This window comes from Mytilus galloprovincialis, chromosome 1 (genome assembly GCF_965363235.1).
Source record: "Mytilus galloprovincialis chromosome 1, xbMytGall1.hap1.1, whole genome shotgun sequence".
Taxonomy (NCBI): Eukaryota; Metazoa; Mollusca; class Bivalvia; order Mytilida; family Mytilidae; genus Mytilus; species Mytilus galloprovincialis.
In genome coordinates, this window is record NC_134838.1 from 20,883,278 (window position 1) to 21,936,440 (window position 1,053,163).

The 1,053,163-nt window shown below is 32.1% G+C and overlaps 33 protein-coding genes and 5 long non-coding RNA genes across 76 annotated transcripts in view; 21 read left to right on the plus strand and 17 right to left on the minus strand.

Moving 5' to 3' along the window:
- Positions 1-1,872: 1,872 nt before the first annotated feature.
- On the minus strand, positions 1,873-9,497 carry LOC143068784 (NADH dehydrogenase [ubiquinone] 1 beta subcomplex subunit 11, mitochondrial-like). Its single transcript, XM_076243086.1, has 3 exons — positions 9,249-9,497; positions 4,290-4,423; positions 1,873-2,068 (listed from the first exon to the last, which is right to left on the minus strand). Exons 1-3 carry the CDS (start codon positions 9,471-9,473, stop codon positions 1,918-1,920), a joined length of 510 nt encoding a protein of 169 aa, XP_076099201.1. The 5' UTR covers positions 9,474-9,497; the 3' UTR covers positions 1,873-1,917.
- A 225-nt stretch (positions 9,498-9,722) lies between these two features.
- Positions 9,723-39,545, plus strand: LOC143068769 (ATR-interacting protein-like). Of its 3 annotated transcripts, none has more exons than XM_076243061.1 (14): positions 9,723-9,837; positions 12,251-12,787; positions 17,912-18,075; positions 23,788-24,241; positions 24,594-24,674; positions 31,032-31,212; positions 31,957-32,473; positions 33,043-33,177; positions 34,597-34,685; positions 34,962-35,104; positions 35,788-35,876; positions 36,172-36,258; positions 37,249-37,480; positions 38,694-39,545. In XM_076243061.1, the coding sequence occupies exons 2-14, from the start codon at positions 12,328-12,330 to the stop codon at positions 38,768-38,770; spliced, it is 2,709 nt and encodes a 902-aa protein (XP_076099176.1). In that variant the 5' UTR covers positions 9,723-9,837; positions 12,251-12,327; the 3' UTR covers positions 38,771-39,545. The 3 variants fall into 3 exon arrangements, with proteins under 3 accessions (XP_076099176.1, XP_076099193.1, XP_076099184.1); XM_076243078.1 differs by having other exon boundaries at positions 9,737-9,758; XM_076243069.1 differs by having other exon boundaries at positions 9,812-9,913.
- LOC143068759 (uncharacterized) lies at positions 20,574-23,292 on the minus strand. The gene is made up of 2 exons (XR_012976241.1): positions 23,154-23,292; positions 20,574-21,075 (listed from the first exon to the last, which is right to left on the minus strand). It is a non-coding gene; the product is annotated as an uncharacterized LOC143068759 (long non-coding RNA).
- LOC143068767 (uncharacterized) lies at positions 25,116-29,699 on the plus strand. Its single transcript, XM_076243046.1, has 2 exons — positions 25,116-26,469; positions 28,127-29,699. The coding sequence occupies exon 1, from the start codon at positions 25,202-25,204 to the stop codon at positions 26,453-26,455; it is 1,254 nt and encodes a 417-aa protein (XP_076099161.1). The 5' UTR covers positions 25,116-25,201; the 3' UTR covers positions 26,456-26,469; positions 28,127-29,699.
- Positions 39,546-46,480: 6,935 nt separating the features above from the next.
- Positions 46,481-56,666, plus strand: LOC143068794 (ADP-sugar pyrophosphatase-like). 2 transcript variants are annotated; one of them, XM_076243098.1, is made up of 10 exons: positions 46,481-46,679; positions 49,571-49,638; positions 50,231-50,277; positions 51,915-52,022; positions 52,374-52,469; positions 53,555-53,610; positions 54,447-54,492; positions 55,112-55,120; positions 55,927-55,980; positions 56,559-56,666. In XM_076243098.1, exons 1-10 carry the CDS (start codon positions 46,494-46,496, stop codon positions 56,651-56,653), a joined length of 765 nt encoding a protein of 254 aa, XP_076099213.1. In that variant the 5' UTR covers positions 46,481-46,493; the 3' UTR covers positions 56,654-56,666. The 2 variants fall into 2 exon arrangements, with proteins under 2 accessions (XP_076099213.1, XP_076099221.1); XM_076243106.1 differs by lacking the exon at positions 55,112-55,120.
- A 4,216-nt stretch (positions 56,667-60,882) lies between these two features.
- Positions 60,883-84,806, minus strand: LOC143068849 (ubiquitin thioesterase OTU1-like). Of its 4 annotated transcripts, none has more exons than XM_076243211.1 (2): positions 84,689-84,806; positions 60,883-62,842 (listed from the first exon to the last, which is right to left on the minus strand). In XM_076243211.1, the coding sequence occupies exon 2, from the start codon at positions 62,827-62,829 to the stop codon at positions 61,903-61,905; it is 927 nt and encodes a 308-aa protein (XP_076099326.1). In that variant the 5' UTR covers positions 62,830-62,842; positions 84,689-84,806; the 3' UTR covers positions 60,883-61,902. The 4 variants fall into 4 exon arrangements, with proteins under 4 accessions (XP_076099326.1, XP_076099317.1, XP_076099307.1 ...); XM_076243202.1 differs by lacking the exon at positions 84,689-84,806 and adding an exon at positions 74,142-74,249; XM_076243192.1 differs by lacking the exon at positions 84,689-84,806 and adding an exon at positions 64,577-64,671.
- Positions 64,427-118,419, plus strand: LOC143068808 (6-phosphofructo-2-kinase/fructose-2,6-bisphosphatase-like). Of its 9 annotated transcripts, XR_012976253.1 has the most exons (16): positions 64,594-64,704; positions 68,864-68,884; positions 83,869-83,994; positions 86,419-86,515; positions 92,326-92,389; positions 99,644-99,778; positions 100,716-100,899; positions 101,650-101,723; positions 102,618-102,689; positions 103,118-103,264; positions 104,206-104,310; positions 104,911-104,952; positions 105,570-105,657; positions 109,384-109,480; positions 113,177-113,304; positions 115,561-118,419. XR_012976253.1 is itself a non-coding variant. In XM_076243164.1 (15 exons), exons 1-15 carry the CDS (start codon positions 64,508-64,510, stop codon positions 115,618-115,620), a joined length of 1,350 nt encoding a protein of 449 aa, XP_076099279.1. In that variant the 5' UTR covers positions 64,493-64,507; the 3' UTR covers positions 115,621-118,419. The 9 variants fall into 9 exon arrangements, 8 of the variants coding, with proteins under 8 accessions (XP_076099296.1, XP_076099279.1, XP_076099249.1 ...); XM_076243164.1 differs by lacking the exons at positions 64,594-64,704; positions 109,384-109,480 and adding an exon at positions 64,493-64,514; XM_076243117.1 differs by lacking the exon at positions 109,384-109,480 and having other exon boundaries at positions 64,596-64,704.
- A 3,309-nt stretch (positions 118,420-121,728) lies between these two features.
- LOC143068875 (neuroglian-like) lies at positions 121,729-244,918 on the minus strand. Of its 4 annotated transcripts, XM_076243237.1 has the most exons (14): positions 244,629-244,903; positions 204,482-204,594; positions 194,293-194,393; positions 184,412-184,570; positions 140,155-140,445; positions 137,005-137,381; positions 134,692-134,923; positions 133,636-133,766; positions 132,535-132,745; positions 132,159-132,281; positions 131,540-131,719; positions 130,289-130,405; positions 129,727-129,894; positions 121,729-126,423 (listed from the first exon to the last, which is right to left on the minus strand). In XM_076243237.1, the coding sequence occupies exons 4-14, from the start codon at positions 184,476-184,478 to the stop codon at positions 126,278-126,280; spliced, it is 2,043 nt and encodes a 680-aa protein (XP_076099352.1). In that variant the 5' UTR covers positions 184,479-184,570; positions 194,293-194,393; positions 204,482-204,594; positions 244,629-244,903; the 3' UTR covers positions 121,729-126,277. The 4 variants fall into 4 exon arrangements, with proteins under 4 accessions (XP_076099352.1, XP_076099337.1, XP_076099344.1 ...); XM_076243222.1 differs by lacking the exon at positions 194,293-194,393 and having other exon boundaries at positions 244,629-244,918; XM_076243229.1 differs by lacking the exons at positions 194,293-194,393; positions 244,629-244,903 and adding an exon at positions 209,333-209,465.
- A 73,488-nt stretch (positions 244,919-318,406) lies between these two features.
- On the minus strand, positions 318,407-334,389 carry LOC143068900 (uncharacterized). Of its 3 annotated transcripts, none has more exons than XM_076243259.1 (6): positions 334,301-334,389; positions 327,232-327,353; positions 326,280-326,330; positions 325,245-325,406; positions 324,731-324,769; positions 318,407-324,015 (listed from the first exon to the last, which is right to left on the minus strand). In XM_076243259.1, exons 2-6 carry the CDS (start codon positions 327,242-327,244, stop codon positions 322,505-322,507), a joined length of 1,776 nt encoding a protein of 591 aa, XP_076099374.1. In that variant the 5' UTR covers positions 327,245-327,353; positions 334,301-334,389; the 3' UTR covers positions 318,407-322,504. The 3 variants fall into 3 exon arrangements, with proteins under 3 accessions (XP_076099374.1, XP_076099383.1, XP_076099390.1); XM_076243268.1 differs by lacking the exon at positions 334,301-334,389 and adding an exon at positions 328,183-328,261; XM_076243275.1 differs by lacking the exon at positions 334,301-334,389 and adding an exon at positions 327,868-327,889.
- Positions 334,390-340,055: 5,666 nt separating this feature from the next.
- LOC143062030 (uncharacterized) lies at positions 340,056-341,840 on the plus strand. The gene is made up of 3 exons (XM_076233885.1): positions 340,056-340,097; positions 340,790-341,528; positions 341,809-341,840. Exons 1-3 carry the CDS (start codon positions 340,056-340,058, stop codon positions 341,838-341,840), a joined length of 813 nt encoding a protein of 270 aa, XP_076090000.1.
- Positions 341,841-346,610: 4,770 nt separating this feature from the next.
- LOC143071868 (uncharacterized) lies at positions 346,611-347,836 on the plus strand. The gene is made up of 3 exons (XR_012976988.1): positions 346,611-346,852; positions 347,265-347,358; positions 347,711-347,836. It is a non-coding gene; the product is annotated as an uncharacterized LOC143071868 (long non-coding RNA).
- A 1,583-nt stretch (positions 347,837-349,419) lies between these two features.
- LOC143068915 (uncharacterized) lies at positions 349,420-371,053 on the plus strand. Of its 2 annotated transcripts, none has more exons than XM_076243297.1 (5): positions 349,420-349,558; positions 364,368-364,535; positions 367,794-367,958; positions 370,106-370,262; positions 370,467-371,053. In XM_076243297.1, exons 1-5 carry the CDS (start codon positions 349,507-349,509, stop codon positions 370,585-370,587), a joined length of 663 nt encoding a protein of 220 aa, XP_076099412.1. In that variant the 5' UTR covers positions 349,420-349,506; the 3' UTR covers positions 370,588-371,053. The 2 variants fall into 2 exon arrangements, with proteins under 2 accessions (XP_076099412.1, XP_076099403.1); XM_076243288.1 differs by lacking the exon at positions 349,420-349,558 and adding an exon at positions 362,813-362,974.
- Positions 371,054-375,148: 4,095 nt separating this feature from the next.
- Positions 375,149-380,141, minus strand: LOC143068923 (uncharacterized). Its single transcript, XM_076243309.1, has 3 exons — positions 379,795-380,141; positions 378,151-378,197; positions 375,149-377,538 (listed from the first exon to the last, which is right to left on the minus strand). The coding sequence occupies exons 2-3, from the start codon at positions 378,172-378,174 to the stop codon at positions 376,570-376,572; spliced, it is 993 nt and encodes a 330-aa protein (XP_076099424.1). The 5' UTR covers positions 378,175-378,197; positions 379,795-380,141; the 3' UTR covers positions 375,149-376,569.
- Positions 380,142-383,173: 3,032 nt separating this feature from the next.
- On the plus strand, positions 383,174-389,980 carry LOC143068927 (uncharacterized). 2 transcript variants are annotated; one of them, XM_076243330.1, is made up of 3 exons: positions 383,174-383,338; positions 387,189-387,260; positions 387,921-389,980. In XM_076243330.1, the coding sequence occupies exons 2-3, from the start codon at positions 387,204-387,206 to the stop codon at positions 389,049-389,051; spliced, it is 1,188 nt and encodes a 395-aa protein (XP_076099445.1). In that variant the 5' UTR covers positions 383,174-383,338; positions 387,189-387,203; the 3' UTR covers positions 389,052-389,980. The 2 variants fall into 2 exon arrangements, with proteins under 2 accessions (XP_076099445.1, XP_076099438.1); XM_076243323.1 differs by lacking the exons at positions 383,174-383,338; positions 387,189-387,260 and adding an exon at positions 387,280-387,386.
- A 5,404-nt stretch (positions 389,981-395,384) lies between these two features.
- LOC143068941 (uncharacterized) lies at positions 395,385-425,419 on the plus strand. Of its 2 annotated transcripts, XM_076243353.1 has the most exons (22): positions 395,396-395,504; positions 398,225-398,294; positions 399,914-400,456; positions 401,149-401,311; positions 403,696-403,844; positions 404,149-404,288; positions 404,577-404,861; positions 406,181-406,261; positions 406,861-407,037; positions 407,472-407,588; positions 409,241-409,384; positions 409,828-410,034; positions 410,587-410,751; positions 411,874-412,021; positions 412,530-412,690; positions 415,506-415,613; positions 419,877-420,056; positions 420,663-420,888; positions 421,445-421,618; positions 422,385-422,566; positions 422,754-422,931; positions 423,671-425,419. In XM_076243353.1, exons 3-22 carry the CDS (start codon positions 399,991-399,993, stop codon positions 424,033-424,035), a joined length of 3,816 nt encoding a protein of 1,271 aa, XP_076099468.1. In that variant the 5' UTR covers positions 395,396-395,504; positions 398,225-398,294; positions 399,914-399,990; the 3' UTR covers positions 424,036-425,419. The 2 variants fall into 2 exon arrangements, with proteins under 2 accessions (XP_076099457.1, XP_076099468.1); XM_076243342.1 differs by lacking the exon at positions 398,225-398,294 and having other exon boundaries at positions 395,385-395,504.
- Positions 425,420-432,329: 6,910 nt separating this feature from the next.
- LOC143068949 (acid sphingomyelinase-like phosphodiesterase 3b) lies at positions 432,330-444,639 on the plus strand. Of its 2 annotated transcripts, none has more exons than XM_076243358.1 (6): positions 432,330-432,535; positions 435,297-435,507; positions 436,685-436,932; positions 437,662-437,825; positions 439,429-439,609; positions 440,533-444,639. In XM_076243358.1, exons 1-6 carry the CDS (start codon positions 432,463-432,465, stop codon positions 441,174-441,176), a joined length of 1,521 nt encoding a protein of 506 aa, XP_076099473.1. In that variant the 5' UTR covers positions 432,330-432,462; the 3' UTR covers positions 441,177-444,639. The 2 variants fall into 2 exon arrangements, with proteins under 2 accessions (XP_076099473.1, XP_076099478.1); XM_076243363.1 differs by lacking the exon at positions 432,330-432,535 and adding an exon at positions 433,473-433,491.
- Positions 444,640-449,153: 4,514 nt separating this feature from the next.
- LOC143068960 (uncharacterized) lies at positions 449,154-452,762 on the plus strand. The gene is made up of 2 exons (XR_012976281.1): positions 449,154-449,195; positions 450,406-452,762. It is a non-coding gene; the product is annotated as an uncharacterized LOC143068960 (long non-coding RNA).
- A 37,621-nt stretch (positions 452,763-490,383) lies between these two features.
- On the minus strand, positions 490,384-867,422 carry LOC143069181 (jouberin-like). 6 transcript variants are annotated; one of them, XM_076243713.1, is made up of 35 exons: positions 867,415-867,422; positions 545,417-545,487; positions 544,865-544,934; positions 543,488-543,530; positions 542,945-543,077; positions 542,379-542,457; positions 539,270-539,939; positions 537,728-537,842; positions 536,226-536,406; positions 535,586-535,681; positions 534,898-534,991; positions 533,131-533,226; positions 532,369-532,470; positions 530,599-530,724; positions 529,666-529,730; positions 529,157-529,291; positions 528,493-528,547; positions 525,603-525,718; positions 524,979-525,144; positions 523,666-523,807; positions 522,677-522,691; positions 520,063-520,115; positions 518,006-518,100; positions 517,215-517,348; positions 516,760-516,900; positions 515,182-515,263; positions 514,478-514,598; positions 513,636-513,755; positions 512,804-512,936; positions 512,341-512,411; positions 508,960-509,025; positions 508,044-508,206; positions 506,937-507,004; positions 505,745-505,833; positions 490,384-496,063 (listed from the first exon to the last, which is right to left on the minus strand). In XM_076243713.1, the coding sequence occupies exons 2-35, from the start codon at positions 545,418-545,420 to the stop codon at positions 495,958-495,960; spliced, it is 3,945 nt and encodes a 1,314-aa protein (XP_076099828.1). In that variant the 5' UTR covers positions 545,421-545,487; positions 867,415-867,422; the 3' UTR covers positions 490,384-495,957. The 6 variants fall into 6 exon arrangements, with proteins under 6 accessions (XP_076099828.1, XP_076099813.1, XP_076099805.1 ...); XM_076243698.1 differs by lacking the exon at positions 867,415-867,422 and adding an exon at positions 549,736-549,778 and having other exon boundaries at positions 490,384-496,060; positions 545,417-545,485; XM_076243690.1 differs by lacking the exon at positions 867,415-867,422 and adding an exon at positions 549,736-549,778 and having other exon boundaries at positions 545,417-545,485.
- On the plus strand, positions 555,649-556,548 carry LOC143062039 (beta-1,3-galactosyltransferase 5-like). The gene has a single exon (XM_076233893.1). The coding sequence runs from the start codon at positions 555,649-555,651 to the stop codon at positions 556,546-556,548; it is 900 nt and encodes a 299-aa protein (XP_076090008.1).
- LOC143062050 (uncharacterized) lies at positions 587,105-588,346 on the minus strand. Its single transcript, XM_076233902.1, has one exon. It carries the CDS (start codon positions 587,432-587,434, stop codon positions 587,105-587,107), a length of 330 nt encoding a protein of 109 aa, XP_076090017.1. The 5' UTR covers positions 587,435-588,346.
- LOC143068966 (glutathione S-transferase 1-like) lies at positions 607,153-610,763 on the minus strand. The gene is made up of 4 exons (XM_076243383.1): positions 610,675-610,763; positions 609,457-609,575; positions 608,847-608,951; positions 607,153-607,467 (listed from the first exon to the last, which is right to left on the minus strand). The coding sequence occupies exons 2-4, from the start codon at positions 609,553-609,555 to the stop codon at positions 607,300-607,302; spliced, it is 372 nt and encodes a 123-aa protein (XP_076099498.1). The 5' UTR covers positions 609,556-609,575; positions 610,675-610,763; the 3' UTR covers positions 607,153-607,299.
- Positions 614,438-625,353, minus strand: LOC143068976 (glutathione S-transferase 1-like). Its single transcript, XM_076243391.1, has 5 exons — positions 625,135-625,353; positions 619,534-619,626; positions 618,338-618,456; positions 616,230-616,334; positions 614,438-614,757 (listed from the first exon to the last, which is right to left on the minus strand). Exons 1-5 carry the CDS (start codon positions 625,265-625,267, stop codon positions 614,590-614,592), a joined length of 618 nt encoding a protein of 205 aa, XP_076099506.1. The 5' UTR covers positions 625,268-625,353; the 3' UTR covers positions 614,438-614,589.
- LOC143071909 (uncharacterized) lies at positions 630,194-637,017 on the plus strand. Of its 3 annotated transcripts, XM_076246624.1 has the most exons (5): positions 630,194-630,244; positions 630,455-630,566; positions 634,482-634,555; positions 634,908-635,018; positions 636,052-637,017. In XM_076246624.1, the coding sequence occupies exons 3-5, from the start codon at positions 634,537-634,539 to the stop codon at positions 636,330-636,332; spliced, it is 411 nt and encodes a 136-aa protein (XP_076102739.1). In that variant the 5' UTR covers positions 630,194-630,244; positions 630,455-630,566; positions 634,482-634,536; the 3' UTR covers positions 636,333-637,017. The 3 variants fall into 3 exon arrangements, 1 of the variants encoding a protein (XP_076102739.1); XR_012977007.1 differs by lacking the exon at positions 630,194-630,244 and having other exon boundaries at positions 630,459-630,566; positions 634,482-634,580; XR_012977010.1 differs by lacking the exons at positions 630,194-630,244; positions 634,482-634,555 and having other exon boundaries at positions 630,459-630,566.
- On the plus strand, positions 642,247-647,849 carry LOC143068982 (putative glutathione S-transferase 7). Its single transcript, XM_076243403.1, has 5 exons — positions 642,247-642,480; positions 644,336-644,428; positions 646,237-646,352; positions 647,291-647,395; positions 647,645-647,849. Exons 1-5 carry the CDS (start codon positions 642,348-642,350, stop codon positions 647,810-647,812), a joined length of 615 nt encoding a protein of 204 aa, XP_076099518.1. The 5' UTR covers positions 642,247-642,347; the 3' UTR covers positions 647,813-647,849.
- On the plus strand, positions 659,273-665,438 carry LOC143068990 (putative glutathione S-transferase 7). The gene is made up of 5 exons (XM_076243416.1): positions 659,273-659,488; positions 662,445-662,537; positions 663,056-663,171; positions 664,242-664,346; positions 664,954-665,438. Exons 1-5 carry the CDS (start codon positions 659,356-659,358, stop codon positions 665,119-665,121), a joined length of 615 nt encoding a protein of 204 aa, XP_076099531.1. The 5' UTR covers positions 659,273-659,355; the 3' UTR covers positions 665,122-665,438.
- LOC143069003 (uncharacterized) lies at positions 670,193-738,126 on the plus strand. Of its 2 annotated transcripts, none has more exons than XM_076243437.1 (20): positions 670,193-670,281; positions 681,772-681,918; positions 683,371-683,509; positions 685,260-685,622; positions 686,388-686,783; positions 687,784-687,836; positions 690,553-690,640; positions 691,771-692,242; positions 692,395-692,525; positions 697,058-697,194; positions 697,555-699,191; positions 700,261-700,385; positions 702,745-702,861; positions 718,268-718,363; positions 719,831-720,013; positions 723,790-723,847; positions 731,914-732,052; positions 733,105-733,256; positions 733,638-733,694; positions 734,234-738,126. In XM_076243437.1, the coding sequence occupies exons 2-20, from the start codon at positions 681,808-681,810 to the stop codon at positions 734,409-734,411; spliced, it is 4,632 nt and encodes a 1,543-aa protein (XP_076099552.1). In that variant the 5' UTR covers positions 670,193-670,281; positions 681,772-681,807; the 3' UTR covers positions 734,412-738,126. The 2 variants fall into 2 exon arrangements, with proteins under 2 accessions (XP_076099552.1, XP_076099560.1); XM_076243445.1 differs by having other exon boundaries at positions 697,073-697,194.
- Positions 674,076-678,251, plus strand: LOC143069001 (uncharacterized). Its single transcript, XR_012976290.1, has 3 exons — positions 674,076-675,179; positions 676,853-676,892; positions 678,058-678,251. It is a non-coding gene; the product is annotated as an uncharacterized LOC143069001 (long non-coding RNA).
- On the plus strand, positions 762,614-784,465 carry LOC143069020 (guanylate cyclase soluble subunit beta-2-like). Its single transcript, XM_076243452.1, has 12 exons — positions 762,614-762,693; positions 768,947-769,020; positions 770,060-770,160; positions 770,652-770,835; positions 772,044-772,120; positions 772,749-773,237; positions 774,228-774,402; positions 774,846-774,991; positions 775,982-776,130; positions 778,848-778,994; positions 781,119-781,273; positions 783,478-784,465. Exons 1-12 carry the CDS (start codon positions 762,691-762,693, stop codon positions 783,896-783,898), a joined length of 2,121 nt encoding a protein of 706 aa, XP_076099567.1. The 5' UTR covers positions 762,614-762,690; the 3' UTR covers positions 783,899-784,465.
- LOC143069028 (oncoprotein-induced transcript 3 protein-like) lies at positions 781,132-795,856 on the minus strand. 4 transcript variants are annotated; one of them, XM_076243471.1, is made up of 7 exons: positions 795,647-795,856; positions 793,433-793,639; positions 789,661-789,828; positions 789,431-789,484; positions 786,769-786,823; positions 785,384-785,545; positions 781,132-781,266 (listed from the first exon to the last, which is right to left on the minus strand). In XM_076243471.1, exons 1-6 carry the CDS (start codon positions 795,735-795,737, stop codon positions 785,488-785,490), a joined length of 633 nt encoding a protein of 210 aa, XP_076099586.1. In that variant the 5' UTR covers positions 795,738-795,856; the 3' UTR covers positions 781,132-781,266; positions 785,384-785,487. The 4 variants fall into 4 exon arrangements, 2 of the variants coding, with proteins under 2 accessions (XP_076099586.1, XP_076099580.1); XR_012976305.1 differs by having other exon boundaries at positions 781,141-781,266; positions 785,380-785,545; positions 787,296-789,484; XM_076243465.1 differs by having other exon boundaries at positions 781,141-781,266; positions 785,380-785,545.
- LOC143069213 (uncharacterized) lies at positions 830,839-852,157 on the plus strand. The gene is made up of 10 exons (XM_076243744.1): positions 830,839-831,026; positions 832,283-832,494; positions 834,776-835,169; positions 835,596-835,745; positions 837,424-837,610; positions 838,399-838,583; positions 839,557-839,805; positions 840,326-841,184; positions 846,238-846,358; positions 850,789-852,157. The coding sequence occupies exons 2-10, from the start codon at positions 832,334-832,336 to the stop codon at positions 851,000-851,002; spliced, it is 2,520 nt and encodes an 839-aa protein (XP_076099859.1). The 5' UTR covers positions 830,839-831,026; positions 832,283-832,333; the 3' UTR covers positions 851,003-852,157.
- A 16,248-nt stretch (positions 867,423-883,670) lies between the features above and the next one.
- LOC143069052 (guanylate cyclase soluble subunit beta-2-like) lies at positions 883,671-950,849 on the plus strand. The gene is made up of 12 exons (XM_076243485.1): positions 883,671-883,786; positions 898,188-898,261; positions 921,571-921,671; positions 926,137-926,320; positions 926,976-927,052; positions 932,676-933,137; positions 933,964-934,138; positions 940,455-940,600; positions 941,740-941,882; positions 942,479-942,625; positions 944,681-944,835; positions 950,525-950,849. Exons 1-12 carry the CDS (start codon positions 883,784-883,786, stop codon positions 950,799-950,801), a joined length of 1,944 nt encoding a protein of 647 aa, XP_076099600.1. The 5' UTR covers positions 883,671-883,783; the 3' UTR covers positions 950,802-950,849.
- Positions 950,850-954,051: 3,202 nt separating this feature from the next.
- Positions 954,052-959,032, plus strand: LOC143069061 (uncharacterized). Its single transcript, XR_012976318.1, has 3 exons — positions 954,052-954,112; positions 955,115-955,256; positions 958,571-959,032. It is a non-coding gene; the product is annotated as an uncharacterized LOC143069061 (long non-coding RNA).
- Positions 959,033-966,620: 7,588 nt separating this feature from the next.
- On the minus strand, positions 966,621-974,218 carry LOC143069094 (uncharacterized). The gene is made up of 4 exons (XM_076243552.1): positions 974,039-974,218; positions 968,944-969,019; positions 967,778-967,938; positions 966,621-966,908 (listed from the first exon to the last, which is right to left on the minus strand). Exons 1-4 carry the CDS (start codon positions 974,097-974,099, stop codon positions 966,712-966,714), a joined length of 495 nt encoding a protein of 164 aa, XP_076099667.1. The 5' UTR covers positions 974,100-974,218; the 3' UTR covers positions 966,621-966,711.
- A 7,064-nt stretch (positions 974,219-981,282) lies between these two features.
- Positions 981,283-1,053,163, minus strand: part of LOC143069111 (uncharacterized) — a 76,003-nt gene continuing 4,122 nt past the window's right edge. Inside the window, exons 1-4 of one of the 2 annotated variants that reach the window (XM_076243578.1) lie at positions 994,285-994,436; positions 986,316-986,391; positions 982,608-982,765; positions 981,283-981,559 (exon numbers count right to left, since the gene is read on the minus strand). In XM_076243578.1, the coding sequence (XP_076099693.1) occupies positions 981,369-981,559; positions 982,608-982,765; positions 986,316-986,391; positions 994,285-994,345 (486 nt within the window). In that variant the 5' untranslated portion in view covers positions 994,346-994,436 and the 3' untranslated portion in view covers positions 981,283-981,368. Of the gene's footprint in view, positions 981,560-982,607; positions 982,766-986,315; positions 986,392-994,284; positions 994,437-1,053,163 lie in introns of those variants that run through there. The other variant, XM_076243585.1, reaches the window with a different exon arrangement.
- On the minus strand, positions 994,539-1,012,626 carry LOC143069070 (uncharacterized). 4 transcript variants are annotated; one of them, XM_076243524.1, is made up of 5 exons: positions 1,012,502-1,012,616; positions 1,008,384-1,008,453; positions 1,007,455-1,007,612; positions 1,006,833-1,006,976; positions 1,006,307-1,006,769 (listed from the first exon to the last, which is right to left on the minus strand). In XM_076243524.1, exons 1-5 carry the CDS (start codon positions 1,012,551-1,012,553, stop codon positions 1,006,684-1,006,686), a joined length of 510 nt encoding a protein of 169 aa, XP_076099639.1. In that variant the 5' UTR covers positions 1,012,554-1,012,616; the 3' UTR covers positions 1,006,307-1,006,683. The 4 variants fall into 4 exon arrangements, with proteins under 4 accessions (XP_076099648.1, XP_076099656.1, XP_076099639.1 ...); XM_076243533.1 differs by lacking the exons at positions 1,006,307-1,006,769; positions 1,006,833-1,006,976; positions 1,007,455-1,007,612; positions 1,008,384-1,008,453; positions 1,012,502-1,012,616 and adding exons at positions 994,539-997,248; positions 998,416-998,573; positions 999,143-999,215; positions 1,004,488-1,005,148; XM_076243541.1 differs by lacking the exons at positions 1,006,307-1,006,769; positions 1,006,833-1,006,976 and adding an exon at positions 996,471-997,248 and having other exon boundaries at positions 1,012,502-1,012,626.
- LOC143069129 (uncharacterized) lies at positions 1,016,269-1,026,290 on the minus strand. Its single transcript, XM_076243608.1, has 4 exons — positions 1,026,175-1,026,290; positions 1,018,693-1,018,750; positions 1,017,364-1,017,524; positions 1,016,269-1,016,540 (listed from the first exon to the last, which is right to left on the minus strand). The coding sequence occupies exons 1-4, from the start codon at positions 1,026,218-1,026,220 to the stop codon at positions 1,016,464-1,016,466; spliced, it is 342 nt and encodes a 113-aa protein (XP_076099723.1). The 5' UTR covers positions 1,026,221-1,026,290; the 3' UTR covers positions 1,016,269-1,016,463.
- LOC143069121 (uncharacterized) lies at positions 1,028,332-1,033,850 on the minus strand. The gene is made up of 4 exons (XM_076243597.1): positions 1,033,737-1,033,850; positions 1,033,109-1,033,148; positions 1,030,366-1,030,517; positions 1,028,332-1,028,874 (listed from the first exon to the last, which is right to left on the minus strand). The coding sequence occupies exons 1-4, from the start codon at positions 1,033,792-1,033,794 to the stop codon at positions 1,028,642-1,028,644; spliced, it is 483 nt and encodes a 160-aa protein (XP_076099712.1). The 5' UTR covers positions 1,033,795-1,033,850; the 3' UTR covers positions 1,028,332-1,028,641.
- Positions 1,042,970-1,053,099, minus strand: LOC143069065 (uncharacterized). The gene is made up of 7 exons (XM_076243501.1): positions 1,052,662-1,053,099; positions 1,051,332-1,051,418; positions 1,050,750-1,050,839; positions 1,048,718-1,049,692; positions 1,047,866-1,048,087; positions 1,047,028-1,047,176; positions 1,042,970-1,046,191 (listed from the first exon to the last, which is right to left on the minus strand). The coding sequence occupies exons 1-7, from the start codon at positions 1,052,692-1,052,694 to the stop codon at positions 1,044,874-1,044,876; spliced, it is 2,874 nt and encodes a 957-aa protein (XP_076099616.1). The 5' UTR covers positions 1,052,695-1,053,099; the 3' UTR covers positions 1,042,970-1,044,873.

Here is a 1,053,163-nt window from a genome sequence, read left to right on the forward strand (position 1 = left end):
TAGAATGACCGACTGATCATCAACCAATATGCTTAGAATAACCGACTGATCATCAATTTTACAGAGAATTACTGACTGATCATCAATTTATTTTATATAATTCAAATTTGTGATTTCAGGGCCTTTTATAGTAGACTATGCGGTATGGACTTTGTTCATTTTGGAAGGACGTACGTAGACCTAAAGCTGTTACATGTTTTATAATTTCAGTGTTATTTGGTCTGTTGTTGAGAGTTGTCTCATTGGCAATCATACCACATCTTATTTTTTTATAATCATCAATATGCTTAGAATGAATGACTGATCATCAATATGCTAAGAATGACCGAATGATCGTCAATATGCTAAGAATGACAAAATGATCGTTAATATGCTTAGAATGATCAAATGATCACCAATATGCAAAGAATGACCGAAATTAATGATCATTAATATGCTTAGTTTGACCGACTAGTCATTAATATGTCTAGAATGACTGACTGATCATCATTATACTCAGAATGACTGAATGACCAACCATATGCTAAAAAACATCAGTATGCTTAGAATGATCAACTAGACACCACTCTTTGGCATATGTTTGCCAACTAGTCAGGAGAAGACTAAAGGATGACCTTATTTCGTTACCCCAGTCATCCCTAAAGTAAAGACCCAAATGCTGCGTGCTTAACAGAGAATTAGCAATTACCAATAAACAAGTCTTCTGTTTGATCCAGACAGGGGTCGAAGTTATACCTACATTTCTCAATATCAGCATTCTACCAAGAGGCCACCAAGGTATTAAATTCAAGCATTGATTCACATAATATCCCTGACTCATACTAAGTTTACTTGATTGACTACTGCTTACTTTACATCCAGTGCCAAAATTTTCATCAATATTCAGGAAGCATATTATGCTTGATCCGTGACAAATTATCAGTACAAACTAAATTACTGACCAATTTACAATTTAACTGCTTATCAAAATCAGCATACAAAATATTTTCTATCTACATATAAATCATAGGCATACAATTGTTTATTAGAAATGAACCTACACCTCATGAACAACCAAAGTTTACTATCATGAACAATTAAAGCAACTAATATCACTGACCAATAACCCATTGCCTTATCTCAATACAAATGAATTCACACTTTCACAGAAAAGTGTAGCTTCTTGATATCATCTCTGTGCACATTGTTTAACCAAATCTGGTCACAACTACCTTCAGTGTATCCCAGAGCTAACAGTACCTCTAAATACATGTCAATAGCCCTTTTCAAGGGGGTGAATCAATCTGTGATTTCTCCATGTATCCCTTCACTTTAATTTATTGCAGAGAAATACATTTCTGGTAGCATCTATCCACCCTTTTCAAAGAAGTACATATTTATAGATATTTTTCTGTTTTTCCCCTCACCACAGAGAAGTATACATATCTGTTCACATCTTCATGGGTAAATCAATTCAACATGTGGTGCCTTGGTGGCTTATTATTCTAAGTATTTTATCTTACCGTACATTGATGATTACCCTATAAACACTGAGGTTGTGAGTTCTAACAAAATTAGGCAGGAGTGTACAATATCTATCTTATTTTTTACAAGAGTAGGTACAATTTAGGACCAAATTTACTATTAAAGTAACAGCTTTCTGAATCAATCTTATTATTATGCATTATATTCAATAAATATGCTTTCATACATTGTTTTATTTTCAGTGAATGTACGAATAATCCCAAAATATACTGTCTCAATGGTTTTTGAATTAAATAAATAATGTATACCGTGTACTTGTCATTTGTGAATCTTAACAAGCATCTTGAATGCTATTATATTAACAATATATGAATAAGGATTCAGACCATGAAGAAAACAAAAGCAGACTAAAATTCTCTCATTCATTAAATATCATATCACTGTACAAAGTATTTATATAATTATGTCTTGATCCCCGATTTCTTCCTCTGAAGGTAATACTACAGTGTCAGGGTTCACTAAATTGGGATCAACTAAAGGTAAACCCTCTCTTTCTCTCCGTTCTAGTTCTAAGAAAGCTTCTCTCCAAGCCCAATTTTTCAGTCTGAAATAAAGAATATTATACTGTTTTAAAAATACTCAATTGATTAATTATCACAGGAATCAGTATACACAGGTTGTATAATAATAAGATTAGTGTAATTAATTTTTAAAATTGCACCTATCTTAGTTTTTAACTACAATGCATGCAAAGTGATTGTAACTGAGGGAGGGTTAAGATTGAGAGGATTGGTCTGGCACAATCACATGTTAATATGACTATATAAAGTCCTACTTGATTATTGTTATGATATCTTAGTGTGCATTTTGTTGTTATTCTGGATTATGTGTGTTGAAAGAAGAGCTATAATAAGGTATCTTATTAGATTTGTTTACTCTTTTCTAGACTCTAGTTAAAGTAAAACCAATATAAACAGCAGAATTTTAATATAACAAGTACATGATACAGTAATGGGAAAACTAAAGTTATCCAATTACTTTAATGTACATGTATGTTACTCAACAATAATCTCATAATCAAGTGACTGGATACAGTGGAGATAATCTTATTGATTCAACTACATTTTGGTTTAGTTTTTTTGTACATTTCAAATGTAAACTTACAACAAACCTACTACATATAATACAAGAGGTTGTCACAACGACAGCAAACCGGATTTATTAATATTTATTTGTGTCCTGGCAATATCACAAGAACCATTACTGATGAATGGTGAAAGTGAAAATCGTCAATATCAAATTTGACCTCCATTTTGTCATCAGTATCAACATCTTAAAATTTGAAAAGCTTAGATTGAATGGTTCATGAGTAAATGCAACAACATGAATGGAAACGCCATTTCACAATCTTTCAAGAACCATAACTCCTGAACGGTAAAAGTCAAAATCGTCATTATTGAACTTGACCTCTAATTTGCCATCAGTAACAACATATAAAAATTTCAAAAGCTTTGGTTGAATGATTCATGAGAAAATGCACGGACACGACTGGAAACACCATTTTTCAATCTTTCAAGAACCATAACTCCTGAACGGTAAAAGTCAAAATCGTCATTTTTGAGCTTGACCTCTATTTTGTCATCAGTAACAACATAATAAAATTTGGGAAGCTTTGGTAAAACAGTTCATGCGTAAATGCACGGACACGACTGGAAACACCATTTTTCAATCTTTCAAGAACCATAACTCCTTAACGGTAAAAGTCAGAATCGTCATTATTGAACTTGACCTCCATTTTGTCATCAGTAACAACATATTAAAATTTGGGAAGCTTAGGTAGAACAGTTCATGCGTAAATGCATGGACATGACTGGAAACTCCATTTTTCAATCTTTCAAGAACCGTAACTCCTGAACAGTAAAAGTCAAAATCGTCATTTTTGAACTTGACCTCTATTTTGTCATCAGTAACAACATAATAAAATTTGGGAAGCTTTGGTAAAACAGTTCATGCGTAAATGCACGGACACGACTGGAAACACCATTTTTCAATCTTTCAAGAACCATAACTCCTGAACGGTAAAAGTCAGAATCGTTATTATTGAACTTGACCTCCATTTTGTCATCAGTAACAACATATTAAAATTTGGGAAGCTTAGGTAGAACAGTTCATGCGTAAATGCATGGACACGACTGGAAACTCCATTTTTCAATCTTTCAAGAACCGTAACTCCTGAACGGTAAAAGTCAAAATCGCCATTATTGAGGTTGACCTCCATTATGTCATCAGTAACAACATATTAAAATTTGGGAAGCTTAGGTAGAACAGTTCATGCGTAAATGCATAGACAAGACTGGAAACACCATTTTTCAATCTTTCAAGAACCGTAACTCCTGAACGGTAAAAGTCAAAATCGCCATTATTGAGCTTGACCTCCATTTTGTCATCAGTAACAACATATTAAAATTTGGGAAGCTTAGGTAGAACAGTTCATGCGTAAATGCACGGACACGACTGGAAACTCCATTTTTCAATCTTTCAAGAACCATAACTCCTGAACGGTAAAAGTCAAAATCGCCATTATTGAACTTGACCTTCATTTAGTTGTCAGTAACAACATATTTAAATTTTAAAAGCTTTGGTTGAACGGTTCATGAGTTAATGCACGGACAACATTTGATTGCCGTCCGCCCGCCCGCCGTACATCCCCAAATCAATAACCGACATTTTTGTCACAAAAATCCGGTTAAAAATTGATAATGGACCTTCCATGGCTGGCTGTACATTACAAATGTTAATTATCATCTTACGACAAACCTACTAACCTTACATCAGGGGTGTACATTACAAACGTCATAGCTGCAACAAACATACAACTGACTATAAGAAACATAACCATATTTTTCATGAATGTATCCATGTCTCTGTCTGTGAAATCAAATCCATATGAGACCCAATTCTGAAATTGAAAAAAAATACATTTTAGCATATTATTAGAATTTTAATGGCAAATAGTGCTAAAATTACAACCATCCTAAATAAAATTAATTGTAAATCTCAATTTGATAGCAATTGTTTATCAATAATGCTTTTCAAAATTTCTCTTCATTAATTACATGAATTATTGCTATATATATACACAGTGTTCTCCCCAGGCCGTTTTAGCGTCGCGGTACCGCGACGCTATATTTTTTCACCGTGATGCTATAATAATTCCCGCGACGCTATAATTATTTTGGAGATGCTATCTTTATACTTGTCCTCAATTTTGAACTTTCATCTATTATCGATTATGATCATAAAAATTATATCACCTTTAATTGTAATCCCTTAAAGTCGGACACTAAGGCAATTAAGACAATAAATAGCTAGGTGTTAATTACCCTCAGGGTGATAACTGTTTGGATGCGAATATCCCAAGCTGACACTTGTGGCATGACTAATACCACGTGTCTGCAATCACCAATTTCGACATGTACATTTTGAAATACTTCTTGTATCCAAAAAAGAGCTTAAAAATCCATTAAAAGCCATCAATAAAGGGCACTGCAATAACTCTTCAATAAAATCATTTGACAATTTTGATGAATTCATAATGGATTTCAGTTTTCTGAGCTTATTTTTGAAATCCATGTCACACAGAGTTTTTAACAAATTAATTTTGACAGGCTCATATATGTCATCTATTCAATAAATGCATGTACATGTACCTGCTTTGGATGTACTGTACAGAAAAGTGCTCACTGTTGTAGGTTTAATAGGAACTGGGTCAATGTGAAATATTATCAAATAGACTTTACAGGACTTGAAGGGATTATTTATAAGGTGACCAAATTAGGAAATCTCTTTGGAGACAGAACACAACCAGATGCTCCACAGGGCGCAGCTTTATACGACCGCAGAGGTTGAACCCTGAATGGTTGGGGCAAGTATAGACACAACATTCAAGCTGGATTCAGCTCTAAATTTGGATTGTGATTAAATAGTTGACATAGCATAGGTTTCTGACACAGAATGAATGTGGTCTAATGAACTTAAAATATGTTTTTTGCCTTTGAGCAATTCACTATGCTGTTGAATATTAATCCTCTCAAAAAAATGTTTGAAGAAATTTTCTTTTTATTTATGAAATCTGAAATGAGAAAAATTTAACCCCTCCCCCCCCTCCCCAATTTTTTCTTCACATCCCCCTTTCCCTTTTTCCAAAACTGATCTTAATTCGAATTTCTAATGGAGTTTGCAACAATAACTACTCATTTAAATACATCATAAAATATTAAAATGTAAAATAAAGTGCTTGTTATCACTGAATGGTAAAGATTGTTTTAATTTATCAGTTGGTAGTAAAAGTGAATATACATTGTATATTGTATAAAACAATGATTTAAGTTGATTCAACAACTATTCTGGACAAAGAAAGATAACTCCAATTGAAAATTTCTTGCTATTGCACAATATTGTGCAATTAGATATTTCTTGCTATTGCGCAATACTGTGCAATTGAAAATTTCTTGCTATTGCACAATACTTAATATAATAATTTTGGATCCTGATTTGAACCAACTTGAAAACTGGGCCCATAATCAATCGTACATGTTTAGATTCAGCATATCAAAAAAGCCCAAGAATTCAATTTTTGTTATAATCAAACTTAGTTTAATTTTGGACCCTTTGGACTTTAATGTAAACCAATTTGAAAACGGGACCAAAAATTATGAATCTACATACACAGTTAGATTTGGCATATCAAAAAACCCCAATTATTCAATTTTTGATGAAATCAAACAAAGTTTAATTTTGGACCCCGATTTGGACCAACTTGAAAACTGGGCCAATAACCAAAAATCTAAGTACATTTTTAGATTCAGCATATCAAAGAACCCCAAGGATTCAATTTTTGTTAAAATCAAACGAAGTTTAATTTTGGACCCTTTGGACCTTAATGTAGACCAATTTGAAAACGGGACCAATAATTAAGAATCTACATCACACAGTTAGATTCGGCATATTAAAGAACCCCAATTATTCAATTTTTGATGAAATCAAACAAAGTTCAATTTTGGACCCTTTGGGCCCCTAATTCCTAAACTGTTGGGACCTCAACTCCCAAAATCAATCCTGACCTTCCTTTTGTGGTAATAAACCTTGTGTTTAAATTTCATTGATTTCTATATACTTATACTAAAGTTATTGTGCGAAAACCAAGAATAATGCTTATTTGGGCCCCTTTTTGGTCCCTTATTCCTAAACTGTTGGAACCAAAACTCCCAAAATCAATCCCAACCTTCCTTTTGTGGTCATAAACCATGTGTCAAAATTTCATAGATTTCTATTTACTTAAAATAAAGTTATAGTGTGAAAACCAAGAAAATGCTTATTTGGGCCCTTTTTGGCCCCTAATTCCTAAAATATTGGGACCAAAACTCCCAAAATCAATCCAAACCTTCCTTTTATGGTCATAAACCTTGTGTTAAAAATTCATAGATTTCTATTCACTTTTACTTAAGTTAGAGTGCGAAAACTAAAAGTATTCGGACGACGCAGACGACGACGCCAACGTGATACCAATATACCATTTTCCATTTTTGCGGTCGTATAAAAAGGGATTGAAATAGAAAGGACTTTTAACTATAAAGATTTTAGGTCATTTCCTATAACCAACTTTAATTTTATATCGAGTCATGATCTGATGATCAGAAACACATGGCATGCTGTTTATCTCAAAATGAAATTGACTTGGGGCCTGAACCAACCTGATATCTCATTCACGACACCAATTTAGATAATCATTGTCTGCTAAATAGACTTACAATCGAAGTAAAATAGTTCGCTTCATTTACAAGTTTTATTTAAGAACAAACATATCTGAATTTTTTTTAATTGTGACTATGACCTTTGGCCTGGTAGATATATAACAACCTCCATTAGCTGGACTAGCAGAATATTAATTAAGGAGGGTAATAATTGGGGTACCTTCATGACGAATCGGGAAAAAAATCTTTCCATATGACGTTAACGGTTAATTTTTGATGCATGACGATAAAATGTATTTTCTTTTAGACGATAAAAAAATTGACTGATTTTGACGAATCACGTTAAATTTTTTCTCAAAATAAACGGTTAACAATAATTATTTCAGACCTCTGACAAATCAGGATAAGGATATTTTGACGAATCACGGTAAAATTTTAACCAATTTGACGCTAATGGTAGCCGAAAATGACTGTTTGACACCTAACGGTAAAGGGCATTACTACCCTCATTAAGCAATAGACGTATTTACACTTGTATGCAAATTTGTCCGCCATTACGTAAAATCACACAGGTTCCCGTAAACCTTGACATGATTCAAAACATCTGACGTCACAATTTAAAAGTGATTGTTGCTTGATGTCAACAGGTGATTCGGAGTAGATCTCCGGTCATTCAGAGGCAAAATACAGCTAAATACCACAAGAGTAAATACATTTATCAAAGCATACATGAGTTTCAGAGTTTGTAACTTTGAGGCAAAAATACTGCCCTTCTTCTACATCGCTTTATCAAGCGACAACAAGCGTCAACAAAAATTATTTTAGCGACAACAAGCGACATGAAGACTATTTAGCGACAAGAAAACATTTTTTTTTATTAGATATAAAGAAATTTGTATTTTATGTTTTTTTTAAATATACGAGCAGATATGTCTAATTAAAATGTTTTATTATATAGATAGACGAAGAAATGAAACATTTGTGAGAAAGAAAGAGATTGTGAAGTTTATATTAGTATATTGGTGGATGAAGAAATTTAACATTTGTGAAAAAGAAAGAGATTGAGCTTCTTTTTTTTTGGTGCAGAGGAAATGCACACGCTATAAAATTGAAACGAAAACAAAAAAAGGTCAACTTTCCTTTGAAGGATTTATTGAAACAAAAACATGAAATATTATTTCCTTTCTAACAGTATAATTCATTGTTCTTGATAGGAACAACATTAGATGTGGCTTCACCCTAAGATAATAACAGTACACACAATGTGGAACATCAAATGAGATTAACGAATCGCGTGTCCCCTGTTTTATTGCTACAATAACATCCAATTAACACCTTCAACTTTGTACACGCGTCAGACTACAATTACACGCGCCAGAATATACAATCATTGTAAATAGTGAACACCTGTTGAAAACTCAAGATTGTCATTAATTTCCTTTTATCTTCAATCAATATGCATAAACATGATAATTATCGTTTAATGAGGCAATAAACAAATAATGTTTGGTTTCAGTTCTTTGAATTTCACAATTAGTGTCAATATTTTCAGGACAATGATGCACAAGTAATTCATTTTGCGAGCTTAATACATATTGCACGAAAAGAGTTTTAAAAAACAAATTATAAGATAAATAATATGTTCTAAAACACAAGGAAAAGTAATATCATAATACAATAATTAAACGTAATACTGGCTGTTATTCATAATAGATGATAAAATATTATGTAAATAATGTTTCATTTTTTTATATCGATTTTAACTTTCTTGTCGCTAAAATTATTTTCTTTTGCATATTCTTTTAATATTTATTGCAATAATTAATTTTATTTAAAAAAAAATATGTTTTCTTGTCGCTAAATAGTTTCTTGTCGCTTGTTGTCGCTAAAATAATTCTTGTTGTCGCTTCTTGTCGCTAAAATTCTTGTTGTCGCTAATTAGTGAGACCGGGTACAATGTTGATTGAGTATTCTATTATCCTTGATACAATAAATGTTTCAAGTAGTAATAAGCTATTTTTTCATGTGAACCTTTGATTTCTCTGGGTCCCAATCTGCAAAATGTTCCTTCAGTCTCTTGAATTCTTCTGTTTCTTCAAGTGGGGTTGTCGAATCAGGTCTTACAGTTAAGCTCTCTTTGTTCTTCTTTGAAGTTGAAATGAAACAGCATGGCTGACCAAATTTAGTATGATTAAAGACCCTATTGACATAAATTTCTGTTGTTTTCCTTGCCACCAACCTCAGCAAGGTCGCCATTTTCACTAATTTTCACCAAATGTCGGAAAGGAAGGAACAAATTCCGTGTTTGATATTATTTTTAATTAAGTATTCAGTATGACTATTCAAAATAATGTTTTATATAAACGTTTTTCTTAGGGATTATAATTAATGGAAAATAGCAACCAATATTACAATTAGCCGTCAAATAACTGTATAATATTTACGGATATTCTGATATTATTCAAGGTGTTTCTGCTTTTAGTTTTCAGCAAAGACTGGTTTCCCGTCAATCGAAAAAAAAAACAGTAGAAGTCGGCGGCGGTAAATATTGAAATTGCTGGTTGATGTGTTTGATATTTACTTGATAAAATCTGTGAAACCTTTTAATTTACATAGCTGTGTGGGTTTATGGTCTAGTGGTTAAGACCGATGGCTACAGTGTTGAAGGTCCTAAGTTCGGGGAACAAGTCAAATCGGTACCTGGTGATATAGGCCCCCTAGTCCAAATAATTATGACGTCTGGCAAGGCCGTCATAATTATTTGGACTTATGACGTCTGGCAAGGCTATTTTAATGTTTTTTCTGGGACGCCTTAAATAACGTTGTAGGAAGGCGTCCCAGAAAAAATTTAAAATAGCCTTGCCAGACGTCATAATTATTTGGACTAGCCCCCTAGAAAAGTTCAAATCGGCACCAGCTTTAAATCGAACTGTTAAAGCAGCATCTGGTCAATTCGGCACCCATTTAAAAACAAATTAATTTGATAAAATAAACAGTGCGGTCCGTTGTATCCCTGCACCTAAGACTTTTGACCTCGATTTATTCAACTGATATTAAGATTACTCTGACGTCCACTGGCTGTTTTGCCAGACAAGTTGGGGCCATGGAACGTCAGAACTCGTTCCATTTCAAACGGATATTTGCCCATCCAAAATTGTTTGTATAGTGACAAATCCTTGTATTGTGCGAACAAATTCATAACTTAGTTTTATTTCATAAAATCTTCTGTATGTACAAATGTATGAGGGGGGATAGGAGGGGTCCTGATCCCGAAATCCTGGACCTAAAAAAACGAATTCCCGAGGTCCCGATATTTAAATAAAGTAAATCCCGATGTCCCGAAATCCGAAAAAAACGATTCCCGGATCCCGAAAGGGTCAATCCCGAAATCCCGAGCTTAAAAACACCCGATCCCGTAGTCCCGATAAAGGTCCTATCCCCCCTCATGTATGGTTTTGCCTTAAAGGTTTTGTGTAATTGGTGTTTAAAATGAGGTAAACCCCTGTTTTGAGCGTTCTACAAATGTCCGCTGATTTCGTGCATGCTTTCTAAAAATAGCAAATTTTGAATAAAGGAAAGATTTCATGCTACAAAATATTGTCGTGATTGTAGAATATAAACTAAAAAGACTTCCAAGGATGCAGAGCAAAATAAAAATTCAATCTGATAAAACTTGACATCAATGAAACAAATTTTATCACATTATGTATTTTTTTTTTAATAGAAATTGGCTAAATATTGTTGACTTGCAGTCTTAAATTTACTCTTGAACTTATCAACAATGTTTTAATCTTTTCTGTCCCATTGGAAGACTAAAAAAATAACAAGAACGTTTCTCTTTGTGTAACATTGCTGATATGACGAAATCAGGTAATGCACGACATCACCGGCCCCCGACACCGGGGACTACCACTGTATATAAATAGTTTTAAAAATGTATGAATGATCCTTCTACTTTTATTATTTAAAAAAACTTGGGTAAAGACCTAGTCCAAATAATTATGACATCTTGCAAGGCTATTTTTATTTTTTTCTGGGATACCCTCGTACGACTTCATAACGTGGAAGCCATTTTTAACGCCTGGACTTTGAGAGAGAATTTTGAGGGGGAACTTTTAGACCCAATTTTGACATGTAATCTTAATTGCCAGCTAATAAATTGTACAAATTTACAAGGTTTTGCCTTTTTTGTGCTTATTGATGGAAAATATTTCCAGAAAAATAAAAAAGAAATGATGATATAAGAAACGATTCCATTTGAGGTGTGCAAACATTCATTTTGTTTTCGTAATGGATTACCAGAATTTCCAAGAAAATATAAAATATTAAACTCGGTAAAATTTGATGGACCAGAATTTCCAGAACGTTTGATTAAAATTATCCAGAAATTCGGGTCTGTCAAATTTTACTAAGTTTTATATTTTATACTCTTCGGAAGTGACATATTTTGGTGATTTTTTTCTAATACATGTACTACATGCAAAAGGTCAACTTTTTTTAGTGTATATATGCATGGTATATGGAAATAATTTATGACATACATCATGTACATGTCAGTCTCGCAGATTTATTTAACCTTGACCTCATTTTCAAGGTTCATTGCTCAGTGTTTTTGTGTTTTGGTCTGTTTTTCTTTAACTTTAAGCAATAGTTCAACTATATTTGCTGTATGGAGGAACTGTAAGCCGTACATGTCAGCATGGCATGGTTCATTCGACCTTGATCTCATTTTCATGGTACATTGGTCAAGGTTTAGTTTTCTTGGTTAATTTTGTTTCTTAGAAACTATAAGCAATAGGTCAACTATATTTAGTGTATTAAATGATTGAGGTACATACATGTATTTCTTGTTTGGTTTATAGGACCTTGACCTCATTTTCTTGGATCATGTTAAGGTTATGTGATAGTTGTAGTAAATTTTATATTTAGGACTATCTGATTAGTAAAGAAGGCAAGTCATTCCAGTGTGTGCACTCTTGTTTAATGTATCTATTATCATGATTATGTACTGATGTATGTCATTATTTTTACAGATAAAAAGTTCTACAATGAAAATGGAAATAGGAAAAGCAGAGTTTGAAAATATAAAATGAAAATGTAACCCTATGTGATGGCAGCTAACTCTTTGTTTTCCTGCTTTAGAGGGAAAAAATTCTCATACACTCCTCAATTAAACCTACCAAGAAATCCTGTTAACTTGTTGAGAGTTAACAGTATGGACAAACCTCCAGCTCCCAAGAAAAGAAAGGTTGAAGAAGAAGATGAATTATGGGGTGATGATGATGATGACTTTGAACTCACTCAGAAAGACTTTGAAAACCTAGACACTGAAGTAATTGCCTCTCAGTCAGTATCAAATGGGAGCACATCTAGAAATAACTCAGCTGATCCAGGACCATCTGGGGCAGCACGACCTAAATTATCACTATCCAAATCTGGATCAGACAGGTCTTCCATGTCCTCAGGACATTATCAACATTCCTTTACAAAGCCTCATCCTGTCAACAGCTCTTCTTCTTCAGAATCTCTTAACCCAGCATCAACATCTACTAGTAGAAATAACAGTTCATGTAAGTCAATCTTGTTATAACTTTCATGTAAGAACATGTTAATGCTATTGTAATATTGACAAAGTCATATTAGACTTTTTATACGACCGCAAAATTTGAAAAATTTTTCGTCGTATATTGCTATCACGTTGGCGTCGTCGTCTGTGTCGTCGTCGTTGTCGTCGTCGTCGTCCGAATACTTTTAGTTTTCGCACTCTAACTTTAGTAAAAGTGAATGGAAATCTATGAAATTTTAACACAAGGTTTATGACCACAAAAGGAAGGTTGGTATTGATTTTGGGAGTTTTGGTCCCAACATTTTAGGAATTAGGGGCCAAAAAGGGCCCAAATAAGCATTTTCTTGGTTTTCGCACTATAACTTTAGTTTAAGTTAATAGAAATCTATGAAATTTTGACACAAGGTTTATGACCACAAAAGAACGGTTGGGATTGATTTTGGGAGTTTTGGTTTCAACAGTTTAGGAATTAGGGGCCAAAAAAGGGCCCAAATAAGCATTATTCTTGGTTTTCGCACAATAACTTTAGTTTAAGTAAATAGAAATCAATGAAATTTAAACACAATGTTAATGACTACAAAAGGAAGGTTGGTATTGATTTTGGGAGTTTAGGTCCCAACAGTTTAGGAATTAGGGGCCAAAAAGGGACCCAAATAAGCATTTTTCTTGGTTTTCGCACCATAACGTTAGTATAAGTAAATAGAAATCTATGAAATTTAAACACAAGGTTTATGACCATAAAAGGAAGGTTGGTATTGATTTTGGGAGTTTTGGTCCCAACAGAATAAGGGGCCCAAAGGGTCCAAAATTAAACTTTGTTTGATTTCATCAAAATTGAATAATTGGGGTTCTTTGATATGCCGAATCTAACTGTCATGACTGTGTATGTAGATTCTTAACTTTTGGTCCCGTTTTCAAATTGGTCTACATTAAGGTCCAAAGGGTCCAAAATTAAACTTAGTTTGATTTTGACAAAAAATGAATCAGTTAGGTTCTTTGATATGCTGAATCTAAAAATGTACTTAGATTCTTGATTATTGGCCCAGTTTTCAAGTTGGTCCAAATCGGGGTCCAAAATTAAACTTTGTTTGATTTCATCAAAAATTGAATAAATGGGGTTCGTTGATATACCAAATCTAACTGTGTATGTAGATTCTTCATTTTTGGTCCTGTTTTCAAATTGGTCTACACTAAAGTCCAAAGGGTCCAAAATTAAACTTAGTCTGATTTTAACAAAAATTTAAATCTTGGGGTTCTTTGATATGCTGAATCCAAAAATGTACTTAGATTTTTTATTATGGGCCCAGTTTTCAAGTTGGTCCAAATCAGGATCTAAAATTATAATATTAAGTATTGTGCAATAGCAAGTCTTTTCAATTGCACAGTATTGCGCAATGGCAAGAAATATCTAATTGCACAATATTGTGAAATAGCAAATTTTTTTTAATTAGAGTTATCTTTCTTTGTTCAGAATAGTAAGCAAGAAATATCTAATTGCAAAATATTGTGCAATAGCAAGATTTTTTTTTAATTGGAGTTATCTTTCTTTGTCCAGAATCAACTTAAATCTTTGTTATATACAATATACAATGTATATTCACTTTTTACTACCAACTGATAAATTAAAATAATCTTTACCATTCAGTGATAACAAGCAGTTTTTTTACATCTTAATATTTTATGATGTATTTAAATGAGTAGTTATTGTTGCAAACTCCATTAGAAATTTTAATTGAGATTAGTTTTGGAATAAGGGAAAGGGGGATGTGATTAAAAATATTGGGTTCAATTTTTATACGACCGCAAAAATTTTAATTTTTTGGTCGTATATTGCTATCACGTTGGCGTCGTCGTCTGCGTCGTCGTCGTCGTCGTCATCGTCGTCGTCCGAATACTTTTAGTTTTCGCACTCTAACTTTAGTAAAAGTGAATAGAAATCAATGAAATTTTAACACAAGGTTTATGACCACAAAAGGAAGGTTGGGATTGATTTTGGGAGTTTTGGTCCCAACATTTTAGGAATTAGGGGCCAAAAAGGGCCCAAATAAGCATTTTCTTGGTTTTCGCATTATAACTTTAGTTTAAGTGAATAGAAATCTATGAAATTTTGACACAAGGTTTATGACCACAAAAGGAAGGTTGGGATTGATTTTGGGAGTTTTGGTTCCAACAGTTTAGGAATTAAGGGCCAAAAAAGGGCCCAAATAAGCATTATTCTTGGTTTTCGCACAATAACTTTAGTATAAGTGAACAGAAATCAATGAAATTTTGACACAAGGTTTATGACCACAAAAGGAAGGTTGGGATTGATTTTGGGAGTTTTGGTTCCAACAGTTTAGGAATTAAGGGCCAAAAAAGGGGCCCAAATAAGCATTATTTTTGGTTTTTGCACCATAACTTTAGTATAAGTAAATAGAAATCTATGAAATTTAAACACAAGGTTTATGACCAGAAAAGAAAGGTTGGGTTTGATTTTGGGAGTTTTGGTCCTAACAGTTTAGGAATAAGGGGCCCAAAGGGTCCAAAATTGAACTTTGTGTGATTTCATCAAAAATTGAATAATTGGGGTTCTTTGATATGCCGAATCTTACTATGTATGTAGATTCTTAATTTTTGGTCCCGTTTTCAAATTGGTCTACATTAAGGTCCAAAGGGTCCAAAATTAAACTTAGTTTGATTTTAACAAAAATTGAATCCTTGGGGTTCTTTGATATGCTGAATTTAAAAATGTTCTTAGATTTTTGATTATTGGCCTAGTTTTCAAGTTGGTCCAAATGGGGGTCCAAAATTAAACTTTGTTTGATTTCATCAAAAATTGAATAAATGGGTTCTTTGATATGCCAAATCTAACTGTGTATGTAGATTCTTCATTTTTGGTCCAGTTTTCAAATTGGTCTACATTAAGGTCCAAAGGGTCCAAAATTAAACTAAGTTTGATTTTAACAAAAATTAAATTCTTGGGCTTATTTGATATGCTTTATCTAAATATGTACTTTGATTTTTGATTATGGGCCCAGTTTTCAAGTTGGTCCAAATCAGGATTCCATATCAAGTATTGTGCAATAGCAAGAAATTTTCAATTGCACAGTATTGCACAATAGCAAGAAATATCTAATTGCACAATATTGTGCAATAGCAATTAATTTTCAATTGGAGTTATCTTTCTTTGTATAGAATAGTAGTTGATAATATATGTTGGAAATTTGCCAGACATGACTATGATGTCATTTTCTATTTTTATTTGCCAATAACTTTATGTAAATAACTTCATTGGAAATTTGCCAATATAAAATGTTGCTGATGAAGCTTTTTTTCCTTATCTTATCTAAAATGTTTTTAGATAATGTATGTTGGACATTTGCCAGACATGACTATGATGTCATTTTCTATTTTTATTTGCCAATAACTTTATGTAAATAACTTCATTGGAAATTTGCCAATATAAAATGTTGCTGATTTTAACAAAAATTAAATTCTTGGGCTTATTTGATATGCTTTATCTAAATATGTACTTTGATTTTTGATTATGGGCCCAGTTTTCAAGTTGGTCCAAATCAGGATTCCATATCAAGTATTGTGCAATAGCAAGACATTTTCAATTGCACAGTATTGCACAATAGCAAGAAATATCTAATTGCACAATATTGTGCAATAGCAATTAATTTTCAATTGGAGTTATCTTTCTTTGTATAGAATAGTAGTTGATAATATATGTTGGAAATTTGCCAGACATGACTATGATGTCATTTTCTATTTTTATTTGCCAATAACTTTATGTAAATAACTTCATTGGAAATTTGCCAATATAAAATGTTGCTGATGAAGCTTTTTTTCCTTATCTTATCTAAAATGTTTTTAGATAATGTATGTTGGACATTTGCCAGACATGACTATGATGTCATTTTCTATTTTTATTTGCCAATAACTTTATGTAAATAACTTCATTGGAAATTTGCCAATATAAAATGTTGCTGATGAAGTTTTTTTTATTGTTTTATACAATAAACAATGTATATTCACTTTTACTACCAACCAATCTTTACCATTCAGTGATAACAAGCACTTTATTTTACATTTTAATATTTTATGATGTATTTAAAAGAGTAGTTATTGTTGCAAACTCCATTAGAAATTTGAATTGATATCAGTTTTGGAAAAAGGGAAACGGGGATGTGAAAAAAAAGGGGGGGGGTTAAATTTTTCTCATTTCAGATTTCATAAATAAAAAGAAAATTTCTTCAAACATTTTTTTGAGAGGATTAATATTCAACAGCATAGTGAATTGCTCAAAGGCAAAAAAAAACTTTTAAGTTCATTAGACCACATTCATTCTGTGTCAGAAACCTATGCTGTGTCAACTATTTAATTTTAGATTTAAAAAGTTTGAAGAAGAAATCTTTAATTGATTTGTAAAATCTTGACATTTGTTTTGTATAAAAAAAACCCATGTAATGTCAAAAATTTGATCACAATCAAAATTCAGAGCTGTATCACGCTTGAATGTTTTGTCCATACTTGCCCCAACTGTTCAGGGTTCGACCTCTGCGGTCGTATAAAGCTGCGCCCTGCGGAGCACCTGGTTGACCTTTCAAGTTAATGTTTTTTGCTTCTTAAAACTTTAAAAGAACAGTCTGCAATTAGTTAAATTTAATCCCTTGCTGTCTTTTTCTGTTTATCATGTTTGTAACTCCTTGCTTGTAAACAAAATGGTTTGGTTCTTAACTTCTATTCATGATGGTTATGATGGTTGACTGTCTGTACATGTTAAAGTATCATCAGTGTACTGTAAATTCAGAAATTAATGCATGTTTTTTATTATAGCGAAAAATGCGACAGAGTTGTAAACGCAATAATTTAAGCTCATATTTTGATATATTTTATATGAATTAAACAGGATTTTTCTCAAAATCGTTAAATTAAAATCGCATTTAAGTCTAAAATGACAATATCGCAAAAATAAATGCACGCAATAATTTCTGAATTTACAGTATTTATTTTAACAATACTCAGAAACTACAAGACAAAATTTTGGTTTTAAAGTCATCATTAATTTTGATTTGTTTCTTTTGAAAAGCTATGGATTTCTATTATGAATGGTGATATTAATTAACATTTATCTTTTGAATAGGTAGTTCAGAGGAGATACCATTTGCACCACAAAGTAGACGTACTTCTTCATCGCACTCCCTTGATGCTAATGATCAGTCCCTCACTACCATGTATTTGAAGAATCCTATTATTGAAGCTGAAATTGACAAACTGAAACAAGAATGTCAGCGCCTTCAAAAAGAGGTAATTGACTTTTATTTTTAATATGTTAGTCTGTAGTAATATTCTGATGATAGACTACATGTATAAGCAAAAATCAGTCAGTTCAGGCATTCCAACTGGATAATTGATTTTGAAAATCAATTATAATCAGTTACTCTAGACCATCTAATTTTCCTGAATATTTTATTTTTGCAACTCTTGCGAGAAGAAAAATACAGCAAATATGTAAAACTAGGATCTTTCCTCATTTAACAACATCAAACAAAGTTAAGAATGGTGAAAGTAAGTGCTATACACAGAATAAACTATACACTAAAATAAGTTGGTTAACTCAAGGACGTATAACTAACAAGGATTCGTGTCTCGCGGTATCTCGTTAAAATATCGCATATCGTGAGACTTGTTTTGTATACAAGTAATAGCTTTTCTAGAAAGCTTGTCGTATTTTAGATGATTGTATTGAGACAAGGACGTATAACTAATATACGTCCTTGATTGAGATCAGTGTTTTCGAAGTTCAAAAATCAAAGAAACAAATATGAAAAAAAATATTTTCTATCAAATATGTCTTACATGGCCGTTAAAATCGTATAAATTACAAAGTTTTTACATTTTTATTAAGGTAAATGTTTTCTAGAAACAATGATTAATTTGATTAAAACCTTATTTAGTTTGAGATTTTGCATTCCTAATTCTTGTGATGATTTATAATTAATTATAATAAAACAAATAATTAGTCCTGATTGTATGTTATTCATTTAATATGAGCTTGTGCTGTTTCCTTTCTACTATTTTTACAGATGTAAATTGTTTATTCAATGAGCTTGTGTGGTTTCCTTTCTACTATTCAATTAAGAAAAGCTATGACCCAAACTACACTAAAAGAGTCATTGTCTACTTTGAAAATGACCAAAGCTGATTTGAGAAAATTAATCTTGAGAAATATACACGAATATGTCATAAAAAGAACGAATTGCAAAATATGCTATTGACTATTTGATTTAAACTCTATTAACATGTCAGATTTTTTATCTTGGGACAATGATCTTTCAGTAAAACTTTTTATACAGCACTGTCAACATCACTATGCAATATAGCAAATGACCCATTTGTTGTTACTCCTCACGAGATTAAAGATTTATGTCAAAAAGTACTTTCAATATTTTGACAATTGATTTTAGAAGACGTTATTGGAGAAATTATGTCACAGATGACCAAGGTGCAAAAACACAACTCCGAAAAAGAGCAATCACAACTTAGTGGCAATGACCAATCTATTCTGTTCTACATACATGTAGCTGGATATATTGTTTATAAGTTCTCTTTGTAAAAGATTTTCTAGGTATAGTGTGCATAAACTTGGTGTAATTTCAAACTTTACAATCAAATCAGATAGTCAGAATTTTGTTACCAAATATAGCAAATGGTACAATATCCAAGACCGTGGTGGTCTCCAAAAGCCATGTGACACTTTGTTTCTGCTAGTACGCGAGATGGAACTGATTGTTCGCAAAACTACCAGCACAGTCTTAAGTGCAAATTCTCTCTTAACTGAACCCTTGATGGAAAATATTATGAAGTTTCATGATCAAATACTATTGTAACATTCTAATGGCAAATGAAGAGGGTTCAATTGTTTGAGCCGTAACAGAAGACATTATCAATTTATTTCTAAGGATACGTGGTGTTGCTGTTACCCGACTTCAGCGTATAATAAGACCATCAAATCTACCCAAATGTCATCCTTAAGTTTGAGACAGGCATTGGAAGACATAACCAAAAACTAATAAGAAGGGGTTAACAATAAACTGTAGACTGTAGTGCTTTTTCATGGATTTATCTTGTTTTTTGTTTAAATGTGTCTTCCCTGATCATCATATTTTAGTGTTGATGTTCATGTTATTTTAAGAATCTTTTAAAGAACAACTTATTACTGCTAAATACTGGGTTTCACTGAATTGTTGATTTTGTGCTCATATCTACCTGATTATTTGTATTAAAAGAAGTAAACATTCATGTGTTATTTTTATAAAACTAAGTCAGCTAAGACCATGACTATCAATTGTTGAATTGAGCTATAAGGTGTTTCATCATTGGTAAACAATGCACTTTTGTTCATTGTGTATAGAATTATTATAGATAATGCTTTAGTTGTTGTTGCTGAGAACATTTGGTCAAATTGGATTTTGTTCATTGTTTTAGCCACATGATTAGGCTGGATTTTCATCTTTTCATTTTGTAAACTTTCGCAAGTTTGGTCTTTTGACAGTAAGGTATATACAGTACATGTATTGATTTTGCTCATTGTTGACAGCCATACAGTAACCTTCAAATTCAGTTATGTACTTTTACATTATCGCAATTACATGTCATCTCCTGTTTTTACTTGTATCATCTTTAGACTATTTTGTGAATAATATGATTAATATTGTCCATAGTTTTGCATGTACATGTGTACTAGAAACTTGTCATCAATGTTGTCACATAAAAGGCAGAAGTTGAAACTCAAACTAAAGCAATTTAGATTTAAATCTATTTATCTCAAACACAACATATATTACATATATACATGTATACACAAACAGTGTAACTCTTTAATTTAGACAATAGTCTCTCAATACTTGTTATGTTGTCATACACACTTGGCAATCCTAACCAGATATCATGTTCTCTACTAAGGTCGATGCCGTGAACATATAACTTTGCTGAAAAATCTTTGTTGAAGATATTACACATTCTTTTTTGCATTCAAGTTTAATATGTTGATTAACATCAATTTCTTCATCTAACGAAAGTTCTGACACTGTCTGGTTATCAGACAAATATGAATGATCCAAAGAGACTGAATCCACACTGGTGCATGTAAGCTCTTCTGTTTCAGATGACAGAAGATCTTCATCATGTGCGATGTCTGGCGTACGTGCATGTATTTCAGTTTGCCCTTTGTCTAATTTTGGTTTGCCAGTTCCATGTCTTTTCCTGTGATATGGCACATTCTACCATTACTTCCTCTTAGGCATTCTATAAAGTAATGAGGACACAAATTAATAAACAGAAGAAAAAAAAACCAAAACTTGGAAACATATAATATGAAATTTGTTAAAAAACCCAAAATGGAGCTCTAGTCAATAGATATAAACAATTCACCAAAGTATAATCTAAATATTGATTAAACTGTTTTTGAGCTAGTGTCCGACATGCTGACAACAGACAACGTTATACTAGAAATTAATATGGCCGTATAAAAAAACTGTTTATATTATTTAAATTGTAATTTTTGCAAGTTGTACATTGTGACCTGGCGTTAAGATTTATTGATTATTTCACTAAAATCATTCGATTAAAGCATACAAACACCAACAATGACCAAAACATGTATATGTCAACCTGGAATAATATATATTTCATACCAAGTCATGTTTTATAACAAATTCAGTGTGTCAAAGTGTGTTAACTTTGATAAGTAAACCAAATGCTTGTTTCAAATTGATTTTAGCAAGTGCTGTGGGGAAAAAATGTACATTGATACTTGGGAATTGATGTACTGATACTGTGATCACCTGTTTCTGAAGTGTGTGAGTATTGCATATGAATGTTGAGTCTGTAGATGTTGTTTTAAACATTGATAATTCCAGTTCAGGACTGTATCACTTTATAACACTGGATGTTGACCTTGACAATCCAGAGAAGCTGCGTGCTAAAACCTATTATGCAACCCCGACCGCACTAATTATTGTTTCTTAACACGATTATTCTTTTTTTATCATTTTTGATATTGCATGAGCATGATGAGGGACCCCTGATAACTGAGACAGAAGTATAAGACAAATAAAAAAATATAGATATAGGAAGATGTGGTGTGAAATCCAATTAACAATTTATAAAGGTAAACCATAATAGGTCAATGTACAGCCTTCAACATGGAGCCTTGGCTCACACTAAACAACAAGCTATAAAGGGCCCCAAATTTACCAGTGTAAAACCATTCAAATGGGAAAACCAACGGTCTATCTATGTTTTATGCCAGATAGGAGGCTTAATTTTGCCCAGTAAGCTCAAAAGCATGTAAGGAACAAAAGACCATTAAAGTACATTTTGTTTACTATTCCTATATTGACTCTGGAGCTGGTAATGAACTGCATTGCCCCGGTTCAGATATTTTGAGAACGAAAAAAATGAAAATTAATATTAGCAAAGAAAGGCTCAATATCTATTTCATTTTCCAAAATAGGAAGCTCATTTTTTCTCTGCAAGTCTAAATATATCTAATGTAAGGAACAAAATAATTTTTATGCATTTTTATGCAATGTGCATTGACCTTATACCTACAAACTAGCAGCTCTGCTCTGATAGGTAGATATTATGAAACAAAACAGAGCTGTTAAACAATTGTTCATTTTGTAGCTCAATATTTAATCAAATACTCAACATAAGAAGCTGAAATTTGCTATGCAAGTGTAAAAAGGTCTAAGAAATGGGAAAAAATAATGCAATATGTGATTGTGTAGCCTATATTCAACAATATAGCTGCAAAATAGCATCCCTGCTCTGATTGGTAAATAATTGACAAAAAAGATGGAGGGGGTGAAATAACTTCAATATTTGACTAACCACTTAACAAATAGAGTTGAAACTTGCTATGCAAACGTAAATATAAAACAGGCAAGGAACTCATTCAACCTAGATCGTCTTTTAACACCAAAAATGCAACTTTAGCTGAAAAAAATACAAGCCCATTCTCCATGGAAGTCGCCATTTTGTTTACTGAAAAGGGCTGATTTATATGTTATATTACACGTGAAATACACAACAAAAGACGCTCTAATTTCATCTGCAAACGTAAATATTATCTAAAACTTGAAATTAAATAATTTTGTACAAGTAAATGCAATAAAAATGAATAATTTCAATGCAACATGACGGGTCATACCACCTCGGTCTCAGCATCATGGGCAGCATCTGGCATCCTTACTTATAATCACTTATTATGATGTTTATAAGCGTCTTATGATGTTTTTGTAGTGAAATATCATTTAATACCATAAATTTACATCTACTTAATATGTTTTTGTTTATTCATATAATGTTTTTATACTTACAAATTGATGAAGAAATCTCGAAGCGGCGGTTCCCGCTGAAGCTTTCTGCAGATCTCGTGTTTTCTCGCGATTCGCGGTACTTCTCGGATTTTATCAAGACGGTATCGGGAGTTTCCTATCCTTCTAATATACGTCCTTGGTTAACTCAACAGTATAAATAAAAAAAATCTGGTCTGTGCGTCCATTCGTTCGTCCGTGCGTCAGTCCCTCTGTCTGGCTATAGGTTAAAAATAAAAAAGAAGATGTGGTATGATTGCCAATGAGACAACTGTCCAAAAGAGACCAAAATGATAGTTTTTGGTCAAGGTAGTTTTGATGAAGTTGAAAGTCCAATCAACTTGAAACTTAGTACACTGGTTCCCTTTGATTAGAGTTTTTACCCCAATTTCTCGGTCCACTGAACATAGAAAATGATAGTGCAAGTGGGGCATCCGTGTACTGGGGACATATTCTTGTAATGTTTTATTATAAAAAGAATTTCATTCCTATTCCTGTTGGTTGGCTCTTTCATAGACAACAGATAACATAATAAATAGTAGGATTGTTTGTCTTTTAACATTAAACCAATTATAACTGATCATAAAATGCAATTTCTCACCAACTGAACAACACCATTTGTCTCTATTATTTTTAGCTTGAAAGTGCTAAAGATGAGAGATATTCCAATGATGGACAACTAAAGATATTACAACAAAACCTCTCCAGGAAAGATGCAGAGTTAGGAATCATACGACAAGAAAGAGCTAAATATATAGAACAACAGAAAAGAGAACAAACAGAGAAGGAGAAAAACTTGCAGACTGAAGTTGATAAGCTGACTACACAATTACAGTTTAAAGACAAGGAACTGGATAATTTCAGGGACAGATGTAGAACATTAGAATCAGCTTCTGCTGCAGGACCCAGTGTCAGTCCTGTTCGTAGTCCTAGAGTTTCAAGTCCTCTTGTTAAAAAGCATAAAATAGAAGACAATTCACCCAAAGGAAGGTCATCATTTCCAACATCACAAAGTTTTATGGCTGAAAATTATATAACACAACCATCAACAAGTCGAGCTGGTTACAAACCAGTAGAAACCAGAGATGAAGGTAGTTCTTTAAGAGTAATATATAGATGCATTATTAGATTAAAGTCCAGTATGTTTGTTGCATTTCCTTGACATTATGTTAAATGAATAGACTTATATGACAAATTATTTGTCAGCATCATGTACAAATATAGATCTTTAACCAAAATGATATGACATCATGTACAAATATAGATCTTTAACCAAAATGATATGACAAGACCATGATTACTATATACAGTAAATTCAGAAATAATTGCAAGTTTTTTCTCTCACATTGACCGAATCAAAAGCGGGACATTGTAATGCTGGTTCTGGCGGCAGCAGTGGTGGCTGCATTATAAATATATATTAAACTTAAAAATATTTTGTAGGCACAATGGCAACGGAACAGCCAGTTAATGCAGAATCTTCAACTCCCAGACATTTTAGGCTGAACTTAAGATGCCCAAGAGGTATGTGTAAAGTATTCTAATACGACGTTTTCTTCTTTAACTTGGAATACAAATCCATGTTATAATTCCAATAAAACATGGGCTGCACATGATTGATGTCACAATTGAAATTGCAACGTCAGACGGATTTTGAACAACATCGGAGATCAAAATGGACATTTTTTTTGGTGTTGCTTGCTAGAATATCAAATAAAAACATTCTAAACGTAAGTTTAAATATTTCTGTTCTTTTTTTATTGTTAAACTATTGATTTTATTTCGTTGTAACACTTCCGGGACCAAATGAGATTGTGCTGCGCATGTGTGAACTTCAGTGTGCTGATAGCTCTTGGGCAGTTCGGACGTAGTTTGAATTGTCCTAACTTCAGATTAAATTAAACCAATGTAGTTGGTTTTCATTTTATCATTAATAAAATTTGATATAAAATATAAATAAAAGTTAGTAATCACCGGATGTAATTCGGGGAAAATTTACGACTTTTACCTGTTTTCGGCACTTTGCCGTAAACCGGTTATAAAGAAAACACATGGCGGAGAAAATGATAGAAAAGGGGTCCGCCTCAAAAAGAAAGTCTTCGCATGAAGACATCAGTAATACGGACGAAGATGAACTTCTGTCCGAAAAGATTAATTCCGTTTCCAGCGCGGCTGGTAAAAGGAAACACGAGTCGACAAAGTCGAAAGCTTCCGCGGGTGGCGGAGCAAACACTTCTTCAAGTGTAAAGGGTAAGAAACCAGCGAAGGTTACTGGTAATACTGACACTCAAAACCCTGGCCCTTCTACCTCTGCAAAAGTAGACAATCATGATGCAATCATGTCAATGTTAGTCTCAATCCAAGAAGGTCAGAAAAGACAATCTGACGATATAAAGTCTTTAAAAGACCGCGTACAAGACATTGAAGAATATGACGAGGTTAATAATTATGATGATAATTATGATGAAGGTGAAGAAAACCCCCATGATGATGGGGAAAATGTAGACAATGAAAGTGAACCACCTGCTAAAAAGCAGAACAAAGATGATAATAGGTTTTCATCTATGTCAAAGAGATGTAAGGTTCAAGAAATTTGTGATGTCAAAATTGATGAGGTCTTGGCAAATAATGTCAATGAGTTGTTCAGGAATGGTATGAATGAGGAACAATACTCTGATTTAACTAAAGATGAAAACAATGCCAGACCTGAAAATTGTGAAGGTTTGTCTATAGTAAGAATAAACCAGCTCATGTGGAATGTAATTTCACCAGGAGCACAATCTGCTGATAAAAAATTACAATTTCTTGAAAGAACTATTGTAAAAGCAGCAACAATTCTAACAAAAACTGTCAACAAAATGGCTCTTGACGAAAACAACAATGCCAATGGTAACTCTGGTAGTGGAGAATACATTGACAAATGTAATGATGTATTGGCTTTGTTGGGCCATGCAAACCGCCAATTGAATATGACTAGAAGGGATTTTTTAAAGCCCGAAATGATGGCAGAATATGTGCCTCTCTGCTCACACTCTGTTCCTTACACAAACAACCTTTTTGGAGATGATGTCTCCAAAGTTGCAAAGGACATTGAAGATTGTTCCAAAGTGGGAAACAAGTTGAAGTTTGGTAATGGCAGAGGTAGAGGCGGAGGCTTCTTCAGAGGTGGTAGAGGAGGCCACAGAGGTACATTTAGTAGAGGTGGCTACCGTGGAGGAAGAGGTGGCTTCCGAGGAGGAAGAGGTCGAGGTTCCGGCCCTATTCCAAAAAACTCCCAGAGAGGAGGAAATCCACAGAAGTATTAGATACATCAAATGAAGTAAGTCATTGTTTTAAAGCTGGTGTATTGAAAAAGTTTTCCAATGAATGGGAAAAAATTACCTCAGACAAATTTATTTTAGATATAGTAAGCCATTGTCATATAGAGTTCATAGATAATGTTGAACCTAAGCAAGACATTTTTAATGTAAAATCTGTCTTTAACTCAAAAGAAAGTGATATTGTTTCAAATGAAATTCAAAAATTACTGGCAATTGATGTTATCAAAGAAGTTCAGTCAATGAAAGATCAGTTTTTATCGCCTATATTTTTAAGGCCAAAAAAGAATGGAGAATATAGAATGATTTTGAATCTTAAGAAGTTAAATGAATACATTGAGTATCATCATTTTAAAATGGACACTTTTGAAAGTGCCATTAAACTTGTAACTAGCAAATCATATATGGCTTCTATTGATTTGAGACATGCTTATTATAGTGTTCCAATTGCAGAGGAACATCAAAAGTTTTTACGGTTTTATTGGAACGGAAAACTTTTTCAATACACATGCTTACCTAATGGGATTTCCTCCGCACCTAGAATATTTACTAAATTATTAAAACCTGTTTACTCTAGCCTTAGAGTTTTAGGTCATGTGAATGTTGGTTACATAGACGATAGTCTTTTATTAGGAGAGACTATAGAAGAATGCAATAAAAATGTAAATGACACAATTGAATTAATGTCAAATTAGGATTTGTCATACATGAAGACAAATCTGTTTTTCAACCATCAAAACAAATAATATTCTTGGGTAACATTATAGATTCAGAAAATATGATTATAACCCTTACTGCAGACAAAAAACAAAACCTAGTAAAAGAATGTAAATGGTTACTGCAGAGAAACTTAGCTAAGATTAGAGATGTAGCAAAAGTCATTGGACTTATAGTATCCTCTTTTTCTGCCGTTGAATTCGGTAAATTGTTTTATCGTAACCTTGAAAAGGAAAAAATTATAGCTTTAAAAAACTCAAAAGGAGACTTTGAACAAAGCATGCTTATTTCTAATCAGATGAAAGGAGATTTAGAATGGTGGGTTGCTAATGTGTCTACTGAATTAAGACATATAAGCCATGGCAGTCCACAAATTGTGATCCAGACAGATGCCTCATTATTAGGCTGGGGTGGCATATTAAGTGATAATGAAATTGGAGGTAGATGGACAGATGAAGAATCAAAAAATCACATAAATTATTTAGAAATATTAGCTATATATTTTACATTAAAATCCTTTCTTCATCTGATCATAAATAAGCATGTGAAGGTTCTTACAGACAATACTACGGCAGTGGCCTACATATCAAATATGGGCGGCACAAAGTCCATAGATTGCAATACAATTTCAAGACAGATTTGGTTGTTTTGTAAAGATAATGACATCTGGTTGACATGCACTCATATAGCAGGCAAAGAAAATCTAGCAGACAAAAAATCTAGAGAATTTGATGACAAATTAGAATGGAAATTGGAAAGGTCTGTTTTTGACCAATTATGTACTTTGTGGCAAAGGCCAGATATTGATTTGTTTGCATCTAGATTAAACTTCCAATTAGAAAATTACTGCTCTTGGAAGCCAGATCCATTATCTGCATTTATTGATGCATTTAGTATAAATTGGTCATATTTTCAGTTTGTCTATTTGTTTCCTCCTTTCAGTTTATTGAGCCGGTGCATTTTCAAAATCAGAGAGGACGGTGCAAGAGGAGTAGTAATAGCTCCATTTTGGCAGACACAAACTTGGTTTCCGAGACTAATGCAGTTGTTAACAGACAATCCAATCGTTCTTCCAAAGAACAAGAAGATTTTGAATCTTCCTCACGATCCACAATCTGTTCATCCTTTACACAAGAAAATGAAACTAATTGCATGTCCAGTGTCAGGAGTAGCTTCAGAGAACGAGGATTTTCTAAAGAGACAACCCACATACTCATGTCGTCTTGGAAATCAAGTACAAAGAAACAGTACCAAGTGTATATCAGGAAATGGTTCAAATATTGTAACAAAAAACAAATTAATTGCTTTCAAATTTCTGTAGGAACAGTGCTTGAATTTTTTACAACTTTATTTAAGGAAGGTAATTTAGGTTATAGTAGTTTAAATCTAGCTCGAGGAGCTCTTTCGTCTTTAGGACTTACTATTGACAGTATTCCAGTTGGACGTCATTCAATGGTGATAAGATACATGAAAGGAATTTTTAATCTTCGTCCACCCAGACCTAGATATGAATCTACATGGGACGTTAGTAAAGTACTTCATTTTTTGCGTAGCCTATCACCAGTGAAATATTTAAAATTGAAAGATTTAACATTAAAACTTACGATGTTAATAGCTTTGACAAATGCAGCCCGAGCTCAATCAATTCATTTAATGAATGTTAATCATGTACATAAAGTGAATGAACTTGTTAAACAAAGCCGACCTGGTTATAAGGAGCCAACTGTAAATATAAAGGCTTACCCTCCAGATAGGAGACTTTGTGTATATACTGTGTATAAAGAATATGTATTTCGTACCAAATTGTTTAGAGGGAAACATGAACCGTTACTTTTAAGTTATGTGAAACCACATCAGCCTGTTTCAAGAGATACAATTTCTAGATGGATAAAAGTAGTAATGGCAAAAGCTAATATTGACACAACAATTTTCAAAGCTCACAGTGTTAGATCTGCATCAGTTTCTAAAGCAAAGATGAATGCAGTGCCTATTTCTTGTATCTTACAAAAAGCAGGATGGTCAGATGCAAAAACATTTGCAAAATTTTATAATAAAAAGATTGAAAAAGATGAAAATTCTTTCAGCTTTAATGTGTTGAAGAATTAATCATAAGGTAAGACATTATATATTTCTTATCTTAGTATTCAGTTTTATCATTATGGCTTTAAAGTCTCATTTGGTCCCGGAAGTGTTACAACGAAATAAAATTTAACAATTAAACGAGTCTTGCCTTGGTAAAAGGCGAAGTTTAATTGTAATTTTATGAGTTGTGTAAACACTGAAGGGATTAAATGCCACACCCTCCCTCCCTAGTTAAGGGAGACCAATATGTAGTTATTGTGGGTCATATGTATATATGTTTTTCGTTGTTTGTCATATTGATAAAACTTTACTTTGAAGACTGAAGTTCACACATGCGCAGCACAATCTCATTTAATCCCTTCAGTGTTTACACAACTCATAAAATTACAATTAAACTTCGCCTTTTACCAAGGCAAGACTCGTTTAATTGTTAAATTTTCTATAATGTTGTATGGTTCATCAAATCAAAATGACTGACATTTCGAGCGTGTATTATAGCTTGGACTTTGAAGTACAAAAGTTCAAAATATTCCTATTAGAATTGAAATAATTCTATCATGCCATGCTCTATGCTCATTTTAACATGTGTAGGCATTATATTTGTAAACATTTAATACTTCACTTATGCTCAGTATTAAGATATTGACATATATAATGCCTACCAATGTTAAAATGAGCATAGAGCATGGCATGAAAGAATTATTTTTCAATTAATTATTCACTTTGATTGATGACAAAATAATATTTTATATACATGTATAAATTAAGATGATATTTTTTTCTGCAAATTAAAAAAAATATATATAAAGATGAATGTTAATCTTCAGACATACACAGGGATAAGAATGAAGCCCACACTGAACCATACAGATACAGTGAAACCTGGCTAAACCAAATCCTGCATAAACTGAAAACCTGTATAAACCAAACATGTTCTTAAGCACTGTCATATCAATTAGTATGCATTGTGAACTTTATAAAACCGATTATTGACCAAAACAGAACAAAATCTAAAATCCTGAAGAGGTTCGGTTTAAAAAAGGTTTCACTGTATATATATATGTGCTAGCTCACAAGGTAGCAGTCCATAGGGAAACATAATTCTCAACTAGAGTCATTAGTCTGGCTTCAAGACAACTAAGTGTAAGTCACTGTACTCTGCTTTTATTCCTGATTGATGCATGTTCAACAAAGAAGCAGCAAATATGTATATTAAAGACCTTGGTTTTGATCCATCCAAGAATTAAAACCCAAGTCATTAGATATTACAATGCAAAGTCTATTTAGGCATTTAAAAATGGCTTTCAGTAATAGATGCTGATTAGGTAACATAAAATTAAGGCCAAAAGTAAAATTATTATAAAAAAGTGCAAAAATGTGATATCTTTAATAAAAGATTTGTCTGTATTGTTGAGAACATGCATACAAGATTGACCTTAGTCAAAAGTATTTCCAGATAGAGGAACTCTTAAAAACCACCAATCATTATCTGATTACAAAAAAGATTATAATCACAAACAAAAACTGATATAAAAGAAATTATGTAAGAATTCAAAACAAATATTTTGCTACCTTATTACTTTGGAGTATCTAAATTATTTTTTTATGTTATGACAATACCTATTATATACTATCTATAAGTTATAAATAATTTTGAATATATGCTTGCAGTTACAACCATAGGCATAGAGTTTGTATTTAAGAAATTTTCATGTATTTAAATTGAAGAATAAATTCACAGGCTAAGATTTTTTTTTATAAACAGGTGATGTCCCGGGTGTAGAACTGCTGGCAGATTTATTAGATTCTGATCTAGGTACAGAAAAGTCTGGAGATGAGAAAGGAATTGTGGGACTATTACAGAAAAGGACTTCAGTAGTTGATTTACAATCTTTACAGTTTGACAGAGACAGCAGTAATTTATTATCACCAGTACATAATAAAAGGTCAATATAACTAAAACAAGTACAAAAAATATCAGCTCATAGAATGGGTTTCATTTGGATTGAGCATGACACAAATTTATTTTTAAGTCAAATTATTTTGCTTGAAAACAGGACAGGAAATTACGTGTGCTGTTATGGTAACAATAAACATGATACAGAATTCTGACAAAAAAATAAGAGGGATCTGCGATCCATCCCCTCCACTAATGAGACCCCTACAGAACATGCTAGAATTAGTGTTGTCTATATGGCAAATGCTGCAGTATGCGAAACACAAGGACACTAATAAGTGTAAACACCTGTGGCTTTAGAAATTTTGTGTAAACTACAAATTTTAAAGGATACAAGAGCTGGATTATCTATATTTGGCATACACATTCCTTATGGTTTTATGTAACAACATTAGTATTGCATATTTACTACTGTGGATTCATTGTTTTTCATTGGATACCAATTTTTGTGAATTTCGTAGGAAGAAGTGAACCACAAATTCAAATGATCAACAAATTGCCGATTTTCTATAGGCTTTGTTTGCATATATTGGCAAAACCACTACATTAAATATTGCAAGTTTTCCTCAATCCATGAAAATTGATACCCACGAAAAAATAAATCAAATCACAGTAAATCAATTTGATTATATCATTTAGTATTGGGGCATATAAACCTCTTTTTTTAACTTCAATCTTTACTGTGCTCGCAGTGATATGTATGGAAATGCTTCAACAATATCTTGTTTTGTAGAGTACTGGATTTGAAACATCAGCCTTCTTCAATTGTGTCTCCTGAAAAACCTGTCAGAAAATCTCTTATCTCCTCTGACAGTTACTCTTCAGCAATTCATGGCATGAAATGTCTACTACGTAATCAACAAACTTTCCAAAGTAGAACAGAGACAAATATTGTTTTAACAGAAAATACATTAAATGGTGCTATATTAATTTTACCAATGATTGACGATTATTTATCTCAGTATATTGAAATGTTGAGAATTAATTTAGATGCTAGAACATGTGTCAGTCCGCGTAGCTCCTTTACGTCATCAGGTTCGTCTAAATCAAGTTTTGACAGTTCCATACAATCTTTGACGGGATCATTAGATATGTTATTAAAGGATAGTGCTGATTTTGCAAATAATTTAGAAAATATGGCTTTAGTGACATTACAAGTTTTACATAAACTGGTGTCATTTTCTGCTGTTATACGGAACATTTTATTGAATGTGGATAGAGGACATCAACCTATGGAATCTACTGATGAGGTATACATATGTATTTAATGAAGCATAGGGAATTTTTCAGTCAGCTAGACAATTAATGAGGTATTCAAGTATAATGAAATCATTTCACAATTTTACATCAACGGTCCCAGTCTTTCAAATTTCAGCAAGTCTAACAATAATAATAACATTGTTTTTGTTATTATTATTCAAGCATCATCATTGTTTTTGAAAGTCAATCTAAATGGTCCATTTAAGGAAAAAGTTTTGGATCTCAATATTACATATTTTAAAACACCTGATTTCTGAATGCCTACATATAAATTTGGTATCTGTAAAAAAATTACAATAAAACAAGCAGTCAGGTTATCTACCAGTACATGAAAGTACAAGAAGCTTAAAAAAACCCTCTTTTGACCTATACTTGGAAAACCGAAGAATCTGTGGATAATTTAAGTCAGTTGCCTATTTGATATGAAGAAAGTTGTACAATGTATAACTACTACTTCAGTTAAAGACACTGGTATATTATATCATAAAAAAAATCATTCAAGTTTTTAAAGGTTTATCTTGTTGTTTTTATTTACATACTCAGATTTATTTTTGGACAGGGCGAGCAACCAATGGAAACAGATAAAAGTAGTCCAGAATCATCTCTAGATTCTGATTGGTCAATATCTTCTGAGAAATTTTCCAATCTTCAGGTTTTAAAGAAAGTAATAAAGATAGCTGACTGTGGTCAAAAGGTAAGTGTTTAATATTATTAATAATCTTTGATAAAGTGGTGTGTCTGTAACCTTTGTTATTTCTTTATAGGTGTTCCAATCATTCATATGAAGTTGTAAGTGATAAATTTGTCCTGGTAAAATATGTCTGGGTGGACAAATATTACTAGTATAAAAAATCCATGGTTACAGAATTTACTAGTATATTTAGTCCTATGTTAGTAATCTAGACCCCAGACCAATTTTCCTAGGAAATCATGTCCTATAAAATTCTATAATAAATTCAATTACATATAAACAATGGAAATTTAAATGTGATGTTTAAATGTTGTTTTAAGAGTTGCATATTTATATCCTTGATAAAATTAATGTCTCAGGACTAATTTTCCTAGGTAATCAAATCCATGTCATTAATATTCCTAGGTAAAAACGTTCATGCTCTTAATTTTAAAAGAAGAATGGGCCGTTTATTTTTATTAAATGTATGTCCCCAAACAAATTTTCCTAGGAAATCATGTCCATGTTATCAAAATTCCTAGGTAAAAATGTCCATGTCCTTTATTTTAAAAGGGAAATTTTTATAAACAATGGAAACTCACTATTCATGTTTTAATATTGGTAAAGAGTTGTGCATTCACATTTAATAGAATTTTTGTCCCCCGACTATTTTTCCTAGGAAATCATGTCCATGTCATTAATATTCCATAAAAATGTCCATGCTCTTTATTTTAAAAGGTAAATTAAACTTATGTGAAATATTTTTTTACAGTTTTGTATCAATATTTTAGTTAACTTAAATGTATGTCCCAGATCAATTTTCGAAGGCTATCATGTCCATGTCATTAACATGTCTAGGTAATAACGTACATGTCCTTTTTTTTAATAGGAAACACAATGACACTTTCCAATCTTAACAAAGATTTTTTTCCCCATTTTGAATGATTTTTATAAACAGGAAAACTAATAGAAAAACAAGTCTTGGGACAATTTTTCCTAGGATAATGAGTTCCAGACATATTTTACTAGCTATGGACTTATTTTCCTAGGAATATTTATCCTAGGACTTCTTTTCCTAGTAAAATCATGGACATGGACTTGATTAACTAGGAAAAAATGTCTGGCGGACACATTTTACTACCGGACCAAATTTACTGTTACACAGTCACTTTCTATTTGAAACAATTTGAAAAAATGTTTTACACGCACAGCATTTATTGTTTTAGGAAAGGTGATACAAAATGTATAACAGTTTGGTTGTACAGAAATGTTTTGATATATTAATAGTATTAGGCTTATGTATTCTGGAATGATTTGGATAATCCTTTTGTAACTTTATTATGTCGAGTTTTATATGCAAATTTTCTTTCTTTTATACTTTGCAGGGTCACACATGTAACCTTTTGTTAATACTAGATTAAGAATGAACATTTATTGTTTTAGGAGAGGTGGTATAACAGTTTGGTTGTACAGAAATGTTTTGATATCTTGATTGTATTAGGAACTAACAATACAGAAGAAAAGCTTGGCAGGTATGGTTTTGCATTTGTGATTGATTAACTATACAAGGTCAGTTTCTGTAAATGGAAAAGATGGATGATAAATGAAAAAAGGAGAGGTCATTTTATCTTTAGTTTTGGCAATTTATATAACTTTTTGAAACAGATATAGTAATATTGAAAACAATCACTTGTGAGACTTCTGACAGCAATGTCTTCTCGTGTTACAGGTAAAATCTTGCAAGCATATTCATTACTTTTTACAATTTCCCCACAGTAAAATGAAGTTAATTCTCTTTTCATATTTAGTTTACAGCCTGAAAATATTGGAAGAGTTTTAATAAACGCTTTAGACTGCAGGACAGATAAACAAATGGTGTTATGTGCTCTCCACCTCATCTCTACTTTGGTCCAGTATAACAAAGTGGTATCATCTTTATGTATTTGTACAGGTAAAAAAAATATATGTAACTTGTACATAAATTAATAGAAAGATTGGGAAATGATAATTTAGAATAGAATAAAGTTATGTGTAATTCCCTGTTGATTAACTTGCAACCTATAGCTGACATTAGTGGACTGCTTATCATTCTGGAGCACCCAAATTGAACAATCTTTTGTTATAGGGGTTTATGTTGCTCAATAGTTTTCTTCTGAGTCTGAGTAGAGCTTGTTTTAGTCTATTTCTTTTTTTCTTTTGACCCTAGTAAAGTCTTTTGCTATTTTGTTGCCTTCTTTGTTTTTTTGCACCTTTATAGCTCACATTGCCGAAAAAGGATAAGTTGGCTTTTCTCATCACTTGGCGTTAGGCATTGTCATCATCTGTTTACATTTACAAAAATCTTCTCCTCTGAAACTACTCGACCACAATCATTATTGGAGTACATAGTTTATAAATGTGTCTGATGATCCCGTCTGTCTTCCAAGATGGCCGTCATTGCTGAAAATAGAAACTAAAGCTTGTTGAGAATGTTAAGATCTGCCTGCTGTCCATTTATGTCCATTTATGTCAAAATTTACAGACAACTTCTTAAAAGAGTTATTGCCCTTTTATTTTATATTTATTTTTATACTACAGCAAAAATCTTTTTATGTAGTTTTTGTATTGAGATTTGGTTATTTTTTGTAATTACAGAAGGTTGTGTATTACTGAACATGTATCAGGCTTGTACAGATTTGATAGAAACAGAAACAGGTGAAAGTATGCTTGTTATAGGTAAACTGGTAAGTATATTTAGGTCAAAGAAGGAAATTTCTAATGAAAAAAAAAATGATTCGACAATTGCAGACTGGAATGAACACAGCAATAAAGGGGAGACAATTTACTCAAAATTAAATATAATTATTTCTCTGTATAAAGCATGAGACATATAAGTATAGAATCAACTGAACATAATTATGTTTTTTGTATTCTGTTCAATGTTTTGATATGGGAGTCTAGGGCTGATACCAGGGCCAATGTGGAAAATGCCATGTAATAATCTATAAATATAACCAAGGTTTTATGTTTCTATTTCAGGTGTTAGAAATATTACTATCAATTCAGAATGTACACAAAGGAGGAATTGTGTTACTGTGTGAAGCTGGCTGTAATTGTAGCATAAAGGTACACAACAAAAACTTTAGTAATAAGCATCAGATACTAACAGGCTATTATTTGAACTTGGAACTATTTTTAATTATGGAATTTGCATAATTTCTTGTGCTTGAAATTTTTAATAAGTTCCATGTTTATTTGGAATAATAATGTTTTTCATACAGCGTATTTTGTATATATAGTGTTGTGTGCGGCACAGTACATTCTATTGAAAATGTACTATCTTCTTTGTAATACAAAGTGTTGTGCGCAGCACAGAACATTTAAGTACAGAATAAACATAGAATTTATTAAAAATTTTAAATAATTTGTGAATTTACAGTAAACAGATAGTGTCTTGTTGTTTCTTTGACACATTCATCATTTCCATTCTCAATTTTCTTATAACAAAAAGAATATTTTAGTCTGGCCTTCAACAAATGTTGCAATACAAGACTTCAGCATACTTCTTCTGGTAGTGTTTGTGCAATAACTAAAGTTTTTGATTCAATTATATAGATGAGACATATCTATGTGATAATTGTTTATTACACCCCTCGATGTAAGACACACTCACTTTATATCAGAATGCAACCTTACTAAGATAAATTGTCAATATTATAAGAAGACATTGCCTTGAGTAAGTTGAGTTACTAGCTTTGCATTCAAATGCATGTAACCATTTACAGTGTTCTCCCCAGATATTTCATTTAGCATCCTAGACTCCTAGTAAACAGGTGAAATTGAAATACCTTCTTCAATGTTTCTAAAAGTTATAGCATCACATCCATCACATAAGAAAAACCCCTTCCGATAGCATAACATTTAAGATTATAGCATCACATTACCATGATGCTTAAAAACCCTGGGAAGAACACTGATTTATATAGGTATTTGAAATTATAAATCATTTGAAATGCAAACCGGCTATACCTTAATACATGTTTATTCTAGTAAAGGTACAAAAATCAAATTCAATATAAGAAAATAGAAAAAAATCAAGATAATTATACATTGCAGGTAGTACAGACCGTAGTTCTACTGGTGCACAAATTACTGAACATTTATGAGAACTCTCAGAACCAGTCTATCTTAGATGACATCATCAAAGGCTTACAGTTATTACATATAATGTCACAAAAACAAAACAATTTTGCTGAAAATCACTTTCATGTGGAACATCAATATGTTCAATTTGTGTGTGGTCTACTTAAAGTCCTTAAAGATTTACCTGGGAATTATGAATCTGAAAGTAAGTGTTAGGATATCTTGTATTACAGATGCAACTATCAGTCAAATTAAAGCATTGTCCTAAAAATCAGTCAAGATAAACAATTGTCACAACTATGTGAATATTAAATACTTGCCAAAACTATAAGTCAAATTAAGAACTATCAGTCAAAGAGAGGCTGAAGATACACATGGGATATTCAAACTCAAAAGTCAAAGACAAATTGAAAATGCCACTTCGAAAAATGTCTTAAAAAACCTTAATACCAACAACGGAAACCCAACCTAAGACACGAATAATCTCAGGTGCTCAGAAATATATTGTCCCAAATATCAATTAGTCAGTTTAAACAGTCAACACAAATCTCAGTCAAATTGGACTGTTTTCAAATCTAAAAGGCTTTATGTAAAAAGAAGAAAATTGCTAAGCCTCTCTTTAACCCTGTTTCATGCTGAATACAAATAGAAATTTTACCTGTAACATTATACATTCATGCATATAGTGTTAAGTATTAAAAAGAAGATGTGGTATGATTGCCAATGAGACAACTCTCCACAAAAGACCAAAATGACACAGAAATTAACAACTATAGGTCACTGTATGGCCTTCAACAATGAGCAAAGCCCATACCAAATTGTCAGCTATAAAAGGCAGGGTTTTTTTTAAGGAAAGAAAATGCAGAAAACTTAACAACAAAAAAAAAGGGACACTCAATCACCATGAAATAGAAACAATAAGAAAATTCCATTTAAAAGTTTAAAGAAAAATTTGTTGCTCATGACATAACAGTTGTTTTATGTCTAGGAAATGACAAGAAAACATTGTTAAAAGCTTTACTTAAAATGTTTTGATAATTTCGAGTTTACCAGTAAGGTTTTATTTCAGCTCTTACAAAAAAATGGACGGAAGTTTTCCTCTGATTAAGTTTTTATTTAATATCGGAATTTAGTTCTTGGTTATAAAATGACTTCCTCTTCTCACAATAATTAGATGGTATTCAATTCTCGAAATAAGCACAAGACCAACAGGACATGTCCAGTCAAAATATATTTGGTCCTATTGATTTTTGTGAATTTTGTTTATACACATTCCTAAGAAAAATTTGAAATTTTATCAATTCCGTCCAGTAAATGTCAAATTTCAATTTCTATGACTGATTTAATTTTTTAGTTCAATTTCTATGACTGTGATTTAATTTTTCAGTTCAATTTCTATGACTGATTTTATTTTTCAGTTATGGCAATTGGTGATTTATGGGATTTTAATCAAGATGATTCAGAAATTCAAGAAAGTGATGAGGAACCAGGCTGATACTATTTTTTATTTTCATTAATGTACTAATATGTTTAACGAGATTCTTATCTGTCAACTTTAAGCTACATTTTAGAAACATGTTATCAAAACATAAACCTGTTGATAATACTCACTGTCACAGTATCCCAATATCTTATAAGAATATGTTTCTGATCATGACAGAAATTTATGCATGCAATGTAACAATGATAATATTATTTTTTAGTTCTAAATTTTCCTTCACATAAATCTGCAGCTCTTTACTTGTATTCATAACAAGAATTTATTGTTAAGAAAATTGTAATTTAAAACCTTCAGTGAAATTTGATTACGGTAATACAATAATTTATTTTGTTAATCAACAGGCAATATTGCTAGGTTTCATTAATGGGGAAATGATGCATAAAACGCATAAAAATAATAAGGTGATGACATTTTTTGTTAAAATGTAAGGTTTTATAAAAAAAAACCCATATCCTGTTGCATTATTGGCAATTATAATAACATGGACATTTTTTCTGAATTTACAGTCAGTTGTCGATTCTTGATAATTGTACCATTAGTCATGGTACTATCATAGTATTTATTGAAAAGTATGGTTTACTTTTTTGGTCTGACATTTTATATTTGTTAATTGTTGCTATTTAAGTTGTTTTCTTGTTAGTTATAAGATGTTGATAAATTCTGTAATGTGTAAATAATATGATGTGTATATATAATTAATAAATTTACAGATTTTAGAAATTATGACACTTTATATTCATCAAATAAATACATTAAAAAAATTAATAAAGTTTTTTTTCTGTGAAAAAATAAACATGACCCAATCAATATTTCTACTAATGCATTATCCTGAACATGCATGAAATAGTTGTCTCATTGGTAATCCTACCACATCTCCTAAATAGTAGTCTCATTGGTAATCATACCACATCTCCTAAATAGTTGTCTCATTGGTAATCATACCACATCTCCTAAATAGTAGTCTCATTGGTAATCCTACCACATCTCCTAAATAGTTGTCTCATTGGTAATCCTACCACATCTCCTGTCTCATTGGTAATCCTACCACATCTCCTGTCTCATTGGTAATCCTACCACATCTCCTGCCTCATTGGTAATCCTACCACATCTCCTGTCTCATTGGTAATCCTACCACATCTCCTGTCTCATTGGTAATCCTACCACATCTCCTGTCTCATTGGTAATCCTACCACATCTCCTGTCTCATTGGTAATCCTACCACATCTCCTGTCTCATTGGTAATCCTACCACATCTCCTAAATAGTTGTCTCATTGGTAATCCTGCCACATCTCCTGTCTCATTGGTAATCCTACCACATCTCCTGTCTCATTGGTAATCCTACCACATCTCCTGCCTCATTGGTAATCCTACCACATCTCCTGTCTCATTGGTAATCCTACCACATCTCCTGCCTCATTGGTAATCCTACCACATCTCCTAAATAGTTGTCTCATTGGTAATCCTGCCACATCTCCTGCCTCATTGGTAATCCTACCACATCTCCTGTCTCATTGGTAATCCTACCACATCTCCTGTCTCATTGGTAATCCTACCACATCTCCTGTCTCATTGGTAATCCTACCACATCTCCTGTCTCATTGGTAATCCTACCACATCTCCTGTCTCATTGGTAATCCTACCACATCTCCTGTCTCATTGGTAATCCTACCACATCTCCTGTCTCATTGGTAATCCTACCACATCTCCTAAATAGTTGTCTCATTGGTTATCCTACCACATCTGTCTCATTGGTAATCATACCACATCTCCTGTCTCATTGGTAATCCTACCACATCTCCTAAATAGTTGTCTCATTGGTTATCCTACCACATCTGTCTCATTGGTAATCATACCACATCTCCTGTCTCATTGGTAATCCTACCACATCTCCTGCCTCATTGGTAATCCTACCACATCTCCTGTCTCATTGGTAATCCTACCACATCTCCTAAATAGTTGTCTCATTGGTTATCCTACCACATCTGTCTCATTGGTAATCATACCACATCTCCTGTCTCATTGGTAATCCTACCACATCTCCTGTCTCATTGGTAATCCTACCACATCTCCTGTCTCATTGGTAATCCTACCACATCTCCTGTCTCATTGGTAATCCTACCACATCTCCTGTCTCATTGGTAATCCTACCACATCTCCTGTCTCATTGGTAATCCTACCACATCTCCTAAATAGTTGTCTCATTGGTTATCCTACCACATCTGTCTCATTGGTAATCATACCACATCTCCTGTCTCATTGGTAATCCTACCACATCTCCTAAATAGTTGTCTCATTGGTTATCCTACCACATCTGTCTCATTGGTAATCATACCACATCTCCTGTCTCATTGGTAATCCTACCACATCTCCTGCCTCATTGGTAATCCTACCACATCTCCTGTCTCATTGGTAATCCTACCACATCTCCTAAATAGTTGTCTCATTGGTTATCCTACCACATCTGTCTCATTGGTAATCATACCACATCTCCTGTCTCATTGGTAATCCTACCACATCTCCTGTCTCATTGGTAATCCTACCACATCTCCTGTCTCATTGGTAATCCTACCACATCTCCTGTCTCATTGGTAATCCTACCACATCTCCTAAATAGTTGTCTCATTGGTTATCCTACCACATCTGTCTCATTGGTAATCATACCACATCTCCTGTCTCATTGGTAATCCTACCACATCTCCTGTCTCATGGGTAATCGTACCACATCTCCTAAATAGTTGTCTCATTGGTAATCCTACCACATCTCCTGTCTCATTGGTAATCCTACCACATCTCCTAAATAGTTGTCTCATTGGTAATCCTACCACATCTCCTGTCTCATTGGTAATCCTACCACATCTCCTAAATAGTTGTCTCATTGGTAATCCTACCACATCTCCTGCCTCATTGGTAATCCTACCACATCTCCTAAATAGTTGTCTCATTGGTAATCCTACCACATCTCCTAAATAGTTGTCTCATTGGTAATCCTACCACATCTCCTAAATAGTTGTCTCATTGGTAATCCTACCACATCTCCTAAATAGTTGTCTCATTAGTAATCCTACCACATCTCCTAAATAGTTGTCTCATTGGTAATCCTACCACATCTCCTAAATAGTTGTCTCATTAGTAATCCTACCACATCTCCTAAATAGTTGTCTCATTGGTAATCCTACCACATCTCCTAAATAGTTGTCTCATTGGTAATCCTACCACATCTCCTAAATAGTTGTCTCATTAGTAATCCTACCACATCTCCTAAATAGTTGTCTCATTAGTAATCCTACCACATCTCCTAAATAGTTGTCTCATTGGTAATCATACCACATCTCCTAAATAGTTGTCTCATTGGTAATCATACCACATCTCCTGTCTCATTGGTAATCCTACCACATCTCCTAAATAGTTGTCTCATTAGTAATCCTACCACATCTCCTAAATAGTTGTCTCATTGGTAATCCTACCACATCTCCTAAATAGTTGTCTCATTGGTAATCATACCACATCTCCTGTCTCATTGGTAATCCTACCACATCTCCTAAATAGTTGTCTCATTAGTAATCCTACCACATCTCCTAAATAGTTGTCTCATTGGTAATCCTACCACATCTCCTAAATAGTTGTCTCATTGGTAATCCTACCACATCTCCTAAATAGTTGTCTCATTGGTAATCCTACCACATCTCCTGTCTCATTGGTAATCATACCACATCTCCTGTCTCATTGGTAATCCTACCACATCTCCTAAATAGTTGTCTCATTTGTAATCCTACCACATCTCCTAAATAGTTGTCTCATTGGTAATCCTACCACATCTCCTAAATAGTTGTCTCATGGGTAATCCTACCACATCTCCTGTCTCATTGGTAATCCTACCACATCTCCTGTCTCATTGGTAATCATACCACATCTCCTAAATAGTTGTCTCATTGGTAATCATACCACATCTCCTAAATAGTTGTCTCATGGGTAATCCTACCACATCTGCTGTCTCATTGGTAATCATACCACATCTCCTAAATAGTTGTCTCATTGGTAATCATACCACATCTCCTAAATAGTTGTCTCATGGGTAATCATACCACATCTAAATAGTTGTCTCATTGGTAATCCTACCACATCTCCTAAATAGTTGTCTCATTAGTAATCCTACCACATCTCCTAAATAATTGTCTCATTGGTAATCCTACCACATCTCCTAAATAGTTGTCTCATTGGTAATCCTACCACATCTTCTAAATAGTTGTCTCATTGGTAATCCTACCACATCTCCTAAATAGTTGTCTCATTGGTTATCATACCACATCTTCTAAATATTTTATTGTACAAACAACAATCAATCACTCTATTGAAGCAACGTCAAGCAAGTTTTGAAAATTTGTTCCAACTTATTTTTATTTCTATTCAAAATGATTGTTTTAACCTAATGTTCAGTAGCAAATATTTCATAAATGTTCAGGATGATTTTTGTTGAGTGTTAGACATTTTGTTGCAGAAGCTATACAGTGATCCTCCGTTTTGTTGTTGGTGTAAACTTTCAAGTTTAGTTTGTGGTTATGTTTTTTTTAAACATCAATAGCTTGGTCAAACCTTCTTGTAATTTAAGCATTAGTTCTTTCCAATGTGAACTTCTCACTTGTGTGTAAAAGGATAACTGAATTTAGAATATGGGATCCAGCAAGGTCTGCATGTCAGTCAGATAGGGTTCATTATATTTTTTGACTTCATGGATGAGTAATCAATGTTAAGCTTTCTTTTTCAAGTATCTCAGATGCAATTAGCATTAGGTCAACTTTATTTGGTATACCTTGTAATAGTTCTAAGGTGTACATATAAAAGTAAGCTAATATAAAAAAGAAGATGTGGTATGATTGACAATGAGACAACTGTCCACAAGAGACCAAAATGACACAGAAATTAACAACTGTAGGTAACCCTACAGCCTTCAACAATAAGCAAAGCCCATACCCCATAGTCAGTTATAAAAGGCCCCGAAATGACAATGTAAAACAATTCAAACGAGAAAACTAACAGCCTTATTTATATAAAAAAATGAAAGCAATTATAGACAACTGCAGGTCAGTCAACAATGAATAAAAACCCATACTGTCAGCATGTATGTAACAGGCCCGACATAAAAAATATGAAACAATTCAATTGAGAAAACTAAATGCCTTATTTATATAAACAAAACAATTTACAGTTAACAAGTATGACATAAATGAACTAACTACAACCATTGAATTACATTGATTGATTGATTGTTGGTTGCTTAACGTCCAGTGGCAAATATTTCATGCATATTCAGGACGAGAACAAGTTCACAATAAATACAATAGGTAGGTTGTTGTAATTAAGGCCATCTAGGATGATGGTCGGGGAAATTTGGACTGCCACTGGAAAATGAGGGTATATTGGATAGGGACAGAAATTTTGCCTTGCAACAGGCCACCTACGGACCCCTCAGAGAGTTGTTGCAAGGGTTCTTAATGTGCAAAGAGCGTGGCACTCTCTTTACACGAGGCATCAAATTTAACGTCCCCCTTCTGACCGGACGTGACTGCGAACTTGATACATCCCGCACAGCCAAACGGACGCCCCACTTCAGCAAGTGTTTTACTGCCGGTCGGGAGAAGACCAAGTGACCATATTTCTATACCCCAGTCACCCTTGGGGTGCCATTGAATTACAGGCTCCTGACTTGAGGCAGGCGCATAAAGAATGTGGCAGGTTTCATTCGATGTTGTCTTAGTTTTAGTTGTTCAATGGTCAATGTTATTAAAGTTTTTGAGTTTTGGTCTGCTTTTTGTTTTGTTCATGTAGCAGTAATATGTCAACTATATTTGGTGTATTGAAAGATGGAAAGAAGTAAAAATCTGACTGGCTAACCCTCAATATATAAAAAGAAACCTGTGTATAAAAAATTAAAAAGTATATGTCTGTCTGACAATTATCTTACCTGAGTTCCTGTGATGTTTTTAGTTAAACCTTTACCTATAAGACTTTCAACTTAAAATCAATGGTTAGTAAAGCATTGAGACATTCCAGCCTGTGCACTCTTGGTACATGTATTGAATATTGCCAATTTTTTGGTCAACTGATTAAAAAATTGAATAGGGAGAGTTGAGGTTTTCAAAAAGAGTTAATCCATTACATATTCATGTGCCAGTCCCGACTAAGGAATATCATAAAATTGAGAATGGAAATGGGGAAAATGTCAAAGAGACAACAACCTGACTAAAGAGCAGATAACAGGCTACCAATGAATCTTAAATGCAGCGTGGAGTATCTCACACTTGGAGATGGGCCTTAGCTGGCCCTTAGATAAAAATGTGTACTAGTTCAGTTCATCAATGGTTGTTGTGTCTTATCCTACTGATTAATGTTAATTGGAGAATTTGACGCTGATTGCAGTTCTGAAGGTTTCTGTTTAATTTATTCACAACTTTCATAGACTTTGGACAATTTAGAGAGTTGATATATCATATGGGCACCTCTATTGTTGATAACTATATGTTGCTCTCTAGTTGTCTTTTGTTTATTTTTGTAGTTTGGTAGCTGTTGCTTTGTAGTATAACCCACATTTCTGTTTATTCATGAAAAAAATAAGTGTTGAAACTTAAATTCAGAAATTATTGCGTGCACTTATTGGTTTGATTTTAAAAGAATGGACAAAAATGTGAGATAAATTATTGCAATTTCAAGAAAATCTGCATAACATATCAGAATGTAAGTTCTTAATATTGCGATAATCACACAGCTGCATTTTTCAGATTAATAAAACCCTCAATAATTTCTGAATTTACAACTAGGTCAGCTATCAAACATGACCATGTGACATTTGCCTACTGTTTCAGGTGGCTTAAAGACCTCATCAATTTGTTAAAGTTTGTGATTATGTTTTGATCACCACCCAAGTCATGGTCTATTTACTATGGAATAATTGGAAGGTGTAGACATCCAACTGGGAGGTGTCTTCATACCTTAACCTCAATTCCATGGTTCATTGGACAAAGTTAAGTTCTGTGGCTTGACTTTTTTCTCAGATACTGTAAGAAAAGAGCCACTATATTGGACTACATATAAAAAATAATCTGAATCAAGATTCTCGCCGGCATATCCTGGGAACAGTATATAAGTGCCTGTCATACCTTAGTTTTAAATTAAAAAAAAAATGATTGATTGAGTCAAAAAACTAAACATAAAATTCTTACAGACAAAAAAATAAAAATGAAATTCTGAACGACAACCCCCCTCCCACCTCCTCCTCTTTCCATTTTTGTCTCTGATTATGATAAGATAAAGTTTCAAAGTTTTTAAGTTTACCTATAAGGCTTAATGGTAAACTATTATGTGCCATCAAAGACATACAAAATTAGTGGTGATGATTACTGTCACATATTGGACCAATCTTTTTTTGTTGAAATAGGTTCTCCCTACCTGAGAATTAGTCTCTCAACCATGAACCATGTATGTTTTTGAAAAAAATAAGACTTTATTTCGAAGTTTCAGAAGAGGGGAAACTGCATAATTAATCATGAAAATAAAACTTTTTTTTATCTGAAAGAGCAGATACTATTATATGTCTCTGGAAAGAGTATCCACGAAAATTTACCAGATATAAATTACTTTCTTTACCGAAATTAAATTTCCCGCAACTTTTACTTTTTTCTTTCGGAATCTACCTAGGTTTTCTTCTAATGTTACGTAAATGTCATGATTGTTTATCAACAACACGTTTCTATTTCAGTAGCGCATATTTTAAAACAAATACGTGCTAAAATACTCAAAAGCCATTTAAAGAGTTCTATAAAAGTTCGTAATATCTCAGTATCTGCAGTTGTGAGAAAGAAAATGACTGACAATAATGAAATCCGCCAGAGTCGTTTTGTGAAAGAGGAGGTATAATCTATAAATGTGACATGTACTGCTATTTGACTGCCATTCCCTTGTTGAAATCCCAGCCAAATGTTCTTATCATCTCTAGATCTTTTGGGACTATTATATTTTTCCAATCATGGATACGAAGGAACACAATAACTCAGGGCAGATCCAACCATTTGGGTTTTTTTAACCCAGGATAAAGGGGTTTTTGGGACCCATTAGGCTTAGGTTATAAATATTTGGACTTAGAATGGGTTATAACATTTTCTACAGCTTTTTTTACAACTGTGAAAATTATGTGTCGTCAACATTTGGTTTCGGGACAATGACTTTAGTATAAATAAATAGAAATCAATGAAATTTAAACACAAGGTTTATGACCACAAAAGGAAGGTTGGGATTGATTTGGGGGGTTATGGCCCCAACAGTTAAAGAATAAGGGGCCAAAAAAGGGCCCAAGTAAGATTTTTTCTAGTTTCAAGACAATGACTTGTGGAATGGTGTATGGATCTCTCTGAAATTATACCACAAGTTTGCATTACACAAAGGAATGGTTAGGACTGGCTTAACAGGGTAATGTTTCTAACCGTTTAGGAATTAGGGGCAAAAACACTGGAAAACAAGGGTTTCCTTGTTAATGGACAATTATTTTTAGTACCAAACATAATTTAAAAGCAGTGTAAGGGAGGTAATTCAAACACAACATTGACAATAACCTCCCTTACACTGCTTATGAATTATGTATTTAAAGAATGTTGTCTTGATGTGATTAGCTCTCAATTTATTTTTAGGAGTTACTATTTGAAAAAAATGCTGATTTATAAGGAATATCTATTCTAACATGTCTAAGCCATGATTATGTATGTCATTTTCTATTTTAAAGTCATAAGAAACCTCAAATTAAAAAAAAATCATGAATATGTTTTTAATAACTAAATGGATATGTATATAGTTTTCATTATACAACTTATGTACATATACTGTTTTCTGCAGAAAATTCTTTAATTTGTCCACATTTAGAAGAAGTTTATTTGTTTTTAAATTGCTTGCTTCCAGGAAGCAATTCGCCGACATATTTTCCGTATTCATAGTGACCTAAGCGTAACCCACCTCGTAAAAATCCGGCGATCGCAATACGCATGGATCTGTCATTCAAATAAACAATTGTCTGATTGTACATGTTAAACACGTGCTCAATACCCATGCTTTTTGTTATTTATTTACTATAAGGTGACAATCGGTAAACTTCGGCTTTAAAACACGGCATTTAATGAGCAGCCATATTTGTCAAATCATAACAGACAGAGAGAAAAAAAATTGACTATTATACAATATATTTGCGTAAAAAATGACAAAATCGTGCACAGAGTTCTAAGTTTATGATATATACATGCATTGGTTCAATAATTGGATAAACATTATTTTTCACCACTCACTGGTTTCATATGACTTTAAGACTGAATGATGTATTTAACTGGGTAATTATGGTTGCAAACTTCATTGGAAATTTGAATTGAGATTATGTCCATATCTTAGGGAAAGAATTTTTGGAAAAAGGAGGGGGAGATGGAAAAAATATTGGGGGGGGGGGGGGAAATCAGATTTCAGAAAGTAAAAAAGAAAATTTCTCTTTGCCCCCCAAAAAGGGGGGAGTATTTTTTTAGGGGGGGGGTATTTGCAACAGCATAGTGTTTTCCTTAATTTAGCAAAAAAACAATATAAATTCTAATCCTATATCCAATTTTTAGTTCTTTGCCTACAGTTATTCTGTGTCAAATATTTAATTACAATCCAAATTCAGACCTGTATCAAGTGAATATTGTGTCCATTTTTGCCCCAACTGTTCAGGGTTGGACTTGTGCCATTGTATCCAGCTGTGCTCAGCAAAGCAGTTTTTTTCATATACACACACACACATCGTCTTTTGACGCTCTTTAAAAAACAGAAATGAGAATCAAACAAAATTGCCAGTTAACCAACAGTGTGTCAAATTTGGTTAGATATTTAATATATATTTAATATTTTACTAATTAGTAAGCAAGAAGACCTGACAAGATGAAGCAATCACCTTATCAATCTGCCTATAATGAATAAACTTTTTTAAGGTCTTTTTCCTTTTTTCTTTATCTCACTTTACCAAAAATTTTGCCACTTATTTTAGAAATTTGCATTTTAAAGATAAGCTTTCAAATTGCTTTGAATGAACACTTTTTAAAAAAAAAGTTATGTCACATCATCTTGCATAACTTTCGATGACACAAAATAAAATGGAAAAAAATGCAACAACAAATTGATAGATTACCATCAAATTATGGCAAAATAATAAGAAAAGATGAAGAAATAAAAATACACTAGTCACATTCAAAATGGTTTGCATATAAATATATATTAAAACCCAGTACAAAGCTATATTGTGACACATTCTTAGTTGTATGATTAAAAATTGAAAAATTTTAAACCTGAATAACAGATGCATTTCTTATTAAAAACCTTGATAATATATGTTTTAACCCTCATGAAACTTTTATATAGATATAGGAAGATGTGGTATGAGTGCCAATGAGACAAATCTCCATCCAAATAACAATTTATAAAAGTAAACCATTATAGGTCAAGGTACGACCTTCAACACTGAGCCTTGGCACACACCAAATAACAAGCTATAAAGGGCCCCAAATTTAACATCATTAGAAGCCAAAAAATAAATTGTAATAATATTGTAGTTATAGAACAAATTTAAGATTAGTCAAAGTAAACCCATAGTAAATTTGCATGTCAACAGTATCTAAAGTTTAAGTAGCATTAGAATCAACATATTTTTTACCATATATGTAAAGGGTGTTTCTAAAAGGGTACAGAGCTTATGGAATTGACAAGTTTGAAAGAATTCATTGAATACTCTTTTTTAGGAGATTTCATGTGGAAAATGGTTGTCCCTCAGTCAGATCACATACACAGACCCTACCGGAAAGGAAAGGTAAATCTATGAATGAAGTATTACAGTATAACTTCAATCGTCTCTTTTATCAATAAAATGCATGGATATATCTACCAATGTATATATTGAAGAACAATTGTAAAAATATAAGACACTACAGTTGTTATGATACAGAATATTTTCTCATGTATAAAGAAAAAAAGCCTGATATAAAGTAAGATAGTTGTCAATTTACCTTACAAAGACCAGCTACTAGTACCATACCGTCCTGGAATGTTTTTGGGGGTGATAATATACCTTACACTGTTACTTAAGTTTTAATGTTAAAACAGATTCATATACTGTTTTATACGACGAGTTATAACATTCTTTGATTTCATACAGTACATAAATATGAATATTAGAAATATTCGGACATCATAGAAGAAACTGGTGAATGAGATTAATATACCCCTGTTTCTGCAAGTCCATCACTGGTGAATGAGATTAATATACCCCTGTTTCTGCAAGTCCATCACTGGTGAATGAGATTAATATACCCCTGTTTCTGCAAGTCCATCACTCCAATCTCAATGAAAACAAAAATAACAGTTTGTGATATAACATGAAAAATCACAATTTCTATTTCTAGAACTTGGGAAGCTGTTTCTAGGACAACTTCACAGACGGGATCGGATGGTAAATATGAATCAGTTACCGAAATATATATTTTTTTTTCAATATGAAATTCATATTTATTCTAGAAATAAAAATATCTTATTTCCGAAGAATAAAGGTTTATAGTTTTTATACGACTGCAAAAAATTTTGCGGTCGCATATTGGTGTCAAGTCGTCGTCAGTGTCAGCGTCGTCCGAAGACAGATGGTTTCCGGATAATAACTTTAGTATAAGTTAACAGAAATAATTAAAATGTTAACACAATGTTTATAACCACAAAAGGAAGCTTGGGATTGATTTTGGGGGTTATGGTCCCTAAGGTTAAGGAATAAGGGGGGGGGGGCAAAAGGGGCTCAAAACAAACATTTATCTAGTGTTAGTACAAAAAATTGTGTATTAGTATTTCAATTGTTCTGAAATTGTACCACAATGTTTAATATCATAAGTAGAAGGTTGGGATATATATTGTGGGTTATGGGGCAAACAGTCTAGGAATAAAGGGCCAAAATGGGGCCAAAAACAAGCATTTTTGTAGTTTCAAGACAATAAATTAGAGTTATCTTTCTTTGTTCAGAATGGTTGTTGAATCACCTAAAACCAATGTTTTCTGAAATCATCTTTGAAAATTGGAGTTGTCTTTCTTTGTCCAGAATAGTAGTTGAATCAACTTAAATCAATGCTATATACAATAAACAATGCAATATTCACTTTACTACCAACTGATAAATTAAAGCAGTCTTTACCATTCAGTGATTACAAGCATTTTGATTACCATTCTAGGGATATGCCCCTTTCCAAAGGAAAAATTGAAGAATTTTTAAGTTTCTGTTTTCTTAACTTAAGTTTGTCTCAACTAAATTTAATGAAATGTGTATATAATACTTATTATTTTTTTGAGCGGATTAATATTCAACAGCATAGTGAATTGCCCAAAAGCGAAAAAATAACTTCAAGTTCATTAGGGCACATTCATTCTGTGTCAGAAACCTATGCTGTGTCAACTATTTAATCACAATCCAAATTCAGAGCTGTATCAAGCTTGAATGTTGTGGCCATACTAGCCCCAACCGTTCAGGGTTCGACCTCTGCGTTCGTATAAAGCTGTGCCCTGTGGAGCATCTGGTTTATATCTAACTTTAAACCTCAAATTTATCAGATTAAAAGATATTTCAATCAGACTAATGATCACTATTGATACATTTTCCCAAGCAATCTGAGAAACAATTGAAATTTATCAAGAATAAAATGACTTGTTGACAGTGCCCTGTAAGAATAACTCTGTCTGTTCATCAGTCTGTCCATCTTTCTATCTTTGCACTTCTATAAAGGAGATCAAGTCATGATTGCCTCAACTGATTTTCAAAAATTTGTATACACAATGTTTATGAATGTTAAAGAATTTTTGTGAAATTTGGACAAGAATTGAAAATTTAATAATGAATTGGTGGAAAAATTTCAGAGTATGAATTGATTCCATATGAAAAAGAAATGTTCGTGAAAGTTTTGCAAATTGGCTGTATAAAAACTTTTATAATTGTCTTTTAAAATAAATTACAAATTTTGAGAAATAATTTATAATAATTAATTTGTTTGTTGTAATTTGTTTTACCATGATTTGATGGATTGTGGTTAAAGATACATGTATTTTATTTTACAGCTGTATGTGTGATAGCCATACTTAAAAGGATGTTGAAATATGATTGTTTAGTCCTTGTCAAACAGTACAGACCCCCAATGAAATGTTACACACTGGAATTCCCTGCTGGTAATTACATATCTATCAATATAATCCATTCCTTTCAGAGTCTGGAATCAACATATTTTCTAGCCAAAGGTTACAATCTACCCCCTCCTCTTGTAGTTTCCATTATGTGAATAAACATATATTAAATGATGTTCAGAAATAACAATAAAGGAACATGGAAATTACTCATTATAACTAGGAAATGTTATTTTTTATTGAAGTGATAATTAAAATCAATATAGACTTCTTTGAAGACAGTTCTATAACTTTTTCAAAATTGGGAATTGTGTGAATCACTTTTTAGAAAAGCAAATTATCTTTTTCTTGTTTTAATTTGTATATAGAATATTGATAAAGATAGTTCATTTTTAGGATTAATTGATCCAGATGAAACAGCAGCAACATGTGGTCTAAGAGAATTGAAGGAAGAAACCGGTTACATAGGAACACTGAAACATGAATCACCAGGTACTTATCTGCACCAGAACCATAGGTTTACACAGGAATATTAAAATATAAGTCAGTAGGTATATACTGAATCCCAGCACCATCACTTGAAAAGCTGTTGTAATATAAAAAAATTATCAGCTTATTCTATTGGATGAACATAGGCTCTGCAGACGTTGCTCTTGATTGTATTAATGCTTAGTTCTCCTAAGAAAGTGCTTTCTGTATAGATATTGAAATAGAACCTTAATTTTTTATCATTCCTTGATACCAGTTTTCATTGATTTTTCGTGTATTGGTAAACAACAAAATTTAATGTTCAATGAATAACTTTTTTTTTAGGCTTGTATGTAGACTACATTTAAACCACAAAATTAAATATACACGAACATACAAATTTCCCTTCATCCATGAAAATTGCCACCCATGAAAAATAATTGAATCCACAGTATCCAATTTAAATAAATTCATAGGAAGATGTGGTATGAGTGCCAATGAGACAACTCTCCATCCAAATAACAATTTAAAAAAAAGGTAAACCATTATAGGTCAATGTACGTCCTTCAACACAAAGCCTTGGCTCACACCGAACAACAAGCTATAAAGGGCCCCAAAATTACTAGTTTAAAACCATTCAAACCGGAAAACCAACGGTCTAATCTACATTAAATAAAAAAATGAGGAACGAGAAGCACATATAAATTACATAAACAAACAACAACTACTGTACATCAGATTCCTGACTTAGGACAGGTGCAAACATTTGCAGCGGGATTAAACGTTTTAATGGATCCAAACCTTCTCCCTTTTTCTGAAACAATAGCATAACATCACAACATAGATGACCATATTGTAAAATAAAATATAAATGTCAATCATTGTCAGTAACATTGTTGTATTCTGTCTGAAGAGTTAAGCAGGATCAAGTTTGTCAGAAAGAGCTCATAGAAATTTTTAGTTTTAAAATTTCTTATATATATTCTTTAAGCTACATATATCCCTTAATGAAATCTTTGTGTAAAAATTACAAGTATACGACAATACTCCAACATTAGATATCAACACAACATACATTGACAATCTTTAAGTGAGTATATTTATTTCAGTTACTTGTTTGGACCCAGGGATTGGTGGGACAACATGTCATTTAATAACAGCAGAAGTAAGTTTTACAGATAATGACATGATGAAATGATACTTAATTAAACACTGTACATGTATATACATATACAGTTCACTCTTGTTATCTCAAACTCTTTTATCTCAAATTTCATTTTATCACAAAGTAATATATCTGTCTTTTTTATGTAGATTTGCATTATATTTACTCTGATAAATCAAATTATATTTGTCAATCTATTTTACTTTGAAAATAATGAGTGCTGACTGTATACATATTATTAAGAAAGAGTTATAGCCCTCTTCTAAATAGTGACTGACAAGACACATATGATAGTTTTTTAACCCTTGTTTATCTTTCTGTGCTATAACTAGAAAAAGACCTTATAAAAGCATTGCTAAATATGCTCTATCCATACAACATGTACAGTATTTCATTTCTAGAGTAAAAATAACTTAGTTCTTTGTTAATCAAATAATGGATAAATATCAACAAAAACAATAGAAAATTTAGTTTCTGCAAAGAGAAACCATAATAAAAGCATGAATGGAAGAATATTTTAGTGTTCTTTAACCAGAATGCTATCAATATAACTGCTGGGTTGAAATGATAATCACTGTGTCTCTGGACAATTAATACATAGATGACTTTCAAATTTGTGCTATTTCCCATTAATTTCTATGTCACAATGTTTATGTTTTTGCATCACAGTAAGAACCAATTGTTCCATGATGTTATGTACTCAGATTGACATTTGAATGGAAGATTTAACCTTATTATATCCTATCAAAATTTATTTATTGTATTTAACCTAGTGAATGATAAGCCTCTTTAAGATGTCATTATAATCAATAATGCTTTATTATATCATTTTACAGATTGATGGAGATATTGATAGTAATATTCATCCCAAAAATAAACTAGGTACGTTCATACAAAAAAAACATATCTTGATAAGATTGCATTATTGATATATATGTTGGAACATTGAAACACCCCATCTCCACCATTTTTAAAATGGCTGGATCCACCCCTATAATGTACTGTTTCCTGCAGGAGAATATGAGCAAAGAGACTTTAAAACATAATGTTATGTAATGGTTTCCTGAACATTGGTGCACACTATTGTTATGAAAAGTAACGCTAGAGTTACATAGCTAAGAATCTATAGAATCATAAATCATCTCAACTAGAAAGACATTATTTTTATATGTTTTAAAGTCTAACAAAGTTAATAACCCTTGAGATTAGAGGCAGAGGGGTTGTTGGGAAAAAAGGCTATGATTACCACATACATGAAATGAATTGTGCATCTTGATCAAACTAAGCAAGATACAAATTATATATTAGAAAATGATCTAACATAATAGTTCCTTAAAGTCACATTTTGAATACAAAAATAAAGAGTACCTACAAAAAAAATCCTACATAAATGTATTATAAATATAAAATACTTAACATTTGTTCACATCAAAACATTTTACTGTCAAATTCTTTATTATACTTTGAAATCTTATTTTTTATGTTTGTTTGTGGAAAACAGAAGAGTCAGGTGAGTTACTAACAAGGATCAGAACTGGGTGATATATAATTGGGATAACTATAAGTCAGTGTAATCTGACCCTGCAAGACCCTCATGGGTATTCAAGTTTGTTATAAAAACCTCATTGTCAGTGTAGGTTGCATTGACAATTTATTAAAGTTTGTTATTTGCTCATTTTAAGAGGACCCATTTGTGGAGTTTCATTATGAAGTTTGTGATTAGGTGAGATTAAGGGGAACAACTAATGGTTAATGATATTTGATGATCAGTTGTATAAGTATTGGCACATCTTATTTCAATGAAGATCTTTCTACCCACACCTAGGGACGACATCATAAGTTCAATGTATGATAAAAAACTTAATTCACATAGTTTTAATGCATGTTTAAGATTATTTCAACATGAGGCTTTTTAAAGGGAAGCAACTAATGATCAGTTTATGAGTTATCTCCCCTTATTAAATATTAATCAAAACTTATTTTTTTTAATTCAATCAAAAAAGCATTCTTTAAAATAATCATACAAGTTTTGAAAAGGGTATGAAAACATTACAAGAAAATAGAATATCGGAGACAGTTTCATTATAAATGGTGATGGTGTGTAAATATAAGAAGATGTGGTATGAGTGCCAATAAGAAATCATATCCAAGTCACTATTTGTAAAAGAAAAACCATTATAGTTCAAAGTAAGGTCTTCAACATGAAGCATTGGCTCACACGGAACAACAAGCTATAAAGGGCCTAAAAAATGTCCATGATTTTATTTCCTTTAAATTTGTTGATACATGTATTATATTTTTTTCATTCTGTTTCAGAGTTTATAGAAGTATTATGTATTCCTACAGATGAACTTCTTAACAAATTAAATGGTAAGAACATATATATTTCTATATTTTTAAAAATTTCCAAAGAAAAATAGAGATTCTTTCAAATCTTATATATCTCAATTATAATAGTAGAGGGTGGTGGGCTGTGTTTGTCCATCAGTCCATCCATATCCATTGTCAGGTTAAATTATGGTTTGATCTACTTGACAATGCAGTTATGGTCACATATATTTGAAAAAAGTACACATTTTTATTATGTCGATGTTAACTTTTAAAAACAATTTACCAAATAAGTTGTACATTCACTGATCGTGTTTAGGTATTTGTTCGAAGAATGACTTCATTTTTGACTGTCAGATTGAAATTGATTAGCTGTATTGTATATGACCACTTTTTGAATCCTCCATACGCCTTCTCACTGATTGCCAACACTGAATTTTTCTACATGTTGAGTGAAAATAGTATAAGACTTATTTGGCAGTTGTCGTTCAATAAGGTTACTCATAAGTTCTTATACCTTTTATAAATACTGGTATTGTTAATGTATTACTTCATAAGAAACGTTTCTTTCTTTATTTCAATTTAAAAATTAATATTACAATTTTTTATTTTTATTTCAGACTTTACAAAACAAGGAGTTGTAGTGAATACAATGGTATACTCGTATGCAATAGCGATGGAACAATCAAAGAAGACAAAAAATAAATCTTTATGATAAAATTACCAAATTGTGTTATAATTTAAAGAGAAAGAAACAAGAACAAAAGATAATTTGATGGATCCTTCCACCTCATAAAGCAGAATATATTGTTTTAGTAGGAATATTGCTGTTTACATAGGTCCTTAGTCGGACCACCAAAATTTGGCAACTGACTGACACAATATTATTATTTTACAATAATAGTAATTGTAAAGACCAGTAGATTTTCTTTTAAGTAAGACCAGCGGAAAGGATTTCAAGAACTCTGCTATCAATTAGACCTTTACACATGTCTAGATTTATTTGTTACACTAACCTGACACATGTCTATTGTTCTGGACCACATTTTCATGGTTCAGTGACTGCTTTGAAATGTTAATATTTTTGTCATGAGAATTTCTCAATTATTATGAGTAATAGGACAACTAGATTTGGTATATGGGTTCCTTGTAAAGTGTACTTGTCCATCAGGCAGGGTTTACCTAACATTGACCTCATTTCATGGATCAGTGATCAAGTTTTAATTTTGCATGGTTATGTCTGTTTCTCAGTAGCAGTGGCGGATCCAGAACTTTACCCAAGGGGGGCCGCTCCAGTCATGCTTCAGTGATTCCCTATATAATCAACCAAATTTTTCCCACAAAAGGGAGGCCCCCCCCCCCCCCTTGGATCCGCCTATGAGTAGGCAAAATGTATGTGGTATATATATTCAGAAATGATTGCAAGGTGTACATAATTGAACAACAAAAGGGGTATCCATCAATGACATACAGGTTTCATCTGACCTTTACCTCATTTTCATGTTTCAGTGATCCATGTCAAGTTTTTGTGTTTTGGTATGTTTTTCAAGTTTTTCAAATACTATATGCAATAGGGCAACATATATATTTGGTGTCTTGAATGATTATAAGCTGTACATATCTGTTCAGCTTGTATCATCTTACCATGATTTCGATTTCATGGTTTGGTTCCCTTCTCATATATACAATAAGTAATAGGTCAACTATATTTGGTTTATTTGTGTTTTGGTAGGTGGTATGTTCTGTCCAAATTTTGGACTATTTCTCGTATCCTTTTTATGTACTATTAAAGTAGTTTCTCTTGGATGTCCAGGAAAGAGACAACAATATTATGTAATGTGATTAATACCAGCTGTTCAATCATCAGTTAAGTAACTATAATAATGTCATACCACAAGATCCGTTTATTATTTGTCTTTTTTAAGTCTCACAGCAAGGTCTTGTCTTTTCCAGTTTATAATTTTGATCTTTAATCAATCTTTATAAAGTTGCAACACTAATTGCAGCTGTGTCGGTACAATGAAATTTTCAAGCTTATGGAAACATGAAAAATGGAGTGGCTATTATTATAATACAATATTCATCAAGTTCATCAGCTACCAATATGTACAGTCAGTCCTTTGGTACCAACATAATTTATAACATATTGCCTAAAATTCTCTGTTGATATTTAGATTACAAAAAACTACAAATGTACCATTTGAACTTCTTCAGACAAAGTTGACCTTGTATGATATAGCTATTCTTTGTAGGTCCATTTTAAAATTAGTCCTATACATATTTATACATCTGTGACTTTCAAATGTTTTGGTTTGAGTATTCCTGATGAAGGTAAATTCAGAAAACTGTGATATTATTGTTTTCGTTTCACGAATCATATTTAGGTTCATTTATATATAACAATCAATGGGTACCAGCTAATTGTAAAGACCCTTGATGATGCAGATACTTTTAGATGTTCTGTTGTTTATTGTTGGGTTTCTGCCTCCATGTAAAAGTACGAAAATGTGTTATGATTGCCAATGAGACAACTTTCCACAAGAGACCAAATGACAGAAATTAACAACAATAGGTCACCCTATAGCCTTCAACAATGAGTTAAACCCATTCCATATAGTCATCTGTTCATGTAGATGATACAGTTTTGTTATCAGTCTTACAAAAGCAACTGGATACTTTATCTGAATACTGTGAAGTGTAGAAATTGAAAGTGAATGTATAAAAAAGTAAAATTGTAATTTTCTCTAAAGGGAGACTACCTAATAATGTTCAGTTTAATTATAACGATATTGTACTAGAAATTGTTAATGAGTTTACTTATTAAGGTGTCTTATTCAGTAGAACAGGAAGTTTTTTAAAGGCAAAAAAACACAAGCAAAAAAAGCCACATGTGCTATGTACGATGTTATCAAAAAAGGAAGATTGCACAATCTTTCTATTGAATGTCAAATCGAATTGTTTGATAAGATTGTTAAACCTATTTTAATTTATGGTAGTGAAGTCTGGGGTTTTGGTAATAATTCGGTTATAGAAAGGGTTCATATGTAATTCTGAAAACTTTTGCTTAAGGTTAAAAATTCTACACCTAATTCTATGATATATGGAGAATTGGGCAGATATCCTTTGGAAATTGATATAAAACTCTGTATAATTAACTTCTGGACAAAATTATTGTCTGGAAAACAAGAAAAACTTCCTGCAATTCTATACAAGTACTCATTGTATAAATATAAAAATGATATTACTTGGTTAAAAAATGTTAAATCCATTCTTGATGAATCGGGTTTGTCATTTGTATGGGACACCCAATATTTTGTAAGTGATACATGGCTATATACTATTGTTAAACAAAATCTTGTTGAACAATTTTAAACAGAAATGGCATACTGACGTGCTAGAATCGCCAAAAGCTTTAAACTATCGTGTGTATAAATTAAAGAAAACTGTGAATTTGAATATTATTTAAAAAATTTAGATGATAGAAATATTATTACATTAAGGAGACTGAGAACAGAAAATCATAGATTTCCCATTTAGACTGGTAGATGGCAAAATGTTGCAAGAGAAAATAGAAAATGCTTAATTTGCAATTCTGGCGATATCGGAGATGAATTTCATTATATTTTTATATGCTCTGTATTTACTATTTAATGATAGTCGTAAACAGTTATTGAGAAAAAAATATACAAATCAACCAAATTCGTTGAAATTTAATGAACTGATGAATAATAAAAATCTTTCTGATCTTAACAGCTTGTGCAAATTTATAAGACTAGTCAATATGCATGTAAGCTCTCCTGGGTAGCTCATGTACTTGATATAATTAATTCTAATATGACATGCTTCTTTCGCTTTGTAAACAACACCGTGATAAAATTCTCCATATATCTATACTTAGCGCAGACTCAGAGATATACATAATAATGGCTGTTACAATATACTTCCCACGTAAATCCACATGTATTGGAACCTATTTGTAAACCATTTGCCGATTTTATTTTTTTTTTAAATTGCAGTTAAAAAAGACAAAATAACTTATTCTAATTCGGATGCATAATAAAAAGAAGTAATGCACAAGAGCTCGGAGAAATCAACAAAATAAAAATAAATAAAATTCCGCAAAAGTCTTTTAATGTTTTTGACGCATTTAAGTCATTTCAAAACATGACGTCATACAAATGAAAACGCTACAGTTGAACGTTTTCTGAAAAGTGAACCATCGAAATTCGTATAATATTGTATTAAAATTGATTTGTAAGGTAGGTTTTGTTTTATTTTCTATTCTATTGCATTTTTCGCATATTTACTGATTTCAGCAAGTCAACATGGCAGCTCCTTAGTTACAAAATGTCAACTTTGGATTTGACGGTAGCTTACGAGAAAAACATGTAAATTCAAAATGGCAAATGTTGGGTTTGTGATTTTAAAGAATTAAACAGATTTTTTTTTTTTCTAGCGGTTATTCACTAAACAATCCATGCAAGCTACAGATTTTATGAATATTTGAGCTTAATCGAACCGGGAGCTAACGCTCAGGATAAAATTCGAATATCACGGCCCAGGCCATGTGTAAATTTCCAACAATCTATGGCTTCCATGAATTATTTCTTAAGTTTAATATGTATACTGTAATTTATGATATTTGAGTCTCTCTTGCTTTCTTATAACTTTTGTATGTATGTACATATACATTATGTAATATTTATTGTGTGTATCTCTATACCAATGTAATTTGGTTTCTTGAGAAATAAAGATAAATATACAATGTATATACGGAAAAAGGCAATGACCTTAAATGACAAATGTAAAACAATTCAAACAAGAAAACTAACGTATGTTATGTACAAAATAATGAAGAAAAAACAAATATGATATACAGCATATGCATGCAGACAGTACCCCAATCACATATGTAATATCTACATTGTAATAAAACGGCAAAAACAAAATATTGTTCAATTTAATAATAATAATAATATTAATACAAAATACTGAAAATATGACATTTTAAATAAATACAAATCTAGGTAAGTAACATATCAATTTAATATCCATACATTGAAGCTTAGATGTGAGTATTTCATAGAACATACGTTTCAGCTGATAAAAGGAATCACACACACATTCATGTACATATTTATAAACCCTAATGAAAACACCTGACTTTTTATTCATTTTAACACAGTCAAATCACAACAATGTAGACAGATTTGGAGATAAAGTCACTTACAATCCTACAAATTAATTTAAAGAGGAAACAATAAACTTGCTCTGATCAGACTGATCTACATTTCATGTTACATGTGTTATTACATATTACATCTGCTGAGTATGTTGCACATTCAGTGATGGAACAGTCACAATCAGTTCTAGAATTAAATCTGATAACAGGAGATTTCTCTTTCCCAAACGGTAAATTTTCTCACCTGACTATTGACCATATTATAATTAGAGTTACGTTCTCTTTGAGAGTCAACTTGTACAGCTTTATATCTAACTTACTTAGTTTTATGTTATTGAAGATGTACATGTAAGTATAAGTAATATTTACTTGTTTAAGTGAATTTATTGAATTATCTCCCCTTACACTAGTGCAGAATGTACATCTAAAAAAAAAAAATTAAAAAAGTGGTTTTAACCTTAGAAATTGACAAATTTTGGAAAGTCAAAACATGACTCCTGCATTTTTTATTGGTTTGCATGTTCATGTATTTTATATAAAAATTCAAAAAAAATGATACATGTATTGCAATTTATTTGCGTGATTGCAATACATAGGTATTTCATTTACAAGTACATTTTATCTTTCTTGTAAAATTAAGGGTGGATTTAAAATAAGTTACTTGAACAAGTAAGATTCTGACTTGCACAAGTGAATTGATCATCTGACTGATATGTTATGCCTATAACTGAGAGTAATACTGATGGTAACTCAATATCTATTACAAATTATACAATAAATTATCATTTAACTTCACCAAAGCTAACATGTCCAGAAGCTTTAGCATGCTTTTGAGCTTCACTCTGTCCTGTGAACATTCTTTGACAGATCAAACATTTGATAGAAAAATTAGTCACATCAGTATATTGTCTGGCCTGTCTAGCTTCAGTGGCAATTTCTTGTGCCTGACCAAGAATGGATGCATTGTCTGCAGGAAAAATTGTTTGAACAGGTAACGATGAGTCAAATGGTTCCAACACAAGAGGGTCATAATGAACACCATCATATATAATAAGAACACGCTGGTCGTAATGGAGATCTTCTCCAAATCTATCTATTCTACAACTTTGAGTATCCACAACATCAATTTCTACATCATAATACTTTGATAATATTGAAATTTCTATAGCACCACCCCATGTATCATCCTTCATTATCCATTTACAATAACTAGAATTAGATCTTCCTAGGAACACATCAGAATATGTCTGTGGATCACTCATCACAACCCCAGCTATAAGTTGTCTAATGGATGGTGCATAATCTAAATCAATCTTTCCACCATTCATGACAGCATTAATGCTTGTAAACAAACAGGAGTTATTAGCTGGTACAACTTTTCTCATTAGAACCCCTCTCCCCATCAAATTCTGGTCCTGCATTACATCACCAATGTTTCTCTGCAATGTATTTCTAACAACTCTCTCCTCTTCCACGATAAGTGTGTCCCCTGATCTGAATGGCAGGGAAGATAACAGTAAGTCTTCCTTTGACAGATCAATAGATTTGGGAGGATAACTCTGTCTAACTCTTATGTATTCCTTAGGAATTTTAGTCAGTTCTGATATTCTATCTTTGAGCTGTCCTACATTAGAGGACAATTTTAGCCCTGTTAAACTGTGCTGTCCAGTCTTGGTTTTACATCTTAGATTCAGTACCGTATTACTCATTGTTACACACAATCTGTAAATACAAATGTAGAAAACATATTAATTATTGATCAGTTAAAAATGTCTTCTAGAATTCTATTTTGTTTCAAGTTTGTGTGTTTTAATTTGAATGTCCCCCATGAAAGGAAGGTCAAGTTAAGACAAACCCTGTCAGAAGGACTAGCACATCTTACATTTTTCTATAATTGAAAAAATTCAGTCCCTCAGGCCTCAGTACATGTAGTAAATAATAACTTTGAATTTTTATAAATTACCACAAAAAATTATATGCTACTCAATTACTTTTTTAGTATTCTACATTGTATATTCAAATATGGTACACCTTATATTATTACAGTAAAATTATTTATAGAATCTGGGCTGGCCTAATCTCATCAAACTAGAAAACTTGCATAATTTACCAATTGAAAAGGTCCAAAATACAAATGATTTTTAATAATTTGTCAAAAAAGTACAAATGTAGTAGCTTATTTTGAATTTAAAAAATAACCATAATTAGTAGAAGTACATGAATGACAGATCTTTTCTAAGATGCAATTCATGTTTATAGTCAGCAATTCAATCTTGTACATGTTGAATAGGGATTAACCATGTTTACAAGGATAGTTCATTCAGCTTGTTTATTTACCTACATTTCTTACAAAAAATTAAAATTTTGTATTTAATAGTTAAATACTTCATTTTTGTATATTTTTTATATACATGTAATTATAAGCCACACATAATTAAATTTTGAGGGAATGAGTGGTATACATGTACATGGACTAGCAGGTACCTTAAAATTTAAAGGACAAACAGGTGCATTAGGAGGTGTATATCCTTGAGTCATCTTTCGTATCATATTTAACTTGTTTTATACAGATGACTGGCTGGTCCAGGGGGAGGGTTCTGGGGGTTGGAACCCCCCTTTTTTTGGACGATCAATGCATTTGAATGGGGACATATAGTTGGAACCCCCCATTTGTCCTGGGTTGGGAACCCCCCTTTTTAAAATGGCTGGATCTGCCCCTGGATGAGATAAATATCTTAATCATCTAGTGATTTCCTTGTGATTAGCACAATGTTTATCAAGACAAAGCTTTATTAAGAGTGAGTCAATAGACTACTGGTACATTTGTATATGCAATACAATTACAAACATAAGCTCTGAAGAGCTTTTAAAACCGACAAAAAGCACATTTAAAATCCTACTTCCAAAGTGAAATTTAGGTAAAAATAGTGAAATTTTGAAAATACTGACATTTCAGGGGCAATAACTCTAAAATAGGAAACAAATCTGAAGCCTATATATAGGACATTTCTTACATGACCTGAGACCTGGAGACAGTGTGTAAACAAAAAAAAATAAAATAGTCTTGCAAGACGTCATAATTATTTGGACTAAACAAATCCATACAAATAACTATTTCAGAATGCAGAATGTATTTATCAGTTATATTTTGATCATCAAATTGATGACCTGAAAGAAATGCAATCAAAGTCGAAAGACAAGTGTAAATACTAATGGAACAGGAAGGGACTGGTTTTCAAGTTGTATTTTATCAGTATTTCAAATTATTGACCAGTATTTGCCAGAATTTTCCAGTTTTTCATCCCTGGTCTTGGATTTTCCTTGGTCAGTTTTTAGTTTGAGGGATTATTAGATATCTGTTGAATTGGATAACAATATAGGAGCGATATGTCAAGTAAGAACAATATATTTATTACCAATAATTTTGATTTCAGTCAATATTTTTTAAGAACAGACCTGTGAAGCTGTTGTGTTAGTTTGAAGTATGCTTCCTTTGCAACGGAAGTGAGAAAAACGTCATTTATTATTGTGCACATTACAGAACCGGATGTCGCGTTTATCAGGAACTCCTCTGCCAAATAAAGGTAAAATAACGGATAAATCTTTAAATGATGTAATATTTATGAATTTGAATCGCTTAGAGATATATCAAGACCAATTTAGCACTCTTTAACTTACGTTTTACATTACGTTTGAATCGATAAACGAAGAAAATGTTAAGGGCATTTTTAAAGGGGAAGTAACTCCTATCTTATCATATGAGCTTGTAGACTGTTTCAAAAAAATTCATACTAAAACAGTATATAAAATGGGTTGTAGTAAAAACTTAATGGTGACCAAATCCGTATTTACAGAGTCAGACTAATGCTAAAATGATAAATGCTTATTGGGAAAGAACCAGAGAGCATTCTAGTCCAAGATACATGTACAATGTACATGTCATGTATATTTTTTTTGGGAGGGTAGCTATGATACGACACCCCCAAATTCTGACAGTCCAAAAGTCTGACAAACTAATAGACTGACAGTCCAATAATCCAATAGTTTGTTAATAGGACAGTCCAATGATCTGAGACGTAGCTGTGCTCAGGGCTCACGCTACAAGGCAACTAGGGCGAAGAAGTCGCCTTCCCGACGTCACTTCGCTTTCCCCAACCCCTAAAAGCGAAAACAAGTCACCCTGTTCTTGACGATACTCGCTTTCAGTCGCTTCTGTCATTGGACATTTTCAATTTTTACCAAGTTGATGAAAAATCAATTTTTATTGATAATTAAAGAAATTCAGACATAAACGATTCATTATCTTTAGAAAAGAGGTTGAAGCATTGTCTTCGCAGTGTGTAGCAGGTTATTTGATAAAAAATACAGCTTTTTCATCACTTCGTACATTTTCGCAAGTTCCGGTGCTTTTTACTCGAAAACGTACATCAACCTAAATTTCGACGGCAAAATAAGTTTGTTACTTCATTTAGACGTGAGTAATTTAATTTTGGATGTAACGCATCTTCTGATTGGCTGACGTTATTTTGTTATCAGCCCATAGACATAATTTAGTCATGTGACCGTGACGTCATCAATGTTTTTTCATGGTCTTCTACGGTTTAAAATGGAATTTAGAAATAAATTATAAGAAATGACTGTAATATTTTTTCTGTCTATTCGAAATAACATAAAAAATGTGGTGCACACTGTTAAATAACCCGCTACGCGCGTTATTCAGTGTGCACCACATTTTTTATGTTATTTCTTCATAGACAGAAAAAATATTACAGTCATTCCTTAATAAAAGTTGCCTCCAGTAAATGTTTAATCCATTTATTGCATTAAAAACGTCATGTTCCTTTCCAAATAACTTGTCAAACATCGTTTATTTATGTAAATTTTCTTGCATTCGTCCGCCATTGACCGATTTCTAAACTACGGATGTGAACTGGACCAGCTATGACCGAAATCCGTACTTTTACAATAATTACTACGGACGCACGGATGGAACAGCTGACAGAAGAATATTGATCCCAAAGGGAAAAATTATGCATTCCACACGCATTAAGAGACTTTTGGTTACATTTAATTGATTGGTGTATATAATTCCCTATATTTTTTATGGATTGTTTCAAACTATTGATTAAAGTTGCTTAACTCTGAGACTATTATACTAATATCAATATATTATGGCCCAGCTTAATAACTTTTATATTTTTTTATGAGAAACACTGAATTTCATACACAAGATAATTTTTAATTAAATTGTAATTGATATATTATAATTTCTTTACATTTTTTACAGTGAGTTGACTGTTAGTGTTGCTCTCCACCAATTGCAACTCATTCAAAATTTTGACCAAATTGCAATTTGTTTTATTAAACCAAATTGTTCAACTGGTCAGAATAATGAACAAATTGTTCAGTCAAAATGTGAAAGTGCAAGGTGATAAAATAAAATATACTTACAATCCTATAAGACTTTAACTCCACTTTAATGATGTTGTGACAAAATTAGTTTATCAGTTTGTATAGTTATATTATATTCATTTCCATGCTGAAGAGGAACTGTTTATTTTGAATTGCTATAAAATTGTCCAAACTAAGCTTTCATACAGTTTTTCTTTCTAAAAGTATTCTATATTTATAAGAATCAGATATCATTTTAAATAAAACATCATATATTCAGTAAAATATGTCTGAAATAACAATATGCTATTGATAAGTTTTCAGGGGAGATAACCTAAAATATTATTCTTTTGAATAAAGACTTTTTGAAAGAAATGTTATTATCTCCCCCATGGAAACTTCCTACAAACATATATTGCAATTTTACACATATTTTACTGAATATGAAATGTTTTAATTCACATAATGTCTGATTCTTATAAATATAGAATACTTTTAGAAAGAAAAACTATATGAAAGCTTAGTTTGGACAATTTAATAGCAATTCTAAATAAACAGTTCCCCTTCAGCATGAAAATGAATATAATATAACTATACAAACTGATAAACTAATTTTGTCACAACATCATTAAAGTGGAGTTAAAGTCTTATAGGATTGTAAGTATGTTTTATTTTATCACCTTGCACTTTCATGACTTGGCTGTGGTTTTCTACAGCAGTTGGTTCAAATTTCTGACCAGTTGAACAATTTGATTTTATAAAACAAATTGCAATTTGGTCAAAATTTTGAATGAGTTGCAATTGGTGGAGAGCAACACTAACAGTCAACTCACTGTAAAATATATATATTTTTTTTTTAGTGCTAGATATTTAGTTGGTAGTTTCTCACAAGAACCTTAGTAAAACTTAAACAACTTTTAATTTCAAATGTTACTTTAATTGTAATTTTTTTTACTCAGATATGAATTGAACAATATAAAAAGAACATTATTTACATATGGCCCTTTATACTATTGTAAAATCCAAACATTGTTGCGCACCGCGCGAATGAGCACTTCTCTTTCAAATCTCACCACTTCTCCCTATCAGTTTCAAAAAGAGAAGTCACTTCTCCCTATAATTCTGAAGTAGTGTGAGCCCTGGCTGTGCTGCTGTAAAGAATATATATGAATATCGTCTTCCTATAAGCTTATTACCATTAGCATACTGCCAAAACGAAAGCAGTTTTTAAGCACATTCACATTGACGTTCGGATTGAATTGCACCCTCCTTCTTACATCTCTGTTACCAAGACCGGATAACTTTGACCTGGAAAATCAATCTTATGAAAATGTTAACTGTTTGGTTTGTCTGTTCATGCTGAACTGCCCCCTAGCTGGATCTCTAGCGCTGACTGTGTGTTTAGGTGGGGATTGCCCTTATATGTGTAATACATGTATCACCAATTCATAGTATGTCGCATCGCCATCGGGTTGCATACAAAAAAAAGATGCTAAATTGCAAGAATTATTCAGCAAATTGAATTCTCATAATTTACAATCAGCACTGCTGTCATAAGGGAGTTGAGATTAATTACCTACCAAACATACATTATTTCTGGTTTATCCTGCACAATGACAATCAATAAAACGCTTGATGAACGTTAATAGTGCAGGGATACAGGCGATCCCCTCTATCTGGTAAATGACATCATAAAGATGTGCATAATTGACGAGTTTTTTTGGGTGAAGGACAAACTCGAAAGTAGTCCATTACATGATTACATCGCAATGAAGGCTAGACTCAGTCTCAAAATAAAGTGTCCGCAAAATAAAATAAAAATAATAAGTTGGTTAACAGTAAGGCATTTATTTCTAAGTGATTATATATAGAATTAAGCTGTCTCATTGCATTTCTAGATTAATAAAAATATGTAATAACACTTTTTCTTAGTCATTGTAATTTGTTCCCCCTCTCCTAGGCTTGGAAATTGATTCCTCTCCCCTTATAGATCAAATTGGAAATTGATAGATGTATTTAAACTAATTACACTTATTGTGTTGTTACATATTAATTAGTATTACCATGATTACTATATATATACATGTAGCTATCAATCATGAACTAAAAATATTTGTTAACATTTAGGGTTTAGATTAATTTTCAAAACATGTTGTAATGTATTGAACCCCATTTAATGTACATGTATTATGACCTCAGCTCCTTTAGATATCAGAACTTCAAATAATCAAAGCATGCCCAACATGAACTAATTGAAATAAGGTTTGTTATTTAATAATTTTTAGCATGATAGTGATTTATTGCCAGGATACTATGTCACACACAATGATACGTTTCCATTATATATTTTAGCAGAAACTGGCCTGCCTCAAGGTATGATTACACACTTTTATGCAACACTCTATCATTCTAAATTTTAAAAACATATTAGTGTGACATACTAGTATCTACTCCTGCTTAGTAATATCCTCATGCTAAGTCATTTAGAAAATTTGATATGCATTTATGGGCATTATGTTGTCTGGTTTGTGCATCCGGCGGTTCATTGGGTCGTCTGTCTATCCCGCTTCAGGTTTAATTAAGTTTTTGGTCAAGGTAGTTCAAGTCATATCAACTTGAAACTTAGTACACATGTTCCCTATGACATGATCTTTCAAATTTTAATGCAAAATTAAAAATTTTACCCCATTTTCACAGTCCACTGATTGATGAACATAGAAAATTATAGTGCGGATGGGGCATCCATGTACTATAGACACATTCTTGTTTTGTGTGTCTTCAGGTTAGTTCGTCTTCAACCTCAGAAAATTCTAGTCTGTCTTTTCTGAAGTTTTCACAAATTATTAAATAGAGCTTTACATTTTATTTTATTATTCAACTATTTTTAATTTCAGCTGACAAACAATTGGGAAATATTAGCTTTAATTTTACAAAAGGATAAAAGTACATAAGCAGGCGGGGGGTATTAATGTTGATAATACAACACGCTACATTTGGAAGTATTATTATCTGCCCTTATTTCTGTATTGTATGATCTTATTTTGCATATAACCTGTATATTACTTAAGAACAGATTTAATAGAAATCTTTAAAAAAGTATTCTGATAAATATCTGTAAGAAAATTCAGTCAAAATGGATCATTATTACATCCTGTTCTATGTCAAATATTATATGATTAAGAATACATTCCTGCAAAATTTTCTGCTTTGCCATTTTACTGACTTCTGATTTAGTCAATACTTTCTAATTATACACTATTTAATTTTATTCTTGAAATATTTTCAATATTAATTATATATGTATATCTTAAGCTCTAGGCCATGATTCTGGGTACAGCTGTTCATTCAAACATGTCCTTAAAAAATTGTTCATGTTTTTCACGGAATTTTGTGAAATTTTCAAAAAATGCAATTATACAAGTTCTTTTTAAGAAGATATTGTACTCTGACTGAACCTCGTTATAAGATTGGTAAGTAGTAATAGTTAGGGAGATATTGTTATTCATTTTACGGTATCTGTCACCTGACTGAAAAGGATGATAATGCAATCTGAAATCCATTGAAGAAAAGTGTATATGGCTGCTTTTTAATTTGATATATAAAAGTAAGCTGATATTGGAGATTTGACAAGATGTGATTTTATCCGTTTTTAATGAAAGATTTTTATTATTTAATATACGAATTTCGAAGAAGAATTTGAAAATGATGAAGCAAGAATGACAATCTCTCTAAAAGCAACTGTGAAATAAATAATTGTTTCTACTTAATGTTGTAAAACTTGTGCATAAATAAAAAAGAATTTGGAATATTTATGCAACATCCATGTAGGCCTAAACAACAAATATTCCTTATTTGTAAATAACACATACATGCATTTGCATATTTAATAATATATATATACAATGTATTTCCTAGTTGTGTTTAAATAGAGACATAAAAAGGTAATAGGAATGAAATAACCTTCTGACAACCTTCAAATATTTGGTCATGTCGTCCTAAAGTGACTGAAATTTATGTATATGCTTTATATTACTTGGTCAGTGGAACATACATTTAAACTGTACAAATTACTATAAGATGTTTGATAAAACATTTGGCAGGTCTGATAAACAAATATTAGGATTTAGATAAATATTTTTTCTGTTATGTAATAATACTCCATTAGAAATGCCTTGTTTTATTAAAGGTAAGTAAAAGCTGTTTTATTTATTTCTATTTATATTGTTGATGACAGAAATAATTAAAGGTATTGTATATGTATGGGTTCTTTCAGAACTCCACTGACATGAGTAGATTGAGTGACACATTTGATTGCATGCAATATAAACTCGTGATACTTAATTTTTCATAAATTTGGGTGAAAAAGAAAAAGAAAAGTTGGGCAACTACCAAACAGTACAGTTTCATTTGCAAAAAAAATAACTGAAGTGAAAAATGGTGTTTTTTTTTCTGCTAAGTAACTTTTCCTCCATGGGAATTTTTTTTTTAAATGCTTGATTTGCATAGGATTTTTTTCAATTAAAAAAAATCATCTTATTTAAAGTATTATTGCATTGCGAAGAACAAATATTTCATCAATGAATTTTCTACTCAGATATTCTCATGAATATTCTTTTTATACAAGATACATCTTTTTAACTCTGATAAAGTTTTTTCGTAGGCAATACGTTTCAACTGAGTCACTACACAGGCGTCGAAAGGCGCCATTATGGAGTAAAGGGGGTGGCGTCAAATGGCATCATTATGGAGGAAAGGGTTAATCTGAAAAGAAATTTGCTAAATCACAAAGTTTTGATAGAATTTATTGGAATTGACAATTTTAATGCCCCTGCTGTAGGCAATGGGTACATTAAGTGTTAACCCTCTTTCTGTCCTTTTGTCTGTCCTTCTGTCCCACCCATTTCTGTTTCAGCATTCCTAATACAAATTTCATGAAACTCGTACATAAGCTACGAACCAACATTGGTAGACAGTGTTTGAATTTTGACTGAAAGTTACATACTGTTAAAGAGTCATATCCTTTATAACTTTGAAAATTACAAATTTGAATGCCCCCACTGTAGTCAACAGTGTTGCCCATCTTTCCTTCTCACCATTGTCCTTCAATCCATCCATCCCATTTTAGTGTTTGCACTCAAACTAAAGTTTTCCTTATGCAAATTTTATGAAACTCATATACACAGCGCTAAGTTCCACAAAACACAAACAGATTTCAATTGGGGCCAAGTCATTTACTGTTAGAATTATGTCCCTCTTTATCTTGGAAAATTACAAAGCTTGACTGGGGTCAGTTTTTGTCCTCATACACATTTTCTTTTATTTTTAAATGAAAAGGCTGATTTATTTAAAGAAGAAAAAAACAGAAGATAATAAACTGAGATATTATGGGGAAATTGTATCCTTCTAATTAATATTTATTTATGTAACATCCTGCTTTCAGTTTTAAAAGTTTTATTTTTGAGAAAAGATAGAACTCTGAATAATGCAAACATTTTTAGCTACGCAATAACATCATTTATAATGAACCCATCAAACTGCTCTCCATTTAGCTGATAGTGTTAAAAGTACTGTCCAAATTTAGAATGCTTTTGTAAAAGTACAGATAAAAATCGGTCACAATTATACTTCCCAATTGCGTCACTGCATGTAATTGTACATGTATACAATCATTATAAATATCTATGTAAACAGAATCAGGATATTAAAACAGTTTGATTAGGGCCAAACAAAATATTTAGTCCCTGAAAAACATTCTACAAAAAAAACCATAAAAAACCCAGACTTCAATGTCCCCTGAAGATGCAAATATTTTATCAGTGCAAGAGCAATAACTCCAATATATTTTTTTTCTTTTATAAACTTTTTTTCACAAATATATCCTACAAGAAAAGTTGCCTGACCATGAAATGGCTTAGATTTTAATTCCCCTTAAATTTCTTCAAGACATTGCTGATTTAAACATTAACCTTTGCTATAAAATGTTAATTAAAAGTCTGGAAAAAATTAATTTGTAATTATTGCAAGGAGAGACCAACAGTTTTAACCTAATGTATAATTAATGACGATTTGCAGGTTTCAGAAGTTGAAGTCACTTCAAGTCTTTTTGGAAGAAATATGGGGAAAACATCGCTGTGTGCTATGTTAATTTCCATGGTGCTATTTAAAAATTTAGGGGGAGAAAACTGTAATCAGTATAAACACAAATAGTGCAAGCCTTAGGTAAAGCTCTGTATGATTGTGTTGATATTAAAGTTTCTTGTTGTTTTATGTAATCAATGTCACATTTTTGTCTCAACTGACTTTGAATGTTTTTTGCATAGTTTACAATTTGTGTATTGGTTGGTGTAAATTAGGGCACCAATTATGATAAGTCTGGTATTTGGTGTGCAGTTTTATAAGAATTGGCATTTCTTATTTATATATAGTAGTCATGGTTCATTGATAGACTTTGAATGTTTTGTTTTAAATATTGTCGTATATATGCATTATAGTACCAAAATTACCAAACCATCCTGTGTGAATGGTTTTACACTAGTATATTTTTGGGGCCCTTTATAGCTTACTGTTCGATGTGAGCAAAGCTCAGTGTAGAAGATCATACTTTGACCTATAATTGTTTACTTTTTTATATGAGGCAGGCATAACCTGTGAATGGGGACGAAGTCTGTATGATTTTTTTTTATAAATCAAACATGTTAAAAAGAGAAACAGAAATACCGTAACATTTCCGATTTTGGTTCTGTTGTTAGGGATTTAGTTGTGACGTTATGACGTCATATTCAATGTAAACAAGGAACGTAACGTTTCCGATTTTGGTTCTGTTGTTAGGGATTTTAGTTGTGACGTTATTTAAGTTATGATGTCATATTCAATGTAAACAAAGAAACGCTGTCATCAGGTAACGTTTTTATTTTTGTAACAAACAATTTTTAAAAATGAATTAGTATTGAGTTCCTTTCTTAGACTGATAAATATACATTTTATTCAAAGTCTCATGCAAACAAGACCGGAAACTGAAGTAGATTTCTGCGCAGATCCGGAAATTAAAAAACGCGACAAAAAAAAAATTGAGCGATTTTGCGTTCATTAGTACAATGAAAATATCGGGAAAGTTGTCTCATTTGCACTCATACCACATCTTTCTATATCTATATAAGACATACATGTATCTCTATGTCAAAAGTTTATATTCATGCAAATACAAGACAAATACTTTATTTAAAAATATATTTGCTTAGTAAATTTGTATACAGAAATTAGGGGCCTTAAATATGGCTGAGTGGTCTAAGAAGTTAATCTGCTGTATCACTAGCCTGTCAACACTACATTTCCATGACAATGGCACGTGTGCCCTTAGTTTCTAGCAAGACGATTTTCATATCACTCTACTGTGCCGAGATATGAAATTACCAAGATCAAAGGAAAATTTCATTAAAAAGGGATAAAAATCTTTGATATCACTTGTTTTCCCTGGTTTCTTCCTTCAATACCAGTCCAAGGAAACAGCCTTAAAACTCCTAGTGAAAACCCTGTATGGGCAGGTTACCAATTAAGAAATTCTATCCAAGTTTTGTGTAAAGGATTGTGCTGAATGGTTGAATTGTTAAATTAATTTAGTGTGAGTTCTTACCTTATACCCATAATTTATGCTGAGATAGATGCATCTGTTTAGACAGTATCCAAATCTAATATAAATCTTTTATAAAGAAGGGATCTGTCAATGTAGATCATAATTGTTTATTGTGTCTATGTTTATTTATGTATTAGTGAGATTATTACATAAAATTTTAATCTTGAAATCTGCAAAGTGATTAAGCTTTTAAATAATAATACTCTATTGCAAAAAGTTAAACCCTGATGGGTTAAAATTCAAACACGTCATATAAACAAGTGACCAGGAACATACAATACTTGATAAAAGTGTTAAAAAAGTCAAGTTGATGTTTATGATATATATTAAGTATATAATTTACCAATGTGGACCTTATTTTCGCAATTCTATTGATTGCTTAATATAGTCTACAACACTAGACAAAATATCTTTATTGAGATCTAGAATAGTTTTAAACTTAGAGTTTGAGTCTACATTTATTTATGTATTAGTAAGATTTAAATACAGTGAATGTGTACATGTAATAAAGGCATTGTATTGCATCATATATTGTTTAATGTGTGACAAAATTAGATCTGAATGACAAGGATTATTACATTATGTCTCTTCTGACTGGTGATAGGAAAAATGAAGGTAAATAGATAATGATTAGTGATTGTGATTGTTGTATAAAAGTTTTTTTTTACCTTCTAAAAAATTCTTGAATCAATTGAAATGAAAAGAAGATAATTTTTTTTATTATGGTTAATATGTATAGAGACGTGCTTAAAGTAGATATACTCTACACACCCTAGATCATTCTGCAGATATTCGGGTAACAGTACTATATTTTTCAACTCTTTCCGATTTAAAACAATTTTTATACGACCGCAAAATTTGAAAAATTTTTCGTCGTATATTGCTATCACGTTGGCGTCGGCGTCGTCGTCGTCGTCGTCGTCGTCGTCGTCCTGCGTCCGAATACTTTTAGTTTTCGCACTCTAACTTTAGTAAAAGTGAATGGAAATCTATGAAAATTTAACACAAGGTTTATGACCACAAAAGGAAGATTGGTATTGATTTTGGGAGTTTTGGTCCCAACATTTTAGGAATTAGGGGCCAAAAAGGGCCCAAATAAGCATTTTCTTGGTTTTCGCACTATAACTTTAGTTTAAGTTAATAGAAATCTATGAAATTTTGACACAAGGTTTATGACCACAAAAGAACGGTTGGGATTGATTTTGGGAGTTTTGGTTTCAACAGTTTAGGAATTAGGGGCCAAAAAAGGGCCCAAATTAGCATTATTCTTGGTTTTCGCACAATAACTTTAGTTTAAGCAAATAGAAATCAATGAAATTTAAACACAATGTTAATGACTACAAAAGGAAGGTTGGTATTGATTTTGGGAGTTTAGGTCCCAACAGTTTAGGAATTAGGGGCCAAAAAGGGACCCAAATAAGCATTTTTCTTGGTTTTCGCACCACAACGTTAGTATAAGTAAATAGAAATCTATGAAATTTAAACACAAGGTTTATGACCATAAAAGGAAGGTTGGTATTGATTTTGGGAGTTTTTGTCACAACAGAATAAGGGGCCCAAAGGGTCCAAAATTAAACTTTGTTTGATTTCATCCAAATTGAATAATTGGGGTTCTTTGATATGCCGAATCTAACTGTCATGACTGTGTATGTAGATTCTTAACTTTTGGTCCCGTTTTCAAATTGGTCTACATTAAGGTCCAAAGGGTCCAAAATTAAACTTAGTTTGATTTTGACAAAAAATGAATCAGTTAGGTTCTTTGATATGCTGAATCTAAAAATGTACTTAGATTCTTGATTATTGGCCCAGTTTTCAAGTTGGTCCAAATCGGGGTCCAAAATTAAACTTTGTTTGATTTCATCAAAAATTGAATAAATGGGGTTCTTTGATATACCAAATCTAACTGTGTATGTAGATTCTTAATTTTTGGTCCAGTTTTCAAATTGGTCTACATTAAGGTCCAAAGGGTCCAAAATTAAACTAAGTTTGATTTTAACAAAAATTAAATTCTTGGGCTTATTTGATATATGCTTTATCTAAATATGTACTTTGATTTTTGATTATGGGCCCAGTTTTCAAGTTGGTCCAAATCAGGATTCCATATCAAGTATTGTGCAATAGCAAGAAATTTTCAATTGCACAGTATTGCACAATAGCAAGAAATATCTAATTGCACAATATTGTGCAATAGCAATTAATTTTCAATTGGAGTTATCTTTGTTTGTATAGAATAGTAGTTGATAATATATGTTGGAAATTTGCCAGACATGACTATGATGTCATTTTATATTTTCATTTGCCAATAACTTTATGTAAATAACTTCATTGGAAATTTGCCAATATAAAATGTTGCTGATGAAGCTTTTTTTTCCTTATCTTATCTAAAATGTTTTTAGATAATGTATGTTGGACATTTGCCAGACATGACTATGATGTCATTTTCTATTTTTATTTGCCAATAACTTTATGTAAATAACTTCATTGGAAATTTGCCAATATAAAATGTTGCTGATGAAGTTTTTTATTGTTTTATACAATAAACAATGTATATTCACTTTTACTACCAACCAATCTTTACCATTCAGTGATAACAAGCACTTTATTTTACATTTTAATATTTTATGATGTATTTAAAAGAGTAGTTATTGTTGCAAACTCCATTAGAAATTTGAATTGATATCAGTTTTGGAAAAAGGGAAACGGGGATGTGAAAAAAAGGAGGGGGGTTTAATTTTTGTCATTTCAGATTTCATAAATAAAAAGAAAATTTCTTCAAACATTTTTTTGAGAGGATTAATATTCAACAGCATAGTGAATTGCTCAAAGGCAAAAAAAACTTTTTTAAGTTCATTAAACCACATTCATTCTGTGTCAGAAACCTATGCTGTGTCAACTATTTAATTTTAGATTTAAAAAGTTTGAAGAAGAAATTTTTAATTGATTTGTAAAATCTTGACATTTGTTTTGTGTAAAAAAAAAACCATGTAATGTCAAAAATTTGATCACAATCCAAATTCAGAGCTGTATCACGCTTGAATGTTTTGTCCATACTTGCCCCAACTGTTCAGGGTTCGACCTCTGCGGTCGTATAAAGCTGCGCCCTGCGGAGCACCTGGTTTTTATTTAAAAGGGAGATAACTACAACTAGATTCTAACTGAAGCAAACAAACAGGAGTTATCTCCAGTTCATGGGAGACATGTCATTCAAACTTATTTCAATATTGAATCTGTAGGCACCTGTTCATTTTTTTTTCATGCTTAATGACTGGGCCATGCAGCAACCAAGCATAAAAAATAACTAGTTTTTAGAGATTAAGTAGTAATTAGATTGTAAGTAATTTTACACTCTTAAAAAAGAAATAATTAAGGAAAATGAATGTTTAAATTCTTGCATCTTTTCACTCTAAGATGGTGTATCAACAGTTTTTCTAATCTTATCCATGAATATAATTTGTCTTTTCTTCCTTCAAGTCCTTTCTAACCTAATAATATTCTGAGATAGTTTGTCATAATAGATGATGACTTACTAAGCAGGAAACCCAAAGATTGTTATACAAATCAGATTAAATATGATAATTGGTTATACAGGATTTAGTTATAAATGACTTACTTTATCAGCTCAAGCCAAGATGTCATTTTTCATTTGTTTATTGTGTTTACTATCGTAGTGGCCAAGGTTTTTTGTTAGTTGCTACATTTTTCTGTTTATAAATACTTGTGAATCACAATGTCATTACAGATACATTTTTAAAAAAATTAGTCAAAATTTTATAGTTTTTGACCGATAAATTCAGTTTAGTGATCATGAATTATAAAGAAAATAGACAATAATTAATAGTTATCCCACTCAGACGTGGTGTGTCAGTGTAAGATCACCCCGATGGCCGGAGGCAAGAGGGTGATCTAACACTGACACACCATGTCCGAGTGGGATAACTATTTTACATCCCAGCTGTTTTAGATTAGACGAAAAACCATTTACAATTCATAAAATCTAGTTTAGAACGCCACACAACCATTATAATATACCTTATATATTACTATATGATTTATACCCTTTATGACCCCCGAACACGATGAGTAGATATCGAACAATTTCAACTCGCCCCACTTGCCAATCGGCCCACACTATATTGCCACTTTATAAAAAAATCACCCCACTCTTGTTTACCGACTCGCCCCACTTTTGAAAAAGTGTAAAATCAAATTGAACAATCAGTCTGACAACTCACTTATTAACGTAAAAGGTTTAAACCCCACTGAATAAAGGTCTGCCAACTCGCCCAAATTATAAAAAAAATCTTGCTTCCTATATGTACATGTATGTTAAATTACTGTTAGTTCGTATCCACTCGTCCTGGTGTAGTGGTATGTGTCTTGGATTGATATGCTAAAGGTCTTGAGTTCGAATCCCAGCATATACACTGGATTTTTTCTACATGAATTTTGATAGATAGTCTTTTCCGTATAATTAATTATAAGTTTTATAGTGGATTTGACGCCAAAATGTTACAGAACAAAGGAAAGCATGCATAACAAGAGTCTAACAAAGAAACTCAAACTAGGGGTGATCTGGTAGGGGTGATCCGGCTCAGATCACCCCTGTTAGAACAAAGGAGCTGGATGTAATAGACATTACTTTATTATTATAAAGGAAGTAGGGTTTGTGAATTTATTGAGCAATATTGAATAGAATGTGTTATCAGTCTATGTATTCTGTAATTGAATTCAGCTTAACTTTTAATCTACTTGAGTTGATAAACCAGTCAAACATTTTACTTTTGTCATTTGTGTCATATTTTTAAATAACTTTTTTTAAACTTTATTTGTATGCAAAACAAGTAATTTGTGAGTCAGCATTTATCTAAATTTAAGCACACTTGGAAGACTTCGGTATAAGCTCACTTGTATGTTATAGCTTAAGTCTGTATACTTGGATGCCTGTCTAATAGATATAAATGAAACACCCACCTTCGCCTCTCATCTCAATGCTATTATAAATTGTAAGAAGTAAGATCTAAATTGACGTAGTAAAGAAAGCAATTTTTTGCACTTGTATATTTTTTGGCATGTACTAATCTTTCAATCAAGTGTGCAATGTTTTAATATACGTACATAGTATGTAAAATCAAACAAAAACAGATTTTATTGAGATTGTCTTAAATAACATTACATATGTAAATATTGACAAACAACACATAAGTGTGTAAAAGAAGAGTTGAAGGTCAATATCCAGGTTATTAAACAGTGTTTAGGAAGTGAGTTGTGAGGTGAACATCATTAAGGATGAATTCAGGAGAAGATCATTGGTGGGGGTCAGGTAGGTCATATTAATGTTTACATATATTTTCAAATACATGTCTTGTAATGTATTTCAAAATTCATTACAAACTATTTTAAATGCCATGTGCATAAACATTGGTATTGTTTCTTAAGTTCTTTCTTTGTATTAAATGCTGGCCTTGAAACAGTTTATCCCAAAACTTACTGGCCTGCAACCAGTTTATACTGATCCTGGCTTCTCTAGTTGCAATTGTGGAAAGCTTAGTAGGGCAATGTTTTTATATTTAAAATTTAATTACTTTAGCATAGGCTTTAGACTTTACTTCATATAAGATAACAATTTTTACCTGATTTTTTTTAATATTTTGTTAGGTCAGTGTCTAGTTGGTGTTCATTTGATTATAAGAATATTTAGGTATGATAGGTCTGTCAAACATTATGTATTGACTTTAAGATCAGGCAAACCAAGTGTCTAGTTGGTGTTCATTTGATAATATTGAGGTATGTTAGGTCAGGGTCTAGTTGGTGTTCATTTGATAATATTGAGGTATGTTAGGTCAGGGTGTAGTTGGTGAACATTTGATAATATTGAGGTATGTTAGGTCAGGGTCTAGTTGGTGAACATTTGATAATATTGAGGTATGTTAGGTCAGGGTCTAGTTGGTGTTCATTTGATAATATTGAGGTATGTTAGGTCAGGGTGTAGTTGGTGAACATTTGATAATATTGAGGTATGTTAGGTCAGGGTCTAGTTGGTGTTCATTTGATAATATTGAGGTATGTTAGGTCAGGGTCTAGTTGGTGAACATTTGATAATATTGAGGTATGTTAGGTCAGGGTCTAGTTGGTGAACATTTGATAATATTGAGGTATGTTAGGTCAGGGTCTAGTTGGTGTTCATTTGATAATATTGAGGTATGTTAGGTCAGGGTCTAGTTGGTGTTCATTTGATAATATTGAGGTATGTTAGGTCAGGGTGTAGTTGGTGAACATTTGATAATATTGAGGTATGTTAGGTCAGGGTCTAGTTGGTGAACATTTGATAATATTGAGGTATGTTAGGTCAGGGTCTAGTTGGTGTTCATTTGATAATATTGAGGTATGTTAGGTCAGGGTCTAGTTGGTGAACATTTGATAATATTGAGGTATGTTAGGTCAGGGTCTAGTTGGTGTTCATTTGATAATATTGAGGTATGTTAGGTCAGGGTCTAGTTGGTGAACATTTGATAATATTGAGGTATGTTAGGTCAGCGTCTAGTTGGTGAACATTTGATAATATTGAGGTATGTTAGGTCAGGGTCTAGTTGGTGTTCATTTGATAATATTGAGGTATGTTAGGTCAGGGTCTAGTTGGTGTTCATTTGATAATATTGAGGTATGTTAGGTCAGGGTCTAGTTGGTGTTCATTTGATAATATTGAGGTATGTTAGGTCAGGGTCTAGTTGGTGTTCATTTGATAATATTGAGGTATGTTAGGTCAGGGTCTAGTTGGTGAACATTTGATAATATTGAGGTATGTTAGGTCAGGGTCTAGTTGTGAACATTTTATAACATTGAGGTATGTTAGGTCAGGGTCTAGTAGTTGGTGAACATTTTATAACATTGAAGTATGTTATGTCATTAAGGTCTAGTTGGTGTTCATATAATAATACAACAGTCTAAGTCTTTCTTTATTTGGGAAATCTACATGTTATCATGCATTCTGTTGTACAAGATACTTGAAGTTTCTTCTGATTCTGATATCAATTTCATAGCAATATTACCCAAAGATTGTTTGATCTAGTTCCAATAAATTTTATTAGAACTTTTTCTTTATGATAAAGAATTTTGTTTTTCGTATTGCAGCTGTTATCAATTTTGGTTGCTTAGTAGAAGTTTAAGAAGTTCTGTTTCAAGTGTTGCTTAGCAGGAAAACTAAACTTATATGAAACAGTGGCAGATCTAGGAATTTTTTATTAGAGGAGCCCCTTTTAAGCTCAAACAAATTTTTCCCACAAAAGGGGGACCTGGACTCCCTGGCTCCCCTAAATCAGCCTCTGTGTCAGTAAACTCTTCATGTGCTCTTCCCCTTTCCCATAAACCCAATCTTTCTCTTACCACCTTTTGTCATTAAAAAATTAAATACCATACAAAATTCTTCTACTAGAATAGAAATCTTTATTTGCATTATATTTTTTTTCACCCCCAAACATTAATTTAGCAATTCACATCCAACCTTATTGTTTAGTTAGTTATCATTATCCAATTTTGGTAAAATTTGTTACCCTTTCTTCTGCATACATTAAAAATGCACACAACATCAAATATCATAAAACTAAATTTTGACACTAAAAGATTTAGATTCTTTTATTTGCTTTTTATGCCCCACCTACGATAGTAGAGGGGCATTATGTTTTCTGGTCTGTGGCTCCGTTCGTCCGTCCGTCTGTGGTTCCGTTCGTCCGTCCAGGTTAAAGTTTTTGGTCAAGGTAGTTTTTGATGAAGCTGAAGTCCAATCAACTTGAAACTTAGTACACTTGTTGCTTATGATATGATCTTTCTAATTTTAATGCCAAATTAGATAATTACCCAATTTCACGGTCCATGGAACATGGAAAAGGATAGTGGAGTGGGGCATCCGTGTACAATGGACACATTCTTGTTATTTAAAGATGTCATTTTTATGTCATTTTGATTAATATCTTTGGCATTACATGATTTCCACTGTGAAAGTGTCCTTAGATGCTGATATTAAAGCAAGAATAGATGTGCTTCAATTCCTCAATGTTATATCCTTGTATAAATTATAATAATACAATAAAGATTTTTTTAATACATTTTAATGGCAATGTGAGGATATGAGATTAAAGAAAGGTTACTGTTACTTATATTTTGGACCAGGAAGCTAACCTGTACAGTGATCTCTCTTTTTAGTTAAACATTCTGCATGAGCTTCAAAGTGAACCTCAATTATAGGTCTAGATTTATAAATAATTTATTTAAGAAAAAAATTATATTACTTTAATGAGTTTCTGAGCAAGATAATAGAAATTACCATTACTTCAAAACCTCAGTTTAGAAATATATTAATGTAAAGCCATTTGATATGGAACATTACTTAACTTAACATTAAATTACTTCCCTATGTCAAGTGATCCTTGAAATGAAACCTTTAACTAAGCTGAATTTATTTCTTTGTATGTTAAAGTAAATTTATGATTACTGTATTTTTGTTTGTTTATTTTTAAACAGTACAAATATATGTTAACTTATTTAAAGCCAAACGTACAAATATATATTAGCCAAAAGGAAAGTATTTAAAAATAAAACGATTATTTTTTATATACTCTGGCACAGTTTTTTAAGTTATTTGGGAGGGGTTTCTGTACAAATATCACATTTGTCTTAGTAACCCCTTCACATATGATTGCACACCAATAGAGAATCCTGCAGTTCAACAAATAAGATAGACAACTATTTCTGTGGCCCACAAGTAGATGAGCTTTTTGATGTGTCTCAATCCGTCCATTTGTCTGTCCCTAATCATGTTGAAGTTTATGGTTTTGGTAAGTTTACCATGAAGGTGTGTAGTCGCTTAAAGTTGATCTTCAATATGATGTGAAATTTAAAAATTATATGCTATATAAATGTTTTGATCTGAATTGCATGGTTCATTACAGAAGAAGTAAATAAAACAAATATTTGAACTGAATCTCCAATATAAATTTACTGGACTTAGAAGTACATTTCTGCCTGTCTGATTGATTATCAACCAGAAGGTGACCTGCCCTGAAGCTTGGGTATGAAGGTGCTCCTACAAATCTATGCATGTGTTGCTTTCAAATATTAAAGCCATAAAATTCCTGCAAATATGATCCTTTACAATTATAGATAATCTGATATCAAAATTCAGGAGGGATGTCAAATTTACTTGCTTTCCTCTGATTTTGCTATTTTGATGTCATACCAAATAGGAGATCATGTTAGAACTCTTTAAAGAGAAAAGTGGAGGATCAAAAAAGGGAGTTTGGGGTAGATCTGCTGCTATTAACCCATTTTGAGTAATTTATTCATTAATTTGTGTATGAGGGATTAAAAACAAAATTAACGTGTCTTTTCTATTACAGGTCCATAACTTGAAAATAACGAAATTCGATTAACATAAAATTGAAAAAGATAATGGGAAATGTGTCAAAGCGACAACAACTCGACCATAGAGTAGACAACAGCCGAAGGCTGCCAATGGGTCTTCAATGTAGTGAGAAACTCCCGCACCCGGAGGCGTCCTTCAGCTGGCCCCTTAAAAATATGTATACTAGTACAGTGATAATTGTTTTCATTAACAAACCGTCATGTTTTACACGAAGGCAAGTTTTAGGTCACAAAGAACTTATCAATATATGTTAAAAACTTTATTACCAACAACTTTTCATTAATCACTAACAGACTTTTCTCTTATTTTCAGCAACATGTCCAAATGTTGTCAAGTGCCCGACTGTCATATCGATGGTTGGCCTCCCAGCCAGAGGTAAAACTTACATGTCCAAAAAGCTTACTCGCTATCTGAATTGGATTGGCATTAAAACTAAAGGTAAGATTCATACTGTTATATAATTCCTTGAAAAATCTATTCATTTTTGGTTTAAACCCCAAGATTTATAAGATTCCTAATTGAACAGAGTCAGTCATAAAATGAAATCTCTAAACACCAAAAATATAAGATCTCCTAAACAGTACATATATTATTGTATAATAACAGCCATACAAAAGTATATGTATGGCTAGCCCTGATACAACCCTACTATCACTACCACACTATCAGTGGATTAACATTAGGCAAACATATACAAACTGTATTTCAAAGCATGTTCATATAAATGTATATGAACTTGGCCGTGAACTACCAGCGTGAACCCATAAAGAATTTTGACATTATTTCAAAAAGGTTACAATTTTTCATTTAAAGTCATTAATTTTCCCATAAGGAAACATTATTCTAACTCATGGATGACCTATCTTGTCTCTAAAAGGTTGCTTGCTTAAAGAAGAGACAATGCAAATATCAATTTTGAAGTTAGTTGCTTGATCTAGTTGGATATAACTCTTTGAACTGTATTTCTTGCTGACATCTATCAAAAAACAGCTTAGGTAGCAAGTTGAATATGATAGATATATCATAAGATATCATAAACTCTGTAATCTGTATTAAACTTACAGTTATTTCTCTTATACACTTGGTGTCCTTCAACAGAACTTTAAATGATTGACCTTGCTATTGAACTGACCTTGTCTGAGATTTTACTGTAGCTGTAGGGCATCAATAATACAATTCCAACTAAGAGCATCTTAAGAATGTGTTTAAATGTTTCTAGTCTGCCATATTTCCAGTTTAACTAATTGCCGTAAAATCAATAACAGTACCATAAGTCCTTTAGTGAAAAGCTTAATTAACAATCATGCAAACATGTGCTTTGTCTTTTTTCTTGAGAATTATGAATACCATCTCAATCAGTAACATGTATTTTCTTTTATATGTAAAAGTCACAAATAACGTTTTTCTAAATGCTTACAATAGAAAGCCAAAGAAAGGCAGGACCAACTTTTCTGTTGGCTACTCATTTTTCTTAACAAATATTTCGGCTAGCTCACAATGTTTATAATTATATTCAAGGTTACCATTTGCCTAACAATTTGTTAGTTGATTTCGCTTCATTTGTTATGCACTTGGAAATGATGATTTAAGTCAGATCTCACCAAATCCCATAGTAACAGGATAACTAAAAGGGAAACACAACCTGTGTCTGCACTGAGGCCAAAACAGGTGTAAACATATATATTGTATAACATTACAGTAATTAGAAAGGTAATTTTAAAATGCTTCAAGCTGTTAATTTTATTTTTGAACATTAAATTGATGAAGTGTCTAACAATGTAACATTTTGTCTTGCCTCTTCGAAGTAATGAATGCCTGACTTATTTGTGCCGTGTCCGGCAATGTCTGCAATGTGGTCGGCATTAAGGGCATACGATACAGTTATGTATACACTGTCACACTAGGGACTATATTTGTAGAAAATGAAAACCAAAGGACAAAACTGTGTCCTTGGACCTGTTTGTATCACCATTTAATTAAGCATATATCTCATTTCCAGGGAGAATATTACACCCTACACTTTCAGTCATTGTTTAATAAATTTGAATGTGTTGCTAGTTTAAAGTTAAAAGTACATGTATTACAATTTAAATTTCAACATTTACATTATACTATCAAAATTACATTAAGCCAAGACATATCTCTGTGACAACAGTGGATTATTACAAAGTTGTTTTGGATTTTTCAAACAATTGATTAGTTTGTATTATAAAAAACATAAAGAAAATATGTTTGTACATGAATCATGTTTCTCAGTGATCAATGACTTCAGGACTTGCACTTTAAATTAAATGTCTTTACTATAATATACAATGTAATTATTTATTGTTTTTTGTTACTGTAGATTCATTTATTTTCGTGGGTATCAATTTTTCGTGCGTTGCTGAAATCTTACATTTTCATGGATATTTGACTTCGTGGTTTTGGCAATTTCTGTTTACCAACCTTTTGAAATATGTTTTTGGTTGAACTTTGAATTCATTGTTCATCTATACCCACCAAACCCACGAAAAATTGGTATCCAACGAAAAATAATAAATCCACAGTTACATGTTAGTTAGTAACAACAGAACTCCTCACTGTGAAGTTGGTTAATTTTTGTTCTATTCACATCTTTAGTGATCACTTCCATTTTCATACCCCATCATAGAGGTGGGAGCATTAAGTTTTACCCTTATCTGTCCTTCAGTATGTCTGTCTGTACATCCCTAAATTTGTTTTCTTCTCAAACTCTAGTTTGCCTCGATTGCAACCAATTGTTATGAAACATATACACAATGATTATGCTTATTTCTACAAAACACAAATCTCATTTAACAGTATATATTATAATAGATATCATTCTTATTTTTATGTTTGTAGCATTTAATGTTGGAGAATATCGTAGGGCAGCTACTGAGGCTTATAGAACTCATGATTTCTTTAGAGCTGATAATAAAGAGGCACAAGAAGTTAGACAGTAAGTATCAGATTTGATTTCTGGTCAGAACTCTCAATTGATGACTTGATGATAAAAATGTTTTTTTCTTGTTTTTCTTGTTAAAGGAAGATGAGTCAAGTTTAAATGTAACATTTCATGATGAAATAAGGGGTTTCTGACAAGCAGAATATATTTTTTCAGATATTGAAGTTATACATGTAGGTGGTACAGAGTTCTATAATGAAAAGCATGCAATCAAACAAACATGATTTACATTTGGTGTTTTGTATATGTGTATAAATATTAGAATCATCATAAGAAGTTGTTAGTAGATAGATATAAGAAGATGTCGTATGAGTTCCTATGAGAGAACTCTCCATCCAAGTCAAAATTTATAAATGTAAACCATTATAGGTCAAAGTACTGTCTTCAACACCGAGCCTTTAGTCAAACCAACAGCAAGCTATGTTACTTTTATTTATCAGAAAGATTTCACTCTGACTCTGTCTTAAAAAAAATAGGTAAAAAAAACCCCAAAGGGACACTCAAACTAATATGTCATAAACTGACTACTCTACAAAACAATTATACTGCCCCTTTTTATGATACCTTACACAGTTTATAAGTACATTGAAATATTACCATATTTGAAACTCATTACAAGTATACAATATGTTGCTGTCTCTCTGATATTTACATAGAATAGTACACACATATTGAAACCTAATAATCAAACTCATAGCTAACTGTAATATGTCTTATTTACTGAGTAAATAGATATTAAAGCTGTTACATAATATAGCCATAAACTGTGTTATAAAATTATCATTGAACAATTGAAAACAGTATGCAACTATATATCTTATATACAGTGGATTTATTACTAATCTTGGGATATCAAGTGGGTAAAGGTAAACCATGAGTTTAAATGTTGAACAAAAGTATAATTTGTATATGCCTGTTTATGGGAAGTAGTATGGTATACCTCTGTTTGTCTGTACGTCCATCTGTTTGTCTGTCAGTCATCAACATGTCGGACAATAACTCAAAAACACTTTAACCAAACTTTAAAAATTTGGTGAATTGTTTATATCTATTAACGTTAGCTCCCTTTCCTTTTTTGGGGGGAATTTTAGATTTTTAGTTTCACAGTTATGGGGGTTTTTATACGACTGCAAAAATTGAAAATTTTTTGGTCGTATATTGGTATCACGTTTGCATCTGCGTTGTCGTCGTCGTCGTCCGAATACTTTTAGTTTTCGCACTCTAACTTTAGTAAAAGTGAATAGAAATTTATGAAATTTTAACATAAGGTTTATGACCACAAAAGGAAGGTTGGGATTGATTTTGGGAGTTTCGGTCTCAACAATTTAGGAATTAGGGGCCAAAAAGGGCCCAAATAAGCTTTTTCTTGGTTTTCGCATTATAACTTTAGTTTAAGTAAATAGAAATCTATGAAATTTTGGCACAAGGTTTATGACCACAAAAGAAAGGTTGGGATTGATTTTGGGAGTTTTGGTTCCAACAGTTTAGGAATTAGGGGCCAAAAAAGGGCCCAAATAAGCATTATTCTTGGTTTTCGCACAATAACTTTAGTATAAGTAAATAGAAATCTTTGAAATTTAAACACAAGGTTAATGACCATAAAAGGAAGGTTGGGTTTGATTTTGGGAGTTTTGGTTCCAACAGTTTAGGAATAAGGGGCCCAAAGGGTCCAAAATTGAACTTTGTTTGATTTCATAAAAAATTGAATAATTGGGGTTCTTTGATATGCCGAATCTAACTGTGTATGTAGATTCTTAATCTTTGGTCCCGTTTTCAAATTGGTCTACATTAAGGTCCAAAGGGTCCAAAATTAAACTTAGTTTGATTTTAACAAAAATTGAATCCTTGGGGTTCTTTGATATGCTGAATCTAAAAATGTACTTAGATTTTTGATTATTGGCCCAGTTTTCAAGTTGGTCCAAATCGAGGTCCAAAATTAAACTTTGTTTGATTTCATCAAAAATTGAATAATTGGGGTTCTTTGATATGCCAAATCTAACTGTGTATGTAGATTCTTAATTTTTGGTCCCGTTTTCAAATAGGTCTACATTAAAGTCCAAAGGGTCCAAAATTAAACTTAGTTTGATTTTAACAAAAATTGAATTCTTGGGCTTTTTTGATATGCTGAGTCTAAACATGTACTTAGATTTTTGATTATGGGCCCAGTTTTCAAGTTGGTTCAAATCAGGATCCAAAATTATTATATTAAGTTTTGTGCAATAGCAAGAAATTTTCAATTGCACAGTATTGTGCAATAGCAAGAAATCTTCAATTGCACAGTATTGTGCAATAGCAAATATTTTCAATTGTACAGTATTGTGCAATAGCAAGAAATATCTAATTGCACAATATTGTGCAATAGCAAGAAATTTTCAATTGGAGTTATCTTTCTTTGTCCAGAATAGTAGTTGAATCAACTTAAATCATTGTTTTATACAATATACAATGTATATTCACTTTTACTACCAACTGATAAATTAAAACAATCTTTACCATTCAGTGATAACAAGCACTTTATTTTACATTTTAATATTTTATGATGTATTTAAATGAGTAGTTATTGTTGCAAACTCCATTAGAAATTTGAATTGAGATCAGTTTTGGGAAAAGGGAAAGGGAGATGTGAAAAAAAAGGGGGGGGGGGGGGGGGTTAAATTTTTCTCATTTCAGATTTCATAATTAAAAAGAAAATTTCTTCAAACATTTTTTTGAGAGGATTAATATTCAACAGCATAATGAATTGCTCAAAGGCAGAAAAAGTATTTTAAGTTCATTAGACCACATTCATTCTGTGTCAGAAACCTATGCTGTGTCAACTGTTTAATCACAATCCAAATTTACAGCTGAATCCAGCTTGAATGTTGTGTTCATACTTGCCTCAACCGTTCAGGGTTCAACCTCTGCGGTCGTATAAAGCTACGCCCTGTGGAGCATCTGGTTACATTTAAAAAAAGGGGATTTTCCAGTTTTTCAGGAAATGCTTTGAAACTTTAGTGACTGGTTTATAGCTATTAAGATAACCTTTCTTTAGTTCTTCCTGAATAAAATTGAGAAGTTATTGAACTTTATACTTTGAGAAAGCGTCGGGCGTATCATCACTCATGGCGCAGCTATTTGTTATAGGCTAGTATGCAGATTTTGGCAAAACTGTGAAATGAAATGTCCACAAAAATACACTTTTCACTCATCAAAGAAAATTTGTTATTCAATTGTATGTGAAATTTGTGTAACGTTTAAATAGCTATCAATGTATTTATTTGAGTTGCAGTATAAAACCAGGTGCTCCGCAGGGCGCAGCTTTATACGACCGCAGAGGTCGAACCCTGAACAGTTGGGGCAAGTATGGACAAAACATTCAAGCGTGATACAGCTCTGAATTTGGATTGTGATCAAATTTTTGACATTATATGTTTTTTTTTTACACAAAACAAATGTCAAGATTTTACAAATCAATTAAAGATTTCTTCAAACTTTTTAAATCTAAAATTAAATAGTTGACACAGCATAGGTTTCTGACACAGAATGAATGTGGTCTAATGAACTTAAAAGTTTTTTTTTTGCCTTTGAGCAATTCACTATGCTGTTGAATATTAATCCTCTCAAAAAAATGTTTGAAGAAATTTTCTTTTTATTTATGAAATCTGAAATGAGAAAAATTTAAACCCCCCCCTTTTTTTTCACATCCCCGTTTCCCTTTTTCCAAAACTGATATCAATTCAAATTTCTAATGGAGTTTGCAACAATAACTACTCTTTTAAATATATCATAAGATATTAAAATGTAAAATAAAGTGCTTGTTATCACTGAATGGTAAAGATTGGTTGGTAGTAAAAGTGAATATACATTGTTTATTGTATAAAACAATAAAAAAAACTTCATCAGCAACATTTTATATTGGCAAATTTCCAATGAAGTTATTTACATAAAGTTATTGGCAAATAAAAATAGAAAATGACATCATAGTCATGTCTGGCAAATGTCCAACATACATTATCTAAAAACATTTTAGATAAGATAAGGAAAAAAAGCTTCATCAGCAACATTTTATATTGGCAAATTTCCAATGAAGTTATTTACATAAAGTTATTGGCAAATAAAAATAGAAAATGACATCATAGTCATGTCTGGTAAATTTCCAACATATATTATCAACTACTATTCTATACAAAGAAAGATAACTCCAATTGAAAATTAATTGCTATTGCACAATATTGTGCAATTAGATATTTCTTGCTATTGTGCAATACTGTGCAATTGAAAATTTCTTGCTATTGCACAATACTTGATATGGAATCCTGATTTGGACCAACTTGAAAACTGGGCCCATAATCAAAAATCAAAGTACATATTTAGATAAAGCATATCAAATAAGCCCAAGAATTTAATTTTTGTTAAAATCAAACTTAGTTTAATTTTGGACCCTTTGGACGTTAATGTAAACCAATTTGAAAACGGGACCAAAAATTAAGAATCTACATACACAGTTAGATTTGGCATATCAAAGAACCCCAATTATTCAATTTTTGATGAAATCAAACAAAGTTTAATTTTGGACCCCGATTTGGACCAACTTGAAAACTGGGCCAATAATAAAAAATCTAAGTACATTTTTAGATTCAGCATATCAAAGAACCCCAAGGATTCAATTTTTGTTAAAATCAAACTAAGTTTAATTTTGGACCCTTTGGACCTTAATGTAGACCAATTTGAAAACGGGACCAAAAATTAAGAATCTACATACACAGTTAGATTCGGCATATCAAAGAACCCCAATTATTCAATTTTTGATAAAATCAAACAAAGTTTAAATCTGGACCCTTTGGGCCCTTTATTCCTAAACTGTTGGGACCAAAACTCCCAAAATCAATACCAACCTTCCTTTTATGGTCATAAACCTTGTGTTTAAATTTCATAGATTTCTATTTACTTATACTAAAGTTATGGTGCGAAAACCAAAAAAAATGCTTATTTGGGTCCCTTTTTGGCCCCTAATTCCTAAACTGTTGGGACCTAAACTCCCAAAATCAATACCAACCTTCCTTTTGTGGTCATAAACATTGTGTTTAAATTTCATTGATTTCTATTTACTTAAACTAAAGTTATTGTGCGAAAACCAAGAATAATGCTTATTTGGGCCCTTTTTTGGCCCCTAATTCCTAAACTGTTGGAACCAAAACTCCCAAAATCAATCCCAATCTTTCTTTTGTGGTCATAAACCTTATGTCAAAATTTCATAGATTTCTATTTACTTAAACTAAAGTTATAGTGCGAAAACCAAGAAAATGCTTATTTGGGCCCTTTTCGGCCCGTAATTCCTAAAATGTTGGGACTAAAACTCCCAAAATCAATCCCAACCTTCCTTTTGTGGTCATAAACCTTGTGTTAAAATTTCATAGATTTCTATTCACTTTTACTAAAGTTAGAGTGCGAAAACTAAAAGTATTCGGACGACGACGACGCCAACGTGATAGCAATATACGACGAAAAATTTTTCAAATTTTGCGGTCGTATAAAAATTATAAGGTGAAATGTAAAAGTAATATAAAATATTTTATACTCGGCACAATACTGGTGAAGGGCATGGTAACATCTCGCCCTTACCCAGTTTCTCAGGTTCATACAAAAAAGCATATATTTTTCTTTCATTGACACTATATTGTATATTTACTATAGCATAATGGACTCCTGGTAATTTAGAGCACGACATAGGATAAAGACACATACTTGTATAAACGGAAACCCATACAGGCAATGATTAACCAAGCTGATCCATCCATGCTTAACATTTTGATTTCTATTTACAGAAAATGTGCAATACTGGCGGTAGAAGATGCCTGTAAATTTCTTGACAGTGGTGGTGAAGTTGCAGTGAGTATGTCTATGTACACAAAAATTACACACACACACATACACAAAATGTCTATGTACATAAATATGCACACATATATACAAATATATCTATGTACACAATTGTATACATATATACACAAAAATGTCTATGTACACAATTGTACACATTCATGTAAACAATAATATCTATGAACACAAATGTACATACACATAACATAAATGTCTATGTACACAATTGCATACCTGCCAACTTTTCAAAATGCCCATGGGGGTTTTACGTGCAAAATGGCTCTTACAGTCCTAAAAAAACATCAAAGGGGGCGTCAAATGTATCTAAGTGTTGTTTTTTGGCTTCTTCATACTTTTTAAAGCCTGTAGCCTTTGTAAAATGAACTATTTTGTTTAAAATTGTGGGCAATTTGCTCTTTCCAAATTTCCATTTGGGAGCTTCCATGGGGGAAATCCCCCGCAAATAGTGACAGTTGGCAAGTATGCAATTGTAAACACACATACAAAAATGTATATGTATACAATTGTACACACATATACAAAAATGTCTATGCACACAAATTTACACACACATATACAAAAATGGACAAATTTTAATTCGTTATTGCATAAATATCAACTTGAAATATCTGTCATTTTCTCCCTACCCAGTTTACCCCTATTACTTATTATAATGTGGACTGGACATTGTTATTGAACCTTATGCAATTTGATTGGATTAAGTTCTTTTTGGTTACCTTCAAACTGTTCATGAGTATATTGATTAAATCAGACCATGCGTGAATGTGTACAATAAATTAAATTACCTGCATACTAGACACTGGACCAGTCCATATTACGTTTTATCAATGAAACTTAAGGTATGAAAGGTAACAATTGCCACTTTTTTGTCGAGCCTGCAACTTTTGTTGCAGAAAGCTTGACATAGGGATAGTGATCCGGCGGCGGCGGCGGTGTTAGCTCACTTCTTAAAAGCTATATATTTTGACAAAATTGATGACAAAAAAGCAATGACAAAATTGATGGTGTAGGTATTTTATCTAGTCCCAGGTGTAGTACTGTCAATACATTAAAATTATTTAATACTTCTGCTCGACGAAATAGAAGTCATGGTCACAGAAAATATATACCACCTGCTGTACACACCGTGACAATTGATAGTCTATTAACGTCTGTTCAAAAACCTTTAGGTATTCATCATATTAGAACTAAATTATACTCCATTTCATTGTCAAAACTTTCTTTACTATTTCAAGATGCCAAAAATACTTCCGTTACTGATTCTCGTTCTGTTTTGTATAGATTAGTTGCAATTATCATGGACATTGCTAACCATAGACTATTTAAACCCGTATTGACTACATCCAATAGTGAGGAAAAGCGTTACTTTTTTAAGGTAGAATTCGCCAATAAAGGTTTAGATGCTGTAAATATTGGCAATATTTTTCATCAAAAATCTGTACAAAAAACTATACCTGATTACTTCAAAAATAAAGCTACACCTGTTATTTCTTATATTTACACCAAGTCTATTGCATCAAAGATTTTCAACCACAAGAGAGTTTTAGAGGATTTTAACCTCAAAGATACAAAATCCAAGCCTCCGGATTGCTCATGTGCATCTTCTCAATACAATTATAGTCCAGCTGGTCATATTATTACTGGTGACCTTGGTATTGTTACCAATAAACAACTAAGAGAGTTGCTAGCCAAGGGACCAAAGTATAGAATCCCCCAGCCCATCAACTGGAAAAAGAATTTCAAGTTACTGATGGATGCAGTTGAGGACGATGCAAGAAAATGGATAAAGCGCGAACCAGACGAACCCGAACTGGACACTTTGTCTGAATGGATCAAAGCTATTCGATCATGCATTCAGAGGCGCATACAAAAACTAAGATGTAATATGAGTACATGAGTTTCTAACCCTTTCAAGAATCCGGAGGTTGTGGATGCTTTATCCTCTTTGCATGACAAATATGTCGTTGTTCCGGCAGATAAAGCCTCCAATAATATTGTCTTCATATGTAAAAAACATTATTTGCAATGTCTCACTACAGAGCTTGGAATTGATCAAACTACTGGTAATCCTACATATTCTTTAACATCATTTACCAAGGATGAAATTTTACAAAATCATAAATCTGTCCTTCTTTCTTTTGGTATCAACATCAAAGAAAACGAAGAAAACTTGCCCTCATTATACTGGATACCTAAATTACACAAAACTCCATATAAAGAACGATACATAGCTGGGTCTTCAAAATGTTCGACTAAACATATTTCTAAAGTATTGACTACTATTCTTTCTACAGTTAAAGATGGGCTTCAAAAATATTGTGAGGAGATATATTCTACCAGTGGTGTTAACCAGATGTGGATTCTCAAAAATTCGAAAGATCTACTGCTTAACCTTCGATCACAATCTTTGCAATTTTGCAGCAACATAAAAACTTTTGATTTTTCTACGCTATATACTACTATTCCCCATGCTCAGTTGAAAGATCGACTTCACCAACTCATAAAACAGAGCTTTTTCTATAAAAATGGGAATCGTAGATACAAATTTCTTGTTTTGGGATACAATACTTCATATTTTGTGAAGAATCACACTGAATCTTCCAGAAAATATACTGAAGATGATATTATTAAAATGCTGGACTTTTTGATCGACAATATATTTGTTGAGTTTGGAGGATTTATATTTCAACAGACAGTCGGTATTCCAATGGGTACTAATTGTGCACCCCTGCTGGCTGATTTGTTTTTGTATTCGTATGAAGCAGAATTTATTCAGAACCTTCTAAAAGACAAAAAGAAAAAGCACCTTGCGAAATTCTTTAATTTTACTTTTCGATATATTGATGATGTTTTATCGTTGAACAACCCATACTTCAGCCAATACTTACATCTCATATATCCCAGTGAACTTGAAATTAAGGATACTACTGATACTAGAAGGACTGCTTCATACCTTGATCTTTTCCTCAATATTGACGTAGATGGACGACTTCACACAAAAATCTATGATAAACGGGACGATTTCAACTTCCCAATTATCAATTTCCCATTTCTCAGCAGTAACATACCCTCTGCCCCTTCGTATGGTGTTTACATATCACAATTGATACGTTATTCACGTGCTTGTTCACACTATACGGACTTCATATACAGGAGTGTGCTCCTTACGCAGAAACTGCTCCAACAAAGTTATGAGGAGGACAGATTAAAATTGACACTCCGTAAATTTTATGGACACCATCACGAATTGGTTGATCCATATAATGTCTCTTTAACCAAACTAGCTAAGGACATTTTTACCACATGGTAGATTGTGGTTTGTCATTATGTCGTCTAATCTTTTAATTACCAAACGTGACTTATTCCCGATTGTGACCGTTTTGCTGAATGTGAATTCGCATTACTATAAGACGTGTTTATGTACTTGTTTATCCCAAATTCATGTATTTAGTTTACATGTTTAATGTTATATTTGTAATTCTCATCAGATTTTGTCAAATGTGTTGACGTCTTCTTATTATATATTTAGGTATGACGTATAGAAAAATTAACCACCTCCTCTTTAATAATTATATTAAATTTTGTACGATTATTTACGTTTGAAGTTGGATTCATAACAAACTGGACATATATATATTACAGTTAATTGCTATTAATAAGTATTGCAATATGCATTTTGTTTAAATGAATTATCAGTATTTAGTTCTAAATCAATCCTAATTCTATCTCATTTTTGAATGATAGTTTTTCATATGTGACGTCATGCTGTTTCTAAATTTCATAAATTCAAATGTGGCATAACGTTTCTGCCTTTTCGCCATCGTATGTGACGTCACAATTTTTTTAATTACGTTGACGCTTGGACTGATTCGGATGTGTGTCTATTTTGTGATAAACTTGGGTTTAGTTTTCTGTAATTAGTTAATATTTCAGTTTCATTATTATATCTCTTTCATATTCATTTGTTAACATTTACTGTTTGCAATAGCATTAAGTATTCTATATAATAAGGATGTTCTTATCCCGTGCATAAAAACAATGCCGTATTTGTAAAAACCTTTTCAACTTTTAATCTTCAGTGCTGTACAACTTTGTACCTTTTTCACGTTCGATCTTTTATATCTAGGCGTTATGTATTCAGGTTTAGTTTTCTGTAATTAGTTAATACTTTAGTTTCTTTGTGTATATCTCTTTCATATTCATTTGATAAAATTTACTGTTTGCAATAGCATGAATTGTTCTATATAATAAGAATGTTCTTATCCCGGGCATAAAAACAATGCCGTATTTTGCGAAACCTTTTCAACTTTTGATCTTCAGTGCTGTACAACTTTGTACTTTTTTCACGTTCGATCTTTTATATCTGGGCGTCACTGGTGAGTCTTGTGTGGGCAAGGCGCGTTTTTGGCGTATTGAATTTTGGACCTGATGCTTTTTGTTATCTATTAATCATGTTTTTCTGTGTCTAATATGTTCTCCTGTTTGTTTGTGTTGTGGTCCTGTGGTGTTGTGTTGTCGTTTCGGTGTTGTATTTAACTTTGCCATTAAAGTGCGAGGTTTGGCATGCCTTAAAACCAGGTTCAACCCACCACTTTTATTCCCCTTTAAAAGTGTCCTGTACCAAGTCAGGAAGATGGTCATTGTTATAATATTGTTCGTTTCTCTTTGTGTTGCATTTTAACGTTGAGTCGTTTGTGTTTTCTCTTATTTTTGAGATATTGAGATAAGACGTGGCACGGTACTTGTCTATCCCAAATTCATGTATTTGGTTTTCATGTTACATTTGTTATTCTCGTGGTGTTTTGTCTGATGATTGGTCTGTTTCTGTGTGTGTTGCGTTTCGGTGTTGTGTCGTTGTTCTCCTCTTATATTTAATGCGTTTCGCTCGGTTTTGGTTTGTTACCCCGATTTTGTTTTTTGTCCATGGATTTGTGAGTTTTGAACAGCGGTATACTACTGTTGCCTTTATTTTAGAAGGTGGAAGACCTGGATGCTTCATATTTTGTTTATAAATGCCTCAAGTTACGAAATTTCCGTCAGTCACATGTCCATTGCCCTTGACCTCATTTTCATGGTTCAGTGACCACTTGAAAAAAAAGTTCAGATTTTTTGTAATGTTAAATTCTCTCTTACTGTAAGTAATAGGATAACTATATTTAGTATGTGCGTACCATGCAAGGTCCTCATGCCCGTCAGACAGTTTTCATTTGACCTCGACCTCATTTCATGGATCAGTGAACAAGGTTAAGTTTTGGTGGTCAAGTCCATATCTCAGATACTATAAGCAATAGGTCTGGTATATTCGGTGTATGGAAGGACTGTAAGGTGTACATGTCCAACTGGCAGGTGTCATCTGACCTTGACCTCATTTTCATGGTTCAGTGGTTATAGTTAAGTTTTTGTGTTTTGGTCTGTTTTTCTCATACTCTATGCAATAGGTTTACTATATTTGTTGTATGGAATGATTGTAAGGTGTACATGTCTAGCGGGCAGATGTCATCTGACCTTGACCTCATTTTCATGGTTCAGTGGTTATAGTTAAGTTTTTGTGTTTTGGTCTGTTTTTTTCATACTTTATGCAATAGGTTTACTATATTTGTTGTATGGAATGATTGTAAGGTGTACATGTCTAGCAAGCAGATTTCATCTGACCTTGACCTCATTTTTATGGTTCAGGGGTCAAAGTTAAGTTTTTGAGTTTTGGTCTTTTTATCTAATACTATATGTCATAGGTCAACTATATTTGGGTTATGGAAATATTTTATGATCTATATGTCAGTCGTGCAGGTTTTATTGTCGAGCCTACAACATTTGTTGCAGACAGCTCAACATAGGGATAGTGATCCGGCGGCGGCGGCGTTAGCTAACTTTTCACGGTTCATTGCACAGTGTTAAGTTTTTGTGTTTGGTCTATTTTTCTTAAACTATATGTAATGGGTCAACTATATATGTTGTATAGAAGCATTGTTAGCTGTACATGTCTGCCTGGCATGGTTCATCTGACCTTGACCTCATTTTTAAGGTTCATTGGTCTTTGTTTAGTTATCTTGGTTAATGTTAAGTTTATGTGACAGTTGTAATAAAGATTAGCTTTATACTTAGGACTATCAACATAATATCAATGATTAGTATAAAAGGCGAGACATTTCAGCGTGTGCACTCTTGTTTTATATAAATAAGGCCGTTAGTTTTCTCGTTTGAATTGTTTTACATTGTCATTTCGGGGTCTTTTAAAGCTGACTATGTGATATAGGCTTTGTTGAAGGCCTCATGGTGACCTAAAGTTGTACATTTCTGTGTCATGTTGGTCTCTTGTGGAGAGTTGTCTCATTGGCAAATCATACCACATCTTCTTTTTTATACCCATTAGTTCAAATAATTATCACGTCTTGAAAGGCTATTATATTTTTTCTTTCTTTGACGCCTTACATCATCGGAGTAGGGCGTCAAAGCACAAAAATTTAGAATATCCTTCCAAGACGTCATAATTATTTGGACTAGAACCCTTCCTGCTATGAGAACGAGATACTGATAAAATCCCACACATTTGTTTGTGGATTAATAAAGTATATTATTGTGTAACATGTGTAATGTGTGATTAATGTATAAAGTAAGAAGTGTTGAACAACCTAGGCGGAGTAAACACATAGACTGACTGAGAAGATATGAGTCTCCATATTAATTTGCGCACAAAAAGTCCGGTGCCAATAACACAAAGAGTCCGGTGCCACAAATTTTCCAAATAAACCATTTTTTAAGACCTTAATAGTGCATGAAACAGTTCCGAAAGGGAAAATGTCTACATTTAATGAATAATAGCCCATAATTTACTTGGAAAAAAGCCCAGCAAGCTTAAAACACGCTTCAATTGGACATCTTTCCATGAAAAATATTTGTCTTCAAGTTGGGTACCACGTTGGTGGAAACAATTCGAAATAAATCGTAGTTTTCCGTAAATATATGATTAGATATCCAGCAAAATGAATATTTTTTCCTTTCCGTGACATCAAGCTTATTTGGAAATATCAATTCTGCTTTAATACAAGTTGAAAAAAATATCCACTTACGCCAAATGTTGTCATCTGAAAACACGATAAGTCCGTTGCTGAACCCGATTAGTGCAAAAACGCCGAAAAAATCCCCATAAGTCTGTAACCATTCTACACCGTGGTTATTGTATATATGTACTATAGTTTGCATTATATTTGATACACACAATATGAAATTATTCTTTTGTTTTAGGTTTTGGATGCTACAAACACTACCAGAGCTAGGAGACGTTTACTGGTAGATCTTATAAAAGAAAAACACAAGTTTAAGATTTTCTTTGTAGAGTCTATATGTAATGATCCCACTATTATAGAAGCTAATATTGTTGTAAGTAGTAAAGGTTAAACATAAGTTTGATCTGTGATTTAACATAATTATATAGATATAAGAAATAAGAAGTTTAAAGCAATTATTTTGAAGATTTGGTTAGCATTGTCTATTTAAACAGCTCCAAAACTTAAATCTCAAGAAAAATTCAAACAAATGCAAATTCCATAGGAAGCAAGCAACACCAATAGAAATATCCATTAATCTCTGGCATCATTAATTCTATACAAAATATATCAAGGTTAAAGAGTAAAAGGTTAAATTTAGGCACATATTATTACTAATGATAAAAAAGGAAAATATCATAAACATGTATTTAGTTTATCAAAAAGTCATGTATGTTTAATTTGTGTACAATTTGGAAATTAGTATGGCGTTCATTATCACTGGACTAGTATATATTTGTTTAGGGGCCAGCTGAAGGACGCCTTCGGGTGCGGGAATTTCTCGCTACATTGAAGACCTGTTGGTGACCTTCTGCTGTTGTTTTTTATTTGGTCGGGTTGTTGTCTCTTTGACACATTCCCCATTTCCATTCTCAATTTTATTAAAGATGCAAAACTGACTTAAAAAATGAATTTAACCATGGTCCTACAGTTCCTTGAAAAGCAAATTAAAACAAAACAAAACTTGCAAATACAACATTCAAAGACCATAAGAAAAAAGTTGAAAGTATGTTGTGTGATTGATCACATTCAAAACAAAGAACTAATTTGGTTGTATTTTAAATCACATCAATTCCTTATGATTGACTTATTTCCGCATTCATACTGCTATGTTGGAAACAATTGAATCGCAATTTAAACTGTTACATTTTGTACTTTATAAATTATTGAAGATTTAAAAAAAAGAACTATGTCAACAATAACAATAACAAAACCAAATACCAATATTTTACAAACCTTATTTCCATCGTGGATCTTTATTTTTTTAACAGGAAGTAAAAGTATGTAGTCCAGATTATGAAGGAATGGATAAGACCTCTGCTGTTCAAGACTTTATAAAGCGTATAGAACATTATCGTGAACATTATGAGGAATTAGAACATGAGAAAGACAATGATTTGTCGTACATACAGATATTCAATCAAGGGGAAAGATTTATGGTACACAAATTAGCAGGTAAAATTATCTATATCTTTTTCTACAGGACACCTTTTTTCTACCAATACTATAGCAACTATTTAGAAATTGTTGACAGAGAGTAGCTTTTATCACTTCTTCTGCTTCTCCAACAAAAAAATTGAAAGACATGAAAAGCATTAATTACTAAAAATAGTAGAATTGGAGTATAAAATGTTGGTGGTCATTCAAAATCCCCTGACAGCTTACAACCAACATACTTTGAGTAAATGTGCATACATCAGATGCATATATAGTCATAAAAACACAACTCTATTAAAAAGAATAAAACTTCCATAATCCATTTTGATAAAAAAGCTAAGAAAAAAATATTGATTGAGGGGAGATAACTTAGATATTTTAATCTCTAAATTCAGCATCACTCAGAACATGTCAATATTCTAACCCAAATAATGACCACATATGCATATAACCTATGAAATATGAAGCTGTTGTATGATTGCCAATGAGACGATATCCACCAAAATTCAAATAAAGTGTCTGTTGATTCAAATAATTATAGGCAACCAAATGGCCTTCATCAATGAAAAAAAACAATATCCTATAGTGTTTTATAAAGGCCCCAACATGAAAAATATGACATACTTTTGTCAGGGGAAGAGACTAAGAAGAGTATGAAATAATCTTTTTTATTACTTGTGTCAATATTATCACAATTATTGAATAAATTTAACTGTCATATTAAATATCATGAACTGCTGTGAAATATAGTTGTTATTTCTATTTCAGGTCACTTACAAAGTAGAGTTGTTTATTATTTAATGAATATTCATGTATTACCAAGAGCTATTTATCTAACTCGGGTAAGTTGACTTTTTTAGCTGTTAAAAAAAAATATAGGAAAAAATAAAATTGAGAATGGAGATTGGGAAACATTAAATTTTAACATCACAATGTGTGTCATTCTGGGTAAGATGAACAATGAAAAGTAAAATTAGAATTATACATGTAGTTGTAAATGTTTAAGTTTATATACCAAGCATTGAATTCAGTACTTTTAAATTTCTGTATGTAAATTGTCCTGATGATGCCTATCTGGTAGGCAAAACAAGTCAAACAAGTTTAATAAAATGCAGACTCTTTGAAGTATTGTCATTTATCGGTATTTTGAGATTTGCAAAAGTTTGCCTTAATTGACAACCCTGTATACCAAGGTTCCACTGCAGCAATCTATATTGAAAGGAAACACAATGGCATTGGTTCACCACATAGTGTTACTAAGAGTATTATGCCTTTATACATTGGACTATTTTTTTTAAACCTTTTCTGAAGTGTTGGGTTTAAATTTCTGTTCTGAAAAATATTCCTGAAAGAGGTCAGTTTTATTTCATTTGATTAACACTACTGAAAGAAATAAAAATCTGGTAAAAGAAAGGTAACTAGCAGTAACACTGGAACAATTTAGATTTCAAAAGCTTACAATATGTTGCCTTAATCTTATACAAATAACACATTATATTTTTAGGGAATCTAAGTTCTAAATTTATGAAAATTTAACCGAACTAACAATTTTCCGGAGAATGTTTTCAAAAGAAAATAAAAGATTCACATGAAAAAAGGGTTATAGTTACAGAAATATAGCACTCGATGAATCCATTTTCATTTCTCATATACCAACATTAAATACTTTACACTCTATCTGTTGTTGCTGAACTTTATGTAATTTATGGTTTAAATTAAAAAATTATGTTTTACAGCATGGTGAAAGTGAAATGAATTTGTTAGGAAGAATAGGAGGGGATAGTGGATTGTCAGAGAGAGGTCATGAGGTTTGTATCTATGATTTATTTAGCCTCCGTGGGATAGTTGTCTGGTCGGCAATCATATCTATTCCTATTTTTATTAAGATCTGCCATCAACACAAATTCTACAAATAACAAAAATATCATAAAGATATAAAATAGCCACTTTAGTAAGAGATTCTCGACTTAGGATAAGCATGTGCATATGTTGTAGAGTTGCCCTTTATAGCTTGCTGTTCTGTGTGAGCCAATGCTTAGTGTTGAAGGCCGTACTTTGACCTGTAATGGTTTACTTTTTACCAATTGTGATTTGGATGTAGAGTTGTCTCATTGGCATTCATACCACAACTTGCTTGTTGAAAGTATTGGATGTCATGGATAATATCAAGTTTTAGTCTATTTAAAATGTTTTTCATAATATGATAGATATGATGAAGTTTCCTTTAATTTTACAGTATGCACAGAAGTTGGGTAAATATGTACAAGAAGAAAACATTCCAAATCTACGTGTGTGGACCAGTGAATTAATAAGAACTAAACAGACAGCAGAATTTATAGATGCACCCAAAGAAAATTGGAAGGCTCTGAATGAAATTGATGCTGTAAGTCAAAATAGAAATCCCAATCACTGAATTAACAACCTACATGTTTTGTCAGTGGCGGATCCAGGGGGGGGGTTCCGGGGGTTGGAACCCCCCTATTTTTGGCCGATCAATGCATTTGAATGGGGACATATAGTTGGAACCCCCCCTTTGTCCTGGGTTGGGAACCCCCCCTTTTTAAAATGGCTGGATCCGCCACTGTTTGTGGTGTGAGGGTCTGTATTCTTTAAAATGATTTTCACTTTTGTTGAGTTATAAGACATTTTATCAGAAAAAAAGTAGCCATTTTACCCAAGCCACACACTAGTTCAGGTATGCCTTGAGTGAAACACTTCAAACTTCACAAATTGATTTGGAATGAGGGGCTGAGGGTCTGTTTATATTCGTAAGAATTTTATTTGGTTGTTATTAGTTTGATGAAAATATGTTGTTTTTTGTTGTTCTTTGGCATCAAATCAAGAATGCCTTGAAACATTTAATTCAAACTTTACTAATTTAGAACTAACATGACTAATGTTAGTAAACTGAGGGCCTGTTTACTTTTTGAAGATTTTCACTTTTGTTTCCTGCAGATTTAGTGGACATAGAATGTCACATGTTGCTTGACAAATCTAGTATATATTGTCTTGAACAATTTACTTGGTCATTATTTTTCAAAAGCTTCACAATCTTTGTTATGAATTCAGATTAGCTGAGAGAGGTTGCTTTCTGATAAGACACAAATGATATTTGAGAGTTAATGTTATTCATGTGAATTGAATATTTGTATTATTTTCTTGATACTTGAATTTTTAGAGATATTTTAAGTCGTGATAAAAGTATAGTAAAAAATACTATGGAATTTCACAAACACCTCTTTTTAGTAAGTGTTTGTTTATCTTCGTTATGTTTTTAATCAGGGTATATGTAATGGTATGACATTGTGTTGTTTTTTTCATTAGGGTATATGTGAAAAAATGACTTATGAAGAAATCCAGGAGAAATATCCACATGAATTTGCATCACGAGACCAAGATAAATTCCATTATAGATATCCTAGTGGCGAGGTAAGATTCAATTAAGGATATCATTGTGTTGAGGTGTCCTTATACTTCGTCTATTTATCATTTAGGTTGAATCTTAGGTTAAAGTTCAAAAGCAGTATGAACAAAATTGGGATTTTTGAAATAAAAAATTCTGTACTTTAATTGATGAATTGACTCATTCAGCATTTGAGATGAGATAATGGGTTCTGTGTGACCAATACAAATTTAGATAAATGGACTTTGACAAGGTTGACATACTATAGTCAAAAAGTGACAAACAATGTGTGAACCTCTTAATCTTCATGACAAAAACAATAAAAGATTTGCTGTCATTATCAAAGTACTAATTGACAACTAACAATAAGTTACCAAAGGTTAAGATTGATTCCTGACTCTGGGCAGGCATTATCACATTTAACATGGTTGTTTGCTAACAATCTCCATTATAATCTCTATAGGACATTTCCATATTTTTATATGTAAACATAAATTATAAACTCTGAAGCACATTGACTTAAATGTTTACATGTGTAACCTCTAGAAGTCATTGAAACAATTTTTAACATTTATATATATCAAGAAGATATGAAATAAATTTATTTGTTTAATATTTTTTTTCAGTCATATCAAGATTTGGTTGCCAGACTAGAACCTGTTATTATGGTAATGTAACTTTGTTAGCAGTCATTTAGATAAACACATAATATATAAAAAATAAGTTGTGGTATGATTCCCAATGAGGCAACTCTCCACAAGTGACCAAATGGCACAGAAATTAACAACTATAGGTCTCTGAAGGGCCTTCAACAACAATTTAAACTCATACCGCATTGTCAGCTATAAAAGGTTGAGAAATGACAAATGTAAAACAATTCAAACAAAAAAACTAACAGTCTGATTTATGTACAAAATAATGAACTAAACACAAGTATGAATTCTAGGCTCCTGACTTGGGACAGGCAAATACAGACATGTAAGAATTAATGTCAATGTAACATGGAGCTACCTAACAAACATTTTGAAGTTGTAATTTAATATTTCAAATGAAAAAAATCAATTAATTGTAAGTTCTTCCAGCTTAAAAGACTAGGGTGAGCTGTTGATATAATGGAAAATATCAAATCTTCACATCTTCATCATAAGCTATAGCTTTATAGTTATAGGTTACTATTGAACAAAACTGGAAAACCAAATTTTTAAATTACTAAAAGTTAAAATATAGAATTACAAAAGTAAAGTCTATACCCTTTATGTAAATTCAAAGATGTTAATCTTTATAGGAATTAGAAAGACAAGAAAATGTGATGGTTGTATGTCACCAAGCTGTTATGAGATGTTTGTTAGCTTATTTTCAAGATAAATCGGCAGGTATGGTCAAATAATTGATTGTGATGCAAGTGAAAAAGATGTGTTATTTATTTAGCATACATGAGGTTACTAATGTGATTATAAAAAAAAAAGAGAACAGATTCAATAACAAGAAAAAATATAAAAAAAACAGAATAAAAAAGATGGAACACAACACTATTATCACACTTAGGAAATGGTTTGAATATTAGAATTGGTTAAAATTTAATAATTTTAGCAAGAAAATATATACATGAAAAACAAACAAATGAATTAGGATCGACTAAGTAAAAATTCAAGCACTCTGTTGTGGAATGACTAACCTGAAAGGGTCCGGTGAGCTATTCTCATCCCTTGGCATCTGTCATCGTCGTTTGTTAACTTAAACAAAAAATAACTAAAAGACCAGTTGGAACAAAACTTGACCATAGTCATCATTAGGGTATCTTGTTTAAAAAATGTGTCAATATTTCTGAATTGATAAGTGACTCTTATTGGAGTTAATGCCATTGAATTCATATTTTTGAATGTTTACCTATTATTGTCGCTGAATATTTCCAGGCATAGAAATATGGTTTATAGAATATTTGTGATTTTAAGAGAATGGAGAAGGTTATTCATTTGTTTATATTACATATTCTTCTGCATCATTAGTAACAAATCACAAGACTGTTTATTTCTAGATAACATTAGGGAAATACCATGTCTTATTTAGTCTTCATTCTTCATATCATCTATGAAATGAAATTATAATTGGTATGGGCTGTGGCAATGCCATTACTTATTGAAAACCAACTTATTTTCACGAGCTTTTAAATTTCATGACTTTTGCAAAGAAAAAAAACGTAAATATAAATAGTTGTACATATGTTAATTTTAGATCTTTCCTTATTTAACTACATCAAGTAAATAAGAAAATGGCGAAATTAAATAGATGCGAAATAGACTAGAAAGGGTAAAACGTGAAAATAAGTTGGTTTGATGTTTATTGGACTTGATTGGCATTTGCTTTCATATGTCGTTCCGGAATGGTATTAACTTTGGAAATACCTTGCACTTCTTGTTCCTGATTGATAATATTGTTGAAATACCATTAAATTCAATTTTTGCTTGTTAGCGAAATGTGTATGAACGTAAAGTAATTTGTTATAAAATTATTATAGCAGTTGTATGTGTCACCACTTAGCAGCCATGTTCAGTAACCAGCTTTGAATGATACAAAAAGAATTTTGTTTTAATATATATATATTGATATATTCTGCTCACTGATCTGTTTAAAATGAACCTCTTGCTGATTTCTTAGAAAGATTATATGGATTTGCATTGCCTATACCTTCAGCAAATGTTTTACTAATGATCCTCAACCGTTTTGAAAGTAAACAATTGAGAAACATGGAGTCTACCATTTCCTCGTTATGTTAAAAGATAATTTTTGTATGTATACATTCTAGCACCAGTTACACTGAATGATGAGCAACAGATCACTACTCTGATTAGCATATAGTTTTAGAACCTTAGTAAACAATGATTTATTTGGTCCCTTTTTGAATTATTGAGTTCCAATTAACATTTGGCATGCAGAGTCAAATACATGAATGGCATGCACATTCATTATTAATAAGATGTAAATGTTGGGGGAATTTTTTTTTTTTAAATTAGGAAAAACAAAAGTATACATGTAATGTTTTTTTTTTAGTGATCAAGTATAATTATTTGTTATATGTATCACATTTTTTATTGAGATAGAATCAAAAACAATTCCATCAAACATGACAATTAAAAAAATCTGTATACAATATTTCCATGAAAATTATAAAATATAAGACCCCAGTTTAAACACTTTTATTTATAAGTTCTTTTGGGAATTTTTAAAATTCATCAGGTAAAATTTCTTGAAAATGAATTGCTACATGCTACAAAAATTTTCATTATATATACTATGGCTTGCACATTCATAATGGGTGAGGTTATACTCAAATATATTTTAAGTATATTTTAAGAAATAATAGTTGAGACGTATTGGATATTACTTGTTTAATGCTTTTGTCATGAAATTTTAACTCAATAATATGATGAATAGCATTAATAAGTTTAGATTCTCCCATTCTATTTTTTTGGAGAGTTATTTGTGGAACAATTTTGTTTTTAGATAATATTTCTTAAATAATACACCCAATCTTTAAACCATTAATGAATCATGTCCTTTTGTAGAAGAACATTTTTTGATGTCTCCCATTTGGAAGTGACATAGAAATAACAGTCCTCCATCTGTCCGGTCTTGTTATTGCTCTCATGTGTACAATTTTTACCAGCTTCTAATAAAACCTAAATCAGATGTTTATATCAGCATTGTCCCAAGAAAGATAGAAAATCAGTGCAAATCAACAACTTTTAAAAGATTTATGCTCCTTGGAAATAATAATTATATGGAAAATTCCATTGTTAGCGCTGTCACATGTTCAATTCTTGTTTGATTTTTATAAAATTTATATCTTAAGTTTATATCAGCAATGTCTCAGAAAATTGCCATAATCAGTGACACTCAACAATTTCTAAAAAAGTTATACCCCTAGATAATATTAATTATATGGAAAAAATCTAGCAAGAATTGTTAGCACTCTCGTGTACAATTCGTGCTAGATTTTTATTAATCTTATATCATATACATAGGTTCATATCCACAATGTCTTGAACAAGTTCGAAAAATCATTGCTGTTAAATATTTTAAAAAGAGTTATGTCCCTTGGAAATATAAGTTATATGGAAAATTGCATTGTCAGCTCTCTCACAGGAACATTTTTTGCAAGATTTTTTATCAAATTCATATCAGTTTATATTGGCAATGTCTTGGACACTTTCCTAAAGCAATGTTGATCAAATATTTCAAAAACAGTAAATATATCTGAAATTGTAATGGATTTGCTCTCAAGCCTTCATTTCTTGTTAGCTATTTATCAAAAAAAATGAGAAATACACGTAATTAGTTTTTGTCAATGGACAGATGAATATGTGCCACAAGGGTGACATTGGAACTCTGTTCATTTATTGATTTTGAACTCAATAGGTCAAAGGTAAAGATAACAGCAATTGAGAATATGCACATATTTTAGAATTGTTTGTCTTATGAATCATACATGTAACTTTAACAAACCCTTGTATTATGATGGCTCCCTGCCATAAATTCATTTGGTCAAAGATCAGGGTCACAATTGCATAGATATTCTTGTCCAATCCAGAATATCTAGAGTGTTTTGTTGTCTCATTCTTGCTTTAGGAAGGACAGTCATTTTCTTCATAATCTTTAACTTTTACAAAAATTGTTCCTAGCCAACCTAATTATTGTTCCTTCAATTTTTTTTAAAGCATGACTTTTATGTTGCATTTTAGAACATATATTCATGTTGATGTTTTTTTCGGGGGAAAATATAATCAGCAATACACAACATTTTTCTTTAGAAAATCTTCCAGTTTGCTTTGTTCCTTTATATTCTCATACACATTTCATTTTTTATAGGACTCACTTTTCAATTATCCAATTCATTTTTAAATTTTTGTTTGTTTCACCTGTGTAAAGGTAATTCAGTAGATATAATATAATCTGTATTTTTGTCTGATAGCAAAATATTTGTGTGATTTTAACAGTTGTTTTGTATTGCAGTGAATAATTTAACAACCAAATATTGTATAAAATTCATTTGATCTTTAAGTGTGAGTTTAGTGGGAATATTTTTTTCGATAATATTCTAGATGAAATCCCTCATGTGAAGGTGCCCTTCCATACGGTGGTAAAATTGAAATTGACTGGACATGGCTGTGAGTGTCTACACATACCACTGCTGACAAGGTATCACATGACCCATTAGTTCTAAATATAGATGCTTTATTGTTCTGCACTTTTCAGGAATGCATACAGGAATAAGAAATCAGACTCAAGTCAACCTCTTCTGATGTGAACAGGGGAGGTTTTTTTTTACAAATTTGGTTGATTTTAGTCAGATTTGGAGTGTGTTTTATTATAAAAAACAAGGGAAATTTTACAAAGCATTTGATCATTTTTTTCAAAGCATTTGATCATTTTTTTAAATAAAGTATTAATAAATTCGAATTTCATACCTCAATATTCTTATGCATGATTGTCTCTTGATATTTTTATAATATGAGGATTATAAGTGTGTGTCCATTTTGACAATATAAAACTTTTAACGGTTCATACTAAACTATTTCATTTGCTTACGTAATACTGTTTTGTGTTGTGTTTTGGGAAAGGTTCTTAGAAAGCTTTGTAGAAATTTTACACATAATACTTCTAAGCATCCAAACCATTAATAAAGCTTTGTGTAATACAAGTGTGACCTTTTTAAGTACCCCTTAAATTAAATGGTAATCTTTTAAATTAAAGATTTAACCTGAGACACTCATTTATCAATCCATCAACAATTTTCATTCATATATGATACATTATCAAACATTTATGAAAATGTATGTACAAATGTCTGTAACACACAAAATATATGTAATTTCCTGTATGCCTTGCTATATCCTTCCACATTATTATAACTTCTATTGTGTTTGTATTTGATCTAATTGATAAGTCCCTGACATAAGTTTGTTTTTTTGTTTTTGCATGAAAAAGATTTTGTATAATATGATATTTTTATATTTTTACATTCTTTTTTTTTGTCTATTTTTTTATTTGCTTTGTTGAAAATATGAAAAAAAGTACATTTTAGAATTTGAACTAAACAAAAGCAAATGACTAGGTAATGACAGCGTAGTAATTAATCCAGTGGCAAATATTTCATGCTCAATGGATGACCAAAAAAATTCACAACTTTCTTCACACTAAATCCAGGACACATGGATTGATTTCCTCAAAATTTGCATAATTCAATTGCTTTTCCATTCAATACTTTGGTTTGCTTCAACCAAATGTTATGCAACATTTTGCGCCTGTCCCAAGTCAGGAGCCTCTGGCCTTTGTTAGTCTTGTATTATTTTAATTTTAGTTTCTTGTGTACAATTTGGAAATTAGTATGGCGTTCATTATCACTGGACTAGTATATATTTGTTTAGGGGCCAGCTGAAGGACGCCTCCGGGTGCGGGAATTTCTCGCTACATTGAAGACCTGTTGGTGACCCTCTGCTGTTGTATTTTATTTGGTCGGGTTGTTGTCTCTTTGACACATTCCCCATTTCCATTCTCAATTTTAATTTTATATAAACAATGCTTATTACCACAAAACACCGAGCAAGTTTGAATTGTGGTAGTGTTACTTTAACTGTTCTAGAGTTGTGCCCCTTTTCAAATCGAAAAATTGCTGAATTTTACGTTTCTGTTTACTAACTTATAAGTTTGCCTCAACCAAATATTATGAAAATGATCTGGTTTGCTGTTCAAGAGTTATTGGACTTGAATTGTCAGAGTTATGGAACTTTAATTGTCGGATTGAGTAAATTTTTCACTTTGATCTTCAACTTGAGTTTGCTTGAATTGATTTACCTGAAACTTACATAATTGATGAAATTTGTGAACATAACACACCATATCATTTAGAAAATTAACAATATTGCTGCAACACACTCATATTCATGGGACTTTCCCTGTCAAATAAATAAACAGCATTGTTAGAAAGTCATGCACAGGCTCTAGTATTCTAGTGCATCAGAAGACTATAAACTTAACAGTGTGGTTGGGATTGATGAATCTAGACTTGCTTTTAATTTTTGAAAATTTGTGGTTTATGAGACACATTTGACACAATACTTTTACATTAGGGGTATCCTGGTGCATGTTGTTTTACAGATCCAACCTAATTATTTCTGATTAAATGCCTTCCAAATATGCCATTTTATTCTTGAAACAATTTCAATATACATGTACATGTATACAATAATGGATTTTTTCTGTAATCTCCATTTTCAAAATAAGATTATGATATTATTTCACAAGACTTACACAATGTTTCCTTGTATCTCAATTGAGCATACCGTAGTTTGTATTCATCAATGAAGATCAGTACTTTGTGTGTCCCTTTGACTTATGCTTTTGTTCGGACCTTGCTTAAATTTACTCTTTTTATAATTGAAATGCCAATATTTTGGATATTACCGAGTTTTCGGGAATAGAAATATCAGAATTAATTTTATTGGGAGAAAGCAAGACTATGCTGACAAGCAATGTAATTTAAAAAAAATTGTACACTTTGCTCCATATGCTTCTTTGTCTGTCCAAGCAATTACCTTATTCGTTGGTCTAACTGTGCCAGATTATGTATCTAGGGCATAGTGTCATGTGTCTTTACCATCAATGAAGGGTAGGCCCATCTTGAAAATCAAGATCTCCCCCAAAAAAAGTCTTATTTGTTTTTGTTTGAAACATACATCTTGTACCTTCAACCCTTGATCCCCCATGCTAGTGAAATGTTTAGGAATTATAATCTGTAACTGGCTTTCAATTCATAAGTTAATAATCTTGCAATATATTCATGATATATAATCTTATACTGTATCTTTATTCTCATCAAGCCTATGGATATCATTAGTTCAGCGATAACAACTGTTTACAATATCTATACAAGCAAGCAAGGGAGGTTATATAACCAGCGTGGAAGTCAAACACAAATATTGAAATACTTAATAGTTGAACAAAACAATAGTCTGCCAGTCTTCTGCTGAAAGAATTTCATTATGAATATGTTAAGTCTTATATTCCATATTTTGTTTTTATAAGATAAATGAGGGTCAATGCCCCATCCTTATCTTTTTCTTATTGTGCAAAACATTAGAATACATAATCTTAATCTAGGATGAAAAAAATCATTTACAACTAATACACCAGACAGCTATTTTTCCTCCACTACTAGAATTCATGAACGTTCCTGTAAAATCTTGATGTCACAAGAGAAAATATTTAACATCACATCCAAAAGTGATTGTTGTATGATATCAATAGATCAAGGTTGTGTAATTGTTGAAGATATTGAATTAGCACATGAAAAGATCACATAAAGAGAAAATTGTTTCTAGAAAAGGGTCTGCAAGTTAATTCCAATCTTCCAGAAGAATGTGATTGCGCAATAAAGAATGATAATTTTTTATAAAGTAGTTAGTTTGCATTTATTTATGCTATGTTTCTATTTAATCTGTATGGCACTCCCCTGACAATCCTAGTATGTCTACATACATGCCTATACAAAAAAAAACCAATCTCCAAGACCCAATTTATAGTTTGTCTACCAATATAGAGAATGAAATGTTTTTCTGGATTTTTTTAATTAAAGTTCACAAAATGATTTTCAGATAAATTTTATGTCATAGACCAATAGTTGTTTTTCAAATACTTAAATGGTTGAACAAAGAAAGATTAAGGCCATTTGAAGTATGTCCTGTAATTCAAAATGCATATTATTGATACATTTAATCTTAAAAGATACGCTACAATGATACTCTACAAGGCTTTTATTTAAATATTTGTAATTATGTACCAGTGTGTTTTTTCTATGAGAAAGTGCTTTACCTATATGTTTTATCTTTCTTACAGAAGATCTTCCTTACTTAAAAGTTCCTCTACACACAGTGATCAAACTGACGCCAGTAGCTTATGGCTGTAGAGTAGAATATATCAGCCAAAACATAGAGGCTGTTAATACTCATCGGGATAAACCAGGGGTAAGACACTTAAATATAGAGACTGTTAACACTCACAGGGATAAACCAGGGGTAAGATACTTATAAATATATAAAGACTGTTAACTACACACAGTAATCAAACTGAACCCAGTAGCTTATGGCTGTAGAGTAGAATATATCAGCCAAAACATAGAGGCTGTTAACACTCACAGGGATAAGCCAGGGGTAAGATACTTAAATATAAAGACTGTTAACTACCGGTACACACAGTGATCAAACTGACGCCAGTAGCTTGTGGCTGTAGAGTAGAATATATCAGCCAAAACATAGAGGCTGTTAACACTCACAGGGATAAACCAGGGGTAAGAAACTTATAAATAAAGAGACTGTGAACACTCACAGGGATAAATTTTGGTTAAGATACTTATAAATAAAGATGGATATAAGAAGATGTTGTATGAGTGCCAATGAGACAACTCTTAATCCAAGTCACAATTTGTAAAAGTAAATTACTATAGGTCAAAGTATGGTCTTCAACACGGACTCTTGACTCACACCAAACAGCAAGCTATAAGAGACTGTTAACACTGATAAGAATAAACCAGGGGTAAGATACTTATAAATAAAGAGACTGTTGACACTCACAGGGATAAACCAGGGGTAAGGTACTTATAGATATAGGGACTGTTAACACTCACATGGATAAACCAGGGGTAAAATAATTATAAATATAGAGACTGTTAAACTCACAGGGATAAACCAGGGGTAAGATACTGAAATATAGACACTGTTAACACCCATAGAGATAAACCAGGGGCAAGATACTTAAATACAGACTGTTAACACTCACAGGGATAAACCCAGGGTAAGATACTTCAATATAAAGACTGTTAACACTCATAGAGATAAACCAAGGGTAAGATACTGAAATATAGTCACTGTTAACACTCATAGAGATAAACCAAGGGTAAGATACTGAAATATAGTCACTGTTAACACTCATAGAGATAAACATTCATAGGGATAAACCAGGGGTATGACACTGAAATATAGACACTGTTAACACTCATTAAGATAAACCAGGGGTAAGATACTGAAATATAGACACTGTTAACACTCTTAGGGATAAACCAGGGGCAAGACACTGAAATATAGACACTCTTAACACTCATTTGAATAAACCAGGGGTAAGATACTGAAATATAGACACTGTTTACACTCTTAGGGATAAACCAGGGGTAAGATACTGAAATATAGACACTGTTAACACTCTTAGGGATAAACCAGGGGTAAGATACTGAAATATAGACACTCTTAACACTCATTAAAATAAACCAGGGGTAAGATACTGAAATATAGACACTGTTTACACTCTTAGGGATAAACCAGGGGTAAGATACTGAAATATAGACACTGTTTACACTCTTAGGGATAAACCAGGGGTAAGACACTGAAATATAGACACTCTTAATTAACACTCATTAAAATAAACCAGGGGTAAGATACTGAAATATAGACACTGTTTACACTCTTAGGGATAAACCAGGGGTAAGATACTGAAATATAGACACTGTTAACACTCATAGAGATAAACCAGAGGTAAGATACTTATAAATATACAGACTGTTAATTCTCACTGGGATACGACAGGGGTAAGATAGTTAGATATAGAGACTGATAACACATTACACTGATAGGGATAAACCAGAGGTAAGATACTTCTACATACAATGCTGTTAACACTGATAAGTTTAACCAGGGGTAAGATACTTATACTTTAATACTTCTGGCTAAAAACATACAACAAAATTCAATCTCTGATACTCAGAAAAGAGCTTTAGCTGCTTCAATGTTCTGGTCTAGGCCTACTTGCTGGCAAGAGTCACCAGTGGAGTCATACCAAATACTTTATGTTTGGTACATGCAGTAGAAAATCTCTGCTTACAAAATTAACCCAGCTAAATTTGTATTATTTTATCCAACATTTTTCACATGTTTTAGGCTTGATTACCTACATTGTTCTACCACTGTAGAAGCTGTAAATGATCAAACGGTTTTAATTTTACCAAAGCTAGCATGTTACAAAAACCATATCAAGCAAGAATTTCAGAATTTTTAGTTACTGAATACATTGGGCATCGGGGATGGTTATCATTTTTATCTAAAGTGTAGAAAAAAATCGAAGTATTTTTACCATAATAATTACTTCATATGTTTAATAGGACCTTGCATGAACAAATATGAAAATTGATCTTCCTTGTTTGATAGATGTTTCATGATATGATTTTATTGCAGGATGTCTGTAGGAAAAGGAGTACTGCTGAAGCTTTATCTACAGTTCCCCCACACTACTAATCTGTGATATTCTCAGGCAGCTAAAGACTTGTGGACAAATTGGGAGATATAAATGGACATTCAGGATCATAAAAGTCATCAATAGAAAAAGAAACATCAAAGACAAATTTATTGAAATGACATGAACAATAGTCAGAAAAGTAGAATAAACTTGAACTGAAAAATGTGATTTTTAATGCAAAACTACTGCTGAAGAAACAAACTATATGTTTTAATGCATGCAAAAGGATCACCAATGCAAACATTAATTTTGTTGTAAAGTCAATCCTACAGAGGCTAATAATTTTTTTTTATTATTGTCTATGAATAGAATACCAAGTTTGTATGGCTATGATGTATGAAGGAGTTTTAATGTTGTATTTGATCTTGAATGTACCAGATATATTGTGTTGATATAATGTTGTGGGTGCAATATAGTATGTGTATGGTGCAATTGGAGTGAAATTTTTCCTAAATTTTTAGTGTTTATATATATTTCAAGTTTGAATTCTTTAATTTTTACCAAACACTTGATGTGAGATGCCCTTGAAAACTTGGATCATTTTCCTTAACTACTAAAACATTTAAAACCAAACTTACAATATTTTAAGAGGTTGGATCTTTGGATCTTATTCAGAAAACAAACATGGCAACCATTGATAAAAATATAATTTTTCTTATTGGCTTCAACTAATTATGAAAGTATGTTGCTTATACAGTTTAAAGTTTAAACTGATTGACCAATCAATATTTTTGTTAATTGGTGACTTAATTTTACATTTGAGACCAAGGATTTGTATAGTAAGATTACTATGCAAATTCTTATTGAGAGTAAGGTAAACAACCTGTTATTATGGTGTGGAAAACAGCTGAGTTGCTAAAAACCAAATACACATATATATGGCAGAATTTTTATGGAACTGATGAACCCATTAGCTAGGAACTTTGAAGCTGTTAGCTTATTGGGTTCTTATCAAGTGCTATTACTTTTTGGCGATCATCTGACCAATATGGTACCAGCAAGGACAGGCTTTTTACATTGAAATTATATTTCAAAACCTTGATATTGTTGGAATATGAATTTTAACTGATTGTATTGTGTATCTCTTGTGAAATATAATTGTGTTTCATTGTCTTGTTGTATGCATATAATTAGTGAATGGAGTTGGATATCAATTTTTGATGGATTGCATGGGTACAAAGAAACCACAAATTTTACTGTTTAACCAATAACAAATATACTGTATGGTTATATGCAGACTTTTGGAAAAACTCAAAAACAAATATCCATGAACATTCAAGTTTTCCTCAATCCACGAAAATTATTACCCATGAAAATAAATTATTCCACAGTATGACATACATGTTGAAGCTATTTTATTGTCTGTCGTTTTATTCTTTGTTAATTATACAATGTAATAAGTTTTAAATATTTTGTAGCTTGGTGTAGTATATTTTACAAATAGAGGTACAGTATTAAATTAAACTTGCCACAATCATCATTTTTGTTGAAATGTGAATGGTCAAATTTTGAAACAAGTGAATTACAATTTATTGCCTAACATTAAATTACAGTGCCACAACGCTAAGACCAGTATCTATATGTCAGATAGAAATTGTGCTATGCATTAGATAAAAGGGTATTTTGAAATTTAATTTAAGAAAGAAAATGCACAGATTAAAGGCCACACAAAATTAATTTGTTGCTCTTCTGGTTTAGTTGGTTCTTAAAAATTTGAAACACAATTTTTTAAGCGAAGCATTCACAGTAAACAGGGGTGATATGATTGCCCTCCTGCATTCATTAAAAAAAACCAGTACAATAATTTTACTTTGTATACTGAGATCTTATACCATATCAAAGATTGCTTGTTATAAATAATAGTAGATTAAGAAGTACATCAGTTAGGTTTCATTTTTCCCTTGAGAATTCTAGTGTTAACTTAGTTCTTTGCATTACATATGGTTTGTATTTATTTTGAATTTTTATGTTATCAATTTCAAAATATTCCAACATTAAGACACTTTTTATGTAAGACATGATGAAATACCTTCAGGGGATAAAATTAATTTAAATATACTACATTCATCTTTCAACTACCTCTGTAGACATTTATAAACTGTACTAATAGACTATCTTCATATTACTGTCTTTTGAACACAGAGTTTTGATTTTTTTTCTACAGGTTACCTTTTCTGAAGTAGGACATCCAGGTACTCAGTCATGTAAGAGTAACTTAAAGAAGTAAAATCAAGCTTATAATTGGTATAATTTATGGGGAAAGTTAATTGTTTTATGTTTTCTATACACAGCAAAATCATTTTAAAACAGTTAAATTTCCCACCAGATTGCACCAATCATAAGTTTGATTTTACTTCTTTTGGTTGCTCTCCATTGACAGGGTACCAAAATGTCCTGCCCACAGGGTAGGTAATCTGTTGAAACATTATATAATCCAGAGTCAAAAGTAGGGAATATGAAAATGGTCTATTCTGTATGGTTATTGTAGAAACAATCAAGTTACTGTATCATTAGGGCATTTTTTGTCTCATGTGTAGCCACTCTGAACCAAAAAGATTATTAGGACTATTAACTCGTTCTGAAACATTAAAGGAAAAAACAGTAGATGATGTCAACTATCTGTACAAGCAAATGTACTCTGTATTTATGAAATAACTGTTTTCTGAATTCCTTTAGTGTTGGTAAATTTTTGTTATTATGGTATTTGATATCCAATAATATTGTTTAGTCCTATGGTTTAAATTGTGCATTCATCAATTATATATTGTTAATTTTTACCAATAAAATAAGAAAAAATAGATCTTGTATTTCAGTGCCCATTTACATACCAACTAGTTTGACAGTACTTGTACTATATATTATAGCAACAATAAGTGGTCACATGATTGTGTGCCTATCACTTGTTGGGGGAAATTGTGGGTTTGATGTCTGGCATGGTTAATTCAAAAATTTTAAAAGTTGCTTCTCCTTTCATTTTGAATAATATGCAGTCTACCTACAGGCTTAAGAGCCAGCATGGTAAAAATCCATTTCAACATGTGATTCATAGTACGCAGTAGGGTATAAGTTTTTTTGATGATTTGGTCTATGATTTGTATGTCGCACAGCAGTATCAGAGAAGATTTTTTGTAAAAGTTAAGGACAGAACCCAAGCAATCGGAAAAAATGTTTGAAATACATTTACTACAATGATGTAAAATGTGTTCCCTATTGGAATTTCTACACTAGAAGCACATCCTGTAAATTCTATTGTGTGGGAAGCTTTTGATGAGTTCAGCCTTTTCTGACTGATTTTAATGGTGTACTGTAATGCCACTGTCCCTGGTAAAGGTCAGGGTTGAGCATTCAAAACAGAATAGAGAATGGAAACTGGGAATGTGTAAAGAGACAATAACCTGACCAAAAGGCAGAAAACAGCCCAAGTCCACTAATGTTTAAAACAGAGAAAATCTTGCACCAAGGGGTGGGCTTCAGCTTACTGACTGCAATACAATAATGTTTAGCAAAGTGGATGCCAACTTTTAACTTCTTAAGGTGTAACACCACTAATTCGGGCTAGGCCAGAAAGTAATACATATTTAACACAAAATAGTTCCTATGCATGAGTGTTACTTTCAAAACATGTAGAATATTTAGGTATTTTTGGTATCAAATGAAAGGTGAAGGACTGGTGATCATTGTAGAACACTTTTTGACTTACAATTTTGAATATTAGATTAACTGGAGCAAATTTTAAATAGAGGGTACATTTTGTCTGTTTGTCAGATCTAAATAACCTGTTTGGTACATCCTAAGTTCCAGTGACCAGTTCTTTCTTATATGCCATTAAAAGTATGCTGATTTTTCAGTACGAGACACCATAAAGTGTTGCTTTGACATGCAATGATTGCCACTTGAAACTTAAAACAAAATAGGTGTGCCTGCTTGAAATGTAAGAATTTAACAGAGAAAGCAATGGGGCCATGAATTAGTAGTTTACTTCCTTAATTAACATAATTAAAACTAGAGGCTCTCAAGAGCCTGTATCGCTGACCTGCCTCTACCTGGGTTTTTGAAATCATAATAAAAGATAAAATTTGGCTACAAAGTAACAACACTTGGCCAGCACCTCATTAGGAAAGGAACATTTATGCTATGTTTGGTTTCATTCAATTCAGTGGTTCTCTAAAATATGAAATTTGTATGTATTTCCCATAGGGTCCTATGTTAAACTAAGCCCCCGCTGGCGGCCATCTTGGATGATGGATCAGCTACAAAGTAACTACACTTGGTCAGCTTCTCATTAGGAACATTCATAAAAAGAAGAATTTTGTATGTATTTCACATAGGGTCCTATGTTAAACTAAGTCCCCTGCTGGCCGCCATCTTAGATGATGGATTGGCTACAAAGTAACACTTGGTCAGCACCTCATAAGGAACATTCCTGCCTTGTTTGGTTTCATTCCATTCAATGGTTCTCTAGAAGAAGTCATTTGTATGCATTTCCCATAGAGTCCTATGTTAAACTTAGTCCCCGCTGGCTTCCATCTTGAATGATGGATCGGCTACAAAGTAACAACACCTGGTCAGCACCTCATAAGGCACATTCATACTAGGTTTGGTTTCATTCCATTCAGTGGTTCTCTTAAAGAAGTCATTTGTATGCATTTCCCATAGAGTCCTATGTTAAACTCAGTCCCCGCTGGCTGCCATCTTGAATGATGGATCGGCTACAAAGTAACAACACTTGGTCAGCACCTCATAAGGAACATTCATGTTGTGTTTGGTTTCATTCCATTCAGTGGTTCTCTAGAAAAAGTTCAAAATGTAAAAAGTTAACGCCGACGACGGACACCAAGTATGAGAAAATCTGACTTGGCCGTTCAGGCCAGGTGAGCTAAAACAAGAATATGTCCCCAGTACACGGATGCCCCATCCGCACTAACATTTTCTATGTTCAATGGACCGTGAAAATGGGGGAAAATCTCTAATTTGGCATTAAAATTAGAAAGATCATATCATAGGGAACATGTATACTAAGTCTCAAGTTGATTGGACTTCAACTTCATCAAAAACTACCTCAACCAAAAACTTTAACCTGAAGCGGGACAAACAGACTAACGAACAGAAGAACGAACAGACGCACAGACCAGAAAACATAAGGCCCATAAATGGGGCATAAAAACTCACAATACCAACAAAACTTTAGATAAGGGGCAGGTGCAAAAATGCTGTTGGGTTAATCATGTTTTGTGAGATCTCAGCCCTGCCCCTATACCTGTTACCCTATCACATACTGTATGTGCCTTTCCCATGTTAGAAGCCTTTAATTCAGTTGTTGGTTGCTGTCTACAATATTTGTTTTTCTTTTGTTTACAATAAACAATCCCATTGGTCTCATTCTTACTATAGTGAATAGTTAGTTGCACATTTTATAATGCTGTGACCTTGCTACATATGGGTTTTGCTTCAATGTTGAAGTGACGTATAGTTGTTTCAAACCCTGTTTCTTGGTCTCTGGTGGAAAGTTGTGTAAATGGCATTCATAGCACATCATGTCTTTTTAATTGTCAGCAAAGACTTGGATCTTATATAATGGACCTTGTATGGATAATTTCACTGATGAATCTCTTGTAGATGAAACCAGTGTCTGGCGTAATAAAAAATTCAATCCTAATATCTATGAGGAGTTTAATTACAACCACGGTCAATGCCACTGCTGGGGGAGTTTTTTCCCCCCAAGAGTATCACCAGCCAAGTAGTCTGCACTTCTGTGTTGACATGAATTATCATGGATATGGTCATAATTATAAATCAAATTCTCCAGAAATTATTAAATTATGTGTATTTGGCAAAACTTATAGGAATTTTGAGTCCTCAATACTCTAGATCTTCAACTTCATGCTATATTTGGCCTTTTAAACATTTTTTTATTTGAGCGTCAATGATGAGCCTTTTGTAGACAAGATGCACATCTGTTATACAAAACTTGGTATCCATGATAAGTATATTCTACTTATATACAAAAGTAGATATTTGACGAACCTTTAAACTCCACATATGTTTTTACCAATTAAAACATAGAAGGTGAAAAATCCTGACTTAAACAGTGAAGAAACAAGACTGAATCAGTATTTAGTGTCATTTTATTTTGTTGTGAGATGAGTTTTAACTACACATGAATCATTTGACCCAAGATATACAAAACAAACACCAACATGATTTATAACATAAAGTGACTACTCAGTCATCATGAACTTGTCCAAAATATGGAAGCTTCAAGAGACTTCCCTAAACCTGTAGATTTATGGAAAATGATATAAACTGAAGTCCTTCAGTCTATACTAGTAAAAAATTGATTGCATCTACATTCAACTATTTGGTTTTCCTTAAACATTGGAAGATATATAGACCATATTGTACATTGTCAGCTCTAAGGAAATGAAAGAAAATAGACATTTATTCATAGGAAAAGATAATCAAATAATGACAAATTCATGATGACCGAATAATATATCACTTATCATATGAGGGAATATTTGAACTAAATGAATCTGAGATACATTGGAAAATAATATTTGAACATTATAACATGTAACAAGATAATCAAACTAAGAATAAAACATTTCATTTAAAACAGGATATCACAACATAAATTGGTCATGAAATGCTGAACATTGAAGGTCAATAATTAGTATTATAATGGATTTAGATGCTGTAACATGAAATGTAGGCAAATGGTTATAGAATTGTGATAAATTTTGAAACTTTTATAGTTTTTTTTTTAAACAAAAGAACAAAATGAATACTGTGGGTTCAGCAATTTTCATGGGCACTATTTTTTGTTGATAGAGGAAAAATTAAATTTTCAAGGATATATCTAATTTTGTGTTTTTGCCAAAGTCTTCATACTAGCCTATCTAAAATTTGTACATCTTTGAAGATAAAAATCTGTTGTTACCAGTAAAGAAAATTGGTATCCTACAAAAAGTAATGAATCCTCAGAAATAGTGTTTTGTTCTGTGTTTTTTGTCTGAATGTATAGCCATCATCTATCTTCTTATTATAAAACAATAAACTGAGTAACCCAGTGTTATGTCTGATACTTCTGTTTTCTATGGTACCAAACACCTTGACTTAAATCAATTTGTGTTGTTTGAATTTCAAAAAATATGATAAATATTTACCTTGACCCTTTGACAAAAAAATATGAAATTTCAAAAAACTTGAACCACACACTTTATCGGAAAAAAAAAATCATTGGATATATATAGCAGTTTAACAAACACTAATTTTGATCATTGAGAAGCTTAAAATTTTCTTAACAATAGAACATAGTTTAAATGTTCAGTTTATTTTTACAGAGTTATCTCCCTGTAGTGTTATGTACTTCTTTTTAATATTTATTAGTAAGCCTAGCTGTTACGATTGAACAGCTTTTAAACATAACAATATTGCACTGACGAGAATAGATAATACAAAAATATTGCACAATTAAATAATACTTTCACACAAATAAACAAATACGATTTTTTAAATCAATCTATTAAAGATACAATAATCTTTTTCTTTTTATTAAAAAAAAACAATGGCTTAATGGGAAGGGAAAAAATAGAAACACAATGGCTTAATGGGAAGGGAAAAAATAGAAACTGTGTTAAATCTGTTTCAATTTATAACATTAATAATAAAAGGAGTTGAGGAAATACCCCAAATGAAGGACTTCTCAGTATTTAGGGTATTTTAACATCATTAAGGTTAACTATAAATCTTATGGTTCTTTTGTATTTCCATACTGCTATTATGGTGAAAGCAATGTAAAAATTCAAAACTGATATTTCTTATGTTCAAAAACGATTTTGAGAAGACAAATATTAAACAAAATGGTATCAATTCACATTCATCTAATAACTCGTAACAAAACCCTGAATAAAAATAAACAAGAAATAGGTTCTGGGAACTAAGTCAAATGTCTTTAGCACTGCCATTATAAGAACTTAATTACTTGTAGATGAAAATGAAAAATCATACTATGATTTCTATAATTTCTATTAGCTGTATTGCTTTTTTAATAAAAGATGGCGCTTTAATATGTGCACTTCCTCTTAGAGACCCATGACTCATTATTGACTGTTTTAAAGAGTTATCCCCCTGAACCAAGGTCTACCCTTTTAAAGAGCTCAACTCAATAAGCTTTATTACATTTTGTGGAATTGGTTTGAATCTTTAGTATGAAAAATGTTTTAAAGCAAGCGGCATACACACACTGATTTAACTGTAATTACATTATGAAACTATCACAATGTAAAATCTGAGCTAATTATCACATAACAAAAATTTACATGTTCCGTTTACACGATCTAAGTAACAGTGTATGACCTGAATATTAACCTCTTACAAATGCTGTGCTGACAATGATAACATTTATAACATAAAGGGTAACAATAACTCAATAAGAAATCTCAGTAAACATATTTGGCACAAAATAAAATGATTCCCCACAGAGTTATGTCCCTTTGGACATAGAATTGGAATGGAAATTTTATACACATAATATACATATAACATTTACAAATATGTTCATCGTTAACTTTGTTAGATGAAAATATAATATTTACTTTATGCACAACCAGGAAATATACAGACATTCAGATTCTCATATGAAGTTGCTACCTCTTATCCTAATTTTATATACGTTTAATGTACTTTCATTTACTTGAAATTTCTCGTTCTAAAGATATGAAGAAATTTTCAGATGGCAAATAATGATAAATCTAAGTTTTAATCTAAATAACTTTGATTTTTAGAGTAAATTTTATTTTGCGAGAAATTTCCAATGGTACTTTCTGAGCACATGTGTGAAATATTATTTTTTTTATATAAGTAGGTTTTAGTCATTAATTATTTTTGTGATGATTAACTGAAGGCATGAATAAATTATGGGACTAAACAAAATGTGGTTAAAGTGTTGATACCAGATTAAAAGAGTGTAAAAACAGAAAGGGTTTACTGTGCTGAATATTAACCCCTATAAAACATGAGTATAATCTCATATTAAATCTTATCACATAATATAAACATAAAGCTTAAGACCTAGTCTTTCATTCTCGCTCCTCACACATATCCTACATCTATAATTATATACATATTTATAATAAAATTCTAAATAAATTTCTATACAGTGAGTATTTTACAACTTAATTGAATAAGAAATGAATGTCAATAAAATATAAAACTTTTCAAAATATGTTCCATGATAATTGGTAAAACACTTTTGCCCAGATTGGTAAATCTGTGTTTTTATGATCAAAATCTGTTCAACCATTATGAAATGTCTGTCCTTCAATATGCATATTGGTGGTCGTCAGAACTTGGTGGGTAAAGGACAAGATATGAAAATGTATTTTGCAAGTTTTTCCATTCTACTGGAATGTTTAAATGTTATTAAAGTGAATGAATGAAAGCTTGAGCACTTTGCTACATGACATGTTAGAATGCTATTAGATAATTTTAGACTCAACAATGTCTTAATGTTGATAATTTATTATGAAAACATTTGGTATTTAAAAGAATTTTTTTTTTTTTACTATGACAAAATGATCATGTAAAATATTGTGCAACATTGATTTTATAATATATGTTTTAACCTATAGTAATGGTAGGTATCTTTATTCTTCAAAAAGGTATACCATAATGAGTCATGGATTCAAAACTCTCCTTTCTTAGAGATCAATATGTTATTTTCTAACAAAAGATGATGAAAATATATTTGGAAGCCAATTCTATTCGGAGTGTTCCAGAACATATACAATAGTTCTAGCACATCTTTCGTTTCACAATCACGCAACTAAAACAACACCAACACAAAAAGTAATCTCAACATTTTGATATGATTGGCTTCATTGTGATCAAGTGACTAGACATTATATATTTATATACATTCACAACCTGATAATTTACAGTGTTCATTATATATATGGCACAAATGAGCAATGGTTTACATTTCCAATAATTATCTGACATTCAGCATTGTGCACAGATTAATAATAGACTACATGAATTAGCTGAAATGATAATCTGAATGAAGATTTCAAATTGTACAAATTGTTGAATAAAATGACAGTTCTGTATAATAGGTAACTATTAATATGTGCAGGATATGTCTATGTCTCAGCCAAAGTATCAGCATCTACAGGAGTTTTCTTGGTTTTCTGTGTAATGTCACATTGCCTAGAGGAGTATTCTTGGCTTTCTGTAGCATAGCACATTAAGTGTAATTAGTACTGTAGCGTACATTTTAAAAAAAAATTGAATTTGCCATCACAAACTGAATAGAATGTAAGCAAAATCTTCTAATCCTGAACTTCCTCATCAATAACATGTCTTAATCTTGATCTTTATACTTTGTCTTCCTTTCACAGAATGACAATTACAATATCACAAGATCTATATTGTTTTTTACTCACATCATACAATACCCTTACAGATATACTGTTATCTGAGATAATTTCACAACCATTAACAAGAATAAACAATCTACTATGAACTTCTTTCACTAATTTCGCTGAACTATGCAACTACATTTGTCACTACAGAGCCGTGATGACTTCTCAGCTGGAATATTAAATTCAACATTGTCACAACCATGATTTTATAACAGAATGATATGGCAAGACGCTATCGTTGGAAGACTGTAATATAAGCAGTCAAAACTGTCATTATAGCACAAATCACTGATAAATGATGTCTTTTAGCATTGTTATGATTATTGAAACTTTCATACTTTCCAATTGAAGCATCATAACTTTTAAGTGCACCATCACCTGAAAAAATAGATTAAACATAAACTATATATCTGTCTAATATATATACAAATTATCAAGCATACATCTTATCAGGCAGAATTAACAGAACTACAGCAATAACAGAGCAAGATAATTAACAAAACTACAGCAATAACAGAGCAAGATAATTAACAGAACTACATCAATAACAGAGCAAGATAATTAACAGAACTACAGCAATAACAGAGCAAGATAATTAACAGAACTACTGCAATAACAGAGCAAGATAATTAACAGAACTACAGCAATAACAGAGCAAGATAACAGAACTACAGCAATAACAGAGCAAGATAACAGAACTACAGCAATAACAGAGCAAGGTACTCAGGCTCTTTAGAAAATAAAGCCAAGTGAAAGAGTTAAACAAATGGGTTCATATTATAACAGACAATACTATGGTTAAAATAAAAAAAAAGTCAAGAGAAACCATAGGTAAACAACAACAATTGCAAAATTCCTCTAATTCAAAAATGGCTCTTACTTGGAAGAAAATCATTGAAATATTTGCCATCTAGTGTAAAAAATATGAAATTGTGTGTAAATAGAATTAGGGTGATGTGGTATGAGTGCCAAAGAGAAAACTCTCCATCCAAGTCACACCATGTCAAATGTAATCCATTATAGGTCAAAGTACGGTGGTCAACACAGAGCCGTGGCTCACACCGAACAAATTTGTTTTTAGTTTGTTGTTTTGTACACAAGTGAAATTAGATATGAATCAATGTAATGTAAAAAGGAATAAATGGGCCTAATAAATGCATCATTATGGTGGAAGAACAGTGAATGGTCTATCCCAAGTCAGTAGTTGGTGGACGAACAGTGAACGGTCTATCCCAAGTCAGTAGTTGGTGGAAGAACAGTGAATGGTCTATCCCAAGTCAATAGTTGGTGGAAGAACAGTGAATGGTCTATCCCAAGTTAATAGTTGGTGGAAGAACAGTGAATGGTCTATCCCAAGTCAGTAGTTGGTGGAAGAACAGTGAACAGTGAATGGTCTATCCTGAGTCAGTAGTTGGTGGAAGAACAGTGAATGGTCTATCCCAGGTCAATAGTTGGTGGAAGAACAGTGAACGGTCTATCCCAAGTCAGTAGTTGGTGGAAGAACAGTGAATGGTCTATCCCAAGTCAGTAGTTGGTGGAAGAACAGTGAATGGTCTATCCCAAGTCAATGGTTGGTGGAAGAACAGCGAATGATCTATCCCAAGTCAATAGTTGGTGGAAGAACAGTGAATGGTCTATCCCAAGTCAGTAGTTGGTGGAAGAACAGTGAACAGTGAATGGTCTATCCTGAGTCAGTAGTTGGTGGAAGAACAGTGAATGGTCTATCCCAAATCAATAGTTGGTGGAAGAACAGTGAATGGTCTATCCCAAGTCAATAGTTGGTGGAAGAACAGTGAATGGTCTATCCCAAGTCAATGGTTGGTGGAAGAACAGTGAATGCTCTATCCCAAGTCAGTAGTTGGTGGAAGAACAGTGAATGGTCTATCCCAAGTCAGTAGTTGGTGGAAGAACAGTGAATGGTCTATCCCAAGTCAATGGTTGGTGGAAGAACAGTGCATGGTCTATCCCAAGTCAGTAGTTGCTGGAAGAACAGTGAATGCTCTATCCCAAGTCAGAAGTTGGTGGAAGAACAGTGAATAGTCTATCCCAAGTCAATAGTTGGTGGAAGAACAGTGAATGGTCTATCCAAAGTCAGTAGTTGGTGGAAGAACAGTGAATGGCCTATCCCAAGTCAGTAGTTGGTGGAAACAGTGAATGGTCTATCCCAAGTCAATGGTTGGTGGAAGAACAGTGAATGGTCTATCCCAAGTCAATAGTTGGTGGAAGAACAGTGAATGGTCTATCCCAAGTCAATAGTTGGTGGAAGAACAGTGAATGGTCTATCCCAAGTCAGTAGTTGGTGGAAGAACAGTGAATGGTCTATCCCAAGTCAATGGTTGGTGGAAGAACAGTGAATGGTCTATCCCAAGTCAATGGTTGGTGGAAGAACAGTGAATGGTCTATCCCAAGTCAATGGTTGGTGGAAGAACAGTGAATGGTCTATCCCAAGTCAGTAGTTGCTGGAAGAACAGTGAATGCTCTATCCCAAGTCAGAAGTTGGTGGAAGAACAGTGAATAGTCTATCCCAAGTCAATAGTTGGTGGAAGAACAGTGAATGGTCTATCCCAAGTCAGTAGTTGGTGGAAGAACAGTGAATGGTCTATCCCAAGTCAGTAGTTGGTGGAAGAACAGTGAATGCTCTATCCCAAGTCAATAGTTGGTGGAAGAACAGTGAATGGTCTATCCAAAGTCAGTAGTTGGTGGAAGAACAGTGAACAGTAAATGGTCTATCCTGAGTCAGTAGTTGGTGGAAGAACAGTGAATGGTCAATCCCAAGTCAATAGTTGGTGGAAGAACAGTGAATGGTCTTATCCCAAGTCAATAGTTGGTGGAAGAACAGTGAATGGTCTATCCCAAGTCAATGGTTGGTGGAAGAACAGTGAATGCTCTATCCCAAGTCAGTAGTTGGTAGAAGAACAGTGAATGGTCTATCCCAAGTCAATAGTTGGTGGAAGAACAGTGAATGGTCTATCCCAAGTCAGAAGTTGGTGGAAGAACAGTGAATGGTCTATCCCAAGTCAGTAGTTGGTGGAAAAACAGTGAATGGTCTATCCCAAGTCAGTAGTTGGTGGAAGAACAGTGAATGCTCTATCCCAAGTCAGTAGTTGGTGGAAAAACAGTGAATGGTCTATCCCAAGTCAGTAGTTGGTGGAAAAACAGTGAATGCTCTATCCCAAGTCAATAGTTGGTGGAAGAACAGTGAATGGTCTATCCTGAGTCAGTAGTTGGTGGAAGAACAGTGAATGGTCTATCGCAAGTCAGTAGTTGGTGGAAGAACAGTGAATGGTCTATCCCAAGTCAATAGTTGGTGGAAGAACAGTGAATGGTCTATCCCAAGTCAATAGTTGGTGGAAGAACAGTGAATGGTCTATCCCAAGTCAGTAGTTGGTGGAAGAACAGTGAATGGTCTATCCCAAGTCAGTAGTTGGTGGAAGAACAGTGAATGGTCTATCGCAAGTCAGTAGTTGGTGGAAGAACAGTGAATGGTCTATCCCAAGTCAATAGTTGGTGGAAGAACAGTGAATGGTCTATCCCAGGTCAATAGTTGGTGTTTGTTGCTGTATAACATATTTGTTTTTAGTTTTTTGTTTTGTACATATATAGTTATATGTTAATGGCACTGACAAATCCTGACATTGCAGCACAAAAAGTAACTCAGGCATGCCTTTAAAGTTTACTTACCATATGCTGTAGCATCTGTGAAAACAGGAAAGTTTTTACTGTATGTTGTCTCACCAAATTTATTCATGGCCACAAGACGTACTTGGTACTTTGTGTTTGAACTGAGACCCTGCACCACTTTCCAGGATTTTAAAAATTCTGGCTTTGTTTTCTCCCAATCTATTTCTCCTAAAAAATGAAATGGAAATATTTGCATCTCAATAAATATTTATACATATTTCTATTATAGATGTTAACTTCAGGAATAAATAAATAAATATCAAACATAATTTGGTTTATCATCGTAATTGAACTTTGCAAATTTTTTTTATAGCCAATTAATTAATGTTTCTTTGACATCTGTCTTAACTGAAATGGTAATAAAACTGTTTAACCATTTGATGACATCCAAATCTAAAGTCATAGTATTGATAATAAAAAGTTGACTGATTGACTGTTAATAGCTTAGCATCCAGTGGAAAAAATTTCATACATGTTCAGGATGATATGTATAAAGAGTATATCTCTATAAATTTCTCTATCAATTGTATTTGTTACAAAGTGATATTTCAGTGCACAATACCTTCTCTTTTATATTCTAAGAAGTACTGAACATCATGCTGGAAGTGCTCAGGTCTCCATGTGATGTTAAAACTGGTTCTATCTACTGCTGACACAACAGGGTGAGGGATACCAGGTCCTGAAGAATAAAATAATGGTCACAAGGGAAAAAATATCTTAGCAAATGTCATGGCACAAAATGTACTGTTTGGACTTACTGTATGGTATGGAATATATTCATTTTGTAAGTCAGGCAGATGCATTTTTATTGTTTACATAATTGTCCTAATTTACATATCTAAACATAATTATATCAATTCAATGGGAGTCTTTAGCCTTAGGAATATCATTTGTGCTTAAGAATGTTTAGCTGATATCTTACATTTTCATGTGATTCTCAATCTCCTAATCCAGGAACATCATAACTGGTTGTTTTGTTGTATGTCATCTTGTTAATGTTTTTGTGTTTTGAAGAGTTAGGTGTTTTAGGCAGATTTGTTATTGTTTCTGAATAATTGTAGACTCAGGATGATTTGACTAGTGTTTGGACACTTGTTTATTTTTAAAGACTGTATGTTGCACTGTAGATGTCTTTTGTTGTCTGTTGTCTATTTTTAAAGACTGTATGTTGCACTGTAGATGTCTATTCTTGTCTATTGTCTATTTTTAAAGACTGTATGTTGCACTGTAGATGTCTTTTGTTGTCTGTTGTCTATTTTTAAAGACTGTATGTTGCACTGTAGATGTCTTTTGTTGTCTATTGTCTTTTTTTAAAGACTGTATGTTGCACTGTAGATGTCTTTTGTTGTCTGTTGTCTATTTTTAAAGACTGTATGTTGCACTGTAGATGTCTATTCTTGTCTATTGTCTATTTTTAAAGACTGTATGTTGCACTGTAGATGTCTTTTCTTGTCTATTGTCTATTTTTAAAGACTGTATGTTGCACTGTAGATGTCTTTTGTTGTCTATTGTCTATTTTTAAAGACTGTATGTTGCACTGTAGATGTCTTTTGTTGTCTGTTGTCTATTTTTAAAGACTGTATGTTGCACTGTAGATGTCTTTTGTTGTTTTTGTCATCGGGTAGGTGTCTCTTAAGTCTTAACATATACTCTCACATCTCATTTCATTCATACTACTTTCTAATCAGTATGAAACGATAAATATGTTACAAAAAATAAGACTGAAAATATTATGGGAAGAATCATGCAGTCAGTATACCAGATTTTTTATTTTTATTTTATCAAATGCTTTATATAAAGGCATTAAACTCACTTGAATTTGTTGTTTCAACATCTATAAAGCTAGGTTCTCCTCTTCCCGTCTGTGTCCGAGCCCACACAAGGAATCTGTATGTATGATCTGCCTCTAATCCTTTGATTTGAGCTCTTAATATTGAGGGGTTGGAAATTTTAGGTTCAAGGAATATCACATTACCAACTTGGAATGACTTTACTGTAAAGAAGAAACATTGTTTTATTTAAAAAATTGTACCTTCAAAACAATATGCTACACGATCAGTATATTAAAAAATAATTTATTAAAGTTAAGCAGAAAAAAATTACATTTGTCATTTGTGGCCTTTTATAGCTAATGCTGTAGTATGGATTTTATTAATTCTTGAAAGTCTTATGGTGTCTTACAGATGTTAAAATCTACGTTTTTGGTCTCTGGTGAATATTTGTCTCATTGGCAATCATATCACACCTTATTATTTTTTTTTATTATAAGGTAAAAATATTTTTCAGATTCTGCAAAATGCACTATGCTCTTTCGACTTGATATATATAAGCAAGGATACAGTTTGGCCTTCAAATGAGTTGTGTCCCTTTACAAAAAAAATTTTTAAATTCGAAACAAAGTCAGTATTTGGAGAATGGACTATTGGCCTTACTTGGTTGGTATCCTATATCATATCCCATCAATACACCGTTAGGCTCCTCTGGTGGCAGCCATTTTAATACAACATAAGTAGAACCAATTCTATGTTCATGTAGATGTCTAACTGGTCCTGGCACTACAAGAAAAAAAATATGATACCATTATGTATATTTATAAATATTTCACAAAGAAATACTGAAGAATTTGAAGGAATATGATAATTATATACAGTGTAATAGATTATAAGCTTAGAAACACTTCTAGCCAAAATTGATCCCTTGAATATTTTGGTTATACAATGTTCAAGGACTTGGTCCTAAAAAAACTAACCCTTGTAGTCAGTTTACTTTATTTAGTTACTTGTAAGATAAAATAATCAAAATTTTTACCTCCCTCTGGTGTTGAAAAGTCTATTGTAGCACTAGGTGGCCCTGTATAATGATCATTCATCACAGAAACTTGTGCCCTGAGTGCTGTATATGCTGGCAGTCCACTAATGGCAGCTCTGACATCTCTGAGATACATATCATCACTGGTTTCTACAATAACATCAACTTCCTCCCATTTATGTCGTCCTTCACTAGACTTCCAGTAACGTAACTGAAATAATATACAAATCGTGTAAAATTTGTGCAATAGTTAATATTACTATCTTTCTTTTAAGGTTAAGAAGAACTATTAGTATGTATGTTTGTATTTTTTTAATCGTCTTGTAGTTGTCTGTTTTACCAAATTTCAAATTTACAACCAATAAACAATAAACATCCTCACATGCAAAAAAAATTCATATTGTGACTTGAAGCTAACATTTTTCTTTATACAGTAACATAAGCCAAAAAACTGATTAGCAGTGCTTATCAACGTGAGCTTAGTAAAGTACTGAATGAGTGAAACATGTGTTCACCTAATATCATATTAACTGTTTCATGTCCAGCTCCAGTTATAGCATATAGGGTCAAACTATCACAGCAGTAATGCCTTAAATTCAGACAGATATATGTGAGGGGGATAGGAGGGTCCTGATTCCGAACTTAAAATAAAGAAATCCCGAGGTCCCGAATTTAAATAAATTTAAATCCTGACATCCCGAAATTCAAAAAAAAAGAATTCCATGATCCCGAAAGGGTCAATACCGAAATCCCGAGCCTAAAAGCAGACGATCCCGGAGTCACGAAAAAGATCCTATCCCCCCTCATATGTTGGAACCTGTAATTTTTAATATTTAACAATTTCTAGTTAAAAATTTGCCTTGTTGGTAGTAATTTTTGTCCATCAGTTTAATGTTAATTTAAAAACTGATTGAACTATTGGACAGAAGAAATGACCAATCTTGTATATTCTAAAGACAACATAAAAAAGAATGTTGAAGACAGATTGGTGGCCTTCAGCTGTTATCTGGCTGCTCTTTGGTCGGGTTGTTGTCTTTTTGACATATTCCAAATTTATATTCTCAATTTTAGACTTGTATTCTAATGACAATATAAACCTACCTTATAACCCCTAAATCTCCCCCTTATTTTGTCTTGAGATGTGTCTACAGATTCCCAGATAAAATGAGCTTTATGAGGTTGTATTGGCTGCATAGGATCCAAACGGAAATCTTTAGGTGACAACAAAGGTTCTGAAAAAGACAAAGGCATCATTAAACTTTCTATACATTGATGTTATTTGTATTGACCCAGTACACATTTTGTTTAGGGGCCAGCTGAAGCCTCCTGTGGGTGCGGGATTTTCTCGCTGTGTTGAAGACTTATTGGTGGCCTTGAACTGTTTTCTACTCTTTGGTTGGGTTGTTGTCTCTTTGACACATAACCTATTTCCATTCTCATTTTTATTGTGACAAGAAAGGTAATCATTGTTTCTTAAAAGAATTTTTATCACTTTTTGTATTGAAAGCAAGAAATTCAGTTCAAATTGTTTATTTAAAAAAAAGATATAAATGGTATAAAACACACATTACATTTGTATGCTAATATATTGTGAAGACTTATATACATTATGACCTTTAACCAAGGAAACCTAATATGACAGGTAACTTTTTTATTTATAGAGTAGGAAAACTTATATATGGCTTGTTGCCTTTCTTTTCACCGTACATAATTTATATGTCTCTTCTATAAATGAAGTGTTAAGCCTTCTCCATTTCTATGATTTCTATAATATGACATATCAATTATTTATGCCATCACTGATTTTCTTCCTTGCTAGTAAGCTCTTTTGATACAATATCAATACTCAAAGTTGAACTCCTACTTCTTAATAGTGAGTTCAACCTTTCTTCCTATTGCCTCTTAACAATTATATAATAAAAGATATGATAATATAATTGTGTCAGTAACCCAACAACAAAATAAAGTATGGGCATCAATAAGGTCAACAAAATGGTTTTCACTAAAAAGACATTAAGTGTGTGCTAATAAAATAATTGAAAATATGAACATAAAATTTACAAAAAAGTCAAAAATTTACATTGTGAAATTAATGTGACATACCTATTGCAAAAATGTTATTGTAATTTATCAAAGAATAACTTAAGGTTCACTGACCTGCTTCTCCTGAATGACCAAGTATAATAAAAGCAGGCTGATAAGATGCTCCTATATCATTCACAGCTTTCACTTTTATTTCATATAAACCATATATATCATTTACGTCTAACTCTAACTCATCTGCATTCTCGTCCCAGACTGTCGTGTTATTCCAGTAGGTACTACCTTTCCGTCGCCATGATACATGATAGCGGAAACCGGGACCATTGTGTTCTAATCTAGGCATTGGCTGAAAATAAAGGCAAAAGGTCACATTTATGAATTAAAACTAGACTGAATCAATGAAACCTGGACAGTTGTGTTTTAACCTAGACATAGACTGAAAATAAAGGTCAAAAGTCACATGTATAAAATAAAAAAAAATAACTGAATCAATGACTGCACATCAATTCATCATGAGAGACAAATTACAAGAACAAACATTTTTTAAATGTCTGTTTAGTATATTTTATTATACCCTTATTTATACATTACACATAAGGTGTTGTAAAGGGAGATAAGTCAACAACTAACAAGACATATGGGTAAAGGGAAACGTGGAGTGTGTGTCAACTGGGCAGCCATTAAACGGCACAAATTACCAAAAGACGTTTAGAGGTCAACTTACATTACACATAAGGTGTTGTAAAGGGAGATAATAAGTCAACAACTAACAAGACATATGGGTTAAGGGAAACGTGGAGTGTGTGTCAACTGGGCAGCCATTAAACGGCACAAATTATTAAAGACGTTTAGAGGTCAACTTGATTCTGATTAAGGATATTATATCTCATGCGGAATAAAAAAATCTTCATGGAAAGTTTCATTTTCTGAATCTGACCAAATAGTTTAATTTATATTCACAATCAGTGCTAGAATTTCTAAACTTCTTTGGATACGTTAAATTGTCATATTATTTTCTTTGTCAAAATCAATATTCCATTTTATTTTTGAAATACTTAAAACTGATTATGATGAATGGATCTTTAAAATTGTTATAAAATCCCTTCACTCAGCACGTCAACAAGTAAGTTGCTATTCTAAGAGCCATTATAAACCTCTTTTGTAACACCTCCAGGGCTCATAACAAGAAATTGTGCACTATTACACAAAATATTTCTCTCTAAGGCAACATGAGTTAGATTTAAGTAATTATTTCGAAAAGATCTTTCTATATAACCAATTCTATTGTGCTTTATATGCAAATAACACCAGGTTTTAATCTGCCATTCCTAATAATCTCTCATAATATCTCATTTTCTACATAGAAAGATAAAAACTGTTAGCAAGAACGATGCAATGTGACATGTTTCATAATTGTTGATCAGTTCTGCCAAATTACAAAATACAAACTCAGCGACATTTTCCAAATAACATTCCTTTTATACAATCATGACACTAAAAACAATGAAGTTTTTATGCGAGTTGACATATCAAAAATGAGAAATTTGATTAAACCCAACTTTTAAGTCTATCATGCAAAAATTGCTTATCACAAATAAATCCTATTGGGCATGCTAATTTGGTATTCTTGTTAATATCTATTTATCTCAAACGTGCAATGGAACGTGAAGAAATTTTGTATGCAGAAGTGTACCAGGCTGCACAGAAATCAATTTAATCACAAATGATTGTTCCTTTAGTCAGGAAATTACAGCCTTTTACTATTTCCTGTCATTATGAAAAATAACCTGACAATTCATACTTGTTTCATGCTTATAAACATGATTAACACGGAGACAGATATTTTTATGATTTGCATTTTTTTGTGTTCAAAAATGAATTTACAATAATTAATCCCTTTTAGTCTAGGACAGGTGCTCTCTGTGACAGCAGATGATTTTGTATAAAGTGTGCTTTTGGGGCTAGTGCACGGTAATGATTGGGCTTTATCAATTTGAACTAAGATGCACATGCATAACATTGTAATACAATCCTATTGATCAGTGGAATGTTTCTTTTTTTCCTTCCCAAGTAGAAAAATGGAACACCAATTAACTGAATATGCATGAAATATTTGCCACTGGATGTTAAGCAATTAACTGAATCTTCCACTATCTATGAAATAAATGTGAAATTGAAAAATCTTATCCTTTGTAAATAGTGACTTAGACATTATACAAGGATTACCACAACAATAATAGATCTATGATAATGAATATAAAAGCTGACCATTTATACATACTGACTACTTATATTATTTATAGACAAAACAATCAAAGAGTATAAACTGAGTTAGGACTTCTACTAGTGTGAAATCATACTGCCTATCTTACATTGATAATGTTATTGTTTTGTCACAGTGTTCCATTTACATTGTAATAAACATACCTCCCAAGTGATGACAAGTTTATATTTTTTATCAGTTTTTGTTCCCACTTTTTCGGGATTTCCATCTGGATGACCTGGAGGAATTCGACACTCACTTTTCGTCGGTAAACTAGGCTCACTGTATCCTATAGAGTTTCTAGCTAAAACACGAAATGAGTAAGTCCCCCAAGGAGACAAATCTATAGTTCTTGGCTCTGGTGCCGACTTTGAAATTTCTTCATAGTTATGATTCCAATAGTTTGGATTTACTGATGTATTATATTGCACTAAATAACCTTTAATGGAATCACCGCCATTCTCCCCATCCTCCCACACGAGGTCAGCTTTATGACCCATACATGTCACCAACTCTATATTCTTTGGTGGGGAAGGAGTAGCTACAAAAAAACACACAAAATAAGTCATTAAATTCATCATTGTCATGTGTAGGTACTTCTTATTACATTTCAATTGCTTTATATAATTCTAACAAGCTTGCCCTAACAATAGGCTTTACAAATTAACCAATTGATCAATTACATGGTCTTGCAATAGCATGTTCATTTCTAGAGAGACTGGGTTATGACCTTGGTCAGGTCAAACCAAAGACTTTAAAATTGGTATTTGCTGCTTCTCAACTAAGCATGCACATTAAAAAGTAAGTGAAAAGACTAGTTGGCTTGGAGTACGTCAGCAGGGTGACATATCTTACTGTGGACTGTTACCTTGTGAACTGGCTAGCTAAATTCCCAGCTCACAGCTGTGTCTGTCTAGTACAAAGTAATTTTTTACCTAAATATGTAATTAATGTACAGTCCGTTATTATCATCATCATCACTGTTCTCATCATCAACTGTCTACTTTGTTCCATTTCTTTTTATAACCATGTGAACATTTTTAATAATGATCATTTTGTTTCAGCTTCTAATTTTGAACCACTTCGTTTTATTCTTAAACTTATTTTGAAGAAAATTTCAACTGATGACTACTCAATTTGTTTCATTTATTGGTTTATCCAATGGAACATTTTTCATCGAATACTTTGTGCCAACTTCCAACTAAGTAACTATTATTATTTTTGTATCATATTTCGAAACTGTCTTTGCTTTTGCATAGTGCAATAAAATAATCTAGAAAATTGATGGTAACTTTATCTTATTGCTCCATGTGAGCTAAATGGTCAAAGCTCAGAAATTGTCATTTCCCCCAAAAAAATACAATTCAGAATTACATCAAACAACTGTTTTCCTTGATATAATTGAACAAAAATGTTCTAGATCTGACATGAATTGACAATGGTAAAACCTAATGACAGAGTGAAAAAAACAGAGCAGACCAAAAACAATTGACATGATTGTTAAAAAATAAATTAAAAAGTAGTAAAAACTGCAGAAATCAATAATAAGTTCAGAGATCCTTTGTTTAACTCTGTCAGGAGCAATGGCGAATTAAACTCTGAGTAATTACACAACATAAAATTGTAAGAGGTGATGCTGAGATGAGACCTGAGGAGAACCATAATACATTTTAAGACCATTCAAAACCATTTAATGCCTTTCTTGTCCTTAAATTCTATCATTTAGGAAATTGTAGAGAGTGACTCATTCCAGTTTTGAGATGAATCAAACATGATTCTAAAAAAATAGACAGCCTAGCGTGAATTTTAAAGGACAAAATTTAAATTACAACCAATCAAAATGAAATGAGGAGATTTTCAAAATGTTACACATCTTAGTTGATTGACACTTGTTGGAATAAATTGGTGAAATGTTAAATTTATCGCTGATTCTGAAAAATTAATGAAGACATTTTCTAAAATTGAAACATTTCTTTTCTTGCAATGAGATTTTATCAAAATGACTGCACTTTTATTTGTTAACTGTATTTGTACAGGAGTCAAATGCTTTGAAATTTTGAATCAATATTTTTGAAAAGATCAAAAGTTTTAAACCATTTTTTGGTCAATACGAAAATCAGAAATCTTTTGTCTCCTGTCTGGGAAATGTAGCTACAAAATTTTTCTGTAAATCATTTATTTACACAAATCTCTTGATGTATTGAAAAATTCTGCCAAATTTAAATGAAATGGAAGGTGAAAATTTTCTTATAATGGATAAAAAATAATCTTCAAAAGAATCTGTGACATGAAAAATTTGTTCAAGTATCTATAAAGTGCATTCTAAATTGTGAATGGAATTGCTAATCCATTTTTATTTTGCATTTAACCTTTAAAAGATAGATCAATTTTACAGTGGCTTTCACTCTGAGGAATTAACAACCAGTTTTTATAACACTTAGACACATAAAAGAATCATTATTCAACACACAAAAACTAGGCACTATTTTTTAAAAGCTTTTAAAACCCGGCAATAAAATTTTTATGATGTGTGGTACTTAACACATGGCGCTAAGTGAACAGTTTCTTGTCTGAATTTCTGATATCACCAGAAGACCATTAGTTGCTGTATTAACTGTTGACTAACTCTGCATAATGGATAAAAATTTTCATATAAGTCTGCATAATGGATAACAATTTTCATATAAGTCTTTGACAGAAAAATGAAACAATTTCAAGTTGTTTTTAAATTGGTTGTCAGCATTCTATTTTAAATGCATCTCTCGGGTGAAAGAAGTCAGCTTTCTGTCAATAATTTGTTACATGTAATTTCCTGAATTTACAATTTTAGATAAACTTGACACAAAACAGTATTCAGTTATAAGTCTTTACAGCAATTTCATCCATAAAAATTATGTAATAATAAATTAGTGCAGCATCAATATCTTCTGTTTTATATATAGAAATTAATTATTTTGTTTATTTTTTTTCTAATTCTAAAAGTTACTTTGATCAATGAAATGTAAAGATTACATAAGATCTTATGCATTTTATTAAAACACAAAACCTATATCTGAGTGAAAATAAGGCAATTTTATTGTGAAGTTGTTCAATAGGACAATGTTGGGGTGCTCTCTGAAAGGCATCTATTCATTAACTACAAAATTGATATTTTATTTTATGGTGTAAAACATACTTTATAGCTGACTATGTTGAAGGCCATACATACAGTGACCTATAGTTGTTAATTTCTGTGTCAATTAGTTTCTTGTGGAGTGTTATCTCATTGGCAATCATACCACATCTTCTAACTTTAATGTGACAATTGTACCTACTTTTTATAATAAGTCTTGCTGTTGATCTATCTTTCATTTTTCGTATTGAAGCTATACATGTATAATCGCCTTGTTCACTTTTGTGAGCATTCTGTACCATTAAAGTCTGACCATCTTCTAAAATGTTAAATTTACTAGAACTACTGGGTTTTATAATTTCTTCATTAAATTTCCATCGAATGAAGACTTTATCTGTTTCTCCTGGACTTGTTACTACATCACAAACAAATTTTACAGTTTCTCCTTGTCTTACTTCCTGGTTGGTCAAAGGCACACGAATCCGTAAATCACCTGAAAATATATAAAGATAATCTTTAAATCATCATAAAATAATATATATGTGCTAACATTTTAGACAATAATCTTAATGTATGCATTGAAGGAAGCTAGTGTAAGGTAGTTTCCTGATTTTTCAAAATAAAACTAAATGCAACCTAACTTATGCCAGAAAATTGGCAGAAATGATCTGGTAAAACTTGACCCTTAAACTTGTTAAGGAAAGGGTGTGAGGGGGCTGATTTATTTAGCTATTAACTATAATAGGCCTGTAAATACTTTTAAGAGAAGCTCAACATTGAACATAGGAGGGTATAAGACAAAATATTTTTATCATTTGTTTCACTATTCGAAGTTGGTATTTTGTGGATGAAGTTTCTTCACAGCCACATGAGTTTGACAGATCTTCTCTTTCCAACAAAAAGCTTTCCATTTGCAATGACACTGTCAGTTTGTATTCAACATATGAGTTTAAATGACTCTCTGGTAGTTCCTTTCTCTCTCACAAAATGTTGATCATTAAAGACTCTAAAGTGGAAATGGAACCAGCAAGAGAAAAAAAGCTTTCTTCCAATGACTAAATCACTAAATAACAACCCCAAAACATAAACCTTTCAGTCTTAATATTTCTCCTATTTGTATGAATCAACCTTTTGTCATTAAATCTGTATCATTCCTGTCAAAATCTCCATAAAATAATGTTCTTGTCTATTATTCATAAAAAGCATGTCAAATTATTTTACTTTATTTCCTTTAAAAGTGAGGATGACAAATGCAAATCAACATATGTTTAGAGATTATGCTGCCGTAAAAGTTCGTTATGTCCCTCATAACTACATTCAACAAATACAACAGGCTAACGAAATAAAACAAATTTAAGACAATGAATATTTTCTGAGTCACCAGTCCTCCGTGTAATAGAAATTCTACTTGTCAACGCTGTTGATTTTATTTGATTTTCAGTCGCCCATTTCATTTTATTCTCTCATTCTCTTGGAAATACAAAATTGAAACAAATTTCCTTTTAACTCTAATACAATTGTAAATGTACAAAAAAATGACCGAGGAATATAAAAATATCACTTGCAGATTCTGTAATCACCATTATGACTAGAAGCAGAAGAAGTTACGTGGAATTTATATAATTTTCTCTTTTTCACAATTATAATTCGATTTCACTGTAACAAATTGTTTGGGAACAGATTACACATTATAGGCTTTCTGTTAAATCTCTGTTGTGAGTTGCAGGGATTCCCAAATTTCAGTTTCATAATCTGAAATCTTACAATTGTTCTAAACACGATCTCATCTTTCATTAACCTCTTAATTGATTTTGATGATTAACAATTGTTGACTCTCTACATTGAAGGAGATGAAAGAAACAGGGACCCTTTGAACAAAGGAGGAATTCATAGAAAAATGGATGAACAGTAATTTCAAGTAAATCAGGTTTAATACTTGCTGGTCATGTCAATCTGCGTACAATGTTTCAACATGTCAATTGTGTCAAGAAAAATCGGTCATTCAGAAGCCATTTTTCTGTAATACCGGTTGTAAAACAGAATGGTTTCTCGAGTTCTTTATACAGCTATGATTTTACATGAACGACCTCCACACTCATGTATTGTACTTTTAATAAGTATCTTGATTTTTTTTAACCAATTTGCCATCAATCAATAATTCAAACAAAAAAAGGACCTACAATCTTTAAACATGATATTTCAGAAGAAAAAAACAAACAATTGTTTATAGATCTTTCTATGTTAATTGTAAGCAAAGATATGTATAGAAATTACAGTTGTAAAGAAAATGGAAGTTGTCAATATAAGGATAAAAAAATCCAATTAATAAAAATTCCTCTTCAAATAAAAAAAATTATTCCAACTCATCATAACTGTGATAATGAAAATGCACTAAAATGACACAAAATTTTCTATTCTTCATGCTATGTCAAGTATAAAATTCTTAAACAAAGAAAAATTCTTGTCAATAGTACCTAATCAATTGATGAAATTGTAAACCCCAAAATAGTCACTGCCATACAACTGTTCAGCGATAGAATTTCCATATTAACAACCACCTTATAATAATTTTACGTGCAATTTCTAAATCTAAATCAATCACCTTTGTGATAACCTGCTGCGAATCTGTGTACATTTATAGGATTAATTCTCCGCAATCGATGAAATTTTCTATACATATTTTTACTGTCTATGAAATTTAAAAGTAAAAGGCATTTCTAAATTCTAAAAAGAAAGAAGAGAATAACTCATCAGTCTAAAAATTTGACAGAAAAAGCATGGGGGTGATGTAGACTTAACCCATTCTTTTATCTTTCCATCAATGATCTTGTTTTATGATTTTAGATCCAGACTCAGCAGTATGCCAAGTTTCAGTGAATTACATGAATGCATAGATATGCTATAGTCTCAGGGATAAATCCAGGAAATGGAAATCTGTATTGACCGTTTTCAGTCAAGATAGTTATCAATATCTCTAACCCAGCATAAAAGGATACTAGAGATTGACTAACAGAGAGCCTTTTTTATAAATAGTACCAAACATTGTCATATAAAATAACAAGAGAGCACACGCTGAAATGTCTCGCCTTCTATACTAATCATTGATATCATGTTGATAGTCCTAAGTATAAAGCTAAGCTTTATTACAACTGTCACATAAACTTAACATTAACCAAGATAACTAAACAAAGACCAATGAACCTTGAAAATGAGGTCAAGGTCAGATGAGCCATGCCAGGCAGACATGTACAGCTAACAATGCTTCTATACAACATATATAGTTGACCTATTACTTATAGTTTAAGAAAAATAGCCCAAAACACAAAAACAACACTGAGCAATGAACCGTGAAAATGCGGTCAAGGTCAAATAAAACCTGGGCGACTGACATAAAGATCATAAAATATTTCCATACACCAAATATAGTTGACCTATGGCATATAGTATTAGATAAAAAGACCAAAACTCAAAAACTTAACTTTGACCACTGAACCATGAAAATGAGGTCAAGGTCACATGACATCTGCCCGCTAGACATGTACACCTTACAATCATTCCATACAACAAATATAGTAGACCTATTGCATATAGTAAGAGAAAAACAGACCAAAACACAAAAATTTAACTATAACCACTGAACCAAGAAAATGAGGTCAAGGTCAGATGACACCTGCCAGTTGGACATGTACACCTTACAGTCCATACACCGAATATACTAGCCCTATTGCTTATAGTATCTGAGATATGGACTTGACCACCAAAACTTAACCTTGTTCACTGATCCATGAAATGAGGTCGAGGTCAAGTGAAAACTGTCTGACAGACATAAGGACCTTGCAAGGTAGGCACATATCAAATATAGTTATCCTATTACTTATAATAAGAGAGAATTCAACATTACAAAAAATTTGAACTTTTTTTCCAAGTGGTCACTGAACCATGAAAATGAGGTCAAGGACATTGGACATGTGACTGACAGAAAATTCGTAACATGAAGCATCTGTATACAAAGTATGAAGCATCCAGGTCTTCCAACTTCTAAAATATAAAGCTTTTAAGAAGTGAGCTAACGCCGCCGCCGCCAGATCACTATCCCTATGTCGAGCTTTCTGCAACAAAAGTTGCAGGCTCAACAAAAATCACTTGTAAGTAATGAACAATTATATATGACATAGTATGCACGAAGCAAGCTCTAAGCTAGTGCTATGGGTTTTTTTCTCACAAAAAAATCAATAATTTTTTATTTTTCTTTCATATAAAAAAAATGTATTACTGATTTACTAATATCAAAGGGAGGTAATTTTACAACAAAATCTATGATCAACCAAGATGTTTTCCAACTTTCATTTCATTATTTCAACAATTAAAGAAAACAATTCATGGGTGCATTTAACAAATAAATTTCAGTTTTCTTATCAAAATGTATATATAATGAGCAGATAATTAGGTATTTATTGTTCTCAAGAGTAAAAAAACTTGGAATTTGAGTGAGAATAATTTTTATTACATTGCAGCACTTGCTTGAACATACTAACATTACATTTCACAAGCAGTGGGTGTTGATCAATTTGATGTATTCAAACTTCTGCATGGAAAACATTTTGGCAAATTTGTATTATTAATTGGCAAAGCCTATTGTATAAGCACAGACAATTATCCCATTGTACAAGTCTATACCAATTTATTGCATTGCATGAAATCTCATAGTAGGAAATAGACACTGAAAGACCTATTCAAAAATTACACCAAAACATTGAATTTAACAACAAATTACATAAAATATTTAGATTCTGATAGCACATTTGATTACCAGAGGACTAGACTAGAGTATATAAATGTTTTATTGATATCAGAAGACAGTGCATTCTGTACAATCAATGGCAATCCACTTATCTATTCTCTTTCATTTATTTACTATGTAAAATTACAAGGTAAATTGTATCACAATAAATTGATGTTAGCATATATTTGTTCCCACTGGTAATACATACAAATTTGACTGATATTTTATTGTTGTTATCATACAAATCATACATCAGACACCCATAAAAATGACTATAGTGATACATAGTACAAATAACATCAGAACAAAATCTAAAATACTAAGTTTAATTGTAAAGTGAAAATAATCATAAATAATTCAAATTTAATCAAAATAATTAACCTATTCTTTTTTATATGGTCAATGATTTGTTATCAATATTTGCAGTTATTTTCTGTGACTCCCATACTGGTTATTAAAATGGTACAATCAAATATCTTTATTGTTATATTCTGTCATTCAATTTCATTGTGCATCAAAAGAAATAAAAACAAACGATAATATCAAATTATTAAACAAAAAAAGCAATAATGACAGTTTGTGCATTAAGATGCATACAACAGTCATTTTAACATGGGACATTTCTCTATTCAGATAATTAGTTAATAGTACTAGGTAAGGAGAAAGAATATCAGTCATTCTGGGATATATTATTGCCTTTTGATGTATGTAGTAGCACACTAACCAATGTAGCAACACACTAACCACTGAATGAAATAACACATTAATAAATGTAGCAACACACTAACAACTGAATGTTATAACACATGTACACTAACCCAATGACTGTAGTAGCACACTAACCTATGTAGCAACACACTAACCACTGAATGAAATAACACATTAACAAATGTAGTAACACACTAACCACTGAATGAAATAACACATTAACCAATGAATGTACATGTAGTAACACACTAACCAATGAAGTAACACACTAACCAATGTAGTAAGACACTAACCAATGTAGTAACACATTAACCAATGAATGTAGTAACACAATAACCAATGAATGTACATGTAGTAACACACTAACCAATGAATGTACATGTAGTAACACACTAACCAATGAAGTAACACACTAACCAATGTAGTAACACACTAACCAATGTAGTAACACATTAACCAATGAATGTAGTAACACAATAACCAATGAATGTAGTAACACCTTAATCAATGAATGTAGTAACACACTAACTAATGAATGTAGTAACACACTAACCTATGAATGTAGTAACACACAAACATATTTATGTAATAACACACAAAGTAACGAACTTTGTAACATACTTTAAGCAAACAACAAACCTAGAATCATTCAGACAAACAAGGTTTTGATTTTATTGAGGAGAGGGATTGAAAGGCTGCATGGGATCTATCAAAGCCATCATTCAGTGCACTAACAATACAAATCATTATTCCTTTAACAATTTGTATTTAACATGCTTACTCATCTCTCAAAACATTCATTAAGGTAGAAAAAGTCTTTATAGGTTAATTGAAATGAGTTCAAGGTCACAAGTAATATCATTTGTCATTATGAACAATATAGGGATGGCTAAAGATTAATGTGGCTGATATGCATTTCTCATTATGGTAAAGAAAATGAGTTTTGGTCAGATGAGTCCCAAATGGTTTGTTCTAAAGGAAAGACAATTATTACCATGTCAACTTTTATCACCAAGGAGCAAGGAAATTTGTTACTATGCATCCTTACACATACATTAACTTTACCAAAGAGAATTCCACTTGATTCTTGTCAGCCGTAAAACACAATCAAACTGAAAAACTAACGATTGTTTAAAAAATAAATCTCCATTAGAAAAGTGAGGTTTTATATTTGGTACTTAGAATCAAGTAGATTATATATTCTATTAAGAATACAGTATTCATTGTAACCATGTATTTCACTGAACAGAGAAAGCTATATGAATAACACACACAATTTAGGACCAATTACTGATTCATATTGGTCTTAACATAATGTTCAAGATCATATTACAGATAAATATGATGGAGATCAAGATTGGTGACAAGAAAATACAGACAGCTTTTTAGAATGAATGAGACAATTGAACACAGTAAATATGGTACATAAATGGATTTCATGAGATTTTTCCATTAAGATTTTTGTCTGTCTGCTCTTTTGTTTTATTCCTGTCTCAGGAAGGAATCAAAACCATATGATACCATTTTCAAATCACTTGCCAACTTTTTGATTTTTGGTTTAGATATTGATTTTTTAACCATAAAAATTGATAGAAATAATAAAGTATAGAATAAGAAAAATAAGAAAACATGGACAAATCATGTAAACAAATCAATATTTATTTTGTAAAAAAAAAGATTGAGAGAAAAGATTCAAGTTCTTTATTTTGCTGAACTGTTAAATTCCATGTGGTGTACTTTCCTTTTCTGAATATAAGTCTTTCTCGGTCTAACTCAAGTATATATATGTGAAGTATCTCATGTGAGAAACATATAAAACTGTAACGGAACATTACTCATTCAAAATTAAATGCACTCCTCTTTACATTCTAATTTCAATTAAAATTTCAAACTATAAATGCATACTATAACATTGCTTCTGTTCATTACATAATGATTTTCCATGTGACTTTCAATTTATTTAAATTACATCTGAGAAATTCCGTAAGCATTTGCATGATGATGAACAATAAATTTCAGCAGGGAAAGATTGGTTCTGGACACAAACACTATCCAAAAAGAAAATAAATGTCTTATTTATCTATTTTATTTGTTTTGAGACATTTTAATTATAGATCCTCATTCTACTGATGGAAACATTTTAATTATTGATAGTAATTAGTGTCTCTGGAATAATACATAATTAAAATCTTTGTAAAATGCATTGAACTCAAACCAAGAACTATTCCCCAAGTACCGAGTTAAATAAAGGTTTGGCTAATGCAAGCAGATACACAATCCAAACAATGGTACCTCGGAGATGGAAATTCAAGATGCAGCAGTAATATTCAAAATATTATACAAATATGTTAATCAATAACATTTTACTTGATCACTGCAAATAAACTGAACAAGGTCATTCAAGGTGTATGATTCAAAGGACATATTGCTTTGTCAAACTAAATAAAAAGGAAGATGTGATATGATTGCCAATGACACAACTCCCCACAACAGACCAAAATGACATTGTAATTTAACACTATATGTCACTGAACAATCTTCAACCATGAGCAAAGCCCATACCGCATAGTCAGCTATAAAAGGCCCTGAAATGACAAATGTGAGAAAAAATGTCTCCTTATGGTGTTTACAGTGATGTATTCCACTAGCATTGTGTGGTCTTTTTGGGATGCTCATACTGGTCGATGGATTGTGACTGCAAACCTTTTTTCGACATGCAGATCACGATTTTTATTTAACAAAATAAACCAAATATAATGACACTCTGAGAATGACACAACAAACTAGATTAGAACCATTAACATCAGGCAAACAAAAGGAATGTTGCTATCAAGCACATATAACATCCCCACTGTGAGTGAATAATTTATTTCATCAGATAAATGTTCAAAAGTACTTGACCTTTACCCTTACTCTAACGATACCATGTGACCCTTTTGAACCTTTGATCCCAATAGGATGAATCCATTTATATGATTGGTCAATACCAATTATTAGAACAGTAACTAAAAGCAATTTTCAATAACGAATTATCACAAAGGTATCTATAATTATAATCTGACCAATTTCTGATATAACTTAATGGAAAGAATTAAACCAAAATCATTCTCTGTAAATTAATTTGATGTAATTTTAGATAATTGCATTTTTACACCTACTTTACAAATATGTTAGACTTTGAGCTCAGAAAATTGAGGATAATTTGGAATTCTCACCTATCAGAGGAATCAATGGCTATTAGGTGTTAGGCCTGATGGTATAACAGGAAATGGAAAAGATTGCTTTTAAAAGGTTTCCAATTGATGTGTGATCTATAGCTATTTAAGTTTGGTATGTAGTCAGGAACCACCTACAGTTTGTCTGTGGACAATTTATTCCTGATTTATGGCCAGACAGAAGTGGTGTTACAGTACTGACCAGAAACTGATTAAGATGGAGCAGGCAAATACTTGGAAGATATCAGAAGTTCTTGGTTTTAAAAGACGAAAATCCAGTTTGGTTTTTTTTTCTTGTTGGTTTACTGTGTTACAGGTTCATGCACTTTTATCATTTTGCCTGATCAAAGTCATTAAATCCATAACTTAAAATTTATATCTAGTATTATGCAATTTTCTTCATTTTATGTATCCTGATTACAGTTTTAATGATCCCGCACCATTTTGCAGTACGATGTTGATACGAGTAATAAAACCTAATGAGGAAGGAACCTTGGGTAACTTCAAAAGACTTCTAAGTGTGGATGACAATCGGTCATATCCGACAAATTTTACAAATAGTTCCACTGAAGCAAGAAAAAAACATAATACCTTGTTTAACTATTCTATTTATTCAGTGAGTTATCAATAAGGTTAAAACCTTTACATACAATATCAAAGGCTGCAGTATATCGATTTACAAATTTAAAAAATAAACGTTGATTCAACATGCAATGTTTTATGACAGGAATGCATTGTATGGGAGATACTTAATTTCAATTATTGAGATATAAGTGATGGTTTAAGTGTCCTGTAGTATTCAGTGTGCTTCATTGAATAATTCAAATTACTTTGTACTAAGTGTTCATTGTAACCATCCCTTTAAAAACCTAGCCATGTCATAATATTTCGAAAATAAATATTATAAACTCAATTTCTGTCATAATGGAGGCTGAGTCAAAAAATAAAAAAAATAGTTAAACCAAAATGATTGCTAACATGTGAAGCCAAAGTCATTTCCATTACAAAATTTTGCCAAAACAGGTGCCACATTGAAAAAGGATTTGCCCTTCCAGAGCACCTAGCTGATTTAATCTTTAGTTTTCACTGGGGGTCCTGTTGCTTAGTTTTAAGTTCTTAAACTCCATGATGTCAAAAGATAACGCATCCAAAGGAACACATCTTAATTTACCATAACATTCAAACACACCTAAAGATTTTAATTAATGAAGTTAGACTATGATGCGTGTGTTCAGACACTAGAATTCTCATTTTATTCTGTCTTATACTCAGTGAAGTTTGAATTTCTTCAGTTAAATTTTCACCAATTACAGCAATATATATGTATGAATATTTTTAAAAGCCATGGATGTACTATTATTGTTTCAAAGATAACAGTAAAATGTTCCAATCATTGCTTTTGTCTGGCAATACATTGTTATCTGCCCTTAATAAGTATATATCAATATTTCATTTAAGACGTTGCCTTTTTTCTGCTATTAAATAAGAAATTGATAAATCTGTCGGAATGTATCTTCTACAATCCTGCGTACATTAATACTGATTCAATTGTAACTTATTAGACATATTGTATTGACTCAATACACACAAATCTTTGACATAACTGTCAAAATGTCCATGTTAATAAACTCTCGAATGATCTAGACTTCATTTTATTTGCCATATATCGACAAAATAAATATGTTTAATAAGAAATCCACAACATTCAGAATGACACATTTTAACAACGTTATAAAATCAAACATCAACACACTGTTCATCAGAAAATAAACAGGAATGTGTCCATAGTACACAGATGCCCCACTCCCACTATCATTTTCTATGTTCAGTGGACCGTGAAATTGGGGTCAAAACTTTAATTTGGAATTAAAATTAGAAAGATCATATCATAGGGAACATGTGTACTAAGTTTCAAGTTGATGTAACTTTAACTTCATCAAAAACTACCTTGACCAAAAACTTTAACCTGAACTTTGCACTATCATTTTCTATGTTCAGTGGACCATGAAATTGGGGTCAAAACTATAATTTGGCATGAAAATTAGAATAATCATATCATGGGGAACATGTGTATTAAGTTTCAAGTTGATTGGACTTCAGCTTCATCAAAAACTACCTCGACCAAAAACTTTAACCGGACGGACGGACGAACGGAGGCACAGACCAGAAAACATAATGCCCCTCTACTATCGTAGGTGGGGCATAAAAATAAGTAATTTAAAGTTAATTGAATTATTTCAACATATAATTTTCTTTTACATTGGAAAATAATTTCACAAATAGCATTCAACTGTTTAGGTTCTACAGACAATATTGGTATTTTTCTTAAAAAGTAAAAGTTTTGAGAAACAGTTAGCATAATTGCCTAGGGATATTGGGATAGTAAAGGTCATCATATCCCCACATTGTAAAAATATGCAGAGTGCTTGTAGTCATGCTTTAAGAAAAATACACCTCATGTATCTCATTAAACGAACTCGTTAAAAAAAAATTAGTTCATGGAAAAAACTAAGTCTTCTGAAATTACAAATTTTGATCTGTTAGCTTAATAATTTCTTCCAGAAGGCTTTTCCCATTTAATTTTCAATCAGAATTCTATTTTAGTTTCTGTCTGTCTTCTATACTAAGAATAGCCATACAGTTATTCAAATGTGAAGTAAAATTATGTTGGAATTGATATACTCAAAATAAGGGGGAGTTTTATTTGTAGATATGAATTAACTAAAATATGGTATTAGCCATGTCTCATTAGTTAAGCCTTAGTAAATGTACCTTCATATCAAACTTCTTTCATTTTGATGCTTTCTTTGAGCTTTCTTCTTTTGATTTATAAAGGCAATAATGATCATTTTTCAAAGGAAACATTCTTTAAGTACTGTTGCAGATATAATATTTATCAGTTAACCTCATATGATGACTTAGATCAGCTCTTTCCATATATTAGTTTTATGATTTCCCAAGTTATTAATTAAATATTGGCTCACCATTGAAACACAAGACCTGTATGTCAATGATGTTAGACTATGATGCATGTGTTCCGACACTAGAATTCTTATTATATTCTATCACATACTCAAAGGAGTTTAAATTTCTACAGTTAACTTTGTCAATTTTCACCAATTACAGCAACAATACTATATATTCCATTTGCATGCAGACATTTTGGAGTCTTTTTGGAGAATCTAGTTACATCAAAAACAATAGCAATGTTTATCATTACAGGAATTATGATACAACTGAGACTTAAAATACTACACTTCTTGATGTCAGAATAACAATTAAAACTTGATAAATGATAACATTAGAATTCTATCTATTGATAAACGATAACATTATAATTCTATCTTACAACCAAATCAACCACAAAGTGAAATTATATGTCTGATAACATAAAATAATATTTCAGGTGAGTATATATGTCATAATTTAACAAAAGGGGAGGTAACTCTATAAGAATTTATAGGTCTGCTGATATCCCGAAATATGAAATTATATGTAAATTATGAAATAAAACAAGCTTTAGGTACGATAAGGAAGAAATTCTATTGCTTAATTGAGACCTTGGGATTGTTTTTATTTATTAAACCAAGAAGATCATAATATTGTTTTGAAAAGGATATAGTTTATCATAAGGACACATTTGTTCAGTGAAGAAAAAAAACATTAGCCTGCCTGATAAATTACAGACACATAATGTGATGTTTTATTCATTTCAAGTGTTTCATGTCATACTATTTGATTTACAATTTCCAGCATTTGGTGCCTTAGTATTTTTATGAAATCCAGCATTTCATGCATTAAATGTATATATAACACTTTCTATGATAGATTGATTTATTTATTTTTGTGTTTAACACCACTTACAGCACAATTGGCTTTATCATGGCGACCAGTTTTTATTGGTGGAGGAAGCAGGTGTGTCTGCAGAGAACCACTGACCTACTGCATGAAACCTGACAATCCTAATCAATTAAGATTGAAGTTGAAAGCACCTGCTTACGGAGGGGTTCAAAATCACAACCTCAGAGTTACAGTAGATGAACCACTCAGACCACTGTGCCACCACTAAGGACCCTAACTCTTTATTTTGGGGGCAAATGATTTCCACCGTTCCATGGCTTAATGTATAAATGATCTCCAGCATTTCAAGCAATAAGGTATGAATAATTCCAGCACTTCATGCAATAATGTTTGAAGAATTCCAGCTTTTCATGCAATAATGTTTGAAGGATTCCAGAATTTCTATACATAGAAACTTAAAAAATAAAATGTTAAAATAAAAGTTTCTCTTTTCTGTTAATCAATTAGGTTGCCATCACAAATTTAAAATATAACCTAAAATACATCATGTTTGTTCAGCACATTAACTGCTGAAGTGTTATATCATTCAGGTCAATACTGTTAATATTTGTAATCAGTTTGATTGATAATATCAATTAGCCCTGGTATAATGAGCCTTAACAAATGACAAAAATGTTTGTTCTCACCAAGAAGTCGTTTTAATATTGGATAATTCTAGCACGTTCGTTTCCTGTTTCATTTCATCTAACGGAATTTTTACCACAGGCTAAAAACAAGTTTTTCTCATTCAAAACCGGAGGTTGACAGAGGAAAACAGTGAATATTGATTTCAATTGTTTAAGTGGTTTTCGTCTCAGCATTTAATTTTGTTCTTTTATTCTGTTCTGGAGTGTGTCAGCCCGAGCCAAATTGTTAATAAGATTCTAAAATATTCATAACCTTTGATAGAAGGTTAAGTTCAAGTCAAACCCTGAAAAAATTAATGTTAACACTTGATTAGACAAACATGCAGGATGATTAATTGAATTCTAACACAGCTTAAACCACCCCAAAAAGATGAGGTTTTTTTAAGTTAACGAAAAGTAAACTACATCTGATCTGCATAAAATTAAGAAATATATTATGTATTAGTCTAGATTTGAACCAATACAATCAAATTATTGATAGGTAATGCTAAAATTATAACCATGAAAAAACGTGCAAAGAGAATATTATAATATAACAAACCATTCAAAGGGTCACTTAAATTTTATAAGATGTCAATGAGATATCAACTTCAGTAGGAGCTATTCCAGACTTTCATTTACACAATCCACTTTTAAAGGCGAAATCACTTTATCAAGATGTTTTATCTGAACAGCACTAATTTCAATATGTGAAAATTTTTTACACAGGTTATGAAAAAATTCTAACTGAACTGTTTTTGGTTAAACGCAAAATGGTAACTGCAACAATAATAGGCCTCTATTGTAAATTTACATTCCAATATTATAATGGTACATTTGGCATATAATAGAAAAAATTCCTTTGGGTCCAAAAGTTTCTAAGGCATTGAAGAATAAAATTATTTATACAGAGCCATATGAAAATTTGATTAATAAACTAAATAAGATGTAAAAAACAACCTTTAATGGTCAAAAGTCAGATATAGCCATAATAGTCAAAACTGTTATACATCTATTGAAAAGTATTGGAAAAAGAATAACTGAATTATCAAACATGATAACATTTCTTTAATTCAATCAAAGGATTATTCACATAAAATGTGTATCTCTCAAGATTTGTATAATATGGTTTTATTTCCTGCTTTATTCTTAATAAAATGAGATGTAACCATAAAAACTGTCTGGTGTAATAAAAAGGAACTAAAGTTGAGGGGGAATATCATTGTAAGAAACTTGACACAGTATCAATAATGAAAATTATTTTCCGGAATTCCATTATGAATTATAGAAATTTGGGGACATGTTATATCAAAGATCTCTTATTGTCTGTCCGTAAATTACGTCCAGTTGATGTGCAATGCTTGACATATCACAAAATGACAGTACACGACACTTCTGATATCAATTTTATACAAAAATGTGACTCATCACCAATTTACTAAGCTGGTCACATTTCTGTTGTCTTTGACACTTGCGTCTATTGGAATTTGAAATGGCGCTTATACTGATGGATTCAGATTTTATCAAGTCATGTGTTAAAGTCTTAATTATAAAATGTGATTATGGTTACTCGTCAATTTCATTACTAATCCGTACGGGACGTGCATTATTACCCTTCTTCTGTGATCATTACTAATTCACGTTTTTTCACGAGTTGCTAATTGCGGAAATAACTTGAGATCAACAAATTTCATTTCCTTGGTATTGGGTAACCCGATTCTAACAACCTTTATCAGTGTTCAGCATGGAAACAAAGAAAAAAATCAAATTCCTAATCCATTTTTTTGAATTACTCTTGACAATCGTCTAACTAATTTAGATATTTCATTAAAAAGTGAGAGAAAAAAGGAAAGTTTGGCATAATGATGTGGCTGCCAATTCATAAGAAATGAATGCAAGTAATAATTTGTATTGCCAAAACTTAATGAAGCAATTCATTTGATATTCTGAAACAGACAAACAATCAATGCTTAGTCGAACGGATAAATAATTCCCCTCTCTATATTCATTACATTCTTCCACACCATGAAAACCTTTTTTAGCCATATTAAATTAACAAACTTTCTAATATCTATAAACAGACATGCACTGGTCATCTTTGTCTAATCATACTCATCTTGGTCAACTCTGTGTGAAATTAGACAGATTATTTGTGGACATTGAAGAGAGCTAATTCTGCCAGAAAGGCACTAGTCTGTGTCCAATGAGATAGCGAAACTCAGACTCACATTAATCATCCCGTCAGAGAAAATTAATAATAATGGGGACAATTTGATAAAATACAGAGACTTTTTTAAGTGCATATAACAGCACACAGCAACTTGTAAGAGTATATACCAGAATCAAAATTGATTTTCCTGAGAAAAGTTGATTAAAATGCTACATCTTGTCCATGCTTCTATGTAATTAACTTTGTAGACCTCCATTCATCTTCGTTACAAAACCCAATGTGTGATTATAGTGAAAAACAGACTGTATTTGTACACTCTAGTATAAATCTGATCTGGAATAAATATCGGAATCTCTGCAGCTCAAATTAACCGATTATGAACATGACTTTGTAATCAAATACATGTCAACCCAGAATGTTGATAATTAGATTTCAATTGAGTAAATGTACCGCATAAAGTAAAACTCATCAACAAGCAACTGATGGATTCACAATACTTTTAATTTTATCTGTTTAAAACTGAGGGACCGATATACACAGGTACCTTCTATATCATCTGTTTAAAACGGAGGGTCCACATAGACTGAGGCAGATCCACAATCATGACATTTTACATTTTACTAACAGTGGCTCTACTTCCAATTAGATTTTATGCAATAATGTAATGATACATTTTAAAACGGAGGGTCCGGTCCACACAGGCTGAGGCAGATCCACAATCATGACATCCTACATTTTACTAACAGTCACTTTACTTCCAATTAGATTTTATACAATAATGTAATGATTTATTTTAAAACTGAGAGTCCATACAGGTTCAGGCAGATCCACAATCATCACATCCTACATTTTACCAGCAGTTGCTTTACTTCCAATCAGATTTTATGCAATAATGTCACATGACACAGTCTTACCACAGAATATTATATAAAACTATATGAATCTTCCATTGGAATAGAAAATACATTTCAAATTAATCTTTTTAATCTATAATGACATTAACTTTATTCTGATTAGAAGTGTAATATTGTGATGACATTTGTCTCTTATTTGAGGTTAAATGATAGTGTTCAAGTTATATATTAAAGGAAGATTTATTGCAAGCATAAAGATTCTAATATACCTATTAATGTAGGTTTGATGGAAAAAAAAAGAAACTGGTGCACTTTATAAGCTATAATAAATCAATAAAGTTAACTAGTTTTTTTTTAATTAAGTCCTAGAGTATTCTTACAAAACTGAAAGAAGTTTTTTCATGGAAAAGTTTTACTGTTACAAATCACATGAATAAAAGACAATTTTAGGTATCTTTCAACACAAAAGCAACCCAACGACAAAATAAAACAAGAATAGAAATGCAGAGGCTTCACCAATAGATTAGAGTGCATGCCCATATTTCAAGTTCTAAATTGACAAGCAATCATTTCCTTCCCCATCTAAATGATTTACTGAGATATATGCAGTATACCACAACTGATTAAAAATGGACATAAAATTTTCTATGATTTACTGGGAATAATTTCAATATTCTAAGATTGATGGGAAATAAGCGTTAATTTTCCTGTTGGAGGAATAAATGACATTTATATTAGAATCATTGGTTAGTTATTGTTTCCAATAGAGCTTGTATGTCACTTTTTCAATTTGTTAGTATAATATCATTGGTTCAGGTACAATTGGGGATCTTCTTCGAAAAATAATATAAGGATCCACTTATAATGCATAAAAACATATGTATAATTAAAGCAAGCAAAATTATTAATTTCTAAAGAGAAAAAAAAAAATTTATTTCCTGATTGTCGATCAGTAATATTAAAAGTATGTGAGAAACTATTATTACCTCCCTTATTGACATATCAATATGAATGACTGAATGATTTTTGGCATCATCTTTAAGAATCAATTTGTTCGGAGCTCTTTAACCTGTCTGAGAACTAAATAGTCTTATAAAAGATTACAAGATCTGTGCGCATATCAAATTTTTTAATTTGAGTGTAGCCTTGTATCTGTCTACTTGTGGACCTTCATACCATCAATATACACTTTGCATGTCGATATTCTCTCTAATCATAGTTCATATACAAATGAAGATCATGTCTCACCATCAATGAAGATAGACAGAAGAAGAAAGAAATCAATAACAGCTTTGTATAAAACACAGTATATATTCTTTTGTAGTCTTACAAAAATTGGGAATCATTATCTAAACAATTTTGTGATCTTCTACAAACAAGTAAATAATTTTAAACATAATAGAGTAATAAGATAAAATGTCTTACAAAATGTAAAAGGGGGGGGGGGCAATACCATTTTATGTTAACCTGTTTTGGCCTTTTTCAAGGTGTTGTTAACTGTTATCTGAGATAAGTTTAAACTGTTAACTGTTTTCAACATTTTTGCATTTGCTGTTAACTGTTTTTGACAAAAATCGAGGTGTTGTTAACATGTTAATGGACCCCCTATTGTCCCCCTCAAAGAACAACAGAATTTTTTTCATTCTTTTCTTTTTAGACTGTATTTACAAGTTCCAAGTTAAATAAATAGAGAATGTGTTCCTGTGTCCCATGGACACATATGATGTCCCTGTGTCTACGGGACACATATGATGTCCCTGCTTGTGTCTTCTGTTATAAAAGGACATAACTCAAGAACAATAAAAGTGATCGATGCTACCTAAATTCTAACTTGGTCTGAGTTTTGTGATGATTAGCATTGTATAAGTTTCATAACATTTGGTTGGATAATGGAACTGAAATTTTTCTTGGGTAAAGATCAATATGATCCAATGACCAATACATTAAATACTAAATAATGAACATTTTCGGCCCATGCTTTATGGCAACACATGGTAATCATGTGACAAAAGCACAGAAATTAACATGACTAAAATCCAATACGATTTCTTTTTTAATAACATAGTGAAGAAAAGAGCAGCAACACAGCCTTATTTAAATCGTGCTACATTAAATGAATTGAAATAAATATGTGATTATCTATCACTTTATAATCGCCACATCAAGGCGAGTTTAATATCAACGATCAATACTGACTCTGCAGCTTAATCACAACGTTTCAACTCTATCAATGGTGGAATTCTATAGTAACTTACCATTTTAATACTAGGTTGTCACTGCTAACGAAAGTCAACGTACAGTTCTAATAGGTTTTGTGACCTTATTGTTATTTGTGAGCAATGTTTGTTATTTTTTGCATGTTATTTAACATGTTGCTTTTTCATTAAATTACCCCTAGTTTAAATGAATGTCATTAATGAAACAGACTTCAGAGTGACTATTACACATAGGGGAAATGTTACTCAAAACCATTAGGTGAGTCAGACATACTTTCACTCTGGGTCAATTACCGTTTTATCGGAACAATTCCCTCGATATGTTTAAAGTTCTGAATATGAAGTTTAAAATAGAAATCCAGAATGGTAAAAGTGACACCACCCAATTTTACTCAAATTTTATCTGTGTTTTGTGGTAGATGGCATTATAAATATGATTCTTAAAATTGGTTGAGAACAGATTAACCAATTTAGGAAGTATACACCAACAGACAGACAGACAAAGGTAACACTTTATGCCCCTCCGCTGTGGCAGGGCATTATAATGTAAAAACAGAAAATTCCTAGAATTGCTCCCTTGTCAACAGATTTTATAAATTTCTATAAACAAAAACAAATTTCTTAACCAGAAACCATATAAAGTAAGATATCTGACTACAGAAACCTTTTATAGCATTTTGGGGTTAATACAAAATAAATTCTACTCAATTTTCACATACATCATCAAGCTTGTCAAGTACGAAGAAAGCCATAAAAAATCTCTCAATTATATCTTATGATTAAGTCCAAGGAATAATAAGATTCTATAAAATAGTGTAATGGCTAGCTATTCACATGTTGTCTACAGATGTGAGGTTGTATAAAAAGAAAGCACTTCTTCTTCCCATCATGCATCAGTAATACAAATTCTTGTCAAAAACAGTTATCTGGAAATTTCCATAATTGAGACATATGAAAAGAAATAATTAGCTCAACATGAACTTAAGGTTTGAACATCCTAATTGACCAAAACAAATGCATAAAAAAAGTACACTGAAATAACAAAAGGAATCAGATTTCTTGTTTGTTTGTTAATGGTTAAATTCAAACATTTTTTCTTGTAGAATTGTCTTTTTAAAACAATTTTCAGGGGTGAATCCAGCCATTTTAAAAAAGGGGGTTCCCAACCCAGAGTAAAGGCATGGTCCAACTATATGCTCCTATTCAAATGCATTGATCGTCCAAAATAAAAAGCCAGACTGATGAAAATGTTTATGTATGCCGATTGAGGGATATATTATCTGCTCTTTGGTGGGTTGGTGTTGTCATCTTTGACACATTCCTCATTTCCATTCTCAATTTTATACAACAATATCATTAGGCACTGTTAGTTTTGGCACAAGCATGCATCTGTTGATCTGGCCTGCTCAGGTTTAGCCCAAAGAAATAACGTTTATGAGAACTAATTCAAATTTGCACATATTGTTTTGAAATGCATAAATTTATATCAAACATAAGATTTTTTGTATTACAAATTTCATTAAAACAAATAGAACTGCTATATTTATGCAGTTTTCAATTAATATTTCTTTTGGGTAAACATTGTGCACAGACAAGAAACAACAAATTAATTTAAGAGAAGCTTTATAACAACCATTGACACATTCTAATCAAATATAAATTTGTTGCTTGGATGTGCAGATACTTTTCCAATCTATTATATATATAACTTATATTATAACTTAAGAAGTTGATGTAAAACAAGGAAAATCAAGTAATTTTACAAAAGATACACATTTCGCCATAGATAGTTGCCATGGAAACTCTTTAAATGTGAAATGTGTTCTTATAATTTCTGAACACCTTCTTCCTCAAGTGTAGTTTGGACCAAGTCTATTAAGTTATGCATGGTAAGTTTTGGATTGCATTCATATTTGGCCTAAAAGGGCTTTCATAATGCATTTGACTCGCATTGGTTGATCAATTGGTCTCACAGTGCCCACAGGTGAATTCTGAATGGACAAAAAAGGTATCAGATTTCAGTACTAAAGAGGTGGGAATAAGGCATTGCATCATGGTTGATGTCTTCTCAAATCTCTCAAACATTGTTGCAAGGCTATTTATGCTCAAAGTACAAAAAACCTACATGGAATTCCATGAACATTATAAGGGCATCTGATTTAATATGTGCAAAGTCAGTATGGAACTTCACAATCAAGGGTATCTGATTTACTGTGGGCAAAGAGCGTGGAACTCCATGAGCACAAAGAATCTGATTTACTATCCCCTATCTATCACGATTTATTTTAAATTCCATTAGTGTAACTAGAAGCACTCATATCAACTGATCTATATATTTGAACTTTACTTTATAAGGATATCAAATCCTTATATTCCATTTTCACTACAAATGATTTACAACAAATCTCTTGATAATAGGATCAACTTTTAATGACATTTTGATAACTCACAATATACCTAACCCATAACACATTGGACATTGTTATACAAATTGATTTTCTTTTATTCAGATTTTAAGGACTTACAGCTATAAAAATATAGTATTGGATACAGACAGAAATCAATCTTTATGTGACAAATTTTAATGTTGGGTAATTAAGATAATTATTACCAAAGAATTAAATTTTCCTGACGCATTTGGCCGATTTCTATAAACAATTTTCCATGTATACATACATAATACTCAAATCAAATTTAAAAAAAAATCTTTTTTAAATAATTGGTCAAATCTATTGAATTTGTGGCTGCCCTAAGTTTAATGGTCTAATCAAACTGAAATGTTTTTTAAGTTGAAGTTTGAAATTATCATAAAGTTCACAATAGTTAACATAATTGCCCCAAAAGTTCACAACAATGCTGTCAAATAACTGCCAACTTATTTATCTATTTTTACATAAATATTTCTTATTTTGTCTATTTTGATTACTTCTTTTTTATCTAATGTTCCCTTTCCTGAACAAATATTCAGTCTGTCATTTCTTTAATTGAAAACATGATGAGGCAAACATCAGACTTATTTGTTCAGCTTCTGTTGATGTCCTTAGCTCAGCTGTTAATGCAGTCTTGACATACTTAAACATAAGTATCAGGAACAAAAATACAAACATTCTTTAAGAGTGTACAAAGGAAAGGACATCTGAGGTTAAAAATGCTTTATTCAAAAGTATGACAGAAAATGCAATGATTAAAGCAGTTATGATGAAAGACTTGAAAAACTTAGTTTTACCTCACATGCTGGGGAAGTGGATATATTTTTGTGAGTTGCTACTTTCATGATTTAAAGGAGCTTACTATTCTTGCTGTCAATTTGTGCATAGAGCAATATATACAAATGAATGATATCACAAATTTAAAGCAACACATACTCTTTCAATTAATTTCTAGCAGTTCATTCAGAAAATTCGTCTAGCTTTACAGTAATATATATACATATCAAATTGTTTAGATGCATAATTCTAAATTACAAAGTCAAAACATCTTGATTCTGATGACGTAACCCCAGATTTAAATTATTTCAACGGCTTATACTGTAATTAATTTAGATTTTTACAAAGCTCCGAAATAACCATCTATTTTTGAAGTCAATCAATTTACAAAACAACCAAAAATATGAAATGTTTTGCCTAACATTTAACTGCGCCTGAATTACAAAATTTAATTTATAAAATAGCAGTTATAGCATTATGAGATATCAATTTCTGCTATCTCTGCTATTTGTCTGTTTTTACGGTAATGCACTTGATAATAAATGCTATAACATCGGTTAAATGTCTCTATTTAAAAGGCCAGACTTCAAATTATCGTTTTACAAAGACAATAAAGCCACATTCTAGTCATTAAGCAAAGTGAAAACGTGGACACATTATTCAATATACTGTAACTTCTGCAAACAAGTAACTTATACTTTACCAGTGAAGATTCTCACACATTCTCACAAAATTTATGGAAATGATATGGAATATTTGGTTACATTAAGATCAGTATCTTGTAGAATCTTTCTTTTATTCTCCTAAGGGATTACTTATTATTTATCGCCAAATGATATTTCTGTCACATGCTTGCTATATTAAACTTGATCAAAGTTCTCCTTTTTATACCACTGGTTGAACAAACCCCATGAGAATTGAACGAGTGACAGAAAATGATGATATATTCATCGTAAATATCCCATGAGTTACATATATTGTAATAATATTTCCCTTACAGTGTCACACTTCCGTCTAAATTAAGCATGTTTAAGACTGTATCTAATTATCATGTAGAAAACCCTATACTGATAATACTATCGCTAATGAACAATTCCTAATACAGTATTTAGTATATGATATGGTTTATTTATTAGCACTATCATTGATGAATGATTGACTCGTTATATGTATATGGTATTTGAATTTTAGGAGAAGTCTTTTATTGTCAATATTTTTTTACAATACTAAAATTTGTCTGCATGCAAATGCAAATGTTTAAAACATGTATCTATAGAGCATTAATTGTTGACACTACAATGTACTGAAAAATTTATGATCATGCCATTGACTACGGATTTATTCCCAACTTCCTTATAACTCTAACTAATGCATTTTTACGACAGAACAAGGTATTTCATACATAAAAGCTCTCCCACCAACTGCTTTACAATCATGTCTGCTAAAAATATTTTATATTGTAAATGCAGTAAGATATATATAATGTACAAAAGTAAAGTTTTGTTATTGCAAATGAATTTTTCATAGAAAAAATATCCTTTGAAAAAAACATTCTTGCCCAGTGAGTGATAGATTCAAAGGGTGTCTAATGGGTTATTTTTGCTCTTTGGTTGGGTTTCTGTCTCTTTGACACTTCTCAATTTTATAGAGAGAGCTGAAAAATAGCATTAATTTTAACATTAAACTTAACCTTCCAAAATATCATTAAGTGGGAAAAGATGAAATCAAAGAATTGTTTCAGTCTTCTCTTTAATGAAATCAAGAAAAAACCTAAGGTCAGGCAATCTTAAATTTACTGAATTTGTTCGTCACATCAAAGCAATGTATCAGCCTTCTCTAAAATGACATGAATAAAAAGCAAAGGTCAAACCACCTTATACAAGTTATAAAAAATATACTGAATTTGTCGGTCACATTAATTTTTTAAGCTTTCCAATTGTGAACTTTCCATTTCTAAGTAGCAACATTCCAGCAGCACCTGCATACGGGGTATATATCTCCCAATTGATACGATATGCCCGTGCTTGCATTTCCTATCATGATTTTCTTGATAGAGGGTTGCTGCTCACAAGGAAGCCATTGAACCAAGAGTTCCAAATGGTGAAGTTGAAATCATCCCTTCGTAAATTTTACGGACACCATCACGAGTTGGTTGACCGTTATGGAATAACCGTTTCACAAATGATATCGGATATGTTCCTTACGTCGTAACTACAATCCCCTTCCCTTTCATGAATGTGACCTACCGCATTAGACTATTTACCGGATTTGTTATCACATAAGCAACACGACGGGTGCTGCATGTGGAGCAGGATCTGCTTACCCTTCTGGAGCACCTGAGATCACCCCTAGTTTTTTGGTGGGGTTCGTGTTGTTTATTCTTTAGTTTTCTATGTTGTGTCGTGTGCGCTTTTGTTTGTTGGTCTTTTTCATTTTTAGCCATGGCGTTGTCAGTTTGTTTTAGATTTATGAGTTTGACTGTCCCTTTGGTATCTTTCGTCCCTCTTTTAAAGAATTGTTTCAGCCTTCTCTTAAATGACACGATGAAAAAAGCAAAGGTCACACCATCTTAAATACAGTGAATTTGAAATACACCTAATAAAGGAAGCCATTTATCATTGAGTTGTCCATAGTTAATGATCTTCACAGTTTTCTGTCCACTAAATGCAATGTCACCTACAGAAATGTTATTGAAATTCTGACAGTTCTTTTTCCAATTACTGCATTGTGCTTCATATAAATTTCTGTCTGTAATTGCTGCTTTTCAATAATATGGAAATAAAATTTACATCGACCACATTAAACTTCTATTATTTGGTCTAAATAACATGACATTTATAGCCGTAAATGTTTGAATTTCATCTAAATTCAATTAATTTTACCAGAAACTAACATAAAATCTACGAAATTCTTTCATATTGAAAAAAGATCTACCATTGATCAATGTGTTCTTTTATTTGACAATTTCTTTACAACATAAAGACATCAATACTAACAGAATGTCTGCATTGTACAATTAGTTTAATGCAAATTTCTTGTAGAATTAAACTTTTCAATGAAAATATACAATTAAATATGAAGTTAATAATAAATTGTAATTTAACAGATTGCAAAAACCGTCTGATTAAACCAAGTCATGTGATATCTAATTTACATACAATTGTTGTCATGTGATATCTAATTTGCATATGATTGTTGTCTCCCTTGCCTCCATATATGGTGTTGTTAAAGATTCCAATTAACAAATAATATTTGAAGGCAAACATATTCATATATGCATGCATCTTGTTTTGTTATAAAAAAAAAAAAATAGATGACAATGGAAAAATTAATTGGTTTTCATACTTCTAAATTGTTAATTCTAAAATTTATGATTCAATTAAAAATACAATGGTGCTTGTACAGCTTTTCTAACTACATGTATTTATGTGTACAGTTTTAACAATGAAGAATACAATTTTTAAATAACTAGATATCATTGAGATGGGAGCCATCTCTGTGGGCCCCGCTGTCAATAACGTGGGGTAAATAAGTTGTATGGATAATCTGATATGAAGCATTATTTGAAGTTATTACATAGTCTCATGTGTGATTTTGATCTAAGATTTTAAGTTAAAACTGATAAATATTCTCATCTTACTTTCATAGTATAATAGTGATATGACTGCATGATGTGAACTCATTGTTTACTACTCTAAGGTGACTTCTGGATATATGGATTGAAGTTTGAACAATATGTTTAAAGGTGCTGCCCAATTGATATTTGTCACATATTTTTAGAATTATGCCTTCAATATATTATGACACACCAAGTATAAAGTATGAAATATTAATGGTTCTCGAGAGGTAGAGCGGACACAATTTGTTAAGAACAACGAACGGATGGACAGACCGACAGACTGATCTTAGACCTAGGATGCATACATTATGACACATTCTCTTGTGTTGGTTAATATATATGTTAAGTTGAAAATGTTTGTCAGGTATAAAGTATGAAATAATAACAGCTGTCCTCTCAAAATATAATGTGGATCAAATTTGTTAGCGATGGACAGACCAACAGACAGACAGACCTTTGACCTAGGAAGTGGTACATACATCATGACACACCCTCTGGTGTTGGTTAAAATGGATGTCAAGTATAATATTTGAAATCATAACGGTTCTCAAGATATAGAGCGGACACAATCTTCACCACAGGACACAGGGTTGTCAACTGAAACCAAAGTTTTTTTGACGTTGACCTTTGACCTAGGAAGTTGTACATACATCATGACACGCCCTCTGGTGGTGGTTAAAATGTATGACAAGTATATACTTTGAAATCATAACGATTATCTAGATATGGAGCGGACATGATCTTCACCACAGGACACAGGATTGTCAACTCGAAACCAAAGTTTTTGACCTTGACCTTTGACCTAGGAAGTTGTACATACATCATGACACACCCTCTGGTGGTTGTTAAAATGGATGTCAAGTATAAACTTTGAAATCATAATGGTTATCTAGATATGGAGCGGACACGATCTTCACCACAGGACACGGGGTTGTCAACTGAAACCAAAGTTTTTGACCTTGACCTTTGACCTAGGAAGTTGTACATACAACATGACACACCCTCTGGTGTTGGTTAATAATCATGTTAAGTATTAAGTATGAAATCATAACGGTTCTCTAGATATGGAGCGGACACGAAAGTGTTACGGACGGACAGACGGACGGACAGACGGACGGACGGACAGACTGATCACTATAGGGCGACCCGCCGTCGGCGGGGCCCTAATTATATATCACTGATATGCAATTAACAATGTAACTTTTGCATTACATCTTCTGACTATTAATTGAGCTGACTTAAATTTCTTTCGTAAAAGCATGAGTTTAAACAACTAAAAGTACCTTGTGGACCTGCTGCTACAAGAAAAGTTGACCAAATGTTCCATTTCATAATAAACATAAATAAAAATGTCAAATAAAAAGCTAAAATTTAAGTGAAAATAAAACTTACACTATGTCAATTGTAGATGGATAGATGGACAGATGGACTAAATTTTGAGGAATATGAGTTCTGAATTTTATTATTTGATATAAGACGTTCAGGGGAAAATCAGTCTTATAACTGTTATGTATAATTGTTGACCAGCATGGAAATAGGAATATCAGAGGCGTATTTAGGGGGGGGGGGGGCAGGAGGCCTGAGCCCCTCTTTTGAGAAAAAAATTTGGTTGATTATATAGGGAATCACTGAAGTGTGACGGGAGTGGGCAGCCAGTGGGCCCCCACTTTTTAAAATTTCTAGATCCGCCACTGAATATTATTCAGAAACATCTTTACTCCAAAAATTATTTTAAAGTTCAAACTATAATCAGCGTCACATCATGATCTTTGCCTTTGAGTCACTTAAAACTTGACTCAGTACTCAGAGTTCAAAATTTGTGCTCGATATAATCTTGATCTTTAAATCAAAGTACAAGTGTACTCCAAAGTTTTATGACTGTAAGCCTTATTTTGTTACTTTATGAGATTATGTCATAACATTGTAACATGTAATGCAAATTTTATCAGTAAAACATTTATTCAAATTCCACAAATCTTCATAATGTAATATAAACATTTTTGTACTAAATTTAGTGTAAAAGCAAAAAAATGTATGTAGAAATTTATGTTTGAGTTCTTTCCCTTAGTTTCCATTTTGGAGGGGGTAAATGCTTGAATTACTTTTTTGACCAATCCAAATGAAATGTGCTGTACATAATCATCTGTACATACTCATCTGATAAAAGATTCAGGTGATATGATGATAAATTAAGTAAGGCTAAAAGAAATCTTCAGAAAACCACTTTTTCTAAAGTATAAAAAGTGTAATTTGGCCGACTTAATAAGAATATTTTTTTCCACTTAGACCACCACTATGGCAAAAAAGGGAAGTAACTCTTGAAGGATTGTGTGAATTAAAACCTATATATCATTATTTAAATTGTATGATTATAAACACTGATTTACATGTAAAAGCTTCCTTCAACAACTTCCTGAATGAATTGTGATTCTATAAAACTCTATAAAATGCAATACTACAGAAGCAGAGAAATTAATTGTTTTTTTTTAAAAACAACTATCAAAAATTGAATTTTTAACCTTTTTAGGAATTAAATTGCCCTTTTATAAACGTTTCAATGCTATCTTACTAATGTCTTCAACTGAGGATACTTAATTCTATTTTTGTTAAAATACATTGAGGCATCAAAGTCACCGCAAGACATAGACGAACAAATTTAATTTTACATCTACATCAACAAGCAGACTGGAAGGCAGTCAAGCTGAATTTCTTATTCACTTTTAAAAAACTGACTGACAATTGAAAGGAATTCAAGTATAAGACTTTAAGCAGACAAGAAAACACAGACACCAGGGACAATATGGCATTTGGTAAATGAGTAAAATACAGATCTATTAAAATAAACGATGAACAGAATTGGAAAAAAACAGACAGAAAGTCAAGGAATTTTAATAAAGACATCCAAGGCACTGCAAATTTATTCATCTATTTCCAAAACAAAAAAAATCAAATTTTTATTAAAAAGATGAAAAAAAGTATAAAAGTCAAGAAAAATTGACATTCACACAGCTGTGTTTTAAATCTTTACAAATCTATATAAAGCAAAATATAAAACTGACAAAAGTTAAAGCTTGAACAGAAAGCTTTAAAATCACATGCCAAATAATGTACTCTATGGAAAATCCTAAAAATGCCTCAAAAAACAAAATTACTAGTATATAGCAGGTGCATAGCTTTATGACCTGTAAAAGAATCTGCAAGTTTAATTGAAATCTGTCCAATGATTTGCAGATAAATATATAAAGTGTGACACAGATGATGACACAGAGGATGAAAAAATTGATGACACAGATAATGAAACATGTATTGATACAGACGATGACAGACAATAAAACAGATGACACAAATTATTGACACAGACAATAAAACAGTTGACACAAAATGACACAGACAATGAAACAGATGACAAAATGACACAGACAATAAAATAGTTGACACAAAAGATGACACAAATATTGACACAGATGATTATATATACTAAGAAACAGATGACACAGACAATGACTTAGACAATTACAAAGCAAGACACTAGAAAGGAAACCTTTGTATTTCTACAGTTTTGCTGCCAGGGGACACAAAAATGATGCTGAAAAATGTATTTTAAAGTTTCTAGTTTAGAAAAGCATAATAGAAGATTTTTTCTTAGTCAAGACAATACACTATAGAAAGCTGTAGAAAATATAAAAAAAAGCATTAAAAACCACAGGAATCATGCATTGAATAAAAAATGAAAAAGATGCTACACAATCTAGGATTTTTTTACTGAAATCAGATTTGTATAACTGGTAGTAGGATAATTAATTCCTAGCTGTGACCATCTTTAGAAATATGGTTTGAAACATGTAAAGAGTATCAGTCATCCTTTAAAAATAATTGCTACTATCTATATAATGCTATTCTTAATAAATCTCGACTGAGTAAGGACAAGTCTTAACATGTAAATTTAAGAGGAATGCTACATTATATATTGGCTAATAAAACATTTGTCTAGTAAAATGTCCAATATCACTTAGCGAAAAATAAGCCATTGAAAACAACAAACTGGCCATAACATCTCCTATATAAGTGACAAAAAGTGATCAGATAGGTAGAATGACCACAGTAATTACTGTAAAAAGCATAGAAGGTACTGTCAGCTAGTTAATTGAGGTAGAAAAAATACAACAAATCTTCTTTAAGCATCCAAAATGGAAAAGCTTGTCTAGTACCTAATGGATCGAAACGGTTTGTTGCTGAACTTCAATTAGCCAAGCTCCGTAGATGTCATGTGACAGGAAGTGAAATGACGGCACTAAAACCTAATGGATATGTGTTACTGCTACAACATTTCACAGTTCATCTGTGTTCACTGGTCAGGGGTTTTTACACTCAGCATGTTTTCACTAACTAAGATGGAAATTGCATTAATTTCAGTCCTTTTTAAGAAGGTATTTCTAAATGTTTAATTCAAGAGTACAACATTACTTTCAGATATATAAAACACATATTCTACCATCATGGAATAAATGAGTGTAAGAGCAACAAAACCAAATGATATGGAGATCAAAGTTTGTTTAAATCAAAAAAAATTCTATCAAAAAGGACAGCCTCCCATTAAAGATGTACTTTCTAATTCACCATATAAATGCATTCGTGTTCTATAATTAGATTAATCTTGATAAAAACGGAACCAGACCAATATTATGCAAATAAGGCAACATTATATTTCAACACGGCTTCTCATTTCTAATCAAGTCGGACGTTTTTATTTTCGCTGGGGTATTCAGTAATCATACAATTAAGACCATCTGGTGTTTTTATCAAACTGACAACACACACAAGAAAAACTAGGTTAAGCTAATCATTTTAAACAATACCATAATTCTCAATATCAAATGTTAAATTCCAGAGCATAAAAAGACAGAATTTACTGGCAATTAAATAGGCCTAAGGTTAACAGAAGTCTAACTGTAAAAAGGAAACATTTAGCTGACAAAAACTGTTCAACTTATTGATTTAGAGTATGAAGAATGATGTCTTTTAGCATGTTCTTTGGTCTATTTTAAATGAAATTTGATGCTTTAAAATCAAATTTTCCTCATGATATCTTTTACATGAGAATGGAATTTTTGTTTTTAATGATATCATGTACCATAATAGGTATGCCTGAAGAAGTCAACAAATTTCTGTCTACAGAAATGCTAACAGCCAGTTTATATAAAAATAAGGAGATGTGGTATAATTGCCAATGAGACAACTTTCCACCAAAGTTCAAATGAAGTGAAAGTATCTATTTTTCTTTTTTTATAATAATCCAAACTGTGGTACATATGAAATAAGTATAAAAGCACTATCTCTCTACCAAGGAAAATTTCAGGTAGATTAGACACTTTGTTTTAATGTTCTTAAGCTAAGGGTTTAAACTGTCACTTCTCAGAATACACCAGTTTAAATTTAGTTGGATGTTCATATATCACCATTTTAGGTTAGAAAGCAGTATTTGAGGTTTGACAATAATATGGATCAGTCAAAATAGACAAGCATGCTCTGATAAATGAATTAGGGATGGCAAAATCAACAATTTTCTGTACAAATAGATAATTTAGTAAACAAAATTGTGGAAAATGCAGCCATTTTGCCATCTATAACCTGTCTAAACATGCTCCGTCAAAGAATCAAATGAACCTGACCTAGTATTCTTGACATTTTATTCCATCAAGGTTTTAGCCCTAAACAAATAATTGTCTCTCAGTATGTCCATAAAAATAAAAAAATCAGCCAATAAAAACTAAACTGGTTACTGTAAAATACTGTTCATGTTTGGGGACCAGGTGGACAGACTATTCTAAATGTATATTTTTAGTAACATAAGCATTTAACTAGATAAATAAGATTTATAATCAAAAGAAAAAACATTTTATTAAGGATAGCGACATAGTTAAATCAAGAAATATACAATTTATAGAATATCAATTAGTTTTCCTGGAAATTATTACAATGTTTTTGTTGTTAAATTCATTATCCATGTCATAAACTGTATTTATTGCATATTTTCTCCCTTAAAATTGAACCATGAACTTATATATGTAGTTCCATAATTTTTTTATAGAACTAATAAGTGATACTTGATACCAAATATCTTCTATTGACATTCAGACCGCCAAGTCTAATATAATTCTCTGTATCGGTAACCAACATTAAGCGAAAATCATGTTATCTTCTTTATATATGCTTGCCAATGAACTATCCATGTCAACAAAAGAAGAAGAGTTTTACAACTAAAGGTCATTTACAGCTTTCAACATATGAGCAAAATCTAAACCAACTCATTCTCTAAAATCACAGGTTACGGTTGCAAGTAAATACATTGGTTTACAATAAATTAATATGATGTTGTGTAATTTCAATCAACGTTTCTAACTAATATTAATTAATGGCACGGAACCACTTTTTGAGGACACATTAACTGAAAATTACTAGATCTTTATTGTATATTACCATGTTCTTCATTTTTCCAGTTATGTAATTTTAGTGCATTTACCAAAACAGACAGAAAGTGTGATGCACTACTGTTATAGATGTCTTTGTGAAAAAAGCAGCACTATTGATAAGAAGATAAATATTTTGAAAATGTCATTAAAAAACAATTTATATGGTGTCCACGTTCTTAAAAGATATTATTTACCACACAAATAATGCATTTTCTATCATATAAGGCAAACTGCAGAAATTATTTATCGCAGAATATATATAAATAACACAATAATTGTGGTATCTGTCCCATTAAATTTCCCACAGGAAAATTACAAAATATCTGCATCAATAAATTTTGCTCATTAACAATAGATTTTTATTCCCACCCATCATTTTATGATGACATCCCCTAAAGGTGAAAACAGGTAGATTTAGATGTATATTTTATAACCTTCATAAATTTTTCCCTATAAAAAGCTGATGAAAATTTCTAACAAAAATCAATGAAAGTTCCAATACTGATGAAGAGAGATCAAAGAGAAATTTTACAGGATGCTGGTAGATAAAAATCTTTTCTGTCATCAAAGTGTTTTATGACAGGCAAAAATAACATTTATGTTCAGGTTTAATTAAGACAGAGAATAGACATCCCCTTATCAGGTGATAAACCAGAAATGGTCCAGAATACTGAGAATAGTGATGGTCAGATAGCTTCCATATTGAAAATCATTTGCATTTTGTAATTTCCTAACAACAGTAAAAATACCAGCAATGATTTGCCTGTTCTAGTGATTGGTGATTGCTATAGGTTTATAACTTGAAATAATATGCCATTATAAAGAACTTTGACAAATATATTTTAATCGGAAAAGATGGTTGGCTGTATAATTTATTGTGATTGGATGATGAAAACTTTTCAAAGAATTCTACCATGCAAAACATTATAAGAAGCTGCAAAGAAATCTACCATGCAAAACATTATAAGAAGCTGCAAAAAATGTTTTATAATCATTTCAAATGAAACGCTATGAACAAAAGTGAATAAATGGTCACCGTGAATCCCTTAAACTTAAACTACAAAGCTTAGTAAGGGAAATATCTCTAGATATTTAAACTTCAAAAGGTTGAATTACTATCAAAACTATAATGTTTGTTTTTTATTTTAAACGGCAACTAACTGATATGCTTCTATGAGACAGATTAGGCCAAAAAAAAATATATGTCTGTTTCCTGTTTCCCGACCAACCCTGACTCAAAGCCCCCGACCCTAGATCTTTTTATTCAATTCCGGGAAAAAATCGTTTCAGGTCCGGAAAAATTCGTTTCCAGATCCGTATTTTACTATACCCAAACAATCAAAATGGCTGCTCCCAGCATTAATGTGATACAATTAAGGTTTAAAAAATGTCAGCATGAGGAGGAGTATTCAATTAAAGCTTCTTTAAAGAGATTAAATGATTTTAGGGTACAGTACCCTAACCAAACATGACATTTAACTATCTGCAAATCTGACAGGGAGTGCAAAAAAAAAAAAAAAAATAAAAAATAAAAAATAAAAAAAATCCCGACCTACCGACCCTGATTTTTTTGCCTTGGCAGCAGGAAACAGACATATATTTTTTTTTGGCCTTAAAGGAAACTTGTTTTCAGTATTTCACAATTTTTGTTTAAATTTGAGGGAAAGGGAAGGTATCTTATCCTCTCAGCAATGTCACTTTTTAACCTGTACAATCAAAAAAAAAAGAAAAGTGCATGGGATTCTACATCAATAAGTCAACAAGCCAACAGTACAAATAACAAAAGGACAACTAGAGGTCAACATACGACCTACTACAACAACAAAGGTGACCAGGACAACTAGAGGTCAACATACGACCTACTACAAGAACAAAGGTGACCATACAATTTGTAATTATCTTAGCCAACACAGAAATAACAAATAAGATTAAGATATGAGAGTACCAATGACAATGTTCCTGAAAGGACAGGCACATGAAGGCCATTATATTGCATTGCTAGTAAGACCTTAGTCTGTTTTATGAAGTCTGATAAAATTGCTATACAATGTTTTGCCCTTTACTTGTGTTTTACAGACACTGAGCCATTCAAATTGGTTTATGTTCTTTATATCAACCCATATTCTACTCCAATTTGAAAAATTTACATAACTGCTTTTGTTTGAGGGAAAGATAATTCCAGGCACATTGAGCTGCTATCAATGGTTACATCATAAAACTAAATGATTTATTTCCTCCAAGAGTTTTAAAATCTGATACATGACTATTATTTTACCACTGTTGTTGCCTACTTTACTGCATGTAACTATCATGCTTGTTGAAAATTATAACTTATCCATCAGTCAGAGTGGAAAACCAAGATAACTCATTCAAAAGAAGGGCTTAATATAATTTTCCACACTTTATCACAAATATCCTGCTACAGGAACGGATCTCTGTATGCATCAAGTCATGAATTATAATTATCTATAAAACAAACTGGAGAAATGGATTATGTTTAACGCTGACATGCAATTTTCTCCCAAAGTTAGACTTTATTCCAATCTCTATTTCTATGTAAACTATTTCTGACGATATAGCATGTTTCTAAACATTAGAATAGCAATAACAATATATCAACTGTACAACTTAAACAGTTCAATTCCTTCTTAAGAAATTTATGTTGATGGAAAAATACTGAAGATAATAGGTTTTCTTAAACTGTATCAGAGGCTGTTAAATATAACATCTATCAGGAAATATCTGTGGGAAAATAAAAGAATAAAACTGGAAGTCATTCAATTATAAGCTCACTTAGATGTAAAGTACAGGTTTATTAAATGTTGAATACCATATAAAATAGCTATTGACTACCAAACATCATGTAGAGGGGTTCCTGGCTATTATTTTAAATTTTATCTTTCATTGAACCCATACAATCCTTCTGCAACACCTGAGATCTCCCCCAGTTTTTGATGGGATTCAACACCTGAGATCTCCCCCAGTTTTTGATGGGATTCGTGCAGAGGATTCATGTTGCTTTGTCTTTAGTTTTCTATGTTGTGTCTTGTGTACTATTAATTGACAGTTTGTCTTTTTCTTATTTAGCTATTGGGTTGTCAGGTTATTTTTGATTCCCACCTAGTTTTTACATCATGGTTTATAATTGACAGGTAAACAAAGGAAGGAAATATAACTGACCAATCACATTCAAGTATTTGTAGATATGCAAATCATTTATTTAAGAATTGAATGCTTCTTTTTGTAAATTTATTGGGGTGTAAAAGCATTGACCGAAGTACATTTTGTATGAAGCGCGGAAGCGCTTCATTCTAAAAATGTACGCACGGTCAAAGCTTTTACAACCCTATAAAGTTACAAAAAGAAGCATTCAATACTTATAATTACATTTTTTAGCTATGATCATGAAAACACGAATTTTATATATTTTATTATTTAATTCACCTAGCTGTGCACTTTATTGTTGGAGCACGGGTTATCATGAGTGAAAAGTTGTATTGAGCAATGCAACTGCTTACAGAATAACACGTGATGTGCAGTTAGCCAATCAGAATAAAATATTATAATGAAACATACATCTAATGTAATTATTAAGGAATTATTATTTCTTATGCAACAGATGACACAAAATAAAATCTTAATCGAGAAAGGAAAGGGTGGGTTCAATAAGTAATACTGTAAACGTTCAAAATGTTAAATTGAGTTACCAACTTAAATGGATAGTTGTTGACTTTTCTACAAAGATAGGTTTCATGTGCTATGAAAATTCAAAAAGATTATTAGAATTATGATGCTTTAAAACTCAATTTGAGATTTATTCCAATAATAAACCTAACTGATAGTTACATCATTAGAATATTAGACTTCATGACATTTTACAGAATTATGGTGCTAATTTCTATACTTTTCATCAAAATTTTAAGAGAGTAGTAGGCGGTTACATGACCATTTGTAAACACAGATTAAAATTTCCTTTTCAACAAATTTTCCAACATGGTTGACATTTAAGTGTCTTTTTCATATGACATAATTAAAAAAGGATGTTTAGACTACTATGGTGTCATGACGTAAAGAAAGAGAAAAAACTCAACAATAAATTGTAAGACCTTTACTGAAGAAATAAAATAGCCTACACCTTTTTCATAAGCCTTCTGTTCCTATCTGCCAAGATGTATAACAAAATAAAAATTATGAGATGTGGTATGATTGTCAATGAGATGACTATAATCCAACAAAGTTCAAACAAAGTGAATGTAAGCAATTTATAGGCAATCATACTGCTGGAGGTGAAATGCATTTTACTTTAACCTTCTGTTTCTACCACCAGTTCATTTCCTTACTTTTTTTAGCTGTTTTATTCTCTCACAAGCAAAAAAAACACAACTGTAAAACTATAAGCGCATACACTACAGGTATACCAGGGGTAAATTCTACTGCATTCACACAGAATAAGTAAAGTGCCTACTATTCTGTGAATGACCGATATTAAATTATATTTATTGTCCATTCCTTTTAAAGTTTCATCAAATGTTTTAACTGTGCTGTGGCCAATCAATCTTAGACACAGTTGCTTGCTATAAGACTTCCTTAGAATAATTTGCTTTATCATGACATATTGGTTTCTTTTTAAGTAAGAAAATTTACATTACGTATATGCATGATTTAACTGATTAATTATATATGGCAATATAAGATTAATAACATTGTATGTCATTAAGGTGTCAGACACAATTTAGCTGGAATTATTTCATCAAATTTGTCAACAAGTCTACTTCAAGTATATCTTAACATCTTAATTAGAGAGAAACACGCCAACAAGGTGTTTGTTAGGATAATTATGTAATCTTTTTATCTCTTTTAAGAAATTGCAAAGTGAAAATCAATAATTTTTAATATCTTGCATAAAATGCATTCAAATTGTGCACTTTATTTCTTGCTTATTAGAAATTTGATATTTATAATACAAAAAGCCGAAATATTTCATTTAAGCTTAAATGTGACATCTGCCCAACGGTGTATTTAATAACACCTATGCCACTATGATCATTTTTGTTGTATAATATTACATGAATTGCTTATGGTTTACTCCTTGTAATCGGAATTAAATTATTGACACCAGGAGCAACAGTAGGCGACAAACTATTATTACCCTTTTTTCCAAAACACCCACCAATTATCGTGTCATAATTTAAACATTTAAATTAAAATTCTGTATTCTGAATGAACACTGAACGTTAGGAGTTGTGAATGAAAATTCTCTCTATGCGATACTAATATTGTCCTAAAAATTTGAATAGAGACATTTGACATTGTTAAAAATTGAATATATTTTTTCTTATTATAGCAAACAAAACCCTTAGCCTATATCATATGATAATGTGTAAAGTCATGATGAACATATATATTTTCAATTTTCAGAGAAAAATGAATACACAGCTGATATATACATTATACAACCTTATTTCAACTTTCCAAATATATAATACTAATAAACAGCCCTTGAAACAGCCATATATAAGAGCAATAACCATATATATGAGATTTTTATGTTGGAAAGTAACCATATACATCTATCCTAGAAATACTTTGAAATAACCATATTTCAGAAAACTTCTGGGAAATAACAATATATCAGAGAAATTACCATATTTCAAAGAACTACTTTGAAATAACCAGTAAACCATATATCAGATATTAAATTAACAGAAATCAGAGAGCAGCTTAGAATTGCCTTATTTCAGAGAACTACTGGTAAATAACAATTATATCAGAGAAATTTCATATTTCAGAGAACTAATAGGGAATTACCATTTTTCAGAGAACTGCTAGGAAATAACCATATTTCAGAGAACTACTAGGAAATAACCATATTTCAGAGAACTACTAGGAAATAACAATATATCAGAGAAATTACCATATTTCAAAGAACTACTTTGAAATAACCAGTAAACCATATATCAGATATCAAATTAACAGAAATCAGAGAGCAGCTTAGAATTGCCTTATTTCAGAGAACTACTGGTAAATAACAATTATATCAGAGAAATTCCATATTTCAGAGAACTTATAGGGAATTACCATTTTTCAGAGAACTACTAGGAAATAACCATATTTCAGAGAACTACTAGGAAATAACCATATTTCAGAGAATTACTAGGAAATAACCATATTACAGAGAACTACTAGGAAATAACCATATTTCAGACAACTACTGGGAAATAACCATATTTCAGAGAGAACTACTAGATAATAACCATATTTCAGAAAACTACTGGGAGATTACCATATTTCAGAAAACTACTAGGAAATTACCATATTTCAGAGAACTGTTATCTATACACCAGAGATGTCTCTGTTTACACCCAGCTCTGATCCCCTTTATTTTAATAAGAAAATAAATGGAATTATTTAAGCTCCTATTTTTTTCACTTTTCTTTGACAGGTTAGATGAGACTAGTCTATTGATTAAAACTAAAGCAAGTTGTCCCACTTATTGATTATCAGAAAAATTCCAATTAAAAAATACACTTTCCTGTCTTAAAAAATAAATTAGGAATTTTGTTGTCATGCAATAAACCTGGTAACTAACAAGAAAAAGCTTTCATAATTGGTAACCAAATACTGAACAACAAGGAGTAAGTCATAAGTTTTAATCTTTGTTTTTAATCTGAATAATAAACTCACTTAAACTTTATTATTGGAATAATTTTATATAGAAATCAGTACAAGTAAACATGTTACATATTTGTTTTTCGTTAATTTTTTATACATAAATAAGGCCGTTAGTTTTCTCGTTTGAATTGTTTTACATAGTCTTATCGGGGCCTTTTATAGCTGACTATGCAGTATGGGCTTTGCTCGTTGTTGAAGGCCGTACGGTGACCTATAGTTGTTAATGTTTGTGTCATTTTGGTCTTTTGTGGATAGTTGTCTCATTGGCAATCATACGACATCTTCTTTTTTATATGAACAGAATATAATGTCACATGTTTAGAAAAACACAAATGTAAACTGTCCTTTTTAATGTGGCTAAGATAAAATTTTGGAAGCCTTATACAGTAGTACATCATAATTCTTTTAAAATAAATATGTTGAGTTGTTAAAGTTAAAAGGTATCAATGGATGATAGTATCATGTATCCACCAAATTCAATTATTTAACCAATATTAATGATGACAAAAACGCTTTAAATAAAAAAATTGTCATTCAAGTCAAACGTCAAATTTAGACCAGATGTGACATTTTTTTTCGTCTGTAATTTGATGTAGTTATCTTTAAATTTAAGTCTTAATTCAATATTATAAACTTTGGAAAGAATGCCATCAGGGACAAAGATAATATTATTGTAGCCTAATTAATATTGATTCGATTGCCTAAGATGTTTTATCCAATCATTTAAATCTGCCTTCATTATTCTGAAGAATAATGCTGCATTAGTTGAATGAAAATTATGTCTAAAAATGTTCTCACTTGAAAACCAGGGAAAAAGTCAATAGGAACAAATATTCACTTTGATTTTATGGGAGAATTTGGTATAAAAAACAATATAAAGATGAATGACAAAACCTAATGAAAAAATATTTTGCAAGGCATATGAAACTATAATAATTCCATATTCAACCAACTTACGAAGTATTAACGATTTCAACCATTTACATTAAAATGTTGTAAAGTAAATCCTACAAGCATTAGTGATTATCACATAATTCATACATTTTAATGTCATAACACCATCCCTTGACAATGATCATTATAACTGTCAAAGCCAAAGGCTAGTTTCATCATTAGAAATCTGAAGATAATTGTATTAAAATGTTCGCTTTTCAATTCAATAATTGATTACTGCCCTTGTGGCATTAAAACTTTAACACCGTTAAAACCCCTACAGATGGCTTACTTGTAGAAGTTAGGAAAATGTTTTTATAAACTCTTACCTCACAAAGGAAATAAAATTATTTAATTTCTTAAACATAAAAGTAGAAAAAACTGGAACTTGAACAAAATGCACAATAACAATACATTACTTCAGGTCCAATATGCAAACAATTTTAAACTCTTTACAGGTGAGAACAGAAAAAAGTCCAACTTTAAAGGGATACTGATTTCAGGAGCCTATGGAAAGATGAAGTCAAATGTTCGAAAGACCAGTTTATCAGCCAATATTGTGAAGGAATACCAGTTTAGGAGCCTTTGGGGATTAACTATCATTAGGCAGTAAGATATGTACTTAAAATGAAAATTGCTATTTAAGCTTTATGGAATAATTAATTTGATGTTATGGCTACAAATCTTTTATAGCAAACATTAAATAAGTATAAAGAACGGATTTCCAAATATTAGGGATTTTCCTGCTTTCTCAGATTTACTGATGAGAGAAACATCATTATGATCATTGTAACCCTATATCTTTTTATTTAATCATTAAGAATTTAGTGTTGAAATAAGAAGATGCTTTGTATAAGTTAGACAGCAATCCAACAGCACAAAGAACAGAAGGACATCTAGAGGTCAACATTATGGTCTTCAACATTGGACCATTAGACAATTGTTTCTTTCATATGCGGAACTCTAAATCATTTTGAGTTTGGAAAGTAAGGTCACAAAATTGGGAAACATTCAAGTTGTGTTATACCCCAGACAATGATGCTAATTCTTTCCTAATCACAGGTTATTCTGTACTTTTTAAATGAGGCCTTGTAACGATCAATACCATTACGGTAAGAACACTTCCTCCTCCACGGTTTACAGGAAGACAAATGGCAGTCAACAAATTAAATTCAAAAACAAATTTAATTTAGAAACAAGGTTTTCCAGTCCTATTTTACACAAATAAACTATTTTCGAACTGCACTTAATGAAACCATTAAAATTTTTTTACCTCCGCTTTTAAAATCTTTTCCATCAGTGATTGGCTGAGTAATTACAAACAGTAAGTTACTGGTATTACATAAATATTCATTCTTATCAGTAAAATTAGGTGTACAACTGCAGCAATAAAACACATAAATACACCACTGTCAAATCTATGTTGCACAGTCCATAATCTGATGGGCTACTTTAGGTTTTTAACTATAACTTTTACTATAATCAATGTTTCGATCTAGAAGTAAATATTTTCCCATGATTAAAACACCTGTTATGAAACAAGATGTAAACAAAAATAAAAAAAACTTCCCATGGTCAAATTCCTTAATGTATGAAAATTTTTGGTTGCCCCCAAAGATATAGTCTGAAAATATTATGTTTTTTGATTAAGATATCAAACATAATATATTGCTTAGTACATCAGGGAGATAACTCTGTAAACATTAGCTGAATGTTTTAACCACATTCTAATGCAAGGAAATATTAAACTTCTTAATGATCAAAACTAGTGTTAAACTGCTTTATATCCAATGAAATTTTCTAATAAAGTATGTGTGGTTAAAGTTTTTTGAAATTTTTATATTGTTTTGTCAAAGGGTCAAAATTAATATTTTGTCAATTTTTGGTGAAAAGTAAACGGGCAAAATTAATTTTAGTTGAGGTGTTTGGAACCACTCCTTTCTCATTAGTTCAGGAAGACAAACTACTAGATTTTCAAATGAAAATAATGCTGACATATACTGTCACAATATGTCATATGAAACCTACATCATTCATAAATTTCATAAATATTAAAAACAAATTGGTAACCCAATCATAATGTTATTATTTTTGAACAAATAAATCCCTAAGGACAAATACATACCATTGACATGAATGAAATAACTTAATTTATTGTATAGCAATATAATATTTCCCACAGAACGTAACCAAAAGTTAGCGTGCAATAAATTCTAATATTGCACTAGTGCAATAAATCTTCAAAATTCATGACGTCATCAACGTTTAAATCTTAGTTTAAACCAATTTTTACTTACAAATATTATATTGCTATACAATAAAAGGGTTATTGCATGAATATTGGGGAATATTGTCCCTCGTAGAACATATATTGCACTCGCAAGCTCGTGCAATATAAAATTTTACTCGGGACAATATTCCCCAATATTCATGCAATAACCCTATATTATCTTATGATCAAATGTAAAACAATCACTCTAATCATACATGTTCACCTCCCCCCCTTCCCCCCACAAAAAACAAACTATGAAGTAAAATTATACATGCATACAGATTGAACCTATGGATATTAATTAAAATTACAAGAAATCAATTACATTGTATCTATTTTATTGTCAAACAACAAATTTAGTGTTCCAGGGATGTTTTACAAGTCACAAACAACTCTGCTTTTCAATATGTTTTTTAATCAAATCAACAATGCCACTTTTTATAGGAATATAATTTTACCACTAGAACAGATGAACACTTTAACATTGTATCTTCTGGTAACCACTAATGAGTGTAACAGTATCTATAATGAATTCATCACAGGCCAAATTCTTCTGTCTTTTTAAAATTATTAAAATGTAAAAGTGTCTTAGATTCCCCAAACTGTTGCTGTATCTTACATCAAACAGGAAACAATAAACACATGGTTGAAATTTTCTATATATATTTTGTACTTTTTTCTTTAGTTCCAGCCTCCAGGAGTATATTAAATGTCTATTCTAAGGCTAAATTCAATTATTTATGTTCAGATTGGTAAATATTTAAATTTTGATATTTTAAAAGGAATTGTTTTTTCCCCATTCAAACACAACTCCTGCAAACTTATCCAAATAAGGCAGACCTATGAATAATAAAAGGGCATAGGAGATACAATGTACCCTACATTGAGAAAGCCATCTAGAAAGACATCAAATGTTACCAAAAATCTAGTAGATGATCTAGTTCTCTTTCTAGACCTCAAGCAGAGAAAAGGGCCAACTGTTATCATCAAATGTCCATCACCGTATGCATGTGACTATGTCCATCACCGTATGCATGTGACTATGTCCATCACCGTATGCATGTGACTATGTCCATCACCGTATGCATGTGACTATGCAATGCAATGATTACAAAATAATCCTCACAAATACAATACCACAGCATTATGTAGATATAAACAATAAGTATTGAAACTTTAAACATGATCAGGTAAACATCAAAGGGAAGATGAAACAAATCGTTAAACAGGTGTTCTTCAGGTAAGTATAACTTCAAACAGATGTTATATATCATATTTAAAAATTAACAAAAGATAGCATGTGAATTATGTCTTAAATAAAGAATTAAAAAATTGGATTAATTTCAACAAAATAAAATGGGTATTTAGCATTACATGACTTAAGTTCAAAAAGCAACAGCTGAACACAGAATAAATTGAAAACTTTAAACCTAATTAAAACTAGTAAATTGCTGTAAAACACAGCTGGATGGATTTTAACTAAATATGACTACCATGTTATTAAATTTACAAAATAAACAGATGCAGTCTCTTAGTACAGCTTTTAAACTGATAATAAATAGAGGAATTATAGCCAACCTATGCTTGCTTGCTTGCTGTGGTTAGTAACAAGATTAAGTTTATTCAACAAGAACAGCTTATACAACAGAGAGAGCAAAGATATTTAAAGATAATGATGTGTTATATATCCTTTTTTCAAACCATTGTCAATTATTTTTGATGTCAATCAAAGCAAATTTGAGATACTAGTATTTGTAAATGAGACAGCAACCCAACAAAAAAAAAGAAGACTTGCAGAGATCAATAGAGAGATTTTTTAACAACAGATGTCTTCATTCCAAATGAGTCCGAAAACAAGAAGTGATCATGTTTTAAAAGATTGATTGAAAAAAAAACCCTGATTCAAATGACACAAAAGATATCCATCAATTTGTATTTCTTCTTGAGATGTATCTTACAAGTGTTACCTAAATACCAAATATAAACTAAACAACACCATAGATAAGTAGACTAACACCTCCCCTAACTTACAGTAAAATATGCTTGTTCTCACCATGTTATTCCTTAATTGATGAAAATAACCCAAAGTAACAAATAATCCCATTATTTTGCATTTTTGTCAATTTCCAAGGAAAACAGGTTTAAGTCAATAAAATTTTAATTGCATTGAACTTCCATTAAATGTTTCTGAATTCGAAAAATCCATTACCCATCAACTAAATATGTCATTTTGAAAATTAAAACCAGATTTCAATTTTAAGCTTAATTAAATTGGTAAAATAATATAACCAAATCTACCATTCATATAACAAAAAAATCCTATTTTATACAAAAACTAGTTCAATAATAAATAAAAGGGAGTTGTCAGGTCCTCACAATAACATCAAAAGAGATCAAAAATATGAAATGTGACAATAAAATTTAATCTTTATAAATACTGATATGAAAGGCAATCTGTTTTAACATTCAAACATCAAATATACAGATGAGATTATCAGATAGTAAAGATTCAATCTGATGTGATCTTTACATATTACATGTAACAATCAAAAAGATATATAAACATACATCTTCAAAAGTAAAATTTAAAATTCACTTTCAGCATTATATATCAAGGTATTTATCTACTATTCTATCTGTACAATATATATGCATGAACGTGTGGTCCTCCGTCAGTTCTTAATGTCGCTACAATCTGTTGCTGGCTTCGTGTAAGCTGTGTTTTTGATTCATAAAATATGACAGGATATAAATCTTCAGATTATAAGAATCAATTTCCATTTCATCAAAATCAATATTTTTTTGTTAACAATTTGATCCTGTATAAGAATTGAAGTCAGATTTCCTGCTTTACAACAAATTTGATAAACCTTACCTGTTACTATGGAAATAATAAGCCACCACCAAATAAACAAATCCGTTAAATACACCAATTTCCACATTTTAGAATTTTAATCCACTTTCTCCATTAGATGGAACAGTTGTCTTCAAATTTTATCTTTTTATAATCATCCTCCAAAATTCATTCTCTAATCTGAAAAACAGAATTCAATATGCTCGTCATTAAGAAATTTTCCTCCCTTAGGCTATCCTTGAGATCAATTTGTACGAGAGAGATCTTTACTGCTGGAGAGAGCCAATCAGGGTAAAGTCCATGCCTATGGCACACGATGGTGACAATGATGTATTAAGCGATTGAGTCACACTTCTTATAGTATTTTAAACCATGTGTCCTTTAAATTTTCTTTTCCGATTTTAATTCTGTCATAACATTGTAAATATTTTGCGGATGACATTTGTATCAGTTACTTTAACCTTCTGTAAGGTGTTATGATTATGTATAGTAAATTGATTTCAAACACTAATCGAGTGTTTTAGCTGCTGTGACAAACAGCAACGCATTATGACGAAGCTTTGTTTCCTGTGTAATTGCATGTGACTCACGACCAAGTTCTCTAATAATCTTGATCAAAATCTTAGTTGATCAAATGTATGCCTCATTTGGTTAAATCATATCCTCAATTGTTTGCTTTTGTAGACTTAAATGAGCTATGACAAAATAACAATATTTTTTTTTAAATTTTCAATAAGAATAATTTGATATGGACCTAAATTTTCCGGAATTCTAATTTATTTTTACGCTTTGTAAAGAAACGATTTTATTTCTACAAATAGTTAACGATTTAAAAATTAAATGTTTCCAATTGAATACATCATATATACATGATGAAATATTTAAGATAAACAATAACAGTGGGAAAATTGATGTTTCACACACTGTAGGTAATTGTTATCTCTTTGAAAACATCATATAATGTTTCAAATTAAAATTGAATAATTAAATTGTTTCTATTCATCATTGCCCTGTAATTATTCAAGTAGGAGTTTTGCAAACACATATAAAAGAGAAAGATGAATAATAGGTAATTAAAAATTGATAATTATGTTTTCAGTTTAGTATTTATTTATATATATTAACTTCAGAGACCGTGACAACTATCTTTAATTTTATGAAAAATTGAAAGATCGCAATTGAATAAAACATAGTTGTTGAATTGTGATGTTTCAGTTCAGACGCTTCCATTTTTCATAAAATTATACATAGTTGTTTAATTGTAATGTTTCAGTTCAGATGGTCTCTGATGTTAATATATATACTTCTAAGTTTAATTTTATGTAAAATTGAAGTGTGAATAGCTTAATAAAAATACAAAAGTCTGAAAACATCTGCCCACCTATGAACACAAGAATAAAGCTGTACAACAAGTTCTGTCAATCCAGATCAAAAAAAAAGATAGAACATTATTGTTTAGTAAACTTATAATGTTGACATTATCAGTATTTGTATCATAATGATCAAGGAAAATAGGGTTTTGATAGAATCATGACTGATGGTTCACTGAGAGACCTGCCCAGCTGTTGATATAGCTGTCCATGCATAACACTTCTGTCAACAATAGAAAAAAATAATTCATAAAGTTGATATCACAAAAAAAAATGATATCAATAATTCATAAATTGTTTTTATTACTGAAATATGATACAAAGTGAAATGATTTTATAAGAATAATGATGCTAGCAAATGATCCAATATAGTAGTCTTCCTGATTAGAGCAAGGTTTTATATGGTATATGTCTGTGATACAGTTAGCTGCAGAATGATTTTGACATTGCTAGTATTACTTAATTTAGCTATAGACTGAAATTCTGTCCTCACACTGTTAATTGCAGCTTAGGCCAAAGATAGTACAGACACACAATTACAGACTTTGTTAAGTTTTTATTTAGATTTCTTTTTGTGGTCTTACACACTGCAACATATAGGTTTTAATGGCTTGCTTTAAGAAATTTCTTATCAACAGTTTATTTTATAACTTTTCAGGGATTCCATTTTTTTATTACAGATCTACCTGGCACATTGCTTTTAACTTTTTTCAATAACTGTAATTGTCATATAAAAATTCTTAGACATCTTAATTTCAAATAAGGGATTCTATTATAGTCCTAAGTGTCCTTCAAGCTAGAGACAAAATAAATTCATAAAAAGAAATAAAAAAATTCTTAAGAAATATTACTATGACATTATAATTTCCTGTTGCCCATGTCAGCTACAATTAATCAGAAACATTTCAATGACAACCATCAATATTCCAAGGACAGAATGTTTACCGACACACTTCAGCCAGGATATTACTGTACACTTCTATGGACACATTCTTACAATCTTTGTTTAAACAGAAACAATTCCTTTATAATAATCCTTACTACAAATATAATAAAAAGTCAGATTAAACCAATTCAAGCAGTGCATAAATTCATATCAATTCAGCATTTTTTAGGTTTTACGAAAGCTAGACATTGTCAACACATGCATTTTGGAGATCAATTTTGTCAATATTTGAATAGTAAATCAGGAAGAGAGGTAAATGGTTCAATTCTAGGGATTAAATATAATATCTGTCTCCCGACTTATGTTGGTAATCTGAAAAATTGAAAGAATCATGATAAAACCAAGGTTTCATTTAAAAGCAGAAGTCAGTCAAACAGTTCCATTAGAGATACTCAAAGCACCCAAAAAAGTTGCATTTACTTTGGTTCATTCATTTCCTTCATCAGCAGAGAACAAATAAAAAAAGAATGTGTCCATAGTACATGGATGCCCCACTCGAACTTTCATTTTCTATGTTCAGTGGACCGTGAAATTGGGGTCAAAAGTCTAATTTGGCATTAAAATTAAAAAGATCATATCCTAGATAATATATGTACTAAGTTTCAAGTTGATAGGATTTCAACTTAATCAAATACTATCTTGACCAAAAGTTTAATCTGAAACAGGACAGACAAATGGAGGGACAAGCGACCAGAGTAACGAATGGAGGATTAGCTTTATAGCTAGAACGAAAAGTAACAAACAGGACAGACAGATGAACAGAGGGACAAACGAATGGACAAATGAATGGAGGAACAGCTTTATAGCTAGACCGAAAAATGAGAAACAGGACAGACAGACGAACGGATGGACAAACGAACAGACGAACGAATGGAGGAACAGCTTTATAGCTAGACTGAAAAATAAGAAACAGGACAAAAAGACAAATGAATGGACAAATGAGTGAAGGAACAGCTTTATAGCTAGACTGAAAAATAAGAAACAGGACAGAAAGACAAACGAGTGGAGGAACAGCTTTATAGCTAGACTGAAAAATAAGAAACAGGACAGAAAGACAAACGAATGGACAAACGAGTGGAGGAACATCTTTATAACTAGACCGAAAAACATAATGCCCCTAAGTGGGGCATAAAAACCTGGTTAAAAGAGAAGTTTACAAACTTACTGTTAATTCTCGATCCTACAACTCCAGGCTGCTATCATCCCCCGGCTTTAAGGGATCCAGTGTTGCAGAATCATCACTTTTTGGTATATTATTTTGTGGACTATTGTTTGTCTATCTTTTAATTATTTGTTTTGAAAGGGTTTGTTTGTCCTTTGTCTTATGGTTTTTGACTACCTCCTTGAAATAATTTACCCTCTTTTTTACCAACAACATAAAAAAATCTAAAGAAAATATATTCACAAAAAGCACATTAACTATCATCTATCTTTATATTGTACCACAGTATTTGAGAAGACATATGTACTTGCTAAGAAATATAATACCTTACCAAGAATTGTGGCTGTACTTCCAGTATAATCCTAATTGATGTATCTATATACAATCGGTATCACAATCCAATATATAAGTACTTAACAATAGTCCAGATAAGCCATAAAAGATTTTCCATGGTCAATACAAAGCTTAAACAAAAATACAATTTATACTGAATCGTACTGTGATCAGAATCAATTGAATCTCTTCATTTACTTCAAATGAGCCGAAAAACCAATACTTTTATATATTTCATCTCTTTATAATTGAAACCCATTAAACTTCATAAAGTATCCATACTCGTATGCACTTGGATAAATATTCTAATAATTCTGATCAGTTTTTCGATCAAAATCAATTAAGCCTCATTACGATCGTAAGTTAAAAAAAAGTTGCTGATTTTATGTAATGAGAACTATACATGTCCTATGTAAATAGACATTATCTTTGTACATCACTTCAAGTTATAAGCCAATCAATATGACCCTAACAATGGAATCTTGGACCAGAGAGAGTTAGCGTGCAGGTGATTTCTATACACTGTCGCATGTTGTCGTGTGTTGACAATCAATGATGCATACATGGATGACTTCTAACTCATTACATATTACGACAATGAGATTTCATCAAGAAAAACATCCCTCAGCTTGTTTAACTTTATTTCCTCAGGTGAAGATCATTTTAGATGAAAATTGATTTTACTAAAGAGTTCCATCTCTATAACCAATATAATAATACTCTTGTTCACTTTAAAATTTTCTGTTCAGATAATTTCTAACCCTCGAGGGAGGCTGACATGAGTCTGTAAATAGCTGTTTAGTTCTAAAAGCTATTTCACAAGTTAAAGACGTGATCCGATTAAGGTCTAGATGTTACAAGTCTTTGTTCAAGGTTTATAAGGTATAATTAAAATATTTATAAACATCAAACCCCCCCTCTGCTACAGTGACACCTGTAAATTTTCAGAATACAAAGGACTGCCAGTTTTTACACCTTGACAATGATAATTATAGTCCAGTGATGGTCATTGCTTTTATATAAAAATAAAGACAATTTAATTTTGGTTTGACCAGATAGCGTCTTTGGCCTCTGGCTTATCAGTCGTAGATAATCAGGACTGACATCACATTTCAGGCATGATCATTGATAGTGGAAAAGGGCAGATACATCCATTTCTAAAAGGGGGCTTTCCAACCATATGTTCCTATTCAAAAGCATTGATCGCCAAAAAAAAGGGGGGTCAAACCATTGATAAGATCCGCCACTCACTTTCAGATGAACCAGATCACAAATTGACTAACAAATGATTCTTTCTTGAAGTATAAGTTTGGAAATTGCTGTATGTAAACTTTCATACTGTCTTTCAGATATCTTCTATATGACATATAAAATTACAAAAATCTTTTAAAATCAAAGGAACTTGCTTCCGTTTTTAAATAAACACTTCATATTGACTCTTAACTTCATTGACAACAGAAATAACAATTGGATCAAGAATGATAAAGATTCAATTGAAAATGGGGTCATCTTAGTAAGGTTTATGTTCTCTAACAAATAACTGATAAATAATGAACAATACAGTTATTCATATAAAACTAACTGTTATTCACATGCTTTATATTATTGCAACCATTGAAAGACATAAAAATTTGTGTGAAAGGAGGTCAAAAAGCTAAAAATACAATACATTCAATATATAACTGTAAGGTAAATCAATTAATTATATCTAATTATAGTTATTCTTTTTCTGCACTTTTAATCCTCTAAATCATTTCCGTGATACCAACAGATGACACCAACATTGGCAAGGATTTACAAGAAACCAATGAAGCATAATAAATCAATACATTTAGACTGCAACTCAGATCAATAAATTTGTTAAAAAACAGCCAAAATATGACATGATTAATTTGATGTTTTATCAACTGGAATAAACAGGAGACATTCAATCAACTGGTTTTGTATGGAAGACAATAGAGAAATTTCTACTCTCCAACCTTCCATAAATGTGAATTTGACAAAATCCTTAAATAATCTGTCATGAAATGTCATACAGCTATCTAATTGAACTGTCTAATTTGTCTTTTTCTTTATTGAACCAAGTTCACCACTCCCATGTAAAAATCTATTGACAAATGGCAAGGAAATGTCCAGTTACATTCTCTCCGTCTTAGATTGATTTTTGCTGAAAAAAATGCAAACTAAATACTGGTCATTTTGTCTGAAATAAATGAGAATTGGTGCACAGCTAGCACTTTAAGAAAGGAGATGTAATTATGAAAATTTACATTATAGAAAATGACCAGTTTATATCTAATCCTGTCCAACAGACTTCTTACAAGAAATGTCATTTTAATGTGAGTTGAGAAATGTCCATTTCCACAACTGATGTATTTGTGATCCGTCAGTCCGGAGAAAGCTGATAATTCTGATGTATTCTTGATCCTAATGGATTACCACGACCAAATCCCTCTGGTAATTACCTCACAAATTCTATTAGATTGGCTTTAACTAAGTGTTTACTTTGGCTAACAAGTCCACATCTGTGGTCAGCCAGAGAGATTTTCTTCCTCAGTTAATACTGAATCTCTTGAATTCATATCTTTAATTGAAATATCAATAGCCATTGTCCTTGCCCATAACAACTATTTCAAGCTGATGGTTCAATAAGAATGGTATTAGTGTATAGAAATAGTACTTATTTATTGGATATTTTCATCATTATTTTTCAAATAAATAGAAAAAAAAAGAATTGAATATTGTTCTAATATTCTGTAATTTGAGACTTGATGTATGAGAGTTTCTTTTACTAGTTGAACTGTCTATTGAATGATAAAAAATCAATTTGGTTATTTTTATTATCAGACTGCTTATAGGCAAGAAAGCATTATATTTTATTATATTCTGTAAAACAGAATTTTATGAAAAATGCTAAATTTTCAATGTCAAGAGCCAATGACTTAAAGGAGGCTGGGGCCAAGTTATCTACATGGAAATAAGATGAGCCATGCTACCAAATATTATAATGTATCATTACTGCTTTTCCTCAAACGGACTTTATTACAAACTTTAAATATTGTTAAAACTGATGTTGTCAACACTGATGCCCTTAACAGCATGCATTAGTCTCTAAATTTTAGCTTATTAATAGCTAGTGTGATCTTGACCCCAACTTAATATAATATGCCCTCAACCAGTGAGTCTTTATAAAACTAAATTTTGTCAAAATATAAACATATTGGGGGGAAAATCAACCTCTATAAAACCAAAATTTTACTAATATCTTAGTGTATTGGTAACTGCTGTGACCTTGACCTTTGACCTATTGACCCAAGTTTGTTCAAGTTTGCTCTCATCTACTGAAGCATTGTCACACCAATTTTGGTAAAGATACCATTACAACGTTATAAATTGTACAGAAACCAAAGACATACTGATGTCTTGAAAGCATTTATCGTATTATTAGTGGTCTGACTTTATTCTAAATCTTCACAAAATAAATATGACAAAAAAAATAAAATAAATTCAAAACACCTAGACTGCAATCATTAATTTCCAAATAATCTGATAATTTTGAAAACATAATCGATTATTTATCATCGTTTAGCTTTCAAAGACAGATCATCTATCATCGGGGATTTTCAATATTACGACACTATATCTATTGGTACTACAGACAACTGAATACACAAAACACATATATGATGATGTCTATAAGTCTGATACATTGTACATATGAAGGAAAGGACCAGTCTGGTAAATAACAATGAACCAGCAAACCAACAACAAAAATAACTAAAAGACATCTGGAGGCATCATACATTCTTCAACAATTGACATGTGACTATATGTCGAGTTCTAAATCATCCTGAGTCTACAAAAGCTATATGAACACAATATCAATATAACCTATTTAAAATAATAATTATTATACCCTTAAGCATATTTTTTGTCCTTGCTTAGAATATTACCTAATTACAACTATACATGGCCTGGTACGATTATTTTGTACAATTTAGCTCCAACAGTACCTGTTTATGTAAAGCAAAATTATATCCGGGTGAAATTTGATCCGGAGGAAAAAATGTCACAGTAGTTGTTGTTATTTTTTTATCCGGAGGAAAATATTTCCCTGGGATATTTTTTCCTTTGTCGTGAAATTGTATCTGGGGAATTAACTTATCGAATAGTTATTAGAAAAAAAATATCCTTTACAAATACTATGAAATAATAATAGTGTATTTGAATTAAACCTATTTTGTAAACAAATGTATTATAATGGGAATTATTTCACAAATTATCATTGAAAAAATTTCCTGAAAAAAATCAAGTAAATATCATTCTTTTAAAAAGAAAATTATCATTAAACATAAGAAAGAAAACCAGAAATAATTTCAAAGATCATAATTGTGAAATAATATCATGATTAAATAAGGTAAGTGAAATACATGTAAAAGTGAGTAAAAACTGTGAAAAAGAATATGTAATTATCCCATGAGATGTAAAAATGAATATAATTCTATATAATTACAAAATCTATAGAAGTGCAGCTTTATTTACCCTCAGGAAATTATTTTTTTCGATTTCACCGATTACAATAATTTTCATTAATTTTTACATTTGACTTTAGGCACAGATCAATTATACTTGCAGGAGATTATTAAGTTTTCATCCAATCAGTCCTCAAGTATGATTGAAAGGTCTGACCACTGACCATCACACTGGTCACCATAGATATTGATTCTGTCAACACATCCAAATGTCTTTGTTTTTATAAGATGATAGTGATGATTTATCGTGGAACAATAGTTACTGTGATAGATTGGACCAAAGTATTACTTTCACACAGACTATCATACATTAATAAAAGTTTGATAAAAAAAAAATATGATCTATTAATAAGAAATATAATAGGAAATTCATCATGTTCGAGTCAGATATAAATCATTTTTGTAGATTTAAATCTCAATCAATATGGGGATCAAATCTGTGTTGTATTTAGATATAACTTTCAGTTGAAGTCAGTTGTCTGCACAATCAAAGTTCTAAATGTAACTGAAGGTAGAAAGCATTGAATTTTTTTAACATGTTAACTGACCTATAGATAAATCCTAGGTATTCAGTAAAACAATGTGTGGCAAAAAAAATCTTAGAGTGCATTTGTTTCTAACCCGAAATTTTGTCATCGATGACTATCGTTTAGTAAACGTTGAGCTGCTAGAAACAAATACATCGTTTAATAAACTTTATCGACCCCGCGTAGTCAGACAGAAATAGATTACACTCACGCACTGTAAACAAACAGGTAAAAGTGCGGGAAATAAATAACCAGGACTTTGCGAAAACAACACGTGCTCGTAATTATTTAAACGACAAATGCAGAAACAAATTTATCGTTTACACGTCTCAACGATAAACGATCAACGACTACACGACTATTTTGCGCGTACATCGTTAACGTGAACGATGTCAACGTTGACCAAAAAATGTAAGAAACAAATGGATTAAACGACTACGCGCGTAATCGTTTACATCGTTTAGGTTAGAAACAAATGCGCTCTTAGTCTTATGATTTAAGATTTACTATGGTGATACACTAGTCCAAAAAAAAAACTTAATCAAATGAGACTTTCTACAATTAAATTGTAACCAAATTATTTAATAACTTTTCTTATTTCTATTTCTTTTCAGTTTGTGTAATGTGCATAATATATTTTAAATATTTCAGATTTTGATTTTTTAACTAATTTCAAGAGTGAATTGTATGTAATATAAACTTCTGTATAAATATAATTTGAATAGTATTAGGTCTGAAGCGAATAAAATTAAAAAGAATCGCTCCATAGTTAGTCATCTTATTATTAGTTTTGGTACTATACATGTGTATTTATTTATAGTATTACGCTTTCAATGTCTTATGTTTTACTCTGAATAACTAATAAGTATAAGTGTCTCTAAGTATATTACATAACATTATAAAACGAATCATGTATCTCTATTACACTTTAGAGAATTATTCCTGCATATATAATTTATAAATTTCAAATCTATAATGTCTACTTATAACAAAAGTACCACTATAAACTTTAATCAGTGTCTAAATATTTACCATGGAATAGAACTTTTTTCCAAAAAGCTGTTGATATTTCCAGAACAATCATGCCAAATAACCCACGAGAGAAAGCCAATCAGAGAAAAAGTAAGTATATTCTACAATAAAAGAAACATTTCCTGATAATAATGCTATCTAACTACAATTGTTGACAACAAAACTGCAACTAAATGTCTTACTACAAATAATACCACTCGAATATCACTGTCTAAGGACAAACTTAATTCAACTTCATTTTTACATTGTCACTTTTGGTATCGATTTCTGCTTCCATAACTTGATTAGTTTCTGTTTCCAGCTTATGATGGCCATCCCATGAGACCAGAAACTTGAGAAGATTCCGTCAAAGCTAGATATGTCGAGAGTGTTGAAAGCTAAAATGACCCTCATTTTTCAAGCAAACCATTCAGTAGTGACTGAAAAACTGACAAAAATGTCACACTATTAAAATTGCTTCAATCAATAATTTATCTCCTCCATCTCAGGTGTTTTGTCATCACATGGTCAGGGTCTGGACACGTCATGGCATATTAGTAATAGATAATTTACTTTCAGTGTAATCATTATTATTCGTTGGATACCAATTTTTGAAGATTTAGTTGAGTACGTGGAGACCACAAATTCCAATGTTCAACAAATTGTAAATTTGCTGTATGATTAATAAATGCAGACTTTTGGAAAACCATGAAGTCAAATATCCAAGAAAATGAAAGTTTACCTCAATCCATCAAAATTGTAACCCACGACAATAAATGAATTTAATTCACAGTACTAGATTTTAAAAAAAACTGGTCAATAGTCAAATATAACAGGAATCCTACATAACCTTGTCATTTTGGAGGTCAATCAACTGTAAATTTATTTTTATGCCCCATTTATGGGCATTATGTTTCCTGGTCTGTGGGTCCGTTCGTCCGACCATCTGTCTGTCCATCCGTTTGTCGTACCGTCCTTCCGTTTATCCATCTGTCCCGCTTCAGGTTAAAGTTTTGGTCGGGGTAGTTTTTGATGAAGTTGAAGTCCAATCAACTTACAACTTAGTAAACGTGTTCCCTATGATATAATCATAACCAAATTAGAAATTTTATCCTATTTTCACGGTCTAATGAACATAGAGAATGATAGTGCGGATGGGGCATCCGTGTACTTGGGACACATTTTTATTGGTATCAATTTTCCAGGTAGGAGGAAAAATTTGATATTCCTGCACATAAATATTAGGAGTCGGTTTCACAAAAAAACTTGTGATTAAGATTGATTGTAAGTCATGAACAATTCAGTATAGTTACGAGAAATCTTAGTCCAAAGTTTTTTTTTTGTGAAACAGACTCCTGGTTTTAACAAAACTCTGCATACAAACCTATATATCATTTTGGTTTAGTTGAGTACAAGTATTTTACTTCTGAGTTCACTAGTACCTTTACAAAGATCATGACTATCCCAAGAATAATAATCAATACAAAGTAATCAATTAGGATTATACACAAGATGGACATTACCTGTAATTATAAAAGGAGTGGACAATGTTGAAGAGTAAGTATTGCATTCCTTAGCATAAACATTACTTGGAATGGGGATTTGTTGACCATGAATTAAAAATTCTATAATTTTGGCTCAATATCTCCTCCTCTCTTCCTTTTTTTTTTTTATAGGAACTGGAAGTTTAACTGGAAAATGTGTATAGAACAAAAAGAAGTTCCTTTAATTGCCTATTTCCAGCATATCATAAGAGCAAGATATAAGACTTGATGGTTTAACCCCACAATGGGGTCAATTATTGATCTTGTCCATGTGACTTTTTTGTAGATTTTATTGTAGTGGTCATTTAAGCTGTTTCAAATTTTATCTCTGTACTATAATTTTCAAGATAGCAACCAAAAAACTTCTGAAATTTGCAAAAAAAAATACATCACAGGGGCAATAACTCCAAAATGGTTAGCTTACCTGAAAATTACAGAGGAAATAGACCACTTTCTACTGATACATTTTTTTTTTGCTCTAACTTTTTAAGTTTTTGAGATGAGCCTCAAAATGTGAAATTTTCTATTCAGGGGCAATAACTCCAAAATCAGTATTCCTATTTTTCTTAAAATTTTGTATAAGAAAACCTTGACCTGCTGATCATTGTTACATCCACATAATTTTTGCTCTAACTGCTTTGTCTTTTTGATAAAAGCCAAAAACTGCATTTTTTCTCTATTTTCTATTTCAACGAAAGCAGCCAATGTTTGCTGACACATCAAATCCTTAGATACAATTCTTTAACTACACCCAACAGATCATTCAGGTTAAGTTCAGTATCATTTGACCCTGAAGTTTTCAAGAAGAATTATATTTTTTAAAGTTCACGACAGATGATTACAACAAAAGGCAAGTGATGATAACAACTCATCTGGCCTTTTTTTAAGTGTACATATGAATAATAAAAGTTAAGTATACATAAATGAGACAGAAACCCCACAAAATTTATGATTTAATACAACACAATGATATATCATAATTACCTTATATGTATATGTAAAGCAAATAGCCTGTAATGTGAGTATGATCAAAACAACAATCAAATAGTTCATTGTTCTGTTATTGTCTCAAATGGTCACCTTTCTCCAGACATAAATGTGTCATGAAACTTAAGATGAAAATAGGACTGATGAAACCATTCAAAGGTTTTAAGTAACAAAGATGATCTATGTAGACAAATCAAAATCAATTTTCATATTGTGAAGGGAGTGAAATATCTGACAAGATTAGGGAGTGAAATACCTGTTAGAATTAGGGAGTGAAATAAGGGGGCAAAACAAGAGGATTCCCTCAGTGGTGAAATAAGGGACAAGAGGTTGTTATCTAGTAGGTGAAATGAGGGAGTGCACAAGAGTTGATTCCGGAAGTGTTTGAATGATATGGGTGCATTAACCATGGTTTCTTCAGTTCGTGAATCAGGAAGTGAACAAAGGTATTCCCTCAGTTGTGGAAATATGGAGTTTATATCTGCTGTTTCCAGACACACTATTTTTCACAAATCTCCTAAATGCACTTACCTGTAACCTCTACAGATCCAACACTGCATCAAAAATATCAGATAGCAATACCTAACTGTATGAATATCATACAACCTAAATATGATTCTGAAGTTTCATAAAACAGAATTATGATTTAAGAAATTATTAGTTTTTCTTGCAGAAAGCCAAATCCAATTGAAAGAATAAACTTCTCCCAACCAATACTACAAAATCTTCCTTACCTCCTGTTGGCATCTTAATCTAATCCAGTACCACAAGATTTACCATACTTTTTATGTCTAGTCTAAATAAAGTCATCAACCTATCTATATTTCATGTGACACCCGACTGTAATAGGATTTTGTTTGGAACAATATTAACTGTCAGATCTCATGCCACTTACACTTTCCCTTTTTCATATCATAAATAATATATATGAGCTCTGAAACTAAATACCGATTAAAACTTCTCAAATCTATCTATTTCATGTTTGCCAATCATAAATTAGATTAGGAACATTAAAGAATCGGCTCATTATTACACAATGGCGATACTGTCACATCTTTATACTTAGTGTCAACGGAAGACATGTCTTAATTCACTAACAATTAGACGTACCTGTTCAACTATCTGCTTAATGGATAAAAAAATATATTTTTAGGATCCACCCAAAATATAAAGATCTACCCCAAGTGGTACATAGTACATTATGATTAGTTCAACTTAGTACAATTAGATGTTTGTCGACAAAAGAAATAAGTTTTGTTGTTTGTAAAGATTCCGGTCTATTAAAATTTAAAGATTAAAACACTGGTCCATACTTGAAAATGATGGGATTAAAACCCTTAGACCTGTTTAAGGGTTAACTGAAGGCATTCATTTTGATCCCTATACAACAAAATTGACATCATTGCAGTAAATTATTTTTTTTATCATGTTACTGTAAATTCAAATTCTTTTTTCAGTCTTCATTATTGCGTATCTTAGACATCATGGACACAAAAATCGAAATTTAAAATGCATCTTTTTATTTTTGCCAAACTTTTCATGTAGCAATTTTCACAATGATAATAGAATGGCTGGTCTTCCTTTTACTGTTATCTTGACTAGATTGATTAGTTTTAAATGAGATTGGAGGGTAGTGGAGGGGAGAATGGACTGGTTTTTCTTCCCTATTTTAATAGATAGTGACACCAGACTGCAGCATTTTCCTTATATGTAATTTCAAATTACAGAAACACAATCAATTTTTAACATCTACTCCTTGCATATATCGTGGCTGTCAAGTCTTTTGACACAATGTTGCATTGAATAAAAGGTTTGAATTAGATGAGCTGTTACTATGATTTTAGTATGGTATATACAGATAAACTGTATTTTTTTTTTAAATTTCTCAGATACACCTATGCACAAGTGTTCCCCATTTGTCTTGCCCTGATCAAAAAAGTACCAAGAGATCTTTTATATTAATCATAAATTTAAACAGTAACAGAACAACAAATTCAAAATTCTCTTTAAGGATGGGTGAGTTAAAAATGTAATAAATAAGACAATTTGGATCAATTTAAGAATTAATCACTTTTTATTTAAACATCAGTCACACTTTGAGATATTATATTATGACACCCACAGGAAACAATTGGTTATAATTTAATAAAATTATAGTATAAACTATGTTTGTTTCAATACCACATTAAGCATCCATTAGTGCAAAAAAAAAAACATTAACCTTTGGGTGATTCAGGCTTTTCAAATTCTTTACAAAATGTTGTTGTTATTGAATTAGTAACTTTTTTAAAAATATATGAAAAAAAATACATAGCCTTACTTTCTAACTATAAATTAAGTCACTGTGACCTCATTTCCTGAACAGTTTATGTCACATTTATCAGAAAAGCCCATGCACACAGAATATGTATTTTTTTCAATTTTTTTCTTGTTCTTTATTCATTTAAAGAGAAAAGGAAATTTTACCAACATATCTTTAGTATAGATTAGAAAAAAAATCCTTTCTTTAAAAGCAAACGTTTTAGATTTTTACCGAATCTCATCTAAGTTTATATCCGTGATTAATTTGTTTAAAAGGAAAATCAAATCCAAAATTGCAAGCCTGAATGATAGCACCTATAAACCAATCTATTCTTACCTACCAATATCAGAAAACAATCTCCAATTTAAATCCGGATCAATCCACCAGATTCACTTACGGACTAAAAGTCTGATCGTTAAATAATGTACAAACAATCGCATTCCTTCTGAGGAAAAGAAATAACACATCACACTTTGACGAACCATTCAATAATCAATAACACTACAAAGAAGATGATTACCAACTCTAACCTTTTAGACACTGCATATAAGATTCCCCCTAAAGAAATGGTCACATGCATTAGTGGCAGGAAAACATGAAGTGTTTGAAATTTTTCCTAATTCACTTGAACATGCAACATTTTAAAAGAATTTGATGGAATACTCTTACATTAATGGGAATAACCACTTGTGTCATTATAAAAAAAGCTGCGGGCATCTTGGCATTAGATGTTTTTTCTTACATCAATGAACTCTGTATGCTTGTTGGTGCAGCAATTATAAGCTATACATACAATATAATGACAGTGTGCAAATCAGCAGAAAATGTTTGACAAATAAAATAGATTTGTCAAGGGAATTCTTGGCTAGACTAATAAATAGTCAAAATGTTGATTGGGAGCAAATACTCATCCAATTACACCATTGGCTGAATTGTCTAAAAATAGGAAGATTTATATACCAATGCTTAATGAAAGTAAGACAAAATTTTGTCAAAAATAGAAAGATTTATATACCAATGCTTAATGAAAGCAAGACAATATTTTGTCAACATTTTTATAAAGAGGAAATATAAGAATGATTAATTACAGATTGTTTTTGTCTAGCAGATGTCTAACATCAATATTCACAAGAGTGCACATGGTTAAAGTGTCTGGCTTTCTTTACAACCAGTGATTTTATGTTGATAACCCTAAATATTAAGTTTAAATACAAGTATTATATTAATTAACTTATCATGATTCAAGAAATTGAGGTCATTCTAAAAAAAAAAAAAACACAAAATACATGTACACCTAACAATCATTCTATGCATTTAATATATTTGACATATTGCTTATATTTAGTATACAAAATGTACAAGAAACAGACCAAATCATGAAAACTTTATATTGACCAATGAACCATGAATATGAGGTCAAAGTCAGATGAACCCTGCCAGATAGACAAATTCACTTTACAATAATTCCATTGATCAAATATAGATGGCATATCAAAGATAGTATCTAAGAAACAAACGTAACCACAAAAACTTATCATTCAAGGTCAGACCGAGACCTCATTTTCATGCTTTATTGAATGAACCATGAAAATGAGGTCAAGGTCAGATGATACCTGCAAGACAGAAATATAAACATTAGAATAATTTTATACACCAAATAAAGCTGACTTATTGCATACAGTTTTTTTTAAAATAGACCAAATACAAAACTTAACTTTAACCACTGAACCCTGAAAATGAGGTCAAGTTGAGATGACACCAGGGAGTTGGACATGTACACCTTTTAATAATTCCTTACACCAAATATACTATAGTACACTTATTGATTACAATATCTGAGTTGACTTGACCACCCAAACTATACTTGTTCACGTATCCATGAAATGAGGTCAAGGTCAATTTAAGTGAAAACTGTCTAGACATGAGGGTTGTGCAAGGTATGCCATACCAAATAAAGTTATCCTATTATATACTCATAATAACAGAGAAATTAACATTATGCAGGGTTTTTTTTCTCAAGATACAAAGTGTAAAATATCCAGGTCATTCTGAAATATTTAGCTTTTTTAAGTTGTTTGTTTTCGTAGGGGACAAAAACTAATTCCTAGATTTTCATCCATAACCCGCCTTTATTTTTTTAAAGCATCAGATGATTACATAATTCTCTTGGAATTATAACTATAGGCAGATGAATATTAATGAATTGATCTGTCTATCAAGAATGCAATATTATGTTTGACAATAGTTATTTACAATTCTATTTGGCAACAATTTAGCAATGCTATGCATGGTCTCAATCTGAATTCTCTGTTTTTCTCTGTCAGAAAGTTTTGGCACAAATCCCTGGAGTATAACTTAATAGTGTTCAATGATTTACATGATTCTTTCTTCAACATAAATAGATAAAATTCCTAGGAAACAAAGAAAAGAGATTGAGATATGTACAATAGCATAGAAATTCTTCCAAATATTTATCAAATACCTAAAATTACTTCCCCTTTTCCTCCTTTGAAATATAAATAATGTAAAATAATTGAATTTGTAGTAAACCGCATGGAAAAGCCTTGTCTGGTAAAAATGAAAAAAGTTGAACTGTTGTAAACAATGGCAAATTTTTTCCTCCAATTATTTCAAAAACCATTTGCACTGCACCTGCAGAGCTTTAAAATACTTAATTACAATTTCTTTTGAAAATCCTGAGAAATTCTGACTTTTGCCAATTAGAGGTGAAACAATTATATCATGCTTTTAATCATATCAAAAATACGGAGATGTGGTATGAAAACTGTAAAATCTTGAAACAATTTTTTTTAGTAATGAATAGCACTACAAAATGAAACAAAATGTTTAGCAATGAATAGCACTATAAAATGAAACAAAATGTTTAGTAATGAATAGCACTATAAAATGAAACAAAATGTTTAGCAATGAATAGCACTATAAAATGAAACAATATGTTTAGTAATGAATAGCAAAATAAAATGAAACAAAACAAAATATTTAGCAATGAATAGCACTTTTTACACCTCCCTAGAGCCAAGTATAAAGATATTGACAAATATAATGATTGTTACCAATGTCACAGTGTTGGATCCAGAAATTTTCATAAAAGGGGGGTCATTGACTGCCAAAGAGGGGGCCCACACCAGTCATGCTTCAGTTGTTCCCTATATAATCAACCACCAATTTTTCCCACAAAAGAGAAAGAAATGCTGCCATATGAAATGACAGCTTCTATACATATTCAAATTATCATACTGATTGGCAAGTGAAATCAGAAAAATTGATAGGTTTCGAATCAACATCATAAGCTGTGCAAAATAGATAAACAAAAATTATCTTGAAACCGGAACTCTGATTGTCATTTCATATCTACATCATTGTATTAAATATAAAACTCATAAAAGCTTACTGCTACTGCTTTATCAATTCTGACAACAAATAACCAGCAGTTTTTGCAATATCTATTATGTCAGTACGTTACTTTGTACAATTAAAACGCCCAATTCAATTTGTAAGTCACTCAATTACAGTAATACTATACTGTTATAGTAGAAATTAAACTGATAGCGGTTATGTAATAGAAGGTGTATCTGAGAAAGGTAAAAGGGTAAGCACCATTTTGAGGTTCATAGCTTCTGATTATATCATATACAATTAATATTAATACAACCCGAGGGAAATATGAGATCATTACAACCCCTGAGTATATATTGGATACAGATGAATAAATGGAAAGATTGGTGTATTTCTATTAATCAACTCCTTTTTCTAATAAACAACTTAATAATATTTTTTAAATAAACTCACTCTTCTAATAAATGTTCCACAACTTTATTTTTTTTTCCCCCAATTCAAAATTGGTATCCCAATCCTCCACATCAAAAAATCCAATTAAGGATAGAAACTAAGACATCTATTACAGTAGGTAAAATGGGTTAAAGTGGAATGACAACTCATTTCTACTCAAGTCATTAATATTGTATTGCTTACTATTCTAAGATCTTAGATTCTATTTTTCTTTCTTACAATCCAAATTTAAGTACTTACGATCAAGTGTAATGTGATATTTGAGTTAGAGAAGTTGGTACCAGGATTATTAATCATTTATAAAAGTAATTGAGGTCATTAGCATCACAAATAGTTCAATTTTGGCTATTCGCTAATCAACATAGCCATCACATCAACCTTATATCTAACTGGGTAAATAATTATCTTATTTTTTGTCCAGTCGTCATTGGACCATACACTTGAGTCCTTGCAGATATGTGTAACTCCCCATATCTTATTTGTCAAGAGTCTGTTATCAAGTGGTTATTATTGGTTTTTATTAATCATATTTGACTTTGTCAACTTTCAGTGGCGGATCCAGGAATTTTCATAAGTGGGGGCCCACTGACTGACCTAAGAGGGGGCCCGCTCCAGTCACGCTTCAGTGATTCCCTAAATAAGCAACCATTTTTTTTCCCAAAAAGGGGGGGCCTGGGCCCCCTGGGCCCTCCCCCTAAATCCGCCTCTGACTTTCTTTTTATTCACACTTATTTTCGTTTGTTTGTTTCACATTTTATCATGTAGGGACTTTTAAAGATTACTTTCGATATATTGGTTTTGCTCATTATTGAAGGTCATACAAATCTATAGTTTACATCTTCTTCATTTGGTCTCTGATTGAAAGTAAATGTCTCATTAGTAATTATACAACATCTTCTTGATTTTATATTGAGGTTCAAGTGTCCCATTCTAAAATAAATTCCAGATTTTTTTGGTTTGCTAAAGAAATTTCTCCTTAGATTGAGTGTATAAAATATGTATGTACAGGGTGGTAAAGATTTAATCTTTTGATATCAATTTCGCTGATTTAATAACTTTGGTAGATTGAATTGAGATATCAATTCATTAATTCTAAAACATAACTCAATTGTTGAGAAAGGATCAAATTATTTCAGATAGGTTACTTCCCCTTATTCTCCTTTTTAAGTATAATTGGTTTCATGTTCTTTTTTTGCGTTGTTGAGTTGCTGTCTCATAAAAGTATATCTTACTTCATATCTTAACATTTTATTTTCAGAATGGCTAATTTTTATCTAATGCAGTAAGTTAATATTAATCAGTATCAAACAGTTGCAAATTGCAATATGATATGAATTAGTCACAGGTGTTTTAATAGTAGTATGATAGTGCAGCTACAAAGTTCTATTGTTCTTAAGTCTGTTGTAATACAAGATGGCATTAATCTTTGAACAAACACATTTACAATTCAAATTTGAAGTTTTAAATCAAGGTGTACTGTATGATCAAGGAGTTTATATAACCTCCTTGGTATGATCAACTCTTATGAGTAAAATAACTTAAAACTTTGAAGTACATTTGTACTTACCTGCAGTATTAACGAGTAAATCGGTCACTCAGTCACGAAGTTCATTGGTCACTCAGCAATGCTGATGTCTCTAAGTCTCTGATGTGGTATCTAACAGCTATTTATCCCAATTACTACAAAACACAAACAATTTACACTTGCAGTTAGAACACTTACTAATATCTATTATATTAAAAGTAGTATAAAATCAAAATGGGACAAAGTACTTACAAAGTACTTAATGAAGTCTTCGTCATCGTCTACATCAGTATTTTCTTTACCAAAGAATTCTGTATATAAATCATTAGTGAGATGACATTAGCAATATTATTGTGTATATAGAGGGTGGTAGCTTTATATATAAAATATCATTTAAATTTAATGTTAAAAATCGTCATATTCACAAAACTTGATGATTACCCGTCAAATTAAACAATTCACAACTAAAAAGACTTAAGATTATGATGATTTGTCAATGGTGATGGCGTAAATGAAATTATATATTTTCTCTTCCTTGGCCTTCATTTGATGGGTTAATTAATCATTTTTATTTTGTATGACCGACAATTAAACGTATTATTTCAATTATTACCTTTGTAAAAATGATTTTAAAGAAAGATAAGTCAAAATGCATTTTGAGAAGTAGGGTGTATACCTGTTTAAACTTATAAATGGTCCAATTTAGTCAAAAGTTTCCATTCAGTTCAAAACTCTATCAAATTTGTAATCTATAAAGTGTTATTCACACTAATGTGTTAATGGTTGTGCAATTTTGCAGAAAAATTTTAAGGTCCCAAGTTACTTGAAAAAGCATAAATATTCAATTACCATTTTCCATATTTTTACTTGTATGAATCATGCATATTCAATGACCCATTACACATTTATACATCTAACTCATAATATAATTAACATATTGCATTTTTTTACATGTCATTATCATAAATGTGTAATTTTCACTACTTCATATGTATAATGTATAAATATTTTGTCATAATAAAATCTCTTATTGTTAATTTTTTCTCCCTGTTTATTTTATTTTTTTTTATTTCAGCAAATTTGATGACTTTGCTAAAAAAAAGGCTTCTTGAAAAATATATATTTAAATGAATGAAAATGCATCCATGGGACACAGATGATGGATCCCCATTTGTATATAACGTCATAAAGGGACATAACTCAAGAACCATAGAACACTACCCAAATTAGTACTTGATCAGAGTTTTGTGGTAATTAGCATTGCGTATATTTCATAACATTTGGTTGAGGCACACTATGTTAGAGAACAGAAACTAATTTTGGGATGTACATATGAACGGACAGGGGTAAAACTTAATGGTCTTTCTGCTACGGTGGGGGTATAGTAAATGTAACAGTAAATGATCATTTAAGAACAAGATCATCAAAATATAGACAAATAACTTCAGCAATGCTAGGACTAAATAGATCACTTCTCCTGAAATAAGTCAAGATATGCAAGGCTCATAATTTTACGATAAGTAATGGTATAGTCTATGAATGAGAAATCAAAATGTAACTGTGACTATTCATTATACATGTATATCTAAATATCATTTACTCAATATGTGCAAACACAGCCAATATCAGAACTGTAGATTGTGAACTTCCATCATCAGTACCTAGAATAAGCTCAATCTATAATTAGTTAAAGGGACCAGGATTATAATTTAATAGGCCAGAAGCGCATTTCGTGTACATTAGACTCATCAGTGACGCTCAGATCAAAATAGTTATAAAGCCAAACAAATATCCTTTATACCAGTACAAAGTCCTTAGTAACCAGTGGCGGATCCAGAACTTTTCCTAAGGGGGGCCCCGCTGACTGACCTAAGGGGGCCCGCTCCAGTCATGCTTCAATGATTCCCTATATAATCAACCAAATTTTTCCCAGGAAAGGAGGGGCCCGGCCCCCCCCCCCCCCCCCCCCCCCCCTGGATCCGCCTATGGTAACTACAAGTGATTTCAATGCACCTGACGTTACAAGAAAGGTATAGAGTAAAATGGGTAATATGTCAGAGAGACAACAACCCTACAAAGAGCAGATATCAGCTGAAAGCCACTATAAATGGGTCTTCAATGCATCCAGAAAATCCCACACCAAGAGGTGGGCTTCAGCTGGCTCCTTAATGAAAATTTGTACTATTTAAGTGAAAATGGAATTCATACTAAACTCCAAAACATATTCATGAACTAAAATTACTGCTGTTATGACTAGGAACTAAGTGTTCTATTGATTGCAATCAGGATGATGGCTGATCCATAAGTCAGAAAATATAGTCTGAATAATTCTGGTTAACCCTAAACGTTTGAATTCAAATATGTGAAATATATTCAAAATATGGAAAACATCTTTCTTTAAATTAGATACAAACCAAAGGAAGGGCTTTGAGATTTCCCAAAGAAGGCTTAGACGTTTAATTTTTCCAAATTCAGTATGACAAATGTGTCTGAAGAAGAGCGAGTCCCTGCTTTACTGATTTTCAATAGAAACCAACAGCTATTACATGCCTGCACCAGATGTTTTATTTGTCTCTGTCTTGATCATTATATAACATTCTGGTTTTTTTTTGTAATTTTCTTTTGTGTCTAGGGAAGACTATCAATGATTATTTGCCTTCAAAAGAAGATTGTGGTTTTGTAGGTTTTAGAGTAATTATGTCATGATCTCTAGTCAATTCACTTTATTTTTCATTCTCCATATGTTATCTTTATAAAAAGAGATTAGTTTTAGTTAAATTTACGTTTTTTTTGTTTACATGTACATTAGCATGATAATTTAAACCATGGACAAAATATAATGGACTTTCATCCAAGTATAACTTGGAATATGAAGGATAAGATTCATTCTTAAGTAATGGAACCTGAGGCTCAAGAAGATATAACAATTTCTGAGATGCCTAGTTGCACATCAGGAAATGAATGGTAAATGTAACATCTTCCAAGAGTGTAATTTAAAAGTAGAATATACTTCTGCTGTTCCAAACATTTCTCCTCTGACTTTCTCCATTGCTGTCTTTGACCAAGGATTTAAAACTACATGTATTAGTTATATCCATGTAACAAAATATTTACACAAAAATTCTCTAAAACTTTATTCATCACAGGATTAAATTTTCTTACTACATTGTAGTACAAATGATCTACAAGACTCAGGTCAACATAGACTTTCAATAATTACTCTGACTTGACTGGATTCTCAGTCTCTGTCTCTTTCTCTCTCTTTGGCTAACGTTACGGTACCCAAATTGCAACGAGTACCCAAATTGCACCTATTAAGCAAAACTAGCAGTGGAAATCTTACAAGATTTCCTAGAGACTAAACAAGTTGTATTTTTATGATCCGATAGTATGCACGTCTTTCAACATAGGTAAATATATTTAGATAAACACAAAACGTTTACAGTATTTATCAACAGATGAAGTGTTTTCTGAAAAAGCAAAATGTACTGAAACGTCACCATGCGACGTCATCAAAACGTCATCTTTTTAAAATTAGCAAATACAATATGGTTCAAGTATCCATTTCTTAAAAAAGAAGAGTATAAAGCATGGACAAATATCCAATTGTTAAAAATATTTGAAAAAAAATAAACAAAAGCTCTGTTATTCGACTTTTGACGATGCAAATTTAAACATGGATGCAATTTGGGTACCCCTCATTACAGAATCATTGATGGTTTGGAGGTTAGTTCAGACCAATTTTTCTATGATTCCATATGAATTGGAAATCAAATTGGTGTACCTATATAATAAAGAAGGATACTGCTACAAAATAAACACAAAATGGAAATGTTTGTCTTGATCATAAAAAAACGTAGTTGAAAAAACTGTCAAAATAGGTGCAATTTGGGTACCGTCACGTTAAGAGTCAATAAATAAAACTTGATGTTCAAATGACAATAAATTTTACTAGAGTAAAATGAAATGAGAAGTATACTTCAATGAGACAAAAAACTGACAATACAACAAAAACAAAGGCCAGCTAGAGCCAAAATCTTTGTAAGGCGTACTATCAATAGTATTATCTTTAAGACCATCCTTTTAGAAATACTTTCCAATTTCAGGGGGGTGGGGGATGAACTAATCGAAAAACTATGCAGTATTCAGAAAAATATATTTTACCAGTATTATCAACCATTCATTTGAAAAGGGTAGAGATTAAATTTGATCATCTTTGATAAGATTTTAGTCCATCTTTCATTAACTTCATTACTTGTTATCAACTATAATAAATTTCTATTCCTGTTCTCTTTCAAAAACTATGATTCATGCTGATTTTTAATACTACTATGCCCCACTTTTTAAAATTTTCCAGTATATATAAAACCTATGATATAGAAGATGAAATTTAATGTGTATTTCATGATAATTACTTTTTTAATAATAAAAAAAAAAATTCAAAGTAAACTAAATAGTTTAAATAATTTGAAAAATGTAATCAATTTTTAAGATACATTCAGAGAATAAGAAAGAGCTAGAATGTTGGATTATCTCCCATTGAAATCTTTAAAAAACAATTTTTTCTAAAAAAAAATGATATAAATTTGAGATCTTTGTTTTAAAGAGCACACAATTAATGTGATGCATGCAGAAGATATTTTGAAAAAAAGCTAAAAGGGCTAAAAACCTTATTGCAGAGAGAGAGAGAGAAAGATTTTATTTTTATCAATTTTTTCCTTCTTTAAATTTTTGTTCATCAATAGTTTTTCAAGCAATCATATGAAAAAAAATATCTTGTATATTTAAGACTAATTTAATAAAACAAATTTATTTACTTTAGTATATTGACTGATTCCTTAGTGTGGGGTACCAAATCACAGCTTAGAACAAAAAATAAAATGTAGAACTTACCAGCATCAAGAAATGATATTTTCCTCAGCAGAAAACATTAATATAAGCGCTGTCTATAAACATATAAGTGCTTCAAATCTTTATGGTACAAAAACTCAATGGAACTGCTCATGAAAGCTTAATTACCACAACTTTTATTATTTTTTTTTTATACTGAACAGAAGTTTTTGTTTGAACTAAGAGTTAAATGTGACAAAAATCCACTTGAGATTATTTACAGAAATTAACATTATAATAAATAAACAAACACTTTAACACCTGTTCTGTCTTACCTGACTAATAAATTAAAGGTGTAAGATTTATATAACTACCAGAAATACATATTACCTATGTTTAATTAATGATGCAGTTTGTGATTTCTATACATATTGTATTTGCACAATTTAGCACAAGTTTGAGAACAGATCTTAAGTGGTTTTGTGCATAGATTATTTACAAAAATATGGAACTTTCTACATTCATTGAAAGCATGTCAAAACTGAGTAGACTAAACATAATGCTGTAGACCTTCCTAATCAATGTCCGACATCTCAACTTGTAGAACTTTTTTGAGCCCATAATATTATACCAATATAAGCAAGATTAAGTATTAATGATGAGAATAGGCAAACATTTATAAGTACAGAAGAATAAGGATTACTGAAGTGCAATATTGATTTTAGGTCTGAAAGCCATGGCCAGAGTGCACTGCGAGGACGCATATTTAAATGGTTCAAAATCATTTGCAGCTGGATGATTGTGAATTTATATGCAAATACATGCATCTTATGTGGCCTGTAGTATTGTTATACAGATGTCAAAATTCTTCCACTGTGAATGTGCAATCAATATGAAAACTTGGAAAGCAAATAAACATTCATGATTAAAACAAACAAACTAAATACAATAAATAGACAAACCTCTTGATTTTTTAGAGACTTTCCTGTTATTAAAAGACATTTTTAGAACTTTCATTCACAATTATCCTATGGCTATAGTTTATGTTTTTACTGTTATACAGCAGGTTGTTGGAAATCACCATTCAAATGACTAAAAAGAAAGGCAAAAGATGTCCTTGACAAGGAAAAGGAAACACAGGACAAATGGAAGGAAGAAAACAATAACAGTTTTGGATTAATAGGGGTTTGTCTGGGCCCGTTTTTGTGGGGAACATTTGGTAAATTATATAGGGAATCACTGAAGCATGACTGGAGCAGTTCCCCTCTAAGGTAGTCAGTGGGCCCTCCATAGGAAAATTACTGAATCTGCTACTGAATGATAAATTAATTTCTGAATATTTCTACAATCTTTGGCTTTGCCATTATGATTATTTTTAACAGAACGTATGTGCAATTGTGAAATTATTTGACAGAATCTATAACAAAAGTAACCAAGTGTTGACCACGTGGTGTTGACCATCAATCTTCTAGGTAACCTTTCCACCTGAATTCACCTTGTCAGTTCTGTTTTACACCTGAGATATGATTATATTTTGTTGTAATTATCAGGTGAGAGAACTCATCAGTAATTTGTCTCATCCCTCATTAACTATGGACAGACCATATCACACCTGTTCTATAACCTCAGATACTTTATAATAAATAATAGGTTTAGACTAGAAAGTAGGTATTTTTGTCTCAGCTGATACTTATAAACAATACTTCCCAATCAGACCAATACTGATAGAAGGCATGCTAGGGTGATTTACAGGACCATCCATCACTTCTATTGATTTGTTCGTGTTTTACAAATAAACAGTATTGAATTGTTTTACATTTGTGATTTGGGGGCATTTTATAGCTGACTATGCGATTAGGGCTTTGCTCATTGTTGAAGTGAGTATTGTGACCTATAGCTGTTAATTTCTGGGTCATTTGGTCTATTGTAAAGAGAGATCTCATTGGCAATCATACCACATCTTCTTTTCATACCTGCCAACTGTCACTATTTGTGGGGGATTTCCCCATAGAGACTCCCAAATTAAAATTTTTAAAGAGCAATTATGCCCACAATTAAGTTTACAATGAATTGAGGCTTATAAAAGTATAAAGAAGCCAAAAAACAACATTACTCTGTATTTGAAGCCCCCCTTGAAGGTTTTTTTTAGGAGTATGGCAGCCATTTTGCATGCAAAACTCCCATGGTCATTTTGAAAACTTGGTAGATATGTCTTTTTTATAGAATATAAAATATTGAATTATTTGAAATACTAAGGTTTGGCTTCCCCAAGGCATAGTTTCTCTTCTATTAACTTATAAGTATTTGGCACATCTTTTCAGATTTTCAAAGCTCTTCAACTTGGTATTTCATTTGTCCTTCATCCAATTGTTCAATGCCAACAGTCAGTCTTGTGTAAATGAGACAGAATTGTACTCTTTGTATCTTTGATGAATTTTTTTGTAAGAGTTATCTCCCATACCCCAGGATCACCCCTTAAAACTACAAAGTCAAAAACAATATTAACATTACAACCCATCATAATTGATCTTTAATCTACTTGTCAATAATTGATATATGATCCACTCATAGCATTGTTGGAGTATTTGATTGTTGTTTGCATTATATCCAGTGGCAAATATTCAGGACAAGAAGAAAATCAATTAGGAAGGTCTACTTGGAAAAAAGGTTGGATAATGCAATGGCTAGATTGATTGCTGGTGTTATAAACTTTTTAATGACACTTCAGGGCTAATTCATGGCGGCCACTTTTAACTGATGGAGGAACCCAGAGTGCCCGGAGAAAACCACTGATCTTCAATAGGAAAACTGACAATCCTAGTCAAATAAGATTGGAGTGAGGTTCAAACTCACAATCTCAGTATTGACTTGCTAGTGATTACAGTAGTAGAACTAGTATACCACTTGGCCACCGAGGCCCGAATAATGCAATGGAAAAAGATATATAAGTTAAGTTTATCCATCAGGTAAATGGTCTAATATCTTCATTCAAAGATGGCACTTATAAATTAAAACAAATCAGAACAGTTCATGCTGTTTTAATGTAATTTACACCCAATCTCTTGACTTCATAATAACTATAATTACGTATCCATAAATGGTCAAATTTATGTATAAGGATGACATTTTCAAGGGACATTACTAATAAATTTCTGACTAAATTTGGTTAACAAAACTGAGGAGAATGAGATTATGTGGACCACAACAACAATTTCTATGTATCAGATTTCATCAGATTTACTGATAATTGCAACCCATCAAAAGACAGGAACACACTTTTTATCCTTTGAACCTTAATCAAAATCAAATGATTCGATTCATGACAGCTAATTTGCATAAAATTACAGACCACAGGCCAGAATTTTTTTAGGGTGAGGTTAATTGCTATCATTAACAACATAATAAATTTGACAATTTTGTCATTTTAGGAAATAAGTATATGTATTTATAATATAAATGTCTTATTTTCCACGGTGTTTTACAGTACTTCTAGCACAGATATTATAAATGTGTTTAGAAAGGTCAATAGAAGGTTTCTACCACTGGTCACTTTGTCACTTCGTTACTTAGTGCACATTCTTTCACCCAAAAAAAATATATGCAGCTTACATGTAAATAAACTATACTGCACAAACCTTTACCAAATATTCTTATACAATTAATAATATTTTGTCCTTCACTGTTGAACTTGATTGAATTATTGATATAAGAATATGAAGACGTGATATGATTGCTGATAAGAAAACTTCCCTTAAGAGACCAACAGACGAGCATATAAACAACTGTAGGTCAGTGTACAGCCTTCAACAATGAACAAAACCCATACTATATAGAAAGCTCTATATATATATATATATATATATATATAATTTAAAAGTAAAAAACACAAAAAATCACATCATAAATCGAACATTGTTTCTGTTAGCGCTTTCACCGCATCTCCAGCGGTTCATCAGACAGAATTGTTATCGTTAATAGTAACGACTTGTGACGTTACGTTATAGTAACGACTTGTGACGTTACGTTATAGTAACGTCATGCGGTAGTTGTATATATCTTACGGAATTTTATTAACGGACCGAATTTCACTTCCTATTTAGTGTGGGCTTATAAAGTTCAATAAAATATTGTTCCTTGGCTTCACGCGGAATTTTATCTTCGGTCCACATCTTAAAAAAGGGATATATTTTAAATTTTCCCTTTCCACATCGGTCAAAGTGTTCAGAACAGGGAGAATTTCGAATTGACGGGTCTTTTATCTGCTGTTTATGAACTCTCACTCTATCAATTAGTCTATTTGTTTGACCTATGTAGTTTTTATTACAAGTGGGACAGGTTGCACAATAAATGACATTTTCCGATTTGCAGTTCATGCTTTTATTCGGTTTGATTACTGTGCCGGATTTCAGAGTTTTACTTTGTCCCACTTCTAGCATTTCGCACGTTCCACATCTGGGATCCCCACATTTTTGTATTTCTGCTACCTTCTGTGTACTGAATTGTGCTCGTGTGAGAAGTTTCTTCAGATTTCTTCATATACTGTAAACCCACTGATACCCATCAGTATTTGGATTTTAGGTCATGTCACCCGTCACATACCAAACGAAATATTCCTTTTAATTTAGCCCGACGTATATGCACAATAGTAATAAATTTGGAGTTACGTGATAAGAGACTACAGGAATTGAAAAATTATCTAAAAAGACAAAACTACCCAGTCAGATTAATTGAAAATGGAATTAAAAATGCATTGAAAATTCCAATCGCTGAACTAAGAAAAACAGTATCAAGGGAAGACAAAAAAGATAAACAACAATCAATTCCTTTTGTTATAACTCATAATCCACGTAATCACCAGATCTTAAATTCTGCTAAAGGGTTTTTACCTATTCTTCACAAATCAGAGAAAATGAAAGATCTTGTCGACAAATCACAGCTTATTGGGAGCCGTCGACAAGCACCAAATCTGAAGAAACTTCTCACACGAGCACAATTCAGTACACAGAAGGTAGCAGAAATACAAAAATGTGGGGATCCCAGATGTGGAACGTGCGAAATGCTAGAAGTGGGACAAAGTAAAACTCTGAAATCCGGCACAGTAATCAAACCGAATAAAAGCATGAACTGCAAATCGGAAAATGTCATTTATTGTGCAACCTGTCCCACTTGTAATAAAAACTACATAGGTCAAACAAATAGACTAATTGATAGAGTGAGAGTTCATAAACAGCAGATAAAAGACCCGTCAATTCGAAATTCTCCCTGTTCTGAACACTTTGACCGATGTGGAAAGGGAAAATTTAAAATATATCCCTTTTTTAAGATGTGGACCGAAGATAAAATTCCGCGTGAAGCCAAGGAACAATATTTTATTGAACTTTATAAGCCCACACTAAATAGGAAGTGAAATTCGGTCCGTTAATAAAATTCCGTAAGATATATACAACTACCGCATGACGTTACTATAACGTAACGTCACAAGTCGTTACTATAACGTAACGTCACAAGTCGTTACTATTAACGATAACAATTCTGTCTGATGAACCGCTGGAGATGCGGTGAAAGCGCTAACAGAAACAATGTTCGATTTATGATGTGATTTTTTGTGTTTTTTACTTTTAAATTATATTTTCTGTACCAAGGACTTTTTATTTATCAAAATATATATATATATATATATATATATATATATATATATATATATATATATATATATATATATATATATATATGTCAACACGATTTAATAACAACATTTTCGTATTATAACATCTTATATCAGTACCGTTGTGCAAATCTTTAGACTGATATAATTTTTTCCTTATCTATCTGCATAGTATCGCCTATTTTAGACGATCCGGTACATAGTAAATTTGCTGGTTGGTCTTATATATATATATATATATATATATATATAAAAGTCTTCAGTACAGCAAAACGTTAAACGCCTCAAAAAGAAACCAAAAGCTGTATTTATTTAAGCTTAGCCAATGACAAATACTAAATAACATACACATATAAAATTTGAAAAAATTAAACATGTCTCTCTCAAAACATTCACCTAAACTGGGGCGGGGGTGTAACAGCACAACATTAGAACAAACTGTAACTGTATCGTGCCATTAAGGAGGAGTTGCGCTTATGAGATTTAAATTGGTTTGGCAGCTTCAGAAAGTTGTCTTTTTTATGTACACACAATGGACATCTGAGAACAGACAACAGACACCAAGTTATGGCAAACGCTCATCATGGCCTTTTAGACCAAATGAAGTAATGAAATCAAATGTTCACATCATGACCAAGAGGCTACTTAACTAATAAGGGTGATCCTAGTAAACCAAAAACTAACATATTTTACTAAATAAGAAGTATTTTTGAAAGTTCGTCATCTAAATTGGATAATCCAACTCACATTATGGATTCCTTCAGCAGAAATTACTGACTGGTATAATATAATAAGTATGAAAAACCATGATAATAGGACGTATTAGAGCTGCAAATCTTTAAAAAAAAATTATAACAAGTAATTCTTGATATCAATCCATTTCAAACTAGTTCTTACAAAATGATTTTTGAAGTACAAACTACATGCAATAGCATGGTTTAGATTAACAAATAAAAAGTGAAAATCAGACAAATAAGCAAGTAAGAGTATTGATTATTCTTATCCTTTGAAACTTTTTCTATTATGTATAAAACTAATTATTTCCGTACTGTTCAATGGTTCTCATAACGATTTCAAAACTTGTAATTCTGAACACAACACAACAAAAAAAATCTTTTTAAAATAATTAACCTTATTTACATAAATGGAGAACACATGATTTTTTTGTTATATGAATATTTTCCCAGTATTTTTCTGATATTTGGTTATTTCTAAGCATATTGCTGATATATAGGTAGTTCCTAAAATATGTCTGATGTATGGCTTTTTCACAGTAGTTCTTTAATATGTGGTTATTTCCCAGTGTTTCTACGATATATGGTTATTTCCCAGTATTTCAACAATATATCTCTGACATATTAGGTTAATTCCCAATGTCATCTCTGATATATGATTATTCCCCAGGATATCTCAGATATATAGTTATTACACAGATATCTCTAATTTATAGTTTTTACCCAGGATATCTCTTATATATTGTTATTCCTTAGTTTATCTCTGATATATGGTTATTTCCCAGTATTTCTCTGATATATTGTTGTGTCTAAGTATTTCTCTGATATCTAGTTATTCCTCAGGATATCTCTGATATATTGTTATGTCTTAGTATTTCTCTGATATCTAGTTATTCCTCAGGATATCTCTGATATATTGTTATGTCTAAGTATTTCTCTGATATCTAGTTATTCCTCAGGATATCTCTGATATATTGTTATGTCTAAGTATTTCTCTGATATCTAGTTATTCCTCAGGATATCTCTGATATATTGTTATGTCTTAGTATTTCTCTGATATCTAGTTATTACCTAGGATATCTCTCTTATGGTTATTAACAGTATTTCTCTAATGTATAAGTACTTCCCAGTATTATTTCTGATATCTAGTTATTTCCCAGTATATCTCTGGTAAAAGGTTATCCTCAGGATATATATATTGATGTTATTCCATGTTTTTTTACCAATCATCCTTTCCCACTGATGACATTTTTTAGATATAACTGTCCTGACATGGACATTTGTGTGAAATAAACAACAACATCAATATTGCTATCATTAATTAACGACATCCATAGCTGAAAGAACATGCTACATAAAGTAGCCAAAAGAACGGAAAAGGATTAACTTGAAAACCCATATTTAATCGTATACCATAAATCTTCATTTCCACTTTTTTTTATTAATGGCGGAATTTTTTTCAATTCAGAATTTACAGTATGTTAATAAATCAATTTGGTTGGCAAGGTGATTTATAATCCAAAAATAATCAGACATTATTTCATTAAACAATCGGTGCACAGACTTGTGCGTTAAAATTAACACCAAAAGTTTGAAGTAAGATCTATAACTTTTCAGCTAAGCTGCAATTAAAACTGGTATACCAAGACAGGAAATTTGTCATTTTTCAAATAAAACTTTTATCAAGACCAATAAACACTAAAAATCTTGAGAAAAAAGATGAAAGCTGTCAAACAAGACAGTAAACTGAGTTAATAAATCTTTGATAGGAAATGCAATGCATGGTTAAAAGCACATACTTTATTTTAAACAATCATCATCAACTTAAAACTTTAAATACAAATTCATATGTCAATATAAACTACATCTGAGGAATTTATAAAATGGAAAAAAGGAGCATAACTAAAAGAAATGGAGAGAAAAAAACTTCAAAAATAAACTTGTATTTGAGAAAAAAGTGAGTAGGGAATATTTGTTGGAAAAATGGACAGAAGAATAGAGGAACTGACAGATGGACAAGATGAATGCAATATAGATGGGGTTCTATTATTTCTTGAATCACCAACAGAATATAATATGGTTTATCTTGAAATATACGTATTTGATTGATTTTCATTTTTTACATTTATAGAAACCACATCTTAAGGTTTCTTTAAAAAAGATGAAAATTTGACCATTCAACTTGTCAGTTATAGTCAGAAAAAGCATTAAAAAAATTCAATATGAAAGTTAAAATCGTATCTTCAGCTTTATCTAAATAAAACCATGTTCACTCATTTATTGTGTATTTAACTTTTCTAGGGAATCTACTTCTGTGGATACAGTACATTAAGTCTTAACAATATTATTACAACATATTGCAAAGCGAACCGATATTATGGTGTAAATCTAATTTAAATATTGTCATCTTCGTACAATATAAAGAGATAAATATCCATTAATGTAGTTTAATTAAATACTACATACAAAATTTATATATTCACTTGGACAAATCATGATTTAAAATGGCTTTTAATAAAATTGCAATGTATAATAGTTTTATTTCCAACTGTTACAAAGCGACACAGCAAATTAAATCAGAAAGCAACCAGAATAATTGCAATTTGATGGATTTTTCACAATGAGGCTGACATTAGGTGATAGGACCAAGATTTTCCGTGTATCAATTCCCATTTTGGTGGAAGTTTGACGTAGATAATTGATATACAGTATCTAGAATCGACAGAATATTAACCAACACCATGAACGTTTTCCTCTTTATCTCACATGCTTAATCGAACAAACTTAATGAAGGAACTGAAGATTTGTAGGCTTCAATTTCAAAATTTGATTAAAGCATGGAAATCAGAAGAAAAATAAATTGAATTCTGTCAAAGATTTAGTCCTTCCCTGCACAGAGAGGTATTAGAATAAGCATTCATTTAGTCTTTCCTTTATCTCTCCATTAATATCAATTAACTCCGATACAAATATATTCCTGTAATCATCAAAGGTCACTTAGACCAATAACTCGGTAAAAGATTACAAAATAATTTCCCGAACTTTTGATTTTAATCCCCCTTTCTTAGGCAAGGGCTTACTGATTTATCAATTTTTTAAATGTCATATTCATTGCTGTTATATGTATTTTATTTAAAACATTGAAGGGTTTAAGGATGCAATAACAAAAAAAAAAATTGCCCCATAAAAATGATTTCTCCAGCTAAAAAATAAAATTAACTACAGAAAAAAAATCATTTACACAAATTTCAATTAAAACTTTCAAAGTTTTTCATTGGATAGTACCAAAAAACAAATGTAACAGTTGAGTAAACCAGACTCACCTTGGGAATTTTGAAACACCAACATCTATGAGCAAAGATGTGGCATGGCTGATAGTGTAAAATACCACATAGGGCAGAAATTTTTTTGATTTTTTTTTTTAACCAAAAGGGGAATGTGTCATCGAGACAACAACCCAACCAAAGTGTAGAAAACAGCTGAAGGCCACCAATGGGTCTTCAACACATCTAGAAAATCCCTCCTGAACATGATACATTTGTTCAAAATAAGTGTACAATGAGGTAATACTTACTTTTCTAGTAATTTCATGTACTAATTGTATTGAAGTTATTGCAATATGAAGAAAACAGGTGATTAGAAGTAATGGTTATTAATAAGCTGGAAACCATAAACTTCTATTATTATAAACAGAATCATTTGTTTATTATATGCTTAGCTTCCTCTCAAGTAATACTTCAATCAAACTGCAGTGTTAAGTTAATCTACAGCAATCAGAATTCACACTTTTACTCCAGTAGAGGTTGTGTTTTAGTTGGTTATGATCATCTTTGTTTGAATTGTCATAATTAGATATTATTTCATGATTTTTTTTCTATTTTATAAACTTAGGGAATGTGTGGGAGGAAGAGGGGGCTAAGGTAAAACATAGGATATTTAGAACTACAATTGTTATTAGCAGCAACAATTTTATGTTGTTTTGAGAACATTTTGCTATCAGGATCTCAAGGGAACTAGTTTTGTAATTTTATAATATGATCCCATCAATTAGTACCAAAATAAACTGTATATCAACAAGAAAATAAATTGTATATCAACAAGTATTGAGGATAATTATTTTGTAGGTACCAACTTTTACTGTAAAATAAAAAAATAAAAACTCTATATATTAGGTCCGAGACTACAATTGTCGTCCCTTGATTTTCGTTGTTCACGAATATAGTCCCTAGTGTTGACAATGGGTTACTTGCTAATGCTTTTTATACCCCTTCCAAATTTATTTCTCCAGGTTTTATGCCTCAAATTGCAAGTAGGGGAGTGAAATTACACTGTAAAAAAATTTGGGTCCAGAATTTCAAAGGAAAGTAGTGATTTGGTCCAGCTGAAAAAGGTTAAAAATTAGCACTTCGGAAGCTGTTAAAAGATTTCAAGATGCCCTAAACATAAAATTGTCCATATTTTGAGTTAGAGCCGATGAAGTTTTCTATAATTTTGATATAATTTGTCCCAAAAGTAGTACAACACACTGTAAAAACTTAATTGAGAAAGCGCAGGTGGTATTTTTTTAATTTTCATTTATGTTCTAAAAGAAATGCACTACGAAATAATTGTGGTCTCGGACCTAAGATTGTGGATTCATTATTATTCATGGGATATCCATTGTCATGGATTTCATAGGTAAAGGTGAACCACAATTTCAAATGTTCAGCAATATGCAAATGTCTACAGGCTTGTATGCACACTTTGGCAAAACCAACAATATCAAATACCCACAAAATGCATTGTTTCCGCATTCCACGAAAATTAGTAACAACCAAAATTAATGAATCCACAGTAATTTGTTTTTATCTATACCAAGAAACTCCATGGAAATTAGTTCCCCTCAAATGATTATGCATCAACAGTCTTTACGATTTGTGGTTTTCTTCTTACTAATTAAAATCCTCGAATATTCATATCCAACAAATATTGGTGAATCCCCAATACATAGCTAGCCATATTTGTTAGAAAGCCTGGTATTTCAGAAAACTTAAGTAGTACCTGACATATCAAAGTGACATCTCAAGTTTCAGTATATGTTATTCAGTTCCATAATGTCAGGAACAATTCCGAAGTTCACCACAATCTATTTTTCTTTTTTCTTGGACTATTTTTACAATGTTAGATACCATCAGTCTATTCAAAATACTCATTAATAATGGTTGTAGTCTAACATGTAAGGCTGAACAGTTTTAAGGATTTTTATTTGGCAAGTAATGTGCTTCCTGACTTGTTCTCTGATTGTTTTTTACATATTTCATGTTTCTTACTCGTATCTCTTCTATATTCCTAACTGTGGTAAATACAGAAATTATTCAGTTATTCTTACTTTGATTAAAACTGAACTTTAAATAATCTGTTTTTCAGACATATCATGCAGAATGCAGGGGGTGATCCAGGATTTTGGAAAGGGGGGGGGGCAAAGTAATAAATTTTGCCGAGCGGAGCGAGGCGAAAATTTTTTGGGGACCTTTTTTTTTGCTAAAAAACATAAGTGTAAAATGTATTTTAGTTATAGTGTAGGGACTGGACATTTTTGGTGCCGTATTCTCTACATTGATTGTCTATTATAAAATGATTGAATGGATCCAAAGCTATGTACTATTTAAGATATTTAAAGTGGAATCTGTCAGTAAAAAATGGACATGGGAAATTCCCGTTTGTTGTATGGTTAGTTAGCATAACTTTACAGATTTCTTGTTGTGAACAAGATATATGGCTATTCAATGAAATTTACCGACACAAAGAAAAACAAACAAGAAATTTTTATCCATTGAAATGTTTGGTTGAAATGTCACAAGTTCACCCAACAATGGAAGCGAGGGGTACTAATTAACCAAAAGGCTACGAATGAATCGGAAACGAAAAATGAAGTTGTGAATAACGTTCGACACATAGAGTCATATAGGCATCACCCAGCAGGCCGGTTGCAGTCAGGCTTTGAAAAAAATATTCAGTATATCAGTTCGGCGGAACAGACCTTCCGGTCAGATATGGGATTCACATGCAATCCTGCCCCCCCCAAAAAAAAAAAAAATATGCCCGGTTTTTTTAGAGTGTAATAAAGTATAATTTTCTGTTGGGTGGAATTGTGATAAAGAAGTCAATACGTCCTTGCTCAATACTTTGAAGGCGCCATTCTAAACATGTGTTACTGTAATCTGAATTTCAAAATGACTGAGTGATGGTTTTTTTTCTTTTTTTTCGACGTACTTGTAATTAAATACACAGTAAAATTCACGAAGTATAGGCTGATTATTAATCATTTTATATAAAAAAAAAAAAGTGCCAGCAAAGGGGGGGGGCGTACGCACTCTACGCCCCCCTCTGAATCCGCCACTGGAATGCAACAAATCAAAATGAAAACATAATGTAAGATTTCGTAATTTTTCTCAAACCTTTCCGACAAGGATATACCAAAACACTTTTTGTATTTGCTAAAGCAAAGATGAAATTAGCTAAAAAATACATGCATGCTATTTTTGTGATAAACAAGTTCTGTCATTGTGCAACACTCAAAGATACCAATAAAATGTAGAAAAAACAAGTCAATGACTTCTTTAGAACTTACTGTTAGAAAGACAAAGCATTCCAAAAATTTTGTAAATAATTTATATTCTCTCTGGTAACATAAATGTGTTTAGTCTAAATTGTTTATAATGGTTCTTAATCAGCACCACCTAACAATCAGGTAAATTAATGTTTAATAAGAATTAATATAATGGCTGGGTTCTAATGGAATCCGAAATTCATTGAGGATGTAATGTATATAATAATTCACTTCTCCTTTCATCATGTTATATCACATGCCAAATGGTTTCTATAAACAAACACCTTCAAACAGAACATGTATAATGATAAACTGTGAAGAAAGACATATTTTTCTCTGGTCTGTTTTTTAAATTGTAAACACCAAAAAATTCTTTCTGATCAACCCGAAAATTGCAATTTAACTTTTTTAACCCAAAAATTTGAAAGTAAAATATAACCTAGAGATCGTATTTCATGTGCTCATCTTGTTAACATGCTTTTATATATTAACGTAAATAGTCAGAGCTAATTCATGTTAAATACTGGGAATTTCTTTTTGTTTTCTTGGAAAAAAAACTTTATCTTGATGCAGGAATATTTTGGTTTATATCTTTATTCACAAACTAATTATCTCTGAGCTATTTGAGAGTTTTGACAGTGGGAAAAAGATAACAGGTCATTACTCTATGATGTACAAACTCAAATAGACACTGTTTAATACTGTACCATCAAATCTTTGTGGAAAATAAGCCCGCACAGCGTTTTTTTTTCGGAATTTCAACCACTTAGAGAATTGGAAACCAATTTGGAAAGCATTTAATCCCTCCAAATTCTTGAGGCATTCTGATTTACATCCCAAATAATGCCACGTAAAACAAGAGGCTCTCAAGAGCCTGAATCGCTCACCTTAATTCTTTTGGTTAAATCTCTCATCAATGATTATTTTGGCTTTTCAATTTATTTAAATGTTTTTTGGATCGTCCTATTTTCTTCAAAAGCCAAAAAAAATAATCATTTTCTCCTATGTTCTATTTTAGCCATAGGAGCTATGTTTCTTGACATACAAGGAAATAAAATATAAAATTTATACTAGATACTCTGAAACTCATTTAGCCTAAGTTTGGCTGAAATTGATACAGCAGTTTCAAAGGAGAAGATTTTTAAAAGTAAGTCAACATGATGAACAAATTGTGAAAAAAGTCTTTAAAGGGCAATAACTCCTTAAGGGGTCAATTGACAATTTTGGTCAAATTGACTTAATTGAAGATCTTACTTTGATGAACATTATTGCTGTTTACAGTTTATTTCTATCTATAATTATATTCAAGATAATAAACAAAAACAGCAAAATTTCCTTAAAATTATCAATTCAGGGGCAGCAACCCAACAACAGGTTGTCTGTTTCATCTGAAAATTTCAGGGCAGATAGATCTTGACCTGATAAACAATATTATCCAACGTCAGATTTGCTCTAAATGCTTTGGTTTTTGAGTTATAAGCCAAAAACTGCATTTGACCCCTATGTTCTATTTTTAGCAATGGCGACCATGTTTGTTGATAGATCATAACTTCGGATACAATTTACAAACTAGATACCCTAAGGAACATTCAGTTAAAGTTTGGAAGTATTTGGCCCAGTAGTTTCAGAGGAGAAGATTTTTGTAAAAGATTACTAAGATTTACGAAAAATGGTTAAAAATTGACTATAAAGGGCAATAACTCCTAAAGGGGTCAACTGACCATTTCCGTCATGTTGACTTATTTGTAAATCTTACTTTGCTGAACATTATTCCTGTTTACAGTTTATCTCTATCTATAATAATATTCAAGATAATAACCAAAAACAGCAAAATTTCTTTAAAATTACCAATTCAGGGGCAGTAACCCAACAACAGGTTGTCTGATTCATCTGAAAATTTCAGGGCAGATAGATCTTGACCTGATAAACAATATTATCCCTGTCAAATTTGCTCTAAATGCTTTGGTTTTTGAGTTATAAGCCAAAAACTGCATTTGACCCCATGTTCTATTTTTAGCAATGGCGACCATGTTTGTTGATAGATTACAACTTCGGATACAATTTACAAACTAGATACCCTAAGGAACATTCAGTTAAAGTTTGGAAGTATTTGGCCCAGTAGTTTCAGAGGAGATTTTTGTAAAAGATTACTAAGATTTACGAAAAATGGTTAAAAATTGACTATAAAGGGCAATAACTCCTAAAGGGGTCAACTGACCATTTCCGTCATGTTGACTTATTTGTAAATCTTACTTTGCTGAACATTATTCCTGTTTACAGTTTATCTCTATCTATAATAATATTCAAGATAATAACCAAAAACAGCAAAATTTCCTTAAAATTACCAATTCAGGGGCAGCAACCCAACAACAGGTTGTCTGATTCATCTGAAAATTTCAGGGCAGATAGATCTTGACCTGATAAACAATATTACCCATGTCAGATTTGCTCTAAATGCTTTGGTTTTTGAGTTATAAGCCAAAAACTGCATTTGACCCCTATGTTCTATTTTTAGCAATGGCGACCATGTTTGTTGATAGATCATAACTTTGGATACAATTTACAAACTAGATACCCTAAGGAACATTCAATTAAAGTTTGGAAGTATTTGGCCCAGTAGTTTCAGAGGAGAAGATTTTTGTAAAAGATTACTAAGATTTACGAAAAATGGTTAAAAATTGACTATAAAGGGCAATAACTCCTAAAGGGGTCAACTGACCATTTCCGTCATGTTGACTTATTTGTAAATCTTACTTTGCTGAACATTATTCCTGTTTACAGTTTATCTCTATCTATAATAATATTCAAGATAATAACCAAAAACAGCAAAATTTCCTTAAAATTACCAATTCAGGGGCAGCAACCCAACAACGGGTTGTCTGATTCATCTGAAAATTTCAGGGCAGATAGATCTTGACCTGATAAACAATATTACCCCTGTCAGATTTGCTCTAAATGCTTTGGTTTTTGAGTTATAAGCCAAAAACTGCATTTGACCCCTATGTTCTATTTTTAGCAATGGCGACCATGTTTGTTGATAGATCAAAACTTCGGATACAATTTATAAATTAGATACCCTAAGGAACATTCAGTTAAAGTTTGAAAGTATATGGCCCAGTAGTTTCAGAGGAGAAGATTCTTGAAATAGTTTACGACGACAGACGACGACAGACGACGACGGACGACGACGGACGCCAAGTGATGGCATAAGCTCACTTGTCCCTTCGGGACAGGTGAGCTAAAAAGATGTGGTATGATTGCCAATGAGACAACTTTCCACAAGAGACCAAATGAGACAGAAATTAACAGCTATAGGTCATTGTACAGCCTTCAACAATGAGCAAGGTCCATACTGCATAGTCATGATTTACCTGTTATAAGCAAACATCAAAATACCAAACTAGAGGCTCTCAAGAGCCTGTATCGCTCACCTTGGTCTATGTGCAGATTAAACAATGGACACAGATAAATTCATGACAAAATTGTGTTTTGGTGATGGTGATGTGTTTGTAGATCTTACTTTACTGAACATTTTTGTTGCTACAATTATCTCGATCTATAATGAACTATAATAATGGCCAAGTAATTACAGTGGTAATATTTTGAAAAATTTTACAAAAATTTACCAAAACTTGTGAAAATTGTTAAAAATTGACTATAAAGGGACTATTAAAACTCCTTAAAGGCTCAATAGTCCATTTGCCAATTACCGATTTGATTCTGTTATTACACACTTTTTAAACAAATTACTTCCCTTTGTCAATTGTAGACTGGTTCCATACCGGACAAAATTGGCTTTTGCCAATGCAAAGTATGATGAATTGAAGGTGATGTATCGGCGGTGTAACTAATTTTTCATAAAAAATAATTTCTGATGTCAAAAGTATTTAGATTAGCCACAAATTATTGTAATTAAAAGATTTGAAAATCTTACAGATTACTCACATTACGCACAGGTAAACTTGCTCGTTCTTCTAGCTCTCCATTATAAATGAAAATTATTATCTTCCATAAGTGAGACAACTGAAAGAGGGATCTTTAATTACAGGGTCAATTACAGGAATTGGCAAATAGCCTATTGACAATTTTCAGGTCAGGTGAGCTTATAAAAAAAAAACAAATGCAAAATGGTGGAGGAAAAAAAATAACCATAAAAAAGGCTAGCTTATGTTACACATGAAGGGAATTCATTAAATGTCTTTATACCATTTTCTCCCCAATAAAGCATCCCTTACACATCTGATTACAAACATTAAATAAATAAAAATTTCTTTTACATCAGTGCGAAATAATATCTTTAATATTTTTACCATACATCTGAGATCACAATCAGAAATGAACAAACTTCCTGACATTGGCTAGTATGCATATTATAACATTTGTGCTCAATAAATAACATTGGCCAGTCTATAACAGACTATAACATTTGTGCTCAATAAATAACATTGGCCAGTCTAACAGACTATAACATTTGTGCTCAATAAATAATCATTCCTGATTCATCTCACTTATTCCCTTCCTCTGATGTGATTCTTCTATACTTTTAACCCTTTCATTCTTAATGTATCTTTTTGGCACCCTTGTGCAATCAACAGGTGGAAAAAAGTATCAGTATTCAACAAAAGCTGTCAAAGGTACAATAGGAAAACAAAGGATTTAGAGTACCCATCATAACACAAAATCAGTACATCCACAAAAAAAACACACAAAAAGCAAAGGAACAGTACTTTTATTGCTGTTCTTCATCTCAAAATCACAGTGAGGCCTTCAACACTGAGCAAAAAAACTCTCACCTCACTGCAAGTTTGAAACTTCCCATAGTACCAGTCGAGTTGAAATTCTTTGCAAACTGAAATAATTTGGGTAGACTTTGTAAGATGTTACACCACCAAATTGGGCTCAGTACAAAAAGAAGGTACTGGAAAGTAGAACATAAACAAAGTGGTCATCACATAAAAGTTCTGACATCCTCTCTACAGAGAAGTTACTTTTCAACATGTTTTTAACTCTGAGCAAAAAAAACAGATTAAACCATGTAGAAATAATGAAAGAATTGTTGACGCTTTAAAAATAACTTAAGCCTTGACACTAGATCCTTGAAGCAAACAAATCTACTAACAAAAATCCCAAAATATGTCATTACAACTGTGAGAAAACTGTAACCATGACAAATATTTTATCACTAGGGACATCTGGAAATTATTTCTGACAGGAAAATGATGTTTTTTCAATATGTCATAATGTAAGAATTTTCCTCATAATTACCCACACTGTGTGTTCTAGATTTAACAGTATTAAGCCATAATTCTCAGGTCAAAGAATATTATGATTAGCTGTCTAGAAGGTTAATCTTTCTTTGATTGTTGCAATGTTGGAGAATTAGTTCACAAATGTTCAAGATATAAGTGGTATTTGAAATTTGGAATGTTCTAATTTTCTGGGATTTGGCAATAGTGTTTTATGACCAGTATGCTTTGGTGTAAAAGATTTATTGGTAATCAGCTGTCATTCTATGAGAAAACAGGAAAAGTTTGGCTCCACAGATAAATATCAAAGAAAAAATAATAATAAAGCTGAAAACAGATTTGCTTTAGTTTTAAACTACCAATGAATAGATTCAATGGTTTCAAAAAACAAATTTTCACCCTACTTTAAAAATTATTTGTAAAACTTTTCCTGACATGCATTCACTGTCTCTGAATCTTGAAAGATAGTTGAGACCATAGGTCAACTTGAACAGGGACCAATCTTTGGACCTTTACAAGCTCAAGTTCATTTATTTATTATTTCTTGCAGTACATGTATATTTAAAATATATTGCAATAATTAGTACTTGCAGTAATAGCATCTATCTTAAATTACCACCTACGAATATCAAATACAATTCAGTTCCATTGATATTATAAAAAGGAAACTAGAATGTGAACTTGTTTCAAAGGAGTAGGGGCAATAAGGCCCTTATTTGGCCCAAAAATTACTTAAAATTTAAAAGTTATCATACATATCACTGTACAATATCTAGGGTACAAGGTATTCAGAAAAACAAAACAATTTTGGACATTGAACAAGTTACCATGGCAACAAATCATGACTTAATTTGCATATTTTGTAAAATTTTGTGATTTTCTTTGTTTTTCATCAAGTTTTTAAGTATATTTTACATTGAAAAAGTATGTGCACACCCAAGAAACAACTTTATATTTAGTGAGATTTTGTCAATAGTTATAATAAAGCTGTTAAATGTTAAATTATTTTGTTGTTTCTTGGCTGCGCACGATGTTTCCACAACAGAATTAAAGATAGAAAACTGCATAATTTCTGTATTTTTCATCATTTTTGTGAAAACAGTACATATTATACGTAATTGTGACGTCATCACATAAAAAATCTTAATGTTTTTCATTGATATTTTCTTCACCCTATGCATTTTTAAACATTATGTGCCAATTTGAGAAAGTTATCAAACATTTTATTTTCTTGGGCCAAAACCAGGCCTTAATGCCGCTACTCCTTTGTGGATTTAGTATACAAGATATCAGATTCTGATTGTATGATAATTGAATTTAAAATGGTAATAGTATTTGGAATATTTTTGCAAAAGCTATTTTCAAATTGGTAAAATCAATTATTAAATCAAAATATTTTTTCAGAAAAATTTCTTTTTAACCTCAAAAATTGGAATAAAATCATTTGACAAAACATATCTCATGTACCTCCTGATCCATAAAGTAGGAATAAATAACATTTTCTCTAGTATTAATGTATTAATGTATTAATCTTTCGCTGCTGAGAAAAATAAAATCAATAAAAATCAACTGACAACAAGTTCATAATAATCTAAAGGCATTATTATATTTTGTATGTGACAATAGCTGTAGACTATATTGTTACATTCTGACATTAGCCAAGTCATCTACCCGTGACCAGACTACTGCTAGGCTATTATGTCAACTTCCGAGTGTCAACAACAAATTGTCAAGCAATTACCTACAACATACAACAAACTCATTCTACTGCTTGCTTGGCTTAATTGTTTACACATGGCTGCAAAAAATGTAAAAAATTGTCATAAAATTTCTTGTCAAAGGAATAGTACGCAACATTATCTAAAAGTTGTGGTGGTATAATTTTAAAAGAAAATAAAAAATAAAATTGTATTTTCCTTTCATGAAGAAACAACAGGCACTTGTCGCTGAAAAGTGTTAACTATATATACCTTTATATACATTTTTTATAGGTAAATATAGGTACAAAAAAATCAGAGAAAAGTGCCTGCGGAAGACCCTCAACAATGAGCAGTCTAAAACTGTTATCATTTGGTTGTTTGTTAAGTTTTGATAAGTTGCTACAATAAGGAATAGTTCACTTTGCTGTTGTTATCAAAATATGCACATAACTTATCACTTTATGGTAAATTATCTCTGTTTTATGGACTTTTATTGAGATAATCCACAGCAGACGACAGATTTACTACTACATAATAGGTAACCCTTGCCATGAGAAGTGTGCCCCTTGATATAATATCCCTCTGTGTGGTATATATAATTATGTGTAAATATAAACAATATCTGACAGCTAGAGGTCAGATTAGGCTATTCAATGTCACTCAGCATCAGATTTATCTAGGAACTACTGTATACCTGTTATCTACTGTTCCTAAATAGGTGTCATGATTAACACCTTATTATCAGATACCTAGCAAGTTCAAGTGATAAGTCAAAACAAAGGATACTGGGAAGAAAAATGCAATGTTTTTCTTTTTTGAGACATTTCAAAATAATGTTGTTTTTTTTTAAACTGTCCTTAACATGTCAGCCTTTTTTCTCGCCCTTTTTATTAGAATATGGGATGATGGCATTTGTTTGCTAACCAACAACATTTAACCAGAGAGTACTCACAAATGTAAGAGTTTTAACTCTTTTTCTGACCTTTCCCAAGATCTCTAATGTCATAAAGAATAATATCCCTGATATTTTTGCAAAACTCATTTGCAGGAAACTCTATTTCTGTAAACCTTAACATTTATAAAACACATTAAAAATTACCAAATTAAATTACAGATCTTAATGTACATGTATTAAAGTCTATGGAATAAGTTCTGGGAGTTTATCAGAACCTGAATACATGTCTTTCTAGTGAGATATTTACAATATTTTGAAGAATGCCACCTTGATATCGCAAAATCTAGTTATAAACAGCTGATTTTGGCTACCTGCTGCAAATTTTTGTATAAAATGGAAATAAATCTGCATGTTAAGATAACAAACAAGATTCTGACTAAATCTAATCAAATTTATAAGGTACTAATGTATAAAAAAAATGTTTAACATACCACCCACAAGCAACTACAATTTTCTCAAAGCTTTTGAGCTTTTGATATTTAATAAATAATGTTCCTTCATCCAAGCATATCTTGGATGTGCAGGATGAAGAACATTCTTAGAATATGAGCCTGAGGCTCGAAAGTAATGAATTAGCTTTACTTCTCTATGAGGGGTGAAGCTTACATATAATATCTCTGTTTAAAGAAACAAACTATATAACCACCTATAGCTGGCCAGTGACCTTGACCCTAGTATATAAGCACCTGTTCCATAATAACTTGTCATAATTTAAAGCAAGTTTGTGTCGACCAAATATAAAACCCAGTGGAAAAGGGTGGGTCTGACTGATAATCCCTAGGGTGGGAATTAATTACTTTCGAGCCTCAGGCTCATATTCTAAGAATGACCTTCATCCTGCACATCCAAGATATGCTTGGATGAAGGAACATTCTTATTCATATTTCGCCTTCGGTCTCAAGTAATGAATTAGCTTGTTTAAAGTGTAGACACAAACTAAAAACAATTTTTATATAAATGCCAACATTTAATAAAGGATAAAAATCACAAGATCATCCAGTAACTACAACTGAAGAAAAGTGTTTTAGTACTGATATTATTTACTTTCCTGTTATAGAACTTGTAAAAAGTTTTACCATATGTCCAGACAAAACTGTTGCCATAATGTCCTTAATAGAACATCCTGAAGCTAAATGCACTTATGAAGAGGTTCCTCCAAATGAGTTAACCTTAAAACCTCGGATAAAATTAGAACTCTCTCTAACTATCTAAACTTTACGAAAAGACTTAGATGAATTCTCTCACCTATTTTGTACACAAAACATGATAAATCATTGTCTTAATCAACACAAAGTTTTGGTTTATCAAAACCTTTGATCACCTCATTAGGTAAACTAACTAACAGATCTAGTATTTTTCAAAAACTCATGTATATGAAAAAATAAAGTGCCATGTCTCTGAATGAAAGACATAGAATGTAAATCTACAGCTGATAAAGATAGTACTTCAAGGCAGATGTAGTCAAGGCAAATAAAGACACAAGTATAAAAGACAGTTTCAATGTTAAATACTCCAATGAATATTAAGAACTTAAAAAAGATAGCGCTAAATTCATCTCCCAAGTGAAAGAGTATCTAACTCTTCAATTGCAGATTCAGGTTTAAGCAACCTTCCACAAATACATGTAGTAAACAAACAAATTCAGTAAAATCTATTTCTTAAAGGATAAAGTCTGTTTCAACATAGACCAAGAAAAATTCACATTAAACATGCTGAATATGAAAAGCTTGTGTTTTACAAAAATTTCAATAATCCGTGACTAACATCCTTTTTAGATGGTGATAAGGAATTGGTTCTCTAATTGAACACACCAAATAATGAAATTTCTCAAAAAAATATTGATAATGCTTGATTATAGATGCATGGTCTCCAAGATGAAGTGTAAATATATTTTACAAATGATTCTGAAATCTCCTGTTTATATTAAAGTGATTTCTGAGTATAATACACACGTTTTTACCCTACTGCACAATCAACCCTTCAGGTGTTGGTTCACTTTAATTTTTTACAATATACAGTTAAATTAAGTCTCTTCCTGACGGAAAGACATTATCTTCAGTATGTAACATTGTTACTAATTTTTATGCTTAACAGTTTAACTGGCAAATAAATTAAAATTGGTCTTAGCAAAGAAAACCAACTCTGAGCAAGCCAAAAAGGATAATCAAAAGAGCCTTCTGAACTTTATCACTAATAATTTTCTTTATAAATATCCCCAACAATGAAAAAGATGGGAAAATATAAGGTCATAATTCTGATCATGAAAATAAAAACATCTCTGAAGCTTTCAATTGACATCCTTTTGAATCTGTAAATTTTTTAGACATATGATAAGCATCAAAAATTTTCTTACCAGGAATATAAAGAGCTGTGATAAAAATGTTCTTTCTTGAACACCAAGCCCAAATAATGAAATATTTGTAGTAAGCATGTTAAGTGACAAAGAGGTTACACCTCCTATTGCATAATAAAAGCTACTGAAATTGTATCTTCTGATTGTATAACTCTCTGTGACTAAAACTTTTTCTCCAGAAGAATATTATAGCCAACAATACTATGAAATCTATATGAAATGAGTGCATACTCTTAAAGAAGCTCCGTCTACCAACAGAAACATTTTCTTCAAATTTGGATCCCAAATCCTTATGTCAGAGGAATCTGGTACAACCCAAAAACTTATTTGGATGGGTCTATAAATCAAATTTTTAATTTCTGATTTTAAATTGTTAAAAAATTTCACCTATTGATGATAATAAACACTGTAACAACTATACAGTGTTTCAACATTATTTCTCGCCATGTTTCTGCAATGTAACATTCCCATGCATGCCACAGATACTGCATTAAAAGCATTCATCACAAGACCAATAAATGATGTAAAACATCTATAATACCGTTACACAATTCTATTTAAAAAGAATTTCCCAAGGGAGATAATTTTACCATTTCTCATCTGTCAGAAAAAACTTAAATAGCTCAGTATCAATAATGAGACAAAGGAAAACAATGTGCTTCCAAGGAATGAGTACCAACTTCTCAAAATTTTTCTGAAGCACAGCTTATCAAGCATTTGCACCACTTCTTCTGTATTCACAATACAATCATCTAAACTCTGATCCATAATAAAATAATCATCAATGTATAAACTATAGCATGTATATACTTCAAGTGACATTATTTCATAAATACATAGACAGGTTTTAAAACCTTAGTAAAAACTCTTGATGCAGAAGCCAATCCAAAACAAAAAAAAAAAAACATAAATATCATATCAATGTCTTTTCCACATAAATCAGGAAATTGTGATATAAACATAAATGATACTTAAATATGCATCTGTGAGATCTATAGATGTTAGCTCTATCTATATATATATATATATATATATATAGATAATTATTCTAAAGAATTACATCTAAACAAAAGATAAATGGTCCTGCTCCAAATGCTGATAAGCCACAAACTTAGTTTGTTTTAATTTTTCAAATAGATACAGGCCTTGAAGACCAATCTTTCTTAGGAACCAAGAAAATATAGGAAATAAACTGATTTTCCATTGATTGATCAACCTTTTAAATAGCTCTCTTAGCTATCAATTTTTGGACTTCTGAAATTAATTCATCCTTATGAAAGGTGAAATGTATCTAATTCAAAAAGGATAAACCTTGTGGTACATCATTAAAAATAATTTTATAACCATTTCTTAATAAATCTAATATCAATAGATCATTAGTAACATTTTCCAAATCATAATATTTAAGTTATCTACTGTATATATAGCAACTGGTTGAGAAATGTGACCTCTTTGAGATTCTCTGTTCCCTTTTTGGAAACGTCTCCCTCTCAATGAAGGGAATTGCCTACTACATGTAGTATAGTCGCCCTGTTGACCAACAGAGCCTCTGCAGTTAAAAAACTGATATTGCCTTTCCCATAACAGCTGGTAGTAAATTAATTGCTAGACCTGGAACCTCTTCCAAGGAATCTATAATTTGCTAAGAATCTTTGTATAAACACTAAGTTTGCTTTTTGCAATCATAACTAGAAATGTGATAAAGCAACTATCACAACAGAATTACAAATAAGTTTTATCATCTAAATATTTCTGAGCATCTCCTATGGGTTTAACCAGAAAACCATGGTAAAACAAACAAATATAATTTTACAATAAAATCCTTGTATTATCAAGATCCAATGGCTCATTCCTACAACAAGAAATAGCAAACTCAACAATAGGGGTGATGATAAACCCCTTAATAAAGTATCTCTGGGTTTCCTGCATCTTTGAAACCACAGAGTGGGCCTGTCTAGGCATTGCCATTTCGATTTTTTAATTATCCTAGACACACTAGGATTGTCACAGTTCTCAGTGTGATAGTATTTCCTCTAAGAACTTTATATATTCCTGATTTTATCAAAATCATGATTAAACTGTTCAACAAACAGGATGAGATAATGGACCATTAATCTCACTAAAAGAAGCCTTAAAGGCTTCTGAAAACCTTAATGCAGGATCAAAAGACCTTAATGCAGGATCAAAAGACGTATCAAATTCAACTCCGGCTGGACTATCATCAGCCATGGCACATACTCCAAAAGGAGGTACATACACCGTATCAATTCAGTAGATAAGATCAAAATTTAGAACTAAATCTTCATTAAAGTAAGCCTCTAATGGCAAAAATTCAAATATAGCAGCAGGTTTCTCTACAAACTCTGCTAGAGTTGAAGGCAGTGAAACTGTCTCAAACCTCATGATTCATACAGGTTCTTTAATACATTAATAATAAATAGTAAATGTATCAATATACATGCCTATCTAAATCTCAACAGCACTTTCGTTAGAAACAATCACAAATCAAGTAGATTTTGAAGTTATACAAGTAACACTAGATTTTAAAACTTACTTTTTACAGGTTCTGTTGCTTTGTCAATTATTTCCAATTGCCATGCCATTATGATCTATTATAAAACTACTAGGTTTTATAACTGTTTAAGAAGAGGATTTATTCAAAATACCTCTTGTATTCCTATTAAATTTATCATCTTTAATTTCTAAAACATTCCAGAGGTGATGAAAATCATAACCATCACCCTTGTAAGTGTAAACATCATTCTAAACATCTTGCAAAAACAATACATTTGCATAAACAAATTCAGCCATTGTAATACAAAAATGTGTACCTGTGCAGGTAAAACACGTGTAAATTGTGAAAAGTACTCACGACCTTCAGATGAATAGAAATACTTTTAAATATCTACCTGTTTAACAAACAGGAGTATGAATTAAGTAACAAATGTGCTATTAGGCAAAAACTTAATGAATATATAAAATTGTCATACATCGTAGACAATAAAATATTTAATTAATTTCCATGAACACTTGTCATACATCGTAGACAAGAAATTTTTAAATTCATTTCCATCAACAATTGTCATACATCGTAGACAATTGAGGAATTATTATTTGTAAATAACAAAATAACATTAGAACTTGTCGTACATCGTAGACAAGTTAATGTAACTTTAATAACTTTCTGCCAAATTTAAGATAAAAATAAAATAACTAAAAAGAACTTATGTGAAGTGTTCACTTCAACCCTCTAGAAAAATAATGACAAGTTATTATGGAACAGGTGCTTATATACTAGGGTCAAGGTCACTGGCCAGCTATAGGTGGTTATATAGTTTGTTTCTTTAAACAGAGATATTATATGTAAGCTTCACCCCTCATAGAGAAGTAAAGCTAATTCATTACTTGAGACCGAAGGCGAAATATGAATAAGAATTCATATGTAGACAAACACAGCAACATAATTATGAATGATAATTGTTCATTAAGATAGTATGCATACAATAAGTTTTGTGCAGCATACCTCTCACTTTGCTTTGTTATGTTTGGAGAGATCTCAGTTAATCAAATTGCAAAATACTAAAATTAGTACAGTGTTAATCCTAATTTTAGGAAATTTTGTGATTGATTGATGGTTTTTATGACCCTCTTCGCCAATCCTTATTTTAGGTTATTTTGTGATTGATTGATGGTTTTTATGACCCCCTTCGGCAATCCTAATTTTAGGGAATTTTGTGATTGATTGATGGTTTTTATGACCCCCTTCGGCAATCCTAATTTTAGGGAATTTTGTGATTGATTGATGGTTTTTATGACCCCCTTCGGCAATCCTAATTTTAGGGAATTTGTGATTGATTGATGGTTTTTATGACCCCCTTCGGCAATCCTAATTTTAGGGAATTTTGTGATTGAATGATGGTTTTTATGACCCCCTTCGGCAATCCTAATTTTAGGGAATTTGTGATTGATTGATGGTTTTTATGACCCCCTTCGGCAATCCTAATTTTAGGAAATTTTGTGATTGATTGATGGTTTTTATGACCCCCTTCGGCAATCCTAATTTTAGGGAATTTTGTGATTGATTGATGGTTTTTATGACCCCCTTCGGCAATCCTAATTTTAGGGAATTTTGTGATTGATTGATGGTTTTTATGACCCCCTTCGGCAATCCTAATTTTAGGGAATTTGTGATTGATTGATGGTTTTTATGACCCCCTTCGGCAATCCTAATTTTAGGGAATTTGTGATTGATTGATGGTTTTTATGACCCCCTTCGGCAATCCTAATTTTAGGGAATTTGTGATTGATTGATGGTTTTTATGACCCCCTTCGGCAATGCTAATTTTAGGAAATTTGTGATTGATTGATGATTTTATGGACCCCCTTCAGCAATCCTAATTTTAGGGAATTTGTGATTAATTGATGGTTTTTATGACCCCCTTCGGCAATCCTAATTTTAGGGAATTTTGTGATTGATTGATGGTTTTAATGACCCCTTCAGCAATCCTTATTTTAGGGAATTTGTGATTGATTGATGGTTTTTATGAACCCCTTCGGCAATCCTAATTTTAGGAAATTTGTGATTAATTGATGGTTTTTATGACCCCCTTCGGTAATCCTAATTTTAGGGAATTTTGTGATTGATTGATGGTTTTAATGACCCCTTCAGCAATCCTTATTTTAGGGAATTTGTGATTGATTGATGGTTTTTATGAACCCCTTCGGCAATCCTTATTTTAGGGAATTTTGTGATTGATTGATGGTTTTTATGACCCCCTTAGGCAATCCTAATTTTAGGGAATTTTGTGATTGATTGATTGTTGGTTTTAAGCACCACCTTCGACACTGTTGGGTATGGTAGTGGTCAGATATTTTGGATGGAGGCAGCAGGGAGTGACAGTTGAGAACTACAAACCTAAAATAGACAATCCTCATCAATTCAGATAAGAGTTGAATACACAAGGGGAGGGGCTGGGGCTGGGTTCAAACTCCAAATCTCTGTGTTAAGGAGGCTCGAGGGTATAAAAATTTCAGAAAAAAATTAAACATTTGTTTTTCATTACAAATTTTATTTGTTACCTTTTGTAGTTGTTACTTTATCATATGGTACAAAAATCATTCAAAACAATCAATTCGTGTTGGCCCCAGATGACTTTTAAAATGTATACATCATTGAAAAAGTTCCAAATTATCTCCCTTTCAACAGAAAAAACCACCTTTACAAAAATGTATGCTTCGTTCGAAGGCAGATTGTGAGCGCAAATGAACGGTGACCCCACTTTTTTATTTTATTTTTCTATTAACTATAAGATAAAGTTCATTTATAGAAAAGTATAGAGAAATCCTATATAAATGATTTAGACCCGCGAACCCCCTTAACAGGCTACTGGATACAGTAGTTCATCTACTTAGACCACTGGTCAAGTGAATTTTGTTTTATCTGTATTTATTTTATATAGTATCATTTAAATTATTTTGGACTGATTTACTTTTAGTTTCATAGATTTTAATCTGTTAGAGAAATGAGGTAATGAAAACCCTTTCTTAAATTGAATCTTTTCGGCACAAAAAGTGTCAATAATTTCAATTTTTTCCTTTTATTTCTTGTAACAGTTTTTACATACTTCAATTTAAAAACTATAATGAATATAAAAGTGTTTTGCACATTACATGAAGAACCTACTTGAGTGATTATTATTCTATAATTGACATACTTGATATAAATGCACTCCATTGTCGCCAAAAACCTTATTAATGTCATGCTCTCAGACATTATTTCTTATTAATACTGCAAATCTACTTAACCTCATTTTTTAATGCATTGTTTCCTGCTGAGAATTCATAAAACTTTGACATTAAAATTTGTATTAAGCCATAAATATAAGTAATCCTGGGATTAAAATAAATAGTTCTTTTTCCATGAATGAAAGAATTGTAAGTTAAGATGCTCACCAATACCTGAGGGTAGTAATACCCTTTACTGTCAAGCGTCAAACAGTAATTTTTCGGCTATTGTAAGTGTCAAATTGGTAGAAATTTTTATCCTCATTCATCAAAATATCCTTATTGTGATTCATCAGAGGACTCAAAAATTAGCGTAAGGGTCATTTTGGGAAAAAATTTAACGTGATGCTTCAAAATTAGTTGATTTTTTTACCGTCTAAAAGAAAGTGTACATTTTATCGTTATTCGTCATGAAGGTACCCCCATTACTACCCTCATACTCCCTGCTCATATAGGCATGTGAGAGAATGTTGCTTAATTCATTAAATCTTTCTGGAAAATATTGCAAGTTTACAAGTTACCAAGATACACAATTGACAAATTGCTTAATTAAGGACTCAAAAGCCTGCCACATGTAACAACTCGAAGTGGTAACAGTAAGATATCAGAATAATTAATAACATTAATTTATAATGCTATTTCAGACTGGCAAACACAATCAAGTTAGGAATGTCAATGAGTGGTGCAGTATTCGACTACCACTAACATAACTAAGCTCAGAATGTCCAATATAAAATTGATACTCATTTTATCAGACTGTTATTAAGACCTCAATACTTAATATCTTAATCATAGAAGTTTTAAACCTAAAAGTTAAACCATATTGCAATTCCTATCAATTGTTTTTCTTCTATAAAATTTACTATAGTAACTGTTCATTATTATTTTGAATTTCTATTTTTCTAGTAAGGGCATGCAGTCGGTCATCAGAGATTGTTTGCAGGAATTCCATAAAAGCAAATTTCTTCAAAACATAACATTTCCCAACTTTTGCAAGGTTTTTACAATGTATGATTTTATAAATTTTTCTTCCTATCTGAAGCACATGTGACATTCTAAGATTTCAAAGGGAACTTTCACTGAATCTAGTTGTTAACTTTTACTTCCCTCTTTTTTAACATCAAATTCTGGCGGACTTTTGGTCTATAGAAAATCTCATCTACTCATTTCTGAAGTGTACCTATTTGACCTCTGAATATAATTGAAAATCTTACTTTTTCATCAAAGACAGATTTTAAAGCTAGAAATGCTTTGTATATAACTAGTGAAACGCATTTTTGACATCTGAATTGTATTTATTCCTGCTGAGAAAATAAACACTTATCCTTCACAAGATACATCATTCAAAACATATGTTGTCTCAATATATCACCTCTGGTGCTTATTAAAAGTTTGAAGGGCTAAGCAGATCTAAACAGTGCATTTCCTCAGATGCTTATTACAGTTTTAAAGGGTTAACAGATTCCGCTCAGTGTTTCTTAGCACTTCAGTTTCACTTTTTTTATAGGTATACAACAGCTTCTCAATAGGAACTGATTTAATTATCTAATTTCCTGCCCAGTCTGTGTCATTACTACATTAAGCTTTATGGTAATTGGACATATCATTTTAACTAATTCCATTATAAACTAAGGACTTAGAAGAAATTTTTGTATATTAAGATCTATATCAGAAATTTTATATCAAATATTGATGATCTTTAAAGAAGACTTACACTTTGGTTATGATAAAAGTGAAAAGAGAAACACTTCAACATTTTAACAAATAGGATTTAGACATCTTTGTTATACTGATACAGTTCCGTATTTCTAATATGTTATTTAGTGTAATGTACTTTGAATGAAAATAAATTCCATTTCTTGTCACCAAGACACTTACAACAGATTTTTTTTTCATGAAACACTAAAAGCTTTTTTAAATATACATGATTTACAAATAAAGCCAAGTGTTTACAAAAACTATAGTGCAATAATATATTTTAGATGGGATCCTGGAATTTGAAAGGGGGAAGGGGGGTCTGGGGCCCCAAAACTAGACAACATTTGGAGGAGAACATGTACAAACTTAAAAGTCTGCCCGTTTCCATTCTCAATTTAATTGCATTTACATAATTTTAATAGGATAATGGTATATGATTTAAAATTTTTATATATCAAATTAAAATGTTTGCATCATTGTGAAAGAAAAAAACGTGAATGAATTTCCAGCTCTTACAACAGAATAATAATCATATCTAAATAAGTTTTTTCGACTTATATCTATACATTTATTAACTAAGAAGATGCCTATAGTTAAGGTCTTTCCTCTCCGCGAGGAAAGACCTTATTGTTTTTCTCCTGTTTTTTTTTTTTTTTTTTTTTTTTTTTTTTTTTTTTTTTTTTTTCATCCAGCATTTCTTTGACATGGCCTCCCCTCGTTTCTATTGGAGTTATCAAGACCAAATATGGACCATCGGTAGAACTCATCATGAAGTATTACCAGATGAGGCTGTGTAGGATTTCATCATCCCCTTTAGAAGTTATCTCCCTTTTATTGGTTTTTTTCGACATGGCCCCCCCTCGTTGTTTTTAAAGATATCATGACCTTATTTGGACAACAGTTAGATCTCATCATGATGTGTTACCATATGAGGCTGCTAAGGATTTCATTATTCCCTATGAGAGTTACGTCCCCTTGAAGCAATTTCTTTCTTTTACATTTTTCTCAAAAAGTATTCAAGATAGAATTGATTTGAAAACGGCAACATGTACAAGACCAGATGGCAATGATAATGAACATATACAATCATTTTGTTGTTAACCCTTATAAGGAGTTATTTCCCTTGAAAAAATATACCCAATTTTTGAAAAATTGTATCTCGAGAACCGGAAGTCGTAAAGACTTGGGACCTACACCAATAATCTTAAGTTCATGTGACCTTTAATTTGCACCCAAGGTCAAAGGTCACCAAGTGCAAAAAAAAATTACGCTGCAATTTCAAGCTTGCATATTAAGAAAACGATAAGAGTTTGCTGCATACTTACAGCGTATAAAATGTTCCTCTCTATGAGCTCTACATGTTATACACTGAGCTCAAAAGTGTCCGACTGTCTGTTCAAAAGTTACGACGGGATGATTCTTAAAAGTATAGTATTGTGTGTATATCTTTTTAAAGGTAACAGATATCAACCTACTATAAACTGCAAAGATGATCAGTAATTCAAGACCTTCAATTTGAGGTCAATGTCAGGTCATGATGAAATTTCACCTTGACCTTCACATTATGCTATGACCTTGACCTTGTGATATTTGAAAGGTCAAGTGGTCCTGAGTTGAATGGTGATAGTCCCATATCTCTACGACTTCCGGTTCTGAAGTTTGGTATTGCATCATATATTTGATGATTAATTGTGACCTTGGTGAACTTTGAAATTGTCCACATTTTTTTTCTATAATGTTGTCCTTCAACTGTAGATCATTTATCATTTAACAGATTTGAAATATCTATTGTCGTTTTAGAGATAATGCAGTTTCAAGTTTTGCGAGCGGAGGCATGTATTTCTGAATCATCAAGAGCTTACCACTTAAAATGTTTTAGAAATTGAAGAGGTTGACATAGTTATATGTTTGACCAAATACCAAAAACATTCCATGGAAAAAAACACCAAAAAATCAATTTGAAATTTTCATGTTTTGCATTGACTTTGTAAGTTTCATAACTTCTATTTATATAGTTGATATTGCATCATTATTTGCACTTTGTCAAATGGGGTCATCTGATATATCAAATTGAAGGTCTTAATAAACTCTACTTAAAAAATTAAAATTTTAAACCCCCTTTTCATCCCAGAGGGAATGGTGGGGTCATTTAGTGCAAACATTCAAATTTCTCAGATGGTAAGGTTGTCGCATATCAAATGAAAGAACATAAAGCGTGCATTTCAAATTTCAAATTGCCTCCCCCCAAAAATTGGTTGGATGGGGTCATTGAGTGCAAAACATAAATTTTCTTTTACGATAGGGTTGTTGTATATCAAATGAAAGGTCATGATGTATACATTTGAAATATCAAATTCCCAACCTTCAAAAATTGCTTGGATGGGGTTATTAAGTGCAAAAATCTAACTTTTTAGAACATGGCGTTGTCGCATATCAAATGAAAGCTCATCTACCCTGTGTTACATATATCATACTTCCGATCTCAAAAATGTAGGCGGATGAGGTCATTAAGTGTAAAAAGCGAAAAGGTTCAGAAGGTATGCTTGTCGTATATCAAACGAAGGGTCGTACAAAGAACATTACGAAAACATCACTTTTACAGGAAAGACCTTTCAATTGTTTTACAAACAATTGAGATACTAGTTTTATTTATTTTTTCTCATTACAAATTCCAACAAAAAAGTTCCCACAAAAAAGCAATTTCTCTAAAATTCAATAACTAAATGGAAAGAGTCAATATAATCAAAACCTGAGAAAGCTATCCATCAACTTCCACATTGTTTTAACTTCTAACATTTAAAAGATCAATGCCGACTATATATATATGTATATACAATCTTATTTTTGTAACAAACAGAATCCACTTATAACATACAGTGTCAGTTCTGATGAAGTTTTCCAGTTCATTTTACGTCAGTCTTAATTAATATTTCATAAACTTCATACAATAAGTCTTCTCAACATTACAAAGTTAATTAATTTTTCTTGAAAAAAAATATTCCATAAGTCTTGGGTATAATAAGCTATTTTTCAGTTTATAAAACAATTTCTACTGACATAAAGTAGATTGACTTGTGTGCTTTTATATAGTTAAAACAATATTCTCTTCAAAATATATATAGATATATGTGCAGGCACTGCCAGGCAGATCAAGTTGTCATAAAAGCATTGGTTCAAATTACTGGCACTTGTCTCAGAAAAAAAATAATCTGTATACCCTTAATATAACATAATATAATTTTATATTATGATATATATGATTTTTTTTCTGAGACATCTGCTTGTGATTCAAATCCCACTAAGGGATGGACAAAAATTTGCTTCTGTGCAGATGTAACATTGCTAAGTTTTTTCACAGCCATGTATACCTGTTTCTCTAATTTTTACAACAATGTACAAGATTTATCCTTTTTCTGACATATTATGATCATTTTTATTTAAGCAACGTGTGGTTCGTTTGATCTGAGTTCCTCATTTGTCAAAATTTCGATTATGATGTTGAAATTTCTTGTTTCCTCTGAATCTCCCATTGTGACAGCATGCACGTCACCTAAATAGTTCAATGTTACATTTTAATTAAAGTAAGAACCAGAAATTTTTTTTTTTGTAGTTTTCCTAATTCGTCTGCAGAATCATTGAACACATTTTATAGAGTTTCAAAATAAATCAATTTCAAAATCATATTTGTCACTCTTAAAACATATTTGTGTAATCATTTGATTGAAAAACTGACTGAATCTCAAGTCAATATTTTGAAGAAGCATTAAACTCATTCAGGTGAATTAGTATTTTGCACAGTATCTGATTTGACTAATAAATAATTGATATAGAGTGAGGTATCAAGCCATGAACGTGGAAGGTTTCAAGCCAAGGAATAGTTTAGTTAAATCTACCTTAAATATCATGGGAAAGTTAGGGGTATAATAACTACTAGTATGATATAACTTTTTCGAGAATAATAAATGTAATAACATAAATATTTTAATAAAAACATTCAAATCCTTGAAAAAAAATTAAAGTTTATTTATTTGACAAATAAAAAAAAATATTACTATTGATAAATGAGCTATATTTGGTCACATTTACCCTTTAAAATTTACCATCAAAGTTGAATTTTTGTTTGGTTCTTTTTGGTCCTTTTTCAGTTCTCAGATGATGCTCTTTTTTTGTACATCGTTGGGCCATGTAGGGATTTTAACACACTCTACTGATGCTTAAAATTTCTAAAATAATCTACATAAAACAGTTTCTTCTTTTCTTAAAAATATTAAATGAATGGTGTTAAACTTGACTTGTATATTCTTTTATTAACAAATATATACTGTAACTTCCAAAAAGGGAGATAACTCTTACAGTTTAAAGAAACAGGATACACCAAATTGAATTTCTAAAATCACATATTAGCTGACTTCTGATGAAATTAGATTTCAGTCTACTGTAAAAGTAGATACTTACTTAAAATCACATTAGTCTAAGATTCATGGCCTCAAGTAATTAAAACCATCTTAAATCCGTTAAATTAAGAATTTTATATAATGATTCATTTTGCTTAATGAGTGGGAAGGAAGTGATAATTAAAATATAAAAAAAATAATTTTATACAAAAATTGAGAAAAACACTTAGATAAATCTTACCTTTATAAAGAACTTTCTATATATACATATATCTGTTAATCCTATACTTCCAAAGCACTGTCACTAACTAACAACTGTATAGAGTATGTGCAGTATGGTCTTTATCTGTTATGTCACCAGTCAAGAACGTAGTGAACGATATAAACACATGAAGTGACAATGTTCAATCCAGATCTCTACGTACTCTGACTACACTCACAGTGAGAATTAACAGTATTGTCCACATTAACTTGCCATGTACCAATGTAATGGCATGTAACTATCTCACTCAGGGAATATTTCTCCAGTACAGGATAGTAAATCATAGATCTGTAATACAAATCATACTAACATTGTATTAACTATATCAATGATGTTCTACACCAATCATTAGACTTGGCACCACTGTAAACCACCACTATCACATGCATATATATACATTTGTATATGTCTTATTCTGCACTAACGATTATTGACAACAACTACCTTTTTACTGTAAACAAAAAAGAAAACACATGTATTCACATATTTTTCAGTAATTAATTTTGCACAACTTCACAGCACTACATAGATCTAAACAAGATTTTGAAATTTAACCTCAACGAAATGCACAATATATCTTCATTAAGCACTACAAACTTTATTTATACATAAGTTATACATACTTGAGGAAACTAAACAAACATAATCTTGATAAACATAACAAATAAGTTTTGAAATAGTTCCAGTTTATGCACTACTGGTGCACAGCTTGTGAGGTATATATGTTATTTTTATTTCGGACATATCTCTGGCATGGTCATTATTTTCTTAGTTACAACTTCCTCTCTTCAGATTCTGATGGAGTTTACAGAAGCTATTGTTTAGACAAAAACCATAGCATCATTCCCGACATTTTTGACTTTAATAATCTCATTAATAGGTTTCTTCATACAGTATAAGTTGGGCCATTCCATTTATTTTTTTGTTGTCTAGACAAGCATTGTAAAAAGGGCAATATATACATGAATAATTTCACTTGCAAATGAGGTAGAACTTATTACATAAGAGTAGTACAAGTAATGACAAGGTGCTATACACCAGGTAATCATTATTTCTAATATCCCAGAAGATTCTTAATAATAGATCTGGAATTCTTTGTAAGTTTTGTATTTTTGTATAAATGATCTGATCAAAATATAACATATGTAATGCAGCTTCATCATGTTTTTTCTGACCTTCTGTTCTTAAGCCAAGATTTCAACCTCTTTGTTTTCTTTGTAAGATTAATATATTTTCATAATACTTCGTACTATCAGCCAAGTATTCTTTAAATATTGAGTACTTTGCAAAAATAAGCCTAAGATAACCTTTGTAACTGCATGAAAATAAATATGATATTATTTTTATCCAATGGGAGATAACTCATGAAATGCTTATTCCACAATTATAATTTTAATTACAAGTGATTAGGCCATTTCAATGCACAAAAACTACAACTTATAAAAAAAACATTTCAATTTTAAAAATTACTATGAAAATTCTGCAAAACAAGAAAGAATGATAAGGCATTTTCTTTTCTCCTTGAATTTGAAAATCACAAATATTACAAATCTATTAAATAATACCCTCAGGTGTTCACCATTTAGAATTCAGTCAGATATGAGTGATTATATCTTTGCATTTCTCTAACATATTTGCTGCAGTCCATCAATTTTCTTAGGAAAATTGTCAGAATTTAAAGATATTTGCACTAATATTTAAATTTTAAACCTACTCAAAAATATGTTTTGTCGCAGAATATCTTATTTAAAGACATTGATAAGAGTAAATTATCTTTTGGGTTATGGTTTTATTTATTTTCCAAAATATTATATGTTTAAGTGACCATCAATACAATTAGCATTAATACAAAAGGATATATTAATTCTACTACAATGTACATGTATTGCTTATATTTTAGGAACAAAATAATAAATGTCATTTTAAAAAACCTTTTTCTCTACAGCTGTACCAGTGTGTTTTTGGCGGAAGCCGTAAACGGTAGCGCTTCAATTCACAGATAGAATCTAATCTTACACCTCAACAAAGACAAATGTACTCACAAAACAAATGGCAGAAAACATCATTATAAAACTATCAACAGCACAGACATATAGGCATTCAAAAGTCAAACTTTTTTATTTTATTGTTGAGTGTTGAAATCTCTGAGGCATAAGAAAAGAATTTCCTAACTCATCCTATACTTCATTTGTCATTAGGTTGTGTTGTGTATGATTTTAACATCAATTTTTCAAAAAATGTCCGATAATCAGTACCATAAATCATGTTTTAATTACTCTTTAGAGATCATAATCATCATGGATTACCCTGCAATGTTGACAAATTGTAGATAGTCTTATTTTACATTATGTATATAATTGGCTACATTCTCTTTACAAATTTCCACTTATAATGACAATTTCTTTATAATATAAAACTAATGCAATTTCTACTGGTTTATGCATATTTTCATTGTGTTTACTACATTGTGAAAGCAAATCGAAAAAAACAACGTATAAATATGAATACTGAGTGAACTGTTCTGTAAATCATTATACATGCAATTTAAAAATACCATAGGGTGGTGATCCAACTAGAACGGTTTCCCATCATTCTTGGAAGATAAGCCATGATGGTCAATAATCCATAGCAAACCTCTCTGATTTCTCATGGGGAAAGCTGGTGTTTTCCCTGCAGGATGTGGTACATTGTTTGATGAACTATGCTAAGACTCCTGGGATGGGGGCAAGAATTTAGTCAAGTAATTCCATTTTGATGAGCCACAATCTATAATGAACCATGCCAATTTCTTAAACGGAAAGCTGGTGTGTTCCCTGTAGGATGAGCCACATTCTTTGATGAACCATGCTGTGACTCCAGGGAGGGGGGTACAGATATGTTCAAGTCATTCCATTTTGATGAGCCACAATCTATCATTCCCCAAAGAGGAGACAGAGAATATTGTGCAGTCATTCCTCAAAGATAAACCATGATGTGCTAAATCAAAATTGAACCATGCGGAGCCAAAAGTATAGAGGCCTAGAAATTTGTTCCCATTATTTCTCTAAAGTATAGGATAAAACATATTTCTTGTCCACTATGTAGGAGACTGATCCATTCCTCTATAACAAATCTACAAAGATACAAAGAGAAAATAAAATTACTGTACAGGTTTATACTAAATCTTATACAGATGAGAGATCATTTTTGCACTTCTAAGTCCTCTCAATTTGTGTTTAATTTTCCTGCAGGTTTTTCAACATTTGTTAGGTATGAAAATCAATGATATTCAGATGAGTCAGATTTCACTTTAAATTTATTCTTTAGTTGTAATGAAACACCATTGACGAATTAGCTCAAGTTTAGGAGAGGTTGAGCTCTCCAAAATAATTATCTAACCCTGCTACATTCCTTATGTAACTGTGCCAAAACAAAGAGCCAGTAATTCAGTGGTTGTCATTGGTTACTGTATGCTTTATCTATTTTTCCTTTATTGGTTTGTCAGACAGGCCCTTGTTTTTTCATTTTTTTGTTTGCATTATTTCACATTTTGTCATGTTGGGCATTTTATATACTGCTTGCTTTACGGTATGGGTTTTTCTCATTGTTGAAGGCTGTATGGCAACCTTTAATTGCTTAAATCCAATAACATGTTGAATAGTTGTCTCATTTGCAAAAATACCACATCTAGGCAAAACCTAAATTTTTATTTTACAAGTTGGAAATGATATTGTTCATTTTTTCATACAGGTTTTGTTTATAGTAAGTAACCTTTTTAAGTATTTTTAAACCAAAACCTCAAATTACAGGTATGTTATTTTTTAACTAGTTTAAAAAACTATCAGCTCTAAAGACCCTGTGTTGCTCACCTTGGTCTATGTGAATATTAAACAAAGGAAGCAGATGGATTCATGACAAAATTGTGTTTTAGTGACAGTGATGCGTTTGTACATCTTACTTTATTAAACAGTCTTGCTGCTTACAATTATCTTTATCTATAATGAACTTGGCTCAGTAGTTTCAGTGGAAAATGTTAATAAAAATTTACAAATTTTATGAAAATTGTTAAAAATTGACTATAAAGGACAATAACTCCTTAGGGGGTCAATTGACCATTTCGGTTAGGGACGACATCAAAAGTTCAATGTAGGATAAAAAACTTAATTCACATAGTTTTTCGCTGACCCCTACCCCCTTCTTAACTTAATTTGGGAAAAATTGATTTACCTATATGGATATATGTAAAATCGATTTTAGATTAACAAAACTTGCAGCAATGTTGACCCCCCCCCCCCCTCCCCAAACTATTCGATTTAAGTTTTTTATCCTACATCAATCTTTTGATGTCGTCCCTTATGTTGACTTATTTGTAAATCTTACTTTGCTGAACATTATTGCTGTTTACAGTTTATCTCTATCTATAATAATATTCAAGAAAATAACCAAAAACATCAAAATTTCCTTAAAATTACCTATTCAGGGGCAGCAACCCAACAAGTTGTCCAATTCATCTGAACATTTCAGGGCAGATAGATCTTGACCTGATGAACAATTTCACCCCATGTCAGATTTGCTCTAAATGCTTTGGTTTTTGAGTTATAAGCCAAAAACTGCATTTTACCCCTATGTTCTATTTTTAGCCGTGGGGGCTATCTTGATTTGATGGCCGGGTCACAGCACAAATTTTTTAAACTAGATACCCCAAAGATGATTGTGGCCAAGTTTGGATTAATCTGGCCCAGTAGTTTCAGAGGAGAAGATTTTTGTAAAAGATAACTAAGATTTGCGAAAAATGGTTAAAAATTGACTATAAAGGGCAATAACTCCTAAAGGGGTCAACTGACAATTTCGGTCACGTAGACTTATTTGTAAATCTTACTTTGCTGAACATTATTGCTGTTTACAGTTTATCTCTATCTATAATAATATTCAAGATAATTACCAAAAACAGCAAAATTTCCTTAAAATTACCAATTTAGGGGCAGCAACCCAACAACGGGTTGTCCGATTCATCTGAAAATTTCAGGGCAGATAGATCTTGACCTGATAAATAATTTTACCCTGTCATATTTGCTCTAAATGCTTAGGTTTTTGAGTTATAAGCCAAAAACTGCATTTTACCCCTATGTTCTATTTTAGCCATGGCGTCCATCTTGGTTGGTTGGCAGGGTCACCGGACACATTTTTTAAACTATAAACCCCAATGATGATTGTGGCCAAGTTTGGTTTAATTTGGCCCAGTAGTTTCAGAGGAGAAGATTTTTGTAAAAGTTAACGACGACGGACAACAACGGACGACAACGACAGACGACAACGATGGACGAAGGATGCAAAGTGATGGGAAAAGCTCACTTGGCCCTTCAGGCCAGGTGACCTAAAAAACTGAAGGTTAATTCATCAAAAAGATTGTTTGCAAATTCATAAATATGTAACTTGTGTGGTATATTGCCTCACTGTATTTTTACTTTTGTTTTTGGACTACTACTACAGACTGAGGCAGTTTTGAGGAAATAGTACACATTTTTTTACATAAATAAGGCCGTTAGTTTTCTTGTTTGAATTGTTTTACATTGTCTTATCGGGGCCTTTTATAGCTCACTATGCGGTATGAGCTTTGCTCATTGTTGAAGGCCATACGGTGACCTATAGTTGTTAATGTCTGTGTTATTTTGGTCTTTTGTGGATAGTTGTCTCATTGGCAATCATACCACATCTTCTTTTTTATACAATAAAAAAAAACAATTTATACTATTATTAAAGCAACGATGCATTTACCTATCATCTATCTACTTATATACATCATTTATTTACTAGGAAAGATATTATTTAAACTGAATAATTGTTTCCAGATATGGAAATCATGAAATGTCTATATCATAGACTACAATTTGGTACCATGTCTCCGATAAAATAATGACATAAATATTGCATCGCTTTATATTCTTACATGGTAGTTATATATTAATAATATTCATAATAGTCTAGTTTTTATATCTAAATTATGTTCCTCGTACATAATTGTGAACTCAAAACGACAAAGAAATCAAATTTCCTTTTATAAGTCTAAGGAAAGAATACTTCTGCGCCTCGTGCCGACTGGACAATTCAATTAATGATCAGTTAGTATGTGTCAGACAGGACCGGTTTTATCTTTAATTCAATATACATTTCTTGATGTTAACAAAGATATCTCCTGGGCAATAATAACATACTTATTTGTAGAAATCAAAGTTAGTTATTGTCTGAAATAGTCCAATCAAATCATATCTATACACAACATTTCAAAGTATTAACTCAGACAATAGCTAGACTGTCCTCAGTTTTATGGTCGCTGTCAAAACAACACCTAAGAATAGTAATGTTATTCAGCTAATTGGTATGGGTTTAAGGTCCTGAGAAGAATACCATACAAAAGTAATTCTATTTTGTTATTCTAAAATATATCTTCTGTAAATTACAGAATGTCACTAACAGACTTGTTAATAGAAAATAATTCTTTGAATTATATTATTTTTAAAAGGATTTTTCTTTCTATTTCAAAATGGATAAATTCCTCAAATAGTACATAAGATTCTAAAAATGCAGTTTAAAACAAAAACTTTCCCACAAATGCGGCCATTATGAATGGGTAAATCTTTATGAATCAAACAAACAAAGGCTCCATGGAGCCTGTGTCACTCACTTGATTTTCTCATTTAAAATTGATGCATGAAATAATGCGACCATTATACTTTTGCTTTAGTTTCAGAAATATTTGTCAAAAAATACATTTCCCTCCTATCTTCTATTTTCAGCCATGTCTCAGCCATGTTGGTTGGCAGGCAGGGTCATCAGACACAATTTTAAACTAGATACCCTAATGCTTATTGTGGCCAAGTTTGATTGAATTTGTCTTAGTTGTTTCAGCAGAAGACTTTTGTAAAAGGCTACAAAAATTTACCACAAATTATTCAATCTGACTTAAAGGGCAATAACCCCTTATTATGATGACTTATTTGTCGAACTTACTTTGCTGAACATTAATGCTGTGTACAGTTCATCTCTATCTATAATAATATATAAGATAATAACCAAAAACTGCATAATTTCCTTAACATTACTAATTCAGAGGCAGCAACTGAACAACAGCTTGTCTGAAAATTATAGAACAGATGGAAACTGACCTGATGAACAATTTACTTGGTGTCAAATTTTCTCTAAATGCTTTAGTTTCAGAGATAAAAGCCAAAAACTGCATTTTACCCCTATGTTTTATTTTTAGTCATGTTGGCCATGTAAGTTGGCAGACAGGGTCACCGGACACTTTTTTTTAAACAAGATACCATAATAATGATTGTGACCAAGTTTGGTTAAATTTGTCTAAGTACATTTTTGTAGTTAAAAGGAGAAGATTTTTGTAAGATTACAAAAATTTACAATAATGTGTTCAAAATTTACTACTTATATTGGGCAATAACTCCTTAAGGGGTCAATTGACCATATTGGTCATGGTGTCTTATTTGTAGATGTTACTTTGCTGAACAATATTGCTCTGTACAGTTTAACTCTATCTATAATGATATTCAAGCAAAAACTGCAAAATTCCCTTTAAAATTACCAATTTAGGGGCAGTAATCTAACAATGGGTTGTCCTATTAGTCTGAAAATTTCAGGGCAGATAGATCTTGACCTGATAAACAAAAAAAAAATCTACATTTTACCTCTATGTTCTAGTTTTAGCCATGACAGCAATCTTAGTTGGTTGGCTGTGTCATTGTCATGATTGGACACATTTTTCAAAATAGATACCCCAATGATGATTGTGGACAAGTACATGTAGTTTTAGAGAAGACTGTATTTTGACTTATAATGGTTTCATTACATATCGTTGATACAAACTAAAGTTAGAAAACACATAGAAAAATTCAGCAACTTTTCATTTTTAAAGGGACATAACTTTAGAACAGCAAAAGTGACACCACCAAAATTCAAACTTGATCTGTGTTTTGTGGCAATATACATTGTGTTTAAGTTTCATAACATTTGTTAGTTTAAGGCAAACTAAAGTGAGAGAACAGAAACCAATTTTGTGATGTATGTACATATGTACTGCGAACAAGGATAAATCTTAATGCTCCCTCCACTACGGTGGGGGCATAAAACAATCAATTGCAAATGTTCATCCCCTTATATAAATGCAACAAAGCATAAATTAACCTACTTTTTCTTCAACCTTGAACAACTTTTATTCCATGGGGTTTAATTAACATTCACTTCCTGGGATTATTACCATAAAGGTGAAAAGATTAGAGAAAACAGGAAATATGACATATAAATAACCATTTACGAACCATTTGTTAGAAATCCCTACAGCCTATAAAAGTCACATGGCTTTCGTTGAGGGAATCTTGTAAATCATGTGTTATTTATTATAACTCCCAATAGAAGCAATGGATTGCTTCCTGTCAAATACTCACTAAAGATCTTCCAAATCCCACTTATATCTCTAAAATCATTCTTTCAAGAAAATGTTCAATATCGGTAAAATTAAGCTTAATAAAACCATAAAATGACAAGTGTCTCATTACAGAGTATAACAAACCAAAAGTTATATTTCACAATCAATTTAGACCTTCCTTTTTCCTGATGAAATGTGAACTTTTTGACAAATAATATCCTAAGTGTTAATTACGAGTGACATTTGTTGGGCTTATAATATAGATTGATTCCAGTAATAGAAGCAGGTTCTTTCCTCATTTACCAAATTGGATGAATACTGCTCAATTTTTCAAATTATAGAAGGAAACACAAAATTAAGCTATATATTAACTGATTCTGACAGTAAAGGTTATTGGACTGAATATGTATATACATATTATAAGAGAGACATCAAACTAAGCAATTCTAAAACCTTAACACAATAAAGGGGATAAATAACTAAGTAAGCTTCAACCTGTTCAGGCAATCAGAGTATTATACTTTTGCTATCAATATATTGGATATAAAATTCAGATGTAATATCTAGCAAGGCCTAGAGGGAGTTATAGTATTGCTCACATTAAAGCATCTTCGCTAGCCAAGGGTTACAATCCAGTTCTCTCCTGGATTAAGGTCACAAGGGAGCTTTAGTATTGCTCACAATAAAGGGCTAGAAAAATAAGTAAGATCTTCTTTTGATTAAGGCCATTTTGGAGTTAAAGTATTTGCTCCTAATATAGAGGATAGGAAATTCAGATATTATATCTATTGAAGCCAGGAGGGAGTTATGATATTGATCTCAATAATAGGGATGAAACAAGAGACATACCTATGTCTGTATTGCACACCTGGTGAAAATAAAGACCAGATTGTTAATCATAACTTTTATATGCACATTGTATAGTTTACTCTTTGTATTGCTTATTTTTTATGCAATGAACATGTTTAACTTATTATCTTTTAATTTTTAGATAACATACAAACTGTTAAAAAAAACTTAAAATATCAACATTTCAAAAATTAGTTGTCAAATAGTTATCAAAGGTACCAGGATTATAATTCATAGATATAGGAAGATGTGGTGTGAGTGCCAATGAGACAACTCTCCATCCAAATAACAATTTATAAAAGTAAACCATTATAGGTCAATGTACAGCTTTCAACACAGAGCTTGGCTCACACCGAACAAAAAGCTATTAATTAAAGGGACCCAAATTACTAGTGTAAAACCATTCAAACAGGAAAACCAACGGTCTTATCTATATAAAAAACTAGAAAAGAGAAACATGTATAAATTATTACATAAACAAACGACAACTACTGTACATCAGACTCCTAACTTAGGACAGGTGCAAAAATTTGCAGCGGGATTAAACATTTTAATGGTACCAAACCTTCTCCCTTTTTCTGAAACAATAGCATAACATCACAACATAGAAAACCACACGATAAAGTATCAATTGGAAGTCTTCAACTCAATCAAAAAATGTTAATTAACACACTATGAACGATAAATTTGATCTGCGATACCTGAATGCAAATGCACAGTAAATAAAATTTTAGGGACAAACATTCAAGGACAAAAAGCAAACAAACAAGTCCAAACAAAGCCATGGCAAGACACCACCAAGAAATATTTAACCCTTTGGAAATAATCACTTTTGAAAACAAGTTGCTTTCTTTAAAAAAAAGAAAAGCAATACATGAACCTAAGACTGCTGACTGCCGGGTCACCAAAAGATTGTTGCTGAATTTGTGTTTGCTTTTGAAATAATTGACTATGAATAAAAGAAGACAGTTGAAAGTATCTATTTACAGCTTCTATTTTAATAGTTATTTTAAAGCTCAACTATTTTATTTATTACTTATATGTATACATAATTTTTCCGATTATAACCCTTTAGCAAATCATAATTTCTCATGACTAACCGGATGACTTATGCAAATTGCACAAACCTATCGCAATATAATTTATGCACTCAGTTTGCTTTCTAATCTGGAATTCTGGATGAATTTATTTTATCTATCATATCTTTATATTTTGTTTCCTACATGAATGCCTTTATATTCTCAACTTGTATTTGAAGCTGTCTTTACTCATGGTAGATGGTGTATGCGGTGAAACTTGTGGCATACAATTGATTGGGACCTCTAATGAAGAGACTTATTTTGGTCTCATAAAACATTACAAATTTTAAGGATTTCCTGATTTTACTTAAATCAATTCATACATTCTACAGGGAAACTTAGTTTTGCCGAAGAATTTCTCAATTCAGAAGTTTATGTATACCTGTACACACTTTCAAAATAACCAATTTATATAAAAAGGTATGTAGATATAAAAAGATACCAGAATTAAAATGATGTACGCCAGACACGAGTTAAGTCTACAAAAGAAAGCATCAGTGACACTCAAATGTAAAAAGTTAAAAGGCTAAATACATTACAAAGTTAAGGAATCTATTCCTCAGGTAGACAATCCTTAGCTTTCCGAAAAGGTCAAAGTTTATAAAAGAGAAACATCTCGAGGTCAAAATGCCGTTAGTAATGATGACCATGCTAGAAAGTCTCATGTAAAGGTCTTTCTGCCGTGTCCTGAATTGAGATAACAAAAATGAAAATAAGCTTTCACGAGTGTTGCGTGCAAGTAGTATTTTAGAGCACGAAATAGAAAATAAAAGCATCTCACTGATACTCAGGAAAAGAATACACATTGGCGTCATTACATATCTTAATCTAATAGTTGAATTCAAATGTCAAACGGCCTACATTAAATGTTTTGACTCCGGATTCATTGACATTTTATCCGGAATGTTTGAGAACGCAAACCGATAGTGTGCTTTTGAAATGTGATCTATAATGTGAATGAATCAAGACGTGTAGGATAGTTGGTCAACACAATGAATACAATTTTCAAAACCGTACCAAAGTACAAATATGTAGATGCTATAAGGTTAAACGATGACAACAAAACAAAAATTGAATTAAAATTTTATAATAAACTAACGTTCCTGTTAGTAATTTTTTTCAAATTCTTTTGAATATATATAATATCAATAAACACGAACGTCAAGTATTTACGGATGGACATTTTATTTATCGAATGAATCTATTTTTAAATTCTAACATTCCACTATGTGAATATATTACTTTACAAAATATAAACATACTAAAACAGTATAAAATAATCAACATTATGGTTCATCGCGCAAAACATCGCGTGCTTTTACTTGCATAATTTTGGAACAAAACGTTTGATGTACAATTGGTTTTGGTATATAATTGCCATTACATACATTTCTCTCAAAATATGGAATAAAACAATTACTGTCTTTTATTTCGGTACAAATAAACTTTTAGTTTGTAAATATGTGGTTTAATTGACTTTTGAAAAAACTGATATTCACTTCGGCCGTTGGCCTCGGTGAATATCAGTTTTTCAAAAGTCAATAAAACTTCTTCATATTAACCTCATCAAAACAGTTATTGTATAAGATTTAATTTTAATTGGATAATATCATTTTCAAAACTATTAATTCAACTGCACATGTAAAATAGTTACAAAATAGCCAATCCCAGATAAAAGTGTATGAACAATATAATTAGGCCTATTGTGTTTTATTTCTGTACTATCAATTCAAGTTTACTTTCCACAGCAGTCACTGAGACTCAGAGTGAGAGAAGGTATTTCCCAAGTTTCGTATCTTATCACCTATTTTTCTACGTTAATTCTAACTCTTTAAATATTTAATTTCCTTTGGGTCAGTGATCATGACTCCTTTCCGTACACATTTATCGGTTTAAATTGCGATCGTTTTTAATATAATAAGATGTTTATTGACAGAACGAGCTAATACTCGACGTTTTGTTTTGATTCAGAATTCACGGAAGTTACTTCTGGAAGGGAGACAACTCGAAACGATAATATGGAAGATTCCATTTCGGCTGAAGGGGTGTTCTACGATGTGGATTTCATTTATTTTAATTTAAATGATGCATATGATTTAAAATTATGCAACAACAATAACCCTCAATAGCAGACATACATTGAAAAGATCCCATGAGTTATAAATTAATTAATTGAGTGGGGAATCCAGAGCAACCATTCAATCTAAAACCCCTTGAAGTCAAGAAAACTATACGCATGCGCATAATTTCCAAAACAAACCCTGGAGCAAGAACGTATATAAAATTGTTTATAAATAGATGGTTCTCTATTTCTTTATGGAAGTACAATCTCAAATATCAGTTTAATAACGGTAACATATAAGAAAAACTCCACTTCAGTTCTTATATGACAGAAATAGATTTATCGGAATTCAGAGAACTCTGCATTTTATCAAAACTGGGAATTCCCTCTGACGTGTTTCTAAATTTATAAAAAGACTAAATATAAATACTGCTTAATTCTGATTTTCCGTGTTGTTAAAAACACGCATATAAGTCAAGGGAATTATCAAACATGAAGATTAGGCCTAAAATAAAATTTCATTTGTTTGGCATTGCCGCCCGACTCACTGAAAAACTTGCCGCCCAAATAATTTTATTTGCGTTTCAGAAATTTTTTTTTTTTTATTTAAAAATATCGAAATTGTGCCGGAAATTGATCGTATCCACCGAGTTTGTTCCTGGCTTTACTTATTTCAAATCATGATCTTAAAAGCGCTTGCCTTACACTGTATTGGGAGCAAACATTTAAATGACATGGAATAGAAAAAGTCTGCCAAAAGTAATGTCAAAGAGGCCGGCAGCGGAAGGCATCTCCCTATGCTGCAATGCATTGGTTAAGGGAGATGGATTTGATCAAAAATCAAATTTCAGCTATTCTTTGAAAGAAACGTTCTGAGAGACCTTGTAGAGGACTCAATTTTATCTTTTGTAAAGCAGAAACAGATGATTTCTGCTTGACTTTGTCGCTTCATGAGATAGAAGTTTTTCACCGGGACATCACAGAACAAATATGCGTGGCTCTTACATTTGATGAACTTATTAAATATTTGAAATTTATCATTGACAAATTTTCCCTTGAACCAGAGAACAAAGTATCTACTATAGTCAGAACCACAATGATGCATTCAAGATAATTATGGCTGTAAGCACCAAAGATTAAAGACCATAATGATTTACAGGTTTATAGTAGTTTTGTACCAGTAGATGCTAGCCTGGAACAAAACATACATATTTTAAAGACTAGCATCTTGTGTCAATTGAAGTACTTCCCCCTTTTCTTGCCTTTCTTCTTAACATGAATAAGATAATTCTTAAAACATAAAAGATACTGACAGAAACATATTTATAAATGAATCCAGTGTACTAGTGATGAATAAAATCCCCTCCTTTTCCACAATTCTAAGGGCTCATTAATTTATCTGTATTCATGTAATGCATGTCCAGATTTCTGTTAATCAAACAAGCATTACAACCAATAATTTATTTATCTGCAAAAATTGTCTGTCCTGCTGCATATATATATTTCCATTTTGAATTTATCATACGTTTTAAGCCTATCCCTGAAAAACCTTGCACTTGGATAATATTAGTATAAACACCATGTCTATTTGTGCCAACCTTCCAAATTTTTAATATTTTGCTATCCTAATTTGGAACAGATCCTTTATCCTCAAAACTTATCAGGCATGTTTGTATGGTAGTTCGTCACACCTTACATGTATGATTACTAGCATCCAGGTATTGGTTTGAGCCCTAGTTGGGCAGTTGCAAAATTAAGGTTTGATTTTCATGTCAGATGTGATAAGGTTAGTCAGTTTCCTCCCACAGGTTGCCATTTTCCTTCAAGTACTACGGTTTAGTACGGCATTAAAACTGACTGCCATGAAATTACCCATATGGTGTAGAAAGTGATGTTTATAAAACCAAAGCAAAGTTTTAAATCTTTGTCCATTTGTACAAGGAGCCGTAGTGGTTGAGCCATTTAACTTATGGTAATTTTACCAAACTGTGACCACAACTTCAAGATGTGACATCAGGCCTCTGTTCAATGGGCAGTCCAACAATAAAAGTTCAATTTTCACGTCATACATTTTATATGGTTAATTTGTCAGTTTCCTGCCTCAGTTCTGTGTTTTTTTCTGGGTACTTTGGTTAACTTTGCCAATAAAACTGACTGTCTTACGTGAAATTATCCATATGATGTAGAATGTGACATTGATGGTTGACCCCTTTCAAAGAAACCACCAGCATGTACACACAACAATGCTGCAATGCTTTAGACAGCATTGATCTTGAGACTTCATGATTTACATGTATAAGGCTTTTAAATGTAAAAAAAAAAAAAAATCCCTACCTACCTACCCACCTGCTGATAGTGTGGGTCGGCAATGCCAAACAAACAATTTTTTTAGGGTGGCCTTATGAAAAGAACATTATAGGACAGTTGTTGAAGCTCAATCCCTTTGTTTGTTTTTACCTTAAAAAGCAAGACAATCATAAGAATCTGAGATGTTCCTTAATATTTAGAATAAAACGATTGACGTGAGGGCAATGCTCTGAGCCACCGGTATAAGTCTACAGATTGCTTGAAAGCAATCGTATCCCAAAAAACGGTTTTAATAATATCTACAGGTAAATGAAAAATAACTTTGTCGTTTTAGGTATACTACTTATTTGTATAAAATTCTTCCAATAATTAGGAATACCAAGAAAGTTCTGTCATATAAATACATCATTTAACACAAGATACAAATTGGGGTGAATATCAACAATAAAACTATACAATTAGAGCTAACTAAAACAATGCTGTATAGATTTAAGGAGAATAATCTTGATGTTCATACAAATGTAGTATGAAGAAGTGAAAATTAGTAGATATTCCAAATAATCAAAGCTGGTATATAGACAAAGATCCATATCAGTATGTTTAGAGTAGATAGTAATAAAAGGAAATGTGCCTCTTGCACTGTAAATGTTATCTACAAAAAATCCTGCAATTAGGCATATATCCTAAAGATTTCACCATGTAACACATTTGCTTTCTTTCCAAGCCTAAAAAACAACATTTTTTAGACAATAAAGGGACATAACTCTTGAATATCAAATACAATTTGTCAAAAATCAAACTGAATTTGTAATTTATGAACAATGACATTGTGAAAAGCTTTTGAAACAATATGACAAACAATACTATTTTTTTTTTTAAATTAGTGATCAATCTAACATACCCCATGCCCCACATTGTCACAAGGCAAACAAAATTGCACCAGAAACCAAAGTTGAAAGCTTCGACAAAAGTCAACAGATAAAAATTTATCATGGATATGCACATCGACATATTATGTCCTCATTACCATAACTACAAAGTTAAATGAAATTCTTGTGTGATAACAGAGGAGTTGCGATGGTAAACTGTTGCAGCAGTATATTTAGGCAAAGTCCAGAGTTCAAAGGGGCATTACTCTTAGAAGCAAAATTTAATCATAATTACCTGTAGAATTAGTTCTGTAACAATATGAATATAGACTATCATTTTGGTTCCTATTGCTCTTCATATCATAAGTTATTGGAATTGGAAAACCAAAACTACAAAATAGTTTTATGATATTTTTTTTAAATCATTTCATTACAAAATTCAAGAGAATTGCTATTGAAAAAAAGTAAAGCTTTAAAACATGGAGAGTTGTCTCATTGGCACTCATATCACATCTTCCTATATCTATTAACTGCTATTCTTTAAGTGGGGTCCCATCATTAAGGAGCCTGTAATTCAGTTGTTGTCATTTGTTGCTGTATATCATATGTGTTTTTCATTCATTATTTTGTACATGAATCAGGCCATTAGTTTTTTTTTGCTAGAATTGTTTTACATTTGTCATTTCACGGCCTTTTATAGCAGATTATGTGTTATGGATTTTGCTCATGGTTGAAGGCTGTGCAGTAACACTATAGTTGTTTATAACTTCTATGCCGTTTTGTCTATGGTGGAGAGTTGTTTTATTGGCAATCATATCAAATCTTTTCATTTTGATATTTCTATACACAGTTGATTTCCAGTATTGAAGTATAAAATAAAATATAAAAAAAATTCTTTTCCAGGATTTGTGTGTCAATGGCAGATCTCTGATAGTCTCTGTTCATGCCTTTTCTTGACTAAGGGGAATAAGAGCTTGACATGTTGCATAAACATTTGTCTATAGATGAAACCTTATGTTGACCTCTAAATGTTTGTGTCCCTGGGTTGTTGTTCAATTGTCTAATTCTTAACATCTGCTTTTAACAAAGTTCTTATGGCTTTTTTTAAAGGCAGAAATTACAAATACCGGTAATCTTTTATACTAATAAAAAATAAAAACTTCTATCAGTTCAAATACAGCTAGTTACATCATGAAAAATACCTGGTAGAGAAAAATGGGCAAACAAGATGGAATCCAAATCCCTGTAGATTATAAATAGATGAAAAATCATACTGCTTTATATCCTGGTCTTGAATTAAAAGTAGTAAATTAAATGTGACAAATGGTTCCATTGTATTAAAATCAAAACCTTTTATTTGCTGTCTTAAATCTTTAATAAATCCTATCGGGAATGAATTGTGATTTCTTAACTTTTCCAATTCCTTTAAATTTATTTTTATTGACCCAAATTACTTTTTTATTCCTTACAATTAATCAAAGACTTGCAGCTGTCAGAATGTATCCTTGTGTTACATGTCCCCACTGCTTACATGAACATTTGGTCCTCAGTATTTACAGATGATCAATAGAACTCGGTTGTATTGGAAGCAGGACATTTATCCAACAGTGACAAACAATCAATAGTAGCATTATGATTTATGATCTTCATGTGTTAATTTGGAAAAACTACAAACAACTAAGTTATAAAGTAACAAGTAGAAAGTGACATTATAGACAATGATGGATAACCTAGGAGTAATCGAGGTTAGTCTCAAAAGGAAGCCTCCATTTCTAAAAGTTAATTTGTTATACAGATAAAAGCACTTCTGAAGCTGGTAAATTCACAAATGTCAATTATTTTAGTGAAGACACATGGTTTGGACCAATCATGGTAAACCAGAGATGTTGATCAGTAAAACAGTATTACATCGACACAATGGCTAGTATTTACAGCTTTTATCACATTGCAATTTCTGTAAAAACCAAAAAAAAAAAAATTTTTGCTTTTTATATCTTTAATAGGATGTTTTAAAACATGAAGAGTAACTTAGGCTGATGATGCAATAACTGAATAAAGGGAAGATTATGTCTGTCATATTTCTTTTTCACTTCTTTTTATGTCATAAATCAGACAGTAGGTTTTCACATTTGAATTGTTTCACATTTTGTCATGTTGCTTGTATAGTTAGTTGACTGTAGTTAGGGTTTGGCTCTTTCTCCAAGACCGTATGGTGACCTGTAGTTGCTTTCTTGCTTTTTTTTTTTTTTTTTGTAATCACTGACTCTGGTGGATGGCAATGTCTCATTGTCAATCATAACATATCTTACTTTTATGGGACGTTATTTAAAGTTTTTGTCAGTGTAAAGTATATGATACTTTTTCTGACATAACTTGTAAAAGTGATAAACACAGACATGTCATAAAAGATCTAGACTGTCAGATGGTTTTTGATTTTTAAAAATCCAAGAGCACTGAAGACATACAATCTTCAAAGATTTAGTAATTTTGGTGAAGAATAAAAAGTGGCACAACTTGGAAAGTGAGATGTCGTTTTTAAAAACATGTCATGAGTTGCTACATCAACATTTTCCATGGATTATTAAAACCGCATTGGGAAACCATACATATCAATTTTGTCAATGATGCTGTCTTGTGATTTTTGTCCACATTCTGCCTTGAAAAAGGTATTTTAACCTATACCTGTAGGTATCATTTTTATTTACTTTAGACATTAAGTTAATCTTCAGTCAATAACATAAGATGAAGCAATGAACTATTTCATGCCAAAGCACACTGTCACGTAGACGGAAATCTGCATAAACCAATACACTTTCACCAAATAAGGGAGGTTGGAGTAGAGGGGAGGGAAGTGGGGGTATAGGAAGTGATATCGAATTTGATCTTGATAGGAATACGGTGAGACCAAGGACGTATAACTAACATACGTCCTTGAGTGAGACTGATATATTTAAGGATATTAATACACCGTCCGACCGCGCGTGCGTCAAGTAATTTACTTAGATGTAAGTGGGTCCCTTACAATTTCACTATTAAAATGCTTTTCTATGTATTTTGATGAAGAAATCCGGTGGTAGTTGGTTCCAGTCTTTAAAAGTTGCAGGACAAAATTTGTTATCCTAGTTTTACCTACCCCTCCCTCAAATGATAATCAAATAGATCCCTAATTGCAGTTGGTCTAAAATTTCTGTCATATTTCCTTGTTCGACTGTCACTCGTAGTTGTAGTTTGATGTTATGAATCTAGCTGCTCTTTTCTGTACATTCATATTCCAGTTGGTCTCGGAGATATAGCTGGTGTGGGTCCAAGCCGGCAGTGCTTTCATATTCTAGGACAGGTCGTATAAGTCCTTTAATTGTCTTATATGCCTTGAGTTTTAACCTTAAGTGGACATCGGCTAATAGGTTTCTTTTTAGTAAACCTAAAGTGTCCTATAGGATTTGTTCACTGTGGATTTGTTTGCACATCTCCTATGACTCTCCTATATGTACTTTCCCCAGTGTAGTTCATTTGTGATGTTTAATTATTCCTAGATATTCAATATTTATCTACTGGAATGATTGTATGATGCGTAATGTGTGTGTTGTGATGTATGTGCTAATCACTTTCTCTTTTAGCCTCACCACTGGATAGCAGCTTGTTGTGAAAAGGAAGCCGAATGCGTAAGTTTTCCCTGCCAGTTATATCCTCTCATGCAGTAAGACCTGTGGTCAGATAGGGAATCATTCTTGAGTTGGCAGAAGTAAACTGGGTATTATACGATCCCAGTCATAACCACAGCTAGGGTCTCAGCACGTGCATCCACGTCGTTTTCACAAAAACAAAAAGAGAGAGATAGAGAGACGAATTGGTCAATCGGAATAGGACAGAGTGATGCATGTATTATCTAAGACTACTGTGATTATGATATTTGTTTAACGTTCGGAGATTGTTGGTGTCTTTTCCGCCTATCCCGGATATTAGTTTGACAACCTAGTAACAAGTGTTGATCAAGCTGTTCGAGTCATGCAGAAAAAGATATTTCCTTATTTCAAACCGAACCCAGACTCATCCGATTCGCGTTCTTAAGGAACAGGCTCAGATGATCACACCTCCACAAAGATTGATGATCCCTCAACACCGTCACTAACTTACTCGTCGACTCCTTCTTCATCTAGTCACCCTCCTTATCCAGATATTGGCAATAATATCTCAAATTCTCAATAAAATGTTCACAACAAGACAGAGTGAAACTAGATTTGCTGAAAAATACATCTTAAGAACATGTTGCTAAATACGAGTTTCCTTTAAGGTAATTCATAATTTTACGAACAAAAGAAATTAAAAATTATTAAGAAATTGAACAATATAGATGCCGAATGTATTTATTACGTTAAAAGATTATCCACCACCTGTAAAACGGTAAAGGCTGGATTAATTCCCACATAATGCACTTATTTATTGTGAATACCATTTTTTACGCGTTTATCCTCCCGTTCCTTGCCCAACGGAATACGGTGTATAATTCTGGTTTCTGTGTACCTCTGTCCATGCGTCCGTCCGTAACAACATTTTTCTCAGCAACTAGTCTATTCATCACAGCAAATTACTCCTCCTGTTTCACGACCTTTTTTTATTTCGTACTTATGGTCAGACATGGAAGATTTGGTGGCATTTTTGGAGATATGTCTCATTGGCCATGATACAACATCTTCTTATTTCAATATTTCATAGATTATTCGTAACTAGTAAGCAATAGCTCACAGTTGTCGATTTCGTATTTAGTAAAACAAAACTCATCATTGGTGGTTGACGGCTTCAGAGTTATGCGTCATACGATGGAAATAAAATCATTTCTTTCAGCATCCCCTTGGTCAATCATGTTTGCAGTACATGTATTAAAAATGTCATACCTTCATGTACATACGTGTTTTCCGCCTGGGCATTTCTATTTGTCTATCCGTATGCCTGTCAGGCATGAATTTTACATAAATACATAACAGAGGGACGGAAGATACCAGAGGGACAGTCAAACTCATAGAAAATAAAATGCCAACGCCATGGCTAAACATAAAAAGACATAAAGTATGGTTTATCGATTTGAAGAGACACATTTGAATGCCCCTGCCGCTAGTCGAATGGGACATTAAGTTACCCTTGACCGAAACACACATTTGAATTTAGAAAGTGAGTCATTTATAGTAATAACCCTTTATAACTTGGAAAATTGCAAGGCTTGGGCGGGGGCATTCGTGTCCTCCGGCACATTCTTGTCCCCAGGCACCTGCATTTATTATTTCCAAGTGCTTTTATTCGTTATTTCTTTAAAATTGACCTAGAAATCGTTTCAAAACAGGAAAACTCAATTGTATTTAATTTGTAGGACCATTAGAAATGTCAACAGATCGCTGGTTTGAGTTGGCTTGAAAAATACCCTTGGATGAGGTATTCTGTTGTGAATGATGCTGTCTATTGTGCACCTTGTGTTTTGTTTGGTCCACAGAGACAAAGTACAAAGGAAAAGACTTGTTCACTGTCAACTCCCATCACAGATTGGGGAAATCTTAGTCAATGCGTCTTACGACATAGTAATGAAAAAGTAAGCATCACGACAACGTGCTTCTTCTTCCTTTATAGTACAGGCCTCCCAGGGGAGTATTATCGTACTGTTTTATGTACATGTTCGACGTCAGAGAACAACAACTGTGCGGGTAGGTGCGAAATATCTACAGTGAAACGGTGATTCTTTAAAATAACGTTAAAAACAAGGTTGAACATCTATCGAAGCTGGACCACTTGCACACCCCTTTTGAATGATTCAAGGGTTGTGCAGCTTACTAGTTGCTGTGGCAGTCCATTCCAGATTCTGATGGTGTCTGGGAAAAACGAGTATCGATATACTTGAGTCCTGGCAAAAGGAACAAGGAACCGTTCTTTGTGCCCTCGTACTGTTGTTGTTACTGGTTGTAAGTTAAAAGATGATATAGTTCGTGCACTACTCTATAAACTATGATGGCTTTACATTCAGCTCTCCTTTCCTGTAATGCATTCCAATTTAAAAGTTGTAGCATTGATGTTACGCTGCTTGTTCTTCTATAATCATTAAGTACAAATCGTGCGCATCGTCGTTGTATGGCTTCTAATTTGTTTATATTGTCGATAGTAGCTGGATCCCAGATGGTGCAAGAGTATTCCATGAGTGGTCTTACAAGCGTTTGATAACATAAGGCTTTTGTTTCACTAGGACAGTTTTTTATGTTTCTTTGAAGAAAAGCTCGGGTCGAGTTAGCTTTCTTTGCGATGTTGTCTATATGTTTGTTCCAACTCAATTTTTTGTGTATAGAGGGGCCAAGAGATTTCGCCGAGTCAACCTCTTCTAGGATATAGCCACCCGTGTATGTTATAGTTCGCCTTAATCGTGTTCCGCTTTGTTGTTACTCTTAGGAGTTGGCATTTTTGGGGGTGGAATTCCATCTGCCAGTCTGCCTCCCATTGTTGTAGTCCATTTAGGTCGTTCTGAAAGGTGTTCGCATTCTTATTTGGCGGTAGAGGACACAGTCGTCTGCGAAAAGTCTAACGTTTGATGCTGACACATACTCTGGGAGGTCATTTATGAAAATAAGAAACATCAGAGGGCCAAGCATGCTACCTTGTGGAACTCCAGACTGCACTGGCGAGGTTTCTGAAGGTTCTTCTTCCTGGAGTAGACATTGCTGTCTGTCGTCCAGGAAATTTCTCAGCCAGTTTATTGTTGTCCCTCTTATGCCATAGTGGTCGATCTTGTACAGTAGTCGCTCATTTGGGACTTTGTCAAAGGCCTTTGAAAAGTCTAAGAAGATGAGATCTATTTGCTCTTTATTGTCGATGTTCTTTGCTAGGTCTTGAATTGTGAGAATCAGTTGGGATTCACAGGACCGTTCTTTTCTAAAGCCGTGTTGAGCATCGGTCAAGATGGAATGACATTTAAAGTGTTTGATGATATTGGTACAGATGATATGCTCCAATACTTTGCATATACATGTAATTGCAGTTAGAGAGACGGGTCGGTAGTTTGATGCTGGGCTACGTTCCCCTTTCTTGTATATTGGGACTACGTTTGCATTTTTCTAGTCAGGTGGTAATGTGATTTGATCAACAGAGGCTTGAAAAAAGTTGGTAAGTATTGATGATATATCAGGCACTATTGATTTCAATAATCTTGTAGAAATTTCATCTGGCCCAGATGCTTTATGCATGTTGAGATTTGACAGTAGTTTGTGTATTCCGTTATCCAATTTAGTGATGTTTTTCATCTCTGGGTACGGGTTTGTTTTCATTTTCTTTATGGTAGATTTGTCTTCAATGCTGTTGAATACTGAGGAGAACTGGTTGTTAAGTATGTTTACCTTCATTTTGTTGTCTGGGTATGTGTGCCCATCTGTGTTTCTAAGTGGTGTTACTCCTCCATTTTTCGCATCTGTTATTCTTTATGAAGCTCCAGAACTTCTTTGGATTGGATTTCTGCTCTGGGCTTATAATGTCGTGGATATATGTGGAATGGGCTTTCTTACATTCTTTCTGTGAGCTCTTTTTAATAGTTTTGTATCTCTTGATGTGTTTTGTTGTTTTTGTTGTTTGGGCTTTTTTAAAAGCTTACTTTTTCCTTCGTGTGATACGTTTTATTGTACCAATTATCCAATGTTGATGGAATCTTTTTGATGACATTTTTGATGGTACGCAAGCAACTGAATTTCTTCGGATAAAATCCGGAGAAAAGACTGATATATTGGAGTCAATGTCGGAGAGTTTCGATACTAGAATTAAGAGAAACCGAGAAGTTCTTTCTTGTATTATTGACGCTATTTTGTTATGCGGTAAACAAAACTTGCACTCAGAGGTCACGAGGAAAAACATAGCAATTTTGTTGCTCTCCTTCACATGAGAGCCAAGGATAACATCGTACTTGCAGATCATCTTGCTTTTGCTGATCCACAGAAAAAGTACACATCACCAGATATCCAGAATGAACTCATTGAAATATGTGCAGATCAGATTATTTCGACATTGGTCCAGAATTATAATGATTCAAAATATTTTGGTTTCATGTCCGACGAGGCGACTGACTGCTCAACCAAAGAACAGGCGTCTATCTGTGCAAGATGTTTTTGACAAGACGACAAAGTCAATTCGAGAGGAATTTCATGGCTTCGCGGTAGCATCCCGAACAACAGGGAGAGGCATTGGCAGAACTTTTTCTGGAACAATTAAAATTGAAAGGGATCGATGTTAATCATATGCGTGATCAGGGTTACGACGGGGCTGCTAATATGTCTGGTATACATAAGGGCTTCCAATCGAGAATAAACGAAAGAATACCTGGAGCAAGTTAAATACATTAAAAAGCCCATAACCTGAATTTGTCAATTGTACATGCTACTAAAGAACCATTGATTAGAGTTCCTTTTTTTTTAACTTAGAAATCTTATGAACACTGTACAGGCTATTGCTTTCGCATTCGATTACTCAGCAAAAAAAGTCATCTTTTTTAAAGAAAGCCTGGAACAGAATGCAGTAGTAAGAGAAGAAATGGATAGACGTCAGAAACTGAAAACCCTTTGTGAAACCCGTTGGGTCAGTAGATTAGAATCGTTATACTAGTATACTTTTCTTATTGCGTTTAAAGTAACAGTTGATTCCCTAGAGAACCTAGAGCAACATAGTGACTCAAAAGCTCGTAGCTATGCTTGTTCAATCAAGAAATTTGAATCAAGAAAATAGCTTCGGTTGCGGCACAGTCTATTTTGCAACCTTTAGTTCCCCTTTCTAAAATGCTACAAAGGAAATCTGATGATCTCATTGAAGCTGTGTCTGAGAGTAGAGTTGTAATTGAACAGTTGAAAAGAAAACGGAACAGCATAGAAGCCTGGGATGAGTTGTTTGAGAAAGCAGTACAAGTAGCAGATACCGTGGAGGAGGTTCCTACCATGCCGAGAGCTGCCGGTAGACAGCGTCATCGCGTAAATGTACCAGCTGAAATGCCCAGTCAGTACTGGAAACGTGCAATGTTTCTGCCATTTCTTGATCACCTGATACAAGAATTTACATGCAGATTGGTTTCCAACGAAGATCGGTTTTCTGGCTAGTATTTGATACCGACAAAGCTAAATGGGATTAATCAAGAGGTAACCAACACCTTATTTGAGACATTTAGAAATGACCTTAATATTAACACATATTATATTACACATAATTAATATTGCACAATTTCGCAAGCAAGTTGAACGATGGATTGTTAGGTGAGATATATATAGCAGCGGACCCAAAGCCATCCACTCTTTCTGAAACTCTGTCAGTGACAAACAGTGAACTATATCCAAACATTTACATTTGTCTGCTGATTCTAGTGACAATGCCGGTGACAACAGCGACAGCAGAGAGGAGTTTTAGCGTTATGAGAAGAGTGAAAACTTAAGTCCGCTCTACAATACATACAGAAAGACTTTCTAGTCTGTCCATCCTTCATGCATACAAACATTGGGAAATTGATATTGAAAAAGTTATTGACACATTTGCTGTTAAGAAGAAACGTCGTTTGATTTTCCTTTTTACTGACCAGAATTAAAATGACTTTAAGTTAAAAATTCAAAAGATTGAATTATTGTTTTGATATGTTAAGGCTAACAGAAACTCCACATAATATAGTATTGTGTTTATGTTTATATGATCATTGGTTTTTTATACATATTTGCTTACATCCACTTCATTTGAACTTTACAAAATTGCTTACATCCACTTCCATTTACACTTTGGTGGATAGTTGTCTCATCGGCAATCATATCACACCTCCTTATTTTTATATCTACTTTGCCCAATACAAATATAAATATCCAAATACATATATATTTGGAACAAACCTCCGTGGTTTTTAAAAGATCTCACGTCGTACGAAAAAAAAACACAAAAACACCGTGTTAAGTGTTCCTTTGATTAGAACATTTCGAAGTCAAATAAATAATTGACAAAAAAAATATCCAACAAAAATATACAAATTTTAATAAGGTCATTACTGTTTTAAAACGCTATATATGCGGAGCGTCCGCGACGTTACAAATTTCTTTATTTTAGGCATTAGTGAAATCAGATGGACATACTCTGGGAGAATAACAACAAGAACTGAAGAAACTACACTCTACTCTGGAATAGTGGATGGCCACCATCACGAAAAGGTAGCAATTATTTTGAAGAAAGGAATGGCGAAATATCTAATGGAATGAAAACCAATAAATAGTACGCTGATTATGGCAAGGCTAAACGGTAAATAAGTCAACATTCATTTTTTTTTAATATAAATAAGGCCGTTAGTTTTCTCGTTTGAATTGTTTTACATTGTCATTTCGGGGACTTTTATAGCTGACTAGGCTGTGTGGGCTTTGCTCATAGTTAAAGGCCGTACGGTGACCTATAGTTGTTAATTTCTGTGTCATTTTGGTCTCTTGTGGAGAATTGTCTCATTGGCAATCATACCACATCTTCTTTTTTATATGACTATTAGAAATAGATACCAAATTTTAGAAAACTTAAATGATGAAGGAGACACAGAAACAATTAATGATAAATGAGGAGGGGTGAATCTCTGAAATATTCATTAGAAGTACAGAAGAATCTATTGGATTTAAACAAAAACAGAAACATAAAGATTGAATCACACCTAGAACATGGAACAATATTATTATCAGAAGAAATACAAAGAAGAAATTCAATGAGTCAATATCACAATGTCTCAAGGAAAAATACCAACATGAATAAATCAAAATACACAGAAATGTCAATAAAATGGAACGAAAGGACAAGAGAACAAACATGGATAGTCTTGCTAAAAAGACAGAAGAACGGCTAGCAAAGGTGAGAAAGACAAGTTCTATAAATCAACAAAATTATATGTGACAAAAACTCAACATTGTCTATTCATATTCCTGTAAAAGAGAAGCTAGGGAATTAGTTATAATCGGAAAATGAACAAGAACAAAGATGGACAGAATATTTCAGATAGCTACTAAATCGACCAACTTCCACACAGAAAATAATAATGGACTTGAAATCAGCATAGAACCACATGAAATGCAGGACAGAATATCTGCAATCAAAAGTCTAAAAAATGGAAAATCACCTGGAAATGACAATCTGAATGCCGAACTGTCTAAAATAGACCTGGACTTATCTTTCATCCTTCTCTATAACATATTTAAGGACATCTAGAAAAATCAGAGAAACCATACGTCTGGAATAATGGCACTATAATCAACATATCAAAAAATAGATCACTTAATGATTGTAATAATTTGCATGGCATTACACTGCTATCCATCCCAAGTAAGATCATGACAAAAATCATCATAAGACGAATTGCAGACTCTACTGCGAAAAGAAAAAGCAGGTTTTTGCCCAGGAAGAGGTTGCATCTATTTACATTAAGAAATATTATAGAACAATGAACATAATGGCAACAGCAGTTATATATCAATTTTGGCGACTTTGAGAAAGCGTTTGCCAGCATCCACAGGGATAGTCTTTTGACAATATTATCATCATATGGCATTCCACAAAATCTTATAAACCCCATCGAAGCATTCTACAACAGATTCAGATGCAAGGTTGGATACAGTGATATATACTTCCAAGTAAAAATAGGAGTAAGACAAGGGTGTGTCATGCCATCGACACTCTTCATCATAGTCATAGAAAGGGTAATGAGACAAACAACTGCTGATACACCAAGAGGCATTAGATGGGACACATTAGTCACTTTGGAAGACCTAGATTCTGCTGACGACCTAGTATTAATATGTCACACTCACCAACATATTCAACATAAGCCATAAGAACTAAAAAAATATTCAGGACAGATGGGGCTAAAAAAAAAATCAGCAATAAAAAAAACTGAAATCATGACGCTAAGCGTAAACAAGCCATGGTCATTTTACTAGATTGAAAAACTTTACCACATGTTGATACCTTTTCATACATTGGCAGCACTGTTACTATCAAAGGCGGAGTAAAATCTGAAATCTTACCTGCAGGCTGTATGAAGATCTGGTCAATATACCATCCGGGCAAAATCAAACTTTTCAGCAGCTGTGTATAGCTTGTACATTTGTATGTTTCAGAATGTTGAAGGATGACAGACCATGCATGACCAATCAAGCTGTCAGTTTTCCATACCAAAAGCATCAGAAGGGTTCTTCGAATCTTTTGGTCACAAAAGATTTTAAACGAGAATCTTTTTATCAGATACCAACAAGACGATATAGCTATAGCTCTAACGAGGAGACGCTGGAGATGGATTGGACATGTCCTACGGAAAGACCAGGAGGATATCACAAAGACAGCACTCCACTGGACACCAGAAGTATCTATCTTCAAGTGAATTTTCAGCCGTGAGGCATTCCGGTCCATTAAACTCTTTAAATAAGCGACTTTTCCCGATGTGTCACTCCACTAAAGGTAAAAGAAAGAGAGGAAGACCCAAAATGACACGGAGGAAAACTGTAGATGCAAAGGCTAGTAAATATCAACAGACAATATACAGAAAACTGACAAAAACGAAAAATCGTCGTTTCTACTCTACACGCCAATGGTATAAAAGGGCAGTAAGAAAGTAATTTAATAGATGTTAGACATTAGAGTGCAGTATTTTTGAGAGTGTATTTAAAAGAGGGACGAAATATACCAGAGGGACAGTTAAACTCATAAATCGAAAATAAACTGACAACGCCATGGCTAAAAATGAAAAAAAGACAAACAGACAAACAATAGTACACATGACACAACATAGAAAACTAAAGAATAAGCAGCACGAACCCCACCAAAAAACTAGGGGTGATGTCAGGTGCTCCAGAAGGGTAATGAGGTGATATTCGTTTTGCGACTGAACGTCATCATGTTTCATTTAATTTAGTCGTCCAGTTACTAAAATTATCTATATTTTTCTGTAATTCTGTACAGTCATCTTCATTTTTTATTTCTCTGTATCATACAACAATCGATTGCGAACAGCCTTATATCTGATGTTACATTCTCTGCAATGTCATTGATATGGACAAGAAATAGGCTGGAACTAAGACCTGTTCCTTGAGGTACTCCTGATATGACTGTCGATGTTTTGGACTTAATCCCATTCACTACCACACACTGAGATCTTGAAGATAGGAAGGCGTTAATCCAATTCAAGATATTTTTTTTGGCACTCCATATTTGAGAAGTTTACTTTTATATAGTTAGCAGGCGCGTAGCTCCCTATACGCTAACACGCAGTTGCGTGCACATCGATTTGGCAAGCAAAAAAAAAAAAATGCCAAAATAAAAATTTATAAATTAATTATGGTCAAAGGAAACACATATGTTGTCACTTTTTTAATTGATGAACTGTCATTAAATAGCGGCATTTCAAAATAAACGTTTTATTGGAACATGTAAAAATCGGACAGTAACTTGTACATGTTGTATCTTTTACCAGATTTGAATTTATTATACTCAGTTTAAGACGTGTAGTTTCGGAGCACTTTTTACAGAGTACGGCTTATCTGTTTGCGATGCGATGTACCAATCGACCATTAGATTTATCGAAACCCTTTGATATTATTGAAAATATGCCGAGGCGATGTATTCGACATCCAGAGCCAATCACCCTGAAAACACGCCAAAACAGCATTGGAAAGTCTCATTATATTTTGCGTTCACACACGTAGACCATATGATAATGGAATTGGAGAGTAGAGGGTGTCTGGTATTATCAGAAAATAGCTTCTTTGTGTCGTATCTGCTTCCTCGTATTGTAGGAAATATAACCCACGAATAATTCTCAACAATGTCTGAGACATACAAAATTTGACCTGGCATGTATGTGGCTGACAATTTCAATCGGGAGGTCGCTCGATGGAGAACTCGTACGCTGGTTTATAACATCTCGCGAGTGCTACCATGCAGATTTATCAGTGTATTAAGTCTGTTGAAAACAAATGTACGATCAACAATTAACAACGACAGGTTATCATCGCTATTATTACTGCATATTGATCGGGATTTCAGAGTGAATGTTGACAAAGTAATAGAGAAGTTCGTTTCTGCTTAGACCCGAAGAGCAGATTTTGGTAAATGTTGAGTAAATTCTGTAATTCAAAAATGTGTTGTTTATGTATTAAATTAACCATGATTTACTCTATTCAGAAGATTCAAGTATAAAATAGTTTTACGTTCATAAATTGTTTATAAGTCCTATCTACATGTAGCACCTCTTTAAACCGTCCTATGACCGAAAACTGAAAAAACACATTTTTCTGCATTAAAGGGTCCCAAAATTTTTTCGCCTCGCACATCGTTTTCTTCTAGCTACGCCCCTGGTTAGTGCGGTTCGGTGTCAAATGTCTTTTATTCAAATTCCAAAATACTTATATCAGTTTGTTTCCTGTTGTCAATGACAGTTGCACAGTCGTGTATTACGTCATTAGTGGGGTTTAACCGCTGTGTTTGCATTTTGTCGGCTATTTAGGAAGTTTTGACCTTTAAAGTCCAGCTTTATGTTAGAGCAAATGACATTTTCTAGTAGTTTGCAAGACTTTAGTGATACGTGTTAGAAATACTGGTCTGCAATTACTTGGGATGGTTCTGTCGTTCTTATTGAAAAACTGACATATATAAGCAGGTTTTCGTTCATCTGGTATGGTTCCTATGTTGATGGATTGTTGGAAAAGGTGAGTCATTACCTCTTATATTTAGTACCAATTCTTTCAGTAATCTGGGGTGTATACCATCAGGGCCCATCGCTTTTGACGCACTAACGTGTTTTTAGTATCTTCTCCACGCCTTTAGTTATTGAGATGTTTCTCGTTTTGTCAATATGAGGAGATTGGTATTTAACGAATTCATATTCTGTCTTGGTATAAAAAATTATTAACTGCGTATTCAATTACTCTGATTTCTGTTGGTCTGTATCGGCGGACTTATTATCCTGAGTCTTAAGTGGTGGTATCCCCTGTGTGTCTGACATGGTTGTCAAAATATTTCCAAAAAAGTTTAGAATCCTGTTTATATTGCCTATTAAGTTATTGACGTGGTTGTTGTGTTGTTTCAATTTCCTTGTTAATTGTGCGTCTTAACTCTTGAAGTCCCTTGAGTCTTCTCTCATCTTATTGTAGTTTCCGTTTGAGTATTGTAGGAAGGTCCTTTCTGATCTTATTTTCTTAGAATTTAGCATCGCAGAGTACCCATGATAATGTCGTGGTCGCTAATCAGAAGTGGAAGTGAGAGGGGAGGGAAATGGGAATTGCTACCCCCTGTCCACTCCTCTATCATAAACAGTTTTATACATGGCTTAACATTATTTTGCTTTCATCTTTGACTCAATGGAACCCCTTTATTCTTTGCGAACATATATGTCTCTAACAAGCTGTGTTAGGGGACATAACACGTCTGTCTATAATTGCCTCAGATTGGTAATTAGTTACAATTCGGCAGTGTAAAAACACTTCGAAGTTGACATTTTTAAAAAGATTGTCTGAATCAAAATTAATTTTTAGAAAACATCTTAACGTCTACATGTATTATGCAATCTTGCAAATATGCAATTAAATTCAGATATTAAATCAATTACTTCATCTCTCAGCTTCATCGTAATAATACATTTTGATAAATAACATTTAATTGACGCTTCATTAAAGATATGACGTTTTCTTTTCTTTGAATTAAATTGGGTTGACATTATTTGGAGTTTCAAACTTCAAAAGCATCTCTGCTACATTTTATACAATCAAGTTCAGACCGTTTGATTACGATTTTTTTCTTCTCTAAAATTGACATTTCCTCACATCAAAAACTGTCGCCCGTCGAAGATACAATTACATATTACTTCCTCCTGCTGTCCCGAACATGACTTTTCCATCTAAGTCACAATTATATTATTATATATATATATTTCTAGCACCAGCGTTTATACCTAACTATTGATGTCCACAAACGTAAAAGAGAAGATAAAAAAGGTTATATTTAGAGGATGAAAGAAACCCCGCTTAATTACACTTGTTTAATTGTTACGTATTTAAAGCGAGGTATGCAACACAGCATCATCAGTATTGAGACGATTAACATCAAAGTAAAGGTATGCCATAGGTGAGAAATTATTAGTCATCATCAATCAATTCCAATCTTATTTATAATTAATTGAAAGTTTGATCTGCTGGCATTGCTAGACATTAAAAAAGAATTAGAAATTCATTTCTATAGTAATCACCAATCAGCCAACACGAATCATTATACTTAAGGCTAGTCATGAAAACAAATCCAAAATATCCATTTGACAGTAATTAAAGGGGAAAAAGTTGGATAACCCAAAGTTGATAACATGATGATTGGATTATCTGGGATGAACCATAATTTATTAACTTTGCAGGAGTGATTAAAGATTTAAGATCATCCATGATTGAATACCTTAATTTGAAGGGATGAAAGTGCGGATAACCAACAGTTAATTACATTTAGAGTGAGGAATTGTGTTGGATAATACACAGTTGAATACCTTTGGAAAGAAATTAGATAACCTGCAGTTCAATATATTTGGATTGAGGAAAGATGAGGAAAAGCGACAGTTACTTTTGTACTGAGGAATTTTCCCCAAAAAGATGATAATCCACAATTTATTACGTTTGTGGTGAAGAAAGATTATAAGATTAGTTTTATAAGCTATAGTTGATTACTTTCGGATTGACGAAAGATAAAGATAACCAACATTTAATTAGTTTTGTAGGGATTAAAGATAAGGGTAATCCGCAGTTGATAACTATTGGACTGACGAAAGATAAGGATACCCCGAAGTTGATTACTTATGTACCTTAAAAAAATAGGGTAGCCCACAGATGATTACCTTAAGAGTGAAGAAAGATTGAGATAGCCAACCTTCCTGTACTTCAGGAAATATGTAAAATAACCACCAGTTGATTACCTTTGAGGAAAGATAAGAATAGCACGCAGTTGATTACTTTTGTAGTGAAAAAAGATGAGGATAAGCCAAAGTTGATTTCTTTTTGATTGCGGAAAGATGCGGATAAACCACAGTTGAGTACTTTACGATTAAGGAAACATGAGGGTAACCCACAATTGATTAATTTTGTAGTGAGGGAGTATGAAGATAACCAATATTTGATTACATTTGGGGTGAGGAAAGTTGAGAAAAAAACACGGTTGATTACTCTTGGAGTACGAAAAGTTGACGATTACCGACAGTTAATTAATTTTGTAGTGATGGAAGATGAAGATTACCCACATTTGATTATTTGGGATTGAGGCAATATGAGAATAAGGCACATTTGATTACTTTAGAGTTTAGGGAAAGATGAGTTTATATCACATTTGATTACCTTTGTAGTGATGAAACGTAAGGATACCCTATTGTTGATTACTTCTGAAGTGAGAAAAGTTGAGGATAACCAATATTTGATTACTTTTGTACTGAGGAAAGATAAGGCATAACTGACCTGATTACTTTTGGAGTGAGTTGATTATTTTTGAAATGAACAAAGATGAGGTTAAGCCACAGTTAATTATTTTTGGATCGAGGAAAGATGATAAGTCACATATGGTTACATTTTGAGCGAGAAAAGATGACAATAAACCACACTTTAGTACTTTTGAATGAAGGAAAGATAATAAACCACAGTTGATTACTTTTGGAGTGAGGAGAGATGAGGAAAACCCAAAGGTGATTACTTTTGTACTGAGGAAAGATGATAAGCCCTAGTTGATTACTTTGGAGTGAAGAAAGGTGAGGATAAGACACGTTTGAAAACTTTGGTAGTGAGGAAAGATGATTAGCCACAGTTGATTACCGTTGGAGTAAGGAGAGATTACCATTACCGACAGTTGATTACTGTTGTAGAGAGGAAAGATGAGGATAACCCACATTTGATTATTTTGTGAGTGGGGTAGAATGTAAAAAAGCCGTAGTTTGTTGTTTAGTAGTGAGAAAAGATAAAAGATAAGCGACAGTTAAAATAAGTTAAAACTCCATCACGAGTTGGTTTCACAGATGTTATCGGATATGTTTCATACGTCGTAACTACAATCCCCTTCCCTTTTCATAAATGTGACCTACCGAATTAGACTATTTACCGGTTTTGTAATAACATGAGCAATAATTACTTTAATTACTTTTGTAATGAGGAAAGATGATAAGACGCAGTTGACTACTTTTAGAGGTAGGCAAGGCGAGGATAAGACACAGTTGATTATTTTTGGAGTAAAGACAACTGAGGATAAGCCACATTTGATTATTGTTATAGTGAGGAAAGATGTGGATAACCCATAGTAGATTACTTTTGAAGTGAGCAAAGATGATAAGCCCTAGTTGATTACTTTTGTTATGATGAAAGATACAAGACAACCTACTGTTGATAATTTTTGTAGTGTTGAAATGTGTAGATTAACCCCACAGTTGATCACCTTTAGAAGATATTTCATAATTGATTACATTTGAAAGGAAGAAAGTTGAAGAATAACCTATAGTTTATGACGTTAGAAGTGGGGAGAATGTTTGATAGAATAAATTCAAGAGATAACCATAGCTGCTTACATTTCGAGTAAGATGAGACGAAGGCTATATATAACTATGAAACGACAACTCTTATTGGATAACCTATTGTAGGTTACATTTGAAGGCATGACAATTTAGGATACCCCATAGCTGACGAGGAGAACGGAGAGTGTATGGTAACCTAAAATTGTTACCTCTGTAGTGAGGAAATGATAGAATACCCATAACCATTTCCTTCAGAAACAGGAAAAATGAAGGATTACTCGTAGCTATAATTTGGTAAAAAAGCGTAGATATAGGATAACTGTTTAAACATTTTGATAGAGGGTAGGTATAGGACAACCCACAGGTGATCACCGTTTGAAACAAAAAAGGTGTAGATTAAGCAACATTATTACCACTGGAAACAAAAGTTATGTAGGCTAACCAACATTTGATTACCTTTGAAAAAAAGAAAGATGTAGGATAGCCCTGCAGTCGATTACCTTTAAAAAGAGGAAAGATGTAGAATAACATACAGTTGATTCTCTTTATAAAGAGGAAAGATGTAGGATAACCCGTTTTTGATTACAATTGGAAAGAGGAAATTTGTAGAATAATCTATATTTGATTACCATTGGGAAGCGAAAAGATGTAAGACAAACCATATATGATTACAATTGGAAATAGGAAAGATATAGGTTAACAAATATTTGTTTATTATTGAAAGGGGGAAGATATAGCTTAACACACAGTTGATTACTTTTAGAGTAAGGAAAGATGATGATAACATACATTTGATTACTTTTAGAGTAAGGAAAGATCAGCTTTGAAATGAGGAAAGATGTAGTTATCACTTAGTTGATTACCTTGGAAAGGATGAAAGTTAAGGAATAACCTATAGTTACTGACATTAGGTGTGTTTATAATGTTTGATATATAAAAATAAAGGGATAACCATAACTGATTACATTTGGAGTAAGAAGAGACGAATGATTATCCATAACTGATAGTTTGATTGGAAAAAGCAGAGGGGTCAAATAATAATCAGATAGTACCTGCAACTTTGTCATTGTCTCAGCTTATTGCTTGTTCTGACCATGCACGGAGTAGCATAATCTATAAACTGTCTTTTAAAATCTATAGGTTATTACAAAACTTAGACTGAATATTCCTTATGTTGCCTAACAAAAACAAATCAATTCAGTCTGGCACCAAAACACCTAAACCAGTGAAGTTCTAACACTTCTTCGTCTCTAAAAACACATCTATCATGTATATATTACGTTCTATAGACACCATTGAACGGTATCAATGAACAGTTATATTCACTTATTTAACACTAGCTTATGCTTGATTTATACACAATTAAATATCATGGTATGTCTGTCTCTGTGTATAAAAGACTTGGAATAAAAACAGTTTGTTTGAAGGGATCAATTTATAATTCATTTCGACATGAATTGGTCCCGAACCGACTGGTAAACGTTAGAATGATAACATGGAATATTATATGGATATGCAGTATTCTCTCAGAACTGAGTGAAATGAGGGACAAAACAAAATGACAGAGGGGTATCTTTAAGCATATAAAAATTGTTTTAACTCTGATGGTTCAAGTCCAATAACTGCAGAAACGCAAAACCCGAAAATTTCCAAAATAGAGAACTTACTTCATTAATTCAGACAAACAATGCAATTGTAAAAAAAATCTATCGAAGCCACAGACTCAGGTTATATTAGTGAGCGACATATGGACAATGCTTTAGATCTGAATATTAAAGTCCCATAACTATAAAACAACTCTTAAAGTTTTCAAAATCCTAAAGTAAATTTTCATAAATTTTAAATGTAAATTTTGAAATCGATTTGATTAAACCCGTTTAAAAAATGAATAAAGACAATAGAAAGCTTAATTTCATCAATCCCAACAACAACTACTTAAGGTTTAGTGTAAATTGGTCTTATATGAAAACAGGAAGATGTGGTATGATTGCCAATGAGATTTCCAGTGAGACAACTCTTTGCTAGAGACCAAACAGATGATATAAAAGTAAGCAACTATAGATTATCGTACGGTCTCAAAGCGGAAAGGGACCTTCTTTGACCGAATCAATTTCATCAAATTTTATGGAAGCATTCTCCAGCTTTAAAAAAAAAAGTTGAATTTTGTCAATAAAGTAATTCAATTTTAATACAGGAACAGAGCAAATTGTTGTGTTATAATAAATAAGCAGTGCAAATTCATGTTTTATCATATTTTTTTGGGTGAATCTGAAATGTTATGATATAGTGTTTCGCAGACTATTTGTTTTTCGTCGTTTTTCACATTTTTGTCATGACGTTGTCATTTTGTCTTTGATTTTTGGGTTTTAATATCACTTTAAAACTTATCTTTCGCCTCTATGTTTGAAAAATATAACATTTTCAGCAAACTTTAAATCCAGTTAAATGTTGACAACAATCTAAACATACTACCGTTGAAATGTTTTGATTTTTTTTTTTTTTTTTTTTTTATTTATTTAAAAACAGTGAAGCATTTCTGTTACTTATTCAAGCCTCATTTTGTAATATGTTCTAGTATTCCTTCCAATGGAATCTAAGCTTAACGATAAACTCACAATCAAACCCGAACTTAGAAATCAGGGGCCGTGTCAACGAAGCTGTCCTAGGACTAAGACATGTCTTAGGATGGTCTTAGGACACGTCTTAGTCCTAAGTCGGGTTAACGAAATTCTCCTAAAATAAGATATGTCCTAAATTTGGTCCTAAAGTTAGGATATACAATTAGGTGTCTTAGGATAGTCCTAAAGGTTACATCGTCCTAAAACGTAATAAAAACAACAAATATGGCATAAACTCAATACTAAAAATACTAATACACTATTAAACTATCATTAGATAAAATTAATAAAAAAAAATTGTTTAATGTTTGTTAAAGATTTAATTGTATTATATTAAATTATTTCGTGATGCCTTTTTTGAAGCCTAAACAATACTATCATCATAAGCAACATATTTTCAAATATGGGAAAAAGTTTACTTCTTTTTTACCTAATCCTGATTCGATACATGTAATGAAATCGAGTGGACCTAAGGACAAAACTAGTTTATGTACTAAAATTGCAGCACGAATATCACAAAGTTTTGTGACCATTTACTTTTGTTTTCGTATTAAATTCATTTATATCTTTTATCATATTTAATAACGTATTTATTAGTATTCCGTAAAAAACTTTAACTTTTATTTTGCGTTAATTGTTTTCTATATAAGAGTCATCCTCCCTCTCTTTACATATATGTTCTAAAATACAATTCAATCTATGTCATACAAATCTCTACATATATTTTCAATTAAATAAATGTGTTAGGATGGTCCTAAGACCATCGTAGTTAGGACTGTCCTAAGACAGCTTTGTTTGACATCCTAAGACATGTCTCAGACAAGTCCTAAGACCATCCTAAATAATGTCCTAAGACCTATCTTAGGACATGTCCTAGGATACTTTCATTGACACGGCCCCAGATCGAAGAAGGTTTTATCAAAATTTTCGTTTACTTTAACTTAAATTGTAATTTACAAATTGAAACAAATATAATTTTTAAAAAATTGATCATTTCTCTAATCATGTATATAATGTTATTTTGTAATTCTATTCTTTTATTCACAAAATATGTATATTGTTGATGGCTCTGATTCTGACCAATGCTAATATACTAAATATATATATACATGTACACTGTGGTGTTTAGTGTTGTAATTACCAATTATTTCAATCAATTGTATCTGATTTTTTGCCCTTTATGGGCCCGTAATTAAGGAAATAAAAAAAAATACTTTATTATCAATGAGAAGCACCTGAATTACCGTAACGTGTTATATCAGAGAACCTATTATTGTATTCTTTGTTCCAGCTAACAATATTACAGGATGAAGATTAATGTACATGCATGCACTGTAAGTTTTAAATAAAGACATGCTCCTTGCAAAAAAACTTGATTTTGCATTAACCAATTTCACTTTGAAAATGTCGGTAAAGGATAATTCAAGATTACATGTTTCTATTTGTGAAAGCGAGAGTAATCAATCTCCAAAAACACAATACATTTTAGGACATATATTCCAATAAATAACCATTAGTTTTCTCAGATAGAGGGGAGATGTTATCTTCCAAAACATCCATTCTTATAAATTGTAACTACGCCATTTCTTAAATTTTACCTGTAATACATGAAATTGGCTAAAAATGACTTTGTTTCAAAACAATATGTTGAATAAAAATTAAGAATCAAACAAGTGTAACAATTCCAATTTGTTCAATATTGTAAAAGCGTTAGTTTCTACTTCAGAAAATCTGTGACAATACAAATGCTATTAGTTATCGAGAGATGATTTCATCGGAAAATTCCGATACAGTTCCCCATGGAAAGATAAACAATGCAACAAGTTGTTATTAACAAGATTTGTAGCAAATTATTCTCCACGAAAATCACTAAATTTTATATAAAACAGATACATTTAATTTATCATCGTTGGAATCAAAGAAAAGCCAGAAATAATGGTATATGATGTAACAATAACAAGGAGCCATCTTATGGATTCCGATATCGGGAACAATTTGAATTTTTATCAAGAAGTAAAATCTGAAATAATGAAATCTCATGTTGATGTCATATCAATACAGTTATTTATGATTACTATCTGAACCAAAATGCATATGTTGCCGCTAGAGAGTCCTCGAATATTGATCTCAATTTAATCTGGCAAAATTATATGTCCTATAATTGTTAAGCACTCAATGCCAATCATTTTTTTTTATCAGTGTTTCCAACATTCAGTTGGGAATCCCATATTTATATTTTCATTCTATCAAATATTGCGTTCTATAACAACTAATAATATACAAATACAAATTGATAAAATTGTTTTCAGAATTTAAAAAGTCATTTGAATTATACATTGCATGTTAAGACATATATAGACTTAATTTGCGTTTCTACAAATTCATTGCTAAATTATTTTTATGATTCAATTAAAATGCAATCAAAAATAGATATTTTTGAGCATTTCCTTTTTTTCATAAACTTTTTGCTACATCACTGTTTTCTAAGTGTTTTAATTATGACAACCATACGTGTACAGTCGCCAATTTTACTATTGGTCCGCCTTTGCACATCCAAAGCATACAAATGCAGTTTTAAACTTGTTATTTAAAAAAAGATGACATGTTAACTACTCTCCGGAAATTTGAAATTTTCATTTATTTTAATGTTAAATGTATTCGTTTATTTTTTCATTAGCAAATTCCACATATGTACAAAAACAAGACATTTTTACTACGAAAAAAACACTCCAAAAATCAATCCAAGAAATAAGAAAAATCATAAAAGGTTAATAACTAGAATGAAAGTAGTAATACTGTCAGGTTTGGCTGCAGTATTACGTAAACTGTAAGTGATTTTGTGTTGAAAAACAACAGCTTGTAGACAAGACAAAAACAATATAACGAGGAAAAAGGATTGATGGATTAATGGTTGTTCAATATCAAGCTGCACAAAATTACTCAAATCTGGTAAAAAGACATATTAATGTCATGTTAATACCCCCGATTTGTACTAGACCAACGGTCTGTAAAAAAGATAGACTAATTCTTCTGAGCCAGTTCATTCTAACACAGTGATTACTGATATATTTTTTTTAGAATGATAGGAAATGTGGAACATATTACTGAGAACAAAGAAATGAATGAAAGACATTCAAAATGGAAAAAAAAAATGGTTTTGACAACAGACAAATTTTTATCCCCTATAAGTGAAGGTCCTAAACTCAAGGCTTGTATAGGAGACTAAACACATGTACGAATGTTTGGTGTACACATTTGAAATGTGACGTTTCCATTACAATAAATTTCATATTGGGACTGAAATAACCAATAAGACGACTAAAATGCGTTTCTTTTTCTTTTTTGCTTGTTTATTTTATGTATATATTTATTATTAAACATGAATTTCTGGTATTTGGCATATATATGAATATTTTTTTTCAGGAAGTGAAATCATGATTATGGAATCAGTCCCGATGTCTCGCATGAACTATTTTTTCCTTTGTTTTTACAAATATCATACTTCACAGTTGAAGAACAAATAGCACGATGGAAGGAAAAAACATTAAGATAATGTCCTATAATTGTCAAGGACTTCACATGAAGGAAAAACGGTGATATATTTTTGATTATCTTAATTCAAAACATTTAAATGTATATTGTCTCCAGGATACACACTTTATAGAACAAGATGAAGTTTTGATAAAAAAAAAAAAACAACCAATGGAAAGGCCATTGTGTTTTCAATTCATTTGCTTCAAACAAACGAGGAGTTACTATACTGTTTAAAAATAATTTTGACTATAAAATACACAAAGTTAAAAAAGATGGAGAGAAAGAGAAAGGACAAAACAGGAAATCAAACTGACTGAGGAGATAAAAAATTTAGAAAACGAGGTAAGTATAGAGGACACTCTTGATGAAATAGAAGCCAAAAAATGTCAACTTAGAATTTTGAGACAAAACAAGGTTAAAGATCAATATGTTAAGTCAAGAACCCAATGGATTGAAGAAGGAGAGAGGTCAACAAATTTCTTTTGTAATTTAGAAACACAAAACTTTGTCAATAAAACTATTAAAAAAACTAGTTACTGATGAAAGTACTGTAGTAGAAAATCAAAAGGAAATCTTAAAACAATCAAAAATATTTCATGAGAAACTTTACAAAAGACAAGAGTGCCTTAAAAAAGTAAACCCATCAAGGCAATTACCATCTTTGACATCTAAATTAAATGATATCGAAAAAGAATCATTAGAAGGTAACATTTCTTTTGCTGAATTAACACAAGCTTTGAAAAAGGTGAACAATAATAAAAGTCCTGGGACAGATGGTTTTACTGCAGAATTTTTCAAAGTATTTTGGATAGACATTGGAAAGTTTGTTTTGAGGTCAATAAATTATTCATATCAGATAGGGGAAATGTCTGTCACACAGAGGCAGTGGGTTATCACATGTATTCCTAAAGAAGGCAAGTCAAAACAGTTCTTAAAAAAATGGCGTCCAATTACACTTTTGAATTCAACATACAAACTAGCTTTAAGTTGCATTGCTGAGAGGATAAAGTCAGTTCTAAACAGAATAATTGATTCTGATCAAACAGGCTTTATCCCGGGTAGATTTATTGGGGAGAACTGTAGACATATATATGATATTTTACAATTTACAGAAGAAAATGATATCCCTGGTATATTATTACTCATTGATTTTGAGAAGACCTTTGACTCTATATCATGGGCCTTTCTTTTTGAAACACTGAAGTATTTTAATTTTGGAGACTCTATATGAACTGGATAAAAACATTTTATAATGATATTACATCTACTGTCACCCAGAACTGCTGTCTGTCAGACTTTTTCCGTGTGGAGAGAGGCTGTAAACAGGGTGATCCTTTATCTCCTCACCTTTTCTTGCTATGTGCTGAAATATTAGGCATTTTAGTAAGAGGTAGTGATGAGATAAAGGGTATTGCGATAGACGATTCAGAGTATATCTTGTCTCAATATGCAGACGACACATCACTTATTTTAGATGGGTCGCCGTCCTCCCTGGATGCTTCTCTCCGTTTATCTTACCTCCTGTACATTTCTAGGAATATGATTGGTTAAAAGCGTCCTCGTGGAAACCGTGTATATTTAATATTAGGTTAGTTGGAAGGCGGGGCTTATTTCATACACGGTTAGTAGTGGAGTTGCGTCCCTTTATATTCCATATAAGGTAATAAGGAGGCGGGCTTTTTTCATACACGGTTAGTGGTGGTGTTACGTCTCTTTAGAAAAACAAAACAGTACTGAGAAAAAATCTTAAAGGTTTCAACAGACGAAGAAAGTGATCATAAAGTGAAATAAATTCATAAAACACATTTAAATCTAACAAGTTGTCATTGTTGGCATCTGTTTTTGTAGGATAAAAGGAAGTAGTTTCTTAATCATGTTAATGCTAACTGTATTGAAAACTTGCTCACCCCATATGGAATTAACTTACCCCATATCTATACCGTATTAGGTCACTAGCACACTATGTAACTAATATTATCGGTCGTCCAACTGTCTATATCAATCTGCTCAACTCTTAATAAAACTCCATATCACGGCTTTGTGACGTCAAATACGTTGACCTGGCCTTAATAACTTTGACCCGGACATATCAGTGACGTCATAATGTTTGAACCGACGTTGATAAGTTTGACCCGAACTTATCAAGTCAACTCCCGGTTGCTGGTGAAACTAAGACAATACTTCCAAAAGACGCAAATACAGCCCGATAAATCGTTTATCAGGTTATCGGCATATTAATATTGTAAAATATCAGCTGCTCGACATAATATGAAGGCTTTTTGATCTCGTTCGCTGCGCTTACTCGACAAAAAGCTTCATATTATGTCTCGCAGCTGATATTTTACGATATCAACATGCAGACAACCTGATAATCGGTACATATTACAATTCTATGCTGAGATATCAGGACTGAAAATTAACTTAGACAAAACAAACGTTATATGGATAGGTAGTAAAAAACATAGTCAAGACAAAATATGTGTAAAGTGGGGACTGAAATGGGGTTTCAGTACCTTCAAACTAGGTATCACTTTCTGTGTTGATTTAGATAGAATGTTAAATCTAAAATTATGCTCCTCGAATACAAGAAATAGAAAAAAATATTACAAAAATGGTCAAAACAGTCACTTACCCCGTTTGGTAAAATTACAATTATAAAGTCATTAATTATATCAAAATTTAATCATCTGTTCCTGTCCATCCCAGGTCCAGATGATAATATGATAAGTTAACTTAATAGTAAAATTTATTCATTTCATTTGGGATGATAAGCCTGACAAGATAAAGCGGGATCTTCTATGTCAGGAATACTTCCGAGGGGGCCTAAAAATTATTTATTTGAGAAATTTTATACAAGGGTTAAAACTTACTTGGGTTAGAAGATTATTTAAGTCAAAATCTAAAAGGATTCAATTATTTACCTCCACCCAAAATATAAATTTTACAGAGTTTGCTTATTTTGGAGTTATTGAAAAATAAAAAAACAAATTTTGGAATGAAGTTTTTTATGCCTGAAAAACTATGTCAAAACTCAGACATCCTTTTTATTTTGAGGAAGTCATTTCTACATCTATATGGCACAACGAACATATTAAAATTGATAATGTCAGCGTTTACTATAAAAATTGGCACATCATGGGGTATGGACTGTTAGATGAAATATATTAACATATGAAAATTTTGAAATTATGTATAATTACAAACCCATGTTTCTACAGTTTTATGGACTTATATTAGCACAAAAAAAGTGGCTACAAGACATTGGAATCAACACTGAAAGAGAATAAAAAACGTCAGGCTATTATACCTTTAACATTAATATTTTCTTCAAGTCCGAAAAGGTCTCAAAGGATATGTATACTATTTTAAATCAAGGAATTTCACCTACAGATTTTGTAGCAGCAAAAAAAAAAAAAAAAATGGGAAGGTATTCTTAACAAAGTTGTAGAAAATTGGAAAAAATACACTTGTGTGTTAACAAGGTTTCAAAAAACACTAGGTTATGTTGGTTTTAATATAGAATTATTCATTATATTTTAGGGACAAATGCTTTACTATTTAAAATGAAGCTTGTTAATTGTAATTTGTGTACATTTTGCAAGGAAGAGCCTGAAACTATAGAACATTTACTTTGGGGTTGTCATATTGTAGCCGATATTTGGCACAATCTAAATTCATAGATTTTCGATAAGGTTCTTATCGAAATTCCACTTAATTTGAAAATTGTAATTTTGGCCTCTATGAAAATTATAAACTGAATTTAATTAAAAACAAGTTGCTTTCTTTAAAAAAAGAAAAGCAATACATGAACCTAAGACCACTGACTGCCGGGTCACTAAAAGATTGTTGCTGAATTTGTGTTTGCTTTTGAATTGAAATAATTGACTGTGAATAGAAGAAGCCAGTTGAAAGTATATATTTACAGCTTCTATTTGAATAGTTATTTTAAAGCTCGACTATTTTATTTATTACTTGGGAATGTACATAATTTTTCCGATTATAACCATTTGGCAAATCATAATTTCTACTAACCGGATGACTTGTGCAAATTGCACAAACCTATCGCAATAGAAATTCATGCACTCAGTTTGCTTTGTAAGCTGGAATTCTGGATGCATTTATTTTTATCTATCATATCTTTATATTTTGTTTCCTACATGAATGCCTTTATATTCTCAACTCGTATTTGAAGCTGTCTGGTAGATGTTGTATGCGGTGAAACCTGTGGCATGCAATTGATTGGGACCCATAAAACATCTCAAATTTTAAGGATTTCCTGATTTTACTTAAATCCATTCAAATATTCTACAGGAAAACTTAGTTTTGCCGAAGAATTTCTTTATTCAGAAGTTTTTGAATACCTGAACACACTTTTAAAATAACCAATTTATATAAAAAGGTATGTAGATGTAAAAAGATACCAGAATTAAAATGATGTACACCAGGCACAAGTTAAGTCTACAAAAAAAGCATCAGTGACGCTCGAATGAAAAAAGTTAAAAGGCTAAATACATTACAAAGTTAAGGAATCTATTCCTTGGGTAGACAATCCTTAGCTTTTAGGAAAGGTCAAAGTTTATAATAGGACAGTGACTCAAAAAAGAATCAAAAGAGAAACAACTCGAAGTCAGAATACCGTGAGTAATGATGACCGTGCTTGAAAATCACATGTAAAGCTCATTCTGCCGTGTCCCGAATTTAGATAACAAAAACGAAAATAAGCTTTCACGAGTGTTATTGCATGCAAGTAGTATTTTAGCGCCCGAAATAGTAAATAGAAAGCATCTCACTAATACTCCGCGGGAAAAGAATACGCATTTGCGTCATCACATATCTTAATCTAATAGTTGTCAAACTGCCAACATTAAATGTTTTGACTCCGGATTCATTGACATTTTATCCGGAATTTTTGAGAACGCAAACCGATAGTGTGCTTTTGAAATGTGATCTATAATGTGAATGAATGAAGACATGTAGGATGTTGGTCAACACAATGAATACCATTTTCAAAACCGTACCATAGTACAAATATGTAGATGCTATAAGGTTAAACTATTAAAACAAACAAACAAAAATTGAATTAAAACTTTATAATAAACTAACGTTCCTGTTAGTATTTTTTTCAAATTCTTTTGAATATATATAATATCAATAAAGACAATATTAATCAAAACCAAGGAGTAAACAAAGACTCACAAAACCAAAGGACATTTACACCAACAGTTATAAATAATAATTAAGAAACAACACGAACTCCACTAGAAACCGGGAGTGAAATAAGGTGCTCCGGAAGGGTAAGCATTTCCTGCACCGTATACGGCACCCGTCGTGTTATTTCTTTGTTCAGTTCGGTAATTATGGAAGGTTATTATGACTAAGGAAGAATATCATATATGACTTCTGACACACTTTTGTTATAATGGCCAATCAGCTCATGATGGCGACCGGAAATATCTTGAGTGATGACCTTAATTTAATTGATTCATAGCCCTGTCTTAAACACGAACGTCAAGTATTTACGGATGAACATTTTATTTATCGAATGAATCTATTTTTAAATTCTAACATTCTACTTTGTGAATATATAATTATACAAAATATAAGCAAAGACTTCTAAATCCATACTAACAGTATAAAATAATCAACATTATGGTTGTTATTAAATTTTGTTGTCATTATTGTAAATTATTTTAACGGTTATTGTGAGCTGCAAGGATTTAAAATCATGCTTTTTGAATTGAAAACACGCAAGTATTTTTTATTCACGACCGTTTAAAAATTTAAATATTTAATAAATTTATCTTACTTTCCGTTTTATGGATATATTACAATACAAAAAATAAATAATACTTACTCATAAAACTTAAATACTAAAATGGTATGAAATAATTAACGTAGAAATATAATGATTATTGTTTATAAACGTTTTTTTTTTTGTAGGATGCAAGAATTTATTTAGATTTAATTTTTATGTTTCCTTTACAAATGAATATTTAAAAATACCAAAGCAGACGATCTTGTCATATAAAATACTTATTTCTTAATTGCAACTCTGATTCTGATTTCAATCATTGTTAGTTTCTTCAGAAACATAGATACATTATATATTTTATATATATATTTCTTGGATTCCGATTGAATTAAATACTTTTGATAATATTATCTTTCTGTTTTCCGATCTACTATTAATATTTTAACCAGAATGTTCTCTCCCTTAAGTCTATGATGAAATTCACAGTATCCCGTGGTTAAATCTTCAAAAATAATTAGTTTACATCTTATCTAAACAACAGAAAATACCACGTTATAATTGACCCAGATACACACAGTGTACAGTGGTCGTTTTTAAATAAATATAATTGCGTCGTCAAGGGCCATCAAGGGACTATATCCAAGACGTAGATAACAACCTGTTAAGACCTGTATAAATGACCGAAAACTTTCGAGACGTTCCGAGAATTTTATTCTGACTTCCGGCCGAGAGATATCGAGTGGCCCATAGACACATCCAAAACTCGCCAATATATAAGCATGAACCCCTCAGGGGGTTCATGCAATAAAGTTATCTTACTGACAAAAGTACTTTATTTACAGATGTAAGATGCAAGGTATAAAACCTAATATAAAAGGTCTTCAAAATTGCATAAAAGAAAACTTGATTTTAGAGAAACATATTTCGTAAAAGTGTGGAAGAACACTACTTGTACTGGAACCCCTGGGCTAAGGTCATTAATTAAACTTGAACATGTATGTATATGAGCAATTGAAATTATTTGTATGCTGTGATACTATACCATATGTATGCTCATATATTTCTTGCGCTACTATTACTATATTAATGAAAATGTTATCACTACACTTAATCCATAGATTTCTAAGTGTTAGTTCATAGAATGCGTATTATGCTTATTTATTTCATTTGCCTGCTTATTGTGACACAAAATAAATATATGTTGATACATGTAAATTCATAAAGAAGAAAAAAATTATAAAAAAAATAAGACGACTCCCCATTTAAGACAGAATTTGTAAAAGTAAACCATTATTGGTCAAAGTACGGTCTTGAACACGGGCCTTGGCTCACACCGAATAGCAAGCTATAACAGGCTCCAAAAATGACTATTTTAACAAAATTACCCTTTTGCACCTTATCTATTTTTTCAAAGAAATAGCTAGCCCACCTGTAATAAAATCTCTGATTAACAGTATGGAAATTTGAGTAGTGAATAACGAAATGGAATTAAGCACACACATTTTTGGCCACCAGATTGAGATACCTAAGATTTATATTAAACTTGACATTCCTTTCATTCTACAAAATAAGGATACAATTTCTGCGAAATAATTCAATTTTCCGCCTATTTTTTGTGAATCTTAAGACCAATGATATAAAAGTAATACGTATGAAGGAATTACCAAACACAAATTTATACTGACAATCTAATCTCATCTTAGGCAATATGGAAACAAAACAATTTTACGTGATAAAATTATCCTAACCATTGGCATCATTTAAAACGCAAGTCTGAGGCAGCGTTGTGACAATCGAAGGAATTGGTCATAAAAATTGAATTATTCCCTGACAGTAGCAGAAAGGTAAATTGGATTTTCTGTTTCTGCGTTTTCTAGACAACTTACTTAAGAAACATATTCTCTAAGAGTAATCTATTGTGGCTTCCTTAATACAATATATTCACCAATTACCCTGAAACAGATCTTCTTTCCACGGAAAACACCATCAAAAAGATTGTAACGAGAAAATAACACCATCTCATTTTAACAAGTTTATCTTAATCAATCAGTTCTTTATAAAATTTAGCAGTATTCTAAAATTATGTAGTGAATTCATTTCACATCAACAAGTACATGTTGCTTCAGGCTTGTAGTGTTCAGCAACGTCAACGTAATTATAGTCAAATCTAATACAGCAAAAGTCATCTCTTCAATATGCTGCATATTTATTCGTTATTAAATCCAGAATCTAAAAAAGAACAAAACAGATTTTTTTTAGGAATTTCTGTACTTACTTCCAAGTAAAAATTTTATAAAATAAAGAGATGTGGTATGATTGCCTCTGATACAAGTATCCAATAGCCAATGCAATACTGGCACTTCAAATTGTTTAGACTGTCCTGTGAGAGCTACGTCTTGTTGTTTTGTTTACTGGCACTCCAAATTATTATTTAGAATGTCCTATGACAGTTATATCTTTTCTCTTGTTGTGTTCTTTTGTTGTGTACTGGCACTTCAAGTTATATAGACGATCATGTGAGAGTTATGTCTTATTGTTTTGTATACTGGAACTTCAATTATACAGAATGTCCTTTGAGAGTCACATATAGTCTAACCTCCTGATACTAGTTCCCAATTCACATATGGTCTAAACCTCCTGATTGCACCTGTGCTAGTTCCCAATTCACATAATAGTCTAAACCTCCTGATTGCATCTGTGCTAGTTCCCAATTCACATAATAGGCTAAACCTCCTGATTGTACCTGTGCTAGTTCCCAAATCACATATAGTCTATATCAACTGATTGTACCTGTGCTTGTTCCCAATTCACATATAGTCTTAACCTCCTGATTTCACCTGTGCTAGTTCCCAATTCACATATAATCCGGCTGGCAACGTTATTACATGTGACCTCGACATGTCGATAACATTTCCCTGCGAAATGTGTTATCCAAAGGTCTGAAATATCGTGAACCTAAATACATCAATTGGAAATACAACTTTTAAATACTGATAGATTCAGTTGAGGATTATGACAGGCAATGGGCTTAACGCGAGACGTAGACACTCTTTCTGAATGGATTAAGGCTGTGAGAACTCAGGTCGTTGATTCAAATCAGAATTAAAAAAAACTGAAAGGGTCTTTCAATACCAATGCTTCGTCAATCTTTAAAGACCCTTTATGTTGCAAAACACTTGTTCTACCTCCATGTCAAATATCTTGAAGTCCACGCAGATAAAGCCCCAAACAACATCGTTTTTGTGTGTAAATCTCATTGCATAAAACTGCTTCATAAATGAATTAGGTAATGACAATTCACTTGGAAACTCAACATATACCCTCACGACACTTACCAAAGAGGAAATCACAGGTAATCATAGGTCTGTTCTATGGTCCTTTTGAATTTCAACTGAAGATGAAGAACTGGATCTTCCTTCACTGTATTGGATACCTTAATTACATAAGTGTCCTTACAAACAATAGTATATTGCTGGGTCTTCCAAGTGCACCACAAAACCTTTTTCTAAGTTATTAACATCTATTTTACCAGCAATTAAAGCTGGGCTTTAAAGTTATCGTGAACCTGCCTATTCTAGAGGTGGCGGGAATCAGATGTGGATACTAAAAAAATCCATAGCTCTTTTAGAGTACATGCATTCTAAGACTTGCAATAGTATTAAAACATTTGACTTTTTTACACTTTAAACAAGTATTCGCCATTCAAATCTAAAGGACAAATTGAAAGAGTTGGTATTGTTTTGTTTCATAAAAAAGAATAGCATACGTAGATGCAAGTATCTTGTCTTAGGGATGGATACATCTTACTTTATAAACAATCACTCTGATTTAAACAAAAAATATCTGAAAGTGACATTATCAAGATGCTTTGATTGACAACATATTTGTTACATTTGGAGGACGCGTTTTTCAACAAACTATCGGCATTCCCATGCAAACCAATTGTGCCCCTTTCTTGCCGACGTGTTCCTTTATTATTATGAGGCTGACTTCTTAGGAAAAAATAAGAAGTTAGCAATATCATTTAACCTTACTTTCCGCTATATAGATGATGTTCTCTTACTAAATAATTGAAAATTTGATGACTTTGTTGAAAGCATCTATATATCTTCCGATTGTTACAATATTCCTGGGCCTGTATTTCCTATCATGATTTCCTGCTTACTCCCTCAGACAAAGTTGACTTTAGATGAATTTTGCTATTTATTTTAGGTAATTTTGTCTTATAGCTCTTCAACGATTTCGGTACTTATATATCCTCGGATTTCAAATATTTGGCTTTGAGTGTTCCTGATTAAGGTAAATCCAGAAAAAGCATCGGACGCTTGAAATTATTTAACGTGTTGTTTTCATTTATTACAAGGAAGATATTAAACCAAGAGTTCCAAATAGTAAAGTTAAAATCATCCCTCCGTAAATTTTACGAACGCCATCATGAGTTGGTTGACCGTTATTGACTATCCGTTTTACAGATGATATCGGACATGTTCATCATGTCATAACTACAATCCCGTTCTCTTTTCACGAACGTGACCTAGCAAATTAGACTATTTACCGCGGTTGTAATAACATGAGCAACACATTGGGTACCACATGTGGAGCAGGATCTGCTTACCCTTCCAAAACACCTGAGATCACCTTACAGCTTTTTGTGGGGTCGTGTTGCTTAGCTTTTTAGTTTTCTATGTTGTGTCCTGTGAACTATAAGTCTGATTGTCTTTTTCTTTTTAAGCCATGGCATTGTCAGTTTTTTTTTTTTTTTCGATCTGTGAGTTTGACTTCCCTTTGGTATCTTTGACTCCTCTTTTTGCATATTTTTTTGTTTACTGGCACTTTAAGTTATCTAGAATTTCGTGCGAGTTATATCTTTTGTTTAATGTTTTGAAACTGGTTTTGTCTTTGAACCGTGTCTAACAGATGTAAGCCACACATATTATATTTTAACTATATCAACTGTTGCACACATGATAAGTTTAAATTACTTTGCTTGAAGCTAAAATCTTGATAGAAAAGTTTCATTTGTAAAATCATGAGAATCATAATGATAAATCTTGTTCTTTGAAAGGCGATGTGAATTCCTTATAAGAACTCAATATTGAAGCAAAAAATGTGTACCCCTTACAAAAAAAATGGTTTTACATATCACAAAAAAAAAAACCTTACACACTGTGACAACTTTTTTTCAAAATTTCAAACAAATAATAGCTAATATATTTTAACAAGTTAGTTGCTATAGATATAAGCTTTACTTTAACTAATGGTGTCCGTGACCAAGTCAATCTTCTCCCTTTCATTATTAAAAAAAGTCATTTTTCTACGTGCTCGATTTTCTGTGGTGTTAAGAGTCGATTAAATGGCGAATAATGACAGTAAGTAAAAGTCGACATACAGAATTTTATTGCGTAAATCAACTCAGTGTAAAAATAATCAGGATATGAAGCAAATCAATGCCAGTAAAGAAATGGCCAACAACGGTAATTGAAATTTTCTCGAGCAAACCATGTTTCACACTAATGAAAGCTGACAGAACATTCAAATACCAAACTACTAGCAATATAACAAAACTATAGTAAATGATTTTATACTTTATAACATATATCTATTTCGGATTTCTATCCAAATTTTATACTGTTCTGAGATTGGGAAATTAAGCTTTTTAAGATTCTATGAAAACTTGATTTGACCATAGAATCAATAGCAACTAAGCAAATAATGAACAGTAAATAATGTGAAGAAAATAATGTTCTAAAAAAGTAAAATCACAATAAAAATGAACTCCGAGGAAAATTCAAAACGGACAGTCCCAAATCAAATGGCAAAATCAAAAGCTCAAACACATCAAAGGAATGGATAACAACTGATAATCAACAGATATATTTGAAATTCGAATTTCAATTTTTAAACAAATAATGTTGAACAAATCACTATCATTAAAACATGATGACAGGTTTGTTTCAATCAGTAGAAAATAATTAAGAGAATGATGCTTTTCCATCTATCGATTATCTTTCGGTAGGATGTTATTTTACTAAACTTTAATTTTAGATTACTGTGCATGGCCATATTTCACACTCAATTGTGCATCAAGATACCAGAAAACCTGACACTTTCCCTGTTTTTCGTGTACTTATTCTACAGTGAATTCATTTTTTTAGAAAAAAAAAGTATTAATTAGTTTTCAATTGAGGAAAAAAATGAAAGATTGGTTACATGTTACAATGGTGGTGATTATGCATAGCAAATTCTACTTCATTGTAAGCAGAGCATACTGAATACTTTAAGTGACCTGATTTGCGTTAATGTAGCCCATTCAAATGAAGAAATCATTAAGCTACCAGAATTTTGTTTTATGAATATCTGGGAAAATATCTAAAATCAATATTCAATATTTATGATGAACATATATTTTATTTGATTCATCTTGCTTTGTATTTAACGTAAGCAATAGCATATCAAATTCGTTAAAATTCGATCATACAAGTGTCCTTATGGATGCTCGATTCCAAAACACTGAACCCCAAAACCTTATAGAAACATTGAAAAGATGACAATCTAAAAAAAAAAGAGTAAAACTAAACCTGGCACACTTGGCATAAGAGTTATGCATAAGGACGAATCATTCCATATTTTTAACTGATTTGAATTGGCTGCTATGCTATCGTGATACAAAATTGCAAATCCTACATCTATTTGTAAAATATTCAAATAATCAAAGGACCTAACTTACCAAAAGTGAATTGATTTTAATCCGAAGACGAAATATCTTTAAATAGCTTTATTCCGACTTAATTTCGGTTTGGGTTAAAGAATGTTCTTATACGTTTTACAATATATAGGTAATACTCAACATTTCCTAACATTTGTTAACAGTTGAATTTTTGGAATATCTTAAGGCATTTATAACTTGGTGATCTATATAGAAAATCAACATAATCATAAGGTAAGAACACTGAAGCACATATCATACACACGGAGATATGCTTATTCATTCGCATACTCGACTTAATTAGTATGCAACCACAATGTGTTTACCACAACTATATACTGGCTACTTGGATTGTTAAACAAAAATGTAGGAGAAAATCTGGATGATAATATAAAAGTGTAAGTATTTAAGTGGAACTCTATTACCCTTCCGGAGCACCTGAGATCACCCCTAGTTTTTGGTGGGGTTCGTGTTGTTTATTCTTTAGTTTTCTATGTTGTGTCGTGTGTACTATTGTTTTTCTGTTTGTCTTTTTTATTTTTAGCCATGGCGTTGTCAGTTTGTTTTAGATTTATGAGTTTGACTGTCCCTTTGGTATCTTTCGTCCCTCTTTTACTAGCGTTCCTGATAAGAATGTGTTGAATTGTTCAAAACTTTCACAAAAGAGTAGAGGCTCCAAGAGAATGATTGAAGCCCTCAACTGCATAACTTTGGTGGAATGCAATTAACAACAGTAACAATATGCTTGTAGTTGTCTTTTGTTAACCAATCATGTATAGTTCAAGCCATTTCTGACGTCTAAGCAAATCAAACGCCTTCAAAGCATTATACCTGCCAACATTGGTGGTTTAGGAGGAGATAAATGTGTTACTTTATAAATTAATTACTGTAATGTTTGATTCAAATTGTCATTTGACAAAGCAGTTTCAGAAAATGTGAAAGTTTACGGACAGCGCCTATGTCAGAGGGCCAAATCGTGTAAAAAGGTGACAATACATGTACTGAAAATTACAAGATGAATTCAAACTGTAGTTTCATTATGTTGACCAAATAAAATTTGTATAGTATCAAATGGTATTGTGGAAGGGCAAAACTTATCGTATAACAGAAGTTACAACGACCAATAAATTGGCCCTGATTATCCATTCAGTTTAAAGTTGTTTTTTTAGTTAACTGAACAGTAAAGCAAATAATCTATTTCTTGTTTAATCAAATGGCTTCCACCTACTGAAAATTCTTATTCCCTCAAATTGGAAAATCAACAATTTAATCTGCGGATCGTATGACAGTAATTACATACATTACAGTAGAATTTCTTCTAAACGATTTTTTTGGGTCTAAATACTTAAACAGAACAAAACTGATAAATTGTATTCTTTGGTTGAAGCCTTACTTAACAAAATGGTTTTTTTTTTTCTACAAAGAAACGTCTCTTTCAACGACTGTGTCCCTCAGTTTTGTTTTATAATCCGGAATTTTTTGTTTTCTCTCAATCGATTTATGACTTTTGAACACTGGTATACTACTGTTGCCTTTATTTGATCCAATTCAAACATCAACAGCATACGCATTACTGCACTGATTGGAACCAATAACTTTAGCAAACGAGTTATAAACTTCTTATCTATGTAACGTTGGTTGAAGCTGGTCCCTTTATAAGCACACAAAATTACCACTGCATCCCTGATCCTTTTCCAATCGATAAGGTGCTTTTCATTGATAATATATACATAGACCAAACCTTCTAGGAAAAAACAATGATATTCGACTTCAAGCTTAATTTTTGTTTTGTTCTGCTAAAAATTGTACTGGAAAGACAAAGGAACACAACTCTAGTGATATAGTCAAACACAACTTAATAATATGTGATTCATTGTGACTTAACAGTATAGGAAAATAGTTGCGCCAACAAATGACAGTCGTTTTTCAAATTGACAGCAAAAGTTTAGTTTAATCATACTGTTGTAAATACTATATGATTACGAAGGTACAAAGTACTAAAGGGTACAGTGTAAAATACTTGGCTTATTGAACAAAATCAAACCCTGCAACAAAACCAAATTGTCTTGACTACTTTCTTTAACTTGCTATATTGAAATTGAGTTCCTGGTAATTACATAAAAATCTAGTAATTACATTAAAAAATCTCTTGAAAAAATGACAAACGTGATCTTTCATTTTTTTTTTTTTTTTTTTTGACACCAAGGATTATTGGTTAATGTAAGTGTGGTTATTTCTCAATTTGCATAAACAAATTCTTTATTGAACGTCTTCTGGTATGATTCTCTCGGAAATATACATAATGTGCTTGGCATGTCATGTTTGGGAAACGTAATAACAATAAATGCAATGCAATTCTTTATTTGGCCTTTTTATCATTTTGAGTGAAGCGTCACTGTTGAGTTTTTTTTTAAAGACGGAACACGCGTTTGGCGAAAATACAAAATTTTAATCCTGGTATCTTTGAAGAGTTTATTTACAACCACTGGGTCGATGCCACTGAAGATGAAATTTTCATTCCTCGAGGGTATCATCAGCCAAGTGGTCAGAACTTCTGTGTTGACATGAGTTACCATTGATACGGTCATTATTATAAACCAACTGTCCACAAAACTTCGAGTATTTTAAATAATAAGGCTTTTCTACACGAGGAATGGATAACCTTAGCTGTATTTGGCAACACGTTTTTTTTTTTGTCCTCAATGATCTTCAACTTCGTAATTAATTTTGACTCTTTAACTTTTTGGATTGGAGCATCAATGAGTCTTTTATAGAGGAAACGCACGTCTGGTGCAAAAACAAAGTTTTAATCCTGGTATCTATGATGAGTTTATTTGCAGCATGGCTGATTTTACAGTCCAAACTCATACACAACCTTCACAAGGACAAATAAGGAAGACATCTTGCTATATTCTTTGGTTTTATTGTTCCAATCCTACCCCATTTTAACAAAGACAAAACGAAAAGACACCTTACAAGGTTCTTTAGTTTTATTTCTACAGGCCAAACTCATATACAACCTTCACAAGGACCCATAGAAAAGACTCCTTGCCAGATTCTTTATTTTCATTAGATTCACATTCAGATATGTTTATGATAATTGGGTTTTTTAGTTTTATTTCCACAGGCCAAACTCATACACAAAGTTCAAAAGGACACATAGAAAAGACACCTTGCCAGATTCTTTATTTTCATTAGATTCACATTCAGATATGTTTATGATCATTGGGTTCTTTAGTTTTATTTCCACAGGCCAAACTCATACACAAAGTTCACAAGGACACATAGAAAAGACACCTTGCCAGGTTCTTTATTTTCATTAGATTCACATTCAGATATGTTTATGATCATTGGGTTCTTTAGTTTTATTTCCACAGGCCAAACTCATACACAACCTTCACAAAAACATATAGAAAAGATACCTTGCCAGGGTCTTTATTTTCATTAGATTCACATTCAGATGTGTTTATGATCACCTCCGTGATCAGCAAACTCAGTTCAGTCAGTGCATTCAATCTAATATAGCCTTTGATATTTTTAATGCTACTATAAGCAAACAGTCCTGCTTCATATGTAGATATCTTTTTAAACCTAATAAAGATCGATGACTTAGAAAGGTCTACAATCAATGTTACTATTCTAGTTTTTCTATTGCCAACAGCTCATTTCGTTACATACCCTCCGCCTCATGATATGCCTATTAAATATATCTATACTTATTAAACATTATAAAAGACATTTTATTTTGTATAATATTATCCTAAAATTGAATGCGTTTTAGAGGGATTTCTTTCTGTTTGGTGAATAAAAATGGATTTTAGTGTTTTAAACATGGTGAAACTTCCCGTTGCCTTTTTAACTGACATGTTTAGAAAAAGAATAACAATAAGTCAAAAATTACAAACCAGGTTAGGTTTGGTCCTTAACACATAAAACCGATTTGCTTCAAAAAAACGTTCCTCACTCCTCACATCGGGGATTCTTGGATGAGGTTTTCCTCTATTATGTAAGCCAACAGGCTTTCTTCTATAAAAGGTTACGTAAGGAAAATAAGGACAAACAAAAACCATCTTTAACAGCTACAAAAGTTGATATTTTCAACGTAGACGAATAATAGTATAATGAAACAGGTTACATAAAATTGAGGTGACAGTAGTTTACCGATGTTCAAATCTCGTAAATCGGGTAGGAAAAGAAAATAAAGCTAACAAACTAAACATATAAGGAATTGTATTAACTCTTAAAAGAGCGAGACCTGGTGCGTCAACAGCTTTTATGCATGATAACATTTATTGATTAGTCTCCAGCTAAGTCTGCCTCATATCTTGACTTACATCTAGAAATTGACAATGAGGGTTGATTGAAAACAAACATTTACGACAAAAGAGATGATTTCAGCTTCCCAATTGTGAATTTTCCATTTCGATGTAGCAACATTCCAGCAGTGCCTGCATACGGAGTATATATCTCCCAATTGATACAATATTCCCGTGCTTTTATTTCCTATCATGATTTCCTTGATAGAGGATTGCTACTCACAAATAAGCTATTAAACCAAGAGTTTCAAATGGTGACGTTGAAATCATCCCTTCGTAAATTTTAAGGACGCCTTCACGAGTTGGTTGACCGTTATGGAATAACCGTTTCACAAATGGTATCGGATATGTTCCTTTTCACAAACGTGACATACCAAATTCGACTATTTACTGGATTTGTAATAACATTAACAACACAACGGGTGCCACATGTGGAGCAGGATCTGCTTACCCTTCCGGAGAACCTGAGACTACCCCAAGTTTTTGTCGGGGTTCGTGTTGCTTAGTCTTTAGTTCTCCATGTTGTGTCTTCTGTACTATCAATTGTCTGTTTGTCTTTATATTTTTAGCCATGGCGTTGTCAGTTTATTTTCTATCTATGAGTTTGACTCTCCCTCTGGTATCTTTCGTCCCTCTTTTCAAATAATTATAAAATTACAATAATATAACATAAATTGTTCTCGGTGCATGTATGTTCAATTACTCATGTGAAAACCAAATTAGAAAATAATCAAAATATTGTCTAAAGTTATACTAGAAGTTCAGAAACAGTAAAATAATATTGTCACATGGAAAGACGAGAAAACGTAAAATACCAAAAATACCAAACTCATGGGAAACGCAACTCTGTTGAGCAAAATCAAAATACGAATGATACATACCTCTGTAATAACATTTCAAACTTAAAAAAAAATATCAAATTTGGTCTCATACATTAATTACCTAATAAAGAATCTTAGTGAATACTGCTGCTGTATATTGTTTTGTTCTTTTGGTGGCTTACCTTCAAGTCAGATTTAGACAGTTGCAATTTTTCACATGTCGCTCTTTGTTTAAAAAGGCTTATATCAATTATGTGGTCATTTTTATAAATTTCCTGTTTAAAAACTTAAAAACTTTGACATTTTCGAAAAGCTAAGCATTATCGTATCCCAGGCATAGATTACATTAGACGTATTTCGCACAACTTTTTGGAATTTTTTATTCTCAGTGCACTTTAACTTTTGTACTTGTTTGGCTTTATAACAATTTGATATGAACGTCACTGATGAGTCTTGTGTAGACGAAACGCGCGTCTGGCGTACTAAAGTATAATCCTGGTACCTTTGATAACTATTATAGATCTACATTGTCTTCAAATTGTACATTGTTGAATGTATTGGTGAACGAAAGATGCCTTTCTTTGAAATGTTATATAATTGCTTTTCCACAGTTATGTTCTGTTGTTTCGTTGTTTTCCTCTGAAGTTGATGTGTTTTCCTTGGTTTTAGTTTGTAACCCGGATATGTTTTCTCTCAACCGATAAATGTCTTTTGAACAGCGATATAAAGTCCAATCACAAAAATACTGAACTCCGAGGAAAATTCAAAACTGAAAGTCTCTAATCAAACGGCAAAATCAAATGATAAATTACATCAAACGAAAGGACAACAACTGTCATATTACTGACTTGGTACAGGCATTTTCAAATGTAGAAATGGTGGATTGAACCTGGTTTTACAGTGCTAAACCTCTCACTTATATGACAGTCGCATCAAATTCCGTTATATTTACAACGATGTGTGAACAAAATAGACATAATAGGTAAAATAGTAACAGTATGGATACAGCAGTCATCATTGTGTCACAACCACAAAACAAACAAATATTTAACTAAAAAGCAAAAAAAGCATCTATCAAATTTAAATACCACATGCATTGCTTCGCGTGTATGCCGTCAGAAAATATAAACGTCACATAGGAAGAAATATAAAATAATTTTGTCGTTCAAAGTATTTAAAAAAAAGTATAATTTCACATGGGGAATGGTGGTATACAGGGTTAAAAATCAAAAGTTATGTTCGAACTAATTTCGGAAACAGACCGAAATTTAATATTATTCAGAAGTTCTTAAGATATTTTCAGAATCCACATATAGTCAATACCACTACGCGAGTAAAACAGTTTTGTCATTCAACGTATTTTCAAATTTATAATAGAACAATTACATTATGACATATAATAGAGCAATAACATAATGGCGGGATCTTTAAAAGTACAGAGTCACGTCAAATGAACCAAAGAAACACAAAATGTTGCACATACAAAACACACCAGCCAACATGAAAGATAGAACAAACACATTGACGGGATGTATAAGTACCGAGTCACGTCAAATGGATATCACAGAAAACAGACTAAACAGTAAAAGTAATATTGATAATAGAACAAAGACAAATATAAGAACAAAATAAAACGTTGTTTAGATCATTAACAACGTTAGTACGCAGAATCTATACATCAAGACCATCATGTATTATTTGTGAAGTTGATACAGAATATTTACCAACAAGGTCTTGGTACCTTTCGATGAACTTTTTTAGAAAAAAGAACGAGACGTTCTTTATCATACACCAGGTTCGTCAACTTTCTGATCAGGTACTGGTGACGTTTTGTAAAGTCTGAAGTAGGAGCTGCAAGCTCTTGAATATCGAATAAGTTGGGATATGTATATTCAATATGCAGGTGAAATTGGCATATTACTAATAAGGTGGGAGGAAAATTGATAATTTCAAAATTAAAATCATCTTTTCAGTCATAGATTCTGATACTGAGATGACTGTGTATATCAAATTCGAGGTATAATTCAGAAAATTAGGCGTTTCTTTAATTTATAGTTCTGGGGATATATTAATGGAACCCAATCAGAAAAGTTCGGATTGTTAATGGAAAGAACATCATCAATATATCTGAAAGTGAAATTTAATAATCTGTCTTCTTTGATCATCTTGTTTTTGACAAGTGTCTGAAGGAACTCCGATTCTTATGAAAGTAAGAAGAGGTCGACAAGGAGAGGCGCACAGTTCGTCCCCATAGGAATGCCAACAATTTGTTGGAAAAGTGTACCTCAAATTCAACAAATATGTTGTCGATAAGAAACTCTGGCATACTGATCACTTGTTCCTCTGTGTAGCATGTTTTACCCTTTTGTTCACCAACAAAATATGCCTTATGATATCCCAAAGTAATAAATCTATACCATTTTTTTCTGTTGAAAGGCATTGTGGATTAATTTTTTTAGGCGATTTTTCAATTTCACATGGGGAATGGTGGTATACAGGGTTTTGATATAACTAATTTCAGAAAAAGACCGAGATTTATATAGAAGTTCTTAAGAATTTTTAAGAATCCACATATGATTAATACCACAAAGCGAGTAAACAGTTTCACAGTATTAATGAAGACCTTCTTTCACTGCGGACAAAATACTACTCTTTCCTTTATGGGACTTTAAACTCGTCTGAATAATGTCTTTGTCTGTCTGATACAATTAAACACACTGCTTAACTTCGCCAGAATGGTCAATCATTAGGATGCATATATTATAGTTTGTTTAATTATATACTAGTATTCGATCCACAAACACGACTGTTGTGTTGAAAACCTTTTTTTATGAGATTCAATAAAATTCACGAATAAACAAAATGCAAAAGGGTTAAGGATAGCATCTACATATATTTCAAATTTCAGGCAAAAAATTTGTTCATGAGTTTTTTAGAGTTTATATCCCTTTAATGCCAAATTTTATGGAGTTATAGTGTATAGTGTTTTTGTCGTTGAATTTTGACCATACTTTCTTTTCCAGAATGAATAAGTGTCGTCCGTGAATTTGAACATAACATGTTTATTTTTTTAAATACATGAAACACTTTGTCAGATCGATTGACAAAATCCGTATAAATCGTATGGTAATCGAATGGAAAATCGTACCGTGTAAACACACCCAAAGTAATGTAAACATGAACAAGCGTGTATTTTCAATAAAGATATGTAAATACAATCCAATTAGAGTATGTTACTACTCTGTTGAGAATTGGAAAGATAACAATCGGATTAAACCTGGTTTTATAGCTAGCTAAACTTCTCACGTGTATGAAAATCGTATAAAATTCTATTACATTGACAACGATGTGTGAACAGAATAAACAGACACAATAGTTGATAATGTTGAAGATTTTACCTTAGAAAAGGAAAAGTCAAACCTAAATATTTGAAAGCAGATAGGCATGTGTAATAACGTCCAAATGTAGGAGAAATAAGTTTACAATTGAAATACAATACATAATCATAATAATGATGGGCTATTTTTTTTTGCGGTAGGTAGGTTAACAACTCAGGTACATTGTACATATATAATACAAAACATACGCATATGTCTACTTGATAACTTAATTAATATCTATAATTTCGCATTGGCGATCGGTCCAATGCTCTTCAACTCTGGACTTTATTTGAGCTTCAAACTTTTTTGAATTCGATCGTCACTTATGAGTCTTTTGTAGACGAAACGTGCGTCTGGCGCAAATACAAAATTTTAATCCAGGTATCTATGATGAGTTTAATGTATTGAGAAATAAGCATAACGACAAAAGAGATTCTTCCCATGTTTCTATTGTGAATTTTTCATTTCTACGTGTATACATAGTAACATATCATCAGCACCTGTATATGCAGTATATGCATTACGGTCGGTTGTCTATATTCCTGTTTGCTCCTCTCTTTAATGATTTTAATGATAGAGGATTGTTGTTACATGTAAATATATTCAGTAGTCGTATACCGCTGTTCAAAAGTCATAAATCTATTGAGAGAAAACAAACATGCGTTACATACAAAAACCGAGGGAAATGCATTAACTGAAAGAGGATAACGACGGAAGTATTTGATCCGAAATAACTCAATTGTAAAGTTGAAGCAATGCCTCTCGATGATACTATCATAACAGGTGAGCATGATTATAACTAGAACATTACAGTACTTCCTTCGGAATTCGAACATGGAACCTTTGTGTTACAAGTAAGATCTTAAATTCTCTAGTTCCAGCTATGTTTGTAATCTTTTATATTTATTCTAATTTCGTATTAACCAACATAAAGGCGTACCAATTATGAACTTGTACCGCTTACAGATACTGCACTTATTTACCACTTTCATTATTGATGGAAGCGTGTCTCAAATATGAACTGCTTTATATCCTTTAACTATAGTGGCGGTGGTCATTCGTATTTCAAAATATAAATAAATTCAGACTAGTAAACTACCGGTTTGATTGAAGCTATTATCATCAAGAGGAAAACATTCATTTTTGTAGACATTCACATTACTAAATACTCCATCACCTTGTTCCCTAACCTTAGGCAGGGTTTTTCTAAGAGTTTATTATGGCTTACACGATGTATATCTGTATACGTAGTCGATCATGAACTTCTAAGACTGTAGGAACAAAGAGATAACTAATAGTTTGTCGCCGGGTTCAGGATTATTTTCGGTTTCTGTCCAGTAGTTTGTTATATGTACCTGTCTGACTTACTGAACGATATGGATTTGACATTGTTGAAGACTGTTAGATGACCAGTTGTTAAAATCTATTTCATTTGGTCTTAACGGAAACAATTTCTTTGGCAAACAAGAATACGTACATTACTTAATCATTGATACATTTTGATTCTGTTATAACCTTGCTGACTTGTTAGTTATTTCATAATCATTTCTTTTTTTTTTCTGTTTTTATATATATATATATGACTTAGTGATTGTAACAAAATATCATGTTTTTATTAGAAACATTTATACTTTGCCTTTGCCAGGTTACAGTAATCAAATACGAATATGTAGAGTATAAACAACAGACACTCAAATATAAGTACAACATTACAACAAATTATAGATGGAACTTAAGAATATCTTTACAATACAGAATCGGTGCTCTAGTCAAACATGGAATAAATAACAGTTGAAAATAATCAGGACCATATCTGAGGAATTTATATAAAGTGTTATATAGGTCATATGAAACTTCAAATTAAAAAAAATGATGCATGTGTTTTTTTGTAACTAAATGGCTAGTTTTCAATATAAAACTTATGTACAGATACTTTTTTTAAGAAATTTCTTTAATTTTCAAATTTAAAAGAAATTGACTTTTTTTTTTAGGTGTTGGCCTCTAGACACCGATATGTATTCCGTATAAAGTTTCCTGAGCGTGACCTTTCTCGTAAAAAGCAGTGAGGAAATCGCAATACGCAAGTGCTAAGGGGGAAACCAAATTGGCAGAGAGAAACACGTTACAAACGTAAACATCACTCAACCATTGAAATAAACAATATCTTATTGTACATGTTTATTGTACATGATGTTATACACGTGCTTAATGAAATATTCATGATTTCTTGTTAATTTTTCACAAAGGTGACAATCGGTAAACTTCGGCTTCAAAAGACGTTTGTTTATTAGCTGCCATGTTTTCACAACAACAATAACAAGGTGTAATATTTTTTTAGATGATTATACGAAATAAATGTGTAAACAATGACAAAATCGTGAACAGAAGACTAAGATTATGATACACACATGCGTTGGTTCAAGTTTTGGATTAACAATTTGTTCAAAAGTCCCTCGTTTCATATAACTTTAAAGATAATACACAAGATGAAAAAATCTAATATATTTGACAAATATATCTGTAACGGAATGTACCGCTGGATGCCTCCATATGTTTGGTATCATAGTCTGTACGTGGATAATTTCCTTTGTCCTTTTCATCCCAATTGAAATATTTTAATTCAATTCCCTCGTCGTCCAAAAACGGAAAATCCTCATCGTCTCTTTCACCTTGGAGATAGATTATTGTCATCTCATTGGAAACTAAAATGAAGTAAAATAGTGTAGAAAAAAGATTACGCAAAATTATTTCTCTTATACCAGTAACAACTAAATTCAGAACAAATTGCTCTGTTACTGGAATGTATGACTTGCTAGTTGATTTCAAAAACGACAACTCCAACCTCTTCCTTTTTCATGTGAGGTATTCTCTTTGCATCTAAAATTAGTCTTTTCGCATATTCAGAACCTCGCCCTTTTAACTATTTACTAAAGCGCAGATTAATTGTATCCCTTGTTTACCCTTTTATCCTATTTTGTTTGTCTTTTCCTGTTTATATATATGTATAACTCTAAAACGTGGCAATCTACCACTAGAAAGTCGTTCCTTTTACGTACAAACAACCTGTCGTTTTACGTGTGTCATTGTTCTTGACAATTTCGAACCAGAATAATGTATCGAGTTAAATTGTTTTCAAGTATTTTGTTTGAGTAGCCGTTCATGTCAAAATAACGATACTTCCATCATTGTAGTTTCAATCGTGATGGTTTTGACAAGTATCCCGATGATGTTTAAAAGTATTGAAAGTATCATGATACTGTAGTTTAATTGGTCATAAACAATTTATTTTCCCGATTTCATAACAATCCTGTTTGTTTGACAAAGTTTATGATGTCCAAAACAACTTTAACAATAACTTATCCTAAATGTCGGCAACGCCGACGCTGACGACGGAATTTAGGATCGTCTGGCTTTTGCGAAATAATTTTCGCAAGCTCGACACAAATAAGAATAAGTTCATGTTTCATGTTAAAGCATTTTGTACCAAAAATGCCTGTACAAAGTCAGGAATATGACATTTGTTATCCATTCGTTTGGATTGTTTGAGCTTTTGATTTTGTCATTTGATTAGGGACTTTCCGGTTTGAATTTTCTTCGAAGTTTGATATTTTTGTTGTTTTACTTTTTAGTAAGTCATGTCAAACGCATGGATTATGACATGTAATCTTAATTTCAAGTCTTTCGTCCCCGAGGGTATCACCAGCTCAGTAGTCAACACTTCGGTGTTGACATGAATATCAATAATGTTGTCATTTTTATAAATTTCCCGTTTACAAAACTTTGATTTTTTCGAAAAACTAAAGATTTTCTTATTCCAGGCATAGATTACCTTAGCCGTATTTGGCACAACTTTTTGGAATTTTGGATCCTCAATGCTCTTCAACTTTGTACTTGTTTGGCTTTATAAATATTTTGATATGAGCGTCACTGATGAGTCTTATGTAGACGAAACGCGCGTCTGGCGTACTAAATTATAATCCTGGTACCTTTGATAACTATTTGCTTGATCTTATATGAAATATATTACACATCTGATCCACAGCCCATTGATACACCTGTAGGTATTTTATGAGTAGGAGATGGGCACCATCTGCTCTGCATGTTGTAGTGGCATCTGTATGGTCTTCTCTTTCAGAAAATATCTTGTAACAAATGGTGGTGGTTGCATTATACCTATCTCCTTTTGTTGTAATACATAAACCTACAATGACATACATTATACATTTATTTGTTATAAATAGTTTTCAAAAATACCAGGTTTATAATGTGATACATCAGACGCATGTTTCGTCTACATAAGACTCATCAGTGACGCTCAGATCAAAATAGCTTAATGAACATTTTTGTTAAGACAAGGTTTAAACCATGTTCTATATGATGTAATGTACATTTATATTGCTGATTTATTTTCATTAGATAAACGTTTTATAAAATAACCATGTTCATATGAATAAACTGTAAATAGTTGTAGTAAAACAAAACAATATTAAAATATTTAATTCATTTTAAAATTGAATTCCAAATGTTCATTTATTTGATAGAAAATGCAAAAAGTATAAATTTTCATCAGTAAAGCAAGCAGTGCAAAAGAATAGTATAGTTACCTATCCTTCTGATTGTTTCATATCCTAAAAAGTATTCCTTGTGTGGAAAGTGTGCATGGTAGAAATTACAAGTTCCTGAAACGGATTCATAGTTTGCAGAGTAGCAGTTTTCATCCAGTACTAACACTTCAAAAATACTTCAATCTTGCAAAATAATTAAATATTATGATAAAATCAGATGAAGTAGATTACTTAAAGTACATTTGTTTTAACTTTGCGAAGTTTATATCTATATTTTTAAAGTACACGACAAACCACTTTTTTTTGGGACATAAAAATATGATAAGAAACCTCTTTTAGTACCGTACTCATAAACTAGCTACACAAACAAAATAAGTAAATTAATGTTTTATTTGTCTCATATCTGATGTGGGTGCAATGTCTTCTTGTTGAAGACCTTGTCTCATATCTAATATGTATTAAACATCTTTTTGAGTAAGGATTTGGCTAATATCTTAAACTTCTCTTTGAGTAAGGATTTGGCTAATATCTTTTTATGGGTTAAACATCTTTTTGTTTGTGTACGGCATTGACCGATATATAATATGGGTAAAATACATTTGTGGGTTAGGCTTGTGTTCATAACTAAGACTCGTAAAATATCTCTTGTGTAAGGCCTTGGCTCATATCTAATATGGGTAAAACAAAAATTTTAATTCCTTGGCTCATATATAATCCAATGTGAGTTATACAATAATATGGGTAAAATACATTTGTGGGTTAGGCTTGTGTTCATAACTAAGACTCGTAAAATATCTCTTGTGTAAGGCCTTGGCTCATATCTAATATGGGTAAAACAAAAATTTTAATTCCTTGGCTCATATATAATCCAATGTGAGTTAAACATCTTTTTGTGCAAGGCCTTGTCTCGAATATAATCCAATGTGAGTTTAACAATAATAATCTTTTATTCGTAAGCATAACTAAGTTTAACCGTGCTGTCTGTCGTTGGTGGAAGATGATTAACATTGTCATAAAGGCGTGAGGTTTGGCTAACCAAAAAACTAGGTTCATCCAACCATTTTTTGTTCTTGCTATGTGTTGTACCAAGTCATGTATATTGCAGTTGTCATCAAATAGTTCGTTTCTATGTAGGCTGGCATTTGTTTTGTTGCACGTCAGTGTTCCTGTTGTTTCTTTGCATTCCTCTTTAAGTTGGTGTGTACCTTCGGTTTTAGTTTGTAACCCAGATTTGTTTTCTCTCAATCGATTTATGACTTTAGAACACCGGTGTATTACTGTACTATGTGTACAGTATAGACAGCTTGGGTTTCAAATATTTTGACCACGAGCATCACTGAAGAGACATGTATTGTCGAAATGCGCATCTGGTGCAAGAAAATTGGTACCGTTAATTTTATTATTGTTTCTAATACGAGTTAAAAAAAATCTCCCCATGTCAGACTTTGGCTCATTATCTAATATGGATTAAACATCGTTTTGTGTAAAGCCTTGGCTCATATCTTATGTGGTTTGAACATAATTTTGTTTGTTTACGGCATTGGCTAATATCTAATATAGATTAAATACATTTTTGGTTAGGCCTTTGTTCATAACTAATATTGCCTTGGTAAAATATCTCTTTGTGTTAAGTCTAGTTTCATATATAATATGGATTGAACATTTTTAGTACGGCCAAGGTTAATAATTAATATGGGTAACCGACTTTTTGAATAAGGCCTTGTTTCATATATAATATGAGTTTAACATCTTTTTGCGAACAGTTTTGATGGCTCGTTTCTAATATGAATTAAACATCCTTTTGTGTATGGCCTGGCTTATAAATAATATGGTTAAAATGTCTTTTTGAGTAAGACCTTGGCTAATATATAATAAGGAACATCTTTTTTGATACTACTATTATTTTACCTCCTATAAATTTCTAAGAATATGATTGGTTGAAAGCAACTGCGTAGAAACTGTGGATATTTCATTTAAGGCTATAAGCGGGCCTTATTTCAATACACGGTTAGTAGTGATATTACGTCCCTTTTTAAAAACAACTCAGTGTTGAGAAAAAATCTGAAAGATTTCAATAGACTTAGAATTTATGATGACCGATTGAGATGAATTCATAAAACACATTAAAGCTAACAAGTTGTTATAAGTGGCATTTGTTTTTGTATTGACAAATGAAAGTAGGTTCTTAATACTAAGCATTGAAGACTTTAATCACTTTGAGATGCCACTAGTCTAAATACCGAATGTTAAGATAGTTAGTAAGATGAATTCGTTACATATTGTGCTAATGACCTAATACGATGTATATGGGGTAAGTAAATTCCATAAACATCGTATACGATCACTAGCACACTATATAACTAGTAATATGGATAAAAATCTTTTTGGGTAACGCATTTGTTCACAACTTATATGAGTAAGACTTAGCACATGTATATTATAGGTCACAATATGTCAATAAGAATTTATGGTAGAAAAGTGACATTTCAGTACTAAAACGTAAAATAACAAAAATACCGAACTCCGACGAAAAATTCAAATCTTTCTGTAATCAAATGTCAAAATGAAAAGCTCAAACACATCAAATGAATGGATAACAACAATCATAGTCCTGGCATTGTAGTACATGCATTTTCTAATGTAGAAATTGGTGGATTAAATCCGGTTTTATTGCTAGCTAAATCACTCACTTGTATGACAGTCACATAAATTTCCATTGAATTGACAAAGAAAGTATCTTAATTTCATCACCTAGTTTACAGGATTTTAAAAGACTTGCTAATGTTTTACTACTTTTGCCATTTGAGAAGTCAAAATGAAATTTAATCATATCTTCTCTTTTCAAAGTCATATTCATTCAACGGAAATAGTTGAACTGGGTACTGATAATGCTTGCAATAAGATTAACAGTTCTAACTATACTTATTCAGAGCTATAAAAGGGTGTATAATTTTAAACTAGCTTCCAAAGATTTTCCTCGCTTTATAATGCTTACGTTGAAATATTTAGCCTGCTATACTGACCATGGCTGATTTTATGTTGAAAGATTAAGGCTTTAGTACAAATTTAAAAATTCTAATCTGATAATATCTTCTCTTTTCAAAGTTATATGCATTCAAAGGAAATGGTTGGACCGTGTACTGATAATGCTTGCAATAACATAAACACTTCTGATTGTACTAATTCAGAGCTATGCAAAGGTGTATAGTTTTAATAGTTATCAAAGGTACCAGGATTATAAACAAGCTTCCAATGATTTCCCTCAATTTATAATGCTTACGGTGAAATATATAACCTGCTATCTGGACCATGATTGATTTTATTTTGAAAGATAAGGGCTTTACTGCAAATATAAAACAATATAACGTTAACGTACATTATCAATGATGAACGAAAATGAGACCAAGGGCAGATAAACGATAAACCCTGTCAGATAGACATGTACATCTTATAATGATTGTATACATCAACTGCAGTTGGCCAGTTGCTTTAAGTACTAGTATAAAACACATATCAAACCATGAAACCTGAACATTAACCAGTGGACCATGAAAATTAGGTTATACATGCCAGACACATATATATATAAATATAACAAGATATTAAGTATCGAGGTCTTTTTCTCTCGGAAAAATGCAGCTTTATGCGCTCAGTTTACAATGCCGTAGTCCATCTCGTTTTTTACGCAAGCGACACTAAAACTAAGACACTGTTTGCGTATTTGCACAAACTATTTCATATTGCTTAGTTTACAAATGACATTAAAATAAAAAGCAAGATATTTGATTTTTTTTTATCTTATCTCAATCTATTTATGTCAATAATCATAAAGAGTTAATTGATCAACATAGCAGCAACATGATGGTTTTCATCATTTTTTCTTTAAATGTCCTGTACCAAGTCAGGAATATGGCAGTTGTTATGTTATGTTTGTTTCTATGTATGTTGCATTGTCGTTTATTTTTATTGCACTTCAAGATTTCTGTTGTTTCGTTGTTTTAATCTTATAGTTGTTGTGTTTCCCTCGATTTTAGTTTGTAACCCGGTTTGGTCACTCTCAATCAATTTCTGTCTGACTTTTGAACAGCGGTATACTACTGTTGCTTTTATTTGCCATTTATCTAAACAATTCACGGAATAATAATTTAAAGAGCTGCCCAACTGCTAAAAGTACATTGTAATTAAAATATGAATGTAACGCGTCTAATTGCTTATGGTTATTATTACGATTTTGAAATAAAATTACTGGTCCACAAATAATGTAAATCTGTTAAGATGCTAATATAAATTACTCCTAATTATTTGTTTGAAGTTAATGATAGTTTAACTTTTCAACAAAATATTAAAAAAAACAGAATTTCGCTGCTTCCATAACGTAGATAAATCAAGAATGAGATTTTAATCGGGACAGACAAAACTTTAAATAAACTCATCATAGATGCCAGGACTAAATTTAGTATATACGACGGCGCGTTTCGTCTACAAAAGACTCATCAGTGACGCTCGAATCCAAAAAAGTTAAAAAGGCTAAATAAAGTACGAAGTTGAAGAGCATTGAGGACCAAAATTCCTAAAAGTTTTGCCAAATACAGCTAAGGTAATCTATGCCTGAGATAGAAAAGCCTCCTAGTTTTTAATACTAAATCAATTTCATAACTAGTTTTGATCTCAATTCTTTGTAGTTTGAATCCTCGAAATATTCCCCTAAATGCGGGAGACTTTGAAATATCCCCTTTATTAAAGTAAATTTAAATGGTAAACTGCTCTGCACTAGATGCTCATTTCATGCGACTATCATACAAGTGAGAGGTTAAGCTACATATAAAATCAGGTTCAATCCACCATTTTATACATAAGAAAATGTATGTACCAAGTCAGGAATATGGCAGTTGTTATCTATTCGTTTTATACGTTTGGGATTTTGATTTTGCCATTTAATTAGGGACTTTCCGTTTTGAATTTTCCTCGGAGTTCATTATTTTTTGTGATTTTACCTTTTCCACAAATAAAGTATACATCATAATCTTTCAGTCAGTTTAATTGAAGTCTGGAGCTGGCATGTCAGTTAACTGCTAGTAGTCTGTTGTTATTTATGTATTATTGTCATTTTGTTTATTTTCTTTGGTTACATCTTCTGACATCAGACTCGGACTTATCTTGAACTGAATTTTAATGTGCGTATTGTTATGCGTTTACTTTTCTACATTGGCTAGAGGTATAGGGGGAGGGTTGAGATCTCATAAACATGTTTATCCCCGCCGCATTTTTGCACCTGTCCCAAGTCAGGAGCCTCTGGCCTTTGTTAGTCTTGTATTATTTTAGTTTTATTTTTAGTTTCTTGTGTACAATTTGGAAATTAGTATGGCGTTCATTATCACTGAACTAGCATATATTTGTTTAGGGGCCAGGTGAAGGACGCCTCCGGGTGCGGGAATTTCTCGCTACATTGAAGACCTGTTGGTGACCTTCTGCTGTTGTTTTTTTCTATGGTCGGGTTGTTGTCTCTTTGGCACATTCCCCATTTCCATTCTCAATTTTATTGTTCATTGATATGATGCCACAGTCCTTCGAAACATAATATAAATGAATTAAAATTAAGAACACACATGACTCAAAATGATCAGAGGTTATGCGACATCTAAACCCTCTTACTATGCATGTAGCCAATCTGGAATAATACACAGCATTACGCACAGTACAACATAGTTAACAGGAAATCGGAGTACGATGTAACAAAAGATAAAAGAAGAAACTCAGCAAAAAAGTAAAATACTAGTAACAAAAAATACCGAACTCCAAGAAAAATTCAAATTGGGAAGTCCGTTATCAAATGGCAATATCAAACACATCTAACGAATGAAAAGAAACTGTCATATCCCTTACTCGGTCAAGGCATTTCCTTATGTAGAAAATGGTGGATGAAAGAAAATCAAATTCATAGTAGAGTGTAAAGTTAAATGATAATGTTAACTACTTTTTGACTTCCTAAGAAGATACTGTGAGAAGTCGGTTTAATATGAATAAAGGAACAAGTCGGCAATAGGGGCACAATTGCTTTCCATGGGAATACCGATTATTTATTGAAAAAACACATCCACAAATGTCATATTCAGAGAAAATTTTGTTTGAATCAGTGTGATTTTTTTTAGATAAAGTAGGATTTATTCCTCCCTAAGACAGGATACTTGTATCTACGTTCCCTATTCATTTTTAATGAAACGAAATAAGACCAACTCTTTTGATTTGTATTTTATTTTAAAATTGGGAATACTTGTGGAAAGTGTAGAACATTTAAATGTTTACCACTAATGCAAGATGAAAGAGTCTTAGATTGTATGTACTCTAAAAGATGTTTGGATTTTTTTTAGTATTCACATTCAATTCATGTCACCTCTTAAATATGTAGTTTCACAATAACTTTGAAACCCGGCTTTGGTTGCTGATAAAATTGAAAGAGTTTTCGTGGAACACTGCGAAGACCCAGCAATATACAGTTGTTTGTAAGGACACTTATGTAGATAAGTAATCCAATACAGTGATTGGAGATCCAGTTCTTCATCGTTGTTTGAAATTCCAAAAAGGAACATAGAACAGACCTATGATTATCAAGGATTTCATCTTTAGAAAGTGCCGTGGGAGTATATGTCAATACCTAATTCATTTCTCAATAGTTTTCAAAATAAAAAGTGAATGGGCTAATTGAAAAAAGATGCTGCCCCTGCTCGCCGATAACTTTATAAAGGGGCATAATTATAGAATGGTAAAAGTGACGCCACCAAAATTGAAAATTGATCGTTGTTTGTGTCAAGTTTCATACAAATGGGTTGAGGCAAACTAAAGGTAGAAAACTGAATTCAACTTTTGGACAGACGAACAAGGGTAACCTTAATGATCCCTCCTCTATGGTGGATGCAAAATAATAATCAGAAGTGTTAAAATTACAAACTAGAGGCTCTCCAAGGCCTATGTCGCTCACCTGACTCTACTTGGGTTTTTGAAATCATATAAAAAAGATAAAAATCATAACAGATACTTAAATAATGTTTGAGGCCAAATTTGGTTAAATACTGAACCTGTAATTTGATAAATAATCCCGGTGGCCATCTTGAACAGTAATTCAGCAACAAAGTACAACACCTCATCAGCATTTCACAAAGAACATTTATAACATGTTCGGTTTCATTCCATTTAGTATTTCTCTAAAAGAAGACATGTGTATGTATTTCCCATAGGGTCCTATGTTAAACTAAGTCCCCTTTGCCAGCCATCTTGGATAATGGATCTGCTACAAAGTAACAACACTTGGTCAGTACCTTGTTAGGAACATTCATGCTATTTTGTTTTGTTTCCATTCCGTGGTTTTCGAAAAGAAGACATTTGTATGTAATTTCCATAGGGTCCTTTGTTAAACTAAGTCCCTTGCTGGCGGCCATCTTGGATGATTGATCAACTACAAAGTAGCAACACTTGGTCAGCAACCATGTTATGTTTTGTTTCATTCCATTCAGTGGTTCCCTAGAAAAAGCTCAAAATGTAAAAAGTTACCGACAACAACAGACAACAGACGCCAAGTGATGAGGATAGCTCACTTTATCTGGAAATTCCATAGGAGACCTCGACTAAGTAATATCCATATCAGCTTAAACGTAAGGCAAATTGTTGGTAGTGTACCTATTTAGTTTCGGGACCAAAATTTTAGTCAAAGATAGAATATTTCAGGCAAAATTAGCATCTTAAAAACTAAATGTATACAGAGTCATACAAATAAACGTCTCGGATGTACATCGAAGGCTGACAAGGCTCAATATACAAATGATGCAAATAAGTTTAATCATTTTTTATATTTTTGTAGTTACCTTTTCTAGTTCAACTAAGAAGTGCCATATGTGTGTGTGAAAAGTTTGTAGTGATGTTTTTGTACAATGTGTAAATCATAACTTTGAAAAAGCAAACAAAACAAAAATAAACATGATATGTTTAATGATAAATTCACAATTCTTATAAATAAATAATTCATTGCAGTATGATTATGCTATTGTTTAAAAGCACTTTTAACGGCCATTAGTAAAATAATTCACAATCATTCTCAGATAGTTGCAGCTATTACGATGTCACATGACACAGGAAATAAATCATACTCCTTCCAATTTCTCAACCAAAATTGTTATAGCATCTTTTTTTCATTCAGAAATATGGAATGTAGACAACATTTTTATAAGGTTATCTGAAGTTGGGAACATTGCCAGTAATTGTATTTCGCCTAACATTGAATAATTCAAAACATGTAACATTAATTAATTCCAAATATTCAGAAACAGGAAGTCAGGGGCACACAGGCACTCAGAATCCCCCCCCCTTATATACCTTTATATAAATGTGTTATATAAAGGTATATAGGAATTTTTTTTCTGAGACGAGTGCCTATATTCTTGCAATCTGAAAAGTTCTCATGGTTAAAACTCATCACTGTCAAGTTTGATAAGAGGTAATTTTTTAGCAATACTAGAGTGTGATATTTGAATGTAGGTCAGACAAAACTGAAAAATACGCAAACTCATCTCTGTCAAGAAGCTGACCAAACATGAAGTCATTCTGTCCAGCTGTACCTGAGAAAAAAAAGTGTGACAGAAATATTTTTAGACAAACAGACTGACAAGATAAATGCAATATAGCCCCACTTATTGGAATAAGTTATAGATTTCACACATTACTGTAAAAAACCATTGTGGACAACTAACGGCACATGCCATTGTATTGATTTTATTATTGGTTATTTTCAGACAATTTGGTTTCTATAAATAGAGGTAGAAATGCAAATAAATCAAATGATAATGACAACTTAAAAAGAAATATGTTAGAAAAACTGTGTAAGTTATCAAGTGATGATAAAAGTGTCAAGACCACAAAATCCAATTTTTTTCAACCAATTTTTTCAATTTTCACAGCTTTCTTAATATTATACCTTAAGTTTACCTTCATAGAAACCAGATATATCCTGAATTGTACATTTATCACCTTTCTAAATGGCAAAATTTTCAACATTTATTAAAACTCTTGCAGTAAAAAAACAATGTTCCAAATGTAATTAATACTAAAAATAACCCCTGGTTTTCAGGAAATCTTAAATAAGTATACTAACTTATACTCAATTTTGTAAATGCATTATTGTGAACCCTATCATAGTTTTCCATAGATTCACCTGCAAGTTACCTGTCGATTTAAACTTTTGGCAGTTCTATTGTCCCATCTAACAAATACAACAGGTATTGTTCTCTGTGTAGTTTATTCACTCAGACCTTAAAATTTCTTCCAAGAGAAATATATCACTCATTGATTAATTTACCTGAACAAAAAATTGAACTGTCAATGAAGAAAAAATACTTATACCAATACTAAGTAAGGACTCACAAAACTGCATGTGGTGTTGTATTTATTCGATACCTGGAGTAACTCGTTTTTAATGTGTTCAATATTACATTTGTAATACTGATTCAAAAATTAAAAGTTGATTTCTGATCAAATATTCAATATTCGTGTGTGTTTGATAAATAAAAATTTGAATATTATTATTTTTAAATTAAGGTCTTCATAAACATAAGTCTATAAATGAACAACAACAAAAACATGTAAATTCATTGGAAAATACTAAAAAATGTGTCTGAAATAAACTTTTTAGTATTAAACCAGATTTTATATTGAACAGATTGAAAATATATTAATGATAATATTGAATAAATACAATATTGCATACAGTTTATGTGAGTTATTTGAAGTATTTCAATAAAAAAGAAGATAATTTTTTGGACAGGTAAATTAATCAATGAGTGATATATTTTTCCTAGAAGAAATTTAAAGGTCCCAGTGAATATACTAAACAGAGAACAATACCTGTTGTATTTGTTAGATGGGACAATAGAACTGCCAAAAGTTTAAATCAACAGGTAACTTGCAGGTGAATCTATGGAAAACTAAGATAGGGTTCGCAATAACACAAAAATATTGGGCTCATAGTCTAAATGTATTTCTATTTCAACAACACGGCAACGATTTCAGTTCTGCAAATTTGTTGCTTAGTTTAAGAAAACAATGACATCAAAAGCAATATTTTTGTCAAGGAAGGACACTTTTACATACCTTCTAAATTGGAATGGGTGAATTGTAGGTCTGACACCAAAGCATATCTAGCTATTTTTGTGAAGTGTCAGAAGCTTCTAAAACTTATATATCTTTTTCTTTGATTAAATTGATATGATAATAAAGCCCTGAATTGGATATCAAAATGGGAGCAAACATATAACAAGATGCATTCTTGGTTTTTCAGTAAAAAAACATAGTTTTATATATCTCTGTATCAACTTTAAGTACAGGTAAACTAACACATTGTTAAATCTCTCGCTCCCTCTTCTGTAACTCAATCTTTCTTAATTTAAATATCATTCACAAATTAGATATCATACAAATATAAATTATCATTACGCTACTATAGTAACACTAATATCACATATACATATATATGCATATATATATATATATATATATATAATACAATTTCACAATATAAGTTTTAAGGGCTACTCTGGAAGAGAAAAAAAGGTTAACACAAACATGTCTTGAATAAGCATAAATATTTTCTTCATTTTGACTTCTTGTGGAGGTTGTTAGAAGATCAAAAAGGAAATGCCAGTATTATGCAAAAAAAAAATAAGTCATACAAGACAGCCTTTTCAAGTAAAAAGTCCTAATGGAAAAGTATCAAGATCAAATTCAGGTTGAACAGTCTTAACAATTTTGTATATCTACATGTATATACATATTTCATGTTAAACCAGCTTATCACATGTTAAGTTATTTAAAATATAAAATGTGGTGTTTTTTACTCTGAAAATATAATAACTAAATAATAATTCATGATTAAATAAGAAGTTATTACTTGAAATATATGATCAATAAGAAATATGATAGATTTTATCAGCTTTTTTTATTTGTTTAGTGGATTCATTTACACCTGGATTTGACATTGCAAAGTTTTATAGTTTGAGATAATCAAAAAAATAAATGTAAACAAAGTTCAAAAAAACTTTTACAATAAAATTTGAATTTTCTTATCGTCATTTGTCTTATCTCACTTTGTAACCATGGTAACTACTGTCAATGTCAAAAGGAGAAAAATGTTAATCTTGACCATCATTCATCATGTGGGTTACTCCATTCATACCCTCATATCAATATACTTTATCAAGCTTGTTGATCCCCCCCAGAACAACCCTAAACAATTAAAGAAAGGCAATACAATTCTGGTTATATCAGGAATTCTATTTGGTATCTACTACAATGTATGAATGACCAGCATTCATCTACATATTAAATGTTATATAATAACATTTGTTAGATCTTATGTGCATGCATGTATGTGTGTGAGTGTGTGCAACAGAGATTGACAATTAAGTAAAGCAAGATAAGTACTAAATAAGTTGATACCTGTTGAAAAAAAAGAAACCATTTTCAAATTCAAACTTGTTTCAACATGTTCAAACCTTATTTCAAACCTTTTAAAATACCCAGGGGAGGCCATCATATATTTTTTTATTATGCCTATAAATCTACACAACAGTCAACAATCTATGATTAATAGATGAAACCTGCAATCCTCCCTCATCCCATCCCATTCCCTTAATCTGAGAGCATGTAATATGTCTCCAAACAGTTACTAATCATTGCTAATGGTGGAACTTAAAAGTTAATTCTTATTTAGCAAAGTATGATTCACTCAATTCCAGAATGAAAGTTACATACATTTGTAATGATTATTTTCATTTTTTTTTTCATTTACATGAATATATATGTACCAGTAAATTATTCTATATAACATGTATAAAGAAAACAGATCAAATCACTCTTTATATATGTTACAGATGTAGTACATGTATTTCACAGCCATTTTGTTTATATACAAATATATATATATATATTATATGCTCTTACAATAAAGTAGTAAATAAACTGAACAAATACTTTCTACAAAATATGAGGATGCACACAATAATAACAAAATTGAACAATTCTATAATCTAATATCTTGAAGCTGAATGACCTGATCGTCTTGATTAGTATTTAATGAGTTGTGGAAACTCATGTTTCCAATGTAAGATTTGTTCTGAAGAGAGACCACTGCTGTTTGGGGAGATATGTCAATAAGTTCACTTCTGGGATTAGACCCATTAAAATCTACCTTGACAGACAAGGCCTTAGGGAAAGTCTTTTGTTCTTTAGAAAAATCTTTTAAAGCATCATAGCTTGCTAACATTCGAATGGACTGAAGATCTTTTTCTAAATCATCTAAAGCAAATTCTTTATCAGAGGTTGACTCTGAGCTAACAGAGAGATGACAATCCTGAAATCCCCACTCTTTGTGCACATCTGCATGTAAAACTGTGTGTGAGCTTGAAGATAAGTTTGGACATATTGTTGGCATTGATTTACTTTTTAACTTTCCTGAAGATAAATCTATATCCTCTTGTTCAGTATCTTCAATCTGACTATGGACAAGTTTTCTCCCCTTACACGGTGCTCTTCTGTCTTCGTGTTCCTCCAAACCACAAAACATGCATGGTTGAAAGTCAATATCTTGGTATCTTGTATTAGTCTGGAAATTTTCAAAACTTTTTGATGTGTTTGTTGGCGGGGTTGGAGAGGAGTTGGTCTGATGACTGCTGAGTGAGGAGGGCAAGGAATTTTGGCGCTGATACAGTGGGACCATATTGAGATCCTCCTGTTTCAGAGTTCGAGGTAGTGTTTGATTGTGAATATCAACCAAAGTGTCCATTTTTCCAGAGGTTTCAAATGGTAGGTTCATTTGACTTTCCTTCAGTAACGGTTCTAATGAACTTTTTCTAACATGTCTAGATTTTGATTTTGATGGAGCAGGAATATATTCCATACTGTCCTCTATCCAATTAGGGTTTGCTTTAAAGTATTCTTTGGCAGATTCTAATGACAAATTTAGTTCTGTGGTTAATTCTGAAAAATCACAATTTTGTTCAATTGTATCACGCCAAACAGGACCAAATTTATTCATGTCAGATGGAAAACCATGAAGATGATTAAAGAGCGCATTCATATCTTTCATCAAATTGAATTTAACGCCAGTATCCAATTGATGGGGGATATCACTGGCAGAAGAATAGTCCATGTAAGCCACAATAAACCTTGACATTGGCAATCCTTTTGACCTTTCCACTCTCATTTTCTCTGCAACGTAATCTACAGCTATTGCAAAATAATCTGGAATTGTTCTGTTTGGATCACATTTAAATCTGGCTCGCTTTTTTGTACAACGTAATCTAGCACCAACGGAACACATAACAATAATAAAATCTGCTTCCTGAAGTTTTTCAACCAACCATTCATCAAGACCCCTCTCATATATAAGCTGATCTTCAAAGATGTCTAAATGAACATTACAATGGCAGGCTTCTATTAGGAACCCAGCAAACGATGAGACCACTTTTTCATGAGCTGAACAATCACTGGAGTATAGTACTAACACAGTAGGTACTGTCTTTTGTTCTAAATCTGAAACAATAATATCAAAGATTTCTTAATGATCAAAAGCAAAATTTTATAGTCAACATAAACACAAACTATAATTCTGATTTTAAAATGTGAGAAAAGCTACCTAATGTAAACACACTACATCCTGTTTTTGCTCAATTCAAATTCCTAACAAGTGTGCATACACTAAAATGTCTCGTCTACTTACATATTGAAAATCTGTAAAATGAAAGTTTTTATACAAGTATCACATAAACTTAACATTAACAATGAACAATAAAAATAGTACACATTGCTATTTTTTGTGAAAGAAGTTGACAGAAGATCAAATCAAATTACATCTTTACATTGAAACTACTTTATTTTTACTTTATAAACTTAAGCTTTTTTCAATCATTGACAGTATTAAGCCTTGTATGTGATGTTGTTAATATGTTCCTGTAGAGTTTCACTGTTTACAGGTTTACAGGTTTGTTGAATTTAACCTCATCTGATTTATAATACAAAACAGTAATTGTTTATTTTACCCAAAATAATTAATTTTGAACTGTTTTATGAAAGTGTGAAGAAATAACCAATTTTAAACAACTATTGGTGTCTCAAAACATTAATCTTATTTGTACTGGCCTCAGATCAAAGTATAATTTTCAGATAAGCATTGCATTCTATTTGTTTCAAAGCCTGTACAAATACATTTGATATGTTAAGACAATGTATTCTTAATATAAATACTTACCAATAGATATTGAACTGTTGAAATCAGAGTCTCTTTGTCCTATCATACAAAAAAAACAACATTTTTTTTTGATGATTACATGTACATATTAGTTTATGTGTTAAATGAAATTGTATTGATAAAATGTTAGTGTAGGAAACATTTGTAACAGGTTCTAAGGAACCCTATATCATTTCTTGATTTCGAAATAACAATTGTCTGAGTTTAGTTTTGTAACAATCCTTGAAGATTAACATAGTTATGGATGTCTATCAATATAATCTATGACAGTATGTAAACTTTTACTGCAAATCTTAGTCTATCTATCAGTAAAATACTGTAAAATGAGAGAAAAAAAAAATTGCAAGTGCATGCATGTTTTAGAGAAGTTATTTGATAAGGTTAAAAATAATAAGACATCAAAATGACATCAACAGTGTACACTAACTTTCAGATCAAAGTGAACTACATGTAAATACATTATATTCAAGAGTAAAAGGTGAACTTATAATATTGTGTCAATTTTCTTTTTTACCTCTAGTATGCTGAGGCGATCGTCTTCTTTTATAAAACTTGTACAAGAAGGACAGCACTAGTATCAAACCGAGGAGACCAAACACACCACATACAGTGCCGAGTACAATCTGTAAGGACTGCTCAAATTCTGTATTATCTCGGGGTTTCATTAATACTCCATCTGAAATTATTTATATTGGTATAAATCATATAGTATCTCCCTATTTCATTTATACTCCAGGATTACAACAGAAATGTTTTAAACAATCATTTATCTTACCGTACTATTCTGAAAGTAATCATTCCCCTGAAAAGTTCATTTGAAATCTGTATTAGCAAGGCCATTAACTTATTTAGCTCTTTCTGAAAATGAACTGGATCAATTCGATTACACAAATTTTCTGATAACATACACACATAAACAGCAGTCTTTTCTACGATGACAATTGTCGATTTCAAAACTTGGATGTGTATGATTGTGTAACAAAATCAGCCATGTCAATTTCAGCATGCATTTTAAGTGAATGTCGAGTCTGAAGCTTAGGACAACTCGTACACTTCTGTTTCAAATTGGACAATGTTTTGTTATTGGTTTTTACTGTTAAAATTAGTTTTTATGTTGAAATAGATAATTATTCACCTTGAATGATGTATTATTGTTGACCATTCAAGATTCTTTTTTTGTGAACCCGTCTTCAGCTGAATGTGTGATTTTAATATTACTAGGCGGGCCCAAGGGATTTCAAATCGAAAATAAATGCAAAAAATGTGAGTTTTTGTGTCTTTCAAAACACAAACAATATACAGAATAATTGCAGGATAAAACAATAACTGTTTAGCGTCTTTAAATATCAGCTGTATTTTTACTCGGCTCGCATAACACCTGTTTCTTAGCCTCGTACAAATACAACTGATATTTAAAGACACTAAACAGTTATTGTCTATGTATTTCATGAAATCTTCTTCTCAAGAATGCTCACACAGCAAATATTATTTTTATTTACTTGGAGGATTATCTCCCTTAATGGATTTTCCTGTATATATAAGTATTTACCTGACCCAGATCCTCCACCATCAGGTTTTATACTGGTGTGAGTTGTTAATTCTGTAAAAAATATATTGCATTTATTTTTCAAAATTTCAAAGTATTTTACACAATCAGAAATATCTACAGTTGGCAACTTAATGATTACCAAAAGAGTATGGTAAGGGTTTGTGTTGCTTAGTCTTTAGTTTTCTTTGTTGTGTTTTGTGTACTATTGTTTGATTGTTTTTTTCTTTTTTAGACATAGCTTTGTCAATATATTTTCAATTTTGAATGTCCCCCTGGTACCTTTGTCCCTCTTTTGTAACTTATTTCATGCTTTAATCAAGATGGTAAAAGATTTACCAAACATAGTTGACCTATTGATGAAAGTACATTGTGTATATCTAAGAAACCAAACTTATCGGGGCCTTTTATAGCTGACTATGCGGTATGGGCTTTGCTCATTGTTGAAGGCCGTACAGTGACCTATAGTTGTTAATGTCTGTGTCATTTTGGTCTTTCGTGGATAGTTGTCTCATTGGCAATCATACCACATCTTCTTTTTTATATTGACAACCAAAACTAAACCTTGATTAATTAATGATCTATGAAATGAGGTATGGTCCAATGGGTCCTTTCTGGTGGGATATCCAAACCTAGCACACATCTCATAACAAATTCAAAAATACTATTACTTTTAATAATTGAGAAATGTGTGTGATGAAAAAACTATATAGTTTTTGTTATTAAACAAATGTGCATGCTGAACAATGAACATGAGGTCAAGGACAATGGATAAATGACAGACATTAACTTCAAAACATAAGACATCTTATACCCAAGGTATGAGGCATCCCAGGTCTTTTACCCTCTAAAATATAAAGTTAAATACAAATAATTTAAGCCATCCCAATTGCTGTTGGATTATCCTCCCAACATGTATGTATTTGTCACATTGTCACACAATAAAACCATCTACCTGAATCTCCCATCTCTTATTTGAGATCCTGCTAGGAGATATGTTTCACTTTGGTCAAATTCTGTGTGGAAACACACTCTATGGTTAATTTGGAACACATTCTACCTTGTTTTCAGTTTCACCTGAAAAATAAAGTATTGTATATACATGTAATTTATCTACATCTATATTCATCTTCATTAAATAGATCAATGTCCTATTGCCACAACAAAACATTTGTCTCCTTTTTAAGTAATTTTTGTCAATCTATTACATAAGAATGACTGTTGGACGATAAGTAATTACAATCATTAATTTTCAGTTGGTATATATTAGTGGTTCATATTATCATATACATTGTACAAAAGATTATTTGTTTTAGCTATATGCTCTTCATTTCAAATGAATATTGATTCAATAATTCTACAGATCTTTCTAAATTCTTTCTAATACAAAACTGTATATACATTTGCTACATGTATGCTGGATATTAAATCAGTGTTGGCAGGAAACCCGGCTTTATAAGTATTACCCAGCCCACTGATTCAGGACAGGTTAAAAGTACATGTAATCAACAAATACTGACAGAGAGGATCATTGTCAGAGGACTTGAACTAAAAATCTCCTACACAATTTTTACTCCAATTTTTAACCTACCTCACATATCATCACACACGTGCATGTATCTGCCTAATTTGGACGTTATTTTTTTTGTATAGTGTTGTACAATGTATATCCTCACTCCTGATTTAATGCATAAGCATTTAAACAAAAATAATTCAAAGCAGGAAACAACAAAGTGATTGAAATTACTGTATTATGTGTTTACATCATGTACATAGTCTTTAACAACTTTATAATCTATTTCTCTTAATTTTATAACAAAAAATTATTTAAGAGAATCTGTGATATATTATCTATAAAGTTACAATATTAATTTGTTTGTGTCCAAAATAAAGTTTAACATTTTACCTGTTAACAAACAAAATAAGCTTTTTACTTCCTTCTCCAATCAAGGAAGCAATAAAAGTATATATCTATTCAATTGAAATTGATCACAAATGTACTTCAGAATATTCCCTACCACAAATATGATATAAAACTTGTATTAGATATATAATATCCAAAATATTTAAAAATAAATATTGTTAAGTGACTGTTAATGATATACAATGTATTTTACTTCAGTATAATTAAATCCCCCATACAAATACGGTATACATATTATATTAACCTATATAGTAATTGTTTGTACATTTACACAATATAAATATAATTGGGCTAATCTTTCATTTTCAAGGTATAGAATTAAATGTACATTAGCTTAAATAGTGGTCAATCTTGAACTCAAATTCAATCAAAATTATAAATAAAAAGTATGAGTACAACATCATGTAGTTCTAAGACATGTAAGAGGTTGATATTTTCTCATGCAACAAGAAAAAGTCTCAAAAGGATGGAAGTGACGCCCTTGAACCACATTCTCAATTCAATTAATGTGGATGCATCTATTTTTATGGGCATCAATTTTCAATGGTTGAGGGAAACTTGCATATTCATAAATATTTGATTTGATGGTAAAAAGCACATATAGAAAATTTGTAAATCTTTGAACATTTGAATTTGTGTTTCATCTGTACCCATATTGGTATCCATGGAATAATAATGAACCCACATACATTTTTTGACATAAAGTCTTTGCATCAAAATAAAAATCTTATTAGGGAAAGACTTAAAACAAGGAACTGGGGATGTAAAAGCAGTCTTGCCTGCCTAACTATTTTCATGTCCAACCTAGGATAGTAGAGGGGTGTTATGTTTTTTGGTCTGTGGGTCTGTTTGTCCGTCCATTTGTCCGTCCGTTTGTCCTGCTTCACTTCAGGTTAAAGTTTTTGGTCAAGGTAGTTTTTGATGAAGTATAAGTCCAGTCAACTTGAAACTTAGTATACAATGTACATGTATACATGTTCCCTACAAAATGTATGATATGATCTTTCTAATTCAAATGCCAAATTCAATTTTTTTACCTCAATTTCACGGTCCACTCAACATAGAAAATTGTAGTGAGATTGGGGCATCTGTGTACTATGGACACATTCTTGTTGTATTAATTCTATGTTGAAAAAATGTATAAGATTTAGGACTCATTCAACAACTTAGACTGTAATACTGACAACCTATTATTTTTAGTTCATGTGTACACTGAACCTCAGAAACAGTCGACCTACTCACAGAAATTTAACATTGCCCAAAGAACCATGAAAATGAGGTCACTGTCAGATGAACCCTGTCAGATATGTAAAAATAAAAATCATTCCATTTACCATATTGCCAAAATTATAGTAAATATATCTGATAAAAGGATCAAATCACAAATCTTAATATTGATCAATAATTATAAACATGTGTGTTCATGTAATAAGGCATATTTCACAGGAAATGATTTGATATGTATACCGAATGAAATACTGTCTCACTTTAAACTTTTACATTGTTTTAACCAGAGATGGGTCCGATTACTTTCAATGTAATTGATTAAATTACAATTACTTTGTCATTTGTACGATTAAATTAAATTAACGATTACATCATTTCTGAAAGTATCTGATTAAATTAATGATTACATTGGCAAAGTAATCATGATTACATCTGATTACAATGAATTTAAAAACAAAACATTTTGAATGATGTGAATGAATAAACGTTCAATATAACTATAGCATTTTTGAGAAAGTATTTTATTTGGTTCAATTATAAAATGATAACTTCAAATTAAACTTCATCTATTTAAATAAACACCAAATTTCACTACATATATATATACATTACACTTTATCACCAATGATCTCTGAATTATTTTGAATAAAATTTAATAAAGATATATCATAATCAAGAATTTTTTTGTTTGTCTTCTGACCTCTTTCATAATTTATATGTATTCCAAGTTGCAGTTTATGGAAGTTTAAATATGGATGAAATAAATTTACCAGTTAAAACTATGTTAAATGTTAATAGAAATGTTTAATCAAATTGTAAACAATATGTAAGTACTAAAAATCATTGCATTTTACATGTCCAGTTCAAATACATTTTTTTAAATTTTAAACAACATATTTGTCCATTTTTTAAATTAGTTTGGGCTAATTAGATAAATTTTCATGTCTGATTTATCTTTTATCATATAGATTTCCCTACAGCTATACTCAATTGGTAATTGCAATAAAAACAAACCTTAATTAGTCTCCTACCTGTCAATTCAAAGTTGACAAAAATCACAAAAAATTAACTTAAGATTATAATTCTGGGTTAAAGAAACGGTGCATTACGTTTGCGCGCATTACCATTACATTTGCGCGCAAAAATCATTACGTTTGCGCGCAGCTTTTGATTACAATTGCGCGCATTTTTATGACAGGTAAACTCAGGTAAAATACAGGTAATAATACTTATTTATTTATAATTAGTTCAATTATTTACAAGTATAACTACTCGTTCCGTTAGTCTTGGTCCCCTACTCACCAATGTTGAGGTGGAAGTGGGATTTCGAGCAAAATAAGTCCGTTTTATTATGCACAAGCACTAAATCCTAGAAATATGTACAGATAAAAATGTTAAAATACTAAAACATAGCTAATCTTAAAGGTAAAAGTATTGATAATGTCATTGTAACATGTAGGTACGTGTTGAAACTATTTGTGCATTGGTGTAACTTTACAAACTAACTTAAATGAATTACTTATTTTAAAAACGATCACTATATAATTCGTTTACATTCACTCTGAAATATTGAAATATTCGCAATGAAGTTACATTATTAAACTACCGAGTTTCTAATGATGACTTTATAATTGGTTTCATAATTCAATATGAACAATATATAATTTGAATTAAGAAATATTTTCAAAATTTATAATTGATATAAAAAAATATATAGTCAATTATAATTTAATTTCATTTTTATTTATATTTTTACCTAAGTTTACCTGTAAAATGAATGCGCGCAAATGTAATCAAAAGTTGCGCGCAAACGTAAAACATTTTAATCCCCAAATGCGCGCAAACGTAGTGCGCCCTAAAGAAAAGTGTTACTTGATTATATAACAGTTATTATCAAATATTAATATGAAGATCATTATAAAACAATGAATATACATGTATGTACAATATCTTTTACTAAGATAAAAGGTATATAATTGTATAATATGTCTCTGCTTAGGCTAATAATGACTTTTCAACACTGTATCAGTTTATTTTTTACTGAAGTAGACATGCTTAAAGTAACCAAACCATTTTAGTGTGTTAAAAATTTATCAAATATGAATAACAAAGAGGTTCATTTAATGACCAAAAACACAATTTTAGATATTTTTCATTGTAATCAGAATGTAATCAAAAAGTAATCATGATTACAGGGTATTTTGAAAAGTAATTGATTAAATTAAATTACATGTAATCAGATTTTTGGCTGATTAATGATTACACTGATTACTTGAAAAATTGTAATCAATTACAGCTGATTAATGATTACAATTACAATTACCCCAAGTCTGGTTTTAACAAAAATCAACTGATTTTGAGGAATCACCTTAAGTTCATAAAAAAAAAAATAAAGGTAATTGAGACCTCTGACCTGGGACAAATCAAGATAAAGGTTATTAAACAAATCACAATAAAATGATTACCAATTTGACACCAACTGAAGCAAAAAATGACTGTTGCTTACCTAACGCTAATGGTTATTCCTACATTGTACCATCTTATAAGAGCACCCTCTACAATTTCAATATCAAACATGACAAAATTGAGGTTTTGCCGTATTCCTTGCTTATTGTATGAGCTCTACAATATGCACCTTTACTTGGCTATTTCAATTTTGGAGTAAAAACACTGTGGAACACTCAAGGCCCAAATCACTGTTTCAGAATTCGAATCTAACAAATTCTGGGTAATATGTTGAGAAGTGTAAACCAAGACCAAATAAATCATGATTGCTTCAAAACGTCTGAAACGATAGAAGTTCAACAAATAATGACATTAAATGTTATATCATCTTCACTTTGAATAAGACCATGAATGAAATAACCCATAGTCATTTAGATTCTGAAACAGTGAATTGGGAGTAAATAAAGGTAACAGTACAAAATGTAGTGGTCCCTGGTAAAATCGACACCTACATGTAGTAAAGTTGCCAATTTGGCACCTGATAAAGTAATTTCAGCACCCATGTTAAATATGTTTAAATTAATTTATGTTTTTTTTCAGTATTTTAAGCAAAATGACATAACATCTAAATTTAACTAACTTACATTTTATGGGGGTTCTGTATGTTTTTGTTTTGTTTAACTTCATGTGTATTCGAGGTATTGAATATTTTTTATGCATGTTTTAACTAGTTGAGCATTTTGCATGATTGTTGGTTTACTACCCTACAGCACCTAGAGCACACATCCGCTATATTAAAATATAACCTCAATAGTCGTAGTGGTACCTTGTCACTGAATGTAGGGATGTTTAACCCCGCCACATCATAATGTATGTGCCTGTCCCAAGTCAGGAGCCTGTAAATCAGTGGTTGTCGTATGTCTATGTGTTACATATTTGTTTTTCATTCATTTTTTTATACAAATAAGGCCGTTAGTTTTCTCGTTTGAATTGTTTTACATTGTCATATCAGGGCCTTTTAAAGCTGACTATGTGGTATGGGCTTTGCTCATTGTTGAAGGCTGTACTGTGACCTATAGTTGTTAATGTCTGTGTCATTTTGGTCCCTTGTGGAAAGTTGTCTCATTGGCAATCATACCACATCTTCTTTTTTATATAGACATAAAACATGTGTATTAAGTGTGTGAAGATGTTATATTATAATTTTATACACAATGTATATTTATTGCAGCATTCTAATTAACTCTGCAATTTTTATATACTGTATGACAAAAAATATTCATGATCATTGATGTATGAGATAAGGATTCAATTCATTATACAGCCACTAGAAATAATCATATACAAACAAGTCTAAGTAAGACAAATTAGAGTGACAACCATACCATATACATTACAATGTATATGCCCACTGGTTCTTGGTAAAGTTAGAGTGTTTGAGATACAAAGTAAATGCAAATGTTTACATATATACATGTACATGTAAGTCTGAAAATTACACCCAGCAGTGTTATATCGGATATTATTGGATGTTGATTGACTTTAAATAGGTGCCGATTTGACTTGATGCTGATTTGACTTTTTCTATGAGTGCCGTAGACTTGTACCCCCGCTGTTACCTGTAACATATTTCTTTCTTTAAATATCAGAATCATGTGCATAGGGATGTAGAATTTTTCAAAGATCATGAAGTGACATTCATTGGGAATTATGAGGGCAACACAAATTTCTTCTCATAGCTTATTTCTAGGTAAGTTGGGAGTACTTGCAATAGACAACTTTTGAGTTCGATGCATTTCCGTCAAAAACTCTGGTTTTAGTGAACATCATTCGTGCGTTTAGGGGCATTGTCACTTCCATTCCAATGTTGAGCACTATAATTTTATATTGCATGAACTATTCGGCAAATTAAATTCTCATAATAGACACTGCTGTCATTTGGGAATTGTAATTAAGTACATTTGTTTGTAGTTTATCCTGCACAATGACAATCACTTGATGAACGTTAATAGTGCAGGATACAGGCGATCCCCTCTATCTGGTAAATGATGTCATTAAGGCGCGCATAATTGACGAGTGGCGGATGAACTCGAAAGTGGTCTATTGGGCGAGTCCATACATAAGCAAATTTGTCATTGAATTCCTTATGTTTAATTTATGATGAACCTCAAGTGAGGATTGAAGAGCTCTGTCAGACAGGAATATATTTCACTGATTTAGGGGGAAATCGGGATCAACTGTACATGCCATAGAATGCAAAACCTTGGTTTATGTTTTGCTGCAAATAGAAATTTATTTCAGTTTTTACTGCTAGTTTTTGACAGGGCTGTGTCCTTCTTCTGTACATTTATTATGAATAAACCATCAAAATAAGGTTCATTATATATTTAATTTCCTATAAACATCACTTTTAGTTTACATAACCTACTTGCATGGTGTTTTTTTTTCTTATATCTACATAAGATATTCTATTTTCTATTTTCTGTTTTGGTCAATCAAAACCGGAAACTGATTAGAAGCGCCACACGTCGGGAAAAATCATATGTAAATAAATATAATAGTATGTAATTTAAAAGTCTCCTACTTATTGGAGCACCGCTTTTCACTCGTTTTTACGCGCTTTCTTTATTTTTTCTGTCTTCCTTCCTTTCTTTGTTTCTCTGTTTCTTTGCTTCTTTTCTTTTGTTTCTTTGTTTCTTTCTTTTTGTAATTTTACCTCTTTTATCGTCTCAATCGCCTGACATGTCTTGGATTGCACGGTAAAATAGCAGTACGTGATCGGTACAGTTCGTTGTTTAAATTTGCAAATTTTTAGTCAGATTGACAATCTATGTGTGGAAATATTTATTTGAATAAAGAAAAAAATAATGATTTATTGAACTATTTAGACTGTTTTAAATTATAACAAATATTTGCCATTGTTTGATCCGTTTTTTTTTTAACTTAGTCATTTAAGGGGAGATAACTAAACAAATTATAAAGGAATTTTTAAGATTTTTTTCTTTTTTGAAGCAAGAAAACAAGTCGAGTGCACTTTTTACTTTTTATTTCCTGGAAGCATGTTATAAAACTATCTTCTCATATTTCATTTCAAAATTCTATATCATGCACGGGGGCCATCTTATTTTTTATTTTATTGTTGAAAAAAGCATGGTAAAATCTGTAAAAAAAACCCTCTATCTACGGAAATATTTACGGATGGTCCACCTTGAGGATACTTTTTGATTTAATTTTAACGATTTTTTTTAAACTGTTACCTTAACTCAAGTCCAAAACCTTATGACGCGTTGAAGAGCTGACTATACCCAAAAATATCGGGCCAAAAGACCACGGTAAAGACCAAAACCAGACAAGAAATCAGAGGTAAGTATTATGAAGATGTTTTCCTTAAATCAATTGATTTCGATTTGTTTAAACAGAAAATTCAAACAGAATAATATCCGTTACTTTTATATATACGCTGTACGAACTTATTTGTCTTTTTGTCTTGTAGTTTCAGTTTGATTATTTTGCACGGCGTTTACAGTTTCCATCAAATTAATGGCTTCCTTGAGTTAATTATCTAGCCAATTGTTCAGTTGCTTTGAATTTGCAGTGCTACATTTTATATGAGGCATTATATTAGTTATTCCTTGTTTAATTTCATTCATATTATATGTCTCTGATACTAGTAACACTTTTATATATTTAGGCAATGTATTTGGCTCTCAGTAACGATCAGTAATGACGACTTCAGTTTGTACACTAACACAGTGTGGGAACGGAACTGTACGGTTTTCTACTAATTTGGTCATTCGGGAGACTGTCAAGCGGTGCTCCGACATTTGCAAAATAACAAGTTGCTTGATGGAAACTTTGACTAACTCTTATGTTCCTATATAACGTTTCTGCTTCAAGTTTTGATAGCTAAAACATTCTTTATATAAATATGAACCAATAAAATAATAAGAAAGGTATATGCATCCTTGGAAACGTTTTCCTTAGAATGGTGGAGCTCCGTGTAAAACGATCAAAACTGTCACACAACAGCGATCAAAAATGTCAAATTAAATTCGAAAAATCAATGTTTGCTACCTGAATTTTCACATGTACCTTTTCTGATATATAGTCTTACCTGTCTGAAAGTTTCAAAGCCATTGTCCCAATAGAAATCTAAATATATTCATTTTCTCCATGTCGGATATTTTTATTGACTGTACAATCGCTTGCAAGTTTACTGTAATATCACTCGAAGCCTTCCTGTACAATCGCTTGGAGCTTTCCTGTAGAATTGCTTGGCCAAATTTATTAAATACATTACATATGCATTGCATTGGTTGTTTCTTGCTGTCCTATCAAATTCATCTATGTTATTTGAAGTGAAAATAAGCATAAAACCAGTCATTTTGACAATTAAATTAAGATTCTATCAAGGAACCCTTTTAAGGTGACTATATCAGAGACAATAACAAAATGTGTACAATAGATATAAAAGAAGGTGTGGTATGAAAAACAAATATGAAACACATACACACACAACCACTGGATAAGTATACAAGATGAAGAGAAAAGGACAGTACAAAATATGTTAAGAATCTAATCTAAAATGAAAATGAAAATAATCCTCGTACAAAATAAATATTTATATATACCGAAAAGGTGACTAGATTCTCTGGAAGGGTAATTAGCATATTTTGAATTTTACTTAATATATTATTTAACAGCAATTTAAAAAATAATAATAAATACATATTTGAACAATACAACAAAGAATTTTTCATCACTGGATCGGGATATTGTAACTTGATATGTACTATAGTTTGTTTGATTTTCCATTGAAAAAGTGTGAGGGTATCGACACATACACCACAGTTCCGTATCAACCCTCTGATTGGTTTACCAGAAGATTGAAAATGGTCATGTGGTGTATGTTAGATATCTCACACGTTTAGCCAGAAACTACAATGTAACACATTTTCTTCCCTGTGATATCAGTTGTAAACTTTGACACATGTCATTTACCAAATAAAAATGTGATTGGGATGAACTAAATTTCACTCGAAAGCAAAGCAAAGCTTTCGAGTGAAATTTAGTTCATCCTATGGTGTATCTACACATACCCAAGACCTTTTAATTTTGTAACTATAACAAGGAATTCGAATGTGGAATGGTGGTAGCTAACCACTGATCCAAGAAAAGACACTTATATGTCAATAAACATGATATTAAAATAAGAAGATGTGGCATAATTTCAAATGAGATGTCCGTTTATTACAAGCTATAACTACTGGTAGAAAAAGCTCCAGTAAAATTAAATTTCATCAATGAGGGAGAGGACTTGTTATCTGAAAGACAGAGAAAACACAAAATCCTTCAACATGATTTTTTTTTTATATCAATGTCACTGTTCAGGAACTTTTCAATATTCCCAACTATAGCATCCGACAAACGAACGAAACAGTTGTATGTTTTTTTTTTAGTGAGAACAACATTTTTATCAAACCACATTTATATCTTCAATATAAAAATAAGGAGATGTGATATGATTGTCAAAGTTCAAAAAATAAATAGATTTAAGCAATTATAGTCGGCTATAAAAGGTCCCGACATGAAAAATAAGAATCAATACCTTTCGAATTTAACTGACGGCCTAATTTATAATAAAACAATTTACGAAAAACATATATGACAGAAATGAATCAACGACAACCACTGAACTACGAGCTCTTGACTTGAAACAGGTACATAAAGAATTTGGCAGGGTTAAAAATGTCTGTGTGCGCTCATTTCTCCCCAAAACTAGCACAGCACAAGACCAAAATATTAAAAAAATCAGATGAATGTTCGGATCTTCATACTATCATTGACGATATCGCCCCAGGTGGTGCAAAAGGGGGACCCAAACCTCGGAACACCCTGAAACGTCCCCGCATACCGGATCCGCTAATGCAGGCTGCATTCATTCAAATAAAAGCTTCAAACATCAATAACACTTTTGAGTGGTGTCATTTAGGTTTAAAAAAAATGATAACAATACCAAATAAGTAACTGTTATTAAATCGTAACAGAAAAAGGAGAGAAAAATCATGCCAGACATATATTGTATTGGATTGCAGTAGTTTTAATAAATATTTATATGACAAAAGTATCATGGAAAACATAAACTGATCATGAATGTGGCAGAAGAGATAGTAGTAAGCATTATCTACTTAAGAGTTATAATTAGTCATATGCCACTAGAAACTACAACAGCAAAATGCAATAAGTGTGTAGGAAAAAGTAATTCCTTTGACTAGCTTGCTTGCTAGCTGGACCGTGAAGTCATAACAAGGTAAAGTAGGTTACCCTCCTTTCGGAGTAGTCTAGTTGGCTAAACGATGAAAAGAAAAGCTCCAAGCGATTGTACAGGAAGGCTCCGAGTGATATTACAGTAAACTTGCAAGCGATTGTACAGTCAATAAAAATATCCGACATGGAGAAAATGAATATATTTAGATTTCCACTGGGACAATGGCTTTGAAACTTTCGGACAGGTAAGACTATATATCAGAAAAGGTACATGTGAAAATTCAGGTAGCAAACATTGATTTTTCGAAGTTTATTTGACATTTTTGATCGCTGTTGTGTGACATTTTTGATCGTTTTACACGGAGCTCTACCATTCTAAGGAAAACGTTTGGATGCATATATCTTTCTTACTATTTTATTGGTTCATATTTACATAAAGAATGTTTAAGCTATCGAAACTTGAAGCAAAAACGTTATATAGCAACATAAGAGTTCATCAAAGTTTCCATCAAGCAACTTGTTATTTTGCAAATGTCGGAGCACCGCTTGACAGTCTCCCGAATGACAAAATTAGTAGAAAACCGTACAGTTCCGTTCCCACACGAGAGATCTATCAGGTGTTGAACTGAATTTAAGTATAGCTAATGCTAACAATGACCACGGCCCTTTCCTGAATCTTGATATCTATATCTATAATGAGAAGCTTAATACCAAATTTTACGATAAAGAGATGATTTTTCAATTCCTACTGTTAATTTTCCATTTTAAGATTGGGACGTTCCATTGGCACCATCTTGTTTTGTTTAAATATCCCAACTTGTTCGATTCGAATGTGTATGTAACACTATATTTGATTTTAACGAAAAAATCTCTGTATTGCTTAAACATAACTAAACTAGGGATTTCAATATTGCAAGCTTGTCAAAACATTTACTAAATTTTATCATCGGTACAAGGACATTATTCGTAAATCACGAAAATCATCGTGCAACTTGGCCTGAAATCTTATACGTTATCTTTATATTAACATCTGGTGTTTTTTTCCGGATAAGTAGTTGGTTGGTTGGTTGGTGATCGATGTTGAATATTGTTTTATAAAAACTATATGATATAAGGATATTATACGGTCAGTTTCACAAATATTGGTGGCAGCTATATCGCTCAAGGCTAGGAGAGCAATTACAATTTTACAAGCAATGATGTGTCTCAAAAACTTTTTATCGCATAGCAAAATTTTAAAAATGATGCATTTTGATATATTGCTGACGTCATGACTTGAAGCATTGTTGCAACAGTGAAAACACCTGTTTCAATTAACTTTAACCGAATGCCAGACTTATATATGGACAGTCAATAAGGACAGAAAAGTGTCTTCTCGATGTTTTGCAAACTAATGGTATAGTATCAGAACAAATATGCAACTAGCGACTCAGACTTCAGGGGTTAAAAAATCCACTAGCCCGACGACCTGGACTAGATCATTTACGCCTCGGGCAATTAAAATGTGTAATCCGATATGCCCGACGGACTAGTAACAAAAAATTCTTGCCGATTCCAAAATAGAAAGTGAAAAATTCCTTCATCACTATTCTATGTTAGCCATTTCGATTCAATTAAGTCATCCGGGATTCCAAGAATTTGAACTGGTTTGTACAGGTCCTGTTGTACATATTTTAAAAATAGAACAAATAACTCTGACATGTCTGGGTGGCCTGGTATCATGTGTTGATTGCAATTCTCGTACTTTAAATATCGATTTCTCATACCATGGCTTGGGGTATTGTACATTGCTTACCGTGCCGAGATTTTCAATTAACGGTATATTGGGGTATGATGTATTGATTGGTATTGACCTGTCTTGTTGCACAGCTCTTGAGCACGAAACCATGCAACAAAATATTTCTTAATATTTTAGTATGGTAACCCCAGGAACTTCGTCAGTTTCAAAACGAAAAACGGTAGATGAAGGGAGTAACGAGGCTGAAAATTCATCCCCCAAAAATGCTAAATACGACAGGGAAAAGCCGTGCAAAAAAAATAATAGTGTCCAGGACAGCAGGGCTGTCAAGTCTTCAGCGCGAGACTCACACATGTTCCTGCTTATTTGGTGGCATTTACCTTTGATCTATTGTTTTTTCTCTTTGATCTTTACAATTTGGCCAAAAAATCACGCATTTACTTCCTGAAAAGTTGTCAGAGTTGGCAAGGTTGGCTGTTGCTGATGAAAAAAACAACAGACAATGCTCTGTCAATATTGCCGTTAGTTGCCCCAAACACGCCAATAAAAAGTCTGCTTTGAATGTGGGGACAACTAAGTGAGGTTAAGCACCAAAAGAATAAATAACAGATCAACAAAAACTATTAAATACAGTGTATAATGTCTCCTTCAAAACAAAGGACACCCACTTTGTATTATGCAGCAAACTCTTGATTTTTAAGGCATACTAGGGCTAGCAGGTCAGTTTTGATGGACTAGCAGTTCTTCCAACAGGGCTAGTAAAATCCTGCTGCCAATAAGTCCTGGGCTAGTTAGCTGTAACAAAAATTAAAAAACCCTGGCAGCGTAAAGAAAAACGAAAAACGCTACAGTAAAACTTTTCTTACCAAAGTAAAACAAGAATTTAACCTGCAGATAAAGAACAGATTTCAGGTCCTAGAAGACACAGTAGAAGAAACATCAGAACCAGCATCGATAAACAACCAATGGCTGAAAGTAGAAGAAATATACAAAGAAACCAGTGAAAAAGTTCTTGGCTATAAAAGACAAATACATAAAGAATGGATTACACAAGGAACATGGAAATTGATTGATGAAAGAAAAGAAATAAACAACAAACTCTGTCAGACTTATTCAGAAAGAATAAAAGATAAGCTGAGGAAGGAATACTCAGAATGCAATAAGAAAGTGAAGAAAGCAACACGAAGTGACAAAAGAAAGTATACAGAAGACCTTGCAAAAGAAGCAGAAAATGCTGCATCCAACCAGAGAATGGGACATGTTTACCAAGTTGTAAAACAGCTATGCAACAAGAAAACTAATAAGAGCATGCCAATTAAAGACAAACAAAACAACACATTATCATCCGAAAAAGAACAAAAGGAAAGATGGAAAGAACATTTTCAAGAAGTTCTCAATAGAAAAGAACCAGAAAATACAGTTAGCACCGATATCACAGAAACACCATTAGAATTAGATATAGATCTTTATGTGCCAACCAAACTAGAAATCCAGAGAGCACTAAAAAGTTTAAGGAATAGAAAGGCACCAGGCATTGACCAATTAAATGCCGAACTCTTTAAAGCTGATGCTAAGCAAACATCAGATATCCTTTACCCAGTTTTTAAAGAAATTTGGGAGAACAACATCATACCAGACAACTGGTCCGAAGGTGACATCATAAGGATACCAAAGAAAGGCGATCTTACTAATTGCAATAACTGGAGAGGTATCACTCTTCTCTCTATTCCTAGTAAAGTATTTAGCAAAATCCTAATTTCAAGAATTAAAACAGCTATAGACAGAACACTGCGACAAGAACAGGCAGGTTTTAGACAAGGACGAAGCTGTATAGACCACATATTTGTCCTCAGAAACATTCTCGAACAATGTGCAGAATGGCAACGAAAAATAATCATCAACTTTGTAGATTTTGAAAAGGCTTTTGACAGCTTACACAGACAGGGATTATGGACCATCTTAAAAAGCTATGGAATTCCTGAAAAAATAATACAACTCATCAAAGCCTTCTACGACAACTTTAAATGCACTGTAGACTCTGACCCAGACACTAGTTTTTTGGTAAAACCTGGAGTGAGGCAAGGATGTGTGATGTCATCTCTCTTGTTTATCATTGCAGTCGACTGGGTGATGTAATCAACAATGTCAAATACCAACAACGGAATAAGGTGGACACTCACTTCAAACCTAGAGAATATAGGCTATGCAGATGATCTAGCATTAGTATCCTATACTGAAAATCAAATGAAAGAATAAACGGAGAGATTAGAACAGAATGCCAGAATGATTGGTTTGAAAATCAACTCTAAGAAAACACATATAATGACAGTAAACATGCTTAATACACCAGACATCAAAGTAAATGGAGAACAACTGGAATTGGTACAGTCCTTCACTTACCCAGGTAGTGTTGCAACATCAGAAGGTGGAGCTGAACAGGACATCAAAACTAGAATTGGCAAGGCAAGATCAGCTTTTCACAGACTAAGAAACATCTGGAAAACACCATCAATCAGAAAAAAGACCAAACTGAAAATCTATAACAGCTGTGTAACATCAGTTTTACTTTATGGAGCTGAATGCTGGAGAATGACCGAAAAAGACATTAACAGGTTATCCAGCTTTCATAACACCTGCCTACGTAGAATCATGAAGATATCATGACTGACCAAACAAAATAACCAATGAAGATCTTCATAAGAAAACAAAAAGCCAAGATACTGAAAGCACTCTGCTACAGAAAAGATGGAGATGGCTTGGTCATGTCCTAAGAAAACCACAAGGAAATATGACCAAAGTTGCATTAAGATGGACACCAGAGGGAAAAAGGAAGAGAGGACGACCAAAAACAACATGGCGTAGAGCAATAGAAACAGAGATGAAAGAAAGAGGTTACACCTGGGGAACTATTGAGAAAAAAGCAGAAAACAGAGAGCAGTGGCGGCAACTTGTCCTTGCCCTATGTGCCAAAAGGCATAACAAGGACTAAGTAAGTAAGTAAAGAAAAGAAAAACGATAAACGCTACAGTAAAACTTTTCTTATTGATAGCTATTTAAAACAAAATCATAACTATATATATCACAATGGAAATGAAATATATGTAATACATTTCAGAGGAACACATGCTTGTACTGTATATACTAATAGTAGTTTCTTTTAATACAATTAAGAATCGAAATGGGGAATGAGTTAGAGACATCAACATGACCATTATGGTATACATATTTGAATAAAATGTAAACAACACTTTATAAACATGCGTCCGAACGTCCAAAGGCGACAATTTGAAAGCCAAGAATTTTTAAAAACCGGAACAGTTGAAGGTCATATGACCAAAAAGGACTTTAAAAAATTAGCATACTACATCCCCGGGAATCCATCTAAGATCGGCTTTTCCTGAGTGTTTGCAATCTAAGATCTTTATGATTCAAAATCAATAAACGGGCAATTCAAGTCCAGCAGCTGTAAAAAATGAAAGTAACATTGAATAAAGATTAATGAGTTTTGTTTATAAACATATTGCGTGCTTTTTTAATATACGTTAGTTACTTTAAAACTACAGATTGAGTTAATATTGGAAGGTGTTTTATAACTGTGTCGTTGTCTGAGCCAAATTTTCAATATGATATAATAAATACTCTCAGCTTGTTACTGTCGCTGAAGAGACACACAGCGTCCACAACCAATTGTACTGCAGTTATTTACGTGTTTCTTAAGGTGTCAGACCACCAATTAAAAATCCCTATCTGTTCAACCAAATTTTGCAATTTTCACAGCTTTCTAAATATTTTACCTTAAGTTTAACTTCATATATAAAAACCAGGTATATCCTTAATTGTACATGTATCAGCTTTCTACATGCCAATTTTCACCGTACCTTTAAAGCCTTCTAACAAAATAACTGACCATCAAACAGAGGTACTCCAAAACAAAAACCTGGTTTTCTGGAAATCTAAAATTAGTATACTATGGAGCGCATTAATCCTCAATTTTTAATGCAAACTTATAAACAAGTAAATTTTGGCTAAAAATGATCTAGATATATTTCTCTTTCACCAAAAGTTTCATTTCTGCAAATTTGTTGGTTAATTTAAGTAAACAAGGACATCAAAAGCACTATTTTGTGTCAGAGTAGGGCTACTTTTACTAAATTGGAGGGAGTAATTGGTGGTCTGACACCTTAAAACATCTAAATAGATGGATAGTCAATGCCGGTTTACCCTTACAAATACATTGTTGACATCAAAATATTACTTGCTATACATATGTTTGTATGATTCCGCTAATTGAAGGATGTTTTGTGAATATATATACGCTTATCCATTCATTCAATTCAAATTACTTTCGTTATTCAATGAATTTCATTTCAAACTTGGATTCTGATCAAGAAAACGTTAAAAACTAATTGGATAAATCAAACAAATAAGATATATTTATGTGATGTCAATGTACTGGACCTGAACGGATAAAGGGACCTGTAAATACATCAAATTTACAAATATATATTCATGTATTCAAATTTTTAAAGCGGTTTCCTACAAATCTGAATTCTGTCGAAAAAAAAGGCTTCAGTATTTTATCAAAATATTAAAAAATATAACTATAGATAAAAATATCTTTTGGTGCCAAAACTCGAATCTGGAAGAAAAATTTGAATGCTTCTCAGTTACTAGACCTGAAGATCACTGTGCAACACATATGCAGAAAGTCTGTTTGTTCTTTCTCACTTCTGTGTAATACTGCAGATGTATCAATTCCTCTTAGTTTACTATATGGGGTGGTCTGACATTTTAAATTAGAGTAAAGAAACAAAAATACATGGATGTGTCGTATAAAATGGCTCATTGTAGTGAGTTTGGAATGATTCCGAACTTGGTTTTTTTATACACCTGTTTTCTACTGACGGTAGAAGTCAAGTGCCCAAAAGACTTAAATTGGGAGAAACGGGAATCTGATGAAATGTAATTCCGATAAGATAATCTGCAAACATTGGAACATTCTGGAACTACATTTCCTCTGCAAAGAATTCACCAACTGTTTTTTTTTTTTTCAATATAAATAAATCGCGAATTTCTGATATTACAAAATGAGTATTCAAAAATAAAACTCATCTATATACATTTAAAAAAAAACTTTTTTAAATATTAGAAGATATTCTACACTATAATTTTTTTATTCACATTTGTAATTAATGCTCTAGTATACAAAAAGGGAATACATTCTCCCTATGACTTGCTATATAGAAATATTTTATCACACATTTATCAGTTCAATAGTTTTGTCAAATCTATATCTTGTAGTAGATATAGTTGGCATACACACTGCCTGTTAACATATTGGTTTGATTCATTATCAATAAACTGTTAAAACTTAAATGAAAAAAAGGAAGACCATTGAAATGAAAATAAAAACCAAGGAAATGAATAAAAAAAACCATGGAAATGAAAAAAAAAAGACCATGGAAATGAAAAATAAAGACCATGGAAATGAAAAATAAAGACCATGGAAAAGAAAAAAAAGATCATGGAAATGAAAAAAGTAAAGACCATGGAAATGAAAAAAATCAAGACCATGGAAATAAAAATAAAGACCATGGAAATGAAAAGTAAAGAAATCTATCATGCATCTTGCATTGTTTATGTTCAGGAAAAATGTAATAACATTACTTTACTGCATGTTTTACTTCCTAGTCTAGTTAAATTCAAGGAACTTGTTTTGGTGAAATAATATTACTACATGTGTCTGTTCCAGAGTTATAACGGATATCGGTCCATGTAAAATTTCGTAATAAAAAAAATCATGTATAAATACCAAACAGAGCTATTCAAAATACACTTCCAGTTCTAATCTCAAAGGTAAGGTTTACTTCTTGTGGTGCAATTGAAATGGGCAAAATTTAACTAAAAACTGCATATGGTTTTTTTTATATGTATCTACAGCATTGGTAAATTCTGAAAGTTGTTACGTTTTTAATATTTTTCTAATTCAGTTTAATCTAATTTGAAGAGCTTTTGAATCAAATTTATGCAAAAGCACTCCATATTTTTTCCCCCTGAATTTGTAATTTATTGTGATAATTTTCATGTTTTTTAAGTCTTTTATTTTTAAGAATTCGAAGAATTTAAGAAGTACAACACAAATTGTTTGTGTTTCATTAGTAACTATGATTTATTGGTATATGCTAGAAATGTAACTTGTAATCAATGAATTGAAGAATTCGTGAAAATAAATGTTCAGATATAATGATAACCATATTTAGAGCATTATTGCCAATTAAAAAGTATGAAGAATAATTTTTCAGAATTTTTGTTTGAAAAATAATGTATTTTGTTGAAATTTCCATTTTTGACAACATTTTGTAGAATTAAAAAATATATGATGCTTATTTATAAAGATTTATATATAGTGAACGCTTCATAACATCGTGTTATTTTAAAGAAGAATATTTATTTTTTCGGTTATCAACCTACGCAATGAATAAGACCCGATTATCCAGTTTTTGTATGACAGTTTATGTTTCTGTATATTCACAATTTAAGTTTATACACCTTAAGATTTAATAATATTTTTTTTCGATTAAGATTTATAATCATATACTCATACTATACGGTATGGGCTGTGCTCATTGTTAAGGGCCGTACGGTGACCTATAGTTGTTAATTTCTGTGTCATCTGGTCTCTTGTGGGGAGTTATCTCATTGGCAATCATACCACAACTTCTTTTTTTTTTTATATATGTAAACTAATTATTTTATTATCTTCAGATTGTGAAAGTCATCTAAAAAAAATCAAAATGAACAAAATTATCCTCTGCATCGTCCTCCCCTGTATCTTGGCCATGGTAGTTTCTGCAGCCTACTACCCCGGAGCCCAGTATGGACAGTATGGATACGGACAAAGAAACGTTGCACCGTACGCCAGTTACGCAGCAAACAGCCAACAAGCCCTTAAACAGGCCAGGCTTTTTAACTACTGTAAGATTAACTTGATATTTATGTCATTTATTACCATGGAATAATATCTTAAAAGTGTCGTTAAAATCTAGCATTTATCATTTATCATTTATATATATATATGCAGTAAGAAAACTGCATTATCGCGAAGAAAATCATAAATTTGAATTTAACAAATCTAAGAATATTTCTGCATTGAAAAATATGATTTTTTAATATCACAAGATCTGCAGAATAAAATCAAATCTAAATGAGCAAAATTCTTGTGCTTAGTTATAATTATCGTGCTTTGTAATTCTTGTTTTCATGCATATCTAATTTTATCAAAGTCTTTTAATTGATAAAACATAATGCAAAAATCAACACAGAAGTGAATCCTTTCTTTTTTAGAATAAGATTAACATTATTCTCATGATAATATTTTCTTTTGCAGTGTTAGGAGGACTGTTCTTCTTGAACCTATTCAACTTCACTGGAAACACTATTGCCGGTTAAAAAACATTTTCTGTGAAAAACAGTTAATTTTGGTGAGTTTATTCACTTTATCTTCTGCATGAGCAACTTTTATTCTATGAATGTGTCCTCCGCTCAATATTTGTGAAAAAGCATCCTTTAATCGTTTGTGAAATGACAAGAAAAAGATTGAGAGTACCATTTACGTGGCTGATCATAGTACATTTCCAGTTCGGCTTTTTAATTGTGTGTTTTTTCTAATTATTATATGAAATGTCCAGACCCCCCCCCTCCCCCCCCCCCCCCCCCGATAATAAGTTTTCTAGCAATACACACTTGAATAGTAAATCATTATAGCCAGTCTTCTACTAGTATACTGATTTTTAAAAGCTGATATCTAAACTCTGTACTTTTGTTATATTTTAGATCAAGTCCGAAGATTTCTAATGTTGAATGGTGCAGCTACAACTCACCGAGATGAACAACTAAATATTCTGACAATTGTACCAAGTGTTCATTTGTATTTCAATAAAACATATAATTCTTTGTCAATTACATCTTTATTTCGTAACCATTTATTTTGAATGAATGCTATGTTCCACAGACCCAATATACTTTATTCATCACTGAATTAATTTCTCGATAACATAATTTGATGTAAAATTGAGAAAGGAAATAGGTAATGTGTCAAAGAGACAACAACCCGACCAAAGAACAACACAAGGCCACCAATTCTTCAACACAACGAGAAAATCTCTCAACCGGTGGAGGGCTTAAGCTTCCCCTAAACAAAAATGTGCTCTAGTGCAGGAAAATGGGCGTCACACTAAATTCCTGAACATATAAATGAACTAAAATTAAGACAAAAAAGATGCTCCTGATTCTGGACTTGTGAATAATAATTTATCGTTGAGAGTTTTAAAAAGACAAAAATTATTACAAAAAAAAAAAAAAAAATCCATAACAAATATAAATAAAACATAATCATCGATCAACAATGAAGTAGATTTACAAATAATGTATTATATTGCCTGTGGCTGCGGAATGTCACACAAGAACAAGAATGTATTTTCTCCACTTTGACCCGGAAGGTTGGCATACATACTTTCCAACCAAGACATGTAAACAGAGTTGACAAGAATAAGAGGTGATGTAGAGTATGAGACAGCAACCTAACTACAAGAAACAGCCTGCTATTTAAAGGCACAAACCCCATATTGGTTTAGTTGCTCCATCTACAGCAGCATTTTCTCCAATTGTTTTTGATAAACCAAGCTTTTTAAAGATTTTAATACCTGCGAATGGCTTTGGTATTTGACTCTTTAGTCAACATTTTTCCATTTTGAACTAGTAAAGGGTAAATATGTTGTTGTCTTTTTAATTAAAGTATATTCAAACCACACTTAAAAAAAATATACGTACCACAGTATTACTTGGTAAAAAGAGTTAAAATCTATTTCTGATAGCGAGAAATATTAAAATATCTGAGAGGTGTCACTTTTTCACATACATTTGATTTCTATGATTTCAGCAAGAATTCCAGCCAATATTAGGTTTTTCTGATATGTGATTTTGGTTTGACGTTTGTCTCCGAGTTCTTCCTATGATATGATCAATCTTTCTCCGACGTATGGTGTTTGATTGCCCCATGCTATTTTCTTGTTTGAAGGAATAAGACGCTAGTTTTGTAAACGCATTTGAGATATATTCATTTCGCCAGGAGATTATATCCAATTCAACACAAACTATGTAAAATTGTTTCATTTTTAAAAGTTTTTGTCTACAGAAATTGAATAAAGAGCCTTTTGTTACCAAAAATAACATTGGTGGCTCCCCAAGAATGATCTCAGAAACGAAGAAGGGATTTTCAAATATGACTACTAAAATAAAGCAGTCAGAATTAGGCAGTGGTTTGATGCCTGTCCTTTTTATAGATTGACAAAAAGAACGGAGATTGACTGGTATCCATATTGTGCTAAGTAAACCTTAATTATGGATTGACTCCAATGTTTTCTCAACATCTTTCTAAAAAGTAAATTTAAACATTGATATAAATGCTTACTTTAGAAAACTGAACGCTCTGAAATATTGATCAATATATACCTGGATATATATTTAATGAGTATTTATAGGTTATATTTCTCATTGATTACCTGTAAAAGTATTAGTGACTGAAGAGTGAATGTGACCAATGTATGTGAAAACTGTACATAAAAATAGCAATGCAACCGTCATACAGTATTCTAGTGATTCTTCTAGTATACTTAGTTCCAGGTAAGCTTCAGTGTGTCTGTTTTATACAATTCTACCAATCTTATTTTCATATTGTAAAAAGGTATCCAGTGTATATAAAGTGCGAATCCAGCTAGTTCATTTTTACTGTTATATGAGGGTATGTCTATTGTAGAATAAAGGATCATGGGAAAACTGTATTTGTTTACGTTTTGAAAATATCAAGTTAAAGGATTTTAAGTAAAGTTTTAACATATTTTCATTGTGATATGTCTTTATAATATACAAACATAGCATTAAAGTTCAAATAAGTGTTATAAAAGCATCATAATATAACATATCGATTATTGAAAGCGATCCATTTTAACTATAGACAAGACAAGACAAAGACAAGACAAATACTTTATTAGAGTCTCACCTCAAAATTGACATACATTTATACATTTATAAAATTACAGTAATATTTAAAACAACATGAGCCACTCTAAAAAGAGTTATGAGAGACTATAAAATTTCTACAAAACACATTATAATTATCTACAATTATATAAAATACCTTTTCTTTTTAATAATACATCATAGCAGATTTTGGCTAAAAAGTAACACACATTTTCATCAGTGAATAAAAATTTGAATTTATCATCATCAGACAAATTAACAAAATCACAATTAAAAGAGCTAGCATGTCTAAATAAAATAGCTCGTAAATCTGCATATACTGGGCAGTTAATTAAGACATGTTTCTCATCTTCAATAATGTTATTTTTCTTACATTGCTCATTAAAACATAATCTATTGTCAACCATAATGCCTTCATATCGGCCAGTTTCTATTCTCAGAGGTGCAACACCACATCTAAATTTAGCATATGCACTCTTATATTTTCCAGGCATATTAATACATAAATATTTTTCTTTATTAAAACATTGCTTAAACATTCTATACGTTCGCAATTTACTTCTTTCATTGTACATTAAGTCAGAGTACCACTTCTCTTTATATCTACAAAAATTTTCCTTTTCAATTTGTTTAATTGTATTTTTATCAATAGAAAAATCAGTATTACATAAAAACTCCATATCCATTTCTTTAAATTTCACATTGACTCTATAATTCCAATTTCTAAATTTACTATTACAGCATTTATTGCCCCATAAGAAAACCTTTTTATTAACTCTACAATGAGACATTTTAGTAAGTCTCGACCATAATCTAAAAATACATGTCCACTGAGATATAATACTGGGCATCCAACCCATATCTCCATATAAGGCTAAGTTAGGGGTGTATTTACCCACACCCATAAAAAATCTCATTGCTCTATTTTTTACAGCATTAATACAAGAAAAATCCTGGTGACCCCAAATTGAGGCACCGTATTCAATGACAGACATGACAAGTGTATCAAAAAGTTTTGTAAATGTATCAAATTGAAAACCGCCATTAGCTTTACATTTAGCTATTAATAAACCTAAAGACCTACTTGCAGATTTAGCTACTGCCTTAGCCATACAATTGTAGTCTAAAAATTCTGACAACAGTAAACCTAGATAAGTATAACTAGGAACAATTTCCATATCATTATTATTAAGTACAAAAGTGAAATTTGTCTTTGGTGTAGACTTAGTTCTGAAATGTACAATTTTTGATTTCTCTAGATTTACAACTAAATCATTTTTACAACACCATATATTTAAAGTATCCAACATTTTTTGTAGATCTTTCTCATTTTCTGTTATAAATACAAGATCATCTGCATAAAGTAGTACACAAATTTTTTCATCATCAATTTTTACTCGAGTATCTAATTTTTTAACTTCATCTACAAGGTCGTTAATAAAAATGTTAAACAAAATTGGAGACAGAATACACCCTTGTTTCAAACCACATTTAACCTCAAACCAATCAGTAAAATTACCATTTACTTTTACACATGAATATACATTTCTATAAAGTGAAAAAATAGCATTTAACATTTTACTACTTATACCTAAATTTTCCAATTTACCAAAAAGCAAATCCCTGTTTATCCAGTCGTAAGCTTTTTTAAAGTCTATAAATGCTACAAATGTTGATAATTTACGCAATTTACGTGTTTCTATGACAGTAGTCAAAGTAGAAATATGGTCTATAGTATTTCGTCCCTTTCTGAAACCATTTTGTTCATCATGAAAATTAAGTTCATCAAGTTTAACAGTTAGACGAGAGTTTAATACACCACAGTAAAGTTTATAAGATACAGGAGCCAAAGTTATTCCACGGTATGCCATAGGGTCTCTTGGATCTGCAGTAGAGCTCTTTGGAATCGGAGTAATGATACCTTTCGACCATAAAGCAGGTATCTTACCAGAGTCAAAGCAAATATTAAAAATTCGAGTTAAAGCTAACAATGCAGTTTGATTCTTATAAAGTTCAACCGTAATTTCATCACAGCCAGGCGATTTACCATTTTTTGAAGACAACAGTACATTATACACTTCTTCATATGATATAAAGCTATCAAGATAATCATCATACACATTTTCATTACTATGAATATATTCAACATTATTAAGATTATTTCTATTTAACATATTAGAAAATTCACATTTCCATTTATCTAATACTACATTTTTATCACATGATACTGACTCATCACTTAATTTCACTTCCATTGGGATAAAACTTCGGCGTTCACTACCAACTCCTATTTTACCAATTTTCCTCCAAAATTCCTTTGGATTATCACAAGACTTTATTAAATCTTCTTGTAAGGAATACCAATATTTTCGTTTAGAACTTTGAACGGCCTTATCGAATATCCTACGTTTATTCACAAATATATGTCGCAACTCCCGTTTATTACGCTTAATTTTACATTTAATCCACACTTTTTCGGCTTTACACACTTCATTCCACAATAAAGTAAGTTCCTCATTCCACCATTCTTTTTTACACCTTCTTCTTTTATTAATATTAAATCCATTTGATAGAACAATATTTTTAGCCGGTAATTTATTACACATTTCGGTTTTAACGATTTTCACAAAATTTTCATACATGTTACCAATATTACTTTGATCGGCAATTGAATTTTCTAAAAAACAAATAGCATTATCAATTTCAGCGATGAATTATCACTGTTAGTGCAGTCATTATTAATGTAGAATTTTCAAAGATGCGAGGAATTTTTATTGTAGAATTATGTGATGAATGCACTTGCAACAAATGAAAAAAAAACTTAGTTGATGACTTTATGATACATGTATTTTCAAATTGAAATACAAACTCCTCATTCATTCCTCATCAAATATATAGCTTTTCAAACTTGTAACAAAAGCGATTCTCAAAATGTCATATTGTATTCTTACGATTACGTTTCTCCTTGATTTTAACGTATATAGGGAATCACTGGAGCGTGACAGCAGGGGGCCCTCTTAGGCAGTCAGTGGGCCCCTACTTATGAAAAATTCTAGTTCGCGAATGGATATTACCGCAGAGGTAAAACCATGCACATTTGGGTTATTGTACACGAAATGCATGCTACAATTCATTTTTGTTGATTTTAGACCCTTTGGAACTCTATGTGGGCTATTTCAGCAACTAGGCAAACAATCCCCAAACTAGATACACGGTTATATTCAGCATGTCAACGAATTCCAAATATCCATATTAAAGGACTTTTGTCTATAAATTTGGACCACACAAAATTGAAAAAGGGACCAAAAATATAAAAAAATGCATGCACTGGATACATTTGTTATTGAAGGCATGACTGTAACAATAGGATGAATATACAAAAATATCTTATTCTGGGGTCTCATTGGGGGGTTCTGATCCCGGATCCCGCTTACTGTTTTCGCAGATTCCCGTATTCCGCTTACTAGTATTGTTTTGTCAGATTCCCGCATCCCGCTTATACTATGCAGTTCTAATTTTTTGTAATTATCCGTGTCCCGCTAGACTTAATTTCCCGTTTTTCACTACACAATCATTTGACTTTCACCTGTCACGCTGGCAAAAAATCGGCAATCCGGCGTGACGCTTATACCCAAATACGACCCACTATTTTACTCTATTTTGACTCATATTAAGCCCATTATAAATATATTAAAAAAGTAGCGTAGATTTTTTTATCCCTTTTTATCCCATCTCGTTTCGTTTTTGAGCCATATATAGATGTCGTATGTGACAATGAGACAACTATCCATCCGAGTCACAATTTATAAAAGTAGACCATTATACGTCAACATACGGTCTTCAACATGGAGTCTTGGCTCACACCGAACAGCAAGTTATAAAGGGATCCAGTGTAAAACCTTTTAAACGGGAAAACAAAGGTGCAATCTATATCAAGATGTAGTACGTAATTAGTGGTGAAGTGTCATGAAATGGATAAAAAAATAAGGATAAAGATCCCTATACGCTTTATAAGAAACTAAATGGAATACATTTGAAATAAATGTTATTTCTATTGAATTTATTAGAGTGTTTTAACCAAACTTTCCTCCGTAAGTTAAATTTTATCAAATCTTTCTCTTACTTTATCTATTGTTTGAGCAAGTCGGCTAAATTAAGGCTTTACAGCTAATTTCCCAATGCATGTAAAGCAAAACTTTGGTTGGCTTGCTTGCTTTGTTTGTATAATTGTGTATACAAACTTTGTAAATAAGATTGACATTTTAAAACAATATGACTAGGCATAGTTTAAACTGTATTTTTAATATTTGAATTAAATTGGGTGTTATCATAATGATTATCCAATAAAAAAAAAAGCAAGCAAATCAACTAAAGTCTTGCTCTACATGCTTAAATAATTACATTAGATGTAAGTTTCATTATAATACGTTATTCTGATTGGCTAACATGTTATTCCGTAAACAATTGCATCAGACAATAACATTTATCATGCATGATAACACGAGGTCCCACAAAAAAGTGCACAGGTGAATTAAATAAAACTGGATAAAAATCGTGTTTTCATGATTTTAGCTAAAAAAATGTAATTATAAGTATTGAATACTTCTTTTTGAAACTTTATAGGGTTGTAAAAGCGTTGACCGTGCGTACATTTTTAGAATGAAGCGCTTCCGCGCTTCATACAGATAAGATAAGATAAGATAAGATAAATTTTATTTTCCAAATTAGGTCCCCAGGGGGGCATATACACATAACATATATGATTGATACAACATACAGTATTTTACATATAACATTGTAAAATAAACTATTGAAATAGTCATACAGGTATTATTTGTTAAATAAAAAAGTATTTGAGAGTTGCTACTCCAGAGATGTGGCAAACCCCATTTATTTATTTACTTTTTTTTCTCACTTGATTTTATAATATTTTGCTGAAAATGTATAAATATAAAATATAAAAAAAAATGATTGTTTAGCTGCAACAGACACCAAGGGACGATGCTCTAGGATTGTGATCTTAAAAGCTCTAACAATCCTCCTCGTATATGATGCAGAAAAACAAACACAAATGAAAAAAGTTTATCTTTATTCACAGCAAATAACATATACTGCAGTAAACAGGTATTGAGAATAGTGTAGGTTTCCCTACTGCAACAGACACCAAGGGGCGGTACTCAAGGAGCTGCGGTATTTACACAGTCCTCCTCGTGTATGAAGCAGACAAGAAAGCCACATAATTAACATACAAAATGTACTTCGGTCAACGCTTTTACCACCCAATAAATTTACAAAAAGAAGCATTCAATTCTTAAAGAAATGAGCTGTAATAGATAAAAAAAAATGCACCGCATATACAATACTAATGATTCGCTCCACAGTGAAAATGAAAGAATAGTATCATTATTCGACAGTAAACATGACTAGCATTACGAAATCATCATAGTGGAATTTAGTTAAATATGAAGAAACTGAAAGACAAAACATATTCTACGTTATACAACTTTAATAATTGTATTTAAATGAATATTTTTTACTGCAACAACATCTCACCTGTTAGTTATAAAGCACCTGCACAATCTGTTCGTGAAATGTCCTTAATATTCACCTATTTTGGTATATATTTCACAGCTGGATGGCTTTAGGCGCGATAAAACCCCGCTCGCATCTCTAACTTTGTTTTATTAGTATTATGTATTTCTGAACATATACATTTTAACTAATTTTCTTCATTTTCTTCAAAAATTAAAAAAAGTTCGTCTGTTTATTTATCATTCTACATTAAACATTTATCAAGGGGTACAATCAAAATCACGTGATGGATATACACACACCGGAAGTTACAGTCGAACTCGCCGCTTGAAAGGTTAGTAGTTGCATTTTCTTGTTTATATCTATTAAATTTTGATTAATAAGTTGGCACACCGAATGTCGGATAATATGTAGTTTTAAAATACACAATTGTTTTTGCTAGAAAGCGTGCAGTTATTGCAAACACTTCGACACAGTTATCTGGTGAAATTTTTGAACTGTGTCTAAGTGTTATCATTAACTGCACGCTTTCCAGCAAGGATAATTGTGTATTTCAAAACTAGATAGTATCCGACATACGGTGCACTACCTTATTTATCAAATTTTATTGATATAAACAAGTAAATACGACTACTTACCTTTCAAGCGGTGTGCTCGACTGTTACTTCCGGTGTGTGTATATCCATCACGTGATTTTGATTGTACCCCTTGTTTATGGCATATACAGTAAAAATGATATTTTAGGATCCGCACTTTACATACACTGATCTACACAGGAACAGAGCAGCACATTGAATGCAACTAGTTATGATAATTTCGACTGTGAGAGGCCAGGCATTTTGCCATCTGATGAGTTAAGCCTTTTTCAACTGATTTTTAGCTCACCTGGCCCGAAGGGCCAAGTGAGCTTTTCCCATCACTTGGCGTCCGTCGTCGTCGTTGTCTTCGTCCGTCGTCGTTAACTTTTACAAAAATCTTCTCCTCTGAAACTACTGGGCCAAATTAAACCAAACTTGGCCACAATCATCATTGGGGTATCTAGTTTAAAAAATGTGTGGCGTGACCCGGCCAACCAACCAAGATGGCCGCCATGGCTAAAAATAGAACATAGGGGTAAAATCCAGTTTTTGGCTTATAACTCAAAAACCAAAGCATTTAGAGCAAATATGACGGGGTAAAATTGTTTATCAGGTCAAGATCTATCTGCCCTCAAATTTTCAGATGAATCCGACAACCCGTTATTGGGTTGCTGCCCCTGAACTGGTAATTTTAGGGAATTTTTGCTGTTTTTGGCTATTATCTTGAATATTGTTATAGATAGAGATAAACTGTAAACAGCAATAATGTTCAGCAAAGTAAGATTTACAAATAAGTCAGATGACCAAAATGGTCAGTTGACCCCTTTAGGAGTTATTGACCTTTATAGTCAATTTTTAACCATTTTTCGTAAATCTTAGTAATCATTTAGAAAAATCTTCTCCTCTGAAACTACTGGGCCAAATTAATCCAAACTTAGCCACAATCATCTATGGGATATCTTGTTTAAAAAATGTGTGGCGTGACCCGGCCAACCAACCAAGATGGCCGCCATGGCTAAAAATAGAACATAGGGGTAAAATGCAGTTTTTGGCTTATAACTCAAAAACCAAAGCATTTAGAGCAAATCTGACAGCGGTAAAAGTGTTTATCAGGTCAAGATCTATCTGTCCTGAAATTTTCAGATGAATCGGACAACCTGTTGTTGGGTTGCTGCCCCTGAATTGGTAATTTTAAGGAAATTTTGCTGTTTTTGGTTATTATCTTGAATATTATTATAGATAGAGATAAACTGTAACAGCAATAATGTTCAGCAAAGTAAGATTTACAAATAAGTCACATGACCAAAATGGTCAGTTGACCCCTGAAGGAGTTATTGCCCTTTATAGTGCCCTTTATAGTCAATTTTTAACCATTTTTTCGTAAATCTTAGTAATCTTTTACAAAAATCTTCTTCTCTGAAACTACTGGGCCAAATTAAACTAAACTTGGCCACAATCATCATTGGGGTAAATTGTTTAAAAAATGTGTGGCGTGACCCGGCCAACCAACCAAGATGGCCGCCATGGCTAAAAATAGAACATAGGGGTAAAATGCAGTTTTTGGCTTATAACTCAAAAACCAAAGCATTTAGAGCAAATCTAACAGGAAGTAAAATTGTTGATCAGGTCACGAACTATCTGCCCTGGAATTTTCAGATGAATCGGATAATCGGTTGTTGGGTTGCTGCCCCTGAAATAGTAATTTTAAGGAAATTTTGCTGTTTTTGGTTATTATCTTGAATATTATTATAGATAGAGATAAACAGTAAACAGCAATAACGTTCAGCAAAATAAGATCTACAAATAAGTTTTGCATGACCAAAATAGTCAATTGACCCCTTAAGGAGTTATTGCCCTTTATAGTTAATTTTTAACATTTTTCATAAATTTTTGTAAATTTTTAGAAAATATTTTCCACTGTAATTACTGGGCCAAGTTCATTATAGATAGAGATAATTGTAGCAACAAGAATGTTCAGTAAAGTAAGATCTACAAACACATCACTATCACCAAAACACAATTATGTCATGAATTTATCTGTGTCCATTGTTTAATATGCACAAGACCAAGGTGAGCGACACAGGCTCTTTAGAGCCTCTAGTTATAGTTCGTTGTACTGTTATACCACTGTCCCAGGTTAGGGGAGGATTGGGACCCCGCTAACATGTTTAACCCCGCCACATTATTTATGTATATGCCTGTCCCTTGTCAGGAGCCTGTAATTCAGTGCCTGTGGTTGCCGTTTGTTTATTTGTTACGTATTTGTTTTTCGTTCATTTTTTTTATATACATGTATATATATAAATAAGACCGTTAGTTTTCTCGTTTGAATTGTTTTACACTGTCATGTCGGGGCCTTTTACAGCTGACTATGCGATATGGGCTTTGCTCATTGTTGAAAGACGTACGGTGACCTATAGTTGTTTAAAATTTCTGTGTCATTTTGGTCTCTTGTTGACAGTTGTCTCATTGGCAATCATACCACATCTTCTTTTTTTTATATTTGATAAAAAGGGCAAATTAAGACACTATGAAGACATTACACATATGGACAACAAATATAGAAATGAAGTCTTTGAAAATCAACAAAGAAAAATGAATCCCAAATTTGTGTCTTCTCAAACAGATAAAATAAAATAATTGCAATTGCAAATTAAATTTGATTGATTGTTTATCGGTAGCGTAATCGCAGTGGCAAATATTACATGCAGTTTCAGGACGATATTTCTTTTAATCAGCACAAACAGCCCTAATCATAAGCATAAGTAATTAAAACTAGAGGCTCTAAAGAGCCTGTGTCGCTCACCTTGGTCTATGTGAATATAACAGGAAGCAGATGGATTCATGACAAAATTGTGTTTTGGTGATGGTGATGTGTTTGTACATCTTACTTTACTGAACATTCTTGCTGCTTAAAATTATCTCTATCTATAATGAACTTGGCACATTAGTTTCAGTGGAAAATGTTAGTAAAAATTTACAAATTTTATGAAAATTGTTAAAAATTGACTATAAAGAACAATAACTCCTAAGGGGGTCAATTGACCATTTCGGTCATATTGACTTATTTGTAAATCTTACTTTGCTGAACATTATTGTTGTTTACAGTTTATCTCTATCAATAATAATATTCAAGATAATGACCAAAAACAGCAAAATGTCCTTAAAACTAACAATTCAGGGTCAGCAACCCAACAACGGGTTGTCCGATTCATCTGAAAATTTCAGAGCAGATAAATCTTGACCCGATAAACAATTTTACCCCATGGTCAGATTTGCTCTAAATGCTTTGGGTTTTGAGTTATAAGCCAAAAACTGCATTTTACCCCATGTTCTATGTTTAGCCATGGCGGCCATCTTGGTTGGATGGCCGGGTCACCGGACACATTTTTCAAACTACTAACCCAAAAGATGATTGTGACCAAGTTTAGATTAATTTGGCAAAGTAGTTTCAGAGGAGAAGATTTTTGTAAAAGATTACTAAGATTTAGGAAAAATGGTTAAAAATTGAATATAAAGGGCAATAACTCCTAAAGGGGTCAACTGACCATTTCAGTTATGTTGACTTATTTGTAAATCTTACTTTGGTGAACATTATTGCTGTTTATAGTTTATCTCTATCTATAATAATATTCAAGATAATAACCAAAAAGAGCAAAATTTCCTTAAAATTACTAATTCAGGGCCAGCAACCCAACAACGGGTTATCCGATTCATCTGAAAATTTCAGGGCAGATAGATCTGCACCTGTGTAACAAATCTACCCCATGTCAGATTTGCTCTAAATGCTTTGGTTTTTGAGTTATAAGCCAAAAACTGCATTTTACCCCTATGTTCTATTTTTAGCCATGGCGGCCATCTTGGATTGTTGGCCGGGTCACCGGACACATTTTTTAAACTAGATACCCCAATGATGATTGTGGCCAAGTTTGGTTTAATTTGGCCCAGTAGTTTCAGAGGAGAAGATTTTTGTAAAAGTTAACAACGACGACGGACGACGACGACGGACGACGGACGACGGACGACGACGACGGACGACGGACGCCGGACGCCAAGTGATGAGAAAAGCTCACTTGGCCTTTTAGGACAGGTGAGCTAAAAATACTTGAGCATTGACATCCTTGCTAAACCATGCAGATCTTGATTTGTTTGCACCTGTCCTAAGTCAGGAACCAGGGGCCGTGTCAACGAAGCTGTCCTAGGACTAGGACATGTCTTAGGATGGTCTTAGGACACGTCTTAGTCCTAAGTCAGGTAAACGAAAGTCTCCTAAAATAAGATATGTCCTAAATTTGGTCCTAAAGTTAGGACATACAAATAGGTGTCTTAGGATAGTCATAAAGGTTACAATGTTCTTAAACGTAATAAAAACAACAAATATGGCATAAACTCAATACTAAAAATACATATACAATATTAAACAATCATACTGTTATGAGAATTAAATTAATACAACAAATATTTTTGCGGCTAAACTAAAAACGGTGCAATATTAATTTAACTAGAGGCTCGTGTCGCTCACCTTGGTCTATGTGCATATTAAACAAAGGACACAAATGGATTCATGACAAAATTGTATTTTGGTGATGGTGATGTGTTTGAAGTTCTTACTTTACTGAACGATTTTGCTTCTTACAATTATATCTATAATGAACTTTGCCCAGTAGTAACAGAGAACTATATTTGGTAAAAATTTACATATATTTACCAAATTATTGAAAATTGTTAAAAATTGACTATAAAGGGCAATAACTCCTTAAGGGGTCAATTGACCATTTAGGTCATGTTGACTTATTTGTAGATCTTACTTTGCTGAACATTATTGCTGTTTACAGTTTATCGCTATCTATAATAGTATTCAAGATAACCAAAAACGGCAAAATTTCTTTAAAAATTACCAATTGGAGGGCAGCAACCCAACAACCAGTTGTCCAATTCATCTGAAAATTTCAGGGCAGATAGATCTTGACCTGATAAACATGTTTATCCCGTCAGATTTCCTCAAAATGCTTTGGTTTTTGAGTTATAAGCCAAAACTGCATTTTACCCCTTTGTTCTATTTTTAGCCGTGGCGGCCATCTTGGTTGCTTGACCAGGTCACGCCACACATTTTTTAAACTAGATACCCCAAAGATGATTGTGGCCAAGTTTGGATTAATTTGGCCGAGTAGTTTCAGAGGAGAAGATTTTTGTAAAAGATTACTTTAATTAACGAAAAATGGTTAAAAATTGACTATAAAGGGCAATAACTCCTAAACGGGTCAACTGACCATTTTGGTCATGTTGACTTATTTGTAGATCTTACTTTGCTGAACATTATTGCTGTTTACAGTTTATCTCTATCTATAATAATATTCAAGATAATAACCAAAAACAGCAAAATTTCCTCAAAATTACCAATTCAGGGGCAGCAACCCAACAACCGATTGACCGATTCATCTGAAAATTTCAGGGCAGATAGATCTTGACCTGATAAACATTTTTACCCATGTCAGATTTGCTCTAAATGCTTTGGTTTTTGAGTTATAAGCCAAAAACTGCATTTTACCCCTATGTTCTATTTTTAGCCGTGGCGGCCATCTTGGTTGGTTGACCGGGTCACGCCACACATTTTTTTAAACTAGATACCCCAATGATGATTGTGGCCAAGTTTGGTTTGATTTGGCCCAGTAGTTTCAGAGGAGAAGATTTTTGTAAAAGTTAACGACGACGGACGACGACGACGACGGACGACAGACGACGACGGACGCCAAGTGATGAGAAAAGCTCACTTGGCCCTTCGGGCCAGGTGAGCTAAAAATGGGGAAAATATGACTTTTTTTTTTAACTAATCCTCATTCGATACATGTAATAAAATCGAGTGGACCTAAGGACAAAACTAGTTCATCGACTAAAATTGCAGCACGAATATCGCATTTAACAAAGTTTCGTGACTATTTACTTTTGTTTTCGTATTAAATTCATTTATATATCTTTTATCATATTATTAAACAACGTTATTTATTATCTAAAAATAAATACTAAATCTTAAACTTTTATTTTGCGTTAATTGTTTTCCATATAAAAGTCCTCCTCCCTCTCTTTATACATATAGATACTAAAATACCATTAAATCTATGTCATAGCAATCTCAACATATTTTTTCAATTAAAAAAATGTGTTAGGATGGTCCTAGGACCATCGTAGTTAGGACTGTCCTAAGACAGCTTTGTTTTACATCCTAAGACATGTCTGAGACACGTCCTAAGACCATCCTAAATAACGTCCTAAGACATATCTTAGGACATATCCTAGGATACTTTTATTGACACGGCCCCTGGTGTTCGTTGGTTGTCGTTTGTTGATGTGGTTCATAAGTGTTTCTCGTTTTGTAATAGTTTAGACTGTTGGTTTAGCTATTTGAATGGTTTAACACTAGTCATTTCTGGGGCCATATATATATTAATATGATAAACTGTTCAGTGTGAGCCAAGGCTCCGTGTTGAAGAAGGTACTTTGACCTATAATGGTTTACTTTTACAAATTCTGACTTGGATGGAGAGTTCTCATTACACTCAAACCACATCTTCTTATATCTGTAGATCATTCACTTCAAAAATCAATTCAATTCGATCACGAATTACAAAAATAGAACAACCTTCAAATAACTTTTGTAATTCAAATATTTGATTGTAATATTTAAATAGAAGTATATACCTACTTCGTGCAGTACTGAAATCTATAATACCATGCATGACTTGTTGTAAATGTGCTATTGACATATTCTGTGTAAAACGACCCTGAGGTCGGGATATAGGATTTATAATTAAAGAGACGGTTAGATAATATTAGGTTAAATCTGGTTTATATGCATACAATATCTTTTGGAGTTGGTCTAAGCTAGACTTGTTAGCAATGAAGATATTTCTGTTGGCTTTACTCATAGTTTTCAGCAGCATAACTGTAAATGGTAAGTTAAACTTTGAACTTTGATAAAACTTGTTGACATATCTTTCAATGTATATATAGAAAACGAGTAAACAACAACGAAAAATAAATCACAAGTTAAATTTTAAATAGAGATTTTAAATCGTTTTTGCCTGATCAAAAGAAAATCGGTAATTCTATTGTAATTTTGGTTCGAGTGTACACAACCATGTCAACCATACCGTAATCATAAGTATTTATAAAAAAAAACAATTATTATAATAAGATTTCAATGTCTATCTTAAAAATAAGATAAATTATACAAAATGTATTGAACTGCTAAATCGTTCAATTAAGAAGTACAAATAATATATTGTTATAAATGGTTAATTTATGAAATACCTTTAAAATTAGAGTAAATTCAAAACATATAATAAAAAAACATGATTTCTGATTACTGATGTATACTGATTATTTTTTTTATAAAAACTGTGTATATAATTGTAAATTTTACACACTATATGTTTGCATGTTTATTTAAACCAGTATCCAACAGTTCTTCGACACATACATAACACTGAATAATAATAATATCAAAACAGCAAACAACAATAATGTATGTTTGGGGAAGTAAACTGAAGACTTAGAGACCATCTTATATTTTTCATTAGAAAAAAATCAAAAAAATGTAAAAAAAAATGTTGAAAAAAACGGTGTCCAGCTATTAATCTTGGGTTCCAGTTGCCCTGTCTTTCGTGGTTCTAGTGACCGCGTTTTTTGTTGTTTTAGGGGACACATCTTATAATGCCTGTTTTGTTGTTTTAATTGATTAACTTATTTTTACAGTTTATTGTGTTTAATTTTTTCTCCCATTTGTTTTGTACGATAACTTCTGGACTTATCGTTTCCGATTCTATATTATTATGTTGGTGCTGTAGTTTTTTTCATCATTTGATACTGCTTTTTCTTGCACATGATAATTACAAAATAAACATACGATTTTCTAGTGAAATTTAAAACAAAAAAAAATTATATATTACAATAGCGATCCAACTCTTCAAAATGACGTTGTTTTAAAAGACGATATTCTTCAATAAAACTCTTCAGCAATCGAAGAAAATTACTCACGCTTTTGATATTCAACTTACGCCTCACAATACATTCTGTATATACCTTCCCTACTCGCGCATTATATTGGTCTCCAATGCAGTATGTATACATTGTATTTCCTCAATGTCATGATTTCTTTTCAAATAGCAACTTTTTCAGTGACGAAGCAAACAACTTATATTGAAAAATGCAATGATAATTGAAAGTAAAATCCACGAAAAAGAGGGAAAGATTTCCTGTTTGTTTAGACTTCCATGTTTCAAAACATTGAACTATTATAAATAAAATACATGGTAAAGTATTTATTTTAAATGTAATTGTTTCAGCTGATAGCTCCGAGTCAGAAGAATGTGATTCAGCAACAAGACTTGACAGGGGGACGAATCATAACACACTAGTTTTAGGATGGTACAGGATGAAACACCACGAGTTACTCAATGAAAATGATATTCCCGGATCCTGTGCATTTATACCGTCTCCAATATGGGCAAGAGGTACGCAAATGATCATTAAAAACAACAGATAATACTGTTCAATTATTTATAATTTTCCATTATATGATTTTATATGATTTTGTTGTTGCGATGTTGTTTGAATACAGATCTTTTTGACAGCCCACATTTTTCGTCTCGAACATATGGTAAAATCAAGGGTACTTTATTCATTTGATTAGTAACACGTGAATTGGGCCTTTTGATTAAATGACTTCCGATCACTTCCCTTACTTTAAAATTGAAAATATGAATTATATCAAATTTGCGGATAATCCAGTCCTTTTCTGTCATGAATCTAAAACTCATGTGTATTTGAAAACTTCATTTGGCTTATATTTATGCCCGCGTCACACTGTCCCGATTTTTATGCCGATGGCAACACGATAATGGAAATTTTCAAAATCGGGACTGATCGTATCCAGATCGGGCTATTCGTAGTGCCATCTTTAACCATCGTAGAACCATCGGCCACTTTTTCTAGCCTTCGGGGACAACTTCGGGAAGGGTTCTAATTTTTTTAATATGTTAAAAAATCCCCGAAGGTGCGTCCGATGTTGAGGGTTCGTATTGAGTTCGTATCACCATCCTCACCATCGTAATGTCATCGGGAATGCATCTTTGCACATCGTATTGCATTCGTGTTTCCATCGTTTCCATCGGGCAGTTTTGACATTACGATGTCTACACGATGAATCACGAAGATACCCGAAAGTCTTACGATGGCAACACGATTTCGTGAAGACCTCCTAATCCCGTCGTGTTGCCATCGAATAAAAGTACGAAGGCGACAAGATGGAACTACGACGGCAATAAATCCAGCTAAATGTAAGTTGATTTTCGCGCTAAAATACATTTAAAGTGCCATGCGCGATATGCACTGGTCAGTCTAATACGACAGTTAAGAAAGACGTTCACAATACATGGAGCTCATATCATATGATTCTATGAGAACAAGAAAGGCGACAGCGTTGTTTCTATTAATTCAAATGGAACAAGAAGAGCAGCTATAACAGGCTGAGGATTTACTTTTACAAGTAAAATATTATTTTTTGTCAATATTTCATATCAAGTAACATAATGAAAATCATAAACGCGCCTCGTACACCTACACTGCAGGTACACGTATATAGGGAAACCAACTTTTTCTTCATTGTTCTGATGTTTTATGTATCGTCTGAGTTGTTGTCACACGAATATTTACTCCATAACCATTTTTTTTTCTATATGTCATATTTTGCCGCATTTGTTGCTTTCCCGAAATCCTTCCTTTTGTCTATATTATTATGATATTCTCCTGGAAAGAGCTCTTTTTGAATAAAAGGGATCAACGAACCCATTACCTTACCTTTAAGATAGATCAGTAAACATGGGCATAATTAAAGGTGATTATTCAGACTAGTGCACACATTTTACAGTTCAAAAAAGGCAATGCCGAGCGTGGCATCCCCTCGTATGTAACATATTGGGGACAAATATGGACATTATATTTGTATATGACACATGCAGAAAAAGGTAAATTAAATATGCATATTTGATACATAAACTATTTTTTTAGAAATCAACCAAAACATTCAGTAACTGGAAATACCTTTAATATTGTCTTTAGAACCAGCAGGTAAAAAAAAAAGAGCAACCAATTTCCTGTGTATTATGCTATTTCAAGGAGAAAAAACAAGTCCATCTGCATGACCTTGACCTTTGGCTTTGAACGTAAAAAATGTCAGATCATTACAAGGAGAAACAATATACCAAATGTGGTTAAAATCTTTTGAAGCATATTTGTTTTAGAGTGTCCACAAGGGTGATATTGCCTTGTATTACAACTGCCACTGTGACCTTGACCTTTGAATTTTAAAGTCACTAGCGCTTAAGATATTCTTAACGAGTAACACCATACCCAGTTTTGAGCATTTTGGTTCTAGAGTGTCCATAACAATTTTATCTACACGCAACTTACATGTAGTAGGCGAGGTGATAATAAACTAAGTTTTATAAGAATTAGACAAAAAGATCGATTTCCCGCCATTCATGGCAGACTTGTACAGAAACGATATGTTGTCGAAATTCTGTTCGTATCTTTTAGACATCGTATGACCATCGCGCCATCATCATAATCCATCGTGTAGCCTTCGTAATCCATCGTGTAGCCTTCGTGATCCATCGTGTAGGCGTCGGCTGAGATATGAAGCTTAAATACCCGTCTTCGGTTAACCTTCGTATGCCCATCGTTTGCTATCGTATATAATTTCGGCACCATCGTATAGACTTCGTTATTCAACGTACTTGCTTCGGTCACTTTTTAATATTTAACGAGATCGGGACCAACTTCGTACGAACTTACAATTTTCGCATTCGGGTGTCCATCGTATATAAAAATCGGGACAGTGTGACGCGGGCATTACAAACAACTTGTATCTAAAGGAAAATTCTGAAAAGTTTTTTTTTTTACGAAATGGTAAGGTTGAAATCATCATGTTTCTAAAAGAATTTGGCCAAAAACTTAAGAAAGCAGGTAAGTGAAAAGTTATTTAACTTCAAAATACAACCTACAAGGTGTTTCCCTATATGCGAACAAATCATGAACAATATCTTCTTGTATCTTGATTTTTGTTTTGAACATTGCTTTTCTACGATTTTTTGCGATTATCCGCTATTTTATAGCAATTAACTTATACTATACGGTTAACGCTTCCGATTTTCAAAATAAAAAGGCCGAACGTTTTCAAAGTAGACACTGTTTGTTCATTTGTACACGAACAAAACCATAAACACATTTACAATTCACCTCATATGCGGACAAATTGTTGAAACAACATAGGAATATAACCATAGTGTAATGGCTGTCGCCATGAAAAGGCAAAATGGCCGCTATGCAAATTAGCAAAGTACCCCAAATTTTTCCATATGAAAGTACCTGGCGAAGGTTATTCGAAAAAAAAACTTTCGTACCCGTCTTAAAATCTATTGACATACACAAAAAAGTAAACAATGATGAAATATTCATTTCTAAACAAGCCATATTTAATTCCAAAAGCATAAAGCAGGTTTATAAGTATGTAATGTGTTTAAAAATAATTCCATTTTTTAGAAAATAATCGAAAACGTTGCATGCCATACGTTTTAAAATATGTTTAATACTGTCAACATATGAAACTTTTTAGAAATAGTATAATGATTTTTTTTTTATAAAGTTGTATTCCAAAACATACTGATAATGAACTTTGGAAATTTTTTGATCCTTTGAATATTTTGCTATAGGACCCTTCCCAGAAAATGAAGGTGATGAAGAAGCCCTAGACGGGTGTGTCTATAGTGAGACAAACGCTTGTGAAAAAATCTACAGCATTAAAGTTCACAACTGTGGAGAACATAATGTCTACTATCTCAATGCAACTGCTACAACGGACGAAGCTTATTGTTTCAGTAAGTTGTGATTTTCAATTATACAGTACTCGTACACAGTTAATCTATTGTTTCTTTTTTGTTTATACATTTATACGTCTTTCATTTCCATTTGTAGTGTTTATTTTATAGAAACGCATATTATAAAGTTTGCTATACGTCTTTTCTATTTGTGCAAAGTCATTTTTTGTATATCGCAGTCACAGTCAATTTTAAAACTATTTGTTCATACAAAGTGTTTGTATGTTTTTTTTATTTATTTAATTCGCCTCGATGATGTCTCACCTTGAGTGTGGAAGATATTTGGTTTCGATCCCAGGTCGCAGCAAACCAAAAAATACTTTCAAATTGTTATTTGCTACATCTTCGCAAAGCACACGGCATCAAGGAGTACGAACAAAGACTGAGCCACAGCATCAGAATAATGCGTCCGCCATGGTGACATTATAAGTTATACTAGAACACACCCGTGATATCACGGGTCCGTGACTGAATTAAAGTATATATAACTATGCGCAAGCCTTATTTTAGTATTATTATTGTCATCTGATAAAGTCATGCCGATTTATAAGATACACAGTTTTTCTCTGCTTTCAAGTCTTTCTGAACTCGTCGAACTGAAAAACAATAATATTAATTATTTGGAAAACAAAAGGTCCTGGAATGGAGTATTTTTTAATCAACAGCATTGTCCTATATAAGTTATAAATAAAGTTGAATTCTCGTTTCGCTGTTTTACGTCATGCGCACTAACAAATTGAAAACTGTACCTATACCGGCGCCTTATTTTTAGTCCAAATTTTTAGTATTCGTATTGTTATCTTAGAAAGTGTTACTGATTAAAATACTACAATAGGTAACAATTTGACAATTTAGTAGTGTCAACCCTGTGGTTATGACCCGTGTATATAGCATATTAATCCTGAATACAACGTTTGGTGGTGCGCCTGTCAGATGCGGAACGTACAGATAAGGTAATAGGTAATAGGTGAATACACTATTGGTATCGGTAGCGGACTCGACCCGGAACTTCTTAATTATTGGCAATATTAATTACGTGGAAAACAAAAGGGCCTGGAGTGGAGTAATTTTTAATCTACACCTTTGTACTATATTAGTTATATATAAAGTTAAATTCTGTGATTCGTCGTTTTTACGTGATGACGTCTGACAAATTGGACCTCGTAATTTTAGTATTATAGATGGTTCGCTACTGACCCCTACGGATCCATAGAGGGTTAGTAAAATCCATAGAGAGTGAGGCCGAAGTTTGGGAAATCCAAGAGTGCTTTGAATATTTGTTAGATAATATAAAAATGACGAATTCAGAAATACAGTTTCGGTTTATCGAGATCTTGTTTTAATAAATCGAGATAACGATTTTATAATCCGAGGGTCTCGTTTTAATAAATCGAGATAACGATATCATAATCCGAGATCTCAATATAATAAATGGAGATAACGATATAATAATATGAGATCTCGATTTAACAATTTCGTTTTATCGAGATAACGATATATTTTTGATCGAGATCTCGGTAAAACGGTAATGTTTTATCGTGATCTCCAATTAAAAAAAAATCTTATTTTTTCTGTGTTCCCTTACGGCTTACGTAAAACATATACCGCAAAGTCAGCTATAAAAACACAGAAATATGAATTGTAAAACAATTCAAATGAGAAAACTAACTTTTATAGAAAAAAAATGAACAACGTATATATCATACACCAACGAACGCCGGCAACCACTGAATTACAGGCTCCTGACTAGCGAAATGCACAGTACAGAATGTGGCGAGATTAAACTAGTTTGCTGGCACCAAACACTCCCCTTAGCTGGCAGGGTGGTGTAACTATATAAGAACAAAAAGGGGTGAAAAGGGATAAACTCGTCATGTCATCCTGTTGACTGTTTCCTTGTTAACTAGATAGGTAACCATTTTGTTTGGCCAATATTTTGCATATGAAATAAGTGTGAGAATCCAGCATCAGTGCATGTATGATACTGAAAATGAATGCTTATTTATTCGACATATTCCATAATGAAATTAATCCTTAAATATAATGGAACGTATTACTCTGAAACATACTGATAATGGACATAGGGAATAAAGCGTTGCTATTTTCATAAAGGGTGATTGAGTTCCTTTTTATATTTATATCTTTAGAAAAGGACGATGATGATGATGATGATGATGATTGTGAAGAACAAGAAGAAGATTACGGAAAGAAGTTTCATCGATGTCATCGAAACAATCGATATGTTGTTTTGGTAATCGGATCAGTGATAATTGCTGGTGTATTGATCTCCATGGTTGCTATATAGTAAGTTTTTTTTTTTTTTTTTTTATAGTTTCTGTTTTTCTAATATTTACCAAGAAGGGACATCAGATGTTTGTATTTGTCTTAATCTAGAAGACGTCTTGCATGCATTTCCAATCAGTTCAATTTCTTCTTCACTTTTTTTAACCTTAGATTCATATTGAAGTTGCATGGGTTGTTTTTTATTATTAAATTTATATTTTACAGCCTTTGGAGAAGAAAACGCCTGGCAGCTATGCTAAAAAAAGAAATGTACAAAGCTCCACAAGATAGTAATGGTCCAGTTGTCGTTACTACCAATGATAATCTCCCTCCTAAGAAATATTAGATTATACCGGATGTTTACAAGAAGTTACAATCACAGCAGGCGACAATACTCACGTGTTTAGACGCAGTGTTTCTCATTTTTATAGATGAAAATTGTCTAGATGCAGTGTATCTCATTTTTGTAGATGAACATTGTCTAGACGCAGTGTATCTATTTTTTGTAAATGAAGATTGTCTAGACGCAGTGTATCTCATTCTTGTAGATGAAAATTTTCTAGACTCAGTGTATCTCATTTTTGTAGATGAAAATGTATCTCATTTGTGTAGACTATTTTAAGTCATTTTTTTTTTAATTTTACAATGTACATAGATTCATAGAATCTGCACGCAGGCGTGTTTGTTTATTGTTGATTTCTAATATTTTAATGATGTTGAATTGTTGTGTTTTAATCTGATCATGATATATATTTATAATTATGTTTCATTTCAAGTGGAATAAAATATTTCCTTAAAAAATAAAACAAAAAGAACAAATCATTTTGTTTAAACATACCGTATTTGCTTTGCTCATTTTTATGACGATACAATTACTTGTAGTTCCTAAGGATGTTTGCCCTCTGTTCGTTTTTGAGCAAATTTCTTAATGTAAGAATACCACAATTCCATATTTTTATATTCAAAATGCACATGGAATATTTTGATTGCGCACGTAAGTTGGTTTGCCTCACAAACAAGTTCTTTCCTAACCGTGACTTTTGGTTCTCTGAAAGTTCATATTGGTGTTTTCATAATCCACAAATTGCTGTTAAAATTGAAATGGACATCGGATAAAATGGCAATAAGACACCAGCTAAAAATAATGATTGTTTTAATGTTAGTTTTATTAAAATTGAGAAAGGAAATGGAGAATGTGTCAAATCGACAACAACCCGACCATAGAGCAGACAACAGCAGAAGGCCACCAATGGGTCTTCAATGTAGCGAGAAACTTCCGTAACCGTAGGCGTCCTTCAGCTGGCCCCTTAAAAAATATGTATACTAGTACAGTGATAATGGACGTCATACTAAACTCCGAATTATACATAAGAAACTAAAATTAAAAATCATACAAGACTAACAAAGGCCAGATGCTCCTGACTTGGGACAGGCGCAAAATTGCGGCGGGTTTAAACATGTTTACAGGCGCGTAGCTCCCTATACGCTAACACGCAGTTGCGTGCACATCGATTCGGCAAGCAACAAAAAAATAATGGCAAAATAAAAAATTATAAATTGAATGTTAAAGGAAACACGTATGTTGTCACTTTTTTAATTGATGAAATATCATTAAATAACGGCATTTGGTTTCAAAATTAAAGTTTTATTGGAGATGATGGCAAAATCGGACAGTAACTTGTATCTTTTACAAGATTTGAATTTGTAATACTCAGTCTAAGACATGTAGTTTTGGAGCACATTTTACAGTGTACGGTTCATCAGTTTGGAATAAGATGTACCAATCGGCATTAGAATTATCAGGTTCCTTCGATATAATTGAAAATATGCCGAGGCGATGTGGTCGGCAGACTACCGGAGCCAATCACTCTGCAAACAAGCCAAAATAGTATTGGAAAGTCTCATTATTTTTTGCGTTCATAGACCATATGATAAGGGAACTGAAGAGTGGAGTCGCGTCTAGTATTATCAGAAAATCGCTTCTTTGTGCTGTATCTGCTTCATCGCGTTGTAGGAAATATAACAGACGAACAAATCCCAACATTGTCTGAGACATACGAAACTGACCTGGCATGTAATTTTGACGAATTTTATTGGGAGGTCGCTCGATGCCGAACATGTACGCTGGTTTATAACATCTTGCGAGTGCTACCATGGAGATCTATCAGTGTACTACGTATCATGTTGAAAACAAATGTACGATCAACAATGAACAACGACATACAGTTACTGCGTATTCATCGGTATTTCAGTGTGAATATTGACAAAGTAATAGAGAACTTTGTTTCTGCCTAGACCCGAAGAGCAGATTTTTGACGATTTTGAGTAAATTCTGTATCACAAATATGTTTTGTTTATGTATTACTCTATTCAGAAGATTTATTAATAGTTTTACAATCATATTTTTTCTATAAGTCCTGACTACATATAGCGCCTCTTTTAACCGTCTTATGACCGAAAACCGAAAAAAAACAACATTTTTCTGCATAAAAGGGTCCCAAAAATGTTTCGCCTCGTTCCGCTCGGCGGGAGTTGCTTGCACATTGTTTCTTTCTAGCTACGCCCCTGGTTTATGAGTCTTAACCCTCCCCCTATACCTCTAGCCAATGTAGAAAAGTAAACGCATAACAATACGCACATTAAAATTCAGTTCAAGAGAAGTCCGAGTCCAATGTCAGAAGATGAAACAAAAGAAAATAAATAAAATGACAATAATACATAAATAACAACAGACTACTAGCAGTTAACTGACATGCAAGCTCCAGACCTCAATTAAACTGATTGAAAGATTATTTCTTCAACAGTATCTAATCGTAACTATTTCCCTTCTTTATAAGTCTGTTTAAAGGTTTTGTAAGCTTTTGAGGTGAATACTGACATTTTTGTGCTTTGTAAAGAATATTACCATAAAAGATTGGATGTGAAATACATGAACGTATAAGATGTCTGCATGTTGAGTTATATTTTCGAATTATTTCCTTATACCGATGATAAAATTTAGTAAATGTTTTGATTAGTTTGTGATATCGAAAACCCTGGTGTAATAATTTATCAGTAATACATAAATTTCTCTCGCTAAATCTAATACGTTGTAACAAACCACAGGCACTTGTCTCAGATTTTTTCCCCCTATATACCTTTATATAACATGTATAAGGTACTTAACTCGCGATTTAGAAAAATGTTTTGTGGTGACGAAATTCCATTAAAAATGCCGTGTCTCGGCTGTCAACCCCAATAAAACTTGTTATGTCGTAAATCTAAATTGATTTATCTTCACAATGGTGTATAACACGCCTACTTTTGTTGTCGGAATCATCCGTAGCAATCCTACCCAAGTATGTCAATCGTAATTATTTCGTCAACCTACACAAAATTGGCAATACACCACAGGCACTTGTTTCTATCCATACGAAGGTCGACTATCCATATAAATAGAATTTCTATTTATATGGATAGTCGACCTTCGTATGGATAGAAACAAGTGCCTGTGCAATACACGTCTCGCAGTAAATGATTAATTATAAAAATTGTTTCAGAAAATACTGTTAGTTTTCGTATGAATAGAACTTATCATCCAGTTTGTAATTTTTAAAATTGTATAATTACGATACCGTGAAAAAAATCCAACAAGTGTTATTTGTGGTATGTGTAATAAGTAGACTGGGATCCCGCTATATATAATCAAATATGCACATTGATCTAGACAGGCGAACCAGTTTATGTAATAAATTACAAATTTTCCCATGACGTCAATGTCATTCAGACTCTCTCTTGACTTTACGTATGAAATGAAACAAGATCAGATAACTCTGAGAATCATTTAGACTTTCCATAAAAATTGACCAATCGGAAATCGAGATATATAAGGAGACGTGACGCTTTTATTGCCAATTCTTCAGCGGTTTGCAAAATTATTACGATTGACATATTTGGGTAGGATTGCTACGGATGATTCCGACAACAAATGTAGGCATGTTCATGATAAACCATTGTAAAGATAAATCAATTTAGATTTACGATATAACAAGTTTAAGTGGGGTTGACAGCCTACAAAGCGGCATATAACGGAATTTCGTCACCACCTGACATTTTTGTAAAATGCAAGTTAAGTACTACCTTGTGTTATATTAAGGTATATATATAGGAAAAATTTTCTGAGACAAGTGCCTGTGTTACAAACACGAGCGAATCGTACAAGTTGAGATATATAAACACCATAAGATGGTGACAAGGGAACGTCACCATCTAAAAATGGATAATTAACGATAGAAAATGAAAAATCATCTCTTTTATCATAAATTTTTGTATTAAGCTTCCCGTTAATGATATAGATATCAAGATCGAGGAAAGGGCAGTGATCATTGTTAGTATTAGCTTTATTTAAAGTAAGTTCAACAGGACAAATTTCTTTAGTACACATACTGAAGTCGTCATTATTAAGAGCCAATATATCATCCAAATGTCTAAAAGTATTGTTAAATTTTTGTATCAAATGTTGTTTCGATGGGTCTTTCCTAATTTTAGTCATAAATTGTAACTCATAACAATACAAAAACAGGTCCGTAATAAGTGGTGCAAAGTTAGTCCCCATTGGAATTCCAATAACTTGACGATATACGGAATCTCCAAAGCGAACAAAGATGTTATCAAGTAAAATTCAAGCGCATATATAGTATCAAAGCATGTCCAATTGACATAGTTCATTGTTTATTGCTACTAAAAAATGACCTAAAAGAGTTTGAACATATGTACTCGCATTCTGACTTTTTAAATGCCCAGTTAATTAGGGATGTGAATTTTTTCTTAATAAGAATATGAGGCAAAGTGGTATGTAGGGTAGAAAAATCATAACTTAGAACAGATCAACAATATATGCATGCAATTTATCAAGTACTTCCAATGAGTTTTTGACACTCCAAAAATATTAATTCCACTATTTTCAAAGGCCTTATTGAACAATTTATTATCAGGTTTTTTATTGTACCAAATGTACTAGTAAGTAGAATAGACAATTTAGTAGTGGAACAATGGCTTGAAGATGAAATAAATCTATATTTGTAAGGTGTTTTGTGTATCTTCGGAAGCCAGTACATAGTTGGGACTTTCATTGTATTTGGTTCTGCTTGTAAAGAAGTAGCTAAAATTTTGTGTTTGTTACAGATGCTTTATTGTTTCTTTTACAATTAGATTGTTGGACAAATAATGACGGTAGTCATAAAGTTCCAGACTATAATTTGTAGACATTAGACCCTCGTAGTCGTTTACCAGTCAACAGATTGGGTGATCGTCATTTAGCAAATAATTTCTCTTTGACAGTCTTTTGCTGTGTTGAGGGCCTTTGTAAGTTGAGGTTACCGACCGTGCGAGGGCTGTATAGCCAGTCAAAGTAGTTAATAACTTCCATTTGTTGTAAGACTTGTAAGTTGAGGTTGCAATACAAGTTTTAAGTATTTACTATTGGATTTTTCTAGAGTGGTTATGTTTGATTATAGAGTAACACACAATTACCATTTTCCCCCTGACGAAATAGCTATTGATAATTTAGACCGAGGTTTCGTGGATCAATCGACTCAGCTTATAACATTTTTTGTAAGAACACTTGAACAATTTTGTTATCAAGAAGAGAGAAGAAAGACACATTTTCTAGTCTTTTGTTGAAATTCAAATGACTATAAATAGAACAATGAATTCATAAAGATTTCTATATATGGAAGTGTTTAACGACCTTGACTGGCTTTTTAGCCCTCGCACGGTCGGTAAACATTTCTTTCTTAAAAAGTGTTGTCGGAGTATATATTGAGTTTTCCAAGTTAATGGTTTATGACAAATAGTTAATATGATTTAAATACATTTACAAACAAACAAAAAACAAAGATATCTCCCAAAAAAACGCGATCAATTGGCCATTAGTAATATTTGTACTTTTACCCAACATAATTCATATATCTGGAATAACAAATTGACCAAGCAATTGATGTATTCCAAGAAATACCAATCTCGGTTTTGGTCTGAACATTTCAATTGGGCAAAGTCAATATATATTTGATACACATTTTAACTTTGAAAGACGTTCCATGTGCAAAAAATGTATACCAAATTGACTTAACTGCAATCTAAACTACAAAAGTAATATTTCGGTCATGTTCAATTAGTATCATCAAATGAAATTCAAGGGTTCGCGTATTTGTTACAAACTCGAAACAAGGAAAGAGAAATCTCTTCTTAGAACTCAGTTTCCTAAGTTGTTTCAGTCGCATGTTACTATCAGATGCCAAGTGATGTACTTAGAAAAGTTTTTTTAAAGAGCAGGCAATAAGATGCAATATCATTTTCTATGAACGAACGTTCGTTTTGGCGACAATGCCGGCAAGGGAGGATGAGATGGTTTCCGGGTTGGATTTCGGCTTGGTGGAAAAGATGACAAAGTTGATTCAGGTTGTCTCTTTGCAAGACGGCTAGAATCTGGTTGAGCTTGCGCAAGTGTCAACAAATTTTTGATTTCCTTTACATCTTGTCGCACAGTATGATTTTGCTCTCTCAGATATTTCATCTCGCTCCATTGGTTTTGCATAATATCACGCATGCGTTCTATCTCAAATCGTACAGACATTGTTATTCGTTGTAAATCTTCTTTAAATTTAACCTGTATATTAAGTTTGTCTGTTTCAAGAATTTTCATACTGTTTCCTTGGGAAACAACAACTTCTCGCGCCCGATTTAGTTCTTTCGACATTACTTTTATATTTTGTTGAAAAGTATAAATTTCGTTTTTTAAAATGACAATGTCTTTTTGAGCTTTCTCAAAAGCTTCACCGGACACCAACTGTCTGTTTTCGGATTCCAGGTTAACTATTTCTTTCTGAATTTCCGTTAACCACGTGGTTGCAGCATCGACATTCTGCTTCATTTCACTAATCTGAGTCTGAATTTCAGCCAATTTACCACGTTTGTCATCCGTGTCTTCTTCTAACTGTGACAAAGAACTTTCCTTGCTATTCAGCTCTGTTTTCAGAGAATCAATTTTGATTGTCTTTACTTTAATTTCGGATTCCATAGAAAGTTTTTCAGATTCCTTTGCAGCATGGTGATGCTTTCTTCCAAAGTCAAGTCTTAAACGTAATGTTTCTATTTGTTTTTCGAGTCCCAAGTTCATGTTGACTATTTGCTCAATCAAAGAATGCTGAATTGTATCGGATTCATCCTCCGATCCAACAAAAGACCCAAATCTGTCCTTAAAAGATTTTTCTTCAGGTTTTGGTAGAGAAAGCCCTTGAATTGATAACTTTTGTGGCTCCTGTAAATACAATTTTTACATGCGAATTTTACAAATGATTACTAGTCATTTTGATCTATTTTTAAAAAAAGTAATAGAATTTGTATAATCACTAATGTCATTTTTCAGCAGACGTCATATACATGATATAGATATTTTATAGTAATTCAGATTATAGCACAATGTTGAGGGCTGTACTCCTGTTTGTTACATTTTTTCCTATCGGTTTTTTTTTGTTAAAACTTCAATCTTGTTTAATCACGTCACATTCTGTGTATTCTTGTCCAAAGTCAGAAGCCTGTCATTCAGTGGTTGTCTTTTGTTGCTGTGCAACATTTTTTTTTTTTCGTTAATTATTTTGTATATATTTTTTTGCCGTTAGTTTTCTCGTTTGAATTGCTTTACATCTGTCAATTCGATGCCTTTTGTAGCTGACTGTGCAGTGAGGGCTTTGTTGACGGCCGTACGGTGACACATAGTTTCATTTGGTTTCTTGTTAAGTGTTGTCTCATTGGCAATCATACTACATCTTCTTATGTTTATATTTGAAACCCCCTTCCGAAATATTTTTTTTGTAAAAGTGATGAAATAAAACGGCATAAGATTGAAATTAGCAGTTTCCTATGATCTTACCTCTCTCTTAGTTGTTGACGACATACTTCGCTCGCCTATTTAGTTACCTAGAAAAATTGAAAATGTACAGCTTTCTGCAATAATAGTCGAAGCGTTGTTTTTATCCAGCCTTTTAGTATCGTATTAATGTTCATTTTTATAGGTTGACCGCTACGAAATATTCGTTTCGCAGATGATTCATTCAGGTTACAAGGAAGTAATTATTTACATAGGCGACAATGGTAGCCTTATTTGGTCCTGCCTTTTCACTATCAAAGATCCATTAAAATTTTTTTCGAATTCTGAATTATCAACACCTTTGGGTGTAAATGCAATGGTCAAACACATATGGTGCCGCAGCTTTTTTGATAGAAAAATGGCATTTTTTAAGGGTATTCAACGGTTCCGGAATTTTCGAAATAGTATGAATGAAGAACACCCCTTGCTTAATTTGGCACAGAAAATCTTGCTAGTCTTAGAGAGTTTTCTCTAAATTTCTCGCTATTTCTACACCAATGGCCAACACTCATTTCTCACTATTTCAATTTTAATTTCTAATTACCAAGGCAGCAGAAAATAAATTTACTTCTACCTATTATCTTGGATGTAAAATCTAGGTTACAATACACCATTAGATTTTATGGGCGCAACATGGTATTCAGAATCAAGAGTATGGCTAATCCTGATTGGTCGATATGTGCGCCCGTTATTTTTTATTATTAGAGACTTCGTGCACTCTGCTTTATACAAAAGGCAAAATAAAAATTATTCCGTAGCCTTAAAGGCACTGAGATGACTTTTCAACGCTAGGACAAGACACGTATTTTCAAGGGCAAAATTGATAGGCATAGGAGATAAGTACAAAATACGCTAAGAAAAGCAACGCGAACCTATATTTTTTGGACCAAAAAATACTGTCCAATAACTTTTCTTTGATTCTAGCAAGGTTTCGTTAAGAAAATCAACTTTCTAAAGTCTGTATCTCGAAAAAGGCTACCATTGTCGCCTATGGGGAAATTAATTGTCTATTTCAATCTATAGGTGGCGCCAGCGATCTATATTTACTTCCTTTTAACCTTCATTCATATCTTTATTTCCTCTAATAAGAGATTCAATGAACACTTATATATGTAAACAGATCGAATTGCAAAAGTTTTCAAAACATGATAACACAATATAATATTACTATATGTACAATAACCAAAGTTCTGCGATTATATATGTAAAGAAAATGTCAAAAATTGCTCGTCTTTGGGTCTCTATGTTGTGTCTCAGTTGTGTACTATTATTTGTCTGTTTGGCTTTTTTTTCCCCCTATGGTGTTGTCAGATAATTTTCGATCTATGAGTTTGAATGTTCCTCTGGTATCTTTTGCCTTTCTTTTAAAACTAAAAATGACTTTTGTGAAAACATATAAGTTATTTATAAAGTACATATTAACAATTGTATTCAAAAATGACCAACCGGTGCACTGATCTCAAGTGACGATGTCTCATTTTGTTAGAATCATTTTCATAACAACGTAGAAAACCGTAATACTTTTAAAAATTTATAGTATCTATTTCATAATTCAATATAAAAAAACTTTAAAATTGATTGATCGTCCTGCATTGACAAAATATAAGTAAACACAAAATTCATATTTATCAATATACAGCAACTCACCTTTTTAGTGGGAATATTCCTTTGTCATAAGTTTGCCATTCTTTGTTTCAAGGAGTTAATTAATAAAAAAAAAAAAAAAAGTTATCGATTTCGCACAAACAAATACTTTTTAAATGATAGGTTTACATCTAGGTCTGTGTAGATGTAACGTATATTTTACTTTAATATATGTATCATTTAGTTCAACTTGGATATGTTCCAATAAATGTAATCTTTAAATTTTGTGTACCATTGAATAGAAAATTAGGTACTGGTTTTTATCTTTATTTAAAAGTGAATTCTGTAAGTAATTTCGATAAACAAAAAAAAGTCAATACAGTACACGCATATTACAAGATAGTATTTTAAAAAGAAAACGGAACAATGTATGTCTTGTCTTGACGAGAGAATTATTTGAATAAACTTAATAAACTTGTACTGTCTTCAGAGGGTATTTTAAAATACATATTAAAACTGAGAATGGAAATTAGGAATGTGTCAAAGAGACAACAATCCAATCAAAGAGCAGAAAACAGCAGAAGGCCACCAATGTGTCTTCAAAACAGCCAGAAAATCCCGCACCCGGAGGCTGGAAAGTTGGACTCAAAGAATATAAATATAAAAGAAACTATTGATCATCATCGATTCTGAACGGATTTACATTAGTATCAGTCAAAATCTTTATATAGAACTTCGTTTTAGGCTATTTGACGTCCTTTCACGCACATCCATTTGAAAAAGAAATCAGTCCTGTGTGTCGAAATTGAAAAATAATTTATAAAACGAGATAGAATTTATATTGTCACGTGTGCAAAAATATCTGCTAAATGTTGATGATTGATTGATTGATTGATTGATTGATTGATAGACGTCGTGTCCGCCTCGTTTATAAAAACGTAAAACGTTTATTACACGACATTACATGCATGCTGATTATAATCAAAGTACTGAAATACTGAACATCGGATGACCGCAAGTTACCATTGTTGGACGATGAATAAATGACAGATGGTAATATGAAAACTACCAGACAGATATGTACACACTGAGAACAGAATATCTTGGCTATGTATGTCCCTGGTACATCGTACAATTATTCAATACATGACATATTCCTCCGCAAACACAATTTTCAAAAGTTGGTACGTGTGCATAGTTATTCATGATTTGTATATATAATTATATATTATATATTTCTCACGGCGACAAAACATTTTCATATTATTTATTTATGTTCTTAAAAAATATGTTCATGAGTATTACAAGCGATAAGAAATGTGATTTTGTCCTCGATTATACCCGCGTATCCATACGAAATGCGTTCTGTTATCAGTCTAAAGCGCCAGGTGTGTGCAGAACTACGATGATTTCTGCGGCAACATAACACCGGAATAACCTCTCAAGGTCACATTCGATGTAAAAAAAAAAAAGAAAAAAGAAATGTCACAGTGGTAATTTTGTATGTGTCAACGAGATCCGTTGAGAGCCTTTTCGCACTAAGAGATCCAGCTGAAGGACTTTTATTTTATTTCCAAATAGCGATATAAACGATACCTGCAAGAGCCAATAACTATATTAACCTATAAATAAGATATAGGTCGAGAGGAATGACCATTTGGTTACTTCTTTCTTCTTTAGTTTCACACTAAGTTAACTTTATAGATAGATATATTGTATGTCGTAATGTATTATTAATTGACTAGATTTTAAATATACTAGTGTCAAACTATGAATATTAAATGAAACCCTTACCAGACGTTATTTTATTGGAGACTGGATTTCTTTGTTTATGAGAAAATTGATATAGCAAAGTGTCAATAGAACATGTTGACTTTGACTCTTTCACTAAGGAATGATCTGACAAACTGTATGGTTAAGTAATTTTGATTAGGGTATTTATATATAAAATTAGTATAAATGTCACAATTAGTTTGCAGTATCCTTCAAAATTTACAAGTAGCATAGACACAGCATCAAGGGAAAGACTATACATTTAGTTAAACATCAACAATGAAAGATATTTCTGATAAGTCTATCAACAGCAATGATCTCAGAAATTTGTATCCAGACAAGGTAAGAGCAAAAATAGTCTGTATAGATGATGAAAAAAAACTTTCATAAATTCAGTGTCTCCGAATCGAGTATCTTGAGTTATAACCATGCATGCAGTACGCTCAAACATTGCACATGAAAGCCACACACATTAGAAGCTATGTGATCAGCAAGACCTTAAAATAAAAACCAAATTCATTTAAGGTAAACTTTGATTGCAGGATTAAATTTTCGTTTCTAAATAATTCCTAAGTAATCTATCAAAACGTAATTTTCTACAGTAATAAAGAGGGGGACATCAAGAATATAACCAATCCTACATTCGTATTCCAAATAAGTTCCAGCTAAAATTTCAAACAAACTTGAATGGTTGTTATCATAAGGTGTTGTATTAAGAAAGGGACTAGACAACAAATATATTTTTAGGGAATACTCGTTTTTTACGGACGTCAAAATTGGCATAAATTTATTCTACCAAATTCAACACAAACAGGACCAAATGGCATCACCGTTGCACAACAACCTGCTTTTGTGTTTATTGTATGAAGTTAATTATAACATCTTAAGATTGAGTCTTTAGTAGTTTTTAGTAATTTTTTTCTGGGACCTTATAAACCATGCTACATAAGGTTCTAGGTATAGGTAAATATAATAATCAATTTCCTGCAGTGTTTGTGATTCAATTTTTAGAATATAGATATTAATTCGTCCTGAATATGTCCAATAGTTTATTGAAGTACCAACTTAAGCATCCATATATCCTAATGCTTTCGTTCTATAGGTTGCAAACTACATGTAAATTATATGTTAGGCTGCATGTTGCAAACATGCTTCCTTTTCGTACTGAAAACATATATATACTTCTTATTTTATCCTATCATAATTGACATAAAAAGAAAAATTATCAATGAAAGATAGCATTATATGCCAGAAACACAATAATGATCTTCATGTGACGTCATCACATAAATGCTATCAGTGTACTTGTCTGCTCATGTACTAACTTTCCGCTGAAATAGTCAGTCAAGTAATTTGTAAACGTACATGTATAGCGTAACTAATACAACAAAACCATTTGCGCATTCTAAACATAGGATGCAAAGTTGTAAAAAAGTCCCTATTTATTCTTTTATGAATTCAATAGCTTTTTAAATTCATACTTCATTAATCTTTTAGTCTTTTTAAAGTTTTTGTCATTTACCCTTGCCTAGCTATTAATATTGATAATTTTCTGCTTCTTTGTTCTCAAAATGTTTACACAATATTTATTTACATACATTTAAATATCATAAAGAATTGCTCGATAACTCAGGTAAAGATTAATCTTAGTCATTTAACAAAGTAAGCTTTGGTGTCCAAGACTACATCAACGATAAAGGAATGATTCCGAATCAATTACTGCTCGGAATATCCCGAAACTGAAATCGAGACTGGTTCATAATGGCGGATATTGATATGTAAACCGTCCGAAAAGAGTACATATTTGGATAAAGATGTAAACTTTGAAGAAGAGGTAGGATATTTTAAAACAATGCATCTGCATTTATAACACAAATTCACCATTATTGTGTCATTCTGTATATGTACTTTGATATAAGGCTTGGCTATTAAAATAATTTAAGTGCAGCCTACTTTAATATACGCCTTAAAAATTCTAGCGTATATAAACATTATATTGAAGAAAAAAAATTGTTAAAATTGAAAACTGTTATTTTAACTCTCTCTTATTATTAATGATTTTTTACAACTACATGGTGACAATACAAAATTTAAGATTTATTCAAAAGTTTGATTTTTATGTTGATATTTAAATCCGTTTAGATATACAATTACATACAATTTAAAGGATAAAGAGTGTCAGACGTGAGGTAACATGCTTGTCTTATTGTATTCTTATCAATTCAAGGTTTAAGTCACCCAATAAATGTATTTGCCATGTTAAACTTACATTTAAATAGCAAGAAATATTAAAATATTATCAGAAAGAGAGAAAATATTAAAAAGATGAAACGATCATGTCAGCAATTCTCGCGTGTTTTATCAAGAAGTATATAGATATAAGAAGATGTGGTACGAGTGCCAATGAGACACAACTATTCCTTAACTTATTACTTAAAGAAGAGTTTTCATGTCTTTGTAGTAGCAGCCTCGTTAAAAAAAATATACAGAGAAAGCACTCTAAAGTTATGTTATAATAGAGAAAAACCAGAATGCGTCGCCGTGTCATAGAATACCATAACCCGGTAGCACCATCATATGACCATTATATCAAAACTTTGAAATCAAGGTCAATAAAGTAATATGATTTATGTATTAGTTAAAAATTTCACGTAAAAATGAACTGAGGTCTCAAGCTGACGACCACGACAACTTTGTCGACGGACGGACGGATGGACAGACTGGAAAAATAGTACAATACCGTAGTTGGGCATTATAACAAACCCAAATACTTGTCAAACAATTATAAAAACATGCAATATCATTCTTAATTACATGCCATTACTTAAATCAAACACAAAGTTTCAATCTACTACATACTGATAAAGCATATATGCTCAGCGGAACAAGTTGACGACGGTTTCGAGAGAGTTTTTAGATAGTCAATATTTATTCAAACTATTTGTTCTTTCAAATAAAACCAGTAACTGTAAACAATCTTACATTCTACCAAACATTACACAGAAAATACAAAATAATTCGAGGGATGCGTCGTCATCCCTTCATTCACGTCAGTCATTGATTTCGTTCTCATGAAAAGAAGAACACGGCCGACTTTGCATGGACAAAGATATGCATTTATCTGCTGTCCAATCTGAGATTTTATCAATAATAATTAAATACCAAGTACTTTACGAATGATTTTTATTCATTGTAGATATTTAAATATTTAAAGATTACACTGCTTTTTCTAAGCGTTTCTTTTATCAAATTTATAATTTTCAATTTCAACATTGATTTGTATGTTTATTAATTGTAATTTAAATAACAATGAAATTGACACGATGGAAAGTTAACCACTTCCATATTATTGTAGGTGATAAGGTGATAAGTTCGACTTTAATTCATTTGACTTAATTTGTAATGAATTTTCATCACTCCGTTTTATCCTTTTTTTAAAATGCCATCGCTCAGCAGTCGGTGATATATGTAGGAATCATCATGTCTCAGTCCATCCGTCCGCCTGTGTTTCTAGCTGATAGTCCGTTATCGTGACTTTGGTTTCCAGATAATAAATAGAGAACCTTTTGTTTCTTCAATAAACTGACATTTTGTTGAAATGTTTTTGACCATTTAAGACATGTAATCAGATCTACAGTTCGATTTTCGTTGTTTATACCGAGTCAGAGTCATGGTGCTTGATTGTTGGGAAAATAATAATAATAATTTGGTTTCCGAATTATAAATTGAGAAACTCTTTTTGGAATTAATTGAAATTTTAATTAAATGTTCTGGTCCAATGAAGACAGGCCTAGGTTTAGTGCGGTTCTCGTTTTTTTCCGCTTGAACCGTTCAAGAGTTATCATACTTAATTATTTGAAAAAAGTAATAAAAGAGTGGTTACAAATGGAGAACTCTTTTTGAAATTGATTGAAATATGAATAAAATATTTTGAAATACACAATAAAACTGATCTTCTTGAAAAATATAAGGACGTATAGCGATTATTTTGAGACATTAAAGGGAAAATTCGCGATTTTTTACTTATGGTTTAAATATGTTCATTATGACAAAATATATATATTCACAAAGTTTTATCGCTATATGTCCAGTAATAAAGGAGAAATTCAACAATTAATGAAATTTTTTTAACTACTTCCTGTAGGTCGTGACGTTTTCTCCTGGTTTTTGCATGCCGGGATTTAAAATACAATCAGTAAAAGTCTTGGTTTTTAATGATATTTAAACGTAATCGTAAGCGCGCCGATGACTTATGGTTTATCTAATAAACATCCGATAATAAGAAGATAAGACGCACAGACGTGCAATTGTACACATTCATGAGATAAATTTTCTATGTTAAACGTATATATTCGAATTATTTTAGTAGACAACCAAAAAAGTTATAAATTTATTAATTAATGCATTTTCGGACTGATATATGAGGTGAACAAATTAAAGTACAATAATCTGTAAAGACAATATGTTGGTGTACTCTTATTGACCTTTTACTATCTCTGCTTTGACTAGATTTATACGATGTGTGTATTCACGGTTCTGTGGCAAATTGAATACTCTTAGATGGCTTGTTGAAAGGTAAATTGTTATTTGCACTTCGGTATTTAACCACGCCTCTAGGGCACACCTTGCCAGGTGTGACTGTCTATTCGGATCAGCCTGAGACTACTCTGAGTACAGGCAAAGTTTTAAGGCATAGCGTGAAAAGGTTACCTATTCCAACGGAACGTCCTATCAACTTGTATATAGGAACCTTTAAAGTTGGTCTAATTGGGATCTAAGCGTGACGCGGAATTGCCGATTTTTCGTAAGCGAGAAACGTGAAAGTCAAATTATTGAGTCGTGAAAACGGGAAATGGTCTTGCGGGACCCGGGAAATGACAAAAAATGAGAATTGCTTACGTACATAGTGTAAGCGGGATACGGGCATCTGAAAAAAAAACAGTAAGCGGGATACGGGCATCTGAAAAAAAAACAGTAAGCGGGATCCGGGATTGGAATCCCCAATGAGACCCCTTAAAAATATGTGAAAAGGTCGGGAAAAACTCTCTTTTGACACTTAGGTATTGCACTGTTGCATTAAACACAAATCAAAACGCAAACAATATGGGACAAGATAACATTTTAACCTACACAATATATGAATAAGGTATACACTTTTGAAATATACAAAAAAAAGTGCTAGAAATATTTGCCACTGACAGTCAGCTATTGATTATTGGGCAGTACTCAACTATAAAAATAATTATTTTCCATCTTAATTTAATTCTAGTTCAGAAGTATTTCAATTTCTCGTTATGTATATACAAGTCAGGACGATTTTCCCGATGGATTTTTTTTACCATGGTAATTTTTAATTTTCGATGTGAGCCATAGCTCCGCATTGAAACTGAGACGGTAACCTATAATTAAACTACAATGAGGCATACCCATTTTCTTATTTTCATATCATATCACAAAGCTTCGTTGGTTTGAGACAATAGGTTGTTTTAACACAATTCGTTGGAGATGTGGTATTGAACACAAAATTTGAGGAAAACAGTTTAGAATATTTATATTTCATAGTATACTCTGCACTTAACTTTCTTGGGCTAAATACGTTGAGAAGGGTATGAAAAAAAATGTTTAGAATACATACCTTTAATGCTGCTTAGGCTGTGCTTTGTTCAATAATTCTTTTTTTTTAGGTCAAGCAATCAGTGATGGCGACTGGAGGTGGGACAATTGCACCACACAGACCAAAGAAAGACACGAAAATGGTTTGTTATATAAAAGCAAATAGCTGTGGTATGATTACCAATGATACGACTATCAACCAGGGACCAACTAAAGTGGAAGCAAACAACCACAAAGCACCGCACGGACTTCAACAAGTCAACATGCGGGTAAAACCTATACCTCAATGTACACTATAAATTCCCAAAATAACAAATGTAAAATAATTCAAACGAGAAGATCCACGGTCTTATTAATGATAAAACAAATAACGTAAAAGGAACATTACAGACAGCAACCAAAGACTACCACAAAATTATAGGCTCCTGACAAAGGACCGGCACATAAAGAGTATGGCATGATTTAATTTTTGGATAAAATTATTTTATGAATTTTTTTAATTTCAATTCATATAAATATGGCAGCGGCTACGTCTTACAAAACCTTAGTTCAATCCTATATTAGAACACAAGGTTGTTGTTATTTGTGGTAAAGCTTAAAAGGAGATTGTAATAAATAGTTAATACAGGATAGAATTTTTTCTAAAAACCATTAAAGAAACACACTATGACACAGAACAAATTGGACACCAGCAAACTTTATAATACTATCAAATAAAACGAATCTATAAGGAACAACAATGGTGCTCTTTGTCAAATACCAGAACAATAGTAAATGTTAGAATTGTTTGCATGTCATTTCAGGACGATAAAAACGGATTTAAGATAACAGGAAAAGGTTATAGTACAGACCGACAGACAGATCAGGGCGCTAGTAATGTGTCATCACCTCAGTCTTCTTCAAGGCCGTTATCAGGAACCACAAGTAATTCAGAAGACATTGGAGAACTGGGCGAGCCAATAGGTAGTTTTCAACTACCAACTGAAGCTATGGAACTTTTACAAAATGTGATGCAAGTCAACAAAGACCTCGAGGAGCAAGTAGTGGCTTTGAGATTACGAATTGACGTTGAACAGAAAAACCAAGAGACAGAAAAAAAGAAAGTTGTTCACGAAAAAGACCGAGCTCTTAAAGTAAAAGATCATGAAATTAGTGAACTAACGGAATCAATTTCTGTTCGAGATTATAGGATTAAACATTTAAATAAAGAAAAGGAAGAGCAGAGTCAACAGCTACTAGAGAAAATTGATGAGATTACTGAATTGAAATCGCTTGTTGAACAAACTGAAGATTACGCGAAAGATTTAAATAAAAAAGTATCAAAACTTAGGGAAGAAAAACGACACCTTGAATCAGATACGTTGTACAAATCTCAGAGTGATGAAATAAAGAAACTAAAACATGAACTTCATTCCGTGAAAGACAAACTAGTTTCTATGCAAAATGAATTGACTCGTGCTAGACATATTATAGAACAACAAAACACTAAAATTAAAAATCTTGAATATGAAAAGGGAGAAATGAACTCACGGTTCCGAGACGACTTAGAGAAGGCATCACGTGCTATGCGTCTTGAAGTCGAACGCATGCGTGAGGTTATGAAACAACAATACGAAGAGATGAAAAACTTGAGAGCTCAGAATAACGAAATTTTTAGTGATGTGCGGGACATAAAAGACCTCTTGCTTAATTCTAGGGAAAGTACGACTAAACGAGAGTCGTTAGACATTAATCGGTTGCCCATGGCACCAAGAAGTCCGAAGCCAGCAGTTCGTTCTTCTATGCCTAATATGAAAATAAATAAAGGTGCTAGTAAAAACTCAAGTAATTTACCTCCATTAGAAAATGAACAACCGGCTGGTTCAAAATGGATTCCAGCAGGTGCGAGACGTTCTATGAATATGTCTGCAAAGCTCAGACGACCAGACAAGTGATGTTTTCTTAATGTGATTGTGATTTATTGTGCCAATTCTTGTGTTCATACATGAGGAATCTGTCTTTATTTATGTTCCTAACATATGTACACATTATTGTATTTTCCCCCGCTTGTATTATTTATCAAGGGTGCAATTGCCATCACACTTTCATTTTTGTACGACTGTCCAGTAAACGTATTTGCAAAACTTCTGTAATAGTTATAGATGTGTTGCATTTACTTAAAATTCGTGTTCAGTTTCATTAACATATAGACATCTCTCCGTGTAACGGGCGAATTGACTTATCGACCACGATTGCTTATTTTTACTTTAAATTTTTACATTTAAATTTGCATTAAAAATACTCTGTCGGTAAATTGTGGAAAGATTTTCATACTCTCTCGGTATATATGTATTATTTCGAAAGGTTGACGAAAAGAAAAACCCAGCATTTTAATGACTATACACATTGGTGTGTCATGCACTTGGTAATTATAAGGAGAAAACAGAAATTAGAAATGATATATTCTTTAAAAATAGACTGAACTGAAATGATTTTTTCAGTCGGTACTGCACCAACGACATTTAGTAAAAGCAAAAGTTTTATAAACGTTTATCCACTTGTAGAGTTAATATTTCAATGTCTGTGATAGAAAGTGTGTGATATAGATAATGCTGTGATAATGCTTTAAATTTTGCTTCATTTCAGAATTTTAATATAAATTTATAAACAATTGACTCAATATTGTTATTTTATTCACAACGAGAATCTCTGTTATTTAAATTGACGATTGTTGTTATTTTATAGGTCTGGTCAGAAGTCTAGCAATGGACTTCTGGTCTGGTAAATATAGACTATGATCAACTATGTATACTTTTTGTACTATTTGAATTGGCTTTATTTGTATTTGAAGTATTTTAGTAAAACAAATGTTTATTAACTGAAAGTACTCTTCATATTCCTGCAAATTTTATAAAGAATGTTACTGGATTATGGCACCTTTAAGGTGTAACACCACTAATGCGGGTCCGGCTAGAAAGCACATACCAGAAAGTAGTACATGTTTAACACAAAATAGTTCCTACGCATGAGTGTAACTTTCAAAACATTTAGAATATTTAGGTATTTATGGTATCAAATAAAAGCTGAAGGAATGGTGATCATTGTAGAACACTTTTTGACTTGTAATTTTGAATATTAAAATAACTGCACTGCACGAAATTTTAAAAAGAGGGTACATATTGTCTGTTTGTCAGATCTGAAGTACCTGTTTTGGTACTACATCCGAAGTTCCGGGGACCAGTTCATTCTTATATGCAATTAAAGGTTTGCTAATTTTTTCAGTACAAGACACTATAAAGTGTTGCTTCTACATGCAATGATTGCCACTTTATTTGAACTTAGGAGGCGTGCCTGCTGGAAATGGAGGAATTTAACGTAGAAAGCAATGGGGCCATGAATTAGTGGTGTACTTCCTTAAAGTCCGCAATTCATCTAAAGTCCAAAATACCGCGAAAGTCCACAATACTGGATAATTGTTTGTCTATCAAAACAACTGGCATCTAGACTAAACATGACGGCATAGAAAAAAGACAAGACTGCGTTGTATAGACGTTCCATATACGCATTATTGTCTAAACAAAAATAGAAAATAGATCTAATAATCACCAAATGTTTTGATGCAAACCAACCGAGGTAGCGTATCATTGCTTTTATCCTTGATTATGAAGCTGCTGTCCAAAATTCTACCAGATCATCCTTTTCATGAATAACTACTAAATTTGTTTCCCCACTACAGCAAGTATATTTGACGTTAAAGTGTAGTCAACAGGACTTCTTGGCAACTATAAAGGAGAAATAGACATTCATCAACTCTTCCTCCGGTACTACACGAAGTAATAGGAGACGTCTGGTTTTATATCCTTTAAATAATGACTAAATATAGAGTCCTCTTCAGAATACTTTTGATTGCTACTTTTAATTGCTATTGGTAAAAATAATAGAATTTAAAAAAAAAATCCAAATGTAACTCTTTCATATAGTGTATTTCTCTCATGCGAATGAATAAACATATTGAAAATTCTGGAAATTTTTATTGATTTTCCTATAGAACAATTCAGGTTATGATTTTTTTATTATTATTTTTTTTTTTATCTCAAATGTAATTGTAGAGTTTTCAAATATAGAAAACCATTATTTCCCAATAATTATAAACGACAAATAGAAGATCCGATAGATCTGAATTTTAATCAGATTTCTTTATACGAACAACACACACTGGCTGCTTATTTTTTTGTATTAAACGCACTGAACTTTACTTTAAAGTGAGAAAAGCGATAGAGTTGAGATTGACCGCTGGCAGTGATAATCTGTCGCTATTTTACCTATGACGATGTTGTTAATTTCATGTAAATGAATCGTGTCAATTTCATTCACAACGCCATCGTGCCCCTTTAGTTTTTAGCTATTATTTGTCATATCACTCGACCCCGCTGAGAAAGGAAATTATCAGTCAGGCAAGATAAAAGGAAAATTTCGTAAAATAGCGATAACGCTAGATATAATAACTTGTGAACATGTATTTTTATCGTATCAAAACCAGAAAAGTTGTGTTCTATTCGATTTTCTGAAATGTATTGACTCCCCTGGAAAAGTCTGCATTTCCTTGATTTGGTTGCACGTATGTCTAAATTGTACCAAACAATTTAGTATTTCAACACTCTGCGATCAATGTAGTTCACAGAAGGTTTTCTTGACCATAAAGTTCCAGTTTTTAACACACCTTTAAGCCCAAATCCAAATAAAAATAATCTGGACATTAAAAAACAAAAATACTTAATAATTATAATGTCAATTGTTCTTGAACAATTGAGAGGTCTTTCCTTTTGTAATGTAAAATACATGTTCCAATAGACGTAGAATGTATTGAAAAGATTTAAAACACACTAAAAGTCCTTAAAATAAGGTCAAAAACACATAATTCGCTATTTGGGACATGACCTTGACCTTTGACCTTTTGACCTTTGTCAAGGTCATTGGTCCACAATGTCATTGCTGAAGACCCCATGGGTCTAGGACCTTTGGTTATGTAGTAAAAGCTGATTTTGTCTTTTCAGACACCTAAATCAGGGGTTATGCCCCTTACAGAAAGGTCAAATCTCTTCTGTCAAAATGTAACAAAGTTGCGCATTAATGACCCAAACATTTTCCACTATTCAAAACTTCTGTAAGTATAATGGTTTCTGAGATTATCCCATAACAAGGTGTTAGGTCAAAGGTCAAGGTCAACATACAAATTTGACCTTGAAGTATTTTTCAAAGATACATTAATTGATGATGATTGGTGAAGATCCTAGGTGTCTACGACTTATGGTTTCTGAGTTTTGGTGGCCAACCGACACCGGTTAATTTTCATAGGGGCATAACCCTACCAATGAGTCGTTGAATCTTTTCAATCCAAATGTAACGAAGAACCGGGGTCTGGTCCTGAACAAATTTCACCCTTCGGTTTTTTTCTACCTATTACGGTTACGGTGTTGGAACGATAACAAGGTTTTTGAGTTTCGGAGGGATTACTCCGAACCGACAAAATATTTTGACTCACAGGGTGAGTTCCGGATAGGTATTCATGACACCGATACAAAGTGTGAACATGAAAGCGACATGGTTTACGGTTACGGAGGTTTATTTTGTCAAAGTTTGGCGGAACAAAAAGAATAATAATAGTCAGAAGAAATACAGTAAGGTCTTTCCTTATAGAAAAAGGAAAGACCTTAAATAGATCTCAAAACCAATAAAAAATGTGGGTTTTTTTTGGTCGGGTGACCACAAAAAATAAAACTGACTTAAATGCTTGATACGGCGAAGCACGCTGTTCCTTTTTGGAACGGCAAAATTTGCAGGAAGTATGTCCATGTGAAAATTTAGGATTCTACCCTACCTTAATTTCGAGACACTTTCGTTCAAAGGAAACTTCGGTCACGAGTCGTACAGGCCAAATGTCTCTTATGTTGTGTTCGGTAAGGTATTGGTTGTTTTTACCCAATGTCGAAGTGTTTTAAACGTCCTTTTGTACTAGTGTTTATACATAGTCAATATCGATACCTGTCTTTTGTTACACATATGTATAATAGTTATTTCATTATTACAAGGATAAATGCACAATATTGTAAATAGTCACAACAGGGTGAGAACTTTGCGTGGCTTTGCCGTAACTGTGAACAAGAGTTGAAACGACTGTGCATGTATTCTGTGTTTGTCATCTATAATTGTCGATTTCATAAAGTGTTTCCCCGGCAGGTTATTTATTAATTTGTATTTTGTGTTCTTTACGGGTCATGTGTCCCCGAAGGGCCAAGTGAGCTTTTCTCATCACTTGGCGTCCGTCGTCGATAACTTTTACAGCTGTGTCATATATTTTAAAAAGATTTACTACAGATGTTATCGATGCTATAGCTATTTTCTTTTTTACACTGATTTAATTAACGTGATCTTCTCTAATTTATTTAAAGAGTCAACAGTTTGCACTAGGTCCGTTTTTTAATAAAGTTTTAAAAAAAATGGTTTGTTTAAAATAGAAATCAGACTATTTCCCAAATCCAAAAGTGAAAATGAGCAGTTTGTTGAAATTGTAGTGACCCTTGAGTTTTGATTTGGTTTGATTTGCATAAACATTTTTTGGTTATTTTGTTTTAAATGATCTTCAACTTTCTAATTGATTTGGATTTCAAAATGCTCTAAGCCACTGGTAATTAAGTTCTCTGTAGACAAAACGCGCATCCAGTGCATGAAATAATGAGTCTTGCTCTGGTATCTTATTTATATATTTTTTTTAATGTTTCACTGTGATATTGAATGAAGTGGTTATATCAATAAAAACTCTGTCACTTCGCTTTTTGATTGCCACGTGTGTGATTGTCATTATTTGGTCCTAAAATAAAACACCATATATTAATTCTAAGTTCTCTTTCGACTTGATAAATTAACATCCTACCGCCGTTTACTTTCCGTGAAGATAACATAATTTTTATTAAATTGTTTTCCTTCTTCTTTGTACTATTTGAGCATGAGGTTATGTATTCTGGTAAATTACACACAATCGAAAATGAATGAAAAAATCTGTTGGAGATGGTTAATTGGTTTGTAAGCTTGGACTTGGATAACTCAAATGTCTCTGTCTCACGTGACTTTGCACTACGATACTATGAGGAATATTTTGTTCCAGTACTCCAGTTTTTATTTCCCGACAGTGCAAGGGCTGTATAGCCAGTCAAGGTCGTTAAAAACTTCCATTTGTTGTCCAGTACTCGACTTCGTTTACGAATGAATATGTTGTGAGCACTGCATATAATGTTGTTTATTAACACGACTTTAGGTGAATGACATGTCGGAAAAGCGTTTATTTTGTATTTAAACCTTTTATGCGGTAAAATGAATATTTTTTGGCAAATGCTAAACTGAAAGTTGATCATTTCTCTTTCAGAAAATCTACTTGAGGTCAGTAACAATGATGTCGAATTATACTAAAATGGTCGTCATAACTTATATTACCTATATTCGTAATTTAGCAAAACTATATTACATATTTTCGTAATATTGATTATTACGTCTTTTTGTAATATAGACGTTATATTACATAAAGCTGTAATATTACTTTATTATGTTATATTATAGGTTTAAGTAATGTTACTCTTTACAATAATCGCCTGGACTGTTAACATAAGGCAGTCATGGCGTTCCATAGTTTTCCCTGTGACTCACGGGTGTTTATTGTGTATAGCAGTCTGCTATATAATCTAATAAAAATTAAAAAAAAGGGTAAGGTTTAGATCTACAAAATACTAAACTCATAGCATTTCAAGTCATGGGTTGTCATAATTCAAGAACCTCGTCAGCAGATGGCATGCAGAGTGCCATTTCTTGTTATTTCGAAAATATGGTGATCGGGATGGCTTAATTTTTACTGTTTCTGTTAAATTTATTTACAATTGATTGATACACTTTTCTATTTTTGAAAAATGCATGTCGCACTCCTGGTGTAGTTTTGATATTTTTGTCGTTGGGTTGTTGTTTCTCAACGTATACCCAAAATCTTCTTTTATTCATTCTTCCGGTAAAAACCTTTAGTGGTTGGTAAAAGTAGATAGATACCTGTATTACAAAAGGTGTTCCATTATACGAAGTTATAAAAGAAGAAACTGTATAAGAATAAATATTGTGAAATATGTTACAACGGTATTGTGGAAATTTAGGGCGAATTTGCTGTGAGGCGAGTTGTCCAATGTCCTGCATGTCTTCTCGGAGGTCCGCGTCAGAATTTTTATTTATCTGAGTTATTAGAGTGTTTGTTTCATAAGGCAAATATCAAGCGCTGAATTGACGTCGATCTCGTTTGTTTGCCTAATCACCTGTCCTGATCGACCGACAACCACAGGGACCACAACAACGATTTGATAACTTAGTTTACAGATGTATGTATATTTAAACAATGAATAGATGAATTTCCATATGCCATATACATATTAATTAATATCTTAAGCCAGTTCCATGTATACACATGAACATTGACATCATTGTTTCTTTACTTACAAGTACCTACTGTCCTATGACTGTATCTATTTGTATTTATCATATGTAACATGCCCTTTACGGGCCTATAATTTGTTTGATTATATATTTGTTTATTTCTTAAAATGCTTTATGGAGGCACTAGTTCAAATAACTATTAATTCTTGGGGCATCACAGCAATTTTTTAAAATAACCGTCTAACATGTCTAAGACCTTAAACTGTCAAATTAAGTGACTCATTAAGTGCATAGCATCACTTGACAGCTTTTGTGTCAAACACACTATTAATTAATAACCAATTACCTTAGCTTTATAATAGGAATGTTTGCATGTGTATTTAAAAGTTGTTTTACAGTTTGAGTTACTTCCCGTTTTTCCTTCACCTACACTCCTTAAACTTATGTTATTTTTCTTTTATAAAGAGCTGGTATCTAAAATTAATTGAATGTAACTACATATCAGAATAATACTTTTAATTATTTTACACCTCAGAACAAATAAAAAATTTAAAAAAAAAATTTTCCCTTTTTACCACCTTAAATTGTTTAACCTTTTTTATTCATAAAAACATCAACTCAAGTTAATTTTCCTAACAAAAAAACAACAGCTTTATATGTGAAAGTCTGACCTTGCAAGGGTTGTATATCCAGTTAAAGTCCTTATTAACAGGACGTATAGCCAGACAAGATTGTTAAAATTCATCCTGCATCAATTTCATGGTTATAATGAAAGGGATTATCTTGCACAATGTCCTGTGGCTTGTAATACTAACATACAGTAGAATGATCAAGAGAAGGTGTTATGGCATCAAATGTTATGAAATATGATTATGTAAAGTTTTAAATTGTTTTCAGTCTTTACACTTAAATTGACTTAACCTTGTGAACATGTTTGGGAAACTTTGATTTGAATTATAACAAAATGTCCGCTAAATACTTAAATTCAGCTTGAAAAATAGTTTGTACGTGTTATCACCTGAATTTTCATTTTCATAGGTTGACAGGTATGGTTAATACTCAACTAGTTATAATGTCAGAGAAAAAGACAGAATTTATATGATGTACATTGTAAGCATGGTAGCAATCAATGAATGAGGATCAATTCAAAAGTGTCTGTAAATCATCAATCTACAAGAATCAAAGATTGTTCATTGCAGACACATATTTCGTTCATTCTGGACAAATTATGCTAAATGAATATCACATTATCAAATTTTAACAAACTTTGCAGGATAATGTGAAAATGAAATTCAAATGTTTAAAGTTAACAGATAATTATGATATGGAAACTATTGTATTGTCTAATTGTACATTAAATATAGCTCTAATGACCTTTTGGCCTAAATGAACTTAAAAGAGAAAGGTGCTTTAACATGTTTAATAGATCAGACAATGTCATTTCATAATTTCTAAAATGACATTGTCATAGTAAATTGAACACTGTATTACATGTATTAAGATCAGAAGGTAACTAGGTTGTAAGTAATATATATATAATATTTCTAAGTTAATTATCTTGATTCAAGCTTCAACACTAGGACCAATTTTTTAAAACAACATAACATTTTATTTCTATGGCTGACAGGACAAAATCTATACCTGCAATGGTCAAAACTGAAAAAAGGGAACAGCTCATCAAAGACATTTTGAGGTCTGCCATGTTTTTAATTTATTTCCAACATTTTTTTCACTTAAAAAGTTAGATGTTCAGAGGAAAAGATGTGAAAACATTGGAATTTTTATAATTTTTATGCTGCTTTACATATGCTACAGTTTTATTCTGTAAAACTAATGCTTTTTGTTTTCATGAATGAACATGGAGTTACCTCCCATACACCATGGATTTCACAATTTTGTTAATTTCAGTTTTCTCCCTTTAAGAACCATTATTTGACATGTTTCAAATTTCTTGAAAGCTATTTGTGCAACAGATAAAAAACAACGGGAAACAATATCAATTCCTCCAATATTGCATAATTTCAAGACTTTTTATGTATAAGCATTGACTATGTTTACAGAAATAAACCAGAATTAATATAGGTGATTAGGTTATTTAAACACTGTCCAACATCATTTGGTATCTGTTAAATAAAATTCTCTTAAGTTTAGGTAAAATCAGAATTTAGAAAGGAAAAAAAGCAAAGTCAACATTTTGCTATTTAATTTTCCTTGTTTTCTTTACTTTTTAATAAGATTCTAAATCTTATATATAAATATTTATGTCAATCACTGAATGTGTTTAGAAAAACTTATCAACAAAGAACTAAATGAAATTTACAAATGTAATATGTATGATACCAATTTTTTATCAGGAAAAAAATACCCACTTTCTATTTACTTCTGCCAGGAGAACAATGCAATAATTTATGGTCCATACAAACTAGAAGTGTAAGATTTGATAAATCTGAATTATTTAATTTTTACTTCACATTTCAAAATACCACTAATACTTTATAATTTCAGTACCAATTAGTGCTCATAGTTCAAGTTCTAATCACATTTCGCTTATCGAAAAAGAATTTTAAGGGACAATAGTAACATATTCAAACCTAATCTGAAAAAAATTACTTCAAGAAAGGTTGATCTTTTTCTGATATTAGATTTCAATCATATTTTTTTAAAGGCAGAAGAAAAGTGGGAAATGTTTGTTTTAACTATCAATCGACCACAATATCCCAAGATTGTCAACTACTGTAAGTTAAGAATTTATTGTGAGATATTTTATTGATGCGAATAATTCGACTGGGTGAGTATTGCAATAATATCTCACATTCTGTCATCTGATGCATATATCTATTTGCAGATTTTCCTGAAATTGCAATAATGTCCATTCCTCAATATTAATAAATGCACACAATAATTTCTGAGTTTATAATATAAAAAAGGAGATGTGGTATGATGGCCAATGAGACAACTCTCCACAAGAGAGACTAAATGACACAGAAATTAACAAATATAGGTCACAGTACGGTCTTAAACAATGAGCAAAGCCCATACATCATAGTCAGCTATAACAGGCCCCGAAATGACCAGTGTAAGTCAATTCAGATGAAAAAAAACTAACGGCCTAATTTATGTACAAAAATGAAGGAATGTAACCCCTCAACAACGACAACACTGAATTATAGGCTCCTGACTTCGGACAGGCACATACATACAGAATGTGGCGGGTTGACTCTTGAGTAATCTGGAAGATGACAACTTAGATGCTTTGAAATAAATTATATATAAATCAATATTTCCCCTGAATATTAGATACAAGGCCTTATGATTACAAGCATCAGTCTTTTCTACATTAATCATCTCCTTTCCATTAAGTTCATATTAAGGTTAAAGTATATTATACAAGATAAACCAAATAAAGCAGCAGAAAACGTGAGAAGAAATCACCTGTTAGTAATTACAGGTAGAATTGCACATTGCTAACCATGCTCTGCTATAATTCAATATTGATTTGACAATTTGTGCTCATCTTCGTTTATTGTTTGGGGATTTGTATTAGTATAAATTAAAGCTATTGATTTTAAAAGCTTATAATACTACATGTATCACATTTTCAAGCATACTTACTGAGAGTCAGGAATATATTTATTATAGGTAGCTTTAAAAATCTTTTTACATTTACAAAGTATGATTTTATCCATTAAAGTAACATTATTCCATTCAAGTCTGTGCCTTCTTAAAATTGTAGTGAGGTGAGAGGTTTTTTACTCTGTGTTGAAGGCTTCACTTAGACTTTTAGGTGAAGAACAGCAATAAAACCGGTATTTCTTTGCTTTTTATGTGTTTTTTAGTTGTGCATGTGCTGGTTTTGTGTCATGGATAGATGCCAATATTCTTTGCTTCTCTATTCTATTAAACTGTATCTAAAGTGTGAAAACCTAGATATAATCAGTCTAGACTAGTCTACATGGATAGTGTCACTGATGAAGTCAAATTAATAATTATTTGTCTACAAAGCATAACATTTGTCCAAGTAAACATGTATATAGAGCAGTCAAGAAATACAAGTTAATAATCAGACTTTACACCTTAAGAAAGGATCAATATGCTACATTTCATTCACCTTTAATCATATATAAAAGTAAAATCAATTTTACCAATTATAATTATAAGGGGAATGCTTTTGTTTCCTTTTCTTTTAATGCTGCTTGGTATTATAATCAATTCTAAAGATAAAAACAAACTTCTTTCAATTATAATGGTAATGAGACCAAAAATCAATATAGGCTTTGTATTTTAAGGCATCTAATTATCACCTGTAGAGAAAAAACTATGCTATTTATAATACAAGATTATGTTATAATTTCAGGTACATAACTTGGTGCAATGCTTACGTACAGGTGTATACAAAAGATAAATGAAGCATTGTAGAAGAAGAGTGGTGTCATGAAGTTCCATTCTACTCATGGCACATCAGTAACTCTGTCGGGGAACAAAACACAAGCATACCGAGCTGATGGAATATTTTGCAATGGGATGACCTTTGGTGATCAGCAGGTCAAAGTCAACCAAAAAGTATGTGTAGAATTATCAACCTCAACATCATGGAGTGGTGCCCTAGGTATCGGACTAACCACAAATAATCCATCTAAAATAAACCAATCAGAATTGCCTAGGTTTGCTTTTCGTAATTTAGTGGAGGAGGATGGTTACTGGATAAGAGCAGTTGCAGAAAAATGGATCAAGGAAAAGTCAAAGTTAATTGTTTATCTAAGTTCTTCAGGAGCCCTTCAGTTATTTATAGATGGGGATTACAAAGGAGCATGGGTAACCAACATACCTACAGATAAACAGTTGTGGCTTGTTGTGGATATCTACGGGAATACAACTGGGGCCAAGCTTGTCAAACCAGGTCTGTATTCAAATATTTTACAATAAATTCAGAAATGATGTGAACAATTCAATTAAATGTGTATATATCACAATAAAAGCTTGCATTCTGAAAATCTGATGCATATACATGTACTGTATATTTTTGTGCAGCTAAAAACATGGAGATTGTAATCGCAATAATTATTTTCACATTATATATGGTCTGTTCTGCTGAAATCACAATAATAAATGCATGCAAACATTTCTGAATTTACTGTACATGCTGTACATCTAGTTTACTGGTTATAGGATAAAACTTGAATCAACTGACAAGACTCGTGACAATTTTTTTTTATGAAATATATCGATATTAGTTACAGGTTTTTTACTTGTTAAATATTTACTTGTTAAACTTTTTTTTAGTGATACTTGAAGTTCTTTAGCAATTTACATTTTACTTGTTAATTAAATATATGAAGATGTGGTATGAGTGCAAAAGAGACAACTCTCCATCCATGTCACAATTTGTAAAAAGTAAACCATAATAGGTCAAAGTACGGCCTTCAGCATGGAGTATTGGCTCACACCAAACAGCAAGCTATTAAGGGCACATGTAATATGATAATGCAAAGTCATTAGTCTTTCATTAAGTTCCAAATAGAAATTTTTATTAAAACTATTTGTTACTAAACATTTAAAAGAATTTAAAAATGAAATTATGTTTATTTGTAGATGAAGCACCAAAAGAAATTCTTGCCAGAGGACCAGATGCTGTTATGGCCTATGATGAGGCTTGTACCTCAGGGACCAAAGTTATCTACCGCAGTAGGCTTATGTTAGTTGGTCAAGACAGAGTTGGCAAAACAAGCCTTAAAAAATCCTTAATTGGCCTAGAGTAAGTGTTTTATAAAATGAGGGTGAAGAAAAGTTGACTCAATCAGAAAAGCAAAAGATATGAATAGAAAGCAATGGGAGGACCATGTAAGCTTTCAAATGCAAAATAAAAATATTTTGTTATTAGTCATTAATTTATACATCAAACATGTCAAATATGTCTTTGTTAAAAGAAATTTGAAATTTTTTTTTTTAATCTGTCATTAATAATTCAAATCCCTATAGAGAATAACATTTGAAAGGTAAAGTAAATGTTTATGTTTTTCTTTCATGTACTTTTAGAAAATCAATTTGTTATTAAATAATGATGTAAAAAACTAGTGAAAATTATATACAATTATCAGATGTGAATTATTCTATATGCCCTATTAGCATAATTGAAAAGGAAATTACTGTTATTGTTGTTATGCCAGTTTATTGATTTCATGTTTTACTAATAACTATAGTAGTATGATATTTTTCACATTTACATTTGACCAGTGTTTCCCCTGGGTCAATTATTTTTTCGCCACCTCTTTCGCCGAAACTATATATTTTTCGCCACTTTATTATTTTTTTCGCCAAGTAACACATATATATTTTTCTTTTTAAATTTGTCTTTTTTTCAGCCCCCCCCTAAATAAGAAGCCGGTTTTTACAACAAAACAAAACATTTTATCACTTGAAATTGATCACACGTGTAAGGTGTAGTCATTACATTGAAGGGTTACTCTCATGCCAACCTTTTGAATAGATTTCTTCATAACGACAGTTTTCTTTTCTAGCCTAGACCATCGTAAATAAGTAAAACTATGATAATGCTTGAAACACGTGTGTCAATGAAACGACTTTAAAGTACCCACTCAAATCAATTATCTACATTATGTATATCAAAGTTAAATGATAAAGTTTTAAATCAGAGACCTTTCTTGCTTTTCAACATTTTTCGTCATAACAACAGTTTTCTTTTCTGGGCTATCATTAAAAGAAGGAGAGAAGAAGGATCGAGAGGAAGCGTCAAAATTTTGCTTCAAACACGTGCGTCGCAAAGTGGTTAATAAATCCCTTTTGTGACGTGACGGACTCCATTTATCCATATCATTTTGTCATATAATACAATACAATCAACACCTTAATTAGGGATGACATCAAAAGATCGATGTAGGATAAAAAACTTAAATCAAATAGTTTTGGGGTAGGGGGTTAAAATTCTGCAAGTTTTGTATATCTAAAATCAATATCTAAAATCAATTTTTACATATATCCCTATTGGTAAATCAATTTTTCCCAAATTAAGTTAAGAGGGAGGGTGTGGGGGTCAGTGAAAAAACTATGTGAATTAAGTTTTTTATCCTACATTGAACTTTTGATGTCATCCCTTAGTCCTTTGATGTTGATACCTATTCAATCAGCTGATTATTGATTTTCTGTCAAAATCTAAACGAGTTCAAGGTGAATTCGGAGTATTGTCTGATCAGATAAGTCCTAGAAACCCCCCAAAAAAGTAAATAAACAAGATGGCTGAAAATAAAACGTTATATATTTCTTTCGCCAAATTCTTTCGCCAATGACGAATTTAATCGCCACAATTATTATTTTTTCGCAAATTGCGAAAATGGCGACCGCCAGCGGAAACCCTGCATTTGACGACATAACGTGTAAAGTGGTAATTATAATTACAAAGAAGCTTAATTATTTTTAACAACACCATCTTGTGACAATGCTTAAGATAAACTTTTATTTCAAATTGTTTATACATTTGTTATTTAGGGGTCGTTTAAAGCTGAAATCATACCACGTCTCCTTTTTATATTCAACTTAGTTCTCATACACTCATTCTAATTTTCATGTTACAAGGAAAAGTACAGACCTTGGAGAAATTTACAAAAAACAAAACAAACCAAAAAATTGTATCAAACTAGTTTTTTTAAATTTAGCTTTTTATACATGTTCTTTTCAGACGTACAAAAAATATTATACCTTGTTGTTGTTACGTAAAAAAATTGTGGCAAAAAATCTGAAATTTCTCAGAATGGGAATAAGTCATCCAAGTGAACATATTTGAATACTTGAAATTGGTTTACAAATCTTTGATATATGATTTTTTTTAAAAGACTTATCTCTCAGCCCAATAAGTGCTCAACTCTGTCTTAGCAGTCTTAGCTGACTGTTGTCCATCTGTCATTCAACAATTTATAATTTGATTTTCATCTGAAATTAAAGCAGTATGGGCAATGCTCATTGTTGAAGGATGTACAGTAACTTACAGCTGTTAATTTCTGTGTCATTTGGTCTCTTGTGAAGAGTTGTCTCATTGGCAATCATACCACATCTTCGTTTTTATATTGTCAGGAAGAATTAAATACAGGTTCTGTTTGAGAGATAATATTTTTCTTACGATTTTAGACACAATACCAAAGAAGAGGCTACAGATGGCATAGATCTATCATTTTCTTGCTCATTTAATCTGTCACAAAAGTCAGAATGGAAATCAGCAATATCTGGCAACCAGATCAACCTAGAGCTGCAGAACAGGAACCAGTCAGATAGTATAGGTAAGCTCCTTAATGATTTGTGAGACTGTCTATAACAAAATTGCTAAATAGAACTATCCATAATTACCAATAGAAAGAGTAAATTACTAAACTTATGGCATTTTGGTTTTGTTTTTTTCTTCCACTGGAAAAACAATTTAGATTTAATCATGTTAATCATCTATCTTTAGTAAAATTTGTTATTTGTAATTTCTGTATATTTTATGCATGTTTTGCATTGTGTTATTTACAATTAATAATTCCACAAGAAAATGCATTATTCATAGAGATGTACATTGATTACATTATGTATGTTGTTTTACAGGAGAATATGATTCTATAGAAGAAGAATATAACCATGGATTAGCTGAAAATATCATGAAAGAAATGGCCAAACAGAAAACAACCAATAGATCTAAAGTATCTAGTCGAGACAGTCTAAGAATTTTATCTCTTGGTAGAAAAGTAAGGAAAGTTACTACATGTACTTAACATTATAAGTTATTAGACTTTATTACTTAGTTAATCCATAGATGGTTTTTAGTGAGTTTGCACAGTGTTGAGTAATAAATAATCTAATTCAATGATAAAATCAATCTTACATCTCTTAAAAGATATCTGTCATTATTATTTTACGTTATATGATTGTTATTGAGTTATTGACTATTAGTGTTGGAAATTAGAGAAATGTTTCTATCATGCTGTTAATTATATACAAGTAAATCTTTTTTTTATTTTTAAATTCCATTTCAGAATGATAAAGAAAAACAAAATATTAGGAACACGCCTTCATCAAATAGTGATCATCCTATCTTAAATGAGACAATAAATGATGTTCCAGAAAGAGTGATAGAACTTCTTCAGGAAATGTTAGACCAACAAGAAGCATGTTTACCTTCTGGGAAAAATCACAAAAATGGCAAAGATTCTAAAGTAGGGACACCTGAAGAACCTGTTGCTAAAAAGGAAGCAGTACAAAAAGTGACCTTGAATATTTGGGACTTTGCAGGTCAAAGTGCCTATTACACAGCACATCAGGTATTTATGTCGAGCCTTCGACTTTAGTCGAAAGAAGCTAGACTAAGCGATCATACATTCCGTCGTCGTCGGCGGCGTCCACAAATATTCACTCTGTGGTTAAAGTTTTTGAAATTTTAATAACTTTCTTAAACCATACAGGATTTCTACCAAACTTGGACAGAAGCTTGTTTATGATCATAAGATAGTATCCAGAAGTAAATTTTGTGAAAATAAAATTCCATTTTTTCCGTATTTTACTTATAAATGGACTTAGTTTTTCTGCGGGAAAACATTACATAGACTCTGTGGTTAAAGTTTTTAAAATTTAAATAACTTTCTTAAACTATCCTTGGTTTGTACCAAACTTGGACAGAATCTTGTTTATGATCATAAGATAGTATCCAGAAGTAAATTTTGTAAAATGACAAATCCATTTTTTCCATATTTTACTTTAAATGGACTTTTTTTCTGCCATGAAACAACACATTCACTCTGTGGTTAAATTTTTAAAAATTTTGATAACTTTCTTATACTTTTTTTTATTTGTACCAAACTAAGACAGAAGCTTGTTTATGATCAAAAGCTAGTATCTAGAAGGAAATTTTGTTAATATTTTGTACCTGTGTATCTGTATTTTACTTATAAATGGACTTAGTTTTTCTTCCAGTTAACATTACATCCAGTCTGCAGTTAAAGTTTTTAAAACATTTATTAGATTCATAAACTATCCTGGATTTTTTACCAAACTTGGACAGAAGCTTCCTACAATTCAAACATGGTATCAAGAGGAATATTTTTATTGATTTTTTCCCTCATTTTTGTTGATCCTGCAATTTACAGCAAAAGTAGGCGAGACACTGGGTTCCGCGGAACCCTTACAAATTTTTCTATAAAAGTGAACTGTTGCATTCTGGGGTTTGTATATTGTCATTGTCCATTTACAAAAACACTAATATTTTCTTGATTTTGCTTGATTATAAAGATGCTGACTAATTTGAAGTTGAAAAATGTTCAATCTGTAATTTTTGTCAAAATATGATGAATTTTGAAGAGTATCAATTTTCAAGCAACGTAGAAAAGGATAGGCATACAATTTCTTGCAGAAAAAATTGAACATGAATGAAAACCTGTCTTAATTGGTACTCCAATACAGTATGTCTCAATCTTTTAAAAATATTTTTAGTTTTGTTCATTATGTAAAATGACATCTAGGCATTGGACAGCACGCACAGTTTGATAAGTGCTCTATATAAGGAGATTTCATTTGTTTTAAAGGATTAACATGTATTGAATGTTTATTAAAAAATCTTCTAGAATTTTTTTTTCTTATTTTACAGGTTTTCTTAACCTTTAGAGCTGTTTACATAATTGTGTTCAATCTGTGCCTTGATTTAAATGATGCTAGCAGTACATCACAGGTAAGGTTTTACTTGTCATACCTTTCCAGAATGAATATATGCATTAAATAATATTTGCTTCAGAATGCCCACAGAAATTGAAATTGAAAGACAGAACTTTATGATCTTCTGTTGTCTGTTTGTTAATGAAGATAAGCTCTTTTTGGACATTGGCAGTTTTCATATTTGTCATGACCGTTAAATTTATCACTCATTCAATTTTAAAAGAAAAAACAAATAATGACAGACAGTATTCATACCTCGGGAATACAGGTTCCTGATTGTGAAGTAGGGAACGAGGAGGGTTTTAATATTTTCATGAGTGCTTAGCCGAGGATCATGCATGGTGACAAACTTAATTTGAAATGAGCTTGGCTAATCAGTTCATACTGAAATGAATATCAGCTAGTAGGGTATATTTACTTTACCAGAATTAACTATCAACCCATGCACCTCCAAGGGATTTAGTGAAGAGAATGCAGAAGCAGTCTAAAAGCAAGACTTATATGCAAAACTTATGAATATGTTGAGTATTGTAATTTCTTTGATTTCCTTAAATTAAAAGTAGTTTTAGACTCATAACATAATGTTTATACATGTATCAGTATTTATTATGACAGGGTGGTAATGATATGAGTACCTTAGACTATATGGACTATTGGTTGAAGACTATCCATGCTCAAATCTCTGACAACACTAGATCTCAGGTGGATAATACCAGATTATCTCCCCCTGTATTTATAGTTGGAACTCACAGAAACAGTCTGGCTTTAGATCAGGAAATACAAGAAATGATGGTATAAAAGACTTTAATTCATAATTACTACATTTGCAAGTTTTCAAAGAAATTCAAATTTCTAATCTGCTAAAATATATAACTTGTCAAAACGATAAATAAAAGTACCCTTGAAAATACATTATCTATCCATGAAACATGAAACTTGAACCAAAGAAAATAAATAAATTAAAGATAGAAACATTTTTTTGTGATAGTCAGTAAAGGTATTTTCGGTGATAAAAGTACATACATCTGCTATTCTTAAATACAGTTTACATTTGACAAGAAGAACAATCTTCACTAAATAACATTTTTCAAATATTGATTTTCAAAAATATGCTACATTATACTTCAACTGTACCCATTTCAATATTTTTTTTATGTTTAATTCTTTAAATTGATATATTCTATTGTTACCATGTAGTATGAAATATTTCCATTGTCTGATTGTAGGTTGAGGAGAAGTTTAGTATGATACAGGAGTTTTTGGCAGACAAACCATACACTCAACATATAATTACACCATTCATTGCTGTAGAGAATAATTTAGATACTGGAATCGATGATCAGGTTAGTTTCTTAGTCATAAGATACTGGGGATTCATTTATTTTACCAATTTTTGTGGATTTAGGAAAACTTTCAGGTTCTTGGCTATTAAATTTTGTGGTTTTTGTCGAGCCTAAAAAGTTGCAGAAAGCTCGACATAGGGATAGTGATCCTGCGGCGGCAGCTACAGCGGATGGTGTTAGCTCACTTCTTAAAAGCTTTATATTTTAGAAGGTTGAAGACCTGGATGCTTCTTACTTCGTATTTAGATGCTTCATGTTACAAAGTTTCCGTCAGTCACATGTCCAATGTCCTTGACCTCATTTTCATGGTTCATTGACCACTTGAAAAAAAGTTCAAATTTTTTGTAATGTTGAATTCTCTGTTATTATAGGTAATAGGATAACTATATTTGAAATGTGCGTACCTTGCAAGGTCCTCATGTCTGTCAGACAGTTTTCACTTGACCTCAACCTCATTTCATGGATCAGTGAACAAGGTTAAGTTTTGGTGGTCAAGTCCATATCTCAGATACTATAAGCAGTAGGGCTAGTATATTTGGTGTATGGAAGGACTGTAAGGTGTACATGTCCAACTGGCAGGTGTCATCTGACCTTGACCTCATTTTCATGGTTCAGTGGTTATAGTTAAATTTTTGTGTTTTGGTCTGTTTTTCTCATACTTTATGCAATAGGTCTACTATACTTCTTGTATGGAATGATTGTAAAGTGTACATGTATAACGGGCAGATGTCATGTGACCTTGCCCTCATTTTCATGGTTCAGTGGTTAAAGTTAAGTTTTTGAGTTTTGGTCTTTTTATCTAATACTATATGCCATAGGTCAACTATATTTGGTGTATGGAAATATTTTATGATCTTTATGTCAGTCGTGCAGGTTTTATTTGACCGTGACCTCATTTTCACGGTTCATTGCACAGTGTTAAGTTTTTGTGTGTTGGTCTATTTTTCTTAAACTATAAGTAATGTGTCAACTATATATGTTGTATAGAAGCATTGTTAGCTGTACATGTCTGCCTGGCATGGTTCATCTGACCTTGACCTCATTTTCAAGGTTCATTGGTCTTTGTTTAGTTATCTTGGTTAATGTTAAGTTTATGTGACAGTTGTAATAAAGCTTAGCTTTATACTTAGGACTATCAACATAATATCAATGATTAGTAAAGGAGGCGAGACATTTCAGCGTGTGCACTCTTGTGCTGAAGTCTGCATACAAGCCTGTAGAAACTTTGTTGTTCTTTGAATATTTAATTTCATGGTTCGCCTGTACCCCCAAACCCCATGAAAATCCAATGTATAATAATAAATCCAGGAAAAACTCAAGGGAGTAAACTGCAATCAGAAACTAAAAGTCATGTCCAGCTTGCTTCCAAATGATAGAAATACTTATATGGGATTTAAATATTGTATATAAGGTAATTTTCAGGCATTTTTTTTTAAAAGAATTGAAATATTTCTTGTTTCTGTGTAATTCAGTTAATTCTTGATTATGCACAATATTTTAAAGCATCTTAAAGAAAAACAGAGTTGTAGCATTTAAAATGCAATTGTTTAACAGATAAGAGCTAACTTAAAATAATTGATTTCAAAATGAAAAAAATCAAAATTTAAAAATAACCATGTAGATGGAAAATAATGACTTAAATTTATTTGCAGATTGATTTCCTAAAACAAAAAATTCAAGAAGTAGCTGGCGATGAATCTTATATGGGAGAAACAATACCACTAAAATGGCTGAAGTTTGAACAGGAAGTGCGTAAACTGGTAGAACAAGGAACCAGTTATGCCTCTTTTGACCAGGTACATTTGTATAAGTGTAAATCTATTATTTTAATCCCACTTAAAGGATGACAAAAACTTTACTTTTAAATAGACATGACAGCAGCCTAGATGAATTAAGATCAAATATGTTTGATTGAAAATTATAGATGTACATGAGACATCTAAATTAATGAGATCTACAATTCATAATCCACCATCTTTAATCTTTTTTTTTTATTCTTTTTTTTATAATTTTTAAACAGGTTTTTGGTTAAGTAGCTTGATTCTCCAGGAACATTAATATATATACTTGATAACAATATATATTATATATTAAGATTTTTTTTAAAAATTTGTATATAACCACGATAGACATTATACAATTTTAATAATAATAAAAAAGAACATAGCAGAAAGTATTTTATTTAAATTGGAAGCAATTAGTACCACCTTTCACTTTATAAAAATATTTTCTTTTTAAGGTTATGGAAGTAGCCAATACCATTGGAATAATTACAAAGAAGGAATTCGAAACAATGTTGGAATTCTTTCATGATTTGGGCGTGATACTTTATTACGGAGGATCTGGGTCATTAGACAGTTTACTGTGCAATACCATAATTCTAAAACCACAATGGCTGGTGGATATGTTCAAAAGAATTGTCACTGCAAAGCCTCCTAATGATAAGGTAGTTAAATCTCACAAAATTTTATATTTTAATTAAGAATCTTATGTTTCTTTTTGTAGTATATAGGGTGTAAAAATGTGAAGAACCAGCATCCCTTTCATGATATCAACCCAACAGTTACTGAGGCATTTTTCATTTCATTTTCTTGAAAATTGCATGGCTGTAATACAAATTAATTCTTTAAAAAAGTTTAATTTTTAAGGGATCACCACAGGCTTTATAAGAGTGGAGTTACTCCATCTTTGGAATTTTTTGTCAATCTTTTAGATTTCTAGCACCTCCCTTTTTTGTTCCACTTAAATTTGAAAAAAATAATTCTGAATCATAAAAGTTTCCAAAGGCTACATATATGTTTTAATTTGTTGTTGTATAACTGGAATACGTACAGTTTGGTTCATATGATAAATATAGTATTGCAAAAGGTATAAAGTTCATAAATATTTCTACAATGGTTAAAACAATTACATAATAAGCTCCAACCTTAAATATTTGTCTGTTGTGATTCCTGGTTTGACTAAATGACAATTTGCAATATTCTTTACATATGTATAGTGGAGTTTATCAAAGGACAAATGGAAGACACTTAATGAGAAAGGCAAACTAGATGAATCTTTGATAGACAGTCTGTGGAAGGATGTAATTGATGACAAACCATTATTGTTAGGGCTGATGGAGAAGTTTGACATAATTTGTGAATGTCTAACCATAGAGTCAGAGGTAATATTATTAGGGCTGAAGAAGACACTTTAGTGTTAGGGCTATTTGTATTCCCCTTTTCCCTGTCTTTATAAAAATGAAGCTGTCTGATTGCCAATTAGAAAAATATCCACAAGAAGCCAAACAATAAGTACAGATTCTTCCAGCAATATTTTTGTCACACTTTTCTCAGGTGACTTCATAATTAGTCTGCAGGGTGACAGTTTTCAGATAGTTTAAATAACAAGTGAGGTATGCTTCGCAGAACAACAATCATGTAAAACATATTAAGATTTGTTTACCCTTATTTCTTTTTATATTTCAACTTGTGTGGAAGCAGATTTTTAGAGTATATGGTGTAAAAAATAATATATATCACTAGTAAAATGCTGAAATGTTTCTCTTGTCATGAAACATTATTGAAGGTGTTAGGAAGGTGGATGGAGGGTGGCAAATTAAATAATAGCTCTTTAAACTATATCAACTAGTCAGACTGCTATGAACCTAGAAAGTGATTATACAAAGACCATGCAGATGGCTTCACACACAGATTGGGTATGTCAATCATATAGAGGAGGAGACTGACCTCACTTGGCCTTCAGAATGATATACTAATTGCTGTGCAATAAATTTATAAGATCTGTTTTCATACTCTGCATTTCCTTACCAAGAGTAATTGCTTGTGACATATATCTGATTAGAAAAAGATTAATGTTTCCCTGTTGAGACTCCATAACCTCAAAGTGTCAAATACCATAGAAAATATTCTCAAGCTAAAACAGGTGGTCAATGATGTTAAAAGTATCAATGATGTCAGCATCTTTCACCAGATATTAATTATACTCTTTTTTGTATAAACAAAACTTATATTACATATAAGTAAAATATATGTATTTATAGTTAAAATAATAATAATCTTAGTCTTTGTTTTATAAACAATGTTTTTTTTTAATTTTTTGCCATGGCATTGTAAGTTTCTCTTCTACTTATGAGCTTTAAATGTTCCCAAGGTATCTTAGGCCTCTTTATTACATTCACAGATATATTTACAAAAACAATTCAACACAAATGAGATGTGACAAAATTTAAACTCTAATCACAAACATTAATGGATCCTCAGTATTTTTTTTTATTTCATTTTAGGTTGGATGTACCGGGAAAACAAAGTCCAGACTATTCTACATTCCATCGAGATTAGTGAATGGTCCACATCATAGTCCTGATCAAACCTTGTACAAACCACATCCCAACCATGCTGTATTTTCCTTCAATTTCAATAAATATCTACCAGGTAATATTTTAAATATTTTTCAAATGAAATCATTGTTGTACTAAAACATATATTTGTTTTAATTGTAGAATATATTTTAATATAATTCTTCAATGCTTATAAATCATAAGTGAATGGTCTAATGAAAGTATGTAGAATGATATTTTATACAATAACACAAAATTATGAATGAATTCAAATACCAAGTTGCATGAACAATTTATTCTTCATGAAAAATATTAACATTGACCTACATATATAGATATAAGAAGATATGGTATGAGTGTCAATGAGACAACTATCATCCAAGTCACAATTTTTTAAGTAAACCATTATAGGCCTTCAACACAGAACCTTGGTCCACACTGAAGAGCAAGCTATGAAGGGCCTCAAAAATGACTAGTATAAAACCATACAAACCGTAAAAACAACAGTCTAATTTATATATAAAAACAAGAAACGAGAAACATATATTGTCCAAAAAAAATGGTAAATATATAGTATTTAAATTCTCCTACCACTTTTGCAGAAGGGCTGTATCACAGGCTCATTACAAGAACCATTCGCTGGTGCCAAGATAGCACTGGTAAAGAGCCTCACAGTATGACCAAAGATGCTGTCAGATTTTATCTTGATCCAGAACATGACTTTGTTTTAGAGTTGCTTCCAAGGAAACTGTATAGTATTAAGGTAATAAATGGATTCTTTATAGGGTAAATTCCAATTTTATTTAAATTTTTGAAAAAAAAGACAAATATCTGAGTTTAATTATGGTGAATTCTTCAAAAGCTGAAGATATATGTATTGCAAATCACAAAACCATCTCTTTGGTTCTCACTGTCATACAAGTGAGAGGTTAAGCTAGCAATAAACCCAGGTTTGATCCACCATTTTCTACATAAGAAAATGTCTTTACCATGTCAGGAATATGACAATTGTTATCCATTCATTTGATGGGTTTGAGCTAATGGTTTTGCCAGTTGCTTATGGCTTTCTGTTAAGAATTTTCATCCTAGTTCAGTAATTTTGTTATTTTACTTTTTAGCTCACCTGGCCTAAAAGGCCATGTGAGCTTTTCTCATCACTTGGCGTCCGTCGTCGTCGTCGTCATCGTCGTTAACAATTTTTCAAACATCTTCTCCTCTGAAACTACTGAATGGATTTGAATGAAACTTAGCATGATTGTTCCTTAGATTATCCTGCACAAAGTGTGTGCTTCGATTTTTGATCCATCAAAAAACATGGCCGCCGTTACTTAAAATAGAACATAGGGGTCAAATGCAGTTTTTGGCTTATATCTCAATAACGAAAGCATTTAGAGCAAATCTGACATAGGGTAAAAATGTCATTAGGTCAAGATCTATCAGCCCTGAAATTTTCAGATGAATCAAACAAACCATTGTTGGGTTGCTGCCACTTAATTGGTAATTTTAAGGAAATTTTGCAGTTTTTGGTCATTATCTTGAATATTATTATAGATAAAGATAAACTGTAAACAGCAAAAATGATCAGCAAAGTAAGATCTACAAATAAGTTAATATGACCAAAATTGTCAATTGACCCCTTAAGGGGTTATTGTCCTTTAATGACAATTTTTCACAATTTGTTCATCACATTTGCTAACTTTAAAAAAATCTTCTCCTCTGAAACTACTGAATGGATTTGGATCAAACTTAGCATGATTGTTCCTTAGATTATCCTGCACAAAGTGTGTGCTTCGATTTTTGATCCGTCAAAAAACATGGCCGCTGTTACTTAAAATAGAACATAGGGGTCAAATGCAGTTTTTGGCTTATATCTCAAAAACGAAAGCATTTAGAGCAAATCTGACAGAGGTAAAAATGTTCATTAGGTCAAGATCTATCAGCCCTGAAATTTTCAGATGAATCAAACAAACCATTGTTGGGTTGCTGCCACTTAATTGGTAATTTTAAGGAAATTTTGCAGTTTTTGGTCATTATCTTGAATATTATTATAGATAAAGATAAACTGTAAACAGCAAAAATGATCAGCAAAGTAAGATCTACAAATAAGTTAATATGACCAAAATTGTCAATTGACCCCTTAAGGGGTTATTGTCCTTTAATGACAATTTTTCACAATTTGTTCATCATATTTGCTAACTTTAAAAAATCTTCTCCTCTAAAACTACTAAACCAAATTCAACCAAACTTCAACTGAATGATCAGTAGGGTGTATAAAATAAAGTTTGTGCTTTATTTTTTATTTCGTCAAAAAACATGGCCGTCATGGCTAAAAATAGAACACAGGCACAGGGTAAAATGCAGTTTTTGGCTTATATCTCAAAAACTCCAGCATTTAGAGCAAATAAGACAAGAAGTTAAAGTATTTATTAGGTCAAGGTCTACCAGTCCTGAAATTTTCAGCCGAATTGGGTAACTGGTTTTTCAGGTATAATGCCCCTGAATTGATGATTTTAAAGAAATTTTGCAGTTTTTGGTTATTATCTTGAATATTATTATAGATACAGATAAACTGTTAATAGCAAAAATGTTAAGCAAAGTAAGATCTACAAATAAGTCAATTTGACCAAAATTGTCAATTGACCCCTTAAGGAGTTATTGCCCTTTAAAGACTTTTTTCACAATTTGTTCATCATGTTGACTTACTTTAAAAAATCTTCTCCTTTGAAACTGCTGTATCAATTTCAGCCAAACTTAGGCTAAATGAGTTTCAGAGTATCTAGTATAAATTTTATATTTCATTTCCTTGTATGTCAGAAACATAGCTCCTATGGCTAAAATAGAACATAGGAGAAAATGATTTTTTTTTTGCTTTTGAAGAAAATAGGACGATTCAAAGAACATTTAAATAAATTGAAAAGCCAAAATAATCATTGATGAGAGATTTAACCAAAAAAATTAAGGTGAGCGATTCAGGCTCTTGAGAGCCTCTTGTTTTGCACCCAATCCTTTTTATAGTCCCTGTTCAAACCAACAAAACAAGAGTATGCCTACTCCTTGCATGCTGATACCAAACATGAGAATATGATGTTTCATCAAATTCAAATGCTACAGTGATTTGTAAGTTACAATCAGGGAAATCTACAATTTAAAATATCAAAAACAGATAGATTTATCCCTGGCTGCTTAAAGAAGGATTTGTGATCATCAAAGATTTGATCATTTTTTTGCTTGCTAAACAGGTCTTCAAAAATAACCATTGACTTTTCTTTTATATATTGATTTATAAAATGTGCATTTAAAATGATCAGGTCATTGTATGCAAATTATAGGTGTCTATGTTCACAAAACAAGGCAAAACAAGATTTGAGCACCATGCTAACTCAAAAATTGCAGAGGCAACAGCAGCAGGAAATTCAAATGAACTATCATTAGGATTTACAGAGAAATTAAAAGTAAATGTTGTCTTTTAAAAACACCAGTAGTTTATAAATCATCAGACTATTAATTTGTATTGAATAAAACTAAGATTTCAATTATAAAAATGACACAATCTTAACTTTTTTTTTTTAATTTCTAAGGTGGTACTAATTAGAGTGACAGATCTGAATGAACTGCCAGATTCTGAACCAGAAGATGAAGAAAGTGAGGAAAAAGTATATGTACCCAACATATCTGTATGTGCCAAGGTAGGTTAAATTTACTGTCTATTTGGATATCGAAAATTTCATGAAAATTGCACTTATCTTAATTTGATGCAAAACTTGAAAATCTGTAGGATGCATATGAATGTTTAATATGTTTGGGTTTTGTTTTAGTTGACTTGACTTTATTATACGACCGCAAAAATTAAAAAAATTTTGGTCGTATATTGGTATGATGTTGGCGTCGTCGTCTGCGTCGTCGTCGTCCGAATACTTTTAGTTTTCGCACTCTAACTTTAGTAAAAGTGAATAGAAATCTATGAAATTTTAACACAAGGTTTATGACCACAAAAGGAAGGTTGAGATTGATTTTGGATGTTTTGGTCCCAACATTTTAAGAATTAGGGGCCAAAAAGGGCCAAAATAAGCATGTTCTTGGTTTTCGCACTATAACTTTAGTTTAAGTAAATAAAAATCTATGAAATTTTGACAAAAGGTTTATGACCACAAAAGGAAGGCTGGGATTGATTTTGGGAGTTTTGGTTCCAACAGTTTAGGAATTAGGGGCCAAAAAAGGGCCCAAATAAGCATTATTCTTGGTTCGCACAATAACTTTAGTATAAGTAAATAGAAATCAATGAAACTTAAACACAAGGTGTATGACCACAAAAGGAAGGTAGGGATTGATTTTGGGAGTGAGGTCTGAACAGTTTAGGAATAAGGGGCCCAAAGGGTCCAAAATTGAACTTTGTTTGATTTCATAAAAAATTGAACAATTGGGGTTCTTTGATATGCCGAATCTAACTGTGTATGTAGATTCTTAATTTTTGGTCCCGTTTTCAAATTGGTCTACATAAAGGTCCAAAGGGTCCAAAATTAAACTTAGTTTGATTTTAACAAAAATTGAATCCTTGGGGTTCTTTGATATGCTGAATCTAAAAATTTACTTAGATTTTTGATTATTGGCCCAGTTTTCAAGTTGGTCCAAATCGGGGTCCAAAATTAAACTTTGTTTGATTTCATCAAAAATTGAATAATTGGGGTTCTTTGATATGCCAAATCTAACTGTGTATGTAGATTCTGAATGTTTAGTCCCGTTTTCAAATTGGTCTACATTAAAGTCCAAAGGGTCCAAAATTAAACTAAGTTTGATTTCAACAAAAATTGAATTCTTGGGCGTTTTTGATATGCTGAATCTAAACATGTACTTATATTTTTGATTATGGGCCCAGTTTTCAAGTTGGTTCAAATCAGGATCCAAAATTATTACATTAAGTATTGTGCAATAGCAAGAAATTTTCAATTGCACAGTATTCAGCAATAGCAAGAAATCTTTAATTGCACAGTATTGTGCAATAGCAAGAAATTTTCAATTGCACAGTATTGCACAATAGCAAGAAATCTTCAATTGCACAGTATTGTGCAATAGCAAAATTTTTCAATTGCACTGTATTGCGCAATAGCAAGAAATATAGAAATTTTCAATTGATTGGAGTTATCTTTCTTTGTCCAGAATAGTAGTTGAATCAACTTCTTAAATCATTGTTTTATACAATATACAATGTATATTCACTTTTACTACCAACTGATAAATTAAAACAATCTTTACCATTCAGTGATAACAAGCACCTTTTGTTACATTTTAATATTTTATGATGTATTTAAATGAGTAGTTATTGTTGCAAACTCCATTAGAAATTTGAATTGAGATCAGTTTTGGAAAAAGGGAAAGGGGGATGTGAAAAAAAAATGGGGGGGGGGGGGTAAATTTTTCTCATTTCAGATTTCATAAATAAAAAGAAAATTTCTTCAAACATTTTTTTGAGAGGATTAATATTCAACAGCATAGTGAATTGCTCAAAGGCAAAAAATATATTTTAAGTTCATTAGACCACGTTCATTCTGTGTCCGAAACCTAAACTATTTAATCACAATCCAAATTTAGAGCTGAATCCAGCTTGAATGTTGTGTCCATGCCCCAACCGTTCAGGGTTCAACCTCTGCGGTCGTATAAAGCTGCGCCCTGCGGAGCATCTGGTTTTCAATTGGATGCAGACAGATAATTCATGAGATACAGACAAATCTAGTTTTGATTTGAAAAAAAATGAAAAAATTAGTAACTGCTCAAAACTAACAAAACGAAATATAAAGATTTTCTTTTTTACATAAGGTACTTAAACTTTAATATGAAACTTTTCCATTTCAAAGTCTGAAACCTTTTGTTTTCAAAGTTAAGAACTTAGATGATAGTCTGGGGCCTGTAACAAGAAATTTTATTCAGAAAGGTCCTAAGTATTGAATTAAGGGGAATATAAGATAATTCTAAGATTATTCACAGAGTGTAAATCAAAGCTCCCTCAGGTTCTTCGTAGATCGGTCGTATTCCCCCTTAAGTTGCATCGTAATAGTTTTCAAGTTACGAGTTCTTAATAGTTTTCTGGCCTCTCTGTTTTTGGTTCTTGGCAAAGAAATAAGAATCACCTTAAATGAATCATAAAAACGTTTTAATGAACGATAAAATGCGCATAACAATCAACTACCCATTTAACCTAAGAAAAACAATTCTGGCCTCAGACCACCATTATTCTTCCTCTTTGCTACAAGTTTTTTTTTTTTTTTTTTTTTTTTATAAAAGTCAAATTGAATTAAAAAATTTGCACCGCTCTTCAAATTAATTAAACTTCTTATAGACCATTATTATTTTGATAAGTGCTTTTTCTTTTGAATGCCCTATTATTCACCAGGCCAATGGTAGGATTTGAATCTTGTGTAAATGATGTAGGCTTATTTTTCTATCCTACTTTCATTTTGGTCAAACCACTACTATAATGGTTTACTTTTATAGATTGTTATTTGGATTCAGAGCTGCCTCATTGACACTCATGATACCACATCTTCCTATATCTTTTCACTTTAAACAATATTTTTTTTTCACATTTTAAAAGCCTTCTTACAAAAAATAAAATCACAAAATTACTTAACTCTGAGGAAAATTGAAAATGGGTAGTCCTTAACCAAATGGCATTTTCAATTAGTAAAGTGTAAAAAATGTTTAGATTGAACCTGGTTTAAAGAGCTGAACCTCTCACTTGTATGACAGTCTTATCAAATTCCATTATATTGATAATGATGCCCGGAGTGAAGAAAACAGATACAATAGGCAAAAATGTCAAAAATAGGTGTATAACAGCAACACGAAACCCACTAAAAACTGGGGATGAAATACAGATGATCTGGAAGGGTAAGCAGATCCTACTCCACGTGTGGCGCCCATCATGTTGCTCATTATATTACGAAGCCGGTAAATAGTATAATTCGTTAGGTCACATTCATGAAAAAGGAATGGGACTGGAGTTACGACATAATGAACAGATCCGATATCAACTGTATAACGGATATTCCATAACCGTCAACCAACTCATAATGGCTTCCGTAAAATTTAAGAAGTGATGATTTAAACTTCACCATTTGGAACTTTTGGTTTAAAATTAAAAAAGGTCACAAATTTCTCCTTGATTTATATTTAACACTTCTCTCAACAAGCCAAAATTGAAATGATGTACCATAAAGAGAAACTACCATCCTCCACACACATGGCCAAGAAAAACTGATATATAATTTCCTATTCAGATGAATTAATAATTAGAATAAAAAAAGTTCTAAGGTTCACGTATTAACTTTTTTAAGCAACTTTTTCTATTATTAACAAGTGAATGTACAGCTAAGAGGACCACTCTCACAAAAATATCAAGTGAAGCTATTGCAAATTGTTCTTGGTACACCCCTAAGTTGCTAAGTTTGTTATAAGAACACTTAATAACTGACCAAAATTTAAGAATGATTTTGTGTTACCGGAATTAGTAAAATCGCTTTCAGGTAGACGTAAGAATCGTTCTTAAATCATGCACTTTTTCAAAACATTAAGGGCTGTCAATCATTCTAAGATAGGCATGAGGTTGGGTCTTTTTACATTCTTAAATCCTTAGACGCCCTTTAGATGTTCGTAAGACACAAGAGTGCTTTTTGTTACTGGCCCCTGAATACAATGCCATTTTTTTTAGTGAAATTCTATACAAAATGTGTGTGCTTTTGTTAAAAATCTCTTAAATAATAAATTAATATATATAGCGGTAACTAGATCATAATTTCAAAAAATTGTGGATTTATAATAATACTTATTGCTTTAAGCCTGGCACAATAATGAAGAATGATTATAATGTTGAAAATCCACAAAGTGTTGCTGAATATCATATTGTCATTAATTAAAGATTTATTTATTATATATATATATATATATATTTGTTTCAGTTAAGAAACTATTTAGAAAGTACTTTGTTTGAATTGAAAGAGATATGGTTGAAGAGAATGATATATTCTACTTGTGTACAGTGTCCGTGTGATAAATCATGTAGTCTCCATGGAAACCAAAAATGCCAGGATGTAGACTGTTTACATTTCTTGAATCTTGATGAGTGCCTTACATCAAAGGTAAACATTTCTTTCTAGCTTTGTGGGTACTCCTGTATGTTATGTAACTAGATAGAAGTCACAATTTGTAAAAATAAACCATTATAGGTCAAAGTACAACCTTTAACAGGGAGCCTTGGTTTACACTGAACAGCAAGCTATAAAGGTCCCCAAAAATGACTACATATAGTGTAAAGCAATCCAAACAGGAAAACTAACCGTCTAATCTATATAAAAACAAGAAACACTGATGAACCACATCAACAAACCACAACCGCTGAACAACACAATTAATTGTTTCTGACAATGGACAGGTGCAAACAAATGCAGCGAGTTTAATTTGTTGAACACATTTCTACAAATAATATAAAACAATAGCTATATTTTACTAGATATTCATTTCATAATGGTTAATTCTGATTTTTTTTTTGGCATATTTTCTTGAAGTTTAGATGTTTTCATTTAACTATTTTTTTTGAAACAATAAAAATGAGGAAAAACTAAAAAGAATTTCAGTAGCTCTTAGATATTTGTTTGTGTTACAATCTACCAAAAGAGTAAAATAAATTTAAGGCTCCTTATTTACTGATAGCATATAACTATTTAGTGACTTCTTTTAATGTACAGGTTGTATGCTGTGATTATAGAAGAGTAAAGACAAACAACATACAGAACTTTTTCCCACAACCATTGCCCCTTGGACTACAGGGAAACATTCTACCTCAAATAGACATTGAAAAGGGAAATATAGAAAAATACAATAATCAGCTACCAGTCTGGATAAAGGGTGCTGCAAAACTTCTCAGTTCTGGAGACGAAAACCAAGACTGGATAGCTTTGTCCAAACTTATGGGTAAACATATTAAACGTCTTTTGTTTTGTTTGTTTTGTACCAAAGGAAGTGACCTAAAAATTAGCCTAGGTACAGTTGTTGAATATAGTACATTTGACATTTTGAGGTCATTGTTTTTATGCTATTGTAGGAGTCTTAAGGTTTTCTTTCTGTGCGTACATCCATGCTTATTTTTCTGTCTGTCTATCTGGAATATGGTTTAAGGTTTGTTTTAGGGTAGTTAGCCATTATGTTTTTTTTTTTTTTTCACAGCAAATTGAAACTTAGAATATATGTTTATGATAATGTAAACTTGATATAATATATGGAAATATTTGCCAAATTCAAACTCTGTGGTTCACAGAATATTGTAGAATATCCTTTGATGTATGCATTTCAATAATACTCTTGTCTTGGTTGTTGGATATAGAGATGCTTGTCATTCTGGACAACTGTGACTTTTTACTTATATTCAGATGTAAGATATGTGCGTTTCAAACAGCAACAAAAACATTTATAAAAACTTTGGCAAATTTTGTGGCTATATTTAGAGATTAAATGCTATGTCTATTTTTAGGTTATAAAGAGGAACAAAGAGACAATTTAATGGATAACATCAATCCAGCTTTAGCACTCCTGGCGGACTGGATTCATGCAGGTGGCAATACTGGATTAGCAGTGGATATGTTGATAGGTTACCTGGAGAAGATAAATAGAGATGATGTCATTGATGTTATTAACACTGGAAGGGGTAATAACAATTATTTGCTTTTAAATCAGTTTCTTTTCTACCACAATTTAGAAAGATGAGTTTTAACAGTGTAAATTGCAGAATCAAAGTTGAAGTCTCTGCACATATTAATTTTGGATAATCAGATGTAGCTGAACAAGTTACAAGTGGACTCAAAATTCTATAAGATTCTAAAACTTTACTTTCTTTGCCTTAAGAATAAGGTTTTTATACCCTGCCTAGGGTCATTATGTTTTTCAGTCTGTGCATCCGTTTGTCCATCCGTCCATTAGTCATTCTGTCCCCCTTTAGGTTAAAGTTTTTTTTGGTCAAAGTAGTTTCTGATGAAGGTAAAGTCCTATCAACTTGAATTTTAGTACACCTGTCCCCTATGATATGATCTTTCTAATTTTAATGCCAAATTAGAGTTTTGACCCCAATTTCAAGGTTCACTGAACATAGAAAATGATAGTGAGAGATGGGCATCTCTGCTATGGACACATTCTTGTTTACAAATAAAAAAATGTGTTGTATAATTGTTAAGAATGAATTGTCTCCCTTATGTTATTTCTTTCCCACAGTATAAACTGTTTCTTGAAATTCAATGTCAAAAGTTTGATAGCTATCGTATTTATCAACTTTGTAAAATTTAATGTTTTTATCTTAATTTTGTATTATTATATCATAATAAATTTAATTATAGAGGTATCTGTTATATTATGATGTTGTAAATTGTATTGTTCAAAATTTACTGTTAATAATCTGGTACCTTCATTTCATTTTATAGCTGATTCCATCCAGGAACCCCCTCAAGTATTCATCAGCTACCAATGGGATATACAAGATGAAGTGAGTCTGTTACGTGACAAACTGGAGAAATCTGGATTCTCATGTTGGATGGACATTGGTCAGATGGGAGGAGGCGATCAGCTTAGTACTAAAATTGATGCAGGCGTTAGACAGTGCAAGGTATTTATATACATATTTTCAAAATCATTAGCTTAAAGCCATATTATATTCATGTTCCATTTGTACTTATTCATATGATTAAAAACTTTTCCAAAACAAACAATACATTGTAGTACATAGCAGAGTTTAATTCTGGTTGAAGAAGCATTTTTTTCAATTCATAAATATCTTTCACCTTTATTTTCAGATATTTTTGTCATGTCTGACTCCTAAGTACATCATATCACATCACTGTAACAGAGAACTTAGTCTTGCTGACTTATTGAAGAAACCTGTCATACCAATCATGTTTGAGTCTGTATCTTGGCCGCCACCTGGTGGCATGTCTCTGATCTTCTCACAGCTCGTCTATATACAGATGAAAGGTATAAGCTATTTTGGATATAAATAATAATAAACTATATGTTTTGCCAGTGAGACAACTCATTGCAAGAGACCAAATGACACAGAAATAACAACTGTATGGATTAAGTTTGTTAATGGAGTTAAACATGTTACAGAACCTTTGTGAATAATTAGGTTTAAATAATAATTTTCTTTTTATGTAACAAGACTAGATATTAACCAATGGATTACATGAACACATTTGAAATAATTTTACTCTAAACAAATGTGTCCTTTTAAATTTTTGAAAATATATGCAGACTGTGGCTGAATACCAGATTGTTGCACTGGTATTTTTGTTACAGAAAGATGGGAATATATTTCCTTATATAAATTTAATAATTGAAGACCACCAAAGAGCCACAGAAATTATGGTAAACCGCAAATCAAACTTTGTGTAAACAAACTTATTTTTGCACATACTTTATTTCGCTTATTGATCTCTCCAGTCAACGTCATAGCAATTTATTTTCTTGATATATTTATATAAGAGAAGATCTTAGTTTGACATGTTCCTGACTATTCAAATTCAAGTTATTTTCTATTCTTGAAAGTTGTAAAAATAAATTGCTCTAAAAAATTACATGGTTTACAGATATTTACTCTATAAAGATATGGTCCTGAATATGCATGAAATATTTGCCACTGGATGTTAAGTAACAAACAATCAATCAATCTGTATAAACATATAAATTCAAAACTTTGATATCCCTTTTACAGGAGTGGGCGGCCATGGAGGAACAGGAATTCATGCTGATTTAAATGATAAGTACAGGGAAATTATACACAAAGTCATGATGTTTGCTCAACCAGATTTAAATAAATACTTTGAAAATGAACAACCTGTTATATACAGTCCCGATGAGGAAGAAGATACACAGAGTCGTTACTCACGAGACTCGCACGAACGGTTGTTACAAGATATCGCAGAAAGATTTAGTGCTAGAAATTTGAATTTGACTAGAGCATATCTTCCTCCAGTCATACCACAACCAGTGGACAATACATTAGATAATGATATTCGTGTTCAACAACAATCTCAACAAGTTCATGTTAGCAAGTGTTCAGTTTGTGCTATTTTATAGGATAGGCCACATATTTGTTGATCTTTATTATTTTTTCAAACAAAGTGTTTCTGCCAGACGGGTATTTTTATAGTATTATTTTATTTCTCTAGGGTTTATTAATAAGTGGAAATAAAAATTAGTGATCAAAAAAGTTTTTAGAATGGTCAGTTCATTTGTAAAAGTCATTTTATATTTTATTTCTGTTTTTAGTAAAATGTTTTTTACACTTTTATTTTATACTTGATTTACAATTTGTCTTTTTTTTCTATATTACTTTGTTATTTTATTTTTACTTTGTAACAGTTCACCATAAACTTTATGATTTTTTCTGCAAGATTTATACCTCAGATACTTGTTAATCTTTTCTATTATCATATTATGATATTGTTGACAATATCAATTGTTTTATATGTTATATATATATTCTATTGAACACTTTAAAGTTAATCTAAAGTTGTTTAAATACAACAGTTTACAATTATTAATCAGCAGATTTTGACTTTAATGAGCATCATGACAGCTGTCAACAGTGGAGCAGGAACTATTTAGCTTTGTAATGCATCTAAGTTTAATGTGGTTTAATTGCTTTTATTAAATTTACTTATTTAGCCCCCCCCCTCCCTTTTTCCCCCAAGTTCTTTCATTTCATTTATCCAATAAACTTATAATTAATAATAACTGAAACTAAAAGGTCTGCTTCATATCTTGACTATTTTCTTGATATAGCCTCGGAAGAATGACTTGGATTAATAATAATAATTATTCCAACTCATTGTGAGTCATTAATGCAACCAGTATTTGTATGACGGCAGATTTATCTTGTCAATTCATGGTATGAGGCTTGTGTCCTTTTCTGTTGATAGGAAAAGAAGAAATTCTTTTCCATACAATGATTTGTCTTTCTAAAATTGAGAATGGGGAAATGTGTCAAAGTGACAACACCCTGACCAAAATGCAGAAAACAGTCAAAGGCCACCAATGGATTTGCAACACATCAAGAAAATCCCACACCCAGAGGCTGGCTTCAGCATGCACGAAATGTGTACTTGTTCAATGAAAATAGATGTCATATAAAACTCTAAAACATATAAATGAACTAAAATATTCTAGTATACAAGTTATATCAGATTTTATATGAAGTATTCTTTTGTAATCCTCCCCCAAATACAGATCATCATAGATATTCTTATGAAATAGCTAGATCAGTGATACATTCATTGTTCTTACTTTCTGTTCACTTTATGTTTTAGATATATTGTTATTAATTTATCCCAAATGCTTTCATCTCTAAATATTGTTATTTGCTTATACTGTATTTTCTTGTTAAGTTTATTTTCTCTCTCATTTTTTATATGAAGAACTCTTTACATCAAGCACAATTACAATAAAATATGTTACTTTTTTCAGTCTTTTTATTTTTGTTCATGTTTTATGTTGATAGTATAGAACTAAAATGTATTGTTACTTTGTTGGATGACCTTATAGTAAGAATAAATTTGTACCTCCAGACTAGAGAACCCTATAAATAAGATATGCTGTTAGAAATCTCTTGATGAAGACATCATCAGTTTTTAATAAATACAAAGCCAGAAGTTGATGCATGACTTTACCAGTATTTGGTGACAAAAATTGTAAGATTAATAAATGGAACTTCGTCTTACTATATACAAAAGAGAGGCAAAACATACAATTTCGACATTCAAACTCATAAGTTGAAAATAAACTTAAAACGCCATGGCAATAAAAGAAAAAGACCAAAAGACAAACATAGAAAACTAATTACTGATTAGAGCAACATAAACCCAGCAAAACCTGGGAGGGATCTGCTCTGGATAGGTAATGAGATCCTGTTTCATATGTAGTACCAGTTGTGTTGCTCTGGATAGGTAATTAGATCCTGTTTGATATGTAGTACCAGTTGTGTTGCTCTGGATAGGTAATCAGATCCTGTTTCATATGTAGTACCAGTTGTGTTGCTCTGGATAGGTAACCAGATCCTGTTTCATATGTAGTACCAGTTGTGTTGCTCTGGATAGGTAATCAGATCCTGTTTCATATGTAGTACCAGTTGTGTTGCTCTGGATAGGTAATCAGATCCTGTTTGATATGTAGTACCAGTTGTGTTGCTCTGGATAGGTAACCAAATCCTGTTTCATATGTAGTACCAGTTGTGTTGCTCTGGATAGGTTACCAGATCCTGTTTGATATGTAGTACCAGTTGTGTTACTCTGGATAGGTAATCAGATCCTGTTTCATATGTAGTACCAGTTGTGTTGCTCTTGATAGGTAACCAGATCCTGTTTCATATGTAGTACCAGTTGTGTTGCTCTGGATAGGTAATCAGATCCCGTTTCATATGTAGTACCAGTTGTGTTGCTCTGGATAGGTAACCATATCCCGTTTCATATGTAGTACCAGTTGTGTTGCTCTGGATAGGTAATCAGATCCTGTTTGATATGTAGTACCAGTTGTGTTGCTCTGGATAGGTAATCAGATCCTGTTTGATATGTAGTACCAGTTGTGTTGCTCTGGATTGGTAATCAGATCCTGTTTTATATGTAGTACCAGTTGTGTTGCTCTGTATAGGTAATCAGATCCTGTTTCATATGTAGAACCAGTTGTGTTGCTCTGGATAGGTAACCAGATCCTGTTTCATATGTAGTACCAGTTGTGTTGCTCTGGATAGGTAATCAGATCCTGTTTCATATGTAGTACCAGTTGTGTTGCTCTGGATAGGTAATCAGATCCTGTTTCATATGTAGTACCAGTTGTGTTGCTCTGGATAGGTAATCAGATCCTGTTTCATATGTAGTACCAGTTGTGTTGCTCTGGATAGGTAACCAGATCCTGTTCCATATGTAGTACCAGTTGTGTTGCTCTGGATAGGTAACCAGATCCTGTTTGATATGTAGTACCAGTTGTGTTGCTCTGGATATGTAATCAGATCCTGTTTCATATGTAGTGCCAGTTGTGTTACTCTGGATAGGTAACCAGATCCTGTTTCATATGTAGTACCAGTTGTGTTGCTCTGGATAGGTAATCAGATCCCGTTTCATATGTAGTACCAGTTGTGTTGCTCTGGATAGGTAACCATATCCCGTTTGATATGTAGTACCAGTTGTGTTGCTCTGTATAGGTAATCAGATCCTGTTTCATATGTAGTACCAGTTGTGTTGCTCTGGATAGGTAACCAGATTCTGTTTCATATGTAGTACCAGTTGTGTTGCTCTGGATAGGTAATCAGATCCTGTTTGATATGTAGTACCAGTTGTGTTGCTCTGGATAGGTAATCAGATCCTGTTTGAAATGTAGTACCAGTTGTGTTGCTCTGGATAGGTAATCAGATCCTGTTTGATATGTAGTACCAGTTGTGTTGCTCTGGATAGGTAACCAGATCCTGTTTCATGTGTAGTACCAGTTGTGTTGCTCTGGATAGGTAACCAGTTCGGTTTCATGTGTAGTACCAGTTGTGTTGCTCTGGATAGGTAACCATATCCTGTTTCATATGTAGTACCAGTTGTGTTGCTCTGGATAGGTAATCGGATCCTGTTTGATATGTAGTACCAGTTGTGTTGCTCTTGATAGGTAACCTGTTTGATATGTAGTACCAGTTGTGTTGCTCTGGATAGGTAATCAGATCCTAGATAAGTCTAATTCAGTAGGTCACATACAGAGAAAAGAAAGCTATGATTATGATTACAACGATTTGAACATGTTCGTTGTCATCTGTGAATCAGACATTCCGTAAAGGTCAAACAACTTGTGATTGCGTTTGTGAAATATGCGAAGAGTTAACTTCATATCACCACATGGAACTTTTGGATTGATAACTTTCGTTAGCATAAATCCTTTATCAATGGAATCATGGTAGGAAATGCTAGCCCTAGATATGATTTCAAATGGGAGATATATAATCCATATCTCTTGTGAAGTTTTTTTCTCAAGCTATTTCTAGATGCAAGTCAAGATAAGAGGCAGACAATGCTGCATCTGGTATTCTGTATTTCAGGTTCAATGGGATAGATGCGTTTGACAAAGTCACCCAACTTTGAAATTTTTTAGTGGGAGGACATCATCTATATAGCGGTAAGTGGATAAAGGATACTGCTAGCTTCTTTGCATTCCTCATAAGAAGCTTCTGAGCGAGTTCAGACTCGTATGAATAAACGAATTGAGGAACAAGTCAGCAAGAAGAGGGGTACAGTTAGTTCCCAAAGGAATGCAGAGTCTATGTTCAAAAACACGTCATCCAAAGATAACAAACATGTTGTCATTTAAGAAATAATGCATCTTGGTAATTCATAGAATTCTTATTTGAATCAGTCATGATTTTACAAAGTATGATTGATCTCATTCTAATACAAGATAGTATTTACGTTTAACCATTCTTTTTTATGTAACCTAGTAGGACCAACTATCTCAATTTGCCTTTTAGTTTAGAATGAGGAATGCTTTTGTAAGGTGTAAAAAGTCAATTGTTTTGATACTATTGGGAGATGAAAGAGCCTTAGATTGTATGTACTCGAACAGATCTTTGGAATACTTTAGTATTCCCTTCTTATTCACGCTGCCTCTATGATAGGTTGTTAAACCCCGGTTTTGATTGCTGATACATCTGATGTCAACCATTGATATATAGTTTTCCAGAAGCAAATAGAGACGCAGCAATATAACGTTGTGTGTAAGGACACTTGTTTTAGTTAGATATGCATTTACAATGAAGGAATTCCAGTTCTTCATCTTTTGTTGAACTTTTTGAACAACATAGGACAGACCTATGATTATTCAGAATTTCCTCCTTTGTAAGTGTCGTGGGGCTATGTGTTCAGTTTCCAAGTGAATTGTCAATTTTTAAATCTAATTTGTATAGAACTCACCGCCTTAATTCAATCGAAACGAGTATGTCAACCGTCTTTCTACCGTTTAACATTTTGGAATTTTGTCCCTCTTCAAATTTGTATTTCTTTGACTTTATAACTATTTTGATCTAAGCGTCACTGATGAATCTTATGAAGACGAAACGCGCTTCTGGCGTACTAAATTATAATCCTAGTACCTTTGATAACTATTTATATCTTGTATAGCCCTGTTGTAATTGTCAGCAAGGAAAATATTGTGAATGGCAAGATTTTGAAACAAGATCATTACTGAGTGACTGAAACTGTATGATTCCGCGACCACACAGCGAAATGAATGACAATAAAAGGCTGGGTGACTATAAGTTAGGCGAAATATACCAGAGGGAACATTCAAACTCAGATCGAAAATAAACTGACAACGTCATAACTAAAAAAGAAAAAAGGCAGATAGACAAATAATAGTACACAAGACGAAACATAGAAAACTAAAGAATAAGCAACACGAACCCAACCAAAAACTGGGGATTATCTCACGTGCTCTGAAAGGGTAAGCATATTCTGAACCACATGTGGCGCCCGTCGTTTAGCTCATGTGATTACAAACATGGTAAATAGTCTAATTCGGTAGGTCACATTCGTTTAAAGTGAACGGATTGTAGTTACGACATAAGGAACATATCCGACATCATATGTGAAGCGGATATTCAATAACGGTCAACCAACTCGTGATGGCGTCCATACAACTTACGAAGGGCTGATTTCAACTTCACCATTTGGAACTCTTGGTTTTAATATCCTCCTTGTCGGGATCAACCCTCTATCAATAAAATCATGATAGGAAATACAAGCCCGGGAATAACATATCGAGAGATATATACTCCGTATGCAGGCGCTGCTGGAATGTTGCTACATAGAAAAAGAAAAGTTCCCAATTTGGAGGCTGAAATAATTTCTTTTGTCGTAAAGTCTTGTTTTCAGCCGATCCTTTTTGTAAATTTCTAGAAATAAGTCAAGATATGAGGCAGACTTAACTGTAACTTTTATCTCTAGATCGATAGGATAGATGCTATCATCATAGTCATCAACATTTGAATTATTTAGTGAGAGAACATCATCTATATAGCGGGAAATAAAATTAAAGGATATTGCCAACTTCTTTCCTTTCTTTTTAAGAAGTTCCTGTATAAAGTCAACCTCATAAGAATAAAAGAACAAATCGGCAAGCAGAGGGCACAATTGGTTCCCATGGGAATGCCGATAGTTTGTTGAAAAACACGTCCTACAACCGTAACAAATATGTTGACATCAGGAAATCAAGTATTTTGATACTGTCAGTTTTAGATAATTTTTGTTAGAATCAGATTGATATTTTGCAAAGTAGGATTTATCTCTCCGGCTAAGACAAGATAATTGTATTTACGTTGGTCATTCTTTTTTATGAAACAAATTTAAAGCAATATCAACTCTTTCAGTTTGTCTTTTAGTTTGGAATGGGGAATACTTGTGTAAAGTGTAGAAAAGTCAAATGTTTTAATACTATTGCCAGATGAAATATCTTAGATCGTATGTACTCGAAAAGATTTTTGGATTTTTGTATCCACATCTGATTCACGCCACCTCTAGAATAGGCAGTTTCACGATAACTTGAAGCCTGGCTTTGATTGCTAATTATTAAGAAAGAGGTTTCGTGGCACAGTTGGAAGACCCAGCAATATACCGTTGTTTGTAAGGACTATTATGTAGCTTAGGTATCCGATACAATGATTGAAGATCTAGTTCTTCAACTTTGGTTGGAAATTCCAAAGGAACATGATTATAAAGGATTTCCTTTTTGGTAAGTATCGTGGGGGTATATGTTGAGTTTCCAAGTGAATTGTTAAAACCTTATTCATTTATTAAGCAGTTTATGTAATGAGATTAACACATACAAAAGATGTTGTTTGTGGATTTGTCTGCGGGGACAACAAAACATTTATCATGGAGGTAGGACACGTGTTTTTGTAACATTTAGATTTTTAAAGATTGACTTAGCATGGGTATTGGTAGACCCATTCAGTTCCTTAATTCTGATTTGTATCAACGAGCTCACAGCCTCACGTCTTTCTCGAGTTTAGCCCATTGCCTGGCACAATCCTAGACTAAATCTATCAGTATTTTGAAGTTGTGTTTCTAATTGATAGATTAAGGCTCACGATATATCGGGTATTTGGAGAACACATTTCTCAGGGAAGCGTTATTGACAATGTTGAGGTCACCGGTCTTTAAACGTGACCAGCCGGATTATATGTGAATTGGGAACTAGAATATGTGCAATTTGGAGGTTTAGACTTGAAGTCGTCAATATTGAGATCCTGCAAAACATGTTCGAAATTGAAAATTTTAGTTGTATTTGGTTTGGTTTGGTATAGGTATAAGAAAAATGAAGAATATTGCCCAAGTTGACGCCAACGAGACCTTTGTTGGCAAAGGAAGTTTTTCATCTTTTCCAATGCGATCTGATGTGAAAAGTCTGTGATTTGCAATGTCTGAAATGATAGCTGTACGTTTGTATTGGTTTGAATTAGGGTTTGTAACAGTGGTTTCCAAACATAAATTGAACAGAGAATGAAGTTGTGGAAGGGGTAACGAATAAAGTTTCGTGCGAATGTGATGAATACCTAACGGCGTTTGTAAATGGCAGCAAGTCATTAATAGAGACATCATGCAGAGTAGGTGATGTATACATAATGACGGCGGAGTTAAACATATTTATCACATTTACCGAGCTACAGAAAGGACTAGATAGAATACCTATACCATCAATTGACAAGAATAGTCGTAACAAACAACAATCTAATTGAGTGATATTGTTCACTGTCAAAGATTATACTTTTTTTTAGAAATTGGAAGAATAAATGCGAATTCATAATCGCAGATTAGAACAATTAAGAACATACACTGGCAGTTATGAATAAAGGTTAATTGACACTAATTATGTTTACAGTGTAAAACTTGTCGCTCAATGTCCAAACTGAGGATTTCAAATGCGGAGCACCTCAAAACATGTTTATGATGTTATTTAAGAGTTAATGGTATGAAATGTACTATCGAGAAACTTTAATATCAAAGAAATTATAAGAACAAATGAATTGAACTTTAAGCAAAATGATGCGAGTAACATCGTTAAACTTGGTCACATGATGAAGAAAAATAAGGAAATGAGAAATACAACACAGAAGACATTGTATAGTTTATTTTAACAGAGATAGTTGTGGTGTTTTAAATTTTAACATAAAATTTATATTGTATATAAATTCTTAGTAACACAGATATGTAACTATGAACAATGTTGTAGTTACCACTGTATCCTGATACCAAATGGTCCGAGTACATATTGGTTATTGCCAGGGTACGAAATAATTGGGGTACGAAATTACTATAATTCATTTGGGTTTTTTTTTTACCTCCCCTTGTTTCAGTTTTACTAATGAAGTCAATAAAAGTCTTTTGTTTTGGACTTTGAAAGAGAAAGTGAAACTAAAGTTAGAAAAGTCAAAAAGCGATATAATAACTTCCTGAACATAAAGAAATATTTCCTGATGTGACCATGCAGTTCCTAATCATTTATCTTGCTTGCTTTGCTTTCATCTGCAGCAGTAACGGCAGCGTCGTGAAGAAAGGTATGTATGAAATAAGAACTTCCAGAAGGGCAAAATTAGTTTGCTGATCTTGATAAGTTGAAAGGATCTTGTTTGCTCGGAATTATTTTTCAAAGGACCTAAAACTTAAAGCACATATAATATGAGGCAGGCATTACCTGTTAATGGGGACGAAATCTGTATGAATTCTTTTTTTATTTTAAACTGGAATCCCCTTGTACTACGCTACACTCAAAGTGTAGTAGTCAGCTGAGAACTAATTTATTTTTATTCAAACATGTTAATAAAAGAAATGGAAATACCGTAACGTTTCCGATTTTGGTTCTGTTGTTAGGGATTTATTTGTGCCATTATTTAAGTTATGAAGTAATATTCAATGTAAACAAAGAAACGCTGTCATCAGGTAACTTTTTTTCATATCAAACAATTATTAAATATGAATTAATATTGAGTTCCTTCCTTATATGTTAGTAAACTGATAAATATATATATTATTCAAAGTCTCATGCCAACAAGACCGGAAAAGGAAGCAGATTTATGCATACATGTATATAAAGCAAAATTAATAAACCAATAGTAATCTTGGTTTAATAAATTAAACTTCTATGTTAAAAGAAGGATCAACATTTTTGTTTATTTATATATTTCATCGATTACAATATCATGTTCATTAGTATTTCTGCAGAATTATATGTAATATTTGCAACTGGACATTAAGAAACAATATTCAATACATCATACATGTGATTCTTCCAGCAGGAGTTAAAATCTCCCGCTTTTCAGACCCTCTTCCGTCCCTCCCCTTAAAAATTGACATCTTCAGCTTTTTGAAAATGTCAATCTCGAAAAAATTTCAGTAGACATGTCTGTTTACAAAATAGATATGGACAGGGAAAAAGTCTGAGAAACTCAAAACTGATATGGGAAAAGTTCCAAGAAAAACGGAAGCTTCCTGTAATGAAATTTGTGTCATAAAGGTAAATAGGAAAATAGCCTCGAGTAATCAATGAAGATGTTAAGGATTAGACTGTATATACAACAATAAAAGATGATTGGCATTTACCTAGTAATCAACTAGCCAGTTAAATATATGTATAAACATCGATTTTGATGCTGTTGAAAACATGGAACAGACTTACAGTTTATACTGAACCTTTAAGACAATTAAATCAACTCAAATATGATATGTATGGTTTGTTTTCTATCAAAGCCAATGGAATACCTTTACATATTAGGGACGACATCAAAAGTTCAATGAAGGATAAAAAACTTAATTCACATAGTTTTTTCACAGACCCCCCCCCCGCCCCTCCCCCCCCCCCTCTTAACTTAATTTGGGAAAAATTGATTGACCAATAGGGATATATGTAAAATCGATTTTAGATTAACAAAACTTGCAGCAATGTTGACCCCCCCCCCCATTTGACAAAATGCAAACTGTATGTTATCACCAAATACCCCAGCATTAAAATAAAGAAGACACAGTATCTTAGCCAAATTTAAAAATGGTGCAAGTCAAGTGCCAAGGGTCAAGACCATGCTTACTACACTTCATACAAAGGTGACTATGGTGGCCCTAATTACTTGACTAAAAATATGGAGACAGCTGCCCACCAGAAGACCCACAACTCTATCAATTCAACACCTTCTATTACAAACATGTTCAGTTGGCAATGTAGCTAAAGAAGAGGTACTTTTTGCCATGTATGATGGCTGATCACTATCTTGGAACTATATATGATGAATAAATATTTGAACCCCCTTATCTTCTATTTTACTGAGTAAAAAATGGCTATTTAGGTGTTCAAAGGTATGAAGGTATGGAATCATTGTTTTTTTTTAACAAAAAAAGAAAGATATTTATGCAGTTTAAACACACACAAAAAATCTTGCGTATGTCAATGAAAAGGTCGATAAAAAATCTCAGGTATGAGGCCCAAACTCCAGCTGAAAATTTCCAAATCTCCAGTTGTCACTTGACAACTCTGTCACATGTCTGATACATGTACTTGATATCAGCATCAGTATGTCAAACTGAATGTTGTACTTAGCATGCTTAGTCATCCTCTACCAATTCATGGCCATTAAATTCACCCTCGCCCTGCTTGTCTGGATTTAAAATATTAAACCCCTAAATTCAAATGACTATAAACAAGACAAACACAGATATAGGATTAGTTGCTCGCAGTAACATATTCTTTTCTCTTGCGATAGGATATTTTATTTTACTTTATTGTACAGATTTCTTCGATTCAAACAACATATAAATACATGACATATAACATTGTTCCTCTTTCACATCATTTCTTTTTCCTCGGCTAGTACCTCCAACACCTCCATGTACAATAAACAAAGCAGCAACTGTAAATATACCAATGTGACCAACTTCAATTTGACGCAACTGTGAGCACTTCGATACTAATACATTTAAATGCCAAACTTTATATAGTAGTAAAGTACCATTAAACCCCACTCGTAGAAACCTCCAAATCTTTCCCCTTATGCATCTAACATCAAACTTTATAAATAGTACATACTGTTGTAGAACTAGTTATCTATAAATAATTACTATAAATAGCAAACGGAAAAAACCCGATTTCAAACGAAATGAAATATATTTCTGTAGAACTATATGTTATACTTGCCACTGAACATTTTAAAACAACAATATTCATGAATTCATCTTCAAAATGCCAAACTGAATGTAACACTTAGACAGCATTTACAAAGAAAGTTAAGAAAATAGTGTTTTAGCTGTATCATTGTGTACCTTTTATTTCAGGTTACTTTTGGCAAGTGACAGATTTCCATTATGATGCCAACTACAGTACGAATGGAAATCCAAATACAATGTGCCACTCTGATGGAGGCAAAAGTCATAGCAACAGTATCTATGGAAATTATCTCTGTGATTCACCAATGAAACTCATTATTTCAGCTATTGATGCAATGCAGAGCATTCATCCAAATCCAGATTTTATTTTTTGGACTGGGTAAGATAATTTAAATTCAAATAAAGATGTAATTTGTATAATATTACATATTTATATACTAATTTAAAAACTTTGTAGTTTTTACATAGTTGATTTTTTAGCTCGCCTAGTTAGGACAAATCTTTCTGAATGAGATAAAACAGGGTGCTTATTTGTCAACATTGGCGTTAGCTTTTTGTTCAAAGTTTAAAGAGGCCAGAACACCTGGATACTTATTCATCTTATAAACAGAGGCCTTTTGTTCTGAATATTTTGTTTGGCATATGTCTGTTGTCCATGGACTGATTTTCATGGTTCAATTACTGCTTGAAAACTTAAGTTAACAGATATAAAAAAAAAACTAAAAAAACTAGTTAGTACCAAAAAATATGTAGGAAATACATACATTGAAATTATTGATATTTTGATATTCTTAAAGGGGCACTAGCTACAAGATATATAAAAAATCTAAAGTTTGATTTTTTTCTGTTCAATCAATAATGAAAGTGAAATAGTGAAATATCAATTCACTTTTTGCAGCCAAAAAGGTTCAATTTTGTCAAATTACGCTAAGAAACATTGATAATTAGTTATTCACTTGCAAGTGAATGAGTCAACCTCTTTAAATCCGTATTCATGTGAACTTCAAGTTAACCCCTTGCTAGAGATTGACAACGCATGCATTGTACGTGTACTGGTTATTTAAAGAAAAAGAATGTCAACAATGAAAGTAAAAATACGGTGAATCATTTGATTACTAATTTGATGCACATAAAATCATTCTTATACGGTTAAAACAATGAGAAACATCTATTTTTAATCTATAAAATAAAATCAAACAGACCTATAAAAATCCAATTGCACGTGTTGGTTTAATCTATTCGCATCTTTATTTTTGTTTACATCGCTTATATGGTCATCTGAGGTCAAATCGATAGTTAATTAGATGGCATCTGGACTAAAATACACACGAAACAAACCTATATATTATCTACCCCATGCTCTGTAAACTGTTTATTTTAGACTTTTGATAGTTTGGATAAATGTTTTACATTGTTATAAACCAAATATGAGAATTTGGGTCAAATCGGTTACCATGAATTTGACAGCTAGTGCCCCTTTAAATTTTGATATATACATTTGTTCTAAAGTTTTAAATATTTCATTATTTAATTTTAAATTTATCATCTAATTAAAGTGACAGTGTTCCACATGTCAACAACAGTGATCTTGACCAGACTAAAATATACTACAACATTGGCAATGTGACTGAACAGCTGATGAAGGTATTTCCAAACACATCTATATACCCAGTATTAGGGAACCATGACGAGTACCCCAAAGATGCCTTCCCACCTGGTGCTACATCTTACTACTCAGATATTCTGACTGTAAGTCAATGGTCGAAACTACTAGGAGAGAATGAGGCAACAGTATTTAAAACAGGTAAATAGTAGACAGTGAAATAAGAGGATGATTATGGTATGATAAAACAGTATATTAAGTTATAGGAGGATAGATAGACATTGCAAAATATATTTTCAATCTTTTGGAAAAAAAAAAAATTATGAATATAATGGAAAAGGAAGAATTTGTACACATCAACTCATAACACAAAATCACTAGTCACATATTTTATATTCTTAATTTTTGTGATAAATGTAAGAGAAAAATTATAAATATTTTCAAATTAATTTTAACAAAAAATAATCTTTTATGTAAATATAATGATAAGTTCTGAAATGAAATAATTTCAGCAGTTTACTTATGATATGCAAGAAGTCTGTAGTCCTTTAAAAATAAAGCATCTATGCAAGACAACCTTGGGAGACATTATTACTGATATTATTACTAACCATGTGATACATGTACATTAAAATTGCTGTCTTTATCATAAATGAAAAAGTTATTCTTATGATACTAAAACTCAATACCGTTACTGAAAACCAACTTATTTTCGCGGATACTATATTTGGCATTTAGCCCTTTCTAGCCCAATTAGCCCAATTCAATTTCACTATTTTAAAATGTAGGTGATGAAAGGATTTATATTTTCCAGATGATTAATATTCAAGTTATTTTCCTTCTAGTTTATGTCGCAAAATTAAATCGCTCACAAAAATTACTAGTTTTTACAGTTTTATTTAAATTCTTTTGTCATTTCTTTACTTACAGGTGGATACTATAGCAGTTTGTTAAATCCAAATTTATTAGTCTTAGGACTTAACACCAACTTATACTATGGCTTTAATCCACTGACTCAAAATAGTACTGATCCTTCTGGTCAGTTGAAATGGTTGGAGAAACAGTTTAAACAAGCTCAGATTAGTCAGAAAAAGGTAAAATTACACATCTGTTAACTTTCTACCAAGTAGCTTATTTCTCAGTAGAATATGTGTAATGGCATACAATATGCCATTACTATATCCAGGTTTTTTTTTTTTAAAGCAGGCAGTCTGTTCATTCTTCATTCTGTCCTATTTTTCTTCAACTCTTCTTTAACCCCTTATTACAGTTATTAAAACTTTCTCAAAATCGTTACAATATATTTCTAGTACAGTTAGCACCTCTTTATCAGAATAATGTTTTCAGTTTTCTCCAGCTAATATTAAATTTTAAATCATCTGAACACTACAGTTAACATTTAAAATCTTCAAAATATCAATCATGCCTTTTGTGCACCTTCTTTGAGTAAGAACTTTGCAAGGGGTTTAGTTTTGTTAGCTTTGCTTGTAGATTAGTAGAATTATGTACATTGTTTATACAATGCAAAAGTTCTCCCCACTGTGTGTACTTATTTCAATTGTTAATTCAGAATTTTCTAGAAAGTGATAAATTTATGCAGCATTTTTTATATGAGGTACCCATGGTTTTTAAGACTTTGTTTGTTTTAGCAAAAATCACACAGAAGACTATAAAGTTTTCATAGCTTTGCTAATTTGTAGTTATAACACCTTTTCTTATTAACACTCAAATAGATTTTTCATAAAGCATATAAAATAAGAGTCATTACAATGTTATAGCCTTTCATAAATATTTCAATCCAGCTATTTGATTTAGTATCATTATATTTAGTATCAAGCAATTATTTTAAATGTCATAAAAAACTAAATTTGTGAAATTAGCTAATGTTGTTAAGATGATTAACATCCTATTAATGATATTGAGTGATGATTGCTAAGTAAACAGATCTGATTTTACTATTATGCTATTTTATCTGCTTGATTTGACTGGTCCATGATTTTATTAAGAGAGAAAAAATTGATAGAAGACTTTGTAATTTTTTCTCAGTAAATATAATAGTTTATGATGTTAAAAAAATATTTGAATCTCCAAAAAAATCGGTAAAATGACATTACATTTACTTGCATTTGAAATGCTTCTGTGTCATTTGTATAAGATACTCACTAAAACATACACATTCAGAAAATGTACTATAGATTCACAGTTAAATTAAATTGTGCTATCTTCTTTGAACACTACAACAACTAAATTTGATATACCATTTATTAATGTCATTCAGTCCAAACCATTCAATCTGCTTCTAAAGTATCTAAACTCTTTGTTTCTGTTCAAGTACTTTTTGGAGATGGTTGTAGTTCCATAAACTGCTATGCATCTTTCATTTTCATAAGAATTGAAAAATCATTTAAAAATGTAAAATATTACACTTCATATCTCTTTTTGTCAGCAGACCACTGGACATTAAGCAACCAACAATCAATCAATCTTTTTGTCAGCAGACCACTGGACGTTAAGCAACCAACAATCAATCAATCTTTTTGTCAGCAGACCACTGGACGTTAAGCAACCAACAATCAATTTATCTTTTTGTCAGCTTATGTGTGCAAACTTTATATGAGAGTGTTTTGATACTCACATTATTTTATTTTTGCAATTTTATACAAATGTTTTGATTCAATGATAATTGGTTTATTTCAGGTGATTATAATATCTCACATTCCTCCAGGTTTATTTGAGTTGTTCTCAGGATTAATGTGGTTCAGTAATAATTTCAATGAGAAATATGTCCACTTAGTATCCCAGTACAGTGGGATTATAGCAGCACAGATTTATGGACATGAACATACAGACAGCTTTAGGATCCTTAAAGACAGAAGTGGTAAAGTGACATCTACTTGTAGTCTTTACTTGAGATTTAGATTTGTCGTGTCATTTTTTGCACAATAAGCTCTAAATCTCTCAGTTTTTTGAAAATTTGTTATCAGATTTAGCTGAGACTACTAAAGATCTTCCATCAAGTGCACACAGTTTCATTAAAAAAATGAGAATTAAGAAACCACTGACACTGCACCTTTCTTGGTATACTCAGGACAGCTAAAATTACATTGAAAAAAGGTGAGGCAAATCTTTTTATGCCCCACCTACGATAGTAGAGGGGCATTATGTTTCCTGGTCTGTTCGTTCGTTCGTCCGTCTGTTCGCTCGTTCGTCCGTCTGTTCGTTCGTTCGTCTGTCCTGCTTCAGGTTAAAGTTTTTGGTCGAGGTAGTTTTTGATGAAGTTGAAGTCCAATCAACTTCAAACTAAGTGCACATGTTCCCTATGATATGGTCTTTCTAATTTTAATGCCAAATTAGATTTTCGACCCCAATTTCACGGTCCAATGAACATAGGAAATGGTAGTGTAAGTTTCAGGTTAAAGTTTTTGGTCAAGGTAGTTTTTGATGAAGTTGAAATCCAATCAGCTTGAAACTTATTTCACATGTTTCCTATGATATGATCATTCTAATTTCAATGCCAAATTAGATTTTTACACCCATTTCACGGTCCATTGAACAATTGATAGTGCGAGTCGGTCATCTGTGTACTGTGGACACATTCTTGTTTACATATATCTTCATAAACAAAGGTGGAACAAATCTGTGCAACATTTTATAAAATCACCACAATGATGTCAATAATGAAAACTCTGTCTTATAGCAAGCTCAAATAGGGATGTTTGTCAATTAAACAGCAAAAGGACAACATAATTAAACCAAAACAGAGATCTATTATCTAATTGAAATATACCTCTTTATTTGTAGGAACTCCTTCAGGAATGCTGTTTCTTAGTCCAGCAGTAACTCCATGGAAGAGTACTCTACCAGGTGTGGGTTCCAACAACCCATCAATAAGACTTTATGAATATAACAGAGACACTGGAGAAATACTAGACTACCACCAGTATTTTCTTAACTTGGCTACAGTCATTACAACCAATAAAGATATCTGGCAAAAGGAGTATGATGCCAAGAGTGATTATGGATTAACAAGTTTAAACCCAGTGGACTTCATGCAGGCAGCTCAATCATTTAGGAATAGTCCAAAACTTTTTAAGAAGTACCTCCAGTATAATTCTGTCAGCCAGAACCTGAATCCTGTCTGTAACGACACATGCAAGAGAGTCCATGTTTGTTCTATAACAGAACTTAGGATGAGTGACTTCAATGATTGTTTAAATAAACCAAACCCAACGTTGAATCCAGAACCACATTCCCATCCCCATACTACCCCACGACCTAAAGCACATGTGCCCCGTTATATGGTTATTGTTATTTGCACACTTGCAGGGACTGTCTTTGTATTGGCTGTTATTGTTGCTATTATCTGTATTAAGAAGCATACAGTTTTTATTCCTCATCAATATTCAAGATTTTCATCACCAGTTGGCAAAGGTCCAATAAATTAAAGACAAAAAACCAGTTTTATACTTTTTAAAGAATAATTTTAAGGTTGTAAATTTATGATTAAACCATACATGTGTTTATTTTGGGCATATTATAAAATACTGCCAAAAAATCAAATGGTGCTCAATTTTTTTTTGTTATGTCAAAGATGATGTGATTGTATACATGTTGAAGAACTTGTAAAACAGGTTTGATTACCTAGTTGACTTTTTCTGTTTTTTTATAACAGTCCATTCAAGTGATTATAAGTGTAAATTAAGAAATTGCAGTGTACATTAATTACTGGTATATTGTTTTGCAATTTTTAAACAACTAACACAAATGGGTTTTCATTATGAGGATTCCAGAAAATACTATTTAGCAATAATGTTATAAAAACTTTAAATGCAAGTTTGCATTTTTGGGAAATCTACCCCATATGTTGTTTTCATAATAATTAAACTGTTTAGAAAGTAGATTAGATTCATTCAATAACAACAACAAAAAGAAGTACAGGTATAATTCTTTTTGTTTAAAATAAATGTTAAAAAAATCTTGATCCTTTACCAAAACCCTTGATATGTTATTTATTGTACAGTAAACTATTAATATTGAAAGTCACATTATTCTTGAACTAACAGCCAATCTTACTAAATAATGTAAATTAATATTTGTATTTGCATGTTAACAGTATCATTCCACATGAAATCAATTACACCTTATTAAAATGAAATTTGCATTATCCTTTTTATCACAAACTTATATACTCTTACCTATAATATTATAGTATAATTATGCACTATGCAAATGAAGCACTTCTTGTTAAAATGTGATTGTCACTTGATTTCATTTTGTATGTTATAAAAAAAACTTATTTATTGTAAAATAAATATGACCATCTAAGAATGTAGAATTGGATTTTTAGATTAAGAAGCTTTGCATATAATGATTGTAAGTCATGTTTTAAGTGCAAAAGGTGTCTGGAAATGTCCAGATTTTTGTTTTATAAATCAGTATAACATTTTTATCATTTTTATCACAAACTTATATACTCTTACTTATAATATTATATTATGCACTATGCAAATGAAGCACTTCTTGTTAAAATGTGATTGTCACTTGATTTCATTTTGTATAAGTTTTTAAAAATACAGCACTTAATTTTTATACTTGTAGGTCTTTGGAAAATATATATGTTATTTTAATACATTCTGAATTTGAAAGTAAAATTTTATCTTCAAAACTTTTGCAGAAATTATCTAGTTTGATGTAAACAGTATCATTCCACATGAAATCAATTACACCTTATTAAAATGAAATTTGCATTATCATTTTTATCACAAACTTATATACTCTTACCTATAATATTATAGTATAATTATGCACTATGCAAATGAAGCACTTCTTGTTAAAGTGTGATTGTCACTTGATTTCATTTTGTATAAGTTTAAAAACACAGCACTTAATTTTTATACTTGTAGGTCTTTGGAAAATATATATGTTATTTTAATACATTCTGAATTTGAAAGTAAAATTTTATCTTCAAAACTTTTGCAGAAATTATCTAGTTTGATGTAAACAGTATCATTCCACATGAAATCAATTACACCTTATTACAATGAAATTTGCATTATCATTTTTATCACAAACTTATATACTCTTACCTATAATATTATAGTATAATTATGCACTATGCAAATGAAGCACTTCTTGTTAAAGTGTGATTGTCACTTGATTTCATTTTGTATAAGTTTAAAAACACAGCACTTAATTTTTATACTTGTAGGTCTTTGGAAAATATATATGTTATTTTAATACATTCTGAATTTGAAAGTAAAATTTTATCTTCAAAACTTTTGCAGAAATTATCTAGTTAGATGTAAACAGTATCATTCCACATGAAATCAATTACACCTTATTAAAATGAAATTTGCATTATGAAGATTCTTGATTTCAAAATAGATAGCTTGTAAAATATTTATCAAACAATAATTATTATACATGTTTATCATGGGATGATAATTTATTGTAACATATTTCTATCAATTATTCAATGATTTACAATATATAAAATGTCAATTACTTTTTCAACTTAATAGAATATGTAATTTTTATAGCATAACAGTTTTCACAAAGTATAAATAAACAATGTATAATATAGTTTTTTTTTTATTTATTAGGTGGGTGAAGATTTTAATTCTATCCTTATTGGTAGTTTTTATACACATAGGTTGCAGGGATAGATTAAGGTGTGGGGGTCTGCTTATTGGATTTATAGATCCCTACCCCTTTTTCGTCTAGATCCTCACCTGGGATATCATTATACAAATCGAAAGTATGTGAGTGTGATAGAGCATATAATTAACCAGAAAAAACATAGCCAAACAAGTCAAAGCTGAGGTTTAAAATGTTGTTTAAGGGCTAACAATCTGCCTTATTATCCTCTAAGCTTTGTGTTATTTTATTTTTTACACTGAATGTTCTGTTATTATTATCTTTTAACTTTTATATGCAATTAAAAAATAAACTATGATGTCATATACATAACAGCTATCCATATTTGGTAAAGCTCACCCATGACCAAATGTCTCTGATTAGGATATTAGTGTTAAAGCAATAACTTTTGTCCAATAGTAACAAGGGGCATTGATAGATGTATGCATAACTGTTTTTATAGATCAACAATGTTTCCCTAAGCATTTGTAAATTTAGTGTGAAGCTCAAGAAAGATATGTTTTTTTTTTCATGAAAAGAAATAGAATTTCCATGCAAATCATTACTGACGGGGGGGGGGGGGGGGAAGGACCTTTATCTGGACTCCAGGATCAGGTGTTTTTAAGCTCGGAATTTCGGGATTTACCCTTTCGGGATCTGGGAATTCTTTTTTCGAATTTCCAGATGTCAGGATTGAAATTTCTGTAAATTCGGGACCTCGGAATTCCATGTTTTTAAGCCTAGGATTTCGGGATCAGGGCTCCTCCAATCTCCCCCCCCCCCCTCATTACTAAGAGGTATCGAACAGAAAAGAAAATATTTCATTTTATTTGAAAAGTTTTTGTTTTAAAAAATGTATTGTGTACTTGTAATTGTAACCGTTTTATAATTTAAATAATGCATGTATATACATCTGGTTTAATTGTTCTCTTTTGAATTTAAGTTATTTATTTATAAAGTACTTAGTGTAAGTAATTTCCATTAATATGATGCTGAGTTGGAAATGTTATTTACTATATCATATACATACTTAAAAGTACAAAATTTACCCCTAGGTGGAACGTAAATGTGAAACATTGAACAATTATCATGCTTAATTGAAGAGCAAAAATATTTTAACATTTCTGAATTCTTTGTTATGATATTCAAAGTAGTTTGTTTGAAGTGTATTTTAACTTCGTAAATATAAAAATGGCTGTAATGTTCATATTATGTTTTGTAATGATTATTTGTGATGAGATTATTATATTTATGTAATAAAATTAAATCATTGGTATTTTTATCAAAGCAGTTTAAGCAACCATTGCTTCAGTTAGCACACAGTTCAGGTGTTGCTAAAATCAAATGTTAACAGACTAGAGGTTTTAAGTTTACATCTGTATTATTTTTTGTTTTATGGATGATATCATGATTTTCACCTATTTTGAATACCTGTGTCACAGATATCTACGGATATGTTCCACTTGTGAAAACTACATCCAAGTAGAACTACAAGTACAGAAATACCACTACAAACTGTCCAAAGTATGACCACATGGTCTGGAATATCTCTGACTTGAAGAACATATAAATCGAAACAAAATTGCTACACAGTCGTTAAATGTCCAACTCTTCAAATTAATTGATTATTTAGATTGAGTATATTTTGCATAAAAACACAAAACATAGTGAGAGGAGTTACTATCACAAAGGTCATTGTCATATACAGACGGACACACACAAACAAGCAAAGACAAGTTTATTGCCAAGGCCTTTCACTAATTTAAAATCTGAAAGCCTTAAGAAAGTTATAAGGTTAATGAAGAAATAACGCTATGCAAATTCTAATGTCTGGTAAAATAAAGGATTATTCTCAACAATTTCATAATAAATGATGCACCACTTTATATATGTGTATGTGCAATCGTTCTCTGAAATTTCCAGGCTGTGTGTTGATAACTTTAGAAGGGGCTATGTGCTTACACTTAAGTAAGGAGGTGATATTATCAATTAAACAGTTGATGACCTATTGGAAGCCTTCGGCTGTTTTCTGTCCTTTGGTCAATTTACCGTTTCCATTCTCAATTTTATAATTAAATCATGACTGCACAGTACTACCGGTAGTATGCATTTCTAAATTTCTAAGTAACTCCTGCTATTTAAGCCAATTTTTGTGTGGTTTGTATTTAAGCAAACCTCTTTAAATCTTAGTGTTCAATAACAACTATGTTAGTTGCCAGTGGTCATTCTGGTTTGAAAAATCGAGACCCATCCAGTCGAGTGAGTTGGCATTTTTTATGTATTGAAAGGAAACGTTTTTAGTCTGGCAAATTTTGCTTTGGTGATTGAGACAAACGTCTGTTGACGATTATGTTTAATGATGCAAAATAAGTATTGAACTGTGAATTACTGACCTATACATCTGTTGGAGGTCTTGATTTTTCCCATGATAAGTTTGGTGAACGTTCGACATATTTTTTCAAACGATATCAACCGGAATGAATAATTAACTGAATTTCAATTTAAGGTATTGTGTTGATTATCGTTCACTAAACTTATTGACTCTAAAAGACGCTCATCTCATTCCAAACGTTGAATCTTGATCTGATACACGTGATGGAAATGTATATTTGTCATCCCTGGGCATGATCGTTTGACGAAAAGACGAACACAGAACAGCTTTCATTTGGAGTACAAACAGGCTAGAAACTAAAGGCTCTAAAGGAGTCTGTTTCTCTCACCTGATCTTCCTATTTACAATTGATGTACGAAATTATGCAACCATTATACTTTTGCTTTGGTTTCAAAGATATAAATCAAAAACTGCATTTCCCCCCTAAGTTCTATTTTTAGCCATTTCTGCCATGATGGTTGGCAGGCAGGGTCATTGGACATATTTTTTTTAACTAGCTACCCTAATGCGGATTATGGCCAAGTTTGGTTTAATTTGTCTCGGTTGTTTCAGGAGAAGACTTTTGTAAAAGGTTACAAAAAAATACGAAAAATTGTTAGAATTGACTTTAAAAGGCAATAACCCCTTATGGTGTCAAATGACCGTTTTAGTCATGTTGGCTTATTTGTAAATCTTACTATGCTGAACATTATTGCCGTTTACAGTTTATCTCTATCTGTAATAATATTCAAGATAATAACCAAAAACCGCAAAATTTCATTTAAATTAGTATTTCAGGGGCAGAAACCAACAACGGCTTGTCTGATTCGTATGAAAATTTCAGGACAGAAAGATTTTAACCTAGTCGCTCTAAATGCTTTAGTTTCGGAGTTATAAGCCAAAAACTGCATTTTACCCCTATGTTCTATTGTAGCCATGTTGGCCATGTTGGTTGGCAGGCAGGATCATTGGACACATTTTTTTTAAAAGATACCCTATTAATGATTGTGACCAAATTTGGTTAAATTTGACCTAGTTGTTGCAGAGAAGATTTTTGTAAGATTGCAAAAAATTATCAAAAATTTACTATAAATGACAATTTGGATGGAGAGTTGTCCCATTGGCACTCACACCACATCTTCCTATATCTATCTAGTAAGAGGTCAATTGACCATTTTCATAATGTTGACATATTTGTAGATCTTACTCTGCTGATCATTATTGCTGTTTATAGTTCATCTCTATGTATAATTAAAATTCAAGATAATAACCAAAAACTGCAAAATTTCCTGGAAATTACCAATTAAGGGGCAGCAACCCAACAACATGTTTTCCGAAAATTTCAGCGAAGCTAGTTTTTGACCTTATTTAAAATCCATATGTCAGATTTGCTCTAAATGCTTTGATTTCAGAGATATAAGCCAAAATCTACATTTTACCCCCATGTTCTATCTTTAGTCATGGTGGCCATCTTTGTTGGTTAGCCGGGTCATCGGGTAATTTTTTAAACTAGATACTCCCAATGATGTAATGGCCAAGTTTGATTAAAATTTGAACCAGTAGTTTTAGAGGAGAAGATTTTTGTAAAAGTTAACGGACGACAAACGACGAAAGACGGACGCCAAGTGATGAGAAAAGCTCACTTGGCTCTTTGGGCTTTTGATCTATGTAATAATCCTGTTCCATTAAGTAGTGTGATACATTTTCACTTGCGATGACTTATATGGAAAGAGTATCTGACCTATCTTAATGACGTTTAGTTTGAAGAACTGTGTTGATTATCGTTCACTTAACGCATTGACTCTATAAGACACTTAACCCATTCAACATATTAGATCTTGTTCAGATACACGTGGTGGAATTGTATATTTGTCATCCCTTGACATGATCGTAGCTATTTTAGCAGCTATAAATTGACGAAATGCACAGACACAGAACAGCTTTCATTTGGAAGTTCGATCAGGTTAAAAAAAATTGCGTTTGATCTGTGTAATAGTATTGCTTCATTAAGTAGTGCGATACATTTTAATTTGCGATGACTTATATGGAAAGAGTATCTGACCTATCTTAATGACGTTTAGTTTGAAGAACTGTGTTGATTATCGTTCACTTAACGCATTGACTCTAAAAGACACTTATCCCATTCCATATATTAAATCTTGTTCAGATACACGTGGTGAAATTGTATATTTGTCATCATTTGACATGATCGTAGCTATTTTAGCAGCTATAAATTGACGAAATGTACAGACACAGAACAGCTTTCATTTGGAAGTTCGATCAGGCTAAAAAAAAATGGCGTTGATCTGTGTAATAGTATTGCTGCATTAAGTAGTGCGATACATTTTAATTTTCAATAAATTGTATGGAAGGAAAGAGTGCCTGTCCTATCTTGACGACGTTTGTCGTACTAGGGGACATTTTTGACGATGGTTTCAAATTGGAAAACTTAAAGCATCTTTTGTACAAATTTCAAAATCACAACTTGAAAATTGTGTAGTCTATTTTCAGCAAGAAGTTGAATTCCTGGAAAAGATTGTCGTAGACAACTCTTTGTCGTCAAGACGGACATCAATAACATAAAAAAGGCTCTTGAATTCTATTAATAGAGAAAATCAACCAGTTCTTTAGAATCTAGAATCGTGTCCAGTATAAGATGATTATATAGCACACGGCAGCTAAACATAAAAACTCCGATGGATTATCAAGATTATTATTCGATACACCAACACCTTTTCCATAATATCAAATCATTATTGATGTGGACAAGCTTCCTTGTGGTGGTTGTAAATTCTGAGATATGTGCGATGTTTTGAAGAAGAAGTTGACTTTTGCAGCGTTTATTAGTTCGACATTAAGCTCAAGTTTTGACAGTGTTTCCCCAAATACTAGTATATATCAATGGTTTATATCACAAATGTCTTCGAAAATTAGTGACTATCAAATATTTCTCAAAGAGTTATGCCCTTACGAAATGTTGATTATATCGGAATAAAATGCATTGTATTTGCTCTCAATTCTTCATTTTTCTAAGATATTTATAAACCGTTTTAAAGATTAAGAACACACAATTGTTTTTTAAGTTATTGACCTTGGACAGAAAAAAATATCTACAGGGGACATGTTTTAGCTTATTTATTATCAGTACATATTTCAAATTTGGGTTGTTATAAATAAAATTCCCTTATAAGATAAAAAAGAACTACTTTTATAAGAGAAGTACTGCATACTTACCTGCAAAAGATTTTTTTTTTAATTTGCCAGCTCAAATGCATATATCCCCTTGAATGTTAACCTTTTTTTCTTTCTTATCTAACTGCACAAATGAATATTGAAAAAACACGTGATACATGAATTTATGTCTGCAATAAAGCACCTTTAAATATACCCTTATCATAGTCAATAAAACGTATCTCACATAATCAATAAAATCTTAAAACTAGGAAGAAGTATGATTGTAAGTTATTATATGTTTATACTGTTATTGCTTTAATTGAATTGGTGTCCATAGAATGAAGGTGTTACACTGTAGTAGCCTCAGATTAGTCTTGTATGTTGTTCGAATGTGGCGGCAACAAAATATCTTTTAAAAGTTTCCTACCATTTTTTATTAGAAATCTGAAGTCAGTTAAAGTTTCAGTTGGGATAACTAGTTGCCCCTTTCAATTCCCTTCTGTGTCGCCCCTTTTAAATAACAAACTCATACTGATGTAATCACCAAGGATACTTGATTTTGAGATATTGTGTGAACATAGTTTAATGTGACTAACAACTTCTTTTTTTTAACTTGTGTCCATTTTCTGACTCAGGGTCAATCTTGTTTATATCACGAAAAGTCTGTTTCCGAACACGTTTTGTCAGGAAATGCAGAAAAAAATTATTCCATTACCATTTCGCAAACTAAAAATCATATCTCTTTGAAATTGATCGAGTCGCGAAATGTTAAATTCATTCTTTACGTCATTTGGTTTACTTAAATGTTAAAATTGTATTACCCTCCTCATAAAAAATCTGTTGTAAACCAGTGTAAAAATTAAATTATAGTTTTAGTACGGACCATTTTCATTTTATGCATTAATAACAAGTCTATTTTTTTGTATTTTATAATTGTTTTCCCAATCGCTTAAAGTTAAATTAAATATAACTTTTTCAAATGAATTTACAGTTTGTTCTTATGTTGTGCTGGTACACTATTGTCCAATGTAAGGAGTGAATGAGTGCTCATAAACATGTTTAAACCTGCCGCCTTCTGTATGTGCCTGTCCCAAGTCCGTTGCCTGTAGTTCTGTGATTGTCTTTGGTTCACATCTGTCATATTTGTTTTTTGCTATAAATTATGCCGTTATTTTTCTCAATTGGAATGTTTCATTTTTCCATGTTAACTGTTTATAGCCGACTATACGAATTTTTTTTTTTTTTCATTGTTGAAGCCCGTACGGTTGCCTATAATTGCTTACGTCCACTTCATTTGAACTTTGGTGGATATAGTTGTCTCATTCGCAATCATACCACATCTCCTTAGTTTTATATACGGCAAAAACATTTTATTTAAACTATACTTCTTGATCATCATGGGCCTTGTTGATTCTGTTGGTTATCTTAATGTTATAATGGTACCTATCAATAATAAAACCAATTAATTACACGTGCTACCTTTTTTTTCACAGAGATAATCCTTATCTGGAATTTGTAAAATGTCTAAAATCTACAATCCAGCAATAAAGTATTTTAGAACTGCTACATTCGGAGAGAACGTTAAATGTTTAAGATGTTGCTTATTGCCAGGTGGTCGATTGTTTCTCGTAGAAAATTTTGGATGTCACGGGTACGTATTTGATCCGGAAACTCATCAATGGGATACTCTGGAATTTGACAACCCCATTCACGGTGTTACCTTACTGAAGAATCACAAGTGTGTTGTTGTAACAGCAGGGAGCAAAGGATTCCAAGAAATGAACATGAAGAATTTCCACACAAAACAGTATCAGAAGGCAGGAGGTAATTTCCAAGCGATAAATCAATTTGGTGACAAAATAGCCGTTCACAACGACTTCCGGAAACTGAGCGTGATGGATACACATGGAAATGTCACCAGTACAATAAATACAAAATACGACCCTTGGTATGTTACAACAGACGACCACAACTGTATATTTTGGACAAACGGAAAACATGGCGAAATTCACTGTGAACAAGTCAGAGGACTTAAACGATTTATACACCATAACGCGAAAATAGACTGTCCAAGTGGTCTTACTTTGGACAAACGTGGTGCATTGTATGTTGCTGGATACGATTCACACAACATTCACAAGTTTTCTCAAGATGGTCAGTACCAAGGCGAGATTCTACGAGAATCTGACGGTATAAAACATCCCTACGACATTGCTTTCAACAATGATAAGGAAGAGTTGGTTGTGCTTAATGAAGATGGTGCTGCTATTTCAATTTACAAATTATAATTACGGAAAATTGTTAAAGACTCGCTGAGTTGTGTTAGATATGTATTTAAACAAAGGGAGTTGCATGTAATCTATGACCTATTTGTTTTGCATATTATATACTCATAAATAAAATTGAGAATGGAAATGGGGAATGTGCCAAAGAGACAACAACCCGACCATAGAAAAAAACAACAGCAGAAGGTCACCAACAGGTCTTCAATGTAACGAGAAATTCCCGCACCCGGAGGCGTCCTTCAACTGGCCCCTAAACAAATATATACTAGTTCAGTGATAATGAACGCCATACTAATTTCATGAACAGATTAACGTGTCCTTTTCATTCCATTCGAAAATGAATTTGATAAACATAATTGTATATTCAATTTAAGATAAGATAAAGATATTTTATTTCCTAATCATATGGCTCATAACAAGCATGTAATCACATAAAGTAAAAATAAAAAGCCTTTCTCTCCCACTCGCATACAACTATCGTTCTGATTAAGGATTTAGGACTACTGCCCGAACGTCAGAATGCATAGAAAGTACCAATCTTGTATATAGAGACAGAGGCATATAATACAATGTCTCTGATAGAGATCATTCAAATGATAAAAACCAACTCGAAAATGATTAAAAGGAAATGTGGGGCAAATGGATAACAGTCTGTGCGTGACCTGTTGCAATGCAAGTTTTCTGATCGTATCAAATATACTCTTTCCCAGTGACAGTCCATATTTCTAGCCTTTCATACCGGTTGTCCTATCTGCTGAACATACATTTTGTATTTATTGTTAATTTGTTCTGGTCCTGAATATACATGAAATGTTTGCCACTTGACATAAAGCATATCAGAAACTATAGCTATCAACATAGGATTATGGCAAGTACTCCATCATACTTCAAACTAGAAATCCACCCAAGAATTGTGCATGAATTTAACAGATAAGACATGCATGTAGTATTCAATTTGCTGAGATTCCTGACATACTATCTTGTGGCTGCGGAAAAGCCAGTACCATGACTTTTTTCTCCATTAGTGTAAAAATAAATGGTAGAACTGAAACGCACAATAAAAAAAGTCAGAAAAGGCTCTCAATTAAGTGGCAATTGTATCCCAAAAGATGAAGTTCTGTATTAACCATCATTAGAAAATTCAAAATAAAAAATTGGAAAGCTAAGGATTCAAACATACTTGATGCATTCCGATCGCACATTCTAATTTTTAAAAAGATGTTGTTTACCGAGCCCGGAAATTTATATACGACCCGGGTAAACTTGAAGATCGTTTTAGTAATCTTATTCTTAAAGGTTACCCATTAAACAATGTATACTAATTAGATCTTTGAATGTTGTGTTTATTGGTATTATTATTGATTTTGTTATCAGTATTAAAAAATCAAACTAAATATTAATTTCATATACATTTGCACATTCATGGCTCACAAACTGTCTACACCTGTATCTTGGGATTGCACAGGGCCATTTATTTTTGTCTGACTGTTAACGAAAATGTCTTTATCCTAAATCCATTGAATGACGAATGTGTACTGATTGATATTTTAGTCTTAGATGCATGATATATTTATTAGTTTTTATTGGCTTTGAACTCTCAGGTCTGCACTCCTTGTTTTTTGTGTTGTTGGGGTGTATACATAGCCTGTCACGCTTTGTTTGTGTATTTATTATATATTAGATGCCTGTGTGCTTTATATTGATCTGATGAGTTTTCATGAATGCCAATGAAACAATTTTCCACCGGAGACCAAATGACATTGAAGTTATCAACTATAGGTCACTATACGGCCTTCGATAATGAGGAAAACCCATAACGCATATTCAACAATAAAGCCCCAAAAATGATAAATATAAAACAATTAAAACGAGAAAATGTTTCAATATAAATGTTTAGCTTCAATATTTATTCATAGTATTGCTATTAAGAAACTCACAACACTGGTTAAAAAAAAGTAAAAATCGAACAAGAGTTGGAAAAATTTACTTATATTTTTAATATTAGACTGGCTAAACGCTTATAGAACTGAATTAGCTTTTTCATTAGAAAATAAATACAGATCATGAATTATAATTTAACGATGAGGAACTTTCACTATGACAAAACCCCGCGTCTACGGTATGACGTGATCGAAAGTATTTCATTCCTTCATTTCCATGTAAGTCATATAATAGGATAAATTAACAGACTTCTCATGAATGAAAATCACAGAACAAAGAAGTTAATTTGACAGTAACGATAACGTGTGAGAAGGAATTAAAAAGAAACAAAGATTTTTCACTGGGTATTCTTTATTAAACTACTTTTGATACTAAAAACGATTTGGAGGTTGGTATATTGTATAGACATTCGTCTATTGTTAAAGACCGTAAATTAACCTCTGAATGTTTCTTTTTATCACAAAGTTGCTGTCCCTTGACGTGTGTCTGCCTTTATGAGCTAATGAGACGACAACTTGTTTTCTACAAACAAATGAAAGAAATAAACAGGTAGATGTGGAACATACATCAATAAGAAACAACCGAACAACACAATAAAACAAAAACACATTCAAAAGACAACATGTTCTTCAACAATATGCCAATGTTTTGACACCAACAACAAATAACCGAAAGGAACAAAAAAAAAAAAAAACAATAACACAAGATGCAATACTCGGAACGAAAAAAATAATAATACAATAGTTGCAAGAGACACTTATTTTTCATCTCCAAACTCACCAGGCTCAAGCTAGCAGCCACTCGCTAGCAGCCACTTCGCTAGCAGCCAGTTTTCAGATATGTCTATAAACCCAAAAGTTGCATAAGATTCCAACGTACTTTAAATGTTGTATCAATTATATAATCACAAAACAATCTGTTTTTATATATGATTGAGCAGCCGAAGACACTATTTAATGTTTATCTTTATATTATCATGTGATTTCCTGTTCATTAATTTAGAGACAACAGTATTGGCTTTCCATATACCAAACAGCGTACTGCGCGCAATTTTTAATAGTGTATGAAGAATAGTAAATAGCTATGCAATTATTTAAATGCTGGCAGAATTGTTGTTTCATGGTATCGACTTTTCCATTAGAAATTAATTTTGTGATATTGTAAGAAATAGCTTTCCATAGTCTCGGCATCCTGTCAAGTAGTTCCTAAAAAGTATCAACAGTTTTGCATTACAAGAATAGAAAATTGCACTCGTGCTTTGCTATTTTTTTTGTCAGACAAATTTGTTTTTACAACAGATTCTACTTCTGAACAAGCGGAATTCGCTCACACACTTGCTTATACGAAAGGTTTATTTGTTGTACTTAATGTATGGTGTGCACGGAAAATACAAATTAGCAATTAATAAAAAAAAACCTACCTTTGGACCTATGGTGAAGTTGTCCGCCCTGGGCCATTTGGCCGATGGGACCTATTACCTATCATTTGCACCTAGTGGGTAAAAAAGTATTGCCGTAGGGAATTTTTGACAGACTTTTGAAAATTTGGGGTAGGCATGTTACAGCCTTCAGACCTAAGTTCGGACCTATGGTGAAGACAAACTATGAGTTGTCCCACCTGGAACTTTTGGCCCATTGGACCCTAGCCCATTACCTACCATTTCCACCTAGTGGCTAAAAAAGTATTGCCGTAGGGAATATTTTACACTCTTTTAAAAATTGGGGTAAGGCATTTTTTTTAAATCTAACTTTGGACCCATGGTGAGGACAAACTATGAGTTGTCCCACCTGGGCCATTTGGCCCATTGGACCTTAGACCATTACCTTTCATTTGCACCTAGTGGGTAAAAAAGTATTGCCGTAGGGAATTTTTGACAGACTTTTGAAAATTTGGGGTAGGCATGTTACAGCCTTCAGACCTAAGTTCGGACCTATGGTGAAGACAAACTATGAGTTGTCCCACCTGGAACTTTTGGCCCATTGGACCCTAGCCCATTACCTACCATTTCCACCTAGTGGCTAAAAAAGTATTGCCGTAGGGAATATTTTACACTCTTTTAAAAATTGGGGTAAGGCATTTTTTTTAAATCTAACTTTGGACCCATGGTGAGGACAAACCATGAGTTGTCCCACCTGGGCCATTTGGCCCATTGGACCTTAGACCATTACCTTTCATTTGCACCTAGTGGGTAAAAAAGTATTGCCGTAGGGAATTTTTGACAGACTTTTGAAAATTTGGGGTAGGCATGTTACAGCCTTCAGACCTAAGTTCGGACCTATGGTGAAGACAAACTATGAGTTGTCCCACCTGGAACTTTTGGCCCATTGGACCCTAGCCCATTACCTACCATTTCCACCTAGTGGCTAAAAAAGTATTGCCGTAGGGAATATTTTACACTCTTTTAAAAATTGGGGTAAGGCATTTTTTTTAAATCTAACTTTGGACCCATGGTGAGGACAAACTATGAGTTGTCCCACCTGGGCCATTTGGCCCATTGGACCTTAGACCATTACCTTTCATTTGCACCTAGTGGGTAAAAAAGTATTGCCGTAGGGAATTTTTGACAGACTTTTGAAAATTTGGGGTAGGCATGTTACAGCCTTCAGACCTAAGTTCGGACCTATGGTGAAGACAAACTATGAGTTGTCCCACCTGGAACTTTTGGCCCATTGGACCCTAGCCCATTACCTACCATTTCCACCTAGTGGCTAAAAAAGTATTGCCGTAGGGAATATTTTACACTCTTTTAAAAATTGGGGTAAGGCATTTTTTTTAAATCTAACTTTGGACCCATGGTGAGGACAAACCATGAGTTGTCCCACCTGGGCCATTTGGCCCATTGGACCTTAGACCATTACCTTTCATTTGCACCTAGTGGGTAAAAAAGTATTGCCGTAGGGAATTTTTGACAGACTTTTGAAAATTTGGGGTAGGCATGTTACAGCCTTCAGACCTAAGTTCGGACCTATGGTGAAGACAAACTATGAGTTGTCCCACCTGGAACTTTTGGCCCATTGGACCCTAGCCCATTACCTACCATTTCCACCTAGTGGCTAAAAAAGTATTGCCGTAGGGAATATTTTACACTCTTTTAAAAATTGGGGTAAGGCATTTTTTTTAAATCTAACTTTGGACCCATGGTGAGGACAAACTATGAGTTGTCCCACCTGGGCCATTTGGCCCATTGGACCTTAGACCATTACCTTTCATTTGCACCTAGTGGGTAAAAAAGTATTGCCGTAGGGAATTTTTGACAGACTTTTGAAAATTTGGGGTAGGCATGTTACAGCCTTCAGACCTAAGTTCGGACCTATGGTGAAGACAAACTATGAGTTGTCCCACCTGGAACTTTTGGCCCATTGGACCCTAGCCCATTACCTACCATTTCCACCTAGTGGCTAAAAAAGTATTGCCGTAGGGAATATTTTACACTCTTTTAAAAATTGGGGTAAGGCATTTTTTTTAAATCTAACTTTGGACCCATGGTGAGGACAAACTATGAGTTGTCCCACCTGGGCCATTTGGCCCATTGGACCTTAGACCATTACCTTTCATTTGCACCTAGTGGGTAAAAAAGTATTGCCGTAGGGAATTTTTGACAGACTTTTGAAAATTTGGGGTAGGCATGTTACAGCCTTCAGACCTAAGTTCGGACCTATGGTGAAGACAAACTATGAGTTGTCCCACCTGGAACTTTTGGCCCATTGGACCCTAGCCCATTACCTACCATTTCCACCTAGTGGCTAAAAAAGTATTGCCGTAGGGAATATTTTACACTCTTTTAAAAATTGGGGTAAGGCATTTTTTTTAAATCTAACTTTGGACCCATGGTGAGGACAAACTATGAGTTGTCCCACCTGGGCCATTTGGCCCATTGGACCTTAGACCATTACCTTTCATTTGCACCTAGTGGGTAAAAAAGTATTGCCGTAGGGAATTTTTGACAGACTTTTGAAAATTTGGGGTAGGCATGTTACAGCCTTCAGACCTAAGTTCGGACCTATGGTGAAGACAAACTATGAGTTGTCCCACCTGGAACTTTTGGCCCATTGGACCCTAGCCCATTACCTACCATTTCCACCTAGTGGCTAAAAAAGTATTGCCGTAGGGAATATTTTACACTCTTTTAAAAATTGGGGTAAGGCATTTTTTTTAAATCTAACTTTGGACCCATGGTGAGGACAAACTATGAGTTGTCCCACCTGGGCCATTTGGCCCATTGGACCTTAGACCATTACCTTTCATTTGCACCTAGTGGGTAAAAAAGTATTGCCGTAGGGAATTTTTGACAGACTTTTGAAAATTTGGGGTAGGCATGTTACAGCCTTCAGACCTAAGTTCGGACCTATGGTGAAGACAAACTATGAGTTGTCCCACCTGGAACTTTTGGCCCATTGGACCCTAGCCCATTACCTACCATTTCCACCTAGTGGCTAAAAAAGTATTGCCGTAGGGAATATTTTACACTCTTTTAAAAATTGGGGTAAGGCATTTTTTTTAAATCTAACTTTGGACCCATGGTGAGGACAAACTATGAGTTGTCCCACCTGGGCCATTTGGCCCATTGGACCTTAGACCATTACCTTTCATTTGCACCTAGTGGGTAAAAAAGTATTGCCGTAGGGAATTTTTGACAGACTTTTGAAAATTTGGGGTAGGCATGTTACAGCCTTCAGACCTAAGTTCGGACCTATGGTGAAGACAAACTATGAGTTGTCCCACCTGGACCTTTTGGCCCATTGGACCCTAGCCCATTACCTACCATTTCCACCTAGTGGCTAAAAAAGTATTGCCGTAGGGAATATTTTACACTCTTTTAAAAATTGGGGTAAGGCATTTTTTTTAAATCTAACTTTGGACCCATGGTGAGGACAAACTATGAGTTGTCCCACCTGGGCCATTTGGCCCATTGGACCTTAGACCATTACCTTTCATTTGCACCTAGTGGGTAAAAAAGTATTGCCGTAGGGAATTTTTGACAGACTTTTGAAAATTTGGGGTAGGCATGTTACAGCCTTCAGACCTAAGTTCGGACCTATGGTGAAGACAAACTATGAGTTGTCCCACCTGGAACTTTTGGCCCATTGGACCCTAGCCCATTACCTACCATTTCCACCTAGTGGCTAAAAAAGTATTGCCGTAGGGAATATTTTACACTCTTTTAAAAATTGGGGTAAGGCATTTTTTTTAAATCTAACTTTGGACCCATGGTGAGGACAAACTATGAGTTGTCCCACCTGGGCCATTTGGCCCATTGGACCTTAGACCATTACCTTTCATTTGCACCTAGTGGGTAAAAAAGTATTGCCGTAGGGAATTTTTGACAGACTTTTGAAAATTTGGGGTAGGCATGTTACAGCCTTCAGACCTAAGTTCGGACCTATGGTGAAGACAAACTATGAGTTGTCCCACCTGGAACTTTTGGCCCATTGGACCCTAGCCCATTACCTACCATTTCCACCTAGTGGCTAAAAAAGTATTGCCGTAGGGAATATTTTACACTCTTTTAAAAATTGGGGTAAGGCATTTTTTTTAAATCTAACTTTGGACCCATGGTGAGGACAAACTATGAGTTGTCCCACCTGGGCCATTTGGCCCATTGGACCTTAGACCATTACCTTTCATTTGCACCTAGTGGGTAAAAAAGTATTGCCGTAGGGAATTTTTGACAGACTTTTGAAAATTTGGGGTAGGCATGTTACAGCCTTCAGACCTAAGTTCGGACCTATGGTGAAGACAAACTATGAGTTGTCCCACCTGGAACTTTTGGCCCATTGGACCCTAGCCCATTACCTACCATTTCCACCTAGTGGCTAAAAAAGTATTGCCGTAGGGAATATTTTACACTCTTTTAAAAATTGGGGTAAGGCATTTTTTTTAAATCTAACTTTGGACCCATGGTGAGGACAAACTATGAGTTGTCCCACCTGGGCCATTTGGCCCATTGGACCTTAGACCATTACCTTTCATTTGCACCTAGTGGGTAAAAAAGTATTGCCGTAGGGAATTTTTGACAGACTTTTGAAAATTTGGGGTAGGCATGTTACAGCCTTCAGACCTAAGTTCGGACCTATGGTGAAGACAAACTATGAGTTGTCCCACCTGGAACTTTTGGCCCATTGGACCCTAGCCCATTACCTACCATTTCCACCTAGTGGCTAAAAAAGTATTGCCGTAGGGAATATTTTACACTCTTTTAAAAATTGGGGTAAGGCATTTTTTTTAAATCTAACTTTGGACCCATGGTGAGGACAAACTATGAGTTGTCCCACCTGGGCCATTTGGCCCATTGGACCTTAGACCATTACCTTTCATTTGCACCTAGTGGGTAAAAAAGTATTGCCGTAGGGAATTTTTGACAGACTTTTGAAAATTTGGGGTAGGCATGTTACAGCCTTCAGACCTAAGTTCGGACCTATGGTGAAGACAAACTATGAGTTGTCCCACCTGGAACTTTTGGCCCATTGGACCCTAGCCCATTACCTACCATTTCCACCTAGTGGCTAAAAAAGTATTGCCGTAGGGAATATTTTATACTCTTTTAAAAATTGGGGTAAGGCATTTTTTTTAAATCTAACTTTGGACCCATGGTGAGGACAAACTATGAGTTGTCCCACCTGGGCCATTTGGCCCATTGGACCTTAGACCATTACCTATCATTTCCACGTAGTGGGTAAACAAGTATTGCCGTAGGGAATTTTTGACAGACTTTTGAAAATTTGGGGTAGGCATGTTACAGCCTTCAGACCTAAGTTCGGACCTATGGTGAAGACAAACTATGAGTTGTCCCACCTGGACATTTTGGCCAATTGGACCCTAGCCCATTACCTACCATTTCCACCTAGTGGCTAAAAAAGTATTGCCGTAGGGAATATTTTACACTCTTTTAAAAATTGGGGTAAGGCATTTTTTTAAATCTAACTTTGGACCCATGGTGAGGACAAACTATGAGTTGTCCCACCTGGGCCATTTGGCCCATTGAACCTTAGACCATTACCTATCATTTCCACCTAGTGGGTAAAAAAGTATTGCCGTAGGGAATTTTTGACAGACTTTTGAAAATTTGGGGTAGGCATGTTAGAGCCTTCAGACCTAAGTTCGGACCTATGGTGAAGACAAACTATGAGTTGTCCCACCTGGACCTTTTGGCCCATTGGAACCTAGCCCATTACCTACCATTTCCACCTAGTGGCTAAAAAAGTATTGCCGTAGGGAATTTTTTACAGACTTTTGAAAATTTGGGGTAGGCATGTTAGAGCCTTTAGACCTAAGTTCGGACCTATGGTGAAGACAAACTATGAGTTGTCCCACCTGGACCTTTTGGCCCATTGGACCCTAGCCCATTACCTACCATTTCCACCTAGTGGCTAAAAAAGTATTGCCGTAGGGAATATTTTACACTCTTTTAAAAATTGGGGTAAGGCATTTTTTAAAAATCTAACTTTGGACCCATGGTGAGGACAAACTATGAGTTGTCCCACCTGGGCCATTTGGCCCATTGGACCTTAGACCATTACCTATCATTTGCACCTAGTGGGTAAAAAAGTATTGCCGTAGGGAATTTTTGACAGACTTTTGAAAATTTGGGGTAAGCATGTTAGAGCCTTCAGACCTAAGTTCGGACCTATGGTGAAGACAAACTATGAGTTTTCCCACCTGGACCTTTTGGCCCATTGGACCCTAGCCCATTACCTACCATTTCCACTAAAAAAGGATTGCCGTAGGGAATATTTTACACTCTTTTAAAAATTGGGAAAAGGCATTTTTTTTAAATCTAACTTTGGACCCATGGTGAGGACAAACTATGAGTTGTCCCACCTGTGCCATTTGGCCCATTGGACCTTAGACCATTACCTATCATTTGCACCTAGTGGCTAAAAAAGTATTGCCGTAGGGAATTTTTGACAGACTTTTGAAAATTTGGGGTAGGCATGTTACAGCCTTCAGACCTAAGTTCGGACCTATGGTGAAGACAAACTATGAGTTGTCCCACCTGGAACTTTTGGCCCATTGGACCCTAGCCCATTACCTACCATTTCCACCTAGTGGCTAAAAAAGTATTGCCGTAGGGAATATTTTACACTCTTTTAAAAATTGGGGTAAGGCATTTTTTTTAAATCTAACTTTGGACCCATGGTGAGGACAAACTATGAGTTGTCCCACCTGGGCCATTTGGCCCATTGGACCTTAGACCATTACCTTTCATTTGCACCTAGTGGGTAAAAAAGTATTGCCGTAGGGAATTTTTGACAGACTTTTGAAAATTTGGGGTAGGCATGTTAGAGCCTTCAGACCTAAGTTCGGACCTATGGTGAAGACAAACTATGAGTTGTCCCACCTGGACCTTTTGACCAATTGGACCCTAGCCCATTACCTACCATTTCCACCTAGTGGCTAAAAAAGTATTGCCGTAGGGAATTTTTTACAGACTTTTGACAATTTGGGGTAGGCATGTTAGAGCCTTTAGACCTAAGTTCGGACCTATGGTGAAGACAAACTATGAGTTGTCCCACCTGGACCTTTTGGCCCATTGGACCCTAGCCCATTACCTACCATTTCCACCTAGTGGCTAAAAAAGTATTGCCGTAGGGAATTTTTTACAGACTTTTGAAAATTTGGGGTAGGCATGTTAGAGCCTTTAGACCTAAGTTCGGACCTATGGTGAAGACAAACTATGAGTTGTCCCACCTGGGCCATTTGGCCCATTGGACCTTAGACCATTACCTATCATTTGCACCTAGTGGGTAAAAAAGTATTGCCGTAGGGAATTTTTGACAGACTTTTGAAAATTTGGGGTAGGCATGTTACAGCCTTCAGACCTAAGTTCGGACCTATGGTGAAGACAAACTATGAATTGTCCCACCTGGACATTTTGGCCCATTGGACCCTAGCCCATTACCTACCATTTCCACCTAGTGGCTAAAAAAGTATTGCCGTAGGGAATATTTTACACTCTTTTAAAAATTGGGGTAAGGCATTTTTTTAAATCTAACTTTGGACCCATGGTGAGGACAAACTATGAGTTGTCTCACCTGGGCCATTTGGCCCATTGGACCTTAGACCATTACCTATCATTTCCACCTAGTGGGTAAAAAAGTATTGCCGTAGGGAATTTTTGACAGACTTTTGAAAATTTGGGGTAGGCATGTTAGAGCCTTCAGACCTAAGTTCGGACCTATGGTGAAGACAAACTATGAGTTGTCCCACCTGGACCTTTTGGCCCATTGGAACCTAGCCCATTACCTACCATTTCCACCTAGTGGCTAAAAAAGTATTGCCGTAGGGAATTTTTTACAGACTTTTGAAAATTTGGGGTAGGCATGTTAGAGCCTTTAGACCTAAGTTCGGACCTATGGTGAAGACAAACTATGAGTTGTCCCACCTGGACCTTTTGGCCCATTGGACCCTAGCCCATTACCTACCATTTCCACCTAGTGGCTAAAAAGTATTGCAGTAGGGAATTTTTTACACTCTTTTAAAAATTGGGGTAAGGCATTTTTTAAAAATCTTACTTTTGTCCCATGGTGAAAACACACCATGAGGTGTCCCACTTGGTCCTTTTGGCCCATTGTACCTTAGATCATTACCTATCATTTGCTTCTAGTGAGTAAAAAAGTATTGCCGTAGGGAATTTTTGACAGCTTTTAAAAGATTAGGGGAAGGCATTTTAGTTTAGCCAAAATGAACCACCTTTGATGGTACTCCCGGTTTTGGAAAGATCAGTTGGTTGAGTTGATTGAAACAGAAGAAACCAACCTTAAATGTCAGCGTCGTCCGAAACCCCAGACGAGGAAGACGATTATCACCCAGACAAAAAAACTTGGGTTGAAAGGTGTTAGCAGGCTGTGTATAGTGCATCCGCCAGAGAAAGCCTTGAAAGAGACATTTACTACCTGGAAGATGACCCCCATTATTGATATGGATGTGCAGACCTTCCTTGACGTCTCTCAGATGTCACTGGAGGAACTTAAAACAAATTGGACATTGAAAGGAGCAAAAATCAATGTGGTGCTGCACTGTACCTTTGTGAAGATTAATCCAACAGGTAATGCAGATGATGAGAACAAGGGATACTTTCACTCGAGATTTTCACCGAGGCCACGGTCTTGGCTGAAACCCTTGATTAGATGGAGTAAAAGATCGGAGTAATGATTGCCCAGTGAACCTCTGAAAAAAGCGGCTGAACATTGAAAGTAATTGTAAAACTTCAAGTCAATATCAACAAAAACCGGCCGCTGGGAGGGTCACAGTACATTGACTTGACGGAGCCAAGAAGGCTGCCAACAATATGAAAAAACCCGATGAGGATTGTTTTAAGTGGGCATACTTTCGGCCTTGCACCATGACGAGGTAGACCCAAAACATACAGACATGATAACACAGTACCTCCGTGGCAGGAAGAGCTCAATCTGGAAAAAGATGTAGTACTCGGTCAGCCTTAAGGGTATTGGTAAGTTCGAGAAGGTCAATTCAACCCTGACAGTCAATGTATTATAAATTAACGACAATGAAGTATACCCGCTGCGCATATCAGACGTTAGCAAACAGCGGGAGAGAGACATCAACTTGCTGCTGATAAAAAAAAAAGTCTTGGCTGGTGTCGAGCGAGACTTCGGACCACAATGGTGAGACCCACCTGTGCTACAGGTGCTTGAACCAGTTCACATTAAAGAAGTCCTGGAGACCCACAAAGAGTGTTGCGTCAACCACAAGGCGGTTAAGATCGAGCTGCCCAAGCTTATTAAGGAAGGGACCTACCAGACCTTTGACAACACCCACTCGATAGAAGTCCCTTTCGTGGTGTTCGCGGAATTTTAGTGTTTAACCGAGAAGGTTGAAACCAGGAATGATAAACCACATACGAAAGCCTACCAAAAGCACATGCCTGCGTGATTCTGCTACCACATCAAGTGCTTTGACGACAGCGTGTATACCAAGGCACCGGTTCTGTATATCATGCAAAAGCCGGGAGAAGATGTGGCACAGGTCTTTGTTGAATACCTCGAGAAAGAAATCAAGGCCATTTACACCTAAAACTATCTGATGAAGCATATGGTCTTGACGAAAGAGGACAAGAAAACCAACAGGAGGCCACGCAGCGCTGGTTGTGTGATTGTTCGCTTGGTGAGGACAAGGTTAGGGATAACTGCCACTTTACCCGAAAATACAGGGGCGCAGCACATAACCAGTGTAACCTGAAGTACAAAATGCCAAAGTTTATACCTGTATTTTTTCACAATCTGGCCGGGTATGATAGTCATCTGTTCACTAAGAACCTGGGATCGACACCGGGGCAGCTCACATGCATTCCCAATTCGGAGGAAAAGTACATCTCGTTTAGCAAGACATTCCAGGTGAGCGAGTACAAGATCAAAGACGGGGAAATGAAACCCCTCCACCAGAGTTTGAGGTTTGGACAGTCTCAAATTTATGAGTGCGAGCCAGAATAGCTTGGTGAACTCAAGTCCAACAGCAGCCTTCAAGAATACTCGGAAGGTATTTGGTAGAGGAGCGTTGGATCCCGAATTGTACCGGGTGATACCCGCGGAGTCCGAAAACGGTCGGAAAATCACACTGCGCGAGGTCATAGACAGGCGTAAGCTAGAATACATTGTGTCACACCGCGAATATTCTGGGAAGCAGGCTTATCAAAGGGAAGAAGCTGGACAAGAACGCACATATGACACTCATACAGGGCTACCTTGCGCAGGTTAAGAGACGAGGAGTGCACAACCTACATAGCTATCCTGGTACTGTCACGACAATGCTATCAACTGCGCCGGGCTCGACGACTGCATTGCGAAGAGTACCTGGCAAATAAGACTGTATACACGGGAAATGTCTGGGACGAAGCCAAGGCACATCTTTTGGCCATCATTAATGGGAGGCAGGCCAAGCTTACACTGAAGGATCCGAAATGGTATCAGGAGTTTTACAACAGAATGAGACATATCACAGACTCTATTGTTAAATTGCAGCCAGACCTTTATGAGCAGGCGAAAAATTCAAAGGAATGTAGGGGCACCGACTACAAAATCGATGGAAGTACGGTGAACTAATAGTATGTAATTTGCAGTTTGAAGAACAAGGCACTTATGGTGGCGTTTGATTATTTGACAGAACAGGACATTGAAGTTGATCACTTGTAATTGACGGTATCGTGATTTACAAGGCCAATGTGCCACCAGAACGAATTTCCCGGGTGCTTGCCGTTTGTTCACAGAGAGTCAAGGAGGTCAAATGATGAGAAATCACCTTCACCAGACATGGATGAAGGCTATGCTATACCAGTTGAAGTGCCGGCCATGGACGAAAGTTTACTCTTGCGACAGAGTGTGTACCCTGTTGATTATATGGATGGGTTCAAGCAATTTGAGGAAACCGAGCAAGAAGAAAAAGCATTGATGGCAGCGTTCGATTCCCTGACAAGACAAGGCATTGCATTTGGATCGCTGGAGGTCAATGGCCGCACGATCAACAAGGACAATGAAATCGCCGGGTGCTCACAGAGAGTCAAGGAAGTCATGGATGAAGGTAATGATAAACCTGTTGACGCGCCGGGGAAGTGTCTTGATGAATGTTTACTCTTGCGAAAGGGTGTGTACCCTTATGACTATGTGGATGGGTTTGAAAAACTCCAGGAGATCGAGTTGCCACCCAGTGAAGCATTCTACAATACCATCACCGGTGAGGGAGTAAGCCATGCAGACTATGAACTAATACGCGCAGCAAGTGTGAAAAGAGATGGATATCACCAGCATGAGAGAGTATCGTGACTTGTATCTGAAAACGGATGTACTCTTACTGTGCGATGTGTTTGAGAACTTCAGAGATGTATGCTCGAAGCATTAGGAACTTGATCCCGCGTAGTACCTAACAGCACCAATACTTGCCTATGATGCGACATTGAAAACTACCGTAACAGTTGTGAAACCTAAACTTATCTCGTACCTTGACATGCTTCTGATGCTTGAAAAAGGGATCAGAGGTGGGATAACAGTCGCGACGCAGCGGTTTGCTAAAGTCAACAACCCTTATGTCGAAGAATGCAATGCCGACAAGCCCATCAACTACTTGATGTATGTGGATGCCGATAATCTGTATGGATGGGATATGAGCAACTATCCACCGACCGGTGGCTTTGAATGGATTAACACCGAAGAAATGCCAACCTTGGAGACCCTTGCATTGAAGACGACCAATGATTTGTATTGGAGGTAGACTTCGAATATCTCAAGGAACTTCTTGACTACCACAATGACTACTCGCTGGCCCCGGAAACTGTACAGCTGAACAAAGTAAAGAAACTGGTGCCAAACCTCGGAGACAAACTGAGGTATGTAGTACACTACGTCAACATAAAACAGTACCTTGCGCTCAGAATTAAGCTCAGAAAACCACACGGTTATAAGTTTTAACCAGAGCCTATGGCTGACGATTTATATTGATTTAACCACCGCGCTCAGAGCCGCTGCCACCACTGACTTTAAAAAAAACTTTTTCAAGCTCATGAACAATGCGGTGTCGGAAAGACAATAGAAAATATCCGCAAAAGGGTCGACGTCCGAATGGTTACCAACGAGAAAAAAGTGATGAAGCTCGTCACCAAGCCCAACTTTGATCGCCGGGTTAACTTCAGTGAGTATCTTGCAGCCATGCACATGCGTAAGACCAAATAGAATTTGACAAGCCAATTTACCTAGACATATCTAAGACCTTAATGGCGGACTATGTTTACAAGTTCCTAAAGCCAACCTACCGTGACAAGACAACCATCTGTTACACCGACAGTACCGTTTACAATGTCGAAACTCCAGATATCTCGAAGATATAAACGAACACGGCGGCAGAAAGTTCGGCACATCGAACTATCCAAGTGACCACACTTCCGGTATCGAAGCAGGTCTGAACAGGAAATTAAAATTCTTGGAATGTTCAAGGATGAATGAGCCGGAGTCCCCATGACTGAGTCTTGGAATGCGGTCAAAGATATACGCGTTCAATGTTGGCATTCACGAAGCGAAGAGGGCTAAAGGGGTGAAGAAGTGTATCGTCAAAAATAACCTTTGAAGACTACAAGAGATGCTTTAATAAGCACACAGTGAGCTACCGGACTATGAATACACAATCAAAAGTCATAGGCATCAGATATATACATTTGAGTGTCACAAGAAAGCCCTATCAGCCAACGATGACAAGCGTCATATCATGCATGATGGAATTAGCACCCTTGCCCGTGGCCACTACAAAATCGTCAACCATAATTAAATGAGCGGCATATGGGTGCATAATTTAGTTCTCCCCTACAAACCCCTTTCAAACACTCAGCTCGAGCAGGCTGTAACCACCACGAAGATTCAACACTGTCGGGATGCGGTAATGCCTGATACACTACTACCCAAGGTCTGACACACCAAATGTGGAACTTTAACCACAATAGCTGGAAGGATCGTGCAACGCACTTGGCATGTTGGTAAAAGCACAGACCGACAAAGCCAACGCCCGACGAGATGGTAGACTATTTGTAGCCTGAGATCCTTTTCAAAACTGATGAACTTCTAACGCGAGGGGATGTAGTGTGTGGTCACTTTTGTCTGTACGTGTTGAAGATGCTGACAATGGGAAAATCGGGGAAAATGCAATCTTTTCGCTCTATAAATAAATGGATAAGTTTGGATCACATGCAAGACAGCGCATATCCGTCTGGCGGATCGTGCAGCATTTCGATATAAACGACAATCACATTACTAGCCTATGATATCCTATGACAGCTCGGATGCTGTGACAAAACGGTGGGTGACCAAGCAGTTGAAAGATGGTATAAAAGACAACAATGAGCTAGAGGCTGCGCTAGAAGCGATCGTGAAATAGCTCTCGAGGACATGAAAAAACACCTTGTCGGTATCGAGAAAAAAGTGGCAAAGTGTCTACCTTGCAGCACATGAACTAGTGACCAAAGGATGGTATAAGCAAAGAACTATGTGGAACTAAGCATGGCGGTTCTAGAGAAAATCAATACCATCGAATTGAAGGCGAAGTCTTATCACACGACGGACAGGAGCCGGCGCGAATCGAATCCCATATCTGAGGAGGACCTGCGCAACTATATGATAACACAGCAGTTTTTTTTCCAGTCCTATGAACTAGTCTATTGCACATCCCCAGCTTTGAGCCAATAGTTGAACTCCGTGGGGTACCCCTCCACTTGACGTTAAGCTCTTTCATCCCTCCCCAGGTTCTTCTACGCAAGACATTTTCGATGCGGTAGATGTTTTGATCAGTCTTTTGAAGTTCGGGCTCATAGATGAATACCTGAATGTCCTCACCGCTAAAATCATCGAGGCGATAGGCGGGCGGCTGTGTGATCAACACTAGGGAAATGGTGAATACTTCCTCTGTCTAGCGGGGAGTATATCTATTCTCGAATGTACATTTTGTTTGTCGCCAGTACGAAATCGCGGTGGTTTTATTGAAGGTATGCTGTCGTAAAGGTTCCAATACACCTTGTGTTTATGCTCTTGTGACTTGCGGCGACAGGGGTCATCTTGATGGAGCGGTGCTTGGTGGTATTGTACTGGAGAACATGATCGTCCAGGACATCGATATAGGTGCGCATGGATTTGATTGAAAAGTATTTGAACATGTTGCAGTTCCAACGGTCGACAACAATCGACTTCTCTTCATTCTCGGTGGAGTTAGGCTCGATACCATGCTTTTGAAGCAGCTGCTTTACATCTTTGTTGTCAAACTCAGTACCATTGTCTGTCCATAGTTTCTTTGGCACACGCAATTTGAATACCGTTTGGAAGGCATTCCGCACCGTCGACACGTTCTTGTTCTTGAGTGGTATCAGTCATCCATTTTTGGAGAAGACATCGATAATGCTCCGGTGGAATTTATTTTCCTTGTTGTCCCTTCAAAAAACACTCATATCAACAAGGTCGGCCGCCCAGGTCTCATCCACACCACACTACTACACCGCGTTTTTGAAACGTGCGTTGAACTGGTTTGTGCAACTCCTCCGCTAAATCATCGGTCCAGCGAACTTTTATTTTCTAAATACTCAGACCAAATCGAGTTTTGGTATCGATGATTGGTCCGATGATGCTGTGGTCCATGCGTTCGCGTGTGGAAGGGTTGGGAATGGTGTTAAGCGAGGCTAGCATAGCTTTGCCACAGATTGAGTAACGGGTGGTTTTATCCTCGTGCTGGAAATAACAGAGATCGTGGTGATATGCAGCCTGGTAAACACGATTAATAGGTATTTGACCAAGCTTTTCTGGGTGCATCAGGGAGCAGGCGCTTGCTAAGTTTAATCACTGGTCCGGTAAAGTTGTGTCCGGGTAGATGCATTTCCATGGGTGATCGGTTGATAAGTTTGTCCATGAACCCTGCACCAGTTGCAGCAACAAACTGAGACTTCATGGCACCGCATACCTTACAATTTCCAACCTTTCTCCGTCGCCCGTTCCTGGTCATTACCTCGCTGGGGTTAACTATGTCCGTCTTCCTATGACATTTCAAGCAAAAGTTCATCGCTATTTTATTCAAATAAATGAACGTCGAAGACATTTCCTACAGTGCCAACGCCCCCAACAGGAGCAATCACTACCTCCTACCGCAATCAGAAGGTTTATCATTAGGAAGTCGGACTGTGGTAAGACAACGCTGTTGAACAACATAATCATGTGCGATGGATGACTCGAGTACGATCAATAGTACATCTTCGGGAATCGCTTCACCAGCCCATCTATCGGCTGTTGCAGCAAGCGCTGGGAACAGGCTTCACTAAGGAAGATGTTCTAGACCTCGTACAGTGCAAAGGCAAGTCACCCTCCTCGTTGCCTTACCACCACCACGACACCCGAGTGGCCATGGTATCGAAACTTTTTCTTCGAGCAAAGGTGCGATGAACTAGCTCCGGAAACTCGACCCAAACCTCTTTGTGTTCGACGACTTGATGCTTAGCAAAAAAATAAACATGTGTGAAGACTACTACGTGAGTGGTCGCCACAACATTGATTGTTTCTAATTGTGACAGAACTACTTCAAACTGCCCCGCCAGTATATGCGGGAGAATGCCAACGTCCTATGCTTCTTCTAGCAGGATGCTAAGAATTTCGAACAAATCCGACGAGATCACTGCAACAATCTCACCAAGGAATAGTTTGACATTCAGTGTAAGCATTGCTGGTCAAAAACCTATGGATTTGTAACCATCGATATTAAAAGCACCAAGGAAAAGGGAAAAAATCGATGCAATTTGATGAGTTTTATAGGTATAGTATCAATAATGAATTGTTACAAAGATAACCCCTCGAAGTACAAGGATTCAGAGTTCCTAGAGTATTCATTGTCAGAAATTGAAAGAGAACTGGAGGTAGAGTTCGATCCCCAGCCTAAGAAATACGAATGGCCCTGCAAATGTAAATTTGAGTCGGCCCCGGGCAAGGTAGGAAGACTGTGTAAAAGTGTGGTTGGATTGTGTTTCATTATTTATGTCCCGATTTGGATGAAAGTCTGTTGAATTGGCTATAAACATAATGGAAGATCCCATTGCTCACAACAACCAAAATGCCCGCCTAGACTATTTTCGGTCATCAGTGCAATCACCGATGCAAACCGCGTAAAGACGTATGTCTCAGACACTGTAATCTTCAGAAGATGGGCATTCGACCCAAGCTTGAACCATCGCATATAATCGATCAACCTGGGTCGACTTGAAAGCGTTCACACCAACGCTTAGGTGCGTTCTTACAAACGCTTGAAGGCGTTCGAAGCCGTTCACCCCAACGCCATGGAGCGTTTGTTCCAACGCTATGAAAAAATGACGTTCATTAAAATCCCCGTCCTCAAGCAGCGGGAGGCACTCTCAAAGGAGTTGCATGTAACTAAGCGGAGCATTCAATCATGTAACATGCAGCACCGCCTTGACAGGATTGGACCTTTCCAAAGTGGTTAAGCCTGTGGTTGAGGCTCAGCGGAAAGCAGTTTAAATAATCACCAAAACAATCGAATCTTTACCTCCAGTTGTGCCAGCTCTCCCTCCTCCAACGCCCGAGTCTGCCGACCCTCTACCCATTCCACCACCTACAGACACCGTCCTCGGACCTCGAGCACAGCAGTATTTGCAGCTCAGTATGACTCCTTCCGCCGACCACACCCTTGGATTGCGATCTGAAAACGATGGTTTCTTCATCCGAAGTTCATCAGTTACTTTTGACGGCGATGATATTTTCGTGGATGGTGTGAGGTACAAAGGAACCCTTTGCCTCTGGGAACTCATGGTGAAAAAGAAACCAGATTCGATCGACGCTGACGACCTTGACGATTTTGCAGAGATCCTTAAAAGTTCCGGTGCCATGTATCAAGGCAATTCCATCCTTTTGAAAACCGCGAAGGCGAACAAGAGTTACAAGGAAGGAAATCGTATCCAACATCTACCAGAGGGATAAGTTTGGCAGTGGGCTGCCAGCCGCGTTTCTTCCTGCCAACTTCGAGCAGCTTCTCGATCGCTTGGAACTGTGTGCTGCAGCTTACCGAGCAGGAAATAATGGTGTGCGCAACGAAATTGTGTCGATTATTGATGCAATGAAAAAGGGTAGACATATCAGCATTGAGGAATATAAGGCGCTTCATCGTAGCATCCTATAAATAAATGTTGCAAATCAAAAAAGGTTACGCTCGAAAGTACCACTACGGTGGTAGAGGACTGCTTGACACAGTAGCCGTGAAAGGTGTTGAAAAAGGGGCCTCCAAAACCGTCGACCATGTGGTTGGTAAAGTGGTATAAACCATCTACGACTTCGTCAACGCTAAAAATACATACATTATGTCTGACATCTTACAATCACCGAAGGATTGACTTCCGATGAAAGTCTCCACGGATTTATCAGGTTCACGAATACGAACCTCAAGCTGGTGCCAACCTGAATAATCCAGGTGAAATTCTAATCAATATCGAAACCCAAGACTTATACCTCCATCCCGCTGAAAGTTATCTTTTAGTAGAGGGGCGACTGCAAAAGAACGACAGTAGTGCATATGCTGATGCAGATCTAGTGTCTCTCATTCACAATGGAATCATGTATCTCTTCTCTCAGGCCAGCTAATCGAACATATCAATAACCCAGGCGTTGCCACTACCATGTTGGGAATTTTGATTTATCACGACGATTTCTCCAAATCCCAAGGTCTCAACCAGCTGTGGTGCAAGAATTCATCTACCGAAGCCGAGACCGAAAACACAGGGTTCGCAGCACGTCATGGTAAAATTGTCCCCAAACCTGCTTTTTCATTCACCATACCCCTGAGACACATTTTAGGCTTTTCAGACGACTACGACAAGATCGTATACGTATTAAAGCATGCATTGTCACTAATGCGCGTGATTCAGACGCCGATGCCATGCACTGAGCCGCCGCTGTCAACGATGTGGCAAAAAATATTCTGAGTCAATTCTCTTGGTTCCTTCTTCACGTCACCCCTTCAGACGAAAACAAGATGCGGCTGTACAAAACCATACAAAGTAAAATCGACTGTGGATTTCGCATGAGGCAGTGTGATTCTATACATTTTCCTAAAACACACAATTTAACTGGCGCCTATCTGCCACAAGTGGTACTGAAAAGCCTAGATATACCATCGTTGCCATCCAAACCGACAAAAGTGTGGATAAGACCCATGACGCCGCCGTGTGCGATCACTGTCGATTGCGGAACATCCATATTACTCTTAACGCTGAACCCAAAAAAGGGTTGCCAGAGTATTCAAGGAGGCTGCAGACTTCAGAAAGAAATTCTACAACATGGTCACCCTCCTCAGTAACGGCGGCGTCAACACCGGTACCTCTGATTTCACAGGCTTATAGCCGCTGTTTGTCATCTATGCAAGTCATCAGTCCGAGCGGCTGAAAGAATCCACGGTGGACATCCAGATACGAGCCGAATTCGAGCGCAATGTTCTCGCCAACACCGAAGCATTTGCACTTGTAATCTCCGACAGAGTTCTTTACTGCGAATCTGACGGACAGAAGATGAACGTCGTGTTTGAAGCCTGAAAATAAATGAACAACATTATTTTGCAGCAATTCGTAAGTAACACCGATCCAAAGCAGGGGTTCTCGTTCATAGTATCCGGGAACCATAGCCAAATTCATACCCGCTTCAATCCACGAAAAATTGGAAAGGATTATGAGATGTCATTGGTAAATCTGGAGACCAACTACGTATACCCCATCCCCAACATTCACACAGGTTCCTATGGCATTGAAGACATCAACGATGAAATACAGCGACAGCTGCGGCTCAACAAACACAAAGCAAAGATCATTATCGATGCAAATCGGGAAACCCTAAGAGCAACACTAACTCTCGCCAGGCACTACGAAGTAGATTTCAACTTTACAAATAGCCGCAACACCGTCTCGGGATTAGAGCGGCAAATTTACACCTTCGATAGGGCTATACAGAAGGGGAACACATTGGTAGTATCATCAACATCATCAGCATCCTGGCAAATAGCGGTATTATCTACGGGAGCTATGTGAATGGAAAGCAGCAATCCACCATCTACAGTTTCTTTCCCGGTGTCGATCCTGGTATGAAGAACCCAAAAAAACCTGGTGTACTTACCAGTGACCCTGAAAACCACCATTCGCATGTGCACTTATCTCACCGCTCAGGATGGTACCCCCATCAAACCCCGCGGCGAACACCTCACTATCCATTTTCATCTTCTAAGGGAATAAATAAATGACTTATCACGATAATGGTTTGAAAGGTCAAGTAAATAAACTACACTGGGCTGCCAAGAAAGGTAGTCAAGTCTCCATTTGTTTGTCCCATGCAAACCTGTAATGCAAACACAAGATGTGGCTCACCTCTCGGCAGGTTCAAAAGATTATCAAACTTCTCCAAAAAAGAACTGGTGGTATGAATGTGGAGCTGAGTACCACGCAGATAAAGGAAAACATGCAAAAAGAAGGTGGATACCTACCCATGTTCGTAGGGTTTGCAATGAGGGCATTTCACATGGTATCTAAAACCATTTTATCTGCCTTGGGTAATGGAGACTTGATTGCTTTGGGTGGTGTACCCGTCAACAAGGTATTTGGATCATGATTGTACCTGAAACTTGGTGGATGCGTTTGAAATTCTAATTTATTTTAATTCTGGTATCTATGGTGAGTTTATTTGCACAGTGAATCCCAGTGGTAACGATCTCTACCTCAAACCCTCAAACGCCCGGATCACCTATGGTGATGGACTTTACTTGAGGCGTGCACGTGGTCAGCAATTGGGTATACATTTACAATTAATTCTCCATAGGCGGTAATGGTAACGTTTTCCTCGGTTGCTCAGTCCATATCGTTTACTTGAACATGTATGATGGCTCATATCGAAGCTGATACATTTATACATGTCTGGTTAAATTTTCGGGGTGGCAAGTGAGATTACTTTTTTCGTAAATCGCTGGACCCCGGAAGATGGTGAAAAATGTCACTCTCCTCATGAAATAATCCCAAAATTCTGATCATAAAATTCAATAAAAAAATTGTCCTTTCTAATAATTTATTTCAGGTCAAATCTACATCTTTCTTTTCTCATCACATCAGCTCTATAAAACAGTTCTTATTGTTCATTTATGTCCATTTATAAAATCACAGCATTCACAATTGTATGGCGGACTAATATTTTTTTTTAATTACGTCATCTGAGTTCCTCATCTCAAGGTCTATTAGGGATCCTGACCCAATTCAACGACGAATATCGTAGGTGCTACCATCACCTTCAAAGACACCCTCTCCTCGGTATGCTCCTATAAATAAATGAATGATTTAGATTCTGGGTACCGGCAACTAAAGATTTCTACCTCCTGAGCCTTATTCTCTCTCTGATCAGACATATTTGTAAAATTACTTGTGTTTATTATGTGCCTTTTTCTCTTTTCTTTCACAAAGGCACATTGGTAGGAAATAATTTAAGGTCAAATTGGCCGAATGCCCAGGTGGGACAACTCATATTTTGTCTTCACCATAGGTCCGAACTAATTAGGTCTAAAGGCTCTAACATGCCTACCCTAAATTTTCAAAAGTCTGTCAAAAATTCTTTACGGAAAACCTTTTTTAGCCACTAGGTGGAAGTGGTAGGTAATGGGCTAGGGTCCAATGGGCCAAAATGTCCAGGTGGGACAACTCATAGTTTGTCTTCACCATAGGTCCGAACTAAGGTCTGAAGGCTGTAACATGCCTACCCCAAATTTTCAAAAGTCTGTCAAAAATTCCCTACGGCAAACCTTTTTTAGCCACTAGGTGAAAGTGGTAGGTAATGGGCTAGGGTCCAATGGGCCAAAATGTCCAGGTGGGACAACTCATAGTTTGTCTTCACCATAGGTCCGAACTAAGGTCTGAAGGCTGTAACATGCCTACCCCAAATTTTCAAAAGTCTGTCAAAAATTCCCTACAGCAATACTTTTTTACCCACTAGGGGCAAATGATAGGTAATGGTCTAAGGTCCAATGGGCCAAATGGCCCAGGTGGGACAACTCATAGTTTGTCCTCACCATGGGTCCAAAGTTAGATTTTAAAAAAATGCCTTATCCCAATTTTTAAAAGAGTGTAAAATATTCCCTACGGCAATACTTTTTTAGCCACTTGGTGGAAATGGTAGGTAATGGGCTACGGTCCAATGGGCCAAAAGGTCCAGGTGTGACAACTCATAGTTTGTCTTCACCATAGGTCCGAACTTAGGTCTGAAGGCTGTAACATGCCTACCCCAAATTTTCAAAAGTCTGTCAAAAATTCCCTACGGCAATACTTTTTTACCCCCTAGGTGCAAATGATAGGTAATGGTCTAAGGTCCAATGGGCCAAATGGCCCGGGTGGGACAACTCATAGTTTGTCTTCACCATAGGTCCGAACTTAGGTCTAAAGGCTGTAACATGCCTACCCCAAATTTTCAAGTCTGTCAAAAATTCCCTACGGCAATACTTTTTTACCCACTAGGTGCAAATGATAGGTAATGGTCTAAGGTCCAATGGGCCAAATGGCCCAGGTGGGACAACTCATAGTTTGTCTTCACCATAGGTCCGAACTTAGGTCTGAAGGCTCTAACATGCCTACCCCAAATTTTCAAAAATCTGTAAAAAATTCCCTACGGCAATACTTTTTTAGCCACTAGGTGGAAATGGTAGGTAATGGGCTAGGGTCCAATGGGCCAAAAGGTCCAGGTGGGACAACTCATAGTTTGTCTTCACCATAGGTCCGAACTTAGGTCTAAAGGCTCTAACATGCCTATCCCAAATTTTCAAAAATCTGTAAAAAATTCCCTACGGCAATACTTTTTTAGTCACTAGGTGGAAATGGTAGGTAATGGGCTAGGGTCCAATGGGCCAAAAGGTCCAGGTGGGACAACTCATAGTTTGTCTTCACCATAGGTCCGAACTTAGGTCTGAAGGCTCTAACATGCTTACCCCAAATTTTCAAAAGTCTGTCAAAAATTCCCTACGGCAATACTTTTTTACCCACTAGGTGCAAATGATAGGTAATGGTCTAAGGTCCAATGGGTCAAATGGCCCAGGTGGTGCAACTCATAGTTTGTCCTCACCATGGGTCCAAAGTTAGATTTTAAAAAAATGCCTTTCCCCAATTTTTAAAAGAGTGTAAAATATTCCCTACGGCAATACTTTTTTAGCCACTAGGTGGAAATGGTAGGTAATGGGCTAGGGTCCAATGGGCCAAAAGGTCCAGGTGGGACAACTCATAGTTTGTCTTCACCATAGGTCCGAACTTAGGTCTAAAGGCTCTAACATGCCTACCCCAAATTTTCAAAAGTCTGTAAAAAATTCCCTACGGCAATACTTTTTTAGCCACTAGGTGGAAATGGTAGGTAATGGGCTAGGGTCCAATAGGCCAAAAGTTCCAGGTGGGACAACTCATAGTTTGTCTTCACCATAGGTCCGAACTTAGGTCTGAAGGCTGTAACATGCCTACCCCAAATTTTCAAAAGTCTGTCAAAAATTCCCTACGGCAATACTTTTTTACCCACTAGGTGCAAATGATAGGTAATGGTCTAAGGTCCAATGGGCCAAATGGCCCAGGTGGGACAACTCATAGTTTGTCCTCACCATGGGTCCAAAGTTAGATTTAAAAAAAATGCCTTACCCCAATTTTTAAAAGAGTGTAAAATATTCCCTACGGCAATACTTTTTTAGCCACTAGGTGGAAATGGTAGGTAATGGGCTAGGGTCCAATGGGCCAAAAGGTCCAGGTGGGACAACTCATAGTTTGTCTTCACCATAGGTCCGAACTTAGGTCTGAAGGCTCTAACATGCTTACCCCAAATTTTCAAAAGTCTGTCAAAAATTCCCTACGGCAATACTTTTTTAGCCACTAGGTGGAAATGGTAGGTAATGGGCTAGGGTCCAATGGGCCAAAAGGTCCAGGTGGGACAACTCATAGTTTGTCTTCACCATAGGTCCGAACTTAGGTCTAAAGGCTCTAACATGCCTACCCCAAATTTTCAAAAGTCTGTAAAAAATTCCCTACGGCAATACTTTTTTAGCCACTAGGTGGAAATGGTAGGTAATGGGCTAGGGTCCAATGGGCCAAAAGGTCCAGGTGGGACAACTCATAGTTTGTCTTCACCATAGGTCCGAACTTAGGTCTGAAGGCTGTAACATGCCTACCCCAAATTTTCAAAAGTCTGTCAAAAATTCCCTACGGCAATACTTTTTTACCCACTAGGTGCAAATGATAGGTAATGGTCTAAGGTCCAATGGGCCAAATGGCCCAGGTGGGACAACTCATAGTTTGTCCTCACCATGGGTCCAAAGTTAGATTTAAAAAAAATGCCTTACCCCAATTTTTAAAAGAGTGTAAAATATTCCCTACGGCAATACTTTTTTAGCCACTAGGTGGAAATGGTAGGTAATGGGCTAGGGTCCAATGGGCCAAAAGGTCCAGGTGGGACAACTCATAGTTTGTCTTCACCATAGGTCCGAACTTAGGTCTGAAGGCTCTAACATGCTTACCCCAAATTTTCAAAAGTCTGTCAAAAATTCCCTACGGCAATACTTTTTTACCCACTAGGTGCAAATGATAGGTAATGGTCTAAGGTCCAATGGGCCAAATGGCCCAGGTGGTACAACTCATAGTTTGTCCTCACCATGGGTCCAAAGTTAGATTTTAAAAAAATGCCTTTCCCCAATTTTTAAAAGAGTGTAAAATATTCCCTACGGCAATACTTTTTTAGCCACTAGGTGGAAATGGTAGGTAATGGGCTAGGGTCCAATGGGCCAAAAGGTCCAGGTGGGACAACTCATAGTTTGTCTTCACCATAGGTCCGAACTTAGGTCTAAAGGCTCTAACATGCCTACCCCAAATTTTCAAAAGTCTGTAAAAAATTCCCTACGGCAATACTTTTTTAGCCACTAGGTGGAAATGGTAGGTAATGGGCTAGGGTCCAATGGGCCAAAAGGTCCAGGTGGGACAACTCATAGTTTGTCTTCACCATAGGTCCGAACTTAGGTCTGAAGGCTGTAACATGCCTACCCCAAATTTTCAAAAGTCTGTCAAAAATTCCCTACGGCAATACTTTTTTACCCACTAGGTGCAAATGATAGGTAATGGTCTAAGGTCCAATGGGCCAAATGGCCCAGGTGGGACAACTCATAGTTTGTCCTCACCATGGGTCCAAAGTTAGATTTAAAAAAAATGCCTTACCCCAATTTTTAAAAGAGTGTAAAATATTCCCTACGGCAATACTTTTTTAGCCACTAGGTGGAAATGGTAGGTAATGGGCTAGGGTCCAATGGGCCAAAAGGTCCAGGTGGGACAACTCATAGTTTGTCTTCACCATAGGTCCGAACTTAGGTCTGAAGGCTCTAACATGCTTACCCCAAATTTTCAAAAGTCTGTCAAAAATTCCCTACGGCAATACTTTTTTACCCACTAGGTGCAAATGATAGGTAATGGTCTAAGGTCCAATGGGCCAAATGGCCCAGGTGGTACAACTCATAGTTTGTCCTCACCATGGGTCCAAAGTTAGATTTTAAAAAAATGCCTTTCCCCAATTTTTAAAAGAGTGTAAAATATTCCCTACGGCAATACTTTTTTAGCCACTAGGTGGAAATGGTAGGTAATGGGCTAGGGTCCAATGGGCCAAAAGGTCCAGGTGGGACAACTCATAGTTTGTCTTCACCATAGGTCCGAACTTAGGTCTAAAGGCTCTAACATGCCTACCCCAAATTTTCAAAAGTCTGTAAAAAATTCCCTACGGCAATACTTTTTTAGCCACTAGGTGGAAATGGTAGGTAATGGGCTAGGGTCCAATGGGCCAAAAGGTCCAGGTGGGACAACTCATAGTTTGTCTTCACCATAGGTCCGAACTTAGGTCTGAAGGCTCTAACATGCTTACCCCAAATTTTCAAAAGTCTGTCAAAAATTCCCTACGGCAATACTTTTTTACCCACTAGGTGCAAATGATAGGTAATGGTCTAAGGTCCAATGGGCCAAATGGCCCAGGTGGTACAACTCATAGTTTGTCCTCACCATGGGTCCAAAGTTAGATTTTAAAAAAATGCCTTTCCCCAATTTTTAAAAGAGTGTAAAATATTCCCTACGGCAATACTTTTTTAGCCACTAGGTGGAAATGGTAGGTAATGGGCTAGGGTCCAATGGGCCAAAAGGTCCAGGTGGGACAACTCATAGTTTGTCTTCACCATAGGTCCGAACTTAGGTCTAAAGGCTCTAACATGCCTACCCCAAATTTTCAAAAGTCTGTAAAAAATTCCCTACGGCAATACTTTTTTAGCCACTAGGTGGAAATGGTAGGTAATGGGCTAGGGTCCAATGGGCCAAAAGGTCCAGGTGGGACAACTCATAGTTTGTCTTCACCATAGGTCCGAACTTAGGTCTGAAGGCTGTAACATGCCTACCCCAAATTTTCAAAAGTCTGTCAAAAATTCCCTACGGCAATACTTTTTTACCCACTAGGTGCAAATGATAGGTAATGGTCTAAGGTCCAATGGGCCAAATGGCCCAGGTGGGACAACTCATAGTTTGTCCTCACCATGGGTCCAAAGTTAGATTTAAAAAAAATGCCTTACCCCAATTTTTAAAAGAGTGTAAAATATTCCCTACGGCAATACTTTTTTAGCCACTAGGTGGAAATGGTAGGTAATGGGCTAGGGTCCAATGGGCCAAAAGGTCCAGGTGGGACAACTCATAGTTTGTCTTCACCATAGGTCCGAACTTAGGTCTGAAGGCTCTAACATGCTTACCCCAAATTTTCAAAAGTCTGTCAAAAATTCCCTACGGCAATACTTTTTTACCCACTAGGTGCAAATGATAGGTAATGGTCTAAGGTCCAATGGGCCAAATGGCCCAGGTGGTACAACTCATAGTTTGTCCTCACCATGGGTCCAAAGTTAGATTTTAAAAAAATGCCTTTCCCCAATTTTTAAAAGAGTGTAAAATATTCCCTACGGCAATACTTTTTTAGCCACTAGGTGGAAATGGTAGGTAATGGGCTAGGGTCCAATGGGCCAAAAGGTCCAGGTGGGACAACTCATAGTTTGTCTTCACCATAGGTCCGAACTTAGGTCTAAAGGCTCTAACATGCCTATCCCAAATTTTCAAAAGTCTGTAAAAAATTCCCTACGGCAATACTTTTTTAGCCACTAGGTGGAAATGGTAGGTAATGGGCTAGGGTCCAATGGGCCAAAAGGTCCAGGTGGGACAACTCATAGTTTGTCTTCACCATAGGTCCGAACTTAGGTCTGAAGGCTGTAACATGCCTACCCCAAATTTTCAAAAGTCTGTCAAAAATTCCCTACGGCAATACTTTTTTACCCACTAGGTGCAAATGATAGGTAATAGGTCCAATCGGACAAATGGCCCAGGGCGGACAACTTCACCATAGGTCCAAAGGTAGGTTTTTTTTTATAAATTGCTAATTTGTATTTTCCGTGCACACCATACATTAAGTACAACAAATAAACCTTTCGTATAAGCAAGTGTGTGAGCGAATTCCGCTTGTTCAGAAGTAGAACCTGTTGTAAAAACAAATTTGTCTGACAAAAAAAATAGCAAAGCACAAGTGCAATTTTTTATTCTTGTAATGCAAAACTATTGATACTTTTTAGGAACTACTTGACAGGATGCCGAGACTATGGAAAGCTATTTCTTACAATATCACAAAATTAATTTCTAATGGAAAAGTCGATACCATGAAACAACAATTCTGCCAGCATTTAAATAATTGCATAGCTATTTACTATTCTTCATACACTATTAAAAATTGCGCGCAGTACGCTGTTTGGTATATGGAAAGCCAATACTGTTGTCTCTAAATTAATGAACAGGAAATCACATGATAATATAAAAATAAACATTAAATAGTGTCTTCGGCTGCTCAATCATATATAAAAACAGATTGTTTTGTGATTATATAATTGATACAACATTTAAAGTACGTTGGAATCTTATGCAACTTTTGGGTTTATAGACATATCTGAAAACTGGCTGCTAGCGAAGTGGCTGCTAGCGAGTGGCTGCTAGCTTGAGCCTGGTTCCAAACTCGTGCAGACGTATCAACGTTTAAAAACACTGTAATACTCAAAAAAGTTAATTGAAAACCACAAAGTTTTGAATAGCGTGCCTGGTGGCTTTCTCACTAAACCGAAAGTGGATGGATGGTTTTCATCAAAATGCCTTATAAATCTGAACCTGATTAAGCAATAGAATTGAACTAAGATCAGTTGTCATAAATGTTCAAATTTATTTCTGTCGGATGAAAACTGTAATCACAACAAGAAATATATTTGGTGTTATTGGTGATTTAATTCTTTAGTCTGCTTGATAATACAAACCCTTATTCTTTCCCTACTTTATAAGAAAGACAACCAGTAAATTTTGCACAAATACCCACTCGTCTCATTTAGGGAACAGTATAACATTTCATACTTTGTTTGAAAGGATTTGGACATTTTCAGTTTCGCCTGAATTGGGTTAACAGTCATATTAGAAAACTAATAGAGGAGACACAACATCAAGATATTAACAGCATATGGTAGACCTACCAAACTCCACCAATAATATGTCTATATCAGATTGCTGTCATTCATAGGCGGTGTGGTGTCCAGAGTGATCCGATAGTGTCTCAGGCTGTGTAGTTGCCGAGTGATCCGATAGTGTCTCAGTATAACTTTTTGTAGAAAAGGCGCCACTAATTACTTGGCACCGGTGTATAATCAAACAAGTATCCTGATTATTCCACAAGTGCCAAATAAGATGCATTCGCCATCCACTATTTAATAATGTTTAAATCCATGTCTCAGAATTTACCTGAAAATAAGAAATTTTAGACGATCATCAATTAAGATATATTTTCACTTTCACATTAAAATAAAATCAATACGAAATTTTTAATCTATATTAATTTGATATTTTGTTATTGGATTTGGTTTTGTATATAAGTGGCATTTTTCAAGTCGAGTAAATATAATTATTGATGCAAGTCTTATCTATTGGAATAAAGTGCACACGTGCAACGCTTTTTTGTTCTGTATAAAAACTTTGCTCGATACGCTCGATGAAAATAAAAATATACAAATGTATTGTATGTTTCTGTTATTAGCAAATATTTCAGTTTAAAAGGAACAAACTGTTTAACAGTGACAACACATGTTTAATTGTATCAAACTAGACTAAGAGTAAAATTACAATTAGCATTGATTGTACTTTTGTTTGGTGAATGTCAAAACTTCATCATTCAAGTTATTCCTGGAACCGAGAAAACTCTCCAAGAACTTTATCATTTAATCAGCTACATTCGGGATCATTGCAAGATGCATCTCACAATATAAAATCATTTGAAATTAACATATTGATTATTGATGCGACAATGTTTGTCGTTAGATCAGCTGTTTTTACATTTTTATGGTGATTAACAAAAATCAATGATTACATGTTCATGCCCCAGTGATCGGACATCCAAAGTATGACCACGTAGTTATATCAATAAATATTTGATAAGGTCTCTTTATCCATATTAACTGAACTGAAATTGGGTGCATTGTTTATGTCAAGCATCGGGAAATCATGAATTTACACAAAACAAACCTGTACTCAGTATAAAATATTTATATTATTAAGTGCTGAATTATAGATTCAATATACTGGTGTCAATATACCCCTTTATGAAAAGGCTTCTTCATTTATTGATATTTTAACATAAGTTCGCAGAAAATACAAAAGAGTCGCATGAATTTCATTATTAAACTGCTTTAATTGGAACAAGGTGAGGAAGCTGACGATCCTATTTTTTTCAAATACTTTTACAATCAATAAGATTATAATATAAAGATATGTGACTTTAACTCCCTCCAAAAACACCATCCGTAAACATAGGTTTTCTTGTCCTCACTCGTATGTCTATGCTTTGCCATGGACGTTTTGTTTATGTTGCCGAGGAATTGCAAATTCTGATTCATATAGCACGCTTCTAGACTGTCCGATGATTTGCTTCATTCATATGCATTAGGATAAATTCCATATAATTTTGATACTTTGGCTATATTCTTTAGAAGCTAAGGTTTTAACAAGCTTTTCTTAATAAAGCTGTACATTTGACTTCTTTTGTTACTATTCAGGTCATTATTGGTTTTTTTATTTTATTATTTGCATACCCTAAATGCATTTTGAATTGCAAAGAGTGTTGCTGATGGAGGTTAGTGACAGAAATGCTTGGTGATTGCCAAATTTGTATTTTTATTCATAACAAACGAATTATTTTTAAGAACATTAAAGAAGTCTCCGTATTTTTATGTTAATCGGTATGTCAGGCATTAGCTCTCAGAAGGGTAGTAGCTTAAAAGAAAATAGGTTCCAATCTTGCTCGTGATTAAGAAAGATCAATTTAACAAACGAGCCACTGTGACGGAGATCCATCCATATCTTATGATTTGGGTTGCAATACAGTGGATTCGCGTTTAAAAAAATATAAATATAATAAAATAAAGGTAATATTGTTTTAATGGTAAAACACTCTTTGAACAACAATGAGTCAAAAATATAATTACTTAAATCAATAAAATCTGTCATATTGTCGCTGGTAAATAATAACTATGTCATTAGAAATAAAAAAGTAAAAATTTGGAAATATTGCAAAGATTCAAAGGAGGCTAACTGATTTATCACGAAAATCACATGAACACCCACACATTGTATTGTCAAGTTTGATTGAATCGAAGTCGTGAATTGTTTAAAATTAATGCAGTTGTTTCTTTAAAAAATAATTTCAGTGCATTTGCTCTTGAGTAAGAGCGAACGAATTGTACGGCCTTCAACAATGACCATACCGCATATTTAGTAAAAAATAAATTTGATTGCTTTTGTTTGAAGAAAAGGGAAAGCTTACCAGAATATATCAAATATCATATTGAAATAATATTAATTTTAAAGAGATCCATTATAGTTTTGACCGAATTTTTAAAGTTAAGAAGACCAAGCAATAATATAAATTATTTTCGCTAAAGCAACAAAAGCCAGCAAATCCTGCACAAATCACAATTCTCCGAAATATATTCATCGCTTAAGTGAAAACAATTCAATAGTCATACATTTACGATCATCGGCTAATTGTTTCAACTTGAGAAAAAAAGATCGGATGAATTATCTTTCGTTTGAATAGTATAGATTTGATCTTGAATGATGATCACCCGGTAAATTACAACTCGTCGAATCAGTATTTGACAAGAACTTTATGTGTCGTGTTACAATATTTCGAAGTAATCTTATTGACACAGAATTCTCAACAGTATTACTTGATATACCTGAAATTGACTTCATCATCGGTCAATGTAGTGTTACTTAATTACACTTCTCCTATATACAGTGCTGTGCTTACCTGCAGTGCGTTTTTATTGGATTTGTTTCATCTCGGACATTAGTTCCATCAAAGAAACTAAATTTGTTACTGATTAATTTCCAATCAATTTTACTTCTCTATAAAACATCGCGTGTGCACCTGTCGTCTGTATATCTAAATTATCCAATTGCTCTATAATACCTGCACGCGCTGACTGTCATCTGCAGTACTGATTGATAGAGAAGCTTCAATTCCATTTTAAACGTGTCCTATTCTCGCAGGATTTCTCTTATCAAGCATCCAACCTATCGTGTGTCGCAGAATTCCAGAAGTTAATATAGTAATAATGATTTTGTCCCAGGTAGAACACCAAGCGCGTGAAATATTAAACAGTACAAGCAGCCACGTGCTATATTTTTCAGGTTTACCAATATTGACGAACGACATGATGATCCAATATAACGATCGCATTAAAGTTTCTCCAAAATGCAAACATTGGATACATTATACAGTTCGCTTAGATCATCATATAGATTAAATAACATGAAATGCATTTGGAAAATTAAATGAAACCTAAGCACAAAACGTAACAATAGCACAAACACGCAATCACAGATTCCATGTTTTTAACAATGGTTACAATCCGACCCCTTGCTCCCCAGTTTTCAACCTGGGATACAGTTTGTCCCTTCCTCTCAACTTGCTCCCCGGGATTACGATAACGTCATTCGGGGTCAAGGTGCGATCCCCTCTTTTTTATTAGCCACGAGCAACGATCTGGTTTTTCCTCTTAACGAAAGTACAGAATCGTGACCCTTTTGATAGCAAACATAGCAAAAGAGATACTGGAATCTGTTCTTGTAAGCACTGCCCGGTCCATTTTTTAAGTTCATTAAATGTACCCTGAAAGTTAAATCTGTTATACATAGTTCAAATAAAGACACGAAGTCTATACATGATTTTTAAGGCTTTCCTTTTCGAAATATAACTTTTTAAAGGACTCTTGATTCAAGAATCTGTAAAAAAAAAATCAGAAATTTAAAAGGAATCAGGTATATAAAAAAAAGCCCCGCTCTGTCTGCTTAAAATGTTTCCAAATCAAAAGGGAATGAAACTAAATGTATGATGACAGACAGGGACTTTTTTGTTAGAATACTGAAATAACAAAATTAAATGATAAATATTCCAGGAAGACAAAATGAACTAAGCAGCAACAACAACAAAAAAACCTACCAATTAACACAGTGACCCTTGATCATTGTTGTCGTAAACGAAGGCTACAATATAGTGTTGCGTTTTTTTTTGTTGCTTAGAGACAATTGATATGTCAGAGTGTATGTTTTCTTCTCTCTTTTGTTTGCGATTCTTAAATTCGGATTAAGAGGTTTGGTATAACAAAAAAAAAAGAAAAAAAGAAAGAAACATAAGAAACAAATCTCTATTGTTTATGCAATATTTAACGTTACACAGTCAAAGTAAATTCTTATTATGAATATACAAGTTACGTTTGAAAGGGATTTTTTTTTCTTTTCTAATAATATATATAATGTTGATCATGTTAAAACATTCTTTGTAGTCCAAGATACCGATTATTCTAAATAACTTTGCGTGTTTCTTGGACCCCATGTATCCCATGTATAATTCAACATATTACTAGAACCATATGAGTACCATGTGATGCATTATTTCAAATAAATATTGTTTGAACTCATGAATACCAATGTCAACCTATTGACCTTTCCATTTCAAGCATTGCTTTTGTTTAAATTAGTCTAAGATATATAAAAAAATCTTGATTTGTATTGTGCACTGGAAAACGTGTCGATTTGGATACCCAAAGAGGAGTGGGAATTAGTTTGAACTCAATTTCATTGATTACTGAGATCATAGAATATAATTGGCCATTAGCATGCATCTCCGATTTATAAAAAAAACTAACGTCCCATGAGATACAATACCTATGAATGCATACGACGGATGTGGAGGAATTCGATTGGCTAATTTTTAAAACGTGTCGGCTGCTGGACGCAACATTAAAAGAACATATTAGGTTAAAATATTCGATTATGCTGTAAGCTGTTTGTTTCCACCCGTATGAATTATCGATTTGGCGGATATGGGACTTAACCTAAAGTATTAGAAAACAAAAGCTATTAACCATAACGACTTTTTATTTCCTTTCAAACATGAATGATAATGCTTCATCGATCTCTTCCAATAATCAGCAGGTATGCACAGAAAATGAAATAGGTGGATAGAGAATTATATTAATGTTTCATCAGCATGAACTTTTATTTAAAATTGATGTAGTTTTTCGAATGACACGTTTTTGTAACAGTTATTTTCATAATTTAAACAGTTTCAACTCGGCTATTTTATTGAATTGTAATAATTATATGTGGGGTAACTGTCAAAATTAGCATCAATCTCTACCTTTGTGAGTGCATACTCCCTTTTCTCCTCTTACAATTCAAAGTTATTTGGTCCATTTCAAATTACTGGACAAGACGTAGCATCCATCAAGTTAAGAGATTACGTTTAGGATTCTTATGTTTGAAAAGAACAATGATTAAACATCATTGATTGATTATTGGTTGCTTAATGTCCAGTGGCAATTACTTCATGCATGTTCAGGACGACAATGATTAAATATAAATTCGTGATAGATACTAGATACTAGTACGCCAAATACAACTACGGTAATGTATTGAAGCACAAACGTTAGGTTGAGTTCTCATATTCTGTATAAAACTGAAAAACGTGGATACAATATATCAGCGTTCTGTATTTTTTTATAAATACGTTCAAAGTATTCCAGGAAGAGCATGCTGTAATGTTTCGCGTGCTTATCTGAGTATACCCAGTAATTAAAACTTATGTTTAAAGTCTTGAAAAAGAATGCCTTACTTCAGCTTGTTAACAGGTCGATGGTAAAACTGCTTCCAAGAACATCTTCACGAGTCAGCAACACTTGTAGGCGCATCAAAACAGACACAACCAACGAAACTTAATGTGTCCCCAAAGAAAAACACAACACACGTACAAACTGATCTAGGTGTCTTAATGTACTGAGCATTTTAAACTGGCCCAAGGTGGCAGACTGGGCATGTTTTGATAAAGGATTTAAGCGAGTTTCACAAAATAAGTCACTATATTTTTAGTCGTCTGTTCTGGTAATATATACTTAAGTATTTGAAACTGCAGTGTTTTGGTGTATTGACTGAATGTGAAAGAAGGGAATAGTTTGGTTTAATGTCTTCAAGTGTGTGTGTAGTTTTGTACATCATTGTAACTAGGTTGATGTCTTCTCTGAGTTTCAATTAATTCCAATTTAAGATGGTCAAGTATGGAAGTGCTTCTGGTGTTCTAGTAACTGTTGATGATGTAGCATTTATTCCTAAACAATGTCGATTTTGTGTTTTGAGTGCTAGAAGACCAAACTTATGCTTTCCTCAAGTGTACTCACAGTTTGCTAGATGGTTCATATCATTCTGTAAGATGACACAAGTTTTTGTTGTTGTATATTAGAGAACACATTAATCTGCAACTGAAAAAGTAAGGGACACATAACTGAACCTTTATGGAACTTGCTGAACAGACATAATACTAGATACCTCCCCGCCAAGAACAATATGAAAATGACAGATGAATAAGTTTGAAAATGTAAATGGGGACGGTGTCAAAGTGACAACAACCCGACCAAATGGACAAAGACAGCCAAGCCCTGTCAACCAAACAGTTATCCCTTTCGACTATTCTCAATACGCAATATCAAAAATTTTAATATTACTTAGTATTAAAGAACTGACATAATCACGAAAACACAAAATGATCAATGAACCAAGAAAACAAAATCAAGGTCAGATTAACCCTGTCAACATAACAATACAATTATCGCAGACGGTATAACTAGCAACAACCAGTGGATTAAACAATACTCAGTATTGGCACATGCATGTAGAAACTGTAGAGAATGGGACGAAAAGCGTTTGTCAGGACTTATTTGTCACTCTACTGACCAGGGAAAATATTGAAACAACCGACAACACAAGAAGGCATGCCATACAAGCACAAACTGTAAAACTCAGCTGAAAAGTTCTATTAATCAGATCAGTTACTAATCACAAACAAAAAGAGAAAAAGAACCAAAGATACAAAGCAGGGATCTAAGAGTATAATTACTGTGCAATGCCCAATTTCAACTAATCAATACACAATATTAACAGTTAAAAGCCACTTTCAGCTAATAAATAAGCCATGACATGTTTATGTGATCTGTAATTTGTAAGTTACATATGAACTTAGATGTACAACTAAACCTACATCATCAAGGACATAATCCCCAACACACGTGAATTTGAGTCACATAACTTTTTTATGCCCCACTTAGGGCTATCATGTTTTTTTCTGTCTGTGTGTCCGTTGTTTGTCCTGCTTAAGGTTTAAGTTTTTGATCAACTTGAAACTTAGTACACATGTTCCCCATGATATGATCTTTCTATTTTTTATACTAAATTAGAGTTTTAACACCGATCATAGTTTTACAGTCCACTGAACATAGAAAACGAAAGTGCCTGTGGGGCATACGTGTACAATGGACACATTTTTGTTGCAAATCAACATTGAACTCCTTCAGATATACCTACATTCAATATTTGAAATATGGCTGATATGGGAGATGATGCATAGACGCTGAAGGTTCTCAATAAGATCATTTTACATTTGTTGAGGTTGACAATAAAATACCAATACTTCCATCTGTTAAGCAAAATTTTCCTTCACTTATTCTAAATTTAGTGATTAATCTCCTTTTATATTTAACTAGACTATAAAATAATAATATTTTCCCATTGATAAAGGAAGCTTTTTCTCTAGCACAGTCTCTAGATTTGACAGGAACTTATTCATGCTATACATATGCAAAAAATTGGTTTTATAAATATCAAGTGAGATGTAATTGCTCTTAGTTTATGTTAGCAAATTATTTATATATTTACTACATTAACCTCTGTTTAGAAATATATATCTGGAAGGACACACTTTGAACTGGGTATACATGAAACATTTGCCACTGGACATTAAACAATCAACAATCAACCAGTCTAAGGGGACCTGGATTAATCAGCATACAGAGGTACAGAGAGGATGCATGGTTCCTGTAGACTTATTTGATGCAGTATTTCATTAAACTAGGCTGTAAGAGTTTGGTCTGGACAAAGAGTCCCATTCATTTCTCACAGAAATAACTGAAGCTAGTCCTGCCTACATTATATAGGTGTAGGCAATCTGTGTACCATGGATCTATTCTGTTTTTTTAATATTTTGGTTAGCTTGGAAATAATATAACTTCTGATTGCTATAAATAAAAACAAGATAAGCTTTCAACTTGTATTTTTCATAATAAATATTCATCTACTACATTTACATATATACACTATATATAAATATATTTATAATTTGCATAGTAATTTTTCTAATAATATTATAAATCACTAGAAATCATGCTTCAATGAAAAAGGGGTATGATAAGGGCTATTGTTTGTAAGACATAATTCATAAATGATAAATTATGATATTTAAGAGAATTATGCATTGGAAACATCTTGAAGATAATATTTGGTGGATTTAAAAATTTTTGATTTTGAATTCAATAGACCAAAAATTGGCCTTATCATAGCTTTCCCAAGATAAAACTGTACATAATAAATATTGGTTACATAGGAACAAACATTGCAATTTGGCACTGAGAAAATGAAGCACAGTATATATATATATATATTCACAACAATTTAGGGGGATACATATCATGTCAGCTAATGTTCTGTTCTATTAAATCTTAACTTTGTATATATAAAACAGAATCCTTTTTATGGATTTGATTTAAAATAAAAACATTTGTAAATGTCATTTATATTCACTCCCCTCTAAATGCCAAACAAATGTTTTGACCCACAGATGCACAGATCTGAAAACCTTATACTCCCTTCTATTGTATGCAGGGCAAACTAAATTGATATGTGAGGAGAAGATAGATGTAACTAATTTGAAACAAAACTGTCTGCCTAGCATACTCCCGGTATCTTGATAATTATAAAAATCAACCAGGTGCTCCGCAGGGCGCAGCTTTATACGACCGCAGAGGTCGAACCCTGAACAGTTGGGGCAAGTATGGACAAAACATTCTAGCGTGATACAGCTCTGAATTTGGATTGTGATCAAATTTTTGACATTACATGGTTTTTTTTTTACATAAAACAAATGTCAAGATTTTACAAATTTTACAATTAAAGATTTCTTCTTCAAACTTTTTAAATCTAAAATTAAATAGTTGACACAGCATAGGTTTCTGACACAGAATGAATGTGGTCCAATGAACTTAAAAGTTTGTTTTTGCCTTTTAGCAATTCACTATGCTGTTGAATATTAATCCTCTCAAAAAAATGTTTGAAGAAATTTTCTTTTCCCTTTTTTCACATCCCCGTTTCCCTTTTTCCAAAACTGATATCAATTCAAATTTCTAATGGAGTTTGCAACAATAACTACTCTTTTAAATACATCATAAAATATTAAAATGTAAAATAAAGTGCTTGTTATCACTGAATGGTAAAGATTGGTTGGTAGTAAAAGTGAATATACATTGTTTATTCTATAAAACAATAAAAAAAACTTCATCAGCAACATTTTATATTGGCAAATTTCCAATGAAGTTATTTACATAGAGTTATTGGCAAATTAAAATAGAAAATGACATCATAGTCATGTCTGGCAAATGTCCAACATACATTATCTAAAAACATTTTAGATAAGATAAGGAAATAAGATGTAAAAAAACTGCTTGTTATCACTGAATGGTAAAGATTATTTTAATTTATCAGTTGGTAGTAAAAAGTGAATATACATTGTATATTGTATATAACAAAGATTTAAGTTGATTCTGGACAAAGAAAGATAACTCCAATTAAAAAAAAATCTTGCTATTGCACAATATTTTGCAATTAGATATTTCTTGCTTACTATTCTGGACAAAGAAAGATAACTCTAATTAAATTTTTTTTTGCTATTTCACAATATTGTGCAATTAGATATTTCTTGCCATTGCGCAATACTGTGCAATTGAAAAGACTTGCTATTGCACAATACTTAATATAATAATTTTGGATCCTGATTTGGACCAACTTGAAAACTTGGCCAATAATCAAGAATCTAAGTACATTTTTAGATTCAGCATATCAAAGAACCTAACTGATTCATTTTTTGTCAAAATCAAACTAAGTTTAATTTTGGACCCTTTGGACCTTAATGTAGACCAATTTGAAAACGGGACCAAAAGTTAAGAATCTACATACACAGTCATGACAGTTAGATTCGGCATATCAAAGAACCCCAATTATTCAATTTTGATGAAATCAAACAAAGTTTAATTTTGGACCCTTTGGGCCCCTTATTCTGTTGGGACCAAAACTCCCAAAATCAATACCAACCTTCCTTTTATGGTCATAAACCTTGTGTTTAAATTTCATAGATTTCTATTTACTTATACTAACGTTATGGTGCGAAAACCAAGAAAAATGCTTATTTGGGTCCCTTTTTGGTCCCTAATTCCTAAACTGTTGGGACCTAAACTCCCAAAATCAATACCAACCTTCCTTTTGTAGTCATTAACATTGTGTTTAAATTTCATTGATTTCTATTTACTTAAACTAAAGTTATTGTGCGAAAACCAAGAATAATGCTTATTTGGGCCCTTTTTTGGCCCCTAATTCCTAAACTGTTGAAACCAAAACTCCCAAAATCAATCCCAACCGTTCTTTTGTGGTCATAAACCTTGTGTCAAAATTTCATAGATTTCTATTAACTTAAACTAAAGTTATAGTGCGAAAACCAAGAAAATGCTTATTTGGGCCCTTTTTGGCCCCTTATTCCTAAAATGTTGGGACCAAAACTCCCAAAATCAATACCAACCTTCCTTTTGTGGTCATAAACCTTGTGTTAAAATTTCATAGATTTCCATTCACTTTTACTAAAGTTAGAGTGCGAAAACTAAAAGTATTCGGACAACGACGACGACGACGCCAACGTGATAGCAATATACGACGAAAAATTTTTCGAATTTTGCGGTCGTATAAAAACTGCATTTTTGGCAGATTTATTGTCTATTATTAACAAACCTTTACTATTTCTTTTGACAACAAAACAGTGACTCCTTCATTGGCTATGACACTAATGACAAAGTTGTCCTACACCAGAGAATGCTAGCTAGACTATCAATGGTAATTAAAGTAATCATAATTTACAGACAAATTGTAAAAATTATGCAATTATCAGTGAAAAAGCACAAAAATAATCAACCCAGTTCACTTAATTATACAATAATTCAGTCTAACAGTTCTATTGAACATGGCAGATATTACATCATCAACCATAAAAATTATAATTATAGAAATAAACAATCAAATGAAACCAATGTCAGAAATTATAAAAAAAATATCATCTAAAATTAACAGGTACAAGATGAGGATTCATATCAACTGAGTTTTTCCAAATCAACAACAAAATTAATTAAATCGTATGGAAGGTTAAACAATCTTGTCTAGTACATCAAAGCTTAATAAACAACCATGTTTAATCATATCACAGTTAAGAAATAAATGAGTGGAAATAAACAAACTACAACAACAACCTAAATCAACTTCCTGGACGGAATCAGCTTATATATTAAATCTCATTAATTACAATGAACTCTGTAACCTATTCAAACTAGTTTTTTCAAAGACATAATTTTTATACTTTCTTTTTATAGATTCTTGATTAACATTGATTTTTCATATCATTGTCTGTAGTACTAGTGAACGAACATTTAGGTAAGATTTTATCTTGTTTAATGTGCTTAAATCTGCTGTGCTGTTTAAAAATGCCAATGTTCTATAACTAATTGTTATTTCTAAATACGTTTTACAGTTGGCAAGTAACTAATCAAGGGATATCCCTTTTTGTCACCACCACAAGGGTCAGATGTTTTTTCAAGGATGACCAAATACCATTAAAACTTATGAAAATGATTCTACATGCACATGTATACCTTATCCCTTGCTTAGAGGACTCTGTATCCTTAGCTTAGCCAATAGATGAGAAAGGGAACCAACAAAAGACAACAGTGCTATATTAGTCCACCTGGTTTCCATGTGTTTTACAATAACAATGGTCAATTTGTGGTTTGTAAGAAGTATATCAATAAGAAACTATATTCAAACTTTATTAATTAGACAAAGCTAGTCAACAGGAGTATGGGGGAGATATTGGCATTTCAAAATTCCACAATATGGCAATTTTTAGGCTCTTAACTCAGAGAAACATATAGACATCAAAAGTGTTTTTAACATAGTGGTTTGTATGAACCCCATCATCTTGGCTATGGGTATGATTGTAGATGATTTCTCACTGATGACATACAGTGACAGGTCAATGATTTTCAAAAAGGTGAGGGGAGGGGGGTGTAATAAAAAAAAGATAAATGTACTAAAACCATTAAAAAAAATTGATGTCTAATAAAAAACTTTTTAAAGAAATGAATTAGAGCCCATTAAAAAACAAATACAAGTAAAATAAATATTCTAGCATGTCTACATTTCATTTCCATAACAAAAGTATACTATGTGAATAATTAGAACTATGAATGAAACCATTATTTTTTTTATATTTAAATGCAGTCAATAAATAACAAACAAAAAAGCATAAAAATATAAAAACATGGCATTAGCAAATGCAACAAACAGTAAACTGACAAATCATCAGAAATATAATTTCAATCAATTATTGATTCATTTTTCCATTTCAATTTATTGCTTGACAGTTAACGAAATGTACAACAAACATCAGTGATAGGCGATATGCATTTGTTTATCCTACAAAGACCACTAAATAATTGATCATTTTAATTGTGAAAACCGATCTCCGTATCAAAATCGTCAATATTCAACAAAGGACATGGCTTTCAATAAGTCCTGTATGAAAAATGTTTCTGATGGATTTTAAACTGTATCAAATATCCCTTTTACATAAAATAAAACCAGTTTTATAAATATTTCAAAACTTTGCAAAATATCATATTTTTAATCTTTTTCTTTGAAATTTGAAAAAAAATAATAACCAACTAATATTCAAAAGCAGAACTGAATAAGACAGAAGCACTAAAGTAGTTTCCACAAAAAATAATTGTTTTTTCGAAAATGTTTAAAGGTCAAATAAATAAATAAATAGAAATATAATGAGATTCTACTGTATATAGTTTAAATTATAGTTCAATTGTAACTCATGTAAATGCATGCAACTACTACAACCAAAGATCAGTGTTTATGGACGGATGAACGGGAAAAATCTCCATAGAAACAAGTCAAGATACCAGATACCAGATCATAGAAATCAAGAATATGATTAATCATTTATCGATCCCTTTTTTAAAAGGTAAACACCATAACAAAATTAAGGTGGAGAATTTTGCATATTTTCAATAAAACAATTTCATTAAGATTGAAATAGTATTTGAAAAAACAAATTATTCAAATTCAAAATATATGAGACATCTAATATATGGAATATTTATAAATATAAATAGTTTTCTCCCTATGGAAAATGTCCAATAGTATATTTGAAATTAACTTATACTGTCTACAAAAATATAAAAAAATCCTGAAGAATTCTGTTTAATCTTGTATTTTCTGTCCACAATAGTATTACATATAACTTTAATTGCCTAATTGATGACCTAATCATATCTATAAAAAAATTCCAACCTTTGTTTTTTTTTTGAAGTTTGTATAAAATACTAGCAAAAGATAAGACCTCATAATGCAATGGTTCCTTTATATGAAGTTGACATGATTCAAAATACTTAATACTATCACAGTTATGCTTCAGTAAAGTCACAAAATGTTTGTCAATAATTCATCCTTCACGCATTTGATTCTCCAACAATTTTGCTATTTCGTTTCCCGCTAGCACTATCAAGTGAGGCTGCTTCACTGTTCTCCAAGGAATCACGTTTCTTTTTCCTTCTACTGAAAAGATAATAAGAAATAATAGAAAACAATGAATAATTTAGGACCTTCAAAGTGTGAAATAATGACTTTCACACAAAATATGAAAGAATAAATAATTAATTGAAACCTATCAACATAGCTGAGTTAGCATGGTTAAATAAGCTGTAGAAGTTTTATTCCCATCTTACTAGTTTTTATACCTCCAGTAATAATAGCTTATCATTTATTTAGGGGTACACAGCAGTGTAGGACATACTTGGCAGAATAACATAAGCTTCAAGGTATCGTTTTCTCCTGTATTTAAATAATGAAATTTTCATCATACTTTCACGGTTTGGTGTTTGACTGATATTTCCCTCAGACTTTGTTCATCCTGAGTAATGTCAGAAAAAAATAAATGAATTAGAAACTACATTTAGTATTCTTTAAAGTTATAAGATTACAATTTGTCTTTTCCTGTATAAGTATACACAATAAGTAGAACTTTTGAAAAGGAAATGTGCAAAACTGAAATTACTTGAATATCCTCTAGCCAAAATTCCTTGTAAATAGTATTGACGCATGCTATGTTTACCACTCGAAATCAATACAAAACAAGAATGTGTCCATAGCACATGGATGCTCATACTATTATTTTCGATGTTCAATGGACCTTGAAATTGGGGTCAACTCTCTAATTTAGCAATAAAATTAGAAAGATAATATCATAAGATACATGTGTACTAAGTTTCAAGTTGATTGGACTCCAACTCCATTAAAAACTACCTTGACCAAAAACTTTAACCTGAAGCTGGACAGATGGATGAACGAACAAACCATCAAACATAATGCCCCTAGGTGGAACATAAAAATATTCTGGAAAATAGACTTGAATGTGATACTAACAATAAAACTGTGACAACTCATAAATGTTTACTGGTGATTTCAAAAGTCCTTAACAATAAGATAAATAGACTCATCATCAAAGGTGACCATTTTACCAAGTCAAATATACAGATTCACTCATGGTATATTGCTTAACGTCAACACCAAATCATTTCAAAGCCACAGTAAAAACTTGGAGTGTAAATTTATACAAATACTTAGAGAAAACACACGTTTCTTGATTCTGAATATTAAATAAAGAAGATGTGGTATAATTGACAATGAGACAAGTCTCCACCATAGACAAAATGACATAGAAGTTATAAACTTTAGGTCAACAAACCACCTTCAACAATGAGCAAACCCACACTGCATAGAAAGCTATAAAATGCCCCAAAAATGAAAAATGTAAACCAGTCTCTTTAGTATCTAGCTGTTTTCCTGATGGTAGTTAAAAGAAATTAAATATAGTCATTGTCTACCATTCACAATACTATTAGTTGATACATCAACACAAACTTTCAATATATTACATGGGTTAGTCTTACATTTAAGAAACTCATTTTGAAAGGGTTTAACAATTACTGTAAAATATTATAAAAATGTCATTAGGGTATCTTTCATAAAAGAATAAATGGGTTAGTTCAATCAATGATCTTCTTTTCCCCATAAAAATTTACTTATTTCCTCCCTTGTTATATTTTATTTGCAATGATTTATTCCAATAATTTCTCATAGATTAATAATTTGTGAGGTAGAATACAATAATTGTAATTTCTGCATGGATTCATATGATGCTTCAGGAAATTGTAACACCCCATTTTCACTGTCAATATAAAATCGTTTATTTCTTTTCTCTTTCTAAATGTGGGAAAACTCTACAAATATTTACCTTTCAGTTAAATCAACAAAAACTTGTGCATAGCCACAAGAGCAAAAACCATTGACAAATAAAATAGCATTTGTTCATTTTACTTTGGCATAAAAGTACAAATAAAAATAAAAAGTTTGCTACATAATTACAACCTATAGATTTCTGATGTTTATCATGGTAGATACTGGTTAACAAGGAAATTGCCGTTAATTACCATACAAACAAAATCAATTTTTTAAATCCTTTTTTTTTCTTTAAGTATTTTGTATTTTTGTTGTTGCTCAATTGTCCGTAATATTTGTCGTCAAACAAAAATGAATCAGTAATATATTTCACACGTTTATGAAAAATGAATGAAATGGTTAAAGAATTAACTGGTAACCAAACAAAATCAGGGCTTCATATAAAATGTAGTTTGGTCAAAGCTTTATTTTTTACATCCCAATAAAATTACAAAAAAGAAGTATTGAATTCTTAACTGAAGTTAAATACATTTGTTATCCCCTAATGTACATGTGTTTTTTGTGTCTTTTAAAACAGTTAAAACTTTGTAGAAAGTTATTCATTTGAGCTCATTAGTTTGAAGAAAGACAAGGTGTATATGGTCTTAAAACAATAATAATCAGGCATATGGACCTCACTCTACATTGGTCAGACCAATTACTGGGTCTTAAAACAATAATAATCAGGTATATGGACCTCACTCTACATTGGTCAGACCAATTACTAGGTCTTAAAACAATAATAATCAGGCATATGGACCTCACTCTACATTGGTCAGACCAATTACTAGGTCTTAAAACAATAATAATCAGGTATATGGACCTCACTCTACATTGGTCAGACCAATTACTAGGTCTTAAAACAATAATAATCAGGCATATGGACCTCACTCTACATTGGTCAGACCAATTACTAGGTCTTAAAACAATAATAATCAGGTATATGGACCTCACTCTACATTGGTCAGACCAATTACTAGGTCTTAAAACAATAATAATCAGGCATATGGACCTCACTCTACATTGGTCAGACCAATTACTAGGTCTTAAAACAATAATAATCAGGTATATGGACCTCACTCTACATTGGTCAGACCAATTACTAGGTCTTAAAACAATAATAATCAGGTATATGGACCTCACTCTACATTGGTCAGACCAATTACTGGGTCTTAATAAAAGTTTGGAGTTGGTTATTGCTGACTGACTGCTAAACATGAGATAAGAGTCAGTTTAATGTTTCCCAGTAAAGCAATATGCCTACCTGCCGACTGTTACCTTAAAACTGTGAACTTGAATTGAGATAATGGCTCATTCATTTCCTCTATCTATTGATCTTTTTAGAATTTATTAAGGTAATTTTTAGAATTAACTTCCTTATACTTAATATGATGCATTTTATTTCAATTCTGATTAAAAATTAAAATTCATTAAAAATATCATCTTTTCTATTCACTATTAACCCAATGCATCATATTCATTACATACATATATATGTGCTTTTTTCAGTGATCTACATATTATGTTCTTGCGTTGCAGTTTCAATGCCATTAACCTAACATCTCCTTTTCTTCATACTTAAGAAAAATTCCATACAAAGTAGTTGATCAAACTGTTTTTATGCAAATATAACTGCAAAGCTATGTAATTTGAAAAATAAATATCCCACAACTATCAACCTTTCATCTACTTGGACATTAAAAGTCATCTTTTTTTCTTTTCACAGAAAGATTTTCTTTAAGTTTCCACAGGTTAATGAATGAAACATCAATAAACCTGATCAAACCATCAGGTTTTCAATCTAACATAGAAAGTCTTGTTATAATATGGAAATATACTATTGTTCTCTGCAATATGAATGTCACCTGAATAGCGGACCATTTCTATAGGAACTTGGAAGCCTATAATCCCTTTCAACAATAGCTCTAATCACAAAAGACTGCAGCTTTAACATTAAGATTATTTAAATGCTACTACTTTCAATTTATTCAATGGAATTTTTCTGTTTTACTGCAAGCATCCTGTGTTAGAGGAATAGAACAAAGATAAACAAGAAGTAGAAAAAGCCTAGTATGAAATATTATAGAGTAAATCATCTATTGGAGTTTGTATTTGTGATGGGTTAAGCTTTGACATATAGCAACAAACAATATATGTCATGCAGATAAGATGCAAAGTATTAGCACTCAACTCCAAAGAAATCACAATAGGTTTATTTTACCAATAACTTGACCCATTTAATATAAAAAAAGAAGATGTGGTATGATTGCCAATGAGACAACTATCCACAAAAGACCAAAATGACACAGACATTAACAACTATAGGTCACCGTACGGCCTTCAACAATGAGCAAAGCCCATACCGCATAGTGAGCTATAAAACAATTCAAACAAGAAAACTAACACCCTGCCTTTAAAACAAAAGAAAAGAGTCTATATATATATAATCAGAAGCAACATTCATCTAAATACAAGATCATAGAACAAAACTAAATCTCTGGAACAAAAAAAATATGAATAAGACTGTTTATTGAACATCTAAGCTGCTTAGTATGAAGATGTGAGACCAGTTACAGTGGCGGATCCGCGGGGGGGGGGGGGGGGGGGGGGGGGGGGGGGGGGGGGGGGGGTCAATGCATTTGAATGGGAGCATATAGTTGGAACCCCCCCTTTAACTCTGGGTTGGGAACCCCCCTTTTTAAAATGGCTGGATCCGTCCCTGAGTTATGACATAAAAACTTGAAACCAGTCAAACCTAACCATGAAGAATATGACTTCCAATAGAATTTGTCCATTTTATAGCTTAGAAATATTTTTAGGGTACTGTTTGTAAAAAAATGAGGCATTGCTATCCTTTACACTGTCATACTGTAATTATTTTATTAGTAGTAGGACATTTATTTTTAGCTGTACTTCACTATACCTAGTAAATACCAGTGTATTTAAAGTTTCATATCTTTTCTTTTAATCCTCGTGTAACAATGATGTAACAAATATAAAATACAACTTTTCATTTGAAACTTGAATATATCTAAGACTTAAAAAAATTAAAAATTTAAAAATCAATTGGTATAACTTTGAGAAAAGATATGACGTCACATGGAATTAATAACAGATAATTCCATATGATATGATCAGAGTTCATATAGAAAATGTTGTTAAACAAATTTAAAATACAACTTCTCATTTGAAACTTGAATTTAACCTGAATTATTGCAAATTAAAAAATCAATGTGAATAACTTGGAGAAAAGAGATGACATGGAATTAACAATAGATAATTCCATGTGATCAGAGTTCATAGAGAGATTCTTCACTAGCAATTAATGATAACTATGATGTTGACCCATGCATATATTATACAAAATTCATTAGCAGATACTGTTATAGTTTTAAAATCAACTAACGACTCTTTGATCTTTAGAGCTGTTTTGAATAAGACATCAATATTTCAAAGCTTTTTCTGCTTCAGAGCCAAAACATTTCCAAACACTAGTCAAACATTTAATAATTCTTTAAAACATTTTCTGGAGTAATGAAAAAGTTCTAATTAACAAGCTGGGACATTACGAAGAATTTCATGCAATTACATGTTTAAGTTTATCCATTTATCATATCAATTTCCTAAGGGATCATGTTTCATTTGTAAATCGTTGGTCATTTTGCTGTAGGAACTTATCATGAATTATATATACCTCCAATAATCAGTTAAATGGTTATTGTTATATTTTGTGACATTTGAGAAAAGCCAACGTTATGAATAATACAGTATGTTAAAAATTTCATTGTAAAATTATCTGATTCTTACTTTTGCTGACATTTTCATAAATAAAGGCTTTTAAATATATTACTAAGCTAAGAACTGGTTCTGAAATATTTACAAAACACACTTCATAAATGTTATATAAATTTTAATTTTTATTTGCTAAGCATGGCAATAAGTTCTTATGAAAACCTAATAAACCTCTTTGGAAATGATTCATCAAAAATAATTTGAAACTGTTTTTAAATATATATTTATACAAAATTCAGGCTTAACACAGATTTTGAAATACAAGCAGATGGACATCAAATTTATACTGAGGTATTTCTGTTGTTGTCAGGCATATAAAGCATGTAACAATGTTCTTTGATATTTAATTTGCTTTAATTTTGAATAGAATTTAAATATAAACTGCAAGGTATGTTCATTCTTAGTTGAGTTCAGAAGCAAATAATTAATACTGATGTGAAACAAAAGCAATACAAGGTCTTGAAGTTTCAATTTTTGTGGATTTCAAGGGTTTCAAATTAATCATGATATTTAGTGCAGAACAAAATTCATATTTCCATTGATTTCTATTGTATAAATCACAGAGAAACTTCCAAAAATTATTTAAAATTATTTAAAGGGCATATCATATAACTACTGATTTTGGAGATTTTTCATTCAACACAAGTCTTTCTCAAAATTAAAATTTTTTGTTATACGAATGAATCATTTAAAAAAGATCACATAATAAACTGAAATGTGTCTCACTTTTTTGTCATCTTGATATTTTGATAGTATAATAAAATGTTGAAATTAAAATGGCAATATCTAAAAATCTTAACTATGCAAAACATTTCAAGTAAAGAACCAAGACTAAAGGTGAAGAACCAAATCTCCATGAAAATGAAAAATGTCAATGCTGCATACCAAATATCATTTGCTTGTCAATGCTGCATACCAAATATCATTTGCTTGTCAATGCTGCATACCAAATATCATTTGCTTGTCAATGCTGCATACCAAATATCATTTGCTTCTTATTAGTGGTTCCCTTTAAACTTACATTAACACAAACTATTACATGTAAACTATGCAAAAGTTTGAAAGCCATAGAACCATGACGAATGTGCAGGGCCATATCATCTCAATAGAAATGAGACTTCCAAATGATTATACAACTGCAAATCAAATATCATTAACATTAGGCTTAAATTAAAATATTGTTTGTTTGCAGTTTACCGACCGACCCTTGAAAATCCTCCCGACTGTGAAAATTTTATTGCTTTATTTTGAAGAAATTTTTTTTAATACTTCTATTCACGCGATCCGGAACTTTGGGTCCTTTCCGGAAATGATTTAAAGTCTGGGTCAATTACGCATTTTTCTTAGCTTCCCGTCAAGCGTTCATGTGACCATTTAATGATAAAGCACATGGAAATTACAGGTATCCATGAAGTCACGGAGGAGTACTTTACGCTGTCGTCTCGTGTCAATTTTAAGACACAAATAACAAACAAAAAAGTTTATTAGTAAACTGTTTATACAGATTCAGGCACATGTAATGATGTGTGATGATATCATTGACAATGATGCAGCGGATATTCATAACTGACACGATAACCATTCTGTCTCAAACAAATCGGGTACAGAATCTGTGGAGCCTGACTTTATGGAACCAATTTCAGTGGTTAAATAATTCGACAGCAGCTTGAAGTATGGCATATTTTTTACAAATTGTTGTGAAGACGACAAAGATGAAACCACTCATCCGTGACTTAAATCTTGACCTAAACACGCCTGTACGGAGGAAGGGCTCATTTGAAATGTTAATGGATATAGATCATGCCAAATCAATAAGAAGCAACCCTAACTACACAAAGATGTAGAGAAAATGAATGGTTAGCTTGAAAAATAAATATACTCTCTCTATATTAAATCTATCTTCGATTGCAATGAGTATGCTCCTTTAGGATAAGGGGGGCTGCCCCACTCTTTGCAATTATTCTCTTTCTTACAATATTAAATATACCCAAACTGTGTGGCCTGTGTGAATTCAATTAAAACATGTCCTTAGGAGCTATGCTGCCAATTTTTTTTATGCATTAAAAACATTTCAGTACAGACCATTTACTTTTAATGGGGTGCTATGGATTTCACCCCAAACTTTAGATTTCTTTGGTTTTCATTATAGCCTGGCAAAAATATAACCTTATCACATATAATTAAATATTGTTAGAAATATGAAAACAGTCGAATGTCTTAATACTTTTTTTTCAAGTTGCCTTTTTTTCAATTGAGGATGATTCAATGGTTATTTTTTTTTTTTTTATTAAAAATACACTCTTTAATACATTGTCTTATAATATCTACATTTTTCTGATGAAAATACTCTACTCATGAAAACATTCTAGTCAAGAAGCATACATGTCTGAATATATTTCTTTAAAGCAGTTCTAGTCATAATGACATTCCTTGTTTATAAGTGTTCCAGTATTTAATAATTATACCATATTTTATGTCATAAATTGGATAATGACACTATGTTAAAGTTTCAGTTTTGGTTAAAAAGTTTTTTATCTGAAAATGCCTGTTCATTTGATGTTGGTTTTCAGCATGTCCAGTGTTTGTTGTTTTAAAATGTTTTTTTTTTTCTTCACAAGAAACTTGGTTTAGTGTAACTGCTTGTTTAAACTGTATTTTGGCTGATAAATAAAATATTTTTCCTACCTACCGACCCTTCAGTCTGAAGGTACAGTCGGAAAACTGCAAACAAACATATTTTTAAGGTTGGCCTTAGTGGTTCATCTTAAACTTTAACAGAGCCAAATATTCTGCATGATAAACTGCAACATGTGCAAATGCTAATATATTTACATACCAAATATCATTGACCTACCACCAGTACCTGTAAACTAACCGAATCAGATACTTATATATGTAACCTAAGCAAAAGTTTAAGTCATGAGAAAATGACTATGGGGCGGAGTCCAATAATATCAATCTCCAAAGAAATGAAATGTGCCAATGCTTAAACATCTGAGTACCAATTATGATTACATTAATCACCCATCCATTGATTATGGTCAATATGACTGGCAGGCATTTATGATCTTGGACAAAACTATTACTCTTCCTAGCTTAAGGTAAAATGATCAAGATCATATAAGACTGAATTTTTAAAAAAATTAGACAATGTTAATCAAATTGTGATTCTCCAATAATATTCAGTGAAAGCAATATAAATATATAAAGCACTCAACTGCCAAACACAGTGCAACTTTACTCCTTTTTCAATGTGACATTGCTGATTCCCTTTTCATTGCCACTTTGCTGAATAATACTTGTACTATACTTACTGTCTTTTTACAGTACTGGTACTAAGATAAAAACATTAATGACTTGACACTGAATACACAAGTAGTAGGAAACAAACGTCTATTATCCAACAAAATTGTGCATTTCATAGGATCACAGTTTTATACAACAGGTTGTTAAAAATTCTGACCAGTTGAACAGTTTGATTTGAAAGAAAAAAAATACAATTATAAAATATGATCTGCAATAGGTAAAGGACAACACTTACAATCAAATCACAGTAAGAGAGAAAAACATGAAATTTTGGACGAAAATGACATTTAGTTTTATATACTGTGGATTCAATGTTATATGTGACACATTTTTTTAAATAGATATCTAGGGTGTATTTGAACTATGATTTAACAAGTTAAACAAAGTGTAACTTCTATATAGGCTTGCATGCAGACCTCAGCAAAATGATGAAAACTCATTTTTTCCTCAATGTTTGAAAACCACAGTACATGTGACAACATTTCCAAGGTCTCCTTATAAACATCTGTTTCACATGTATTTTTATATCACAGTCTCACAGCTAGTATTTTATATCTTGAATTTTGTTAAAAACCTTTACAGCTATACATGTTTATATAGATTATCAAAACTTATCATACAAAAAAATGCTTTAGCATGTATCAATTGTTTCTCTACTGATCCTTGAGCCTTGATCTTCAAGATCCAGTGGTGAAAATTACACTCCAGTAAAACAAAATGGTATAATTTTCAAAGGTTCACACAGAAGGAGTTCAGTAGAAATATGAATTTTTGTGTTCAGGAAAAAAGTAACATTTTTCTATATACCTCATTGCTTTTTTTGCAGCATATAATACACTTTTTGTACTTTTTCTAACCTACCTTTTTCTTGAACTCAGAAGCTCATCTTCAGTATCTTCTGTGGCAGAAATAAACTTCAACTCTCCAGTCTTTGTTCTGACTGCAGTCACCTTCAATAAAGAATGACAAAAAGATGTCAAACATTTACCCACTGACAAAAAAGATTTTGGAATTGAATGAACAGTAAAGCAGATTACTCTATTGAAAAAATTTATTCTACAACTTCTTTCTTTTTAATATATAGGTCATGACCAACTACTTGACACACTTGTTTTGCAGTATAAGGTCAAACCTATTTAAAAAATATAATTTTGCAAACTTTTTAAGATTAAAGCATGTTCATCAATATTTTATGTCATTAAGAAGTTGATGACTGACAAAGCTACCTTTTATCATAAATTCATGGCTGGAAGTCTCTGTTATTTATAAAAACAATTTCCAGAGTTGGCACAACTAAAAGCTTGACATATTGGATGGACAATTAATTATTGTGGAGATCATAAAATGACTGCTTAAGATTGTTTTAGTGTAGTTGTTCTTATGTAGATGTCTCATTGATATATAATTGTTATTGTGGAAATCTCCAAAATTGATTTATGATAAAACATATATTATTAGAACAAAGTCTTACATTATTTCAAATGTTTGCCTGGGCTCACAGTCATCAAACATGCTCTCAGCACTCAGATTACAAATTGGCGCTGGAAACACCAAATTCAGTATTTTGATTGGTTGAATTCTGAATCTGAGTAAGATCATGGTACTTGAAAGTTTATGACCCAACCCAGGAATGCACTTTTGCAAAACACAAATTTATTATCATCTCTTGTATCGTTCAAAGATGATCATACTAGGGACTTTTTAAGTTGTGGCCATACAGCCAATGCCTTGTATGGGGGTCTCATTGGGGGTCTAATCCCAGGTCCCGCTTACTGTTTTGTTAGATTCCCGTATCCTGCTTACACTATGTAAGTAAGCAATTCTCATTTTTTTGTAAATTCCCATGTCCCGCTAGACTTCATTTTCCGTTTTTACACTTACAAAAAGTTGGAAATCTTGTGTCAAGCTTAGACCACAATTAGTCCCACTTGTATATGGAATGTACACAATTAGTTTTCAGTGTTTTTGGTCAAGCTAAAGTAGACTTTTTTTCAACTTTTATATCATTCACATTAACCTCATAAATAATAACATTTCTTGAAAAACAACATACCTTTTTATCGTCATCTTCATCACTATCACTATCTTGTATCAGACTCATTTTAGCATCAATATCAGCACCTGTAGAATACAATTAACTACTTAATCATACTTTTCATAGTGTATGCTCTACACACTCCATGTCACTCAAAAATGTATTCTATACTTTTACTGGTACAGAGAGAAGTATTTATAACAAATTATTTATTTTGTCTCATGGACATGATTTTTCTACTGATTTGCTATATGAAATATCAGTCAAAATTAAGCTTTTTTTCCTTAATTTACATTGAAATTTCCATTTTTTCTTCATGTCTTTAAGCACAGCAAAATGTAATTTAAACCATGTCTGCTACATTAAAAATTACAGAAGCATCAAAGGAGTAAGCTGAGTTATCTTTCTGTATTTGTAGTAGTAGAAACAATAGGTATCATGTCCATGACATTTAACCTAATGCCCTAAAAACTCTACAACAGACTTGTTCTTTCAGTGGAAAACACAAATTTTGATTCTGTCTTTAAATTGTTGCTATAACCTTGACCTTAGAACACAATCTAGGGAGCATTATAAAACCAAGTTTGCTAAATATAGTTTTATGGATTAAAAGACTTTTTTTGGGAAACTTAAAATTCATGACAAGACCCCTGGTCATTTGGAAGCTATGACATCTGGACGGCATTTAACATCTTATAAGTAGACTCCTGAGAAGATACTGATTATTTTTTTGTCAATTATGCAGGCAATGCATGTAAGTTCAAATACCTTGTTAATTTAACTCATTACAGATTTGTACAATACCAGTCTAATGTCCATCTAGAACAAACTTTAACCAACCATGTGTGATAATGGTTGTCTATATAATAATTTCTGCAGGGTTGCTGTCACTTTAGAAATGTATATGAAATTTTCATTTTTGCCAGAGAAAAAGATACAATTAGTATAGCCTAAATCAAACCTCACATCTTATACTCTAAAAGCGTTATTATGGGAGTCAATTTTTTGAAATCACATTTATGAATCAATCACTAATGTTTGCTGATCCAATACCAAAATAATAAATGCATGCAATAATTTGTAACTATGAGCATTAGCATTCATTACTTTATAGATTTGAATTACCTTCTTCAGCTACATAATTTGAAGGGAAGTATCCTTGTTGTCCATCGGGCAGTTCTCCCATCCACCAACTATCACTATCCTTGTACAATATAGATATCACATCTCCTTTGAATATGGTCAGCTCATCTGATCTTTGGGCACGGTAGTTGTACAAAGCAATAACCTAATTAAATACAAGATATTAATCAGTACTGATGAACACAATTATACAAACTTTACCAGAAACAGTATCAAACAATCTGCATTGATAGTTTCGCTGAAGTTTTGTAAGCAAATTTATTTTTATGCTGAGACAGTTGAGCGTTTTTTGTCTGACTTCAGAAATTTTTTTTTTCACAAGTTTGTATCTTTTATGACATTTTCATTCAAGACATTATACAAGTTTAACATATTAACATTATTCTCCTACTTAGGCCTAACTACCATTAAATTGCTTTCCAGTTTGCTTAGTTATTTTCTACTCAATTTCTATTTGTCAATTTTTAGTATAGCATTTTAATATTTTGATATTTCACATGTTTGTTGTGTGTAGAAGCTATGCATAGGGTTTTTATTGAACAGAGGATTCAAATTTTCTTAAAAGCCATTTAATGTTTTCACTGACCAGTACATAAGACAACATGCTAAACTTCAAAAATCTTAATACTTGATAAAACAATCTTTTTTACAATGTTTGATTGGTAATTACAATGTATAATTACAACTACAATGTTTGATTGCAATTACAATGTCTGATTACAATTACAAAGTATAATTACAACTACAATGTTTGATTGCAATTACAATGTCTGATTACAATTACAAAGTATAATTACAATTACAATGTTTGATTGCAATTACAATGTCTGATTACAATTACAAAGTATAATTACAACTACAATGTTTGATTGTAATTACAATGTCTGATTACAATTACCTGTTTGTAACTAGGTACTGCTTTACCAGCAGGAGCCTGGAAACTGAACTGAGCTTTCCCTGGTCCCTACAAAGACAAACAACTTCTTTTTTCAAACCTCAAGGTTATCATATTTGAGCAATTATTATACATAATCTAAGCAGTTTTAAATAATATATTAAAGTAATTAAAAATTTACTAACCATTATCTAATAAATGTATTTAACTATCGAATCTTCTTTTTGAATTTTATTGGGATGTAAAAGCGTTCGCCTAAGTGCATTTTGTATTCCACTCTTATATACTAAAAAGGGTGCATGTTCCAATGATATTGCAACCTTGTAAAATTTCAAAAAGAAGCATTCAACTCATAAAATTACAATTTACTGCTACATTCATGATATAATGAGCTAAATCAAGCCTTTTGTGTGTTTTTTTGTACGTTGCTTTAATGTTGTCACAAATAGCATTTGCAGTAATTGATGTTTAATCCCGCTGCAAATGTTTGCACCTGTCCTAAGTCAGGAATCTGATGTACAGAGTTGTCGTTTGTTTATGTTATTTAAACGTGTTTCTCATTTCTGTTTTTTTTTAACATAGATTAGACCATTGGTTTTCCCGTTTGAATGGTTTTACACTAGTAATTTTGGGGTTCTTTATAGCTTGTTGTTCAGTGTGAGCCAAGGCTCCGTGTTGAAGGCCGTATATTGACCTATAATGGTTTACTTTTATAAATTGTTATTTGGATTGAGAGTTGTCTCATTGGCACTCATACCACATCTTCCTATATCTATTGATGCGGTATTTAATACTAAATTAAAATTTAACTTCAAGAATGCCAATAAAAATTACAAAATCATATGAAAATGCTACATAATGTTATTATTTAATAGTCAGTACACCAAGAAAGGAAAAACCCTATGTGTATACTGGTACCCAATTCCTAGGGAATAAATTCCAGATGTATTTCAATAATCATATAAAGGAAAGCATGAATAAACTTTTCTGTTTGATCAGTCAATTGAGAAAATCTTCAGAAGGTTATTTTAAATATTCATCTTAATAGGTCCATTGCAGGTGATAAATAGTAACTTTTATTCTCATTACATTTGTACTTATTTTAACTAATGATTTATCAATTTAAAATAATGTATCAATTTAATGTTATTATAAGAAGGCACAGTTATCAAGTTATCAAGACGTCCTTAAACAAATCTTTGAGTATTTCCCTTATGTTACAATTCATGTACCAATTTTAGAAAACACTCAAGGGAAAAACAATGCAGTCTCATTCATTCTGTATAAAACTTATAAAAAAAACTGAACTTTGAAGTCTGAATACCATATACAAACACATGTACTAATATTTGTATAGAATCAATCATTTTGGTGTTTTAGTATTTAAAACAGAAATTTTTCTATATTGGTCTACTCCATGATGTCTGTAGCATATGAATTGAAACCCTAGTTATAATTCATATACATGGTGTAGTCCCTTCTAAGAAACCTTTGTAGATTGTTGAAGGAATTTTTCATAATTTACATGATAGAAAAATAAATAGGTCAATCATTGGGAATCCACACTATCATTGACCAAAACATTGTAAAGAAATAAGTCCAAGATATATGTATAAATATATATATACATTTCCAGCAAATATAGACAAGAGTTTCAATTTCACAATAAAGAAGAAAAAATCAGGAATACAATACCCACAAATGTTTTTATCAAAACAAATATTAATATGACAAATCATAGAGACAATGTATTAACTAACCTATAGCATTAAATGAATAATGCATTTGAATAACATTTATGAAATTATGTGCTGGACATATACTGTATTTATAAGTGGGAGAAGATACAAAAAGAGGCAAGCAAAAACTGTTAGTCATCCATATCAAATGTTTTACCTAACCTCCTATACATTTCTAAGAATAACATTGGTTAAGAGCGACCATGTGCAGACTGTGTATATTCAATATTGAGTTAGTTAGCATGGTTTACTCCATTACACATTTAATAGTGGTGTTACATCCCTTTATAAAAACAACATGGCTTTAAGGAAATATCCGAAACATTTTGAACAGACAACAGATAAAGAAATTAAAGATGAATGATTGAAATAAAAGCAGAACACTCACGACAAGCTAACAAGTTGTTATTGTTGGCATTTGTTTTTGTATAGACCAATGGAAGTCAGTTTTTTATTTTAAAGACTTGATCACTTTGATAGGACACTAGTCTGAATGCCTCATGGTAAGATAAATTTGTTTTGCTTTCACCCGATACGGAATTATCTGACCACACATATATTGTATTAGGTCACTTATTTACTGTGAAACTAATGATACACTGACTGTGTGTGACCTGACCTCTATGGATAGTCAAGGTTATTAAACACCCACCTATAGTAGCAATATGAAACAGAATCATTCCCTTTTACCTTCGAATGAAACATCATTCATCAATTGATACTTAAAAGGTTACTTTTTTTAAAGTTTGAAATTTTCCATGACTATCAATTATTCAGTTAAATTTTCAAGTTTATTGATTTTGAGTCTAGACTTCATGGGTTGACATGGAATCTGTACATATTAATTGTTTTCAACATTTACATTTTAGACATTCAAATACATAAGCTTGATTTGTTTAACTGTACAATAACATGTTGATTTTATTATATGCTTTAATAAAAGAATCTTTCGGGAGCATTTTCAAGGACCAACAGATATCTATTAAAGGGGTTTATACATGATTTACTCCGAATAAGGCCATTTACAACATGATCACAACACCCTATATCTGTTAGAAGAAACCATGATTTACAGCTGTTATCATTTAAAATGTGGCAAGTTTATATGAGAAGTATATTGGTGCCAAAGCAACACATAGCATATTTAAATAGATTGTATAGTTTTTAAACTCACAACCTCCAACACTAAACGCCTACATGCTATTAAGATACAACCTTGGCTGTTACAATGGAAATGATACATGACTTTCAATGATAAATGAAAATTTGATCAAACCAATGATTCACTAATTGTTTTCCCTTTTTTCAAATCTACCCAAAACTTAAAATGTGTTTTTTTTTCTTCATCTGGTTTAATAAAAGCTGATTCTTACTTTTTATTGGACATATCAGTATATTTTGAGGGAAAAGATGTGGAGAAAGGTCTTGTCAAATTATATAGATAATAACTGCTTAGTGACTAAATTTCAGCAGTATGAGGCTAACAAACAGGTGTAATGCGAGCTTCAGCAAGCTATTACTCCTGTTTCAAGCAAAGTGCTGTGCTTTAAAGCGATATCTGTATAGTATACAGACACAGGCTGGTGATATCTGTTTGGCTGTTAATGTTTAAAAAGACACCCGATTGTGGGATAAAAATACTTACAGCTGTCATTGATAGTTGTGGTGGCCTGCCTATAAATGTTGGACTAGTACTTCTGGCACCATATCTACCCACTGTAAATAGAAACAGGAGAAATCATAACTTAGTGTGTAACATTTTATTACTATTTAAGGCTTGTACCATATCTGCCCACTGTAACCATAAACAGGGGAAATCATAACTTATTGTTATACAATTCATTGCTATTAAAGGAACATTATCTGCCACTTAGACAACAAATTAAAACATATTTGTTTTTGTTACAAACTGTTATAAAAGGGGAATACTAAATTAATATTTCACGATTAGGAGTCAGTTTATGTTCAATTTGGTAAAAATAGGAACATAAACATCGCAAATGAATTTTGACTTGCAAGTCAATCCTCATTGAACACATATTCATGACCCTAACTAGACCTTTAGCAAGAAATGTAATGACACTTTTCTTTATTAGGTGAATAAATACCATCTGTAAATCCTGGTCTCCAGTCAGAATCCCCAGTTTTCATGTACATATTCTGTGATCTAAACTGTTGTTGCTGCATTATACCACTCATGGTCTTCGTTGAATGTGGTGAGAATGTAGCTGGGGATGCCATCTAATAATAGAAATTAAACATACAAATTGTCATGGCTAAATGATTATCAAATCATAAATAATTATCATATATAAATAGGAATAGATGTATTGGTATGATACACTGACTACAACAGTTAAATTAGGGATTTTATTATCAAAAGATATACAACTGGAATGATGCTTAAATTCAATATGTAATTCATCGTAAGTCAGGTAAATATCTGCAAATATACCAGAAGTAAGCATCAACAAGTACAATCTCAAATGCATCCGATTCAGTGAAATTAGACACACTTTTTGAACATGAGATACATTTTTTTTATGTTAGAAAGATAAAATTCCAAACATCAAACATTATTCATAGAAAACAAACATTCAAACAATGTTCAATTCCTGAAGCATGATTTTTTAAGTAGGTAGAGCCTAAAATTATCTTAAACCTGACATGAAGGGATACTCATGGTCCATTGTATATATACTTCTTCCAAAACATCTCTTACAAACCTCCATGGGTTATTGATGTAATTGTTAGTTATACTGAGTAACAAAGCTACCAGAGTTCTTATCATGCATTTAAGGTCTATCATTTATGTCATAATTCATGCATTTAATGATTTAGCCAATCATAGTTCTTGATGTAACTGTTGGGTCTAATGATAAAAAAAGCATACCAAAGGTCTTTATGTAATTGTTGGGTCCAAAGATAAAATAAACTTACCATAGTTCTTGGTGTCATATTAGGGTCTAATGATCTGAATCCTGTGTGTGCAAGTTGTGGCGAGGTAGTAGCTGGTGTCATTCCTGGGAGGTCCAGCGTTGGGGTTGATGCCATTTGAGTCTACAAAAGAGAAAACTGCATCAACATATCTGGTATTTACCATCTGTTTAAATCTTAAACTAATTGTCTATTAACTGAAATTATTCACTTTATCAACAGCTTACAAAGGTTAATTCAAATAATAAATAATCAATATATTTTCTTTAGAAATAGATCCTAAAAAAGTAAAATCTGAAAGCTTTGACTTAAACTGCTGCATGTGTATGAAAATGATGTCAAGGTTATGTTACAACTGACTTATAATTCTAATCAAAACCCATCTGAACCCGCAATACCCAATAAAAGAAAAACAGATCTAATTTAAGAAACTGACTTGCAACAATTCAGGTATGATTAAGGCAACTAATATGAGACACCAAATACAACTTTATTGAAATCAAAATAATTTTATCCAAAAATAAGGAGATGTATGATTGCGTATGAGACAGATATTCACCAGAGTCTGTCAGTCAATGATGTGGATGGAAGTAACATATAGTAACAAGTAAAATTTTGCTGATATACTTGCAACCACTTTACCTGATCACTAGAGCATGAAAATTGGGTTATTAACATCACACAACTACGAGTTACAATGACTGGTAGACACTGCCTAACCATCTATACAAACAATAGATAGCCCAGAGGCTAAATAGGAAGATTCAGTTAGATATATGCAAATGTTCAATTAGCCAATCATTAGTGCTACAACTTTTTCAAAGAAAGAAAATATGAATACGTACTGTAGCACTATGAAGTTTCCTTAATACTTTTTCATATCTTCCTGCAGTGTGGGCATTGAATTCTTCCTTGTTGAATATCATAGATGAAGCACCTGTTGTTAATTCCTCTTTTCTGGGAGAACTACAAAATATAAATAATATCTCTTAAATCTACATTGTAATGAATAAAATCTCTTAAATCTACATTGTAATGAATAAATCTCTTAAATCTACATTGTAATGAATAAAATCTCTTAAATCTACATTGTAATGAATAAAATCTCTTAAATCTACATTGTAATGAATAAAATCTCTTAAATCTACATTGTAATGAATAAATCTCTTAAATCTACATTGTAATGAATAAAATCTCTTAAATCTACATTGTAATGAATAAAATCTCTTAAATCTACATTGTAATGAATAAAATCTCTTAAATCTACATTGTAATGAATAAAATCTGGATTTTTCAAGAAATTTAGATGCATTAAAACATATATATTATTATAAGGGGGATGATGTTTAGATATATTTTTATAATAACCTTTTTACTCAGGGACAATTCTAAAAAATATTATTAAAAAAACCCAAATACAATGTTTAATATTTAGCCATTTCCTTATAATGTCACAAAACTGAAGAATGCATAGCTGATGTTATGCTCTACTACTAATTCTATCTTGTTACACAATGGGTTTTGAAATTTAACATATTCAGATATTTACCCAGGCATAACAGTTTCCTCGTGTTCTCTAATGGGTTCAGGTGTTATATGTCTTGGAGATAAACCTGCTTCCATCTGGGCAACTGAAATTTATATACATATCTTATTGCTCAGCAACACATACATTTGTCAGATGTTATTCAACTCTTTTACAAATGTACATACATGTTGAAACATACAAATAGTACTGTGGCTTCGTTATTATTTGTTGGATACCAATTTTCTTAGATAACATGGGAATAAGTTAGCCACAAATTTATATGTTCGATGAAGTAAAAATACTTTTTAAGGCTTGTACAAATCCTTAGACTTTTTTAAAATAAATCCACAGTATATTCAAAACTTTCCTCAACAGTTACTTTGGAATACTTATAAACTAAAACAAACAGAGAATGTGTTTATGAACACATATGATGCCCCTCATGCATATAATCTTATAAAGGGACATAACTCTAAAATGGCAAATGTGTTGCAACACAAATTCAAATAGGATCTGTGTTTTGTGGTGATAAGCAAAGTTTCTTACCATTTGGTTAATAATAATGATTTTTTTTAAATTTCTGAATAAACAGTAGTTCATTGAAAATATTAAAAAAAATAAAAAATCATACATGACATTTTCTCTGACTGTTTATGACGTCTTTACACTAAATCCATTGGATGTTTGATGTGTACAGATTGATAATTTAGTCTCAGATGCATGATTCTTTTAATAGTTGTTTGTAGCTTTGAACTAGCTCTCAGTTAACTGTGAGTACTCTCAGATCTGTACCTAGTGTCTTTCTGTTGTTAGGATCTACAAGTACCCAGCCATGTCCACTTGTATTTTTGTCAATCTGATGAGTTAAGCCTTTTGCAACTATTTTTTTATAGTTTGTTCTTATGTTGTAGAAGAGTGGAGGAAACTTGTACTTGCCCTATGTGCCATAAGGCATAGCAAGGACTAAGTAAGTTAGTTCTGTTGTACTATTATACCACTGTCCCAGGTAAGGGGAGGTTTGGGATCCCGCTAACATGTTTAACCTCGCCACATTATGTATGTACGTGCCTGTCCTAAGTCAGGAGCCTGTAATTCACTGGTTGTCCTTTTGTTACATTTTTTTTCTATCATTTTTTGTACATAAATAAGGCCGTTAGTTTTCTCGTTTGATTTGTTTTACATTGTCATTTAGGGCCTTTAATAGCTGACTATGCAGTATGGGCTTTGCTCATTGTTGAAGGCCGTACGGTGACCTAAAGTTGTTAATTTCTGTGTCATTTTGGTCTCTTGTGGAGATTTGTAACATTGCCAATCATACCACATCTTTTTTTTTTATATAAAGCCTACTGTAAAATTGATTCCACAAAATAACCTTGAAATTCAGCATTTGCATAACAAGAAAATTAAGAAAAAAAAATAATGAAAGTCCCTGAAACACATGCCTTTCACTACTGCATTACTTTTTAACAGTACACAATAGGAAGCAACTTTGACATTTTATTTGATTCATCCTACTTGCAGATAATTTCCATAATAATAATTTAAAGCCAGGGGACGTAACTCCTATTCTAAAGTAACCTCTTTAAAATGACTACTTACTGTGTGGATCATAGTTATAAATAATGATCGGTTGGTTTTCTCCTACTGAGCACATGGCAATCATGTGATCTCGAGGATGGTAATCTACATCTGTCACAGGGTTTCTGTAATTCAGGTCGGTGTACATCACCACCTGGTCACCTGTAATTAGATAACAAAGAATTTATTAAATTTAATGGTAGTCAAATATTTTTGAATCAGAAATACAACTCTATGCTGTATTACTGTGAAAAGCAACAACTTCATCCTAAAATACTTCAATTACGTATATTTTTTACAAAATTTTAAACATTCAGAAAGCGTTTTAATCGACAAAATTTTAAATTCAACTAATAAGAAACAAATTAACATACTGGTAAAGTGAATCTGCTTTTTAAAGTTTTCTAAGCTTTTTATAAACCAAACATTAATATTGGGATTTTTACTCATAAACACTCAAGATTACTTTACTATACCTGTTTCTGTATGCCAAGCATAAACCAAATTATCCTCACTCCCAGAGAACACAAATGATCCACAAGGGGTAATTGTACTTCTAATCTGTTCACGGAAGTTCAAATGACCTATATACTTTTGCATCACTCTTTGACTGTGGAAAAAGGAAAAAGCATTAATGTGATAGATAAAATTTCAAATGCACATAAACTGATTGTAATATTTCTTAAATCCTTTTTATTTGTTTGCTAAAGTATTTCTTATTAACAGCCTCAACAAAATTTGTTTCATAGTTTCTGTAATGTCAGAATATACAAAGTGCCCAAATAATGTTTGACCCAAATTATTCTGAACTGTTCAATCTTATATATCTGTTATTGTATATTTTTCTTTCTGTCTTGTTTTTGCCTGTTATTCTTTTAATTTGGGGTACCTTACTGTCCCTAGGTATTTCAAAGTTCAAAGAGGCTCCAGTTTGGGTTAAAATTACACAAAAATGACTCACCTACTAACAAATTATTTTAGAACACTTTCAAAACAATTAAATAAAGAGATATAGATATAGGAAGTGGTGGTATGAGTGCAAATGAGACAGCTCTCCATCCAAGTCACAATCTATAAAAGTAAACCATTATAGGTCAAGGTACGGTCTTCAGCACGGAGCCTTGGCTCACATCATATGTATGATTTATTGAAAAAAAAGCCAATAAAAATGCATTTATCCGAACTAGCATTCTTACATAACCACTTTTTAAAGAAAAACTGATCATATACCTTGTGTTTAAAACAATAACAGTATAATAAAACTTACACTCTAAGATCTATCATGCGTATTATGTTATCTCTGCTATGCACCAAAAGTCTACGTCCACTGTGATGAAGTTTTAAATGATTAATGGGGGTGTCCTACAACAAAGTCAACTTGCTTTAAAAATATGAATCAATATAGTATCACAAAAATTAATACACATCAGATTACTGATTGAATATGCCCTACTGGCTTGTTTCCTTTAAGAAGGTCGGTGGTTTTCTAGATACTAAGGCTTACTCCTTCAATAAAAACTGGCAGCTATGAAATAGTCAAGAGTGTGGAATATACATCAGCAAGCAATCAATCAATAATATAGGGTTATTGCATAAATATTGGGGAATATTGTCCCGAGTAGAATTTTATATTGCACGAGCTTGCGAGAGCAATATATGTTCTACGAGGGACAATATTCCCCAATATTCATGCAATAACCCTTTTATTGAATAGCAATATAATATTTGAAAGTAAAAATTGATTTAAACTAAGATTTCTTCATAGATGACATCATGAATTTTGAAGATTTATTGCACTAGTGCAATATTGGAATTTATTGCACGCTAACTTTTGGTTACTTTCTGTGGGAAATATTATATTGCTATGCAATAATATGACCTATCAAGGATTTTCATAAGATAATAAGTTTTAAGAAATGAGCACAAGTCTTATTTGTGCTTTGAGAGATAATGTCCATTACCTGGGCACAAGTTCTTTATTCTTTTTTTTTCAGTTGAATATTTTATAATGTTTAGATATATTTTTAATTTTCTAAAGCATTGCTGAAATTGTAGATAAAATAATAAACTGTTATCACAGAGATATGTCTCGCCTTTTTGTAATTTTGATTATGCAAATGTTGAAATCAAAATAGCAATACTTTTAAAACATCTTACACAAGTTATAAAAATATTCAAAGTCAATGAACCATCCCTGAGTTATATAGCTAAACAATCTCCACACCAAATACCATCATGACCATTGACTTATTATAAGTCGTTCCCAAATCTAAATACAAACATTAACTAGTAAACTATAGAAAAGTTTCAACGTCAATAAGAGGGGGTGGGGGCTATATAATCTCCATGGAAACGATCCTTGCAAATGCCAATAAATTTACATACCAAATATCATTGACTTAACATTTGCAGTTCATCTTAAACTGATCTAATCACAAACTATTACAATGTACATGTAAACTAAATTAAGTTTCCAAGTCATTAGACTGTGACTGAGGGGCACGGCCAAATATTCTCCATGGAAATGAGATGTGCCAATGCTTATACAACTGAATACCAATTAACATTGACCTTCCACTAATGCATGTAATGGTTCCCCTTGAATTGACCTAATCACATACTGATACATGATAACTCAGAAAAATTTTCAAGGTCAATAGACCATGACTAAGGAGCAGAGCCAAATTATCTCCATGGAAATGAGATATGCGGATGCTTATACAACTACATACCGAAGATCATTTACCTACCACTTGTGGTTTCCCATAAACTGACCTAATCACAAACTAATACATGTAAAATGAGCAAAAGTTACAGTCAATAGACCATGACTAAGGGGGTGGAGCTAAATTATCTCCATGGAAATGAGATATGCCAATGCTTACACAACTGCATACCAAATATCATTGACCTATCACTTTTGGTCCCAATAAACTGACCTAATCACAAACTAATACATGTAAAATAAGCAAAAGTTTCAAAGTCAATAGACCATAACTGAGGGGGCAGGGCCAAATAATCTCCATGGAAATGAGATGTGCCAATGCTTTTACAACTGCATACCAACTATGATTGACCTACCACTTGTGGTTCACCATAACCTAGACCTAATCACAAACTAATACATGGTTGACGCCATTGCGAGCCGCCAGAAACAGCATACCTATGTCTCGCTTTTTGACTCCGTCTAGGCAAGACAAAAACCACACTTATCCTTTGTAATTCATAATTTTCCATCTAATATACATATCAGTACAGATCTTCAAACAACTTATGATTGTGTATATTTTCTGAAGGTTTGTGTTACTCTATACATATACTGACCTTTAACTCTGGGTCAGATATTGTATGGAACAATGTCCAGTCTCTCATGAAACCTGTAAAAATAATCAGGAATGTTTAGAGACATGTGATATGAATACTTTCCAAATCTTAAGCTTTATTACCATTTTTTTTGCATTTTCAACATGTTTATTCCACTTTAATTTAAGGACTACAATTTCAACAACTTTGCTTTTTTTTTAAAACTGTTGTGCCTTTGTGCTTATCCCTCTTCCTTAGCACATCAGATTTCAATAGGTATCACCTTAGGTAGTAATGTCAGAGAACATTGTAAAATAAAAATCTAATGGCTCAAAGAATGAAAGGTACAATTAGCTAAAAATTAATATGTGATTAAGATTTGACATTTATTTTTAAACTAAGTTTTAAAAAATATCTGCCAATAAATCATACTATTTCTAGTTTATTGTGGTCTTTTTGGCCATTTCATTACTACATAAAATTCATTACATATTTGTTAAAATCAGTAACCTTTTTTCTACCACAGGAATTCAAGAATTTTTTTTTTAAGCACTTGTTGAAAACATACAATAAAACTCCACTAATGTCAAGTCATGTTTGATTTTTTGCTGTATTTTCATGGAAAAAACTGCTTTCCATCATTAAGTAAAAGTTGAAAATATTTGTAAATCAATTCTAGACAACCCTTCATGACCATGATGAGTGTTAAAATAAACCAAAATATAAAAAAATTACTGGAAAATTGGGATTTGCCATTCACCAGGAATATAAACAAAATGTGTTAATCACAAAGAAATATTGTGAGAGTGTCTATAAATTCATAACTTAATAGGTATAACAAAAAAAAGTTTGAAAGTAAGACTGTCCTTAATTAAAATATTGCTTAATCTATTCATCACATTTTAAAATGTTTGAAGAACTTTCAGCTCAATCAAATTACATGCAGCAGTATTAAACACCGAATCTGAAAGAATAACCAAGGACTTTTTGTCTCTATGCAATGCAATCAAAAGAAAGGAGAAATTTGTAATGAAGGCATAATGAAGCAACATATTTTGATATTTACCGGTACCTGTAAATATTAGAATTTTAATAAAATTTGTATATATTAATACGGATTAGGTAAATCATTAAATTATTTGAAAAGAAACAAAAAGAAGTAAGAGAACCCTTTTAGTCTACAATTTTAAGAACTAACATGTCAGAATATAAAGAACCTATCAAGATCAAGTGTTTCCCTTATCTCTTTGGGTAATATGCGAGGCGTTTTTATTTTGGGAGTAAAAAGCCATGAATAATGCATGCCAAAATAGGATATTTGTTTTAAAATGACATAAAAGCTTCATTCAAAAACAAAGAAAAGCGTAACTAGCTATGTCAAATGTTTTGTTTTATCTTTAATGACATTTTAACTGAAAATTTGAATGCACATAGTATGTTAATATTGAAAAGTCATCTTTAAAGGCAATTTTAAAACAATTAAAACTGGGCTAGTCATTTGATATGTGTATTTATACCATTACCCTGATTGAGTTGTGTATAAACTATTTGTATTGTGTAATGTAAAATCACAAAAATACAGCACTCAGAGGAAAATTCAAAATGGAAAATCCCTAAATCAAATAGCAAAATCAAAAGCCCAAACACCTCAAACAAATAGATAACAACTGTCATATTCTTGACTTGGTACTGGTATTTTCTTGTGTAGAAAATGGTGGATTAAACCTGATTCTAAAGCTAGCTAAACATCTTACTTCTATGACAGTTGCATAAAATTCCATTTTATTGTAAATAATGTGTGAACAAAACAAACAGACATAAAGTGTAAGTTAATGACTTAGTTAATAGTGAAGGAGTTGTTAGCAATTTAATACAATCTAACTTGATCTCTGATGACAATTTACATTGTTTTTACACATACCCGTTTTCCTAGAAGTTGTGTTGACTTTTTATACGCATAAATTCAAGGAATAAGTATTTCATTTGAATACTGAGGTACTTTAAAAACATTTATATCACAAATTAATTTTACAACTCCAGTTTGATTTTGTAGCATGTCAAAAAACTTGTAGGTTGGAGTAAAACATATTTTGAGCAATTATAAAACCAATGATGAATGTATCAATATTAATGAAGTTTTACTTAGAATCTTAAATTATTTTCAATCATGGATTTAAATTTCTTGGACCCTATCAATTTTGTCAAAACCATGTGCAGCAAATAGAAAACAGTATATACATCTAAGGGCTGTGCAGAAATTATCAGAAATATTGAGCAACGTTCAGAAAATTATTCCGAGTTCTGTATATTAATTGAATATTGCACAAAAATTACATGATTTTAATGCACATGTTTTACAAATAATATCAGAGAGCAAAAAATTCATTATTTAAAAATAAAAAAAACACAAACCCTTTCTTTAACTTGTCATAATGATGATTGATTGAGAATAAAGATATAAAAAAAGGCTGGAGTACAAAAATTATGCTCAAAACCAAGTCTGTCACAAGGTTTTCATTGATGTTAGGGAGAAAAAATATGCTAAGTTAGAAACCAACTCATGACACTTTTATATATTAATATAGAGTTGTAAGACACTACTGTTAATCTGTATTTCACACTCAAAAATACATACCACTTTTATTCGTGTCTGTAAAATTATAAGTTAGATACTCAGGACATTATATGGTAGTTGAAAAACAAAACAAAATATAAAATATAACTGATCACAAGTTATACCAATATAGGATTATAACAATTCAAATACTTCTATGGGTGGTTACTATATTATTAAAGAGCCATTCCTGGGTTCCATGTATGTTTTTACATGTCTGTCCTTATTGGTTTCAGGTCCATTTCCATTACATTTCCTAGGACACTTTTTGGGGTATGACCAATATAATTACACACAGTAAATAAGATTAAGGAACAGGGAATAATAACTTACTACTGTTTGATAAGGGATACAATAAAGATATTAACAGTATTACACTTATAGTTTCAGTTCACGCTAATACTTACTACCTTGTATATAAACTGTTGTCACAGAGACAAATTTCACTTTTATAAAGTTTTGATAGTAAATTGCAATTGTTAAAAATCAAAATGGCAATACTTGAAAATGTCAAATATACAAAAACATCAAAGACAATGACTAAAGATGCATGGCCCAAAAAACTTCTTGGAAATGAGAAATGCCAATGCTGTTACATCTTCATATCAAATATCATTGACATTTCATATATGGTTTCCTTTGAACTGATCTGAACACAAACTTTAACATGCAAACCATGCAAAAGTTTCAAAGTCAATAGATTATGACTGAAGGGGTGGAGCCAAATAATCTTCATAGACAAGAGATGTACCAATGCTTATAAAACTGCATACCAAGTTTCATTGGCCTACCACTAGTGGTGTCCCATAAGATGACCTAATCTTTTAACTGACTTAATCACAAACTAATACATTTTTGATGATACCAGAAACAGCTTGCATATATTTAGCCTTTTCTACTTTCTCTAGGATAAATATAATCAAGCATTAATAAAGCAAAAGTTGTTAGGCTGCAATACTAAACATTAAAGTTTATTGTATGATATAATGGGATGATTTCCCTTAAATTACCTCTATGGTGAGGCTGTTCCGTTACAAACACATTCCAGATACTGATGCTTCCTATACTGTCTGCAGAGTACATTTTCTGTCCATCACTATCAAAACATACAGAATTCACATAGCCTTTGTGACTCTCTATTTCTTGCTTTAGCTAAATTAATAAAAAGAAAAATAAAACATTTGAAGTCTAGAAATATTAATAATAATTCATACATAATTTAATTTAAATCAATTTGAGAAATGCTGATGAGACAAATATTTCAGGAAATGGAAAATCTATAAAGATCATCCAACTTGTTTATTAATATAAAGAATCAAAATACTGTCCTTTTATTTCACAATTTTTTGTCTTCTTGTGCCTAATGAAATATTATCTTGTGATGTATACAACAATTCCAAATTCTCTATTTTTAGAACAGAAAATCTACCGATGAAAGCATATCCCTGAATCAAAACCGGAGACTGTGCTAAGATTTAGTGAACTTTTTTATGAAGAATTCAGCAGACGAAAGAAAATCACTTTAAAAGACAGAATCAGAGAGATTTGAAATAAATGTTCATGCATCAGAACTAAGTCTGTGAATTAAGGTCATTCTTGGAAAATAAATTGTACTTACAAACATCCAATTAAACGAACAAATCTGTTTTCAAAGTTCAGGATAGAAAATTTTTCAATATGTAAATATGAAGTATGGATGCTTTACATTTATTTGGCAGATTTCTAGTACTGCATTTTTGTCTATATTGATAACATACCAAATACATTGATTTTTTGCTGCACCACTTCATTTTATCTTCCATAATGTTTACATTAAAGGTTTTTGTTAATAAAATTTAACCAAAAAAGTTATAAAATTTGTATATATAACCTTTGTTATAACTCTTATGTTTATAAAGTCTTATTTTTACTGCAATCACAACATATATGCTTTTTTGAAAAACAACATTTATAACAAAACTTTATGATTTTTGCTATTAAGATTTTTTTTTATCAAATCTTGTATATTTTTAATGTGAATATTGTCATTGGTTTGATATAAATATATGTTTGAAACACAGTCAGGTGTAATGTCTCCACACATATGTAAAGTATCAGTTGACAGAAACAATAAGTGAGAACTATAATAATTAGATTGGAATGGTGTGTACCTGCAGACTGTTCAATGGAGATGCAACCCAAGAGTGTCCAACACAATTTATGATCTCAATACTTTTTTCAATATACAACTTATTCGTCTGTATGTATTTTGTGTTTTATGTTTGTGTGTTGGTGTATCAGACACATACTACCAGATAATAACAAACCATCTAAGACTACTTACATTTCCATGGACATCCTCTCCCTGTATGTCCCACACACGTATAACTTGATCGTAACATCCTGTTACAACAATGGTGTCAATTCGGGGATGGAACTGAGATGTATATACATAGGCTGGATGAGGTAAAATATTCTCAGCTTTATCAAAGTCTTCTAAATTCCATACTCTAAAAATATCAAGAGAAAAATATGTTTGAAATGATATTCTAAGCAATAAACATGTAGTATTATAACAGAATAATGTGACTTAAGTTTAGATAGATATGTCAAAAATTGAGTAACATTAAAATGCTATTGGCAAAAATGCCTTCTTTTTTATGTATTACTTGAAATCTAGATTCTTCTTTTGTACTATCAATTTTTACTGTTAGTCTTTTTCCCAGTTACTATAAAAAGTCATTTCTGAAGAAAATTACATATAAGATATGTACCTACATTCTACATAAGGAATTGTTTATAAAACTTAACGATGCACAAACCTATCAACATATTTTGAGTTTTATTACAATGAAGCAATGACAGACAGAAGAAACAACATGAAAACCTCATTGTGTAAATTAGAATAAATAATATTCCATTTCACTAATTTAGAAACATTCAGGTATTAAGAATTATAAATACTCACCTTACAGTGCCATCAGATGACGCTGAACTCAAATGTGTATCTCTTTTTGACCATGACAAATCATAAACAATACCAAAATGACCTTTTAATTTTCCTTTTAGTTCAAAAGATGGCACCTGAATAAGAAAGATAGTTTTAATATCAAGTTTTTTTTTATATGAAAATTGCAGATTAAATGACACAAGAACTCAATATGTTTTATTTTTCATATCTAAAAACTAAATACCCAATTTTTGTCTATTATGTATTCATTTATTTCTGTGGGTACCAATTATTTGGATACTTGATTTTGTGGTTTTGCAAAAGTTTGCATACATCTTGTAGAAAGTTTGTAATTGGTGGTACATTAGAATTTGTGCTTCAAGGGTTACTAGAAATCCACAAAAATTGGTATCCAATTAAGAATTTAATGCTTCTTTTTGTAACTTCATTGGGGTGTAAAAGCGTTGACAGAAGTACATTTTGTATGAAGCGTGGAAGCGCTTCATACTAAAAATGTGCACACGGTCAACGCTTTTACAACCCTAAGAAATTACAAAAAGAAGCATTCAATACTTATAATTACATTTTTTTAGCAATGATCATGAAAACACGAATTTTATTATTGTTTTATTTAATTCACCTGTGCACTTTATTGTGGGACCACATGTTATCATGAATAAAAAGTTTTATTGAGCAATGCAATTGCTTACGGAATAACACGTGATGTGCAGTTAGCCAATCAGAATAAAGTATCAAAATGAAACATACATCTAATGTAATTATTGAATAATAATGAATCCACAGTATTTACATTCATAGCAATGTGTGTAATAAACACTCCTTTTTTACAAGAATATTTTCTCAAATTTTAAAACATAGTAACTTTTAATTCATTAGAAAATACCACACTTTCAGGACATCAATTCAATGAATGCTGGTGTAGATTGTGAGCACAAACCCAGACATCATGAGACTGATTTTGAAATGTACGATTTAGCTGTATTTTTCTTCTTCTCTCAGTTGCATTAGAATGAACAGTATTGGAAGATAAGCTGGCTCCTTTTTTAATTTGATAAAAGCAAATCTCTGTTTACTAGGTTTACTAACTTATAAATTGCAAACTCAATTTGAGTCCAACTGGCCACAACTCTTCATATAAATTGCTGATTACCCCTAAATCTATAGGAACAAAATAAACTGTTATCACAGAGATATGTCTCACCTTTTTGTAATTTTGATTATGCAAATGTTGAAATCAAAATAGCAATACTTTAACATCTTACACAAGTTATGAAAATATTCAACGTCAATGAACCATAACTGAATTACATGGCTAAACAATTTCCATGTAAATGGGATGGGCCAATGATAATACAACTGCATAATAAATACCACTGATTTTCCAAAACCTAAATACAAACAACTTGTAAACTATGTAAAAGTTTCAAAGTCAATAAACCATGAAGAGGGGGTGGGGCTATATAATCTCCATGGAAATATACTTGCAAATACCAATAAATTTGCATACCAAATATCATTGACTAAACATTAGCAGTTCATCTTAAACTGATCTAATCACAAACTATTACAAAGTACATGTAAACTAAGATAAGTTTCAAAGTCATTAGACTGTGACTGAGGGGCAAGGCCAAATTTCTCCATGGAAATGAGATGTGCCAATGCTTATACAACTAAATACCAATTAACATTGGCCTATCACTAATGGGTCCCTTGAACTGACCTTATCACAAACTAATACATGTTAACTTGGAAAAAAATTCAAAGTCAATAGACCATGACTAAGGGGTGGAGCCAGATTATCTCCATGGAAATGAGATATGCCAATGCTTACACAACTGAATACCAAATATCATTGATCTACCACTTGTGGTTCCCCATAAACTGACCTAATCATAAACTAATACAAGTAAAAATAAGCAAAAGTTTCGAAGTCAATAGGCCATGACTGAGGGGGCAGGGCCAAATAATCTCCATGGAAATGAGATGTGCCAATGCTTATACAACTGCATACCAAATATGATTGTGGTTCACCATAAACTAGACCTAATCACAAACTAATTCATTGTTGACGCCGCCGCCGCCGCCGCCGCCGGAAACAGCATACCTATGTCTCGCTTTTTGACTCTGTCAAGGCGAGACAAATAAAATTGAGAATGGAAATGGGGAATGTGTCAAAGAGACAACAACCCGACCAAATAAAAAACAACAGCAGAGGGTCACCAACAGGTCTTCAATGCAGCGAGAAACTCCCGCACCCGGAGGCGTCCCTCAGCTGGCCCCTAAACAAATATATACTAGTCCAGTGATAATGAACGCCATACTAATTTCCAAATTGTACACAAGAAACTAAAATTAAAATAATACAAGACTAACAAAGGCCAGAGGCTCCTGACTTGGGACAGGCGCAAAAATGCGGCGGGGTTAAACATGTTTGTGAGATCTCAACCCTCCCCCTATACCTCTAACCAATGTAGTAAAGTAAACGCATAACAATACGCACATTAAAATTCAGTTCAAAAGAAATCCAAGTCTGATGTCAGAAGATGTAACCAAAGAAAATAAACAAAATGACAATAATACATAAATAACAACAGACTACTAGCAGTTAACTGACATGCCAGCTCCAGACTTCAATTAAACTGACTGAAAGATTATGATTTCATCATATGAACATCAGGCACAATCCTTCCCGTTAGGGGTTTAGTATCATACCATCATAACATATATGAGAAGAACATAACCCGTGTCATGCCAACAACTGTTTTTAAAAAAATAATGTGTTTAGTTCAGATGCAAAGACCTTATCAGTGACTCAATATTAACGCCAAAATATGCAATCTAAAAAACTATTCAATGCACATATGACGATTTTGAAAGACACACTTACTTCATAGACTAGAATTGGGTAACTATCTCTATCATGGCATCCACAGGCTAAACTCCTGAAATATACATTAATAAGTTTGGTAGAACATTTATGTTATTATAATAAGCCATACACAACAAGATTTTTCAAGTCTTTCTTGTTAAAAGTAAAATCACAAAAAATACTGAACTCCAAGGAAAATTCAAAATGGAATCTAATCTAATGGCAAAATCAAAAGCTTCAATTCATCAAACAAATGGATAACAATTGTCATTTTTGTGCAAACTTTCTGTTGATTTTATTGTGCATAAACCTCAAAATTTACTTTTACAGAAGTTTGTTAAATTTTTTATTTGAACGTAGTTTTTATGTAATAATCTCTGTGTATAAGTTTCATAACATTTGGTTCAACGATTTAAGTTGGTGCAAACTTAAGCTAGAGAAGGGAAACGAAAAACTAATGAGCATTTTTTTCATTTTGAAAGGGGAATTACTCTACAACAGTAAAAGTGATACCCACAAATTTATAGCGGATCTGTGTTTTGTGGTTATAGGCATTGTGTATAAGTTTCATAACATTTAGTGGCATTTGGGATGTACAGACGGATAAGGGTAAAACTTAATGCCCCCTCCACTATGGCTGGGCCATAAAACCTTAATAACATGTGATTGTCATCATTCTAACCTGCCATCGTGAGAGAATTTTAAAACATAGCAACCTCTTCTTCCTCCAGGTATCATGTGTTCTAAATGATTAGGAATCCTACAGGTCTGACCTACAAGTCTTGTCCATGATGATAGGGTGTGTCTCGTACTATCTCTGTAATCAAATAACATCAGCCATGAAAATAGTTGTATAGTTTTATATATACCATCATCAAAAAGATTCATTTGTATTTATTAGAAATTCAAATGGTATAAATTCAGTTATTGTCCTTATGCAGTCAAAGTTTTATTAACATTGACAACAGTTGTAGAAATCTACACTGTATAAATTGAGAAATTTTTGTATAACTAGGTTCAACCTCCTAAAGGTAAAGGAAATGTGATCTTTAAGCTCAATCTTTTTCTTTCTTTCTTATAAATAATCTTTATGAGTTTTCTAGCATCAAATCTTTTATTATTTTCTATCTATTCTATCAGTCGGCACAATAGAATTTAAATTTTAAGATGCTAATTAGATAAATATCTTACAGTCTCTTCTTATCTCCCCAACTAACACTCTTCTTTAAATCTTGATAGGTTGTAAATCCTTCTTCCTAGGAAAGAAATATATGTTTCATTAATAAATATCAATTAAAGAATATGCGGGTTACACATTAATGCTATAAGATTGCATTTTACCTGGACCTCAATTATTGAAATCAATGGCAGATCCAGAATTTTCCATAAGTTGGGGCCCACTGACTGCCTAAGAGGGGGCCCGCTTCTGTCAGGCTTCAGTGATTCCCTATATAACCAACCAAAATTTTCCCACATAGGAGGGGCCATGGGCCCCCTGGGCCACCCCCCTAAATCCGCCTTTTGAAATATTCTCATAATGGTTCAAATTTACCCAATTTAAGGATAAAATCTAATTCTAGACTATTTTAAATTTTATGGATCTATATTTTGTTCTTTATGAGAAGATTATAAAAATAGCAAAGTTACTGAGAAGTGGAATTCATAATTTAAGTAACCAACTGACAACATTGAAGGTAGTGTAACTATAGATCATTTAACAGCCATGATGACCTATAGCTGTCAACTTCTAAGTCATTTGATCATTAGTAGAGAGTTGTCTCATTGGCAATCGTAACACATCTTGTTTTTAGATCAAGTAATGTAAATTCATAAATTACTGGTAGGTTTTTATTAATGTGAATAATGTCAATGGGTGAGAATCACAATTATATGAACTTGATTCTGATATCTGATACATACAACTGTATGAAGCTTTTCCTGAAATCTCAATAATTAATCACTCATTTTTGTTTGGTCTGCTTAAATCACAATACAAACAATAATTTCTGAATTTACAGTAACCTCAATTAGTATAAAGTCAAAGTCTCTCTTTCTGATGTCTTTGTCTCTAATGGGAGTGACTGATATTCCATGAACAGTTTAAAATAAAATATTTTTTAGTACCTTTTGTGTAGCAAACATAGATCTGAGTGCAGGTTCCACTTCATCAGGTGGTGTTATGCCCTTCAATGTAACATATACTGTAGATGGATAGGGACGTCTTTGTGAGGACTTCCACCACTGGTAAACCTACAATAGGATAGTAATTTATTACTATGTGTGCTTAATATAAATGTACAAAAATAATGTGTTCCAAATATGTAAATGTAAAATAATGTGTGTCAAATATGTAAGAGTTAAATAATGTGTGTCAAATATGTAAGAGTTAAATAATGTGTGTCAAATATGTAAGCAGGGGCGGATCCAGGATTTTGGAAAGGGGGGCGAAAAAAATGAATTTCGCCGAGCAATGCGAGGCTAAAAATTTTTGGGGACCTTTTTTTTGCTACAAGCATAAAATAAGTGTAAAATGCATTTTAGTTAAAAGTTTAGGGGCTGGACATTTTTGGTGCCGTATTCTCTACATTGATTGTCTATTATAAAATGATTGAATGGATCCAAAGCTATGTACTATTTAATATATTTGAAGTGGAATTTGTCAGTAAAAAATAGACATGGGAAATTCCCGTTTGTTGTATGGTTAGTTAGCATAACTTTACAGATTTCTTGTTGTGAACAAGATATACGGCTATTCAATGAAATTTACAATACGACTGACACGAAGAAAAACAAACAAGAAATTTTTATCCATTGAAATGTTTGGTTAAAATGTTTCACCCAACAATGGAAGAGAGGGGTACAAATCAACAAAAGGCTATACGAATGAATCGGAAACGAAATGAAAATGAAGTTGTGAATAACGTTCGACACATGGAGTCATATAGGCCACACCCAGCAGGCCGGGTTGCAGTCGGGCTTTGAAAAAAATTCAGGGATTCACATGCAATCACCCCCCCCCCCCCAAAAAAAAAAGATACGCCCGTTTGTGTAGAGTGTAATAGGGTATAATTTTCTGTTGGGTGGAATTGTGATAAGGAAGTCAACATACATCCTTGCTCGATACTTTGAAGGCGTCATCCTTAGCCTAAACATGTGTTACTGTAATCTGAATTTCAAAATGACTGAGTGACGTTTTTTTTTTTTTCGATGTACTTGTCAACTCCACCGTAGCGAATCACATAACTTTGACATAATTAATAATATATTACAGTGAATACGAGGAGCGAAAAATATCTTTATAAGTGGAGAACTGTCGCATTAAAATTAAATACACAGCAAAATTCACGAAGTCTAGACTGATTATTAATCATTTAAAAAAAAAAAAAAATGCCAGCAAAAGGGGGGGGGGGGGGGGGGGGGGGTACGCCCTCTACACCCCCCTCTGAATCCGCAACTGGTAAGGGTTAAGTAATGTGTTTCAAATATGAAAGGGTTAAATAATGTGTGTCAAATATGTAAGTGTGTCGAATAATTTGTGTCAAATATGTGAGAAATAAATAATGTGTGTCAAATATGTAAGAGTTAAATAATGTGTGTCAAATGTGTGAGTGTGTCAATTATTAAGTAATAAAGTGTGATAATTTGTTATTTTATCCCTAATTGAGTTATATATGTTATGGTGTTATATGTGGAAGTTTTTCCTAATGAGTGTCATATTTGTAAGTCTGTCCTCGTGTTTATTACTAAAGTTTCCTAAAGTCAAAAAAAATAATTAGAAGACACAACTTATACATGTGAGGCATACTGCTACAAACACCGCAGATGAGACAATAAAATCATAATACAGAGTTTTATATAATCAATATGACATAAACAAATAACAAATAAACAAACCTCAGGTTGATTTGGTCCTGTCCGCACTTGAGAAGATGGTGGTTCAAACAGCTGTAATCTCACTTTAGAACCAGTATTTATTTTATTATTATTTCCTACAACCTGTAAAAAATTAGTTCATTAGTTAAAGCTTTAAATTAGATAATTTTTAAATGTGTTTTACAATTAAATTTGAAAACCAATATATGAAATAATGTTAAAATTGTTAACAATTTTCTTGCCACTACAAAGGTGTAAAACAAAAACTACCATAGATTTAGTTTCAAGTTTTGATTTAAATTTTTATTTAAATTTTTAAACCATGAAGTTATTTTTTTATAAAAAAAGGTAAACAAAAGATATTTTTAAGGGGTATGTTTCATTTCCATGTATGGCACTTATCATTTGCAGTATACTCTGTTATGCATTCTTGACATGTAGGCATTCAGTCCATATGTGTGGTGGTGAATGAACTCAAAAGGAGACCAACTGTAGGTGTATTTTATGTGGTTCATAAGCGTTTCTTGCCTCTCTGTTTTATATAGAATAAGAGTAGACCATTGGTTTTCCTGTCTGAATGGTTTTACACTAGTCATTTTTGGGATCTTTTATAGTTTGCTGTTTTGTGTGAACTAAAGCTCTATGGCAAAGGTCGTACTTTGGCAATAATGGTTTATTTTACAAATTGTGACTTGGATGTAGAGTTGTCTCATTGGTACCACATCTTCTTATATCTATCTAGTCTATATGTGTTGTGGTGAATGATATATAGGTGTATTTTACCTTTAGAAATGCCCATGCTATTCTGTACCATCCTCCTTCACTCCCTTGGGAAGAAAACTTCTCACTGGCATGATTCATACTCACAAAGTCAAGCAGCTAAAATTAGAAAAAATAATATTACATATCATGGAACTTAACTGGTGTCAAAAGTATTATGAAATACCATATAGGGATATTTGTTTTCAAGGAGAACAAAAATCAATAATTAAACCATAAAGGGCAGTTGATAAAAAACAAAGCTACACTTGAAACAGTATTAACTTGATGTATGATTTTATTCTCAATTTTTTTTAAGAGAATTAAAAACAAAAAAAACTTGTACGAGTGTTAAAAGATTGAGAGTAATATGCATATTTATTTCAAAACATCAATGAATCAAAGAGCAGATTGCTCTGAGGGATATGATTGCCATTGTTTCATTGACACATGTATACATGTAGCTGGATAATATTATTTTCAAAACTAATTCAACTGCACATGTAAAATGTAATTTATGTAATCTGAATAGTTACAAAATAGCCAATCCCGGATAAAAGTGTATGAACAATGTACTTAGGCCTATTTTGTTTTATTTTTGTACTATCAATTCCAAGTTTACTTTCCACACTGACAGCAGTCAGAGTGAGAGAAGGTATTTTCACTTCGTATCTTATCACTTATTTTCCTACGTTAATTCTAGGAGGAACCCCATTCCTAACTGTTAAAATTTTTAATTTCCTTTGGGTCAGTGATCATGACTCCTTTCCGTACACATTCCACGGTTTAAATTGCGATCGTTTTTAACATTATACGACGTTTATTGACAGAACGAGCTAATATTGTTTTTCATTCAGAACTCACTGGATTTACTTCCGGAAGGGAGACAACTCGAAACGATAATATGGAAGACTTCATTTCGCCTGAAGGGATGTTCTAGTAACAACTTGACGATGTGGACTAATTAATTTTAATTTAAATAATGCAAATGATTTAAAATTATGCAACAACAATAACCCTCAATAGCAGACATACATAAAAAAGATCCAATGAGTTATAAATTAATTAATTGAGTGGGGAATCCAGAACAACCATTCAATCTAAAACCCCTTGAAGTCAAGAAATCTATACGCATGCGCATAATTTCCAAAACAAACCCTGGAGCAAGATCTTATATTAAATGTTTATTAAACGACCTAGATGGTTCTCTATTTCTTTATGGAAGTATAATCTCAAATACCATTTTCATAACGGTAACATATAAGAAAATCTCCACTTCAGTTCTTTTATGACAGAAATAGATTTATCGGAATTCAGAGAACTCTTATTTTATCAAAACTGGGAATTCCCTCTGACGTGTTTCTAAATTTATAATAACACTAAATATAAATACTGCTTAATTCTGATTTTCCGTGTTGTTAAAAACACGCATATAAGTCAAGGGAATTATCAAACATGAAGATTATGAAAAGAATATTATAGGAAAGTTGTTTAAGTTCAATCCCTTTGTTTGTTTTTACCTTTTAAAGCAAGACAATCATAAGAATGTGAGATTTTCCTTAAATGTTTAGAATAAAACGATTGACATGAGGGCATTGCTCTGAGCCACCGGTATAAGTCTACAGATTGCTTGAAAGCAATCGTATCCCAAAAACTTTTCATTCAACCTATTTTCTAAGTAGGGAAAAATTTAAAAAAAATTAAACTTTTTTTTTTGACATTTCACAATCAAACATTAAAAATCAGATTTTTTTAAAAAGATTTCTAGAGAGTACACAACAGAAAACTTACCTCAAAGAGAACAATAACTTTGGGGTCAGATTTTATAAAATAATTGTAGTTCTCATTAAACAGCAATAATTCTTCCCATACAGGCAATACAGACCTAAAAAATATTATGACACTTTAAACTTCCTTTACAGGCAGTACAGACCTAAAATGTATCATAATATAGAAATTTAGATCCGTAAGTCCTCTTCGCATGCTTGTAAAATTCTGAAGAGATAAACTTTGTGATCATGAATCTCATATAACCAGCTTGTAAAAATTCTTTCATCAAATTAATAACCAAGGTAATGTGCGGATGACCATATAAATAAACATGTTATAAAAATAGAACTTGAAAATGAATTTTAACAGCAAAGATTAGATCTAACGGAGTTGGATATAATTTGTTATATTAAGCCAAAATAACTCCTACATATTCATTTTTTTCCCTTTCTTTTTAAATTGAACAACTGTACAAAATATTGTATGCAAACTTTGTTATATGTTTTCTATTTGTTGGAAGGATGTTCAATAAACAGCATAAATGATAAATAAATCTTTGTAGTAAGCAGTATATCTTATTTGATGGAATAGTTATAATTAGGTTACTTATTCAAGTAGGATATCAACCTATTTCTTCTTTTAACTTGTACCAATTACAGATCATGTTTTTATTCAAATAGGCCATTCATATAACTCTAAGTTTCCTTACTTCTTTTGCTTGAAGTCAAAAGGTTGTGTCATTATAGGTAAGATCTTATCTATAGCTTCATTCTTAGTCTCAAAAAAAGCTGTGACAGGTCGATCTCTGAAAATAAAATAAACATAGAAACAATAAATACTTAAATACATTTGACTTAAACTTAGTTAACGCAAGATGTGACAGAATTCTAAAGCAAAACATCTAGAGATCAACATATGACATTAACAATAGGTAAGCATCAATACATTATATATAGCTCTAAGTCATCTCAAAAGAAATATTTTAGAAACCTGATCTTCCTTTTTTATGGGAAGTGCCATTATAAATTCAAACTTGTCTATAATGGGCATTTAATTAAAGACATCAGCGCTGTTAACACACAGCTTAATCTTTAAAAGAAAAACTGTTATAAAGTGTCTTAGACACCATTTCAAAACAAATAGATTTGTCATTGCAATCTAATAGAAATTTTGTTATTCTTTAAACATTGAAAATCGTGGTTGACATGTTCCCACAAAAACCATGAAAATTGGTATCCAACAAATTAAATAAATCCACAGAATCTAATCAATAGTTTGCTCTTTAAAAAAAAACACCTTTGCAGCAGTCTTTAATATTGAAATTTGTTAATACTTATGCATATACATACTTTGTTTGCTTGAGAAGATATTCCCCAGTATTCTCATCCACAATATGGACACGGACCAGTGGATGCAAGATGTGAAAGTCATTTTTCAATTTGTCTGTACGATGAATCATCACAGCCAAAACTTGTCCTATGTCTTCAATTTCTGCTCGTTCTTTTCTTCTTTGTTCATTCTCTTTTTCAACTAGGAAAAAATGTTAACATTTTTAATTTTAACTTACTTTTTAAGATTTGAATACTTTTAATTCTGTTGTAAGTCGATAGAGGTCAGGAACATGACTTTTTTCGCTTGTATCAAAATGGTTAATATTTGTTATATTGCATACATAGGTTTCAATCAATAAATTATTCATTTAAATAGACAATTTTATGGTATCTATGTTGAGTTAATTTACTAACTTGGTCATTTCAAGGTATTTTAAGGCATCCTAATAAAAGTACAACATTAAAAAACAAGAATGTGTCCTAAGTACACGGATGCCCCACTCGCACTATCAATTTCCATGTCCAATGGACCGTGAAATTGGATAAAAAATCTAAATTTGCAATAAATTTAGAAAGATCATACCATATGGAACATGTGTACTAAGTTTCAAGTTGTTTGGTCTTCAACTTCATCAAAAACTACCTTGACCAAAAACTTTAACCCGAAACTCTCACTTTCATTTTCTATGTTCAGTAGACCATGAAATTGGGGTCAAAAGTCTAATTTGGCATTAAAATTAGAAAGATCATATTATAAGCAACAAGTGTACTAAGTTTCAAGTTGATTGGACTTCAGCTTCATCAAAAACTACCTTGACCAAAAACTTTAACCCGAAACTCGCACTTTCATTTCTATGTTCAGTGGACCGTGAAATTGGGGTCCAAAGTCTAATTTGGCTTTAAAATTAGAAAGAACATATCATAAGCAACAAGTGTAGTAAGTTTCAAGTTGATTGGACTTCAGCTTCATCAAAAACTACCTCGACCAAAAACTTTAACCTGAAACTCGCACTTTCATTTCTATGTTCAGTGGACCGTGAAATTGGGGTAAAAAGTCTAATTTGGCTTTAAAATTAGAAAGATCATATCATAAGCAACAAGTGTACTAAGTTTCAAGTTGACTGGACTTCAGCTTCATCAAAAACTACCTTGACCAAAAACTTTAACCTGAAACTCGCACTTTCATTTCTATGTTCAGTGGACCGTGAAATTGGGGTCAAACGTCTAATTTGGCTTTAAAATTAGAAAGATCATATCATAAGCAACCAGTGTACTAAGTTTCAAGTTGATTGGACTTCAGCTTCATCAAAAACTACCTTGACAAAAAACTTTAACCTGAAGCGGGACGAACGAACGGACGAACGGACGGAGGCACAGACCAGAAAACATAATGCCTCTCTACTATCGTAGGTGGGGCATAAAAATCAAATGAAGAACTTTGAACAATGACATCTAACATAGGTTTATCAATGCTCTTATCTGGTTGTTATTGTCACTCATAAGGTATTTCTCAAACTTACTTTCTTCTGGTGTTTTAGCTTTTGTTTTTCCTTTTTTCTTTTTTGGTTCTTGCTTTAGTTTTTCTTCAGTTTCATCTTTTTCTTCCTCTTCCTCTTCATCTGCATTTGACAAAACCTTAAAATGACAAATAAATATAAGAACAATATATTGATTATGGTTTTAAGGGGGCTCACGGGTCTAAATCAATTTTTCCCCCTAATATAGGATTTCCCTATGTTTTTCTATAAAGGAACTTGATCTTAAACTTAGTAGAAAAATAGAATAATAAAAAAAATGGGATCACCGTTCATTTACGCTCACAATCTGCCTTTCGAAAGAAGCATATATTTTTGTAAATGTACTTTTATTCTGTTGAACTAATAGGAGAAATAGAGGTAATATCGAAATAAAAAAAGAACTAAATTACAGATATCGCTCAAATTTTACAATAGTTTAGTTTAAGTACAGCATATTAAAAATAAAAATAAAAAATGTAGGTCACCGATGAGTTAAAAAAGATATTTCAATATTAATGCTTACAAATGGCATTTTGGAACCAAAGGGAGATAATTTTGGAGCTTTCCAATGATATATACATTTAAAGTCATCGGGGGCCAAAGCAAATTGATTTTTTTAACTTTTGTACCATATGTTAAAGTAACAACTTATTATAAAGTAATAAATAAAATGTGTAATGAAAAAAATGTTTAATTTTTTCTGAAATTTTTATACCCTCAAGCCTCCTGAAATTGATAACTACATTTTTCTAATTCTTCGTCAATTAATCCCTTTTTGCACCCATTGTATAAAAAAATTTAATCAAGGTGTGGTACGTTTGATCTCAGTTCTTCATTGGTTAAAATCTGATTATAACATCGAATTTTCTTGCTTTCATTTGAATTTCCTGTTGTGACGGCATGAAAAAAGGCAACCATGTCTGATGACGTCACATAGAAAGAACAAAATATTTAAAACTCTCGGTGAGCCTTGCTTTTACAATTGAAAATTTAACTGTCTCGAGTGGATAAATATTGTATCACACTCGATGCAGTGGTAGAATCTATATTTATAGCTGTGAGCTTTTGATGTTAAACTTAAACCCTGCCAGTCTATTTGGGATTAAAATCAACAACAAAATATCATATTTCATACAGCATCTATATCTTGATAGATTTCTTAAACTCATTAAATCAGTGAAATGATTCCAGACAAGGAGTAGTTTATGAATATATCTGCCAAAACATACTCAATGCTCATTTTAACATTGGTTAGGCATTATATATTTCAATATTTTTATACCAAGAGATAGCAGTGTAAAATGATGACAAATATAATACCTACCTAAATTAAAATGAGCATAGAGCATGGATTAATGAAAATATTACAATTCTAAAAGGATCTTTTTAAAATTCTAGGCAGACCTATTAAACAAATTTAAAAGACAGCCATTTTGATTTGATGAAAAGATCATTTTTTAGAAAATAAACTGTTAAACTTACTTTAGGAAAGATTCTTTTAAATTTAAAGGCGATCAATATCAACAAAATATTTTTAATAATTACCTCATCATCACTTGGTTGTGGACCTTCCTCCTCAGTTCTCACTTTCTTTTTCTTTTTCTTCTTTTCTGGAGTTGTAATCTGTTCATCTTCTCTGGGAGATACTGTTGGACCTTCTGTGTCTTCTGTTTCTTTTTTCTTTTTCTTCTTTCTTTCCTTGCTTGTGCTGGATTCTGGAGATATAGGACGCTCTTCATCTGATAGCACTGCTTTTTTCTTTTTCTTTCCCTCCTTGCTTGGGCTGGGTTCTGGAGATACAGGACGCTCCTCATCTGACAGAACTGCTTTCTTTTTCTTCTTCCCTGTTTTTGTAGGAGTTTCCTCTTCTCTAGGTGAAATTGTAGCTTCTTCCTCAGATAATAATTCTTTCTTTTTTCTTGGTTTCCTTGGTTTGGGTGTTGGTGCTTCGTCTGTTGTTACTAAAGGGTCCTCCTCAGGTTCAGTATTCATAATCTTTTTTTTCTTCTTTTTACCTTCTTTTGGGGTCAAAACTTCTTCAGATTCTGTCGGTGACAGTTCTATTTCTTCTGCAATCTTTTTCTTTTTCTTTTTACCTCCTTTTGGTGAGAGAGCTTCGTCTGAAGGTGGAGATATTACTTCATTTTCTTCTGTGTTATCTGGTGGTTTCTTCTTTTTCTTCTTAGTTTTCTGAGGAGAAATGATTTCAGTTTCCCTGTAATAGATATCAATTTAAAGTCACACATACAAGGGAATAACTTAGATACCTCCATTTTCCTCTTGATTAACTGCAATACTGATAATGGTAATGTATTAATGGTATAATTTAAGAAAAACTTAAATCAAAAAATTTGTTTCTTGGTGAATACATATCTTTACATAATATTTCATGAAAATTCTACCCTTAAAGAAGTGTAAAATCTATGTAGAAAACTGGAAAATGTAATATTAGTTCAATAAACAGCTGAAGAATAATTAATGAGTATATAGTCAAGCCCCCTGAACATTGTTGGTTCTATTTCATTTTTTCCTCAAAATTGGAAAAAAGTAAAAGTTCCACTTGTTTAAAGCCCTTTTAACCCTAATGAGTTGAACTTTGTTGATTTGAAATCTCGACTTCGTCTATTCTATTCTGAGATAGAAGAAAAGGTGTATCAGGTCCCTTTGACTGTAATAACTTTATTCCTAAATCAAAAGCAAATAATGAGTGATGTGCTTCCAGGAAATGATATAAATAAAAACAGTACCAAAATGTGAGATGTGGTTCCCAAAATTGTGTTTTAATATGCTAAAACTAATGCTACCAATTGTAATAAAGGGCTGCGCTTTAGCGCATGATACGCCCGTTGTTTGAAAGACGACGGGCGTATAAAAATGGCAAAAAAGACTACAATGACAATGAGGAGCAGCAAGAAGATAACAGGGAAAGTGAAATTGGTGAAAGTGACTCTACTGAAAGTTATGATCTAAATGAGGAAGTAGGTAATGAAAGTAAGGATTTTATTGACGACGGGCGTATAAAAATGGCAAAAAAGACTACAATAACAATGAGGAACAGCAAGAAGACAACAGGGAAAGTGAAGATGGTGAAAGTGACTCTACTGAAAGTTATGATCTAAATGAGGAAGTAGGTGATGAAAGTAAGGATTTCATTGATGATGAAGATAAAGATTTCATTGATGATTAGGAGGCCTCTTCTGAGAATGAAAATGAGGATTTTTCTGATGATGAGGACAGTGATTACAGTGAAGAAGACACTGATGATTAAACCTAATTCAGCTTTTCAATATTTAGCATAAAAAACAAATATCATTAACATTGGCATATAACATAGAAGTCTTCAATGCAATATAAGGAAAGTGATATATGATTATGGGTTTTAGTAATTCTATGGCTGATTTCCAAATTTTATAGTAGTTTGAAAGAAGGTAATTTTCTTGGGGTATATTGCTCATAGTTATATTCTGTTGAACACAGTAAGGAATCCATACTAAATTATACAAAGATGTATGCAAAAGTTGTTCAAATGGTGCTTAATATGGTGGATAATGATTATTACCTTTTTATTGTTTAGAATATTCACAAGATGATCATATTGATAAATGTTTAGGAGACTTGATTTCCTTATTTTTTTCATAAAATGACACCCTTTAACATTTAAGGAATATTTAGTCACATGTTAGGATTTTCATGTTGTCACTTGTTCACTTATTATGTGCTATTGTAGACTAGTTATGTTTTATAACATTTTTTATTGCGCTCAACCCTTCCAACCAAACCGCTCTATAAAAAAGCTGCAATGCTAAGGTATCATTTGTGATTTCAATTGCAACCAATTTTAACAAGAGTAAAACATCCTATATGCAAAAACATAGATTTTTATCCATAGCTTAGATAGTAAAAATGTTATCATAAAATGATATATGCCTCAGGGAACAGTTAGTATCTCAGGGACTGCTAATGTGCTTTCATCCTTGCAACCATTCAATAATAGTACAAACGTATGACATTCATGGAACCTATTTTTTACAAGAAATTTAATGTTTTAAATTAAACTAAAGATTTTACAAATTTTATGTTTTCATCAGATTTTATTAAGTATTATTTGTTACATCAATAGATATAAACAATTCACCAAAGTTTCCTGGACATTGGTGAAAGCCTTTTTGAGTTATTGTCCGAAGTGTTAAAAACCCCCCTTTTTTTATGAATAAAGCCCCATAAATCCAAAACTTAAAATCTGAAATTTATAAAAATTGAAAGGGAGCTTACATCAATAGATATAAACAATTCACCAAAGTTTCATGGACATTGGTGAAAGCCTTTTTGAGTTATTGTCCGAAGTGTTGAAAATCCCCCCTTTTTTATGAATAAAGCCCCATAAATCCAAAACTTAAAATCTGAAATTAAAAAAAAAATGAAAGGCAGCTGACGTCAATAGATATAAACAATTCACTTAAGTTTCATGGAAATTGGTGAAAGTGTTTTTGAGTTATTGTCCGAAGTGTGGACGACGGACGGACGGACAATGGTATACCATAATACGTCCCGTCTAAAAGACGGGCGTATAAAAACCTTTGCCATAGAACAACATATCACAGAAAATAAACCCTGTAAATAAATTGAGTTTTTTTTTATGTTGATTTTGACTTACTGTTCATTTAATGTATCATCTATGGGTTTCTTCTTCTTCTTCTTTTTATCTGTATTATCTGGTTTTTCAAGCTTTGCATCTAAAATTTATATTTAATTAACAATTACCATTTAAAAGTGTTGTTCAAATGTATCTAAAAAATAATTTATTCTAAAGTTTGAAATAATCTGTGTCATTGAAAAAATAAAAGAATTAAACCTGTTTCATCAAAACTTGTTCAAGTTGTTTTGAAACATACAAGAACAAAACTTGAGGCTCCGAGAAGCTTAAATTGCTCATCTAATAAAAACATGCAACATTCAAACCATAAACAACAGCGGCAACCATTTTGAACATGTTCTGTGTTTACATGAGGCATTTAAAAGGAACAAAATAAGGATTATTGAAGAGGATATGCCAAACATTGTTACTGCACAATTTCATAACATTTGACTTTTTGCTTTCAGAGGAGCAGATTTAAAAAAAATTTCAGGACCACAATAACTGATGACAAATGATTGCATAAGCTCAACTCGTCCAAAGGGGCCTGGAGAGCCATAAAATCACTTTATACAGTTTTCTCTTACTTTCTTCCATTATTTTTTGTTTCCTTTTATTGCTCTTCATATTTTTTGGACTATCATTAGGATCGTAAGTGTTGGCTTTAATGGCGGCATCTTCATCCTTCTGTAATCCTTCTCCCTTACGCAGCGATTCCAACTACAAAAAACATATATTTCATATAAATGTGTTGTTAGCAAATCAATGGTTTAACAGTGGTTCAAGTGTTCTAACATTTTCAGTTGCTTGTATATATATATATTTATTTATAGCCTTTAAGTAGCATGTAAACAAAAAGTACAATATATAAATTTCTAAATTCTAATCAGACTACCGGTAGACAGAAAAGTACGATTTAATTACAAAGTATACACAAGGCTCCTAGATTTGAGAGACAGATTTTTACTAATTAACATCAGCTAGTTTTGGACAGAGTAAACTGGAATTATTACCTCAGACGACAAATGACAAACTTTTAACAAATAAAGAAAAAAATGCAATTAAACAGCAAATTATCAATAAAGTCATTGTTGATTCAAGTTCTTGAACTATATTTAAATTCAACATACAACTGAATCATCTTTCTTTTTCTTTTTCTTGGCTTTGGCACTCCTGAAATATATCAAATCATAGTTTTAATCTTTCAAAAAAAATACACGTAGATTAATTTTGTTTGGATGTGATCTTCATTAATTCCATCATTGATGGGATGGCATTTGAAAAAATGTTGCACAATGGCAGTTGACATTTACCAAACATTGGAAATGTTTTGAAAATTTAAAGTTTATTGAATTAGAATCAGAATAACAGTACTATATTTGAAGGACTGTCAATGTCAATAATTCTGGATTTGATATTTGAATATATCTGTTATATTGACTGATCCACATGGCCAAAAATCTTCATTTGCAAACATAAAAATCCCTACTTAACAGTGGTAACTATTCAAATGCATGACTGTTTTCCTTAATCTAAATTTTAACAAAGTAGGAATAAGTTCTTTCATTATAAATTTGAAACTTTTCTACTACAAAGAAAATTTTAATTATTTATTTCTTAAAGTGATTGTCAGGCCTTTTCATATCTACTGTTGTTGGACTATGTTGTTTTGTATTATTGTACAACTTTATGTAACTGTTCTAAGCCAATTCAGGAGAATTAGATATTTGTATTATAATATTTCTTTTTAATCTTTTTTGTATTGTGTGTTCTTATATATATATACAAGTCTAAATTGAAAACTATGTTCAAACCTATGATTGCGTTGGATAAAGATTGCAATTTTTATACATGTGCATGTAAAACAAATTTCGTTGTACATGTAGAAGGGTCTAAATACAGCACAAACAACATTTTCCAAAAGACCAAAAAAGTGAAAAAGTATATTCAAACAAAACGCATTTGACTAACAGGTCGAACAACTGATGTTCTTTAACCCTGCTGACTGCCATTGGCCATTGCCAAATATAATTGATCACAAGATGTAACAAAATGGATCTTAATATAAATTTAATACTAAACAGTAAACAATTAACTTGTGGCCAAGATGTTATGCCATAAACATGAGGTGTCAATACTTTTATTTACATCAGATCCAGATTTCGACAATAAATGTCTCTTCAGTGAAGTTAGGGATCGAAACGGTATTTGGAAGGCCATATATTTATATAGGGTTCATTTGCATGGAGCTAAGTGTGCTTATTGACTCACTGAACCATGAAAATGAGGTCAAGACAATGAAAGTGTGACAGACAGAAACTTCGTAACATAAGGCATCTATATACAAAGTATGAAGCATCTAGGTCTTCCACCTTCTAAATATAAAAGTTCTAACAGTTAGTTAACACAGCCACCGGATCACTATCCCTATGTCGAGCTTTCTGCGACCAAAGTCGCAGACTCAACAAAAATCAACTTGTATTTTCTTTAAAAAAAGTTAAACTTACGAAGTGGACTCAACTACAGCTTGCTGAAGTAAAATATCCAGCTTTGACTTTGCACTATCACCAAAAGAATCTGAAAAAGGCATAAAGGTATCTACATGATGATAGGCTGTATAAAAAAATAAAAAGTACAACTTGCAATCATTCCAGACACCAACTATACATAGTTGATTTATTGCTCATATTGTCTGAGAAATCATAAAAACTCAACATGTATAATGAAAATGAGGTCTTTGTTCATTCATGCACAACTTATAATAATTCAATACCCCCAATACAGTTGATCTATTGCTCATAGTATTTAAAAAAAATTTAGTATTTACCAAAACACGAAAATTTAACATCGAATTATTTTTTTTTTATAGAAAAAGGTCATGCAGTGATGAATAATTTATATAATTGTGTCATTATAGATAGAAGTCATCACCAGACATTAATTCATTACAGGTCTCACTCAAAGTTATGCTTGTCGTTTTTACAAACAACTCTGAAGGTAGGTTTATATAAAGAACCTTTGCCTCTTATTTACAGATAACTTCTGATGTTTTGACTAACCCATTTCAATCCCTGCATTTTCCTTTATATCAGACTTGGCTTTAGGCTTTCTGGTCTTCTTTACTTTGCCTAAAACACAGATTGTCTAGTCATTTTTAAAAATGTTACTGATTAATTATTCTCTTACAAAATATTTGACTAGACTGATGTCACACCATAGGACAATAATTTTGTACAAATTAAATTTTCTCCTCTGCCCATTGTCAACTAGATTTGGCATAAACTGATTGATTGTTAATTGGCCACGGAAAAAGTGGAAAGACCTACATTTGTAATAAAGGTCAGAAATATCAGTCACATATCAATTATATATTTATAATAATTTATGAGTCTTTGTGACTACATATGTTATATAAATATGTCTTGGAAATAGAAATTGCATATAGTAAGTACTTTCAAAAATTAAAAAGTCATATTTTATACATAAATTAGGCCGTTAGTTTTCTGGTTAGAATTGTTTTACATTGTCATTTCGGGGCCTTTTGAAGCTGACTATTCAGTATGGGCTTTGCTCATTGTTGAAGGCCATATGGTGACCCATAGCTGTTAATTTCTGTGTCATTTTTGGTCTCTTGTGGAGAGTTGTCTCATTGCCATTGGTAATTATACCACATCTTCTTTTTTTATAATTAATGTTTTCAATAAAAAGTAATTGTACTAATTTATAAGTTGAAGGTCTAGTCCAATAACATTTCTTGATAAACTTCTTACATAATTATATCACTATGATCTGTCCATTGTAAAATAAAATGAAATTCATCCTCAACTACATTTATATCACACATAATAAGAATTCACTTCTTCTATTTTTACTTATTCCATAAATAAACATAGATTGTGTGTGAGGACAGAAAATTTTTCGTTATTCATTTACAAGATATATAGCTGTATAATTAAAAAGGCCCGTATTATCAAGAAAGTTACCGGTAAATGCAGTTTACTATTATCATGATTATTATGAATATGATTGTATGAAAAAAATTAATACTTCAGATTGTGAGAAAGCACATATTTAATCTTTTATAGACATTAAACTTTATATAAATTGTAAAAAAAAAGAGGATTAGTTCTATATTCCATCATTATACAATGTTATATAACTGGGGTATTTATGCCATCAAAAACTGTAAAAGCTAGAAATTAATAAGTATAGTGTATCCCAAAGTCTGTCTGACCATCAAAATGTTGGACAAAAAGGTCTTTCGATCAGACTTATATTTTCAGATTCTTTATTTGAAAATATAGCTGAAAAACGTTAAACTTCTTTAACGGTCAGAAAAGAAGACACAAATAGTTAAGCACAGACTGTAAGTACAGCTGATCTTAATTATGCACATGCTTGTTGATAATAACATCCTGTTCTACATTTGTAATATCAACTATTAACAGTACATGTACATCTTTCTTCTAAAGTTCAATATCTTTGTTGAATAAAAAGCTTTATTTCCTTTGAAATCTATTCTGGACTATATAAACTGCAAACAATAATTAAAAAAAACAGCTGCTGCATATATGTGTATGTAGATGTTATAATGAGTTGACAGTGGTTATACAAAATAATTTCTAGCTCTATTCAATTTGTATAGAACTATTTAAAGTAACAGTGTCTGAATAATCTTTTGTGACGTTTTACAATTTCATCACGTACATTCAGATGCATCAGACTATTTCAAACTGTTTTCATATTTTCTTCTTTGAATCATTGGGCAGTTCCGACGTAACAGTTGCCATTTAATAATTTTAGAATTATAACAATGGTTTAATTTTCAATTAGGATTCTACTGCAATTGTTCCTTTCAAAACGAACTTTGACGATGCTGACAATAACTTATCAAAGCTGTCACAGCTGACGGTCTGACAAATACAATGTCATACTAACATGACAAAAAATACTAACAGCAACAGATGTACAATGTGCAATGAAAATATTAAAATAGTATATAAGTATGTTGAACTTGATAGAACAATATTTTGCCACTTTCCCTTTTCAATAACTTTGTAGCCAGGTTTATAATATACATTCTTTCTCTATTGAATTGATGGACTGTTCAATTGCTGCAGCTGTCATTGAAATTTAAAGTAAAAATAGAAAAGAATATTTTTTTACATGAACTTGTAACATTGTGAGGAAATTAAAGGAGTTGGCACTAAAAATCAGAAAATTTCTCACTGCAATAATGTGGCGAAAATTTGATAAAAGCTATATAATCAGGGTTCTCACTAAGAATTTTTCATGGCGAGTCCACGATGCATGTAATATTATTTTTTGCATCTTAATATAATGAAATATGACGAAATAAAAAAAAAACAATGCATGTTAAATTGTAGTTTTTATTAGATATTTATAAAAATTATGATCTCTTAATAGTAATTGTTCATTACAAAATATATAAAAGACTTCTTTCTTGGTCTATCAATTCTTGGTGTAGGGCCACATTTAAAAAAAATAATTTCAACATCGACTCCATTAAGTTTCTTGTCAAAACAATGTAGACAATCATAAATCTTATAGGCAAAACAATGTTTTTGGGACTCAGGGGATACAATCAGGATGCATTCCTGGGACTCACAGTTTCAAAAATGACTAATATATGCATCTTAACGAGATCTCTGATTCATGGGAGGTGTCCTTTGTTATTCTGTGGTTTACATGTTGTTGTGTAGTATTATAATATTATTTACATGTATTTGTGTATTTCTCTATCTTTTGTTTATTTGTAATGCTTGCATGAAATGTTGTAATTTTAGCAATATTTTTAACATTGACATATACAATGTAAGAGAGAGGTTCGGCTAGCCATTAAACCAGGCTCATACCACCATGTCTTCTTCTTAGAATGTCTTATAAATGTAGTCATATAGTTAATGTATTTCCCCGGTTTTGTTCTAGCTCAATTAATTAATAAATTTTGAACAGTGGTATACTACTATTGTATATATTTATATGTTATTCATACCTGCCAACTGTCACTATTTGCGGGGATTTCCCCCATGGAGGCTCCCAAATTGAAATTTTGAAAGAGCAATTTTCAAAATGATTTTGTCCACAATTTTAAACAAAACAATTAATTTTACAATGACTATCGTATAGGCTTATAAAATTATGAAGAAGCCAAAAAACAACATTAAAATGTATTTGAAGGCCCCCTTGAAGTTTATTTGGGACTATGACAGCAATCTTGCATGCAAAACCCCCATGAGCATTTTGAAAAGTTGGTAGGTACAATGTATGGAACTTATTGCCAACCAAAGTAATAAATTTTGACTACAATTGTGACAGTATACACCTTTCAGTCATACAATGTAGCAATTTAACAGAGTAGTAGCATAGTTATTTAACCGAGTCGTAGCATAGTTATTTAACAAAGTCAGTGGTTTGGATCATTTGACCATGATGAAAGATAATCGGACGAAGGTGGTTCATTAACAAAATACAAGTTATGGAGATCTCATCATGTATAGATATGCACAATTAGGTCCTTCGTGCTCAAAAGTTTCATTTTTTTATTTCCAGAAATGAAAAATTTCAATAGTCTAAATATTCTGTGAGTTATACTTAAGGTTTTTTTTAAGGCAATAGAATGAAAGGGTGTTGTCATAAAGAATATTAAGAAAAAAAGTGTTGTTCTTTCATTTGTCTTTCATTTGTCAGTAAAGGAAATGTTCATAACACTGAATGTATTTCCGTTTGAAATTACTTTCAGACTTATTAGATATGTTATATGACAAATGTATCTGTATTGTTACGTCAAAGGTACCAATACTGGCTTTTACTCGACGAGTATGATCTATTATCTAATATATACACTTTGTTCTATTTACTTTAGCGAGCTTTTAGAGGAAAGTAAACTACATGTTAAATATACATTCAATTGGTTTTGCCAACTTTTTGTTCAATTTCAATTAACTTACATTTCTCAATTAACATGATTAAAGATTATAAACAGCACAACCCTTTTTTTTCAAGAAAACTGTCAAACTATTATACATGTACATGAATAGTCTCATCTTTATCAATACATAAATGTCAGAAGTAATGAGAGTCAAAATGTTTTCCAACGAATAAAAATCAAACTTAATCTATACGAAATGAGTGAATATAAAGATTGCAACCAAAAAATTGAAAAATTCAGGTCAGATCATGTTTTGGTGGTAAACATTGACATTTATTTTGTTGTTTCTTACACAAAATTACAATTATTACAAGAATTGTGTATATCCTGTTTATTTTTGTTGCACTAGACAGTGCGTAAAATTGTGAATAATATCAGTCATGTGATAAATGCTATTAAAACATGTGTAAATTTTCAAAACATTACCTTCTTCCGCCATTTTTGTTTACGTTTGGCAACCAGATATAACGCCTCATTCGATTGGTTGAAATATTATCAATGACCCAACATCACTTTTATATCTTATTCTGCTAATCACTTTTCATCATAAAATTAACATTCAAATCTTTTCAAATTGTCCAGTAAGACATAAACCACACTTTTCTTTTTTAACATGTGATTATGACGGGGTGGAAAAAAAAGGGGGGGCAACAAATTAATACGAATATATTATTAAATACCGTTTCCGAGCATGACTATAACATTGATGGTCTCATATCTTTATTGCTACATGATGTCAGAAGTTATAAGAGTTCTATTGTTTTCCGACGAATAAAAATCAAACTAAGTCTATATGAGACTAAATATATGAAAATGTCTAATTTTTTGGCAATAGGGAAAAAAATGTCTTTAAAACGGCGGTATTTTCATAGCACAAATCGAAGAACACACATTGAGGATCTAGGAACTGTTTGTTGTCTGTAATTCAAACAGTTTTCGACTTGTAGGCCAAAAAAGTTTGTATGGAAAAAAAATCCATAGCCCCCCTTCCGAAAATCAAATGGTTGCTGCCTAATGGGAATTAGGAATAATTAAGTTCAAGATGCTATTTGTGGTTTACTAGACTAAGTATACCATGACAGAACGTAACAGAAAGGAATTACACATTACTCAAGTTTCTGTCCTTTTAGTATGCATTGTGTTGAATTTTACTCCATCTACATATCAATTTAATAAGATATTATTTACTGTTATGGTGCTGACAATGAAATATTCTCAGAAGGTACACAAAAAATGTTTTAACAGATCGAAGAGAACAACAAACTTATTCTTCCTAAATTCTATTCTTTGGGGAGTTTGGATTTTTCAAACTGGCTGCCATTCACCTATACATATGGAGCCAAACATTCAGGAAATGATGCTCTTCGCATTACATTACAAGACATCGAATTTTGGTCTTTCAAACGGTTCCACAGGTGAAAAAAAAAACTTGTGGTAACAGGAGGGAAATTACCCCTTGTGACAAAATTTAAAAGACCCTTAAAAATGCAAAATTTTATCACATGCTTTAGTTATAATAAAATCAGACCAGTAAGGGACAAGTTTTCTATATTATCTATCATATTTGTGAAAATCAGAAGCCTGTTTACTTAATTTGGATATTCTTTGAATGATTTAGTTGTCAGATAACACCATCGGACAACAAGAATTTTTTGGGGTTGCACATTTAAATTATAATATTTTATTGGAAGAAATATATAAGAAAGAGTATTTAATTGGCAATAGTTGGTGCATTATATACTCTAGTTAATACTGAAACTTAAAAATTTCCAAAAATATGGTTGAATACAAAAATAGAGAGCCGTGGTGTACTGGTTAGTGCATCGGACTACTAAACACAAAGGTTCCTGGTTCGATTCCCGTTCCGGGATGAAAATTTCAGGGACTGAATTTTCTGCTATCCCTTGGCACCATTTGAAAGTATGGTCTTGAGGAAACGACGATAGTCCGTCGGAAGGGGACGATAAATTGCTGACCCGTGTTAAGAGAGAGCAATATCTCTTGCACGTGAAAGACACTCTTCACGGTAGATTTCGAAAAAGAGCAGGCTAATGCCGCTACAAGGCAGCACTCGCACCCGCAAAATTGAAAGGGATAAATATAAGTTGCATAAAACTTGTTTCCCAATCCACTATAAATAAATATGTTTAAACTAATAAAAAAATAATTGCTGGTGAAGATGTAACATGGAAATATACTTTTGCAGATATCGTCTCATATATCATGTATACGAAATGAATCGATCAGTACATGCAATGTTGACAAAAAAAGATATTTTTTTTGCTATTAAAAATCATTTTTTTCATTATTAAGAATTATTTTATCTAATATTAAAAATTCATTTTCTAATATTAGATTATGAATTTCTAGTATTAAGAAATGAATTTCTAATATTAAAAATTTATTTTCTAATATAAGAGAATGAATTTCTAATACATATATATGTATTAAGAAATGAATTTCTAATTTTCGGAAATGAATTTTTAATTTTCGGAAAATGAATTTCTCATATTTAAAAATTAATTTCTAAAAAAAAAAAAAAAACAACAAAAAAACACGATTTCTTAATATTAGAAAATAAATTTGTAATATTAGAAAATGAATTTAAAGATAAATGAGATCATGTTTCCAGTGCTGGTAAACAATGGCAGTTATTTTGTTGTTTCTTCAATATACATACAATTACAATTAATATATGACATGTAACTGAAAAGTCTTTAAAAAGGACCAACCAGCAAATTTAATCAGCACCGAATCGTGTAGAATCGGCAATATTGCGCACGTTAAGGAAAACAAATATTGGTCTAATAGTTAAGTTTTTGGAACGATAATAAGATGAAGATGGTTGTCAATATACTATTTTTTAAATCGTCTCCGTTTAATACCATAGCTTATATTTATAGTACCGTTGTGCAAATCTTATGGCTTTTGAATATTAATTATTCAGTAGTTTTAAGATAATATATAATACGAGGCAGGCGTTACCTGTGAAAGGGAACGAAGTCCGTATCAATTTTTTTCTTCATTCTTGCATATTTTAATTTTAAAACAGAAACTGAAATAACGTTGTAATGCTGGGTCTTCCAAGTGCTCCACACAACCTCTTTCTAATTTCTTTACATAAACTTTTATCAACAATCAAAGCCGGACTTCAAAGTTATTGTGAAAGTTCATATTCTAGTGTTGGTGTGGATCACTAAAACATTCCAAAGATCTCTTATAGCTCATACAGTCTAGGACTCATACATCTTGCAATTTAGTATTAAAACATTACTTTACACAAGTATTCCCCATTCCAAACTGAACAGTTTGTCATGCTTTTATCTCATAAAAAAAAATGGCTTAAGTAGATCCACGTATCTTGTCTGAAGGAGGGATATATTCTCGGATGAATCATACCTTGTAAAACACCACTCTTATTCAAACAAAAAACCAATTACTGATATTGTCAAGATGCTTGAGTAAAATTGTAAAGACAAATTGAAACAGTTTGTCATGTTTTTATCTCACAAAAAAGAATGGCTTACGTAGATCCACGTATCTTGTCAGAAGGAGGGATAAATCCTCGGATAAATCGTACCTTGTAAAACATTACTCTTATTCAAACAAAAAAATCAATTACTGATATTGTCAAGATGCTTGATTTCTTGATAGACAACAAACAAGGACATGTTTTTCAACAAAGAATCCACATTCCCATCGGAACCAACGGTGCTCTTGTTATTGTCGACTTGTTCCTTTATTCATGAGGCTGGTTTTATGCAGGAATTTCAATGGAAGAAAGAAAAACAGTATCCTTTTACTTAACTTTCCGCTATATATGTATAGACGATGTTCTCTCACTTAATAAAAATTCAAATTTTGGTAACTGTGTTGAACGCATCTACCGGCCCCCATGGAACTTGAGATAAAATATACAATAGATACAGTAAATTCTGCTTCACATCTTGACTAACATCTAGGAATTGACAATGAGACTCGGTTGAAAACAAAACTGTACGACAGAAGAGATGATTTCAGCTTCCCAATTTCTATGTAGCAACATTCCAGCAGCGCCTGCATACCGAGCATATATATTTCAATTGATACAATATTTCAGGGCTTGTGTTTCCGACCATGATTTCATTGATAGATGGTTGCTGCTCACAAGGAAGCTATTGAAACAAGTGTTCCAAGTGTCGAATTTAAAGTCTTACCTTCAAATAATGTACGGACGCCATTTCAAGTTAGTTGACCATTATAAAATATATGTTTCAGAGATTTGCTGCTTACAAGGAAGCTATATAACCAAGTGTTCCAAGTGTTGAATTTAAAGTCTTGCCTTCAAATATTGTACGGACGTCATTTCGGGTTAGTTGACCATTATAAAATATATGTTTCAGAGATTTACGACGGATATGTTCCATTTGTCGTCACAACAATATTACTTTCTTCACATGTTCCCCAAATGTGTCTTACCGAATTAAGACGCATTACCACATTTGTCCTGACATTAGCAACACGACGGGTGCCACGTGTTGAGCAGGATCTGCTTACCTTTCGGAGAACCCAGCTTTTGATGGGGTTCGTGTTGCTCAGTTTTTAGTTTTTAGTTGTTATATAGATATAGAAAGATGTGCCAATGTACATGTATATCTTTTTTTTTTTATTGCACTGTTGTTTGTGTGTTGTTCTTTTTCTTTTTGACCCATGGCGTTGTCAACTTGTCAGGTTATTTTAAACTGATGAGTTTGAATGTCCTTTTGGTATATTTTGCTTCTCTTTTTACTAAAAGTTAGAAATGTTTACTCTAATATAAATATTCTCGAGGATAAATAGAGACTTTAATAGTACTGCGGGAAATATACATGCATTTATACACATAAGTGTTGTCTATGTAACGGCATGTATGTCTAAATGCCATTGCCATCCACCATCCAATAGTTTATTTGTATAGACGTCTTTTTCTACTCAACATTAACACAAAACATTCTACCATATACGATCATGAGATTGGTACCGAGACTAAAATTAAGTCTATTTGAGCTGGAAGTAGAGCCACGTACACAATTTAAAAAAAAAAAACCTCGATGAGTTGAACATGGAAACGGAGATGGACTTTGATATTGCTGTTATTGACATTAAAGGGGAACTAGCTACGAGATATATAAACATATTAAGGATGACTTTTTTGTTCAATAATTAATGAAAGTGAAATAGTGAAATAATTATTAGCTTAAGGCAGCAAGTATGGTTCAATTTTGTCAAATTAAGCTAAGAAACTTTGATGATGAATTATTCACTTGCAAGTGAATAATTCGACCTCATTGAATCCGTATCCATGTGAACTTAAATTCAAACCCTTAACTAGAGATGGATAACGCATGAATTGTGCGTGTCCGATTGTTTAAAGGAAAAGAATGTCAACATTGAAAGTGAAACAAAGGTAAATCATTTGATAGACTAAATCCATCCTGACAAAATCATTTTAATACATGTAAAAAAGACGACAAGCATGTATTTTAATCTATGATATGAAATTAAATAGACAAAGAAAAATCCAATCACACGATTTCGCTTTCTTTTTATATCTATATTTATGTTACAATCGCTTATATGACCATCGGAGGTCTTTGGAGATCAACTCGATAGTTAATGAGTTGGCGTCAGGACTAAAAACACACGAAATGGAGCTACTTATTATCGATCCCATGCCATGTAAATTGTTTATTTTAGAGTTTTTCTAATTTGGATAAATGTTTTACATGGTTATAAATCAAATATGAGAATTTGAGTTAAATCGATGAATACAAATTATAAATTATGTTAATATATATTTGATATTCTATTTTTAATTATTTTAGTTTTTTCATTGAACAAAACAGTGCATACCCAATATCTTAAAAGATTGGATTGAAAGCCAATCATTTCAAATGCAACAGCAGATACATTATATTATTATGAACACATTGATTATTTTTGTCATACATTTACTACTGAAAAGATCTCGATTTTATAAAAAAATACATTAATCAAATGATTTATGGTACACATGTTATATATTCTGCCACTATATCAAACACCACAACACACTATACATTTGATTTCATCATGAAAAAAACTTGGAAGAAATGTTTAACTCTAGCATTTTTCTGTACAGTATTATGGTTGAGTTTAAGTATTTATAAAACTAACAATTTTGATCTTCTGGTTGGAACAAATGAATTAACATCGAACGTTAATATCCAAAGCAGAATTCCATTATTTAAAATTTCAAAAGAAATACCAAATTCCAAAAGATTTGTACGCAAGGAATTGACCAAAGGAAAAGGTATATCTAATAGAACAATATATAAAGGAATGAATATTTCTACAGAGTTTGAATACTTTTACAGGAACATATCAGAAGAGAAATTGGAAAATCCGTTGCTACACAAACATCAGTATCGTGCATTATTAAACAATGCCATAAAATGTAAAGGAAAAGGTGTTTTCTTGTTGGTTTTTGTACATAGTTCTGCAAACAAGTTTTTGGAACGCCAACAGATACGTTCAACATATGGATCATTTTCGGATTATGAAAATGAACACATTGAATATATTTTTGTGCTCGGACAAACCCTAAAACCAGAAATCCAACAGAAAATAAATAAGGAAAGTGAGAAATATATGGATATCGTGCAAGGTAATTTTGTAGATTCCTACAGAAATCTAACATATAAACTTGTCTTTAGTTTGTTTTGGGTCAACAACTTTTGCAGTAATGCAAAATTTGTAGTAAAAGCTGACGACGACGTCATTATCAATATTGCATTATTAATTCAACATCTTCAACAAAAGAAAAAAGACAACTTGTTAACGAATGTTTATGAATGTTATATGCTTATCGATAAAGGACCCTACAGACAAAATAACTCTAAATGGAGAACATCTTTATTGGAGTATCCTTTTCCAATATATCCGCCATACTGTAATGGAAATCCCTCCATAATGTCCATCGATGTTATTATAAAAATGTATGACACAACTAAGGAGGTACCTTTTCTGTGGTTAGAAGATGTTTATGGTGGGGGATTTCTACCCTGGATTTCAAACATCGAAATGCATCAGCCAACTTGTTATGGGATATATGTGACAAATGAGAATATACATGGAAACGCATGTAAATTATTTTATCTGTCTTCTTCGTCGAACATTATATTTCATAAAGATATATGGGAACAAATTTCAAAGCAAATGAATACATCTTGTAAATGTTAAAACAAACAGTCAATACATGGTCAGACAAATAATATTTCGATTTACAAAAAATAATAAATGTTGTTATAAACGGATACGAAATATTTGACTAAGTCAAACCATAGGACAATAATTATTTGTTTCTCCCCGACCCATTGTCAACTAGATTTGGCATAAACTGATTGATTGTTACTTGGCCATGAAAAAGTGGAAAGACCCAATAAACGTCAGAAATATCAGTCACATATTAATTATATAGCCTGTGAGTTTCTGACTACATATAATATAAATAGGTCCTAGAAATTGTTTCTGCTCTTAAATGCCTATAGTAAGTACTTTCCAAGATTACAAAGTTCATTAGTTTTTTCAACAAAAAGTAAGTGTACTAATGTATAAATCGAAGGTCTATTCCAATTATACTTTTTACGTGTATCACTATCATGACTTTTATTTGTATATTGTAAAATAAAATGAAATTCATTTTCTACTACATATATATCACACATAAAACACATTCTACTATTTTTACTTATTCCATAAAAATACATAGATTGTGTGAGGACAGACAAATTTTCGATATTCATTTACAAGAAATATAGCCGTATAATTAAGAAAGTTAAATGCAGTTTATTTTTCTTATGAATATGATTTTATGAAAAAATACAATACTTCATATTGTGAGAAAGAATATATCTCAATGTTACAGACAATAAACTTTATATGAATTTAAAAAAAAAAAGAATTGGTTCTAAATTTCAGCATTATATAAGTGGACGTATTTATGTCAATCATCAAAGACCAGTATAGTGTATTCAAAAGTCTGTCTGACCATCAAAATGTCGGACAAAAAGTCATTCGATCAGACTTATATTTTCAGATATTTCATTTGAAAATATAGTAGATAAAGTTAACGTTAAATTTCTTTAAAAAAAAACACAATTTGGCGCATACTGTAAGTAAAGCTGAGCTTGATTATCACATGTTTGTTGGTAATAACTTTCTGCTCTGTTCTATTATCAACTATCAACAGTACATCTTTCTTCTAAAGTACTATATCTTTGATGTATAAAAAGCTTTTTGAAATCTATTTGTATTATAAACTGTAAACAATAATTTTCAAAAAAAAAAAACAGCTGCTGCATATATGTGTACGTAGATGTAATATCCAGTTGACAATGGTTATTATAGGATTAAACACATTTTTTTCTAGAGGTTATTGATGTGTAAACCGGGGCGATTAACTCACAAACTGAATAAAAGTCCGAAGGACTTTTATGTTGAGTTTGTGAGTAAGAGCCCCGGTTTACACATCAATAACCTCTAGAAAAAATGTGTTTAATCCTTATTATTCTTCAGCCCAACATTTTTTTTGTTGATGGCTACTATATATATTTACAATCAAAAGCACAATGGCAAGTCGAAACTAAGGAGTACGCCGCCATCTTGACTTTCTAAAAACCATAAATGTCCGATAAATACAACGGAATCTTAAATGAAATAGGACCTACCTTAAAAACTTCATTTTAATTAAATGTTATCCGAATTTGAAGCGTACACGTAACGAAATAATCTTTCCCTTGAAAATTTCCATTCGTATGACGTCGTTTTTTGCCATGACGTAAATTCGCCAAATCCTTCATGAAATTTTTATTAAATTTATTTTTTGTACATTTTCGAAACTTTAGTGCAATAAATTTATTTCTTTTTTTGTTATATATGCACTAGAATAGTCACAACTGTTATGCAATTGTTTTTAAATCTCAATTTGCTGAAAATCCCGGGATCACTGCAAGCTTGTGTATCGCGCATGAATAGATTACAAAAGTAGTTTCGGAAACATGGTTTATCGAAGTGTAAAAGAGATAAATTCTAATTGACCAATCCAATTCAAGTATTTATAGATATGCAAATCATATAAGAATTATACAAAATTAAATGCATGTTCAATTCAATTTATTCAGAACTATAAGTAATGAGGTCTGAATAATCTTTTGTAATTTTTACCATTTTGTCATGTACATTCAAGTGCATCCGACTATTTCAAACTGTTTTCATATTTTCTCCTTTGAATCATTGGGCAGTTCAAACGTAACAGTTGCCATTTAATAATTCTAGATAACAATGGTTTAATTTGCAATTAGGATTCTACAACCTTACAAAACGAACTTTGATGATGCTGACAATAACTGATCAAAGCTCTTAAGGCTGACGGTTGGACAAATACTTAAAAAAAACCAAACTAACAGCATCAGATGTACTGTTTGCTCTTGGAATCAATTTCAGAGTATTTACTTATTTCAAAAACTCATATTTGAATACACAATCTAGTGGACAATGAAAATACAAAAACAGTATAAAATACATTGAACTAGATTTGAACACTATTTTTCTACTTTTCCTTTTCAATTACTTTGTAGGTTTATAATACATTCTTTCTCCATTGATTTGGTGGACTGTTTAATATAAGAGGAGTACCGAAGGACCTAAATATCGAAATATGCTATTTCTCAATGTTCACGCGTATTTCGATATTTAAGTCCTTCGATACTCCTCTAATATGCGTTGCAGCACATATTTACTATATACCTTTTGTTCCTCCCTTAATAAGCTTTTAAATGAGGTATACGGTATATCTCTAATAAGGGGTTGAAGGGTCACAGCAGTCCATTCCATTATTCAAAATATCTATTTCATTATTCAAAATTGGCTATTTCTTAATTTTCACGCGTATTTTGGCATTTAGATCCTCCGTAACCCCTCTATTGGTCATTTCTTTACACAATTAACTTGTTATATCTATAATCAGAAGATGAAGAATAGCAAAGGTCCAGTGAAAATTAAAAAAAAAGACAGCGTAGAGTTTTTTTTTAATTTTGATATATATGTTTTAGTATTCAGGTCGTCCATACATTTTTTTGTAATTATTTTATTTTTGAAGATGAAACACGTGAAATTACATAATACAGTATTAGACACAAGTATAAAAGGTTAAATAACACTTGTAAGGTCAATTAAATCATAATGGTATAATAAGATATAAATATTACAATTGATTTTGTTAATTTAATGCTGCTTCTAACAATTGCCACTTCTGATCCAATTTTATCTTTTGTGTAGGGGTTAAGAAACATACAGAGTATTTTTCTATTTTGATCCAATACTTTAAATATTCTATCCCACCATATTTTGTGGGCAATACGCTCTTACATCTACATTTGTATATATAGTATTTAAGTAACAACAAAATATTATTAACTGTTTTACTGTTGACAAAATCCTCAGACACACCTAAAATGACCTCTTTTGCACTAAAAGGCAAGAAGATGTCATAATTTCTAATCCAATCTATAATGGAAAACCAGAAGTTTTTTGTTACATTACATTCCCAAAAAATGTGAAAAATATTTTCTCTAACTTCTGAACAAAATGTACAAAGTTCAGTTTCTTTTAATTTACATCTATATAAAAAGGAATTACATGGTAAAATTCTATGAACAATCTTAATTTGAAAATTTTGTAAAAACGAATTTCTTGTTATAATGAAGGGCATGGAATAAATAGCATTCCAATCTTCAATCTGTATATTTAAGTCTATTTCCCATTTGTTACGGGACGATAGTGATAATACTTTATTATCCTCCAGAAATAAATTATAGAAAAATTTACAAGATTTTGGTTCTTTTTTAACTTTATCTACTAATTTATTTTCAATATTATCAAGTTTAGAACTACCTTCTATCCTACTTTTCCATCTATTTGGAATAGCACTTAAAATACCATAAAACTCTACAAAATTAGTCTTGATATTATACTTTTTCTCAAATTCTTCATATGAGAATAATGTATTATTATCCGACACCAGATCATTGATAAAAAATATACAATTTTCAATATATTTACCCTTCAAAATCATCTTGCCATCCATTTTGATGTTTGGATTTAGCCATATGGACTGGGCCAGAATATCGGTATTGTTTTCAACTTTCAACTTATTTTTCAATTTTGAAAAATTTACCAGGATATCATGCCAAAAGGGATTGACTTTTTTTGCTAAATAAAGCAATCCTTCCTTACTTAAATGTAAAATTTTGTCCCCCCCCCAAATTTTTGTATATAACTAAGCAGCAAAACTTTCCAAGGAGAATAATTTTGGGGGTCTAGTAATTTATACAGCCAAGACATTTTTACACTATAACAAAAATAGTAAATATTAGGCATCTTAAGACCGCCATCACAGTGTTCGGACATAACCACTGTTCTTTTCACTTTATCTGGTTTTCCTTTCCATAAAAAATTGAAAAATATATTTTGAATCTCCTTCAAAACCCCATCTGGGGGGTTAGGAAGGACAGTCAGAACTTGAACCAAAATGGGAAGTGCTAAAGTTTTAATAACAACCACCCTCCCAATATATGTTAGTTCTCTATAAGCCCAAGTATTAAGAAGTGACTTGATACTGTTTATCTTGGCTGTAAAATTTCATAGAGTCTTATCCCTTTTAGCAAGCTCAAACCATATACCTAATAGTTTGAACCTCCCAGAAAGGTTCCAAACAAGATTTTTTTCTGGCAAAAGTTTTTCCATACTACCCTTTTTTGACCCAATCCATATGGCCTCAGTTTTGTCAACATTACACGTAAGTCTAGCACATTCTGAAAATTTATCAAACAAATTGAGACATTCATTTAGAGACTTTTGGTCACCATCCAGGACTAGGGAAGAATCATCAGCATATTGACTCAATAAAAATTGACGAACCCCTCTTTTCAATGAAAAGAATTCTGAAATATATCCGTTGTTTAACACTGCACTAGAGGCATCACAGTAGCATGCCTTAATGCAACTTATAAATGTATTGTCAAAGCCATAAAACTGCAAAGCCTCTAGTATAAAAGACCATTCGACCGTGTAGAAAGCTTTTTCAAAATCGACTAAAAGTAAAAGTCCAGGAATGTCGTCTTCCTCCATCTTTTCCATCAGATCATAAATAAATCTAGTACATTCGCCTATATGCCTACCTTTAAGAAATCCTTTTTGTGTTTGACTAATTATATTTACCAGCACCTTTTTTAGTCTATTTGCTAAACTTGCTGTAGCAATCTTATAGTCTACACACAAAAGTGTGATAGGTCGCCAGTTCTTTAAATAAAATTTTGACTTACCCTCCTTTGGTATACAAGTAATGAGTCCCTGCCTTTGTGTGATTGAGAACTTTCCATATTCTAAAGCCTCATTTAAGCATCTTACCAGTGGTATTTTAATATCATTCCAAAAGAATTTAGAAAACTCAACAGTAAATCCATCTATACCAGGTGATTTGGAGTTCTTCATAAGTTTAAGAGAAGACAAACATTCCTGCATTGTTAAAGGTCCCCCACAGGAACCCACCTCTTCCTCATTTGGTTTTGTAATAAAAGGATTATCATGTTGAAGATGTGTCCTTGTGAGTTTTCAGTAACAATGGTTTACAACTAGTATATAATTTTTTATAAAACTGTTTTTGTTCATTTCTAATAGTACTGGGATCTGTTATCTCAGTCTCGTCCTCCAAAATAAGTTTAGGAATAATTTTTTCTGTGTAATGTTTTTTTTCCAAATTACAAAAATAGTTACTTCCCTTCTCCCCCTCTACTTGCCATCTTGCCTTAGCTCTTGTTATTATCCCTTTTACATTTTTTCCCTCAATATTTTTAATTCTAGTTCGATCCCTTCCCTTTCTTGGTATACTGATGGCAAGTTATTCTCCAAAAGTTTTTCATCTAATAATGATATCTTATATAGTAATTCTTTTTCTTTTTTATTTCCTTCTTTTTTCTGGAAAGACGAAAATTAGATTGCAGATCCACGGACTTTCATCTTAATCATATCCCATAAAAGCTGATAGCTTATATTAAACTGTTTATCCTCTGTCTCAATATCCATAGATGGATCAGACTCATATTCTTCAATGACAGTTTTGATGTCCCCTTTTACTTTATCAATAAATTCAGTTTCCCTCAAAAGACTGTTATTAAATTTCCATGTACCCTTCCCTCTTATCTGACTAGAAAACCTTAAATTAATCAATACAGGAGAATGATCTGATCTATAACTTATCCCTATATCTGATGAAACTACAAATGCTTCTATATCCGAGGTAATCATGAAATAGTCCAAACGACTTTGTTTGTGATTTGGACCCCGTCGTCCATACATTTAACCGAGGAATTTATGTTAAAAATAGTTAGGAAAGCCCACTAGTTGATCCTCCGAAACAAACTAGATAAATAAGATTAAACATTTAAAGATATGTTTTTTTTCTTTTTTTCTTTTATAATTTGAACATTTGTTAGATACCACCAACATGACGAATTTAGAAATACGGGATATAGCTATAGTGTCTGTCAATTTTTTAATTTTTGTTTCACTATTCACCGCTGCAACTTGAATAATGAAATATAAATTATTTCAGGATTCCGTATATCGTCAGATTATCGGAATTCCAATGGGGACTAACTGTGCACCACTTATTGCAGACCTGTTTTTGTATTGTTATGAGTTACAATTTATGACAAAAATTAGCAAAGACCCATCGAAACAACATCTGATAAACAAATTTGATAATACTTTTAGATATTTGGATGATATTTTGGCTCTCAATAATGACGACTTCAGTATGTTTATTAATGAAATTTATCCTGTTGAACTTACTTTAAATAAAGCTAATACTAACAATGACCACTGCCCTTTTCTTGATCTTGATATCTATATCACTAATGGAAAGCTGAATACTAAAATTTATGATAAAAGGGATGATTTTTCATTTCCTATCGTTAATTATCCGTTTTTAGATGGTGACGTTCCCTTGTCACCATCTTACGGTGTTTATATATCTCAACTTGTACGATTCACTCGTGTATGTAACAATGTTTTAGATTTTAACGAGAGAAATTTATGTATTACTGAAAAATTATTACACCAGGGTTTTCGATATCACAAACTAGTCAAAACATTTACTAAATTTTATCATCGGTATAAAGACATCATTCGTAAATATAGCTCAACATGCAGACTTCTAATACGTTCAGGTATTTCACATCCAATTTTTTATGGAAATATTCTTTATAAAGCACAAAGGTGTCAGTATTCACCTCAGAAACTTACAAAACCTTTGAATAGACTTATTAAGAAGGGATATAATTACGATACTGTTGTCAAGTCATTAAAGATTGCATATTTTGGCGTTAATATTGAGTCATTGATAAGGTCTTTGCATCGGAACTAAACATATTTATTCTAAAAACAGTTGTTGGTATGACACGGGTTATGTTCTTCTCATATATGTTATGATGGTATGATACTAAACCCCTAACGGGAAGGATTGTGCCTGATGTTCATATGATGAAATCATAATCTTTCAGTCAGTTTAATTGAAGTCTGGAGCTGGCATGTCAGTTAACTGCTAGTAGTCTGTTGTTATTTATGTATTATTGTCATTTTGTTTATTTTCTTTGGTTACATCTTCTGACATCAGACTCGGACTTCTCTTAAACTGAATTTTAATGTGCGTATTGTTATGTGTTTACTTTTCTACATTGGTTAGAGGTATAGAGGGAGGGTTGAGATCTCACAAACATGTTTAACCCCGCCGCTTTTTTGTGCCTGTCCCAAGTCAGTAGCCTCTGGCCTTTGTTAGTCTTGTATTATTTTAATTTTAGTTTCTTGTGTACAATTTGGAAATTAGTATGGCGTTCATTATCACTGGACTAGTATATATTTGTTTAGGGGCCAGCTGAAGGACGCCTCCGGGTGCGGGAATTTCTCGCTACATTGAAGACCTGTTGGTGACCCTCTGCTGTTGTTTTTTATTTGGTCGGGTTGTTGATTCTTTGACACATTCCCCATTTCCATTCTCAATTTAATTATTCATCACTTAACATTAAATAATGAATAGTTAACTATTTCATTATTCAATATTAAATTTTGAATAATGAAAAATGAATAATGGACGTACTTCAGCGTGATGTTTACGCCATATCTTTTTTCGGGATTTGTAAAAAGCCGCTCATTGTTCAATTTCACAAGAAATCTAACGAGAAAAATACTCGTAAGTTTTAAGTTTTAAAGCTATTGTGCACAAAACAGCATATAAACTTTCTAGTAATGAGAAACTCATTCTTGATAGAAAGTTATATAATAGTTTACACTGGACATTAAACAACCAACACTCAATCAACTAAAATATGTCCAAGGGAATATTATTCTGCATGTACATGTATATATATGTCAGTTACCAACTTACCATATACATTTATTGAATATTCCACAAAAAATAGTGCTGTTAAAAAGAAAAAAAATACCATTAGGATAAAAAAAATAATTCACTTTTTTGTTCAAAATAATTGGCAATTTAAACAATCCGCTTTCCATAGAATGTTTAGTTCCGTGCCATCGCTCCGCGTGTTTTTTTTTAGCCTTTTTGGCATAAAGTTGATAAATCGATCTTTGTAGCACAATTTATAATATACAGTCATTGAACAAAAGTGAGTTCCTAGTAAAAAAAAGTCTGATAATTTCAACTAAAATCGATATTTTTTTCAAAAAATTACTACGAAGTAACTGTATGAGCGCTTTTCATAATATTGATACCAAAAGATGTAGAATTGTCTAAAGCTTTATTGTTTATTTGGTTATAATATTATTCATGCTCAGTTTAATTTTCTTACGAGATGAACATAAAGAAAAATAATTCTTGAAAAGTTTGCTATTATTCTAACCAAATTAAAATCGTAAAAATTTGCATTTGTGTTTAACTCTTCAGATGATGAAAACGAAACTCCAGAAAATTATGACTAAATAAACAATAATTTTATTTATGTATTTTTGATGTGATGTTGAAGTTTCAAGAATATATAAAATACACAAGAAAACCGCTTAATACACTATCAAAATGCGATTGGTGTTCATTGTACTATATATAATGTTTAAGCATTTAGTATATTCTTATTTATTTTGTTCCTGGATCTGAACAAGTAATTTCGAGGATGTTATGCTAATATCAATTCACCATTACAATGATTTTTTTAACAGAATGTTATATATATAATTTTAAAAATGAGTTTTTCTTTGTGAAAACAAAATGGTACTAAAGCTAAATGTCATAGTCAGATGTAAAAGAGGGACGAAAGATACCAAAGGGACAGTCAAACTCAGAAATCTAAAATAAACTGACAACGCAATTGCTAAAAATGAAAAAGACAAACAGACAAACAAAAGTACACATAACACAACGTAGAAAACTAAAAAATAAACAACTCGAACCCCACCAAAAACTAGGAGTGATCTCAGGTGCTCCGGAAGGGTAAGCAGATCTTGCTCCACATGTTGCACCCGTCGAGTTGCTTATGTGATAACAAATCCGGTAAATAGTCTAATTCGGTAGGTCACATTCATGAAAGGGAAGGGGATTGTAGTTACGACGTACGGAACATATCCGATATCATTTGTGAAACGGTTAATCCATAACTGTCAACCAACTCATGATGGCGTCCGTAAAATTTACGAAGGGATGATTTAAACTTCACCATTCGGAACTCTTGGTTAATAACTTCCTTGTGAGCAGCAACCCTCTATCAAGGAAATCATGATAAGAAATGCAAGTATGGGAATATCGTATCAACTGGGAGATTTATACCCCGTATGCAGGTGCTGCTGGAATGTTGCTACTTAGAAATGGAAAGTTCACAATTGGAAAGCTGAAATCATCTCTTTTGTCGTAAAGTTTTGTTTTCAACCGACCCTCATTGTCAATTTCTAGATGTTAGTCAAGATATGAGGCTGACTTACCTGTATCTGTAGTATCTTTTATCTGTAGTTCGATTGGATAGATGCGTTACACATAGTCACCAAAGTTTGAATTATTTAGCGAAAGAACATCATCTAAATAGCGAAAAGTAGAGTTAAAGGATATTGCTAACTTCTTGTCTTTCTTTCTAAGAAGTTCCTGCATGAAGTCAGCCTTTTGATAATAAAGAAACAAGTCGGCAAGTAGAAGGGCACAGTTTGTTCCCATTGGAATGCCGACAATTTGTTGAAAAACACGCCCTCGGAACGTAACAAATATGTTGTCAATCAAGAAATCAAACATCTTGATAATATCAGTTTCAGAGAATTTTTTGTTTGAATCAGAGTTATCCTTTACAAAGTAGGATTTATCCCTCCCTAAGACAAGATACTTGTATCTACGTTTGCCATTCTTTTTTATGAAGCAAAGCAATACCAACTCTTTCAATTTGTCTTTTAGTTTGGAATGTGGAATACTTGTGTAAAGAGTAGAAAAGTCAAATGTTTTAATACTGTTACAAGATGAAAGAGAGTTAGATTGTATGTACTCTTAAAGATCTTTGGAATTTTTAAGTATCCACATCTGATTCACGCCACCACTAGAATAGGCAGTTTCACAATAACTTTGAAGCCCGTTTTTGATTGCTGATAAAATAGATGTTAATAATTTAGAAAGAGCACTTGGAAGACCCAGCAATATACCTTTGTTTGTAAGGACACTTATATAGTTTAGCTATCCAATACAGTAATGACGCCTCTGGGTGCGAGAATTTCTCGTTGCATTGAAGACCTGTTGGTGACCATCTGCTGTTGTCTGCTCTATGGCTGGGTTGTTGTTTCTTTTACACATTCCCCATTTCCATTCTCAATTTTATGGAAGATCCAGTTCTTCATCTTTGGTTGAAATTCCAAAGGAACATAGAACAGACCTATGATTATCCAGGATTTCCTCTTTGGTAAGTGTCGTGAGGGTATATGTTGAGTTTCCAAGTGAATTGTCAATACCTAATTCGTTTATCAAGCAGTTAATGTAATGAGTTTTACACACAAAAACGATGTTGTTTGATGCTTTATCTGCGGGGACAACAACATATTTGTCATGGAGGTAGGATAGGTGTTTTGCAACATTTGGGTCTTTAAAGATTGATGTAGCATGGGCATTGATAGACCAATTCAGTTTCTTAATTCTGATTTGTATCAACGACCTCACTGCCTTAATCCACTCGGAAAGAGTGTCTACGTCTTCCATCTCGCGCTTAGCTCATTGCCTGGCATAATCCGCGACTGAATCCATCAAAAATATTAAAGTTGTATTTCCAATTGATGGATTTAGGCTCAAGATATTTCGGACCTTTAGATAACACATTTCGTAGAGAAGTGTTATTAACAATGTTGAGGTCACCGGTAATAACGAGGCCAGCAGGATTATATGTGAATTGGGAACTAGCACAATTGCAATCAGGAGGTTTAGACTTGAAGTCGTCAATATCGAGATCCTGCAAAACGTGTTTGTAATTGAACATTTTAGTTGCAATAGGTTAAGTGTCTCACATGCGTATCTAGGCTGGGTATTTCTTTTATTTTTATTATTGTGAAATGTATAGTTTATAATTTGTTTAAAACTTTGTAGGCAAGTATGTGACACTTAAATTAAAGAAATTTTCTCTCTTTGTATAATACAAGCCACTAACCATTTTATTGTATACATCCCCCCCGCTGATTATTTTTTCATGGACACAGATCTTATTACATAACCAGTACGAATGTAAAATTATCAATATTGTATATTCAGTAGAGTATACATAAAATTTTTATTTACATGGTATCTCTGGATTGCGGTATTTAAGATATTTCGATCTGAAAATCGGTGTTTATTTATTTGTGTTTTATGTAAAAGAAAAAAAAATGCACATTACCATTGTACTTTCACAAAATCTTTAAAATGTGTTGACTAGGAGTATTTATATATTTTCAAAACCGGAGACAAATCACTGATTTTCAATTGTACAATCTTATTATTATCACCAGTGGGCAAAGTATTTGAAAGAATTGTATTTAAAAATGTATTTAATCACTTAATTAGTTATATTTCAAATGGGAAAAAGAAGCATTTCGACTTTTGAGAATAGTAATGCAGGAGTTCCGCAAGGCTCTATATTGGGTCTCCTACTATTTCTTATTTATTTAAATGACATAGCTGGTAATTTGATAAGTCTTACTTGATCGTGTGCTGATGAAACACCTCTTTCTTGTTCTAGTAAGAGTCCTTGCATAATACAGGATGTCTAAAATAGCAATTTAGAACAAATATTAGGATGGTCTTAAGATTGGCATATTGATTTTAACCCTAACATGATAAATGCTATGCTATTCTCTAGTAACCCCCCTTGAGATATAACGAGAAATTTGGTACAATAAAGTCGCTTTCTTTTACATTAACGGAGGAGATAGCGGAAGATTGAAAAGTCAAAATTTAGAACATGAACTCGACCTTTGAAATTGACCTTTGACCTAAAATTTATTTTTATGAACACAGGAGCTCAAATACATGTAACTTATGCCTGCCTTTCTTACCATTCATGTGATGCATTGACATATCACTTATGTCAAAGTCAAAAGGGGAAATAAGTGTCAAGTGTAGTCTACGAATTGATTCGGTTAAAATTTGACAAATCATCATGAGGATATAACGAGAAATCTGATAACATCAATTTGTCGCTTTCTTTTACGGTTACAGAGGAGATATCACCACGAAAAAAAAACAGTGTTTGGGGAGATAACTGTTATAATAAAAAAAAGTCTTCCACTAAACAGAGTCAGTCTTAAAAGTGCAATCAATGTAGTCTTAAAAGTGCAAAAAATGTTCGATATCATGAGCAAAAAATCTAATCGACATCTTGCTAAACCACAAATCAAATTTAGAAATATGGCGGAAGAAAAAAAAAATGATCACAATAAGTATAATAGGTCTTTTCACAAAAAAGTTGAAAGACTTAAAATATGTGGCGCTAATACGCTACCGTAGAACTTCATGATTTCAAAAATGTATTATTCTAATATTTTACATTTTAGAATACCTTTATGATTATAAGTTGGCCATACACAATGAACCTAATTGTAACCCATACGATTTCTTTCTTATTTTTGTCAATAAAATATGTAGCCTTACAGAAAATAATGCAATGTATAATTCTGCGCATGTCAATAAAATCATTATGAATGTTTCAAAATTGAATGTAACTAATCAGTGAATATTGACAATTTTATTATGTTTCACGTATACATGCATTCATCATGCGCTATTGTTATTTCTAATATATATAGAGGTTCAGGAATATGTCTTTATTACTATATGACCATCGGCAGTATCGCGAGTCATCTCGAATGCCAATTAGATGGCGTCTGGTCTAAAATGCTTATGAAATGCTGAAACATTATACAAAACCATTACAGTGCTAATTGTTTCTTGTTTACTTTTTTAATTTGAATATACATTTTAGTATTAATACAATATGAGAATGTTGGTCAAATCGACGAACATAAATTTGATAGCTGTTGGCCTTTTAAAGGGGCACTAGCTGTCTTATTCATGTGCACCGATTTGACTTAAAATTGCGTTAATATATTTTTAATATATATTTTATATTTTATTTTCTTATTTAAGTTTTTTTCATTAAAAAATATTGCATAGCCAACATCTGAATTGGTAGGATTGAAAGCAATTATCTTTTCCAAAGTAAAAGTAGATACATTATTAGGACTCATCAAAATATCCATATGTCAGTCTGAACAAATTGATTATTTTCGTCATACATTTACTAGTAGAAAGATCATACATTTGGAAAAAAATCAAATTAAGCATATATCTTATTTGAAGTACAAATGTTACACTACATCTGCCACCATATCAAACACTACTGCATAGTACACATTCAATGTCATCATGAAAAGAACTTAGAAGAAATTTTTAACCTTATTATTTCTCTGTACAGTATCATGTTTGATTTTAAGTATATAAAACTAACAATTTTAATCTTTTGAATGGAACAAATGATTTAAGGTGGTACCCAACACTTTCACTTAAATTAATTTGGCTCGTTTAATTTTCATGAAATTTTGTCAAAGTAATAACTTTGACACTTTAACAAAAATATAAAAAAATTCAAAAATTTGAACCAACCGTTTTGTCAGAAAAATTACACTGGTTATATAGCAGTTTGACAAACACCAATTTTGATCATTGAGAAGCTTAATATTCTTTTTACAACACAACGTAATTAAAACGTTTAGCTGATTTTACAGAGTTATCTCCCTGTAGTGTTAGGTATCACCTTAACATCGGAGCCAAATTAGAATTCCAATATTTTTGAAAGAAATACCAAATTCCAAAATATTTATACGCAAGGAGGTGACTAAAGGAAAAGGTATATCTAATAGAACAATGTATAAAGGAATGAATATTTCTAAAGAATTTGAAAACTTTTACAGAAACAAATCAGAAGAAAAATAGGAAAATCCGTTGCTACACAAACATCAGTATCGAGCATTATTGAACAATGACATTAAATGAAAAGGAAAAGGTGTTTTCTTGTTGGAAAAGAAGTTTCTACAAAACGTTCTTGGCACGCCAACAGATACGTTCAACATATGGATCAATTTCAGATTATGAAAATGAACACATTGAATATATTTTTGTGCTCGGACAAATCCAAAAACCAGAAATCCAACAGAAAATTAATGACGAAAGTTAGAAATATAGGGATATTGTGCAAGGTAACTTTGTAGATTCTTACAGAAATCTAACATATAAACGTGTATATATTTAGTTTGTTTTGGGTCAACAACTTTTGCAGTATTGCAAAATTTGTAGTTAAAGTTGATGATGACGTTATTATCAATATTCCATTATTTATTCAACACCTTCGACAAAAGACTAAGAAAAATTTGTTAACGAATGTTTTAGAATGTTATATGCATATCGATACCGAACCCTTGAGACAAAATAACTCTAAATGGAGAACATCTTTATCGGAGTACCGGTATCCAACATTTCCACCATACTGCGATGGCTTTTCCTCCATTAAATCCATTGATGTCATTAGAAAAATGTATAACACAACTAAGGAGGTACCTTTTCTGTGGTTAAAAGATGTTTATGGTGGTGTATTTCTACCCTGGATATCAAATATTGAAATGCATCAGGCATGTGTGGAGAGAGAAAATTGGCATTGTAAATTATTTGTTCGGTCTTTTTTGTCAAACGTTATGTTTTAAAAAGATATATGGGAACAGATCAAACCACAACAATGTAGCCTGTAAATGTGGGAAAAAACAGTCACCAAATATAATGAACAATATACAATTATGGGCCGTTGAAAAGGTGAATATCCAAAATTGTCAACACGAGAAGGTTATTTCAATGAGGGCGCAGCCCGAAGTGAAATAATGTTTTTAAAACGTAAATACTGATGAGTCTTTTGTAGACGATACGCGCGTCTGGCGCAAATGCAAAATTTTAATCCTGGTATCTATGATGAGTTTATTTACAACCACTGGGTGGAAATAAACTCATCAGATACCAGGACTAAATTTTGTATATACGCCAGACGCGCGTTTCGTCTACAACAGACTCATCAGTGACGCTTGAATCCAAAAAAGTTAAAAAGGCCAAACAAAGTATGAAGTTGAAGAGCATCGAGGACCAAAATTCCTAAAAGTTTTGCCAAATACAGCTAAGGTAACTATGCCCGAGGTAGAAAAGCCTTAGTATTTCACGGAAGCCACTGCTGGTGGAGTTTTTATTCTCCAAGGTTATTACCAGCCACGTAGTCACTTATATGTTTACATGAATTATCATGGTCATAATTGTAAATTGTCAACGTTTAGTTTTTGTGGTTAAGTCTGTTTTATTACAAACTATAAGCAATAGGTCATCTATATTTAGTGTATTGATTGATTGTAACGTGAACATGTATTCCTCGTTTGGTTTATATGACCTTGACTTCATTTTCTTGGATTGTGTTAAGTTTATGAGATTGTTGTAGCAAAGGTTTATATTAAGGACTAAACATAATATCAAGGGTTAATAAAGAAAGCGAGACATTTTAGCGTGTGCACTCTTGTTAACATTTATTACGAATCTTAGATAAGGTAGTAATAACAAATTGTATTTCATTCAGTGATTTTTGATCGGCAGAAGTTTGCCTGAGTATGCCGGATCGTGGTATAAATAAACAATCAACATAGAGCCATGATGTATTTCTAATTGTCGAGGTTGACACTTTTGTTGCAGAAAGTTCGACAAAGGGGCATTGAGCCGCCTGTGTTAATTTAGAACTTTTATATTTAAAGTTTTATATTTTATAAGGTGGAAGACCTGGATGATTCATACTTTGTATATAGATGCCTTATTTTATGAAGTTGATGTCTGTCACATATGCAATATCCTTGATCTCATTTGCATGGTTCAGTGACTACTTGAAAATAAGTTATTTTTTTTGTCATGTTAATTTCTCTCTTATTATGAGTAATAAGGTAACTTTATTTATTATGTCCTTACCTTGCAAGGTCCTTATGGCCGTTAGACAATTTTCAGTTGACATCGACCTCATTTTTTATGGATCAATAAACTAGGTAAAGTTTTGGTGGTCAAGCCCATATCTCAGATACTATAAGCAATAGGTGTTATATATTTGGTGCATGGAAGGATTATGAGGTGTATATGTCCAACTGGAAGTTGTTATCTGACCTTGACCTCATTTTCATGGTTCAGTGGTTATAGTTAAAGTTTTGTGTTTTTGTCTGTTTTTAATTTTACTGTATGCAACAGGTCTACTATATTTGGTGTACATGACTAAGTGACAAGTGTCATCTGATTTTACAACTACTCCAATTAGATTTGTGTCTAATTGCAGTTGTGGAGACAACGCAAAGTTTAGTTTTGAATGACCATCTTCATTCATATCAACCTATTTCAAACGATATAACCGAAACACGTACTCAGAAGTTCGAAATGACAACAGACATTGAAAATGCATTTAGGCATTTTGTGCTTAATAATTCAGGGCGTGATGTAACTCGCTTCTTCTGGTTAAGTGACTGAAAAGATCCAATCAGTACGTGTACAACTTATGGTTTCAAGTCAGTCTTATTCGGAACTTCAGGCTTACATTTATACTTAAATGCAACTTTGTGAACAATTTTGAAGAGACTCAGTCAAACAGCTTCAATAATTACAGAGGAATTGTATTTAGACAATGTTTAACTAGTTTTAATGACAGGGACAACTTCATTAAATTTTACCGTGATTCCAGAAATTTATTACAGAAAGGAAGATTTTACCTCAGATCGTGGAATTCGTCAACTTGCCGACACAGAAAACATACTGGATTCCAGTAACGAGTTTAACATTTTTGAGAAAAGTAAAAAAAAAAAAAAAAAAAAAAAACGAGCTCCAAGGAAACATCAAAATGGAAAGTCCCTTATCAAATAGCAAAATCGAAAAATCGTACACATCAAAAAACAACTGTCATATTCTTGACTGGGTACATGTATTTCTTTATGTATGTAGAAAATGGTGGATTAAACTTAGTTTTTAGTAGCTAGATAAACCTCTCACCTTCGTTGGAATGTAGTGGATGACAATATTTTATTGGTGGAATTAGACAAAGCTTAATGTTTGATGTAACAAAAGGAGAAATATTGTGTCAGTCATCTATAACATTTATAATAGTTGATGAGCTTGGCATACATGGTACCTTGACAGTGAAAGCTCAGATACTAATGCTATCACTTTGGAAACGTAGTTTATGATGGATCGAACGCTTAGCTCAAAATATTTATTACACAATGAACTTATTTAGCAAAAGATCTTAAATAGATCAAATCAGTTGAAATTTGTTTTCTGACATCCAAACAAACGTGGAATATGTAAACAAACTTATAGCGCATATGCGTTTATTTAATATAATTATATACTGTACATAAGACCTGCTACCCAAACATCTTAAAAAGCTACCTCACTAGATTGAAATTTAAACCCCATGATTTTTAATAAGCGAAATTTCATTAAATAAGGAGTTTTCAACAAACGATTTCTTACTTAAAAACAACCCTTTTCTGCCGAAATAATTCAATTTGAAGCCGATGTATAATTTTGTATATTTGACTATCTATTCAAGTTGTATGAATAGTTATCAAAGGTACCAGGATTATAATTTAGTACGCCAGACGCGCGTTTCGTCTACATAAAACTCATCAGTGACGCTCATATCAAAACATTTATAAAGCCAAACAAGTACAAAGTTGAAGAGCATTGAGGATCAAAAATTCCAAAAAAGTTGTGCCAAATACGGCTAAGGTAATCTATGCCTGGGATAAGAAAATCCTTAGTTTTTCGAAAAACTCAAAGTTTAGTAAACAGGAAATTTATAAAAATGACCACATTATTGACTTTCATGTCAACACCGAAGTGTTGACTACTGGGCTGGTGATACCCTCGGGGATGAAACGTCCATCAGCAGTGGCATCGACCCAGTGGTGTAAATAGTATAGATATACACATTTACAGGTATTCTCCTCCTCGTCATTATGTCTTGATATGTGTTAAACCCACAAGCACTTAACTTTAAAAAGAAGTTTATTTTAATACATGCAGCTTCCTGCATTTATAACAACTGATTCCCTTTAAACTTAAATTAAAGAACCTTAGTGAGCGCTCTAACATACCCCACGCCCCCACATTGTCACTGGACGAATGAAATAACTATAAGAAAACAAAATGAATCCTAATTTCCTGTCGATATGTGCATGTACATAGTATGTCCTTATTATCTACAAAGTTTCATGAAACTCTGTTGTGTGGCGTGGACAAACTGTTGCAACTTATATTAAGGCAAATATGTTCAAAGGGGCGTGACTCCTAGAAAAAAAATTGAATCATAATTTCCTGTCGATATGCTTATCTACATAGTATGTCCTTATTGTCTACAAAGTTTCATGAAATTCTGTTGTGTGGTTTAAGAGAAGTTGCGATGACAAACTGTTATTATATTGGGACATATAAGTTTAAAGGGGCGTAAATCCTAGAAAAAAATTGAAGCATAATTTCCTATCAATATGCACATCTACTTAGTATGTCCTTATTATCTAAAAAGAGTGATGAAATTCTGTTGTGTGGTTTCAGAGGAATTGTGATGACAAACTGCTGTAGAAGTATTGTATTTTGAGGCAAATAAGTTCAGAAAGGCGAAACTCCTAGAAAAAAAATGAATCATAATTTCCTGTCCTTATTATCTAAGTTTCATAAAATTATCTTATGTGGTTTCATAGAAGTCGCGATGACAAGAACAGGACTGACGGCCTGACTGACTGACGGACGGACGGACAGACGTACAGACGAATAGGTCAAAAACATTATACCAGAAAATAATTCAATGTATAATTCTACGCATGTCAATAAAATCATCTTTCAAAATTGCAAAATTATAAATCAGTTAAATACTGACATTTCTATTATGTTTCGCGGATACATGCATGCATGTATTATTGTTATATCTGATATATTGAGAGGTGAAGGAATATGTCTTTATTATTATATGGTCATCGGCAGTTTCGTGGGTCATTTCAAATGACAATTAGATGACTTCTGGTGTAAAATACTTACGAAATGCTGAAACATTATACAGAACGCTAGCTTGCAGAACTGATTGTTTCTATATATGAAATATATGAATGTTGTTAACATCAACGAATATAAATTTTACAGCTGATGACCCTTTAAGATCACGTTAATATAGTTCTTATGTGATTTGCATATTAGGGAATTCGTTGATATGATTGATTGACAGAAGGACTTCTGGTAATTGTTCTTGACGTTTTTTCAATAGACGACGTTGACCGAACGTCTTCTGGTGACCAATGTAAACAAGATATGGCGGCGATAATAACACAATCAGGATCGACATTAACAAAATTTATTTTCACTTCGCGTTAATCGTTAAATTATAAACATTCGTTTGAATTTTTTTTTTATCGGATGACAAATTTCATGGAGTATAAAAATATACGTTTTCCAACAAATATATGCAAGCGCCAGTCCTATTCAATGACACACATATACAATTTGCGTGTGATAGAGATTACGAGTGGTTGAAAAAATAAATTCCTTATCTAAAATTTTAAAAAATTATACGGATACAACGCTTTTTTAAATGAATTAATTGGTGTATAAACTGTACCACGTCACTCACAAACATATCATATGGATTTTTGTTTGTTTGTGAGTGAATATATTTTTAGAACTCATCAAAGTATCAATATGTTATTCTAAACAAATTGTTTCTTTTTGTCATACATTTGCTATTGAAAAATCATTCATTTGGAAAATATCGCATTAAGCAAATGATTGAAGGTACAAATGTTACATGACCTACGATGATATCAAACACTACAACACGCTTTTCATTTGATTTCATCATGAACAAAACTTGGAAATGTTTAACTGTAGCATTTTTCTGTACAGTATTATGGTTGAATTCAAGTATCTATAAAACTATCAATTTTGATCTTCTGGTTGGAACAAATGAATTAAAATCGAACGTTAATATCCAAAGCAGAATTCCATTATTTAAAATTTCAAAAGAAATACCAAATTCCCAAAGATTTGTACGCAAGGAATTGACCAAAGGAAAAGGTATATCTAATAGAACAATATATAAAGGAATGAATATTTCTACAGAATTTGAAAACTTTTACAGGAACATATCAGAAGACAAGTTGGAAAATCCGTTGCTACACAAACATCAGTATCGTGCATTATTGAACAATGCCATAAAATGTAAAGGAAAAGGTGTTTTGTTGTTAGTTTTTATACATAGTTCTGCAAAAAAGTTTTTGGAACGCCAACAGATACGTTCAACATATGGATCATTTTCGGATTATGAAAATGAACACATTGAATATATTTTTGTGCTCGGACAAACCCTAAAACCAGAAATCCAACAGAAAATAAATAAGGAAAGTGAGAAATATATGGATATCGTGCAAGGTAATTTTGTAGATTCCTACAGAAATCTAACATATAAACTTGTCTTTAGTTTGTTTTGGGTCAACAACTTTTGCAGTAATGCAAAATTTGTAGTTAAAGTTGACGACGACGTTATTGTGAATTTGCCATTATTAATTCAACATCTTCAACAAAAGAAAAAAGACAACTTGTTAACGAATGTTTTAGAATGTTATATGCTTATCGATACCGAACCCTTGAGACAAAGTAACTCTAAATGGAGAATATCTTTATTGGAGTATCCGTATCCAACATATCCGCCATACTGTAATGGAAATCCCTCCATAATGTCCATCGATGTCATTAGAAAAATGTATGACACAACTAAGGAGATACCTTTTCTGTGGTTAGAAGATGTTTATGGTGGTGGATTTCTACCCTGGATTTCAAACATTGAAATGCATCAGCCAACTTGTTATGGGATATATGTGACGAATGAGAATATGCATGGAAACGCATGTAAATTATTTTATCTGTCTTCTTCGTCGAACATTATATTTCATAAAGATATATGGGAACAAATTTCAAAGCAAATGAATACATCTTGTAAATGTTAAAACAAACAGTCAATAAATGATATGAAAAATAATATTTCGGTTAACAAAAAATAGTAAACGTTGTTATAAACGGATATGAAATATTTGACTAAGTAAAACCATAGGACAATAATTATTTTTTTCTCCCCGGACCATTGTCAACTAGATTTGGCATAAACTGATTGATTGTTACTTGGCCATGAAAAAGTGGAAAGACCCAATAAACGTCAGAAATATCAGAGACATATTAATTATATAGCCTGTGAGTTTCTGACTACATATAATATAAATATGTCTTAGAAATTGTTTCTGCACTTAAATGCATGTAGTAAGTACTTTCCAAGATTACAAAGTTCATTAGTTTTTTCAACAAAAAGTAAGTGTACTAATGTATAAATCGAAGGTCTATTCCAATTATACTTTTTACGTGTATCACTATCATGACTTTTATTTGTACATTGTTCTCTACTACATATATATCACACATAAAACACATTCTACTATATTTACTTATTCCATAAAAGTACATAGATTGTGTGAGGACAGACAAATTTTCGATATTCATTTACAAGAAATATAGCCGTATAATTAAGAAAGTTAAATGCAGTTTATTTTTCTTATGAATATGATTTTATGAAAAAATACAATACTTCATATTGTGAGAAAGAATATATCTCAATGTTACAGACAATAAACTTCTGTCTGACCATCAAAATGTCGGACAAAAAGTTATTCGATCAGACTTATATTTGCAGATATTTCATTTGAAAATATAGTTGATAAAGTTAACGTTAAATTTCTTTATCGGTCAGAAAAAAAACACAATTTGGTGCATACTGTAAGTACAGCTGAGCTTGATTATCAAATGTTTGTTGGTAATAACTTTCTGCTCTGTTCTATTATCAACTATCAACAGTACATCTTTCTTCTAAAGTACTATATCTTTGATGTATAAAAAGCTTTATATTCCTTTGAAATCTATTTTTATTATAAACTGTAAACAATAATTTTCAAAAAACAGCTGCTGCATATATGTGTACGTAGATGTAATATCCAGTTGACAATGGTTATACAAAATAAAATGCATGTTCAATTCAATTTATTCAGAACTATAAGTAATGAGGTCTGAATAATCTTTTGTAATTTTTTACCATTTTGTCATGTACATTCAAGTGCATCCGACTATTTCAAACTGTTTTCATATTTTCTCCTTTGAATCATTGGGCAGTTCAAACGTAACAGTTGCCATTTCATAATTTTAGATAACATTGGTTTAATTTTCAATTAGGATTCTACAACCTTTCAAAACGAACTTTGATGATGCTGACAATAACTGATCAAAGCTCTCAAGGTTGACGGTTGGACGAATACTTAAAAAAAACCAAACTAACAGCATCAGATGTACTGTTTGCTCTTGGCATCAATTTCAGAGTATTTACTTATTTCAAAAACTCACATTTGAATACACAATCTAGTGGACAATGAAAATACAAAAACAGTATAAAATACATTGAACTAGATTTGAACACTATTTTTCTACTTTTCCTTTTCAATGACTTTGTAGGTTTATAATACATTCTTTCTCCATTGATTTGGTGGACTGTTTAATATTAGAGGAGTACCGAAGGACCTAAATATCGAAATATGCTATTTCTCAATGTTCACGCATATTTCGATATTTAAGTCCTTCGATACTCCTCTAATATGCGTTGCAGCACATATTTACTATATACTTTTTGTTCCTCCCTTAATAAGCTTTTGAATGAGGTATAAGGTATATCTGTAATTAGGGGTTGAAGGGTCACAGCAGTCCATTCCATTATTCAAAATATCTATTTCATTCTTCAAAATTGGCTATTTTTTAATTTTCACGCGTATTTTTGCATTTAGGTCCTCGTAACCACTCTATTGGTCATTGTTGTACAATTGACTTGTTATATCTATAATCAGAGGATGAAGAATAGCAAAGGTCCAGTGAAAATAAAAAAAAGACAACGTAGAGTTTTTTTTTTTAATTTTGATATACATGTTTTAGTATACAGGTCGTCCATACATTGAACCAAGGAATTTCTGTTAAAAATAGTGAGGAAATCCCACTAGTTTATCCTCCGAAACAAAATAAGTAAAAAAAATTAAAGATTTAAAGATATGTTTTTTCTTTCTTTTTTTCTTATATAATTTGAATATTTGTTTAATAGATAACACCAAAAAGACGAATTTAGAAATACGGGATATAGCTATAGTGTCTTTCAATTTTTTTATTTTTGTTTCACTATTCACCGCTGCAACTTGAATAATGAAATATAAACTATTTCATCATTCATTATTCATCACTTAACATTGAATAGTGAATAGTGAACTATTTCATTATTCATTATTGAATTTTGAATAATGAAAAATTAATAATGGACTTACTTCAGCGTGATGTTTACGCCATTTCTTTTTTCGGTATTTGTAAAAAGCCGCTCATCGTTCAATTTCACAAGAAATCTAACGAGAAAAATACTCGTAAGTTTTAAGTTTTAAAGGTATTGTGATCAAAACATCATATAAACTTTCTAGTAATGAGAAACTCATTCTTGATAGAAAGGTATATAACAGTTTACACTGGACATTAAACAACCAACAATCAATCAACTAACATATGTCCAAGGGATTATTAGTATGCATGTACATGTATATATATGCCAGTTACCATATACATATATTGAATAATCAACAAAAAAGAGTGCTGTTAAAAAGAAAAAAATACCATTAGGATATAAAAATAATTCACTTTTTTGTTCAAAATAATTGGCAATTTAAACAATCCGCTTTCCGAAGAATGTTTAGTTTCCGTGCTATCGCTCCGCGTGGGAGCATAAAATTAATAAATCGATCTTTGTAGCACAATTTATAATATACAGTCATTGGACAAAAGTGAGTTCCCAGTAAAAAAAAGTCTTATCATTTCAACTAAAATCGATATTTTTCAAAAAAATATTACGAAGTAACTGTATGAGCGATTTTCATAATATTGATACCAAAAGATGTAGAATTGTCTGAAGTTTTATTGTTTATTTGGTTATAATATTATTCATGCCCATTTTAATTTTCTGACGAGATGAACACAAAGAAAAATATTTCTTAAAAGTTTGCTATTATTCTGACCAAATTAAAATTGTAAAAATTTGCATTTGTGTTTAACTCATCAGATGATGAAAACGAAACTCCAGAAAATTTTGACTAAATAAACAATAAGTTATTTTTTTATATTTTTGATGGGATGTTGAAGTTTCTAGAATATAGAAAATACACAAGAAAACCTCTCAATACACTATCAAAATGCGATTGGTGTTCATACGTCTTCTTATATTATAACTCAAACATTTGCGAAATAACGCAAAACTTTCTGAAATAACGGAAACCTTTGAGAATTAACTCAAATTTTTTGTGTTATAACTTTTTGCATTATAATGCAAACTTTTTCGAAATAACGTAAATCTTTGCGAAATAAAGCAAACCTTTGCAAAATAACGCAACCTTTGCATTATAACGCAAACGATTTGATTGTAATTATTCATAAAGTTTTGAATATTCAATAATAAAAAAACTGTTTAATTAAATTTACATTTCATTTTTTATGATGTAACTTGAAAGTAGTATTTTCTATTTTGCACGTCCGTCTACCAGTAAAATTTGGTTGTCATTTTATTAATAGAAGATCCGTGATAGCCATGAATGAATGCAGTAATGCCATTTCCCGTCAGGCGTCAAACAGTAATTTTCGGCTACCGTTGGCGTTAAATTGGTTAAAATTTTACCGTGAGTCGTCTAAATATCCTTATCTTGATTCGTCAGAGGTCTCAAATAATTATCGTTAGCGTCATTTTTGGAGAAAAAAATTAACGTCATGCGTCAAAATCGGTGGATTATTTTATCGTCTAAAAGAAAGTGTACATTTCATCGTCATGCACCAAAAATTACCGTTAATGTCATTTGGCACGAATTTTTACCGTTATTCGTCATGATGGTACCCCATTACTACCCTCATGAACAAATGGCCAAATCATTTTAATGAATATACATAGGAATAAGGGAATACTTGTATCGTAATTAAACACACATTTAGAAAGATTTTTGTATCAGAAAATTACATACATTAACGTGCTACACGAAAATTTGAATTAAAAGGCGAAGGGTTTGATATTTTTGATTTACAGGAAGTGGCAAAGTAGAAAAGAACAAAAAGAATTTCATACAATTGTTGACTATATATATATATATATATATATATATATATATATATATATATATATATATATATATATATAGTCAAATATACAAATTTATCTTTCGGCTTGAATAGCTGCCTCACTAAACTGAAGTTTGAAACCCCATAATTTTTTGATAGAGAATATTTTTGCGTTATAACGTAAAGGTATGCGTTTTTCCGCAAATGTTTTTTAAATCTAGTGAAGTAGCTATTAAAGATGCTTGGGTAGCAAGTCGAATGTGTTGTACATAATCATTATAACGTTATAACGCAAAGGGATGTGTATTTTTGCCATTACGGTGACCCCACTTTTTTATTTCCTTATTTTGTTTAGATATAAACAACGCATATTCTATTGAATACTCATCGAGAAATTATTGGTCAATTTTTATTAAACTTAATTCGTTTATAGTTAATAAGTATCAAAGGTACCAGGATTATAATTTAGTACGTCAGACGCGCGTTTCGTCTACATAAGACTCACCAGTGACGCTAATATCAAAATATTTATAAAGCCAAGCAAGTACGAAGTAGAAGAGCATTGAGTATCCAAAATTCCATAAAGTTGTTTCAAATACCGTTAAGGTAATCCATTCCTGAGATAAGAAAATCATTAGTTTTCGAAAAATTCAAAGTTTTGTAATCAGGAAATTTATAAAAATTACCACATAATTGGTATTCATTTCAACACCGAAGTGCTGACAACTAGGCTGGTGATACCCTCGGGGACGAAACGTCCACCAGCAGTGGCATCGACCCAGTGGTGTAAATAGTTATCAAAGGTACCAGGATTATAATTTAGTACGCCAGACGCTCGTTTCGTCTACATAAGACTCATCAGTGACGCTTATATCAAAATATTTTTTTAAGGCAAACAAGTACGAAGTTGAAGAGCATTGAGGATTTAAAATTCCAAAAAGTTGTGTTATAGATATTTTATAAAAAAAGGCGGGAAAACTATTAGCAACTTATCTTCATAATTTTCTACTCAGAAAATGGTAATATTAATAAAATAGTTTGAACTAACAACTAGGTTACCAGTACAGACAAGTTTTATTGGATACGGACTTTTAAAAAAATAATACACTGCTATTGATAGGTTTCCAAATTCCGTGAAAAAGATTGCGTTTTAAATCGAAAACGAGGTCGGTGACCCCATTTTTTTATTTGCTTATTTTGAAGCTTTTACTTAGTCTAAAGTAAAAATAAAATATATGAAGCTGTTATAGGTAGATCTGAAATCTGAATAGAAGGATTTGTCTTTAAATACTAGAAAGCAGCGTTATGTCGACTTTTCCATAAGGTAGGTCAACTGTTGTTAAGTCATACACCAGATCAGTGACTCCGTGTTATCAGGCTATGGTGAATTCAGTCCAACAACAACAAAAATCAGATTCCTTAGGTCAATTTACTAGTATGATTGCATTTTTGTTTTTAAAACTGACCTTATTAGCAGAAATTGGAGCGAGCTTGATATGGAGAGCGGATGAGCTCAGCCTTTCAGAAAAAATGCAAGAACCCTTGTTGTCGGCAATATTCCTTAATCATTTGTTCTATATTCGCGGGTCTTTTATATGTTAAGTACCCAAATAAACACGAATAAAATATTTTTTGTTGTAATATTTTGCTCTCAATAAAGATAACGTCTGCTATCCGTATTGAAAAGAAATGAGACAGAGATTGAATAATTATCAAACCGGAAACAGGGTAACCCGTTCCAATTCCGAAACCATCTTGATACCAGACGGTGAACTAGCAACCCTTTATTATAACGAAAATCATGTATACAACATATTGTAAGCCACCCGAGAGCATCCTGTCCTATACTCGGTAGTTTACTTTAATAACACTAAAAATACAGTATGTGGCTCATGTAGCAACTCGACATTTGTATTAAACTTCCTAAATTACTTGTCAGGTATGGTCTTCGGAATGTTTAATATGTATGTATTGAGCGATCCCTTGTATTCGAGTGTTACTGTGCTAATTTTGTTCCCAACGGCTTTCCATAGTTTTTATATTTGAACGAGCGTCCTCCAACATCTATTGTTTTCATCAATGTAAATTCATGTGTTTTTTTTTATGTGTCCAAGTTCAATAAAATAAAGTTATCTTTCCAATGTTAACAGTTTTTATTTGTTCACTGTTAAAAGTATGTAAATAAAGGCAACAGTAGTATACCGCTGTTCAAAACTCATAAATCCATGGACAAAAAACAAAATCGGGATAACAAACTTAAACCGAGGGAAACGCATTAAATATAAGAGGAGAACAACGACATAACACTAAAATGTAACACATATAGACAAAATCCCACGAGAATAACAAATATAACATGTATATATAACATCAAAACCAAATACATGAATTTGGGATAGACAAGTACCGTGACACGTCTTATCGCAATGTGAATTTACACTCAAAAATAAGAGAAAACAAACGACACAACGTTATAATGTAATACACACAGAAACGAACTATAATATAACAATGACCATATTCCTGACTTGGTACAGGGCATTTTTAAAGGAAAAAATGGTGGGTTGAACCTGGTTTTGTGGCATGCCAAACCTCGCACTTTTATGGCCATGTGAAATATAACATCAAAATGACAACACAGGACTACAATATAAATAAATTGGAGAACACAATTGACAAAGAATCACACGAACAACAGCCAACAAAAGGCAACAAGTTCAAAATTTTAATACGCCAGAAGTGTATTTTGTCCACACAAGACCTATGTGTGACGCACAGATACAAAAGTTTGAAAGCCGAAACGAGTACAATGTTGTAACATTATAACATCGTAAAACTATATAAATAAACAGTTGCTTTCAAGTGTACTGAATCATAAATCCTTAAATACATATTTGTGGTGTCCGACGTGGTGGGAGATAGCTTACTGTACAAAAGACGGCTAATTAAATATCATTAAACTTCATTATGTTATCCTTATTCTCACCTAAAGGTTATTGTTGCTTTATTTGTTTTTCAAGGTTTGAACTTGCCGCCAGCAAAACTTTGGGCTATCTGCCATTGCTGAGTGCTCGCGCGTTTATATACTAAATTGTAATTGTCACGTGACATACTAATCCAATGGAAACTTATCCTTTCCGGGAAGCCGGAACTATAAAAATTTCAGATAATGAAAAACATAATATACATATCATCTTAAGTTGTCCGAACATTGTCCTTATACATAAAATATCAAAACAAAGCTATAGCATCTAAAATATCGATACAGAAGCTTGAAATAAACAATCGGACACCACTGCGCGCGCATTGATTTAGCAGACGATCTGCGTTAGTACATAATAAGTAAATAACATACAACATAGTTCATTTCAACCATCTAAATATTTACAATATATTTGTGTCCGGCAGGGTATACTTATAAAATATCTTATCTGTGGTATTAAAAATACGATATTAGATCAATTGTCCAGGGGACGAATTGGTATTTAAAGATATAAAAACACTTGTTTCTGTCCCCACAAAATGGCAGACGACAAAGTCTCCGTAAATAAACAATTGCAGTTGAAGTATTTTCCTATGTATATCAGGCATATTAGACGTTTAAATATGAATATTTGGTTACAAGAAATGATCCTTAATACGGGAATTACATGATATATAGCATGTAGAAGGTAAGCCATGAGTAATTACATACATTCCCTGCCGTAACACTTGTACAACAAAAAAAAAATGTAAACAAATGAAAAATTCATTCCACTTCCAGTGTTTTACACATTAAAAATTTGATTAACTTGATAATTATCACCCTAGTACCAACATATGTACACACCTAACTTGTAAAACTATGTTTTAGCTAATGAAATGCCTCCCCCTGTAATTTATTGGCAAACAAAATGTAACTTTGGCCTGTGAAATCCATAAAAAAAAATTAGTAAATTAATGCCATATCTTTGATTACAAAAAAAAATGTTTTACTTACTCGTGCGAGCCAAGTTACTATGCGTAAGAACACAACCGTTATGTTTAAAAGAATAATATTTCTGTTTCTGAATTTATAATATCATAACAAGTATTTCCAATGCCTTACACTTCCCCCAACTTCAATATATATTAATTCTCCTGAATTAAAAAAAACTATCAGTATAAATGTGTTATTTAAAAGAATTGTTCATAAATTGTCTTTCTCTTCATTGGTCTTCACCAAGTCTAAGTTGTACACCCATGGCATCAATTGTGTTCAAGATAATGTCTGTTGATGTGTCTCTCTTTGATGATGATGCTTCAATCATATCAAGCAATTGTAAGGTGGTGGGGTCGTCTGTTTTACTCTTAATGATATTGGCAATTGCTTGGTACAGATAGTATCTAGACTTAACTGTCATTGTATTGCCCTCTGTTGACTGTGGGGTTTTCGTGCCTGGAAGTGCCAAAAAGTGATACTTTAATTTGCTTTGAAAATTGAAGCTGTTTCCCGGTGTTTAACTCCAGTGCAATGCTAGCATACTCCCAGTTGAAATATCTTTGTTCAGGGGACATGTTTTTCCAGTTCTTCGGGGGCCATTTCACTTCAGCTGGTATGGTAATCAAAGTTACGATTTCTTCTTTTTCCCATTCCCTCCTTCCAGCTGGGAAAAGTGGCATCCCACCTCTCCTTAAAAGTTTGTCTGCTCTTTCACTGGCAGTGTAAAATTGTTCACTTTGCAGGTTCTTTCCTTCCTGCAGTCTCATTAGTTCTGCTTCCTCTGACCTGGTTTCTTCTGCTAATCTCTTGATTTCTGCCTCCTCCTGTCTCCTTAGTTCTTCCTCTTTCATTCTAATTTCATCATCCTGTTTGTGTTTTTCCCTTCTCTTTTGTTCTTCCTCCTCCACCTGTTTCTGTTTTTCCTGCTTCTTACGTTCTGCCTCCTTCCGTCTGTTTACCTACTCCTGTTTCTGTGTTTCCTGCTTCTTACGTTCGTCCTCCTTCCGTCTTATCTCCTCCTGTTCCTGTTTTTCCTTTCTCTTTTGTTCTGCCTCCTTTCGTCTGCTTTCCTCCTCCTGTTTCTTTGTTTCCTGTTTCTTTCGTTCTTCCTCCTTCCGTCTGATCTCCTCCTGTTCCTGTTTTTCCTTTCTCTTTTGTTCTGCCTCCTTTTGTCTGACTTCATCGTCCTGTTTTTGTTCTTCCTGCTTCTTTTGTTCCTCCTCCTTCCGTCTGTTTTCCTCCTGTTCCTGTTCTTCCCTTCTCTTTTGTTCTTCCTCCGTTAATGTCATTTCCTCATCCTGTTTCTTGTCATCCTTTCCTTTCTTTATTTTCTTTGCCTTCTGTTCCTGGTGGTTAGTTTTTTCTTTCTTTTCTCTACATTTCTCTCTTCTTCTTTCTCGGTCTTTCTACCCTTCTTCTGGCTTGTTGCTTTCTCTGAAATCTCTGGTTCTTCATTGTCGCTATCGTCTTCCAAAATAATATCAGATGTTGATGACGTTTTCAGTGGTGATAGAGGATTTGTGACGGCTATTGTCTGTTTTCCTGGAAATAGTTCATCTGACGTTTTTATATCTGTTATATATTCCTCTGATATTGATAGTTTCCTAGCAACTACTGGAGTCACTATAGACTTTAGTTTACCGTCTATAGAGATAGAGAAGGTATGTGATCCTGCATATTTTATGTTTACTAGTGCTGTCATTCTTCTTATCAGAGCGTCAAGCATTTTGTGGTCTCTAAGAACCAGGTCATTCAAATGGATCATATAAAATCTTATAGACACTCCAAGGTCCAGTTTGAAAATGGCTGTAGAGTCCCCAAGTCCCAAAGTTAGTTGTTGGAGGGCCAGCCCTTCATAGATGGTGGGGCGTGTTGGTGAGTAAGAGCCATTGGGTTTCTCCGACTCAACCTCTTCTTCTTGCGTACCTCTTACCATTTCCTTCGGACACTTCCACCCTAGAGTCCAATCCTCTTTCTTTCTGTTGGTGTTGTCAACCCTGTTCAAGAATTCCAGAACCTCAATCCTGGCTTTCATTGCTTCTTGCGAATTTTCGTTGGATGGTAGGATTACCTTAGCATAGGTCTCTGGGTAGTTTGCTATCCAAAACCCATTGTTTTCGCTCAGGAAGCTATAAGGCATGAGTTCTATTTTACTGCGGTGATTGGCCATGACATGCTCTTTAAGGTCGACCATCCTCCTGTATGACTTTTCTCCAGGACACCAAACACAAACGACCGAAAGCCGTTTGTGTGGTGCAGCTGTCAGATGATTCTTCAATTGTCTCCGTGTCCGGAACGTCATGGGACACAGCCAACACTTCACCTCAATTTGGGATGATGGTCTCATTCTGAAATTGAATCATCAATTATAAATCCCTCCACCATACAACATATAATAATATAATACATAATATCATGTAGTGTCCTGTAGTGTGACTATATTTGTTTGTTTATATGTGTTTAAAATCCTCCCCCCCATATGGCATATGCTGGTAGTAAATGGATCAGGCTAAATTCCAATTAAAAATATGATATCCACCCCCTTGGTCTCCCTATTCCAAAAATCTCAAGCCTCCTCAAGACAGAAAGTTGTCGTTAATTGCTTTCCGCCGCGCAGCTTGCGCATACAAAAAAAAAAAAAAAAAAAAAAACGCTTGGCTGTAGTTTAATCTGCCATTCTCCTGGCAGGAAGGATCATCCTTCCCTTACAGCCAATAATATGTCCTGAGAAACAATGGCCATTTGTCTCCCTTACATATTCTTCCAGAGTGGATCCAACTCTAGGAATTCCATCATGACTTTCTCCAGTCTGAGATAAGTCATACAGTTACTCTTGAACATAGTAACTCATCAAAACAATTAAAAACGTAACAACTTTTACAACTAATTTCGGCTATTTAAACAACGATGAAAGGCATCTCAAGCCTTCCTACTGGAGAACCAAGTGGGCGGATTCCGTCCTTGATAGGGCAGTAGTCTATCAATGTGGTAGACCTTCCCTGGCTGTTTCTTTGACCTTCTCACAAGGTAAGTGATGTCGTCAATTTTCCTTGTGACAACATATGGTCCTTTCCATTTTGATGTCAGCTTATGACAAATTCCCTTTTTCTTCGATGAATCATAAAGCCATACAGCTTGACCTACTTGTAATTCGCGCTTTACTGCTTTCAAGTCATAGTGACGTTTTTGATACTCAGAATTCTGCTTAAGATGTTTCCTAGCAAGTACATGTGACTTTGACATAGCGTCCTGTAATTCATTTACATATTTATCTGTTTCAGGGGAAGTGGATTCATTTGGTCCATCAGGACGTGGAATAACAGCTTCCATAGGAAGAAATATGTTTCTGCCAAACATCATCATGTTAGGGGTCTGTCCTGTACTGGCGTGAACTGATGATCTGTATGCCATCATAACCTGTGGCAAAATCTCATCCCAGTTTCTCTGATAATTTTGACAATAAAATGTTAGCATGCTTAGAAGTGTTCTGTTAAATCTTTCTACGCTTCCGTTGGACTGGGGGTGTTGACTTGTACTTCTAGTTTTGTCAATTTTAAGTAGATCACACAGATCTTGAAACAGCTTTGCTTCGAAAGACCTTCCTTGATCAGAGTGGAGCTGTAATGGTGAACCAAACCTACAAATAAATTCATTCACGATGGTACGGGCAATGGTCAGGGATTCCTGGTCCGGAATAGCATATGCTTCAGTCCATTTAGAAAAGCAGTCGCAAAGGACAAGAACATAACGGTTTTGACGTTTTGTTAATGGAAGTGGACCAAGAATATCAATCGCAACACGTTCCATAGGCTCGCCAACCAAGTATTGACCTAACGGAGCCTTGTTCCGCTTCAGTGATTTCCTAGCAGCACACTGGTCACATTCCTTGCAGTACCTTGTGATGGAGCTTTTCATAGCTGGCCAGTAAAAGAGTTGCTGGATCCTACTTAGCATTTTATCTGATCCTAAATGACCTGCAGATGGAACGTCATGAAAAATTTTGGTACCAGGAGCTGCAATTTGAAGTTGTCTACATCGTCTTTATCAGAACAATAAAATTTTCTATAAAGCATGCCATTGTTTATTGTTAGCCTATCCCATTGTCGCCATATTGTTTTCTGGAATGATGTTCCTTTTGATACTTGGTCCCAGTCAGGTTTATTTTTCTTTTCTTGAAGATATGTCACAATGAGTGACATGTCTGGGTCTTCCAATTGGCATTGTCTGATACTATCAGGGTCCCATCCATCTATGCAGTAGCCACTTGGTGTAGCACTAGACTGATTACCTGTCTGACTTCTTGTACATACTCGTACTATTTCTATTCTTGGTGTTGGTTCTTCATTTTCGTGTCACTCCTGGTTAACAAAATCAGTTTCTTCAAGTTGGATTTCGTCTGTTTCATCGTCGCTTGTGTGGTTTCCAGATTCTTGTCTCTCGCTTGATTTACAAGGTCTTCTGGACAGAGCATCGGCATTTGAGTGTTTCCTTCCAGCTCTGTGTGTTACTGTCAAATTGTAAGTTCCCAGTTCTTCGAGCCATCTGGCTGTTTGACCAGTGGGTTTCTTTAGATTTTTCATCCATGATACAGCTGCATTATCTGTGCGCAGCAAAACTTCCTGGCCATATAGATAATGATGAAATGTCTTTAGTGCTATAATTACAGCAAGTAGCTCTTTTCGGGTTACACAGTATGCCTGTTCATGTATGTTCATAGATTTGCTCATGTATGCTATAACTCGTTCAAGACCATCTTGAATTTGTGACAACACTGCTCCGACAGCCTTATCACTTGCATCTGTGTCAAGTATGAATGGCAAATTTGGCAGAGGGTAGGCAAGTACAGGTGTACTTGTTAAAGCGTTTTTCAACTGTTCAAATGCCTTTTGACACTCATCATTCCAAGAAAAACGGCTATTCTTTTCGCAAATTTTGTGCATTGGTCTTGCAATTGCTGCAAATCCCTTAACAAATCGCCTATAGTAAGAGCAAAGTCCTAAAAAGCTGCGCACCTGTTTTGCAGATTTAGGGACTGGCCAGTCATCTTTTGCTTTTGTTTTCTCTAGATCAGTGGAAATTCCCTCCTCGGACACGATATGCCCAAGGAACCTAACTTGTTTTTGAAAGAAAATGCATTTGGCAGGTTTCAATTTTAGATGTGCATTTTGTAGACGTATAAAGATCCTTTCTAGCCTCCCAAGACCCTCTTCAAATGTAGAACTTATTGATATGATGTCGTCCATGTAGAGTAATAATTCTTTCCACTGTAGCCCTCTGAGAACATTTTCCATCAGACGCTCAAAAGTAGATGGTGAATTTGCAAGTCCAAAGGGCATGACCGTGAATTGGTATAACCCTAAACTTGTCAGAAATGCGGTCTTTTCCTTGTCCTCGGGAGCCATACCGATTTGCCAAAATCCTGAATTTAAGTCCATTGATCAGAGGAATTTTCCCCCAGCGAGCGAGTCAAGGCACTCGTCTACTCTCGGAATCGGGTAGGAATCTTTTTTCGTGACGTCATTCAAAATTCTGTAATCAACACAGCACCTAGGGCTGCCATTTTTCTTCATTACAAGTACTATATTTGATGCCCAAGGACTAGAAGATGGTTCGATGATTCCTTTGTCCAACATCCGATTGACTTCTGATTTTTCCATCTCTTGCTTTCCAAGTGGCATACGTCTAGATCTCTGCCTAAAAGGTACTGCATTTCCGGTATTTATTCGATGTGTTACAAGGTCTGTCCTCCCTATGTCATCATCTGTCCTTAAAAAGGCATTTTGGTACTGTGAAAGGAGTCTGGAGAAATGTTGTCTTTGGTCCTCATTTATATAAGTTGAACTCCTTTTTAATAAGTCAGTAAGATGTTCTGGTATTTCTTCACTAGCTGTAAAGCAATCTTTCTGTAGTGTTCTAATCTGCTCTGGTTTCAAATCATGCTCAGTATATGATTCATATGTTCCTATTGTTTCGTTTTTATACAGTTTAACTTCTTCGTCACCATAGTTGACAACATTAACAAAGTGTGCTTGATCTTGTGTATTAATAATCCCAGGTATGGTTAATGTAGACTTGGTTGTTCCTGTTGTACCCTCTATTAATCCGTATTCTGTTAAATGATTGACTCCCGGTATTTCTACAGGCATCATAGTACTCGTCATTGGAGGAATTGTCATGTTGTCCTTAATTTCTACTCTGCAAATCATATTTGCCTTCCCTCCAATCCAACATTGTATTTCCTGGTTGTGGATCGTGTGTAAGACCATGCGCTGATAATTTACTTTACTTACTTCCTTAAGTAAGAAATCCTGTCCAAGTATTCCATCCTGATTGATATTACATATCATAAAATTTTGACTGAAAAGTTCTTGACCAAGCATTAGTTCTAATATGATTGATCCAATGGTAAAAACTTTATTGCCATTAACGTCAAATATTTCGGACTTGTTTGGTACTAAAGAACACCAAACATTTGAAGGCAATTTTTCGTAAACATCAATAGATAATATTGACGCTGTTGAGCCACTGTCAATTAAAAAGTTGACAGGAAACCCAAAAATTAATCCATTTGTATAAAACCCGTTATCCCAATTATCATCTGTTTCCCCTATATGTCCTGTCCGAACATGTTTTTCTCCCTTCATATCAGGCCTTTTATCTTCTGTCACTAGCTCACGACCTATTGAGCCAGCGTTCTGTCGTTTCCCTGGTTGTGATTAAAAGAGGTATTTTGTCTTTGGTTGCCCTGGAAATTCCCTCTAGCTTTTTGGTTGTTTTTGTGTGGACAGTTCCTCATAAAATGGTCTGGGGAGTTACAGCCGTAGCATCTGCCAGTATTTGCCCTCTTTGTTTCCCGACTCCCATGTCCTTGTTCCAGCTTTGCTATCCTATCTTGTAATGCCTGCAAATTGCTATGGTAATCCTTTTCACTCATGTGTCCTTCGGTGTCCTTTGATTCCACAGCTCTGATCATTGTTGACTTCTTTTTGTCTTGATCCCCCAATATTGATTCATACCTCTCTATTACATCAACAGCGTCTGCTATTGTGTGGCATTCCTTGTCAATACAACGACATTTCATTTCCACAGTTATTACCTTGAATAACTGGTTTAATGCAAGAGACTCCTGCGCTGCTAAGTCAAGGTCATAGTACGCCTTTTGCGCTAGTTGCCTTATATCATCCCCCACCTCAGCTATGCTTTCCCCTGCCATGCGCCTGCGCATCTCTAACTTTGAGAGCCAACGATTTTTGTGTTTTGAACTCCCAAACCTCTGATCTAACTTTTGTGTTAGCATTTGGTATGTGCGCCTGTCTCCAGGAGACAAGCTCATGTAGTATGTCCTTGCTTGGCCCCTCAAGCTAGCTGCCAAAAACAACAGTTTTGTACGGTTTCCCCATTGTCCCAATTCAGCTCAGTCCTCAAAATGCGACAAGTATTCCTCCCAACAATCCTGACCAGAGAAGGGCTCAGGTTTAAGTGTTACCTTTGGTGGGCCATTTGGTTGCATGTTATGATTACCCCTATCATTCCTATCGTCAAAATCATGTCCCTGATATTCATCCCGTCCTTTATGTCTCTGATCTACCTCATCACCATGACCTTGTAAATTGATTCCCTATCAAAGTCGTCATTGTCATCAGTGTGTATTTGATCCCCTTGTCCTAAGTCATCTAAATCTAAATCCCTTTCCCTACGGAAATTTATTTCAGGGTCTGGGGAGTTCCTACCAGCATCAGCCATATTCTAAATAAAGACTTTTAGTTTTATTTGTTGTTTCATAGTTTATAGTTATAATAAAAATTTTGTACAGTAAATCCACCACGTCGGGCTTTAACCACGTTTTTAAGTTGACAGGTTATTCCAAGGTTCGTATCCTGGATGCTAATTAGAATTTTAGCATCCCACTTCTGACACCAAATTGTAAGCCACCCGAGAGCATCCTGTCCTATACTCGGTAGTTTACTTTAAAAACACTAAAAATACAGTATGTGGCTCATGTAGCAACTCGACATTTGTATTAAACTTCCTAAATTACTTGTCAGGTATGGTCTTCGGAATGTTTAATATGTATGTATTGAGCGATCCCTTGTATTCGAGTGTTACTGAGCTAATTTTGTTCCCAACGGCTTTCAATAGTTTTTATATTTGAACGAGCGTCCTCCAACATCTATTGTTTTCATCAGTGTAAATTCATGTGGTTTTTTTTTATGTGTCCAATTTCAATAAAATAAAGTTATCTTTCCAATGTTAACAGTTTTTATTTGTTCACTGTTAAAAGTATGTAACATTATAACATCGTAAAACTATATAAATAAACAGTTGCGTTCAAGTGTACTGAATCATAAATCCTTAAATACATATTTGTGGTGTCTGACGTGGTGGGAGATAGCTTACTGTACAAAAGACGGCTAATTAAATACCATTAAACTTCATTATGTTATCCTTATTCTCACCTAAAGGTTATTGTTGCTTTATTTGTTTTTCAAGGTTTGAACTTGCCGCTAGCAAAACTTTGGGCTATCTGCCATTGCTGAGTGCTCGCGCGTTTATATACTAAATTGTAATTGTCACGTGACATACTAATCCAATGGAAACTTGTCCTTTCCGGGAAGCCGGAACTATAAAAATTTCAGATAATGAAAAACATAATATACATATCATCTTAAGTTGTCCGAACATTGTCCTTATACATAAAATATCAAAACAAAGCTATAGCATCTAAAATATCGATACGAAAGCTTGAAATAAACAATCGGACACCACTGCGCGCGCATTGATTTAGCAGACGATCTGCGTTAGTACATAATAAGTAAATAACATACAACATAGTTCATTTCAACCATCTAAATATTTACAATATATTTGTGTCCGGCAGGGTATACTTATAAAATATCTTATCTGTGGTATTAAAAATACGATATTAGATCAATTGTCCAGGGGACGAATTGGTATTTAAAGATATAAAAACACTTGTTTCTGTCCCCACAAAATGGCAGACGACAAAGTCTCCGTAAATAAACAATTGCAGTTGAAGTATTTTCCTATGAATATCAGGCATATTAGACGTTTAAATATGAATATTTGGTTACAAGAAATGATCCTTAATACGGGAATTACATGATATATAGCATGTAGAAGGTATACCATGAGTAATTACATACATTCCCCGCCGTAACACTTGTACAACAACAAAAAAAATGTAAACAAATGAAAAATTCATTCCACTTCCAGTGTTTTACACATTAAAAATTTGATTAACTTGATAATTATCACCCTAGTACCAACATATGTACACACCTAACTTGTAAAACTATGTTTTAGCTAATGAAATGCCTCCCCCTGTAATTTATTGGCAAACAAAATGTAACTTTGGCCTGTGAAATCCATAAAAAAAAATAGTAAATTAATGCCATATCTTTGATTACAAAAAAAAATGTTTTACTTGCTCGTGCGAGCCAAGTTACTATGCGTAAGAACACAACCGTTATGTTTAAAAGAATAATATTTCTGTTTCTGAATTTATAATATCATAACAAGTATTTCCAATGCCTTACAATATATTTGTTTGGTTGAGAATATGAAATAATATAGATAAGTAACTATTTTACGCGTACAAAACGTGATTGTTGTTCGGTTGTATGAATGAGGTAGCGGGCATTTCATTTGATAAATCGACGCGATGAACATGATCACTTGACGTTGTGCAATGACAAGTGAAGTCATTGTCTAATATTACTGTCTAAAAAATCCTGTCCATGATCTTACAAATAATAGGCTGTTAAATAAATGGGAAAATGTACAAATTGCGGATAATCATCGACACTGAGATGAATATTTTTTATTTTTTTATTTCCTAGCATACTTTACAGGAAATACTGTGAGTTGTATAGACGTATTTACACGTGTATAAATCTTTGTCCGCAATTACTTAAAATCACACAAGTTTCCGTAAAACTTGACATCTCAATTTAAAACATCATTAATTCATGATTGTTGCTTGACGTCAGAAGGTTATTTTGAGAAAGATCTAAATTCATTCGGAGACATAGTTTAGCTTAATACTAAAAATTGAAAAAATATTTATTTAGAAGAATGACAAATTTAATATGAGAACACAATAGTTTCTTTTCATTTCAACAGTAATACATATTTAAAATTATCGTTGATAATGTATACTAGTAATCATTTCAACATTAGTTTTTCAATATACTATTTCTTGTTAACACGAAATTTCTTCCCACTGCATATTATGGAACAGTTAACTTGTAATATCCAAATTGAAAATAATGGAATCGTATAAACGCACACACAATATTCTTTTTATGTTTCTTCTTATGTTTGTTTTATAACTCAAGCATTTGCGAAATAATGCAAACCTTTGTGAAATAATGCAAATCGCCTGCGTTATAACCTTTTGCATAATAACACAAACTTTTAAGAAATAACATAAATCTTTGCGAATTAAAGTGACCTTTGCGAAATAAAGCGACCTTTTGCGAATTAATACAACCTTTGCGTTATAACGCAAACGATTTGATTGTAATTTTTCATTTTTGAAAGTAGTATTTTGTAAATAACGGCGTTTGCATGTCCGTCTACTAGCAAAATCTTATTGTGATTTTATCAAGAGAAGATCCATGATTACCATGAACACATGGCCAAATCATTATAGGAGTAAGAGAATAAATGTATCATAATTATACACAAATTAAATAAGATTTGTGTATCAGAAAATTATATAAATTTAGTGTGGTACAGTAAAATTTGAACTTAAAGGCGAAGGTCTTGATACTTTTGATTTCCCGGCAAAGTAGAGAAGAGCAAAATGAATTTCATACAGTTGTTAACTAAAGTCAAATAAACATAATTATCATTAGGCTGAAAAATTAACTCGATATTCGACTTGGTACCCGAGCATCATAAACAGCTGCCTCACTTAATTGAAATTTCAAACCTCATATTTTTAATAGATTTTTTTTTGCGTCGTATGACGCAAACATCAGAAAAAATAAGATAAAAATTAAAAACCAATCGTTCAGAGAATAATTGAGATTTTCCACATTAATTTCTAAATTATTTCTGAAAAGCTACTTTCAGTTTACTCAAAGTAACTATTGGCGTCCAAGCATAAGTTTCAGCATACAGATTAAATAAATAAATATATTTTTGACTGAAATAAGAGAGATAATTGTCAACTTCTTGTTTTCAAAATGTCACTTCCGGTCTCACATGATAGCTTTATTTACACTTATCCGAAAAATATGGTTTCTATATACTTTCCAATATAATAATGGAGATACTTTCAATTTAGTGAAGGTCACTTCCGGTCTCAAACGATAGGTTTATGTTTGCATATTTCAAAAAAAAAAACCATATAGTTTCTAGGTAATTTTCCCTTAAAGTGCAAAGAAGCTATTTCTGGTTTACTCAAGGTCACTTCCGGTTGATATTTTACAAGGTCAGATGTCAACCAATAGTTTGCAAAACATCATATGGCTTTATCATGTATCGAGTTGTAGAAATAATCAATTAATCTTAAATTGAATCATTTCAGGGACAATAACTTCTTTAAGATGTCATTGGATTGTTTCAGACCAAACGTATCATATCTTCATCACAATGAGGCAAATGTTTTGCCCTAGTTTTTTTAAAAATATATCTCGTAGATGATTAGATGAGATCGCGGAACAATAAAAAGTCAAAATATATAACATGACCTTGACCTTTGACCTTGACTTCAAATTTATTTAAATGAAACCAAGGACCTCAAATACAAGTACCTTAGGTCGGTAATACTTACTATTCATTTAATTCATTGACATATCACTTATGTCAAAATCAAAAGGGGAAATAACTGTCATATAGAATCCACCAATTGATTCGGTTAAATTTGAAAAATCATCTTTAAGACATAACGAGCAATTTAGTACAATAAAGTCGCTTTCTTTTACATTTACGGAGGAGATATCGGAAGATTGAAAAGTCAAAATTTAGAACATGACCTCGACCTTTGACATTGACCTTTGACCTCAAATTTATTTATTAATATATTAAATATGGCGGAAGAAAAAAAAAATTATCACAACAAATATAATAGGTCTTTTCACAAAAAAGTAGAAAGACCTAATAAATATGTGGCGCTAATACGCTACCGTAGAACTTCATGATTTCAAAAATGTATTCTTCTAATATTTTACATTTTAGAATACTTTTATGATTATAAGTTGGCCATACACAATGAACCTAATTGTAACCCATACGATTTCTTTCTTATTTTTGTCAATAAAATATGTAGCCTTAAAGAAAATAATGCAATGTATAATTCTGCGCATGTCAATAAAATCATTATGAATGTTTCAAAATTGAACATAACTAATCAGTGAAATATTGGCAATTTTATTATGTTTCATGTATACATGCATTTCATTGCATACTATTGTTATTTCTGATATATTCAGAGTTTAAGAAAAATGTCTTTATTATTATATGACCATCGGCAGTTTCGCGAGTCATCTCGAATGCCAATTAGATGGCGTCTGGTCTAAAATGCTTATGAAATGCTGACACATTATACAAAACCATTGCAGTGCTAACTGTTTCTTGTTTGCTTTTTTAAAATTTGAATATACATTATAGTATATTATGATTACAATATGAGAATGTTGGTCACGTCGACAAACATAAATTTGACAGCTGGTGGCCTTTTAAAGGGGCACTAGATGTCTAATTCGTATTCACGGATTTGACTTAAAATTGCGTTAATAATATTTCTTATTTAAGCTTTTATCATTGAAAAATATTGCATAGCCAACAACTGAATTGGTAGGATTAAAAACAATTATCTTTTACAAAGTGAAAGTAGATATATTATGAGGACTCATCAAAATATCCATATGTCAGTCTGAACAAATTGATTAATTTTGTAATACATTTCCTAGTGAAAAGATAATTCATTTCGAAAAAATCAAATTTAATCAAATATCTGATTTGAAGCACAACTGTTACACTACCTGCCACGATCCCAAACACTACTACATAATACACATTTGATGTCATCATGAAAGGTACTTGGAAGAAATGTTTAACCTTAATAATTTTCTGTACAGTATCATGGTTGATTTTAAGTATTTATAAAACTAACAATTTTGAACTTTTGGTTGGAACAAATGATTTAACATCGGACTTTGACAGCCAAATTAGAATTCCGATATTTTCGATAGAAATACCAAATTCCAAAAGATTTGTACGCAAGGAACTGACTAAAGGAAATGGTATATCTAAGAGAACAATATATAAAGGAATGAATATTTCTACAGAGTTTGAAAACTTTTACAGGAACATATCAGAAGACAAATTGGAAAATCCGTTGCTACACAAACATCAGTATCGAGCATTATTGAACAATGATATGAAATGTAAAGGAAAAGGTGTTTTCTTGTTGGTTTTTGTACATAGTTCTGCAAGAAAGTCTTTGGCACGCCAACAGATACGTTCAACATATGGATCAATTTTTGATTATGAAAATGAACACATTGAATATGTTTTTGTCCTCGGACAAACCCCAAAACCAGAAATCCAACAGAGAATTAATGACAAGAGTGAGAAATATATGGATATTGTGCAAGGTAATTTTGTAGATTCTTACAGAAATTTAACATATAAACGTGTATTTAGTTTGTTCTGGGTCAACAACTTTTGCAGTAATGCAAAATTTGTAGTTAAAGTTGATGATGACGTTATTATCAATAGTCCATTATTAATTCAACACCTTCGACAAAAGACTGAGGAAAAATTGTTAACGAATGTTTTAGAATGTTATATGCATATCGATAACGAACCCTTGAGACAAAATAACTCTAAATGGAGAACAGCTTTGTCAGAGTACCGGTATCCAACGTTTCCACCATACTGTGATGGCTTTTCCTCCATAATGTCCATCGATGTCATTAGAAAAATGTATGACACAACTAAGGAGATACCTTTTCTGTGGTTAGAAGATGTTTATGGTGGTGGATTTCTACCCTGGATTTCAAATATTGAAATGCATCAACCGTATTGTTATTCGACATATGTAGAGAGTGAAAATTGGAATTGTAAATGATTTGTTCGGGCTTTTTTGTTAAACGCTATATTTCAAAAAGATATATGGGAACACATCAAACACTACAATGTTCCTTGTAAATGTTGAAAAAAACCAGTCGCCAAATATAATGAACAAACATTCAGGTAAACAAAGAACATACTATATATCATTAGCTCACTTGGCCAACAGGGGCAAGTGAGCTTTTCTCATGAATTGGCGTCTGTCGCCCACAATCGTCATCGTTTGTCGTATCTCGTTCGGTTACTGTTTCAAAAATTTTGTTCTCTGAAACCAAGAACAAATTTAACCAAACTTAATGACAATCAACAGACCCCGCCTGCTAAGCAGGATGGCAGACATAAATTATATTCTCATCTACAATGATGAAGAGTGTCTTTTCCTTTGTTGAACATGCACATATACCGAGTGAGCGACACAGGCTCTTTAGAGCCAGCAGTTATAAACAGATGCTAAACAACTTAAGTTCAATTTGTGTGAACCTTTGAAAGTTTTATTATTGTTATTTAAGGTTATAATAACCGCACAATTCAATAAATATTAAAATCATGTGTTATTTAAACGTCATTTAAACCATGGTTCAGTACCCTTTGAAAACGCAAGTCTACCTAAGAAATACAATACCTTAGCTGTATTTGGCAATACTTTTAAGAAACTTTTGTCCTAAATGGAATTATGCTCTTTACATTTGTACTTTATTTGGCTTTTTAACCCTTTTTAATCGAGCTTCATTGATGAGTTATGTAGACGAAACGCGGGTCTGGCGCAAATACATCATTTCAATGCTGGTATCTATGAATAATTTATTTACAACCACTGGGTCGATTCCACTGCTGGTCGGGTTTTTATTCTCCGAGGTTATCACCAGTCCTGTAGTCAGCACTTCTGTGTTTATATGAATTATCCCTCGTTGATATGCAATTGTAAATTGTCAATGTTAAGTTTTCTTGGCTAAGTCTGTTTTATTAGAATCTACAAGCAATAGGTCAACTATATTCAGTGCATTGGATGATTGTAAGGTGTTATCGGTCCTTGAGAGAGAGCAAGGACCGATAACTCTGCATGGGAGATGAGTTGGTTATTGGGTATTGACGTATTAATAATTAACCTATGAGTAAGAACATTAAATTTTCATTAACTTTAAAATTTCAAAGCTTTTGTAGACACAGATACAGAGAAAAGTGCCAGTGGTGATCGATATAATTTTTTTATTTTGATTTAATGATTTTTGAAAGATGACAAAATCAATGCACAATGGTGCCATTATTTGTTCGCTTGGTAAACAAATACATACACTTGAACACAAAACATAAACGTGTCAGTGAAAAAAATCGGGATTCACCGTTCTGTCTTTGGTCTCGTTTCCAACCATTTTTTGATTTTCGGAACAGCTTTGATTCTTTCGTGATGTTTGTTGAATTCTTCTAGAAAATTAAGTTTTTCGTGTTTCCAAACGGCTAAAACATTGTGTGAAGTCAATACAGCTAGATCTGCCCAAGTTAGCTGAAACAAAACCCGATATATATACATTGTACTTAATTCAAACGATAGACTGCTCATGACATAAACAATCAATAAACGTCAATATCGAGATCCTGCAAAACGTGTTTGTAATTGAAAATTTTAGTTGCAATAGGTTAAGTGTCTCACATGCCTATCTAGTCTGGGTATTTGTTTTATTTTTATTATTGTGAAATGTATAGTTTATAATTTGTTTACAACTTTGTACACAAGTAAGTGACACTTTAATTAAATAAATTTTCTGTCTTTGTATAATACAACCCACTAACCATTTTAGTGTATACACACCCCTGCTGGTTCTTTTTCATGGACACAGATCTTATTACATAACCAGTCCGAATGTAAAATTATCGATATGGTATATTCAGTAGAGTATACATAAAATGTTTATTTACATGGTATCTCTGGATTGCGGTATTTAAGATATGTTGATCTGAAAAAAGGTGTTTATTTATTTGTGTTTTATGTAAAAGAAAAAAAAATGTACATTATCATTGTACACGAAATCTTTAAAATGTGTTGACTAGGAGTATTTATATACTTTCAAAACCGAAGACAAATCACTGATTTTCAATTGTACAATCTTATTATTATCAGCAGTGGGCAAATTATTTGAAAGAATTGTATTTAATCACTTAATTCAAATAGAAAAAAGAAGCATTTCGACTTTTGAGAATACTAATACAGGAGTTCCGCAAGGCTCTATATCGGGTCTCCTACTATTCCTTATTTATGTAAATGACATAGTTGGTAATTTGATAAGTCTTACTTGATCGTGTGCTGATGAAACATCTCTTTCTTGTTCTGGTAATAGTCCTTGCACAATACAGGATGTCTTAAATAGCAATTTAGAACAAATATTAGCATGGTCGGAAAATTGGCATATTGATTTAAACCCTAACATGATAAATGCTATGCTATTCTCTAGTAACCACCCCGCCCCCCCCCCCCCCCCCCCCCCCCCCCGAAGATATTAAAATAGATTTTCAAATTCAAGTACATCTAGTCGAATTTGTCTCCTTTCATGAACACTTAAGGATTACTACTGATTCCAATGTTGAGTGTGAATTCACATTACTTTAAGACGTGTCACGGTACTTATCTTTCCAAATTCATGTATTTGGTTTTGATGTTATATTTGTTATTTTCATAGGATTTTGTCTGATGCTTAGTCCGTTTCTGTGTGTGTGTGTGTGTGTGTTACATTTTAATGTTGTGTTGTTGTTCTTCTCTTATATTTAATGCGTTTCCCTCAGTTTTAGTTTGTTACCCCGATTTTGTTTTTTGTCCATGGATTTATGAGTTTTGAAAAGCGGTATACTATTGCTGCCTTTATTTCAATTCCATACACTCTCGTTTTTTACACATATTAGATCGTTGTTTTCCCCGTTTGAATGGTTTAACACTACATGTAGTAATTCTGGGACCCTTTATAGCTTGCTTTGCGATATGAGACAAGGCTCCATGTTGAAGACCGTACTTTGACTTATGTTTTACTGTTATAAATTGTGACTTGGATGGAGAGTTGTCTCATTAATACTCATACCACATCTTCTTATATCTGCATATAGAAAAAGTTTTAAATGGTGCAAGTATACGAATAAATTTCTTGATAAAAAAAAAATATTTTGACTGGAAATTGACAAATTATCTTTAAGATATAACGAGCAATTTAGTACAATAAAGTCGCTTTCTTTTACATTCACGGAGGAGATATCGGAAGATTGAAAAGTCAAAATTTAGAACATGACCTCGACCTTTGACATTGACCTTTGACAATTTATTTTTATGAACATAGGAGCTCAAATACATGTAACTTATGCCTGCCTTTCTTACCATTCATGCGATGCATTGACATATCACTTATGTCAAAGTCAAAAGAGGAAATAAGTGTCAAGTGTAGTCTACGAATTGATTCGGTTAAAATTTGACAAATAATCATGAGGATATAACGAGAAATCTAGTAACATAAATTTGTCGCTTTCTTTTACGGTTACAGAGGAGATATCACCACGAAAGAAAACAGTGTTTGGGGAGATAACTGTTATAATAAAAAGTCTTCAACTTAACAGAGTCAGTCTTAAAAGTGCAATCAATGTAGTCTTAAAAGTGCAATAAATGCTCGATATCATGAGCAACAAATCTAATCGACATCTTGCTAAACCACAAAACAAATTATGAAATATGGCGGAAGAAAAAAAAAAATGATCACAACAAATATAATAGGTCTTTTCACAAAAAAGTAGAAAGACCTAATAAATATGTGGCGCTAATACGTTACCGTAGAACTTCATGATTTCAAAAATGTATTCTTCTAATATTTTACATTTTAGAATACTTTTATGATTATAAGTTGGCCATACACAATGAACCTAATTGTAACCCATACGATTTCTTTCTTAAATTTGTCAATGAAATGTGTAGCCTTACAGAAAATAATGCAATGTATAATTCTGCGCATGTCAATCAAATCATTATGAATGTTTCAAAATTGAATATAACTAATCAGTGAAATATTGACAATTTTATTATGTTTCACGTATACATGCATTCATCATGTGCTATTGTTATTTCTAATATATAATATAGAGGTTCAGGAATATGTCTTCATTATTATATGACCAGCGGCAGTATCGCAGGTTATCTCGAATGCCAATAAGAAGGCATCTGGTCTAAAATACATACGAAATGCTGAAACATTATACAGAACCCTTGCAGTGCTAATTGTTTTTTGTTTACTTTTTTTTAAACTGAATATACATTTAGTATATTATGAATACAATATGAGAATGTTGGTCACATCGACGAACATAAATTTGACAGCTGGTGGCCTTTGAAAGGGGCACTAGATGCCTTATTTATATTCAAGGATTTGACTTAAAATTTCGTTAATATATTTTGAAAATATATTTTATATTTTGTTTTCTTATTTAAGCTTTTTTCATTGAAAAATATTGCATAGCCAACAACTGAATTGTTAAGATTACAAGCAATTATCTTTTACAAAGTGAAAGTAGATACATTAAAGGGACTCATCAAAATATCCATATGTCAGTCTGAAAAAATTGATTATTTTGTAATACATTTACTAGTGAAAAGATAATTCATTTCGAAAAAATCAAATTAAGCAAATATCTGATTTGAAGCCCAACTGTTACACTACTTGCCACGATCCCAAACACTACTACATAATACACATTTGATGTCATCATGAAAAGAACTTGGAAGAAATGTTTAACCTTAATAATTGTCTGTACAGTATCAAGGATGATTTTAAGTATTTATAAAACTAAAAATTTTGAACTTTTGGTTGGAACAAATGATTTAACATCGGATTTTGACAGTCAAATTAGAATTCCAATATTTTCGACAGAAATACCAAATTCCAAAAGATTTGTACGCAAGGAACTGACTAAAGGAAATGGTATATCTAATAGAACAATATATAAAGGAATGAATATTTCTACAGAGTTTGAAAACTTTTACAGGAACATATCAAAAGACAAATTGGAAAATCCGTTGCTACACAAACATCAGTATCGAGCATTATTGAACAATGACATGAAATGTAAAGGAAAAGGTGTTTTCTTGTTGGTTTTTGTACATAGTTCTGCAAGAAAGTCTTTGGCACGCCAACAGATACGTTCAACATATGGATCAATTTTTGATTATGAAAATGAACACATTGAATATATTTTTGTCCTCGGACAAACCCCAAAACCAGAAATCCAACAGAGAATTAATGACGAGAGTGAGAAATATATGGATATTGTGCAAGGTAATTTTGTAGATTCTTACAGAAATTTAACATATAAACGTGTATTTAGTTTGTTTTGGGTCAACAACTTTTGCAGTAATACAAAATTTGTAGTTAAAGTTGATGATGACGTTATTATCAATATTCCATTATTAATTCAACACCTTCGACAAAAGACTGAGGAAAAATTGTTAACGAATGTTTTAGAATGTTATATGCATATCGATAACGAACCCTTGAGACAAAATAACTCTAAATGGAGAACAGCTTTGTCAGAGTACCGGTATCCAACGTTTCCACCATACTGTGATGGCTTTTCCTCCATAATGTCCATTGATGTCATTAGAAAAATGTATGACACAACTAAGGAGATACCTTTTCTGTGGTTAGAAGATGTTTATGGTGGTGGATTTCTACCCTGGGTTTCCAACATCGAAATGCATCAGCCAACTTGTTATGGGATATATGTGACGAATGAGAATATGCATCGAAACGCATGTAAATTATTTTATCTGTCTTCTTCGTCGAACATTATATTTCATAAAGATATATGGGAACAAATTTCAAAGCAAATGAATACATCTTGTAAATGTTAAAACAAACAGTCAATAAATGGTATGAAAAATAATATTTCGGTTAACAAAAAATAGTAAACGTTGTTATAAACGGATATGAAATATTTGACTAAGTAAAACCATAGGACAATAATTATTTGTTTCTCCCCGGCCCATTGTCAACTAGATTTGGCATAAACTGATTGATTGTTACTTGGCCATGAAAAAGTGGAAAGACCCAATAAACGTCAGAAATATCAGAGACATATTAATTATATAGCCTGTGAGTTTCTGACTACATATAATATAAATATGTCTTAGAAATTGTTTCTGCACTTAAATGCATATAGTAAGTACTTTCCAAGATTACAAAGTTCATTAGTGTTATTTAAGGTTATAATAACTGCACAATTCAATAAATATTAAAAATCATGTATTACGACGTCATTTAAACCATGGTTCAGTACCCTTTGAAAACGCAAGTCTACCTAAGAAATACAATACCTTAGCTGTATTTTGCAATACTTTTAAGAAACTTTTGTCCTAAATGGAATTATGCTCTTTACCTTTGTACTTTATTTGGCTTTTTAACCCTTTTTAATCGAGCTTCATTGATGAGCTATGTAGACGAAACGCGCGTCTGGCGCAAATACATCATTTCAATGCTGGTATCTATGAATAATTTATTTACAACCACTGGGTCGATTCCACTGCTGGTCGAGTTTTTATTCTCCGAGGTTATCACCAGTCCTGTAGTCAGCACTTCTGTGTTTATATGAATTATCCCTCGTTGATATGCAATTGTAAATTGTCAATGTTAAGTTTTCTTGGCTAAGTCTGTTTTATTTGAATCTACAAGCAATAGGTCTACTATATTTAGTGCATTGGATGATTGTAAGGTGTTATCGGTCCTTGAGAGAGAGCAAGGACCGATAACTCTGCATGGGAGATGAGTTGGTTATTGGGTATTGACGTATTAATAATTAACCTATGAGAAAGAACATTAAATTTTCATTAACTTTAAAATTTCAAAGCCTTTGTAGACACAGATACAGAGAAAAGTGCCAGTGGTGATCGATATAATTTTTTTATTTTGATTTAATGATTTTTGAAAGATGACAAAATCAATACACAATGGTGCCATTATTTGTTCGCTTGGTAAACAAAGACATACACTTGAACACAAAACATAAACGTGTCAGTGAAAAAAATCGGGATTCACCGTTCTGTCTTTGGTCTCGTTTCCAACCATTTTTTGATTTTCGGAACAGCTTTGATTCTTTCGTGATGTTTGTTGAATTCTTCTAGAAAATTATGTTTTTCGTGTTTCCAAACGGCTAAAACCTCTTGTGTGAAGTCAAATACAGCTAGATCTGCCCAAGTTAGCTGAAACAAAACCCGATATACATTGTACTTAATTCAAACGATAGACTGCTCATGACATAAACAATCAAAAAATATATGGGCTATCAGGTGAATATATGGCAGTTATTTCATAATAAACGCGTCTTTTTGACAAACATATTCTTAAAGGGGCACTAGCTACGAGATATATAAAATATCAAAAATATTATATTTTTTGTTCAATCATAAATGAAAGTGAAACAGTGAAATAATAACTCGTTTTTAGCCGCCAGTATGGGTTAATTTTGTCAAAATAAGAGAAGAAACATTGATTTTGTATTATTCACTTGCAAGTGAATAATTCGACCTCATTAAATCCGTATTCATGTGAACTTCAATTTAACCCCTTAGTTAGTGATGGATAACACGTGAATTGTGTGTGTATAGTTATTTAAAGGAAAAGAATGTCAACATTGAAAGTGGAACAAGGATTAATCATTAAGTGACTTATTCGATCCACAAAAACTCATTCTAATACAGATAAAAACGATGATTAACAAATATTTTTAATCTATAATATAAAATTAAACAGACATAGAAAAATCAAATTACACGAGTTCGCTTTTTCTATTATATGGTCATCGGAAGTATTCGGAGGCCAACTCGATAATTAATTATATGGCATCTAGACTAAAAAAACACTCGAAACTACATATTCTCGACACCATGCCATGTAAATTGCTTATTTTATACTTTTTTATGATTTGGATAAATGTTTTACATTGCTATTAATCCAACACTAGAATTTTAGTCAAATCGGTGACAATGAATTTGACAGCTAGTGCCCCTTTAATATTTATCCAGATTTCACAAAGAAAACACATCCGGCCCTCGGTGGCCGAGTGGTCTACGTAGTTACTACTGTAATCACTAGCGAGTCAACTGAGGTTGTGAGTTCGAACCCCGCTCGTGCGGGTGTACTCGACTCCAATCTTAATTGACTAGGATTGTCAGTTTTCCTATCGTAGGTCGGAGGTTTTCTCCAGGTACTCCTGCTTCCTCCACCAATAAAACTGGCCGCCACAAAATAGCCCAATGTGGAGCTTAAAAGGTGCGTTAAAACATCAAAAATCAAAAAAATATAAAAAAACCTTCACATTCAAATTGATTTTGTCTTCCTGACGTGCAATAAGATAAGTATAGCTTTCATATTCAAATCCATATTTTCAATGTATTGTTCTTTTTCTCGAATAGAATGTGCATAAAATACAGCGAACAACAAGCAACCAATAATTCAACATAATATGCAATTATTGTAATAATGAAGAAATATAACAGATTAACAAGTTTACTTAATGCTAGTTTGGTTTGAGTAAAATTAACAAAAAAATATTTGAAGAACAAAACAATTTGTTACTTACATCATTTCCAACAAGATAATTTTCTCCATTTTCCTTTAACGTCTTCTCAATAAATAACATAAATTTGTGTAATACTTCTTCGGCTAAATGTTTGCTGATGTCGGTCTGAAATATTTTCAACATTCCTTCATTTTAATGCATTTTATTTAATAACTGTAAATATAGACTTTAATCATATTATCGATACTCAAAAAAATAATAGTTTTTTTTTGTGAGTAAAAAATGGTTAACCCCGTCGAACTGTCGGGGCTTTTTATAGACGACTATACGGATTAAGGTTTTCTCAATTTTGAAGGTTGTAAGGTGGCCTATATATAACTGCTTACTATCACTCCATTTTAAATCTGGTGGATATTTTTCTCATTGCCAATCATGCCGCATCTCCTCATATTTATATTGATTTTCACCTATAAAAAAATATCAAATTTATATTATCTTTCATAAGATACACATAGAAAGATGTCATTTCTAGGGGAACACATGTTTATTCCTATAATGGTTTACTTTTATAAATTGTTATTTGGATGGAGAGTTGTCTCATTGGCACCCACATCATATCTTCCTATATCTATCATAGTCTTTTTAATTTTTCCCAATTAACTGCTTTTACCTTTTTAGTTTCATCCTTTTCAAAAATGTACTTTCGAAGTTCTGGTCTAACATCACAATGAATAGTATCTATGATAATATCACACATAGTACTTTCCATATTTGTCTTTCCATATAAACCTGAAATAAATCGACAGTGTAAAATTTTCCCAACATGATAAGTTTTAAAATTATATTTTGAATTGTATAATTTGTTTATTTTCAAAGAATTTAGAAATTAGATCTGCATTTTATTTTTTTGTCTATTGTTTAAGACACGCAATGGACAGTTTCACTAAGCTGGAATGAAAACATACTCATTGGCACTCATACCACATCTTCCCCCTCAGAAAGTTGTTTGAACTTGCACAAGGTTTTAAACAAGAAGAGATCGTGCTACACACTATAGACTGAAAAGTTATTGGGTTTGTTCGAAAGTGTATGGCGGATTATCGCAATAACAAGATGTCTACTCTACTTGGATATGCATTGAAAATTTGCTACTGGATTTAAATCAAAGTCCAAACACAATATTTGTTAAATTATCATTAGTTAGTAATTAATATTGAACTGCTGATATTTTAAATGTTAAGATTCTAAATACGTAAAACTTAAACAAGCGATTTAAGAGATGAATATATCAACGTGTTTGTATTATGTTTTTAATTCAAGACACTGTTGAACTCCAAACTGAATCCAAAGACACACAGACAGGTTTGCAATTGCATAAGATGTATCAAGTTATTCAACAGTAAAATTTCTCCTTCTTAACAATTATAATTTCAACACATTACACACAAAAACTATTTCTTTAAACAGGTTTTATTTACTTGTTTTGTATTCTTATTTTTTGTTTAATAAAAATCTAACTTTTTTATTTATTTATGAATGTATTTATTTATATTTTGTATGCATGTTTTTAACTTCTTTCTAATCTTTGTACTTGCATGGTCGTATGAGAATAACTATCTATATATATATATATATATATATATATATATATATATATATATATATATATATATATATATATCTGTCTATAAATATAAGTCATCTTAGGAATGGGAAAAGAGTCCAAATTCCATCCTCATTAATTTTAGGATTTAGCGTGCGATTTTTTGTCATTATTTTTGCACTATTATAAATTGTATGATAAAATAATATTTTGTATGTAATTTCCTACAAATCAATAAAAGTATTTTAAGGATAAGCCGGTTATTTGTTTAGTTATTTATATTACCAAATTCTCTGGCGAGATACCTCTCGATAGCTCTTGATTGGGGAATCAACTTCCCGTTTACTGATAAAACTGGGACCTGTCCCAATGGTGTAGCTAAAATAAAAAAAAATGAATTCATTTTATAATAAACTTATAATAAACTATGTGTAGTAATATAGATTGTTGATCCAAAGCCTAAAAAAATGAGGAATGTATTCATAGGGACATAGATGATGACACCGCTAACATATAAAGTTATAAAGGGACATAACTCAAGAACTGTAAAAGTGACGCTACCTAATTGTAACCCATACGATTTCTTTCTTATTTTTGTCAATAAAATATGTAGCCTTAAAGAAAATAATGCAATGTATAATTCTGCGCATGTCAATAAAATCATCATGAATGTTTCAAAATTGAACATAACTAATCAGTGAAATATTGACAATTTTGTAATACATTTACTAGTGAAAAGATAATTCATTTCGAAAAAAATCAAATTTAAGCAAATATCTGATTTGAAGCACAACTGTTACACTACCTGCCACGATCCCAAACACTACTACATAATACACATTTGATGTCATCATGAAAGGTACTTGGAAGAAATGTTTAACCTTAATAATTTTCTGTACAGTATCATGGTTGATTTTAAGTATTTATAAAACTAACAATTTTGAACTTTTGGTTGGAACAAATGATTTAACATCGGACTTTGACAGCCAAATTAGAATTCCGATATTTTCGATAGAAATACCAAATTCCAAAAGATTTGTATACAAGGAACTGACTAAAGGAAAAGGTATATCTAATAGAACAATATATAAAGGAATGAATATTTCTACAGAGTTTGAATACTTTTACAGGAACATATCAGAAGACAAATTGGAAAATCCGTTGCTACACAAACATCAGTATCGAGCATTATTGAACAATGACATGAAATGTAAAGGAAAAGGTGTTTTCTTGTTGGTTTTTGTACATAGTTCTGCAAGAAAGTCTTTAGCACGCCAACAGATACGCAACATATGGATCAATTTTGGATTATGAAAATGAACACATTGAATATGTTTTTGTCCTCGGACAAACCCCAAAACCAGAAATCCAACAGAGAATTAATGACGAGAGTGAGAAATATATGGATATTGTGCAAGGTAATTTTATAGATTCTTACAGAAATCTAACATATAAACGTGTATTTAGTTTGTTTTGGGTCAACAACTTTTGCAGTAATGCAAACTTTGTAGTTAAAGTTGATGATGACGTTATTATCAATATTCCATTATTAATTCAACACCTTCGACAAAAGACTAAGGAAAATTTGTTAACGAATGTTTTAGAATGTTATATGCTTACCGATACCGAACCCATGAGACACAATTACTCTAAATGGAGAACATCTTTATCGGAGTACCGGTATCCAACGTTTCCACCATACTGTGATGGATTTTCTTCCATAATGTCCATTGATGTCATTAGAAAAATGTATAACACAACTAAGCAGGTACCTTTTCTGTGGTTAGAAGATGTTTATGGTGGTGGATTTCTACCCTGGATATCAAATATTGAAATGCATCAGCCGTATTGTTATTCGGCATATGTAGAGAGTGAAAATTGGAATTGTAAATTATTTGTTCGGGCTTTTTTGTCAAACGCTATATTTCAAAAAGATATATGGGAACACATCAAGCACAACAATGTTCCTTGTAAATGTTGAAAAAAACCAGTCGCCAAATTTAATGAAGAAACATTCCGGTTAACAAAGAACATACTATATATCATTAGCTCACTTGGCCAACAGGACCAAGTGAGCTTTTCTCACGACTTGGCGTCTGTCGCCCACAATCGTCATCGTTTGTCGTATCTCGTTCGGTTACAGTTTCAAAAATTTTGTTCTCTAAAACCAAGAACAAATTTAACCAAACTTAATGACAATCATCAGACCCCGCCTGCTAAACAAGATGGCAGACATAGCTAAAAAAGAACATACGGGATATAATGCAAGGTTTGTCTTTTATTTTGAAAAACCTTCATAAATAGGACAATTTGACAGGGAAAAAAAGTTCAGAATGTTGAGCTCTTGTTCATATACGTCAAAACTGTCAGACGTTTTCTTATAGGATTTATTGTCCTATAATTTTACATTTATTTTTTTTTTCAATTTTCTTAAAAACTATAAAAGACAGTTGCAAAAATAATCAGCAAGACAAGTTCTACAAATAAGTCTGAATGGTCGAAATCGTCAATCGACTTCTTTTTAGAGTTAATGTCCTTTGATGACAATTGTACCAATCAAGTTTTTGTGTTTTTGTATTACATCTTAAAAAAAACTATAATAGATAGATAGAAATTGAAATGAAGAAACACTAATGAACAAGATAAGACCTACAATTTTAAAAGTCAATATGGAGAAAATCGTCCAAAGACTGTCACTCCTTATTTGAGTTATTGTCCTTTATTTACGATTTTTATCTTTTCGTTTTGCTATTTTGTCTTATATGATAAAAATCATAATAGATAAATAGACACTTTAAATCACTTAAATGATAATTAAGGCAAAATAAAATAAACAGATTGAATAATCAGCATTAAAGACCAACAAAAGTGTTTGTCATAAATTCTATTCTCATATACAATGATGAAGAGTGTCTTTTCCTTTGTTGAACATGCACATAGACCGAGTGAGCGACACAGGCTCTTCAGAGCCTGCAGTTATAAACAGGTGCTAAACAACTTAAGTTCAATTTGTGTTAACCTTTGAAAGGTTTATTAATTGTTATTTAAGGTTATAATAACCGCACTTAATGTAATTGTTTGTATTTCGTTTCAGTGTAATTATAAACATAATTCAATAAATATTAAAAATCATGTGTTATGACGTCATTTAAATCATGGTTCAGTACCCTTTGAAAACGCAAGTCTACCTAAGTTTAAAGAAATACAATATCTTAGCTGTATTTGGCAATACTTTTAAGAAACGTTGGTCCTAAATGGCATTATGCTCTTAACCTTTGTACTTTATTTGGCTTTTTAACCCTTTTTAATCGAGCTTAATTGATGAGTTTTGTAGACGAAACGCGCGTCTGGCGCAAATACATAATTTCAATGCTGGTATCTATGAATAATTTATTTACAACCACTGGGTCGATGCCACTGCTGATGGAGTTTTTATTCTCCGAGGTTATCACCAGTCCTGTAGACTGCACTTCTGTGTTACATGAATTATCTCTCATTGATATGCAATTGTAAATTGTCAATGTTAAGTTTTCTTGGCTAAGTCTGTTTTATTTGAATCTACAAACAATAGGTCAACTATATTTAGGGAGCTACCATTTGATTTTTATGGGGGGCTAGGATGAAAAATTTTGTCCTGCATTTTTTTTTAGTTGTAATCTCTGTCCTGCCTTTTTATTTTTCACTCTATTCGGTCCTGCATTTTTTTTTATTAGTTTATCCTGCCTTTTTTTACCTAAATTGTCATCCTGCCTTTTTTTTGGCAAAGTGTCTCATCCTGCCTTTTTTTTTTACTCAAAACTCCTGTCCTGCCTATTTTTTTCAAATTTCATCCTAGTCCCCCCCCCCCCATAAAAATCAAATGGTAGCTCCCTTAGTGTATTGGATGATTGTAAGGTGTTATCGGTCCTTGAGAGAGAGCAAGGACCGATAACTCTGCATGGGAGATTGAGTTGGTTATTGGGTATTGACGTACTAATAATTAACCTAAGAACATTTGATTACCTTTAAAATTTCAAAGATTTTGTAGAAACAAATACAGAAAAAGTGCCAGTGGTGATCGATATATTTTTATTTTATTTTGATTTAATGATTTTTGACAGATTACAAAATCAATCACTGGTGCCATTATTTGTTCGCTTGGTAAACAAAGACATACAATTAAACACAAAACATAAACGTGTCAGTGAAAAAAATCGGGATTCACCGTTCTGTCTTTGGTCTCGTTTCCAACCATTTCTTGATTTTCGGAACAGCTTTGATTCCTTCGTGATGTTTGTTGAATTCTTCTAGAAAATTAAGTTTTTCGTGTTTCCAAACGGCTAAAACCTCTTGTGTGAAGTCAAATACAGCTAGATCTGCCCAAGTTAGCTAAAACAAAAACCCTATATACATTGTACTTAATTCAAACGATAGACTGCTCATGACATAAACAATTAAAATATATAGGCTATCAGGTGAATATATGACAGTTTTTTTTTCATAATAAACGCTTTGTTTTCAGTTTGTCAAATATACGCGTCTTTTTGACAAACATATTCTTAAAGGGGCACTAGCTACGAGATATATAAAATATCAAAAATATAATATTTTTTGTTCAATCATAAATGAAAGTGAAACAGTGAAATAATAAATCGCTTTTAGCCGCCAGTATGGGTTAATTTTGTCAAAATAAGCGAAGAAACATTGATTTTGTACTATTCACTTGCAAGTGAATAATTCGACCTCATTAAATCCGTATTCATGTGAACTTCAATGTATCACCTTAGTTAGTGATGGATAACACCTGAATTGTGTGTGTATAGTTATTTAAAGGAAAAGAATGTCAACATTGAAAGTGGAACAAGGGTAAATCATTTAATTGACTTATTCGATCTACAAAAACTCATTCTAATACAGATAAAAACGATGATTAACATATATTTTTAATCTATGATATAAAATTAAACAGACATAGAAAAATCCAATTACACGAGTTCGCTTTTTTCTATTTATATCTTTATTTATGTTTATATCACTTATATGGTCATCGGAAGTATTTGGAGGCAACTCGATAATTAATTAGATGGCGTCTAGACTAAAAAACACACGAAACTACATATTCTCGACACCATGCCTTGTAAATTGCTTATTTTATACTGTTATGATTTGGATAAATGTTTTACATTGTTATTAATCCAATACCCTAGAATTTGAGTCAAATCGGTGACCATGAATTTGACAGCTAGTGCCCCTTTAATATTTAACCAGTTTTCACAAAGAAAACACATCCGGACCTCGGTGGCCGAGTGGTTTAAGTAGTTACTATTGTAATCACTAGCCAGTCAACACTGAGGTTGTGAGTTCGAACCCCGCTCGTGCGGGTGCACTCGACTCCAATCTTAATTCACTAACATTGTCAGTTTTCCTATAGAAGGTCGGTGGTTTTCTCCAGGCACTCAGGCTACCTCCACCAATAAAAACTGGCCGCCACGAAATAGCACAATGTGGTGCTTAAAAGTGCCGTTAAAACACCAAAAATCAAATAAAATAAAAAAAAAACTTCACGTTCAAATTGATTTCGTCTTCCTAACGTGCAATAAGATAAGAGTCAGATAAGTATAGCTTTGATATTCAAATCCATATTTTCAATGTATTCTTCTTTTTCTCGAATAGAATATGCAAAAAATATTGTTCGCTGGATATTCAGTGAACAACAAGCAACCACTAATTCAACATCATATGCAATCATTGTAATAATAAAGAAAAATAACAGATTAACAAGTTTACTTTACATAATGCTAGTTTGGTTTGAGTAAAATTAACAAAAAAATATTTGAAGAACAAAAATATTTGTTACTTACATCATTCCCAACAAGATAATTTCCTCCATTTTCTTTTAACGTCTTCTCAATAAATAACATAAATTTGTGTAATACTTCTTCGACTAAATGTTTGCTGATGTCGGCCTGAAATATTTTCAACATTCCTTCATTTCAAAACATGTTATTTAATAACTGTAAATATAGACTGTAATCACATATTTATCGATACTCATAAAATTGGTAGCTTTTTTTGTGAGTAAAAAAATAGTTAACCCCGTCGAACTGTCGGGGCTTTTTATAGACGACTATATGGATTACAGCTTTTACATTAATGCTAGCAAGACAAATCTTTGTTTGGCTTGCTTGCTTTGTTTGCATCAATGTTTGCTCAAGCATGGCAATTAAGATAGGCGGGGTTTCAGCTTGTATACATCATACTTAAATTTTATTGGACGCTATGTTTGAGGTTAAGGACACTAAATTTTCAAACATCACATGACAAATATTCTCACATGTTGCCTTACCTGTAAATATACAATATAGGCAGGATTCTACTTCGTCAAAAATTATCTCCCCATTAAGCCAGTTCATTTTCACAATCGTAGAAATGGAAGCCAATTTTTTTTTTTTTTTTTTGAAGATATGCATTTTCATCATCCAACTTAAGGTTCATGTGGACCCTATGGCTAAAATGGCCGTATTTTCACCTCAAAAGTTACTCTAAGTACAGACAAACCTGCGCATCTGTAAAACAATTAAGGCATAGCATGCCCTAGATAAATGAATTTTAAGTGTGTTTTATGTTTTAGAAAAATAAAAACTTACCAGGATTTTGCCATGCACTTTTTTCATTCCTCCAGAAGGTGCCAAAATAAACTAAGTTGGGAAACAGGTTTGAGAACTTCCCCACAGGTAAAAATTAAAGTGAGCATTTTTAATTGACATGGACATTAGATGGACAATAGATACCTGACAATAATTGGTTATTTAAACTGTGTACCTGAGTGGACCATTTCAAGGTAAACTCAACTGTTTGTTAATTTTATCACCTTCTGCAGAGACGAAAAAAAGTGTACGGCAAAATCCAGTTAAGTTATGAATTTTCTAAATCGTACAATGCATTTGAATTCTATTTATCTAGGGCATGCTATGTCTTAAAACTTTTCCAGATGCACAGGTTTGCCTGTACTCAGAGAAAATTTTGAGGTGAAAATACGGCCATTTTAACCATAGGGTCCACATGAACCTTAAAGAGTGTCGTCAAGTACTTTTAGTAAAATAGCTATTCGAACACACCTACTCTGATTTTGTGATTCATTGAATAGGTATTTCATCTTTTAGTACTGTGATTTTTTTTATGTTATAAAGTCAACCTGTAGCTTTGCTATATAAAACTGATAGAATTTGAAGCGAGATGATGTATCAAATACTCTTGCTTTGTACGTTTTCAAGACAGAATATTCATCTCAAACACACCCTAACATATTTTTTCTTGAGTCACTTAATGGAAGGGCAGACACGGTTTTAAACTGAACTAATAGATTGATATGTTATAAAAAAAAAACAATATTAGGTCAATGTCACAAAAATATTAAAAAAAAATTGTACTCGGCGCAAAACTGTGGAAGGCCAGTTTCAAGAAAAAAGTTTGTATTTTTACAGGTGAGGAAACATGTGAGAATATTTGTCATGTGATGTTTTAAAATTAAGTGTCCTTAACCTCAAACATAACGTCCAATAAAATTTACGTATGATGTATACAAGCTGATTAAGCCCCGCCTATCTTAATTACCATGCTTGAGCAAACATTGATACAAACAAAGCAAGCAAGCCAAACAAAGAATTGTCTTGCTAGCATTAATGTAAAAGCTGTAAGGTTTTCTCAATTTTGAAGGTTTTATGGTGGCCTATATATAATTGCTTACTATCATTCCATATTTCACCTATAAAAAAATAGCAAATTTATATTATCTTTTATAAGATACACATAGAAAGATGTCATTTCAGGGGGGAAACATGTTTATACCTATAATGGTTTACTTTTATAAATTGTTATTTGGATGGAGAGGTGTCTTATTGGCACTCACACCACATCTTCCTATATCTATTATAGTCTTTTTTAATTTTTCCCAATTAACTGCTTTTACCTTTTTAGCTTCATCCTTTTCAAAAATGTACTTTCGAAGTTCTGGTCTAACATCACAATGAATAGTATCTATGATAGTATCACACATAGTATTTTCCATATTAGTCTTTCCATATAAACCTGAAATAAATCGGCAGTGTAAAATATTCCAATTATGATAAGTTTTAAAATTATATTTTGAATTGTATATATATATAATTTGTTTATTTTCAAAGAATTTAGAAATTAGATCTGCATTTTACTTTTTTGTCTATTGTTTAAGACACGCTATAAACAGTTTCACTGAGTTGGAATGTAAACATACTCATTGGAACTCATACCACATCCCCTCCCCCTCAGAAAGTTGTTTGAACTTGCACAAGGTTTTAAACAAGAAGAGATCGTGCTACACACTATAGACAGAAAAGTTATTGGGTTTGTTCGAAAGTGTATGGCGGATTATCGCAATAACAAGATGTCTACTCTACTTGGATATGGAAAATTTGCGGCTGGATTTAAATCAAAGTCCAGCATACTTACAAAATATTTGTTAAATTATCATTAGTCAGTAATTAATTTTGAACTGCTGATATTTCAAATGTTAATACACTAGATACGTAAAACTTAAACAAGCGATTTAAGAGATGAATATATCAACGTGTTTGTATAATGTTTTAAATTCAAGACACTGTTGAACTCCAAAAATCCAAAGACACTCAGACAGCTTTGCAATTTCAAAAGATGTATCAAGTTATTCAACAGTAAAATTTCTCCTTCTTATCAACCATAATTTCAACACATTACACACTAAAACTATTTCTTGAAACAGGTTTATTTACTTGTTTTGTATTCTTATTTTTTGTTTAATAAATATCTAACTTTTTTTTTTATTTATTTATGAATGTATTTATTTATATTTTGTATGCATGTTTTTAACTTCTCTGTAACCTTTGTACTTGCATGGTCGTATGAGAATAACTATATATAATATAAACTATAACACAAATTCCATCTATCTATCTATAATTATAAGTCATCTTAGGAATGGGAAAAGAGTCCAAATTCCATCCTCATTTAGGATTTAGCGTGCGATTTTTTGTCATTATTTTTGCACTATTATAAATTGTATGATAAAATAATATTTTGTATGTAATTTCCTACAAATCAATAAAAGTATTTTAAGGATAAGCCGGTTATTTGTTTAGTTATTTATATTACCAAATTCTCTGGCGAGATACCTCTCGATAGCTCTTGATTGGGGAATCAACTTCCCGTTTACTGATAAAACTGGGACCTGTCCCAATGGTGTAGCTAAAATAAAAAAAAAAAAATGAATTCATTTTATAATAAACTTATAATAAACTATGTGTAGTAATATAGATTGTTGATCCAAAGCCTAAAAAATGAGGAATGTATTCATAGGGACACAGATGATGACACCGCTAACATATACAGTTATAAAGGGACATAACTCAAGAACTGTAAAAGTGACGCTACCAAAATTTGAACTTAAACTGAGTGGTAATAAGCATTATACATACATTTCATAACATTAAAGTCCCAGTCCAACTAGACCACGATCGCACCACGCTCACCACGTTCATAAATCAGATCGTGGTAAGCTCGCAATATGAGCGTCATGAAAATTTAAATTTTTGTTTTCACGTTGCTACTACGTCTTCAGTACGCTTCTACAACGATCCCGCTACGATTATACCACGTTTTCACTACGCTTCTACTACGACCTGATTTCGACCGAAGCACTATTGTTTTGAACATGTTCAAATATAGCCTCGCTAATCACGATCATGAAGACTTCATCACGACCGTACTACGACCTTACTGCGATCTGCACGTTCTATCGACTACGGTTGTCAAAATTTTCATTTATTTCACAGATCGTAGTGCGATCGTGGCCTAGTGGGACTGCGGTATTAATCCCCAGTCCCACTAGACCACGATCGCAACACGCTCACCGCGATCTGAAATAAATTCAGATCGTGGTAACGTTGTGCACGATGTTCCTACAACACGACGTTACAACTCCACGACGTCAAAGACAGTTTTCTCAAACTTTTGACTTTTATTCATTCAATTTGCAAGTTTCATTTGCTTTTTTATGTAGTTGGTTGATTCCAAATCTGTCTCTATTAATTTTGTGATGTCTATTTACCATGAATTTATTTACCTCAAGTTGTGGAAATCGATTAAATAACTTTTACCCTTAATTCACCTTAAAATGTTATATTGTCGTAAGTAATGAACTTAAAGGAAGGAAAAATGGGACACAAGTATACGGTTTTCAATAAATAAATTATATTAAAAGTTTGCTTGACACGTAACTTGTCGAAATACAACCATTGAATAAAATTATTATAACCCGATCTTGAAAATTATTTGAAGTTGCTTGCTTTTAAAATGTACTAATCTTCTCCTGAATCGTCCGTATAATACGGGGTTGCATGAATTCAGTGAATTTAAAAACTGTTTTTGTCACTGTTTCCGAAGAGTCTTTCAGTTACCTCGTTTCATGCACAACATGCACCGTGAGGTTTTTTTTCGACAACCAGCATTTTTTTGTAATTTCACCACGTGATTCGTTTTAAGTATCAGGAATATAGAGAACGGTAGGAGGGGTCCTGATCCCGAAATCCCGAGCTTAAAAACACGAAATCCCGAAATTCCGGGCTTAAAAAAAAACGTATTTCCGAGGTCCCGAAATTCGAAAAAAGAATTCCCAGATCCCGAAAGGGTCAATCCCGAAATCACGAGCTTAAAAAACACTCGATCCCGGAGTCCCGATAAAGGTCCTATCACTCTCAATATAAAATTGAACAAATTTTGCACATGTAACGTCGAAAAAAAACCCCGTTTGTTTGGATTTTTCGACGTTTTTCGACGTTTGGACAAAATGGCTACCGTTTTGTAAGGTTTCGTAGCACTTTATTCCTGTACCACCCAAACATGCAGTTAATAAAAAAATAATCTAGACTTTATGTTCTTTTCGTGTATCTAACTTTTGTTTTGGTAAATTATAATTTACTTATTGGTATATCAGGTAAAAACCCACACTAATTGCTTGGACAAATAAAATATCAACTTGGACAAAATGGCTACCGCTTGAAAAACGACTGTGTAGAGATGGGTTTATAGAATCTACTATTTTTGAACTCACGAACAAAGAGGCAAATGTTTGTTCTTTCGGTAGATTGTATACTTATCTCACAATTTTTTGAAATTTTTAGCTATGTCTACTTCTAAAACTACCTTTCAGCCGTTAAGTCAACGAAAAACGTCATTGGACATTTTTCTTATTCCAGCTTAATATGCAGCCACCGAGTCAAACGAAATTCGACAAAAGAATGGCTTTAATCTAACCAAGATCTGATCAACTCCGTTGCTTCTGCCAAGTTTCGGGAAGATCAGAGAATAAGAAATAGGGTCACTATACATAAGAGATAAGACAGTAGTTAAAAAATGTAACGTTGGACATCCGTTTTTTTCACATGGCTTTGTTGTTTTAATCCTCAAATATACTAGATATTACTAAGCATATGACCAAGAGCCATAAAAACATAAAGGATAACATATACTGAATTAGTGTTTATAGTGGTTAGTGTTTGTTAACAGTTTATTTTGTTTTGCGGAGGAAATTTCGAAGATTCTGTTTTAAAACATAGGGGTTGTAGGAACAGTTGGTGAGGTCGTAAAATGAGCGGCATGCAAATGTAAATTTTAGTTGCTTTCACGATCCTACTACGTCCCCATTACGCTTTTACAACGATCCCGCTACTATTATACCACGTTCTCACCGCGCTTATTCTGCGACCTCACTACGCTTATCAAGATCTGTCTACGTTCATCACGTTCTCACTACGATAATACCACGCTTCTACTGCGATTATAGCACGTTCTTATCATGATTATACTATGTTCATACCGCGATCTTACTCAGTACGTTCTCGGCAATAACGTCAATATCGTGTTCCACATCAATACAGTTCCATTCCTTCTATTCCTGATTAATATGTAGATTTCTCGGAAACAATACAGTCGTGCCACCAAAATTCATTAGAACACGTGGGCGTGGCGGTAGGGTTAACGTAGAGGCAGAGGGAGCTCTAATAGTAACGAATCTCTGGGTTGAAGTGTTAAAAAGTGGCTCAGTGCTCGAAGCACAAAAATCATGCTCGAAACATGAAATCCAGCATTTTGATTGGTTGATTTTTTAGTACAAAAAACTGACTCGAAAGTTTTATGACTTGCCTGATCAAGCAGAGATGTCAGACTGACCAATCCAACCTAAATCACAACCTATTGCTGGTCCATAAAGCTCAAATGACGATATTTCAGTGAACGATAGCAGAGATGACACAGATGTGTCAATAGATATAGGAAGATGTGGTATGAGTGCCAATGAGACAACTCTCCATCCAAGTAACAATTTATTAAAGTAAACCATTATAGGCCAGTGTACGGGCTTCAGCACGGAGCCTTGGCTCACACCGAACAGCAAGGTATAAAGGGCCCCAAAAATTTCTAGTGTAGAACCATTCAAACTTGAAAACCAACGTTCTAATCTATATATGAAAAACAAGAAGCATGGTTGAGCCGTGAGAGAAAATGGACAAGTCAAGTAGTCCTAATTACATACAAACAAAGAAAACTGTGAAAATGACAATGAGAATTATGGTCGTAGTATGAACGTAGTCAAGTCGTAAGAGGAGCGTGATGAGAACGGCAAGGGCGTCCTAGAATCGTACTATGGTCGCGAACAGCGTGGTATAGTCGTAGAGGAAGCGTAGTCGTGAATATCGTTGTATAGTCGTAGTGGAAGCGTAGTTGGGTAGCGGTGAGAACGTGACGGTTGTAGTGAGGTCGTAATAACGTCGCTGTGAGATCGTAGCGCAGTTTTTCTGAATAGAATCACGATTTCTCTACGCTCTCGCTACGATGGTACAGCGACCTTTGCTATCTTACTACGATCTTAGTGTGCTCTCACTACGCTTCTACTATGACCTGATTTCGCCACGACTGCACCATAATGGTTTTGAACATGTTAAAAGTTTGCCACGCTCATCACGATCTTGAAGACATCATCACGACCGTGATACGATCTTACTGCGATCTACACGATCGTACCACGATCATTAAAATTTTCATTTTTTTACAGATCGTAGTGCGATCGTGGCCTAGTGGGACTGCGGTATAATAGTTAAGACAAACAGAAATTAGAGAACAGAAACGAAAAATCAGCAATTTTTCAATGTGTAAAGGGGCATAATCCTAGAACAGTAATCAAAGTGCTTGAAAGTATATTTGGAAGTGCTTTGGAAACTACCAAGGTTACTCTGTTGTTTTCTTCCTTTGGTTTGTACTGTAAAAGATCGTCTCGGTTAAAATGTTGTCTTGTTTAAAAGTCATATGAAACCTCAAATTAAAAAAAAATGATGCATATATTTTTTTTAGACAAAATGGATAGTTGAATTATAAAACTTGTGTACATATACTTTTTTCTGCAGAAAAATTGTTTAATTTGTTCACATTTAGAAGAAGTCTACTTTTTTATTGCTTGCTTCAAGGACCCAATTCGCCGACATATTTTCCGTATGCAAAGTGATCTCAGCGTGACCCTTGTCGTAAAAATCCGTTGATCGCAATACCAATGGATCTGTCTTAAAATAAACAATTATCTGATTTTATCGCTATTTTGTGCATTTTTCCTTTGATCCTTTTTTTTGTGATAATTTTCCATATCATGCTACTCGCTTGAGATGGCAAATTACCGCTAGAAACTAAGGAGGCATGTGGAGTTGCTAATGAAATTGACATGAAATTGACAGTGACAACGTCGTCATAGGTAAAATAGCGATAAACAGATTATCATTAGTCATCTCAACTCGATTGCTTTTCTCGCTTTCGCCGTCCCGGCTCAAGCGAGAAAATCAGACTCGTTGAGAATGTCAACGATAATCTATAAGTACATGTACTCAATGCTTCTTCGTGGATTGTTAACTATAAGGTGAACTACGGCTTCAAAACACAACAATTAAGTAGCTGCCATTTTTCATCTCATAACAGACAGAGAGGGAAAAATATGTTTATACGATATATTTGCGTAAAACATTATAAAATCGTGCACAGAAGACTAAGATTATGATATATACATGATTGGTTCAAGAATTGGATAAACATTATTTTTCACCAGACAATTGTTTCATATTACTTTAATTGATCTTCAGTTGACGAATGATTATATTCCCGTTTTCTTAGGTGAGTTTCTATTTCTCCTCTTTCTATTTTGTAATTTTCTTCTGATGAGCAAATTCTTTTAACACGAATACCGAATCCATAAAGTATAGCATTTTTAACAGAATTTGGATGGCTTGACAACAAATGTATGTACTGTTGATTTTGAGTGCAATTATATTCAACGAGCTTGTGATCACGTAACTTTTATACCATTTTTTTTTAATTAGGAAGCACCCGTACGGAAGCCGGTTAGTGTCAGGTTGGAGTTTTATTTTTAAGTCGTTACAACGACTTATCTAACTTGTTACAACAACTTAGCTAAGTTGTTTTAACGAATTAGCATATTTGTCTTGTGTAAACCATTTAGCTAAGTCGTTATAACGAGTTATCTAAGTTGTTATAACGAGTTACATTAGAGAGTCCCTAAATTAATATATGAATTCTCAATAAAGAGATGAGATGTCAATTAAGAAGTTTAACGTATATTTCAAGTGCAAGAACACTTCAGTTTACGCAAATAAACAAGAACAGGAAAAATCAATTTATGAAATCAAATTTAAATCTTACTAGGTTTAATTGAAGGCCATTCTTCAAAGGTAATTCTGCAGTCTTCATACTCCTTGCCAGCTGCAGCAAATAACAGTCTTGACACTTCCCCGCGTGCCCGTATGTTAAAGTAGGTTAGTTTATACACTGCCATTTTGACGAATCAGTCGCTTAAACATGTACTATCGGTTTTATCTATCATACATGTGTGGGACTGCGTAGATCTATGTTAAATGTTTACACATTTTCACCTGGTATAAATATTGTGTGCATATGAATAGGTCAGAGATAATGTCGAACAAAAATCTTAATAATATAAAGAACCAAATGCTTTTGGTATAATTTTGTTTAGAAGGAGAAGCTTTGACCGAAGTACTTTTTGTCGAGCCTTCGACTTTAGTCGAAAAAGCGAGACTAAGCGATCCTACATTCCGTCGTCGTCGGCGTCGTCGGCGGCGTCAACAAATATTCACTCTGTGGTTAAAGTTTTTGAAATTTTAATAACTTTCTTAAACTATACTGGATTTCTACCAAAGTTTGACAGAAGCTTGTTTATGATCATAAGATAATATCCAGAAGTAAATTTTGTAAAAATAAAATTCCATTTTTGTCGAGCCTGCAACTTTTGTTGCAGAAAGCTCGACATAGGGATAGTGATCCGGCGGCGGATATATTTTAGCTTTATATTTTAGAAGGTGGAAGACCTGGATGCTTCATACTTTGTATATAGATGCCTCATGTTACGAAGTTTCCGTCAGTCACATGTCCAATGTCCTTGACCTCATTTTCATGGTTCAGTGACCACTTGAAAAAAAAGTTCAGATTTTTTGTAATGTTGAATTCTCTCTTATTATAAGTAATAGGATAACTATATTTGATATGTGCGTACCTTGCAAGGTCCTCATGTCTGTCAGACAGTTTTCACTTGACCTCGACCTCATTTCATGGATCAGTAAACAAGGTTAAGTTTTGGTGGTCAAGTCCGTATCTCAGATACTATAAGCAATAGGGCTTGTATATTCGGTGTATGGAAGGACTGTAAGGTGTACATGTCCAACTGGCAGGTGTCATCTGACCTTGACCTGATTTTCATGGTTCAGTGGTTATAGTTAAATTTTTGTGTTTTGGTCTGTTTTTTTCATACTATATGCAATAGGTCTACTGTATTTGTTGTATGGAATGATTGTAAGGTGTACATGTCTAGCGGGCAGATGTCATGTGACCTTGACCTCATTTTCATGGTTCAGTGGTTATAGTTAAATTTTTGTGTTTTGGTCTGTTTTTTTCATACTATATGCAATAGGTCTACTATATTTGTTGTATGGAATGATTGTAAGGTGTACATGTCTAGCGGGGAGATGTCATGTGACCTTGACCTCATTTTCATGGTTCAGTGGTCAAAGTTAAGTTTTTGAGTTTTGGTCTATTTATCTAATACTATATGCCATAGGTCAACTATATTTGGTGTATGGAAATATTTTATGATCTTTATGTCAGTAGGGCAGGTTTCTTTTGACCATGACCTCATTTTCACGGTTCATTGCACAGTGTTAATTTTTTGTGTTTTGGTCAATTTTTCTTAAACTATAAGTAATAGGTCAACTATATATGTTGTATAGAAGCATTGTTAGCTGTACATGTCTGCCTGGCATGGTTCATCTGACCTTGACCTCATTTTCATGGTTCATTGGTCTTTGTTTAGTTATTTTGGTTAATGTTAAGTTAATGAGACAGTTGTAATAAAGCTTTATACTTAGGACTATCAACATAATATCAATGATTAATATAGAAGGCGAGACATTTCAGCGTGTGCACTCTTGTTTCCATATTTTACTATAATTGGACTTAGTTTTTTCTGCGGGGAAACAAAACATTCACTCTGTGGTTAAAGTTTTTTGAATTTTAATAACTTTCTCAAACTATCCTGGGTTTGTACCAAACTTGGACAGAAGCTTGTTTATGATCATAAGATAATATCCAGAAGTAAATTTTGTAAAAATAAAATTCCATTTTTTCCGTATTTTACTTACAAATGGACTTAGTTTTTTTCTGCGGGGAACCATTACATTCACTCTGTGGTTAAAGTTTTTAGAATTTTAATAACTTTCTTAAACTATCCTGGGTTTGTACCAAACTTGGACAGAAGGTTGTTTATGATCATAAGATAGTATCCAGAAGTAAATTTTGTAAATAAATAAATCCATTTTTTCCATATTTTACTTTTAAATGGACTTAGTTTTTCTGCGGGGAATCATTACATTCACTCTGTGGTTAAAGTTTTTAAAATTTTAATAACTTTCTTAAACTATCCTGGGTTTGTACCAAACTTGGACGAAGCTTATTTATGATCATAAGATTGTATCCAGAAGTAAAGTTTGTAAATAAATAAATCCATTTTTTCCATATTTTACTTTTAAATGGACTTAGTTTTTCTGCGGGGAACCATTACATTCACTCTGTGGTTAAAGTTTTTAAAATTTTAATAACTTTCTTAATTAAACTATACTGAGTTTGTACCAAACTTGGACAGAAGCTTATTTATGATCATATTAGATTGTATCCAGAAGTAAAGTTTGTAAAAAGATTACTCCGTTTTTTCTGTAATTTACTTTTAAATGGACTTAGATTTTCTTACAATCATAAAATAGTAACAAGAGGAATATTTTTATTGATTTTTTTCCTCATTATTGTTGAGCCTGCAATTTACAGCAAAAATAGGCGAGACACTGGGTTCCGCGGAACCCTTACAAATTTTTTGTATGAAGCGCGTGCAGTTTTATATCTGTTTTATTTTATAAAGACATAATTACGATACATATACCGGTATATGTTTTATTAGAAGCAGTAATTTTGAACAATCGCGAGGCTATCCTACATCATATTTAAATTCAGCTATAATCATGAGTTTTTCAATAATGATAGATCAACGAAATTGATTTTCTCGCTGAGCCGGCACGGTATGACCAATGCTAATCTGTTAATCGCTTTTTTACCTATGGAGACGTTTCCTTGACAACGGCACCTGTTCCCTTAGTTTTAAGCGATAATTTTCGTATCAATCGACTCCGTTTTCATATCACTCGACTCTGCTAGCCTAAAATAGGAAATAAAATATTATGTTCAAAGCACACGGTATGGGTACGTTTCTTTGCCAAATGGAGAGTGCATAACATCATGTTCATTCAACATGGAGAATAGCATTTATAAATAGATTAGATGCCAATTAAGTAGTTTAAAAGGTTATTTCCATTATTTCTATTCTCAACTAGAATCTAAAGGAAAGAGGGCGAATATTATAGCTATCTTGGTACAACCTATTCGTTTTCATGTTACTTCATGTCTGAAGCTCAACCCCTCTTTTGAAAGACACCCGCCTCTGAAATATTTAGAAAAAGAAAAAAAGAAAAAAAGAAAAAAGGTCATGAACATGTATTTGTTTTTATTTTAAAACAAAAAGCAATAAATCATTTGTACAACATCTCAAGAAACTATAAAGGGTTTTTACTAGTTCCCTTAATTTTGGAAAACAACGTAAAAGTTTCTTCTTTCGGTTCTGATACCCCCCCCCCCCAAAAAAAAAAAAAACAACAAAAAAAACAACAACAAAAAAAACTAGTACCTGTTTTTGTTGTTGGCTTATTATTGTAGAAATAACATGTCAATACATTCAGCAATTCAAAATGTCGGCTTCCTTAGTTTCAGACAAGGAAATAGAGAATTTTACGCTAACTGTCATCCAATCAGAACCATTGATACAAAACAATTGCATTAGAATTTCTGATGAACTAATGAAATAAACTGCGCAACCGACCATACATGGGCGCAAGACTTGCGCGAGTTTCCCCTGATCTCATTGGATAAAACGTTTACGTGGTAAATGTGAAACATTAACTAAAGCCGTCAATCATTTTATTTATAGTACAAATTACATTTACCATGTGTCTTACTCATTTACATATTTATTACTCGTAAGAACAATGTCATGTAATTATACATACGTATAATCATGCTGACTACGTCTTCACTCTAGCGAGACAAAACAAAATATCCATGAAAATTCAATTTTTAATAATCAAATAAAATAACAATGCAGCGTATGCACTTTGGAGCTACCAGTTCTTAATAATCAAACATACTAAATAAAGGCAGCAGAAGCATACCGCTGTTCAAAAATCGGTTGAGAGATAACCATTCCGGATTAAAAACTAATTCATAAGGAAACACATCAACTTTAAGAGGGGAATAAAGAAACAACAGGAACATTGAAGTTCAACAAAGACAAACGCCATCATACATAGAAACGAACATGCAAACCACAGAACAACAATTAACAGCTTCCATAGACGACAAACAGCACAAATAGTGATGCACTTATGTATCAAATATGTAAATTAAAAACTTCTATCAGCAAAAAAGTTCTACAAACAGCTCAAGTCATCGTCATAATTTTAATATTGTTGCACCAAAATTTTTGTTGAATTGTGACAAAGTAACTAGTATATAACAATACCAGATGAGCAATACAGGCTCGTTGGATACTCTGATCTGTATTCTGGTTGCGGTTCTAAATGTAGGACTATTTATGTTAGTGAACTTAGTTTGGTGTCTTTAACGTGTAAGAGATATGGCTCTCTCTTAACACGGGTCAGCCATTTATCGTCCCCTTCCGACGGACTATCATCGTTTTCTCAAGACCATACTCGCAATTGATGTCAAGGGAGAGCCGAAAATTCAGTCCCTGAAATTTTCATCCCAGACGGGAATCGAACTAGGAACCTTTGTGTTAGTAGTCTGATGCACTAACCACTGCACCACGGCTCTCATTTAGTGAACTTATCGTAACAGTACTAACTCGTGTTCATTTATTCATTCATGCATCCAGACTTTCAAACTGGGACATTCGTGACAAATAGCTGAATGTTTTTAATTTTTCAAATTCCTTTTTTAAAAGCTAATTTCCCCTAAAAAAGTCTTTGGATTCAAATGAAATCTTTTTATTTGAAACACGTCAGATATATCACTGTCAAGGTCTAAGGATTTCAAATAAGTATTGATTTCAATTCCTATGATATGACGCAATTTTATGATCGCCATATTTCATTTCGTTTTCAACCAAAACTGAAGAGTAAATGTAAGTCGTTTTCGTTATGGTCATATTTTTACGTGAAATACCTGTAAATCAAAAACATTAAATGGGCTGAACTTGCCTCTGAGAAGTTGTACACATAATTATAACCTGATTTTTTTTTTATCTAGCCTTTTTTAAATGTTTTATTTCTACATTGCATGAAACAAAGGTGAAAAACACCAGTAATATCATATTTTCATCTCCTTGTTGCAGTTCATTTGAATTCATCAGACCTTCAAAATGGATTCGACACGAATGGTAATATTGCTTTTAAGCTGCGATGTTATAACGTGTGGACTAATTTGTTGTTTCCATTCACTCATAGGTATGTTGTAAATTTTAGCATAAAACATAAGCATCAAATATTTATTTAAAGTCGGGTATGCAACATAATCTCTGTAGAGCCTTTTTACCGACATACATACATATGATAAACACACTGACAATACATAAATCACATACAACAGAAGCCACATCATGCATAACATTGAGAATATAAATGGGGAGTGTGTCAAAGAGACAACAACCCGACCATAGAAAAAACAACAGCAGAAGGTCACCAACAGGTCTTCAATGTAGCGATAAATTCCCGCACCCGGAGGCGTCCCTCAGCTGGCCCCTAAACAAATAGCATACATACTGGTACCACGAACAGCAAATTACATCAGTTCGTAAGCAAATTAAAGCGTCCCCACAGTTTGGAATTTCAATAAGATCATGTAAATACAGTGGATATTTTTTTATTATCAATTGTATGCACTTCTATTTCTAATTCTTCTGATTTCTAAACTTGGTAATTTTGTTATAATTTTGTTGGTATTTGCAACAAAAGTCCTCATAAACAAATCTTCAGACACATTCCTGTTTTTCACTATATTTTTTCTGGTAATAAACAACCATATTTGTATATGGCATATGATGAGTTTTTACTCTTGGTTTCCTAAAAAGTGTTTATGAAACTTGACACCAAGTAACAATAGTGTTGTAAATAACATATTTATGCTAAGTGCATTTAACATAACTAAATCTAATACACAAGAAAACATAAATAATGAAAGTCGTCTCGCTGTATATACAAACAAAAGAAAGTACATATTGTATAGGCATTTTTATGACATCAATGAACTCAAACTTCCTACACAGTACACTTTCTTCTATACAAATGTCAACGATTATAAAAATAACTTTTTTGTATGTTAAACTATGAACAATGTGAGTGTTTTTCCTGCCTACTTTATAAAATTATGTTCGTTGTTGATAAAACTTATTTTCTCAAATCTCCCCTACATCTCCGTTCTTCGTATACTGTCATGCTCAGGAAAGGACATATTGAATAACAACTAAATTTGGAGTATATGCTATTATTAGGTAAATTGATCCTGTGTGAAGGTAAAGGTTTGTCCCTATCTTCTTTATACTTTTCTTACGAAGTTCCTAATAAAGTATGTCTATTAAAAATAAAGAAACAATCTAAGAAAAGTATTACTGGTGGTTCCTATAGGAATGCTCATTTTCTGATGAACGTGATACAAAAAAAAGCAAATATGTAGTCAATCAAAACATCAAATTATCTATGTTAGTTTTAGAGAACTATTGTTTAAAAAAAAACATTCAAACAGTAGGGGTATATTGCGCTATTTTTATCAGGGTGTACTTTTTTGCTTATTTAAGCGGATAAACCAAAATCCTCAAAATATATTCCTTCAATTTATAAACGCATGTACATGTAAATTATTTAATATAATATAATAGGTTAATAATTGTACATCTTAGTTTAAATAATTTGAATTTAAAAAAAGGAACAACTCCCATATGTGAAATGGTTTCGTCAGTTCTTATATGCTGAGTCGCAAAAATAGATTTCTTTCCCTTTCCAGTTTTATTTTCGAGTTTCTTTCACTTGGCTGTAACAAAAGAAAAGTTGTCAAAATTGTTTTCACAAATAATAAAATATGACAGATCAAATGTACAGATACTTGTCAATATAAAAATGTTTGTTTTTCTTTTAAAAATAACACGATATAGTAGTCTTCAAAAGTGACTAATTAACCGTAACAAAATTTTGTTCACTGGAACACATTCCTTAATAATCATAAAAGAAAATTACAACGAGAGTATGACTCTATACAAAATGTAGAATATTTTAACCTCGTATAAGTTTTTTTTTTTAATAAACTGGAAAAAAATTGCATTCACTGCAGCCAATTCTCAAAAATTCAAATACCTTATACTAATTATGGCCTTCTGTTTCAGTTGTTCGACCCAAGAAGATTAAATAATCGCCGAAATTTTTAACCTTAATGATCATGCATGATCATATCGTTCTTATAGTACTCTGTGAGCGTTTTTTAACTGTGCAGCATCAATCGTCATTTCTGTAGTTTGGCATACCCAACAGTTTATTTCTGACGGTGAGAATATTCCCCTTTAAGATATATAGGCTATTTTTACCGGCTTAAATCAAATATGTAATAAAAAATATAAATGCATGTGCTACTTTTTGAGTAAAATGAGTTCGAAATTTATGAAATTTTTGTTTAGAAATAACGAAAATTTATCAAATGTTCATAAATGTAGAAAAAACGTATTTTTTTTTTACTTATCGGGAAAAGATTCAGTTTTCGCTGATTTTTATCATTCAAACTTATCTTACTTAAAAACGAGTTCATGGACCCCTCTTTTTTAAAATGTCATTTGGTTTGATTACGTAAAACGATCGTGTGTGTAAATTTCACAAAAACGTAAATAGTAAAATAATTTATAAAAAAATGTGTTTATCTTTTAAAACAAAAAAGTTATGTATTTCTGTCGAAAGAAAAAATACGTCCACAAATCCGAATTTTGAGCAAACATGTAAAATATCATTTTGGACCTCATTTTACTCACAATGTAGCACATGAAGGTATATTTTATTCCATATTTGATTTAATTAGGCAAAATTAGCCTATATGTAAATTGTCAGCAAAATTTAAATATGGGATCAAACCTGTATCGTATGCACTTAACGATTACTGTATTATCTTCACATTTGCTTGCGCATTTACTGAAATTTCCAATATCTTACATGTATCGATACATTTTGTACCAGTCACATGCAAAAATTACTTTCTGAACCTTAAAAGGAATCAATGTAATAAAAAAATAATATTCCTGCATGTATAAAAAAATTGATAATGAAACGATATGCCCACTGAAAGTCGCGATCAGAAAGTGTTCATAAGCAACACTATTTTTTTCCTGAAATAGGATGTCAACTCGGTGAATAATTGTTTATCGAGTACTCGTTTGTCTTACCAAGCGATACTCGAGTACTCGCTGAAAAAATATTTACAATATGGGACACAACTTTTGCGAATCAAGTAAGGCGTTGTAGATCGTTGCCCAATCAACGTCAAACTAAATTATAAGAAATATATACTATAATCAATTTACTACATAACTAAGTAAGTAATTACCACTGTACTCTAATAAACAATTTTTTGAACAACTTATATCTAATATAAATGATTACAGAGTCAAAAAAGGTTTGACGAAATTACTGAAGGCAAATTCTGAAAAGTTGAATCCCATAAAAATAAAAAAAATAAATCCACTGCTATCTACCATCAGAACAAGTGGTTAATTGTATTTGGGGTTTCTAAAGAATAGTTTGGAAACTTGGGGTTACATGGTTACAAAAGCTTGTACACGGGTTAAATAATGGCGAAAATTTGATTTGTTAACTTCCAGTGATGGTTATTTTCTTATATTCAATGAAATGTTATGTGAAATTATTCTATAGTTCTGGACAAGATAAAACTTAACTTATGCCAAGCATTTCTTTATTTCAAACATAGATATGTCCTGCACAATTTGTTTGAAAAGTGCGAATTTAACAAAGACTAATAGGTGAAAATCAATGGTGGTATTACACCTTAATCAAAGGACTATTAGTCAAACAATTCACTAAAGTGCAAACTAGAAACAAATTAGGTAGATATCAAGCTGTAAATTTAATTTTGTTAAATAACCCTTAAGTTGATAATGTGTCTTTTGATGAGACTTGATTCGAAGATACATTGCTTACAGGAAAGAATATCGTGTATATCGTGAGATTATATTTGTAAACAAGATTTATATTGGCATCAACGGGGTCATCAACGATCTTTGTCAACAAATATTAATCGTAGTAAAGGGTAGCATCAGAAAAATATCAACTTCAATTTGTAACAAGTAAGCTTGATTTTTATTCTACTTACAGGTGAAACTGAATTGTGCCATGTTCCTCTGTATAGCAAAGCTGCATTTGGTCTTTTATGGCTTCTGGTATATGTTGTACTCTGTTCTTTGGTGTACTTTGGTATGATTATTAATTTGCTTAATTTATGTTGTAACTACAATCCCGTGACATTTTCTCGGAATCTGACCTGGCGAATAAGACTTAATACTGAATACTTTCATTATCAACATGACGGGTTCCAAATTTGAAGCAGGATCTGCTTACCCTTCCGCTGCACCTGAGATTACCCACAGTTTGTGTTCGTGTACATGTTGCTCAATCTAAAGCTTTCCATTTTGTAATTTGTATACTGTTGTTTGTCTTCTTGTTTTTTAGTTTATTTTTAGTTATGCGTTTGAATGTCTCTGTAGTATTTTTCGCCTCTCCTATATTTATCTTATCTTACAGTACTGATGAAGTTATCCATGTCCTCCTCTGACGAAAAAGATGATTTAGACTTTAATAGTTGTCAACAGAAAGATGTTCAGAAGGCTTTGGAGTTTTGGGGATCTGTTGAAGGTATGTTGGTCTTTTTCCAAACATTGATAAAATGATATAAGAATTATTTTGAATTGAACAAACATGATTCTGCCATTTTGATTAAGGAATTATTATTTTGAATTTCTTCAGAGTTCGGTATTTTTATTATTTTTCTTTTTTTCTGCATTAGAATCGAACTAGCGTGAATTTCCACATTTCCTCAATATAAAGGATTGTGACGATTTAATATAATTTAATATAAGATATCTGAAATTTATTAAGTTGTTTTGGTGTACGAATTTACCTGTAAAAATGAGAGTCGATTGAGAACATAACTTTCCGACAGAAGGAGGTATTTCTTCCCAAAATTTTACTAACGACACCACGAGTTAGTTGACCATTATGTATCATATATTTCACAAATGATAAATAATTGTCCTGTCTTTTTTTCACGAATATTAATAGCGTTGTCAGTCTGTCTTCAGCTTATGAGTTTGAGCATCTATATGTTATCTTCCGTCTCTCTTATTAGGTAGATTAATTTCGAAGAATATTTATTTTCAAATATGCTATCCCCTAAACAAATGACGTAGGTTCATTTGTAATCCCTTTAGATATTTATGATAAACGACCGGAAGAAAATTCACAAGTGACTTTCAACATCATTAAAAATAAGAAACCTTTGTAAAACTTAACCTGATTGTTGTCCAATTGACGTATACCAAAAAATTTGCTTTTATAATACTATCGATGTAAAGCAGATAAGTTTGGTTGCTGGTGAAAAAAAATAAAACTCTTGTTCCCATCATGCAAAATGCGAAAATATAACTCAATTAACCGAATATCTGGTTGTCTGTATATTCCCATGGTAAAATATCAGCAACTCGTCAAAATATGACGCCGTTTTGATCTCGTTCACTATACCCTCTCGACAAAAAGCTTTATATTGTGACTAGCTTCTAATATTTCTATATCAATATGCAGACAACCTGATAATCGGTTCTTATTTCAATGTACATTCGTTAATTTTTGCATTAAAAATAAAATATTTACAATATCAAATTAATTTCAGAGAACCCAACTAACAAACAACTTAGCTTTGTTGCAAAGGAAATGGCTGTCGACAAAGCATATGTATACCTAGCTGGCCAACTCGGCATTTCATGGTCGGACATTAAGATCATTGAAATTGGTCATCAAGGAGACGTGAAAAGAATTTCACTTGAGACACTGGTGAAATGGATGGAATTGAAAGCCACAGAAGCAACAGTGTATGCACTTCTGAAAGGTCTATTATCTATAGACAGACATGATTTTATTGTAAAATTTGACAAGCAATTTCGTAACAACTGAATTGTAAAATCTGATCAGTGATGCAAAGTCACCCCAGGCTCTGCGATTAATTTCACGAGATATGATTAAAAAAAACCAGTACTCCGAGATTGTGCATTCAGCTGAAATCTGCATTTTTTAGTCTAACGATAGACAAATGCAAATAAAAATGCATCAGTCAGAAATATTAAATGTGCAATTGTTGAAACTTGAAATAAAAAAGAAAGAAAGAAAGAAAGAAAGACAGAAAGAAAGAAAGAAAGTAATGCAATGAAGAGATAAAAAGCAATGAAAATAGATAAAATCAAATTTACAGTTTGAAATCAAAATTCAAAATAAACAACAATTATTATTTTTTCCATTCAGAAGTGAGTATCAAGAATAGGCATTATGGAATTCTTTCTATACCCCAGATGCAACAAGTAAGCATTGCTTTGTATTCACGTATTTCTTTCTGTGAAACATTTTGGCCTTCAAATTTCATAAAAATTCTCGGAGAAAAGAAAATGATAGACATGCAAATGACCCAAGTTTGAAAACTGCTGAAAGTCTTGAACGGGGGTTACAGTGACTACCATTGGTGTCATTGCTTGTGTACTACCGACACTGTTACAGTATACATACTATGTATATACAGTTACTTAGTTATGTACTACTATGTAAGAATCGGATTATCGGGAGAAGCGGAGACTTTCGCTTTCACTGGTCAGATTTTTGATTTATCAGTGATAACTTCACGCCACCCTGTTAACGATCAAATCCTTTTTTCGGGGGGGGGGGGGGGGGGGGGGGAGAGGGGGAAGGGTTGAAGTTTTTTAATTCTATAATAATATTGTTCTAATTTTAAACTAGTTTTGAATTGATTTTTTTTTATGTAAGAATCCCAAACGTTTTTTTTTTTAAAGTACGCTATCGGTGTCTAAAGTGGTTTAATCAGATTGAAGCATATTTTCATATATATATCTATATCACAATTGTTTTAGACATTCGGGTTTTAAGTGGAGAACTACAGAATGGAATGAATTTAAGCTGATAATTTATATAGACAATGACATAATAAAATTCTTTTTTGTTCAGAAATTTAAGTTTATTTATATTAGTTCCTGATTGTACCTTTTGCATTTTTTGTTATAAAACAAATAATATTTTAATTTTTAGATATAATAGTTTAAGAGCTTTTTTTAATGTAAAAGATTAGAATTTCAAATAGCGAAAGATGTATTCTTGTTTGTTTTTATATGACTTAATTCTATTTATAATAAGGCTTGCTTACACCTAGAAGTTCTAAAGGTTGGAAATACAATGTATCAGTTTTAAGTAGTTATTGAAAGCTTGTGTTTTGTCTACATCAATGTTTACTTTTTTATTTCATCAATAAGATGATTTTTTTTTAATGTTGTTTAACTTTTTTGCTATATCATTCACTTATCACCAGTTATAGGTTATTCTTCCGGATTATCATATTATTTTGACTTTAAAAAAAGCTGAATGAACAATAAAATTAACGGTACCAATTTTCTTGCACCATATGCGCATTTCGACAATACATGTCTCTTCAGTGATGCTAGTGGCCAAAATATTTGAAATCCAAAGCTTATATAAAAGATAAAGAGTTGTAATCCAAAAGGTCCAAAAAGTATAGCCAAATCCGTGAAAGGAATCAGAGCTTTGCATGAGGGAGATACATTCCTTCATTTATAATAATTTCTATCATTTTGTAACACCAAATTTTAATAACAAAAAATCCGTATTTTCATGCCAGTACCGAAGTACTGGCTACTGGGCTGGTGATACCCTCGGGGACTAATAGTCCACCAGCAGAGGCATCGACCCAGTGGTATAAATAAAATTAACGGTACCAATTTTCTTGCACCATATGCGCATTTCGACAATACGTGTCTCTTCAGTGATGCTCGTGGCAAAATATTTGAAATCCAAAGCTTATATAAAAGATAAAGAGTTGTAATCCAAAAGGTCCAAAAAGTATAGCCAAATCCGTGAAAGGAATCAGAGCTTTGCATGAGGGAGATACATTCCTTCATTTATAATAATTTCTATCATTTTGTAACACTAAATTTTAATAACAAAAAATCCGTATTTTCATGCCAGTACCGAAGTACTGGCTACTGGGCTGGTGATACCCTCGGGGAATAATAGTCCACCAGCAGAGGCATCGACCCAGTGGTATAAATAAAATTAACGGTACCAATTGTCTTGCACCATATGTGCATTTCGACAATATATGTCTCTTCAGTGATACTCGTGGCCAAAATATTTGAAATCCAAAGCTTATATAAAAGATAAAGAGTTGTAATCCAAAAGGTCCAAAAAGTATGTAGCATATTGAATAAACCGATTCAATTGATGATTGTATAGTGAAAATTAAGCTCTCTGAAAAGAATTCTAGAAATGTGGATTTTTTATATCATTAATTTAGGCACAGTATATTCGCATTTTGTACAGCACTGTTTGGTTTGGTTTGATCTTGCAAATACGTATTGGGTTACATTCAAATGTAATGACTGATTGAGTGTCTTATATCTTTTTTGATTCAGTCGCCGTTTTCTTTTTTCAACCTTGAAATCAAAACAGACTTTCGAATTGATATATCTGAAAATCGAAATACTGTTGTTCGTTTTCCCGACCTCTTCCCTCTGTAACTCAATGTTGCTAGTTACGAAGGCTTACATGATGTGTTGTTCGAAAAATACATAGAAAAGCTATCGTTTGTTTATAGCATTTCCAGATGCATTATTATATGGCTATGACACCACTTTGATTGTTAAAATTCGGGACAATGCTGAATAAAGGCAACAGCAGAATACCGTTATTCAAAAGTAGTATAAACCGATCAACAAATTCGAAACTTTCTTAAAAAATTACCAATCACTTTCGGAATCTATTAAGACTATTGACTTAAATGCGTAAGTAGCCTCAATAATGGAACTATAATTTTCAAAAACTATATTTGTATTATAGAGAAGGCTGCTCTTCATTTTTGAAAATGATCAGATTTCTTGCGCTAAAATTGTGAAAAAATTAATGATGAAGTTCAAGTTTAGTTTTTATAGGGCTCATAAAATAACAAAAATAATTTTATAGATAAATGCGTAAAATGTGTATATTATGAATATGTAAACATCACAATTTTTTTTTGTGGTTTGGAGGGAAAGGAGGTATGACTTATTTCCCTTGATTTTTTTACACTATCACGATCATTTTTGAAACCGACATAGGTTCAAAAGACATCCATTAGATATCAATACTTTATTTTAATGTTTTTTTTACATGCATGTGCTTGTGAAGTGTTTAAAAGTGCACTAGCTGTCAAATTCATGGTCACCGATTTGACTCAAATTCTCATATTTGATTTATAACAATGTAAAACGTTTATCCAAACTATCAAAAGTCTAAAATAAACAGTTTACAGAGCATGGGGTAGATAATATATAGGTTTGATTCATGTGTATTTTAGTCCAGACGCCATCTAATTACCTATCGATTTGGCCTCAGATGACAATATAAGCGATGTAAACATAAATAAAGATATGAATAGATTAAACCAACACGTGCAATTGGATTTTTATAGGTCTGTTTGATTCTATTTTATAGATTAAAAATAGATGTTTCTCATTGTTTTAACCGTATAAGAATGATTTTATGTGCATCGAATTAGTAATCAAATGATTTACCGTAGTTTCACTTTCATTATTGACATTCTTTTTTTTTTAAATAACCAGTTCACGTACAATGCATGCGTTGTCAATCTCTAGCTAGGGGTTAAATTGAAGTTCACATGAATACGGATTTAAAGAGGTCGACTCATTCACTTGCAAGTGAATTACTATTTATCAATATTGCTTAGCGTAATTTGACAAAATTGAACCTTTTTGGCTGCAAAAAGCGAATTGTTATTTCACTATTTCACTTTCATTATTAATTGAACAGAAAAAAAATAAACTTTAGATTTTTTATATATCTCGTAGCTAGTGACCCTTTAAAACTACATGCTTTTGTGTAAGAATTGCTAACTTAATATTTGAACTCGTTCAGAAATATGCCATTCTATTGTAAGAAATTCAAAATACATTTGATTGTACTCATATAAAGTTCTGTCAGACAGTTAATGGTATCAAACATTGATCTTTCTTTTAAATGATCATGTTTTGTAATAAATTCAAGGAAAATCTCTTTCAGTTAAGAAATCATTGTAGCCTTTGAATGTCATGTTTACATTTATTTGATTAAAAAGAAACCCATCTGGGATACCAAGCTTGTTTTATTTTCTTCACCAGACCAAAATACTACAATATCACATTGAAATAGTTGTGATATTACTGGTATTACAATTAAATTCATGTTGACACATAACATAAGAATGACGAAGAATTTATTCCTTAAGTATGCGTTATTTGAATGGTGGCGTCAGTTGGACAAATTTTCAATAGTTCTTAACAGTGTTTGTATATTGTACTTTGGCCGCCACCAATGATTCTAGATTTTTTTTTAAGTCTCAGAATTCAATATTTTGGTTGCAGAACATTTTGAATCCTAGGCTGCGGTCCAAGATTTTCTCAAGCTTCAAGGTCCGAAAATGTACAAATCTTCATATTTTTGACAATATATCTAAAATGTGCTGATTCTAGAGCCAAGAATATACACTTTTTTGGGGGCGACATATTGAGTACAAAAACTATATATATATAATATATATATATATATATATATATATATATATATATATATATATATATATATATATATATATATATATATATATATATATATATATATATATATATATATATATATATATATGAAATACAAAATAACAATTAGAAAAATTAGTAAACGAAATAATCAGAAAACATACATGTACGTTGTCTTCTGTGAAATATAGATATATATTCAGTGGCGGGCATGACTTTCTCTAGATCCATCATCAGAATATGTACGGCTGAAATATGAGAAAAGAAAGTTCTCGACACGAACATTTTTTTTGTCTTAAAATTCGAGGCATAAAGCAGACTTATCTATATTCGTGTGTACATGATTCCAAGTTTAAGGGTAAGATGCGATTTAAATGTCAACACACTGTGAATTGTTTAGCAAGAAAGAATTGAAAAAGATGACTTGAAATCTATTACGCTAACTTCGTAGTAGCCTCCTTGCATTAAGTGTCATAGGCGGGTCCAGGAGGGGCCCTGTAGGCCCTTTTGTGTGGAAAATTTGGTTGATTTCATAGGGAATCACTGAACCAAGACTGGACCAGCTCCCCCTTTAGGTAAGTCAGTGGACCCTCTTATTTTGGTCACCAAAACGAGGAGTATTTTGAAAATATTAGTTCACTATGGTATAATTCCATTATATATTGACTATCATTATTTGACAGAAACACGGTCATGCAGAATTTTTTTTAACAAATTATATGCAAATTGTTCATTTAAAATTAAGATTTATCTTTAGTATTTATGTCATTTATTTTTTAGAAGTTTCCATCACACATTATAAATGTGAAGAAATAAACATATGTCCAAAGTACATGGATGCCTAACTCGCACTATCATTTTCTATGTTCAGCGGACCGTGAAATAAGGACCAAAACTATAATTTTGGCGTTTAAATTAGGAAGATCATATCAAAGGGTAAATGTGTATTAAGATTCAAGTTGATTGGATTTAAACGTCATCAAAAACTACATTGACCAAAAACTTTAACCTGAAACGGGACAGACGGACGGACGGACGAATAGACCAAAAAAACATAATGCCCATAAGAATAGTTCATATAAGTTCAAACGCACTTAATAAATATTTTGAGTATGTGTATGAATTAACTATCAAAATGTAATATACCCTGTTTGGATAAGATTAAAGTAAGACAAACATACAAAGCTATAAGGTCCAATAAGATAATGTTTATCTGTACTATATTACTATTAATCACTCATTTATTGAATTAAAACTTTGAGACGAAGAAATATCTCTTTTTTAAAGTCAAGTAATTGAATTAGTAAAATAAAAATAACCCAAAAACATGTCGGCTTATAAAATTAGTTACTTCAACTTAATGGGTCGAGCGGAGCTGGCTCGTATCATGTTGTCTGCAGTCGATAAAGAATTTGAAGACGACAGGTTTGAAAAGGAGGAATGGCCTGAGCGAAAACCAAGTAAGTACTACAGTATATAGAGAAAAAATACCACGCTTACTTTAAGAGAATAATAAAAATATCTATCAATATGAAATAGTTGATAATTGTTAAACCAACATAAACACTACAAAGCTATCATTTCTACCAACTGCTTGTATCTAAAATGTCAAAGTGTGTCTTTTTGTTAAACAATTTCTACTTTCTAGATACTTGTGAATAAACTGTGATGTCTTAACTCCATAAGATAGTTAATGCTATGTTGAAGAATCCAACAATAAATGTTAGGACACAGTATTGTATAAATGTGACGCTACGCTAAACGATGAATATACCACATAATAAGCTTTGAAAGGCCCCGAAAATGGCAAATAAAAAACTAGCAGCTTTAAATACAAACAATTCAATTCCTGAAAACAATTATGACATAAAGCAACAAGCGACAACCGCTGAAAACCGGCTCCAGACTAAATACATGTATATACATAACGTGACGGGACTACAAATTCTGGCGCCAACCTCTCCTCTAACTTTGGGCAGTGGTCTTACAGTACAACTTCAAAGCAAACTATAAAAACATCAGTTGAAAAGAGCTTTTCTTATTCGATCGATACAACGCACAAAAACTATTAAAAACAGAAAAGACACAAAATACAGATCTGAGAGAACTCACAGTGATTGGAAACTGGTTTAAAGCCATTGACAACTAATAACAAATGTATCTACCGACGATTTTATCGGACAGTAATCGTTCTGAATATAGACCGCGGTAAACACTTTATATATATATAAATTGTACATTTACCCATTGCAAAACACGGATTTCAGAACTGAATCGGACGTATGACACACTCTTCATACACAATATGCTTCGGTCAATGCTTAAAATAAAAAGCATTTAATTTTTGCATAAACTGTATATTTAACTTTGAAAAAAGACGTACGATATCGAAGGGACAAACTCTTAAGTTGAAAATAAATGTACATCGCCATGGCAAAAAAAAAAAACCACAATGAAAATAACCAAAAGACAAACATCAGTATACAAAACACAACTGGGCTACACGAACCCCACAAAATAAAAGGAATGGTGAATAAATCCTGCTCTATATTTGGCACCAATCTTGTTGTTCATGCAAGTACAAACCAGTTGATTACTAGTAGTCTTATGTGGTAGATCACATTCACAGAAAAGGACGAAGGGATTGAGGTTCCGACGATTGGAACATATCCATCGTCATAATGGTGATCAAGCTTGTGTAGGCGTCCCTTTAAGTTTTCGAAGGAATTACTTAAAATTCGCTACTTGGAACTTTTAGTTTAGAAGCAGCTACCTTATGATCAACAACCCTCTATCAAGGAGATCAAGATAGGAAACGAAAGTCCAGGAATATCGTATAAACTAGGGAATATATAATCCATATCCATGCGCTACTGGAATGTGGTTAGATAGAAATGGAAAGTTCACAATTGTCAAGTTGAAATCTCTTAAGAAATCATTTTCGTGTTTGCTATAACGACAGGATATCAATTTCATTTCTTCGTTATAACGTTGCAATCATATTGCATGTATTGTTGTGACTCAAATAACAAACAGGTAATATCAACAAAATAAAACAATTTTGTAACAATAAATAATACATTAAGAGCTTTTTGCGTTGAATCAACTTATGTCAAAACTCGTTTGGCTCTGAAATCACAGCCATAAATTTGAAATGTGACAACATAGCGTAAAAAGGAAATCGAGATTTTTCAACGACATTCATATTTGTTTGTTTCAGTAAACACATATTTCATTGTTTATTCTCTACCATTTTGCTGGATTTAAAAGATTTTAAATTTATACCGTAATGAATTATCTCCTTGACTTTTGTAGATACACCTTGTGGACAGGTTCCAGTACTTACACATGGAGACAAACAGATACCTCAGTCTATGGCCATTGCAAGATATTTAGCTAGAGATCTCGGTAATTTGACTATAAAACTAAAAAAAAAATATGAAAATCTGCGAAATATACAAAAAGAGATGTGGTATGATTGTCAATGAGACAACTCTCCACAAGAGACAAAAATGCCTGTATAACGTTAAACAACATGAAATAAATTGTACCTGTACAATATCAGGCTATTTTATCCATGTTCTTTTTATCTCATCTGGCCTAAAAGGCCAAGTGAGCTTTTCTCATCACTTGGCGTCCGTCGTCCGTCGTCTGTTAATCTTTACAAACATCTTCTCCTCTGAAAAATTTAACCAAACTTGGCTACAATAAAAAATTGGGGTATCTAGTTTACAAAATGTGTCCGAAGACCTCGCCCGCAAATCAAGATGGCCGCCATGGCTTAAAATAGAACATAGGGGTTAAATGCAGTTTTTGGCTTTTATCTCTGAAACTATTTAGCATTTAGAGCATATCTGACATGGGGTAAAATTTTCATTAGGTTGAGATCTATCTGCCCTGAAATTTTCAGATAAATCAGACAACCCATTGTTTGGTTGCTGCCCCTAAATTAGTAATATAAAGAACATTCATAAAAGTTTTTGATTATCATCTTGAATATTATTATAGATAGAAATAAACTTTAATCAGCAGTTATGTTCAGCAAAGTATAAGATCTACAAATAAGTCAACATAACTAAAATTTTGAATTGGCCCTTGAAGGAGTTATTGACCTTATATATCATTTTTTACCAATTTTGTGGTATTCTTTTACAAAAACTTTGAACGTACGTCCAACGGATAAATTGTCCGTTAAACGTCCGTTAGGCGTCCGTTTTGTACGGTACTCGTCCGTTTCGTTTCCGTTTTGTATCCGTTACGTGTCTGTTATACATCCGTTGGAGGTCTGGAAGATAAATTCACCAACGGACTTCTACCGGACGTTTAACGGATAAAACGGATGTTGAACGAATTAGAAACGGACTTCTACTGGACGTATAACGGATAAAACGGATGATGAACGGATCTGAAACGGATAAATGCCAATTGAGAATTTCGCGTCAGAAATGCCAATTATTGGTATATCAGATTTCTTAAGGTTCATGAATTCTTATTAATCATAATCGATTTTAGAGTAAAGGCACGTCTTTACAATCAAGCAGCTCTTATTCAGCCCAGACACTGCCCTTTGGCTGCATTTTGAAGAACAAACCAAAAACAGTTACAAAGAAACATTTTGAATATTTATGCGATTTACATGTATTATTATTGTCGCCTTTAATTTTTCCGTATATCTTGTTCATCCGTTATGCATTCGGTACACGTCCGTTTTATTCGGTCATTACATCAACGGACTCCCAACGGATAACAACTTTGTCAGCGGACAACTTTTATTTTCATCCGTTAGGCGTCCGTTCGTGCTATCCGGTAAGGTGTGACCGAGGCTTAAGGAGTAATTGCCCTTTAAAGTCAATTTTAAACAATTGTTTAAGTTTTGTAAATCTTCTCCTCTGAAACTACAGAGACAAATTTCACACTCATCTTTAGGGTATATTAGTTTTAAAAATGTAACCGAATACCCTACCTGCCGACCAATATGGCGGACATGCCTAAAAATAGAACATAGGTGTAAAAAGCAGTTCTAGTGAGCGACACTGGCTACTTGGAGCCTCTTGTTTTACCACTTATCGTTATTATGTAAATACTATTTCGTATAAATGTGACGATAAAGAGCCAGTAGGTTCTGACCTATTTGAAATATTCATAAGAAGCAGGAATTTGTTAGCGAAGGTTTAAATATGCACCTATCAATATGCAATTGTATTTTTCATTTCCAGATCTATACGGAAAAAATAATGTGGAGAATACAAAGTGTGATGTTGTCATAGAATGTATTAATGACGTGATCACAGAAACTGTCAAACTATTCTTTGAACAGGACGAAACTAAGAAGGTAAGCTTTAATCGAAAAAAGGGAAGAATAAAAGACGGGCGAAATATACCAGTCAAACTCATAGATCGAAAATAAACTGACAACACAATAGCTAAAAATGACAAATAGAGAATTATTAATACACAAGACACAAGACACATCATAGAAAACTAAAGATTAAGTAACACGTACCTCACCAAAAATTAGTGGTGATCGCAGATGCTCTGATAGGGTAGGCAGATCCTGCTCCACATGTGGCACCCGTCTTGTGCATACTTAATAAACAGTCTTATTCCGTAGGTCACCTTCATGAAAGGGAAAGGGCTTCTAGTAGTAACGACTTTGGGCTTTGCTCATTGTTGAAGGCCGTACGGTGCCCTATAGTTGTTAATATCTGTGTCATTTTGGTCTTTTGTGGATAGTTGTCTCATTGGCAATCATACCACATCTTCTTTTTTATATTATATCAAAATTGAGTGGTTTTCGTGTACTAGTTTTTATCGAATATTTCCTTGTGTACGATTTGTTTATCCACTGGTGGAGATTAATAAAAGGAGGAGGGTCGATATCTTAAGTCTTGCTAAAACCCACCACATCTTCGTACGAAGCACAATATAGCTCGTTGCTGTGACATGCTACAAGACTGTAAAATATTTAGAGCATTTCTCTGAAAAAGTAGCATCATTTATATCCATTGGAATACTAAGAATTACAATCTCACCCTCACAAAATATACTGAAAAGTGGAAATTCCAGACTTTTTTAATTTACGAGTACATGAGAATTAATTAAAGTTGTGTTTCAGATACATTTTAAAATTACATGTTGAGATAGAGAGATATACAATTGTACTCATAAGTTATAAAACTTAGTAAAAGTTAACAACTTATATCAGCAATGGTATTAAGGTCTATGCACTTAAACTAATAACATTACATGTTTATTGTTTTATATATTTAGCCTGATATAGAGAAAAACTTAATGGAAGTTGTTTATCCACGATTCCTGTCGCATTTGGAGAAAATGTTAAATGAAAACAGTGGAGAATGGTTGGTTGGTGATAAGGTATGATATTTGCTGTTATATATGAAATGGTGATAGTTATTTTATATGTTTTGTTTAATTTTTTACCACTTTTGTAAGATTTGAAACTAAATACAGCTTTAAATGCTTTACATATCATATATACCAAAGTATATAATAAAATAAATTATTAGATTAACATTGTAGATTTCGTTGTGTGTTTTTTTTTTAAATTACTTGGTAAAGTTATTATTATTTCTTCGACATTTACCCATGTATTTTTTCTTATAGCTATCAGTAGCAGATTTGGCATTCTTCGATTTAATGAACAGACTAACAGCAAAGAAAGGCGATTCTGTATTTGAGACCTCACCGACAATGAAAAAACATTTAGATAAAATAACAAACATTGCAGGTGTACAAAAATGGCTTGAGAAGCGTCCAGTGACGGATATGTAATCTGATACTTAAAACTCATAAATATTATAATTGTTTAGTTTCCATTTTTTACTTTGTTCTCTCTTTTGAATTCTCTCCTTAGACATGTTAGATCTTTTGTACATATCATGCTTCTTAATAATTAATCATCGTCATGTGATTATTGTGTTGAAGCAGTATAGCTAATATAGTGGTATGGTCTGTGTACCAGAAACAATATGCAATATGTCGTCGTTGCCTGAACTGTAATATGGAAATACCGTTTTTCAATAATCGCAAGTACAAACGATATATTTCTTGTAATCAATTGTTTGTCCTTTGTTATTTGAGGCGAATATATAATAAACGATGTTCTTTTATTGGGGTGGAGAAAAATAAATTTACAATGCATTGTAACAATTTTTTTTAATAATCGTATTCTACCATATGTAAAATGAGCTTTAATCATAGTGAACACTTTGTTCATTTTTACCGCAGACTTCTTATATGCATAAAGTTTATACATGTAACATTAGCATAGGCAGGTCATAATAGCTTAATAACTATCATGATGTTTCTAATTATTCGCAAATTTGCGGCCGACAAATTGATGTTTAAATGGATGAACATCGTTTTACATGAATTACCCGCTAACTTTATTTACAGCTTTTACATTAATGCTAGCAAGACAAATCTTTGTTTGGCTTGCTTGCTTTGTTTGCATCAATGTTTGCTCAAGCATGGCAATTAAGATAGGCGGGGTTTCAGCTTGTATACATCATACTTAAATTTTATTGGACGCTATGTTTGAGGTTAAGGACATTAAATTTTCAAACATCACATGACAAATATTCTCACATGTTGCCTTAACTGTAAATATACAATATAGGCAGGATTCTACTTCGTCAAAAATTATCTCCCCATTAAGCCAGTTCATTTTCACAAGCCAATTTTTTTTTTTTTTTTTGAAGATATGCATTTTCATCATCCAACTTAAAGAGTGTCGTCAAGTACTTTTAGTAAAATAGCTATTCGAACACACCTACTCTGATTTTGTGATTCATTGAATAGGTATTTCATCTTTTAGTACTGTGATTTTTTTATGTTATAAAGTCAACCTGTAGCTTTGCTATATAAAACTGATAGAATTTGAAGCTAGATGATGTATCAAATACTCTTGCTTTGTACGTTTTCAAGACAAAATATTCATCTCAAACACACCCTAACATATTTTTTCTTGAGTCACTTAATGGAAGGGCAGACACGGTTTTAAACTGAACTAATAGATTGATATGTTATAAAAAAAAAAAACAATATTAGGTCAATGTCACAAAAATATTAAAAAAAAATTGTACTCGGCGCAAAACTGGAAGGCCAGTTTCAAGAAAAAAGTTTGTATTTTTACAGGTGAGGAAACATGTGAGAATATTTGTCATGTGATGTTTTAAAATTAAGTGTCCTTAACCTCAAACATAACGTCCAATAAAATTTACGTATGATGTATACAAGCTGATTAAGCCCCGCCTATCTTAATTACCATGCTTGAGCAAACATTGATACAAACAAAGCAAGCAAGCCAAACAAAGAATTGTCTTGCTAGCATTAATGTAAAAGCTGTAAGGAATGGTATCACATAATTTTTGGTGGTTGTATGTCAACATATGTCCCATCATTTAAAAACATAAATATTTTCTCATACTCATCAGCCTCCATGTTTTAGTATACACTAGAACACACCCGCGAAATCGCGGGCATTCAGAGCGTAGTTTATAGTATGTAAAGTGTTGTTGGAAGAATTATGTAAAATATTAAATGACTGGAGAATTTCAGCAAAAGTGTCATAAGTCAAAGGTTATTGGGGACAGGAAAATGTGTTTTTTTTTATCCCTCCTCCTTTATTTCCAAAATTCCCAATTTTGGTTTTCTATCAATTTCAATATGAACATAATACATTGAGTATGTTATGAACATTTAAGTAAGGAGCCTGTAATTCAGTGGTTGTCGTTTGTTTATGTGTTACATATTTGTATTTCGTTCATTTTTTGTACATCAATACGGCCGCTAGTTTTCTGGTTTGGATTGTGTTACCTTGTCAGTTCAGGGCCTTTTAAAGCTGATTATGCGGTATGGGCTTTGCTCAATTGTTGAAGGTCGTACGATGAACTATAGTTGTTAATTTCTGTATCATTTTGGTCTCTTGTGGAGAGTTGTCTCAACATGGCTATCATACCACATCTTCTTTTTTTGTAATCAATGAATTTTGTAAAAGATTTAATAACTGGAGAATTTCAGAAAAGGCATCAAAAGTTCACATGAATAATTTTAGCGCTTATATAAATCTGTATATTATGAACATTCATTACTATATAAATATAGTGTATTTACTTTCAATTTTAAGTTTACTAATCGATCCATGGTGGTCATTGATATAGTATACAGACCCTCTCTATTTAATAAACTATGTGACCGCCGTGGATAGTAAACTTGAAAAGATAGCAGATAGAATTCTTAAAATACAGTATACAGAAAAACGCAAACCGGAAGTCTAATCAGACTTAAAATTTCGTCCAATGACGGGACAATATCCGGATGCCTTTTTTCTCGTTTTTCTCCCAAAATAACTCAATCTGAATAATCATATGAATGGATGACAAATGCGACTATTCACTGTACCTATAGGACACAGAGGCGTGTTGATTAATTTATTGTGGAAAGAAGAGAAGCGACACCAAAAATGAGGTCTTCTCGTTTAATAGTATAGATTCAGGTGTTGTGTACAGGTGAATATATATAACTCATATAAACACTTTTCATTTTACATAATAATCAAATAATTAGCATTTAATCTGTTTTGATTTAGAATATAATCCGCATTTAAAATCTGTTCGGATTTATATAATAATCAATCAGGTGTAAACTAAACTTCCGCATTATAGGAACATTTGTTATACTCATCAACATATAAGATTAGTTACTAATATCAGTGGAACAAATATAAAAAACATTATTTGCAATGTCTCACTACAGAGCTTGGAATTAATAAAACTACTGGTAATCCTACATATTCTTTAACATCATTTACCAAGGACGAAATTTTACAAAATCATAAATCTGTCCTTCTTTCTTTTGGTATCAACATCAAAGAAAATGAAGAAAACTTACCTTCATTATACTGGATACCTAAATTACACAAAACTCCATATAAAGAAAGATACATAGCTGGGTCTTCAAAATGTTCGACTAAACATCTTTCTAAAGTAATGACTACTATTCTTTCTACAGTTAAAGATGGGTTTCAAAAATATTGTGAGGAGATATATTCTACCAGTGGTGTTAACCAGATGTGGATTCTCAAACTTTTGAAAGATCTACTGCTTAATCTTCGATCACAATCTTTGCAATTTTGCAGCAACATAAAAACTTTTGATTTTTCTACGCTATATACTACTATTCCCCATGCTCAGTTGAAAGATCGACTTCGCCATCTCATAAAACAGAGCTTTTTCCATAAAAATGGGAATCGTAGATACAAATTTCTTGTTTTGGGTTACAATAATTCATATTTTGTAAAGAATCACACTGAATCTTCCAGAAAATATACTGAAGATGATATTATCAAAATGCTGGACTTTTTGATCGACAATATATTTGTTTGAGTTTGGAGGATTTATATTTCAACAAACAGTCGGTATTCCAATGGGTACTAATTGTGCACCCCTGCTGGCTGATTTGTTTTTGTACTCGTATGAAGCAGAATTCATTCAGAACCTTCTAAAAGACAAAAAGAAAAAGCACCTTGCGAAATTCTTTAATTTTACTTTCCGATATATTGATGATGTTCTATCATTGAATAACCCATATTTCAGCCAATACCTACATCTCATATATCCCAGTGAACTTGAATTAAGGATACTACTGATACTAAAAGGACTGCTTCATACCTTGATCTTTTCCTCAATATTGACGTAGATGGACGACTTCACACGAAAATCTATGATAAACGGGACGATTTCAACTTCCCAATTATCAATTTCCCATTTCTCAGCAGTAACATACCCTCTGCCCCTTCGTATGGTGTTTACATATCGCAAATGATACGTTATTCTCGTGCTTGTTCACACTATACGGACTTCATATACAGGAGTGTGCTCCTTACGCAGAAACTGCTCCAACAAAGTTATGAGGAGGACAGATTAAAATTGACACTCCGTAAATTTTATGGACACCATCACGAATTGGTGGATCCATACGATGTGTCTTTAACCAAACTAGCTAAGGACATTTTTACCACATGGTAGATTGTGGTTTGTCATTATGTCGTCTAATCTTTTAATTACCAAACGTGACTTATTCTCGATTGTGACTGTTTTGCTGAGTGTGAATTCGCATTACTATAAGACGTGTTACGGTACTTGTATATCCCAAATTCATGTATTTAGTTTAAATGTTTTATGTTATATTTGTAATTCTCATCGGATTTTGTAAAATGTGTTAACGTCTTTTCTATTATATTTATGTGTTATGGTAAAGAAAATTAATCACTGCATTAGATTTTGTTCAACGTAATCAGTACGATATTTTACGTTTGAAGTTAGATCAAAACAAACCGGACATAGCTTTATAATAAATAGTTAATTGCTTCCTTAGTTTGCTATTTATAAGTATTAAAATGTGCATTGTTATTAAATGCAATATCAGTATTTAGTTCAAATATAATCTTAAATCAATCCTAATTCTATCTTATTCATTCAAATGTGACGTCATTTTTCATTTTTTGATGATCCGTTTTCAAATTTCATAAATTCAAATGTGACGTAATTTTCGTGCTTTTTCACCATCGTATGTGACGTCATTATTATGATTTATTGCGTTGAAGCCTGGACTGAGTCGGGTGTGTCTATTGTGTTGGTCTTTGCATTATGTATTCGTGTTTGTTTTCTGTAATTAGTTAATACTTCAGTTTCATTATGTATATCTATTATATTCATTTAATAAAATTTACTGTTTGCAATAGCATTAATTGTTCTAAATGATAAGGATGTTCTTATCCCAAGCTTAAAAACATAGTCGTATTTGACACAATTTTTTTCAACTTTTGATCTTCAGTGCTGTACAACTTTGTACTTTTTTTCACTTTCGATCTTTTATATCTGGGCGTCACTGGTGAGTCTTGTGTGGACGAGGCGCGTTTTTTGCGTATTGAATTTTAAACCTGATGCTTTTTGTTATCCATTAATCATGTGTTTCTTTGTCTAACACGTTTTCCTATTTATTTGTATTGTAGTCCTGTAATATTAAGTTGTCATTTCAATGTTATATTTAACATTGCCATTAAAGTGCGAGGTTTGGCATGCCACAAAACCAGGTTCCTTTAAAAATGTCCTGTACCAAGTCAGGAATATGGCCATTGTTATATTATAGTGCGTTTCTGTGTGTGTTACATTTTAACGTTGCGTCGTTTGTTTTCTCTTATTTTTGAGTGTAAATTCACATTGCGATAAGACGTGTCACGCTACTTGTCTATCCCATATTCATGTATTTGGTTTTGATGTTATATTTGTTATTCTCGTGGGATTTTGTCTGATGCTTGGTCCGTTTCTGTGTGTGCTACATTGTAGTGTTGTGTCGTTGTTCACCTCTTATGTTTGGTGCGTTTCCCTCAGTTCTAGTTTGTTACCCCGATTTTTTTTTTGTCCATGGATTTATGAGTTTGAACAGCGGTATACAACTGTTGCCTTTATATATAACATAATTTCCGAAGAACAAATATTATTATAATATTGTTTCCCTCAGGAACAAATATTATTAGGAACAAATATACGTTGACAGTGTCTTATAATAAATAATTGGTAAGAACTATTCAAAAGCTATTTACGTAATTTGAACAAGTTTTACAAAACGTAATCCTATGCAGGATAAAACTTCAATGTTGAATGATCAAGCATGTATAGTTCAAATTGATACACAGTATGTGTTCATGTGCTAATTTTGAGGTTTTGCTTCAATCCAAAAGCAAATAAGTGGAACATTTTTAACAGAATAATTTGCTAATTCATATAACATTTTTAAAAAGTGTGTTTTCTATGATAAACTAGAACATAAAAACCAATTATTGAATAACCGACACTACAAATGTTTAGTGTTTGGTACTTGTCTGATATTGGGGATGACTGTCACTGTACAACATAGTTTATCATAAAACACTATGCAAAGAAAAAAAAACAATAGAAAACTTTCAGAAGACACTTTCAAACATGCATACATACTATCCACACTGATCTGTGCCCACGGTTGCATTATATGTAACATTTTTTTTTCATGACAAACTAAATTCAATTGGAGTACACGAAGTGCATATTACTAGATTAACCCTTGAATTGTTTCCCCTGTTATGAATATGTAAATATTCAGTGATGATTTTCAAAAGATCAAATCATCATTAAAATTAAATGCAGCACGTTTTGTGCATAGCAGTGTAGAAAAAGAAAGTTCAAGACAGTTAGTGAACAAATATCTATGCTGCTACATGTACCAACATATTTCTCATTTACACTAATATCATACTTGTATGAAGGGCAATTACGTGTTGGAAACCAAAACTAGGAACACAATAGAAAAACATTATCGCTTCATCAGAGGGAGTATAGGTATGTCTCAACGGCATTCATAAATGAAGAAATTTATCTACCCTTTTATGTGTCCTGTTTTGGTAACAGGAGAGTCAATATTTGACCACAAAACGTCTTTAAAAAGTTTTAAATTACATTTAGTTTTACACAAAACAAAATATTTAGTTGTTTGAACTCATTTAAAGCGTTCCTGATGAAGGTAAATCCAGAAAAGCGCTTCGGACGCAATGAAATAATTAAACGTGTTGTTTTTCAATTTTTTACACCACTGGGTCGATACCTCTGCTGGTGGACTATCACTCCCCGAGGGTATCATCAGCTCAGTAGTCAGTACTTCGGTACTGACATGATTTAACAAACTTTTCTAAAATTGTCCGTTTATAAATTTTGAAATTTTAAAGAAACTAAGGTTTCAACTCCCTCAGGCAAAGTTGACTTTGGATGAATTTGGCTATTCATTTTAGGTATTTTGGTCATATAGCTCTTCAACGGTTTTGGTACTTATATATCCTCGGATTTCAAATGTTTGGCTTTGAGAGTTCCTGATGAAGGTAAATCCAGAAAAGCGCTTCGGACGCATTGAAATTATCAAACGTGTTGTTTTTCAATTTTGTAAAGGTTAACAACGTCTTAACCTCCGCAATTCAGCATATACAATAACAATACTACTATCGATAACTGGATAGACAAAAAGGGTAACAGAACATTGCCAACAAAAGAATTATAAAAATAGACCAACATGCGAAGGAATTACTTGATTTTGGGTTTGTTTTGATAAGAGAAAACAAATGTACATTATGAATTACTTTTCATACTTGCGTTGCTGGCGGTTATTTTCATAACCTTTGAAACCAATTTTTCAGAGGTATTTTTAGTACAACATGGAAAATGGACAAATAATGTATCATTACCCATAATGAAATACGTAGAAGTTTTTCTCTTGAATTCCATCTGTTTGTATTTGAAAAACAAGCTTAAAATATTTTCGAAACCTTTTGCAGTGTTACCCTACATATATCTTTTCATCATAGTATCAGCAGAGATAAAATATTGCACCACATGAATTTTTTTAAAGATATAGTTGTATGACATTATAAAGATTGCAGCTTTTATGTTGTTACAGAAGTACTGTTTGATTTGTTTAGGAAGAGGGTTATTTGAAAAAAAAATTACAACTAAACAGAAAAAAAACCAGACTGCAAATTCGATTAACACATGTTAATAAATGTTAATAAATGTTAACACATGTCTTGCAAAACGAAATCCAATTAAAAAATCATTTACTATGTTGCAAGTTAAAAAAAAATGGTTACTACATGTACAGTAATTAGAGTAAATTTACTATTGGATGAAAAGTAAGAGTTTGGTTGGCTTGTTTGCCTTGCTTACTTTTTTTGTATCAATGTTTGCTCAACTGAGCATTGTAATTAAGATTGACACATGTCAACTAAAACATAAGTAGGCGGAGTTAAACCTGTATAACGTTTGGTCACAATGAACCATGCAATATTGACGTTTGATTTACAGACAGAAACAATTAGTTAATAAACGAAAATAATAAGTTACCAGTATCATAGACTGTATCAAACGTTATTTACAACTAACCCCTAAAGAAACAGTTGTGAAACAACACTGTTTGATGGATGCTCATTTGGTGAGTACACAGTGTGTCAAAGGTGTTATCCTAATGCTAACATATTAAAAGTTTGGTTGGCTTGCCTGCTTTGTTTGCTTCTAAAAAATGGTTACACGAGCATTGTAATTCAGATTGACATCTGCTATCAATAGATAGGTGGTGCTATCAAAATGTATTTATTGATAAAAGAGCAAATGAATCTACGAAATTGCCAATCTTTGCTGCATATTGATAGAATTTGAAAAAAAAATCATGTACACTAAAATCTAAAGGTCTTTCGGTTCATCAAATTTTGGGAGTGTTTCACAAAGTTGATAACATGTTACCATTTCCCAAAATAAACTGATTTTTTTTCACATTCTAAGTTTTCGAATAAACCGGTCCCCTCTTAGTCTTGTCATGTGAAAATTCTGTATAGCCTATTGTATGTTCGTGACTACAACAATAGAAAAAACTCTCTGTGTAGATTAAAAATATTGTAGATAAGTATTCTTATGAAGTAGGCGTCTTTTTACTATTTTTTTTATAAAATTTTAAGAAAAGGCATTCAAGATTTTTGTACAAGTTATTGTGGTCTTCTCGATATAGTCATATCAAATGTTTACATTGGGATAAGATCCGTTTGAATTTGCGTAAAAACTTAGTTTAAAGATATCGTCCTTGTTAATATTAGACAAGCATTGAAAAGATAAGTTTTTCAGTGTTTAAAAGGGAGATAATATTTTTTTCACTAGATTATTGATTAGGGTCTCCGTCTGCTTTGAATGTTCCTCATGGCTCGGTATTTTTGTTATTTTACTTTTTGCACGGCTTCAACTCAGCTCTACATACTACTATAAAAGTTGTTATTTCAGATCATATTATAACGCACTTCTGTCGGGTAATGGTCTTAAAACTGCTCAACTTACTCAGTTTGACTTTCAAACGGATTTTTATGTACCTTTTTGTCCATTTCGCCTTAAAAAGTATGATAAGTATTTACCAGATAAAAGACACACTGAATGTATTTACTATTGAAGCTTCAATCACTTTCAGAATCATCATTACGCAGGGTAGTGTAGAAATTATTTATGTTCTGTAATAGAAATATCTGACTACTGTATGACTGAAGAGAGGAGACCTCTTATAATATAATGATTTCCCAGATATGTTGTTTAATATATGATAAAACGTTTTCTCGGAGCGTTTTTTTTTTTTTACCACAGAACACTTAAAATATACCACAGAACACCCTTAATTTACCTCAGAACTTCGAAATATTAATACTTGAGACACTATTATCGTGTAATTGTTCATTCTTTTTATGATTTGACAGTTATTATTCAATTAAAATTTTTCTATTTAAGTTCCGACTCACTATCGCTATTGCCCAAACTGAATGGCCAATCAATAGCTATAAACTATAAAAACCATAACTTCCAAAGATTATTTATATTTGAATACATGTAAATGTTTTTTGCATTTTTTAATTCATTTTGGAAAATGTTTAGGTGCTTTTCTTAATCTTGTTTATCGGGGTTTTTTGTTACATTACATTTATGTTAAGAGTTTTAACAATTAATAATTAAAATGGTTAATATGACATTTAATTAAATTTGTTATTAACAAAATATTAGTATAACGGTGGGCACTTTGTTTACTTGTCCATTCTATTTATATGGAGAAATTGGTTAATGATAGTATTATTTATAGTGCCGTAACTCTTTCTACCGATGCAGGCCATGTAATTTATTCTTGTCGTGACTTTTTGTTCTTGCAAGTGACTGACATCCGGCTCAGCCCGGCTCTTTGTCCCTATATGAACATAAGAATGACGTCACTCAGGGGGTTCAGAGCAGTCTACACTTAGGATTTGAATTCAAAACTGATACTTTAAGCTGGAAGAGTATAAACTAACTTGAAGGATCAAAATAAGCTAAAAATATTTATAGGTCATGAAGTACCTTTTCGAGATATTTGATTTATAAAATATGGCGGGAAAAGGCTGACTCGGACTTTTACCTTATATTTTCATTGGTATTATTTGGGTCTCAAATCGAAAGAAAGAAAATCAAGAATCTGCTTAAATTTTGTCTGTACGAGGTTTTATAGTTTGTCCAATATCCCAAAAATCGATTGTGATTGTACGACGCAAAAGTTAATAGTATGTTATATTTTAGAATGATTTCAAAAATCTTCAATATATTGCCTTGTAGTGCATCGGACTCGAATTTCGTACTTAAATGGATCGTTCGGTTTCGTCAAGCTGAAGATTAGACTTTTAATGTACATGTTTTATTAATTCAAATATTGGTAATAAATAACAGTTTTCTAGAGACTTCGAAATCTAATCATGTTTATAAAACTTAAAACGTATAAGCAGTTTGTTTTTGTAACAATGGACCCTTTGCCATAAATAAAATGACAAATATCGTGTGGCGATACATTCCACATAATAACTTGTTTACCGGAAACACTATTTCACATATTTCCTGATGTTTGGGCACACGGGTGAGCATGAATGCTTTCATTGACACACTGGGAGCCTTCATTCTTTCATTTATTTCTTATCTTCTGATATCAGAATATGATTTTTTGATATCAGGAATTCGAATTTTTGATATCACAAAATCGTTTTTGATATCAGGAAATCTACTTTTTCAAGCTTAAAGGTCCGAAAAATACACACAATCTCCGTATTTTTGACAATATATCTAAAATATGCTGATTCTAGACTCTTTTTAGGGGGACATATTGAGTACAAAAACAACAAATATGAAATATAAAGTAACAATTAGAAAATGAGTAAACTAAAATATAAAAAACTTACATATTTCTTATCTTCTGTGAAATACCTATGTCTATTCAGTGACGGGTAATACTTTCTCTGGGATATAACTACAATATTTGCTGCTAAAATATTGAAAAAGAAGGTTCTCGACACGAACAATGGTAATGCAGAAAAAAAAATAACAAACTATATGCAAATTGCTCATTAAGACCATTAAGAATTAAGAATTATCTTACAGTTTTAATGTCATTTTATTTTCTGAGTAGTTGCCGTTGAACATGATAAATATGTAAAAAAAAAAAAAAAATTGTACATATAAGTTCAAACACACTTAATAAATACTTCGAGTGTCACGAAATGTAATATACCCTGTTTGTATAAGATTAAAGTAGCAAAAACATACAAAGCTGCAAGGTCCAATTAGATAATTTTTATCTATACGATTTTACTATTATTCATTCATTTATTGTATTAAAATTTTTAGCCGAAGAAATATCTTTTTTTTTAAAGTCAAGTAATTGAATTAGCAAAATTAAACCAACCAGAAAACATGTCCGCTTATAAAATTAGTTACTTCAACTGTATGGGCCTAGCGGAACTGGCTCGTATTATGTTGTCTGCAGCCGATAAAGAATTTGAAGACGACAGGTTTGAAAAAGAGGAATGGCCTCAGCGAAAACCCAGTAAGTACCACAGCATATAGCGGAAAATACCACACTTCCTTTTAAAGAAAAAAAGTATCTGTTAGCATGGAACAGTTAATAGTTGTAAAACCAACTTCAACACTACAAACTCATCTTATCTACAATTAAATGCGTTTATCTTAAATGTCAAGCAGTGTCTATTTTCTCAGCAATTTCTATTTTCTTTTTTCTAGATACTTGAGAAAAAAATGTAAAATTACAAAATACCGAACGTCGAGAAAAATCAAACTAAAAGTCCCAATCAAATGGCAAAATCAAACGCTGAAACTCATTAAACGAATGGATAACAATGGAGAATAAGCTTTACTGACTTAACCCCATACTAAAGTTAATGTTATGTTGAAGCACTCAACAACAATTGTTTGAACTCAGTATCGTATGCTACGTTTGGTACCAATAAACATAACAGAATTGGTATGGTAAATTAAACAATCAGTGTATTCTTGTATTCAATCGTTCACTGTGTTGCGTTTCGGATCGATTATCTTTTGTTTTAAACTTTCTTGGTGACATAAAAATATGAAGAGCAAAATAATTATGACAGGGACAGAAACATACAGAGTATGGCGAATTTTAACGGGTTAGCGGACGCCGAACCCTCTCTCTAACCTGGGACAGTTGTGTAACAGTACAACATCAACCCAAACTATAAAAATCAGTCGAAAAGGGCTTAATTCATCAGACCGACAAAAAGCAAAAAAAACCCAAATTACAGATCGGAGATTATTCACAATGACTGCAGGGGCGGATCCAGGATTTTGGAAAGGGAGCGAAGTTTTTAAATTCGCCGAGCGGAGCGAGGCAAAAAAATTTTGGACCTTTTTTTGGCTACAAAAGCATGAAATAAGTGTAATATGCACTTTTTAAACGATTCCTGGCGTGGTGCATGTATATTTTGTAGTTCCTGAAAGGTGTAAGGGTTGGACATTTTCGATGCTGTATTCTCCTTATTAGTTGTCTATCATAAAATGATAGTACGGATTGCAAGCTATTTAGTGATAAATTTGATGTGGGACTTTTCAGTAAAAAAAAGACATTGAAAATTCTCGCTGGTTTGCTGTAAGTTTAGTTATCATAACCTCACAGATTTCTTGTTGTAAACAAGATATAAGTCGGGCTATTCGATAAAATTTACAATACGACCGTACGGACACGAGCTAAAAAAGACGAACAAGCAATATTTATCCAAATGTTTGGTTGATATGTTTCAGCCAACAAAATTAAGGGATGTGAGGGATTCCAAATTAACCAAAAGCTACGAATGAGTCTGAAATCATCGGACAACGAATATATGAATGACGGTCGAAAAAGTAGACATTTAGGCTACTTCCAGCAGCAGTTTGTAGTCTGGTGTAGAAAAAAGTATTCAATATATCAGTTCGGCGAAACAGACATTCCGGTCAGACATGTAAACCCCGGCGAAAAAAAATACGCCTGTTTTTATCTATCATGTTCATTTAACGCTTAATAATTCTGTTGGATATTCGTTTCTAATAGCAAAAAAATGGATAAGATTATTGTTTTCAATCCAGATACGGCCAGAATTTTTGTTTAAAGCAAAAATTAGAGTCAATTTATGATCTCTCAAATATCCCAGACTGCCTCCTCAAATCAAATGGTTCGTACCTTAGAATTTAAAGCTATATAAAGCTTATACTGGCTGGGGATCATTATTCAGCTGTTATTTTAAAAGAAAAAAAAAAAGAAAAAAAATTCATGAGAGTGTACTAATATAGAGTATAAATGTTTTGTGGACTAATGAAATAGATTACAATATGGTCTTGCTCAATCCTGTGTCGCCTTGAAGGTGTTAAGATTGTCATGCTCAGCATAAGCAATTTGTGACAGTAATTTAATTTCAAAATGACTGAGTAACGTTTTTTCGACGCACTGGTTAACTCCACCATAGTGAATCACATGACTTTCAATTAGTATACACCAGCGAAAAATATCTTTATAAGTACAGTTTTGTCACATAAAATAAATACACGGGAAATGACAAAGTACACGTCGTCTAGTCTGATTAATCATTAAACTTTACAAAAGGTCCAAGCAAAAAGGCCCTCTACGCCCCCCTCTAGATCCGCCACTGGACTGAAAGCAGGGATGTATTATATTATCTATCCATGCTGAGTAAAAAAAAAGGAAGATGCGGTATGCTTGCCATTGAGACAACTCTCCACAAGAGACCAACATGACACAGAAATTAACAACTATAGGTCACCGTAGACCTTCGACAATGAACAAAGCCCATACCGCATAGTCAGCTATAAATGACAATGTAAAACAATCCAAACGAGAAAACTAACGGCCTTATTTATATATAAAAAATGAACGAAAAACAAATGTGTAACACATAAACAGACGACAACCACTGAATTACAGGCTCCTGACTTGGGACAGGCACATACATACATAAGGTGCTATTTCAAAGCCAAGAGCCAATAAAAACTAACAAAACATTCATGTATCTAAGAAAAAACAAAATAATCAGTTTACACATCCAACTTAAGCTTCCAATGGCTTTAGTATTAAAAAACATCAATAACAGTCAAAACATTTGCAGTGTCAAAATATACGTACATTTTATTAATTCAGTAAATAATTTCGAGCGACACAAGAGAAAACACTACACACCACCCTATTAAAGTAGCACCCCCTCAACTCGTGTTTCCTGCTTCCTCATCAACAAAAGTATCCAAACAAGCGTTACGCGTATCGGAAAGTAAGCGTTACCAACTATAGAATTTAGAAAGAAATCGTTATGAATATCAATGAAAACAATTGAGGTAGACAATGCAGCGAAAATGTCATTTGTTTGTATCAGTAAACACACATTTTCATTGTTTAATATCTCTACCATTTCGCTGGATTTAAAAGAAGATGTATATCGTAATGATCATTATTGAATTACAAAACTCCTTTACTTTTGCAGATACACCTTCTGGACAGGTTCCAGTACTTACACATGGAGATAAACAGATACCTCAGTCTATGGCCATTGCAAGATATTTAGCTAGAGATCTCGGTAATTAAATTGTTAAAAAAGATGAGTCTGTACATAGTTAAATATCATAAAACAAGTTGTACCTTTTTACCTATTGTATCCATGTTCTCTTTTATCACTTAGGGACGACATCAAAAGATCGACGTAGGATACAAAAAATAAATCAAAGTTTGGGGGTTTGGGGAAAGGGGGGGGGGGGTAAATTGCTGCAAAATTTGTATATCCAAGTCGCTTTTACGTTAATCTATATTGGTCAATCATTTTTTCCCAAATTAAGTTAGAGGGGGTGGGGGTAGGGTGGGGTTGGGGTGGGTGAGGGGTGAGTAAAAAAACTATGCTAATTAATTTTATTTTATTCTACATTGAACTTTTGATGTCGTCCCTTATCATCTCTCTGTAAATATTATTTCGTATAGATGTGACGATAATGAGCAAGTTATTTCTGTCCTATTAAAAAACTAAATTCAAAGAAGCAGGAATTTGTTAGCGAAGGTTTGAATATGTACCTATCGATACTCAATTACATTTTGCATTTCCAGATTTTTACGGAAAAAATAACATGGAGAATACGATGTGTGATGTTGTCTTAGAATGCATTAATGACGTGATCAAAGAAACTTTAAAATTATTCTTAGAACAGGATGAAACTAAGAAGGTAAGCTTTGGTTGAAAAAAAGGAAAACAAGGAAAGAATAAGTGAAATGAACATTTTACTGTTCAACATTGATTAAAAAAGAAACAAATTAAGGAACTATATTCTTTAGATGTGTCTCCTTTGCAAATATGCTGCTAACAATTTTTTGGATTAATGTATATTTTTACTTTAATACAAACAACTCAGAAGAAAATTCAAAACGGAAATCTAATCAAATGGCAAAATCAAAAGATAAAACACATGAAACGAAAAGAAAACAGCTGTCATATTTCTGACTTGTTACAGACATTTTCTTATGTAGAAAATGTTGGATTGGACCTTTTTTATAGCTAGCTAAACCTCTTACTTGTATGACAGTCGCATTTAATTCCATTATATTGACAACGATGCGTGAACAAAACTAACAGACATATTAGGTAAAAATGTAAAAACTAGGGGTACAGCAGTCAACATTGTGTTATAATCTTTATCACTTAGCACATTAGCATAGCACATTATCAAAAATGAAAGACGAGAATACGAGAATAGCATACACAATAACATAATGACATGATGTACAAGTACAAGTATCTTAATCACAATAAAAACAAACAAATATTTAACAAAAAAGCACAAAAGGCAAAAATCACATTTAACAACCTCATTCGTTGCTTTCTTATGTTTGAATTTTATATATGCATCTTTACTCCACCCATAAACGATTGAAAGATTTGAAGTACTAGCACCGAATGACTATATCAAAATTGACAGCAACCGGAATGACTATATTAACATTGACAGCAACCGAATGGCTATATAACTATTGACAGCAACCAAATAGCTATATTAACATTGACAGCAAATTAACGGCTGCTACCAACGTAAAGTAGGATTTAATGCTTTCTCGTCAGCAGACGTAGCACTTTTTTGACGAGATAGGAGTATTAACATTCGAAGGCAGGGATTAACAAGTGTACTCATAAGTTTTAAAACTTAGCAAAAGTTAGCTTATATCAGTTATGGTATTCAGGTAAATGCATTTAAACTTATAACATTACATGTTTATCATGTTTATTGTTTTGAAAATTTAGCCTGATATAGAGAAAAACTTAATGGAAGTTGTTTATCCACGATTCCTCTCACATTTGGAGAAGATGTTAAAAGAAGACAATGAGGAATGGTTGGTTGGTGATAAGGTATGACATTTGCTGTTAGATTTGAATTAATGATTAGTTACGTTTTTGTTTTTGTTTAATTCATAATAAATTTAAAACTTTTGTAAGACTATGTAGAGCTTGACATATAGCATGACATATTATTTATACTTCAGAATATAATGTAAATAGATCTATGTACACAAATATTTTACGAGATTTGTACCATTAAGCTAGCACTATATTATCTGTGCGCTTTTCTGAAATTAGTTTTATCAAGAACGCTCAAACACCAAGTCTTATATGACCAAGGGGACAAAACAGCTATCGTGATGACACCCTGGAGAACTAGTGGCTAACCACCAGCGGTATCAACCCATTGCTCGATAAACATACAGTACTTTATAATTTTTATTTGTACGAAGCGCTCTCTAGGACGTAATTTGAGTCTTCGTTATCGGCGGTATCATCAGTTGAGAGCCAACCCTACGGTTTGTGTATTTGTTGTAGGCTGTAATGTCGATGTACAGCTAACCCTGCGTTTTTTGCCTTCATAGTAGGTTGTAGCTTTTAAATACTAAGTAAGTACTTGGTTAAATTTGTATTATTCTTTGACATTTACCGACGCATTTTTCTTATACATTTATAGCTATCAGTAGCAGATTTGGCATTCTTCGATTTAATGAACAGACTATCAGCAAAGAAAGGCGATTCTATATTTTATTCTTCGCCGACGATGAAAAAACATTCAGAGAAAATAACAAGCATTGCAGGTGTACAAAAGTGGCTTGAGAAGCGTCCAGTGACGGATATGTAATCCAATACTTAAAACTCATAAATATTATAATTGGTTTGTTTCAATTTTTTAGTTTTGTTCTTATCGTACTGAATTCTCTCATTAGATATTTTGTACATTATCACATATGCCTCTTAATTTCAACTAATCATCGTCCTGTGATTATTGTTTTGAAGAAGTATAGCTATGACTACTTAATTTATATGTGATATAGGTATTATAGTCTGTCCACCAGATAAAAAAATATGCGATAGTTCGTCGTTGCCTTACCTGAAATATGAAAAATACTGTTTTTCAATAATCGCAAGATTCACACAATATATATTGTCTGCAATTAATTGACTGTTCGTTGTTATTTCAGTCGGAAATATCATAAAAATTAATGATCTTCCTTTATGTGTATAGAGAAAGAAATTAATTTACAGTGCAATGTAACACTTTATTGAATAATCGTATAATATGTAAAATGAGCTTCATAGTGGACACTTAGTTCATCGGTAACGGAGACTCCGAGTATGCATAAAGTTCATACAAAGGTACATGTAACATTAGCATATGCAGGCCATGATAGCTTTTCAATTAATATGCTGTTTCTATTTCTATTCAAAATTTTGGGCTGATTGATGTTAAAATGGATGGCTATCGTTCCACATGAATTACCAACAAACTTTATTTGAGGAATGGTCCGACATAATTTTTGGTGGTTTTAACTTATGATTACTAATTGAACTATTTAAAAGCAATTTACGTACTTTTAAAAAAGTTTTACCAAACGGAATTGTATGACAAAACTTCAAAGTTGAATGGTCAACAAGTATATAGTTCTAATTGATACACATGAGATACACGTTATAAAAGAAATACTCCATCTGTACCATGTGCAACAATAGGTTGACTGTAATGTGTTGAAATTTTTCTTGCGTCTGGTTGTTGTCTCGTTGTTGCCATAGCTTACATTTTTGTTAATTAAGGTTTACTTTTTATACAAACATCGCTGAAGTTACAACAGTATTAAATATAAACATGGGCTATGGTCTCCATCATAACTTTATCATTGGACTGCAGGTTCCACATTATGGGCTCTCGTCTTCTTTGTGCAATGTTTATTTAGCTACGTGCTGCACATATAGGTTTCCAAGTTCTACTTATTATATAGTTCTTGTACATTTACAGGCTCAAGTATAAGGGCTCTGGGCGGTAAGGATCCGGGTTCAAGGCATGGGATCCACTCCAAATAGATGTGGAGCCTATGTTATATTATTACGAGGTAATTTTTTTTTTATAAAATGTCGAATCTTCAAAACACCTATGCTATTTTTTTAATTTTTCAATGGAAAATGCAGTTGCGAGTATTTAAATGAAAGTTTGTGGGATTGATGATTCTGAACATCAATAATAAACACAAGTAAGATCTGTTTTGTACGATAAAACTATATTTTAGTAAGATTTTTGCGTAATGTATGTGCGTACGGTGTCATGGTAACACATTTTCAATGATATTTTTCCTATTTTCTGATTGCCTTCCTATCTACAAGAGGAATTAATTTAGAATGTTGAATATAATTCTAACGAAAAATCGCAGCTCATACAAGTAAATTTGTTATTTAGCATGTTTATATATAACTTCATTTCAAATTCATGTGAAGTACAACAAATGTGTACTTTCTTGTTCACCTAGTCCCATGTGCATGCCAGGTATTGTCATCACTTTAAAATTATTTTACATCTTCTAATAAACAATTGCAAATATGTCAATGAAATATTTAAAAAAAAATGATAATGGGGAGATCCAGTAAACTACATTGTTCCAAGTAAGAAATGCCTACCATAACGTACACGATTAAAACTATACGAGAAGAAAATACACACAGATTCTTTTAAATCAAGTGTTTTGCATATATAAATCACAATTAATGCAGAAATGCAGCTTATGATTTGCTGTACAAATTTTGAGTTTTTGTTTTAATCCAAAAGCAAATCAGTGGAATATATTTTAACATAATCATGTGGTAATCCATATAACGTGTATAAAAAGTGTTTCCTCCATGATAAACTTGAACCAAAAAGTCAAATATTGAATAACCGACACTTCAAAATTTGTCGGAAATTACTGTCAAATATTCAAACCAACTATCCACACTAATCTGTGTCCACACTTTTATTATATGCAATATTTTTTCTTCTAACTAAATTAAATCGGCGTGAGTGATGTTCCTGTCTATCCTGTTACCACTACTGAGAATTTAAGACATTGAAGGAAAAATGTCTATGCTGCTACCAACGTATTTATGAATTTAACTAATATCATACTTGTAAGAAGTTGGAAACAAAAACTATGATCCCAACAGAAAAACATTATAGCTTCATCAACAGGGGTATAATTATTTCTCAACGGCATTCATAAATGAAGAAATTCAGTGTCTATTCTGTGATGTCCATCCTGTTACTATGGTTACAGAAACAGGATAGACAATATTTGGAAGAAAAAAAAAACGTCTTTAAAAAGTTTAAAATTACATATGGTTTTATAAAACATGAAATGTTTGATTGTTTGGACTGATTTAAAGGTTACAACTTCTGACCCGTGTTAAGAGAGAGCCATATCTCTTGCACGTTAAAGACACCCTTGTAGATTTCGAAAAAGAGCAGGTTAATGCCGCTACAAGGCAGCACTCGCACCCGCAAAGTGGAAAGGGATTAATATAAGTTGCAAAAACTTGTTTCCCAATCCACTATAAATAAATATGTTTAAACTAACTTCTTATCCTTCGCAATTCAGTATATTAATATGGTGATCGATCGTTAGCGTACGTTCCTGTTATAAACAAAAGAAAACAAAAGTAAACCAAAATGCGAGGGAATTACTTTATGTGGGGTTGTTTGAACAAGAGAACACAAATGCTGTACATTATGGATTATATATAATATTATACTTGCGTTGCTGGTCGTTATTTTTATAACCTTTGAAACCTATTTTTCAGTACAACATGGAAAATGGAAAAATAATCTTTCATTACACAGAATGAAATATGTTGAAGTTTTTCTCTTGAAAACCATCTTATTGGTTTAAAAAAAAAACCCGCTCAAAATATTTTCGAAACTTTTTCTCTGTAACCCTTAATTTCTTTTCAACATGGTAATAGGAATGAAAAAATATTGCAATACCTGAAAATGTTTCAATATATCATGTTGTATGAAAATATAATTACATTAGATGTATGTTTCATTACAATATGTTATTCTGATTGGCTAACTACACATCACGTGTTATTCCTTAAGCAATTGTATCCGACTCAATAAAACTTTTCATCCAAGATAACACGAGGTCCCACAATAAAGTGCACAGGGGAATTAAATAAAAAATAAACAAAATTCGTGTTTTCATTATCCTAGCTAAAAAAATGTAATTATAAGTATTGAATGCTTCTTTTTGTAACTTCATAGGGTTGTAAAAGCGCTTCATACAAAATGTACTTCGGTCAACGCTTTTACACCCCAATGAAGTTACAAAAAGAAGCATTCATTTCTTAAATAAAGACTGCAGCTTTTTATGCTGTTCCAGAAGTACTGTTTGATTTTCTTATTTAGAAATTTTCATAAGTGGAGGCCCAATGGCTGCCTAAGAGGGGGCCCGCTCGCGTCACGCTTCAGTGATTCCCTTTATAATCAACCAAATTTTTTTCTCCAAAGGTGGGTCCGGGCCCACTGCCACCCATAAATCCTCCTCTGTATGCAGAGGGTTATTTGAATTAGTAACTTTGATTTAATTTTGCGAAATTTCAAAATTCAACATTTTTATTAAATGACCCAGCCCATCTTCTTACAATAGTTATCAAAGGTACCAGGAGTATAATCTAATAAGCAAGACGCGCGTTTCGTCTACAACCAAACAGAAATAAAAACACACTGCAAATTCAAATAACACATGTAACAGGTCTTGCAGAACGAAATCCAATAAAAAAATCATTTATTATGAATAAGGGTCTATTTACTTTTTTTGAAAAGTAAGAGTTTGGTTGGCTTGTTTGCCTTGCTTACTTTGTTTGAATTAATGTTTGCCAAAGCATTGTTAACTTATTAAGATTGACAGTTGTAAACTATAAAATAAGTAGTCGGAGTTAAACCTGTATACAGTTTGATCATTTTGTAATGTCGAATCAAATTTAGCTAGATCTATAAGCAGAAGTCTATTACTAGCTAGTAATTGATTTCTAGTATAATGTCTATAATGTATAAGAGTTCATAACTACACCTAGTATACTTATATTGTTTGCAGATTTTTTTACTCTTACTTTTCATGCATAAGGAAATTGGCTCTAAGTAACAAAAAGATAGAAGAAACCAGATCAAACACTCACAAATCAATGAAGATGAGATATTGACGTATCATTTACAGACAGAAAAAATGAGTTAATTTTAATGACGGAAAATAATAAGTAGTACCATAGACCGTGTCAAACGTTATTTACCACGTTACAACTAACAACAAAGAGACAGTTTTGTAACAAAACATGTATGATAGATGTTCATTTGATGAGTACACTGTCATAGTGTGTTAAAGCTGTTATCTAATTCTAGCATATCAAAGGTATGGTTGGCTTGCTTGCTGTGTTCGTTTGTAAAAATGTTAGCTCAAGCATTGCAATTCTGATTTGACGTCTGCTACCAATATATAGGTAGAGCTATGAAAATACATGATAGCTTATTGTTCAGTATTTATCGCCAGTAATTTTGAATCTGAATTTATAGCCTCCTCGTTAAAACGGGACAACCATTTTTTTCAGTGTTCAAAGGGGAGATAATATTATGACACTAGATTTTCCATGTTGATTAGAAACTCTGCTTTGAATTTTCCTCATAGTTCGGTATTTTTGTTATTTTACTTTTTGCACGGTTTCAACGCAGCTCTACATACTTCTATGAAAGTTGTTATTTTCAGATCCTATTAATACGCACTACTGTCGTGTAATGGTCTTAAAACTGTTCAACTCTTACTCAGTTTGACTTTCAAACGATTTTTTTGTACTTTTTTATCCATTTCGCCTTAAACCATTTTTTGGTTTTCAGTTTTATTTTAAAGTTATTCCCCTTACATTACTGCACGTGGAGATGGCGGGAGTTTATCAAAATGTGACATAAACTTGAAGAAGTGATACAGATGCTTTTTATGTGCAATTGATAGTCAGTTTTGTTTGAATTTTAGTTTAAATCATATTTTCTTTCACATAAACATGATTTCAAGTGTTGACAATATCAAAGTGGTCAAAAATCATCAAAATGAATGCGAGTTGTGTCAGGATACATAATTTTACTCAGATTTAGCTGCGGAACTGTAGCTCCCATGTACTTAGTCCTTCTTATGATATATAAGTTTTTGACAATTTGCAGACCATCAGTATGACAAACGATGGTCTGCAAAATATCCAAATTCCCGGCAAATATATTAAAAAACAAGGATACGTCACAGGCACTTGTTTCTATCCATTGGAAGACCCACTATCAACGTCTATTTATCGTAAATATACGTTGATAGTGGGTCTTCCAATGAATAGAAACAAGTGCCTGTGGATACGGTTCTGCACCCAAGATGTAAATACAGTAAATAATGGCAATAACTTGACATAAGTCCAAAATAAAATGTATGTGTGTTTCCTTTTAAATACCCCAAATGACATAGGTTTAATAGGAAGGAAGGAAACATTTACATACCAGATAGAAGGCATCCCTCAAACGCAGGACATGTTTGCATACTTTAACAAGAACATTGCTAAAAAACACGTCTAAAACGAAACCAGTTGGAAAAAGTGAAAGGCCAAATCATGACATGATACATGTATATGTAGTTGGAAAGCATCGGAAACCAAAAGTTCTAATAAGGGACAACTTAACCCAGATTTATGTAAATTGAATAAAACAAAAACATTCATTTATAATTAGTTTATATGAGGCTTATATACTATTTTTTTTCTTTTTACGGTTAATGAGTGAATACACACACAGGCACTCGTCTTAGAATATTTTATATAAAGTTATATATAGGAAAAAAAATTCTTAAACAAGTGCCTGTGAATACACATATCCGTTTATTACAGTTTATATAAGTTGTGAGAAAATACTAAACTGGCAGAAGGTTTGAAACGGGACACAAATTAAACCTACAATCAGTCGGGGGACTTACTTAAATCAGTGATTTTCTAAATCACTGATTCAAGTAACATTATGGCCATAAAGGTTTTAAGTAAGAATTGTCTTTCTTTAATAATCACCTATTTAAGTAGAAACCAGGTGCTTCGCAGGGTGCAGCTTTATACGACCGCAGAGGTCGAACCCTGAACAGTTGGGGCAAGTATGGACAAAACATTCAAGCGTGATACAGCTCTGAATTTGGATTGAGATCAAATTTTTGACATTACATGGTTTTTTTTACACAAAACAAATGTCAAGATTTTACAAATCAATTAAAGATTTCTTCTTCAAACTTATTTAAATCTAAAATTAAATAGTTGACACAGCATAGGTTTCTGATACAGAATGAATGTGGTCTAATGAACTTAAAAAAATTTTTTTGCCTTTGAGCAATTCACTATGCTGTTGAATATTAATCCTCTCAAAAAAATGTTTGAAGAAATTTTCTTTTTATTTATGAAATCTGAAATGAGAAAAATTTACCCCCCCCCCCATTTTTTTTTCACATCCCCATTTCCTTTTTCCAAAACTGATATCAATTCAAATTTCTAATGGAGTTTGCAACAATAACTACTCTTTTAAATACATCATAAAATATTAAAATGTAAAATAAAGTGCTTGTTATCACTGAATGGTAAAGATTGGTTGGTAGTAAAAGTGAATATAAATTGTTTATTGTATAAAACAATAAAAAAAACTTCATCAGAAATATTTTATATTGGCAAATTTCCAATGAAGTTATTTACATAAAGTTATTGGCAAATAAAAATAGAAAATGACATCATAGTCATGTCTGGCAAATGTCCAACATACATTATCTAAAAACATTTAAGATAAGATAAGGGAAAAAAGCTTCATCAGCAACATTTTATATTGGCAAATTTCCAATGAAGTTATTTACATAAAGTTATTGGCAAATAAAAATAGAAAATGACATCATAGTCATGTCTGGCAAATTTCCAACTTATATTATCAACTACTATTCTATACAAAGAAAGATAACTCCAATTGAAAATTAATTGTTATTGCACAATATTGTGCAATTAGATATTTCTTGCTATTGTGCAATACTGTGCAATTGAAAATTTTTTGCTATTGCACAATACTTGATATGGAATCCTGATTTGGACCAACTTGAAAACTGGGCCCATAATCAAAAATCAAAGTACATGTTTAGATAAAGCATATCAAATAAGCCCAAGAATTTAATTTTTGTTAAAATCAAACTTAGTTTAATTTTAGACCCTTTGGACCTTAATGTAGACCAATTTGAAAACTGGACCAAAAATTAAGAATCTACATACACAGTTAGATTTGGCATATCAAAGAACCCATTTATTCAATTTCTGATGAAATCAAACAAAGTTTAATTTTGGACCCCCATTTGGACCAACTTGAAAACTAGGCCAATAATTAAAAATCTAAGTACATTTTTAAATTCAGCATATCAAAAAACCCCAAGGATTCAATTTTTGTTAAAATCAAACTAAGTTTAATTTTGGACCCTTTGGACCTTAATGTAGACCAATTTGAAAACGGGACCAAAAATTAAGAATCTACATACATAGTTAGATTCGGCATATCAAAGAACCCCAAATATTCAATTTTTGATGAAATCACACAAAGTTCAATTTTGGACCCTTTGGGCCCCTTATTCCTAAACTGTTGGGACCAAAACTCCCAAAATCAAACCCAACCTTCCTTTTATGGTCATAAACCTTGTGTTTAAATTTCATAGATTTCTATTTACTTATACTAAAGTTATGGTGCAAAAATAATGCTTATTTGGGCCCCTTTTTGGCCCCTAATTCATAAACTGTTGTGACCTCAACTCCAAAAATCAATCCCAACTTCCTTTTGTGGTCATAAACCTTGTGTTTAAATTTCATTGATTTCTATTTACTTATACTAAAGTTATAGTGCGAAAACCAAGAATAATGCTTATTTGGGCCCTTTTTTGGCCCTTAATTCCTAAACTGTTGGAACCAAACCTCCAAAAATCAATCCCAACTGTCCTTTTGTGGTCATAAACCTTGTGTCAAAATTTCATAGATTTCTATTCACTTAAACTAAAGTTATAGTGCGAAAACCAAGAAAATGCTTATTTGGGCCCTTTTTGGCCCCTAATTCCTAAAATGTTGGGACCAAACTCCCAAAATCAATCCCAACCTTCCTTTTGTGGTCATAAACCTTGTGTTAAAATTTCATTGATTTCTATTCACTTTTACTAAAGTTAGAGTGCGAAAACTAAAAGTATTCGGACGACGACGACGACGCAGACGACGACGCCAACGTGATAGCATTCTATATCGGTAGCCGACGGCTACTCAGGTTAAGGTGAACTTTAACTATTATTCCCGCCGCACGTGCCTTTTTTACAGTTGAGTGATTTTCTCCAGGTGAACCCTATATAAGGACGAGGAATCCAGTACAAGGCCTCTTTAACTATTTAGGCCGCACGTAGACACGTACGGTAAGTACAGAGCATTTTATTTAGTAAAAACTGAATCAGTTTTTCATTCTCGACTCGAGGAAGAATTAGTTTTGACTTTGTATGCACAAGGTAAAACTTTTTTCACGTTGTTATTTTTATCTGTTCTAGATTTTGAACTTCAATGGAACAGTCAGAATCTGACAGAGAGTCGATAGTTTCGGACTCAGAGGTTATGAAGCTTTTCGCTTCAGAAGATGAAGTTGATGATAGTTTTTCTGGTTTTTCATCTCCAGCTAAATCTTTGAATGGGAAAATTTCCAAAAAATCAGAAACTAAGAGCTCCAAAACCGGAAGCTACAATTAACAAAGATGGCGCCGTTGCGTCAACCTCGAAAGGCAAAGGCCAGGGGGAGAACAAGAAAGGAAAGGCTCCATTAAAAAGGAAGTCTGACACTGATATACCTGTCAAAACTCCTAGTAAGAAGTCTAAACATTCTAAGCGCAAACAGGAACTTTCTGATTTTTCTGATAGTATGAGATCTATGTTCACAGAACTTACATCTAATCTTTTGGCAGCATTACCATTTACTCCATCTCATGCTGTAGGGGAACAAAACGTTCCATCCACTAGTACTAGTGCTGATAATATAAGTAATTCAACTGAACCAGTTCAAATGATCTTTAGCGATAATGAATCTGATAATTCTGAGGGCAGCACCCATCATAACTTGGATCATTCTGATCAGTTAGGAGATATCGAGTTTGAACTTCCAAACATCTTTGAGGATTCTGAGCGTTATGGGGAAGAGGTTGAAGCCTCAGTCTCTAACATTGTTGAAACAGTCATTAGGAAAAAGGCCGATGTAGCCTCCCTTGTTAAGAAAGAAGATAACAAGATCCCTAGTAACTGCAAGGGTCTGAACCCTCCTGCTGTTAATGCAGAAATTTGGCAAAATCTTGACCGCAAGGCACGATCACAAGATATAATGTTTCAAACAGTACAACGTTTGATGGGCCTGGGCATTGTCCCAATTTTAAGAATTGCACAAATGATGAAAACTAAATCCTTTGATCAGACTATTTGCAGGGAACTAGTTTCTAGAGCCATTGCCATTTTATGTAATGCTTTCTTTGAAATGTCAGTTCGTAGACGTATGTTACTAAGACCTGCTATTGACAGACGTTTTAATCAGTTGATTAACCGAAGTGAGCCAGTTGGTGAAAATAATTTGTTTGGGGATGACATTTCTAAACGTTTGAGAGATATAAATGATGCTCATAGATTGAATAGAAATTTATCAAATTCAAAAAACTTCAAGCGCCAGGGAAGCTACAGCAGAGCTGGGAGAAGCTTCCGAGGCACAAACAGGGGGAGTGCAAGAGCCAGTCCCTATCAGAGGTTCCCAAGAAACTGCAGACAGCAGGCATTTCAAGGGTTCGGTCAGAAAAAACCATAAAGGTTAGTTTCAAAGTTAAGAAAGACAAATTTAAGGCAGGTTCCTTAAAATCATGTTTTAAAAATTGGATAAAAATTACGAATGATCCTTGGATCCTACAAACTATAAAAGGGTATAAGATAGAATTCTGTAAAGAGCCATATCAGAAATATGTCCCTAAGGAAAAGAAAAAGAAATTTTCTGAAACTGAACTGGAATTGATTGATAATGAGATTCAAGAATTATTAAGAAAAAAGGCTATAGTGCCTTCAGTTTTTGAGAAAGATCAGTTTATATCTGAAATTTTTCTCGTTAATAGGAAAAATGGTAAATTTAGACCAGTAATCAATCTTAAAAATTTGAATAAATTTATTCAATATCATCATTTTAAGCAGGAAAATTTAGATATGGTCTTGAACAGTATAGGAAAAAATTATTTCTTTACTTCTTTGGATATGTCAGATGCATATTTTTCTATTCCAATAAACAAATTTTACAGGAAATATCTGAAATTTTATTGGCGAGGGAAGCTGTACAAATTTTGTGCTCTCCCTTTTGGAATTTCATCTGCACCACGAGTATTCACTAAGGTTGTAAAAGTAATTTTTTCTCATGTTAGAAGTTATGGTATATCATCTTTTTTCTATATTGATGACTCCTTATTTCAGGACATATCTTACAAATCCTGTCTTATGAATACTCAAAGAGTATATGAATTTATTGAATCTTTAGGTTTTTCGATCAATGATGAAAAGTCAGTCATCGTCCCATGTCAACGCATTACTTTTTTGGGATATATTATTGATTCGGTAAAATTTAAAGTTTTCTTACCTGAAGACAAGGTAAAAAAGATACTAGATCTATCTGAGTTTTGTTTGGGAAAAAATGTGGTGACAATTAAAGTAATTGCACAACTTGTTGGTTTGTACAATTCAGCAAGGTATGGTATCCTTCTGGCTCCTTTATTTCATAGGTATCTAGATATAGATAAAACAAGAAGTTTATCTAAGTCAAACAATGATTATGATGCTGAAATGGTACTATCAAATAATAGCAAAAATGAGATTTTTTGGTGGATACAAAATGTTGTTAAAGAAAATGGAAATCCCATTCGACATGAGGAAGATAAAATTTATCTTGAGACAGATGCCTCCCATTTAGGTTGGGGTGCAGTATGTGGAAAGTCTAATACACAAGGTCGCTGGTCGCCTCAGGAATCTGTATTACATATCAATATTTTAGAATTGAAAGCAATATATTTTGCTCTTAAATCACTTTGTAAAGATTGTCATGACATTCACATAATTATCCATACAGATAGCTCTACTGCTGTATCTTATATCAATAATATGGGAGGTTCAGTAACAACTCTATTAGAAATTGTAAAACAAGTCTGGCTATGGTGTTCAGATAGAAAAATATTTGTTACTGCAGTTCATATACCGGGGAAGGATAATATAGGTCCAGACAATTTATCAAGAATCTTTAATGATTCATCAGAATGGAAATTGAAAGAGGCAGTATTTAAAAAAGTTTGTTCTCACTTTTACACACCAAACATAGATCTATTTGCCTCCAGAATTAATAAACATCTGGATTGTTACGTCTCTTGGTTTCCTGACCCTGAGGCTTTTGCAACAGATGCTTTTTCCTTTTCATGGAATATATTTGAACCATATATTTTTCCTCCTTTCAGTTTGACGGGAAAGATTTTACAGAAAGTAGAAGGCGACAAGGTGAGGAAAGCTTTATTAATAGTACCCTTTTGGCCAACACAGAGTTGGTTTCCAAAACTTTTGGAAATGCTGATAGATTTTCCAGTGGTTCTACCACTATGCAACGATCTGTTGTTTCTGCCTCACAGCAAAGAATTTCATCCTATGAACAAAAGGAAACTTTTCCTGACCGCATGTCTTGTATCAGGAAAAGCCTCATCAATAAAGGGTTTTCACGAGAGGCTACAAGAGTCATCTCTTATTCTTGGAGAAAATCGACAAACAAACAATACAATCTTTGCTGGAAAAAATGGTGTTTTTGGTGTACATCAAAACAAGTTAATCCCACTGCACCATCTCCAATGGAGATAGTAAATTATTTGTCTCAGCTTTTTGCAGAAAGTAAATCTTATAGTTGTATTAATTCACATAAAAGTGCTATTTGCCAGACTCTGGTTGCTTTAGGAAAGCAAATTTTTCTTAAAAATTACACTATATCGAAATTTATGAAAGGAGTTTTCAATCTAAGACCTCCTTTACCCAGGTATACTTTTATCTGGGATGTCAAAGAAGTTTTGGCATATTTATCACGGCTTTTTCCATTAACAGATTTACCACTTAAGGAATTGACTCTGAAATGTGTTGCATTGGTTGCACTTTCAACAGCTCATAGAGCACAAACTTTAATTGCTTTGGACTTAAGTCTGATGAAATGTGATAATAATATTGTTACATTTAATACAAGGGAACTATTTAAAACCTCTAGGCCAAAGCATATGTCTCCAGATGTTAAGATCTATTCTTTTCATAGGAAAGAGATATGTCCAGTTTATACTTTCAAACATTACATCATAAAAACGAAGCATTTTCGCAAATCTAACAAGTTATTTGTTTCGTACAAAACTTTTAAGAATGTAACAACATCTACAATTGCTAGATGGTTACGTGATGTCCTGACATTAGCAGGCATTGACGTTTCAAAGTTTAAAGCACATTCTTATAGAAGTGCATCTACTTCAGCAGCCAGCAGGGCAGGCCTATCTCTAGCTGGCATTCTTAAGACTGCGAATTGGTCTTCTGCTGGTACTTTTCAAAAGTTTTATCATAAAGAGATTAAAAAATCAGCTAACTACACTGAATCAGTGTTTTCTTGAATTGTGAATGATTTTGATATCTTGTTTTCCAGGTACTTGTACCGGTATGTCGTTACATATATATTGGAGGGATTAATATCCAGATCATGGCAGATGCTTTAGAGACTTGGGAGCTCGAGTGACTGTGTTACAGTTTTGGTGTTTATAGAGACTTTGAACTTTTTGTCAATATTAACCTATGTATTTTATATGCTTATACAGTTATGTTAATAAACATATAGTAGTTTCTAATCCTTTCTTTTTGCCAGTATTGTTGGTACATTACTTATTATACTTATAGATTAAGTCATTCTGTATTTACAAGATGAGTGTGGTATAAATGCCAATAGACAGTTCTGTAGTTTTCGTGGGTAGTTATCTAGGAGTTATTTGTACACATATATCAGTATAATACTTTTTGTGGGTAATTATACAATGAGACATTTTCAGGTTGCTACTGGTCAACAAGCTTTACTCTTTGGGGAAATATATTTTTTTCTCAGTAACTGGTTTTTGGTTTGGCTTTAAAGAGTTCACCTTAACCTGAGTAGCCGTCGGCTACCGATATAGAATGTATCCTCATCCAAGCATCTCGGATGAGAAGGATGAGGACCATTCTATGAGGGAGCCAGAGGCTCCGAGGGTTAAGGACCCTCCCTCTGGTGATCCCACCCAATGACAATTTATTTTCAAATTCGAGGTTCCAGGAAAAAATATATTTGGCTTTTTGTTTTTGCTTCCTATGCTGTAAAAAGAGGCCTTGTACTGGATTCCTCGTCCTTATATAGGGTTCACCTGGAGAAAATCACTCTACTGAGGGCCCTCATGGGGTTTTTGATTATGTGATTACTTGGCCGTTTTTTTAATGATTATTTGATTATTAAGCCAAATATTTCATGATTATTTGATTACCTAGGACTGTATTTTTAGTTTATGATTATTTGATTACTAAAGATAAGCAAATATTTAATGATTATGTGATTATATTGGCAAAAAAATGGTGATTATGTGATTACTAGGACCCCCCCATGAGGGGCCTCTCTACTGTAAAAAAGGCACGTGCGGCGGGAATAATAGTTAAAGTTCACCTTAACCCTCGGAGCCTCTGGCTCCCTCATAGAATGGTCCTCATCCTTCTCATCCGAGATGCTTGGATGAGGATACAATATACGACCAAAAAATTAAATTTCTGCGGTCGTATAAAAACTGATCACTAGAAGAAGTGATTTAATTTTATTGTAGCTTTAAATATAGATTACTAATGATCCAGGGACTAATTATGTTGTTAAACCTATCAGAACCAACATCTGTGTTGTCTAGGATGACCAGGTCATTTCAGGTGATGACCTTGTATTGAATCTAGGATAATGACATAAAAATCACTTAAGTATCATACGTCAATTTCCTTCCCAAAAATCACTTCTTTAAGTATAATTATTTCAATAACCCCTACTAATTTCAACACCCCCGAACAGTGAAATTTTTATCAGGAACAGTAGAATTTTATTACATAATCTGAAAGATGAAACCTTGAACTTTACAGGAAAAATACACCCACTGCTGGGAAAAATTTGTTAAGAAAGTATCAGTTCATTATGTAAAGCCATTATTATAGCATTTTTTCACCTAAAATAGAATTTTCAGGAAAATGATAGCATCAAAGGCATAAACATATACTTAAAAGAAGCAAAAAGTTCATTTTTTTTCAATTTTACTAATGAAAAGATATTATCTAAACCTATGGGTTTAAAATTTTGGTAAAACTACAAAATCACAATTTGTGACAAAATTTCGAATTTGTTACTCAAATAAGTGATTTTAAAATCACTTATTTCAATAAGTCCCCTGACTGACAATTGCTCGTCTGTGAATAAACCAAATAAATTATTCTGGAACTGGCGTTGTTAGTCAGAGCAAAACATTTTGTGGCATTATATCAGTGGATCTAAATTTCATCAAATTGGGGAGGGTGAGGGGTCTGTGTTTGCATGCACATTAAAGTCATGGAAGGATAATATGTTTGTTGATTATGACCATTATCTGGCAGAAAAAAAAATATAATGTGCATGAAAAAGATGGAAGGCTGGTAGAGGTAGATAATGGTGAATGTAGAATACTGGGAAAGACAACATTTAGTATGACTTCCTTTATCACTGAACTAGTAACATACATGTATTTGTTTCGGGGCCAGCTGAAGGACTCCTCTGGGTGCAGGAGTTTCTCATTGCATCAAAGACCCATTTGTGGCCAGCGACTGTTGTCTGCTCTATGGTTGGGTTGTTGTCTCGTTGACACATTCCCCATTTCCATTCTCAATTTTATTTATAGCTATTCAGAGTATGCTGCCCTGAATGATGCTGAACTAAAGATTTAGATTTCAATTGTACATGTTTTCTTTAACTTTTTGATTTTAATGCTTGGAGGCATCTACCCCAAACCATCAGCAGTTGAAAAACTTTCACTGCTTGTTAGGTTGCTTTCTCTGTGGCATTCTTGACACTATTTGAATGTTAGATTCTGGAACAGTATGCTTGAATTTAAAGTCCCTCGCATTAAAAAGCTGTACAACTTCCCCTACAGTCGATATGGGAGATTGTGTTGGTCACAGCTGAGAACAGTATATTTAGCTCAAGAGGTCCAAGGGCACAGTTATCGTCCTTTGGTTTTAATTGTCTACAAATATAGTCCCTAGTGTGAACAGTGTAGAACTTGCATATTTTGGGGATATACTTTCCAAATTTATTTCTTGATATTTAATGCATGAAATATTAAGAAGAGGAATGAAATAACATGTTAAAAAATTTGGGTGCTGAATCTTTATGTTAAGTAGTGATTTGGTCCAGCTAACATGGCTAAAAAAGATCAAATATTAGTACGTCTGAAGCTGTCAAACTGAAATTTTGACCCCCTTAACACAGAATTTTCAATATTTTGAGTTAGAGCTGGTAGAAGTTTCTATAATTTTGATAATATTTGTCCCAATAGTAGTACCCTACACTAAAAATCTTTTTGAGTTAGAGCAGGTGCGATTTTTTAATTAGAATTTATTGTCTAAAAGAAATGCTCTACGAAATAACTGTCAGAGTTCTCGGGCCAAGAATGCTGCCTTTATTGATGTATTCAATCAAAAGCATGCCTTTGAATTAAAGATTTGTTGTACCTAAAGGTATCAGTAAACCATGTTCCAAAAAAAAATTACCTGGTAAAACTGCCAAAGAGATAAAAAAAAATTAGATAGACTAAAGTCCAAAAAACATGAAAATAAACAAACAACAACAAAATGAAGAAAAAGCGTTACAAGCTCCAAAAGAACAGAAGCAGAATTATAATTTCTTTATGGATCAGCATTCCTTGATCCACTACTTATTACATTCATTGTGCAACTCTTACCATAAAATGCGATCAGTTAAAATCCTCTATATCAAGGGGTCATAATGTAGATTATAGTTAATGAACCAAATTCATTGACAATATGTGCAATTCTAAGTATTGGAATATCAATATTGTTTAATGCAAGGTCAAAAATAAAATATAGGTTGTGTCCCTAATCCCGCCCAACCCAGAAAATTCTGGGACTGGAAAACTGACAGCTAAATTACATGTTTATAATACCATTTTGTGTTTTGTGAATATGTTTTGTAAAGATTGATTTTTTTTTTTTTAACAAATGTGAATAAAATTCTTTCATTTAACTGAATTTATCTTTAGATGGGATAAAAATAGAGATTGTTCTAGTAATTTATATCTTTTTGGTTTTTATCCTGCAGAATATAGCTGAGTAGATTAGATACAGAACAACCAAAATGTCTTCTAAGAAGATTGTTAGTCTACAGAAAAAAGTGCGGGAAAAGAAAAACAGTATCCATGAACAGAGAAATATCTTCATTGCTTTGGTGGATAGTTTTGTTTCTGAGGTATAGCTTATATTGTATATATTTGTTTAAAATTATTGGAGAAAGGCTTTAGCAATGTAAAACATCTGTAGAAATCAGGGTTTCCAAAATAATTTTAAAAGTCAAACACGGGGGTTTTAAACACTCTTAAAAGCAAGATTTCTTTGGGACTCTTGTAAATGGATAAACATGATAAAGGTTGCTTTATATTTAAGTTGAGACTTGCTTGTAACGAAAAAATAAATTTCTGTAGGTACATGTATGATAGTAAAATGTACATAAGAAATTAAAGACTGGTGCTTGAAAAATGCAAAGCAGGCATATTTGTCAGGTCAAGGTTGCAGGGATCTCAATAATTTTGCCTATAAAATTTTTACTTAATGTCAGAAATCTGTGTAGAACAAAGAGTTTTCAGCTGCATAATCTGTGTCAGCAGGAATTATATAACACATTATTGTTCTATGTTGATTATGCACCTCAAATAAGCTTAAACTGATGCTGACAATTACTCCCTTTTTGGAAAAAGCTTTGAAAGGTTATATACATTGAGCATTACATAATAGGAACTAGAGATAATGTTTTATGGGAGAGAAATGGATTTTTTGCTCAATGTCTTATAGGATAATCTCCACCAAAAATTTTGCGGTCTTATATTGGTATCCTGTTTCCAGACAAAAACTTGTGAAACGTTGTATGGATCTCTCTGAAATTATACCACAGCAGCACAAGGTTTCATACCAGAAAGGGCTCAAACCATTTAGGAATTACGGGCGAAAAAGGGTGAAAAAACAAGGGTGTCTTGGTTAATGGACTGAAAAAAAATGGGGGGGGGGGGGGGATTTTTTTCTTAGATTTTAAAGATTAAAAAGAAAATTTCAAATTATTTTTTTGGCCAAGGGGAGGGAGGGGTAAATTTTCAACAGCATGGTGTATTGCACAATAGCAAAAATATGACTATAAATTCAAATCATATAACAAACATGACAAATTCTTAGTTCTTTGACTACAGTTGTTCTGTGTCAGTAACCTATTATGTGTCAAATATTGAATTACAATCCAAATTCAGACCTGTATCAAGTGCAAATATTGTGTCCATTTTTTCCCCAACTGTTCAGGATTGGACATCTGCGGTCCTATTCAGCTGCGCTCGGCAAAGCAATTTATTTATTTAACTAGCAGTATTTACAAACAGTGGAATAGAAAATGGCCAATTGCCATGATTGACAAAAAAAAAAAAACAACAACAAATATTAGAATAAGATTTGAAAGTTCTTTAAAGTTTTCATTGATCATTGATAGTTCTAACATCTTACTACAAAATTACTAACATGAACCACAGCATAAGATATTATCATTATCATTCATATTAAAACACTTTTATAACTTGTATGTTTCTCATACATGTCACAAGGCTTTGATATACTGTCTACTGGAGAAAAAAATCTGTAATTCATGTTTTATTATCGCATTCAGGCTGACGAGCAAGCAGACAGACTTTTGGCAGAGAAGGACAATGGACGGTTTATGCAGCACTATTTAGATGTAATGAAGATTTTAGATCAGTCATACAATTCATGTGTCATGTTAACAGCAGAAGCAGAGAGTTTATGTGGTAAGACAGTAATCAATGAAATTTGTTCCTGATATTACTGGTCTAGGTGTAGTATCTATACTATTATACAAGAAGACCTCATTTAGTGTGTCGCTTCTCTTCCTTCCACGATAAATTAATCATCATGCCTCTGTGTTCTATAGGTAACATGCATAGTCGCATTTGTCATCCATTCTTATGATTATTCAGATTGAGTTATTTTTGGAGAAAAATGACAAAAAAGGAGTCAGGATATTGATTCCGTCATCAGACTGACTTTTAGTCATAGATAAGACTTCCTGTTTGAAACATGCACAAGTACATCCAATTGTATGATAGATAACAAAAATGAAAAATAAAAAAGCCAATCAGAGCGTTCTCCATATCATGGTGTTTAGATCGAAGAACCACAACTATTATACCTCCTTAGAGAGTACAATTATTTATCGCGTTTATCTACATGTTAACTACGATGATACTACTTTAATATATAGAGACTCTGTATTCTGTCTACTGTTTAACTATTTAAGGGGTCATACCAGTTGCATATATATTAAAATAAGTAAAACATGTGGCAACAAGAATGTGTCCATGGATAGTACACTTATGCCACATTGGCACTATATTTACTAAGTTTCCAGTTGATTGGACTTCAACTTCATCAAAAACTACATCGACCAAAAACTTTAACCTGAAGCGGGACAGACGGACGGACAAATGAACGAACAAATGCACGGACGCACAGACTAGAAAACATAATGCCCATAAATGGGGCATACAAATTTATTGTTGAAAGTGAAAGTAGTGATTTGGCAAAAATGAAAGTAGGGAACAGATTAGAGGGAGGCAAGACCTTTTTCGGGACGTCTGTATCGGGTGATTTTAAGCTCGGGATTTAGGGATTGATCCTTACGGGATCCAGGAATATATTTTTTCGATTTCGGGATATGAATTTCTTTAAATTCTGCATCTTGCGATTTCATGTTTTTAAGCCCGGGATTTCGGGATCAGGACCCCTTGAACCACCCCCCAAATTAGCCTTAGTCGGTCTTAGTGATTTATAAAAGATTCATATCCTACCATTGGCATTTTTATAAGGCTCTTAAAAGAAAAAGCACTGATGGATTGTCCAAGAAGCATATTTTATAACACTAATAATGGTCTATATTATAAGCAGTTACATTTATTTCATGTTTGCAGCGGTGCAAATTTTTAATTTAATTTGACTTTTACCAAAAGATGCATTGTAACAAAGAAGAAGAATAATTGTGGTCTAAGGCCAGAAACACAAAAATTATTGAATTTAACAGAAAGGAAACAAATTTCGGACTTTGAAAAAAGGGAGAGGGCTTTTGATACCTTTTATGAAATTCTCGGATCTCCATACATAATATCTTTCACAAAAAATCATCATACAACAGTTCACAAGCTGTATATGCCCGCGATTTCGTGGGTGTGTTCTAGTTCAATATAAGCCAGTAACCAAATATTTATATTGGCTAAAGAGTCGCCAGTAAACTTAATTTGTGACCATCAAATCACCAATTGATGCTGGTGGAGCTCCTAATTGATTTCTCTGATTTTGTGTGTGGAATCAATTACAATCAATTAATTAATCAAAAGTAATTACATTACCTTTCAATTACTGATAATTGCTTTCTACAAAAAAAAATACTTGAGAAAGTTGAACACAATAATTATTGTACTGTTGAACTATTTATTAGTATAACTTTTTTCAATGAATTCACTGTAGAAATATTTCTTATTGTAGACAGTGTAGACTTGACAGCTACAGAGATGTTGGCACAAGAAGAATCAGATGATGAAGATGTGACTAGTTTAAAAGGAGCCACGGCAGCTCCATATCATAACAAAGCTCTGTCTATTAACAAGACATCCAGTTCATGTGATATACAAGAACCAGACATTATTGCAGGATCAACATCAGATCACATGTTAAAAGCTGGGAAAAGTTCCTCTCCTGTAAAGAAAATACCAAATTACAGTGTTTATGATCAGAAAAGTGCTAATGTTGATAACTTGACACAAAACTATACAAAACATACTGTTATTAAGTCTATGATGAAGAGCATTGGTGTTGATACTATGAAGGATGCTGACAATTTAGAAACAGGTGAGTGGTGTTTGAAGGTTTGAAAGTGAATTTTGTTTTGCGCTTCTTTTCCTTCTACGTGTTCAATTTTGCATCGCATTAAATAATTTTATGTCTGTCATGAGGGGCAGAAAGGCATTGTCTTGTCTTAATGTATGGATAGAGCCTTTATTTTTGCTGGAATACTGGATCTACACTTATTAGGACACAAAAATTAACGATACATTTTTTCAAGGTAGCAAACTATTAAATTGTGGTCAAATCAACTTAAAATTTAGAACATGTTCATTATTATGTGAACTTTTTGAAACTCGTGCCAACTTTGGCTTTTGACCATTATTTTCATGGTTCAATAATCATTGATATTTTAGTCTTGATAGTGCCATCAGTGCATGGTGTTCAATTGACACATTCTTGTTTTATCTGCACCATCAAGCCAATACAAACAATAAATGATGTGGTATGAATGCCAATGAGACAACTCTCCACAACAGAATAAAACATCTTTAATCCACATTCTTTTTAGGTGTTTTTTGTGGAGAACATAATATTTACATTACTGGTATTCAAATTGATTATACGACTGTATGATTGCCAATGAGACAACTCTCCACAAGAGACCAAATGACACAGAAATTAACAACTATAGGTCACTGTACGGTCTTCAACAATGAGCAAAGCCCATACTGCTTCTCAGAGGCTCTTGTTTATGTGCAATTATTCAAATGCAATAATCATATGCATATTTTCTTCCTTACTCATAAACATTTCTATTTTTTACTTCAGAAATTGGCTCTGTAGAATTTAATATAAAAGCAGATGGCAATGAAGATTTACAGAGTAGTCTCCTCTCATCATGTAATGGTAAAACAGTTTACTTTAGAGACAAAATGAAAAATGCGAAGATCTTGAGTAACCAGTCTTCAAAAATGAAGATGGAAAATTCAGCCACGCCCCTTGAAACTTATGAATTAACAGATGGAACCATTGATAACAGATATTCTACAACTATTAACCTTGAATATGATTCCCGAACAACAGAGGAACCAAACCCTTCAAATAAAATAGAAATAGGGTCAGAGCCTAGATCAAAAATAACTCTGGATCAAGATAGACTTCACCCTGGAACAAATACTAGTGTTTCTTCAACCAACACTGTTACACCAAAACATGTACTTCCAGGTATTACTACAACAGATAAAATTCCATTAATTCAAAATATATTTATTCATTAAGCATTTAAGAGTCAGTCTTGCTAAGCCAAAAAATCATATTTTGTGTCCGTGTTTGTTTAACACATTTTCATTGCATTATTTTTATAAACTACTTTACCTAATGACTTCTTTTTTAGTCAGTAGCTTGTGATAAGTTGTGATGTGTGAGAGAGGTTTGAATCTGTCAGATACCTACTTCCTGTTTGCCAAGACTAAATATTTCAATATTTTTTATTTATAATGTTTATACTTTCTTTAAAATATATGTACATTAATGTGTAGATTTGAACATGCAGATTCTTGTTTTCTTAGTGGTGTATTCTTGTGGTGTATATCCAATAACATTATTCATAAAAATAATCAGAATAATGTTTCCAAAGTGAAATCTACAATTACATATTAGGGAATACAGTATTATTCAGAACTCACTAACAGTCTTTATGCTTAATTACAAATCCTACAGCATTTGCTTGTCAAATTGCTTATTGCTTGCAAAATCCTTTACAAGCCAACAGAATCCAACTAAAATTTTCAAAAACTGAATGTCATTCATGTGGACTCAAAAGTTTATTGTGAAGGCTGCACTAAGATCGAATCGAACAGTTGTCTCCATATATTTAAAAAGAAAAAACTCCGATGAAAGGCTAATCTGAAGATTCAAATTGAGTAGGTTATTTTCAGTGCAATGTAGTAGTTATTTTGAGAGTTGAGACAGTTGAGACAAAAACTAAATTTAAAAATACTTATATTTTTCTTCATAAGTAAATGCCTGAACCAAGTCAATAATATGACAGTTGTTTTCCATTCATTTGAAAGATTTGAGTTTGATAAGGGACTTTTCTGTTTCGAAATTTCCTTGGAGTTGGGCATATTTGATATTTTACTTTTTACATTTATTTGGTTTTTTTTTTGTCTTGACTAGAAGTCAGAACATACATGTCATACTTTTGTTCATTTTATATTTGCAGAGACCAAAAAAAGAGTTGAATCCAAATATAACAAAAATACAGCATCAAAACCTGTAAGTTAATATTTTTGTCTTGTTTGCATACCCAACTATATAAGTTCTATTCAGGACCGATAACTCTGTCGATAAATATTGGCGGGTATATAATGTTGTTAAAATGGAATGTAGGACAGAAAGTCACAACAAAAAGTCAGACAAAAAGTTGCAGGACAAAAAGTCAGAATTCAGATTATTTTTCTTTGAACAAGAAAACATTAATTTTAAAAATCAATTTTTTGTTTTTTGTTGAACTGTTATATATGAAGCAACTTTGTAATTAAAATTTATTCAATATATATATCAATAATGATCAAATAATTGTTATGCAAAAAAAATGTCAAAGTGACTTGATACTAAAATGGCTTCATTTTGCCAAGAAATATATCCTTTGCATAATTAAATTTTATTAATTTTCATTTATCAAGGCTTATGAATAATTGCCTAAACTTAACAATTAAAAGATAAATATATGTTACAAAAAGAAATCATTTCAAGATCTTTCTCTCATATATTCAAACAATTGTCTAAAATATCAATTTTTTCTAGTGCCTGCATTTTGATTAAAATATTGTATTAATAAAATAAATGACAAAAATTTAAATCATATGCAATGAAATCTTGTTTATTTATTTTTTTTATGAAATAAAAAAAATGTATTTAATACAAGATTTGAATCAAACAATTATCTTGAAACATGTATATTTCATAATCTTTTTAAGCAAAAATCAACGTTTACTAATCAAAGAATTTTCATAATATTCATATTTTCAAAAAAGTTTTTTACAGTTTGTATTTCTTCTGTTGTGTACATGAGGAAGAGAAAATATTTATGTGTAGTGACAGTACCTTTATAAAAACTTTTGTATAGCATGTGTAGCACAATATCTCAACTCATGCATACATACACAGGATGTTAATGTCACCTGATGGCTCTTGGTTTGACCATATAGGTATGACATCTATATGGGTTGACACTACCTGACAGTACATTGTTATCATGGTTATGTACCATTAAAACATAAGTCAGAGTTTACCTGTTTGTTAAGGGACATTAGTTTTTAAAGGTATAGAATATTTATCTATAATATTTTTCGGGCATTACTTTTTAAAAGCAAATCATATATATAATATATATATTTCTGAATCGAGATAAGTTATACATATATCAGGGAAAATATCTTAAAATAGGAGCGAAAAATAAATTAATTATAAATTTCAGTGTTAATTATTTTATAGGAACACTACTGCATATCTTGAATATCTGTCACAATAAATGTTCCTGTGTTATTTTTTACACTTCACACTTGAAATAATCAATTTTTCATCAAGAAATTTTAAATCAATCATAAATATCATTAAAGAAAATAACAGAAACAGTACAGATTTCTGCATGAAAATACAGGAAGATAAAAATTAATTTCCAAATCTTCAGCCATTGTTGAAAATCCTGAAAAAAATCACTTTTTTGAATCGATGTGGGATGGAATATCATCTGAAATTGTACTGTTTAAAGTAGAAAATTTTGCCAGATATGTTTAAATATACCCAATCCAGTTGCAAAGTTTGACTTTTATTTACGTAATTTCTTAACTTGATGTACAAGTAGACATGGGTATCGGTATATTTAACATTGAGTCTATGGAGAAATGACAAGAAAAGGTGCATTTATTTAGGATTCCACAGGGACGGAATTTAAAAAAAAATTAAACTGTCAGGACCAACATTGTTTGGCAGAAAAAATTTGAAAACGGGTTAGATTAGTGAGAAATTTAAACTTTATTGAAGCAACTATGCAATTTCAATTGGAAAAATAATTCAAAATGGTAGGTTGCTATACGTCACAAAAGTCATATGATGTCTTACTTAGTTGGATATGGTGACTGTATGTAATGGCTATATCTTTGATTTCTTATCCAATGAAACATGAAATTGAGGCTAAGGTCTGTTAAACCATGCCAGACAGACATGTATACCTTACCACCTTCAATCAGTTTATGCTTTAAAATTAGTTGATTTATTGTATACAGCATCTATGAAACACACTTAACCAGGAAAACTTAAGATTGACCAATGAACATTTAAAATGAGGTCAAGGACAGATGATACCTGCCAGACAGACATATACACCTTACAATCATTCCATACAACAAATAAAGTTGACCTATTGGTTGTAGATTAAGAAAAACAGACCAAAACACAAAAACTGTACACTGAGCAATGAACTGTGAAAATCAGATCTAGGTCTAACAAAGCCTGCCAGACTGGCATGTACATTGTAGAATAGCTTCAAAACTTCAGATTTCCTCCCTTTAAAAAATACATGTGATGCATATAATAAAAATCTTTTACAAAAGACTGGAACTGTTTTATTTTAGTAGTATTCTAGTGATATATAATAAATAGATTGTCCATACACTCTCACCGTATTTATTTATGGTATTTGAACTTCTGGTTTTAACATACATATGTTTCTTAATTATTATTTTTTTTGTGATTTTGACTTATTTTGACAATCTTGAAGTGTTCTATAATCATTTACAAGCTTTTTCAACTTCTATTTGATGGTGAAAAAAGAGGATTTCCATGAAAATACCACAAATCACCATGTACAATTTGAGATTACCATAGTTTCATTAGAAATTTTCTAAGAGTTGCAAAAAGTGTTTTTTTTTTTCTGAAATCTCGTGCCAACTGTACAAGCCTAATAATGGTAAACTATCTTGTTTTCTAGGGACAGCCTAAGTTGGACACTAATGTTGCTACCAGATTTCTCAGGGGTATAATAGTTCAGGCAGAAAAGGATAATAAAAGTCTAAAAAGTTTGTATTTATTATGAATATATAAGATACTGAAAATTCAGAAGTAATAATGAGTTTTTAGGGTAAAGATAGCATTAAATGCAATCAAAACCCTATGTTACTGATTTGATATCTAAATTTCCCAAGGTTGATCAATACTTTTGAGATAAACAAAATATAGTACATTGATCATAACATTCTAAACATCGGATTCATGAACATTTCCAGAAATTTTTCTATGAAATATATATGCTTAGATATTGAAGTTTCAAAATGATGTTATACTTGTCAAGAAAATTACAAAACTTGTGCAAGGTTCTTGAATCTAATATCAATGATGTCATTGTTAAAGTTATCTTGAAAATTGGAGTAATCTTCCTTTGCCTTCACCACTCGGTTCACTTTGATTATTAATTTGACCAATGCGACTGCGTGAGTTTACCAATAATAATGACTCATATTCTGAATCAGATTTGCCTGAAATCATAATTAATAATCTCACATTTTGTCCTTTCTGAAAAAATTGCAATAATAAATGTACACAATGATATATAGGAATGTGTTGAATCTGTCGATCTGACCCTTGGTTGCTTTTTGCTGATACTTTGAATTACTCAATATGCTGAATGAATTTGAATTATTTCATGACACTTTTTTCAGAATGAATTATTAAACAAAAGGACTTCATATTTTGTAAGCAACTTGACAGTGCTGGGTTGAAACATTTCAGAGTCTGACACCCACTTTCTGTTTGCCGATACTTTCAATATTTCAAATTATGTTTAATAAACTTAAAACTATTCATCACATGGTTCTAAAGTACCAACAGAATGACTTAATATTTAGTAAGAAGATTGGCAGTGACGCATTGTAATGTGTTAGCACTTTTTATTAGCTTTTCAGACAGACAGACACCCACTCCCTGTTTTCTGATAAATTGAATTAAGAGGTGATTTGCCTATCAAGACAATGTATGCAATTTGACTTAAATTTTATAAATAGTTTGTTCAAAGATTGATATGGAGATATTTATAAATTTTAAATGCACATATGAAAGAATATTATCTCATTGGGATCCTATTTTTTAGCTGTCAAATTTGAAGTTTTATATAGAAATTTATTTTGATAATTTATAAATGAATGTTTTTAAGATTCTAAACCATCAAAAAGCAGAGAGAATTCACAGACAAGAAGAAATGAAACATTTCCAGTAAAAGACACTATAGATCAACAAACTGGTAGCAATCTAAACAAAAGTAATATTGACACAGCTGTAGGATCTAAATCAACTCCAGACAATGGAGGAACCACTGATAAAACAGCTAAATCCCAGACTGAGACATCAAAAAGTGCAATAAGTAAAGAAGATTTTACAGGAGAATCAGTAAATTCTAATCAGAATGACCTGGCTGTTACAAATACTCAAATTTCTGTGAAAACCACCATTCCACTTGAAATGAATATAACTTCGGACAGCTTCAGATTGACTGCCACTAGTATTGGTGAGATCAGTTTACCCGTGGGTAGACCAATGCCTGTTGTTGTCAGTGAAACGAGAAGTCCTTGGAACTTCTTCATTCAAATCGTCAATAGCTCTTTAGAGAAACTGATGCAGGATATCAGGTATGCTTTTATTATGTCAAAAACATTTATGAAGTTATTGCTGATTACTGTTTTACTTTTTGGTATCTCAACATTTTAGGTAATTATGTCTGTATCAAAACTACATTTATGACATTAGAAAAATATTAAACAGCTTACATTTCTATTTGAAGGGTTTTCATGGAGTCGGAAGGGAAATTACTGAAGAGGGTAGAAAAGGTTGAGGAAGGAATGGTGTATCTGGCCCAATTCTCTCAAGATCAGCTTTATTATAGGGCAAAAATTACAGATGTGAATATGTCAGGTGGGTTGTATGTTTTGAACAATTCCTTGTAAGCAACGGCATCTATGGTCGATTATCTTGTCAGATTATAAATATGTCAGGCATGTCTGGTGGGTTGTATGTTTTGACCTATTCCTTGTAAGAATGGAATCTGTGGTCGATTATCATGTCAGATTATAAATATGTCAGGCATGTCAGGTGGGTTGTATGTTTTGAACAATTCCTGGTAAGTATTAATTATACCCCACCCAACGGGTTGCGGAGGGTATAATGTTTTTGACCTGTCCGTCAGTCCGTCTGTCCGTCAGTCCGTCCGTCAGTCCTGTTTCTTGTCATCGCAACTCCTCTCAAACCACGCAACAGAATTTCACGAAACCTTTTCAGATAATAAGAACATACTATGTAGTTGTGCATATCGACGGGAAATTGCGATTCAATTTTTTTTCTAGGAGTTACGCCCCTTTGAACTTATTTACTTTAGGCCAGACTTTTTTTGTTATCTGTTTAATGAGATCCGCCTTTCCCGATTTTAGAATAAAAATAAAAGTAGTGCTTGTTACTTTTATTATTATTTTTCCCGCCGACTGTTACGAAATCCTCAGAAAAAAATAAAATGTGTTGTTCACGATACTCGCTTTCAGTCAATTTCGTTATCGGTAATATTTAATTTTTACCAAGTCAATGAAACAGCAATTTTCATTTAAAAGTAAAGAAATTCAAGGCATAAACGATATAATTTCTTCTAAAAGATTTTTAAGCTGGTGGCATGCTTTTCATACTTGTCAAGTTACACGAGAGCGTACATCAAATCATTCTAACTTTCGGCAAAATCAGTTATTACTTCATCAGAACTTGATGAAATTAGCCTCAAGTAAACTTGTCATCCATGTATTGCATTAGAAACGTCATATTCCTTTCCAAATAGCGTATCAAACATCGTTTATTTTTGTAAATTTTTCTTCGTCCGACATTTAAATTTGTAGAACTACGGATCGGAATCAGGATTTCATCGGAAACGGACCCGCTATGATCGAAATCCGGATTCTTGCGATAATGACTAGACGCATGAATGGCACTGCTGACAGACAAAAATTGATCCCAAAAGGGAAAATTACGCATTCCACACGCATTAACATACTTTTGGTTAGATCTTCTTGATTAATGTATATATTTCCATGTATAAGCATTGTTTCAATTTATAGGTTAAAGTTGCTTAACTCTGGGACTATTACACCAGAGACATATATAAACATGTGTATATATATGTCTCTGCATACACTAAGAGGTTCCTGACTGGGTGACTGGTATATACATATATAGTGTATATGCAGCGAGGTTGATATATTTGAGTGGTGCCATGGATCTATATTAGTGGAAATACAGAATCAAAACATAGTTTTTAAGTTTATATTAATAGAAGGGTTAACCAGAGACATATATAAACTATATGTATTTATATTTCTCTGGGTTAATATGCTAGTCTGTTCTCATTTCATTGTTCTTGTATTTTGATAAATTCTAAAAAAAAAAAAAAAAAAGTCACTTATAATGGTTTTATTTTTATTGATTTTGGGAGTTTAGGTCCCAACAGTTTAGGAATTAGGGGCCAAAAAGGGACCCAAATAAGCATTATTCTTGGTTTTTGCACCATAACGTTAGTATAAGTAAATAGAAATCTATGAAATTTAAACACAAGGTTTATGACCATAAAAGGAAGGTTGGTATTGATTTTGGGAGTTTTGGTCCCAACAGAATAAGGGGCCCAAAGGGTCCAAAATTGAACTTTGTTTGATTTCATCAAAATTGAATAATTGGGGTTCTTTGATATGCCGAATCTAACTGTCATGACTGTGTATGTAGATTCTTAACTTTTGGTCCCGTTTTCAAATTGGTCTACATTAAGGTCCAAAGGGTCCAAAATTAAACTTAGTTTGATTTTGACAAAAAATGAATCAGTTAGGTTCTTTGATATGCTGAATCTAAAAATGTACATAGATTCTTGATTATTGGCCCAGTTTTCAAGTTGGTCCAAATCGGGGTCCAAAATTAAACTTTGTTTGATTTCATCAAAAATTGAATAATTGGGGTTCTTTGATATACCAAATCTAACTGTGTATGTAGATTCTTCATTTTTGGTCCTGTTTTCAAATTGGTCTACACTAAAGTCCAAAGGGTCCAAAATTAAACTTAGTCTGATTTTAACAAAAATTGAAATCTTGGGGTTCTTTGATATTCTGAATCCAAAAATGTACTTAGATTTTTTATTATGGGCCCAGTTTTCAAGTTGGTCCAAATCAGGATCCAAAATTATTATATTAAGTATTGTGCAATAGCAAGTCTTTTCAATTGCACAGTATTGCGCAATTGCAAGAAATATCTAATTGCACAATATTGTGAAATAGCAAATTTTTTTTAATTAGAGTTATCTTTCTTTGTCCAGAATAGTAAGCAAGAAATATCTAATTGCAAAATATTGTGCAATAGCAAGATTTTTTTTTTAATTGGAGTTATCTTTCTTTGTCCAGAATCAACTTAAATCTTTGTTATATACAATATACAATATACAATGTATATTCACTTTTTACTACCAACTGATAAATTAAAATAATCTTTACCATTCAGTGATAACAAGCAGTTTTTTTACATCTTAATATTTTATGATGTATTTAAATGAGTAGTTATTGTTGCAAACTCCATTAGAAATTTTAATTGAGATTAGTTTTGGAATAAGGGAAAGGGGGATGTGATTAAAAAAATTGGGTTCAATTTTTCTCATTTGAAATTTCATAAATAAAAAAGAAAATTTCTTCAAACATTTTTTTGAGAGGATTAATATTCAACAGCATAGTGAATTGCTCTAAGAGAAAACAAAAATTTTAAGTTCATTAGAACACATTCATTCTGTGTCAGAAACCTATGCTGTGTCAACTATTTAATCACAATCCAAATATAGAGCTGAATCCAGCTTGAATGTTGTGTCCATACTTGCCCCAACCGTTCAGGGTTCAACCTCTGCGGTCGTATAAAGCTACGCCCTGCGGAGCATCTGGTTTTTCTAGGAGTTACGCCCCTTTGAACTTATTTACTTTAATGTACTACTGCAACATTTTGTCATCGCAACTCCTCTCAAACCACACAACAGAATTTCACGAAATCTTTTTATATGAAAAGGACATATTATGTAGTTGTGCATATCGACGGGAAATTGCGATTCAATTTTATTTCTAGGAGTTACGCCCCTTTGAACTTATTTACTTTAATGTACTACTGCAACATTTTGTCATCGCAACTCCTCTCAAACCACACAACAGAATTTCACGAAATCTTTTTATATGAAAAGGACATATTATGTAGTTGTGCATATCGAAGGGAAATTGCGATTCAATTTTATTTCTAGGAGTTACGCCCCTTTGAACTTATTTGCTTCAATGTACTACTGCAACAGTTTGTCAGCGCAACTCCTCTGAAACTACATAACAGAATTTCATGAAACCTTTTCAGATAATAAGGACATACTATGTAGATGTGCATATCGACAGGAAATCACGATTCAATTTTTTTTCTAGGAGTTACACCTCTTTGAACTTATTTGCTTTAAGTTACTTCTTTAACAGTTTGTCATCTCAACTCCTCTGAAACCACACAACAGAATTTCATGAAACTTTGTAGATAATAAGGACATACTACGTAGATGTGCATATCAACAGGAAATTACAATTCAATTTTTTTTCTAGGAGTTATGCCCCTTTGAACTTATTTGCTTCAATGTACTTCTGCAACAGTTTGTCATCTCAACTCCTCTGAAAACACACAACAGAATTTCATGAAATTTTGTAGATAATAAGGACATACTATGTAGATGTGTATATTGACAGGAAATTATTATTCAGTATTTTTTCTTATATAATTTTTTTTTCTTATACTTATTTAATTTCTCCAATGACAATGTGGGGACGTGGGGTATGTGAGCGTGCTCACTAAGGTTCTTTAATATTGAATCTGTGCACGTGGTCAATCATACGATTGATTATTTCCATGATTTTTTGTGCATTAAAATCATTACTATGATTGAAATCTACTGATTAGGTTCTGTTAATTTGCTCCACTATTTTTATACAACCACAAAAATTAAAAAAAGTTTGGTCAGCATCGTCCATAAACACATGGTTTCCAGATAATAACTTGGAGTGTAAGTAAATAGAAATCAATAAAAGTTTAACACAATGTTTATAACCACAAAAGTAAGGTTAGGATTTATTTTGGGGGTTATGGTTCAAAAGGTTTAGGAATTAGAGGCTCAACAGGAAGCACACTTTTTTTTAACCATATCAAAGATTACAAATTCAGACACTTTTTCTTATATGTTGCAAAGGGAGATAAATTTTTTCTCTGTTATCAAACCTGCCAACTTTATCAAATTTAAAGTTTTGCCTTTTATGAGTTTTTGCTCTGACACTGCATTGACTGATCTGCTTCTTATGGTGCAAATGAGAAATAATAATATCAGTAGTCTATTAACAAACATTTACATACTATATCTTATCTGATTTCAGATTGTTCTCCTACAGGAGTTGATGTTTACTTCATTGATTATGGGAATGCTGAGAAGAGGGAATTATCTCATCTACGAGAGCTGCCTGTTCAATTTACATCTCTTCCTGCTCAGGCTGTATTTTGTGCATTGGCAAAGGTATGAGGTTCTAGCAGTTATGTTATAGAGTATTTCACTTGGCCTTTACAAGGAAACATTTTTCATCACTTGTCTGTCATTGTGGACGATGTCCATCAACACGATTAACTTAACCACAAAATTGGACACGATCAGTCTATTTTGATGTTCAATTTTAGCCACCTGGTACTTTAATTGATTCTTCATTCTAACTTTAAAACACAATTTTCATTTTAGAGATAAGATCGAAGTGATGGGGTTAGAGTCTATATAAAGACATATTACTTTATCTAATCATAGTTTAGAAAAAAGTTTTCTCAACATAGTTTTCCGCTGTTACAGATAGTGCACATTGTATAAGTGATATTTTTATTTTTCCAGATTGCTCCAAACAACAAATATGGTGTGTGGTCAGAACAAGACATTCTAACATTTTCACAATTAGCTAATTCAAAAAAGTTTTTCTGTACCTTAATCCAGCCAAACCAGCATCCAGATATTCCAAACATTGTAGATCTGTTCTTCAATTCTACCATTCCAGGTAACTGGACACCAACTCCTGTATTTGTTCAAACAATATTGATAAATAACAACATTGGAAGAATGGTAACAATTCAAGAACAAATGACATCCTTTATGATGTTTTATAGACTGTCTCCGAAATCAAATCACTCTCCTCAGTCTTCCAACGAATTAAACCAACAATTTGGTGACACAACAGCTAGGAAAGTAAGAACAATTGATCTTGATAAACAAGAATCTCTGATTCAGAAGCAAAACTCCATTGAAACAAATGATATATGTGAAGAAGCTGAATCTCAGTCGAAAGGAACAGAAAATAGTAAATTAAAAAATTGTGATACTACCTTATCAAATACAGGTGTGAATGATTCACAAGATTTTACAGAACATGAACATAAAAATAGTTCATATTCAGGTGCAGAGGGAACAGATCAAATTAAGACTGAAATAGAATTAGAACAAAGTGCATTAGTTACTGACAGAAAGTTAAATTTGAAAAGAGATTCTGATAACAAGACATTAGGCACTGTAAAAACTTCTATAAGTGATAGCAAAGAATCTCACAGAGACGAAGAATTAAAACAACATATAAGTGATAGCAAAGAATCTGGCAGAGATGAAGAATTAAAACAACATATTAGTGATAGCAAAGAATCTGTCCGAGATGAAGAATTAAAACAACATATAAGTGATAGCAAAGAATCTGTCCGAGACGAAGAATTAAAACAACATATAAGTGATTACTTAGAATCTTGCAGGGAAGTAGAAATGAAACAAGGTACCAAAAATTTTAGAAGGAAAGAAAATATACCTGAAAATCAACCAGATATATTAACAGTTTCCCATAGTATTAATTCTGATCAAATGAACAACAATGAAACAGATGTGATTGAGATGACTACATCAGATATACCGTTACCTAACTTAGATACATCCCTCAACTGTTATAATGTCATGCTTTCTTTTATCAAATCTCCGTCACATTTCTTCGTCCATATTGTGTCGGAAGTCACTGCAAACACTCTCAATGTCATGTCTAATAACATTAATACTCATCATAGTAAGTTGTCACGGAAACAGCTACAGAAACTCTCTAAAACTTTGATCCCAAAGGTCAATGATGTATGTTGTGCACAATTCATGGAGGACAATAAGTTTTACAGGGCCCAGATTATGGAAATTATACAGACCCCTGATTCACCAAAGAAAATATCTGAAAATGATTCAGACTCCTCAGTATCTGGGAAGATCAAAGTGTTTTACATGGACTACGGAGATGTAGAATTAGTACCAAAGAGGAGATTGTTTCCCCTTCCCAAAGAATTACAGAACATTCCCTCGTTAGCCATTAAATGTTCTCTTGCTCATGTCCGACCTGTTAAGAATAATAAACATTGGTCAACTGATGCTAAAGAATGTTTCAATAAATTGGCAGGAGATGACAAAGTGTTCAAAATGATTATAGTTGATGGAAGTATAGAGGAGACATTGGGAAGGTAACCAACATTGGTTTTTTTTCATATTTCTTTGAATTCTTTGACCCAACTTGAATTTTCATCCAAATGTATGTGGACTGGTATCTTAATATTAAATTTATAAAATTAATCATAACTATAATTAACCAAAACTTATGCAATTTATGCATGTATTGCAGTACCAAATTGAAACTTGAAACAAGTAGATTCCAGCTGGTACATTGTTTTTGATGTCTTATAGTTGGTAATTATTGGGCTATTAAAGCTTTAAAATCTTACTGAGAAATATATTACAACTGTTTTGAAAAGCAGTATGTACATTTGTATTTATATTCAATGTATACATGTAGCTACTGTAAAGAAAGTGAATATATTTATACAATTAGGACTCCTTATCCATGTTATGGTCCAATTAATTTTACATTGGAGCTCAGTCTGCACAGAAAACTTTTTCATCTTCTAGTCCAGAAACTAAATATCAAAATTTGTCCCTATATGACTACATTAAATTTTGAAAATTTTCACTAGTCAGAATCAATATTTACTTGTCTGGGGCATCGGACTAGTGGCTAACCGTGCAGACTGGGAGCTCCAGAGGAAGTTATTTAATATAAGACGTCAGTAGAATGACATGACTGAATGACTGATACATGTGCAGGGCTTCTGAGTGATAAGTGTTGAACCTTACTTGTATATAGTTACACATCTAATGAGAGGAAGATTTCTATAAATTTTGAGGTCTATACTAGTTAAAGCTACAGCAAAGATTTGCCGAAATAGAAAATATCAAAAAATAATGTGTCACAAAAACGTGCAGTTTCTGCCTTAAATGATTAGATTGATAAACATTTCCATTTTGTTTTTATACCCCACTGAACCAAATTCTGTAGGATAATGTTTTTATCCTGACTATAAGTCCTGATCTTGTTAATCACATATCCTCTGCAACCACACACACACACCAAGGAGTTATGAGTCTTGAGGATGGGGAATCTGTTGAGATTTTGTTTGCTCAGTGACAATGTGGGGTTGTGAGTTTTTTTTTTTTATTGAAATGATAGTTATATAAATGTTTATTGTTTTTTTTCAGTGTTGAAGCTGATCCATTGAAGGTGATACTGGTAGATGATAATGACAAAGAAGAAATCTGCATCAATGTTGATCTTATAAAACAAGGTTATGCTGAGCTTGATGTTAAAGAAGATCTCAAAACAGGTAAATTCATTAGATAAAAAATAATGTGGATTCATTTATTTTCATGGGTACCAATTTATGTGGATAGAGATAAACTTGCATTATTATCTTGGATATTTAATTTCATGGTTTTACTTTAGTCAGCATACAACCTGTTGGAAAATCTGCAATGATTTCACCTGTACCCACAAATTCCATGAAATTGTTATCAAACAATTAGTAACGAATCTGCTTTTGTAATCTATAAAAGTTCTAACACAATAAAATGCCCAAAAATTCAAATGAGAAAATGGCCTGATGTTTATCTGACATTTGTCTTTAATATACATGTACCTTGATATAATTTTTCCACCACTTAGAAGTAAAAAAACAAAACTTGGTATGCAGATTTGATTTGAGAGTGATTGATTGCTCAAGGTCTTATGCCTATGGCAAACATTTCATGACTTAAAAGCTTGACTAGATCCAATAAGTAATAAAACTTAAAATGTGTAGGTATAGTAAAGTCTGTTGACCTAGACAAATTGTCAAAAAGAAGAGAATGCAACTAGAAAATAAGATGATGTTTGACAAAGGCAAACATTTTGCCTTGCAATAAGCTGACAACTGATCCTAGAAAAAAGTTGTTGCAAGGGACTTTTAACATTTAGTTAGTTCTGGACTTTCTCGGCACTAGATGAATTATCCTTTGTAGTTGAGTTATATTCCTGAACATTGTAACTTGAACCAATTTCTCTCCAACAGGGTACCCTTGGTGCATATTTGTTGTTATGATTATATACCTCCCTGACACATGACATATGAGGGGGATAAGACCTTTATCGGGACTCTGGGATGAGGTGTTTTTAAGCTCCGAATATCAGGATTGACCCTTTCGGAATTCTTTTTTCTAATTTAGGGATGTCTGGATTTAAATTTATTTAAATTCTGGATTTCGTGTTTTTCAGCCCGGGATTTCAGGATCAGGACCCCAATCCCTCCCCCACTTATGGCCTTCACCTCATTTTTAGCTCACCTGGCCCGAAGGGCCAAGTGAGCTTTTCCCATCACTTTGCGTCCGTCGTCAGTCGTTGTTGTTAACTTTTACAAAAATCTTCTCCTCTGAAACTACTGGGCCAAATTAAACCAAACTTGGCCACAATCATCATTGGGGTATCTAGTTTAAAAAATGTGTCCGGTGACCCGCCCAACCAACCAAGATGGCCGCCATGGCTAAAAATAGAACATAGGGGTAAAATGCGGTTTTAGGCTTATAACTCTAAAACAAAAGCATTTAGAGCAAATCTGACATGGGTAAAATTGTTTATCAGGTCAAGATCTATCTGTCCTGAAATTTTCAGATGAATTGGGCAACCCGTTGTTCGGTTGCTGCCCCTGAATTGGTAATTTTAAGGAAATTTTGCTTTTTTTTGGTTATCTTGAATATTATTATAGATAGAGATAAACTGTAAACAGCAATAATGTTCAGCAAAGTAAGATTTACAAATAAGTCAACATGACCGAAATGGTCAGTTGACCCCTTTAGGAGTTATTCCCCTTCATAGTCAATTTTTAACAATTTTCATAAAATTTGTAGATTTTCACAAACATTTTCCACTGAAACTACTGAGCCAAGTTCATTATAGATAGAGATAATTGTAAGCAGCAAGACTGTTAAGTAAAGTAAAATCTAAAAACACATCACCATTACCAAAACACAATTTTGTCATGAATCCATCTGTGTCCTTTGTTGACCAAGGTGAGCGACACAGGCTCTTTAGAGCCTCTAGTCTTGTTGAAATTGTTACTCTAAGAATTGAATATGTATATGATCTCTTTACCTCAGAAATTATATGTAAACGATTGAAATTATTCCATATTGATAAAACTTTAGTAGGTTTCTCTATATGAATTGGATTTTGAATAAATAAGCATATTCACCTGCAGAAAAAGGATATTCACCGCGCATAACGTCGCGTGCTTTTACCTGCACTATTTTGGTAAAAAAACGATTGATGTACAATTGGTTTTGGTTAATAATTGCCATTACATACATTTCTCTCGGAATATAGAATAAAACAATTACTGTCTTTTGTTTCGGTAAATATGTGGTTTAATTGACTTTTGAAAAACTGATATTCACTTCGGCCGTTGGCCTCAGTGAATATCAGTTTTTCAAAAGTCAATAAAACTACACATTTACCTCATCAAAAGACAGTATTTGTATAATATTTTGTTTGTAAAATTTAAATAATTACATATACATAAAAGTTTGCAACTGCAAGGTTTGCTTTGGATTTGACCTTAGTTCAATGACCTACAAAACATTTGAGATATTGCAGCATGAATGACGTCTTAATGTGTCAGCTCTTGTTTTAATCAGTTGTTGAATATTTTACAGAAATTAGTGCTTTAGAAAAGTTTGGTTCATGGGATCCCATGATGGAAGACTTTCTGTCAGCCAGAAACTCCTATAAAGTAGATGTAGATGATGCTGGAGTGGCCACTGTTGGCTATAGTAAGTATTGGTATGGCTAAAAACCAACAAATACACCTAGACTGATGAATATCAATTTCAAGGTCTCATGATAAACAGTAAAACCATATATTTATAACTGTTCTTGAGTTGAGATATATATCATTGGTAAGCTATTTACAAATGAGTAATTTTTCTGCATGTTACTGTGTAAGTACTTTTATTCATGGGGAACTAATTTTTGCGGTTTTCGTTGATGACTTTATCCACAAATTCAAGTATCCAACGAAACAAAACAATCTTTGTCCAAATCAAGACATGGAAAGATCCCCATGTAGGTTTGACTACTGATATGATTAAGAGAATATAATAATAGAAGTTAAGGGAAAACACATTATGAACTACAACTGCAGGCAGGATTAAACCCATTTAATCTTTAAAAACCTAAACTGTACAGCTTTTGATCCTTTAATTCTCATAATTTTCATAAAAAATATTTTTAGTTGATGAAAGTCAGATTTCCGGTATTGATATGCTATGACATATATGATAAAGTGTTTATTTTATATCCTCATAATTCTCCTAGGTATGGGAAATAATGATTTCATGCTGGGCTTTGCTTTTGATAAGAACTATTTTACAATTCAAGATACGTGTATAGAATTTGTTTATGTAACTGTTTTCTTTAGGTGACCTGTTTATGGCCTAATTTTAAAACACCTTTGATGGTCAATATCTAATTAAATCCAGGCAATTTGTAACCTTCGTTTCTTATGGCTTCAATTTTTCAATTTGTTTTTTAGAAAACTAAAATCCACGAATTTGGATTTTTTATTTCATTAGAAATGTTACAGCAATGTTACAATATTAATGTAAATTTTTTGAATTACATGAGTGTTTTTTCTTTTATTAAAAAAGCTGCAAATAATTACAAAAAAGATACATATAAGTTATGTTGTCCTTGCTTACAAGTCTTTTTAGCTCACCTGGCCTAAAAGGCCATGTGAGCTTTTCTCATCACTTGGCGTCCGTCGACGTCGTCGTCTGTCGTCGTTAACAATTTTTCAAACATCTTCTCCTCTGAAACTACTGAATGGATTTGAATGAAACTTAAAATGATTGTTCCTTAGATTATCCTGCACAAAGTGTGTGCTTCGATTTTTGATCCGTCAAAAAACATGGCCGTCGTTACTTAAAATAGAACATAGGGGTCAAATGCAGTTTTTGGCTTATATCTCAAAAACGGAAGCATTTAGAGCAAATCTGACATGGGGTAAAAATGTTCATTAGGTCAAGATCTATCAGCCCAGAAATTTTCAGATGAATCAAACAAACCATTGTTGGGTTGCTGCCACTTAACTTGTAATTTTAAGAAAATTTTGCAGTTTTTGGTCATTATCTTGAATATTATTATAGATAAAGATAAACTGTAAACAGCAAAAATGATCAGCAAAGGAAGATCTACAAATAAGTTAATATGACCAAAATTATCAATTGACCCCTTAAGGGGTTATTGTCCTTTAATGACAATTTTTCACAATTTGTTCATCATATTTGCTAACTTTAAAAAATCTTCTCCTCTAAAACTACTCAACCAAATTCAACCAAACTTCATTTGAATGATCAGTAGGGTGTATAAAATAAAGTTTGTGTTTTATTTTCTATTTCGTCAAAAAACATGGCCGAAGGCATTGTTTACCAGGTGAGCGATTCAGGCTCTTGAGAACCTCTTGTTTAACAGTAGAAAAGGTTCTAAAGATATGTATAAAATACTCATTAATAACAATGTTAACCCAACAGGACAACTAAAGTGGGGTGAAATATTAGGCGAAGATCTTATTTGGAAACATATATTCAAACTACCTTTTACAGTCACTGTCAATACCAAACTACAGTGGCTTCAGTACAGAATCAACGACAGAATTATTGCTACAACCAAATTTTTATGTAAAATCAAACTTATTGATAACCCTTTATGTACTTTTTGTAAATTAAAAGACGAAACTGTTGAACATATTCTGTGGAATTGTGAGATTGTCCACAATTTTCTACAAGATGTTGATTATTGGTTTTTATCTGGTGGGTTAAGCCTGCCATTGAATAAGTTAAATTTTATTTTTGGAGATATATCAAAAGTTCCATATAATTTGATTTTTCTATACATGAAACAATATATATACAACAGTAGATGTTTTTTTAAAAGATCTTTCACTCAGTGCCATTGAAGAAAAGCTAAAATATATGTACAATTTAGAAAAAATAATGGCAGTAAAAAATAAAAGACAAGATCACTTCGATACCAATGTGGAATGCATTTAAAGAATTATTTTAATAATTCATTTTGTCATTTAATTTTTTAAAATACTTATTGTCAAAATAACATAATATATTATTTAATCTTATAGCACCATTTACTATGCACTGAAATCTTACAGGATATTTTTAACCTCTTCCTTTTTGTCGAGCCTTCGACTTTAGTCGAAAAAGCGAGACTAAGCGATCCTACATTCCGTCGTCGTCGTTGTCGTCGGCGGCGTCCACAAATATTCACTCTGTGGTTAAAGTTTTTGAAATTTTAATAACTTTCTTAAACTATACTGAATTTCTACCAAACTTGGACAGAAGCTTGTTTATGATCATAAGCAAGTATTCAGAAGTAAATTTTGTAAAAATAAAATTCCATTTTTTCCGTATTTTACTTATAAATGGACTTAGTTTTTCTGCGAGGAAAAATTACATTCACTCTGTGGTTAAAGTTTTTAAAATTTTAATAACTTTCATAAACTATCCTTGATTTGTACCAAACTTGGACAGAAGCTTGTTTATGATCACAAGATAGTATCAAGAAGAAAATTTTGTAAAAATAAATTTCCACTTTTCCGTATTTTACTTATAAATGGACTTAGTTTTTCTGTGAGGAAACAAAACATTCACTCTGTGGTTAAAGTTTTTAAAATTTTAATAACTTTCATAAACTATCCTTGATTTGTACCAAACTTGGACAGAAGCTTGTTTATGATCATAAGATAGTATCAAGAAGAAAATTTTGTAAAAATAAATTTCCACTTTTCCGTAATTTACTTATAAATGGACTTAGTTTTTTTGCCAGAAACAAAACATTCACTCTGTGGTTTAAGTTTTTAAAATTTTTATAATGTTCTTAAACTATCCTGGATTTCTAACAAACTTTGACAAAAACTTGTTTCTGATCATAAAATATTATTCAGAAGTAAATTTAAAAAAAAAAATTCACTTTTTCCGTATTTTACTTATAAATAGACTTAGTTTTTCTTCCAGTTAACATTACATACAGTCTGCAGTTAAAGTTTATAAAACATTTTTTAGATTCATAAACTATCCTGGATTTTTTTACCAAACTTGGAAGCTTCTTTCAATCAAAAGACAGTATCGAGAGGGAAATTTTTATTGATGTTTATCCTCATTTTTGTTGAGTCTGCGATTAACAGCAAAAGTAGGCGAGACACTGGGTTCCGTGGAACCCTTACGAATTTTTTTATAAAATAATTTACCCTTCTCATGTGGTACATTGTACTACATACACATTTAACTTTAATTTTCTTTTCTTTCCGTAATTATATTCTCTTTTCATATATACACAAAATTGAATTTACAACTTTATTTATTGTTATAAATAAATAGATAGTCCAATGTATTGCTAATATTACTGTATGTTTGTTTGATGTGTTGTATTTGTTGTAATTCTCTAAAATAATAAAACTTAAAAAAAATAAAATCCACAAATTTAAAAACCTATGATCATGTAAACTATTTCAAAAATCCTCCTCTGAAACTACTGGGCCAAATACCTTCAACCATTGGGGAATTGGTCGTTTGGTCAATTTATCTACCCTTAAATTTTGTGACGAATTGAACAACCCATTGTTGGGTTGCTGCCACTGAATTGGTATTTTAAAGAAATTTTGCAGTTATTTGTTATTATTTTGAATATCATTATAGATAGATATAAACTGTAAACAGCAATAATGTTCAGCAAAGTAAGATCTACAAAAAGTTACTATGACCAAAATTGTCAATTGACCCCTTAAGGAGTTATTGCCCTTTAAAGAAAATTCTACACAATTTGTTCATCAAGTTTGCTAACATTTAGGCTTAAATTAAAATATTGTTTGTTTGCAGTTTACCGACCGACCCTTGAAAATCCTCCCAACTGTGAAAATTTTATTGCTTTAAATTTAAAGAAATTTTTTTTAATACTTCTATTGACGCGATCCGGAACTTTGGGTCCTTTCCGGAAATGATTTAACTCTTTACCGTTCCTATGACCCGAATTCGGGTCATAAGCACTTTTTTGGGTAAAATTTATATTAAAACCTTAAGTTCTCTGTCATTTGACTATCAACAGATTTCACCAAGGGCTTAAATGAAACCTGTGAGTTTCAGCTACACATTAAAACGCCAGTTGTGTATTTTGGGGTTGATCTTTATGGTAAAATAAAGCAATTAAACTATCGTCGTTTTTTTAAAAATCTGCTAAAATTTTGTAGAAAAAACTTTAGGATTGTGTAAATCTTGAATTATTGAAACATTGTGTTTGGTTTCCATTAACTGCAAAAATCGGTTCTTAATGGATTGTTTTCTTTCACTTATGTTTTGAGCTTTATAAAATGAAGGTTCAATAAGTTTTCTTATGATTAGTTTCTACGAAAAACGGATACAAACAGTTAACATTGGCAATATGTCAGTAACTTTCAGCAACTATTTCTTAGAATTTCTGCCAATACCACTTAAAACGTGCATATTGTTGTTCCAGAGGCCAAATAGTATAAATAAAATGCATTTCTTACTACTTGTGTTACTTGGTTTTGACATTAAACCATAAGTACCCCCCCCCCTTTGCACCCTCTTCCCTATTCTCCCCGGGTTCACACACCATTCCACATTGTGTGTTGTTTTGAAAATGTAAAAAATGCAGTTTTGACGTCTTTCTTAGTATCTTATTATAATCTAATATTTGTATGTTAATGGTCAACTTATAAATAAATATTATAAATAACATTGAAAATAAGTATGAATTTAATCGAATTTAACTGTCTGCCTCCGTAGCTGAGGGGATGCATCTAAGGCTAGTAATCAAGCGATCTGAGTTCGCATCCCGCAATGGTGAATGTACGGTTAAAAAAAACCAACACAAATATTAAATATCTTGACTTGACTTTAATTTAATTCTAATTTCAAATTAAAAACGCTTTTTTCCTTGTGACAAAGTAAATTGTCTGTTTTTTTAGCTACAGTCGTTTATAGAATAATAGAGACATACATATTAAGATAATCTATTACAAATCGGTAACTAAGGGATGCTGAGGCTGCCAGATTTTTGGTTTTCTGCCCTTTAAATGATTGTGGAGATAAAAGTGTGGATGCACTTCAGTTGCACAGTTGAGCTACGTTTTTTACCCCAAATGCTCGAAAATAGCAATTTTGACCCAAATCACCACATAGCATGTTTGGCTATAAAAATTGCTGTTTCTCACATAAATAGACCATTGAGGGTTCTTTTTCGTGGAGATGTTATTCCTAACATTTTATTTGAATGCTCTGTTGATATTATTTCCACAAATAAACTACAAAAAAGTACATTTTGAATCGAAATTTTACAATTTTCCGATTTTTTTGTTGTTGTCACGTGACATTGGACTGATTATCACGTGATCAAACATGACAAAAAAATTACAAACCTTTCATTAATAATACTGAAAAACTGTTTTCTATAAAAAGTCTTAGTTGATAAGTCTACTAACAGTAACAAGAAAGTTATGAATGATTGAAATTTGATCGTTCCTCTGCGGCAAAAATAGTGCAATTTTTGCCGAATGGTAAAGAGTTAAACGTCAATTAACTCTTTACCGTTCCTATGACCCGAATTCGGGTCATAAGCACTTTTTTGGGTAAAATTTATATTAAAACCTTAAGTTCTCTGTCATTTGACTATCAACAGATTTCACCAAGGGCTTAAATGAAACCTGTGAGTTTCAGCTACACATTAAAACGCCAGTTGTGTATTTTGGGGTTGATCTTTATGGTAAAATAAAGCAATTAAACTATCGTCGTTTTTTTAAAAATCTGCTAAAATTTTGTAGAAAAAACTTTAGGATTGTGTAAATCTTGAATTATTGAAACATTGTGTTTGGTTTCCATTAACTGCAAAAATCGGTTCTTAATGGATTGTTTTCTTTCACTTATGTTTTGAGCTTTATAAAATGAAGGTTCAATAAGTTTTCTTATGATTAGTTTCTACGAAAAACGGATACAAACAGTTAACATTGGCAATATGTCAGTAACTTTCAGCAACTATTTCTTAGAATTTCTGCCAATACCACTTAAAACGTGCATATTGTTGTTCCAGAGGCCAAATAGTATAAATAAAATGCATTTCTTACTACTTGTGTTACTTGGTTTTGACATTAAACCATAAGTACCCCCCCCCCCCCCCTTTGCACCCTCTTCCCTATTCTCCCCGGGTTCACACACCATTCCACATTGTGTGTTGTTTTGAAAATGTAAAAAATGCAGTTTTGACGTCTTTCTTAGTATCTTATTATAATCTAATATTTGTATGTTAATGGTCAACTTATAAATAAATATTATAAATAACATTGAAAATAAGTATGAATTTAATCGAATTTAACTGTCTGCCTCCGTAGCTGAGGGGATGCATCTAAGGCTAGTAATCAAGCGATCTGAGTTCGCATCCCGCAATGGTGAATGTACGGTTAAAAAAACCCAACACAAATATTAAATATCTTGACTTGACTTTAATTTAATTCTAATTTCAAATTAAAAACGCTTTTTTCCTTGTGACAAAGTAAATTGTCTGTTTTTTTTAGCTACAGTCGTTTATAGAATAATAGAGACATACATATTAAGATAATCTATTACAAATCGGTAACTAAGGGATGCTGAGGCTGCCAGATTTTTGGTTTTCTGCCCTTTAAATGATTGTGGAGATAAAAGTGTGGATGCACTTCAGTTGCACAGTTGAGCTACGTTTTTTACCCCAAATGCTCGAAAATAGCAATTTTGACCCAAATCACCACATAGCATGTTTGGCTATAAAAATTGCTGTTTCTCACATAAATAGACCATTGAGGGTTTTTTTTCGTGGAGATGTTATTCCTAACATTGTATTTGAATGCTCTGTTGATATTATTTCCACAAATAAACTACAAAAAAGTACATTTTGAATCGAAATTTTACAATTTTCCGATTTTTTTGTTGTTGTCACGTGACATTGGACTGATTATCACGTGATCAAACATGACAAAAAAATTACAAACCTTTCATTAATAATACTGAAAAACTGTTTTCTATAAAAAGTCTTAGTTGATAAGTCTACTAACAGTAACAAGAAAGTTATGAATGATTGAAATTTGATCGTTCCTCTGCGGCAAAAATAGTGCAATTTTTGCCGAATGGTAAAGAGTTAAAGTCTGGGTCAATTACGCATTTCAAGTTCGGTTTTTCTTAGCTTCCCGTCAAGCGTTCATGTGACCATTTAATGATAAAGCACATGGAAATTGTTTACAGGTATCCATGAAGTCACGGAGGAGTACTTTACGCTGTCGTCTCGTGTCAATTTTAAGACAAATAACAAACAAAAAAGTTTATTAGTAAACTGTTTATACAGATTCAGGCACATGTAATGATGTGTGATGATATCATTGACGATGATGCAGCGGATATTCATAACTGACACGATAACCATTCTGTCTCAAACAAATCGGGTACAGAATCTGTGGAGCCTGACTTTATGGAACCAATTTCAGTGGTTAAATAATTTGACAGCAGCTTGAAGTATGGCATATTTTCTACAAATCGTTGTGAAGACGACAAAGATGAAACCACTCCTCCGTGACTTAAATCTTCATGGATATCTGTAAACACGCCTGTACGGAGAAATGGGCTCATTTGAATGTTAATGGATATAGATCATGCCAAATCAATAAGAAGCAACCCTAACTACACAAAGATGTAGAGAAAATGAATGGTTAGCTTGAAAAATAAATATACTCTCTCTATATTAAATCTATCTTCAATTGCAATGAGTATGCTCCTTTAGGATAAGGGGGCTGCCCCACTCATTGCAATTATTCTCTTTCTTACAATATTAAATATACCCAAACTGTGTGGCCTGTGTGAATTCAATTAAAACATGTCCATAGGAGCTATGCTGCCAATTTTTTTTATGCATTAAAAACATTTCAGTACAGACCATTTACTTTTAATGGGGTGCTATGGATTTCACCCCAAACTTTAGATTTCTTTGGTTTTCATTAAAGCCTGGCAAAAATATAACCTTATCACATATAATTAAATATTGTTAGAAATATGAAAACAGTCGAATGTCTTAATACTTTTTTTTTCAAGTTGCCTTTTTTTTTCAATTGAGGAAGATTCAATGGTTATTTTTTTTTTATTAAAAATACACTCTTTAATACATTGTCTTATAAATCTTTAATATCTACATTTTTCTGATGAAAATACTCTACTCATGAAAACATTCTAGTCAAGAAGCATACATGTCTGAATATATTTCTTTAAAACAGTTCTAGTCATAATGACATTCCTTGTTTATAAGGGAGCTACCATTTGATTTTTATGGGGGGGGGGGGGGCTAGGATGAAATTTGAAAAAAATAGGCAGGGCAGGAGTTTTGAGTAAAAAAAAAGGCAGGATGAGACAATTGCCAAAAAAAAGTCAGGACGACAATTTAGGTAAAAAAAAGTCAGGATAAACTAAAAAAAAAAAAAGCAGGACCAAACAGAGTGAAAAATAAAAAGGCAGGACAGAGATTACAGCTAAAAAAAATGCAGGACAAAATTTTTCATCCTAGCCCCCCATAAAAATCAAATGGTAGCTCCCTAAGTGTTCCAGTATTTAATAATTATACCATATTTTATGTCATAAATTGGATAATGACACTATGTTAAAGTTTCAGTTTTGGTTAAAAGTTTTTTATCTGAAAATGCCTGTTGTTCATTTGATGTTGGTTTTCAGCATGTCCAGTGTTTGTTGTTTTAAAATGATTTTTTTTCTTTACAAGAAACTTGGTTTAGTGTAACTACTTGTTTAAACTGTATTTTGGCTGATAAAATAAAATATTTTTCCTACCTACCGACCCTTCAGTCTGAAGGTACAGTCGGAAAACTGCAAACAAACATATTTTTAAGGTTGGCCTTAAAAATCTTCTCTGAAATGCAGGTGAGCGATTCAGTCTTTTGAGAGCCTCTTCTTCCTAGTGATATGATCTTTCTAATTTGAATGCCAAATTAGAGTTTTGACCCCAATTTCATGTTCAAAAATAATACTGTGAGTGTGGCATCTGTGAACTATGCATGGATACTTCTTGTTTATAATTATTTGAACAAAAAAAATTAAAACTAAAATCATTTTATATCTTGTCTAATTTGTAGCTGAAAAAAAAATATTATGAAAAATTGAATTTAACAAATTAATACATTATATGTCATAATAAAGTAGACTTGAAATTGTAAAAATTACTTTTTCACCAGAGAGCGTTTGTTCAAAATCTAAATGCTTGTCAATGTTTTCTGGTTGAAAAGTACTTTCTTCTAGTCACCGAATATTGTCTTGCTAATGAGGGAAGATGATGGTTTCACCAAATAATTTGCTGAACACCCAAGCCTTTGATATATGTAATGCTCATCCATATTTTAAACCACATTTCAAGAGTGAGTTGTGCCAACTACTTGATTTGAGCCTCATGTTTATAAGTGTTGGTTTCACACTAAATACATAATAAACTAAACTAAACTAAAAAAAATAGGTTTCATCAGATATGAAAGCCTGAGTGTTGATGATCGACAAAACCCATCATTATTGACACCCCTTTAATAAAAAGTACATGTAAAAACACAGGTCTTTAGGTGATTACAATATCTGGCAAATTAATGCTTCTTACAGCTTTGAGGATTTTGAATTTTGATAACAGCTTATATTGAAATTGATTAATTGTCATATTTTCTTGAGAAAAATCTGTACATTTGTACTTAAATGAGATGAACCCTTCTCAGTAGCATGTAAACATTATTTCTTTTCACTTGCGTGACGAAAGTCATTAAAACACTAACAGTATTAATAAGCTTCTAAGAAGATTCTTTTCTCTCCACATAATCATTTTATCATGTCAATGCATGTGTTTTTTAGTACTTTTTTGGAGTTGACCTTACTGACATTGACTGACACAACATTATATAATTAATAGTTGATCTCTGTAAAGAAGATTGAATGTTAATTAAATGAAATAGGATTGGTAATTCTACGGTCACATTTTCATGACATATATATTGAAATTTAGTAAAACTATATAAACAAATTGAAAAAATGGATCACATTATTATTGTATGGGAACACATGATTGTGCTAATGTTAGTTACGAATACTGCAGTCAAATTATTGAAACTTAAATTATGGATTTAAGGAATTAAATTCTAATGACTATTGTAATTACATTAGATAGATCGTCATGTTAAGAGTTTGGTGAAAGATTCAAAATTATTTTACAAATATGTTTCCACAAACAGCTATAAACACTACTATGAATATGCCTGAAAGTCTGCCTAAGGATCCTGTGATTCCGACAGTCATCACCACACTCATAAATTGTGTAGGAGCTCTATCTTTACTGAGTAACTTGTTAGGATTATCAATTACAAAGTTTGTTTCTGGAAAGAGTAGTCCTATATTAATTCTGATGAGGAACCTGCTGGTTGTTGATCTGATAATGACAATTTACGGTATATTTAAATCCTTTATTCTACAGAGGAAAGATAATTTGTATATTAACTGTTTCCTGCCTGAATGTCTTTTCATATCTGCTTCGTTAGGATCCTTTTTCTTTCTCCTGTGGATGAATGCAGACCTATGTTGTCGACTGACTAAATCATGGACAAATGGAAGAAAATTACATAAGGCAAATGTGAATACGGCTATCATGTTATTTTGGAACTTTTCTTTAGTGTTAGGATTTCTGCCGATAATTGGTTGGAACAATTCCAAAGAGGTGGACAAGTGCAACCCTATATCTTTTTACAATGACGTATATTTGTCTGTAATAGCCTCGTTCTGGATGTTGGGAATCATCATTTCATTGATAAGCATGTTTATTTCGTACAAATGTATGAGTCATTTTGACAATAGTGAGAAATTTCTTCACAAGAGTATTCTAACTGTCTCTCGGCAGAAGAGAATGATTGTTTGTGTCCAGTTTGAACTAGGAACATTATGTTTATGCTTTACTTCAGAAATCATCATTGTTCATGTTATAGGTAATTTTACAAGAAATGGAAATACTGAATGGATAAACAAAATTGACTCAGTGCTGTTGTTTTGTGCTATTGCTTTTCAATCAAGGTCTTTGCTGAATGCCATTTCACATTTTGTAATGCTGTCGCAGATGAAATACAAACCCAACGTAAGAAAAGAATGGACAAAACAAAAACTAGCCTTGAGGAAAACTTTCTCTATAGATTCAGCTGCTAGCAGTATCAGACAATTTAAAAACAGTCTTAGAAAGAGTCCAAGAATTTATGCAATTTATAACGAGGAAAACTTTGAGGACGTGCCCTATATCGCGAGACACGAACAGGATGAACGAAGTAGCATTACACCTTCTCACTTAACTTTTGATGAATTTTATACTAGTATGACAAATCTGCAAGGAAATGTAACTTCATTTTGAATAATAAAATCATTTTAAATTACTATTTGTATTGATGTTAATCATTTAATGGTGTTTGGTGTAGTTTTATTATAGGTCTAAAGTATTAAGATGTGATGGTTAGAATGAAGTTTTTTACTATTTATGGACTTTGCAATTATTAAGCATAGCACACTGCTGTGTCTTTCCATTTCTGCACATCTATTATTGATTCTATTTTCTAAGAATAAAATATCTATAGCTCTTTTTGTTTTGGAAACAATCGTATTCACCTTCAGCATGGTCAGCTAAAGTAATATTTTGCTGAGAATATAGTCTCTTCTGATGCATAGAATAAAACATATTTTATTATATACTCTCTTTTACCTGATAAATCTACCAGCTGGATAACTCTTTATCTTGTACATATTTATGCCCCATTTATGGGCATTATGTTTTCCTGTCTGCATCCATTTGTTCATCTATCTGTCTGTTGGTCCCTCAGGTTAAAGTTTTTGGTCGAGGTAGTTTCTGCTGAAGTTGAAGTTCAATCAACTTGAAACTAAGTACACATGTTCCCTATAAAATAACCTTTCTAATTTAAATGCCAAATTAGAGCTTAAACCCAATTTCACGGTCATTATTCTTGAAAACAATGCGTGTACACAGAGAAGTGAGAAGAAGATGATTTTACTTGTTTTTTGCACTGCCATTTTGGGATCGTGGTTTCTGCAATTCAGTGAATTCAGTTTAACACCAGTGGTTTATTGCTACTTTTGAGATACACAAAATATAATGCATTGATCAAAACATTTTAAACATCCTAACCATGAATATTTTTAAAAATTTATCAATGAAATAAATATATGCTCAGATATTTAAGTTTCAAAATGATGTTATACTTGTCAAGTAAATTACATGTCACAACTTGTGCAAAGTGCAGGAATGTAAGATCTGTTCTAAAAATATCAATGATGTCATTGTTCAAGTTATCTTTAAAAATTGGAGTTATCTTCCTTTGTCTATAATTTTAGAATTTCGAATCAACTACAATGCATGTTTTATACAATGCAATCATGCATGTATAATTTAACTTCCAACTGATGAATTAAAGCAATCTTTACCCTTAAGTGCTTACAAGCACTTCGATTGTTATATGTGTAGCAAATTGACCTAAAGTACATTTAACATAAAAATTAGTCGCCAACAAAGCAGGTGAGAAATTTTCAGCTAGACGTAAGTCCAAAAGCAGCTTATAGTAATGGAATGGTGGGAGTCCTGTGGGCAGATAAAAGTTGGAATCTAATTCGTGTAATCAACCCCTACAGTTTTCAACTCAAACTTCATAGGAGCTTTGGGAAATTGAGTTTTTTTTCCCCCAGCAAAATTGATGAAGATGGGTACAATTTTTCAACTTTTAGTTTTCTACCAAGGTCCTTATGACTTGACAATAAGATTGAATGCATGTTGATGTTGGGCACGTGTTATTTAACGAATTATTACTACATTTAAAAATTTAACATCCGTCATGTTGATAAGTCGCAAATAATGCAACCTGGCCATATGAGAAGTTTGATTAAACTCTCATACAACCTTAAGTTGAAGTTATTACATTGTAATGCATATAAAAAGAAAGGAGTTGTGGTATAATTCTTAACTCTCGTACAACCTTAAATTGAAGTTATTACATTGTAATGTGATATAAGAATACAGGAGAGAGATGTGGTATAATTCATAATGATTGCCAATGAGACAAAAGTTCAAATAAATCAGATGTTAGCAAACACAAACCAAATAGGGACAGTGGTGTTACAGGATAGCATAAGAACAAACTGATCATACTATGTAACCATGTTAAGGTGGATCGGACTAGTCCACTGCGCATAATTTCAAGCATGAATTACCATGCAGACGAAAAAGTTTGTGTCGTAAAGTCACAATACTTTTTTTTTTTAATATTTTGACCTAACTAAACATGTTAAATCATTGTACTTTTGTCACTAAGAAAATGTTATCGTTATTAAGTGTATCTGCGAAAGATGTAAAAATAACATTATACCCAATTCAATCATTTTCCTGCCAAATTTTGGGTTTTGAGGCAAAATATATTTTTTTTCTTATCGACCAGCTTTGTTTTTTATTATCGAGCCTGCAACTTTTGTTGCAGAAAACTCGACATAGGGATAGTGATCTGGCAGACGCAGCGGTGTTAGCTCACTTCTTAAAAGCTATATATTTTAGAAGGTTGAAGACCTAGATACTTCATATTTTGTATATAAATGCCTCATGTTACGAAGATTCCGTCAGTCACATGTCCATTGTCCTTGACCTCTTTTTCTTGGTTCAGTGTCCACTTGAAAAAAAAGTTCAGATTTTTTGTAATGTTAAATTCTCTCTTACTATAAGTAATAGGACAACAATATTTAGTATGTGCCTACCTTGCAAGGTCCTCATACCCTTCAGACAGTTTTCACTTGACCTCGACCTCATTTCATGGATCAGTGAACAAGGTTAAGTTTTGTTGGTCAAGTCCATATCTCAGATACTATAAGCAATAGGTCTAGTATATTTGGTGTATGGAAGGACTGTAAGGTGTACATGTCCAACTGGCAGGTTTCATCTGACCTTGACCTCATTTTCATGGTTCAGTGGTTATAGTTAAGTTTTTGTGTTTTGGTCTGTTTTTCTCATACTTTATGCAATAGGTATACTATATTTGTTGTATGGAATGATTGTATGGTGTACATGTCTAGCGGGCAGATGTCATGTGACCTTGACCTCATTTTCATGGTTCAGTGGTCAAAGTTAAATTTTTTGAGTTTTCGTCTTTTTATCTAATACTATATATTATAGGTCAACTATATTTGGTGTATGGAAATATTTTATGATCTATATGTCAGTCCTGCAGGTTTTATTTGACCTTGACCTGGTTTTCACAGTTCATTGCTCAGTGTTAAGTTTTTGTGTTTTGATCTATTTTCTTAAACTATCAGCAATAAGTCAACTATATTTGTTGTATGGAAGCATTGTTAGCTGTAAATGTCTGCCTGGCATATGGTTCATCTGACCTTGACCTCATTTTTATGGTTCATTGATCAATGTTTAGTTTTCTTGGTTAATGTTAAGTTTATGTGACAGTTGAAATAAAGCTTTATATTTAGGAGTATCAACATTATTAAATGTCAATGATTAATAAAGAAGGCGAGACATTTCAGTGTGTGCACTCTTGTTTGCTCATTCTTTGAAGCTATATTTAAGCTTTTTATATTACAGTTTAGAACGTTTTTTTGATATTCCAATAAAAATATGTCAACACTGTCAACATCTTTATTTCCACCTATCATTTCATTGAAAAACAGCCCCTTTTACATACCTCTATAAAAGTAATACTTTCAGCTTAAATGGTCTAGGACCTCCTATTTTTTTTTCAAACAAATTTATTCACTCTCTGTAAAGATTAAAATAACAAAAAATAAGGCACTTTTGACAGAGACTTCGACTAGGCCCGAGCTACTTTAAATTCACTCGTGTACAAATCATTCTTTAACTAAAAAATATTTAAGACTGATAATTTTCAAACATGTAAAGAACTTTTATCTGTCGTAAATGAAACCAATAAAAAAATAAAACGGTAATAAATTATAAAGTTGAGAATGGAAATGGGGAATATGTCAAAGAGACAACAACCTGACGAAAGAGCCGTAAACAGCCATTTGTTGTGTGCTAACTGATGTATATCATTTATTTCAGGAGCCCAGGATGAGTCTAGGATCTGTAAATACTACAACATAGGTGATTGTTGGAGAGGAGATAGGTGTCCTTATAGACATGTGGAAGTTACCTCAGGTATGTGGAAAAGGATTAGTTTTTGTGTCGCTTGACAGAGTCAAAAAGTGAGACATGCTGTTATCGGTGGTGGCGACGGTGGCGTCAATAATGTATTAGTTTATGATTGGGTCTAGTGTATGGTGAACCACTAGTGGTAAGTCAATGATATTTGGTATGCAGTTGTATTAGTATATTGGCACATCTCATTACCATGGAGATTATTTGACCTCTCCCCCTCAGTAATATGGTCTATTGACTTGGAATTTTTTTCTTAGTTTTCATGTATTAGTTTGTGATAAGGTGAGTTTATAGGGAACCACTAGTAGTAAGTTGATGATAATTGGTATGCAGATGTATAAGCATTGGCACATCTCATTTCCATGGAGATTATTTGGCCCCACCCTCTCAGTCATAATCTATTGACTTTGAAACTTTTGCTTAGTTTTCATGTTTTACTTGGTGATAAGGTCGGTTATGGGGAACCACTTGTAGGTCAATGATATTTGGTATGCAGTTGTATAAGTATTGGCACATCTTATTATCATGGAGATTATTTGACACCGATCCTCAGTCATGGTTTATTGACTTTGAAATTTTGCTTAGATGACATGTATTAGTTTGTGATTAGGATTGTTTAAAGGGAATTGTTATGATAAGTCAGTGGTATTTGTTAGGCAGTTGTATAAGCATTGGCAAATCTCATTTCCATGGAGATTGTTTAAGCCATGTACCTTCAGTCATGGTTCATTGACTTTGAATATTTGCAAAACTTACATGTTAAAGTGTTGCCATTTTAATTTCAAAATTTGCATTATTGAAATAACTAAAATAGGAGACATATTTCTGTGAAAACAGTTAATTTAAAAGTATACACAGGAAATAACTTAAATAATATTGATATGACTTAAAACATCAACCCTGCTTTTAGATTTAAAGGCAGTTTCTTTTGCCTTCCCATAGTGGCATGAAACCATTTTTAGTGTTTGTAATTTTGTGCAGATTTTATAGCACTACCTCCTCATTCATTGTTCATTTAATGAGTTTCCTGCATAGTTATGCAAGTTTGAGATAAAATTAGTTGATTTAATGAAGATAACTAATTTATTGACAGTCAATAATTTTTGGTATGCAGTTGTATTAGTGTATTTCTTTACCACTTATATTATTTGGCACCACTATATCATTCATTGTGATTAGTTCAGTTCATTGGAGGAACTACTTATAAATACCTTGAATACATGTAGGTTAGATGTGAATGATTTTTGCCATTTTAATTTGAACATCTGAATTTAACTATCAAAATAGCATACCGTACAGGTGAGACATATCTCTGTGTCAATAATTTATTTAGATAAAATAGCAATTTGAGTTCATCCTTATTTAAACTATTACATCTTTGAGAGTTTTGAGTCAGTAAGAATAAATACTATGATATATAGTGGCCAATGCTTCATGGAACCAAGGCTAATGTAATTTGTTTTCCAGATGGTGTCACATTAGATCAAGAACTGGTATATGGAGCTGTGGATGAGTATTATATGGAGAAGATTCTGCCAGAACCAGGAACATGGGTAGCTGTAGAGGTCACCACTGTTCTAAACCCTGGTCATTTCTATGTCTCACTACCATTTGGGAAGTCAGCTATTGATAACTTGAAAGAAAAAGAGGGTAAGAAGAAAAAGCTAATTAGAAAGACCCCCTATCACATAGTAGCTCATTTCTGTTATTTGTTGGTATGAATACTTATTGTAGTTCAAATTAAATTCTCTTAGTGGATACAGTCTGTATTTTACACAGTGTCAATTTATGAAAATCTTCCAATAACTTTAAAAGCAAAGATTTTAGTTTAGATGTGAATTATCAGAAATATCCATTGGCCATTATTGGTGCTTAAGTTCAATATACCATAATTATTAAAATTTGGTCACATGGGAACCTCTATATTTGTTTATAATTGATATTTTGAGATTTGATCATATGGGCAAATAGCTATGGTTTATATACTCATATGCGGTAAAGCTTAGCGAAAGGTATTGCGACGTAATCAGTCGAACAAACTTTATTAGATTAACTCTTTAAGGAATGATCGTTTTCATTGGTCAATTCAAACCTTCGACCTCACACCTGCGAAAATAGAACACACGTACTATAACGTTGAATGGACTGATCAATATTCACGTAGCTGGTCAAGGTCGTTTAAAGCTTCCATCGTCATATTTGCGTACATGATTGTGTTCTCACAATTCTAGCTTTTATAAATGTGCATGTGAAATTCATTGGTTTTATAATTTTTAACCGGATTTTTGTGACAAAAATGTCGGTTATTGATTTGGGGATGTACGGCGGGCGGGTGGTCGGGCTGGCGGGCGGGCGGCAATCAAATGTTGTCCGTGCATTAACTCATGAACCGTTCAACCAAAGCTTTTAAAATTTTAATATGTTATTACTGACAACTATACGAAGGTCAAGTTCAATAATGGCGATTTTGACTTTTACCGTTCATGAGTTATGGTTCTTGAAAGATTGAAAAATGGAGTTTCCAGTCGTGTCTGTGCATTTACGCATGAACTGTTCTACCAAAGCTTCCCAAATTTTAATATGTTGTTACTGATGACAGAATGGAGGTCAAGTTCAATAATGACGATTTTGACTTTTACTGTTCAGGAGTTATGGTTCTTGAAAGATTGAAAAATGGAGTTTCCAGTCGTGTCCGTGCATTTATGCATGAACTGTTCTACCAAAGCTTCCCAAATTTTAATATACTGTTACTGATGACAAAATGGAGGTCAAGTTCAATAAAGACGATTTTGACTTTTACCGTTCAGGAGTTATGGTTCTTGAAAGATTGAAAAATGGTGTTTCCATTCACGTTGTTGCATTTACTCATGAACCATTCAATCTAAGCTTTTCAAATTTTAATATGTTGATACTGATGACAAAATGGAGGTCAAATTTGATATTGACTATTTTCACTTTCACCATTCATCAGTAATGGTTCTTGTGATATTGCCAGGACACAAATAAATGTTAATAAATCCGGTTTGCTGTCGTTGTGACAGCCTCTTGTCTGCAATTGATAGTAAAATTTTAAACTTTAAAATCTTAACAGTTTTCACATCGAAATATTTAATTCAAATTTGTCCTCTGGATCAAGGGACGACATCAAAAGTTCAATGAAAAACTAAAAAAAAACTCAATGCTTATACAACTGCATAACGATGGAAGCTTTAAACGACCTTGACCAGCTACGTGAATATTGATCAGTCCATTCAACGTTATAGTACGTGTTGACTCATCCGTCCCCCCCCCCCACAAGTTGCTCATCCTGCCTTTTCCTTCACTCAATGGACTCGATGAATTAGCGTTGTACTTGAAAAATGAAACCGTACTTTTCTACAAACACTTTTCATATTCTTTGACAAGTTTTAGGTATTCGACATCAGGATAGTGATTTTTTTTCTGATTCCGTTTACTTGAAATATGTAATCAACCATGCTTTGTTAAAAAAAAAACGCAGATGGCAAACCATGGCACAATGGAATTAAATGTAGTTTATAAACTCAAACGATATACTTTATGAGGTTTTGCTATTCTCGGTTGAAAAACGAACATAAATTGTATATAATAATTGTTAATATATACATGTAAATAGAAACAATCAGTTTAAAAAAAAAAAGTGTTTATTCATAAAATGTTTTGAAAAAAGGTGAGTTTCTTCTTGTATATGCATTTAGTCATCTTTAATTTCTTGATATTTTGTTTATCAGTTTATAATACATGTTTCGTTTTGTATTTCATTTTAAATACGAATACATACTTCATGTACTTTAGCGAATAGTTCAACAATGTTATGCAGCTCTATTCTTACAGTATAAAATTAAAAAATAAATGTTCATCCATTTAAAATCGAAAACAGTACATTTATATTTAAAAAAGAAGATGTGGTATGATTGCCCTTCTGACCCCTTCTGTCAGGTGGGTGTCCGTTTTTTACGGATGTGTTCTTAAAAAGTGGACAAATCTTAACTGCCGGATAATACCTTGTATATTATAAATACATATATAAAAGAAGATGTGGTATGATTGCCAATGAGACAACTCTCCACAAGAGAACAAAATAACACAGAAATTAACAACTATAATAGATCACCGTATGGCTTTCAATAATGAGCAAAGCCCATACCGCAAAGTCAACCATAAAAGGCCCCGAAATGACAATGTAAAATAATTCAAACTAGAATTGTCCCTTGTAAACTACGACATTTCTCACAAGTATTAATTTATTATTTTGTTCAACACATGCAAAAGAACTGAATAATCTTCGCCGATGTAACTTTTCAATTTATTACAACAACATGCCTTCACTGAATTTATTCAGGTGCACAAATGATACGATTAAAGTTATTTTGTTTCTATTTTGGGGGACAATTTCCTCCGTTTATGGTACGCTTAGCTACTGTGTGTATGTTTTATAGCTTGAAAATTATAAAAGAGGAATGTCAGTGCAACCCTGATTAATTATTGTAATGGATCAGTATTATGAGATACTTATTATAAGTGACTACGACATTGTTAGGATAATAACCTATCGTCAGTATGAAAGAAATTAAAAGTGGTTCATATATTCATTTATATAAAAGCGGCACATGCATTTTATTTTATCCTTATATTTCTCATTATGCGGTACACGATAATTGAGTTGCTGCATGCATAAAGAACTTAGAATATTACTTAATACAAAATATCAGTATAATATTTCGACCCCACTATTAGAAGTTAACAAAAGATTTATTATAAATTAAACAAATCCTTGTTTTTACGTTCGTAGTAACATAGTACATTCCATTGTCGGTCGCCTGTGTCATTTCACGTGCACACTGACTACATTGTTTTTGTATTTGAATCTTTCGGCCAATGAAATGAGAAGTTACAAGTTGTTTGTTTATGATACGCCAGAATGTTATCAATGAACTATCAAATGCTAAACTTCACTGCATTTCACTGTAATTGATGCTTAGATACTTAATACCATACATTTAAAGTCGGATCAAACAGGAACACATCAATGATTTATAATTGGTTTTGAAGAATTTTTACCATGCATACATTTAAATGAAATTTTATTATGTGACTGATTGCATTGTAGTTATTTGTTGACTAGTTTAAAAAAGTTTTATAGCGCCAGACATGTATGTATATACAAGTCTTTTCAAATCACTAGATGTTCATTATTCCCAAAAATGATTTGTCTTTTGGGGTATTGCATGAAACTTCTTGTCAATTTAAGTTATAGATATGTATTAAATTGTATCAAATTTATTGAAACTATTTATTTAATACCTTAAATGCATTGCCTTCAGATTTAGATTTATATTTCCCATTCTCACTATATATTGTTATGATAAAAAATATTTCTCAGATTGATTTTTTAAATTTTATTATAGAAATAGACAAGAAGGATGATTGGCAAATGAATTTTGATCAGCTGATATCAGAAATGCAGTGAGTATTATGCTGATGCAACACTCTTTATCTTTGTCTCCGACACTATATGTTGAGCAGAAATGCTGGATTACCAGACCTTAGTCATACTTACAGACATTTTTTACTTTTATATCACAAATGCATGTACTTTAGTTATATGTCCATTTTTAAATGGAAAATTTGCTGGATTTTTCATTTCTGTTCTCTAAATTAAGTTTGCCTCAACGGTATGAAATGTATGCATAATGCTAATTACCACAAAACTCAGATCAAGTACAAATTCGGGTAGCATAATTTTTACAGGTCCTGAGTTATGTCCCTTTATAACTGGGTGTCATTTACAGTGTCATTTACTGACTGCCCAAGAGGGGCCCTTGCTCCAGTTATGCTTCATTGATTCCCTAAATAACCAACCAAATGTTTCCAAGAAAATGGGGGCCTGGGCATCAACATCAAAATTTGATACCAGTAATAGAGTAGAAACAAATTTTAATACCATTGAAAAGACTTCATTGTAGGGGATGGTGTTGAAAACTTAACTGGGTCACTATGAATTTTTGAAATATTTCCCAATTTGCTGATACAAGGATTTTAATAACATGGAGCTTAAAATATCAAGTCTTAATAAAACCAGATGTGGACAGAAAAGGTTACATCACTAGGTAGACAATTATAGATATGTGTTATAATGATGACCACTTTAGGCTAGAGTTTCAGACAAGCAGGTTCACCACTTGTTTGAATGAGGTTTATTATCATTCTGAATAACATACCATAGATTAAGTCACCCTCCCAAGATATATTATTCTGCCTCAGAGACCACCAAACCTAAGTCCTGACCCAGAGAATGAAACCTAAATCACACTCCTATACCCCACATGTGATAACAGAAAATCAGTAATAGCCATATCTAAAAGAGTGGTTTTATCTGGTCAGGCCGTTATCTTGAAATGCTTTCTTATGTGTTATTATGATGACCACTTTAGGCTAGAGTTTCAGACCAGCAGATTCACCATTTGTTTGAATGAGGTTTAATACCATTCTGAATAACATACCATAGATTTAGTCACAATCCCTCCCCAGACAAATTATTCTGCCCCCGAGACTATTGTCGAATATCTCACTACTATGTGCTATGATCTGTTATTACCTAATAAAGAGTTTTTTACTGTTTTATTAATATTTCTATATTATTTGCTTTTTTTTGTTTCATGGTCTATTGCTCTGGAAATTATTGTTCTATTGCACCTGTGTGCAGTCTATTGCTCTGACATGTTATGACCTCTTATTATGAAATCTGATTAGCTGAAAGGTATTCATGTTGTCCTATCAAATTGGGTCTTTTAACACTTTCACTACTGATTTTATTTTTTCCGCGGGTTTCTGTGGCCGAGGCAAATTTGCACGCTCAGATTCCCCAGCCTGAATTAATTTCGTGACCGGTGCTTCAAGAAAAGTTGCAAATTGAAAAACGTGCTGTAACTCGAGAACGCAGTCACAGATCGCATAAACAACTGATACAGAAGTTCAAAAGGTTGCTCTGTAAAAGATTTTCCTAGTGAATTAAAATTAAAACAAAGAATAATGTCTTTGCAATGCTTGAAAGATCGATTTTTGTTACCTTGTTAGCTCAATGTTACCAAAATGTCGGTACTTGTTTACGTTAAAAATGTGTTTAAACGGATAATATTCAGCAAATCATTATAACTGAGTCCTCTTATTTATCTTATCACTCGTTTTTGTCATTTTAACATCGTTTATAGCAAAACCGAAGCTTTTTATCTCTCATAAATTATCCGTTTGACTTTTCGTTTCCGACCGCCATTTGTATTGATGAAAAGACAACTCTGTCAATCGACGAACGACTACTCGTTTTCAAAGTGATAGATCATGATACGATCATATACGGATACCACGGATATCATACGTTGTTGATATCGTAAACACTGGTATTAAAGAGTGTTATTAAACAAACAAGATATGTTTGTTGTTTCATTTCCCCTGGTAAACATAACAATACTTTATAAAAAAAAAAAAATAAAAAAAAAATCTGCTAAAAAAAAATATTTTTGGTTCAATAAGACATATACGTCTCTGGTTCAATTAGTCCATGCTGCCTATTTTAGAAGAATAAAAAAGCAGAATATAGTTGGTCATGCTTATCTTTTATAAGTAGATAAAACAAAATAGATTAATTAATTTATCTGGGTCAACCATTTTATATATATATATATATATATATATACAAGTACTTTTGTAGTTGGTCCTTTTTTCAAAGGTTTGGTGTTTTTTCAACTTCCTCTAACAGCTTTGTTATAGATTTTCTGATTGTGTAATTTGAAAAACTTTTAATCACTGAGTATATAAAATATATTAAATTACTATTTTAATTATGATAGCTACTTTAGTTATCATATATATATATACATGTACATTGTAATCATGTGAAGAAAAATCACTTACACAATGAATTTCTACTCTCATTACACATGTTCACATATCTGTCATATGTTTCATCCTTTCTTGATAATTCAGTGCAGTTTCATTTTTCCCATATCAAGTCACAAAACTTTAGATTTTGATAAAAAATTAAGCAATATCTTCCCATTTATATAATCAGTATTACAATTAACTAAGAGAATTTGATAAATAAATTATGAACTTTCAACAATAAAATTTTAACAAACAACAAGAACAAATTAAATACAGCAAACTTGACTTCTCTCTTTATTGTTCCAGTTTCAAAGGCATGTGTGTGAACTTATGTCTAGTAATGGCCATCCCCTGCTTACCCCAGCACAAAATATCTATTTATCAATCCTTTTTACCAGCAAACAAGAAAACTGAAGAAATTTTAGGTTGGATGAACGGTAAATAATATGTAGGCATTACAAATTTAACTATCCCAAGTAAAATGAAACATACTTTTTTGAGCCATTGCAAGGTTTTTTGATAATAACAATAATACTAGATGTATTGGTCAGCCACCCCTGTTTGAAGTGTAGTCAACAATGGCAACAGGGTAGTTTAACCTCTTATCTTGCGAACTGGCCAACAGTTATTACACATTTAACTTGACCAATATATATATAATATTTTAACAAGATTGATACATTTGTTTTGTTCTTCGGAGTTTCAACTAATGAAACAACAGGTTAATATTACAGAAAGGATCAACATTTTCAATTTGTTCACGTAATCAAGTTTCATTTAGCATGATGGTCAGAGAAATGAAGGTACCATAAAATATGGGTATACCTGTCCCTAATCATTGTACAAGAATATATTGAGGTGACCATTATTGGATCTGTTAACCAAACAACTTAGTAAATGGTATGCAAGACCAAGAAATGCTTTCATTTCTGATTTGTAGCTCCAAGGCATTTTGTTGTCATTTGGCCTTTGCCTTTGTAGTGAATATGAAAATAGGGAGATGAGGTATGTTGCCAATAAGACAACTATCCACCAAAGTTCAAATACAGTGGATGTAAGCAATTATAGGCAACCATATGGCCTTCATCAATGAGAAAAACCCATAATGTAAAGTCAGCTATAAAAGGCCCGCCAGACATGAGAAATATTAAACAATTTGACTGAGAAAACTAACTGCCTATATATATAGCTACATGTACTTGATTACAAAACAATTAATCGAAAATGAAAATGACAGACATGAACCAACAACAACCAGTGAACTACATGCTCCTGACTTGGGACAGGCACATAATGAGTGTGGCAGGGTTAAACGTGTTTGTGAGCGCTGAACCTTTCCCCCTTATCTGGGATAGTGACATAACAGCACCTATAAAAATTAGTGGAAAGCTTAAAGTTATCAGTTTTGTTGATTTAGAATGCATTCAAGAAAAGGATTGTCCATTTAAAGTTGCCCGAAATCTGACACCTCCTTTTCAGCACCCATGACATGACTTAGCCCAGTATTCCAACAAGGGGCAAATATATGTGTAGACCTTTTTCAACACTACTAAACTCATTGTTTGTGCCACCAATCACCACCATCTCCTCACCAATTAATATTAACCTCCTGCTCCCCTTTGGCTTCCTCGTTATTTGACTCATTATAGCCCTCACTGTCATCTTTCCCCTGCCAATTAATTTCTGACCAATTCTTAACCTTTCTTCATTAAGTAAGACCTCTTGTCAGGCATTAATAACACCAGTTTCACTGAACCTGCAAATTCTACAGTTTCGTCTGACGACATTTTCACACTGCAATACTAGCAGACGAAGTTTCACTTCCTAAACTACTTTCAATTTCGTGCATTGTTCTCCCGTACATTCACAGCCCTATCCGCTTATTTCACCCGATACTCAATCAAAGTGTATGTGTCACCCGAGTACCAGCTTTCAAAGCCATATCTCTGTTCCCTCGAAATCGAGAATTGTTTTTGAAGCAAAGCCATGAACGCGAAAAAACTTACTTGTCTAGTTCCGATTTGTGGGGGGACTCAAAGGCTTTAAAAAGATCGCTATCATATTTATTTATGATATATTGAACCATTTATTTTTATTATATAGTTAAAACTACCTAAGAATTATAAAGGGAATCATCAAAACACAGAAAACAGCTGTACTTCCACTCTTCGTTATCGAGAGGAGCCATTTTGAAACCCCACATGACCTCAAAACGTGTTTCCGGTTCTAATTTTAGAAAATAAAATTTTCCGATTTGATTTATTTACCTTTCACGATGTTTTTAATGCTGTTGAAGAACTGAAATAATGCCCTCAGATATCGTAGATTTTAATTGAAATATTGATTTCAACTGTTAAGATCGACAAATAGCGTAAAATTGCGTCTTTTATTGGGACAATATTTATGTATCCTGAAAGATACACTCGCCCTGCGCATCGTGTATCCTCAAGGATACATCCGCCCTGCGCATTGTGTATCCTCAAGGATACACTCGCCGCGAAAGGGTTAATACAGTTGTTACTTTCATGTGTTTTATTTCTAAGAATTAGTTAGAACTAACTCAGTATGTATTAGGTAATAAAACAGTTATTGAATGTGTAACAGTGAAATAGATCTAAATATATTTTCCTCGGTATGAAGATCGGCTCATTGTTCTATTGCCCTCAGCCGTTGGTTTTGGGTAATAGACTGTCAATGAGCGGATCTTTATACCTCGGGAAATATATTTTGACCTATTGCATAGTCACATATTAAATAACTGTATACTATGAACTAGACAACCCATTATATCTAACTCTAACATCAGTCAGAGAACTTACTGAAATAAGTGATTTTTAAATCACTTATTATTATTATACCCCTGCTTTAAAAAAGGGGGGGTCTACTGTTTTACCTCTGTCTGTCAGTCCGTCCGTCCGTCCGTCAGTCCGTCCATCCGTCCATCAGTCCGTCCGTCCATCAGTCCGTCCGTCAGTCAGTCCGTCCCATGAAACTTTCATCACATTTTTCTCAGGAACTACACATCCACCCTTTCTGTAATTTGGTATCAACATTTATATATGTCAGCCATACCGTGTGATGCGTTTTCAGATTCATCACTTGACAACTTCCTGTTTACCGAACACTTGTCTGATTTTACACATGATAGCCAAGTTGAAAATTTTCGTTACATTTTTCTCAGGAACTACAATACAAGGATTTCTGAAATTTGGTTTCACGATTTATATAAGTCAGCTATACCGTGTGATGCGTTTTCAGATTCATCACTCGACAAATTCCTGTTTACCGAACACTTGTATGATTTTACACATGATAGCCAAGTTGAAAATTTTCGTCACATTTTTCTCAGGAACTACAATACAAGGATTTCTGAAATTTGGTTTCAGGATTTATATAAGTCAGCTATACCGTGTGATGCGTTTTCAGATTCATCACTCGACAACTTCCTGTTTACCGAACACTTGTATGATTTTACACATGATAACCAAGTTCAAAATTTTCGTCACATTTTTCTCAGGAACTACAATACAAGGATTTCTGAAATTTGGTTTCAGGATTTTTATAAGTCAGCTATACCGTGTGATGCGTTTTCAGATTCATCACTCGACAACTTCCTGTTTACCAAACACTTGCATATTTTTACACAATTAATATTATCCACTTGCGGCGGGGGTATCATCAGTGAGCAGTAGCTCGCAGTTTCACTTGTTTGAGTAGCAAATTCGAGGTTTTGTCACAAATTGGGATTTTGTAGTTTTTTCAAAATTTTAAACACATAGATTTAAATAATATCTTTTAATTAATAAAATTAAAAAAAAAAAAGAACTTTTTGCTTCTTTTAAGTAGCAAGGTTTATGCCTTTGATGCTATCATTTAGCTGAAAATTCTATTTTAGTTGAAAAAATGCTATAAATATGGCTTTACATAATGAACTGATACTTTCTTAAAAGATTTTTCCCAGCAGTGGGAGTATTTTTCCTGTGAAATTCAAGGTTTCATCTTTCAGATTATGTAATAAAATTCTACTGTTTGCAATAAAAATTTAACTGTTCGTTGGTGTTGAAATAAGTGGGGATTATTAAAAGAATGATACTTAAAGAAGTGATTTTTGGGAAGGAAATTGAGGTCTGATACTTAAACAAGTGATTTTTATGTCATTATCCTAGATTCAGTACAAGGTCATCACCTGAAATGACCTGGTCATCCTAGACAACACAGATATTGGTTCTGATAAGTTTAAGAACCCTTGCAACAACTCTTTGAGGGGTCCATAGGTGGCCTGTTGCAAGGCAAAATTTCTGTCCCTATCCAATATACCCTCATTTTCAAATTTCCCCAACCATCATCCCAGATCGCCTCTATTGTGACAAGACCTACCTATTGTATTTATTGTGAACTTGTTCTCATCCTGAATATGCATGAAATATTTGCCACTGGACGTTAAGCAACCAACAATCAATCAATCATCTGGTCAGGCCGTTATCTTGACATGCTTTCTTATATATTATTATGGTGACCATTTTAGGCTAGAGGTTCAGACAAGCAGGTTCATGACTTGTTTGAATGAGTTTTAATACCATTCTGAACACTATATATTTATCACCCTCCCTCTCAAGACAAATTGTTCAGCCTCCAAAACAACTCATTTAAAATCTCACTCTTGTTGCATGTTAAGTGGAGAAGCCTCAGAAGTGTAAATCATAAATTTTTTATTTTTTGGCCTGTTAAGACACTCTCTTATGTGTTATGATATTAAATACCATTCTGAATAGCATACCACATATTTATCCCCCTAGGCCTCCCTCTTAGGACAAATTATAATGACGTACTCCCAGACAACTAATCTTAAAATCTCACTTCTTCTGCATGTTAAGGGGAGAAGCCTCAGAAGGAACCAAGTGTGAATCATAAAATTATATATTTTTGGCCTGTTGAAGGTATTTTCTTGAATGACTATGTGATGTGTTATTATGATGACCACTTTAGGCTAGAGTTTCAGACAAGCAGGTTCACCACTTGTTTGAATGAGGTTTAATACCATTTTCAATAACATACCATATAATAAGTATGTAATGTTATAGTCAAATAACTTAACAAGAGAATTCATCAATATTCAGGTTTTGGTATTTTTTTCTGGGGAAGAATGATTGAAGTTTATAAAGATTTAACATAAAAGATATTATCCTATCATTGTCACACTGGCTAGGCAACAAAGGCAAATTTGCTTTCTCTGCATCGATCATTAAAGAGAATGTGAAGAAATAATGAGACTTTTGTGTATGCCCCAGCTGCAGCGGAGGAGTCTTTTAAGTTTTACCCTTGTTTATTTTGTTATATTTTGACAGTTGTAGATGTCAAAGTATCATATGAATGGATCTAAAGAAAATACTACTAGAGTTATTACACTTTGAATGTTTTGGAGAGTTAAAATTTAAACACTGGATTTTTTTTTTACACATATCTTTAATTTTTGTATGGCAGTAAATACAAGCCATGAGCAGTATATTGGACCCAGAAAATTAATTTTGAATATCCTTATTGTTAATTGAAATAAACTAAACAGTTACTGCTATAAATAAATATATATTTACTTTGATAAAATGAATACTGTGCTGTTAAGATAGGAATCAACATGTGTTTACATTTGTTAGGGAGGAGTATAGTAAAGGAAGCCATAATGAAGACACAACAGTGGACAAAGCCCCTGGAGAGATAGTAGCTGCCAAATTTACATCCGATGGGAAATGGTACAGAGCACGTGTTCTCATTGTTGAAGAAAATAGGCTGAGAGTAAGTTTGACATACAAGCCTAGGATAGAAGGGAGAAACAGTTGTTCCAAAATTGGTTTCTGTTCTCTAATTTAAGTTTGCCTCAACAAATATGCTATTAATCTCAAACACAATGCTAATTACCACTAAACACAGAACAAGTTTGAAATTTGATGGCATCACTTTAACTGTTCTAAATTTATTCCCCTTTATCATGTTATATGCAAGTGGGGGCAAGTTTTGACTCTACTGAACATAGAAAATGATAGTGTGATTAGGGCATCTGTGTACCATGGACACATTCTTGTTTATACTGTTTGTGAAAAATTTTAAGCAGATTCAATGCCAAATAACAATTTGAATAACTTTTAAGCATGAAAATGTCAGATTTGATAAGCATAATATAAGTTCTATGAAGGTTTAATAATTTGTATTATTCATAAGTCTGTAAAGCTGACTTTTGATATAATTTTTACAATATTAATTCAACTAATATGTGATGTATTACTAATTAAATAGAATAACCAATGATATTTTAACTGACATATGATCCAAAAGTAGATTGACATACTATATGGATAATTGCATTTGATAGAACGACATTCTTTATCATGTTGCCTTCTTGTTAATTGGATTTGTTTTTAACTTCTTCTATTTTTCAAAGACCTGTACTAAACAATGAGTTCTGTTTGAAGCTGTTCAAAGTCTAAAGCTGGAAAAGCATTCAAAATAACTCTGAAAAGTGAAAGAGTTCCATGTTGAATAAAACACTATTATCAGACCTGTCACTTTCATGTCATTCTTTATACAATTTCAGCATAGTTCATCATTTTATTTCCCAAGTCATTAATATTAACATGAATAATGATTTATTATGTAGCATTTACTGTTTTTTTAAATAGGTTGAATTTTAATTTTAACCAGTAGGAATGAGCTTTGATATTTAAAATGTGGGTAAATCACCTCTAGACAATTGTTGCTGCATCATTAGACATGACTTTTTGACCTCCATTGTTTGATATTTCTATTACATGAATAATATATAATGACATGTCTCAATTGTCAATTTTCAGGTATTTTTTGTTGACTTTGGAAACCGGGAATGGCTACGATACAACTGTGTTAGATCAATTTTACCAGATTTCCTCCATTTACCTTTCCAAGCTGTAGAATGTTTCCTTATGCACATAGAACCTCTTGGTGCAAAGTACACCACAGAATCCAAGTAAGTTTTATCATTCCTCTTTGGTGTTTTGAACTGGAACACCTGTTACTTAGAAAATGAATAACATTTGAGAAAAATAAAACTAAATTAATTATGTAACTTACTATTGGCCACCTAACAATCTCCTTATATCTCAGTAATTTTTAAGCCTGCTTAGACTGGTTTAATGCATCTATTCTGGATTATTAGATAAGGTCAAATTCTGAATTTACGGTTGTCATAAAACCAGAGCTGTGTAATGGCTTACATTTTATAACACTATTTTAGTAATCTGAATCTTAATGTTAACATAATTTGCTAACAAATGAAAAAAAAAAAAAAAAAAAAAAAAAAACAACAATGCAAGAACTACTGATAACTCTGAATATGTTTTTTTTACAGGTATAGATTTAAAGAATTGGTTGACAATAAAGTTCTTGTGGCTTTTGTGAAGACAAGGTAAACTTAATGTTCTTCACTGGAATCAGATGAATATTTCACACTATCATTGTTCTCTTGCCCAATGAATATGCTTTTCTTGACCGTCTTCTAGGCTTGTTGAATTATTAGGGATTTTTCAAACTGCATTGGTGCAGACTTTGCATGTTGTAAAATATTACATACCTGAGTTTTCATGAGGAAAATTAAATAATTGTACTTTTTCAGTAAAATGTTTAATCTTAGACCATGTAAATGGTTTCTGCTGTTGTTTTTTTATTAGTGTTTCCAAAAATTCATATTTATTTTTTTATTTATTTCTGAAAATGGATTTATAGTGGTTTAGACTATAAATTCAAAGAGCTCTTATTACAAATAGTAATGTTTAAAAATAAAAGTGAATAACAGATGTGAAATAAATGTCTATAACTCTTCTAAAGCTACTAAAACAAACCATTGGCTTGTTTAACATATTATACAGTAATTTCCAAAAGAAGATAAGTCATTGATATAAACTATGATATGTATCTGTATATATTGTAAAGAAAATATTTTTTCAGGTCCTTTAATGGAAGTATATGGGTAGATTTGTATGACACCACAGGTGATGAAGACATTGACATTGCTAAAGTTTTACTTTCTGAAAAATTAGTCCAAGACACTGGATCAACAACAACAACAAGTAGTAAACAGTCTCACCACTCAAGCCAGACATCACTGATCTTAGTACCAGGATAAACTTGACCAGGACTACATAACCACTTGAGCCGTTCCTCACTTATCTTAGTACCAGGATAAACTTGACCAGGACTACATAACCACTCAAGCCAGACATCACTGATCTTAGTACCAGGATAAACTTGACCAGGACTACATAACCACTTGAGCCGTTCCTCACTTATCTTAGTACCAGGATAAACTTGACCAGGACTACATAACCACTCAAGCCAGACATCACTTATCTTAGTACCAGGATAAACTTGACCAGGACTACATAACCACATAAGCCGTTCCTCACTTATCTTAGTACCAGGATAAACTTGACCAGGATTAAATTTCTGAGTTGGAAGGAATTGACAAACTCAAATTTCTAACTAGTCATTATTACCTCTTTTATGTTATTTTTTAAGTAATTGTTTTACCTCATCTGGCATAACTATGCACTATTTGGTTTCTATGGTTCTTCTATTACTTTTGGTAGCCTCTTGTTTTGTTGTTACTGTTTAATTTCTTTTTATTTGTATTTTTGTATTTGTTAAAACATTTGAGTGATTTCCATATGTTTTGATTTATTGTATATAAAACATTTTCCTAATAATTGTAAATGAAACATTTAGAAAAAATTATATTTTATATTTTTACCACAAAGAGGTGTGTTTTTTTGTAAATTTGTTTGTTTTGATATTTGCATCTATTTTTGTTGTTTTTTTTATATTGTTTACTCTGCAGTTCATATTCATATGGTGCTATTTGTTCTTTAGTAGTGTTACAGTTTAAACGGATATATCACTTCAACAGAAAAAGGGTTGACTATTTGTATTCTATATATATCATTGAATTTTTCAAACTGATGTTAACCAAGAACAACTACTTTAAGTGACTTGCCTGTTCAATTTTCTCAAGACTCCCTATAATCAAACTTATAGATTTATATAATAACATGTTTATTTGGCTTGCCTTTACTATTTTTACTGGTCAACTGCTTAGTCATAGTTGTTCAATTGGACCAAAATAAGTTATATAACCCACTTGTTGCATATTTCTAAAGCTTTGTCTTGGTAAGAAATTTTGGAATTCAACAGTTTTTTAGCTTACCTGGCCGAAAGGCCAAGTGAGCTTTTCTCATCACTTGGCGTCCGTCGTCGTCGTCCGTCGTCGTCGTCCTGCGTTAACTTTTACAAAAATCTTCTCTGAAACTACTGGGCCAAATTTAACCAAACTTGGCCACAATCATCATTGGGGTATCTAGTTTAAAAAATGTGTCCGGTGACCCGGCCAACCAACCAAGATGGCCGCCATGGCTAAAAATAGAACATAGGGGTAAAATGCAGTTTTTGGCTTATAACTCAAAAACCAAAGCATTTAGAGCAAATCTGACATGGGGTAATATTGTTCATCAGGTCAAGATCTATCTGCCCTGAAATTTTCAGATGAATCGGACATTTCGTTGTTGGGTTGCTGCCCCTGAAATGGTAATTTTAAGGAAATTTTGCTGTTTTTGGTTATTATCTTGAATATTATTATAGATAGAGATAAACTGTAAACAGCAATAATGTTCAGCAAAGTAAGATCTACAAATAAGTCAACATGACCAAAATGGTCAGTTGACCACTTTAGGAGTTATTGCCCTTTATAGTCAATTTTTAACCATTTTTAGTAAATCTTAGTAATCTTTTAGAAAAATCTTCTCCTCTGAAACTACTGGGCTAAATTTAACCAAACTTGGCCATAATCATCATTGGGGTATCTAGTTTAAAAAATGTGTCCGGTGACCCGCCCAACCAACCAAGATGGCCACCCTGGCTAAAAATAGAACATAGGGGTAAAATGCAGTTTTTGGCTTATAACTCAAAAACCAAAGCATTTAGAGCAAATCTGACATGGGGGTTAAGTTATTCATCAGGTCAAGATCTATCTGCCCTGAAATTTTCAGATGAATCGGACATTCCGTTGTTGGGTTGCTGCCCCTGAAATGGTAATTTTAAGGAAATTTTGCTGTTTTTGGTTATTATCTTGAATATTATTATAGATAGAGATAAACTGTAAACAGCAATAATGTTCAGCAAAGTAAGATCTACTAATAAGTCAACATGACCAAAATGGTCAGTTGACCACTTTAGGAGTTATTGCCCTTTATAGTCAATTTTTAACCATTTTTCGTAAATCTTAGTAATCTTTTAGAAAAATCTTCTCCTCTGAAACTACTGAGCCAAATTTAACCAAACTTAGCCATAATCATCATTGGGGTATCTAGTTAAAAAAATGTGTCCGGTAACTCGGCCAACAAACCAAGATGGCCGCCATGGCTAAAAATAGAACATGGGGGTAAAATGCAGTTATTGGCTTATAACTCAAAAACCAAAGCATTAAGAGCAAATCTGACAGGAGGTAAAATTGTTGATCAGGTCACGATCTATCTGCCCTGGAATTTTCAGATGAATTGGATAATCGGTTGTTAGGTTGCTGCCCCTGAATTGGTAATTTTGAGGAAATTTTGTTGTTTTTTTTGTTATTATCTTGAATATTATTATAGATAGAGATAAACTGTAAACAGCAATAATGTACAGCAAAGTAAGAACTAAAAATAAGTCAGTATGACCAAAATAGTCAATTGACCCCCTAAGGAGTTATTGCCCTTCATAATCAATTTTTAACAATTTTCTTAAAATTTGAAGATTTTCAATAACATTTTCCACAGAAAGTACTGTTATAGATAGAGATAATTGTAAGCAGCAAGAATGTTTAGTAAAGTAAGATCTACAAACACATCACCATCACCAAAACACAATTTTGTCATGAATCCATCTGTGTCCATTGTTTAATATTCACATAGACCAAGGTGAGCGATACAGGCTCTTTAGAGCCTCTAGTTTCACAGAAGTTTTTCTTTACACAGATATGTAAAATGCCCTTTGTGATGCTTATCTGGTTTAGTAGAATTACATGTAAAACAAGTGATCAACAAAATTAAATCTACAAAACTGCCTATATAAAGACCAAATTCATTGGATGATTTTCTTCTGAGTTATTGCCCTTTAATGACAATATTTGACTTATTTTGAAGGTGTTGTGTATTTTTTTATCAGGTGTTCCAGGAGCCTTTTGTTTACTATTAGTATGACTAAAAACCGTCCCACTCATAAAATTGAATAAATTTGTTGAAAAAAATTGTTTTAGGTCCTATTTATGAGCCTGTTTTTCAGTCTTGTATGCCTGTTTGTTGGTCAATTTGTGTGTCTGTCCCGATTCAGGTTAAAAAAAAATTGATTAAAAGTTTTTGGTCAAGGTTGTTTTTGATGAAGTTGAGGTCCAATCAATTTGAGACTTGGTACACATGTTCCTTATGATAAAATCTTCCAATTTAAATGCCTAATTAGAGTTTTGACCCCCCCCCCCCCAATTTTAGGTTCCACTAAATGTAGAAAATGTATGTGCAAGGGTGGCATCCGCACTATGGACACATTCTTGTTATGTTGTTGATAATAACTGTTTCGGATTAAGAAACTAGGTGGTAGTAACATTTACATTTTCTAACAAACTATGAAGTTTTATATTCATACACATGCAGGGATATACGCATTCTGAAGCTTAAAATATATGTGAAATACTGACAAAAGTATTAAGAGACTAGTAACTGTGATTTTTAGCTAGTTGTAGTTTAAATTGTAACATAAGATTTTGAATTTTTGTTTTTATACAATTTTTCCAAAAAATAAAGGAGATTTTTAGTTGATTTTTAATTCTATTACTTGTCCAAGAGGTTTGTTTGAAGCCCATATTATAAAGGCTGTACTGTTTCAGACTTTAAAGAATATTCTGAAAACATTCCTTTTCTATAACCTGTTGTCTATCAAATGATATTGTCTGAAATAATTGTGCATTTTTTTTACCAAACTTTGCCCATTTTACCCTTAATATAAGATGTGATATGATTGCAAATGAGAACTATTAACCAAGAACCGATGGTTTAGTATGTTAGTGATTTTTCCCAAAAGAACAACTGACATGGCTTCTGTAACTGAAAATACAACATATGTTATGAAATAATATAGGTACCATTAACTATATCATGGAAGTCAAAGAGCTGTGAGGGTATAAATTTTGATTGACTGACTGTTAGAATTAGATTAACTCAAAACCTGTACTACCTTATAAACTGGTTGCTTACATGAAAATAAAAGTTATGTCGTTCTACACTGAATTATCTTCCCTTTCATTCAGTAGTTGTTGAGACATATTTTTGTGAATTTTAAGCTAGAATAGTATGAGTGTGGATTTCAAATTGAGAAGTACCAATCTACATGTTTCAACACAATTCATAAAATGTATTCAGTGAATGAGAAGAAAATCTTCATATACCTGTAGAAACCCATGGGTAGGATAGGATTAGTTTTCAAAATAAGCACACAATATGATATGATGGCGAGAAGGTAGTCAGAAAATCCCATCACTCAATGATATTACCAGATATTGTCCTTCAGACCAATATTATGTCATTTCCTGAAGTATAAGACATTATTGTGAGAAAATGCATGTGAAACAGATACGTTATGTTTAGGCTGGGTATATGCTAAAAATACTTGTAGAGAAGGAAAAATGTCATGTCCTGCCAGAACTGTTACATGACAAACAGTACTAAACTACCAATAAGGAAGCAGTAGCAGGTAATCCGTCTGTAACATGGAGATCTTTTTTGATACTGGGTATGTTTTGAGGGATGCTGTACATCATTTTTGGCTTTCGATGTGTTTTGGTCTTCAATTATACATGTTGAATTGCATGCTGGTGGATTTACAACAATTGGGTCGATCTTTCTTCTGGTGGAGGTTTCTATTCCGAAGGTATCATCAGTCCAGTAGTCCGAACTTCTGATTTGACATTAACATTGATATGGTCATGGATGGCTATTATATTCACGATGTTATGTTTCAAATATGTCGTTATAGCTTGGCAAATAATATTTTCACATGAATGTACTCTATAAAAAAATGATAGAATTTATGATCACCCTTATAACTTCTAAACAGTTTCTACCTTATGCAGCAGATTCTAGCTAATCATACTAGTAATTGATCATTCTTGAGCAGATCTTCGTGTCGCTCATTCAATATTTATCTACGTTGCGTTTTGTATACTGTTGTTTGTATTGGTTGTTTTTCGTTTTTGTTGAGTCGTCGAAAAAGCACGTAAGACAGATCCTACATTCCGTTATCGGTGGCTTCCACACATCTTCACTCTGTAGTTTTCAAATTTTAATAACTTTCTTAACTATCCTTGATTTGTACCAAACTACGACAGAAGCTTGTTTATGATCATAAGAAAGTATCCAGAAGTAAATTTTGAAAAAAGTCCAATTTTCACGTATTTTAATTATAAATGGACTTAGTTTTCTGCATTCACTCTAGTTAAAGTTATTAAAATTTGAATAATTTCTTGCACTATCCTGGATTTGTACCAAACTTGGACAGAAGCTTGTTCATGATCATAAGATAGTATTCAGAAAAAAACTCTGGTGAAAGTTAAAAACAAAACTAATAACTTTTTTTATACTACCCTGGATTTGTACCGAACTTGGACTGAAACTTGTTTATGGTCAAAAGCTAGTATCTAGAAGTAAATTTTGTTAAAAAAATTACCAGTTTATTCGTATTTTACCTAAAAATGGACTTAGTTTATCTTCCAGTTAATATTATATACAGTCTGCAATTAAAGGTTTTGAAACGTTTATTAGAAATTAGATTATAAACTATCCTGGATTTTTACCAAACTTTGACAGCAGCTTCTTCCAGTCAAAAGGTATCGAGAGGAATATTTTTATTGATTTTTTTCCATAAACTTTGTTGAGCCTGCGATTAACAGCAAAAGTAGGCGACACACTGGGTTCCGCAGAACCCTTACAATTTTGTTTTCAATAGGGTCAGTTTGTCATAGACTCGTTAGCCTGAATATCCCTATGGCATCTTCCGCCGCCCTGCTTCTGCAGATCGTCTTGTTTTAAATATCCCTTTTTGATATAATACGCATTGCATCATTTCTACTTGACGTGGTCCTGCTTATCATTTGGTATTTTTATATGTCGTCTCTAGTTTACTTAATGTGATCCTGCTTCGAATATCCCTTTGGGACCCACCTGTCATACATTTGATAGCTGACTTAATGTTTGATATCTTTATCGCCATAAAGCAAACATTTTGCTTGAGTTCTTTCTTGAGAGTGTTAAAAGAAATCAAGAAAGTCAAAATTGAGAACATGACATTGACCTTTGAGCTTGATATTATTTTGTAAGTTGAGTCTTAAAATAACCTTAAAGAAAAGAACATTGGCCTTAAACATGCTAAAAGGCTTACGGTGTATGGGTAAAACACATACAGACAAAATAGAATGTTGAGGGTAGATAACTTTTTAAAATTAACTCGATAGCTTCGGTCAAAATCAGTTAAAAATTCTCGAGGATATAATGATCTCTTAAAACTGCGTAGGAGATCTGATAACAAGAAAAACTGCTTGTGAGACAAATCTTGAAATAAAAAGCGTTCGGCTTTGCATGGGGATTATCAAAATAGCAATAGCTATTTAATTTCATATGAATAATATCTCGATGATTTTTGGCGAAAGCATCATACAATGCACAAAAAAACAAAAATTGCGAAAGAAGAAATAGATAAAAAGCAGAACAAAAACCAATCACGAAATGTGGAAAGCCCTGATTATGTTGCTCTACACATTTATACTTTAAATTTAGAACTTTACAAAAACACCGTTCAAAATAAAGGCAATAGTAGTATACCACTGTTCGAAAGTCATAAATCGATTGAGAGAAAACTAATCCGGGTTACGAACTAAAACTGAGGTAAACGCATCAACCAAAGAAGAAAACAACAGATACACTAAAGTGCAACAAATACAAAAGAACAATATAACACACACAGAAACGAGCTTTAAGATAACAACTGCCATTTTCCTGTCTTTGTACAGGACATTTTGATAATTAATGGGGGGTTTAACCTGGTTTTGCGTCTAGCCAAACCCCAAGCTTACAATGGCATTGTTAAATATAACACCAAAATGATAACATTACATGACAGGACTACAGTACAAATATAACATTCCAAATACTATATTGTCAATTGATTTTTAGATTGAAGCTCTAACCGATCATCCAAAATGTTTTAAAATTCTTAAAAGTTTGGTTTTCAACAGAGTGAGCGGTGAGCATGTTCTTCGTATGACATAAATCAATGCATCAATTACTTATTTATAGTGAAAGTTATTTGCTCATTATTTTACAAATGTTTCGCTTTCATACTGACTTCTTCACTTTTCTTCAATACTGACTATACTTGAATATAGGTAATTACAAAGTTGGGATTTTTTTCTAAAAAAAAAAAAAGGAAAATAATTTGTTAAGCTGATAGATGGTAATTTCAAATTTACAATTACATGCATGAATATATCTTTTTGTTTGGATTATCTCCCTAATTACAGGTGAAACAACTGACAAAGGATTAAAATTAATAACCATAGGAAGTATAATGTTAATCTCACACTTGATTAGACATGATTGAAATCAAAACAAAGTCAGCATCTCATTGATTACCTTCATTCTGTTCAAAACCAGACCCCACTATCAACTTACGTTTGTAGTGTCTGACAAATTGTCAGGTAGGTACCTACAGACACAAGTTGATAGTGGGTCCTGGTTTTAATCAGACCTGATTACCTTTAGTATGATATATTAAGAGCGATCAGTAGTATGTCAACCATTGTAAGTCCTGCGTTTCGAAAGCTGGAAATACAGCGGACATCTGGTTGGTTTTAAGGCAGCTTCAGACAAGATCTGAACAAGACACTTGATAGAATATAAAGTCAAATAAAAAAAAACTGTAACCTACAATCGATTACGCTTACCCAACCCATGACTCTAACCATAATCCAAAACCCAATACAAGCTAGCCCTAGCCCTATAAAATACTTTAATGTAAACCCTAACCCTGTCACATGAAAGTAATGCTAACCATTACCTATAACCATACCTTTATATTCGTAGGTCATTAACCTGTCGACCAATCAACTTATCGACCTGTTTTAACTTGACTACCTGACAAACTTTTTTTTAAATTAAAGCAGAATCACTCGACAGCTTTATTTCAATTACAGCTAGAAAAACCCTCATTCTTTTAATATGCTGTCCAATTAGCATTCCAAAATCTTTAGTCTTTCACTACCCATCTGCAATCATCTTGTAAACCTGCTTTTAAACTAATTTATTCAAACTCATTAAGTATTATACTGCCAATGAAAGTATTATTACGCATTCTATACTTGATCCCTTAAATTTATGAGATTTTCTCTATAACATGTATCATATTTGAAATAATCACTGAATGATCCATAAATTCAATGTGTATTTTGATTCCCGGATTTAGGTGTTAATCCGCTTATGTATAGGATATAATATAATTTTGAGGTGACACAATCGCTTACAGTTAATCACTTAGAATTTATACTTATTTTGATGCCATGATTAATTTCATTTTTTTTTGTTACTCAGTGAACTCGTGTTTAAAGTTTATAGCTGTTTAAGGGAGACAATAGTATTATATTGCTGTTCAAAAGTCAAATTGATTGAGAGAAAAACAGATCGCCATTTTGCTGGGTCGATGCCACTGCTGGTTGAGTTTTTTCTCCAAGAGTATCACCAGCCCTGTAGCCAACACTTCTGTGTTGACATGAATTACTATTCATATGACATTTATTTATTTGCTAGATATAGGAAAGATGTGATGTGAGTGCCAATGAGACAACTCTCCATCCAAATAACAATTTATATAAAAGTAAACCGTTATAGGTCAATGTACGGCCTTCAACACGGAGCCTTGGCTCGCACCGAACAAAAAGCTATCAAGGGCCCCAAAATTACTAGTGTAAAACCATTTAAACGGGAAAACTAACGGTCTAATCTATATAAAAAACGAGAAACGAGAAACACATATAAATTACATATTAACAAACGACAACTACTGTACATCAGATTCCTGAATTAGGACAGGTGCAAACATTTGCAGCGGGATTACACGATTTAATGGTACCAAACCTTCTCACTCTTTCTAAAACAATATCAGAACATCACAACATAGAAAACCACACGATAAAATATCAATTGGAAGGCTTAACTAAAAAAAAGCACGTAAATTAACACACTATGAACGAATAAATTTGACCTGGGATACCTGAATGCAAATGCACAGTTAATAAAATATTAGGGACAAACATTCAAGGCCAAAAAGCAAACAAAAAAGTCCAAACAAAACCATGGCAAAACACCACCGCGAAATATTTAACCCTTCGAAATTAATTACCTTTGAAAAGAAAACGGTTTTTATAATATCTACAGGTAAATGAAAAATAACGGTGTCGTTTTAGGTATACTACTTATGTGTATAAAATTCTTCCAATAATTAGGAATACCAAGAAAGTTATGTCATATACACAATTTAACACTAGATACAAATTGGGGTGAATATCAACAAACTACAATTAGAGCTAGCTAAAACTTCCCTGTGCAGATTTAAGGAGAATTATATTGACGTTCATACAAATGTAGTACACAGAAGTGAAAATAAGTAGATATTCCAAATAATCAAAGCTCAAGATCCATATTAATATACAATAACAAAAAAAAAACATTATTAAAAGTATCAACCGGTCGACGTAACAAGAAAATACAATTTGAGAGTACTCACAGTTACTAACAGCTAGTTAAAAGCCAAAAACAATAATAAAAAAATCATTAATCAGAGAATAAAATCAACTAAAACACATCCCAGGGATTTAGTATTTTAACGTCATGAACAGTCACAGAAGACATGACTTTTGCAATGCCAAAACTAAATGTATCGACAGGTAGTAGGATAGTGAGGAGCGACTTCTTTAGAGGTAAAAATTAACGTGTTTGTGTCTCTTTACATCCCGCTTAAAAGAAGATACAATTTAGTTATGTTTTAATTGCTAATGACAAAATCGATATTAGTGCCAATGTAAACTATATTTAGAGATCTAATTACAATATTGGTACGATAACCCTTATTTTTAAGTTTGTTTAAAGGTTCGATGAGTTTACATGGATCACATAGTGATTTCCTCGCTTTTAGTACAATATTATCGTAAAATTTAGGATGTGAATTCAGAAATACCATTTTTAGTAAGTTTTCTACAGGTACAGCCAAATTTACTAATCAAATCTTTGTATCTATGAAAGAATTTAGTATTAGTTTCAAGTAATTTATGGTATCGAAATCCCTGACACAATAATTTCCCAGTGATGCATTGATTACTTTCGTTAAAATCTATGACATCAGAACACACACGGGCATACCGAACGAGTTGGGATATATAAACACCGTATGATGGAACTGAAGGCACATCGCCGTCTAAAAAAGGAAAATTAACAATAGGAAATGAAAAATCGTCTCTTTTGTCGTTAATTTTAGTATGTAGTTTCCCGTTAGAAATTGAAATGTCTAAATCTGGGAAGTATATTTAGAGATCTCTGGATTATTCAACGACAAAATATCATCCAGATAACGGTAGGTCTTTTTGAATGTATCAACCAAATATAACAATGATGGGTCTTTACTGAGTGTAGTCATAAACTGAGATTCATAGCAATCTAGAAATAAATCTGCTTTTAAAGGGGCACAGTTAGTGCCCATAGGAATACCTACTACCTGACGATACACTTTATCGCCGAAACGTACATAAATGTTATCTAGCAGAAAATTTAAAGCTTCAATCATATCCTCACATTTCCAGTAAGTATATCTAGCATAGTTTTCTTTTTCGTTACAGAAAAAGGCTTTAAACGAGTTACAGCAAATAAAATTACAATGAGATTTTTCGATAGGCCATTTTATCAAATACAAAAAGTTTTTCTTTATAAGATTGTGTGGAAGTGTAGTGTACAGAGTAGAAAAATCATAACTGTCAACAGAATTATAAGGACCATCAAAAGCATGTATTTTATCTAAAACCTCTAAAGAATTTTTAACACTCCAAAAATAATTAATACCATTATTTTCATAAGCTTTATTACAAAAGTTAATAACCAGTTTTTTTGATAGTAGTAAGGGAGGTAGTTAGAAGCACTGATAGATTAGTATTAGAACACTTACTTCATGCGGAGATGAAATGGAATTCAAATGTTTTTTTGTGTAATTTCGGTAACCAGTACATGGTAGGGGCTTTCAAATGTTCGGAAGAAGCTTTAAGCTGGGTAGTGGTAGTGGTTTGCTTGTTAACGATTTGACTCTCTGTGGTGCGCACGGACCTGAATGTAGAGGAATTGATAATTTCGTTTTGAAGAACGTCCGTGTAGTATATGCGTCACACCACCACTACATTATTGTCTGCCGGTACGAACACAAACCGCTCTGCGAGTACCTTTTATTCTTTATTCTAGAAATGGGAATATCATGATTCCTTTTATTAATTTCAGAACTGTTTTCTAAATAAGATACTCGAATATTAACAGTATTCATAATTTTATTCAAATAACTGTCTAAAGATTTTTTATCAGATTTTTCACGTTTGCTCCAATTTTTACAGTAGGCAGACAGAGCGTCTTTAATGACCTGACGACCTTGTTTTCAATCTATCATAGATGGAGGACGGTATTTCGGTCCTTTCTTTAGAAAAGTTATGACCTCACGGTCTTCGACGATGTTGAGGTCTCCTGTAATATCATGACCATAGGGAACATATCTAAAACTAGATGTTTCGCAGTCTCAAGTGGAAGGAACATTATTTTCTATATTGACGTCTGCTGTAATTGACGTATAATTAAAAATCAATTTTCTGCTCGTTTTTTTTTATAAGAATACGAAATTATGGGTTGTTCTATATTATCAAAATATGGACTCGTATTAAGCTATAAACGGAAGAGTCATTGAATATGCCAGACAAGTTAATAAAATACCTCTATTTATATATCTTAATTTAGGAAATGTCGTTTATGATTTTCAGGTTTATCAATACTAGGAAATAGTATTATTAACTGTTTACAAAGCTTTAGATGTTTTCCGAGAAACTGAGGATTTTCTACCAAAGGAATAGATTTCTTTAGCTGTATTTGGCAAAAACTTTAAGCAATATTAGGTCGTCAATTCTATTAAACTCGAATTCGTACTTTGTTTAGCATTTTTAAATTCGAGCGACACTAATAAGTATTTTGTAAACGAAATGCCATTTTGGCATACAATATTTTTTTTGTCCTGGTAACTATGACAAATTTAATGCTACTGCTTTTGAATTTTCTTCCACGAAGACATCATCAGCCCAGTGGTCAACAATTCTGTGTTATGATAGCTGTATTTGGGTCAACATCCCTAATGCGCCTTAAAATGAGGAACTCAAAAGTTATGTGTAAACAAAAAATTTCTATGTAGTGATATTGGACATGTTTCTATCTATAATAAGTGAACGACTTTAACCATTTGTGTTGTTTTTGAAAGTAGAGGATTATAGGATAAATGTGTAAAATTTTCGGGGTTTGCTAATTTACGGGAAAATTAATCACACATTTTGCTTCGAAAATTTAACCACATATGTGAAAATGTCTCAGCTTCGAGACAAGCCATCATATATACCCAAGTTTACGATATGGACTGAGCTACAGGGAAAAAAAAGTTACCATTACCGCCAATAGCAAATCAATTAAGGGTATTGAACCATTTGGCAATACCGTTTTGATATATATGGTCATCAGTTCTCTTCACTTTTCTGGCCTTTTTAAATTTGGCTGATTCAAGCGTCACTGGTTAGTCTTTTGTAGACGAAACAAGCGTCTGACGATCAAAAATACTATCCTGGTATCTATGATTTGATTATTTAACATTTGAAACTTAAAGTCAAAAGTTTTATAAACTAAAAGCATAAATGACACATCCTGTTTCAATCCTTTTGGAATACTTGCGATTCCCTCAGTTTTTGTTTTCATAATAGAATATCTGTGATTTGAACATTGGTAAACTACTGAAGTCTACTAAATTACAAAGTTTCAAATAAAGGCAACAGTAATATACCGCTGTTCGAAATTCATAAATCGATTGAGAAAAACACAAATCCACATATGTGAAAATGTCTCAGGTTCGAGACAAGCCATCATATATACCCAAGTTTACGATATGGACTGAACTACAGGGAAAAATACCGTTATGACCTCACGGTCTTCGACGATGTTGAGGTCTCCTGTAATATCATGACCATAGGGAACATATCTAAAACTTGAATCAACCGTGAGGGAAACACATCAAATATAAGAGGAGAACTACGACACAACAGGAACACAACATTAAAATGTAACACACACAGAAACGAACTATAATATAACAATGACCATATTACTGACTTGGTACAGGACATGTTAATAAAAAAATGGTGGGTTGAACCTGGTTTTGTGGCATGCCAAACCTCCCGTTTTTATTGTAATGTTAGATATAACATTAGAATGACAACATTACATGACAGGACTACAATACAAATAAATTGGAAAACATATAGCACAGAGAAACACACGAATAATAACAAATGGTACCAGGTTTTCAATTTAATACGCCATACGCGTATGAGTGTCCGTTCGTGTCATTGGCGGTATGAACATACCGTATGAAATTTTCAACGCGTTGGTTTTTACTTTCAACGCGTTGATTTTTATTATCAACGCGTTGATTTTTACTTTCAACGCGTTGATTTTTAATATCAACGCGTTGGTTTTTACTTTCAACGCATTGGTTTCACTTTCAACGCGTTGGTTTTCACTTTCAACTCGTTGGTTCGTAATTCATACGGTATGAAAAACCAACGCGTTGATTTTCAATTCCATACCGTAAGTCTTTAACTTCTGTCTACCAATCAACATCTTTGTAACAAAGGACAATCTAATCAACCGTTCGGGCGGACTCCAGATTGTTGTTAAGTTTGTTGGGAAAATATATATTCTCCGTTGTTGAAGATACTTACTGACTTGCTACATGGTTACACGTAGGGGAGACCGGATTTTTAGATCGATTCAAGGAAATGGTGAATTATTGCAGTTGAATTATCACTTCAGACATAATGGACGATGATACACCAGAAAATGTTCGAGAAATGTACACACGTTTGATATCTGTTTAGGGTTAATAAAAACCACATGATACTTCTTGATAGTATGAGTTCTCGTCAGAGCTTACATTCAAACAGAACCCACTACAAAGAAAATTATTTAGTTGGAAAAATCCTTCAAAAGTTATAGTTCTGAAAATTTAACAATGTGTGTATTTTCATCATAGACTAAGGAGAAAACATTCGGCTGGTTTAAATGTGTATGTTTGATCGGAAAACAGAAAGTTAATTATAATATTATTATCAAAAGTATTTAATTTAATCTATTCATTAGAAATCAAAGAAATATTTACAAAATATATTTACAAAATATATTTACAAAATATATACAGTATCTATGTTTCTGTAGAAACTTAATATTAAATTGAAGCCAGAATATTTTCAGAGTTGCAATGAAGAAATAAGTATTTATATGACAAGGAACTCTGCTTAAGTACTTATAAATATTCATTTGTAAATGAAACATGCATACTAATTAAATCTAAATAAATCCTTGCATCATACAAAAAAAAATGTTGATAAGCAATATCAATAATAATTATATATCTACGTTAATTATAATTTCCTTTCGTTTTAGTAAGGTTTTATAAATAATTGCTATTTTTGTTTTGTATTGTAATATAACCATAAAACGGATGGTAAGATAAATTAATTAAATTTTAAAATTTGAAACGGTCGTGTATAAAAATACTTGTGTGTTTTCAATTCACAGAGATTTTTAGGTTCATTCTCATTTATCCAACTTTTTAAAATTGTAGGTAGTACCAAGGATTTGTATAGTAAGTAAGAACTATACAAATCCTTGGAAGTACAGGTAAAAAAAAATTGGATAGATGAGATCAAAGGTAATCAAGAACAAAGGCTTTTTAAATTAGAGTTTGGGTTGAATGACAGGTGAAAAATAAGACTGAAAATTATACCCAGATTAAATTTTCTGTAGTATTTATTTAGCATAGCATGTTAAAATGAGCCACTGACATTTAGTTATTGTAATGTAAATTATTAGAAAGTATTTTTAAGTTTTTAATCGTTGATTAAAATGTAGTTTGATAGAAAAATATCAGTTTCACTTTTATGAAGTTCTGAGCTTTGTTAAGCTTCGTCTCTGTGCAAAATTCCCTATAACGGAAAGATATTTTCTCTTCCAAAAACTGATTTAAATGTAACATTAAAGTTCTAAGTTTACCATCTGAATACTTTACCAATTCAGTGTTCCACAAGTCTGTAAAATATGATTTTTTTTCCATATTATATAGCTTTGAAGGTATTGATTTTGGTAATGGTAAATACATATGATTGATGTCGGGGATAATTTCAAGAATTGACTTCATAAAGCCATACCAAGTTTTTTTTTCAAAAGTGACGATTTTCTAATTTTTTTTTTAAATAGTTCACAGTGGTATATTACCATAGCTTTGTTTAAACTTTTAGTTTAGACTTTTTATACAGTTCATTCTGAGCATATGCAAATGACCCTGATGCAATAAAGTACAAACCAAGATATTCATAATTATTAACATTATCAATCAACATATTTTCATAAGTAAATTTTTTACAAATGTGTCTGCCTGCTTTGTTGAATATCAGAACCTTTGTTTTGGTGGGACTTACACCTAAACACCAAGTTTTGCAATAATATAAAAACATACAGGAACAAATTTACTGTCAAATTTTAGAAAGACACCTTATTATTACTAAACAAACAACACAATAATTAACAAAAATAAAAAGTTGGCTAAATGAGAATACTTTATTTTAAAAAGTTGGATAAATGGCAAGACACCGATTTTAAATGCTTGCTGCTCACAAAAAACGTAATAATAGTATATAAACTCATCATAGATACCCAGGACTAAATTTTGTATATACACCAGACGCGCGTTTCGTCTACAAAAGACTAATCAGTGACGCTCGAATCCAAAAAAGTTAAAAAGGCCAAATAAAGTACGAAATTGAAGAGCATTGAGGACCAAAATTCCTAAAAGTTTTGCCAAATCCAGCTAAGGTAATCTATGCCTGAGGTAAAAAAGCCTTAGTATTTCAAAAATTCTAAATTTTGTGAACAGTTTATTTATAAATATAACCATATCAATGATAATTCATGTCAGCACAAAAAAGTGCTGACTACTGGGCTGGTGATACCCTCGGGAAATAAATCTCCACCAGCAGTGGCATCGACCCAGAGGTTGTAAATAAACTCATCATAGATACGCAGGACTAAATTTTGTATATACGCCAGACGCGCGTTTCGTCTACAAAAGACTCATCCGTGACGCTCGAATCCAAAAAAGTTTAAAAGGCCAAATAAAGTACGAAGTTGAAGAGCATTGAGGACCAAAATCTTAAAAGTTTTGGCAAATAATAGTCCAAGTAATTATTTATAATAATCATAACAAAATGTAACTAAGTACTAAACCGAATAATGTCAGTCTTAATATTCCGCTGATCTCCGTATGATCTCCGATTGCTATTATATTGTAGTGTTTAAGTATAGAGTTATAAGTTTTAGGTTGACTGGACCCAAAGACCCAGGTGGGTAAATATACGGATTTTTTTTAATGAGGTCCAAAATTGGGGTAGGGTGACCATAAAATCCCCTTCTTTAACTCATAAAAGATTCCATAAGGCATAGCTTTTAACCACACTAGGTACAAATGATAGGCAATTGGTTAAGATGGCCTGGACCCACAGACCCAGGTGGGAAATGTTAAGGATTCGGTCCAAAGTTCTGGTACACAGCTTCTTTAGTATAGGTACTATTTCTATTTAGTATTGGAAATTGACTTTTGATATTCAGTACAATTTTGTAACTTAAGAATTATTATAGTATTTAGTACCTGTATTTAACATTTCTTGATTTGTACTTGAAATTTAAGTACTTCAGATCTCCCTTTCGATTTTTATTAATTTTAGATTTTATTTGTGTTTTTGCTGCTATACAAAATCAAAATTGCTGAATACATTTTATCGGAATTATTCGGAAATATTTTCAATTTTCTGCTTCTTCAAATAAATCTCCCCCAGAGATGGAGCACACTCAGCTAGCTGTGTCAAATTAACGTATAAGTTTACAAAATGATGAATGTATTCAAAAAGAAGTTATTCCAAAGTGAAAATGGTGGAAGGAAAACCCGAATGGAACGTTGCATATGCACAAAATTAAATTACAGGAACGTAAATATCTATATTCACGAAGCACTCAAAGCATGTTGGCCAGTGTGTAGATTTTATCTTAAAAGCACTGTCTAACTAGATAAAATCTATGAATGGTTGGTGCTGATTTAAATTAGTGTCTCCACAGTTTAACATAGAACCCTATTCATGTAGGAGGAAACAAAAAACCTCTATATGTCAGAAAACACTACCAAATCTATGAACGGTTGCATGACAATGATTTAAATAAGTGTCTCCTCCATGACAGTCTTGAACATGAAAAAAAAGACACTGCCATTTTAGTGTTTGATCCAGTTTTGCTGTCATTGTGCACCACATATAGAGTTCAACATAGAACCCTGTTGGAGAAAAACAGAGACCTCTTTATCGTCTCTGGGCTTCTAAAATGTTGTAAATTACAAATTTTTCAAGAAAAAAATATCTCACAAATAGGCTTTGAAAATTTTGGCCAAATGCATGCTTCCAAAATGTCGTATGTGAACTTGAACATTTTTGTAAATAGCAGTGAAATAAAAGCTTTGACATTTCTGGATTATCCAAGAACTTAAATTATTTTCACAGAAATAAAGAAATGTACAATTTTTTTTTTCTCAAAGCCATTCTACAACGATTTTCAAGTTTTCATACAACATTTTGGAAGCAAACTTTACAAACAACTGACATTGGCAATTTTTTAATATGTCTTATTTCACACATTTTGATTGGTCTAACTGCATGCTATTTTGTAATACCAAAGATTTCCTCCCGCCCAGACCATTGGTGTCAAAAAGTATTTTTAGCCAAAAAAGTCATATACGACATTTTAGAAGCCCAGCGACGTTATGTCATAAAAACTATCAAACCTCGAAACATACTATCCACACCAGGGATGGGGTAATCGTAATCTGTAATCGTAATCGATTGTAATTGATTACATTTTTTCAAGTAATCGACAGTAATCTGTAATCAAAGACATGTTCGATTACATGTAATCGTAATTTAATCGATTACAGCAAAAATTTGGATGTAATCATCGATTACTTTTCAATTACATTTCGATTACTTTAGTAAAATAGTTTGATGAAAAATAACCTATTTCAGAGGAAAATATGTATGTTATCACTTTGTAGTAAAGATAAAATATAATGCATCAACAATACTTAATTAAGTAATTGAAAGAGTTAAGCAACTGCCTTATTTCTATCTATTGTCTCTAGCTGCATTATGAGCAACCAGATCCCCTACCTAAATTTACTTTATATCTAGCTTTTGAAACAAATGAATGTATGTTCTTGTCAATAATTCAAGAGCTTTAATATTAAAATCAGAAAATACATTTGAAATAATAAAATAGATCTTTATCATTTGTTAATTAAGAAATGTGTCTGTCTTTCGTGAAGTTCTGTACTACATTTTTAAAAGTAGTAAGCTTATTTGTATTAAATTTCCTGAAAACATCATTTTCAATCAGAGTTGAAATTAAAGCTTAGAATACATAAACAGTTGATTTCTTAAATGTTATAATATACATGTATATAAATAAAATTAAAAAAGAACACAAAATCCTTTTAACAATGCTCCAATGGCAATGCATTGCAATTCTTTTTAGAAATAGACACATGTATCCATTTGACACTATAAATATATTTTGTATATAATTTGATTGGAGAAGTTAACAAATCTTAACAACATTTTTGCCTTTACTAATGAGCTGATCAAAGTCTTCTAATCAGTAAGAAACATACTTTCATTGACTTTGTTTTTATTTCAATTATCTTATGTCTAATTAAGAAGGAAATTTACAATATTTATCCCCAGGTTATAAATTGTACTCCAGTAGCAGTTAAATAATCTGTAATTAGGGTGGTTATCCAAACAAATAGTTTAAATCATGCATGTCATTATAAAAATAAATTTTGATCTTAAAAATCAGATGAACTAATTAATTATTGTACTTTTTATGCCCCACCTACGATAGTAGAGGGGCATTATGTTTTCTGGTCTGTGCGTCCGTCCGTCCGTCCGTTCGTTCGTCCGTCCGTCCGTCCGTCCGTCTGTCCCGCTTCAGGTTAAAGTTTTTGGTCAAGGTAGTTTTTGATGAAGTTTAAGTCCAATCGACTTCAAACTTAGTACACATGTCCCCTATGATATGATCTTTCTAATTTTAATGCCAAATTAGAGTTTTTACCCCAATTTCACGGTCACTGAACATGGAAAATGATAGTGCGAGTGGGGCATTCGTGTACTGAGGACACATTCTTGTTTTATATTTCCTTAAACATTATAAATTAACTATGCTAAAATATTTTTTTTAAAGAGTAAAAACAAAAAAGCTCAAGTAAGTCAGTAAGAAAGCAAAATTTTTGAAAAACAATTAGTTATGAATAAGTGATTGTTGCAATGCGATGACATCTTTCATTAATGTTGAAAGTCAAAATTTCAAAATTTTTTAAATATTTCTAATCTTCATTAAGAGATTTGATCTAAAAAACAGCTATTTACTTATAATTTAGAAACAATGATTTAAATGATGAATTTGGTAAAGTTCTTAATTTCCACTATACAAATGTTGAGCAATATAATTGTGTGTTACTCATGTTATTTTTTTGTTGAAATGTTGAAGCATGTAATTGACAGTAATCGAAAAGTAATGTAATTACTTTGGATAAAATAATCGATTGTAATCGATTACATAATAAAATTTGAGTAATCGATTATTAATCGATTGCACAAAAATCCTTCATGTAATCGATTATTAATCGATTACATTTGTTTGTAATCGTGCCCATCCCTGATCCACACTGATTTGTGTCCACACTTGTTTTTTTTTTTTAAAAAAGAGGTTTGTCATCTTAAACTTGTAAGAACACAAAGCACACAACTTCAAAAACCTTGGAGAGCAGGTGTAAGGATCTTAATTATGATCAATACCAAGCCATTGTTGAAATAACCATGAACATATCTCAAATTTCAATAAAAGCAGCTATTTTACAGGTTCACGTATTGCATTTCTTAAAAACAAATAATGATTAATTAATTAAATTCTTCACATTTGAATTTGAACATTAGCGCAAAAACTAACTCTTATCTAAAAAAAAAACGCACTTTAAAATGGAACATCCAGTAGTGGTGACATAACATGTTGTCTTTCGGGAGAGAGGAGTGAAAAAAATATTCCTTTAACAATGATTCCTTCAACAAGAATATTTCACCCCACATTGATAAGTATATAGTTTCTTTAAGTAAAACAATCAATGTCAGTTTCTAATTCTTATACACCAAAAATAATCTAAAACAATGCATCTTAATTAAACAATTATCTAATATTTAATGCCACACAAGCATTTGGGTTTTCGATCGCATTTCGTTTTCTTAAGAAAACAACTTGTAAACATTTGCAGACGGGCTGCGGACAATTCAGCCATATTTATACTTTACCCAGATCTTAAGAAAAGTCAAGAGGCTCTCCGAATAGTGAAATGACGACTAGATATATTTTAGAAAATACTTTGTAACAAACATTTTCTATTGGTTGACAAAAGTACAAAACTTACGGTATGGAATGAAAAACTTACGGTATGGAATTGAAAACCAACGCGTTGGTCTTTTATACCGTATGAATTACGAATCAACGAGTTGAAAGTGAAGACCAACGCGTTGAAATTGAAAACCAACGCGTTAAAAGTAAAAAACAACGCGTTGGAAGTAAAAATCAACGCGTTGAAAGTAAAAACCAACGTGTTGATAATAAAAACCAACGCGTTGAAAGTAAAAACCAACGCGTTGATAATAAAAAACAATGCGTTGAAAGTTTCATACGGTATATTCATTTCGCCAATGACACGAACGGCCACTCATAGACGCGCGTTTCGTCCACGCAAGACAAACCAGTGACGCCCTGATGAAAAAAGTTCGAACGCCAAAACAAGTATAAAGTTAAAGAGCACTGAAGACCAAACGGCTAGGCTAAGAACATCCAATAATTCATACTTTTGAAAATAGTACATTTTTATAAAATCACTATATAATAGATATACATGATGAAACCGGTGACTAACTACAGAATAAAAACGGATATAAAACAACCTAAACCAGCACATAAAAATTGACAGCCGAGTTAGCCAAAACAATAAACGCACAAAGTGACGTTATATTTGGATTTAAAAATTTTTCCAAAAATAGGATAGGATTCAAGATGAAGTTTGTAATACCGATATAACATTTTTTAATAACAATGAAAATTACAATACTAATTAATATAAATTTGTGGTAGTAACTAGATAATTAATTGTATTATCTAGCTATGTCCGTGTTTCTTCTAAATCAAACTGAAAACCAAATATAATTATCGTTTAAATTTAGATGACCCAAACTAAAATCTAATAAATGAATTTAATGTTTGTATATTAACATTTCTTGGTAGTGTAGAAATTGTTTGTGTCATTATGCATTTATAATTATGACTTTCTAGCAGATAGCGTTTGCTACAACTAGTATTATAATATGAAGGGACTTTCTTAATACATTTTTGTATTAAGATATAGATATTTTTCAGTGTGACTTTTGATAGATTACATCTTAAATCTTCTGGAAGGCTGTTCTATTCACGAATTCGAATAACCAAAAGTAGGACGGATTTTTTTTTCAAAAAAGATCTACAGTTCTTATTTTGAACATTAAATACATTTTTAGTATTTAAGTTATAAACTTGGCAAAGTTGTTGAGGTACGAGACTACAAGGATAATCAGGAGCTTGATCATGATTTTTTTTGGAGAAATTTGATTACTGTTTGCTTGGATCTTCTTTCTCTAAGAGGGACCCAGCCAGTAGCATAATTATATTCAATTAGAACAAAATTTAGTGACTCCTGTGACAATATGGGACGCTTCCATTCGGATGCTTTCTAGTTTTCCCCACACAATATCCGCATATTCGAGAATAGGCCTGATGAAACTGATATAAATATCTTGCAGATTATTAAGAAAAGTTTGCATAAGAATTCGAAGATAAAATCAGACACGTGTGAATTCTGCGAAACAATAACCATTAAACAAAACCATTGACTTGAATGTAAATTGTAAAAGGTGTTAAAGAATGATGTTCAACTGCCTCAATATTTGCTTTTACATTGCTGATAATCAAACTGTATCATCATAAATGACCATGCTATAAAATATGTAAATAGTCAAATAGTCTCATGGGTATATATAAATGTTGATCAATCAAATTTTAAAGTACCAATCATTGATAAAAGTTAAATTAAAGGTATGCCTTAAATAATCAATAATGATTATAACGGACAATATCAAAACAAATTGCATTTACAATCATGGTTTGTTTTAGAACGACTCCTTTTTTTCAATTTTAAGATTGAAAGAAGATAAATAAAACAAATCGGACTGAAGATACCAAGGGGGAAATTAAAATCCATAAAACAAATTGGACAATGACATGCCCGAAAGAAATACGATGAAAAGGCAAACTTTAGTCAAACCAAAAACCGTGGATGATTCTGAGTACTTGGTACGCAGACGTTCAAATCTCATAATGAGACAACTCTCTGTGATAAGTCACATGTCATAGTCCCAGTAGGGAAAGTGAACGTATGTATGTCATCTGTCACACAAACTATGATGGCACACATCAATATCAAAAGCTGATTACTAAATGTAACGAGATAGATTCAAATTTTATTTATAGATTACCGTAGCTTTATTTTGCAAAACTTTTAGGAATGTTTGGTCCTCAATGGTCCTCAACTTCGCACTTCTTTTGGTTGTTTATTTTTTTTTCTTGCCACCGATGAGTCTTTTGTAGATAAAACACGAGTTTGGCTCAAATATAAAATTTCAATCCTAGTATCTATGATGTATTTATTCTTAATAACATCAGATGAACTCCCTTTTAATAATAATAAAAAAAAAGTTTATCTAAAAATAATTTTGACTTTGTTCTGATTTACATCTAGTAAACAAATATATATTGTAACTGTTTAGAATATACCTTTTGGACCCTTCGTATAGCTCTTTCAGTAGAATCTGAATCAATTTTTAGGTTAATAATTATATCCTTATTGTAATTGTTAAGTGGTATTATTTGTTTATAATCAGGTGAATGGACAATATCTCAAACTTTTGTTTCCATTATGAAACTATGAATGTCCTCATTCGCTGTCACGATTTTTCTTTATTGAATCTATAAGATTGTCTGAATTTTGTGATATACTAGATGATCTGCATGTGTTGTTAAACAAAAATGCGCTATTTCCTCCTTTTGTCTCAAATGAATTATTTCACCTTGGAAATGGGAACAACTTATCAACTGAAGGGCACTTTCACTAATGAATGAGAAATATGAATGATAAAATTGAGAATGGAAATGGGGAATGTGCCAAAGAGACAACAACCCGACCATAGAAAAAAACAAAAGCAGAAGGTCACCAACAGGTCTTCAATGTAGCGAGAAATTCCCGCACCCGGAGGCGTCCTTCAGCTGGCCTCTAAACAAATATGTACTAGTTCAGTGATAATGAACGCCACACTAATTTCCAAATTGTACACAAGAAACTAAAATTAAAATAATACAAGACTAACAAAGGCCAGAGGCTCCTGACTTGGGACAGGCGCAAAAATGCGGCGGGATAAAACATGTTTGTGAGATCTCAACCCTCCCCCTATACCTCTAGCCAATGCAGAAAAGTAAACGCATAACAATACGCACATTAAAATTCAGTCCAAGAGATGTCCGAGTCTGATGTCAAGATGTAACCAAAGAAAATAAACAAAATGACAATAATACATAAATAACAACAGAATACTAGCAGTTAACTGACATGCCAGCTCCAGACTTCAATTAAACTGACTGAAAGATTATGATTTCATCATATGAACATCAGGCACACTCCTTCCCGTTAGGAGTTTAGTATCATACCATCATAACATATATGAGAAGAACATAGCCCGTGTCATGCCAACAACTGGTTTTTGAATAAATGTGTTTAGTTCCGATGCAAAGACCCTACAAGTGAATCAATATTAACGCCAAAATATGCAATCTTTTATGATCTGACAACAGTATCGTAACTATATCCCTTCTTAATAAGTCTATTCAAAGGTTTTGTTAGTTTTTGAGGTGAATACTGACACCTTTGTCCTTTATAAAGAATATTTCCATAAAAAAATTGGATGTGAAATACCTGAACGTATAAGAAGTCTGAATGTTGAGCTATATTTACGAATGATGTCCTTATACCGATGATAAAATTTAGTAAATGTTTTGACTAGTTTGTGATATCGAAAACCCTGGTGTAATAATTTTTCAGTAATACATAAATTTCTCTTGTTAAAATCTAAAACATTGTTACAAACACGAGCGAATCGTACAAGTTGAGATATATAAACACCGTAAGATGGTGACAAGGGAACGTCACAATCTAAAAATGGATAATTAACGATAGGAAATGAAAAATCCTCTCTTTTATCATAGATTTTAGTATTCAGCTTTCCGTTAGTGATATAGATATCAAGATCGAGGAAAGGACAGTGGTCATTGTTAGTATTAGCTTTATTTAAAGTAAGTTCAGCAGGATAAATTTCTTTAATATACATACTGAAGTCGTCATTATTGAGAGCCAAAATATCACCCAAATATCTAAAAGTATTATTAAATTTGTTTATCAGATGTTGTTTCGATGGGTCTTTGCTTATTTTTGTCATAAATTGTAACTCATAGCAATACAAAAACTGGTCCGCAATAAGTGGTGCACAGTTAGTCCCCATTGGAATTCCGATAATCTGACGATATACGGAATTCCCAAAGCGAACAAAAATGTTATCTAGTAAAAATTCAAGGGCATATATAGTATCAAAGCATGTCCAATTGACATAGTTTTTTTGTTTATTGCTACTAAAAAATGACCTAAAAGAGTTTGAACATATATATTCACATTCTGACTTTTTAAATGCCCATTTAATTAGGTGTGTGAATTTTTTCTTAATGAGAATGTGAGGCAATGTGGTATACAGGGTAGAAAAATCAAAACTTCGAACAGATTCAAAATCACCAATATAAGCATGCAATTTATCAAGTACTTCCAACGAGTTCTTGACACTCCAAAAGTAATTAACTCCACTATTTTCGAAAGCCTTATTTGAACAATTTATTATCAGATTTTTAATTGTACTAAGTGTGCTGGTAAGAAAAATAGACAATTTAGTAGTGGAACAATGGCTTGAAGACGAAATAAATCTATATTTGTAATGGGTTTTGTGTAGCTTCGGAAGCCAGTACATAGTTGGGACTTTCATTGTATTTGGCTCTGCTTGTAAAGCGGTAAATATGACCATATTTATATTCTGAAGGTGTACTCTGTAAAATGAATATTATGAGAATCGAGAACTTGAAAAAAATTGTTGGTGCAAATGAGAAATAACCTTATAAAGAAATACTGCATTTTAAATCATTTATGCAGAAGCAATTAGCCCAAAGGCATTATGAATTTTAAAGGATTAAGGGATGGCTTGTAAATAATATTGACGCCTCGAACTCACACGATGAAAGATTGACCGTATAGATCAGACAAGCATTAGCCTTTCAAAAAGGGCTAGTCGACTCTTATCTGATGAAAAAGGAAAGTGCTCTCGCTTTGTAGATTTATTCATTTACTAGAATAGCCACGTGCATCAATCAACAAATTTTACCACACACGTGAGGTCACACGTTATGAAGTAGTATATATCGTTTAACGTTGTTGTTTACGAAACACCAGAAGATTCGACTATTTATAGATAAAAGTTACCTGTGTATCAATATCATGAATATGCATAATTAATGACCAGGCAAAATCTAATTGCTAAAATAGAGAGGACAAATCCGATACTCTACGGGATTGAAGGACATTTACTAGGTTTGGATTTTCCTAACCAATCAATAAACTTTGATTATTCACGTCTCGTAATATCTTCCAATCAGGTAGCGAGAAAAATTGACTGAAAAGCACTGACTGTCCATCGTTCAATTCTTAATATCGACTCTAATAAGCGCATTCAATCTATAATTAACATTGACGTTGAACAGATGGATTGTAGAATATTTTACTAATCTGTTACATTTTATGGTCATATTTATTCATTAGCTACGTAAGATTTTCTACCAGAGGAATATATTGGCGCACCAAATTTGGCTCAGAATTAATCATGGTATCTGTAGACGAAACGCGCGTCTGGCGTATCAAATCATAATCCTGGTACGACAACTACTATCAAAGTAAGAGTTACACAGAAGATCCCAATTATACATTTAAAAAAACTAATAGTAACAATAAGATGTTATTTTACACTCTGACTAATAAAGAAGAAATTCCCTTTGGTCTTTTAGAAATTAGAAAAATGTACATAATTTGAAAATGTGATTACCATAGTTTTATAAAGACACCGAGATTTTATCGTTTTATCGTTCGTTGTGACCTCTCTAACATTCAGCAGTTTTACAGATATCCAAGGACAGCTTAAATGGCTAAAGTAAATCCAGAAAATCGCGTCGTACGCCTGAAATTTATAAAGTGTTGCTTTTTCAAAAACCTAGAAGTGACACATCACTGTCGTCATCTTTCATACTGACTACATCAGCATAAATGTTAAATTTACTTGGCAGCGTTCTTGCCTGATATAATTGGTGATAATGTCAAGGTCAAAAACAAAAATGCCATTATTCCATATATATCTTGTGCATGATCAAATCACATCAGCATACATGACCATGATTTACAATAGGTAAAAGTAAAAGGATCTCCCGGGTGTATCTATCTGTTGATCTATCAAGTTGTGAAGTACAAAGATAAAAGGTATGCAGTAAATGGGATATGTCGGATTTCCGAAAAAATTGTCTTTCTTAATAATGCATACAGAGTTTCTGTAAAATATAATGTAAAGATTTAAAGGAACTTCGCTATATGCATTGGCAAGACGTTAGGAAAGGGATAAGTAAAAGGAAGAATATTGTAGGAATGGTTTGTTTCTTGAAAGCTTCCGCACGTGTTCAGTTTTAGATTGAAAAAAGATGACAAACAAACAAAAAAAAAAGATACCAATGGCAAGGAAGCAAACAATGGCTGCAAAAAATTAGACCGTAAATGCTTTCGAGTTTTCCGAAAATATCCATCCCGTTGAGGTTCTCATAGCGAGTAAACTTTTGATAATAAGTCACATTCAGTAATGTCACAGTCGAGAAAATGAAGACGGGATTGTGGTGACGAGAAATAGAACAAATTCGTGGTCATCTGTGAAACTTCGTATTGTTAACTAAACAATGATGACGTACTTAAATTTCCGAAAACAGACGACTTCACATTAAACAGAAAATCTTGATTTAATGGCTTCTCTGTAAGAAGCAACCTTCCACAGAGAAAATGAAATAATATGATTTTGTTTTCGATTGAAAAAAAAGAGGTTATTATATATTTTTCATTTGCACCAACAAATAAATACAAGCTTAATAATTGTGTACGCCAGAATGCGCGTTTTGTCTACAATAGTCTCATTACACCCTGAACTTAACATAACACTCTTAATTGTAACATATTAGAAGTTTGTTTGTTTTGCAAATAAATATCCTGGAAACTGTCTAATGAAACATTATTAGAAATTGCAAGTGTTATTTAAAAAGTTAATAACTTAATGTAAAGAGACTGATCAAATCTTATTCAGATAATCATAAAAACCTCAGATAAGTCCCCAATGAAATCCCTTTTAAATCAAAATATTAGTTATATCTAATGTATTTGACTTGTTTCTAATTTAGATGTGGCAATCATATCTGTAACCGTTTAATCAATCAGAAGATTCGAAATCAATTTCTGGATTATTAATATTATCCTTGTAATTGTTTAGCGGTATTCTTGGTGATATTTAAAGAGATGAACATGACCATTAGATCGTAAATTACTATCACTCAGGAGATATAGGAAACTCAATCAACATTTAGAAAATGGTAAAGTAACTTTTACTTAATTTAGTGTTTCATATTTTCTTGATTTTGTATTAAAAATATCAATATTATATTGATACGAATAGATAAAATGCCATTTATAAGAGCAATATGTACTAGTATATATATATATATATATGTTACAGTGAATTTGTATAATCAGGGATAATGTAGAATCCCTGATTTTTCAGGGATTATTAAAAAACACTAAAATCATTAGTGATTATATAGATTCCCTGAAAATGACCAGTGATTTTATATAATCACTGATAATTTATATGATTATTCTACAAATTCCCTAATATGATTTCAGGGATTATCAATAATTAAAAGCTTCAAAGATGATATCTCAAACCAATTACACTAGTGGTTCCAGCAAGGATTTGTATAGTCTTACTATACAAATCATTGGTTCCTGGTAAGGGAGATCCCAAAAAACTAATGGTCAATACTCACGAAAAGAATGAAGAAGGATATCGCCTTGCTATATAGCATGGAATCCTACTCGGATCTTTGATACAAGAAATCAGTTTGAGGTTGATGATTTCCCTTCATTGGTACAATTTGTACCTTCAGATGTTTGTGCTGAAAACTCTATTTCTCTGAGACGTGCCGTACAATCTGATTTGATGTGGAGGACAAGGTTTTTTTTTTTAAATTTTGATATTGTGGTAAAAAAAGATGTGAATTTGATAGATATGCCAGTAGAAAATCAGGGCAAATGTGTAATAGTCGATGCCATCCAAATTTAGTTTGTAAATAAAATGTTTAATACTAAAATAATATACATAACATTAACATTTATCAAAACGACTGTACGCATAAAAATAGTTTTAATGACAGTTTCATTTAATTTCATATTCTCAACCTAAAAACAATTACTAAAACAATACGATAAAAAGAATAATCATTATGCAATTTAATATTTTCATACTAACTTCATCAACCCGCCCGTGTGGGCTCGCTTGGTATTATTAATACTAATACAGTCAATATCAAAAAGGACTCGCTTGATATTATTACTGATAAAGTCAGTATTAATAACAAAACATCAATTATTTTATGTATATTTTGCTTATCATTTAATTATATTGTGCTTATCATTTAATTATTTTGTGTATAACATTTCAATATTTTTGTGTCTTTCATATAAAAAAATTAAGCCTAACGTTTTACAATATTAAGGTTATTATTATGATATATTAAGGTAAACTTTTAAGATATTTCAATATGTTATATATTTTAGTATCATTTCAGTTATTCTGTATAATTCCTGACGTTTTTTCTAGTGATTATACATAATCCCTAAAAGTTTTAGTGATTATATATAATCCCTAAACTACCCAGTGATTATACATAATCCCTGAAAATTTTAGGGATTCTACATAATCCCTGATTCTCTTATGGTTGGGGCCTGTTATCTAACTCCCACGTGAATAGATATTTTTCGTATCACACCGTACGGAGTGTGATATGAAAAAGTGATATCAAAAATACATTAATTTGATTGGCTTATCTCGTAAATTTCCAATATTTTCATTGGCCGTTGATCAGGTCATTATTCACTGGAAAAGGTCATGACGGGACTACTTTTTTTGTTGACAACTGATTGTTTACTTCCGGTTTTCGTGATTTTCGTCTGCTCTATCGTCTGCATTTATCTAATATAAATCTTATCATGGACGAAGAAATAAAGAAAGGAACCTGTGTACGGTTATGTAACGGAGCAAAGGGCATTATAACTGGCACAACTTCCCGCAATTTCAATTTCCCTCTGTATGCGACAGTAAAACTACCGATGGACGTCCGCAAAGCTTCAAATACAATACAGTTATCTCTATTCTAATGCAAAACAAGTTCACAATTTCAGTGTAAAATCTTCATTAAAGAAAATTCCGCGAAAAGATGTTATCTTCTTTGGTCCCTACACTACCTGGCGTTATAGGTATGCTTCCGGTGTCATACATAAACACCGGGCATTTTCTGGCTTCTGTGCCGCTTCAGAATGTAATAAAATTTGATAAAAAGAAGATTTTAAGGCGCAACAAGTGAGTTATTTGTTAATTATTGTAGAAATAACGTGTCAATACACTTGTTACAAATTAGATAACAGGCCCCAACCATAAGAGAAAGATCAGTACGCGTTGCAAAGAAAAACGGCCGTAGCAACACAACTCGCAACAAATAGGCCACGCACATACAACTTTTTGCCATAAGAGAAATAGGTTTAACAACTTGTGAGAATTATATATCGCTTGATATCAACTCTCGTTATTTGATTTCAATAATAATAAACTCGCCATAGGCTCGTTTATTATTATTGAAATTAAATAACTCGAGTTGATATCAATCGATATCTAATTCTCACTCGTTATGAAACCTATAATTATACAAATTCACTGTAACATATATATATATATAAAAATTATAATAAAAAACTATAACTGAATTAGGCTCGAGAATTACGTAAGTTGGAGCATGACATTTTTAATCACACCACATCCATAATTACTTATATGTTTAGGTGTATCAGAACGGACCATTTGTTAAAAAACCACTTTATTTTTGTTCCCGGGGATAACATATTCCCATTTTTTAATTTCTAAGTACTTAAAATTGGATATATAACTAAAAATGTTTAAAAGAGATATCTACAAAAAATATGTTTATGCATTTTTAACCTTTCTAGATGGTTTTTATAAAATGCGACTTTCTTCTTCAAAAGCGCGTTTAGTTCTGTATATAGATAGATCGAAAATTTTTAGATTGTAAAAAGAATTGAATGATATCATAGTTATGAAGGGATGTGAAAGAAAAATGGTTAATATGACAACATATTTAGATTTCAAAATTGTTTAACCCCAATACATGTTTATTGTTAGTCAGAATGTGTCGATACAATTGCTGGTCAATGTGTGATTCGTCTTATCTTAAAGGATAACCCCCGGATAGTTTGTGCCTCGGCATTGACTTTCATTTAGAAGAAAGTATTGCAGGATGTTAGAGATTAAACTGTATACCACCATTCCTGATGTGAAACTATAATTTTGAAAATACTTTGAACGACAAAAATATCTTATATTTCTTCCTGGGTGACGTTTAAATTCTGAAGTCAAACATGCGACTCTTACACTTAAGTTGATGTGAACCTTGCCGTTCAGTCACAGGACTTCAAATATTTTAATCCTTTATGGGTTGATTTAAAAGTAAGCAATGAATGTGGTTGTTAAATTTGTGTTGTTTTTTGTGCTTCTTTAATAAATATTTGTTTGTTTCTGTTCTAATTGAGATTGTGACACAGTGATGACTAGAGTACCCCTATTTTGACAATTTTACCTATTATGTATGTTTATGTTCACGCATCGTTGTATATATAATGAAATTTGATGCAACTGTCATACAAGTGAGAGATTAAGCGCTATCAAACCAGGTTCAATGCCCCATTTTCTACATTTGAAAATGTCTGTACCAAGTCAGTAATATGACAGTTGCTGTCCATTCGTTTGGTGTGTTTTATCATTTGATTTTGCATTTTGATTGGGGACTTTCCGTTTTGAATTTTCCTCGGAGTTCAGTATTTTTGCAATTTTTTTTGCAAAAGACACTGAATACAAAAGTTGCACGCAATGAGATCGTGTTCTAATGTTCTTCTAGTTCGAAGCGAGTTTGAATACATTACTCTTTACATAAATATTCAGATATTTTCCCATACTGTTTAAGATCCTATATTTAATCATTGGAAATTTTGAAACTTTGAGACGTGGGAAAAAAATGTTTACAATGAAATCATATTTAAACTTAAGCATCGCTTAGAATTAACAAGAAATACTCTATCTCAATCAATATCACACACAAATAAAAAATATTCTTATAGTTTAAGAAAACAGATTTCCATGGCATCCCAGACAATGCAAATAATAATATTCCATTATGCTAAACTTATCTTGTTAAATAATATGGATTAAAATTGTAACAGTTCAACTTGACACAGTTTTGTATTTGTTTCAAATACAACAAGCTTAGTACAATATCTATAGAGTAATGTCTTCTGAACGTATTTTATAGAATAAGAAAAAAAAACCCACGTTTTCAATATTCATTAAATGCTATAGCCCATGTAATGATAGATACAACACCGTCATACTTATCTAAACTATAATTTTTCAATATTTTTTTCATTTGTGTCAAATTGTTTTCTCTGTTTTCAATTTTGACTCTTCGTTTTATTCAAATATACATACTTGAAATGCCTCCTATATTTTAGAAAAATGATGAACTATGTTATTTGGATACAATTAGCATTTATAATGATAACGATTTCCTTGAAAATAACACTAATTTATATTTATCTATTAAATTTAAATTGTCATGAAATACGAACATAAATAATTAAAATAGTCGTCAATATATCATTCCCAATATATCTTCTCCGATTAATAAACCATATAGATATTTTAAAATTAATAAACCACATAAATATCTTTAAATAAGCATTTTTATACATTTCATATCAATTTAATATATGTACAGTATTAAAAAATAAAGTAATTAGGTTATTTTAATAGTAAATATTATTTAATACTGTTCTTGAAAAAATTGGAACGAACTAACCAAGCAACTTGGGACGAATTGGTTGGTACGAATCATCCAGATACTGTGACTACTAGTAAAACTATTAATTATAAACACGTTTTGTTTAAAAAAGAATAAAGAGATTGGTATGATTGTCAATGAGACAACAGACACACATTGACAAATATATGTCAATGTACGGTCTTCAACAATGTGCAAAACAAATACACCACATACCAACTTGCTATAAAAGTTCCGAAATAACAAATATGACACGGTTCAAACGAGTAAACTAACGGCCTGATTTAAGAACAAAACAATAAAACAGAAACAAAATGTTATATAGCAACAAAAGACAACCAATCTTTAAATTGAAATAAAGAGATGCATAAAAAGTTAAGTATCATCCATTTTTGACTTTTACATTAAAGTTATAGAAAAAATACATTTGTCGCTATTCAAGATGAGTTTATGACTTGCTTACATGTCCAAGTGCATTTGCCCATGGTCTCTTTTACATTCTAGTGACTTGAATTATTTATTCCTTCAACTGGCTTTTTTATGGATAATTAAGTGACAAGGCAGACATCTGTAAGGGGTTAGCAAACTTTATGATAAAATGTTTAATTATTTGTGTTGGCACTCCGGAAAAGATATGAACTTCGCAAAGATATAAACTAATTTATGAAAAAAAAAATGAAATTTATTATAATAACAAGTTTTATATTGCGATATTTTACATGATTTTATGTATGAAATATAAAGGCAACAGTAGTATATGACATATAAAGGCAACAGTAGTATACCGCTGTTCGAAACTCATAAATCCATGGACAAAAAAAAATCGGGATAATAAACTAAAACTAAGGGAAACACATTAAATATAAGAGGAGAACAACAACACAACATGAAATTTTAACACACACAGAAACGGACTAAGCATAAGACAAAATCCTATGAGAATAACAAATATAACATCAAAACCAAATACATAGCCATATTCCTGACTTGTTACAGGACATTAAGATATTCTCTGATAATCTCATCCACTTTATTTGACTTTTAATGTTATCTCCATTCATATGATTATGTGTTATGAATGAGAACGTATTGTGTACTATTGTCTTTATGTTAATTCAGGGGTCATTGATTTGAATTAGAAGATCTTTGAACCTTTATTTCATAAGACCCCGTTCACAGTAACATTTTTTTAAACAATGAACCTCTGAGATAGTTGTGGCGCTGTACATGCGCATACGTTATTTTTGATTCAATCGTACTAGTTTAAACCGATCTCTGCGTTCACATTTAAAGTAAGATCGGTTTACTTTTGATCGATTCAAACTAAACTACATCTTTTCGTGTTTTAGTTTAGACCGATTGAAGATCGATTCAAAGCGTTCACATTGGCCCCTTAAATCGATCTAAAGTGAACCGGTCTAATTTAAATCGATAAAAATGTCCAAGTGTGAACGGGGTCTTAGTTGCAGACCCTTCACTTGGGTCATGCACGTACATAATGTGGCGGGATTAAAGATGTTCGTAACGCTAAGCCATAAAACCCTCTCTATTAAGTGATATAAGCCACTTATACTATATTGTTTGGGCGATTTTTATATAATATGACAATACTTATTTTATATTATGTCCTTAACTGTTACTATATAGACGTTTATTTTTATAGTATGGCAAAATTCATAAATGTGTTAAGGAATTGGTGCTTTCAAAGTTTGGACAGGATGCGTGGAACAAAGTTATGTAAGTTGGAATTATGTTATAGACACTCTTTTTTGGGATGTTACCCTCTCGTCCAGACCAATCAAAAATCGGTAATTTGAAGGTCAATGAATTGAATTTACAACAAGTTCTTAAACAGAATCCATATTCTACGTTTTGGATCAGATTTCATTATTTAACTGTGAAATGAAAAAAAAGAAAACATCTTGCTTCTTTTCTTCTAAATTTTCTAATACTCGTAACGTTGTTATGAACGTGACGTCATAGAAGATACCTTTAAATAAAATTTATCTGTACAAGTCAATAAGGTAGGTAATTCAATATGATAAATCAAATAACACATAACTGAGTGGGTGATAGAGCAGATTGGTTCCCCTCGAGAAATCATTGTCAACCTTTAAGCTGGCTTAGGTGCGGTTGATAATGTTTTCTCTAAGTAACAATCTGCTCTATCACCCTGTGTGTTATTTATTTACTGTTCAACCTCTTGGTCTTAAGTTTTACATACAAATCCAAAATGAAATAATACTGTCAATGCCATCATCTTTGGTAATAATATCCCTATTAAAAAAAAATAGTATATGGGTTCTTAGAAATTATTTTCCAACATGGCATAACACTTAACAACAGGGACAGTTAAACAATCCTATGTTTTAGTGTATCAAACAAAGCGGTCATTTCCATTATATGACAAAAACAAATACAATGAAATTATTAACTTGAATAACAAGAGAACACATGTACAATTATTCAGATATACACAATCAATTTATAAAAAAGAAAAAAAGTGTGTAACTGAATACCTAAAAATAAAATGAATGCAGATGCTTTTTGACTAGAATATTTAATTGTACATTTACATACAATCATATTCATTACAACATAACAATTTAAAAAAATATATAATTTCGGCTTCGTTCGAATTTCTAGTTGATACAAGTGCAATATAACGCCTCTTTTGTTTTGTTAATCAGTAACACGCAAGTGATTAAAAGTGTATATGATGTTTCAAGAAACAATAGGGTATTATTTAGAAGTATAGTTTAATATGTATAAACAGGATAGAGGCAAACTTTGATGAAACAAAAGATTTCTTGATGTTCAAATCGTATGATGATGAAAAGACATTCCAGCTTATCACTGCAGCATGTAAAGTTAGCGGTTAGTATATGCATATTGATAAACAAAATATCGATTTTTCTTCAAGAATTTTGAAAGATGCAATTGCTTAAATGTTGCATGATCTACCTCTAGAAGGCGACAGGCTATACGTACGTATCCCGTGTGAAGTACGTTGGAATACCACAATCCTATTTTGATTGAGAGCAAATTATCTTATTGTTGATTGATAGTGAGAGTATAATAAAAAGGGGATCCGGTTCGTAAGACAATCTGATTGTTTACTTGCCATTGTTAATCATTTTCAAAAGCTCCATTTTGATTTTGAAGGTTTTTAGCATAGTTTTTCATTTTGACAGCAAATGGAACAAAATTAAAAATATAACATTTTTTTCGGGAAATATGATTTCTATAGCAGAATGATTCCCTATGATTTTGATGATTGTTTGTGTTATTGTAATTGATTTTTTTAAATTATAGATGGAGTCAACTTCCACATTTAATGTATTGACTAAACTGTATTTACTGTTTAGGTTTACCACTCGAAACTGTGCTGGAAGTGTTTGGGCAAACCTGGCTCAAATTTTGTATGGACAATGGTTACGAGGAAATGTTACGAACTCTAGGTGGAGATTTTACATCGTTTGTTCAAAACCTTGATGCTTTACATGCTCATTTATCAAGAACATACACCAAGCTTAACTATCCTTCATTTAGGTCAGTCAAAACAGTTATATATGTATAATATCTCTTCCTCTCTCCATATACACCAAAGGAGATGTGGTGTGATTACCAAAGAGACTATATTCAATAGTGTCAAGATGACGTTGTGGTAAGCAACTGTATATTACCGTATGGCAATCACCAATGATAGCTCTGTTTGTCATTAAATGCAGCAAACAAATCCAAAATAAATCAAATTATATGTAAATATCTGTTTAGTTTCAAAAATGAATTCTCTCCATGAAATATTGTTTTACGCTTATGCGACGTAAAGCAAACATCGACAAATCAATCATTCAATCTAAATCGGACATCGTTATGTAAATTTAAAATCCAGTAATACTTTTTTTTTAATATCACTAAAATGAAGCCGACATTTCAATATCTTAAAAAAACCAAATTACAATACTGACGTTAGTGCCAATGCCCTGTGTTTTTATAATATCCGTCACGTACATCTGACATTATAAGTAAGGCAGACAAATAGCGATGACATTATGTAAAATATTTGTGTGCCAAAAACATTAAAAAATAGAAGGACCTAACCGTGTCAATACCGATGCAATGTCTGGATTGAAAAAAATCAACAAGAATTTCGTTTATTGTTTTGTACATTATTGAAGGCTGTTATTTTGATTTTGTTTGAATCGCTTTAAATTAGTTTTTTTCAGGCCTGTTATCTTTTGTTTTGCGGTACGGGGTTTCCTCGTTGTCGAAGGCTTTACAGTTACTCATAGTTGCTAACTTCAACGTGCGTTGGTATCTGGTAAAGAGTTATCTCAATTTGCATTCATACCACATCTTCTTATTTTTACAATGTTGACTGCCGCATCTTTAGCTATGCAGTAATTTATGTATCTGTGACGATAGGGCTAATGTGACATTCACCGCTTTTCTGCATGCAACTTACTGCGTCTGAAATCTATTACGAAAGTGGATTCCTTTAAAAAGATGATATTAATGATAACAAAAATTATTTTATGCTTTATTTGGAAAAACAATATGTGGAAATCGATTTGATAACAAATCATGGCGAATACAATACTTTTTAAACAGTCCGTTTTAGGCGACCATGTTTATAAACATTATTAATTGATAGTTTTAACCCAAGTAATTTTACTATAGTAAAAAGACAGAAAACTGAGAAATATTTATATCATTTTCCATCTATGAACAATGATAATTTTCCTCTCTTTCATTAGATGTGAAACAAACAATGATGGAACATTGACATTACATTATTATTCGAAGCGATCAGGACTGTATTACATTGTGCTAGGTGAGTTACCTAAGTTAGTGCATTTGTGTCATAGGAAATGAATGGTCATCATGCTATTGTTTATAGCGTTTAAGGTTTATATCGAAAACGGCCAATGATTTTCTGAGAAAAGTTCACTTTATATTATCAATTGTCAAAATGGGAGATTATTATGAAAGGCAAGATATAAGTGTTATGTCCGAGGTATTTAAAATAATAGAAACTAGACCGAGTGTAATGTAAAATGCTACTAGAAATATGTTAAAATGAGCGAGAGCTAAATGCTCTGCGCAATTCTATATCAAATAATAATAATCAAAGAAAAAAGGACAAAACAAATAGTCAAGTATATGAAAGACTTTTTTTCGAAATATGTTATACAACCAAAATGGAATCAAATGATTAACCTTTAGTCCACTTCCGAAGTAATAAGCAATTACAGAATAATTATCTGCAATCGGTTAACATAATTCAGACATAGGAATTTAAGAATACAACAACCTTTAAAAGAGTAATTAAAAGTTTACTCATTTTGACATATTGGGTTTACTGCTGTTTAATTAACCGAGGAAGGATATAAAAAGATTGGAGGTAATGCTATACACTAAGCCATGTTGTATATAATAGTGTTACTATTTTGTTTTATTAGGAGTAATCCCACAAATAGCTAGTGTCTTGTACAATCAGAAAGCAACAATAACTGTTGACAGTAGAGAAGAGCAGGATATAGAGAATGGAATTCTCGACGACCATGTCATTTTTACAGTCAAACTGTCAAAGAATGATGGCAACACTACTGTAAACAACAAAGAAGATAGCAGCACCATCGAAAACAACAAAGAACTTGTCTGCATCAGACCAACGTTCCCTAAGCAAACAATAATTCAAGCTAAACATTTTTGTAACATATTTCCATACCATCTTATTTTTGACGAAAACTTTGTTATTAAGCAATGTGGTTCGATGATACAAATCCTCCTGAAAACAAAGATGGAGAGAGGATCCAGCTTAACATCGTTATTTGATCTAACTTATCCAAGGGTCGACTTCACCCTAACTAATTTGATGGCATTCATCAATAGCGCCTTCTTGATGACGTCTGTCAAGAAAAGAAACGGCCATAGTCTTGTTCTCAAAGGTAACGATCAATAAAAATTGAAAGCATACCACAAGGAAGAACAAAAAAATATGTCGTTTCGGTAGAAATAGCAGTTCTCCAATTCTTTCTATTTAGATAATAAGTTTAAAAAAATGTAAGACGTTTATTGCAATAAGAACAATACTGCTATATACATTTGATTTAAATTACAATATTTGTAAGCAACATAAATGTATAATCATAATGATTTATAATATTTATTTACAAAAAGTAAGATCACAAAAATACTGATCTTAGAGGAAAATCAATTCGGAAAGTCCATCATCACATGGTAAAATCAAATAACAAAACGCATCAAAAACGAATGGACAAGAACTGTCATATTCCTGACTTGTTACAGGTATTTTCAAATGTAGAAAATGGTGGATTAAACCTGGTTTTATAGCGCTAACCCTCTCACGTTGATGACAGTTTCATCAAATTCCGTTATATTTACATTGATGCGTAAACTAAACAGACACAATGAATAAAATAGTCAAAATATGGGTACATCAGTCATCATCGTATAACAATGTTAAAAGGAACAGAACACAAAAACATCTGTCTACAAACACATTCATTGATTTGTGTGTCTGACGTCAGAAAGTTTTTTATACGTCAAATAAATTTGTCGTAAGACAACAGAATATACATTATAAACACTTTGTATATGAAAACAACCCATATAATATGCGTTAATACGAAAGTTTCCAGTTTCCAACTCAATCTAATCAAATTGTAAATAATTGATTGTGTATGAACTTGTAGTATTACAGGTAGTTTGTTAATATTTGAGCATGTATACAAATATCTTGAAAAGTATATATTGTGTATTTGCTTGACAAACCACAATAATATGTAATTCGATGACAAGAAAAATGAATTAATATATTTATAATTCCATATTGCGTAAAGTAGCTTACAGTAACATAAATACGGCATTTACATTAATTAATAAAAGTATCATACATATTGCTTTCATGCTTTTAGGTCAGATGCGATGGATGCCAGATATAAGCCACATGATATTTATCAGCTCACCGTGTATATCAAGTCTCCAGGAACTAAAGGCAATGGACCTGTACATATCTGATATACCATTGTATGACGTCACACGAGAACTGATTCTGCTTAACCAACAACGAATGGCTGAGATGGAAATAGCGTAATTAGATTTTATATAAGCATAAAATGAACCCTACTAGAGTCAGATGTATAAACCAAATAATAATGCATAAAAAGCATAATATTTTCATTTTTAAAACATAAATGGTCTTATTGTGTATTATACCTTTTTGTAAGTATTATCATCAAAGACTGATACCGTTTCAGCTATATGTGCTCAATAATTTGTACTCATCACAAATAATTAATAAAATACACTAGGTATTGTCTCCAATAGGTAGAAGCATAATGATATATTAATAGAAAATTAAACTAAATTGAGTTTTATAAAACAAATGAATTGCGGCCATAAATATATGTGTACGACAGATAGGTTTTACACTAACTAAGGATTTTCTCAAATGTTTGGCTAATGTGTCAATGAGTTTTCTTTTGAGTTAACATTATACTTTCTTAGCTATATATTTCGTTTTTTGATTAAAGAAAAAAGCTCGACGAGACAACTGCAGATTTAACAAAAATGTCAAAAGCTCTGGAAATTGAAAAAAACAAGACTGATGAGTTATTACATGAAATGTTGCCAACCAAAGTTGCTACCGAGTTATTAGCTGGTAGAACTGTAGACGCAGGTATAATAATTAATTGCTTTTCAACGCACTTAACATCCTATACTCTGTTATAAGAGTGATAAAAACAAAACCCAACAACACAAGTATTTTTTGGAACGATGAATGAAGAAAAAGAAAAATGTAAACTTAAGTCTTGTTTGTGCACCAAACTTCTAAAGTTGAACAGGTAAACTTGCAAACAGCTGCAGCAGTTTTTGAACTCTTGTCAATATTATGCTTAGACATAAGCAAGACAAACACATTTGATAATGGGGTTTGAATGAAAAGAAAAGGGATTCAAAAGTGGAATATAAAAACATAAGTCGAATAAAAACACACAACATTATGGCAAAAAACCGACTATAGTGAACAAAAATTCAAAACACGATTCACAGCAAAGTGAATGTCCTACACATACCAAAGGATGCACTTATGTGTTCTGGAAGGATCAGCAGTTCCTGCTCTACTAGTGAAACCCAATGATTCAAAGATTTTAATTACAATGAAGAATAACAAAACGGTTATAATTCTGGTACCTTTGATAATCAATTAAATAAAGAAACAATACACAAACAACATGTTATTTAGATCCTTTAAACACAAGAAGTATATAATGCACAACTGTTTGATATCAAACCCATGTGTCTGATTTATAACTTATTAGATGATTAGATTGTACTTAGTGTAATCAAAAACTTGTTCACAATATTATTGGCAAAATAAAATAAAGAAATAAAGAAATATTCAAATGAGTAGATTGCCAATGAGACAACGAGGCTATTAAGATAACCAAAATAGTAAAGGAACGTCCGTTTATTTGATAGCTTATATTTTAGTTAAACTAATTTTATGTATGTTTTATCTGAAAATATAACGAAGTAATATCATGGTGTCGCAATCCACCAGCAGTGGTTTCGACTCAGTAGTACAGTACCATGAATGAACACCGAAACAAATTAAACATTTTATGTACTGTAAGGGCAAATGATTATATAACACATTTATTTTCAGAAAAATTTGAAAACGTAACTATCTTGTTTAGTGACATCGTGACTTTCACCAATATAGCCTCAGCGTGTACACCGATGGACATTGTTAATCTTCTCAACAATTTGTATCAGAGGTTTGATAACCTAACAACTGTACATAATGTTTATAAGGTAAGGCACAGTTCTATTGATTCATTTATTTTCGTTGTTATCAGTTTTGATGGATTGAGGAAAAGCCTATGGTAAAATGCATTTTTTGCTGAAATTGTAAATTCGTGGTTTATCTGTAACAAAAAAATCCACGAAAATTAAAATCCCACGAATTATACTGAATCCACAGTATGTCAGAATTAAAAGTCCTTTTTAGCTCACCTGGCCCAAAGGGCCAAGTGAGCTTTTCACATCACTTTGCGTCCGTCGTCGTTAACTTTTGCAAAAATATTCTCCTCTGAAACTACTGGGCCAAATTACACCAAACTTGGCCACAATCATCATTGATGTATTTAGTTTACAAAATGTGTCCGGTGACCCGGACAACCAACCAAGATGGCCGCCATGGCTAAAAATAGAACATATGGGTAAAATGCAGTTTTTGGCCTATGACTCAAAAACCAAAGCATTTAGGGCAAATCTGACATGGGATAAAAATTGTTTATCAGGTCAAGATCTATCTGCCTTGAAATTTTCAGATGAATCGGAAAACCTGTTGTTGGGTTGCTGCCCCTGAATTGGAAATTTTAAGGAAATTTTGCTGTTTTTGGTTATTATCTGGAATATTATTAAAGATACAGATAAACTGTAAACAGCAATAATGTTCAGCAAGTAAGATTTACAAATAAGTCAACGTGACCGAAATGGTCAGTTGACCCCTTTAGGAGTTATTACCCTTTATAGTCAATTTTTAACCATTTTTCGTAAATCTGAGTTATCTTTTACAAAAATCTTCTCCTCTGAAACTACTGGGCCAAATTAATCCAAACTTGGCCACAATCATTTTTAGGGTATCTGGTTTAAAAAATGTGTCCAATGACTTGGCCATCAAACCAAGATGGCCGCTATGGCTAAAAATAGAACATAGGGGTAAAATGCAGTTTTTGGCTTATAACCCAAAAACCAAAGCATTTAGAGCAAATTTGACAGGGGGATAATTGTTTATCAGGTCAAGATCTATCAACCCTTAAATTTTCAGATGAATCGGACAACCTATTGTTGGATTGCTGCCCCTGAATCGGTAATTTTAAGGAAATTTTGCTGTTTTTGGTTATTATTTTGAATATTATTATAGATAGAGATAAACTATAAACAGCAATAATGTTCAGCAAAGTAAAATTTACAAATAAGTCAACATGACCGAAACGGTCAATTAACCCCTAAGGAGTAATTGTCCTTTATGGTCAATTTTTAACAATTTTCATAAAATTTGTAAATTTTTATTAACATTTTCCACTGAAACTACTGGGCCAAATTCATTATAGGTAGAGATAATTGTAAGCAGCAAGACTGTTTAGTAAAGTTAGATGTACAAACACATCATCATCACCAAAACACAATTTTGTCATGAATCCATCTGCATCCTTTGTTTAATATTCACATAAACCAAGGTGAGCGACACAGGCTGCCTCTAGTTAAAAGTAATACGTGGGGTATTAAAAGATGCAAAAGAACAAAGATGTTTCCAGGGATGTGAAGGCGGCACTTAACAAAAGGTTTTGTACTGATTACTTGGCTGTTTTCGTAACTTTTTATCTTTAGTTACAAATATGATGCAATTGTTGTCTAATTTGCTAGATTCTTTATAACTCAATTTTTTTTTTGACTACACACGACTAAAAGCGAAACATACTTCTTTTACAGTAAAAGTTAAAAATAAAGTCAATATGCAGAACCACATTAAAATCTTATTTCGATTACTGTATAAAAAAACATTAAAGTAATTGACTTATTTAAAGGCAAAACGGGTGATCTGTAAGTTAAGATTTATTGCGAAAAATGCGACAGGGTTATAATTACAATAATTTTAACTAGAATTTTGAAACTTGTTAACAGAATTTTCTCATGTTGCAAACGTTAAAATTGCTTTTTAGTCTATAAAGACAAAATCAAAATAATAAATGCATGCAATAATTTCTGTATTTACAGTAGTTGTTTAAGAAATAATTGATGCAAGCTATACTTTATTGTAGTTTTAACATGGGTAGGCATTATATTCGTGATCATTTTTGAACGACCGATAGTGAGGGCTAAATAACACGAATATAATAAAACTACAATAAAGTATAGCTTGCATCAATTATTTCGATTCTGATTAGGCCAATTAAGGTAATTTCTATGTCCGAAGTGTATTGGTGTAGATCGTTTGTGTAGGCTCTTCCATGAACCTCCCGTTTTTGTTTGTAAATAAAGCAAACGACTGGCAGTGTGATTTTTCAGAAGGAGGAGTTTTGAACAGCCACCATGAACGGTTGTCGTATCTAGGTCAAATATGTCAAAGTCAACACATTACAATCATGATAAATGAATTAGTTACAACATGTGCACCATTTAAGAGTTTGGAAGTGTTTTAAGTAAATAAAATATATTAAATACATGCCAAGTTTATAAAATTTATCATTCTGCAGTAGTCGATATACGCATGTGCAAACAAATTTTATTGGATTTAGAGCATGGGTTTATTCACAAAGCGAAAGAAGCACGTCATATAATTGATTCGTCATTTGGTCTCTGCAGCTGGTCAATACTTTCTCATTCTCGATTATTAATAGTAAATAAGGACACACTATAGATTGAAACTCTCTATATCATTGTTAAGTCTTATTAAAATTAATATCATTGACACCTGGTTTCGTCTTCAACCAAGTCAATTACTGACAATGCAATTATATTTAAAGGTCGAAACGATAGGAGATGCATATATGGTTGTAAGTGGTGTACCAACCAGAACAAATTCACATGCAGAAGACGTAGCCAATTTTTCTCTTGACATGGTCAACGAAGCAGGCAAAGTACAGTCTCCCGCTACAGGAGAGTCCATTCAGGTATTTTATTATTATCAATTTCATCTGTAGGTCAATAATTGATCCAAATCAATCACATGGCTTTTCTAATTTTCAGTTTTGTTTATTGCCTTCAGTTGATTTATTTTCTTCTATTTACGAAATTGTAACATTGTGTTATACCGCCGCCCTAATTTATTTAGGATGGGCACACAATAACAGAATTTCCGATGCAATGATTCTATTCGAAAGTTAGGACAAAAATTCAAATATGAATACAGTATTGATGGAAATGTATTGCCATTTGTCAATTTCATTTGTGAAAAAAACTTTGAAGAGAAAATACAATTGTTATTTGTTACCCTCAAAGCTCGACAACTCTAGGCATTTGATAAATATTTATTCGAAATTTAGATTATTGAAAAATGCCTTTAAAGTAGTTTCATTAAAAAAAAAACATATACCTTTCCATGCCAATATTTTTTTGTCGATGTCCAGTACGAATTCCGCGATAAGATCACTGCTAAGTTTAATTAGTGTGTCGCTGAGGTACCATATAGCTCTTATGTTCTGATGGTATTTTTTTTACAATTTGCGGACCATCACCGGTTCCGCAGCTATACTGTGTGGAGAGCAGACTAACAGTAGAATTTTATTAACATTTCTCATAAAAATTACTCTTTACTAATAATAAATTCTTAGATACCAGGATTAAATTTTAGACGTCTCATTGTAACAAAAGATTTGACCTGATGAAATATCAATGAAGTATTTCCTTCTTTAACAGCAAACAAGACTATCTCGATGAATTTTTTTTCTTCTTTATTTTCGAAAAGTGCAATGAACCGGTCAATTTCATACATAACGAGTTTTCGTGATTTAAAAATTCGCTCTTTAGTATTCACGTGTATAAAACGAATGTCTGCTTATTGAATCCAATATTGGAAGCTGTAACAACATTCTGTGAATTCAGTTATTTTCATTTGTACTAATTTTTGTGGATTCAGGAAATTTTGCATATTCGTAGTTTTGCTGAAGTCTGCATACAAACCTATAGAAAATTCATCATTCGTTGAGCATTTAATTTCGTGGTTTAACCGTACCTATGAAATCAATGGAAAATGGTATCCAAAGAATAAAAATGAATCCACAGTAAATAGAATTGTTGTTTGGGTTGCAATGTCACCTTTTTTGAAAAAGTAATGAGACATGTTCTGCATCAGCGTACCGTTGCAATTGAGCAGTTTCATATGATTACTGCTATGAAGGAGGATATCTACTTGACCGTTCACCTTGTTAGCAAAATTAAACAAACATATTCCCCATATTATACTTACAAATGGTATCTATTGCATCGTCATTTATTTGAAATCGAAATATTTACAAAACATGCAAGTAATTTTCACTAAATAATATTTAGAATTTAGTTACAGACGTTTTGCAGTACTTAAAATATTTCAGCAAAAAAAAATCGAATTTCTGATGATTTGTTTACGTGTGTATATGGTAGGAACATGTTTCTTTGGTTTTTTTCGCAAAGCAAACAAGGTATTCTAAATTAACTATACTGATAAAAAAAAAAAACCTGCCTCACCCTTTTTTTGTTTGGCAATTAAAAATTAATTATGATGCTAACATTGGTTAGCTCACTGATTTTTTGCGTAAAAGTATTATTTCAAATGAACACAAACCTGAAATTTGCTTGTGCAAGAAAAATCTTTCATTACGATGGATTAATTCTAGTATTTAAAGTGCAGTTGAGCTACTGGTCTGATAGAACAGTACTTCACACACGTAGAAATTTCGACACGGTGAATATAATTTTAAACAACAAAAGTCAACAAATGTTCAAATCTCAATATTTTCTGCTAATCAAAATGCAGTTAAGCTACTGGTTTGAAACAAGTCCCAATATGAGTTTGTACATGTTGTACACGCTTTTGAAATTTACTATCACAGAATATGTTAACAGTATCATATTTTACAGCCACAGCCTTTAATTGGATATCAGTTTCAGTGACAACATTTCTCCTAAAATATCAAAGACGCAATACTGTGAAACAGAAAAACAGAAAAATGTGCAACGTTCGAGGAAACTATGTATGTCGTACATGATAACTATTCTGGATTTTGTCTTCCTTATTAATTGTATCAGCTTTTTTGCAGATTCGGGTCGGATTCCACAGTGGATCAGTTGTCGCAGGTGTTGTTGGGCTAAAGATGCCACGCTATTGCTTGTTTGGAGATACTGTTAACACTTCGTCCAGAATGGAAAGTCATGGTATACCAGCTAGGGTTCATGCAAGTCCACAGTCTACAAAGTAATTATAGTTCATATTAAGAAGTAAAAATTATTATATGTTTTGTTCTACTTTTGCATATGTATACTTTCTTTCTTTTCATCACTTTCATGTTTTGCAACTTCTGATTTTATGTGTCATTTAAAGGCTTCAAAGAAGCAAATTAAAAATCTTATGGATACACATTTATTCTGTGAAATGTAATATTCTTTCTTGTCAAAAGATTTGTAAGATATTGCAGATAATGCTGTTTAACATACACAAATCAGATTTGATATGAACAAAGCAATAAGGTCATTTAATAAACTCAAATCGGCAACATATTGCTTTAAATACATGATTTATATATCAGACAAATTACGATTTCATGATCATGCATTTAATTTGCCACTGGACGTAATACAAATGATCATCATTCGCAAATATTATGATACTATGCCCAATTTTAATATGACATTATTTATATATCTTTATATAACACTTAGATTTAACTACCCCTTAACAAAGATGGTTTGAGTTAAAATGGACACAGCCCTTCTAACGGGTTTAGTCTAAAACGTTTGCTGACTTATCCAATTATAAGCAAAGTATCTTAAGTGATAGTTGAGTATCATATTATAGAAGCGTCGTTTTTTTTTGTGTGGTATCGATACTACTGCATAGTGACCATTTCTCTTCCGATTTATTCGTGATTTCATCCACAAAGATAAAGTAGGGAGAGAAAGGAAAAAAGATAAACAAAACTGAAACAAAACAAATTATGTAGACAGGTTGTACTGTTGCCTCTTAAGCCCCGTAAACAACAGATCGTGGATTCATAAAACAGTTTTCGTGGCACTGTCGTGCAAAATATCAAAATAATATTTCCAGTGGTCACATCAGCTACGACATGCTCACGATGGTTCAACGATGGGTACAAGACAGAAAAAAATATGTCATTGTACTGTCGTGTGCTTGTCGCAAGTCGGTCGTGCGACAGTCGTGTGACGACAATTGTAGGACAATCGTGAGTTGGTTGGGACTAATTTTTTTAATAGGTTTTCATGTATTGGGATGCGCGTGTGATTGTCGTGTTACTGTCGTACGACTGTTGTGCAACTGTGATGCGAGTGACGACCCTCAGCAAAAGCCCCATTCGCATGAATACAACGAAATCACCTGAGGATTCCCGTTCCAACCCTTGTGTCAGTGTACTAGTATTATACTTCCAAAATATCAGGCGCCGTTCGATTCATGGCTTAACCCACCAACGTCGGGCGTTCCTATACTGTTCACGGGTTTGAGTCAATGTTAACAGGGCTATATCTTGTTAGAGTCCGGCAAGGCGCCTATTCAACAGGGCCGAACTAATTGTTCTGGTGGAAAAGCAATCTTTAAACGGTAGACGGTATGTTTTTCTAAACATTCATTCCCACCGAATTGTATTCTTCTAAATAAAACGTAAATAAGCTTCACGACGAACTTACCACTGTCGTACGACAGACAATCAATGATGTGAGAGCATCGTACAAAATTTGGTATTCGTGAGACAATCGTGCGACTGTATCACAAAAGTCTTGCGACAGTCGTGAGATGGTCGTACGACAGTCCTGCGACGACTATTTTATTAAAATGGTTTATGTTGGTACCCACAACAATGTGTTTATCGTACAACAGTCGGACGACTGTGGTGAGACACTCTCACGACTGCCACAAGATAGTGATACGACAAATAATCGTGGAGCAAAAAAAGTGCATCTTCAATTTTCGTCCCACGACACACGACAGCGCCACGATGCTGAAAATATCGTGCAACTGTCGTGCGATTGACGTACGGCGATCACAGATGACCCGCGATTTGACAAAAATTCATGTCGTGGAGCTGCATAGATGTGTCGTGGGTTCGTAGTGACCATGGCTTAATTACTTACATCCACTTCAATTTAACGTTATGCTAGAAAATCACAATATATGCTGTTTTGCACGTTCTTGTCTTCAACACTTTCAACAGGAAGTAATTTGTGAATAGTGTGATGCGTGCAAAAGAGGACATACTAACATTGTTGTATCTCTTGATTTCAATCTGAATCAAAATCATGCGATATTTTGTATTTTTCTTCTCTTTTTTGTCTATTTTATAACTTCAAATATATGATATGAACAAATTCTTATTAACATATATTTAACAAGTGAAATGCAGATCATAGGGAATACAGACTTTGTTATATTTGTTTATCTTTTTTCAGATTATTGATTGACAAGGGGTACGTTTTCAGAGACAGAGGGAAGAATAAGATTAAAGGGAAAGGTTTGATGAGCACCTATATTTTGATAAACAGAACCGGTAAAACATACGAGGAACCTGACGATGCGTTCTGCAAAATGCCTTTAGCTAAAACTGTTGATATGGACATTGAAATTGAAGTATTGCCAGATAAAACAAATGAAGATAAAACCAATGAAGATAAAACCAATGAAGTTAAAACCAATGAAGATAAAACCAATGAAATAAAGGAGCGATCTAAAAGCCAGATTGAAAGTCCAATAATCGACAAACCGGTAGAACGTCCTAAGAGTCGATCTGTTGTTGTAACCAGACCAATACCGATATCTAGGAGACACCCACCTCTGCAAAAACAAAACAGCTCGACGTGTATGCTGAGTTGAGTTCTTTCACACACTGTACTGTTAATACGATGGAATAAAATGCGGCAAAATTACTATTTTAGACGTAGAGGCATATTGTGTAGAACCTTGTCGAGAATCGTTTGGTTACTTGATTTTGGGGTGGTGGATTGGAGTTTTATTGATGCGTTCAACTATCCCAACATATAGTTTTGTTAATTCCGTTCAACTGGATTGATTGTTAAATACATTTGTTTAGTTTTCAATACGCGTAAAACACTTTGTAAATTTGATAAGCTTTTATTTTTCTAGAACCATTCAATCTTACGTGGTTTTTTTTCGATGGGAAACGAAATAAAAAATGAATTGCTAGTAGAAAGGAGTAGGGCCAATAAAATTAAAAAAAAAGTACACAAAAATGGTAATATCTTTCATTTTCACCTAGCGTTTAAAAAAGTATATAGCACAAATTGAAAATAAAGACATTGTCCATACATCAGATTTATATCTACACGAATGCTATTGAAACATCATATCTATTCAACAATAATGGTTTGTTAAACAACACATGATCATGAAATTACACTGTTAAATTGTAAGGGTTTAAGATATAAAAATTAAAAAAGTTTACAAACGATCATGATTTTAAGAAAATAAAAATCTATTGATTCTATCCTTGTTTTTGTTTGTATGATGGTTAAAGTAGCCATACCTTTCAAAATCGAATTCGAATAAAGTAAAACATATATATTTTAATGTGGTTAGTATGTTTACAAGTAATTTAACTTTTAAATAAAATAATTTCAATGAAATGGAGCAAAATAAACAATGCTCTTGTAAATGCTGACATTGTTTTTAAATAGACACTGCAATGTTTGGTCAGCACACTGTCATGCCGTACAAAGAAATCATATGGTCGTTTTATTCTAATATAACGCGCTTTGAGTTATATGCAGGAATTTTTATTTAAAACAGTTAACCTTCTCCCATTCACATAAATCTGTATTATCATGATCAGTTAAATGTGGTAATCTTTTTCTTATAAAATCACTATTAAATTGTAATATGATGTGTGAGATCTGTTAAGTTTTTTTACTTAATTAATACATTTCATACGACTTTGCGCTTTTTATCTCTTACGAAATACTTAACGGAATAAATTGTTTACTTATTTCTTCAAGCTGTAGAGAATTAAAGTTTTCTTTATTTCTGTCACATAATACTTCAAAACAATATTGAATTTCTGTTTTATTTTTATGAAACCAAAAATTACTCTCATACACTTAGAAGTATTAGCGTCCTGAATACAATAATCAAATTATCCTATGTCCAAACATTTGATATTTTTCATTAAGGAGATGGCTTCAGAACTTATATTGTGATTCGGAATTCAAAGAAAAATACTGATCTAACCACCATGCAAGTTTGAGTTGTACAAATTTTAACCTGAATAAGGCAACTTTCTAAATAAGACATATCTTATCATCAATTTTTATATAACTAGAAAAAAACGATAAACATACAAACTTTAAGACTTTCCGCTGCGTTCTTGGTATGTTTCCATATTCGTCTTTTATTTTCTAATATTGCAAGTGTTTTGTTTTCTTCTCAATTTTCCTATTGTGACGTCATTAAAAAGGCGACCTTGTCTGATGACGTCGCATATAAAGAACACAAGTTTCTGGAAATCTTTGAAAAAGAATGATTAAAGTCATCAGAGAAACAGATTCCGACACTATAACTCGTGTATTACAATATTTCTCCACTCTCGACAGTTAAATTTGGTTATTTAAAATGATCGGCAAGCCTCGCGCTTTAAATAATAAAATTTAACTGTCTCGAGTGGAGAAATATCGTAATACACTTGTTGCAGTGTAGGAATCTATATATCATACCGATTAAAACAACACATTAGAAACAAAATGTTATTAGGTTGTTTGAGGTGGGTTTTCTTTATTAACAAAAGAACATCCTGAATAACAATAAAGTTCCTAGAAGAAGAATCCAAACCAGCAGATTATGCTGTCAATGTAAACAACATTGCAATGACACTGATTTTGTAAATAAGACATATCTAATTGATATATCAAAGACTAGATAAGAAAACAACTCGTCTAACAGTCGAAGGTACAACGCACTGCTTCCTGATGGGAGTTTGTACTTTCCAATTTTTTAAAAAGATTCCAAGCTTTTCAATCTACTGACTTTCCTTTCCGTTGCATGTTTGCCTAGTTCTTTTTAAAAATTGTATTTTATTTTGTATTCATAAGATCACTTTTAGCATTTTTATTATTTATTTTCTCGCAATAAATTGTTAACGTATATGTAAACTAAAATTTTACTTAGAAAATATTTATTAACATGTGTCTTTGTCATCGCAAATGCATTTACTCTGTTGTTGCTGCAGACTTTAAACACATTTTATTTATAATGATCAAGAAGATCTGTTCCAATATAAACAAGAATATGTTTACACAATGTTTTAGCTACAATGAATATTATATCATTGAGTAATGTGTGTTTTTTTCTTGTATGCTTGCATTTCACAATTTCCTTTTCAATTTTGTTGTCAAAAAAGTAAATTAAATTTTTGAATGCCTTCAAAAATAATGCTTTTAGTAATACCACACACACTGAAAATTTCATTGTAAAAAATAACAACTTCATGCGTCTTACGTGCTTTACTTTATCAACCTATACACGGAAATCAAACATGTCAAAAGCCAAACACTTGAAAGTCAGCAATGTGAAACTACCGTTACAGTAAAGGAGCTTTTAACCAAAAAGAGACCGACGAATAGCCAAATCCATCTAAGGTCAACTTGCCTGAGGAAGTTCAAAACTTATTTTCTTTATAATTTATAAATTTATAAACAGACAATACTAGAAAAGTTTGTTATATATTAATCTACCTGAGTTTTACTTCTAACCTGATGGTGCCTTTGGTAACTGATAGTCCACATTGCGCTGAAAAAAAATTGGACAACACTTATAAATTTCATGCTCAATTCTTCAGTTTTAAAAGAAAACTGAATCTTCATCAGGAACGCTCAAAGCCAAATACGCAGTATTTGAATACCAAGGATGTTATAGTTTCATTGTAAATGATTATTGTTTCTGTAATTGTACATGTGAATTCGTTTATGACAATGTGATCTCATTAATTCATCATGAAGTGTTGTGTCTACTTCTGTATTCACATCATGTTTTCAATGGCCTAACTGTGCCCTTGAGCGGACTGACAACAATTATTTGAAATGCTGTTCCTTTTTTCTTCTTCTTGTTTTTTCATGCATAATGTCTGTTTCTCATGAACATATACACTTTGTACTGTGAAATTATTTTTTGGTTGATTTCGTGGTTAACGTATTAGCACGAATTATAGCTAGATAATATTGAATTAGATAATTTTGATATGAATACTTCAATAGCAAATTACCCCAATAAGTCAACGATACCAGTGGGGATACCTCATGTGTCTTTAAACCATGGTACATCGCAGCCTGTAATGCATGATCGTATCTATGATGAGTTTATTAAGTACATGTTTGTTCCGTTAATGCTTTTTGAGTGAGTTCAATGGATTTAATTTGACAGTGGGCACTCCGTTACTTATTTTACGTGAAACGTATACACATGTACAGTGTAAATCGAAAGACAAAATCTGCTTTTTATTATTGTGACAAGACTAAAAAAAAAATCATTCAATTTTTAATATGAGCATGCAAATTTCATTTCATGCTCTATACATTAAATTTATTACACAAGATAAACAAAAAATGATGTTTTTAACTAATTGTAAATTCGGAATATCCCACAATGCATTGTTGTACAGTGTATTATTTGGTCAATTTCTCAGGCGTTTTCTAGTTTTGGTTTGCACTTGAATGAGATCTTTGGTTTTCTCGTTTGAAATAGTAATTGTACATTTTGTTGTGTCAATAACTAACAATATGGTAATAGTTTTCTCAATGTTGAAGGCTGTACGTTGATCTATAGAAGCTTACATCTACAACATTTTGTTTCTATGGATAGTTGTATAATTTGAAACACATTTTATATTATATTAAACAAACAAGAATAAAAACAACTACAAACAGAACTTCATTATTAAACATTTAATACTTACATTCTTTTTAAAATTACTGTAATTGATTTAAAATATTAATATGAAATATCTATGATTAATGTGTACCAATTATTGTCTGAGTAGCTAGATTATTATATGGTTGACTCAAACAGCTAATAAATATTATAGTTTAAAACATAACAAAATATTTTCATAATGTGTTACCAGCTTGAAATATGAAACGGATTCAGTGATATTTGAATGACTAACAATAGTATTGAAGTAGTAATAAAACAATGTGTATTTCTAAATTGATAACCAGTCTGCAAACATTAGATATTAAAAATAAATTGCATATACATGGCGGTTTTAACTTTAAATTAATATCAGATTTAATTTTTCACGTTTTAATATTAAAGTATAGGTAGACGCTGTATTAATATATATATCTGAGTTGCATATTAACATTTAAGTAAGTGAACAGCAGTTGATAAATTTGATTTGATAATATAAAACTTGTTAGTTCAAGCAAGCTGTTAGTAAAAAATAAGTATATACATATCAGAATGTATTAATTGAGAGTAAGATAAAAGCTTAAATTTTACAACTGGACATGTTCCTTTGACAAAACGTACATTAGCTATTGTTCTCTGTGGAGTTTATTCAGTAAATGAACTTTAAATCTATCATTGAATACGACAGCATATGTGTATTTTGTTGTTGCTGTTGCTATTGACTTGTTGCCTTATATCATACAGATCGACATATTTTACTTCCACTTGTGGTGCGATACCGCAATAAATTTAGAAAAATATTGCAGAATAAAAATGACAATCAATTATTCAAATATATTTATCGCATTATTTCGAGAACAATAACGCTTTATGTTTCTTATATTATGATACATCGATATAATCATTATTTGTGAGAAAAATATCAGAAAAAGCTAATTTTTATTTAAATGGTGCATATAGCATGTTGCATTATATCTTAGACTTTGGTTTTTAGTGATAACGTTTTGTTTGTAAAGCCACCCATATACAAAGAGTGATTCAATTTTTAGGGAAAAATTAACAACTCCCGTCAATTTAAATCCACAAGGAACTATAGCTCGTGTGTTTATTGAATGGAATTCAGGTTGCAAAAATTGAAAGGACTAAATAGATCGGTACTGATTCTGGACAAAGGTTTTATTTCCTTTGCAAGAATCATCCAAAACGTATTCATAGCTAAATCAAATAGATTGATTCCAATAAGGTTGGTATATGGAACTTATATCAATATGTCTATATACACATACATAAATTGAGGTTCTGTTTCAATTACATGTTTCCTCAAATTATGAAAAAGTTGTGTTATGAAAAATCTTAAACTAAACGACAGTAAAACAAATTTACATGTAAAAAACAAGAAATGAAACACAAAAACATTTAAAATAAAACATAATTTGAAACGCGTATCAAGACCTTAATTATAGTATATTGATCTGATTTATTGATGCTTACTGTAACATCCAATAGTATTGTCTGATGAAGAAACAAAACCGTCCGACGAATTTCCTAAAATAGAAAAAAACTATATTACTTTATGAACATTGAATTACAGTATTTGACATTTATACTATTACAATGCATTTATTAGCATTTTGTAATCTTTTATAAAACAAAAAATACTTACTAATTTCACCCAAATATCAAGAGTAAATAAGTTAACCAAATACCATACATAACATTACCAAAACAGTAAGCGGAGTTTCCAACAGGGCTCGATAACAGCTCGTAGACCAAATAATTTCCACAGCAAAATTTGATGTTAATGAACCAAGAATATTCACAAACACTATCAATTGTGTGAACGCAGACTTGCGCATTGGCTTGAACCTCTGGAACTGATGGTAAGGTGCCTACAAAATATAGCGATTATTATTTATTTACTCGTAACAAAAAACAAACTCAACCAATATACAAACATATATTGAATGGCTATTCATTCAACTAACATTATATAATGTTAAATAAATGTACCATAAAAATCAGAATGGGATCTTATAAAATCCCAGATGTCTATTTATCACCATGTAGAAAACCACATGCGGGGTGTCGCCTATGTTTGTAATGGGTAGGCGATTTGGGGTGGAGAAAAAGAATCAAGATAAGTTCAAGTATCAAAATGTCCTTTTATCAGAATTATATAACCAAATATTGTATTGCACGAAAGGACACGAATTATAATCTATTTCCATCAAGCAGAAGCAGACGTTGTCAGTGCTCTGTTTTTTTAAACACTTCTACTCTTCCCTAGTTTTCCGTGTTGCAAATTTTGAGGCGTCTTATGCAAGTTTCAGGATAAAAAAAACTTTTGTTGTCGATTTTCCCCAGCACGATTTATATAGTAATTGAATTTAACCAAATATCAGATTCTCATTTTTCATCAAAATATATAATATGTCGCTCGGGTTGTCATATTTTGCATCTCAAGGGGTAGAGTCATTTGTCTTATATTTTGCAATCCAAACACATCTACTTTGTTCTTATGACAAATTACAAACTTAAGTACTTCATTTTTACCCATTTTTAGTCTTTTAAGTAGTGTGCATCTTTTTATGTTAGAAATTTCAGAATGCAATATAATCACATCAAAAGAACATATTTTGATCGATCGGAATAAAATTATCAAATATAGATGCCCAAACCATGGTTAAATGAAAAAAAAATCTACGACTGCCATTAATTATTTTTTATAGAAATTTCACGCAGTCGGATAAATCTGAGAATATATCGAATTATGAATATAAAAAGATGTGATACGATTGTCTATGAGACAAGTCTTCACAAGAGACAAAGACACAGATATTATTAACTATAGATTACTTGCGGCCTTCAACAACGATTAAATTTTTACCATATATTCAGCTATAAAAACCCGTTATGAAAATTTTAAAACTAACGGCCTGATTTATGTACAAAATAATTAACTGAAACAAATATGATATACATGTACACTAACAAATTAAAGTGGGGCGGGGTTCAACTAGTTATAAAAAATTGAAAAAGACTTAACTCATCAGATTGATACAAAGCAGAAATACATCTTACAAAAAAAAAAAAAAAAAGAACGTGACAGGGTTCTTATAAAACCAAACAATTAACAGACACTGAGTAGTGTACTGATCGGAGAGAACTCGCAATTTCTGACAGCGAGTACAAAACCAAATTTAATTTACTGATAACAAATTCAATAGTAATACCAATAAAAAGAACATTCAAAGATTAAATCATAGTGTTGTTTTGATAGCTTTTTAGAATAAGTGTTTTGAAATGATCGATAAGTTTATAGGAATTGAATCTTAACTACGGAGCTCAGTAAACAAAATCCCGGTTTTTTACAGGTACAACCAAATTTTTAAAACCAAATCTTTATATCTATGGACGAATCTTGTAAAGGTTTGAAGTAATTTGAGACAACTCAATTCCAGACTAGGTATAACTGGATAGTGTATTTCTCAGGTTAATTTAATCATGTGAAGATTAAATTAATTTGCAAGTAAAGTAGAGCATTAATTAGAGTTACTTATCAGGTGAAATTCATTTTTATTTACTTCGGACCAAAATGGCGGTTTTTTATTAAAATGCTGATCAAAGATACCAGGAAAATAATTTTCTAAGCCAGACGCGCGTTTCATCTACAAAAGACTCATCGAATGAAAAGTGTTGAAAGAGAAAGAAATTACGAAATGGAAGAGTATTGAGGGTTAAAAATGACGATGGGTTCAGTCAAATAATTTGTTTACATAATATTCAATATTTACAATTTTCAAAAGATTTTTTCCTTTCATAATTCATACATATACATTCTTTATAAATGCACTCTGATTGAAAAGCTGTCATATCTTATGATTTTTTAACCATTTGAAGTAATAATTTAGTAAATGTAGTTATCTGGTTTTTTCTTACAACGAAATACTTCATCTTTTTTTCGTTTCTGAATGTTAAAGCATAATACTGTAGCTTTTGATTGTCTTAAAAAAAAACGTATAACTTCGTAATGTTAAGTGGTAATTCCGTGATGCAATTTGAAATAACAATATAACAACTAAGGATGTCAACGTGTACTCGAGTATCGCTCGGTAGAACCGAGTATCGATTACAAAAATGATACTCGGCTATAAACCGGGTTCGTGTTTGACGATGTTGTTGCTCTCTTAAGTTTAAAAAAATATATTGAGAGCACATCCTTATATATTAATCAAAATTAATAAAAGTTAGAATACGATTCGAATGTTTGCGTTAAGCATTCTTAAAAATTTCTTCAAAACAGAGGATATGTAGGATTTATTAACAAGGGCATTTTTCCAAGGGTAACACTTTAGCTAATCTAGTAACTACCCAACCTCCGTACCGTCAGAACATATATTTTAATCATCAGGACTGTTAGTTACCTTTCAACGTTGATAAATCGCAATATCCCAGAAAAAGTTGGCAATATATATAAGAATACATTTGTTACAACCTGTTTCCAAATACTGTTGTTGTTTAAGGATGTACTTAGGTGAGGTTAGGTAAAAATTAAGAAATTAAGAAATTAAAATTGATACTATAAACTTGTAGAGCATCAATTAAGAATAAAGATAAGCTAAAAATATTGATAGGTCATGGACCTCCTTTTCGAGATATTTGAGATTTAAAATATGGCGGGAAAAGGCTGACTCGGACTTTTACCTTATATTTGCATTGGTATTATTTAGGTCTCAAAACAAAAGAAAGAAAATCAAGAATCGTCTAAAATTTTGGTAAATGACCTTTCATGAGCTGTTAAGTCTTATATAAAAAAATAATTGGGTGTTATAGGGCAAACTATTTTACATTGTATTGTATGGAAAAACACCAAGGAGTCCGAACATTTGACACAAATTTCAAAACCTCACCTAAGTACATCCTTAAGTAATAATATTTCTATGAAAATTTACTGGTTACTTGATTAGATAATATCAATGTTTACATAATTGATATATGTAGTAAATGAGCTATTGGTTAAGTCCTAGGTAATAATGTTCAGGGTTTAACGACAAAAAAACACAACGAACGACCTACAATACATACAATGGTACAAGTTTGTGTTTCCATTTTGTAAATGTTTTATCGAACGAGTACTCGAGTATCGCTCTGTAAATCCAACGAGTAATCGATTAGTAAATCTTTACCGAGTTGACATCCATAATAAAAACAGTTTAAATTAGAATCACATGTGATATGATTTCGATAGTCGAACAAAACAAACAATGGACAAAAAGTGTGATTTGTTTCTACTACGAAAATCAATCAACTGTTTTATATATTGGCAAATTTCTTATTAAGGTCAGCACACAATAACAGCATGTCTCACTTCGCACTCTTCTAACTCTGAATATGGCTCATTATAATCAAAAGATTTTAAGATTTTTACATCAATACACTACTATTGTCTAAATTCTGTAAACACATAAAATAGCAAATACAATACAACATTACCATTCAGCCAAATAGGGTTCCATGTACCACATTTAAACAATTCGGGAATCTGATTTGGAATAAGACTTCCTGCATTCATTTCAATTTTGTACCAACCAGGGGTCAATCTTTCATCAGATATCGGTGTGTCACTAAAAGAGTATTGGTGAAATGGTGAACGACTTTCTTCATTTGTTATTGTTGAATAGTCCGAACATGGTTCTAGTGCTAAAATAACGAGACAATTGAATTAAAATATATATGATTGGACATTCCAAGTGGTTAAGTTAAGATATTATGTTTTCGAATGTTTTACAGACGTTATAACTAGTTGGTTGAACGTTTTGAAATAACGGTTTGACGGAGAAAGACAAATATGTTCCTATTGTGGTAACCACTATTCTGCCACCTTTACTCCAATATGACCTTCTAAAATAGAATTACCATGGGTTTGTTATTAAATGAGCAAAACGATGGGTGCTTAAGGAGTAGGTTTGGTAAGGGCCGATTTTGGCCTCAAATTTCAAGTTCAGACAAAAGATTTTGGAAACGTTTTAAACACTATTTAGTGTCTATTTCAGTTGATTCAATTGGTTTATGTGAGAGATTTGTACTGATTCAATCATTTAAAACGCTTTTGTTCAAGCTTAAATATGAAAAATTTATTAAATATGCAAAAAAAAGGTCACTTTTCAGATGGTTTTTGGCAAAAATGAAAGTGGCCGCATCCGTGTTCATCCTCAACCTTTATATATGTTATGTATTATCATCAAATACAGATTTCCGTTGGAGCAGGACGTCTGTAAAATATTCGAAAACATTAGGTACGAGACCACAATTGTCATCCCTTGATTTTCGTTGTCTACAAATATAGTTCCTAGTGTTGACAGTGGGTTACTTCCCATTATTTTTTTTTATACCCCTTCCAAATTTATTTCTCCATGTTTAATGCCTCAAATTGCAAGAAGGGGGTAAAATCACACTGTAAAAAAATTCGGGTCCAGACTTTTAAAGGAAAGTAGTGATTTGGTCCAGCTGAAAAGAGTTAAAAATTAGCACTTCGGAAGCTATCAAAAGATTTTCAAGACGCCCTAACCATAAAATTGTCCATATTTTGAGTTAGAGTCGATGAAGTTTTCTATAATTTTGATATAATTTGTCCAAAAAGTTGTACAATACACTATAAAAATTTCATTGAGAAAGCGCAGGTGGGATTTGTTTTTTGATTTTCATTTATGTTCTTAAAGAAATGCACTACGAAATAATTGTGGTCTCGGAGGTGAAATCTGTAAAAATAGAATACTTTGGCAACTTCCCTAAATGATTTGATGGTGTCAATTTGTCAAATAGCATGAAACTAAAGGATTTAAAATTTTATTTATAGAATTTCTGCAAAAATGACAAATTTTGACATTTTATGGTCAAAATAGGCATTTTATAGCTCTTTTAACATTGATGCATAAATGGCATCCTGATATTCTACCTGACAGGTTTTCATGTGTCAATATTTGTGTTTCTATGCCTTCATCTAGTTCTTTTACTTATTAATGAACTCTCAATCTACGGAAAAGAAGATTATCTCAGACAATATGTACAAAATGTGTTGTATAAATGACCCTTGTCTAACGCCCTGTTTGGATGAAGTCAAAAGTGGGGAGCTTGGTACACACATTTTGACGTCCATACACAAGACCTCACTATATATGTATCAAAGCGCTTTAAAATGTCTATTGTATCTGTTCCATTTCACATAATATCTTTCTTTTCTTCTGTAGGATAGCAAGTGGTTTAAATATAAGCCTGTTGAGACTAAAATTGCATGCAAGTTTTACACTAAAAAGGCAAATATCTTTGTATCAGACCATACTGTCTGCAAGAAAAGTTAATTGAAGGAGTCTTTTTGTGCTCAGATTTGTTGTATCATGTCACATGAGTATAGAAATGATAAAAAAAACACAAATTTTTATTTCTTATAGCCTCAATATGCATTTTTTAATGTAAATATGTGGCACGGCCTAAATTGACCCTATTTTTTTTTCCAGTCTTACTTGGCCTAAAACCCTTTTAAACTAATATGATATGTTATTTTTATATTTGAGAGCGCGATGGAACAGTTTGTTACCTCAAACAAAACTATTTTAAATCGAGTGAAATATGTGTATTTGTATTTAATTCGTTATCTTGATCATTTTGTTAATGTTGCGTTTTAAAGAATTAATTAGTTGCCTGACTTACCCTTTGCAAAATGAATTATAAATAAAACAATCACAAATTGTTTCATCGTGTATTTTTCATTCACTCGATAGCTCCTGTTCATCATGTTCATAACTAGTTTAAACTGAAAGTTTTGTCGAATGACGACTGTCTTTTCTTTAAAGAGTGATCGTATTACGGAAGGAATGTTAAGTCAATACTTCAATTTATGCCAAATAGAGGTATGCACAATACCAAGCGTATATTTACATTTTTCCAAATTATTTTGTTTTATAATATCAACGCCTTCCTCATTTTACAAAACGTGACATGCTGATGAATAAAACCAAAATGATCAAAATTTAATAACACCAACAACATCGTGTCTTTCATATTGACCTTTTTGGATTTTAAATAGAACAGTAAACATCTATGCAGTTCGTCATTTAACTGTCAACCGAATGGTAAAAACGTTCAACAGATACATGTAAAAATTTAAATCTAATTCTATAAACGGTTACGTAATTTGACACATTTAATTATTCAAAAAAAAAACAAAAACAAAACAACTGAAATTGTTGTTAAACATCAAGATTTATTGTTTGCTAAGTTCCACATATACAATTATCAATCGAAAGTAAAATAATAGAAAAAATAACTCCATGGGAAATTATCAACGGGAAGTCATTTATCAAATGACAACTCATTAAAGGAATGGGAAACAACTGTCATATTTCTGACTTGGAACATTCTTTTCATTGTTTAGAAAATGGTGGATAAAGCCTAGTTGTGTAGCTAGCTTAACCTCTCACTAGTATGGCAGTCAAATGAACAAACCATTGCCAAGATATTTTTTTTCTTGTCAACCTTTCCAGTCTTATTTACGTATATTTCTTTCGATATTAAAAAAATGTATATAAGGTCAAATCTAAAATTTCCACAAAGGTTTTTGCAATATCTTTGTCAAGTGAGCCAAAACTAGAAGTAATCACTTATGAAGATCGTGATTTGCTAATTTAGCCAATGAATTGAGGTGATGTCATGCCTTGTATAATAAGAGAGTAATACTATATACACATTTTAATAAGAATTAGATTACAATGTATAAATATTTAATATATACAGTATGTATACACTTCTACACATTCTCAAATTTTCATATCAGTTTTTGTCAGAAATGCGTATCATGTTATCACTGGAGTGCAGAATTTCTTATTTTATGTTAGCAATCAAAATTATTTAGTATGTTCATTAAAAATCCCAACAATATAAAAAAAGAAAGGTCAAGTTTTAACTAAAGAACACATTTTAGAATATATCGAATATAATTTCTAGTTGATGGACAAATGCAATGTAATATAGAGTTGCATCGAATATTAGTGAAACCTTATAATTGCATGTAGTTGTTTTGACATTTTGTTTTGTTTTTATATTAATTAAACAATTGTTTTGTTCTTTTTGTTTAATTTGCTATTTTAAATCAAAATAATTACACATGTTTTAATTGAGATAAAAATAGAAGCTTAACAATTATATAATCCTTCAAATTAAACAAAAAAGAAAAACTTATTTTACACAGTAATTACTTGAATGGCTTCGTTTTACTATAAAACACGTACTCATTACTTTATTCAAATCTACAGAAGTTAACCGCTGTTGAAAGATCTTTCTGCACGATCGTTCATTCATATGCATCGACTATATATATCAACCTACATATATATGTTCGTCCTAATCAAAGTGTTCATATTATACCACTGGAACATCATAATTACAATCAATAAAATGTTCTAACAGGTTAAACAGTGCATTATCAATATTGAAAGTAGAAAATTGTCCCTTTAGTTAGCATTAATTATGAAGCTATAAGTAGGTGAATCGACGATATTTACATCTAGTCTTGTATTGCTTAATTGACGTGTATATCTATATGTTTGTGATAGTGTTTATTTATCGCTTCGTATATTTCATTGTTTATCACATTCTGCGAACGCATAAAAGCTATCATCATCCGTAGGCTGGCTGATATTTTATACAGTAATTACATATACTATTGTTGATCGTCAGTTGATCATACAAGACTTGAATTTGTCAAATATTTTATTCATTGTTTAATGTACTTTTGATATACCAACACAAACACACAATTCTAAAGTAATGCTGTCATTGTTTTTTGTCTTGGTCTCCAATGACAGACTGAAAGATTTTGAATCAGTGTGAATTCAAGGTGGTAGTTGTTTATCTGTGTTGAAGTCTTCAAATGTACAAGTGCCTGTTAATACTTTATGTATTTTTTCTTATGTATCAGCTTTTCAACATTTTAGTTTTTTTTCAATATTTTCCCACGTGTATCATTGAAGAGATGTTAATTATAGAAATGCCCATCTGGTGCTAGAAAATTTGTACCGTTAATTTTTTTTATAACACATTGCAATTGTTTTCTAAATAGCTATGCAAGCAAACAAATGTTTGAAGCAAATTTATACGTCTTGCAATCTGTTTATAATTAATAATCACCTCAAACTGTATATAATCTTTTGACTGCCTATTTTGAATAACATATCAGCAATTTTTTTTAAAAATCAGTCGTGCAAATAACGCACATATCTGTACAAACAGCCAGTACGCAAATTTCTTTAGTGTCATAACCATTTCTTTTCAGCAGATAAATACCTAAACCATTATCGTATTCGATTTCACTACTACAAACATCTTAAAAATGAGTTGTCCGCCGTTTTATTGCGACATTATGCTTCAGCAAATTGTTTTGTAAAATAAAGCAATGTTTCGAAACTATAATTTGAATTTATTTACTTTAATTTTTTCTTACATTTAAATTGTTGTAATTTGATGCGTTTTCTTTTTGTATGACTATTTAAACCTATTGCATGTCTATTACATTGCAATTTCCACTATCTTCCTGGTTACTTTAATCGGTACAGAATGAAGTATATTACATCGAGAGTATTTTACTTTTTAGTTCATGTTTTCCTTGTTATTAATTATTGTGGTAAGTTATTACATTTTCCATACTCATTATAACTCTTTCAAATTGTATAGTAATTTTTTTAATTACAATTGTCATTATAATAAATTGTAATGTGTTTAGATATATAAATATATGTATAGATTGGAGATGAACATGAAAATATACAATACATATCTAAAAGGGACACTCATATAGGAATTAAAAAATAATCAGAATTCGTCAAACGATGCCTTATCGATGTGTCCTATATCTATACACACAACTGATTTGTAAATAGCCGGCAAGATCCAGATGGTATTCCTTAAAGACATAGCATAGAATGCATTATATGGGGGTATATATATGTCTTTGAAGCTTATTGATTATTTGATTATTTCTAAATGAAAAAAAATGAATAAAAAAAAAAATAGTTAAACTAAATTTTGTGTAATACGTTCTTAGGTTAGCAGTAACTCCTGTTCTATCGCAATATTAGTAAAATGTATAAAACATGTTTCTATTAAAAATATCAATGTTGTATTTACATGAAGAGTCAGACCTATTTTAGTTATAATTTATGCCAAATCATAAATTTACAAAAAATAACTATATGTAACGAATGTCAACATTAAAGTAAGAATATTTTAAAATCAATGGGTTTGAATTTTTTTGGTGATGATGATCCCCCATGAATATTAATTTTTAAAGAAAAATCACAATCGTATGCAATTTCGGTCAAATAATCGTAGTTTCTTAATAATTTGGAAACATGCTTTGATCTTGTTTTTTGACTTGATATATGATACACTTCTTAATGTATGAGTCAGATCACAGTGAGTACAAAAACTATTTCCATACAAATTGTGTTCATCAAACTATAACTGAATTGGATAAACAGACTTGTTTACTCGACGAGAGGGATAAAAAAAAGTTCTTGAAACCCAAGCTTACGCCATTTTTATGGAATCATTATTGCTCAGTTTTTACATTTATATTTCAATTAAAACTGTTGTCTATCTTTCAGTCTTTTTGTTCTTATTGTATTTTCCAATATCATTGTTAGTTTCTCTTCTATATGAGTTTTAAATTAGTCCTCTGCCTCTTTTGAATGTGGTTACCTGATAATTCTGGTGATACTGTCATGTGTAGTCAACATAAACTACTGTTTAACATATCATGATAACAGGGAACAAATTCATACTACGATGATATGGATTGCAATCGGAAGTTCTACGAAAAACAAGTGAACTTGTTTCGAAGTACATATAAAGACGCTTAAAAATAAAGAAAGAAACATAAATAACATTAACGTGAGAGCAAATACAGTCGAGGTTAGTAAACCTCACACAATATCAAATAGCACAAGTCAGACATAAAACACCTTTTATAAGATATGATGAATTCCAAACAATTATCTATGATGTTTTTGACATTATGAATCGTACAAATATATGTATTAAAAGAATTACAGTGCCATAATCTAACTGCGCATCTTTTCGAAGCAACTCAGTATTAAACTTTTTTTTAGATGAAGTCAAAATTTGAAAATGTATATATCAGGAATATGACAGTTGTTATTAGTTATCAAAGGTACCAGGATTATAATTTGGTACGCCAGACGCGCGTTTCGTCTTCATAAGACTCATCAGTGACGCTCATATCAAAATATTTATAAAGCCAAACAAGTACAAAGTTGAAGAGCATTAAGGATCCAAAATTCCAAAAAGTTGTGCCAAATACGGCTACGGTAATCTATGCCTGGGATAAGAAAATCCTTAGTTTTTCGAAAAATTCAAAGTTTTTTGACAGGAAAATTTATTAAAATGACCACATTATTGATATATCTATTCGTTTGATGTGTTTGAGCTTTTGATTTTGCCATTTTGTTATTTCCGTTTTGAACTTTCCTTTCAGTGCAGTATTTTTGTGATTTTACTGCAGTAATCACATACGTATAAACGTATGCTTTGATAAATTTCATTCAAAACAATAATGGTAATAACGATTGAAAATCATAATAGTGATAAAGCAAAACATTATGAATTCAAATTTACTTTTCAATTACAGAACTATCATCAGCAGTGACTATAGAAGGTACAAGTACGTATGAGTTATGTCAATTAAAATATCTGATTATAATCAAGAACCAGCAATGGAACTAATTTCAGGATAAATATAAATGAACAGCAATTGACAAGTGTATCTTAACGTATTGAAATATAATAATATTGTAAAGATAATACCAACAATCGGTTTCTGACAATATTTTCCTTAAAATCTCGTCAGCTGCCTCTCTTAAAAAACGTTATTAAAAGACAATTTATTACACCTGTACTCTTCATGCATCAGATATGAACATCCCAAACTAGTTATATACTAAACATAATGATAATTGTCCATGAATAAAATCCACAACAATGTCATGTTATTTATGCTCCTCCTCATTGCTAGTCATCATTCACATGTTCATAATCGTTTGGAATTAAGAGTCCCGAATGTTATTCAACCTATGTACTTTATTTGGTCATATTTCAAGGTATATTTCACTGTATATGGCCATCTTGGATTGAACAATGTCATCGGTCTAGTTATTTGTTTAAATCTTTAAATTTTGAGACAGATTTGCAATTGATGTGTAAAACTGCTTATTTGTATAGAAAAGTAGGTGATTCATTGCATTATACAAAATATTTTCAACATTACCATATTTATGTTCTCAGAATCAATTTTTCAATTTGGCTATTCAAGGGGAGATAACTCTTATGGTACAACTTTTATACTAGTTGGATAGGGAAATTCCAACTTGTTGCAAGAAAACAAGTTCGGTGACATCATTTTTTATTTTGATTTTCTCAAAACATATTACAAATTATATTCTCATATTTTGTTTCAATGTGTTTTTTTTACGAATATTTGGCACTTCTGCTGGACGTGCAGCTAACGTTTTATTATAGTTTTGAAAAAGGCATTGAACAATCTTCATTTATTTTGTTTCAACCTACCTGTTCCTACATCAAATATGTGTTAGACAACAATTTCTACGTACAGACTTTTCTTTAGAAAGAGCGAAGTACATTTTGTTCATCACTCTGAATATTTTCAAACAGTCGTTGGGTTTATTGATTTTTTTTTTAAATACTGCGACCAAATTAGTTGCGAAGATATTTGCATTATCAAGATTGTTCCTGTAGTTTTTAAAAATATATTCTGAATATCAAGCTTGCACTGTGTGGCCACTAAGTACATTTTCTATAAATTCCTTAAAATAGTATTTGTATTTATGTCTTCCTAATTCTAAATCAATTGCATGGATACAAAACTATGAGGAAAGTTTAGCCAACCCATTTGGTCTTTAGGTTGTATGGGTGTCTTTCACCATCTTGGATTGTAAAAAACATAGAATCTATGGTCCAAGTTTTGAATCAAGTTAGCAAAATGTGATGCAGGAATGAAGATAATTAATGTGAATTTGCATTTAAAAGAAAAATTTTTAAGATTATAATTTATAAATATCAATACTTTTACAAGTATAAATTATTTTTTCTCGATTTTTAATGTTTTTAAATTGGCATTTAAAAGGGAGATAACTCTGATATAGAGCATTTCTGACGGAATATACATGGAATTTTGCTAATTTATATTTTAGGCGAAAAAAACGCATGATGACCCTATCTTTTCTTTTGATATTCTCAAAGCATTTTCTAAAAGTTATCTTCTCGTAGACGTTTTTACAATTCTATCATTTGGTTAAGCTTCTAATCACAAAAGGATGTTTTTGCCTGCATAATCCATACAAAATGTGTCATTTTATCACAATCTGTAGCTGGAGAAAATTCACGGTGACCTATCATTGTTATTATATTTTTGAACATGTTTTGGCAAAGTATATACAAATTATATCATTTTTGATTTAGACTCCCATAACACCTTATACATATAAAATCATCCCTTCATACAAAAAAAAAATGTAACAGTTTATGATTCACATGCATATTGTAAATGTAATATTTCCCAGAAAGTCTCTTTTTATTAGTCTGTATGTATATTTAATATAAGTTGTATGTCGTATAACAATGATAATGCATGATCGAGAAAGTTAGGCGTTCATTTAAGTGGTCTTCTTACGTCTTCTGCAATGTTGTACGACTACCAAGCTTGAATTGTGTCCCTTCTGTATACATCAAAAACATCGATTGATTAAAACTACCACTCAAATCATAATTAGCGACCAAAACTTATAATCAGAAATGGGAAGACATTTGGATATTTTAAAGAAAAAAATGATGTGTCGCAGATGAAGTTTACTACAAGATAAACATTTGATTGGTTGTTGGTTGTTAACGTTCATTTGCAAGTTTTTTTTTATGTTTGTTCAGGACGATAACAAATTAATAAATAATGTAATAGGAAAGTCATGTATAACTGGCCATCGCGGATGAATGTCGAAAAAAAGGACTATACCACTGGGAAATGTGGGTATATTGCATAGGGACTAAATTTTGCTTTGCAACAAGCCACCTACAGACTACCAAAAGAGTTGTTGAAAGTATTTTTAATGTGCAGAAAAAGTGTGACACTCTCTCTGCTAGACGAATCAGAGTGATAGTCCGTATTCTAACTGGACAAGAACCAAACTGTCAAATAGACGCCCAATTTTGCAATGGTTAACTGCCGGTAGGATGATGACCAAGAGTGAACATGTGTCTATTACATTGTCACTCTTGTGTAGAGAAGAAAAAAATCATACCGTTTTAAATAATTAACGAAGAACTGAGACATTTCTGTATGACTGAAACTTATAAAGATGACTTGAATTTTTACGAATTATCATAATTAAGCTATATATTAACCCTGAAAACATACATGAATAAATTAATTTAAGGTTGCAGTGCTGTTGCAGCCAGATCATTCAATAGAAATGCACATGGATATCCACAAATATTTCTGTGCAATGCCAGAAAATGACAAACCTGTTCTAGATTATCTTCTGATAATACCGTCAGATCAATAGTGCTTTTTCGCTTTCCTTTTCCTGTGACATTACATGAAAAACCCAAAGCCTCATTTATCTAGTTACATGATCAAAGCCAAAGTGTGTTATACAATATGTAGGACAAACAGGACGGGAGTTATTTAAACGAACACAGGAACATCTATACCGCTTTCGAAATTTTAAGAAATTCAAAAGTATAATTTATCAAAGTTTAGGTAAACACAACCACAATATCAAATTTATTAGATTTCAACCGCTCGAAACGGTCCAGAAACAACAAGGGCAATCGCATAAAAATTTCCGTAAAATTATCGAACTGTCTTTGATTAAACGACGTCAAACAGCTTATCCCCTTGGTCTAAATGAAAATATACTTGGACATGGGAACATATCTACTACTTCTTTTATTGATATCATGAATACGTATCAATCGAAATCAACGAATTAAAAATCGCATAAATTATACACTTGGTAATCTCCTATCTATATTTAGATATAAAGATTTGGTTTTGAAGTTTGGTTGTACCTGTAGAAAACTTATTTCAAACGGAATAGCACATCCTCATTTTTACGGAAATGTTGTTAACCGTGCCCGGAAATTTAGAAATGATCCTTGTAAACTTATCGCACCTTTAAATAAACTTATCGCAAATTTAAATAGACCGATTCTCACAGGTTACCAATTCAACACTGTAAGAAGATCATTGAATATTGTTTTTATTGGTATAAATATTGATTTTGTTATCAGTAAATTAAAAGCAAACTAAATATTACTAGTATGTTATATACATATTCACATTCATGGATCTACAATCTGTCGATACCTGTATCTTGGCATTGCACAAGGTCATGTTCTCTCTGACTGTTTATGACGTCTTTAGACTAAATCCATTTGATGTTGGATGTGTACGGATTGATAATTTAGTCTTAGATGCATGATGTTTTTTGTAAGTTGCTAATGGCTTTGAACTAGCTGTCAGAAGACTGCGAGGACTATCAGATCTGTTCCTAGTGTCATTTTGTTGTTGGGATGAACAAGTACCCGGCCACGTCCACTTGTATTTTTGTCCATCTGATGAGTTAAGCCTTTTTCAACTGATTTTTATAGTTCGTTCTTATGTTGTACTGTTATACCACCGTCCAAGGTTTTTGGGAAAGTTGGGATCATACTAACATGTTTAACATCGCCACATTATGTATGTACGGGCCTGTCCCAAGTCAGGAGCCTGTAATTCAGTGGTTGTCGTTTGTTTATGTGTTACACATTTGTTTTTCGTTAATTTTTTTTATATAAATAAGGCCGTCAGTTTTCTCGTTTAAATTATTTTACATTGTCATTTCGGGCAAAAAGGGCATTGAAATTATGACAGAGAAATATTGAAATATTTACTTATCTGTTAAGGTATTGTTTTATATATGTTTCTGTTTGTCTCCATTGATTTTTGTGCGTGTTATATTTGCCACGTGCTCAGATATTAAACGCATTTCCCAATGTTATTTATTCACTTTTTGATACTCAGAAGTTCGTTAAAATATCCGTCTTAAAACAAATATATAAATGCTATATAAAATCTGAGAAAAAATGGTTTAAAAAAATCAAAATCTTCATTCAGCTTAACACTTGGAGACGTTTTTACAAGAAAAACTAAGTATCAAAACAACTGGTAGCAGCCGGTTTAATATTAGATATCGAATACCGGTTCCAATCGAAATCCATATATAAATTTTTGTTTAAAGAATCTGAAGTTAATTATAACTTTCATTAACTTACATATTTTGTCATACAATTTTGATAATGAACGATTTTAAAATAAGTATATGTCGATATAAATTAAATGAAATAACACGACGACAGAATACGAATATCATTTGAACGCATCTGCTGTTAAATTATATCTCTCTATATATATAAAACAGTACAATAAAATAAGTATTGTATGTGAAAAATTCATATAGAACGTCAATTCAATTCACTCGAGGATTCCTGGTCAGTTTTGTAAATTACAAACTCAAAAAAGTCCCCCAAATAACAAAGTGAAATTAAGAATTAGATAATAGGAAATATTGATTAACATTTTAAGAGGTATTTTAATAAAAGAAGGATAACTGTAATATATAGCATTATGCAAATAGTTTTCATCACCGTCGCCGTCACCCGATTAGCATTCCTTTGTACCGTATAGTCTGCATTTTGCCTAATACGAGATAACAGAACGTCATGGTCGTGATATCAACTGTGATCGATAGTTAATAAGAAAATCGATCACGGTTACTTTCTTAACAAATCAAAAATCATAAAACTCAATTATCAAGAATCAATCTATCACATGCATATTCATGTTCATATTGGCATGACACGGGTTATGTTCTTCTCATATATGTTATGATGGTATGATACTAAACCCCTAACGGGAAGGATTGTGCCTAATGTTCATATGATGAAATCATAATCTTTCAGTCAGTTTAATTGAAGTCTGGAGCTGGCATGTCAGTTAACTGCTAGTAGTCTGTTGTTATTTATGTATTATTGTCATTTTGTTTATTTTCTTTGGTTACATCTTCTGACATCAGACTCGAATAACAAAAATTTAACAGTAAACCGCACTACAAAGTCTATTGCTTTCTCTGTAATTTATGAAGAAACCATTTTATGACAATATATGCATATATTTTTTTCTATCGTTGATAGCTTATATAAATGGTTTGGCGTCTATGCATAAAAAAAAATTTACAAAAAAGAAATAACAAACAATGCATCTTCTGACATCAGACTCGGACTTCTCTTGAACTGAATTTTAATGTGCGTATTGTTATGCGTTTACCTTTCTACATTGGCTAGAGGTATAGGGGGAGGGTTGAGATCTCACAAACATGTTTAACCCCGCCGCATTTTTGCGCCTGTCCCAAGTCAGGAGCCTCTGGCCTTTGTTAGTCTTGTAATATTTTAATTTTAGTTTCTTGTGTACAATTTGGAAATTAGTATGGCGTTCATTATCACTGAACTAGTGTATATTTGTTTAGGGGCCAGTTGAAGGACGCCTCCGGGTGCGGGAATTTCTCGCTACATTGAAGACCTATTGGTGACCTTCTGTTGTTGTTTTTTTCTATGGTCGGGTTGTTGTCTCTTTGGCACATTCCCCATTTCCATTCTCAATTTTATTTGTAAAAATAATTTTAAGATAATTGTGCTGTTTTTATAAATGGGGTATCAGATTTTTTTTACATAAGTATTATATTACAGCTTTGTTTGGCTTAATAAATATTTTGATATGAGCGTCACTGATGAGTCTAATGTAGACAAAACGCGCGTCTGGCGTACTAAATTATAATCCTGGTACCTTTGATAACTATTGTAATAAAACCAAGTAATATAAACATTTCTAAAGTTTATTTTGCAAACTTGTTGTATGCTAAAAGTCATAAATAGAAACTCATTTGATTGAAAACAATGTCCAGTAACTTCCTTGTCTAGAACATGTAGAATATTTAAATATTTAATGACGCGGGTATCGACTTTATTTGTGAAAATGATGAAACGCTGTGAATAAAATTAAATACAGATATCATTCATGTGACACAGTCGTTAAAACCTGGGGATCTTTAAGGTTACGAGTTTGTAAAATATTCCCCATATAGCGCCAAAAAAATAACAGAAATAAATAAATTGAAAAGTAATATATTATTAGATATGATATTGTTATCTTGAAATAGTAGAAATTTATGAGACGATCGTCATCTGTTTTAAGGCAAACAGGTGTTTCCCTCTTGCTGTATCATTGTTATGTCCTTCTAATGTAATAAAATCATACCACTTCTTTTTGTATACTAGCTTTTCTGAGTGAAAGACTTTTATTAGAAAAATTACCATGGACATACTGAAGATGACAATGTAGCCATAGAAAAAAATATAAAGCTTTTGATACAAAATAAAGGAAAGTATATCTGATTCTTCATTTTCACCACGAGGCGAAACCTATAATTTTCGAGTATTTATAATCTACGACAACACATATAGAAACATAATTGCATAACAAATATTTTCAACGTTTGGATGACCCCCAATATCCTCAATATATTTGCTAGTTTATTTAAGTTACATTATAAGAAAAGTAGCAGTAATTAGAAAAGGTACACATTTGGAAAATTGTAATCTCAATTAGTATATGTATATTGCATGCATGTATATATTACGTAAATATATTTAAAAAAAAGCATAAAAGTATCATATACAATGTCACATGAATAAGCTATTCAACCATTCAAAAACTTTATCTTGTTTGAAAATAGTATTTAGAAACTTGTTAAACACAGAACAATGTCTATCTAGTAACTTCCTTGTCTGTATTTGAGTACGGAATGACGCGTCAATTTAATTTGATAAGATAAAATAATAAGAATGGAATTTAAAAATGGTGAACACTCATTCTTCAATCTTGTAAGACTTCCTTTGTGTATATCGTTCTCCACTTTATAAAACGTTGGACAACAAAGCAAATGACTTTATGTCAATTTCACCACAACAAAAATCGTTGTAAACATGTTAATCAAACGTAAAACCTTAAACAAGCCCAATAAATTAACAATACTAGTAAATATTAAAATCCTGAGTTTAATACAAGAAATCAGGTCATCAATTATTCCATGACACGAATATGTCTTTGCAGTGGCGTAGCCTGCCTTCTGTTTATACAGAGGCAGGGGGTCAGGGGGGCATTGAAGCTATAGAGGTTTTTACAATTTGACCAAGAAAAAAATCGTTAAAAGTAGTTGCTGTTCAATGTTATTTCATCATAATACTGTTAATTATATGCCTTACTATCTATACTCAAAGCTATAAAAATAACAAAATACGTGAAGGTATCACATTAGACAACCAATGAAAAGTCAGTTTCCTGACTTGCTAACAGTTACAGAAAGCAGGAACATATATATATTGACATACTGTTCTTTTCGCTTGCAATGGGGTAGGACAAAATAAATCTGTTGTCGATTTCCTTTTACTCTGACAAACTTGAATTACAGAAAACTACCGTAAAGGGTATTTCCAAGTAGAGGAGGGAAAATTAATTCAAATGTTCCCATAAGTCTTGAATATTTCGTAAAGGGTATGAATCAATAACCGCGCCAACAAGACATAACAAGTTGCTACATGATTGTTTAGTAGCCAGTTTGCTGCAATAATCATTTAAAAGAAAATACTGCCTCGGTTGCCTCAACGTAAGCTACGCCCCTGCCTTGTTTGACTTAAATGTTATATATTTATACTTTCTGTTGAAGTTTCAATTTTTATAAACAAGGTATCGTAAATTGTAAAAAAGAAAAACCATCGGAGAAAAGTAAATCTTTTCTTCGAGGTTCGCTATATTTTTTAATCTTAATAAATTCATCGTCAGTCAGCAAATTCTCCATATCACAAAATGAATGATTTATCTGGTGTTATATTTTGCAGACTCCAATCCGCTATTACTTTTCTCTGATTCTAAAAACATCATTATATTGGATACTGCAACTTTGAACAAAACAATTGTCGCAGAAGGTTACAACTATGCTTTATTTGTTGATTACCACAAAAGAAAAAACATGATTTTTTGGTCTGATATGACAGGAGGGACAATATCTAGGTTTGTGAAATAAGTTAATGATGTCGTTTTTGTTGTTTCCAATACATAGTGCATATAAGTAAGTATTTTCAACAAATTATTGGAATACCAATATATTCTAACTGTATAAGTAAATGTAAACAGTTATCATGTCTTACACTTTAAAATATTGCTCTATTTAGAGTAATTGTTTGCATATATTATATATTATATACAGTTATATATCAAGGGAGTCGCGAAAAACATATTCTTTGAGTGTTCAATACAAACCCTTGTCTTGGCACCGTTATATTGATGATATCGACATCAAATAATACAAAACTGCTGACCTTCATCAACATTTTCTAGATTTCTGTAATGACTTAAATCAATCTATAAAGTTCACATCTGAAGTTTTAAATAAGAAAATTGCGTTTCTCGACACCACCATAACTTGAAAATAGAGTCATAACAACCGATCTTCACACCACAAAAACTCTGACAAACACCAATTTCTCTTTCTTTAAAAAAAGATAAAATTGGGACACAGAAGTTAGACCAGAGAGAAAGAGAGAAGAAGATTGTGAATGCACGAGTAACGAACTCTTGAACCTGATTAACTCAATGAGAGAGACGACAAAAAATTATAAAAAAACAAATTATAATAATAATCTTTAAGTCATACAATTGGCAGACTTCATACAATTTATAGAAATTCATACAATTTATAGAACATCAATAACTTTAATATAATTTTGTGTAAGATCGTCTGCAATAGATCATTCAGCTGATCTGTATGCCTTATATTTCATATATGTGTTACGAAGATATATAAAACCTGACGAAGAAAACTAACACCTGCGGTCATGAAAAGCTTGATTGTGTCGAGCCTATGTGGTCGAAGGTGATTTGGTGACACGATACCTCAGTTACATGAATTCGAATCCCGGTAAATTTATAGATCTTACATTGTTGGGCTTGAAAACTGCAAGTGAGTTATTTACAAGATCACAAAGCGTCTCGTTTATTATTTTTTTCTTCTTTGAGAATTAACTTATATACATATATATTTTGATATACAGGATAAATTACCCATCAACAGTTAAAACACCTGCAGAGGTTATACTTCGTGGAAGCAGTCCTCTGGGTATTGCAGTTGACTCAATACATGATCATTTATACTGGGCGGACACAGGCCTTAATAAAATCTTTAGATCAAATATCGATGGTTCAAACACAACAGTTATCTTAGATAACACTGGTCATCCTGTGGACCTCGAGCTGGATATGATAAATGGGTATGGTTCAAGAGATATCGATTGTATTATAGTTTACAACCATTATCAATTATTATTAATATTACAAAAACATTTCATAACAAAAAATGTGTATGGTTTTCAAACGGAAATATTATATAAATGTTGTGTATGGATAAAAATTAATTAACAAAAACGAATAACAAACATTTAACAGTAAACCGCACTACAAAGTCTGTTGCTTTCTCTGTAATTTTTTTTGATATGATGAAACCATTTTATGACAATACATGCATATATTTTTTTTATCGTTGATAGCTTATATAAATGGTTTGGCGTCTATGCATAAAAAAAAATTACAAAAAAGAAATAACAAACAATACATCTTCTGACATCAGACTCGGACTTCTCTTGAACTGAATTTTAATGTGCGTATTGTTATGCGTTTACCTTTCTACATTGACTAGAGGTATAGGGGGAGGGTTGAGATCTCACAAACATGTTTAACCCCGCCGCATTTTTGCGCCTGTCCCAAGTCAGGAGCCTCTGGCCTTTGTTAATCTTGTATTATTTTAATTCTAGTTTCTTGTGTACAATTGGAAATTAGTATGGCGTTCATTATCACTGAACTAGTGTATATTTGTTTAGGGGCCAGTTGAAGGACGCCTCCGGGTGCGGGAATTTCTCGCTACATTGAAGACCTATTGGTGACCTTCTGCTGTTGATTTTTTCTATGGTCGGGTTGTTGTCTCTTTGACACATTCCCCATTTCCATTCTCAATTTTAATATACAGTAAACTGCATTACAAAGTCCATTGTTTGTTGTGTAATTAATATCATTAATCATTATTATGAAACATTTCATGACAATACATGTTTGAATTTTTCTAAGATTGATTCTTTATACAAATGTTTCCATGTGTATGCATTAAAAAAATAATAAAAAAAGAAATCATAAAAATTTAATACATGTTGTAGTTAATTGCATTATAAAGTTCATAGCTTACTCAATACTAGTTCTGTTTGTTAAACTGTTTGCATTTAATATGAATTTGACATGGTTGTAGTGAATTATTATAAAACTCGTTTAAAATTGCATCTTTTAATCAACAAAAGATGACTCTAAATTACAATGAGGATTGACTTCATGATGAGTTCTGTATATTTTGAAATATTTTGTCACAAAACAGTGAAAGCGAAATACAAATACATGGAAGATTGCTATATCTGATAATTCAATTAATTAACCTTCTTCTTTTTACTTTCGGAGAACTTAATTTTGGTATCTTTTATCATCACTAGAATAAAAGCAGGAGTACCTCATTATGTTATCAATTATCGAGTTAGTTACCTCTACGTCATGCTTCCTTATTTTTTTTAGTATGTGTGTATCTTTTTAATGCAGATGGCTATATTTTAATGATAACGGTATCGAAAAATGCCGGCTGGATGGAACTGACAGACAAAATGTTATAAATGATATTGGAAGCTCAGAAAATATACTTTTGGGTAAAGTTATTAATATTTGGTTAATGACACACTTCACGCTTTGGGAGTGCATTGTGGGTAAACAAAACTATATTGAATGTCAGCTAATAAGCAAAGTAGTAATCAGTTACGGCTGTCCCTACCATACCACTGTGTCTAAACCACACCGGCAAAATTTGTTCGGACTGGATGGTATCTAACATCCGGCACAATGACGGAACATAAATAGACAGAAGAAAGATAGGTTTATCTTTATTTTCTTAATTTTTTATGATATCGAAGAATATATATACATATACAACAATTTTCTATTGTGATATGCAATATTTTCTACAACCGTTCTATATTAACGGAGAAATAAGTGAAAATGCCGAATTGAGTGAACCTGGCCTCGAAATTGTTTAATTTCTCGTTAAATTGTTCACATTGTACGGGAAAAAAGGTACGGGAAGATAGATACTGACACGGAGATTGCAAAACTAGTCATTATGAGCATCTCAATACTTATATTTCTGTGTATTGAAGGAAAGAAATGGGTCATGTCAAATTAAAATACACCGGTTTTGTCATTGTTTTTACTACACAAATATCCGGTTTCGTCTATATATATCACCCGTTTTTTTATATTTTTTTAAAACCAACAATTTATGAAAAGCAACGTTAACACCGATCTGAACATTGTCTTTCGATATATTTATTGTAAAGTAAACTTGGCGTGTTTTAGTTTATTTTAAACGGGCATTTTGAACATAGGACTTAAAAAGGTTTATTTTGATTTTAACTAAAAGGTTTACAATAATTACGTCCTGTCAAAATTGTGACGGGCGTGTAAAAACGAAATGAAATGAAAAAAAACTCTTAATTAAAGGTCAATAAGTTTTATAAGAATATCGGCCAAGTCGATTTATTTGTATATCTTGACTTCCTTAGTCATTTTTGCTATATGACTTTTATATGTTTAAAAAAATAATAGATACGAATTGATAAAAAGAACTTTAAATTCGTAATTTAAGGGCAATGCAATAACTCCTTTCAGAACTAATGTGAGAATTTTATTGTAAATGGACAAATGGTAGAGCTTAACCTTTTGAAGATAATCATCTGGCCCTCTTGAATTTTGTGTCTACGGCTGTTTATAAATAATTGACATCATGCACTTGCATGCCCCCTTTGTTTATGTCTTAGTCATGACGGCCGTCTTGGTTGACAAGCGGGATCACAGTAAACATTTTAAAACTAGATACCTTAATTATAATTAAAAAAGACATATGATTTTAGATAAGGTTTGTTAAATGCAGCCTTGTAATTTTAAATGTGAAAATTTATGTAAATCTTTTTATTGAAAGATAATGAACGACGGTAGACCGGTGCCAAGTGATAAAAAAAACTTTTCCTGTTGGGACAAGTGAGCTAAAAACAACCAAGAATTCCAAATAAAATTACACCCTTCTTGAATTAAAAAAAAATGTAACAACTGAAAATTTCAAATTTCATGAACAAGATAACTTGATCGGACAAAGCAAACAACTTCACTGGCGTTTTTTTTTTTTTTCAAAAAAACAAATAAGACATATTATTGATATAATTTTAAGTGTACGCACTGACATGTCCCAAATGCTTAAATGATCGCAATTCAATCTATCATGAAGGTCTGTAAGATAAAAAAAAAATGGTCACAGAAACTTAACCGATTGTTTATGGAACCATTTAGGTCGAGGTCTAATGAATCCTGCCAGACGGACATGAACACATTCTTATTATTAAAACCAACAACACAAAGCCCTCAACATTTACTTATCAAAGAAGGAAATAAGTTCACGGTCACATGAATCGTCATGTGGCCAAAGGAAAAATAATATAGAAATGAAGTCAATGGCAAGGGCAATGGACATATGGCAAATAAGGGAACAATCGTTAGATCTGTGTTCCATACTTGTATATGTTGCAGTCAAACCTTCTAACTTTTGACATATGCAGCTGTATACAAATAGTTCAAAACGCTATGAATTCGAATCACTTAGTCTCGCTTGTTAAAAAATATCAATGAGAATGTTTATAATAAACAAAATCAAACTCACATAATCTGATTTCGCGGGTGTCCATGTTTTCTTATTTCTTACAATATTTTAATTCAGTATACACTTTATAAGATAAGTGGCGAATCTAGAAGACGTATAGGTTGCACGCCCCCGACCCCACCTTTGATTGCCTAAACTATATTGATTCATGTATTTAGCGATTTATTAAAGCAAATAATAGTGAAAATGTTGTTCGAATTACGTCTACTTTGAAATAAACTGAATCCGTCTGTCCGTATATATATTGTCAAAATATATTGACCAACGTCAGTGTATGATCATCTTAACACATTGGCGACAATACAGACCCGTTTTTTATAGTAAGGTTAACCATGGAAGTAATAGGTTAAAACATATTTATTATTGAATTTTGTCGATGTCCTGAGACCAATATACTAATTTATACTTAGTAGTTTAGTTACAATTAGTAATAAAAAATATATTTTTAATGCATGGTAGTTGTAATCCTTTACTTCCTATAAACATTCATTTTCTATGTTAATTATGCATGCATATATACATTTGTATTATCATCAACGTTTATCCTTAAGAAGATTTATTTTTAACGATCATAGACATAGAAAAGATTACATACATAGAATGATAAGATTACTTATAAAGGTGTCCATCCTATTGTACGAGAAAATCACATATAAATTGTGTGTTTCGATTTTTTTAAGACCGTAAACTCTAATTTCAAGTTTTAACATATTTTCCATAATTCATATAGAAAACACATATTTGAGAGCTTTAAGGTGGTACCTAACACTACAGGGAGATAATTCTGTAAAATCAGCTCAACGTTTTAATTACGTTGTGTTGTTAAGGGAAATTCAATATTAAGCTTCTCAATGATCAAAATAAGTGTTTTGTCAAACTGCTATATAACCAGTGTAATTTTTCTGAAGAAAAAAAACGGTTGGTTCAAATTTTTTGAAATTTTTATATTTTTGTAAAAGGGCTAAAGTAAATACTTTGTCAAAATTTTAAGAAAATTAAACGACCCAAATTAATTTTACCACCTTAACCTCAATTTGCGTTATAACCTTCATTTCTATCTATACTGCTGTTAAAAATTTTCGAATGCAAAGTTAAATTAAAATTATTTGTGTTCTATAAGAGTAGGAATTCTAGTGTTTGCTATTTATTCATTTGAATCTGAGACTGATCATATAAATGATATGTTTTCCTGTGAAAGAACTTTCCAACGACTCACCAAACTCCTTTTTAACACTGAAGTTAAATTATCAATTATAATGTAATGCGATTATGATTTATTTTAATTTGACCAAACCGGGTTATGCATTGTGAAAATTATGACAAAACCGGCCAGTTCCATTTCGACATGACCCATTTCTTTCGTTCCATACTCAGAAATACAAGTATTGAGACGTTCATAATGACAAGTTTTGTAATCTCCGTGTCAGTATATATCATCCTGTACCTTTCTTTCCGTACAATGTAAACAATTTAACGAGAAATTAAACAATTTCGAGGCAAGGTTCACTCAATTCGTCATTTTGACGTGCATTTTAACTTATTTCTCCGTTAATATAGAACAGTTGTAGAAAATATTGCATATCACAACAGAAAATAGTTGTATATGTATATTTATTGTATAGCAATATAATATTTCCCACAGAAAGTAACCAACCGTTAGCGTGCAATACATTCTAATATTACACTAGTGCAATAAATCTTCAAAATTCATTACGTCATCAACGACAAAATTTTAGTTTAAACTAATTTTTCCTTTTAAATATTATATTGCCATACAATAAAAGGATTATTGCATGAATATTGGGGAATATTGTCCCTCGTAGAACATATATTGCACTCGCAAGCTCGTGCAATATAAAATTCTACTCGGGACAATAATCTCCAATATTTATGCAATAACCCTATAATATTCTTCGATATCATAAAAAAAATAAGAAAATAAGGAGAAACCTATCTTTCTTCTGTCTATTAATGTTCCGTCATTGTGCCGGATGTTAGATACCATCGAATGCGAACAAATTTTGCCGGTGTGGTTAGACACAGTGCATACTACTGCATAGTATTTTTTTTTTAAATTAACACACATTGAGGTTAATTTTTGCAAAGACGCCATTGAACAATGCACTCTAACTGTAAGTTGTTATATATTAATTGCACACGATCACCATGCCAGGTGATGAGTGTTTAAAAGGAAACGTGCAAGATAAACATGCACAGTCCAGATAAAAACTAATTTGAAAAAGAAATCTAAAGGTGACAAATATTTAAAAAAAACAAATGAAAACAACTTGCATGCGTTTGAAGCGCTTTTCTGGATTTATCTTTATCAGGAATGCACAAAGCCGAATATTTGAAAGCAAAGAGCTTTAATAGAGTATAATAACCAAAAAAGTTAAAGAGGTTAATAATCATATAGGACCTTCAAAAAAGTCCTAAAAAGTATGCTTTCAAACAGGTTCCAAAAACGTTAAGGTACTGCTTATCTATTTATACTAATAATCAGTTTGATTATTTTGATGAATGTATTGCTAATTGAAAGTGTCTTGTGAACTCCGAGGAAAATTCAAAACGGAAAGTCCTTGATGAATTGTCAAAATTAAAAGCTCAAACACATCAAACAAATGGATAGCAAATTTCATATTCCTGACTTAGTAAAGGCATTTTCTTGTCTAGAAAATTGTGGATTGAAATGTATCAATAAGATAACATATTATTCAATCAAATTGGGAAAAGTCTCTCATTTCAGATTTCGACGAAGGTCGAGTTTACTGGACTGATGTTGGTCGGTCCAAAATAAGATCGGCTTTATTTAATGGATCTGACATCGCAACAGTATATGATGTATCACCTTGGTCTTTCTTCTTAATGGGATTCGACATTAGCGACATTCATATATATTTCGCAGATTGGAATAGAGGAAATCTGTATGCTATTCCAAGACATGACGAAAGTGCTGTGGGAGAATTAATATATTCTAGCAATGAGTACATGATGGATGTTAAAATTTATAAATTATCAGGTTGTACATAATACTATAAGCGATCTTTTTATATGTGTCTGTTGTACATTTTAGTCTAACACATAAATTATCAATAATGTAAATAATGTGATTTGATAAAGAACAATCGCGAAAGTAATCCTTAATACAGAGAACCTTACATAGCACGTCCTAGTTCAAATTCAGATGTTATAATATGGTTAGTGATTTAATTAATTATAATTTTGAAACTTAGGCATGTTCCGTCAACTTTCTCGGACATATTATCATCAAGCAATACCACTTTAGCTGAGCAGTTGCGCATTTTGGTCATTCAAAATATGTTCCTAAGTGCTGGAGGTAGATATGATAGAGACTAAAAACATTATACAAACTGTAAAGACAGGTATAACTGATACTGACGACACTTCGAGGAAGAAACATTCCAAAGTTTTAAATGATTAAAGATGCAGATGTTACAATAAAAATGACTGAGAAATTTCGTAATTCTCCTATAAATCTGTCATTTTCATGAAACTGGATATTTTTCATTTAGAAAATAGGCATTAACCATTTACCATTTACTTTGCATTTTTAAATTTAATAACATATAAACATATAATTTAATTGCCATTTTATAAAGACATTTTTACATTGGTACTCATTAACATACCGTTTAATTATAGTAATGGTTCAAATTTTACTGCTTCAGATAAGCATTTTGACAATCAATTTCTCTTCGGTGATGTTTAAGGTCAAAAAATTTGGAAATGCGAAGGTTATTTGAAAATTAGGAACTGATGAAGCTACAAAGAATAAAAAAAAAAAACAAAGCCGGGCAAGGAATCATAAGTTTTGTGCAAAGGAAATACAACTGCTTACTTTAACACATTTACACTCATGCAAGTTACTTAACGGACTATACTTAATTCACAGGGAGAGTCATGAATAACAACTGAAATCGAAACTATATATTTCATCAAATGGGTAGCAGTAATACTATGTGTTTTCTTCAGAAAATGAATGTATCAATTACAAGGTTATTCGACACGAAGAAAAGAGATCAGCAGGATATAAAACTGATCTATCGTTAGATCTACCTATCACTGACGATGGATTAGAACATAATTGGTATCGAATTGAAAGTGTAAATGGAGATAACATGCCTTCTTATGCTCCCGGTGTGTTTCATTGTGGAACATATAATCCAATATGGTTGAATGGTAAGTGATCAGTTTATGAATGCGATCAATTATAATAAGCGTTAGCTTGTTATGTTCGTGGTTACCATAATACGTTATTTTGGGAAGTGTATTAAACTTTTTTTTATGTATTACTTAGTATATATTAGTTTTTACATGCACGATATATACATCAAAAGGTCAAAAGAACATGTAAATGTTTAGATCGACCATATACCGCCTTGTAATATTGTTAATCTGTTAAACAAACATGTATAAATTTCCAAAATAATATGCGTATCATTTTTTTGAATCATATGCTTGCTGTGTGAAACATTCTTCTTTTATACAGATACAATAAGTTTACCAAATAAAAGTTTGTCAGCAGCATTACATGAATGATATTTCGGAAACTTTTATTTTCCTCTCTTCCTTTTTTATGTTCTTTATTTATTTAGCGTTAAGATTCTTTAAAACACATTTGATAGGTTAAAGATATTTGAAATATAAAACTATACATGTTAACAGAGAACGGGTATAAATTAGCTTGCAATACAATCAGGATTTTATTTATATATCACAAATTGATAAATCCTCTGCCAAAATACCTTATACTAGTAGTAGACCGGTGGACATAATTGATTTTTTGATAGCCAATAGCAAACTGTTTCTATTGAAACAAAATTACTTTTTTCATAAAATCTGACTATATTCATCATATAAAAAGTTCGTTGATCCATATTTTTATAAACTACATTTCAGCAAAACCAGATAACAATACGTTTATAATTTCCTGCATGCGTCTTTTCTTAATAGATGTACACCAGGAATGCCCAAAGCCGAAGATTTAAAAGCAAAGAATGTATAAAAAAAATGTTGAAAAGCTATATGACAAAAAAATGGACAAACACGTAAAACAAAAACGTCAAATGATTTATACAAAAATGTTCTTCGCTGGTATTACTTGTAACTTGCCAAAATTCAGTACGTTTTGAAAAAAAAGAACATACTCTGTATTCTGTGTGATGCTTTGACATATACATTTGACGGTGAAATATAGATTCAAATTTTTATGAGATTTACCAATCATTTCTTTATTTCACACAATATTTTCTTTCAATGTAACGTACTATAAGCATATGGCTGTCATACACGTAGGAGGTTTAGCTAGCTATAGTTTAGATTCACAATTGTAAATTGAAAGTTTGCTCTACATTTTGTGTACCAATTCATGAATATGAGAGTTGTTTTCTGTTAATTTATAATTACTATATGTAAATAATTCCAGACCTAGAACTATAGCTTTATAACTTTCACATTATTGCTATGCTGTTTATGTTGTTGTCTCTCATTCAAATGCAAGACACAAAATGCGTGTCTATGGTGACAGCGGCGGCGTTGAATCTTTACATAAAAGATGTTATTTTTAAAACAGTAAAGCTGAAAATACAATACCGGGAAGACAGATGAAAATGTTAAGACCTCACAAGCACTGTCTTATACGCATAGCTTCTGAAAAGCTAATGTACCTTTCAAATATTTTACCGACTACTCATGAAAGTAAGGTCTTCAATTGGACATTGTTGGACAAACATTTACATATTATAATCATTCTTTGTGTCGAAATCAGACAAGAACCAAAGATTTTATGTTTTATATTAAATGTTGGCATTTGTTTTTGTAGCAGTTCTGTGTTTCTTTCATTTTGTTGTTTTCCTGTTAAAGATTATGTTTTTCCCCAGTTTTGTCGCTTTATCGATTAGTGACTATCGAATGGGCTCTAGCTTCCATATATATAAAGAAATCAAACAATGATTCTGTTTGTTTCGTTATCAGTGAAAGTAAAATAGTGAAATAATAGTTCACCATTTGCAGTCAGTAAGTGCAATTTTATTATAATAATCTAAGAACATCGATGTTGAATTATTCAATTGCAATTGAATAATTCGAATCCATTGAATCTATATTAATGTACCTTCAATTTAACCCCTCAGCTAGAGTGGATTATGCGTGTTCAGTAATTAAAAGAAAAAAGAGGTCAACATTGAATTGAAACAAAAGATAAATCATTTGATTGAATGATTCGATGATAAGACGATGGTTAAAATATATTTTTAACCTGTAATATGAAATTAAACAGACATAGAATAATCCAGTTGCACGGTATCGCTATTTTTTTTTTATCTCTATGTACATGTAGGTTTCGTTTACGGATATAATTGTCGGTAGTCTTCGGAGGTTCATAGAAAACTAATGGCATCTAAACTATAGTTCACAAACGTAACGATTATACCTATTTTCTCTACATATTAGCTCTTATGCTGTCATAGTTTATTTGATTTTTTATAATTTGAATACACATTTTTTTATGTTAAAATTCAAAAATGAGAATTTGAGTCAAATCAGTTAACATGAATTGGATAGCGGTATACTATGTTGCCTTTTTTCAAACAATAGCTGAATTAAAATTTTAAAACAAATGTTTGACGGACCTTTTGAAAATTTATATTTAAGGCGATTTCACATCTTAATTGTTACCGTGACACCGTTGACCGATTTTGTAAGTCTATTAAAATACGATCAAGGAATACTTTTCGATCCTGTAAATTAACCTTAAAACGTTACCAATTTAACACTATAATTAGAACTTTGAGTACTGTGTTTTTTTCGCGTTAAATATTGAGAAAACCTTAACATTTTTCTGACTTTCTATGACGATTTTTAATTGAATTCATTTGATGTTGGATGTATACTGATATTATTACTCAAGTTTAGATATGTGATTTTTCATTATTTGTTATTGGCTCTGAACTTGTTTTCAATGACTGCAAGTTCTCTCAGATTTAAGCTTTGTGTCTAGATCTAGCTGCTTGTATTGGTTGTTTTTTGTGATCTGTATCGATCTGTTAAGTTAGGCTCTGATTTTCGTAGTTTGTTCGTGTTATCCCATTGTTTCAGGTTAGAAGGAGGCTTAAGGGCTCAATAATCATTAAAGCAGGCGAAACATTTACGAATGCCCGCCTGCACCAAGTATTAATTCGTTTACCATTTAACATTTAAAGGCAGAATTCATAACAATCTTTGAAAATTGCACAGCTTTTAACCGTTACAAGGATCAAGAATGACAATAACGTTTTTGTCACGGAAGACGCTCATCTTTGAATTCGATAGAAAAATTGAGGTAAATAAGTAAGTTTTGTCAAATATTTTTATTACGATAGCAAAGTAACATTAGAAATGCAATGTTATTTCCACCTTATAAAGACTGGATACATCGCACAGGTACTAATATATTTATGATTTTTCTATCTAATGAATGATTGTGGTAATATAGTTATCAAAAGTACCAGGATTATAATTAAGTACGCCAGATGAGTAAATATAGAACTAACTTTAGGAGCTATGTGACCTTTTTATTGCTTTTTTTTTGGATACATTTTTCGTGTTGTTTGTATTTTACTGGTTTATAGTAAAGTCATATCTGTTGTTTGAATTGTAGGGTCTTTCCCAGGATCTGATGACAACAATGTAACAGTAGAGGCTTGCATACAAACTGCTGATCATATATGTGAGACGTCTATGTATATAGCTATAACCAACTGTGGATCATTTTACGTGTACTATCTTCAAAACACAACAAAAAATTCTGCATATTGCTTTGGTAAAGTATTTAACAAAATAGATATGTGTTTAATTCTAAATTTGCTAATCATCAAAGGCATCAGGCTTGTAATTTGATACGCCAGACGCTTCGTTTCATCCACACAAGACTCATTAGTGATGCTCAGATAAAAAGTTGTTAGATAGCCAAACAAGAATAAAGTTGAAGAACATTGAACATCCGTAGAGATAATCAACTTTTCAAAATCAAATGTTTGCACAAGGCTATAATAGTTATCAAAAGTACCAGGATTATAATTTTATACGCCAGACGCGCGTTTCGTCTACATAAGACTCATCAGTGACGCTCAGATCAAAATAGTTAAAAAGCCAAACAAATACAAAGTTGAAGAGCACTGAGGACCCGAAATTCCAAAAAGTTGAGCCAAATACGGCTAAGGTAATCTACTCCTGGGGTAAGAAAATCCTTAGTTTTTCGAAAAATTCAAAGTTTATAAACGTATAACATCCTCCTATAGTTACACTCGAGATAACATTTTGTATACTAGTAGTTTAAAAGAAATTAAAACAAAAGTAGTAAAGTTTCCACTGTTTCGAGAGATTTACACCACATGCTAATTTGATATACTGAAAACATCTCAAACTAGATGAAAATGCATTTTAGGTTTCCTAGTGAACATCCATCGGTTCCGATCTAGTCGTCATTAAAACCTTAAATAATACTGGTCATCTCAAACACTTTTATTTTTCAATAAATCCAGATTCCAGATAACAAAAAAACAAAATAATAAACCCTTTGAAAGAGACATAGTATTAATCACTAAAGATACCATGGCATATTAGCACTTACAATAACGAATTTCTATACGAGATATAACACAACCCTCCGACTTACCCGAGGATAGTGGTGCACCAGAACAACAGAAGAGCTGAACTAAACAAAAAACAAACATTACATATGATGAACATCAACAAATAACAACCGAACAAATACACTAAAGACTCCTAATTTGGAACAGGAACACATTAATTGTGACAGGTTTATAAATGTAAAAGCTATATAATCCGATTGTTTACTAAAAGAAAGATAATTCTCATTCTTTTACGCATAAATATTCACTTAATCTAAAGTATAATGTATAGAATCCCATTATGTTATTTTAGGAAGTGGTCCCGTATTTTGTCCACAGGGTCTCTCCTCGGACAATGGCTATTATCCGGGATGTAGCTGTAAGTAATCTATTTTATAAGATTATTGGTTTGTATTTCGGTTACTTTTACCATAAGAAAATTATTGCATACTTTTTATACTTTTTTTACATTTGACATTACAAAATTATACAGGAACTATGATAGAATACTACTAATATTTTTTTTTTTCAAAATTATACAAGTTCATATTTTGTTAGATGATTTGCTTCACTGGTTTAATCCGTCCATATATATCAACACCAATAATGAGTGGGGTTTCGCATTAAACCTAGGGATTAAAAAATTAATCTGAAACATTTTATTTTTCGAATATTAAGTTTTATTTAACTGATAATATGCTCACATGAATTCAAGTTGTTGAGGTTAACATATTTGCATAAATTAATGTTACATGTACCAATACTCTGAAGTGCCTTGAGGACAAATAGTTTACAACCTATGGATATTAGGAAGGAATGGTTAACTCCCTAAATGAAAAACGGAATTTCAAAATCTGCAAACAAATCTTAATTCATATAGTGTTACATACGCACTTTACTGGATTATCGTCATCTGGAATACCGAAACCCTAACTTTTTAAAACCAATGAGTAATAAATATTTAAGGACAAACCCAGAACTTTAACAAGAAGCCAAAAACCAGTTATTATCGCCTTTGAAAAGGCAAATGATGAGTTGTGAAATGTGATATTTTTGACAAGAATTAACATAGATCCTCTTCTTTCAGTAATTTGAAATAAATGCTCATTGTTCTCCTTTGAAAAGGGGCGAAAGATACAAGAGAAACATTCAAACTCATATATCGAAAATAAACTGACACTGAACATCATGGCTAAAACAGATAAAAGACAAATAAACAGACAAATAATATTACACAAGACTCAACATTGAAAAGTAAAGACTATACAACTTAAACCCCAAAAAAAAACGCGGGGGTGATCTCATGTGTTCAGGACAGGTAAGCAGATCCTACTCCATATATGGCACATGTCGTGTTGCTTATGTTACAAACCCTCCAATAACAATTGGAATATCATCGTTTGCTAAGTAAGAAGCAGGAGCTGATATGTTATGCAGTTAAATGCTCTAATATAGCTCTAAAGATTTATTTGTTAATTACAATTGCTGATTGCCGGATATATAGATGTAATACCACCAAATCATGGTACGTCTCATCCGGTTGAATACGAAAGTAGGTCTAAAAAATATTCCCTTGAATTTGACAGCTGTAGGTAATTAATCCTACATTTTATTGCTGTAAAAACATTTCTGTGTCATAAACATATGTCTTGGGTATTTCAAAACACCATTATTTTTTATTTGGGATTTCTATAGAAAATTTTGTAATCTTGAGGTTACATGGTGACTAAACCTTGTACACAGATAAAATAAGGAGAGACATTTGATTGGTTAACTTCCAATGATGGTTATTTTCTTAATGCAATGAAATGATATGTGAACTTTTTTCTATAGTACTGGACAGGATAAAACTTTACTCATGCCAAGTATTTCTTTATTTGAAACAAAGATAAATTCTGCACATTTTTTATGAAAAGTGCAAATCTAACCAAGACTAATAAGGGAAAATCAATGGTGGTATTACACATAATAAAATGAGTTTACGAAATTTTCATCTTGAAAAAGTGCAAAGTTGCATTTTATTTTATTTTAGTGTCAAATCATGAGGAGATTTGAAAGTACCATTTGAAACTAACTGTGTGAATATCATTTCTATTACAGCATTGTTTCCAAATGAGACCGTATTGCCGATGGTGGAAGCTATACTCATTGAAGGAGAAACATTCAATAACATACCGTATAATCCTAAGACACCAAGTCTGGTGCCTGTTTTTCGGTGTAAATTTGATGAAGTTTTAGAACAAAGTTATGTTTATGATATATATTGGTACATAAATGGAGAATTCGTTAAAAACAAAACAAAAATTTTCTATTCTCAAGTAAACACAACAGATTTAAAGGATTCTGACTGGAGAAGTACACATCATTTAAATATGGAGGTAATAAATGTTGTCCGATTTTACGGACTTCCCTTTTTTAATTTTACATTTGAATTTTTGTTATAACAAATTCCACATCTTTGAAGCTGTTAACATTACTCAAAATTATTCTGAAAAATAATTGATATATGGCTGATATGCAATGTTGTAAAACACATTTAATTCTTATACATTTCCTAAGCGCACCCAATAAAACTCATCATGGATATCAGGCTGTTATTCTAAATTGTAAACATCAGCAGTTTCTCTTTTTTATTGATACGTTTAAACTAACGTTACCATTGATAATTATGTATTGATATAAAGATATATTGTTACACGGAATAAGTCTATGCTTGACTTCTATATGTTGATATCATCTGTCATATAAAACTTGAAAATATGATAATGAAATATTGAGCTTCATCCGCTCTATACCATGTCTTCCATCTGCTAAATTTTATGCAGATCATTTCTTTGAGCGACTCGTTCTTTAAAAAAGGATTGCGAAAGATACCGACCACGTAGTCAAGGACAAACAGTATGGCAAAACTGAACAAAAACATAAAAGAACCATAGGACAAACAACAAAACTGCAACACCATCCATAGATAACTAAAGACTGAACAACACAAATCCTACCAAACAAATCATGGGTGATCTAAGGTGTTGCAAATGATCTACAGGTGACGCCCATCGTATAACTACATGTACTTCTTTTAAGATTGCATTGATAATTTATATCAAATAATTAGGCATCACGCAATATTGAATTGCCAATTGACTATAATTACGTAAGCTATGCCATCGGGATGATTATATCACAAAGCAGATTCATAACCTATTTTTTAACGTTCGCATATATAATGCATTAAAAGTTATTATAGTAAAATATATTTGTGCTAATATAACGATTTAAGGGTCTTTTTTTTATAGGTTAGGTGTTCTGTTAGAATTCGTTACAATATGACGAATGCGATACCTGGTCCATTTTATCGAAGCACAAATTTTAACGCAGGACTATTTGTAAGTCATATTAAAAAAGGTAGTCTAACCTAAAAAATTACAACCTCACTTATTTAATCATGTGCAGGACTTGATTTACGTAGTAGTGTCGGGAGAAATTTGTGACTTACGCTTGGACTATTATATCAAGTTTAGAAGCACCGACATTTCATCTGATGTTGGGACATTGGTTTTATAAACATATTGATTGTATGATTTTTTATATAAAAAAGCTTATGTGTTGCATTGAAAATTACTATTGTTGCTAGAAATCCGCTACTTTACGACAATGAAACACAGCTGTAGTATTGCGACCCTTCAAAGAAAGATGCGATAGCGGTTTTTAATTTTTTTTAATTCAAAACTGAAAAAAAAACATGTTATCTTTACATCTCATGTTGTTTAAAATCGGTTGATCACCGCTAAGTTTTAAATTTCAGGGCTGCTAATGCAAAGGATTTTTACACCAGAATCGGTTTTTTTTTTATCTACCGAGTCATTTAAACAATTCTTTATGTGAGTTATCTTTTTGATTCAGGTAAACATCTATTTAATATTTTGATTTTCTCGTTGTTTTTTTATATACCAAAATTTATTTGAAACTTTCGTGAAACCAGGCTTGTACATACTGTATCTACAAAACTTAATGTGGAGACACCTTTTAATGTGTATCTCATCTAACTAAGTCTTACACATCAAATCGGTCAATGTTCATAATTTCCATAAATAAAGTACGAACACTTTTTCTTATTCTCTCAATTGATAATCTGTTTAAGTCTAACCTATATTTTTTCTTGATAAAATAAATACTAGGTGAACATGTAGAACGATGGAGAAACAATGTCTGAATCTTATTTTTACGATTTTAACTAGTTCTATAATTTTCTACTCTTTTCACTTGATCATGACCATTGCTATGATTTGTAAATCTAAATTATTTGGAAAACTGACAACACAGACCTATAGAACTATGATTCGATCAGTTAACATATTTAGATATGCATATTCTTTAAAGGTATCTGTTAAATAAGTATCTGTCTTTTTTATATAAATTTATTTAGTTTTTAACTTCTATTTTACCTACAGCCTGAACACTACGAATATACAGTTGTTGAAGGTGAGTCAATAAACATTACTTTAACCACGACAGTACCAGTTGGCTGTATAGCATCTCATCCTGACTTTAGAAAATCACAGTGTCACCAGAACATTTACATATTTCAACCAGACATCGATGAAAATATAGACCAATGTTCTAACGGTTTAACGAAAAGGGACATCTTGTTTAAAGCTCAGTTTTGTGGCCTTAAGCTTGGAAGTAGTGATTGGCAAAATGATAAATTTCTGCAAGTGTACGGATTTAGTGACGGCTTATACAACTTTCAAGATAGATCAACAAACATTAGACTATCAGTGTCATCTATATCGTATTTAAATGACATGTGGAAGGACCTGCAAGTTCCAGATATAAAGGTAATTAAAAATAAAAACTATAAATCTGTGTGACAAATGTATGGACTATTTTTTTTCAATCATGGATCTTACTGCCATGATATCCTTTTGTAAGGAAGTCCTAATGTTTAAAAAAAAAATGTTTATAGTAACTCGTGGAGAGGTGTTTTCACACTTAAAAAGACCATATTAAAACAAAAAAGCTATACATGTATATATAGATATTAATAGGATAAAGGAGGGATAATGAAGGACAAAAAACACCAAAAGCCTATATCAAATTTATAAGTATTCCCTATGTATCCCTATGTATCACTTCATATTTTTGATCTAGTTTTAAGTTAATATTTGACTACCAGTAAAAACAGATTTATAGTTGATTAATTTAATAGTTGATTGATTGTTGGGGTTAAACGCCACTCTCAACACCATTGGCTAAGTAAAGTTTAGAAAGTCGAAATGACAATTCTATTCAATAACGATTTTAGTCGAATGTACCTGGGATTTGATATATTAACCCCAATATCTAACATATATTAGAACCTTAATACTTCAGATAAACGTATTGGATAAAGACGCTCTTTTAACCGGCCGACTTTGCCAGTCTTACAACGATCCTCATATGACAACCTTTGATGGAAAACTATATCATTACATGGAAATCGGTGAATTTGTGTTATACCGAAATGACAGGGGACCTTACTGGGTAAATTACTTAATTTTTAACAAATTTTACAATTTTTAGTAATATTATTCGTGTAGTAGAACAAACTCTTTTCCTTTTCCGTTGCCACACTATCAATCTTGACGTATGTTTCTAAACGCAAAATAAAAATTAAAAATAACAACAGCGTACCATAGTCACATCGAACTGAAATGAAAATTATAAAAATTTGCACAATATGAGGCTTATAAAAAAGAAGATGTGGTATGATTGCCAATGAGACAACTATCCACAAAAGACCAAAATGACACAGACATTAACAACTATAGGTCACCGTACGGCCTTAAACAATGAGCAAAGCCCAAACCGCATAGTCAGCTATAATAGGCCCCGATAAGACAATGTAAAACAATTCAAACGAGAAAACTAACGGCCTTATTTATGTAAAAACAAATTAACGAAAAACAAATATGTAACACATAAACAAACGACAACCACTGAATTACAGGCTCCTGACTTGGGACAGGCACATACATAAATAATGTGGCGGGGTTAAACATGTTATAGTTATCAACCGATGTTCAAATCATATTCGTCATCTTTACATATTATAAACCATTAAATCATTTTTGTTCAAACGGAAATTAACAGTTTTACTTCCAAAAAGGTAAATCACACAAATACTCCGAGGAAAATTCAAAACTGAAAGTCTCTAATCATACGGCAAATTGAAAAGTTTAAGCACATGAAACAAATGGATAACAAACTTGTTCGCTTCCGTCTTTCAACATCACTCCTTACTCGTATATATCAATTTTTACAGTTGGCAATGTTGACTAATTCGCTTTAAGTGTTCACTTTATCTGTTACAAAATAATACTCCGTTGAATCAAAAAATATGTCGCTGTGCTGAATTGTTAAGCTTTGTTTGCGGTATTTTGGAATGATGTCCACAGAAAGGTCAGTGTTAATGTTGACCCATTTTAAGACTGGATCATATTACCTGAAGTTAAAATAGTTGCTAAAACTGTAGGTTGCACTTTGTTAATACAGCTGTTTCTCAAAACACGTCTCTTTTGGGGAGATCTTGAATATTCATAGAAAATTAATTTTGTTTACATACTGGTTCCGATGTATGCTCTCTGTGTTCAATCTCACAGAGACATAACTTGGGAATGTTAGCAGTAAATAAACATGTGCATATTGTTTACATTAAAATCTGTGGTAACCTTTCATTCGTGGTAGGGGTAGTTACGAAAATTAGTGTTAGTTTAAACTCTGAGAAGTTCAGGACATATAAACGTTGAAAATATGCCGCACAGCCCTATATTTTGAACTTTGAAAAAAATTGTGGTGCATATGAACTTTCAATTCTAGGATAAGATTTTTTTCAAAACTTCATAGTAAAAGGGGTACAGTTTTAGCCGTAAAAGAAGTTCTTATGCGAAATTGCATACTTTAGTCAATATTTACAGAAATGCAACCTATATAGGGTGAAAAAGGGGAACATTCAGAATTTAACCAAATTTGCTTTATTCCACAGATTTTAAAGAAATTAACTCAAATATGAAGTTTTATAAATATTTAATGAAGATTGATAGAATCCTGGGCCTTAAATATGATGACTTAGCCTAAATTCACAGTTTACAGTATACATAGTTTAATTAAAGTCCTGGATACAAAATTAGTTCATAATATTTGCATATTTGTAAGTTAAATTGTTAAAAAGTGCTTATAATTACTCTTCGCAGTCATTGAAACTCAGAGATCCTTCCTGAATATTATTTATGGGGTATTTGTGTCCTTTCGATAACCCAAAAGTAAGCCGCAACACCTAAATCTGTTTTTTTTTTTGTCACCACGGCATAATAAATACAAGCTAGAAATATAAAAATATCTCAAGAAAACTTACAATAGTGTGTGTTAGATCCTGAATATGTACTAAATATTCCAAATTGCAAAAAAACAGCAGATTGATTTAGGACATTTGAGGCCCCAGGGGCAAAAACACATAGAAAATTGACTACCCCCTGGGTCATAAAACAAATAATTTAACTTGTAAATGCTATGATTTTATGATTTAAAGTTCTTGGAAGTTATGCAAAAATCAGATGTTAGCAGTCATCTCTACAACATTTTAAGTGAACTTATATCTCAGACTGGTATCTGCATACATACAACTATTGCAAATATGGCTTTGTTTGAACACTTTTAGTTTATATATTAACTAAATGGTGTCAGACATATAGTTACAGATGATACTGTTGTGACAGGAATTCTAAATTGACCATTTAAGGCAGAAAATGAATTCTTTAATTGACAAATAGGCATACAGTAAGATGTGGACTGGAGACAGAAGCTGGATTAGATACTTTATATAATCTTGAATGTTGTAATAATTGACTGCTAAACATTACATTTATAGTATTCTGATATGCTTTCAATATGTTATCAAAACAGTTTAAAACAGGTTCTAGGCATTTTTTTTATCAGAAAATATGCAAATAGGGTAAGCTGGCAATAATTAAAGTCTTGTTATCAAATTCTTTAAAAAATTGAAACAGGGGAGGGGGTATAAAATGCATAGTAAAGAAAAACTTAGAGTATACGCAGTGATTTCTTTGACTATAATTCTGATAAATAAGTATCAGTGTGAGAAAAACTGATTTTAGAGAGTTTTCTATTTGAATAAATGTCTGTGTATGGCAATTTGAATTGCAAAATATCTTTCTGTTTAAGGTTCATGTTTTATTTACTAATTGTGGTTTCGGATGGACACATTCATCATGTAACTGTGGAATAGCTGTTCGAAGTCGAGGGTCTTTATTTGTGCTAAGAACATGTGAGAGGATATCAAGGGATGACAAGTATTTGCTTCAACAGCCGCATACGGAAATTAGAAGTTGTGATGACAGTGATTTGTCTATTGAGCATACCAATAACAACTATAAGGTAAGTTCACTTTCCAAAATCAATACTATAATGAATTTCAATAGTAATTGCCATATGTCAGGAATTCTACACTATTCTCCCAATAAAATGGATAGGAGTTTACTAGATTTTAGTTTGTCCTTGTAATATTTTGTCAGTTTAGATTTAACTATTTAGATAGTGTACGTTGTAATGTAGAAACGTTTGTACCTTATAAGGCTACCATTATAATCACATTATACAACTGCATATATCAAATACAGATGTCTTTTAAATTAAAATTTCGTATGTATTATTGTTTTGTGAAAAGCATCAAATGCATGATTAAATACCGTTCCTTTGATTTTTTTTTGTGTATTTCAAAGTAAGTAGGGATATATTTTCAATTAACAAGATTGTCAAAATTCCATTCCGAACTTTTTTGCACACTTAACTTCTTTGTTTGGTTGGTGCAAATGCTTTTAATTCTAACACTTTGCCTTTGAATTTGTAAAGTGTCCGCTAATTTCCTTTGCTCCAATGATATTCCCCAATAGATGATACAATTGCGAATGAAAATGGGGAATGTGTCAAAGAGACAGTTCTACCAAAGAGAATAAACAGTCTAAACCACCAAAAGGTCTTCAACACGTAAACAAAAAAATCCCGAATCCGGAAGCGTGCCTCAGCTGCCCCTTAACAAAATAATGAACTAGTTCAGAGAAACATCACATTTTATTCAAAAACATATAAATATACTAAAGGTAAAAATCATACAAGACTAATAGAGGCCAGATGCTCCTGACTTTTCACAGGCGCAAAACAATGCTGCCGGGATAAACATGTTTTGTGGGATCTCAACCCTCCATTAGCCAAACAGATTGCGATACACACAGTACATATTTCGTAAATGTATACTGTAGACAAGCTTATAACGTTCCAAAGGACTTTTGGGAATTATCATCCTTCGTATAAATAGCCAACAAACACTAGTGAATCAGTTTTTCGAATAGTTCATAATACATGATGTATGGGAAGTTATGTTTGAGAAGGTTTAAATCATTTTTTTTGACAAGAAAACTTCAATCTTGGGAATGGACATTTTTTTTTCATTTTTAACGCTTCTTTATGAAGACAAGAATGTATCCTTTTTCTTTGACTATACTTTAATGTCTTTCACTACATAACTGAGTTTTGTGACCATGCATGGTTGATATCACAAATATTCCATTGTAATACTATATATTCAATATAGCATACTACATTTCTTATTTTATTTGTCACTTGCTGTTTGTCAGATAACCATACCTACTGGGACAGTTATCGAATTTTCAATATCATCGTGGTCCATGTTCATATCCCGAATTTCCATAAAGCCATCTATTTACGATATCAATAACGCTAAAGGCCTTTGTGGAGTTCCAAGCGTGACAAAAGATACAAGCGACGACTTCATGCATAGAGAATTAGGTACAGTGTTAGATTACAAAAGTTTTGCGGATTCTTGGAGGTAAATTATGTTTTAAATTACCCAGTTCCTTATTATTGAAGTATACTGTTATTATAATTGCAAATAGATTCAAATAATACTTAATAAAATATGCATTATGAACTTTTTAAAGTTATTTTTATACAGGATTTGACATATAACTAAACATTTGTATAGCTTTTATATGTATAGTACTCCCAAACTATTGTATTATAGGGTTATTGCATGCATATTGGGGAATATTGTCCCGAGTAGAATATTATATTGCACGAGCTTGCGAGTGCAATATATGTTCTACGAGGGCAATATATTCCCCAATATTCATGCAATAACCCTTTTATTGTATAGCAATATAATATTTGAAAGTAAAAATTGGTTTAAACTAAAAAAAAATCGATGATGACGTCATGAATTTTGAAGATTTATTGCACTAGTGCAATATTGGAATTTATTGCACGCTAACTTTTGGTTACTTTCTGTGGGAAATATTATATTGCTATACAATAAATGCATTTACTGATTTTTCCTATTCCCAATATAGGCATTTTTACTAAGCGTAAATTCACATAGTGGGTCATACATGCACAGTAGGAGATGCTTACCCTATTGATGCATGTACGCTATTTTTCTTGAAGTTCTTCATATACAATGTACCATTTTTTTTAGTTTTCTTACCCTGATTTGTCTCTCCTTCATCGATTTACGAAATTTGAATATCAGTGAACAACCCTCGTCTTGATAAAGAACATTACTTCCAATTTCAAAGTTCTGTCAAAAATATAAAACAAAAAGGTATGTGGAATAATTGCCAATGAGACAACTCTCCACAAAAAACTCAAATGATACAGAAGTAACAGCTACAGGTCACGTACGGCCTTCAACAATGAGTAAAGCCCATATCGCATTATAAACTATAAAAGGCCCCGACATGACAAATGTAAAACAATTCAAACAAGAAAACTAACGGCCTAATTTATGTACAAACTACAACCACTGAATTACAGCCCCTGACATGAGACAGGATCTACATACAGATTATATCCGAGTTAAGCATGTTTATTTGGCTACTGAAGCCCTAAAATGTTTGCATACGACTTTATTATACCTCGTTACCTTTTCCGGAAACATGCGTCACACCCACGGAAATTGACATTTTATGTCTATACTACAAAAACATTATGATTTTACACGCATATATATATATATATTTATTAAAGAGATATATATATGAAACCTACTCCCTGAACCTATGAAAGAGATCACAATTGTAAAATTGTAAAATTAGAATACTTTTAAAAATTATTATGTCATATAAATAACAACAGACTACTAGCAGTTAACTGACATGCCAGCTCCAGACTTCAATAAAACTGACTGAAAGATTATGATTTCATCATATGAACACCAGGCACAATCCTTCCCGTTAGGGGTTTAGTATCATACCGTCATCTACACCATAAAACTATAAACCTTTCAATCCTTTAAACACAGAGAAATCAGCAATCATTGTGTCGTTTATTTAAGATAAAACAGTTTAAAACCTTCAATCTGCAATTTACAAAGTTTATTGAATGATTATTATCGTATGATTTGATGCCTCTCGGATTTATAATGTGTTCTGTTTTAGTGTCTCACACATTGTTATTGCATCTTGGTAAAAATGTAATGATCAATTCACATATAAAACAAATATATGTGCAAGTGATACAACATATTTAAAAAGGTAGTTTGAAGTATTTCCTTCGTTGAATTTGTTTTATTCTCTTTAAGTTATATTAATTGGGGACTTTTGAATTTTCCTTGAAGTTTAGTATTTTTGTGATTTTACTTTCTACACTATTTCTTAAATTGATGAACGTTAAACTATCTGTCCTTATTTGCACAAAACAATTTCCATGGAATATATTTCTTGAAGAATGTCGTAGAATATTACTCCTACACCAACTTCAAAAACTATTTACTAACAATTCATTTTAATTTCTACTCAATGAGATGATAGCAGAAACATGATCAAATATATGCACATAATCGGTTCTTTCATTTTGAAATACATTGTAATCTATATTCTAAAATGGAATTTACGATAATGTTCTATTGTAGTATCTTGTAAATTTATTACAATTACTGACAGTAACGACTGATCAGATCGTACGGACAGAGAGTCAGTAGATCCCTTTAGAAATAACATAATGATTTGCAATGTCTTTTTGAAGAATGAGAGACATTATCCAGTGTTGGACCAGGATTATAATTTGATACATTAAAAGCCGAATATGTTTCTCTGGTATTGATTACATTTCAGAATAAATTCAACATCGATGACAGACGAATCGCTCTTCATACCAGAGCCAGAATTTTTACACAAATTAACTGTTGACACAGGGAACATTACAAATAATACATCTCCTTCCAACGAAAGATATTGTGTTTGTGAGAAGCAAGCTTCACCATCAGAAGATTTCAGTTTATTCTATTCTCTTCAATGTAATTTAACGGAAAGTACAGAGACCTGCTCGTCTGCTCAACAAGTAGATGACAATACAATCAGCCCTTTTGTAACAACATGTGTACCAGGTTATTACAGGGTAAAACGTTCTACAGAACACAGATTAGTTCGCAGAAGTCTTTCTGATACAGATGATATTTCAGATGTTAAGCCTTTGGAATTTGACGATGATTCAAGCGTTGATGTTGAGGTATGTATGTTGTAAATAGCAATAAATACAATTAAGTGCAAATAACAGTTGACTGTGTAGATAAATCATCAATACATACAAACAAACAATAAAGTAAGAAATTGGAATTGATAACATCTAGTTAACCATGACTTGGGTAGGGGGATCAGGAATCAGGGATCGGATATTTTAAGCTCGGGATTTCAGATTTTTGATTGGCGGGATTTAAATTTCTTTAGATTTGGGACCTCGGGATTTCGTCATAATACCGAAACTGTTGTATATCTTTTTCTATTGTTTAGAAATTTTCTATGGTAGTATATATAATTTATCTATCAATGTACTGAAAAGTTTTTTTTTATTGTTTATTCAATTTACTTTTCTTTTTGTGTTAAGTAAACTGTACTGATATAAAACATAACTTTTCTAGTCGTGCTTTTTTAACAGATACTTGAGTTTAGAAATGGATGGACAGAAGAGGAGGCTAATCAAACTTGCTATGAACGAATTGAGAATGGGATTCCTACCGATCTGTTTGGTGAAGTCACGGGATTGTCCGTATCAGATTATATCGAATCTTGCATACTGGACATAAAGGTGATGAACGTGTTAATTGCATTTTTATAAAAGGTTAAATATGTGTTCATAACAATTATTCATTATGTACCAATAAAATGTATTCTGGATTAAAGAAGAGCGGAGTTGATATCTTAAAAAAATAACGTAAACTAGCCAAACGTTCAACACCAGATCCAAGACAACAACCCTGTGGGCAGATGTGTTATATCACAATTAAGTATTTTGTGTTATTTTTACAGTGTTGCGTTGGTTGAATATCTTCATTCGTAGTCTGCTTAATTAATTGACAACGCGTCTATAGTTGAGGTACAGCACCAGTAAAAATCCATGCGTCAGTTCCGTAATCAATGTTATACTTATGAAAAGAAAAAAAAACACTTTGTTAGCTACTACACATGTGTCTATGGCCAAACTTTATTGTTATTAAGCAGAGACGAAAAATTCTGGTAAAAATACATCGGTTCCTGGTCAATTTTTAGTCGGACAATTGCGTACCGGTATATATATATATATAGAATGAAATTCAAAACAGTGTGGCTGTGGCCATTGATTGACACATTAAATTCATCCATTGACTGGGACAATTTACGTGAACGTTTGTCTGTAACGACCACTGTTCACTACGTACCTACGATAGACATTTAAACTGTGGGGTCACCAAAGGTTTCTTAACGCCTTTAATTATAAAATAATTCGAAAAATCAATCAGGAATAACCGTTTATGTTTGATTTATATAATTGATATAAATCAAAACATCGTGTTATTTCTGATTAATTTTTCGAATTACTTTATTAAGGTGTTGAGAACCTTTGGTGACCCCATAGTTTAAGTGTCTTTAAAAAGTACATAGTGAGCAGTGGTCTTTACATACAAACGTTCACCTAAATTATCCCAGTCAATGGATGAATTTAATGTGTCAATCAATGGCCACAGCCACACTGTTTTGAATTTCATTGTATATATATAAAAATTGGACGATAATATTGGAATTAAGATGCCCGTTTCAGCAAGCTTTTATTTAAAATTCAGTATCAGCGAAGCTTTGCCCCATGGAAATATTACAACATAAGATACTTTTTGTTGATATTACTGCTCTGACAAAATATTTTGTTGAGACAAGAATCCAGATAGGATATCATGAAAATAAATTCCAGAAATCAGAAGATGTAGTGTAAATACGTCCTTGTTAGCTTGGTAAAAGCATGTAGATATAATGTTGATATTATTATTGTTTGTCGATAGGTTGCTGTTTTATTTATGTTGATCCCCACATGTCCTCTCATTCAACTGAGCATTTGGATTGTTGTCAAAAGTTTTGTCGATGCACTATGTTTGGGAATGTGTTTTGAGGGAAAATTGCATATTAAAAAAAAAACAAATTCCCAACAACTGAGAGGACCTGAGACACAGCAAGGTTATGAAGAGTTTTCATATCAATAAAAGTTTATTTTCTTTGATGAGCTGAAAATGCAAGCTTTTAAAATGTATGTTTTTAAAGATTTTTCTACAGTTCTACATTTTTTGAAAAAATCGAAATGAAATACAATAATTAAGTAAACTTTTTCAATTTAAGAACATGTTGAAGTTGTATTCTTAAAGTAATACCTTGCATTACTTTATGTTTCTCCGAAACATTACTTTCAATACATCTTTTCCCCGAATTAAAATTCCTACTTTTCTTTGAATCTATTATAGCTAACTGCAGATACTTCGTTTGTGCAAGATACCGTTGGTGCTATGCAGACATACACAATCATGGAAGTTTTAAGGAACGAAACAATGGCTAAAACCAAGACAGAGAATGGCTCCCAGACTATCTTAGAATATGTTACCAGCCTACTTTGTCCAAATAATTGTAGTAATAACGGAAATTGTACATCAGGTAAATCATTTTTTTAATATTGTATTATGTTGATAAACTGTGTTTTGAATCTTTTGGAGTCATTAGTTAATTTCGGTAATGTTTCACATATCTAATATTCTAAGCCTATTATGCATTAATTCTTCAGACTGATTGATTGATTGATTGATGGTAGATGACACTTCCCGTACAATCATTTATATCATTGTGGTCATTTTTTATTTGTGGTTGATAGTGGTGTACATGGAGAAAATAAGAGACCATCGACAGAAAATCTTGCAATTTCAATTAATTAATTTCCGTGTCAAACGCAATGGTAAAGAATTGTCTCTGTTTTATTTTTTAGTTTAACACACTAACCACTGTCGCAGCGGCGAGAAAAATTACAAATATGCATGTTCACATGGGACTTTGCATTTCTAATAAGATTTTTATGGGGAATTGCATATAAGAAACTAAATTTGTGAAATAGATAAAAAAAAATGTACTGGGAGTCCCTTAGACGATTATCGAACTAATAATTTTAATGTGAAGCTTTGAGATTAGTCAGAGTTTTGTATTATGTGAAAAGAAAAAAAAAATGATAGGCATGTTAATAAGAAACCAAACTCCAGGAATTATTGAATTTCTTAATTTGTTTCTGTTTTCCCCTTTCAACTGCACATTCTAGCTCTATTATTTAAAAAAATTATAACGAAAAATTATTTTGCATATGAACTGTCTAGATACATGTACCGTACCATATCCTCAATATTTTCTGGGTATGCATTATACAATTCTCATAAATTATGCAAATCCTTTTGGTGCAGGAAGTTGTACATGTTTAGATGGTTATATTGGTGAAGACTGTTCAAAGGATATGACTGTACCTCCTGCAAACACCAGCTTACCTACAAGTGGACTGTGCAGTACGCGTACCAGAGCTTGTGAGCGAACAAATATTTACGGATTTTTTCCGTCACGGAATGTATGGTGCAACAAAACACATTATCAGGTAAATTGTTAATAGATAGATAAGATCGAATATACAGACTTAAGGAATCTGTTAATATATATTTGTATCAATAATTCGAAACCTTAATAGATATTCTTGCTTTACATCAATGAACACTTACGGTCCCATATTTTTTACTGATACATATATTTTCACAAGGTCATGATTTTTTTTTACTGATAATGGCGTCTCTACACTAAATACATTGGAAGTTAATTGATTGATGTGTTAGTCTTATATACACAATAGACTCATTTATTCGTTGTAATGGGCTTTGAACACACTTGACTAAGTGTCAAATATTTCATGCATGTAAACTATTCATTAGACTACCTACATGTATGGATACACACACCAGGGGCAGATCCAGCCATTTTTAAAAGGGTTTCCAACCAAAGATAAGGGGGAGGGGTCAAACTGCATGTCCTCTTTTAAAAGCATTGATCATCACGAAAAGGGTGTTTTCTACGCCCCCTGAACTCCCCCTTCCCCTTTTTGGAACCGCCACTGCAACCATCTATATTTGTTAAATTTATTAAAGTTTTAGTCCTAAATTGAAATTGAAAAACAAAAATCAAGAATATAAAGCTTCCCCTGCAATTTGATTATTGCCTGCTTTCGGTCAATTTACTTTTTCATCTTACTATGTAAAGAAGTAATTGTATAGTAAAACACCTCTTTATATCAATAAACATACTTATACCAGCAGCTACCATATTTTCATTACGGAGTCAAGGGCCTTTTTAAATCACATATTTTACAATGATACTAGTGAGTAGATTTACAAAACTACGTAAATGAGCTACCCTAGTCAGACAAAACATATCAATAGATTATTTGCAGAATTACTCAAGTTGTAAATATATGCTAAATTGGATAGTGTAGGGAAAGGTATACAAGCCCCTCGATCCTAATTTCATAGTATATACCTTTCCATACACTTAACGAATATGAAATTATTTCTACGTTGCAGATAAATGGTGATTCAATAACGTACGCTGACACTGTTATTGTGAAGGCTGAATATCGAAATAGTTTTATGGTATCGGTTGCCCTTCATGGAAATCGGAGGAAAAGATCAACTTTGGACCCTGTAATGGCGGAAGGATATGAACTAAGCTTGTCAAATGATGGCATCGTATTTGGTGATGCAGTCAACTTAATCATATATGATGATGACTGTTATGATTGTAATGCATCCTCGATTTCCTGTGTGGTTGTTGTAAGTGTATGTATGGTAATAAGAAATTACTATATGCGAAAGATAAATAAAAGGAACCAAAAGACAATTCAAACTCATAAGTCGAAATAAACTGATAACGCCATAGCTAAAACGAAATAAGACAAACATAATAACAGCAGTACACAAAAAGCAACTTAAGAAAACTAAAGACTGAGCAACATGAACTCCACCAAAAACTTAATATGATCTTAGTTGCCCTGGAATGGTAAAAGAGGAGTGAAATATACCAGAGGAACATTCAAACTCATATATCGAAAATAACCTGACACCTCCATGGCTAAAAAAAAGACAAACAGACAAATAATAGAACACAAAACACAACATAGAAGACTAAAGACTTAGCAACACGAACCCATCAAAACATTCCATAAATATTCCCTTTGTGATAAGAATTATGTTAGTACAGTCAAATTTCAATCCAAAGTTTTATATTTATGGAAGAATGAGCATTCATTTGTGATGTTTTAGCATAAAATGTATTGTTTTTACTTTTTTGTAGGATTCATGTCCTGATTTCACAACAACTGATATTCATACTACCACAGGTGAAACGGAAACTTCACACGTTACAACAGAAACGCTGAAGTCCACAACCAGACAAGATTCCTCAACCCTAGAAACAACAAGTGAAAAATTGACAACTTCCGATGTATTGACATCTACAAAACATATAACAACAAGAATCGAAGAAACTACCTTTGATTCAGTAACAACACCAAGCAAGATGACTACATCTTTTAAACCCGATCAAGGTTCAACACTATATGACACAACTACATACGAGAAAACAACTATTGCTACTACGTCCATCTCATTCTCATCTCCAAAACAACTGAAAACATCAATCGCAACAACCGATACAACAATCATCGACACAACATCAGATGAAACAACAACATACAAGGAACCAACAACAACTGATGAATCAACAACAGCTGATCAATCTACAACAAAAGATGAAGTAACATATGAGGAATCAACAACAATAGCCAAAACAAAAGCAACAACAGATAAAACGACTACAGATAAAACAACAACAGCCAAAATAACCACAATAGATGAATCAACAACAAAAGATGCCGAAACTTCAACACACGAAACAAACACATATATGGAATCCACAACAACAGATAAAACAGATGAAACAACAACAAGTAAAGAATTAACATCAACAAGTAAAGAATCAACAACAACAGTTTATATGAAAACGACATATAAGAAATTATCAACAACATATGAGACTACAACAGATTATAACATGATTGATGTGAATATAACGAATTTAGTAACATCCACACTACAAATGGAAACAACTGATGGTTCAACAGTAATACAGACATCGGAAGATTTGTTACCAGGTAAAATTTTAAAAATAATATTTGCTTAAACACCAAAATGATATTCAACAGATTTAATGGTGAGATTCCATCCAAAGGTTACCCGTCACTGCATATTCATCATTGATTAAGTGCATGTCAAAATGTTATATTTCTTTTACTTCAAAACTAAACCAAAACAAGAATGTGTCCATATTATACGGATGCCCCATCGCACTATCATTTTATATGACCATGAAATTTGGGTCAATACTTAAATTGGGCATTAAAATTAGAAAGATCATATCATAGGGAACATGTGTACTAAGTTTCAAGTTGATTGGACTTCAACTTCATCAAAAACTACCTTGACCAAAAACTTTAACCAAAACTTTAACCAGAGCTTCGCACTATCTTTGTCTTTGTTCAGTGGACCTCGAAATTGGAGTCAATACTTTAATTTGGCATTAAAATTAGAAAGATCATATCATAGGGAACCTGTGTACTAAGTTTCAAGTTGATTGGACTTCAACCTCCTCAAAAACTACCTTGACAAAAAACTTCAGTGGACCGTGAAATTGGGTTCAAAACTTTAATTTGGCATTAAAATTAAAAAGATCATATCATGGGAAACATGTCTACTAAGTTTCAAGATGATTGGACTTCAAATTCATCAAAAACTACCTTGACCAAAAACTTTAACCTGAAGCGGGACGAACGGACGCACGGACGAATGAACGGAAGAACGAACGAACGGAGGCATAGACCAGAAAAACTAATGCCCCTCTACTATCGTAGGTGGGGCATAAAAATCAATATGCACCAAATGTTGTTCTGAATTTTTATCAAAACCAGATCTGTTTTATTCAACATAAATTCATTTTATTGTTCAATTTTAATATCCTTTGGTTTCCTCGTAGAGTTAATATGCAATTACCTATTTCAAGATTTACGATTAATCAAAAGAAAACTAAATAAGATCACATGTTGTATATGATTACTCATTTTTTTTTAAAAATGTAACCCTAACAATCATTTTTTATCATCAGTCAGTCTATGACACATCGGACTATCTTTGCAATTTGACGAGGTCAAAATTTTTTTATTTTCTTATTTTACTCTGTATTATTGTCCTCAACCTCTGAATTGATGTCATTGAATGCTACTTTTTTTTTAATTTTTGTCTTTGGACCCAAGCAGAAAAAAAAAATAACAAACATTCCAATCTCCAAAAATGTGTAGTAGATAGTTATTAATTCATCATAGACGATATACATATACCCTCATTAATAAATTTTGCGATGACGTTAATAATGTCGTCATAGAGTAAAAAATAGTGATAAAAGATTTAAAATGTTTTTGCGATTTAAAGTGGAAACTTCTTCTGTTACCACTTGGACTTCGCGTGTTTTTTTCTTCTTAGATAGAGGTATAAATAGGGTAGAGTTAAAATCTGACAGAAAAATGTTTAACCCCGCCGTAATTTTTTCCAAATTTTAAGTTTATTTATATGCTTTGGAGTTTAGTATGACTTCCATTTTCACTGAACTAGTATACATTGTTGTTTAAGTGCCAGCTGAAGCCTGCACCCAGGTGTGGTATTTTCTCGCCGTTTTGAAGACCCAATGGTGGCTTTGTGCAGTTGTTTTTTTATTGGTCGAGATGTTGTCTCTTTGCGGACATTATTGTGCTTTGTGAAGAATATTGCCATAATAGATTGGATGTGAAATTCCTGAGCATATAAGATGTCTGCATGTTGATTTATATTTACGAATGTTGTACTTGAACGGATGATAAAATTTAGGTAATGTTTTGACTAGTTTGTGATACCGAAAACCCTGGTGTAATTATTTTTTAGTAATGCGTAAATTTCTTTCGCTAAAATTTAATATATTGTTACAGAAACGAGCGTTTAACATATTTTTATCATCATTCATGAAAGCTAGGAAGTTACATTTGATATTGAATATCAAAAATATATATGTCTTTTCAGAACGTAGGGTATTTCTGTTGATTAACGTTTTTCGTTTTACATTAACTTGACCATATGGTGCTCTCTTCTTACCTTTTCTGAATTTTTACAATTTCATATTCCTTTTTGTACCAAATGTTCTCATTTTATATAAGAAACACGAACGTTATTCATGAGACTGAAAGGAATATCCTAAGTATCAGCTTTTGAAGAAAAACATGGGATGTGAGGCAAAAGAGGTACAAGAAATATTATGAATTAATTCCTGTTATATGTGTAGGAAAAACATAACTGATTTTCAGAAGTAAAATTGTCACGAAAAAAGCGAAAGGAAAATAGCAGTTCCCTTTTATAAAGTTTATATATACACATGGAAAAAAGTATTGCAACACCTTGATTTTTTAAAACTTGAAAAATCAACCTTTTATTTTGGATGGAATATGATAAAATATTTGTAAATTAATATTGAAACGTAGTTAATGATAACATTGGCATCAAAACGAACAAAAAATGTATGAAAAAAAATGTTTTATCCAACCATTTTTTTTTTTAACAAAATGAAGTGTTTTTTGTACAAACAAAAAATGCATTTTACAACTTTTACTATAGTCGAACTTCACAATGTCAGACATTTCAAAATTAATCTTTAGATGATTGTTCACATCAGAGTTGATCGTTATACGCCAAAGAATTAGTACTTTGTGCGCAGCCTCCATTCAAACGGATAACCGTATCTTAACGTCTTCCAAATTCCTGCTATAAGTCGACTAATTTATTGCTAAGGTAACAGCAACCATTCCTGACGAAGGGTATTGTTAATTTCATGACATGTTTGAACTGGGGGGTCCTTTCGTGCACTGTATGCCTAATAGTGTCCCATATATGCTCGATATGGTTCAAATTCGGGCTACGATCGGGCCAAGGAAGATAACCAGATTTCTCTTGGAACAATGGATATAACTCTACGATGCTAATTTCCAACTTGGTGAGCTCTGCACTATATTGGATACGGGTAACTGTGTGTCTGTTCGTAGGCAAAGGTCCCCAAAATGTTTTTATTGCACGATAACTAGTAGCGATGAACTGATCTCGAACAGTTCTTGTTTAAAGGCTCCTGTATGCTCATCACTCTCTTTTTAGGATTGTATTGTTTGCAATGGGTTTCCATCTGACCAACCTTCATTATGCTTGATTTTCCCTAGCAGATTTTATAGGGGGTCTTCTTGATCTCGGCAGGTCTTTAAAATCGTTTGTTGCCTGATTTTTATTCTTTCTCAAAACGACTTATAGTGGAATGGTGATGACCAACAATACGTGCAATTGTCACAGCGACATACCTGCTTTTCTCATGCTGATCATCTGCCATCTTGCTGCAGTTTAGAGTTGTGGGTGACCAATTACAAGGTGTCAATAACATAACTTTATAAACTTGGTTATTTAAAGTGTTTAAAACAATGAGGATAAAAACATCTGTTTTACTGTTTACGAGGACAGTAGCTGCATGTGTAGATAAGAACTTTTCGAGTCGATATTTATTGTAAGTAAGTAAGTAATTATTTATTATAGTGACATGTGTACCACAACACACATTTATACAATTATATACATAGCAATTTGATATTTACACCCGGCCCATTGGACCTATATGTCACTTTAGCAATATTAAATCATATCCGAAAACGTAAAAGTTTACAAAATAAAAATACAGAATTAGACGTAAAGTTTTTTTTTCTATGAATGAAAGCTGAATTTACAAATTATTGATTAAACTCAGGTGATATTTAAATAATGTTTAACTAGTTCTATTTCAACAAATCATATAAAAAAAATATAGAGTGTTTTTTTAATTTGAATTTCAATTTTCAATACTTTTTCCCATGTGTATATTATAAAATCACTGGAATAATCATTTTTTTTCTTACTTAATGCAATTGCTGAAGCATTTTTTTAATTTGAACTGGACAGTCATCTCAAATTTTCAATATGTGTAGATTACAACCAATCGGTGTTATATATGTTTAAGATTGTGGTTATTGTGATATATATCCGATTGTTCAACAGTTAGGGTCAGTCATAATTTTATAATTTTGTTTTCTATTGCCATATAGGCATTTTGCTGATTAATTTTCATAGAAGAAACTATTGAGTTACCTCGCTTTATACAAATGTCTATTTACATTAACGGTACTAATTTTACTGCATTTACTTCAACGATGCTCTAACATATGAACCCCAAGATTTACTGCATTTACTTCAGCTATGCTCTTACATATGAACCCTAATATTTACTGCATTTACTTCAGCTATGCTCTTACATATGAACCCCAGTATTTACTGCATTTACTTCAGCGATGCTCTAGCATATGAGCCCTAATATTTATAAACCTAATATTTACTGCATTTACTTCAGCGATGCTCTTACATTTGATTTCTTATATTTACTGCATTTACTTCAGCGATGCTCTAACATATGAATCCTAATATTTACTGCATTTACTTCAGCGATGCTCATACATATGAACCCTAATATTTACTGCATTTACTTCAGCGATGCTCATACATATGAACCCTAATATTTACTGCATTTACTGCAGCTATGCTCTTACATATGAACCCATTATTTACTGCATTTACTTCAGCGATGCTCTGACATGCTTTTATCAACACAAGTTGAATACCCGATCAGGTATACGACACTTTGCGATTATTTATTAAACAAAATGCTTGTTGGATAGTTTAATAGTGCGCAGTTTACCAATTTATGTTTTATCAGTGATGCTCGATGCTAAAATATTTTAATATTCAAACCAAACGTTGAATAACTATTAAATAAACCAAAAATTATTTCCCAAACAGAATAAAGATTCTATAGAGATAAGGAGCGTCGAATAAGACTTTATAACCTCAAAGTTCTATTAAACTATAATTTTTCAAGACAATACAAATCTAATTTGAAAAGGGACTATATTTTTGGCAAACCTTTTGAGTGAAGGAAATAGGTTTAATGTATATCAAATACGGACTATTCCAAAAATTTGTTTTACTGTATTCTCTTGGATAGCGATGAAGTAATAATAAATACTTAATTAACATTCACCAAATGTGTTTAAATTTCTATTTCAGATACCAATAAAGTTATTTCATACATCGTACCTATGTTCATTGGAGGATCCTTGCTTTTGATTATTGTAATTTGTTGTGCCATACTACTGATAAGGTTAATTTTAAAGAGATCTAATGAAAGGTAAGACACATTATGTTTCAATTTTGTTTTTGATATAAATATGTATTCCTCCACTCCAATCCAATACAAAGAAAAAGACGTAAAAGTGAGAAAAGTTATCAATGGAGCTGTCGTCTGCTCTATGGTCGGATTGTTGTCGCTTTGACACATTCCCCATTTCCTTTCTCAGTTTTAAAGTAAAGAAAGCGCCCAAGATAACATAATTGTAAAACGAAAAGAGAAAAAAAAAAAGATTTTAACACATGAATTAGATAGTGACTCCGATTTAAATGATAAATTCAGGTTTTGGACAGTCGTCAGTCATGTTGCTAGTTATATATATTCATTTCTCTTATTCTATGAAAATTTATCCCTTTCCAAATCCATTCTATAAAAAAAATTAATCAACGTGTGGTTGCCGGTGATCTCAAAAGATCATTGGATGATTTTAAGGGTCATGACCTTTTTAGCTAACTGGATGAATCAAAATATTCTATAACAGGTGTTAATGAAATTGACAACTTCGTGCAATGTGAAAGGCACTCGAAAGGGGTTTTCGGTTAACAAAAAAAGAAAATGTATTTTTTAATCATTAGAGAAACAGATTCTTACATAGTTACTCGTGGATTATCGGATTTATCCAATCTCGATATTTAAATTATAAATTTTAAAGTCCTCGCCGAGGCTCGGACTTTAAAATTGATAATCTAACTATCTCGATTGGATAAATCCGATAATCCACTCGTATCAATGTAAGAATCTATCCCTTTACATAAGAGGAAACACAAACAGGGTATTATAGTCGCCGTCAGCTGAAATTCGTAGCGGTTATCAGTAAAAATAATCTAAACTATCAATCGCGTTCACTCGAGATATAGTTTTTCACATTCCATTCATAAATCGCAAAAAGAAAAACCACTACTGACCTACCTTTTAAGTGATCGCACTGTAATAATCCTGACCTTTACTTTTTCATAGACGATTTTGAATGGTGGAATCAGCCATTGTTTTTACCGGACGTGTTTCCGTGGAGTTCAATTTCATAAAATTTGCATAAAGCGTGGGAAACCTTATCACATCAATGAAAGGAACATTTCAGGAAACTGCGTACAGTGACGAATGTCATATGTAAACGAATGATCCTCATAGAAACGAAGATGGCGGAATTACAATGGAAAATATTCTGGAAAATGTGAAGGTCAGGATTATTACAGTGCGATCACTTAAAAGGTAGGTCAGTAGTGGGTTTTCTTTTTGCGATTTATGAATGGAATGTGAAAAACTATATCTCGAGTGTTTTTTTTGTTTTTTTGTTTAGTAATATCCATTTAGCGTGGCTCGGTACTTATAGTTATATATCCTGTCATCGTGTTATTGTTCTGTTTTGATTTTTGTATTCTTGTCTTTCATTTTTACTGGTGTGCTTTGTCTGTGTCTTTGTTGACATAATTGCTTGTTTTTTTTATCATGATTATAACACAATATCGACTGCTCTATCCTTATTTGTGACATTTTTACCTATTATATCTGTTCACACATCGTTGTCAATATAATAGAATTTAATGCAATTGTCATACAAGTGAAATGTTTAGCTAGCTATAAAACCAGCTTTAATCCACCGTTTTTACATGAGAAATGCCGGTACAAAGTCAGGAATATCACAGTCGTTATCCATTCGTTTGGTATGAGCATTTGATTTTGTTATTAGATTAGCCTAAGCTACTTTCCGTTATCGAGTTTCCTCGGAGTTCGACATTTTAGTTATTTTACTTTTTGATACTCTCTCTTTATGCATCAACCGTTATACCAAGATATTTTTTTATATGAAACGCAAGTCCTAGAATATTGTTTCAAATTGGAGATAGAACTCTTCATATAGGTTCTAATGAATTCTTGCTAGAAATGGAAAGTTTGCACTCGGAAAGTTGACAAGTAGGGTATGAAATGGGAATTTCGTTCTTTATAATGATAAGTCCTGGATAAAATTGTTATAATGCAAATCATTTCATTTTTTTCCCTGTGTTTACAAACCCAAATTTTTAAAGCTTAATATGATGTTCACATATAAAAAAGAAGATGTGGTATGATTGCCAATGAGACAACTATCCACAAAAGACCAAAATGACACAGACATTAACAACTATAGGTCACCGTACTGCCTTCAACAATGAGCAAAGCCCATACCGCATAGTCAGCTATAAAAGGCCCCGATAAGACAATGTAAAACAATTCAAACGAGAAAACTAACGGCCTTATTTATGTAAAAAAACAAATGAACGAAAAACAAATATGTAACACACAAACAAACGACAACCACTGAATTACAGCATACCTGTATACGGAAAGAGGTATAAATATCAAAATGAACACAAATAGAAGAGCCAAATCATCTGAAGGTAAATGTTGATTGAAAAAGTTGCAATCTAATTTTTTTTTAATATAATCAAGTTCATCAACGTTGAATATTTACAGTTATTATGCAATGAAAGTTGACGATATATGTGTCGAGCACTGAATAAAAGAATTATTTATTATCTCAATATTGAATACTTCAAATTGAATCTTCGATACTAAAATTTTCTCTCATAAAATTTAAAATATTTCCAACTATCTATTTACATGACTACATAAGAGGCAAATCAAAACATGCAAAATGTAGTCTTGGTTTGCTCGCAGTAACTTATTATTTTCCGTGCGATGCAAAGATAATAAATAGATTTAAGATTACAAACATCTCAACAAACACACAAATCGCTATTCTACACTTAAGCATAATAATATAATGCAAATGATATACTATGCAGAATTTGTTGTACTTAGAAGTTATTATGAGCACCTCGATACATACTATACAAGTGTCGGACTTGTATATGACTATAAAACCCCACCCGTAATACCGCATAAGAAATGCCCATGCATTAATGTATATAGATACTAATCAAATTAGTTGAAAACACTTGTTCTACAATCTAGTTCTTATAAACTGATTCCATATATACTAAAGATATAAATAGAACAGGGAAAATCCAAATATTACAGAATAGAAATATATATCTCTATTCATAAACAATTTGAATGGTCACATTGTAAATGATTGCCTAAACATTGGCCACAACACTTTTTCTTGAAATTTCGTTTTCAAAGGCTCGAATTTCAAAGAGTCTATATCCTTTAATTGAAAACACAATTTAAAAATAATGATTAATTGAGTCGAGTATGCTATAGTGCAATGGGTTAAACGCTAGAATAAAAGACATAGATAGGTTTAGGCTGTATGTGTACGCTCGTTCATTCAAATTTTAATTTAAAAAAATTGATTTGTTTTCTTATACTTGTGCTACATCTGTCATCAAACACCTTCCTTACCTCCATGAAAAATATGTTGTTGTCCCGTAAAAATATATCCCAACTAATATCGTGTCTCTGTGTAAAAGAGGGACAAAAGATACCAACGGGACAGTCAAACTCATAAATCCAAAACAAACTGACAACGCCATGGCTAAAAATGAAAAAGACAAACAAAAAACAGCACACATGACACAACATAGAAAACTTAAGAATAAACAACACGACCCCACCAAAAAACTAGGGGTGATTTCAGGTGATCCGAAAGGATAAGCAGATCCTGCTCCACATGTGGCACCCGTCGTGTTGCTTATTTGATAACAAATCCGGTAAATAGTCTTATTCGGTAGGTCACATTCATGAAAGGGAAGGGATTGTAGTTACGACGTAAGGAACATATCCGATTTCATTTGTGATAACGGTCAACCTACTCGTGATGGCATCCGTAAAATTTACGAAGGGATGATTTCAACTTCACCATTTGGAACTCTTGGTTTAATAGCTTCCTTATGAGCAGCAACCCTCTATCAAGAAAATCATGATAGGAAATGCAATGCGGGAATATCGTAAATTACTTTACATAAAGTGCATGATAATAGAATTAACATTGCTTTTCAAATTTGTACAAGTTTGGTTTTATAAATATTTTGATATGAGCGCCACTGATGAGTCTTATGTAGACGAAACGTTCGTCTGGCGTACTAAATTATAATCCTGGTATCTTTGATAACTTTTTAGTGTTGAGTTTCTGTTGTGTCGTAGCTCTCTTCTTATATTTGATGTGTTTCCCTCAGTTTTAGTTTGTTACCCGGATCTTTTTTTCTCATTTAAATTATAAATTTCGAACAGCGGTATACTACTGTTGCTTTATTTAACAACTAAATTGGAAACTTAATGTACGTACACCCACAACAGTACCCACACAGAATATTCTGAATAATCAGAGGTCTATTATATTGTCTTTCCTGTCAAACACAACCCTCAGTAGCAATCAGAACTTTCGTATTGTGCACTTATAATATGTGATGTATACTGCATTCATAAATAGTTATATCTTTTAAACTTCAAAATGTTGTATGCTAACTAATATTTGTATTTGGTTGTAGGAAGCAGGAGAACATTGAGAACACCAGTCAAGTTGACTCCTTGAATATTTATACACGCAGAACATATGATGAAACGAAAAATGAAGACAAACTGGCTAGACCTGATTTCGTACATGCTTCACGAATCAATACAAGGCACTCTGTATCAAGTATTTCTTCAAATACTTATAATCAGCGTAATTTCTTTGAAGACTACTGTCAACCATCACATTAAAATGACTGAACTTAAATTCGCAGTGAAATATTCCCCAACATATTTATAATTATTTGATATTGAAATATTGGACAGAATTCTGTTTTAAGCAATCCGCACAGTGTTATTTAATTTTCTAAAAACCGATGTATTTCTTAGAACATTCCAAATTTGTCAATGAGTCATAAGTGGAAAGGTTAAACACGAAAAACAAATGCTATATTTCAGATATAAAAATATGCTGCGACTTGTATATAACTTTTCACACAAACACTTACCATGTGATATGCAAGTTCTATAGATTTTAATGCAAAAACTAATGCCGAGGAAGCTGACTACGACAATATCATATATACTAGAAAGTTCATATCATTTATCTGTCCTGTTAAGGCGATAAGTGAAAATATAAACTAATTTTTATTTAAAACCATATTTACTAACTGACAAATTAATTATTTGTAGCCGGTCATGGGGTGTATTTCAAAATATATATCATTCATGATTCTGATGTATACTACTTCCTAAAATTTTAATTTTGCTTTATTTCTGCGTTTTGTTCTACCTCACAAGAGTGACATTAATTCAAATAATTGTGCAATTTCACATGTGTTTTGTTGGAATTCATTTGCACACAGTAGACAGCGTGCCTGTTCTTCGAGAAATGTGTACAAAAACACCTTTTTCTGTAATTCTATTACCATCATGCAGATAAATGCAGTTACAATGTAGTTGATATTTAACATATGATCGTGTAATTAGTACTGTAGTCACATTTTCCGTGTGATATTTTTCTAGTTGACACACGCAAAACCTGTTTTTTCAGTCTGTGTGCTGCTGGTTGTGTTACTATTTATTTTTGTTGTTGGAGATAAGTTCTTAGAATTGAAGTGTTTCTGATCATTTGTCGGCCGTTCGGGTCCCCCAAATTAATTTATGATTTGTATTGTTTACACTTTGTATCGCATAATTATGTTTATTTATGTTTTAACTACTAGCAGTGTATGTAAAGTGCGGATCCTAAAATATCATTTTTACTGTATATGCCATAAATGTCTAATGTAGAATGATAAATAAACAGACGAACTTTTTTTAATTTTTGAAGAAAATGAAAAAAATTAGTTAAAATGTATATGTTCAGAAATACATAATACTAATAAAACAAAGTTAGAGATGCGAGCGGGGTTTTATCGCACCTAAAGCCATCCAGCTGTGAAATATATACCAAAATAGGTGAATATTTAGGACATTTCACGAACAGATGCAGGTGCTTTATAACTAACAGGTGAGATGTTGTTGCAGTAAAAGATATTCATTTTTAAATACAATTATTAAAGTTGTATAACGTAGAATATGTTTTGTCTTTCAGTTTCTTCATATTTAACTAAATTCCACTATGATGATTTCGTAATGCTAGTCATGTTTACTGTCGAATAATGATACTATTCTTTCATTTTCACTGTGGAGCGAATCATTAGTATTGTATATGCGGTGCATTTTCACTGTATAATTTTTTTTTTATCTATTACAGCTCATTTCTTTAAGAATTGAATGCTTCTTTTTGTAAATTTATTGGGTGGTAAAAGCGTTGACCGAAGTACATTTCTAAAAATGTACGCACGGTCAACGCTTTTACAACCCTATAAAGTTTCAAAAAGAAGTATTCAATACTTATAATTACATTTTTTTAGCTAAAATCATGAAAACACGATTTTTATCCAGTTTTATTTAATTCACCTGTGCACTTTTTTGTGGGACCTCGTGTTATCATGCATGATAAATGTTATTGTCTGATTGTTTACGGAATAACATGTTAGCCAATCAGAATAACGTATTATAATGAAACTTACATCTAATGTAATTATTTAAGCATGTAGAGCAAGACTTTAGTTGATTTGCTTGCTTTTTTTTTTATTGGATAATCATTATGATAACACCCAATTTAATTCAAATATTAAAAATACAGTTTAAACTATGCCTAGTCATATTGTTTAAAAATGTCAATCTTATTTACAAAGTTTGTATACACAATTATACAAACAAAGCAAGCAAGCCAACCAAAGTTTTGCTTTACATGCATTAGGAAATTAGCTGTAAAGCCTTAATTTAGCCGACTTGCTCAAACAATAGATAAAGTAAGAGAAAGATTTGATAAAATTTAACTTACGGAGGAAAGTTTGGTTTTAAAACACTCTAATAAATTCAATAGAAATAACATTTATTTCAAATGTATTCCATTTAGTTTCTTATAAAGCGTATAGGGATCTTTATCCTTATTTTTTTATCCATTTCATGACACTTCACCACTAATTACGTACTACATCTTGATATAGATTGCACCTTTGTTTTCCCGTTTAAAAGGTTTTACACTGGATCCCTTTATAACTTGCTGTTCGGTGTGAGCCAAGACTCCATCTATATATGGCTCAAAAACGAAACGAGATGGGATAAAAAGGGATAAAAAAATCTACGCTACTTTTTTAATATATTTATAATGGGCTTAATATGAGTCAAAATAGAGTAAAATAGTGGGTCGTATTTGGGTATAAGCGTCACGCCGGATTGCCGATTTTTTGCAAGCGTGACAGGTGAAAGTCAAATGATTGTGTAGTGAAAAACGGGAAATGAAGTCTAGCGGGACACGGATAATTACAAAAAATTAGAACTGCATAGTATAAGCGGGATGCGGGAATCTGACAAAACAATACTAGTAAGCGGAATACGGGAATCTGCGAAAACAGTAAGCGGGATCCGGGATCAGAACCCCCCAATGAGACCCCAGAATAAGATATTTTTGTATATTCATCCTATTGTTACAGTCATGCCTTCAATAACAAATGTATCCAGTGCATGCATTTTTTTTATATTTTTGGTCCCTTTTTCAATTTTGTGGAGTCCAAATTAATAGACAAAAGTCCTTTAATATGGATATTTGGAATTCGTTGACATGCTGAATCTAACCGTGTATCTAGTTTGGGGATTGTTTGCCTAGTTGCTGAAATAGCCCACATAGAGTTCCAAAGGGTCTAAAATCAACAAAAATGAATTGTAGCATGCATTTCGTGTACAATAACCCAAATGTGCATGGTTTTACCTCTGCGGTAGTATCCATTCGCGGATCTAGAATTTTTCATAAGTAGGGCCCACTGACTGCCTAAGAGGGCCCCCTGCTGTCACGCTCCAGTGATTCCCTATATAAGTTAAAATCAAGGAGAAACGTAATCGTAAGAATACAATATGATATTTTGAGAATCGCTTTTGTTACAAGTTTGAAAAGCTATATATTTGATGAAGAATGAATGAGGAGTTTGTATTTCAATTTGAAAATACATGTATCATAAATCCTAAAGTCATCAACTAAGTTTTTTCGTTTGTTGCAAGTGCATTTATCACATAATTCTACAATAAAAATTCCTCGCATCTTTAAAAATTCTACATTAATAATGACTGCACTAACAGTGATAATTCATCGCATCTATAGCTAAAATGGATCGCTTTCAATAATCGATATGCTATATTATGATGCTTTTATAACACTTATTTGAACTTTAATGCTATGTTTGTATATTATAAAGACATATCACAATGAAAATATGTTAAAACTTATCTTCAAATCACTTAACTTGATATTTTCAAAACATAAACAAATACAGTTTTCCCATGATCCTTTATTCTACAATAGACATACCCGCATATAACAGTAAAAATGAACTAGCTGGATTCGCACTTTATATACACTGTACTAGTATGTCATTGTAGTTAATTGAGAATTAAAGTCATTTATTTGAGTGAATTTGCCGGTGGTTTTTAAATTAAAATTTAAGATTGCCAATGAGACATCTCTCCAAAAAAATGACACAGAAATAAACTTCTAAATGTCACTACATGGTCTTCAACAATGAACAAACCCATACCACATTGTCAGCTGTAAAGGGCCTAAATAACAAATGTAAAACAATTCAAACGAGAAAATTAACGGACAAATGTAGGTATAAAATAAAAAGAATAATAATAAAACGTTATAGATACAAACGACAACCACTAAATTGTATGCCTCTTACATGCAGAATATGGCGGGATTAAACTCGTTTGAAGGCGCGAATCCTAGCTATCTCCCCTCAACCTGAGACAGTGGTATGATAGTACAACATAAGAAAAAATATGAAGTCAGTTGAAAAGGGCTAAACTCATTAATTGTTTTTGTTCCAAAGAGTATTATTGCAACATGGTGACATCAAATAATGGCTATTTAACTAATTATATTATTTTTGTGGCGCTTTAGCCGTTCGGTTTTTTTGGTTTTTTTGTTTTTTTGTTTGTTTTTTTTTGCATGTGTATGGTCATTTAAACTATTACAGAACACGATCTTTTGGAAATATAGAGTGTAAAAAGTCAGTAATCTAAATAATTGGTGAGTAAAGCATATACCATTGTGACATTAATGTTAAAATACCGATACGCTTTTAATACGCAAGATAGTTGGCCATAATACTTCGGTGGTCATACTATATTTTTATCAATTAATAACATTTAGAAGAAATTTATCCTAATTATTCTGTCACCATTCCACATTTTGCACTGATACACGCTTTTTCAGCAAAACAGTTTACAATATAAAAAAACAAGCTGTAAAGTAAGCAAGCATTTCCAATAACAATATTTAATACAATATTCAGTTTTGTAATTCCGTATCATGGGTGAATTTAAATTGATTTTTGATTGTATTACTGTAAATCAATGGTATTTCTAACAAAAACATTGGCCCACCACGCAGGAGACTACTGAATTTACTTCGAATTAATGTTTGGTCTTGATATAGTCGAATTCGAGATGTACGGAAGGCAACTCTTTACAATTTTCTCATTATTGACCTCCGAAGATATTGGTTATTAAGAACAAACTGTTAAACGCAAACGCAAAAAAAAAGGAAAGTTTAAAAAAAGAAATCTTGTGTTTTCGAAAAAAAAAATATATCAACAACTTTGAAAATACGTTATTTTTTCTTCTTCTGGTAAATACAAGCCAAATTGAAAGTTGAATTGAAGCATGATTGTCTTGTCCACTTAATAAATAGTTCTAGTCATAACTGTATGTCGGTATTGAACTCATTGATAAAACAATTGATATTTAAAGGGCACTAGCTGCCAATTTTATGTTCACCGATGTGTCTCAAATTCTCAAGGTTGATTTAATTGTTATGATATTGTAATTATCGTATTTATTTATGTTGGCCTAATATGTGTTGTATGGCCTGATAGTTGTTGCTACTGTGGTTCAACCATTGACTTATCTTTTACGAAAAGATTCTAAATTTATCTGGAGTGAAAATTGTCAAAACGCTTTTGAAAATAGCAAATCACTTTTAATTAATAGTCCGGATCTGATTACTCCAGACTTTGAAAAATAATTTAAATTTGCTGTTGATGCAAGCGATGTAGGAATTGGAGCTGTTTTATATCAAGAGACAGATGATAATGTTGAGAAACCTATATCATATTTTTCTAAGAAATTAGATAAACATCAGAAAAATTATTCAACTATTGAAAAAGAGTGTTTTGCAATGTTGTCAGCACTTCAACATTTTGATGTATATTTGAATCCCACTGTATATCCTATTCTTGTTTGTACTGATCATAATCCTCTCACCTTCATACATAAAATGAGAAACAAGAATCAGAGGTTGACTAGGTGGAGTTTATTGTTACAGGAATATGATGTAATTGTAAAACACATTAAGGGTAAAGATAATGTAATAGCAGATGCTTTATCTAGAGCTTATTAAAACACTTTGTATATACTATGTATTTTTGTTCATATTATTCATGATAAGTTTATGTTACACTAAAACTTCTTTTAAGGGGGGAGGTGTTATGATATTGTAATTATTGTATTTATTTATGTTGGCCTAATATGTGTTGTATGGCCTGATAGTTGTTTACAGAATAATCTTAGAACTGTGCAGTTTAGAAATCACTGGAACAATTACAAAATGATTGGAACTTTCCAGAATGATCCTAATAAAAGATGCGTTATATAAACTTCTACATTTTACTAGAAACTTCCATTGTAACTTTCTAGGATGTTCTAGTATAGATTGTTCTAGAATTTTCCTTGACAATTATATATATGCAGACACTAAAGTTAAACTCTTACTCTTGGACTTAGACTTAGACATCGATAGACTTTAGTATTCACAGCAATTTAGATTGAAACTTTAATTCTACAAACAACATCATACTGGATTGTGGCCGTAGTAGTGAACATAATATTCAGATTGGATTCCGAAAGATATCCGGATACAGATACAGATAAAAGATTGGACTCATATTTTGACAGTTAAGTTGACAGTAATATTTGTGTAATACTTCTTGTAAACTTTTGTAAAATAAATATTGTTAAATTTTATTATAGATTTGTGTCTTTTGTTGGCTACAATTTAAAGGCGATTTCCGGCCGTAACAGAAATTGGGGGCTCGTCCGGGATTACGAAAATATCTTATTCAAAATTTATTCAGTATTTTAATTATAACTAGCCAACAAAATTCTACAAAATGGCATTTGATGCCGGTAAATTTTTGAAAACGCCAGACCTGGAGGGGTTTGATAATTTAAAGAAAGAGGAGTTAGTGTTGCTTGCTAAACATCTGAAATTAGATTTTAAAGTATCTATGAGAAAACAAATTATAAAAAAATTGGTTATAGACAAATTAGTTGACGCAGAAATTTTAGGTGAAGAGGCTCTTGAACTTAAGGTCGAAAATGTTGACGCCTTTAAATTAAAACAGCTTAAATTAGAACATGAACTTAAATTAAAAGAACTGGAAATGAAGGAGATGGAGAAAATAAAAGTAAAAGAACTTGAAATGAAGGAAAGATTGGAAATGGATAAAATGGAAAAAGAAGATGAATTTAAATTAAAAGAACTGGAAATGAAGGAGAGGGAGAAAATAAAAGAACTTGAAATGAGAGAAAGGCTAGAGATGGAGAAAATGAAAATTGAAATGGTCAAGGAAGAAAGCAACACTAAAGTCCAACCGAAATCAGAATATTTTGATGCAGCGAAAAATATACGTTTGGTTCCCAGATTTTGTGAAAAAACAGTCGATAAATATTTTCCACAGTTTGAGAAAATTGCTCATAATTTGAATTGGCCAAAGCCATATTGGACTACAATGCTACAAAGTGTTTTTGAGGGTAAGGCCGCTGAGATATACTCCGCACTTCCATCAGAAAAAAGTTCCGATTATGACACGGTAAAACAGGAAGTTTTGAAAGCTTATGGGCTAGTACCAGAAGCATATAGACAGAAATTTAGATCATATGAAAAGTTTGATTCACAAACCTATGTGGAATTTGCTCGGGAAAAAGAAGATCTATTTGATAAATGGCTTACTTCAAAGAAAACAGATAACAATTTTGATAACCTAAGACAATTGATGTTTTTAGAAGAGTTCAAACAATGTGTTCATTTAGACTTAAAAACACATTTAGACGACAAAACTGTTGGGACAATACATGATGCAGCTGAAATTTCAGATAATTATACCCTTTCACATAAAAGAAGTTTCAAGGGTCAAAATGTTAATACTTCAAGTGGAAATTACAAAAATCAAAGCACTGAGCGTACTGATAGTAAGCCTGTTGCACAGAATAAGAGTCAGTCCAGTTATAATATGTCTAGTCCAAAATTTGATACTTTTGGGAAGAAGTCACTGATTTGTGCTTATTGTAAGAAAAATGGTCACCTGATGGCTGATTGTTTTAGACTCCAGAAGAAGAATGAACGAGATAATAAGCCGAAGTCCAGTGCTTGTACGACACCTTATATTACAAGTACGTTGGAATGTCCTGCGAGTCAGGCTTTTAAGTCCAGTTTTTGTGATTACATGGAGGAATATAAACCCTTTATGTCTGATGGGTTTATTTCTATTGTTGATGATACCACTCTTTAGCCTATTAAGATTTTACGGGACACTGGAGCTTCTCAGTTTATTGTTAGAAGGTGTGTTGCCTTTGTCCGAGAAGACTTCTGTTGGTGCCTCCGTTTTGTTACAAGGTGTAGAGTTAGGTTGTATAGATGTTCCTCTATATCGTATTTATCTGAAGTCAGATTTGATAACTGGACCAGTTATTGTGGGTGTTCGTCCTAACCTCCCTGTTGAGGGTGTTACATTATTGCTAGGAAATGATCTAGCTAGGAACAAAGTGGTTGCAGAACCAATTGTTACCAATGAACCGGTGGTGGATGTTAAATCATCTGAAGATGATGCTGAATTCTATCCAGCTTGTGTTGTCACTAGAGCGATGGCTAGAAAACAACAAGATGAGGATTTGCAAGAAAACCAGTTTGATTACATGGACCTTTCTGACACTTTCCTAGCCGACATTGCAGGTCCTGGTAGCTCAGAAAAGGCCATAATAAGACCACCTAGTGTTAACAAGAATGTTATTATGCCATGGTCAAACGTAAACAGCCATTCATTAGACCGAAAGAATTTATTCGAAGAACAACATAAAGACCCTGAGGTTCTTCAGCTCAACCAGCGGGCTCAACCACAGGAGGAAGCAGACAAAGTGGCCGAATGCTATTACCATCAGGACGGCATTTTAATGAGGAAGTGGAGGCCTCCTGATGCTACCCCAGAGGAGGAATGTAGAGTGGTATACCAAGTGGTGGTGCCTAAAGTTTATAGGCAAGAAATTATTGGTCTTGCCCATGACACCCCCTTGGCTGGACACTTAGGTATAAGGAAGACTTGCCTTAAGATCTTGCAGCATTTCTACTGGCCCAGACTTCGAAATGATGTCGCAGAATACTGCAAATCATGCCATATATGCCAGGTTGTTGGTAAACCTAACCAGAAAATACCACCAGCACCACTTCTGCCTATTCCAGCCTTTGACGAACCTTTCAGCAGAGTTCTAATTGACTGCGTTGGACCTTTACCAAAGACCAAAACTGGAAATGCGTATTTATTGACAATCATGTGTACATCCACACGCTTTCCTGAGGCTATTCCGCTAAGAAATATCAAGACACCTAATATTGTCAAAGCTCTTATCAAATTTTTCACGTTAGTAGGACTTCCTAAGTCTATACAGTCCGACCAGGGATCAAATTTCATGTCACGTCTATTTCAGCAAGTCGTGTACCAGTTAGGGATTGCTCAGTATAGATCAAGTGCGTACCATCCGGAATCTCAAGGTGCCTTAGAATGTTTTCATCAAACATTGAAGAACATGATTAGAACTTTTTGTCTTCAATTTAACAGAGACTGGGATGATGGAGTTCACTTTCTACTTTTTGCAGTTCGAGAGGCTGTTCAAGAATCCCTTGGATTAAGTCCCTTTGAGTTGGTATTTGGCCATACTGTAAGGGGACCGTTAAAATTGATTAAGGAAAAGTGGCTAACTGAACATACTGACCTGAATCTTTTAGACTATGTATCTAGATTTAAAGAAAAATTGTATACTGCTTGTCAAATTGCTCAGAAAAACTTAAAAAATGTACAGAACAAGATGAAAATATGGTATGATAAAGATGCCAGGAACAGAGTTTTTGAGCCTGGTGATAGGGTACTTGTATTTTTGCCAGTTCCTGGACATCCTTTACAGGCTAAATATTGTGGTCCTTATACAATAGAGAGTAAAATCAATGATTTGAATTATTTTGTAAAAACTCCAGGTCGGCGTAAACAAAACAGAGTGTGTCATATTAATATGTTAAAACCATATTTTGAGCGTACTAATGAATGTGATAGTAAACCAGTTGCCACTTTAGGCATGGTTAAATTTGAGAACAATCATGACAAACCAGATGTAATTGAACCACCTTTTAGTTCTAAAACTATGGAAGAGACGGTTAGATTGAAAAATTCAGAAATTCTGTCAAATTTAGACTCAAAACTTGCACATCTATCTTTTGATCGTAGAGAAGAAATAAAAACTTTGGTATTTTCTTTTAAAAATCTTTTTCCAGATGTGCCAAACAAAACCACTGCTGTTTGTCATGATGTTGATGTAGGAGATGCTTCTCCAATTAAGCAACATCCTTATCGGCTTAATCCACTCAAACTTGAAGCTATGAGAAAAGAAATTAAATATATGCTTGACAATGATATTATTGAGCCGAGTAAGAGTGAATGGAGCTCTCCTTGTCTCCTTGTGCCAAAACCAGATAAAACCTTTCGTTTCGTGACTGATTTCAGAAAAGTAAATTCAGTCTCAAAATCTGATTCCTATCCGATTCCAAGGATAGACGATTGTATTGACAACATTGGTCAAGCAAAATTTGTGAGCAAATTTGATTTGTTGAAAGGTTATTGGCAAGTTCCACAGACACAGAGAGCTCGTGAAATATCAGCTTTTGTTACACCAGATGGCTTATTTCAATATACTGTAATGCCATTTGGCATGAAAAGTGCACCAGCTACATTTCAAAGAATGATCAATAATGTTATAAAAGATTTAAACTGTTGTTATGCTTATATTGATGATCTAATTGTATGTAGTGATAGTTGGGAACAGCATTTAACACATTTGTATGATACTTTTGATAGATTGTCACAATCAAATTTGACTATTAATCTTGGTAAAAGTGAATTTTGTCAGGCCACTGTTGATTATTTAGGGCATACAGTTGGCCAAGGTCAAGTGAAACCTATTATGGCTAAAGTGGAAGCCATTTCCAAATTTCCTCCTCCTACAAATAGAAAACAACTTATGAGATATTTAGGCATGATTGGATTTTACAGAAAAATTTGTTCAAATTTTGCTACTGTGGTTCAACCATTGACTCATCTTTTACGAAAAGATTCTAAATTTATCTGGAGTGAAAATTGTCAAAACGCTTTTGAAAATAGCAAATCACTTTTAATTAATAGTCCGGTTCTGATTACTCCAGACTTTGAAAAATAATTTAAATTTGCTGTTGATGCAAGCGATGTAGGAATTGGAGCTGTTTTATATCAAGAGACAGATGATAATGTTGAGAAACCTATATCATATTTTTCTAAGAAATTAGATAAACATCAGAAAAATTATTCAACTATTGAAAAAGAGTGTTTTGCAATGTTGTCAGCACTTCAACATTTTGATGTATATTTGAATCCCACTGTATATCCTATTCTTGTTTGTACTGATCATAATCCTCTCACCTTCATACATAAAATGAGAAACAAGAATCAGAGGTTGACTAGGTGGAGTTTATTGTTACAGGAATATGATGTAATTGTAAAACACATTAAGGGTAAAGATAATGTAATAGCAGATGCTTTATCTAGAGCTTATTAAAACACTTTGTATATACTATGTATTTTTGTTCATATTATTCATGATAAGTTTTTGTTACACTAAAACTTCTTTTAAGGGGGGAGGTGTTATGATATTGTAATTATTGTATTTATTTATGTTGGCCTAATATGTGATGTATGGCCTGATAGTTGTTTACAGAATAATCTTAGAACTGTGCAGTTTAGAAATCACTGGAACAATTACAAAATGATTGGAACCTTCCAGAATGATCCTAATAAAAGATGCGTTATATAAACTTCTACATTTTACTAGAAACTTCCATTGTAACTTTCTAGGATGTTCTAGTATAGATTGTTCTAGAATTTTCCTTGACAATTATATATATGCAGACACTAAAGTTAAACTCTTACTCTTGGACTTAGACTTAGACATCGATAAACTTTAGTATTCACAGCAATTTAGATTGAAACTTTAATTCTACAAACAACATCATACTGGATTGTGGCCGTAGTAGTGAACATAATATTCAGATTGGATTCCGAAAGATATCCGGATACAGATACAGATAAAAGATTGGACTCATATTTTGACAGTTAAGTTGACAGTAATATTTGTGTAATACTTCTTGTAAACTTTTGTAAAATAAATATTGTTAAATTTTATTATTGATTTGTGTCTTTTGTTGGCTACAATTTAAAGGCGATTTCTGGCCGTAACATAATATACTTAAACGTATGTCCTAGTTACAAATAGTCGAAAATACACAATTAACAATACATGGACCTGACAATATTCATTAGCATTTCATGTATATTTTTATTAAGATGCATGTATCGTATAATTAACAATCGAAATGACCTCTAAAGACTGCCTAGGGTCATTGAAACCAATATTAACGTAAATGTATAAATAAAAACAAATACCAAACCACTTACAAATGTATTTTTAAGATTTGCTTGATTTCATATTATAGGTTAAAAAGTATGTTTACCATCGTTTTTAAATTTGTAAGAATGATTTTTTTTTGTGATCGAGTCTGTCAACCAAATGGTTCATCCTTGTTTTATTTTCCATGTTTACATTCTTTTCTTTTTACATATAATTCTTAATGATTTGCATATAAGGAAGTACGTTGATATGATTGGTGGAGAGGATTTCCAGTAGTTGATCTTGACGTTGTTTATTTTTCGATAGACGACGTTGATCGAACTTCTTTTCGTTACCATTGTAAACAAGATGGCGGCGATAATAACACCGACGTTAACAAAATGTATTGTCAGTGCACGTTAATCGTTATAAATTAAATAATAAACACAAAAACATTCGTTTGAATGAGAATAAAAGTTTTTGTAGTTTTTTTTTTTTTTTTTTTTTTTTTTTTTTTTGTGAGATAGCAAGTTTCATTGAGTACCTATTTTTGCGTTAACCAACAAATATATTCATGCACCAGACCTACTTAATGACACAAATATACAAGTTACGGATGATAGAGGTTACGAGTATTAATCCATATATTCCTTATCTCCAATTTTAAAGAATTATAAGGATTATACGCCTTTTTAAAGGAATTTAGAATGAAATTCAAAACAGTGTGGCTATGGCCATTGATTGACACATTAAATTCATCCGTTGACTGGGACAATTTAGGTGAACGTTTGTATGTAACGACCACTGCTCATTATGTACTTTTTAAAGACACTTAAACTATGGGGTCACCAAAGGTTCTCAACACCTTAATAAAGTAATTCGAAAAATTAATCAGAAATAACACGATGTTTTGATTTATATCAATTGTATAAATCAAAACATAAAGGTTATTCCTGATTAATTTTTCGAATTATTTTATAATTAAAGGCGTTAAGAAACCTTTGGTGACCCCACAGTTTAAATGTCTATCGTAGGTACGTCGTGAACAGTGGTCGTTACAGACAAACGTTTACGTAAATTGTCCCAGTCAATGGATGAATTTAACGTGTCAATCAATGGCCACAGCCACACTGTTTTGAATTTCAATCTATTGGTGTATAAACTGGACTATCATAAAACTCCTTTGGAATTTTATTTGTTTATGAGTAAATTTTTACACCATGATAAATTGCACTCCATATCTGTACGTCTAAAAAAATGTAATTTTCACTTTAAACAAAATACTGAAATATAGTTATTTCGGCAAATAAACACATTCATGTACTATCTTTATTTGGTGTACTACTTTTTGTAATGATAAAGATGAAAGGTCTTGGATTGAGAAAAACATTGTTACACTTAAACGGAATTTAAAATGATTCTGACGAATGACGGCAAAGAGTCTGAACAATACAAATAAAAGGTGTGTAATCGTCAAGCGTTAGAACCATATCCAATGATAACTGTGATATAATCATTTATATTACAGCATTACAAACTATGTGTTCAACTTCACAATAACAGTAAGTGCTACAGAAATTACTGGTTACTATGTTTCAATTTAACAATTTGTAATTTTTAAGCCTTTTACACGTGAATTGTCGGTTTATGTACTTTTTACTCCTAATTGGTGATAAATCATTTGTTGGCATTCAATTAAATTCATAGACGAAGTTTCAAAAGATACTGAGAAGCCATGTTATATGAGAGACAATTGATTTGCCTAGTTAAAATATGATTTATCAAATAATCCAACATAAAATCAATTTTGTTATTTTTTAATAAAAAAATCACAAAGAAATAAAAAAGAATTTAATTGAAATATTCTGTCATTTTGTAATTTTGTATTAAAATCAATTATTGCGTCTATTACTAGCGTTAGCATTGTCGTTCATGATTAACTTTGCATTTACTGACAATATGTTTTAATTGCTGTTTTATTAATAACCTACGTAATGAAACCCCTCATGTGTATTCCTGATTACGTCGGACCTGTCTAAGACTGGTTCCATGTCCTTCATCTGTTTTGCTCTGACAACGCCGTATGTTGCAAGGGAGAGGATCAGCGGAGGACCTACATGTATCTATCCTGTCTTAGACTGGTTCCATGTCCTTCATCTGTTTTGCTCTGACAAAGCCGTATGCTGCAAGGGAAAGGATCAGCGGAGGACCTACTTGTATCTATCCTGTCTTAGACTAGTTCCATGTCCTTCATTTGTTTGGCTCTGTTAAAGCCGTATGTTGCAAGGGAGAGGATCAGCGGAGGACCTATATGAATCTATCACGTCTTGGAGTGGTTCCATGTCCTTCATCTGTTTGGCTCTGACAACGACGTATGTTGCAAGGGGGAGGATCAGCGGAGGACCTACATGTATCTATCCTGTCTTAGACTGGTTCCATGTCCTTCATCTGTATGTTGCAAGGGAGAGGACCACCATAGGACCTATCTACCCTCGTTAATGTTGTAATGATTGAATGTTTTGGTCTTAAGGTGGTACATAACACTACATAGAGATAACCATATAATAGCAACTGAACCTATAAGAAAAATCTAATTACGAATGCCATGGTTGAATTTACCATGTTAATAGGCCTGGCGAAAGAGTATTGTTGTTATTGGATATGGATCAATCTAGGCACTGTTGAGCATGTTCCTCATATCTTCATTCTATTAAAAGCTGATTTACCAGATCCTTCACATCAATTTATGTGTATGTATATACGGAAATAGTTTTGTTACCATTGACAACATTTGACTTGTAACTATTTCATTTGAATGAAATAGTGTCAAACCATCAATAAACATTCTTTGAGTTTTTTTCCTGTATGCATGGTTTCGCTGAATGTTTCTCATGAAATTTATCACTAATGATTTGATAGTTTATGTGACATTTATTGAAACTTGTGTTACAAATGTGACCAGTCTGATCCTTTGTAATCCATTCTGATAACATCCAGCTTAGATTTGTTAGATAAATTATCATTATAAAGACTTAGATATTTACACCATCTTCAGACACCATTGTTTGTTTTTTGTTATTTACGTGTGAGTTTAAAATGTAAACATTTGTCAACTGTCACGCTAGCTATTTTGTCTGAAGCTTGGTAAGTTGTTTGTTGTGAAATATACGGAGGCGACCTCGTCGATCCACACACACACCTATTATACTTACAAAACTCTCGTAACGACTAGTATAACAGATAACACTTCTACAATACACTTTAACATTACCTGATCTTGCAAATGTTGCGTAGTCTTATGTTAGAACTACTGTTGAACAGTGCAAGAAGCTCATATTAAGGACCGATAACTCTGTCGATAAATATTGTCGTGTATACAATGTTGTTGAAATCAGAGCAATTGTATACTTGTATATGTCTATGTTGAAATGTATACAATAACATATAAATTTACACAAGTTTAACTTTATTTCAATTTATTGAATGCCTGGAATTTCTTTAAAATAGTAGATTAATAAAAAAAATTAATAAAATCATATTCAATGAAATCTTGTTTAATTTTCTACGAAATAAAACAAATCCATTAGAATTTAAATCAAAATATTTCTTTAAAATATATAATTATAGAAACATAAATATTAAATTGATTAAAGAAATTGTTTTATATTGTTCATATTTTCTTAAAGTTTATTATGATACATTCTTCTTCTGATTTGACACGGGGAAGAGAATGAAAAATTTTGTATATCACAAAATTCAAACTCTGGTAATACATGCATGTATACACAGGATGTTTAATGTCACCTGGTTGCTTTTGGTTTGCACGTCTACCTGACAATATATTGTTATGTAACATTACTACCCAGGTCAGAGTTCACCTGGTCGTCAAGTGATGGGATTTTGAAGGTATAGAATATTTATCTATTATAATTGTTTGGATTTTTTTCTGTCTTGGGATGTAAATATTTTTTGGTTCTAAAAGGAAAGTATAAATATATTTCTAAAAAAAAGATAAATTATACAGAAAACAGGAAAAATGCCTTTAAAAAGGCAGAGAAAATTTTATTGTTTACTATTTTCTGGTAACAGTATATATCTTGGATATATCTTTGAATCAGCGGTAAAAATAAAATGTTCCCGTGTCACTCTTAAAATAATATTTTTTTATCAAGAAATTTTGAAATCAATCATATCGAAATATCACCAAAGAAAATAACAGAAACATTAGAGATTCTACATAAAAAATTAAATTTAATCAAGGAAGGTCGTACTATACAAATCCTTGATTTGATGCAACATTTTCATATACATGTACATCATCCGCCATTTTGAAAAATCCCGAAATATTCACTTTTTTAAATCAATTTTTGACCGAAATTGCCCAGAAATTAAACTGTTTCAAATAGTATTTTTCGTCAGATATATGTTTGAATATACTTAATCGATTTTCAAAGTTTTATTTTTATTAACGGAATTTCTTTATTTGTTGTACAAGTAGACATGGGTATCGGTAATTTAGCATTGAGTCAACGGAAAAATGACGAGAAAAATACAAGACTAACAACGGACAGAGGCTCCTGACTTGGGACAGGCGCAAACTTGCGGCGGGGTTAAACATGTTTATGAGATCTCAACCCTCTCCTATGCTTCTAGCAAATGTAGAAAAGTAAACGCATAACAATATGCACATTAAAATCCAGTTCAAGAGAAGTCCGAGTCCGATGGCAGAAGATGTAACAAAAGAAAATAAATAAAACAACAAGAATGTGTCCAAAGTACACGGATGCCCCACTCGCACTATCCTTTTCCATGTTCCATGGACCGTGAAATTGGGTTATTAGAATGAAATTCATAACAGTGTAGCTATGGCTATTCATTGACTGGGGAAAATTAGGTGAACGTTCGTCTGTAATGCCCACTGCTCACGACGTACTTATCATAGAAATTTAAACTGTGAGGTCACCAAAGGTTCTTAACGCCTAAATAAAATGATTAAAAATACTAATCAGGAATAACCTTTGTAATTTGAAAATAAATAAAAATGGCCTTCAACACGGAGTCTTGGCTCACACCGAACAGCAAGCTATAAAGGTTGAATACTTAAAATTCTTTACTTGATTTTTTGTTATGGTTTGACCATCAATTTCCTAATATGATATCGCACGTTCTTTCAGATTATTTTTTTTACTTAATTGGCTTTAAAAGTTACAATGCATGATGTCGTCTGGTTATGTAGTTCATATGTGTTTTTCGTTTCTCGTTGGTTTTCCCGTTTGAATGGTTTTACACTAGTAGTTTTGGGGCCCTCTCAGTGGCGCTATATAAGCAACCAAATGTTTTCCCAAAAAGGGTGGCCCGGGCCCCCTGGGCCCTCCCCCTAAATCCGCCTTTGCCTCTATAACTTGCTGTTCGGTGTGAGCCAAGGCTCCGTGTTGCAGGTCGTACCTTGACCTATAATGGTTTACTTTTATGAATTATTTCTTGGGAGGAGAGTTGTCTCATTGGCACTCATACCACATCTTCCTATATCTATCTATATCTATACATTTGTTTTTCAACAAAAGAATACATCACAAGAATATAAGTTTTGTAAGAAACGTGAGAAATTGTGTTGGACTTGAAGATAAGGCAAAGTGACAAATATCTGAAAGAATGAATCGTTTTATGGTATTAAACAAAGAAATCAAATGATTTTTTAATTATCCAGAACTCTTCACAAACAAAACCCACATGTATACGCATTGAATAAATAGTAGGCCATTCTTAAATGATCACACCGTAGAAGTAGTTGTGCTCTTAATCAATGAGATATTTTGTGAATTAACCCCATCAACTTAATAGTTTTTTTAACAATGGATAAACCTATTTTTTTTTATTATTATTAAATAATATCATCTCTGAACATTATTATTCTTATAAATGACACGGTTGTATGTGATGATTATAATAAATATTTAAAACAAATTCCTTTCAAGCTTTGTAAAAAGAAAGTTTCATTTTATGTATCGGAATGTGTAACAAGTGAATATTTCAATCCCCACTGGAAGGCCTCTGACAGACTGGGTGAGCATAAAATCATAGCCGTTGACAAACAAGTTACAACCTACAAACGTTTTACTGTCGACCACACTGTTATGCAATTAATTCTATACTAATTTGGCATTAAAATTAGAAAGATCATATCATAAGCAACAAGTGTACTAAGTTTCAAGTTGATTGGACTTCAGCTTCATCAAAAACTACCTTGACCAAAAACTTTAACCTGAAACTCCCACTTTCATTTTCTATGTTCAGTGGACCGTGAAATTGGGGTCAAAAGTCTAATTTGGCTTAAAAATTAGAAAGATCATCTCATAAGCAACAAGTGTACTAAGTTTCAAGTTGATTGGACTTCAGCTTCATCAAAGACTTATCTTGACCAAAAGCTTTAAAATGGACGGACGAACGGAACCACAGACGGACGGACGGACGAACGGAGCCACAGACCAGAAAACATAATGCCCCTCTACTATCGTAGGTGGGACATAACAACAGACTACTAGCAGTTAACTGACATGCCAGCTCCAGACCTCAATTAAACTGATTGAAAGGTTAAGTCTTCATCATATGAATATCAGGCACAATCCCTCCCGGTGTCTTCCTCGAATGCCAACATTTTAAATGTAACCTATTCCTTGAATGCCAACAAAAATATTTCAATAGATGTTTATATAATAACAATAGGTGTTTTTAAAAGTATTTACCTGATAAAAATAATTAGTGAACTTGACAAAATTGCAACATTTTAACACTTTTTGATTAGAAAAAATAGCAAAATTTTAGGGTTAAAATTATTATGAATTTAAAGAAATAAAATGAAAACATTTTATGACTTTTTATTGAATGTCTGGATTTTCTTTAAAATAGTAGATTAATAAAAAAAAATTAATAAAACTCCGTTAGGGGTTTAGTATCATACTATCATAAAATATATGAGAAGAACATAACCCGTGTCATGCCAACAACTGTTTTTTTTTTAAATCAATGTGTTTAGTTTCGATGCAAAGACCCTATAAGTGAATCAATATTAAAGCCAACATATGCAATCTTTAATGACCTGACAACAGTATCGTAACTATATCCCTTCTTAAAAAGTATGTTTAAAGGTTTTGTAAGCTTTTGAGGTGAATACTGACATTTCTGTGCTTTGTAAAGAATATTACCACAAAAGATTGGATGTGAAATACCTGAACGCATAAGATGTCTGCATGTTGAGTTATTCTACGAATTATTTCCTTATACCGATGATAAAATTTAGTAAATGTTTTGACTTGTTTGTGATATCGAAAACCCTGGTGTAATAATTTTTCAGTAATACATACATTTCTATCGCTAAAATCTAATACGTTGTTACATACACGAGCGAATCCTACAAGATGAGATATATAAACACATTAAGATGGTGACAAGGGAATGTCACCATCTAAAAATGGATAATGGAAATGAAAAATCACCTCTTTAACATATCTTTTTTGCATTAAGCTTCCCGTTATTGATATAGATATCAAGATCGAGGAAAGGGCAGTGGTCATTGTTAGTATTAGCTTTATTTAAAGTAAGTTCAACAGGATAAATTTCTTTAGTATACATACTGAAGTCGTCAGAAGCCGTTAATTAGTAATAATTACTTTGCAAAATGTAGATTCTAAGATTTCAAGATCTTATTTTAAAGCAACGCGCAGACACATACATATGTAACATGAGGTAAATATGTACGATTCCTGATAATACGTTATTTTAATTCGCTAGCATCAATCTCGCCTAATTCTGAAATCTAACCTTCATTTCAATATGAAATGTCATATATTCATGTATTGAGTGCTTCTTTTTGTAGTTCTATTGGGTTGACCGTGCGCACAGTTTTATATTGCAGCATTTCTGAACTGCATACAAGATGTATTTACATCGGTCAATGCCTTTACACTTAAATAAAGTTACAAACAGAAAAGCATTCAATTTTTTAAGGACACTAGCTGTCAAATTCATGTTCACCGATTTGACTCCAATACCCCTATTCGACTTAAAACATACTACAATGTAAAATATACGGTGACCTATAGTTGTTAATTTCTGTGTCTTTTTGGTCTCTTGTGGAGAGTTGTCTCATTGGCAATCATACCACATGTTCTTTTCTATGACTATACAAAAAAGTATAAAATTAACAATTTAAGATGTATACACGCGAAATTAGGTATCATCATTTCGTGTGTATTTTGTTCTAGACTCCCTCTAATTAAACATCGATGTGATCTGCTGAAGACTACCGGCAGTTATATAATCCGGTGTAATCATTAACATAGATATAAATAGAGAGCGAACTCGTGCATTTGGACTTTTCTAGGTCTGTTTAATTTCATGTTATAGGTTAAAACTATATGCGAATTATCGTTTTTACCTGTATAAGTATGAGTCTTTGTAGATCGAATCAGTCAGTTATTTACAATGTTGACCTTCTTTTCCTTTTCCTAGCTGAATACGCCTAGTTCATGCGTAACCTATCTCTATATAAGCCCTTTTGAGCAAACAGTAGTTTACCGATTTCGAATAACATAATCCGTACAGAAGATTCAAATCAATATAAAAAACAAACAACAATTTTGTGCATCGAATTGGCGCCAAAAGGGCAAAGGCAAGTTGGGTGCCCGACAATATTAAAAGCGTCTTCTACTTTACTTTCATCACTCGCAGTGACGACTTACAGAAAAGGGTAAAGATTTACAGAAAAGGACAGAACAGGACCACAAAAGAACGAGAAGGGTTCGAAAAGGAAATCGATTTATATTTTGGTTATCGAAGGAGACTTAGAAATTGAAGAACATTAAAGTCTATAAATGAAAAGATAGCTTCCAAAAACTGTCTTATTAGGTTTGAAACCTATACGTGCGTCTTACTATCTCTCTGATACCCTCTATCATTTAATTTTATAGACTACTATTTACTTATATATACATATAGTTACATATACATTGAATATCGCACAGTTTTTGTGTGTTTGTTCATAATGAACTTCAGAAGAAAACATATGACGACATTATGGCAAAGAACTAAGTTCCATGGTCAGAACATGGAAATACTTGTAAATTCTTAAACTATATACATGTAATACAGTCAATTCTAAATTAGTCACTTTTATTTAATTATTATTTGGAGAATAGTTTATATGGCCTCGCATTGATTTCTTTAACAATGAAATTAGTCTACAATATATTTTGCAATATGCAAGTATTCTTTGTAATTGGTTTACCTTATGTGTTTTAGTTTTATTAGAAAACTTCCCTTTTTTCTGACCTTTATTCTTTCCTTTGGCCCTAGCTTCGTTGACAACTCATCACCATTTGTTGACTGAACCAATTAAGTCTAAACGTGGTATTGGCGGAACCTTGCAAAAACGTTGTATCGTTCCTTCAAAATCTGTGTTGCCAATATATGACTGCCCATCAAATATATAAATCATCGCGTGTCTTCGCATGCGTATTAGGTCGTATCTTGTCATTTCTTCCAGTCGATACCTATTGTTAGCCTCAACCAATTCTGTCATCTTCCTTATTTTGAGTTTTGCATGTAAATCATATTTTATTAGAATTATTGGTAATCCATTCAATTAGCTATAGTATCTCAGCCATGACAATCTTGAAAATTAAAGCTAAATATCAAATAAAGATACTGCTTATTTTTTGTGTTTGATACGGCTTGGTTGTCACAGAGCAACACAGTAACATAAAACCCTATGAAAAAAAACCAAAGAACTATATTGTCAAAAAACACTGCCAAACATCCAAACATGCTACCCATACTGATCTGTGTCCACATTTGTATAATTCTAAAAATAAAACCAGAAACGCCGAAAAGGAGAAAAAAGGTTATTAATGTTGATTTTCAATTCATTTATCTAAACTTTTTGTTAGATTTCACATGGCTGATCTATTTCCGCCAACATTTTTCTTTGTGTCTACATTTCCCTATAAAATGTACAATCTAAATTAGAGTTATGCGTGTATTAAGGACGATGCAGTGTTAATAATATTGATATATAAAAAGATGGCCCTAGCACCGGTTGGAAAGTATTGTTTTGCTTAATACGTTTTCGTAGTGAAGGTATAGCAAACTTTCGCGTGTATATAGATATGAAATAAATATATGTATGCTCTATTTCAGCTCATTTTCGTTTCTTTTCTGTTCTTTTATGTCCTTTTCGATCATTTCCTATTCTTTTCTGTAAATCGTCGCTCTTTTCTGTAAATCGTCACCCGTAAAATATAATATTTCTTTTAAAAACAATTCAAAATAATGATTTTCTCTTTAATAGCTTAATTTCGCTGTTTAAAAGTTCTTGGCAATCTGCAGCAACCTTTTAACCAATGTCAGCTGTAGATACTAGCATACGCAAACTGGATAGCCAATAATGTTAATAAATGTGTGACAGTGTTGTAACCCAAATCCGGAAGTCATGGAACGACACTAATACTACATGCCTGTCAAATTTGACAACATAAATGTATTATGTTTACAAAGCTCTGTCAATTTGCAATACAACAAAGCGGAATTAGCAGCTGTATAGTGGGGACTTGTCCAGAATAAACATGAATCGTTTGCAAATTAATAAATGAAACGACATTTTGAAAGTAAACATCCAAAAATAAGTTTCTCCTACATAAAATTGAGAATGGAAATGGGGAATGTGCCAAAGAGACAACAACCCGACCATAGAGCAGACAACAGCAGAAGGTCACCAACAGGTCTTCATTGCAACGAGAATTTCTCGCACCCGGAGGCGTCCTTCAGCTGGCCCCTAAACAAATATATACTGGTTCAGTGATAATGAACACCATACTAAACTCCAAATTGTACACAAGAAACTAAAAGTTAAAATGATACAAGACTAACAAAGGCCAGAGGCTCCTGACTTGGGACAGGCGCAAAATGCGGCGGGGTTAAACATGTTTGTGAGATCTCAAACCCACCCACTATACCTCTAGCCAATGCAGAAAAGTAAACACATAACAATACGCATATTAAAATTCAGTTCAAGAGAAGTCCATGCATAGATATTATTCAAATTATTAAGCGATCTACAACAATTTTTCTGTTTGAGTTTTGGAAAATCGTTGAGTTTTGGAAAACCGTTGTGTTTTTACAAAAGCTATAAAAAAAAAAACAACATATTCATGAGGTACTGAAAAAAAATGATGTTGTCACAAGCTCGAATTGTCCAATTGGTATCAAACTTGATTCCAAAATTACTGACTGCAAGAATCTCAGCGGATTTGAAAGTATATGATAAAATTGGTCAAACTCGGGTCTGATATTTAATCTTTCGATAGAAACTAATGTGTTCAAACTATAAAAATAATTTTTAAATTGTACTTATATTATTTGATTTTGGATTGAACGCATATTCTGATTGGCTGACAGTGTGTTTGGCTGACAGTGTGTTTGACTATCAGCTCATAAACATAATTTTGTCATGTGACCGTGACGTCATCAACGATTTCATGATTTTTTTCCGGCTTAAAATGAATTTACAATTAAATTATAAGGAATGGCTGTAACATGTTTTTCTATCTAGTCGAAATAACATAAAAAAGAGTGCTGCACTTTAAAATAACACAGTAGGGGATTATTCAGTGTGCACCAATTTTTTTATGTTATTTCTTCAAAATTAAAGAAAAATATATTACAGTCATTCCTCATTTATTTGCATTTATTATATCGAAGCGTTAAAAAAAAATATTCAATTACACATATTTTTTTTCCTTTTTTTTTTTTGGAACTCTTTTTTTTTATCTAAATATTGCTGAAAGGCATATGCTAATAGTCTATACTGTAAAAACTATTCGAAGTTCTTTGATAAGCTTCAACCAATGTAAGGTCAACTACTATAAGTACTGGTATATGTTGTATTTTTACAATTGATGTTGTTGTAATAAAATGCACATCCAATACACCACTGGGCAGACGAAGAAACGATTGAAGCTCTGAGAACTGTGATTCTTTGGAATAAGGAAGCTATGATTCATAAATCGATTTTAGGTAAGTTTAAATGTTTGGGTATCGTGGCATAGCATTTAGGTTTATAAATTTCAAAAAACTATTTTTTTACCCTGTAAGAAAAAGAGATGTGGGCATTGGTCATAGCTTTTATTATCAATCATAGAATTAATCAGAATAGTTATGATTAATCATCAATATTAAGATATTACGTTGCATATTAATGGCCTCATATATAACACCATAAAACAGCATAATCTCTTTATTAACCATTCTGCATTTCAATTTCCTTACGATTACAAAAATAAAGTGTTAGCAATGGCTTTTCTTCAAATTACTTTGTACTTCTCGATAAACATTAAAACAAGTTATGAATTAATCTGATATGCTTTGTACAGTAGTAATATTAAATGCTTAAAACTTCTATAAAGTATAAAGAAATCGAAGTCCGAAATCACTTCAAATAACAGGCCGACCTCTAATAGAACGAGCTAAAAGTAACCGTCATTTGGGATTTGCAGTATCAGGCGCTTCACTTACAATTTACCTTTATCATAGACAAATATGTGTAATATATATGAGTCTAAATTGAAAACTACGTTCACACCTATGATTGCGTTGGACAAAAACCGCAATTTTCATACGTGTGCATGTAAAACAAATTTCGTTGTGGAAGGGTCTAGAACGAAATTCATAACAGTGTGGTCGACAGTAAAACGTTTATTAGTAATTGTACTGAAAAGTTTACCTTTAACTTGTTTGTCTTGGGCGATGATTTTATGCTCACTCAGTCTATCGGAGGCCTTCAAGTGGGGATTTAAATAATCATTTGTTACAAATTTTGATACATAAAATGAAACTTTCTTTTTACAAATCATTTAAGGGATTTATTTTAAATAATTGTTATACCATCACTTACAACAGTTTCACTTTTAAGAGTATTAATGTCCAGAGCTGATATCAATAAATAATAATAATAAAAAAAAAGTTTATTCATGGTAAAAAAAAAACAAAAAAACTTTTAAGTTAATAGGGACCCGCGTTATTTCAGAAAATATCTTATTGATTAAGAGAACAAAAACTTCTACGTTGTGATCATTTAAGAGTGGCCTTCTATTTATTCAATGCTAACCATGTGGGCTTTGTTTTTTTTTTATATACCATAAATCGATTCGTTCATTCAGATATTTGTCAGTTTGCCTTGGCTCTTCAAGTCCAACACACAACTTCTCTTGAAATTGGTATTTTTCTTACAAAAATTACATCCATGTGATGTATTCTTTTCATGGAGAATGAATGTTGCACCTTATTTTATTTGTTATCTTTTTTTTGTGTGTATCATTGACGTATAAGACAACCTGAATCTTCTTTATTCAAATTTAAAACATACGAGATGGCAATTATGACACAAAATAACTAAATTAAACTTACAGCAGAAGAAAGATAATGAACATCGCTTTTATAGTCTTCTAAATATCGAAGACGCGTGGTCTTTTTAAAAATGATGTAAATTTATAAAGGAAACAACAAACAAAATAGTTCGAATATTTATATTAGAAAAAGTTACGGTGTGTAAATCATAACAATTATTTTATTTCAATGAAAATCAAACTGTTGAATTTTTTCCGCTGCGAGCAAATTTTTAATTTTGGTCGCATTTTGAAAATCAATAAATCTTGTATTCTTGTTGGAAGCTGCACTGTGTAGTTTATACCCGTTTTTTTCAATGCCACACAAATCCAACACAGACAAAAAAATGGTAGGTTCAAGAAATAATTGATGCAAACTATACTTTATTGTAGTTTTAACATGGGTAGGCATTATATTCGTGATTATTTTTGCCCGAGCGATATCGAAAAACTATTATAAAAAGTGTCCTAGTTCAGTGAAAATGTACGTCATACTTATTTCCTAAACAAATAAATAAACAAACATTAATTAATTAACATACAACACTACCAAAGGCCAGAGACTCCTTACTTGTATGATTTTGTAAAAAAATGCATCTTTTTAAAACAGTCGAAAACAAAATTGTCTGTCCAATGGAAAAGTCGAAGCCCAAAAAAGATGAACAGTGCATTATAGAAACATAGAAGCTGGTTGCAAAAGTTGACGACAAGATCTATTTTATAACTTGATTATGGCCTAATACTATTAACCTGAAATAAATATATTTATAGCAATTCCCTTGATACGAAAGATCTACATGTTGCCTTGGCTTTTCTTTTTTTTTTCTCTTTGGTTGGGTTTTTGTCTCAATGACAATTCAATTTTCATTCTTATCATAGATATAACTGCATGTTAAAATAAGAATATGAAGTGTGATAGACAATCAGACACATTCTTTCCAGGGACCAACAGGCGTTATCAAGCTATAGGTCCCCGTATGGCCTTCGACCATTAGCAAAATACACACTTTATAGAACGAAAGCTCCAGGAGGTCTTGGGATGAAAAAGACAAACATAAAAGATGAGCGAGAAAAAAAATAGGGATACCGCATGGAAATTGGAAAATGGTCCGCGACATTAATTTAGTCAACTCACTTAGTTGAAATTAAAGACCTGGCGAATTTTAGCCTTTTGCAATGGATGTGATGTATGTTTAAAAAAACATCATGGTTTGTTTGGACATTTTTATAAATCAAGTCTTGTTTTTAAATTATTTGCAAGTAAGTTTTAAGTCATGAACAAATAATCACTCACAGAAAGACGTCAAATCCATCAACAAAAGAAAAAAAATTAATAGACGACCGACAACGCACAGAATATCATGTATGTGTTCCGGACCATATGAGTATTTGGACCATACGCATATATCATGACCATAAGGGTATACTAATATGGTCCAACCATACACGTATGGTCCAAATACTCATAAGGTCCGGAACATATTTTATTTGCGATCACAAATGCACGAAGACGTCCATTTCTATGTAAATTGGGTCGATTTTTTTATATAGATAAGATGAATGCGTTTCTGTTGCCAAGTGTTTTTCACAAGTATAGTAGCAGTTTAGCAGAACGGTTTAAGTTTCCTATATACACCAAATGATACATTTTGCCAATACAATAACGTAAATGCATGCAAATTTCACAAGGTTTAATCCAAATAGCTTTCTTACTATCCAATAACTTTCAAGTACGAAAAAGACAGGGCAGAAGTATATTTTGTCTTTATGTTTCGTATTTGCACAACCTTTGAAAGTGGATTATGCATTCGTTCTAAAATAAAATTAGACCAGATAAAAGTTAAAAGATTACATAACTCGACAATCGCAATTGTTAAATCCGAGAAAGATAATCAATCAATACATGCATTCAGTAAGTCATTCTTTTTTCTGAAAGAACATGGCTTTGCGATATCTTATTATGAAAATTGATTGTCGAAACATAACAAAAACACAAGTAAAGGACGTTTAATTAATCAATATAAATCAAAACGCAAATTCCTGATTAGTATTTCGAATTATTTTATATAGGCGTTGAGAACCTTTGGTGACCCCACGGTTTAAATGTTTATATTAAGGACGTCGTGAGCAATGGGCGTTATAGACGAACGTTCACCTAATTTGTCCCAGTCAATGGGATATTAAAGTGCGCCAATCAATGTCCATAGCCACACTGTTATGAATTCGATACTAAATACAACACAAATAACATTTTCCAAAAGACCAAAAAAGTGAAGAAGTATATTTAAACAAAACGCATTTGACTAACAGGTCGAACAACTGATGTTCTTTAACCCTGCTGACTGCCATTGGCGATTGCCAAATAAAATTGATCACAAGATGTAACAAAATGGATCTTAATATAAATTTAATACTAAACAGAAAACAATTAACTTGTGGCCACGATGTTATGCCACAAACATAAGGTGTTAATATTTTTTTGTACACCAGATCCGGATTTCGACATGTTACAGTGAATTTATATAATCAGGGATTATGTAGAATCCCTAAAATTTTCAGGGATAATGTATAATCACTGGTTAGTTTAGGGATTATTTTTTTGTACACCAGATCCGGATTTCGACAATAAATGTCTCTTCAGTTAAAACTTAACTTGTGGCCACGATGTTATGCCACACACATAAGGTGTTAATATTTTTTTGTACACCAGATCCGGATTTCGACATGTTACAGTGAATTTGTATAATCAGGGATTATGAAGAATCCCTAAAATTTTCAGGGATAATGTATAATCACTGGTTAGTTTAGGGATTATATATAATCACTAAAACTTTCAGGGAATATGTATAATCACTGGAAAAAACGTCAGATACTAAAATATATAACATATTGAAATATCTGAAAAGTTAACCTTAATATATCATGATAATAACCTTAATATTGTAAAACGTTAGGCATTATTTATTAATATAAAAGACACAAAAATATTGAAATGTTAAACACAAAATAATTAAATGATAAGCACAATATAATTAAATGATAAGCAAAATATATATAAAATAAATTGATGTTTTGTTTTTAATACTGACTTTATCAATAATAATATCAAGCAAGCCCTTTTCGATATTGACTGTATTAGTATTAATAATATCAAGCGAGCCCACACGGACGGGTTGATGAAGTCAGTATGGAAATATTAAATTGTATAATGATTATTCTTTTTATCGTATTGTTTTAGCAATTGTTTTTAGGTTGATAATATGAAATAAAATGAAATTGTCATTAAAACTATTTTTATGCGTACAGTCGTTTTAATAAATGTTAATGTTATGTATAACATTTTATTTACAAACTAAATTTGGATGGCATCGACTATTACACATTTGCCCTGATTTTCTAAAGGCATATCTATCAAATTCTCATCTGTTTTTACCACGATATCAACATTAAAAAAAACCCTTGTCCTCCACATCAAATCAGATTTTACGGCACGTCTCAGAGAAATAGAGTTTTCAGCATAAACATCTGAAGGTACAAATTGTACCAATGAAGGGAAATCAGCAACCTAAAACTGATTTCTTGTATTAAAGATCCGAGCAGGATTCCATGCTATTCAGCCTTTTCGTGAAAATTGACCATTAGTTTTTTAGGATCTGCTTTTCCTGGAACCAAGGATTTTTATAGTAAGACTATATAGTGGAACCACTAGTGTAATTTGTTTGAGATATCATCTTTGAAGCTTTTAATTATTGATAATTCCTGAAATCCTATTAATTATTAATTATATAAAATTACTGGTCATTTTCAGGGAATCTATATAATCACTAATGTTTTTAGTGATTCTACATAATCCCTGAAAAATCACAAATACATAATCCCTAATTATACAAATTCACTGTAACATATGTATATGTTCCGGACCATATGAGTATTTGGACCATACGCGTATGGTCATGACAATATGGGTATATACTCATATGGTCCGACCATACGCGTATGGTCGGGGTAATTAACAGGTTTACTTCTAGTTGTCACGTCATTAAAAAGACACTACCAAAGGTAATTTTATTATAGATCTATATTATTTTTTTTTAATAATAACAAGATTAACAAAATGAAATAAGCAGTTTCACACTGTAGTAAATTTCATCACTAGTCAAAACTACAGTAAAACATTTTTCATTTTTCGATGTGTTATTACGAGTGAATGGCAAAATGTCGACCTGGGAGGATAACTTCCAAAAATATCTTAATGAACTGTTACACAAGAAATCATTTGTTTTACTATAAACTGACGTTAAAGTCGACAGGATAAAGAGTCTAATAATTTTCTTACTTTTGAAACTTTATATAATTAGCACTTATTTAGCAGTGCAATATTCAGATTTTTTTTTCACTAATACGTGTTTTTGTTGTTACAAAATGAATGATGTAACCGGCAAGGACCCTAGTTTAATTTTCTAAGTTGTCTGGTGATATGATGCACTTCAGTCTTGTTACGATATTGGAGATCTAGCGCTTTTTTAAAAAAATTATAGACACATCGGAATGACCCAGGACCCAACTTGGAAAAGCTGTGATACCGTATGGATGTAAATGTCACCCTACGCATACAAGAATACCATTAGCGATGAAAAGTAGCTTTGGCATAATTGTTTAATGCTATTTAAATTGTAGAATGAAATTCAAAACAGTGTGGCTGTGGCCATTGATTGACACATTAATTTCATCCATTGACTGCGACAATTTAGGTGAACGTTTGTATGTAACGACCACTGCTCACTATGTACTTTTTAAAGACACTTAAACTATGGGGTCACCAAAGGTTCTCAACACCTTAATAAAGTAATTCGAAAAATTAATCAGAAATAACACGATGTTTTGATTTATATCAATTATATAAATCAAAACATAAAGGTTATTCCTGATTAATTTTTCGGATTATTTTATAATTAAAGGCGTTAAGAAACCTTTGGTGACCCCACAGTTTAAATGTCTATCGTATGTACGTCGTGAACAGTGGTTGTTACAGACAAACGTTCACGTAAATTGTCCCAGTCAATGGATGAATTTAATGTGTCAATCAATGGCCACAGCCACACTGTTTTGAATTTCATTCTATTATAATACAATTGCACGTAGAAATCATTGTTTTTTATAAAGTTTTCTAATACATATTATTGAAAAACAAATATCTATATGGTCCAAATACTCATATGGTCCGGCCCGTTAATAACCAAACGAGTATCATACTCATATGGTCCGACCATACGCGTATGGTCCGATCATACTCATATGGTCCGACCATACGCGTACGGTCGGACCATACGCGTATGGTCGGACCATATGAGTATACGCATATGGTCATGACCATATGCGTATGGTCCAAATACTCATATGGTCCGGAACATATATATATCGTTGGATAAAATTATTTGTTCTTACATCTTTCAACGAACATAATTATCTTCATGGGTGATATACTAATTAGTTCATATAAAATTATTTTTCTTCCTATGTAGATATGTTCGTTGACAGATGTAAGAACAAATAATTTTATCCAACGCAATTTGACAAACTGAAATGAATCATATGCATCAAACGCTTCATCAGTTTGGTGAGGTGGACAGCAATTACAACCGGAAGTGAACTATTTTATATGAGTTGATGAGCCAACAATGCGTTTGTATTAATGTTTGCAGAGAAATATCGTCACGTGCAGTTACTGTTCACATGTTGATTATCGGTATTATGGCTGATTCATTAATAAATGTGTTAAAATTATTTTTGCCGATTGATTAATTTTAAATCCGTTTACTTTAAATATAATCTGTCTAGATCTTTTAGGATATTAGAGAGCTTCTAACAAATTTAATTAATAAATAAACGTTCATTGGTTCAATATTTGTCTTGTAAGTTATATTCGCACCAATAAACGAATGTCTAAGAAGACACCTGTTTACTCAACTGATAAGTTCGAAAGGGCATGTGAAGTGGATATCAAACCATACTATAAAGCAATATGTACCATTATAAAATCATTTTATAGTTTTATCTTTATTACTGCGTTTCAATGCTGATTTGAATTCGACCGCTTAACATACTCAGTGAAAGAGTACAATGAGAACGCCATGATACAATGATTATAAGCCAGAATATATTGTATCATGAAAACAAAATGGTGCTTTATGTTTGGAAGAAAAATAATAGAATGGTAACGGCATGGTTGAATATGTTTAGACAGAAAATAATACAAAAGTAATACAATAAAAACGATAAGGTACAATGTGTCAGACCAATACATGTTATCTAAAAACGACACGGTACAATGTGTCAGACCAATACATGTTATCTAAAACGGCATGGTACAAAAGGTATCATAACAGTAGCCAATCAAATAATTTATATATAATACACTGAAAACGGCATCCAAAAATAATGCTTGATATTTGCATTTTGGGCCCATGAGTTCTTTTTCGAATCATTTAAAGCTGATATTTGAATATTAAGAAAATACTTTCTACAATGTAATGAAACTTTTTTCAAAAATTTAGAATAGTTATAACCTAAATCTACCTGAATTTAAGATTTTATTTAAATCACTACTTTCAAACAACGTAGCTTTTGTGTATATATGAAATATAGTTGGTCTTATAGTATAGTATAGTATACTACATGAAGATTCTTTGACTTCTGTTTTGCGATATAATTGCAGTTTTATTAAATATCTTCAAACAAAATTAATTTTACTAATTTGCTAGGATAGAATAAGTCATTATCATGCCTTGCATATAGTATACTGCATATGCTTAGAAAATCATCAATTCGTAAAATCCTTATTTTCTATAAATCACGACAAAGCTTCTATAATACGCACCGCAAGAGCTTAACAGCTCAATATATTATAGCACAATCCTGTTATAAGAAGATGTATTTGATACAATATTCCAGTATTAACGAGCCTTTATAAGCGGTTTTTATATGTATATTATAATTACTCATATGATGTAAGTTTTTATTGTGGATCTTATATCATTCAAACACTGAATAATCAGTAGAGATCTACAGCAAATGAAAATCTATGAATGTTCTATGATAAATGTTATGAAGTTCTACTTGATTACAGCGAAATTTAAATGTCATTAATGTTTACATGGCTCGTGAGTTTAGTCAAGTGGTAATATTGGAACAAATTCAGATAAATCGAGTGAAACTGACATGATTTTCTATTTGGAATATTGACATCGATATGGTAAGTCCATTTAATTTATTATAATGTTTTGATCATTTTAAATTTCGTATTAATAGTAGAAGGTATTGTCGCGTTATAGCAAAAAATATACCTGCATGCATCCGTTTGGATTGTTTTCTCTTTACCAAATATTCCTTGATAGAAAAAAATCAAAATCATGAATCTAACTTGTGTACAACGTTTTTAATCTTTTTACTGTCACTGGAGCACCAGAGCATATTCGTATCATGCTACCGTGAACAAAGATAAAAGAATGACAAAAATGAGAGTATGAAAATAAACGTTGTACACAAGTAAGACACACGCTCAGAACTTTTTTTGGAAAGGGGACTTAATTGGTAACAATTATAATCGAAACAAAATTTTGATAAAAAAATATTTGAAGAAGTAAAAGTTGCATTTTAGATTCTTGATTTTGGTATTTTCTATCCAGGAATATTTGGTAAAGAGAAAAAATCAAAACGGATGCATGCAGGAATAATTTTTGCTATACCGTGGCAATACCTTCTATTATTTACAAATTTGCTCTGGTGCTCTTGTACGAAATTTTTTCTTATGACTAAATTCTAAAACTATTTTTTTTTGTCTTTAATCTTTTAATTGTATTAGGAAGAACAAGTTAAACTTTTGATCCTGGTAATTTGTTGGTACCTTGTACGATAAACTAGACTTATACGACTCTGCATTTGGTTTTGGAATTAATAAAAAAATCAGATGATTTGATACAAAAAGACTTTAAAATAATATCGTATAGATTATTTATGATTTATAATAATGTATTATCTTTGAAATCGGCACAATGTCACATTTATAAACTAATTCGCTGGAAGGTTTGCTGTTATTATGTTCGTCGGAATTAAAAAAGAAAATCAAATGATGAAAATCTTGTATTGTTTTATTTGGTTTCGAGAAGCTGATAAAATATGACTCGACAAATATTCTGTAGCTAAATAACGTTTTGTCTTATACATTAGTAATGATTTATGATCATGTATTATCTTTGTAATCGGCAAAATGTCACATTTGTAAAATAATTTACTAGAAGGTTTGATGTAATTATGTTCGTCTAAACTTATTCTTGCTGTCCTTGGTTGAAGTTTAAATAACTGTCTAATAGAAAGATGTCGCAGGTTCCCTATAGTGTACACATGCAACAATAATCTAAATGAGCTAAAACATTATCATCATGCAGAACAGAATTTACAACCTTTGTCTAATAACGTTTGAAAATCCAGTTTGTATCGTAAACATAACAATATCTCTCTTAAAAATTTCAAAGTGTTGATAAAGCGTGAATATCATAAAAAATAAAGAGAAACATGGCTATTTCACAACATTTGCCATACATATACTGAGAAATGAAGTTTCAACATGTATGTACCGCTAATATATTTTCTAAAATACTATCTTTGTGTTTAAAAACTTAAGGACGTTTTATTAAACAATGTAAACTGATATCCAGAATGGTCGGTAGATGTCTTTTAGCAAGACATTTTTTTATAACAAAAATTCATATCTTTACGCCTAAAGGTAGTCAAAGTTGCCAAATTTATTATCGGTGCACCCGTTTATTTTTATAAACTCCTTTGCTGATTTTAAATTGTATATACATTTAACTGGTTCTCCTCCTGAATCTGCACGACAAATTTAATATTGAAAGTTAACCATACAAGATATAACAATCAACATTCTACACATGCGTGTCCAAAATGTATATATATAGAATATTGACATCTTCACTGTTTAACAATTAATGTCTACATTTCCGTTATATATAAATGGCTACAATGCATTATGTTGGTTTAAGTCTCCCTTTTAAATCTGTACCATAACTCCATCATTATTGTATCGTGATAATTGATACTTTGTTCCCATATTGTAATATAATTTAAATAATTAATAAATCAATCAAGTCATTCATAACGTCTAACAAACACAGAAAATACCCTTTGGTTATAGCATTATTTACAAGTATGTTGCTATATAAACAAAATTAAAAGGACATACATTTATGAACTTAAATCTTCCATAAGGACAAGGTTATGAATGCCGATCATTTCTTCGTCAGGTATATAATGATTTACCTTTTACCAGTAGCGTAGCTGGGTAATTTTCAAGTGTACGCCCTAACCTCAGCGTGGGGTTTCACTTTAAGAGCCCCAATCGGATCCAGATGATGACACGGCCGGTTCGAGGAGGGGGAGGCCCATTTCTGTCCGCATTTAAAACTATCAATACATGTAGCGAGTTGAACATACTTTAGAGATTATTTTTTCAATCTTTTATGTTTAATGTATTCATTGTGTTGATCTGGAATCTATTGGTCATTAGTGTTAAGTAAAAATATTCAAACCAGTTACTTTGAAATATGTTTAAAAGGAACCGTGTGGTAACGCAATAATTCGACCAAACCCCTTTTTATGCAAATTTCGTTAATGGATATGAAATGATTAATTTGCATAGATGTTTAGGTGCATTATGAAAATTCGAAAAGGGTTCTGTTAATTGCTAAACTATAAGTCCGTATGTCAATTGAAAAAATGAAAACAAAATACTCTCAAAATGTTGCTTTAGACATTAATCACAAAAAAGCTGTTGCCAATGCTTCATAAAATTTGATGAAGGTTTGATAAAGTATTTGAAGTGTAACACACTTTAACCACCGACTGTATATCTACTTGTTAACTGCAAACAGAAATTCCGTTTTAGTCAAATAAGGGGGAAATTAAGAATATGAACTCATCATTATGCTCTGGGTACTCTTTTGAGAATAATAAAACTTCTGCCAACTTTCGTTAAATTTCATGAAGGTTTGACAAAACTGTTGATATTAAAAACAATTTAACCACATATTGAACCTAAACGTTGACGCCGCCAACAAAATATAGATTCACTATTTCTACGCGTTATAAATGCCACAGGCTCGGCTTAAATTCAAAGCACATATCGAATCTAAGATGATTATACATTGTTTTAAACAAAAGAAAAATAAGAATTCCCAGTAGATTCAGACTTTGACTGACAGAAAATGAAGAAATATGTAATAGGATTCCATTTGATAAAAAGTAAAATTTACTCACAATTGCAAGCTATTGCAGAAAGATTTACAAGACTGATGTGCTTTAAAATCAGATCTTTTTAATTTATTGAGATTAAAATATTTTTTAACCAGAATTCAAGTGTACGCCCGGGCCTGTTTACAAATTATGACTTGGATGGAGATTTGTCTTATTGGCACACATATCATATCTTTTTATATCTATATAACAACTTGCTCTGACAATGGTTATTACGACTTTGATTTTCTTCATCCAAAATATACAAATATTCAGAAGTACTGTAATAAAGGCTCTGTAACTTTGTTTTACATTAGAAAAACATTGAGATCTTTAGTATTCGCCAAATAGACAGCAACTAAACGACACGAAAATCAATAGACATCTAAGAGGCCTAAGTCAACTAACGACGTTTACAGAGATAGCTATCTATATAATGCGACAATCTCTAAATCACCTAGAATCTAGATTTATAATTTCGTTTTCAATAGATTTTAAGTATAGTATCAAATATCGGTCCAAATCGGAAGCATGAAAGTAAAATAACGGATAATCCACTGATTCCATTATCATGATTATTGGAAAGTAATTATCATAGTTATTCAACTGTAAATTCGTAATTATTAAACCTGCACATTTGACATACATTTTTTTTGTACCACAATGCGTAAATTTGTATAGAAGTTCAAAACAAGACAAACAAAGAAACATAAAATTTTGTTACAGACTATCTATTAAGGAACTAAAAATTTACTCAAATTAAACATAGAAGCACTGAATTTTGGTATCATAAAGATCGGTTTACTTCGTCCTTGTTTGCACCGTCACTGAACACTGTATACTGCTTGTGACGAACCATCAGTGTTAGAGTGTATCCTTCTCCATTATGTCACTAAATGCAAATATCTCTATACTTTACCTGCAAAAACGACAATGTTATCATATAATACAAATACAGAACGTGGTTTGTAATGATACGATCTAAATCATTATCAAATGAAACAGATTTGTAAACAAAAAGAGTGTTAATGTTAGACAAAATAGAGGTTGATGTTTACCGAGTTTAACAATATTAATTGAGTTTGATGAAAAAATGTAAGTTCCAGTTGAGTAGCATTGATATGAATGTTTTTAAGTAGGAACCAAATTGCATTTGTCACTTCTCGTGAATATCAATAAATTAATTCAGCTGATTGTTTAAAGTTCTTACAAGACACAAGATAGAACATATACTTAGTTATCATACTGAACTTATTAGTTTGTTGGCCTCTTTTGAAGTGTAGGATAATGTAAACAAACGACGAGTTAAATAATCAAAGTGTGTAGGAAAGGACATTGTAAATTCAGAGATTCATTTTTATGAATAAATAAGATAAAAATATAAGTCAATGAGACAAAAACAACACTGAAAGCAAAGAGCCATCTGGAGGTCAACACTATATAAATGTGCATATACAGACATGCTATGGTCGAGTTTGTGTTCTTTATGGCGAGTTTATTTTTCACAACTCATTATTGACATTTAAAATCTGTCAATGAGTCCATGATGAATATGGCCATTTGCTAACTTTTTTGTATGATTGATGAGTCTTTTAAAGATGAAACGCATGTTATGTGAATATAATCAAATTACAAAGTATGGCATCTGATTAGTTTTTACAACCCTTGGGTACATCAATATAGGCAACGATAGCATAACGCTGTTCAAAAGTCATAAATCGATTGAGAAAAAACAAATCTGGGTTACAAACTAAACCGAGGGAAACACGTCAACTATAATAGGAAAACAATAACAGAAACAGTGAAGTGCAACAAAACAAACGCCAATGCAACATGCATAGAAACGAACTATTAGATAACAACTGCAACATTCCTGACTTAGTACAAAACATTTTAAGTAAAATATAATGAGTTGAACATGGTATTAAGGCTTACCAAACCTTCTGAATAAAGAATATAAAAAAGGTTCAACCCAACTATTTATGACATCACTGATTGAGGTTTGGTCCCGAGAGGACCACTATATTAGCAGTCCTCTCCATGATATATCCGCTCATTGAAATATCATTGACGTAGTCTTTTCCGACGGTATCATCTTCAGTTTCGTTAAATTTTGACTGAAACAACTTTTTTAAGGTGTTCGTATAGATACCTGTTGCTTTTAAAAATTTCTGCCCTATACAAAATATCCCTTTTCTTACGACTGTCTTATTATTCATATCTTGAAATTATGATGGTAAATAACAATGAAAAAATCAAATATGGTGAAAAAACAAAACAAACAGCACTTCGAGGAAAATTCTAAACTGAAAACCCCTCAGCAAATGCCAAAAATCAAGAGCTCTAACATATCAAAAGAATGGATACCAACTGTTTCCCCTGTCTTGGTACGCGCATTTTCTAAGAAATGGTAGATTAGACATGGCTTTATAACTAGTTAAACCTCTCACTTGTCTGACATTATATTGAAAACAATGTCATATAATTAATATTTTGATCTCTTATTTAAAACTATTTAATACTATAATTTTCGTAAACCATCATGTGTATTTTCAAATCTTCTATAATTTTGGCTTATAAGCGAATAGGTTTCATTACTCATGCATTTTTTATGCTAAATAACCATCGAATCAAAGTTCGGGCGAGTTTGTCTGAACAGAACGGTGTACTATCAACCTTTTACATGAGATATAAACGAATTAAACATACCTCAGGATGTACAACAGGAATTAATTGCATATTCATTTAATACGCTAGAACAGGAAATATACTAATTCTAAACGGCTTGGTCAAAGCTGCATTAAACTTAACACTAATAACGAATCAATCAATCATTTTCTTGTACACCGTCAGTTTTAACAAAGAAAGATCGATTAAAATGAATGTAAAGACAATGCTTCAAAGGTCTGTAGAGAGAAATTATTCCAGCGAATAATCGGCAATCTTCAATTTGAATACCCAGTGTTGTCGGTTGTTTTACCATAGACGTTTTGGTTAGTTTGTGATTGCTTGAGATATTCAGATCAAAACTTACATCGTACAAGAAACGACTTCATCAATATCAGTCTATCTACTAAATCATTCTTGTATATTTTGACAGACAGTCAGTGGTCTAGTAACACCAAAGATTAAAAGAAACGAAACTCATTAATGGTTACCAGCTTTTCAAATACTATAGAAACATTGAATAAAACTTTACAGTTTTTTTTTTTGACGAAACGATATATAATTCATGAGTTTATATAAATAAAGGCAGTGGTAATATACCGCTGTTCGAAATTCGTAAATCGATTGAGAAAAAAAACAAATCTGGGTTAACTAACTTAAACCGAGGGAAACGCATCAGCTATAAGAGGAGAACTACTACACAACAAAAAACACAACATTAAAATGTAACACACACAGAAACGAGTTAATGGTTTTATCATTAAGGTTGTTATATTCCATAGAATAGAAGTTTTCACGTAGAATGAAATTCAAAACAGTGTGGCTGTGGCCATTGATTGACACATTAAATTCATCCATTGACTGGGACAATTTACGTGAACGTTTGTCTGTAACGACCACTGTTCACGACGTACCTACGATAGACATTTAAACTGTGGGGTCACCAAAGGTTTCTTAACGCCTTTAATTATAAAATAATTCGAAAAATTAATCAGGAATAACCTTTATGTTTTGATTTATATAATTGATATAAATCAAAACATCGTGTTATTTCTGATTAATTTTTCTAATTACTTTATTAAGGTGTTGAGAACCTTTGGTGACCCCATAGTTTAAGTGTTTTTAAAAAGTACATATTGAGCAGTGGTCGTTACATACAAACGTTCACCTAAATTGTCCCAGTCAATGGATGAATTTAATGTGTCAATCAATGGCCACAGCCACACTGTTTCGAATTTCATTCTATATCAAGCTACCAACTAACGTGCTCCTTCAGTTTACCAAATTGTATGTTGACTGTATCGTATTTTCACTATATAATAGACCACTCGCATTACAACTATGTAGCATTAGAAGATTTTCCATTTCAAAAGAAAGGTTTGCACGAAATAACATTCATAAATTAAATTAATAGTTATCAAAGGTACCAGGATTATAATATAGTACGCCTGACGCGCGTTTCGTTAAATTAGAATTTTCAAAGGTTGAAAGCACAGTTTTGTTTTCTTCCTTTTAGAATATTAATAGTGATTTTGTGTATCGATTAAAATATAGATTGTGACATAAGACTTATGTTACTCGCAAATAAATCGCGTTAAATCTCATTTTTATGTCGAAAATCCTTTTTTCCAATATAATCGGAGAAAAATTGCAACTTCCTTATTACTCTTCTAAATGTAATTTTGAATAAGTCGCATTTGATTTCGCCAATCAATTTTCTACTGATATGATCTAACTTAATGTCATTATTTTCAATTATTATATACTTAGTAGTAAATACAAATAAATTGTATGTGTAATACAATCAATGGCAAGCGTGCTGTATCAGTCACCCCTCATGATATCGATATCAGCACGATTGCAAAAGCTTTATCACACCTTGAATCTGTATGACGTCACGTCATCGATTGCAGTCACTGTTGCAAAGGCGTTATCAAAACCCTAATCTGTATTACGTCATTTCAAACCTCCTTATCTGTATGACGTCATGTCACATAAAAAACATCTACTTGTATAATAAAGTGTATATGATATGGCTTTTTTAATATCACACACCGTATCAACCCTCAACCAATACAATCCCTTGAGCAGAGCTCTTGGGATTATATTGGTGTCTCGGGTTGATACGGATGCGATATTGAAAACGCCATATGATATTCTCTATTTAATGTGCTGCAACTGTATAGACTCTCATTGATTTGACAATACAGAAAATGTTGTATTTTATGGTTTGCTCACGACGAGCGTGCGTACTAGATGAAGATTATTCTTAAACACGTGACATTTGCCCTGACATCGGTATTATGTTTTGTAATTACTACAACTAAATCAGTTCTGTTGTTTGCAGAATAGCAGCCCCAAGGGTATTGTACACTCAGCAGACAGCCCTTCGATACTTGCAAAATTTAAATCATACATTTTTATGGAATAATGTTGTGTTTAGAATTACGTAGTCTTACTATAGTTTAAGGATTAAACCTCGCACAATAAATCGAAAAACACAGTTTCCCTTCTATGTTGAAAATCCTCTTTCCAATCTGATCGAAGATAATTCGCAACTCCCTAATTTTTCTTCCAAATGCGATTTTATTTAAGTACCTGTCGCATTTAATATCGCCAATCAATTTTCTACTGATATTATCTAACTTAATCTCATTATTTTCAATTAATGTCCTGCAACTGTATGGACTCGCATTGATTTAACAATAAAACAAACCTTAAAAATTGGCTTTAATGTTGCATTTATGGTATGTTCACGATGGAAGCGCGTTCCCGATGAAAAGTATTCCGAAACACGTGGCATTTGCCCTGACATCGGTATTATATTTTTTAATCACTACAACGAAATCAGTTTCGTTGTTTGTAGAATAGCAGTCCCAAGAGTACTGTACACTCAGCAGACAGCCCTTCGATACTTGCAAAATTTAAATCATACATTTTTATGGAATAATGTTGTGTTTAGAATTACGTAGTCTTACTATAGTTTAAGGATTAAACCTCGCACAATAAATCGAAAAACACAGTTTCCCTTCTATGTTGAAAATCCTCTTTCCAATCTGATCGAAGATAATTCGCAACTCCCTAATTTTTCTTCCAAATGCGATTTTATTTAAGTACCTGTCGCATTTAATATCGCCAATCAATTTTCTACTGATATTATCTAACTTAATCTCATTATTTTCAATTAATGTCCTGCAACTGTATGGACTCGCATTGATTTAACAATAAAACAAATCTTAAAAATTGGCTTTAATGTTGCATTTATGGTATGTTCACGATGGAAGCGCGTTCCCGATGAAAAGTATTCCGAAACACGTGGCATTTGCCCTGACATCGGTATTATATTTTTTAATCACTACAACGAAATCAGTTTCGTTGTTTGTAGAATAGCAGTCCCAAGAGTACTGTACACTCAGCAGACAGCCCTTCGATACTTGCAAAATTTAAATCAATCATTTTTATGGACTAATGTTGTGTTTAGAATTACATAGTCTTACTATAGTTAAGGATTAAACCTTTTCGTGCAATGTTGAAACAATAAGTATTGTGTAAGCATCGTCAAGCCAGACTAATGTTTGGTCCTTATTAATGTATGGATATTATCTTTAGCTTTGTCAAGCCAGGCTTCTTTTTGTTTATCTTTAATGTATATGGGTTTTTTTAGCATCGCCAAACAAGGCTAGTTTTTGGTTATCTTTACTGTATTTATGAAATATTTTCTCAATCTTTTTGGATCGGGCGTACCCGATAAAGGTTATTTCATGAATATGCGACACACGCCTCTGTACAAATTTATATTACAAAAAGTTCAAAAGTAGATAATTTCTTAAAAAATAACATTCAATTCCACTTCCTCTGTAACATTAGGATCTTTCGATTTTGCAAAGTTTATCAGTATATCATGAGGTATAATGAGAAAACTATATTGTCAAAATACAAACTGATTATGATTCATGACCAATATCATCGTATAATATTGATATATAATCAAGATATTTGAAATAATAACTTTATATAGGAAGTAAAATAGTATTGTAATAAATATCAACTTTTGTTGGACTGTTTTCGGTCTATCTTTTCCGCTTTTTTTTAGAAACACTCCTTTTGTGTGGATTTTAAACAACTTAAATTTTTATTCTTCCTCTTTTTCTAAATGTTTAGTTTTATGAGTATTGATTCTTTTGGTATTAACTGTACAGGTTTATCAGATAATGATTTTTCGTAATTAGTTCTTCATTAGTGAAGTTAATCCTATATTTCAATAAATTTGTCGATCATTTAATTGAGTTTTCGGTCTGTTTGTTTAAAAAATCTACAACACCGGTAGCATGATTAAAAAGTATGTTTGTTCTGCGACTTCAATCGGAAACAATTTATTCCGTATTTGAGTCAATGGTCGTAGTATTTTTATGTTTACACCATTAAAAAATGATGTTAAATGTGAATGTATTTTCTATATCACATAAAGCTGATTGATTGTAAAAATATACATTAGACTTGTGTATGTTTTCCATGACAATGAATGCTTTGTTTGCCTCCTCTTTGTTGTTGTTACAAGCTCACGTTCTGTTGATATTTTTCTACTGAAATTAAAACTGATATTTTCAAACGTCAGATCTCATTTGTTATCAAATTTCATTTAAGGTTTCTAGAAAATCTTCAGTTTGGTCAAACCAAATGTATGATTAATTTTAAGTTACTCATTTGGCTGTTAATGTATTAAGGTAGGCATGGTCCCTTTTTAAGATAAGTTTGAGGAGTGACATGGTTTTCAGTGTTAAAAATCGTCATTTCTAATTCTTTTCTGTCAACTTATTTCATAGATTCTATGTTGCCTGCAACAGCATAAATGAAAAACACGACGATTGCCACAAGTAGAGCAGAACCTGCTTACCTCCCCTAGCACCTGAGATGACTCCCAGTTTCTATTGGGGTTCATGTTGCTCAGTCCTTTAAATTATCTTTCTATATTGTATTCTGTGGTGTATTGTTGTTTATCTTTTTGGTCTTTTTTTAGACATGAAGTTTTCGACTCATGATTTTGAATGTCCCTTTAGTTATGAACCAAATTGATATACAAGCATATTGTAGTACCACTAGATCTCAATATGATCAAAAGTGAAACAAAGAGCATTCGAAGGATAGAAATAACTGGTTAAAAGATGACACCGGTCGAATTGTTCAGTGGTCAATTACTAGAATGAAGTCGGGAGAGGTCAAAATCGGACAAATAAGTGATCCAATTTTCGATTCCTCATGTAGGATATTAATTCAAAGTAAAATAACAAAAAATACTTAACTCCGAGGAAAATTCAAAACGAAAAGGCCCTAATTAAATGAGAAAGCTCAACCACATCAAACAAATGGACAGCAACTGTCTTATTCCTGGCTGGGACAGGCATTTTCTTATAATTAAAACTCTCTATGTGTACTCTTTTCACTATTTTCCAATGTGGCTTATTGCAACATTGTGCAATGCTTAGTGTATGCCACAATCCAATATGCCCTTAGTGGCATTCAAAATTGCCCGCTCTTTACCCGGTCGACAAACCTTGCTGAATCTACCGATTGCATTGAATGTTAATTTGTTGCTAAATAGCATGCTATATTTTTCACTAAACGTTCAGCAAACGAAAATCAATAAATCGAAATATCATGACGAAAAACATAGTTACTATCTATGATAACAGATCGTAAAACTGTTAATGAAAATTGTTTGAAGTAAAATTTCAAATTTATATATATCTTGTAAGGAATTTACTTTTTGATTATTGATAATGCTTTATCCAAAAAATGTTTAAAGGTTCTAACTAGTTAGCGTCAAGTGTATTCAGTAATAGGAATTTATCAATTCTATTCACGCCTTATAAATTATATGACAATGTTTCAAAACTCAAATACGATTTACCAACCTAGTTCTGTTCTATGTATACATTACTAGTCAAATTTTGATATATGAATTGTCAAACATCATCATTGTTTTGACATTTATCAATACTGATTTGATTATCAGTTTAGATTGTATTATGTATGATCAAGGTAGACTCATATATTTTGTTTCGGGAAACATACAAATATTTCAAGATTTCAGATTTGAGATATGAGTGAGGTAGTTATTTTTTAGCTTCTCGTCCATAAGACTTAAAGTTCGACTTTCCTAAGTACCAACATAACAATAACATGGCATTCATGTGTAATTACAATTATTGCAAAGACTAAGAACATAGGATATGTGCTTTTGTTGTTGTGTGCACAATTGCTGTTCCCAGAACAACGTTTTGCCATCTATAAAGTAAAATAACAAAAATATCGAACGCCGAGGAAAATTCAAAACGAAAAGTCCCTAATCAAATGGCAAAATCAAATGACAAAACACATCAAAAGAATGGATATCAACTGTCATATTCCTATACAGGCATTTTCTTATGTAAAATATGTTGGATAATACCTGATTTTATTTCTAGATAAGCCTCTCACTTGTATGACAGTCGCATGAAATTCAATTACATTGACAACATGTGATTAAAACAAGCAGACACAATAGACAAACATGCAAAAAATAACAACAGGCATTGGAGTAAACCAATCACATAAAACGGAATACTGACAAGTACATTTAGCAAATCAGGGGCTTGTTATTCAGTAGTCGTCGCTGGCTCCTATTTTAATTCATTTTTTTTTAATTGTTTTTAACATTTATTAATCTGTTTTCCCTTCTGAAATATTTAACATTTTCTATACAGGAGCCTTCAATAGCATATAACAGTATGTTTCGTTCATTATGCCTCAGATATGACATAATAAAGTTGCGAACATCATTATCCTTTTGAGTCTGGTGAAACATATCCCACCTCCTTTTATGAGATTTTTCTAGCATTGGCATGTTTTTGAAGTTGCAAATACTTGTTAATATGTTTTACGAAATGAAATGATAGACCAGGAAATTCATTTGGTTTGAACAATAATTATGCTATTTTAATATCGACATATTCAAATATTTACCAAGAGATAGAAACAAAATGTAAAGCTAACATCAGCGTGAAATCATTTAAACTATTTAAAAAAGTATTTTTTTCCCTATTTGCGATACTAGTAAAGAAGATGACCCATACGATCTATTGACCTTTAGCATTATGATCCAGAGAAATGTTATTCAAAATGAATAGTTCTTGATCTGACAATTTTGGTAAGAATATCAGAATACAACTTAAAAGTAAAATGAAAAATATACTGAACTCCTAAGTCCCTAATCACATGGCAAAATCAAATGACAATGCACATCAAAAAAGAATGGACAACAACTGTCATATTCCTGACTTGGTACAGGCATTTTCAAATGTAAAAAACGGATGTTATATGTTTGTCATTAATAATAATATAAAACAAACCCAAAACATTAAGTTTCTTGTATATTCAATGATTACATTTAAGAGCAGCATTATGTTCCACCAAGAAAGATTGTCATAATGTTACCTTATCTACCAGAGATCTTTATATTTGTTTTGAAAATAAAAATGGAACTGACTATGTACAATGCAGTGAAGTTATTCACGCAATTAATGTTGGAAAGTACAACATAGGTTAATGTCCTTTTGTTATAAACAATAACAGCAACACTTGATCAGTAACATTGATAACTCTCTTATAAATGATTGGTTTAACTTTAAAAATATAACCATCGACAACACTTGATCAGTTACATTGATAACTCTCTTATAAATGATTGGTTTAACTTGGTTTAAATGGGAAACCTAGATCAAAACCACATAATCAATCAGGATTTTTCTTAATAAACAACCTTCAATTTTGATCATAACAGTAACACATTGGTTAAAAAGAGGGACGAAAGATACCAAAGGGACAGTCAAACTCATAAATTTAAAACAAACTGACAACGCCATGGCTAAAAATGAAAAAGACAAACAAACAACAGCACACACGACACAAAATAGAAAACTAAAGAATAAACAACACGAACCCCACCAAAAAACTAGGGGTGATCTCAGGTGCTCCGGAAGGGTAAGCAGCTCCTGCTCCACATGCGGCACTCGTCGTGTTGCTTATGTGATAACAAATCCGGTAAATAGTCAAATTCGGTAGGTCACATTCATGAAAGGGAAGGAGATTGTAGTTACGACGTAAGGAAGATAAGATACATATCAAATATACAAACAGATGTTCTGTATTATTTTGAACCGATATATAATTTATAAAATAGGTACACCTTGTTATTAGGATATATGCATATGGAAAACAGAATTAGAAGATTTTTTGTATTCATTTGATCAAATCTCAATCTATTAAACATTTTATAGTTTGTTTAACTTGAAGGCGTTTTTCATAAAATTCCATGTCGAGATTTGTATTGGTTGGTGCTTGTAAAGATAGAAATATGTACAGGCTCCAAACTTTGGACAGGTTCATACAGAATGTGAGGAGGTTTAACTAGTGTGAAGGCACGTCAAACCTCCCCTTACCTGTGGCAGTGGTGTGGATATAACATAAGATCAAACTATACAATTCAGAGGAAAAATGCTTTATCCGTTAAAGCGATACAAAGAAGGACTACATCGAACAAAAACACATACAAATGTAGTTTAGCTTTACAATGATTGTTAATGCATATTTTTCTAACACTTTAAACGTCAAAAATGAATACTATTTAATTTTTTTTGCAGTATGGTCAAATTCACTTGTGTGTTCGTGAACTTGTTCTTGAAAAGTTCGGACAAGAAGCATGGGACAAAATCATGTGAGTATCATAATTTTCTTAAAATTTTACATAGATATTTGATGCGTCATCCAATTTTTCGTTAAATAAATATCAGTAACAAGAGTATAACACTTGCCATATTTTTCCATGAAAGAGAAGGACGAGTTAGTAAAGGCAATAGTAGTATACCGCTGTTCAATAGTCCTAATTCGATTATACTGAAACAAATCAGTGTCACAAACCAAAACTAAGAGAAACACATAAGACTATTTTTTAACTCTTTGGGTCGACGATTTTACCTAATACATTGAATGTAAAAATGTGTATATCTTTGAAAAAAATTGTATACAGTACTTTTTTTATTAGAGTATTTACTTTCTTTGGATAACAATATGATTCTTATACAATTTGATTGAAAACATTTATCAGTACTGTTTATTTTTCCTTCTCAATTACATGAAATTAGCATGAAGTTATATCAATTTTATATACGTGTTTTACAAGCATTTAATACATTTGGTGGACATTATAAAAATAAATAACCAATAAATCTTTACAAAGAAAAATTAATAGAATATTTAAAAAAAGATAAAAAAATAAATAAATCAATATTCTATTAATTCACTGTCAAAAATGAAGGAATTTAACTAAGATGTGTAAGTTGTAGTATCTAGTCATTTACGATTTGGCTGACCTAAATGTAAAATATGTATCATAGATGACCAGAAATATAATCAATATGTCGCAAACAAGATCATGTCGTCTTTTTCTCGTTTATGGCATCACCAAATGCGAAATGCCGCTGCCTTGTTACTAGACATAAGCAGTATGAACCAAACAAATAGGAGGTTTCGTGATATTCTAAATGCTTACATGTGTCCTGTATCAGTTTGATGGGATTTGATGTGGTGTTAAGTAAAATCTTTAGCTTGCTGTGAACTGTGTAAATGACTGTTGTTTGGTTTTTAGATGTTTTGGTCAAAATTGTTGTCTGTATGATGGTTTTTGTTGTTGCTCCATAAAATTTCCTGCTTTTTAATCAGTTTCTTTGATTTTCCATATACCAATGTATCTGTCAAAATTTGATACTTTTTCTAAATCTTACTGAATATCAATTTGGTGAAGGAAGTAAAACACATTTTTCTTTCTCATTTAGAGATTTCTTTTTTGTTTTGTTTTTCTTTTACGCTTTGCTACTTGATTCTCTTTGTGCAAAATCAAACTCTTCCTGCAAAACGGTAATCTAAATAGGAATAGAATTAGTAGCACATTTTCCCACACGACATACATACATTATCTTGTATATTGCGTACTTCTATTTGCATAAACAAGATTATTACACATATAACCTCCTTGGTATAAAAATGAATATTGAAAAGAATTTCGATTTTCAAGAATATCATAGAAATAGCTCTTCAATTGATTTGTTTTATCCTGAAAGTCGTTGAGGGGTTTCTAAAAATTAATATAGATTCTCTTGATTGAACTTTCTTGAGAAAAGTTATATATGAGAGTTAAAATGCTATCTTACACCGAATATATATTTATTAAATATGTACAAGTAAAGGGGCATTTGCTGTCAAATGAATGTTCACAGATTTAACTCAAATTCTCATATTTGATTTATAAGTTAGTAAAACGTAAATCGAAATTAAAAACGTCTAAAACAAACAATTTACAATGCATGTGCTCGATAATATGTATCATTTTGTCCATCAATTAGACCGTCAATTTTCTCGTTTGAATTGTTTTACATTAATCATGTTGGGGACTTTGATATCTGACTGTGTAGTATGGGCTTTGCTCATTGTTGAAGGCTGTACTGCGACCATTTGGTATTTTGTGCAGAGTTGTCTCGTTGACAATCTTACCACATCTTTTTTTTTTCAATATCAATATTTCGTATGTATTTTAGTCTAGATGCCATCTAATTAACCATCAAAGTAACCTCTGATATTAATACAAATAAAATTAAACAAATAAAGTTGACTCGTGCAATACGTTTTTTTTTCATATTATAAGTTAAAAATATAGTAATCATCGTTTTCATCTGTTTTGTGGATCGAATCAGTCAATCAAATGATTTTCTTTCCATGTTGACATTGTTTTCCTTCAATAACCAAACACGTCATATTCTTACGTTACCCATCTCAAGCTAAGAGCTTGAATTGAAGGTAGCATAAATACGGGTTGAATGAGATCAAATTATTTACTTGAAAATCTTTAATTCATCAGCAATGTTTCTCAGCTTTTTTTTGACAAAAATGAACAATTTTGGCTACTAAAGGCTCGTTGTTATTTCACTATTTTACTTTCATGAATGATTTAACAAAAACTCATTTTTTTTTCTGTATTATAACTCGTAGCTAATGCCCCTTTTAAATAGATCGTTAAACATTTCAATTTATTCTTGATAACATAACGGAGTGGTTGTATTTTCTGTTTCCAGATGTCTGGTGACTTTCTCGTATTTAAATTTCCTCTCAATCACATATTTATCTATATGCAATACCTTTTGATTGGATTAAAAGAGGGACGAAAGATACCAAAGGGACAGTCAAACTCATAAATCGAAAATAAACTGACAACACAATGGCTAAAAATGAAAAAGACATACAGACAAACAATAGTACACATGACACAACATAGAAAACTAAAGAATAAACAACACGAACCCCACCAAAAACTAGGGGTGATCTCAGGTGCTCCGGAAGGGTAAGCAGATCAAGCTCCACATGTGGCACCCGTCGTGTTGCTTATGTGATAACAAATCCGGTAAATAGTCTAATTCGGTAGGTCAAATTCATGAAAGGGAAGGGGATTGTAGTTACGACGTAAGGAACATATCCGATATCATTTGTGAAACGGTTATTCCATAACGGTCAACCAACTCGTGATGGCGTCCGTAAAATTTACGATGGGATGATTTCAACTTCACCATTTGGAACTCTTGGTTTAATAGCTCTTTAATTTTTACCACTGGGACATCTACCTTTACCGTTCAATTTATAAAAGTTTTATGAACAGATTTCAATAACAAAATTTATCAAGTCACATAGAGCTGGAACAAATTAAACAATTTTTATTATTTATCAAGTGTAATCTACACTGTTGAATAAATTTAATTGATTGAAAATAATTACAAATTCAATATCATTTAAATCAAGCAATTACAAAATAAAATTCAAGAACTATTCTGAACACGATTTATATAAATATATGTCGACGTCCCTGTGATATTATTCAACTTCGTATTTTATTTATTATTTTTACGTTTTTTTGTCAATGAGTATTTGTAGACGAAAGTTAAATAACGAAAATACAGAACTCCAAGGAAATGGGCAAAATCATAAGATCAAACACATCAAACGAATGGATAACAATTGTCATATTTCTGACCTGGTACAGGTATTTCCTTATGCAGAAAATGTTGGATTTAACCTGACTGGTGTAAACAGTTTAATCTTTGTTTCTGTGATGAGTTTATAATAATACACGTATATATGTATATAAATAAGAAGATCTGGTATGCGTGCCAATGAGGCAACTCCTTATCCATAATATATAATATTATTATTGTATGACATATACCACATCAACAAACGACAACTACTGAACATCATATTCCTGACTTAGGACATGTGCAAACGTTTTAATAATACCCACCCTCGCCCTTATGAAACAATAGTGTAACATCACAACATAAAAAAAGACACACTATAAAATATATATATTTAGTCTATTTAGGTGATATCTATTTGACGTGGTTCGGTACTTATACATTCCGTCATTGTGTTATTGTGCAATGGTGAATTTTTGTATTTTCATTTTTTTATTTTTGGCTATGTGCATTGTCTAAATAACTGTCTGTGTTTCTTTATTCAATATGTGTTTGTTTTATGGTAATTAGGATTAAAACGCAATGTTGACTGCTGTATCCTTATTTTGACATTTTTAGCTATTATGTCTTTGTTTTGTTTACACAGTATTGTCAATATAATTTTTTGCGACTGTCATACAAGTGAGAAGTTTAGCTAGCTATAAACCAGGTTCAATCCACCATCTACATAAGAAAATTCCTATACCATTTCAGGAATATGACAATTATAATCCATTTGTTTGATGTGTTTTATCTTTTAATCTTGTCATTGGATAAGGAACTTTCCGCTTTGAATTTTTCCTCCAAGTTCGGTATTTTTGTTATTGTACTTTTTCTATAATGCTTCGCTGTATATAAACATAAATTAAACATTTATTGTTATATGATTTGCATGTAATTAGGAAATACGTTTATATTATTTGTCGAGAGGGCTTTGGTAGTGGCTTTTGAAGTTTTTTGTCCCCTGATATACAAGATAAAGGAACTAATCAAAGTGAACAAGATGTCGGTGATAATGTCACAAACGAGCTCGCCGTTACAAATGATTCTTTATACCTCGTATTAAATAATTAACACAAAAAAATCATTTGAATAAAGATTAAAAACATTTTTTATTTTATTTTTGTTTTTTATTGGATAGCAAATTTCACAGAGTACATTGTTTTCGTTGACCAAAAGATATATTCATGCGCAAGGTCAATTCAATGACACAAATATTGATTTAAGTTTGATCGAGGTAAACAATAGTAAAATTAAAGTCCTTTAATTCCAATTTTAAAGAACTTTTTAAGGATTAAACTCATTTGTATAAACTGTTGTAGCTGACTATGTGGTATGAGTCTGACTCATTGTTGAAGGCCATACGATGTCCTGTAGTTGTTACCTTCTATGTCATTTGGTCTCTAGTGGAGAGTTGTCTCATTGGTAATACTACATCTTCTTATTTCTATTTTGAAAGAACATCTTTTCAAGTTATTTTCGTATCATGTATTTTAAGTTAGATGAAACTAACATACTTTAGGGGATGTTCTCGCGGTTTGCATCCGTAAGTGACACGAATCCTCATGACATATTTGAAATTTTAATTTCATTTTCCTGTTCGATCTAAGTATGTTCAAAGGAAAATCTTAATTTATCTGTCGGAAGAAAACTAGTTTCATATTGTCAGAGAATGATATCATTAAATCTCTAAGTAAGTGTCGAATTTTTTTGGGCAATATCTTGAAAATATGACACGATATCCATTGCGGTTTTTTTTTTTTTTTTTTGGACATGTTGTTAATCTACTGGTCGAGATTTTTAAACAATCTAATAAATGATTGTTTAACCCCGAAACACTTATGTTTCATGTGTCTATCAGGAAGTTTTTTCAGTTGTTTTCGTAATGTCATATCCTATTTCTACTTGATAATTGGGTTTTAATAGCATATTTGTTTTATTGTTTCCAATAAATTTAACTTTTATAGATTCGAAATAATTTGTAGATTGACATTTTGTGTTGACACATGTCTAGTGTTTGTTTTCAATATCTTTTGGTTTTGGTTTTGTCTTAAGTTGTTAGCTCATTTGCGTTCATCCACACCTACGTTTATTCATATTGTATATACTAGTATCTAAACCTGAATAACAAAAAAAATATTATTAAACAGTTATCTTCAAATTTCCGCCCTTAAACAATGGATTCGGTCACACCTATTGTTACAACATTTTTACTTATTTAACTACTAAATAGTATGCATGAAAGATATTTTCAAAAGATTTTCATATTCTAAGCAATACTAAAAAGGGTATGAGAAACAAAAAGTGATTTAAAAAGGATTTTTTTACCAATGACAAAACTTAAAGAAATTATTATAAGTCATGTTTTATATATCTTTTCTGTCATTATAACTTAAAAATGTAAATGTGATCGGAAACATTCAGAGCATGGCCTCGATTTTGAGCTATATTTTATCAAAGATTAGAATTCTCTGTATGAAGGCAATTTGGCAATTTCAGTGACAAAGAACTGTCTACATTGCCAATTTAACCCTTTCCTGTTTTGCATGTGACCACAATAACGATACATGCATGTGATTATAGTATATAAAAGTAATTAGAAAATATTTACATAGAAAGTGAAAATGGGGATCATAAAAAATAAGTTATTATTTAGTTTCACCTAGTGTAAAAAGTAAAATAAAAAAAAACACTGAATTCGAGAAAAATTTATAAAGGAAAGTCCCTAAACAAATGGCAAAATCAAAAGCTCAAACACATTAAACGACTGGATAACAACTGTTATATTCCTGACTAAAATAAATGCCTGTGCACTCTTTTGAAGACTGGGCATATTTCGGGATTGTGATTATGTTTTTGATTATAAAGAACATCAGATCAAAATGAGTTGACCGAAATTACGTTTCTACATGTGAAAATGATTAACGGAATGTTTGTTTCGATGTAGATCTACTTTAATATCGTAGTCATTACATTTTAATTGGTAGATAGTGCATAAAAAATATTTATTAAATTTTGCACTTTTCTTTTAAAGAACGTAATTACATTTTGTAAACGCATATCCTAAAAAACGATTGTGAAATTTTTAATGGGTATGGTTAACGAAGAGCAATAGTAATCAAAGGTACCAGGATTATAATTTAATACGCGAGACGCACGTTTCGTCTACATCATTTTTTTTTTTAAATCTCAGTAAGATTATTTTTTTCTATATTTTGTTATGTCCCTCTGTCGTTCAGTCTTTTTAAAAAAAAAAGCTCTGCTGGCAATAATTTTTTTTATTCAATTATTATGTTTAGGTTTTGATTTTGCCATTTGACAAGGGCTTTTCCGATTTGAAATTTCCTTGGTGTTTGATAATTTGTTATATTACCACAGACATGGAAAGTTTTTATGACAATCTTTATTAATATAAAGAGAAACGATCAAATTAGGCTATTCGATATTTATGAACAATTAAGCCTTATTTGCAGTACCAATACAAACATAAATTGCTTAACAAATAATCCAAGATTTTCAAGTTATTAAAGGTTTCAAATTGCACAGAATTGTTTTATAATTTGTATATCACTCATAAAACCTCTAATAATGATTTTCCAGACGGTCGTTTTTTGCGACAGAGTTAATTAATATAACTAATTTGCCAGTCTGTTTGAAGATGACATGATGATGAAGATACATGAGATCTGACGTTAGCTCGCTTGAATTTACTACCATCTGCTGATATTAGTTACAACTTTGTCTGAGGAGAAATTTACATCTTACGAATATTAGGAAACCGTAATATCTCTTCTCTTTTTAAAGGAACCGATTAATTATTCAATGTAATATTTGCATGTTAGCAAGTAGTTATAACATTAATTGATTGATGTTTCTAATAGAAAATCAAACTGACAATATGCACAGATGATTAACAGGAACTGTTCTTATAGGTATATACTTTTGTCTAAAAAAAAATGTTAATGGTAGTTATCAATTATGAATTACATTGTAGAACCTCAACTCATACTTCTTATTAAACTTTTATTTTTCAATATATATCACAATTATTCCAACATTATAAGTTGTAATAGCACCCTTCATGTATCTCTATTATTCCTTGTTAAATTTGCACTTTTCAAACTATTGTGCAGAACTTATCTTTGTTTCAAATAAAGTAATACTTGGCAGGAGTTAGGTTTTATCATGTTCAGAACTATGGAATACATTTTACGGAAAATTTCATTGCATATAGAAAAATTATCATCACTGGAAGTTAACCAATCAAATTTTCACCTCTTTTTTCAACTTACAACTAGGAACTACTGTTTAAAATTCTAATAAAGTCACTCTTCTTAAACCGATTTAAAGTTTGCATACATGGTACTGTTTTGCTATTTAATTTACACACTCAATTCTTTTCTATTCGTTTTTTTTATAATTATTTTTCTTTCACACCATGTTCTGGATTTTTTTTTTTTTTTTTTTTTTTTTTTTTTTTTTTTTTGTGTCCAACTTTAATCTCGCTGTACCATCAACCCCAAAGTTATGCACAAACATTGACCTATAAGTCCTAGTAATGTGATAGTGCGATATCAGAACTAACCTGCAAACTATTTTCAAATAGCTATATTAATTTGATTTCTTAATTAATAGTTTGAAATAAAAATGACTTTTGCATTATAGAAAGGCAATAATAGTATACCGCTGTTCAATCGTTATAAATTGAAACTAATTTTGGTCACAAATTACAATTGAGAGAATCACATCAACTATAAGAGGGAAACAATGGAACAATAGAAAAAACACTGAACTGCTACAAAAGTAACCGTCAACATACATAGAAACGGACTATTTGATAACAACTGCCATATTCTTGACTTGGTAATTAAACTCATTTCGATTATTTTTAGGAGTTACAATTAGACAGTATGGTTTATTGAACAATACATAAAGTAACATTTTTGGAATTGAAGCGATTGTCGCAAATTGCTTTGATGTTTATGTGTTTCGGTCAAATCAAAATACTTGACAATAGTGACTTAAATTCTAAATTCCATTTGGTTGATTAAGTCATCAACTCTTACCGTAGTCTTGATGATATTTTGTTAAATAATCGAGAATTCTCTACAAAATACTGTAGAAATTCACTCAATGGTAAATTAAAACAAATCAAATATCATAAGCGATGTTACTTTGGTCACATCTTACTGTGTTTATATATCCCAACTTGTTCGCTATATTTGTGGCTGTTGTTCACGTAATCTATGTATTACTGGTTAATAATTAAGTCACGGATTTCTGTTATTCACCCACAGTACTACCTGTGACATTATCTTATTCATGGTGGCCATGAAAATTATGTCCACCATGGTGGCCCTATATGTCCATCATTATACCCCCTGTCGCTTAATTAATACACAAGGCATTAATCAAAACTAGTCAAGGATAAAGTGTTAAAATTATATAACTTACAGGTCATGTGTCTCAGGTAAAATATGCATGTATGTGTTTGTGAAATTTAATTACTGTGATTATGACAAGAAAATTCAAAAATAAAATGAAATAATATAACTACTTGAATAAATATCTGATTTTTTTTTAATTTGACTCACGACTATTTGTTTTGACATTATACCTTTTTAATCAATTTAAGTTATTTTTTACATGTACTTTATGGTAAGTGAATCATCTTCTAATATAATGCAAACTTTCCCAATGCCTGCCTTTCTCTATTGACAAGTTGTTTCTCAAATTAATTTTTTTTAAATCAAAATGATTCATACTTAATTCATAGTAGATAGACTAATCTGCATTCAATACTGTTTTACAAATGTTAAAGATTGTCTTTAGAACTTAATCTAAATAAAAGGAGAAGGTTACGAAGGGTTAAAATTAGCCCTGATTTTTTTATGTTTTTTTAGATTTGGGCAAAAAATTACAAATGTCACATAGAAATACTTGTGATAATACTACTAAGACAAAAATATTTTTTCTTGCGCTTTCCTTTACTATTTATGGAGCAATGACTCCTTAAATGAGCATAATTTGTATTAAAAGGTCAATTTTGGTAATTTTTTTCCATAATTTTAATTGTTTTTGGCATAATTAACCTTGGCCTCCATCTACGATCCAAAAAGTTTTGATATTGATGAAATCTATATCAAAATTGGAATCTTTTGGTTACAACACATTCTGGATCGTAAGTGGCGGTCAAGGTGTTTCAAAAGCTTTTAGATCTGAAAAATGCACAAAATGATCATATTTTGACAAAATGTTCAAAATGGGCTTACTTTGGCGAATATCTTGTAGTCTTATGAAAAGAACGGATATATTTAGCATTTATACTTTTGAAATAGACCCATTTACGAACAAAATTGAGACCTTTTTGGTGTTTTATGATATCATAAAGTTGATATTTACGGCCATTTTGTGCCATTAGTGAACCTTGTCCTTTAGGCAATTCCTTATTTCTCTATTGAATAAATATATTCAAAATATTCATTAATTCAACAAAATTTGATAATATTTGTATTGTCATATAAACATATGGTATTTATTTTGTGACAAATAAAAACAAACAAAAAAAAAATTATAATGCAAAGAATTAACAATTCTATAAGAAATTAAAACACATGGATTTTTTTAAGGTTTCTGCCCTCATTTCTAATAATGACTATTTTATAAGGGAGCCAATATTTTCAACATATTCATGTAATAAAGATTTTAATAGAATTTCTTTCACTTTTTGTTCTTGGGTAAGAGACAATATTATGAGAAGGTAAACAATTTTCAAATAGTCTCAAGTTGTTTTGTTAATTTTACAATTAAGGAAGGAGTGTTCAGCAAGTGGCACAGTTTACATATTCTATCTTTTCTAGGAATTTTACATTGTCCACTATTTTCTATTTCTAAATTATGACCACTAACTCTCTATGTGACACATTTGAGTATACAGTTTTTACCGAAGTTTTTATTCTTAAATCTATTTTCAAAAATGTTCTTATATTTTTCTTTAAATTGATTTTTCATCTAGGGTTGTGTCGTTTGTTTTCTCCTATTTTTGAGTGTGATTTCTCATTACTATAAGTCGTGTCACGGTACTTTTCTATCCCAAATTCATGTATTTGGTTTTGATGTTATATTGATTATTCTCATCGGATGTTGTCTAATGCTTAGTCCGTTGCTGTGTGTGTTACATTTTAATGTGGTGTCGTTGTTCTCCTCTAATATTTAATGCGTTTCCCTCAGTTTTAGTTTGTTACCCCGATTTTGTTTTTTGTCCATGGATTTATGAGTTTTGAACAGCGGTATACTACTGTTGCCTTTATTTAAAGTCTTAATTCATTCAAGTCCCTAAAATAGTTAACTTTATCTAAAAGGCCTGGGTTTAGGGAAATATTTGCAAATGTATACCAAGAATATGTATCATACCAGTCCAACACTTCTAACAATATAAATGTACACAGAAAAAAATGATTTAAATAATAATTGTACACAGAAAAAAATGATTTAAATAATAATTGTACACAGAAAAAAATGATTAATTAATAGACCATAAAAGTGTAACCATCTATATAAGTGTATTTTGTCAAATTTTGGCTTTTAACTGACAGATATTAGCCAAACTGAAGATGTCATATTTAATAAGTTCACATTTATTTCAAAAAGGCAAAGCAAGACAGTTTTTATCTTTAAATATCTTTTTGGAAAATAAGTCTCAAGATTCAACATGTCCATTATGTTAACTCCTGATTTCAGATTTAAAAAAAAAAGATAAACAAAAATAGCTCTTTCCTATTAAAACCGTATAATGATATTTGTAGTTTTCCTGAATGATAATAAATGTTATAAAAATTTATTAAGAGGATTGATATTGTCTGATCATTTTATTTTGTTATGAAACAGGCTTGCTAAAAATTACTTCCTTCATGGTTTCTTTAAAATATCATTTGCTTGATTATTAGTTATTATTAATGATAATTCATTAAGTAATGCAAATAAACAATTAAATACAATGAACATATCATGTACATTCATATTTTTTTTTTTTTTTACTTTTAAAAAAAATAATTAAAGTCTGTTGTCTTTTAAATGCTAGTAAATAACTTTATCTTTGATATTTTTGACTTTTTTCTTCTAAAGATTCTTACTAAGAAGACATTAAGGCGAAGTGTACGTAATTGCTTGCCTCTAGCGGAATACGGGATTAAAAACGTTCGTCGTTAGTTACGCAAGTTATCTCCCTTACTCCAAGAAAGGACACACGAAAGAGAAACTACTTTCTGCGGTCTATAATGAATCCAACAAGCACGCCTGTGCTGTCTTAAACCTCATAGAAATTATCTAAATAACTTGTTATGTGTGCAGTCTGACTTAAAAACACTGGGTTTTTTATTTTTGGTTTTAGACGCGTAGGAGAAGGCATTTCGTGTTTATGATATCACCAGAAAGAATTAACGCCTCACAACAAAATTATAAACAAATAAAGATGTAACATTTTTTCTTCTATTGATATCAAATTAATTAAAATAAAACCTGAATTGACCCAACAATATCGTTTTAAAAAGCCGTAGTCTTGAACGAAAAACGCAGTACTCAACGTAAAGTTTTAAAATAGGTTACAAATAATTAATGAAAGACGTGTGAATTTAATTGTTTAATTAAAAAGACGTTGAAATGTTCGTATTTTGTGCAATTGAAAATTTAAGGACATGATTTATATTCATATAAGATATCAGACGATACCAAGAGAATAATTTGACCACCAGTGCAACACTTACAAGTAGGAAGAACAAAGACGGAAAACAAACAAAAAATAAACAAATTATACCCCAAAAATTACTCAGTAACTTAAAAATTGTCTCACTCTAACATTTATCTTAAAATAAGTAAAAATTATTTCATTCAACTCCCAGTTTTCAACTTTTTCTACATGTGCAGAAAATAAACAGGGTGTCTTCTATTCCGTCCGCAATTTATGGGAAAAAAACAAAATCTAAATTTAGATCCATATTGAAATTGAAAGTACACATGTAAGATAAAATATAACATGTCATTTCTTCTTTCACAAATTCCAATTTCGAAGAGATATATAGCGAAATCTGTTTTCTTTTATTGTGCCTGTGTTTAGCATTCAAAATTAGAGAATGTAATTTTGAAGTATCAAGTCTCAATTCAAGATTATGAATGAATAGAATATAGAATTACGGGGGGGAGGGGGAGGGGAGGACCTTTATCGGAACTCCGGGATCGATTGTTTTTAAGCTCGGGATTTCGGAATTGACCCTTTCGGGATTTAATTTTTTTCAAATTCGGGACCTCGGGATTTCGTGTTTTAAGCCCGGGATTTCGGGATCTGGATCCCTCTTTCCCTCCTCCCTCTATTATGGTTAAAAGAAAAGAGGTCAGGGAAGTTTTGTGATACTTGTAACTGCAATTTAATATTTAGTGAAATGAGAGGTGAAATGTGTTCAGACTATTACATTTCGATGTTTTTTTAAATTTCACCCAAGTTTACTGCAAGGGGTGTTTAACGACCTCGATGATTATCCATGAGGATCTCGCACTCAGTTAGCTCTAGGTTTTCACCTAGTTCATGATCATACAAGAATTGAGAAGACTGTGGTTTACTAGTCTTATAATATGAGACTTTGGAGTTCATATAATTTACATTCACGTTTTTATCGAATATTTCAAGGCTTTTTGACTATCAATGTTGACCCCCCTCCAATTAATTTGATAAAATGAATGGATTGCCGCTCCTATTTCAAACTGAGGTCCTATAAACTGACTGGTATTCGAGGTTGTTAAAAAAAATAATTGGTATCTCTGACTCATATTGATTCATTACCGTAATGCGAAAAACAATCATTTGTTTCCGCGAATTCCGAACAGTTACAAATATATTCCCGAGTTTCAATTTGAGTAACTCGAATAATTCAAGCCCTTTCCGTGTCCGATTTTCTCCCACACGAGAAATGTAGCATTCGTACATCAGCTGAATAATACGACTGAATTATTTGGGTTACAATTTGTGTAAATCCCGAATGCACATAAAAGTAAAGGTCCAGCCCGACTTTCGGAAAAGGACTGTTGTAGATTTCAGATTGATTTCCAGAAATAAAAATCATACAAAAATGTTTCACGCAAATATTCGTCTTCAGACGTGTAAAGTTATACAACGGTTACTAGCCGGTCTGGGTTGTGATAAAAAGAAGATCATGCAATGCATAAAATATATAATGTCGTGGCTCAGGGATGTGTTGAATTATAGAGATGCTTATGCGGCACAAAGATAAGATTAATTTACCCAAATGTACTTAGAATTACCACACAACTTAAATTTACTTAAATATTGATTTGTTATCCTGTGCCAGACAGATGGCTGATATTCTGAGAAGAGACCTTGATGAAATGAAGTTTTATGGGAACAAAGATTTTGAAAACACGTCGCAGTGTTTAGATTTTAACAAAAATAAGGCACCAAGGTCGAAAATATTTCTAGTTCATAATGAAGAAAATGTCAACCGTTTTCTAGCTTGGCGATCTCCGCATGCACCCGAATATAATAGACAAATACAATACAATAGTACACAAAACGTAACATAAAGACCTAAAGACCGAGCAACATGAACTCCAACAAAACGGTATATATTTCATACAAGTATAGAACTATATGAAGCGTCGTAACTGTTGCAGCGACGTCAATAACGTTGTCGTTGTTTTTTTGTTTTTTTACACGCAAAATTCAACTTTAACAGGGTATAGCTTGAAAAGTAGCACGGTTGCTTAGGACTTTCTTTGCACCAATCGATTCCTCAGACATTTTAGAATCGTCTCATAAATTAAAAAAAAAATCGATTGTCTAATATAATAGAAAATCTTGGAAATGTAACAATTCCTGCCGAATTTCACGATTTTCCCTATATATCCTTTGTAATTTTGATGTATGATGCTGTTAATTTCAACAGCTCGTATCTCAAGAACGAAAACGGTTACCCCCTTTTTTTATTTTATTTTCCGATTTATTTTTACAAGTAGAATCTACATGTAAAATTTTTAAAAAATCCATTGTGTAGCTTAATTACGTACACTTCGCCTTAAGAGAATAAGAAACAAAATCATACAAAAATGAATAAGAACAAATAAAAAAATTAAAAGAATAAATTTGAATAAATTCAAGACAGAAAAATCAAGACATTGTTTTAGTCTTTGTTAAAAAAAAATACTAGTTAACAAAGACTAAAACAATGAAATAAAAAATAATATTAATTAACAAAGACTAAAACAATGTCTTATTCTATATTTTCAAAAAAAGGTGAAATGTCAATTTTGAAAGAAACCTAAGTTACCTGTACAGGTAAATTTTAAAGAAACATACAAGTTGAAAACTTCAACCCTGATTGATTAAAACAGGTAATATTATTAGATAAAACATCAACCTATGTTTTATGACCCCAATAAATGGCCAACATCTCAAGATTGAATACCCCAATAAATGGCCACCATTGGATGTTGACCATGCAAGAGGGTGGACATAATTAAGTGGAAATATATTCATATTTTACCACGGGTGTGTACTCAAAGCGTTTGAAGGACGTCATGTTAGAATGGTTAATAATTAAGTCATGGGTTTCTGTTGTTCACGTAATCTATATATTACTGGTTAATAACTAAGTCATGGATTTCGTTACCACAAGTTGCTTTTACTTTTACTATATTCTTTCATAGCAGTAATATAACAAAAATACCTTGAACAATCTAAACGGAAAGTCCCTGATCAAATGGCAAATTCCAAAGCTCAAACACATCAAGCGAATATTGATAACAACGGTCACATTGATGTGTACACAAGTTTTTTAAAATATGGCTGTACCTGAAGATAATAAATAAACAAACGGGATAGCACATCCTACCTTTTTGGCTAGCCGGAATAATATTCAAAAAACGTTTTAGCCATTTAAATTGTTGAAATGTGAGATATTGACAGCAGTATCATAAGGTATGTAAAAAAACTTATATAGAATGGATGTTTACAATTTGAGTTTTGAAGATGTTAAGAAAGTAAGGGAGTACGGGATGGTAACAAAATCTTATGTAAATATGATAGACCCCACAACAATAACACCTACTCATGCTAGTGGAACAAAGCTGGAATTTCTGTTTAAACTATTAATATAATAAAAGATACTAGGCTGCCTGATTTTTCTCATTTTATGTGGTTGTTGTTATTAACACAATATTACGTTTTTGCAGTTTACCTTATTCTCTTATATAAATAATTAATGTATTGATAGAATGAAAATAAACGTACACATATTGAGCCATGTTACTATGGATGTTAGTAACTATTGAAATACTTCTTAAAGTTACCATTGTGTGAAATGAACTCATGAGAAATTGACCCAAATGTTTTAGATTGCTCCTCGATATATATGATAAATATATTTGTAACAAACGTTTATTAGGCCATCTGAGTAAGCCAAAAGACTAAATTTCAGTCGTTAATTTATCAGTAAAATTTAAGTTTTCTTAATTTGGAAAAAAAACTAGTCCTAGAATAAGAATACCATTGATTTATACATTTGTTGTACAGCAGAGGAATATCATTTGTATATTATATATGCATATCGTAAACAGTATATGAGAAATATTTTCTCGAGAAATACTAACAAAAAATCAGAGATAAGTCTCATCGAATGATTTATGTATCCCGAGTTCGTTGCAAGGTCTTAAATGTAGATCATCTTGGTTGAAACATGTCATAGATTTTACACAGCGTTGGTAATGTTTATTTTTAAGATAAAAGTAAAAATACTATACAATACCGACAATAATTTAAACCTGTCCTCTTGCAATTAACTTTTATACATTTAAATTTATTCAGGATTACCATAACAATGTGTTGTATCTTTTGGTTCTTAGCCCCATATGACTTTCTGGTAGTTTAATTTCCTCTCGATCACATATCAATCTATATTTACTGTTTTTTTATTAGAATAATCTTCGACTTCGTGACGTTTAAACATTAACCATTAGATTCATGAGAGCTTTATGAATTGATTTCAATAACAATAATTGTGGAGTCAGACGGAGCTTTAACAAATTACGTAATTGTCAATGATATCTCAACGTGAAGTTTTAGTTTCGAAATGCCGCTAGTCTTAATTGTTTAATTTATTTTATTGATTTTAAAGTAATTACAATAATTGGAAGCAAGTAATTAGAATATGCAATACTAGAACTATTCTTATCTTTTTGTAATAAATGTATATCTAAGTCCCATTGATGATTGTGTGCATTATTAACACAGTGATATTTAATACATGTCTCCATATTTTTATGAATATAATACGTAAGAAGCTTACCTTGCATCTTTTTTGTTCATATTTAAACTCACAATATTAAGAAATCAAATTATACTGTATACGATTCAGATACAAGTGCAAATCTATCGAAATTGTTATCTTGAAGAAATAACCATTCAAATAACATATGATAATTCAACATTTACAGAGGCGACAAATTTTGATCGTTTTAAAGGGACGAAAAATATCGATTTTTTATTTATTTGGGCGATATCAATTATCTTTTGCTGGAAACAATACGCTATTATCATCAAATAACATTTCTTGTTACGCTTTATATTATATAACAAATTCAAACTTTGATATAATGCAAAAACTAAAGTTTACATATACCATAAATTGGGAAATTGTGGCGTCGGGATATTTTGGCGGTTTTCTCTCGAAAAGCATGTGTTTTATTTTGGTGTGTGGAATTTTGGTGCTTCGTCCAGTTGATATGTTTAATTTTGGAACAAAGTAGTGAGAACACTCATTCGTACCTTTATTTGCCCGTTTATTGACAAAATATCATTGAATTTCTCAAACTAGGTACGGATGTCTTTATATTATACTTGTTCACTATATAAATTATCTAATTAATGCGATTAGGAAAAAAAAGTGAAAATAATAGATTTGTAAAAATATTTTGAAGGCTATTTTAAAAAAAATGTTAATCATATAAAACTTTTCTATTAATGGATGTTGAGTAATTTAAAATGCCAGATTATTTTTATTGCGGTTTGCCTCCGTATGTAAAGTGGATCTATTTAGATATTGAACCATCAATTTTAATTAAACTTTCTTCAACGATTTCAGTAAAATCCATAGGAAAATCTATTTTGTCTGTCTGAATAAAATTGTCTCTTGTTGTTACAGAATAAGAACACTAGTTAAATTTTATTGTTTCTTTAAAATTATCATATAATGACACCGAACGCTCTAAATTTCTGCCTTTTCTGAATTTTCAAAACCCCTGGGTTGATACCGATATGGATATCATTAAAACATGTATTTTCTGTTGTCAATTCACAGTAATTGGGAGTTTTCTTAGTTGTTAGAAACAATCAGCGTTGTTCTCATAAAGGCAAAAATAGCCTTAGCTAGATCTTACAAAAATCTGTGCATTTTTCTTTTCAATGCTTTTTAATGTAAATGAGTTTACCTACCCACTGTTTTGATTCCAACGCCACTTGTATGTCTTAAAGAACACCTAAGTTTTGTTGAACTTGTACTAAGTCAGGTACCTGCTGTTCAGTGGTTTTAGTTTGATGAAGTGGTTAAGCCTTTCTCGTTTCTCGTATTTTATATAGATTTAACCGTTGGTTTTCCTGTTGAAAAATGAACTATGGTTTTACACTAGTAATATTTGGGGTTCGTTATAGCTTGCTGTTCGATGTGAGCATTGGCTCCGTACTTTGACCTATAACGGTTTACTTTTACAAATTGTGAGTTAAATGGAGATTTGTCTCATTACCACTCATTACACATCTTTTTATATCTACGTAACGTGTTTTAGTCTTCTTAATTATCAATTTAGTATTATTAGTGGCTTTATATAATCTTGTACTTTTCCACTCAGATGTATGGCGATACAAATTTTTGAGCGGCATCTTAATAAAATGAATGTATGTACGTTCTTTATAAAATCTATTTTTACAGTGGAGTTATTATTACCAATTTGTCTTTTTGAAGATGACACTTAAGATAACAGGGATATGTTGTTAAGATGCATGAGATATGATGATGGCTGACTGAAATTTACTACCATCTATTTATCTAACTATCAATTTTGTCGAAGGATAAATTGCATCTTACGAAAATTTGGAAATCGTAATATCTCATCTTTTTTTAAAGGAATAATTATTCAAAGTTACAATTTCATGTCAGCAAGAAGTTATGTCATCAATTTATGTATTCGGATGACGCAAATTCAACACACACTATGAATACATGATTAACACGGACTGTTCTATGGTAATTCGTGCCTATAATAAGGCGTTTTAGTCGATTTCAATCATGAATACTTTGAGACATATTACTTAAAATTAACAAAACTGTTAATTTTGAAGGTAAATACTTCGAATGTTCAATACATCGTAGTTACGTCAACAGTGTTAACTAAAATATTAATCTCTGTTAAAAATGGCAATACCTCCGCTTTACTATTACAGTTTGAAAGTTGAAAGTATACGTGTCACTGTCTGCGATGGAATTTGTATTATTCCCTTCCCTTAATAAGCGCCGTTTGAATACACGTGTTCGATTATTTCAAGAAGTATGGATCATTGGCGCAGATTGCTTTGAATTTTATGTGTCGGCACCAAAATAATTATCAATCTTTAAATAAACAATATCCAAAGTAATTTTGTGGAATACTGTTGAATACTGTAAAACGGTTTAATTGGCTACCTCTTCTTCAGTAACACCAAGATATTTGTTGAATTGTAAGTAACGTGAAAATAATGATCTTATTAAAGAACGTGTTTATGTCACCCAACACCATTTGAATGTGTTCAAAGAAGAGTACGATAAAGATTTCGTGTTTTCATTAATTGTATCGTTAATGTTATTGATACCACTGGGTCGATGCCTCTCTTAGTTAGTCCCTGAAGGTATTACCAGCCTATTAGTCAGTACTCCGGAACTGTCATGAAAATACGGATTTCTTGTTATTAGAATTTGCTAATACAAAATGTTAGACACTATTTTAAATTATGGAATGTATCTCCCTCATGCTTAGCTCTGGATCCTTGCCATGCGTTGACTATATTTCTGGAACCTTTTTTGGATTGAACCTTTACATCTTTTTCAAGATTTTCAAATATCTCGGCCCTGAGAATCACTGAAGACTTTTATAGTCGAAGTTCCCATCTGTTGCAGAAAAAACTATACTGCTAACGTTCTGTGCGCATTTCTGCTGTTTACCAGTAATGAGGACAGTTCTGTTCTAGACAATGTTAATGGATGGACATGTTGTCTGTTTATGCCCGATTCTTAGTTACTGTTTATATTTTTTATCAGGCACACCGGAGTATATTTGTATTTCAGTTAAACTTATATGCAGTGTATTTTGATATGAAGAAAAATTATCATGAATCGCAAGCCTGATAAAGAGGTAGTCTAAGCTTGGAGCAGACCAGATCAAACATAGAACATGCTTTGTAGAAGTTAACACGTGTGCAGGTTTGGTTTTGAAGTTAACTTCATAAACAAGTTCTAAAGAGGGTCTGTCAATGTTTCACTTTCTCTGCATGCACAATAAGAGTCCTATAAAAATATATGTTTTTGCTTGAATTGGGCTCTAGCTCATTCAGAGCAGTCATAAAACCAGTTGCAAGTTCGTCATTTCTTGAATAAAGTACGACCCGACTAATATCAATATTCGTACTCAAATCTTAATAACCATGTATACATTCTTCCATGCTTTTATATAATTATGAACACCAGTCTTGTTACCTTTGTCAAGCCTATAAAACATCAAAGTAGATGAAAGTTTACCAGACGAAAGACAGTAGATATAATTATGATAAAACTTGCATTTATATGTACCTAATGACTTTTAACACGCTTATAATTCTATATAAACTTTGCTTTCATGCTAGGACAATTTCAAAATACTTAATTGTGGTTATATTAACTCGATGAAATAGACAATATTTTCATTCACACATCTGTATGAATTGATGTTAATATTGTAATGTACTAGAAATCATGTTGGGTTTTTTTTCAAATTTTTTTCTTCATTTTTTTTTTTTAATAGTTGATGCATGTGGTATGTTGGTTAACAATATATTACGTCGGTGTTTGGTTTGTGTTTTATGTACTATTGTCTGTTTTTGGTCGTTTTGGTCTCTTTGTCCATGTCATTTTTATTATAGAAAATGAAAGACATGGGGGATCCATTAATAACATCAAACCATAAATATCCATAACCGTGAATTTGTTATCCTTTTATGAGTAGTTTGAATATCACGTTAATGTCTTCGACCTCTCGTTGATCAGACCTAACTGTTTGTAGAGTATAGACAAAATGAAACAGTATGTATCTATCAATCCTTATTGTGTATTCAGTTAACGATACTTATCTTTTACTATCATTCCCTCGACAGCCAAGTAAATAAGACCGACAGTGTTGACAAATGAACAGAATAAGTTATTTGTTATGTTTTGCTGAAACATTGTATTCAAAAACTCATAACAATTGAGTCAGAATAATGATTAAAGATCTCAAAGTAGGTGAAATCTTACAATGTTATATGTGATGCACTGTTGTATTTTGAAACTCGAACATCTATTCAATCATTCTCGATATAACATTTGAATGTTCTACTGCTCTAAAGTGTCTAATCGTATAGAGTTTCATCTGAATTTATATGTTATATCATCCAGCTTTGACTTGTTACGTTCTAGTGATTAATCTATATGCCATTGGTAAACCTTAATGTAAGTGTATTTTATATAAATGTCCAGTTTTATGTCCTAATATATAAACTCATTATCGTTTATCACATTTCATTTCATTTACAAGTTACGCACATAATATTCATTGTATATAGAATGAAATTCAAGACAGTGTGGCTGTGGCCATTGATTGACACATGAAATTCATCCATTGACTGGAACAATTTAGGTAAACGTTTGTATGTAACGACCACTGTTCACTATGTACTTTTTAAAAACACTTAAACTATGGGGTCACCAAAGGTTCTCAACACCTTAATAAAGTAATTCGAAAAATTAATCAGAAATAACACGATGTTTTGATTTATATCAATTATATAAATCAAAACTTAAAGGTTATTCCTGATTAATTTTTCGAATTATTTTATAATTAAAGGCGTTAAGAAACCTTTGGTGACCCCACAGTTTAAATGTCTATCGTAGGTACGTCGTGAACAGTGGTCGTTACAGACAAACGTTCACGTAAATTGTCCCAGTCAATGGATGAATTTCATGTGTCAATCAATGGCCACAGCCACACTGTTTTGAATTTCATTCTATGTTACTATCTTCTGTATTTCTAATAATGACAAAAGCAAAACTATATATCTGAAAATATACCATGTCATTGACTTTTGGTTATACGGCATTTGCCTCTTTTTACTCCTACTTTTTGAGTCCAGCTTCTGAAGCAAGTAGTATTTAGTGATTTTGGAATTTGCCTGTTTATCATTCAGACCCATTTTTGTATAAAAAAAATCCTACTGCTCTTCTCGAAATATTGTTTTGAAAACTTCACAGAGTATAACTAATCTGATGATTTTTGTCACCTATTTCGTTTCTTCATCAGTGTGATTTTGAATGTACATTTACTACAGTATATATTTGGTATTTTCCCCTGTTTCTACTTAATCGTCTTATCTTTCGAACTTCTACATAATATAATGTTATTGTGAACCTTTTATGTCAGCTTCAATCCAAAAAATCTTCAGTGAATTGAATCAATGTAACCGTCGTACATCAATGGGGTATTGCTTTTTTTTAATTGGAACAATTACAGACAAACTTTTCAGTTTTCTTCTGTCGTTGAATTATTGTGGGTTATATAGTTTTTTTTAAATTTATGGTTGGTGTATATATTCCATGTCCATTAAATTTTACATTTCTTCAAATTATGAAATGACTGGTTCTGTGATCACAATAGTAATCGCACGAATAGAGAACATTCAATTGTTGGTCTTTTAATGGATTTGTCTATACTTAAAGATGTATTTTGGGGCCAATTTTTTTCTGAGCGTTACTGATGAGTCTTTTGTAAACGAAATGCAGCATACACAATGTTAATCCTGGTATCTATCATGTCTATGATGAGTTTAATATTCATATAGACATAGCCCCAAATTTATTCAAGTATTCATAGCGCATAGGGTTTTAATTTTTTAACTGTTTTGAAAAGAAAACAACATAAGCGTCTTTGGAATATTGTAACAGTGGTTAAGGTGGTATGGGTGTCTTTCGCCATCTTGGATTGTAAAAAACAGAGAATCTAAGGTCTATATTTTCAATCAAGTTAGCAAAATTTGATGCAGGAATGCAGATAACTAATGTGAATTTGCATTTTAAAGAACAAATTTATAAGATTATAACTTATAAATAATAATATTTGTACAAGTGTTGATTAATTCTGCTTGAATTTTGATATTTTGAAATTGGCATTTTAAGGGCAAGTAACTCTGAAAGAGTGCATTTTCTGAAGGAATCTACATGGAATTTTGCTATTTCGTATTTTAGCTGAAAAAAACGCACGGTGACCTTATCTTTTCTTTTGATATTATCAAAGCATTTTAGAAAATCTATCTTCTCGTATTTTATTTTACAATTCTATCATTTAGTTTAGCTTCTAATCACATAATGGGATTTTTCCTGTATAATCCATACAAAATGTGTCATTTTGTTACGAAATGTAGCTTGAGAAAATGCACGGTGACCTATCAATTTTATGATATTTTTTAACATATATCAAAAGATACTCCGTTTTGGCAAAATATGAAAATTTTTAATTTAGACTCCCATACCACCTTAAATAAAATAGCATATCTGTTACCAACAACAAACATTCAATCTTCTGTTCATAGTGTTGATTATGAAGAAATGTTGGTCGGTAAGGATACATTTATAAACTTACACATTTCTTTTTGCAGCGAACAGAGTGATTTGAATGATGAACATGACTTTATGGTATTTCATAAGTACTCAGATGAATGTACTTTCGGATTGATCGGGTCTGTTTGTAAAGTATCAGGTAAGTTTTATAAAAGATTGATTATGAAGGTGTTTTTTGTTGTTTGTTTTTTTTTAACATTTGAAGAGTATCCCAGCATTACAAAATTGTTCTGATATTTTTTAATTGTTGATAGTCATTTTTGTGTAGTGATGCAGTGTATTCTGTACGGTTTTATGTCTTGATTACTAGATAAATTTCAGGATTTCGTATGGTATCTGTTAAAACCAGACCCTGATAATTGTTAGCTTTTTTTGTTTTCTTCTGCAATATGTTTCCGATGGATATACCTTCCTATAATGATGAACGATAATAAAAAAAAATGTTTAATCAAGCCAAATAAGCTTATATGTCCTGTCGTTGGTCACCTTGGTAATTTCTTTATTGAATCAAATTATGGTTTCTTTGTGCAATTATTAATTTAGGTTTTTATGAATCAATTGTTCGTTATATGACGGAAGACATCTTCAATGTATGTCTGTTTGGCAGTCCTAATTACTTTGTTAAGACACTTCTGTTTTATTCATATGTACTGTAAACATCTTGTATCTTATTATGGATGCGAAGATGGATTAGAGTATCCCCATCACGAGAAAACATGGGCTCATCTTCATCAGTTGTCCCATTTTTATATTCACGAACTGTTGATTTGTTCTTTTAATTGTATGTCATTGCTTTAAGTAGAATATACTAGAATAAAATTGGCACAGATTTTTTTTTATTTTGAGAAAAGTGGACGAATTCAGTTTTATTTCTACACTTCAGACGAATAAAAGAGGAGCGAAAGATACCAGAGGGACAGTCAAACTCATAGTTTGAAATAAACTGACAACACAATGGCTAAAAAATAATAAAAAAAAAACAGACAAATAAAAGTACACAAGACACAACATAGAAAGGCTAAGCAACACGAACCCCACTTAAAAACTGGCGAATAAAAAATAGTACATCTCTAGCATAATATGTTTTCTCTATAAAGTTAGGTATACAATAGAGAGGTTGTACAAATCGAGCTGCAAAACATGAAAATCGTCTTTATATGAAGTTGCATTTATGTCAAACATCGACTTTTACGATTTAATCCTAACACCAGAGTACCAAAGGGATTAAATAACAGACATGCTTATGTGTAGAGAAGGCCGCATTATTTAATACGTAATCAGAAATCTAGATTAAGCCTTCAGATTTAACGATAATTCTTATTTATCTTAGAATATTGTACGAAAACAATGAAGAAAAAAGAATGAAGTACATAGTTTTATTTTAAGGAATACTCAAACTTTAAAATTCAGAAAAAGAAAAATATGAGTATCGTCGATTTGTTGAGTAGCCCTTCAAGTTAATGTCGGATATTTATCTTTTATGGCATGATTGTATTATTTTCGATATTATAAATCATTTCATGTAAGAATTTTTGACCTAAAAAGGACAGATATACCCGGTTTGCTAAACTAATTTCAAATAACCATTATGGACAAAAGCTATTAAGTAATTGCTTGTTTCTTCTATAAGCATGTTTATGACGTAAGTCAAGCGCGTAATGTAATATCATGATGTTAATTATGTTTTTAAATACGAAATAAACTTTTGTAAAAGCATTTTGTTCATAAATAAATGACTTATGCCGATTTTCTGACAAAAAGTTTCCTTATTGCCTTCCTGTAGGACATTTCGTGCTTTAATCTTGTGTAGTGTTGTATAATGTCCACTTGTCAAAATAATATCAATAACACTTGACATGATACAAAAAATAATTATCAGATAGCAAAATTTCAGTATTCTTTCCTAAATGAAATGTGTAGTCAAAAATATTTACAAAACATTTAACTTTTTTATGATTAGCAAGTCGAAACCTAAAATTTCTATTTTCGATTATCGGTAAATATCAAAGGAGTAGGTCCGGTAAGGGCCGATTTTGGCCTCAAATTTCAGATTCATCTAACGAAAGTTTTTGGACACTTTTTGAACACTTAAGTGTCTATTTCAATTGATTCGATTAGTTTATGTGAAAGATTTTAACTGATTTAGTCATTAAAAACGCTCTGATTCAAGCTTAAATATGAAAAATCTATCAAATATGCCAAAAAACGTCACTTGTCAGATGGTTTTTGTCAAAAATGAAAGTGGCCGCAACCGTGTTCATCCTCAACCTTTATATATGTTTTGTATTATCATCAAATACAACTTACATTTCAATATTATGAATGAACACGAATGCGGCCACTTTCATTTTAGACGGAAACCGTCTAAAAATTAACCAAAATGCTAACATTTTGAAGATTTCAGTAATTTAGCATGACTTAATAATGCAAGAACGCAATATGTGTGCATTGTATTGTCAAAAACAGCTCATATTAATGTAACAGAAGCATTTTACTTTCCAAAATATAGCTTAAAGATTACATTTTCACAACTTTCTAAAACTGCTATATTTTGGGGCCAAAAAGGGGTCTTACTGAACCTACTCCTTTAAACGACACTAATGATATACTATTCTTGGTAAACGATGTAGTTGAGATAAATCAAGGTATCATAGTACACATTGCATGAAATCTAAAAGGAGCAGGACCAAGTAAGTCGACAGGATTCGCGTCTCCAGCTATGCATTCAACTCCCATCATGCACCGTAAAAATGTCACAACCGGAATAGGACAAAATCGATATGATCAGCTTTGTCTCAAACCCGATGTAACCAGTAAGTTATATATATACGAGTCTAAATTGAAAACTACGTTCAAACCTATGATTGCGTTGGATAAAAACCGCAATTTTTATACGTGTGCATGTAAAACAAATTTCGTTGTAGAAGTGTCTAAAAACAGCACAAACAACATTTTCCAAAAGACCAAAAAAGTGAAAAAGTATATTTAAACAAAACGCATTTGACTAACAGGTCGAACAACTGATGTTCTTAAACCCTACTGACTGCCATTGGCGATTGCCAAATAAAATTGATCACAAGATGTAACAAAATGGATCTTAATATAAATTTAATACTAAACAGACAAATTTTTTAACTTGTGGCCACGATGTTATGCCACAAACATACGGTGTCAATATTGTTTAGTACACCAGATCCGGATTTCGACAATAAATGTCTCTTCAGTGATGTTAGGGATCGAAACGGTTTTTGGAAGGCCATATAAAAAGTACCCTAATTTTAGATAGACTCTTGAATTTTAAGAGTATACATTTACAACTCGTCTAAACATCAATCCAGCAATGTTAGATCTGTAAATTCGGTTTCGCAATTTTTACTATATATACATATTTATATTCTCAATGAATACCCTTAATTGATATTTTTTCCGAGTTATGGTCAACACTGTTATAGGATGAGGCTGACATAATCTCACAGCCTGTAGAAGTTGACCACAAAAGTGGTCAATCAGATTCGTATAAGACGAAGATATGTCAGGAAATAAAAGTGTTTGAACGCAAAGTTGTGATAAAGGAGTATGTGTACTGGTATTATTTTGTTGTTTAAGGTCAAGATCAGTAACAACAATGCATCTTCTTTCGTACAACTTCATCAATACAACAATGATACAAAAAAAAGCCGCACCTCACGGTCGACAACAATCATTTTGATCTTTCAACAGACAGTTGGTATTTCAATTGGAACAAATTATCCCCTACATAAAATTATCAAAAAGTCATTATGTTGTTTTTTTTCTGAGAAATCCAAAAAACGTCGAAGTGTCATAGCATTACACATACATGTTAAACATAATTGTGCTGAACTTTTTTCGTTGGTAGTTATCCATTTTGATGCAGTGTAACAGTGTAGTATGTATTGTTTTAGGTCTTGATTTGACTGGATATATGTCAATTTCTATTAGATTTCATATGACATCTGTTTAAATCAAACCTTGAGTATTGTTAATTATTGGTTCTGTTGGATTGTATTCTCTTGCAAGGTTTCAAACGGACATTTATTACTTTATTGATGAATGCTAAAAGAAAGTTTTCATCTAGCCACCTGCGTCTTTGTATATAAACCCTGTCGTTGGTCATCTTTGTTTTTTCTTTAATTGTTCAAATTAATGTCCATTTGTGCAATTAAGGTTTATTTTTACTTTTTATGAATCAATTGTTCATTGTGGATCTTAAGACTTCTCTAATATATTTCTGAGCGGCAATGCTTAAAATAAAACTATGTTTTGTTTTTCTTTTCCTATTCATATGTAATGTTCACATCTTGTATTGTATTATGAATGCAGATTGGATGGTCCTGAATTCCTATGGCAGATGTTATATGCATCGCAGTAACATCATAACGGTACAAACTTTTACAGCACCAGATAGATGCAGTAGACCCGGGTACACCGGGTACGCTCTTTTCGGGTCATTTGATTGCCGCAGTTTTTGGCGTTTTTATTATCTGGTTTCATATATTTGTCATAAATGTGTTAGAGTTCAAACATCCGTAAACTTCTTTTACCTCTAACTTACTGTTGGGTTCAACGTTCAATTATAATTTCAGGTTTGCCTTTAGCAGATGTATTAGAGGTTTTCGGGGAGTATTTCCTTACGTACTGTATGCGACATGGGTATGACAAAATGCTGAGGACACTTGGGGGAGATTTCATATCATTCGTTCAAAATCTAGACTCACTTCATGCATTGTTGTCTATGACGTACAAAAATATATCAGCACCATCTTTCAGGTAAGTTCAGCATGTTCTAATGTTTTACTCTTAATATCTTTTTTCAATGGAGAAATTAGGAGAGTATGGCAGCTGGAAAACAATATGTTAAATGAAAGTGATAACCATTATTTAGGAAGAACCAAAGCTACGTTTGTAATATTATTTTTTTCGGGAGAATTTTAAAATTAAAATGAGAAGCAAAGATGTTTTGGCGAACAAGAGTGAACTTATAAAATCAAAAACATAGTAGTGGATAGATATCCTATTGATTTGCATACACTCCGTATTTTTAAATAAGATTTTTTTTCGTATTCCTCTATTGATATATCATACTAAGTGAAGGTAAAAACAATTACCAATACAATTGAAAGTGGAAGTGGGGAATGTGTCAAAGAGACAACAATCCGACCGAAGAATAGAAAAAAACTCAAGGCAACCAATGAGTCAGCACACAAAAACATCCCTCACCCAGTGGCGGGTTATATCCGGCCCTTAACAAAAGTGTACTAGTTCAGTAAAATGGATGTCACGCTCAATTCCGTAACATACATATGATATAAAACTTACAAAACATATATATTTGTAGTATTAAAATAGCCTGACGAAACAGTTAACATTTGAAAATTATATTGTTATCTGAACATGCTATCATTTTAACTTCTATATATTTAAGGTGTGAAAGAGAAGCTGATGGTTCTGTTACGCTTCACTACTACACAATCAGACCAGGGCTTTATCCTATTGTTTTAGGTGAGTTACTTAAATTCTACACAATCAAGCCAGAACTATATCCTATTAGTCTTAGGTAAGTTATCTGAATACTACACAATCAGGCCAGGACTGTATTCTACTGTCTTATGTTAGTCATCTGAATATTACACAATCTTGGTAAGGATCTTAATAAAACACAGCAACATATGACTCATCATAGTACTGTCTAGTATTCTTATCATATGCAGGTTACTCCAAAATTGCACAAGTTAACCAGATCCCTATTTCACAATCCGTTTAGCAAACCATAACAAAAGGTCTAAAAAATGTCTTAGATAAGACACTTTACTACATTGTCTGAGTTTGCACTTGCATGCTGTGTTCGGGAAGGACTTGTTCCGTAAAACATCACAGCGAAATACGTATAGAGTCCTTCAATGTAGCTTTACGTACGTTTTCCCTTTAACTCGTAACTACGTGTACCGCCCCCATCCCGTTGCACACTCGAGCACTTTTTTCCATTTCATTTTCACAGACATATTCTTGCTTTCGCTAAGATATTGGGATAAGTTGTGATTCCCTCACATAATTTTAAACCTAATAGATTGCCATGCAGTATGATAATTCAATGTGCATACTAATGAAACCATTGATAATGACAAAACATGTAAATATTAGCGACTCATCTGGTGATATGCATACACTTGATTAAATCGCTCACACTTCTATGCGTAGTGAATGAAAACTACATTGTAGCGAAAGCCATTGTTTGATATTATATGGACGAACATGCAGTAAATAATGTAGAAATCAGGCAAATATAGCGTTTATTTGTACTATAAATGAATTGGCATATGGTTTATTTGTCTGCATTTAATCTTATTTCGAATTTTGTCAACCCAGATACTACAACACATTTAAATGCTTTTAAACTTATGTATCTGGGCGTCACACGTAGGTCTTGTGTGGACAAAATACACTTCTGGCGTATTAAAATTTTGAACTTGTTGCCTTTGTTGGCTGTTGTTCGTGTGATTCTTTGTCAATTGTGTTCTCCAATTTATTTATATTGTAGTCCTGTGTTGTCATTTTGATGTTATATTTCACATGGCCATAAAAGTGCGAGGTTTGGCATGCCACAAAACCAGGTTCAACCCACCATTTTTTCCTTTAAAAATGCCCTGTACCAAGTCAGGAATATGGCCATTGTTATAATATAGTTCGTTTCTGTGTGTATTACATTATAACGTTGTGTCGTTTGTTTTCGTTTATTTTTGAGTGTAAATTCACATTGCGATAAGACGTGTCACGGTACTTGTCTATCCCAAATTCATGTATTTGGTTCTGATGTTATATATATATATGTCATATTTGTTATTCTCGTGGGATTTTGTCTATGTGTGTTACATTTTAGTGTTATGTCGTTGTTCTCCTCTTATATTTAATGCGTTTCCCTCGGTTTTAGTTTGTTACCCCGATATTTGTTTTTTGTCCATGGATTTATGAGTTTTGAACAGCGGTATACTACTGTTGCCTTTATTTATCACTGTGAGTTAGTTACTTAGTGAGCATCAATCAATTAATCACCATTATACAATCAGCACATGTCTATTCCCTTAATTATGTTTAAACGTTGCTTATACAATCAAATTTCATTACTTTTAAATCGTGTTGGAGTTAGCAATATCTATTAGTCCCACTTTTCAATCGTGTTGGAGTTAGCAATATCTATTGTTCATGTATCTTGAAATTATTTGTTAAGCATCATTGTTCTTATACTAATAATCAGAAATATTTAAATACAGTTCAATCGTCTATAGCTAGTATGTCTGTCACTATCAAATTATGTAGTTCTATAGTAAAATTGAGAATGGAAATTGGGAATGTGCCAAAGAGACAACAACCCGACCATAGAAAAAAAACAACAGCAGAAGGTCACCAACAGGTCTTCAATGTAGCGAGAAATTCCCTCACCCTGAGGCGTCCTTCAACTGGCCCCTAAACAATTATATACTAGTTCAGTGATAATGAACGCCATACTAATTTCCAATTTGTACACAAGAAATTAAAATTAAAATAATACAAGACTAACAAAGGCCAGACGCTTATGACTTCGGACAGGCGCAGAAATGCGGCGGGGTTAAACATGTTTGTGAGATCTCAACCCTCCCCCTATACATCTAGCCAATGTAGAAAAGTAAACGCATAACAATACGCACATTAAAATTCAGTCCAAGAGAAGTCCGAGTCTGATGTCAGAAGATGTAACCAAAGAAAATAAACAAAATGACAATAATACATAAATAACAACAGACTACTAGCAGTTAACTGACATGCCAGCTCCAAACTTCAATTAAACTGACTGAAAGATTATGATTTCATCATATGAACATCAGGGACAATCCTTCCCGTTATGGGTTTAGTATCATACCATCATAACATATATGAGAAGAACATAACCCGTGTCATGCCAACAACTGGTTTTTGAATAAATGTGTTTAGTTCCGATGCAAAGACCCTATAAGTGAATCAATATTAACGCCAAAATATACAATCCTTATATATATATAATCAATGACCTGACAACAGTATCGTAACTATATCCCTTCTTAATAATTCTATTCAAAGGTTTTGTTAGTTTTTGAGGTGAATACTGACACCTTTGTGCTTTATAAAGAATATTTCCATAAAATATTGGATGTGAAATACCTGAACGTATAAGAAGTCTGCATGTTGAGCTATATTTAGGAATGATGTCCTTATACCGATGATAAAATTTAGTAAATGTTTTGACTAGTTTGTGATATCGAAAACCCTGGTGTAATAATTTTTCAGTAATACATAAATTTCTCTCGTTAAATTCTAAAACATTGTTACATACACGAGCAAATCGTACAAGTTGAGATATATATAGTTATCAAAAGTACCAGGATTATAATTTTATACGCCAGACGCGCGTTTCGTCTACATAAGACTCATCAGTAACGCTCAGATCAAAATAGTTAAAAAGCCAAATCAATACCAAGTTGAAGAGCATTGAGGATCCAAAATTCCAAAAAGTTGTGCCAAATACGGCTAAGGTAATCTACTCCTGGGGTAAGAAAATCCTTAGTTTTTCGAAAAATTCAAGGTTTTGTAAACAGAAAATTTATAAAAATGACCATATAATTGATATTCATGTCAACACCGAAGTGCTGACTACTGGGCTGGTGATACCCTCGGGGACGAAACGTCCACCAGCAGTGGCATCGACCCAGTGGTGTAAATAGTTATCAAAAGTACCAGGATTATAATTTTATACGCCAGACGCGCGTTTCGTCTACATAAGACTCATCAGTGACGCTCAGATCAAAATAGTTAAAAAGCCAAATCAATACCAAGTTGAAGAGCATTGAGGATCCAAAATTCCAAAAAGTTGTGCCAAATACAGCTAAGGTAATCTACTCCTGGGGTAAGAAAATCCTTAGTTTTTCGAAAAATTCAAGGTTTTGTAAACAGAAAATTTATAAAAATGACCATATAATTGATATTCATGTCAACGCCGAAGTGCTGACTACTGGATGATGGTGACAAGGGAACGTCACCATCTAAAAATGGATAATTAACGATAGGAAATGAAAAATTATCTCTTTTATCATAAATTTTAGTATTCAGCTTTCCGTTAGTGGTCATTGTTAGTATTAGCTTTATTTAAAGTAAGTTCAGCAGGATAAATTTCTTTAATATACATGCTGAAGTCGTCATTATTGAGAGCCAAAATATCATCAAATATCTAAAAGTATTATTAAATTTGTGTATCAGATGTTGTTTTGATGGGTCTTTGCTTACTTTTGTCATAAATTGTAACTCATAGCAATACAAAAACAGGTCCGCAATAAGTGGTGCACAGTTAGTCCCCATTGGAATTCCGATAATCAGACGATATACGGAATTCCCAAAGCGAACAAAAATATAAAACCTCCATGGACTCTCATATAGGTCATAAATTTGCAATTGTCAAAGTATTTTACTAAATGTTTTATGTAATGTCACATAAAATGTTCACACATTTTTCCATATCATGTTTTTGCTTTCAGAATAAGATCTTGAATTGCAACATTTTGTGTTAGATGTATCGATCTGAATTCAATTTAGTTATCCATATGCCTACGGGAAAAACATCATCGAAGATTGGGCTACAGTTTTAATATTATTTTTATATAGCTTCATATGCTTTTAATTTTAAAGTTGTTTAAAGTCTCATTTTGGTAACAATCTAAATTCTGAAAATCATTTTAAGATCTCATCATGTTTTATCTAACCCTAGAGGAAACCACATAAACGAAAGCATCTGTGTGTCAAACGATTTCTAAAGTCGTTTAGTTACCTAGCCTGCATTTCATTCTTGAAAAAAACTTTGTCATTCAGTCTACTGCTGTACCAAGAGATTGATGTCGCAATTAATAATGTAAATATGGCTTTTGTAATTTCTGCTTCCAATTTACAATAACGACTATACAATATTTGAAGCTCAACAAATTGATCAAAGTCATTCCATAAACTTTGTATTATATTTTGTGCGAGTAACCAAATGTTAAGCTTAGTAATATGTCAGATTGGGGATTATTTAATGCTAGAAAACTTATCGTATTTATGATAAGTAAACATGATTAATGCGATCGATGTCGTTAGGCCGTGTGGACTCTTTCCTTGAATAGTAAAATTGGCTTCTGATTGATGTTATACTATTTTGATTTCTTATGTCCTTTCAATGAACTAATCATTTAAATTAGAATACTGGTGCTATAAATTGAAAAAATATACTCGTAATTACGCTTAAAGGTTTTAATTCAAACAGTTGTTTATCGTGAACACATTTCCGTAAATGTTTACTCTCATTATATCTTTTGAGGATGTACAAATTTCGATAAAAATTCAGAAAATCCGTCCTTGAATAGTTAAATTGGATTCTGGTTATTGTTAGACTTTTTTTATTTCTTATGTCCTTTCTATGAACTTATCATTTAAATTAGAATGCTGGTGCTATTAATTGAAAACAAATACTCGTAATTACGCTTAAAGGTTTTAATTCAAACAGTTGTTTATCGTGAACATATTTCCGTAAATGTTTACTCTCATTATATCTTTTGAGGATGTACAAATATCGATAAACATTCAGAAAATCCAAAATGAAACCGTTTTTCTATGTCTTATCTTCATTGTGAACAAAGACGGGTATCAGTGACAATTTAACTCGCCAGAAAATTTACAATATCATTAACAGTTTAAAACTAACACACAGCGTTAAATTTGATTTTAACACGTTCATATAACCCAATGAGAAATACTCAAGCTATCCAAAGCTGTCTCAATGAAACAAAATATACAATGGGAGCTTGCAGTTTAAATTAAATCGTTAAAAACCAAAATGAAATAATTAATGCTTTCTAATAAATCAGACACCTGTAATCAAATTTTAAAAATATGATTGTTTCATTGCACTGATTGATATATGCATGATGTTGTGTAAGTTCCTCAAAATATCAAAAAAGTTCTTCTTTTTTTACTTTAACGGTCGCCTTGTATAGTGTTAATATAACATTCAGTGTACTATCATCATATCAAGAACAATGTTTATTAGAATGCATTTTATTTTTACTTTATATTTACATTTTCATTATAGGATTAGTTAAGGCTGTCGCCCGAGATTTATATCACCAGGCCGCAACAGTCGAGTTTCTGAGTAAATCACAACATATAATGGAAGGAGGGAAAACACAAGAACATGTGATATTTAAAGTACAATTAGTAGATGTCAAAGATCAAAAAAAGCAATTAACAGTTCGAAATATGGAAGTGTTCAAACCAGCAGTTCGGGAAGGATTTCAGATCAGTGCTGACCAGTTTTGTCGTGCTTTTCCGTATCATATTATTTTTAATGAACGTCTTGAGATTCAACAGTGCGGACGAATGATTCAAAGAGTGTTAAACTGTCCAATTTGTGTTGGAATGAAAATGTCAGAATTATTTGACATTGTTCATCCAATAATGAAGTTCACAATAGAAAATATACGAACTTTTATAAATTCCGTATTTATGCTAGGAGTGCGAATCTATAAAAATGGACATCGATTTACGTTAAAAGGTATTAGTTGGAGGTATTAAATTTAGTTTTGTTCAAGAATCCATTTTTGCTTGGATAATATGTTTCATATTCTGTATAAAAGGAGTACATTATTTTATTCCATAATGCTAGAAGTTAACGAGGTTTTTCTATATGAATTAAATTTTTAAATATACATTGTAACAATATATTCACTTCAGCAAAAATAATATTCGTTACGGTTGAATATCCTTCTTTAGATACCCTGGAATAACCGTCATCGGGCACGCTGACCCAAAATATGAAACCGTTGAAAAAACAAAATCAAGAGAGCATAAGGAACAGCGAAAAGTTGTAAGGTCAACTTTCCGAATGTTTCACTGGTTCGGTGTTCGGTGCTTGTCTTCACAAAATACCTATTTTGAATTTCACGTTGAAAAGTTATGCATGTGTTTGGGAACTGGAACAAAACTGACTATTCATAACGTATAAAGTGTTTCTGCATTATCATATTCATGACTCTCATAAGTCTGAGCGTTCCTGATGAAGGTCAATTAAGAAAATTACTCCAAATTCGCGAGTTTTTTTAAACGTTACTTTAAGTACTATCACTGAATCGAGAAAACAGCGTGTAGGACGTTAGTCCCATAAAGTTAGCATCATCTCAGTTATCAATGATACGGTACTAGCATGATTTTATAGCATACATGTTTTTGTTTATATTCTTCATTAAAATTCAAGAAGGTATCAAGGGACTTGGGTTCCATCTCACTCAAGTGAAGTGTACCTTAGACCATTTGGTTATTCTTTTGATACTCATACTTTTTTTTCAATGCAAGTTTTTTCATGATAAATTTATTCATTGAAGGGCAGATGATATGGCTAGAAGATATAAGACATATGATATTTATCAGTTCTCCCAGAATCTCAAGCTTAACAGAGTTAATGGAAATGAATGTATTTTTGTCGGACATACCTCTTTATGACGTCACACGAGAATTGGTATTGCTGAATCAACAAAGAATTGCTGAAATCGACGTTGCGTAAGTATTTCTATTCAATATTCAAAATATTTAATCGGACCTAGTTGGTTTTGCTGTTGACCAGTAACAAAGGCATGTGATGATTGATTTTTGCAACGACGTAAATTGAACCGCCAATTTTCTGTCGGAAGACTAATTGGCAAAAGAACACTTGCACAACTATTTTTTATTACAGGGAAATGAAAGTTGCCGATTTGAAAAGAGATTTAATGATCATAAGTTATACGAGATATTTATTTACGATCTAAATGGAGAGTTATATCCCCAATACATGTAATACCTCAAATGCCTTTTTATGTAAATTTACAGAGGAAAAGAAAAAGAACACCAAAACCTTTCTAGAGAGGTTAAAAACAAGCAGTTTTCCTACTTTTTAATTTTCTAAATGATAATACTGTGTTTTGTTATAGCAAAAATAATTCCTATTTTAAGTATATATTCAATAAAGATGATGTTTAAACCCTAAACTACACGATTAAATTATTCTGTGTTTCTCGCCTTTATATTAAAACAATAATAAAACATAAATTTATCATTACAAACAATCTATGAAATTACTTATATACTCCAATTTTGAAAAGATATGGTTTTAACCCTTACCTGACACCCGGAACTTTTAAATAAAGCAATCAAACGGTTACAGAAATAGATAGTATAGATTCTTGTACTTCACAGAAATAAGAAGATGTGGTATGAGTGCCAATGCGACAACTCTACAATTAGATACAGATTATGTTACCCTCAAATGAAATAAAATAATAAATTGAATGTTTCTGGTCGAACTTAACAATCTTTAATCGTTTATTTTAACGTCAGTTAGAATGCATCAGAGCAATCGAATGTAATTTATCACCTGATTCTTACATTTAATGACCAATTCAACAAATGCGACTAGTGCAGCAAGAACTGTTACTACTTCAATTTTGAAACATCTGTGTTACATGTAAAACCTGTTCGTTGTCTCGTCTTAACTAGGGCCTGTTGTTTCCGGTGACGTCGCTGGAGTCAACAGCTGTTTAAGTTTATGATTATACTATTTTAAGAGGATCCACATTTGAAGTCAATTATAGTTGGTAGGCAGTAGCATTTGCATTGACAAATCCCATTTACATGACATGACAATGATTTTGCGCCACCCTCTCGACCATGTTTTATTAATATTGAAACATAAGTTAAAGTAGTTTGCGTATACGGTCAAGTTAAGAGGAATTACAAATAGAGCAATGATATTTGGTAGGCAGTTGTATAAGTCTTTTGCAAAAGTCATCTTAAGTAGATTATTTTACCCGCCTCCTACGCGATTGTCATTTGAATTTAAAACTTTTGTATATATTTTAATGTTAAGATATCAGCGTTTTCCTTTTACCACCACAATCTTTGTTATTGACAACTGATTAACGAGATATAAACATAAAAACGTAATGCTACATTTAAAATCAAGACTAAGCTTTATAAAGAGCCTAAACATATCTCTATGACAATAGTTCATTCAAGGTGATCATTTTGTTACACACACACTGAAATGATTGATTAATTGGGTTATGAAGACTGCTTATAAAACAGAATGCATGTTTATTTCCTAAAACCAAATATAGGAAAATATCGATTATATTACTATATAATGTTTTGTTTTTTTCTGGATTACCGAAATAAGCAAAATAATGCAAAAAAAATCTAATATGATTAAATAAATTTACAATAATGTAATTAATTTGCCCCGATTGATAAAAGTTTTTTTTTTTCTGTTACAACTGTCTTTCCAATTTAGAAGTAATAAAGTGTTGCCGATAGTGTTTTATTAGATATCAATTATTGGTTGTCCGGAAATCTATATCATATCATATGAATTCATTATCAATGTCTTTGAGTTTTATCTTGGAAATGTCATTATTCTTCATTGTATTGTTATTGAGGTAAAAGGAATTAACTTTAATCAAAGTGTTATTAAGTGGAATGTAAATAGCCTGTATACCAAGAACATTCAATTCAAAGGATGAGAGTCCTGTGAAGTATTATTAAATACGTGATACGGAATCTGAGACGTCCACGAGTCGATATTCCTTAACATTTCATCTGCCATCAAACCGTTTCAGCAACGCATACTTATGTACTGGCGTCATCATTCGCGCCGTCGTCCGTTTAATCTGCGCCATATCTAGTTGATCCTTTAATCTTGACAATGGCTTACAATTTAATCCTGGTATCTATGATAAGTTTATTTACAATCAATGGGTCGATGCCACTGCTGGTGGAGTTTTAATTCCCCGAGGGTATCACTAGCTCAGTAGTCAGCACTTCTGCTGACTGACATGAATTATCATTACTTTGGTCAAATTTATAAATTAATTGTTTACAAAACTTTTAAACTTTTAAAAATACTAAGGCAATTTATACCTCAGGAATAGATTACCTTAGCTGTACTTGGCAAAACGTTTTTGGAATTTTGGTCCTCAATGCTCTTCAGCATCGTATTTATTTGACCTTGATAACTTTTTGGATTCGAGCGTCGCTGATGAGTCTTTTGTAGACGAAACGCGCGTCTGGCGTAAATACAAAATTTAATTCGGGTATCTTTAATTAGTTTATTTACAAGAATTAAACCACCATACCTGTTCATGACTTTTGTGTATTTCCCATATTTAAAAATTAGAAATTTGTTATTTATACATGTTTCTTTTATTTGTTGTTTGAGGCGACGCATGAAAGACTCACACATTTTGATTTCTTTTTTTCTGTAATAAACAATTGAAAAGCTTAATTACCCAAATAAACTCATCATAGATATGTTATAAAAGGCCAAATAAAGTACGCCCTGTATTAAGAGTACTATATTGAGCATTGTAATGGATTTTGTTGGTTTCATTGTCGAATCTGTCGTTAAAGTTATTCCTGTCAGACCATTATATACAGTAAAATGCATCAGGTAATGTTAAAAAAATGATATTCCTAATGTTTGGGAAGTCAAACATGTTAATGACTGCATATTACGTGTTCACCAATTAAAGCACAAGGAAAGGACATTTTTAAATGTTTTTTTTTTTTTTTATAATTGTTGATTTTGTATGAATTATACCATAATTATATTTATTTTTTAAACAATGCGTTAAACATCTCTTTTGAAATGACATAATTGATGATGATGATGAATATCACTTTGAAAAGTGCAACGTAACATGATCAGATTACCGATCCGGAAATAAAATGGTTACCTTGTTTTGTTTGAAAGCAAAGTAATACAATGATGAAATAGATCTGAAGTAGATTTGAATACAATGTTTATACTTTTTAAATTATGATTAAAACAACGAAAATGTCAATTGTTTTCATATCAATTGGAAACCAAACTAACAAATTTTATCAGGTTTGTAAAGTAGTGAGTGTCTTTTTCACTGATAGAAGTAACTTGAAAGTTTTAAATGTTTTTTTGTTTGTTTTTTTTTGCGGTTTCAGACAGTTGTGTGTTTATATTTTAACCATATGATGGCAAAGGATTGTTGTTTTATTATAAACTGCCATGAAATGAAGTTTCCTGTAGAATATAGATTTTTCAAAATCGAAGGATTTTCCTGTTACAGCTGGTTTACTTGATTTGTAAATTATTTTGTTACATTTATAGATTACAAGTGGCTATATGCCATAACATTAATGTCACAATACCCCTGTCTAACTATTTGTTTGATTTGTTTAAAGTAGGTGTGTATACGAGTCTAATAGTTTTGTGGCTCTGAACTACAATATAACAGATATGAACCAACGACAACCATTGTATTATAGGCTCCTTACGTATATTATAGTTAAGTTAATTCTTATGTTATATAATTAACAACCTCCTCTTATTTTTCTATTTAAAAAAAGCATTTATTTTCATCCCATTTTCTTTCGAGCAATCCATACTGAAGAACGGCTATTTCTATTGATATAACACGGATAACGAGATAACTCTTTACTGATATTCATGTCATTAAAGCAGTAAGTGCCTGTATAGTAGGCTGAACAGTACATGTTTTATAACCATTTACTACTTTGGCTAGCAATTTATTGCAGTCATATCGAGTTATTATTGTTCTTATTTCTGAAGATAATGACAGATTTTATTTCAAACGATTGCTTTTAAAGGAATTGCTCTAGAAGAATTTCACAAATAGTAAAGTAATTGCATCAGTTCTATGTAATAACGAAGAAACTCTTTCAATAACCTTTCAATAAAATTGAAATAAACACAGTTTAGAGAAAAAGATTGAATCAGACACTGCACCATTTTCTTAAAAAAAAAACAGGGAAAGTCGACTTGTCGTCTTATTCTTCATTATATTAATATGTGCAACACTGATAGAACATGCACGTATCGCCATTATTTTAATGACATGTGTTACAATGATATCTGTTTCCATAATACGTAAATGATATTCACACATTCAATGAGATAATTCACACAGTGTACATGATTAGCAAACAAAATCACACAAACAATTAAAGTATTCAAAGAATGTGTTTAAAAAGGAAAGCAAAGTACTATTTCAGACAGCATTTTGATAACATCATTAATACTTCTATTGGGGTTTTAACTACCCTGACTACACATCAGGTTCTCGGGTGGTCGGCATTGTCTCCACAAACGGACCTATAAATAATCAAATTAATCTATGATCAGCCTTGCCTGTGGAAAGCGGAAACTTAGATCCAATTAACTCTGAAACGTATTAAAAAGGATATTGTTTTAGAAAAATATGTTATAAATAAAGGTGAGATTTTATTTAAAAGATCTTTCTTCTACTTTATCTAAAATTTAGAAGCAAATTTGCTTGCGTTCGATTCATCTACCTTGAACAACGTTGTAACAAAAATGTACGGCAAGGTCCATATACAAGCGCTAGGTGTGCATTTTCCAACAAACCACAAGTTTGACTTTCTAAAACGTAATGAAGTTAAATAACCACCATGAGTAATGTTGAATTTTTGTTTAAACAAAGATCAAATATTTTATACGGTCGTCGAGAGACTGAATATTTGTATTCGTGCAGGACTCGGTTTTCTTTTAATTGGTCCATTTCAACAGTATATATAGTCACTTGAAGATATATTTTTATGGTCTACGTATCTAAAAATATAAATTCTTTCATTGATACCAGTACATTGTCGGATTTATCCAATCGAGATATTTATATACCAATATTAAAGTCCGAGCCTCGGCAAAGACTCTAAAATTGTTAATCTTACTGTCGGGACCACGGTTAAATTACCAAGTATTTTGTTCTATCGATGTGAATATTGGAATATTTTAAGAAATCAGCTGATGTTTAAAACTGATAAAATGATGCGAGTACCATGTCGTGTTTGGAACGGGATTGTCTAACTTATTACACTGTAGTTGAGAAAACCTTGAAAAGCAGTAATTATCAAAACAATTATGTTCACAAACTATATTGAAATTCTTTTCTCTGTAATCCTTGCATAAAGTAAAATTCATTTATCTTCAGTTTTGTTAATTTTCAAAGTCACACGACTGGCTTATATTTATTATTGCTGATAAACGAGAATTATCTTACTAGTTATTCCATAGTGGATACGGATTTTAGTGTCAAAAGGTTCTCATTTTTTCTAAACAATAAAATAAATCTTCTAAATCCTAGGCATAAATAAATAGTATTTAAGTTGATGAATGGTGACGTTGATGAATAGAAATGTTTCAGTTTTATTAATGAAAGTATAAGCTTTACTCAAGATAACGCAGAAAGTAACAATTTTACCAATATTAATGTTATTTTATGACCTGCTTGTCACGTAATATTCCTGGGAAATCTAGATCACCTTTAATTGCATGGTATTAAGCTTTACATGTTCAATTTGACATCATTTCTTTTTTATGAGACAATTATGTGCCTAATTAAAACAAAAAGTCTTATTTTTATGTGTCCAACTAATATTATTGTAAAAAAAAATATTGTGAAAAGAAAATCATCAAGTAAATTTAGAGCTTAAAGTAAAGTAAAGACATTAAGTTTTGTTTATGTCTTAAAGAACTGGTTTGGGGTTTGGTTTTCTTTGGTAACCGTTAGTTCCAACAATTTAACAGGTAGATCTTGAATGTGTTTGTTGTTTATATTTTAAAATCAACAGAAAATGTGTATAATTGTTGTGTATAAAAAGTAAAATAACAAAAATATCGAACACCGAGGAAATCCCAAATCAAAAAACAAAATCAAAAGCTCAAACACATCAAACAAACTGGCATATTCCTGACTTAGTACATTATTAAAGTGTTTATCATATTCCTGACTTAGTACATTATTAACGTGTTTATTATTTCAATATATAGAAAACAACTTGACGAGACTACAGCAAAACTAAAACTGACATCAAAAGCACTAGAAAACGAGCAGAAGAAAACAGAAGAGCTACTCTCACAAATGTTACCAAAGAAGATTGCAGACGATTTGAAAAATGGTAGACAAGTAAAAGCAGGTACACTGAGAGTTGATAAGTAACATAAGACAACTTTGAAGAGGCTGAATGATACAATGGCCAGACACGTCTTTTCTCTTACGCTTGGGTGCATAAAAGATAAATTGACTATATAATTTTTATAACCTTTATGCATTCGGTTTGTTGACCCTTTTGTGTCTTCTTGTATTTTTGTGACGTTAAAATGATGTTTCATAGATTAATACCCCAATCTTCTTTTTATAACTAAAAAATACAAAAGAATTACACATATGCAACAAGAGCACATGATTTACCTGGCCACAATTCTGTATATCAGTTCACATAGGACGTATATTCAATGCATGCTTATAAATAAACAAAATAGTTTGTAAACATTGGAAAAAAATAATGAATTAAGTGTATCTCTGGAACGACTACCCCCTAAAAATAATCTAAATTGAAATGTCCTATGTTTTCTGAAATTAAAGATTGCACTGATGCCTTTTTTTATTGGAACGTCTGGTGGATAGTTGTCTCATTGCAATCATGTCACGTCGCTTTTATTTCTATTGTGTAAAAATTCGCCAAAGTATAACTTTAATTAGTGTGAGACATGTGACCAATTGCTGAGTGTTTTATAACTCGTTTCATAGCTGTAGATCAACTTATCTTAAATTCATTACATATTAAGCCACGGTACTTAGCTTGTCTTCATAAAACAAAACACTGTGTTTTAACGCATTCTCGAGTTGCAGCTGGACATATAAAAAATAGATTCATGTCTGACCATTAAGAAGTGTCATAATCAATAAACGATAAAAAGTAAAAAAACCTAAAACTTATAAGTGCATGTTTAGATTATGGCAAAAAGTATATATGCTTTACAATGGGATATGTTCATTTTCAACGTGTAGATCAGTTGAAATGACAATAAAGTCGAAAAGCGTTTCTAAATGACCCTTCACCAAGCAATCTTTATTTTTTTACCTATAAACCATACATCTGAACTGCTAACATTTTTTAAACAAAACAAGAAAGGGTGTTGGGACAGACTATTTTAAGATTAAACCAATAGGGTTTCTAGTTTTTTACTCTTTCTTGTTATTTTTTTTGATCGACTGCAATTGCATTAAAAAAACAAATTACATGATAAATCAATATTTATAATTATTTTTCAGAAAAGTTTGAATCTGCCACTATTTTATTTACTGATATTGTGACATTTACAAATATTGCATCAGCCTGTCCCCCGATGGATATTGTGAACCTTCTGAATGAATTATATAACAGATTTGACCAGAAGACCAATGAAGTCTACAAGGTATTTTTTTTTTTTATTGTGACATGAGTTTGTAATACTGATAACACGTAGTAAACGTTATTTTCTTGATTGGTTTTCCTTATGTTCTAGTCTTTGACCTCATCTGTCCGAGTTTTGTCATATCACATGACATTTCATCGGTTTTAAATTTAGGATATTTCATATGTAGTGGAATTTGAGAACTGATTTTATTGGCTTAAATGATATTTTAAATGTATTTACTGCTAATAAGATTTGTTTTTGATAACAAGTTCCTTTAGAGAAAGAATAAATTTTTAAAAAAATATATATAAAAGAATATTCAGTTTTTTGCAAATGCTGGTGGACTATCAGTTCACGATGATACCATTAGTTTAGAAGACGTGACCTTTGGATTGGCATACATGAAATTAAAAAAAAGTTACAAATTTAAAAAATATGCTTAAACAAAGGCTACGTATAACTATCAAATCAAATGTTGACCTTATACAGTTCTTGTTTGGTCAGTTTCGTCCATTTTGAGATAATGTTTCTTGAAAAAAGGTAACTTTATAGAGACACGTGGTGTGCCCCTGGAAATCAAATGATACGTGTATAATTGTTAATGCTATTTGTAGGTTGAGACGATTGGTGATGCTTACATGGTGGTTAGTGGTGTACCTGACAAAACTGACAGACATGCGCAACCAGTTGCAGATTTTGCTATGGAAATAGTGGAAGAAGCATCAAAAGTCCGTTCGCCTATAACTGGGCAGCCGATACAGGTAGTTACAGATATCGATTAGTTCGTTGTACAAGTATTTGAAACATGATACGCTTCTTTCATTGCCTTTTATTTGAAAAACGTGTGTTTTTAGGGCAAGGCAATATTCTACAGCAGTAACGTTTGTAACTTTCATTTTGATTGGATAACTCCAAAAACTTTCAGAGCATCAATTCTACGATCGATGGAATAAAATTTGGCAGATGTCTTTTGGACTGATATCAAAATGCATGATTTTTTTCTTTCTCCCTTGCACAAAAAAATGTCGATAACCGTATTACACTTGAAGACTTGCGTGCCTTCATTTCTTATTTAATCGAAAAAACATGTCCGTTCAGTGGCTGCTAGACTCAATTCAGACCTTCAAATCGTTAATTTATCCCTGCATATTTTCAAAAACATCACTGTATTTCCTAAATATATGGTCAAAATTGCAGAACGCAAACGTTGTACGTAAATAAATACAACAACGAACAATTGTTGCATTATTGAACCAATACAGAATTTTAGCATTTATACCGGCGTCATACATCAGCGTATAGCTCCAAAGTACGCCGGGCGTGTTAAAAAAAATCATGTACTCTGCCAATACGCTAGTAATTTTGGATGCATTCAACCTGTCAATCATATCTGTAACGTTTGCCTAACGTAGATGGAATGTACGCTACGAAGGAAAAAAGTTTCTTGGACGTATTTGAGACGCGTCCCGGTCTTGTCTTGAACGTTCTATTATGGGGTGTGTGTTACAAACACACCCGTATACGTTTTAGTTAAAGTTGGACGATCTTGAAGCGTATACAACGTGCCTTAAACGTGTCTCAAACTTATCTGTAGCGCGTTTAACGCGCTTGCAGCGTATGTAAAATGTGCGTGTAGCGTACAGGTATACGCTAGACACACGCTTGAGCTGGATGAAATTTTTTATGCTGCATAAAAATTTCCACGAGTCGTAGCCTTCACCAAGCGTATACCTTTGTATTTCGACGTACTTCAAACTTATGCAACGCGCGTTTAACGGTTGCTTAGCGTTCCTCTGGCGTGCAACTAACGTATACCTACTTTGTCAATTTTCTCCGTACGTTTGGTGCCCGCCGTTCTATACGCCAATGTGTGCCGCCGGCATAATGTATTTGACTGTTTTTCACAGAATAAGAAGCCTTCTTATTGACTGTAAAATTTAAAAAAAAAAACCAATGACACTGAAAAAAAGAGAAATATTTCTAAGAATAAAATCGTTTCAATCTTACTGAAATAAGGAAGAGAAATAGTATAGTCAAAGAACAATAAGATGCAACGTACTAGTACCTGAAATAAAAGAGAGAAATCATTATACGTTGTTACATAAGAAAAAAGATTCAACTTCACTATTTTAAGGGAGAAAAATAATTCGAAAACTAAAAATGTTAAATTCAACTGAAAAATGAAGAAAAATGCTGCTATGAAAAGACAGATTTAACATCAATGAAATAAGAGAGTAGATTATTTCGCGGTTTTAACAATTTTAAAGTCAATGAAATAAATAAATCAACCTCACTGAAATAAGGGAGAGAAAAAGGATCTGTAGAATATACCGTTCATTGTCACTGCAATAAGGGAAGGACATATTTTTGTATTTTTATATAGTACCCGTTCTCGCTCCGTTTTGAGTTCATGCGATTCTCTCCAGGTTTTTGTTTTTGTTACATTCATATGTCTTTGTTAAGTCTATTTGCGGGGTTTGAACATTGGTATTCTTCTGTCACCTTAAGTTATATTTATTTTACTTTCAACGAAATAGATAAATTATACGGACATATTTGAAATGTATTTTACCCCGTTTATAGTTCTCACCGTAATTTATCAATGTCGAAGTTTTCCTGACTGTCTTATGTTTTATTCCTTCTGTTAATATTTACTCGAATATTTACTTATTATCATTATTATATTTTCTATGTAGATAAGAGTAGGGTTCACAGTGGTCCTTTTGTTTCAGGGGTGGTTAGTAAGAAGATGCCTCGGTACTGTTTGTTTGGAGACACTGTAAGCACTTATTATCAATATTTTATTTTCTATGTAGATCAGAGTAGGGATTCACAGTGGTCCTGTTGTTGCAGGAGTTGTTGGTAAGAAGATGCCTCGGTACTGTTTGTTTGGTGACACTGTAAACACTGCATCTAGAATGGAAAGCCATGGGGTTCCAGGAAGAATTCATATGAGTGGAAGTACTGCCAAGTAATATATTTTTATGAAATTATCAAAATGACTACCGAAACAATTTGTTTTACAAATTAGCAAAATTATCAACATTATGTAATAAAATAGATAAAAAGTACAAACATTGTATAGCAATCATATATATTAAACTTGTATTAATTCACTTTGAAAATAAAAAGCGGAAATTGTGAATTATTGGAAGCTATCACCTTTTGTGTCTTTGTTTCAAATGCAAAAGGCATAAGATCCCTTTAGAAATGTATCGTAAGTCAAATTTTAATTCTTGATATTTTTTAAATCATGGCATTCCTTCGGTTATTTGTTTGTTACCTAGATCTGCATCTTCTTATTGAATTGGTTTTATTTAATTTAAACATCGGTAAACTACTTTTTAAAAACTATTTCTCGTAACATGACTTTCATTTAAAGGGAAATTCCGCGATTTTTAACTTATCATCTAATTATGTTCATCTTAACATAAAAAACACATTTGCAAAGTTTTAAATTTATATTCCTTCTAATAACGGAGAAAATCAAGTATTTGTAACTTTTTTGGTTGAATTCTCGAGTGGGTCGTGACGTATTAGCCCGATTTATTGAATTCTGGGAAAAAATAAAATCTGTTTAACTCTTATAGCTTATCGACAATATACGTAATTAAAAGCGCACAGCTGACGAATGGTCGTAGTTATTAACCACAATATAATAATGAACGAAAATGAATATGCATATACCGTTTTGTATTCATTGAATTAAACTCCTATAAAATTATATGTCTCTGTCTCTAGTAAATGTTTTTGAATAAATTTAATTAATTATTGTTGAGATTTTATTCATAAAATATTTATTGAATATTTTTACTATTTACTTGTCTATTTACCGTTATTGTTTTGATAATCATTTCAATGCAACTAATGTGTGAGCAGAGTGTGTATATTATTTTGTAAAGGTCACTGTATATTTCTCGGCTTGAGGTCAATTCGTTTACCATATAGCTATTTAGCCGCAGGTGTGAGTTCAAGCGTACACAGGTATAAATGTTGTTATTTGGAAAGGATATACAGAAAGGATTAGAAAGAGTATGATGTCACGATGTTAATACATTAAGATTTAATACACGATGAGAATAAAGATTCAATAATTAAATTGTGTAAATTAATTGAAAATAAAATTCAGATTCGTAAATCCGAAAATGTATAAAAATAAAAGGAAACAATTTTTGATTACTTTCTTAGCGGCAATTGGCGTAAAGATTCAAATATGAAGTAAAAAATAGTAGTTTTAATCTTTAATAAAAACTAAATGCAATATTACCCAATTTGATATACCATTGTACATCTGTTTGATATCATTGACTTTACCGGAATTTCTTAACTTGTATTCAAATCTGGCTGTGTTTAAATGCTAATAAAACTATTGCAATTTTAAAGTTTTTAATTGACAAAAAAATACAACATACATGATTTTTTTTTAAGTTTCTTTTTAACATTTTATTCTTACATAATTAAATTCATTTGACAATCATTTACACGAACTTTGTGTGAAAAAATACCAATTATCTAAGCTAAGGCATTATTTTTTTTAAGGATTTTTGAGGATTTTTTTTTTAATTCTATGATAATAGTTGTGCAATGTTGAACATGATAGCCGTCATTAATCCAAATAAGTAATACAGTATTTGTAATAAAAGTTATATTTTAGTCATGCATAACTGATATTGACGAATTTAGAATAGTTCGTCCATACATCGTTGTTCTTGAAACAATCATTATTTTAGTATACATGTAAGTTTCCTGACGTATAAGAGCCATTGAGGATGAGCTCCAGAGAAAGCAGATTAGTAGCGTTTCGTTCGTTTGTTTGTTGGGAAAGGAGAGGAAATGCAACCGCTTGTACAGATAAACAACAGAATTACCATACAAGCATTTATAGTCAACACAATCAGAAACAGTTCCCATCGTTAGACGGGGAATATGAAGGCTTTCAAGAATGAACAAGTGACATGTCTAACTCGAACAGTTAGAAAACGGACTATCGACATCGACCGCTTGTTCTTGATATTTGAAATTGTATGCATATATACGTATACGTTTATGATAGTGATGAGTTCTTGTGTCTGACAAAAACTAAATTCCTTCATGGTTATATCTTGCCATACGTTTATATTGGTTTGTAAGTTGATTACTCAAAATCGTTATTTGAAAATCCTGCTTGTGAGATGTATATTCATTTCAATACAGAAATTTCGTCTATATATTTCACAAGTGTATAACACGGAGAAGCTCTGAAGGTCCATTACTCCCATTTTGTTTGGGTGTGAACCATCGATGTTGACAGCAATCATTATATCAAAGAATAAGATGATGATGGTAGAAAGAATTATGGGCGTCATGTGGCAAATATTACATGCATATCGGACAATGAGTTGTCAATCTGTATGAAAAGATTTCCAATACAACCATATTATTGAGAAGGAATGTTTACATGCTATACTCTCGTACTAGTATTACAGGGTTCTTGTGGCGTTCACCTTAGACACACATCTTTTTAACGATGTTTAAAAAAAAAGACAGAACCAATTTAATGTCATATTTCCCTATTTTTTTTAAATATAACTAAAAGTCTTTCATCTGACAAGAATACCCTTATTTAGCGAACAAGTAATTTATTCTTTTTTCTGTTATTGAATACCAAGAAGAAAAAAAAAATCCCGAAATTAATTTGAAACTTTGATACTCAAAACTTTCCCAGCAAAATATTCACATCCCTTCGGGATAATTAGTGTTCGTCAAGTGGCATATATAACAATTGTGATTACGAACTCCTTCCTTTGTTCGAGAACAATCTTATTGAAATATAAATCTGTGATTTTACTATGTCCACAACTTCAATGAACCAAAGCAAAAGTTATACATCGACCTGTATTTAAATCAAATTGGTTCTCTTCTTCTTCTGGTATACAATAGTCTATCGACATTCGATGATTACATACTGTTGGCATACGTGGACTAGTCTATTTACAACACTTTTATCCCTATTTATTCAAAATATATGTTTTTTTCTTATGTTCAATTCAATGTATACATGTATATATTTTAAATTGCGATATAGTTCCGTAACTTTCTATCCAGTCGTATAAACGAATCGTCGGCAAGTGCGTACATTTTTTTTAATCAATATTTCTGGTATGTTCTAATCTGTCCTTCACTTTTGACAATGAGTATATATTACATTTTCCCAATTCACCCTTGGAAAAAATATTTAAATAGATTTTAATTTCATCAAATCTTATTTTTTGGGTATTATTTATATTTTTTATGAATAATATTCTTTACACCAGAAATGTTATTTATAAACAAGCGTATGAGTTTGGTAATGACAAGTAAGACAGAGTTGTATATTATACATCTGATAGTTCAAAATGGAAAGTTAAATGTTATCAGCCGTGTACACTGATCAATACCTGCAGAAGTGAAACGATGCGTGAACTTGCAAGCCCGACAGGAAATCGCTTGAATACCTGGACGTGTCACCTCACACCCCTCACAATACCTTTGGAAGTAATACCTTTAGCCATGCTGGTGATCAGAAGAGGGAAGATCAAAATTTATTTGAAAACAGTTTATTACTTTAAAGAATTATGAACAAATTAGATTTTCGAAAACAATTTTCACGGAACACTTATTTATGATTTCAACTTTGACTTTTCACCTTATTCCAATATCAAGTTTAAAAACAACATACCATGGTTAGTTAGTCGGATAAAACAACCGTACGATTGACAAGATATCGACACGCAATTACGACTACATCGGTTACTGTAGTTTTGTTTCTTTGTGGTTTATAGACATATCGTTTCATTAATCGGGAATGAAGGACAAAATGGCGGAACGCAGAGAATTAATACTCTAAATTTAAAATCGATGGTGATCGCTTATCTCGCGGAATAAAACTTTAATATCTATGAATTTGAGCATTTTTATACAGAATGAACATAATATCAATTTTTGATTTTTTTGCGAAGTTTCCCTTTAACAAAATATGGTATTGGAAGTAGTCATAAAGAGGGAGGCTAATGAATTACTTTGCCAAAATTATGAAAACAATTATGCAATATGTTGGACAAATGTATTTACAAAAAAACGATAAAATGGCAAAGAGAAAAAATGTACTTTTAATCAATTGCCGGCATGTGACTAATTACACGTATTCGTAATATTTCTATCGGAAGTGTGTGAGACAGGACAATTGTCTGACTTCATTAATACAGTTGTTATTGACAAAATCAAAAGCTCAAACATATCAAACTAATGGATAAGAAATGTCATTTTCTTGACTTGGTACATGCATTTTCTTGTTTTGAAAATGATGAATTAAACCTGGATTCATAGCTACCTAAACATCTCACTTATATGATAGTTGCATACAATTTCATTATATAGACAACGAAGTGTGTACAAAACAAACAGACTTAAAAGATGAAAATGTCAAAATAGGGGTGCAACAGTCAACATTTTGTTATGATCTTAATTACTGTAAAAACAATCAAATATGTCAAGGTAAACAAAAAGGTATTTAAAAAAACATAAGCAAAACGAAAGAAAAGAATACAAATTTTACTATAGCACAATGATACAATGACGGAATGTTTAAGTGCCGAGCCAAGTCAATTGGCTATCGCCAAAAATAAACGAAACAGTTATAAGTATAAATTCGAAGGATAAGAAGGGCCCCAGCGGGATTTGGGATCTTATTTTATTTTATTTGAGAGAAAATATCCAAACCAGTTACTTAAGTATATGTGTAAAAGGGGATGTTGGGTAAACCAATCAATCGACCAAAAATAGTTTTGATGTACTGAGAGCCGTGGGGTAGTGGTTAGTGCATCGGACTACTAACACAAAGGTTCCTGGTTCGATTCTCGTTCCGGGATGAAAATTTCAAGGACTGAATTTTCGGCTCTCCCTTGACACCATTTGCGAGTATGGTCTTGAGGAAACGATGATAGTCCGTCGGAAGGGGACGATTAATGGCTGACCCGTGTTAAGAGAGAACCATATCTCTTGCACGTTAAAGACACCCTTGTAGATTTCGAAAAAGAGCAGGCTAATGCCGCTACAAGGCGGCAATCGCACCCGCAAAGTGGAAAGGGATTAATATAAGTTGCAAAACTTGTTTCCCAATCCACTATAAATAAATATATTTAAACTAATCGACAAAAAAAAAAAACCTAGACTTTATGAAAATATTAAAAAAATAAGCAATTTCTATTAATTGTTATAACTTCATACAATTTTCAAAACCTTTTACGTGTAAATTTCGTTTATAGACGTATGCAATAATGAATTTTCATAGATGGTGAGGTAAAACATAAAAATGCAAGCCACACAGATTGTATCAAAACATACCCACAATGCTTTAAACAATAATAAACGGAGTAGAATATTCTCAATTGATTCAAAGTTTGACAGAAAATGAACAAATATACAATATGGTTCAGTTTGGTTAAACATTGAATTTTGTCACTTTTATTTTCCAATACAAGTAATCAAATAGAGCATTACAATTGTTTGTGTGCTTTAAACAGTTCCTTTAATTCATTGTGATCAAACTATTTTCCCTCAAAATACATGTGCACACCCGGGCGTTTTGATGTAAACGTAGTTACGCACCTGTAAACGTATTTCTTTTTCTTTTTTTTTTGTAGAGTTTTGATGAACGACGACAAAAGTAATTATATTCTTAGAGACAGAGGTGTAATTGAAGTGAAAGGAAAAGGCTCCATGAACACGTATATATTGATTGGAAAAGGAATCAAAAGATTACATGAACCAAATGACAGTTTCAGTGACCTTCCAATTGCAATTACCAAATCAAAAGCAAATGATCAGAAGCAACCAATCAAAATTACAGATACAAATAGTAATACCACTAAGAAAACAAAATCAAAAATCAGCAAGAGTGCTATTTGTGTTTTATTTTGATATCAAATACCTTTTGTAATTGTTATTTCTATTAAACATTCTTTTTGCAATAAATGTTTTGAGTCTACTTTTTTACTGGTAACTTTATATATGCAAATAAATATCTTTCGCTGCTGGATGGTGTCGTTGTAGCAATCTCGCATTGAGTCCTGGGTGTCATGGGTTTGATTTACGTTGGGGTCATTCAAAACAGCATAATCACGTGGCACAATGGATGTATACCTATCAGTTTCACCAAACAGATATACAAAACTAGAGGCTCTAAAGAGCCTGTGTCGCTCACCTTGGTCTTGTGCATATTAAATAATGGACACGGATACATTCATGACATAATTGTGTTTTGGTGATAGTGATGTGTTTGTAGATCTTACTTTACTGAACATTCTTGCTACAAATATCTCTGTCTATAATGAACTTGGCCCAGTAATTACAGTGGAAAATATTTTCTACAAATTTACAAAAATTTATGACAAATGTTAAAAATAAGCTATAAAGGGCAATAACTCCTTAAGGGGTCAATTGACTATTTTGGTCATGTGAACTTATTTGTAGATCTTATTTTGCTGAACGTTATTGCTGTATACAGTTTATCTCTAACTATAATAATATTCAAGATAATGACAAAAAACGGCAAAATTTCCTTAAAATTACCAATTCAGGACAGTAACCTAACAACGGGTTGTCCGATCCATGTGAAAACATCAGGGCAGATAGATCTTGACCTGATAAACAATTAAACCCTGTCAGATTTTCTCTTAATGCTTCGGTTTTTGAGTTATAAGCCAAAAACTGCATTTTACCCCTATGTTCTATTATTAGCCGTAGCACTTTTTGGTTGATTGGCCAGGTCACGCCACACATTTTTAAACAAATTACCCCAATGATGATTGTGGCAAAGCTTAGTTTAATTTGGCCCAGTAGTTTCAGAGAAGTAGATTTTTTTAAAAGATTACTAAGATTTACCAAAAAATGGTTAAAAATTGACTATAAAGGGCAATAACTCCTTCAGGGGTCAACTGACCATTTTGGTCATGCTGACCTATTTGTAAATCTTACTTTGCTGAACATTATTGCTGTTTACCGTTTATCTCTATCTATAATAATATTCAAGATAATAACCAAAAACAGCAAAATTTCCTTAAAATTACCTATTCAGGGGCAGCAACCCAACAACAGGTTGTCCGATTCATCTGAAAATTTCAGGACAGGTAGATCTTGACCTGATAAACACTTTTACCGCTGTCAGATTTGCTCTAAATGCTTTGGTTTTTGAGTTATAAGCCAAAAACTGCATTTTACCCCTATGTTCTATTTTTAGCCATGGCGGCCATCTTGGTTGGTTGGCCGGGTCACGCCACACATTTTTTAAACTAGATATCCCAAAGATGATTGTGGCCAAGTTTGGATTAATTTGGCCCAGTAGTTTCAGAGGAGAAGATTTTTGTAAAAGATTACTAAGATTTACGAAAAATGGTTAAAAATTGACTATAAAGGTCAATAACCTCTAAAGGGGTCAACTGACCATTTTGGTCATGTTGACTTATTTGTAAATCTTACTTTGCTGAACATTATTGCTGTTTACAGTTTATCTCTATCTATAATAATATTCAAGATAATAGCCAAAAACAGCAAAAATTCCCTAAAATTACCAGTTCAGGGGCAGCAACCCAATAACGGGTTGTCGGATTCATCTGAAAATTTGAGGGCAGATAGATCTTGACCTGATAAACAATTTTACCCCATGTCAGATTTGCTCTAAATGCTTTGGTTTTTGAGTTATAAGCCAAAAACTGCATTTTACCCCTATGTTCTATTTTTAGCCATGGCGGCCATCTTGGTTGGTTGGCCGGGTCACGCCACACATTTTTGAAACTAGATACCCCAATGATGATTGTGGCCAAGTTTGGTTTAATTTGGCCCAGTAGTTTCAGAGGAGAAGATTTTTGTAAAAGTTAACGACGACGGACGACGACGGACGACGGACGACGAACGACGACGACGACGGACGCCGGACGCCAAGTGATGGGAAAAGCTCACTTGGCCCTTTGGGCCAGGTGAGCTAAAAACTGAGTGTACGATAATGGACGAATAAAATTGTTTTTTTCTGTTTGAAACTTTTCTGATTGTGGGATTTAGTTTAAACGTGTTTTATAAAAAAATATTTATAAAAAGACTAAAAAAAAATGTTTCCATATAAAGTAATTGTTACACAATACAAATACTATACGAGTACGCTTGCAGTGTTCATTTTAAGATTGGAATACCAAAAAATAATTAGAAGCAAAAGCAAAATAGGACGTTACCAAAAAAGTACTGTAGTGTGATTTTAATTTGCTAGAGAAAACCGTGAAAACGATTCTGATAAAAAATAAATAAAAAAGGAGGTGCAAAATAATATTTCGAGTGTGAGAAAGTTTCATTACATTGTAATAATCATAAAGGTTTTGAAGCAATTGGAGATACATAATGGGTTCTCAATAAAAAGCAGGTGCAAAAACTAGGCTTTGGTAAGAGAAAATATAAAGGGCTCCAAAAATGACTAGTGTAACACCATTCAAACCGGAAAACTAACAGTCTAATCTATATTTTAAAAAAAACGTTAAACGAGAAACACTTATAAGCATAAGTTATCAACCACATCAATTAACAAACTACAACCACTGAACATCAGGTTCCTGAATTATGCTAGTCCAAGCAAATACAGCGGGTTTAAACGTTGTGATAGCTACCAACCTTCACCCTTACCTGAAACAAAAATGTAACATCAACTCATAGAAAGACACACTATAAGATATAAATTGAGACGGCTTAACTCTCGGCTTATTTTTGATATTATAGTATATGTTCGTATCATGAGTGATATTTTCAGAGAAGGTTATCGAGTTATGCCGCTTTTTGTAACATTTATAAGTTTCCAAGAATATTTTGATGTGTTGTTTACTTCTACTTGATGATTGGAACTATTTTAAGTATGAATTCATTACTTTTATTGGATTACGTTCAGTTAACGGATTTCATATGAGCTGTAAATTGACTTCAGTTTGAGATGTTAACTTTATCAAAAAAAATAAGTATAGCAACATTTAGTCTCGTCTTATTTCTCTATAAACTATTATAAACCTGTCATCTTTTAAACTACCATATATTTCTGACAATTTTAACAATGCATTGTAAAAAAAAGTATCCGAAAATTTGTAAAGTTACGTTTAGTAAACTTTATAAAGGGAGATTATTCAAATTTTATTTTGTGAGATAATAACAGGTGCTTCGATATGATTATACATACGATAATGTCGACAAGATAGTAACTGGTAAGACGTCTATCTACATGTAATATATTAGGTTCAATAGATCTGTACTGATTGACACTGCATGCTACTGATTTTTTTTTGTTTTAAAAAATTACGCGTAGAGGAAAATTATTAAAAAATGTATAATATTATTTCATACGGATCCCAGATTTATCTGTGACAGTGATCATACATATTCTTTAGAATGGAAGAGTTTCTTGTTTTGGTGATAACATATTATATGACATCGATTTAACGAGTTTTTGGTTATCAGCTTAATTTAACAAAATTCAACATGACTGTTACATTTGTACTTAAACTGTTAACATTAAACGTTCATTATATTTAGAAATGTTGAAATTGTTTAAGGATGAAAGTGAGTGTGTTGTCGTCTTCGAAACATAAATTATCGTTCCTAATTTCAACAAAATACTGCTTGTTTTATCATTTAATTCAGACCTATGATGTTTTCTTATCATACAACTTTGAAGCTATTCTGCATTGATAAATCTATTACGTTCTTATTTGTAGATGACATTTATATTATCATACTTAAATAAACTTAATTGCATCCACTTTAAGGGTAATTCAGTTATTTATGACGATCAAACAGCTGTACGGCTGTTTATATCTCATATTGTCACTGGCCTTGTTTTATAAATGTACCAACCTTATGTGTGTATCTATATACATGAATAAATATAACATACATTTTATCATCTTCGTTATTAACTAAAAGTTTTTCAATGACATTTTAATCAAACTAGAACAATATGAAATTGAATGCATCGCAACTTCTATATTTATTCTATATTTTCTAATACAATGCAATAAGTTTTCAGTCTCAATATTAAATCTAATTTTGCTTTGGTAAATAAGTGACAAACATAGCAGATATAAAATACTTCAAACTACTTCAATCTTTCTTGCATTGTAGCTGTATCTTCTTTTGAATTTGTTAGTAGTAATTAATTTAGTTCATATCACAATAAGGCACATCTAAAGGGAATAATTTGTTTTCAGGCGATACAGAGGCGTTTTATACGACAATTTTGATCGAGTGTCATAAACTCTACAAAGACTTTTGGAATCGGACAGCAGTGGTGTATCCTAATTAATCTAAGTACGAAATGTGATTGGTTATTGTAGATATTCCTCATGGAAGGTAAGATAATGTTAATATCGGCGTTTTGCATTTGCGTCGATCTGCATTTCACTTGCGCCGATTTTTTCTTTCACTTGCGCCGATTATTTCTTTATTTGCGCTGATTATTTTACAGGTAAAGCTAGGTTCACACTGCCGATCAGATCAACTCGATCAAACCCGATCATGCCAAATTACGTGATCGAGAGACTGGTCTGATTCAATCGACAAGAATGTTCGGGATAGTCTACCTTGCTCGTCATCGATCTGACTTTCTACCCGAGAGTTTTTGACATGTCAAAAACATTCGAGTAAGGATCGAGAAGCAAGTCAATCAAGAAGAGATCGAGAATTTGTCGAGTAGCGGTCGAATTGATCGGGAAACTATCGTGTAGAGATCGAGTTTGGTCGGAATACAAAAAAATTACCGATCTGTACTCGATCATTTCGACCTTTGCTCGACAAATGTCCGATCATTTCCAGATTAACTCGACCAATGCCCAATCTCTTCCAGATCACTGCGACTTGCATATTTATTTTATCCCAGACCAACTCGACCAATACCCGATCCCTTCGCGACCACATTCTACCACTCTTCGATCTCTTCTCGGTCATACACGAGAACCTATGACTGCTACGCGATTCTCTAAAAGTGTGTGCAGATCTGATTTACTCTCATAACTCTGCTTCTGCAAAAATATATTGACAACATTATTTTTAACTGTACAAAAAAAATTATCCATGTACAGTACGTGTCTTTACTTTTGCCAGGAGAGGTAACATTTTAAAAGGGAGGCAAAAGACATCTAAGGAACAATCAAACTCAAAGGTCGAAACAAACCGACACAACCATAGCGAAAAACGGTGACCAACGAGAGGACAAACAGCAGTTCACATAACATAGAAAGCGAAAAACGGTAACCAACAAGAAGACAAACAGCAGTTCACATAACTAAAAAAACAGAAAACTAAAAACGTGGCAACACGTAACCAAACAAAACATGGGATGATCTCGGATGTTCCGGAAAGGTAGAAAATCCTGCAATTTTGCCCCCGGCGGATTTTTGAAATATTAAAGTATTTGTGCAATAATATTCATTGTTAGACAGCTGATGACTAAGTTATCTTTCAAAGTTGGTTTATTAGAACATCAAGATTATATTTTATCTGTTTTATGGGCAATTTTCTGTGTTGTCTGTCCGCATTTTCCGTTTGTCCAGAAATGCTTGAAAAATAAAAACAAGAAGATGTGGTAAAATTGCTAATCAGACAGCTCGTCACAGAACACCAAATGACACAGAAATTATCACCTATAGGTCACCTTACATGCAGTAATTTTTTATTCATTCGAACTTTTTGACGTAATTTCACACACAAATGAGACGAAAGGCAAATATTCTTTATTTGGTGTGAATTTCTTTCTCACAGTAACGATAAAAACTGATCAGCGAGCACACGTTTTGATCATTTGTTTCTAACATACTTTGCAAGTTTGCATAAGCTTTGACAAACTTTACACTCGCTGCAAATGCTTCTACATGCTTGTCATAACTCAAAACATCGTATAAAATTACTCAAAATTTCAACCCCCTCTAGCTATAACAATGCATTTGTTTCTACGTCTGTTACGTTTAACAAACTATAACAAACGGCACACAACGTTTATCAAATTATGGTTAGAAAGAAATGCACTCTTGATCTCTTGATAGATATGTGTAAAATTGTAAACTGTTTCAGAAAGGTATCACTCCAGGGGATTGAAATTCTACTTTGGGTCAAATTTTAGAGAAATATGTTACATCTTTGCCCTCTTTTTGCTATAGTTTTTCTGGCAAATACATACAGATTGTTGCCATACAGCAAAATGAGAATATATATCTTTAACCCATTCAACTACTGAATATCAAATCTATGAAAAATAAGCAGTACACTTTATTTGTAAGAAAGCAATGAAATGGGGATGGTAAAGTTTATGTATATTTCCTTCTAACATAAGTACTAATCCAGTGACAAATCTCATTTTGCGGTGTCATATCCCAAAAGGAGCAATAAAACTACCATAGCATATCAGTGCTCACTATGAGGAAGTTTTTATAAGCATTGAGTTCTTCTTTATTTAGTTAGTGTCAGTCTTTCATACTACCCACACAGTGGTCTCCGTGTCAGCCACTGCTTCACCTAGATTTTTTTTCGGCACCCAATGCAGTCTTCTTGTTCGTAAGTATATACTCTTCAAGCTCCGTCACAGCTATTAAGCTGTCTCTCTGAGCTCTTACCACCTTGCCCACAAATCCAATTGCTTTATTTCTAGGTAGATATTTTAAATGTATGATTTTACTCGGACCTTCTACTGAATACAACCAAATAAACAGCGAATGTGTCCATGGGGCACTGATAATGCCTCAGCTAGCATATATAACATTATAAAGGGTCATGTTGGGACGTACGTCCGTACGTCCGGACAAGGGCAACACTTAATGCCCACTCTGAAGCCGCGGGGAATAAAAAATTCGGACGTTTTTATACTAAAAAATGTGTATACCCGACCAATTCCCGATTACCCCTACGATCAGGTCGATCTGGTCTGGTCGAGATTATGTTATGAATTACCAATTCAAACATGCATATAACTGGTGCCCCCTTCCCACAATGGGGAGGTGAAAGTAGAATGTTAAGCAAAAAAGTCTTAAAAACACTCTGTTTACATCAACTAAAATAACAGAGTTTCAAAATTAGCAATAAAATATCAAATGTCGTAAAATTCTAAATACAGCCTATAAAATATCAATGGACAATAAAACCTCTTTAGGCCATGAAAGAAAAAGCACAGTACTAAATGCAAAAAGGAGCAAATGGAACTTGAAATAATTGAATTGGCGCAAATAAAACAACCAAATCGGCGCAAATTAAAGATGGAAAGTTTATACAATACGCACAAATATTATACGCCAACTATTTCATTCCGGAAATTTTCCGTTACACAAACAAAACACATACAAGAAAAATACAATTTATTCGTTGCAAATTAACATTTTTTCATGAGCATTGACGAAAGTGTCAAAAGTCTTTTTTTTTAAATTACTATATGAATAAAATTACAGTTATTCCTGAATGTAACCGGTTTATCTAAATTGCGTTACAAATAAAGATGTTATAGTTTATATATTCAAATAAGATTAAGTTCAGAGTTGCTTTTATTCATTAGAAAACCAATTCGATGGTATGTTCTTCGCTTAACATGTAAATATTGCACTGAAAACTTTTTTCAATTTTATGAAAGTTTAATCAAAAATAAAATGACAGTGTCACTTTTATAAATATTATGTTTTAAACAGGTAATAATACAACAATAGGACCTGATGTTGACAATCAGCCTTCCAACGTTTTATTAGCTGTGTCTGCGTTTCTACTGATAGTATCCATAATGGCAGGAATTCTTATTTGCCTAGTACGTCAAAGGAAAGTGGGCACCATTAATGATGACGAAATCGAATTAGACGAACCTAATTGCGTTGACGAAACAACTAAATTAACTGGGGATAAAAACGCACTCTGACATTTTAGTTTACTTCATCTGTTTGAGTATTCTATTGTTACATTCGAACACTCAGATGGAAGACTACAGCAATTAATCAGAACTTCGCATACATTAGTATCAACAACACATTTTTTCATAATATAAAGTAAGGATACGCAATGACATAATGCCTTACAATATGTTTTTATCAATTCGGTTATGTTAACTGCATGTATATGATAATCGATATTTTAAGTGAATAAATCCAAGTTTTGTAATATGTCAAGTTGACTTAAATTGTAATTCAGTAAAGGTCAAGTGAAATAAATAACCACACAAGTTCATATAACACGAAGTGAAGTGAGACGTTTTCTTAGTCCTTGTTATAAAAAGTAGCCTGTTTCTTGGAAATGTTATTAGAACGGTTTCGAACAGTATGTTTAATCACCTAGAATATGTATTTATAAGTGTAGACATAATCTTATGAGTCTACCATATTTAGTAGAAAATACCATTACATGTGAAATATGAGATATCACTTCCATGTGAAAGTTTGAAAAATGTATGTTTGAACTAAGATGATGTTATTTGGAATCTATTCTGGGTCCCTTCCTTAATCTGAAGAGTTTGTGAGATGAGCAGCTAGCGGTGTGGTGTTAAATTCTGTAATAGAATCAACGAATACGCGTTTTTCAGGAATCAACGCCTATCCATTGTGTTTCTAAGTATATGTAAGAGAATGAATCCCTTTCTTCGTGATTAACGTAAGCGTTGTTTGTTGCGGTCTGTGATCTTTGGAGAATTCATTGTATTTGCTATGTTGTTTTGTTTTTTTTTGTAATTTTTTTTTGTTAATGTTTTAGTGGTTTTTTTATGGTATGATTTTATTAGTGATGGTTTTTATAAGATTTTCATTAAAGGTCAGTTATACTTCATTTGTCCAAAGAAGTGCAAGTCAAAATGTATTTTTATAAGAATTATAACGACGGTTGTCTCATGTAGTACAGGGTCTGTTTGCTCTATACGGAACATCTGAGATCACTCCTAGTTTGATTTAAAATAGGTATTTGTTGCTCCTACTTTTGTTTTTATTTTTTGAATGTCTGTACTAATTGTTTAGACCAGTGACAATATTGTGTAGGCTTTGTCGTTAAAAAAAATCAGAATTTCTCAAATTCACATCCAGACATGCTTCAGAAGAAAAAAATTTACACGACTGATGGTTTATGATTTTGATGATATCTTCAGATTATTTAAGAGTCAATAACCAATCTGTTATTGCGTAATGCATAATCATCATGTGATATACGTCATCGACATAGTCTATTGGATTACCACGACGAGTGTCAAATGTGGAACAGGATCTGCTAACCTTCTGGGGTAACGAGAATCACCACTGTAAATGTATATAGTGAATTTTGTTTTGCTCAGCTTTTAGTTTTCTATGTTGTGTTTCGCATATTGTTGTTTGTCGTTTGGTCGTTTTTTCATTGTTTGTCTTGGCAAAGTCAGCTTGTTTTCAGCTTATGGGTTTGAACACCCCTTGGTATCTCTGTCATCGCTTCTAGTAGGGAAATGTTTGTTCAATTTAATGTTTATTTTTTTATTCATTTGTTTCCAGCACAAGTCTAATATAAAAGTAGAATGTTGATATGATCTCTGTATGATAATGATTGGTCACTTAGGTCTCTTACTGTTCCGGGTCTTACACGACAGTGGTTTCAAATAATCGACTCAGTCGAGCATTCCTGGCGGTACATATGATGGGTTATCGTTCCTGGTAGATTCATCAGGTTAGTAGTCAGCACTTTGTAACATGTTTTATAACAAATCTTTTTAAAATTGTTCCTTTTATATATAAAGTTTTTTTTGAGAAACTGAACAAAAGTTTCATGGGCTTTTTTTGGTATAAACGTTCTTCATATTTTATTATTTCTCAGTAACTGTAGTTTCGAATATTCGACTTTGAGTCTCCCAGATAAAGATACATCCAGATAAGCAGGTTAAACGTAAGAAATTTTAATAAAAGTATTGTTTTCTTTTTACTTCACTTTTCATAAATAATATTATGTATGTCTTGTACCTAATAGATATAAATGAAATCAAAATATAGAGTAGATATGCAAATTTATAAAAGTTTTTAGTTGTAACTTGATGAATATCAACCAGTAATATTATTCAACTTCAGTTTCAACACTATAATTGCCTCCTATTTTTGTAAACGACACCTAGTAGTCTCTATACTTTATCAAAATAATGGTTTATTGAACCGCGCTATTCACTATTCAATGTTAAGTAATAAATTATGAATAATGTTCATTATTCAAGTTGAAGCGGTGAATAGTGAAATAAAAATAAAAAAAAATTTGACTGTGACACTATAGCTATATCCCGTATTTCTAAATTAGTCTTTTTGGTGTTATTTTATAAATACTCAAAATAATATCAGACATGATAAATAAAAACACTCTTTATATAGATTTTAATTTGATTTATTTATCTGGTTCCTAGTTTCGGAGGATAAACTAGTTAGGGGGGGGGGGGGGGGGGTTGGTCCTAACTATTTTTAAAGAAATTCCTTGGTTCAATGCATGTATGGACGACCTGAATACCAAAACATATATATCAAAATTGAAATACTCTACGTGGTCTTTTTTTTTATATTTTCACCGGACCTTTGCTATTCTCCATCCTTTAATTATAGATATAACAAGTCGATTGTGCAGCAATGACCATTAGAGGGGTTACGGAGGACCTGAATGCCAAAATACGCGTGGAAATTAAGAAATAGCCAATTTTGAATAATGAAATAGATATTTTGAATAATGGAATTGACTGTTGCGACCCTTGAGCCCAGCTCATTTCGAAGCTGTTGACCGAGGTTACTCGCCGCTTAAATATTTTTCTGGGATCTGGACCCGTCTGGCCACCACAGAGGTTAAAATTTGCCCATTTACGTATCTTTCCATTCCAACCTAACACTCGGTACTTTTCGGCATAACCCTACGGCAAAAATCCGAACCAGACTTAGCTCATTTCAAAGGTGTTGACCGTAAGGGGCGCCGAATGGGACTCTTGTGGTATTGTACAAAATTCAATTTTGTCATAACAAAATCATTTTTGTCTTACAAAACTATGTGATACAGACTTGTTTTGTGAGAACTTCAATTTTGTGATGACAAAATTCCTTTTTGTAGACAAAATTCATTTTTGTCATGACAAAATTCATTTTTGAAGACAAAATTCATTTTTGTAGACAAAATTCTTTTTTGTCATTACAAAATTCAATTTTGTCAAATAGGTATGCAAATATAATCTTATTTGCATAAAAAATTGACTTTTATGACACAAAATTGACTTTTGTGACAAAAATGAATTTTGTAACACAAAAATGAATTTTGTAACACAAAAATGAATTTTGTAACACAAAAATGAATTTTGTAACACAAAATTGACTTTTGTGTTAAATTTTCACTTCTGTTTAACAAAACTCAATTTTGTCTACCCGAAAATAAACACAAAATTGAATTTTGTGACAAAATATCAGTTTTGTATGCAAATTAGTTCACAGAATCCAAACATAACTAATTGCATTCATAATTGACTTTTGTCTCCCAATTTTCAAATTAGGTAACAAAAGTAAAGTCTGTGTTACAAAAATGAATTTTGTCATGACAAAAGTAACTTTTGTCCACTGAAAGATAATTTTGCATGACAAAATTTTAAATTTGTAGTATGCTACAAATTTTGTTAAACTGAACTCATTTTTGTTGAACAAAGCTCACTTTTGTCCGTACAAAATTGAATTTCGAGTATAAAACCACAAGAGTCCCATTTGGCGCCCCGTAGACCGAGGCTATTCGCCACTTAAATTGTTCTCTGGGATCCGGGCCCGTCTAGTCACCACAGAGGTTCAAAGTTGCCCATTTACGTATTTTCCATTCCAACCACATATTCGGTACTCTTTGGCATATCCCTACGGCAAAATTCCGAACCGGACCTAGCTCTTTTCAAAGGTATTGACATAGTATAGTTCCCACTTAAATATTTTTCTGATATCCGGTCTCGTCTGGCTTCCAAAGAGGTTCAAAATTTACCATTTACGTATTTTACATTCCAGCCACACATTCGGTACTCTTCGGTAGACCCCTACGGCAAAGTTCCGAAGTGGACCTAGCTCATTTCAAAAGTATTGATCCAGGCTATTTCCCACTTAAATAGTTTGTTGGGATCCGAGCCCGTCTGACCACCACAGAGGTTTAAAGATGCCCCTTAACGCAATTTTCCTTATTAACCACACATTCGGTGCTCATTGGCATATCCCTACGGGAAAATTTCGAACTGGACTTAGCTCATTTCTAAGGTATTGACATAGGCTTTTTACCACTTTAATATTTTTTGGGATCCGGGCCCGTCTGGCCACCACAGAGGTGCAAAGTTGCCCATTTTCGTATTTTCCATTCCAAACACACATTCGGTTCTCTTCGGCATATCCCTACGGCAAAGTTCCGAACCGGACCTAGCTCATTTCAGAGGTATTGACATAGGCTTTTTCCCACTTAAATATTTTTCTGGGATCCGGTCTCGTTTGGCATCCAAAGAGGTTCAAAATTGACCATCTAGTCTCTATCAATAAGCTTTAATTTGGTGTGTAATATTTTCCTTAATTGGAGCTGACGGATTGCAGCAGTCCGTTCCATTATTGAAAATAATCTATTTCTCAATGTTCACGCTTTATTTCGATATTAAAGTCCGTATGTACTCCTGTAATATGCGTTGCGGAACAGTATATCTGTAATTAGGGTCTAAAGGGTCGCAGCAATCCATGCCATTATTCAAAATATCCATTTCATTATTCAAAATTGGATATTTCGTAATTTTCAGGCGTATTTTGGCATTTACGTCCTCCGTAACCCCTATAATGGTCATTGCAGAACATATTGTGTATTCTCAAAGTAATCCTCTATCAATAAGCTTTAATTTGGTGTATAATTTTACCCTTAATTAGGAGCTGACTGGTTGCAGCAGTCCATTCCATTATTAAAAAATAAGCTATTTCTCAATGTTCACGCGTATTTCGATATTTGAGTCCGTGGGTACTCTTCTAATATGCTTTGCGGAACGTATTGAATATATACCTTTTGTTCCTCTCTTAATAAGCTTTTGAATGAGGTATAAGGTATATCTGTAAATAGGGGCTGAAGGGTCACAGAAGGCCATTCCATTATTCAAAATATCCATTTCATTATTCAAAATTGGCTATTTCTTAATTTTCACGCGTATTTTGGCATGTAGGTCTTCCGTCGTAACCCCTCTAATGGTCATTGATGAACATATTGTTTATTCTCAATGTATTCCTCTACCAATAAGCTTTAATTTGAGTGTATAATTTTACCCTTAATTATATAGGAGCTGACTGGTTGCAGCAGTCCAATCCATTATTCAAAAATAAGCTATTTCTCAATGTTCACGCGTATTTCGATATTTAAGTCCGTGGGTTCTCCTCTAATATGGAGCTGAAGGGTCACAGAAGGCCATTCCATTATTTAAAATATCCATTTCATTATTCAAAATTGGCTATTTCTTAATTTGCACAATCAACTTGTTATATATCTATAATCAGAAGATGAAGAATAGCAAAGGTGTAGAGAAAATAAAGAAATACAACGTAGAGTATTTTAATTTTTATATATATGTTTTGGTATTCAGGTCGTCCATACATTTAAGGAAGGAGTTTCTGTTAAAATAGTTAGAAAAATCCACTAGTTTATCCTCCGAAACTAAATCAATAAATAAAATAAAAGATTTAAATAGTGTTTTTATATTTTTTCTTAAAATAATTTGAATATTCGTTAGATAACATCAAAAGGACGAATTTAGAAATACGGGATATAGCTGTAATGTTAGTCAATTTTTTTATTTTTACAATATTCACCGCTTCAACTTAAATATTGTAGTGAAACATAAACTATTTCATTATTCATTATTCATCACTTAACATTGAATAGTAAATAGTGAACTATTTCATTATTCATTACTGAATTTTGAATAATGAAAAATGAATAATGGACGTACTTCAGCGCTGTGTTTATTGAGATCAAAGATATATAAATCAACACAACCCTTAAGCCTAAGTCACAATGTCACGTTTTATTACGTTTTAAAATTCTACGTTTCAACTAAGTTTTGAATAAAAATGTCCCGTTATTTTGAAAACTAGGTTTAACGAGGTTTCTGCCACGTTCTTATCACGTGTTCATACGTATTTGTGCATGAAGACCCACGTTTCCACCAAACATTGATACGTTTCGCTACGTAGTAAGTACGTTTTGTTGCGTTCCGCTAAGCTTTGATACGTATTTACTAGGTTTCAACTTCGTTTAAATTTTCGCTACGTTTTTTGTTGAATTCCAGTTTTGAACAAAGAATCAATACGGTTTTTTTACGTTTCTACTGTGTTTCGCTACGCTTCTTTACGTATACTCCCGTTTCGCTACGCTTTCAAAACGTAGTAAAACGTAGCTCTTGAAACGTGACAGTGTGACTAGGTCTTTACAGCGATACATTTCAGTTCACTTACAGAATACGAGATAATCAAATCCTCCTAAGATAAGCTGTAATTTTTATTCGGGTAGTCCTCTGATTAAATCGTTTACTCTACCTCAATTTAACCACTCTCCTGACCTAGTTCTGTTCACTGTTTAATTAAACCTTATCAATAATTATTATGTGCATAATAAGCAGCTGCTAGAAGAAGTTTGAAATGGCACTAACTCTTGCATTAAGTTTACCAACGATATCAATGGAAGACACAACATGCAAAAACCTCTGTGGCAATGCAAACCCAACCAAAAACCTAGGTTATCTAAGGTATCATGTAGCTATTAGACAAAAAGTAGCATGGTATGAAGTCGGATGCTTTGGAAGAGTAACCATATCCTGCTCGACATGTTGCACCCGTTGTGTTGATCATGTAAGTACAACAGTGTGGGCTGTGAATACTTCAAAAAAAAAGTATGAATTTCGATTTTATTTCTTTTTGTTTGTATTTTTGTTAGTTTGTGCTGTTTCTACTTGATTGTTTGGAAAATGTACACACATTATCGATTATTGTTAGAAATAATGATATAGAAGTTATCTATTGATTTATGGTCAATTTATTTTGACCTTTTTTATTTTGAACATTTTATCGTTGCCAACCGATAAATCAAAACATACTACTATCTTTTGTGTATCCTAGAGGTTTTAAATTAATTGAAGGAAAAACATAGAATCATTTTCATAACAGCGTGGACAACCGCAATATTTATGTTGGTTATAATACTTCAAATCATTTACCTTTACGATAACAGTGATTTTACGCTCACTCAGTCTGTCGGACTTAGAGGCCTTCCAGTGGGGTATTAAATAAAATTAAAAAAAAAACAATAAAGTACATGCAGGTGCACGAGAAGGACAAAAAGAAAGTTTAAGTATTCAACATTTAAATCAACACACAAGGTTAAGTTATCTGCTTGTTATATACATTTTATTTAATTTAGGCGTTTAGGACCTTTGGCGACCCTACAGTTAAAATGTTAATAACATGTACGATATGACAAGTGGGTGTTACAAACGAACGTTCACCTAATCTGGCCCAGACAATTGATAACCTGAGCGGGCCAAGAAATGGTCTTTTTCACGCTGTTATGAAATGATTCTGAATAATTCACTACAAGCCGTTTTCATTTTTGAAATGAATCATTCTATAAAATGTTTTCAGATATTTCATTTATTTACATCGTCGTATGACTATCCCTTTTTTCATGAACGTAACCATCTGTAGTGATATGGTTAGTCAATTTTTTTATTAGTTTATAGAAGATTAATCATTTGAAATACGTAATTTTATATTACAAGTCTTTACACTGTGAATATTAATCCGAAAATTAGCATTTGAAAATAGATTGAGGAATATATTCAATACTTCGGTGGTGGAGCGCCATAGCCTCCATAAGCTGGGGGAGGCGGAGGCTGTGAGTAACCAAATTGTCCCTGAGGTGGAGGGGGTTGTGGGTATCCAAACTGTCCCTGGGGAGGTGGGTATGCCATATTCTGTCCAGGTGGTGGAGGATAACTCATTCCGGCTGACTGATTTGGAAATGTTGGTCCTTGGGCTGAAATACAAACATCCAAAGTAGGAAACTAATTATATTGAGAAGAAATAAAATTCATTTGACTCTTCTAAAATTAAAGACATTAATCTGAACCATTCCTTAATGAAATAGGGAGAAATAAATGGTACCTGATCCAAGTGATTTAAATATGACAATTTTATGTTCACAAAACATTCTATGCATGTACAAAGTATAAATATTAGACATGGCATGTTTTAATATTAAGATTGATCCATTCATAGGGTCTTTGCATTGGTAATACATTCATATATACTAAAACCAGTTATTGGCATGATAAGGGGTTATGTTTTTCTTGTAAAATTTATGATGGCATGAGATTAATCACATTGCGGGAGATATTGTGTTTGATTTTCATACGATTTAAGCATTACCTTTTGATCAAATAGTCATTTGTTAATTTGTGATGTTCATGGTGACATTGCTTCTTGTGTTGCATAATCTGACATTGGAATGCGACTTTTGAACTGAGTTTTACTGTGCGTATTGCTATGCATTTGTTTATTCCACCATGGCTCGTGGTATATGAAGAAGAATTGATATCCGAACAACAAAAAACCTATGTTAAATCCCGCTTCATTTATGCGCTGTCCCATGGCGAGCCTCTAGCCCTTGTTAGTTTTGTGGTTTTTTTTTTCAATTAATTTTTGTTTCATAAAAATGTTTCGGAGTTTAGTGTGGCGTGTTTGTTTTGCTATACTTTATAGTATAGGGGTCAGCTAAAACCCGCAGCCGGATGCGGATTTCTCTCGCTGCGCCGAATATCTATATTGTTTGCCTTATGGTGTTTTCTAATCTTTGACGCATTCCCCGTTTCCATTTGCAATTCTATAAGTTAGAGTATTACATACGTGGAGGTGCATGAACAGTAGCTACGGTTGCGGTTGGACGCACAACGGTTCCTCTGTTCCCACTGGTTTTCATTTGCTTGCATACAACCATAACAACAACAAAAACTATAACTCCAAAGATGATGCAACCAACAACTATCCCGGGAATAGCAGTAGTTGGACTAAAATGTACAAGTGAATGAATACAAATATGATAAAAAAGATACTTCATATGATATATTTACACGAAGTTAACTATCCATGTTTTTTCTAAAATATGATTTTGCTGGTTGGCATTACCTCTCATCCTTCAGAATTTTTAGAATAAGGATTATACTTCTTTAAGTCAGACCTATTGTCTTTTATTTAACTTTACTTAATAAGACATAATTGTTGAAAACAAATAGACATAACACACTGAATACTTAAATAAATGGTAATACAAAAGTCAGAAATATGGAAAGCTACTGTCAGCCAGGTGGACATATTGTAATGTATTGATTTAAGGTGGCTCGGGTGTATTCCTCTATCTTGGGTTTTGAAGAAGCAGATACCAATTGGTCTATTCCTTTAATGAAAGGTGCAAATTTTGAGAGAAGAATATAATTTATGTGTAAGACTTTTAATGATAATGAAAATTATGTGTTTTATCATATTGACGGCTGTATTTTCTAAAGAACACAATATTTTTGGATTTTTATCCAACTTTGAAAAACAAGTGGAAATAACACAAATAAAGTAATTCCAATATAGAAAGTGTTGTGAATTTTCCAATTTAAATATATACGAAAAAAACAAGTTCGTTTACCCCATTTTCCTTTTTCCTTTTTCTTATCTGAAAGCACGTTATAAGACCATTAGTTTCTGTGTCATTTGTTGTGTTGTGTAGAGAGTTGTCTCATTGGCAATCATGCCACATCTTCTGTTTATACTCATCATATATACCAGGTTAACTCATTCTCTTCTTGAGATTCAAAAATATCTAATTGATCGTATATAGTTTTATTCGAGAAAAATAACCGGTTTTTGCGTTAAAATGCAACTCAAATGAAATAAATTGCTAACTGCTACTTTTTTTACCAAACGTTCTATATCAAATATTTTCTGGTATTGTGTGCGAACCTAGTTTAGAATAGATATTCGAAACAAAGAATATTGTATAAGTAAACCATCTTAAATATACTCACAAAGAATAATATGAATCGCAATAGTAGTAGGAGTAGTAGGCGCTGTAATAACAGTAACTGGCTGTAACAGGTATAACTATAAACGAATATAAGCACAATCATAATCATGATAAAAGATTCGGATGTGACAGGTATAACTATAAACGAATATAAAACAGAATAATAATCATGATAAAAAAAAACCGGCCGTGACTGGTATAAGGCCATTTACCACAATTAATTCCTCTATAAAATTCTTAATAGCTTTTTGTCTCATTAAAAATATTGCACCATGCGTTTTTGTCAAATGTTGTGTGTGTGTATGTGTGTAATGTATAGTACTAGTCCAAAAATATATATTCAAAATTCAGAAAGATTGAAGTAATCATTCTTACAAATTTAGCCAATACACATCCATACCCCTTTTGACAAGTCAAGAGATGTTCCGAAAACTGTAAATGTTACCTTTTTGCACTCGGCCTAATCATTCTTTCCATATAAAAATAAGTTAGAATACAACATTTTAAAGATTGTTTCTCTCTTCTTTCATTTTCACACCAAAAAAAAAACCACCAAGAAATGAATAAGAAAGGAAAAGAACGAAAATAAGGCAAAATACACTCTAATTAAAAGAAACTATATTCGTAAACAACGAAAAGCGGGGTCATTAATTGTGGTCTTGGGCCATAACTGTAATCGAATATAAAACAGAATCATAATCATGATAAAGTAGCCGGATGTGACTGGTATAATTATAAACAAATATAAAACAGAAACATAATCTTGGTAAAGTAGCCGGCTGAGGTTGGTATTAATATAAAACAGAATCATGATTTTTATATAGTAGCCCGCTGTGGCTGGATAACTATATACGAATACAATAAATGGGCTTGGTTTTCGGAAATATCTTTTATTTTTAGACATGTCTTATGATGGTCTTATGACATGTTATAGTCGTACGCTATGTTTTCGAAAGCGTCCCAAGTTATGATACATCATAACATTTGTCGTAAACTTAAGACACCTCGCGACATGATATATGATGGTCTTATGAATAACAACTGAAATTTTAATTACTTTTCATGTATAATCTTATGTTCATTACAATTGGTATAATATAAATAAACTCATCATAGATAATAGTGTTGTTGCTCCTTCGGCAAAATAGTAAACATTTATTCTTCTCCACTTTGCAATTAAAATTTGAATCTCCTACGACAAAACATTTGAACAAATTCTTACTCATGATTTTGTATAATAACTAGAAACATTATTTCTTTCCTTATAGAGCTACTTTATTTATGTATTTGCACGAGTATTTCGTTAAGCAGGTACTCGAGGTACCGAATCTTAGATATATTCATAATAAAAAAAAACTTCATGTATGATAATACATAGATGCGAATTTAGATTTTTATAAAATATATATAAACTAAATTTAATCAAATTTTCAAAACAGATTGCAATTCCTTTTTCTATATAATTTCATGTTCATCATAATGCAAAAATTAAAAAAAAAATATTCGTAAATAATAAGAATGGTTATAATTATCATGTTCATACTTTTATATTTCTTTTTATTAATTTTTTAACTTTATATTTGAAATAGAATTTTTAAAAATAAGTTTACTTATAAGAATCATAAGAGCATCACAGGTATGACTATTTTATTATCAAATTGAATGACATTTATAAGATGGTCATAAAATGTGATTTCGAAAAGCAGGCCCCAGAATGATAATCATGATAAATAGCCCGCTTTGACCGGTATATCTATATACGAATATAAAACACAATCATGATAATGATGTAGAAGCCGATAGTGAATGGTATAACTATATACGAAAATAAAACAGATTCATAATAAATTAGCTGACTCCGTTTCATAATTAACCTTCACCTTGGCTACAAGAACATTTTAACGGTACAACTAAAAAGGGTATATAGGTATATTGATAAATTGTTATTTGTTTTACTATTAGTCAAAAATGTATCATGCAAATCCAATTTTTTATGAACGTAAATGTTTATATACTTTTGGAAATAGGTTGATCAGTGCATTTCTGTAAAAGGAAAACCTGGGATCGGTGTTCTCGAAAATATCCTAAGATTCGTTCTAAGACACATCTCAAGACCAATTTCAGGATGGACTTAAACATCATCTTAAGACATCCGTAAGTTGCGTTTCAAAGCTATCTCAGACGCATCTTATGTTAGGACGTTCGTATCGTATCCTAATTGCGAAATTTTAAATCGTTAAAGTATTTTTTTGATAAAACATCTATTAATGACGAAACAAATTATTGTTTAAGAATTTTATAATTACATGTTTAGAAATAAATGCATGATTTCAAATTTAAATATCATGATAATAAAATTATATAAAAAAGGATGGTACTTAAAACTGAAATTGGAATTGAATTTGTGGGGTCATCGTGTCGTGAAACACGAAGTTCAAAGTTTTAAACCAACACACTTGCTTTTTATAAGAGATAAAAACCGATGGTGCGTTTCATTTCATGTTCATTTTCACGTAAAATGATGAACAAATTCACACTTTGTTTAGGTAGCATACAGATAGGATTAGTCTACAGACATCTAATTAGATGTTCTAAAGTTAAGACAAAAAAGTGATATATCCTAAGTAAAGAGAGCTTCGAAAACATGACTTAGGACAGAGACGTGTCATAAGATGATTTTAAGACACGTCCTAATCCTCAGATAGCTTTGCGAACATCAACCCTGGTTTATCTGCATGTACTCATCGAAAACAGAGCAGTTTTAAATTTCATTCAAAACCAAATCTAATTTCAGTCCAATGAAGTTACAATACAAGAGATTTATGTACGTTTGGTGATAAGATCTAAAGATTACCAATCTTTTTAATTTGACCGAGACCAAATAAAAATTGATTAAAAAGGACCTGCCTTTCATAATTTATAGATAACAAGTGACTAGTTGGATTTGTATAACAAGAGCATGACTTAATGGCTGCCTGTTACTGGATTGTGTTATGCCCAGACCACAACACGAATGGATTCTCTGAATGGTAACGATAGACTATGTGACTGACTGAGTTTGGTGCCTGGAACTCTGGGTATAAAACTTTAGGGAAAACTAACACTTGAATCCCTTGAACACGAGTTTATAATTCAATATTTCAGCATGGAATGCTTTTTTTCGGATGGACATTTAAGTCCTGTTTGACTCATCAAAGTAATAAACATACATGTAAATATAAGTATGCAGAATTAAATTGACATGAAGAAAAGAGCGCCAGTTTTTACAAAATCCGACTTTTTATTTACGCCAAAATGTTTTGTTTCATGTGTGCCAAAAAATAAAACCTATATTTGTGCAAGTTTACAGGAAACTTATAACCGATCGTGCTTATTTAAAAAAGTTTTCCCCCGTATTTATCAAATGAGTTTATAATCTTTACTAATAAAAAAAACTGTGAGCTATTTTGGTTGAGAATTAATTGATATTAACCAGTTTACGGTGTCATGATGGACACTGTTGATTCGGAGGCAAATAGAGGAATAAGAACGTAATTTTTATTGATCACATGTATAGGTTTTCGTATCTTCTGAAAAATAAGGCAACTTGTTCAGTGTACCAAAAATAATAGATATTGACAACAAAAAATATAAAAACTTGAACGATCACCGCCATCTTTTATCAATAGAACTTACATATATATATATAGTGCTTTTATGATGGTGCTATGATGACGTATTTTTTATGCATATTTTTTATAATCAAAACAAAAACTGTGTTTGAAAGTTAATATTGAAAGTATCTTTTGAATGAATATATTGCTTTATACTATTGACCTGTATCTACCAGTATCCTTGGCGCAAATGAAAGTATTTTGGCAAAAAGGAATATTGTTTGTGTCGCAAATAAAAAAAAATGTTAGCTCTAATAAAATGCCAATAAGCGGGAAATCAAAGCATCAGAATAAACATACGTTTACTAAAACTGGAGCATGGGGCATTAAAAAACCGTCGAGGAAATACTGGCAAAACCAGCAAATGAAAATTGATTAATAGACACACTCAAATTATAACATAACATTAACAACAAAAGTTTTCGAACTGAATAACTGTTACAGATGAATGCTCAAAATATGTAGATTTAATGTAATGGATAAGAAACGCAAACAGAAACCTCCAAAAAATTGTATACATCACATTGAATTTTTAAGTCTAAAAGGTAAAAATTATATGAGCAGCAATTGACTTGTCTCCACAAGAGACCAAAATTACACAGAAATAAACAACTATAGGTCACCGCACGGCCTTCAACAATGAGCAGAGTCCATACCGCATAGTCAGCTATAAAAGGTGTTTTTTTATGCTTGTCAATGGTGGTCACATGAGATTTCACTCTTTTTAAATCATAGTTTTCATTGAAAGATTTTAATTCAATTTTATGTCAAGACATTTAAATGTACTAACGAAGTTAGGTTTTATAAAGCCAAATTGTTTTCTTTAAACCTTTATTTAATCGGTTCAATTCTACAATGGGTATAGTTTTTGCCTGCTGCGTTTATTATTAAGAGTTTAACAAATCATAATAAACTGGATATACATTTAAAATAAGTCACAACGACAATTAAAAACTTAAAACTTTTATACTTTTGATCACCTTGTATGTGTTAGAATCAAAATAGTTTGAATCAATTGTTATAGTTTGTGTGCGTCATTTCCTTGTCTATTGGATGACGTAGGTCTGACAAGAAACTTTTAATTTGTATAGTTGGTGTATATGTATGTAGATAAAGATTTGTTATTCCCTTTGTAATCCTAGTTCGGTCTATTACTTACCTACATTCTTTAGAGGGGTCAACATAGGACAATCAAAACCCGTCGGGGAAAACTTGACAAAACCAGGTTGAAATGAAAGCTGACAAATAGACATACTCAAATTATAATATTTCACTGAAAACAAAAGTTTGACCAAGACTAAAATTCCAGTTAAAAATTATTTAAAAAAAAAAACTCATATTAATACGTTATATGAAAAACCCTTTCCTGTGTTAACTTTGCAATACCAGAACTCTCGAGGTTTTTGTTTTTTGTATTACATAGAATTAAATAACGATAAATACCTTCATTTAATATACAGACAGTAATAATGATAATCCAGTTGAGAACAGTCATTTTGGACATTCGTGTACAAATAAATAGGGTTTCTTTTGATTTTAAATACTTCACAGTGGTATAACAGTAATAAATATTCAATACGTTTAAATATTTGTAATACGTATTATAGGTAGACGTATTTAAATGGTCAGCACATGGATGCAAAGTTTATATTGTGTAACGAACGTAAACACAACGAAACTAGAACATGATAATGGTTTATGAACCTTTCTTTAGGACTGCATATAACGATATTTCGAAATTTCATTTATTTCAAAACAGAATGAAATAGACATGCTTTTTTGAAAATCCTGAATGAAATACAAACATTGAAAAGTTGATAAAGAAATCAAAGCCAAACACATATAAGAATCAGAGTTATGCAACAGAAAAAATCCTTAATTATCCATATGTGCATGCCAGTACGAGGTATACTATACTTGGTTGTTGGTATCCTCTGGAGCCAACAGTAAAAGTTAACTACACGATAAGCACATTATTTCACCAACCTTAATTTTCAATTTAGAAGTTTTAAAGACATATCAGTGTAAAATATTACAATACATATGTATAAACTAATGACAATTTTATAAGCAAGCATGAAGTTAGAAACTGAACAATTCTTAATTATAATGACCGATGTCAGTCAACATATAATTTTATCCGACGTAAAAAAAGGCATATCTTTATAATATCCCAAGTAGCACCTAGTGACGATAAACGCTTTGCCGCGTAAACTTTTGTCGGCGTTTTCATTACTGTAAAGTGAACACACAGCACTCACCCTTTTTCAATAAGATGAATAAAAAAATATAAAGTGGAAAATGCAAATAAAATTAGTCTAAAACTAGTTTCATTTTAGCCCCTATCGAGTAGCTATGTTTAAGAGAAAGCAAAATTCATTATACTTGATTGATTTGTAAATGCTTAACGCACACTAGCAAATATTACATACATATTCGAACGATATTTCATTGTGTGAAATTTCTCTAAAAGTATGGTGCCAAGTGTCAAAAAAATTCTTTAAAACTGTTAAACAGAAAAACATATGGCGAAATTCATTTGCAAAATATAGGAAAATCATTATATCTTACAATTACTAGTATGATTTTCTAAATTACGTGTTTTACAAGGCATCCCAGATACCGTTTTTCATATGGAATGTTTAACAAGAAAAATGAAATATTTGCTCTCTTTGTTGATGTTTGAAATAGTACTAACAATTGTATATATCGTATGGCAAAGGCGGAATATTTCATTTAGTTTAGTATTTCAACATGTTAATATAATCCGGCGGCTACAAGCATATTTCAGACGAATTGTGCACATCCTGCTACAAGCATGAAATTTGGCATAGACCTTCCTCAACTATTACTCTTTTATTTCAGATAGGGAGGCATTTGAAAAAAATGTCTCACTTCCGGTAAATTCCAAAATGGCGGACTTCATACTTAAATGAGCCCAATATCGAAGGCTAGTATTTGAAAAGGTGTTATTATCATGCTACAATCATAATATTTGGTACAAATCTTTGTTTTGTACTACCTTTGGATATATAATATAGATTAGATGTCTTCAAAAACCCTACTTCCGGTAAATTCCAACATGGCGGACATTGTACTAAAATAAGCTTATTTTTTAGGGAGGGTAATTGAAATGTGTTTTAACGTATTGCTACTATCATTACATTGTACAGGAACCTTTCTTTGGTGCTTCTAATGGATACAATGTATGAGAAATCTGTCTTTAAAACCCCTACTTCCGGTAATATCAAAAATGGCGGACATAGAAATATCAATTCATTATTCAAATATTCAACTTTTTTCAAAATGTAAAGAAAATGTTGTTTTTTGTGCTGGTCATTAAACTTTTGGCTTTAAGTTATCCTCAAAACCCCTAATTTTATTCTGTTGTAAATGTTTAAATACAAAATTGACACTTCCGGTAAAAAAATGGCGTAAATTCAAAGATGAGTCCTCAATCCATTTCTTCGATGCAGAGTTTTGGATAGATTGATTAAAAAAAATCACTATAATACTAAAACATTTTTAAAACTACTTCTACCAGTCGGCCAAAGGTACATGTGTATTCACAGTCACCACACATGCACACAAAGCAGTGCATTGGAGACCCGATATTCCACGTTTCCTTTCTTACATCCACAATGTACAAGCTTCTGACAAAATGATGAGGCCTCAGAAAGAGTTTTTTAAAAGGGATCCTCTTTGTCCCTTCGCCATCCATTAGCGCCTGGACTGAGTATCATAAGAGCCAATCCAATGCCCGTCCCTCTAAACACCTGACCTAGTATATTGCACGTTTTATATGCTGGAAAAGACAAGACCAAGTTGAGGAAATAGCCTCAATTAGCCTTCCTTTTTGTGCAAATAGTTATTTTCTTGCTTCGTTAACCATGTAAGCCCATCTGATTGTGCGATCTTAATGTAAGAGTAAAACCCCGTGATTTCGGTTGATCAAACATCATTATTTATGTTGAAGTCACATCTTCAAATGCAATCAATGTCTCACAAGCAGTCTTTTTACTTTTCAAGCAAAGAGAGAACCGTATCACAACCGGTAAAGGCATTGATCACAATAAGTGTGTGTGATCACTCATTGCTTAGTACATTTGAAAGGCCATTGAAAGATATTAATCCAAAGTTTTCTGCCTTCCCAAACACAATCCATAGTTCGTCTACCCCTATGTCACGGAATAGCGAAACAGTAATTACATCATCATCAGTAACAACTGTTCGAATTATGACTCGTTTAAGTTCGTGTTTCACTGCATCAGACACATGCATCATGATTCTAGTGTCTGCCTCTTAATGTGAACATGATTCTAAACTTGAAATACATCACGTGGTGGATAACACTGAACATCCTGAGCATTTGTTGCTACAACTACCATACTCATGTTACAGTTTCAAGGTATTTTATTAAGGTAAGGACTAGTGTTGTCAAATCGTGCACTTTTGCCTAACCGGTTACTCGGATAATCGTTCGACCGATTAACCGGTTAACCGGTAGTTTAAGTTGATGTTTGAAGGCCTTATCTATAGTACCCTACATATAGATATAAGAAGATGTGGTATGAGTGTCAGTGTGACAACCTTCCATCCAAGTCATACATTTACGTGTTTATGATACGCTGAATTGAAGTTTGTCCTGTGGTATTATAAGGCTTGTCTGTGAAGATTCCTGGCGAAGTTTTAATATTCAAATACACCGTATCAGCTATTGCGTTTGTACTAACTTCAGGTGGAAATAAAAAAAAAACTTCTTGATTTCGTAGAATTTTTAAATAATTCTGAAACCGATGATTCTTTCATTTTCTCTTATCTCCGAAAATAATATGGAGTAATTCATTTGAAATGATTAAGCCTGCTACTCGTTCTATCAAGTATACATTGATTACATTCACATTGGTTTGCATTTCACAACTTTTGAGTTAGCATTTCGTTTAAAGTATGACAAAGCCTTGCACGACGGAGATTGCCCATTCAGATGTAGGTCTTCATAATATTAGATCAAGAAATGAAATAATGAAGTAAATCGCAAAATTTAATCGTATTACTGATTTACAGTTACTGTTAAAAAACATGTATACTAATTATGTTTCCTTAAGATCTTGCCCCGAGCTGAGAGACAAGTTCTAATTAATTTTATGTTTTTGGATTAACAATAGCAATCAATACAATGGACAATTGATCTGTCAAATTAATTACCACGGCGACAATTTTTAAAGAATACATAACTATTTAATGATTTCAATACAAATTGATATCAAATCTATCAAAATTGAAAAAAAAGTCCGGTTAACCGGTTAGCATTTTTGGTATTCGATATACGGTCGTTCAAACGGTTAACCGGTTAACCGTTGACAACACTAGTAAGGACATAATACCCAATCAGCATACTCGTTAGGAAACACATTAAAACTGTAACAATAGTGGATGTAGTCTCGGATGCGTCCATAGACAATACTGGTAGTTTGAAGGCTGCTACAAGAAGCAAGAGCTACATTTTGGGGAAAGGGAATACACAGACGAATCCAGGGTCAAAACAAATTCCTCAAAATTGGCAAAGTTTTCTGAGAGATGACGTCAATAAGAAAGAAGTTTTTAGTTTTCATTCACAGCAGCTTGCTCAATAAAATTTTGAGGAAAAGGTAGTTGTAGCAAGAAATGCTCAGGATGTTCAGTGTTATCCACCAGTTGATGATGCTTCAAGTTTAGCACCATGTTTACATGAAGAGACTTACACTAGAATCAAGATGGATGTGTCTGATGCAGTGAAACACAGACTTAACTGAGTCATGACTCCAACAGTTGATACTGATGTCATTGCTGTTTCGCTATTCCGTTACATAGGGCAGACGAACTTTGGTTTGCATTTGGAAGTGGGAAAAACTTTAGATATAAATCTAAACATGACCTTTCAAATGCAGTCATTAGAATGAGTACAATTCAAGAAAACATGCGTTTTTGGAAGAGGAAAGACTTATTGAGGCTATTCCCACGACTCGGTCTAGTCTTTTTCAGCATGTAAAGCGTGCAATATACCATGGCGGTTATGAATAACAAGCTTGGAATTGGTTCCTATGCTAACTAGTCCAGACGATTATGAATGGCGAAGGAACAAATTTGATCCACGGGAACCCTTTTATTCATCTCTTAGTGAAGCCTCTTCATCTTATCAGAATCTTGTACATTATAGATGTAAGAAACAATACCAGTCTTTGTAAATGTGGAAAATCAGCTCTCCGATTGTGAATAAAAATGTATCTGCGGCCTAACGAGTATGCTGATTGGGTATTATGTCCTTACCTCAATAAAATACCTTGAAACTGTAACACGAGTGGACGAATTCTCGGATGCGTATGGTAGTTGTAGCAACAAATTCTCAGGATATTCTATCTTATCCACCACGTTTTGTATTTCAAGTTTAGCACCATGTTCACATTAAGAAGCAGACACTAGATTCATGGTGAATGTATCTGATGCAGTGAAACACAAACGTAAACGAGTCATGATTCGAACAGTCGTTACTGATGATGCTGTAATTACTGTTTCGCTTCTCCGTGACATAGGGGTAGACGAACTATGGATTGTGTTTGGGAAGGCAAAACACTTTGAATTAGTATCTATCAATGACCTTTCAAATACACTAGGCAATGAGTGATCACACACATTTATTGTGATCCATGCCTTTACCGGTTGTGACACAGTTCTCTCTTTGCTTGAAAAGTAAAAAGACTGCTTGTGAGACATTGATGGCATTTGAAGATGTGACTTTAACATAAAGAATGATGATAGATCAACCTAAATCACCGGGGTTTTACTGTAAGATCGCACAAACTTAACAGATTTGGCTAACATGGTTAACGAAGCAAGAAAATAACTATTTGCGCAAAATGGAAGGCTAATCCCTCAACTTGGTCTAATCTTTTCCAGCATGTAAAATGTGCAATATACTTAGACAGGTGTTTAGGGAAACGAGCTTGGAATTGGCTCTTATGTTACCCAGTCCAGCGATAATGGATGACGAAGGGACAAAGAAGATCCTTTTTAAAAAAAACTCTTTCTGAGGCCTCATCATTTTGTCAGAAGCTTGTACATGTGGATGTAAGAAAGGATGATGTGGTCGTTGTTAATGTGAAAAATCGGGTCTCCTGTAGACTGCCTTGTGTAAATGTTGTGGTGATCGTGAATAAACATGTATTTTTGGCCGACTGGTAGAAGTAGTTTTAAAACTGTTTTAGTACTTTAGTAAATTTATTATGTTTTAATCAATCTATCCAAAACTCTACTTCGAAGATATGGATTGAGGACTCATCTTTGAAGTTTACGCCAGATTAGTTTTTTTTACCGGAAGTGATAACTTTGTATTTAAACATTTACAACAGAAAAAAATAAGGGGTTTTGAGGATAACTTAAAGCCAAAAGTTTAATGACCACCACAATAAACAACATTTTCTTTACATTTTGAAAAAAGTTGAATATATAAATAAGAAATTGATATTTCTATGTCCGCCATTTTGGATATTACCGGAAGTAAGGGTTTTTAAAAAAAATGTCTTATACATTGTATCCATGAGAAGCACCAAAAAAAGGTTCCTGCACTATGTAACACGTTTAAACATATTTCAATTACCCTCTCTAAAAAATAAGCTTATTTTAGTACAATGTCCGCCATATTATATTTTACCGGAAGTAGGGTTTTTCAAGACATCTAATCTATATTATATATCCAAAAGTAGTAAAAAACAAAGGTTTGTACCAAATATTATGATAGTAGCATGATAATAACACCTTTTCGCTTACTAGCCTTCGATATTGGGCTGATTTAAGTATGAAGTCCGCCATTTTGGATTTTACCGGAAGTGCGACATTTTTTTCAAATGCCTCCCTTTCTGAAATAAAAGAGTAATGGTTGAGGAAGGTATATGCCAAATTTCATGCTTGTAGCAGGATGTGCACAATTTTTCACAAAGCCGCCGTACTAATAGGACTTAACTTTCACTCGAAATTTAACACATTTTCATCGAAGGCTAAATTGTTACGTGCATCATCACAAGATTAATAGTGTGTGTGTAAAATCTGTCGTTGTCAGGGATTAACATGTTGAGCAAACATTTTTGCACTGGTACAGCTCGGACTATCTCGTGTTGTTAATCATTTTGTTTCTTAGACAATAAAGTCACTAAATAGGACAGTTGAATTTCAATTCATTGCTCATAGTTGCTTGTAGTATGGTTGATTTATTTGTTATGAATGGTCATTTATAGCAGGTTATTTAAATCTGTGGCAGTGCACCACTTTTTTTTTACCTTATTTTGAATAGACAGAAAAAATATATTACAAATATTCCGTTTTATTTAACTCTAAATTCCATTTTTAATGAGTATATCATAAAAAAAAAACCTTTGATGAGCTAAAAGAAAAAATGTTCCAGTTAATCAGAAGACGTGTCACATTTAAAATAAATTATTTATTATTATTAAAATTCTCACATAACTTTTTTTAAGTCTTTGTAATAATTTATTTGCAATACGGAATTTAATTTTCAAAACTGTGCAAATTGCCTTTTAAAACCACCATGTCTTTGTTTAAATTCTTTTTCACGCATCGTTGTCAATATAATGGAATTTGATGCGACTGTCATATGGGAAATATTTCAGAAAAAAAATCATCATCAACACAGCGCATAGCAGTAATAATCCTTTAATAGATTTGAGATATTGTGTATTTTGAAGACTTGTGAGTTTTGATTATCTTTCCTTTACATTAATGTCTAATACTTCGGTGGTGGTGCTCCGTAACCTCCATAAGCTGGCGGAGGAGGAGGCTGTGAGTACCCAAATTGTCCCTCAGGAGGAGGAGGTTGTGGGTAACCAAACTGTCCCTGGGGAGGTGGGTATGCCATATTCTGTCCTGGTGGTGGGGGATAACTCATCCCAGCTGGCTGAAAAGATGGTCCTGGAGCTGAAATACACAAAAAATAAAGTAGGAAAATAATTATAATTAGAAGAAATGAAAATAAAGATATTAATTTGAACCATTACTTATGAAATGAAGAAAAATAAATAGTATATAATCCAACTGATTTAGATATGACAATTTTTTCATGAAACATTCTCTGCATGTAAAAAGTACAAATATATATTTTTTTTAAACCGTAGCAACATCAAACAAAATGTTAAAGAACTGTTTTCGCTTGAAATTCTTAAGATATATCTTAAGATCGAAAATTATGTAACATCAGAATCGGAAAAGAGGGACGAAAGATACCAGAGGGACAGTCAAACTCATAAATTGAACTGATATTGGTCCAGTTTACACTGATCTTTAACTTAGTTTGTTGCAAATAATGTTAATTCCGGATTTTTATATCTCTATCTTTGTAGGAAGCTAAATACTTTGCAATCAAAGAGATCACTTTTCATTTTCTATAGCTTATTATCCATTTTTAGCTCACTTGGCCCGACGAACCACGTTACTTTTACAAAGATCATCTTCTTTGAAACTATAAACCCAAATTTAACCAAAATTGACCACAATCATCATTTCAAAAATGTGTCTGATGACCCCATTCGCCAACCAAGATAGAACATAGGTGTAAAATGTAAGTTTGGTAATTTATTTTAAAATACGCTATGAAAAAAGAAAGTCTGAAGGAGCAAAAATGTTCAGTATGTTGAGTTTTACCTATTATGTTTTACGTCAAAGTTGTCAGACAATTTCTTATTGGTGTAATTGCCCTAAAATGACAAATTTTACTACTTTTTCACATTTTGCTTTTTATCTTGAAAACAATAATAGATAAAAGGAAAATTTAAACAGCATAAATAACCAGCAACACAAGTATTGTTCAGGGGCCAGCTGAAGCCCGCCTTCAGATGCGGGATTTTCTCGCTGCGTTAAAAATCCATTGTTTGCCTTAAAAAGGTTTTTTGATCTTTGGTCGAATATTTTTCTCTTCGACACATTCCTCGTTTCCTTTCTCAATTCTCATAGTTACTGTATTACATACGTGGAGCCTGGACAGTAGTAATTCTTGTAGTTGGTTTTACAACGGTGCCTCTGTTCCCACTGGTCTTCATCTGCTTGCATACAACCATAATTACAACAAAAACTATAACTCCAAAGATGATGCAACCAACAACTATCCCGGGAATAGCAGTAGTTGGACTGAAATGTACAAGTTACAAATATGATAAAACAGATACTTCATTTGCTATATTTACGCAAAATTAACCCATCCAGGTTATTTCTAATATATGATATTCTGGTTTGCATTACATTACATCCTTTAAATTTTCTAGAATAAGGATTATACTTCAAATATTCATTTTGTCTGTTTTAGCTTACATTTCACCTTACTTTTGACAATAAGCAGGCCACTTCAGTCAGACCTATTGTCTTCATTGAACTTTACTTAATAAGACACAATTGTTGAAAACGAATACACATAACACAGTGAATACGCAAATGAATGATAATACATTAGTCAGAATTGTGGAAAGCTTTTGACTGCTGGATGGAAATTTTGTAACATATTGATTTCAGTCGGATAGTCTACACTTCAAATTGGAGTCAATGTAAACACGCGTGGTATATATTTCCGTACACCAAACTTTTTTTAAATTTACAAGAATTCAATGTATCTGTTGTATTTAAAACTTGTTGATTGAGAAATCATATGGATTTTTTTCAAAATCACATCCGTATCAACCAATATAGTCCTGTTAGTTTGGTCAAAAGAGTCAGACACGGCAATGTCCCTAACTGGGAAAAACTAAGATCTAAATGAATTGTCTTCATCGCGAAAAAACTACTATCACCAAATGTCCCGTCAGATTTGCAGGTGCCGAGGGTCACTTGACACCCAAAAGAGTAGGGAATGAATGCCATAAAAGTGACAAAGAAGAAAAAATCCATACAATACGTCACGCTGGCCTAGCGCAGTAGACTTTTTCTATGACGTGGAAGCAAAACCGACGATAAAATAGAAAAAAATGAAATCTAGGCTCTGAAATTTCACATAAGAACAAAAATATTGTCTTGACGTCTGGGATGGAGAGATATTTCAAAACAAAAAGTAAACGACATCAGAAAATATAGAAATAAAGGGTGGGGTGAGATAACCGCATACTCTATAACATGTGTAAGTTTAACAAAAAAACAGGATTTTGACAGTTTTCCATTCAAAGTACTTGTCTTTTTCCATTATCATTATGTTTCCTAAACATATTTTCAGGAGTACTTGACACTTACAATAGTGCTTTTACATAACATTATCTCGTGCGTTTAATATTTCCGGTAACCTGTCACAGTTTGAAAGACGATGTCTCTCATATTTGCTTTAATTCTAAAACAATGGACAGTTGTGTGAAGACTCGGCAATTTCAAAATTTAAATCGTTATACTCTTTGCTTAGTTCCGTTTTAAACATGAGTCCCTACAAACAATGACATTTAGAATGAATAAAAAATCTGTCCATGTCTGAATGTTGGTATATGTAATATGAGGCAGGCATTACCTGTGAATGAGGACAAAGTCTGTATGTAACTTACATAGTTGTTCAAAAAAAGAAACGGAAATACCGTAACGTTTCCGATTTTGGTTCTGTTGTTAGGGATTTTACTTGTGACGTTATTTAAGTTATGACATCATGTTCAATGTAAACAAAGAAACGCAATGCATCAGGTAACTTTAATTGATATCAAAGACAAAGAATTATTAAAAATGAAATATTGGTATTGTGTTCCTTGAGTTCCTATATTTTACTAGACTACTCAAAGTCTCACGACAAAGAGACCGGAAGAAGGAAGTAGATTTCTGCGTTCTGCGCAAATGCGGGAATTAAAAAAAGCGACAAAAAAAAATTTGAACGATTTTGAGTTCATTAGTACAATAAAAATTTCGGGAAATTTTCCCGATTTTTTTTTTTTTTTTTTTTTATTGATTTTTCTACTGTAATTGGGAACTTCGTCCCCATAATATGAGGCAGGCATTACCTGTGAAAGGGGACGAAGTCTGTATGAATTATTTTTTTGTAACTTCAAAATCTGTTAAAAAAGAAACGGAAATACCGTAGCGTTTCCGATTTTGGTTCTGTTGTAATTGATTTTACTTGTGACGTTATTTAAGTTATGACGTCATGTTCAATGTAAACAAAGAAACGCTGTTATCATGTAACGTTTTTTTTCATATCAAACAATTATTAAAAATGATTGGGTGTTGGAATCCGTCCTATATTTGTTGATATGTTGATAAATATACATTTTATTCAAAGTCTCATGCAAACAAGACCGGAACAGGAAGTAGATCTGAAAAAAAAGTTAACGATTTTGAGTTCATTAGTAGAATGAAAAATTCGGGAAATTTTTCCGATTTTTTTTTTTTTTTATTATTGATTTTTCTTCCGTAATTTGGGACTTCGTCCCCATATTAAGTTCCGTGTCAAGGAAAATTTACTTTAAATAAATAGACTACCGTACGTAATATGTTCATAAATTATAAAAGATTGCTATGTAATTTTCAAGAACGAAACGATCTGAGACGCGGAAGGTACCAAAGGATATTTACACTCGCAAACATTAGACAAACTGACAACGATTTCGTGAATTATGTTCAGAAACTTAGTTGTATGAAATGGTAATAGATTTGAAATTAATAAAAAAAGAGATATTTAGAAAAAATAATTTCAAAATGCACACGATGAACAGATTTTAAAACAACCCTTCTAAAAGCAATAGATTGGGGAATAACTCTAAACTTATCCAAGACGTATTTTCAAATACTAATTTTTCTAAATCATAGACATTGCACGGCTTTTTTTGTGATATAATTTAACAAAAGTTATTAGCAATAGATGCTTGTCTGTGACCACAGTATATAAAAATTACACTGTATGTTGGCAACTGTTTAATAGTCAGAAAAGTTAAATATCGCTTAGATCAGAATACATTTTATGGAATTTTTATGATTATGATTATCTCTTGTTGGTGTGTTACATATATGTTTTTGTTCATTATTTTGGACATGAATTAGGCCGTTTGTTTGCTCGTTAAAATTGTTTTAAATTTGTCATTTGTGACCTTTTAAAGGTGACTATGCGGTATAGTCTTTGCTCATTGTTAAAGGCCGTACAATGACCTAAAGTTTTTACTTTCTGTCTCATTTGGTTTGTTGTGGAGATTTGTCTTTTTGGCAATCATGCCACATTTTTTGAAACTCATCATAGATACCAGGTTAATTTGCTGTACGCTAGACATGTGTTTCGTCCACTCATCAATGACACTCGAAAAAAGGCCAAATAAAATACGAAGTGTAAAAGCATTGAGAACACAAATTCGGAAAGATTTTTTCAATTTCATCTAAGGTAATCTATCCCTAGAGAAGAAATTTCTTAGTATTTCGAAAAATTAAAATTTTTGTAAACAGTTTATTTACATATTCGACCATATCAATGATAATTCATTCTCTTTTTGAGATTCAGAAATATCAAATTGATCGTATATTGGTTTTTTTCGAGAAAAAAAATAACCGGTTTGTGCGTAAAAAGCAACCCAAATAAAGCATTTGACCTACTGTGTGAAGGTTCGATAATTTTGCTTTCTTTAACAAGCATTCTGTATAAAATATTTCTTAGTAATGTATGCGATCCTATTGTAAAATAGATATTCTAAACAAAGAATATTGTAACCATCTTATATATATAATTAAATATACTCACAAGGAATATGAGGAATCACAATAGTAGTAGGAGTAGTAGTAGCTGTAATAACAGTAGCTGGCTGTGACTGGTATAACTATAAACGAATATAAAACAGAATCATAATCATGATGTAGTAGCCGGCTGTGCATGGTATAACTATATACGAATATGAAACAGAATAATAATCATGAGGTAGTAGCCGGCTGTGCATGGTTTAACTATATACGAATATGAAACAGAATCATAATCATGATGTAGTAGCTGGCTGTGACTGGTATAACTATATACGAATATGAAACAGAATCATAATCATAATCATGATGTAGTAACCGGCTGTGCATGGTATAACTATATACGAATAAGAAACAGAATTATAATCATGATGTAGTAGCTGGCTGTGACTGGTATAACTATAACCGAATATAAAACAGAATCAGTATCATGATGTAGTAGCCGGCTGTGCATGATTTAACTATGAACGAATATGAATCAGAATCATAATCATGATAAAGGAGCCGACTGTGACTCGGAAAACTAGTTAGAGGTGTTTGAGAAAACAGAGCACTGAAAACGTCTGCTTCTGCTTGTAGAAAATAGATTATGTTTCAGTTCCTTCCGTGCAATACATTATTAAGTACTTACAATTCTCAAAAAAGAAATATTGATACTTGAACTTCTTTTTATAGCTTCAAAACTGCCACCCGTGTCACACATAGCTGACACCCCGCATGTGGCGTTATACACGGTGAATATGTACAAATAAAGGAGAAGGTTCACGAAGGGTTAAAATTGGCCCTGATTTTTTTATGTTTTTTAAATTGGGGTAAAAAATTACAAATGTCACATAGAAATACTTGTAATAATACTACTAAGACAAAAATATTTTTTCTAGCACTTTCCTTTACTATTTATGGATCAATGACCACTTAAATGAGCATAATTTGTATTAAAAGGTCAAATTTGGTACTTTTTGTCCATAATTTTAATTGTTTTTGGCATAATTAACCTTGACCTCCATCTACGATCCAAAAAGTTTTTATATTGATGAAATATATATCAAAATTTGAATCTTTTGGTTACAACACATTCTGGATCGTAGGTGGCGGTCAAGGTGTTTCAAAAGCTTTTAGGTCTAAAAAATGCACAAAATCATCATATTTTGACAAAATGTCCAAAATGGGCTTACTTTGGCGAATATCTTGTAGTCTTATGAAAAGAATTGATATATTTAGCATTTATACTTTTGAAATAGACCCATTTACGAACCAAATTAAGACCTTTTTGGTGTTTTATGATAAAGTTGATATTTTAGACCATTTTGTGCCATTAGTGAACCTTGTCCTTTAAACTTATTAGCACAACAGATTATAATTCCTTTTTATATATAATTTCATGTTCATTATAATGCAAAAATTTTAACAAAAATAAAAAGATAATATTCGTAAATAATTAGAATGGTTATTATTATTGTGCTCTAATTTTATATTTGTTTATTATTTTTTAATTTAATGTATATTTGAAATAAAATAAAAACGTAAGTTCACTTATTACGTTCATAAGAGCATCACAGGTATGACTAGCTTAGGGCATGTTTGATTTACATGCTATGACATATCATATGATAGTCATAAGATTGTCATAAAATGTGATTTCGAATAGCAGGCCATGGAATCATAATCATGATAAATAGCCCGCTGTGATTGGTATAACAATATACGAATAATATATAGAATCAAAATCACGATAGAGTAGCCCGCTGTGACTGGAATGACTATATACGAATATAAACACAAACATGATTATAATAAAGAAGCCGACTGTGAATGGTATAAATATATACGAAAATAAAACATGTTCATAACAAGTTAGCTGACTACGTTTTATAATAAACATACGTTAAAGAATATTTTAAGGGTATAACTTTAAAAAAGGTATATAGGTATATATATATATTGTTATTTGTTTTACCATATTTGCTCCCAGTCAAAAATGTATCATGCAAATCCAAATGTGTTATCAACGTAAATATATATATATATATATATATTTGGAAATAGTTTGATCAGTGCATTTCCATAAAAAGAAAACCTGGGGTGGTGTTCTCAAAAGTATCCTAAGATTCGTCCTAAGACACAACATAAGACCAAATTTTAGGATGGACTTCTTAGAACATCCTTAAGTTGTGTCTCGAAGCTATCTCAGACGCAAGAAATTTTCAATCGTAAAAGTAATTTTATGATAAAACATTTATTCATGACGAAATGAATTATTAAAATCGTTTAAGAATTTTATAATTACGTGTTTAGAAATGCATGATTTCAGATGTATTTATCATGATTTTATAATTATATATAAAAAAAAAAGGACGCTACTGAAAAAACTGAAATAAGAATTGAATTTGTAGTGTCATCGTGTCGTGGAACACGAAATTCAAAGTTTTAAATCATGCACACTTTCTTTATATACCAGTTAACAACCGATTGTGAGTTTCATTTCATGTTCATTTTCACGTAAAATAATGAGCAAAAAGCGAAATCCACACTATATTCGGGTAGAATAAAGATAGGATGGTCTTAAGACACCTAATTAAGTTTAAATAACGAGAGATTTATGTAAGTTGGGTGATTAGAACTTATAGTTATTGACCCAGCAAGTCGGTATGTATCATTTATCTGCACAGCTCACGTGCCTCGTTTTAACCCGGTGTTCTGGTTAAAGGGTCATCTTGAGCGTGCAGATTAAATTAGATAAACCGATTTGATTGGTTAATAACTGTTTTAACACATGACGTCATCGATTTACGTGAACATTTTAAAAATATATAAACGAAATTCCGCAATAAACGGCTCTTATGAACGTTTTTTTTTATAGGGAAAGGGGGAATACGCTTTTATGTAGTTGAAGGTTGGTAAGTATTGATTTTTTGATTTTTTTTTCAAATTAAGGCTTCTTCCTTAATTTTAACATTATTTGGGGAATTGCGATTTAAAGGTAGATTCTTTTTTATCGTCGTTTCTGTTAAACTTCATAGCAAGTTCTCAATATTTATATAGATTAGTGACGATATCGTGTAGACGCCTAGCTGTTGTTGAAAACTATACTTGAGATGTCCTTAATTTGTTTTTGTGGTTGATTGCTGTCTTAAGGAGCTACCATTTGATTAGAATGATTTGATTGGGTGGGGGTTGGGGGAGGATGAGAAAATTTGTCCTGCATTTTGTTAGTTTATCCATACGTTTTTTTTACAAAAATTGTCATCCTGCCCTTTTTTCAAAGTGTGTCATCCTGCCTCTTTTTAACTACATGTAAAAAGTCCTACCTTTTTTCAAATTTCATCATAGCCCCCAGATAACAATCTAATGGTAGCTCCCTTATTGACGTATAGTCTAGTTTTAGTTTCGTTTGGTGTACTTTTTAAATGTGTAACAAAAATCAAATTGAAAGGGTTATTGAGTATAGACCAATTGCCATTCTTTTCCTCAATTATATGCTTACAGGGAGATGAACCGAGGAGAGATGTTCCTAAATTTAGAGTATAAAGTAAACTGGAAAAAATGTGTCTCTCCTCAATCTGTTACTTCCCTCTCTCCCTCCAATTTTTTTCTACTATATTTATTTTTGAAAACATGTATAAAGTCTGATTAATTCGATCGTAAAATAGTCTTTACAAAGGCAAACATATCTATATAGTCGTAATAAAATCCATTAAGCACAAAATTAATCCAAATCAGATTTTATTTATTTGGATATTTCAAAATATATTTCTTTTTTGGCAGAAATTACAAAAAATAATTCTTATTCGGTTTGACTGTTAAACCCTCATTTAAGATTTACATTGAACACAAAATATTGCAAGTCCCACCCTTTGATTAGAAAACATATCATGTTTTAGCATAAAATCGTCACAAAATGGTTTTTAGTCTCGCTACACTCGGTGATAGTTTTTTTTCACTTTATTGAATTACACACCCTATCAAAATCCCGTGTCCGCCCCCCGAAAGGTCAGAGTAATTTTGAACTGTGTAGTATATCTGAGGTAGTTAATGCACACCTTTGTTGTGCATTATCCATATTATAGCACATTAAGAACAAAGAGATTTTCATCCAAGATTAACACTTTCACTTTTTTTAATTTGACCTAAATCAAACAAAAATCGATTGTAGAGGACCTGTCATTCATCATTTATGGATAATCAGTGACTGGTAGGATTTGTATAACAATAGCCTGACTGAGTGGCTACCTGTTATTGGATTGTGTTATGCCCTGACAACAAAACGAACGAATTATCTGAATGTTAACGATAGACTATGTGACTGACTGAGTCGGGTGAGTGTAAAACTTCACACTTCAAACCCTTTAACACGAGTTTATAATTCAACATTTTAGCATGGAATACTTTTATTTCGGATGGACATTTGAAAGTCATGTTTGTATATATATATATTAAAAAAAATTAAATTCTCAAACTATATATATATATGCAAAAGTACATTGACATGAAGAAACAGGCGTATTGCATTTGCACCAATTTTTACAAAATCCAACTTTTCATTTTCGCCACAAGGTTATATTTCATGTGTGCCAAAAACTAAACCTATATTTGCGCGAGTTTACAGGCAACTTATAACGGATCGTGCATATTTTTTAAAGTATTCCTCCTTGATAATCAAAAGAGCTTATAGTCATTTCTAATACAAAACTGTGAATCACTTTAGTTTAAAATTATATAATATTCACCAGTTTGGGGTGTCATGATGGACACTGTTAATTCGGAGGCAAATAAAGGCAACTTTAGTATACCGCTGTTCGAAATTCATAAATCAATTGTGAAAAAAACACAAATGCGGGTTACAAACTAAAACGGAGGGAAACACATCAAATATAAGAGGAGAACTACGACACAACAGAAACACAACATTAAACATTTTAATTCAAATATAGGAATTAGAATGTAATTCATAATGATTACAAGCATAGGTTATCTTATGGTCTAAAAATGGTAGCAAGTCGTTAAGGATGTACACCTCTGAGGAGCCAAAAATTTCTAGAATTAAACTTTTTTTCTTAACCTGATTTTTGGGTTTATAAGACTGTAACAAAATAATTGGTGAAGAAAACATCATATGGTGGTGCACTTCTTTTTTTGCTACGGCCCTTTGAAAATGCCCAATTTTGATGATTTTCCCATTTTTCATCGATTTTTACCTATTTTTGAGCTATTATAATGAAAAAAATCACAGTTCCACAATTAAACTTTTTCTCATACTTTCTATAAAGATGAAGTGGACCAATCTGAATAAATTTTACTTACAAAAACTATAGGTAGGTGTTAATATAAGAAAGTTTTATCATATTTTGAAGCTTTTTTGTGTAAAATTTACCATGCTGTCAATTTGGTATTTTTGTGATTTTTCTCAGTTTTAAGAACAAAATGCATATTATTTCAACTTTTTTTGTTATAAATGAATGAAAAAAGACATATCTAAGAAATTTGAAAAGACCAAAATGATATGGGATGTACATGATTCTTGTAAAATCATTTTTTGTATCCCTCACCCATTTTCTCAAAATTTTGGCTAAAAGTACTGACTTAATAGGTCTTTAAATTTGAAAACTGGATTACGCAAAACCTTTCATTGTAAATACACAATTTTTTCACAGATTTATGTTTGATTATAATATTTTTAAAATTCATTGATATTTTCCACTTCTATCACATGTGTTGGGAATAATTCAAGAACGAGATTTCAACGAGACTGAACGAGACTGAAAAGTCAGAAGAATACATCCTTAAGTGTATATAAAAAAAGAAAACAACAGATATAGACAACAACAAATATAAAAACTTGAACGAACACAACCATGGTTATCAATAGAACTTACCAGTGTATAGAGCTTTTATCATTGTGCTATGATAACTACTTTCTGATGAATATGTTTTATAATGCAAACAAAAACTGTGTTAGAAAGTTATTATTGAAAGTATATTTGGAATAAATCTATTGTTTTCTACTATTGACCTGTATCTATCAGTAATTTAGGCGCAAATGAAGGTATTTTTGTTTCAAATGATATGGCAACAAGCGCAAAAGCAAAGCACCGAAACATAAATTCATTACCCAGAGGGGAGAATGGGGCAATCAAAAACCGCAGAGGAAAGACTGACAAAACCAGGAATAGAAAACTGACTTCAATGTTTTACACTAGTAATTTTTGGGACCTTTGGTAGCTTGATGTTTGGTGTGAGCCAAAGCTCCGTGTTGAAGACCTATAATGATTTATTTTTATCAATTGTTACTTTCATGGAGAGTTGTCTCATTGGCACTCATACCACATCTTCCTATATCTACATAATAGACACACTCACATTACAACATTGCACTGAAAACAAAGGTTTTAGCCAGACATCAAATTACTACTTTGAGTGATATTGTTTACTGTTAAAGATTACAGTAGTTTCAAAGCTTGGCAGAACAAATGTTTCAAAACTTGGCAGAACAAATGTTTCAAAACTTGGCAGAACAAATGTTTCGAAACTTGGCAAAACAAATGTTTCGAAACTTGGCAGAACAAATGTTTCAAAACTTGGCAGAACAAATGTTTCAAAACTTGGCAGAACAAATGTTTCGAAACTTGGCAGAACAAATGTTTCAAAACTTGGCAGAACAAATGTTTCGAAACTTGGCAGAACAAATGTTTCAAAACTTGGCAGAACAAATGTTTCAAAACTTGGCAGAACAAATGTTTCAAAACTTGACAGAACAAATGTTTCAAAACTTGGCAGAACAAATGTTTCGAAACTTGGCAGAACAAATGTTTCAAAACTTGGCAGAACAAATGTTTCAAAACTTGGCAGAACAAATGTTTCAAAACTTGACAGAATAAATATGAAACAATAATATTATTACTATAACTAAGGACATGCATTGAAAAATAAGTTAAATTCTATCTAACCGAATAACTTTTACACATTAAAAATGTCACTGAATGTTCAAAAAATGTCGAATAAATGTCATGGATAAGAAATGTAAACAGAAACCCCAAAATATATATACAGCACAATGCGTTTTTAAGTCCAAAGGTCAAAATTGTGCATTGTATGTAAAAGTACAAAATTGTATGAGCAGTTAAGTCACATTTTCCAAAATTATTAAGAGCTAGTACTTTTCAGTACGCGGTATTATTTAGTTGTTAATTCAATTCAGATTAAAGAGTTAATAAAAATAACTTGTGTGTTCTTTATATGTGTGTCGATGGTGGTCACTTCAGATTTCATTTATTTATCTTTTATTTTTAGTTTTCACTAAACAATTTGAGTCTTATGTATGTCAAGCCATTTAAATGTGTTAAGTAAGTAGTGGTTTATAAGGCCAAATTCTTTCTTTACACCTTTATTTAAACGGTTCAAATCAACAATGGTTGTTGTTGTTGCCTGCTTTTATTATTAAGAGTCATAAACATCATGATAAAATGGATATAAATTTAAAATACGTCACAACGAGAGTTAACAACTAAAAACTTATATCCTTTTGATCACCTTGTATGTGTTAGAATCAAATTAGTTTGAATTACTTGTTAAAGTTTGTATGCGTCATGTCTTTGTCTATTGGAATTCATAAGTCTTACCAGAGGCTTTGAATTTGTATAGTTGGTATATACGGACGTATATGTCTAATTCCCTCTGTAATCCAAGTTCGGTCAATTTTTATCTGCATTTTCTAGAATTTTCAACATAGGACAATCAGAACCCGTCGGGTAAAGACTGACATAACCAGGTTAAAAAGAAAACTGACGAATAGACAAACTCAAATTATAATATTTCACTAAAAACAAAAGTTTGAGCAAGACTAAAATTCAAGTAATTTTCTTTTTTAATCATATTAATACGTTATATAAAACCCTTTCCTGTGTTAACTTTGCAATGTCAGAACTCCCGTGGTTTTTGTTTTTTCATAACATAACATAAAACTAAATAACAATAAATACCTTCATTTAGTATACAGACAGCAGTAATGATAATCCAGTTGAGAGTAGTCATTTTAAACATTCATGAACATATAAATGTGGTTTCTTTCGATTTTAAATATGTCACAGTGGTACAAAATTTATAAATATTCAAAACGTTTAAATATTTGTATAACGTATTATAAGTAGACGTATTTAAATGGTCAGCACATGGATGCAAAGTTTATATCTTGTAACGAACGTAAACACAACGTTAACGAAACACAACTAATATAACGATATTTCGAAAGTTTAATTATATCAAAACAGCCCAAATAAAGAACAGAATAAAAATGACATGCTTTTATTATCAAATTAAAACGTCTGTTACTGCAATGATAATGATTTTTTTTTTCCTTTGCATTTAAAAGAAATGGTAATTTTGTCTATGTTGTGCTAGCGTTTATTTTCAATAAAAAAAACTTTAACCAAAATACCTCACGCTGAGTCGAGCGCATCCTTGAAGATATACTTGAATATGTCCATATTTGTACTTGTTGTAACAATGTCCATAATTAAAAAATATATACAATTTCATTGATATAGCACCAAATGACAAACATGAGTCCCTGAAAAAAGGCATCTATGTACTTGTCGTGTTACATTAAACTATATATAAACTCATCATAGATACATGTACCAGGATAAAAAAAAATATTTACTCCAAACGTGCGTTTCGTCTACAAAAGACTCATCAGTGACGCTTTAATCAAAAAATGTTTCAAAGGCCAAATAGAGTAAGAAGTTGAAGAGCATTGAGGATCAAAAATTCCTAAAAGTTTTGCCAAAAACAGCTAAGGTAATCTATTCCTGAGGTAGAAAAGCCTTAGCTTTTTTAAAAATTCAAAGTTTTGTTAACAGTTAATTTATATAAGAAGTTTTAAGACATATCAATGTACAATATCATAAGAAAGATGTATAAAGTTGTGACAATTTTATAGGCAGGCATGAAATTAGCAATTGAACAATTATTGCATCAAAACCCTGCCCTATGTCAGTTAACATATTATTGTATCCGACGTAAATAAGGCATGTCTTTATAAATATCCCAAGTAGCACCCTGTGACGATAAACACGTTAATACTTAGATCAATAACAAAAGTTAGAGAGGATACACAAACAAATTTATTCTAGAAAAAGTTTGATTTTAACCCCTATCGAGTAGCTTTTATTAAGGGAAAGCAAAATCGTTTAGTGAGTCAATTCATTCTACTCGATTGATTTGTGAATATTTACACATACTGCGAACTATTACATACATATGCGAACGATATTTCAGTGTTTTAAGTTCTCTAAAAGTAGGGTGTCAAGTGTAAAAAAATGACTTTAAGGTAGCTGAGTGTCTTCCTCCCTCTCGGATTTTGAAAAACAAGAAAACGATGGGTGTAGATCTTCAATAAAATGTGCAAATTTTGAGAGTAGTAGGTAATTCATGTGTAATAGTTTTCATTTCACCATAGAAAATGAAATATTTTTTTGCATATCTTTGGTTGTATTTTACAAAAACAGAATATTTTTGTTAAATTCATTTTTTTTTCGAACTTTGTCAAATAAGGGAAGGAAACTCAAATATAAGGGCAGATAATTCAGATAAAGTTACTTTTACAATAGAATGTGTTAGGAATTTACCTATTTTATTATGTAGCAAGTAATCGAGTCCGTGACCCCATTTGTTTCTTTTTTTTTATCTAAAAGGATAATATAAGAGTTATTTTCCTAAAATTTATCTCAAAATTCTATGTGTAGTTTTCGGTCCATGGCAGAAAATTGAGTTTTCCATGCATAATCTAAACAAAATCTGTCAATTTTGAACAACCTGTTGCGAGAAAATAGGCCCCTTGATCCTTTCTTATATTTTAAAAAGTATGATATAAGCTGCATTTTGGCAAACTATTAGAAAAAATTATGAATTATAATTTAAACACATAATCTACCTTAAAACTGTTTAACAGAAAAACGAATGGCGAAATTCATTTTTCAAATTATTGGAAAATCTTTATATCTTTTATACAATTACTGGTATGATTGTTGACGTAACTTCCTGTGGTCACGATTTTCCAAATAACGTGTTTGACAAGGCATTACAGAAACCGTGTTGTATATGGAATGTTTTCCTTGGGAAACATCACTGTTACCATGCCATTATAAGAAATCCCGGAACATAAATCTGAAATCGATTTTCCAATATATTCTTTGAATAGTTGAACTGTAAAATAGCTATGTTCTTCAAATATATCATTTAGCAGAAAAAAGTATATCTTTTACTTACAGATTATTTGAACTCATGAGTATGAAACATTGACATTTAAAACTGTTTTTTCTGGTATATAACGTTTATAACAAAGCACTAAAATTCCAGTATAATCTCAATGTTTAATCGCTGTTTCATAAATACTTATTTTATATATTTTTGTAGGTGTTCTTTGTTACCGGTCTATGCAATAGAAAAGGGTTCTACAATCACAACATACAATTAACTCGGATCATGTGTAAAGGTTATTGCATTATCTTCCTGTTCTCAATATGAGGAATATTTTTACAGTGTGTATTCCTGTCTTCAATATGAGAAATATTGTCACAGTGTAACACATTTTAGGTCGTCAATTGTGTCCTGCTCGAGGTGTATGGGAAATATTTCAGAAAAAAATACATCAACACAGTGCATAGTAGTAGTAATCCTTTTGATGAATTTGTGAAATTGTGGATCTTAAAAACTTGAGTTTTGTTTATCTTTCCTTTACATTTATGTCTAATACTTCGGTGGTGGAGCCCCGTAATCTCCATAAGCTGGAGGAGGAGGAGGCTGTGAATAACCAAATTGTCCCGGAGGAGGAGGGGGTTGTGGGTAACCAAACTGTCCCTGGGGAGGTGGGTATGCCATATTCTGTCCAGGTGGTGGGGGATAACTCATCCCAGCTGGCTGATTTGGAAATGATGGTCCTGGAGCTGAAATACAAAAAAAAATAAAGTAGGAAAATAAAAATAAAGACATTAATCTTAACCATTACTTAATGAAATGAAGAAAAATAAATAGTATATAGTTCAACTGATTTAAAAAAAAAATTCATGAAACATTCTCTGCATGTAAAAAGTACAAATATATTTTTTTTTAAAAAAACATAGCAACATCAAAACAAAATGTTGAAGAACTGAACGCGTAAAATTCTTCAGATATATCTTAAGATCTAAAATAATGTAACATCAGTATCGGCTCTGACATAGGTCTAGTGTACACAAATTTTTAATTGAGTTTGTTGCAAATATGTTAATTCAGGATTTTTATATGTATATGATCGATAGGAAGCTTATTACTTTAGTATCAAAGAGATCATTTTTTCTATTGCTTATTATCTGTTTTAGCTCACTTGGCCCAAGTAGTTGCCCTAAAGTGACAAATTTTACTACTTTTCCACATTCTGATTATTATCTTGAAACAACATGAGATAAAGAGAAACAACATAAGTAACCAGAGACAAGATCTACCAATAGATCTTATAAGCTAATTCTTCAGTGAACTGGTTATTAAAACTGTTGCTTTCTAAAGAGGATTTTTATTAATTTTTGGGTGTTTTGTCCATTATCTTTAAACCATAAAAGATAAATAAAAAAAATTATGAATTACAAATATAATCAGCAAGACAAGATCTACAATCAGGTCCAATTCTGCAAAAAACAAATAGTGAATGGAATTTATTGCACTTAAACTTAGTATGATAAAGAGAAACTGTAAACTGAAGTCCCCAATGTTGAAGATGATTTGTGTTTGTTTATTCCACGTTTGCTAGAGGTAAAGAAAAAGGGTTAATATATTTAAATAAAGACAAGCAATCTTATGCGCTTGTTTCAAGATTGGAACCTCTAGCTACTGTTGGTCTTGTGTGTTTGTTCTTTTAATTTTGTTTAATTTAATTTTTTTTGGAGTTTAGAGTGGTTTTGTTCGCTAAAAATTATTGTTCAGGGTACAACTGAAGCCTGGTTCCGCATGCGGAATTTTGCGCTGTGTTAAAATCCATTGTTTGCATTTAAATGTTATCTGATCTTTGGTCGAATATTTTTCTCTTCGACACACTCCCTGTTTCCATTTCCAATTCTATAAGTTACGGTATTACATACGTGGAGCGTGGACAGTAGCTATGGTTGCGGTTGGACGCACAATGGTTCCTCTATTCCCTCTGGTTTTCATAGACTTGCATACAAGCATTACAACAACAAAAACTATAACTCCAAATATGATGCAACCAACAACTATCCCGGGAATAGCAGAAGATGAACTAAAATGTACAAGTGAATGATTACCAGTCTGATTATAAGATACATGTTTCTGCTCTATTTATACTATGTTAAAATATCTTAGGTATATATCTTCAACAATGTTTTCTGCTGGTTTGCAACTCCAAAGATGATGTCACAATTTTTGGAAAATACATCATACGGTGACCTATAACTGTTAATTTCTGAGTAATTTTGGTCTCTTATGGAGAGTTGTTTCATTGGCAATCATACCACATCTCACATTTCTGACTTGGTTCATGCATTTTCCGGTGAAATTTTAAATCAAACCTGGTTTTATAGTTAGCTAAACCGGCTTCTTGTATGACAGGTTTTTTATAGTTCCGTTGTATAATTTTATTTGAAAAAAACATTTTGTCTGCACTATACAAAAATCTGAACCGGTTTGCGTGGTGAAAAGCGCTCCAATCAGAACATTTTACCTGCTATACTATAGGTTCGAACATGTCCTTTCTTTGATAAAAAAATCTATTAGTAATGGATGCAATTATATTCGCAAAAAGGATATTTGAAACAAACAATATTGCATAATTATCTAGAATATACTCACAGTCCAGAATAACTACAATAGCTGTAGGAGTAGTAGTAGCTGTAATAACAGTAACTGCTTGTAACTGGTATAACTAAATATGAATATAAAAACAGAATCATAATCATAATAAAGAAACCGGCTGTGACTGGTATAACTAAATATGAATATAAAACATACTCATAATCATGGTAATGTAGCCGGCTGTGACTAGTGTAACCCTATACGAATAGAAAACATAATCATAATCATTATAATGTAGCTTACTGACATTGGTATAACTATAAAAGAATATAACACAGAATCATAATCATGATAAAATATGGGTGAGACTTGTATATATGTATACAAATATAAACAGTAATCATGATAGATATAAAAGGATGTGGTATAAATGCCAATGAGACAACTCTCCATCTATTTCACACTTTGAAAAACCATAACAGGCCTTCACTCAGAGTCTACACTCACACCGAACAGCAAACTAAAAAGGGCTCGAACAATGGCCAATGTAAAACCATTCAAACAGCAAAACCAACAGTCTAATCCATATAAAAAACGAGAAACGAAAAACACTTTTGAAAATCATGAACAAACGACAACCACCGAAAATCAGGTTCCTGACTTAGGACAGCTGCAAACAACTGCAGTTGATTTCAACGTTTAAATAGTCGTCAACCTTCACCCAACCTGAAACAATTGTGTAACATAACAACATAGAAAGACACACTGTAAAATATCAATTGAAATGACTTAACCTAATCAAAAGACATGTTAAAAAAATAAGTGAACATACACTGAACAAATAAATTTGATATATGAAACAATGTTAATACAAAATTAACAAAATAAGGGGTTGAGATGTAAAACAATATCAGAATACAATCATAAAAGAGGGACGTAAGATGCCAGAGGGACAGTCAAACTCATAGATTGAACTGAAACTGACAACGCCATGGCTAAATATTTTCAGTATATGAAAACAAAATAAAGTTTTCTATAATTCTTTAATTAACGAAAACATGATAAATAATTCAACAACAGAAAAAATGTTTTATTAAAGAGACATCTCTCTAAAACAGAGAAAGCACGCCCCACTGGTCATTCGCTTGTCAAAGTTGTTATTAACGAACAGTTTTCTGGTCTGGTTTCTTTATATTAAAGACCGATAGAAATTATTACTGAAGAATAAAGAACGTCATGAAGCCTCTTGTTATACAAGCAGAGAAGCTAATTATTCACCAATAAATCTTATAGGATTTGCATATTAGGGAATACATTGATATGATTGGTCGAGAGGACTTCCGGTAGTTGATCTTGACGTTGGTTATTTTTCGATTGACGACGTTGACCGAACTTCTTTTCGTAACCAATGTAAACAAGATGGGAGCGAAAATAACAACGACGTTATCATTTTTTATTTTTACTGCAAGTTAATCGTTAAATAAAAAAATACACAAATACATTCGTTTGAATTTTATTTGTTTGTGAGTGGATTGGTCGAGTTTAAAGCACCAATAAATTCCTTTTAAGGGGCGTTTTATCTTATAATATGAAATAAATACGAGTATAAAACATAATCATGATCATGATAAGGTCACTCTGTGTCTGGTATAACTAACGAATATGAAATATAGTCATAATCGTGATAAAATACCCCTCTTTGATTGGTATTACTATATACTTATATAAAACACAATCATAATAAAGTAGCTGACTTCGTTTCATAATAATGGTATAAGTTTATACGAATATGGAACATAATCATAATCATGATAAAGTAGCCTGCACTGTGATTGCTATAACTATATACGGATCATAATAATGTAGCTGACTCCGTTTAATAATAGATATACTAGAATAATATCACAACCTAAACATAGTTATATATAGGTATATTGATAGATTGTGAATTGTTATGCTTCAAGTCTAAAATGTATCATACAAATCCAAATATTAAACGTATATATACATATCATATTTCTGGAAACAGTTAGACCAGAGAAATTCCATACAAAGAAAATAAAACTTAATTTGAGTCCCATGAAGAAATAAAAGACGAGAGATGTATGTTAGTTTGTTGATCAGATATTAACATTGTCTCTTGTAATTTTTTTTAATTTGAGCGAGACCAAATTATAATCGATTGTAGAGGACCTGCCATTCATCATTCATCATTTATGGATAACCAGTGACTTCGTTTGTTTCTTTATCAGTCTGGAAACTGCACTTTTATGATAGTTATCATAGGCTGATAATTTAGACGCGCGTTTCATCTACATAAGACTCATCAGTGGCACTCAGATCAAAATCGTAAGAAAGCCAAACAAGTACAAAGTTGAAGAGCATTTATGAACCGAAATTCCAAAAAGTGGTTCCAAATACGGCTAAGGTTATCTATCCCTGTGATAAGAAAATCCTTTGTTTTTCTAATAATTCATACTTTTGCAATTATAAAATTTATAAAAATTACCATATAATTGATACTTATGTAAACACCGAAGTGCTGACTACTAAATAAAAGCAACCGTAGTATACCGCTGTTCGAAATTCATAAATCGATTTATTAATAAAGAAATCCGGGTTACAAACTAAAACTGAGGAAAACACATCAAATATAAGAGGCGAACTACGACACAACAGAAACACACCATTAAAATGTAACACACACAGAAACAAACTATGATATAACAATGGCCATTTTCCTGACTTGGTACAGGACATTTTAATAAAGAAAAAAAGAAGAGGAAAAAATCCTACTCGTATCGAACACATCTTCAGATTCTGGCTCGGTACCGATATCGTAGACTGGTGGTATCGTCTGCTTGAAATTGTACTTGTATTGGAACTCTGAGATAGTTAACGTCACAACCATGGTGACGTCGTATACATAGAGAGCGGTAGCGGGAGCATCTCGTGTCAAATCCGGCCTGAACACAGTGTATAGTGCCAGTTTTATTATGATTTTATAATGACTAATTTTTGATAAATTATGTTTTATTATGCGAAGAAAAACTATGTTATAAAAGTTATCATTGAATTTTTTTAGAATAAAGTTATTCTGTGTATACTCGGTAGTTCTCTTTTTTGTTTGTGCAAATGAAATATGGTTTGTGGCGTAAATGAAAGCTATTTTGGCTAAAATGAAATGTTGATAAGCCGAAAGCAAAGCACGGAATACACATACATTTACTAAAGGGGAAAATGGGGCAATTAAAAGGCCGTCGAGGAAATACTGAAAAAACCAGGACAAGAAGAAACCTAACGGATAAACAAACTCAAGTTATAGTATTACGCTGAAAACAAAAGATTTACCAAGACTTCAAATACCAACTAATCTGATTGATATTGTTCACTGTTAAAGATTAAAATTGTTTTCAGAACTTGGGAGAATAAATGCGAAATGATAATCTGATTATTATAATTAAGAACATACATTTAGGAATAAGTTGAATTTTCCCAAACTGATTGATTGGTGATTGATTTACACCACATCAACACAAAAATGCGTTCACTAATCGAATAACTGTTATGGATTAAAAATGTCACTCAAAGTTCAAAATATATTGATTGAAAGGTATGGATTATGAATAATGAAAGCAACCAGAAATAATTAAAAGTATATATAAAGCACAATGAACTTAAGTCCAAAAGGTAAAAACTGTGAATTTTACGTAAAAGTACAAAATTGTATGAGAAGTAAATCCCATTTTCTGAAGAGCAGTATCAAAAATGAACGGAATGTGATGCGATTGTCATACAAGTGAGAGGTTTAGTGGTATTAAACCAGGTTAAATCCACCATTTTCTACATTTGAAAATGACTGTACCAAGTCAGGAATATGACAGTTGTTGTCTTTTCGTTTGGTGACGTCATAATTAGAATGACGTCAACGTTTGACCTTTGACGTCCAGTTGCTGTATTTTCAAGATTAGGGAAAAAATTGTTTCTTTATAAAAAAAAAATACGTCCTATCATTTCAACTAAAATCGATTTTTTTCCAATAAGTTTTACCAAGTAAATTGACGAGCGATTTTTATATAAGAAAGTACAATAAGATGTAGAAATTTCTGAAATTTTATTGTTTATTTGGTCATAATTTTCGTGAAGTTCTTTTCCGCATAAATGCATTTTTTTTACGATTTTAATTTGGTTTTAAAAAAGATATGATAAACAGAATAATACATGGCAAAATCCGTATCGCATACTGTATCACCACTCCGTTAATATCAGCACTCGGGACCTTCGGCCTTCTGGACTGATATTGGTATCTCGTGGTGATACGGCATGCGATACGGATTGTGCCATGTATCATTCTATATATATATATTTATCATATGTTTAGTAGTAAATACAGTAGTTTTGCATATGTGATAAATAGCCTGCTGTTTAATCGCATACCCTTTATCACACCCCTACCCTTTATCGCATACCCTTTATCACACCCCTACTTATAAGATAAGTAATTGAGCAGTTCTTTTAAGGCCTTTGAAACAAGACAAAAGTAGAACTGAAGGTAACCCAGTGCTATGGATCAGAAAACAGTTCATATAATATAATACTCTTCTGTTGAAATATATGATAAAGTGTATAATACATGGCAAAATCCGTATCACAAATAAAGGCCCTTGGGCTGATATTGATGTCTCGGGATGATACGACATATGATACGGATTTTGCCATGTATTATTCTCTATATATATCATTGTGTTATACATCTGATATAGTTTCATAACTGTATATGTCATTGTATTATACTATTTTTTTCTCTGTGGTCTACTCATGTTGTATATTATGTGGTATATGTTGTTTGTTTTGTCATTTCGTTCTATGCTTTTGCGATAAAGATTCATTCATTCATTCATGTACGTAGGTGAAGATTTTTAATTCTCGTTTTAATCCCTGCTGTATTTACTAGAGGGGTCAACATTTGACATGCAAAGCATCCCTCATGCAAAGCTCTGATTCCTTTCACGGATTTGGCTATACTTTTTGGACCTTTTGGATTAAAGCTCTTAATCTTTTTTATAAGCTTTGGATTTCAAATTTTTTGGCCACGAGCATCACTGAAGAGACATGTATTGTCGAAATGCGCATCTGGTGTAACAAAATTGGAACCGTTAATTTTATTGACAACCTTCGAGGAAAGACTGACAAAACCAGGTCAAAAAGGAAACTGACGAATAGACAAACTCAAATTATAATATTTCACTGAAAACAAAAGTTTGAGCAAGACAAAAATTAAAGTTAAAAAAAAATCATATTTATATGTTATATAAAACCCTATCCTGTGTTAACTTTGCAATGTCAGAACTTTCGTGTTTTTGGGGCTTTTTTATAACATAAAACTTAATAACGATAAATACCTTCATTTAATATGCAGACAGCAATAATGATAATCCAGTTGAGAACAGTCATTTTGGAAATTCATGTACATATGAATATGGTTTCTTTTGATTTTAAAAACGTCACAGTGGTACAAAAGTTATAAATATTAAGTTTTATAAGTAGACGTAATCTGTATTTAAATGGTAAGCACATGAATGCAAGGTTTATGTTGTGTAACAAACGTAAACACAATGAAATTAATAAACGATAGTGGTTTATTGCCCCTCTTGTAGGCCTGTGCTGAGATGCATAAAACCACTTAGTTAAGATATCTATTCGTAGTACTGATGTATCGTAGAACATGTAGAAAAGAATTACGAGTGTCTGTATTAAGTCACTTACTTGGACAGTTGTGACTCAATGATTGCTCATCTTTGCTTGTTGTATGGTTGATTTATTTGTTGGTAACGGTCATTTATAGCAGGTTAATCAAAAGTGTGCCACAAATGCTTATGTTATTTCGAAAGACAGAAAAAAATATTACAACCATTATTACTTAGTTCTGGACAAGGTTCACTTATGGCACAAAATGGCCTTTAATATCAACTTTATCATAAAACACCAAAAAGGTCTCAATTTGGTTCTTAAACGGGTCTATTTCAAAGTCTTAATGCTGAATATATCAATTCTTTTCATAAGAGTACGAAATATTTTCCAAAGTATACCCGTTTTAGACATTTTGTCAAAATATGATGATTTTGTGCATTTTTCAGACCTAAAAGCTTTAGAAACACATTGGCCGCCACCTACGATCCAAAATGTGTTGTAACCAAAAGGTTCCAATTTTGATATAGATTTCATCAATATAAAAAACATTTTGGATCGTAGATGGCGGCCAAAGTTAATTATGCTTAAAACAATTAAAATTATGGGAAAAAAGTACCAAAATTAACCTTTTAATACAAATAATGTTTATTTAAGGGGTCATAGCTCCATACATTATAAAGGAAAGTGCCAGAAAAAATATGTTTGTCGTACTAGCATTATCACAATTATTTCTATGTGAAATTTGTAATTTTTTGGCTCAATTTAAAAACATAAAAAAATCAGGGCCAATTTTAACCCTTCGTGAACCTTCTCTTTTCATTTTTAAGGAGTACCCTTAAAAATTTTGATGACGTCAAGGTTAGCATGACAAAACTATGTATATGAGCTGATAGACAAACAGTTTCAGACAATCAGAAGACGTGTTACATCCAAAATTAGATTATTTTAATTCTTCAAAAAACATTTTCACATTAAATATGTTGTTACGCAATCGCAATCTTTAGTTGTTTTTGAAACAACAGGTAGTTCTCTTATATTTGATCCCTCAGTTTTAGTTTGTAACCCGGATTTGTTTTTTCTCTATCGATTTATGAATTTTGAACAGCGGTATACTACTGTTGCCTTTATTTATTTTAGGGTGAAATATAGCGACAGCTATTGGCTTAAATCATATAGTAACAGAAAGTTACAAACTTTTCTCGTCTCATGATAAGACATCATATGCAAGAAAATTACCTATGTGTATTTTAGTTCCGATCAAATGTCATTAATTCATGTTTGTTTTATTATATGTGTTGCACCTTGAAATTGAGTATTGAATTATTTAATATACGTGTTGAATTGCTATGTCCTATGCAATGTTTATGAACATGCATTATCTGTATTGTGTAACTTCTGCCAATCTAGACACACCTCTAGAGTCGTGTCTTCGTAAATGTTTTAATTTTTTAACAAGTAATGTAAACAAATGTTTTGAATTAGGATATATATATAGAGCGAAGCAGTCCTTAGCATTTTAGTAACTCAAACTTGTAAATAATTAATTTTATTGACATAATATTGTGTATGTGTTCTTTGTCACCGATCTATGTAAGAGTAACTTTTTTAGTGTTCGCAACAACATACAATGAACTCGAATCATATGCAAAGGTTATTACAATCTCTTTCTGTTCTCACTATGAGAAATACTTTTACAGTGTTTATTCCTGTTCTCAATAGAAGAAATACGGTTACAGTGTACTAGATTTTCGGTAGTCGAATGTGTCCTGCTCGAAGCATACTGGAAATATTTCAGAAAAAAAACATCATCAACACAGCGCATACCAGTATTCATCCTTTTGATTTTGAGAATTTGTGTATCTTGAAGACTTCTGTAAGTTTTGTTTATCTTTCCTTTACATTAATGTCTAGTACGGCGGTGCTGATGCCCCGTTACCTGAGTAAGCTGGCGGAGGAGGCTGTGGGTACCCAAATTGTCCCTGAGGAGGAGGAAGCTGCGTGTAACCAAACTGTCCCTGGGGAGGAGTAGGTTGTTGGTTCCCAAACTGTCCCTGAGGCTGTGAAAAACCAAATTGTCCCTGGGGAGGTGGGGGTTGTGGGTAACCAAACTGTCCCTGGGGAGGTGGGTATGCCATATTCTGTCCTGGTGGTGGTGGATAACTCATCCCGGATTGCTGATTTGAAAAGGATGACACTGGAACTGAAATACAAAAAAAAGTAGGAAATGAAAGACAATAACTTAAAATTTTACAAACTGAAAAAATAAACATACAAAAATAAAAATAAATGATAAAAAATAAAAATAAAAAGTGTTTTGACTACAAAACCTGGTTTGTATAATCATAATCATCTTTGTCTCTCAAAAATCTTTGTACCAAAGACCATTATTCATACAAAAGATTGAAATGGTAAAGGCTGTTCTTTTACTTATAATTATACATTATTTTTTGTATTGTGACTTAGATAGTTGTATTATTGGCACTCATACCACATCTTCTTATTTATGAAAATAACGAGAATATATAGTAATATCAGAAAATAAATGCAAGAACTGTTTTTGCGTGGAATGTTTCGAAAACATTTGAAGAAATTAATATATCCAACTTCGGCATCAGCATTGGTCTAGTATACAAAGGATTGAATTAAGGATGCTGCGATTTAGTTACTGTATTACATACGTGGAGGCTGGACAGTAGTTATTCTTGTCGTCGGTTGTACAACGGTGCCTCTGTTCCCACTGGTCTTCATCTGCTTGCATACAGCCATAACAACAACAAAAACTATAACTCCAAAGATGATACAACCAATCACTATCCCAGGAATAGCACCAGTCGGACTAAAATGTACAAGTGTATGGTTACCAGTCTGATTAGAATTATATTTCTAGTTTCTAATTTGGTTTTTTAAATGTACATAACTCGACGACTTTAATCTCCTCAGTTTTGATCATTTGAACAAATCTTTAGTTTGCAAGCTGACCATTTCAAAAAAAATATGTCAACTAACAGTGTTGATGTAAATGGACAGTAGATGTATCTGAACATTTTGAACATGTTTGCGCTCTTTTTGGTTTTCTTTATTTAGTGTAAAACGATTTTCATGAAAAGAGACAAAATTAGCATTTGATCCCTATGTTCGATAATCTATATCCAAAATATTAGTCGGCAGGCTTGGTTATAGGGCACATGTTAAAACGCGGTAAAAAGCGATTCCATCAGGACATTATACTATCTAAGATGTGGGTCGGGAAACAAGCCAGCACTTGAGATCACAACGGGTTTTTTTAATGAGGTTCGTCTTGTCCAGCCTTTAGTTTTTAATGTATTGTTTTGGGTACTGCTGTTTTTCTTTTCGTTGTTTTTCTGTGTTTTTTTCATGACATTATCAGTCTATTTCGATTTATGAGTTTAAATATCCCTTTGGTATCTTTTGTCTTTCTTTTAGATGTTGAGTCAAGACGTTTTACATTTTTCGTTATAAAAAAAAATCATTTTGTCATTAAAAATGTTCTTCGTCACCAAAAGTCCTCAAGTTTCGTACCCCATGTAATTGTACAATAATTATTCGGAAAAAAGGAATACTTTTATATCTAAAATGATATACTCACAATTGATATTCGCAAGATCTGTAGGAGTAGTAGTAGCTGTAAGAACAGTAACTGGCTGTGACTGGTATAACTAAATACGAATATAAAACATAATTATAATAATGATAAAGTAGCCGGCTGTGACTAGTATAACTATAAAGGAATAAAGCATAATCATAATCTTGATAAAGTAACCGGTTGTTACCGGTGTAACTATAAGCGAATATAAAACAGAACCATAATCATGACAAAGGAGCCAGATATATACGAAAATAAAATATAATCATAATCTTATTTAAGTAGCTTGCTATATACGAATATGAAACACAATAAAAATCTTGACAAAGTAGCTAACTATATATACGAATATAAGACATAATGATAATCATGATAAATTAGCTGGCTATATACGAATATAACACCGAATCACAAGCATGATAAAAAAAGGTGGCTGTGACTAATGTAACTATAAACGAATAAAACATAATCATAATCATAATAAAGTAGTCGTATGTAACTGGTATAACTATATACGAATGTAAAACATAATCATAATCATGATAAAGAAGCCGACTATAACTGATGTAACTATAAACGAATAAAACATAATCATGATAAAGGAGCCGGCTGTGACTGGTACAACTATAAACGAATATTTAACAGAATCATAATAATAATAAGTAGCTGGCTGTGACTGGTATAACTTACTATAAACGAATTGAACTTAATCATAATCATGATATAAGTACAAAAAATGTAGCTTACTCTGGTTGATTATAATATTCTACATTGTCCGAACATTTGACTGGTAGAACTACACAGAACCTGGTTCATTAAATATAGATATATTGATTGGTTATTATTTGCTAACTGTCAACCGCAAACACTTCATGCAAATCTTTATATCAAATATAATTCAAATACATATATAGTCATGGTTTTTTGACATTGTTCTATATCTTTTTTTTTTATTAGGATAGTATTTATGATTTTTAATTTTAGTTTCTTGTGTATAATTCGGAGTATAGTATGACGTCCATTATAATGATTATTGCTGAACTAGTATAGATATTTGTTTAGGGGCCAGCTGAATGACGTCTCCGGGTGCGGGAGTTTCTTGCTGCATTAAAGACCTATTGGTGACCTTCTGTTGTTGTCTGTTCTATGGTCGGGTTGTTGTCTCTTTGACACATTCCCCATTCCCATTCTCAATTTTATATTGTGTCATATATCATACTTATTCGTTCGTTGTATGTTTGTGTGTTTTTGTTAAGCCAGTTCTTTTGATAGTTTTACAAGTTTAGTCTTAGATGCATGATTTTTTTATTAGTTGTTAGTGGCTTTGAACTAGCTGTCAGATAACTGCGAGTACTCTCAGATCTGTTCATTGTGTCTTTTTGTGTCCGGATGTATAAGTACCCGGCCACGTCCACTTGTAATTTTTGTCCATCTGATGAGTTAAGCCTTTTTCAACTGATTTTTATAGTTCGTTCTTATGTTGTACTGTTATACCACTGTCCCAGGTTAGGCAGAGGGTTAGGATCCTGCTAACATGTTTAAGCCCGCCACATTATTTATGTATGTGCCTTTCCCAAGTCAGGAGCCTGTAATTCAGTGGTTGTCGTTTGTTTATGTGTTACATATTTGTTTTTCGTTCATTTTTTTTTTTTACATAAATAAGGTCGTTTAACTTAGTTTTCTCGTTTGAATTGTTTTACATTGTCTTATCGGGGCCTTTTATAGCTGACTATGCGGTATGGGCTTTGCTCATTATTGAAGGCCGTACGGTGACCTATAGTTGTTAATGTCTGTGTCATTTTGGTCTTTTGTGGATAGTTGTCTCATTGGCCATCATACCACATCTTCTCTTTTATATCTAAAGCTTGCTGACAGCTAGTTCTAATCCAATAACAACGAAATGGGTAAAAATCACGTGTCTAAGACTAAAAGACATGCAATGCTTCAAGTTACATCCTGTGCCGTATGATGAAACAATATTCTTTCTTACATCTGATTTCAATAAGTGTGTAGCTAAAGGTAATATTTTTGGTTAGCTTTCTTGCTATATGAACCGTGAAGTCATCATTAAATAAGGTAAACTACCTTCTTTTTTGAGTAGACTAGTCTGACAGATAACCAATTTATCTGTCTGTATGACTAGACTACTTCGGAAGCAGGGAAGTATAGCTTATCCAATAATGACTTCACGGTCAAGCAAGCTAACCAAAAATATTATCACCGGCTGTAAAGAATTTCGTTAAGTTTATTTCCCTCGAGTTATTTACCTTAACCTTTATGACATTCTTTAATAGTTATCCCATAAGGACGCGGTGTGTCAGTGTAAGATCATCCCGATGGCCGGAGGCCAGAGGGTGATCTTACACTGACACACCAAGTCCGAATGGGATAACTATTTTACATCCCAGCTGTTTTAGATTAGACGAAAAACCATTTACAATTCATAAAATCTAGAAAACGCCACACAACCATTATAATATACTTTATATATTACTATATGATTTATACCCTTTATGACCCCCTAACACGATGAGTAGATATCAAACAATGTCAACTCGCCCCACTGGCCAATCGGTCCACACTATATCGCCACTTCATGAAAAAATCGCCCCACTCTTGAAACTGACTCGCCCAACTTTGAAAAAGTGTAAAATCAAATTGAACAATCAGTCTGACAACTCATTTATTTAACGAAAAGGGTTTAAACCCACTGAGTAAAGGTCTGCCAACTCGTTCCAGTTATAAAAATATCTTGCTTCCTTTAAGTATGTTAAATTTCTGATAGTTCGTATCCAGTCGTCCTGGTGAAGTGGTATGTGTCGTGGCTTGATATGCTAAAGGTCTTAAGTTCGAATCCCAGCATATACACTGGATTTTTTCTACGTGAATTTTGATAGATAGTCTTCTCCGTATAATTAATTATAAGTTTTATACTGGATTTGACATTCCCGCCAAAATGTTACAGAACAAAGGAAAGCATGCATAACAAAGAAACTTAAACTGGGGTGATCTGGTAGGGGTGATCCGGCTCAGATCACCCCTGTTAGAACAAAGAGCTTGGATGTAATATAGTTTACAATACAGTACATAGCCTGATCCAGGTGGCCCTTCCGTGGGGAAAAAATGTTGATTATATAGGGAATCACTGAAGCATGACTGAACCCCCCCCCCCCTTTTCCTTTATGACTTTTTGGTCAGTCTCCGGGCACCCCTTATGAAATGTTCTAGATCCACCACTGCAGTATAAAGCAAATATTAGTTCCACATATATACCACTGAACATATTATCGATAACCACCCTGTCTAAGATAATTACGCCAGTGTTTGAGCAGAATTGTAATATTGATAAACATATCACTGGGGTTTTAAAAACTTCAGCCGAAAAGAAACATTATAAAACACAGGATTGTAAAATCCAAGTTGTCTCCCTTAGACCTGTTTTGATATTGACTTAACATTGTAAAGAAGTGATTGGACGAATTCAGTCCTCATTTCGCTGACAAGATAATGTTTTGTGACAAAGAATTCAGTTTTTGTGTTATAGTACTAATATTATTTTTTGTTAATTGAATATACAAATAAAACAAGACAAGAAAACACTACCGAGGGCGAACTCAGGTACTCCGGAAGGGGAAGAAGTTTCTCCTCTGCTGGTTACACCCGTAATGTTGATTGATTGATTGATTGATTGATTGTTGATTGCTTAAAACGTCCTCTCCGTAATGTTGAGAGTGGCAAGTAAAAATGGGTGATACATTGTATTCGGTGATGTCTCATTTAAGAAAACCGATGAATGGTTTAGGGCTGTGGCCGTTTGAACAAATCAGTTTTCCTTGCTCACAAATAGTCAATAAGTAACATTAACGGTCAACCAACCGTGTTTCCAAAATGAGAACATTCATCTTTTTATGTAAAATTGAGTTTAGTCTAGTCTTTCAAAAAAATTCCAGATAGTGTGAAATTTTTTAATCTCTATTAAACCTCATAGATTAACATTCCAAGTGTAACATACATTGGCAAAGTGGTAATAAAGGAAAACATTGTATCACTATGGTTGTATGTGTCAAACAAAAATTAAATAAGAAAATTATTTGAAAATAAATTTGAATGAAATTATTTACCTTCATTTAGTATACAGAGTGCTAAAAAAAGTATCCATATAAAATCAGCCATTTTTTTTACACGTATGGCAAAAACTTCACGGTGGTCAAGCTCAACATATATTGCAATGTTTTGTTTTGTACATAAAATTATATAATTTATATTTACTATGCAAGATTATACATGTCCATGATTAATTGAAAACCAGACCATCAAACTTATTCTGAGACACAATTAAATTAAAAGGATTTAATGTTATCATAATTTCATTTATTATAAAAAGTTCATTAATTATGGCTATTGTAAGACTTAAATATATAATACTTTGTCACATGTTAATCAATCTAATTTGGAATGTCAAAAAATCGCTTGCATAATTCAAATTTTTTAATTGGAACTTATTTGACATCAGATTCTTATTGCAAATAATTTATGCACATCAATAAAAAATGAATATAAACGTTAGTCTCCTTACAGTGGGTCGACTAAAATACATAATATGGGAAATCTCAAAATGGAAAAGTGAAAAAGATGCAATATTGGACAATTAGTTTTCACAGGATTCTTTACCGTGCACTTTGAATTCCCTTAAAGATGCTTCCGAGTTGCCGTCCCGTTTTGACCGTAACAGGACGGTACATGAATGCGCATATGGCTCAACAGAAAATAAAACATGCATATTCCGAAGAGGGAAATTTCGGGAGTCAGATGTCACTATTTTAAAAATTAAAATATGTCCTGCTATTCTGAAATATGGTAGCAACTATATAATATTCAGATATATGAAATGAGCAAAATAAGGAATTTCTTCAATTTTAACAATTTTAAGGTCATCCTTTGGCAGAATCGTTTCAATGGTGTTACTAATATAAAAACATTAAGTTATTAAAATAACACTTTTAAATACTAAAAAAACTATTCCAATTTGTTGATAAGGTTTAAATTACTACGTATTGTCATTATTTTTATAGGCATGGCTTCTTTTTGAACATAAATTGCTGAATAGATTGTTGTAAAACTTCGTATACATCCTAACAATCTTTCATTTTGTAATTAAAGTCGAATGAAACGAATGACTGGTGAAAAATTATGTGTATACAATTCTTGAACGAATAAAATTATGAATGGAAATGGGGAATGTGTCAAAGCGACAACAACCCGACCATAGAGGAGACAACAGCCGAAGGCAACCAATGGGTCTTCAATGTAGCGAGAAACTTCCGCACCAGGAGGCGTCCTTCAGCTGGCCCCTAAACAAATATGTATACTATGTCAGTGATAATGGACGTCATACTAAACTCCGAATTATACACAAGAAACTAAAATCAAAAATCATACAAGACTAACAAAGGTCAGAGGCTCCTGACTTGGGATAGGCGGAAAATTGCGGCGGGTTAACAATACGCATATATATATATCATAAACCATATCTTCTATTTTATAATTTTTAAGCATCCATATCGTATAATCGTCATATTTTTTTCTCTCGGTCTGTTATGATGTGAACATATGGCAGCTAATTAATTGTCGTGTTTGAAGCCGTAGTTTACCGATGGTCACCGTATAGTAAACAATCAACAAAGAAGGATGGATTTTGATTACGTGTATAACATGTACACTAAAATAAAAGTTTATTTCAGTGACAGATCCATGCATACTGCGGTGACCGGTTGAAGGTGAAGGTCACACTGAGTTCACTGCAAACGGAAATAATATCGGCGAATTGTTTCCTGGAAACAAACAATTGAAATATAGTATTTTTTTCTAAATTTTAACAAATTATAGAATTTTTCTAGAGAAAATGGTATATTTGCAAAAGTTTTATAATAAAAACAAGTCTTTTAGGTTTACTACTTTTAAAAAAACATATACATCGTTTTTTTTTTAATTTAAAGTTTCAAATGACTTTAACAAAATTATTTTCATTAACTTGTTTATATTATTGTAACTGGCGGATTTTTGCTCAAGGTTATTATTGCTTTTCTGAAATTGTATAACATTTGACAGCGATATAATACTGGTACTGGTAATTGTTCATTCATTCTTTTTTGTTTTGTTTTTTATTCACATTGTATCATCGATTAAATTTATTCGTTCAGTGTATGTTTACTTGTGTTAATACGTCGTTAATTGAATAAATATTTTATAGTGTGTCTTTTTATGTTGTGTTGATACATTATTGTTTAAGGGTGAAGGTTGGTACCTATTTAAACGTTTAACCCCGCTGCAATTGTTTGCACCTGTCCTAAGTCAGGAATCTGATGTTCATAAGTTGTCGTGTTTTGATGTGGTTCATTAGTGTTTCCCGTTTTTTATATAGATTAGTCAGGAATCTGATGAACAGTAAATGTCGTTTTTTTATGTAATTTATACGTGTTTCTCGTTTCTCGTTTTTTATATAGATTAGACCGTTGTTTTTCCCGTTTGAATAGTTTTACACTAGTAATTTTGGGGCCCTTTATAGCTTGCTGTGTGAGCCAAGGGTCCGTGTTGAAGACCATACTTTGACCTATAATGATTTATTTTTATAAATTGTGACTTGGATGGAGAGTTGTCTCATTGGCACTCATACCACATCCTCTGATATCTAATCAAAACTGAACACGGTCATATGAATTTGTGTTTTGTGTTTTATCTTTAATTTTTATGCCCCATTTATGAGCGTTATGTTTTCTGGTCTGTCTGTCCGTTCGTCCGTCCGTTCTTTCGTTCGTTCGTTCATCCGTGCGTCCGTCTGTTCGTTCGTTCGTCCGTCTGTTTGTCCTGCTTCAGGTTAGAGTTTTTGGTCGAGGAAGTTTTTAATGAAGTTGGAGTCCAATCAACTTGAAACTTAGTAAACATGTTCCCTATGATATGATCTTTCCAATTTTAATGGCAAATTAGAGATTTTACCCCATTTTCACGGTCCACTGAACATAGAAAATTATAGCGCGGATGGGGCATCCGTGTACTTGGGACACATTCTTGTTTTGTACTAATATCATTCTATCATATACCTAAATGTGTCTATGGTTCTGAACCCATCTTAAATCTTGAGTCAGATAAATGTATCAGTGTTTTATGTATACTTTGAAATTATATGTTACACGTTTTCTTAAGGGCTGTATATCTCTTGCATGTTAACCAGAACTGCACAACCTGCAAGTATTAGCCACATTTTCAGATCCCTTTGTTTATATTTAGATATGTTAAAAAAGGATGTTTTTTTTTTATATTTGTATGCTGGTGTCTAACGCCATATTGCGGACTAGCAGAGTAAATAACAGTTTCAAAGTCTAATGGTTTAGACAAAAAACCACTCATCAATGATACCAGGCTTATAATTTGGCACACACAAAGCGACATAAGGCTCAAAAGAAGATCTCCAATCTAAATAGTTGAGAGGTCAAATCCCAGCTGTAATCAAACAGAGGACTGCATGCATTAACTGCATGCTATCACGAGACTAGCAAGATAGTTTGTAAAATAATTTAAATTGATATCATATAATGGCCATGAATGTGGCTTCTAAAACCAATTGTCCTGCTCCAAAATGGATGTATACATAGAGGTCAACGAATGGTACTAATTAGTGGCCCTCTCGAGCCACTATATTAATTATATTTCATGGGGAATCTTTTGAGAAAGATGTTTCTATACAAACCTATTGTATTTTTTTTGTATTTTTTTTTTGTTGTTGTGGTTGTTGCTTGTTATAGTACAAATAGTGGCAATCACATCATAATAACTGTGGATATTTGCAACAAAATTTGCAACGTAATGTACGGTAACTTGATATAACAACAACTTTAAAAATTGTCTTTTTATTTAAAAGCTGTAAAAGTATATTGCACAAGCATTGTAAAAAAATATCAAAAATTCCCTTACTCTCTCTCTCTCTATCTATCTCCCACTCTTTCTCTCTCTCTCTCTCTTGATTTGATATTTTTGTCTTATAATGTTCCTGAAAACTTCAAATAATATCATGTTCCAATTGAGTTTGTTACACAGTACTCGGTTGTTCAGTTGTTTGATGGATATTCCTGTTCTCTGTACGTCTGGTATACCGCGGTGGTTGACCTGTAATAGACGAATGCATTCTTTTATATATTAATCTTTTATTTATTTTTACTCTGTGGTGATGACTCTAAGAATTGTCCAAGTGTTGGCTAGCAAGAACACAGCGTTAGAAAAACATACATATATATATAATTGAAGGTCATTTGTTCAATGTCATTTGGAAACATTTGTTCAGTGTCATTGGGAAACATTTGTTCAATGTCATTGTGAAAAGTTCAATGTCAGTGGGAATCATTTTTAAAATGTCATTGGGAAACATTTTTAAAATGTCATTGGGAAACATTTTTAAAATGTCATTAGGAAACATACAGATATATTCCATTGAAAGTCATTTGTTCATTATCCTCAAATCGCCGGGTTGCACAGGATGTTTCTTTAACAACGGGGAATGGTATTTAATGGAACTTAATGATAATCTAAGTGGAAATATAAAAAAAAAGGGGAAACGTGGATAATGTCCACTTTTGTAAAAATGTCTATACAAACCCTTAATGAAAGCTACACAAAATAAATAGGTTTGGGTGGGAATTTCAAAAGACCTGGGTTACTTGAAAACAAAATTCGATACCACCTTTTGGTGAAAATAGTTTTAAAATATGTATTATATAAGATTCAAATGACACGAAATTTATTTTGTAGGTTTTAAGAATTTCGATATTTCTTAGATTCAGATTAATTATCTTCAAAATGTAAGTATATTCCTTTACCCTTTCAGCCAGTTTTTTTCTGTGAACAAAATAACGAAATTGTATATAATTTTGGATGCCATGAATACGATTCAAATAGTCAACCTTTATTGGAATAATATGAAATTTGCCGTCACCTGAGCGTCCTAATGGATTAGTTGATACTGCTGTATTATGAATCAGATAGTCATCATTATCCAACATCCGTATATGTGAACAAGCAAGGAGAATAACAATGGTGATCAAAATGATTGCCACTATTCCACCAATTACCATGCCAACAATGGTCCCTGCATCGCTAAAATGAGAAATCAGATGTAAAAATCAAAGTTTAAAGCTTTGTAAAAAGGTATGGAGTGCTTCGCAGTATAATAAATTAATTCAACATGAAACAAAAATTATTGATCGGGACTTGAATACCAATACTGTAATTGTCTTCCGTATTTATATATATTATATATATATATAGGATATTCACAATTACATATATCTAATTAAAGCCAATTGAGGACCTTATCCACGTCATAAGGTGTAATGCCATTTATTTGAACTTGTCAGAAAAAAACATACTTGTAGTACATATTTAAAAGAAAATAGTTCCTACGCATGCATGAAACTTTAAAAACATGCAAAATATTTTGAATGTTTTTGTATTAAATGAAAGGTGAATGATTGGTGATAATTAAGAACACTTTTTGACATTTTTATCAATAACAATAAAGCATGAAATTAAAATAGGAGGCTAAAATGTGCCTGTTTGTTAGATCTGAAGTACCTGTCTTGGTACATCCGAAGTTTCTGGAACCTTTTCCGTCTTGGCTATGCAATTAAAGGTATGTTGATTTTTTCAGTATAAGACAACTATAAGTTGTTTCTTTGACATGCAATGATTGGCACTTAATTTGACATAATATAAAATAGCTGTGCCTACTTGAATTGATGAATTTAACATTAAAAGCATTAGTGTTGTACTTCCATAACTAAGGCATTCAGTAAGAACCGATGTTTTAAGTAATATTTTCAAAATGGCTGGAAAACTGATTGAAACTATTTTTTTTCGCATCGTGATGCCCAGGAAAAGTGGAGTCAAGAAGAGAACTTATCCTCGAAAAACAAATAGGATCGCAAAACTGCTTACCTACATGTGTGTGTGTTGATGTGAGCGATATATTAGCTAACATGTTAAATTTAGATAGGATACAATGATTCTTAGCTCTCGCAAAACTTTCAACGGTTAGGAAAATTCATTAAGTTTTGTAGCAAATTCTTTCCGCGCTTCATACAAAATGTGCTTTTACGTCCTCGCTTAAATTGCAAATAGAAACATTGAGTTTTTTTATTGCACTAGTGTTGCATCATATCAAGCTTGCTGTATGTATTGTATGATTGATATTATTTTATAAAAACTCGATGCTTCATTAGATAATGGTATTTTTTAATGCCTGGCCATATCTGTTTTCACTTACGGATCGCAAAAGTTTAGTTCTGCTGTAGAATTGCTGCATAGTCCAGCTACACTTTTCACTAAAAAGATATAAAGATATGAAGTCATTAACATTATCAATTATAATCATCTTATTTTGTAAATGCTTTCTTGATTGACTGCTTCAAAATTATTTAAGAATCTTGAATTCACTTTTTTTCACAGCTTTATAATTGTGTTTTCAGGCATTTCGAAGCGATGTTCGGCACTGAATATGTTATATCGTTAAAAAAAATCCATTTATAATTGTACCATGATAGACCTTTTAGATTTGAAGTCCAACAAGTTCGGTTAATGAAGATAATAACAAAGAAAATGAATGAAGAGAATAACAAATAAAACGACAATACTTCAAATAGTAGCCTCCATTTGGAAAGGAAACAACTACACGTGTCTGGGTTACCATTTGAGTGTTTTTTGTAAATTGTCTTTATTTTTTTTTTCTTATTTTCTTTATTAAATCTCACAGTGTAGATACTATTCTGTACGCTATCCGGAAGTCGCGATTTTCGAAGCGAGAACTTTTTTGATCACATTTTAAATTTGATGGGTATACTGAATTAAACGGTAAGTTGATCATCTGTGCATTGCATAAATATAGATTCTTACACTGCAACAAGTGTATTACGATATTTCTCCACTCGAGACAGTTAAATTTTATTATTTAAAGCGCGAGGCTTGCCGAGCCCTTTAAATAATAAAATTTAACGGTCGAGAGTGGAGAAATATCGTAATACACGAGGTATAGTGTAAGAATCTGTTTCTCTAATGCTTTTTATCGTTCTTTTTCAAAGATTTTCAGAAAATTGTGCTCTTTATATGCGACGTCATCAGGCAAGGTCGCCTTTTTTCATGACGTCACAATAGGAAAATTGAGAAGAATACAAAACATTTTGACGTCATAATCAAATTTCGACTAATCATTTGCCGAGAACAGATTTTTCACTAGTGAGGAGAAATATTTTTCTCACACCGGTCAGGAAATGTGAAAATAGCACAAAAATTAGAGAATGATTAATTCAGCCGACATCGATATTCTCAAATGGTTTAGAATTAAATTCCACACATTCATTATTCGTATCTTTGCCTTAATCAAGAGATTTTCAAGTGCATCACTAAGAAAAATCAGTCGGCGAACCTAAAAACAATCTTTTTACCCTCTTTGTGTACAAATTAACGTAAAAACCAGACTTAATTAACTAAATGAAGTATATTTCAAGTGGTGGTAAAAGTTTCAACCAGATCTTTGAAGCCAGAAATAAGAAAATTACACTTGTTTGAATTTCTCACTGTACGATCAGTCTCGCTTGTATATTTTAAAACTGTATGATCAGTCTTTATGTCACTGTATTCTAGTGGTGATTTCAAAGTTATTTACGATACATTAGGAGGTGGCATTTTTCTAAATAACACAAATATATTTCAATACATTCACATCCTGAAAACTTATGAAACATTTTTTAGCTAAATAGGGTGTACTCGACTTACTACATTAAGTATAAGGATGTTTAAATGTTGCTAAAATAAGAGGAAGGTTTGATGTATTCTAGTATATAAGCTTCAGAAATGTCCTCCGTTATACTTAAAATTGTTCAAACACACAGATTTAGTTGTTATATAAAAATGCATGTATTTACACACATTCGAGGCCGTACTGTAGCCTATCATTGATCACAGTTCCTTCACTTTGTTTAAGATGTAGAGCTGTCTCTTTGACACTCAATTGTACACCACTTTGTCAAGCGGGGGGTTATAGTGATAAAAAAGTCCGTCTTTCCGTTCGTCCGTTGGACCGGTACAATATGTTTCGCCGGTTTTGTAAGCGCGTCTCCTCATAAACCCCTTTATATACATTGGGGGTTCCGGCCATTTTTAAATGGAGAGGGGGTCCAATCCAGGAGAAAAGGGGATTTCAAATATATGTTCCCATACAAATGCATTTATAGTTAAAAAAGGGTTTAAAAATGCCGGATCCCCTTTTTTTGAATCCGTCACTGATATAACTATTAATTAATCTTATTCGGATTCCTTATCATAAATGATAATATAAAAAAGAAGATGTGGTATGATTGCCAATGAGACAACTATCCACAAAAGACCAAAATGACACAGACATTAGCAATTATAGGTCACCGTACGGCCTTCAACAATGAGCAAAGCCCATGCCGCATAGTCAGCTATAATAGGCCCCGATAAGACAATGTAAAACAATTCAAACGAGAAAACTAACGGCCTTATTTATGTAAAAAAATGAACGAAAAACAAATATGTAACACATAAACAAACAACCACTGAATTACAGGCTATTGACTTGGGACATGCACTTACATAAATAATGTGGCGGGGTTAAATATGTTAGCGGGATCCCAACCCTCCCCTAACCTGGGACAGTGATATAACAGTGCAACATAAGAACGAACTATAAAAATCAGTTGAAAAAGGCTTAACTCATCAGATGGACAAAAATACAAGTGGACGTGGACGAATACTTATACATCCTGACACAAAAAGACGCAATGAACAGATCTGAGAGTACTCGCAGTTATCTGACAGCTAGTTCAAAGCCACTAACAACTAATAAAAAAAATCATGCATCTAAGACTAAACTATCAATCCGTACACATCAAACATCCAATGGATTTAGTGTAAAAACGTCATAAACAGCCAGAGAAAAACATGACCTTGTGCAATGCCAAGTTACAGGTATCGACAGATTGTAGATCCATGAATATGTATATGTATATAACATACTAGTAATATTTAGTTTGCTTTTAATATAATTACTGATAACAAAATCAATATTTATACCAATAAAAACAATATTCAATGATCTTATTACAGTGTTGAATAGGTAACCTTTTAGAATAAGTTTATTTAAAGGAGCGACAAGTTTACATGGATCATTTCTAAATTTCCGGGCACGGTTAACAACATTTCCGGGCACGGTTAACAACATTTCCGTAAAATTGAGGATGTGCTATCCCGTTTGAAATAAGTTGTCTACAGGTACAATCAAACTTCAAAACCAAATCTTTATATCTATGGAAAAATTTAGTAAAGGTTTTAAGTGATTTATGGTAACGATATCCCTGGTTTAATAATTTACCAGTAATACATAGGTTGCGTTCGTTAAAATCAAAAACGTCACAACAGACACGGGCATAGCGAACAAGTTGTGAAATATAAACACCGTCAGATGGTGCCAAAGGAACATCACCATCTAAAAATGGAAAATTAACAATAGGGAACCAAAAATCGTCTCTTTTGTCGTAAATTTTAATGTGGAGTTTCCCGTTTAATGACTGTATTGTGCACCGTCTATTTCGAATTTTAGTAAAAATCTTTTATGGGGTTACTTTATATAAGATACGGACTTGAACATTGCATTATACGAGGGCACCCATCAGGCATTTCCAACACCTCCTAAACCAATCATTAAAGTTTTCTGAAACTGCTCCATTTTTACTCTATTAATGCATTATGGACCTTCTATTTCTGTAAACTTACCAAAATTATATCACATGAATTAACCCCCTACGCAAAGCTGTCTTTATCCATTTTTTGTTATTTTAAAAGAGACAAGCTTGATTTATGTTATCATCAATTGGTCAAAGGAGGGTGTCTTCCCGATTGTCCCACTTTTTTAAATTACAGTTAAAAGGTAGTGGAATTTTGTGGGACAATCGGGAAGATGTTTGTGGGACAATTGGGAAGTTTAATTGTGGGACAATCGGGAATTGTTTTTATTGTAATTAATCTGTTTTTATGGTGTGCAGTAGGTAATTACAGGTGACTAATCTATTTTCTTGTAAAATATGAAAAAAACAAGAACATAAAGTGAGTATTAAATATGTTGCACATATTAATATGAAATACATGTATCATCAAACATAGAATATAATGTAAAGTAAAAATTATCAGATATTTACCACGGGCCGTCAGGCACTACTCATTTCTTCATTATATGATAAAGGGTTTCAATCAAGCATTTTAGAACACAATTGATTACATAAAGCACACATATTGTAGAAGGTTCAACAATAAAGCATACATAATACATAAGTATATCATTAAAGCATAATCATACATAAAACATACATCATGCACAAAATATCATAAAATTGCAACAAATCTAGTCCAAATGTAACAAATAGGTGGCAGTTCATACAAAAAAATAATTACTAACTTTAATTAGATTATCAAATCAAATTAAATTCATTTATACTCTTCAACTTCGTACTTCATACTTTATTTGGCCCTTTTAACTTTTTGGATTCGAGCGTCACTGATGAGTCTTTTGTAGACGAAACGCGTCTTACGAGCCGCCGAATGGGACTCCGTACCCGTACGTCTGGCGTATGTACAAAATTTAGTCCTGGTACATGTATCTATGATGAGTTTATTTACAACCACTGGGTCGATGCCACTGCTGGTGGAGATATATTTCCCCGAGGGTATCAACAGCCTAGTAGTCATCACTTTTGTGCTGACATGAACTATCATTGATATGGTTATATTTATAAATTAACTGTTTACAAAATTTTGAATTTTTGAAATTCTAAGGCTTTTCTACCTCAGGCATAGATTACCTTAGCAGTAATTGGCAAAACGTTTAGGAATTTTGGTCCGTACTGCTCTTCAACTTCGTACTTTATTTGGACCTTTTAACTTTTTGGATTCGAGCGTCACTGATGAGTCTTTAGTAGACGAAACGCGCGTCTGGCGTATATACAAAATTTAGTCCTGGTATCTATGATGAGTTTATATTTAACTAATATTGCAATGTAGGCCTATGCATTATTTTACTATTTATTTAGAATTTAAACAAAAAATATTACTTTTATTTGTACCTTTTTTCCTTTAAATGTACCGGTAAGCATTATTTTGTTATTTATTTTGAATTTAAAAAACAAATATGATCATAAATGTTGGTATTTGTATTTGTTTTATAAATAAAAGTAACATTTTAGATATATTTTTTTGAATACTAAATGTTATATTATTTAATGAAAAGTGCATTAATTTCAACAAAAAAAATCATATTTAATACTTAAAAAAATTGATATAACCAAAAAATAATACTTTGAATTGGTAATAATAAATTCTTGTTATTTTAACAACACAAACACCAAGTCTACTGTTTATTTAAGAACATTTCACATAAAAAAAATAATGTGGGACAATCAGAACTTTTCATGTGGGACAATCAGAACTCTAAAATTTTAAAAAGTGGGACAATCGGGAATAAACCCAAAGGAGGACGGTGTAAATAATCTTTAAAAATGTAATAGCTATAAACAGATAAATGTAACGATACACTATTACAAAGTCCACTAGCGAATCATGTATTACTTTTTAGGCATTTGATTTTAGATAAGACTGATGGAACAAAAATACAGTTATTTTGCCATCTAAAAAATTCATCAGAAATATATTTGTATTGTCTAATGAAAGTAATTACACGTTATAGTTCCCTGGATATTTCATAATATCACATATACACGTATATACCTTCAAATTGCTGTTGTTTTTTCTTCAAAATCACGACTGGTCATACAGTCAAAAAATCTGAAATCGCTTCTAGAATACAGTCAGTTCTAGACTGATCGTACAGTAATTTATTTTGGGATCCTCAAGGAAAACATATTTTTTATGGGAAATACGAATATCCTACTTAAATACGAGAAGAATATTGAAACAGTATATATTTAACTGTAAACTGATGCAAATATTTGCAATAAAAGATTATTTGCTTTGTACTACGAGAGCAAAATTGTCCATCGATTTCACTTTTTTCTACCAAGTTGATGTGATGCACACGTATATTTTATATTCTAATGCATGTTTTTGTTACAGTAACTCATATTTATGATGCTATTTATACCTTGAAGATGTTCAAAGCACTTTATAGATATAGGAGTAAACAAATGATGAGAAAAGTTACCGTAGGCAAAACCGTACTGTTAGCCAGTTGGAAATCATCGCTTCGAAAATCGCGACTTCCGGATAGCGTACAGAATAGTATCTACACTGTGAATCTCGTATCTTTATAATCTTATAATAAGTCAGAGTGGATAATTCGTAATGCTCTATATTTTTGTGTAAAACCGAGAGAATAGTGACGTTAGGAACGTTTACAATAATATTATTTCAAAAAGTGCTTTATAAATATGAACTATTGAGTGTCATTTTAAAGTACAGCCTGTGGACAGTAGAGTAACGACCTGTGTACTACATGTCAGAAATATGCATATGGTTGGTCAAAACCTGTTTACAAGGTACAAGTCCAGCCACCGTGACTGATAATCTAATAATTGATTCAAATTCTAGATAGTGTAAACCTTGTAAGAATCATAAACGGGAAAATTATCATTATTGTCACTCCATCGATTTCACCATTCGATGGCAGTGAAAAGTGCGAAAGATAATACATGTTTTTTACACTCAACTACAAAAGAAACAATTATCGCTATTTTACTAGTTTAGCCAGAGGACAATAATCCGATTATTATTGCATAATAATGGACAATAAAGATATATTTTATCACAACCTTTTATAACGTTTCAAGATCATTAACTTTAAAAGAATGTATAAATGTATTGTAAACTATTGCTTTGGCGGTATTCCCCTCGCTTTCAACCTGTACACTAGTTATATGTTTGTATATTTTGTATGCGGTGTTGCGTTTAAAACAGCCACAGTGCCAATTAAAGATCAAAATGTAATAGACCAAAAAATAATAGACCAAAAACTTTAATGTAATCCGTTGGAATTTACCTCGTTTGGTAGAACAAATTAAATATGGGAAAATAAGATGCTAAATTCTAAAAAAAAAAAAATATTGTTGTGGAAACAAATACTGTTAATTTTTCAGTTTTCCAGGGCAACTATTGCACATTTGACCTTTATCAGTAAAACATATATACGAGTCAACCGTTTGTTTGACAAACAGTCGATGTATTTCGATTTTAATAAGATGCACTTTAATTCTGGATGGAATCGATATATTATTTGTAAGACTGCTTAGCACTAAGGATTAATTTTTATAGTAACTTACTAGACAAATCCTTGTAAGCACCAAGACGAAAATATTACCATTGCAAGAAAATTTGTGTTGCACATGAATGATAAATGTTTAAAAAACAAACAAAACAAAAAAAAATAAACATCATAAAATATTCAACTTTGTTTAAAAATCGTCGCCTCCCCATTATTATAATATTGGACTGTAGGTCGCTTTATTAAGACTTTCAGAAATGCATAATATTATTATGGGTTTTGTTCTTTTTATCTAAAGAAAATAAATATATACCGATATATGTACCATCGAAAGTTCTTTTTTTTTTACTATAGTAATTTTTCAATCAAATTCTTTTTTTGAATTATCTTCGTAAATTAATTTTGATAAGTTTAATATATTCTTAAATAAAGAAAACATAGACCATACAGAATAGAATGTCTTACCGTTTGTCAGAATAACACATGAGCACACATACACAATTAGTATCATTTTAACATTTTATTTTAAACCTCATACATGTACATGTATAGTGTATACTAATGTTCTAGGTATTGAGTACATGTATGTAAATATTGACTTATATATTTTAATGGATGAATTATTTAGAAATGACAAATAAAAAAAATCTTTTTCATTGGGCGGTGTCACAGTCCACATGATTAAGCCCTTTGTAAATAATTACCCTTTTATATTACACAACTAGGTGTAAAACATTGTTTGATACAAAGATTATAATCTTCCGCCATTATATCCTGTAATGTTCTTTGAATACTTTAACATTTGTGGTAACTTGACTGTTGTAAAATCAAGTATTACCCAATATTAACTAAGTTCTGTTAGCTAAATACTTGTTATATATTAAATTACGTCAGCAGGCTTTCAATTGAAGGACACATATATCTTTATATAAAAAGCATTATAGAATGAAATTCAAAACAGTGTGGCTGTGGCCATTGATTGACACATTAAATTCATCCATTGACTGGGACAATTTAGGTGAACGTTTGTATGTAACGACCACTGCTCACTATGTACTTTTTAAAGACACTTAAACTATGGGGTCACCAAAGGTTCTCAACACCTTAATAAAGTAATTCGAAAAACTAATCAGAAATAACACGATGTTTTGATTTATATCAATTATATAAATCAAAACATAAAGGTTATTCCTGATTATTTTTTTGAACTATTTTATAATTAAAGGCGTTAAGAAACCTTTGGTGACCCCACAGTTTAAATGTCTATCGTAGGTACGTCGTGAACAGTGGTCGTTACAGACAAACGTTCATGTAAATTGTCCCAGTCGATGGATGAATTTAATGTGTCAATCAATGGCCACAGCCATACTGTTTTGAATTTCATTCTATATGAATTCGGTAGGTACATATGAACGCATAAGACCATGGAAGTAATATTTAATTACTTCCATGATAGGACCAACACACCTATAGCCGGGCGTTTAACATACTAGTTTACAATGTAACAGTCCACAAAAAGACATTTTGTACCAAAGATCAAATCTATTTGTTCAGTAAATGTTCACTTGTGTTAATATGTATTTTGATTGAGTTAAGCCATTTCATTTGATATATTTTTATAGTGCTTCTTTTTATGTTGTAATGTTACGCTATTGCTTCAGATAAGGGTGAAGGTTGGTACATATTTAAAAAAACGTTTAAATCACTGCATTTGTTTGCACTTGTCCTAAGTCAGGAATCTGATCTGCAGTAGCTTTTGTGTGTTGATATTGTTCATAAGTGTTTCTCGTCTTTCGTTTTTTATATAGATTAGACCGTTGGTTTTCCCGTTTGAATGTTTTTTGGGCCCTTTATAGCTTGTTGTTCGGTGTGAGCCGAGGTTCCTTGTTGAAAGACCATACTTTGACCTATAATGGTCAACCTTTACAATAGTGACTCGGATGGAGATTTGTCTCATTGACACTCATACCACATCTTCTTATATCTATTGTATGTCACTCTAACCGTACACATTATTCTACATGCAAGAAAGGGAACAGTGGAAACATTGGCTTTGACACAATTATGAGACACATACATATCTCATTTCTTGCTGATCGGGTGGTATATTTCTCACGGGAAACGCGCAGTGAAAACATAAAAAATATATTTCTATTTAGAACCAGTCGTGATATAATGCATTGACGGTGTTTTGTTTGTTATAAAAACTATCGTGATTTTGATGCCGATCTAACTGTTAACCTAAAACATGTTTACCATCTGATACCTTTGACATTGTTTATAACCTCTTCTCTGAAACCGTCATGTTTTACAACGCATATTATAGTGTGTTTGTAATACCACATTGGCTACATGTTTATACGGGGAGGGCTAAAATCTAATAAAAAATGCTTAACTCCTCCGCACTGTTATGTACCTGTCCCAAGTCAGGCTCTGTCGCTGAACTGGTACTACATATTGTTGTTTAGGAGCCAGCTGAAGCCCAACTATCGCTGTGGTGAAGACCATTGGTGGACTTCGGCTGTTTTGTGTTTTTTGGTCGGGTTGCTGTGTCTTTAACATATTCCCCGATTCCTATTTCAATCTTAAATGTATATGTATGAAGGATAATATAGTCTTAGCTAAATTTTATGATTTTGTTTGTAATTTGCAGGGCATAACTCATGTTTTCTAAATTTTGATTGATTCATGACACGAAAAAAACTGATTTAAATGCTTGATCAATTTTGCTAACAGTCTAGTGATACCATGATATTCATTTATACTTGTGGTTTTAGTGGCGATCTAAAATCCAAGATGGCCACTACCGATCGCGAGGAACATATAGTTTAACATTGTCCATTCTCTAATAATGGTTTTACATGTAAACAGTATTTTTTTTTCTGTGTCATAAATTAAATGAAGCTAGTCTTTAAGGTATAAAAAAAATCCGTCAATCTCTCAGTTCTGATGTAGGGATGATATTTGGGGTATATTCTGGAGGTGATATTGCTGGTATACACGACGGTCGAATAGAATGTCCATGTAAAGAACTGTTAGTTGCATTCTGTTCACAAGTGTTATCATCTCTAGATCGGCTTATCGAATTCGTCAATGGTGGGAGTCTAGAATTAGGAAACAGGGAACTGTATCTAGGAGGTCCTAAAGGCGGTCGATCAAGATTCACTGAAAAAGAAAGCATAAATATATAAGATGGTTCAGTGAACCTTGACAATGATTATCAGCACCATAACATTTGTATTAACATGCAGGCGACCGCAACATCGATCAAGGCCAAGAGGTTATAAAAATTTCTGAAAAAACGACCAATTTATATATTTCTACCGGTTATATTTCTTCATAGTAAATGATTTGGAAAGAGTGTCGTCTGGTTAGTTAAGGAAGTTCAGCGGTATACCGCCATCTTGAATTGTACAATCACAGTAAAAATCGGTCTAGTTCTTTGCCCAAATCTGCAAATTTGGAGACAGATTTGCAATTTATTCCTGATTTATTGGTCAAACTGTGTATTTATATAAAGAAAACTTAGTTATTCATTGCATTATCTAAAAAAATTTTAACAAATACCAAATATTTGTGCTTTTAGAATTTTCAACTAAGCCATTTAAGGGGAGATAATTCTTTTAGTACAAAATTTATACTGGACATACAGGGAAATTTTCATTTTTTACTTGTAGCAAGAAAAAAAGTTCGGTGACACCATTTTTTATTTTTATTTTCTTAAAATATATTATAAAACCTTTCTTCTCATATTTAATCTCAAAATTCTGTCTCATAGATTTCTTTGTATGCATAAAAATGGTGTTTTTTTCCAGGAACAACCTAAGCAAGTTTTGGCAATTTTGAAAGACTCGTTCCTTGAAAAATTGAGCGGGGACCCATACTTTTATCATTTTTTGGAAAAAAAGAAGCATATAGTAAAATATTTGATTGTGCAAAGTATAGGAAAATTTTGTCATTTTTTTTCTATACCCCCTGAAGTACCTTAAGGCAATCTTTAATCCGATTGTTAAAATGTTGTAAACGAGAGAAATCTTAGAAAAATCACTTGGTTCTTGTTTGGATAAGTGTCAAAATATTGTGGGAAGTTGCATATACTATTTTGAAAATATATAAGAAATAAATAATTGGATAAATAATACGCCCATTTCTAGATTTAGAAACTAACTTCAAGTATTCGTAAAGCGTTTTAGGTTCATATCGTCCGAAAAGCATTCACCTATTTTGTACTGGTATATTTAACATACATACTACACAGAAGATCTTTATAAGAAAATTATAGTATACAATGATTATAGATGAAAAAGTCCGTCAAAGGTAGTTTCATCTCGACTTGAAGTAAATGTTCTGCAACTAATAGTTCGGTTCTTTTAGACTATTATTATAGTGAAGTAGGTCGTTGGTTCAATCCCTAACCAAGACGAACCTCTCTTGGAGACCACGCTACAACGCACATAGGTGACTAGAATTATAGAAGAAAATGATTCAAAATGGTAATGATGGATCTTCAACTTTCACCTAATGGAGGTTAAATTAATCATTCAAATCTGGCGTGTAACTAAAAAAAAATATTATAACAAATTTTCAAAGAAGTAGAACTCATGATATCGCGGTCTACTGTTATCTAGACAAGAAATCTGTAGGTGTATAACTGACCTGTAATATTTGTTGTATTTCTTTGAGTGTCTTGAGACGGTTGTACAGAACACACTTTGGACTTACAGCAAACTGAGACGATAAGACATGTTACAACCACTAGCATTACACATATACTTCCGAGAACAGCACCTAAAATAGTTCCATCAGAACTGGGGGAAAAAGATTGTACAAAACTGTATTATAATATGAGTTAGTATTTACATTATTATTGTTATTATTGTTGTTATTGTCATTGTTACAAATTTCAAGTTAAAAAACATGGAGCATGTGAGGAAATTGTATCATAAGACCAGTCTACCTTCTCCAATGCAGCGAAATAATACTAATTTGTACCAAGGATTTTTTTCTGGAAAGAAATACTCCCAGGATTTTCTTCTCGAGTAAACGGAATAGTGTACGTCCTTATATAAGTTATCCTAGTTTTATGTCTATAGTCTAATTTCCTCTTTGAAGCTAACTGAAATAACTAACGATATAAAAATATTAAAAGGAGATGTGGTAAGGTTGCCATTTGGACAACACCATTCACCACCAGAGTTCAAATGACGTGGGTAATAGGTGTAACACCACTAATTCAGGCCCGGCCAGAAAGCACATACCAGAAAGTAGTACATATTTAACACAAAATAGTTCCTACGCATGAGTGTAACTTTCAAAATATGTAGAATATTTAGGTATTTTTGGTATCAAATGAAAGCTGAAGGACTGGTGATCATTGTAGAACACTTTTGGACTTTTAGTTTTGAATATTAAAAAAACTGCACCAAATTTTAAAAAGAGGGTACATTTTGTCTGTTTGTCAGATCTGAAGTACCTGTTTTGGTACATCTGAAGTTCCGGGAACCAGTTCTTTCTTATATGCAATGCAAGGTATGTTGATTTTTTCAGTACAAGACACCATAAAGTGTTGCTTTGAAATGCAATGATTGCCACTTTATTTGAACTTAAAATAAAAGAGGTGTGCCTGCTTGAAACGGAGGAATTTAACATAGAAAGCAATGGGACCATGAATTAGTGGTGTACTTCCAATACACCTGGCAGATATTTTTAAAAGAAATTTTGGTTCAATTTTCGTCGGCATGTTTCTGTGTCGAACGCCATCTAATCACGGACACTTTGTTAATTCTACAAGAAGAATCTATATCTGCCACGGCTGGTAATTTACACACGCAGAACAATGGATTCTGCTATGAAAACCGTGAGAGGATTTTCCGGTTGTGCTTGAGTGGAGTAATTGTCACCGCTTCAAAAGGTATGTACATTTCTAAATCGCAATTTTCTAATTCAACTGATTCAAATATTGAAAATCGGAGAATGCTATGCTGTGGTGAATACTTTAACGAAGAGATACATGTATCATTTACTGTTGTACATGGAATGCAACTCCTACAAAATCAGAAATATGGTTCGGCCCGTTATTAACCAAACGAGTATTATACTTATATGGTCTGACCATGACCATATGCATATGGTCCAAATACTCATATGATCCGGAACATAACCAACCAAACTTTTCAGAGAAAGTGATTGGTTCAAGTTTTTTGAATTTTTTATATTTTTTTTAAAGGGTGAAAGTAAATATTTTGTCAAAATTTTATGAAAATTAAACGAGCCAACTTAATTTTAGTTAGTCAAGGTGTTCGGTACCACCTTAATATATATTGTTATATTAAGGTATATAGGGGGGGGGGGGAATCTGAGACAAGTGCCTGTGCTAAAGATTGTACATGAAAAAACACATTTGTGTGCTTAAGAAAACTATGAGATAGAATTTTGACATAAATTGTGGGAAGATAGGTTTCACAATGTGTTTGAAGAAAAAGAAAAAAATAGTGTCAACGATTTTGTTTTCTTACTACAAGTAAAAATTAAAATTTTCCCAATCAGCCCAGTATATATTTTTTTACGAAAAGAGTTATCCCCGATTATTTGAAAAACATATGTTAAAAACACAAAATTTGATGTTTGTTTTATTATTTTGATTTATACAATAAATTACCAAATTTTCTTTATATAAATAAACAGTCTAACCAATAAATTGCAAATCTGTCTCCAAATTTGCAGATAGGCAAAATTTTAATTTTTACTTGTGAAACCAATTAATCAGAACCGATCCCCTTCACGCATGAAATAATGAAGATTTGTTGTTTTAAGATTTATTAAGACGTCTATCAACTTCAGACAGCGTACAGGCCACTTAAAACGACATGCATATCCATTGACCGAAAAAAAATTGAACTTGTAGGTCTGTTAATAAAACCATGATTGCAAAATTAAAATGTCATTTTTTTCGCCAATTTATCGTGGGGCCACTGATTTTGTAGGAGTTTCACTCCGTGTACAACTGTAAACGATACATGTATCTCTTCTTTAAAGTATTCACCACAGCATATAGCATTTCCTTATTTTCAATATTTTGATCAGTCGATTTAGAAAGTTGCGATTTAGAAATGTACATACCTTTTGAAGCGGTGACAATTGCTCCACTCATGCACAACCGGAAAATCCTCTCACTTTTTTCATTGCAGAACAAATTGTTCTGCGTGTGTAGATTGTTGCGGTCACGCTTGGTGTCACATTTGAATTGAAGATATGCGACCTGTATTACCACTCCTATAGTCTCAAAGGAACTTTTATCCTAACAAGGTTTCATTTATTTACTGTAGTGTTACGTGAAAAGAATATCAAAATATTTCCGATGGACAATAATCAAGTGTTCTAGTATATAAATATGTTATACCTTGAAGAACTGTCGTTTCCTTCACCACTTACAAATTGACCTAAAAAAAGTTGCTAATATAGTTAAATATTCTAAAATTTTATTGAAAATGTTGCTACTATATAAAGATTCCTTGTATTGTTTATTGTGTACAATGGAAATTCTATAAATCTTCGTTTTATGTGTCGTTAGGGTTCTGTCTCATTGATTTATACCTCAAATAATCGTTTAATTTGTCGTTGGGTTGTTGTCTCATTGATGTATACATCGGTTCTTCGTTTTTAAAATGTGTCGTTGGGTTGCTGTCTTTCACGTTTACAGAAAATCTTAGTTTAATTTGTCGTTGGATTGCTGTCTCGTTGTTACCTTAAATCTTCGTTTAATTTGTCGTTGGATTGCTGTCTCATTGTTACCTCAAATCTCCTTGTAATTTGTCATTGGGTTGCTGTCATTTTGTCACATACCCCAAATCTCTGTTTATTCATCAGAATTGCCATAGAACAACAGCCTATTTTTATTTCCCTAATTACAGGGCCCATGAAGGACATACAATCAGATACAATTGATTGACTTAATTCTATATAACAGGATTCAATAAATTAAAGATCTTGGTAGAACCGGTGACTTGAAGTATGTAAAATACACTTACCAACTAATTCATAGCAAATTAAAACAAACACGATTTTAGATCCCACTATTGCATACATTGCAGATAAATGATCCAAAATATATTATTTTGAATAAATACATGATTGCATTATAAGCAGTTTACCGTGCATAGCGTGTCCATATAGACAAAAGAATCAGTCATTTTACAAATTTTACACTATTAAATTAAGTTATATTGTTTAAGTAAACATGTATAACCTTTCATTTTGATTAAATAATACTTTCAGTATTCCAAATGAACAGTGTCTGATTGGTTGTCAGTGGTAAACAATGATATTAACATGTAGTCCTCATGTGCATTATATACAATAAAAATTAAAACTGGACGTTAAGGATACAACACTTAAGCAATGAAAATTATGTAAAATGTAATTGCTTACTTGATTAATCTGAGTATACGTTGTTCATTCCAAATGCTTTTTTGGGCTGTTCAAAACAAATTACATTTATATGACTTGATCATGCAATGCAGTGTACTAAGTTTATCACTGGATTTGATGCTGAATTCTGTATTTATTTAAAAAGTACTTATATCTGCCTTGATAGCTGGATCCATTTTGAACTACATAATTTGTATATTCTGCAACGTTTACGTAAACAGAGGGTCATTTGTACTTTTGCAATCTTTTCTTATTATACAATGTATAACTCAGCAATTGTTAAGTTAGAATAAACTCATTCATAATTTGTCATTGTTGTAAAAAAAACTCGTTTCATTGCCGTTTAGTTTGAATAGCTTAATACGTACCAAAAGGTAACATATTTTTCTACCAAAAGTCCTACCTCCTGTCGCTAACTAGATTTTGGTATTGCACGACAAAATGCATTTTCTAGATTGCTTATGACGTCAATACCTAAATCTGTTGGAGGTTTACTGGTTTGTGTTTTAGTCTGAAAGGATTTTTTTTAATTGGCTTTCAGTAACTTTAAAAAATGAACACTTTATATATCAGATCGATACGTTATAATTTGAAAAGAAAAACCAAAGATATGCATGATCCATGACACAAAATCAGTACATTTACAACTAAAATCACATAAAAAGCAAAATAACAGTGCTGTTATTGCTGTTTTTCATCTCAAAGTCACAGTACCCTCACCACGTAGCAAAAGTAACTCTCACTTCATTGTTGTTTATGTTTTCTTCTATTTATTGTGTATTATGCATACCGATCTGACGAGTCATGCTCTAGCACATTTTTTAAAAGTGTGTTCTAATTCTATGTTGTTACACCATTGTCCACGTAGTTAATGAAATTTTGAGCGCTTACAAATCTGTTTAATCTTTCCACGTTCTTCATGTGCATGTCCAATACAATTAGCATGTAATCGGTTTGTTTTCTTTGTCTTATATAACCGAATAATTACATTAGATGTATGTTTCATTATAATACGTTATTCTGATTGGCTTGTTTCATTATAATACGTTATTCTGATTGGCTTGTTTCATTATAATACGTTATTCTGATTGGCTAACTAGCAATCTCGTGATATTCCTTAATCAATTGCATTACACAATGCAACTTTTCATTCATGATGACACGAGGTCTCACAATAAAGTGCACAGGTAAATGAAATAAAAATTTGATAAAAGGCGTGTTTTCATGATCCTATAGGTAAAAATGTAATTATAAGTATTGAATGCCTTTTTTTGTAACTTTATAGGGTTGACAAAAAAGATCATTCAATTCTTAATTGTTTTTCGTTTATTGTAATATAAGTTGCACGTTAGTTTTCTGTAAATCTCTTGTACTTTACTTCTAGAAAACGGTGTTTCTTTTACTCGTTGTTAAACCTTGTGGTTCAACGTAATTCATCATGCATAATTGTCTCATTGCCATCATACCAAATAACTTAATTTTCATAGATCCTGATCAGCTGGTTTTTGGCTGTTTTAACTATTATGTCTGTTTGTTTTGTTGCATCTTTGTCAATATAATGGAATTTGATGCGACTGTCATACAAGTGAGAGGTTTAACTAGCTATAAAACTAGGTTCAATCCACCATTTTCTACCTAAGAAAATGCGTGTTCTAAGTCAGGAATATGACAGTTGTTATCCATTCATTTGATGTGTTTGAGATTTTAATTTTGTCATTTGCTTAGGGACTTTCCGTTTTGAATCAGATTCCTCGGTGTTCAGTATTTATATGATTTTACTTTCAACAATGCTAATATCTGTTCTTATTCTTCAGTTGTGTAAAACGTTTTAAAATTTATAATCTATATTTTGTAAATGGGGATTATTATAGTTTCTTGTTTCAAAAAGATTTTTTTTAACCAAAAATTACATGTATTTTCTAAGGGGAGCAGTTTTTAAGTATTAGAAAGGAGTTTAACAATAATTGCAGTAAGCACTTTCCCTATTCCTTAACTTTGACATCACTGAATGATATAAATCACTGAATTTACACCATGACAGGTACCACATGGGAAGTAGGATCTGATTCACCTCTTCCGCACCTGGGATCCCCCTCTTTTTTATGGGGTTCGTATTACTTTAGTTTTTCTATGTAGTGTTTTATAGACTTTTTTTACTTTTCGGGGTTTTTTTTTACGATGGCATTGTCGCATTACCTCCGACTTATGTATTTTGAAAGTGCATTTTGTATCTTCTCTTTCTTTCTATAACAACAGTTTGGTCAGATAAATCTTTTCGACAAATTATTGCCCCATGAAAAATTAGCTGACCCTGTATATTCCTATTTAGTGTAAACTGTCTCGTTGTATCTGCAGCGTTGATGGTATAGGCTTTTCTTGATATGAACACTATTGTTCAAAATCGGAGATTGTCAAAAATTTGACGATCAAATGATATAAAAGATATAAATTGAAACAACGATTTAATGACATTTGACGTTTGTTCTACAAGAAAGTGATATGAATTTACTAAATAATGAGATATCTTATTTATCAATAAAGTACAGAAATTGAAATGAATAAAAGTACAATGATCTCTTCTGAAAATAATGTCACATAGTGTAGAAATCGTATTACGTAGCATTTTTATGATTTTATTCAAAACACAACGGGTGTTGTATCAGACCTGATTAAAATGTTTGTGAATCCAAAGACGGATTCTCCTTAGATTTGGTTTATCTACAGGTTCACGTTGGTGTTGAGATGTATCTTCGATACTGCCGTCTGTAGATTCGTCTAGATCTAGCCTACAACAGTTAGTTTCACGGAAGGTCTGGATAACGACTCCCAATAAGACAACTATAAGAAGACACCCGAGACCTGTGCCAATAATAACACCATGGCATCTAACCTAAAAAAATAAAGAATTTCCCTTATTGTATCATGTAGGCGAAAAGGGATCCTTATTGCGTGAACCCCTGAGGGTTCACGCATATTTATTAGTTAAAAATATGGTCTATGGAGGAATATTCGGAAACGTTCTTTTTGTTCATTCGGAACATTTTTTCTTCTTATCTGTATTAGCATCCTGCAATTAAGAGCACCTCCATACGGGGTATTCAATATATTTAAAACATGGCAATAAAGAACTTTACACTGATTGCTTACTCACTTATATGCTATATGATAATAAAATATATAGCTGAAAATCTATATAGAAAAAAAACGAAATAGCTTTCCATACGTATAATTTTTAAAGAGTAATAATGATTCAAAACATGGACACATGTACCTCAGTCTTCCAAACATTCATAAAATTCATTTAGAAATAATTAATGAGGCATTGCGAACTGGTCAACTAGTATGATACAATGTACATTAATTAATGTTCCTTATGACCGATCATCAATAGGTGTTACTCTCCCACGACTCGGAGATGGATTGAGATTGAGAAATTATTTGACCTAATGTAGCAGAGCGATTTTTATGATCATTTTATATATTGTAAAAATCATCTATTTAATTACTCTATTTAATTACTACATGTATATTTATTATAAAGCTTAATTACATATTTTGAATATTGTATATTCAGTTTAAATTATTACTTGCAAACCTTACTTTTATGTATAGTAATATTCACGTTATTTTCTATGAATGAGGGTTTGGATGGGGTTAAATGATTAAAGAATAATGCCCTTAAAAAATGAAGATTAGAGAATAACGGGCAAAAAAAATGAAGATTAGAGAAAAAAGGGGTTAATTTTTTGAAGATTAGAGAAAAAAGGGGTTAATTTCTTAAAGATTAGAGAAAAAAGGGGTGAAAATTAAATGTTTACAGAATAACATACAATATATACATCATTGAACGCCATGAATGATCATAAGAATGCATGACAAATGCGACTATACATGTTACCTATAGGATACAGAGGCATGATGATTAATTTAATGTTGAAGGAGGAGAAGCGACACACAAAATGAGGTCTTCTCGTTTGATAGTATAGATTATTTATATCTTTCACGTAAATGATATTCTAGTAAAGTTTCTATTTTGTTTTGTAACGTTCTCCTCATATCGCATGTATGTAACACAAGTACACGAGATGTACAAGAGAGTATTTTATTACGCTATAAGTATATGATTTCATAATCTACGGTTTATTTGCCACGGTAGAATTGTATTGTTAATTTGCGTACATCACTATTTGATTATTGTCATGAATAGTCTATATTTTATAAATGACTCCTTATTAAGTAAAAGACGGAAAAGTGTTTCCATTTATATAAAGTAATAGTATTGTATCGTATAGTTTTTATAAAGTACAAATATGAATGAGTAAAGAATATTTGTTACGTTGTATATTTTTATAATTAGAGTCCGAGTATTTATGTTCGTATTTTGGTTTCAGGACTCCATGTAATGTAATTATATAGGACACATGATTGTGTGATGTGTATATGATGTGCCATTAACTTTATCAGTACAACTCACTCCACAAGACAAGTGGTAAGAGTATATTTGTTTATAGTTTAGCATTGTTTATATTGTATGGTTAACATGAGTTACCTCCCGTTAGTTTGTAGATTTTAATAAATCAATAATATTGACATCATAAGTCTTTATGATTATTATATTTGCAACTTTATGATTGTTGTATGATATTATGTAGTTAATTATTATACGTATTATATATTTTAATGAAGTCATTATTAATAAATGTAGATGTATACCGTTTGTAATTTAAGGTAAACCAGTATTGAATACAACTATACAGATACACGATAATTTCACATCGCTATCCGACTTAGTGTATAGACAAAGGTCAAACATTTGTTAAAATACACGTGACACCCGATGTCAATTTCATTGAATGTAAACATTGAACATTTTCTACTTGCAATACATTTTACTTGCTACTTAGTTAATAACAGTTAAAGGTATTATTTATAATATTTCTGTACTATATAACCTGTGATATTCGTAAAAGTATATATATGTATGTTATATGAAATAGCTTGTTATTTATATATGTTGTATTGCTATTTCAGACTTGTTTTATATACTGGTACAATAAATCATCAGAACCTTTAGCTCTCGTTAGTTGTTATTCAACACATAGAAAACAACCTACTATAACAGCATTATTGAAGAGGCATAACTTTAGAATTGAATTCTAGATACAACGGATTTCATTAATAAAATAAAGTTACACACAAGATAAAAAGGGAATGCTTTCTTATTGCCCATGATGTAACGTAAATGTACACAAATATGATCATTGTTAATTTAAAAGAAACGATTATCAATGCAGTAGAATTAATTGATGCACAAGAATATCCTTTAAAGATTCCCAACAAAAAAGGTTTAACTGCATTTGTTAAATTATTTCTAAGAAACAATGAATTTGGGTTTAATGAACAGTTATACAAACAAGTTATAAGAGCGCCCATGGGTGGTATATGTTCAGCACTATGCACATATATGCATCAAATTAATGGCAATGTTTTAAGCCAAACAACGATAATAAGCAAACAAACAAAAACAGGCTCCTGATTTCGGACAGGTATATTAAGTATACATGTATAAGCAGCAAATTAAATGTATTTGCTGGATCCAAACCCATTTCTTATGTGGAACAGGGTTTTACGGCATGCACAAACAAATGATAAGTAAGTTGCTTTTGTCTTATTGGTAGGAATAAACATTCCATATTCTATGAAGCAAAATAATCGTGTGGAGCAGTGTTGATGAAATTGGAGCCGAAATCAATGAATATGAATAAAACTGCCATCATTTGTGTTTTATTTACATTCTAAATAATAATTTTGTAATAAATGAAGAACAAACCTTTCAAAATACTTTCAAAGGCTGCAAAAAAATCCAGAGTTTCTACATCAGGTATGTATTTATGCATACACGTGATGTACCAACTTTGGTGACCGTTACCATGGAAACGAGTCTGGTGACATACTATTTTTAACCCAAATTTTTATAGAGGCCATTGCATAGTATATGTATGCAAATTTCAAGAAAAATTCAATGGTGAAAAAAAAATTGCTATATCTGTAGGGATCCACTTTAATCCCGCTGCAAATGTTTGCACCTGTCCTTAGTCAGGAATCTGATGGACAGTAGTTGTCGTCTGTTTATGTAGTTCATACGTGTTTCTCGTTTCTCGTTTTTATATAGAACGTTAGTTTTCCCATTAGAATGGTTTTATACTAGTATTTTTTTGGGCCCTTTATAGCTTGCTGTTCGGTGTGAGCCAAAGCTCTGTGTTAAAATGCCGTACCTTGACCTATAATGGTTTACTTTTATAAATTATTACTTGGATGGAGACTTGTCTCATTGGCACTCATACCGCATCTGCCTATATCTATCTAATATGGGTTTTTTTTTCACAGAAAAGTAAATAAAATGGCTGTTGGACTTAGGTGAAATATTACCTCTACCAATAAGAACCCTATAGAAGTGTCATCCATTGGTAGTAGTTTGACCTTTCACGTTGGTAAAAATTAATATCGAAATAAAAACATTAATTATCTCCTCACTTTATATTTAACACCACTCTCAACATACCCAAATTGTCCTGATTTACAATAAAAAGAAAATATTATCCTCCACACAGATGATAATGAAAACACTGAGGTATAATTTACAATTCAGTTGAAATAAGATTTGCATAAAAAAAAAGTTCTAAGGTTCACGTTTTGACGTTTTTTTCAAAAAAAGCAACTTGTTTTGATTTATATATATAAATGTATAGACACTTTATGAAATTATGAAGGCATACTCATTGAGAACTATAAGCATGTATGGTTTGATTGAAAGTAAATTGTGTTAATAACATTCTTTTTCTTAACTGAAAATGACTTACGACGAAATGTAACGATTATTTTGAATTTTCGGTTGCACCCAAAAGACTGAGGATCGCTTGAAAATGTATCATCAAGTCCACAGGTGCTTGGCCTGGGCATGACTGATGCAGGATTTTTATCTATATAGAAACTATTGTTACTATTGTTACTGGTATTTTCATGTGGATAAGAGCAGAAACACACAAAATAAGTGAAAATAAGTTTACACATCAAAAGGGGTACATGCCCCAAGGACCTGGTGTCCAACACCTCTTCAAACAAATTGGGAACGAAGGAAAATATTTGAATTACTTTAATGCTAGCACCTGTTTGTTAATTTCATTCGCCACGGCACTGCGCAATGGTACGGGAAAGAACTTTGACGAGGGTCATTCTTATTACCCAAAAATTAAAAATTTCCTTTCAAACGCGAAGAGACAAAAGAATAATTTGTGACCGTTAGTTTCTGGTTTGTACCTCTCATAAATCGTTGGTTTTGATTGTAGGTAGAATAAACAGTTTGTATCGAAGATATGCGACCTGTAAGCAGCAACCATTTGATTTTCTGGGGGGGGGGCTATGGTTTTTTTTGGAAAAAAAAGTTTGTTTCCAGTTTTTGGAGAAAAAAATAATTTGTTTTTGATTCTGAGAAAAAAAAATTGTTTGTTTCACCCTCAGCTGCCACTATATGTAATGCTAAAATTGAAAGAAAAAAATCAAATGGTTGCTGCCTAACCACTCTATAATCTCATTTTTCAATTTTCATCCTAACAAGGTTTCATTAACTTATTTTAGTGTTTCATGATAAGAATATCAAAATATTTCCGATGGACGCCAAGTAAAGTGTATAAGTATATATGTTATACCTTGAAGAACTGTCATTTCCTTCACCACTCACAAATTGACCTGGAAAAAAGTTGCTAATATAGTTTAAATATTCTAAAATTTTATTGAAAATGTTGCTACTATATAAAGATTCCTTGTATTGTTTATTGTTATTATTAATCTTCGTTGAATGTGTCGTTAGGGTGCTGCCTCATTGGTGTATTACTTTCAAATAATCGTGTAATTTGTCGTTGGGTTGTTGTCTCATTGATCTATACATCGGTTCTTCGTTTTTAAAATGTGTCGTTGGATTGCTGTCTCATTAATTTGTCATTGGTTTGTTGTCATTTTGTTATATACCCCAGATCTCTGTTTATTCATCAGAATTGCCATAGAATAGAAAAAAATTAGAAAAGAATAGAATATTTTTATTTCCCAAATTACAGGGCCCACGAAGGGCATACAATCAGATACAATTAATTGACATAATTATATATAACATGATTCAATAAATTAAATATCTTGGTAGAACCGGTGACTTGAAGTATGTAAAATACACTTACCAACTAATTCATAGCAAATTAAAACAAGCACGATTTTAGATCCAACTATTGTATAAGATCCAACTATTGTATACATTGCAGATAAATGATCCAAAATATATTAATCTTAATAAATACATGATTGCATTATTAGCAATTCACTGTGCATAGCGTGTCCATATAGACAAAAGAATCAGCCATTTTACAAATGTATACACTATTAAATTAAGTTATATTGTTTAAGTACACATGTATAACCTTTCATTTTGATTAATAATACTTTCAGTATTTCAAATGAACAGTCACAGATTGGTTGTCAATAAAAAAACAATGATATTAACATGTAGTCCTCATATGCATCATATACTATAAATATTTGCAACTGGACGTTAAGAGGCCAAGTCAGTAAGCACTTAGCTTCATAAGGAATGTGATTTTTTTTAATTCACATAAAAACTATGCTAAATCATAGGAAATATAACCTAAAAAACATTTTTTACCATATTTGTGCAAATATCGTACTTAAACTGTTTCCATAGTAACGAAGCTCATATAGCATGCTATATAGTCTATAATTTTGGGAAAATCATCAAAAATATGGCATTTTAGCATGTCAAAACAACAAAGAAACTGTAGATAATATTTATTTTCAATAATTCCCATAAGGATATGATCAATTATAACAAATAACAATATGTCAGTTGTAACTTTATATATTATTTTGTAGTTGCTATGGTAACTTGAAGAAAACATGTGTTTTCGGTTAAAAATCAAGAAAAATGCGTTACAATTGTTCAAGTCCCCTGCTTAAAAACGCAACAGAGCTGACTTTTCTAAATCACATTTTCTTGAAGCAAATTAACTGTACTATCAACTTATCGAATAAAATTTGGTAGCCCATGATCTAAAAGAAAAAAAAATTTAACAAAAAATTTCCATTTTTTGGGTAATTTCACAAATTGATCAGGAAATATTTGGATACAATGTGATGACCAACAATATTTTTTTTTTCATTTTAGTAAACATTTTAAATGGAAAACATAACAGGGTCAAAGAACAATTTGATAACAGTCATTTTCACAAGTAAAAAAAGCCCATAGCAACCGGATTTACACCATAGCAACATTAAAAACTACCTTTGAACCAGGCCTATGTTGCTTAAATTTTAATTTCTGGTCATGTTCAAATGTTTTATCATGTATCTAGAAAGTATTTACAAGCAACATTGAATTACAACAATACTATAAAAAAAAATATGACCCAACAGCCCTTTTAGCCATAACAACTATTCCATTTCAACATAATTGGTGTTCAGTAAAAGAAGTTTTTTAGTAAAAAATCACATTTTTTTTTTACATAGCAAGGTATGATAATTGTTTAAAAAAAATATATACATGCAATGTCAGAAGATAACATCTGCACTGAAAGCAGCAAAAATGAAATACTAAGCAACATTTAAATTACCTTAACAACAGGGTAAAGTTTTTGCTAAAATTTTCAATCTTTTAATGACACTTTGGAATTGCACCATTTTTTTTTATAATAATATTAAACAAGGTGTTCACATTTAATCCTGTATTCCATTAACAGTAAACACAATCAATAACAACCTGCACATCTTTCTTCAACACGGTTAGCTGTGAAAGTCCATACTTTATCAATCATTGTCAGCACAGAAGGTACACATTATCTCAATTAACTTTTTTGATATTCACAAAACCATACTAAAATTTACAAACACGAGATTGTACCACTTTCTTTTAAAAATCAAGACAAAATAAGCCATGGCATGTGTTCATTGCACAAAAATGTATTTGTTTTACCAAAACCAGCTTGATCACACATCAAATTACATAAATACCTTAAAATTGCATCATCAGATGATACTATATAATAGCATCAGTTTTACATCAATTGGGACTTAATGTTGTTTCTGCTTAGTTCATTCACAATTTATGTAAATGGTTTAGATCTTCATATATTTAGTAAACTCATGTCTATTGTTGAAGGCTGTATTATTCCGTTTTTGTATTCATAATAATAGTGGGAGTGAATTAGCTTTGTATTAAATATATTTAAGGGCAGGTAATTTTTTTACAGATAGTTGATCAGGTTTTTGGTCAATTCATCATCTACTAATTATTCAACTGAACATTTTCTAAAATTGCAATTTTAACCTCAGTGATAATTACATCAGATATTTGTTAGATATCTTTCCATGAAGAAGTGAAATAATGCTATATAGGTCTATTTTTGGTTAAATATATATATATAAGGGTATGATTTTTTTAATATTCAAAATACATGTATAGGAAAAGGCTGTGGTACTGGATATTTTGATGTCGGATCTAGAGTTTTTCACAAAAAAGATGAAAGTTTCAAATCAGATATTTGCTACTTGATGTTAAACTTACATCAAACAAACTAAAGTATTATTTTTTAAGCATTTATAGAGAAGATTTTTTTTAATTTAAACTACATGTATCAATCAGATCAGAGGTATTGGGAAAAGACCAAAAATGTTAAATGTTTACTGTACAGTATTTGCTAATACAGTTAGCTGAGACATCTCAGTTCTTGATTCTTCTGCTATCATATCACAATCGTCATAAACAGTATTTGATGCTTGTCTTTTTTTTAGTGAAAGCCTGCTAAAAAAACTAGCAATTTGAGAAGGAGAAAGAAAGTGTTCAAGTTGAAATTTCCGGATGCCCTTACTGTTCTTTACATGTCTCATCTCTTTTGCCACATCATCTGGGTCACACTTATATCCAGTAGATTCACCAAACTGAAATTTCTCTGTCATGTATTCTATTTGCTCTTTTGAAAATCTCTTTACCTCTCGCTTATTCTTTAATGCCCATCCTTTCTTTAATGTAGATTCTGCTTGTAATGCATGTGTTGTACCAGAATGAAGTACTTTTTCAGCAGAACTTTTGCTTTCCATTAAAGAAGCATGTGTGATTTGTGTACGCTCCTTTATATTCAAATTATTCTTAGGGAAGGTATGTTTACCTCTGTCGAGGTGGTTACATAATTGTCCATATTTCAAAAATGTTGCAATGCAACCGTCTTCAGGACATGTAAATACATTACTACAAATGTTGTCTTCTTCTTCAAGCTCTTCATTTCTAGTTACAGGTACTGGAATGCTTGTATTCAAGGATGATTGAGCAATGATTCTCCATATCACAGTACTTTCACATTTTTTAACAAGAGATGGAATTTCATTTAAAGATTTGGAAGAGAAAACTTTGCCAATGCCAATTTCGAATTGCTTCCAAGCTGTAATTTCATTGTTTGAAAAGAAAAAATTGTACAGAAAACTTATATTTTCAATCTTGGATGTTTTTGAAATTTTGATGGGACTAGGTGGCAATGCAACAACTACTTTAACATTTTTCATTGTTTTTTCTACAGCTGACTTGAATTCTATAGCTGTTATTACATTATTGCCTTCATTTACATATCTTCTTATGCATGCTTTGACATGGGCAGCCTTTCTGTCACAAATTGACTTTCCACCTTGTGGATCAGAAAAGTCCATCCTATTTACTTTTATATTGTACAGATTGTCATTCAGAGCAGTGACTGACAATATGCCATATGATGAATGGTAACATCCAGCATTGTCCGATCTTAAATACAGAGTGTCAACATTGTTGTTAGTGGAATTGACATGGTGTAGTAGGTCTTTCAATATAGCATTGGAAGTGACAGCATCTTGCGTAGCAGTATCAAAGATGTGCAGAACTGTCAAACTGTTTTTTCCTTCTTTTTCTTGGAATGTTATGACACTGACATGCCAGGAAAGACCACGTTTGGCAAACCAATTAGACTGAGATTCTCTGAAAAATAAATTTACTTTGAAAAACAAAAAAATAGCACAAACACAGGTGTTCAAGTAAAATATGTATGTTAAGGTGCCTTCAACAATAAAAAAAAAAATTGTGCTAGCATATTTATAGGTGGGGTTGAGCACACACAAAACTGTAAAACACATGTTTTTGTGCCTGTCCAAGAATGAGAACCTGTAATCCAGTGAACTAAGATTGGGTTGCTGTCTGCTATTTTTTCTCTTTTATTATGTGTACATGTTAGTTTTCTCTGTTGCATTGTTTTTCATATTGTCATACCAGCCCTTTTCTAGCTTACAATACATTATAGATTATGTCCATTGTTGAAGGCTGTAACCTGTATCTGTAAGCATCTTTGTCCTTTTGATCTAATTTGGATAGTATTTAATCACATCTCCTTATTTTTAAACAGAATGTGTGAAAAGTATTGATGTTCAAATGCAGAAACTAAGAATATAGACATACACAAAGGCTAGTCATTTTCTATCTAGACAGAACACTATAAAATCTTTATGACCAACTCACATTTTTTGGTCAGATTGTAGATTGTATAATGAAACTATGTATGCATCTATAACTTGTTGGACTGATTATCTAAATATTGATGTAATTGTTACATAAAATATGGCAATTATAGTTGTAGAAGAAATGTGAAAATATAGTCTATATCATGTGGCTAAAAAAGTATTTGCAAACAGGAAGTAGTTATATGGCAGTTCCACATTTACAACTCTTCATTGTCAAGTTGCAGACCAAATATGAATTCATTTAAAATACATTTAATTTAATAAAACACACATATATATATATATAAAACATGTATATACCTATACTGTAATGGAAGAAATTTCATTGCCCAGTCTCTTTCAATTAAAGCTTCATTTGGTTGCAATGTGTCTAAAACTTTCCCCCTTGCCCTGTCTTGGTTGACAGATCTCACAATGTGTTTCTTCCACTCTATAATTGTTTTAATACCCTGTAATTAAATAAATAAAAATGTGTCAAAGTCTCAAAATAGCCAGGTTGCAAAATATATGACTTATCAATGTAGAATGTTTACTATGTAACTGCAATTACATCAAATATAAAAAAAGAAGATGTGGTATGATTGCTCATGAGACAACAACTAACCACGAAAGATCAAAATGACACAAACATTAACAACTATAGGTCACGGTACGGCCTTCAACAATGAGCAAAGCCCATACCCAATAGTCAGCTATAAGTTTTACAATTTACTGAAAAGTTACCTCTCAAATCTGGACAAATAAGAAAAAAAACCTCAAACAATTCCTTAATATCAGGCAAACAATTTCATCATAAGTGCAGTCTTCCTTTTAAGTTTAAGGGATCTAGGTAGAAAACTCTAGTAGTTGGCTACACAAAATTTGTACTCTCTTTCACAAATTTTGCTGAACAAAGTTCCAAACTCTTAATGAATGAAAAATCATTTAATGCTGCTATTCGGGATTGTGATTATGATTAAAATTGTGTACATGATATGGGCATGTGCAAAAGTCTTTAGTAGTTGGGGCTTATTATTTTGAACATTTATCATGTTTTTTTGCTACATTTTTAAATGTATCCTAGTGCATGTAGTGTGTAGACACTGTCCAATATAAAAAAACAAAACAAATAGTGCCCTTTATAATGTTGAATAAATACCTGTACAATAATGTATTTTGTGTCATCTTGTTGTTCTTGGTTTGTATATGTTATGCTATCTGCAGCATCCTCTATCAATTTCAAAGTTGTGGTCAGAGCTTCACAGTCATTACAAGAAAGATGATGGGTATGTGTACATTTACTACAGAAACTGTTTTCTTCAGATGACAGGCCAAATCTGCCACAATGATCAGGAACTTCTGAGTCCAAACTAACATGTAACTGAAAAACAAAAAATATACTGTAAGCTATACCTTTAAAGAAAGTAAAGCAGTACGAAACAGAAAGTTTAAAAAAAGCCTCACTTTTGAAGGACGTACAGTGACATACACATGATACAAATGTAATTGTTTGTGTCAGTCTTCACTTGAGGAGAGTTGTCTCATTGGTAATCCTACCACATCTTCATTTTTTATATTTCGTATACACAAATACAACAATTTCTTATATTTTGGTATGCACAAAGAAATATGATAAAAATATCAACCAGATTCTCAAATTATTTACTAAATAATTACTGACAAATCATTAATTAGCTGAGTGTCATATAATTTGTTTTTATTGAAACATACATTGTACCAGTCCTTTATTTATAGTAAAAGTTTGACTGCATTTAAAAATAATTTACAATTATGACATATATACAACATTTGAACGAGATCCATCAAGAAATGAAGGTTATTAATACAAAAACCTATCTGGTCAAAACAAAATGGTTGAAGACAAGTGGTCTGACAGACAGGTCAAAATTATGTTGATGATGATCACTATTTGTAATTCACCAATCTTTTACCCTTTTCTGAAACAATAGTGTAACATTACAAATAGAAAGGGTTCATAATATAGAAATACCTTGTAGTGCAGTTTTAAATACTGCTTCCCTTCCATGAGCTGCTTGCTGATCTTTTCTGCCCATTCTTGTCCTTTACCTCCTTTTCCTAATGTCATTACCACACTTTTCAGGTTATCGAAAGCCTGGCTACCATCAGCAGCAAAATTGTCTAAACCTTTCATGGACTTTCTCACATTAGGCTCAATGGCTTCAAGCAGTCTCATGTAAGTCCTTTCAGATAGAATATCAGCGTTCTGGGTTTCTTCACAATACTTTAAATACAGTGTTACTGTTCTTGTACGCACACTATTTAGAATAATCTTAGGAACTTTGAGTGTAATACCAGATGAGATTTTATAAGTGCATTCTCCAAATGGTGAATCAGTCATTATAGCTGGTGAAAGTATGAACTCTAAAAAGTTTTCTATCTGTTGAATAGTAGCCTTTTCTCTAAATTGTTTTTTCTGTAAAACTGGCTTGCCAACACCAACAACCTCAGCATGTTTACGAGCAGATGAAAATTTGTATCTTGATAAATCTGGAATATAGTCTTTGAGTTGATTGTAACTGTAATCTTGTACTAGAAGAGAGAGAATTTGTCTCTGTGTTCCCCAACTTGACATACTGCTATATGCTTTTGAAAATGACTCAAGAGTCTGATCTTTGTATGCATTAGATTCATATAGAACCTCCTCAAATAGTGATTCCTGTTGTGGAACCAATATACCAAGTACACTGTGCATTATTCTTTTTGCTTTCCTGACATAATCATTTTTTGTCCTCTCAGATGCAAGATCAAAGTCAACAGTTAACGTTTTTTTCACAGGACTTATATCTACTGTTTCCAGAAAAGAATTCAGTGACATTTTCCTTTTTCTTGATGGACTTTCCTGTGAATCTTGCCACTCTGAATATTGAGATGACTGTGAATACACAGATTCAGATATGCAGTCGTCCATGCTGTCCATGCTAAGGCAGTTTGTTTGCAAATTTTCCTGAAACATAGATGTAAATTATTTAATTTCCAATTTCAAACGTATCAAATTCAAAAACAATTTAAGTCAATATATCTGATAGAATTGAATAATAAAAAAAACATACTCAGTGCCTTGCAAACCAATTTGATAATTGCATGTCCCATTAAAGATTAATCAAATAGTTTTGAAGCAGAAAATGTTATCACAACATACAATTTGCTTAAAATATGTGGTTTTGTTTCAAATATATATGATAAACATGATTTAATGGTTTCTTAGTTGAATAAACACTAGAAAACATTGAAAACGAAAATTTTCATTTCATATGGTTGAAGAGTAAGTAAATCAATATCAAAATATACATGTATAAAATTTGCATACCCTACAAATATAAGTACCCATTATGAATTTAAATATACAGTACTATCATTACAGTCTGAACCAATGAGCATATTGTGTAATAAATGAAAAGACAAATGTCATCAATTATTGAAATTGAATTTTTAAAAAGTTAATCAATTAAGAGTTATCTCCGCTTGACTATAAATAAATTAGAGATTTTTTTTGGCATGTCTTTTATTTGAAGCCTAGTTATAAATATGATTGTAATCATTAATTTGATTTCATCTGTTATAAAAATAGAGCCTCTAAAGAGCCTGCGTCACTCAAATAATTCTATGTGCATAATTAGTAATAGACTCTCTCTTACAAACATTGCAACTAGAATAGAATTAATGACATCCATCTTGTATAGTTAGAAATAATAAACAGAGGACAACAAAGAAAAACAAGTACGGATAATGAAGGCCATAGACTAAATAAGCTTACTTGGCCTGTGGGTCAGGTGAGCGAAAAAAGTTATCGAATTATATAACCATGAACAATTTTTCAATAGCAATTTGTTTATACCAGCAAGACACAAGTCTAATATTTCAACTATTGCTGCTTTCTGTATAAATCTCAATCATTTAGGAGACAACCAGGTGTATACAGTTGCAAGCAGTCTACCATCAAATGGTTTATTATAAATAATTATATAGACTACCAAAATGTGATTGAATATGATGACTATTACCTCATCAATCTGTAAAAATGCAGCTTTCTTTGCACCCTGTACTGTCTGTTTGCATTGTGTGACTTCACCATAACCATCAATTTGTGAAATCTGTAAAAGAAAAATACCTTTACAACTATTTTATCATTTTTATTAGTCCCTACTGATGAAGAGTAGGCGACTTTAGGTTTGTCTGTCTATTTGTCTGACAAGTTTTTAACAATTTTTTTCTTCATGCTTGAAGATAATGATTTGATAATTGGTATATATTTGTTTATCATGAGATCAAGTTGGAAATTTTGTTCCAGTCTGATGATTTTGTACAGAGTTAAGTTCCTTTAACTTAGAAAATTTACTAAAATAATGAGTGTTCTGCCTTTTTTTTTTACCCGGTATGGGACTTTCTATTGCCATGCAATAGTCACAGTAATAGTCACATAATGCATGTTACCATATAATATGGTTATCATCAGTTTTACAGGACATAATGTGTGTACCATGTGGAATATAGACATAGAGTAACCTCTTTGGTTTTATGATTACAGGACTACAGAATGTATATATTATACTATTGTTCTTAAAACAATTGTATAAAAGACTTGCCTCTTCTTTTGTTTCTTCCATTATAAATTCAGCATTTGTAGACTCAGAAGCTTCAACATTGCAATTACTATTCATGCTACTTGAAGGCTGAAAAAAGATAACAGAGTGAAAAAGATGAACACACACATTTATCTCATCTTTACAACTTTAAACTGACCATTATTACTTATAGCTGACTAAACGTATAGGTTTTCTCCCTTTTATTACAAACTTGGTAAATGGTCTAATTTGGTAGGTCATATTCATGAAAAGGGAAGGGTATGGAAGTTACAATATAAGTTGAATATCTAATATCATCTGTGAAACGGTTATTGAACTTTGGTGGATAGTTGTCTCATTGGCAAACATACTGCATATTTTTATTTTCATTATGCCATATGTCTATGTAGGTGACATAGAAGGATAATAGAGAAACCAAAGAAGGTCATTGACTGAAATGTCTTACAAAATGGTTTAACTATTATAATAATTGTAAATACTAGTATATAATAAGGGGTGGGTAGATGAATCATTGTCCATTTAATGTTCAAAGTCCATGGGAAAATATTACATGCATATCTAGACGAGAAGAGGTTAGTGGATATTATTATGAATCCTGCTCTGAACTAAATCAACAAATGAAATTCAAATCTTAAGTAAATATAAATTTCAATACTTTAATAAATATTAGCTATCAGCTGAATTATAAATTACAGCTATTTTCCTAATACAAGTAGAGCAAAACTTTGGTTAGCTCGCTTGCTTTGTTTGTATATTGTACAATCATATTAGAATATGATATTTACAGGTTAAACTTTGCCTATACATTTATTGTTATAAGATGTCAATCTTGTCTAAAAATCTTGTATAAACAATTATACAAACAAAGCAAGCAAGCCAACCAAAGTTTTACTTTGCAAGCATTAGGAAATCAGCTGTAAAGGTTTTATCTTAAGCCCTATTGCAATAATGAGTTAAATGAACCTGTCAGTATAGAAATTTTAATGTGCTTCAGTCAGTATCCCATTGTGTCAAACAATTGAAACATGTTCCATTATCACACGTATCTAGTAGGAAATTATATGAAGGAGCAGACGTACAAATCTAATATAGGTGGCATAATTACCAATGCAACCTGAATATCAATCTATTACTCCAGATAAACAGATCTATGTTGCTTCCAATAATCAAAAGTAGGCCAATATTTTTTGGGTGATAATTCTACTTAAAAAGCAATAATGACTTAACAGGAACTGATTTAAAGCAAAAGAGCACAGAACGTTAAATTATTTTTTTTGATAGAAATAGAACATACTGGTAAGAAAATTTTCATATCCTTGTTTTGACTTACATTTGGTTCAACTCTGTTTTCCTTGTCTGCCATTCTTTGAACAAGTTCTTTTCTGCATCTTGAACACACCCCTGTAAAATTGAAATTGAAAATTTAATTGTAGCAAGAAAGCATATTTCAAGACATTCATTTTCATTTAAAAAATAAGAATGATCATATGGCTGATTCACTTCTCCTGGCTCCTTGGGCTAATTTGCTTATAAATGATAGTACAAAACGGGTGGTTCATTTTTTTTTATATGCATGTCCCAAGTTAGGTACATCGTTAGTAGTTTTTGCATGTTTATTCTTTTATGTTCTTAAAAAATTTTCCTGTGGAGATTTTTTTTTGTACAACTTTTATAGACTTGGGATGATGTCTGACATATTGTTGAAATGTGTAATTTGGTGAAGATTGTATGTTTACCTCTAGTCTAGATGTATGTGTTTACATTTGTTATTGGGGGTCTGTCTAATTTAGCTGGGGTACATGTAGCTTATTGTATTCAGTGACACAATTTCT

Coding starts and splice junctions, on each gene's coding strand:
- LOC143068875 (XM_076243222.1), bottom strand. CDS start 184,478: ATGTGGAAATTGGTGTATTTAACGGATTTGTTTATTTGGTGGTGGCTT. Junction 137,382..140,154: donor AGCAAGACTTATTATAAAAA/GTAGGTACAATT, acceptor GTTTTTTTGTAG/CTACTCCTTCCCCACCAAAG. Junction 133,767..134,691: donor TGGTCATTCAGGAGAAGCAG/GTCAGTGAACCT, acceptor TGTCTTTTTCAG/AACCTTTGTTGTCACCTAAA.
- LOC143068900 (XM_076243259.1), bottom strand. Junction 324,770..325,244: donor ATCGCCTCAGCATACTAGAG/GTAAAAAAGAAA, acceptor TTTGTATGATAG/GACAAAGAGACTCTGATTTC. Junction 324,016..324,730: donor CAACAGTTCAATATCTATTG/GTAAGTATTTAT, acceptor TTATTGTTTCAG/ATTTAGAACAAAAGACAGTA.
- LOC143071909 (XM_076246624.1), top strand. Junction 635,019..636,051: donor GTTTTGGGGATCTGTTGAAG/GTATGTTGGTCT, acceptor AATTAATTTCAG/AGAACCCAACTAACAAACAA.
- LOC143068923 (XM_076243309.1), bottom strand. CDS start 378,174: ATGTCGTCAACAACTAAGAGAGAG. Junction 377,539..378,150: donor CGTCAACAACTAAGAGAGAG/GTAAGATCATAG, acceptor TTGTATTTACAG/GAGCCACAAAAGTTATCAAT.
- LOC143069129 (XM_076243608.1), bottom strand. CDS start 1,026,220: ATGATACTAATTGTGTATGTGTGCTCATGTGTTATTCTGACAAACG. Junction 1,017,525..1,018,692: donor GAACTAAACTTTTGCGATCC/GTAAGTGAAAAC, acceptor TTCTCATTTTAG/CGATGCAGGGACCATTGTTG. Junction 1,016,541..1,017,363: donor TAATCCATTAGGACGCTCAG/GTGACGGCAAAT, acceptor CGTCTATTACAG/GTCAACCACCGCGGTATACC.
- LOC143068808 (XM_076243117.1), top strand. CDS start 64,668: ATGTCGCGTTTATCAGGAACTCCTCTGCCAAATAAAG. Junction 101,724..102,617: donor GAGCTATTTATCTAACTCGG/GTAAGTTGACTT, acceptor TATGTTTTACAG/CATGGTGAAAGTGAAATGAA. Junction 102,690..103,117: donor TGTCAGAGAGAGGTCATGAG/GTTTGTATCTAT, acceptor TTAATTTTACAG/TATGCACAGAAGTTGGGTAA.
- LOC143069121 (XM_076243597.1), bottom strand. CDS start 1,033,794: ATGTATGCAATAGTGGGATCTAAAATCGTGTTTGTTTTAATTTGCTAT. Junction 1,033,149..1,033,736: donor AATTTGCTATGAATTAGTTG/GTAAGTGTATTT, acceptor AACTTTTTTTAG/GTCAATTTGTAAGTGGTGAA. Junction 1,028,875..1,030,365: donor AAATACAACAAATATTACAG/GTCAGTTATACA, acceptor TTTCTTTTTCAG/TGAATCTTGATCGACCGCCT.
- LOC143068990 (XM_076243416.1), top strand. CDS start 659,356: ATGTCCGCTTATAAAATTAGTTACTTCAACTGTATGGGCCTAGCGGAA. Junction 663,172..664,241: donor AACAGGATGAAACTAAGAAG/GTAAGCTTTGGT, acceptor TTGAAAATTTAG/CCTGATATAGAGAAAAACTT. Junction 664,347..664,953: donor AATGGTTGGTTGGTGATAAG/GTATGACATTTG, acceptor ATACATTTATAG/CTATCAGTAGCAGATTTGGC.
- LOC143069020 (XM_076243452.1), top strand. Junction 772,121..772,748: donor ACTGTATTACATTGTGCTAG/GTGAGTTACCTA, acceptor TTGTTTTATTAG/GAGTAATCCCACAAATAGCT. Junction 778,995..781,118: donor CTACAGGAGAGTCCATTCAG/GTATTTTATTAT, acceptor GCTTTTTTGCAG/ATTCGGGTCGGATTCCACAG.
- LOC143068982 (XM_076243403.1), top strand. CDS start 642,348: ATGTCGGCTTATAAAATTAGTTACTTCAACTTAATGGGTCGAGCGGAG. Junction 642,481..644,335: donor ATGGCCTGAGCGAAAACCAA/GTAAGTACTACA, acceptor TGACTTTTGTAG/ATACACCTTGTGGACAGGTT. Junction 646,353..647,290: donor AACAGGACGAAACTAAGAAG/GTAAGCTTTAAT, acceptor TTATATATTTAG/CCTGATATAGAGAAAAACTT.
- LOC143069213 (XM_076243744.1), top strand. CDS start 832,334: ATGTTCATATCCCGAATTTCCATAAAGCCATCTATTTACGATATCAAT. Junction 835,746..837,423: donor CTTGCATACTGGACATAAAG/GTGATGAACGTG, acceptor AATCTATTATAG/CTAACTGCAGATACTTCGTT. Junction 837,611..838,398: donor TAACGGAAATTGTACATCAG/GTAAATCATTTT, acceptor CTTTTGGTGCAG/GAAGTTGTACATGTTTAGAT.
- LOC143068949 (XM_076243358.1), top strand. CDS start 432,463: ATGCAGTTCCTAATCATTTATCTTGCTTGCTTTGCTTTCATCTGCAGC. Junction 435,508..436,684: donor GATTTTATTTTTTGGACTGG/GTAAGATAATTT, acceptor ATCTAATTAAAG/TGACAGTGTTCCACATGTCA. Junction 436,933..437,661: donor GGCAACAGTATTTAAAACAG/GTAAATAGTAGA, acceptor CTTTACTTACAG/GTGGATACTATAGCAGTTTG.
- LOC143069003 (XM_076243437.1), top strand. CDS start 681,808: ATGTCTTCTAAGAAGATTGTTAGTCTACAGAAAAAAGTGCGGGAAAAG. Junction 697,195..697,554: donor TATTTTGTGCATTGGCAAAG/GTATGAGGTTCT, acceptor TTATTTTTCCAG/ATTGCTCCAAACAACAAATA. Junction 718,364..719,830: donor ACATGTGGAAGTTACCTCAG/GTATGTGGAAAA, acceptor TTTGTTTTCCAG/ATGGTGTCACATTAGATCAA.
- LOC143068769 (XM_076243061.1), top strand. CDS start 12,328: ATGGCAGCTAACTCTTTGTTTTCCTGCTTTAGAGGGAAAAAATTCTCA. Junction 35,877..36,171: donor TGCTTGTTATAGGTAAACTG/GTAAGTATATTT, acceptor TTTCTATTTCAG/GTGTTAGAAATATTACTATC. Junction 36,259..37,248: donor GCTGTAATTGTAGCATAAAG/GTACACAACAAA, acceptor TATACATTGCAG/GTAGTACAGACCGTAGTTCT.
- LOC143062039 (XM_076233893.1), top strand. CDS start 555,649: ATGAATATTTCTACAGAGTTTGAATACTTTTACAGGAACATATCAGAA.
- LOC143069028 (XM_076243471.1), bottom strand. CDS start 795,737: ATGAACATGATGAACAGGAGCTATCGAGTGAATGAAAAATACACGATG. Junction 793,640..795,646: donor TATAATTCATTTTGCAAAGG/GTAAGTCAGGCA, acceptor TCGTTATTTTAG/CACTAGAACCATGTTCGGAC. Junction 789,485..789,660: donor AAACTCCGCTTACTGTTTTG/GTAATGTTATGT, acceptor TTTCTATTTTAG/GAAATTCGTCGGACGGTTTT.
- LOC143069065 (XM_076243501.1), bottom strand. CDS start 1,052,694: ATGGCAGACAAGGAAAACAGAGTTGAACCAAAT. Junction 1,048,088..1,048,717: donor ATTTAAAACTGCACTACAAG/GTATTTCTATAT, acceptor TTTGTTTTTCAG/TTACATGTTAGTTTGGACTC. Junction 1,047,177..1,047,865: donor CAAAATACATTATTGTACAG/GTATTTATTCAA, acceptor ATTTAATTACAG/GGTATTAAAACAATTATAGA.
- LOC143069181 (XM_076243690.1), bottom strand. Junction 512,937..513,635: donor ATATGACACCAAGAACTATG/GTAAGTTTATTT, acceptor TTCTATTATTAG/ATGGCATCCCCAGCTACATT. Junction 496,064..505,744: donor CTTCTGAGTTCAAGAAAAAG/GTAGGTTAGAAA, acceptor TTATCTTTTCAG/TAGAAGGAAAAAGAAACGTG.
- LOC143062030 (XM_076233885.1), top strand. CDS start 340,056: ATGGTAACCCCAGGAACTTCGTCAGTTTCAAAACGAAAAACG. Junction 340,098..340,789: donor CAGTTTCAAAACGAAAAACG/GTAGATGAAGGG, acceptor AACAGATTTCAG/GTCCTAGAAGACACAGTAGA. Junction 341,529..341,808: donor ACCAGACAACTGGTCCGAAG/GTGACATCATAA, acceptor GGCTTTTGACAG/CTTACACAGACAGGGATTAT.
- LOC143069070 (XM_076243516.1), bottom strand. CDS start 1,012,553: ATGGCTGATTTTATATGGATACTTTTTTTAGCACTCTGTATACTAAAT. Junction 1,007,613..1,008,383: donor AGATCTTGCGAATATCAATT/GTGAGTATATCA, acceptor TGTACATTTTAG/TCCGACTGGTGCTATTCCTG. Junction 1,006,977..1,007,454: donor AACTACTGTCCAGCCTCCAC/GTATGTAATACA, acceptor TTTGTATTTCAG/TTCCAGTGTCATCCTTTTCA.
- LOC143068849 (XM_076243192.1), bottom strand. CDS start 64,656: ATGTGCACAATAATAAATGACGTTTTTCTCACTTCCGTTGCAAAGGAA. Junction 62,843..64,576: donor CTAACACAACAGCTTCACAG/GTCTGTTCTTAA, acceptor TTGTATTTACAG/ATTGTGTGTAACAATGAGTA.
- LOC143068976 (XM_076243391.1), bottom strand. CDS start 625,267: ATGGCAGTGTATAAACTAACCTACTTTAACATACGGGCACGCGGGGAA. Junction 618,457..619,533: donor GTATCTCGCCAGAGAATTTG/GTAATATAAATA, acceptor GATTTATTTCAG/GTTTATATGGAAAGACTAAT. Junction 614,758..616,229: donor ATTATCTTGTTGGGAATGAT/GTAAGTAACAAA, acceptor TTTTTGTTTTAG/CTAACTTGGGCAGATCTAGC.
- LOC143062050 (XM_076233902.1), bottom strand. CDS start 587,434: ATGACATTAACGGAGGAAGAACAAAAGAGAAGGGAAGAACAGGAACAG.
- LOC143068784 (XM_076243086.1), bottom strand. CDS start 9,473: ATGGCGACCTTGCTGAGGTTGGTGGCAAGGAAAACAACAGAAATTTAT. Junction 4,424..9,248: donor GGGACCCAGAGAAATCAAAG/GTTCACATGAAA, acceptor TTTCAATTTCAG/AATTGGGTCTCATATGGATT. Junction 2,069..4,289: donor ATGTACACCCCTGATGTAAG/GTTAGTAGGTTT, acceptor TCTTTATTTCAG/ACTGAAAAATTGGGCTTGGA.
- LOC143068767 (XM_076243046.1), top strand. CDS start 25,202: ATGGCGGAGAAAATGATAGAAAAGGGGTCCGCCTCAAAAAGAAAGTCT.
- LOC143069094 (XM_076243552.1), bottom strand. CDS start 974,099: ATGTCCAAAATGACTGTTCTCAACTGGATTATCATTATTACTGTCTGT. Junction 969,020..974,038: donor TGTCTGTATATTAAATGAAG/GTATTTATCGTT, acceptor ATTCGTTTATAG/TTATACCTGTTACAGCCAGT. Junction 967,939..968,943: donor TGCGATTCATATTATTCTTT/GTGAGTATATTT, acceptor TGTACATTTTAG/TCCAACTACTGCTATTCCCG.
- LOC143068794 (XM_076243098.1), top strand. CDS start 46,494: ATGATTGTTTATCAACAACACGTTTCTATTTCAGTAGCGCATATTTTA. Junction 49,639..50,230: donor GACCCTACCGGAAAGGAAAG/GTAAATCTATGA, acceptor TTCTATTTCTAG/AACTTGGGAAGCTGTTTCTA. Junction 55,981..56,558: donor ACTTCTTAACAAATTAAATG/GTAAGAACATAT, acceptor TTTTTATTTCAG/ACTTTACAAAACAAGGAGTT.
- LOC143068941 (XM_076243342.1), top strand. CDS start 399,991: ATGAAGTTCCATTCTACTCATGGCACATCAGTAACTCTGTCGGGGAAC. Junction 401,312..403,695: donor AAATCCTTAATTGGCCTAGA/GTAAGTGTTTTA, acceptor TTACGATTTTAG/ACACAATACCAAAGAAGAGG. Junction 410,752..411,873: donor GTCTAACCATAGAGTCAGAG/GTAATATTATTA, acceptor ATTTCATTTTAG/GTTGGATGTACCGGGAAAAC.
- LOC143068966 (XM_076243383.1), bottom strand. CDS start 609,555: ATGGAAAGTACTATGTGTGATATTATCATAGATACTATTCATTGTGAT. Junction 608,952..609,456: donor AAAAGGATGAAACTAAAAAG/GTAAAAGCAGTT, acceptor AAAATATTTCAG/ACCGACATCAGCAAACATTT. Junction 607,468..608,846: donor ATTATCTTGTTGGAAATGAT/GTAAGTAACAAA, acceptor GTTTTGTTTCAG/CTAACTTGGGCAGATCTAGC.
- LOC143068927 (XM_076243323.1), top strand. CDS start 387,291: ATGATTACCAATGATACGACTATCAACCAGGGACCAACTAAAGTGGAA. Junction 387,387..387,920: donor TTCAACAAGTCAACATGCGG/GTAAAACCTATA, acceptor ATGTCATTTCAG/GACGATAAAAACGGATTTAA.
- LOC143069052 (XM_076243485.1), top strand. Junction 926,321..926,975: donor ATATCAGCACCATCTTTCAG/GTAAGTTCAGCA, acceptor TATATATTTAAG/GTGTGAAAGAGAAGCTGATG. Junction 934,139..940,454: donor ATTGCTGAAATCGACGTTGC/GTAAGTATTTCT, acceptor TTCAATATATAG/AAAACAACTTGACGAGACTA.
- LOC143068915 (XM_076243288.1), top strand. CDS start 362,920: ATGAAGATATTTCTGTTGGCTTTACTCATAGTTTTCAGCAGCATAACT. Junction 362,975..364,367: donor CAGCAGCATAACTGTAAATG/GTAAGTTAAACT, acceptor TAATTGTTTCAG/CTGATAGCTCCGAGTCAGAA. Junction 367,959..370,105: donor GGACGAAGCTTATTGTTTCA/GTAAGTTGTGAT, acceptor TTATATCTTTAG/AAAAGGACGATGATGATGAT.